At 39.0% G+C, this 1,043,736-nt stretch overlaps 1 protein-coding gene and 1 long non-coding RNA gene across 8 annotated transcripts; one reads left to right on the plus strand and one right to left on the minus strand.

Annotated features, from left to right (window-relative positions):
- The first annotated feature begins 423,516 nt into the window (after positions 1–423,516).
- ARHGAP24 (Rho GTPase activating protein 24) lies at positions 423,517–969,482 on the plus strand. 6 transcript variants are annotated; one of them, XM_070372641.1, is made up of 10 exons: positions 423,517–423,915; positions 511,342–511,541; positions 667,892–667,979; positions 896,374–896,496; positions 918,340–918,547; positions 951,809–951,941; positions 952,992–953,065; positions 955,572–955,693; positions 961,044–962,121; positions 967,705–969,481. In XM_070372641.1, exons 2-10 carry the CDS (start codon positions 511,362–511,364, stop codon positions 967,946–967,948), a joined length of 2,250 nt encoding a protein of 749 aa, XP_070228742.1. In that variant the 5' UTR covers positions 423,517–423,915; positions 511,342–511,361; the 3' UTR covers positions 967,949–969,481. The 6 variants fall into 6 exon arrangements, with proteins under 6 accessions (XP_070228742.1, XP_005902888.2, XP_070228743.1 ...); XM_005902826.2 differs by lacking the exons at positions 423,517–423,915; positions 511,342–511,541; positions 667,892–667,979 and adding an exon at positions 742,738–742,994 and having other exon boundaries at positions 967,705–969,479; XM_070372642.1 differs by lacking the exons at positions 423,517–423,915; positions 511,342–511,541; positions 667,892–667,979 and adding an exon at positions 742,738–742,965 and having other exon boundaries at positions 967,705–969,479.
- A 15,635-nt stretch (positions 969,483–985,117) lies between these two features.
- LOC102283893 (uncharacterized) lies at positions 985,118–1,006,419 on the minus strand. Of its 2 annotated transcripts, none has more exons than XR_314987.2 (3): positions 1,006,320–1,006,419; positions 1,004,359–1,004,436; positions 985,118–989,949 (listed from the first exon to the last, which is right to left on the minus strand). It is a non-coding gene; the product is annotated as an uncharacterized lncRNA (long non-coding RNA). The 2 variants fall into 2 exon arrangements; XR_011464543.1 differs by having other exon boundaries at positions 985,118–989,954.
- Between the last annotated feature and the right edge of the window lie 37,317 nt (positions 1,006,420–1,043,736).

A 1,043,736-nucleotide genomic window follows, 5' to 3' on the forward strand; every position in this document is an offset into this window, starting at 1 on the left:
TACTGCTTTCATCCACACACACTCAGAGATCAGTAAGTATTCCTTGGATTAGTGTGCTGCTTTTCCTGTGGGCTTCCTGGTTTTGAAGGTTGTTCTTTTCTTTGTGTTTGGACATCTATTGTCATAAAAGTGACTCTGAGGGTTGCTAATTCTACTCTAGCCCTCTGTGGTACTTGTTGCCAGGTTTATAAACTGCCACTGTTTTTGGGTGGTCAGGGGGTCATTTGCTGCTCTTGGGGTGGGAGAACTCTATAATGAAACAAATCTCCATGAAGAATATCACTTCTTGTAACATATATATTATTCATGCTGTTACTGTTGAAATTATTAGAGCAAGGATCTTAGCTAGACCAAAAAAAAGAAAAAAACAAACACTGAAGTATAGGAAATAAATTGCCTTTTGATTTCAGTAGAGAAAAGCTTTTTTTATCTTGTTATTTTGTCATTGCTTTGTAGTTTTTGAAAATGTGTGTAATTTCCATGAAAATGCATATTTCCCTAAGGCATGCACAGATAAATGAGTAACAAGAGGACATTGATACCTACTTCTTTCTTTCAAAAGAAGTTTACTTGGTATGCTTTGTCAAAACTTTGTAAAAGATATACATTGATGTTTGGAATTTTTAAGACATCTACTTTTAAAACTATAAAAATCAGTTTCATGGATTAGAGTTTTTGTTTTTCTGAGACTATTCAAGTGTATTTCCATGGTAACAAGATAGAAAATATTGAATAGGTTAGTTAAATCTGATTATTCTGACTATTAAAAGGAAATAACTACTTAGTATTTTGGGGCATTGTTGTTTTTAGTATCTCTTTTCCCCTTATAAATATGCACACCTCATTAACTTGGATGGTATGAATTAGCAATTTGTCATTGTTTAGGCTGGGTAAAATTTTCCTAGCCAGGTCTTAAATCAATGATAAAGTAGGTGGAGAAAACAATATTATAGAAAGAATATTTCAATGAATAATAAGAATACACTATTTTAAACTATTCACTCATTCTCTGGGGCTTCCCAGGTGGCTCAGTGGTAAAGAATCCACCTGCCAGTGCAGAAGACTCAGGAGATATGGGTTTGATTGCTGGGTTGGGAAGATTCCCTGGAGGAGGAAATGGTAACCAACTCCTGTATTCTTGCCTGGAAAGTCCCATGGACAGTGGAGCCTAGCGGGCTACAGTCCATGGGGTTGCAAGGAGTCAGACACGGCAGAGCAGCTGAGCATGCATGCACACACACTTATTCTCTACCCAGAAATAATTCTGAAGCATATTTGCATTCAGTCAACACGGTGGTTATTAACTTTCTATTTTATCTACTAATAGTGACTATTCATTCTGCAAATATGATTGAAAATCTGTCTTGTCTCAGGGACTGTGCTGAGCACTAGTGATATAAAGATGAATCAGAGAGATTTCTACCTTCAGAGAGCTCAAAGCCTAGTGACATGATAGATAGGAAGTAAATAAATCACACTAAGATTTGTAGTTAGTGTGTAGTTAATGTTCTTGTATCAGTTCAGTCAGTTCAGTTCAGTCTCTTGGTCATGTCCGACTCTTTGCGACCCCATGAATTGCAGCACGCCAGGCCTCCCTGTCCATCACCAACTCCTGGAGGTCACTCAAACTCATGTCCATCGAGTCGGTGATGCCATCCAGCCATCTCATCCTCTGTTGTCCCCTTCTCCTCCTGCCCCCAATCCTTCCCAGCATCAGAGTCTTTTCCAATGAGTCAACTCTTTGGGTATACATATGAACAAATTGTGTAGGTCACTGTTTACAGGAGTCAAAAAGGCTTAAGGATTTACTTAGCAGGTGACATTTAAGTTGAATTTTGAGGGAAGGAGTAAGAGGTTTTGGGATAATGAAGAAAGAAATAGTACCCTGAGCAGAAGGATAAATGCGGTCAGGATCCTAGAGTTGTGCGATGCCCTCTGTATGTGTATGGACCTGGAGTGTCTGAATGGCCTTAAAGGTCTGGTGTATTGACCTGTGTGTCCTTGTGGAAAGCTAACCTAGACAGTGTGGAGGTGTGCCAGGAGTGTTAGTGATGGTGGAGCGGCTAGGGACAAGGTGGGAAACCTAGCTTGGAACCCTTGACCTCTGCCCTCAGAGGCACCTTGGGGGTTAGGCTGAGAAGCAGCAGGCCAGTGGATAAAGTACTTCATCATTTATGAAGCTTTCTGAGCTAGTTTTTACAAAATGGTGTCATAATACTTGCCTCTTAGGACTAATGGGAAAATAAATTTAGGAAAAACACGAAAAGTACCTAAAACTCTCCTTGGTTCATAGTTAATCTGGATACTTTCCTTTTCCTATTAAAATGCTATTTATAGGTAACTTCTGGTTATAGTTATAGGTAACTATTTTTGTTAAGTGAATAAACCCTCTAACTAAATCTTTCTGTTTCTTTGTCTACTTTATAAAGATGTGACTTGGATTAGCTGTAAATTGTAATAAACTTCCAAATTTCTTTAATTACAGAAACATGGGTTTGGAATCTGGAAATTAGAGGATTTAGATCTTTAGGCTGGATTACATCTAACATTCTGATGATGTTTGAACTTAAACTCAAGCAAAGTTTTTGCAAAATTTATTGCTTTTGGCTTTTTTGTCAAGAAGTAGAAATAATATATTTCTGAGCTAGTTCCTATGGAAAGCCTTTAGGAATCTCCTATCAGATCAGATCAGTTGCTTAGTCGTGTCCGACTCTTTGCGACCCCATGAATCCCAGCATGCCAGGCCTTCCTGTCCATTGCCAACTCCCGGAGTTCACTCAGACTCATGTCCATCGAGTCAGTGATGCCATCCAGCCATCTCATCCTCTGTTGTCCCCTTCTCCTCTTGCCCCCAATCCCTCCCAGCATCAGAGTCTTTTCCAATGAGTCAACTCTTCGCATGAGGTGGCCAAAGTACTGGAGTTTCAGCTTTAGCATCATTCCTTCCAAAGAAATCCCAGGGCTGATCTCCTTCAGAATGGACTGGTTGAATCTCCTTGCAGTCCAAGGGACTCTCAAGAGTCTTCTCCAGTACCAAAGTTCAAAATCATCAATTCTTCGGAGGTCAGCCTTCTTCACAGGAATCTCCTATAGGAGACATTTAATAATGTATGCAAAACTGATTTGAAACGATCCATACAAAGTAATAACAATACCTCACGAAATCTTTAATTATGTAAATAAATGTGGGTTGCTGCTGCTGCTGCTGCTAAGTCACTTAAGTCGTGTCTGACTCTGTGCGACCCCATAGACAGCAGCCCATCAGGCTCTGCCGTCCCTGGGATTCTCCAGGCAAGAACACTGGAGTGGGTTGCCATTTCCTTCTCCATTGCGTGAAAGTGAAAAGTGAAAGTGAAGTCGCTCAGTCTCGTCCAACTCGTAGCAACCCCATGGACTGCAATCTACCAGGCTCCTCCATCCATGGGATTTTTTAGGCAAGAGTACTGGAGTGGCTTGCCATTGCCTTCTCCAAATGTGGGTTAAGTTACTTTAATTCTTAATAACACATTTCAATAATCTCTTGGGGTAGAAATTTCTGCATGAAAATACAAGTGTATAAAATAAACAAATGGGACCTAATTAAAATTAAAAGCTTCTGCACAACAAAGGAAACTATAAGCAACTAAAAGCTTCTGCTTAAAGGAAACTATAAGCAAGGTGAAAAGACAGCCTTCAGAATGGGAGAAAATAATAGCAAATGAAGCAACAGACAAACAACTAATCTCAAAAATACACAAGCAACTCCTACAGCTCAGTTTCTGAAAAATAAACAACCCAATCAAAAAATGGGCCAAAGAACTAAATAGACATTTCTCCAAAGACATACAGATGGCTAACAAACACATGAAAAGATGCTCAACATCACTCATTATCAGAGAAATGCAAATCAAAACCACTATGAGGTACCATTTCACACCAGTCAGAATGGCTGTGATCCAAAAGTCTACAAGCAATAAATGCTGGAGAGGGTGTGGAGAAAAGGGAACCCTCTTACATGGTTGGTGGGAATGCAAACTAGTACAGCTACTATGGAGAACAGTGTGGAGATTCCTCAAAAAACTGGAAATAGAACTGCCTTATGACCCAGCAATCCCACTGCTGGGCATACACACTGAGGAAACCAGAAGGGAAAGAGACACGTGTACCCCAATGTTCATCGCAGCACTGTTTATAATAGCCAGGACATGGAAGCAACCTAGATGTCCATCAGCAGATGAATGGATAAGAAAGCAGTGGTACATATACACAGTGGAGTATTACTCAGCCATTAAAAAGAATACATTTGAATCAGTTCTAATGAGGTGGATGAAACTGGAGCCTATTATACAGAGTGAAGTAAGCCAGAAAGAAAAACACCAATACAGTATACTAACGCATACATATGGAATTTAGAAAGATGGTAACGATAACCCTGTATGCGAGACAGCAAAAGAGACACAGATGTGTAGAACAGTCTTTTGGACTCTGTGGGAGAGGGAGGGGGCGGGATGATTTGGGAGAATGGCATTGAAACATTTATAATATCATATAAGAAACAAATCGCCAGTCCAGGTTCAATGCATGATACAGGATGCTTGGGGCTGGTGCACTGGGATGACCCAGAGGGATGGTACAGGGAGGGAGGAGGGAGGAGGGTTCAGGATGGGGAACACATGTATACCCGTGGTGAATTCATGTTGATGTATGGCAAAACCAAGACAATATTGTAAAGTAATTGACCTCCAATTAAAATAAATTTATATCAAAATTTTTTTGATATACTAAAAAAAAAGAAAATTAAAAAAAAAAGTTTTGAAAATTCCCTAGAAGATGATACTTAGTTCCAAAACTAGTTTGGCGATTATTCTTTTTCATTTAGTATGGTTATGCTAGGTGATAGAACTGGAACAGTGCTTTTGATATTTATTTTATCAAATCCCAGGGCGCTTAGTACATTGGCCAAGATTTATTGGTCAGTTCTACAGTCCAACAGCTAGTTTCAAAATAGTCCTACGTTTCTAGAGAATTCTGTTAATTGTTTATCATCATTACATAAGGATTAATTTCTGATGAATTTCATAATAATGAGGGTTGGTATAGTCCACAGTTACTGAGATGGAACTTTGCCTGATGTTACACATTTACATGTGTCTTTATCAATTCCTCTATCTGACTTTATTTTCTGAGTAGCTGATGTTTTCTTTCTGGTTGTGCTTTTAGCGTTCTTTTTAAAAATATTTATTTATTTGGCTGCATCAGGTCTTAGTTGCCGCATGCAGGATCTTCGCTGTGTCATGGCGGACCTCTCATTGCGGCACAAGGAGCTCTGTAGTTGTGACAGGTGGGCTCCGTAGCCCTGCAGTGTGTGGGGTATTAGTTCCCAGACCAGGGATCGAACCCGTGTCTCCTGCACTGGATGGCAGATTCTTAACCTCTGGACCACCAAGGAGGTTAGTGTTCTTGATAGCTGCCATACGTATGTCTGTTAGCTTCATGAAATTGCTTATGTTGCTGTAAAGTTGGCAATAACCAGTGCCCACTCCAGTGTTCTTGCCTGGAGAATCCCAGGGACGGGGGAGCCTGGTGGGCTGCAGTCTATGGGGTCGCACAGAGTCGGACACGACTGAAGCGACTTAGCAGCAGCAGCAGCGCTTTTTAGAATGTAAACTACTTATGTCCAGTGATCAGTTTACAGAGGCAGTATTTACTCAGGTTTATACTTGAGAGTCTTCTGAATGGCTCATATGGACAACCCTTTTTTTTTTTACTTCCTGTGAGACATGCAGAGTATTTTAGTTGTGATGTTTAGATGTTGCAGAGGAAATGTTGCCATTATTACATGGCCAGGGTACCTTTTAGAATTTGCTTGAAACTTTTATAATGTGGTAAAATAGTATCATGGTTTATGCATTGCTTTAGTTTTATTGCCTTAACTGAGAGGTTCTGATATTATCTCCACAGGAAAGCAAAATATTTTTCAACAAAATGATAGTAATATTAGTAACATTAGTATCAACAGTCATCGTTGTTTTTGCAAAAGGAGTTTAGTGGCCATCCCTAGCCATCTAATTTAGCATATTTTGTTGTAATGTAAAAGAGAAACTCTGAGGAAAAATCTCAGTAATTTATATGCAATATATTTGTTTTACTATTAATCTCTGAGATCTCTTGTAATTTGACCTCTCCAGTAGCTATAAAATGTAAGAATAAAATAAGATCATCATAATAATGTTTACTTAAGGCAGCACGTAGTTTTAGAGTCAATTTTAATGAAAACATTATAATAATAAAACAGGAAAAAACTCCTTGCTATGCTGATGACTTCAAATGGTAATTACAAATAATTATGAATTATTGTTAAATACTGGTTAAATCTAGTACTTAGCTTAAATTTTTTCACTTTATGTTTCTTAATGAAAACAGCCATCACTAAAAGATTCTATTCTGTCTTCATATGATGGTAATAGAATTTCCCATAAGGAAAATAAAAAATTTCTAAAAGGAAATTCATAGCTAAAATATACATTCAGTAACACTGAGTACTTATTTTCCTGGCCCTTGACAAATAATGAGTGAATGAATACTAATTGAGTGTCTTCTCTGGGCCCAACCCTGTTCTAGGCGTGGAGGGTGTAAGCCAAGTGAAGCTGCTGCTTTTATAGCTTATATTCTATAGCTGGATGGTCTACTGTCCAACACTTGCCAAGACTCCAGTTGATGGAAGGATTGTTTACCCTGATGATCAGCTGTTTTCCTAAGGGGAAACTCTGAGCAATGGCTGATTTCAGATTGCGGCATTTTTAATGTGTGCAAGTTGCATGCGGAATTAGATTGTAATCCTGTGGTCATGCTGGAGAGGCTTCATGGGTCCCTATGGAATGAGAGCTGCTCATCAGAGCTCTAGAGATCTCCATCAGTGGTTCTTAAACTTTAACATATATATGAAACAACTTCGGAACTCGTCACATTCAGACCCCACTTGGAGAAATTCAGTTTCTTTAGATTTCAAGTGGTACTTAGGAATCTGCATTTTTTTTACTCCTTTAAAATTTTATTTATTTATTTTTTGCTTGTGCTGGGTCTTTGCTGTCCACAGGCTTTCTCTAGTTGTGGTGAGCAGGGGCTACTTTTTGTAGCCTTTGTGATGCACAGGCTTCTCATTGTGGTGGCTTCTCTTGTTGCAGGACACAGGTTCTAGGGCACATGGACTCTGTAGCCGTGGCTCTGGGACTCTAGAGCACAAGCTCAATAGTTGTAGTGCAGAGACTTAGTTGCTCCGAGGTACGTGGTTAATCTTCCTGGACCAGGGACTGAACCCATGTCCCTGCATGGGCAGGTGGATTTTTACCCACTGTGCCACCAGGGAAGTCCAGGAATCTGTATTTTAAACAAGCAGCAGGTGACATGACTGCAATCAGATTTTGATAAACGCTTCTATTTAGATTTTATATACATGGACTTTAATACTATTATAAAATTAATCTAATTTTACTCATTACTACTACATTACTAACATCCTCTTTCTGGAGGAGGGCATGGCAACCCACTCCAGTATTCTTGCCTGGAGAATCCCATGGACAGAGGATCCTGGTGGGCTACCATCCAGTGTCGGACACGACTGAAGTGACTTAGCACGTATGCACTAACATTACAAACTCACAGACAACTTTAGCTGTACTTTGGTGTAGATATGACTCATGGGAGAAATTAATTTTAGCATGAGATGTGGGAAGTGTTTGTTTTCCCTGGAGAATTAGAGTATTCTATCATAGAGGATAATGTAAAATGTGTCACTGACCATGCTTCCCTTTCCATTTTGGCTTCAGTTAGCTTTGTATCAAATGATAACTGAAAAATAGTCATAAATTTGATCACGACAGGTATTCTAATTTCTCCACATCGACCTCCCTTCATGCTACTGAAGTCTCTAATTGCCTCTTCCAACTTATACTTCTTTGTTCTGATGATAAATGTTTATTCATATTTAGCAATTACATTCTTATAAGCAACCCCAAATACTCTGTGAGAAATGGGATATATTATATGCAGAATACGTTATAATTCATACTTTTATTAATACAGACAAGTATTTCTTCCAATTTAGTTTAATTTAGGTATCACTATGCTGAAGAGAAAAGCTTGTTTCTTCATTTTGCAGTAATCATGTTTCTGAATTTATATCGTTTTAGGAAACACTGAGAATGTGGATAATAAATATTAGCATTTGTAATAACCATCATGCCTCGGGATACTTCATTAGGTAAATGTGGTATGACACAGGCAGTGTACTGAAGTGAAGAGTCCGGGACTAAGAATCAGGAGTGTGGGATTTAATCCTAGTTCTATTTATTTTAACGACGTGAAAGTTGCATTTGGAGTTAGATCACAACCATGTGGTCATGCTGCTTATATAGTCATATAATCACTTTATAACTCTGGAAAAATTGAAACTTCTTTGAACCTCTGTTTTTGTCTCCATGAAATCACATGGCTTTGAGTTAAATAATTTCTGGGATCTTTTACGGCTTATTTGCAGATTATCATAATTTCCTTAAGACTTATATGATATAAATTCCCTTTAAGTATGGATTTAAAAACAAATAAATGCATATATGTAAATGGGATTTTTTTTTAAGTTGGAAAATTCATCCTCAATAATTGATCTTGACATTAGGAAATGGGCAAGACTCAATTTTGTGTAAGTTGCTTCTTTTACATGAGACTGAAGGTACAGATTATGTGTTGGTAATACCTCTTCTTCCTTTCTAGTTCATAGTAGCTACACAAAGGAGGATATGAGTACCTGTGCTATCAAGAAAATTAAATTATATTCAGTTCAGTTCAGGTCAGTCACTCAGTCATGTCCGACTTTGCGACCCCATGAATTGCAGCACGCCAGGCCTCCCTGTCCATCACCAACTCCCGGACTTCACTCAGACTCATGTCCATCGAGTCAGTGATGCCATCTAGCCATCTCATCCTCTCTCATCCCCTTCTCCTCCTGCCCCCAATCCCTCCCAGCATCAGAGTCTTTTCCAATGAGTCAACTCTTCGCATGAGGTGGCCAAAGTACTGGAGTTTCAGCTTTAGCATCATTCCTTCCAAAGAAATCCCAGGGCTGATCTTCTTCAGAATGGACTGGTTGGATCTCCTTGCAGTCCAAGGGACTCTCAAGAGTCTTCTCCAATACCACAGTTCAAAAGCATCAATTCTTCGGCGCTCAGCCTTCTTCACAGTCCAACTCTCACATCCATACATGACCACAGGAAAAACCATAGCCTTGACTAGACGGACCTTTGTTGGCAAAGTAATGTCTTTGCTTTTGAATATGCTGTCTAGGTTGGTCATAACTTTCCTTATTCAGACAGATGTTAGGTTTTCGTCTCCTTGTCTCAGTACTTTTCTGCCCACTCCTCTTATACCTTGTCTGCCTTTCACACATCTAATCGTCCTTACTTAATTCTTCAGGCCAGAACTGAGGTGGAGACGACAAACTACCAACATGGTGATTTTTTAATGATAACTTCTGTGAAACTAAAATCAGACTGGAGAATGTTTCTTTTTCTCATAATTGCTCACTTGAAAGATTAGACTTATGAAAACACACTTTTTGGATGACTAGAAAACACACTCCCATTGTGCAGGGTTATAGCTTTGATGAGAACCTCAAAGTATTGTGAAGTTCAAGGCCTCTTGATAGCATTTGCTGAATATACGGTGCAACCTTGTTGCCTAGAGAAGGAGAGAAAAAAAAAAAAAAGACATTTTCAGCACTTACAATGGCTGGAGCATCTTTTTGTTTCTTCTATGGTAAGGCTGCAGCAAGTCGAAGCTCATAGAATATGTCCAGAAACAGCCCAGTTTTTATACATGTGGTTAGCAAAATTATCTCTCATCAAGAATACACAAACTGGAACGGGCTCTAATTAGTATTTTTTTTTTATTGCATTGGGATAACAGGAATTATCATCAACAAGAAGGGTCATCAGATATTTTACTGACATGTGCGTGTCCTTTGTCAAGCTTATAGTTCTTAAGAAATATTTGTCTTAAATAATGTAGGCCCAGGGAACCACTTTGGAGAAATACATATTATTGTGGCTGAAATTTATGGCCTTTTTTTTTTCATTTGGACATTTCATAAAAGATTCATCAGTGATTAGAGAACAGACTTTTCCTTAAGAACTGTCAGGAGTTGGCTTTTAGTGGACTAACTGGGGCAACCACAGCTTTTATTAAAAAATTATTTTGAGCCTATGCATCCCCTATTGCCTATAAAATATTTGTAACACATGGTTTCTGCCATTAGGGAGCGGGGAAGACAAGGTGTCAGTTCATAAAAGTGTGACTAAGTTGTTAAAAAGAAAACTACAAAGGATATCTTCAACAAAGTGTAGGAAGTGCTAAAGGAATGATTCAGACAGTAAATCCTGAATGTACAAGATGGCCAAGTTACTGTGGATGAGAGAAATCAGGGAGGCATTATTGAGGAAGAACTTCAGCTGGTAGTGATTTTATGGCCATTGAGGAAGGGGTGTGGCATTTCATGCAAGCAGATAGTTTGTGCAATATTAAAGTGAGGGCAGAGTGGACATCTAGGGAGTAGATCAGACTCACTTATGGAATAGGGTTTGGTTATGGTAGATGGTTTCTGGGAGACAACATTGGAAAGGTAGGTTGAAGTCAGAATGATTTCACGTTTAAAAGCTGGCTCAGCTGTTGGAGTTCTGTAATATAGGTGATGCAGAATAACCAACCAGTCTTTTAGGAAAACCTAATTGTAGGATGCAAGAAGACTAAAGCAGTGGTTTTCAAAGTACGGTCCAAAGACCCTGGACATGTCCCAGATTTTTTTTTCAGTGAACTGTGAAGTCAAATCTTTGCTCATGATAATACTAAGCTATGGTTTACCTCTTTCACTGTGTTGACACTTGTGTTTATAATACAAAGTAGGAATGGGTAAGACCACGGTGGGTAGCATCTTTGCATGAATCATGGTGGTGACACCAGATGCTAATAGTTATTAGATTCTTAGTCACCACGCATGTGCAGTGTCAGTTTTGCTTATGAATGTCCCTGATGAAACTGTAAAAACGATTAATTTTATTAAGTCTCACTCGAGTATGTATCTTTTTAGTGTTCTTTGTGACAAAATGGAAAGTTTGCATTAAGCATTCTTCTGCATACTGAAACACCATGGTTTCCTTAAGGAAATGCACTTGTTTTGAAGTAAGCTGGCTTAGCCACTTTTAAAAAAGTGAAACATCATTTTCATTTGAGATAAAGGCAAACTATGGTCATTCAGAGGAGGTATTGGGTAGATACGTTCTCAGAAACAAAATGGATGGATAGGTTAGTTAGTTTGACCAGGAGAATCATTTCATGATGTATACATATACCAAAACAGCATGTTATACACCACATTTGTTTGTCAATACCTTAATAAAGCTGGAAAAATAAAATTAAAATTGGTTAATCAAACAGACAATCAAGCAAACAGACAAGCAAACTGAGTCTGTCATCTAAAGGAAGACTACTGACAGTATTTGTTGCCAATTACAAAGTTTGAGCTTTCAGATGAAAATTAGAATTTGGAAGACTTTGATCTGCCACATTGAGGTTGACAGCTTCCCGATACTTAGACACATTTCTGTTGAGATCAATGTGGATATTAACTAATGTGATTTATATTGTGTAGGATGAAATTTTTCAATATTTGGAAGCTCTGTGTAACTCATGAAGTGATACTTTTCAAGTGGGCCAGTGCATGACGTTACAAAATAAGGCATGGGTTAAAAAAAATCCATTTAAAATTTAAGACAAATCAAATTTGGTGTATTCAAGTTCAAAAAACTTGATTAATATGATTTCAGATTCCACATTGCAACTAACCTTTAAGAAATTATCACTTTTTGAGTTTTGCTGATAGTACTCAGGTAGTATCCACAATTGCCTCCACCTTTTTTTCAACTGCTTATTCGTGTGATGATGGATTATCTTTATATATTCAACCACAAGCACATATTGCAATAGACTGAATGCAGAAGCAGATGGGACAGTACAGCTCTCTTTTACTGGTCATTCTCTATAGAGATTGGCTTCCCCAATGGCTCAGCAGACAAAGAATCTGCTTGCAACACAAGAGATACAGGAGACGTGGGTTCAATCCCTGGGTCAGGAAGATCCCCTGGAGGAGGAAATGGCAACCTACTTCAGTATTCTTGCCTGGGAAATCCCATGGACAGAGGAGCCTGGTGGGCTATAGTCCATGGTGTTGCAAAGAGTCAGACATGACTGAGAGACTAAGCTTGCACACACAGAGAGATTGGCAAAATTGTAAAACAGTAGCACTTACGTTAATACATTTTTTGTAAATAACCTCCCATCCCCTGAATTTTCCCATCTCCATTCTACTCTGTTAATCTTTGGTATGTCATAGGAAAATTTTAGAGCAGCCAATAGTGATATAGAAATAGATGAAAGTCAACGGATATCACCTTTATAAAATATGTTTGGAAAATATAATTATTTTCATAGCAGTATAATCTGTGCTTACATATAGTAGATCTATGATTTTTAAATTAAAATTTATTTTAATATAAAAATGTTGTAAAATTCTCTGCTCAAATTTCCAATATAATAAATACCAATAACTGTCACCTAAATAATAGAACCTACCCCAAAGTGTTATTGTAAGAGGTAAATGAGTTAATACATGTAAAACCTTAAGAAAATGATGGTGCATATTAATAAATATTTTAAAATTAATAAATACTTTAAAGTTAATAAAACATTAATAAATGTTTTAATAATTTAAAAATAATGTTTTAATATTTATATTTTATTTATATAATTTTATATTATTTTTATATAATAATAATTTAAAAATAATATTTTTAAATTAATAAAATATTAATAAATGTTTTAAATTATTATTATGTCTGTTTTTTACTACTTGATGAGCTCCTTAAGAAGTGGGTGATTTGCAAGGAAACTCTAAGGGATTCATGTCTTTCACTGCTCATGTGTCTGCCCACATAAACAAGGTAGTGAAGCAGTTGCTTCTGTTTTTCTTTTGTCTTATAAATCTTATGTGAATATCTCTCCCTGGTAGATTATAACCCGGAGCCATGTCGTCAAGGGATTCTTGGAAATACCATTCCTTGGACTTCAACCCCTCTTGTGTAGGAGTGGGAAATGGTGTTGGGTTGCTAACAGATGTTATGAACCACAAGGGTTAAAAAAATTAAACACAATTAAAAATCATAATTTTGGATTTCTTAAAGTCTTAACTATGCAAATAGACATTGTAAAACTCCAAAAGGGGATTAGCTTATGCTTTCCAAACATATTTGACACAGAGCTCTTTTCTCCAGATTACTTATTTCCCATGGAGCACCGGGGCTGGGAAGAGTCTATTGTTTTCTCTGAACATTCTGGGCTCAATAAAGCATTATGACACATATTGACATTGATAAACTAGTCCCTGAGAGTGAGATGTCATAGGATCAGTGCTTTAATTCTTGTGATGCTGTCAGTTTCCTAGGAACGTAGGACATTTCAACACTCAGAACCATTGGGAAACTGCCAGTTTGTAAATACCTCCCATTCCCTTCAACCTATCCTGTTCGCCTTGGTATTCTATGGGCAAATGTTAGAACAGTCAATAATAATATAGAAATAAATGAGAGTCAACTGATACAAATTTCACAGAATATGTTCTTATGATGGTGATGTTATGTTGGTGTTCAGTCATTCAGTTGTGTCCTACTCTTTGCGACCCCATGGACTACAGCATGCCAGGCTTTTCTGTCCTTTACCATCTCCTGGAGCTTGCACAAACTCATGTCTATTGAATCAGTGATGCCATCCAACTGTATTGTCCTCTGTTGTCCCCTTTCCCTCCTTCTCTTGATCTTTCCCAGCATCGGGGTCTTTTCTAATGAATCAGCTCTTCGCATCAGGTGGCTAAAGTAGTGGAGCTTCAGTTTCAGCATCAGTCCTTTCAATGAATATTCAGGAATGATTTTCTTGAGGATTGACTGATTTGATTTCCTTGCTGTCCAAGGGACACTTAAGAGTCTTGTTTAGCACTGCAGTTTGAAAGCATAGAATTCTTTGGTGCTCAGCTTTCTTTATAGTCCAACTCTCACATCCATACATGACTATTGAAAAAACCATAAGACCTTTGTTGGCAAAGTAATGTCTCTGTTCTTAATATGCTGTCTAGGTTTGTCATAGCTTTTCTTCCAAGGAGCAAGTGTATGTGATGCCATACTGTAGTTGAATTTTGAATTAGTTATCAGTATCTTCTTCAGTCTTCATTTCTTAATTGATCCAGTGAATATGTAAATGTTTGTATGTTTGTGTGTCTGTGTGTAGATAGAGTCCAGGTAAGGTTCTGGACAAGGAAATATCACTTTGGACCACTCCAAATAAACTGTACTGATGATGCTGTCAGTCCAGTAGGGCTGGAAGGCAGGGCTTGAGCCTAAGAGGATTATTCTTAAACCTTGGTTCCTCCTACCTGCTTGTAGTAAAACATGAGAAGAGAGAGATTAATTGAAGAAAGATGCGCTAGCAAAAAGGGAGCACAATTTAAAGATCTGAAAAATTCTCAGCCTGTCTGTATTTCAGAAAATGTGAAAGTATCTTCTAAAGAACACCAAGATATATGAAAAGATAATCAGCCTCACTGCTGCTGCTGCTAAGTCGCTTCAGTGGTGTCTGACTCTTCACGACCCCATGGACTGTAGCCTACCAGGCTCCTCCGTCCATGGGATTTGCCAGGCAAGAGTACTGGAGTAGGGTGCCATTTCCGTCTCCAAGCACATTCACACTACTGTGCAAAATATCCATCTAGCTTTTTCATCATGCAAAACTGAAACTCTATACCTATTAAATTCTAATTTTCCCTCCCCTACTCCAGCCCTTGAAAACCACCCATTTTCTCTTTCTATGATTTTGACTACTTTAGATACTCCGTACCAGTGCAGTCATACATCATTTGTCCTTTTGTGACTGTCTTATTAGTGTCATGTACTCAGGAGTTATCCACATTGTAACAAGTGACAGGATTTCTTTCTCTCTGAAGGCTGCATAATATTCCATTACATGTGTACACCACGTTTTCTTTATACATGCAGCTGTCAAAGGTCTTTTGGGTTGCTTCCCCCTTTTGGCTATTGTGAATAATGCTGTATGTAAAGGAGATAATGTGTTTACTCCATGAGATGATTTTAGAAGAATATGCTGGTACTAAAGTCAGTGGATTATTTTAAGTTTTCATGTCAGTGATAATGATGTATAATAGCTGCCTGTCAATACTATGATGATTAAATAGTTGGAGCAGTAAAAGAGGACTTTTAAAACAAATGTAGAGAAGAAATTGAAAAGACTGTATTTAATGACATAATTGACATAAATCAATTGTACGTCAGTTCTTACCATATAATTCATCTGAACTTTTATAACTGTTGTCACAGAGAAGCTCCCAATGGTTTTCTGTCAGTGATATTATTACTATAATGCATAAAGTCAACTGCTAGTTTTCTTTGGAAACATTAATTGGAAATGAAAGACTCAGAGTTATTTGCATTCTTTTTGCTCTCTCACTCTCATCTTTGTTTAGTTCTTTGTTACTCTAAAGTACATTTTTCTTATAGGGCTCCATTTGAGAGGATGGAATACTCCAGATCCAGTCCTTATATCTCTTCTTCATCTACATTTTCTCATCCAGTTCCATGGTTTTGAATACCGTCTATATGATAATAGCTCGTGTAGCCTATTCCTGCCTCTCCCTTGAACTGATAACCATATATTAAATTTCTGTCTCAATTTCTATAGCAATCTCTTAACTGGTGTCCTTGTTCCACACTGCAGCCAGTTCAATCCTTTTTAGATTTTTTAAAAATATTTATTTATTTGGCTATGCCAGGTCTTAGTTGCAGCATGTGGGATCTAGTTCCCTGACCAGGGATCAAACCCGGACCCCTTGCTTTGGGAGCATGGAGTCTTAGCCACTGGACCATCAGGGAAGTTCCCTAAGTTTTTAAAAAATAGACTTCATTTCTTAAAGAAATTAGAGGATCATAGCAAAATTGAGTAGAAGGTACAGAGATTCTCCGTATATCCTCTGCCTCTACATATGCATGGCAGCTCAATTCTTTTTACTCATGAGCCATACTATGTTATATTCCTGTTTGGGGTGTTCCATATCATATATAGATTAAAAACCACACTTCTCTCCTATGATGTTCCTCATGACCTGAATCCTGGCTTCCTTTTCATTTCCTTTTATTATTCCTTACTCTCAAACTGCTCCAGTCACATGACTTTCTAGCTATTTCTCAAATCCACTAAGACCATCCCTATTTCTGGACTCTTGTATTTGTTGTTTGTTTTATGGAAACTGCTCATTTGCTATATCTTTACGTGGCCCCCTACCTCACTGGTTCAGGTATCAGCTCATTTGTCATTCCTTGGGGCTCTTCTCTAAAAGAGCAACCCCTGTCCCTTTCTATCCTCCTCCCCAGTTTTAATGTGCATCATAGATTCTCAGCTCTCTTATCAGCTGACATCATACAGGGCTTCCCTGGTGGCTCAAATGGTAAAGAACTTGCCTGTAATTCAGGAGACCAGGGTTCAATCCTTGGTTCGGGAAGACATTGTGTTACTTTGTGTTTATCTGTCTCCCCCAGTGGAATGCAAGTTACATGAGAGCAGGGACATTTCTAGTTTGTTTTCAATGAAGCCTCAGTTGCCTGAAATAGTGCCTAACACATAGTAGGCTCTTTATATCAACTGGTTAAATGAATGAATATAAAGACATTTTGGGCTATTGTTTGAAAGTTGACTAGTTCCATGTTTTTTGTGCTCAACTGTTCTTTCTTCTACTCTCCCTTTTTATTCTTATAGCAAGTAGTTAGACTTTGCACCAATCAGTTTTGGGTCATTAGCATATTTCTTTGGAATTTAGTAAGATGCAATTGTAATATTCTTATAGTTGTCTCTAATGACTCATTATTTCATTCCCTCTTTCATTACCCATGGTCAGGCTTCAAACCTTTATATTTGTGGATTCCTTAACATATCCAGCACACTTCTTAGTGAAATGCTTTCTCATGTATCCACTGAGAATATAGGTGCTCTTAGATATGAATTCCCTCACATTCTGTTTTTTTTTTTTTTAATTTCAAATTGTATTTAATTCTTATTTAAACTTTCTTCTTTTTCCTTTTAGTCAGAGAAAGAGGACTTCAACCCTTTTTCCAAGTTTAAGGTTTCTTTTTAAAAACGTACTTAAATTTATTTAGTTATTTATTTGGCTGTCCCAGGAGGATCTTTGATGTTCATTGTGGCAGGCAGGACCTTTAGTTGCAGCATGCGAACTCTTGGTTGGAGCATGTGGGATCTAGTTCCCTGACCAGGGACCAAGCCTGAGCCCCCCGCACTGGGAGTGGGGAGTCTTAACTACTGGCTCACCAGGGAAATCCCAATTTTAAGCTTACTTAGTCCTTCTTTTAGCTCTCTTTCCTACTATCTCATTTTCACAGCTCTCTCCATTGAGCTCAGATACGTTTACCAACCTTCCTTGTACCAACTCATCTGCTGTCTTTTAAGCCACCGCTATAGCCCACCTTCCTCATACCCATTACTGCTCAATCTTTTGAAGAAATCAATATTTCTACTTCTACACTTATTCATTTCATATTTCTACACCTTCATTTCCATTTATTCTTTGTACTGTTTTTCAAATTGCCATGCCGTGTCGTGTTACTGCTGTACAGTGAAGTGATTCAATTATACAATTTTCTACATTCTCTTTCATATTCTTTTCCATTATGGTTTCTCATAGGATACTGAATACAGTTCCCTGTTCTGTGCAGAAGAACCTTGTTGTTTATCCGTTCTATTTATAATAGTTTGCGTCTGCTAGTCCCAAACTCCCAATCCAACTCTCTTCTACCCCTTCCCACTTAGCAAGGACCAGTGTATTCTCTATGTCCCTGATTTTATTCCTGTTTTCATAGGTAGGTTTATTTGTGTCATATTTTAGATTCCACATATAAGTGATAACATATGGTATTTGTCTTTCTCTTTCTGACTTCCTTCACTTAGTATGATAATTATGCTGCTTTATAATATCCACAGGCTTCCCTAAAGAAACCACCTGCCAATGCAGGAGACATAAGAGATGCAGCTTTGATTTCTGGGTTAGGAAGATCCCCTGGAAGAGGGCATGGCAACCCACTCCAGTATTCTTGTTTGGAAAATACCATGGACAGAGGATACTGGCAGACTACAGTCCATGGAGTCACAAAGAGTTGCACACGACTGAAGCGACTTAGTACAGCACGTAATATCCACAACTTTTATCCCCAAATCACCTATTATCTTCTAATTTATCAAATCCAATCATTTCTTCTTCATCTTCATGCCAGATGACCGTTCTTTGACATTGGACTTTTTGGATCCATTGTATATCTCACAATCCCATCTCATTTTTATAACCTTTTTTAGCTTCATTGTTTCTTTTCAGACATATTTGGCTATCATATATAATTACTTCATTGGTTCCTGTCTTTCATATGTGAAAAAAATGGGTGCTACCTGAGGTTCTGCACTCAGTTATTAGTGATAAAAACACAACTCAGACCAGCCTAAGCAATAACAGATTATGTAGAGATGGGCCTTTTCATGGACTCTAAAATCATCAATAGGGTCTGCTCTGTTGCTCCATCCTGTGGACTCCATGTGAAGTTGACCACTGACAGCTCTGCTGCTAAGTCATGTCAGTCGTGTCTGACTTTGTGAGACACCATAGACGGCAGCCCACCAGGCTCCCCCATCCCTGGGATTCTCCAGGCAAGAACACTGGAGTGGGTTGCCATTTCCTTCTCCAATGCATGAAAGTGAAAAGGGAAAGTGAAGTCGCTCAGTCGCTTTGGACTCTTAGTGACCCCATGGACTGCAGCCTTCCAGGCTCCTCTGTCCATGGGATTCTCCAGGCAAGAGTGCTGGAGTGGGTTGCCATTGCCTTCTCCAACTGACAGCTCTAGGCTTACATTATTCTCATAACTAGCAATTCTGGTGAAAAGACAATATCTCTTTTCTGATAATTTTATAAGTTAGATATGACACTTACTGGGCCTAGCTTGGGTTCTGGAATCCTCCCTGAGTTAATCACCTTAGTCAGGGAGGTGGAGAAAGGACTGGAATTAACAGGCCTAGGTCACAAATTACCATAATTGGGATTTTGGGCATATTTTTTCTTTGAAGCATGTAGCCTGAAAATGGGAGCGAGACAGACTCCCAAAGAAATACTGAACAGCTTCTCTTCCTATATTTTACATTTTATCCCTGTGCACTGTTACCACATCTGTTAGCATCTTTATGTTGATACCTTGCAAATATTGTAATTCAAGTGAGCTTTTCCTGTAAAGCCATTGGAAAATTAAATGGAGCTAGAGTTACTGGTCTACATGGTCCTTACGAGGAAAGCTCAAGGCGCAGTGTCCACGGTGAATGCCACATTCATGCCTGGTTTGTAAAATATTTCTGGATTCCCTGGTGGCTCAGATGGTAAAGAATCTGCCTGCCATGCAGAAAACCTGGGTTCAATCCCTGAAGAAGGACATGGCAACCCTCACAGTATTCTTGAAAATCCCATGGACAGAGGAGCTTGGTGAGTTACAGTCAATGGGGTTCCAAAGAGTTGAACATGACTGAACAACTAACACTTTTCGTTTTCTACCCAAACCTGTCAAATGAATGAAACAACTGAGTAGGTACGTATTACTCAAATCCAGGTATACTTGGAGAACTTCCTGTATCATCAAGAAGCCCATCTAAGGCAGGTATGAACTAAGGTCTGACCCTGAAGCTGAGGAAAGATTGGGAGGAACTAGATGGGGCTTCAGGGCCCTTTCCAAGCAGTTTGGTTTTCAGTTTAGATCTGAGCGCTACGGAGACTAGCAAAGTACGTAGATTTACTGGGGAGAGCATAGGATGGTGGCAAGGAGGAGTCCAATATGGAAGGGACAGTACAGGTGGGGATGGAAACTGGATAAGCAGTGACTTGGAGTCTGCACCCAGGGCTTATTTTTGCATAACAAGTACAAGGTGTGGTTAAAAGTAAAACTTTGCCATAAACCCAAAATATTGTGAATGCTCAAAGGCAGGCTTTTGTGTACCTCTGTTCCTACCAGTTGCATTTGTATTTTCCTCTTTTTAAGTATTGAATTACAAGTAAAACAACTAGGTTGAATCGACTAATTCTGTCTTCCCAACTGTACAGGTATCTTCCCGATTATACAAGTCTATAATCCTAGGAGTATTCAAGAATATAATGTATAAGTAAAAGCAGAGAATTTGTCTATTTTTCCCTCCATTAATTCATTAACCTAGAATAAATGGCATCGTGCACAAAATTAATATGTGTTGAATTTGAAAGAATGCTGTACATGGAAAAAGTAAAATGTGGGCTATTTCTTTTACTCTCTCAGAATTAAAGAATATTAAAAACATTTTTTTTTAATCTGACATGAAAGGGGGATGCTAAGAATTTGACTTGAAACTTGGAGAGTTTATCACTGTTATAAGAAAATTGTAATATAAACAGGTAAATTCCCGATGTTAATTTTCGAACAGGTTTGCCTTCAAATTACTTCAATAGTTCTTGGACTTACCTTAGAGAAGAAAGGATAGATTCATGTTTTTATTTTAATATTTGGTTTCAGTTAGCTTTAATTCTAAAAATATCAAGCCTTCATCTGGTACCATTCTGTGGAAGACTTTTACCAGATGATGGCATGAGGTGAGAGGTTCTCTTAAAATCATTTAAGTAGGAAACCAAAAATTTCAAGTTGTCTTTTTCAGAGTTGGAATCATTATTCTTGCTGTTGTCAAGTTGTAAGACCAAATTATATCACTAGGTGGCATAAGTTGCAAGTTGAAAGGCCATAGTGTTACCAGATATGAACAGTAATAGCTGATATATTTACTTGCCCTCTAGTTCATTTTTGTATGTCGGTATACTCCCTGGGTCAGGAAGATCCCCTGAAGGAAGTCATGGCAACCCATTCCAATATTCTTGCCTGGAGAATCCCATGGACAGAGGAGTCTAGCATGCTGTAATCCACATGGTGACAGAGAGTTGAACATGACTGAAGCGACTTAGCACACACATATTTTAATCTTGGAAACTCTCACCAGGGAGAATATGAATTTTGTTTGGATGTTTACTTAAATACATATAATAAAATAAAAAACAGGCAGCAAGCTCTTAGTTTAAAAACAATTAAAGAAAAAGAGAGCTATAGTTTTTATTAATTGAAGCCATTCACTTTTGAGTTAAAAAAATGAGGGGGCATCACAGGATAAGTAAAGTCATCCTCAGGCAAAACTGCAGAGTGGCGGATTAATCCCTCTCTCTGTATCCTGTAGGCACCAAAATAGATAGCTCTCTATTTTCCCCACTTGCTCTTGGAAAGTCCCTTCTCCCAGCTGCTGCTCTTCCTGCTGTCCCCAGCTGCTCTGTGGTCACCACTGTGGACACTGAGCAAACTCATTTGACTTCTACGTTCGTCAGAACATGCCTATTCTGTGTTTCATCCTCCTGCAGTCAGAGCTTTGTGTTCTTTCCTTGTACTGGCTAATTCAGAACAAGCCCGTGCCCATGTATGGATGGGGATCAGGATTTAATGGGAGCACTCGCTCAGCTTTGGTTCATTCTCCTCTCTTAGATAAAGTGTGTTTTCGTAGAGGTTCGAATGGTCAAGATTAGAACAAGAAACAGAAGGCCTACTCAGTGGGGGTAAGTGAAGAGAATATCAGTCAGTGGGAGGAACCCACCCTGGGACGATTGACAGTGACGTCACCATCACTATTCCCTTTACACGGAGTAGGGCCTCCCACAGGGAGCTTCAGACTTAAATAAAAGAAGGCAGTTACTATAAACTCGAGGCTCCAAGCTGCTGCTGCTGCTGTGTATCGGGGGATGACCAGGATTAAATATTCTGGTTTTTCTTTCCTTTCTTATTCTGGCTTCCTGATGTTGCTTCTCACTGGGGAGCCTGTGAATGCAGTACATAGAGATCAATGTCCCAGGCTGCAGAAGGGGGCAGAGGAATTGGAACATGAATGTGGAGTGGCAAATGAAAGCATCCAGCACAGGGAACTTCTGAAATCAGTATTTCTTTTTCTAGGTAGAGCCTGCAAGTTGGGAATTTCAACTAACCAGCTTGTTGGCAAATGGGATCTTAATGTATTACTCAAGTTCCAGTAATATACTATTATATATATATTTTTTGGTCTTGAACCGTACTTGATGGATATCACATAGCTAGTATCTATTTATTCATGATTGTCTTTGTACATCAACAAATAAGTAGGTAATTTATCAGGATATTTTATTCCCAAAGGAGATCTCTTTGGAAGTGTTCTCCTCCACCATCATTAGTGGTTCTTAGTATATCAAAGAACATAATGCCATATACTCCTATCTTCTAAATAGTCTTGAGAATGCAAATATAAGCACAAAGCATGTGTTTCATACCACAAAGATTTTACAATTCCAGTTTTTATATAATATACCCAAAACCTTTTATTTTTTTATAAATATATTTATTTATTGGCTGTGTTGGATTTTCGGTGTGGTGCATGGGCTCCAGAGCACAAGGGTTCAGTAGTTATGGCACGTGGGCTTAGTTGCCCTGCAGCACGTGGGATCTTAAATCGCTGAAAGTGAAAGTGTTAGTCGCTCAGCCGTGACCGACTCTTTGTGACCCCATAGACCGTAACCCACCAGGCTCCTCTGTCCATGGGATTCTCCAGGCAAGAGTACTGGAGTGGGTTGCCATTTCCTTCTCCAGTGATAAAGTACAAAGTGAGTGAAGTGAAGTCACTCAGTCGTGTCTGACTCTTTGTGACCCTAGGGACTGCAGCCCACCAGGCTCCCCTGTCCATGGAATTCTCCAGGCAAGAATACTGGAGTGGGTTTCCATTTCCTTCTCCAGGGGATCTTCCCAACCCAGGGATTAAACCTGGGTTTCCTGCATTGCAGGCAAATTCTTTACCTTCTGAGCTACCACCTGAGTCCCCTGCATTGGAAGACAGATTCTTAAACACTGGACCACCAGGGAATTCCCCCAAGACTTTTTCTAAAGTAAGAAAACTTCAGGCCTGAACACATTATATCTATATCTATATCTATATCTATATCTATGTGCCTGTGTGTATTAGTTGCTCAGTCATGTCCAACTCTTTGTGACTCCTTGGACTGTAACTCACCAGGCTCTTCTGTCCATGGGATTCTCCAGGCAACAGGACTGGAGTGGGTAGCCATGCCCTCCTCCAGGGGATCTTCCTGACCCAGGGATCAAAGCTAGGTTTCTTGTATTGCAGGCAGAGTGTTTGCCTTCTGAGCCATGAGGGAAGCCCCTGTGTGTGTGTGTGTGTGTGTGTATGTATAAGTATGCTCATGCTCAGTCAATTTATTCATGTCTGACTCTCTGCGACCCCATGGACCATGGCCCACCAGGCTCCTCTGTCCATGGGATTCTCCAGGCAAGAGTACTGGAGTGGGTTGCCATTTCCTTCTCCAGTGATAAAGTACAAAGTGAGTGAAGTGAAGTCACTCAGTCGTGTCTGACTCTTTGTGACCCTAGGGACTGCAGCCCACCAGGCTCCCCTGTCCATGAGATTTTCCAGGCAAGAGTATTGGAGTGGGTTGCCATTGCCTTCTCCCATGTATATGTGTGTGTGGTGTGTGTGTATATATATATATATATATATATATATATATATATGCTCAGTTGCTCAATCATGTCCGACTCTTTGTGACTCCATGGACTATACCTCACCAGGATCTTCTGTCCATGGAAATTTCCAGGCAAGAATGCTGGACCAGGTTGCCATTTCCTACTCCAGAGAATCTTCCTGACCCAAGTCTCCTGCAGTGACCAGAGGATTCTTCACTGCTGAGCCACTTGGGAAGCCCTGTGTATGTGTGTATATATATATATATATGCTGCTGCTAAGTCGCTTCAGTCGTGTCCGACTCTGTGCGACCCCATAGACGGCAGCCCACCAGGCTCCCCTGTCCCTGGGATTCTCCAGGCAAGAACACTGGAGTGGGTTGCCATTTCCTTCTCCAATGCATGAAAGTGAAAAGTGAAAGTGAAGTCGCTCAGTCGTGTCTGACCCTCAGTGACCCCATGGACTGCAGCCTTCCAGGCTCCTCCATCCATGGTATTTTCCAGGCAAGAGTACTGGAGTGGGGTGCCATTGCCTTCTCTGATATATATATATATATATATATATAGAGAGAGAGAGAGAGAGAGAGAGAGAGAGAGTTTCTACTGTGCTAACTCAAGCTTACTCAGGTGACTGAGTTGTGGTTTGAGTCCCTTGATGAACTGATTGTTTTTTCTCTCCATGCAAAATAGTCCTGGCACTTTTACAGTGAGGAAGTAACACAGGCCATGACAGAGATTGAAACAGGGAGGAATTTGCCTTGGACATCACTCAAGATTGATTTGGGAGATTCTGCAAAGAATTGAGCCCCAGCACAGTTCGATATTCTGCATATAATATATAGTTCCACTCCGCTGGGTTTTAAAAAAAATAATTAAAATACAAAATGGATTTTCTTGTTCTTTTTTTCCCTGGCCCAGATTGTTTCTCTATGAGAAAAGATTAGCATGCCCCCAGAGAATCTGGTAGCAAAGATTTAGAAATGCTTCACCACCCTAGACTGCTTACTAGTTTACTGAGAGGAAACTTCACAAATAATTAGGATTTTGGTCACCCTCTGATTTGGACCCTTAGATTCTCCTGGTATTAATACTTACTACCAGGTTGCCAAGCATCTGAGGTAAAACTAGGCCTTCCTTGGCACTCTTATTTTTTACTCTAAACATTCTCCAGGCAAATTTACGTACGTCTATTGCCCCAGCTGCCAAATATACACAAATAATCCTCAGTTAAAACGTTCTCCTGAAATTCAAACACAACTGCTTCATAACCTACTTTTCTAATCTCCTTTTCAGATAATGCCACTACAATCTACCTGTGAATAATTCTGCATGCCACCTCCTTCCTTCCTTCTCAGTAAGTCACTAATTTCTGTTGGAAATATGGTCTTCTCTCAACTCTTTACTGCTTCCCATAGATCAGATCATCATTTTCCCACATGGATCCTGTGCTCAGGTCACTCTGAATTATTCTGTCCTCCAAACTAGCCATAGACCCTCATGCTTTTGTGCTGGCCTCCCAATCTCTTCATTTTATCTGCTCTCACTTAGTGAAGTGAGAAAGTGAAGTGAAGTTCAGAAAGTGAAGAAAGTTCACTTTCTCTGTGATAAGTGTTAGTTCCTCAGTGATATGAAGCTATGACTAAAATAACTTCTTTCTCTTGGTTCTTGAGATACTTTTTGTATACAATATCCAGTATGTTACAGCAGTTACTGTTGCACTATACTTGTTAATTTCTATGTATGTCTTCTCAAAATCCTGACCTCTTTGAGAGTTAACACTTGGTCTTAATATCTAAGTATCTCTAATAATCATAATCAGCACTGAATAAATGTGAATTACTAAATAAATGATTTTATGTGGCATAAGAGCATCCTCTTGTCATGTAAATGAAAGACTGTATTCTGTTGGTGAGGTCAGCTGGCCTCACTTAACATAGAGGAGACTGGAAAATATAGTCCAACTATTGTCCAACATTTGGTGAATAACTGGCTTGTCTGCCATAGGAACTGTGTTATTGGGAAGATATATATTTGGAAATATTAGATGCTCCTTTAAAATAAAAGAAACATCATTATGTAGTGAATCCTGATTATTATTATTATTTTTTGCCTTAATGTTTGTCTTTGTCTGATACTAATGTAGCCTTACTAGACTTCCTTTGAGTGATTTTTATCTGGAGCATGTTCTTTATTGTTAAAAAGCTGTATCTTTGTATTGATCATATTTGTGTGTCTTATAAACAGCAACTAACGGAACACTTTTTATATCTAACATGACAATCTTTGTTGGCAAACTTAAATATTTAAATTTGAATTTCATACCTAATGTAATTTATGACATGTGTGCTAATTTGCTCCATTGTGTCGACTCTTTGAGACGCTATGGGCTGTAGCCTGCCAGGCTGCTCTGTCCATGGGATTCTCCAGGCAAGAATACTGGAGTGGGTTGTCCTCCAGGGTTTCTTCCTGACCCAGGGATTGAATCCGTGTCTCTTAGCTCTTCATTGACAGGCAGGTTCTTTACCAGTAGCAATACCTGGGAAGTCCAATTTATGACTTATTTGGGTTTAATTCCTCCATGTTAGTTTATTGTCTTTATTTGTCCTTTTATATGATTCTTTTGTCTTTTGCTACCTTCTTTTGAATAAATAAAGATTAAAAAAATCCATTTCCTTTCAATCAAAGTATGTGCATCATTACTTCCCTCAGTTCAGTTCAGTTCAGTTCAGTTGCTCAGTCGTGTCCGACTCTTTGTGACCCCATGAATCACAGCACACCAGGCCTCCGTGTCCATCACCAACTCCCGGAGATCACCCAAACTTACATCCATCGAGTCAGTGATGCCATCCAGCCATCTCATCCTCTGTTGTCCCCTTATCCTCCTGCCCCCAATCCCTCCCAGCATCAGAGTCTTTTCCAATGAGTCAACTCTTTGCATGAGGTGGCCAAAGTACTGGAGTTTCAGCTTTAGCATCAGTCCTTCCCAAGAACACCCAGGACTGATCTCCTTTAAAATGGACTGGCTGGATCTCCTTGCAGTCCAAGGGACTCTCAAGAGTCTTTTCCAACACCACAGTTCAAAAGCATCAATTCTTTGGTGCTCAGCTTTCTTCACAGTCCAACTCTCATATCCATACATGACCACAGGAAAAACCATAGCCTTTTCTAGATGGACCTTTGTTGGCAAAATAATGTCTCTGCTTTTGAATATGCTATCTAGGTTGGTCATAACTTCCCTTCCAAGGAGTAAGCGTCTTTTAATTTCATGGCTGCAGTAATGAAATTTTTGGAGCCCCCAAAAATAAAGTCTGACACTATTTCCCCATCTATTTCCAATGAAGTGATGGGACCGGATGCCATGATCTTCGTTTTCTGAATGTTGAGCTTTAAGCCAACTTTTTCACTCTCCTCTTTCACTTTCATCAAGAGGCTTTTGAGTTCCTCTTCACTTTCTGCCATAAGGGTGGTTTCATCTGATATCTGAGGTTATTGATATTTTTCCGGGCAATCTTGATTCCAGCTTGTGCTTCTTCCAGCCCAGTGTTTCTCATGATGTACTCTGCATATAAGTTAAATAAGCACGGTGACAGTATACAGCCTTGAAGTACTCCTTTTCCTATTTGGAACCAATCTGTTGTTCCATGTCCAGTTCTAACTGTTGCTTCCTGACCTGCATACAGATTTCTCAAGAGGCAGGTCAGGTGGTCTGGTATTCCCATCTCTTAGAATTTTCCACAGTTTCTTGTGATCCACACAGTCAAAGGCTTTGGCATAGTCAATAAAGCAGAAATAGATGTTTTTCTGGAACTCTCTTGCTTTTTCGATGATCCAGCAGATGTTGGCAATTTGATCTCTGGTTCTGCTTTTTCTAAATCCAGCTTGAACATCTGGAAGTTCACAGTTCACATATTGCTGAAGCCTGGCTTGGAGAATTTTGAGCATTACTTTACTAGCGTGTGAGATGAGTGCAATTGTGCAGTAGTTTGAGCATTCTTTGGCATTGCCCTTCTTTGGGATTGGAATGAAAACTGACCTTTTCCAGTCCTGTGGCCACTGATGAGTTTTCCAAATTTGCTGGTGTATTGAGTGCAGCACTTTCACAGCATCATCTTTCAGGATTTGAAATGGCTCCACTGGAATTCCATCACCTCCACTAGCTTTGTTCATAGTGAAGTTTTCTAAGGCCCACTTGACTTCACATTCCAGGATGTCTGGCTCTAGGTCAATGATCACACCATCATGATTATCTTGGTCATGAAGATCTTTTTTGTACGGTTCTTCTGTGTATTCTTGCCACCTCTTCTTAATATCTTCTGCTTCTGTTAGGTCCATACCATTTCTGTCCTTTATTGAGCCCATCTTTGCATGAAATGTCCCCTTGGTATCTCTGATTTTCTTGAAGAGATCTGTAGTCTTTCCCATTCTGTTGTTTTCCTCTATTTCTTTGCATTGATCGCTGAGGAAGGCTTTCTTATCTCTTCTTGCTATTCTTTGAAACTCTGCATTCAGATGCTTATATCTTTCCATTTCTCCTTTGCTTTTCGCTTCTCTTCTTTTCACAGCTATTTGTAAGTCCTCCCCAGACAGCTTTTTTTGCATTTCTTTTCCATGGGGATGGTCTTGATCCCTGTCTCCCGTACAATGTTACGAACCTCAGTCCATAGTTCATCAGGCACACTATCTATCAGATCTAGTCCCTTAAATCTATTTCTCACTTCCACTGTGTAATCATAAGGGATTTGATTTAGGTCATACCTGAATGGTCTAGTGGTTTTCCCAATTTAAGTCTGAATTTGGCAATAAGGAACTCATGATCTGAGCCACAGTCAGCTCCTGGTCTTGTTTTTGCTGACTGTATAGAGCTTCTCCATCTTTGGCTGCAAAGAATATAATCAGTCTGATTTTGGTGTTGGCCATACTTCCCTAACTGATGCTAAACCGTTTTTCAAAATGACTTTACCAATTATGTTCTCACCAGCAGTACATGAGAATTTTCTCATGTACAGTACACTCTCACCAGCACTTGGTATTGTTTAGCTTCTATTATTTTTGGTCATTTGAGAGGTATGCAATGGTATTTCAAGGTGTCTTAATTTGCATTTATCTGATTGCTAGTGAGGCTGATTCAGAGAAGGCAATGGCAGCCCACTCCAGTACTCTTGCCTGGAAAATTCCATGGATGGAGGAGCCTGGTAGGCTGCAATCCATGGGGTCACGAAGAGTTGGACATGACTGGGCGACTTAGGAGCAGCAGCAGTGAGGCTGATTATCTTTTCATATATTTAGCGGCCGTTAAGATGCTTTTTTTTTTTTTTCTTCTAAAGACAAAGTGCTTTTGTCTTTTGCCCATTTTTTTCTGTTGGGTAGTTTGCTTCTTTCACATAGATTAGTAGCAGTTCTTATGTCTTCTTTATACCAGTCCTTTGGGGCTTCCCTGGTGGCTCAGACAGTAAAGTACCTGCCTGCAGTGCAGGAGACCTGGGTTCTATCGCTGGATTGGGAAGATCCCCTGGAGAAGGGAATGGCACCCCACTCCTGTTTTCTTGCCTGGAAAATTCCATGCACAGAGGAGCTTGGTGGGATACAGTCTATGGGTCACAAAAAGTTGGACGCAACTGAGTGACTAACACTTTTGTTAATTATGCATGTCACAATTGTCTTTTTCCACTTTTTTGCTCATTTCCTTCTCTTTCTATGGTGTCTTTTAATGAGTTTTTAGTTATAATGCTGTTAAACATATCATCCTTTTTCTTACAGTTAGTATTTTTTGTATCTTAAGATGTCTTTCCCTTCCCTGAAATCTGGAGGATATTTTCCTATATTATCTTCTGAAAGCTTTATAGTTTGTTTTTCTCAAAGATCCTAACTTATTTTGAAGTGACCTTGGTCTGTGGCAGGAGGCAGAGCTTTTTAAAATAAAGAACCCAGTTGCCTTAGACCATTTATTTATAATAACACCTTTGTCATAAAAAGGAAACACTCATTTCCTTCAATTTGTAATAACCTCTGCCCCAATTTGTAATAATGCCTCTGTCATTTGTATTTTTGTGTGCTAATTTCTGGACACTCTTTTCTTTATTTCTTTATTATTATTATTTTTTTTTTACTTTACAATATTGTATTGGTTCTGCCACACATCAACATGAATTCGCCACAGACGTACGCGTGTTCCCCATCCTGAACCCCCCTCCCACCTTCTACTCCATTGATAATCTATCTGTCCCTACAGCATTAACAGTCGTATTTATCTAGCTGTATAATAAAAGTTGCTTTCTTGTGGCAAATTTATTTCAAAATCCATCCAATGTAGCTTAACACATAAGGCTCTAAGTTCCAGGGGTCAGCATGTATCCTCAGGGCAGAAGTCATTTGGGTACCAATTTATCACACTGTATTTCTGTTTACTTTTTAGATTCTTAGCTATGTATTAAAAGAATCAGTAGTGCAAGTTATATCATATTGGTGCTTTGTCTGGAAAGACTTCCCAGGGTGTCTTCTCCAGGTTGCCAGAGGCCAAAACCTCTCATTTGGCAAGGAGAAACAATCTTCTTTAATGAGCATTTCCAAATTTTAAGAGGAGAAATTGCTGTAAAATTTTTGTGTGAGTATAAACAGGGAGAGGAGGATGGAGAAGTTTAATTTTATGACTTATCCCCATTGTCATTCAGTCAATTATTCTCAGGTCTTAATAGTCTCTGTGAATTAAAATATTACATTTAGAATGAGATATTTTCATAAAGATACTTAGTAGTCTTAGTAGTTTACCAAGACTTTTTTTCTATAACAAATACTGAGTAAATTCTTCTTGGCTGACAGTAGTATTTCAGAAAACAACTTAAAAAACATTTATGTAATCTTTACCATGTACCAAACACTATTCTAAATGGCTTATGAATATTAGCTCACTTGATAACTCATACAAGTTGGTAGAGTACATAGTGTTACACCAAATGGATGTACTAAGATATGAAGTAATTAACTGGCTTGCCTAATTCCAACAGCTCATAAATGGTGGAGCAGGAATTTGAATCTAGACAGCCTGGCTCCAGAGCTAGCACTTTGACCCACAATACTATGCATAACTCATCTCATGTTCCTATGGAGTTTGTTGCCTCTCACAGGTGAAAGCGAAAAGCGAAAGTGAAGTTGCTCAGTCACGTCCGACTCTCTGCAACCCCATGGACTCTAGCCTACTATGCCCCTCCGTTCACAAATGATAGAAGTCTTAATGATAAAAAGATGATAGTAAACTCTGAAGACAGAATAAAAAATCAGTATCAGTTGTATGGCAAGGATTTTGCTACATGCTGAGGTTAAAAATATGAATAAGATATGCCCAGCCTCTTTCAATTCTTACTTCTAGACTCTAGCAGAAATTTCTCCAGAATGGCAGAAATGAGTTCCAGTGAATAGAGATTCAACTCTGTAGGAACTTTCTTAGATAAGTATAGTTGGGGGTGGGATGTGTAAGAGATAAAAGGTAAATGATATAAAAGAGAGAAATAAAAAGAAGCAAGCAGGAAGATGGATTGTTATGATCACTGAAAGACTTGTTCCTGTTTTACCTGTACTAGTGGCTTATTTCTATGTCTCTGGGATAGCCCCCAAGGATTTTTTTTACCTCTTTTTTGAACATTGTAGATAAGATATGTATATGATAGGTAACTTTGAGCATGTTGGTTTCCTTCCTCTTTAGCAAGGAAGGAAAAAGAAAGATGAGAAATCTCAGAATTCACTAATTGTCATTTTTTCCTGGAATATGAAACAGGGAAAGCAAAATTGTAAAATGTTATAAGGTAGTAAGGCAAAAGATTATCTGCAGTGTGAATGTGGCTGCTAAAACTTCTCAGTGCAGTTGAGTAATCAATGTGTAGGTAACTTTGAACAATTAGTGCTTGGGGGCTTTTCACTACCTAATTCTCAGAACTGTCAAAATAAAAGTGATACCAAAATGAAGTAAATTGAAGTATCAAAACCTAAAGTTGATAACGAAGTACAGCTTCTCTGAGTTTTTAAGTTATTATTTAGTTGTGAATTTTGTATTTTTGTACTGTTTTGTGAACAGTTTCATGTCATGTAAATACTTTCAGAAAGATCTATATAATTTGCTCATTATATAGAATTGGCTCTACAGGTCCATAATTGGTAATATGGTATTATGGTTAATAATTGGTTTCTTGGGTTCCTCTTCTAATGGGGGGATAGCTCTATGCTATTTTTTCTGCCCTTTCCTTTCTCCTGGCTCCCTTTCCCTCTGTGACAAATATCACATAGAAACCATTTAGGAGGTATTCTTGTGAGATAAAAACATTCATGCAAGTTGATTTAATTAGAACATAATTGCATTATTCATTTTCATACTAAAGAAAATGTGTTTATCACTGCATTTGTTATATGTCATATTAGAAACCGTGTAGAAAACTAGTAGAAAAATGAAGAAAAGAATTAAACCAAAGCTTTCAAAGGAATGTATATGAAAATAGTAATTCTTAAAGGGGATATTAGTAACAACATTTATAGAGATGAACCAAAAACAGATCAGTAGCATCATTTTTTTTTTGACCAGTAATAGCATCTTAGTGATCAGGACAGTGGATGGAACTCGGGTGCTGCTGCTGCTGCTAAGTCGCTTCAGTCGTGTCCGACTCTGTGTAATCCCATGGACGGCAGCCCACCAGGCTCCCCTGTCCCTGGGATTCTCCAGGCAAGAACACTGGAGTGGGTTGCCATTTCCTTCTCCAATGCATGAAAGTGAAAAGTGAAAGTGAAGTCCCTCAGTCGTGTCTGACTCTTAGTGACCCCATGGATTGCAGCCTACCAGGCTCCTCCGTCCATGGGATTTTCCTGGCAAGAGTACTGGAGTGGGTTGCCATTGCCTTCTTCGGGAACTCGGGTATGCATCATTATAAAAGCCCTTCAAAGGGCCAGGAACCTATCCCACTTGGAGCTTCGTGCATGATTCTAACCTTATATGACAGGTATGGTAATGAAGCATCAACAAAGACAAACCCAATGATAAAAGATCTTTAGATCAGAGCTCCTTGTGGAATCTAAAAAAATGAGGTCAGTGCTCATTCTTGAGAAGCAAATGAAAGGTGAACATGACTAATGCAGATAAAGTTTTGAGCATAAAAAGAGTATATAAAAGGAAACTCTTCAAGGATATAATAGTTCAAAAGCAGGAGGGCATGAAATAGAACAAAGAAGGGACTGATGTTTAAAGAATGTTGTTAAGAGAGTGCAGTTCAGGTATGGAAATTATGGCCAAAGGGCTATGGAATTTTCCATTTAGGGAGAAGAAATTTATTAGATAATTAGGTAAAATCGTGGAACTAATTAGAGGGTGTTACAAGTATTACCCAGATGGTCTTTCGTGAAGAATTTTTATTTTATGTCTTGGAGCTTATCTTATAGTTTGCTCAGAGGTAAAAGATCACATCCATGGGGCAATTGATAGTATGTTACATGCTACATTTAATTAGTTGCAGACAATCAGTTATTGTATATATGAAATTATATTTTGAAGTTTTTATTTACAAGCACATTTATATTCTAGTGTTAAAGAAAACATGCCAGTGGTGAAAGCTGTATTTTACTAATGGTATAATGAATAGGAAGACATACACAGAGGCTACTCAGACAGATCTGGGAGGAGACCAAGGTCAGTTTATTCCATTTCAGTAGTACTGCATCGCAGATGGCTCAGTGGGAAAGAATCTGCCTGCCAATGCAGGAGCCGCAGGAGGCGTGAGTTCGATCCTTGAGTTGGAAAGATCCCCTGCAGGAGGAAATGGCAACCCACTTCAGTATTCTTGCCAGGAAAATCCCTTGCTACAGTTCATAGGGTCACAAAGAGTTGGACACGACTGAGCACGCACACATGTACCTGAAACTTGTGTTTCCCTGAGTTAATCCAGCTTTAGGGTACAAACCTACTTATGTTCATTACAGTAAAATATGCTTTCTTTTGACATTTTGCTATTTACTTTTTCATTATTTCCATTTTGTCTACACATTTTTGGGCATCAGCAGAGAATGTCTCCTGTGATCTCACTTATTTCTTTTTATCAGTAAGTGGTGCTGCTTATATAAAGGTATTTTGCTAGCTGCTTCTGGTGTCCATGGCCTCATTCTCAGCACTGTCACTGGGCACCACCACCAGGTCCCGCTGCTGTCGTGGTGGGAGGGTGTCTCTCTTCCATGTTGGGTTTGTTTAGTCATGTAGATATCAGACTAGTGCTCAGAGGTTTTGGTGAAGATCATGCATGAACGTAAACATAACTGGGACTGAGTCAGTGGGTCAGGGCAGATGGCTTATAGTATACACTTTGCTTTCTCTGTCTGTGACTAAGGTTTTCTTATTGGACCAAGTTCTTCATGTTCTTTGAATATGTTCTTTCCCAAGAGGCTTGCTTCTCAGTCCTGAATGTAAGTGGGTTTCTATATATCCCTCCTTCACCCATTTCCCCAACTGTCAGAATGTTTAGTCATGCCTGAAGCCTAAAAATGAACCAGTCAGGTAAGAGCTGGGTGATGGGATTGAATGAAGAATCTTAAAAACAACAACAACACACACACGCGTGCACACACACACAAAACAATAAAGAGTAGAAGAGATGAGAAGTAGAGGAGAAGCAGGAAAGGACAAAAAAGAAAAAAAATAAGAAAGTGAAGATTAAAAGCAAATAATAAACCAGTTTCGTACTCGATTTTCCTTGCCTGTTCTGCACTTGGTCTTTCATTTATACTCTGACTCTAATGTTTCTTAGTTTAATATGCAGCATTTTTCTTCTGTTGGTATTATCAACATCTGTTGTTTATTAACAGATAGAGTCAGATCCCAACAAAATCTTCACATTTTACACTTTTAGATAGTATATGCAATTTCATGGTTCAAACAAAATTCAGTTTTCAGCAGTGGCTACCTTACAATCTAGCTTGATTCTCTTTTTATTTCTGAGAGAATGCCAGAAGTACACTTCTTTGGTTACTGAAGAGAAAGAAATTCTCTTCACAGCTCTTTCCAATTTTCATTACCCCCTGCTTTCTGCAATAATATTTTGGTTGGTGGCTGGCTGCGTCTTTTTCATTTTGGTGTAAAATCATTTTTCCTTGGAAGTAAGTTGCCATTTCAACCCAGTTGAGCACGTGTTTCAGTGACATCAATAGAGCTGTGAGCCACCAATCACTGGCAGGGCATGACGTGTGAACTTGGATTCTTTTAATTTCTGGAGGTAGGGCTGCACAACTTCACAGGCAAGGTAATGCAAGCCTCAGACTGAGACATAGGCAATTTCTGATGCCAGTATATCTTTCTGTTCTCAAAGAATAGGAGCAGGTGACATTGATTGGCTGATGACCTTAGCTGCAGAGTCAACACTGACAGCAAACAGAAAAATTAGGAAGGCAATATTTAGTATCTATGGCATTAGTAAAACTTACTGAAGAATTTGGGCTTCTCTGGTGGTTCTAACCGTAAAGAATCTGCCTGCAATGCAAAGACCTGTGTTCAGTCCCTGGGTTGGGAAGATCCTCTGGAGAAGGGAATAGCTACCTACTCCAATATTTTTGGTTCAGTTTTAAATTGAGATAATTATAATTCACATATAGTTATAGTAAATAATACAGAGTGATCTCTTGCACACTTTGTCTAGTTTCCCCGGTGGTAACACCTATAGTGTAATAGCAACCAAGGCATTGACATGGATACAAGTTGACAATCTTAGACTTCCCATGTTATACTCAGACACAGACATGCACTTGTATTGAATGAATGTGTGTGTATTAAATTCTATACAGTTTTATCACCTTGTAGGTCCATGTATCCACCACCACAGTCAAGGTACTGAACAGTTCCAACGCCAGATAGATCCCTTGTGTTGTCCTTTTAAAACACATCCACCTCCCTCCTGCCCCCACAGCCTTCTTGGTTGTTGTTGTTTAGTTACTAAGTTGTGTCAGACTCTTGTGACTCCATAGATTATAGTCCACCAGATTCCTCTGTCCATGGGATTTCCCAGGCAATACTGAAATGGGTGGCCATTTCCTACTCTAAGTGGGGGTCTTCCTGACCAAGTAAACAAACCCATATCTCCTTCATTGCAGGTGGATTCTTTACCTCTAAACCACTGGGAAAGCCCATAGCCTTCTTAAACAACCACTAATATGTTCCTTATCTCTACATTTTGCTATTTATATAATGTTTTATCAATATGCCAGCAAATCTGGAAAACTCAGCAAAGGCCACAGGACTGGAAAAGATCAGTTTTCATTACAATCCCAAAGAAAGGCAATGCCAAAGAATGCTCAAAGTACCGCACAATTGCACTCATCTCACACGCTAGTAAAGTAAGGCTCAAAATTCTCCAAGCCAGGCTTCAGCAGTATGTGAACCATGAACTTCCTGATGTTCAAGCTGGTTTTAGAAAAGGCAGAGGAACCAGAGATTAAATTGCCAACATCCGCTGGATCATGGAAAAAGCAAGAAAGTTCCAGAAAAACATCTATTTCTGCTTTATTGACTATGCCAAAGCCTTTGACTGTGTGGATCACAATAAACTGTGGAAAACTCTGAAAGAGATGGGAATCCCAGACCACCTGACCGGCCTTTTGAGAAATTTGTATGCAAGTCAGGAAGCAACAGTTAGAACTGGACATGGAACAACAGACTGGTTCCAAATAGGAAAAGGAATACGTCAAGGCTGTATATTGTCACTCTGCTTATTTAACTTATATGCAGAGTACATCATGAGAAACGCTGGACTGGAAGCAACACAAGCTGGAATCAAGATTGCCGGGAGAAATATCAATAACCTCAGATATGCAGATGACACCACCCTTATGGCAGAAAGTGAAGAGGAACTCAAAAGCCTCTTGATGACAGTGAAAGAGGAGAGTGAAAAAGTTGGCTTAAAGCTCAACATTCAGAAAACGAAGATCATGGCATCCAGTCCCATCACTTCATGGGAAATAGATGGGGAAACAGTGGAAACAGTGTCAGACTTTATTTTTTTGGGCTCCAAAATCACTGCAGATGGTGACTGCAGCCATGAAATGAAAAGACGCTTACTCCTTGGAAGGAAAGTTATGACCAACCTAGATAGCATATGGAAAAGCAGAGACATTACTTTGCCAACAAAGGTCCGTCTAGTCAAGGCTATGGTTTTTCCTGTGCTCATGTATGGATGTGAGAGTTGGACTGTGAAGAAGGCTGAGCGCCGAAGAATTGATGCTTTTGAACTGTGGTGTTGGAGAAGACTCTTGAGAGTCCCTTGGACTGCAAGGAGATCCAACCAGTCCATTCTGAAGGAGATCAGCCCTGGGATTTCTTTGGAAGGAATGATGCTAAAGCTGAAACTCCAGTACTTTGGCCACCTCATGCGAAGAGTTGACTCATTGGAAAAGACTCTGATGCTGGGAGGGATTGGGGGCAGGAGGATAAGGGGACGACAGAGGATGAGATGGCTGGATGGTATCACTGACTCGATGGACATGAGTCTGAGTGAACTCCAGGAGTTGGTGATGGACAGGGAGGCCTGGCGTGCTGTGATTCACGGGGTCACAAAGAGTCGGACACGACTGAGCGACTGAACTGAACTGAACTGATACAAATGGAATCATAAACTAGGTAGCTTTTTAAAAAATAAACTTTTCTAGTTTTAAAAATTTTTATCATAGTTGCTTTACTCTGTTGTTAGTTTCTGCTGTACAGCAAAGTGAATCAGCTTATGTATACATATTAATGTTTCCTTTTTAATGGGTGGAAGACCTAAGGACACATTTCTCCAAATAAGACATACAGAAGACCAAGAAGCATATGAAAAGTGCTCAACATCACTAATTATTAGAGAAATCAGATCAAAAAACTATAGTGAGGTAGCACCTGACACTGGTCAGAATGGCTATCATCAAAAAATCTGCAAATAATAAATGCTGGAGAGAATGTGGAGAAAAGGGAAATCTTTTACGCTGCTGGTGGGGATGTAAACTGATACAGCCATTATGGAGAACAGTATAGACTTTATTTTTTTATAACAGTTTGAGGTTCACAGCAAAATGGAGTAGAAAATACAGAAAGTTTCCATATACCCCCTGCCCCAATATATGCGTAGCCTCCCCCATCACCAGTGTCTCCCACCAAAGTGGCACATATCAATACATTACAATCGATGAACTTATGCTGACACATTATCAGCCAAAGTCTGTAGTTTATAAGTCCATAATTTTTATATTTGACATAGCATTCACTTCTGGTAGTATGGATTCTATGAATTTGGAAAAATGTATAATGACATATGTCTACTATTAGAGTATCACACAAAATAGTTTCACTGTCCTAGAAATCCTCTGTGTTCTGGCTCTTCATCCCTTCCTTTTCCCCAGTTCCTGAAACCATGGATCTTTTAGTGTTGCCACAGCTGTGGCTTTTCCAGTATATTGTATAGTTGGGATCATACATATCACAGTTGGATTTAGCACTTGGATTTTTTCACACTCTGTAATTCTCTGGAGATGCATCCAGGCTGTTTCACGCAGGCACAGTTTCTTTTTTAAAAAGTTGCTGGCAATATCCCACAATTTATTTAACCATTCATTTGCTGAAAGGCATCTGAGCTGATGTCATTTCTGGCTGTTATCAATAAAGCTGCTTCATGTTTTTATGTACAGGTTTTTATGTGACTGTAGATGTTCCTTTCTCTGGGATAAAGGCCAAGGAGTACAATTGTTGGATTGTATGGTATGTGAGTGCTTAGTTTTTTAAACATTAAACCTTTTATTTTGTATTGGAGTATGACTGATTAACAACGTTCTGATAGTTTCAGGTGAACAGCAAAGGGGTTCAGTCATACATATACATGTACCATTCTCCCCTAAGCTTCCCAGGTGGCTCAGTGGGTAAAGAATCCACCTGCAATATTGGAGACGCAGTAGATGCAGCTTTGATCTCTGGGTCGGGAAGATCCCCTGGAGGAGGAAACGGCAGTCCACTCCAGTATTCTTGCCTGGAAAATTCCAAGGACAGAGGAGCCTGGCAGTCCATAGGATCGCCAAGAGTCAGATACAACTCAAGTGACTGAGTTTGCATGCATGCTCACATTCTCTCCTAAACTCCTCTCCCATTCAGGCTGCCACATAACACTGAGCAGAATTCCCTGTGCGACACAGTAGGTCCTCTTTGGTTACCTATTTTAAACAAAGCAGAATGTACGTGTTCATCCCAAACTCCCTAACTAGTTTTATAAGAAGCTGCCAAATTGTTATCCAGGATGACTGAATGATTGTAATCCCACAAACTATGAATGAATGATCCAGCTTCTAGCCTTTGGTGTCACTTTTTAAAATTTTAGCCATTGTGATAGATGTGCAGTGAAATTACCTGGTAGTTTATTTTTTTCCATATTTTTTTCTTTTTAAAATTGAAATATATTTGATTTACAATGTTGTGTTAGTTTCAGGTATACAGCAAAATGATGGCAAAAAGAGTCTGAAAAAGAATCTGAAGAAGAGTATGTATATATATTCTTTAGCCATTATAGGCCATTGGTTAACACAAGGTATTGAATAGAGTTCCCTGTGTCATATAGTAGGTCCTTGTTGTGTATCTATTTTATATATATTTTGTATATAGTAGTATGTATCTGTTAATCCAAAATTCCTAATTTAGTTTTAATTTGTATTTCTCTAATGGATGATGATAGTGAAAAAATTTGCCTATTTGCCATTTATTTAGTCTCTTCTCATGGGCTTTCATGGAGAAGGCAATGGCACCCCACTCCAGTACTCTTGCTTGGAAAATCCCATGGATGGAGGAGCCTGGTAGGCTGAAGTCCATGAGGTCGCTAAGAGTCGGACACGACTGAGCGACTTCACTTTCACTTTTCACTTTCATGCTTTGGAGAAGGAAATGGCAACCCACTCCAGTATTCTTGCCTGGAGAATCCCAGGGACCGGGGAGCCTGGTGGGCTGCCGTCTATGGGGTCGCACAGAGTCGGACACGGCTGAAGCAACTTAGCAGCAGCAGCTTTCATACGGCAAAATTTTAAACTTTGATGAGGTCCAGTTTATCAGTTTTTCTAAGGGCTTGTGCTTTTGGCACTGATTCTAAGAACTCCAACTACCTCTAGATTCCAAATAATTTATGTGTATTTTTTTCCTAAAAGCTTAACAGCTTCAGGTGTTATATTTAAATCTGTAATCTACTCTGAGTTAATTTTTGTATACTATTATTTACTTTGAATTAATTTTTGTATAAGTTTAAATGTTTAAACAAAGGTTTATTTTTCGTTGCCAAGGGATGTCAAATTGTTGCACGGTCATCTGTTACAAAGGCTATCCACTGAGTTGCTTTTGTAACTTTGTCAAAAATCAGTTAAGCGTATTTATGTGGGCCCATTTTTGGGTCCTCTATTTTGTTTTATTTGTCTATGTGTTTATTACTGAAAAAGTCTCTTTTCGTGATCTAATTTGATGAGTGAGTGTGCTTTAAATGAATTCACAATGACTTATTTTTAAGATCAATAGTTTATGGTCAAAAATTTTTTTCATGTTTTTAAAAATTAAACTGGTAAATCCAAAAAGCTGAGAAAATGAAAATAACTAAATTTATTAGTTCAGTTCAGTTCAGTCGCTCAGTTGTGTCCGACTCTTTGTGACCCCATGAATCACAGCACGCCAGGCCTCCCTGTCCATCATCAACTCCCTGAGTTCACTCAAACTCACGTCCTTCGAGTCGGTGATGCCATCCAGCCATCTTATCCTCTGTCGTCCCCTTCTCCTCCTGCCCCCAACCCCTCCCAGCATCAGAGTCTTTTCCAGTGAGTCAACTCTTCGCATGAGGTGGCCAAAGTACTGGAGTTTCAGCTTTAGCATCATTCCTTCCAAAGAACACCCAGGACTGATCAAACCCAGGTCTCCTGCATTGCAGGCAGATTCTTTACCATCTGAGCCACCAGGGAAACCCTGGTTCTGAAAGTTGGTATTAATTAAAGACCCACCAGAACCATAATGAAAATGGCTCAGGATTGCTTTCACTTTGATCACCCAGCAGACAACTACGTAAATTAGGTCCATCAGAAAAGTACATAAATGAATGTATACAGTTACCTGATGCCTCCCTCGTCCTGAAGGATCTGCCACCTAGCCCCTGTGATCAACACTGCCCATGGGGAAATTGAAAACCACCAGTTCAGAGGAGATGCGAAGCCTCAGACTGTTCTCTGCCTTTCAAACCCTTAGTCTGAAGGTGTGGACACAATAACATCAGTGGTCCACTTACTTCGAGTAAAGACATTCTTGCCTGTGCCTCAGTCATATATTTTTGTATTTTATTTTTTGTTGTGTTTTGGGCCTCTAGCAGACCTGGACCTGACCTGCCACCTAAGACTTCTAAGGGTTAAAGAATAATATTTAATATAAAATCTATTTTACAGTCACATTTTTAAAAACAATTGAGTTCATTTGGTTGTAGCTTTCCTCCTTTATTTACCGATGAGGGGACGAGGACCCACTCACTTTTGAACTTGTCTGGAGTTCTTGTCAGGTAAAAAAGGAAAGTTGAAAACCCTGTGTTATGGGTTGAGAGGGAGAAGAAGACAGAGCAAGGGGTACAAGAATGTCTTGCTTCTTCTTTCCCAGGGTGTCCACGGGGAAACTCTCAAGTCCCTTCTCACGTTCTGCTTGGTACCAAACTACCATGGCACTGTTACAGTAGATTAGACTTAGGCCTGAGGATGGAAGGTACTCAGTGTAGTTCTAAGAGAGCAGCCTGACATTATCAGGCTTCCTATGGAGGCTTAGAAGAGCCCCATTGTTGAGGCCAAGAGGATGCAGTGTGGGGCCTAGAGATGCTAGGAATGCTTTAGAAAAACAGTGGTATTTTATCAGATATCAGTGCAGTAGACCTAGGATATCAGGTGAAATAAAGGACATTTTTTAAGGAGGTGAGGAAGATTTGAAAAGCAGAAACAAGAGTATATCATATATCCTTTATCCTGGTGCCTCAATAATAAGAAAAATCCCCAAGATTTAGATCAAGCAGAAAAGGGAGGACCTGCACAAGTGGTCCTTGAGAACACACCCCGGAAGACTAATCGGAAAGAGCCTGTATTATTCTTAAAGACTGAGAAGACGTCAATGGTCAAATGAAGGTTTTTGTTTTGTTTTGCTACTGTATCGGAGAAGGCAATGGCACCCCACTCCAGTACTTTTGCCTAGAAAATCCCATGGATGGAGGAGCCTGGTAGGCTGCAGTCCATGGGGTCGCTAAGAGTCAGACACGACTGAGCGACTTCACTTTCACTTTCCACTTTCACGCATTGGAGAAGGAAATGGCAACCCACTCCAGTGTTCTTACTGGAGAATTCCAGGGACGGGGGAGCCTGGTGGGCTGCCGTCTATGGGGTCACACAGAGTCGGACACGACTGACGTGACTTAGCAGCAGCAGCAGCAGCTACTGTATAGGAAGGAGGATTGAAAAAGAATAAAGTTAGTTATAAAATAAATTTACATTAATTTCTTTTTGCACAGTTGAGTGGGAGGTTGCATATTTTGACCTTTATCACCCAAGGTTAGTCCTGTAATTTGTGTTTTTAAATCCACTTTATCTGCTCCGGGACTGTGTGCTTTACTCTCTGTCTTGTCTCTCTTCTCTCTGTACTTCTTAGTTATCTCAAGATTAGTCATCATTGACTTCATACTTGTTAAACCTAATATTCTTTCTATAGTCCTTTTATATATGATTTATGTGTTGGTCCCAGGACTAACTGTCCCCAGATTCCTTCTCATTCATATCTTGATCTGTGTTGTAAGCTGGGTCTGAACCTTCTCTGTGGTCTGTGTTTCCTGGTCTCCCATATGACTTACATATGACTGGGCTGAGACCAAGGGAGGCAAGGGCTGAAGACTATATGGGAACTTTTCTGCTAATTCCAATATATGAATCATCCCTGGGTCTGATTGTGTTTTTTATTCCTTGGCTTTCCTACACATTTTATTGTTTTTTCCAAAGGTCTATACATTGGATGTTTGCATTATGTTACAATGAACTTTCCACTGTCGTCCTTAGCACCAACCTAAAACATGTTTCTTAATGATTGCATAGCACTTCACTTATAGAGAACAGACTTTAAATGTTGATTGAGTAAGACATGGAAGCAAACTAAACATCTATCAACAGATAAATGGATAAAGAAGATGTGGGCTATGTACACTATAGAATATTACTCAGCCATAAGAAAGAATCTGCCTGCAATGTGGGAGGCCTGGGTTCGATCCCAGGGTTGGAAAGATGCCCAGGAGGGGACAATGGCTACCCACTCTAGTATCCTTGCCTGGAGAATTCCATGGACAGAGGAGCCTGGCAGGCTACAGTGCATGCAGACTTGACTGAGCAACTATTACTATCGCTATAAAGAAGAATGAAAAATGCCATTTGTAGCAACCTAGATGGGCCATATCTCTAGACGGGCCTAGAGATAATCATAGTAAGTGAAAGGTCAGAAAGAGAAAGACAGACATCATGTGATATCACTTATATGTAAGATATGTACACAAATGAACCTATTTGTGAAACAGGAACAAATTCATAGATATAGAAAACACACTTACAGTTACTGAAGGGGAAAGAAGGTGGGGGAGGGATAAATTGAGAGTTTGGAATTAGCAGATACAAACTATATATAAAATAAACAACAAGCTTGTACTGTATAACACAGGGAACTATATTTAACATCCTGTAATAAACTATAATGGAAAAGATTATGTGTATATATATGTATAACTGAATCACTTTGCTGTACAGCAGGAACTAACACATTATAAATCAACTGTACTTCTATAAAAAATGTTGATTGGCTAAATGAATAGATAGAAATATGGGATGAGGTAATAAGAGACGCTGTCTTCTGAAGGAATGATTAAAATCAGCTTTTTGCCAAGATTCTGACACCCTGCTGAGAGTCACTCTCTGTGTTACTTATGGAAGAGTGTTATATACCCAGGTGTATTCATGTAGAAAAAAGGTGAGAAGCATTGCGCTATGAAAAAGAGAGCTTCCTGTACAGATCTGATTCTTGATTCATTGGAAAGAGTAACAGGACTAGACTGAAAAGTAAACTCATCCCTAAATAGTACAATTGTGGAGATAGTTTCTCAAAATTTTCCTTCTGAGTATCCATCAGGGCAGAGGAGTGTAAACATACGCATCTGGACCTGAACTGGACGTAACAGTGATATGGTTCAGGAAGCTAATCTACCTACACCGAGAGTTTACTTTTAGAATGAATTTAAAAGCAGATACTCTGCTTGTGTGCTTGTTTTACCAGGAAGGTCTTTTGCTCTGAATCATGTTGACATTCTCAAAGCATGGCCTGAGTTTTACTCTGGCCTTTGTCTATCCATAGCTGCACTGTTCCCCAGCAGCTGCTCTACCTTCTTCCTGGTTCTTCCTTGAAAAGGACAAGACTAGCGTATAGACGGACAATTTGCTGGCAGCAGATCTCCCTCTAAGAGAACATTTTGACAGAGAAAGACAGCTTAAGGCCATCAGTTAAGTTCAGTTCAGTCTCTCAGTCATGTCCAACTCTTTGCGACCCCTTGGACTGCAGCACGCCAGGCCTCCCTGTCCGTCACCAACTCCCACAGTTTACTCAAACTCATGTCCATTGAGTCAGTGATGCCATCCAACTACTTCATCCTCTGTCATCCCCTTCTTCTCCTGCCTTCAATCTTTCCCAGCATTAGGGTCTTTTCAAATGAGTCAATTCTTTGCATCAGGTGGCCAAAGTACTGGAGTTTCAGCTTCATCATCAGACTTTCCAATGAATAGTCAGGATTGATTTCCTTTAGTTTTGACTGGTTTGATCTCCTTGCAGTCCAACGGACTCTCAAGAGTCTTCTCCAACACTACAGTTCAAAAGCATCAATTCTTTGGCGCTCAGCTTTCTTTATGGTCCAACTCTCACATCCATACATGACAACAGGAAATATCATAACTTTGACTAGACAGACCTTTATTGGCAAAGTAATGTCTCTGCTTTTTAACATGCTGTCTAGGTTGGTCATAACTCTTTTTCCAAGGATCAAGCGTCTTTTAATTTCATGGCTGCAGTCACCATCTGCAATGATTTTGGAACCCAAGAAAATAAAGTCTCTAACTGTTTCCATTGTTTTTCCATCTTTTAGGATTTGAAATAGCTCAGCTGGAATTCCATCACCTCCACTAGCTTTGGTTGTAGTAATGCTTCCTAAGGCCCACGTGACTTTGTACTCCAGAATGTCTGTCTCTAAGTGAGTGATCACACAATCATGGTTCCCTGGGTCATTAAGATCTCTTTTGTATATTTCTTATGTGTATTCTTGCCATCTCTTCTTAATATCATCTGGTTCTGTTAGGTCCATACCATTTCTGTCCTTTATTGTCCCCACCTTTGCATGAAATGTTCCCTTGGTAACTGATTTTCTTGAGGAGCTCTCTAGTCTTTCCCATTCTGTTGTTTTCCTCTATTTCTTTGCCCTGATCATGGAGGAAGGCTTTCTTATCTCTCCTTGCTATTCTTTGGAACTCTGAATTCAGCTGGGTATATATTTCCTTTTCTCCTTTGTATTTAGCTTCTCTTCTTTTCTCAGCCATTTGTAAGGCCTCCTCAGACAACCATTTTGCCTTTTTTGCATTCCTTTTTCTTGGGGATGGTCTTGATCACTGTCTCCTGTACAAAGTCACAAACCTCTTCCCATAGTTCTTCAAGCACTTTATCAGATCTAATCCCTTGAATCTATTTGTCATTTCTATTGTATTATCGTAAGGGATTTGATTTAGGTCATACTTGAATGGTCTAATGGTTTTCCCTACTTTCTTCAGTTTAAGTCTGAATTTTGCAATGAGTTCATGATCTGAGCCACAGTCAGTTCCTGGTCTTGTTTTTGCTGACTGTGTAGAGCTTCTCCATTTTAGGCTGCAAAGAATATAATCAATCTGATTTTGGTATTGACCATCTGGTGATGTCCATGTGTGGAGTCATCTCTTGTGTTGTTGAGACCATCAGGTGCTTGTAATTAGGGGCAGGAGAGAAGAGTTTGTATGGGGATGGGGGAGGTCATTCTAAGATTAGCATGGATTCTTGTGGATTTTTTTCTTAGTCTCATCCCGATGTCTTATAATTTGGGATGATACTGCTTTTGATTAATATGAGTCAGGCTTCTATCACGGCTCAGTGGTAAAGAATCCACCTGCAGTGCAGGAGCCATAGGAGACATGGGTTTGATCTCTGGGTTGAGAAGATCCCCCAGAGGAGGAAATGACAAGCTACTCCAGTATACTTGCCTAGAGAATCCCATGGACAGACAGACAGACTGACCCTACAGTCCATAGTGTCACAAAGAGTCGGACCCAACTGAAGTGACTTAGCAGCAGCAGCAGCAGCAGTATGTCACAGCTTTTCCCTTCAACATTGTGAATGTCTCCGTTATCCTGTTATGATACTGCCAGAAAGAGAAAACAGGATCTAGCTAGGTAACCTGTGTGTCCCGCCCTCAAATAGCAACTGGAAATCCAATTGCAGCCTCACCATCTGCTGTGATGCTGTTACAGTGGTCCCAGAGGACAACAAAATGTCACGTATATGTTCCTTTTATTAAGGCTGATATTACTTGCTGTGCACATCAACTTTGCTCTTACCAGCTATGTACAATCTCATTTAGGAGAGAAGTGCTGAGATGGGGGAAATAGAAGCATGGAATACACTGTAAATCTGATATGCAAATTTTATCACAGTTGCATTATATGCTAAAGTTCATTTTGAGGCACTCTGGGATGTGATTAATTTTAAGGGCAATACAGGATGTTGTCTACTGAATTTAGAGGCCCTGTGGGATAAATGAACTTGCCTGTTTTCTTATTACCAAGGGAATTTTTAATGTAAAATGGAAGCATAACAGTTAGAGTAGAACATTATAGTGTCTTATTTTTACAGGGGCATAAACTACACTTAGAGATGAGCTTATAGGATTAACGGGCCTCCTGCAGCATAGGTCAAGCTAATAAAATAAAAAGATATTAAGTTTTGTCTATTTGTACTTTTCAGTGCATTACAAGAGTGCCTTGTACATTTTGGATACAAGATTCTCTTCTTTATTTCATTCTTTCTGTATATCTATCTTTTCAAACTCTTCTAGATTTCCCCAGCCATAACTTACTATTTCCTTATCAAAATTTATACTCCGTAATCTGCAACAATTATTTGGCAATTTGTCTTATGTTATTTTAAAATCGGTATTTAGATTATGTATTATTGCATAGCTTGGAGAAGGCAATGGCACCCCACTCCAGTACTCTTGCCTGGAAAATCCCATGGATGGAGGAGCCTGGATGGCTGCAGTCCATGGAGTCGCTGAGGGTCGGACATGACTAAGCGACTTCACTTTCACTTTTCACTTTCATGCATTGGAGAAGGAAATGGCAACCCACTCCAGTGTTCTTGCCTGGAGAATCCCAGGGATGGGGAAGCCTGGTGGGCTGCCGTCTATGGGGTCGCACAGAGTCGGACACGACTGAAGTGACTTAGCAATAGCAATAGCAATTATTGCACAGCTAGTATCTTTTCTTACTAACTGGATTATAAGCTTTCAGAGAGCAGGGACTATGGTTTCCTTTTGTATTATCCAAGGCTTCCCTGGTGGCTCAGACTGTAAAGAATCTGCCCCCTAGGCAGGAGACCCAGGTTCAATCCCTGGGTTGGGAAGATCCCCTGGAGAAGCAAATGGCTACTTATTCCAGTATTGTTGCCTGGAGAATTCCATGGATGGAGGATCCTGGAGGGTTAAGTCCACGGGGCTGCAGAGTTTGACATGACTGAAAGACTAATTAATACTTTCACACTTTCACTAATGTTGTGCTCAATAAATATTTGATTGAGTTTCAATTTTAGACATACCTCACTTTATTGCACTTTTACTTTCTTGCACTTCACAGATAGTGCATTTGTCCAAATTGAAGGTTTGTGCCAGCCTTGCATTGAGCAAGTCTATCAGTGCCATTTTCCCAATAGCATTTATTCACTTCACATCTCTGTGTCACATTTTGGTAACTCTTGCAATATTTCAAACCCTCCACCAGCAGAGATTATGGCTTGGTGAAGGCTCAGGTAATGATTAATATTTCTTAGCAATAAGCTATTTTAGAATTACTTTTTTTTAGAGATGATGCTATTGCACATTTAATAATGTACTTTTATATGCACTCAAAAACCAAGGAATTCATGTGACTCATTTTATTGCAATATTTGCTTTATTGTGATAATCTGGAGCTGAACCCTTAATAGTGAAGAGGCATGTATGTGGCACATTTTTAAAAACCAGTTCAACAAAATGGAGTTTCAAAATATAAAATTACTCAGGAGCCAGGGGTATGTCATCAGATTATTTTCCTGTTCACGGATAACTACCCATGCCAATTCATTTCTTGAATATTGCTAAGAATTTAGCTTTTAAGTGCTTTTGTGTACGGTGGCAGAGAGCATGGGTAAATTTGTTTTTTAGTTCATGAAATTATTTTATATTTACCCTGGACTCACAGGAAGACATATTTCCCAGTATCCCCTTGAACCTAAGCACTGTGTCATTGAGCTCTTCTAATGGAAAGTGAAAGTGAAAGTGCAGTTGCTCAGTCATGTCCAACTCTTTGCGACCCCATGGACTGTAGCCTACCAGGCTTCTCTGTCCATGGGATTTTCCAGGCAAGAGTACTGGAGTGGGTTGCCATTTCCTTCTCCAGGGGATCTTCCCAACCCAGGGATTGAACCTGGGTCTCCCACATTGCAGGCAGACGCTTTACCCTCTGAGCCACCAGGGAAATGATGTACCACTTCCAGGCCTGGAGGAAGATGATTCCCTGTGCAGTCTTCTCTGACTTCCTCCCCTAACTAGAGAGTGGGAAAGGGAGGCTTTTGATATGGTGGAACACACAATAGCCATATCCTGAGTCCTGAGCTGACTGCTTAAAGAAGCAGCCCAAGAGATCTTATGGCCAGGAATGTCAGCTCTGGATTTTGTAAGAGTGAGAACATTGTATTATTGTATAAAGCTGATGAGACATTGGGGTTGTCTGTCACAAGTTAATGTTGGATAATACATGTAGAAAAATCAGTGATAGGCATTGAAAGGTTAAGAGCTAGAACTAAAGGAAAGCAAATGAAAGGAGAGAGGAAGGGAGATTGGAACCAAATAAAGTGGTCTTCAGTTGGGCTCCATGGGAGGGATGATCAGAAATAAAACGTTACTGGAGGTGTTAATGGCAGTGGGGATTTTAAGACTGAAGGTGCCAAGTATTTTTTAAAATAATGTTTTGGAATGTTAATTGGAGGATAATTGCTTTACAATATTGTGTTGATTTCTGCCATGTGTCAACATGAATCAGCCATAGGTATCTATCTACCTCCTCCCTCTTTAACCTCCCTCCCAGCCCACTCCTACCACACCCCTTTAGATTGTCACAGGGCTCCAAGTTGAGCCCCATGCATCATATAGCGAATTCTACTGGCTATCTGTTTTACATATGGTAATATATATGTTTCAGGGCTACTTTCTCAGTTTGTCCTCCTCTCCTTCCCCAGCTGTGTCCACAAGTCTTTTCTCTATGTCGGTGTTTCTATTGCTGCTCTGCAAATAGGTTCATCAGTATCATTTTTCTAGATTCCATAGATATGCATTAATATATGATATTTGTTTTTATCTTCCTGACTTACTTCACATTGTATATAGGCTCTAGGTTCATCCACCTCTCTGTAACTGACTCAAATTTATTCCTTTTAATGGGAAGTGCCAAATATTTCATTAAACTTTTTATTTTATAATGTAATACTTGATCCATATAAAAGAATATATGTTGCTTTTTAGTCACTAAGCTGAATCCGACTCTTTTGCAACCCTGTGGACCGTAGCCCACCAGGTTCTTCTGTCCATGGGATTTCCCAGGCAAGAATACTGTAGTGGGTTGCCATTTCTCTCTTCAGGGGATATTCCTGACCCAGGGTTTGAATTCAAGAGTCTACTGAATTGGCAGGTGGATTCTTTACCTCTGAGCCACCAGGCAAGCCCAAAAGAACATATAGTTTAATTTTTGAAGTGTAATAATAAAATGAGCCCTGTGGACCTATCATTCAGTCTAAGAATCAAAACAATATCACTGTTGAAGCTGCATCTGTATGGGTCACATGAAGAAAAAAAACGAGTCTCAGGAGATTGTATACTAGATAATAACATTTTTTTTTATAAAGTTCAAAAAATTGTAGCAAAATAATCAGATATTTAGGGATACATACATGTCTAGCTTTTCAGTTGGCATGCTATGGTATTTTGCCCTAAATCTTCAGCGAAACCTTTTTTGAATTTTGTTGGTACATTGGAGGATAAGTTGTGAAATTCAACAAGGGAAGAGCAATACATAAACACTGGACTGTGGCCTTACTTCTCAAAGTGTGTTCTGTGGACCTGCAGCTTTGGCATAACTTTGGATCTTGTAAGAAATGGAGAATCTCAGCACCAAGGAGGATACTGAATCAGAATCTGCATTTTAACCAGCTCCTAGGTGATTAATGTACACATAGTCATATATCGAGAACTCATATTTGAGAAGCTCTGGACTCCAACATACTTTCCAGAATCATTTTTTCTCTTCTCCTGAACTGGCTCCATATATGCTCCATAGATGGCACTCATCAGATAATTCCATATGGGGACAAAACAACAGGGTAGGAGGAACTCTTGTCTATGGAGCACCTACCTAGAAATACAAATAAATGTACAGTTAGCCTTCCTTTCTTGGGGCTTCCCTGGTAGCTCAGAATCTCCCTGCCAATGGAGGAGCCACAGGAGACATGGGTTCTATCCGTGGGTGGGGAAGATCCCCTGCAGGAGGGCATGGCAACCCACTCCAGTATTCTTGCCTGGAGAATCCCATGGACAGAAGAGCCTGGCCGGCTATAGTCCACGGGTTTGCAAAGAGGTGGACACGAAGGAAGCAACTTAGCATGCAGGCATCCTTCCTTTCTCATCCCCCACTTGCTGATTCTCTGTTATAATCAGGTTTATGGTAGCAGGAGTTACCAAGTGAAATAAGCACCTAACTCACTGTAATTGCCGTTTAGCCACATGTCAATGGCATGCCTACTTCCAGGGAAATAGCAATTAGAGTGCCTGTTATTGGTTATACTCCAGCTGAATAAAATCATGTGTCGGACCTTGGGTTGGGGTGAAAGAGGGGTTGGGATGAAGCACTAGTGTGGTCGCTTCTCAAGGAGCACCTCTGTCTATTTGAGATGCTGTGTGTATTTCTCACACTAATGAATGGCCTTCCTGGCTGCTAATGCATGCCAGAAAGCATGAATTTGATCCAATTTTTACCATGTGCCAGTGGATCCTGTTGGGAAAAGGGCTAAAAAATGAGATAAGACCTTTCTTTAACTAGATTTTAAAAAAGGACAGTCTCTTTAGTTCTGTAAAATGAGTTGACACGTGGTATTAGATTCACGGCTCTTATCTGTCATGGGCTTTTTTGGGAAGAATGATGAATGCTAAACTTTATTAGAAATATAACTCTATCTTAATATCACCAATGTGTTGGTAGATCAGAAGGAATGTAATTGTTTTATCAGAATGACTTTGGTTTGTGAAAGTATAATTAATGGAAGGGATAGCTTATGCTATCAAAATTTCCCATTTATGTTTTAAAAATCTAACAATGAAATATAGCAAAAATAAATCATACTTCAGAAGGTAAAAGAGATTGAAGAATAAATGAGGCAGTTTCTCATTAAGCATGATAGATAGCATATATACATTCACTACCATCTGCACTGAAAACTTTGTAGAGATCAAAAAAAAGTCGTAAGTCACAAGGACAAAAGGACTAGGAGAAAGGAGAAGTAAAACACATTAATAGTTTGGAAGGGGAAAGCAGATTGTTCTGGTTATCTATAGCTGAACAACTAACTATTTTAAAAGTTAATGGATTAAAACAACTACCTTACACTTCACAATTTTTAACTGGAATATAATTGCTTTACAATGTTGTGTTAGTTTCTGCTGTACAACCAAGTGAATCAGCTACATGTATACATATATCCCCTCTCTCTTGGGTCTCCCTCCCACCCCACATTCCACCCCCAGTTTTTTTACAGTTAAAAATTTGGGCAGAGCTCAATTGAGTGAATCTTCCATTTTGTATAGCATGACTGTGGGGTACTTATCTGGCAGGGAGGCTAATCTGGCAGAGGACAGAGGATGAGGTGGTTGGATGGCACCAACACAATGGACATGAATGTGAGCAAACTCCAGGAGATAGTGAAGGACAGGGAAGCCTGGGGTGCTGCAGTCCCAGGGGTCTCAAAGATTTGGACACGACTTAGCAAATGAACAACAGGACCAATCTGGACCATCCAAAATAATTTACTCTTGCACCTTAGCAGAGGCAGCTGGGATTTTGGGCTCAGCTGGACCTCTTTCCCTTACTTGCATGTTACCTCTCCTGCAGATGGTTGACTTGTTTACCTGGCATCTCAGGACACCTACAATGAGTTTCCAAGAGAGAGGACATGGAGGTGTCACTCTGTTAAGGCCTGTAGCTGACAACTGGCATATTATCTATTTCTGCCATATTTTTTTCTCTTTTAAAATATTAATTTATTTTAATTGGAGGATAATTACTTTACAATATTGTGATTTTTTTTCTTCCCATGCATCAACATGACTCAGCCACAGGTATACATGTGTCCCCCCATGATGAACCCCCTTCCCACCTGCCTCCCCACCCTATCCCTCTGGGTTGTCCCAGAGCACTGCACTTCTGCCATATTTTGTTAGTCCAAGTAGTAGCCTCAGTATAACAGTGAGGCAAAAATTTATGACCTTTGTTAATCTATTACCTAGATATATGAATAATAACAAACTTAGAAGATAGGAATTTGAAACCCAAGCTAGCAGTGAAGAAAACACAGAGGTTAACTGAGCCTGCCACAGAACTCTAGAAAGGCTTAGGAATTTCAACTACTTCTGAAAAGAGGGAGAGGGTACAAGTAGGGCTGAAAATAGAAGGATTGGTTAAAAGTCCATACAAAAAGAGACCTCCTGGTCTCCTCCCACAGGTTACTGAGCCCTTCCCCATGCTGATAGAAGACTAGAAGTTTAATTTCTGGAGACGTTGAGCCAAACAGACTCCGGACGTGGACACAACTCAAAGCAGGGCAAGCGTTCAGAGAAATACACCAAACTAAAACCTAAATGTTGTGCCATGACCTTCCCTTCCTCTCATTACCTAAATCAGCACTGATAATACTGCCAGACTCTTAGTTGAACTGGAAATTCTTCTACTAAAATGTACCAGTGCAAGAGAAAATGGCTGCCGACAGATGTTGATGGTTGCAGGCCGGGTGAGATGGCAACGTGAGATCCACCACTGATGCAGTCAACAGGCCCCGTCTAAGTCAAGAGTGTCTACTCAGCTTTCAGTGTCTCACTCTTAAAGTGAGATGAGCAGGCAATCAAAGACTGAGAAACATTCGAGGCAGCTTCTTAAAATGTAAAGGCCAAACCAAAGAAGTAGAAATAGTGTAAATAAAAAATGTAAAGATGACAAATAAGAAAGCTGTAGCTAATATCCCTAAATAGATGGGAAAATATATTCCATACATGAAACAAACAACAACAAAAAAATTGAGTAGACAAACTAGAATTCTTAGAAATAAAACCTATGAAACTTAAAAATTCAATAGAATGCTAGAAAAGTATATTTTATTTTAAAATTTTAGAACCTTTATCTTTTTTAAATTGGAGTATAATTGCTTTACAATGTTGTGTTAGTTTCCACTGCACAAAAAAGTGAATCAGCTATATGTACACACATATCCCTTCCCTTTTGAGCTGCCCTCCCATTCCCTACCTCTATAGGTCATCACGGGGAATGAAGCTGGATCATTTGTAGTCATATGGATGAACCTAGAATCTGTCATACAGAGTGAAGTAAGTCAGAAAGAGAAAAACAGGCATTGTATATTAACACATATATATAGAATCTAGAAAATTGGTACTGATGAATCTATTTTCAGATCAGGAATATAGATGCAGACATAAAGAATGGATTTGTGGACATGGGGTGGGGAGAAGGAGAGGGTGGGATGAACTGAGAGAGTTGCCTGGACACACAGGGACTACCTTGTGGAAAATAGATAGCTGGAAGGAAGGTATATTTGAGGACATTTTTTGAGTAAAACAAAAAGGTGGGAAATAGTTGAGAGAGTATAAGAAAATTAAAAAGTAAGCTCAAGAGGTCCTATGTCCAGATAATAGGATAAACAGGGAGAACAGAGAAGACAGAGGAGAATAAACAATTGGGGAGATACAAAAAAATATATCTGAAGGATATAAATTACCAGTTTGTTTAGGGACCATGGGGAGACCACAGAACAAAGGGTGAGGCAAGGATCCCCACTATGGTACATCAACATGAAATTTCAGAAAACTGAGACCAAAGAGAGACTCCTAAAATTTTCCATGGAAAAAAATGTTGTTCAGTCACAAAGTCAAGCCCGACTCTTTGTGACCCCATGGACTGCAGCACACTGGGTTTCCCTGTCCCTCACTATCTCCTGGAGTTTGCTTAAACTCATGTCCACTGAGTCGGTGATGCCATCCAACCATCTCATCCTCTGTCATCCCCTTCTTCTGCCCTCAATCTTTCCCAGCATCATGGTCTTTTCCAATGAGTAGGCTCTTCACATCAGGTGGCCAAAGCATTGGAGCTTCTGCTTCAACATCAGTCCTTCCACTGAATATTCAGACTTGATTTCCTTTAGGATTGACTGCTTTGATCTCCTTGCTGTCCAAGGCACTCTCAAGAATCTTCTCCAGCAGCACAACTCAAAAGCATCAATTCATTGGCACTCAGCCTTCTTGATGGTCCAACTATCACATCACATGACTACTGGAGAAACCATAGCTTTGACTAGATGGACCTTTGTTGGCAAAGTGATGTCTCTGCTTTAGAATATGTTGTCTTAAGTTTGCCATAGCTTTTCTTCCAAGGAGCAAGTGGCTTTTAATTTTGTGGCCACAGTCACCATGTGCAGGGATTTTGGAACCCAAGAAAATAAAGTCTGTCACTGTTCCCACTTTTTGTCCATCTATTTGCCATGAAGTGATGGAACTGGATGTCATGATCTTAGTTTTTTGAACACTGAGTTTTAAGCCAGCTTTTTCACTCTCTTCAAGAGGCTCTTTAATTCTTCTTTGCTTTCTCCCATTAGTGTGGTATCATCTGCATATCTGATACTGTTGCTATTTCTTCCAGCAATCATGATTCCAGCTTGTGATTCCTCTGACCTTGCATTTCATATGATGTACTCTGCATATAAGTTAAGCAAGGTAACAATATACAGCTTTGATGTACTCCTTTCCCAATTTTGAACCAGTCCATTGTTCCATGTCCAGTTCAAACTACTGCTTCTTGACTTGCAATGGGAAAAAAAATGGCTAGGATTCAAAATTGCACATATCATCTCATGAACAACACTGGATGCTAGAAAATAATGGAGTGACATATCAAAAATTCTGATTGAAATGATTTCCAGCCTGTAATTCTGTGCTTAGCTAGGGTATCAATCAAAAGGGCAGAAAAAAGGCATAATACTTTTAGTTGGTTGAAATGTGATTGAATGTATTCAGAATCTCCAAAAGTTGAGAGTGGTCATTTCTCTTTATACATTTGTTTTCAATTAGACTTTACAATTCCCAAGGCATAGGATTTTAATTTTTAAGTTGCCCTACATAGCATCTGCATAAGGTAGGCATTTATGAATAGTGTTTATGGATACATGGACTCTGCCCTACTTTAAATCATAATCATTTGAAGTGCTGAATGCTGAATAAATAGCATTGCTTTGAAATGCATAAAAGTAACTTATTTTCTTAGTTGTCGTTTCCTATTATCATATCTAGAATTTATTCTCAGATTTTTTAATAACATGTCTCTAGGAAAAATAAGATCTTTTGTCTTTTTATTCTCACTTTGTCCAATTGTTTTAAGGATTTTGTTATTTGAATGTTGTTGAGGAGGATTAGAATGTGAGGCTCACATTTGTTATAACAAAATAATTTCATTTATGATGATCTTGACCTGATAACATTGAGTATCAATAAATTAAAGACAATATATGAATTTTCCCCACTGTAATTACTACTCAGACCAGTAAAATCTGGTGCTTAATTACTCTTAGCATTACTGTTGGTATACATTGGCATCTATGCCAATAGGAATATATATAACTAATAACAATAGGAGCTGGTAATGAATAAAGGAATAAACTGATTCATTTGTACAGTGGAGAAAGATGGCTCTTGTTCCTGGGAAATGGCTCAAAAAGAACTTAGGGATCTGTAGGAGGGTCTGGAAAGCAGAAAAGACATTTGCTAGGATTGTCCATCATAGCAGAGATCAAGAGGGACAGGAAAGGAAAAGTAGACTTGGATCAGATGTAGAAATATTTTGGTTTTTGAGAGACTGCAGACTTCAGAATGGTAGGAAGAAAAAACTGACCTCAGGTGTCTGAGCAAAATCAAAGAAAATAGGAAACCACTCACTAACCAATGCTTACCCATCTGTTTTTATTCTGCATATAGGTAACTGTGCATGCTTTCTTCTTTTTGTCGTAAAGTTATCTATTTTTTCTTATGTGCTTTTAATAAGCCTGATTTATGAATGTGAGATATTTGCTCCCCATTGTGATAATTACAGGGTATGTGGCACAAGAATTTTATAGCACTACCAAGAGTCCAAAAGAGAGCCTCTGTGACCTCACACATGCTAATTAACACACAGCCATATGATGGAGGGGTTTTATTACTTACACTCCCAAGGCAGTCCCAAAGCTGATTGTTACCTCTGTGCATTCACCCCTGAGCTGATCTTTGGCGCCTGCTGTGGTGTGTTGGGACCTGTCCAAGTACGAAGACTGGAGCATGAGGGACCATGAAGAATGAATGCCTTTGTGGTAGAGATGCCAATCATCCTTTCCCTCTACCCACCCTTTCCTTAGGGAATCTGCCTTCCTCTAATCCTGGAAGGGGGCAGCCTTATGTACTGTAATATGACTTCATCCTCCGTGCTGTGGGTGACTGCAACATTGATGGATCCCCTGACCCAGGCTAAGCCTGGAATTTGGAGTTGGGATGCAGAGCTTGATTCAAATAAACAGTGGTAGGCATCGGACCCAGGAGATCATGTAAGCTTGAGACTCATGGCCTTGCTGGCCACATGCAGTCATGGAGAGGGAGGGAGCAGAGGAAAGAAGGAGAGGCTGAGCTAATGCTATCTGACTGCTGCCTCATGGCATATGTGATAGTCACTGGCTTTCAAGTCCAATTCTTACTGTTAGGTAGTTAGAATTGGAAAAAGGAGTCCAGAATGACAGTGGCTAAAAGACAAGGAAGGGAAAAGCCTGCAAAAATAGAACAAAGGAAGGTCCGAGGACTGGGGTGAGAACCTCAGGTAAAGCAAACAGCACTCCTGGCTAGCCCAATTTACTAGGGCAGGCCCAGGGTGAGGAGGAAAAAAAAAATATATATATATATATAAAGAGGAGCCAAAATTGGGCCTGGGGCCTCTCTTCTTTTTGGGGTCTTTTGGGTCGGCCTGCCCTCACACCTCGAGGATGTATTCTCCTTTGCTTTCTAAATAAAACTGAGCTGTAACACGGAGCTGTAACACTGGTTCACCTAAGGGCTGTAACTCTGGTCTGTCTGTCTCTTCAAATTTTTGTTGTGATGAGAGAACCGAGGAAATTACAAACTCCCCGACATTATTCATAGGAATCCTGACTGACTTAGATCCTTTGAGGATGTCATCTTAAACTCTCTACTCTCCATAGGTTGAGTGGGATCTGCCGTTTTAACAGTCAATTCACATTCACTGTTCCATTCAATTTTTCTATACCAGCAACAAGGCTGACTCACCTGATGACTAGTTAAGCTAAAATATTGGTGTGGCCAAAAAGTTTATTTGAGTTCCAAGCTCTTATGGAAAAACTTGAATAACATTTTGAATAGCCCAATATATTTGGAGAATTCACAGTTGATTGAAATCACAGTTTCATGATTACTTGGATTTTATCTGTCTCCTTTAGAAGATTGTGAACTTCCTGAATTTTTAAAGAAGGAATCTACCCTGATTTGTTTCATATAATAGCGGGACAATTACTTTTTGAAATTGGGTATTGCCTGAGCTGTAGTAAACTCAGCTTATGAGAAACATGCTTGACAATGCTCTAAGAGAACAAGATTCCTAGAACTAACTTTTAACATGTCTTCAAGAAGTTCCTTTTACAGTTTATTTATAGGAAAATCTAGGTGTGTGTGTGTGTGTTACAACGTAAGCATCCTTGGCCCAAACTATTGACTGTATTAAGGATATCAGGTCCTTTGTGACTTAGAGAAGAATTAGTTTTAGGGTAATCAAACTGCCTCTCAGCAACAGGGGAGAGGAGGTGAGCCTGGCAGTGTGTGGGTTGAAGCCTTTGGTCATTATGATTCCCAAATATCCATTCTAATTCCAAATGGTGTGTAGGGCAGATGGTGGGCTTTTCCAGCTTAAGTACATCTGGATGAGCATGTATAACCTTAAATATAATTGTTTGGCAGTTGTTGACTAAAATCATTTAGAAAATAAACTGTCTTTAGAGCTAGTTTTCACATTTCCAAAGCTTTAAAAAATTGCCTAGACAGTAACACAAGTGTAATATCATTTAATTAGGCTGTCTGTTTGACTTTCCCAAGAGAGTTTTTTTCTGGCTTTTCCTGTAACATGTTATGACATTACCATAATGGAACTTTATTATTTATTTTCCACATGCATTGCTCTGATAATTGGAAAAAGTCAGAAAATTCAGCTATTGAAAATGAGTGACCTTTACATTTAGAAAACTAATTCATTTGACATAAATATAGAAGTTTTCATCATGTCACTTTAAGCACATAGAATTAATGGTTAATTTTTTATAAAAGGAAATTGTTTACTTAAAATATGCATGCCGTATTTTCTTTCCATCACGCATTCTATTTTTTTGCCGCCTCCTACCCAAAGTTAATACATTTTTGATACTTATTTTTGTATTTGAGATTTTAAATATCCTAGATATAAGCAATATAAATAATCAATGTTCAGGAAATTAGCAACAAATGGGTCATAATGGGTACATGATTAATTCACCTACCAGCTCAAGTTCCTCCCAGATTTACTATTCAAGAACAGACTAGGGCTTTAGGAGGTCTCATTCTCTTCTTTTTTTCCTTTAAATTGCAAATTACATTAATTTGTGCATTTAGAAAGCACTAGTGTCCTAGACTGAGCGACTTCACTTTCACTTTTCACTTTCATGCACTGGAGAAGGACATGGCAACCCACTCCAGTGTTCTTGCCTGGAGAATCCCAGGGACAGGGGAGCCTGGTGGGCTGCCATCTATGGGGTTGCACAGAGTCGGTCACGACTGAAGCGACTTAGCTGCAGCAGCAGCAGTGTCCTAGAACTCATTCCTTAGTATTTCCTTACTTCTGTTTCAGCCCCTAGGTTATTGCCTTGTTTGGTTTTCAGTTTTTGGTCCTTCAGTTTTGCCTAGTTCTTGGCCCTTTTGAAGAAGGAAAGACAGCATTTATCTGTAAAAGGACAGCCGGACTTGAAGACATTAGTACGATCTCTCCAGCTGTGAGCGGGAACCACTGCATGCTCCCAGAAACCAACGTCTAAGTGTCAGGACCAGTTTCAACAAGCCTTACATCCTTGCTTACCTTAGAGTTTTACCATTAAACCACAAGAACTCCCCAATTACCCATCATTTCAAAACGATTCTCTTCTTCTTCTTCAGGACACACCCTGGTCTGATGGCGTCTCCTGCCTCTCCCAGTCCATCCAAACCCTCCCCCTCTTCTCTCAGGAGCCCAGGGTCTATTATCTGGAAACTGCTCAACATCCTCCAGCCCTAGTCTCATTGTCCCCATCACATTCTTGTTCCAATGACACCAGCTTGCACTAATATTACTTTGTCTGCATCACTCCACAGGCAATTGTGTTTTCTCTTATTCAGTGTGAACTTTAGGGCCTGGAGGTGAGTAGGCAACCGCTTTTTTTTTCTTCACTGCCTACAAACCTTCCTTTCTCTCTCATTTCTTTTTTAGCTCCTGACTTCAGTGTACCATGACTCTCCTTCTAGCTTTTCCTCTCACTCTTGGATGAACATAAGCACGTTCACTCCTTTCTGTCCTCCATTTCTCTTACTGCTGTGTTCAGTTGATTTTGACTTTCTTAGTTCAAAGATCTCTCCTTCCTCTCCACCTTCCTGACCCACATATATATACAGTTATATCCTCCCTGGGTACCACTACTGACTGCACTTCCACCAGCATCCCATCCCCTCTGACTTTTCTTCCCAGCCTCCCAACTCCCCACTCCTGTACCACCACTTTGGTAATCCAAACTCTTAAAGACTTATTCACTGACCCTCCGTGTTTTTGTTATTTATAACCCTTTAATCTCCTCCCTCTCCCTTTAACCCAACTTAAATTCCATATTTTGATACCATAACCATTCCCTTGCTAACATCTTAAATTCTTTTGACTTTCCTACCCCTGGCATTGTATGCACCCGACCAAACTTTAGCCCTCCTTAAGCCCAGTTATTTGTGTATCCTGGCTCTATAAACCAGAGCAGCTGAACAGTGTTGGATAACATCACACTACAATGCTCGTCAGCCTAGCTGCAGAGTTATGACCTCAGGTTTCAAAAGCACTGAATACTGCAGAAAATCCCATTTTCCTTTTCTGGTAAATTCCCCTTTATCCTCTTTAGATGACTATCTGATACCTTCTCTTCTCCTTGCCAACCTCGACATACTACTTATCCTTTCTTACTCTCAACTGATGACAAGGCCTTATCTTTCCTAGAGAAAATAAATGCAATCAACAAGAATTACCTAATTTTTCTACTACTTGCCTGTCTTTATAGACACATACACCACCTTCCTCCTCTGTTGCTCTTGACTTGTATTTTTGATCAGTTTCCTTTCTCAAATTGTTCTTAGGTTTGTCACTGCCATTTCTTTAGCACTCTCTAATGTTAGAGTATTGTTACAGTGCCCCAGAGGTTTTCAGCTTTCTTACCTTCTCTGGCTACATGTTCTTAGGAGAGTCTGTTCAGTCTCATGGCTTTAAATAATATCTAAGTGCTCCCAAATTTTCAGCTCCACCCTGAACTCTGCCCTAAAAATCAAGAAAAGTACATCTGTTTATCTGATGCTTACTCAACATTTTTACTTGGGTATCTTTTAGGCTTCTTTAACCTAACCCAGGTGGCTCAGTTGTTAAGAATCTGCCTGCTAGTCCAGGAGCCACAGGAGACACTGATTTGATCCCTGGGTTGGGAAGATCCCCTGGAAAAGGAACTGGCAACCCACTTCAGTATTCTTGCCAGGATAATCCTATGGACAGAAGGAGCCTGGTGTGCTACAGTCCATGGGGATGCAAAAAGTCAGACGCGACTGAAAGACTGAGCATGCATGAACCTAACATGACCAAGACAGAATTGTTAATTTTCTTGGGAAAAAAACAAGCAAACAAAAAAAACCTATCTTCTCTAAATCATTACACAGGTTAGTAAATGGTACCATCATCCACCTAGTGATCTTTCAGGCCCAAACCATGGAATTTATTTTAAAATCTTCTCTTCCCCTCTCTGCCCACATTGAATCCATCTGCAAGTCCGGTTGCCCATGTTTCCGAGTTATATCCTGAATCTGACCACATCTCATCATTTTAAGTGTTACAAATATACATCAGATTGTCACTATGCACACTTAAAAGGTCCCAAAGTATTGTAATTAATTTTCTATGGTTACCATTTGCTTCCCCACATTAGAATGTAAACTGTTCAAGGGCAGGGGCTTCATCTTACCCTCTGTTGAGTCCCTAGGACCAGTACCTGGCGCACAGTAGGCCGTCAATAGATATTTTCTTCTGATTAATATCACAGCCTATGAAATTTTTCAGAGTCATTATTAAACTACATGTGATTTATTAAAAATGTGTATTCTGAAAATCCTACAGGTCAAATTGTCAAGTTGCTGCTTCCAATTTTAAAAAGCTAATCAATCATTTTGGTTCTTAGCTCTCAGCTAGAAACTATTCATATGGCACGACTATAAGGAGTTCATTTATAGGTTGAAGGATGTATGCGTGTTCACATTTAGATTTTGCCTGCTTGGTCTCCAAAGTGGTTGTACCAATTTACACTTGTGCTTGAATCACATAGGATGACATGAGTGCATACCCTAGGTTCTTACACTTGTGCATGAGGAAGCATTTACAAGAATGTTCATTGCAACATTGTTTATAATAACAAAAAATGGGAGACAGTCCAAATGTCTGTCAACAGAATAGTGGGTAAATAAATTGTCATATGTTTATATATTGACAAAGAAAGTCAGTATTATAAAAATAAAAAATATATACATTTGTGTGTATATTAAATATACATACACACAAATATGTAAATATCTCTGTGCACATACAAGCTTCTGTTTTACATCAACAGGGTCATATTATAGGCGCAGTTCTTTTCCTTTCTTACTTTTCATTTGCCTTTCTCTTTTCTACTTGTTCTGTACCCTCTACCACATAGTTTTCTGAATCCTAGAATAATAATCTGCTGTGTTGTCTTCAGCATGCTATTATCATTATTAAAACATATGTTGCATATGTGTTATACTTATTCAAAAATATAATTACAGGGGAACACTTTATTATGGATTGTTTTACAAAATGGCATCACATTATGCTTAATCAAGTGCATTTTACTATATAAAAAATACTTTTAGTAATTTGTCTCAAATCCTTCCTCTACAAATTGTACAGGAATTCTTGCCTATTCTTGCCACAAAATATTTAAGAACCCATTAAAATACTCCTGTGACAACTGTGCCACAAACATGAGAAGAGAGGACTGAAGAATTATATCGCACTTCTGAATAGCCTTTGATCAGTAGTTCAGCAAAGAACCCAAAGTTTAATAATGCGATTAGTATTGAATTTCAGACCAATTTCAGGGACAGAAAACCTTAAGATATTTGTGTTTATAAGTCTTAGGGCCTCTGCAGTATTGTCAGAGTGGTAAGAGCTCTGGTTTGGGAGCAAAACACATTTCACTTATATTCTACAGTTGACATGCTGGCTGCTGCTGCTAAGTCGCTTCAGTTATGTCCGACTCTGTGTGACCCCATAGATGACGGCCCATCAGGCTCCGCCATCCCTGGGATTCTCCAGGCAAGAACACTGGAGTAGGCTGCCATTTCCTTCTCCAGTGCATGAAAGTGAAAAGTGAAAGTGAAGTTACTCAGTCGTGTCCGACTCTTAGCGACCCTGGCTAGCCTTTGGCAATTCATTTAATCTCTCAGGGAAACCTATTTTCTGGATAAAAAACAATTGGGGTTCAAGTTAGTTATCAGGATGATGCTCCTAACTTAGAAAAAATTTAAGATATTATGTTCTGTGACCTGCCAACTAGAAGTAATATTTGTCATACCAACACCATAAATTATTGTTTAGGGCCCTAGGAGTTTACAGTTCTTAGATTTATAATGTGATTTACAAAAGTTAGTTGTCATTGTTTTTCTCATATATCAATTGAAGGATAAATTAGGCATATTTGAGTGATGGTTCACCTCTGCACTGTCCAGTATGGTAGCTCCTAACCACATGGGGCTATACAGTACTTGAAATGTGACTAGTCCAAACTGATAGGGGCTGTCGGTATAAATACACACAGCATTTCATCATGGGATTAAAACAGATAAAATGTAATTAATTTTTAATATTGATTACAAGTCTAAATGATACTTCTTGGGTATATAAAGTTAAATAAACTATTAAAGTTAATATCACCTTTTAAAACTAAAAATTTTATATGTATCAAGAGCCACTCAGCTGAAGGTATGACCTTAGTGGTATTTTTGTACCAGCAAAGCATGGTGCTGACCTTCAGCTGACACAGGCTGGGATTTGAGAGCACACAGTATTCCCCATCCACCAAGGGCTCCTGTAAGGTCATATTCAGCAAAAGGTCAAGTCTTTCCATGTCAAGTGAATTATTGAACACGTGTGGTACTAAAGGGCTAGCGGGCTGAAAATACTCTGCTGTTTTTCTTAATTAGTTGTGGTGGTTTAGGTTTCTTAAAGCAGGTCGTTTATATCATGGAAATTCAGGATGGCTCACACACTCTGTCTTGTTGTTTCTTTGATCATCCTGGCCAGTCGTCAGCTGTAATTCCTGTCTGATTTCATGTTCCTACTTTCATGTCTTTAGCTAAGGCTTTCTTGTAATGACTCTCTTAAATCCTGCACTAGCTGTGCCTCCCCAAGCCCACCTCTTCACTGAATGTGCCATGTCCCGTCCCTGCTGGCTGGTCTGGTTTTAACTCTTAAGTTGAATCCAAATGTTAATAGCCTTTATTACCACAGAAACTGGGCTCTAATAAGTATCTTGTCTTTTATTTATTAATTTTTACTTACCCAGTATTAGACTTTACAGTTACTATACCAAAAAGGTATGACATTTTTATGTTTGGTATAGTTTCTATACCAAAAGGATATGACACTAAAAGATGAACTCCCCAGGTCAGTAGATGCCCAATATGCTACTGGAAAAGAGTAGAGAAATAACTCCAGAAAGAACGAAGAGACAGAGTGAAAGCAAAAACAGCGCCCAGTGGTGGATGTGACTGGTGATGGAAGTAAAGTCCGATGCTGTAAAGAGCAATATTGCATAGGAACCTGGAATGTTAGGTCCACGAAACAAGGTAAATTGGAAGTGGTCAAACAGGAGATTGCAAGAGTGAACATCGGCATTTTAGGAATCAGTGAATTAAAATGGGATGGAATGGGCGAATATAATTCAGATGACCCTCATATCTACTACTGTGGGCAAGAATCCCATAGAAGAAATGGAGTAGCCTTCATAGTCAACAAAAGAATTGAAAATGCAGTACTTGGGTGCAATCTCAAAAATGACAGAATGATCTCTGCTCATTTCCAAGGCAAAGCATTCAATATCAGAGTAATCCAAGTCTATGCCTCAACCACTAATGCCAAAGAAGCTGAAGTGGAATGGGTCTATGAAGACCTATTAGACCTTCTAGCACTAACGCAGAAAAAAAGATGTCCTTTTCATCATAGGGGACTGGAATGCAAAGGTAGGAAGTCAAGAGATACTAGGCAAGCTTGCCCTTGGAGTATAAATGAAGCAGGGCAAAGGCTAACAGAATTTTGCCAAAAGAACGCACTGGTCACAGCAAACACCCCCTTCCAACAACACAAGAGATGACTCTACAAATGGAAATCACCAGATGGTCAATATAATAAGCAGATTGATTATTATCTTTGCAGCCAAAGGTGGAGAAGCTCTATACAGTCAGCAAAAACAGGATGGGGAGCTGACTGTGGCTCAGATCACGAACTACTTATTGCCAAATTCAGACTTAAATTGAAGAAAGTAGGGACAACCACTAAACCATTCAGGTATGACCTAAATCAAATCCCCTCTGAATATACAGTGGAACTGACAAATAGATTCAAGGGATTAGATCTGATAGACAGAGGGCCTGAAGAACTATGGACAGAGATTCGTGACATTGTACAGGAGACAGTGATCAAAACCATCCCCAGGAAAAAGAAATGCAAAAATGCAAAATGGTTGTCTGAGGAGGCCTTACAAATAGCTGGGAGAAGAAGAGAAGTGAAAGGCAAAGGAGAAAAGGAAAGATATATCCCTCTGAATGCAGAGTTCCAAAGAATAGCAAGGAGAGATAAGAAAGCCTTCCTCAGTAATCAGTGCAAAGAAATACAGGAGAACAATAGAATGGAAAGACCAGAGATCTCTTCAAGAATATTAGAGATACCAAGGGAACATTTCATGCAAAGATGGGCACAATATAAGACAGAAATAGTATGGACCTAACAGAAGCAGAAGATATTAAGAAGAGGTGGCAAGAATACACAGAAAAATTACCCAAAAAAGATCCTTGTGACCCAGATAACCATGATGGTGTGATTGCTCACCGAGAGGCAGATATCCTGGAATGTGAAGTCAAGTGGGCCTTAGAAAGCATCATTACAAAAAAAGCTAGTGGAGGTGGTGGAATCCCAGTTGAGCTATTTCAGATCCTGAAAGATGATGCTGTGAAATTGCTGCATTCAATATGCCAGCAAATTTGGAAAACTCAGCAGTGGCCACAGGATTGAAACAGGTCAATTTTCATTCCAATCCCAAAGAAAGGCAATGCCAAAGAATGTTCAAACTACTGCACAATTGCATTCATCTCCCACTGTAGCAAAGTAATGCTAAAAATCCTCCAAGCCAAGCTTTAACGGTTCGTGAACCACGAACTCCCAGATGTTCAAGCTGGATTTAGAAAAGGCAGAGGAACCAGAGATCAAATTGCCAACATCCGTTGGATCATACAAAAAGCAAGAACGTTCTAGAAAAACATCTACTTCTGCTTTTTTGACTATGCTGAAGCCTTTGTGTGCATCACAACTGTGCAAAATTCTTCAAAAGATGGGAATATGAGACCACCTTACATGCCTCCTGAGAAATCTGTATGCAGGTCAAGAAGCAACAGTGAGAATGGGACATGGAACAATGGACTGGTTCCAAACTGGGAAAGGATTATATCAAGGCCTGCTTATTTAACTTGTATGCAGAGTATATTGTGCAAAATGCGAGACAGGATAAAGCACAAGTGGGAATCAAGATTGCTGGGAGAAATATCAATAACCTCAGATATGCAGGTAACACCACCCTTGTTGCAGAAAATGAAGAATTAAAGAGCCTCTTGATGAAAGTGAAAGAGGAGAGCGACAGAGTTGGCTTAAAACTCAACAATCAAAAAATGAAGATCATGGCATCTGGTCTTATCATTTCATGGCAAGTAGATGGGGAAACAATGGAAACAGTGAGAAACTTTTTTTGTGCATGTGCTCCAAAATCACTGCAGACAGTTACTGCAGCCATGAAATTAAAAGATGCTTGCTGCTTGGAAGGAAAGCTATGACCAACCTACACAGTGTATTAAAAAACAGAGGTCTGTCTAGTCAAAGCTATGGTTTTAAGAGTAATGTATGGATGTGAGAGTTGGACTCTTTTTTAAAAAATTTATTTATTTATTTATATATTTTTACTTTACAATATTGTATTGGTTTTGCCATACATCAACATGCATCCGTCATGGGTGTACAGGTGTTCCCCATCCTGAACCCCCTCCCACATCCCTCCCTGTACCATCCCTCTGGGTCATCCCAGTGCACCAGCCCCAAGCATCCTGTATCATGCATTGAACCTGGACTGGCGATTTGTTTCTTATATGATATTATAAATGTTTCAATGCCATTCTCCCAAATCATCCCGCCCCCTCCCTCTCCCACAGAGTCCAAAAGACTGTTCTACACATCTGTGTCTCTTTTGCTGTCTCGCATACAGGGTTATCGTTACCATCTTTCTAAATTCCATATGTATGCGTTAGTATACTGTATTGGTGTTTTTCTTTCTGGCTTACTTCACTCTGTATAATAGGCTCCAGTTTCATCCACCTCATTAGAACTGATTCAAATGTATTCTTTTTAATGGCTGAGTAATACTCCACTGTGTATATGTACCACTGCTTTCTTATCCATTCATCTGCTGATGGACATCTAGGTTGCTTCCATGTCCTGGCTATTATAAACAGTGCTGCTATGAACATTGAGGTACACGTGTCTCTTTCAATTCTGGTTTCCTCAGTGTGTATGCCCAGCAGTGGGAATGCTGGGTCATATGGCAGTTCTATTTCCAGTTTTTTAAGGAATCTCCACACTGTTCTCCATAGTGGCTGTACTAGTTTGCATTCCCACCAACCGTGTAAGAGGGTTCCCTTTTCTCCACACCCTCTCCAGCATTTACTGCTTCTAGACTTTTGGATCGCAGCCATTCTGACTGGCATGAAATGGTACCTCATTGTGGTTTTGATTTGCATTTCTCTGATAATGAGTGATGTTGAGCATCTTTTCATGTGTTTGTTAGCCATCTGTATGTCTTCTTTGGAGAAATGTGTGTTTAGTTCTTTGGCCCATTTTTTGATTGGGTCATTTATTTTTCTGGAATTGAGCTGCAGGAGTTGCTTGTGTATTTTTGAGATTAGTTGTTTGTCAGTTGCTTCATTTGCTATTATTTTCTCCCATTCTGAAGGCTATCTTTTCACCTTGCTTATAGTTTCCTTTGTTGTGCAGAAGCTTTTAAGTTTAATTAGGTCCCATTTGTTTATTTTTGCTTTTATTTCCAATATTCTGGGAGGTGGGTCATAGAGGATCCTGCTGTGATGTATGTCGGAGAGTGTTTTGCCTATGTTCTCCTCTAAGATTTTTATAGTTTCTGGTCTTATGTTTAGATCTTTAATCCATTTTGAGTTTATTTTTGTGTATAATGTTAGAAAGTGCTCTAGTTTCATTCTTCTACAAGTGGTTGACCAGTTTTGCTAGCACCACTTGTTAAAGAGATTGTCTTTTCTCCACTGTATATTCTTGCCTCCTTTGTCAAAGATAAGGTGTCCATAGGTGCGTGGATTTATCTCTGGGCTTTCTATTTTGTTCCATTGATCTATATTTCTGTCTTTGTGCCAGTACCATACTGTCTTGATGACTGTGGCTTTTTAGTAGAGCCTGAAGTCAGGCAGAGTTGGACTCTTTTAAAGGAAGCTAGAGTGCTGAAGAATTGATGCTTTTCAACTGTGGTTTTGGAAAAGACTCTTGAGAGTCCCTTGGACTGCAAGGAGATCAAACCAGTCCATCCTAAAAGAAATCAGCCCTGAATATTCATTGGAAGAACTGATGCTAAAGCTGAAACTCCAGTACTTTGGCCACCTGATGCAAAGGACTGACTCATTGGAAAAGACCCTGATGCTGGGAAAGATTGAAGGTACGAGGAGAAGGGGACGACAGAGGATGAAATGGTTGGATGGCATCACCAACTCGATGGACATGAGTTTAAGCAAGCTCTGGGAGTTGGTGATGGACAGGGAAGCCTGGTGTGCTGCAGTCCATGGAATTTCAAAGAGGTGGACATGACTGAGCCACTGAACTGAACTGAATTGTTCTTACTTTTGGAGCGACTTTAATAAATGTTCTGCTTATCATCAGAATGCGACTCTTAGAGTTGCTGTTTTAATTCCCTTCTTAATGAGAAATTGGAGAAGGGCATGGCAACCCACTCCAGTATTCTTGCCTGGAGAATCCCATGGTCAGAGGAGCCTGGCAGCCTATAGTCCATGTGGTTGCAAAGCGCCGGACACAACTGAGCGACTAACACACATACTAATGAGGCTGTAGGTTTTTGTTTTTGGAAACATTCACAAAGGTCTTAGGATGGTGACTGTCATGCTACCATTGAGTATAGTATAGTAAAAGTGAATACAAATTTCCTATGACAACCAAGGCACAATTTACATTTCAGAGCCCTTTTATGAGTTCCATAAAATTACAAAGGCTGCAGCATATTTCCTCCAATGCTACATTGAAATTCTGTGAAGGAATTTCTCAAGGCCTGCAGTTTGAAGCAATTTGAAGAGCTTTTTCTTAAATTCTTTACATATTTTTATAAGACTAGAGAGAATACTAATTTCACCACATGTGACACACTGAACAATCCTGAGAACTGTAGAATTTCTCATGTATAACCTTGATGATACTTGGCACCCAAGGTTTCCAGTTATTACAACTCTTAGACCAATGCTCTGTAAATATATGTGTAATATGGAATCTTCTCTATCTGTATTTGTATATTTTTCTTTCAAGTTTCATGTTTTTTTTTTTTTTTAGTTTGTGATGCTTTTTTTTCCCCCAGGCTGACCCTCATTTTGCATCATTTGGTCCAGCCAGAGTCTGCACTCATACATTGATTGTAGTAATTGCTTCTTTAGCTCTTTCATCTTCTGAAATAGTTAAATATGCTCATCATTCTTATTTGTCAACTTTATTTACTTGCCTGTGTTGGGTCTTGGTTGTAGCCTGCGGGATCTTCCTTGCGTGATGCTGGATCTTCGTAATGGTGCACAGTGTCTCTAGTTGTGGCTTGCTGGCCCCAGAACTGGCGGGTTTCAGTAGTTGCAGCACTCACGTTTTTAGTTCCTCCATAGCATGTGGGATCTTCGTTCCCTGACCAGGGATCGAACCCACGTCCCCTGCATCGCAAGGCAGAATATTAACCAGTGGGTCACCAAGGAAGTCCCTATGCTCATCACTTTTGCTGCAGTGACTAGTACTCTTAGACCTAACTAATTCTAGGCATGCTTATTCCTTGATAATATGAAATCTCAAGGAAAAGTACCCTCCTGAAGCTTGAAGTGTCCTTATTGATATCATCAGATTGGGGATTAAAGACAAAGATGCCACTCATCAATGTTATTGTCTGACTTTTACAGTCTAGTTGACATGAGAAGATTTCTCCTGTCTGGGATTTCAGTTCAGTTCTTCACCTTGACCTCTGGCAAAAACTTTAGAGGAGGTGAGAGTGAGTTAGCAACTATATTTTTAGTTATTATCCAAGAGTTAATATCTGTGCCACCTGGCCCATGTAAAAAAGAATGCATTTCCCCCAATTTTGCTCCAAGTACCAGTAAGATCAGTGCATTTTAATGCATATATGCTACTCATTGACTCATGGATCACTCATATGTCAGAAATAAGCTGATGTTTTTCAGGGGTGGTACCATAGAGTACAGAAGGTCCAGCCATTCAAATCAATCTTTGTTGGTATGGTTTTTAACAATTACCTTGTACTTCAGTTTTTTCATGTTTAAGATGAGAAAATGTTTTCCTCCTAAGTTTGTTGTGCTGAGTGGGATGCTAAATGTAAAGTTCCTAGTGTAGTATTTGGGACAGATAAGTTTCTTACTAAGTTGTATTACTATTGGCTTGATGTTGTGGTCTGTTATAATTATCATACATCATTATCACCTCCATCATCACTCTTGCCTGGGAAAGCACTGTCCATCTTTTCCATTCTTCCCCAAGGGAAAACCTACCACAATAGCAAAACCCCAAGTAGTTTATAATGGATCTGCAAAATGCTTTAGGCTCAGCTGTGTGACCATCCTGTAACATGGACTGAGACGGTTAGTAGAAGTTGATGTCTTCACTAGAATTGTCTCTCAAATTATTTATCCTAAGAACTTTCCCATCTAGAAGCTAGTGGAAGGTATTCGTTACACATACCCACCTTTTCTTGGTCTGTAATTTAAAGTTGAACTCATGCCCCCGAGAAGGTCTCCTGCTAGAGACAATGTTTAGAAACTGTCCTGAATAACTGGCTCCAATCCTGGAGACAAAAAACAAAAACAACTTTATAGTTCAGAAAAGATGGTCTAAACCATGCATCTATCTGTATGTCCTAATGATAAGCTGATAGTCTGTTGGGTGGTCATGAAAACATTTGAGGAGATTTATTATTATTAAGTTAACTATGTTCTCTTTGAATATTGAAATTTTTCCAAACTATTCGACACTAGAAGATTAGATTGGGGTGATGGGTATTTTGGAGAAAGAGGTGATGTACTCCTTTCATCACATCACATTCAGGGGTACCTACTATCAACATAACTTATTACTGTTGATGGGGACCTTGATTGCATGCCTAAGGTAGGATACGTTAGGTTTATCCCCTGTGAATTGCTCTTTCCTCATCTCCCCCTTCCATGTGGTACTCTTCAAAGAACGTTACCATGTGCAGCCCACACTTAAGAGGTGGAAAGTTAGGCCCTACTGCCTCTAGGGCAGAGTATCAATATACATTATTTGGAATTTTTCTGCATGAGAGGTTTATTTAATTTCCCACATTAATTTATTTATTCAGTTGTTTATTCATACTGGTATTGGTGTGTATTATAGTGATTTTTTACATTATTGGGAAGTAGAAGACCCAGAATAAAGCAGGAAAGAAGAAATTAAGAAATACCTTGTCTTGCTGCAAGTTTATTCTCATTCTAAATACTCATGAGCAGAAGTTCGAACTATTTTCCTTTACTAGTCAGGGTGATGTGTACAGGTGATTTCCACAATTTTACAAAAATTAAAATATATGTAAAGAGTTAGGATTTGTGTTGTAAAATAAAATATGTTTGCATCTGAGAACTCATCTCCTTAGACATTCACTGTCATAAAATATTGTGAGCAAAAGACACCAGAATGTAGAAAAATATAGTTTGTATCAGAATCTTAACAAAGACATTAAGAAGTTTGTTCATCACTAGGTACAGTAGATAATTCAAAGCAAGGGAAATTTGCTTAATTCTCATGAAACAAAAATCTAGTAATTGCTTCATAATTTTTCTTTATAGCTCAATCTCTTCTTAGGGGGGGACTTATAGTTCTGATTGTGTATTTTCTATCTCAAATAGGGGACTTATGCTTCTAATGCCATGATGATGACTAAAAATGATTGTATCTGTTTCCAAACCTGTTTTTACTGGTTAAACTTATGTTTTTAAATTCCATGCTTTAATTAAGTATTATAAAAATCTGGTAGGGTGTGCGTGTTCCATTGTGTCTGACTCTTCCCAACCCTGGGACTGTAGCCCTCCAGGCTCCTCTGTCCATGGAATTTCCCAGGCAAGAACACTGGAGTGGATTGCCATTTCCTTCTCCAGGAGTCTTCCCGATCCAGGGAACGAATCCGCATCTCTTGCTTCTTCTGCATTGGCAGATGGATTCTTTACCACTGTACCACCAGAGAAGTTTCATAAAAATCTACCTGAGTGTATTAAAACAGTACTGGTTCCCAGGAAAACTGAACTTAATATTGTGGAAAGACTTGCTAAATGCAGTTTGCTGAATTGGGTAAAAGATTGAACTGGGTAAAAAACTGAGAGGAAAACTGTAAAATGAATTTATAATTCATGAATTGCAAAAAATTATGCACTCAGATTACTTAAAAAGTACTTAACTTTCTACTCTGTTTAAAAAAACCTCAAACTGAAGATCATAGATGTCATATTATATATAAGGTGACTACACATCTTGTCTTGCCTGAAACTGCTTGCTTAATGATTGGTGATCCAGTATCCTATTTAGTTTAGCATTTTTACTGAAACTAAGTACTAACATTAATATTTGCATCTAAGCCTGGGGCGGGTTAGACCTCTATTTTGTGTTGGAAGCTTCTGCCATGGCCTTTTTACTGATGTGTGAGATGCATATGCAGTAAACAGAAATGACTTGTTGGACAAGTTTTATTTTATATAAATATTGACTGAAGAAAGACACCCTGAAAGAAGGTAAAAAAAGCAATACTCTGAAAATACTGTGTTGAAACATTTACAGATTTCTAAGTGAAAAATGATTGTCTGTAGGGAGTAACAATATTTTTTAATTTAAAAAACATTGTGCCTACACAGAAAAGTTCATTGAATGTATCAATATTTTAAAGTTTATTGACTATAAAATGCAATTTTGAAGATGATTGTAAGCAATTTTGTAAGATAAAAAACAAAATAAAACAAAGAAACCAGTAAAAGCATATTAGAAAAATTACATTAGTTAGAAAAATACCAGTGACCAATATTAAACAGATATGGCTAAGAAACTGCTTGAAGCATGTGGATGCAAACCAAGACCATTTAGTTGTTCTGTTTATTGTTTTAAAATATTAGACAATTAAATTGAAGGTTTTTAAACATTTGTTTTAATATTTGTACACACATTACTTTTTAGCAAGAAAAAAATTTTAAAAAGCTACTCTTTAAAGTCTGTCAATATGTAAATATTTCAAAAAATCATGCAACTTTAATTACTTTAGTGACCTCTTTCACTTTCAAAAGTCCTAGTCTGAATGATAAATGACATGGTCACCCACGATATCGATGTGAACTCCAGTAAGTGATTCTGTAACCAAAAAAGCCCTTTGGTCCTCATTTTGCAGATTGTAGAAAAATTGTGAAATTCTATTTCTAAACAAATACATGTTTACATATATATTTATGACATATTAAATTAAACATATATTTGTGATTAATGGACTCAGTTGGAATCTGTGTCAGTATGGAGAACAAAACCAGTTAGAAACTGGGTAGAAATTAATCTCTATATAAAAAGTGGTATATAGTAAGGTTAGGATTTGATTTAAAAATCTGTGCTGTTATTCACAAATCTGCATGTATAGCAGTTATAATGCATTCTTCTGTAGTAACTGTATGGCATGTTATCAGACATGCAAAATGAGTCTTCTATGGGGACATACACAATTCTGTTTGAACCTCTTTTATTTTAAAAATAGCCTCAATTCTCTTGGATAAGTTAGATACATGGTCTACTTCTATAGTCAAAGAAGACTCTTGAGAGTCCCTTTGACTGTAACGAGATCCAACCAGTCCATCCTAAAGGAAATCAGTCCTGAAAATTCACTGGAAGGACTGATGATGAAGCTGAAACTCCAATGCTTTGGCCACCTGATGCAAAGAACTGACTCATTTGAAAAAACCTTGATGCTGAGAAAGGTTGAAGGTGGGAGGAAAAGGAGATGACAGAGGATGAGATGGTTGGATGGCATCACCAACTCAATGAACATGAGTTTGAGTAAACTCCGGGAGTTGGTGATGGACAGGGAGGCCTGGAGTGCTGTGGTTCACGGGGTCGCAAAGAGTCAGACACGACTGAGCTACTGAACTGAACTGAACTAAACTTTTAAAGTGTTAATTTGAATAAGTTTTATCAAATAACCTAATTATGAAAAGTAGTCCATGAATTATAGTGGAATTGTTGTTGTTCAGTCACTAAGTCATGGTCAACTCTTTGAGACTCCGTGGATTGTAGCATGCCAGACTCCTCTGTCCTCCACAATCTCCCGGAGTTTATGCAGATTTATGCCCATTGAGTTGGTGATGCTATCTAACCATCTCATCCTCTGCTGCCCCCTTCTCCTTTTGCCTTCACTCTATCCCAGCATCAGGGTCTTTTCCTGTGAGACTGGCTCTTCACAACAGCTTTGGCTTCATCTCTTCATTCTTTCTGGAGTTATTTCTCCACCGATCTCCAGTAGCATATTGGGCACCTACTGACCTGGGGAGTTCCTCTTTCAGTGTCTTATCTTTTTGTCTTTTCTTACTCTTTATGTGGTTCTCAAGGCAAGAATACTGAAGTGGTTTTCCATTCCCTTCTCCAGTGGACCACGTTTTGTTAGAACTCTCCACCATGACCCATCCATCTTGGGTGGCCCTACACAGCATGGCTCATAATTTCATTGAGTTAGACAAGGCTGTGGCCCATATGATCAATTTGGTTAGTTTTCTATGATTGTGGTTTTCATTCTCTCTGCCTTCTGATGGATAAGGATAAGAGGCTTATGGAAGCTTTCTGATGGGAGAGATTGACAGAGGCTGACTGAGGGGAAAACTGGTTCTTGTTCTGATGGGCAGGGCCACACTCAGTAAATCTTTAATCCAATTTTCTGTTGATGGATGGAGCTGTGTTCCCTTCCTGTTGTTTGACCTGAGGCCAAACTATGGTGGAGGTAATGAAGATAATGGCGACCTCCTTCCAAGGTCCCATGCACGCACTGCTGCACTCAGTGCCTCCAACCCTGCAGCAGGCCACTGCTGACCCATGCCTCTGCTGCAGACTCCTGGACACTCATGGACAAGTCTGGGTCAGTCTCTTATGGATCACCACTCCTTTCTCCTGGGTCCTGGTGTGCACAAGGTTTTGTTTGTGCCCTCCAAGAGTCTGTTTCCCCAGGTCTGTGTAAGTTGTGGTGGCTCTATGGTGGGGATCATGGCGACCTCCTTCAAGAGGGCTTATGTCATACCCAGGTTTGCTGCACCCAGAGCCCCTGCCCCTGCAGAAGGCCACTGCTGACCCGTACCTCTGCAGGAGACACTCAAACACAGTTCTGGCTCAGTCTCTGTGGGGGTCTCTGGGTCCCGGTATGCACAAGGTTTGTTTGAGCCCTCCGAACATCTCTGGTGGGTGTGGGGTTTGATTCTAAACATGATTTTGCCCCTCCTACCATCTTGATGGGGTTTCTCTTTTGCCCTTGGATGTGGTGTATCTTTTTTTGGTAGGATCCAACATTCTCCTGTCAACGGTTGTTCAGCAGTGAGCTGTAATTTTGGAGTTCTAGCAGGAGAAGATGAGCACATGTCCTTCTATTCCACCATCTTAAAACTTGAACAACACTCAGTTGTGGATGTGACTGGTAATGGAAGTAAAGTCCGATGCTGTAAAGAGCAATATTGCATAGGAACCTGGAATGTTAGGTCCACGAATCAAGGTAAATTGGAAGTGGTCAAACAGGAGATGGCAAGAGTGTATATCGACATTTTATGAATCAGTGAACTAAAATAGACTGGAATGAGTGAATTTAATTCAGACGACCATTGTATCTACTACTGTGGGCAAGAATCCCATAGAAGAAATGGAGTACCCTCAGAGTCAACAAGAGAGTTTAAAATGCAGTATTTGGATGCAGGCTCAAAAATGACAGAATGATCTCTGTTCATTTCCAAGGCAAAGCATTCAATATCACAGTAATCCAAGTCTATGATCCAACCAGTAATACTGAAGAAGCTGAAGTTGAATGAGCCTATGAGGACTTACAAGACCTTCTAGAACTAACACCCTCCCCCCACAAAATGTCCTTTTCTTTATAGGAGAATGGAATGCAAAAGTAGGAAGTCAAGAGATCGTGGAGTAACAGGCAAATTTAGTATTGGAATACAAAATGAAGCAGGGCAAAAGCTAACAGAGTATTGCCAAGAAAACACACTGGTCATAGCAAACACCCTCTTCCAACAACAAAAGAGAAGACTCTACACATGGACGTCACCAGATGGTCAATACTGAAATTAGATTGATTATATTCTTTGCAGCCAAAGTTGGAGAAGCACTATACAGTCAGCAAAAACAAAACTGGGAGCTGACTGTGGCTCAGATCATGAACTCTTTATTGCCAAATTCAGACTTAAATGGAAGAAAGTAGGGAAAACCTCCAGACTATTCAAGCATGACATAAATCACATCCCTTATGATTATATGGTCAAAGTGACAGATTCAGGGGATTAGATTTGATGGACAGAGTGCCTGAAGAACTATGGACAGAGGTTTGGGACATTGTACAGAAGGCAGTTATCAAGATCATCCCCAAGAAAAAGAAATGCAAAAAGGCTAAATGGTTATCTGAGGAGGCCTTAAAAATAGCTGGGAAAAGAAGAGAAGCAAAAGGCAAAGGAGAAAAGGAACGATATACCCATTTGAATGCAGAGTTCAAAAAATAGCAAGGAGAGATAAGAAAGCCTTCCTTAGTGATCAGTGAAAAGAAAGAGAGGAAAACAATAGAATGGGAAAGACTAAAGATCTCTTCAAGAAAATTAGAGATACCAAAGGAACATTTCATACAAAGATGGGCACAACAAAGAACAGAAATATAGAAATAGAAGATATTAAGAAAAGGTGGTAAGAATACACAGAAGAACTATACAAAAAAGATCTTCATGACCCAGATAACCACAATGGTACGATCACTCACCAAGAGCCAGTCATCCTGGAATGAGAAATCAAGTGGGCCTTAGGAAACATAACTATGAACAAAATTAGTGGAGGTGATGGAACTTCAGTTGAGCTATTTCAAATCTTAAAAGATGATGCTGTGGAAGTGCTGCACTCAATATGCCAGCAAATTTAGAAAACTCAACAGTGGCCACAGGACTGGCAAAAGTCAGTTTTCACTCTAATCTCTAAGAAAGGCAATGCCAAAGAATGTTCAAACTACTGCACAATTGTATTCATTTCACATGCTAGTAAAGTAATCCTCAAAATTCTCCAAGCCAGGCTTCAACAATATGTGAACCATGAACTTCCAGGTGTTCAAGCTGGGTTTAGAAAAGGCAGAGGAACCAGAGATCAAATTGCCAACATCTGTTGGATCATCAAAAAAGCAAGAGAGTTCCAGAAAAGACACCTAGTTCTGCTTTATTGACTATGCCAAAGCCTTTGACTATGTGGATCACAGCAAACTGTGGAAAATTCTGAAAGAGATGGGAATACCAGACCACCTGACCTGCCTCTTGAGAAATCTGTATGCAGGTCAAGAAGCAATAGTTAGAACTGGACATGGAACAACAGACTGGTTCCAAATCGGGAAAGGAGTATGTCAAGGCTGTATATTGTCACCATGCTTATTTAATTTATATGCAGAGTACATCATGAGAAATGCCAGTCTGGATGAAGCACAAGCTGGAATCAAGATTGCCGGGAGAAATATCAATAACCTCAGATATGCAGATGACACCACTCATGTCTGAAAGCGAAGAAGAACTAAAGAACCTCTTGATGAAAGTGAAAGAGGAGAGTGAAAAAGTTGGCTTAAAGATCAACATTCAGAAAACTAAGATCATGGCATCTGGTCCAGTCACTTCATGGCAAATAGATGGGGAAACAATGGAAACAGTGTGAGACTTAACTGTTTTTTGGGGGGCTCCAAAATCACTGCAGATGCTGACTACAGCCATGAAATTAAAAGACGGTCCTTGGAAGGAAAGCTATGATCAACCTAGACAGCATATTAAAAAACAGAGAGATTACTTTGCCAGCAAATTCTGCCTAGTCAAAGTTATGGTTTTTCCAGTAGTCATGTATGGATGTGAGAGTTGGACTATAAGGAAAGCTGAGCACTGAAGAATTGATGCTTTTTAACTGTGGTGTTTGGAGAAGACTCTTGAGAGTCCCTTGGACAGCAAGGAGATCCAACCAGTCTATCCGAAAGGAAATCATTCCTGAATATTCATTGGGCGGACTGATGCTGAAGCTGAAGCTCCAATACTTTGGCCACCTGATGTGAAGAACTGACTAACTAGAAAAGACCCTGATGCTGGGAAAGATTGAAGGTGGGAAGAGAAGGGACTGACAGAGGATGAGGGGATTTGATGGCATCCCTGACTCAATGGACATGAGTTTGAGTAAGCTCCCGGAGTTGGTGATGAACAGGGAAGCCTGGTGTGCTGCAGTCCATGGGGTCGCAAAGAGTCTGACATGACTGAGCAAGTGAACTAACTTCACATCAGGCGGCCAGAATATTAGAGCTTCAGTTCCAGTGTCAGTCCTTCAGTGACTATTCAGAGTCGATTTCCTTTAGGATTGACTGATTTGATCTCTTTGCTGTCCAGGGGACTCTCAAGACCTTTTTTCAGCATCACAGTTCAATATGACTATTGAAAAAATCCTATTTTTGACGATACGGACTTTGTCAACAAGGTGGTGTCTCTGCTTTTTAATACGCTTGTCATAGCTTTTCTTCCAAGGAGCAAGTGTCTTTCAATTTCATGGCTGCAGTCACTATCTGCAGTGTTTTTGGAACCCAGGGAAATAAAATCTGTCACTGCTTCCGCTTTCCCCCTTTTATTTGCCATAAAATTATGAGACCAGTTGCCATGGTCTTAATTATTTGAATGTTGAGATTTAAGCCAGCTTTTTCACTCTCTTCTTTCACTCTCATGAAGAGGCTCTTTATTTCCTCTTCACTTTCTGCCATTAGAGTGTTATCATCTGAATATCTGAGTTGTTGATTGAGTTGTATGATTCCTGTCTTTAAGTATATTAGATTACAATAAGCTTAATGATAATTATCATCATTTAGGTCTATGGCATAATTTTATAAGTAGAAAACATTTCAAGAAGCACCTAGGTCTATAGGCCCATATTCCCCTGGGGAGCTAAACATCAATTACATAAAAATTTTAAAAATTCCAATAGTGTTATATCCTTTTTTACATTTAAAATAAAATTCCATGAGTCTGTTCTCTTATGTCTATGTCTCCATAGCTGCCCTACAAATAGGTTCATCAGTACTGTCCTTCTAGATTTCATATATATGCGTTTAGTATACAACACAGAGAACAGACTTATGGGCATGGGGATGGGGGGAGGAACGAGAGGGTGGAACGAATGGAGAGAGTAACATGGAATCATATTGTTATTGTTGTTCAGTCACCCAGTTGTTTCCGACTCTTCACAACCTCATGGAGTGCAGCATCCCAGGCCTCCTTGTCCCTCACCATCTCCTGGAGTTTGCCCAAGTTCATGTTCATCGCATCGGTGATACCATCCAGCCATCTCATCCTCTGATGCCCTCTTCTCCTTCTACCCTCAGTCTTTCCCAGCATCAGGGTCTTTTCTAGTGAGTCGTGTGTTTGCATCAGGTGACAAAATACTGGGGCTTCAGCTTCAGCTTAGTCCTTCCAGTGAGTATACAGGGTTGATTTCCTTTAAGACTGACTGATTTGATCTCCTTGCAATCCAAGAGATACCACTGTAATGGAAACATATACACTACCATATATAAGATAGATAGCCAATGGGGATTTGCTGTATGGCTCAGGAACGTCAAACTGGGGCTCTATAAGAATCTCGAGGGGTTGGATGGGATAGGAGATGAAAGGGAGATTTAAGAGGGATTTAAGACTTATGCATACCCATGGCTGATTCATGTTGATGTATGGCAGCAACCAACATAATGTTGTGAAGCAATTATCCTGCAATTAAAAATAAATAAATTAAAAAATCCCAGTCCAAGTTTATTTAGTAAAGGTGCTATCCTAATTGGCAGTCTGTCTGGAAGAAAACAAAAATCTCTCCACAATATGTATTAAAGCAAATTCCAGGTGGAACAAAATTAAATTGAAGAAAATAGGAAACATGGCAGAAATAAGAGAGAAAACTTAAGAGCATAAAGAGAAAGGCAAATGTAATTCATCATATAAAAATAAATATAACTTAATATAACAAAGGACACAAAATGATAGTGTGAAAAGAGCAGTAATGGAAATCACAGATCAAGGGTTATATCCATAATATAAAAAGATTCCTATAAATTGTTACATATGCAAATGCTCTTCTGCACTATACAACTAACATGTGCAGGTTTCTGGAAAGTTTTCAAGTCTGTGTTTAATTAGCTCAGTTTGTGGAGGAGGTGTCTATCTCTCATAAAGAGCAGGTTAGCTTCCTGTCTAGGCAAAATGCCAGGCAGGCTGGTACATTTTTTACAACATAATGAACAACTTACCTCCATTTTCTCTGATACCTAAAGCATGTATTTTTGAACCTTAGCCAAAATTACAGTCTAGATACCACACAAATGCAGTTAGAGAAAACATTTTATGCTGACTAGAAAGCTGCTTTGAATAAAGTTCTTTTAAGACGTCCGATGTTTGAGAAAGAGCTCATTCCATTCTCTGGTGGAATTGCCAGGGAATAGCATTCCTAGGCTATAGTATCTCATCCTCATATTCTTTTATGTCTTTCTCTGTCTTTATTGAGTGGGTTATAATTGAAACCTGCATGTGAGCATCATTTCTGTGCCATTTATAAAGCTGTAATTGATTAAATGACACATTTGTACAATGTCAGCCAGACTCTCTATTATAGAAAGGAAATGAATTAATTCCTATTCCTGTTTATTTCCAGAAATAAGGTTGTTTTTGCTGGTGAATTTATTTTTCTTTAAAAAAATTATTCTCACCAGGAAACTTTTTTTTTATCAAACACAGTGCCCCAATCTGGAAATCAATTTCTTTCAGAAATCCTGTAACAGCTAATCCCATTTATCTTTTTACATGGTCCATCTTTGGGCTTTGAATTTTTTTAAACTTGAACTCTCAAGTTTTACAGTGTTTTTAATTTATAAAGTCATGCAAGTTATTTTGGGAGCAGAAAGCACACATCCCTCATCTTCTTTGCCACAAAACTGATGCTCAGAAATGATACTTGGCAGGTCTATCGTGCTGTTAATTTAAAGTGAACCAGGACCAGAGACTTGTCCTTTGACTATGAGTATAGAACTCAGCCCAGGTTGCTTTATAACTTTCTGGCCAAGCTTTCATGAGCTATTATTCTTCCAGAATCAGGCCAATTGGAGACTAAGGTTTGACAGCAAATCTCAATTTCTAAGTGGGTCTTAAAAGGCATTTTTAATTTTAAAAAGGCAGTTTCTAATGTGTTTTGATGTCTTTTTAAAGGTATATAATAAGGGCAAATAGAAGTACATTTAGATGTCTTTTTTTTAATATGGCAAAACATTTAGATTTCTAATTGTATTTTTATGATTATGTAATATATGCTTATAAATTATAATATATAGAATGTCACATAACATTTCTCTTAAAGTAACTCTAGAATCCTATTTTGCAAAGTGTTTCTAAAAAACAGAAACACTACTTGATATATAACCAGTGAAATATGTTTTAGGTTTTTCCTCTGTAACCTCTTCAACTTCAACTTCATCTCCATTTGATTCTCAGACTAAGAGTTCTTTTTTTAAAAATATAAATTTATTTATTTATTTTAATATAAATTTATTTATTTTAATTGGAGATTAATTACGTGGCAGATGTTCTCCAGATTTTCAGTGTTCTCTATTGAAAACAACCAGTTTTCCATGATTTCCTTTTTAATGGTACTGTGTATCATATTGATATAACCACTGATATCTGGGTTACTAGTCTCCCAAAGGCTGTTTGCAGCTGTAGATAGCATTAGGCTGTAGACAGCCTTCAAATATTTGCCAAGTCGAAAAAGTATTTCCGTCTGAGGATTGCACCAAAGGAAGCTCTGCTTATCCATAGCTGCCAAACTGGCTGACCACTTCTCTCCAATACTTCCTACTGCAGCTGAAGCATGTGAACAGGTGCACTATCGCCTTTCCCTAAAGAGAAAAAAAAAAAAAAAGACTTTTCAACTAACATACATCACCAGTTACGCTAAAATAAACATTCTGGAAAAAACAAAGGCCAGCTTATTGAGGTATGTCTTTTTCTTTGTCTTCATCCCTTTGAAACTACTGGAAACTGTGCGGAAGAACTGAATGAGAGCCCTAGTGAAACACTGCCAAGTTCGTAGTGATTCATCATAACCCCCACCGACAACTGTTTCTAGAGCTTCCCGCAAGCCTGAATGGCACCGGCTGGTTGCTATGGATACAGTGTTTTAGTTTCATACCGTGGTTCAGAGTTACGGGTGACAGCAGGTCACAGGTTGTGGCAGGAATAGTGGCTACCTTTGCCCTGCCAACCTCAGCTCAAGTGGCAGGTTTTCAGCTGTGAGATGCATAAGAAAAGTGACATAGAGTCTTGCCTTTTTATTAGCTTTTTTTTTTGTTCCAAGAGGTAGAAGGTGTCTGTGCTTCTGCTCAATATTTCAAAAAGTCATTTAGGTGAGAGGGTGTGTAGTTAATAGATCTGAGAAAAAAATGTGAAAGTCACTCAGTTGTGTCCAACTCTTTGTGACCCCATGGACTGTAGAGTTCATGGAATTCTCCAGGCCAGAACACTGGAGTGGGTAGCCTTTCTCTTCTCCAGGGATCTTCCAAATGTAGAAATTGAACCCAGGTCTCCTGCATTGCAGGAAGATTCTTTACCAGCTGAGCCACAAGGGAAGACCCCCAAAAAGAGAAAAAAAGGTGACCACCAAAAATCATTAGGGATAAAGATTGTCGGCAAGATTATAGAAATAGGCAAGTAGTGGGAAGAAGAAAAAAATGTAAGCGATCCTGACTCTAGGTTGAATTTTTTTAAATTAATTTTTTTGGAGTATAGTTGCTTTACAGTGTTGTGGTAGTTTCTGCTGTACAGCAAAGTGATGAGTCATCAGATCAGATCAGATCAGCCGCTCAGTCGTGTCCGACTCTTTGCGACCCCATGAATCGCAGCACGCCAGGCCTCCCTGTCCCTCACCAACTCCCAGAGCTCACTCAGACTCATGTCCATCGAGTCAGCGATGCCATCCAGCCATCTCATCCTCTGTCGTCCCCTTCTCCTCCTGCCCCTAATCCCTCCCAGCATCAGAGTCTTTTCCAATGAGTCAATTCTTTGCATCAGGTGGCCAAAGTACTGGAGTTTCAGCTTTAGCATCATTCCCTCCAAAGAAATCCCAGGGCTGATCTCCTTCAGAATGGACTGGTTGGATCTCCTTGCAGTCCAAGGGACTCTCAAGAGTCTTCTCCAACACCACACTTCAAAAGCATCAATTCTTCAGTGCTCAGCCTTCTTCACCGTCCAACTCTCACATCCATACATGACCACAGGAAAAAACATAGCCTTGACTAGATGGACCTTTGTTGGCAAAGTAATGTCTCTGCTTTTGAATATGCTATCTAGGTTGATCATAACTTTCCTTCCAAGGAGTAAGCGTCTTTTAATTTCATGGCTGCAGTCACCATCTGTAGTGATTTTGGAGCCTAGAAAAATAAAGTCTGACACTGTTTCCACCGTTTCCCCATCTATTTCCCATGAAATGATGGGACCGGATGCCATGATCTTTGTTTTCTGAATGTTGAGCTTTAAGCCAACTTTTTCACTCTCCACTTTCACTTTCACCAAGAGGCTTTTGAGTTCCTCTTCACTTTCTGCCATAAGGGTGGTGTCATCTGCATATCTGAGGTTATTGATATTTCTCCCGGCAATCTTGATTCCAGCTTGTGCTTCTTCCAGTCCAGGGTTTCTCATGATGATGAGTCATACATATGCATATATCCCCTCCCTTTAGGACTTCCTTCCCATTCAGGTCACCATAGCACATTAACTAGAGTTCCCTGTGCTACACAGTTATGTTCTCGTTAGTTATCTATTTTATACTCAGTATCAGTAGTGTATGGGGCTTCTCTGGTGGCTCAGTGGTAAAGAATCTGCCTGCCAGTGTAGGAGACACAGCAGATGTGGGTTCAATCTGTGGGACGGGAATATCCCCTGAAGAAGGAAATGGCAACCCACTCCAGTAGTCTTGCATGGGAAATCCCATGGACACAGGAGCCTGGTAGACTACAGTCCATGGGGTCACAAAAGACTTAGTGACCAGACAATAACAACAGTCAATAGCGTATATGTGTCAATCCCAATCGCCCCATTCATTCCACCCCACCTTCCCCCCTTGGTATCTATACATGTGTTCTCTGTGTCTGTGTCTCTATTTCTGCTTTGCAAGTAGGATCACTTATACCTTTTTCTAGACTCACATATGTGCATTAATATACAGTATTTATTTTTTTCTTTCTGGCTTACTTTGCTCTGTACCACATTCATCCATCCACGTCTCTACAAATGACCTGGTTTTGTTTAATGGCTGAATAAATTCCATTCCATATATGTGGGAAGCCTGTACCACAAATTTATCCATTCCTCTGTTGCTAGACATTTGTATTGCTCACATGTCCGAGCTATTGTAAGTAGTGGGCAGGTTGACTTGAAGGGTCTCAGAGGTGAACAGTGTTTAGGCAGTTAGGTAGGTTTAGGCCCTGATCATCCAAATGTGACAATGTGGCCCTAGGCACAGATTCCTCCACACAGATATTCCAAACATTCTTGCCAAAGGGAGACCAGTATGATAGCTAAGAGGTAGTGGTATATGTAAGATGGAGATCAAAGTGAGACTTAACGAATGAAAAGGAAGAAGGTTTTCATGAGGACCAGAATTAGCCAATGTATCTGAGATAAGAGGAACTTTAACAGTGGTATAAAATCATTACTCCAGGAAGAAATCTGTTGTGCTCTTCCAGTCATGTTGTGCACGAGCTTGAGTCTGGATTTCTAGGGATGGGGACATAGCTGGTTATTGCAGTGCCGCACCTCACTCTTCACAATGCCTTGAAAATTGATTTTATGTTAATGAAATACCAAGTTCTCTATAAACTTTATTAGGTAGTCTCTTTTTACCATTCACTGTGGAAAATTTAAAATAAAAACAGAAGAGAGAATAGTACAAAGAACCATCAACCACCTTCAACAATTATCAGCATATGGCCAATTTTATTTCAACTGTAATCTTTATATTCTCTGACCTGCCCCCTCCCCATGGAGTATGTTGAAGTAAACCTCAGCGTAATAGCCTATTATTTTATCTGCTAAAATTCGGTGTGTATTGTAAAAAATAAGAACCACTCATAACGCCACATCCCTCAAAATTAACATCCGTTTCCTAATATCACTAAATATCCATTCAGTATCCAAATTTATCTGATTATCTTATACATTTCTGTTTATAGTTGGTTATTATTTGAATCAGGTCCTATACAAAGTCCACATTGAGAGCACATATAAAACATATAAAGAACACATTAAGACTCTTTAATAACAGTTCTTCCAACCTGTTTACTTTTTTCCCCTTGCCATTTACTGGTTGACGAAAACAGGTCACATGTGTTTAGAATTTCCTACATCCTGGTTTTAGCTGACAGCATCCCAGTATGTTACTTATCATGTACTTCTCACCCTTGGCTTTTCTGTGAATGAGTGGGTCTAGAAGCTTGATGAGATTCACACTTGTTTCTGTAGCAAGAACATTTCATTACTGGTACTGTGTATTTCTTATTGAACCACAGCAGAAAATTCATAATGCCTGGTTCTTTCTTGTTGTGATAAGATTGATCGCTGGTTTCAGATGACCTCTGATCTACCATTTTAAATTCCCAATAATCTTTCATCTAATTGTTTCAGTAGCCATTGATGGTTGTTGCATAGATCCATTGTTTTATTAGGCTTGCAAAAGGGTTATACTCTCATCCTATCATCCCATCTGTATTTATATTACCTAGAATTTATCCACAACAACATTCTAAAATATAGAAAACCATTTGTATGGGTAAGGCAGCTATTTGACTTTTTATCTTCTTTCTGTTTTCATTTATTTGTTGGTTTAGTCACTCAGCTGTGTCCAAAGACTGAATCCAAGTCTTTGTGATTCCATGGCCTATAGTCCACCAGGCTCCTCTGTCCATGGGATTTCTCAGGCAAGAATACTGGAGTGGGTGGCCAGTTCATTTAATTTATCTTGTTATAATTTTGAGTAAATTATTAAGCCCTCATCCTAATATATCATAAGATATACACACAAATCAGAGAAGTGACATAATACAATGGGAAAACAAGGGGTCTGGACACATGAGGACCAAGGACGCTCATCTTGCCATCTTATGGTGTACTGTGGTTGGTTTGTATGTGTGACATTTCTGATACATTCAGTTCCTCTCTAGGCTAAAGAAACGTCTTTAATTATGAAGTTCACGTTTCTACAGAGAAATTTAGCTCTTTTATTCCCATCATTTCTGGCATTATCAGGACCTCTGTCTGCTGCTTTTATTGATACATGCATTCTTAGTTCTGATAAATATATTTGTAATTCCTCTTGCTGCTCATTCTATTGCCTGTCGCCTTCCATTGTTTATTACAGAAAAATACACTGAACATCTGGCTCCATTTTATAGAAATACATTTCCTTTTTTGTGTCCTTTATCTCACCCTTCAACTCATTCAATCTAGTGATACCTCCTTTCACTGAATGATCAAGTACTTATATCTGAAAGAATACTTTATGTATTTACCTACTCTTTTTTTCATTTTGATTCTGCTCTTGCTAGTTAGGAGAATGGGAAGCTTATCCCTCCAGATTGTTTCCTCTCTAGTAAAATTGAGATCAATAAACTCATCTCTAGTGGTGTTCTGAAGATGAACAAAGATAATTTATGAGAAATCATCAACCAGAGGAACATTTTTATTGACACATTCTGATGTGATCTGATGAGTACTTAGCTCTTTTTACAGTAACCACTGTGCTAAGTTCTAAGAATATGCCAACTAAATTAGATATGGGCTTTGGTCTCACAGAAATCCAGTCTAATGGTGAATACCAACAGTCAAAATATAATTGCATTTATTTCATAGATTTTCTGCAAAGGATTGTTGAATTTGACTATTTTGTCTATCTATTGGGCTTCCCTCGTAGCTTAGTTGGTAAAAAATCTGCCTGCAACCCAGGAGACCTGGGTTTGATTTCTGGGTTGGGAAGATTCCCTGCAGAAGGAAATGACAGCCCACTCCAGTATTCTTGCCTGGAAATTCTAATTGGTGATTTATTTTTTTTATGTCTTCTCATTTATTAGAAGTTGATGTTTAGTTCTGTTTCACTACTTTTTCATTTTGCAGGTGTTATCTTGGTTTTCTTTACTGGGTTCCAAAAGTTAATATAATACAGAGTCTTCTGTAGAACTTCCTAAGTATTAAATATATAAGTATTATGTAGGGAAGCAGGGAATTTCCATTGCATTCATCCAATATTCAGTGAGACTAAAATAGGCAAAATGATTTCAGAGAAGATACAAATGCTCAACCAATTTGTTTTTATAAGGCCACAGAAGTGAGTTAATCAGAATTAGGCAATGCCTCTTCTGTGTTTGGCTGGCCATTATTGCCTGAAAATTGAATCAAATATTTGAGATGAAAGATTTGGATTAACATGTCTGATTTAATATACTGGTAAGACATTAATAACTTGAGATAGACTGACCATACTTTTAAAAAACAGAGAATAGATTGAGCATATTTAAAAAAATAATTTCCTTAAAAATATAGGTAGGACTATGAGATAAGGAAATGAATAGAGAATGTACTTGTAAGAACTGAACCATGACTTCCTGTTTGTGTCTTTATAAGCAGAGTTGTGCAGTACTTTTCTCACTATGCCCACCCTTACCCCTATTTCCATTTAAAAATGTTTATTAATTGACAGATGTCTTAGACTTGCTTGTTTTGTGCACTCAGTCACATAGTCTTCTTGTTAACATGAGTTATTCTATAATCTATAGTTTAAAATGTCTAAATGTGTGTGTGCAATTGAATATTACTCAGCCATTAAAGTGAATGCATTTGAATCAGTTCTAATGAGGTGGATGAAACTGGAGCCTATTATCCAGAGTGAAGTAAGTCAGAAAGAAAAGAACGAATATAGTATACTAACGCATATATATGGAATTTAGAATGATGGTAACAATGACCCTATATGTGAGACAGCAAAAGAGACACAGATGTATAGAACAGTCTTTTGGACTCTGTGGGAGAAGGCAAGGATAGGATGATTTGAAAGAATAGCATTGAAACACGTATATTATCATATGTGAAACAGATCGCCAGTTCAGGTTCGACGCATGAGACAGGGTGCTCAGGGCCGGTGCACTGTGATGACCCTGAGGGATGGGATGGGGAGGGAGAGGAGAGGGAGGTTCAAGATGGGGAACACATGTGCACCCATGGCTGATTCATGTCAATGTATGGCAAAACCACTACAATATTGTAAAGTAATTAGCCTCCAATTAAAATAAATAAATTAATTAAAAAAATACATGTGTATGTGTATATATGTGCATGTGTGTTTAAGACATTCATTGAGATGATTCAGAAATCTAATTGCTGTTCTTGTGAGCTAGTTGGATTCAAGTCATAATGGCACCCAACTCCAGTACTCTTGCCTGGAAAATCCCATGGATGGAGGAGCCTGGTAGGCTGCAGTCTATGGGGTCGCTAAGAGTCGGACGAGACTGAGCGACTTCACTTTCACTTTTCACTTTCACGCATTGGAGAAGGAAATGGCAACCCACTCCAGTGTTCTTGCCTGGAGAATCCCAGGGACCGGGGAGCTTGGTGGGCTGTCGTCTATGGGGTCGCACAGAGTCGGACATGACTGAAGCGACTTAGCAGCAGCAGCAGCAGCAGCAGCAGCATATCTTTTCCTTGCTGCTGCTGCTGCTAAGTCGCTTCAGTCGTGTCCAACTCCTAGTGACCCCATGGACTGCAGCCTACCAGGCTCCTCCATCCATGGGATTTTCCAGGCAAGAGTACTGGAGTGGGTTGCCATTGCCTTCTCCATCTTTTCCTTGAATTCTTAGCTTTATTACATTTTTTGGTGGTGATCAAGGAGAGTACATAATCTCAATTGATATTTTGCTTCTTTTACTCTTCTTTCATGATTTGGCAACAATCCCTGGTAGCTCAGTCTGTAAAGAATCCTCCTGCAATGCAGGAGACCCTGGTTTAATTCCTGGGTCTGAAAGTTCAGCTGGAGAAGGGATAGGCTACCCACTTCAATATTCTTGGGTTTCCCTGGTTGGTCAGCTGGTAAAGAATCTGCCTGCAATGCAGGAGACCTGGGTTTGATCCCTGGGTTAGGAAGACCCCTGGAGAAGGGAAAGGCCACCCACTCCAGTGTTCTGGCCTGGAGAATTCCATGGACTGTGTAGTCCATGGGGTCGCAAAGAGTCAGACATGACTGAGTGACTTTCACTTTTTCACTTTATTTCCTTTTAACTTTATCATAACTTTGTCATGATATTCTCTTAATATTTAGCTTCCAAGAATGAGATGGTCAAATATGTTATTTTTCTCAATTATTTTTTCGCTTTCTGTTTGAGGCCTATTCTTCTTGACCCCACTGATATCAGATTTGGTCAGTTGACTTGCTGAGCCAACGGAATGCAAGTGGAGGTAACACTTAAGAGCCATCACGTAGCTCTCCATTATAGGCTTACCTCGGTTTATTGCGCCTCACTTTATTGTGCTTCTTATAAATTTAAGAGTGTGGCAACCCTGTGTTGAACAAAGATTTCAGCACCATTTTCCCAACAGCATTTGCTCATTTTGTATCTATGTTCAGTTCAGTTCAGTTCAGTCGCTCAGTCATGTCCAACTCTTTGCGACCCCATGAATCGCAGCATGCCAGGCCTCCCTGTCCATCACCAACTCCTGGAGTTCACTCAGACTCACGTCCATCGAGTCAGTGATGCCATCCAGCCATCTCATCCTCTGTCGTCCCCTTCTCCGCCTGCCCCCAATCCCTCCCAGCATCAGAGTCCTTTCCAATGAGTCAACTCTTCGCATTGAGGTGGCCAAAGTATTGGAGTTTCAGCTTCAGCATCATTCCTTCCAAAGAAATCCCAGGGCTGATCTCCTTCAGAATGGACTGGTTGGATCTCCTTGCAGTCCAAGGGACTCTCAAGAGTCTTCTCCAACACCACACTTCAAAAGCATCAATTCTTCAGTGCTCAGCCTTCTTCACAGTCCAACTCTCACATCCGTACATGACCACAGGAAAAACCATAGCCTTGACTAGACGGACCTTTGTTGGCAAAGCAATGTCTCTGCTTTTGAATATGCTGTCTAGGTTGATCATAACTTTCCTTCCAAAGAGTAAGCATCTTTTAATTTCATGGCTGCATTTTGGTAATTCTCAAAATATTTCCAACTTTTTCATTGTCATTACATTTCTTTTGGTGATCTGTGATCAGTGATCTTTGATGTTACTGTTATCACTCACTAAGTCTCAGGTGATGGTTAGCATTTTTTAGTAATAAAGCATTTTTATTTTATTTATTTGTTTTTAGTAATAAAGCATTTTAAAATTAAGGTATGTACATTGGGTTTTAGACACAATGCTATTTCACACTTGATAGGCTATGTGATAGCATAAACATAACTTTTATATACACTAAGAAACCAAAAAATTTGTCTGACTCGCTTTATTGCAATATTTGCTTGATCATGGTAATCTGGAACTGAATCCACAATGTCCCCAAGGCCTTTCTATATTCTTTTTCTTCTGCTATGACATCAAAATAAGGGTTGCTCCCTCAGCCTGGGTCCCAGGATGAGGAAGGCATTCATCAGGAACCCAGGCAGACACAGACATAAATGATGTTATTATTACAAAAAGCTCAGATTTTCAGCATCATTTGTTACTGCAGTACCTAACTAAACTAGTCATTACAAAGGAACTTAATAGATACATGTTATTTAGAAGGAGGGGATAAACTGTTAGTGCAACATTGAGGACAAATATATGTTTCAGAATTTGAGTTATGGGTTTGACTCAGGTTTGAATTAATTAGGTGTGAATACTTGGCTTAGCTATTAAACTATTCAAACTTCAGGTTTTTCCATCTGTAAGATGGGATTAACTCACATAAACTTACAGCTTTGCTGTGAAGATGAAATAACTGCATTAAGGCAATGCTTGCTGCTGTACTAATAATCAAATGCAAAACTGCATAATGACTCAGAGTGTAGAGAAGTTTGTTTCTAACTCACTTAAACTGCAAAACGCACGATCCTGATTGTCAGATATATTTTCTCCAAGTAATGCTTCAGGGACGTTTGTTCCATTTTGTGGCTCGGCTCTCTGCAATACATGGTTTCTAAGGTTGCCTGGGAACTGTCTCCATTCCCATCATCCAGAAAGGGCAAAGGACCATGGATGATCTCAAGAGGGAGGTTTTCATGGGCCAGGTGTGGAGGTGTTACACATTGTTTCTGCTCATTTTCCAGTTGTTAAAACCCAGTTGCATGGTTGAACCCAAGTACAATATAGGCTGGGAATGTATTCTTAAAAAGAATAAATAGGTTTGATGAACTGGTAGCAGTCTCTGCCACAGTGATCTATGAGAAGGGAAAGGCTTCCTACAAGGGACTTGCCTGGTGGTCCATTGGTTAAGACTCCACCTGCCAATGCAGGGAACACCGGTTCAATCCCTGGTCCAGGAAGATTCCACATGTCCTGGGGCAACTAAGCCTGTGTGCCATAACTACTAAGTCTTCATGCTCTAGAGCCCATGTTCTGCCACAAGAGAAGCCACTGCAATGAGAAGGCCACGTGCCACAGCTACAGTAGCCCCCACTCACAGCAACTAGAGAAAGCCTGCATGTGACAAGGAAGATTCAGTGCAGCCAGACAGCAAAACAAAACAGACTACCTATGAGATTCTAGGAGATGCTTAATAAACATTCTTTACAGTTTGCTTTCTCTAGGTTTCTTCAAGTCTTATGTAAATATCAAGAATGTTTTATCTACTAGGGATCAAATGCATGGCTTTAAAATAGAACATATAAGTCCTGCAGCCATGAAAAAATGATTAGTTCAGGAGTCTTTCTTGCCTGATAATTCTTGGTATTCATAGAGCAACTCGCTTAGTGAAAACATCTTGGTTCATTACCTCTCAGAACTAGAGGGAAAACTAGAGGCATTCAATAAGTGTTGGATGCCTAATTGAACAGATATACCTCTTTTGATTTAATAAACTATCAGGACTGAACAAGTGTTGTACCCTGTTGTAAAGCATATGGTAAAATGTGAGAACTAAACTGATTCTCTAGAGATTTGCCATGCAAGAACTGCTACTTGATTTTTATTTACTGTAGAAAATGGCTGTATTTCTAACATAAAATTAACAGACTTTACACAAATTTTCAGTTTTTTATTATGTTGTTGAATAATTTCTTTGGGTTTTACTCTTTCATGATTCCAGATACATGTGAAAGCTACTGGTAATTTCTGCTTGTCAAAATCAGGTTTGTAAGAATCTTTGCAAACACATATAGATGGGTTTGAACTTTGGTTTTTCTTTACGTTTTCTTAGGTACTTGACTTTGGGCAACTTACATTACATATGTGGGCCTCAATATTTTTGTCCATCACACAGGATGAGGATAAACCTAGGTTATGTATTTATTTATTTATTTATTAATTTATTTTTTTGTCTGTCAAAATAAGCATTTTAATCAACAAGAACTCATAAATACATCTAATGCAACTTTCTAAGATACACTTGCTACAATTTTATATCCCTCTGAAAATGGCAAAAATTAATGAAAGATATAGCCTATTGGTAGCATATTAAAAGAAAACATATAAACATAAAATTATGCTTAGATATCAATGTTTCAGGGGTTTATCTTCCTTTGAAATAATTTAGATATCCAGTAATGATCCATTAATTAGCTCTATTTAATTATTCTAAGGTTTTAAATTCCCTAGAGTTCTTTTTTAAATTGAGATTATGTATTTATAGTGAATTTTAAATGAGATAATACATGCAAAACAATGTATTTTTTGCATTATTTACTGTATTCCAGAATGCATTTTCCAGTATAGTAAAGTGCATTTTTATTAATATTAACAGCAATGATAATATTAGTAATATCAAATTATAATAAAGTATTACCAGGGAAAGGTATATTTTTCTCAGAGGTGCACTATATCTATGAAATAGGAATGATGTTTAAACATATTTTCCTTTAAAAGCCACGTTCCTAGGGAAAACATGGAATGAGTTTCACATATGCATCCTATAAGGCTCTGAGCAAGCTTTTGTTCTCACCTGTTTTGACATTGCATAATTGGATAGTAAACAATTATGTCACATGTTTGGCCTGTACTTAATAATTTTGAAAAGCCACTAGAGGGTGCTACTTTGTTAGGAAAATAAAAGCACCTCCCAACAGTAGCATTCAGTCGGCAGCGGCGACGTCTGATGTTAGGGGCCAGAACTGAGCTCTCTGCTGTGAGTATCCGGATAGAATTTATTCATTTATTGTTTATGTCGGAAGTAAATGGCAATAGAGTAGGCAAGCCACAAAAGTTGATGCAAATAAAATCCTAGTCTTTTCTTTCAGTAAAGATTTATACCAATTCTGTTCTGCAAAAGCTGTATTTCTTACCAAACAAAATTCTGAGGCTATATGAGTTTCTTATGAGAGATAAGCTGGCTTTACTATGTGAGCTGTGTTTTGACAAGATATCTGTTGCTCTAAGTTTGGCATAATGATTTTCTTCCATTTTTGGTAGTTTTTAGTATAAGGATGGGTGAAAATGAAGAGCCTGTATTATTTTTGCCCTCTGAAAAATCACATTTCAGTGATCCAAAGATCACAGATGTGTTCAAGTGGGTGAGCTGCAGATAAACTAAGTATGTGACCTTCATTTTCATTTCTCTGGGTTTAAAGTGAATGTTGTGCTGGTGAGAGGTTGTGTGAAATGTCAGCCTCAATTATGAATAACAATCTTTAGTCTATAGTTCATATTCAGTGGCAAGATCATCTTTGTGAAGCCAATTATCTAAGGATAAAACACAGTCAGCCTGGGTTTAGTCAAAAGATTTCTGCAGATTAACTCTTGTCTTTTCAGTCAACCATGAAGTAACGACAGAGATGGAGGAAGATTGTCAGTAGTTGGACAAGAGGAAGAAATGAACGGGGAAATCTAAAAGAATTAAAATTCTCCAATAGAAGTGAACTATGCAAAAACTGGGTGTTCTTAGGGTGTACATTTTTGATCCCTGATAGAGGAGTCAGTTTCTTGAGGATTGTTTTTTCCCACTCCATATAACTTCTGAAGTACTAGTAGGGGGGAAAGTTTTGGATTTGACTTATGTTAGTAAAAGGAACAGCTAAGAAGTTTCAGACTAAACTATCTGGAAGGGTCTAGCTCCTCAAGTCTTCTGAGCTCTTCAGAGCCAAAGTAACTCATTACAAGTCTGTTTTGGACTTAATTACACAGAATATAGTCAGTTACTGGCTCATGGTATGTGTGTGTGTCTTTGTGTGTGTGTGTGTGTTCTCCATACAGTCACATACACTTGATCACAACTTTTAAGAGGTCATGTCAGTCAAGAGCTTAGTGTTACCCTACCCTAATTTTTAATGTTAATCCAGCTTCTTTAGCTTGTTTATCTTTTGGAATAGCTTTAGTGAGTTAGGTAGTTATTCGTGGTGGGATTGAGGATGAATCAGAGGCTTGGATTACTATTCACTGTTGAGATATTTTGAATTCCATCTTCCAATCTTTTGCAGAGAATTTGAGACTGGCAACATTTGGGTAGCACTAGAATATGAAAAAAAAATTTTAACCATTTTTTCATGAATGTAGATCATGTTTATCTTTTTTTGTAAATTCATTTGAGAAAAGCAAAGAAATGAATGGGATTATCTCATTGTCCATGTTAGGGAAGTAAGGAAACTCTAATTCACCCTTCTCTGGTCAGAGAGGGCTGAGTTTTTACTGAGAAAAATACCTCTAACTTACCATCTGTGTAAAAGCATGGATTACAGAAAATAATCTTGTATTAGAAGGAAGATGAGGGTTTTAAGCTCTCTGCTTCTGATGTGCCATTCTTAGTTGTGGCAAATGGATTTACCTTAAACCATGAACATCACTAAGCTTTAGTTTATTTTTTTAATGAAAAAAATTTTTTATAAGAAGTAATTCAAGAGAATTGCTGGGAGTGACATATAAAAAAGTACCCTCAAGACCTTAAAGGCCAAATAGAAGTGTTGTCATGGTCTGTGACAATATGGTCAAATTGAGCCTTACTAGGTGAATTGAACACTACTAAGAAAATACTTTAGTATTTCTTAGGGAAGCCTGGTGTGCTGCAGTCTGTGGGGTTGCAAAGAGTTGGACACGACTGAGCAACTGAACTGAAGAAAATACCCTGTTTGTTTTTCCATTCTTTGATTTTCTGTAGCATTCCAACTTCTCATTCTATACATTTCTGTCTTGCAAATAACCATATTGAATGTTTCAGCCTGACAGCAGATGCTAAAGGTGTGATGACGAGGGAAGTAAAAGAAGGTAGTTTATCTTCTTGTGTAATACACAGTGTGCCTGCCAATAGCTGTGCTTTTGCTCTTGATTTCATCATAAATTTTCTATGACCTTATTCTTGCTTTAAGGCATATTACACTCTTGCCCTCTTAAGCTTAGATACTCAAATAATCCCAAGAAATTCCCTTTACTGACTTAAAACCTAAATGGACATGAAATTTAAAATATTGTACTTGGAATTTTGCTAAATTTTCTCATTTGGAAACTAGAGGGGACAAGTTTTCTCAGTAGCTTTATTTGGTATAGCTTCATGGTTCTCAAACCCTAAATCAAAGCTTTTCTGTATTGCCTCACTGGACTGAATTTTGTGTGTGAGTCCTCTTCTCTCACTTTGTATGTCCTTAAACCTTGTTTAAAAAGTAAGTTAGTCTTCATTTCACTGCTTGGGTTAATAACACACACATACCTATATGTATGGGGTAAGACAGATAGAGATCAAACAAATCAAAATATTACCTTTGTCCTTTATGATTGATAAAACTAATATTAGAGACTGTGACTTGGGGAAGTGATGATAATCTTAATACCAAACTCCAAGCTCAGCCAGAGCAGGCAGTTGGGAAGATCCTGGGTGGAAGTTGGCCCTTGTTCCACTGAAAGACAGGTGGAGTGTGTATACCATCTCAGATTAACTGGCTCCCTCCAGGATGTAGGCAATAGGGACCGAACTGCATCTACCTAATTCCTTTCTCAAACTCATCGGTCAGCTCACTGACTTTCTGGGAGGAGAAACTTTGGAAATGCCTCGTTACAGAAACCCAAGGGGAGGAAAGAATGTCCCAAGACCACTACCACTCAAAATATTCTCCAGGGGGTTGTGTGTGTGTGTTTTTTTTTTTTTTTTTAATTTCATGGAGCTTAACCATTAAGGCTATGAAAAGTAAGATGGCTGCTGTTGTCTTAGTTGAGAAACTCTGTAGTCGATCAAGATGTCCTGCCCCTACTGCCATGAGGCTGTTGTCCTACCACCACTGACCTCTGACTTGTTGAGGACCTGCTTGGGAAGCCAGTGAGAGAGAGAGACCCTATTCCCTCAGAAGTGTCCAAAAGGACAGTCTGTGCTGCAGCTGAAAACTCTCTTCTTTTTATTCCCAACTCAAACTACTATCTAGCTACATTGTCCAAGTTTTTTAGAAGTTTTGTAATAATATCAAATGACCGAATGGAGCTATTCCAATAATAACACACCAAAAAACTAGAGGTCCTAAATATAAATCTCTGCCCACTACTAAATTCCTCAACAAAAATTAAAGTACAAATGTAAACTCCCTTGCATTTTACTGGTCAAATGAATTAGAGCTCAGAATCAAATTATGTGGCCTTTGTGATTTTAGAGAATTAGTGAAAAAAATTGTGCTTACCAATTTCTCATTCTGTCTAGCCTCAACAGAGATGTCTTACTGGCTGCAGAGGGTAAATTTCCTTCAACAGCTGCAGCCTGATTTGTTTCTCATGGAATGGGTTAACTCCTTTACAACTTCGGAAATAACATTAATTTATTGCAAAGTTTTTGATGTACCTAATTTTTTTAGAAAAGGGGGTCACAAGATTATTAAAGCACTGGCCCCATTCTCACCAAATTTAGGGAAAAAAAAGAACAATACTTAGCTCCTACAATAGTTTTTCCAGAGAAAATTGTGTTTCCCAAACTCAATTTTTAGTGATAGTAAAGATTCTAGAAGAGATTCATTGAGTTCTGAGAATAGCATGCACAGTCTTGATTTCGGTCTGACTAGGATGCCAGATTTTCAGAATCGATGATTTGGAAACTTGAATTCAACTGGGAGAAATCACCTATAAATATATTACCAGGTCTTGAGGAAAAACGCATTTATGAACACCATCTCTTTTCCAAGAAAGGGATGCTTGAGATGTGCTGAGCCAAGTTTAGGACTTTGCTGGGGTCTTTCCATTATTATTTGGCATACTCTTGAGCCTTTTTTTGTGTGTGGGGGGTGCATTCTGATGGTGATTTAGTGTGGATTCTGTTTACTAATAAGTCCACCACTCTCTCTTTTTTCATGGTGGTTGATTCTACTGCTCTGGCTATGAAATTGCTAGAAATGAAATGAAATCTCCTAGAGAAAACTTCTCCTCTTTATCCTTCCTCCAGCTAGAGAAACATGTTCAGCAGATTCCTAAACTCACACTATCATTGATATTTTTTTAAAGCTTGTAGCCTTAAAAGGTTTCAGTGAGAAAAGGTATCTCCCTATGTTCTTCAAGAAAATGCTACTTGATGCAAAAATTTTCAACTAGGACCTCACCTATGTGCGATCCAAAAGTGCTCACAGAATTTAGGTATGTGATTAAAGACAATGCCTATATAAAGAGTTGTTGTAGTCGTTAAGTTGTGTTTGACTGTTTTGTGACCTCGTGGACTGTAGCCCTCCAGGCTCCTCTGCCTATGGGATTGCCCAGGCAAGAATACTGGAATGGGTTGCCATTTCCTTCTCCAGGGGATCTTCCCGACCCAGGGATCGAGCCTGCGTCTCCTGCATTGGCAGGCAGATTCTTGAGCATGGAGCCACTGGTGTTCCACTGACATGGTTGAGAAACATAGTAACATAAACAAAAATAGTTTCACCTGCTGTCCACAACGATAGATACTTCAAAGTCATGCTACAGCAGTCCGCTTCTGAAGGTCTCTGTGGCCCACATGGCATGATTTAAGGTGTGGAAAGCCCTGCTTGTGTAAAAACAGCCTCTCACTCTATGAAACACAGTCACACATCTGTGGACAAGCCATGGTAAGCTGCAGTCCTCCACCAAATGTAGAACATAGTGACCTATTCCTTTAAGATACAAGTCCTAAAGCTGCCACCAAGGCTGCACTGATTATAAGCACACCACACAACTGTGATGTTGGCGACTCTGGCGGGGACTCTTCTTTGCTGAGACTGACATCCTGACCACTTGGGGTACTCAGGGGCCAGCTTGCCTGCCAATGGACCAGACCCAGAAGCCGCAACTGGGGACCCTTTTGTCCCTGGTCTCCTCCTGATGTGGACACCTGGCCGGAGTGCCCCGACCGGTAAGGAAGAAGAGACTTTATTGACCTCTCTCCCCTTCCCTCTCTCTTTTCTCTCCTTAACCCTTCCTATCCTTCCCCGTTTTTCTAGTCCCCCGGTCCTGGATGCAGGAATCTGGTCGAAGGGCCCTCAGCCTGAGCTGAGGATTGGAGACTGATCACCTCCTCTTGGCAGAGAACTCGAATTCTGGTTCTGATCTGGTCTGATTTGTGGTAGGGCCGAGTTCCAGTCCTCCTTTCTCTGGAGGCCCAGGGAAAAGTCCCATAATGCCTGGGTATCTGTAGGTGGCAGGAGACCTCTGTAAGGCTACCCCTTTGGCACCCCCTCTCTCGCCTCCTCCTGCTGCTTCTTTCAACCTGGCTTCCTCTCCTCCCTTGAAATCTTTGATGTTAGTACTTGGATCTGAAGTTCTGTGTCTCTATAGGAGGTTTTCTGAGAGACTGTATTCTGGTATTTAAGGGCTTCCCTGGTGGTGCAGAGGTTAAAGTGTCTGCCTGCAATGTGGGAGACCTGGGTTCTATCCCTGGGTCAGGAAGATCCCCTGGAGAAGGAAATGGCAACCCACTCCAGTATTCTTGCCTGGAGAATCCCAAGGACGGAGGAGCTTGGTGGGCTACAGTCCATGGGTCGAAAAGAGTCGGACACGACTGAGCGATTTCACTTTCACACAACTCTGAAAGTCAGTTGCCTGGTGCAATATAAAGCCCCCAGAAACCACCAGGAGTCAATCACAGACAGAGCCTGACTTCACCCAGTGCCTCATGATTCAGTATTGTTTTCGCTTGCCAGATTATACTACATGTCTGTTTCTCAGTATTCCTGGCTCAAGGCACCGTATCCTAACACTCCCTTGATGCGAACTCCCAGATCTTGGGTAAAGGCAGAATCTACTGTGTAAAACATGGGACTTGGAATAACAGAACCGAATGCCTACACTCTATAGTTAGCTGCATCATAGGGGAGGGAGAGGCCGAAGGAGCTGGGCTAGTCATGTCCAGTTCTTCTCTGAAATTCACCAGTCGGGTAACTCACCCCATCTTGTGCACAAAAAGCTGGTGGTATTTAGGACATTTAGGATGTTTCTCCTCATGGAAAACAGAACTTGATTGGATCTTCCCCCTATAGCCTCCTTTGATAGCTTGTTCTACCCTCCAGAATGCAAAACCGAAACCAACCAATCAAACACAAAAGACTTATGTGTTCTAAGTAATTGAGGAGCTCAACAGTTGAGTGACTCAACTGATGCACGATCAATTTCAATTCTGCTGCAGGTTTCCCCAGGTGCTTTACATATGTTAGCTGTAACTGATCTCTTCAAACACTTGATGTAACATATTTCTGGAAATGCTTGGTGAAATCTTGTTTTCCATAAGTAGGTTGGAAAGATTTCAAATAACACAGATGAGAAAGAAAAATGGAATGAATAGGAAAAGGATTCAAAGTGTGCAGTTGATACAGGGAGAGGTAATTACATTAAATTAAATGAAGTAATAGTTTTGTGAAAGGACTTGGCAAACCTGTAATACCATATGAAGGCAAAATTTTAGCTTTTACATTCCTTGCAAATGGATTGCAATTTGAAGTCCACAGTTCCTATGGTAAGAGTTTTGGGAGGAACTCTAAAATCGAGTTTTGAACTTTATCTTAAAGAAATGCCTTGAAATGATCTCTGTTGCCTTGGAGTCTATGTTCACGGTCACCCACTTAATGAATGGCCAAATGGAACCAAAAGACCATATGGTTCTCTTAATGACTGGTGCAAGGGCTGGTGTTTGCCTAGATTGGTGTGAAATGCATGGGTGCCAGGGCATGAGATGCTGACAGAGATAAAAACTTGGCCATAAAAAATATTAGTAATGTCAACTCTAAATATGAAGGAAAAAAAAGAAAAATAAATATGAAGGAAAAGAGATATGTATATTTTAGAATCTAGCAGATTAATTCCCTCTTTGCTTTCTTATTTTTATAAGGTCAGGAAATGATTTGATCAGTAATGGCTTCTTTAAAAAATAGCAAACCAATATTAGAAAGACCCCAATCTATGTTCTACTTTCCTTTAAGTTTAGTGTATATAAATATTTTATCCAGGGGACTAATTAACAACTTGTTATTTTGCATTTTACTTAAATGATTAGTTCAAAGATGTGTTGTGTCTTAATGAAATACCTCCTTTCAATGAAAAAAAAAATCCTTATGGATCTTACAACAGACGGTAAGTTCTGCTATAATCCGGGTTTTGAAAACGTGAAATTGCTCCGACACAGTTGATGTTTTAGGAAACTTTGAGCACAACACAGATTTTGTCTGTGCTTTGAACAGTTTAGTTTGTTAAAAAAAAAAAAAATACAGGTGGATGTAATGAACTGCAGTCAGCTGAATCCAGTTGCATAGGAATTCACACAACACACATGCTCGCATCTCAAGTTCTACCAGGTATGTATTAGAAGCCACACTCACTCACATCTGATGTTAGAACTTTCAGATCCATTTCAGGTAACCCTCCTTCCATCATTTTACAATGACTCACAGGTGCAACCCTTATGTAATCTTCATGTCTTTTTCAAGGTAAAGTGCCATGTTTGTTGTAGTATTTATGCATTTTGAAACTATTTCATGTGTATAAAATTGTGCTACCATTTTTATTAGGTTTCAGTCTGTAAAAAAAATTTGTCACTGATGTGGTTTCTGAGAGTTGCATTCCAGGACTCATTTTCTCACAAGCCCTCTGGCTTTTATTGTGTGCTTTTGCAAAGCAAGGTAATTTTATGGACTGCATATGTCATGTTCCAGCAGAACTGACTGGATTTTAAATACAGTTTTTCACTTTTATTTATATTTTGGAGAAACAAGTAATACTGTCTCTATTTCTCTTCTTCCATTCCCCCTAACTTTGTTGATAGTATTGTTGGTTTATTGCAAGATTCCTTCATGGTATCTGTTGGCTAGCTTCTGGGGGGAGCAAATTTGTGTTCATTTGGACTGTGAACAATTTTGTGAAGAGATATACCTTTGAAACCAGGCAGAAACTTGTAGGAATCTGACTTTAGGCTCAGAGATATTGACAACATACATTCTTGTATTTTATTATGCTCTGATTTTGAGATAAACTTTGGCAGTCAACAAGTTCCATATTTAATAAATATGTATAAAAATATGCATAAGGAAAAACTTTTGGAGGGTTTTATTTTTATTTTGTGCATCTGTCTCAGGCTACATGAATACTATCACATAAATAGTATATGCATCTACTCTACTCTGATATTTATTGTATTTGTATTGAGAAACCCCTTTTTCTCTTCTTTTTCAAACACTGAAGTATAATTGATAAGTAAAATTGTAAGATATATTAATAAAGCATCAGTTCAGTTCAGTCGCTCAGTTGTGTCCAACTCTTTGCGACCCCTGATGCAGCACACCAGGCCTCCCTGTCCATCACCAACTCCTGGAGTTTTTCAAACTCATATCCAATGAGTCAGTGATGCCATCCAACCATCTCATCCTCTGTTGTCCCCTTCTCCTCCTGTCCTCAATCTTTCCCAGCATCAGGGTCTTTTCAAATGAGTCAACTCTTCACATCAGGTGGCCAAAGTATTGGAGTTTCAGCCTCAACATCAGTCCTTCCAATGAATATTCAGGACTGATTTCCTTTGGGATGGACTGGTTGGATCTCCTTGCAGTCCAAGGGACTCTCAAGAGTCTTCTCCAACACCACAGTTCAAAAGCATCAATTCTTTGGCGCTCAGCTTTCTCTAGAGTCCAACTCTCACATCCATACATGACTACTGGAAAAACCATAGCCTTGACTAGACAGACCTTTGTTGACAAAGTAATCTCTCTGCTTTTTAACGTGCTGTCTAGGTTGGTCATAACTTTCCTTCCAAGGAGCAAGCGTCTTTTAATTTCATGGCTGCAGTCACCATGTGCAGTGATATTGGAGCCCTCTCCCCCCCAAATAAAGTCAGCCACTGTTTCCACTGTTTTCCCATCTATTTGCCACGAAGTGATGGGACTAGATGCCATGCTCTTAGTTTTCTGAATGTTTTAAGCCAACTTTTTCACTCTCCTCTTTCACTCTCCCAAAAGGCTTTTTAGTTCTTCTTCACTTTCTACCATAAGGGTGTGTCATCTGCATATCTGAGGTTATTGATATTTCTCCGGGCAATCTTGATTCCAGCTTGTGCTTCTTCTAGTCCAGCGTTTCATCATGATGTACTCTGCATATAAGTTAAATAAGCAGGGTGACAATATACAGTGTTGACATACTCCTTTTTCTGTTTGGAACCAGTCTGTTGTTCCATGTCCAGTTCTAACTGTTACTTTTTGACCTGCATACAGATTTCTCAAGAGGCAGGTCAGGTGGTCTGGTATTCCAATCTCTTTCAGAATTTTCCACAGTTTATTGTGATCCACACAGTCAAAGGCTTTGGTATAGTCAATAAAGCAGAAATAGATATTTTTTCTGAAACTCTCTTGCTTTTTCGATGATCCAGCGGATGTTGGCAATTTGATCTGTTTCCTCTGCCTTTTCTAAAGCCAGTTTGAACATCTAGAAGTTCATGGTTCACGTTTTGTAAAGCCTGGTTTGGAGAATTTTGAGTATTACTTTACTAGCATGTGAGATGAGTGCAATTATGCAGTAGTTTGAGCATTCTTTGGCATTACCTTTCTTGGGATTGAATGAAAACTGACCTTTTTTCAGTCATACCTGAATGGTTCAGTGGTTTTCCCTACTTTCTTCAATTTAAGTCTGAATTTGCAATAAGGAGTTCATGGTCTCAGGAACAGTCAGCTCCTGGTCTTGTTTTTTTGCTGACTGTATAGAGCTTTCCATCTTTGGCTGCAAAAGAATATAATCAATCTGATTTTGTGTTGACCATCTGGTGATGTCCATGTGTAGAGTCTTCTTGTGTTGTTGGAAGAGGTGACACATGCATACGTTATTCCTCTCCCATGTAGTTAATTAACACATCTATCACATCACATATTTTATTTTTTTTTTAAGAAACTCCTTTGCTTTTCTATATTCCCTCTCCGATTCATCATGTCCTATACCCCACGCACAGTCATAGTGCATAAAACATAAGTTATAGACCAAAAGTTCAATGATGTGAAGGAAGTGTGTGTGGCCATAAAAGCTGAAAAGAAATATTAATATTTATTTACTTTCTTCTGTGTTCCAGGAAGTTGGCTACCTTGTTCACTGATAATATATCTCATTCATTGACACTGATGTTTTCTTCTCTACTGTCTGTCTTTAGCACTCAATCTGGTTTGAAGCATTTCGATCTAATGCAGTAGTTGAGGGGTTGGAGTTGCAGAGTCTTGAAAGCCAAGTAGCCTGGTTGTCTCTAGATTCTTAAAATAAAGGATAAAAGTGGAACATTAAAACGTATATCTATCTATCTATCTATATATATACACATACACACACACACACATATATATATCATTCAATCTTAGCAGAATCCCTTATAGTTTTCACTCTCCATTTTAGCAGATGAAGAAGCTAAAGCTCATGGAAGGTTATTAGCTGTCCTAGTATCATGTGGTGTCAGAGTCATAAGTCCATTTCTGTCCTCTGATAAGTGAACACAAAGATGAAATTCGATTTGTAAGAGATTTATTGAGGGAAATGCCTGTGGAAGACAGGGAGTAGGAGAGTCTTCAGACAACGATACAGGTCTGACCCCCAGGAAAGGAGAGGAAGGAAGCAAAAGTCACAGACTGAATGGAAGTCTCAGCCAGGCCAGTGCCTCAGGGAATCCCTGGACAAAAGATGCCCATTAGAGGAGTCCTGCACTGGGGAGATGGAGAAGGCGATGGCACCCCACTCCAGGACTCTTGCCTGGAAAATCCCACGGACGGAGGAGCCTGGAAGGCTCCAGTCCATGGGGTCACTAAGAGTCGGGCACGACTGAGCGACTTCACTTTCACTTTTCACTTTCATGCATTGGAGAAGGAAATGGCAACCCACTCCGGTATTCTTGCCTGGAGAATCCCAGGGACAGAGGAGCCTGGTGGGCTGTCGTCTATGGGGTCGCACAGAGTTGGACACGACTGAAACGACTTAGCAGCAGCAGCACTGGAGAGAAACGGCCAGGTTCTAGTTCCCCTGCCACTCAGTCTTGGGTTGGGAGCAGCCCAGGGGAAGCATGGACTCTCTGAGCCCCGAATTGGACCCAAAGGTGTAGACATCAGGGGGCTGCCAGTCAACTGTGATCCCACAAGCAGATTCTACTAAAAGGAGATTTGAGCAATACACCTCTATGGACACCCAGGTCATAACTCAAGCTGAGATCTGCCTGAGTACTAAGTTCTTCCCTACAAGGATAATACATGGCTCAGGGGCAGGGGTCATTTCCCACCAATGCAAATGACATCCTCTAACTTTTATAAGATGGTAATGATGATTTCTTAAAGAAAATAGATCAAAATATTATTTTATTTGTGAAACTTATTTGTGAAAAGAAGGGAAGTGAAAATCAAAGAAGAAAAGGAAAGATACACCTATTTGATTGCAGATTTCCAAAGAATAGTGAGGAGAGATAAGAAAGCCTTCCTCAGCAATCAATGCAAAGAAATAGAGGAAAATAATAGAATGGGAAAGACTAGAGATCTCTTCAAGAAAATTAGAGATACCAAGGGAACATTTCATGCAAAGATGGGCTCGATAAAGGACAGGGACCTAACGGAAGCAGAAGATGTTAAAAAGAGGTGACAAGAATACACAGAGTTCAGTTCAGTTGTTCAGTCGTGTCCGACTCTTTGTGACCCCATGAATCTCAGCACGCCAGGACTCCCTGTCCATCACCAACTCCTGGAGTTCACTCAGACTCACGTCCATCAAGTCAGTGATGCCATCCAGCCATCTCATCCTCTGTCATCCCCTTCTGCTCCTGCCCCCAATCTTTTCCAGCATCAGAGTCTTTTCCAATGAGTCAACTGTTTGCATGAGGCGGCCAAAGTACTGGAGTTTCAGCTATAGCATCATTCCTTTCAAAGAAATCCCAGGGCTGATCTCCTTCAGAATGGACTGGTTGGATCTCCTTGCAGTCCAAGGGACTCTCAAGAGTCTTCTCCAATACCATAGTTCAAAAGCATCAATTCTCTGGTGTTCAGCTTTCTTCACAGTCCAACTCTCACATCCATACATGACTACTGGAAAAACCATAGCCTTGACTAGACAGACCTTTGTTGGCAATGTAATGTCTCTGCTTTTCAATATGTAATCTAGGTTGGTCATAACTTTTCTTCCAAGGAGTAAGCATCTTTTAATTTCATGGCTGCAGTCACCATCTGCAGTGATTTTGGAGCCAAAAAAAAATAAAGTCTGACACTGTTTCCACTGTTTCCCCATCTATTTCCCACAAAATGATGGGACCAGATGCCATAATCTTCGTTTTCTGAATGTTGACCTTTAAGCCAACTTTTTCACTCTCCTCTTTCACTTTCATCAAGAGGCTTTTTAGTTCTTCTTTCCTTTCTGCCATAAGGGTGGTGTCATCTGCATATCTGAGGTTATTGATATTTCTCCTGTCAATCTTGATTCCAGCTTGTGCTTCTTCCAGCCCAGCGTTTCTCATGATGTACTCTGCATATAAGTTAAATAAGCAGGGTGACAATATACAGCCTTGACCTACTCCTTTTCCTATTTGGAACTAGTCTGTTGTTCCATGTCCAGTTCTAACTGTTGTTTCCTGACCTGCATATAGGTTTCTCAAGAGGCAGGTCTTTCAGAGTTTTCCACAGTTTATTGTGATCCACACAGTCAAAGGCTTTGGCATAGTCAATAAAGCAGAAATAGATGTTTTTCTGGAACTCTCTTGCTTTTTCCATGATCCAGTGGATGTTGGCAATTTGATCTCTGGTTCCTCTGCCTTTTCTAAAGCCAGTTTGAACATCTGGAAGTTCAAGGTTCACATATTGCTGAAGCCTGGCTTGGAGAATTTTGAGCATTACTTTACTAGTGTATGAGATGAGTGCAATTGTTCAGTAGTTTGAGCATTCATTGGCATTGGCTTTCTTTGGGATTGGAATGAAAACTGACCTTTTCCAGTCCTGTGGCCACTGCTGAGTTTTCCAAATTTGCTGGCATATTGAGTTCAGCACTTTCACAGCGTCATCTTTCAGGATTTGAAATAGCTCCACTGGAATTCCATCACCTCCACTAGTTTTGTTCATAGTGATGCTTTCTAAGGCCCACTTGACTTCACATTCCAGGATGTCTGGCTCTAGGTGAATGATCACACCATCGTGATTTTCTTGGTCGTGAAGATCTTTTTTGTACAGTTCTTCTGTGTATTCTTGCTACCTCTTCTTAATATCTTCTGCTTCTATTAGGTACATACTATTTCTGTCCTTTATAGAGCCGATCTTTGTGTGAAATGTTCCCTTGGTATCTCTGATTTTCTTGAAGAGATTTCTAGTCTTTCCCATTCTATTGTTTTCCTCTATTTTTTTGCATTGATCGCTGAGAAAGGCTTTCTTATCTCTCCTTGCTATTCTTTGGAACTCTGCATTCAGATGTTTATAGCTTTCTTTTTCTCCTCTGCTTTTCACTTCTCTTCTTTTCACAGCTATTTGTAAGGCCTCCTCAGACAGCCATTTTGCTTTTTTGCATTTCTTTTCCATGGGGATGGTCTTGATCCCTGTATCCTGTACAATGTCATGAACCTCCATCCATAGTTCATCAGGCACTCTATCTATCAGATCTAGTCCCTTAAATCTATTTCTCAATTCCACTGTATAATCATAAGGGATTTGATTTAGGTCATACCTCAATGGTCTAGTGGTTTTCCCTACTTTCTTCAGTTTAAGTCTGAATTTGGCAATAAGGAGTTCATGGTCTGAGCCACAGTCAGCTCCTGGTCTTGTTTTTGCTGACTGTATAGAGCTTCTCCATCTTTGGCTGCAAAGAATATAATGAATCTGATTTTGGTGTTGACCATCTGGTGATGTCCATGTGTAAAGTCTTCTCTTTTGTTGTTGGAAGAGGGTGTTTGCTATGACCAGTGCATTTTCTTGGCAAAACTCTATTAGTCTTTGCCCTGCTTCATTCCGTATTCCAAGGCTAAATTTGCCTGTTACTCCAGGTGTTTCTTGACTTCCTACTTTTGCATTCCAGTCCCCTATAATGAAAAGGACATCCTTTGGGGGTGTTAGTTCTAAAAGATCTCGTAGATCTTCATAGAACCATTCAAATTCAGCTTCTTCAGCATTACTGTTTGGGGCATAGACTTGGATTACTGTGATATTGAACGGTTTGCTTTGGAAACGAACAGAGATCATTCTGTCGTTTTTGAGACTGCATCCAAGTAGTGCTTTTCGGATTCTTTTGTTGACCATGATGGCTACTCCATTTCTTGAAGAACTATACAAAAAATATCTTCATGACCCAGATAATCATGATGATGTGATCACTCACCTAGAGCCAGACATCTTGGAATGTGAAGTCAAGTGTGCCTTAGGAGGCATCACTACGAACAAAGCTAGTGGGGATGATGGAATTCCAGTTGAGTTATTTCAAATCCTGAAAGATGATGCTGTGAAAGTGCTGGGCTCAATATGCCAGCAAATCTGGAAAACTCAGCAGTGGCCACAGGACTGGAAATGGTCAGTTTTCATTCCAATCCCAAAGAAAGGCAATGCCAAAGAATGCTCAAACTACTGCACAATTGCACTCATCTCATACACTAGTAAAGTAATGCTCAAAATTCTCCAAGCCAGGCTTCAGCAATAAGTGAACTGTGAACTTCCAGATGTTCAAGCTGGTTTTAGGAAAGGCAGAGGCACCAGAGATCAAATTGCCAACCTCTGCTGGATCATGGAAAAAGCAAGAGAGTTCCAGAGAAACAACAATTTCTGCTTTATTGACTATGCCAAAGCCTTTGACTGTGTGGATCACAATAAACTGTGGAAAATTCTGAAAGAGATGGGAATACCAGACCACCTGACCTGCCTCTTGAGAAACGTGTATGCAGGTCAGGAAGCAACAGTTAGAACTGAACATGGAACAACAGACTGGTTCCAAATAGGAAAAGGAGTACATCAAGGCTGTATATTGTCACCCTGCTTATTTAACTTCTATGCAGAGTACATCATGAGAAATGCTGGGCTGGAGGAAGCAGAAGCTGGAATCAAGTTTGCTGGGAATAATGTCAATAACCTCAGATATGCAGATGACACCACCCTTATGGCAGAAAGTGAAGAGGAACTAAAAACCCTCTTGATGAAAGTGAAAGAGGAGAGTGAAAAAGTTGGCTTAAAGCTCAACATTCAGAAAATGAAGATTATGGCATCTGGTCCAATCATTTCATGGGAAATAGATGGGAAACAGTGGCTGACTTTATTTTTCTGGGCTCCAAAATCATTGGAGATGGTGATTGCAGCCATGAAATTAAAAGACGTTTACTCCTTGGACAGAAAGTTATGACCAACCTAGACAGCATGTTAAAAAGCAGAGAGATTACTTTGCCAACAAAGATCTGTCTAGTCAAGGCTATGGTTTTTCCAGTAGTCACGTATGGATGTGAGAGTTGGACTCTAAAGAAAGCTGAGCACCAAAGAATTGATGCTTTTGAACTGTGGTGTTGAGGCGACTCAAAGAGTCCCTTGGACTGCAAGGAGATCCAACCAGTCCATCCTAAAGGAGATCAGTCCTGGGTGTTCATTGGAAGGACTGATGCTGAAGCTGAAACTCCAATACTTTGGCCACCTGATGTGAAGATCTGACTCATTGGAAAAGATCCTGATGCTGGGAAAGATTGAGGGCAGGAGGAGAAGGGGATGACAGGATGAGATGTTTGGATGGCATCACCAATCAATGGACATGAGTTTGGTTAGGCTCTGGGAATTGGTGATGAACAGGGAGGCCTGGCATGCTGCTGTTCATGGGGTCCAAAGAGCTGGACATGACTGAGCAACTGAATTGAATTGAATGATGATTTCTTAAAGAAAATAGATCAAAATATAATTTTAAATTAATTCAAATTGAATTGAGGAAAAAGCAAAATGCACTCTGATTCTACTGTTTTTGATTGACTTTACCTTTAAATAAAATGTTATTAAAATAAAAAATAATGCCCTCACTCACCTCCAAATAATATAACCTAAGTAAATTTGTGGGTTGATGTGCAGACACAGCTTCAGTATATGTTTCTAAGTCTCCTAGCTTTCAACAGCTTGCTTCATCCAAGACCCTCCTAAAACTTTGCAGCTGCCACTGAATAGCCAAGAACAGAGAAGCAATTTTCTAGAGCAAAATTTCTAATGTTGGCAGCATATTAGAATCAGCGTGAAGGGATAGTTAACACTTCCTATGGCAGTTCTCTACCTCCAGCCAATTAAATCAGAATCTCTCAGGGTGGAGTCTAGCCATCAATGTTTATCAAAGGTTTGCAGATGATTTCAATGTGTATTCAGGGTTGAGAGTTACCGTTGTAAAGGATATTTGCCTGAACTAAAAGAAAAGATATATCTTTGAACATTCTTCTAAATACGCAATCTCTCTTCCATTTCCACTCGTATCCACCTCAGGGAGTTACCCAATTAGTTCAAGAATGTCCCTCAGTTCAGTTCAGTTCAGTTCAGTTCAGTCATGCAGTCGTGTCCGACTCTTTGCGACCCCATGAATTGCAGCACTCCAGGCCTCCCTGTCCATCACCAACTCCTGGAGTTCACTCAGACTCACGTCCATCGAGTCAGTGATGCCATCCAGCCATCTCATCCTCTGTCGTCCCCTTCTCCTCCTGCCCCCAATCCCTCCCAGCATCAGAGTCTTTTTCCAATGAGTCAACTCTTCGCATGAGATGGCCAAAGTACTGAAGTTTCAGCTTTAGCATCATTCCTTCCAAAGAAATCCCAGGGCTGATCTCCTTTAGAATGGACTGGTTGGATGTCCTTGCAGTCCAAGGGACTCTCAAGAGTCTTCTCCAACACCACAGTTCAAAAGCATCAATTCTCTGGCGCTCAGCTTTCTTCACAGTCCAACTCTCGCATCCATACATGACCACAGGAAAAACCATAGCCTTGACTAGACAGACCTTTGTTGGCAAAGTAATGTCTCTGCTTTTGAATATGCTATCTAGGTTGGTCATAACCTTCCTTCCAAGGAGTAAGCGTCTTTTAATTTCATGGCTGCAGTCACCATCTGTAGTGATTTTGGAGCCCAGAAAAATAAAGTCTGACACTGTTTCCACTGTTTCCCCATCTATTTCCCATGAAGTGATGGGACCAGAATCCATGATCTGGTCCCAAGAATGTCCCTATAGGCCACTAAGCTTAAATTTTTTTTTTTGGTTTCTATGACAGTAATCCTATACAAAATTTTCCTATCAATGCAAATATAAATGCAATTTAACTTGCATTCACATTTCTGTTTTCACTGTACTTTAACTTGAGCACATCTGTATATTTTTATACAAAGTCATGATACAAATCATAGTAAGAAGGAATCCTGGTTTCCTGGCTATAGTCAGCAGTGTGGCTTTCAGAAGTGCCCAGAATTCTAACAAATGCTGGAAGTAGTGGTAAAGAGGAGACTTTCTGTCTTTACATGGCAAAGCGTATTGCCACATTTTCTCAAAATTTGAAAGAAAAATAGGAAGAGAGTTAAGAGTATGCACTGAAGTGAATGGAGAGTTCAGATTAGGTGTGTTTTATTTATAATATTGTTTTTCTCTTAAATGAATATCAGTGAAAGCAATATATCCATTGTAAAACTCTGGCAAAAGATGCTGTACACAGATGAAAATAATACATTTAATATTAATATTAGTTATTTGTTCAGAAATCCAAGTTGGTCAATATATTTGCCTCCGGTGAGCTCTACGTGTTAGATTAGGATGAATTGATCAAGGTGCAGTGTTGGTACCTAACCTCCATTGTGGTATTGATTTTTCTCTATTATCAAGAAAAAACAAAAGCCCCACCAGTATATCTACCCATCTGAAGATCGAGAGTGGAGATGGAGTGCTGGAAGCTACCAGAAACAGGCAATAAGGGGATGTATTGTCTGTAGAAAAAGTTAAAAACAATAATAAAACTAACTAAAATTTAATTTTTAAAATATCACCATGCATTGGCAATTCTAAAATGATGTCAGTGATGAAAATGCTGCTGCAGCTGCTAAGTCACTTAAATACTCCTCCCTAAAAAAATACATTTTCTTGGTCTAAGTTCTAAATTATGACTCATTACTTTTTAAAAACTTACTTTAACATGAATGTTGTATTCTGCCTCTTCATTGTATTCTCCATGGAATATTCCCATTTATATAATTGACCTCTGACATGTGAGGTCAGTTACGTACCATGTTTCTAGGGCTTGTTTGTAAAGGTTTGGTTTCCCTCTAGCTTGCTTAGGGCAGAACTTGTCTCTAACCTCTGTCACAATGTATAGTCCTGTTAACCTTAAACAATAGGTTAAAAATAAAAACAGTGGCACAGAAAGTGTAAAGATTAGTTACATCAATTCTGTCTTTCTTTGTGATAATTGGAGCTTTCATTTGTGTTTACACGGTGAAATAATGCAGACTGAGGTAATTTTTTGGTAAATGCAAATTTTAGTTCTTACATGAAATATTTTACTGAATTAAAGTAATGTCTTTAAAATTGGAATTTACTCTTCTTTTTATATTTTAATTGCTTTAAAACTAAAGGACTACCAGGGAATAAAACATCATGTCAGGATGATTTAGTAGGTTTAGACATCTTGGTATTATTAAACTTCACTTTAAAAACTGGTGTGATTACATATAGACAAAATTTAATAAAAGGAAAAATTCACTGTCTTCCTATCTTTTCTGGCTATTACTCATTCTATGTCATGATTATTATTGAAAATAATTCTGTTGTATAGAGTAGGATAGTAATGAGAAATGCTGTGCTCTCAGGGCCAAATAAGCCATGGATGACACTGCTCAACTGCTTTTACAAAGAGCTTAAAGTCACCTAACAGAACTTGTATTTTTTCGTTCATTGTATCAGTTTTCCCCTTTTCTCCATTCCTACCTCCTCCTTTGCCTACTCCTAACGTCTAATCTCCTAGGGCAGAAAATGTCTCCTAGAAAAGTAGAAGGAAGTCATTAATTAAAGTTACAGTTCTGATTTTCCTGTGTTGTCAAAGAGGCTTAAGCTAATCCTGTCACAGACCTGGTCAAAGATTAGCTGAGAAAGCCTGAAGAAATCAGTGAGATTGATTTGTCCAACCCTAAGGGAAGTGTGACGAGTATTCTATTGAGAAAGGTAATCTAATTTGGGCCATCCAAAGGAAACTGGTCAGATTAAATGGTCACTATACAGTCGAGTTCCGTTCAGCAGAAATGTTCACACAATTAACTGTTGTTTAATGGGTATGCAAAGCTGACAACTTCTCTTTGAGGTGTATTTGGAGGGTGAAAGGAAAAAATGGCTCTCATAGCTCTAAATAGATTTAGGCTATAAAAGTTTGGAATTTGAAGAAGTGTGAGATTGGAAGAATCATTGCCCCTGTATTCCTGCTTCCGAACAGAATGACATCAAAGTACTCATGGAAAAATAAAGGCAGTGTCTGTCAATGAGAAAATTTGGAGCTGGTGTTCATCTCTACACTAAATAACTGCATGAACATGTTGAATTACATACATCTAGGTGAAAATGGAGAGACTGAGTAATAGGGTCTGTTTAAGCCACCCTTTCGGATTAGCTTTAACGGTGTCTTTAAGATTGATTAGAGCTACTGCTGCTAAGTCACTTCAGTTGTGTCCGACTCTGTGTGACCCTATAGATGGCAGCCCACCAGGCTCCCCTGTCCCTGGGATTCTCCAGGCAAGAACACTGGAGTGGGTTGCCATTTCCTTCTCCAGTGCATGGAAGTGAAAAGTGAAAGTGAAGTCGCTCAGCCGTGTCTGACTCTTCATGACCCTATGGACTGCAGCCTACCAGGCTCCTCTGTCCATGGGATTTTCCAGGCAAGAGAAATGTGCTAAAAATAAGTATCCTGTTTTCTTTGGTGTTTGTCAATAAGAAATAATTCTCGAAATCATATTGAACTTTTACAAAAATAAACTAGAGGAAAGTATCTTCAACTAAAACATATGACTTGAGGACTCAAATACCTATGACACATTCCTGTATCATTATTATGATTAGTATCATTTTGATGACCATCAGATAAGATCAGATCAGATCAGTCGCTCAGTCGTGTCCGACTCTTTGCGACCCCATGAATCGCAGCACGCTTGGCCTCCCTGTCCTTCACCAACTCCCGGAGTTCACTGAGACTCACGTCCATCGAGTCAGTGATGCCATCCAGCCATCTCATCCTCTGTCGTCCCCTTCTCCTCTTGCCCCCAATCCCTCCTAGCATCAGAGTCTTTTCCAATGAGTCAACTCTTCGCATGAGGTGGCCAAAGTACTGGAGTTTCAGCTTTAGCACATCATTCCTTCCAAAGAAATCCCAGGGCTGATCTCCTTCAGAATGGACTGGTTGGATGTCCTTGCAGTCCAAGGGACTCTCAAGAGTCTTCTCCAACACCACAGTTCAAAAGCATCAATTGATGACCATAGATGTTTTAATTTCTTGAATTTTATTTATTTAGCTATTCTTGAAACATATTAAAAGTTAAGAGAGTAGTATAGCAAATACCCAGGTACTTAATACTCAATTTTACACAAGTGTAATATTTTGCCATTTTCCTCTCAGAACTCTTTGGAAGAAATAAAAATGATGGTTACAGATGCGTCTCTGTTCACTTCTTCCTGATATACTTTCCTCTCCTTCTTTCCCTAGGAGTAAACACTAGCCTGGATTTTGTGATTATCAGTGTCATATGTGATGGAGGTCACTGTCTGCTTCCAAATCAAAGCCCAGTAGAAAGTGGCTTTAGCTCTGCTCACTGCTTTGCATCTCAAATCCATAGAAATTACATCAGACACCTGTTAGGCATTTCAGACAATTCAGACCCTCTCGTCCTATCTTTTCTCTGGCAGCTTTGGTGACTCATTTTAGCCACACACACTGCTGCACTGAACAATTATCTTTGGAGAAGACAAAAATCTTCACATGTGTACAAGTAAATAGCACTTGCTGTGTACACTCTTACCTCCTACCCCCTGCTCCTCATTGATAACAGGCAGGTGATGCTGTGGTCCAAGCATGTCCCACCCAGAAGTGTGTGTGAGTGTGAGAGGGGTGGATGGGAAAGAGTTAAACACTTATGTAGTTAAGCCTTGACCAATGGGAGATGGTAGCCTGCAAATAAATTCTTCCTTTCTTTCATGGATTGGGAAATTGTTTATATAGCCTCTCAGAAGACAGTTTTATGAGATGGTCTATCAGTCATGCTTAATACCTTGAACTGGTTTTTTCTTTTTCCATGACTCATTCATCTTTCCCTTAATTTTTGCTCCAAAGGTCTGTACTATCTAATAAAGTAGTTAGCCTTTTCCCAAGGCTATGCATTCTTGGGAGACCAGGGCCAAACAGAGATGCTTATCTTATTCCAGTTCTGTCTCTTCGGCTTTATCTGTCTATATTTTATCCACCATTGCTATGTGTTTGGAGCAGAGGTAGTATATCTTACTGTTGAATCTTGACTAGAAGTCACTAATTCTCTTTGCAGTTTTTCTTTTTTAATCAAACTATTACAATATTGTATTAGCTTGAGATATATAACATAGGGATTAAATATTTTTTAGATATTATAAAATGATCATGACTATAATTCTAGTTACCATCTGTTATCCTCCAAAGTTATTAAAAGATTATTGACTATATTCCCTATACTGTACATTATATCCCTGTGACTTTATTTTATCACTGGAAGATTATATTCCCTGATCCCTCATACTTATTTCATGCATACCCCTACTCTCTGGCAGTCTCCAGTTTGTTCACTATATCTATGATTCTGTTTCTGCCTTTTTAAAAAAAATAATTTTATTTATTTTATTTTTTATTTATTTATGGCCGTGTTAGGTCTTTGTCACTTTGCATGGATGATCTCTAATTGTGGTGAGCGGGGGCTATTCTCCGTTGCAGTGCTTGGGCTTCTCATTGAGGTGGCTTCTCTTGCTGTGGAGCACAGGCTCAGTAGCTGTGGTGCACGAGGAATCTTCCTGGACCGAGGGTCGAACTCGTGTCCGCTGCATTGGCAGGTGGATTCTTATCCACTGTGCCACCAGGGAAGTCCTTGTTTCTGTGTTGTTTTTTTTTTTTAATGTTTGATCATTTGTTTTCTTCTATTACATTCCACATATAAGTGAAATCATAGAGTATTTATCTTTCTCTAAATTACTCACTTATCATAATACCTTCTAACTCCATCCATGTTGTTGCAAATGGCACGATTTTCTTCCTTTTTATGGTTGAGCAATGTATCACTGTGTATATATGCCACATCTTCTTTATCTACTCATCTATCATTGAACGCTTAGAATGCTTCTGTACCTTGACTGTTGTAAATAATGCTGTGGTGAACATAGGGGTGCATGTATCTTTTTGAGTTAGTTTCCCAGGAGTAGAATTTCAGGATCATAGAGTAAGTTCTACTTTTAAGTTTTTGAGGAACCTCCATGCTGTTTTCCATAGTGGCTGTGCCAATTCACTTTCCCACCAACAGTGTATGAGGGTTTGGTTTTATCTATATCCCGATCAACACTTGTTTCTTTTTTGTTGTTGTTAACAGTTATTCTGACAGGCGTGGGGTCATACCTCATTCTGGTTTTGATTTGCATTTCCCTGATGATTGTGACCATCTTTTTGTGTGTCCTTTGGCCATCTGTATTTTCTTTGTAAAAATACCTATTGAGTTTCTCTATAATTTTTTAATTGTTTGTTTTTTTAATGGTGAGTTGTATAAGTTCTTTGTATGTTTCGGATAGTAACTCCTTGTCAGATACGTCATTTGTAAATATCTTCTTTCATTCAGTAGGTGGCCTTTTTATTTTGTTCATCATTTCCTTAACTGGAGAAAAACTTTTTAGTGTGATGTAGTCCCATTTGTTCATTTTTGTTTTTGTTGCTCTTTCCTGAGGAGATAGATTAAAACAAAAACAAAAACAAAAACAAAACCTTGTTAGACCGATGTCAAAGAGTATACTACAAAAAAAAAAAAAAAGACTGTACTGCCTATATTTTTTCTAGGAGTTTTATAGTTTCAGAGCTCATATTTGTCATTAATCTATTTTGAGTTCATTTTTGTATATTATGTGAGAAATAGGCCTGCTGCTAAGTCGCTTCAGTCGTGTCCGACTCTGTGCGACCCCATAGATGGCAGCCCACCAGGCTCCTCCGTCCCTGGGATTCTCCAGGCAAGAACATTGGAATGGGTTGCTATTTCCTTCTCTAATGCAGGAAAGTGAAAAGTGAAAGTGAAGTCGCTCAGTAAGTGTCTGACTCTTAGCGACCCCACAGACTGCAGCCTACCAGGCTCCTCCATCCATGGGATTTTCCAGGCAAGAGTACTGGAGTGGGTTGCTATTGCCTTCTCCAGAGAAATAGGCCAGTCTGACTCTTTTTCACGCAGCTGTCCTGTTTTTCCAACATCATTGACTAAAGAGGCTGTCTCTTCCCCATTCTTGCTTCGTTTGTCATAGACTAACTGATTATATATGTGAGTTTTTCTTCTGGGTTCCCTATTCTATTCCATAGATATATGTGTTTTTGTGCCAGCACCATGCTCTTTAGATTACTATCACTTCATAGTATAGTTGGAAATCAAGTAACATAATACTACCAGCTTTGTTCTTCTTTCTCAAGTTTGCTTTGACTGTTAGGGCTTTTTTGTGTTTCCATACACATTTTAGGATTTGTTCTAGTTCTATGTAGAATGTCGTGGGTATTTTGATAGAGATTGCATTGACTCTGAAGATCGTCTTGTGTAGTTTGGTCATTTAAACAGTATTAAATCTTCTAATCCATGAATATGGAATATCATTCCACTTATTTATGCTTTCTTCCATTTTTATTTATTTAAAATTGTGGCACAGTTGATTTACGGTGTTGTGCCAGTTTCTGCTGTCTGTGTTGTCTTCGATTGCTTTCCTCAATGTCTTACAGTTTTCTGAGTACAGGTCTTTTACCTCCATGGTTAGGTTTATCCCTAGATATTTTTATTATTTTTGATATAATTATAAATTGAATTGTTTTCTTAATTTCTCTCCCTGCTGTTTCATTGTTAGTGTACAGAAATGTAACAGAGCACTAACAATGAACTAACAGGAAGAGAAATTAAGAAAATAATTCAATTTACAATTACATCAAAAAGAAAATCTGTATATTAACTTTGTATTCTGAAGCTACTAATTTCACTTATTCTAACAGCTTTTGGTGGCATCTGTAAGGTTTTCTATATATAATACCATGTCATCTGCAAACAATGACAGTTTTATTTTTTCCTTTCCAATTTCAATACCTTGTCTTTCTCTTTACAGTTTGATTACTGTGATTAGGACTTCCAACACTATGTTGAATAAAAGTGGCAAGAGTGAGTATCCTTGTCTTGTTCCTGATCTTAGAAGAAAAGTTTCTAGCTTTTCACAGTTGAGAATAATGTTGGCTGTAGGTTTGTCATATATGGCCTTTATTATGTTGAAGTATGTTCTCTCTACACTCACTTGGTTCAATTTGTTGTCATTGTTGTTATCATAAATGGATGTTGAATTTTGTTAAATGCTTTTTCTACATCTGTTGAAACAATCATGTGATTTTTATTATTCAATTTATTAATGTAGGGAATTCCCTGGTGTTCCAGTGGTTGGGGACTTGGTGCTTTCACTGCTGGGGCTCTGGGTTCAGTTTCTGGTTGGGAAACTAAGATTCCACAAGCCATGTGACATGGTCAAAAATAATTTATTAATGTGCTGTTTTACAATGATTGGTTTGTGGTTAGGACTGATTGTGGGTGTTGAACTATTCATGCATCCCTGGAATAAATCCCATGGTGTATAATATTTTTAATGTATTATTGAATTTGGCTTGCTAATATGTTAAGGATTTTTTCATTTTTGTTCATCAGTGATACTGGCCTGTAATATTCTTTTTTTGTGGTGTCTTTGTCAGGTTTTGGTATCAGAGTGATGATGGCCTTGTAGAATGAGTTTGGGAGTGTTCCTCCTGTAATTTTTTGAGAGTTCAAGAAGGATAGTTGTTAACTCTTCTCTAAATGATTAGTAGAATTCACCTGTGAAGTCATCTGGTCCTGGATTTTTGTTTGTTGGAAGATTTTTAATCACAATTTTAATTTTATTACTTGTGATTGGTCTGTTCATATTTTCTATTTCTTCCTGGTTCAGCTTTGGAAGCTTGTATCTTTCTAAGAATTTGTCCATTTCTTCTAGGTTATCCATTTTGTTGGCATATAGTTGTTTGTAGCAGTCTCTTATAATGCTTTGTATTTCTGCAGTGTCAATGATAACTTCTCCTTTTTCATTTCTAAATTTGTTGATGAGTCCTCTCCCTTGCCCCGTATTTCCCTAGGAGCTGCTTCAAGATCAGTAAGTGGGTCTGACCCAGGCTCCTTTCAGACTACTGCCTCTCTGCTGGGTCCTGGAGCATGTGAGATCTAGAATGTGTCCTTTAAGAGTGAAATCTCTGTTTCCCACAGTCCTTGTGTTCTCCAGTATAGCCCTGGTGGACTTCAACGCCAGATTATTCTGAGGGCTCATCTTCTCAGGACAGGACCCCGAGGCTACCCTTCTTTGTGGTTCAGCTTTTGAATCTTTAATTGTGGAAAATATTTTCTGTTGGTCTTTACACATTCTCGTCAATAGATGCTCTGTAAATGGGTGTAATTTTTGATGGAGGAGATGAACTTGGGTCTTCTTACTCCATTATCTTTGCCACACTTCCCTTTGCAGTTTCTCTTGCTGAAAGACATCAGCATTGCTTTTATATTCACCAAGAAATCTTTAGCATTAGTTATTCATACATTTCCTGCTACATATAAAGCAATATCCCTGGGATGGGAAGATCCCTGGGAGAAGGGCATGGCAACCCACTCCAGTATTCTTGCCTGGAAAATCCCATGAACAGAGGAGCTTGGTAGACTACAGTCCATGGGATCGCAGGGAGTTGGACACGCCTGAGCAACTAATATTTTCACTTTCACTTCTCTCTAAAATGTTATTCCCAAAGGTCCCAGATCTTGCTCAGCATTTCCTGGTAAAATAGGTAAAAAATAGTACAAAATATAGGTACAAAATGCTTTGTACATATTTGAACCATCATAGATACTTCACGTTGAATTTTTATTTATTTATTTTTTATTTTTAAAATTTATTTATTTTAATTGGAGGCTAATTACTTTATGATATTGTATTGGTTTTGCCATACATCAACATGAATCCGCCATGGGTGCACACGTGTTCCCCATCCTGAACCCCCCTCCCACCTCCATCCCGTACCATCCCTCTGGGTCATCCCAGTGCACCAGCCCCAAGCTTCCTGTATCATGTATCGAACCTGGACTGGCGATTCGTTTCTTATATGATATTATACATGTTTCAGTGTCATTCTCCTCAATCATCCCACCCTCTCCCTCTCCCTTTCAACCAAGACTATGAACTTGAGGGCAGGAATTATAGCTCCTTCATCTGAGTGAAGAGCCCAGTGGTTGGCCGAGTTGATTTTCAATTAGTGGTAGTGAAATGGACCTACTTTTTGGAATGTGCATAAATAAACAGGCATAAACATTTTAGGTACATAATTGCATTTCTCTTGGTTTCTTACCTAAACATAGAGAACTATCAGTAATTTGTTTGCTGTTCACTGTTGTGATGGCATGGGTGATTCTTGCTACTATGTGCAACTAGTTGAGCAAATGTACTCACTGATGTGATAGTTTACCTGGTAAAGGGAATATTCTGCAAGTAGCATACTCCAGGTAAGTCAGGGTGTAGCTAGCTCATAATGAAGATTCTATAATATCATGAGACAAGTGTCTCATTAGCAATAAAATCTGTTAATGTCACTGTTACTAATGAATAATTAAACAGCATCCTTCATTAGAATAGAAAGAGCAAGAGTGGTATAATCAACATTGTGGATGGAGTGTTAGTGAATGTTTGGATGTTGAGGGTGAAACAAAGCTATATTTGAAAAGGATTCCAAAGTTTAGAATTTCAGTAGTATGTTAGAATGGCTATGTCATTTTATCAGTCAGAAAAGTAGGAAGAAAGAAAAATGTTTAAGAAAAGTAGATGAACTTGGGTTTTAGTAGATTTTAATATTAAGGAATATTAAATACTAAGTCTAATATTTATTGTTGAGCTTCCCTGGTGGCTCAGTGGTAAAGAATCTGCCTGCCGATACAGGACACATGAGTTTGATCCCTGGGTCGGGAAGATCCCCTAGAGAAGGAAATGCCCACTCACTTCTGTATTCTTGCCTGGGAAATCCGATGGAAAGATGAGCCTGGTGGGTTACAGACCTTGTGGTTGCAAAAGAGTTGGACATGACTTAGAAACTAAACCACAACAATAATATATATTAGACTTTATCAAGAAATGTCCATTATTTCAAGAGTTAATATAGTCTGTTTGTATCAATTGCCTTTTATTATCACACATTGTTGTAAACTCTGAGCACAAAAATGATATTGTCTATCAGGCACCCCCTTAAAGAACTCTTTGTCAACAGATTTTCAAGTGACTCAAATGCAGGTGGAATAACAATTCTGCCAGGTGAAATAATATGAATTTAAAATTCACATTATGAATTGGAAATGATGGTACAAAATTAAAGAGATGAAATTTAATGAAAATAATTTTGTGTGGAAAAAAAAATCTTGGTGTGTGTTCAGATCAGATCAGATCAGTCGCTCAGTCATGTCCGACTCTTTGTGACCCCATGAATCGCAGCACGCCAGGCCCCCCGTCCATCATCAACTCCCAGAGTTCACTGAGACTCACGTCCAACGACTCAGTGATGCCATCCAGCCATCTCATCCTTTGTCATCCCTTTCTCCTCTTGCCCGCAATCCCTCCCAGCATCAAAGTCTTTTCTAATGAGTCAACTCTTCGCATGATGTGGCCAAAGTACTGGAGTTTCAGCTTTAGCATCATTTCTTCCAAAGAAATCCCAGGGCTGATCTCCTTCAGAATGGACTGGTTGGATCTCCTTGCAGTCCAAGGGACTAGTATGAAATGGCTATGTTCCAAAATTCAATATATTCTTAAGGTATATCAATACAAATGTACAATAAAATGAGGGATATAGTATATGCTTGTAAAATGAAAGGTTCATAAATGAAAATCAATTGTAAACTTTTCAGATCACATTCAGGGTATTGTGTTCAATTCCAGGTGCTACATTTTAAGGACTAGTCAACCAGATGAGCTTCATTCTGTCATGTGAAAAAGCATTAAAGGACCTAATCAGAATTAGGAGAAAAATGGCTTTGCAGTGTTTGGTCTGTCTGCTGAATGTCAATGTAAAAACTGAGGCTATTTAGGTAGCAGTACTAGGGAGGAAGATTTGATGCATTATAAAATGTAATGGTCTAATACCTGGAGTTATCTAGAATGGATGACAGCTGTTCACACCATAGCTGGATGAAGGAGAAATAGTAGAAGCCACTTTTGTTAACAGGCAATAGACTTTCATTATTTTTGCATGAGGTTTATAGCTGTCATTAGCAGCCTAGCAGCCAATTGTCTATTCTAAATATAAAGAGAAAGAAAGAAAAAAAGGGTTCAATATTAAAAAAAATTTTTTTTATTGAAGTGTAATTCATTTACAATGTTCTGTTAGTTTCAGGTATGCAGCAAAGTGAATCTATTATGCATATACATATATACACTTTTTTTATTTTCCCATATAGGCCATTATAAAGTATTGAGCAGAGTTCCCTGTGCTATACAGTAAGTGCTTATTAGTTATCTATCCTATATATAGTATGGTCAACAAAAGAGCCCAAAATGCAGTACTTAGATGCAATCTCAAAAACGACAGAATGATCTCTGTTCATTTCCAAGCCAAATCATTCAGTATCACAGTAATCCAGGTCTATGCCCCAACCAGTAATGCTGAAGAAGCTGAAGTTGAACGGTTCTATGAAGACCTCAAAGATGTTTTAGAACTAACACCCAAAAAAGATGTCCTTTTCATTATAGGGGACTGGAATGCAAAAGTAGGAAGTCAAGAAACACCTGGAGTAACAGGCAAATTTGGCCTTGGAATAGGGAATGAAGCAGGAAAAGACTAATAGAGTTTTGCCAAGAAAATGCACTGGTCATAACAAACACCCTCTTCCAACAACACAAGAGAAGACTCTACACATGGACATCACCAGATGGTAAACACCGAAATCAGATTGATTATATTCTTTGCAGCCGAAGATGGAGAAGCTCTATACAGTCAGCAAAAACAAGACCAGGAGCTGACTGTGGCTCAGATCATGAACTCCTTATTGCCAAATTCAGACTGAAATTGAAGAAAGTGGGGAAAACCTCTAGACCATTTAGGTATGACCTAAATCAAATCCCTTATGATTATACAGTGGAAGTGAGAAATAGATTTAAGGGCCTAGATCTGATAGATAGAGTGCCTGATGAACTATGGAATGAAGCTCGTGACATTGTACAGGAGACAGGAATCAAGACCATTCCCGTAGAAAAGAAATGCAAAAAAGCAAAATGGCTGTCTGGGGAGGCCTTACAAATAGCTGTGAAAAGAAGAGAAGCGAAAAGCAAAGGAGAAAAGGAAAGATATAAACATCTGAATGCAGAGTTCCAAAGAATAGCAAGAAGAGATAAGAAAGCCTTCTTCAGCCATCAATGCAAAGAAATAGAGGAAAACAACAGAATGGGAAAGACTAGAGATCTCTTCAAGAAAATCAGAGATACCAAAGGAACATTTCATGCAAAGATGGGCTCGATAAAGGACAGAAATGGTATGGATCTAACAGAAGCAGAAGAAATTAAGAAGAGATGGCAAGAATACACAGAAGAACTGTACAAAAAAGATCTTCATGACCCAGATAATCACGATGGTGTGATCACTCACCTAGAGCCAGACATCCTGGAATGTGAAGTCAAGTGGGCCTTAGAAAGCATCACTACGAACAAAGCTAGTGGAGGTGATGGAATTCCAGTTGAGCTCTTTCAAATCCTGAAAGATGATGCTGTGAAAGTGCTGCACTCAATATGCCAGCAAATTTGGAAAACTCAGCAGTGGCCACAGGACTGGAAAAGGTCAGTTTTCATTCCAATCCCAAAGAAAGGCAATGCCAAAGAATGCTCAAACTACCGCACAATTGCACTCATCTCACACACTACTAAAGTAATGCTCAAAATTCTCCAAGCCAGGCTTCAGCAATATGTGAACTGTGAACTTTCTGATTTTCAAGCTGGTTTTAGAGAAGGCAGAGGAACCAGAGATCAAATTGCCAACATCCACTGGATCATGGAAAAAGCAAGAGAGTTCCAGAAAAACATCTATTTCTGCTCTGTTGACTATGCTAAAGCCTTTGACTGTGTGGATCACAATAAACTGTGGAAAATTCTGAAAGAGATGGGAATACCAGACTACCTGACCTACCTCTTGAGAAATTTGTATGCAGGTCAGGAAGCAACAGTTAGAACTGGACATGGAACATCAGGCTGGTTCCAAATAGGAAAAGGAGTACGTCAAGGCTGTGTATTGTCACCCTGTTTGTTTAACTTACATGCAGAGTACATCATGAGAAATGCTGGGCTGGAAGAAACACAAGCTGGAATCAAGATTGCCGGGAGAAATATCAATAACCTCAGATATGCAGATGACACCACCCTTATGGCAGAAAGTGAAGAGGAACTCAAAAGCCTCTTGATGAAAGTGAAAGTGGAGAGTGAAAAAGTTGGCTTAAAGCTCAACATTCAGAAAACGAAAATCATGGCATCCGTTCCCATCACTTCATGCAAATAGATGGGGAAACAGTGGAAACAGTGTCAGACTTTATTTTTCTGAGCTCCAAAATCACTATAGATGGTGACTGCCGCCATGAAATTAAAAGACGCTTGCTCCTTGGAAGGAAAGTTATGACCAACCTAGATAGCATATTCAAAAGCAGAGACATTACTTTGCCAACAAAGGTTCATCTAGTCAAGGCTATGGTTTTTCCTGTGGTCATGTATGGATGTGAGAGTTGGGCTGTGAAGAAGGCTGAGCACAGAATTGATGCTTTTGAACTGTAGTGTTGGAAAAGACTCTTGAGAGTCCCTTGGACTGCAAAGAGATCCAACCAGTGTATTCTGAAGGAGATCAGCCCTGGGATTTCTTTGGAAGGAATGATTCTAAAGCTGAAATTTCAGTACTTTGGCCACTTCATGCAAAGAGTTGACTCATTGGAAAAGACTTTGATGCTGGGAGGGATTGGGGGCAAGAGGAGAAGGGGACGACTGAGGATGAGATGACTGGATGGCATCACTGACTCGATTGATGTGAGTCTGAGTGAACTCCGGGAGTTGGTGATGGACAGGGAGGCCTGGTGTGCTGCGATTCATGGGGTCGCAAAGATTCGGACACGACGGAGTGACTGATCTGATATACAGTATTGTATATATGTCAATCCCAATTTTCCAGTTTATCCCTCCTCCAATTTCTATTGTTGTTCAGCTACTAAGGCATGTCCAACTCTTTGCTACTCCATGAACTGCAGCATGCCAGGCTTCCTTATCCTTCACTATCTCTTGGAGTTTGCACAAACTCATGTCCCTTGAGTTGGTGATGCCAGTCAACCATCTAATCCTCGGTCACCCCCTTCTCCTCTTGTCCTCAGTCTTTCCCAGCATCAAGGTCTCTTCACATCAGGTGGCCACAGTATTGGAGCTTCAGCTTCAGCATCGGTCCTTCCAATGAATATTCGGGGTTGATTTCCTTTAGGATTGACTGGTTTGATTTCCTCCTCTTTAACCCTGCATAACTATAAGTTTATTTTCTACATCTGTAACTCTGTTTCTGTTTTGTAGATAAGTTCATTTGTACCCCTTTTCTTTAGATTCCGCATGTAAGCAATATCATATGATTTTTGTCTTTCTGTCTGACTTGCTTCATGAGGTCCATCCATATTGCTGCAAATGGCATTATTTTGTTCTTTTTATGGCTGAGTAATATTCCATTGTATATATGTACTACATCTTCTTTATGCATTCCTCTGTTGATGGTTCCATGTTAAGTTAGTTAGTTCCATGTTCTATGGAAGATAGAATATAAAAATGATGTAATCTGAATGACAGAAAGGAAATAGACTAGACAGACCAAGCAAACAACCAATAAGCTAACCATAGGTATCTGTTTGGCTACAATAAATGTTTGACTATAACAAAACTTAAAACATTTATATCCTTAGTATCCCCAAAGGAAAGTAGAAAGAGGGTGGAGTTGAAAGAATACTCAAAGAAATAATAGCTAAAACTTTCCAAATTTGGCAAGAGACACAAACCTATGGACTCCAAAAGCAGAGTGAATCTTCAAAAGGATAAAAAAATTGAAGACCCATTATAAACTTCTGAAAGTCAAGGCAATGAGAAATCTTCCAAGTATCTAAAGCTATCTATCTATATAGGAAAAAAAGCAAGTAAACAAAAATGATACTACATTTTTCATCACAAACCATGGAGGCCAAGTGAGCAAGGCATGCTATTTTTCAGGCTGTGAAAAAAAAAAAGAAAAAGAAAAAAGAAATTTCAACCCAGAATTTTACACCCAGCAAAAAAAATCCCCCTGAATGAAGAGGGAATCAATATATTTTCAAATGATGGGAAAGAGAATTTGTCACCTACAGACTTACCTTAATAGAATGGTTAAGGAAGTTCTCTAAAGAGAAAAGGAACAATAAAAGAAGGAGATATGGAAGATTATAAAGGAATAAAAAACATGATAAGTGAGAATATTGCTAAGTAAAATAGCCTTTCCTTCTCCTTTTGGGTTTGCTAGATTTTATGATTGATGCAAAAACTATAATATATCTGATGTTTTAAATGTATATAGAGGAAATATTTAAAATAATATAAAAATGGAAAAGAAAGGAATGTAAAGGTAGAAAAGGTCTCTGTACTTGAAATGATAAAATGACACCACCAATAGACTGTGAAAAGTTGTGCATAATAACATAATATCTAGAGCAACCAGTACCAAAGCTATATTAAAAGATACATTAAAATCACGGTGAATAAATCAGAATAGAATTCTAAAAAAAAGTTGAAATAGTGTTTCTGTTCAACAGAAATCTATGAAAAAAACATGAAAAATATGAAGAACAGTCAACAAAAAAATAAAATGTAGAGCTAATCCCTAAGATATCATTAATTATATTAAATGTTAAGAGGCTAAATGCTCTTTTTTCAGTAGTCATTTATGGATGTAAATGTTGGACTATAAAGAAGACTGAGCATTGAATAATTGATGCTTTTAAATTGTGGTGCTGGAGAAGACTCTTGAGAGTCCCTTGGTTGCAAGGAGAACAAACCAGTTAATCCTGAAAAAAATCAACCCTGAATATTCATTGGAAGGATTGATGCTGAAGCTCCAATACTTTAGTCATGTTATGCAAAAAGTCAACACATTGGAAAAGCCCCTGATGCTAGGAAAGAGTGAAGGCAAAAGGAGAAGGGAGCAGCAGAGGATGAGATGGTTAGATAACATCATCAACTCAGTGGACATGAATTAGCACAAATTCCAGGAGATGGTAAAAGACAGGGGAGCCTGGCATGCTGCAGTCCATGGGGTTGCAAAGAGTTGGAGAAGGCTTACCTACTGTATCACAATAATAGCATGCTATCATGCCAATGTATGGCAAAAACCATTATAATATTGTAAAGTAATTAGCCTCCAATTAAAATAAATTAATTAAAAAAAAGACAGAGGTTGGTAGAATGGGTTAAAAAATGGCAAAACTATATGCTGTCAATAAGGAACTCAATCCACATGTGTGGTATGAAAGTGAAGGTGTTAGTCACTCAGTTGTGTTTGACTCCTTGTGACTCTAAGAACTGGGGCCCGCCAGGCTCCTCTGTCCTTGGAATTCTCCAGGCAAGAGTACTGGAGTGGGTAGCCATTCCCTTCCCCAGGGGATCTCCCATATAATACAGGAAGGTTGAAAGTAAGGGGCTGGGAGATTCTTCTAGTGAACCAGTGGTAAAGAATCTACTTGCCAACGCAGGAGGCACAGGTTCGATCCGTGATCTAGGAAGATCCCACATGCCTCGGAGCAACAAAGCCTGTGGGCCACAACTATAGAGCCTGTGCTCTAGAGCTGGAGAGCCATAAGTACGGAGCCCACATGCTGCAACTTCTGAAGCCCGAGCACACAGAGCCCATGCTCTCCAACCAGAGAAGCCATCACAAGGAGAAGTCTATGCTCTGCAACTAGAGAGTAGCTCCCGCTCGCCACAACCACATAAAGCCCACACAGCAACAAAGACCCAGCACAGCCAAAAATAAATAAATACAATTATTTTTTTTAAAAAGGATGCAAAAAGATACATGGAAACATCAAAGTAAAGTAGGAGTGAGTGTTTTAATATAAGCCAAAATAGACTTGAGAGAAGGCAGATTATTAGAGACAGAGGGTCTATCCATGAAAAGACCCAACAATGTGAACTGTGCATGTACCAAACAGTAGAGCTGCATATTAGATGGAGAAAAAGCTGATAGAACTGAAAGGAGAAATAGATAACCTCGCTATTATAGCATGACTCAGTTGGTAAAGAATCTGCCTGCAGTGCAACAGATCTCCTGCAGTGCAGGAGACCTGGGTTCTATCCCTGGGTTGGAAAGATCCCCTGGAGAAGGAAATGGCAACCCACTCTAGTAGTCTTGCCTGGAGAATCCCATGGACAGAGGAGCCTGGAAGGCTACAGTCCATAGGGTTGTAAGAGTCAAACATGACTTAGCAACTAAACCACCACCAACACTATTGTAGCTGGTGATTTCAAGACACCTCTTTTAATAATTGATAGATAAGACAGAAAGTCAGCAAAGGTATAGAAGAGCTCAGTAACACCATCACCTAACATTTATGGGATCTAACTAACATTTATAGAATATTTCATTCAACAACAGCAGAATACACATTTTCTTCAATTGCTTATGGAATATAAAATAGACCATATCTTAGGCCATAAAATAAAGTTCAGTGAATTTAAAACACCTGAAATCATGCAGAATTTGCTTTCTAACTACAATGAAGCCAAACTAGAAATCAGTAACAGAAAGATAAGAGGAAAATCTCCAAACACTTGGAAACTAAATAATATACTTCTCAATAATGCATAGGTCACAGAAGAAGTCTCAAGGGAGATTCTTTATCAAAAATTGTGGGGCACAAAAGTTGTGCTTTAGCTAAAGTAGTGCTAACAAGAGAAATTTATAGTAGCAAATGCATATGTTCAGTTCAGTTCAGTCACTCAGTCATGTCTGACTCTGTGACCCCATGGACTGCATCACACCAGGCTTCCCTGTCCATCATCAACTCCCAGAACTTGCTCAAACTCATGTCCATTGAGTTGGTGATGCCATCCAACCATCTCATCCTATGTTGTCCCCTTCTCCTCCTGCCTTCAATCTTTCCCAGCATCAGGGTCTTTTCCAGTGAGTCAGTTCTTCGCATCAAGTGGCCAAGGTATAGGAGTTTCAGCTTCAGCATCAGTCCTTCCAATGAACACCCAGGACTGATCTCCTTTAGGATGGACTGGTTGGATCTCCTTGCAGTCCAAGGGACTCTCAAGAGTCTTCTCCAGCACCACAGTTCAAAAGCATCAATTCTTCGGCACTCAGATTTCTTTATGATCCAACTCTTACATCCATGCATGACTATTGGAAAAACCATAGCTTTGACTAGATGAACCTTTGTTGGCAAAGTAATGTCTCTGCTTTTTAATATGCTGTCTAGGTTGGTCATAGCTTTTCTTCCAAGGAGCAAGCAACTTTTAATTTCATGGCTGCAGTCACCATGCATAGGTTAGACAAAGCAAAAATTCTTAAATTGATAATTTAAGATGTTTTCTCAAGAACCTAGAAAAAAGCACAAAATAAACCAAAAACAAGCAGAAAAAAGGAGCAGAAATCATTGAAGGAACAGAAATTTTTCAGTTATAGACACCTAAATGCAGTAGTAACATGCAGTATTATTAAAATGGCAGTGTGTTCTCCGTGGAATTTCTTTTGTATCTTTGTCAGAAATCAACTGGGTATATTTATGTGTGTCTATTTTTAGATCTCTGTTCTTTGACTCTTAGTCCTCTACTGGTTGTTTGTTAATACTCATTACCCTGGAATTAAATTAACCTCTTGTAGATACTAATGGTTATAAGATAAATAGAAAAGACTGTAAAGGAAAATATATACCTTTGGAAAAAATAGGTGATTCATTTTCTAGATACTGTTTTCTGTCCCCCTTCTATGTCTTATGTAGGATGCCTGTAGATAGAGGACACCTTTTTCTCCTTGTTTAATACAGAATGGTAATTCTATAATAAGCTTTGAAGGTTGGTCATATGGCTGTTAGACATCAAACAGCTGATCACTCTTTCTAGAGAGGACTCTGATGGGTGAGAATAGTTAATCCCCATGACCCATAAATCAAGTGATCTCTAGAGAGAGGAAGAAGCACTTCAGATATTTCACCCTCCATCTGAAGCCAGGAGGCCTGAAGTTTCCCCAGCACACTCAACTCTCATCATTTTTTTGTGGGATCACCATCTGAACTGTGCTCAGTGAATGTACAAGAATAGAATTCTATGTATGAAAGCATTCTGAAGCCCTTCCTTCAATTCAGGTCTTCTTCATTTATCTATTTTTTTAAATTGTTTTATTTATTTATTTGTTTTTGACTGTGCTGGGTCTTCCTTGCTGTGTGGGCTTTTCTGTAGTTGCAGAGAGCAGGTGCTGCTCTCTAGTTGCAGTGTACAGCTTCTCATTGTAGTGGGTTCTCCTGTTACAACTTGCAGGGCCCTAGAGCACAGGCTCAATAGTTTTGGTGCATGGGCTTGGGTCCTTCATGGCATATGGAATATTCCCAGATCAGCGATCAAACCCATGCATTGGCAGGCAAATTCTTTACTGCTGAGCTACCAGAGAAGCCCAGATCTTCTTCATCTATTTCCCAAAGAATGATTCTTTTCTCTTCCAGGGACTTCAAAAGGTCAATATTTTTTGAAACCAAATTTTTTTGAAAAAATTATTTTCTAATATATATTTTTTAACAGTGTAAGCCTATTGCCATTTTGTAAACAGGCAAGATGGAAAACATGTTTGGACTGGATTGATAGATGACATAAAAGTTTCCTATGATTCATTTATCTTTGGTATCTACCAATTAAATTACCTTTCAACCAAGGAATTTCACTGCTTTCCTTTTAATGTTTGCTAGTGCCTTATAGATCATGGTTGTTAGTGATGCCTTTGCTGTTTTCCCTTGGGGCAAATGCCTATACAAGAAACAGGAGTCATGTGGATTTTCTCTCTCTTATTCTTTCTAGACAGACCGACAGACAGATAGAGGACACTGTCATTTGTTCCTAGGTTCCTTTTACTCGTCTTCCTGACAAGGGGATAAATATGGCAGTTATTGTGTTTAAAGAGAAACAAATCTAATCATATAATCTGTTTTATGTTCTTTAATAAAAAGGAATTCATTTGGGATAAAGACAAAGTCTTAAAAAGTAGCAGAACATCCCCTTTGTAGTTTATCATTAATTCATCCTCTTAATCTTTCTTTGTAAGCTTTGAAGGCTTTACTTCTTAGTCTTATCCATCTCTGATAAGACTTGGTTAAGTCTTACCCAAGACTGGGATTACTTGTTTCAACTATTGCAGTTAGAAAAGACCACACAAATAGCCACAGCTTCTGAGTGCTGACAGACTAGTGAAGAAATCAAATGGTATTGATTTTATGTCCCCAGGGTACATAATCACAGACAGTTTTTCTTATTTTAAATTACTTGGCCAGTGTTGTAAATATAAACTATTGGCTAAAAGAGTCCAGTTGAAAGTGTGCATATAACTGTACACAAATTTGCAACCACTGTCAGAAAAAGAACTGAAAATGCATATGTAATAGTTATATGGGAATGTAGTGTTGCTTCTCATAAAACACATAATTATCTTCTATGTTCCCAAAATCAATGCTTAGCTTTATTTCCCCCAAAGTCGCATTGTAGGGAGAGATACGTGTCTTTGGATAGTGTGTATTTATTCTACTAAATTAACAATAGTATAAGGTCATTTTTAATAACACAAGTGGAAAAACGGAATACTTAAAGATGAAGTTAATATTACTCAATCATAAGAAAGAATGAAATAATGCATTTGCAGCCGGATGGATGGATCTAGAGATCACTACACCAAGTGAAGTTAGAGAAAGACAAATATCATATGATATTACTTATATCTAGAAGTGAAATCTACAAAATGACACAAGTGAACTTATTTACAAAATAGAAACAGACTCACAGACATAGAAAACCAACTTATGGTTACCAATGGGGAAGTGAGGAAGGGATAAATTGGGAATACGGGATTTACAGATGCACACTACCATATATAAAATAGATGAACAACAAGGATTTACTGTATTCAGTGTCTTGTAATATACAATAATGGAAAAGAATAAAAGGAATATAGATATATCAATATATATGAATAATGGAATCACTTCACTGTATGCTTGATACTAATACAACATTGTAAATTGACTATACTTCAATTTAAAAAAAGATGAAGTTAATTTGGTTTTAAATTTGTTATATTGACATGGCCATTTTTCTGCTCAGGTTTTGGAGTTGACTGAAGGGTGCTTGAGTTTTTAAAAATGCAATATGAGTGAATCAACATAATGATTAATTTTGTACTTTACATATAAAGCCTTTAATTGAAACGCACGTACATTTTTATTGCTTGCTTACCTTGAGTTAAAAACAGTGCTTACTGGTGGTGGAAAGGGGGAGTTGTGTGTTAGAGCTGTCCTCCCTTGAGAACTATGTGTGGGAGAGCAGAAACTGTTGTTTTTAAAGCTTTCTTCTTGGTTCTGTCTTAATGTGTTATCTCTTGGTCACATGGACGTTAGGTTTCCTGGTGTGCCCAAGCTCTGGGTGGTTTCAGTTCTTGCACCCACACTCTCATCATCAAAAGCTACCTGTCCCATGCCCTGTTTTAACTGATTGCTTTCCTCAGTATCCAAAGTAGTGGCTAATGACAGTGATCAAAGTGGGTGTGTACACAAGCATTCCTATGCTTCCTTTGTATTTTATATATTTTACAAGTCACCCCAGGAGTAATGGCAACATAGGAATTTCAGGCTTTGTGGAAGATACGCAGGTTGGTGATTCCGTGTGGCTTTCTTGACATCATGCTCTGTGAATAGCTGCCTACATTTTCATAGGGTTCAATCTATACCTTATAGAAGAACATGTTATGTTATATTAGGTTTTTACTGCAACAATTAAGCTCATAATTCTGAAATTAAAAAATAATGAAAAGTGTTAAATTGATGATATTTTCACTTAATTCTTTTTTTAGTTCTAATGTAAGTGTGGTAAATATATTACAAGTAGAAATGCATGTAAGATAGATTATACTTTACAATTAGACCCTCAGTTTTGTGGAATATTCATTAGTACACTGAAAATTTTTAAATAATTGAAATCATTTAAATATTTGGAATAGGTCAGTTAATATTTATACATGTTTTCAAACATTCATTTATTTATAAATTATGGAACATTCCTTGAATTCCTATTGTGTTGCAAATTCGGAGTTAGTCTAGGGAACATGGACATTTTCATGAAGAGAAAAAAACAGATCATTTGGGCTTGATGAGTGATAACTAAACATTATAAAATCTTATGTAACTTACTTGTTATTTAAGTGAAAAAGTGGGAAAAAACAGGCACCCACACACAAACAACAAAAACAAAAGAAGCATCAGCAAAAATTTAATTCAGAGCATATAGTCATCAGCTTTCCAAACTCCAAATCCCAAGCCAGTCCTCTTTCAGATAACCCACCTCTGCCGCATCGCTTTCTCATTTACAAGGTCACCGTATATACCTTTTTGAACAAGGATTTCTCAGTGTGTTTAACCTATTTCTCACCAACTCTGCAAGGCTGATGTTGAATTTGCATTTAGCCACACTCTGGAAAGCAATTTTTTTTTTTTTTGGTCTCAAGACAATGGTTTCATTTTAGTAGTGAAACAGAATGAAGAACCTCTTAATTACAGTGAGATGATCATGCATGCTCAGTCGTTAAAGTCATGTTCATCTCTTTTGTGACCCCATGGTCTGTAGCCCACCAGTCTCCTCTGTCCATGGCATTTCCTAGGCAAGAATACTTAAGTGGGTTGCCATTTCCTACTCCAACAATGATGTGATAACCCTGTTTTAGTTTTAATTATTTCCTCTTTTGAAGTAGATTTCATAATTTTAATATGCAGCATTGTGAAGGATTTCAACTTACGGGGTGCCTGCAACTGCAGCATATACATTTCCTACTTTCCATACAGTGTTGTATAAAACATAAATCTCCAAGGAATGCCAGGCTTTAGATGAGCCAAATTTGTTTTCTTCTCTAATTAAAAATCAAAGTCCATGAAAATACAGATATCCAGACAAATATGTTATCTAATTTAGAATAAAATTAGGCTAAGAAATAGAAAAATATTGCTGAGTCCACAAAATTTTCACCACCTTCCAGCATTTACTAACAATATATTTTAAAAATGTGTTTTCCTTGTGGTATTAATGCTGATCGTTTACTTATAGTCAGTTTTGAACTTTCATAGATACGAACAGAGCTATGTTCCAGGGCAAAAGGTTTTAGTTCTGCTCACCATCAACCCATAGTATTAATAGTGGTCTATAGTCATTTTTGAAGTAAAGCATTCGTCACTCAGTCGTGTCCACCTCTTTGTGACCTCATGTTCTATGTGTTGCTGGTTACTGTAAGGCTTTAGTCATAAATTGGTGTCCCTTGGACAGCAGATAATTTTATTTTGACAACCCAGTGCTTTCATTTTTTATTTTTTGTTCGGTTTGTATGGGCTTCCCTGGTGGCTCAGATGGTAATGCTTTTAGGTGAACAAGCACTTTTCAATTTTGCTGTAAACCCCAGAAAACCCTTTTGTATGTAGCCTATTCATTTTAAGTGCCTATACTTAGCTGGCATTTAATGGCATTTAAGTTTGTCATATTGGCTGTGTATGTGCTCTCAAGAAGAGAGATGAGGGGTAAAAATTGAAAGTGGCAAAAATAAAAGGTAAATGTTGCATGTAAATATAGCATATAGGATGAATTATTTCACAGCAGAAATAGTTAGGACAAGAAGTGTTCATCTATTTTTGAGAAAAGTGCTGAGTGGGCCTGTGCAATTGATAATAGGAATACTGATGGACAAAACTGAAAATCTTTGAGAAGCTAAAGGATCAAAGTTGAATGTTTACTAGCTTAATGTACATTCAGAAGATGTCTAGGAGTTTGCTGGAAGAACTAAAGTTCAAGCATGGTGAAAGTGAGGTTGATGAGATTATTGCTGCAAGCTATGGCTGGTTCCAGAGGTTCCAGTCCTATTTGAATCTGCACAACATCAAAGTGAAGAGAGAGGCTGCAACTGCTGATAATGTGGTTTTTTTAGAAGAAGGAGAATCCTTCATCCAATGAAGATGAAATTGTTCTATTTTTGGGAAAAGATGCCGATAGACTATATATAGTGAGGTGGCTAGTAGTATGCAGGATTTTAAAACTGAAGGACCAATGCAAACTGCAGTTAGGAGAATGCATCCTGGCATTACAAACTTAAGCCTCCTTTTCTTCAAGCAACTTTTCCGATTAAGAATATTTCATAGTTCACAGTCTTATCTGGTGGCTCAGTTGGTAAATAACCCACCTGCAATGCAGGAGACATGGGTTCAATCCCTGGGTTGGGAAGATCCCCTGGAGAAGGAAATGGGTATTTCCTTCTCTAGGAGTTCTTGAGAAGGGGGAAAAAAAAAAAAAAAAAACCCACTCCAGTATTCTTGCCAGGAGAGTTTCCTGGACAGAGAAGCCTGGTGGGCTACAGTTCATGGGATCGCAGTCAGACAGGACTGAGGGACTGACACTTTTACTTTCATAGTTCACAGAGTTCAAGTGCAGAGGGATGGAGGGATAGAAGATTTGTTAGCTTTGACTATATGGACCTCTGTTGGCAAAGTAATGTCTCTGCTTTTTAATATGCTGTCTGTATTTATCATTGGTATAGTTTGAGTGTCATTGCATATGAAAGCCAAAATGAACATCTATGACTTACATCTTAAGAATGATTCAGTTGTGTTTTTGGTATAGGTTAAAATTTATTTTTTACTTTTAAAATTGTGATTCAATATAAATAACATGAAGTTTATCATTTTAACCATGTCTAAGTGTACAATTCTATAGCATTAAGTACTGATACTTAATGCCATGAAGTAGCTGTGAAGAGCTACCCCACATCCAAGGTAAGAGAAACCCAAGTAAGACGGTAGGTGTTGCAAGAGGGCATCAGAGGGCAGACATGTTGAAACCATACTCACAGATTTCTAGTCAATCTAATCACACTAGGACCACAGCCTTGTCTAAATCAATGAAACTAAGCCATGCCCTGTGGGGCCACCCAAGACAGGCGGGTCATGGTGGAGAGGCTGACAGAATGTGGTCCACTGGAGAAGGGAATGGCAAACGACTTCAGTATTCTTGCCTTGAGAACGCCATGAACAGATTGAACAGGCAAAATGATAGGATACTGAAAGAGCAACTCCCCAGGTCAGTAGCCCAATATGCTACTGGAGATCAGTGGAGAAATAACTCCAGAAAGAATGAAGGGATGGAGCCAAAGCAAAAACAATACCCAGCTGTGGATGTGACTGGTGATAGAAGCAGGGTCCGATGCTGTAAAGAGCAATATTGCATAGGAAGCTGGAATGTCAGGTCCATGAATCAAGGCAAATTGGAAGTGGTCAAACAGGAGATGGCAAGAGTGAATGTCGACATTCTAGGAATCAGTGAACTAAAATGGACTGGAATGGGTGAATTTCACTCAGATGACCATTATATCTATTACTGTGGGCAGGAATCCCTTAGAAGAAATGGAGTAGCCATCATGATCAGCAAAAGAGTCTGAAATGCAGTACTTGGAGGCAATCTCAAAAACGACAGAATGATCTCTGTTCATTTCCAAGCCAAACCATTCAATATCACAGTAATCCAAGTCTATGCCCCAACCAGTAACACTGAAGAAGCTGAAGTTGAACGGTTCTATGAAGACCTACAAGACCTTTTAGAACTAACACCCCCAAAGGATGTCCTTTTCATTATAGGGGACTGGAATGCAAAAGTAGGAAGTCAAGAAACACCTGGAGTAACAGGCAAATTTGGCCTTGGAATACGGAATGAAGCAGGGCAAAGACTAATAGAGTTTTGCCAAGAAAATGCACTGGTCATAGCAAACACCCTCTTCCAACAACAGAAAAGAAGACTACACATGGACATCACCAGATGGTCAACACTGAAATCAGATTGATTATATTCTTTGCAGTCAAAGATGGAGAAGCTCTATACAGTCAGCAAAAACAAGACCAGGAGCTGACTGTGGCTCAGACCATGAACTCCTTATTGCCAAATTCAGACTGAAATTGAAGAAAGTGGGGAAAACCACTAGACCATTTAGGTATGACCTAAATCAAATCCCTTATGATTATACAGTGGAATTGAGAAATAGATTTAAGGGCCTAGATCTGATAGATAGAGTGCCTGATGAACTATGGAATGAGGTTCGTGACCTTGTACAGGAGACAGGGATCAGGACCATCTCCATGGAAAATAAATGCAAAAAAGCAAAATGGCTGTTTGGGGAGGCCTTACAAATAGCTGTGAAAAGAAGAGAAGCGAAAAGCAAAGGAGAAAAGGAAAGATATAAATATCTGAATGCAGAGTTCCAAAGAATAGCAAGAAGAGATAAGAAAGCCTTTCTCAGCGATCAATGCAAAGAAATAGAGGAAAAAAACAGAATGGGAAAGACTAGAGATCTCTTCAAGAAAATTAGAGATACCAAGGGAACATTTCACGCAAAGATGGACTCAATAAAGGACAGAAATGGTATGGACCTAACAGAAGCAGAAGATATTAAGAAGAGGTGGCAAGAATACACAGAAGAACTGTACAAAAAAGATCTTCACAACCTAGATAATCACGACGGTGTGATCACTCACCTGGAGCCAGACATCCTGGAATGTGAAGTCAAGTGGGCCTTAGAAAGCATCACTATGAACAAAGCTAGTGGAGGTGATGGAATTCCAGTTGAACTCTTTCAAATCCTGAAAGATGATGCTGTGAAAGTGCTGCACTCAATATGCCAGCAAATTTGGAAAACTCAGCAGTGGCCACAGGACTGGAAAAGGTCAGTTTTCATTCCAATCCCAAAGAAAGGCAATGCCAAAGAATGCTCAAACAACCACACAATTGCACTCATCTCACGTGCTAGTAAAGTAATGCTCAAAATTCTCCAAGCCAGGCTTCAGCAATACGTGAACCATGAACTTCCTGATGTTCAAGCTGGTTTTAGAAAAGGCAGAGGAACCAGAGATCAAATTGCCGACATCCACTGGATCATGGAAAAAGCAAGAGAGTTCCAGAAAAACATCTATTTCTGCTTTATTGACTATGCCAAAGCCTTTGACTGTGTGGATCACAATAAACTGTGGAAAATTCTGAAAGAGATGGGAATCCCAGACCACCTGACCTGCTTCTTGAGAAACCTGTATGCAGGTCAGGAAGCAACAGTTAGAACTGGACATGGAACAACAGACTGGTTCCAAATAGGAAAAGGAGTACATCAAGGCTGTATATTGTCACTCTGCTTATTTAACTTCTATGCAGTGTACATCATGAGAAACGCTGGGCTGGAAGAAGCACAAGCTGGAATCAAGATTGCTGGGAGAAATATCAATAACCTCAGATATGCAGATGACACCACCCTTATGGCAGAAAGTGAAGAGGAACTCAAAAGCCTCTTGATGAAAGTGAAAGTGGAGAGTGAAAAAGTTGGCTTAAAGCTCAACATTCAGAAAACTAAGATCATGGCATCTGGTCCCATCACTTCATGGGAAATAGATGGGGAAACAGTGGAAACAGTGTCAGACTTTAGTTTTTTGGGCTCCAAAATCACTGCAAATAGTGACTGCAGCCATGAAATTAAAAGACGCTTACTCCTTGGAAGAAAAGTTATGACCAACCTAGATAGCATATTCAAAACCAGAGACATTACTTTGCCAACAAAGGTCCGTCTAGTCAAGCTATGGTTTTTCCAGTGGTCATGTATGGATGTGAGAGTTGGACTGTGAAGAAGGCTGAGTGCTGAAGAATTGATGCTTTTGAACTGTGGTGTTGGAGAAGATTCTTGAGAGTCCCTTGGACTGCAAGGAGATCCAACCAGTCCATTCTGAAGGAGATCAGCCCTGGGATTTCTTTGGAAGGACTGATGCTAAAGCTGAAACTCCAGTACTTTGGCCACCTCATGGGAAGAGTTGACTCATTGGAAAAGACTCTGATGCTGGGAGGGATTGGGGGCAGGAGGAGAAGGGGATGAGAGAGGATGAGATGGCTGGATGGCATCACTGACTCGATGGACGTGAGTCTGAGTGAACTCCGGGAGTTGGTGATGGACAGGGAGGCCTGGCATGCTGCAATTCATGGGATCGCAGAGAGTCGGACACGACTGAGTGACTGAACTGAACTGAACTGAACTGAAGTACTGATACATTCACATAGTTATGCAACATTTGCCACCATCCATTTCCAGACTTTTACATCTCTCCCAAATGAAACTCAGTTATATGCTAATTCCCTATTCTTGCCTCGCCTCAGTCCCTGGCAACCACTATGTTACTTTCTGTCTTTATGAATTTGTCTATTCTTGGTACCTTATAACTGGAATCACATAATATTTGTTCTTTTATGACTGGCTTATTTAATTTAGCATAATGGAGTCAAGGGTCATCTATATTATAGCATGTGTCAGAATTTTCTTCCTTTTTAAACGTGATTAATATTCAGTTGTGTGTGTATATATATATCACACTTTGTTTATTAATCTTTCTGTGAACACTAGCATTGCTTCCATATTTTGGCTATTGTGAATAATTCTGCTGTGAACATAGGTGCACAAATATCTATTTCAGTCTTTCCTTTCAATTCTTTTGGTATAGACCAGGAAGTGAATTCCTAAATCATATGATAATTCTATTTTCAATTTTTTTTGGAATAACCATATCACTTCCCATAATGGCTGTACCACTTTATATTCCTATTATAAATGCAAGTTTCCAATTTCTGCACATCCTTGCCAACCACTGCTTCTTATTCTTTCTTTCTTTTTTGAAAATTGTTATCCAAATTGGTATGATACCTTCAGTTCAGTTCAGTTCAGTCTCTCAGTCGTGTCCAACTCTTTGGGATCCCATGAATTGCAGCGCGCCAGGCCTCCCTGTCCATCACCAGCTCCCGGAGTTCACTCAGACTCATGTTCATCGAGTCAGTGATGCCATCCAGCCATCTCATCCTCTGTCGTCCCCTTCTCCTCCTGCCCCCAATCCCTCCCAGCATTAGAGTCTTTACCAATGAGTCAACTCTTCGCATGAGGTGGCCAAAGTATTGGAGTTCAACTTTAGTATCATTCCTTCCAAAGAAATCCCAGGGCTGATCTCCTTCAGAATGGACTGGTTGGATCTCCTTGCAGTCCAAGGGACTCTCAAGAGTCTTCTCCAACACTACAGTTCAAAAGCATCAATTCTTCTGTGCTTAGCCTTCTTCATAGTCCAACTCTCACATCCATACATGACCACTGGAAAAACCATAGCTTGACTAGATGGACCTTTGTTGGCAAAGTAATGTCTCTACTTTTGAATATGCTATCTAGGTTGGTCATAACTTTTCTTCCAAGGAGTAAGCGTCTTTTAATTTCATGGCTGCAGTCACTATTTGCAGTGATTTTGGAGCCCTCCCAAAATAAAGTCTGACACTGTTTCCACTGCTTCCCCATCTATTTCCCATGAAGTGATGGGACCAGATGCCATGATCTTAGTTTTCTGAATGTTGAGCTTTAAGCCAACTTTTTCATTCTCCACTTTCACTTTCATCAAGAGGCTTTTGAGTTCCTCTTCACTTTCTGCCATAAGGGTGGTGTCATCTGCATATCTGAGGTTATTGATATTTCTCCTGGCAATCTTGATTCCAGCTTGTGCTTCTTCCAGTCCAGTGTTTCTCATGAAGTACTCTGCATAGAAGTTAAATAAGCAGGGTGACAATATACAGCCTTGATGTACTCCTTTTCCTATTTGCAACCAGTCTGTTGTTCCATGTCCAGTTCTAACTGTTGCTTCCTGACCTGCATACAGGTTTCTCAAGAGGCAGGTCAGGTGGTCTGATCTTCCCATGGTATCTTATTTTCATTTTAATTTGCCTTTCCCTACTAATTAGTGATGTTAAGCTAATTTTTATTTTTTCATGTATTTATTGTCCATTTGCATATCTTCCTTGGAAAAACATTTAGGTCCTTTACCTATTTTTGACTTTTCTGTCTTTTATTGTTGAATTTTAGAAAATATTTGTACATTCTGGATACTAATCCCTTATCAGATAACTGATTTTCAGTTGTTTTCTCCAATTCTGTGGGCTGCCAGTTCATTCTGTAGATAATGCCTTTTGGTGTAATAAAGTTTATAATTTTGATTTAGTCAATTTGTCAATTTTTTGTTTTGTTGCTTATGCCTTTGGTGTCATCTCTAAGAAAGTAGTATTATATCTAATGCTATGAAGATTTCTGCCTTGATTTAAAGTTTTATCATTTTATTTATTACTTTTAGATCCTTGATTCATTCTGGGTTAATGTTTGTATAGGGTGTAATGTCAGCATTCAACTTCACTTCTTTTATCTTTGCGTGTGGATATCTACTTTTTCCAACATTATCTACAGAATGATTTTCATTTTTAATGTAAAATTCTGATTTTTATCATGCTTTTTGGTCTACAATTAATCTTTGCTTATGTTCATCACTTTTATTTATTAGTTTAAAGTGAAAAGAGCTTGGCACATTTACTGCTGGAATGTCTGGATAAATGCACACACAGATACACACAGACACATGCACATCAATAAATTATAAACTACATGAGCTGTGTTTGCATGAGACCCCACTAGGCTGCTTGGGAAAATTATAGCAAAATATATAGGCACCACTGAATTTTAGAGAAAGAGTTTTACAACATTTTGAAGAAAATTAAAGATGAGTTTTTGCCATATGGTTTAATTTCTACTGTATATTTTTGTGATTATCAGTGAAAATGATTACTTAATGACAACATACTTCAGATTTTTAAGAACAATGGTGGTGGAACATGTAATAGCGTAAATCTAACCACTGCCAACTCTGATGCACACATTTTATGATTAATATATAATTTATTTGAAGTAAATTCATGACAATCATACCCTTGATAGTTTTTCTTGAATAATTTAACATATGCATGCATGCATGCTAAGTCGCTTCAGTCATGTCCGACTCTGTCTGACCCTATGGACTATAGCCCGCCAGTCTCCTCTGTCCATGGGATTCTCCAGGCAAGAATACTGGAGTGGGTTGCCATGCCCTTCTCCAGGGGATCTTCCCAACCCAGGGATAGAACCTGTGTCTCTTATTGTCTCCTGCACTGGCAGGTGGGTTTTTTAATACTAGTGCCAATACTCTTGATTAAAATTTTTATTTTTAAAATACATTCATAATTAGTTATGAATAAATATTTTGATAGATTAAATATTCTGTAAATACAAATGTAAATGTCTAGTAAGAAACTTCAGGTGAAATCTAATCAGATTTACTACTGTTGTTTTGATTTCCTGTGGAAAGTGAAATTTCTAGATGATCATTCATTAAATTTTTTTATTTGTGAGAATTTTTATCATTAAGTACAACTCAACATTCAGACAACTAAGATCATGGCATCTGGTCCCATCACTTCATGGGAAATAGATGGGGAAACAGTGGAAACAGTGGCTGACTTTATTTTTCTGGGCTCCAAAATCACTGCAGATGGTGATTGCAGCCATGAAATTAAAAGACACTTACTCCTTAGAAGGAAAGTTATGACCAACCTAGACAGCATATTGAAAAACAGAGACGTTACTTTGCCAACAAAGGTCCGTCTAGTCAAGGCTCTGGTTTTTCCTGTGGTCATGTATGGATGTGAGAGTTGGACTATAAAGAAAGCTGAGTGCTGAGGAATTGATGCTTTTGAACTGTGAGGTTGGAGAAGACTCTTGAGTGTCCCTTGGACTGCAAGGAGATCCAACCAGTCCATTCTAAAGGAGATCAGTCCTGGGTGTTCATTGGAAGGACTGATGTTGAAGCTGAAACTCCAATACTTTGGCCACCTGATGCGAAGAGCTGAGTCATTTCAAAAGACCCTGATGCTGGGAAAGATTGAGGGCAGGAAGAGAAGGGGACAACACAGGATGAGATGGTTGGATGGCATCACCAACTCAATGGACATGGGTTTGAGTGGACTCTGGGAGTTGGTGATGGACAGGGAGGCCTGGCATGCTGTGGTTCATGGGGTCGCAAAGAGTCGGACACAACTGAGTGACTGAACTGAACTGATACTTAAAACATTTAAATAATCTAGTAGAAAAATACCAGAATCATATAATAGGAGATTTCCTCTTTTGACTTTACAGAATTATAAGTAATTTATTTCTCTTTCAAGAGAGATAGACTATGAATTTTGAATGTGAATGGCTGAAAAAGGTTATAAATGAAGAAAGTGATACTTATTAACCTCTATTTGGAGTCAAATTTTAGCAAAAATAGAACAAGTCTATACAATTTCACAGGCTGGGTTTCAGATTTTGTATCATATCCTTCCCATTTATGTGACATATAAAATGAGTTGTGAATAGTAAAATATTAGGAAGAGTATCAGTCAATCAAGAGAATTAAGCCATTCAAATATAATATTTACCTTGAATTAAACCATTCAAATATAATATTTAACATTTGTATTGGAAAGTCAAACCAAATTATGAGTTCAGGAAAATAAGTGAATGAAAATATTTTGAAGACTTTTCACTGGTATCTGCCTAGAGCCAGTAGATTCCCTTTATTTTCAGATAATTACTGTGATACTTCATTTAAATATTAAATTGTTGACTGTTTCTAGAAGAATGAAATATTCAGTTGCTTTTAATAGGAATAGCACTTCGTATTTGCCAAGTTTCAGACACATTTCTTTATTATTTCTCAATACATTAAACATATCTACTTAATGTATGGTTATTTTGGTTGTTCCTACAAAGGCTTGTTGGATTATAACAGTTTATAATAAAAATTTTAAGCTCATAAATAAATGCAAAAATGAAACTCCTCAGTTATTCGCTGGACTTCCCTGATGGTTCAGCAGGTAAAGAATCCACCTGCAGGCCAGGAGACACAGGGGAAATGGGTTTGATCACTGGGTTGGGAAGATCCTCCGGAGGAGGAAAGGGCAAACCACTCCTGTATTCTTGCCTGAAAAATCCCATGGACAGAGGAGCCTGATGGGCTACAGTCCAAAGAGTTACAAAAAGAGTCAGACATGACTGAGTGACTAAGCACAGCACACCACAGCACAGACTATGTCTAGCACAAGCAATTAATTTGTTAAGCATCTATATGCCAGACACTCTAAGTCTTTGGTATATAATGGTGAGAAACTTGGAACTTGAGAGATGAAGACAAGAAAGCAGGCATTAAAATATAAATAAATATAAAATCACATCCATGCCAATATGTGTATTGGATGACAAAGAAAAAATTTTTGCTGTAAGAAATTTATGTCAGAGTTTGTAAGGAAAATTTATAGGATTACATGTCTGTCTTTGATTAAATGAATACTGCTCAATAGCTATATTAGGCTACTTGTAAAGTGATCAGAGCAAGGACATTTATTTTATAATGTGGTAGAAGGTTTTTGTATTTTTTTAGGATACTGGTTTTACTTAGTTTATTTAATAGTTTTCCTTTTGTGCCTTTCATGAATATAAAGAAAATTAAAATGGAGTGTTTAAAACTTCATATACTTTCTAGTAATTACATAGCCAATCTAGGTTCACAATTTAAAGGAAGAAAAGAACAGAAGAGTAAGTCAAGGATCAGTTTATTTTGTTTTCTGTAAAATAGGTTAAGTTTATTATAGGTTAACTCCAAGATTCCATGTACACAGGTAAGCTGGATAACCTAACACCAAAAACAAGCATATAACAAAAAATTTTATAATCCTAGAAAATAATTACTTGAAATAGAAGAAATTTTAATTTTTAAAATTTGGAGCAATGAAATAATAAACCAGTGATTTAGGATTTTAGGATCTCATAAGTGAGGTGAGATAGAAATCTGAATTATAAATTTAAAGATTATCAAATTGATTAAGAGGTTATGAAATTTCTAGTTGTGCTATAGAAAAACAGTGTGATCTTGCTTTCTCTCGGTTGAGTCATTTATAAAATAAAAATCATACCTGCTATGGCTGCTAAGAAATGAAAATAAGTAGTCCAGTCAATTCTTGATCTAAGTAAAGTGAAAAGTGAAGGTGTTAGTCATTCAGTTGTGTCTGACTCTTTGAGATCCATAGAGTGTAGCCCACCAGTCTTCTTGGTTCTCCAGGCCAGAGTACTGGAGTGGGTTGCCATTCCCTTTTCCAGGGGATCTTCCACATCCAGGGATTGAATCTTCATGTCTCATGCGCCTGCATTGGCAGGCAGATTCTTTACCATTAGCACCACCTAGAAAGCCCTCATTTTCACTTAATCTATACTTAGTATCTTCTGACTATTTTTCCATTTGCTATTGATTATATTAAAGTGAAAGTGAAATGAAAGTGTTAGTCGCTCAGTCATGTCAGACTCTTTGAGACCCTATGGACTGTAGCCCACTAGGCTCCTCTGTCCAAGAAATTCTCCAGGCAAGAATACTGGAGTGAGTATCCATTCCCTTCTCCAGGAGATCATCCTGACCCAGGGATCAAACCTGGTTTCCTGAACAGAAGGCAAATTTTTTACTGTCTGAGCCACCAGGTATTAAGATGGTCATTAATAAAGAGAAATAATACCTAAAATATTTTTTCTCATTTTATCTTTATCTGTTTTTGTGTAGGTTATCAAAAAGCATAAAATTTGAGGCTGTTGGCTGAATCAGCAGGTTAGGGCTGTTACTTGGGGCTGTACAATGGTTGATGTCAGAGGGAACTAGCCCAGGTTAGTTGCAGAACCCAGGTTAGATGTTACCTCCATCTTCTACAGATGAAATCTTCTTCCTGACTTACTGGTTTGGAAATTTATACATTCAGCTTATTGTATTTCTGTGATTATTATTACTTTATAACATTTACATGAAACAAATGAAAACTGTGTCAAGAGCTCTATCCTCTTCCAAGCAATATAAAGAAATTGCTTTTTAAGTCTAAACTTCCATCTTTCAACTTCAGCTCTATTGCTGTTGTGAATTTTAGTTCCATCTTGTTCTCTGACCTCCTATCAGATCAGATCAGATCAGTCACTCAGTCGTGTCTGACTCTTTGTGACCCCATGAATTGCAGCACACCAGGCCTTCCTGTCCATCACCAACTCCTGGAGTTCACTGAGACTCACGTCCATCGAGTCGGTGATGCCATCCAGCCATCTCATCCTCTGTCTTCCCTTTCTCCTCTTGCCCCCAATCAATCAGTGATAATTATTATTATTTTAATAACTGGTATTTACTTAAGTTTGCAATTAAGTTTGCAATTTAAGAAATTACATCAGATTAAGCAATTTCTTTGTTTATTTAGTTTTGATTCTTGCATCTGAAATTTTCCTTCTTGGTTCAGTATATATTGTGAGTGAGTGAAGTCGCTCAGTCGTGTCTGACTCTTTGCGACTCCATGGACTGTAGCCTATTGGGCTCCTCTGTCCATGGGATTTTCCAGGCAAAAACAGTGAAGTGGGTTGCCATTTCCTTCTCCAGGAGATCTTTCCGATCCAGGGATTGAACCTGGGTCTCCTGCATTGTAGGCAGACACTGTACTGTCTGAACCACTGGGGAAGTTCCAGTATATATTAATCCTATTTAAAAATTCAATTCTACTGTCCTTTCATGTTTTATTTTATATAGAAGCATCCCTATCTAATTTTATATCTGTAATTATTTACTGTCTTTATGCTCTCTGTCTCCACAAGTGTAGAGCCTGTATTGTAGACTAAGCATACATGGTGTGTGTGTGCTTAGTTATGTCCGACTCTTTTGCAACCCCATGGATTGTACCCTGCCAGGCTCCTCGGTCTGTGGGATTTTCCAAGCAAGAATAATGGAGTGGGTTGCCATTTCTTCCTCCAGGGGATCTTCCTGACCCAGGGATCAAACCTGCATCTCTTTCACCTCTTATATTGATAGGTGGATTCTTTAACATGAGAACTGTATGTTTTTATACTCTGATGATTGAAGAAATTTCATGCAAATTAACTTCCGGCTTCATACATTTCAAACTTTGATTTATTCCATAACACATGTTCACATCATTGGGTCACCTCTGGCCCTCCACCTTTGTGTCATGATGCTAGGTGAGTTGGCACAGTGAATGATGGGGGAAGCCTGGAAGCCATCCCTGCACTGGGTAGCTGGCAATCACTCATACACAGATCAAAATGCCTTTGACCATTCCTGTGCCTCACAGTATCAGGGGAAATTAGACTGGAAAGAGACAGTGGCCTTAACTAATTGTTAAGGCCTTTTTCTTTTTCTTAACTAATTGTTAATGTCTTTTTCTCTTGAAAATTTTACAAAACATAGAAGAAAGATATGTGCAAGTCCTTGAAACTTAGCTTCATTCTGTTCAAGATAAGCATGCTACTGAAAGCAAAGCTGCCTGAATTGAAGTGGAGGCATGAGTGGGATTGGGGGCTGGAGCCAGACCCAGTGCAATCCACTAACTCTACCTTTCCCATTGCTACATAGACCCTAGGAGCCCTCAAAGGCATTTTGACCACATTTAAAAAACTGCCTGTACCATCTTACTTTCCAATGTCCATTCCTTGAATATATGGCTTAAGAACCAGACTTGCAGTAAGAAAGATGAATTTTTCAAACACAGGCACAAAGCACAGTTCCTTTCAGCAGAAAAGTTCTTGTTGTTAAGACTGGTCCTGTCATTTACTATCAAAAGGATAATTCAAATCTCTACTCCTGATCTCGTAGAAAATAGTCAGACTTTCAAGATTGTATCAAAACAAAGCAGCAAAGACCTTCTTTTGAAAAGGAAATGATGAATCGGAGCAGAGTGCTGCTGTGAAGGCAGCGAGGGGTGGTGCAATCAGGCTGTGATTATAGGTGTATTACCTCTGTCAGCCAAGCCATCAAACCAGCAGTAGTGATTAGGTTGCACAATATAAATTCCTACCCATATGAGTACAATTTGGTAAGTAGTACATGAAAGTTTCCAGCCGTAACCAAGTCATATTATTCAAGAAGAGATGATTTCAAGACTCTTCATGCATGCTATAGGCCCCTTAACATGGAAAATGTTTTCAGATTCAGTGATATTTGGCTTCCTGCTGAGCCCTCTCAGGCACACAGACAAAGATTTCAGAATGCAGCTATCATCCAAGAATGAAGATTCTTTTATAACCAAACTGTGGCAGGTGGTATGCAGTTTAATCCTTGAAAAGATAATCCCTACCTTTTTTTTAGAATAAAATGGAAACTTTAATATTTGTGAAGGTTGATAGAGATAATGACAGAATAAAGCGCAAATATACAGTTAATTTATAGAGTGCCGAGTAGTGAACTTTATTTCTGGTGCCAGGATGCAGGAGTCCAATGAAGTATCTTCCAGGAACTTGAAGATGTAGATTGTCTTCTGAGAGTTAGACTAATCAATCCAAATGCCAGAGATGTGATTATCTGTAAGAACAAATATGTGGTCAAATTTGTGGCAAGTATGTGTTTTAGTTGGCCAACAAATAAAATACCAACAAAAGTGAACTGGACAGAGTCATTTATGGGAGAAAGTAGGGGAATGAGATTGCAGCTGGGGAGAAGAAACCTCATCTATGATTTCACGCTCAGTTTGGAGAACATGTGACAGTGTTAGGCTTTGGAGACCCTAAGGTAGGACAGTCAGAAGAGCCCATCTAAGCACTATTCAGTGGTGAGAATGGCGTGACCAAGTAGATATGTGTCTCTCAAGATAAACTCTAAGAGAGCAGGAACTCTGCACTAACATACTGAATGAAGTTGTGAAGAAATAATGGTGGCAAGTCTGCCCTTTCATTGAGTGCTATATCTTATCAACTTGTTCTGATTGTTCTGAATCTATGCAAATTTATGGTAATTTGCATTCTTCTGTAGCCTGTGGCCAAATTGTCATTCTAGTCTCTGAGAGCTTAGTTAATGTGGTCTGCCCCTGAGAACCTTTGTTACTCTCATTTGCATTCACAAATTCAGTGATCTGGCCCACATAGTTTGTGCCAGCAATGAACTTATGATGGATAAACAACCACTTTGGGAGTCTTTTTGAGGGGTTGCTGGTCTTTCTAGTTGTCGGTCCATTTCACTGATACATTCTGAAAATGTACAATACTTTCTATTAACATTAGCTTTTTGAAGACCTCTGTGATTTTTGAAGAAGTTTTATGATTTCAAGAAGTATTTTCATTTTGTGTTCATCAGACATAAAGCATTTCCTGTTGTTTAGTTGCTAAATCATGCCTGACTCTTCGTGACTCCAGGAGACTGTAGCCCGCAGGCTCCTCTGTCCAGGAGATTTTCCACATAAGACTACTGGAGTTGCCATTTCCTTCTCCAGGGAATCTTACCAACCTAGGGATTGAATCCATGGCTCCTGCCACGTCTTCTGCACTGCAGGCAGATTCTTTACCACTGAGCCACCTGGGAAGCCCAACCATTTCCTAAGTAGAATCAATTATACTATTGCAGCAGAACTATGCCAAAGTGGTTTGAAGCTAGTTTCTACAACAGAAATAAGCTTAAGGATTAAAAAAGTTGTAGATCCTATTTGTTATTCCTCTGTTTATTAAAAAAGCAATGTTTCCTCATTATTTTATGTTAAGAATGTGATACAAGTATCAACAAGCCAGAAAAAAATAAATGGATTAGCAAGATGTCCATGCCTGGAAAGTATCACTGTTAGAAGGAAACTCTGGCTTCTGATCATGATTGCATCATCAAAGTATAAAGATTTTATTTATTTATTATTTTGGCTGTGCTGGGTCCTTGTTGCGCCATGTGGGCTTTCTCTAGTTGTGGAGATTGGGCTTCTCGTGTGGTGGAGCAAGGACTTCAGAGTGCAAGGGCTCAGGAGTTGCAGCCTGTGGGCTTAGTTTTGTAATGAGAGAATATGCAAGGTAACACATTATCTTGGTGAACATCAGAGGTTATTATTGTGTCATTGCTGAAGTGTAAAAACATTGTTAAGATTGCTGTCATGATTTTACTTTTTTGTACAGCAAATGAAATAAATAATGGCTGCTGCTGCTGCTAAGTCACTGCAGCCATGTCTGACTCTGTGCGACCCCATAGACGGCAGCCCACCAGGCTCCCCCGTCCCTGGGAATCCCCAGGCAAGAACACTGGAGTGGGGTGCCATTGCCTTCTCCAAAATAATGGCTGAGATGCTTAATTGCCTCATAGGAATTCAGTATTGAGTATTATTTTCACTAGATTGTGAAGGCCGCTTTTCTAGTTTACTCTTCAGTTCATGTTCAGTTACAGAGATTCTCATGCTGTAGTTTTTAATGTAGTTACAAATTAACTTGAGTTTTGACCATGTTTGAATCCATTCAAATAATTCAGAACAAAGATACTGCTTAGCAGTTTGGACTGGAAAAAGTAAATATAGTTCAACTCTGGGATACATGAAGAATCTCCAAAAAAAAAAAAAAATTATAGGCATTTAATAAATGTTTTTCATTTTGGAGTTTAGCATGACTCACTTACTTCCAAGTAGGAAGAATAAATGTACTAAATTTTTAAAGTTAGATGGAACAACAGACTGGTTCCAAACAGGAAAAGGGGTACGTCAAGGCTGTATATTGTCACCCTGCTTATTTAACTTCTATGCAGAGTACATCATGAGAAACACTGGGCTGGAAGATGCACAAGCTGGAATCAAGATTGCTAGGAGAAATATCAATAACTCAGATATGCAGATGACACCACCCTTATGACAGAAAGTGAAGAGGAACTAAAAAGCCTCTTGATGAAAATGAAAGAGGAGAGTGAAAAAGTTGGTTTAAAGCTCAATGTTCAGAAAACTAAGATCATGGCATCTGGTCCCATTACTTCATGGGAAATAGATGGGGAAACAGTGGAAACTGTGTCAGAGTTTATTTTTTTGGGCTCCCAAATCACTGCAGATGGTGATTGCAGCCATGAAATTAAAAGACGCTTGCTCCTTGGAAGGAAAGTTATGACCAACCTAGATAGCATATTGAAAAGCAGAGACATTACTTTGCCAACAAAGGTCCATCTAGTCAAGGCTATGGTTTTTCCTGTGGTCATGTATGGATGTGAGAGTTGGACTGTGAAGAAAGCTGAGCACCGAAGAACTGATGCTTTTGAACTGTGGTGTTGGAGAAGACTCTTGAGAGTCCCTTGGACTGCAAAGAGATCCAACCAGTCCATTGTAAAGGAGATCAGTACTGGGTGTTCATTGGAAGGACTGATGCTGAAGCTGAAACTCCAATACTTTGGCCACCTCATGCGAAGAGTTGACTCACTGGAAAAGACTCTGACGCTGGGAGGGATTCGGGGCAGGAGGAGAAGGGGACGACAGAGGATGAGATGGCTGGATGGCATCACCAGCTCGATGAAAATGAGTTTGGATGAACTCCGGGAGATGGTGATGTACAGGGAGGCCTGGCGTGCTGCAGTTCATGGGATCTCAAAGAGTCAGATACAACTGAGTGATTGAACTAAACTGAACTAATCAGTTAACATTTTTAGTTTTAAAAAGAAAATGTGAGTTTACTTTCATTGAAATGCACATTGTAAGTTCTATGAATTTGATAAATGTGCACTCCACTGTAGTCATACTTTTATCAAGAAAGTGAAACTGAAAGTCACTCAGGTGTGTCTGACTCTTTGTGACCCCATGGGAATAGTCCATGGAATTCTCCAGGCCAGAATACTGGACTGGGTAGCCTTTCCCTTCTTCAGGGGATCTTCCCAACCTAGGGATCAAACCCAGGTCTCCCACACTGCAGGCAGATTCTTTACCAGCTGAGCCACCAGGGAAGCCTAAGAATGTTGGAGTGGTTAGCCTATCCCTTCTCCAACGGATCTTCCTGACCCAAGCATCGAACCGGGGTTTCCTACCTTGCAAGCAGATTCTTTACTAACTGAGCTATGAGGGAAGCCCTTCTGTGAAGCACGCAGAACTTTCATACATTGCCTGTGGGCATATAAATATAAAATGGACAATAACATAGAGTGGGAATATATTTAACTTTACTAGAAATTGCTAAAGAGTTTTCCCAGATTATTGTCCACTTTATACTTATATGTCCACAGGCAATGTATGAAAGTTCTGGGTGCTTCATATCCAGGCAACTTTTGTCACTGTCAGTCTGTAATTTTTCCCCCCATTCTAGTGAGTGTGTGGAGATGTCTTATGGTGCTTCTAATTTTCATTTCCCTATAATTAACACTGCTGCATATGCTCATATGTCTATTGTCAATTCATATAACTTCTTTTTAAATTTTTCATTTAATTAAAAAATTTTTTTGGAATATAATTGCTTTATAATTGTGTTAGTGTCTGCTGTACAATGAAATGAATCAGCTATATGTGTACATATATCTCCTACCCCTTGAGCCTCTCTCTCACCCTCCACAACACACCCCTCTAGGTCATCGCACAGCCCTGAGCTGAGCTCCCTGTGCTATACAGCAGCTTCCCACTAGCTCATGGTAGTCTTTGTATGTAAAGGCTAGTCTCTCAGTTCATTCCATCACCCTCTTCCCCTCCCCCCATGTCTACTGTCTGTTCTCTATGTCTGCATCTCTAATCCTGCCCTGCAAATAGATTAATCTGTACCATTTTTCTAGATTCCACATATGTGTTAATGTATGTATTTGTTTTTATCTTTCTGACTTGCTTCATTCTATATGACACTCTCTAGGTCCAGCCATGTCTCTGCAAATGGCACAATTTAGTTCCTTTTTGTGACTGAGTAATATTCCAGAGTGTGTGTGTGTATGTGTGTGTATGTGCCACATTTCCTTTATTCCTTCATTGATGTACATTTAAGTTTCTTCCATGTCCTGGATATTGTAAGTGGTACTGCAGTGAGCATTGGGATACATATATCTTTTGGAATTATAGTTTTCTCTAGGTATTTGTCCAGGAGTGGGATTGCTGGGTCATATGGTAACTCTGTTTTAAGGAACCTCCATATTCTTCTCCAAAGAGGCTGGATCAGTTTACATTCCCACCATCAGTGTAAGAGAGTTCCCTTTTCTCCACACCTCTCCAGCGTTTATTATTTGTAGATTTTTTGCTGATGCTCATTCTGATCAGTGTGAGGTAATAGTTTCCTGTAGTTTTGACTTGCATTTCTCTAATAAGTAGTGGTGGTGAGCATTTTTTCATGTGTCTCTTGGCCATCTGTACATCTTCTTTAGAGAAATGTCTATTTAGGTCTTCTGCCCATTTTTGGATAGAGTTTTTTTTTTTTTTTTTTAATATTAAGCTGCGTGCGCTGTTTTGGAGATAACATGCGTGTTATATTTTGGAGATTAATTCCTTGTGATTATTCTCCCACTATGAGGGTTGTCTTCTCAAATTATTTATGGTTTCCTTTGCTGTACAAAAGGTTTGAAGTTTAATTAGGTCTCATTTGCTTATTTTTGTTTTTATTTTCATGACTTTAGGAGGTGGGTCAAAAAAGATCTTGCTGCAATTTATGTCAAAAAGCGTTTTGCCTATGTTTTCCTCTAAGAGTTTTGTAGTCTCTAGCCTTACATTTTGGAGAAGGAAATGGCAACCCACTCCAGTGTTCTTGCCTGGAGAATCCCATGGACGGAGAAACCTGGTAGGCTACAGTCCATGGGGTCGCACAGAGTTGGACACTACTGAAGCGACTTGGCAGCAGCAGCAGCAGCCTTACATTTATATCTGTAATACATTTTGAGTTTACACACACAGTCTTTCTTTCATGAGAATTTCCCCTTTAGCATTTAGTTATTCCATGTGTTTTAGTGTCTATTCCCAAGTTCTAGCTGATGTAATTTCTCCTATGGTACGTATCTCGACAGATGATTCCTCCAAAATGTTATGAGTACTATACACCAATCATTAATTCTCGGGCAAGATTCCATCTCCTAAACAGAGTTATCACTTATGGTCTTGCCAGTTTTGCTTCTTTTTTCTTATTTTGTCCATCTGGCAGCATACTCCCAAGCTTTTATAATTCATGAATCACTGAAAATATTCACACCCATTTGTCTATGAATCACTAGGAATCTTTGCCAGATTTCTCAACATTTAAAGGATATTTTCTTATTTTATGCTCTCTTGTTTTAACAGGGACAGTTGGCACAGATGCTTCTTTATACTGTAATTTCAAAAATGGATGCCAGGTTGAAAATGGTTTCCATGTTTAAATCATTTACACATGTAGCCTCTTGTTCTAAAAACTCACAAATTAAGACCTCTTTGGGGGCTGCTTTAAACAAGTATGGATGTCAAATTTGAACAAAGTGAAATTCTCTAGGTGAGACTTTAGACTGAATGAAAAATTATTCCAGTTCTGTAGTAAGATTGGAAACATTCATTCTCTTTGATAAATTATAATTTCCAAGGATTTCTCCCTTGTTTCAAGTAATGATAAAAGCATAGACTCTGTTACTCACTAGCTATGTGATTTCAACAAGATATTAGTAGCTTTATGCATGTTTCCTCATTTATAAATATTTGTGTCTATTAGATAATCTCTTCACCAGTTTAAGGAAGTCTTCACATGGGATTTGTTTCTTGGAAAATGTTTTTGTTGATTAGAAGTAGTATAGAAATATTTGCATAAAAGATGAATATATGGAAGGAAGAATTTAATATATAATTTTTTAGACATGGGTATACCCAGCCATAATCATCTCACCTTGTTTTTTTTGTGGGGAGGTGAACAAATCATTATTATCTTAAGTATAAGAAGATAGTGTATAACTTAACAGAGAATAATACCATATTACTATAAAATGCTAAAAATGAGTGAATAATTCATGTATGGGCAAATACAAAAATTGCAGTTTGATTAAAAAACAGATAAAATATTCAGTTTCCTTCGTGATCAAAAAAATACCAAGTATAGTTTTAGAAAATGGACATTCTTTTTTAAAAATTTAATTGAAGAAAGAATAGCTCAAAACTTGTGATTTATTTCAGTAGTTCTGATATAAGAAAATGGACATTGTTATACATGGGTACAACTGTAATTTTATTATTTCTAGAAGTGAATTTGACATCATGTCTCAAAGCCTTAATATATTTCTAATGCACTGGTGAACCCACAGTTTCTTTCTAGAAATTTATTCTATATAACCAGAAAAACCCCTACACATATGTATAATTCATGCACTTACTAATTGAATTTGTCATTAACAGAGGGAAATCAAAATAATATAAATTCCCATCAATATATTTCTTCTGTCACAAACAAAACTTCCTTCCTTGGTTTTTCCATTTTAGTCAGGTAAATTACTCAGATAAAAAAAGAACTATTCTTGTTTCTTCTTCTTCTTCTCTCACTTTCCATATGGGGTCAGTCTCAAGTCCACTTCTTGATACCCCATAAAATAGCAAAGGGACATAATTTATAAGCTCATTTAAAATAATATATGACTTTACATTAACAGAATCAGAAGAATAAAAAGGAGTATATACAACTGTACATGTACATTGTCTCAGAGGGAAGAGATACAGACCAGAGAGGCTGGATATAATTTCTTTTTAGATGCTTGACTGGTGTAAATATTTCTCTTTTCAGGGCTTCACTCTTTTTAAATACTAAGTTTGGATTTTGGGTGATAGCCTTATTCCTTGAGAGTAGCTTAGGAGAGACTTTTTTATAAGGCACTAAAACAAGGAAGATGAAGTTCTTTCTAATATACTTATTTACTGTCTGAAATAGAATAAGTGAAAGTGAAAAGTGAAAGTCCCTCAGTCATGTATGACTCTTTGTGACCCCCATTGACTATATAGTCCATGGAATTCTCCAGGCCAGAATGCTGGATTCGGTAGCCTTTCCCTTCTCCAGAAGATCTTCCCAATCCAGAGATCGAACGCAGGTCTCCTGCATTGCAGGCAGATTCTTTACCAGCTAATCACCTCTCAAAAACAACTTTGTTGTTTTTTAATTATCCTTGGATTTGAATACATTTTGACCTAAATCAAATCCCTTATGATTATACAGTGGAAATGAGAAATAGATTTAATGGACCAGATCTGATAGGGTGCCTGATGAACTATGGACGGAGCTACAGGAGACAGGGATCAAGACCATCCCCAAGAAAAACAAATGCAAAAAAGCAAAATGGCTGTCTGAGGAGGCCTTACAAATAGCTGTGAAAAGAAGGGAAGCAAAAAAGCAAAGGAAAAAAGGAAAGATATATCCATTTGAATGCAGAGTTCCAAAGAATAGCAAGGAGAGATAGTGAGCAAGGAAAGCTAGTGGAGGTGATGGAATTCCAGTTGAACTCTTTCAAATCCTAAAAGATGACGCTGTGAAAGTGCTGTACTCAATATGCCAGCAAATCTGGAAAACTCAGCAGTGGCCACAGGACTGGAAAAGGTCAGTTTTCATTCCAATCCCAAAGAAAGACAATGCCAAAGAATGCTCAAACTACCACACAATTGCAATCATCTCACACGCTTGTAAAGTAATGCTCAAAATTCTCCAAGCCAGGCTTCAGCAATACATGAACCATGAACTTCCAGATGTTCAAGTTGGTTTTAGAAAAGGCAGAGGAACAAAAGATCAAATTGCCAACATCTGTCGGATCATCGAGAAAGCAAGAGAGTTCCAGAAAAACATCTATTTCTGCTTTATTGACTATGCCAAAGCCTTTGACTGTGTGGATCACAATAAACTGTGGAAAATTCTGAAAGAGATGGGAATCCCAGACCACCTGACCTGCTTCTTGAGAAAGCTGTATGCAGGTCAGGAAGCAACAGTTAGAACTGGACATGGAACAACAGACTGGTTCCAAATAGGAAAAGGAGTACATCAAGGCTGTATATTGTCACCCTGCTTATTTAACTTCTATGCAGTGTACATCATGAGAAACGCTGGGCTGGAAGAAGCACAAGCTGGAATCAAGAATGCTGGGAGAAATATCAATAACCTCAGATATGCAGATAACACCACCCTTATGGCAGAAAGTGAAGAAGAACTAAAGAGCCTCTTGATGAAAGTGAAAGAGGTGAGTGAGAAAGTTGGCTTAAAGCTCAGCATTCAGAACACTAAGGTCATGGCACCTGGTCCCATCACTTCATGGCAAATAGAGGGGGAAACAGTGGCTGACTTTATTTTCTTGGGCTCCAAAATGACTGCAGAAGGTGATTGTAGCCATGAAATTAAAAGATGCTTACTCCTTGGAAGGGAAGTTATGACCAACCTAGATAGCATATTACTTTGTCAACAAAGTAATGTCTAGTCAAGGCTATTGACTTTGTCTAGTCAAGGCTATCAGAGAAGGCGATGTCACCCCACTCCAGTACTCTTGCCTGGATAATCCCATGGACGGAGGAGCCTGGTAGGCTTCAGTCCATGGGGTTGCAAAGGGTTGGACACTACTGAGCGACTTCACTTTCACTTTCCACTTCCATGCACTGGAGAAGGAAATGGCAACCCACTCCAGTGTTCTTGCCTGGAGAATCCCAGGGACAGGGGAGCCTGGTGGGCTCCCATCTATGGGGTCATACAGAGTCGGACACAACTGAAGCGACTTAGCAGCAGCAGCAGCTCAAGGCTATTGTTTTTCAGTAGTCATGTATGGATGTGAGAGTTGGACTATAAAGAAATCTGAGTGCCGAAGAAATGATGCTCTTGAACTGTGGTGTTGGAGAAGACTCTTGAGAGTCCCTAAGACTGCAAGGAGATCCAACCAGTCCATCCTAAAGGAGACCAGTTCTGGGTGTTCATTGGAAGGACTGATGTTGAAGCTGAAAGTCCAATCCATTGGCCACCTGATGGGAAGACCTGAGTCATTTGAAAAGACCCTGATGCTGGGAAAGATAGAGGGCAGGAGGAGAAGGGGATGACAGAGGATGGATGGTTGGGTGGCATAACTGACTCAATGGATGTGAGTTTGAGTAGACTTCGGGAGTTGGTGATGGATAGGGAGGCCTAGTCCATGGGGTTGCAAAGAGTCAGATATGACTGAGGGACTGAATTTAACTGATCTATCATATAAAACCTGTTCTTTAGCAGCAACTGTCTTTAATAGCAATTGGAAGACATGTGACTTTTTACTTTCTACTGATAAATACTGTATTGATAAAAGCTCATTCTAGATGTTTGGGGATTTTTTTAAACAAAATTTTTAATTCTTGTGAAATGTCACATACTAGCAGCAATTATCTACATTTTTAAAATTGGAAAGATGTTGTCCAAGGTGGATAAGTGAGTGCCCTGGCTAAATTTACTTAGCAAGAATATCAACATAAGAAAAATGAAAGCAGATATACTGAGTATTTTTCAGTAATAAACAGATGTTACTTGTCCAACTGATTTTCCTCTAACTTTATATTTTAATTCAGCTTACATAAAAAGGAGGCTGCAAGCAAAACACTGTGCTGTCTAAATGTAGTTGTCATTGTGGCCTAACAAGTTTGAGGAGCTCCGTTAGTAGGAATGCCCTGCAGGGAACTTTAGGTAAAAACCAATAAAAACTTGGATTGTCAACAAACGCTTAATTCTAGCTGAGTCTGGTAGCCAATTTAGAAATTGATTATCTCAAGCAATTAGATTCACATATCTGAACTCTGCTTCTTTCTTTTTATTTTTTAAAATGTATTTTATTTTTTTCTTTCTTTTTAGATACATGTAATAGACCTTCCATTGTCTTTCTCATTATTCCATTTCCATGGGATAATCTGGGTTCCCACTGAAAGTGTGGTTTGGCCATGTGAAAAAGCATTCCTTATAAGGTGCAGGATATAGCCAAAAGGAGTCCTTTGAATTTTTATTGTTAGTTAAATTCATGAAAACTTCTCAAGGAAAAGGGGATAAAATATTTCTGCTCATGGTCAGTATCATATTCTGATTCTTATATTGTTTGCTTTTTTTTTAAGTTAATGCTTTATATGTTAATGTGCTTTATATAGAAGTCAAAAAGAATCGGATTGAATTTGGAGAAGTAACATTGCTTTATTTGTACCATTCTCTGGTAAAAGCATTCCAGAAATTATTATAGGCCATAATTTCAGATGTACACATGATTTTTAAAAACTGCTTTCCCATAAAAGTTTTATTTGATTTATAATGTGATTCTACCCAGATTCAATCAGAGGTTTTTTTCCCCTGGTCTTCAGCATTCAGATTTCTCACCACACTAGTGGCAGATAGTAACATTTCTTCCATAGAGTTCTTGAATGGACTAAATTAAATGGATGTGAGAGTTGGACTGTGAAGAAAGCTGAGCACCAAAGAATTGATGCTTTTGAACTGTGGTGTTGGAGAAGACTCTTGAGAGTCCCTTGGACTGCAAGGAGATCCAACCAGTCCATTCTGAAGGAGATCAGCCCTGGGATTTCTTTGGAAGGAATGATGCTAAAGCTGAAACTCCAGTACTTTGGCCACCTCATGCGAAGAGTTGACTCATTGGAAAAGACTCTGATGCTGGGAGGGGTTGGGAGCAGGAGGAGAAGGGGACGACAGAAGATGAGGTGTCTGGATGGCATCGCTGACTTGATGGACGTGAGTCTGGGTGATCTCCGGGAGTTGGTGATGGACAGGGAGGCCTGGCGTGCTGCGATTCATGGGGTTGCAAAGAGTCGGACACGACTGAGCGACTGATCTAGTCTGATGTTAATCATCTGGAACAGAATACATGCTCAGTACTTTAAAGAAGAGAGAGAGAGGCCCATTTATTACCATGCCTTTCCCCCGACATTGAACCAATTCTCTTTATCACAAAGTATCTTTTGTACCACAAATAGACACTGAATTAAACTCTCAAAGCAATCTTCATTAAGTAATGCTGTCAAAGACTTCTAAATAATCCAAATAAACTACAGATTATTTTCTTTTCAACATGCTTATTTATTCACTTGTTTGCTTATTTCTTCTCCCTCCCTTCCTTACTTCCTTCTCTCTTTCCTACCAAGAATAATGGCTGATTAGTTGGGCATGAGTATTCTCTAAAACCTTGTAGCCTTCCCTAGTTAGTAGGTCACTGTTGCTTAAATGTACACTTATGTCTTCTCTGTAGTAGACTTCATCAACTTTCCATGTAGGAAATAGAGGCTTGTTTTGTTTTAAGGGGAGGGTAAGGCAAAATGTACCGAATCTACTGTATTATATATTGATTTCATAACCGAGAGGAGAGAGAAGTTAGGTTCTTTATTGCTTTCCCTTAGAGTTTTGTGTGTTCTGAGTATGTCTGCTCTGAAAAGCCTGCTCTGAGCTAATTTCCACTAGTTTGCTAAATAGCAAGCACAGTCTCCCAATTTGTGTTGCAGCAGTTCATGTGAGTCTCTGGTTTCTGTGACAGCTCATTTTGTTCCCATACCTTTAATATTCTCATCTGTCCTCTCGGCTGTTGACCTGTCTCCTGATTTTAGAGGTCCCGGACAAATCTCTGTTCCTTCCAAGGACTTTTCTACTTTTCAGTAGGCTTGGCAGTCTACCTTTTCTCTCAACTTCTATGGCACTGGGGACTGTGTCATTTCTTTGTTGTATGGCATTTACTACCTCACATTGCTAATGTTCTTCTCATAGTTTGAATGTATCATGTTTCACACCACATCTGTTCCTCTGCCAGGATTTCTATCATGGTGAGTGATAGAACTCTACCCAAACAGGTGTTCAAGCACAAACCGGCCATCATCTGTGACTCTCCCATCTCTCCCCTGAACAGTAAATATGAAGTCCTGTGCCATCTCAATATCTCTGTCCCCTGTCACTTCTTGACAGCTTTCCCTAGCTCAAGGTCTGATCACCTCTTTCCTAGATTACTGCTGCAACTTTCCATAACTGGTCAAACTCCAGTACCATTCACACTGAATCCATTCTCCCTCATGCAGCCAGATGATATTCGCTAAATGCAAGTAGGACCTTTTTACTTTCCTGCTAAAAACTTTTCAGGTGTTCTGAAATATTTTAAAAATAATGTCCAAATTTCCTAGCATAGCATATGAAACATTTTATTAGGTTGGTGCAAAAGTTGTTGAGGTTTTGCATTGTTGAAATTTGTGGTTTGATAATGGAATACATTCTTAAATGTTTCTATGTTGTACATCATTTTAATGTATATGTTTCTCGTATGTTTTCTCACTTTGTTTATTTTGCTAATGACTTATTACTTGCTGTTTGTATGAGTACTAAGTTGCTTCAGTTGTGTTTGCCTCTTTGTGACCCTATGGGCTTCAGCCTCCTAGGCTCTTCTGTCCATGGGCTTCTCCAGGCAAGAATACTGGAGTGGGTTGCCATGCCCTCCTCCAAGGGATCTTCCCCACCCAGGGATTGAACCCATGTCTGTTATATCTCTTGCATTGATTGGCATGTGGGTTATTAGTGCCACCTGGGAAGCCTTTACTTGCTGTTCATTTTATATTTATTTTAAACTAGGAAAATGATTTTAGATAAAAAGCAAATTTGAGCAATTTTCTTATTTACATTCAAAATGGGTCGTAAAACAATGGAGGGAGATAACTTGCAACATCAACAACGAGTTTGGCCCAGGAACTGCTAATGAATGTACAGTACAGTGGTGGCTCAAGAAGTTTTGCAAAGGAGATGAGAACCTTGAAGATGAGGAGCACAGTGGCCAGCCATCAGAAGGTGACAGCAATCCATTGAGTGGATCATTGAATCTGATTCTATTACAACTACATGCAAAATTGCCAAAGAACTCAGCGTCGACCATTCTATGTTTATTCAGCATTTGAAGCAAATTGGAATCATGGAAAAGCTCAATTAGTGGGTGCCTCCTGAGCTGACCAAAAATTTTAAAAAAATGTCATTTAAAAATGTGGTCTTCTCTTTACACAGCAAAAAGCAAATCATTTCTTGATTGGATTGTGATATGTGATGAACAGTGGATTTGTTTGTTTGTTCGTGATGAAAAGAGTATAACCAGCTCAGTGGTTATACTGAGAAGAAGCTCCAAAACACTTCCAAAAGCCAAACTCGCACCATAAAAAAAAAGGTCATGATTACTGTTTGGTAGTCTGCTGCCTGTCCAATCCACTCCAGCTTTTTGAATCCTGGTGAAAGCATTACATCTAGAAGTATGCTCAGCAAACTGATGAGATATGCTGAAAACTGCAAGGCTTGCCCCAGCAATGGTCAACAGAAAGGGCCCAATTCTCCTCCATGACGATGCCCAACCATGTTAGGCAACCAATGCTTCAAAAGGTGAATGAATTAGGCTACAAAGTTTTGCCTCATCTGCTATATTCACCTGACCTTTCTCCAGTGACTACCATTTCTTAACCATTTTGACAACTTTTTGCAGCGAAAATGCTTCCACTACCTGCAGGAGGCAGAAAATGATTTTCAAGAGTTCGGTGAATCCCGAATCATGTATTTTTATGCTACAGGAATAAACTTATTTCTCAAAATATGTTGATTGTAATTGTTCCTATTTTGATTAATAAAGATGTGGTTAAGCCTAGTTATGATTTAAAATGAGTAGTTCAAGAACCACTCATGGTTCAAACCCGCAATTATGTTTGCATCGACCTAATATGATCTAACCCCTATGTAGATATCCAGCTTTGAATCTGGAGCTCTTTCCACTGTCCACACAAAGCTCCTCGCATATGAGGTGAACACAGATAATGCCTATATTGATGAATGTAGAATGAGACTTTTCCTTTTGTCTTTGGATTTCTGCCAAAGCCTCAAAGTGAAGGGCAGTAGGCAATTCATATGTACAACTTCTAAAGAGAGCTGCTAAATATTTCTGTAGAACTTCCTAAATCATAATAATCATTTTCCATTACCCACATTCAACCTGTACAAAAGAAAATTGGAAATTCAATAGACAATTTGTTGGAAAGTAGGAGAATTACTAGTGGTAGATGGCATCATGGAAATCAGATTGCATCTTTCCCCCAAAACACATGGGGTGTCATTGGAAATACCATTTACAGGGACTGAAGTTGTGCGAACGAGAGGAGCTCATCTCTCTCAGTGGATGTTTACTGTATTGTGTGTTGTTTGCTTGGGCTCTGGTAGGTATTGGAGCAGAGAGTTGAGAGATCATAACACATCTAGGAATAAGTCTGTCAGTATCCATGTTGCATAAGGAAGGTCTGCTTTTCTTGCAATGAGGACCAGACACTTGATAGTATTAGACAGACAGAGTGCCAGTTCCTATAAATACTGGAGAGCTTTTCTACCTCTCTCTCTCTGATCTCTGCATACAGCACCACCAAGGGGGTGGGTGGTGGTGGTGGTGTAGTCACTAAGTTGTGTTCGACTCTTGTGACCCCATGATCTGTAGCCCGGCAGGTTCCTTTGTCCATGGAATTTTCCAGGCAAGAATACTGGAGTGGGTTGCCATTTACATCTTCAGGGGATCTTCTGACCCAGGGATCGAACTTGGGTCTTCTGCATTGCAGGTAGTTTCCTGCATTTCAGGCAGATTCTTTACCGATTGAGCCAAACTTTATGAAGATGACAAGATTTGTTGAGAATGACTGAACCAGTGTTCTTAAATTCTTAGCTGTATACATTTATGTTATGTATAAATTATGATGCTACTGAATTCTACACTAGGTATTTCTCACTGACAATATATATCCAAGTTAAGATCTTTTTTTCTGATCTGTGCTCTTCTTTTCCTCAAATATTTCCAATGGTGTTCACTTCTGGCATTATTGTCATACAGGTTCTGTGCTGGGATTGTTATGATACAGTTCAGAATTAGGTGTAGCTCAATAGTGCATGCGTGTGAACTAAGTTGCTTCTTCACATCCAATCCTTTGTGACACTATGAACCATAGCCCACCAGGCTCCTAGGCCCACAGGATTCTTCAGGCATGAATCCTGGAGTGGGTCGCCATGTGCTCCTCCAGGGGATCTTCCGGACCCAGGGATTGAACTCACATCTCTTAGGTCTCCTACATTGGCCGCCAGGTTCTTTACTACTAGTGCCACCTGGGAAGCCCACAGCTCAATAGTATAGAACACCTGAAATAACAGTTACTTAAATGACATAGTTGTTCATATTTTAACATCAAATGAATCCAGAGGTATATAGCATAGAGTGGAATTGGTGTTCCCATAGTCTCTAGGGACTCAGGCTTTTTTTCCCCGCCCCCCTTCAGTTTCTGCTTCTCTGTGTGTCTAGCATGTGCTTCCAACTTCAAGGTCAACTCATAGTCTTAAGAAGGTTTTTGATGCACTAGTCATGGTGTCCAGTGGAAAGAAGAATATAGGAAAAAAGGGATAATGGCAGGAAATTTCCTTTCAGAGGAGGCAACTACCTTTACTTGCCTTTCCAGGAGTCCCACTCAACATTTCCATTTACATCTAGTCACAAGACAACTTTGCTCTAACACAGGCAAGGAAATGCTGTCTTTTAGCTAAAACCGGGGCTCTGTTCTTTACAAAGTGGAACTTGGTGGCAACTGGAGAATGCAGTCTCTGCCATGGCCAGGTTCTTGTATCAGGTTTACTGCTTACTTCTTTGTCCCTTATTTTACTCCGTGTCCCCTCCAATATAAAATCTTTACTGATCGATTTTCACAAAATGCCACATTTCTCTCCAATCTGCATGGAAAGGTCTTGGCTGACTGCTTTGTTTGTTCGCAGGGGAGTAGTTTTGTTTGGCCGGCCTGGCCCTGCTGCTCTCTTGCTGTCAGTACTCTGTCCTGCATCTGTGTTCTCGGAGCCAGCTGTTCTTCTTGCAGAGCAAAGACAAATAGCAGGACTTTATTTTGCTCCCTTTCCATTCCAATCATCTCTTTCTCATCAGAATCTAAGCTGAAAATCGCACCTTGGCTTTGCAGTATTTTAACACTTACTGTGGCCAAAGGGAGCTTCCTGGTAACTCAGAAGGTAAAGAATCTGCCCATAATGCTGGAGACTTAGGTTTGATCCCTGGGTCAGAAATATCCCCTGGAGAAAGGAATGGATACCTACTCTAGCATTCTAGCCTGGAAAATCCCATGGACAGAGGAGCCTGGTGGGCTACAGTCCACAGGGTCACAAAGAGTCAGATATAACTGAGCAACTAACGCTTTTACGTGGCCAAAGGATGAGTGGGTAGAGAGTCTTGCTGTGACCTGAAATGGCAGCAAACTGTTGCTCAGTGGTGTCAGGTACCCTTCCTGCTGCTGCTGCTGCTAAGTCGCTTCAGTTGTGTCCAACTCTGTGCGACCCCATAGACAGCAGCCCACCAGGGTCCTCTGTCCCTGGGATTCTCCAGGCAAGAATACTGGAGTGGGTTGCCGTTTCCTTCTCCAGTGCATGAAAATGAAAAGTGAAAGTGAAGTCGCTCAGTCATGTCCGACTCTTAGCGACCCCATGGACTGCAGCCCACCAGGCTCCTCCATCCATGGGATTTTCCAGGTAAGAGTACTGGAGTGGGGTGCCATTGACTTCTCCGGGTACCCTTCCTAGCTGCTTCCAATTCCTAGGTAGGCACTAGAGGTGTCAGAAGGGGACCAGCAGGGAAGGGGTGGAGTGGCCCACCTTGTAGTGGAGAAAGAAGCCTGGCTTAAACTGTCACAGGCATCTTTCATGAGTGTTTTCCTTGAGTGGAGAGTGGTTTGCAAAGTCTAAGAATCTTGCCAGGTGTGACACATGCATTGTATTCTTTCTTTCAACAATTCATTCACCAGGTCTGTATGGAAGAATAAGGTTTCCAAGTACTGTTTTAGGCACTGGAAAGATAAGTGAGGCAGGTATGGATGAGGGCTGAAGGAGCTTACAGTCTAATGGGGGAGACAGACTTGTGAGTAAGCTGCAGGCATATGTTGAAGATACTGAAGTTTGGTTCCAGACCTCTTCAGTGAACAGCAAGGAGATCAAACCAGTTAATCCTAAAGGAAATCAACCGTGAATATTCACTGGAAGGACTGATGCTGAAGCTGAAACTCCAATACTTTGGCCACCTGATGCAAAGAGCCGACTCACTGGGAAAGACCCTGATGCTGGGAAGATTAAGGGAAGAAGGAGAAGCGGGTGACAGAGGATGAGATAGTTGGATGGTATCACTGTCTCAATGGACATGAGTTTGAACAAACTCTGGGAGACAGTGGAGGACAGGGGAACCTGGCGTGCTGTAGCCCATGAGGTCACAAAGAGTTGGATATGACTTAGTGACTGAGCAACAACTGCAGTAAGGTGAGCCACACAAAGATTTCAGTTTCCCAGTGCCTATAAAAGTTATGTTCACACTATATTGTAGTCTATCAAATGTGAAATAGTAGTATGTCTAAAAAGCAATGGACATACCTTAATTTAAAAAACACTTTATTACTAAAACATGCTAGCCATCATCTGAGCCTTCAACAAATCATAATCCTTTGCTGATGAAAGTTCTTACCTCAGTGTTTACGCTGCTACCTGATCACGGTAGTGGTTGCTGGTGTGTAACCTACATGTGTGTGTACTCAGTCACTCAGTCTGATTCTCTGATAACCCATGGACTGTAGCCCACCAGGCTCCTCTGTCCACAGGATTTCCCAGGCAAAGGAGTAGTTTGCCATTTCCTCCTTCAGGAGATCTTCCCGACCCAGTGATCAAACCCTTATCTCTTGCATCTCCTGCATTGGCAGGCAGATTCTTTACCACTGAGCCACATGGGAAGCTCACAGGTTGGGATGGCTGTGGAAATTTCTTAAAATAAGACAGCAGTAAAATCAGCTGCATTGATCAACTCTTCTTTCATAACTGATTTCTCTGTAGCAAACGGTGCTGTTTGATAGCAATTTACCCACAGTAGATCTTCTTTTAGAACTGGAGTCTATCCTCTCAAACCCCAGCACTGCTTAACCAACTAAGTTTATGTAATAGTTTAATTCCGTTGTTGTAATTTTGACAATGTTCACAGCATCTTCACCAGAAGTAGATTTCATCTCAAGAAACCACTTTCTTTGCTCATCCGTAAGAGGGAACTTCTCATCCATGAGTCTTATAATGATATTGCAGCAATTCAGTCCCATCTTCAGGCTCCACTTCTAATTCTAGTTCTCTTGCTATTTCTACCACATCTTCATTTACCTCCTTCACTGAAGTCTTGAATGCCTCAAAGTCACCCATGAGGGTTGGAATCAGCCTTTTCCATACTCCTGTTAATCTTGTATTTTGACCTCTCCCTATGAATTATGAATGTTCTTATTGGCCCTAGAATGGTGGATCTTTTCCAAAAGGTTTTTAGTTTACTTTGCCCAGAACCATCAGAGGAATGCCTATTTATGGCAGCTATAACCTAATGAAATGTGTTTCTCAGATTATAAAACTTGAAAGTGGAAATTATTCCTTGATTCATGGGGTAAAAATGGATGTTGTTAGGAGACATGAAAACATTAATCTCATGTACATCTCTATTGGAGCTCTTGATTGACCAGGTGCATTGTCCAGAAGCAGTAGTATTTTAAAAAGAATCTTGTTTTCTGAATGGTAGGTCTCAACAATGGGTTTAAAATATTTAGTAAACCATGTTGTAAACAAATTCTCTGCCATCCGGCTTTGTTGTTGCATTTATAAAGCACAGGTAGATTCAGCATAATTCTTAAGGGCCATAGGATTTTCAGAATTGTAAATGGGCTTTGGCGTCAACTGAAAATCACCGGTTACTTTAGGCCCTACCAAGAGAGTCAGCCTGTCCTTTGAAACTTGAAGCCAGGCATTGGCTTCTCTTCTATCACTATGAAACTCTTAAATGACATCTTTCTCCAATAGGAAGCTGTTATGTATGCATTGAAAGTCTGTTATTTAGTGTAACCAAACAACATGATCTTAGCTGTATCTTCTGGATAATTTGCTGCAGCTTCTACATCTGCACTTGCTGCCTCATCTTGCACTTTTATGTTATGGAGGTTCTTTTCTTAAACCTCATAAACCAATCTCAGCTACCTTCAAACTTTTCTTCTGCAGCTTCGCTCTCAGCCTTCCTAGAATTGGTGAGAGTTAGGGCTTTGTTCTGGAGTAGGCTTTGACTTAACAGGCATTTTGAGGTTGGTTTGATCTTCTGTCTAACCAGTAAAACTTTCTTCCTATCAGCAATAAGACAGTTTAACTTTCCTTTTTTTTTTTTTTTTTGATATAATGTAGTTTTATTATAATTCAGTTCAAAATATTGTTAGTGTGTTTACCAGAGTAGCATTTTTAATTTCTTTCAAGATCACATCCTTTGAAGTCACAGTTTGGCCAACTGTTTGGTGCAAGAGATCTAGCTTGTTGTTGAACTTGGCTTTGGACATGTATTTCTCACTAAGGTTAATAATTTTTAGCTTTTGATTTAAAGTGAGACACATGACTCTTCCTTCTAATTGAATACTTAGAATCCATTATAGGGCTATTATTTGGTCTGATTTCAGTATTGTTGAAATAGAAAGGCTTGAGGAGAGGAAGAGAAATAAGGGAATAGCCAATCAGTTGAGCAGTCAGGACACATACAGTATTTATTGATTAAGCTATCCATCTTATATGGGCAGGATTCATGGTTCCCAAAACAACTATAATAGTCACATGAAAGATCACTGATCACAGATCATCATAATGAACATGATAATAATGAAAAAGCTTGAAATATTGGGAGAATTACCAAAATGTGACACAGAGACAGGAAGTGAACACATGCTCTTGGAAAAATGATGCTGATAGACTTGGTTGATGCAGGGTTGACAGAAACATTCAATTTGTGGGAAAAAATGTAATAGCTGCAAATCTCAATAAAGTGGTGAGCATTAAACAAGGTGTGCTTGTTTAAGTAATATTCCTACGGGATAAAGACTGTATGAGAGGTATGCTCAATGAGAACACAAATCATATGGGAGCAAGAAGAATTCTGAAGGGTTTCAGAAGTATGCTGCCTTTGAGTTGAGTTCTGAAAGGGGAAGTAGGAATTAGCTTGAAAACAGGAATAAAAAAGGCATCTGAATGGGGGAAAGTCTGAACAGTATATACATTTAAAGCATTTTACATCTATAGATGTGGACTAAGGGGAAGAAGTATATGAAGGAGTGTTAGTAGGTAGGTGGGACTTACCTGGTAGCTCAGATGGTAAAGCTTCTGCCTACAATGCGGGAGACCCAGGTTCGATTCCTGGGTCAGGAAGATCCCCTGGAGAAGGAAATGGCAACCCACTCCAGTACTCTTGCCTGGAAAATCCCATGGACTGAGGAACTTGGTAGGCTACAGTCCATGGGGTCGCAAAGAGTTGGACATGACTGAGCGACTTCACTTCACTTAGTAGGTAGGTGCCTGGTCATGAAGAGCTTTGTGTGTTAACGAAGACATTTTGACTCTAAGGTGAAAATTATGGGCACATACAAAAGGTATTTTAAGCAGAGGAGAAAAATGATATTTATATATTAGCAACATCATTCTGGCAGCAGTCAGGAGGAGCAGAGGAAGCAGGCCAGACTGATGGAAGCCCATGTAACTGTGACTCTACTGCAATATCCAGGGGAAAAGACATGAGGACTTTAAGGAGTAGAAAGGAAAGGACAGATTAAAGAGCCATTAAATTGATATCTCTAGTGTATCTTATATACCCCTGGATGAATGCGTGAGTTGGTGATGCTAGTCCACAAGAAAGGAAATGCAGGAAAAAGAACAAGTGTTTGGGGAGAGATGGTGTTGTATATTAAAACAAATTAAATACATGTCTCTGAAGCCAGTAGAGGGTTCTGAGCTAAAGATATAGATTTTGGAGTCATTAGTGTATATGTGGATATTGAAGCTTTGGTGTCAGTGAGGAAACAAGACTTCTGGGAAATCTTGATGTTTATGAGGCTTGTGGGAGATGATTTCATGTAAAATATTGAAAACAAATAACAGCGTGGTATTTTGTGCATTCACATTATCTTTGTGCTTTTATTTCATAAATGGTAAGTTTGCAGTAGAGTTTTGAGGGAAGGAGTTGGGGGAAGAGGAGGCAGGGTGGAAGGAAGAAAGGTTGGGTGTAGACTGGAATCTTTAGGATAGAACAGTTTGTGAAGCTACAGCACCAAAGAGAGGACAAGGTATCACACTCAGTTCTTTTCCTGTAAGCCTTGGGATCCAATCTAATTTACTTTAGGGACATTCAACAGTATTTCACGTTATCTCTATTGTATGGTTGACGATGGATATGGTGTGCATGCTCAGTCATGTCCAATTCTGCAACCCCATGGACTGTAGCCTGCCAGGCTCCTCTGTCTATGGGATTCTCCAGGCAGGAATACTGGAGTCGGTTGCCATGCCCTCCTCCAGGGGATCTACCTGACCGGGATTCAACCTGCATCTCAGATGGGGAAACAATGGAAACTGTGACAGACTTTATTTTCTTGGGCTCCAAAATCACTGCAGATGGTGACTGCAGTCATGAAATTAAAAGACACTTGCTCCCTGGAAGAAAAGTTATGACAAACTTAGACAGCATATTTAAAAGCACAGACATTACTTTGCCAACAAAGGTCTGTCTAGTCAAAATTATGGTTTTTCCAATAGTCATGAATGGATGTGAGAGTTGGACCATAAAGAAAGCTGAGCACCTAAGAACTGATGCTTTTGAACTGTGGTGTTGGAGAAGACTCTTGAGAGTCCCTTGAACAGCAAGATCAAACCAGTCAATCGTAAAGGAAATCAGTCAGTCAGTAAGTTCAGTTGCTCAGTTGTGTCCTACTCTTTGCGACCCCATGAACTGCAGCAGGCCAGGCTTCCTTGTCCATCACCAACTCCTAGAGCTTGCTCAAACTCATGTCCATGGAGTCAGTGATGCCATCCAACCATCTCATCCTCTGTCATCCCCTTCTCCTACCACCTTCAATCTTTCCCAGCATCAGGGTCTTTTCCAATGAGTCAGCTCTTCATATCAGGTGGCCAAAGTATTGTAGTTTCAGCTTCAGCATCAGGCCTTCCAATGAATAATCAGGACTGATTCCAATCCCAAAGAAAGGCAATGCCTTTCTTACAGAGAGTTGGTAATGGGCAGGGAAGCCTGGGGTGCTACAGTCCATGGGGTCATGTAGAGTTGGACATGACTGAGTGACTGAACTGAACTGAGATGGATTCTTTACCACTGAGCCACCAGGGAAGCCTGGGTATAATTGAGAACCCTTAGAAATACTGTGTAGATGTAGCTATTGCCTTTATTTGGCAGGGTTTATTTTTGGTTGTTAACATTTATAAATAAACTTGTAAAACCTTCCAGCTCTTCCTCTTAACAAACTTGTGAGAAGGAAGGATGAGCCATGCTCTGCTAAGATGGGTAGTTTTAATAAGAAGAAATAGCAAAACTTTAAAAAAAGGAGCTAATTAAAGTAACAGTCATGTCTTTGGACAAGACAATTGAGAGAAGACATGCAGAAGGTGGAAATGGTTCAGTGAAAACGAAGGCTTGAGGCTAGTAATTGGAAAGTGGCATTTACTCTCACTTCTGAATTTAATCCCATCAGACAGTCTCCTGGGCAAAACTGTCCAGTCAGCTGTCAGCAGCCAACTTCACACATTCTCTTTCACTGGCTTAGGCTTGCTTTCTTGTTTATGAGCAGCAGATGGAATGCTCAATTAACGGTAAAGCTATTAATACAATCATGGCGAGGGGGTGGGGGGGAAGCAGTCCAAAGACTAAAGAAGTCTCTTGAGCTCTAATAAGGAAGCAATGATGGATGTCCAGGCATCACACACATCTCACAATTTTTTGGAATAGGGTTTATTGATTAAAATTCATGGAGATACGAATATTAGCAGGAGTGGGTACCCCAGCTCCACTTGCACTTTGGGGAAACCAATGGATCTGGCACATCAGACATCAGACTCCAGGACAGGGAGCCTGGTTGTGAGTTTATAAACTGTCTGCTTGGGGAAAACTAGCCCTGCCCTGGCATAATTAGAGGCACAGAAAGGACTACCTAGTATATATTTGGTGTCTGGCCCTGTTTTTTTTAATATTGACTCCAAACTGGGAGAGCATCCACCTAATCCTAGACTTCATCAAGCATTGAGGCTCCAACTTGGTGGTGGCAGCTCTATGCTTTGGTGGCCCCAGGGCCCAATTCACTCGCTCAGTATACAGTGGTGATTGCCTTTAACACCTGTCTCGGATGCTTTTTGGTGCTCTGAAACTTCCTCTCTGAATGGCCAGCTTGTGCCAGTGAGTCTTGAACAAATTAGCCCTTCCATCTTATGTATCCTTCTGTAATCTCTGTAAGTATTCAAACACAACTGTACAGGAGGGGTCAAGAGGAAAGAAATTTGGAGCGTCACCATCCCGTCTATGTGGTACTGAGAGTCACAGTGGGACTGCCTTACAACACAAGAGAGACTTGATTTTCAAAGAAATTTCGTGCTGGTTTAAAAAATGCTTCTTTAATGAAGTGTTTGTATTTTTCACTTTGTAGCACTCAAGAGCCCTAGTTCTTGGCAATCCATTTGCTAAACAATTTAGAGTGTATATAACTAACATTTAATGGATGCTTCTTACCTGCGAGGCATATAATGGGGGCATTGTCATTATGTTTATGTCAGAGATAAGAAAATGGAGCTAGAAATTAACTAATTAACCCAAGGTAACAGCCAATAAATGGTCAAGTTGGGATTCAAGACCAAGTAGCTGTATCTGGATTCAAAGCTTGCTAAAATCATGGCTTGTGAAATTACAAAACCCCATGCTTCAACTTATGCAGATTTTCAGGGGTCTAATATTACAGTGGCTTTTTACTTCCACATTCCTAGAATGTGTTATCTCAAATTGACCCACACATGAAATTGGCATCTCTTTGACTTTTACCCACAACCACTCACAGAAAACTGATTAGTAAATTGAATTTATGAGGGATTTCATGGAGGAGTCAGAAAAGGATTTATATTGCTGTGACACAGATGGCTTTAATTTTCAGCATAGGTGTTGCCATTGCAAAACATTCACTCTTGACCTTGCCACCGTGAAGAAGCTCTGCTGTTCCCAGCCTCTCTTGTGTTATTACTCTCTTCTTTCATCTCTTAGCTTCTCTCCTTTCTGCAACTCCCTTTCAAGAGTAAGCAAGCAAGCAAAACAATTAACCAGAGAGAAAGCAAATTTCTCTTTCTTTTTCTAAATTTTAAATGAAGCAACTCTCCTTTTCCTCTGATACTTTGGTGTCAGCCGAATAATTGATGCTTTTGAACTGTGGTGTTGGAGAAGACTCTTGAGAGTCAAAGAGATCCAACCAGTCCATCCTAGAGGAAATCAGTTCTGAATATTCATTGGAAGGACTGAAGCTGAATCTGAAACTCCAATACTTTGGACACCTGATGCAAAGAGCTGATTATTTGAAAAGACCCCAATGCTGGGAAAGACCGAAGGTGGGAGGAGAAGGGGAAGACAGAGGATGAGATGGTTGGATGGCATCACTGACTCAGTGGACATGAATTTGAGTAGACTCCGGGAGTTGGTGATGGCCAGGGAGGCCTGATGTGCTGTGGTCCATGGGGTATCAAAGTCGGACACGACTGAGCGACTGGACTGAACTGAAATAAAAGCCCTCAATGTCTTACCTTTTAACTTCATTCCTCCCCCTAAAAGCATTCACACTGTAAGATGACTACAATCTTTCTTTTTTTCAAAAAGTAATTAGTTTTTTGAAAAAAGTAAGCGGGGGGCTACTCTTTGTTGTGATGCATGGGCTTTTATTGTGGTGGCTTCTCTTGTTGCAGACCCCAGATTCTAGATGCACTGGCTTCTGTAGTTACGGCCCATGGACCATGTGAGATCTTCTGGGCCAGGGGTCAAACCTGTGTCCCCTGCATTGGAGGGTTGATTCCTATATTCTGTGCCACCAGGGAAGTCCCAAACTTTTTAATGAATTCACTGTAGAGTTTGAGCTCTGGCAGCCTACATCAAGCTTTTCCTTAGCGTGGCTGCCTACATTGCTCTGCCCCATCTCACATGTTTTCAGACTGAAAAGTTCAGGAAGGGAAGAGAAAGAAGGAGGGAACCGGAGGGAAGCAGATGAGAGGGAAGGAGATTTCATATTTTGGGGGACTTACTTTTCCTATAGACTTCTGAAATAAAAGCTATTAATACAATTTCTTCTTAAAGATGTTTGTCCCCATTCACCACCTTTAAACTCCCTATCTCTTCAAATTTTTCTTTAACTCAAATAATGGCCTCAAAAGATCAAAGAGCAAAGATAAGTGGCAAGGGAGGAGACACTGGGGTAGAGGAGCAGTGTTAAATGCTCTCCTTGCTTCCTTGGTGGCTCAGTGGTAAAGAATCTGCTTGCCAGTGCAGGAGATGCAAGAGATGAGGGTTTGATCTCTGGTCTGTTGTTCCATGTCCAGTTCTACTGTTGCTTTTTGACCTGCATACAGATTTCTCAAGAGGCAGATCAGGTGGTTGGTATTCCCATCTCCTGAAGACTTTTCCAGTTTGTTGTGATCCACACAGTCAAAGGCTTTGGTGTAGTCGATGAAGCAGAAGTAGATGTTTTCCTGCAACACTCTTGCTTTTTCTATGATCCAACAGATGTTGGCAATTTGATCTCTGGTTTTCTACTTTTTCTAAATCCAGCTTGAATATCTGGAAGTTCATGGTTCATGTACTGTTGAAGCCTGGCTTGGAAGATTTTGAGCATTACTTTGCTAGAGTGTGAGATAAATGCAATTGTGTGGTTTTGAACATTCTTTGGCATTGCCTTTCTTTGGGATTAGAGTGAAAACTGACCTTTTCCAGTCCTGTGGCCACTGTTGAGTTTTCCAAATTTGCTGGTGTATTGAGTGCAGCACTTTCACAGCGTCATCTTTTAGGATTTGAAATAGCTCAACTGGCTATTTCATTACCTCCACTAGCTTTGTTTGTAGTGATGCTTCCTAAGGCCCACTTGACTTTACATTCCAGGATATCTGGCTCTAGGTGAGTGATCACAGCATCGTGGTTATCTGGGTCATGAGGATCTTTTTTGTATAGTTCTGTGTATTCTTGCCATTTTTTCTTAATATCTTCTCTTTCAGTTAGGTCCATACCATTTCTGTCCTTTATTGTGCCCATCTTTGCAAGAAATGTTCCCTTAGTATGTCTAATTTTCTTGAAGTAATCTTTCCCATTCTATTGTTTTCCTCTGTTTCTTTGCATTGATCACTGAGGAAGGCTTTCTTATCTCCATATTATTCTTTGGAACTCTGCATTCAAATGTGTGCATATTTCTTTTTCTCCTTGCTTTTCACTTCTCTTCTTTTCTCAGCTATTTGTAAGGCCTCTTCAGACAACCATTTTGCCTTTTTGCACTTCTTTTTCTTGGGGATGGTCTTGATCACTGCCTCCTGTACAATGTCACGAACCTCCGTCCATAGTTTAATATTTTCTATAGGGTTAGGAAATAGTTTTCTGAAATCTTATGTGAGAGTAGAGGAGAAAGAATAACCAAATAATCTGGCAGTCATAGATTACTAGTTTTTTTCTGTTTTTTTTTTTTAATGTGATATTTTTAAGTCCTAGAAAAGAATAGCTCAGATTATTATTTTATAAAGAGGGCATTCATTTGTAGGCTTGTAGGATTCCTTTCTTATTTATTAATGATAGGATGATGATCCAAGGCTTTTACTGTCTATAGATAAATTGCGCAGTAATCGTAAAATTAACCATGTTCATCTTTTAGGTTCAATTTGCTTGTCAGTTTATAAATGGATTATATTTGGTTTGATTGGGTCTGGTATTGTTTTTCTTTTAGAGTTAATTTTTTTTTTAATTTTATTTTTTAACTTTACAATATTGTATTGGTTTTGCCATATATCAACATGAATCTACCACAAGTATACACGTGTTCCCCATCCTGAACCCTCCTCCCTCCTCCCTCCCCATACCATCCCTCTGGGTCATCCCAGTGCACCAGCACCAAGCATCCAGTATCGTGCATTGAACCTGGACTGGCGACTCGTTTCATATATGATATTATACATGTTTCAATGCCATTCTCCCAAATCATGGCCCCCTCTCCCTCTCCCACAGAGCCCAAAGGACTGTTCTATATATCAGTGTCTCTTTTGCTGTCTCATATACAGGGTTATTGTTACCATCTTTCTAAATTCCATATATATGCATTAGTATACTGTATTTGTGTTTTTCTTTCTGGCTTACTTCACTCTGTATAATAGGCTCCAGTTTCCTCCACCTCATTAGAACTGATTCAAATGTATTCTTTTTAATGGCTGAGTAATACTCCATTGTGTATATGTACCACAGCTTTCTTATCCATTCATCTGCTGATGGACATCTAGGTTGCTTCCATGTCCTGGCTATTATAAACAGTGCTGCGATGAACATTGGGGTACACGTGTCTCTTTCAATTCTGGTTTCCTCAATGTGTATGCCCAGAAGTGGGTTAATTTTAAGTGAATATTCTAAATATCTTTCTGAATGCCCTATACTAGACTCTGTTATTCATCATAATTGTGTAATAGGGAATTTGTAGTTCATCAAATGTTTTAAGTAATTGTTGCCATATATAAAACATAGACTACTAATTTTCCAAGAGATATAGTAAATTCTTTTAAACCTACATTATACTTAAATATAAAAGTTAAGTATAACATCTGTGAAGACAAACTTGGTGCTTACTATGTTGTATTTTAGATCCTTAAATGAATGTACAGTGTAATAGATGTGACTCTTGCCTGCACGCCACTCGTAACCTGAGGGAAACATAAAGTTCATCTCATTTACATGTACACTGGTGCATGAAGATGCTCTGAGAGCACTGAGGACTAAGGGATTCATTTGGCTTGAATAGTTTTGAGGTTTGATGACCATAACTTGCAATGTGAGTACTGTGTCTTTGGCAGAGAGAAAAAACAGGCATGGTGCATAGAATGGTTCAGTATACTGGTGAGAAATGCTAAGGGGAATATGTATAGGAAATAGCAAGTAGTCTAATGTAGCTGGTGTGTAGTTGTGTTGGTGTTGGTGGTGGGAAGTGAGGCCAGGAAGGCAGACCAATGCCCAGTGGCAAGGTAAGGAGACTTTAAAGACAATGCTAAGCCACTGGCACTTTATTGAGAAAGCCAGTGCTTCACCTATATAGGTGTATATAGGTGTTTGGTAGAGTTTAAAAATTTTCCCCAAAAGACTATAAACAAACAAGTTTTGAAAATTCTGCATGTATCCTTCTCTCAGGCATTCATAGTACATAATGACACATTAAAGACTCAGGAAAATCCTGCAGTAAAGACTTATTTTACCTTGTTTAATATAGTGTTTCCCAAACTTACTTAACCATGAAAAATTTGCTTCTGAAATTTGTATTAGTATGTTAAAGGATACCTATGCTTCATGGAACACACTTTAGCCTTTGTTGATAGCAATGCATTAGAATAAAAAGTGTTTAAGCAGGACAGTGGCATGATCAAGTCTATATTTTAGGAAGGAATAAAATATAACCTTCCTTTGATTCAGATTATCCTTATATTTCAAGATATTATAGCTATTGTTATCTATAATATCAACGTTTCAGATATGTTCAGAAGTATGGCTTAATAAATCTTACCAGTTAATAGTATGAAGGGCAATAGAATCCAATAACTCAATACATAGGGCTTCTCTGGAGGAATTCATCCTATTCATGACAAAATTAAATGCCTGGATATCACTCCAAACTGGTATATAAAAGTGGCTAGCAATCAGATTCTCTGACACATTCATTGACTATAGACAAGGGAATAACAGAATTTGCTTGAAGAAATGCAAATAGATCCCATTGTCCTTAAGAGAGAGGCAACACAGAATAAGGAGGATGTTTTGGTACTTTTTAAACAAAAGTTCCTTTTCTGTGCAGAAAAATGTCTTTTTCCACTGAATGATATTGAGGTGGCTATTTTGCTTAAATCTTACTTTAGTAGTATATGTGGTTTAATTCCTATCAAAAAGGACAGTTTTTAAAGTTTCATCTGAGACATATAAATCTGTTTTTAAAATGACCTTTTACAAAAAGGCAGATTAGGATATCATGATGTCCTGCATTCTAACAATGATTGTTTTTAAACATGAAATTAGGGCAGTGCTACTGAGTAGTCCTCTATTATAGTAAGTCTTATTAGGATGAATTGTATGTAACATTAGTGAAACACTATTACCAAAAACATAAAAACTACATATAAAAAAATCGTGAAATAAAATGTTTATGAGGTAATCATGTCTTTAATCCTTATTTCCAGCACTAACATTTTGAACAATCCAGTGTGTCTTTGTACCTGTTCTACTGGGAAGCCTCTTTTCCCTACTGTCTTCATCCTGGCTCATTTCTCTTCTTTAGATATTCAAGAGGAGATTATCAACTTCGCTTAGGTAAGGATATTCATGAGCTGAGGCATCAAGGATAAGTAGGAATGTAACAGGGGTATAAAATGGGAAGGTACGAAACATCCTGCGGTTGGAGTGTAATGTGTATGTATGTTAGTGCAGGTAACTGACTTAAAGATTGAACCATAAAGGTATACAGGCATTAGGGAGGACTTTGTGGACAATTCTGCTGTGTATGTCATGGGCAAATAGTCTGGGGAAAATGATTTGAATTTTAGAAAATGTGGAAGGCAATGACAGGGGAGAGTGGGGCAAAAAGTGGTAATTGTTAGTATGCTATAGGAATGTTATGAAGAAGAAATTATAGGGAACTATGTGATGACAATAAAAGTGGAGTGTGGTGACAGATGAAATAGATACAGTTGACCCTTGAGCAACATGGGTTTGAACTATATGAATCCACTTATACATTTTTTCCCCAATAATAAATACTAGAATACTAGAGGATCTATGGTTGAATTAGTGGATGTGGAACGGCAGATATGAAGGAACTGAGAATAGGGAGGCCTATTATTACTTACAGTGATAAGTTGTACTCAGATTTCTCAGCTGCATGGAGAATCAGTTCCCCCTTTACTCATGGTGTTTAAGGGTCAACTGTAAAAGTAATTTCACTGAGATAAGTTAATAGGATGAATATGATGTGAGTGGGAGAAAATGGAGGACAAAAGAGATTATTACCTAGTGCTATTTCTATTTCTGGTCATTTCTATATTTTGATGAGTAACTGGACTGTAGTGTAATCATTCAAAGTAAGAAATGCACATGGTTCATTGAATTTTAGGGGAAGGGTTTTCAATCAGGATATGTTCAATATAAGTTTAAGGTGCTGTGAAGAGTTGAGATAGGTTCAGTTTAGTTCAGTTCAGTCGCTCAGTCATGTCCGACTCTTTGTGACCCCATCAGTCACAGCACGCCAGGCCTCCCTGTCCATCACTGACTCCAGGAGTTCACTCAAACTCACGTCCATCGAGTCGGTGATGCCATCCAGCCATCTCATCCTCTGTTGTCCCCTTCTTCTTCTGCCCCCAATCCCTCCCAGCATCAGGCTCTTTTCAAATTAGTCAACACTTCACATGAAGTGGCCAAAGTATTAGAGTTTCAGCTTCAGTATCAGTCCCTCCAATGAACACCCAGGACTGATCTCCTTTAGAATGGACTGGTTGGATCTCCTTGCAGTCCAAGGGACTCTCAAGAGTCTTCTCCAACACCACAGTTCAAAAGCATCAATTCTTTGGCACTCAGCTTTCTTCACAGTCCAACTCTCACATCCATACATGACCACTGGAAAAACCATATCCTTGACTAGATGGACCTTTGTTGGCAAAGTAATGTCTCTGCTTTTGAATATGCTATCTAGGTTGGTTATAACTTTCCAGGGTTCAGCCCCGGCTGATCCAGGGTATTCGAAGGGGAGACGGCTTTGGCGAGGATCAGGATACAATAGCTTCAGTTAGATATTAATTAGAGATGTAAAGAGTAATAGAATGAGGATAGCTCAGCAGGAAAATTCAGTTGAGAAAAGAGGCTGAGTAGCTTGGTTTATGCGGGAAACCAATAAAACTTCAAGACAAGAAGCTTGCACCACTTACGTAGGCTGCAGGCATCCTTCTGTTCTCCCGAAGGAAAGGAGACACTGAGGCCTCCCCGGTCGGATCTTAGAAGCCCAGGCATAATTAGTAAGCATGGTGGGTTCCGCGCTCCAGATGGAGACTCAGCCAGAGTTTGAGAGAGAGAGAGACATGGGGAGACCAGTCTTTCGAGGAACTGATCCCAATTCTTTATTTTCCAGAGTCTGTTTTTATACACTGAGATGTTATACAAAAGTCACATGGGGACAGAAGTCCTGACTTTTATTAAAGTCAGGTGCTTCATACAAATGTACACAGAGGTCTTAGGGGTATTACATATCTTCTGGCCAGGGGGGCCTGCTGACAATTTATGACCCTCTCCTTGTGACAGCGGTCAGTCAACCAGAACACTTGTTTCTCCAGGGGTGATTATTTTTGAAACAGACGCCACCTTCCGAAGGTACCAGATAAAGTTACATTCCTATAGGGTGAGGGTGTAGTGGGTTTTAATTAAGGAAAGAATTTACTTAGCCTAAGGTCCAATGTGATTAATATCAAAGGTTAATACTTATTTCTTCTATATATTCATTAACGTGTATAAGGGCAGGGGATGTGGAGACTTAGCAGTAAACATTGGCTCAACAAATGAAAAACTCTTCACCAATACAATTTCTAATCAGCCCACTATACTTATACTAATAGTTTTCTAACTTCTCTAAACAATCTGTTTTTAGAAGGTTTAAAGCATCTCGTGCCTCTCACAGTTGGGAGGCTGTGAGCAATCACATGTGGCCGGACAAGCCTGTCAGGCAGGCTAGAGAACCTTCAGAGGAGTTTGTAGGTTGAAACACTCCTATCACGCCCAGGAATTATTATTAACTGGAGCTCTAAGATAACTTCTTCTCCAAAAGAGGTGGTGAGGGAAAGCCCCCGGTAAAGTCAGAGGTGTAGGTGAGAGCACAAAGTAGTAAAGTAGGCAGGCTCTGGTTATGGGGGTAGATGCTCGAGGATTTCCAGGGGGACTCCTGAGGCTCGATCCCGCCTTTGCGTATGTCGAGGCTCCTTCCTCATGACCTTTGCCACAGGTGGAGTGCCTCATGCTGGCCCCCAACAATAACTTTCCTTCCAAGGAGTAAGCGTCTTTTAATTTCATGGCTGCAATCACCATCTCCAGTGATTTTGGAGCCCCCATAACTAAAGTCTGACACTGTTTCCACTGTTTCCCCATCTATTTCTCATGAAGTGATGGGACCAGATGCCATGATCTTAGTTTTCTGAATGTTGAGCTTTAAGCCAACTTTTTCACTCTCCTCTTTCACTTTCATCAAGAGGCTTTTTAGTTCCTCTTCACTTTCTGCCATAAGGGTGGTGTCAGCTGCATATCTGAGGTTATTGATATTTCTCCTGGCAATCTTGATTTCAGCTTAAACTTCATCCAGCTCAACATTTCACATGTTGTACTCTGCATATAAGTTAAATAAGCAGGGTGATTTTCCTATTTGGAACCAGTCTGTTGTTCCATGTCCCATCTAACTGTTGCTTCCTGACCTGAATATAGGTTTCTCAAGAGGCAGGTCAGGTGGTCTGGTATTCCCATCTCTTTCAGAATTTTCCACAGTTTATTGTGATCCACACAGTCAAAGGCTTTGGCATAGTCAATAAAGCAGAAATAGATGTTTTTCTGGAACTCTCTTGCTTTTTCCATGATCCAGCAGATGTTGGCAATTTGATCTCTGGTTCCTCTGCCTTTTCTAAAACCAGCTTGAATGTCAGGAAGTTCACGGTTCACATATTACTGAAGTCTGGCTTGGAGAATTTTGAGCGTTACTTTACTGGAGTGTGAGATGAGTGCAATTGTGCTGTAGTTTGAGCATTCTTTGGCATTGCCTTTCTTTGGGATTGGAATGAAAACTGACCTTTTCCAGTCCTGTGGCCACTGCTGAGTCTTCCAAATTTGCTGGGATATTGAGTGCAGCACTTTCACAGCATCACCTTTAAGGATTTGAAATAGCTCAGTTGGAATTCCATCACCTCCACTAGCTTCATTCGTAGTGATACTTTCTTTTATTATTATTATTCTTTTAAATATAAATTTATTAATTTTAATTGGAGGTTAATTACCTTACAATATTGTATTGGTTTTGCCATACATCAACATGAATCCACCACAGGTAAGGCCCACTTGACTTCACATTCCAGGATGTCTGGCTCTAGGTGAGTGATCACACCATCGTGATTATCTGGGTCATGAAGATCTTTTTTGTACAGTTCTTCTGTGTATCTTGCCACCTCTTCTTAATATCTTCTGCTTCTGTTAGGTCCATACCATTTCTGTCCTTTATCGAGCCCATTTTTGCATGAAATGTTCCCTTGGTATCTCTAATTTTCTTGAAGTGATCTCTAGTCTTTCCCATCCTATTGTTTTCCTCTATTTCTTTGCACTGATTGCTGAGGAAGGCTTTCTCATCTCTCCTTGCTATTCTTTGGAACTCTGCATTCAGATGCTTATATCTTTCCTTTTCTTTTTTGCTTTACTAAAAATACCTAGTATTTTATAATAAATACTAAGAGATTATTGCTTTTTAAAAGTATGTCAACATTTACACTGATAATGAAAAGCAGTTTGGGTTAAATTGCTGATGATACAGCATTAATTACTAAGTGCTTACTAAGGCAAGTTATAGTCCTGTTGTCATCATAGTCTTTACTGACAAGCAGTTGCAGCTTAAAGCGTCCAGTTTCATTTAAGAATGTCCTTGATGAAACCCTAAAAATTATTAATTTTATTTAATTTTTACCCTTTGGTGCGTATCTTTTTATATTCCGTTTAGCAAAATGAGAAAATAACACACATTGACTTACAAAGCTTGTCTATGGGTGAATCACTTGTGTTTGAGTTGTGAGATGAACTAGCCACTTTTTTCAAAAGAAATATCAATTTTACTTAAAAATAAACCGACAGAAAACTATAATTATTCAGAGTAGACTCTTTGGAGTCTTGAAAATGAATGAAATGAGATATCACTTCAAGAAAAATATCTGGTGGTATTTGTTGCTAATGATAAAACCTGAGCTTTCAAGCGAAAATGAGAATTTTGGAACACTGGTATTTATTACTGTGACTTGATGGCTTCCAAATACTTAAAGATTTTTCCATTGAAATTGGTAGTAACATTAAACACATGTTTCAAAAAATACTGTGTGATAAAACATGCCAGCATTTGGAAGGTCTGTATAATTAAGTGAGCCAATATTTTAAAATGACCGATTTCCCAATTCTACAAAAAATTTTTAAGAACTATCAATACATTTTCAGTTACAGTGATTATTTTATTAGCTCTGTCAAGTCTACTGATGAGCCTTTCAGTGGAATTATTTATTTCTGATATTGTGTTTTTTAATATAATAAATTCAAATGTTTCTATTTGGTTCTTTCATATAGTTTTCATTTCTTTTCTAAAGTTCATATATTCATGCATGCTGTTACCTTTTCGCTATATGTTTCAATATATTTACCACAGTTATTTTAAAATTTGATAGTCCCACTATCTGGCTTATCAGATTCTGGTTCTGTTAATTGTTTTAATTGTTGAAAGTGGGTGATTTTTCTTTTATCTTTTGAAAATGATTATTTTTCCTTTTTGTGTGTCTTGTGATTTTTTTGTGTTAAATGTTGGGTATTATGTATAGAACAGTAGAGACCGAGGTAAACAGTACTTTTTGCCAGAGTATAAATAAGCATGCCATCTCTTCCCCCAGGACCCTGGGGACTTGACTCAGATCCGTAAGGAGCCGATCTGGACTTGGTGTTTGCCACTGCTGCTGGCTTCAGTGCACCGTGGTCATGAGCCTTCCCTGGTGTTGGACTGCTTTTGCCTTTGGCTGAGTGTGGGGTCTGGGTTGCCAGCAGATTTTTCTGTGTCTGTGCTCTATCTTCAGCTTGCAGGTGCTTCTGCACCTCTGCACTGCAGAAGGGATCTCTCCACGCCCTTGCTGGTTGTGCAGTGTTTGGCTTGTAGTAGTGGTGATGAGGTCCTCTGTTGTTTTAGTCCAGCCTCAATCTTAGGAAGAGATTGCATACCTGGATCTCAGAGATGGGGCATTCTTATCATTCCTGCCTCTCCTCCATGAAGCAGCTAAATTCAGTCTTGTATCCATGACTTGTCTTGTGTAGGAGTTTCTCTCCTAACTCCAGCAATAGCAGACCTCTGCTTGTCGGGTATAAACATGTATAAATTTAATGGCATCCATATATATGGGTCTGGAACCACGAGAGAGATATGAGACAGAGACCTTTTTTGGGAATCAATAGTGCATGGTTTGTAGAGGACACTGTGAGTATGGACAATATACAGAGAGAGGGTATAGAGTGAGAAAAAATGAGAACCAGGAATAAAACCTGGGGAACATCAGTATTATGACTCAGGGGAGGAAGAGGAGTAAGTGTGGAATACTGTGAAGGAAATCTCAGAAGAATATTGTGTCATAGTGGTCGAGAGAGTAGAGTCTGAGAAGAGAAGGATGGGTTACCTGGGTCAATCAAAACCTTAGTGAAAGAAATGTCCCTTAGATCCTCACTATGATATATTTAGAGGGTGGTGAGGTCATAGGTAATAAATTGCCTCCAAGATCCCCTAAGCTGTTGGATTTCTGCCTCTATACTATACAAAGAAGTTTTAGCATCTTAATTTCATTTAAGTAGGCTGTTGAGTCTATATTCCAGTAAACTAAGTGAACTGGTAGAAACACTTCTAGCTACTCAAGCTAAAACACTGACTCCAGCATTATTTATTTAGGGTGCTTTTATCAATATATTTGTTTCCCTGAAATGCTGACATGTTTCAGCACTTGATTCCAAGCAAAGAGACTTAATATGTGCAGTGACTTTTGCTACTGCATGCCATGACCTGTCATTGCTCCATTTTTTACTGATGATGAGGTTATTATTACTTCCTTTATATCTAATCAGCCTAGACATTTGATTCCAATTCCTATTTTTTTGAAGTTCTGTTTCCTGGTATCAAATGTAAAGCCACTATCTATGGCCCAGATGTGAAGGGTTTTGGGATAAAGAACCTGAGGATCCTAATACTATTGTAAAAGCCACAGAGTAAGGTCAGGGAAGCTGCCATTGACCATCTTAACACAAAGCACAGATAGAATACATCTCAAGGGTTTACCTGGGGACCTGCATGTGAGTGACTGCATCTGGCTGAACCTGCTTTTGCAGAATAATGGCCTCTTCTTCCTCCAGATTTCAGTGAATGACAAGGTCTAACTAAGAAGCAGAAGGAAAAGGATTTTGGAAAGCTTATCCCTCTTCAGTCAAAGAAAATTTTAAAAGAAGGAGATGGTGATACTGAGTTGACTATAATTCAGCACTGACATGAAATGTTGGATCATATTGTGAAGTCTAGTAAGATTCAGAGGCTGAGAAGGTGCTCTGGAGTCAACAGTATGGGTCTGAAACCAAGCCAAAAGACTTGGAAAATGATATGGCCTAAAGACATGGGCGTGTGTTGAAGTTCAAGCCAGCCAAAAGGCAAAATGAGTCATTATTAGCCATGCAGGACTCCCATAGTAAATATTCCAGAGCTATTGTTCCATTCTTGGCTAGATGACCTACTCTAAACACTCTGTTCAAGGCCTTCTTTTGTTCTTTCAAATGTTAAGCCTGATGTTTCTTTTGCCTAGAATGCTTCACCCTCATTCTATCCTATGACAGTTGCCGTTTTTCTTTTTAGATCTTGAATCAGAAGCTTTTCTTTCAGAGAGACAGTCTCATGTTATTATAACTAAAGTGTTTCTGTACCCTATCTCAGATTATTTCCTTCAGGACTTCTAGCACAATAGCAATAACAATCACTTTATTTATTAGTAAATTGTTACTTTAAATGAGTTTGTCATTAAATCTGATACAAATTAGCAAAACAGCCTTCAGGGAGAAATTTATCAGTGGTTAGCAGTTCAATGGGCTTCCCAGGTGGTGCTAGTGATAAAGAATCCATCTACTGTTGCAGGAGATGTAAGAGAAATGGGTCTGATCCCTGGGTCAGGAAGATGCCCTGGGGAAGGAAATGGCAACCTACTCCCAGTATTTTTGCCTGGACATTTCCATGGACAGAGGAGCCTGAGGGCCATGGTCCACGGTGCACGATACAACAGGTTAGTAGGGGAACTGTTTGAATCACTTGACTTTCAAGGCTCCAGAAAATCATAACATTTGGTAGCAGCTACTCTGGTTAGCATATTCAAAAGCAGAGACATTACTTTGCCAACAAAGGTCCGTCTAGTCAAGGCTATGGTTTTTCCTGTGGTCATGTATGGATGTGAGAGTTGGACTGTGAAGAAGGCTGAGCACCGAAGAATTGATGCTTTTGAACTGTGGTGTTGGAGAAGACTCTTGAGAGTCCCTTGGACTGCAAGGAGATCCAACCAGTCCATTCTGAAGGAGATCAGTCCTGGGATTTCTTTGGAAGGAATGATGCTAAAGCTGAAACTCCAGTACTTTGGCCACCTCATGTGAAGAGTTGACTCATTGGAAAAGACCCTGATGCTGGGAGGGATTGGGGGCAGGAGGAGAAGGGGACGACAGAGGATGAGATGGCTGGATGGCATCACTGATTCGATGGACGTGAGTCTGAGTGAACTCCAGGAGTTGTTGATGGACAGGGAGGCCTGGCATGCTGTGATTCATGGGGTTGCAGAGAGTCGGACGCGACTGAGTGACTGAACTGAACTGAACTCTGGTTATAAATCACAGATAGCCATATGGATTAACATTATCTTCCCTTCATCCATATGTATGTATTTTTAGTGTGTTCTTAGTTTGAAATTTCAGATAACTGCCATAAAGCCTGGTACATTTGGATATGTCAATGACCATGTGGTCAAAGTTCTTAAGCTGTTAATTTGTTCATTAGTTCATCTCACAAATATGTTACGTGTATCAAAGTGGCTCCCAAGCCACTTTGGAATTGAATTTACATGGTAAATATATAGTGGTTGCCATCCTCCTTTGATGCCCCTTCGCACGAGGCTACATTGACTAAGATCATAGTTATGGGCTTCCCTGGTGGCTCAGACTGTAAAGAATCTGCCTGCAATGCAGGAGACCCAGGTTCTATCCCTGGGTCAAGAAGATCCCTTGGAGAAGGGAATGGCTACCCACTCCATTATTCTTGCCTGGGAAATCCCATGGACAGAGGAGCCTGGTGGGCTAACATGGGGTTGCAAAGAGTCAGACACAGCTGAGAGATTAACGTGATATAATAGTTCATTTTATTTACTTTCCATTTTATGGATGCAAGCACAAATAAAACCACAGAGGGAAACTGTTAACCTGTAGATTTATTTAAAGAACAATTCCTTATTTGTCAGTATATATTATACTGCCTAGGTTGTTTGGGAATTCGGTTTATAATCTTAGTGATGGGGATAGAACTTCCATATATATTACAGAGTAAGACTTTCAGTATGTGTGTTTATTTCCAGAGACAATGCATGGTAGAACTGAATCCATGGGGTAAAAATTCTCCTTCTGTAAAGACTAAGTTCCACTTTTCCTTGTTAATTGGCACTCTATGTTTGTTTGCATAAGCATGTGTTGTGTGTATGTCTAAACACACAGTACAGTATTATTTGATAATGCTGGTCTTGTGTAGCTATTCTTTTTCTTTTATTTTCCTGTGCTTTCATTCTTAATTCCTTTAATAATTCACCAAGCCCTATCCTTTCTCCCTCTGCCAAATCTCCCAGACAAATCTTTCATATTTGTATCTCTGCAATATCAATTCAAGCTTGATGATCTCGTTCCTGGATGGTTGTGACAAATTTCAGACTCTTCCTTGATTTGTTTCTTTCTTTGATTTTTGTTTCTGAGCTCTGGCCTTACTAGGTGCATAACCAGGGGGAAGTTACCAAATCTCTCTGAAATTCAGTTTGTGCTTTTGGAAATCAGCTCATATAAACTCCCAAATATAATCATATAAACTCCCAAATATAATCTCTGCAGAAGCCAATCAGACTCCTCATTTTCCCCTAAATATCCCCTGTGTTCACTTGCTGCCATTTTTCTCCCTGTCTGTGGAAATCTAGCTCAGGGTTTGAAGCCAAGCTCATGTGTCCCATGAGCCCCCAGCCTTCACTGATCCTAACAGTTGGCAGTAATTCCTCCTTTCCCTGTATTCTCACAGCTTTATCTTTTCCTCAATCTTTCCCCATCCTTGGAGAAAGAAATGGCAAACCACTCTAGTACTCTTGCCTGGAAAATTCCACAGATGGATAAGCCTGGTAGGCCACAGTCCATGGGATCGCAAAGAGTCGGACACGACTGAACAACTTCACTGGTTCCCCATCCTAGTTATTCTGGATGTCCCCTTGGTTGTCTGCAGTCATCTTTCTCTTCTTCCAACAAATTAGTGGGTAACAGAGGAATACTTTTAGAGTCAGCATCCTGAAGTTGAAATTAAAAACAGACCACCCTTTGCTGATGGGTGGAGGGCCACACACTTCCAAGATGTAATTCTGTGAAGACTGCCTATAGCACCCTGTATAGCACTTACCATGTTGTTTAGAGCTTTCCTGGTCTACATCGAATTTTATCTTTTGCTCCCTTGGTGCCCTGTCAACTATTCTTTCAGCAGCTCCTTAGATTCTTCTCTGGTCTCACCTTAAATGAGGCTGTCTTTCCCCCTGGGAATAGAATGGGAATAGAAAGGTCTATTCCCATTCAGATCAAACTACTGGGTTCTGACTGCAGCCATTAAATTAAAAGATGCTTACTCCTTGGAAGGAAAGTTATGACCAACCTAGATAGCATATTAAAAAGTAGAGAACACATGTACACCCATGGCAGATTCATGTTGATGTATGGCAAAACCAATACAATATTGTAAAGTTATTAGCCTCTAATTAAAATAAATAAATTTAAATTAAAAAAAAAAAGCAGAGATATTACTTTGCCAACAAAGGTCCATCTAGTCAAGGCTATGGTTTTTCCAGTGGTCATGTATGGATGTGAGAGTTGGACTGTGAAGAAAGCTGAGTGCCGAAGAATTGATGCTTTTGAACTGTGGTGTTGGAGAAGACTCTTGAGAGTCCCTTGGACTGCAAGGAGATCCAACCAGTCCATCCTAAAGGAGATCAGTCCTGGGTGTTCATTGGAAGGACTGATGCTGAAACTCCAATACTTTGGCCACATTGTGCAAAGAGTTGATTCATTGTAAAAGAGCCTGATGCTGGGAGGGATTGGGGGCAGGAGGAGAAGGGGACGACAGAGGATGAGATGGCTGGATGGCATCACTGATTCGATGGACGTGAGTCTGAGTGAACTCCGGGAGTTGGTGATGGATAGGGAGGCCTGGCATGCTGCATTTCATGGGGTCACAAAAAGTCAGACACGACTGAGCGACTGAACTGAACTGGGTCAGTAGTTAGTAATAGCAAGTGCTTTCTATTATGGCACTTCTACTTGACTTCATCAGTTAGAATTTCTATCTAAGGGAGTAATACACATAACCCCTGGCATTTAGTTGAATCTTTACTACTGTTAGTTGTTTTTTCTTGCCCTTGGGCTACCTAATTATGTCCCAGAGGTTTACCTTTCCTCTCCTTCAATTAATTACTCTTAGATAGAACTAGACTTTCCCTTTCTGCAAGCTCCATCTATTCTTTAATCCCATTATTCTCATTCAAGTAGGAATTCTATGTTAAAGGTTTGAGAATAAGCAATCTTTATATATCTAAGTTTTCATGTACCTGATATTTATCATAATCAGTCCTTATTTATGGGGAATAACAGGGACTTTTTTGGCCTTTCCTGGTGGCTCAGATGGTAAAGAATCTGCTTGTCATGCAGGAGACCCAGGTTTGAGCTCTGTGTTGGGAAGATCCCTGGAAAGGAATGCAACCCACTCGAGTATTCTTGCTTGGAGAATTTCATGGACAGAGGAGCTTGCTGGTCTATAGTCCATGGAGTCACAAAGAGTTGGACTTGACTGAGCAACTAACACTAATGAATTTTTTTATAACATTATAAAACTTATTATATTATAAACTCTTTGAATATAGGGACAATATATTAAATACCTTTATATTTCCAAAGTATCCTCCTTAGTGCTTTTCAAATAGTAGGTGTTGAATAAATGTCTAATGACTGAAGAGAAATAATTATGATTATGACTTCATGGCAAATAGAAAAGGTGGGAGCAGTGACAGATTTCCTCTTCTTGGGCTCTAAAATCACTGCAGAAGGTGACTGCAGCCATGAAATTAGAAGATGATTGCTTCTTGGCAGGAAAGCTATGATAAACCTAGATGGTGTGTTAAAAAGCAAAGACATCACTTGGCTGACAAATGTCCTATAGTTAAGTCTATGGTCTTACCAGTAGTCATGTTACAGATGTGAGAGCTGGACCATGAAGAAAAGTGCTGAAGAACTGTTGCTTTCAAGCTGTGGTGCTGGAACAGACTCTTGAGAGTCCCTTGGACAGCAAAGAGATCAAACCAGTCAATCCTAAAGGAAATAAACCTTGAATACTCATTGGAAGGACTGATGCTGAAGCTGAAGCTTCAATACTTTGGCCACAGTTTGTGAAGAACTGACTCATTGGAAAAGGTCCTGATGCTGGGAAAGATTGAAGACAGGAGGAGACGAGGGCAACCGAGGATGAGATGCTTGGATGGCATCACCAATTCAATGGACATGAACTTGGGCAAACTCTGGGAGATGGTGAGGGATAGAGAAACCTGGTATGCTGCAGTCCATGGTATTTTGAAGAGTCAGACATGACTTACTGACCGAACAACAATTTTGCATAAGTTGGAATTGTTTTATTTGTTACTCTTTTTTTTTTCATTTACTTTTTTTTACAGTTAGTAAATATTTGGTTTTGACCTAGAGGCTTTCAATATAAATACACAGACTTTGAAGGCTGAGAGAAATGGCTCATTTTTCAAGCACCAGATAGGAAAAATCCATACTTGGGATATAATTTTCTTTCTACTTCTTATATGCTAACACTAATGCAGATTGTGTCCCAGCTGTGCTGAAAAGCAGATTGAGGGTTATAATACAGTGATGTTAGGGAAATATCAGGTAACTTCCAAAGTCATCTTCAAAGGAATCCCTGGGCAGGTCCATGCACATTGCAGATAATGCTTGTCCTTGCTGCTCCTGCAGTCACACTATAACTGCTCCTTTTAGTAATACTGAGTAGCTCTCTAAAGAGATGGACAGTGTTAATTTGTCAGGCTTCATAATAAAAATGCTTGAAACTCATGTCGATTTTAGCCAGCTTTGTAGCTCAGTGGTGATATCTACAGTAACAGGTAAATTAAGTGGAATGGAGAGAAGATTATAGCCAAGAAGTGATCATAACACTAATGAAAACTAATAAAGGGACTAAACAACTTACTGTGTTCTTATTAGCAGGAAGCCTTTTTTGACATTGTTCTAGGTATAATACAAAATAATGGATTAGACTGTATAATTTTTTCATAATTTGGTTTTCTTTTTTTTTCTCAATCCCCTTTATGTCCTCTGTGTGTGTGTGTGCGTGCATGCACATATACACATGTATATTTATTGCTTACCTTGCTAGGGGTTTTTGAGGATTTAAGGCTTGGGATTCTTTTGAATAGTTGCATAGTATACAAGTTAGAGATTGTGTTCTTGGCAGGTATAAATTAGTGGTAGATGAGATTACAGGATTCCATTATCGACTGATAAAGCCCTTTTTGTTCTTGATTGTGCAGACACCAGTTAGGCTCTGTGGGCTTTGTGTGTATGTTCAAGGAAGGGGAAACCTTTAAAAAAAAGACTTATTTGGAATCATAAATACTCTAAATGAAAGGGGACTCATAGATGCCAAATATATATGCTTTAGTTTAGTATGGTATGTAGTAGAGAGAAGCAAAGTTTACCCCCAAAAAAGACTGTTTTCAAAAGAGATACAGTTATCTGTCTTGGTAGAGACAGAGTTTCAAGTGTTGAAGTTGCTGTCATCAGAGTAAAATCTCTACATTCACATTTTTGGTGAGCCCTCTTCAATATGTCTGCTCCTATGTTGTAGACCGTGGAGTGAGTTCTCCAGTTGATAGCTCAAAAATTAGAAGATATAGTCAACTTTCTATTGATGGAAGAAGTATATTTGGAAAAATAAATTTGTCCAAAGTAGAAGGAAACTATGGTCTCTACCTACATTAAACCAATGTAGTCTTTCATTTTGAAATTTGAATGAATACTCAAAGTTTTATTAAATATTTAATAAATGCAAACAACAAAAAAAGGGACTGGCCAAGGTGAAAAACCATAAAATTAAAGCCGAAAGAAACAGAGATAATGTAAGGAGCTGAAAACCAACTACCCAACCAACTGAATGCTTCATGAATTTTAATTTATATCCTTAGAGAAATCTTTGAAGACAGTACACCCATAAAGCAAAACTAGCTTTTATGGAAAATGATCATTAGAGACTAGCAGATGTTCTTGTAAATTAAAAATATGATTAACAAAATAAAATCAATAGAATATCTTAAAAATGAAATGAGTAAAATATTTCAGAAAGTAAAAACAGAAAACTAGATAGCAGATTAAAGGGATAAGAAATATTACTCTAAAAACTCTAATATGAATCTAAAAAAAGACTAATAAAAAGAGGAAACATGAGAACATATCTTGGATCTGAAGAAAGACACGTGTCTTCAGTTTGAAAGTGTCTACTGAAGTCAATCAGATTAAATATATTTTAAGAAACAGAGGCATATTTCTGTGAAACTTCTCAACAACAAGGATAAGTAAAAATTCCTTATTACTTGCAGAAAATTAAAAAAATGTGTGCAAAGTAATAATCAGATTCTTTCTCTTTAAGTCACTTAACAGATTTTCTCTTTAACAGCTACTGTACTAAGAGTTTTGTTGAAATGTGATTTTGCACATAGAATTCCATTCTACAGTCTGCAGGGATTCAGATACTCTTACTACCACTAAAGTTTTCTCAGGGGTGGTAAAGGAGGAACTACTTGAGTGTTTTTCCAGGAGCAGGAAATTAAAAAAAAAAAAAAAACAGGAAAAAGGAAGAGTATGTGCCAGGGAACAAAAGAACTACTCAAGAGAGTAATAAAAAGAAATCCCAGGATAACAGAGGTACAGCAGCTATAGAAAGCAGTCAGTCTAAATTAGAAGAAGAGGTCAGAAGGCTCTTTTAAGACTATCTTTTAGAAGAACAGGATACAATTTGTTCCATGGATAATATGATTAAAAACTGAAAGTTCTTAATAATATTGCAAAAGAGAGGAAGAGCAATTTGAAATTAAAACAAAGGAAATAAACATACAAGAAATCATAGCCCAAATGTGATACAAATGAGAATTGTGAGTGATTTTGAGTACTTGAAGGAGTAAAAACAAAGAGAATTCATTTGATCTTGATGTGTGTAAAATTCTAATAACAGCTCGGGTTTAGAGCATTTTCCTTTTCTGTGGGTCTATTCAATTAATGGGGCTTCCAATTAATTAGTATTAGAATTAATAGTAGTTGCATAATTACATAGTAAATAGTGTTTCTTAGGTTCTAAAGTTACAATAAAGCACTGAATTTTAATTATTCTTATAGAATGGGATGTATAAAGGTTATAAGCCTTGACAATATGCATGTGATGGTAAAGCTTACAGATGTTAGAAGACGAAGAGAGAGAATTAGTGAAACAGTGCTTAAAAATGTTAAGAAATAGTACCTAAGGTTAAAGATCAAGAAAAAACTTTAAGTTTATAACTTTATAGGGCTAATCAGAGGAAAAACTAAAAATGAAACCAATACACCTAGATCATGAGGAATATGGGGAAGATGAGGGAAAAGAAGACTGATACATGGGAACTAGTTCTTCAGTATAGTTCAGTTGCTCAGTTATGTCCGACTCTGCAACCGCATGGACTGCAGCACGCCAGGCCTCCCTGTCCATCACCAACTCCTGGAGTTCACTCAAACTCATGTCCATTGAGTCAGTGATACCATCCAGCCATCTCATCCTCTGTCGTCCCCTTCTCCTCCTGCCTTCAATCTTTCCTAGCATCAGGGTCTTTTCAAATGAGTCAGTTCTTCGCATCAGGTGGCCAAAGTATTGGAGTTTCAGCTTCAACATCAGTCCTTCCAATGAATATTCAGGACTGATTTCCTTTAGAGTAGACTGGATCTCCTTGTAGTCCAAGGGACTCTCAAGAGTCTTCTCCAACACTACAGTTCAAAAGTATTAATTCTTTGGCACTCAGCTTTCTTTATAGTCCAACTCTCACATCCATACATGACTACTGGAAAAACAATAGCCTTGAGTAGATGGAATTTTTTTGGCAAAGTAAAACGTCTCTGCTTTTTAATATGCTGTCTAGGTTGGTCATAACTTTTCTTCCAAGGAGTAAACATCTTTTGATTTCATGGCTGCAGTCACCATCTGCAGTGATTTTGGACCCCCCAAAGTAAAATCTTCCACTGTTTCCCCATCTATTTGCCAAGAACTGATGGGACCAAATGCCATGATCTTAGCTTTCTGAATGTTGAGCTTTAAGCCAACTTTTTCACTCTCCTCTTTCATCAAGAGGCTCTTTAGTTCTTCTTTGCTTTCTGCCATAAGGGTGGTGTCATCTGCATATCTGAGGTTATTGATATTTCTCCCAGCAATCTTGATTCCAGGTTGTGCTTCCTCCAGCCCAGCGTTTCGCATGATGTACTCTGCATAGAAGTTAAATAAGCAGGGTGACAATGTATAGCCTTGACGTACTCCTTTCCTGATTTGGAACCAGCCCATTGTTCCATGTCCAGTTCTAACTGTTGCTTCCTGATCTGCAAACAGGTTTCTCAAGAGGCAGGTCAGGTGGTCTGGTATTCCCATCTCTTGAAGAATTTTCCACACAGTCAAAGGCTTTGGCATAGTCAATAAAGCAGAAATAGATGTTTTTCTGGAACTCTCTTGCTTTTTCTATGATCCAATGGATGTTGGCAATTTGATCTGGTTCCTCTGCCTTTTCTAAAGCCAGCTTGAACATCTGGAAGTTCACGGTTCATGTATTGCTGAAGCCTGGCATGGAGGATTTTTAGCATTACTTTGCTACTGTGTGAGATGAATGCAATTGTGAAGTAGTTTGAACATTCTTTGGCAATGCCTTTCTTTGGGATTGGAATGAAAACTGACCTTTTCCTGTCCTGTGGCCACTGCTGAGTTTTCCAAATTTTCTGGTATTTTGAGTGCAGCACTTTCACAGCATCTTTTAGGATTTGAAATAGCTCAATTGGAATTCCATCACCTCCACTAGCTTTGTTCATAATGGTGCTTTCTAAGGCCCACTTGACTTCACATTCCAAGATGTCTGGCTCTAAGTCAGTGATCTCACCATCGTGATTATCCGGGTCATGAAGATCTTTTTGTGCAGTTCTTCTGTGTATTCTCGCCACCTCTTCTTTATATCTTCTGCTTCTGTTAGGTCCATACCATTTCTGTCCTTTATTGAGCCCATCTTTGCATGAAATATTCCCTTGGTAGCTCTAATTTTCTTGAGGAGATCTCTAGTCTTTGCCATTCTATTGTTTTCCTCTTTTTCTTTGCACTGATCACTGAGGAAGGCTTTCTTATCTCTCCTTGCTATTCTTTGGAACTCTGCATTCAAATGGGTGTATCTTTCCTTTTCTCTTTTGCTTTTTGCTTCTCTTCTTTTCACAGGTATGTGTAAAGCCTCCCCAGACAGCCATTTTGCTTTTTTTTTTTTTTTGCATTTCTTTTTCTTGGGGATGGTCTTGATCCCTGTCTCCTGTACAATGTCACAAACCTCCATCCATAGTTCATCAGTCAGTCTGTCGATCAGATCCAACTCCTTGAATCTATTTCTCACTTCCACTGTATAGTTGAAAGGGATTTGATTTAGGTCATACCTCAATGGTCTAGTGGTTTTCCCTACCTTCTAGAGGCAATTGGTATCACAGCTAAACTGTAGAGAAAGTACATTGATAGACCTGATATTAATAATTCCAGTGTGATGTTTAATTTTATGTGTCAACTTGACTACCCATGGAATGCTCAGATATTTGGCCAAACATTCTAGGTGTTTCTGTGAGATTTCTAGGTGTTTAGGGATGATATTGTCAAAGTAAAGAGATTGCCCTCTCTAGTGTGGGTGGGCCTCATCCTATCAGTTGAAAGCCTGAATAGAACAAAATCTCTGATCCTTCTCTGTATAAAAGAAAATTCCTTCTGCTTGAAATAAGACTTTGGCTTTTTTTCCTTCTTTTTCTTCTTCTTTTTTTTGCCTTTGCACTCAGACTGAGACATCAGCTGATCCTGGGTCTTGTGGCTGCCAGCCTTTAGACTGAAAACAAACTATCACTCATTGACTCATCCTGCAGATCTGGGGGCTTCTCAGTATCCATAAGTACGTGAGCTAATTCCTTATCATAAAGCTCTATCTATTTCTCTATCCATCAAGTCTATTGGTCATGTTAGTCTTTGGAACCAATCAATACAACAAGAAATAGAGGTATTTGCATATCTTTTATGCAATACTAAGGTATACTTAGGGAGTACCACCAGAAGATCTACAACCCAGAATGAGGACTTCTATAGGATAGGACTTGAAGAAAGGGGTTTAAATGTGGAGACTAGATTTGTATGCCATTATAATTGTACTTTCTCTTGTGAATGCATTGCTTTATAAAAATAGAGAAAATATATTTTGAATTTTATTCCTGAAATTTTTAAAATATTGTTTTCAACATTTTAATGAAAATATCACATAGACAGTCAGTCACAAGATGTCAAAGAGTATACTGCCTGTATTATCTTCTAGGAGTTTGTGGTTTCATGTATTACATGTAAGTCTTTAATCAGTTTTGTGTTTTTGTAAAGGTATAAAAAGTAGTATATTTTCATCTTTTTTGTGTAAGTTGTCCAGGTTTCCCAACACCATTTGTTGAAGAAGTGTATATTCTTTCCTCTTTTCTTATAGGTTAGTTGACCATATAAATATGAGTTTATTTCCAGGCTCTCTATTCTGTTGTATTGACCTATGTGTCTTTTATTGTGTTGGTACCATACTCTTTGGGTTACTATAGCTTTGTAGCATAGTTTAATATGATGTCTATCTCCAGCTTTTTTCTTCTTTCTTAAGATTGCTTTGCTATCCATGGCCTTTTGTGGTTCCATACAAATTTTAAGAGTATTTGTTCTAGTTCTGTGAAAAATGCCATGGGTATTTTGATATGGATGCCATTGAATCTTGGGGATGGTTTGATGATTGCTTTGGATGGTATAGGCATTTTAACCCTTGTGCACTGTTGGTGGGAATGTAAATGGTGCAGTCACAATGGAAAACAGTGTGAAGGTTTCTTAAAAAATTAAAAATTGAAGTACTGTACAACCCAGCCATTCCACTTCCAGGCATTTACCCAAAGGAATAGAAAACACTAATTAGAAAAGATATTCACCCTGCTGTTTATTGTAGCATTATTTACAATAGCCAAGATAAGGAGCATTATTTACAATAGCCAAGATAAGGAAGAAATCTGTGTCCATTGCTGCGTAAATGGATAAAGAAAATGTGGTCTACAGGTCAGTATGTATATTGAATATATATACTTCGAGAGAGTTGAACCTGAAGAAATACAAACTTCAGGGTGTTTTTGCTATATCACTAGTGCTATACATCACATCTAGCATAGTAGTATGGTTCATGTATGCCCAGAGTCTTCAGTTGTGTCCAACTCTTTGCAACCCCATGAACTGTAGCCTGCCAGGCTCCTCTGTCCATGGGATTCTCCAGGCAAGAATACTGGAGTGGATTGCCATGCTCTCCTCCGAGAGATTGTTCCAACCCAGGGATCCAGCCCGTGACTCCTGCTTCTCCTTCATTGCAGGTAGATTCTTTATTCACTGAGCCACCTGGGAAGCCCCCAGTAATATGGCAGATTTGAATAAAAAAGTCAATATGAAACTGTTAGAAAAATATGGGTTAGCAATATACCAGTAAGCATTAGAATAGGATGCAAGAGTGGAAACTGAAATGCTATAAAAACGTGCAGTGAGCTGTTGATATGTTTATTTCTGATGTGGTACTTCTGTATTCAAGTCCAGAATAATTGTTGTCCTAGAGGTCATGGAAAAACTAGGAAAACTAGCTCTCCTGTGAATCTGGAAATCCTTAAATAATGGATTCCTAGTACTACCTGAGCAAGCCATAATATCTACTGGAGACATGAGTCTGCAGGTAATCTGGGGAGTTCTTAGCCATTTTAGGTACCCAGGAAGCACATAAATGATTTCCATAAGAAGAAACATCCTCAGGAAAATCCCAGTGTCATGCACACCTTAGGAACTTGAATTTATAAGGAATATATGTGATCAGATCCTCTAATGAGCCTGATCAAGAAACCTACTCTGAAAGAGTTAATTGTTCAAAGTTACCTATTTCTTCTTAAGTGAGTTTTTATAACTTGTGTCTTTCAAGAGATTTAGTCCTGTATCTATTACAGAAGTTGGATTATGTCTTTAAATCTTCCAAAAAAGAAGATTGGCTTTGGATTCAAACAGATGTATTTTTAAATCATGGTTCCCTCACTTATTCATTATGTAATCTTGGAATAGTTAGTTTACCTTTCTGTGCTTCACTTTCCTCCTGTCTAATAAGAGATAATAACACTGACCTTAAAAAATTGTTTTGAGGGGATTTTCCTGGTGGTCCAGTGGATAAGACTCAGAGCTCCCAATGCAGGGGGCCTGGGTTCAATCCCTGGTCAGGGAACAAGATCCCACATGCTGCAACGAAGACTGAGCATGCTACAACTAAGACCCAACACAGCCAAATAAATAAAGATTTTTTTTAAATGTTTTGAGAATTGAGTTAATGCATGTAAAAACTCTTAGCATAGCGCCTGGGGCACAGTAAGTGCTCAAAAATAATTAACTGTTGTCAACTGCTTATATTCATCTCAATACTGTAGATTGAAAATGTTTTGATCTGAGACACCAAGATTTAAATTTTCTTGAACATATGCCATTTATGTATGTATGTTTACAAATAATGTGTATATATATAATAAATTTACACTATGTATATTATAAACATAGACAAAATATGTCAAAAGAATGATAAAAATAAATAGAAACTTCCCAATATTTTCTTCCTGCACTCTAATGTATTATCTGTATGCTCTCTAGAGTTGTGCACCTCACTTTGAAGACCGCTGGAGCCAATCTTATGTCTCAGTTCAAGTCAATTAAATTGAACAAGTATTGTAAAAAAAAAAAAGAGTTAATTGTTCATTCTTCCTAATTAAATGGGCAGTTCTGTAATTAGGTGTTTTTTTTTTTTTTTAACACATTGCTTCTCCTATTAAGCCACATTATATCCAAGGGCTATAAAGCAATGACTCTGTGGGGCTGGGGAAGTTTTGACAGTTGCTGTCACTGTGAAGAGATATCTGTTAGGAACATTTCACCTCAGATCCCAAGATTTAGGGTCGAAAGCTTGCCAAGCTTCATGTGAATGGGATTTATTATGATCTTGTCTTGTACCCTTGATTCTGCCTGTCCTGTGCTAGCATTGCTTCATCTTATAGCTCTTACATAGATGTCTAGTTTTCTTGCATCCAACCACCATTCTATTAGCCGTGATCTCAGGGAGTCAGGTATTAGAAGTTGTGTTTAAATCATTTTTGAGGATGTTACTGAATTCCCTGTAGCAAAAAGCCATGAGATTTGGGGTGAAAAGATCATTATAAATATAAATAGTAATATCTGACTTTTACTATAAAAGTGTAGCATTGAGTAGCCTTCCTGAACACGGTCAACAATTATGTATGCCGTATGTTACTGTTCATGGTATTAATTCCTCACATCAATCACTTTACTCCCAGATTTCTCCTTACAATGTTTTCCACTCCTGTAGTTAAATTTGTGTGCCTTTTCTTATTTTATGGGACAAGGTGAAATTGAATATGGAAAAGAAGGCTGTTTGCGTAGGCAAGCATGGTAACATTGATTTTCCTTCATGGTGATATATCTGTTAGTGGTTACATGATCTAATCAAAATTCAAACTGAATGCAAGATCTTTTGAGAATTCAAGAACTATTGTAAAGAAAAATACTGCTTGGAAAATATCACTATTTCAGTTCCCTATTGTGTTCATAAGTTGGAAATATATTTAATAAATAGAGTAAATAAGTGTGAAAAATTGCCAGGTGAATCCTATTTGAACAGCCATGATGTTTTTCTTTGTACTAGAATGGTTCTCTAGCATCTCACATGCTAGTAAAGTAATGCTCAAAATTCTCCAAGCCAGGCTTCAGCAATACGTGAACCGTGAACTTACAGATGTTCAAGCTGGTTTTAGAAAAGTCAGAGGAACCAGAAATCAAATTGCCAACATCCGCTGGATCATGGAAAAAGCAAGAGAGCTCCAGAAAAGCATCTGTGTCTGCTTTATTGACTATGCCAAAGCCTTTGACTGTGTGGATCACAATAAACTGTGGAAAATTCTGAAAGAAATGGGAATACCACCACCTGACCTGCCTCTTGAGAAATTTGTATGCAGGTCAGGAAGCAACAGTTAGAACTTGACATAGAACAACAGACTGGTTCCAAATAGGACAAGAAGTACGTCAAGGCTGTGTATTGTCACCCTGTTTATTTAACTTCTATGCAGAGTACATCGTGAGAAACGCTGGACTGGAAGAAACACAAGCTCAAATCAAGATTGCCGGGAGAAATATCAATAACCTCAAATATGCAGATGACACCACCCTTATGGCAGAAAGTGAAGAGGAACTAAAAAGCCTCTTGATGAAAGTGAAAGAGGAGAATGAAAAAGTTGGCTTAAAGCTCAACATTCAGAAAACGAAGATCATGGCATCCGGTCCCATCACTTCATGGGAAATAGATGGGGAAACAGTGGAAACAGTGCCAGACTTTATTTTGGGGGGCTCCAAAATCACTGCAGATGGTGACTGCAGCCATGAAATTAAAAGACACTTACTCCTTGGAAGGAAAGTTATGACCAACCTAGATAGCATATTGAAAAGCAGAGACATTACTTTGCCAACAAAGGTTCGTCTAGTCAAGCCTCTGGTTTTTCCAGTGGTCATGTATGGATGTGAGAGTTGGACTGTGAAGAAGGCTGAGCACCGAAGAATTGATGCTTTTGAACTGTGGTGTTGGAGAAGATTCTTGAGAGTCCCTTGGACTGCAAGGAGATCCAACCAGTCCATTCTGAAGGAGATCAGCCCTGGGATTGCTTTGGAAGGAATGATGCTAAAGCTGAAACTCCAGTACTTTGGCCACCTCATGTGAAGAGTTGACTCATTGGAAAAGACCCTGATGCTGGGAGGGATTGGGGGCAGGAGGAGAAGGGGACGACAGAGGATGAGATGGCTGGATGGCATCACTGACTCGATGGACGTGAGTCTGGGTGAACTCCAGGAGTTGGTGATGGACAGGGAGGCCTGGCATGCTGTGATTCATGGGGTTGCAAAGAGTTGGACACGACTGAGCGACTGAACTGAACTGAACTGAGAATGGTTCTCTAGCACTCCCTTTCCAGCCCCTCTCATTTCCAAATTAACCATGGCATCTCATCTAGAGATATGACACCTTTGACTCTTGTCCCCAATGTAGGAGCCCAACTTCTTTGATACACTTGGCATTTTTCTCATCAATCTTTCTCTTCCTCCATCTCTTAACCCTTTTTTATTTTTTATCCACCCATCATGTGCTCAGTCATTTCCAACTCTTTCTGACCTCATGGACAGTAACTCGTCAGTTTCCTCTGTCCATGGGATTTCCCAGACAAGAATACTGGAGTGGGTTGCCATACTCTCCTTCAGGGGATCTTCCTGACACAGAGATTGAACCCATGGCTCCTACATTGCAGGTGGATTCTTTACTGCCTGAATCATCAGGGAAGCCCCAATCTTGTTTCTTTAATGGTGCAAATATCCAGGGGGTATAGCTCAGGGATAGAGAATTTGACTGCATAATGCAGGTGTCCAGGCATGAGACCAGAAATATCTAAATGACATAATCAACCAACTCCTATTAATCAAGCAACTACTAGACATCTATTAGTGTCTATCCCTAAAGCACTGATTCCCATGCTTGAGTCTTGGGTCTATGTGTGCATGATAAGTCACCTAAGTTGTTTCCTACTCTTTGTGACCCTATGAACTGTAGCCCTCCAGGCTCTTCTCCAAGGGATTTTCCAGGGGAGAATACTGGAGTGGGTTGCCATTTCCTCCTTTAGGGGATCCTCTGGACCCAGAGATCAATCCCATGTCTCTTTACATCTCCTGCATTGGCAGGCAGGTTCTTTACTACTTGCCACCTTGGAAGATGGGCCAAGGGTCAAGGAAGCCCCTTGGGTATATCAGTTCAGTTCAGTTGCTCAGTCGTGTCCAACTCTTTGCGACCCCATGAATCACAGCACGCCAGGCCTCCCTGTCCATCACCAACTCCCAGAGTTTACCCAAACTCATGTCCATAGAGTTGGTGATGCCATCCAGCCATCTCATCCTATCGTCCCCTTCTCCTCCTGCCCCCAATCCCTCCCAGCATCAGGTCTTTTCCAATGAGTCAACTCTTCGCATGAGGTGGCCAAAATATTGGAGTTTCAGCTTCAGCATCAGTCCTTCCAATGAACACCCAGGACTGATCTCCTTTAGGATGGACTGGTTGTATCTCCTTGCAGTCCAAGGGACTGTCAAGAGTCTTCTCCAACACCACAGTTCAAAAGCATCAATTCTTCGGTGCTCAGCTTTCTTCACAGTCCAACTCTCACATCCATACATGACCACTGGAAAAACCATAGCCTTGACTAGACGGACCTTTGTTGGCAAAGTAATGTCTCTGCTTTTCAATATGCTATCTAGGTTGGTCATAACTTTCCTTCCAAGGAGTAAGTGTCTTTTAATTTCATGGTTGCAATCACCATCTGCCGTGATTTTGGAGCCCCCCAAAATAAAGTCTGACACTGTTTCCACTGTTTCCCCATCTATTTCCCATGAAGTGATGGGACCAGATGCCATGATCTTCGTTTTCTGAATGTTGAGCTTTAAGCCAACTTTTTCACTCTCCACTTTCACTTTCATCAAGAGGCTTTTTAGTTCCTCTTCACTTTCTGCCATAAGGGTGGTGTCATCTGCATATCTGAGGTTATTGATATTTCTCCCGGCAATCTTGATTCCAGCTTGTGCTTCTAAGTAAGCCTAAAAATCACATTGTGCACAGAATAGCTATTTATATCTCAAAATGTTTATTTGAAGCAGCACAGTTTCCTATAATAAGATTTTATGGATAACCAAAGCATAATTTATTTTTGGCTGGAGATAAATATATTAATTCCAGTGGCAACCCAAATGATCTCATAGGAATCACAAGTCCCAATTGTATGAATTTGGGGCATATCTTACTGTGTATTTCGTTGATTAGGCTGTGTATAATACAATAAAAATGGGAAAATGCATAAATCCTTACTTATTATAAATTTGCTTAAATGTTATGGAGACTATTCCAAGGCCATTGAAGACTGTAAAGCAGTGTTCTAGAGAGCTTTTATTTGTCTTTGCTTCCCAGATGCAAGGATAGTGCCTTTGAACATGGGCTATTCTGTGGGCACTGGCTTCCTCCCTGATTCTGTCCTCAAATGCTCATGGGCAGATGGTTTTCCAAACAGTATTTCTCAGAAAATCACAATTTCATATTAAAAATGTAGATGGATCTAAGAAAATGGCATAATGATGATGTGATTTATTATTTTGAAGAAAATTCATGCTTTCATAGAAGCCTAATTCAGATGAAGCATAATTGTGGTTCATTAGACACCAAGGAAGCTATTGCCACAGAGTAACGGATGGGCTACTCTGCTCCCATGTTATTTTTAGAACATGAACAGAGATAGAAAAATACAGAAGAATAACTCTGTTCAGGGAACTTTTGCACTTTTGTATAGTTTACACTTTTACTAAGACATTTCTGCTATGCTTCCTTTTCATTAATAAAGAGGGATGGCAAATGAATATAAAAGAAACATTTTGGAAAACTGAATTTCTTGTACAATGTAAAATACTGTGATAAGAATGCCAAAGCTGAAGCTTCTTATGTGCCTGTTTCTTTTCATTAGTGTTCTTTGAAGCCGTGGCCATCTTTCTAAATTTTAGTCTAAGCTTAAAATGAGGAAATATTGCTTAAAAAGAAAGTAATAATGGAAACAAAAGGCCTGCCTCAATATATAACAACTATAACTCCTAAGCACATGATCCCCATCTATACATCAGCTAACTTGAAATTTCAAAGTGTCCTCTGTCTTCTGTGTGAAAATAAAATTATTGGTTGTCTTATGTTCTTGTTTATAAGCTTTTTATTTTGGGATAGTTCTATATTTACAGAGAATTACAAAAGTAGAACAGAGAGTTCCAATATACCCTTCACCTAGCTTCCTCTAATGTCAATATTTTGCATAACTATGGTACATTTGTCAAAACTAAGAGAGTAACATTGTTATATTACTATAACTAAACTCCAGAGTTTATTTGGCTGTCCCAGCTTTTCCACTAATGACCTTTTTCTTTCCCAGGATCCATTCAAGGATACCACATTGTTCTTACTCATTATGTTTCCTCAGCCTTCTTTAGTCTGAAACAGTTTGTTTTTCATAATCTTGGACCTCTAATGGAATTTATTATGTGCTATATTTAGTTGGCTTATGAGCTTTTTATTTACCAAATATTCAAAACAGACTTTTTTCTTTGTTTTTGATTTTCAAACCTTTCTTTCTCTCTATAGATCCAAATTCCTTTGTATTTATTTAGATCAATATAGTTTATTTGTTTTATTGTATTTTTTGGTTATGTTCATTATTTCATTCTCAGCCATGTTTGTCCTCCCCCCACCCCCATAATGTTTAATAATTTGCACCCTATAAAATAGTCAGAGGCTGTCTTCTGTTTATAGTTGCGGACCAAAATAATTTCTCTTCAGAGAGAAAAGCAGCTGTATCCTGAAAAAAAAAAAGGGACAATTAGTAAAGTCTACCCCAGAAAATAGTGAACAATAGTGAATATTGTAAAGAGCTGTCAAAAAGAATTTGAGTGTGGCGATAAATTTCAATTCCAATGAAAAGTTGATGTAAATCAGTTTGAAATTGTCCAGAGATCTGTTCAGATATTGCCTGACTCCACTTCATATAGCATAAAGGGCACATGTGGTGATATTTATACACAGAGTGATGGTATTTTCATAAATGCTCTCAGTAGGCTCCTCTGTATTTTGTCTTGTATTTGGCATATTGTAAGCCAGTTATTTCAGACCACATGTGACATGCAAGATGGGGAAACAGCCTGTGGTTCTCTTTCTTTCATAAAGTTGGCTTTATTGAACCTTTTAAGATATCTAAGGTTTTAAGACCATAGTCATTACTATTTCTCAAACTACAGTTTTTTTGTTTTTTTTAAAGAAACTACACCAAAAAAACTATGTGAATTTTTTCATGAAGTTTAACAGCAAGGAATTAGTTTCTTTATGCCACCCCACCCTATTGCAGATGGGCAATGTTATTATTAGCATTAAACCAGTCATTGATTTGGAAACACTACATTGATAATAATATGACATTTTTCCCAGACAAAGGCACCATTGATTTCCTTAATGAGACCAAGAACATATACAGTCCTGGGTCAGAACCAATCAATAGGACATGTTTTGTTCATATGTGGTCCAAAGCAAGAGTCAGTTGAACTTGGCAATACTTTAGCAATAATTGAGTAATAAGAGTGTAATGCCAGCCAGTATTTTATAAGATGTAAAATATTTTATCTTAATAATTGTTCTGTGATGAGTAAATCTAAACTTTTTACAAAAACAAAAACCAAGGAAATCATGTCTTCAAATACATTGTATTTCAGGACCCCTTTGTTTTCAATTCAATGAACACACATGTCCAACAACTTTGATTTCCTCCTTGAAGCAATTTCCTTTTAGGAGGTATATTCCCTCTCCCTTGTGCCATTCAGTTCAGTTCAGTTCAGTCTGTCAATCGTATCTGACTTTTTGTGACCAAATGGACTACAGCAAGCCAGTCTTCCCTGTCCATCACCAACTCCTGGAGTTTGCTCAAACTCATGTCCATTGAGTCAGTGATGCCATCCAACCATCTCATCCTCTGTCATCCCCTTCTCCTCCTGCCTTCAATCTTTCCCAGCATTAGGATCTTTTCCAATGTCAGTTATTTGCATGAAGTGGCCAAAGTATTGGAGTTTCAGGTTCAGCATCAGTCCTTCCAATGAATATTCAGGACTGATTTCCTTTAGTATTGACTGGTTGGATCTCCTTGCAGTCCAAGGGACTCTCAAGAGTCTTCTCCAACACCACAGTTCAGAAGCATCAATTCTTCACCATTCAGCTTTCTTTATAGTCCAACTCTCATATCCACACATGACTACTAGAAAAACTGTAGCCTTGGCTACATGGACCTTTTTTGGCACTGTAACATCTCTGCCTTTTAATATGCTGTCTAGATTGGTCATAACTTTCCTGGCAAGGAGTAAGCGTCTTTTAATTTCATGGCTGCAGTCACCATCAGTAGTGATTTTGGAGCCCCCCAAAATAAAGTCTGCCACTGTTTCCACTCTTTCCCCATATATTGCCATGAAGTGATGAGACCAGATGCCATGATCTTAGCTTTATGAATGTTGAACTTTAAGCCAACTTTTTCACTCTCCTCTTTCACTTTCATCAAGAGGCTCTTTAGTTCTTTACTTTCTTCCATAAGGGTGGTGTCATCTGCATGTCTGAGGTTATTGATATTTCTCCCTGCAATCTTGATTCCAGATTGTGCTTCATTCAGCCCAGTGTTTCTCATGATATACTCTGCATATAAGTTAAATAAGCAGGGTGACAATATATAGGCTTGATGTACTCCTTTTCCTATTTGGAACCAGTTTGTTGTTCCATGTCCAGCTCTAACTGTTGCTTCCTGACCTGCATACAGATTTCTCAAGAGGCAGGTCAGGTGGTCTGATATTCCCATCTCTTGAAGAATTTTCCACTATTTATTATGATCCACACATTCAAAGGCTTTGGCATAGTCAATAAAGCAGAAAAAGATATTTTTCTGGAACTCTCTTGCTTTTTTGATGATCCAGCGGGTGTTGGAGATTTGATCTCTGGTTCCTCTGTATTTTCTAAAGCCAGCTTGAACATTTGGAAATTAACGGTTCACATATTGTTGAAGCCTAACTTGGAGAATTTTGAGCATTGCTTTATTAGCATGTGAGATGAGTGCAATTATGCAGTAGTTTGAACACTCTTTGGCATTGCCTTTCTTAAGGATTGGAATGAAAGCTGACCTTTTCCAGTCCTGTGGCCAGTGCTGAGTTTTCCAGATTTGCTGGCATATTGAGTACAGCACTTTCACAGCATCATCTTTTAGGATTTGAAATAGCTCAACTGGAATTCCATCACCTCCTCTAGCTTTGTTCGTAGTGATGCTTCCTAAGGCCCACTTGACTTCACATTCCAGGATGTCTGGCTCTAGGTAAGTAATCACACCATCATGATTATCTGGGTCATAAAGATCTTTTTTTGTACAGTTCTTCTGTGTATTCTGGGCTTCCCTGGTGGCTCAGAGGTTAAAGCATCTGCCTGCAATCCAGGAGACCTGGGTTCGATCCCTGGGTCGGGAAGATCCCCTGGAGAAGGAAATGGCAACCCACTCCAGTATTCTCGCCTGGAGAATCCCATGGAGGGAGGAGCCTGGTGGGCTCCACAGGGTCGCAAAGAGTCGAACACGACTTCACTTTCACTTTCTTTTCTGTGTATTCTTGCCATCTCTTCTTAATATCTTCTGCTTCTGTTACATTCATACCATTTCTGTCCTTTATTGAGCCATCTTTGCACAAAATGTTCCCTTGGTATCTCTAATTTTCTTGAAGAGATCTCTAGTCTTTCCCATTCTGTTGTTTTTCTCTATTTCTTTGCACTGATCACTGAGGAAGCCTTTCTTATCTCCTTGCTATTCTTTGGAACTCTGCATTCAAATGGGTCTATCTTTCCTTTTCTCCTTTGCTTTTCACTTCTTTTCTTTTCACAGCTGTTTGTAAGGCCTCCTCAGATGACCATTTTGCCTTTGCATTTTTTTTTCTTGGTGATGGTCTCGATCCATGTCTCCTGTACAATGTCACGAATCTCCATCCATAGTTCATCAGGTGCTCTATCAGATCTAATCCCTTAATCCATTTCTCACTTCAACTGTATAATCATAAGGGATTTGATTTAGGTCATAACTGAATGGTCTGGTGGTTTTCCCTACTTTCTTCAATTTAAGTCTCTATTTGGTAATAAGGAATTCATGATCTGAGCCACAGTCAGCTCCCGGTCTTGTTTTTGCTGACTGTATAGAGCTTCTCCATCTTTGGCTGCAAAGAATATAATCAGTCTGATTTCAGTGTTGACCATCTGGCAATGTCCATGTGTAGAGTCTTCTCTTATGTTGTTGAAAGAAGGTGTTTGCTATGATGAGTGCATTCTCTTGGCAGAACTCTACTAGTCTTTGCCTGGTTCATTCTGTACTCCAAGGCCAGATTTGACTGTTACTCCAGGTGTTTACTGACTTCCTACTTTTGCATTCCAGTCCCCTATAATGAAAAGGACAATTTTTTTGGATGTTAGTTCTATAAGGTCTTGTAGGTCTTCATAGAACCTTTCAACTTCAACTTCTTCAGCATTACTGGTCAGGGCATAGACTTGGATTACTATGATATTGAATGGTTTACCTTGGAAATGAAGAGATCATTCTGTCGTTTTTGAGACTGCATCTAAGTACTGCATTTCAGACTCTTTTGTTGACTATGATGGCTACTCCGTTTTTTCTAAGGGATTCTTGCCCAAAGTAGTAGATATAATGTTCATCTGAGTTAAATTCACTCATTCCAGTCATTTTAGTAGCTGATTCCTAAAATGTCAACGTTCATGCTTGCCATCTCCTTTTTGACCACTTCCAGCTTGCCTTCATTCATGGACCTAATATTCCAGGTTCCTAAGCAGTATTGCTCTTTACAGCATCAGATCTTGCTTCCATCACCAGTCACATCCACAACTGGGTGTTGTTTTTGCTTTGGCTCTCTCTCTTCATTCTTTCTGGAGTTATTTCTCCACTGATCTTCAGTAGCATATTGGGTACCTACTGACCTGGGGAGTTCATCTTTCAGTGTCCTATCTTTTTGCCTTTTCATACTGTTCATGGGTTTCTCAAGGCAAGAATACTGAAGTAGTTTGCCATTCCCTTCTCCAGTGGACCACATTCTGTCAGAACTCTCCACCATGACCCATCTTCTTGGGTGGCCAGTGGACCACATTCTGTCAGAACTCTCCACCATGACCCATCTTCTTGGGTGGCCCTACACAGCATGGCTCATAGTTTTATTGAGTTAGACAAGGCTGTGGTCCATGTGATTAGATTGGTTAGTTTTCTGTGATTGTGGTTTTCACCCTCTGTACTCTCTGATGGAGAAGGAGAAGAGACTTATGGAAGCTTCCTGATGGGAGAGACTGACTGAGGGGCAAACTGAAAGTCTGTACTTGAACATAAAAGCCCTATTATTGTCATATTTTTGGTTATCATCTAGGAGCTCACAAGGAAAGACTAAGATAGAAGTCATGTATGAGAATTGAGTCTTTGGGGGATATAGATGAGAGGAAATTAGGAATTGAGAAAAGGTAGGAACTGATTTTTCACATTTGCAGACTGTGTGCTAGTTTAGGACCTGTACCTGTATCTGTACACATCAAGATAAAACTAAAAGTTCAAGAATTTTATCAGAAATGACTGTGTGAGAGAAAGTAGAACAGGGAGCTTCAAAAGCCTGATGTAGCCATTAGATTAGATGCAATGCTGATCCTGGAGACAAAAGGAGAAAAGGTTGGGAAGAAGTGCCTTAAATTGCCATCCATCCTAATAAAGGTTTTACAAGGCTGTTTGAGAATCACCGTCAGTGTCAATAATATGAAACTTCATATTTCTCATAAGTGGAAGTCTGCCTCACTATACTATGCCTACCATGCTCAGTAAGAGCCTGTGGGAGAGCATGGCCTTGTGCCAGTGTGGCAGTGGGTTTTAGAGCACAGCAACTAAGATTCTTAGTTAATTACTGTCTCTGTAGTTGGAGGACTAAGAAGTAGATCCTAGTGACCACCTCAGTGTGTTTCATCAAAGTGACCTGATGCTCACTCTCAAACCAGAAAACTGACTCTGACTTAAATTAGTTTTAGGCTCTGGGAATGGAATTGATTCTCTAAGGAGGAGTGAAATAATCTACCATGGGAAGGGGAGAATGAACGTGGAGGTTAGGAACAAGTTTGAGTTTGGCAGCTACTATGAACAAAGCTAGTGGAGGTGATAGAATTCCAGTTAAGCTATTCCAAATCCTGAAAGATGATGCTGTGAAAGTGCTGCACTCAATATCCCAGCAAATTTGGAAAACTCGGCAGTGGCCACAGGACTGGAAAAGGACAGTTTTCATTCCAATCCCAAAGAAAGGCAATGCTAAAGAGTGCTCAAACTACCACACAATTGCAGTCATCTCACACACTAGTAAAGTAATGCTCAAAATTCTCCAAGCCAGGCTTCAGCAATATGTGAACCGTGAACTTCCTGATGTTCAAGCTGGTTTTAGAAAAGGCAGAAGAACCAGAGATCAAATTGCCAACATCTGCTGGATCATGGAAAAAGCAAGAGAGTTCCAGAAAAACATCTATTTCTGCTTTATTGACTATGCCAAAGCCTTTGACTGTGTGGATCACAATAAACTGTGGAAAATTCTTCAAGAGATGGGACTACCAGACCACCTGACCTGCCTCTTGAGAAATTTGTATGCAGGTCAGGAAGCAACAGTTAGAATTGGACATAGAACAACAGACTGGTTCCAAATAGGAAAAGGAGTACGTCAAGGCTGTATATTGTCACCCTGCTTATTTAACTTCTATGCAGAGTACATCATGAGAAACGCTGGACTAGAAGAAGCACAAGCTGGAATCAAGATTGCTGGGAGAAATATCAATAACCTCAGATATGCAGATGACACCACCCTTATGGCAGAAAGTGAAGAGGAACTCAAAAGCCTCTTGATGAAAGTGAAAGAGGAGAGATAAAAAGTTGGCTGAAAGCTCAACATTCAGAAAACGAAGATCATGGCATCTGGTCCCACCACTTCATGGGAAATAGATGGGGAAACAGTGGAAACAGTGTCAGACTTTATTTTTCGGGGCTCCAAAATCACTACAGATGGTGACTGCAGCCATGAAATTAAAAGACGCTTACTCCTTGGAAGAAAAGTTATGACCAACCTAGATAGCATATTCAAAAGCAGAGACATTACTTTGCCAACAAAGGTTCGTCTAGTCAAGGCTATGGTTTTTCCTGTGGCCATGTATGGATGTGAGAGTTGGACTGTGAAGAAGGCTGAGCACCGAAGAATTGATGCTTTTGAACTGTGGTGTTGGAGAAGACTCTTGAGAGTCCCTTGGACTGCAAGGAGATCCAACCAGTCCATTCTGAAGGAGATCAGCCCTGGGATTGCTTTGGAAGGAATGATGCTAAAGCTGAAACTCCAGTACTTTGGCCATCTCATGCAAAGAGTTGACTCATTGGAAAAGACCCTGATGCTGGGAGGGATTGGGGGCAGGAGGAGAAGGGGATGACAGAGGATGAGATGGCTGGATGGCATCACTGACTCGATGGACGTGAGTCTGGGTGAACTCTGGGTGTTGGTGATGGACAGGGAGGCCTGGCGTGCTACAGTTCATGGGGTCACAAAGAGTCAGACACGACTGAGCGACTGATCTGATCTAGGATTGTCAAGAGTTTCTTAGTTTTAGTTTTTCTGTGTATACAGGCAGTTCCTATGTTAAGTGATTTTGCAGCTCATTGCCCAGTGTTATTTAAGAAAACTAAAAGACCCAGAGGGATGGTATGGGGAGGGAGGAGGAGGGGGGTTCAGGATGGGGAACACGTGTACACCCGTGGCAGATGCATGTTGATGTATGGCAAAACCAATACAATTTTGTAAAGTGAAAAAAAAAAAGTTCCCTTCCTGTTCCTGTTTCTTTTTAAAAAATGTTCACTTCAATTACCAAGGTGTTCTGTAAAATATTTTGTATGCGTACACTTTTTTTATGTACCCCCATAAAATGTACATTTCAAGCTTACATTTTCCTATAAAAGCAGACTCAGACTTTCACAATATACAGTGAGGGGAGAACACTATTCTTTATAGTGGACTCATCACAAAGGTTTCATGATCAATGTATGACTTAGTTGTATCAGTCAATTCTCACAAATCATTTAGATGGCTATTATAACAAAATATTTATGCAAGTTACTTAAATATTAATAAATCCACAATATCATAAGAGAAGGTTCTAATAAATTGTACTTTAAAGGTTATCACCTTTTCTTGCTCCATCTCCTTTTATCATCTTAGGGGAAGAATAACAGGAAAAAGCAGTTTCTTAAACACAAGGAATAGCCAAACTAGCACAGTAATACCTGAAATTGCCTTGAGTAATACCGAAAGCAAATGAACTTCTACTGATTTTTATTTATTGACTCCAATACTGTAATGTGAAAATCCTTAAACTGTATATGGACTGAAGCCTTGTAAGAACTTGAGGTTAGGAAAATATGTCATTCTCGTGTTAATGTTCCCACTGACACTCATATTGCTCAATTAATTTTTTTACCTAATGAATTTTCCTATTTAAAACTTTCTGGTCCTTTTCAATTGGTGTAGCTTATTCTCTCTCTCTCTCTCTCTCTCTCTCTCTCTCTCTGTGTGTGTGTTTAAGCTAAAATAAGTCAGATTCAATTAGCCAGTAATGAAGTTTTAAAAGTTACCAGCCTAGTTTTCAAAATGCTTAGGATCAGGTTTTATTGATGATGTAGCTGTTGCTGAGGGAGCAAGAAAGAAGAGTTGCTGGCAAAAGTTGTGAAAACCAGGGTCGGTAAGTGTTAGTTGACTCCTTACTGAAGGTTATTCCCTGAGCTGCCATCTAAGGTATAGGCCACCTGTTTATGCTCTTCTCTTTTCCCAAGTCAGAGTTATAAGGAATAAGAATGATAAGAGATAGCACCAGAGCAGAAAATAATAAATGATTATTAGTGAGTAAAGATCTAGCCTGCCACCCTCACCTACTTTTATCCTCCCATCGAGGTGTACCAGAGATAGTATTCTGTTTCTTTGTTTTTGTTTCCAGTATATTTGGAGGATGAAGGATAAAAAAAAATAGCATATTGATGATTTACATGTTTCATGGTCGTTGAGAGTTCTATCAATCACAAAGTTGGTGCTTTCTGACTTAGAATTCATTAGATGTAGAGCTTTCAGCTTCTACTTATCTTCAGAGAGCTTAGCAACCACCCACATTCTTTCTAACTTTGCCTTTATTAAAGACAACATCTGTGGTAGCACAAACCTTTCCTGTGTTGGCCTTCCTTCCCAAACTGAAAATAAAATAAAGTTTTAGGGTCTATTCCATGCCAAATAATTAGTGTTCCTTTCACTTAAGTGAAGGATGTCCATTCCTAAGGCCTTGTAAAACGAACAACACTCAGTTCACTAGAGTATGCTCAATTCACTGAAATTCCCCAGAGGGTATTGCAGTTATAAATACAGTGAGTCACAGCTGTCAGCATACATATACCTTATGAACTGGTTGCTCTTCTCAGTAAGGAGTAGAATCTATTTCTATACACTTAAGTTCAGGCTGGCTTTGTAACTTGCTGTGATTAATTAACTTGCTTTGAGTGTGGCGCAAGTGACTGTGCAAGTTCTTGAGCTTCTTGTAGCTTGTATTCTTTCTTGTTAGAATCATCCTTTAAAGAAATGAGACCAGCCTCTCGAGAATGAGAAGTCAAATGAAGGAGAATTAAAGCTTCCCACGAGATAGACAGCACTATCTGCCTCACATGAATGAGGCTGCCTTGGGCTCTGCAGCCCCAGTTGAGCCATCAGATGACTGCAGCTATATGAGAGATCCAAATGAGACTACAAGAATGGCTCACTTTGACAACCTACATAATTGTGAGAAGTACATAATAAAGCATTGTTATTTTAAACTGCCAAGCTTTAGGGTGGTTTTGATAACTGAAATGATCCAGGATAGAGAACAATCAAGGAGTATGGCTCTCACTGCCATAGTCTAAGACTGAGATAAAACCAGACTGCTGCTCCGTAGTTATACGATTTCTTTGTTTTATGTTTCCTCAAAAATGTATGTAATTTTGAATTCTGTTCAATGATATGTTTATTTTGACCCAGAAATAAAATAAATGGATGTTCAAGAAAGATATGTTTTATTTACCCTGTGGCAACATAACCTCAGGCATACCTTTTTATCTCAGTTTGAATAATACAGTATTTCTAACATATATCTATTGTAATGCAAAACATTGGAAAAGAAGGTATCCATCCCTTGTAGTTTAGCCTAAGTGTTGTTTCTCTCATCATTTATGTGTAAAGCTCTCCCTCAGTTTCTTCTTTGTATCCTAATTATTATCTAGTTATTGTCAGTGTTCATAAGAGACCTCAATGACAGCCTTCAGACCTATTTTGGTCAGTTCTCTACAAACCTAAGGCTTTTTTTTCTGGCTGAAAAAAAGGTGACCTGTTCATTTTTGTTGTTGCTACAAGAAATTAGTTGTTGCCTGGCAACCAGTTAGCTTGTAAGCTTCCTAAAGCAGGAGGGGTTGCTAGGTATTAAAGATTGCTTTACAGTTTTTTTTTTTTTCCTCAGGAAAGGTTAGACTTATCCAAACATATTCTAGGTTTGGAAGTTACCCTGGAAGCATCAGAGAAACAAAGAGAAAGCCAGGGGATGATCTGATCTGACAATAAGCAGGTTGCCCCAGTTCTGCTATCACATTATTAAAATGCACCCACACTGGTCGGTAAATAGCCACTGCTCTGATTCAGATGGGTGTTCCCATCCCCAGTCTACTCACTCCTTCTTCTGAAGTGAACTCTACCCTCTGCTTCCAAAGATTTAGGATCTGGAACCATAAGAGTCTCCTTCAGAACTCTTGCTTCAGCCATTCTTATTAAACATTTTTAATATCACCCTGGAAATGACCATATTATATAGTTCAGTATGGTTTTTATTTGAGTAATTGGGAAACAGATAAAGGAAAGTATGAAATAATAAAAAGAGCATGAGACTATCAGTAAAGGGTCTGGTTATATCGTGACTTTAGAACTAACCAACCAAAGGACTGCAATCTGCTCTATCATGTTCACTGTCATGCTCTGTCTGGATCATGAAGGAATTGATCTATATGATCCCTAAAACCATGATCAGTACAAATATTTTTATGAGTCTTGGTAACAATCACTATATTTCAAGCTGAATTACATCCTAATTTAGAAAGCATGTAGTATTTAATGAAAATAAAGCTCAAATTGCAATGCCAGTGTGTGGCATAAAAGGCAAGAAAATAACCAGAAGGATTCTGCTAGTAGAGATTATTTATAACCCTTTGAGAGAAAATCAGAAAGCTTTCATAGGCAGTAGAATAAAGAGAAAGAAATGAGTGTTTGTTATTGTATATTGGTTCTATTTTTAGGCATATGGCTCTGAAGTGATTTTATAATTGAATTTATTACAAAACTAATTGTAAAATGATAGGCTTTATTATAAGAGTTTAATCTAGTAATAGTAAATAACTTTTCCAGAAGAGTGAGATGATGCATTTAATAGCTACTGCATCCTGACAAAATATTTGGAAATAGTGTGTCTTGCTTATTATGAATATTTCATTTAGAGAATATCTTTTGATTCATCTACATAAAATAATAGTGATAACTAAATGGAGTTTTATTTAAAAATGTTTGAGGCTGGATGTCAGCAAAATGGCAGGCTAGGAAACTCCAAGTCCTTGTTCCTCCTTGGAAACATCAGTAAACAACTAGAAATTGGAGAACTAACTTTATAGGAGTGCAAAAAACAAATGTCTACAGAAGCCAATGAATGACCCATTAAGAAAACCACTCAATGAAATGGTAGGAAATTTCATGGCATTTTTACTCAAACCTATCTCACCACATCCCATGGTATGGTTTTGTTGGTTTTGTTCTTGAGGAGGTGACAGCCAAGTTCCCAGTTCTCTGCTTTATTGATTCAGCCATGACAAAATATCATAGACTGTGTGGCTTAAATAACAGAAGTGTATTTTCTCACAAGTTTATTTGAGGTTAGGAGTGTGAGATCAGAGTGCCAGCATGGTCAGGTTCTGGTCAGGACTCCTTTCTTGGTTTGCAGACAGCTGCCTTCTCTCTGTGTCCTCAGATGGAAGACAGAGAGGGAGCAAGTTCTCTGGTGTCTCTTCTTAGAAGGGCATTAACCCTATTATGAGGGCCCCATCTCTAATTACCTCCCAAAGTTCCACATTCAAATGCTATCACTTTAGTGGTTCTGTTTTTGTCAACTAAATTTGGGAAGAATGCCAACATTCAGTCTATAACACTACCTTGAACTGGAGGGAGTAAAGCATAACTTATTTGCAGCATTCTAACTTGTCTGGGAACTGACTGAAGGATTGGTCTCTGTCTCTCCTAATTTGGAAAATAGCAGTGAGTACCGCTAGTGAAAAGACTCTGATTGGGATTGGGGGCAGGAGGAGAAGGGGACGACAGAGGATGAGATGGCTGGATGGTATCACTGACTCGATGGACGTGAGTCTGAGTGAACTCCGGGAATTGGTGATGGACAGGGAGGCCTGGCGTGCTGCGATTCATGGGGTCGCAAAGAGTTGGACCCAACTGAGCGACTGAACTGAACTGAACTGAATTGAATCACTAGTGAAAGATGCAAAGAGACTATAGATCTTCAGTCTCCAAGGACTAGGGATTACAGGTAGGGACATAAATAGACTGGCCCTGAAGAGAAGCTGGAATGAGACCCTCTTGGAAATTAGGACATTCAAAAGCATCTGGGAGCACAGGGGACTTGAGATACCACATATAGGCTTAGGTAAGATGCAAACTTGGGAAAGCCCTGAGCTAATTCCAAGGTTTAGAGCAAGTCCTACCTGAAGGGGTACCCTGAAACAGAGCCAATTTGCAAAGGCTGAAAATGGTGCATGTTTTTTTTTTCAAATACCCACTTTTCAACAACAGAATCACATGGCATAGAAAGGAACAGTAAAATCTGATCCATTAAAACAAAACAAAAGCAATTGACAGAAACCATCCCTGAGAAAGATGTATTAATATTTACTAGAACAAATAGCTAAAGTAAAATATGAATAAAGAAGTAAACAAAATCAGGAAAATGATATATGCACAAAATAGGAAAATCAACAGAGATAGAAGTTATCAAAAGGAACCAAACAGACATTGTGGAATGAAAAATAGTATAATTGAATTTAATTATTCATTACAGAGGTACAAAACCAAATTTGAGTAGGCAGAAGAAATAATTAGCCAACTTGAAAACAGAACAATTGAAATTATTGAGTCTGAAGAACAGAAAGAAAAGGGATCAAAGAAAAGTAAACAGAGTCTAAGGGATTTCTGAGAGAAATCCCTCAGAATCAAGGAAAAGAGACAAAAGGATGGAGAAGCTATTTGAAAAGCAGTGGCTGAAAATTTCCCAAATTTGTGGAAACACACGAATCTACAAATCCAAAAATTTCAATGAACACAAAGTAGGACAACTTAAAGGGACCCACGCTGAGACACGTTATAATAAAATTGTCAAAGCCAAGGACAAAGAGAGTGTTGTAAACAGAAAAAATCAACTTATCACTTATAAAAAATTCTCAAAACTGTCAACAATTCTTGGCAAAAGTTTTGAAGGACAGAAAAGAGTGGGATATACTAACAGTGCTGAAAGAAAATAATTTCAACCGAGAATTCTGTGTCTGGCAAAAGTATCCTTCAAAAAATGAGGGGAAAATTAAGATAGTCCCAGGTAAACAAAAGCTGAGGGTAGTTTATTACCACTGCTGCTGCTGCTGCTGCTACTGCTAGGTCCACGTTATCAAAAGTGCTGAAGATACCATTCAGTATCTCAAAGTCATGTAAAATATAAAGATTTCCAATAAGAGTTAACTGTACGCAAAAACAAACAAAAAAAACCAATGTTATAATTTTGGCTTATAACTTCACTTTTTATTTTCTACAGAATTTAAAATACAAATGCATTAAAGAAATTATTAATCTTGGTTAATGAGTACACAATGTATGAGAATGTAATTCCTGCATCAATAATCTAAAGTTGAGGTGGAGATATGTTATGAACAGAGCAGACCTGGAATCCATTCAGGTTAGATTGCTATAACTTTAAGATTTTGTTGGGAAAAAAAAAGATTTTGTTGATATATGTAATCCTCAATGGAACAACTAAGAAAATATCTAAGGGATACATATGAAAGGAACTGAGAATCAGATTTTCACCTATGTGAAATACCTAAAATAGTCAAATCCATAGAGACAGACATAGAATAGTGGTTACCAGCATTGGAAAAGGGGTTTATATTATTATTTATTAAGTATGGGATTTCAGTTTGAGATTATGAAAGTCCTGGAGATAGATAGTGGTGATGGTTGTATACCAAACTGAATGTACTTAATACCACTGAATTTCACAATTAAATATGGCTAAAATGCTAAATTTTGTTATATGTGTTTCACCAAAATTAAAAAACTAGACAAAAGTCATAAAATGAGTGATCTACAAATGAGAGCCATTATTTTGGGAACATTTATTATGAATGACAGTGGCTTCATACTTTTCATAATACATTTCCATGCATACCACTCTATAAATTTAATAATCTCATCTGGTAAATGTTTTATCATGAGGAAAAAGATCAGTAAATCAAGCCTCAAAAACTTAGCAACTTTCACTTTCAAGGGAACATTTCATGCAAAGATGGGCACAATTAAGGACAGAAATGGTATGGACATAACAAAAGCACAAGATATTAAGAAGAGGTGGCAAAAATACACAGAAGAACTATATGAAAGAGAACCTACTGACCCAGATAACCATGATGGTGTGATCACTCACCTAGAGCCAGACATCCTGGAGTGCTGTGAAGTAAGGTGGGCCTTAGGAAGCATCACTACGAACAAAGCTAGAGGAGGTGATGGAATTTCATTTGAGCTATCAAATCCTGAAAGATGATGCTGTGAAAGTGCTGCACTCAACATGGCAGCAAATTTTGAAAACTCAGCAGTGATCACAGAACTGGAAAAGGTCAGTTTTCATTCCAATACCAAAGAAGGGCAATGCCAAAGAATGTTCAGACTTCCACACAATTGCACTCATCTCACACGCTAGCAAAATAATGCTCAAAATTCTGCAAGCTAGGCTTCAACAGTAAATGAACTGAGAACTTCAAGATATTAAAATTGGATTTAGAAAAGGCAGAGGAACCAAAGATCAGATTGCCAATATCCATTGGATCATAGAAAAAGCAAGAGAATTCCAGAAAAACATCTGCTTCTGCTTCATTGACTATGCTAAAGCTTTTGACTGTTTGGATTACAACAAACTGGGAAATTCTTCAAGAGATGGGAATACCAGACCACCTCATCTGCCTCCTGAGGAATCTGTATGCAGGTCAAGAAGCAACAGTTATAACAAGATACGAACAATGGACTGATTCCAAATTAGGAAAGGAGTATGTCTGTCAAGGCTGTATATTGTCACCCTGCTTATTTAACTTATATGCAGATTACATCATGTGAAATACTTGGCTGGAAGAAGCACAAGCTGGAATCAAGATTGCTGGGAGAAATATCAATAACCTCAGATATGCGTATGATACCACCCTAATGGCAGAAAGCAAAGAGGAACTAAGGAGCCTCTTGATGAAATTGAAAGTGGAGAGTGAAAAAGTTGGCTTAACATTCAGCATTCAGAAAACAAAGATCATGGCATCTGGTCCCATAACTTCTTTACAAATAGATGGGGAAACAATGGAAACAGTGAGAGATTTTATTTTACTTGGCTCCAAAATCACTGCAGATGGTGACTGCAGCCATGAAATTAAAAGACGCTTGCTCCTTGGAAGAAAGCTATGACAAACCTAGACAGCATATTAAAAAGCAGAGACATTACTTTGCCAACCAATGTCCATCTAGTCAAAGCTATGGTGTTTCCGGTAGTCATGTATGGATGTGAGAGTTGGACCATAAAGAAAGCTGAGTGCCAAAGAATTGATGCTTTTGAACTGAAGTATTGGGACTCTTGAGAATTCCTTGGACAGCAAGGAGATTCAGCCAGTCAATCCTAAAGGAAATCAACCCTGAATATTTATTGGAAGGACTGATGCTGAAGCTGAAGCTCTGATACTTTGCCCACCTGATTTAGAGAACTGACTCATGGAAAAGACCATGATGCTGGAAAAATTGAAAGGAGGAGGAGAAGGGGACGACAGAGGATGAGATGGTTGGATTGTATCACGACTCGATGGACATGAGTTTGAGCATGCTTCAGGAGTTGGTGATGGACAGGGAAGCCTGGAATGCTACAGTCCATGGGTTCACTGTGAGGTGGACATGACTGAGTGACTGAACTGAACTGAGCCAAAGTGAACTTTTCATTGGTCTGATTAAAAACCCACTCCTCCTCTAACTTCACTGAATAAAGAAAGAAATTAAAGGGGAGTGTGTTTAGGAAATTCATGATAAACTATGAATTTAATATGTGGTTGGAATATATTTAGAAACAAATCACAGCATGTGACTAATAATTCTAAATATTTGCATATGAAATAATTACTATTGTGAAATATTCTATTTATTTCCAGAAATAAAAAGAATTTAATATAATTGGCTTTACTCAAGACCACTCTAATCCATAACCTAATTTTTGCTTAAATGGGAATTAGCCTCTTGACTGATGTGGTGGGGCTCCTTACCCAAGTAAGTGCTCTTTTTCCTGTGTGCACTAGACTGTACTTCCTAGCTTCTTTTGTGATTGGAAGTAATCATATGAAGAGTTATAGGCAATAGATTGTAAGAAGTAATAAATATTATGGTCTGGCCTCTAAAATCCTCCTATCGGTATATTCCATCTATTGTTTTCTTGTAGCTGTCAAAATAGAGATGATGTCCAAAGTGACCTTGGAAACCACCAAGGTGGCAGAACCTCTGTTACCATGCATCTGTGAATGACGGTAGAATAGCATTTTCCTACCCACTCACTCACCCATCCAGTACTGTCTCTGGATCATGAAATACACTTCCATTGTGCTTGAACATTGTAAATTTGTGGTCTTATTTGCATAGAACTTAGTCTATTCCAACTAACAAAGTTAAAATAATAATACTGATAAGAATTACTAGTATTCTACACATTATTGTTAATACCCATTATTGTTAATTATTGTTACCAATAATTATTAATTAATAACAAATGTTTCATCCTATGTTATTAAAGCAAAATAATGAATATTGATAGAGAAAATAAGGTTGTAGGCTCTTTTGAAGGATATATCAGTTAGAATGAAAATGATAAAAGACTAAAGTATAAAATCCATGAGGTTTAATTTTTATTTATAACTAATTTAACCACTGGGATGTTGTTTTAGTCAGTTTGGTGGAATTATTCTAGACTGGGTGGCTTAAACATCAAACATATTTCTCACAGATCTGGAGACTGAGAAATCAAAGATCAAGTCACCAGCAGATCTGGTGAGGACACTTTTCCGGTTTTAGATGGCCTTCTCACTGAATCCTCACGTGGAGAGCAGAAAGAGGAAGCAAGCTCTCCTGAGTTTATTCTTTAAAAAGGCACTAATCCCATCATAAGGGCTCTGCCCTCATGACCTAATTACCCCCTATAGGCCTCATCTTCAAATACCATCACATTGAGGATTAAAGTTTCAACATATAAATTTTGGGAAGATGTAAACATTCAATCCATAGCAGATGTCAATTCACAGATGGGAAGCTCTTTTTATTTAGTTATGTTGCTTTAGTTCTTAGCAGAATGCCTTGTATGTGGTAGGCTTTAATAAATATTTGAATGAATAAATGAACAAACAAATGAACTCTTCATAGGACAGAATTCTTAGCCTTTTGATACCTTAGGTCCTCTTATATAAAAAGTTTCTAATCACTTCAAACTATGGTGATTACAGTGAGACTATTATTTAAGCATGTTCTACAAAACATTTTGTTTAGACCTGAAAACCTTCTAAAGAAACCAATTTTAAAATAGTCTAGAACTTGTATGTAATTGTGTTCATACTTCTAAATTATCAGTTCAGTTCAGTCGCTCAGTCGTGTCCGACTCTTTTTGACCCCATGAATTGCAGCACGCCAGGCTTCCCTGTCCATAACCAACTCCTGGAGTTCACTCAAACTCATGTCCATCGAGTCGGTGATGCCATCCAGCCATCTCATCCTCTGTCATCCCCTTCTCCTCCTGCCCCCAATCCCTCCCAGTATCAGGGTCTTTTCCAATGAGTCAACTCTTCGCATGAGGTGGCCAAAGTACTGGAGTCTCAGCTTTAGCATCATTCCTTCCAAAGAAATCCCAGGGCTGATCTCCTTCAGAATGGACTGGTTGGATCTCCTTGCAGTCCAAGGGACTCTCAAGAGTCGTCTCCAACACCAAAATTCAAAAGCATCAATTCTTTGGCGCTCAGCTTTCTTCACAGTCCAACTCTCACATTCATGCACGACCACTGGAAAAACCATAGCCTTGACTAGACGGACCTTTGTTGGCAAAGTAATGTCTCTGCTTTTGAATATGCTATCTAGATTGGTCATAACTTTCCTTCCAAGGAGTAAGCGTCTTTTAATTTCATGGCTGCAGTCACCATCTCCAGTGATTTTGGAGCCCCCCAAAATAAAGTCTGGCACTGTTTCCACTGTTTCCCCATCTATTTCCCATGAAGTGATGGGACCAGATTCCATGATCTTCGTTTTCTGAAAGTTGAGCTTTAAGCCAACTTTTTCACTCTCCTCTTTCACTTTCATCAAGAGGCTTTTGAGTTCCTCTTCACTTTCTGCCATAAGGGTGGTGTCATCTGCATATCTGAGGTTACTGATATTTCTCCCAGCAATCTTGATTTGAGCTTGTGTTTCTTCCAGTCCAGCGTTTCTCATGATGTACTCTGCATAGAAGTTAAATAAGCAGGGTGACAATATACAGCCATGATGTACTCCTTTTCCTATTTGGAACTAGTCTGTTGTTCCATGTCCAATTCTAACTGTTGCTTCCTGACCTGAATATAGGTTTCTCAAGAGGCAGGTCAGGTGGTCTGATATTCCCATCTCTTTCAGAATTTTCCACAGTTTATTGTGATCCACACAGTCAAAGGCTTTGGCATAGTCAATAAAGCAAAAATAGATGTTTTTCTGGAACTCTCTTGCTTTTTCCATGATCCAGCGGATATTGGCAATTTGATCTCTGGTTCCTCTGCCTTTTCTAAAACCAGCTTGAACATCTGGAAGTTCACAGTTCACGTATTGCTGAAGCCTGGCTTGGAGAATTTTGAGCATTACTTTAGTAGCGTGTGAGATGACTGCAATTGTGCGGTAGTTTGAGCATTCTTTGGCATTGCCTTTCTTTGGGATTGGAATGAAAACTGTCCTTTTCCAGTCCTGTGGCCACTGCTGTGTTTTCCAGATTCACTGGCATATTGAGTGCAGCACTTTCACAACATCATATTTCAGGATTTGAAAGAGCTCAACTGGAATTCTATCACCACCACTAGCTTTGTTCGTAGTGATGCTTTCTAAGGCCCACTTAACTTCGCATTCCAGAATGTTTGGCTCTAGGTGAGTGATCACACCATCTTGATTATCTTGGTCGTGAAGATCTTTTTTGTACAGTTCTTCTGTGTATTCTCGCCATCTCTTCTTAATATCTTCTGCGTCTGTTAGGTCCATACCATTTCTGTCCTTTATTGAGCCCATCTTTGCATGAAATGTTCCCTTGGTATCTCTAATTTTCTTGAAGAGATCTCTAGTCTTTCCCATTCTGTTGTTTTCCTCTATTTCTTTGCATTATAACTTCTAAATTATAGTGCTGTCTATTTGTCATTGTAGATCTTTGTAAATCATTATTTGATCAAATAGAATACTCTTTCCTTACAACATCTTTGTTATAAGCTAGAATACTTCTTCTGGAGAGGTTACTGTTAATTATATTTTCCTTACAATGACATTTGATATATTTGCCTCCTTAATATTTTATAATTAGGTAGTTTAAAGCTATGTAAATCCATATACTTTGCATAAAAATTATAAATCAAGATTGGTGAACCATGAAATGTCTAGTTTTGCACAATGTTTATGAATAATAAAGGGAAACTGACTCACTTGTGTAGATTCAGCTTGCAAAACATCTGCCAAAATGTCACACAAGGTGTACTTCTGAATAGATATTAGGTTTCCTAGTTCCACTGAATTCTCTTATTGAAAGCTTTCATAGGATGTGAACAGATGCCTAATTTGCTAGTCTATTACAAAAAAAAAAAAAACTAGGATTATGAGGTGTTGAGTTTGCCTCTATTATATTGTTTTTGAAAAGATAAATGAGAAATAGTAGAAGCAAAAACTTACTATTTTGTGAAATTTTGAAGAGTTACATACTTATTCTTTTAAATTAAGCAATGCCAATTGATGTATTTTTGGAATCTTTTTGGAGAATATTCTGGTGCTTCCTACCGTTTGTCCAGTTCTCTTGTGGTTTATATTTCAATAGGCTCTTCATTTCTGAGTAGTACTCTGGCAGCTGCTTGGATCTTGTTAATGAATTCATTTGGATGCATATTCTTTCTTTAGTTAACACACTCAGAGCTTTCTCTTTGTGAAGTAAATCTTCTAATTTTGTTTGCCTATCTTGGTTGTTAGTTGTTGCTGATACAGCTTCCTGAAATATGCCGCCTGACAATTTTGGATTAATAAAGATTGAATTGCATGTGGTGACATTTTCAGTCATCTTACAAGCAGCTCATATTTAACAGTTTTAAGCTGGTAAGGGAATAGTCTGTCAGAGTCCAAAGAAATTGTGCTTCATTTTAAGGTTTTCTTACTAATATCAACAAGAAAGATTTTCAAATAGTTCTTTGGTCTATCATCCTGAAGCCAGCACTTTGTTTTTGTAGAGTCTTAGAGGTGTCTGCATAGATGGCTTTTTCTTTGTGTCTGGACTTAGCTAACTTCTACTCATCCTTTAAGAATCTGTTTGCAAGGGAGGAGACCTGGGTTCAAGCCCTGGGTTGGGAAGATACTCTGGAGAAGGAAATGTCAACCCACTCCAGTATACTTACCTGGAGAATTTCATGGACAGAGGAACCTGGCAGGTACAGTCTATGGGGTTGCAAAGAGTTGGACACGACTGAGTAACTAGCTCTCACATACTCACCCTTTAGGATGCAATTCAGGTACTATCCTGTCCGTAAAGACTTCTCCAAGCCTATGCTGAGGGCCAGAAGCCCCTCTACACCACTCTCTAGTGTTTGTCTAATCACAGCATGTTACCCACTACCACAATTACCTGTTTATATGTCTAATAGCTCTGGTCACGGAGAAGGCAATGGCACCCCACTCCAGTACTGTTGCCTGGAAAATCCCATGGATGGAGGAGCCTGGTAGGCTGCAGTCCATGGGGTCGCTAAGAGTCAGACACGACTGAGCGACTTCACTTTCATTTTCTACTTTCATGCATTGGAGAAGAAAATGGCAACCCACTCCAGTGTTCTTGCCTGGAGAATCCCATTGGCGGAGAAGCCTGGTAGGCTGCAGTCCATGGGGTCGCACAGAGTCGGACACGACTGAAGTGACTTAGCAGCAGCAGCAGCAGCAGCAGCTCTGGTCACTAGAAACTAGATTCTTGAGTGACAGTGATATGTCTTTCTAACCTAGGGATTCCAGAGCTTGATACCTGAGAAGCATTTAATAAAAGCTTACTGAATAAAGAACAGTGTGATTACAATTGTTTAGAGCTCTTTAGTATCTATGCCTCTTTTGTGCATAATATTTATAAATTATGTTTCTGATTATTGAGTGTTTTAGTAGAGTTGATTGTAAAAACTTTTTGAAAGAGTTTTTCAGGTTGCTGGTTAATTAATCACTTTGGGCCTTTTTTCACCAACATACTAAAATCTTTGGGTGAGAAGGTTCCGCTTCTCAGGCTAACTCTGTAAAATTATTCCTGTTGTGTCTCAGTTTACTCAAATGACTGAATGGTCTTCGGAGTTTTAGAAGTTTTATAGTATGGAAGTGATAACTTATAACCTGAAAGGTGTTTTAAACATACAAAATCACATTGTGTAGCTTTTATGGAACTAGTATTCCTCAGGAAATGGTATATATGTTATAAGGTTGATGTCCTGAAATTGTTTCCAATAATACAATGTATAAGACTCGAGTTACTGAATGAAAGCATTATTTTAATATATGTTTGTGATAGTAATGACCCATTAAACTTTACTCATTTGATAAAATTAAACCATTAGCTGAAAGGGAAGTTTTAATTCTTTCATTTAAAAAAATACTGGCTGAGCTGGTCTGCTTATAATACTGAACAATGAGATAAGAACATTAGTTGAATATTTATCATACCAAGCATCTTGGTACATACCGAGGTGGTGTGCAGTAGTAAAGAATCCACCTGCCAATACAAGAGATGAAAGAGTGAGACACAACTGAGCAGAGACACACACACACACACACACACACCAATCATCTTACATGTTCTGCTAAGTCGCTTCAGTCGTGTCCGACTCTGAGCGACCCCATGGACTGCAGCCTACCAGGTTCCTCCGTCCATGGGATTTTCCAGGCAAGAGTACTGGAGTGGGGTGCCATTGCCTTCTCCTGTACATGTTCTTGTTGTTGTTTAATTGCTAAGTCGTGTCTGTCTCTTTTGCAACTCAATGGACTAGCCCACGAGGGTCCTATGTCCATGGGATTTTCCAGGCGAAAATACTGGAATGGGTTGTCATTTTCCTTCTCCAGGGGATCTTCCTGACCCAAGAATAGAACCCGAGTCACGTATGTCTCCTGCATTGGCAGGTGGATTCTTTACCACTGGGCCACCTGGGAAGTGTGCACCTATGCATATCATCTAATTTAAACCTTATGATAGAACTATGCTGCATGAATTATTGCCTCCATTTTATAGTTGAGAAAACTGAGCATGAAAGAGATAAATTTCATGTTGAGATTTGCAGAGTTAGTCAGTAATAAAGTATGATTTTGAAACCAGATATGCTTGAGAATAATTGGCAATAGATTTGGTACAGTAGTTGCTCTTGGAACTTTAGACACTGACCAATTTAATTTGTGTACTAAAATTCCTTTTGATAGTCTTATAAAGCAAAATAATATATCATTGTTAAAAGAGTTCACAGGTGCCATAAGGGAGATTATAATCTTATTATGTATAACAAGAGTTTGTGCAGGTTTGTAAAGAATAATTTAACATATTTCTTTTGTGTTTTTAAAGTTTCTTTTTTCTCTCTTTTTTTAAGAAAATGACTCACTTAAGCACAGATACTGCTTCTCTTTTGGTGCTTGCACATGGATAACTGACATCTCTATGTTTTCTTGAATATAAGCAGGTTTTTTTTTTTTTTTTTGCCAGAAGAGTTTATCATGAGATAAAATACAAAGAACATTTATACCATTCTTCACTGGATACATGTGAAAAATTGAAAGTAAGAAGTATCTGATCTGATAATGAGTGACTGCTAACATTTTGGAAGCTTTCTAATAGGATAAAAAGTTACTAAATGATAGGGAAAGATATCTTTTAATGAAACACCTGCAGTATGGATAACAGTGCACATTTTGTTTCTTTATGGAAAGCAGTTAACAGTAATGCTGTATATAATGAATATTTCCAAAGATGCTAAGTGAATGTAAATTAGCTACAACTACATAAATGGGTAAAGATAGCCCTCAAGTTATAGATGAAAAACAATCTGCTGGATTAACCCATGTTTCCACAGCTATTAAAGCCAGGAGGAGGGAGTCACTGCAAGCATTAACAATTTATATCTCATCCCCGTTTGCAAATCACAAGGTTACCAGTCACCATCCCCCAATTATCTCTACAAGCAGTGCACCAATTTAATATGTCAAATAGGATTTATAGAGCAGTAGTAAATAAAAAAACAAAAATAAAAATCTAAATAAGGACTCTTTTCATCGGAAGAGGGGAGCCCTCGTACTAAACCCTTTCTTCAGGCCTGATCCAGCAACAGTAATCCCAGAGGCAGAGTTGTACTTCACTTAACATTTTTAATTATTTGTTTTCCTTTTGAAAATGTAGATTGTTCACGTGACAATTTCCAAGCATATAAAAAGCCATGCCAAAAAGTAAACCTTTCTTCCATTCTCTTGTTTCTATTACCCAGAGGCAACACCATTACAGATTTGAGTCACTTCTCAGATTATACATTAATTTTAAATAAGGGAATGTTTCTGAGTGCTCTGTAATGTATATTTCCCCATGGAGCATATTAAAGCATGCACTATCTTGCACCTTTAGAGTATACGTGGAATAAAAAATTAAATTTGCCCAGCTCTTCTGTCATCATATGCTTAATATGATATGTAAATTGCTGGCATCTCTGCCCTTTGTGGCCTCAGCTGCCTGAGAACTCCCGGACCAGCAGTGGAATGAATGACAGGTCAGATGCAGCAGTGTGTGTTTAATTAACTTTCAGTGAGCTAGCATGAGAAAAAGAAGAAATCTTTGTTCTTAATAAAGTCTCAGTTTGCTTATCCCGGCATTATAGTACCTTTCTGGCAGCTAGGTGATTTAGAAAGAAAATTCTGTCATGTATGTGGAAAGATTGAAGGCTCTATCTCATGAACTGATTACAGAATTTTCATAAGACTGGGGAAACAGACTCTTCAAGGGCACAAAATTACCTTGTGTGTACCAGGATCCAGGGGAAAGGAGTAGTGACCCCACAAGAGACTGAGCCAGACTTTCTTGTGTGTGCTTGGGAGTCTCTGGTGGAGGTGTGAGTTGAGAGTGGCCTGCTGCAGGGTTGGGGCACTGCTGACAGCAGTCCGGGGAGGAGCAGCATGCTGGCATACGTACTTTTGGGGGAGGTCACCATTATGCCATTACTCCTACCATAGTTTGGCCTGAGGCCAAACTAGAGGGAGGGAGCACAGCTCCACCCATCAGCAGAAAATTGGATGAAAGATTTACTGAATATGGCCCTGCCCACCAGAGCAAGACCCAGTTTTCCCCCCAGCCAGTCCCTCCCATCAGGAAGCTTCCACAAGCCTCTTATCCTCATCCATCAGAAGGCAGACAGAACGAAAGCCAAAATCACAGAAAAATAACTAAAATGATCACATGGATCCCAACTTTGTGTAACTCAGTGAGATTATGAGCCATGCCATGTAGGGCCATCCAAGATGGACAGGTCGTGGTGGAGAGTTCTGACAAAACGTGCTCCACTGGAGAAGATAATGGCAAACCACTTCAGCATTCTTACCTTGAGAACCCCACAAACAAGGCAAAAAGATATGACACTAAAAGATGAACTCCCAGGTTGGTATGATCCATTATGCTACTGGAGAAGAGCATAGAAATAGCTCCAGAAGGAATTAAGAGGCTGAGCCAAATCAGAAACAGTGCCCAGTTGTGGATGTGTCTGGTGGTAAAAGTGAAATCTGATGCTGTAAAGAACAATATTGCATAGGAACCTGGAATGTTAGGTCCACGAATCAAGGTAAATTGGAAATGGTCAACAGGAGATGGCAAGAGTGAACATCCACATTTTAGGAATCAGTGAACTGAAATGGACCTGAATGGGTGTATTTAATTCAGATGACCATTATATCTACTACTGTGGGCAAGAATCCCTCAAAAATGGAGTAGTCCTCATAGTCAACAAATGAGTCCAAAATGCAGTATTCAGGACAAGCTCAAAAATGACAGAATGATCTCTGTTCATTTCCCAGGTAAACCATTCACTATCACAGTAATCGTAATCTATGTCCCAACCACTGATGTTGAAGAAGGTGAAGTTGAACGGTTCTATGAAGACCTACAAGACATTCTAGACATAAACCAAAAAAGATGTCTTTTTCATTACAGGGGACTGGAATGCAAAAGTAGAAATTCAGGAGACACCTGGAGTAATAGGCAAGTTTTGCCTTAGTGTACAAAATGAAGTAGGGCGAAGGCTAACAAGAATTTTGCCATGACAGTGCACTGGTCATAACAAACGTCTTGTTCCGACAACACAAGAGATGACTCTACACATGGACATTACCAGATGGTCAATACCTAAATCAAATTGATTATATTCTTTGCAGCCAAAGATGGAGAAGCTCTATACAGTCAGCAAAAACAAGACTGGGAGCTGACTGTGGCTCAGATCATGAACGCCTTATTGCCAAATTCAGACTTAAATTGAAGAAAGTAGGGAAAACCGTTCAGGTATGACCTAAATCAAATCCCTTACGATTATACAGTGGAAATGACAAATAGATTCAAGGGATTAGATCTGCTAGAGAGTGCCTGAAGAACTATGGATAAGAGGTTCGTGACATTGTACAGGAGGCAGTGATCAAGACCACCCACAAAAAGAAGAAATGCAGAAAGGCAAAATGGTTGTCTGAGGAGATCGTACAAATAGTTGAGAAAGGAAAAGAAGTGAAAGGCAAAGGAGAAAAGGAAAGGCAAAGGGGAAAAGGAACTTTGCACCCATTTGAGTGCAGAGTTCCAAATAATAGCAAGGAGAGATAAGAAAGCCTTTCTCAGTGATCAGTGCAAGGAAATAGAGGAAAACAATAGAATGGGAAAGAATAGAGATCTCTTCAAGAAAATTAGGGATACCAAGGGAACATTACTTGCAAAGATGGGCACAGTAAAGGACAGAAACAGTATGAACCTAATAGAAACAGAAGATATTAATAAGAGGTGGCAAGAATATTCAGAAGAGATATACAAACAGATCTTAATGACTTGGATAACCACAGTGGTGTTATCACTCACCTAGAGCCAAACATCCTGGAGTGTGAAGTCAGGTGGATCTTAGGAAGCATCACTACAAATAAAGCTAGTGGAGGTGATGGAATTCCAAACCACCTATTTTAAATCTTAAGGTGATGCTGTTAAAGTGCTGCACTCAATATGCCAGCACATTTGGAAAACTCAGCATGGCTACAGGACAAGAAAAAGTCAGTTTTCATTCCAGTCCCAAAGAAGGGCAATGCCAAAGAATGTTCAAACTACTGCACGGTTATATTCATTTCACATGCTAGCAAGGTCATGCTCAAAATACTATTGAAGCTAGGCTTCAATAGTACATGAACCAAAAATTTCCAGATGTACAAGCTGGATTTAGAAAAGGCAGAGGTACCAGAGATCAAATTACCAACATCTGTTGGATCACAGAAAAAGCAAAGGGAATTTCACAAAAACATCTACTTCTGCTTCATTTACTATGCTAAAGCATTTGACTGTGTGGATTACAACAAACTGTTGAAAATTCTCAGAGAGATGGGAATACCAGACCACCTTACCTGCTTCCTGAGAAATCCGTATGCTGGTCAAGAAGCAACAGTTAGAATGGGACATGAAACAACAAACTGGTTCCAAATTGGAAAGGAGTCTGTCAAGGCTGTATATTGTCACCCTGCTTATTTAACTTATATGCAGAGTACATCATGTGAAATGCTGGGCTGGATGAAGTTTAAGCTGAAATCAAGATTGCCAGGAGAAATATCAATAACCTCAGATATGCAGATGGCACCATCCTAATGGCAAAAAAGAGAAGAGAAAGTAAAGAGCCTCTTGATGAAGATGAAGGAGGAGAGTGAAAAAGCTGTCTTAAACCTCAACATTCAAAATACTAAGATCATGGCATCCATAACGAAGATTATGGCATCCGGTCCCATTTCTTCATTGCAAATGCAGAGAAAATGAAAACAGTGACAAGCTTTATTTCTGGGCTCCAAAATCACTGCGGGCAGTGACTAGCCATGAAAGACGCTTGCTTCTTGGAAGAAAACCTATGGCAAACCTCAGTTCAGTTCAGTTCTTTTCAGTTGCTCAGTCGTGTCTGATTCTTTGTGACCCCATGAACTGCAGCACACCAGGCTTCCCTGTCCATCACCAACTCCCGGAGCTTGCTCAAACTCATGTCCATTGAGTCGGTGATGCCAACAAGCCATCTCATCCTCTGTCGTCCCCTTCTCCTCCAATCCCTCCCAGCATCAGGGTCTTTTCAAATGAATCAACTCTTCGCATGAGGTGGCCAAAGTATTGGAGTTTCAGCTTCAGCGTCAGTCCTTCCAATTAACACCCAGGACTTACCTCCTTTAGAATGGACTGGTTGGATCTCCTTGCAGTCCAAGGGACTCTCAAGAGTCTTCTCCAACACCACAGTTCAAAAGCATCAATTCTCCGCCATTCAGCTTTCTTTATAGTCCAACTCTCACATCCATACATGACTACTGGAAAAACCATAGCTTTGACTAGACGGACCTTGGTTGGCAAAGTAACGTCTCTGCTTTTTAATATTCTGTCTAGGTTGGTCATAGCTTTTCTTCCAAGGAACAAGTGTCTTTTAATTTCAAGGCTGCTACTCACCATCTGCAGTGATTTTGGAGCCCCCCCCCCCCAATAGTAATATCTCATTTTTTTTTAAAAGTTGTATTTTTCTAATGAGAGTTGATGTTGAACATCCTTTTATGTACTTGTTTACCATTTGTAATTCTTCCTTTGATGAAGTGTCTGTTCAATCAATCATTTTAATTAATTAATTAATTCAGTTTTTTTATTGCTACGTTTTGAGAGGTCTTTAGATATTCCAGAGACAAATCTTTAATGAGATCTATGATTAGAAAATATTTTCTCTGGGAAAATATTGTCTCATTCTGTAATTTTGTTTCCATTTTGTTTATAATGTGTACTGCAGAGCAAACATTCTTTTTTGATGAAGTGCAATTTATCAATTTAAAGAAGTGTTATGGATTGTGCCAGTCATGCCATATCTTAGAACTCTGTCTAGTTCAAGGTCACAAATATTATCTCTAGAAATTTTATGATTTTAGGATTTAAATTTTGTTCTATAATGTCTTTCTAACTAATTTTTATACATGGATTGAAGTATTGAGCAAAGTTTACTACTTTGCCCCCAGTACTGCCCAGTCTTGGTTACTGTGGCTCTATAACAATTATTGAAACCCCAAATTTAAGCCAAGTTTGTTTTACTTTTTCAAAATTGTTTTAGCTGCCTTAGATCTCATTTGCATGAGAACATTAGAATCAATTTCTGAATCTCTATAAAGGTATGCTATAATTTTATTGGAATTACATTGAAACTATAAATCAATCTGGAGGAACTGACATATTTCATTCCACGCACATAGTAAATTCCCCCATTTGCTTATGTCTCAGTCTTTTCTCATTGTCACTGCATAGGTCTTTTATATCATTTGACAGATTTATCCCTAAGGAGTCTTTATTTTTAGTGTTATTGTAAATGGCATTAAAAGTTTAATATAGATTATCCTTTGCTAGTATATAGAAATATAATTTGTATTTGTATATTTCTTGTATCCTTCAGCCTTACTAGTAGCTTTCTTTTACATTCCATAGCATTTTCTATGCAGTCATTATATAGTCTGCAAATATAGTTTACTTCTTCCATTTATAAACTGTATACCAATTATTTATTTTTATTGTTTCCTAAACAAGCTTAGAACCTCTAATGTGAATTTCATTTGAAATGCTGAGAATAGTGATGCTTGCCTGTTCCTGGTCTGAGGGAAAATGTATTCATTTTATCTAACTTTTTTCTGCTGTAATGATATTTTCATTTTATTTATTTTTAAAAAATTTTATTTTATTTAACTGTACAATATTGTATTGGTTTTGCCATTTATCAACATGAATCCACCACAGGTGTACATGTGTTCCCCATCCTGAACCCTCCTCCCTCCCCATACCATCCCTCTGGGTCGTCCCAGTGCACCAGCCCCAAGCATCCACTATTGTGCATCGAACCTGGACTGGCTACTCATTTCATATATGATATTATACATATTTCAATGCAATTCTCCCAAATCATCCCACCCTCTCCCTCTCCCACAGAGTCCAAAAGACTGTTCTATACATCAGTGTCTCTTTTGCTGTCTCGTATATAGGGTTATTGTTACCATCTTTCTAAATTCCATATATATGCGTTAGTATACTGTATTGGTGTTTTTCTTTCTGGCTTACTTCACTCTGTATAATAGGCTCCAGTTTCATCCACCTCATTAGAACTGATTCAAATGTATTCTTTTTAATGTCTGAGTAATACTCCATTGTGTATATGCACCACAGCTTTCTTATCCATTCATCTGCTGATGGACATCTAGGTTGCTTCCATGTCCTGGCTATTGTAAACAGTGCTGCGATGAACATTGGGGTACACGTGTCTCTTTCCCTTCTGGTTTCCTCAGTGTGTATGCCCAGCAGTGGGATTGCCAGATCATAAGGCAGTTCTATTTCCAGTTTTTTAAGGAATCTCCACACTGTTCTCCATAGTGGCTGTACTAGTTTGCATTCCCACCAACAGTGTAAGAGAGTTCCCTTTTCTCCACACCCTCTCCAGCATTTATTGCTTGTAGACTTTTGGATCGCAGCCATTCTGACTGGTGTGAAATGGTACCTCATAGTGGTTTTGATTTGCATTTCTCTGATAATGAGTGATGTTGAGCATCTTTTCATGTGTTTGTTAGCCATCTGTATGTCTTCTTTGGAGAAATGTCTATTTAGTTCTTTGGCCCATTTTTTGATTGGGTCATTTATTTTTCTGGAATTGAGCTGTAGGAGTTGCTTGTATATTTTTGAGATTAGTTGTTTGTCTGTTGCTTCATTTGCTATTATTTTCTCCCATTCTGAATTCTGTCTTTTCATTTTGCTTATAGTTTCCTTTGTTGTGCAGAAGCTTTTAAGTTTAATTAGGTCCCATTTGTTTATTTTTGCTTTTATTTCCAATATTCTGGGAGGTGGGTCATAGAGTATCCTGCTGTGATGTATGTCAGAGAGTGTTTTGCCTATGTTCTCCTCTAGGAGTTTTATAGTTTCTGGTCTTACGTTTAGATCTTTAATCCATTTTGAGTTTATTTTTGTGTATGGTGTTAGAAAGTGGTCTAGTTTCATTCTTTTACAAGTGGTTGACCAGTTTTCCCAGCACCACTTGTTAAAGAGATTGTCTTTAATCCATTGTATATTCTTGCCTCCTTTGTCAAAAATAAGATGTCCATATGTGCGTGGATTTATCTCTGAGCTTTCCATTTTGTTCCATTGATCTATATTTCTGTCTTTGTGCCAGTACCATACTGTCTTGATGACTGTGGCTTTGTAGTAGAGCCTGAAGTCAGGCAGGTTGATTCCTCCAGTTCCATTCTTCTTTCTCAAGATAGATTTGGCTATTCGAGGTTTTTTGTTTTTCCATACAAATTGTGAAATTATTTGTTCTAGCTCTGTGAAGAATACTGTTGGTAGCTTGATAGGGATTGCATTGAATCTATAAATTGCTTTGGGTAGTATATTCATTTTCACTATATTGATTCTTCCAATCCATGAACATGGTATATTTCTCCATCTATTAGTGTCCTCTTTGATTTCTTTCACCAGTGTTTTATAGTTTTCTATATATAGGTCTTTAGTTTCTTTAGGTAGATATATTCCTAAGTATTTTATTCTTTTCATTGCAATGGTGAATGGAATTGTTTCCTTAATTTCTCTTTCTATTTTCTCATTATTACTGTATAGGAATGCAAGGGATTTCTGTGTGTTGATTTTATATCCTGAAACTTTACTATATTCATTGATTAGTTCTAGTAATTTTCTGGTGGAGTCTTTAGGGTTTTCTATGTAGAGGATCATGTCATCTGCAAACAGTGAGAGTTTTACTTCTTCTTTTCCAATTTGGATTCCTTTTATTTCTTTTTCTGCTCTGATTGCTGTGGCCAAAACTTCCAAAACTATGTTGAATAGTAATGGTGAAAGTGGACACCCTTGTCTTGTTCCTGACTTTAGAGGAAATGTTTTCAATTTTTCACCATGAGGATAATGTTTGCTGTGGGTTTGTCATATATAGCTTTTATTATGTTGAGGTATGTTCCTTCTATTCCTGCTTTCTGGAGAGTTTTTATCATAAATGGATGTTGAATTTTGTCAAAGGCTTTCTCTGCATCTATTGAGATAATCATATGGTTTTTATTTTTCAATTTGTTAATGTGGTGTATTACATTGATTGATTTGCAGATATTGAAGAATCCTTGCATCCCTGGGATAAAGCCCACTTGGTCATGGTGTATGATCTTTTTAATGTGTTGTTGGATTCTGATTGCTAGAATTTTGTTAAGGATTTTTGCATCTATGTTCATCAGTGATATTAGCCTGTAGTTTTCTTTTTTTGTGGGATCTTTGTCAGGTTTTGGTATTAGGGTGATAGTGGCCTCATAGAATGAGTTTGGAAGTTTACCTTCCTCTGCAATTTTCTGGAAGAGTTTGAGCAGGATAGGTGTTAGCTCTTCTCTAAATTTTTGGTAGAATTCAGCTGTGAAGCCGTCTGGACCGGGGCTTTTGTTTGCTGGAAGATTTTTGATTACAGTTTCAATTTCCGTGCTTGTGATGGGTCTGTTAAGATTTTCTATTTCTTCCTGGTCCAGTTTTGGAAAGTTGTACTTTTCTAAGAATTTGTCCATTTCTTCCATGTTGTCCATTTTATTGGCATATAATTGTTGATAGTAGTCTCTTATGATCCTTTGTATTTCTGTGTTGTCTGTTGTGATCTCTCCATTTTCGTTTCTAATTTTGTTGATTTGATTTTTCTCCCTTTGTTTCTTGATGAGTCTGGCTAATGGTTTGTCAATTTTATTTATCCTTTCAAAGAACCAGCTTTTGGTTTTGTTGATTTTTGCTATGTCTCTTTTGTTTCTTTTGCATTTATTTCTGCCCTAATTTTTAAGATTTCTTTCCTTCTACTAACCCTGGGGTTCTTCATTTCTTCCTTTTCTAGTTGCTTTAGGTGTAGAGTTAGATTATTTATTTGACTTTTTTCTTGTTTCTTGAGGTATGCCTGTATTGCTATGAACTTTCCCCTTAGGACTGCTTTTACAGTGTCTCACAGGTTTTGGGTTGTTATGTTTTCATTTTCATTCATTTCTATGCAAATTCTGATTTCTTTTTTGATTTCTTCTGTGATTTGTTGGTTATTCAGCAGCGTGTTGTTCAGCCTCCATATGTTGGAATTTTTAATAATTTTTCTCCTGTAATTGAGATCTATTCTTACTGCACTGTGGTCAGAAAAGATGCTTGGAATGATTTCAGTTTTTCTGAATTTACCAAGGCTAGATTTATGGCCCAGGATGTGATCTGTCCTGGAGAAGGTTCCGTGTGCGCTTGAGAAAAAGGTGAAATTCATTGTTTGGGGATGAAATGTCCTATAGATATCAATTAGGTCTAACTGGTCTATTGTATCATTTAAAGTTTGTGTTTCCTTGTTAATTTTCTGTTTAGTTGATCTATCCATAGGTTTGAGGGGGGGGTATTAAAGTCTCCCACTATTATTGTGTTATTGTTAATTTCTCCTTTCATACTTGTTAGCATTTGTCTTACATATTGCGGTGCTCCTATGTTGGGTGCATATATATTTATAATTGTTATATCTTCTTCTTGGATTGATCCTTTGATCATTATGTAGTGACCTTCTTTGTCTCTTTTCACAGCCTTTGTTTTAAAGTCTATTTTATCTGAGTATTGCTACTCCTGCTTTCTTTTGGTCCCTATTTGCATGGAAAATCTTTTTCCAGCCCTTCACTTTCAGTCTGTATGTGTCCCCTGTTTTGAGGTGGGTCTCTTATAGACAACATATGTAGGGGTCTTGTTTTTGTATCCATTCAGCCAGTCTTTGTCTTTCGGTTGGGGCATTCAACCCATTTACGTTTAAGGTAATTATTGATAAGTATGATCCCGTTGCCATTTACTTTATTGTTTTGGGTTCAAATTTATACACACTTTTGTGTTTCCTGTCTAGAGAATATCCTTTAGTATTTGTTGGAGAGCTGGTTTGGTGGTGCTGAATTTTCTCAGCTTTTGCTTGTCTGTAAAGCTTTTGATTTCTCCTTCATATTTGAATGAGATCCTTGCTGGGTACAATAATCTGGGCTGTAGGTTATTTTCTTTCATCACTTTAAATATGTCTTGCCAGTCCCTCCTGGCTTGGAGAGTTTCTATTGAAAGATCAGCTATTATCCTTATGGGAATTCCCTTGTGTGTTATTTGTTGGTTTTCCCTTGCTGCTTTTAATATTTGTTCTTTGTGTTTGATCTCTGAAGTGCAATGAATTCTCCAGTAATGAGTTATGAGATGTCTATGGTTTTGGGGTGACTTTGGGCAGCCTGTATATTGGAGCTTAGGGCTGTGTTCCTGTATTGCTGGAGAATTTGCTTGGTATGTCTTGGCCTGGAACTTGTTGGCCCTTGTGTGGTGCCTGGTTTCAGTGTAGGTATGGAGGCATTTGATGAGCTCCTGTCAATTAATGTTCCCTGGAGTCAGGGTTTGGACTTAAGCCTCCTGCTTCCAGTTTTCAGTCTTATTTTACAGCAGTCTCAAAACTTCTCCTTCTATACAGCACCACTGATACAACATCTAGGTTAAAGATGAAAAGTTTCTCCACCGTGATGGTCACCCGGAGAGGTTCACAGCATTACATGGAGAAGAGGAAGGAGGGAGTTAGAGGTGACCTGAATGAGATGAGGTGGAATCAGTAGAGGAGAGAGCACGCTAACCAGTAATCACTTCCTTATGTACACTCCACAACTGGACCGCTCAGAGATGTTCACGGAGTTATACAGAGAAGAGAAGAGGGAGGAAGGAGACAGAGGTGGCCAGGAGGATAAAAGGAGGGAATGAAAAGGAGAGAGACAGATCCAGCCAGTAATCAGTTCCCTAAGTGTTCTCCACCATCTGAAACACATAGAAATTCACAGAGTTGGGTAGAGTAGAGAAGGGTTAGGGAGGAGACACAGGCGACCTGGTGGAAAAAAAGGAGAGTCTGAAGGGGGAGAGAGCAGTCAAGCCAGTAATCTCACTCCCTAGTAAAAAATAGGTACTGAAGATTGGGTTCTTAAAGGTACAAAATTGGTAACAAATACCTAAAAGCAAAAATTAAAAACCTAGAGTTTGGAATTTCAAAAATACAATGTTAAAGAAAAGAAGAAGGAAAAGAAAGACAGAAAAAGGAAAAAAAAATCAAAGTCACAAAAATTATAAAGAAAATATAGGTACAAAATTGATAACAAATACCAAAAAGCAAAAGTTAAAAAATCTAGAGTAGAGTTTGGAATTTCAAAAATACAATGTTAAAGAAAAGAAGAAGAAAAAGAAAGAGAAAAAAACAAAAACAAAGTCACAAAAATTATAAAGAAGATATAGTTACAAAATTGATAACAAATACCAAAAAGCATAAATTAAAAATCTAGAGTAGAGTTTGGAATTTCAGGAATACAATGTTAAAGAAAAGATGAAGAGAAAGAAAGAGAGAAAAAAAAAGTCACAAAAGTTATAAAAAAAATAGGTACAAAATTGATAACAAATACCATAAAGCTAAAATTAAAAATCTAGAGCAGAGTTTGGAATTTCAAAAATACAATGTTAAAGAAAAAAGAAAAAAAAAAAAAACCAAGAAAAAAAAAAAAAACATAAAAATTTATATATGAAGTTTGCTTTTTTTTTTTTAAAAAAAGGGTCTTTTTTTTTTTGCAAAGTAATAGTAGGTTATAAAAGTGAAAATTAAAGGAGTAATAGAGGACTTAAAATTTTTAAAAAAATTAAAAAAAAGAAAGAATGAATGATAGTAAAAATATATATAGGACTTTCTCTGATATTGTTGTGGCTATTGTGGGTTCAGTTCATTTTCGGCTAGTTCCTTGGTCTGGCTTATATTTCTCAAGATCTATAGGCCCCTTCCTATGTAGTTGGTACTAACCATGGGGTTTTAGTCTATTGCCTGTCGCTTCCAAAGCGGTTCCCTCTGTTATAGCTTCTTCTGTTCGCTGGTCTCTTCAGTGTCTGATTTCCGCCCTGATACAAAGGGGGCGGTGGTGGACACCTTTTTTTTTTTTTTTTAAGGCTCACTTGTTCAGTCGTGCTGTGGGGAGGGAGGGACGCTGCAAATAAATAAGACTGGCGTGTGCTCGCAGTGCCTCAGTCACACTGGGCCTGTCCCCGCTCATGGCGCGTGTAGCCTCCCTGCCCACACTGCTCAGGCTCTAGATTGCTCTGCCGGGAACCATCCGTGGCCGGCCCTGGGCTGCCTGCACCTCCCAGGTCTAAGCCGCTCAGGTTCAGGCACTCGGGTAGTCCTCAGAGGCACAGCCTCGGTTGGGCCTGCGTTTTGTGCCCTTCCCAGGTCCGAGCAGCTCAGACAAGAAAGACAAGACATATACTTGTGTTTCAATAATGAGGTGTTTGGCAAGCATGGTTGCTGGGACTTATCGCCCCCTCACCTCCCCACTGCTTGGTTATCTGGGTGTACAACCGGCGCACCTTCTCAGGTGGATGTTGACTGTCCAGGACCCCAAGAAGTTTTAGTTAGCAAAGAAGCCTGCTTACAGTTTTGTAGATAATGTCTCTCTGGGGCTGCGATTGCCCCCTTCCAGCTCTGGCTGCCTGTCACCGGAGGGGGATGGTCTGCAGCTGGCTATCTCTGTACAGTCCTTTGTTCCATGCGCGGGCCTGGCGGTGTCTTAGGTTAGGGCTGGCTTTTCGCGTGGTAGATATCCCACAGTCTGGTTTGCTAGCCCAAAGTATTTCGCTCAGGTAGGGCTTGGGGTATTCAGGCCAGATCCTTACTCTAAGCGATGCAGCCCACGCCGCGCCTCCCTGCCCAGCCCCTGCTTGCTAATGGCGGATGCAGGCATCTGCGCTGCTTCTCCGCTGGGGGAGTTATCGTAGGGCTCGTAATCTGTGGGTTTTAATTGTGTATTTATTTTTCCTCCCTGTCATGTTTCCCTCTGTGCTTCCAAGGCTCTGCACAGACTTGGCAGTGAGAATGTTTCCTGGTGTTTGGAAACGTCTCTCTTTTTAAGACTCCCTTTCCGGGACGGAACTCCGTCCCTCCCTCTTTTGTCTCTTTTTTTGTCCTTTATATTTTTTCCTACCTCCTTTCAAAGACAATGGGTTGCTTTTCTGGGTGCCTGATGTCCTCTGCTGGCATTCAGAAGTTGTTTTGTGGAATTTACTGGGCGTTTAAATGTTCTTTTGATGAATTTGTGGGGGAGAAAGTGTTCTCCCCGTCCTATTCCTCTGCCATCTTCAATATTTTCATTTTAGTTTGCCAGTATTTTAAACAAGTCATTCCACCATCTTCTGACTTGCTATGGATCTAACCTACAGTCATTTCTATCTTTGTTTTTCTGTACCTGCTGCTGCTGCTGCTAAGTCGCTTCAGTCATATCCGACTCTGTGCAACCCCATAGATGGCAGCCCACCAGGCTCCCTCGTCCCTGGGATTCTCCAGGCAAGAACACTGGAGTGGGTTGCCATTTCCTTCGCCAATGCATGAAAGTGAAAAGTGAAAGTGAAGTCGCTCAGTCGTGTCCGACTCCTAGCGACCCCATGGAGCCCTACCAGGCTCCTCCGTCCATGGGAGAGTTTCCAGGCAAGAATACTGTACCTATTTCATCTTTTTTCTCTGGCTGCTTTTAAGATTTTTCTTTCTCACTGTTTTAAGCAATTTGATTTTGATGTGCTTCACTAGTAGTTTTCTTTATTTTGTGTTTTTGGGATATTTGGCAAAACTAATACAATTATATAAAGTTTAAAAATAAAATAAAGTTAAGAAAAAAAAAAAGAGCTCCTTGGATTTATAGGCTTTTCATTTTCATTAAACTTGGATATATTTGAGTCATTCGTTCATTGAATATTTTTCTTACCCCATCCTTCTTCTTCAAAGACTCTCGTTACAATTGCATGTATACGCTTCATCAGTTGTCTTACAGCTCACTGACTTTCTTCCTTCTACCCTGGGGAACTTTTATTCTACTTTGATGGTAGGAAATTTAGTTTTAACTCATTGATTTTTTTTCTTTGCTCTAATTCCCCTTAGAAGGGGGAATTTGAAACTTTTGAAACTTAAAAAAAACATATTTTTTATGGTAATCAATAGTTCTTAAAGTTTGTATGCTACATCAGATTATTATAAATAGAGTCAGAATTGTTTCTGTGAATTTGTTTTCAGTCTCTTTTTCTCTCTGATTCTCTTTTTGATAGTTTTCTATCACTATGTCTTCAAGTTCACTAACCTTTTATTCTGTAATGTCACATTCATTGTCTCATACTAGTGTTTTTTTTTTTTTTTTTACCCTACACATTGTGTTTTCATTACCCTACATAATCAAACTAGAAGCTTGATTCGTATATTTTTAATATCTCCCATGCCACTGCATTTTACAGAGGAGGAAATGGAGACACAGAGTAGACAATAAATTTACCCAAGATTTGAACAATTAAGAAGTGGAATCCAGGATACAAAACAAGGATACAAATTGGCTTTTAATCAATACTGGTATCCTTATTTAAATGGCAAATCACTAACCCATACTAATCTTTTCTAAAGCATTTAGACAAATGCTTGGTGGATAAAAGGATATTTAAAACTGCTCATGGTTGTTATCAGTGTGGTAAACTATTGACAAGCCACAACACTTCTTCATGATAGAAAACTCACATTATGATTCTTCTTAAAAACTGTTCCAATCCTTCATCATCAACACAGCCTTTTCCATCCCCTTTGTTCTTCCTTCTATAATAGAATTTTATAACTGTATGTGTCCTTGAATAATGAGTGGAAGGTAGGTTGGATGGTGGGCCAAGTAAAGTTTTAGGGTACAGACACCCTGCTTGATGGGCAGTGGGTGAAATGCTGCTGACAACCATCAAAGAAGAAGTTTACCAGATACCGTGGATAAGGACTGGGCAGTTTTCAAGGGCTTCTTTGGCTCCATGAGGCTTCTAGAGTTGTTGCACATAGGGGCACAACCCCAGATAGTGCCATTCTCATCAGTATCTACGTGAGTAGTAGAGCAGTGGAGTTCAAAGCTGCCCTTTGGGGTTACCATGTAGGTTACAGAATGATGGTTTAAATTGGAACTCAGCGGAGGGCAGGGTGGCCTCTGCCTACTAATTTTTCTCACTGCAGCAGGACCTCTTAAGGTCTGGCTACACTATCTTAAACTCTACCAAAATATCACCTCTTATAACCCCTTCCTCCCTTCCTATTTGCTTAATTTCTCCTCTTTCTACACTGGGGAACTTTTATTCTATCTTGAGGGCAGGAAGTTTAGTTCTAACTCATCAGTTTTTTCTTTTCCATAAGTCTCCTTAGAGAGTAGACTTTTGAAACTTAAAAAAATACTTATATTTCCTATGATGAACAGTCTTTTTTGAGGGTGTATGCTACAACATCATATTATTATACAAATAAAGAGAATCAGACATAGTGAAAAAGGGGGAAAAGTATCAGTTCTTATTTCAAATATATCTGTCTCCTCAGGTAGACCGTGAATGCCTCAAGGATAAGGAGCGTGTTTTTAAAAACAAAGGGAATAAGATTTGAGTGCATATAGGTTTACTCAAGATAAATTGTCGGTTCTCTCCATTTCTCATTACTTGTTACTACACTAGAGGAAACTCTATTCATGCATCCTGCACAATTTTATCCCTGAAAATTGTGTACTATACTAATATAATAATTCACTTCTCTGCTACAGAGGTAATTTATTTTTTAAGGCTAATATTTGTTTCCCTAATTTTAGGAAATGGTATATTAATTTTTCCGCTTTACCCCTGATTATAACGTATAACTATTTATGTTGAGTCTCATTGTGCAAGCCTCTTAGAATCATATCTCTGAATTCTGTTAAGTTGGCAACCTATCTCATTTTGTTGTTGTTCAGTCACTCAGTCATGTCCGACTCTTTGCCACCCCTTGGACTGCAGCATGCCAGGCTTCCCTGTCCTTCACCATCCTCAGGAGCTTGCTCAAACTTATCTCCATTGAGTCAGTGATGACGTCCAACCATCCCATCCTCTGTCATCCCCTTCTCCTGCCTTCAATCTTTCCCAGCATCAGCATCAGTAAACCTATCTCACTGTTTACTGTTAAATACCAGGATCATCACACTTTTTCTTGTGTTTAAAATATATAATCCATATTTTCAGATGTGTCTAGGCAATTATATTTAAAACACTATTGGAGATTTAATGAATTGGTAGACATTTTGTCTTATATATTTGGACTTACAGTTCATAGCTAAAATGTAGTTTAAAGTAAATAATGTACAAATTAGAATATGTAAAAATTATAATTAGTAGCCATCATCTGCTATGTATAGACACAAAGCAACATTCAAAAAAATCTCATTTGAGCCTTAATTTCAGTAGTAAGAACTGTGGATTCACATTCTGAAGACTCACTTAGTAATGTCAATTGAATACATTCACTTTGTGGTTTTGAGAAAATGTTTAACTTCTGTTCAGTTCAGTTCAGTTCAGTCACTCAGTCGTGTCTGACTCTTTGCGATGTCATGAATTGCAGCACGCCAGGCCTCCCTGTCCATCACCAACTCCTGGAGTTCACTCAAACTCACGTCCATCAAGTCGGTGATGCCATCCAGCCATCTCATACTCCGTCGTCCCCTTCTCTTCCGGCCCCCAATCCCTCCCAGCATCAGAGTCTTTTCCAATGAGTCAACTCTTCGCATTAGGTGGCCAAAGTACGGGAGTTTCAGCTTTAGCATCATTCCTTCCAAAGTACATTCAGGACTGATCTCCTTTAGAATGGACTGGTTGGATCTCCTTGCAGTCCAAGGGACTCTCAAGAGTCTTCTCCAACACCACAGTTCAAAATCATTAATTCTTCGGCGCTCAGCCTTCTTCACAGTCCAACTCTCACATCCATACATGACTACTGGAAAAACCATAGCCTTGACTCAACGGACCTTTGTTGGCAAAGTAGTATCTCTGCTTTTAAATATGCTATCTAGGTTGGTCATAACTTTCCTTCCAAGGAGTAAGCATCTTTTAATTTCATAGCTGCAATCACCATCTGAAGTGATTATAGAGCCCCAAAAATAAAGTCTGACACTGTTTCCACTGTTTCCCCATCTATTTGCCATGAAGTGATGGGACCAGATTCTATGATCTTCGTTTTCTGAATGTTGAGCTTTAAGCCAACTTTTTCACTATCCTCTTTCACTTTCATCAAGAGGCTTTTTAGTTCCTCTTCATTTTCTGCCATAAGGGTGATGTAGTCTGCATATCTGAGGTTATTGATATTTCTCCCAGCAATCTTGATTCCAGCTTGTGCTTCTTCCAGCCCAGCATTTCTCATGATGTACTCTGTGTATAAGTTAAATAAGCAGGGTGACAATATACAGCCTTGATGAGCTACTTTTCCTATTTGGAACCAGTCTGTTGTTCCATATCCAGTTCTAACTGTTGCTTTCTGACCTGCATATAGGTTTCTCAAGAGGCATGTCAGGTGGTCTGGTATCCCCATCCCTTTCAGAATTTTCCACAGTTTATTGTGATCCACACAGTCAAAGGCTTTGGCATAGTCAATAAAGCAGAAATAGATGTTTTTCTGGAACTCTCTTGCTTCTTCCATGATCCAGCGGATGTTGGCAATTTGATCTCTGGTTCCTCTGCCTTTTCTAAAACCAGCTTGAACATCTGGAAGTTCATGGTTCATGTATTGCTGAAGCCTGGCTTGGAGAATTTTGAGCATTACTTTACTAGCGTGTGAGATGAGTGCAATTGTGCAGTAGTTTGAGCATTCTTTGGCATTGCTTTTCTTTGGAATTGGAATGAAAACTGTCCTTTTCTAGTCCTGTGGCCACTGCTGATTTTTCCATATTTGCTGGCATATTGAGTGTAGCACTTTCACAGCATCCTCTTTCAGGATTTGAAATAGCTCAACTGGAATTCCATCACCTCCACTAGCTTTGTTCATATTGATGCTTCCTAAGGCCCACTTGACTTCACATTCCAGGATGTCTGGCTCTAGGTGATTGATCACACCATCGTGATTATCTTGGTCTGTTACTGAACCAAAAATAAATAGGGTGATAATGTACACCTTGAATTACTCCTTTCCAAACTGAGTGCCAGAATAATTAATGCCTTTAAGTTGTGGTGGCAGAGAAAACTCTTGAGAGTCTCTTGGACAGCAGGGAGAAAAAAATCAGTCAATCCTAAAGGAAATCAATCCTGAATATTCATTGGGAGCACTGATTCTGAAGCGCCAATACTTTGGAAGTGATGTGAGAATTGATGTGAAGAAATGATTCATTGGAAACCTTATGTGAAGAACTGATTCATTGGAAAAGACCCCTATGCTGAGAAAGATTGGGGGCAAGAGGAGAAGGGAGCGACAGAGGATGAGATGGTTAGATGACATCACTGACTCCATGGACATGAGTTTCAGCAGACTCCTGGAAATGGTGAAAGACAAGGAAGCCTGGTGTACTATAATTCATGGGGTCTCAAAGAGTCAGACATAACTTAATGACTGAACAACAACAACTAATGAATCAAACTTGGGTCCACTTGCACGAAGTAAAACCAATCTATTGACACTGGGTTGTGGTGAAGGAAAGTGTAGTGTTTTGCACAGGGCCAAACAAGGAGTCCGGGACCGCTAGTGGTCAAAAAGACCAAAGTTCCCAGTGAGTTTCAGCAAAGCATTTTTAAAGGCGAGGTGAGGTAGGACATCCCAGGGTATGTGATCAGCTTGTGTACAGTTCTCTGATTGGTTGACTGTGAGATAGCAGGGTGGTGTCACAGGGATTAACATTATCAATCCTTAACCAGTAGGTCTTAGGGCTAAGCATTCATGGTCATCAAGTAGTTAATTTCTTCCATTTACTGGGGATTCTGGCATCCATAGCTCAGATGGTAAAAGCATCTGTCTAAAATGCAGGAGACCTGGGTTTGATCCCTGGGTCAGGAAGATCCTTTGGAGAAGGAAATGGCAACCCACTCCAGTACTCTTTCCTGGAAAATCTCATGTATGGAGGAGTGTGGTAGGCTACAGTCCATGGGGTCGCAAAGACTCGGATACGACTGCGCGACTTCACTTCACTTCTTAACTGGCATCCGTAAAGTAACTCAGGAAATGTGCATCAAATACTATTATCAAGTTGTTCAGAGAAGAGCCACTGCAGAGGAAATGGGGGAGGGATCTGGGCCAGGAAGACCCCATAGGATCCTGCTGCTTTAACTCCCAAGATACCTGTTTTCTTGCCTTTATGGTCGGGGCATTGGATTGGATCAATTGTGGGCTCACTATTTTGCATGAATATTAATACAGGAAAGTTATCCTTTGAAACAAAATAGAAATTTTATTAGTTATGTTTATTTTTTTTATCAGAAAATACAATAGTTGTCCCTCAGTCATGTCTAACTTTTTGCAACCCTATGGACTGTAGCCCACCAGGCTTCTCTGTCCATGGAATTCTCCAGTCAAGAATAATTGTGTGGGTAGCCATTTCCCTTCTTCAGAGGATCTTCCTGACTCAGGGACTGAACCCAGGTCTCCTGCATGGCAGGCAGATTCTTTACGGTCTTAGCCACCAGGGAAGCCAGCTGTCACTATATGTAAGATTTATTCTTTCTACGTGAATAAAGAGTTTCCTTTTTGAATTAAATTTTAGAAAATGCAATAAAGCATGATCATGATGGAATGTTAAGACTAAATTAGAATTTTTTTTTTGAAATTGGTATGTTTTGCCTCCTTTCTAGTCTTCTAAACAACTTAACTGAAATCACATAGCCGCTCTCAATACTGTATTCTTCAAAACAAGATTTTCCCAGTGCAAATGGGAAAAATCAGTGATGTTTTTAATCTTAAAAACATTATTCCCCAGGCCTTTTATGTTGGAACAGATGATTTTCATCAGCCACTTTTCTCCTCTTGGCAGTGGCCATAGATGTATCTTGTGTTTTATTTAGAAAACAGCCTGTCACACACACATTGCCACCTGCTGTTTCTTTCCTCCTATATACCACACCGAGCAGATCATTTCTTACATTGCTTGCCCAGCAATTTCAATCAACTTGTTTTTCCCTAAGAGTCAGACCTAAGGAGTAGAGCTGCAGAACATTGACCAACAAAGATTTCTAAGGGTTGGAAAACGGTAAGTAGAATTTGGTGCTGTCAGGCCTCCTTCCTGAACCACACCAAAGAGTGAGAAGGGACAAATGCAGTTTGTAGATCCCAGAAGCGCATTAATGCACTTTATCATCTCTAGGATTCCTTCCAGCTTGAAATATCTTATTTTATTATGGAATACTGGTGGCAGGGTTTTTACTGTTGTTGTCTTTTTTTATATGCAGGCCCTTTATTTTCACCAAAATCCTGTGAAATAAATGTCTATGGGAATCATTTTGCCATTAAATTCACTCTCATTGGTTACCATCTTAATGGTTCTCTATGTTTTTTGAGAAGGTTGGAAAATATTATTTCAGTGCTTCCAAGAAGTCTATTACTGGTTGACAAGACTAACTGGTCCCAGAAATAGAATGTCAAACCAGACTTCCAGCCCTAATTGAATTTAGAGACCTAAGTTGACCTAAAAAGGATGCAACTTCCTTAGAACTTAGACCTACACTTATACATTTTTTCCATATAGAAAAATTTTAAAAAGACAGGTACACAAATTTCATAACTATAATGTAACTACAAACAAAACTTCTCTGGTAGTCACTATTGGTTCAAACAATAATAGTATTTTCATGACAATGGACTGTCTTACACAGATGTAGCAGTATTTGGAGGTACAGGTCACTAACACCTAATTCAAAGTATTATTAAATATCTGAGTTCTATAAGCTGAGAATTATTTATTGGTAGTAAATTAAGTTCACATTTTCAGTATGCATCACCATCTCACCCTGTGTGAGCCTGATGCAGTATAGAAATGTTGTACACAAGTATACCTCATTTTATTGCACTTTGCTTACCACAAGTCACAAATATTGCATTTTTTATATATTAATCATTTGTGGCAACCCTGCATTGAGCAAGTCGATAGGTGTCATTCTTCCAATAGCATTTGCTCACTTCATGTCTGAGTCACATATTTTGGTAATGCATGCAATATTTCAATAATTATTATATTTGTTATGATTTCTGGTCACCATGATGATCTTTGATGTTACTACTACAATTTGCTGAAGACTCAGATGGTGGTTAGCATTTTTAACCAATAAAGTATTTTTAAATTAAGGTTTTTACTTTTTTTTTTTAGACACAACTCTCAGTTCAATTCAGTCACTCAGTTGTGTCTGACTCTTTACAACCCCACGGACTATAGCATGCCAGGCTTCCCTGTCCATCACCAACTCCCAAAGCTTGCTCAAACTCATGGCCTTCAAGTCAGTGATGCCATCCAACCATCTCATCCTCTATTGTCCCCTTTTCCTCCTGCCTTAGATCTTTCCCAGCATCAGGGTCTTTTCCAACGAGTCATTTCTTCACATCAGGTGGCCAAAGTATTGCCATTTAACAGACTATATAATGTGGGCTTCCCAGGTAGCTCAGCTGGTAAAGAATTGCCTACAATTCAGGAGAGCTGGTTTGATTCCTGAGTTGGGCAATTCCCCTTGGAGAAGGGATAGGCTACCCATTCCACTATTCTTGGGCTTCCCCAATGGCTCAGATGGTAAAAAAAAAATCCACCTGCAATGCAGGAGACCTGGTTTCAATCCCTAGATTGGGAATATCCCCTGGAGGAGGGCATAGCAACCCACTCCAGTATTCTTACCTGGAGTATCCCCATGGACAGAGGAGCCTGGTGGGCCCATACTCCCCACATCTCATTTCACTTCTCTCTTAGGCACATAGGTAGCCTATTCTTGCTACTCTCTCTTGCAGCTGGGAAGCATGGTCACATGATTGAGTTCTGACCAATGGAATGTGGACAAAAAATACAATATGGCACAAACAGGCTGTACACATAAAATTCTTTCTTCACATCCTTTCTTTCCCCATTAAAATGGCCCTTGAAGGAGGATTCAGTAGATGATTTCAAGGCTACAGGAAATGATTGAGAGACTAGATTGAAAAAAACCAGCTGATTCCCTGAATGAGAATAGGAGGGTGAAGCCCTAGAGCCTCTTGGCCATTTTTCTTAGGACTATGAAGTGAATAAAAATTAATTTTTATAATATTGAGTCAAAAAGATTTTGAAACTTTTTTTATATAATAATTAGCTTACCTTGAATAGTGAAGCTTATTAGTAGATTTACCATTCTTCCTAAATATTATACCTACCATTTAGAAATCAACTGTGAGTTTTGAAGTCCATGGTCAGGCAAAAGTGGCAAATGTTTTCACCTCATTAGACAATTATGGGTTTGACTGTGGAAAGTTTGAAGGGTAAACCATAGCAGAATGTTGAGGTTATGTATAAGTTCAGTGGAAAACAGAGCCCAGATTCACTAGTGATTTTTGTCTCAGTCAAAAGAGAGAATAGTAGTATGGGTGCCATATATTTGAAATCACTGGGTGGGACAATGAAGCCTTTTGAAGGCACAGATAATAGGGAATAAGCTCAGGTGCAATCTAAGTTACTTTTCTTATAATAATGACATAATTTAAAACTACAACTGTATAGTTATAGATTCAACTCTAAATCCTAGCATGAAAGTAAAAGTCGCTCAGTAGTGTCCAACTCTTTGTGACCTCCATGAACTATACAGTCTATGTAATTCTCCAGACCAGGATACCGAAGTGGGTAGCTGTTCCTTTCTCCAGGGGATGTTCCCAACCCAGGGATCAAACCCAAGTCTCATGCACTGCAGGCAGATTCTTTACCAGTGGGACCACCAAGGAAACCCAAGAATACTGGGGTGGATAGCCTATCCTTTCTCCAGCAGATCTTCCTGACCCAGGTAATCGAATTGGAGTCTCCTGCATTGCAGGTGAGTTCTTTATCAGCTGAGCTACCAGGGAAGCCTGGAAATCCTAGCATAGTACCTAGATCTTAAAGGCTATTTGGTAAGCTTTTGTTGAATGAATAAGCAAAAAAACAAATACAAATTAAAGGTACTTGCCTATCAAGAGAAAGTTCTTTTGATATAAGTTGCAAAGAAAGATACACATGTTCACATGTGTGTGTCAGCTTTCTCATGCGCCATCTTGTTCGACTGTGAGCTGCATGAGGATGGAAGCCTTTGTCTGTTCTGGTCACAGCTGTACGTCCGACCCTGGAAGAGTACCCAGTGTATTGTGGGCGCATGCTCAGTCACTCAGTTGTGTCCCACTCTTTGCAACCCCATGGACTGAGGCCTGCCAGGCTTTTCTGTCCGTGGGATTTCCCAGGAAAGAATGCTGGAGTGGGTTGCCATTTCCTTTTCCAGGGGATCTTCCCAATCCAGGGATCAAACCCATGTCTCCTGAGTTTCCTGCATTGGCAGGTGGATTCTTTACCACGGAGCCACCTGGGAAGCACCTGATACATTGGAGGTGTTCAATATTTGTTGACCTGATCGAAGATAGTTTATTTTAATCTTATTCTGCCTCTGTTTTGTTTTCTAGCAGCAAAAGCCTTCCCCTTCTGTGCTGATAGCTGACCGCACTTCTGTATTTGACACTTCAGCTCTTGGACACAGTCTCAGTTTTATTAGCTATTTACCCATTTCAGAGTAAGGTGTTATTATTAACATGGAATGGGCTCTACAATCATAGTACAGAGGCTGCCGCTCACACTTCTTAATCTCTGAAGTATTTGGGTAATAACATTATCAAAATACATCACTAACTCTTCCTAGAAACTCATGCGTATGAATTCAATAAAGATATGTGCAAAAGATGCAAACACACAAGCTGCCAGTGAAGGGCTTGGCTGCCTTTTCCTATTATTTCATAGTTCCTTAAGCATTCTAAATGCACATTAATCATTTTTTTTTCCACCCTGAGAAGAGTAATGAAGTTTCAGTGCTAATGTCCCATGTGGGGCTGGTTTCATGAGCATGCAGTGTGTCTTACTCCTGGTTAGTGCTTCTAAAATTCTTAACAAATTTTGTACAAAGGACTTTACATTCTTCAATTTTCACTACACCCACAAATTATGTACTGGACCTGATTGTGTGGCAACTTCTAAAACACAGTTTATAGGTATCAGGACATTCCTGGCACAGACCAGGTGCCCGATAAAAAACTGCTTTTTGTGTGAATATATTAGCAAATTACGGAGAAGGCAGTGGCAACCCACTCCGGTACTCTTGCCTGGCAAATCACATGGACGGAGGAGCCTGGTAGGCTGCAGTCCATGAGACTGCAAAGAGTCAGACACGATTGAGCGACTTCACTTTCACTTTTCGCTTTCATGCATTGGAGAAGGAAATGGCAACCCACTCCAGTGTTCTTGCCTGGAGAATCCCAGGGATGGGGAAGCCTGGTGGGCTGCCGTCTATGGGGTTGCACAGAGTTGGACACGACTGAAGCAACTTAGCTGCAGCAATATTAGCGAATTAAAAATTTAGATAGCGTATCATAAAAATACAAATATTTGTATTTAATGCTTAAGCAGAAGAGGTTCTTTTTGAAAAAAATAATTTTATTTATTCATTTTTGGCTGTACTGGGCCTTCCTACTACATAGGCCTTTTCTAGTTGTGGCGAGTAGGGCCTGCTCTCTAGCTGCGGTGCACTGGTTTCTCATCATGCTGACTTCTCTACTTGCAAATTATGAGCTCTAGAGTACAGGCTCAGTAGCTGTGGCTCACAGGCTTAGTTGCTCCAAGTCATGTGGGATCTTTTGGATCAAGGATTGAACCTGCGTTCCCTGTATCTCCTGCATTGGCAGGCAGATTCTTTACCACTGAGCCACCAGAGAAGCCTCGCAGAAGACATTCTTATTCAAACTAGAAAATGGAGTCAGAAAGAGAAAAAAAAATGGGCAATTAGTTTCTTTTTCCTTCAAATCCTTGAGAATTGAAAGCTGAACATAAATTCCCAGCCTATGAAGCCAAGTAAAATAAAATAAATCATTACTTGGAAGAGTAACTTACTATCTTTTAATTTTTGGTATTGTTTATGGAGCATTTGCTGCCATATATTCAGAAAGATTCAAGGGTTTATTGGCTAATCCATGGAAAACCATTTTCTGCTATCAAATTTAGACTTCAGTGTGTATTATTTCTCTTCTGTTATGATATTATGAATAGTAACACTTTATTGGTATTTTTATAGACCCATTTTCTCCATGAAGCTCAATGTTTGAAAAATTTCATCTTCTAACCTGCCCAGTATTTGGTGACATATTGGCAGAAAATAAACCTGAAACTCGGGAGGTTGACAGATCAATAATGAGAATGAAAAGAAACCTCAAGTTTTTCAGTCTAACTCCAGAAATTTAGATTCATCATGAAGATGTGCTGTTTTTAACACAACCTCATACATTATTTTATGCAAATTATAGTTCATACCAAATAGGTGAAGCCTTGGCAGAGTCCTCATCAAGGGCTTCACACAGTCACTGAGTAGAGCACTGACCTAAATGTCATGGATTTGCTTAGCTTGGGTTGTGGTCTATTTGACACTTACTCAGCCACATGGAGACTGATAGCTCTGCAATTTTGAATTTGCTGCTACTTCTATTGAGGTGACTTAGGTAATGGATTTGGTCACATTTCAAACCTATTATTTCTGTCTGGTATAGAAGCACATTTCTGCAGAAGCACACTTGTGTACATGTGTGCTTAGGTGCTCAGTCATGTCCAATTCTTTGCAACCCTATCAACTGTAGCCTGCCAGGCTCCTTTCTCCATGGGATTCTCTGGGCAAAAATACTGGTGTGGGGTGCCCTAAATTTAGGTTTTATGTATTTAATTTCTCAGAAATTTGATTAAGGCTGAGAAAGATGCATATGGTTACTTTTGTTAGATGCTTATTGATAAATTGTATTCTCACTAGAGAAATATAATTTCTTCTGGAAGAATAAAAGATCTCTTCAAACTCTGACTTCACTAACCTACCAAAAATTTCTCAGTCCATTCTACTGGCAGACATTATGCTTTCAGAAAGTAGCACTTTCAGATTAAGTTGAAATATTGGTATGCTGGCTGACACTCACTACTAATTTCACTATTAATGGGAAAATTTAACTAAAATGGGATATTGATTTGATTTTGAACTGTATTTTCTTGGAAGAGGTTTGTTTCATTTATTACAAATTAGAAGCTATTTGTCTGGCTTCTCCACCTATAAATTTCCTCTCCAATGTTTTAGAAGAATTAATCAAATAAGAATGCTAAATTTCAAGTTTGTGATATACTTTAATAGATCACCCACATGGAAAAGAAATGCAAAAAAGCAAAATGGCTGTCTGAGGAGGCCTTATAAATAGCTGTGAAAAGAAGAGAAGTGAAAGCAAAGGAGAAAAGGAAAGATATACCCATTTGAATGCAGAGTTCCAAAGAATAACAAGGAGAGATACGAAAGACTTCCTCAGTGATCAATGCAAAGAAATAGAGGAAAACAACAGAATGGGAAAGACTAGAGATCTCTTCAAGAAAATTCGAGACACCAAGGGAGCATTTCATGCAAAGATGGGCTCGATAAAGGACACAAATGGTATGGACCTAACAGAAGCAGAAGATATTAAGAAGAGGTGGCAAGAATACACAGAAGAACTGTACAAAAAAGATCTTCACAACCCAGATAATCATGATGGTGTGATCACTCACTGAGAGCCAGACATCCTGGAATGTGAAGTCAAGTGGGCCTTAGAAAGTATCACTATGAACAAAGCTAGTGGAGGTGATGGAATTCCAGTTGAACTCTTTCAAATCCTGAAAGATGATGCTGTGAAAGTGCTGCACTCAATATGCCAGCAAATTTGGAAAACTCGGCAGTGGCCACAGGACTGGAAAAGGACAGTTTTCATTCCAATCCCAAAGAAAGGCAATGCCAAAGAATGCTCAAACTACTGCACAATTGCACTCATCTCACATGCTAGTAAAGTAATGCTCAAAAGTCTCCAAGCCAGGCTTCAGCAATACATGAACTGTGAACTTCTAGATGTTCAAGCTGGATTTAGAAAAGTCAGAGGAACCAGAGATCAAATTGCCAACATCTGCTGGATCATCGAAAGAGCAAGAGAGTTCCAGAAAAACATCTATTTCTGCTTTATTGACTATGCCAAAGCCTTTGACTGTGTGGATCACAATAAACTGTGGAAAATTCTGAAAGAGATGGGAATACCAGGCCACCAGACCTGCCTCTTGAGAAACCTATATGCAGGTCAGGAAGCAACAGTTAGAACTGGACATGGAACAACAGACTGGTTCCAAATAGGAAAAGGAATACATCAAGGCTGTATATTGCCACCCTCCTTATTTAACTTCTATGTAGAGTACATCATGAGAAACGCTGGACTGGAAGAAGCACAAGCTGGAATCAATATTGCCGGGAGAAATATCAATAACCTCGGATATGCAGATGACACCATCCTTATGGCAGAAAGTGAAGAGGAACTAAAAAGCCTCTTGATGAAAGTGAAAGTGGAGAGTGAAAAAGTTGGCTTAAAGCTCAACATTCAGAAAATGAAGATCATGGCATCCGGTCCCATCACTTCATGGGACATAGATGGGGAAACAGTGGAAACAGTGTCAGACTTTATTTTTTTGGGCTCCAAAATCACGGCAGATGGTGACTGCAGCCATGAAATTAAAAGACGCTTACTTCTTGGAAGGAAAGTTATGACCAACCTAGATAGCATATTGAAAAGCAGAGACATTACTTTGCCGACAAAGGTCTGTCTAGTCAAGGCTATGGTTTTTCCAGTGGTCATGTATGGACTGTGAAGAAAGCTGAGAGCTGAAGAATTGTTGCTTTTGAACTATGGTGTTGGAGAAGACTCTTGAGAGTCCCTTGGACTGCAAGGAGATCCAACCGGTCCATCCTAGAGGGTATCAGTCCTGGATGTTCATTGGAAGGACTAATGCTGAAGCCGAAACTCCAGTACTTTGGCCACCTCATTCAAAGAGTTGACTCATTGGAAAAGACCCTGATGCTGGGAGGGATTGGGGGCAAGAGGAGAAGGGGACGACAGGGGATGAGATGGCTGGATGGCATCACTGACTCGATGAACATGAGTTTGAGTAAACTCCGGGAGTTGGTGATGGACAGGGAGTCCTGGCATGCTGTGATTCATGGGGTCACAGAGAGTCAGACACGACTGAGTGATTGAACTGAACTGAACTTAATAGAACCATTAAACATGTCTTTTCTTGAGATTTTTACTACTATAAAAATTTTAAAAACTGACATGTATATAAATTTTAGTATTAATGCAGTTAAATTTTTAATATTTTGAAAATATATGTATGTAGTTTCCTCTTATTCTTCCCTTATTTATTATATTATCATTTATCTTAATACTCAATATTATTTCAAAATGTGAAAAATGCAAAAAATGAACTATTCTTACTTGGATCTATGTTTATTGCTTTGTAAATATATTATTAATGACATTATTCATTTCTAGGAACTAATAAGAGTCAATTTTTGTCACTAATCCTGTATTGAAAATAAAACCTAAAAAACTGTGGGACTAAGAATCAGAAAAGAGAGCAGTATGGTATTAGATTTTTGGAGAATGCTCGCCATGGACTGAACCTTCAGGCACTGATTATATCGTGATTCAGTGGCATCCCTTTTTATAGAAACAAAGGATAATAATATGTGACAATTATTATTAAGCAAGGCAGGCCAACATGAAGCTTACCAGATGGCATTAATTTTAAAGAATCTGCCTGTCAGTGCAGGAGATGTGGGAGATGAGGGTCAGAATCCCTGGGTTGAGAAGATCCAACCCACTCCCATATTCTTGCCTGGAGAATCCCGTGGACAGAGGAGCCTGACTGGCTTCAGTTTGTAGAGTTGCAAAGAGTCAGACACAACTGAGGAACTAAGCATGCACAAGACCAACATAACTCTCACCTTTCCTATGATACGTCTCCAAATATATATTAAGGGATAAGAAATAACCAGTAAATCCTTTTATGAGAGTCCTTTTTTGGGAAACTCCTCTTTTAATAATCCCACTGGCTTACCCTTTTGATAAGTATGTTTTTCTAATTTTTTTAGGGAGAGAGTAGGTTCTTTGCAAAACAATTCAAAACAAGAATGTACTGTTATTCTTCTATGGATCAAATTCTAGCGGGATTTTATCATGGTGAAGTAAATGTAAATCATTTTTAACAAGGCCCCTGAATCATATGCCAGGGAAAATAAAAAGATTCAACACATTTTTTGCTCCCAAGCAGGAACTATTGGTTAAGAATTGTCCAGAATAGCTCAGCTATAGTCAGGAAACCCCCTTTCTGTCATCTATCCTTAATTACCAAGCTAGAAACTTCAGTTTCAGGTCCCAGAACCATTTGCATCACTGATGTTTCTCATGTTTGGATGGAAAGTTCAAATGAGTGTGTAAATGTGATAACTCAAAATTGTTTGAATGCTACATTCCATAGGAAAGTCAGCATATGCAAAACACTTTACCAGTTCTGTCTCTTGATTATCCTGAAATTTTCCATTTTGTTATTATTTTACAAATTGGAGTAGGGACTCTTCCCTTCCCTACAAAGCTCAGTGGATACACATGAATGTTGAGGATCCAAGGTGTTGAAGGGGTTTGTAGAGCCAAAGGCTGAGTGACTGAGGCTATGGAGAGGTAAATGGTTGTAAGACCAAAGGATGTAATCCATATCACAGCACTCATCAATGATACTTGGTAAAGTGTAATGCCTCAATGACCTTATATTCAGTGCCTAAATGAGCTTTATTGAGGTCACTGGGGAAACATTGAGTAGACAGTACCCTTCTCGGTGGCTCGGCAGTAAAGAATCTGCCTACCAGTGCCTGCCAATGCAGGAGACTGGGGTTCGATCCCTGGGCCGGGAAGATTCCCCGGAGAAAGAAATGGCAATCCGCTGCAGTATTCTTGCCCAGGAAATCCCATGTGAACAGTCAGTTCATTGGAAAAGACCCTGATGGTGGGAAAATTGAAAGCAGAAGGAGAAGAGGGCGACAGAGGGTGAGATGTTTGGGTGACATCACCAATTGAATGGACGTGAACTTGGGCAAACTCCAGAAGATAGTGAGAGACAGGGAGGCCTAGTGTGTTGCAGTCCGTGGGGTTACAAAGGGTCATATATGACTCAGTGACTGAACACCACCACCAGGTGGCTCAGTGGTAAAGAATCCACCTGCCAATGCAGGAGATGTGACTTCGATCCCTGGGTTGGAAAGATGCCCTGCAGAAGGAAATGGCAATCCCCTTTAGTACTCTTGCCTGGGAAATCCCATGGACAGCAGAGCCTGGTGGGCTACAGTCCATGGTGTCCCAAAAGAGTTGGATATGACTTAGTGACTAAAAACAACAACAAGAACCCTTCTTCCCATCAGGATTCTGAAAAGGTTGAGGAGGGAAAAGGTGCAAAGGGGCATAATTTCTCTCTCTCCTTTTTTTTTTTTCTTGATAGTGGCTAACTTGAGCATGTGACTTTAGTTTTGGTAGCCAAATTAAGTTCATTAATTCTGAAGTTTTGCTGGATTAGATTTCTTTGTCCAATCAAAGGACCAGTACAAAGACACAGAGACTCAGAAGAGGAGCAGATCATGTTTCCCACGAGCAGCTTACTGCCTAGAGCCTGGGGGAAGAGAGATGATGCTCACCGTTGCACACTCTAGTTTGTTTCCCTGAATTTATCAAACAGATCCATCTCCATCTCCTCAGGAGTGGATTTAATCAAAGGTGGAGAGAGGCCACGCTTATTCCTTGTGCAAAGGAACAATCTGTCCTCAATGAAAACTCACACTACAGAAGTTAGATCGTGTAATGACTAAAAGTACAAAAAATTCAACAAGCAGCTCTTACCATCCTGAATATGTCAAGTAGAGGCATCGTTTGTGACAGACGTGTCACAAAGTAAAGTGCGTCTCAATTTCTGCAGCAGGAGGGAAAGATTGGGGATTTTGGATTAGCCGATGCAAACTATTACATATAGAATAAATAAATGACCAAGTCCTACTGTATAACACAGGGAACTCTTTCAATATCCTGTGATAAACCATGATGGAAAAGAATAAAGATCCTATGGGGGAGGCATTCTTCTCTTCTAAAATTCATTTATAAAAGAAGGATAAAACAAACCTTTTATGACATGACAGGGTTTGATGTTACAGGACAGGCATTGGGTCTTTATTAAAGAATTTTACGAATAGAGTTAGAAAAACTGATCTGACTTTTAGAAAGATCATTCTGAATGGCATACACCATAGATCGTGAATAGGAATGGGGTTTGAAGAAAAGAGTAGAGGTGAAGAACAGGAAGGTCATTGTGAAGGGTCACCCCAATCTTAGAATTCTGAGGGTCTCAAGCAAGAAAATTGCTTAAAGATTAAGAAAAGTATGCCTATTTGGGCATCTACAATGTAACTAAAAGATAATAGCACTCATCAAAAAACTCATTGTGAGTTTTTAACCTCTGTGCTGAATCTTTTTTTGTAAATGTGGATTAATGTCAAAGTGTGACTATTTCTATGGAAGCTTCAGTTCCCTGAATAAAAAAGTAGCTAAAGAAAAAAAAATGATCCAGTGTACGTCAGAGTACTGTGTAAGTGACTGACTAAGAAGGATTGATGTGGCAAATGTTTGTAATCCTCACTTTTGATAGGTATAGAGAGTGGACCCATGAATTTCCCGTGATGCCTTTCATGTGATGTGGTTCTTAGAGTGATGTTCTCTGTATAGGGCCCTCGGTTTAGCTATTGCCTGCAGTCATGACACCTGTCAGCAGACACTGATGGACGCATTAAATATATACAAATTGTTTATTTTTCCTCAAGAAAGCATTTCAAGTTAACTGTACTTGTTAACACACAACTGCTGTTTTCATATTTTGATGCAGATTCAAGCAGTATAGAAAAGTACAGGGTAGAAAGTAAAGTTAAAAAGAACATTTTCAAATTTAACAACCCAGAAATAACCAAATACGATAGCATCATTTCAAACATCTTTCAACCCATATGTGGAAAGACAGGTTTTTTAAAGGTAATTTTAGGAAGATAATGGAGAGTAGTTGACTGTGCACACCAGGTTGCTTCGGTCATGGCTGACTCTTTGGACCCTACGGGCCATAGCCTGTCAGGTTCCTCTGTCGATGGAATTCTCCAGGCAAAAATTCTGGAGTGGGTTGCCGTGCCTTCCTCCAGGGGATTGTCCCAATCCAGGGATTGAACCTGCATTTCTTACATCTCTCTTCTGCATTGGCAGGTGAGTTCTTTACCACTAGCACCAACTGGCAAGTCCAACAGTAGACTACCTTCAATTTTTAAGCTTTAATTTTAATTTCATTTAACAAAAGTGCAATCCTCTGAAAAAAAAGGCTTTGCAAAATCATCTGAAGGAAAGACTTCAGGTAAATGTTTCTCTACCACAAGTAAGATTGATTGGGTCTTTAAAAATCTCCCTAAAACTAAAGAAATCAAAACTAAAGAAATCAAAGTTAGAGCATTCGTTTCTGTCTTTGTTTATTTATGTTTAACTACGTTTCCATTTTAGACAGCACCGTAAAAAGTGGAGAAATTAATTGTCAAGTTCGTGCTTTCTCCTACTTCCTTGCTTGGTTTACATGCACCTTGCCTTCCCCCCCCCCAAGTCCCTTATGATTCGTTTTTTAATCTTTGTAATCGTGTGCCTTTCTCTAAATATATCTTGATGTTGCTCATTTTGCATAAAATATTTTTGTCGGATTTCCCAAGGACTCATCCTAATTTTGATAACTATCTGCTTTTTTCCCCTGGTACTTGAAGAGCCATTTCAATCTTCAGTTTTAATTTTTACCTCAATAACGTTTTCCTCTATGATATATTTGAATATTTCCCCCGTTCCACTTGTTCTGTTTTCTGCATTATGAACACTAGGTATGTATCAGAGAACTTTATTTCTTTTCCTATCTATCATATTCTTGATCATTTCTATTCTGTGATTTTTTTATGCTTAGTTCTTTGTCCCTAGTTTTCTTCCTCTATTTTTTGAGCACCGTCAGCTCAATTTTTCATCTTAAAATCTTATGCTTTATTTTAAAATTACTTTTAAGTTACTTTAAAATTATTTTTTAAATAATTGACGAATTATTGACTAAAGTCTTCATCTCTGTATGGATTTTTCATCTCTCTCTCTTCTCAATCATTTTTGTAGCTTTTGTATATAGCTCCTAGAATAATTCATTTCTGTTTATTATGTATTTTTGATGAGACCAATTATTTTTTTGAAAAAATAATGAAGAAAGATAAGGAGGAAAAGTATGCTGAAGAGACACACGCATTTAGAAGTGACATTTTTGTTGTACTGTTCTTTGACCAAAAGGGGAATTTGGTGGTTTCCCTGACTGCGTGTGAACCATGGTTCGTTGGTCTATTTCCTATTTCCTTGGTTTCACCTAAAATCCAGTGTTGTCCACGTAATAGATCCTCAAATAGTTTATGAAATAAACACTTTTTGAAACTGATAAACCCAAAAATTAGACTTCACATACATTGCGCTGAACCATTAATTTCAGACAGACACACACAATCACACAACAGTTGTGTCATGGCTCACGGAAGGCGGGAAGAAACAGTGGCAGTTGGGGGAGACATCAACGTATTTTCTAATTGTTGTACTATTTTTAGATACATGTTTGTCCAATTTGTTGCATAGAAGCTTCTTTTCCTCCATTCAGTTTAGGAAAAATCCTTGCACACTGGCTGAAAAGAGACTGTAACTTGGACGCCTATTCCCGCTTTCCAGGGCTCTATTTCTAAGTCTTGTGTAACGTGGAGTTAATGAAGTCGTACATCTGAGACCAGCAGTGCCTAGCAACCACATTGCTCTTCAATTCCCAGAGAGCCTACCGTTCTCAGGGCTGGCAAGACAAACTAATAATGGTCTGCTTTACAGTCAGTGTTACCAAGACTATCAGGAGCTTGATTGACATCTTGAAGGAGGTGAGAGGAAGCCAAAGATCCCAAGAGGTAAAGCCTGGGATTGTCTTTCACTGCTCCGGGAGGAAAATTTCTTCTCCTGAATGGTCAAGTTACCCCAGAGGTGTCATGACAATCAAAACTCGTTTTAAATAAAAGATGTTTGAGGAGATCATATTCTTCAGTTTAACTGTTTTTTCTCTCATTTCCATAATCACTAATTAAATTTGGGGGAAATGTCATTAGAGAAGCAGCATTGCTTCAAGATAAAAAGCCCAGAGAGAGACTTCTCCAGGAAATAGTTACTGACAACTTTATAAGGAAGTAAAGTTTGTTTTTGTTTCCTGCCAATAAAAACAAGATTTGCCAACTGTGGAATTTTTTTTTTTTTTTTTTACCAATACCAGAATGTATAAAGAAGAAAAGAGCACTTATGCATTATCTCACTCTTTAGAAATACTTTATCATGTTGATATGTTTCTGCTCAGCCCTTTTATGTGTGCCTACGCCTTTGTACTGAAGAAGGCAGTGGCACCCTACTCCAGTACTCTTGCCTGGAAAGTCCCACGGACCGAGGATCCTGGCAGGCTGCAGTCCATGGGGTCGCTGGGAGTCGGACACGACTGAACGACTTCACTTTCATGCATTGGAGAAGGAAATGGCAACCCACTGCAGTGTTTTTGCCTGGAGAATCCCAGGGACGGGGGAGCCTGGTGGGCTGCCGTCTATGGGGTCGCACAGAGTCTGACACGACTGAAGCGACTTAGCAGCAGCAGTAGCATGCCTTTGTACATTGAGATTATACCCTCTGTACCATGCTGAATCCTGCTGATTTTCCCCCAAACATTATATCAGAAACTTCTTTCCACATTATAGGAAAGGAAAGATAATTGTTAATCACTGAGTCTGAGTAAATGGAGTTATCATAAATGTATTTGATTCCCCTATTGTTGGATATTTATGTTACTCCTAGTTTTGTTTTTTTTTTAATTACTATAAATAACATTGCAAGTAAAAAATTGGAGGACATAAACATTTGCCTGCATTTTCTAGTTTTTCCTTGAGTCAGATTTCAGACTAATTTGTTCAAGGAGTATAAATATTTTAGGCCTTTAGGGCAAATATTTATTATTCAGGCTTGACACACATTTTTTCATCTTTCTAACTTGCCCTTGTGATTTAGCATTTGTTATCAGAAAGATTTGTGTATCCATAAAATGTCATTAGACTCCCATACATTAGGGTACTATTGGTACTATTTAGAAATATGAGTGTGCATGTGCCTAAGTGTGTATGCATGAAACTGTTTTCCATGAAGTATTTCATGAAGCATATTCTGTGAGATGTTAGAGCAGGTGCCAAGGGGCAAAATTGGTTTATGCTCAAATCATGTATGAGCACTGTTCTCAATGCCGTTTACATTTTCTCCACCAAACTATGCACCCAGGTCTAACACCAGCCCTAATGAACATCAGTGGATTACGTGAAATGGAATCAGTCAGATTCTCTGGTTTAGTATCAGCAGACCCCTGTGCCATGGGGTTGGCAATTCCTTGTTTCCTATATGGAATCTTTTTCAGGGTCTATAGAAATTCAGATGGCAAACAATAGTTTTGATACTCTCTGCCTCATCTCAGATAGAGATATGAGATGGAGAGAAGTGGGTGTAAAGGCTACTGTAACCGTTTCACATCACAAGGGAATGTGGGCTCACTGAGATGAACTGGATCCAGTCTCAAGGGCCTGGGGCTTCTTGATGAGATACAGAGACTCTCTGTGTGTTTTCTTCATATTCTTTTTCACATGTTAACTGGGAAAGAACCATAGCTCTACCTAAGGTAAAATAGATGTTAATCAGTGGTTTTACAACCATGTTTTCCCACATAGTAGTAGGGATTTTCATCCTATGCAGTTAGAAGAGAGGATCAAGGGTGCTGTCTGTTAACAAGAGAATTTGTTGTCATGTAGTAATAGTTTTACCTCTTTTTGGTTCTCTGGAATGGTGCAGTTGTACATATTTTGATGTGAGCATCTATAGGTCTCTATTACTGTTGCTGTTCAGTTGCTAAGTCATGGCTGACTCTTTGCAACTCCGTGGACTACAGCATGTCAGGCCTCCCTGTCTCTCACTATCTCCTGAAGTTTGTCCAAGTTCATGTCTGTTGAGTCAGTGATGTATCCTCTAATATAGATCAGTGGTTAGAAAGGGTGGCTGTTGGCAGCTATGATATTTATTTTCTCAAGGGACTAGTTGGAGGCATTGTTCTTGATTATTTACAAAAATTTTACATTCATGGTGGACTGCCAAGAAATCAAGGGCACAATTACTTACTGAGAACACCTGTTGAATACTTGTGACACATATTGTTTTATACTTCCTCAGAGGAAAAGATGACTATTCACTGAATAATGTAAAATTATACCCATTATAAAAAACATCATAAAATTAATCAGATCTTTGTTTTAACCAGCTATCCATCTTACTGATTTAATATATACTTGCATTGCTATAGAACCTGAAGAAAATTTTTTGCATTGCCAAATTAATTTCTAAGAAGTTCAAGCATCAGGAAATAACAAGGAGGTTAATAGAAGTGTCATAAACAGGGAAACTAAACTGCAGTAGTGATGATGGAAAGTTCTCAGAGAAAAATATAGGAAAGGAAATTTACTTAATATGTTAGAAGGTTATTCTTTTCACAGGATTGAGATTAATTTCCCTTTAATTTTCACTCTTGATCCTATCTCTACTCTTCAGCTCTACATTTTTGTCATTGTTTAGTCACTAAGTTGTGTCTGACTCTTTTGCAATCCCATTGCCTATAGTATGCCAGGCTCCCCTGTTCATGGGATTTCTCAAGCAAGAATAATGGAGTGAGTTGCCATTTCCTTCTCCAGGGGATATTCCTGACCCAGGGATCAAACCCACATCTCTGGCATTGCAGGAGGATTCTTTACCACTGAGCCACCTGAGAGGCCTTCAGAACTGCATAGAACTGGTTTAATTCATTTCCCAGTAATAGCCCTTCATCAATTAGAACAGCCATCATTATTTCCAAGAAGGTCTAGTCTTGTCCATGCACATTTGAATTCACATATTTCCTCCAATATTTATACATACATATAAAATTTGTCTTGAGTGTTTGTATTTATGTGCACTTTCAGCACTGTGTGCTATTTGCCAAATGATATGATTTTTAGGTAATTATTCTTCTCTTTTCTCTTTTGACCCTTCTCAGTAATTAGGAGGACATAGATGTATACTCATTCTCACCCACTGCTGAGAGCGAAGGTATAGGAGGCTGGAATAGAAATTCTCCTAAAGGCCCTTCTTCTCTGATGGCTCCTAGAAATCAAACTGTTCACCTCCTCCTCAATCCTCAGAGGCATCTTGACTCTTGAGATTCTCTTTTGAAATGTGAAGACTGGTAGGACCCAACACCATTATCTGCTCTGTTGGCAGATCCTTCTACTCATGTGGGCAATTCAGTTCCTGGAGGCTCAGGCAATAATTATTGATTGTTTCAAGAAAGCCCAGCCCTGTCAAATACAGGTCAGATCTCCTCTTCTCTACACACTGCTTGAATTTTGTTGTACTAAAGCCCTTTACAATTTTCAGACATCTCTGGATTTCATAAGACTGCAGCTGGTGCTCATCTTTAAAACAGGTGGTTTTTGAAGGAAATTTTAGCTCCTAACAACTTTTTGAAGTTAAATAATACATGTAAGGCATGGGGATTTGTTGAATAATTTATATAGTAATATTCAAAAGGAGGAGCTCATTTGCATCAGAAGTAGAGGTCAGCAATAAGCTCAAACACCTATGAATTGAAATGGAACTTAGAGAATCAGATGAGATCTGGCACGTTCAGGGTGGTATGGCTGTAGACCATACTGGACTTCCCTTGTGGCTCAGCTGGTAAAGAATCCACCTGCAATGTGGGAGACCTGGGTTCAGTCTCTGGGTTGGCAAGACACCTTGGAGAAGGGAAGGGCTACCCACTCCAGTATTCTGACCTGGAGAATTCTGTGAACTGGATAGTCCATGGGGTCGCAAAGAGTCAGATGTGACTGCTGCTGCTGCTGCTAAGTCTCTTCAGTCATGTCCGACTCTGTGCGACCCCATAGACAGAAGCCCACCAGGCTCCGCTGTCCCTGGGATTCTCCAGGCAAGAACACTGGAGTGGGTTGCCATTTCCTTCTCCAATGCATGAAAGTGAAAAGTGAAAGGGAAGTTGCTCAGTCGTGTTCGACTCTTAGCGACCCCATGAACTACAGCCTACCAGGCTCCTCCATCCATGGGATTTTCCAGGCAAGAGTACTGGAGTGGGGTGCCATTGCCTGAGCGACTTTCAATTTCACTTTAGAGAATCAAGCTGTTTGGGAAAATTTTATGTGATTGCAATTATCAGTGTAATCTTATGTTACTCTATGTACAAAATATTGAGAAGGCTGAATGTGTAAAAAAAGACACTTATGTAAGGATGTAGAAACCTTGTAAAATCAGTGGAAACTTCTTAAATCTGGGGGGAAACATGTGCTGTAAGTCTGAGGCATGAGGGAAAACTATTGGAGATTTTGCATACTTAGCATTTTATACATAGAACATTGCCTTTTAATTATGTTGACCCTTTCTCCAAGGTACATGCCCTTTGAGGAATTTCCCATAGTAGTAATTATCTAAGCCTCTTTATCACTACTTTGCAAGTAAGGACTTTTTTTTTTTTCTTTCTCAGAAGGTCTTAAAACCCTTACTTTTAAAATTAAGCATATTTTATCAGCCTTGAAAAAACACAAGGAGAGGGGGTAGAGGAAGAAATGACTGGGAATTTGGCGTTAGCAGATGTAAACTATTATATGTAGGATGGATAAACAACAAGCACAGGGAACTACATTCAGTCTCCTATGATAAACCATAATAGAAAAGAATATAAAAAATGAAACATGTATGTGTATAACTGAATTATTTTTCTGTACAGGACAGATTGGCACAACATTATATCAACTATACTTCAATAAAAAAAATTTTTTTAATTAAAGAAAGTAAAACAAAACAAGCAAAAAACATCCCATAACACTAAAGAGGAATGAGTGAGGTGAGAGAGGAAAAACAAAGGAAAAAGAAGCACAACAAAATAACTTCACTTATAGCAAAAACAAAAACAAAAAAACATAAAAGACCAGTAAAGTTATATTCTTTAGACTTTATTGTGTTTCCACTCTTCACAGTGACCATACAAGGAATAGGGTATGTAATAATTAAGAAACAAAGTAATGAGAATTAATAGACTATAGTTCCAGCTCTGAAAATTTTTTTCTAATACAATCAAGGAGGCAAGCACACAAAATTAAGAGTGTCTTCTGACACCTTCTGTAATAAAGTTACTTACCAGAGACCTGGAGAACCACAGAGAACCAAGTTAGGCTTTCCAGGAGGCAGTATGTGAGCTTAGCCTTGCAGAATGACACATACCAAGAACAGATACAAAAAGGGAATAATATGTACAAAGGATAGAGATGCAGAGCACACTGGATTTTTGTGAATGAGGGTTGGTTTAGTTTTTAGGGAAAGCAGAGACTGGTTGGGTGATGAAATATGTGGATGGTAAAGTAGGATGAGTTTCCCTGGTGGCTTGGTGATAAAGAACCCGCCTGCCAAAGCAGGAGATGCTGGTTTAATGCCTGGTTTCGGAAGATGCCCTGGAGAAGGTAATGGCAACCCACTCCAGTATTCCTGCCTGGGAAATACCAAGGACAGAGGACCCTGGCAGGCTACAGTCCATGGGGTCACAAAGAGGTGGACACAACTTGATGATTAACAACAATGACAAAAAATTAGGATGGAGTTAGAGTATAAATGGTCATGTATGCCATAGCAAAAATTTCAAACTTATCCTAGAGGCAGTGGGAAGGCCATAGAAGTATCTTATCACATAAAAATTTATGTGGTAGAAAGAAAATTCAGCTGTAGAGAATTAACTGAAACTTTTCCTGTAATACCTCTCAGACGTTGAAAGTAGCCATGCTTGTTCCAGAAAAATATTTTTCATATTTAAACTGTCAAAGAGGATGATAGGGTGCTTTTTGCAGGTTGCATTTGAAAAGATCATTTAAGATCATTTTACTCATGTCTTCCACTGTGTGGATCACAATAAACTGTGGAAAATTCTGAAAGAGATGGGAATACCAGACCACCTGACCTGCCTCTTGAGAAATCTGTATGCAGGTCAGGAAGCAACAGTTAGAACTGGACATGGAACAACAGACTGGTTCCAAATAGGAAAAGGAGTACGTCAAGGCTGTATATTGTCACCCTGCTTATTTAACTTCTATGCAGAGTACATCATGAGAAACGCTGGACTGGAAGAAGCACAAGCTGGAATCAAGATTGCTGGGAGAAATATCAATAACCTCAGATATGCAGATGACACCACCCTTATGGCAGAAAGGAAAGAAAAACTAAAAAGCCTCTTGACGAAAGTGAAAGAGGAGAGTGAAAAAGTTGGCTTAAAGCTCAACATTCAGAAAAAGAAGATTATGGCATCTGGTCCCATCATTTTGTGGGAAATAGATGGGGAAACAGTGGAAACAGTGTCAGACTTTATTTTTGTGTTTGTTTGTTGTTTTTTTAATATAAATTTATTTATTTTAATTGGAGGCTAATTAATTTACAATATTGTATTGGTTTTGCCATACATCAACATGAATCTTTATTTTTCTGGGCTCCAAAATCACTGTAGATGGTGATTGCAGCTATGAAATTAAAAGACGCTTACTCCTTGGAAGAAAAGTTATGACCAACCTAGATAGCATATTCAAAAGCAGAGACATTACTTTGCCAACAAAGGTCTGGCTAGTCAAGACTATGGTTTTTCCAGTAGTCATGTATGGATGTGAGAGTTGGACTGTGAAAAAAGCTGAGTGCCGAAGAATTGATGCTTTTGAACTGTGGTGTTGGAGAAGACTCTTGAGAGTCCCTTGGACTGCAAGGAGATCCAACCAGTCTGTGCTAAAGGAGATCAGTCCTGGGTGATCTTTGGAAGGAATGATGCTAAAGCTGAAACTCCAATACTTTCACCACCTCATGAGAAGAGTTGACTCATTGGAAAAGACCCTGATGCTGGGAGGGATTGGGGGCAGGAGGAGAAGGGGACGACAGAGGATGAGATGGCTGGATGGCATCACTGACTCGATGGACGTGAGTCTGAGTGAACTGCGGGAGTTGGTGATGGACAGGGAGGCCTGGCCTGCTGCAATTCATGGGATCGCAAAGAGTCGGACATGACTAAGTGACTGAACTGAACTGAGCACGTATAAATATAGTTTTTTTTTAATCTCAGTACTAAGAAAATGATGTTGATAGCTTCTAATTAAGTATGTTAATTTAATAAGTTCAAATATATTCAAGGGAATTTAAAAAATTTTTAACTTTAAAACATTTGCTTTTTTTTTTTTCCTGGAAGAAGTTTGTTTGCCAAATCTCTTAGAACTCTAATACAAGAAAGATGATAATTCATCTCCTTCCTACTGACTGTTTTACTAACACCCTGACACTGCCACTTGTATTACTTGGTTTTAGTAATGCACAGTCAATAAGAATCCTACAAACTTCTTTGCCAAGATGAAATTATAAATTTTTATTCATTTCGGGAGTAAGTAGTTAGGGAGTTACATTTATGTTTTTATCCTGTCTCCATTTTCCTGAGTTTTACTTACAGCAAACAATAAGTAAAAAGTGGCACATCCATTATTGCATCATTTATTGTATCCTAAGTATTTCTCCATAGCTATGCAATAGAGCTCATAGCTAATTTCAGGTCTTTTACTGATCTGCCTATGGCTCTCATTTGACTGTGCTAATGTCATCATTTTAAGGCAGTTTCAAAACTATCTAGAAGCTGGTGATGCTATTAGAAGGTACCACCTGAATATCTAGAGTTCACAGGGCAATGATTTAAAGGAATAGTAGTGTTATGTGTAGATTTCTATTAATTATAGACTATCAGGGTATCATATTCAAGGTTGAGCAAATATCTAATGATTTGAATGTACAATATGACTCAGAAAAAGCACAAAAAAGGTAGTGAATTACTTTTTCCCTTTGATTTTTTTTAAATCAACTTTTTAAAGATATGATTTATATACACAATAAAATCCACTAATTTTAAGTTCATGATTAGATGAGTGAAAAATGCATACACTGGTGCGACCACCACCAAAATCAGCCTTGAGAACATTTACATCACCTCATTCTTTCATGAACATTTTCAGTTGTATTTCTGCTTTAAGCTCTAGTCAACCACTATAACTAATCACTATAGATTAAATTTACCTTTTGTAGAACTCTCTTTAAATGGGACCATAGAATGCATACTCTTTTGTGTCCAGCTTCTTTTTCTTGGCCTATTTTTGAGAATCATCCATGTGTGAATCAATAGCTTCTTCCTGTTTATTGTTGGGTGGTATTCAATTTTATGGCTATACTGAAATTTGTTCACCTATTCACTAATTAATATTGATGAATATTTGAGTTACTTCAAGTTTACCACTGCAAATAAACCTTCTATATAATATGCCTATATAATTCTTTGTGTGGACACCAGGTTTTATTTGTCTTGAGTAAATACCTGGTGTTTAATCTTATGAAAAAAACTGTTTATTACTTTCTAAAGTAATTGTATAACTGTACCATTTTATGCTTCCAGAAATGTGTGAAATTTCCAGTTGCTTCACCTCCTTCACAATATTTAAAATTACCAATATTTTAATTTTTAGTAATTCTAATATGTAATGATATATTATTGTGTTTTTAAATCAGCATTTCTCTGAAGGCAAATAATTTTGAACATATATTCAAATGTTTACTGGTAATTTATATTTGCCTGCTTTTGAGTTAGGTAGTTTGTCTTTCAGTTCAGTTCAGTTCAGTCACTCAGTCATGTCTGACTCTTTGTAACCCCATGAAATGCAGCACGCCAGGCCTCCCTGTCCATCACCAACTCCCGGAGTTCACTCAGACTCATGTCCATCGAGTCGGTGATGCCATTCAGCCATCTCATACTCTGTCGTCCCCTTCTCCTCCTGCCCCCAATCCCTCCCAGCATCAGAGTCTTTTCCAATGAGTCAACTCTTCGCATGAGGTGACCAAAGTACTGGAGTTTCAGCTTTAGCATCATTCCTGCCAAAGAACACCCAGGACTGATCTTTAGAATGGACTGGTTGGATCTCCTTGCAGTCCAAGGGACTCTCAAGAGTCTTCTCCAACACCACAGTTCAAAAGCATCAATTCTTTGGCACTCAGCTTTCTTCACAGTCCAACTCTCACATCCATCCAACTCTCACATCCATACATGACCACTGGAAAAACCATAGCCTTGACTAGACGAACCTTTGTTGGCAAAGTAATGTCTCTGCTTTTCAATATGCTATCTAGGTTGGTCATAACTTTCCTTCCAAGAAGTAAGCGTCTTTTAATTTCATGGCTGCAGTCACCATCTGCAGTGATTTTGGAGCCCAAAAAGATAAAGTCTGACACTGTTTCTGCTGTTTCCCCATCTATTTCCCATGAAGTGATGGGACCAGATTCCATGATCTTCATTTTCTGAATGTTGAGCTTTCAGCCAACTTTTTCACTCTCCACTTTCACCTTCATCAAGAGGCTTTTTAGTTCCTCTTCACTTTCTGCCATAAGGGTGGTGTCATCTGCATATCTGAGGTTATTGATATTTCTCCCAGCAATATTGATTCCAGCTTGTGCTTCTTCCAGCCCAGCGTTTCTCATGATGTACTCTGCATAGAAGTTAAATAAGCAGGGTGACAATATACAGCCTTGACGTACTCCTTTTCCTATTTGGAACCAGTCTGTTGTTCCATGTCCAGTTCTAACTGTTGCTTCCTGACCTGCATACAGATTTCTCAAGAGGCAGGTCAGGTGGTCTGGTATTCCCATCTCTTTCAGAATTTTCCACAGTTTATTGTGATCCACACAGTCAAAGGCTTTGGCATAGTCAATAAAGCAGAAACAGATGTTTTTCTGGAACTCTCTTGCTTTTTCCATGATCCAGCAGATGTTGGTAATTTGATTTCTGGTTCCTCTGCCTTTTCTAAAACCAGCTTGAACATCTGGAATTTCATGGTTCACATATTGCTGAAGCCTGGCTTGGAGAATTTTGAGCATTACTTTACTAGTGTGTGAGATGAGTGCAATTGTGCAGTAGTTTGAGCATTCTTTGGCATTGCCTTCCTTTGGGATTGGAATGAAAACTGACCTTTTTCAGTCCTGTGGCCACTGCTGAGTTTTCCAAATTCTTATATATATATAAATATTTATATATATATTCCTGCTTATATACTGAAATACATCTGTTGATTTTCAAATATTAACCCATGCTTACACTCCTGGGATTAAATCCATTTAGTTATGATTTTATCCTTTTTAATTATTTTTAGTTTTATTCAAATATACTTTTAAAAATTAATTTTTATTTATTGAAGCATAATTGCTTTACAAAATTTTGCTGTTTTCTGTCAAACCTCAACATTAATTAGCCATAGGTATACATATACTTTTAAAAGATATTTTCATCTGTGTTAATGAGAACTAATGATCTGAAGTTTTCTTATAATCTTCAGTTTTGTTATTGTAGTAATACTGGCCCTTGCATTTCGAACAGCTTTTCATCAATGCCTAGTTTAGACATACTACTAAGGCATTTTCCTTCTAGGGTTTCTCTTGAATGCCTAGGTGTTCAAGAAGGACTCTACTCTCCAGCTAGTATGAACTCAAATATCTCCCAGGCTCATATAAGCTCTTATTCATAGCTCAGCCCCACACTTTGCTTTTTATCCTGACTTGTGGGTTTCTAAACTATGCATCATGACTTTATATTCAGCAAGAGTGGAAGGGACTGCTGTGTATATTTCTGGAGCTCTGAGTCTCTCAAACTTTCCTCTCTAAAACTCTACCCTTCAAATTCCAAGCACCCAGCTCACTGACTCACATGTCTATCTTATCAACTCAGTGACGTGTTTTTGTTTTGATCCAGATCCTTCTCCGTGCACCATGGCCTGAATAGCGTCTCCAGGTAGAAAGCTGAGAAAGTTGTGGGGACCACCTCATTTGTTTCCTTTTCTTGAAGGATTCAGGATCCCCTGTTGCCTGCTGTCTAATGTCTCAACATACTTTTTTTAACTTTTTTTGTCCAGTTTTCTAGTTATTCACTTGTGAGGGCCTATGTCCATTTCCCTTTGCTCTGTCATGATGAGAGGCAGAAATCCAGTGCCTTACTTTTGTTGTTGTTTAAAACCAACTGAGTGAAGCACAATGTCTGATCCAGCCCTCTTTGGATGAAGTAAGTGAAACACAGCATGAATGAATAAAGCACTGGGTAGTTTTTCTAGCTGAGGAGCAATATGTGCTTTCTTATTTGAAAGAGGCCATCAATAGGCATCAACTCATCAATTGGACAGTCACTGAATCCAAAACCAGTTTGGTCAAATGACAAGGCTTAGAAACATGACTGAGATCCTTTAAGAACTGGCTATATATTTTACTTAAAGATCTAGGCATTAAAAAAAATGATAAAAGAGTTTTGACTCATATATATATTTAAAATCTAGTTAGATTTATTTAGGACTTCCTTGCTGGCTCAGAGGTAAAGAATCTGCCCACAATGTGGGAGACCTGAGTTTGATCTCTGGGTCAGGAAGATCCCCTGGAGAAGGAAACAGCAACCCACTCCAGTACTCTTGCCTGGGAAACCCCATAGACAGAGGAGCCTGGTGGGCAGTTCATGGAGTTGCAAAGAGTCAGACATGACTGAGCGCCAAACACTTTAGATTTATTTGAACATCATTTGTTTCCATCTTCATAAATTGCTGTTGTTCAGTTGCTAAGTCATGTCTGACTCTTTGCAATCCCATGGACTTCAGCATCCCAGGCTTCCCTGTCCTTTATCATCTTCTGGAGTTTGTTCAAACTCAATTCCATTGAGTTGCTGATGCTATCCAACCATCTCATCCTCTGTTGCCCTCTTCTCCTGCCCTCAGTCTTTCCCAGCATTAGGGTCTTTTCCAATGAATTGGCTCTTTGTGTCAGGTGGCCAAAGTATTGGAACTTCAGCTTCAGCATCAGTATCAGTCCTTCCAATGAGTACTCAGGGTTGATTTCCTTTAGGATTGACTAGTATGATCTCCTTGCTGTCCAAGAGACTTTCAGGAGTCTCCTACAGCACCACAGTTTGAGAACATAAAATCTTCAGTGTTCAGCCTTCTTTATGATCCAAATTTCACATCCTCATGACTACTGGAAAAACCATAGCTTTGACTATAGGGACCTCTGTAGGCAAAATGATGTCTCTGCTTTTTAATATGCTTTCTAGATTTGTCATAGCTTTCCTTCCAAGGAGGAAGTGTCTTTTAATTTTGTGGCTGCAGTCACCATCCCCAGTGATTTTGGAGCCCAAGAAAAGAAATCTGCCACTGTTTCCACTTTTTCCCCATCTATTTGCCATGAACTGATGGCACAATCACATGCCACGATCTTAGTTTTTTGAATGCTGGTTTTAAGTCAACTTTTTCACTCTCCTCTTTCATCCTCATCAAGAGACTCTTGACTTTCTGCCTCTTCATCTTCATAAATAGTACATGAATAAAGACCCAGGAAAATTCCTAATCTGGTTGGATTTATGCAATACAGTTTTATATAATTTTAGCAGTAGGCCTCAGTTAGGAGTGGGGAGAGGAACTAAGATCAGTATGCTCTGAAAGTGGAACACTGCCATATTATTTTGTGGGCTGAGAATATTAACATCTCAATTGATTCAATGAAATATTATAAAAATGAAACTAATGATTAACATCATGAGGGCATATATATTTTTCTATCATGATTTTGAATTATGGTGAAATTTATACTACTTATTCATACCAGATTGTCTATTCTCTTCTATGACTAGTAATAGGCAGTTATAGAATGATAGCCTGAAGTTAGAGTTTACTTAGCCATAAACTACTGAAATGAACTGGACTTTCAGGAAGTCAGACAGTTGACTTCAGCCTCTGATAACAGAGTGTACCAACCACTAGTTATTTTATGTATTACTGACATTGAGGTAAAATGAGAATGTAGTTTGAAAATGACTATTGTGCTTTTTTCTTTTACCTTTTTGCATATAAGACTTTTGCCCTACTTCCCCAGGGGTAGACATTGCCCGGGACTATTTTAGGAACTGATGGTGTAGAATACAAGGAGAAAGATTTAGTTGATATTCATCTTTTGATATGCAAAATAAAAATCACACCACATGTTAGCCTTTCAGATCTTGCCGTAGCCTTGAAAATGAGTTTTCATAATTCCTTTATTCCCTGCTTTAGCAAATTAAGTTTCAAGGACTCTCTTCACAGTTTTCTCTAACAGTGTAAAGAATACACTCTATCCTTCTATGACAGGTCTTCCTGATAGAAGGAAGATACGATATGAGGGAAACAGGAGAAATCTCTTTCCCATTAAGATTGGCCCAGGTATTTGGATAATGAAGGTTGGAAAGAAAAGAAGATGCTAAAGCATTTAGCTGTGTATGTCTCAGTTTCTCTTTGGGGCTTTGGTTGTAGTTAACTTGGGGGATTGCTAAGATTAGGGAGCTCAAGAAAATTAGGGCTCTTGAACTAATACTTATCTGGGTCTCCAGAATGAGGCTACACACATTAAAGTGGGGGAACACTATTGATCAGATGGATACTTTAAAGTTTAAAAATTCTGGGCTAAAAATCAGGACCATTTCAGGAGGCAAGGTGATTGCAACAGCACCGGATAGAATGAAGCACTCTGCCTGGGGCCAGGTGAAGGAGGAGCTTTAGACTCAGGAGGGCAGCCATCAAGGACTCAGACTCAATAACAAATGACTGATGCTGTGTATGAGAGCTTCTAGAGCCAAAACACTGAATCATGAATTACTAACTCTAAACCGCAGCAAAAGAGGCAGGTAGTACTCTTGCCTGGAGAATCCCTTGGACAGAGGAGCCTGTCTATGGGATCACAGAGTCGGATACGACCGAGTGACTCACACACACACACACACACACACACACACACACGGCTCATAATGTTAAGGTGAATGAAGGCCATCATAGCCCTTTAGGACAGTGCACAGCAGGGAGCACACATCTGAGAATTAGCGTGTCATTATTTCTATCTATGCGTTGGAGGCAGGGGGCCCCATAATGCCCTCAAGGACATCTGTGCTCTACATTCCACCCTTCTTTCTCTACTTACCAAGATTGCTTAGGAAGTTTGAAGGAAGAGGAGAATATTTAGAGGCACTGAGAAATTTTATCCAGAGAAAATGAACCAAATACAATTTAATCTCTAATCTATTCCTTTAACCAGAATTGGAGAGTTAATCAATTTTTGCCCTCACTAGAGGATCAACCCAGGGTCAACTAAAGGGGCTTCCCAGGTGGCTCAGTGGTAAAAGAATCCACCTGCCAATGCAGGAGACTCAAGAGATGCAGGTTTGATCCCTGGGTCAGGAAGATCCCCTGGGGTAGGAAATGGCAACCCCCTCCAGTATTCTTGCCTGGAAAATCCCATATATAGATGAGACTGGTGGGCTACAATCCATGGGATCACAAAGAGTTGGATTTGACTGAGTATACACGTGTATGCAGAGGGTCAACCACAGGGATTCTTTGTGGATAGGAATTTGTTGGAACAAGATTAAAAGTCTTCATTTCCTCTGCATGTTTAACCTGAATTAAAATAATCACTTTAATTAGTGGTTTGTAATTTTGATGTAAATTTTAGACAAATTATTTTCATTTATATGAGTTATTTTCATTGAACATGGAACTCTAAAATGTACAAAGTTCTATTGAAGTACTCTGGCAGGTTCAGCACACATACACATAAGTACTCTCATTTTCTGCCCCTCCTCTAACTTCTGTTTTCATCATTCCACAATCATACCTACCACACCATCACCAATTAATCAAAAAACTGATTTTTTTGCTGAGACAGGAAGCAGGTTGTACAATGTGCAAGCAAGTTGTTCAACGTGACACTCTAGGCAGCAATACTAATTGCTCAAAGTTGGTAGGAGAGAAGAAATGTATTTTGCAGCTCTGTACAATGGGAACCCAAAGATCTTTGAAATATGATCTCCACCTTCAGGTGAATAATCAAGAACATAAATCATGTGTAGAAGTTGATTAGTAAACCAGGTAGCATGTGATGTAGGATGTATGAGTGTGGAATAAATGAATGATCTGGAATTTCACACAAGGAAGAGAAAACTGGAGTCTGGGAACATCAAAGCAAAGTTCATCAGAAATGTGGTTCATCAGGTATACCATAAAAGCAATTAGGGGAAGACACAGGAGGGAATTCACTGATATTGTGAGTGGCCCTCACATTCCTAAGTAAACTGGAATAAGCCAAATATGCATTTTATAAAGCATGTATGAGTTTGGGTTTAAAACCTCACTCTACCACTTACCAACTGTGTGAACTTGGACGAGTGACCTCGACTCTTTGAATCCATTTCCTCATCTATAAGGTGGACAATAATGACCAAATACTAGCATTTTTTTTCTTGAAATCCTTTGTTGTTTATTGCTTATTTATGTCATCAAGCTTTTTAAAAATTTTTATTTACTTATTTTAATTGGAGGACAGTCACTGCACAACACTGTGGAGGCCCCTGCCACACACCAATACCAATCAGCCACAGGTACACATTCATCCCCAATCCTGAACCCCCCTCCCAACTCCCTTCCCACACAACTCCCTCCCCCACCATCCCATTGGGTTGTCCCAGAGCACCAGCTTTGGGTGTTCTGCTTCATGTATCAAACGTGGACTGCTGCTGCTGCTAAGTCGCTTCAGTCATGTCCAACTCTGTGCGGCCCCATAGATGGCAGCCTACCAGGCTCCCCCATCCCTGGGATTCTCCAGGCACTGGTCATCTATTTTACAAATGGTAATATACATGTTTCAGTGCTATTCTCTCATTATCTCACCCTCGCCTTCTTCCACACAGTCCAAAAGTTTGTTCTTTACATCTGTGTCTCTTTTGCTGCCTTGCATATAGGATTGTTGTTACAGTCTTCCTAAATTCCATCTATATGCATTAATATACTGTATTGGTATTTCTCTTTCTGACTTACTTCACTCTGTATAATAGGTTCCAGTTTCATCTACCTCTCTAGAAGTGACTCAAATGTGTTCTTTTTTATATCTGAGTAATACTCCATTGTGTACATGTACCACAGCTTCCTTATCCATTCATCTGCTGATGGACATCTAGGTTGCTTCCTTGTCCCAGCTATTGTAAACAGTGCTGCAATGAACACTGGGGTACATGTGTCTTTTTCGATTCTGGTTTCCTGGGTGTGTATGCCCAGCAGTGGGACTGTTGGGTCATATGGCAGTTGTATTTCCATTTTTTTTAAGGAATCTCCTCACTCTTCTCCATAGTGGCTGTACCAGTTTGCATCCCCACTAACAGTGTAAGAGAGTTCCTTTTTCTCCACACCCTCTCCAGCATTTGTTTGTAGACTTTTTGATGGCAGCCATTTTGACTGCTGTGAGACGATACCTCACTGCGGTTTTGATTTGCATTTCTCTGATAATGAATGATGTTGAGCATCTTTTCATGTGTTTAGTAGGCATCTATATGTCTTCTTTGGAGAATTGCCTGTTTAGTTCTTTGGCCCACTTTTTGATTGGGTTTTTCATTTTTCTGGTATTGAGCTGCATGAGCTGCTTGTATATTTTGAAGATTAATTCTTTGTCAGCTGCTTCATTTGCTATTATTTTTCTCCCATTCTGAAGGCTGCCTTTTCATCTTGTTTAGCATTTTTAAATGTGTTTTTTATTGTGATAAAAGTCATGTAATATGAAATATGTATTTTAACCACATTTAACTCTACAGCTCAGTGGTACTAAGTACATTCACATTGTTGTACAACTCTCACCATCACCCATCTCCCAAAATTTTCACCTTCCTAAACTGAAACTCTGTCCCCATTAAACATGAACTCCCCATTCCCTCTCCCCTCCCCAAACCCCATCCCCTGACATCTACCAATGTACTTTCTGACTCTATGAATTTGACTAATCTAGGTACCTTGTATAAGTGGAATCAAACAGTATTTTTCTGCACCTAATATACATTGGATTGCATTTTTAGGGTTAATTGAATACATCAAACAGATTGCACCTTCTTCCCCACCCCCCCCCCCCATGCTATACAGTAGCATAGTAAGTTCTCATTAGTTATCTATTTTTATGCATAACAGTGTATATATGTAATCCGAATCTCCCAACTCATCCCACCCCACTTTCCCCACTTGGTGTCCATATGTTTGTGTCTATATCTGCATCTGTCAAATACTAGTATTGAGGATTAAATGAAGTAACTTAGAAGGGATTGAATTCAGTATCTGGTACATAGCTCAGCAATGTAATTTAACTCTATTTCCTTCCCGTTCATCGTTGCCTTTCGTCTCCTTTGACTCAAAAAGTTTTTCTTATGGATGATTTTGTTCCACATAGAGTCTTCCTATTTCATTTTTTCTTCATATGAAGGGAAGTGAAGTGAAAGCTGCTCAGTTGTGTCTGACTCTTTGTCATCCCATGGACTATACAGTCCATAGAATTCTCCAGGTCCAAATACTGGAGTGGGTAGCCTTTCCCTTCTCCAGGAGATCTCCCCAACCCAGGGCTCGAACCCAGGTCTCCCACATTGTAGGCAGATTCTTTACCAGCTGAGCCACAAGGGAAGCCCTTCTTTGTATGACACCCTTCCAATTCCTATTATGGTAAAAAATCAGAAAGGGCCATTAAAATAAATGTTCCCTAAAGGAACTGCAAAACCGAAGTCATAAACTGCTGCAGATTTTAAAAACTTCACATTTCACAAGCTCTACCTTAAACCCCAAATACAGTTTGCCTTCTCTTGAGAAGAATAGTTAAAATGGTTGCATGAGACTTTGTGTTAAGAACATTACATTTGCTCATCATATTTGAATATGGTTATTATATTTTGTCTACTATTTTCAGTTCAAAATGGACCATGTAGCACATATGGGGTCTAGATATATGGTCATTTAGCCACACAGCTCTTATTTCACTGTCAAGGCAGAGAAAACAGAGCACAGCTGTTCCAGTGTTTGCTTCATGTCTTTCTAGACCTCAGGCTAAAGTAGAAGAGTTATGCACCTGTGGCATTAATAAATGTTCAGAGATATGATTATTATTAATTAGATGATGTAATTCTACATTATCAAATTTTCTGCTGGAAATAAGGGTCCACCTGTATTCTGAATGCCTGTATCCTTAAATGGTAAAATATGATTCCTATGTGTTTTGAAGAATGGTCACAGAATTCAGTAACTTGCCAAGAAATGTAACTCTCATTTTATAGCTAAGGTGTTATGTACAGATTGGGCTGGAGATTGACAGGCACAGAACTTCTTGCTCAATATCTATCTATCTCCCTATCTCTTTCTGTGTCTCTAATTCCTACCCAGGATATGGAACCTAAATGAAATGAGATAGCTACACAGAGCAAAAATGAGGGCAATATTTTTAGTAAGATTTTTCTCTTGACTCTAGATTCTTTATGCTTCTGACATTCTTGGACTTTGGGGATCCTGCTAGGTTGGGAAAGAGGCTGAATTCTTGCTAACTCCCTGCTTTTTTCTACTTAAGTTTACATCTCATTATTGACAGAAGTAATCTACATGCTTCTGTATAAAGGATTGTTGTTGTCCAGTCACTAAGTTGTGTCTGACTCTTTGAGACCCCATGGACTGCAGCACACCAGGTTTCCCTGTCCTTCACCACCTCCCAGAGTATGCTCAAACTCCTGTCCATTGAGTTGGTGATGCTATCCAGCCATCTTATCCTTTGTTTCCTCCTTTTCCTCTTGCTCCCAATGTTTTCCAGCATCAGAGTCTTCTCCAATAAACTGGCTCTTCACATTAGGTGTCCAAAGTATTGGAGCTTCAGCTTCACCATCAGTCTTCCCAACGAATATTCAGGACTGATTTCCTTTAGGATTGACTGGTTCAATATCCTTGCTGTCCAAAGGACTCTCAAGAGTCTTCTCCAGCACCACAATTCAAAAGCATCAATTCTTTGGTGCTCAGTCATCTTTATGGTCCAACTCTCACATCCATATATGACTACTGAAAAAAATGTAGCTTTGACTATATGGACCTTAGTCAGCAAAGTGATGTCTCTACTTTTTAATAACTGCCTAGGTTTTTCATAGCTTTTGTAAAGATTGTTTATTTTTTATTAAAAAATTTTCTGTGGTGACCACACTTTATTTATTACTTTCTATTGGAGCATAGTTGCTTTACAATGTTGTTTCTTCTGTACAGCAAAGGGAATCAGCAAAGCAAATCATCTATCCCCTCTTTTTAAGGTTTCTTTCCCATTTAGATCACCACAGAGCACTGAGTAGAGTTCCCTGAGCTATAGAGTAGGTCTTTTATTACTTACCTATTTTATTTTATTAGTTATATCTATTATATATACACACACATATATATGTATGTATGTATGTATATATATATAGGCTTCCCTGGTGGATCAGTTGGTCAAGAATCTACCTGCAATGCAGGAGACTGGGGTTTGATCATTGGGTTGGGAAGATCCTCTTGGAGAAGGAAATGACACCCACTCAAGTATTCTTGCCTGAAAATTCCAAAGGCACCAGAGCCTAGCTGGCAGGCTACAGTCCATAGGGTTGTAAAGAGTCAGACATGACTGAGAGACTAAACCATATACATGTCTATCCAAATCTCCCAATTCATCCTACCCCTCCTTTCTCCCCTTGGTGTCCATATGTTTGTTCTCTACATCTGTGTCTAAGGGATTGTTTAAATACATAAGGTTCTTCTGGTTCATGAAATAGCTTCAGAACTAGTAACTAGAGATGGAAAATAGAGTCGGTGCCTGAATGTTTCTTAAAAATATCTCTGAGGTGGCTTCCACATGGCCCAGAATATCTGCCTTCCAAACCATGTGAGACACTTTGCCTTGTTTCTCAATGGCTGGGGCTTCCTAGGAATGATAGGATGAGGGCCACCTACTGAGAGAATGGTACAAGTTATGAACACCACTAAGAATTTACACAGTTTGTCAACTGGTTAATGTTAGCCATCTTTTGAGAACAAAGGCTCAGAAACATAGACCTTTTGGTCTCTGGGCTCATGTGCAGTTGTTGAAATTTTTCCTCTTGGTATCAGTAAGACAAAGGCCTTATTTCTGGAGTAACATCACAGGCTCAGGATGGTTACTTGTTCAGTCATTCAGTCATGTCCAACTCTTTGTGACCCTCATGGACTGCAGCATAACAGGCTTCCCTGTCCTTCACCATCTCCTGGAGTTTGCTCAAACTCATGTCCATCAAGTCAGTGATGCCATTCAACCATCTCATCCTCTGTCATCCCCTTCTTCTCCTGCTCTCAATCTTTCCCAGAATCAGGATCTTTTCCAATGAGTTGGCTCTTTGCATCGGGTGGCCAAAGTATTAGGGTTTCAGCTTCAGCATCAGTCCTTCCAATGAATATTGAGGGTTGATTTCCTTGAGGATTGACTGGTTTGATCTCCTTGCAGTCCAAAGGACTCTCAAGAGTCTTCTCCAGCACCACAGTTCAAAAGCATCAATTCTTTGACCCTCATCCTTTATGATCCAACTGTCACATCCATACATGACTACTGGAAATAGTTTTAGTATTATTCCATGAACCATTGTCTCCCAAGTGCTGGTCCAAAGACAATGCCGGTCAGTAACAAGGGTTCCACTGTTCCAAAGTGAAGTGGAAAAAATGTTGGTTTATGGGGGAAAACTTTAGGAGTCTATGAAATCTGAAGGTCAGGAAATTATTGTCCTATTTTACACTAGGACAAATGAATAAAAAGATTAAAAAGAATCCAACAGCATTTTGACTCACCTACTACAGTAGCTGAAGAAAGCAAGTAAGGCAAATTCTAAAAGCAGCAGCTACTCAGTTCTTTTCTTAGCACAGAGTAAGTAAGTAAAATATTCTATTAAGTATTGGAATGTCAAATATTGACCAGTCACATTGGTCACTGTCTGGTAGAAGAAAAGATGGAAGGTAAGTTAGATCATATTTTATATTTGGTTATGTAAAAATAAAGATAAGTGACCATGTGCTCATGCTCAATTCCTTCAGTCGTTTCCGACTCTTTGCGACCCTATGGACTGTAGCCCGCCAGGCTCCTCTGTCCATGGGATTCTCCTGGCAAGAATACTGGAGTGGATTGCCATGACCTTCCACAGGGGATCTTCACCACACAGGAACTGAACCCGGGTCTCCTGACTCTTCTGCATCTCAGGCAGATTCTTTACTGCTGAGCCACCGGGAAAGTCCTAAGAGACTATGGCTAACTCTATTTAGAGAAACTGAGAAACTTACCTAGAGGAGGTGAACTCTGGGGAGAGATTTACAATGGTAGTTTGTTTTTTTTTTTACTTTGATACTTTTATATATTGTAATATAATTCCCAATGTAGCAATATTTTATCACATTATATAATGATAGTACAATATGACTTCCTATATTCATTGTACTGTACATTAGATCTCTATGGCTTGTTTACTACTTGCTACAAGTATGTACCCTTAACACCGTCAGTCTTACCCCCACTACCCATCTGTGGAAACCACCACTTTGGTTTTTACACATGTAACTTTTTTAGGTTCCACATGTAAGTGCCATTATCCAGTACTTGTCTTTCTCTTCTGACTCATCTCACTTAGCGTAATGTGCTCAAGGTCCATCCACAGTGTCACAAATGGGAAGACATATCCCCTTCTCCTGACTGAATATATTCCACAGAGCATATGTATCACATCTTTTTTGTCCATTCACCTGTTGATGTGCATTTCGTTTGTTTTCATTTCTTGGTTATTGTGAATAAAGCTACCGTCAACATGGAAGTGTATATATCTCGTTGAATCCACTTTTCATTTACTTTGAGTATATACCCAGAACTGGAATTGCTGGATTATATGATAGATCTATGTTTAACTTTTTGAGGAAACTATATTTTTTTCCATAGTGCTTGGACCAATTTACATTCCCATCAGCAATATATAAAAGTTCCTTATTTACCACATCTTCATCGGCACCTGCTGTCTCTTGTCTTGAGGATAGTCATTCTAACAGGTGTGAGGTGATTTCTTATTGTGGTTTTAATTTGAATTTCACTAATAGTTAAAATTGAGTATCTTTCCATGTATCTGTTGGCCACTTTGATGTCTTTTTTGGAGAAGTGTCTATTTAATTTTTATGCCCATTTAAAAAGTTGAGTTGCTTGTTTTTTGTTGTGGATTTGACTGAATTCTTTATATTTTGGATATCAATCACTTGCCAGTATTTGGTGTGCAAAATCTTACCATTATGATCATTTTGCTAGTTGTTTCTTTTGCTTTTTAAGTTTTTGTGTTTGGTATAATCTCATTTGCTGATTTGTTTTCTTTCATTGTTTCTGTTTTTGGTGTCGTGCACCCAAAATTATTGCCGCGATGGATACGAATGAACTTATTCTTCTTAATTTTTTTCTAGGCATTAAATAGTTTCAGGTTTTATGTTTAAATCTTTGATCCATTTTAAGTTAATTTTTGTGAGTGGTATGAAATCAGAATCCAATTTAATTGTTCTGCCTGTGTTTCTCCAGTTTTCCCAGCATCATGTGCTGAGACTGTCTTTTCCCAGTGAAATGTTCTTGGCTCCCTTGTTGAAGATTAGTTGACTATATATGGAAGAGTTTAATTCTGTGCTCTTTCTTGGAGGTCAGTTTTTATCTTTCAATATTTTGAATATGTCATTTTATTCTCTCCTGGCCTGTAGAATTTTTGCTGAGAAATCTCTGATAACCTAATGGGGTTATCTTTGAAGGTTACTGTTTTTTTTTCCTGACTGCTTTTAAAATTCTTTATTACTTACTTTTGACAGTTTTAATATAATATATCTTGGGGAAGGTCTTTTTGCATTAATAGGGTGTTCTAGTATCTTCACGGACTTGTATATCCAGTTGCCTCCACAGGTTTCAAAATTCTCAGTTATTACTTCTTTTTTAAAATTATTTTTTATTTTTAAATGGAGGATAATTACTGTACCATGTTGTACTGGTATCCACTGTACAACAATATAAATCAACCATGTGACCAGCTTTATTTCTAATGCATTCTTCATCTCATCCTGTGAGTTCTTCAGCAGCAGAATTTCTATTTGGTTCTTTTTTTGGACTTCAAATTCTATAGTAAAGTACTCTTTCTGTTCATTAATTTCATCCCTGAGAGTATTGCATTGCCTTCCCAAGTTTTCTCACAGCTCTTTTAATTTCTTCATAATAGTCATTGCTAGAAAATCGTCATTTTTCTTTTTGTGATAGCTTATTATTGTCATTTTTCATGGTGTTTAATGAAAAGTGCCTCTACCATCACATTTGAAATAGTGAATACTTATTTAGACAAGGTTTTATTCACTACAATTTTAGTAGTTCAATAGGTTGGTAGTTAGGAACCTTTTGTTTTCCAGAAGGTGGCGCTATACCACACATTTTTGGTTTCTCTCGTAGGTGCTAAGGTTGGGAAACTGAACATTGAAAAACAAAATTAGGGATGGCAGCAGAGTCGGGGGAGGGGGTGTGGGGAGGTGTGTACTTAGCACTTAGGGCTTTGGATGTACCCATGGCCTGATGGGGGATCATCAAGCGAGGGAGTCCCAGAGGAGTGTGGGCAGTCCTGTTGCCTCCAGGGGACAGAAAGCAGGAGACACTATCAGCCCTCTGTGTCTGCCTACTTACTTCCCTTTCCCTTCCTCCAGTCACTCCAGTTCTCCTTTTGAGAGAATAACTGGTCTCTCCAGCTACTGCATTTGTGGCCAGACCTTCCTCCCTCACCGCCTTCACCTTTGGGTTCCTCTGCCAGAAAAGTTATGCTGGCTAGCAGTCTACCTCCTTCTCTGCTGTGGCAGCCTCTCTTGCTGCAGGCTTCATTTGCTGTGTGGTCCAATCTACCTACTTTCGGACAGAGAGTGAATATCTTGGGCACCCTGGTATACTGTGCTGTTTTTTTCCCCTTTACCCTCGACTCCCCTAGTTGTGGATGTCGGATTAGTTGTAAATCAGAGGAGAGACAAAAAGAACGACTCAAACCGCCATGATGCTGACGTCACGCTCCTCACAGTAATTGATTGGTTGATTCAGGTATTGTCTCTGTCATCATTGGCTCATCAGTCACCATGTATTGAGGGTATAACTTTTACTGAGAATTCTGTCATCTATATATTGCTTTTGATTCACTTACTCCGTTACACATTAACCTGTGTAACTGACCTGAATATGCCCATTAGACATAACTAAGAGTTAAAGAATCTATGGTTTTTATTTGGTATGGGCCTGTGATTCTGAACTTCAAAGTCCCAAGTAAAAGCTCTTGTTTTTTGTTTTGTTTTGTTTATTTGTTTTTGTGCTTGTTATAGGCTATCCTACATATCCAGACAACAATCACTTAGTTCCAAGACCTTCCTAGGTAAAGCAACTCATTACCAATAAATCACTCACCAATATATTGTTCAGTTACTGCTCCTTAGTTGAGTGAGTTTAATAATGGTATCATCTTAGATCAAGCCACATCTCAGGCAGGAAATATCCCTCAAGGCTAAGTAAGTCATTATTTGGCTTTATATTTTTTTGTTCTTATAATGACTAGTATCAGGTGATTCTTTTAGGTAACTTGAGATTTATGAAGCACAGTGCCCAAGTCTCAATGAATGTAGCAGTAAGGGCAAATAATACTCTGTTTATTCTGTACTGCTGTATTTGCAAGATACTAATTGCATAATATATTTTATTTTATGTAAATATTTTATAAACTGTGAGATGACTACTACTGTTATAATTATCCCTATTTTACCTATGTGTAAACTGAGGCATAGAAGAGGTTAAATAATTGTCAAGAATGTCAGTGAGAGGTGGAGCCAAGTTCTTTGCTGATTGAAAATACTGAACTTGTTGAGTTGGTTGTTGATGACAGTCATGCAACCATCATATCGGTTCAGTTGCTCAGTCATGTCTGACTCTTTGCACCCCCACAGACTGCAGCAATCCAGACTTCCTTGTCCAACCCTCATATAGAAGGGCAGATTTGTGGTTGTTATTACCTTTCTAAGACACAATAAAAAAAAAAAAGAATAGAATTTTATTTATTATTAATTTACTTGCTGTTTCTATTGGTTTTTGTCTTTACTAATCCCTGTGTGATCTATTGGAGGACATTACATTAAATGTAGACTTTCTTTAGAAGTGTTTGAAAGGACCTAATTTTTCTAAAAATAATTTATTGGAGGATAGTTGATTTAAAACATTGTGTTAGTTTCAGGTATACAGTAAATCAGTTACACATATTACATATATATATATATCTCCACTCTTTTTTAGATTCCTTTCCCATATAGGTCATTACAGAGTACTGAGTAGAGCCTCCTGTGCTATACAGTAGGTTCTTATTAGTTGTCTATTTTATTTATCAGTTCAGTTCAGTTCAGTTGCTCAGTCATGTCCAACTCTTTGCGACCCCATGAATTGCAGCATGCCAGGCCTCCCTGTCCATCACTAACTCCCAGAGTTCACTCAAACATCCATCGAGTAGGTGATGCCATCCAGCCATCTCATCCTGTGTCGTCCCCTTCTCCTCTTGCCCCCAATACCTCCCAGCATCAGAGTCTTTTCCAATGAGTCAACTCTTCGCATGAGGTGGCCAAAGTACTGGAGTTTCAGCTTTAGCATCATTCCTTCCAAAGAAATCCCAGGGCTGATCTCCTTTAGAATGGACTGGTTGGATCTCCTTGCAGTCCAAGGGACTCTCAAGAGTCTTCTCCAACACCATAGTTTAAAAGTATCCATTCTTCGGGCGCTCAGCTTTCTTCACAGTCCAACTCTCACATCCATACATGACCACTGGAAAAACTATAGCCTTGACTAGACGAACCTTTGTTGGCAAAGTAATGTCTCTGCTTTTGAATATGCTATCTAGGTTGGTCATAACTTTCCTTCCAAGAAGTAAGCGTCTTTTAATTTCATGGCTGCGATTGCCATCTGCAGTGATTTTGGAGCTCCCCAAAATAAAGTCTGACACTGTTTCCACTGTTTCCCCATCTATTTGCTATGAAGTGATGGGACCAGATGCCATGATCTTAGTTTTCTGAATGTTGAGCTTTAAGCCAACTTTTTCACTCTCCTCTTTCACTTTCATCAAGAGGCTTTTTATATATAGTAATGTGTATATGTCAAACCCAGTCTCTTAATTTATCCCTCCCTGCCCTTTCCCCAGCAACCATAAATTTGTTTTCTACACCTGTGACTCTATTTGTTTTGTAAATAAGTTCATTTGCAACCTTTGTTTTAGATTCCTCATATAAGTAATATCATATGATAATTGTCTGTATCTGACTTCACTTAGCATGATAATGTCTAGGGAAGGACCTAATTTGAAAAGAGGAAAATAGCAGACTGAAAGATACAGAACTTCTGGACTGCATAAATGAGTTTGGCATATGTGTTCCTCCACTAGTATTTCATCATCGCTGCCACCACCATTATCATCGTCCCCACCACATCCTTTCCATAACCAAGTGGAAAATGTTCTCCCGGAGTAAACACTGCATTATTGACTGGAGACTACTTTCATCTTCTTATGTATACTGTTCCACCAAATTTTCTTTTAAATAGAAATTTGTTACTTGGCATTGGATGACAAGGAACATTCAACTCTGTATTTTATTTAATTTTTCTAAATTTAATTTCTGAATGTATCAAATTTCTAAATTTTATTTTCAAATTTTCAATAAATTTCAATAAAACCAAAACACCTGCTATTAAAGTACCCTGCTTCTCATTTATTCAAAAAAATCTCTAATTGAAGAGTTGTCTTTTTGTTGTTGTTGTTAGTTTATAGTATTGGCCCCCAGAACAAAGTACCTTATGTTCCAAAAGTTTTTTCCCCCTTGATTTTGGGATAGACACCTTATTAATATGTAATTATTCATTTTTTTTTTGGATTGATCAGTAATCTTTGATAGATGTTATAGCAAAATTTGGGCTTTCCAGGTGGCTCAGTGGTAAAGACTCCACCTGCCAGTGCAGGAGATACAGAAGACCTGGGTTCAATTCCTGGATCTGGAAGTGCCCTGGAGAAGGAAATGGCAACCCATTCCATTATTCTTGCCTGGAAAATCCCATGGACAAAGGAACCTGGTAGACTGTGATCCATAGAGTCACATAGAGTCAGACACAACTGAACATACACACACAGCTGAATTTAATCCAAACAGAGGGGAAAAAAACCAAGTTTTATTTGTTCATGTTATACAAGGTTTATTTTATTATTAGAAAGAAAGTAATTCAGTGCTGTCTCCATCACAGTGCTTCTGTTGGTCCCAGCCTATTGACAGCAGGGCTTTCACCTAGAAATGCTTAAGGCACTGCCTGGGCTGCACTGTTCCCACCAAGCTCCATGGATATTATCATACTGGGGCCAGTGTTGTGGCTGAGTCAGGGCTGTGTTTCTAATAATTATGACCTCAGGGCACACTTCAGCAAAAAGCCATCAGGGAACTTGGAAGAACAACATTAAATATTCATATCCTGGAGGGTATGGGGCATACTGGAAGGCCATGCAATATGGTCACAGGTATATAAGAGAAAGGACTTCATGCTCTGCTCTTATCAGGGTCTGAGTTAGGTGTCTAGGGTTTTGCAGGGTCATTCCTTATTGGCTTTTGAACTGTGGTGTTGGAAAAGACTCTTGAGAGTCCCTGGGACTGCAAGGAGATCCAACCAGTCCATCCTAAAGGAAATCAGTCCTGAATATTCATTGGAAGGACTGATGCTGAAGCTGAAACTCCAATACTTTGGCCACCTGATGTGAAGAACTGACTCATTGGAAAAGACTCTGATGCGGGGAAAGACTGAAGGTGGAAGGAGAAGGAGATGACAGAGGATGAGATGGTTGGATGGCATCACTGATTCCATGGAATTGAGTAAGCTCCGGGAGTTGGTGATGGACAGGGAGGCCTGGTGTGCTGCAGCCCATGGGGTTGCAAAGAGCTGGACACGACTGAGTGAACTGAACTGAACTTCTTATTGGCTATTTGGTGCAGGAGAGTGAAGGCAGGGTCACTCAAACAGTCAATTATCTAGGTTGCCCAGGGTTTTCTGAAAGGGAAACTTGGTGGGTGTGGGTAGCCTAGTTCTTTACCCACTTAGTCTGCTAGTAGCTGTGTCTTATAACTGGCAATGTGTTTATTCGTATGAGAGTCTTTTGAATTGAATGCCTTGGCAATCAACAGTTTAATGTCAGGCATTTACACTGTAGTACTCCATTTATCACTCACAACTTTCTGCCTGAATAACAAAGCATTTTAATTGTAGGTCTGTAACTACCTCTTCCTCATCCTACCCTCCTCCACTCAGGGCAAACCTCTCCACCCAACTGGAAGAGAAAAACAACTTTTAGCAGCTTTATAGCTACAATGAACTGAAATTGCTAACTATACTTCAAAAGATGAACATTTATTTCACTTTTATTAGTAGTATCAGGGTCAAGAGACAGAAGTTTTAACTCCACTCAAGATGAGACTAAAAATTTGTTTGATTTTATGCCATTTAATTGGTATGGCTTGTCCCAGAATGTAGTTATCCTTTAAGTCTTCATTTGAATCTATGGTATCTCGCCTTTCGTCTCCTCTGATGACACTTTAAATCAAGTTAATTCTTCTAAACTTAATGATTGTACAAACAAAGCAAAATGAATCTCCTGATTGATTTCAGAGGTGATTAATCATCCTGCGAAAAAGTTGTACTTTCTCTTATGCTGTAGTTGTCTGAGAGAAGTGCCCAGTCAAGGGTATATTTCTCAGTCCTTTTATGTCTAAGCGGTTCCATAACATTGGTTCTTGCCAATGGAATGTGAGGGAGAATGAAATCTGCCAAATTCTTCTTTAGGCAGTTTTCTATAGATGAGCATGGTCAGACGTTCCCCATATTGGAAGCCAGGTTATGAAAATGGCAGAGCCACGAGACACAGTGAGTCTGAATTCTTATGTCAGCACTTGAAAGAAAAAAACTGACCAGGAATACACAATTGGCATTTTAAATGAAAGAGAAGTCAACTTCTATTGTATTTGAACATTATAACTTTTTTTAACCTTTTTATTTTATATTGGAATACTGATTTCCTGGAGGAGGGGTTGGCAACCTACTCCAGTATTCTTGCCTGGAGAATTCCATGAACAGAGGAGCCTGGTGGGCTGCAGTCCAAAGGGTTGCAGAGTTGGACACGACCGAAGTGACTGAACATGCACACCTTGCTGGTTAACAATGTTGTGACAGTTTCAGGCGGACAGCAAAGGAACTCAGCTGTATGTATATATGTATCCATTCTCCCCCAAACTCCCCTCCCATCCAGGCTGCTGCATAACACTGAGCAGAGTTCCTTGTGCTACACAGTAGGTCCTTGTCAGTTATCCGTTTTATATATAGCAGTATGTACATGTCCATCCCAAATAGGTGTCTATTGTGAAAAGATATGCCACAATGAGTTTGGTTTGCATCAGTCACCACTGATCCCTAGTTCTTCATGCCAAAATGACCAAATTATTCTTTCACAAAATTTTCATGTGTATACAATTTTCATCTTAAAATCCTTTTAAGATTGAACATTTTAACTTTTAATTTTATCTGTAGTTTATCTACAGTTAGCACCTAAATGTCGAAGAAGGCAATAGCACCCCACTCTAGTACTCTTGCCTGGAAACTCCCATGGATGGAGGATCCTGGTAGGCTGCAGTCCATGGGGTTGCTAAGAGTCAGGCACGACTGAGCGACTTCACTTTCACTTTTCATTTTCTTGCATTGGAAGAGGAAATGGCAACCCACTCCAGGATTCTTGCCTGGAGAATCCCAGGGACAGAGGAGCCTAGTGGGCTGCCGTCTATGGGATCGCACAGAGTCAGACACGACTAAAGTGACTTAGCAGCAGCAGCAGCACTTAAGTGTAGAATATACTTCAGCTTTAGTATATGATTTAACACCCTGTTACTTATTTAGTCACCAAGTATTTACAGAGATGTTACTACACACATACGTACATATACACACATATAATATTTACGGAGAACTCAGTGTCAGGCACTCCGGGTACTTGAAAAAGAAGACAGATACTTTTTGACCTTAACTACAGTGAGGCCAAAAATCTTCCTCATGGTAGATTTGTCTTTTCATGGCTTTTCATTCTTTTGATTTGTTTATGAATAGCATCTTTTTCAATGCTCTGTTCTCTTATTCTCTATAATCAATGCATACACGCATGCTAAGTTGCTTCAGTCATGTCTGACTCTTTCCAACCCTATGGAATGAAGCCTGCCAGGCTACTCTGTCCATGAGAGTCTCAAGGCAAGAATACTAGAGTAGGTTTCCATGCCCTCCTGCAGTGGATCTTCCTGACCCAAGAATCACACCCTTATATCTTACATCTCCTGCATTGGCAGGTGGGTTCTTTATCACTAATGCCACCGGGGAAGCCCCTATAATCAATACTTTTACTCAGTTATCACCTCTATGAATAACTTCTTAATCCATTTCTCTGACCATGGCCTCCTAACTATATTCTAGTTTTTCTTTTCAATTATTTATACGACATTTTCACTTGTCCACCATAATTTTAAACTCAGCTAAGAGGCAATATAAAATTATGGTTAAACAGCATAACAAAATGGAGCTTAAATTATGATTAAAGTCAAATTTTCTATAATAAGATGACTATTAATTGAACAACTACCAAACTAATTCTAATCGTTAGCTTACATTGTTTCTATCAGTAATATTTTTTTCCTAAAAGGAAATGCAAAGTGCATGCCAACTAGTCAAACTCAGTTTGTTTCTGTGTCTCTTTCAAATAAATAACAATGAACCTGAGAAGAGTTGTAGCAATAACAATTTGAAGGTTTTAGCCTTCACCTTTTTATTCCAACATAAAAAATATTCAAGCACCTCTTCATGAGGGAAAACTTCATAGAAGTGTTTGCCTACTTCAGCCTCTTCCAAGTTCTTGATCGAATGAGGGCAACAAGGCAAGGGTCTAAACTTGAAAACACTTGTGTCATAGCTTATTGGAGGAGCTGGTGACCTAGTTATCAAAATTTCTTTTTGATTGTGTGAAAAGAGAAGACTGGACATATTGGAGCCCAACGGTTGCTGCCTCTGTGACCCTACACTGAAACCCCTAAGTGATCAGATCACAAGAGCTGCCCTTAATCTCTCTAACAGTGTGACGAGCATATCGACAGAAAAGAGTCAAATCACTCAAGCATTGGGGGCTATTCTAGCTGGGGATCAATGAGGAGAGAGAATTTTAGACATAGCAATGAAGCATCACTGAAATTAACCTCTGGCTCTGTCCCAGGGAATCGGTGACAGATTCCTAGAGGCACATTCCTAGTGGAATGGTGAGGCTCATTAAAGAGTAAGATGATAGGTGTGTTAGAAAGGGAACACAAGGCTTCTAGGCTTAAGGTTTTATATATTTCACTCACATTCACATCCTTCCACAATTGTTCTTTAGAGAATAGCAAAGGAGAAACTCAACAATATGACAGGAATGTACTACAGCAATGTGACAGGCAGAGCTTGTGTGGATACAAAGGTCAGTAGCAAATTGAGAAGTAGGGGTTGTGTTTGGGAAGGCTTAAAAAAATGGATGCCTGAATTTGTCTTCTGAGAAAATTCCCAATGCTTCATAATGTCTTTCACCCTCCCTCCCTCTTCCCCTCCTCCCTTTCTTCCTTCTTTCTTTCCTCCTTTCTCCCTGCCTTCCTCCCTTCTTCCCTTCTTCGTTCCTTTCCTCTCTTCATCTCTTTTTAAAATGCCATTTATTGAATATATGTGTGCTAGATGTAATGCTAGGTATTAGAAATACAAAATCATTTCCTTTAAGGGTTTCACTTTCTCCTGTGGAAGTCAGCAGTGCAAATCATCAATTATAGAACAGTAGGGAAATGTTGTGATAACTGTATTAAAAGTCTGCATGCAAACTTAGAGGCAAATAACTGATCATGGCTGAAGAAGTCAAGCAAAATTTCTCAAGGGTGAGGGGACTACACTGACTCCTAAGGCTGGGAAGACTAGATGGAGATTAAATGTGCAAAGGGAATCCTGGTAGAGACATCAGATGAGCTTAATAATGTCTAGACTTGGACAACAAAAACAATAGAGTTGGAATGTGTGAGTAAACAAAATGTGCTTAGGCATCCAGGTAGCAACAACTGCTTCAAAGGTTGATTCATCATAGAATTACGGCCTCACTAGTGCTTAATGACATGCACATGGAATAGAGAAGCTGAATATTTAGATTTGTCTAGAGCTGAGCTTTTGCAACGGAAACAGCACTGGAAGGAGGATGGGTTATAGAGAAACTCCAATGTGGGAGCCCTGGATGAGGAGGGAGAAATTCGCAGGCTGTGTTTCTGGCGCCACTGCAGAGACCACTGTTTTATTTATATTTGCAGAGCCTTTGACTGGGACTTCCCAGTGTCACAGTGCTAAAAGAATCTGCCTGCTAATACAGGAGATACAAGAGACATGGATTCGATTCCTGGATCCAGAAGATCCCCTGGAGAAGGAAATGGCAGCCCCCTCCAATATTTTTGCCTGGGAAATCCCATGAACATTGGAGCCTGGTGGGCTACAGTCCATGGGTTCGCAAAGAGCTGGACATGACTGAGCACACAATCTTTGAGTCTTTGATAAGACCCCTAAGCTCCTCCTGTCTGTTTTCTTCCATTCAGTTTAGTAAATACCTTTGTCTCTGGATACATAAGTAAATCCATTCAGTTTAGTAAATACCTTTGTCTCTGGATACATAAGTAAATAAGCTAAGAGGTAGAAGAATATACAAATTCTTAATTTATATATTTCTTAAAATTTTTGGAAATGTGTCAAGATTTTTTTGAAATTAGATATTAGAAATTATATCTGTATGGAAAATACTGGCCTGGGTGGGGACAGCAGGGAGAGGCAGGGAGAGTAAAATCCTGAGAATTGCAAAGCTGGTTGGCTGTCCAGTTCAGTTCAGTCGCTCAGTCATGTCCCACTCTTTGTGACCCCATGGACTGCAGCACACCAGGCTTCCCTGTCCAATTCCTGGAGCTTACTCAAACTCATGTCGAGTGAGTTGGTGATGCCATCCAACCATCTCATCCTCTGTCATCGCCTTCTCCCACCTTCAGTCTTTCCCAGCATCAGGGTCTTTTCCAATGAGTCAGTTCTTCACATCAGGTGGCCATAGTATTGGAGTTTCAGCTTCAGCATCAGTCCTTCCAATGAATATTCAGGACTGATTCCCTTTAGGATTGACTGGTTGGATCTCCTTGCCATCCAAGGCACTCTCAAGAGTCTTCTCCAACATCACAGTTCAAAAGCACCAATTCTTCGGTGCTCAGCTTTCTTTATAGTCCCACTCTCACATCCATACAAGGAATTGAACCAGGGTCTTCTGCACTGCAGGCAGATTCTTTACCAACTGAGTTGTGGGTTACCCTTAACTATTACACCAGTCTTATGATTGTTTTGAAATGTAGTCCTGCTTATTTCCAAATTCCTATCTTATATTTAATTCACAGTGCTTATTGGTCCATGTACAGGCAGACTTCTAGTTCTAGCACGTTGGAATAGTGAGACCTTTTCACACCCTCTTATTCTGTGTGTGATCCTTAGTTTAGGGGCACATAGGAGATAGAAGAGAATATTTCCCAGAAGATGGTCTGGTGAATTGGCTGTCAGTGATGGTAAGGTTCTCTCTCATGTCTCTTTTAGACGTTGCATCTCTGTCTAATATATGTTAGTTCTTCAAGTAGCTCAAGGTGGGTAGTTCCCTCCTCATAATTCTCTTCAATGAATAATAGCCCACTTTCATTTATGTGCCTTGACCCAATCAGTTCATTACATAGTCTCTTACTGCAGGAGTCCCAGTGCCTAGCTTGTGACGCATATAAGGGTTATATCCGAACTTGACTTCTCCAGGAGACCATTGAATCCATGGCATGATTCATGGCCAACTGGAGGTAGTGTTGACATCTCCCTGGATTCCTCATTTCTCTCTCTCTTTCCTCATCCTTTGACCATGTCCCAGTAGAACCACTAACACAAATGGTGCCTTTAAATGATTTGAAAAAAAAAAAAAAAAAAATTGAATTAGGAAAAAAAATCCAACTGAATTGGAAAAAAAAAATTTTTCCAACTAAATTGGAAAAAATAAAACTATGTTTCTCTGTCTTTGAGAGATGTATCTCTGTGCCAGACCAAATCTCACAGCTTGACTTTGGACTGTAGCTTGTGTTTCAGTTCTTTTTTGCTACTTCAACTAGCTGTTCTTGTGCAGGGTACAGCCTTGATGCTCACACATGGCAGTCCTGAGATTTGCTGTTCATCTCCCAAGCCCTATGGCTCAGCACTCTCAAGATACAAGCTGATTTCTCTCACCAGCAAGGTCACTATAGGTGAAGGCTGTTAGTGAACTTCCCCGGTGGTGCAGTGATAAAGAACCCACCTGCCAATGCAGGAGACACAGGTTCAATCCTGGGTTGGGAAGATACCCTAGAGGAGGAAATGGCAACTGGCTACAGTATTCTTGCCTGGAAAATTCCATAGACAGAGGAGACTTGGTGGACTACAGTCCATGGGGTTGCAAAGAGTTGGACACATGAACACATTAGTGTACCAACCACCTTATAGTAAGTGACGTTGAATTCCTTGCTTCTGACATGAGAGAAAAAGGGTGGAGGAAAGATGGCTGCTCCCAAAACCCTATGTTATGCTGAAAGCAATCTCTTGCAGACCCTCTCTTATAGCTCTGAATGGTAAAACTCTCCAAATCAGTTATTTCCCTTGGCTACTGAGAGCAGGGGAGTCACATGACTTCTTTGAAGTCATCTTTAGGCCAGTGGTTCTCAAGTTGGGAAATTTTGCCCCTCAGGGAACATTTGGTCATGTCTAGAAACATTTTTGGAGTCACAACTGGAAAGGAGGTGTTACTCCTATCTGGTGGGTAGAGGGCATGTGTGCGCTTAGTCGCTCAGTCGTGTCTGACTCTTTGCAACCTCATGGATTGGGGTCTGCCAGGCTCCTCTGTCCATGGGGAGTCTCTAGGCAAGAATACTGGAGTGGGTCACCATGCCCTCCTCCAGGGAATCTTTCCAACCCAGGGATTGGATTGAGCCCAGGCCTCCCACATTGCAAGCAGAGTCTTTACAATCTGAGCCACCAGGGAAGCCCAGGTAGAGGACATGGATGTTTCTAAACATCCTCCAATGTATAGAACAGTCCCTCTTCTGCCCCACAAGAAAGAATGTGCATGTTCAACACTTTTGCAACCCCTGGACTATAGCCCCCCAGGCCCCTCTATCCATGGAGTTCTCCAGGCAAGAATAATAGAGTGGGTTGCCATTTCCTTCTCCAGGGGATCTTCCCAGCCCAGGAATTAAACCGGCATCTCCTACAGTGGCAGGCAGATTCTTTACCACTGAACAACCTGGGAAGCCTAAGACAAAGAATAATCCTGTCCAAAATAGGATTAGTGCTGAGGTTGACAGATCCTGTCCTGGAACACTCCTGAGCGTCTTGTCCACTCACAAAGCCAAAGGTAGAGAAATGACTGTACCCCAACTTCTCACATCCAGGGACCAGGAGAACTAAGTTCTTATGTTTGATTTTTTACTTAACTTCAACTCAGGACAAATCTTTGCTTCAGTGTCTTCTGTCAAATGTGATGAAAGTATCCGTTGTACTGTCTTTGTAAGGTGGTGATAAGAATGAAATAATAGAAATGAATGTTCTTTGAAAAAAATTACAAAAAGCCACAAAACTCATTATTTCTGCTATGTTGAGAGAGTTCTAGACACAAAAGTATCCTGGCTGACTATGGAGTGGAATTACTCCCTGCTTTATCCCTTTGCTTAATTGTAACATCAAGCACCTCAGTTTAGAAATATGTCACTTGTTTAAATATAGGATAGGTTATCTAGATGAGAGAATTTGCTTGACGTTATTGTCTTTGGTGTTAATCTTTTCTTATGCTCGATTAGTTCCCTTGTCATCACTTTTTTTTTTATGGCCCAGGTTGCATAGAATATTATCTACATCTGTGAAGATATTAAAGTTGGACTGGTTTGTAATTAGTAGTATCACCAAAACACCTAAATTAGTGGCATCACCTAAAATTTATGATCAGAGTCTGAACTAAATCTATATCATTTTGAACATGACATAAATGAAATAAACACAGTGACCTTGGGCATGCACAATCATTAACAGATACAAATGCATTAAATGGGATGAAATGTTACAGAAAACCTGTGTACCTGTGAAAATGCTTCCATAGTTAGATCCTTACCAAAGCAATGCTAAAGGTAACATGAAAGGGACCTAATGTAATCTTATTATCAATAGTTGACCATTTATCAAAACAGTTGGTACCTTCTTAGAGTGAATCTCTTGTCAGCAATCCAGTTGCAAAGCTTCATTTTAAGAGTTAAGAGGGATAAACTGGAAAATGCTGTTAGGATTCTGCATTAAAATATAAAATATTACAGGCTGAGAAGAGCAGAATGGATAAAAGCCTTTTAGTTTGCTCCCTTTGAAGCACTGTTTAAAAGGGGCATGCCTGTTTAGATCGAGTCAGAGTGATATAAGGTATGTTGTAGAAGGAACATGTTAGTCCTGAGGAAAGAGGCAGCACAAGCGAAAGAATACATCCCAAATCCTTTTTGATGATTCCATGATCACACAGAAGTGACACAGCTGGCTTCTCTGTGTTTATCTGGAATTCTGGAAAGGAATCTCAAGTATGTATCATAACTCTATTCCTTCTTCAAGATTGTGATACTAGCTACCGTTATGCTTAAATCCATGATTTCCTGTAAGGTCTTAGTACTCTATCATTTGATCATTTTTGTACTAAGTTCTCTAAATCATGTGTTGCTACTCTCAGGAGGTGCTTGTGGTAAAGAACCCGCCTGCCAATGCAGGTTAGATGTTGGGCGTGCCAGTTTGATCTGTGGGTCTGGAAGATCCCCAGAGAAGGGAATGGCAGTCCACTCCAGTATTCTTGCCTGGGGAATCCCATGGACAGAGGAGCCTGGTGGGCTACACAGTTCATAGGTTTGCACCAAGTCTAACATGACTGAAGCGACTTTGCATTAGCACTCTCACATTTGCTGAGTTCTGAGGTGGCCCTCGTGGTAAAGAATCCAGGAGACTCAAGTTCGATCCCTGGGTTGGGAAGATCCCCTAGAGAAGAGAATGGCAACCCACTCCAGTATTCTTGCCTGGAGAATCCCATGGACAGAGGAGCCTGGCAGGCTACAGTCTATAGGGTTTCAAAGAGTCAGACATGACTGAAGTGATTTAGCTAGCACACACTCATGTTGCATGGAGAAACAAAGAGCATGTGATGCCTTAAATGCTCTTCTTGATTTTGCAGGGAAGAAGACTCAACATTGCAGGGCATCTGGGGTACAGATGAGTACGTAAGGAATGGGTATTGGATAGAGGTGAATGTCTTTTCATAGAAAATAAACATGGTTACCAAATGGGAAAAGGTGGAAGTGGGATAATTTAGGAGTTGGGGTTAACAGGTACATACTCCTATGTATAAAACAGATAAACAACAAAGCCCTATTATATAGCACAGGGAACTATATTCAGTATCTTACAATAGCCTATATTGGAAATGAATCTGAAGAAAATATATATCTGAATCATTTTGCTGCCGTATACCTGAAACTCACACTGCATTGTAAATCAGGAATGTGCGTGCTTAGTTGCTCAGTCATGTCCAACTCTTTGCAACCCAGTAGCCTGGGGCCTGCCAGGCTCCTCTGTCCATGCGGATTCTCTAGGCAAGAATCCTGGGATGGGTTGCCATGCCCTCCTTCAGGGGATCTTCCTAACCTAGGGATTGGATCGAACCCAGGTCTCCCACATTGCAGGCAGAGTCTTTACCATCTGAGCCACCAGGGGAGCCCAAGAATACTGGAGTGGGTAGCCTATCCCTTCTCCAGGGGAACTTCCTGACCCAGGAATTGAATTGGGGTCTCCTGCATTGCAGGCAGATTCTTTACCAGCTGAGCGAAGCCCCAAATCAATGATTCCTCAATAAAAAATTAAATAATAAAGAGAGTATCATTTGAGGTATATGTACAGAAAAGGTAAATGTCTTTTGAGTTCTTCCCCCACAAACATTTAAGAATCTGCTTTTCTTTTTGCCATTTCTTTTTAGTAAACACATTTTACACTCCTTCAGAGTACCATAGGTTGGGCAGATGAGAAGTGGTATACTGCTTGTAAATTTGTAAATTGTGACTTCAGCTCATCTCCTTCTGGGTACATAGAATGCAGATATCATGAATCAAAGTGAAGATATCCTAAATAGGAACATAATCAATCAAGCAGTTGCTGAGTTGGCTTTATGAGAGTGGTGTAGTTCTAAAAAAAGGTATACCAAAGCATTTGCAAACAATGGCCAGGATTTAAATTGCTACTGAATCCAGATTGACAGATAGTAGTACTGATGAAACATAAGGGCTTTGGCTTATCACAGCCATTCTCAGGACTTTATGGCATGTTAATGCATTGTTCAGGACCATGCCAGGCCGGCCCCTTTCTGGTGCTCAGTGAGCGTTAAATAATACCAATACTGTCAAGTACTTCTTATTTTTCACCCGGGAACATTTATAATTCTCTGCTTCATGTACTTTCTAATTCTTCATGCTCAATGATGGGAATGAAAATTAATTATGCTGGGAATGTGAATGTCGCCTTGACGAATCATTCCTATTCTGTTAAATAATGTTTTCATTGGTGAGCCTAGGAGGTCCCTGGACTCTGTTTTCTTGTCCGAGTCCTCTGTTCATTCCTCCTTCCTCTGCCCTAAGATCTTTTTGGAAATGCCAAAACTCAACAAGAGTAATAGCCTTTTAATTGGGGTCTGGGATTTAGATGTGATTTATTTTAAAACCTTCCTAAATGTGGCATTTAAGTCTACTTGAAATCCCCAATTCTCTTCTCCTGTAGCTCAGCCAAAGATGTCGTTTTGATTTCTGGGCTGCACATTCCTGGGGGTATGGGTCTCATTTATCTGAAAAAGAGAGATGTAAGCTTATTTGAAGTTTCAGTTGACTTATTGTTCTGTTTTGACCTTTGCTACTAATGGCTGGCAGAGAATAAAACCAGACATGTCAATCATTGCCTAGATTTTATAAACTATTGACTGTTTCTTGAAGGATTGTGATGCTTATTTTATTGGCCTGTTGTATCATAGGAGGAGATTTATAGAGTGCCAAAACACAACAACTGTGGCTGGCTAGCATCATTCAGACCTGCTGGTAATAAAGTCATTGCAATTAATAACTACCAACTAAATATAAATGACCAGAAATCACACCAGGGAAAGGAACAAAAGCATTTTAATCCCTACGTCTCTTATGGCCTCATCATACTTAACGCTCTGTGAAGAGCTAAAATAACTAATTTGCCTGATTTTTATTAAACTGAACACTTCCTCTTAACAACTTTGTTCAAAGTTTGTAACTTCTAAAGGAAGACTCTACAAGTCACTACTCATGTCTTCTGTCATCCAGGAAACTTATCCCTTCTCTGTTTCACTCGCTCCGGCCTTATATATTTCAAGCTCTTCTACACACAACCGTTCTCTTTAACACAATTCCTACCATAATTATCAGTGATTTCCAATACTCTTGCCTCTCAGTTTTTTCAGCTTCTTTACTCCAACCATTTTGTCTTACATCCTGCCTCAGACATCCCATTGTCTACAGTCTAAACCAGCAGTTCTCAAAGTGTGGTCCAATGTACCTTGAGGTGCCCAAGACACTTTCTGGGGGCCCAAGGGTTAAGAACTATTTTCATAATATTGCTAAGATGTTACTCTCTCTCATTCTCTCATGAATATAGTATATTTTCCAGAGGCTACATGACCTATAATGTAAAAATAGGTTAAATGTAGAAGCAGATTCAAGAATCCAGCTGTCTGCTATTTGGGACAATAGTAGAAAGATTTGTATAAATGCAAAACAATGCCACTCTTTGCATATTTTGTTTTGGAAAACAGTTATTTTTTTATAAAAAATAGACATGTTAACACTGAATGGGTTTATTACATTTTAATGGAATTAAATATTTTAATAATTCCTATTTATATTTTTAATACAATGAATATTAACTGATATAAACTATATAAAATGCTTTTGCCATCAATAATCTTTAAGAGTGTAAAAGGGTCCAGAAATCAGAAAGTTGAGAAGTACTGTGTGAAACTGTCTAGGAAGTTGAAACCTTCATTCTATATTGTTGGTTTTTGTTGTTTTGTAATGTCTAACTTATCGTGAACTAATGCTTTCAGAAAATTTTAAAACTGTTAAAAAGTATGTAGATGCAAAGGATGCAAACCCACAATTAAATGTCATGCAAAGGTGTCACGACACTGTCAAGTTGTCAAATTTTCTACTTTTTATTCCCAGTTCTGCAGTTATCTTATTGTGGACCCATATGAGGCTCACAGGTTGACTTTGATATTGTTTTGAGGGGCTCTGCTCTAGATCTTGTCACCAGAAACAGCCATTCTCGCATAGAGGGAGGATCCATGCTCTGGCCACAGCCTCTTATTTTTTCATTTTACTCTCTCCAGTAACTCAACTCCAAAAATCCTTTGACTCCCAATCAAGACTTTCAATCTGTTTCCTTAATACATTTTCACTCTTCCTTCAGTTCAGTTCAGTTCAGTCACTCAGTCGTGTCCCACTATTTGCGACCCCATGAATCGCAGCATGCCAGGCCTTCCTGTCCATCACCAACTCCCTGAGTTCACTCAGACTCACATCCATCGAGTCAGTGATACCATCCAGCCATCTCATCCTCTGTCGTCCCCTTCTCCTCCTGCCCCCGAACCCTCCCGGCATCAGAGTCTTTTCCAATGAGTCAACTCTTCACATGAGGTGGCCAAAGTACTGGAGTTTCAGCTGTAGCATCATTCCTTCCAAAGAAATCCCAGGGCTGATCTCCTTCAGAATGGACTGGTTGGATCTCCTTGCAGCCCAAGGGATTCTCAAGAGTCTTCTCCAACACCACAGTTCAAAAGCATCAATTATTTGGCGCTCAGTCTTCTTCATAGTCCAACTCTCACATCCATACATGACCACAGGAAAAACCATAACCTGGACTAGAGGGACCTTTGTTGGCAAAGTAATGTCTCTGCTTTTGAATATGCTATGTAGGTTGGTCATAACTTTCCTTCCAAGGAGTAAGCGTCTTAATTTCATGGCTGCAGTCACCATCTGCAGTGATTTTGGAGCCCCAAAAAATAAAGTCTGACACTGTTTCCACTGTTTCCCCATCTATTTCCCATGAAGTGATGGGACTGGATGCCATGATCTTCGTTTTCTGAATGTTGAGCTTTCAGCCAACTTTTTCACTCCCCTCTTTCACTTTCATTAAGAGGCTTTTTAGTTCCTCACTTTCTGCCATAAGGGGGGTGTCCTCTTCATGTTTGAGGTTATTGATATTTCTCCCAGCAATATTGATTCCAGCTTGTGTTTCTTCCAGTCCAGCATTTCTCATGATGTACTCTGCGTAGGAGTTAAATAAGCAGGGTGACAATATACAGCCTTGATGTACTCCTTTTCCTATTTGGAACCAGTCTGCTGTTCCATGTCCAGTTCTAACTGTTGCTTCCTGACCTGCATATAGATTTCTCAAGAGGCAGGTCAGGTGGTCTGGTATTCCCATCTCTTTCAGAATTTTCCACAGTTTATTGTGATCCACACAGTCGAAGGCTTTGGCATAGTCAATAAAGCAGAAATAGATGTTTTTCTGGAACTCTCTTGCTTTTTCCATGATCCAGTGGATGTTGGCAATTTGATCTCTGGTTCCTCTGCCTTTTCTAAAACCAGCTTGAACAGCTGGAAGTTCAAGGTTCACATATTGCTGAAGCCTGGCTTGGAGAATTTCGAGAATTACTTTACTAGCACGTGAGATGAGTGCAATTGTGCGGTAGTTTGAGCATTCTTTGGCATTGCCTTTCTTTGGGATTGGAATGAAAACTGACCTTTTCCAGTCCTGTGGCCACTGCTGCATCTTCCAAATTTGCTGGCATATTGAGTGCAGCACTTTCACAGCATCATCTTTCAGGATTTGAAATAGCTCAACTGGAATTCTATCACCACCACTAGCTTTGTTCATAGTGATGCTTTCTAAGGCCCACTTGACTTTACATTCCAGGATGTCTGGCTCCAGGTTAGTGATCACACCATCGTGATTATCTGGGTCGTGAAGATCTTTTTTGTATAGTTCTTCTTTGTATTCTTGCCACCTCTTCTTGATATCTTCTGCTTCTGTTAGGTCCATACCATTTCTGTCCTTTATCGAGCCCATCTTTGCATGAAATGCTCCCTTGGTATCTCTAATTTTATTGAAGAGATCTCTAGTCTTTCCCATTCTGTTGTTTTCCTCTATTTCTTTGCATTGATCGCTGAGAAAGGCTTTCTTATCTCTCCTTGCTATTCTTTGGAACTCTGCATTCAGATATTTTTTATCTCTCCTTTTCTCCTTTGCTTTTTGCTTCTCTTCTTTTCACAGCTATTTGTAAGGCCTCCCTAGACAGCCATTTTGCTTTTTTGCACTTCTTTTCCATGGGGGTGGTCTTGATCCCTGTCTCCTGTACAATGTCAAGAACCTCAGTCCATAGTTCATCAGGCACTCTGTCTATCAGATCTGGTCCCTTAAATCTATTTCTCACTCCTACTGTATAATCATAAGGGATTTGATTTAGGTGCCCTCAATTCCTTATGTCTTACTTCAATGTCATGGTTAATTATGATAAATACTTCTTTGTAACATTCAAAATCTCTTGCTAATTTCTTCTTTATACACTTTAATGATTCACAATCCTGTTTAAATCTAGCTCTACACACAAGCCATGCCTGCCTCCATGCAGATGAATGTGGTTGGGAATAAACCCATGGCCATGCCGAGAAGTCTTACCATTCATGATGATACCTTTAAGTGGGCCCTTAATTTTGCTCATGGCAGCCAGTTTTGCCTAGTTGTGCTATAATACCAAACAATTTCAAAGTCTCAGCATGGAATGCAATGAAAGTTTGTTTCTGACTTAAATGTATGCTGTGGGTCACCTTTGACTCCTTACTCAGGGAACTGGGCTAATTTGGAACTGCTTCTTCCTGGGGGTGGGGGGATTGCTGCACTCATGACAGAAGAAGAGATTCTAGAAGCATATGGTTTTCTTAAAGCTTCTCTTCTAAAGTGGTACATTCCACTTCTACTTCCATTTCATTGGTCAAAGGAAGTCATCCAGCTAAGCTTAATAGCAATGGGGTGAGAATTATCATCATCCTGCAGGCCCTCTGTAGCTTCCCTGGTGGCTCAGATGGTAAAGAATCTGCCTGCAATGTGGGAGTCCTGGGTTCAATCCCTGTGTGGGGAAGATCCCCTGGAGAAGGAAATGTCCACCCACTCCAGTATTCTTGCATGGAGAAGTCCATGGACAGAGGAGCCTGATGGGCTATACAGTCCATAGGATCATAATGAGTCGGACACGACTGAGTGACTAACAATGTGATTGAATATTGCATTATTTGAAAACTTTTGGCTTACAGTTTTTCATACAGAGGTTTGAAGATCTGGTTCCTTTTATTTGAATATTTGTTTTTCACTTCTTTCACAGGTTAGAGATACCTCACCAAGATAACCAGATGCAAATGGAGGGAATACGGTGTTAGCTATACTTACTAAACCATGACTTTCATTTTCATCCCAGATGCTAATCATGCAAATGTTTTTATTAAAGTCTCTGGCTAGTAAATTCCCTGATATTCATTATTAAGTTTTCTTTCGAGTTACTTGGAGGATGATGCAGTTTGTATATTTAGTATATGAGTCCACTGTCATATTTCATTTGAAAGATTTATAAGTGGGTTAAAAATTCTGATTACATGTTTTTTAAAAATTAACTTTAGAATATTTTGAGTTACAGAAATAATGCAGAGTACATTGAGTTCTCATGGAGCATAGCCCTGGTTTCCTAACTGTTATCATCTTACACTAGAAGGTACATTAGTCACAACTAATGAACCAATATTAATATATTACTATTAACTATAGTCCAAACTTTTCCTGATTTCCCTTGTCTTTACCTAATGTCCTTTTTCTATTTCAGAATAGGATGTGACTCCTCAGGCTCTCCAGACTGTGACAGTTAACTTTCCTTGTTTTCTCAGACCTTCCTCTTTTTTTGATGACTTTGGCAGATTTGAGGAATACTGGTCAGTTATTTGACAGAATGTTCCCAATTTTAAAAGTGTGAAGATATAAGTTTTTCTAGATGGTACAAATCAGATTTTTTGTAGCAAATGCACATAAGTGTAGAAATATTTAAGAACAGTCATTTTAACAATTCCCTTTTCACCACTCTTACAAAACACCTTTTTATTTTTCATTATTGAAGCTTCATCTTTAAGTGAAATGGACAGGTTATATACAGTTATCACTATTTTTTGAAATTTTCTGCTAGAGGTTATACTACCAAGGGATTCATGTTCCATGGACCAGGTCGGCACATTTAAACACTTGTTTTTTTTTTTTTTTTAATTGATTTTTATTGGAGTTATGGTTGCTTTACAATGTTGTGTTTCTATGTTCAGCAAAGTGAAACAGCCATCCATATATATGTATCCTCTCCCATCTGGATTTCCTTTCCGTTCACGTCATTAAGTAGAGTTCCCTGTGGTATACAGTATGTTCTTATTAGTTATCTGTTTTATGCATAGTACCAATAGTGTATGGGCTTCCCTGGTGGCTCAGTGTTGAAGAATCTGCCTGCCAAGCAGGAGATGCAAGTTTGATCCCTGGGCTGGGAACATCCCCTGAAGGAAGAAATGGTAACCCACTCCTGTATTCTTGTCTGGGAAATCCCATGGACAGAGGAACCTGGCAGGCTGCAGTCCATGGGGTCACAAAAGAGTTGGACATGACTTAGCGACTAAACAACAATCAATAGTGTATATTTGTAAATCACAAATTCCCAGTTCCTCCCACCCCTTCCTTCCCACCTTGGTACCCATCCTTTTGTTCTCTACATCGGCCTCTGTTTCTGCTTTGCAGAAATGCACATCAAAATTACAATGAGGTATCATCTCACATTGGTCAAATGGCCATCATCCAAAAATCTACAAACAGTAGATGCTGGAGAGAGTATGAAGAAAAGGCAAGCTTCACGCACTGTTGATGGGAGTGTAAATTGATACAGCCACTGTGGAGAACAGTATGGACGTTCCTTGGTGGTGGTGGTGGTTTAGTCACTAAATCGTGTCTGACTCTTGTGACCCTATGGACTGTAGCCCACCCGGCTCCTCTGTCCATGGGATTTCCCAGGCAAGAATACTGGAGGGGGTTGCTATTTCCTTCTCCAATGGCAGTTCCTTAATAAACTAAAAATAGAACATGTGTCTTCTTTTAACAGAAAAATGTACTGCTCATCTTCTGTTCAACAACTTTTTAAAGGTTTGATGCAAGATAGCAAGCACAGTGCATGAGTTGCACTCGACTTAGTGACTAAACCACCACCACAACAAACACACATCTGGGCTGTGCAGCAGCTTCTCTTGCGTCTTCCCCACCTCATTACACTCACTGGGGTTTTGTAAGAATTCTACTGTGTTTTCAAGGTCTTTTAGAAAAGGAATTGTATCCATGACTTCCTGAAATACTCCGTGTACGTCTATCATTTATTTTGCTGCTGTAGTTTGCTTGTGAAGGATGAAGTGAATGGATTCAAAATGTGGCCCCATTCCAGTGATTTCTCCTTAAATCTTTAGTCTTTAGCCAAAATAATTGCTCTGTTAATGTTTTAATGTAAATATTGTCAGGAAAAAACACTATTTTTTAAAAATTAAAGAGCTCACTGCCAACAGTATGTCTTTTATGATACATCTTCAATTTCATCATGTGCAAAAAGTTTTCTTTTTAATTTATTTATTTTAATTAGAGGCTAATTACTTTACAATATTATATTGGTTTTGCCATACATCAGCATGAATCCGCCACAGGTGTACACGTGTTCCCAATCCTGAACCCCTCTCCCACCTCAAAGATGGTAACGATAACCCTATATGCAAGACAGCAAAAAAGTTAGTTTTGATATATCTTATTTTTGAAACAGAATCTAGTAAGCAGAATGAATTATATTGGAAATATTGATATTTCTAATTGATAAATATCAATATTTTCCTCCAGCTTTAGGGAAAACATATCGTCATGTGCAGATTGTCATTCCACTTGTTTCTTCCAGTCTTCATTTGCATGTTCTATGAAAAGTGAAAGTATTAGACACTCTGTTGTGTATGACTTTTTGCCACCCCATGGACTATAGCCCACCAGGCTCCTCTGTCCATGGAATTCTCCAGTCAAGAATACTGGAGTGGGTAGCCATTCCCTCTCCAGGGAATATTCCTGGTCCTGGTATCAAACACAGGTCTCCTGAATTGCAGGCAGAGTCTTTACTATCTGAGTCACCAACATGTTCTATACATCTTCCAAAATGATTTACTCATAAAAAGGCTTATTATTTTGTTTTCATTTTGTGTGGTGTGTGTGTGTATGTTCTGCTAATTTTTCCCAGAAAAAGAACAAAGATTTCTTAGATAATATGTGGCTTTAAAATTTTTTTCTCATAGTGAGAAACTTCCAAAGGTGGTTTTATGTCTATTGTGTGACTGAGTAATGTTGTAAAATGAAGATGACTTTTAAGCATGACTGAAAAAATTATGGAGTTGTGTCTCTATGTTGAGTGTTTAATTTTAAGATGAATTACTAATTGTGATGACATCATACCAAAATTAAAGAAAGTCTCAAAGATTTATTGTTGATGGTAGCAGATGTCTTGGTGATTTTAAAAATTTTGGTCTATTTTTGTTGTATTAGGTATGATTATGTTATTATAGTTTTCTGTGGCTGATAAAGAACCCATACAAAGGATGGAAGAAGTATCTTTCTATATTCCTGATTTTTTCAATGGGGTTGCATAATTTTTATGCTCAATCTGTTGTTTTTTTAAAAACTGCAGAAGTTTGATCCACTTGTCACTTTGTGAAGATTAACTTGTTTAAAGCTAGATAATGTGATATATACATTCACCTAGCCATGGAAATGAATACTGAAAGGTGCTTTTTTGCTTTGAAAGCCAGGTAACACTTTGGGGTCATAGAGTGGTTTCAGTGGTGGCCCTCCAAAATGTATGTCCATCCAGAACTTCAGAATAGGGTATTTGTAGATGTTACTGAAATAAGGATCTAGAGATGAGATCATTTTGGGTTAGTGTTAGTTGCTAGTCTGACTCTTTGCGACCCCGTGAACTGTGACCTGCCAGCCTCCTCTGTCCAAGGGATTCTCCAGGCAAGAATACTGGAGTGGGTAGCCATTTTCTTCTCCGAGGGAATCTTCCCAACCCAGGGATTGAAACTGGGTCTCCTGCATTACAGGCAGATTTTTTTACCATCTGAGCCACCACTCTTCAAAACATTAGTAACTGGATATTATAGTCTATGTCTGTAGCTTAACTTGTCTAAAAATTTTCTATTCTTTAGACCCTCTAGAGTGCAGTTCTTGGGTTGGAGAACGTCAGTATTCTTGTCTCTGGATGCATTATGTTTAAAAATTCCTACTTTGAGCAGCTATTTTTTTTTCATTTTCTTAATTAAATTTTTAATTTTGTTTTGGAGCATAGCTGATTAACAATGTTGTAATAGTTTCAGGTGGACAGCACAGGGACTCAGCCACACACACATATATATATCCATTCTCCCTCAAGCTCCCTTCCCATCCAGGCTGCCAAATAACTTTGAGCAGATTTCTCTGTGCTATACAGTAGGTCCTTGTTAGTTATCTGTTTTAAATATAGCAGTGTATACCTGTCCATCCAAAACTCCCTGACTATCCCTTCTCCCCATCCTTCCCTCCAGCAACCCATAAGTTTATTCTCAATCTGTGAGTTTATTTTTGTTTTGTCAGTAAGTTCATGTATATCATGTCTTTTTAGATTTCACATATAAGGGATGACATTCAAAATATATACTTCTCTGTCTGACTTGCTCAGTATGACAATCTCTAGGTCCATCCAGGTTGTTGCAAACATCCTTATTTTCTTCTTTTGATGGCTGAATAATATTCCATCATGTATGTGTACCACATCTTCTTTATCCATTCCTAAAGTGGACATTTAGGTTGCTTCCATTCTCGGCTATTGTAAATAGTGCTGAGCAGCTATGTTTTAAAGGAATCCTCTCATTGTACGTTGACGATTAGGCTTTACAGTTAACTGATAATGTAGCTCATTTCATAAAATCATTGTATTTGCTTTCTGTTATTCATTATGGTAGTAAGATTGTGTGAAATTTATTAATTTTTGAATGCTGCCAGTTAGGTTGATGAGTATTTGGTTGATGAACAGAGAAATATGGTTCCTATGGGAAATACACCAGACCCTCTATCTTTCAAGAGATCATCATTCCTATCTGCCCTTTATCCCTATGCGATGTTGGACTTTATCAACTCTTTGCTAATAGAATTTGCTTTACTTTTCAATTTTAACACTGATAGCCTGCAGAGTTTCTTTTGATTCTGAATAAACTACTAAGACAATTTACTAATATTTTGTAGTGATATGTCGTCCTTTCACTGAATAAAAAGACCTGTGCTCAGTACAATCTTACAGAGACTGAAAGAACCCTTCATTAGGTCTTTATAATATATTATGTGCCAAGGACTCAGTGGGGAGAAATGAATGGGCTGGTGCTTTGATGCTGTCAGGAGGAAAAGCATATTAATCAATGCCTCCATGAATAACAACTTGCTAATATCATAGTATCATGGCTTAAAATAAACCATCCCACAGGCAGTATGTCTCAAAACAAGCCTCTGTCCTTAACACGATCTTGCTGGGTAAAATTTGTCTTCAAAGGCACTGACAATTCAGTGCCAAAGGGAGTCTTATTATTTTTTTCATTCAGGAGTTTAAAAAAATAACTAAAAGACCAAAGGAAAAACTCCCTTGTGAGGTTAGTTACTTATATGTAACATGGCTAGATTTAAAAGTTCAGGAACAGGTTTATTGGATCTTCTAGATCATATGAAAAAATTCTTTGGTATATTTCAGGTATCAAATTCTGTCAGCCCAGACTCAGAGCAATCATCATACATGTATTGAGTTCCACAAAAATTAATACTTTATTCAGTTTCTTGAAAAATGATAAGATGAACAAAAAACAAACAGACATGTCCCAAATCCATACTGCTTATCTTTGTGGTAGAAGCTGAACAATTTTATAGAAGCTGTAATATAGGAGAAATTATTATAGTTCATATTTTGTCCCTTAATAGGTAACTTTCATTCAGTTAATAGTTATCTATTAAGGTCCTACTAGAGTTGGATTCTGTATGTGACACTCAGGACATGACAATTAACAAGAATAAATCCTGCTGCCAGGAATTCACAAGGTAGATAAATGAAGTCATAATTATGTGACAACTGCTATTGACGTAGAAAACAAATCTGTCAATATTAAGGAGCAAAGAGGAGGAATTGGAAGATTGGGACTGGTGAGAACTGATGGGAACATACTGCACTGTGGTGACCTAAATGGGAAGGAAATCCAAAAGGCAGGGGATATATGTATATGTATAGCTGATTCACTTTGCTATGTAGTGGGAGCTAACACAACATTGTAAAGCAAGTATACTCCAGTAAAATTAATTTTAAAATGACAGCTGCTATTAAAGAAGGGGGCTTCCCTTGTAGCTCAGTTGGCAAAGAATCCACCTACAATGCAGGAGACCTGGGTTCAGTTCCTGGGTTGGCAAGATCCCCTGGAGAAGGAAATGGCAGCCCACTCCAGTATTCCTTCCTGGAAAATCCCATGGACTGTAGCCTGCCAGGCTCCTCTGTCTATGGGGTCACAAGAGTTGGACATGACTTAGTGACTAAACCACCATTAAAGAAGGATGCATGGAGAAACACTTTGGAATGGAAGCAAATCCCACTTTGTTGAAGAGAGGTAGGCAGGCAAAGGTCAAGCAATGAGGCTAGAGCAAGCAGTATCTGGTCTAAGTTTTAAATAGAGAAAGTGGAATGACATGAGCAGAGATGTGGAAGGGTGTCTTTCGTCATGTGCAGGGAACTGCATGCATTGGGTAAACCGCAAGTGTAAGTGGGTAAGGTAGGGGAGGTGAGAAAAAGCTTGCAGAGTTGCATGCACCTCTCATCAAGTTCAATTTTAACCACAGGCAATTTGTATACATCCAGGGTTTTAAGCTGGGTGGTATCTTGATCAGTGCAGCCTAGAAAATCAACCACATAGTGGGACAGTAGTGTCTGATGTAGAGAACCTAAAGCCTTTGTTTTGGCTTGCTGTGTCATTTTAAAACAATAGTACTGTGAGATTGCGCTCAGCTTACATTGGAAAGAAACTACTGTTTCTCTAACTATTATGGATTGAATCATGCTCCTCTCAAAATTTATATGTTGAAGCCCTAACCCAGATACCTCAGAATGTGATTATATACATCTTTAAAGAGACAAGTTAAAATGAGAGCCATTATGGTGGGTCCTAATCCAATCTGAATGGTGTCCCAAGAAGATGAGGAGATTAGAACACATGAGAGATGCCAGGGATGCAGAGAAAATCCCATGTGAGCACACAGAGAGAAGGCAGCCATCTGCAAACCAAGGAGAGGGGTCTCAGGGGAAGCTAGCTTTGCTGACACCTTGATTTTGGACCTTCGGTTTCTGAAACTGTGAGAATAAATTTCTGTTGTTTAATCCACCCTGTTTGTGGTATATTGTCAGGGAAGCCTTATCAGCCTAAAACAGATGTCCAATATGGGAGAGTGGAGAAGGGCCTATGACCTTGATTCACCAAGATAAGAATTATGTGGGGGGGTCCCTTGTGCCAGTCGTGGGAGGAGAACTCCTGCCTTTTCCCTTCTGTCCTCACTTTTCTTGTATATCATTCACGTACCAATCAGGAATTCAACCAGACTAATATTCTGTTCTGTGTTGAGGGGAGGTAAGAGTGAACACTGTGGTTCAAAGCAAGGGTTTTTGAATGAGGAGGACTTGTGTGCAAATCTCAACTATACCATTTTGAGCAAGTTATGTAATCAGTCTTGTGAACTGATTTAAACCAATTTGATTACTTGCAATTCTTTGGCAAATGTTAATATCCTCCATATTGCCAATTAACAAAAGCTCTGTTAAGTTTTTTTCAAAGATAGATGAAAAAATTAGAGTGTCAGTCTGTAGATTATGGCTTTCAATTAGTCTTGCTATGTGCTAAATAACCTTGTAATATTTGCCCAATTAGGGCAAACATTCAGATGTTTACTAATCACTGTAGGGAATAAGACAAAACTATATATCAAAGCTATATATATATATATATATATATATATATATATGTATATATCACATTGTCCAATCTAAAGAATTTTAAGATGAATGAGAAATAATATAAAACTCCCTAAGCTGACTTACCCTACTGTAAAATGGATTAATTTCACCAACACCACATGCATAATTCAGAGATTAAAGTAAATCATGTCTGTAAAGCATTGAGCTCAATTTCTGGCATATAGTCGGAACTTAAAAGTAGTTGGTTATTTTTTCTGCAAGATAACATAAATTAAGTGGTTTTATGAAGAAAATAGCCTCCATTTTGTTGCTAAAGCAATAACTAGGAAATCTGACCTAAGAATTTACTGATTGGTAGCAAGTACTATTTTACCTTAAAGATCATATTAGTCAAGGGATTGCTCTGGTCTTGAATAAATTTTTAAATCAAGTGTTTGTTAAGCTTCTGTTCTTTTTAAATCCAGGGAAACAATTTTTCTTTTAACCTTTACTCATTGCTGCTGCTGCTGCTGCTACTGCTAAGTCACTTCAGTCGTGTCCGACTCTGTGCAACCCCATAGACAGCAGCCCACCAGGCTCCCCCATTCCTGGGATTCTCCAGGCAAGAACACTGGAGTGGGTTGCCATTTCCTTCTCCAATGCATGAAAGTGAAAAGTGAAAGTCGTGTCCGACTCTTAGCAGCCCCATGGACTGCAGCCTACTAGGCTCCTCCATCCATGGGATTTTCTAGGCAAGAGTACTGGAGTGGGGTGCCATTGCCTTCTCCATCATTTCTGCTAAGAAGTATAAATTTCTATCCAAATAATGATGAGTGAATGTTTCTATAGATTCAGCTTTGAATTGTGAACAGTTTACACAGTAAGTTTGCCACCTTCATGTAAGAAAGGTGAGAGTTATCGAAAGAACATTTGAGGTTTGATATAGTCTTGTGTCCACTGAACCAGGAGAGCACGGAGCAGCCTATTAAAGTCTATTTTGTTACTGAGGGCATATATAACTTAGGATATTATTTAAACTTCTGAAGATACTTTTTTGATTTGTTCAATTGCCTCTTTTCCCTTCAAATAATTTCTGGATGTCTTGCATGTACAACTGTAAATATTGGGAGAAAAAAATTCAGTGTCATAACTTTCAGAAAAGCTGTATCTACTGTAAAATATCAACTGTTCAATGTAAACTGAGAAAGTCAGTCAAAAATGTGACCATTTGGGCTGTGTGATAATCTGCCCCATATTTGGAAACATTCTAAATGGGATAAGTTGAAAGAAGGGAACTGATATTATTACAACTCAATTTATAAACAATGACTGATCTTTCTCATTTCCAAAACTGTAATTTAAGCAGGAAAACATGTTGCCTTAGCCATTGCAATATCCTTCAGAAATAAGAACAGCTGTTTTGCCAGCAGTGTGGATTCCTTTTTCTATAATGTAAGTAGCATTAGAAAGAAAAGTTTTTTTTTCTGATTTCAAAAGGACCAGCTGTTCTGATGTTTTGGGAATATTCCCATATGTTCTGAACAGGAAAAATTAAGTGAAGCCAAGCCAAAGACTTTTGACTTCGTAGAAGAGACAAAGCTTTTCAAGACTTTCTCAACCAGAAAGTTTATAATTAGAGTATTAATTTCCTGGAGGGAATTTTGCTTCTTTGTATAACTTAAAGGACAATATTTTTTAAAAATCCCATCTCTCATAAGATTTTGTTTGGTGCCTAGAATTAATAGTCCAGTGAGCCCAAAACAGATCCTAATGCTTGGGTGAAAAGTTAACTCAAGAGCAACTAGCAATGTATTAAATCATGAATTAGTACAAAAAATTAGAGTCTTGCAACCCATTAGAGAAATATGTGTATCTGCTTTACAAATGACTAATATCATATTTGTGTTTAAGCTGACTGACACTGCTTTGAAGACATCTGTTTTGTGAATACTAACATTTAGACTCCATAAAAAAGAACAAACAGATACTCCTCTCCCAAGAAGCCCCTTGCTGAGACACTTAATGGGCTACAACTTGTGAATCAGCTAGAAGAGCCTGGCTTAAAAACCAACCACCATTCCTCACATCTATAGCATTGGTCTTTCATTAACCGGTAGAGTCTCTGAAGCTTATTTGTGGCAAGAGAGAAATTGCAATCCTTTGGTCCAGATAATTTCCATGAAGTAGGCTAGAAAGTGGATCCATGTGGGTAGATGTGAGCCAGAATTTTCTGATTGGGTTGGGCCTGGAGGTGACCTCTCCACCTGGAAATTTTACACTATCTTGGAACTAATAAATGTGTATGCTCCTTTAAGTTTGATAAGTGGATAACCTGAACTAGTTGTTTGTGTTAAACAAGGAAATTTGGCACAGAAAAAAAAAATAAAGAAATTGCATTTCTTTATCAAGTTTGTGGGAATGAGGGGCTTCTGGTTTCCAGTTCCAAGGCTCATATTTGTTCTCTAAGCCACCATTTTTAACCCATGCTATTGTATTTCTGTAGTCCCTTTATCTTCTTCAGACTGTTGACCTAAAGGACAATTTGTCATACATTAATTTCTATCATTTATGTTGTAAAAACAGTAGGTATATTAATCATACTTTTTGTAAAAATATATACATTCTTCTTCTCTCAGGAACTTCCTTCACTATTACTTGACTCTGATTATTTGAGAATCAAGATCCAAGTGTAAGGAATTTGTCTGTTTTTTGCAGTCAAGCACGTCATTTAAATCTGATTTAACTTGGGTAAACTGACATCTATTAATTATGTTCTGGACAATATAGTGTAGTGATTAATGATGCTAATTAAAAAATAACATCCACTGACATTTAGAGAATGCTAACAAGTTCCACTTGCTGATCTGTTCTATAATTACATGTTTTCAATAATCTTTTATAGCAAGTATTTTTAAAAGATGGTTTTTTTGTGTGTGGATCAAGAAACTTAAGCTCAGATACATTAAGTATCTTTCTTAAGGTCACATAGCTAAGAAGAAGGAGACTAGTATTGAAATCCTATGTTGCTAACTCTAGATCCAAAACCTTTGCTATTTTCATTACATCATGCTGCTTTCTTAACTGGACTCTCCTGAGGCACCATGAGGAGGCATGAGCCATTTTTAAAAAATTTAATTGGAGTATAGTTGCTTTACAATGTTGTTTTAGTTTTACTAACTTAATGGACATGAGTTTGAGCAGATTTCGGGAGACAGTGAAGGACAAGGAAGCCTGGTGTGCTGCAGTTCATGGAGTTGCAAAGAACTGGACACGACTTAGAGACTGAATAAGAACATAGTTGCTATGTTGTGTTGGTTTCTACTGTATAGCAAAGTGAAGCAGTTATATGTATACCTGCAGCCTCTTTTTAAAAGATTTCCTTCTCATTTAGGTTGCCACAGAGGCCTGAGTCGAGTTCCCTGAGCTATATATATATATGTATATACATATACATACACATATATAGTAGGTTCTTATCAGCTATGTATTTTATACATAGTAGTGTATGTATGTATGGGAGAAGGCAATGGCACCCCACTCCTGTACTCTTGCCTGGAAAATCCCACGGACGGAGGAGCCTGGTAGGCTGCAGTCCATGGGGTTGCTAAGAGTCGGACACGACTTTCACTTTTCACTTTCATGCATTGGAGAAGGAAATGGCAACCCGCTCCAGTGTTCTTGCCTGGAGAATCCCAGGGACGGGGGAGCCTGGTGGGCTGCCGTCTCTGGGGTCGCACAGAGTCGGACACGACGGAAGCGACTCAGCTGCAGTAGCAGCAGCAGTGTATGTATATCAATACCAATCTCCCAAATGACCCCATCCCCTCTTTCATACCCTGATATCCGTAAGTTTGTTCTTAACATTTGTGTCTCTATTTCTGCTTTACAAAAAGTTCATCTGTACCATTTTTCTAGATTCCACACGTAAGTGATATTATACCATATTTGTTTTTCTGACTTACTTCTCTCTGTGTGACATTCTCTAGGTCTATCCACATCTTTGCAAATGTCACCAAAGGAAACCATAAACCAAATGAAAAGGCAAGGCGTGAGCCATTTTGATTTCATAGATAGCTAATGTCTCCAGTACACTGGGCTTACTTTTCTTCATTTTACATTCGTGCGTTTTTAATCCTCCTCCCTTCTACCACAGGTATCCAGTTCTCTCATGCTGCTCTAGACCTCCCAAGTGTAAAGTTATTAGACTATTTTTCTTGGAGATGGAAACATTTATGGCAATTTTATAAAAACATAGGCAGCAGGAGATACTTACTACAAATGGATGAGTCACAAATTATAGCATTTCCACTTTTGGTTCAGGTTTTAGGAGAACTGGGGACTTGCCTGAAACACTCTGTTGTCTTTTGGTTAATTTCCCACATACAGGTTTGACTGTGGGGGGATGTGTTTATCTGGAAAGTTAAAGCTGGGCAGGTCCCCTTCCTTGCCGCACCCACACAACCCACTACCCCCAAGTCAGGATGCTCAGTTCCACTGTGGTTCAAGATCCACTAAGCCCTGTGCTTGTGAATGCTTCCTTCATAGTTCAGAACATTGGTTTTTGTTGCTAGTGCTTCTAAAATGGTGATGTGAGTTAGAAAAGCAAGAGTGGGAGCAGATAAAGAATTAAGTCTTCTGGATCCAATGAGATCATTCTTTGCATGAGTATGACTTGTGGCTTGTGTTTCCTGTTATGATTTTTCATAGTAAGGGAATTTTGCTGAGATATGCCACATCTAAGTAAGGAATTTACTTAAGGAATTTAGCATCAGTTGTGGATGTGACAGGTGATGGAAGTAATGTCTGATGCTGTAAAGAGCAATCCTGCATAGGAACCTGGAATGTTACGTCCACAAATCAAGGCAAATTGGAAGGGGTCAAACAGGAGATGGCAAGAATAAACATAGACATTTTAGGAATCAGTGAACTAAAATGGACTGGCATGGGCAAATTTAACTCAAATGACCATTATATCTACTACTGTGGGCAAGAATCCCATAGAAGAAATGGAGTAGCCCTCATAGTCAACAAGAGAGTCTGAAATGCAGTACTCGCATGCAATCTCAAAAATGACAGACTGATCTCTGTTTGTTTCTAAGGCAAACCATTCAATAGCACAGTAATCCAAGTCTATGCCCCAACCAGTAATGCTGAAGAAGCTGAAGTTGAACAGTTCTATGAAGACCTACAAGACTTTCTAGAACTAACACCCAAAAAAGATGTCCTTTTCATTATAGGGGACTGGAATGTAAAAGTAGGAAGTCAAGAGATACCTGGAATAACAGGAAAATTTGGCCTTGGAGTACAGAATGAAGCAGGGCAAAGTATAATAGAGTTTTGCCAGGAGAACACACTGGTCATAGCAAACACCCTCTTCCAACAACACAAGAGAAGACCCTACACATGGATATCATCAGTTGGTCACTACTGAAATCAGATTGATTATATTCTTTGAAGCCAAAGATGGAGAAGCTCTATACAGACCAGGAGCTGACTGTGACTCAGTTCATGAACTCCTTATTGCCAAATTCAGACTTAAATTGAAGAAAGTAGGGAAAACCACTAGACCATTTAGGTATGACCTGAGTCAAATCCCTTATAATTATACAGTGGAAATGAGAAATAGATCCAAGGGATTAGATCTGATAGAGTGCATGATGAACTATGGACTATGAAATATGGAGGTCTGTGACATTGTACAGGAGGCAGTGATCAAGACCATCACCAAGAAAAAGAAATGCAAAATGGCAAAATGGTTGCCTGAGGAGGCCTTACAAATAGCTGAGAAAAGAAAAGAAGCTAAAGGTAAAGGAGAAAATGAAAGATATACCCATTTGAATGCAGAGTTCCAAAGAATAGCAAGGAGAGATAAGCCTTCCTCAGTGATCAATGCAAAGAAATAGAGGAAAACAATACAATGGGAAAGACTAGAGATCTCTTCAAGAAAATTAGAGATACCAAGGGAGCATTTCATGTAAAGATGGGCACAATAAAGGACAGAAATGGTATGGACCTAACAGAAGCAGAAGATATTAAGAGGTGGCAAGAATACACAGAAGAATTATACAGAAAAGATCTTCATGACCCAGATAACCGCGATGGTATGATCTCTCACCTAGAGCTACACACCTTGGAATTCAAAGTCAAGTGGGCCTTAGGAAGCATCACTAAGAACAAAGTTAGTGGAGGTGAAGAAATTCCAGTTGAGCTAGTTCAAATCCTAAAAGATGATGCTGCAAAAGTGCTGCATTCAATATGCAAGCAAATTTGGAAAACTCAGCAGAGGCCACAGGACTGGAAAAGATCAGTTTTCATTCCAATCCCAAAGAATGGCAATGCCAAAAAATGTTCAAACTACCACACAATTGCGCTCATCTCACATGCTAGCAAAGTAATGCTCAAAGTTCTCCAAGCCAGGCTTCAACAGTACATGAACCATGAACTTCCAGATGTTCAAGCTGGATTCAGAAAAGGCAGAGGAACCAGAGATCAAATTGCCTACATCTGCTGGATCATGGAAAAAGCAAGAGAGCTCCAGAAAAACATCTATTTCTGCTTCATTGACTATGCCAAAGCCTTTGACTGTGTGGATCACAACAAACTGTAAAATTCTTAAAGAGATGGGAATACCAGACCACCTGACCTGCCTCATGAAAAATCTGTATTCAGGTCAATAAGCAACAGTTAGAACCAGACATGGAACCACAGACGGGTTCCAATTTGGCAAAGGAGTACATCAAGGCCGTATATTGTTACCCTGCTTATTTAACTTATATGCAGAGTTTATCATATGGATGAAGCACAAGATGGAATCAAGATTGCCAGGAGAAATATCAATAACCTCAGATATGCAGATGACACCACCCTTATATGTGAAGAACTTAAGAGCCTCTTGATGAAAGTGAAAAAGGAGAGTGAAAAAGTTGGCTTAAAACTCAACATTCAGAAAACTAAGATCATGGCATCTGGTGCCATCACTTCATGGCAAATAGATGGGGAAACAATGGAAACAGTGAGAGACTTTATTTTTTTGGCTCCCAAATCACTGCAGATGGCGACTTATAGCCATGAAATTAAAAGACTCTTGCTCCTTGGAAGAAAAGCTATGACCAACCTAGACAGCATATTGAAAAGCAGAGACATTACTTTACCAACAAAGGTCTGTCTAGTCAAGGCTGTGGTTTTTCCAGTAGTCATGTATGGATGTGAGAGGTGGACTATAAAGAAAGCTAAACACCGAAGAATTGATGCTTTTGAACTGTGGTGTTGGAGAAAACTCTTGAGAGTCCCTGGGACTGCAAGGAGCTTCAACCATTCACTCTTAAAGGAAATCAGTTCTGAATATTCATTGGGAGCACTGATGCTGAAACTGAAGCTCCAGTAGCTTGGCCACCTGATGCAAAGAACTGACTCATTCAAAAGACCCTGATGCTGGGAAAGATTGAAGTCAGGAGGAACAGGGGACGACAGAGGATGAGATGGCTGGATGGCATCACTGACAGGACGGACATGAGTTTGAGTAGGCTCCGGGAGTTGGTGATGGACAGGGAGGCCTGGCGTCCTGCAGTCCATGGGGTCACAAATAATTGGACACGACTGAGCAGCTGAATTGAACTGAACTGTATGGGAAGATGCACCCTCTGGGCTCATTGATTCACTCCTTTCATATGCATCTCACGTGTCTGGGGCCAATCCTGTTTTCTTATTCACCTTGCTTCTTGCATTCCGCCAGCTCCTCAGCAGTCAACGTGGGGCAGTGGCAGCATCTGCTGCATCTGTTTTGTGAGCTCTCATTCACATTTGGAGGCCAGAAATTGCTGATGGCTGTGACATTTCTTGTTTATTGATATGGCAGGAGGTATTTCATTTCACAGATTGAGCCCAGCTCTCCTGCATTGTAGGCAGATTCCTCACCATCTGAGCCACCAGGGAAGCCCAGTTTTCTTCTACACTTTGTTTTTATTGGTATTTTTTTTCCTTCCCGATACTCATGCTATACTATTACCCTGCATTTATGACCAAAACCAACACAGAGGAAAATGTCCAATCTGTTAGTTCAGTAGTCAGTTTGGATCCATTTTATGGACATTGATCAAAAGCAAGTTCCAAAAATCCCTACTAGAAAATTCTTTCCCTCAGAACCAAGGCTTGAGGGAGAAGAGTAAAACTGACTACCTGACTAGGGGGAAAGCCAAAGTAGGACAGTCAGGATCTGAGACCTCAGGGCCCCATTGTAGTCCTAGAACAAACACTGAGTCAAAAGAGTTAGCTGAGCATTGCAAGTGTGGCAGCTATAACTAATCAGGGGAACTGGATTCGAAGAAAAACATCTTAAGGACTGGCTTCCTAGTTCTCTCTGTTGGCCTTGACCCCAGGCCCGCTTCCCATCCTTTATGGCTGTTCTGTCAGTTGTAAATGTATTGGCATTTACATTGCCAATGTATTGCATTACCCAGAATCCCTTGCTAACTGGCTCTCACTGGGAGGCACCAGTAGTGACTGAAGGTTGGAGGGGAGGGAAAGTAGGGGATTTCTTTTCCATGCCCTTCTTGGGCCATGTAGCTGGCAGTGACTCAGACCTTCCATAAGTGCAGCTCCAGGACCTTTTAAGAACCCTTCCTCCACAGCTCCAGTTTTCATTGAATTCCAGGGTTTCAGAACTAGGTGGTAATGGCTTCCCACTGTTGTTAGTCTTCAGGTGCCTCAAAACCTCATAGTGATTATCTTAACCTGTGCCCACTGCTTTGTAAGTTGAACTTCATTCATTTTGCTTATGGATTCTCCAGTGGCTCAGCAGTAAAGACTCCACCTGCAATGCAGGAGATGCGGGTTCAATCCCTGGGTCGGGAAGATCTCCTGGAGAAAGAAATGGCAAACCACAGCATTTTTGCCTGGGAAATCCCATGGACAGAGGAGACTGTTTGGCTACAGTCTAAGGGATCCCCAAAGAGTGTGACAGGACTTAGTGACTAAATAAGTCTCTTAACTATTTTGAGTCCGTTTCTATTTCCTACTGATGCTGATATAACTAGAAAAGAAAGATGGGACCCTAGTTTCAAAGGACCCAAGATAATAGCCAACGTTCATTAAGCCACTGAGCTTCCCAGGTGTCTTGTCCTGTAAGGCAGGAGACACAGAAGACACAGGTTTGATTCCTCGGTTGGTAAGAACCCCTGGAGGAGGGCATGGCAATCCACTCCAGTATTCTTACCTGGAGAATCCCTTGGAAAGAGGATCCTGGTCGGCTACAGTCACAGTCAGACACAACTGAAGTGACTGAGCATGCTTACCCATATTAAGCCATGAGTGTGTGTTTGTTTAAACCCCACAGCAAAACTAGGAGGTGGAAACTATTACTAGCTTCATCAGGCAAAGAAACTGGAGCACAGAAATCTAGCAATCGCAGGGAGCAGAGACTTAAACCCAAGCAACTGGACTCTAAGGCCCTCACCAGTCACACCACTGGTCAAGGTCAGACAGTGCCATGCTCCACTGTGGGGCAGAGGCTTAGTCAGAATAATCAGAGGAAGAGACATGGGACCGCTTAGGAGGAATAAGGCAATAGTGAAATGATAACAACTGGTATTCAGGATTAGAGTGGGATCAAGAGCAAGCTGTTTTGCTGCTGAATTACTGGTGGTTTAATCTAGGACTAACATCTAGGACTGGTCCTACATCGGAGGCCTGGATTGAATCCAGTTTTTGAGATTAAGACTCTCTAGCTGTGGGAAGGTGGAGAAGGCAATGGCACCCCACGCCAGTACTCTTGCCTGGAAAATCCCATGGACGGAGGAGCCTGGTAGGCTGCAGTCCATGGGGTCACTAAGAGTCGGATACGACTGAGCGACTTCACTTTCACTTTTCACTTTCAAGCACTGGAGAAGGAAATGGCAACCCACTCCAGTGTTCTTGCCTGGAGAATCCCAGGGATGAGGGAGGCTGATGGGCTGCCATCTATGGGGTCGCACAGAGTCAGACACGACTGAAGCAACTTAGCAGCAGCAGCAGCAGCTGTGGGAAGGATGAAGGACCACATGGCCAAGAAGTCAAGAGGAGGGCTATTGCCATATCTAAGTTTAAAGCTGTAAATTTACTTGTCCTTTGTAAATAGACACATCCACGTAAGAATGGTAAAATACACTACTGAATGAAGATAGCAACTAGTGCCATTCAAAACCAACTACAGTGTCAAAATATTTCAAAAAACTGTTATCTGTTAGTAAAATGAACTGAACTGCGTCAAACAGAAGGAGCAAAATAAAACTAGCATTTTTCAGTTGAGCAGTCATCTGACTTTCAGTTTTCTGGCACTATTAAGTTTCCAAAACAACAAGGAACATGAAAATAAGCAAAAAGGCTAATAATCCAAAACGATAAAAATAGCTCATAACACATTTCAGAACATTTAATGGCAAAAAGGAAAAGCATTATATCTGCAGTGAATAATTACACTAAAACTCAGTTCCCATTGACACCAAAGCCCAGAAGACCTGGAGAAGTAACATAGTAAACAGTGAAGGGATTGATGAAAGCGTATTTGGAAATATCCGTACACTAGTTTGTCTCAGAAAGTCAACTGGCTAGTCTTGTTGCAAACGCAATATGGCCAGAAGAGAGAAGGAAAAAATGAGTAGTCATGAGGAACTGTGATGAGAAGTGACAGGCAGCATCAGAAATCGTCATGAGGGAAGAGGCAGAGGAAATATCAGTTAGCTGAATCCAGCAGCCAGAGATTACTTACTGTGTTGGCGAGCATTGCTCAGCCTCTCGTGACGCCATCACCCAATTTTCCATTCCAGGTGGTCCACCCAGCACACAGCAGCAGCCTGTGGTCACTGGACAGCTTCAATTCCCAGCAAAGCCTCAGCGTCGCCACCTCCTTTATTACTCTCCAACAGTCCTGTCTGGATTCTATGCTTGTAGTTTGAGCCACTCCTCCGGGGGGCGGGCGAAACAAAATGTGTGGAATACTGCCTATACATTTTCCCCTCTTAGTGATTCTGAGTGAACATTTGTTTACACACCAAGGATGTGTGAGGTTCTAAAATAAGAATGCGGCTTAATTTTGCTAAATCCAGCCTGTCAAACTCATTGAACATAAAAACCTTTTAATTTCTGTTTCAAAAAACAACCTTTGGGAAACGCCGGTCTAGTCACTCCAAGCCAGACACAGGTGTATTCTGGAGTCACCTGTACCAATCAGAATTAGTAATCTAAGGGGAGTTTATGGAGAAGGCAATGGCATCCCACTCCAGTACTCTTGCCTGGAAACTCCCATGGACAGAGGAGCCTGGTAGGCTGCAGTCCATGGGGTCGCTAAGAGTCGGGCACGACTGAGCGACTTCACTTTCACTTTTCACTTTCATGCATTGGAGAAGAAAATGGCAACCCACTCCAGTGTTCTTGCCTGGAGAATCCCAGGGACAGAGGAGCCTAGTCAGCTGCTGTCTATGGGGTCGCACAGAGTTGGACACGACTGAAGCGACTTAGCAGCAGCAGCAGCAGCAGCAAGGGGAGTTTAAGAAAGGGCCTATTTGCAAAGGTGTGGGCTCAACTTAGGTAAAGGAACAAGGGAGACTGAGGAACCTGGGTAGTGACATTTGAGAGCCAGTGGGGTTCCCCAGGTGCTGAAATTGCAGAGACAGACAGAGCAAAGGCGAGAGGTGGCCTCTGGGAGAGAGATGCAGCCAACCTGAGGCACAAATCCCTGACCTTCCTCTCTTCCCTTCCTTTGCATCTGCTGTTGCCTGCTCTGTATGCCAGGGGCTGCCTCACTGTACCCTGGAGGGCAAGATAATTCCCTGGACAATCTGTGCAGGCCAGTGGCCCAGGATGGGGAAGGGGAGCGGGGATGGCTGTGAGGAGGAAAGAGAAGACACTCGACATCACCTCCTCCACCTTCAAGTCAAAACTTCCTAAGTTACAGGCAAATAGCCTGTGAAGTCTGTGTAATAAAGAGACTCTCAAAGAGATCCCTCCAGAATTTAAAGAACAGAAATATTTGCATGGATCAATGCAGTGTTGCTCTTCCCTGCCATGTAACACAGCTCTGTATTACCATATAATACAGTAAGGATGGCTCCTGGTAGATTTTTTTTTAAAAATTTAATTGGAGGATAATTGCTTTACAATGTATTGGTTTCTGCTGTATGACAACATGAATTAGCTATAAGTATACATATAACCACTCCTTCTAAAACCTTCCTCCCACTCTCCCATCTCACCCCACTAGGTCATCACAGAGCCTTTTGAATGAAATTAAGCTGTTGACTACTGTGGTTCATGCATGCAGCAGAATTAGTCTCAATTCTGTTTCATGCAAGTATAGTTGGGTTTTTTTTTTTTTTTTGGATATACTCCCCTTCGGTTTTCAAAGCCAAGTGTTTTGAATACTTGTCTCTCCCTTGTAGAATTTAAAGGTTGAGGTGCCTGGCCTGGAGTTCGAATCTCTTGCTTCTTAGAGAAAACATCAACTCTGCAACTTTGTGACCCCTTCCAATTGTGGATTGCTGCCACTGAAAGTGTTAGTGGCTCAGTCGTGTCCAACTCTTTGCCACCCCAAGGACTGTAGCCCGACAGGCTTCTCTGTCCATGGGATTCTCCAGGCAAGAATACTGGAGTGGGCAGCCATTCCTTTCCCCAGGGTATCTTCCAGGGAGTGCTTTTTAATTTTTTTGAAGAGACTGTGTCTCTGCCTCTCTACCCATCCTGATGCTTCCTTTGTAAACTTTGCTGTGGAGGTTTTGTTCATCCAGTTTTCAGATCCCTTTCCAAGGGAGTTATTTCATAAGTGTTCGTAGATTTATTGTGTCCACAGGAGGAGGTAAGATCAGGATCTTCCTATGACACTGTCTTGAACCCTCCCCCAATAGTTCTTCGTTTAAATTAAACACAATAGTGAATTGAGGGCGATGAGTTGTCTACAAGTGGTATTTTTATTGATAGTGTTTATACTGGATACTGACAGTAATAAAGAAGAGGGGAGAGAAGTGTCAGTTTGCATCTGAGTTCTTAGAGCCAGTGAATTCTCCATAGAGCAATCCAACCAGTGGCTGAAGAGACGAACACTTGCTAAAACAGTAAATTGTTAGAATTGCATCTAATAAATTGTTTATTTGAATTGATGCTTTTGGACTGTGGTGTTAGAGAAGACTCTTGAGGGCCCCTTGGACTGCAAAGAGATCCAGCCAGTCAATCCTTAAGGAAATCAGTCCTGAAATTCATTGGAAGGACTGATACTGAGCTAAGGCTCCAATACTTTGGCCACCTGATGTGAAGAACTGACTCATTAGAAAAGACTCTGATGCTGGGAAAGATTGAAGGGAGGTGGAGAAGGGGACAACAGAGGATGAGATGGTTGGATGGCACCACCAGGGATCTCTGGAATGGTGCAGTCCATGGGGTCTCAAAGAAGTGGACACGACTGACCAACTGAACTGAACTGAAAACAGTAAATAGAGCTGACTCACTGGAAAAGACCCTGATGATGGGAAATACTGAAGGCAAAAGGAGAAGAGGGTGACAGAGGATGGGTGGTTAGATAGCATTAATGACTCAATGGACATGAATTTGACGGAGCCTGGGCTCCGTGGGCTGCCGTCTGTGGGGTTGCACAGAGTCGGACACGACTAAAGTGACTTGGCAGCAGCAGCAGCAGCAGGAGATAGTGAATGACAGGGAACCGTGGCCTGCTGCAGTTCTTAGGGTTGCAAAGAGTCAGACGCAATTTAGCGACTGAATGACAACAATAAACATAGAGGTTTTAATTTTGTGATGGATATTCAAAGAAGAGAACTTATTATTTTTTCTAATCCAGAGACTTTATTAGTTTATGATTTCTTGAGGAACACATTAGTTATTTGGAGAAGTGATTTTTATTTTTTAAATATAACAACTGAGTGTGTTTTATAATATCTTGCCTATAACTCTATCTATAAAGTGGATGTTATCCACGAGTTCTTTGTTACCCAAAAACTTGCTGCCTTATTTGGGCCTATTTTAATAAATATTGCCCAATTTCCCACTTTCTTTTTCTGACTCTTTTCTATAAATAAATTCTACTATCTTTACTTTTTTTTTTTATAATCACATGTGGTCTTCAACAAACTCATAGGCACATTATTGAATCTGAACTACAAAATCAACAAATGCTGAAGCTATTTGTCCAAAATGGATTCTCCCCCATTGCATACACTGTTTATATCAATCATCTATTGTTTTTTCTATGTTCCTGGGTATATCAAATCAGAGAAGGCAATGGCAACCCACTCCAGTACTCTTACCTGGAAAATCCCACGGATGGAGGAGCCTGGTAGGCTGTAGTCCATGGGGTCACTAAGATCGGACACGACTGAGTGACTTCACTTTCACTTTTCACTTTCATGCATTGGAGAAGGAAATGGCAACCCATTCCAGTGTTCTTGCCTGGAGAATCCCAGGGACGGGGAAACCTGGTGGGCTGCCATCTATGGGGTCACAGAGTCGGATACGACTGAAGCGACTTAGCAGCAGCAGCAGCAGGGTATATCAAATAATTCTTTCAAGAACACTCACTCACATGATATTGTGTGAGAATGAAGCATTTATGAGATTTCATAGAGCTTCCACAGGAAGAGCAAAGTAATATTCTGGAAATTGTCATTTTGATTTGTTTAATTTTGTATAATTTGCCTTCTTAGCCAGATTTTAGATACTCAAAGAACTAAATGATGCCTTTTCAGCCCTGTTTTTAATCCAATGCAGTGTTTAATGCTATGCCCAAGTGCCTGAGGCAGTACCAGATCCAATCTATTCTCATTGAATGAAGGACTAAGTCTGGAGTTGATATTTAACAAAAACTGAGAAATTTATCTTGCAGTTCACAAAGTAAATGTGTTTCAAGATTAATCAATGCCATTTTGCTAATTTTTAAAAAGTGCCTAGAAAAGCTTATCGAGATCATTATTTTCACTTCTGTTAAGTTTGGAGAAAATTCTGATTCTCATTGAATTCGCTATAAACAACTATGCTTTTTACACTTAGAGGAATTTAAGTCAGATAGACCAGGAGATGCTAATGAGCACATAAAACCTAATGGGTGAATTTCTGCTCCCTTCCCATACTTTGGACTTCCCTGGTGGCTCAGATGGTAAAGCATCTGCCTACAATGCCGGGAGACCCGGGTTCAATCCCTGGGTCGGGAAGGTCTCCTGGAGAAGGAAATGGCAACCCACTCCAGTATTCTTGCCTGGAAAATCCCATGGACGGAGGAGCCTGGTGGGCTACAGTCCATGGGGTCGCAAAGAGTTGGATACGACTGAGCGACTTCACTTTCACTTTCATTTCCCCATACTTTGCATGGTATAGCATACCTTGTAAGTGATGGATAAATATCTAGCTGGTAGGACACCCCATTGTTATCATTCTTGATTATCGGTCCTATAACTAAGTGTAATGTTTCTTTGTAATTATTCTGCCTACAAAGATGACCATAAATGTTCAATGCTCTTGTCTTAGAAATGGCTTTAGTGATTTCTGTTTAGGATTGTTTAAAATGAAGTTATTCCCTTTTGTATCCAGTGCAAACACTTACGCTATGCTATGCTAAGTCACTTCAGTCGTGTCTGACTCTGTGCGACCCCATAGACGGCAGCCTACCAGGCTCCCCTGTCCCTGGGATTCTCCAGGCAAGAACACTGGATTGGGTTACCATTTCCTTCTCCAATGCATGAAAGTGAAAAGTGAAAGTGAAGTTGCTCAGTTGTGTCCGACTCTTAGCGACCCCATGGACTGCAGCCTACCAGGCTCCTCTGTCCATGGGATTTTCCAGGCAAGAGTATTGGAGTGGGGTGCCATTGCCTTCTCCAGCAAACACTTATACCCATCACCTATTCATGATAATGTCCTGAAGAAGTGAAGTGAAGTTGTTCAGTCGTGTTCAACTCTTTGCGACCCCATGGACTGTAGCCTACCAGTCTCCTCAGTCCATGGAATTTTTCAGGCAAGAGTATTGGAGTGGGTTGCCATTTCCTTCTCCAGGGGATCTTTCCAACCCAGGGATTGAACCCGGGTCTCCAGCATTGCAGGCAGATGCTTCACCATCTGAGCCACCACAGAAGCCCAGTGTCCCGAGAGCAATATAATTCAAATTTTACTAGAAGTTTACCCTGTGTACCAGACTTTTCCAAGCTTGCCAAGTTCTTCCCAAATGTACCCAAGACTCTTCATAGGAATTTTTTGTTTCCATTAAAATTAACACTGCTTGTTGATGGTGCTGCTGCTGGTGGCTTTCTATGTCTTGTCTGTAGACACAGATACATACCATCCATGCCATTGGTTTGTTGTTGCTGTTGTTCAGTCAGCAACAAAGATTTGTGTCCAACTCTTTGTGGACTGCAGCATGCCAATCTTCCCTGTTCTTATATTTCCAGGAGTTTGCTCAAACTTATGCCCATTGAGTCAGTGATGCCATCCAATCATCTCATTCTCTGTTACCCTCCTTTTCCTCCTGCCCTCGATCTTTCCCAGCTTCAGGGTCTTTTCCAATGAGTTGGCTCTTCCCATCAAGTGTCCAAATATTGGAGCTTCAGCTTCAGCATCAGCCATTCCAATGAACATTCAGGGTTGATTTCCTTTAGGATTAACTGGTTTGATCTCCTGCAGTCCAAGGGACTCTTGAGTCTTTCCTAGCATCACAATTTGAAAGCATCAATTCTTCTATGCTCAGCCTTCTTGATCTAGGATTTTATAAACAAAATCCTTGCTTCTGTTGTCAAGGCCAGGAATCTGTTATCACTGGTGTTCTCTGAACTGGAGGTATACATCCACTACTTTGTTTTCTGGGCAGTGTGGTAACGCTGCCATGCACTGAGCAGCACCCATTGCCAGTGTGGGCAGCCAGGCTGATGACTTGGGTCACCAGTGCTCTCATCCATCCCAGTGTCAGTTCTTCTACTTAGAGTGGACATGGAAATGGTATCCTTCCTCCAAAATGTAATTGATTACAGGGATTCCTTAGCAAGGACCTCAAGACGTTAAGAGTTCAGTGAAATTCTTCCTTTAGTTAGCAAAATTAGCCCCTTTCTCTTTAGGGTGTATACAAACCAACCCAGAATCTAGGTGGGAAGAGGTTCTAGTATTAGTTGTGTAGAAGGATCTATGCTTTTCAGGTGGCTCAGTGGTAAAGAATCCTCCTGCCAATGCAGAAGATGCCAGAGATGTGCGTTCAGTCCCTGGGTTGGGAAGATACCCTGGAGGAGGAAATGGCAACACACTGCAGTAGTCTTGAAGGGAAAATCCTATGGACATAGGAACCTGGTGCACCACAAAGTGTCAGACAGGACTGAGCAATTGAGCTCACACACACACACACACACACACACACACACACACGGGGCCACACCTCTCCTCTGACCCTCAAACTCTGCAAATTCTCCTCAGCCTTTTCGTATCTTTTCTTTGAGATTAGTTCTCTCTCAGAGCTTCCCTGATAGCTCAGTTGGTAAAGAATCTGCCTCCAATGCGGGAGACCCTGGTTCAATTCCTGGATTGGGAAGGTCCGCTGGAGAAGGGATAGGCTACCCACTCCAGTATTCTTGGGCTTCCCTAGTGGCTCAGCTGTTAAAGAATCTGCCTGCAATGCAGGAGACCTGGGTTCGATCCCTGGGTTGGAAAGATCCCCTGGAGAAGGGAAAGGCTACCCACTCCAGTATTCTGGCCTGGAGAATTCCATTGACTTTCGAGTCCATGGGGTCACAAAGAGTCGGACATGACTGAGCGACTTTCACTTTCAATTCTCTCTCAAACTCCTACACACCCCACTTGAAATTTGACTTCTGTTTGCCTAGTCCTCAGTTTTCTAGACACATTTGTCTACAATGTCAGGAGTTCCTCAGCATTTGTGTAAATCAACTGATGCAACTAGGTGTGGGTTTGAGGAGAAATGTGATGCAAAGGGGTTACATAAGTCAAAAATTCCAGCTCCGCTGGAATGGCCTTTATATGTGAAATAGTGAGCATTTGTTGACTTTGATTCTTTAAATCTTTGTGTGGACAGATGTAATTGAAAAGATTCCTCATGTGATCCTGATACAACTTTATGTGAAGACAGAGAGGGTAGAAATGAAGAGGTGTGAGTATTGAGGCCCTCCTTCCAGTTCCCCCCAAATCACTGTCATGGAAAGGGTGGATTATAAATCTCAAGTTATAAAGTAATGTGCCTAACTTAATTACTCTTGGGCACGGATTAAAATCAGCACAACAGAATTCTTAGAATGGGTGTGAGAGATTTGAGGAATAAGAGCCTGGGAAACCTTTGCTTATAGTTTCTCCAGGGTTTTAGCTTATCCTAGTTTTATTATGTTCTCTCATCTGGCTCCTCCAAACATCGTGATTTAATTACATACCCGTCCGCTTTCTGAGATCATGTCTCAGGTGGGCTTTTATATTTTTCTCATTCTGTAAGAGTCATTAGTGTGATGATTTTTTAACCTCTTAAATTGTTTTTTTTTTTCCTGATGTTTTAGAGAATATGTCTGTAGCTATATGTGTAGTCCAGTGTTATCTTAGCTATGTGGTCAGTAGAAAATGCCAAAATCAGCTCACAAGAGAAGAGGCCACGGGAGATGGGGCAGTGACCTTCTGGAAGAGTACATATTCTTCAGAATATGCTGATAAGCTTGAAGCTGTGGTAAAGCAGGAACAAATCTGGATTAGTTAGCATCATGTGGTGATTTTCAAGGTCAGTAGCAAGTCAGGTGAAATTACAGAATTAGAGCACTTTGGAACTAGAAGAGGTTTTAAATCAGTAGGTCTCTGGCTATGTTAACAAAAACCTGCAATAAAGAATTCATTTTACATCATGATTCAGTATCTATATATGCATGTCTGAAACAAGTTTCACGCACATACACATACAAAAAAATAATAATAGTTGATTTTATCGCAGGGCAGCACTTATTCTCTATTATATTCTTGAAAAAAGCGAAAGTCACTCAGTCTTATCTGGCTCTCTGTGACCCCATGGTCTATACAGTCCATGGAATTATCCAGTCCAGAATTTTAGTCTTGACTCACTGAATTAATTTTATATTCCATATGATATCGTAAAATATTGTTGTAGATCATCTTGAATAGCCTTTCATCTTATAGAAGAATTAGATAGTCCTAGAAATTAAGTGAATTTTTCATAGTCTATGGATAGGGGTCCCTGGTAGTCAGTGGTAATCTGCCTGCCACTGTAGAAGATATAGATTCAAACAGGGTTGGGAAAAATTCCCTGGAGAAGGAAATAGTAACTCCATTCCAGTATTCTTGTCTGGGAAATCTCATGGACAGAGGAGTGTGGTTGGCTAAAGTCCATGGGTTGCAGAAGAATCAGACAGACTTAGTGACTGTGCTGTGCTAAGTCGCCTAAGTCATGTCCAACTCTTTGTGACGCTATGGACTGTAGCCCACCAGGCTCCTCTGTCCATGGATTCTTCTGGCAAGAATACTGGACTGGGTTGCCGTGCCCTCTTCCAGGGGATCTTCCCGACCCAGGGATCGAACCTGTGTCTCTAAGGTCTCCCGCATTGGCAAGCAGGCTCATTACCATTAGTGCCACCTGGGAAGCCCAGACTTAGTGATTAAACAACAACAAATGGACAGGTCAGCCCAGAACCCAGATCTTTTTCTGGATGTGATCTGTTCTCAATACTGGTATATAATTATTAATGTAGGGCATTAATTTTCAATGTTTCTGTTAGATGATTACATGTTGGACTGCTTAAGGATTATAATTGTAATTACATAACATTTTTTAATATTGTTGTTATTGTTGTTCAGTCACCCAGTCATGTCGAACTCTTTGCAACCCCATGGACTGTGGCAGGCCAAGCCTCCCTGTTCCTCACTATCGCTTGAAGTTTGCCCAAGTTCATGTCCACTGCCTCAGTGATGCCACCCAGACATCTCATGCTCTGATTCCCTCTTCTCCTTCTGCCCTCAATCTTTCCTGGCATCAGGAACCAGATGAAAGCAGTCAATCTTAAGGGAAATCAACCCTGAATACTTGTTGGAAGGACTGATGCTGAAGTTCCAATATTTTGGTCATCTGATACGAATAGCTGACTCATAGGAAAAGTCCATAATGCTGGGAATAATATTTTTTAATATAAATATATATTAAAATTGTATTGGTTAGATAATTATATATGCAAAATCACTCACTCTTAGTATGCCTATAAAGAAGGAACAGGCAGAGGCTCCTTAAGAGGAATGAACTTGGGAGCTACTCTTGAGAGCTAGAATTTTGACTTTTTTGTTCATCACTGTAGTTGGACTTTCTTGATTCTACAATGAGTAGAATCGCTGCCCTGTATGGCCTTAAGAAGAATTAGCTAGAGGATATCTTTCATGTGAGTAGCAAAAGGCCTTCCCTTTGGAAAGAGGCTTTGAACATTCTTGACTCCTACCTGGTCTCTTGTTAGGAGTTCAGTTCAGTTCAGTTCAGTTCAGTCACTCAGTCATGTCTGACTCTTTGTGACCCGATGGACTGCAGCACACCAGGCTTCCCTGTCCATCACCAGCTCCCAGAACTTGCTCAAGCTCATGTCCATCGAGTTGGTGATGCCATCCAGCCATCTCATCCTCTGTTGGCCCCTTCTCCTCAGTCTTACTCAGCATCAGGGTCTTTTCCAATGAGTCATTTCTTTGCCTCAGGTGGCCAAAGTATTGGAGTTTCAGCTTCAGCATCAGTCCTTGCAATGAATATTTAGGACTGATTTCCTTTAGGATAGACTGGTTTGATTTCCTGCAGTCCAAGGGACTCTCAAGAGTCCTCTCCAACACCACAGTTCAAATTCTTTGGTGTTAAGCTTTCTTTATAGTCCAACTCTCACATCCATACATGACTACTGGAAAAATCATAGCTTTGACTAGACAGACCTTTGTTGCAAAGTAAAGTCTATGCTGTCTAGGTTGGTCATAGCTTTTCTTCCAAGGAGCAAACATCTTTTAATTTCTTGGCTGCAGTCACTATCTGCTGTGATTTTGGAGCCCAAGAAAATAAAGCCTCTCACTGTTTCCATTGTTTCTCCATCTATTTGCCATGCAGTTATAGGACCAGATGCCATGATCTTAGTTATTTGAATGTTGAGTTTTAAGCCAGCTTTTTCACTTTCCTCTTTCACTTTCATCAAGAGACTCTTTAGTTACTTCGCTTTCTGCCATAAGGGTGGTGTCATCTGCATATCTGAGGTTATTGATATTTCTCCCGGCAATCTTGATTCCAGCTTGTGCTTCATCCAGCCCAGCATTTCGCATGATATATTCTACATATAAGTTAAATAAGCAGAATGACAATGTACAGCCTTGATGTACTCCTTTCTCAACTTGGAATTAGTCTGTTGTTCCATGTCCGGTTCTAACTGTTGTTGTTAGGAGTTAGTGCCCATCAGGCAACCTCACCTCTTTAAGTGCTGCCCTGACACTCTCTCTGTCCTCATTGGCTTGACTTTGTGACTAGCATGTGGTTTATATTTTGAATTGCTTTCCCATTAGGTGGTATTGAGTTGTAATGGACTTACGTGTTCCCATTTCAACCCAGTGATACGCAGTACAAAACCTGTGACTGACCAAGTATTCTGCAAAGGGCTGTCATCATACCATTAGTATCAGGTGCTTGGTGTGTTTGTTGGAAACGCAGAATTCTGAACACCACCTCGGATCAACCAACCTGGACTCTCAGAGATGGGCCTGAGAGTCCATATCCTTGACAAGCTTTTCTTTTGTGCACACTGGCTGATATTGTGAGACCTGTGTGGGCAGGTGTAATTTCTGTTTTGCACACCATTCCATCTTTAGGAAGTGGCACTATAGACACTTAAAAATTATTCGTTAACTGAATAGCCTACCTCAGACTTCATTATCTCCAGTATCTGAGGTATATGACTCATCAACACTTCAGAAAAGCGTACTGAGCTAGCACTTAGGTTCTAGAGCCTGAAACAACCATTTACCAGTTGTTCAACCTTGAACAAGTTGCTTAACTTAGCTTAAAAGTCCTTATCTGATGAAACAGATGACAACACTAAACTACCTGGAATTTGCCATGAGGATTAACTCAGTTAATACATTAAAAGTGCTTAGAACACCCAGGCAGATAATAAGAGGCCCTGAAATATAAGCCATGTAATTGTTAGAATGTGTTATTTATTTTGTTGGGCATTATCTGTTCTAGTCCTTTAACCACCCTGTCAGATTGTTTTCACAGATGAGGAAACTAAGCGACATTTTAGTGACTTGGCCAAGTTACAGAGTTGTGTAAATGTGAACCTAGATTCAAACCCAGGTGTCCTGTGAAGCAGCTCAGGACTGTCTTCTCAACAGTGAGGCTCTTTGCTCCCCTTCCCACTAGTTCTTATGACACCTCCTTTGTATGGGACAATTGCACTGTTTCCTGCATGTTAACAAAATGTTTTCAAGACTTGTCTTACACAGTCAAGTTGGCCAGCTCCGGTTATTTACAAGTTACTTTCTGGTCATCACTGCTGTGGCATGCAAGGAAAAATGGAAACAATTCATACTATTCATCTAATCCTGATTTTCTCAATTTAGGCAGTATTGACGTGTGGAGCTATATGGTTCTTCTTTATGGGGACCATCCAGCCCATTGAAGAAGCATCCTTGCCCTCTACCTACTAGATGCCACTCTGTTTGACAACCAAAAATGTCTCCAGATATTGCCAAATGCCTTCTGAGAATCAAAATCTTACCTCATTGAAATCCTGCTTCAATATGCTATACCTCTTTCTGTCTCCCTCTTTTCAATCACCTCCATCTAATTTCCTCCTATTGGTTAGCCTCTCAGCTAGCTTTCCACTTAACCCTAACACAGACAGAAGCAGGGATCCCTTTCAAAACATGTTCTTTCCTGGTACCTGAAATTCCATCATTAGAAGTTAAAGGATAGCTTTGAACAAGCTTAAAGCATGAAAATCTCTGGAAAAAAAGTCGTGCCATTGATTATTGAAAATTTTAATGATCTGGTTTTAATAAATATTTTTTTGTGGCAAATAAGTGATGGCATAAACACAGAACATGATTATTTAAGTATTTTTCTCAACAGCACTTAATACATGCGTTATATATAGTTGCTGCTGCTGCAAAGTCGCTTCAGTTGTGTCGGACTCTGTGTGACCCCAGAGATGGCAGCCCACCAGGCTCCCCCGTCCCTGGGATGCTCCAGGAAAGAACACTGGAGTGGGTTGCCATTTCCTTCTCCAGTGCGTACAAGTGAAGAGTGAAAGTGAAGTCACTCAGTCATGTCCGACTCCTAGCGACCCCATGGACTGAAGCCCACCAGGCTCCTCTGTCCATGGGATTTTCCAGGCAAGAGTGCTGGAGTGGGGTGCCATTGCCTTCTCCGAAATATTTACTGAATTAATGAATGGATAGATGAATGCATAAATAGACTAATGAATGAATAGGGGAAGTGGAAACTCTAAGAATAGACTGTTTTTCTAATAAATATGAGAGAAAATACTGTTAAAAGTGGTTTCACTTTTTTTACACAAAAGAGGAGAAATCTGGATATGTTCAAATAAGTTGAAAAAAAAATGGGTGCTGCCAGAGAGAGAGAGATATTATAGAAGATAATGAACTACTTATTTGAAGGAATCAGGTCTCAGAGGACTGTGATTAAATTCCCAGTTGCAAGAGTCATCTTTGCAAAGGAATTTTTGAGGTGACCTTTTCCTTTTCTGAATAAAAATTATCCATAGGAGAAAGCAAAATCTTTTGAAAGTAAATGAAAATTATAGCAGAAGTGTAGTGCATAAATTTCTTCATTTTATTTATGTGCTTTAATCTTGTGATGTCTTGAGTTAAATTGATTCATTTTCTTGCGTGTGCCACCTGAAATTAAGGATTATTCAGCGTCAGCCATCAGCACCTGCTATTTGTCTTGGGTTTTTACCCGACACTGTTTTCACAGGTTCTATTTCTAAATTACAGCTTTCCTTTTAGAAACACACAGCCCTGCAGAAGGGGATGCTGTGCTGTGTAAAAAACAAAAGCTGCTTGAGAATTGATATTTCAGTTTTCAGTTCTGTGCATGACAATAAAACCTCCATGGAAAGGCTCCCAGTTTTTGTGTTAGATGAGGACATGTTTCTTTGCCAAAACATTAGCTCTTTGTTGGTTGCTGAAATTGGGAAAATTTTGAAAGCAATTTATGCATTTGTGTGAGACCGGCTACATTTAATCTGTTTGACAAGGATACACTACAAATGACTTGTTTAATAGATCCACTATGTGAGATGAAATGCAAATGAGGGCATGATGATTGCAGGGGTAAGTCCTCTGTTCTTTGCCAGCAGAAGAAATAGGGGCTAAGCAGAGTTTGAGTATACTGGCTGGGCCAATTCAGGATCAGATTAATGATACTAATGACGGAAAGGGTAATACTCTGTTATCATAGATTATAATTTATAAGGCCCTGCTAGCGTTCAAGTGTAGCTTGATAGTGAGTGCTGAATGTCAGAGAAGAGTTCCACTGCTTTCTTGTAGCTGAAGGGCTCAGACTCCAAGTGCTTCAGCAGATGAGCTCCCTGTGGCAGAGGGTGAACTGAATTGGAAATGGCTGCAGTGGCTGTGCCCACATCCTTATGGGGACACCTCCAGAGTGCCAGCTCCCAAGTCTACTGCCTGGATTCCAATCTGGGCTACCTCTAATTGCTAACTGATCTGCATTGCATGACTAATTGCTTGCGTGCATGCTCAGTCGTGTCTGACTCTTTGTGACCCCATGGACTGTAGCCTGCCAGCCTTCTTTGTCCCTGGGATTTTCCAGGCAAGAATACTGGAGAAGGTTTGCCATCATGGTACCTAATTAATGGAACTTCTGTGAGAATGGAATGAGGAAGTCCATGTAAAGAAGAAGCATAGTGCCTCAGAATAGACCCTCCGTGAATGTAAGCCATCATTGTTCTTGCTTTTAATCATCAGAATTAGAAAACATGAAAGTGCAGCCCACGTAATGGAAGGAAACTCAGGAAATATTTTTAGTTATAATTTTAGAATATCTGCCCTCATCAATCTCTGAGATTAAAGAAATGACCAAGTAAGCAAGTTGGCAAGCAAGCAAACAAAGGCAGCAGCAGAAACAACAGTTATTTTAAGAGCTTAAAGGCTAGACAGACCACAGTCCATCCAGCTGGGAGCCTGGGGCTCTAATAGTGGAGGGCTCTATGCACTGTAGGATACCCGTGGCTCGAGGTTTATCAGGATGTTTGCTTTACCATTTTCACACCACGATTTTATTCCCTGTAGTCAGAGCACCGTGGAAGGGGGCAGTCGTGGCACCTAGGAAAGAGCCTGGACAATGTCTTTGAGTGTCTCTCTTCTTGCCCTGTCCATTATTGATTTGTTGTTAAGTCGCTAAGTTGTGTCTGATTCTTAGTGACCCAATGGACTGCAGCATGCCAGGCTTCCCTGTCCTTCATTGTCTCCCGGAGTTTGTTCAAATTCATGTCATTTGAGTCAGTGACACTATCAAACCAGCTCATCCTCTGCTGCCCCCTTCTCCTTTTGCCCTCAGTCTTTCCCAGCATCAGGGTCTTTTCCAGTGAGTCAGCTTTTTGCATCAGATGATCAAAGTATTGGAGCTTCAGCTTCAGCATCAGTCCTTACAATGAATATCCAGTATTGATTTCCTTTAGGATTGATTGGTTTAATCTTCTTGCTGTTCACAGGACTCTCAAGAGTCTTCTTCAACACCACAATTCAAAAGCATCAGTTTTTTGATGCTCAGCCTTCTTTATGGTTCAACTCTCACATCCATACATGACTTACTGGAAAAATCATAGCTTTGATTATACAGACCTTTGTCAGCAAAGTGTTGTCTCTGCTTTTTAATACTCTTTAGGTTTGTCAGAGCGTTTCTTTCAAGGAACAAGCATCTTCATGATTCAAGTGTACAAACTGCAAGCTCCTTAATTTCTAGACTCAAATAGCTTCTGGTATTTTTTACTTTGTATTTTTTATTTTTTTCTAATATATTCTGATAATACATCAATTTTTGTTAATCTCTTGATTAAAAGATCTCCTTTCAAATAATATGGTTTTAGAATTGGTCAAGGTGAGAAGGCTACAGTGAAAATGACTCCGTCTAGAAATGGGCCAAGGTTGCTTTCACATTAGTAAACCACTAACCTAGGCAACTAGTTAAGCAAAGAATATCTACCAGAGACAATCACAAGTGAATGGACAGTGTCCTGATGTCTTCTACTTCTTCACAAAGGACTATGCAAATTTTTGTGATCCCTTCTGCTTAAGCTAATGGGAGATGATCATTTTGAAGGAGCTCAGAGTGTAGTTCAAAATCTAGGCAGAGTACAGCACTGTAACAGTACTGGAAGGCTTGATCTTTCTGTCTAAGCCTTAGATTCCTTGCCGTGCCATTAATTCTATATCTGAGACCTGTTTCTTACTGGTCACTGGTCAAAGCAAATTTAATTGTGACCTCACATACTGTGCTAATGTGCTCAGTTGATCAGTTGTGTCTGACTATTTGCAGCCCCATGGACTATAGGCTGTGTCCCCTGCATTAACAGGCAGATTCTTTACCACTAGCACCACCTGGGAATCTGCCTGCCAATGCAGGAGACACAAGAGACACACACAGGTTCAATCCCTGGATCAGGAAGATCCCTTGGAGGAGGAAATGACAACTTCTCCAGTATTCTTGCCTGGAAAATTCCATGGGCAGAGTAGCCTGGTGGGCTACAGTCCACAGGACTGCAAAGAGTTGTACATAACTGAGCTCACACACATCATCTAAGAACTAAAACAACATATGGTAATGGCCCTCAGAGATAGTTTTGTGAATTTCTGTTATGTTACACTGGCCAGTTGGTGATATTTTAACTGCCCTGCTGACACAGATGCTTACTTTATTAACTTAAGAAAAACTCTTAACAAAAGCCAAAGGAATCATTTTATATTATCGTTCAATCAACTAAAAGAAAAGAATGCAGACATTTTGCCTTTGATGACTCACATACCTTGCTACAAAGACAGAATTGACCAGGAGGTACAAATCCATGTTTATAGAAGTCACATATTGCTACATGCCCCTAGAAACTGGAGCAACAAGAAATTCACCATTGATCTTCAGGACTCTTGAAGATTCTGTAGCTACAACCACTGACAAACTGTTCTGGTGGTTTGAATTATTCACAGCCCTTGAAGTACCTCCCCATAGAGTGGGAGGGGTGTACACCCTCACCCCACTGACTTTAGGTTTGGTGACATGACGTTTTGGCTGGCGAAATGTTAGCAGATGTTACATAAACTGAAGTTCCAGCTGCGTTTGCCTGGTTAGGTGTGGTTTCTTGTCTTTCTGCCATCTAGATGGCCTGGGAAACCACTGGTCCCAGTAGGAGAGGCATGTGGAGCAGACCTGAAACTGAACTTGACCAGCAGCTTGAAGCAGACTCATCCTGGCCCATCTGATGACCAACAAGAGAGAAATAAATGTCTGCTGTTGTTAGCCATTGAGATTTTTTGGAGACTTATGATTTAGAAAGCATTTTCGTAGCGGGCTAATATATCTAGATCATCATTTTCCATTTTGAACTTATTTTTCTATGAGGTTGATAAATAGCAATGGACATATCTAAATATATGTGGTGAGGTTACCTCTACAAGATTTCAATAAATGTTTTTTTGGGGGGTAGGGTTTGCGTGTCATTTGGAAGTATCCCTGTATTGAGATGAGTTTCAGAGAAAAAAGCAAGAAAGCTTATTTGAATGATTATTTGTTCTCACTCTCACAACAATTTTTAAATGGTATTTTCAGTCTCAAGGCAGTGCCTGACATATTGATTTGGAAATACAGACTAAGATCTGTTACTTTAGATACTTGAGCACTAAGAATGCAGAACCTCTGCCAATACAGGAGACAAAAGAGACTCAGGTTTGATCTCTGGGTCAGGAATATCCCCTAGAGCAGGGCATGGCAACCCGTTCCAGTATTATTGCCTGGGAAATCCCATGGACAGAGAAGCCTGGCAGGCTATGGTCCATGGGGTTGCACAGAGTCGGACATGGCTGAGTGACTTAGCATGCACGAGAATGCAGAAATGTGCAGTAACATTTTAAATTCTTTTTCAGGACGTAAAAAAGGACAGTTTGAACTATATAATGCGATTTGTCATTTTAGAATAGCTTGCTGCTTCTATTCTATGTCTTTATCTCTCCAGTAGACATTGCTAGTCTTTTAATTAAAAGACACTGTCTTCCTGCCTCTGACCGGCTTGGCTCAAGGCAGTTCCTGAGACAGCTCTGGCAATATAGGGCCTATGGTTACAACCTCCCACTTCTACCAGCAGGTGGGGCTATAGAGTTAGTCATGTCCCAGCAAGGTCAATCAGCCTTCATTTGCTATGAAATGACTGCTTTCCCACAACCTCCATTCAGCTGAATCAATTCAGTCGTCCAATGACAGAGCTGTGACTGAGTCTTCTGGTTTCCATGTGGGGTTTGACTATCTACGGTGACACTGGTGAGCTTGGTTGGAACTCTTATCCTTGCTGGCTTTTCAAATCCTCTTCTGCCCCGGGAACTGGACACTTCTCCATACCTACAGATAGACATAGTCTACTTTGTATATCTAGCATCATGAATAGGATCCCACCCACCTGTGACTCTGCTAATGCTGAGGTTCTCTACATTTTAGACTGGGCCTCTTCTTTCTTGAAGATGGGTCTCTTGGTCACACTTTAGATGTCCTCTGCTGGATTACTGATTGATGCAGTTGGATGTTAGTCCTTCACCAGCCTTGGTTATCACTAGTATTTACCCCTCGTCTGTCTCCTCTAGGTTGTGGCTTCATTCTCTCATTCACCAATCTATATTGCTGATGTTTCTGTTGATGCGTGTTTATAAAATATTGACTTTTGTTTCCTTATTCTACTGTTGCTGCTGCTGCTAAGTCGCTTCAGTCATGTCCGACTCTGTGTGACCCCAGAGACGGCAGCCCACCTTTAATTAAAAAACAAAATCCCCTATGTACAACTTTGGTGTGGCTACCATAACAAAATAACACAAGTGGAGGGACTTGAACGGAAGAGTCTTGTTTTCTCACAGTGCTGGAGGCTAGAAGTTTGAGACCATGTGACGACATGGTTGATTTCTTCTGAGGCCTCTCTTCTTGGTTTGCAGATCTCCACCTTCTTGCTGCGTCCTCACACCTTTGTCCCTCTGTTTGTGTTGTCTGTGTCCTCGTTTCCCATCCTTATAAGTTCACTCATAGTCATAGTAGAGTAGGGCCTACTCTATTGACTCCTTTTTAAACTTGATTGCCTCTTCAAAGGTACTATACCCAAACAGTCATATTCTGAGGTATAGGGCGTAAGGCTTCAACGTAGGGACTGTGAGACGATGCAATTCAGCTCACACACCTCATGTCCCAAATAAAAATAATGTTTGTTTTTTGGTATTTGATTAAATCAGATTTATTTTGAAGTATTTTGTTTCAGGGCTTCCCAAGTAGTGACATGGTAAAGAACCTCCCTGACAATGCGGGATACACAGAGATGCAGGTTTGATCCTTGGGTCGGGAAGATCCCCTGGAGGTGGAAATGGCAACTGACTCTAGTATTCTTGCCTGGAAAATTCCATGAACAGAGGAGCTTGGAGGATTACAGTCCATGGCATCACAAAGAGTCAGACACAACCGAGTGTACATAGCACACATTTTGTTTCAACTTCAAACCATGGTCCTGTGGCAGGTAGTTATTTTCAAAATTAATTTTTATTGGAATATAGTTGCTTTACTAGGTTGTGTTAGTTTCTACTGTACAGCAAAATAAATCAGTTACACATATACATATATCCCGTCTTTTTTGGATTTTCTTCTCATTTAAGCACCACATAGCCATGAGCAGAGTTCCTTGAACGAAACAGCAGGTTCTCATTAGTTATCTATTTTATACATAGCAGTGTACATGGTCGCAAAGAGTCAGACACAATTGAGCAACTAATGGTTTCACTTTTGGTGTGTATATATCAATCCCAATTTCCAAATTCATCACCCTCTTCCCCACTTGGTGTCCATATCTTTGTTCTCTACATCGGTAGTTTTATTTTTAATTCTTCAAGATACTGACAAGAAGATATTAATCATTTGAATTTCCAATGATGAATGTAGTCTCCTGTTCACTTATTTTGAAGAATTTCCAGAATTGTTATAACTGGATTATCATTGCATAGCAAAGTTACTGAGGAAGCAGTTATTTAAATTATGTGTGATATTTATTATTAGGTAATTCAGAAATGGATGGAGAGGGAAGAATGTGGTGATAAAAGAGGTGTGACTGGGCATAGAGTCTCTTAGCCACAGGATTACTTAAGAGGGAATCAATGAAAGCTTTGCCACTGTCTTCAAGTCCCTGACTCATCTCTGCATTGTGAATCTGAGTCTCCAGGCTGTGAATTCTTCCTCTTAATCTCTTGTCTCCTCACCTATAAACTCATTCCATCTACATCTATTCCTCCACACTGATTGGAATTCCACTCTTTCACACCCCGTTGTATGCTATGTTATGTTATCTCTTTTCCGAATTCTCAGACTCTTCCTTCCAGAGCAGCTTCTCATTTATTCGTTTTACATGACATAGGTTTGCTTCCATATCAATTTTGCTGCACAAAAGTCCACCCCAAATGCAATAACTTAGCACCATTTATTCAGCACGTGAGCCTGTAGGTGGGTTTGACTGAGCAATTCTCTGGTCTCAGATGGCCTCCCTGCCCAGTGATGGGCTCCAGACATGACATTCTCATCCCTTTGCTTCAGCTCATTATCGTCTGGTGTCTAGGCTCCACCCTTCCCCAATTCCATAGAAGCTGATCCTACTAAGAACAAAACGACCAACTTAATTAGTAAAGCCAAGGGAGGGTTTTAGGTCTAGTCCTACTTGACTGTCCTTCAGCCGTGGTACTAATGATGGCCACTATATTTGCGAAATAACTTTTCCTCTGTTGGCTTCCGAGAGTTCTTAATTTCTTCAGTTTTAATTGTTTTAGTGTCCTCTCAGTATTCTACTTTTCTCAGTCCTTAAACACTAGTTCTTCCCAGGGCTTCACACTTCGAACTTGTCTCACTCTAGCTTCAGTACTTTGGCCGCCTGATTAGAAGAGCTGACTCACTGGAAAAGACCCTGATGCTAGGAAAAGACTGAAGGCAAAAGGAGAAGGGGTGGCAGATGATGAGATGGTTAGATAGCATCATTGACTCAATGGACATGAATCTGAGCAAACTCTGGAAGATAGTGAATGGCAGGGAAGCCTGACTGCTTCAGTCCTTGGGGTTGCAGAGAGTCAGACATGACTTAGTGCTGGACAACAACACTCTTTAAACAGTTGTGTTCACTCCCATGGCGTGAGTCACCAGCCTTATGTCTGAAGCAGACTGAGTGATAGTAGAAGTCTTAGATCCATTATGAGAACTGGTCAAAAAAATATGCCTTACCTAAGACAGTTTACAGATCCATAATTTAAGGGGGAGGCAAGGCAGATAAGCTTAAGGGGTCACCGGTGAAAGAGGAAGACCAAAACAAGGTCTTGAACATGTGAAAATAGGCTCTGAGATCAGAGAGGTAGGGATAACTATGGAGCAAGGAAACAGACAAGCGGAGAAGTGGGGTGGGCAGAGGCTGTAGAATGGGTGAGAATGACAAGGACAGACATTATTCCATGTGGCTTGTATGGAAAAAGTGTTCTATATTGCACGGAGGATCAGTTTTATTTAAAAAGCCAGAGATGTAGTGATTCAAAATATATTTACTAAGCATTTACTATATTACAGGCTACATTCTAGGCACTTGGGATTTTTCATCAATAAAGGAAGAAGAAAGAATGTGTTATAAAGTTTACATTTGGGATGGGTAGTGGGAACAGACCATAAACGATTAACATCGTAAAAAAATGGAAATACCTTAAAAAGTGATACTTAACTATGGAAAAAAATAGTATGAAAAAATAGCAAATGGAATCAAGAGTGTAGGAGGATGTTGACGTTTAAAGGGTGATTGAAATTGGCTTATTAGGGAGAAAACATTTTAACAAAGAACCAGGTGAGCCTCATGGAGAGCCATGTGGATATCTTGCAGGGGTGTACTCCAGACAGAACGAAGAGTCAGTCCAGATGTCTTAGGGCTAAGGTTTTCAGTGGTTGGAACATAAAACTGAAAGAGTCCAGAGTACCCACAAGTATCACAGAAATCATCTGAAGTGCCCATATATCCCCAAAAAGGCAAGGTAAGCTGGCCATGGGCTGGTGGTCCAGGAGAGAGCAGGACGTTGAAAATAAGAGACTGCAGAGGCACATGCCTACCAATTAGAGGTCCTTCTGATGCTATGGTGCAGATTCAGAGGGGACAGAGTCTTACAGCCATGGCTGGAGGTGAGGATAACTCAGCCTCATTGTAGTCCAATGAAGGCAAAGGTCAGCATCCAGTTTTGTTCCGAGGATGACATGTAAGCCTTTTGATAATTTAAATGATCTTAAGAAACAAGGGAATAAAAGGGGAACTCTGAATTCAGTGAGTATTTGCCCCCAGGAGACTAAATTCTAAATTAAAAGAAAATGGAGTTCTCTCAAATTGGGAACATTATGTTTGTTTGTTTGCTTTCTTTATTTTTAAACAAAACTGTAACTTGAAAGCCAATTTAAATTGAGTTATGTGCTTAGACATATGAGAAATATTATACTTGCTATGCGAATGGTTTATAGATGCAGAAGAAAGAAACCAAGAGTTAATTAAAAATGCTATTTCAATATTTGATCATTGAAGGTTACACCCCAGCTTGTTGACAGTATATTTGTCTTTACATCTGCTATTTATGAAATATTTATTGTGTTCCTCCCACATATAATTACTCTGCCTCAAATTACAAGCAAATTATGAAGCTTTGTAAGACACTAATCCTGTTCTAAAGTGACTGACAATGTATAATAAAAAATATAAACATAAAATTTTTGTTATTGGAAATGTATTGTGGTACTTGAAAATTTGCTTCCAGAGGGGCAGAGATAGATTAGAAGGTGAAAATTGTTTTTTTTGAGCAATTTACAGAAAAATTGAGTGAAAGTAGAGTTCCCATAAATCTGTTCACCTAACTCTCAATTTCCGCCATTATTAATATCTTACATTAGCTCTGTGTATTTGTTACAATTGATGAGCCAACGTTGTTATATGATAATGAACTATAGTCTCTTAAGGTTCACATTATATTTTCCACATTCTATGGGTTCTGACATATGTATAATGTCAAGTACCCACCATTATACTATCATAGAGCAGTTTCCTTGATCTAAAGGTCTTCTGTGCTCTGATTACTCATTCCTCCTTCCCCCTTGCCCTGGCAAACACTCATCTTTCTACTGTCTCCACGGTTTTGCCTTTTCTACAATGTCATATACTTGGAATCATATAATTTGTAGCCTCTTCAAATTGGCTCTTTTCTCTCAATAATATACATATGAAGTTCCTCCAAGTCTTTCTGTGGTTTGATAGTTCATTTATTTTTATTGCTGAAAAATATTCTACTGTATGGATGTACCACAGTTCGTTTATCCATTCTCCTATTGAAGGACATCTTCATTGCTTTCACAATTATTTTTTTTAATTTAGTCTTTCTTCTCTTTTAAGATTGAACCTTCATATTTTTAACTTAAATTTGATCCTTCTGTGTTTTAAAAGGAAAAACATTAATATAATGTTGTGTTAGAACTTATTTGGGGGGAGGAGAGGGAGGCTTAAGAGGAAGATGATATATATATATATGGCAGATAACTGATTTGCCATATTGTATGGCAGAAACCAACACAGCATTGTAAAACAATTATCCTCCAATTAAAAAAAAAAAGAACCTGTTTAATTATAAGTGACAGAAACCAAAATTGAGTCAATTTAAGCAAATAGTTTAATCTACTGTAAGGGTGCAGTGAAAATACATGGAGCCCAAAGACAGGAAGAAGAATGAAACTTGGGAACAAGTGAAACTTGTCTGAGGACATCTCATTTTGATTGTGAAAGCAGATTTTATATATGTGTGTGTGTGTGTGTGTGTATCAATCTATACAAACACACTCCTCGCCATATAACAAAGTCTTTCCAGATATGTTTTTAACAATGTATAGCTCTAGCCAGTGGGAAGAAACTAGTCTGATTTTCACTTTTGATATCAGACTTAGATTTCTATGAAGACCCACATTGGTCCTACTCTGGTGCCCTCTTCTAGACTTATCAATCATGCCTTTGAAGCAGGATCAAGAGAAGACCACTGTTTTGGCAAAGACCATGTAGAAGGATTAATTGAAGTGGGACTGATGGTATATAGTACATGATCAGAAGAAAACAGTGCATCTCAAACTATAAAGTTAAAAGCAGAATCCATGTTTTAAAAACAACTGTACTTAAACTATAGAAAATATCTTTGAATATAGAAGAAATACACAAAGATAAAAATAGCAAAACATATTAGTGGTTATGTTTTATTTTTACTCTTTTAGATTTTACAAAATTATTTTGCTGTTTTCATCATGAAGAGATATATTAAAATTAAATCCACATCTAGGTATTAAAATAGTATTTATCACAGAAAATAACTTTACTCACTGTGTTTTTGAGATCATTAATTCAGAGTACCTCTTGGTTGTTTCTTTAGCTTGTTCCTGGGAACAGAAGAATAAGAAAGCCTTGAATATTCTTGAATATTGAATATATTACTCCCTTCATTGTAAATAAATACCCACCTTGGTTTTCTGGCACTTAGTTTATGAACTTGTGTCATTTTGGAGTAACTGAAACACATGAAGTTAACTTATAGTGCATCTTAAATTATTAGTAGCATTCACCAGCTGATTAACTTAGCCAGAAGTATCAATGACAGGAAATATGCTGTGGCTTTGTGTTTCAATATTGAAGGGTAGAAACCTTAGACAGGCTGAAATGGTGTAACAGCAGTCATTCCTTGTCTATTTCCCATTATCCATCTATTCATCCAATCGGTGTTACAGTGTTTACTATGAATTGTCTGTGAGTCTTTTACTAGTTTGAACTCCTTAAGGACTGACCCCTGTTTTCCGTTGAATGCCTTTGGGTCCTCAGTATATGAGGCTACACTTACATTAGAATAAGGTCACAGTAAGCATGTGTTGATTTAAACTGAATCGGATTGCCTGGTGCTGGCAAATTAGAGCAATTAAAAGGTCCCTGTGCTTATGAACCTCTGCCCAGTGGGGTAGTAATTATCGATGGAAAGTAAACAACACATGAAGGAAATGCGCTTCCTTTAATTGAGTACTGTTATTTGCTAAGTACTTTTCATATACAGCATCTGTAGACCTGACAACAACTCTGTGTGTGTGTGTGTGTGTGTGTGTGTTGGCGGGATCAGGAGAGGGTACTATATGGTGAAATTAAGACAGAGTTTGTTAAATGTCTTGTCCAGTGATACCTGCTAATAACTGTCATAACAGATTCAAAGCCACACTTTGTGTTTCAATTCATTACTGGCTCACATGCTGAGCGTGGTTAGCCTGTTTATATTTCATTTTGAAACAGCTCCTTTTCCTTTGTATACAATCAGAAAAAATAATGCTATTGATTTTCAATAATGTGCTTGATTTGTTTTTCCAGTGGGATTATGGGACTCATTAAAATGTTCATGCTGTCTCATTTGTGACCAACAGCAGACATTTCAGTTTAAGGACCAGCAAGCAGTTCCTTAATTAGCAACCTCTTCCTCTGTAGGGGTGGGGCCAGTGACCTTGGCATCAGTAATGCCAGGCTTTAGTCAACTGAGTTCTCATACACTATAAACTCATGATTTCCCACAGCGTCTCTTTGATTTGTGTAGCCATCAGCATCCAGATTCTAGTATTCCTTCCTACTAATAATCTGACTCTCAAAACTCATATACCAAAAATCACAGTTTTAATATTCTTAAATATTATGCTTAATATTTTTTTCCCTTTTTTTTTTTGATATGGGAAGGGAGGAGGGAGGAGGGTTCAGGATGGGGAACACGTGTATACCTGTGGCAGATTTATGTTGATATATGCTTAATATTTTTGCTCAATATTTTTACACATATGTTACTTTCAAAGCATATCTAGTTAGCAAAGCAATAACATGTTTAGGAATGTATCTTGCAGTTGAGAAGGACTTCCTTACAGAAGAAGAGCCTTGGATCAATTCATTCTTACAGGCAGCAAGAACCTGAGGCATCCATGCCTAGACTACACAGGATCTTTATCAGTCTTCTCTGTCAAAATACTCTTTACCACTCAGAGATGTGAGCACTAACAGGACCTGCTTACAGAGTAATCATCCCCTTTGTTCCCTGCAATCACCACTATTCACTGCTAGACTATTTAGCAATGGCAGATTTTTCTTAATAGAGAAACATGAAGATACATTTGTCCCCAAACTATTGCTCAAAGAAAAACAAGAACTCCAATGAGGTGGTATGAGGAAAGAGAAAAATAGGTGTTCTTAGGGTTCAGCATCTTGGGAAAATAAACATCTTTAGACATCAAACGGTATCTCTTAAGCAGCATGGACAGAAAGCACTACTACTTTTGCTAAATGAAAGCCCTGCTTCTTGAATTCAGTATATAATTCACGATCTTATGACATTAAGAATAATCTTTATTCTTAGTAAATGAAGTTTTCTCTGCTTCTTAATATTTTTATTTATTTATCTCTTTCTGGCTGTGCTGGGTCTTTGTTGCTGCACAGGCTTTCTCTAGTTGCAGTGAGTGGGAGCTACTCTTTAGTTGTGGTGCTCACACTTGTCATCACAGTGGCTTCTCTTGCTGGGGAGAGCAGGCTCAGCAGGTACGGTGCACTGGCTTAGTTGCCCCGTGGTATGTGGAATCTTATCAGACCAGGAATAGAACTTGTGTCCCCTCTATTCGCAGGGAAATTCTTAACCACTGGACCACCAGGGAAGTCCCTGCATCTTAATTTTCATTTGCTTCTGCTAAGGATTTTGAAGTGTATCCTTAAACCTAACAGAGACTTTGCAATCCTAATGTAATCATCAGATTGTAAAAATTCAAGTGCTAGGGTGAGTTGAAAAAAATTCACACTTGAGGTTTTTATTATTAGTATGCCTGTGTTAATGTTTGAATATTTAATATTTTAAATATTTTATTTAAAAGTTTAAATATTTTCTAAGAGAGAACAGAAAAACTAATCATGAAGGTTTTTTGAACCCAAATGAATGGAGAAATTAAAGGAATAGTATTCTAAAAATAGGAATGAACTGAGGAAGTTTCATAAAAGGAAACAATAGTCCACTAAATACTCAGTTTCCTTTACAGCCATGTTTATATTATGCCTGTCTTTAAAATGAAAACTGAATATGTGAAAGGTTAGGAAAGGCTAAAAATATATATGCCATATGTGCAAGCAACTGATTTTCATTTTAAGGAAATCATTCTTGAATATATCCTCATATGACTTGCATTTATAGGAAGGAATTCATTTTTGATCATTTTGGGGGATTTTTAAACATTGCAATCTTTGTCTCATCTCTTTCTTTTGCTACTGTCTCCTCTGTGCCTTTGATCATGGCCCTCTACCTCGATCTTCCATCATGACTGTCCTTCAGCCCCCATTTCTACCTAAGGGTCCCTGGCACTAGAGTTGAGATAGTCTACTAGCCAGATAGAAACTTTTCTTAGGATAATCCTTAGACAGCAGGATGTTGCCACCTGAAGATGGCGAGATATTAACTGCTCAGTAAATACTCGATTAGGGCTTCCCTTGTAACTCAGTAAGTAAAGAATCTGCCTGCAATGCAGAAGACCCGGGTTCAATCCCTAGGTTGGGAAGATCCCCCTGGAGAAGGAAATGGCAACCTACTCCAGCATTCCTGCCTGGAGAATACCATGGACAGCAGAGCCTGGTGGGCTATAGTCCATGGGATTGCAAAGAGTTGGCTACGACTGAGCGACTAAACTACCACAAATACTCAACTAAAATTACTGTTCCCTTACATAAATATGGAGAGGCACTCCATGCACTTGCTACCTCCCTGTCTCCCAAATAAAAGCCAAACACCACTGGGCATGAGTCCATTTCCTTTTTTGGATAATGCTGCTAATTGTAATAAGTCAGTATTTTGCTGTTCATCCTCTGGATGCAGAGAAACCAAAATATTGTTTGTATGAAGCCTAGATTTATAAACATTTGTAATCTTGGTACTGACTCAAGTTCTTGGTCATCTCCAACCAATAGAAATTCATCTGGAGCCAGATAAGAAATTCAGGCAAAGTTTTATTAGGCCCACTGCTACAGCATGGGGAGGGTAAACAAATAAGTTTCCTTTGCTCATCTCCCCAAGGGGAGGTGAACTTGTTCCTTATATGGGGTAAAGGCAGGGTTGTGTCCAGGCATCTGGCCGGAGCAGGGGCTTAGGTGGTTTGCCTACTCCTTTGATGGTATTGAGTGCCAGGGTCATGCACAGTACTCTGCTTTTGCTCTTGAATCTTCAGAAGTGGCAGTTAGGGTTTTTTTCTTTTTGTATCTTTTATCCACAGTTTGCCCCAACTGTGCATGCACACAGTTATTTTTAGTCTCTTATTTGTTGCTGTTTAGCCACTAATTTGTGTCCAACTCTTTGTGACCCCGTGGACTGCAGCTTGCCAGGCTCCTCTCTCCTTCACCATCTCCCAGAGTTTGCTCAAACTCTTGCCCATTGAGTGTGATGCAATCAAACCATCTCATCCTCTACCACCTCTTGCTCTCAATCTTTCCCAGAATCAGATTCTTTTTCAATGAGTCACCTCTTTGCATCAGGTGACTAAAATATTGGAGATTCAGCATCAGTCCTTTTAATAAATATTCAGAACTGATTTCCTTTAGGATTGGCTGGCTTGATCTCCTTGCAGTCCAAAAGACTCTCAAGAGTCTTCTCCACCACCATAATTTGAAAACATCAATTCTTTGGCACTTAGCCTTATTTAAGACCCAGCTCTCACATCCATACACGAGTACTGGAAACACCATAACTTTGGCTATATGGGCCTTTTTTTTCAAAGTGATGTCTCTGCTTTTTAATATGCTATTTAGGTTTGTCATAGCTTTCCTTCTAAGGAGCAAGCATTTTTAAATTTTAAGGCTGCAGTCACAATCTGTAGTGATTTTGGAGCCTGAGAAAAAAGATCTGTCACTGCTTCCACTTTTCCCCCTTCTATTTGCAATGAAGTGGTGGGACTCTTATAGTTTCTTTGTATTTTGTTGCTTGAAGAGACATTTGCTGAGGTATAAGCACTATAGCAAAGGATCCCAGGTCCCAGGTTCCAGTCTGTCTCAATCTGAAGTACAAATTGTTTCATTATTCATTCCTTAATTCAACAATCAGACATTGGGATGCTTCCAGGCACAACAAGTGCTTGGATCTTAAAGAAAATTAAGGAATAAGACATGTTTTTTTTTTCCCCATCTTGGAGCCATTAGTCTAGGTAAATAGCAGACTTGATCAAGAAAAGAAACAGTATTATCACCAACCATTTGGCATTAAGCAAACCAAATCACTTATAAGCTTTGGACTGAATGTGTATGTGTGTGATCAGTCACTCAGTCATGTCTGACTCTCTGCAACCCCATGGACTGTAGCCCACCAGGGTCCTCTGTCCATGAGATTCTCCATGGAAGAATACTGGAGTGGGTTGCCATTTCCTGTTTCAATGTGTGCATCTCCTCTTAATTAGTATTTTGAAACCTAAATCCCCCATGTGATGGTATTTGGACGTGGCAATTTGGGAGCATCAAATTGAGTTAGGAGGGTGATGCCCTCATGAATGACATTAGCGCCCTTATTAGAAGAGACAGGGCAGAGATGATTTCTCTCTTTCGCTACCATATGAAGATACAATGAGAAAATGACCATCTGCAAACCGCAGAGTGCTCTCACCAGATACTGGATCTACTAGTGTCTTGGTCTTGGACTCTCTTACCTCTAGAACTGTGAGAAATACATTTCTTTTATTTAAATCATTCAGTCTATGGTATACTTGATATAGCAACACCAACTGTATAAAATTTCCTTACTGCTAGAATTCCTTTGAATCCTACTTCCTTTACATGTAGCACATCCATGGGTCTTTGAGTAATGATGCACAGCAGCAAAAGGAACCCAAGAAAATAAACAATGGGAAGAGGAGTTTCTGGGAAATATGCATTATCAGAAGATTTTTAAATTACCTGGTCATTGATTAATTAAATACTTATTGAACACATTATGTGTCAGACCCTATTGGATTTGTGTAGTGATCAACTAGATAGAGATGGTCTCTATCAGGGGACAGTCAAGTAAAAAAACCCCCAAAAACCAAAACAGTATGTAAAATACTACATTAAAAAAAAAAAAAAAACTTAGGTTATCTCAAGATAATTTCAGTGTTAGAGCTACTGAGCCTAGAGGTGTTATAGTAGCTAAGATTCATACACAGAACATCACAAAGAATGACTTAGAAAACATACTAAATAAAATACAATTATCCTGTATTTCATTTACAGGAGATGTGTGCTGACTGAAACAGTGAACTATGCTTCTCATTCTAGCTGTACACCAGCATCACCCATGAAACTTTAAAGCAAGGCAGATGTCTGGCAGTTCTAAGTAGGGTAAGGCCTGAGCAATACTAATTTTTGAAAGCTCTGCAGGTCATTATGACCAGAGCATTCTGCAAGTGAGAACACCTGAGAACATGATCAGCAAGTACTGGATGAATAAATGGATGAAAAGGCTCCTTGGGAGTATAAATTCTTCATGTGCATGGACTATGTCTTGTTTTTGTATGCTGGCCCCCAAAATTTATTGTAATGAATGAATAAATGGATGAATGAATTATGAAAAAAGACCAAATTGTGATTTTAAAAAAATGGGACTTACATATTAGATTGTAAAACAAAATGAAGGAAGGGATTTCCATCTGTTTGTTCACTGGGTGTTTCTGCAGGAGCAGCAAAAGAATCTGACACCCAGAGTCTGCAACAATAAAATTAGTTGACTAAATGCAGCAAATAATAGGAGGGGATTGGATTAGTGGTGTGATCCGAGAAGAAGCGTGTATCAGTATCTTACTGCTGCTGTAACAAACTACCACAAACCTAATGGCTTGATTTAAACTGTACAAACGTATTATGTGACACCTTGATTGTTCTGAAATACGAAAATAGGTTCTCAGCTAAAATCAAAGTGTCAGGAGGCTACAACTCTTCTGGAGACCTCAGAGGAGAATCTCTTTCCTTGTCCTTTTCTAGCTTGCAGGCAACTCCATTCCTGGCTCACAACTTTTTTCTACCATCTTCAAAGATGCTGAGTCCTTGTCATATTGCCATCTCTAGGATTCTCTCTGCCATAGTCCTAGCTTCCTTTTCCACTTTTGCAGACTCTTGTGATTACAGTGGAAACATCAAGATAATCCAGGATAATATTCTTATTTTAAGCCAGGTGATTAACAACCTTAATCTATCTTCAGCCATAATTCTCTTTTGCCATGTAACCTGTTTACTGGTTTCAGGGGTTAGGCTGTAGACACCTTTGAAGCACCATTATTCTGTCTATCACAGTTTTCTCTGAGTACTGGTGCTGTGGGAGATTTGAAAGAAGTCAGGCATGTAACATATATGTGTGTATGTTTGTGTGCATGTAAGCTGCTAGGGCAAAATGGTTGTCTGAGGAGGCCTTACAAATAGCTGAGAAAAGAAGAGAGGCTAAAAGTAAAGGAGAAAAGGAAAGATATACCCATCTGAATGCAGAGTTCCAAAGAATAGCAAGGACAGATAAAAAAAACCTTCCTCAGTGATCAGTGCAAAGAAATAGAGGAAAACAATACAATGGGTAAGACTAGAGACCTCTTCAAGAAAATTAAAGATGACAAAGGAACATTTCGTGTAAAGATGGGCACAATAAAGGACAGAAATGTTATGGAACTAACAGAAGCAGAAGATATTAAGAAGTGGCAAGAATACACAGAAGAACTATACAAAAAAGATCTTCTTGACCCAGATAACCATGATGGTGTGATCACACACCTAGAGCCAGATATCCTGGAATGTGAAGTCAAGTGGTCCTTAGGAAGCATCACTATTAATAAAGCTAGTGGGGTGATGGAATCTTGGTTGAGCTAATTCAAATCCTAAAATATAATGTTACTAATGTGCTGCATTAAATGCGCCAGCAAATTTGAAAAACTCAGCAGTGGCCATAGGACTGGAAAAGGTCAGTTTTCATTCCAATGTCAAAGAAAGGCAATGCTAAAGAACGCTCCAACTACTGCACAGTTGCACTCATCTCACACGCTAGCAAAGTAATGCTCTAAATTCTCCAAGCCAGGCTTCAACAGTACATGAACTGTGAACTTACAGATATTCAAGCTGGATTTAGAAAAGGCAGAGGAACCAGAGATATAATTGCCAACATCCTTTGGATCATTGAAAAAACAAGCGAGCTCCAGAAAAACATCTGCTTTATTGACTACTCCAAAGTCTTTGACTGTGTGGATCACAACAAACTGTAGAAAATTCTTAAAGAGATGGGGATACCAGACCATCTGACCTGCCTCCTGAGAAATCTGTATGCAGGTCAAGAAGCAACAGTTAGAACCAGACATGGAACAATGGAAAGGTTCCAAATTGGCAAAGGAGTACGTCAAGGCTGTATATTGTCATCCTGCTTATTTAACTTTTATGCAGAGTATATCATGTGAAATGCTGGGCTGGATGAAGCACAAGCCAGAATCAAGATGCTGGGAGAAATATCAATGAGCTCAGATGCGTAGATGATACCACCCTTATGACAGAAAGCAAAGAAGAACTAGAGAGCCTCTTGATGAAAGTGAAGGAGGAGCGTGAAAAATTTGGCTTCAAACTCAACATTCAGAAAGCTAAGACCTTGGCCTCTGGTCCCATCACTTCATGGCAAATAGATGGGGAAACGAGAGACTTTATTTTCTTGGGCTCCAAAATCACTGCAGATGGTCACTGCAGCCATGAAATTAAAAGACACTTGCTCCTTGGAAGGAAAGTTATGACCAACCTAGACAGCATATTAAAAAGCAGAGACATTGCTTTGCTGACAAAGGTCCACCTAGTCAAAGCCGTGGTGTTTCCAATAGTCATGTATGGCTGTGAGTGTTGGGCCATAATGAAAGCTGAGCACCAAAGAATTGATGTTTTTGGACTGTGGTGTGGAGAAAACTCTTGAGAGTCCCTTGGACTGCAAAGAGATCCAACCAATCAATCCTAAAGGAAATTGGTTCTGAATATTCATTGGAAGGACTGATAATGAAGGTGAAACTCCAATACTTTGGCCACCTAATGCAAAGAATTGACTCATTTGAAAAGACCCTGATGCTGGGAAAGATTGAAGGCAGGAAGAGAAGAGGGCAGCAGAAGATGAGATGGTTGGATGGCATCTCTGACTTGAGGGATATGAGTTTGAGTAAGCTCCGTGTGTTGGTGATGAACAGGGGAACCTGGTGTGCTGCAGTCCATGGCTTCGCAAAGAGTTGGACAAGACTGAGTGACTGAGCTGAACCAACTGAACTGAAGCTGCTAGGGAGGAAGTGGTTGGAGAGACTGGAGGCAGTGGTTGGAGAGAAAAGAGAGAGACTTTTCATATAGTCTGTGATAAAGAGTTTAAAATGTATTCTAGGTACACTTTAAAAGCTGGCTTCCCAAGTGGCACAGTGGTGAAGAATCCACTTGTCAATTCAGGAGATTCAATAGATGCAGGTTGGATCCCTGCTTCAGGAAGATTCCCTGGAGTAGGAAACGGCTACCTACTCCAGTATTCTTGCTTGGAGAATTCCATGGAAAGAGGGGCCTGGCGGGCTACAGTCCATTGGGATCACAGAGTCAGACATGACTGAACACACAGGTACACTTAAAAGCTATTGGTTTTAAGCAAAAAAAAAAAAAAAAGGTCTTATTTATATTTTAAGTGGGTCATTTCTAGGAGGAGGAGAAAAGGGAAGGCTACATCAATAAAAAAGTGTGTATATATTTAACTTTAGGATCCCTTGGTGGCTCAGACAGTAAAGAGTCTGCCTGCAGTGTGGGAGACCTGGGTTCAATCCCTATATTGGGAAGATCCCCTGGAGAAGAAAATGGCAACCCACTCCAGTATTCTTGCCTGGAGAATCCCATGGAAGGAGGAGCCTAGGAGGCTACAGTCCATGGGGTCGCAGAGTTGGAAACAACTGAGCAAATTCACTTTCTTTTTCAGGAACCAAGAAGTGTGATGGCTGGATTTAGGAGGCAGGACAGCTGGGCTGTCCTGGGGGGCTGAGGTCATGGACCTGGGGGCTGAGGAATCTGCTTGGGGTGGTCTGGGGCTCATCACCCCTGGTTAGTTGCAGTCTCAGTTAAGATAGAAGGCTCTGAGGGAGATGGGCAGTGGGGGGTACTGAAGGGGCCTGAGCAGGGGGAAGTTGTTTACTCTGTGAACACATCCTTCACAGGTGAGCCTTTTCTAGTTTTTTAGATAAGACAAGGGTGTCTTGATAGCAAGATTTGGCTCTATGTGTGATTATGGCTTTTAAATTCCAAAGAGTATAAATGATGAATCAGGTCACACAAGTGGAAAAGATTCCAAGATCTGAGAAGCTGATAAACTTGTGGCCATGTAATGGTAGCCAAATGTGGGGGTGCATAATTTTTGGAGTCTCTTCCTCAAAAGTTTTATGGACTGGGAGAGTTTAGATAAGAAAATGGGCCTAGAAAATTCTATTTTAAGGACTTTTTTTTTTTTTAGTAACACTTGAAGGAAGAAGCACATTTTGTTATACTTTGTTAATATCCACAGAAAACCCTGGCCCCATGAGAAATGTATGGAGAAAAAGGTTTGTTTCCTTATGCTAGGGAGCAATCTCGGAGGGCTAGAGGAAATAATGTGGTGTGTTCTGATGCCCAGTGCAGCCCAGGCCCATGGGGATGTTCATCCAATGCTGGAGCTCTGGATGACATCTGTGTTTGTTTTATAACTTCTCATCATCATCATCCTCCTCATCCTGTATGATTTATTACAGCGCCTGCTGGTAAAGCAGTTTATCAGTGAAGCAGTACATATGGTGCTCTGTACTGTGTTGTGATATTCAGGGATTACTGTGGAGACTGAAGTAAACTGATGCTGCCAGTACCTTCTGCTATAAAGATATCCGAACCTGCTCACCGTGCCAAGTGTGGCCTAGAACAGGGGACTTGGCAGACTCCCAGCCATAAGCAGATGTTCATTTGGATGGTAATTAAAATTTATAAACCACCTATCTTTTTTTTTGGTTACACACCTTGATAAGTTATATCTTTATCTTCCAAGTTATTAAATAACTTAATAACTGATTAAAATTTATTAAACTGATTAAAACTTATTTTAAAAGAATTTAATAACTGATCAAAACTTATTTTAAAAGAATTTATTGTTTTAGAGTGAATTAAGTCATAAAGAAAAACAAATGTCATATACTAATGCATATATATGGGATCTAGAAAAATGGTACAGATGAACCTATGTGCAGGGCAGGAATAGAGACATAGAGAACAGACAGGTGGGCACAGTGAGGGAAAGGAAGGGTGGGACAAAATGGGAGATTAAGATTGAGATACACACACACACATATATGTGCTGTGCTGTGCTTAGTCACTCATTGCTCAGTCATGTGTCCAACTCTGTGAACCCATGGACTGTAGCCCGCCAGGCTCCTCTGTCCATGGGGATTCTCCAGGCAAGAATACTGGAGTGGGTTGCCATGCCCTCCTCCAGGGGATCTTTCCTACTCAGGGATTGAACCCAGGTCTCCCACATTGCAGATGGATTCTCTACCATCTGAGCCACCAGGAAAGCCCAAAAATACTGGATCGAGTAGCCTATCCCTTCTCCAGGGGATCTTCCTGACCCGGGAATCGAACTGGGGTTTCCTGCCTTGCAGGCAGATTCTTTACCAGCTGAGCTATCAGGGAAGCCCGTATATACACTACCATGTGTAAAATAGATAGCAAGTGAAGCTGCTGTATAGCACAGGAAACTCAGGACAGTGCTCTGTGATGGCCCAGAGGGGTGGGGGGAGGTCCAAGAGGGAGGGGATATGTGTATGCAGATAGTTGATTCACTGCGCTGTACAGCAGAAACTAACACAACATTGTGAAGCAATTATATTCTATTCTTTTTTAAAGAAAAAAAGTTTCCTGTTTTAAAAGGAACGTATTGTTTTGTATGTGCTAAAAAAGTGAGCCAAGTATAAGGAAATCTTCTATTGCGAGATATTTAGCATGAGATTACCAAAAGTGAACAAGACTCCACAGCTGAGCATTTCAGATATTTGGTGTTGAGAAGGTCAAATTATATGCCAGCTCAGGAACCTGTAGCTCTACCCACTCTCATAGGTCTGGGTCTTCAAGTCACTGGGAGGACTCTGCTATCTGTGACAGCGGAATTACAGGGTCCGTTTTCCTGATGTCTTCCCAGCTGCTGTCCATTCATTCAGTGTTCTTGGAGGAAGCCCAACGGTGCATAGAGAAATATCAAGACTGTCAGGAGAGAGAGAGAAAACCACTGGCAACAGCAGGCATACAGCAGAGTGAGTAGAATTGCTCTGGGAGTAACGGCAGAGCATTTCTGTAGCACAGTTGGGATCTGCAGATGGTGGGGAGAGAACCTTGGAACCACTGGAGTCTCTTTGCACCGCCTCATCCCTGGGAAATGTGAGCAGGCAAGCAGAGATGGAAGGTCTTTGGCTCAGCTTGCAAGGGTCTGGGATTGGTAACAAATGAGCATGTATTTTCCTTTCTACTCTCCTTGATCCATGTTCCTTTCTTTCAATATTTTCCTGCAATGCTTATTTTTAAAATAAAGAGGAAGTGACCATCTCCATAGTGCTTGCAGGCAAAGATGGAAAGAAGTTGCTCACTGTGGATGAAAATAATGAACTTCTTTGGGATTTTCATACAGTGAAGGAAATAGAGAAATAAGGCTGGTGGTGACTGCCAGAGAGAAAATCCTGCTTAGAGAGGTCTATGGGGCAGTAAAGACCTAAAAATGATCATTTTAGTTATTGGGCCAACTGTGAATTTTAGCTCAAGTAATAACCTGAGAATTCTCTCTACCCAATCTAGCTCCAAGGCATCCTATAGAATTCTTTCATTTATTAAATCGACAAAGATTTGAGTCTCAGGCTCTGGGTTTTAGTGTTGTGTGTAAAATGAACAAAAGATATGGGAGCCCCAGTGCTCAGAGTCAGCACTTCTTAACCCAGCCTCAAGAAACAGCTTCGCTCAGAGTGGTTTTCTAGGCAGAAGAGTTTCATCGTGTCAAATTTGGAACTATATGGATTTTACTGACCAAGTAAGGAATCATCCATTGAATCAAAATTATTGTTAGTGTCAGGAGTATCCTTCATCCAAAGCCATCTCCCGAAAGATGTTAAATGAGCATCTATAATTACAGAGTGAACTTCACAAGCTTGTATACCATGACACAAAATGTGCATAAGAGTACTGTGTATATATTGTTGTATTTTCATTTCAAAGAGTTGTTTTTATTTTAAATTTATGGTTGAAAACATTTTAAGAATATACTTTTTTTTCCATAAAGAGAAATCTCTTAGTATTTTATTGATTATTAAAAAATAATAATTGCTTTAAAACATGTAAGAATGCATTAAAGAATCAAAAAATGATTAATGAGAATATCAGCAAGGTGATAAAAATATTTATGTTACCTAAAATTCTATTTGTATGATGAGTATACAAGTTTTATGTATATTCATTCATTCAATAACTCTGGGCGTTGACTATACTAGGTAGTGGGAGTCACAGAAAGATATGATCCTTGCCCTCATAAAGCTTACATGCTAGTTGGAGTCAGATCCAACTACGAGGAAACAATTGTAATGTAATATGATGTATGTCATGATAGAGGTTTTATGACCTTCAAATAAAGGGTTTATATTTTGGCTGAAAAAGTAAAGGAAGGCTTCACAGAACATTTTAGGGACTAGGGAAGGATAGATATTTGCTTGCTGAATAATTAGGGGATGAACCATTGAGGCAGAAGTCACAGATTTTAGGAGTATGACATGTGGGGAAATCAACAATGGTATATAAATAAAGAGCAGAGTCCTCTTAGGTAGAGTGGTGGCTGATGAGTCTGGTTAGAGAGGTTGGAGCTGAGATTACAGAACTTTATGTAATAGACTACTGCTGCTGCTAAGTCACTTCAGTCGTGTCCGACTCTGTGCAACCCCATAGATGGCAGCCCACCAGGCTCCCCTATCCCTGGGATTCTCCAGGCAAGAACACTGGAGTGGGTTGCCATTTCCTTCTCCAATGCATGACAGTGAAAAGTGAAAGTGAAGTCGCTCAGTCGTATCCAACTTCTAGAGACCCCATGGACTGCAGCCTACCAGGCTCCTCCGTCCATGGGATTTTCCAGGCAAGATACTGGAGTGGGGTGCCATTGCCTTCTCCAATATAATATACTAGTTTTTATTTAATCCTGAAGAAAGAAGTTAAACAGAATAACAAAGTCTAATTTTCAAATAAAAATATGATCTTGTTGGCAGAGAGAAGGAACAGGGCAGGTCTGGGAAGTGTGAATTAGTCTTCTATTGCTGCCATAAGAGTTTACTACAAAGTTTGTGGTTTAAAATGACACAAATATATTGCTTACAGTTCCGAAGGTCAGAAGCCCTAAAATTAAAATGCTGGCAGGACCACTTGCCCTCTGTAGGCTTCATGGGCGAATTGGCTCCTCTGTCTTTATCAGCTTCTAGAGGCTGCCTGCATTGACTTGCCTGCATTCCTTGACTCATGGCCGTTTCCTGCATCTTTGTTCAAAGCCAGCAGTGTAGCATCTTTGTAGTATCTTCAAACCTCAATCTCTTTTTCTTTCTTTCACACACACACACACACACACACACACACACACTTCCCTCTTTAAAGGACTCTTGTGAGCACATTGAATCCACTTGGATACTCCAGGATAATCTTCCCATTTCAATATTCTTCACTTAATTATACCTCCAAAGTCCATTTTGCCATGAAAGGTAACACATGCATAGTTTCCTGAGATTTAGGCATGGAAATCTTTTTTTTTTAATTATTTATTATTTTATTGAAGGGTGATTGCTTTACAGAATTTTGTTGTTTTCTGTCAAACCTCAACATGAATCAGCCATAGGTACATATATCCCCTCCCTTTTGAACCTCCCTCCCATCTCCCTCCCGACCCTTCTAGGCTGTTACAGAGCCCCTGTCTGAGTTTCCTGAGCCATACAACAAATTCCTGTTGGCTGTCTATTTTAGATATGGTAATATAAGTTTCCATGTTACTCTTTCCATGCATCTCACCCTCTCCTCCCCTCTCCCCATGTCCATAAGTCTATTCTTTTTAAAAATATATATATTTATTTTAATTGGAGGCTAATTACTTTACAATATTGTATTGGTTTTGCCATACATCAACATGAATCCACCACAGGTGTACATGTGTTCCCCATCCTGAACCCCCCTCCCACCTCCCTCCCCGTACCATCCCTCTGGGTCATCCCAGTGCACCAGCCCCAAGCATCCTATATCCTGCATTGAACCTGGACTGGTGATTCATTTCTTACATGATATTATACATGTTTCAATGCCATTTTCCCCAATCATCCCACCCTCTCCCTCTCCCACAGAGTCCAAAAGACTGTTCTATACATCTGTGTCTCTTTTGCTGTCTTGCATACAGGGTTATCGTTACCATCTTTCTAAATTCCATATATATGCGTTAGTATACTGTATTGGTGTTTTTCTTTCTGATTTACTTCACTCTGTATAATAGGCTTCAGTTTCATCCACCTCATTAGAACTGATTCAAATGTATTCTTTTTAATGGCTGAGTAATACTCCATTGTGTATATGTACCACTGCTTTCTTATCCATTCATCTGCTGATGTACATCTAGGTTGCTTCCATGTCCTGGCTATTATAAACAGTGCTGCGATGAACATTGGGGTACACATGTCTCTTTCAATTCTGGTTTCCTCTGTGTGTATGCCCAGCAGTGGGATTGCTGGATCATAAGGCAGTTCTATTTCCAGGTTTTTAAGGAATCTCCACACTGTTCTCCATAGTGGCTGTACTAGTTTGCATTCCTACCAACAGTTTAAGAGGATTCCCTTTTCTCCACACCCTCTCCAGCATTTATTGCTTGTAGACTTTTAGATCACAGCCATTCTGACTGGCGTGAAATGATACCTCATAGTGGTTTTGATTTGCATTTCTCTGATAATGAGTGATGTTGAGCATCTTTTCATGTGTTTGTTAGCTATCTGTATGTATTCTTTGGAGAAATGTCTATTTAGTTCTTAGGCCCATTTTTTGACTGGGTCGTTTATTTTTCTGGAATTGAGCTGTAGGAGTTGCTTGTATATTTTTGAGATTAGTTTTTGTCAGTTGCTTCATTAGCTATTATTTTCTCCCATTATGAAGGCTGTCTTTTCACCTTGCTTATAGTTTCCTTTGTTGTGCAGAAGCTTTTAGGTGGGGCTTCCTGGTAGCTCAGACGGTAAAGCGTCTGCCTACAATTCAGGAGACCTGGGTTCGACCCCTGGGTCAGGAATTTTAATTAGGTCCCATTAGTTTATTTTTGCTTTTATTTCCAATATTCTGGGAGATGGGTCATAGAAGATCCTGCTATGATTTATGTCAGAGAGTGTTTTGCCTATGTTCTCCTCTAGGAGTTTTATATTTTCTGGTCTTACATTTAGATTTTTAATCCATTTGAGTTTATTTTTGTGTATGGTGTTAGAAAGTGTTCTAGTTTCTTTATGTCTGTTTTTCCATTCACTTCAATTCAGTTCAGTAGCTCAGTTGTGTCTGACTCTTTGTGACTCCATGAACTGCAGCATGCCAGGCCACCCTGTCCATCACCAACTCCTGGAGTCCACCCAAACCCATGTCCATTGAGTTGGTGATGCCATCCAACCATCTTATCCTCTGTCATCCTCTTCTCCTCCTGCCCTTAATCTTACCCAGAATAGGGTCTTTTCAAATGAGTCAGCTCTTCACATCAGGTGGCCAAAGTATTGGAGTTTCAGCTTCAACATCAGTACCTCCAATGAACTACCAGGACTGATCTCCTTTAGGATAGATGGTAGGATCTCCTTGCAGTCCAAGGGACTCTCAAGAGTCTTCTCCAACACCACAGTTCAAAAGCATTAATTCTTCGGCACTCAGCTTTCTTTGTAGTCCAACTCTCACATCCATACGTGACCACTGGAAAAACAGTAGGTTTGATTAGACAGACCTTTGTTGAAAAAGTAATGTCTCTGCTTTTTAATATGCTGTCTATGTTGGTCATAACTTTCCTTCCAAGGAGTAAGCGTCTTTTAATTTCATGGCTGCAGTCACCATCTGCAGTGATTTTGGAGCCCAGAAAAATAAAGTCAGCCACTGTTTCCCCATCTATTTCCCATGAAGTGATGGGACCAGATGCCATGATCTTCGTTTTCTGAATGTTGAGCTTTCAGCCAATCTTTTCACTCTCCTCTTTCACTTTCAAGAGGCTCCTTAGTTCTTCTTCGCTTTCTGCCATAAGAGTGGTGTCATCTGTATATCTGAGGTTATTGATATTTCTCCTGGCAATCTTGATTCCAGCTTGTGCTTCTTCCAGTCCAGCGTTTCTCATGATGTACTCTGCATATAAGTTAAATAAGCAGGGGAACAATATACAGCCTTGACGAACTCCTTTTCCTATTTGGAACCAGTCTGTTGTTCCATGTCCAGTTCTAACTGTTGCTTCCTGACCTGCATATAGATTTCTCAAGAGGTAGGTCAGGTGGTCTGGTATTCCCATCTCTTTCAGAATTTCCCACAGTTTATTGTGATCCACACAGTCAAAGGCTTTGGCATAGTCAATAAAGCAGAAATAGATGTTTTTCTGGAACTCTCTTGCTTTTGTGATGATCCAGCAGATGTTGGCAATTTGATCTCTGGTTCCCCTGCCTTTTCTAAAACCAGCTTGAACAGCTGGAAGTTCACGGTTCACATATTGCTGAAGCCTGGCCTGGAGAATTTCGAGAATTACTTTACTAGCATGTGAGATGAGTGCAATTGTGCGGTAGTTTGAGCACTCTTTAGCATTGCCTTTCTTTGGGATTGGAATGAAAAATGACCTTTTCCAGTCCTGTGGCCACTGCTGCATCTTCCAGATTTGCTGGGATATTGAGTGCAGTACTTTCACAGCATCATCTTTCAGGATTTGAAATAGCTCAACTGGAATTCTGTCACCTCCACTAGCTTTGTTCATAGTGATGCTTTCTAAGGCCCACTTGACTTTACATTCCAGGATGTCTGGCTCTAGGTCAGTGATCACACCATCGTGATTATCTGGGTCGTGAAGATCTTTTTTGTACAGTTCTTCTGTGTATTCTTGCCATCTCTTCTTAATATCTTCTGCTTCTGTTAGGTCCATTCCATTTCTGTCCTTTATCGAGCCCATCTTTGCATGAAATGTTCCCTTGGTATCTCTAATTTTCCCAAGAGATCTCTAGTCTTTCCCATTCTGTTGTTTTCCTCTATTTCTTTGCATTGATCGCTGAGGAAGGCTTTCTCATCTCTCCTTGCTATTCTTTGGGACTCTGCATTCAGATGTTTATAGATTTCCTTTTGTCCTTTGCTTTTTGCTTCTCTTCTTTTCACAGCTATTTGTAAGGCCTCCCCAGACAGCCATTTTGCTTTTTTGCATTTCTTTTCCATGGGGGTGGTCTTGATCCCTGTCTCCTCTACAATGTCATGAACCTCAGTCCATAGTTTATCAGGCACTCTGTCTATCAGATCTAGTCCCTTAAATCTATTTCTCACTTCCATTGTATAGTCATCAGGGATTTGATTTAGGTCATACCTGAATGGTCTAGTGGTTTTCTCCACTTTCTTCAATTTCAGTCTGAATTTGGCAATAAGGAGTTCATGATCTTAGCCACAGTCAGCTCCCAGTCTTGTTTTTGCTGACCATATAGAGCTTCTCCATCTTTGGCTGCAAAAAATATAACCAGTCTGATTTCGATGTCGACCATCTGGTGATGCCCATGTGTAGAGTCTTCTCTTGTGTTGTTGGAAGAGGGTGTTTGCTATGACCAGTGGGTTCTCTTGGCAGAACTCTATTAGCCTTTGCCCTGCTTCATTCTGTACTCCAAGGCCAAATTTGCCTGTTACCCCAGGTGTTTCTTGACTTCCTACTTTTGCATTCCAGTCCCTATAATTAAAGGACATCTTTTTTGGGTGTCAGTTCTAGAAGGTCTTGTAAGTCTTCATACAACTGTTCAACTTCAGCTTCTTCAGTGTTACTGGTTGGGGCATAGACTTGGATTACTCTGATATTGAATGGTTTTCCTTGGAAATGAACAGAAATCATTCTGTCGTTTTTGAGACTGCATCCAAGTGCTCCATTTCAGACTCTTTTGTTGACCATGATGGCTACTCCATTTCTTCTAAGGGATTCCTGCCCACAGTAGTAGATATAATGGTCATCTGAGTTAAATTCACCCATTCCAGTCCATCTTAGTTTGCTGATTCCTAGAATGTTGATGTTCACTCTTGTCGTCCCCTGTTTGACCACTTCCAATTTGCCTTGAGTTTTCCCATTGCTGCCCAGTAAATAAGTTCTTCAGTACCATTCTTCTAGATTCCATATATATGTGTTAGAATACAATATTTATCTTTCTCTTTCTGACTCACTTCACTCTGTATAATAGGTTCATCCACCTCAGCAGAACTGACTCAAATGAGTTCCTTTTTATGGCTTAGTAATATTCCATTGTGCTTATATACTACAACTTCTTTATTCATTCATCTGTCAATGGACATCTAGGTTGCTTCCATGTTCTAGTTATAGTAAATAGTGCTGAGTAAACAGTGGAATACATGTGTCTTTTTCAACTCTTGTTTCCTCAGGGTAAATGCCTAGGAGTGGGATTGCTGGGTCACAGGGTCGTTTTATTCCTTGTTTTTTAAGGAATCTCCATACCGTCTTTCATAGTGGCTGTATCATTTTACATTCCCACCAACAGTGCAAGAGTGTTCCTTTCTCTCCTCACCCTCTCCAGCATTTATTGTTTGTAAACTTTTTGATGATGGCTATTTTGACCAGTGTGATGTGATAGCTCATTGTAGTTTTGATTTGCATTTCTCTAGTAACGAGCAGAGAAGGCAATGGCAACCCACTCCAGTAGTCTTGCCTGGAAACTCGAATGGACAGAGGAGCCTGGTAGGCTGCAGTCCATGGGGTCGCTAAGAGTCAGACATGACCGAGCGACTTCACGTTCACATTTCACTTTCCTGCATTGGAGAAGGAAATGGCAACCCACCCCAGTGTTCTTGCCTGGTGGGCTGCCGTCTATGGGGTCGCACAGAGTTGGACACGACTGAAGAGACTTAGTAGTAGTAGTAGTAGTAGTAGTAATAATGAGCGATGTTGAGTATCTTTTCATGTGTTTGTTAGGCATCTGTATGTCTTCTTTGGAGAAATGTATGTTTAGGTCTTTTCCCCACTTTTTGATAGGGCTGTTTGTTTTCCTTGCATTGAGTTGTATAACTGTTTGTATATTTTGGAAACTAATCCTTTGTCAGTTATTTCATTTGCTATTATTTTCTCCCATTCTGACAGCTGTTTTTTCACCTTGCTTATAGTTTCCTTTGCTGCAAAAGCTTTTAAGTTTAATCGTGTCCCACTTGTTTGCTGCTGCTGCTGCTAAGTCACTTCAGTCATGTCCAACTCTGTGTGATCCCATAGACGGCAGACCACCAGGCTCCCCCGTCCCTGGGATCCTCCAGGCAAGAACACTGGAGTGGGTTGCCATTTCCTCCTCCAATGCATGAAAGTGAAAAGTGAAAGTGAAGTTGCTCATTTGTGTCGGACTTAGCAACCCCATGGACTGCAGCCTACCAGGCTCCTCCATCCATGGGGTTTTCCAGGCAAGAGTACTGGAGTGGGGTGCCATTGCCTTCTCTGCCCACTTGTTTACTTTTGTTTTTATTTCCATTACTCTAGGAGGTGGGGCATAGAGGATCTTGCTTTGATTTATGTCATTGAGTGTTCTATGTTTTCCTCTAAGAGTTTTATAGTTTCTGATCTTACATTTAGGTCTTTAACCCATTTTGAGTTTATCTTTGTGTATGGTATTAGGAAGGGTTCTACTTTCATTCTTATATGTAGCTGTCCAGTTTTCCCAGGACTATTTATTGAAGAGTCTGTCTTTGCTCCATTGTATATTCTTGCCTCCTTTGTCAAAAATAAAGTAACCATAGGTGCGTGGGTTTATTCCTGGGCTTTCTATCTTGTTACATTGGTTTGTATTTCTGTTTTTGTGCCAGTACCAGACTGTCTTGATGACTGTAGCTTTGTCATATAATCTGAAGTCAGGAAGGTTGGTTCCTCCAGGTCCATTCTTCTTTTGCAAGACTGATTTGGCTATTCAAGTCATGGATATCTTTAAGGGGACTTATTGTCTACCACAGAGTGGGAGGAGAAGTAAAGACACATGTTAACAAAAGTGCCTGTGGCAGCTTACTTATCAGCTCCAGAATGAAGACAGTTTAAGTGTCCTGCCAGGCTTCTCTGTCCATGGGATTCTCCAGGCAAGGATACTGGAGTGGGTTGCCATTTCCTCCTCCAGGGGATTTTCCTAACCCAGGGATTGAACCTACATCTCTTATGTCTCCTGCATTGTCAGGCAGGTTCTTAACCACTAGCACCACCTGGAAAGTCCGAGTGTCCATCACTAGGAGGTTGGATAAAGAATCTATGGTGTGTTCATAATAGAACACAGTCTACCAATTCTGCTGCGCTAAATCACTTCAGTCGTGTCCGACTCTGTGCGACCCCTTAGACGGCAGCCCACCAGGCTCCCCTGTCCCTGGGATTCTCCAGGCAAGAACACTGGAGTGGGTTGCCATTTCCTTCTCCAATGCAGGAAAGTGAAAAGTGAAAGTGAAGTCACTCAGTCGTGTCTGACTCTAGCGACCCCATGGAATGCAGCCTACCAGGCTCCCCTGTCCATGGGATTCTCCAGGCAAGAGTACTGGAGTGGGGTGCCATTGCCTTCTCTGAGTCTACCAATAGAAAGGAATAAATTTATAATATTAGTAGAGCATGAATGAACTTCAAAACATTCTGTTAAATGAAGGAAATTAGACAGAAAGAAATAAGAGTATATGACTTAATTTGTTTGGAGTTAATCTATGGTGAGGAAAATGAGAACAGTAGCTGCCTCAAGAATGAGGCCAAGGATGAGATTATCTGGAAATGGCTATGAGAAAACTACAAGAGTTGATGGGACTGTCCTGTATCTTGACTGGGTGGAGATTACTCAGTTTGCTTATTAATAGACTAAAACTCACCAAACTGTACACATAGAACCTAGATATCATAGTATTTATGAATTATGCATTAACTAAGATTTAAATATATTAAAAATATAGTAGTAGCAGTGGGACTAAAAATCCAAAAGACCAAGAGCTATTTTGAAACTAAAATTGACAATAATTTGTAAGCCACTGAATGTCAATGGAAGAAGAAAGAGAAAATGACAAGTAGATATGAAAATAAATTTCCAAATAGTGTTAAGAAACCAAATAAACCAGGATGGTTGTTAGAGGCAGATTTTAGTTTTGTCAAGGCTGTAAAAATAAGACACAAATGTTTGTTCTCTACATCTGCATCTCTGTTCTTACCCTGGAATTAGGTTCAGCTCTACCATTTTTCTAGATTCCACATGTGTGAGTTAATATATATTGGTTTTTCTCTTTCTGACTGACTTCACTCTATATGACAGGCTCTTGGTCCATCCGTATCTTGATGAATTGAGAGGGTAGCATTGACATATATATGCTGCTGCTGCTGCTAAGTCGCTTCAGTTGTGTCCGACTCTGTGCGACCCCATAGACGGCAGCCCACTAGGCTTCTCTGTCCCTGGGATTCTCCAGGCAAGAACACTGAGTGGGTTGCCATTTCCTTCTCCAATGCAGGAAAGTGAAAAGTGAAAGTAAAGTCACCCAGTCGTGCCTGACTCTTAGCTACCCCATGGACTGCAGCCTACCAGGCTCCTCCGTCCATGGGATTTTCCAGGCAAGAGTACTGGAGTGGGGTGCCGTTGCCTTCTCTGGATATATATATATATATATATATATATAACCATGGGTAAATACCACAGGGAGCTCAGCTGGGTGCTCTGTGATGACCTGGAGGAGTGGAATGGGGTGTGGAGGGGGAGGAAGGTCCAAGAGGGAGGGGATATATGTATGCATGTGGCTGATTGACTGGTGTACAGCAGAAACTAACACAGCACTGTAAAGCAATTATATTCTAGTAAAAAAATAAGACAAAGCTTTGATTGATTTATAAATTAGTAAAAATGAAAAAAGCATTTAAGATTTATTTCTTATTCTTCTCTCTGCATTTTAATTCAATGGACTAAATATTAGTTATTAACCTCAGATGGGAATAGTGATTGAGTTGGATCGCTGGTGTGAACAAGAGGACTGATGGGATTCAAGCTTATTTGCTAAATGGAAAAAATATATATAATTAACACCAACTCTGCTGTATTCCTGGACCAGTTTGTGAGGCAAATAAATTCAGCAATTAGTGTTGTTCACTCCGAATTGAACAGAAGATATTTCTTAACGTTTCAAAGCTTTTGCCTGCTGTGAACATTAGCATGGTCATCAATACACTCAAACTGATTTAAAGAATAGTTAAATTTAGTTAAGCTGCAAACTGCTTTTAAAAGCTGTTATACTCAGTACCACCATTTTGAAAATAAAGGGGTTGCTATAGAGAATCTGAATAATTATTTTTGGAGTTTATTTAATACGAACAGACAGGATCTGAATCACTGCTGTGATAATTCCACTGGTTATATAGCTCCAGGGTTTTTCCCTGTGCTCGCTCCTCTCCTCTTCTCTCCCCCAATTCCTTCCTTCCCCTTTCTCTTTTCTAGGCCCCTTTTCTCTCTTACTGACTTTATAGATAATATCCAATTCTACATACTATCTATATGCTGATAACTCTCAAATTTGTACATATTTGTACATACATTTGTCCACCCCCCTTAACCAAATTCCAGATTTATATCTCATATTATCCAGTGCTAAGTAGCTTCAGTTGTGTCTGACTCTTTGTGACCTATGGACTGTATAGCCCGCCAGGCTTCTCTGCTTATGGCATTCTCTAGGCAAGAATACTGGAGTGAGTTGCCATGCCCTTCTCCAGGGGATCTTCCCAATCCAGGGATTGAACTGACATCTCTTATGTCTCTTGCATTGGCAGGCGGGTTCTTTACTACTAGAGCCACCTGGGAAGCCCCATATTATCCCAGGCTGCAGCAATTCAGAGATTTGCAGCCTCAGAGAAACTCTGACTGCATCTGTTGTCTATGGAGTTCATGTTAGTCTATAGATTTCAGTCTGGAAATGGTTTGAACCTCTGATTATATACAATATGATCCTATTTATCTCTACCTTTTCAAACCTTTCCAAGATTTTCCTTGGGAAGCTACAGTAAAATGTTAAAAAAAAAAAAAAAAAAGATTGTACTTCTCTCCTGACCAATTCTTCTTGGAGACCCTGATTTCTTAGCTGCCTGTATTTAATCATCAGTATAACTACTAGCTCTTTATTTGTGACCTTGGTAGTTTACTGTTTTAATTAATGAAGTTTTATGTGTATCTGTGCCCTGAGGCAACTTAAAGCAAAGGGCATAGTTTCTGAGCCTTTGCAAATAAATTCATAAACACAAAAGCCATTTTCAGCCAGGCTAATAAAAACACACGGACTTTAATTAACTCTGATCCATAGTTCAGGCTGAACACTCTCATCATATCGACTTTGTGGAGTCTCTGGTGAAACATTTTAAACTAAGAGCCAAGCAAAGTTTTACACACTTTTGTTGGAAGTTGATGTTTCGTTCAGGTTTATAAGAAAGCTGAGAAGAGAAAATGGATTTAAATGGAAGGAGTGAAAGTCACGCCTTGTCCATCTGGAAAGTTCTTTTGGCGCTTCTACAAAGAACCATGATTCGTGCTTTCACAAAACCACTCATGAAAGAAAGAGTCATAGCTTCTACAAATTTCCCGTTATAAACTCGAGAAACAGCCCATTTTTGGTGTCAGCTTGAGAGCAAATGGTTTTGAGAAATCAAAAAGGAAAATTCCTTATGCCATTAATTTGAACTTTCACTGAAGAATCTGGCTGGAATGGATGAAACGTGAGAGGTTCTTTTTTCTTCCCATTTTACTAAAACCTAAATAAAATGACAGGTTTCAGGAAGACAGCTAAGTTGCCTGGAGATTAAAATTTAGTGTCTCAAATATAATGTCACATGACCTAGAGGCATTATTAAATCCTGAGGATAAATCAAAGACCAAGAAGGTAAAAGCTGCCACTCAAGAATAAACTCTTCTTTGAACTTGCAGAGAATTTCTCCTGTTGGTCATCTGTCATTTACTTGGTGTGGTACTTGAGCACACTTCTTCATTTCTCTCAAGTTTCTCGCTTGTGAAATAAATAATAGCACCTTTCTTATGGGGTTGTTGGGAAGATTAAATGAGATAAAATCTGTAAAATACTTGGAAACAAGTCTGACATATGGTGTCAGATAAATGTTAATTAGCTTTAGCCACATTATAACTTCACCTTTGTGCCTTCAGAACTTAAGATTCCTTTAAAAATGTTTATTACTTGAAGATATCAGCTTAGATTTTAATGTCGTTATTCTATCAGTCAGGATTTTTGTGTTAGCAAATGATAGAAGACCCAATTCAAACTCTCTAAAACACAAAAGTGAAAGTGAAGTCGCTCAGTCCTGTCCGACTCTTTGTGACCCCATGGACTGTAGCCTATCAGGTTCCTCTGTCCATGGGATTTTCCAGGCAAGAGTGGTGGAGTGGATTGCCATTTCCTTCTCCAGGGGATCTTCCCGACCCAGGAATCGAACCCAGGTCTCCCGCATTGCAGGCAGACGCTTTACCATCTGAGCTACCAGGGAAAAGGAAGTGTATTAGCTGATAGCTGAAAAATCCAGGGATAACCTTGGTCCTGGCTTGATCCTGTAGTTCTGAAGATGTAGTAAGAATGGAGTTTTTCTTGGAAGTTTCTATTGTGCTGTGTAGGCTTTCTTCTCAGCTCCCTGGGGGTTCAAGGCCCTTATTTCTTGTCTCAAAGTTAGTGGCAAAACAGTAGATGCACAGTCAGTGTTGCTGCCCTAACCTTTTTCTTTTTCACTCTGTAAACCCTCTCTCTTCTCCTTGAGTATAAATCCTCTTAATGGCATTTCTCTCAGCCCCTTCTACTCTAGAGATCACTTTAGATTCTCTCTCTTTTTATTTTTTTCTTTTTGGCTTCCAGCCTGCCTTTCTTTCTAAGAAGACTGCTAGGCTCTTCATGGCTTCATCAGCTCTTGCAACCCAGCTTAAGGGTCCTGCCCCCAACAGCTGGCCCTCAGTCCCTTCTTTTCAGGAATGTAATGTATATGTCAACAGGTTTAAGACAGTAACCATCTAATCCTTGTAAGTTCCAATTTTCATCTGTTAAAGTATGTTAAGTACTTAAAGCCAACATGTTCTTTAAATTTATACTACAAATTCTTATTTCCAAAAAAATGTTCTCCATGGGAAGTTTGAAAAACAAAGCAAAAAGAAAGATAAATCAGAGAGCACAAAGACAAAAATGCCCACAGTCCTACTGTACTGGAAAAGGGAAGGGCTACCATTCCAGTATTCTTGCCTGGAGAATTCCATGGATAGAGGAGCCTGGCCAGCTACAGTCCATGGGATTGCAGAGAGCTGGGCATGAGTGAACGACTAACATAGTCCTCCTTCCTAGAGAACTACTGTTGCCTTCTTGATTAGTTTGCTTCTTTTCTCCTTCTTTCCTGCCGAACCTCCCTCCTTCCTTTCTTCTTCCCTTATATTCTCTGTCTTGCTATTTGTGCTTGTATACGTATCTAAACGATACTACAAAGTTCTCCTTCTACACTCTGGCTATTTGCTTTCAGTCTTCTCTTCTGGATCATCCAGAATGTCTTTCTGACTCTAGATATTAATGTTCTCATAAATCAGTCATCAGACATCTTCATCTATAGTCACTTCCAAAGTAATTTCATCTAGTCCCATGGCTTTAAATCCCACCTATATGGTGATGACTTTAGCTTAATTCACCTTGAATTTCAGTCACATATATTCAAGTACTACTTGGCATTTCTGATTAGATGTCAAGAAGGCATGCCAAAAAGGAGCTGATTATTGTTATGTCCTAATTTGCTCTAATAGCTTAGTTGGTAAAGAATCTACCTGCAATGCAGGAGACCCCAGTTTGATTCCTGGGTAGGGAAGATCCGCTAGAGAAGAGATAGGCTATCCACTCCAGTATTCTTGGGCTTCCCTGGTGGTTCAGCTGGTAAAGAATCTGCCTGCAATGTGGGAGACCTGGGTTTGACCCCTGGGTTGGGCAGATGCCCTGGAGAAGGAAAAGGCTACCCACACCAGTATTCTGGCCTAGAGAATTCCATGAACTGTATAGTCCATGGGGTCACAAAGAGTTGGACATGACAGAGTAACTCACTTTCCACTTTGCTCTAATTGTCTCTTTTCCATCACAGCAAATGGCAGCTCTATCCTTCAGTTACTCAGGTCCAATAAATAATTAAATAAACTTCTTTGGTGTCATCCTCTCTGCTATTTCTTTTGTACTATGCAGCTAAACCATCAGCAAGTTTTGTTTTCTCTGTCTTCAAAAGGCTTCCAGAAGTCTAACTCCTTTTCACTGCTGACTGCTACTGCCCTAATCACAGATTTGTTGCTGTTGTTGTGTTTAGTCACTAAGTCATAGATTGTTGCTTGTGTAATTATCACAGGCTCTCTGCTTATACACTTGTCCTTCTATGGTGGTCTGAGTGATTCTTGTAAAATGTTATCGATCCTTTTAACAGTCACAACTCTCCTTGAAACTCCTCAGAACTTCCCACTTAAACAGAATAAAACCCCCAGTTTTTATTATCACCTCCAAACCCCTGCTCCAATAAAACCTGCATCCCCAACCCAAACCTCTCTGGTCTCATCTGCTATTTTCTATTTCCTTTAATCTATTCTAGCAAGAAACTCTATTGATTTCAGTGGTCTCCGAGACAGCAGCTAAATTTTGCCCTTGGACACCCTCCCGAGAGTACATCACAGGCCATTTCCTATTCCCATGTTTTTATTGTTGTTCAGTCGGTAAGTCGTTTCCAACTCCCATGGTCTACATGCAGCATGCCAGCCTCCTCTGTCCTCCACTGTCTCCCAGAGTTTGCTCAGATTCATATCCATTGAGTTGGTGATGCTATCTAACCACCTCAACCTCTACCACCCTCTTCTCCTTTTGCCTTCAGTCTTTCCCAGCATCAGGGTCCTTTCTAATGAGTCAGCTCTTCACATCAGGTGGCCAAAATATTGGAGCTTCAGCCTCGGCATCAGTCTTTCCAATGAATATTCAGGATTGATTTCCTTTAGCATTGGCTGGTTTGACTTCCTTGCAGTCCGAGAGATTCTCAAGAGTCTTCTCCAGCTCCACAATTTGTAAGCATCAGTTCTTTGGTGCTTTCAAAGAATTTCAAAGAACTCAGCTTTCTTTATGGCCCAACTCTCACATCTGTACATGGCTACTGGAAAAACCATAGCTTTGACTATATGGACCTTTGTTGGCAAAGTGGTGTCTCTGCTTTTTAATATGCTATCTAGATTTGTCATAGCTTTCCTTCCAAGCAGCTAGCATCTTTTAATTTCATGGTTGCAGTCACCACCTGCAGTGATTTTGGAGCCCATTCCAATAAGTTGTGCTCAACCCCACAGATGCCCAGGCTCTGCCTCCTGGTGCCAATTTCCTGAAGATTTCTGTCTTCCCTCTTATCTTTCTTACTTTTGTTGGGTTGTATTACCTTCCTTTCCAAAGAAAAATTATTCTTTGGTCCCATTTGGTTATTTTTTTTACCCCAGAGTAATTTCTGCCTACTTGGTCCTTTAATATCTCTCCCTTCACACCATTTAGAAAACACACTATTATTGTACTTTCAGGCAGTCTGTTTGTAAAAATAGTTATTATACAATTATAGTCATAAAAAAGCAAAATAGTGTTTCTATTACTCTGATCCCCCCGTTCTGAAGAAACTCTACATTCTCTGGAATTCCTTCCAGATTGGCCTAAAAATTTTTTTTAGGATGGTCAGAGTTGGGAGTCTAGAATCAATGCCTTTCCTTTTCCTCTTCTCTGACACATTATGATAATGCCCACTTACTGCTAGCGCCCAAAAGTGGCAGGTATAACACTGATGCTAACTGAAAGCATTATTGTTCTTCTGGAGCTGCCAATACCCAAAGCCAAGGAAGCCAACATTTCTACCCCAGTTCCCTGATGTTTAATATCAAGGGCACTGGAGGTGTTGCCACTACAGCCAAAATTCTCACTATTCACTGTTGCTGCTACAACTTTCAATGTCCTGGTGGCTTTATGGATTCTACTTCATTTAACTACTCTTGCTTTGTTTTTGCAATTCAATCCTATTAATCCCTAGTGTTAAATGACCATTTCTGTGATAGACACCATGCACACGTTCACACATGCATAATGCATGCATTCATTTATTCCAACAGGGGCCTACCAGGCACCAAACACTACATAAGCCCTGGGAACACATCAGTGAGCAAAGCAGATGAAGTCCTTGCCCTCATGGAACTTACCTTCTAGTAGCTGAGGTAGACAACAATGCAAACAAGTTACTGTTAATGCTTGGTGTAATTTCAGGTGATCATGCTGTGAAACAAAGGTGGGAGACAAGTACACTGGAATCCTAAAACAACTATTTTCAGCCTTTTGTTGATTCTCAAACCAATATATACATCAAAATCTATGTGTGCATGCTAAGTCACTGCATGTCCAACTCTTCGCAGCCCCATGGTTGCGTGGACTGTAGCCCGCCGGGCTCCTCTGTCCATGGGAGTCTCCAGGCAAGAATTGAGTGGGCTGCCATGCCCTTCTCCAGGGGATATTCTGGACTCAGGGACTGAACCTGCATCTTTTATGTCTCCCACATTGGCTGGTTCTTTATCACTAGCTCCACCTGGGAAGCTCATCAAACTCTATAGGATCAATTAAGGAAGCTTCTTATGCAGTTGCAATCAGTGAAGGCATTAGACCCTGACAAGATAGTCTCGTAGAAACCAAAAAGCTTAAAATTTGCCTCAGACCAACATTTGAGAAGTCATGGGAAACATGCAATCGTATTTTCTAAGATAGTCTTTAGTGAATCCAAGTGACAGAAGGACCAAAAATGTGTTCGAGTACAGGTGAAGTTGTTTAAGTCTTCCCACTGTCTTTTATATAAAAGTGAAAGTGACTTTGGCTGAAACAACTTGGACAGAGCTCGAAGCACAGTTGTTTATCTGGATTTAGGAGCTCAGCTGTGAGGGCTTTTAAAGGCCTTGGGTTATGAGAGGGAACGTGGCAGTGACTAAGCTCGGCAGCCTGGTATGGAGAGAAAGGGCACTTTTGTCTTCACTGGGGAGCCAAGTCCAGCCTGGAAGGCGAGCTCAGTACACTCTGCAGGATCCTACATTAGTCTCTTTCGTCTCCTATGGCTGAGATTTAGGCATGCTGTCCAGCTGAGACCTAATGGGATGGACATAAGACCTGAGGCAAATCCGTCAATAACCAAACAACTGATTCTGAGGTGATTTCTACCATCACATCTTCGGCAGAACAGAAGGTGAAGTCAGAAAAACTTTCAGTTGAGGTTTTCTGTTCTTTGTATTTTATACTCTCTATGTTTATGCACTATTAATATGAAATTATTCTGCAGTGGATCAGTCAGAGGGATCTACTTGTGTAACAATTAATATTTACATTCTAAAACTGTAAGAATTCATAGACTCAGCATTGTCAGGCCAGACCCACTCATTGTAACAAATGGGAGATTCCATTCTCAATGGTCATAATTTGGCAACAGCAAAAAAAAAAACAAAAACAAAAAACAGTTTGATCTTAACTTTTTGCATATAGAAAAGGGAGTTAAATGTATACAGTCTTGAAAATAGTTACGTCAGATTTTTTGACATCTTAAGAATTTAAAGCTAAGCCCCAATACTTTGTCATCTGATGAGAAGAGCCAGTTCATTGGAAAAGACCCTGATTCTGGGAAAGACTGAAGGCAGGAGGAGAAGGCAGTGGCAGACAATGAGGTAGTTGGATGGTATCACTGACTCAATGGACATGAGTTCGAGTAAACTCTGGGAGATAGTGAAGGACAGGGAAGCCTGGCATGCTGCAGTCCATGGGGTCACAAAGAGTCGGACATGACTTAGCAACTGAGGAACAAAAACAAAAAGGAGAATTTTACAAATTAATCGATTGGACTCTTCCATGAAAGAATTTTTAAGATAATATAGTGATATTAATTCTCTACCAGAAAGGAATAGTTTAAAAAGGGTACTAGAAGCCACTAAAGTTTTTTTTTTTTTCTTTAACAAGTAAGATCATGTTAGCTCATAGGCAGGATTGTGTGGTGGTTACTGGCATAGACTGGTGCTGGATTTCATGGTCTGAAACCTCACTCATTTCTTACCAACCACGGGACCAGGGATAAACTTCTTAATCTCTGTGTGCTTCATTTTTCCAAATGCAAAACAGAGATAATAAGTACGTACCTAATAATGTTCTTATACATTAAGAGAATTATTAGACAAAATGTACCTAGGAAATTGTTAAATAAATAATGCTACTGTGATTATTAATCATTACATTAGCTTTATTACTCATATCGTATGACATAAAAGTGACTCTTCTCCTGAAACCGTAAGACTCAATAACATAAAGAAAATAAACTTAGAGACAAACAGAAGGAGGTCTTGTATATAAAGAACACTAACGAGGGGACTTCCCTGGTGGTCCTGTGGTTAAGACTTTGATTTACAGTGCACGGGATGTGGGTTTGATCCCTGGTCAGGGACCTAAGATCCCACGTGCCTCCTGGCCAAAAATCCAAAAAACAAACAGAAGCAATATTGTAACACATTCAACAAAGACTTTGAAAATAGTCTACATTAAAAAAAAGGTGGGGGGCACTAATGAATAAGAAGGATGTGGAGGGATAATTCCCTAAATCTCTTGCTTTATTAAATATAAGGCTTTATCTTAAAGGGGTCAAAAGATCAATTCAGTGAGAAAATGATGTTATAGGACTCCTTGGGAAAGACTTAAGTTGTCCCCAGTTTTCTCTTTGAGATACGAGTTAATGAGAGTTCTTTTTTGTGCCCACTAAATTAAGTTTGTGAAAAAATGCTTCTTGTATTGGCATCAAATGGCTTCTTACAGTACTCTTAAATCTTTTTAACTGAGCAGAATCCTAAGGTCTGTTAGTTAATATTACTTTGAAGAGATCCATTTTCTATTCCATGTTTCTGGTTCTAAATGTGGCTTATATAGTCTGTCTAAAGACACACCTAATTCAGATTCAGAGAGAAATCGCTAAAAATTATAGAGTGAGCAGCTACTGACATTGAGTTCCTTGCATGCACTTTACAGAAACGTATTTAATCCCTACAGCGGCACTTTGAGATACCTACTGTTATCCTTGGAATATTGGGAAACTAAGTAGCTTGCCCAACCTCACCAAAATAGAAGATAATGTCTGTTATCTTGAGCGAATGGGCTTGTTATTGTAAATATAGTGCAACTTCAAGGACAGTTATTCAAAGAGCATAGATTTCTTGATTCAAAAACTTTCATTACTTAGTAACTGTGTTTATTTGGCAAGCCATTTAACATTTTTGATCTTTGCTTTCTACTGTATTAAATGAGGCAAAGACCAGCTGCCTACTTCAAAGAATTGTTATGAGGATTAAGTGAGATGATCAGTAGAAAACGCTTCAGAATCAGACAGCTCTGGTTTCAAATCCCTGCTTTAACACTTAGGAACTTGGCCAAGTTATCTCAACTCTTTTTGTCTAAGTGTTCTGATCAGCAAAACTGGGTGAATTGTGCCTGCGTTTTAAGGAACAGTTTCTGAGGTATAATAATGTACGTAATGAACCTAACCCAAACAGTAGAACTTCAGAGATGGTTGTGGTTAATATATATTTTGTAACTTAAAACATTTTATACATGTAATTCTAGGGGATTCAATGTATTTACAACTCTGTACTTATTGAAAATGTAAATTTGAAAATGTGGGACATATTTGAACACATGTCAAAAATAAGAAATTGAAATTCTCCCTATATTTTGTGCATAAAAAAACTAGAAGAATTTTTTAAAGAGTCTAAACACTAAAATATATAATTTGCATACAAGACCCACTTTACTTAAGTCTTGCAAATGGAAAGGTTGTGTGACCTATTGCCAGGATGAGTTACCGTATTTGATAAAGTCTAGTTTATAATTGAAAATAGAAAAAGTAAACAGAAATGCAAATCAGGCTGGAGTTAGATTTGTGACAATGTTGAAAACTGGCCTTCCCTGGTGGCTCAGATGGTATAGAATCTGTCTCAATGCAGACAGAGCTGGGGTCTATCCCTGGGTTGGGAAGATCCCCTGGAGAAGGAAATGGCAACCCTCTCTAGTACTCTTGCCTGGAGAATCCCATGGACAGAGGAGCCTGAGGGGCCACAGTCCATGGGGTCGCAGAGCTAGACATGACTGAGCAACTGACACACTCACTTCCACTTTCACTTTTTTCTTTCATAAATTAATTCTCTCCATTTTCCTTATCAACAAGAGCTTTTCCTGGGTACACAGCTGCCCACCTAGAGCTGCTGTCTCCCCCTCCTTGCATTAATAGCTTGGCACATGACGATGTTCCTACCAGTGGCACACCAGCGGAAGTGTGTGCCACTTTCAGTCTTGTCCTTAAAGCACTGCGCTTGCACTTCTGACTCCCTCCCCCTTCCCTCTGCGGCTGATGACCACCGAACCGTATTTGCAAGCTTCATTTTAAGATAGCAAGGTCACTTCCTCATTCTGGAAAGCATTCCGGAACGGAGCTGCCCTATGTTCCTGGACTGTTTCATGGAAGGGACTTAATGTCTCTCTTATTTACGCCATGAAACTGGGGTCTGTAGCTTCAACTTTGCCATAACTAGTACACAATTAAAGTCAGAAGATTGGTGACCAGGCTTTCTCTTGTTCTTGGTCTTTCTCTGAGAGGCATGACTCCTATCTAAGTGAAATTTACCAAGTAGATCAATTATTATTTTTTTATTGGAGTATAGTTATTCTACAATGCTGTGTTACTATCTGCCATATAGCAAGGTGAATCAACCATGCATTATATATATATATATCTCCCCTTTTCCTTGGATTTCCTTCCTGTGTAGGTCACCACAAGAGCATTGGATAGGGTTCCTTATGCTGTATAGTAGGTTCTTAGTAGTTACCTATTTTGTACATGGTATCAATAGTGTTTATATATTAGTCTCAATCTCCCAATTCATCTCACCACCCCATTTCTGTTTGGTATCCACACATTTGTTCTCTACATCTGTTTCTCTATCAAAGCATAAGCAATTACACTGGAAAAAAAACATTAATATTACATTTAGCAAAGGTGAAATAAAGATTTTTATTGAATTATTTGACAGCCTACATTTTCTTCCTCAAAACATAAAGATCCAAAATGTGCCATCAACAATAAGCTGTAGTTCCAAAGCACATAACTGTTCCATTATTGAAAATGTTATCTTTATCTTATCTCAGTTAGTCCAAGGTGGATTTTAATAGCATTATTCTGGTAATTTCAGCCTTGTATCAGCTGGGAAGAACTTACAGTCAGTGATTAATATGCAAGTAATTTGAGAAGTTGCTTCCTTAAATGTTTTACAGCCTTGGACCTCCTCTTTCTTTCTTTCTTAAAATGTTTATTTGGCTGCACTGGGTCTTAATTGCAGCACTGGCATTTTCAGTCTTCTTGTGGCATGTGGGATCTTTACTTGCAACCTGTGGATCTAGTTCCCTGACCAGAGATCCAACCAGGGCCCCCTGCATTGGGAACACGGAGTCATAGCCCCTGGACCACCAGGGAAGTCCTGAAGCTTTTCTTTCTATAAAAGATTATGGCGATTTCTGCTCCCAGCAGAAAAAGAGTATTTGCTCAGTAAATGTTTTGAGAAAGAGTTCTTGAATAAATGATGCAGAAATGTTATCAATGCAATGGATGATTGTTAAATATTCAGTGAGTATCAGTGAGAAGAGAAAATTCCTAATTTCTATGCTAAAAAATAAAGAGATACTTTCTCTTTTGCCACTGTCTCCCAAAATGATTTTAGACACCTGCTTTACAGTTTGCAACATTAGTTAAAAGTAACTTCTGGGGAAGGTATATAATGAAAAATATAGTACATAGTCAATTAATATAAAGTAATGATCACAAATAATGATTTAAATAATGGGGGCTGAAATCAGTTGTGTCTGTTTTTCTAGCGGTGATAGAAGGCACTAAAGCAGAGATATCTATATCCATAAGAGAAAGGGAATATGCTTTGCATACAGGATCATCTATATTATGTATAAAATAGGTAACTAATGAGAACATGCTGTATAGCACAGAGAATAGTACTTAAGGCACTGTGGTGACTTGAATGGGAAAAAAATCCAAAAGAGGGGTTATTTATGAACCTGTATGGCTGATTCATTTTTCTGTACAGTAGAAACTAGCACAACATTGTAAAGCAACCATACTCCAATGAGAAAGGAAATATGAAATATCAAGTCCTTACATGTAATTTTTAAAAATTAAAGAGTCCATCTTCCTCTTCGTCACAGAGGTAGCACCTTTGAAGTAAACAAACCTCTAACTTGATCAATTTTTCAGAATGCAAATCACATTATGACCCAACCCAGCCTCAGACGGTCAGCCGAATCCTAAGCTCCGTGGCCTCATCTCAGGGTATATGCTCAGAATTTGCAGATCTTCCTTCTGGAGGCTGGGAGCAGGGAATATCTGAGCCTACCAGAAGGCTGCCTTCCATCTTTGTAGCTCCAGCAGTTCAAATTAAGAGTTCAAAGCATCATACATCAAAGCAAAGACTCCTAGAATGCAGTGGTTTTCAGGGCAAAATGAACACCATGGTTATATTTTTAGGGTGATTTTTCATCCCAACTCTCAAGCTTGATTTGGAAAGTTTTTCAGTGTAATTGGTTTCCTTTACAATCCTGAGGAATCTCAGGAGTCCACAGGCTTTATCAGACTGCCACAGCACAAAATGTTTAAGAAACCCTGATCTAGAGTGTTGGGACTGGTAGGTTTTGGCTGGGGCTCAACGCTCCATTCAACCAGGCTTGAGACAAGAGCTGAATTCTACATCGAGCAGGGAACCAGCCCTGTAAGAGTCAAGTAGGACCTTGGACTTCAGTATTTTCTCAGGTCCTCAGGTCCTTAATTTAACATGCTTTCAATCCCCGTCTCCCTGACAACACGCACATTCACTGTAGAACACTCAACTCCACAAGAAGCTTTAAAAAAACCTTGTTGTACTTGCTGAATTTCTTACCATTTCTCACCATTATAAGTGGTTGATATAATGTCCTAAAAACTAAGTTTTAGATAAATACAGATTCAACACTATTTTATAGGGAAAATGGTCAAATGTCTAACTGATGGGTCTACCAGTGAGATAGCTGTGTGTCAGTTTTAGACTTTCTTCTCTATTGTCCTGTTGTCTTCTGAGAAATTAATGCTGTCTTCATGAATTGTGTTGATAGGGGCACATTTTAGACAAAAGAAACTCAACTACTGTGTTTTACAAGCACTTGGGGAACATTAAAACTTTGTTTACGCTTTGTGGAACAGTTTCTGTCATTTATAAATCCATTGATGTTTGAAAATTTTAATTTATACATATTTAAATGGTTTATGCATCTAAAATTTGTTTATGAAAATCCATTCAAAGTCAAGGCTGTTTATATATTTTTTCATATCCTTTGCCTTCCAATAGGATGCAGTCTTACTTCACATTCTTTCAGTTTAGTTCAGTTCAGTCACTCAGTCGTGTCCGACTCTTTGCAACCCCATGGACTATAGCATGCCAGGCTTCCCTGTCCATCACCAACTCCTGGAGCTTACTCAAACTCATGTCCATCGAGGCAGTGATGCCATCAAACCATCTCATCCTCTATCATCCCCTTCTCCTCCCGTGTTCAATCATTCCCAACATCAGGGTTTTTTCAAATGAGTGAGTTCTTCATATCAGGTGGCCAAAGTATTGGAGTTTCAGCTTCAGCAACAGTCCTTCCAATGAATATTCAGGACTGATTTCCTTTAGGATGGAACTGGTAGGACCTCCTTGCTGTCCAAGGGACTCTCAAGAGTCTTCTCCAACACCACAGTTCAAAAGCATCAGTTCTTCAGTGCTCAGCTTTCTTTATAGTCCAACTCTCACATCCATACATGACTATTGGAAAAACCAAAGCTTTGACTAGGCAGAGCTTTATTGGCAAAGTAATGTCTCTGCTTTTTAATATGCTGTCTAGGTTGGTCATAACTCTTCTCCCAGGGAACAAGCGTCTTTTAATTTCATGGCTGCAGTCACCATCTGTAGTGATTTTGAAGCCGGAAAAAATAGTCTGTCACTGTTTCCACTGGTTCCCCATCTATTTGACATGAAGTGATGGCGCCAGATGTCATGATCTTAGTTTTCTGAATGTTGAGCTTTAAGCCAACTTTTTCACTCTCCTCTTTCACATTCATCAAGAGGCTCATTAGTTCTTCGCTTTCTACCAGAAGTGTGATGTCATCTGCATATCTGAGGTTATTGATATTTCTCCTGGCAATCTTGATTCCAGCTTGTGCTTCATCCAGCCCAGCATTTCTCATGATGTACTCTGCATATAAGTTAAATAAGCAGGGTGACAATGTACAGCCCTGACGTACTCCTTTCCCAATTTGGAACCAGTCTGTTGTTCCATGTTCAGTTCTAACTGTTGCTTCTTGACCTGCATACATCACATTCTTTAATTTCAGTTAAAATTCAGAATTTCCAGTGAAGTGGAATCACTAGAAGGAAGTCCTATGGGGCTGAGGAAACCCAGGTTCAAATAGGGCTTCCCTGATAGCTCAGTTGGTAAAAAATCCACCTACAATGCAGGAGACCATAGGTCCATTCCTGGGTTGGGAAGACCCCCTGGAGAAGGGAAAGGCTACCCACTCCAGTATTCTGGCCTGGAGATAGGACTCTAGAACTCACCAGCTGTGTGCTTGAGAGATTTGGCCACAGTACTTAATTTGATGTTTCTCAATCTGACGACAAGTTAGAAACACTCAGAAGCTTTAAGATATGATTACCCAGGTCCCCATAAAATATTGTTATCCCAGATTTGAGTTTAAATAGTTTTGCATGGATTCTAGACCTCCATATTCTTATCTTTTAAAAATTATATATCTATAGTTTATTTATAATATTGTGTTAGTTTCAGGTGTATACCTTCAGACTATTTTTCTTTATAGGTACAATATACTGAATATAGTTCCATGTGCTATATAGGAAACCCTTGCTGTCCATCTACTCTATATATAGTGCTGTGTATCTGTTAATCCATCACTTTTAATCTGTCCCTCTCTCTCTCCTTCCCCATTTGGGAACCATAAGTTTGTTTTCCATGTCTGTGAGTCTATTTCTGTTTTATAAATAAATTTATTTGAATTTTTTTTTTTTAGATTTCACATATAAGTGATATCATATAATATTTATCTTTATCTGCCTGATTTCACTTGTATAATACTTTCTAGGTCCACCCACACGGCTGAAAATGACATTTCATTCTTTTTTAGGGCTGAGTAATATCCCCTTATATACATATATAATGGAATCTTCTTTATTCATTCATCTGCTGATGGCCATTTAGAATGCTTCTGTGTCTTGTAGGCCTCCACATTTTTTGAAAGCTCCCTTTGTTGATTTTAGTGAGCTGTCAGAGTGGATAGATTATTTGGGTTTCAGTACCTCCATATGATTGAAAAGAAAAGTACTAAACTTCTTTATATCCTGGGATTATTGTGAAAATCAATAGAAATAATGTATTTTATCATTTAAAACATAAAACACTATAAAATTAATGATGATTAGGCACCATGACAGAAGATTTCTGTATCCCTTGATCAGTATTGCCTGTGTTTCAGGGTCAGTGTATAAAGCGAGAAAAGCCACTTCAAAATATCTAAAGAGCAAAGGTTTCTTGTTATCATTATTACTGTTTTGTTCCTTCACTTACCTGTAAATTCATGGCTTATTCATGATTTCTCATAGAACAAATGGTGAAACTAAGTTTATAATGTTGCTTGACTGAGCATTCAACATAATAAATATTATTTTTATTATTTTTGGAACATTTAAATATCAGAAATGATTTTAATGTCATTATGGGGTTGACATTTTGCTCACCATGTAAACATTTTCATAATGAATGACTTGGATTTCTTAAGAAAGTTGATAATCTTGCTCGACTCATGCATTCTTGTCTTTTTTTGTTTTTTGCTGATATTAGAGCAGGAAGAATATGCCCTATAGGTTACTGGCTACATAGGATCATTTGAGGAGCTGCCTTGGGTCAGGTTCCCTGAAGCAGAGCCTGTGTTAGGGTTTTGGAAATGCATAATTCTGTGAGGGAGTCCTCCCAGGAGAAAGGGAGTGCAGGAAGTCAGCTTGGACAAAAGAGGCTAAGCAAGGATGTGTTCTCAGGAGAACTCTAGCTTCAGTCTGCTACATGGGGAGCTTGGGAACACCCATAGCACCGCAGAGAGCATCCATAGGCCCACCTGGAGAAGGGGGACAACCTTGTCAGCCCAGTGATATTCAGATTTTTCTGTATTTTGGTTGTGCCGGGTATTTGTTGCTCTGCATAGGGTTTCTCTAGTTGTGGCAAGCAGGGGCTAGTTGCAGTGGCTTCTCTTGTTGCAGGGCGCGGGCTCTAGGGCACGAGGGCTTCAGTAGTTGTGGCACACAGGCTCAGGAGTTGCAGCTTGTGGGTTCTAGAACACAGGCAGATGGTCAGATTTTGAGTGAAGACAATCCTCTGGAGAACAGAGGCAGCTGTGCACAATTGCAGTCAGACTCACTACAGCTGGATTGGCTGATAAATGAGACCTGGAAAGAATACCCACAGCATTCTGTTCCCTGATCCAAATATTATCCACCTGTCTGCCATTTCATGTTAAGAGTTTCATTACCTTGGGTATTTAAGAGTCTTTGGTAAGATGAAAATATCCATTGTATTGGTCATTGATACCTTAGCTGTCAAGGGCAAAGAGACAGTTATTTATTGAGTAACTACCAGATGATGATCAATGTCAACATCATTCACAAATATTTTCTTACATAATTCAAGGGATACTTTAGTGGGAAATATGTAATGGTCTGAGATCAAAATATACCTAAGAAAGTTATTTGAGGAAGAGGAGTAATTTCAAGGGAGATAAGACTAAACTCTTTGAGGACATGTGCCAAATGTTAATATCTTTGTGTATTTCCAGTGCAACATAAAAGCTATTCAGACAATCTATACTAAATGCATCAATAGACAAATAGCACTAGGGTTGCAGGATTTTGTCTGCTCACAATTTTTCTCAGAGTTAGAGGAAAAAAGGAACCCAAAAAGAGAGGGATTCGATTTAGACTTAAAACACAGAAACCTATATTAGAAATGGCACTGGAACTGCAAAGAGACAGAATTTATCTTCCATGATTTTTTCTTTAAATGGAAAGTCTACTGCTATTCTGAGATATTTATCCTGATTGATGGCTGATTTAATGCAATACCCTACAAGTTACCAATGGTGTCGATATTCTGTAGATTCTTCTTCTGTAAACCATGGTTAGAGCTTTGCTGACTTGATAATCACAGTGGAAAACATTTGTTCATTTCCTTACAATCTTCCAGGCAGAGTGCCCATCAGATTTTCATCAGCTTTGCAAACACATTCTTCTGGCATGGAACATGATTTCATTAAATTGTGCTGGAACTTTCTTCCGGGGTTACACAGAACAAACTGCAGGTGTGAGATTTTTTTTTTCCCACTTCCCTACACTGCACTGTCATCTTTATAAACTCCAGTCTGCTGTCTAATCAAAGGAAGCTTCAGAAAATCCACTTTTTCCTGTCATCAACAAGTCCCTTTACCAATAAAGATGGCTAATTTGTACCTAAGGAGTATTGGTTTTTGATCATTTTTTATCCTCAAACCTCAGTACCAGAAAGATCACAAATCTGCAAAAATAAACAGCCATGCATTCACTTCCTCATTTCTTGCAGCTGTCTAAAAGCCATGATCTTCTCCTGTGGGTGTACTCAACCATTTGAAGTTTACAGTATTTTCCATTCAAACAGTAATACATAAACAAGTATTTTATTTTTAAAATATTTTTAAATGACAAATGCTTCAGCCTTTGTTAAATGCCAATTATAAGGAGAATCATATTTTATCTCTGAAACTGTCAAAGGTTAAAATTGTTGATATTAACTGGTATTTTGGAAAATTCAGGTAAAAAAGCTTTGAGTTTTTTTTTTTTTGTCATTATTGAAATCATCATGATCTCTTGAAGGTTCATTTTTTCACTTATTCAATTATTTTTATTAGATAACTTCATTTAAAATAAAATGTAAACGAGAACACTTATGAAGAACAAGGTCTCTGACTTCAGGAGACTTAGCAATTAACAATCTAAGATAAACAAAAACTTCTAATACAAGGCAGACATTGGCAAGTGTTCATGTATCATTGAATTTAATTGCATAGTTATTCTATCTACAGGCAAATTTATGGTTGAGATGCCATCAGAAACCTGGGTACAGCATAAGCTAGTGTTTTATAAAAAATAGTAAAATGGTAACCAGTTAAAGGTATTTTGAGTTCAGAAATACAGATATCAACAGGCTGACCTTCATCTAGGAAAAAAGTACTAGGTAGGCTAAAATACGTGTTCAGGTTTTTCTGTTAGAGGCTATGAAACACTTGAAAGAACTTTTGGTCCAATGTAATACAATGGTAAGACATGGGTTCTTTGGCATTCCTCTTTTATGGGTAATGGATTTGACCAATCTGTCTATAGCCTCTCCATAGTCACTGTAGTTAGTGCTCACCTGAAGGAGCCAGAACTGCTTGGAGAGCCCAGGTCAGAGAACAGATAAAGCTATTTGGTATTAAACACAAGGTTTAACTCAGTATGGGCTTCCCTGATGGCTCAACACACCTGCCAATGCAGGAGATGCAGGTTTGATCCCTGAGTCGGGAAGATCCCCTGGAGGAGGAAATGGCAATCCACTCTAGTATTCTTGCCTGGGAAATTCCATGGACGGAGGAGCCCGTTGGGCTACAGTCCATGGGGGTCACAAAGAGTTGGACACATCCTGGTGACTAAAGAACAACAACTGCCTCAGTCTAGTACTCTCACCTCCTAGTTCTCTATCTCTTCACTTCTCTGACCCATGGGAGTGATGGATTTTACATGCCAATGAATTTGACTTATAAGCAGAATACATCATGAGAAATGCTGGGCTGGAGGAAGCACAAGCTGGAATGAAGATTGCCAGGAGAAATATCAATAACCTCAGATATGCAGATGACACCACCCTTATGGCAGAAAGTGAAGAACTAAAGAGCCTCTTGAAGAAAGTGAAAGAAGAGAGTGAAAAAGTTGGCTGAAAGCTTAACATTCAGAAAACTAAGATGATGGCATCCAGTCCCACCACTTCATGTCAAATAGATGGGGAAACAGTGGCTAACTTTATTTTTCTGGGCTCCCAAATTACTGCATATGGTGATTGCAGCCATGAAATTAAAAGACGCTTACTCTTTGGAAGAAAAGTTATGACCAACCTAGACAGCATATTGAAAAGCAGAGACATTACTTTGCCAACAAAGGTCTGTCTGGTCAAGGCTATGGTTTTTCCAGTGGTCATGTATGGATGTGAGAGTTAGACTGTAAAGAAAGCTGAGCGCCGAAGAATTGATGCTCTTGAACTGTGGTGTTGGAGAAGACTCTTGAGAGTCCCTTGGACTGCAAGAAGATCCATCCTGTCCATTCTAAAGGAGATCAGTCCTGGGTGTTCATTGGAAGGACTAACGTTGAAGCTGGAATCCCAGTACTTTGGCCACCTGATGTGAAGAGCTGACTCGTTTGAAAAGACCCTGATGCTGGGAAAGATTGAAGGCAGGAGGAGAAGGGGATGACAGAGAATAAGATGGTTGGATGGCATCACCAACTCAATGGACATGGGTTTGGGTGGACTCTGGGATTTGGTGATGGACAGGGAGGCCTGGCGTGCTGCAGTTCATGGGGTCGCAAAGAGTTGGACATGACTGAGTGGCTGAACTGAACTGAACTGAATATCCCAAAGATGGAATATCCAGGTGAAAAATGTCTGGACAGAGCAGCTATAACTCCAGGGCACAGTTTAACTCCCTCTCTTCTCATGAAAGAAGCATAACCCAATGGAATAGAAGAATACTGGCAGTCACAACGGGATGGATACACCTGAGTCCACTGTATCACTTACTACTCGTGATTCTTTTGAAAATGTTGCACTTTTACTATCACTTTTTACTATCACATACATGGCAATATATCACTACACTATAGATGTTTAAGCCACTCACTCAACAGGCCACTCACAAAAGCAGACCACAGTTTCCTGCTGATTGCTCCACACACAGCCATGAGGGGAAGCTTGTTAGCAGCAGGAGCAGAACTAGGGAGAGGCTAGAAAACCTGGTTCCACTTGTAAACCTGGCAGTGTCTTTCCAAGTTAGGGCTGGATTGCTGTTGTTCAGTCCCTAAGTCATGACCGACTCTTTGTGACCCCATGAACTGCAGCATGTCAGGCTCCCCTGTCTTTCACTCTCACCCAGCTACTACTACTACTACTAAGTCACTTCAGTCATGTCTGACTCTGTGCGACCCCAGAGACAGCAGCCCACCAGGTTCCTCCGTCCTTGAGATTCTCCAGGCAAGAATACTGGAGTGGGTTGCCATTTCCTTCTCCAGTGCATGAAAGTGAAAAGTGAAAGTGAAGTTGCTCAGTCATGTCTGACTCTTTGTGACCCCATGGACTGCAGCCCACCAGGCTCCTCCATCCATGGGGTTTTCCAGGCAAGAGTACTGGAGTGGGGTGCCATTGCCTTCTCCTATTCTCGCCCAGAGTTTGGTCAAATTCATATCCATTGAGTTGGTGATGCCATCTAACTATTTCATCCTCTGCTGTCCCCTTCTCCTCCTTCCTTCAACCTTTCCCAGCATCAGGGTCTTTTCCAATGAGTTGACTCTTTGCATCAGGTGGCCAGAGTATTGGAGCTTCTGCTTCAGTATCAGTGCTTCCAATGAATATTCAGGGTTTATTTCCTTTAGGATTGACTGGTTTGGTTTCCTTGGATTAGATAATTTCTAAAGTCTCCAAACAGAAACTTCAAATCTCAGAGGTAATTAGTCCATGCTGCTGCTGATGCTGCTGCTAAGTCACTTCAGTCATGTCCAACTCTGTGTGACCCCATAGACGGCAGCCCACCAGGCTTCCCCGTCCCTGGGATTCTCCAGGCAAGAACACTGGAGTGGGTTGCCATTTCCTTCTCCAATGCATGAAAGTGAAAAGTGAAAGCAAAGTCGCTCAGTCGTGTCCGACTCCTAGCGACCCCACGGACTGCAGCCTACCAGGCTCCTCTGTCCATGGGATTTTCCAGGCAAGAGTACTGGAGTGGGGTGCCATTGCCTTCTCCGAATTAGTCCATGGAGATCAGTTAATGATACTCCTGTAGACGTGGAAAGGTAAGGTCAGTGGGAATGCACACAGTGTTAGTGATAAGGATATCAGACACTCGGCCAGGGATTATTTCTATTCTTTTCAATAACTGAGAACAGTAAGTAATAATCTCCTTTTATAGGTGAGAAAACAGATTTCAAATGGTTAAATGACTTAAGTATTACATCAAGTTATCCACAAACCCTTCTGTGAACCCTTCTGTTGAAAATAGGTATTTTCAAGTATATTACGGGTTTGGGAAAACCCAGAACTAAAGTACACACTCCTCCTCTTTTTGGCTTTTAAAACTCTATAAGCACCCTAAATGTCCAACAACAGGATCCTGTAAGTACATTACAGTATACTGCTGCTAAGTCGCTTCAGTCGTGTCTAACTCTGTGCGACCCCATAGACGGCAGCCCACCAAGCTCCCCCGTCCCTGAGATTCTCCAGGCAACAACACTGGAGTGGGTTGCCATTTCCTACTCCAATGTATGAAAGTGAAAAGTCAAAGTGAAGTCGCTCAGTCGTGTCTGACTCCTAGCGACCACATGGACTGCAGCCCACCAGGCTCCTCCGTCCGTGGGATTTTCCAGGCAAGAGTACTGGAGTGGGGTGCCATTGCCTTCTCCACATTACAGTATAGCTATCTAATTTAATACCAGGAAGTGTTGGGAAGTAGATTTTGGGTTAGTTCCATTTTTTTTTCTTTTTCCCTACAAGAGTTTCTAAATTTTCTACAATGAATAACCATGACCTTAGTGCTTAACCATGTTGAGCCTCAGGTTGTTAATCTGCAAAATGGGAATAATTATGGTACTTGTTTCATAGGGCTTGTTGTGAAGGTCATATGACAAAATCTTGTAAAATGCTCAACCTAATGCTTGGCCCATTGTATGCACTAAATAAATGTCAGTCACTGAGTATAAAAGAAAACTTTGTTTTAAGGTGAGTTCTCTTCTGTTAAATCGGTATCTAATATATAATTTACTTTAAAAGTCAATTAAGCTAAAGCTAACTTTTAAATTCTTGGTGAGATCACCGTCATCCTGGAATATAATTGTAGTCGCTGGGAGGTAGAACCCAACCAAAGCTGGACTATCGCCTATTTTTATTGAGGCCAAATCTTCAGGTAGTAATGTACTTGATGCTATATAATTAAAACATAAAAGTTACTGAAAGCCAAGTGCAGCAGAAGCTCCAGCTGGAGACTAAACTGTGTTGTTTACCCCAGGATTTAGTTTATGTCTCAGCATGTTCAAGAGCCTAGTAAAGGCTATTCTCGTGTATCTATTTGCCTGAGGAACTGAGGATTCTTGGGGAAAAAAACCTAGGGGAACAAAGTGCAGACACAGTCTGAATAAAAAACAATGGGCAGGTTTACAGGAGAAAGTTGATCTTGAGGTGTGTTTATTACACTTTGGGACAAGTAAGTGGAATGTCCAGAAGGAATGGTCAGAGCTAGCTTTAGAGGAGGACAGGGAGTCATCTATGGAAATTTAACAAGGATCTAAGGAAACTTCCTGCAGTGAGACTGTTCATGGATCAATGAATATACAGGCCTGTTGGTTAGATCTATTTTAGATGAGAAAATCTGCTTTCTTGTTAGGTAAATTCCCAAACCAGCTAATATGGCCTCTGTGGTCAAGGCGATATTATTAGAATCCCAGAGAATGCTAAATCAGCAACTCCTTTCCCTCACTAATCTACCTTAAAAAAAAAAGTGCTGCACAAAACCCTCTGCTCGTGTATTCATTTTTCTGTGTCTTTTCAGGGTGAGCCCTGACAGATAGTTGAATGACTGCCCTTTGGTCTGTGGCTGCAGAGAAATGAGCAAAGGACCTGGGAGTTCTGAAACACGAATCAGATGACATTCTTATAACTTAATGATCTTGAGTTCTCTGACATTCTTTTATATGTCAACAGTATCATATTAAAGTTTTATCATGCCTGAAATGCTTATTCCTTTAAGGAAAATTGCTCCAGGTTGCAATTTTTCTCCTTCTCAAATCTATGGCTATTTCTCTAGATGGCTGTTTTTATGTCATCATCCATCGTGATAAAAACTGGCCTAACCTGGAGCTTGACTGTTTACTCTCAGATTAGTGTTTCTGGTGGTGACACACCCTTTCCATTGGGTAAAATTCTCAGATGCAGTGGACTAGGGGCTGTGACCGTCAGCATTTAGTAAAGAGACATGACATGTAACAACCACAGAGCTACGTCAGTCAATCATGAGGGTTTTCCCGGTCTCAGCAGGAACAGACTGTGGCCATCACAGGGGCATGTATCTTGGTTTTATAGAGAATCACATAGCTCCAGCTGTGCGATCTTGTGATGCTCAGAAGAGAGACCCCAGTCTTCTCCTACACATTCCTGGAAGCATCTAATACCTTGTACAGCTGTACTCTGTCTCATTTCTATTCCTAAAGAGAGGAGATGGGCTAATAGCTGTATAGACAGAAAATTGTTTTCAGAAGGAGTTGAGAACAGAGCTGTAAAACCATAATATCTTCCAGACCAACTTTTTGTCATTCAGGCAACCATAACAGGCAATCAGTGTTACATTCAGACAGAGGGCTTTTCTCCCCTTTTCCAATTCCCCTTTGGAGCCTGACTTCTTTTTAATAATATCTCTTTATACTTGCCTTCTCAAGCAAAAGCCCCAACTTAGTATTTTTTAAAATTGTCTTGACTCAAATTTTCCTATTGACTTTTTTTCCTTACTTTTTTTGATGTTTTTAGAGTCTCAGTTCACCTTTTGTTTTCAAGTCACCTCCATCTTCAGATTCACCTATCCAAAATATCTTTGTTAATACTTGATACCTACATCTATTCCTCAGTGGTACATTGGGTTTCCAGGTCCCTCTAATGGTGGAACTTTCCTTCTACTTCCTTGCCACCCTCACCATTTGCATCTATTTTAAAATTCCTTGGCTTTGTTTCAGTTTTCCTTGTCAAGTAAAGTTCCTTTAACTATGCAAGTTCCAACTCTTTGCTGATTTTTTGTAGAAGATATGCACTTGCCACTCAGATCCAACCTGCGTCATTCATGTTTGTAATGGTATTCTTAATTCACTGAACCAGTCTCAGTTTTTTCATCTTGATTTTACTTTCTCTGCTGGCATTTTTCTTGGACAGTTTTTTCCTCATTGTTTGAAAGTTTTAAGCCCTAGGCTTCTAGATAGGGGCAAACTCTCATTCTCAAGAAGAATCTTTTCTAGTATTTTGGGGTCATGGTAACATGCAAGGGTGGTTAGCTCTGTGACAGAACTTTGTTTCTGCTGAGAACTACATAACTGCCCACATCAACTGTTTTTATCAGATAAGTACAGCCAGTCCTTCTCCCTTCCCCCGAGAAAAAAGAACCAGCTGGACCCCAAGGAATAACTTACCACTCTAATTAAGCCAAACAGTCCTCAGATACTCGTCTTCATCTTTTTCCTTCTTTAAATGGCTTTTGTTTTCTACTAGCTAAACTTGCAGTGTTTTTTTTCAGGCTTACATAAAAGCTGTCTTTTTCTTTTCCTCTTCGTTGATACGCTTACATTTGTCTTGTGAACTGTTTTTAGGATGTTTACATATATTCTGTGGCAGATAAAGAGCTATTTGACCCGAGACTTCCGCTGAAACAATTACGCAGGATTCTTCCAATAGTGCGTTAGTGTTAGACCAGGGCTCACATGGGTTTTTCTTACAGACTGTGTCTGAGATGTTCTACTCAAAATTTGCAGTGCATTAAGAAGTAACACTGCAAGGAGATCCAACCAGTCCATCCTAAAGGAAATCAGTCCTGAATATACATTGGAAGGACTGATACTGAAGCTAAAACTCCAATTCTTTGGCCACCTGACGCAAAGAACTGATTTGTTTGAAAAGACCCTGATGCTGGGAAAGATTGAAGGTGGGAGGTAAAGGGGAAGACAGAGGATGAGATGGTTGGATGACATCGCCGACTCAATGGACATGAGTTTGAGTACACTCTGGGAATTGGCAATGGAGCGGGAGGCCTGGTGTGCTGCAGTCCGTGGGGTCGCAAAGAGTCGGACACGACTGAGCAACTGAACTGAACTGACTGAAGAAGTAAGACACTATTGATACTATGTACAAAATAACATAATGAGATAACTAGATAGATAACTAGTGAGAACCTACTGTAAAGCACAGGAAACTCTACTTAAAGTACTCTGGTGACCTGAACGGGAAGGAAATCCAAAAAGGAGGGGAAATACGTACATGTATGGATGACTCATTTTGCTGTACAGTAAAGCTAGCACAACTTTGTGAAACAGCTATTTGTTGTTGCTGTTCATTCGTTAAGTCGTGCCTGACTCTTCTCTACCCCGTGGACTATAGCACGCCAGGCTTCCCTGTCCTCCACTATCTCCTGGAGTTTCCTCAGATTCATGTCCATTGAGTTGGTGATACTATCTAACCATCTTATCCTCTGCCACCCTCTTCTCCTGCCCTCAATATTTCCTAGCATCCGGGTCTTTTCCAATGAGTCAGCTCTTCACATCAGGTGGCCAAACTACTGGAGCTTTAGCAACAGTCTTTCCAATGAATATTCAGAGTTGATTTCCTTTGATTGATTGATTTGATCTCCTTGCAGTCCAAGGGACTCTCCAGAGTCTTTTCCAGCACCGCAGTTCGAAAGCATGAATTCTTTGGTGCTCAGCCTTCTTTACGGTCCAACTTTCACATCTGTACATGACTACTGGAAAAATCATAACTTTGACAAGCAACCAGACTGCAATAAAAATTAGTTTTTAAAAAGAACTAATTTTATAAAGAAATTGCTTATCAGAAATAAAATCATGCCACTGAAAAGTTTTAGAACTAAAAGGAAGCTGAGTATTCTATCTCAGTAATTTTAGGATGAAGAAATCAAGGTGGAGAGAGGATGCCTGTTCAGACTCACAAATAGCAAGCAGGGCATAGCAGAGCATACAATGCCCCATGAGATTTAGTGACATTCATTCAGCATCCAGATTCTTAACATCAGATCATGCTCCAAACACTTGGGTCTTATCTCTCTCCTATCCCTTGTCTATTTTATCCACTATGAGAAAAGTTTTCTGACTTCTTAGAGGAGATTTCTGGATTTTTAAAATGTGTATGTTTGTAACATCACAAACACAAATTATAATCTGGTGCAGTGATGTTGTTTATTAATTGTATATGTTTTAATTGTTTAGTTACAGCAACAAAATAGAGTCCAGAGCTATTGCTTCTTTTTTTTGTCTTCCTCAAATACCTTTTCTCAAACTTTCCTGAATCCATTTATTCCTCCTTCTTTCTGCTTTGGTTGCACCTTCTAGCCTGTCTCTTCCTTCCTTCCTTCCTTCCTTTTTTCTTTCGTTCCTTTCTTTCTTTCTTTCCACTTTTCTTTCTCTCTTTATTCCTTTCAGTGTGTTGGCAAGTGGGATCTGCACTGTGGCTCACAGACTCTCTAACTGTGGTTCACTGACTCGGTAGTTGCAGTTTCCAGGCTTAGTTATTCTTAGCATGTGGGATCTTAGATCCCAGACCAAGGGTCAAACCCACGTGCTCTGCATTGAAAGGTGGATTCTTAACCACGGAACCACCAGGGAAGTCCCCGAGCCTGCTACTTCTAACCTCCTATGTGTCAAGAAATAGTCAGGTCAGCACTGCATGTTACATAATATTTGCCAAGCCTCTTGATGAGTGATCAGGGACATAATACAGTCTTTCACACTGGAGTAACCCCTTTTCTGTTTGTTTTTGAAATCTGGGTGATGGATCTTGTGGTCTCCAAGGAAGTGGAGAAGAAGGCATTTCTCTCACGCAGACCTCCTGAGACAGCATGAGTGCTTACCTGTAGCCTTTGGTTGCAGAGTGCCTCCTATCATGCATTTTGAACAACCCCCCCAAATGCTAGTGTTCTGATTTATAGGCTGAGAGAAAACTAAAATTCCACTCTTTCAAACAGAATTTGATTTTTAATTCTGGGTAGCTTTTTATGTTCTTTGATTTTCTGATGCCAATAAACTGCTCCATTTTGAAGGGAGTGAGCAGGGTACACTGGTTTGAGAGCCATAGTGTAAGGTGTGTTCAGCAGCTGGTGCCCTTGATCTAAGAGACGAGAGAAGCACTTTTCAGGAATTCTGGTTTCCCAGGCTCTCCCTTTGCTGAGCAGGTAAATGAAAATATTGGAGAATGGCTGACAGAACAGGAACGCCACTGGGCAGATCTTTCTTTGTGAGTATGAAGCACTTTTCTTTCTAAATGTCAGAGTTCTCCAAACAGAGCAAATGCTTTCAATGATCTTTCTCACATACTGACTTCTCACTATATACAGCGTTGGCCAAAAAGTTCGTTTGGGTCCAAAACATCTTACAAAAAAACCCAAACCAATTTTTTGGCCAACCCAATACATACACACATTTCCAGACTGGGATCCTAAAGTGCGGTCAAAAGGAGGAAAGTGTGAACTGCAGTGAATCCAGGTGTGACTGATGACTAGTACCAGAAATTCCAAAAGTTCAAAATAGCAACTGTGCAGTCTCACTATCTGTTCTTATTAACAGGAGTGAGTGGGAATAAACGGCAGTAATCCTAAGTCAGTTTCAGAGTCAGAACCATCCTGGCTCTGAATTCTAACCATCACAGAGAACTGATTCTAGGAAACAGCTTTATTCCCTCTGATTTCTGTATATCAGTGTGTTCAAATATTCCACTCCTCTGTTTACCCTGATACTGAAACAATAATTTCAAACTAGGCTTTTTAATTGTTTTGATATTAGCTTTTCTAAAAGAGAATAATTTTTTAAAAGTATTCTTTCTTCCTTATAGAGAAATTCTTATGTTGTTAACTGACACTGAATTTTTTTGAAGTTTAGGCTTACCTAAAATTGCTCTTTTGATTAATTTCATGTGGTTATTTTTATCCATTTAGTCTTTAATGTATTAGATCTTGTATATATGCTACAGATTATTTTAAGATATGTTATAAACCGTGTGATCTTTTATCATCCTACTCTGTGTATTATGTTTTATAGTCTCATAGATTTTATTTTCGAATGAGTGTGACCTTATCTAGGTTTTTTCTGCAGCTTTTTTTCTCTTATTCGTTTACATTCCTTGTTCAGAGTAATACAAAGAGGATAAGAGAAAGAGAGAGAAGAGAGAGCAACAGTAAAGTGTGCTTCTTGAAATAAAGGAAAGATATTTGAACAGAAAGTGACATGGAAAAGGAAGAAGTAGACAAAGTGAAAGTAAATGACTATGATTTGAACTGTAATATGGTATATATTGTTCATAATAATAAACATTGTAATTAAAAATTTTAAAGTCTTTAAAGACATACCATGCATTTCAAATAATGATCTCTTAAGGCACTCAGGCTATTTGAATCCCTAGTCAGAGAATAAACTAATAACAGAATTTCTTTTAGGATATCATTTGGGGAAGAAAGGACCTAAGACTTTCAAGAGATTGGGATTCTATGTTTCTGACAAGGAATCCAAAAGACTTGTGTGCTCTGCACACTTGTCCCCCAGGCTGGGCTCACTGACAGTAACATTGTCCCTAGAAGTAAGAACTGGGGCACTACGGGAAGAAACACAAGGGAGCAGGGTCAGGAGGCAAATGAGAGTTTTTCTATCACTAGCTAGAAAAGTTCTTAGGGAACTGTCCAAATCAAGCCTGGGGCTTGTTATTATTGTTCTGTCGCTAAGTTGTGTCCGACTCTTTGCGACCCTACAGACTGCAGCACACCAGGCTCCCCTGTCCTTCATTATCTCGGAGTTTGCTCAGATTCACGTCCATTGAGTCAGTGATGCTATTAAAATCTATACATCTCACTCTCTGACATCCCCTTCTCCTCCCACCTTCAATCTTCCCCAGCATCAGGGTCTTTTCAAATGAGTCAGTTCTTCACATCAGGTGGCCAAAGTATTGGAGTTTCAGCTTCAGTATCAGTCCTTCCAACGAATATTCAGGGTTCATTTTCTTTAACATTGACTGGTTTGATCTCGTTGCAGAGATCAAGCTAACCTGGGCTGATCTCGGGGGAACTGTGACCACTTTGCATGAGTGCTCAGTCGTGTCTGACTCTACGACGCCATGGACTGTAGCCTGCCGGTCTCCTCTGTCCTTGGGATTTTCCAGGCAAGAATACTGGAGTGGGTTACCATTTCCTCATCCGGGAGATCTTCCTGACCTGGGCATGGAACCCACGTCTCCTGTATCTGCTGCACTGCAGGTGGATTCTTTACTGCTGAGCCACCAGGGAACCCCATCTTTAGAAAATAGGAAAATGTCTAGATTGTTTCAAAGTATATTAGTCCTCAACAACTTTGTATTCATAGTTAAGATCTCGCAAAAAGAATGACTTCCTTTAGCTGCATTGGTGTTGTTTACTCCCTGTTTGCTTTTCATTTTTCTGCTTAGAGCTCTGATTTTGCCAAATTCCCAGCAGCCTGACACGCTCCAGTGTGATCTCATGTCGGCCCTGGTACTCCTGTGTGGTTCTGGGCTGTTGGTGCACCCTCCTCTGGCTTGCCCTCCATCTGACTTCTTGCTCCAGCACTCCTGAACTTGGAAGCTGTGCTATTCACATGGCCTCCCTTCCTAAGAGAAATGGAACCATATTAATTCCCTGGAAAAAAATAGGTAATCAGCTCTGATCCTCCCTTCCTGATTTCTTCCCTCCTAAGGATCACCAGCTAAACTCATTGATTTACCTGCATTTCTGTGCTGCTATTTTTTTTTGTCATATTATCCACTATAGCATGCATTTATCTTTTAAAATGATTATTTTTAATTGAAGAATAATTGCTTTACAATGTTGTGTTAATTTCTGCTGTACAACAATGTGAATTAGCTATGTGTATACAGGTATCCTCTCCCTCTTGAACCTCCGTCCCCACCACTATAGGTCATCACAGAGCACTGAGCTGAGCTCCCTGTATATACAGCAGCTTCTCACTAGCTGTCTATGTTACATACAGTACTCTCCCAATTCATCCCACCCTCCCCTTCCCCTCTCATCCACAAGCCTGTCCTCTGTGGCTGTGTCTCTATTCCTGCAACCCAGATGTCCATCGACAGATAAATGGATAAAGAAGATGTGGTGCATATACATAAGGCAGTATTACTCAGCCATGAAAAAGAATGAAACTGGCTCTTTGTCATGATGTGGATGAACCTAGAGTCTGTCATACAGAGTGAAGTAAATCAGAAGGAGAAAAAGAAATATCATATATTAACACATATATACAGAATCTAGAAAAATGATACTGATGAACTTATTTGCATGCATTAACTTTTAAGGGCCCATATATTTCATGGAAGGTTGAAAGAATATATATATACCCCTCTCTACCACTCTCAGGCATTAATACACTCAGGCATGACATCAATCACCCATGACTTTACATTAGAGAGCCAACTGTGTACTCATAATTGTGTGTACTCAAAATTCTGTGCACTCAAAATTGTGTGCACTCATAATTGTGTGTAGTCATAATTTTGATAGGCAGGTAGAGGCCTCAGAACAAATGTGTCAATGCCATTGTCTTTAAGGAGCTATTTTAGTCTTGTTGAGACAAAACTTAAGTTTGTGTGAATGGACTGGCCCTTTTGTCCAAAATACACATTCCTCCACTCCAGCACAGGGGTAGAGAAAAGCTCTCAGCACAAGAAGCTCTGAGAGAGGGAACTAAATTCAATCAGACCCTGACACTTTCTCAGTTGGCGTTGTTGTCTTCTTGTATGGCCACTTCTGCCACTTTATTCTGTGGCACGCCCCCACTTTCTCCAGGCCAGTCATACAACAAAAATCCCTTCTCACGTTCACTTCATTTAGCACAATAGGGAATATGTAGGCTTTCCCTCTCAAAATGTATTATTAAATAGAAGTTAAATGAAATATTAGTAAACTACAACAAATCCTGGAGAAGACCCTGATGCTGGGAAAGATAGAAGGCAGGAGGAGAAGGGGATGACAGAGAATGAGATGGTTGGATGGCATCACCAATTTGAAGGATGTGAGTTTGAGCAAGTTCTAGACATTGGTGATGGACAGGGAAGCCTGGTGTGCTGCAGTCCATGGGGTCACTAAGAGTCAGACATGACTGAGCAACTGAACTGAACAACAAATCCTACTATCTTGTTGGGTGGTTTGTCTGCAATGATGCTGTCTGTGATAGGAGGAGAAGGCAGAGAGTTGCAGAGTAAGTGCAAGACAAGGGTCTTGTTAGTCATGAATAACACATTATTGTTCAAAGCTAGATCTTCCCTTTGCTCTTTTGGCTCCAACAGGAAAGTAAAGTTTTCCAATTCTAAGGATGCTATCAAAAGGGGACAAAAATATATCTGAGCTAACCTTCCATATCTTAGAGCTGCGTTGACCACAGACCCTTCTTTAGGCTGAAACATGTGTGAAGCCCCCCATACTAGTTTGTTTCCCTCTCACCTACTCCCTGCCTTTTGGCCATGTGATCATTGGAGATGATCTTGTTTTCTGGTACTGGGAACCTAGCAATGTGAACAACATTCTCCTTTGAAGAACAGACACTGACAGATAAAATCAAGCCTTTGCTTATTTTAAGCCTCTCCAGCATGTCCCATACACAATGGGAACTCACTTCAAATTTCTCCTTAGAACCTCTTGCCTACTGCACAACTGATTTATAGGTGTGCTGAGTCGCTACAGTCATGTCTAACTCTTTGCCACCCTGTGGACTGTAGCCTGCCAGGCTCCTCTGTCCATGGGGCTGTTCAGACAAGACTACTGGAATGGGTAGGGGATCTTACCCAGGGGACCTTCCCAACCCAAGGATCGAATCCGTGTCTCTTATGTCTCCTACATTGGCAAGTGGGTTCTTTACCACTGCTGCCACTGGGATGTCTGATTTACAGGCAGTAGTGAGTATTAAATAATACTTTCTCTCTTCCTGGGTTAGGTTTCTAGTCCTGTCTCTCCAAATAAATTTAAAAAAAAAAAAAGGTTTGCAGATGGGTCTAGGATTAACCACAAACTATGCAATATGCAGTGTTAACATATATTTATTGAACCTTTCATATGCAGGTGATGATGTTGGAATATTGTGACAGGTAGTCTAGCCTTCACTGACAATGTTTTATTGACTATTTCAAGCTCAGTAAGTACTAAATGATTTCCCTTATATTCTGCATGACTGTTATCTCCATTCTATACTCTCAAGGACCCCATCTCCAGTGACTATTTTCAGGCTTACATGGAGAATTTCAGGGTGAAGGGGAGAGGGCCAACCGTCTCTTTCTCAAAGCATTTTCTCCACGTCAAGGGCTAGGCATCTATTCTGCCTGCTAGTTTCTGCCTCCTGCAATGCCACATGAACTCTTTTTCCTGGCTCTTTGACTTCATGCATTTAACTGCTCAGTCCACTCATAAGGATCTCCTGAGTGCTTATTGTTTGTATGGACTTTGAACTTCTTACATCCTCTGCTCTTGGATGTTTGCTTACTTGAATTTGGACTCACCTGCTGCCTACTTTTTTGTTCACAGGTCACAGGGAGGCTGCTTCCTGGTTGCAAAGCCCTAATCCTTGATCTGCTGCCACTCATAAATATAGAGAGCAAGTTTGCTTTTCAGGCAATTAAATGTCAGAATTGTCTACCTGTGATGACTGTATCCTCTTTAAGAGGATCGTTGTAAAATCGGTCTTTCCTTGTGGGTATGGCTGCCTTGCTGCGGTTTTCTCTATGGCATTTCATCATGTGAATTTCAGTCTTTCGTGTATCTGTTTCATAATCTTGAAGAGTGCTGGATTTGGGTATGAGAAGACGTTACCATCTAAGATCTCACTACCCTTTTTTTCTTAAGGTTTTCACATAATGAGCTTTATTTTTTTACAACTTTTAATTTTATATTGGAGTATAGCCAATTAACATTGTTGTGATAATTTCAGGTGGACAGTAAAGGGACTCAGCTCATATATATATATATATATATATATATATATATATATATATGTATATGTATACGTATCCATTTTCCCCTAAACGTTCTCCCATCTAGCTTCCACATAACACTGAGCAAAATTCCCTGTGCTGTAAGAATTCACTACTGATTTCGTCATTGTTGGTAACAAGAAATAGGATTTAAGGGGTGTCATTTAAAACTGGAAACAAAGAATAGTATGACTGATGTGCATGAAATCCAAGCCCCAATTTTGTGATATTAACAGCTGTTTCTAAATCAAGTTTGGAGAAGCTGGAATAAAACAAGAACTAAAAGAAAGAATGCTAGTGATTAGATAGGTTTAGTTTCTCAACCCAGAACGTTTTGCTTATTCCCTAAGTAACTTAAGACATGTCACTTACATCTCTCAATTTCATACCTTTGGTTAAACAATCAAGTGAGGCAATATACACAAAAGGTCTACCAGGATTGTTAGACTGAAATGTTTCCTTCGTAATAATAAATTTTAGTAACCCACATCCTCTCTCCATTCTTTACAGGGCTGCTGCTCTGTAAACAAATTTGACCATGTTGATTTCTTGCTTATACCCTTCAGTATCCTAGAACGAAGTAAAAACTCTTAGAATGAAAATAAAACTTAGCATAATCACACTATCTGACTTTACCCGTGAAGGTAGCTAAACATAATGTTGCGTGAGTTTGGGGGGGTGCTCCCTCTTACCACTCCTCTTCAATTTTCCAGGACACTTTTACCTTTTAGTGTGGCCCCTGTTGCCTATTGGCAAGTTTAGGGTTGAAAGGAGGTTGCCTATCTGGAAAGTAATATAAGACCACACAGGAACTAAGCAAACTCTTATACAGATGGTCAATTTTTCTGTTGGAAGGATAGGGGCTGATGGGCTATCTAAGGGAGAGATTAGCACAGCTTCTCTGCATGCACGGTATCCTTTGTTTACCGGGGTGGACACTGGACCCTCTATGGCTCACTTCCCATACAACTCCTGGATGGAAGCAGTGGGCGTGATCACTTAGGTGCATGCTCGGAGGTCTCAGAGCATGTCTTTGCCCAAGTCTGTGTGTTGCTCTACGTCTCATTCCTTTGTCTCTCACCCTCTTAACACATCTCCTTCATCCGCTCTATTTCTCCACATCGAGAACTTCTTTCTAGACTAGAGTGAAGGATGAAAGTTGCACAGTCATGTCTGACTCTTTGCAACTCCATGGACTATACATTCCCTGGAACACTCTAGGCCAGAGCACTGGAGTGGGCAGCCTTTCCCTTCTCCAGGGGATCTTCCCAACCCAGGGATCAAACCCAGGTCTCCTGCACTGTAGGCGAATTTTTTACAAGCTGAGCCACCAGGGAAGAAGCTGTCTCTAAATCACAAGGTATTCTCACCAAGTCTATTGCCTATTCATAAAACTCCGGGAGTTGGCAATGGACAGGGAGGCCTGGTGTGCTGCGATCCATGGGGTCGCAGAGAGTCAGTCGGACACAACTGAGCGAGTGAACTGAACTGAACTGAACCAGTCCTATGCCAGTTGAAGCCTATGGCCTGGCCTAAGCCATAGGCTTTTTTTTTTTTTTAAGAGTATAATTGCTTTACAATGTTGTATTAGTTTCGGCTATACAGCAAAGTGGTAATTCACCTATGTATAGGTAATTCACCTATACATATTTCCCTTCTTCCTTAGATTTCCTTCCTGTTTAACATATACCTATATATCTTTATCTATCTATATCTATCTATCTATATATATATATTTTTTTTTTTTGGTTGCTGCTGTTTTTCATCATTTTCCCTGTGCTGCCCTTTGCCTAAAACAAGTGAACTGATAGATTGAAGGCACAGGGGAAAAGAGAATCCTAGAAATAAAAATGCATTGATTACTATTTCAAAGGTAGTATCTCATCATATAAATACAATTCCATCTAACAGAAATGCTCTAAGACCTATCCACCATGTGAAAAATAGTTATGTGAAAAATAGTTATATTAAAAGGTACCATAAGTTCAATCAAAGTTGTTAGGGATATATTACCTGCTGCCGTAAGAGGGCTCCAGGTTAGCTTGCTTCCAGTCCTCCTAGTCCTCTGACTACTAAGTATTTGAGCTGAGGGCTCTTCCAGCTGTGAGCTGGCCAGAGGAGGAGCAACCCAGAGCCGAGTCAACGTCACTCAGGATCCTGCTGTATTTCGGGCTTGCTTCCTACCTTGTTTTCCTGCTCTCTGTTGATCTTTGCTTTTTCTTTGTAACTACAAATAGCCTTTCCTTTCAGCAAGGATTTCTCTTCTTCCCTGGGGACTGGGACACAGCAAAGTCTCTGCAACTTCTATCTTTATCCTCTGTCTCTGAAGTTAGCAGATAAGCTTGTGTTTTTGCTTTCTAGCAAAAATGGAAAACTGGCCAGGAAAAATCACCTTTTCAGGTCTAGTTCTGGTCCTCCCACTCTCACTCTCAGGGAAGAACCTGTGTTCTTCTTCTACATCAGTCAGACCCACCTCTGAAGTTAGACTACTGGGTTGGGATTGTGGCCACAGCCATTGCTCACACTAGGTTTTAGGTACATAACAGGCTGAATTAAAACTCATCTTCATTTAAGAGTGAAGACAGAATCAGTTTTTAATAAAGAAAGGCATCCTAGACATTCCATCTCAGAAGTCAGAGTGGGCATTCTATTGTGAAAGTGGGAAGTCTCTGAGAGAGGCTCAAGAAGAAGAGGATTCAGAACTGCCATCTTGTTTCCCCTTTGTCTTCAGCAATCCTTTGCCTGGCTCTATAAACCTGCTCTAGGTTATTCTGGTAGTGTATAAAACTCTACTCAATACTCTGTAATGACCTACATGCGAAAAGAATGTAAGAAAGAGTGGGTAAATGTGTATGTATAACTGATTCATTTTGCTGTATAGCAGAAACTAGAACAACATTGTAAATCAACTGCATAGCAATCAATAATTTTAAAAAACAGAGATAAGTGATAGAGAAAAGATTTTAAAAAAAGTAAAGTAAGGAATTCCAAGGATAGGATGGCAAATTCAATTAGCAATTTGGCTAGACAGCTAATTGGAAAGCTGGATAACATCATGTTTTTTTTTTTTTTTTTTTTCCAAACTAGATATGTGTTACTTGACTCAACTTGTCAGCTTTCCAGAGAACATCTTCCTGACTTTTGTATCTGAAATCTTCGTCTTTCCCAGTGTTTACCACAAACGTTCATATTGAGTGGAGTGGCCATCTTGATTCTGTAATGTCACATCTGTGGGAGTCATGAAGGTCAAGGTATCAGAGAGCACTGGGGATGAGTGCTCATTCATGAGTGTTTGCTCTGGGTAAAGATGGCAGAGACTTGATGGAAGATGACCAAGTCTGACTCATAGGAATACTAAAACGTCTTATTTGTTAACTATGTCAGCCACTGTGCTTTTTGGTTCACATGAAATAGTTTATTTTATATCCATGTTTTATGTTCTGTGAAGTACCATCATGATGCTAATGACTCCCAGCTGAAGAACACACACCTATGGGATGAATGGGCAGAGGGACAGGAGCTGATATTTCATCTGTAAATCTCTGATGAGAAGAATGCCATTTAATAGGGACCAAACAAGACTGTATCTGTTACTAGAGCATTACATATATGTTTGTGTGTGTGTGTGTGTGTATTTTATATGTATGTATGTGTGTGTGTGTGTGTGTATGGTGGCAGGAGGTCATATATAGTGGTTATATATAGTGGCAGGAGGTCAGCCAGCAAGTGAGGAAAAGACTTTTGAAGAAACTGATGCCAAAATTAACAAAAAATAAGGATCTTTGGGGAAAATCCATGGTTCTTATAGAATAAGTGGGTTGGCTTCCTGTTAGGAGTTTCTAGGAAGTCACTTAACTTAATGGATGGCATTTTTGCAGTATCTTATTCCAGCCTCTTGGCTCCACGCTTTACAATTTCATTGAGTAAAGCATCTGGGAAGATTTGTATAGTTTTCCCAATCTCATCAGTTCAGTTCAGTCGCTCAGTCGTGTCTGACTCTTGGCAACCCCATAGACTGCACTATGCCAGGCTTCCCTGTCCATCACCAACTCCTGGAGCTTACTCAAACTCAGGTCCATTGAGTCAGTGATACCACCCAACAATCTCATCCTCTGTCATCCCCTCCTTCTGCCTTCAATCTTTCCTAGCATCAGGGTCTTTTCAAATGAGTCAGTTCTTTGGATCAGGTGGCCAAGTATTGGAGTTTCTGTTTCAGCATCAGTCCTTCCAATGAATATTCAGGACTGATGTCCTTTAGGATTGACTGGTTTGATCTCTTTGCAGTCCAAGGACCTCTCAAGAGTTCTCCAACACCACAGTTCAAAAGCATCAATTCTTTGGCACTCAGCTTTCTTTATAGTCCACCTCCCACATCCATACACGACTCCTGGAAAAACCATAGCTTTGACTACATGGACCTTTTTTGGCAAAGTAATGTGTCTGCTTTTAAGTATGCTGTCTAGGTTGGTCATAACTTTCCTTCCAAGGAACAAGTGTCTTTTAATTTCATGGCTGCAATCACCATCTGCAGTGATTTTGGAGCCCCCAAAAATAGTCTGTCACTGTTTCCACTGTTTCCCCATCTATTTCCCATGAAGTGATGGGACCACATACCATGATCTTCATTTTCTGAATGTTGAGTTTTAAGCCAACTTTTTCACTCTCCTCTTTCACTTTCATCAAGAGGCTCTTTAGTTCTTCTTCACTTTCTGCCATAAGGGTGGTGTCACCTGCATATCTGAGGTTACTGATATTTCTCTCCGCAATCTTGATTCCAGCTTGTGCTTCTTCCAGCCCAGTATTTCTAATGATGTACTCTATATATAAGTTAAACAAGAAGGGTGAAAATCTCATAGAATCGTATTATTAACAGTAATCTAGGTGAAGCTCTAATACTTTGGCCACCTAATATGAAGAGCCTACTCATTGGAAAAGACCCGCCTGATGCTGAGAAATATTGATGGCAAAAGGAGAAGGGGGTGGCAGAGGATGAGATGGTTAGATAGCATGACTAACTCAATGGTCATGAATTTGAGCAAACTCCAGGATACAGTAAAGGATAAGGGAGCCAGGAGTGCTGCAGTCCATGGGACAGTCCATGGACATGACCTAATGACTGAACACACACACACAGGTCGCATTGTATATTGAACTATCAGACTTGAGCACTTTCATTTTTAAACAATGAGAAATACCTCCATTATCTCCAAAATACCTCAAAAGCATGACAGGTCCATGGTATATTTTAAAATGTTTGAAGTTTTGTACTTACACGACACGAATATCAATATATGCACTGTTCATGTCAGAGTCCTTGTATCCTGCAATATAAAGCTAGTGGAGGCCAGGCAGGAGAGCAGTTGAAATCTTCTTGGAAGATAAATATATTGAAGGTTGCTAATGAAAGACTAATTGATGAGAACAGGAAGCAGTCAATTTTAATAATGTAATTTGTTCAGTATCACTACAGCAATTTAAAACAGAAAGAAAGAAAAGGGTTTAAATCTCTAAATTCTGTGCTGAAAGATCCAAGGTTAAGATGAGATTGCAGCATAGCTTGTTTGTTAGCATAGTTAAAAATAATGATCAAGTTAATTAAAACTGAATTATAGTGGAACCATCTCAATAGACTCATGACAGCCATTTTAATGAGTTCCATTAAAGGTAGCAATAATAATTAAGTTATTTTGAAACCAGCTCAATAATTTTCATAAGAAATCTATTATGCACATTTCTTTCATGTCCCTGTTGGTATAACTGTAGTAGCAGGAAATTTAGACTGTGGACTCTAAATATGCTCTGCAATGAATTGTGTTATGAATTAATGCTGTGCATGCTATTTGAGAAGAGTAGTTACCATCTGTGTGTGTTATCTCTCTTTGCACAATTCTCCCAAAGAACAATGGTGACACTAAAAAAGAGGGAACATTCTAAGGTGAGATCCCCAGTCTTTTTCCAACAACTGAGGACTCCATAAACATGAAAATATTTAAAAGTCTCCTTGCATATAAGTGGTTGTATTTTTAGAATCCTATTGATTAATAAAAGGCATCATGACACCAAGTTTTATGATTTCAGCAGCAATTTGCATTTTGTTAGTCACAACTTCTATGTAAGTAGAGGAAGTATTAGTGAGATTTTGTTTGAGCCTATGATATTTTAGTTCTCAGACAAAGCTGCTGTATTTTTGTCCTTTCCTTTCTTTCTCTCCCCCAGGATAAGGCCATTGGTATTGGAAATCTGGAGTGAAATGAGATAGGCTCCCATGTTTCTGCAATTTCTTGGGATGTCAATCTGAACAGGAGGTTAGGAAAAAGGAGAGTGGGTTACTATGTAGATATCAACACATCTGTCATCTGCCTTCTCTTTCTATAAGAATGTTTTGCCTTTAACTTATCACAAAGTTCTTTTTTTGTATTTCTATTTTGAAGAAAATATAAACTAAATGAAGAATGAAGCTGGATACTTACTCTTCATCCCTAATCTTTGAATATTGAGACTTCATGTCATGAATACTTAAAAGGCTATTTATACAGGTAAATAAATCTCAACTTTATTGTGTTTAAGAATTACCAATGATATTAGTAAACATCACTCAGTGTAGGTAATTTATAATCTTATTTCAGGCTTTTAAGTAAATACTTCACTTTTTAAATTAAAGCTTCATGACTACTCAAAACCCACACAGATTACTGATAAATATCTGTAGATTGACTTATTAAAGTTCATTAGTTGTTTTATTATATTTATTAGTATTTATTTATTACAATTATTATTATTGATCACATAAATTTGTCATGCTGTCCTAGGTTATTACAAAACTGTGTGTTCTTGGACTATTAGCTTACATTTGAGCATAGTGGCTTCTCCCCGGAAATGGCTATTTTCAAGGGGTATTCCTGCAGCTATTAAATAAAAATGCAATCATAAGGTCATTAATCTTATCTCAATAAAGTGCAAATGCAAAATTTTTATTATTAATATGTCTATCTACATTTATTATACAAAATTATATAGTATTTCAGAAACAGAAATAGTAATTACAAAGTCAACATGGATAGAGTGCATTCAGTTCAGTTCAGATCAGTCATTCAGTCATGTCCAACTATTTGCAACTCAATGGTCTGCAGCTTGCCAGGCTTCCCTGTTCATCACCAACTCCCAGAGCTTGCTCAAACTCATGTCCATCTAGGTGATGCCATCCAACCATCTCATCCTCTGTCCTCCCCTTCTCGTCCTGCCTTCAATCTTTCCCAACATCAGGGTCTTTTCCAATGAGTCAGTTCTTTGCATCACGTGGCCAAAGTGTTGGAGTTTCAGCTTCAACATCATTCTTTCCAGTGAATATTCAGGACTGATTTCCTTTAGGATGGACTGGTTGGATCTCCTTGCAGTCCAAGGGACTCTCAAGAGTCTTCTCCAACACCATAGTTCAAAAGCATCACTTCTTCAGTGCTCAGTTTTCTTTATAGTCCAACTCTCACATCCATACATGACTACTGGAAACACTATGGCTTTGACTAGACAGACCTTTGTTGGCAAAGTAATGTCTCTGCTTTTGAATATGCTGTCTAGGTTGGTCATAGCTTTTCTTCCAAGGAGTAAGTGTCTTTTAATTTCATGGCTGCAGTCACCATCTGCAGTGATTTTGGAGCCCAAGAAAATAGACTCTCTCTGTTTCCATTATTTCTCCATCTATTTGCCATGAAGTGATGGGACTGGAAGCCATGATCTTAGTTTTCTGAATGTTGAGTTTTAAGCCAACTTTTTCAATCTCTTCTTTCACTTTCATCAAGAGGCTCTTTAGTTAGTTTTTCTTCGCTTTCTGCCACAAGGGTAGTGTCATCTGCACATCTGAGGTTATTGATATTTCTCCCAGGAATCTTGACAAGAAACATAGGCATAGACATCAGAAGGCAGCAGAAAGAGTCCCCTATGTGCATAAGAGTACTGAATTTTTGGCCTACTGGACTTTATGTTTAGAAATGATTTTCTTTGCAAAATAAATTCTGAATATGACAACCTATTAAAAGGAGCTATGTGCAGAAAAGCCTACATTTAGACAAATATTTTAGTTCTAAAGTTAACTTTTTCATTAATAAAATGAAAGATCAACATTGCTATAATCTTCCTTTCATTGAAATAACATAAATCCTTAGTCTCAAAAATTTTAAATTAATATAATCTTTGTGTGAAAAATATATGATTATTTTAGATAACCATTTGATTCTATTCTTAAAACCCAATGAAGCACATCATGAGAAATTAGTAAGTCATTTTACACACGGCATGTAGCTTAAACTTAAATGTTTGCTTTATAATATTAATTTTATAACAGGCCTAATAATGATCCTCTAAAAGAAAAGCAGACACAGGAGAAAAAAGGCAACTTTTGAATTGCTTTTAACCTACAGATTACACTTATCTAAATTTTGTCAAGTTTGGGTTAAGTAAGTATGGGAAATTTCAAGCCAAATATAGTGTGTGTGTGTGTGTGTGTGTGTGTGTGTGTGTGTGTGTGTGTGTGCTTAGTCATGTCAGACCTTTACAACCCCAAGGACTGTAGCCCATCAGGTTCCTCTGTCCATGGGATTTCCCAGGCAAGAATACTGGAGGGGATTGCCAGAATTTGATAAGCTATTGAAGCTAATGGTTAAGATAAAAGGAATTTGTTGTTACTTTGTGCTTTCCTCATGGAATGTTCAATTCAGAAACTATTTTAATGTTTGTAAACTGATTTTCAAGCATTTGATATTATCACTAAATTTCTGTTATTTGTTCATAAATAGTGAGTGCTTTTTCCATTAGTGTCTATTCACGCACAGTGTAATGCATGTTAAGAAAAACCCACCTGGTAAGTACCTGAACAGTTTTCACATTCAATACATTCATAGTCTTCTGGTCTATATAGCAATGCATTGAGAATTTAGAGAACAAATGAGAAAAAATATAAATTACATCAAGACGTCTTTATATACAAGTTAAAGTGAAGGCTAGCGTTTGTCTAAAATAATGGTGTAACATTATCATATGAAAGAATAAGCCTTTTGTTTGCCTCTGAAGATGATGCCAGCAACTTTCTGAGGCTTGATCTGAGCCAAGAATAAATGTATTGTAGCATCATTTCTGTCTGAACTTCAAGGAAAAGGAAACATTTACTCTAAACTTTTAGGTTCACTCCTTCTCAGTGATTGTACATGAACTTCATGAAGGCACAGACAAGGCCTGAATTGACTTTGCATTCTGCCCAGGTCTCACATTTGGGAAGAGTTTGGCAATGGCAACCCACTCCAGTATTCTTGCCTGGAGAATCCCGTGGACGGAGGATCCTAGTAGGCTGCAGTCCATGGGGTCACGAAGAGTCGGACACGACTGAGTGACTTCACTTCACTCAATGCTTTCAAATAGATGGGGAAACGATGGAAACAGTGAGAAACTTCATTTTTGGGGCTCCAAAATCATTTCACATGGTAACTGCAGCCCTGAAATTAAAAGACGCTTGCTCCTTGGAAGAAAAGCTATGACCAACCTAGAGAGCATATTAAAAGCAGACACATTACTTTGTGACAAAAGTCTGTCTAGTCAAAGCTATGGTTTTTCCAGTAGTCAAGTATGGATATGAGAGTTGGTCCATAAAGAAAGCTGAACGCTGAAGAATTGCTGCTTTTGAACTGTGGTGTTGGAGAAAACTCTTGAGAGTCCCTTAGATTGCAAGATTAAACCAGTCAATCATAAAGGAAATCAGTCCTGAATATTCATTGGAAGGACTGATGCTGAAGTTGAAACTCCAAAACTTTGGCCACCTGATGTGAAGAACTGACTCATTGGAAAAGACTCTGATGCTGGGAAAGATCGAGGCAGGAGGAGAAAGGGACGACAGAGGATGAGATGGTTGGATGGCATCACCAACTCAATGGACATGAGTTTGAGCAAGCTCTGGGAGTTGGTGATGGACAGGGAGGCCTGGCATGCTGCAGTCCATGGGGTTGCAAAGAGTTGGACGTGACTAAGAAACCAAACTGTTAATGCTTTCAACCATATAAAGAAAGCACCCATGTACATAGCAACTGTTAATATCTACATTTTTAAATTTGTCATTCTCCCAATATTATTTTTCTTCATAAAATTCCCAATATTGGGCTTAACTACACTGAATTTCTAATTCCTTGTGTTAGAACTTGAGTATCCACAACATGTAAAGGGACTTAGGCAGGAACATGGGTAAAACTTTACATTGATAGTGAATGTTGACACGAGTGAAGTCTAAGCTCTAGACTTCGGCTCTGAGTCTCTACCCAGCAGGATCAGTGGATTCTGCCATGGCCCTGGGCCTCCCACCTACACCTCACAGGGCCTGGAGGTCCTCTCTCTGGGAGTCATTGACACTCCTCTGCTGTAGGCGTCAGTTCTGCTGTCCACGCTCTTTCCTGGTGGCTGAATCTGCTGCACTGTTGGGCCTCGAAGGCACAGCTGGGTCTGATCTTGTAGCTGCTGCTGCTCTTTTCACAGATGCAGAGCACCTTCTCCAACCCAGATAGGAGAGGATTTCTCTAAGTGAATCTTAAAATTATTTTATTGGGCTCCCCAAAGGGTGGTCTCATTTTCTGACTTTTGTTTAATTTTTTTTTGAAAACCTCTTTCTTGAAGAACTTGGAATCCCTTTCCCCAAGTTCAAGAGAATGGCTCACCTGATGTCCCATCTATAAGCATCTTTCTTCCTTGAAAATGCACTGGTCTTGGGCTGAAGTCTTGGTGCTTCCGTTTCCATCTCATTGGACATTTTCCCAACAAGAGCCATATAGAAGCCTCTTTCACTGGTCTGTCAATTCTTGAGGAAAACATACCAGACAGAGTGTCTTCCGTTGAAGTCATCTAGGACAGACAGACTGCTTGGCATTGAGAAACTTCACCACGCAATCTCCTCAGCCTCAACCCTTACTGTTACAGTTCATTCCTTACTCCCAGCCCAACCTCTCCACTTTTGCAAAGCAAGCCTGCAAAAAGCTTGCTTGCTAGCATTTCTAAACTTTGAAAGAAATTGAGAAATTTGAGAGAAGAAAAGGAGAGGATAATAATTTTTCAGTCCTATCTGGTTTTGTTGTTTGTTTTTTTTGTGTATGTGTTTGGTTTTTTGTTTTGTTTTGTCTGCTTAATAGCCCACATCTTGAACTGCCCTTTGGTCACTATTATGGAATATTACTTTGAAAATCTTTCAAAAATTGCATTATTTTTGTTGATTTCCCAAGGAAGTTTATGTTTGGTAATTTTTCAAATATTGAAGAACTAGTTATCTCCATCTCTGTTCTTTATGTAATCGACATCTATCTTTTCTATGTCTTAAGCAGACTTCTAATTTCAATTTTTTCTCAGTTTTACTTCAACATCTTAAAACCAATAATCATTTCTTAGGAAGTAATTTTCAAGTTTGTGAATTATCTAAATTGCCTGCTGTTCTTCCTGATATTTCTGCCTGTTTTGTGGCCAATTCGATGTTCATTAACACCTCCAGCAAATGGTGAGCCAAGAGAGAGAGAGGGAGAATAGTTAATTTTGTCATTTTTTGGAAACATGAATAAAAGGTTTGGTAGGAAAGGACACTAAAATTAATACCTAAAATAGGACTTAAAACTGATCTGCAGGAGAATGATAGTTTTCCCTTCTCATAGAAGAATGTAATGATACAATTATTGTCAAGCACTTGACCAGTATAAATGATATGTGAAAGGGGAATTGTACTGTCTTTTGTATAGGGAGATGCTGCTGCTGACACCTGAATGAAAAGAATCCACAATTTGTACTCAAATGGCTTGAATTCAGGTCTTATCTCCACCCTTCATTAGCTTATATGATCCTGAACAAGGTGTATCCAGTGCTTCTCTCTGATCTTTCTTGTGTAAAGAGTAAGCAATAAGAGATTTTTCATAGGGCTGCTGCAATGAAAAGACATCATATATAGGAAGACACTTTAAAAACTCTAAGGGATACTCCTATAACTTTACAATTATAATCATTATTAATATCGTCATCCTTAGTAATGTGTTTGAATGAATTATTTTGATTCATTGACACTTTCTTATTTAGTTTTCAAGCAGGATGGTTTAAAAAATTGATGATTATGTCTCCACTCTGTAATGAGAAAACATTTTATTTTATTAAACCTCACTGGTTTTAAGTTACTTAATGTCGACCTCCAAGTCTCTAGTTAACAGCCCAAACCAGAGAAATAATATTTACTCAAGAATGGGATCAATTGTGCCTAATATCCAAAGCCATTAGCAGTCTTAACAGCTCAACTTTGAATCTAGACTGTATATTTCCTATCATTGGGACAAGAATCCATAATGAGGTAAAGGTTTTTCTTTTTTTTTCTTTAATTTAAAATTATCTGAAACTAGATAAAGCAGGCAATTCTAAGGATGGAAAAATGGAAAAGTAGGCAAAAAGTACATCCGTTATTGAAAGAGCTTGGAATATGATGGAAATAGGGTGAAATGAGAGTATTCTGGACAAATGATAAGGCTTAGAATATATGACACTGGAATTAAACACATGTAAAGAACCTACTTATCACTTACTTTCTATCTGCTTAAAAATGGAAACCACTTATAAGTCACACATAATTTAGGTAGCCTACAAGTAAATAATTCTTAGGAGCAGATGGTTTTATTTCAATGGCAGTGTTTAATTTTTGAAAGAACACAAACTTAAGATTCCAACATGAGAGAAGATTCCAGCATGAGAATGAGCTTGAAATTTACAAAAAGGTATGTATCTTGAATCTAAGCCCATCTTGGTATTACTCAGATGGAATTAGATTTTGAAATATTTTATGTTTATGTTAGTTTTTAATATTAAGAGCTGAGTCTGCGAGCGGAAAGTCTCACGTCTGGGGGAACGTTTCACTGTGGGTGTGCACGTGCGTGTGAATGTACATGGTGGGTGTGTCGGGGGGTGCACACGTGCATACTTGTATTCAGGAAGAGAAAGAAGAGCTGGGATGTGAAGGACAGGAACATAAAGACTATCTTAGAGAAATTTTGAGTCAACAAGGTCAAGGAAATCCTAGTAAGGGAGAGATTTAGAAATGGCCACTGAAAGAATGTGAAAGCATAAAGCAGGGAATTTTTCTGGGAGCTCACTGGAGGGAGTCTGCATATCTTGGAGGGGAGAGTTTTGTTCTTTAACAGAGTCCAGTAAATTCCACAGTCTGGCTCTAAAAAGAATAAAAGAAAACCATTTTAATTGGAAACTGAGGTTTCCATTTGCAGCCCATGCAAAGACAGTCTTGCTTTGGTTGATAATGTGAACCAAACCATTATTTAACACACACACACACACACACACACACACATGCATGCACACAGAGGTGAATAAACATTTAGATATACTCAAAATGTTAGTAATACTTTTTCTCTGTATGGTGAGATCATGGCAATTTTTGGTTTCTTCTTTTATGCTTCTTTGCAGCTCCCCAGTTTCCTGAGTTGAACATATATTAATTTTGTAATTAGACAAAAAAAGAACACTATTTTAAAAGTGAATGTAATCATGGATTATTTTTGTGTGTGTGTACCATCTAATTTGAAGACCTAGGGGTTTCCTAGTGACTCAGATGGTAAAGTATCTGTCTGCAATGCAGGAGACCTGGGTTTGTTCCTTGGGTCGGGAAGATTCCCTGGAGAAGGGAATGGCTACCCACTCCAGTATTCTTGCCTGAAGAATGCCATGGACAGAGAAGCCTGGCAGGGTACAGTTCATGGGGTTGCAAAGAGTCAGATATGACTCAGTGACTAACACATAGGGGACAATGGAGTATGATACTGGCTGCAACCAAAAATAAATCCATTAGATAAAAGTTTATAGTAATGGTTGATACTCTAGTCCATTCAGGATCTACATGGGTGTATTGCATGCTTGTGGCTTCACTTTGAAGGCCCTTGACTGAGAGCAGACCTGTGATGAAATTATAGGGGCAGGAAGGACTCCACCACAGGTACCTGTCTCTGTTTTATACTTTCTCTCCTTCCTCACGGGGATTTGGTTGGATTTTTTTGGCCCTAACATTTTAATAGTAGTAGTGCTACCCCTTTTCCTAGATCATGTGATCCAAAGTATTGGGATGAGGGTGGGCACAAAACTCCCTTAATCTTTCTCTACTTTATTTAGCTAAGACAACCCCTTCTCCTCCTGCCATCTTACTTTTCTCTCATTTGTGGGTTAATTGGGACTAGAAAACATCTCCCATGCAGATTCTAGCAACTTTAAAGGAGAAATAAAATTGCAAACAGGAGACTTGAAAAGTTCTAACCAGGGAAGGATGACAATGTGATAGACACAGACTCAAAAAAAAAAAAACTGGATTTCACACTCCTCCCCAACCCCTCACCAAAAAAGAAACTTCCCCTAGGAAATAAAAAGAAAACCTGAACACTGAAGGTTTGAAACAGACTTGAGCTACAGCACAGCCTTCAATCTTAATTCTGCAATCATATCTTGGCATATTCCAGTACCCACACAAATTCTGCATTGTTGGTGACAACCCGAAGGAAATGTTAGGATTTTGGCAATTCTTGACTATTCAGTTTTGTTACTGTGTTTTTTGCCCTCTTAGGAATTTATGTTTTCCCCAAAGAAAACATAATTAAAGAGTCCCAGTATCTGATATTAATGGACAGTGGGTAACATGACAATACATTACTCTATGCTAAGATCGTCAAAGAATCTGGCAAGGAATCTTGTGGAAAACCTTACAATTTTTAAATTAGTCAAGCGCATTAAAACACATTTTAATCTACACTTGTTTTATAGTGCTATTGGATCCACATACTTCAAATATTAAAGTGATTGTACAAATTCTTGCTAAGGTTTCTCTAATTAAATTCTAACCTAAGTGACAAGACAGAAACAGTGTCTAGGGGGCTTTGTTCATGGATATTTTTCTGTCCTTGAGTCTGGCAATACTGATGTCCAAACAACTTGATCAAGTATAATAAGGCCATTATCTGCTTTCTCTCCTCTTCCTTCCTCTCCTCCTCCACACACTTCTCCTCTGTCTCCTTCTATTTCTTTTCTAGATTCCTGAACTCCCTCTGGTCTTAAAAGTAGCACACATCCCCCTTGTAAATCTCCTTGTAAAGCTTCTCAAACTTTGCATACCTTTTATACTCCTTCTGAGGATATGACTTAGAATCCTGGAAACTTAGCTTTTACCCTTGAAGCACTTGTGGGGTTTGTAGAGTTGGTCTGAAAAAGAAATGCCTTTAACTCTGAATTGAGTTGACTGGCAAAGTCCAGCTCTAAGTGATACCCCGCGCAAGTTCTCACCAAAGACCTTGGGAACTGAATGACAGACACCACACCCCCTAGAGTGTGTATCTATCACATTGGCATCCTCCCCTGGGTAGAACCTTTCAAGTCTCCTCTTTTCAAATTTATTTCTCCTTTGAAGTTGCTAAAATCTGCATGAGAGATGTCTTCTAGTCCCAATTAATCCACAAATGAGGGAAAAGTAAGATGGCAGGAGGGGAAGGGGGTAACCGAGGATGAGATGGTTGGATGGCATTACCGACTCAGTGGACATGAGTCTGAGCAAACTCCAGGAGATGGTGAAGGACAGGGAAGCCTGGCATGCTGCAGTCCATAGGGTCAAAAAGAATCGGAAGTGACTGAGCAACTGAACAATAGCGACATACTTGAGTCCTGTGGACAATCAAGCATTTTCTAGTTCAGTTTATATGATTGGTAACAAAGATCTTTGCTAGATCCCTAAGGAGCTTCTAGAAAACAAATACAGTGGCACTTTTCTTTCTGCAGAGAAGTGAGAGGGGAAGACAGGGTTAGATATACTTTCCCTGCTGCTTAATCCTCAGTGACACTCTTCCCATTTTTCAGTTGTACTGTCTAGCTTAAGATAATCACATACATCATACACATCAATGAAATGATTTCAGGTGGAAGGGGGAACACCAGACCACCTGACCTGCCTCCTGAGAAATCTGTATGCAGGTCAAGAAGCAACAGTTAGAACTGGACATGGAACAACGGTCTGGTTCCAACTGCGAAAGGAGTACGTGAAGGCTGTATATAGTTATGCTGATTATTTAACTTATATGCAGAGTATATCATGCAAAATGCCAGATAGGATGAAGTACAAGCTGGAATCAAGATTGCCGGGAGAAATATCAATAACCTCAGATATGCAGATGATTACACCCTTATTACAGAAAGCAAAGAGGAACTAAAGAACCTTTTGATGAAAGTGAAAGAGGAGAGTGAAAACGCTTGCTTAAAACTCCACATTCAAAAAACTTAAGATCATGGCATCCGGTCCCATCACTTTATGGCAAATAGATGGAGAAACAATGGAAACAGAGAGACTTTCTTTTCTTGGGCTGCAAAATCACTGTAGATGGTGACTGCAGCCATGAAATTAAAAGACACTTGCTCCTTGGAAAAAAAGCTATGACCAACCTAGACAGCATATTAAAAAGCAGAGACATTATTTTGCCAACAAAAGTCCATCTAGTCAAAGCTATGGTTTTTCTGGTAGTCATGTATGGATGTGAGAGTTGGACCATAAAGAAAGCTGAGCACTGAAGAATTGATGCTTTTGAACTGTGGTGTTGGAGAAGACTCTTGAGAGTCCCTTGGACTGCAAGGAGATCCAACCAGTCCATCCTAAAGGAGATCAATCCTGGGTGTTCATTGGAAGGATTGATGTTGAAGCTGAAACTCCAATTCTTTGGCCACCTGATGCAAAGAACTGACTCTTTAGAAAAGACCCTGATGCTGGGAAAGATTGAAAGCAGAAGGGGACAATGGAGAATGAGATGGTTGGATGGCATCACTGACTCAATAGACATGGGACTTGGTGATGGACAGGAAAGCCTGGTGTATTGCAGTTCACGGGTTTGCAAAGTGTCGGACATGACTGAGTGATTGAACTGAACTGAACTGGAAGGGATGGAGACAGAGGTCAGAAGATGTGAAAGCAAAGATCTTAGATGTGAGGGTGTGTCACAGAGGCATGTCTTAACCTTTTGGATTAGGGACTACCCAGTAATCATGTTGGGAGAAGGCAATGGCACCCCACTCCAGTACTCTTGCCTGGAAAATCCCATGGATGGAGGAGTCTAGTAGGCTGAAGTCCATGGGGTCGCTGAGGGCCGGATATAACTGAGCGTCTTCACTTTCACTTTTCACTTGCATGCATTGGAGAAGGAAATGGCAACCCACTCCAGTGTTCTTGCCTGGAAAATTCAAGGGATGGGGGAGCCTGGTGGGCTGCCGTCCGTGGGGTCACACAGATTCGGACACAACTGAAGTGACTTAGCAGCAGCAGCAACAGTAATCATGTTGAGTTCAATTTTGTATTGTCTTGATTCTAAGTTGCTTGTTGTAGTAGTTGTAATATCCTGAATTAAGTTACCAACATGATAGCTTCCTTGTCTTTTCTAAATGTCAGAATCTTGAATCATTGACACATCTTCCTGAGGCTCTTGGGACCCTCAAGTGTGTGCAGATTTCATTTTGGTTAATTTCATTATTTTCCAGCTTTCATCTAAAACTGCCATTGGCATTAACTGCCAGGCTTCAGGTAGAATATGTAAAGCCATGCGAAGGTCATTTATTCCTACCAATTAGAAAATAAGTTACACTGCTTCTGGTTAGGAATTCAACACACATTTTAAAAAAGAAATACCCAAAGAATTTTTTCCCTGCAGAGCTTAATTAGATGGTTGAGAATTCTTCCACCAGAAAATCAATTTTCTAGTGGGACATCAAGCCAGGATGAGACAGATCACCAGAAAGAAAGACTACAAGAAACCAGAAAAAGAAAGGTAAAAGAAAAAAAAAAAAGAAAGAAAGAAACACATGTGTCCACACAGACTTTTATTTTTGGTGTTTCTAAATTTAAATGTGTGCTCTTCCATATCACTGGAGACCCATAGTGATGGTTTTTAAATACTTTAAAGCAGAGATATTTATACGTATATATATTTTTTAATAGTTGAGTTGGCATTCCAGGTAATCAGTGCCATAATATCTAGATCTGAAATTGTGGGAGGAGAGGGGACTGCATCAGCAAAATGTTTACTACCCCATCCTCTTTCTTTTATACTGTATAATTTTGAGAGCTCTTAAACCATGATAAGGAAGTAATTATGCTTTGAATTTCTCTAAAGATCTAACTAGAGAGTATTCATTTAAACAAACATTTCTAGGAATACGGGTTTAATGACCCAGGTAATTCTGATTGGAGAAATACGATTTTATACAGAGAGCTGACAGAAGCAAGTAAAACCTTGTGGGGTTTGGCCGAAGACATGCTGAGCTTCTAGGAGGCAAAGGGATATGTATTCGGCATCCCTTCTCCGCACCTACAGCCCCAGATTCACACCAACGTGTGTCTGTGATATGAATGAAATAAACGGGTCAAGCCAGCCTCGGGGGTACCGAGGCAGGGCTCTGTCTGGCCGTCGAGGGTCCGGGGACCCCCCAGTGTCACCCAGGCTCTAAGATAACCCAGTAGGGAGGCGCTGGGCGAGGACCGGGCTCCTCCTGCCTCCCCCGTCGTGCGGCTCGAATCTTCTGAAGCTGCCAGTTGCCAAATGAAATCTGAAACCCCGGGCTGCGTCTGAGGGTTGGCCCCGCTCAGTTGTTCCAGCCTCTTGTACTGTATATTTACACATTCACACACAATCACTCTTTCTAACTTCTGGGACTCTTCTGTGCGCAACTGCTAGGATCTCTCAAGTGCATGTGGCAACTCAGCCCAGCTCCGGCTGGAAACCGGCGGCGGGGCTTCGGAGGGTCTCGAAGGCCGGGGGAGCTGTCAAGACTGCGGCGGGGACCGGAGCGGATCGACGCGCGGGCGGCTGGGGGGAACCACCCCCAACTTTCCACCCCAGCCGCAGCTCCTTCTGCCGCCGCGCATTTCCTCCGAAACCGCGGCTGCGGAGCTACCCAGTGCATGGGGCGCAATACTTCCCCTTGTTGTGGGAAGTAAGGGACTGCCCTCCCCGCTTAATTTTTTTTCCTGCTCGTCCTGGGGGTCTTTTTCTTCGGAGCAGTCGCCGTCCCCCTTCTGTCGTGCGCTCCGAGCAGGGTAGGTGACCTGGTTTGGGGCGTGGGGGGGAGTGATGTGCTCTGAGGTGACCTCGGGGGGGCTGGGACCTGGCCTCGCCTGCGCCCGGGGGGCTGCGGGCACAGCTGCGGGCGACCCGCGTGGGGGCTGCAGGGGGCGAGGAGGGACCGCAGGAATCCCGTGCTGGTGCAGTCTGTGTGTGTGTGTGAGCGTGTGTGTGTGTGTGTGTGTGCGCGCGCGCGTACGCGTGCATGTAGATGATGGGGAACAATGCTCCTTTATTATTATTTTTAAAAGGAAGAAAACAGAGCAAGCTGATAATACGCGTTTCTAGGCTTAAAAATAGAAGGAAGGAATAAAGACTCCGCAGTTTACTTCCCTCACTATCCGCCCCCTTCTCCGCTGCTCGTTTCCGTTAGTGTCTTATATCACGAGAGTTTTCTAGATAACAGCCATTCAGAGATATGTTTTAATAGTAGATACTGTAATTGTAAACAAAGCCTTTGGGAATCTTTGGTGAGTTTTCAGTCACCCAAAAGAATTTGTTTAGATTTTTTAAAAGGAAACTTTTCGAGGAAGTATCCGACCTCTTTTGAGTATAGAGATATGTAATATGTTATCATTAAAAAAAGACTACTTCAGACTGCGTTTCTTGTACAAGTCCTCAAATAGAAGGGTAGATAATATTACTCTGGATTCCTTAGAGGTGTTAGGTTTTCAATACCAGCTAGTAATAGGAACCCAGACTGCCTTGTACTCTATGCATATATTAATTCATTTAAAATATCATTTCCAATATATTTCTGTTTCCATCGTAGCTTACTCTTTTTTGGTAAACCTAGCAGGACATTATTATCTCATCTCTTTCTAAAATGAGGAAGTAAATAAACCACGCGTATTTGAAATATAAAAGTTGCAACGTGTCTGCTTATCCATAAGTAAAACAGTATGTGTTGCTGTGTCTATTAAGTTGAGCAAATTAATTGAAACTCAGGGATATTTACAGTAGAGTTAAGAGCTTTACTCAATTACTGAGAAGAAGATGGACAGACAGATTAAATACAAACAATCTGTCTCCTGCTTCTAATTAGACCTCAAAACCAACCATTAAGGGCAAGAATGGGTGTTGGTATTAGGCTGGGCATCATAAAATATAAAAAACACACAGTTAATATATTAGAAAAAGACAGAAAACAAATATAAAGCTCACATTAGACTTATTAAGACCTCACTCTCCCTTTTAAATTTCTTAATACTTCCTCTTCTCAGGGGATATTTCAACCTCTAAGAAAGCCCAATAATACAATTCCCCTTTTTGTCTTCCCTGGGTGCCTGACCTTCAGGTAGCAAGTGGAGAAATCTGTTCTCTTTAGAGCCATTACTGAGTTGTCAGAGAATTCCCCTTAGACATCTTGGAGGACGGAGATATTGACAAAACCTTAAGATAAATAAAATCCTCTTACCCTTCAGAGAGGGTGTCTTCTTGGTGGAAGACCTTTAAGTGAGAGTAAGGGGAAAACTGTGAACTTGTTCAGATCTGGACTTTACTTTGAGGTTTGTGTAAGGAATACACAGCTAGAGTGATAAAAAGAAGGAGACTCTGTGGTCCTTTCTACGTGGGAAAGCCTGCTGAAACTCAGTCTTGTCCTTGGCTTTCAACTGTGTTATTTGGTTTTATTTCAATTGTGTTATTTGGTTTTATTACTTAATCACAGGGGCTTGAGTTTGAGAGGAGGATGGTTTCTCAGTTATGTTCTTGTGGGCTGTATATATAGTGAATTTGAACCATTTTGAAAATACAGATTTGATAATAAGTGGGGGTGAGAACTGTGTTCGCAAGAAAAAACGAAGTCAGCGCAGAACAAATACCGATGCACCTAATCAGACAAAAGTGTAAACTTCAGTGTAAAAGTGGAAAGTGTTCTGGTCTGTAATTCCCAGTGAAATCCTTTCAGGTTTTGCTCGGGAGAGCAGTGGTCAAAACTCAGAGAGTTCTCATTGTCAAGGTCTTATTGATTATGTGATCTTGGATTCTCGAGGGTGAAGGGAGAGGGTTAGGAAAGTGGAGGCGGGGTGGGGCAGGAAGGGCTAGGAATGTGCCGCAGGTGGTAATGAGTAGCTCGAGTCTGTTTATTTTGGTGTCTTGGTCAAAGCCTAGTTTGCTGTTTACCAACAGTGCCCTGAATAGTTTGGCTGTGACCTACTGGCCCACTGAAGTGTGTTTTCTTTCTGGTTCTATTAGTGTCCTGATTGGTTTCTCAGGGCTGAAAGTACATAGTACTGATGATGCAAAGTCCTGGCGATAACATCTGGTTCTTGTTCTTCATGTTTGCAGAACATGTTTGCTGAAGGACCCTCTTTGTTACCTGTGGTTGTTCTCCTGTGGTTTCTTTTATGGCCAATGTTGAAGGGTTCTTTTCCCATGAGTTGAGCTTATGCAATGCTGTTTCCTTCTTTCTGCCATGTTTCAATTTTTTGGTAAAGCTGAATGCCTTGGAAAAATAAAATGGGAGAGGTAGATGGAGGCCCAGCTTGGAGCCCGGTAAAGAGAGCATGTATGCAAGCAAAGTCACTTCAGTCATGGCAGACTCTTTGCGACCCCATGGACCGTAGCCCACCAGGCTCCTCTGTCCGTGGGATTCTCCAGACAAGAATATTGGAGTAGGCTGCTGTGCCTTTCTCCAGGGCATCTTCTGGATCCAGGTATCGAACCCTAGTGTCTACATCTCCTGCATTGGCAGGAGGGTTCTTTACCACTACTGCCACCTGGAAAACCCCTCAGTAGGGAGGGACAGCCACCCAGTTGGTCACACATGAGTGTGGAGAAGCTTAATAATAACAAGAACCTGAGGTAGCCATTCTATCCTGATCACCTTTTTCTGAGGAAAAAGGCAGAAGAGATTTAAAATAAAAAAGATGCCTGTTTACACTTAAATTTGTGATTAAATGATTAATATTTCTCCCAGATGGAAAAAGGTATTTAAAATTAAAGTCATAAATAGGCCACTTAGCCATGAAGTTAATGTTCTTCATGGGAAGAGTTGAACTTTCATATTGAGTCTGCAATGGTAACCCATCTGTCTTTGCTATATAAACTCAAATTTTACTAGATTATGATGGTTTCAGCACTAAATAAAAGCCCATTTGGAAGTGGAGGGATTATTGTGATGAAGTCAAAGAATGTTCAATTTTCAGAGGATACTGTGCACATGTGTGCTTTTAAGCAGTATCTCCATTCTACTGTGGCATTGCCACAATTAATCTTTGTAAAGTGCAGATCTAACTGTGTAAGTCCCGTGTTCTAAAACCTTTGATAGACCCCAGAGACCTATAACAGCAGCTCTAAATGCCTTAGTTCAGGGACTAAAAGCTCTTCAAAGCCCTTCATTTTTAGCTGTGTCTTCCTACACCAGGGACCCTCACTCTTTACACTTCTAATTTCTTACTTCTGGATTTCATTCTCCTGAAATGTCTTCTGGCTGGAAAGCCTCTGTTGATTATCAGTGGTCCACTTCAAGTGGATCTTCCTTTGAAAGACTTGCCCAATTCCGTGCAGGAAGAATTAATCATGTCTTCTCATCTACTTCCGTGATGTCTTAAACATACCGTGAATGATTATTTTAATAATTTTTATGTACCCTCCCCCAGCCAGCTACAGTGAGTTCCTTAATGGGCGTATTGGTGGTGGTGGGAATACCTGTTTCTAGCTCCTAGAACAAAGTATGAAGTGTAGTAGACATCTATTAATGTTTCCTTAGTAAATGAACAAGCAAAGTCATGAATGAAGAAAGTGGTGGTGGACTCCAATTTATGCAGGTAGTTATTTCCCCAAAGTCCATTTGAAAAAATGTCTGTTTGGACTCAGAGTTCATTTTCTACAGGTAATGATGCGACCAAATATAGTTCACTTTCCAGACTGGCCCACACAAGCCTATTTTATTTCTGTAATAGATGAAATATTGTGCTTTTACTATTCTAAAGTAAAAGCAAAACAAAACAAAATCTAGAGTGGAACCAATTTTTTTTTTCCTCTTTGAAATTACAAAATAGTCTTGAGTTTGAAGAGAGTAGAAACCGTTAGAATAAATAAACATCTCCCACAATTATTTTTTATATTATACTGTAAAATCTCTAATCTGCTGTATCCCAGTGGGAGGTCCTGGATTTAGCTGTGAGGACTAATAATGGAGTTGAATTGGAGATCCTGTTGCCTGTGGACTGGGTAATAATCTTAATTAATAAAACAAAATAGAAGTACTAATTTGGGCTATTTAATAATTATCTTGAATGCTAGTGCTTGAGGGAATCAAATTTAATTAAAGTAGAATGTGAAGGTGGATGGAGAGGAGGAAATTCGGAAAGGCACCTTCCTTCCTTTTGCTGACTTTTAAAATTATATTGGTTTTATTTCCATCTCCTTTGATCATTTATGCTCAAAGTTCCTTCCTGAAAAAAATTAGACTACAATTATTTATGCTGCCTAACATGTAGGAGGTGGGGGGTGGTATATGTGCTTTGAGCCAAAATACAAATGGGTTTATTTTATTTTCAGAACTGTGATAATTTTGTCATTTGTATACTTGCCGTGTAACACGTGGATAATTTTTCAATAAAGAATGCATAATACTTGTGTTTCAGGCACTATCCAGGGACCATATATAGCTCATGTTGCTCTTTATATAGTATCTCTGAGGAGACTGGACAAGCAACCACTGATATTTAAAAGTAATAGTCTACTCAGCTTTCTAAATCTTCCATGCTCTCTATTTTTATCAAATTGAAAATTTACCCTTCCTAATCATGTTACAACTCCTTTTTATTACGTTGTCTTCATTCACTATGCTTTAATATAATACTTTTTACTTTTTGCAGGGAGTCAGTTGAAAAGAGATGGGCTCCATGGAAAACATCTTGGTGTTTTTTGTTATGTATTTCAATATTCCTTATGTAAAGATCTCTACAAATCCATCTTTGCTTTTACTGCTTTAGAAAATGTGTTTCTTCTGATTAGCTAGCATTGTTTCTTTTCTTAGAAGAACAGAAGCTAAAAATCACCATGTTTATCATTTTAGTTTGTCATCCAAGAACTCAATATTAAATTTGATGCACAGTTATACCTTAGTTGAGGTTTTCTAATGTGGTTTGCACACTGGCACCCCATTCCAGTACTCTTGCCTGGAAAATCCCATAGACGGAGGAGTCTAGTAGGCTGCAGTCCATGGGGTCGCTAAGAGTCGTGTCACTTTCCCTTATCCCTTTCATGCATTGGAGAAGGAAATGGCAACCCACTCCAGTGTTCTTGCCTGGAGAATCCCAGGGACAGGGAAGCCTGGTGAGCTGCCGTCTGTGGGGTCGCACAGAGCCAGACACGACTGAAGCGACTTAGCAGCAGCAGCAGCAGCAGCAGCAGCCTACTTTAATGATCTTAAAATACCCATAACTTTTAACAGTTAAAAGTTAGCTTAAATGCATTATGGAAATAGGCCAAATTACCTCCATTTTAAACTTTTTTTAGTATGTTGTTGTTTAGTTGGCTAAGTTGTGTCTGACTCTTTTGAGACCCCATAGACTGTAGCCCCTCAGGCCCCTCTGTCCATGGGATTTTCCAGGCAAGAATACTGGAGTAGGTTGCTATTTCCTTCTCCAGGGGATCTTCCCAACCCAGGGATGATGCATCTCCTGTGTCCCCTGCATTGGCAGATGAATTCTTGACCACTGTGCAACCTGGGAAGCATCACTTTTTTTTAGACATGTAGTTAAATATGTATAAAATTTTATTTTGTAGCTTCAGTTTAGTGTTTCAGAGCCAATAATTTTTCCAGATTATTTTTTGTGGTTTCTTGAATCATTCTAAGTACTGTTTTTATACTCCCTGAGAGATAAAATGGCCTTGCCCGAAATACTATATTTCTTGAAAACCTTAGAAAGAAAATCATATCTGAATAATTCTGAAAGCAAATCCTTCAGAGCAAACATGTGAGTTCTTTTCAATATGTATATTGTAGTTGTATGGAAGAGTGCCCTCAGGAGTATCTCAGAAGCATATTTCTTTTTCTTACAAGTAAGATCTATCAATAGATTGAAGTAAAAATCATAATTAAGATCTGTAATTAGGGCTGTATTCTGCCCATCAAATTGAGTTTTCCGTTAAAGAAAGTAATTTTTCAAATTTCCCACGGAGGAGAAATAACTCTCATTTTGTCTTGAGTTTTTCTGCCTCTTTAAGTCACACAGACTTGTAATAATAATCACGCTAACTAATCAAGTACCTGCTAAGTACCAAGCACTCCATGGGAGTTTTATTTATTTTTTAAATGTACTACTTATAATTCTAGAAATAGTTAGAAATAATTAGTAATTCTAGAAGTAAACTATGTTATATCTAATTCAGATATGTTATTCCCACCCTGTGAGTGTGTTTAGGTTCAAAGAGGTAAAACTTACTCAAGCTATTATTGTTAGTAAGGGGTAATTACTTGAGAATTGGTTGAGAAAACCAGATCTATCTGAATCCAAATACCCTGTCATTTTTCTAATATGTCACCTTCTCTCAGTGCTTTTCCCTTTATTAATTTTAGAATGATAATCTGTGTTTCAATGTGCTTGACGTATAGTACAGACTCTGGTCCCAACATGGTCTCAAAGAACTGGCCTTGACGTTCTCCTGCAGATCTTTAAGATGACAGTGTTATGCTGATGAGTTGGGACTCATGGGATGGATTGCCACTATCAAGGTTTGCTCATAGTAAGTGGCTTGACCAGATTTATCTTCTGGTGAGAGGTGAACAGCAAAGATATGGTCCATGTAACTCCAATGATTTATTTGTTGTTCAGTCACTCAGTCGTGTCCAACTCTTTGTGACCCCATGGACGGCAGCACACCAGACTTCCCTGTCCTTCACCACCTCCCGGAGCTTTCTTCAAACTCATGTCCATTGAGACAGTGATGCCATCTAACCATCTCATCCTCTATTGTCCCCCTTCTCCTCCTGCCTTCAATCTTTCCCAGCATCAGGGTCTTTTCCAATGAGTCAGCTCTTCACATCAGGTGGCCAAAGTATTGGAGTTTCAGCTTCAGCATCAGTTCTTCCAATGAATATTCAGGACTGATTTCCTTTAGGATGGAGTGATTTGATCTCCTTGCAGTCCAAGGCACTCTCAAGAGTTTTGTCCAACACCACAGTTCAGAAGCATCAATTCTTTGGCACTCAGCCTTCTTTATGGTCCAACTCTCACATCCATGCATGACTACTGGAAAAACCATGTAGGATAAAACCAATGATTTATCCTTATTGCTTAATTCCCAGACTTTTGCCCCTAGGGCAAGTGATTTATATGTGAAATAATCCCAGGAAACTCAGGTAAGGGGAGGTCTTCTTTTTTTTTCAGGTGAAGCTTCTCATATATCAGTACTTTTAATACTAGGTTCATCAAATTATATTAAAAAGGTGATTTTAAAGGTGCAGGCCTTCTATAATATTTTCATGAACAGTGTACTCTATTATAGTAAACCAAGCTTATATCCACCGTTAAGTGTATTCCTGGAATACTGTGAGAAACAGACGGAGGTAGTGGAGAGAGAAGAGGTAGGTGGTCCTAGGGCTGAGGACTAGAGACTCAACTTGAAAAAGCTGAAATAATGTATATTTTCAGGAACCTCCATATTGTTCTCCACAGTGGCTTTACCAATTTACATTCCCACCAACAGTGTACTAGGGTTCCCTTTTGTCCACATACTCGCCAACATTTATTATTATTATTTTTTTGATGACAATCATTTTGACCAATGTGGGGAAATGTCTTATTATGGTTTTGATGTGTTTTTCCCTGATGATTAGTTATGTTGAGTGAACACTTTTTCATGTGCTTGTTAACCATCTGAATGTTTTCTTTGGAGAAATGTTTCTCCGGGCCTTCTGTCCATTCTAAAATCATTTTTTATGTGGAGTTGTATGAGCTCTTCAGGCTTCCCAGGTGGTGCTGTGGTAAAGAACCTGCCTGCAGTGCAGGAGATGCAAGAGACATGGGTTCGATCCCTAAGTCAGGAAGATCCCCTGCAGAAGGAAAAGGCAATCCACTCCAGTATTCTTGCCTGGAAAATCCCATGGACAGAGGAGCCTGTGTGTAGCAGTCCATGGGCTCATAAAGAGTCGGTCAGGACTGAGCACCAGCATAAGATACAGGGTGATTTCTTTATATACCTGGGTACACACCTGGAGTAAGCAAAAACATGAATACGAAAAGATAGATGCACCCCAACGTTCATAGCAGCATTATTTACGATAGTCAAGGTGTGGAAGGAGCCTGTGTTGCATTCTCAGTCGCTCAGTCGTCTTTGACTCTTTGTGGCCCCATGGAATTTTCCAGGCAAGAATAACAGAGTGGGGTGCCATTTTCTACTCCAGGGAATCTTCCAAACCCAGGGAATGAACCTGTATCTCTTTTTGTCTCCTGCATTGGCAGGTGGATTCTTTACCACTAGCATGACCCGGGAAGCTTATGGAAGGAACCTAGGTATCCATCAACAGATGAATGGATAAAGAGATGGGGCATTTATACACAATGGAATATTATACAGCCATTAGTAAAGAATGAATTTTTTGTCATTTACAACATGGATATACCTGGAGGGTATTATGCTTATTGAAGTAAGACAAATACCATATGTTTTCAGTTATATATGGAATCTAAACAAGTAAAACAAATGAAGAAATATAACAAAACAGAAACAGATTCACAGATAGAGAACAAGCTAGTGGTTACCACTGGGGGAGTGGGAGTGAGGCCAGATAGAGGAAGAGGATTAAGAGGTACAACCTACTAGGTATAAAATAAATAAGATACAATGATATAATGTACAGCATGCTGAATATAGCCAATATTTTATAATATCTTTAAATGGAGTATAATCTATAAAAGTAGAATCCACTATGGTATAAAACTGAAACTTTCTATCATAAATAGACTATATTTTGATGAAAACCAAGAAAAGAAAAAGCTGAAATACAGAAGGAAGGGATTCTTTCTTTGGGTGTAGCAACTGAGAAGGGGAGAAAGGTTGAGTTCTTGGTGACAGTATTCAGTGGACACACTGAAATGAAATGGGCTGCAGGGAAAGTAATTTCAAAGCTAGTCTTTCTCAAGATAAGAGCGTTTATCCCAGAAACTGTTGGAGTGCATGTCACTCCTGTTTTTGATGATATAGAGAAAAAAGTTCTCCAAATTCCTTGTGTCATTTTTGATTGTTCTATTGTTCAAGGAATATCTAGTTTTAAAATTTCTTTTATGAAGAAACTTCTAGGAGGAAAAGATGACCTAGGGGAGTCAGAGGAGCTTGATGTTATCTTGTTGCACCTAATTGCGTCAAAGCAGGATTTAACCACAGGAGTACGGCCTTTAGAATTCCTTTTTGGTTTTTGTATCCCATTGTGGTTTATTACAGGGTTTCCCAGGTGGCACCAGTGTTTAAGAACCCACTTGCCAATGCAGGAGACATAAGAGACCTAGGCTTGATCCCTGGGTTAGGAAATCATGTGGAGGAGGGCATGGCAACCCACTCCAGTTTTCTTGCCTCGAGAATCCCTTGGACAGAGGAGCCTGGTGGGCTATAGTCCATAGGGTTGCAAAGATTCGGACACGGCTGAAGTGACTTAGCAGGCACACATGCATGCACGTGGTTTATTACTGTGAAATGGTTAAATGCAATGCATGCAATGTTATACAAAGGCAATTATGGATATACAGAAGGACTAGCCCTCTCACGTTCGTGATTTACTGATCAGAGATTTCATATTTTGGTAACAACTTATGCTTTCATCGTGCAGTAACTTTTATGTGTTTGTAGGGTTAGGTTTGAGTTGACAGGTTCTGTGGGGGAGCCTTGGACATGGATGCCTAGAAACAGGTGGGGGTTGTGAGGGATTATCTGGGGAAGGAGCTCTGAGGACTCCCTCTCAACAGAGGGAGCTGCTGGAGGAGGATGGATGGGAGAAGGGGAGAAGCAAGTTCACAGGATGATATGTGTCAGAAATCAAAGAATTAGGAGAAAAGGCAAATCCAGAGACAGTGTTGGAAACTAGAATTCAAGGGCAGGGAGGCAGCATATGATGTGACAAACAAGAATGAGTCTCTGTTTTTAATAATAGATAGCAATTACTAAAGCCTTACTATGTCCTAGTTATGCCAAGCTCTTCCATGGGTTATCACCTTTAATCTTCAAGCTCCCACACGAATAGAAGCTATTATTGTCTTTTATAGGTGGGAAAACTGGAACTTGGAACTTCTTTGGTGGTCCTGTGGTTAAGACTTCGCAGAGGTTATGGGTTTGATCCCCGGTCAGGGAGATCCAATATGTCTCATGGTCAAAAAATCAAAACAGAAAACAGTATTGTAAAAAATTCAACAGAGGCTTTAAAAATGGTCCTCATCAAAACAAAACAAAACAAAAAAATCAAATATAAAAAAACAAACAAACAAACAGAAACTTGTAAAGTCTTTGTAACTTACCAAAGTCTCACAGGCACTAAATGGTAGATGTGGGATTCAAAACTAAAGGATCTTACTGTGAGATATTATACCATACTTTATCTCTATGCTCTGGAATTACACAAAGCCCTATAACCTTGGGCAAGTTGTGTTAACCTCCTTGAACCACAGATTCCCTCTCTGTGAAATGAGCATTTAATAATATCTACTCCATAGTGTTGTTATAGGCTTTTAATGTATGAAGTGAGCATGAGCATTGCCTGTAAGATACTAGAAGGGTTTCTAGCATCTGGTAAATGTCAATACATGTCAACAGTTATTGTAATATTATTAAATTTCATGATGAACATGGGATTCTAGAGCAGTATTTTTCAAAATATAGATCTTGATGCATCAGCGGTCATAGAATCAAATCAGTGGTTCATGACCACTTTTCAATGAAAGGGGATAGAACAGGATGGAATGGAATGGAAAAGTCAGGGTTCATTATATATAGTAAAAGTAAGAATTCACATGTTTTAATTTTCAGTTTTTTAAATGTGGATTAAGTATCTGACACCCTAGGTAAAAATGAAAAATGTACTTATTATTATTGATAACTGTCAAGATAAAGTATTTTAAAAATCCTTTAAAGTAGCAGTTCAGAATGTGGTCTCAAGACCAAAAGCATCAGTTTCACCTGGGATCTTGTTAGAAATGCAATTACTGAGACCTACCTGAACCCAGCCATAGGAGTTTTAACAAGAACCTCAGATGATTAAAGACTATTACCTATTCAAAAGTGGTGCTGGGAAATCATGATTAAAAATAGGTAAGGATATATCTAAATTACTTAAGAGCAGTTAGAAGAACATATTATTTTATATTGACTAAAGCTGTTAATTCTCTATAAAATGCTTTCCTGTGTCTTGTGACTAGTTTTGTGTAGTCTTTTCTCCTATTTTTTTCTATGCTGTCCTCTCACAGTTCAGGTGGCTGAGTCCCACAGAAGTCAATTCTTTTGTATATAGAAGGACATTGAGTAGTTAGATCTGTACTTTCTTCTAGAACTACAAGATAAAGGCTTAATATTCTTTGGGAGTAGCCCAGAGCCCTGAATATCTAAGTTGTATTCAATTTGAAACATTTTAATGATAATAGTCCAGATGCCCGAACAGCTGTGAAACTGGGAATTGAATTAAGAACTCATAAAAAAACTGCATTCAGTATTTTACTGAGATATTTATTTTGAAAAGTACATGCAGACAAGAGATTGGCAATCTAGTTAATGCAGTACTAATACTGATGATAAACAACAATGACAAAAAATCTATTTTGGTAAAAATGGAAGTCATATAAATTTTTATAAAGAGATGTTTTTCCTAATAATGAAAACAATGAATGTGCTTAAGATATTTATTGACTGTATGTCGTTACTTTAAAGAGAGAGCAGGTAATGTTGAATTGACTAGTTTTTATTCATTTTTTTGTGTTTACTGTTGTATTTGATTTTCGGTTGGAAGGTCAAAGTGAAAGTGTTAGTTGGTCAGTTGTGCCTGACTCTTTGTGACCCCAAGAACTGTAACCTACCAGGCTCATCTGTCCATGGAATTTCTTAGGCAAGAATACTAGAGTGGGTACCCATTCCCTTCTCTGGGGATCTTTCTGGCCCAGAGATTGAACCCCAGTCTTCTGTACTGGCAGGTGGATTCTTTACAGCCTGAGCCACCAGGGAAGCCCTTCAATTGGAGGGTGTATTTACTTTAAGACGTGGAAGAATTATGTTTGAAAATACAGCATTCAGATTCACTAGAAAAAGTTTGAGGATTTTCTTTTCCATGTCTTTAAAAGAGCATTTCCTTGGATTTTTTTTTAAACTACTTTTTAATAAACATATATTAACTTTTCTATTTTTATTTTATCTTACATTGTTATTGGAGAATATAACAATATTGTGTTATATTCTACTGTACAGAAAAGTGAATCAGCTACATGTATACATAGATCCCCCCTTCCTTGGATTTCTTTCCCATTTAGGTCCCCACAGAGCACTGAGTGGAGTTCCCTGTGCTGCACAGTAGGTTCTTATTAGTTATCTATTTCATACATGTACAATAGTGTATTTGTGTTAATCCCAGTCTCCCAGTTCGCCCACCTCTTCCATCCTTGGTGTTCATGCTTTTGTTTTTAGTAGTGTATGAAAATATTTGTAGGACAGAATTGTCAGAAAGAATCAGTTTTAGGGGTAAGAATGTCTACCTCTGGCTCATTGCAGGTAAGAGTGTATATTGAAACCATACATATGGCTGATTCACGTTGATGTGTGGCAGAAAACATCCTCCAATTAAAAATAAAATAAAAACAATGGCTTGAGACATGTTTCAAAAGATCCTTCTTTGCTTTGTAATCTATGATTGGGGAAGATTGAATGGGAAGGGGCTAGAATGAGGTGGCTCTGGTCCTACTTCTGGTATTAATTAGCATCTGTGAATTCAGGCAAATCGTTTCCTTTTTCTGGACTTTAGTCTCCTTATCTAAAATAAAGGTGTTAGAGTAAATGCTTTCTAAGATTGTTCCAGCTTTGAAAAAGCCTCTGTGGCTAAATGGTAGTGTGCTTCTTTGAAACAATTTTGATAAGAGTGTAGCTATGGGTGCCATTTCCAGGGCTCTGAAAATTGGATGTTGCCTTTATGGAGGAGTGAGGATCTGGAAGTCTCTAGATTACATGATAAAGTTTAGCCTGACCTTTCCTTGTGCCAGTGGGCTAGTTTTTACCATGGGTGGCACTACTCACTAGGAGGCTCTTGAGAATGTATGAGAGTATGTTTGGTTATAGCAATGACTGGGTGAAGCTACTGGCAGTTGTTGCCCAGGGGTCAAGAATGCCATATGTCTTACAGTGTGACAGTCCCTCACTGCAAAGAATTTTCTTTCCTGAAATGCTGAAAACATCCATTGCAAAACCCCAGCAAATAAAGTGAAAAGATTGAGCTGTAACTCCATATTTTATAAAGTCACCTGGGAAATTGTAATGAAGTGGTTGTATACTTTCTGCTATAACACAAATGCAAACCCTGGCTATTGTTAGATGACAACTGGTGTTTATGATGCATGGGGGAGAACAGCCTTCAGTTCTCTGCTCTATAGATTGACAGTGCAATAGGAAAAGCAGCAACATCTCAGCTCTGTTAGTACAGGGGGCAAATATAACTTGAAGACATACTAGGAATAGTTTCTTTGAGTGTGAAGTTACTAGTTTCCAAATCACTTGCAGAAGTTTCCATTCAATGCATCTGGACATTCCTTGGGTTCAAATAGTACCAGGATGAAGGAGCAATATGTTATGCCAGGATCAATATGTAGATTTGATTCTCTGTGATAAGAAATGCTACTTGCTTAACAGTTCTGCACATGGTGGTGAATGACATGAACTCTTCCTGTTCCTCCTGTGGCCTCCTCTGCCCTTGTGTTGGCCTCGTAGATTCTGGGTCAGGTTAAGGATAGAGCCTGCTCGGCAAAGTGACTCCCCCAGGGCCGCCTCAAGGACTCTGGTAACATTTTCAAATTTGACATGAACTTTGCTTTGGAATCATTTAAGTCACAGGATCATTTTCTTTTTTTTGTTGTTTTGTTTTTCTCTCTTCCATCTTCCTTTTTGTGTTTGTGGACTCCTTGCTTTGTTAATGTGTGGCTCAGTGGTAAAGAATCCACCTGTCAATGCAGGAGATTCAGGAAATGCAGGTTCGATCTCTGGGTCCGTTAGGTCCCCTGGAAGAGGAAATGGCATTGCACTCCAGTATTCTTGCCTGGAAAATTCCATAGACAGAGGAGCCTGGTGGGCTACAGTCACTGGGGTCATAAAGAGTCAGACACATCTGAGCCCACACACAGGTACGGATAAAATTGTTGCCTAGTGAATAAAAGTCAACAATATTTTCCAGGAGTGACAAGGAACCCCTGCTTCTGCTTTATTTGGTGAATTTGGGCCTTAATAACTCAGCAGGAGAAGAGGCAAACAGAGGTGAAACCGAAATATGTAACTTTTTTTCCCTGTAAATTTGGTAAAATTTTAGATTTCAGGAGAGGGTTGAAACTACAGAATTTAAAATATGTATATATATATATATATATATTTTGGGGAGTCTTTCATGTTAATTATCTATGCTGGGTCTCTTCAGTTAATAAATTATAAATTACATGCTACATTCTCCTTAGAATGATTTCATTGTACATCAGAATAAAAGCATATTTAGAAAAATAGCTATAACCACCTTATCTCAGTCTTTTAACATGGAAAATGAGTTCAAAGTGATCTAGGTCAGCTGTCCCCAACGTTTTTGGCACCAGGGACCGATTTCATGGAAGACAGTTTTTCCATGGGCCGGAGGTTGGGGGAGTGGTTTCGGGATGATTCAAACACATTACATTTGTTGTGTGCACTCTTTCATTTTAATTTTTTATTTTTTTTAATTATGAAAGTATGAAAACACATTTACAGGACACTTGGAAAGTACAGAACAAGTTTACATATAGTTCCACTATTTTTTAAAAAATAGACAAATTAAGACTTTTAGTTGGAGTTTCAATAGCAAACTCTCAAAAGTTAATAGAATGGGTGTGCAGAGAAGTAGAAGGATGTAGCAGACCTGAAAAGCATGATGAACCAAATCAACATAATTAAGATTTATACAATTTTCACACAACAGTCGGTTACAAATTCTATTCAAGTTCCCGTAGACTGTAAACCAGGTGACTCTGGAATGTAATGCTGCTGCTGATCTGACAGGAGGTACTGGTCTGCAGCCCAGAGGTTGGGGACCCCTGATTTTGGCGTTTTGTCCCAGAATACTGAGTCAGGAAGAGGCAGACCAGGCTCTTGATTTTTAGTGATTTATGTTTCTACCCTACTACCCCATTTCTCAGAGGCTCTTCTCACCTCTGAGTTCCTGGAGATAATCAAACCCACATGCTAGCCTGTGGCATCACTGCATATAATGAATTATCTCCTTTGCTCTTCAACTACAAGGGTCCTTGTTAAGTACCATTTGGCAAAACTGTCACTCATGATTTTGTGTTCTATCGATTAGATAAGGACTTGTGAAAGTTGCTCAGTCGTATTTGACTCTGCAACCCCATGGACTACACAGTTCATAGGGTTGGGTAGCCTTTCCTTTCTCCAGTGTACCTTCCCAATCCAGGGATCTAACCCAGGTCTCTCACATTACAGGCAGATTCTTTACCAGCTCTGCCATGAGGGAAGCCCAAGATGAGGACTCATGACTGAGAAAGGAGCAAGTGAATCTGTAATGTTTTAAAAAGCATTTTTACTGAGCCCAGAGTAACCCTAAAGGCAGCTGAAAAATATAGCATATTAAAATCAAGGTGTGATACTTTCTGTTTTGGGTTACATGTTTAACCTAATTCCTTGTAATAATATTTAAATCTAACTGTTAGTTGCTCAGTTGTGTCTGACTCTGTGACCCCATGGACTGTAGCCCCTCAGGCTCCTCTGTCCATGGAATTCTCCAGGCAAGAATACTGAAGTGGGTTGTCATTCCCTTCTTCAGGGAATCTTCCTGACCTAGGGATCAAACCCAAGTCTCCCACATTGCAGGCAGATTCTTTACCATCTGAGCCACCAGGGAAGCCCAATAATTAGATTTTGAATCCATTCATATGAATGTCCTCAATACACTGTAGATTTTCATTCAATTTGGTCTTCAAACCACAATATAATTGTACAATGGTTCTCTTATGTTTTCCATATTCTTGAAAAGGAAGCATATAAATAAGCCTGATGGTATATCAACAGCTAAGAGATTTCATGCAGAAAACAAAAACAAAAATTAAAAAGAAGAAAACAGCAGGTGTTCTTTAAACACTGCCTCGACCAGTCAATAATCACTGAAGAAGAGTGCAGGAATGGAAAAGGGAGAAAAAGAGGCTTTAGCTCGTAGTAACCGCTGTGTACCACTGAGAGTCAGGGAGAGTTTTCTTCTGTGCAGTGCTTTTATTACCTCTCTGTTTGCAGTCCCGTCCACTACTGTTTAATTTGTGGAGCATTCCAGGGAGTAGCCTTAGCTTCCCTGAAATGAGCCTGGGACTGGGCTTGAAGTCTTTGTGGGAGTCCTGTCTGAGACACGGGCGGGCCAATAGTGCAAGTTGGGTGAGGGGCACACGGCTGAGCTGGTTGAGCCGGACTCCTCGTCGGGGAGCAAGGTGAGACCTTTGTGCTACTGAGCTGTGGGACGCAGAGCCTGCAGCTCTGGGCACCTTTTCAGGCAGCTTTGAAAAGTGTGGGATGCTATCTCAGAAAACCAGGGTTATTTCTGTATCACAAAAGAGACAATACTGAATGCTTAGACTTCCTTCAGATGTTTGCAAGCAGCTCAATGGTGTCACATTGGGACTCTGCTTCTAATAATACTTTCAAGCAAGAATAGGATCCTAGTGGCTTATGAAGGTTAGTCCTTATTTGTTTAGCAAATCACACTGTGACCAAATGTCTGATGATAATAATAGTGGGCTGATGTTATTGCTGTTGTCTGTTTGTTTGATGTAAAAAAGATATTCTTAATGTCTTAGAAAGAGCCACTAAGACAATAAAATTATATTGAACTGCTTTATAGAAATGCCAAGCAACTTGTGTATGATATCATTTATAAGCTGTATTATTAATGTGATAAGGCTAAAATAATTCAGGGAGAGTAATTGATGTGTAAAGGTCATATTAGCATGAGCCTGGAGAAAGTGGGGATGGAGGGGAGTTGTAAAGAGGGGAAGAAAGAGAGAGAGAGGTAGGTAAGGGAGGAGAGAATTGGTAAATATACGTGTGATGTTAAGTGAAAAGTGCTGGACTTGCTGGTGATCTCTAGGAGCGTAGGATGCGTTGAGTTACAGCTAGTGTTGCTGTTTTGTCAATACTGTCAGGAAACAGATCCTGGGACTGCTTAAAAGAGATTTGAAATGGATTCCTAATACCATGGGGAGTCATAAATTGTAGCAAGTAACTAGGGCTGTATTTACAGACTTGGGGGCAGACAGCAAAGCCCTCTGGTTAACTTATTTCCAGAGGACCAGGGTTAAATTTCTATCTCAAATCTGAGCTTTGATTTGAAACAAAGGTATTAACTGCTTTTTTCTTGAGTTGGTGGTTCCTCTACCTTGCAATTTCCTGTTATTCCATTGTGAAGTTTCCAGAGAATTCTCTCTAGAATAAGTTCACACAGGAACCAGTCTACCTGCCTGCTTTCTGAGACACTGAATTTGGCGCTGTAATCGATTTTAGTCAGAGAGAGGGAAGCACCTTTAATTTTTGACTGCTCAGAATTGTAGCTAACAATTTAGCCATAGAATGTCTGTTTGGCAGCTCAACTCCTGTTAGACAAATGCATTTACCTCTGGAGTTTTACGAGGGTAATGCTTTTCTTGGGGTAACAAGTCGCCACTAACTATTTGATATTTTGTTTGAATTTTTTTTTAAACAGGCATGATACCATAAAACCTTCATTATTGTAAAACTGAGTAATGAATTTTTCCCCATAGAGACTATCTCATATAATTTTGAGTCTCAGATTTTTTAATCTTTGTATTTTTTTATACAACACAAGCGTGTCTATCTGCAGACTCCAGTATATTTTTTTTATTAATAAGTTTGTTTAGTGTAATGCATTTCTGATATTCAAGCATGACTGACTTTTTTTCACCTGGTAATAATAATAGAATATAAATGAGTGGTACTTAAAGAGTTAGCATAAAACTTGGCATTCTGGGTTGATCAATTATCCTATTATTCTCTTTATTGTCTTCAAAGTTATGACTAAATCAGGCATGATATTAAATGTCTTGCAACTTATCACACAAAATAATGCTTTCTTAAGCTAGTTTTAAATTGATGACTTTTTTCATTATTGATGATTGTTTTTGGATAGTAATTGTTTATTTTTAAGTTCATTATAGCTAGTATGGTACATTTCTTCCATTTCAAGTGATCCCTTAAGAAAGCAATGGTTTTGTTCCCTTTCATTTCTCCTGCTAATTTTTATGTTTGACTTGAAATATCAGACTCAGAAATTATAACTACAAAAGTGGGTAATGGAAATTTTTTCTTCTGCTGCTAATTACCTCTTACTGTTCTGTGACTTTTTCACTGATCTGTGTTAAGTCAGATGGGCTCCATTTTCAGCTCAAGTGTTACCTAGAAATCACCAGACCTCCTGGGGGTCTGTTCACACCCACATGACTGTGAAAACCAGACTGAAGAGAACACTGATGCTGGGCAAAGGTCCAGAGAAGGGTTCAGAGTGGATTACGTACTTACTGGGGTCTTGGAGCCACTGTTTTCATCTAGACTTTTGCCATGAATCTACCCCTGCTTCTTGATTCAAGGAGGGCACTGGCTAGAGTACACTGTTGACCAGCACACCCCAGATTTTGTTCGGTGATAACTGCTTCACTGACTTTGGGTGTCTGTAATGCCACTTCAGAAGAATTAACCTTGAGTTCCCTTAGACTTGGGCTTCCGTTGTGGCTCAGCTGGTAAAGAATCTGTCTGCAATGCAGGAGACTTGGGTTTGATCCCTGGGTTGGGAAGATCCTCTGGAGAAGGGAAAGGCTACCCACTCCAGTATCCTGGTCTGGAGAATTCCATGGACTGTATAGTCCATCACAAAGAGTCAGACACGACTGAGCAACTTTCACTTCACTTCCTTTAACTTTCAGTTCTCTTAGCAGCAGTTTCTGCTGCTTCATGTTCTGAATTCCGACGAATTTGAAACTGTACTGAGCAGGTGACAGCTGTGAGTCAACCACTACATCAACACTCTGGTCACTTCCATTCCAATTCAGAGTGACAGACTCCTCTTTGAAGTTCAAGGTTTGGTTTCTATCCTTTCTCTAACCACTTTTTTCTTTCTTTACTCTTTCTTTCACTTCGATTCCCTTAATTTTGTTTCTCTGCTTTATCTCTTTATTATCCTAGAACTTTGTCATATCAGTATCCTATTTTCTTCCCATATTGCCTCTCATTGCTATTGTCCATGGTGTTTATCTGGCCTCCTTTCTTCTTCAGTTACACATTTTCAGGATACACTGCATCCATCATTATTTCTGTCCCCTTTGAATGAATCCACACTCTAGGTTTTCCACTTTGTCCCAAATTGCTTGATCACAGTATCATATGCCTACTGTTGCCAGCTCCTTCCTTCTATTCCCACCCCCAGAAAGCTTTCATGGAAGTGTAAAACCAGGTAAGCAGCTGATGTAGCAAATATTACATTGGTTCTTGGTTCAAAATATTCTGGATTTGAGAGTCAGTTCTGATATTCATTCAGTTCAGTTCAGTTCAGTCATTCAGTCCTGTCCAAGTCTTTGAGACCCCATAGACTGCAGCACTCAAGGCCTCTCAGTCCACCACCAACTCCCACAGTCAAACTCATGTCCATCGAGTCGGTGATGCCATCAAACCATCTCATCCTCTGTTGTCCCCTTCTCCTCCTGCCTTGAATCTTTCCCAGCTCAAGGTCTTTTCCAATGAGTCAGTTCTTCGCATCAGGTGGCCAAACTATTGAAGTTTCAGCTTCAGCATCAGTCCTTCCAATGGATATTCAGGACTGATTTCCTTTAGGATGAACTGGTTGGATCTCCTTGAAGTCCAAGGGACTCTCAAGAGTTGGACTGTGAAGAAGGCTGAGCACTGAACAGTTGATGCTTTTGAACTGTGGTGTTGGAGAAGACTCTTGAGAGTCCCTTGGACTGCAAGGAGATCCAACCAGTCCATTCTGAAGGAAATCAGCCCTGGGATTTCTTTGGAAGGAATGATGCTAAAGCTGAAACTCCAGTACTTTGGCCACCTCATGCGAAGAGTTGACTCATTGGAAAAGACTCTGATGCTGGGAGGGATTGGGGCAGGAGGAGAAGGGGACGACAGAGGATGAGATGGCTGGATGGCATCACCGACTCGATGGACATGAGTTTGAGTGAACTCCGGGAGTTTGTGATGGACAGGGAGGCCTGGCATGCTCCAATTCATGGGATTGCAAAGAGTCGGACACCACTGAGTGACTGAACTGAACTGAACTGAGCCCAAACCAAATAACTTAGATACAGAAAATGTTTATTGTTATTAATCATGAATTAACATATATGAGGGCAAGTTGATTTCTTTTAGGATGCCTGTCTTTAATAATGTGTCAGAATTTAGTGCTCTATAACATAATAGATGTTGCAAGCATTTCTGATACCTAGATAGAGGTATGATAGTGAGCCAGTGCCTGAGTTTCTTTTCTTAGCTGTGATTTATGAATGTCCAGATTATGCCTCTTGGATAGAGAAGGAAATTTTCAATCTTTCAGTGCTATTCTTTATTGTGTGTATATTTGCATCTCATTTTGATTATATAGCTTCCAAACTCTCGAGAATGAATGAAGTAGTTAGGCTACTGTTATTCCTGGTGTGAGATTTCCATCTTTATCTTAAACAGCACAGTGAATTCTTTCTTTTAGAGACTGCATTTCCCATCATTAGCAGTTACAAAATTCTGTTTTCTTTCATACAAATGCCAACCTTTTTGTAAATGCTTGGCTTATGAAGGGTATGTGTTTAGAGTTTCGGAGAACCATGAAAAGGAAGATACCATTGGTGTTTATTTACTGAGGTTTAATAAGAGTGTCTTTGGCCAACTAATGCGAAAAACTGACTTATTTGAAAAGACCCTGATGCTGGGAAAGATTGAAGGCGGGAGGGGAAGGGGATGACAGAGGATGAGATGGTTGGATGGCATCACCAACTCGATGGACATGAGTTTGAGTAAACTCTGGGAGTTGGTGATAGACAGGGAAGCCTGGCATGCTGCAGTCCATGGAGTCATAAAGAGTTGGACACGACTGAGTAACTGAACTGAACTGAATAAGAGAGTCATTGATATGCTATTGTCACACTTTGCAGAGATCTAGGAAATCTTTCGGTTGCGTGTGCCTTTCTGGTTTAGCAGTTATAAAACAGTAATAGCTTGAGAGTATCACCATGTGGCTGGGCCAACAGCAGCACAAACAGGCTCATTACAGTCACTGTTGATTTAAGTCAGGGAATCCTTGGTATGGTGGGAATGTTTATTTGTTTACTTTTCATAGCCTAAAGAACTCCTTCTTTGAAGAAGTCTATTTGTCCTCTGAGTTTTGAGAAGATTGTGATCTTTTGCATGATTTATTGATCATCTTTTGACCACAAATATACGTCATGTCATTTTGAACAGGTTTGAATCACAAGGATAAAGTTCAACAGCCTATTCATAAAAATGGACATGTAGCAGTGTGAAGACAAACACACATGAGCTCCAGGGTATATTCAGTGGTAATGTTCAAAAAACACAGCCTTTTGTTAAATTTTTAACATTTAACAGGTGTTCCATGGTTCATAATTGGTGCCACATTTTCATGAGAGTTTTGCAGATTTCTCCAGGTGGCGCAGTGGTAAAGACGCCACCTGACAATGCAGGAGACTTAAGAGTTGGCCAGTTCCATCTCTGGGTCAGAAAGAGCCCCTAGAGGAGGAAATGGCAACCCACTGCAGTATTCTTGCCTGGAAAATTCCATGGACAGTGAGCCTGGGGCTTCAACAGGGTTGCAAAGAGTCAGATACAACTGAGCGCACACGCACACACACGCACAAACACACTCACACACATACACACACACACATACAGCTGTAAACATTAGTGTCCCTATTTTGCTTAGAAGTTGAAAACTTTGGGAAAATTGCTGTTTCCCAAATGTTTTTGGTGAAAGCCTATCCTTCCTGAGAAAAAGCCTACTAAAGAGAATATTGAAGGATGAGTATGAATTTTATGAGTTGACAAAGCAGGGAGGAGTATTCTGAAGTTTACAGGTGTACAAGGAAGAAAAGAAGTCATTTTAGGCAGAGAGAAACCCAAGTACAAAGAAACAATATTGTGGTCAGACTACTAGGCGGTGTTTGGTAAATGTCCAGGAGTTTAGGATGAATTTGGAAACTGCTGATAAAGAGGGAAAAATGGAGTCAAGAATTATGAAAGGGTTACAGTGACTAGACTTTGTGACTAATTAACGGAAGGAGGTTAGTAAGAAAGGGGTTGGAAATACCCAAACCAACTGAGCGTAAGTCACAGATATTAGTGACTGTCTCACTTTGGCCCATTCATTTCTGAATAGCTCAATTAAGGCATAAAATCATGTGCTTTTTAAAGTCTTTGTGAAATCTGAAAATATGTTTCCATGTCTCAACTCTTTGAATCATATGTGCAACCTTGGAAAAATAACTTCTACTTGTTTGAGATTCTGGAAAATAATACTTCTCAGAGATTTTATAGAGACTAATTGGAGGAGAGAAGTCACTTAGTAATGACCACAAATACAAAATGTATTGTTATCCTTTGCTCATTGCTAGTAATTGCTAACATTAAAAATGTATGTTTGCAAAATCAGTTTGGCTGCTGCTGCTGCTGCTAAGTCACTTTAGTCGTGTCCGATTCCTGTGTGACCCCATAGCCAGCAGCCCACCAGGCTCCGCCGTCCTGGGATTCTTGTCTACCCTAAATTAAAAAACATAACACCGCGTCCTTAATTTTTCCCTTGCACTGTTGTAGCAGTCTCCAGACAACACCACAGTTTTGCCATGGACTTGGGTTTCCCCAGCATTTGGTTCCCTTTATCTTTTTATTTTCTAATCTAAATGAACCAAGAGGCAGTTATGCTTCTTTTTCTCTTAAGTTGATTAATGAAAAGTGTGCGGTCCTTTCATCCAAATAAAATAAATGCACAAGCCATGAGGCAGGCTGATAGTTTATTTTCTTTGCTTTGGTGACAGGAGCAAGAAGATTTTGGTGAGGAAATAAAATCCTTGTTGTAAAGAATCAGTGTTAATGTGTCAAAGGTGACTAACATCTTGAATCTCATCCAAACACCTACTCCAGGGGAACTAAGGATGCAGGATAATAAAGGGCATCCTTGATACCTGGTTTGGCTCTCAGTACCAAAATTTTGATGTGACTTGTACCCTAGTGAGCCTGGGCAGGCCTTGCTCAAGTTCTGTAGAATCAGCCTTGCTTCTTAACCCAATACTAGATAGAAAGCACCTCAAAGGACTTGTGTTACTATTTTTCCTATGATTCGTTTACTGGGTTATTGTAAAAATTTTCTGTTTTACTAATGAGAAAAGGAAATGAGCCCTAGGACAGAATGATTCTGTGGCTCATTCTGTGGGCAATTCAGTTCAGTCACTCAGTCATGTCCAACTCTTTGCAACCCCATGGACTGCAGCACATCAGGCTTCCCTGTCCATCACCAACTCCTGGAGCTTACTCAAACTCATGCCCATTGAATTGGTGATGCCATCCAACCATTTCATCCTCTGTCATCACCTTCCCTCCCACCTTCAATCTTCCCCAGCATCAGGGTTTTTTCAAATGAGTCAGGGCAGAGTCAGGGCGGAGCCTCTTGTTAAACCCCCCATGCCCAAAGTGGGGAAATCCACAGGCCTGATACGCTATCATGAGTACAAGAAAGCAAAGAGAGCAAAAAGTGTATTTCTCCTCTAAAACCTAGAGAAGAATTAGAATCTTTGGGAAAAGGCTCTGAAATCTACATTCCAACAAATCCCTTAAGTGAGTTTTCTGTGCACCGAAGTTGAAGTATATTTACTAAAATGTCCATCCCCTACTCTGGCCCTTCTGTGAAAAACAAAAATGCAGCCATGTGTAACTAATAAGCACTTATTCACATTTCTAAGAACATGAAAGCTATCTCTGAGAGAGCAAATAACAAATCACTAAGAACTCATTCTTTTCAAATATTGCATTACATTTTCTTTTATTTGCTTCAGGCAACTTAGAATTTCACTAGATTAACTAGTGCCATTCAGGAGATCAGAGAAGAAACCTTGCTGTTAAGTGCCTCACACTTATTCCACAGCTTATTTTTATTCATAACCAGCCTATTATCATTTGTTCAACTCTTCTTAGTTCAGTGTTATTATTTCCTTATTAGATCTTGCTCAGAATGACTTCTATCTTAGTTCTGTTGCTTTAGAGTTAGAATACATACCAACACTGATATTTGAAAGAATATATCAACATATATTTTGGTAAGTAAAGCATCATTAAGATCTCACCTTCTAAATTGACCAGATTTAAGAAAATGTAAAGATAGGTTGGAGATGTAAGTTAAGTTTGGTGTATCTATTAGACTTTTAAGCCTATAGTTTTATAATCTAGCTTATATTTGAATTTAAAATTAATAAAATGCTCTGTTTTAGAATCATTCAGAAGATAGCAGATACTCTCATTGACGTGTACTCACACAACTTTAAGTGGCAGGGAAGTATCTGGAAGACTAGAAAACCTTTACCACTCCTTCACTTCCTCTTTTCTTCTTGCCTATCATGATGACTCAAGTCTACATATTTGAATCCATGAAAAATTAAGGAGAATTCTCAAGGGGTCCATCTAAAATGAAAGTTGCTCAGTCACATCCAATTCTTTGTGACCCCATGGACTATCCATCCAATCCATGGAATTCTCCAGGCCTGGATACTGGCGTGGGTAGCTGTTTCCTTCTCCAGGAGATCTTCCCAACCCAGGGATCAAACCCAGGTCTCCCGCATTGCCAGGGCATTCCTTACTAGCTGAGCCACAAGGGAAGCCCAAGAATACAGGAGTGGGTGTCCTATCCCTTCTCCAGCGGATCTTCCCGACCCAGGAATCAAACTGGGGTCTCCTGCATTGCAGGCTGATTCTTTTCCAGTCCTACTTAGTTCCCACCCAGGATCGACCCTTTCTTTCATTATATTAGCTCCTATGATTATCTCAAACTATTATATCTTAAAGGAGGATCTCATTCAATAACAAAGAACAAACTGAAATAAGACAAAGAAACATGGCTTAAATATTATTGCTGAAAAAGAAATATGGATAGAAATAGATCTATCTGTGCTATTCAATATGGTAGCTACAGCTCTTGAACGTATATAATGAGTCTAGTATGACTGAGGAACTGAGCTTTTAACTTGTATCTAATTTTATTTAATTTTTATTAACATGTTTAAATTAAAAAAGCTTAAATATTTTTGAATCATTGGAAAAAAATAAGTGTTTTGGGGAATAACTTGGGAGTTCTGGGAGTCTGTTTTTTAAATTGTGAGTTTTATAAAATTGTAGTTTTATAAAACCAAATACCAATAATGCATTTCAGATAACAATTTAGCCTCCAACTTGAGATTGCTATAAGTATAAAATACACAGTGGATTTCTAAGACTTAGTAAAAAGAATATAAAATATATTTTAAAAAATATTGTTTGTGTGTTGAAATGATACATTTTTGGATATATTGGGTTAAAATACATTATTAGAATTAATTTTACCTGTTCCCCTTTACTTTTTTAATGTAGATAGTAGAAAATTTTATATGTGGCTTCCATTATATTTCTGTGAGACCAACCTGATGCAGATATTTATGACAATCCCCATAGTCCATAGTATTGGGTACTGAGAACTCCAGTGTTCCATGGCATTTATATTAAGCCCATACTGTAACAGGGACTAAATCTATATTATTGGGTTATGACAATAAATACTTTTATGACTTTAGGAAGTAATCTGACCACTTTGTGACTCAGAAAACAGATTTGTTGACCAAATGGAGTTGCTGCTAAGCTGCTAAGTCACTTCAGTCGTGTCCAACTCTGTGCGACCCCCATAGACGGCAGCCCACCAGGCTCCCCCATCCCTGGGATTCTCCAGGCAAGAACACTGGAGTGGGTTGCCATTTCCTTCTCCAATGCATGAAAGTGAAAAAATAAAGTGAAGTTGCTCAGTCGTGTCCGACTCCTAGCGACCCCATGCACTGCAGCCCACCAGGCCCCTCCATCAGTGGGATTTTCCAGGCAAGAGTACTGGAGTGGGGTGCCATTGCCTTCTCCGAAATGGAGTTAATGCCAAGCTAATATTAATATATAGGAATCAAGTCATTAAAACAACTAGAAATATTTAGAGTGAGGCCTGAATAAATGCTTACCAAAATTTTTTCTTATTCCAGATTTCCTTGCCACAACTTTCAAAGAGATTTATCTTAGTCAAAATTAGCTAAGCAAAATATATTATTCCAAATATATTACATATTGCATAAATCAAACAATAAATATTTATGAATCATCATATCAGATTTACAATGCTCCTGGTCTCAGAGTAAAATACAAAAGCCCAAAAGACTTTGTCTTCACCTGTGGGGATCTTAGAAACCTGAGAAGCTAAGAAGCATATTTTTAAAATTTGGTAATATTAAAAATCATATATCATTGTTCAGTCTCTTAGTCATGTCTGACTCTTTACTACCCCATGGACTGCAGCATGCCAGGCCTCCCTGTCCATCACCAACTCCTGGAGTTTACTCAAATTCATATCCATTCAGTGGTGATGTCATCCAACCATCTCATCCTCTGTCGTCCCCTTCTTCTCCTGCCATCAATCTTTTGTAGCATCATGGTCTTTTCTAATGAGTTGGCACTTCGCATCAAGTGGCCAAAGTATTGGAGTTTCATCTTCAGCATCAATCCTTCCAATGAATACTCAGGGTTGATTTCCTTTAGGATTGACTGGTTGGATCTCCTTGCTGTCCAAGGGACTCTCAAGAGTCTTCTCCACATTTTGAAAGCATCAACCTATATAATAAAGGACTAAATTTGGTAGATTCTAATTGTTTGGGAATGTGGGGGAAAACCAAACAAATGTGAACCAAGGTTGTGTAATGCTGTATAGTGAAGGTGAGATTTGAGCTTGGGTGGTCAGATTTGCATGGTCTGGGGGGTAGAGCTCCTGAAGATCTGAATGTTCACATAGTGGGCTTACTTTAGGGTCACTAGCGGCTCACCAGATGGCACCAGGGGTAAGAATCCACATGCCAGTCAGGAGACACAAGAGACACAGGTTCCACCCCTGGATTGAGAAGATGCCCTGGAGCATGAAATAGCAACCCACTCCCATATTCCTGCCTGGAATCTTTGAGAACAGAGGAGCCTGCCCATGGCTCACAAAGAATCAGACATGACAGAGCACACACCAGAAACACCTGGAGTAACAGGCAAATTTGGCCTTGGAGTGCAGAATGAAGAGGGCAAAGGGTAACAGAGTTTTGCCAAGAGAATGCACTGGTCATAGCAAACACCCTCTTCCAACAACACAAGAGAAGACTCTACACATGAACATCACCAGGTGGTCAATACCGATATCAGATTGATTATATGCTTTGCAGCCAAAATGGAGAAGCTCTATACAGTCAACAAAAACAAGATTGGGAGCAGACTGTGGCTCAGATCATGAACTCTTTATTGCCAAATTCAGACTTAAATTGAAGAAAGTAGGGAAGATCACTAGACAATTCAAGTCTCTTATTATTATTCAGTGGAAGTGAAAAATAGATTCAAGGGATTAAATCTGATAGACAGAATGCCTGAAGAACTATGGACAGAGGTTCATGACATTATACAGGAGATAGGGATCAAGACCATCCCCAAGAAAAAGAAATGCAAATAGGCAAAATGGTTGTCTGAGGAGGCTTTACAAATAGCTGAGAAAAGAAGAGAAGCTAAAGGTAAAGGAGAAAAGGAAAAATACACCCATCTGAATGCAGAGTTCCAAAGAATAGCAAGGAGAGATAAGAAAACCTTCCTCAGTGATCAGTGCAAAGAAATAGAGGAAAACAATAGAATGGGAAAGACTAGAGATCTCTTCAAGAAAATTAGATACCAAGGGAACATTTCATGCAAAGATGGGCACAATAAAGGACAGAAATGATATGAACCTAACAGAAGCAGAAGATATTGAGAATACACAGAAGAACTATCCCAAAAAATCTTCACAACCCAGATAATCATGATGGTGTGATCACTCACCTAGAGCCAGACATCCTGGAATATGAAGTCAATCACTACGAACAAAGCTGGGGGAGGTGATGGGATTCCAGTTGAGCTATTTCAAATCTTAAAAGATGATGCTGTGAAAGTGCTGCACTCAATATGCCAGCAAATTTGGAAAACTCAGCAGTGGCCACAGGACTGGAAAAGGTTGGTTTTCATTCCATCCCAAAGAAAGTCATTGCTAAACAATGTTAAAACTACTGCACAATTGCAGTCATCTCTCATGCCAGCAAAGTAATACTCAAAATTCTCCAAGCCAGGCTTCAACAGTACGTGAACCGTGAACTTCCAGATGTTCAAGTTGGATTTAGAAAAGCCAGAGGAACCAGAGATCAAATTGCCAACATCCGTTGGATCATTGAAAAAGCAAGAGAGTTCCGGAGAAACATCTACTCCTACTTGACTATGCCAAAGCCTTTGACTGTGTGGATCACAACAAACTGTGGAAAATTCTGAAAGAGATGGGAATACCAGACCACTTGACCTGCCTCCTGAGAAATCTGTATGCAGGTCAAGATGCAACAGTTAGGACTGGACATGGAAAAATAGACTGGTTCCAAATCGGGTAAGGAGTATGTCAAGTCTGTATATTGTCACTCTGCTTATTTAACTTATATGCAGAGTACATCATGAGAAACGCTGGACTGGAAGAAACATAAGCTGGAATCAAGATTGCTGGGAGAAATATCAATAACCTCAGATATGCAGATGACACCACATTTATGGCAGAAAGTGAAGAAGAACTAAAGAGCCTCTTGATGAAAGTGAAAGAGGAGAGTTAAAAAGTTGCCTTAAAGCTCAACAGTCAGAAAACTAATATCATGGCATCTGGTCCCATCACTTCATGGCAAATAGATGGGGAAAGAGTAGAAATAGTGACAGACTTTCTTTTCTTTGGCTCCAAGATCACTGCAGATGGTGACTGCAGCCATGAAATTAAAAGACGCTTGCTCCTTAGAAGAAAAGTTATGACCAACCTAGACAGCATATTAAAAAGCAAATACGTTACTTTGCCAACAAAGGTCTGTCTAGTCAAAGCTATGGTTTTTCCAGTGGTCATGTATGGATATGAGAGTTGGACTCTAAAGAAAGCTGACCGCCGAAGAATTGATGCTTTTGAACTGTGGTGTTGGAGAAGATTCTTGAGAGTCCCTTGGACTGCAAGGAGATCCAACCAATCCATCCTATATTTTAAAGTAATTAACCTCCAATTAAAATAAATAAATTTATATTAAAAAAGAGAAAACTCAAAAAAAAAGAAATCAGCCCCGAATATCCATTGGAAAGACTGATGTTGGAGCTGAAACTCCAGTACTTTGGCCACCTGATGAGAAGAGCTGATTCATTTCAAAAGACTCTGTTGCCTGGAAAGATTGAAGGCAGGAGGAGAAGGGGGGAGGAGAAGGGGACGACAGAGGATGAGATGGTTGGATGGCATCACTGACTCAAAGGGCATGAGAGTGAGTAAACTGCAGGAGTTGGTGATGGACAGGGAAGCCTGGCATGCTGCAGTCCATGGGATCGCAAAGAGACATGACTGAGCAACTGAACTGAACTGATCTGAGCACGCACATGCATGCACACTTTGGGTCACTGATCAGTTTTCTGTAGCTGTTACTTGCCTCTTTACTCACTAAGATGTGAACTCCTTGAGGACAGAGATTCTATTTATCTCCCCTTTCCCAACCTAAAGACTTTGGTGCACATAGCTGGTGTTCAGTTATATTTATGACTGATACATCAACATTTGAATGAATAGATGAGAGCATTCTCCTCAGAAGAAAGAAAATAAGCAAAGAAATAGTGATGGGTATGAAGATTATGAGATTTGGGTAGCAACACACTTTTGTGGTTCCATTTTCTGATCTAAAGGTATAAAAATGGTTCCTGTTTCCCAGGGTTGTTAGAAGTGTTCACATAGTAAGTGAATGGACTTGATAAACCATGATGAATTATAAAAATCCAAGATTTGATGTTATTCAGCTTTAGAGAGTTTCCTTTTTAAAATTTTTAAGTGGAGGATAATTGCTTTACAATATTGAGTTGGTTTCTGCCATACAGTAATGCAAATTAGGCATATATATATATATATATATACACACACACACATATACATACACTCCATGGGGTTGCAAAGAGTCGGACATGACTGAGTGACTAAGCATACATACAGATATCCCTCCCTCTTGAGCTTCCCTACCACCCCTCCCCCATCCCATCCCGCTTGGTCTTTGAGCCAGGTTCTTATTCATCTTTGAACTTATTGCATAGAATTAATAAATGAGTCAAAGAATGAATGGCAGGTCCCCACCCTTGCCGCTGTTTGTATATCTATTTTCCATCTACCTGAAATTTCAGATAACCACTCTAATTAGAAGAATCTTTAAATTCTGATTAAACTTTGAGAAGAAGCTTGAAGTTCTTACTGATGAAGAAAACTGATGTGTGCAAATCCATGAACCTTTTAATATTTTCACATCTCTTCTGTCTTTTTAGCATTATTAATTTTTTTGTTATTGTTAAGTAGCTGGCATTGATGAAGATTTTTGAGGTTTTCGGATATATGCCCTGAGGATTGAGTTTTTCACTGTAGGGAAAGCATATCTCAGTAAAATATGCTTTCACATGGCTCATACAGGTTCTCTAATGTAAAGCATTTGGGGAAAACAACAAACAAAAATATTTTCTGGAATCCTGAATCAAATATACCCAAATAAAATAATTTGGAAGTGACAAGGATAAGGTCATTATTAAGGAAATGGTGCATTAAAAATGCTAACTTTAAAAATAGGCAGTGGCATCCTCAGAGAAATATATGTAGAACTCAGGGGTTCATTTCTAAGGTTACAGGGCTGATCTTCCATTCATAAATGATGGCTTTCAGGGAGTGTTTCTCTGGGATGTACACTTTCAATATCTTATAATTTTGTCAATTTTACCTCAGTGAAGCTGGGGGAAAAAAAGAGTGTTTCTCTCACTGATTTCTAAGTATCTGACCTAAGGCTAAATTACTTAGAAAAATTTTGTCACTGCCAGCCACAAGAGAAATGCGATATAGATCCTAAAGATAAAACTCCAGCACTCTGTCTCCAAGCTCTGATAATGTGTCCAGGTTAATATTCTTTCCTTCCATTCCCACTGCTGTGACTCTTCCCTAGGCCCTCACCATTTGATACCTGGGTTATTGCTATTGTTTTGCAACAGTTTAGCCTATTTATCTTTGGCCTTTGCTACAATTAAATCCATCTTTGCTGCGGTGCCAGTTCAGGCTTCATGTCTCTCTTCTGTCCACGAATCCCCATTGGTCTCCTCTTGATGGGACTTTCCAGTTCGAATTGACCCAGGCAACCTTATTTCTCTGTCCTTCCCCATAGGCTGTTCTTTCTTTGATCCTCTTGCATTCCACTGCTCCTTTCCCTGCCTGGAGTTCCCTTCTTCCTTCTTGTCTGACTCTTGTCAGGACTGGCTTCTGTCTTTTCCTTCTGTGAAAGCTTCCTCCAGTCTGTTCCAGCACTGAATGATCACTCCATTGTCTTCAGTTTTAGAGAACTCTGGCTACAATTGATTTTCTTCATTTGTAAAATTTGATGCTGAAACTAAAGCTTCAATACTTTGGCCACCTGATGCACAGAGCTGACTCACTGGAAAAGACCCTGATGCTGGGAAAGATTGAACGCAGGAGGAGAAGGGGACGACAGAGGTTGAGATGGTTGGATGGCATCACCAACTCAATGGACGTGGGTTTGAGCAAACTCTGAGAGATGGTGAAGGAAAGGGAAGCCTGGCTTGCTGGTGTCCATGGGGTTGCAAAGAGTTGGACATGACTGAGTGACTGAACAGCAACAAATAAAATTTGACTTTCTAGTATTATCTTTCACGTATATGTCCTCACTGGAAAAATCTTAATTGCATTTTAAAAAACTGCAAGAAAAGGGATGTCTAGATTATAAAAAATCACACACACATTTAAAAACATGCAGTGTGTTACAGAGGATGACAAAATTATCAATTATTAAATAGAGAAATATGTTTTAGCACAGAAAGTTGAAGCGGTACCTGCAGAACACTTTTGCTTTGAGGAACCCTTTCTTTATCCCTGTATTTTGAAAGATTCATCTCCTCTAACCTGGTAGCATGTTTATTCTTAAAGCATAATAAAAACCTGGTTTGGAACCTGCAGCTATAATTCTGATGACCTCCTTTTTCTTGATATTTTTCCCGGTCTGATTATATTAAAAGGTGAATTTTTTTTGTTTATTTTTTTTACTTTGAACTCTGAGGATTTTCATGAAATTTTAAATGATATAGATAGTAAATATATTAATTATTATGTATCTTTATAAATTAAATATAACCCATTAAAATGCTGCTTTTGTATTATGAGCTGCTATAATTGTACCTTTGACTGGCACAGGTTTTTTTGGTAAAGCCCCCTCCCTAATAAATACATTCTAAGAGCACAAAGACAGAATGGTGACAAGCTGTGGCTCCATATTTATGGCCCTTAATCTTGACTATCCAGAAATATTTTTCAAAGATCAAACCACAACACACTGGCTCTGGGCACTAGAAAACTTGGGCTTTGATGGTGATCAAATATTGCATATGACACGGCGGCTCTTAAAAGGGCCTCTTCAAAATAAAGTGATAGGAATGTACACTGCTCTTTTGTTTCAGAGAAAATACCTTGCCAAGATATTAAAAAAATGACACTTTACAAGAATATTTTCCTCCTTTGGGTTTCTGACTGGATACTTATCATTATGAGAAAGTGCCATGGAATGTGTGTATTTCTTTCAGTTTCAGCTGGCTCTAGGACCCTGAAGACAGTATCTTCCTTGAGTATCAGTGGACAAAGAGGAGAGTTCAAAGCTTCAGGAGTATCCAGTTCATTTTCCTTCCTCCAGTCTCCTTCTGCACCTCCCCTTCTCTTTCTCCCAGGCTCCTTTCTAGGTTCCTACATCATGCCTCCTTTCCTATCTTCAGGCTCATTTTCCTTTCTCTGCCTAGCTATGATGTCCATTTCATTCTCAATCACATTCATGACACTGTATATTCACTATATCTTTCCTCTCTCTCCTTTGAGTCTCTATTCTCTCTGCCATTTCTTTTTCTTTTGCAAGGAAAATCCGTATCTTTTCTCCAGAAAAGTACTGGCTGTGTAGAATCCATGTATTGAATAAACTTGTCCTGTTTGCCTGTCTGTTTTTTTTCTAGATGAGTTCTTAGAGTGTGGTAATTCAAATAAAAGCCTAATATCCCCCCACAAAAGACAAAGAATCCTTTTTGAAGATGAGAATTGCTTCAGGATAGATATTGGTCATTCCAGTAACTGAAAAGAGTAGAGTGAAGCTATTTTATAAAATATTTGAAAATAACTTACTAAAAGCTATGTTTACCAAAGCTGATGGAGAGAATAGGGGTTCTGATGAAAAGAAAGACCTGTCTATGTAGATTTTAATGTAGCTATAATTTAATAAAATTGAAAATTTTTATCTATTTTACATGTAATTCAATGTTTTTTTTTTATCATCCTGCAAAGACTTCAAGCTGATGTGATAATGAAACTTGGCACTCTGAAGGCTTTAGAGTTACAACTACAAACTCAAAATATACTATATATAACAATAGATATCAAAATTAGTTTTTTAAAAAAATATTGGAATAGAGTTGATTTACAATGTTGCATTCATTTTAGGTGTACAGAAAAGTCCATCAGTTTTACATGTACATATGTCTGTTTTTTCATATTCTTTTCCCATATAGGTTACTACATAATACTGAGTAGAGTTCCCTGAGCTATACAGTAGGTTCTTATTAGTTATCCATTTTGTGTGTAGTATAGTAATGTGTATATGTTAATCCCAATCTCTGAATGTATCACTTCCCCCTGTATTTCCCCTTTGGTAACCATGAGTTTGATTTCATAAAGAAGTTGTGTTTCCTATATACAATGGAATATTGCTCAACCATAAAAGAAAGGAATAAGATAATGCCATGTGCAGCAACATGGATTCACCTGGAGGTTATCATAGGGCTTCCCCAATGGCTCAGCGAGTGAAGAATCTGCCTTCAGTGCAGGAGAAAACAGAAGACTCGGGCTTGAACCCTGCGTTGGGAAGATCTCCTTGAGAAGGAAATGGCAACCCACTCCAGTATTCTTACCTGGAAAATCCCATGGACAGTAGAGCATGGTGGGCTATAGTCCAGTGGGTCACAGAGTCAGACACGACTGAGCGACTAAGCACAAAAGAGGTTATCATACTAAGTAAGTCAGAGAAAGACAAATATCACATAATATCACTTATATGTGGAATCTAATAAAATGATACCTATAAACTTATTTACAAAACAGAAGCAGATTCACAGATCATATTAGGTGTTTAAGTCTGTTGTAACAAAGTGCCATAGACTGGGTAGTTTAAAACAACAGAAATTTATTCTCTCATAATTCTGGAAGCTAGGAGTCTGGAATGAAGGTGTTAGCATGGCCATGCCCTCTCTGAAATCTGTAGCAGAATCCTCCTTTGCCACATCCCAGCTACTGATGGCTTCCCTGCAGTATTGGTGTTCCTTGGGTTGTAGCTGCATCACTATAATCTCTTCCTTTATTGACACGTGTTCTCTCTGTGTCTCCGTATAGTCATAGCCATCTTATAAAGACACCATCATGTTGGATTGAGGACCACAATACTGCAGTATGACTTCATCATAACTCATTATAGCAGCAGCAGCCATATTTCCAAGTAAAGTCATGTTCTGAGGTAGTGGGGATTAGGACTTCGATGTGGTTTTTTGAGCGGGGAGCACAATTTAATCTATATCAGGAGGTCTGGGTTCTCTTCTCATTATTCCATCAATTAATCGTGTGAACTTTGGCAAATTACCTAGCTTCACTGAGCCTCAACTGTAACATGTAGGTGATTACATGTTGTTCCTACCTCATAGTGCTGTATTGTATGAATTAAATGAGATAATGCTAAGCAAAATGTCTGGCACATGGTATGTTTAAGGAAATATTAGCTATACTTGTGGTTATTATTTAGCTTGTTATGTTTATTGCTGTTGTGAGAGACATCCTAACTTAGTACCTGATCCGTTTGCTTACTGAGTGTTAAATTTGTTACTTAGGGTCAGTATAATTAAATTGCAGTCACTCAGGGTCATTATAATTAGTGTACTGTTGATGATGAAAATGCTTTAAAAATAGTCATCTATGGAGTGGTTGAGGTTTCTATATTTTACTAAAGGTTTGCCAAGTGGAGCTAAGGAGTTAATTTACGATACCTTTTGGGATTGTTTAGAAATTTAGGGGATCCCTAGATAACCTAGCACTGTGGGTCATAACTGATGAAAGGAATTGAATTTTAAGAGCCTGAGTCAGATTTCTCTGTAACTTGTTGCAAAACAGTTTTTGTTTTTAAGATGAAGCTTATTTGATTTACATGCAACAAATACAAAACTAAGAATACTGGCTATTGTATGATAAAAATGAACCACTCTTGGATAAAGAATAAAGAGAGACTGAAAGAGGTTGAATTCCTCCTCATGGTCCAAAAGACTTTCAAATAAATCAGAGGCTAACTAAAATTAGTACTGCATCAACTGTTCATACTCCAGAAGACAGTGTCCCTAGAAAGGTTTTGAGCGTGCTCTCCAAGATAGGTGCGTGAGCTATCTTGGTGAATGCTTGGCCATGGGTTGTGTTTCCTGCCTCTTTATTTTGAATTTCTCTCTGCTCTGTGGATCTTGGGCACTTCTTCTGTGTCTCTCCTGCTGTATACACAAAGAAGGATAATAGCTACTGGACCTTCCCTTGTTCACCAGAACATCTCATTCAAGAGGTGATTTGCCATCTTGGGAAATCACCATCTACAGGGAATTTGCTGTCTAACTCCAAATGAGGACTAGGAAAGAGGTTTATTTTGAACTGTCACTTAGAAGTTGCCACCAAACCTCCAGTGGACTACTTGAATAAAAGGGAAACAGGAATTCTTGAGCAAAATCAGCCCCTGGAAGAAATGTGAATCTCTTTCCTCTTTCCTCCATGTTTGACCACATTGTGATTCCTACTTTAGTGTTCATTTTGGCTTCTGGGACTACCAATATACCCTTTCCTGTCTGCTAACCATAATTTTTATCCCACTTACAAAAACAGTAAGTTTTAGAAGTCATGGCACACCACATTTAAGAAGAAACATTTACTTTTGTTCAATTTTCAATTCTCCTGTCCAGTCACCTAAAAACTCCATGGTTGGAATTACTTTTTCTTTCTCTTTTTAACAATAACTTGATTGTTCATGTGTGTCTGATCTCTTAGTCATGAGTCTTTGTCTATTACAGATAGAAAACCAGTGTGAAATAGTTTTAATGTGAAGAGGAATTTATTCCTCATATAAGCAACTGTAGGGAGGGTTAGTATGTAGCTCACTTTAGGGCTAACCTAAGCTAAGGGTTGACAAGTGTCAGGATTCTCTCCATTTCCCTTCTTTCTCTGTGTGGTGATGGCTTCTCTCACTGAGGCTATGTTCTCCTCCAGTGAGGGAACCTTCTGCAGGAAGACCTTGTTCAAATCACTACAGCCTGATAATAAAAAAAGAAACACATTCTCTTCTCCTAGTATAATATTGATCAGTCTCCTCAGTAGGCTCTGGTTAACTCAGCTCAATAGAATCTATGTACATTTTAGTCAGTGGAGTGGGACTCATAGTCAGCGATACTAGGGGTAATTTCTCAAAGGAATAGCTGATATTTGACTCCTAGAATATGTAATAAATGTCCATTGTATCTGATACTATGAAATGTTTTCTTATCTACTGCTTGATTTTATTTCCCCATGATTTTTTCCTATTGTGATAGATTTTTTTTCTCCACTCTTCAGATTGCCTGATTCTGGTTTGTCTGTAATTTTGGTGTTTCTCTTAGAGGTTTGATCTAAGTTGCAGTTACAGTGTCTTTACTTGCTCTACCTGGAGAACTGTCATGACAGGCTCCTAAAGTGTGTATGTTGACTTCATCTCAATGTTTTCTCATATAAAAGATCTGCATTCCTCTTCTCTGTCTCTGGAAATTAGCTTCTCATCAGTCTTATTGAAAGTCTTTGTGAAATGGTTTATTTTAATGTCATTCCCGCAGACTTTATTCTATAATAATTCAAATTCTTCCCTGTCAACATAATTCTGTACACATGGTGTATGCTTCTTGCTTTTTTGTGTATTTGTTCTTTGATGTATTGATCACCTTTTACACATTCAGCAACTAACCATATCTCCAACACTTCCACAATAGGTCATTCATTTATTTCTTAGTAAGCTTAAGAATGAGATGATCATTGGGGTACACGTGTCTCTTTCAATTCTGGTTTCCTTGGTGTTGCGAGACAGCAAAAGAGACACAAATGTATAGAACAGTCTTTTGGACTCTGTGGGAGAGGGCGAGGGTGGGATGATTGGGGAGAATGGCATTGAAACATGTATAATATCATATAAGAAACGAATCGCCAGTCCAGGTTCGATGCAGGATACAGGATGCTTGGGGCTGGTGCACTGGGATGACCCAGAGGGATGGTATAGGGATGGAGGTTCAGGATGGGGAACACGTGTACACCCATGGCAGATGCATGTTGATGTATGGCAAAACCAATACAATATTGTAAAGTAATTAGCCTCCAATTAAAATAAATAAATTTAAATTTAAAAAAAAGAAAATAAATAAGTAAAAAGTTTGAGTTTTGGAGAGAAAGAAAAATGGATTGCCTTTTGTAGCAACATACTAAGTATCATCTACAATTTTATCTTTGCTTTATGCAAGTAACTCAGTTATTACATAAATAGATTTATATTGTCTAAAATTCTTATGTCAGTAACACTTTATGAATATGAATGTGCAAAATAAATTCTGGAGTTAGATGGTTCACAAAGGTACTATTATAGTATTCTTTTCATATTCATAGAGGCTAATTTATACAGGGTGACTTTAATAGACTGTTCTGCAGATATATCTACTCAAATCACTAAACTCTCTTATTTTTTCTACATTATGTCACATCATCTATCTGTGCTAGGAGGAGCATCCTCATTCAGGTACTTTGACTTTTTACTTCTCTTTCAAATGCCTTCTCATATCCTTTTCCACAGGAGGATTTAACCATGGCATAAAGCCACTTGCAGGCTACGGCAGGAGAAATTGCCATCCAGAGATAGGAAAATGAGAAAAAAGGAGACAGCCCAAATCAATCACATTGGGAATGAAGATGAATTAAAGTTACAAATACAAAAGAGACTTTAAAGTTCATAGAAGAGTTGCATGACCATACTGTAGCAATCAGTTTAGCATTTTAGATAATATGGGTAATTTTCTAGCAAAACATAGGTTATTAACCTAGCCTGGAAAAAATTAAAATTATGATTAATCAGTAACCATGAAGGAAATTTAATAAATAGTAAAATGTATTGTCTCCCCCATCTCCAAATGATGCCAAGCCCTGGTGTTTATAGGCATATTTTTTTTTTAAAAATGTAAAAGCGGAAAATCCCTATTTCAGGCAAACAAGATCAGAGACTCAAAATAAGATATTTAACCAAACAAGTTTATGCAGCTAGTGTGACTTTGATGATTCGTGTTGTTGTGTGGTGGAAACAATGAGCACAAGTTATTTCATAATTTTAGAGGCTTATTTTTAGGGTAAAATTTAAGAAGTATTAATAGTATTGCTTGGTCAAAGGGTGAATGCAGTGTAGTTTTTAAAAGATGTTGCCATATTCCTATCCATACAGTTCTACAATGTTGCACTCCTACATCAATACCTAACAATGTCTGTTTCTGCTTGGCTTTGCCAATGGAGTATGCTGTCTGTCAAACATTAGCATTTTTGTCTATCCGATATGCATAATTATAATTTGAATTTCTCTTATTTGGGAAATTCCATCTTTCCTTGTTTTTGTAAGCCAGGAAATTTATATATTATTATTTGGATAAACTTTGTATTTTTGTATTTTTTTCTACTGGGATTTTGTTTTTTTCATTCCTTAATTTCCAAGAGCTTTCATGGATTTAGTCTTTGTGATACACATTGTAAATATTTTCTCTGTCATTAGTCTTTTGACTTTGCTTTTTTAAAAAATCATGCAGAATATATATGGAATTTAGAAAGATGGTAACAATAACCCTGTGTACGAGACAGCAAAAGAGACACTGATGTATAGATCAGTCTTATGGACTCTGTGGGAGAGGGAGAGGGTGGGGAGATTTGGGAGAGTGGCATTGAAACATCTATAGTATCATGTATGAAACAAGTCGCCAGTCCAGGTTTGATGCACGATACTGGATGCTTGGGGCTAGTGCACTGGGACGACCCAGAGGGAGAGTATGGGGAGGGAGAAGGGAGGAGGGTTCAGGATGGGGAACACAGGTATACCTGTGGCGGATTCATTTTGATATTTGGCAAAACTAATACAATATTGTAAAGTTTAAAAATAAAATTAAAAAAATAAATTTTAATTAAAAAAATAAAATAAATAAAAATCATGCAGAGGATTTATTCCCTTAATTTTATATTATTTACTTTGTCAAACTTTGATTTGATCTGGACTTTAAGTAATACCTAAACTTTCTCTATACCTATGTCTTCTTCTAGTACTTGTATGGTTTTGATTTTTTTGTTGTTCTTTTTTTATAGTTTTGTTTTATTTTGACATTTATATATCTATTGCTCTTGGAGATTACCTTGGTATATGGTGTGAGGTAAAGTCTACTTTTATGTTTTGTTTTTTTTTTTGATAGTTATCCAGTTTCCCAAACCCCAGTATTTTAAAAAATCCATTCTTTTCTCCAGTAATTTGAGATGACACTTTTATAATGTAACACATTTCCGTGGTATTTGGGTCTGTTTCTGAATTTTCTGTTCTGCTCCGTTAGTCTTGTGTCTATGCATGAGCCAGTATCTCACTCTTTTAAACCTAGAAGCAGTATATTTCAGCCTGTATTTTTAGCAGGTTTAGGTCATTCACCACCACCTAACTATATTTGACTTAATAAAACAGATTTCCTTCTCCTATTCCTTATTTTTGGACAACTAGGATTTTTCCTTCGGTTTTAACAGCAAATGTATCATTATCATGTTATCTTTGCCTGTGTTGTTGTTCAGTCTCTCAGTCATTTCCAACTCTTTGACCCCATGGACTGCAGCATTCCAGGCTTCTCTGTCCATCACCACCTCCCAGAGCTTGCTCAAACTCACATCCATTGAGTTAGTGATGCCCTCCAACCATCTCATCCTCTTTCATCCTGTCCTCCTGCCCTCAACCCTTCCCGGCATCAAGGTCTTTTCCAATGAGTAGCCTCTTGCCTATACAGCTTTTTCATGTTATACAGTTGTGGCCATTATAGTCTTCCTTGTGCAGATGGCAAAATTGCTTTATAAAAATAGAATAACCGTTAGTTGTCACAATATTTAGAATTTTAAAACTTAAAGTCATTACTTTATAGATAAAAGGCTAATTTGCATTTCTTAGATTGTTAAAATCCTAAAGAAAATCAGTCCTGAATATTCATTGAAAGGACTGATGCTGAAGCTGAAATTCCAATACTTCGGCCACCTGATGGGAAGAACTGACTCCTTGGAAAAGACCCTGATGCTGGGAAACACTGAAGGCAGGAGGAGGAGGGGACGACAGAGGATAAGATGGTTGGATGGCATCACTGACTCGATGAACGTGAGTTTGAGCAAGCTCCAGGAGCTGGTGATGGATAGGGAAGCCTGGCGTGCTGCGGTCCCCAGGGTCACAGTGAGTCGGACATGACTGAGCGGCTGAACTGAACTAAACTGAGATTGTTAAAAAGGTTAAACATTCTCCTATATGTTCATTCACTAGTTATCATTTCTCTTTTGTGACTTACTTTCCATCTTGGTTTTATTTCAGTGTTCTCTTATTGATTTATATGAATTTGCATGTAAAGGTATTACTCTTCATCAATCATACTGCAATGCTCGTCCAGTTTATTAAATTTTTAGTGTTATTTGTGCTTTATCAGGCTGATAATGTAAACTTTAGGTTGAAAAACTGTGTATTATTATTTGCTTTGTATTACTTCATTGTTGTTGTTTACTCACTCAGTCGTGTCCAACTCTTTGTAACCCCATGGACTGTGATTCACCAGGCTCCTATGTCCATGGGATTTCCAGGCAAGCACACTGGAGTGGGTTGCCATTTCCTTCTCCATTATTATTTAATTAGTCATTTCTAAAATTATTTCTCACTCATAGGGCTGATATGCCTTTATAATTGTAAATGAATACATTAAATTTATCCAAAATAAAGGAATAGTCTTAACTTCCTCAGTGACATTCTTCCCTGTTTTGAAGCAGTAAATTAGAAGGCAGAAGGAATATTAAAGGTGGGAATTTTGACAGCTTTAAAAAGTGACATTTGATGAAAGGACAAAAGGCTTTCTAAAAATATTACACAGAAATCCTCAACATAATAACAGTCTAAGTCCATTGAAGGTAGTACAAAGAGACCTTAAAGTGCCCTTAACTGATGTTCATAAAAGTGATATACAGTTATGAAAATGTCAAATGATTTACAGAATATCATGGAGAAAAAGCAAAGAAATAAATATTTTTAGAAATATTTCTGATTCAAATAATTTTTTGAAAAGGTCTTTAGGCATGAAATTCATAGCCAACCAGGAAAATTGGCTATGAAGAATGACTTGTTCCCAGGGGTACCAATTATATGACATTTTATAAAAATTTGTCACCTGAGTTATATGGCTTCCTAGATTCTACACATATGGAAAATAATGATCTTGGTTTATTCCTCAGTCCCCTTTAATGCCACGTGTTAATAGGCACTGAATGCCAGCTGAGTGCCATTTTCCTATATACTTATTTTTAAACCCACCCTCGCTTTCCCAGGGAGGAAATGAAGGCTTGGAGAGGTTATGCTCCTTTCCAAGGTTGATTTTGAACCCAGTATTGTCTGGTTCTCCCCACACGGCTAATTACTTTCTCATGATGTCACGTGTGACATGCCTAGATTTGATTCACTGTTTCCCAAGTAAATCAGAAAATTATTTTAATTATCAATTATTAATAATTAAAAGTTGGAAGTGAGGGGCACGTGATTTACAACTTTGTTGGAGAAACAGAACATACATATGACAGAAGACCTTAGGAAAATTTTAAAGTCCATTTTAGTTGCCTTTCTCAGAGCAACTGAGTCAGCCTGGAAGCCTTTTCAAGGCTGCAATTAGATTATTCTAGGCTCTGATTGTTCTTGTCTTTGAAGGAATAGCACTCTCATAAGCTGACTCTAGGATCAAGGCACTTTATAGTCATGTGTTAGATAGTCTTTCATCCTTCCTTCTCCTGAATTCTTTATTGGGACTGGCAGTCTCTTAGTCTTGTTTATTATAAGAGAGAAATGAAGAAATGAAAGAATGCTTTTTGTCCATCTTCAAAGCCCTCCCTGTCTGTGGTTTGCTGTCAAATGCTCTCCTACATCATTTTCTACATTCCATCTTGCAAAAATGTTTTTGTGGAGGTGATTTTTTTTAAGTCACTTTTACACTTTTCATATCCATTAACTGTTGTCTTCTTTAGAAACATGCTTACCTAGTAAGATGAAGCCATTAGCACACTCCTCCTTTATACTCAATGAATTATTTCTTCAAAAAATCTTTGGCCTTCTTTCTCACCACTGAACCAGCCAAACCAGACAAATAGTATGTAAAAAAGGGGTTTAATACCTACATTGAATGTAGGAAAACAGATAAGATTTATGCAGTTTTGTGATACAAAGGGTGAAAAGATTGTCAAGGACTTTTCAAATGATCCATAAATCTGAGTACCCAGGTGAAGGAGGAGAGATGGGGATAAATCAGTAGAGACATTGATGAATTCCTTAGATTACAATACCATTTTCTCAGGGAACACAGAAAATGTCAAAACTGAGCTACCTTATCTGTCTCTTTTGATTTCCTTTAATATAGGAGATCCTTAACAAAGAGGATGAGCATAAAGAATGTTCCTCTGAAAATGCCAGTTCTGTCACAAGCCTGCAATAATGCTTAATGTAGTACCCAAACCACAGTGGATTCTCAATCACTGATAACTATTTGTGAATATAGGCAAACATATTCCACATCCCATCTTCTAATTTACACTAAAATACCTCTTGACTTTTCTCTTATATACAAGGTATTGAACTAAGAATCTGCCTGCAATGCAGGAGACCCAGGTTTGACTCCTGGATCAGAAAGATCCCCTGGAGAAGGGAATGGATAACCACTCCAGTATTCTTGCCTGGAAAATTCCATGGACAGAGAAGCCTGGCAAGCTACAGTCCATGGGGTGGCAAAGAATTGGACATGACTGAGTGACCAACACTTTCACTTTCAGGTCACTTTGTCTTATAAACATTTATTAGAGTATAGTTGATTTACAATGTTGTATTAATTTCTGCTGTAAAGCAAAGTGAATCAGTTATATGTATACATATGTCCATTCTTTTTTAGTTTCTTTTCCCATATAGGACATTATGGATTATTGAGTAGAGTTCCCTGTACTATCCAGTAGGTCCTTACTAGTTATCTATTTTACATATAGTAGTTTATATGTGTTAATCCTAACCTCCCAATTTATCCCTCCCCTCTTCCAAGTCACCTTTATCCATGCAGTGCTCAGTTTTAACAGTGTTGATTCAGGGGGTAATCAGTTGAACATGTAAAATGCTTGGTGCAGGAAATCTTGAGGATGCAGGCATGGTTATCATTGATTGGACTTGAATGGGCAAATTTTGGCAAAAAGGAATATTAGACAAGATTAATGATTTGACCAATGACATTGGTAAGAAGGTATGGCATACTTAGAAAATACTTGGGTAGATAACAGTTACTCAAGTAGATAGTATGTTGGAGGAGTGGGAAAAGATTATAATACCCTAAGGTAAATATTGTTTCATATTTTCTTTAAACTTCTCAGAAGATTCTACAAGGGTTAGTGTTAGTCACTCAGTCCTGTCCAACTCTTTGAGACCCTATGGACCATAGCCTGCTAGGCTCCTCTGTCCAAGGGATTCTCCAGGCAAGAATACTGGAGTAGGTAGCCATTCCCTTCTCCAGGAGATTTCCACAAGCCAGGGGTTGAACCCAGGTCTCCTATACTGCGGGCAGAGTCTTTACTGTCTGAGCTATCAGACTCTATAAAACAAACATCCGACATTTCGATGATTTAGAGAATGAGGGTTAATAATTTCATAGCGTTAGCCTTTTACTGACATCCTGAATCTTTTTTCTTTTTTTGTTTGTGTTTTGGTTCAAGTAATAAACTCAGCTAATAAAACTCCAAAACATCACATACTTAGATTGCTGTAAATTGTTTTATTTCACAACATACTCTCTATAATATTGTATAAAAGTGTTGGTGTCACGTTAGTAGTGGTAGAAGTAGTTTTAGCAGCAGCAGAACTGAAGTCCATGGTGATGGTCGATACAGGCGACGTGTTGTTATTACTAGTTACACTACTCTCTGTTTCTCCCTTCACACCTTCCTCACCATTTATTCACATTCTCATTTACTCAAGTACCTTTCTAAGTATTTTATGAGGATTATTTGTAAACAGCACAAAAACTTAACTGAGTAGATGGTCCTATCCCAACTTTGTAGGTGTAGAGACTCCTGCTCAAAGAGTTTAGGTAGTACACCCAAGGTCTTACAACCAGGATTTGAACTCAGATCCCTGGCTCCAAAACTCCTGCATGTTGTAGTATACTGTGCTGTCCTGGGATCCTGTTTTAGTATTCCATAGGATACAGAGTAAGGGAATTGTACAGTCACATCATTTTCTTTTTCCTTTGGGGTCAGCCTAAGAGATATGTGGAACTAGAGTCTCTTACCCTGTCTTGACTTGCCTTTTCTCCTGCTTATTCAAATAATTGGCCGCTTTTATATCCTTGTCTCATGTGTGTATGTAAATAGACTGCTGGTCACATGACTACATGCCAGATGGACTGGTCATTTGGCCCTTTGGCGGCTGACACACATCCAGGTGGCTCTGCCAGTCTTTGACGTGGTGGAATGGTATCCAGTGTATTCGGATAATGTTAGCTATTCAGTACTGAGAACAAAGGCCCATGCATAGATGGAGACCATGTTCTTTTCTCAGACAGTAAGGAAAGCCTCTACTATTTAAGGATGCTTATTATAAATCGAACATTTTCCCATGTGTCATCTAATTTCACCGTTAACTCTAAGATGAAAATAATGTATTAAGTCACATTTTCTTTTCAGGAGAGCTAGAATAAAGTACTGTGTGTGACTCCTAGATACCCCATTTAAAAAAAATAACTAACAATTATAGCTTGTGAATATATATGCCCCAGAGCACCTCCTCATTGCCGTCTGTTGCTATGGTCTCAAAGAACTCAAACCAATTTTAGACGTGACTTAATTAAAGTCTGATTAGAGTAGTCGTGCTTCTTAAACAAATATAAATGTTTGTTATTTGTGCTAGCGACAGCTTCATTAACATGAATGAGATGTTTCCTCATGATACTAAACTTTATTTATTCTTTTTTTAGTCTTAATTCATAAAGCAGTTATAGCCAAGACTACTAGTTGAGTCACTTCAGAGATCCATGCTTTGCCCTGATTATGTAGCTGCTTGGGTTCTCAATAAATACTCTTTGTGGGATGTACTGAGTTTATGTATGTTTCTCTCCTTGTGATGCAATATAGTAACGCACCAAAGATTGGGAATAAAGCATGATATCTCAAAATACTCTTAATTCATAAAGCAGTTATAGCCAAGACTACTAGTTGAGTCACTTCAGAGATCCATGCTTTATGTAGCTGCTTGGGTTCTCAATAAATACTCTTTGTGGGATTTACTGAGTTTATGTATGTTTCTCTCCTTGTGATGCAATATAGTAACACACTGAAGATTGGGAATAAAGCATGATATCTCAAAATACTCATTAACTTGACCACTATCACAGTACTATTCATACTTAGAATTTCTGTGTAGACTGTGGATGCTCTTGGCATGAGTTATCTTTGATGTAGTGACATTTTCAAACCAAGCCAAAACTGAATTGTTATTTCCTATCTAGTCTAAAAGATTGTCTCTATCTTTTAGAATTCCAAAATTACTTTATAAAGACAAGATACAAAACAACTCAGAAAACACTTTTCCTCTTACCTTAAGGGTAAATGGTGGGAAAATGTCATAATTATGAAAATTTTGCACTTAGTCAGCCAAAGGTAATTGTGTAATTTGGAACAATCTGAAGGCATAAAGTTGAAAATGTTATTTTAGGGTTTTTTTTTAAGCATATTTAAAGGAGCGTGTTAAATTTCTAAGTGGAATTATCACTCAGAATATGTAAATATAGCTAGCGACTGTGTCACTTAGCTTATAAATGAATAAATGCCTTATAGATGAGTTGATAGGAAGAAAGGTAATTTTCCTCCTCTGTGGAAGAAAGTTTCTTGTTTAAAAAAAAATGAGATGAAGTATTTAAAGAATTTGATTCTTCTGACTTTCCTACTTCAGAATTATAATTTTATAGGAAATAAGAATACTAATTAATGCATGTTGTGGACCCTAAAACCTATTCGTGACATGACTATACTGTGATGGGATTAATTATTATATAGATTGGTCTTTTGCATATAGAAGTGGGGATGAACAACCCAATTCTTGGTTTATATTTAAATATCTAGCTAGTGTTTTGGAGATTGGATAATCACAGGCTCATTTAAAGATACAATACTCTCTATATGTAGTACAGGTTGGCAAAATATGGTTTGTCTTTTACAGAATTACCTGGAGAATTTTGATGCAGAATCCTGACACTTCCCTCCCTCCCTCATTTAGGGTTAGAATCTTTGGTTAAAAACTACATTTTTACCACTTTCTTGGGTGATCTTAAGCATTTGATATTTAATATCCATATGTTGGGCATAACTGTTCTTTGATATGTAAGATATTCTGTGAGATATAACAATTTAATGGTTAAGATTTTAACACACTGTATAATATTGTAACCATTTAATGAATAAGAGTGTAATTTAGTTAGTTTCTATTGCAGATCTGTAGAGTTAATCATAGCAGTATCTTTATCACATATTGAACATATGAAGGAAAAATGATGTTCCATGGCCATTCAGGATCTGCAACTCTCACAACAGCCTGGCATGGTGGTTGATATTATTCCCACTTTACAGGTAAGAGACAGGTGAGAGAGCTTAAGGATAAGGCCTTACTTTTAGTAAGGGATGGCACTGGGAATTCAACCCAAGTGTGGCTTAGCCCAAAGACTATACTGGAATCACCGTGGCAGGTTCCTCGTTAATGAATTTGTAGCAACGCACAGGGGTACCACAAGTTCACATGGCACCTTCATATGAAGCAGAAAAGATCTCTTCATCCTTTGGAAGGAAGGATGCAGCTGCTACGGTACCCAAGCTTAACCTGAGGTAGATTGCCCCTCTCCCCTCTCTCTACCAGACACCCGTGTGCAATGAGCTGCTTTTAGTGAGATAGTTCTGAGACTCTGTATTTTAGGCTTAACATATTATAAACACACAAAGACATGTTAGCAGACTAAAATCTTAGAAATGTGACAGGGGTGAAGAGAAGGGAAAGCAAGGAGATGGCTTATTGATTGTCCAACTCAGTCAATTTATTTTGATTGCCTCTGGGATTCCTATGAAATGCTGTGTCTTTACATTCCTGTGTTGTGATGGAGGCCATCTATATGAGATCTGAACCTTTTAGCTCCAGCCTAATATAGTTTGATTTGGTTTCATTTACATCTATACTGTATCCACTATTTTATTAATATCACAATTACTGTATTTTTGATACCAAGCTGTAGTAGTGTTTGTAAAATATTCAAGATCTAATTGGACTTTTTCCTATAGTTGTATTTTTGTTAGTAGTTTTACATGCCCATGTATTATTAGCATTAAAAAATACAGCTAAAGCTTTGGGCTCATGTTACACATTTATGTCCTTTTCACACTTTTAGCTTACCTTTTAGATCTTACTCTATTTGATTCAAGCTTTATTCTTTGCACTAAGACACATCTCAGAAAAATCAGGAAATGTTTTAACTTTTCCATTAAAAAAATCAGTTTCCACAATTCCGATAAATTTTCTAAAAAAAAAAAAAAAAAAAACAGCCAGCATGAAAAGCCATTAATTTTTTAGATAAAAACCATGGCTAAGTCTTCAGAGCATACTGTAGTTTTTGAGCCAAGGATTATCTATAAATGTGTGCTAAGTCGCTTCAGTTGTGTCTGACTCTCTGCGACCCTCCGGACTGTAGCCCACCAGGCTCCTCTGTCCATGGGATTCTCCAGGCAAGAATACTAGAGTGTGTTGCCATGCCCTCCTCGTTCTATAAATAAGACATAGTGATTATTAAGCTCCTACTGTGTCATGTCCTGTCCTAGGTTCTTTGCATGATTTTGGCTCATTAAATTTAATCACTGAAGTCAGTCTTTTAGAGATTGCTTTCCAGGGGAATAGGTGATACACTGTTGCTGCTTCAGGGCAGACTTGTAACGTTCTTGGTAAGAAGCACCCCAGTAGATATTTTACTATTAGTGCAATGGCCTCATCTACACAAGGATCCACAACCTGGGATTCCTAGAGGGTTGTGGTGGATATTCTCTGGGTTCCTGTTTTTTTTTTTAGAGAGATATCATTTTATTTTACTCTTCCTTTATGGTAGAAAAACAGAATCAGGTCTTTTTCAGGAATGTTTATACCCCTCCAGGAGTGCCTTTTCTCTAAGTTACAGGCTTATGGTAAAGAATCCACCTGCCAATGCAGGAGATACAAAAGACATGGGTTCAATCCCTGGGTGGGGAAGATCCCCTGGAGAAGAAAATGACAACCTACTCCAGTATTCTTGCTGGAAAATTCCATGGACAGAGGAAACTGGTGGGCTACATTCCATGGGGCCGCAGAGACTCGGACATGACTGAGCACACACACAATGCACAATAGGCTTTTAAACACTTGGTTCTGTTTCCTTCCTTTGAAACAGAGATTATGGACCTAATGAATTCAGAGTTTGTTGTGATGAATTTGTATTGATGAACACTAACTTGAACTGAACAGAGAATGAACTATGTTTTAAAGGGTTTTTTTTCACACCTCAACATAGCTTTCTTGAAACCAGATTATGGGAGGGGAAGCCTTGATGATTTTAAGTGTTAGATACCAATGATATGGGGCTTCTCAGGCGGAACTAGTGGTAAAGAACCCACCTGCCAAGGCAGAAGACACCAGAGACAAGGATTTGATCCCTGGGTCAGGAATATCCTCTGGAAGAGGGCATGGCAACCCACTCCAGTTTTCTTACATGGAGAATCCCATGGACAGAGGAGCCTGGAGGGCTACAGTCCACAGGAATCACAAGGAGTCCGACACGACTTAAGCAACTTAGCACTCAGCATACACCAATGTTACTGGCACTACTTTGAAGCTGCTACTGAAAACCAGAAGTTCTACCTGTTGAAGAGAGAGGAGCAAGTCATAGGATCATTTTTTCCTGATTGTAACTGTTTAACAAACTCACTTTTATCTGTTCTCTTTCTTAGCATTCTATTGGCGATTGCTTTAGATAGCTACTGAAATTTTGAGTGCAAATGCCACTTTAATCACTCTTGTTAAGTAACTGTCAGTAATACATTTATGAGTCCCTTATTTAGAACATATACATTAGGAAATGTATCCTCCCATAGTCTTTAAAGATAAATAGCTCTCAGCTGATTTATTTAGACATACACTTATGGAACAATTCTATTATGTTGTGCTGATGTTTAACTTTTAGGATTATTACACATCTTTTGTACATTTATTTTGTAACTTATTTCCGAGGAGTTCAGGCAGTGATTTTATCCTTCAGTCTTATTTAAAATTCACTCACTGCTTCTTCTGTTGTGGGTCAGCACATTTTCTTCTCTCAGGAGATGCGGGACAGATCGATGGAGTGTGTATAGCCCTCAGAGTGCTAGAGAAAGGTGTGATAGACATGGTAAGTTACATGATGGCCCAGAAAGCTGAAGTGGGAAGAGTTTCAGGGGACATTTCTGTCTTTTCTGAGGCTGTCACTTATTAATAATTCATTATAATTTAGAATTCGAAGTAATTTTGCATTTCTTACATTCAGTCTAGCTCCAGCGTGTTTTCACTACCTCCTCCTAGGCTTCACTTGTGATTTCTATTCAATTAGCAGACCCATTTGGGACAATCATTATGTGTCCAATGTTGCACTAGGGCATGGAGTATTATGATAAGCAGGGCATATTTCCTATTTGGGAAGGTGAGAGCTACATATTACTAGTAAAAAAAAAAAGGCAAAATTAAAAGTTTTTTTTTTTTATAGCAAAACTATTTATTAAATTAATTTTTATGGAGTGTAGTTTCTTTGCAATGTTGTGTGTGTTCCTGCTGTAGAGCAAAGTAAATCAGCTATTCATATACATAGATCCCCTCTTTTTTGGATTCCTTTCCCATTTAGGTCACACAGAGCGCTGAGTAGGGTTCCCTGTGCTGCACAGTAGATTCTCCTTAGTTATCTGCTTTATACATAGTAGTGTATCTATGTGGAGTAGGAAACGGCAGCCCAGTCCAGTATTCTTGCCTGGAGAATCCCATGGACAGAGGAGGCTGGCGGGCTACAGTCCATGGGGTCCCAAGGAGTCGGACACAGCAGAGCAACTGAGCAGCAGCAGTGCGTATATGTCAATCCCCATCTCCCAATCCTTTCCAGCCTCCCTTCCTGCTTGGTGTCCCTAATTTGTCCTGTGTGTCTGTGTCTCTATTTCAGTTTTGCAAATAAGATCATTTAAACCATTTTTCTAGATTCCATATATATGCATCGATGTACAATGTTTGCTTTTTCTCTTTCCAACTTACTTCCCTCTGTATTGTGGACTACAGGTCCTTCCATGTCTCTGAAATTAAAAGTGTTGAGCCATGGTGTTTCCATAAAAATGTTCCAGAAGTTTAGATATGGCAAGGCCATTTCTAGCTTGAAGAAGCCCCTCTTCTTCTGAATATTTCCCATTGCCAAACTCATCCATGCAGGGATCCTTATTTTGCATGTGGGAAATTTTACCTGAGTGTGTTGAACTGTTCCACTCATCTCTTCTTTCATAATTTAGTTTTCTTCTTGTTCAAGGCAGAGGAGCTTAATGCTTTTTAGATACCCTCATTCTTATGCTGCTTCCCAAGCATGACTCTGAAAGCAAAAATACTCTCTCGAAAACCTGTTAAATACTTTTTTTTCTTCTTTTCAATGACTCCTGAAATTTTACCTTGTGTGCCAAATCTTTTGATTTGATCAGAACAGTGGATATGGATTTTTTTCTGCTGTTCCACATTGGTAACAAACACCCAGTTTATTTCTCATTTCCTGAGACATATTCAATATATTTGTTTAGTACCTTTTGTGTGGCAGAAACGTAAATGTATCTGGAATGAATTTCTCAAACAGATAAAGGGCACAGGTGTATGAACAATACCACACAGTGTGACACAGTTAATGTTACGATGGCAGTGTCTGTGTGAGATGTATTATGAACACAAAGAACAGAAGACCTAGCTCTGGAAGAACCGAAGAATAGGACTCCCCAGAGAGAAAAGAGATAGAAAGTCACTAAAAGAAGGAACCAGTCCGTACAAAGGCACAGAAGTGTGAAAAGGGGTGTAAATTGGGTCAGATTGTGGCATACCCTGTGTTCCATATCATGACAGCTGGGTTTAAATAAGATGTTACATGTAAAGTGATTAAATGCAGGACTTCATACACAGAAGGCAAGAAAAAAATATTAGCTGTCTGTGCTAAAAATACTTTCTTATTTATAACCATAATAATCCAGTAAGAAATCAGGTGTCCCTGGAGACTTTTAAGCAGCAAAATTAGTAAGTATGCTATAGAAAAATGATTTAGAATAGGGATTGGAAGGAGAAAGATTTAGGGGTAGAAGATCAGTTGACAATTGTAACAATAATGTAGGTAAAGTGTAACTAGGTACTAATGACATGGGTTTGGGACTTAACCTCTCTGTATCCGTTTCCTCATCTGTAAATATCAGGATTATAATAACATCTAATTCATAGGATTTTCATGAGGATTAAATGAATTAACATTTTCCAAGCTCTTGTAAGAGTGCCTTGTTAGTGCTATGTGTTTGTTAAACAAAATTCAAACAGATGAATATTGCTTGTATGTCTTTTGCATATTCATGAGTCCTAGATTGTTGTCATTAGAGATGAATTGTGTCTACGTCTGTGTCATTTGCTCTGCACAGACAGTAATGAAGAGCTGTTCTTTTCAGTTGATTTCAGCTATCATAATATTCAATTGATACTTGTATTTAATACCATTAAAGGTAAAGACAAGTCTTGGTCTTCTGAGTCAAATACATAATAACACCTTGGCTACTCTTCAGGTGGTTATTGTCAATGACAGCAAATCCCTTTGTACATATAATAGTCATTGTAGTATATCTGGGGCACACATCTTTTAAAGGTTATGTGCACATAACTATAAAAGGATTTTGTTGTTGTCATTAAGTATCCTATTGGAACTCAAATTTATTTCCAAGGAAAGACCATGAACTACAGTGTTCTAGATGGACCAGTCATAAATCAAATCATAGATTTTGGCAAGTACATTGTGATGCGTAATTTTATGGCATGTAACTCCTATGTTTGATTAAATAGAACACCTGCTTATAATTGAATTTTATTTATCATCAATTCTTACTGAATTTTGGACTATGAAAAGACATGCTTGACTTGGTCTAGTCTTCTGATTTTAAGTGTAAGATTATTGCTGCTTGAGAACAAAATATTAGTAGAGTCTGTCAGAGGACTTATTCAAGTTCAGTTGCTCTGAAACCTTTTGGATCACACATTTTTTGGCTTTTCATCACCATTTAAATATTTTATATCAAGGTTTCTCATGGCTTCCCAGATGGAGCTAGTGGTAAAGAACCACCTGCTAATGCAGGAGACTCAAGAGATGTGGTGGGTTTGATCCATGAGTCGGGAAGATCCCCTGGAGTAGGAAATGGCATCCCCTGGAGTAGGAAATGGCACTCTCTCCAGTATGCTTGTCTGGAGAATTTTATGGAGAGATGAGCCTGATGGGCTACAGTCCATGGGGTCACAAAGAGTCGGACACAACTGAGCACACATACATATCAAGGTTTCTCAACCTCAGAATTACTGACATTCTTGGTCAGATAATTTTTTGTTGTGGGAGTTCTCCTGTATGTTGTAAAATGTATACCAGCATCCTGACCTTTACCCCTCTAGATCCAGGGGAACCACTTTCCTCCCATTTTAACAAGCAAGCATACCTCCCAATGTTGCAGTGTCTTCAGAGGTGTTGAGGTAGGGATCAACTGAGAATAACTGTTCTAAAGGATGATTTTCATTGTTCTTGTTTAGTCACTAAGTCATGTCTGACTTTTTGCAACCCCATGGACTGCAGTACACCAGGCTTCCCTGTCCTTTCCTGTCTCCCGGAGTTTACTCAAATTCATGTTCATTGAGTCATTCATGCTATCTAACCATCTCATCCTCTGCAACCCCCTTTTCCTTTTGCCTTCAGTCTTCCTGAGAATCAGGGTCTTTTCCAGTGAGTCAGCTCTTCTCATCAGGTGGCCCAAGTATTGGAGCTTCAGCTCCTGTGTCAGTCCTTCCAGTGAATATTCAGGGTTGATTTCCTTTAGGATTGACTAGTTTGATTTCTTTACAGTTCAGGAGACTCTTGAGAGTCTTCTGCAGCACCACAACCTGAAAGCCTCAACTCTGTGGTGCTCAGCTTCTTTATGGTCCAACTCTCCCATCCATACATGATTACTGGAAAAACCATAGCTTTAACAGAGTGGACCTTTGTGGGTGAAGTGAATGCCTTTGCTTTTTGAATGATGATAACAAACACTAAAAGGATGCAGTTTTCCTGAACCACATATCTGGAATATCAAGTTGCTCAGGGTTCATCTGAGCAATTTCAGTTTTTTTTAATAACCTTCTTCAATGTAGCAAATTTATCTCTGGGGTTTTCCCAAATACGTTACCAGTATTTTATTCCAAATTATTTTACTAGATTACTGTTTTAGGTATCCTGCTTAGGAAGTTTATGCCAGGCAAAACCTGATATGCCACCTGGTTGACTATAAAGCTAATTTCTTAATTTCTGTATTTGGCCATATGAATGTTGTGCTATTAAAAAAACTCTTTGCAACTTTTTTTTGCTTCTTTTGAGAACTGGTTAATTTAAATCTATTCATATTAAGTGAACAATGCCAAGAACTAAAGTTCGACTAAGTTTTTTGAATGTTTGAATGTGCAAAATGAAAAAATGGGCCTCATTCTCATGTAAATCTATTGTGAAAGAATTACTATTCAATTCCCGTACAAAAGGGATCTGCTTCTTAATTTAAAAAAAAAAAAAACAAAAAACAAAAAACAAGTAAAGGCTATGTACTCCTCCAGGCCTACTTAACAGGTGAATATTTCTGAGTTACTTTTCATTATAATCAAAAGAGCAGGGATCTAGTGGGTAGAAAAATAGGGAAAGATGATTAAATATGAAATCAGTGAAGTTCTAACAAATGTATACTTCATTTTTCCAAATGCATGAGAGTCATGATAAGCTGTTTGTTCATCTTCACAGTGTATGTTTTATCATGAGAACTTCTCTTATGTAAGTATTTTCTCTGAATTGTTTCACTGTGATACTTAACTTTCATAAAAATATTTTCTTTACTAGTCCTTGTTACTTTGCAAATCCAAGAACACAATGCATCATGTCTCCATATTGTACATTTTAATTGTCCTCATTTTTCTGGACAAGGGTGCTTGGAATGCATTTCTAGATTGTGATTTTCCAATAAGAGCTCAAATAACACTTTATTGAGAAATATAACACTGGCATATTTAATACTGGCTTTATTAATTGTTCCGTATGTAGTATTTCACCTCTCCAAATAGATTGTAAACTCTTTATAATTAGAAATTACCTCTGACGTTTTTTAACATTCTCTAGTATAAGAATTTGGAGAAGGAAATGGCAACCCACTCCAGTGTTCTTGCCTGGAGAATCCCAGGGACGGGGGAGCCTGGTGGGCCGCTGTCTATGGGGTCACACAGAGTCGGACACGACTGAAGCGACTTAGCAGCAGCAGCAGCAGCAGTATAAGAATAGAGGCAGAATTCACTCAGCTAATGTGGATTCTCTTCCTGAATGATGCTATTTTGTGTATATATTAATAGTTATTCAAGAATCCCTATGAAACTGGTACTAAAGATTGAGACAGAGAGTTGGCACTTAGTAACAACCCACTCCAGTACTCTTGCCTGGAAAATCCCATGGATGGAGGAGCCTGGTAGGCTGCAGTCCATGGGGTTGCTAAGAGTCGTGTCACTTTTCCTTCTCCCTTTCATGCGTTGGAGAAGGAAATGGCAACCCACTCCAGTGTTCTTGCCTGGAGAATCCCAAGGATGGTGGAGCCTGGTGGGCTGCCGTCCATAGGATCACACAGAGTCGGACACGACTGAAGCGACGAAGCAGCAGCAGCAGGTTTTGTTCAAAGAACTAATTAATGAGTAAATGAATATTGGGCCTTGGGTTTTTTATTTGCATAAGTACAAGGGTTATTTTCCATAATCAAGATGATATGGGGTTTTAAGAGTAGCTTTTATACAGTTTGGTTTTAAGAACAGCATTCATGCAGTGTGGTAGAAAATTCTATAATTTTCTAGCAACACAAATTACAAAGACCAGCTGATTCACTTCCCTTTCTGGATAAAATTCTGTCTTTCTTAGGGTATATATGTTAACCATTAATCTATAGGACCTTGTGTACCAACTCTTTAACTAAGGCCCACGAGTTCAGCAGCTGGCCTGATCTAGAGGTTAAAAAATACAGGACCAAGAGAAGATAAAAATGAAGATTTCAATGAAAGAAATGCACACCAAATTCTGGGAGATGACATTATTGTTGGCAAAATACATTGATGGCATTTTTTTAAGTTTATATTGGAATATAGTTGATTAACAAGGTTGTGAATAGTTCCAGGTAATTGATTTTGTTCACTGCTCTGTCTGCAATCCTTAGAACACTGTCTGGAGCATAGGAAACCATCAGTAAGTACTTGTTTAGTGAATGAGTATGTTAGTGGTACCAAAGAACATGCATTATCCAAGCATAGGACTTTGACTAACATGGATGAATGTGTTGGATGGATGAGGAATGTATTACTACATACTTCAAAAATGACTTTTCAGGTCTATCTAATTTGCAGCTTCTCTAAACCACTTTGATTTTAGGCTGATCACTGTAAGAAAAGAGAAGCATCTCAATACATAGTATTTTATTACTGACCTTGCAACTTCTGTTTTATCAAATCCTTCATATAGGTATTTCAACTCTCTTTTCTTTAAATATAAGATAATCATTATGCTGAGTATATTTGCTTTTTCATTAAATATTCATATTTGTGGTTTGTTTTTATTCTCACAGCAATCCTATAAAATGAGCTTTTATTTCCTCCACTTAAAAGTGAAGCTTGTAAAACTGATTTGTACATACTACCTTCGTCCTTAAGCTTATTTCAAAAAATCTGTCTACTTTCTGTATCATGGTGATCAGGAACCAGTTCCTTTGGCTTTCCTTGTTGTTGTTCAGTGGCTCAGTCATGTCCGACTCTTTGCAACCCCATGGACTGCAGCATGCCAGGCTTCCCTGTCCTTCACTGTCTCCCGGAGTTTGCTCAGTCATGTCTATTGAGCCAGTGATACTATCTAACCATCTCCTCCTCTGTTGCCCTCCTTCTCCTTTTGCCTTCAATCTTTCCCAGTATCAGGATCTTTTCCAGTAAATCTGCTTTTTGCATTAGGTGGCCAAAGTATTGGAGCTTCAGTTTCAGCATCAGTCCTTCCAATGAATATTCAGGATTGATTTCCTTTAGGACTGGTTGGTTTGACCTCCTTGCAGCCCAAGGGACTCTCAAGAGTCTTCTCCGGCACCACCATCTATTAAATGTAGAGTGCTGAGTCTTTCAGGGCTCTTTGGGATCCCAAAGAGATATTGCAAAGCACAAATGTTTATCAAGTTACAGTAGCAACCTAGCCACATAAAGTGATAATGGAGATGATGGATGTCATGGTTTTCATGAATCAATATTAAGGTCATAATGTGAAATGAATTGGGATTTAAAAGTTTAAGGGTACAGTAAGCCCCTTACCAATGAAAGAGGTCTGTTCTGAAAGTGTGTTCATAAGTTCAATTTGTTTGTTAAGTCCAACAAAGTTAGCCTAGGTATCCAACTAACACAGTTGGCTGTATGGTACTGTCCTGTAATAGGTTAATAATAATTTTCACACAAATAATATATAAAAAACAAGCACAAAGAATAGAGAACATTTTAATCTTACAGTTTAGTATCTTGGAAAGTACAGTAGCACAGTACAACAGCTGGCATACAGGGGCTGGCAGCGAGTGTGCAGACCGGGAAAGTTACTGACTGGAGGAGGGAGAGGAGATGGAAGGTGATAGAATTGAAGGACTGGCAGCAATAGAGATGGAAGGCAAGCTGCAATTTCCTCACGCTTGATCTTGATGGTACAGGTTCTGGTTCCTTGCCAGATTCAGTTCTATCTACCCTCTGGAAGAAACGGTGCAGTGATGTCTGGGTCGTAGCTCATCTTTCTCTTCATAGATTTCATGGTAGCATCGGGTAGCATTCTGGGAACAGCTGCTGCAACCTTCGTGTATTGTTCACCATTCAGGTCCCATGCCTCAAAAACTAACAATGCCTCCTCAGATAAAGAAAATCCCCTTGCCCTTTCCTGCATTATGAATCTCTTTGGTCTTCGGTTACTTTTCTTCCTCTTGTCTCTCTTTGTCCTTTCTCTGGGCCTCCTGTTCCATCTGGTCTTCATCAGTAAGCTCTCTGTGTTACACAGCACAGGTTGTACTGTACACAAATGCACAACCACTTGTAGATGATACACGTGTGTCATAATGTACATCAGACATGTGAACTAACATACATGATCAAATATGTGAATCCACATTTGCCTCTTTCAAAGTTCTCAACTTTAAGTCATATGTAGGGAACTTACTGTATGTAGTAGGACATTTCATTGGCTTTCATTTTGTCTTTTTGTGAGTGATCGTGTTTCACTTAGGGTCCTCATGGGAAAATAAAGTTCACCCTAGATGGATGAAATGAAGAGATTTTAAGGAATTAATTTGTTAGTCATGTCCAACTCTTTGTGACTCCATTGACTATAGTCCCAGGCTCCTCTGTCCATGGAATTCTCCAGGTGAGAATACTAGAGTGGATATACATTCCCTTCTCCAGGGGATCTTCCCAATCCAGGGATTTAACCTGGGTCTTTTGCATTGCAGGCAGATTCTTTACTGTCTTTACTTCTTTACTTCCCATGAGGGAAGCCCAAATTCCTTATCAGGACAGAGAAAAACTGAACAATCCTCCAGGAATGAGGGCTGTAGATGACAAATGGAAATACTGTGGATTGAGGATTGGATAAATAAGTTTTGAAACATTATCTCTATCTATAATCATGACTGTCTATGTAATTTTCTTTTAATGGAGAGTGCATGGTTCAGTTGGAGAATATATTTGGGATTATAAAAACATCCTTTATCTACAATTTGACCCTGCAGAATTTGGTCTCTCTATGAAAGACTGAAAATATTTAATACCAAATGTTGTACTGTCCTTGAAAAGAGAAACTACAAATACTGTGAACATTTGAATATCAGTGAGCATCTGACAATGGTTATTCCTATTACCATATTATTTTCTATGAATGCTCTGCTATTTCCTGGTCTTGCTGTATGAAAACAAAACAAAACTGTGCTATGACCACTGTAATCCTGTCACTGCTAGGAAGCCTCAATAAATCCTTAGTGTATAATGTTATTTTTATATTTTTCACTGTCAGTGATGGAAAACTTCTGAGTTCCTGAGTCCGTTCTAGTCACCGATCAGTGGCAGCCCTCAATAGACAAAAGCCAGTTCTGTCAACAAAAGCCTTGACTTAGGAGAGGAAACCTCTCTGCTATGAGCGTAGGGTGACACCGGAAACAAAGTCACCTTCAACGTCATGGTTTTGTATTTCGCTTTCAATGTACAAGAGGTTATAAAAGTCTAAAAAATGTAACCATCTGAGATAAAATATATAGCAGGAGTGTTTAGTGGAGAGTTAGAAATAGTAGCTGCTAGACATGTTTGAGTGCGCTTATAGTATTAGTTCTCAAATGAGATGTTTCCTATTGATCAAAAAACTTCCATATTAACTCTTTTCTTGAGGGAGGGAAGTTAATTAGTTTCCATATTAACCCTGTTCTTTTGTTGTGACTGTTTTAGCTGTTAGTTTTGTCCTAGTTTTCAAGCTAGGTAAGTATACTTTATTGAAATACAGTCAGTATTTCTCCTACATCTTCCTTTTAATTATTTTTATTTTTGATCTTAAATTTACATTGTTCTGGCAGTAAAGTTGCATTGTATTGTCTATTTATGGGATATGCATTTAGCAATTAAAGTCTGAATGAAAATATTCTCTAAAATGAACTCTCTCCTGTTCTACACCTTTGAGAATGTGGTTTTCAGTGCCTAATTAGCTTTATAGGTAAAAGTGTTCTGCATGATTTACAGCATAGAAAAAGGGGTATCCTATCTCACTGGTAGGGGTAGAATGTACCTTTGGATCTAGGGAGCTATTTATAGAATCTGAAATTTACCTTTCAACCTGTCTCAGTTTTCAAATGCCAAACATAAAGATGCACTCATTAGCAGATTTTTGCTTTTGTGGATATGGTTATTATGTGATTATAAATATTGCAACTATAAAATCAGTGCACACTCAAATACAATGAAACCCTATGAAATGTGCTAGAACACATTATAGTGAGTGAAAGTCACTCAGTCGTGTTCGACTCTTTACAACCCCATGGGCTATACAGTCCGTGGAATTCTCCAGGCCAGAATACTGGAGTGGGTAGCCTTTCCCTTCTCCAGAGAACACACTATGATAATCACTAATGTAAAACTCTGAGAAAGATTTTAACTAAAGAACTAGCTTATGTTAAGTTATTCTCTTCCGAAGACACAGAGGACTCACAGGAACATTATAACCTTAGCTGAGATACTTTTACCTATACATTACTCAGCTTGGCTCAGGGTGCACATGAGAGCTCAGTGATTAGAGAATGAGAAATCTGCAAGTCCTGGAGATGGGAATAAGTGAGTGGAATGAGCTGGGGCAAACAGAACTAGGGTGGGGATGTCTGTGAAGCACTAACACTAGAATGAAGCTTACCACTGGTGTGTGTCTGTATATAGTAGGTGGCCCAGTGGTAAAGAATCTGCCTGCCAGTACAGAAGATGCAGGAGACGCAGTTTCAACCCCTGGGTTGGGAAGATCCCCTGCAGTGGAAAATGGCAACCCACTCCAGTATTCTTGCCTGGGAAATCCCATGGACAGAGGAGCCTGGCAGACTACAGTCCAAGGGGTCGCAAAGAGTTGGACACTAGTGAGAGACTAAATACACAGCACATGTCTTATATATTATATATAAAAATTATACATAGAAATGAAAAGCATTACCAGTACAGAAAGGTAAATTTGTGGCAACTTGAAAAAGGCACAAGGGAAAGGGTGACAAGTAAGGGTTATTGATTGCCGTCTCTTCATTTGGCTCTGGATACAGCCAGTTTGGGGACTTCCTGGTGGCTCAGATGGTAAAAAATCTGCCTGCAATGTGGGAGACTGGGGTTCGATCCCTGGGTCAGGAAGATCCCCTGAGGAAGGGCATGGCGACCCACTCCAATATTCTTGCCTGGAGAATCCCATGGACAGAGGAGCCTGGCGGGCTACAGTTGATAGGGTCGCAGGGAGATGGACATGACTGAAGCGATTTAGCATGCACGTACAGCCAGTTTTATGCAAATCACACAATAATCAGCAAGTTTGGTGTTTGTAAACAACTCCCTTGAGTTAAAAATAATTAATACCATTCCCTAAGTTATTCATAGTTGGTTATTGTCAGTAACTGCCTGAAGTTTGCAGAGCTAGGGAGTAGCTGGGCTGCGGTTTTCATCTAAATCTCTCTTTGGACCACTAAGGTCTACTATCTTGCCACATCCTCTAACAAAAGGATGTAGTTGAGACAGCAAAAGCAGCCAGTGTGGTGACAGATTTGCCTGGTTACAGGTAGAGTATGTTGGTCTGTTTACTTGCAGAGAAGGTAGTTGGAGAAGATTAAAGTGGATGGAAACGTATGAGGGTTAGAAGAAGGATGGTGAAATTAGTGACTTCTGAAAACCCTGGATCAGTTGAATGAAATGGAGAGCATAATAGCTAATTCCCATATTATGCTGATGCTTAGTTATGCATAAAGTTATTTGTATAATACAAAGCCTCCACTTGCCAATCAGATGTATGTGACATCAAAATATAATTGTAAAATGCCTCAAATTTAGCTGATAGTTTTTTCATTGATGTTAGAGGCACAAAGCTGTATTATGTGTGTAGCTTCATTTGTCCTACTTTTTAATAGGTGGTAAATAAATTGCACCTTTCTGTTAAAGGGGAAGAAGTTAAAAGTAAAAGACTGAAAGAAAAATGGCCATTATATCCAGAATTAGTCCTCATTATTGTAAAACAAACACAAAAAATCCTACTTATGTATGAAGAACATGCATCCAGGTCGATAAATTTAACCCTACGAATTGAAATGAGGGAGTCGGCTATATGGTAAATACTTGACAATATAGAAATTGTCGATTATCATGTTGTTCGTAGCACAAAAATTGAATGCAAGTTAGAAAGGGCTCAGGAAATTTGAGGCAGAAATGAGTCTGCAGATTACCTTATCCAGAGTTCTAGTGATGATGAAAACAAAGGAGCCCATAAAAACTCAGAAGGGATGTGATTTGTAATGGAGAATAATGAGTTCCTTAGAAGGATGTTGTCAGGTCTGAATCACATAGCATTTCCTTATGCCCATTAAATTCTTCACAAACTCTCTTATCCCCACCCCACCCCGCAAAAGACTAAGAGTTTACACAAAATTTCTATGATACAGTTTGATGTATGTATGTATGTCTATGAACATGTTTCTTAGTCCCTCATGCAGTTTGAAAAGCTGCCATCCCTAAATTGTGGCATTATACTCTATTTTCCTCACTGTTGATTTTCTTGGAAAAGTACACTTGTTAGCTCATATTCAGTGCCTCCATTTTTCCCATTTCTGCTTTAATTCCATCTCTATCACTCTGAAACTCTTTCTGCTTAAACCCTGTAGTCACCTCCGATCTAAACTTGATGCTGCGTCTTCAGTTTCCCATCTACTGAGCCTTGATGCTTCTCTCTCGGTACATCACTCATTCTTAGAGTTTTTTTTTTTTTTTTTTTCTCTCTCTTCCACTTCCTTCACCCTGTCCCAAGCACTGATGGTTCAGACAGTTCCTTAGCCATCTCTTCCATACATTCTCTGTTGCTCACCTGTGAAGTGTTGAAAACACAAAGGACTCTATTTTCAGTCTTCCTAGTTGGTGATCGCTTGTGTCTCTTGATGTTAATTGTGACAGGAAGTACCCTGACTTAGATTACATCTCTAGTGTTCAGCTTTCACCTGTGTTTCATTCATTCAACAAATTCGAGAGTATTTATTGACTGTCTCATGTGCTAGGCACAGTATCCATTGAAGTGATGTAATTATGACCCTGCTGCTGCTGACCTGGTATTCTCAGAGAACATAGGGTCTACTCAGATGAATAAATATTAATGAGGAAAGCTCACAAATAAATATAGAATTATATTTGTGGCAACTGCCACAGAAGAGAGGCATATGGTCTTATAAACACTTAAAACTCTCTACATGGATGAAGACTCCAGGATCACTGCATCACCTATACATTATTTTATTTCTGGGTGACCTGTGCCTTATGCAGGGGTGTTGTTTCCATGTCCTTGTGACTGAGGTGCCCAGAGTATTACCTCTAGATGGGTGAGATTTCAATGTTTTCATCCTTAACATAAGATCCCTATAATATATCCCTAGTGTAGGGCATGAAGATACATCATATAATATGCTACATTATATCTTTGTTTAGCATTCTTAACATAAGAATCAGACCATGCACACATATCAAATATAGATAGAAATATATTACTGGACCTTTTTTCTTTAGATATAAGCACATATCACTGATATAATTACTAATTACTCCAGGAGCCTCCTCATTGGAAAAGATCCTGATGCTGCAAAAGATTGAGGGCAGTAGGAGAAGGGGATGACAGAGGATGAGATGGTTGGATGGCGTCACTGACCCAGTGGGCATGAGTTCGAGCAAACTCCGGGAGATAGTGATGGACAGGGAAGCCTGGCATGCTGCAGTTCATGGGGTCACAAAGAGTTAAACATGACTGAGTGACTGAACAATAACATATCATTGAAGATACACTGTACTGTGATTAAAATGCACTCATATCTTGAACGGTCCCTTATATTTTGTTTTCAACTCTGTTCCAAATACTCATTGTTCAAAGTATCTATCTAATCATAATAGATTGCTAATTTGGTGCTTTAACTAGTTAACAGAAGGTATGGGGCCTTTGGATCACAAAGGAGATTTAATGTTCAGATGCCAAAAGTTTTAGGTATTTTGCCAAATAAATAAGTGGTCAATCTATGACAAGCAATATTTCTTTATAATAAAAGACTTTGGGTACATCTTGTGAACTTATATTAACTACAGATTTTGAGGAAAGATGAGGAAGAATGATGAAGAATTCCTTTTTCATAAAGCTGTCAATGTTAAATTACCATTAATGTATTAACTTGGCTGATGTGATTTGAAAAATAGTGCCTTTTTGTAACAAAAATATATACTTTAAAAATACATGAATATTTATGTTTTCAGTAAAAAAACACGTGTATATATATATATATCTTATGAACATTTTAGGTTGAAGTAATTTTATACAATGGCTTATCAAAAATCAATATTCAAAGCCACAAGAATTTACTGCATTCCTACTATAAAAAGTATTGGAGGTCATGACTGCAAGCACATTTTTGGGGAAAGAGCCTTAATTTCTTTCCCAGTTTATTCAAAGAAAAATTAATCCAGAGAAGGAAAATTATCCTTACTACCTTAGATACTCTGTATAACTACTGTTCTTTTTTTTTCAATACTCTATCATTTGCATTTCAATCAATAGACTAGCACCTATTGAGTACCCACTTCATGTTCAATTCTGGGCTATGCATGAGGAAATTATAAAATACAACCCTTGACTTTGAGAAGTTTTCCCCATCTGGTTGGTGCGATAAAGATCAAGCCTAAGACACAATTAAAGGAAAACATACCAACTATTGATACAAGGTCCCACTCTTATGCCCAGCTATGCATACTTTAATATTCTTTCTTTTTCTCTTTTGACTGTTGGCTCTAGGCCAGGGCAGAAGGTGTCTATTTTGAGCAATGAAAACAGAACTTTAGTGTGAAAGAATGTGAGTAGAAAACAATTCAACTGTAAAAACCCATATAGAGCCAAGAGATTCCCATAGGGAAAAAAGAATATTCTTCCTGCTAAATTTTGAAAGTATTCTCTAGGGTAAGCTGAGTCTTGATATTTAGAAAAAGTTTTGCTTTATTTAAGCTTTAAAACTCTTCTCTTGCCTATGTTTACCTGTAGGCATCTACAATTGTGGAAAACTTTCTTCAGGATTGTGACTAACTCTTAGCATCACCTAGTAGGCTTAACTATAGTATTTAATCAGAAAACATGATAAAACATAAGAGTAAGACTTTTTTTTTAACTTGCAGTTTAATATATACTAAAGGTAACAAACCATTTTATAACTTTACTTAGGTGTACTGTCTTAACGTTTTCAAAGGATACTTTAATGTGAGTTAAGGGCATTATTTAATGCAAATTAGTATATTCTTTGAAAAAATAGTCATCATCTATAAAATATAAAATTACACTACAGTATATATTTTAAAAAAGTTTTGAAAATTCTCTTGTATATGGAAAACTGAAGCTGTAACTTTTTTTTTTTTTTTTTTAGGTTTTGGTAGCCCAAATTACCACTTAATAGATAACAGATATTTTATTTCAATGTAATTGGTTAAATGAAAGGAAAATCATAAACAGTTGTTGTGACTTTCAGATTTCAAATATCTTTCTGTCTTCGTTCTGAAGATTGATTTGAAAAGTATTGTGTTTTTAAAGGAGTTAGTCAACTGGGTCTATGATATGGAAATCACCTAATTATGATTAGCAAAAATTTTCTTAACTGAAATTGTCACATTATTAAAACCAACCTAAAAAAATAAAATAAAACCAACCTGCATCAACATGTTAGTATTTAAAAATTTTATTTTTAAAAATGCAAATTTGATTTGATTTGATGAGCATAAAAATGTTCATTGATATTCACATGTATTAGTATTTATAAATAGACACAATCAAATAGTTTCTAAAAATTTAATATGATGAAATTTCAAATAAACGTAGGACAAGGTAGTATACACCAAGGCCCATTTTAAGCATTATTGCTAATTAAAAAAATAATTTAGTGCAACCAGCCTTTATGAGAACTTACTAAGAATATTCAGTTGGCTAATTTCATCTCAGTAATCATGTTGTTATTGTTGTTATTTAGTTGCTAAGTCATGTCTGACTCTTTAGCAACCCCATGGACACCAGTCTCCTCTGTCCATGGGATTTCCCAGGCAAGAATAGTGGAGTGGTTTGCCATTTCCTTCTTCAGGGGATTTTCTTGACCTAGCGATTGAACTGGCTTCTCCTGCATTGATAGGCGGATTCTTTACCGCTGAGCCAACTGGGAAGCCCCTTCTTCCTAAAAAAGAGTAAAATGTGTTATTGTGTCGTGCAACAGAGATAATGTGTCTCCCTGTGGCAAAATCAGGTGGCTTAACTGTCCTCTAAAATAGAAGCAGGCTCCTAAATCCCCCAGGTTCATCTCCTGTAATACAACCCACTGTTTGGGCAGATGTTGTACTCTAGGTATTCCTATCGCTGTGAGTAGCAGAGTCCTTCATCTGTGACCCGAGAGTCTGTGTCTTCTGCCAACCTGCCTGAAACTTGTAAGCTGACACATTGAGTAACATCTCAGATCCTTCACAGTTCTCGACACTAGGATTTATTCTTTTGTGTCTGGTTTCTTTGTTGTTGTTCACTAAGTTGTGTCTAACGTTTTGTGACCCTATGGACTGCAGAACCCCAGGCTTCCCTGTCCTTCACTATCTACCAGAGCTTGCTCAAACTCAGGTCAATTGAGTCATTGATGCCATCCAGCCATCTCATTCTCTATTGTCCCCTTCTCCATCTGCCCTCAATCTTTCCCAGCATCAGGGTCTTTTCTGATGAGTCAGCTTTTTGCATCAGGTGGCCAAAGTATTGGCACTTCAGCTTCAACATGAGTCCTCCCAATGAATATACAGGGTTGATGTCCTTTAGGACTGACTGGTTTAATCTCCTTGGTGTCCATGGGACTCTTAAACAGTCTTCTCCAGCATCACAGTTCAAAAGCATCAATTCTTTGGTGGGGCTTCCTGTGTAGCTAAAATGGTGAAGAATCTGCCTGCAATGCAGGAGACCTGGGTTCTATCCCTGGCTTGGGAAGATCCCCCGGAGAAGGGCATAGCAACCCACTCCAGTATTTTTGCTCGGAGAATTCCATGGAGAGAGGAGCCTGGCAGGCTACAGTCCATGGAGTTGCAAAGAGTCAGACACAACTGAGAGACTTTCACTTTCAGCCTTCTGTATGGTCCAGCTCTCACATCCATACACAAGTACTGGAAAAAACATAGCTTTGAGAATACAGACCTTTGTCGGCAAAGTAATGTCTCTGCTTTTTAATACTCTGTCTAAGTTTGTCATAGCTTTTCTCTCAAGGACCAAGTGTCTTTTAATTTTGTGGCTGCAGTCACCTGCAGTGATTTTGGAGCCCAAGAAATTAAAATCTTCCACTGTCTCTTTAGCTTAATGTTTTTTAGAATTACCCATGTTGTTTTACAAGTTAATAATTAGTATTTTTCATTGTTGAGTTGTACTAATTGCATGATTATATCAAATTTGCTTATCTGTTCATTTGTTGATGTACATTTGGATTGGTAGTCTAGAAAGTCAAAGTCCACACCTTTTCTAAACAGTCATTATATGTAATCCAATAGAGATATTTATAAAATGCTGTTATAATACAGAAAAAGCAGTAATTAATTATGCAAAAGAAAATCTTACATGTGGGTTGACACTTGAGCTGGACCTTGAAGTATGAGTCTCTAATCTTGAGAGTGTAGAAACCTGAGAATTTTCTCTTTTATTTCAAAAAGTTGTATGCTTCATTTGAAAGTGAGGGAAGTGACTCTGTTGTTTCTAAGTGTTGTCCAGACTTTACTTAACTCTTCCTTCAGGTCATCAGCCTGAGCAGTCACTCCTGGCCCTACAAAGTTTTGAGGGGTTATTGGAGTGCTATCCACTCTGCCATATTAATCAATGATAATTTAACATGGGTTATTTATGTTTTCCCAATGTTATGTGAAGAAAAAGTAAGAGTATCTTTAGGACATGTTCCTATTTTTATTGATTTACAACCTACAATCCCAATAAGTGTACTTGTTTGACAACTGGAACTTCAAAGCAAGTTTTCCTGAATCTCTAGTCTTTCATACAAGCAGAAAGCTGACCTGCATTCTCTACAACGTAGAACCCTACCAAGCAGCTGCTACCCAGCCCATGTTCCAGCCTCTAGCCTCTCAGTACTCTTGCCAGACAAGTCCTGATTCAGAGGACTGTTGATGACAGTATTTGTAGTTCTATATATTCCGACTGACCATAATTCTTAGGTCTTTGCCTTGATTCTTTGATTAAAATGATTTCCCTTAGAAACACATGTTTGGAGCTCAATGTACGTCTTATATGAAGGAGCCCTTTGAAAAAAATCCTTGGTATAATTTCACAATGAAAGAGATAAGAGTAGCATATGTGAAATAATTAGTAACTGTTTCACTGACAATGAGTGCATTTATTAATTAGTAATCAAGAAGTATATAGACAGTGGTTGAAGGTGAAAATCTGGAACCGAACTGCCTGGTTTGAATTGTTGCTCTACTATACTAGCTTTGTGACCTTGCATGAGTTCCTTGATTGTGTTATATTTTCTGTAATATGAAGATAATAACAGTGGTATCTATTTTGCAAAGTTATTGTGAGAATTACATAAACCAACAAGTGTGATGTGCTTATGATATCACCTGGTGCATAGTAAGAATTGTGTGTTTGCTGTTGTGTTGATGAAGAAGAAAGATTATTTTAGTTGTAGTAAGTTCCAAGAAGGAGGAGGTAAGAATAAACGCTGTGTGTTTGTGTTAAGCTGAGTCACAGATTTGGATAACTGTTTCATAGGGCGCTTATTGAGGGGCAATGAACAATAAATTGGAAAGGTAAGATGGGTTAGATTATGATACTTTGAAAATGAGGTTAAATTTAAACATAACGTGCTATACAGTTGGAAGCAATTGAAGGTTCTGGGCTATATAAAATACATGTTTAAGAATGACCAGTCTGACAGTAGCACTGAGAGAAAGTCCTTAGAAGCATCAAACTAGACTAGAATGAAGTCATACGGATGTGAGGCAAAGGGGTGGTAGTGAGGTAGAACTAAGCTAGTTGGAATAAAGAGAATGAGGAGGCTAGGAAAAAAGGATCTTCTAGTTGTAAGACAAAAAGAATACTATTGTTAACTATTAGTTTAGCTGGGCAAGGGCTTCCCAGGTGGCGCTAGTGATAAAGAACCCACCTGCCAATGCGGGAGACATGAGACTTGGGTTGGATCCCTGGGGTGGGAAGATCCCCTGGAGGAAGACACGGCAACCCACTCCAGTATTCTTGCCTGGAGAATCCCATGGATAGAGCTGCCTGGCAGGCTACAGTCCATGTGGTCACAAAGAGTTGGATACAACTGAGTGACTAACCTTTTCACTTTTCACTTCTTTAGCTGGGCAGGAGAAAATAATACTGAATCTGGATTATTTAGTGATCTATTAATGATAAAACTGACCTTTATACTATTACAAGATTCTGAATGGCTTCTGAATCTCAAAGCAAGACTGAATTGTGTTTATTATAGTTTTGATGATAAGTATTAATATGATTATTTTTCTAATTAATTGGAAATTGACCATCTGTCCTTGTTATAAAAGATATCACTAGACTTCATATTTAATTAACCCAAGTGTTACATTTCATAACCCTGTTGGAAGGCAGAATTTTTCTGCAGCCATTAAAGCATGTTTCATTTTTCTTCTTACTCTGATTGTAATTAAAGTTGTGCTAATACTTGAATTTTTATAAGTGACTCTTCATGTAATATCTCCTTTTTATGTTTAAATTCTGAAATCCTAAAGTAGCTCAATGAAAAGTCAATACTGTTAGACTATTTCCTCAATAGTCTGTTAATTTTATCTTATACATTTTTAAGACAGTGTTAAACTATGATGGGACTTCCCTGACTCAGACAGTAAAGAATCTGCCTGCAATGCAGCAAACATGGGTTTGATCCCTGGGTCAGAAGGATCCCCTGGAGAAGGGAATGGCAACCCACTCCAGTATTCTTGCCTGGAGAATTCATGGACAGAGGAGCTGGCAGGCCACAGTCCATGGTGTTGTGAAGAGTTGGACAAGACTAAACGAGTAACACACACACACAAACTATGATGTAATAAATATTTAAGTGCTCGCTCTTTGTTCTGTTATGCCGTATATTAGTTGTCCCTTCAGTTTTGAGGAAAGCTAGTAAGTATACGCTGTGGTCTGTTTAAGGTGATGGTGTTAGTAGGAAGCACTGTAGTTTGTTTGGAAAAAAAGGAAAAGAGAACATTCTTAGGATCCAGAGTAAAATAATATCTGCTCAGATGCTTGTTGAGCTTCCCTGGTGGCTCAGTTGGTAAAGAATCTAGACCCAGCGTTTGACCCCTGGGTCAGAAAGATTCCCTGGAGAAGGGGATGGCTACCCACTCCAGTATTCTTGCCTGGAGAAGTCCATGGACAGAGGAGTCTGGTGGGCTATAGTCCATGGGTCACAAAAAGTTGGACACGGCTGAATGACTTTCATTTTCTCTCTCAGATTTGCTAGGTTTATGGCTGAAGCAAGTCACCTTAGCCGTTTAGACCCTATATATTGTATGAACATCAGCTCTATATTTTAATGATTTTGTCAGGGATTATATGGAATTATATGGACTATAAAGAATCTATGGAAAGGACTTCTCTGGTGGTCCAGTGGTTAAGACTTTACCTTCCAATGCAGAGAGTGCAGGTTCAATTCCTGGCCAGGGAACTAAGACCCCAAATGCCACAGAGCCAAAAGGCCAAAACATAAAGCAGAAGCACTACTGTAAAGAATTCAATAAAGACTTTAAAATGGTCCATATTAAAAACATAAGAAGAGTGTGAATTTCGGATTATGTGGAATTTATGAGAAGCCTTATATATAAATATTAGTAATTATTAGTATTTTTGGTAAGGTAATGTGTCAGACATGTTAAATCATTATGGGTTCCAGTTCTTACTGCTGTCACTCTGGCTTTTCTCTCTCTCAGTTCATTCCATTGCCATTTCAATGTACCCGTGCTTGAGTTATTCAGCTTTGCATTTTCCCCTACCCTACATCTCATGAAAGGTGAATTTGGGATTTGCATGAATAATTTTCCAGCATCTAGGGGGGCCTTACTGAGCTAAGCAGGTGACTACAGATATTGGCACCTGGAGTGAGGCAGCAGATGTTACTCAAGCTGTAATAAAATTCTCAGGACTTAACTTTGTACTTTTCCAACTGAAATGACACAGCGCTCCATAGTTTCTTTTTTTATAAAGCAAAACGTAACTTGTCCTTTTCACTGCTGATTTTCTCATGAAGGACCAAGCACACAGGCCTCATTTTTGTTCCCCTGGGTTAAGAGTGTGCTGAGCAAGGTGGGGCATCTTTATTTCCGGCCCTCTGCAAAGAACAGACAACCTGTAACTTCTCAGGTTTTCAGTTGACTGCCTTCAATCTGCTAAAGCGGAAAGAGCAACAAATCAATGTGGCAAGATGTTCACATGGAAGTGTCTGCCAATTATTAGAATTTTAACTCAAAATGAAATATCTGTGCATAAATATCAAGGTAAAAATATTTTACTGATAAATCTGAAAAATAAGTCTTCATCTATATAGACATTTATGTATATAATTAAAGAACATAATTTGTGTATATATATTATACATACACATATGTGTATTTATTCTTATGACAAAGTTTTATGACAGATCAATTTTTCTCATGGAATTTTTAAAATACGTGTACTATTCTAAGCTAGAGTTTATTTTTATATAATATGTAAAATTTGTAAAATTTATTTTTATGTAATATTTCAGCCCATATAGAATTGTGATTAAAACATAATCTATAGCCACTCTGCCTAGGTTTGATTGCATGGCTGTTTTCAAAGAGCTACTCATTAGCAGTAGAATTGTAGGTACTTTTTAGTACTTTAGGTTCCCTATCCGTAAAGTAGAAATAATAATCATACTTCATAGAACTGTTGTGGGGATTAAATAAGTGTATACATACATATACATATACATGTACATATATATCATATATAGTGTCAGCATATAGTAAATGCTGTATACTGTTGGGGCTTCCCTGGTGGCTCAGCTGGTAAAGAATCCACCTGCAATGAGGGAGACCTGGGGTCAATCCCTGGCTTGGTAAGACCCCCTGAAGAAGGGAAAGGCTACCTACTCCAGTATTCTGGCCTGGAGAATTCCACAGACTGTACAGTCCATGGGGTTGCAAAGAGTCAGACACAACTGAGTGACTTTCACTTTCGCTCCATATATTGTTTAATAAACAAGTAAAATTGTATTTCTATAAAAAGCAGAGAAAATGTCACATATAGTTCAGTGGTAGTTGTTTTTATAGTCTTCTAAATTAAAGTATGCCATTTTCAAAAAATCAAATGATACAATGATAAAATGTATAGCAATTCAATATAGAGGGCCAGGAATAGAACAAGAGTTCTACTCTATTTACTGTCTTTTTTCATTTAGAAGTCTTAGCGGTAAATGAACTAGAACAGTTTTCCTACGAATCCTTTTACCTTTAGAAGTATAATGCTGTCAAAAGACCATTTCTAAGACTCACAACATTGTATTAATAGAATTAGCAGAACTCTTAGATACTGAATAGTTCATTCAATGTCTTTATTTGAGGGCTTAGAGGACTGAGGCTGAGAAAATCAAATGCTTTTCTCAAGGTCATGTAGCTATGTAATTTCAAAGACATGTTTACTAAGTTCTAGTGTGGTGCCTTTTCAACTACAGCAGCGTATGTGAAATTTACTCATGGTGATCCAGTGAAGAACGAAATCTGCACCTCTTTTGAGTCAGCACTCAATAAGGCATATGGGTTGTATAACTTTTTGTTTTGATATGCTTTCACATTTACAAAAAAGTTATAAGCATAGTACTAGGAATTCCTAACAGCCTTAACCCCAAGTCACCAATTGTTTACATTCTGTTTCATGTATCATTCTGTCTTTCTCTCTCTGTGTGTGTATACATACACATATATACGTGTGTGTTTATGATTATTTCTGAATTGTTTGAAAATAATTTGAAGACATCTTATACCTTTTAAAATAATTGATTTGTATTTCCTAAAAACAAGTCACATAACTGCATTAATAACATAATTATCAATGATCAAAATGAGAACATTTAAATTTGATAAAATAATATCTAATCCACAGTTTATATTTAATTTTTTATCAATTTTCCTATAATGTGCTCTCTCTCTGTATTTTGTTTTGACTCAGAATTCAAGCTAGGCTCAAGCACTGTGTTGAATTATCATGTCTAATTAGAACAGCATAGATTGTGCATAAACTTCAAGTGTACAGTTCATGAGTTTAGACAGATGTCTACACCCATGTAATGCATATCCCATAAAGATATGTCATTTCTATCACCTGAGAAAGTCCCTGTGCCCCTTCCCAACCCCTCCAGAGTAGTCATTTTTCTGATTTCTGATTATCACCATAGACCAGCTTGGCCTATTCTAGAACTTTATATAAATGGAATCATGAAGTGTATATTCCTGTATCTGGTTTCATTTACTCATTATAATAACTATGAAATTCATCTATGTTGTTATGTATATGTGTAGTTTTTTCTCGTTATTGCTAATGGCATTTCACTGTATGATTTGTTTATCTACTCACTTGTTGATGAGCATCAGGTTATTTCTAATTGAGGCTAACATAAATAAAACAGTTATAAGCATTTTTGTACAAATATTTTTGTGAGCATATGGATTTCAGTTCTCTTGGTTAAGCATTAGTGATCAGAATTGGTAAATTGTAGGTAAAAGTATGTTTAAATTTATAAGAAATTGCCAAACTTTCTATCAAAGTGGTTGTTTTATTTATGCTCTTACCAGCAATGTCTGAAAATTCTGGTTTTTCAGAGATATGGCTCCATATCCTAACCAACATTTGGTGTCATCAGCTGTCTTCAAGTGTAGCCATTCAAATGTTTATGTAATGATATTTCATTGTGATTTTAGTACACATTTCTTTGATAACTGACGGTGATGGGACTTTTCTGTGAGACTATTGGAGATTTGTATAACTTCTTTTGTAAAGGGTTTATTTAATTTATTTTCATTTTCTAATTTTTTTGGTCTGTTTGTTAGTGAGTTGTAGAAACCCTTATATATTATGGATGTATGTCTTTCTGCAGGTATATTTTTGTAAACATTTTCAAACAATATCTGGCTTGTCTATTCTTTTTATAAATGATGTCTTTTGATGAGCAGAAGTTTTTACTTTTAGTAATTTCTAAATTATACATTTTTATGGTTGTTATTTTTATATGCTTTCTAAAAAAATTAAATCCCAGGTTGTGAATTTATTATCCTGTGTTTTCTTCTAGAAGTGTTAGCTTTTAAATTTAGGCCTAATATTCATTTTGAATTAAGTTTTGTGTATAATACGGGGCAGGGAAAGCTCTTTGTTGTAAGTCTAGATTTATTATCTAGATAATAATTATTTTAAAGAAAGGTTTCCCATATGTATTGTCATTAAATGTTTTTCGGATATTAGGAAAAACTTTTTGGGGTGCTGTGCTGTGCTTAGTTGGGCTTCCCTGGTGGCTCACTTGGTAAAGAATGTTTTTTGGGTATTAAGAAAAACTTTTTGGGGTAGAAGTGATTAAAACCAACTCAAGCTAGAGTTCAGTTCAGTTCAGCCACTCAGTCGTTTCTAACTCTTTGCAACCCCGTGGACTTCAGCACTCCAGGCTTCCCTGTCCATCAAGCTAGAGTAGGTAAATGGGAATTTATCTGCTCACTTTGCTGGGAAGACTAAGACATATCTCATAGGATTAAAGGAAGATACACAAGGGCCAAGACTTCAGGAGCTGGATTAGGATGGGTATTCCAGGGCTCTCTCCAGGCTTTTCTCACATCTGCTTATCTCTGCATCGTTTCATTGTGAAGACCACTGTCTTCTAAGGCCAGGGGAGATAAATGATTTCAGCCTCATTCATCCCAGATGCTCATGCTTTCAGTGTCACTAAAGTAGTCCTAAAGAAGAACTTGACTTGGCAATGCTTTAGTCACACGCCCCCTTTCTGGGGTGGTCACTGTTGCTAGGGAGCTCAGGACCTAGGCATAGTCAAGTCTAGGCCACCTTGTGGCCGTGGGATGATGCTGCCATCTGAGACTACATGGAATGAGGGACAGAGGGCTCCGCAAGGACAGGCTTCTGGACGTTCCAAATATCATATGACCCACCAAGACTCCTACTTTAAAAAATGGCTTTTTGTAATGTTTACAATGAAAATTAAGTTAAAAAATGGCTTTTTATATATGATATTCATTTATCTTTAATGAAACCCAAATATATTCAGGTGCAGTAAAGCTAGATTTCTATTCTGCTCATCTAAGACTGAAGTGTGAATTAATTAGATACTTAGAAGAACTCAAATGTGTTCAAATTATATGAGACTAATGGTACCTCATGGAAGAGTAAAGTTTAATACATCAAGGTCCCTCATGATGTGAATGATGCTGAATGAAGTGGAAGAGCAGTCAGATATTTTCATTTTGACATCTCCCCAATTTCCTCAAATTAAAATGAAAAAGTTGGATTGTTAATACCTCAATAAAATAAACCACTGGGAGAGAAACTGTGGTTCAGTGATTAGGGCAAGATTTATACACTTAAGAGTGTCCAGTATTTTTCCAGAACTTTAAAGCTCTAGGTTGATGTTCAATCCACAGGATTACTTGACCAAAAAAAAAAAGAAGAAGAAGAAATGGTTCTTACTGAAAATCATTAAGCACCTCAAGGCTTGCATTTGAAGGAAAAACCTTGAGAGTTCATTGTAGACAATGACTATCTCAGCCAAAGTTGCCTACTTGTATAATATTTTCTTTGAAGTGTGATTAAATTAAAAGCTGCCCCTCCCCCATAGAGAGCCTTGATATGATAATGCAATCAACAGCATATCTGATTTTCCTGGGTTGGCTTCATTAAAGAAGTCTGACATCAAAAGTATTTTTTAGACAGGCTTTTGTCTAAAAATGTGGCCATCAGGAGATAGAGATGGAGGAACTCTTTAAGTGATGGGCCCAGAGGTTACTTCCCTATTGTGAGAGGAAGACCCAGCTGGGGCGTTCTCCCCACCTTAGCCTGTCTTACTCAGCATCCCATTTGCTTCAGCTTTGCTCTCTTCACTCTGCCCACTGTGCATGAAAGCTCACCTCTATTGCTGCCATCGTTCCCCTATACTCTAGATTTATAATCCCATTACTTTTTAGATTTAGAGGGAAAGCTTCTTTGTTCCCTGAGACAGTTTTTCAAAATAAAGTTTTACTAATGAAAACTGAACTAGGAATAAGGGAGGGGAAGGGCACACAAAATCCTAAACATTGAGATGTTTATAAAATTTGCTTTCTGATCCTTTATTTAAGAGTCTTGTCAAAGATGGAGTTAGTTAATATAAAACAAAGGACATTCAACTTGTGTTTTCTGTTCTTGGCTTAGATCTGTTTGCTTTGTTTTTGTGGCCATATGATGCAATACTACTTGCCGTATTAGAACTCTCATCTCAGAGCGCTCTAAGTTTTTTCCATTAAAAGAAGTTGACTTCCTTGCTTGTTTCCACAGCATGTTTACTAAAATTGGAACGCTACATGGCCCCTGCAAATTTGTGAGGTGTTTAGTATTTTTATGTAATGTATAGCATGATGATGAGAGCTGATAATACTGTATTACATATTTGAAAGTATCCAGGAGAGTGGATATTAATAGTTCTTATCACAAGAAAAATAAATTTGTAACTATATATTGAGGTTGATGTTAACTTGATTTCTTACAGTGATCATTTTGCAATCTTTACAAATATTGATTTTGTACACCAGAGACTAATATGTTATATCAATTAGACCTCAATTAAAAAAGAAAAAGTAAGTTGATTTTCTTATCTTTTCTCATTTCAAATGGCATTCTCTCTTGGGGAACACCTGAGTTTCTATTTTCTGTTGGAGGGATATTATCAGTTCTTGGTTTATTTATAGAATCAAAGTAACAAAGAGTCTCTCTCTCCTTTTTGTATGTGATTGATTGATTGTGACTGTCTAGAGTGCTGAATTGAGAAGGCATCTGGAAGTGCATCTAGGTTCCTCAGGAAAAGAACTGTGATTAATTAATAATGTCTTTCATGAGCTTAAGAGTAGCAATATAGTTGCCATGTATCTGCCTTTTCTCTTGGTTCTATCAACGGTAAAGCATTTGTTTTAACTTGATTTTTGTTTCTATTCACCCTTGGGAATTCCAGTGGGTCTCAATTTTTTTTTTTTTCTTCTAATTCCTTGGAGACTGATGTGTCAGTAGGAACACATCTAAATATATATTAGAATATTTTTCTCCCAGTTGAATGAAAACCTCCTTAAGTGGAAGCAGATTCTCTCTACAAAGAATGTCATTAAACATACAACAAACACAAAGTAAATATTTAAACTTTTTTTCAAGTGAATATGGAAACATTGAAGCTTAAAATATAAACTATAGATTGACATTCTGATCCACACCAACAGGTACATAATTTTTGTCTGTTCTCTGTTGTTTTGGACAATTTAATTTCAAATGAATCAAGGAGCAGGATATTTAGTGTTTCTTCAGGAAAATAACTGCACATTTACAAAGTTATTACTGCTAAATTTTCCCCAGGTGTGCTCTTCTGGTGACTATTTTAAACTTTGTATTCATGACTGTTATACATTATTCAATTCTCCTGCTTTCTTCACACTTAGACTCTTCAGTTTTAAAAGAAATATTTCTTTACTTAACTTGAGAAATACTTATGGGTAACATCCAGTGAGAAAAAAATGGGAGTTCCCTTTGCTCAACAATTTCTGAAGTTTGGTTTAGCTTTAAGCCACTAAAAACTTAGGTGAAGGAATTTGGACTGAAGCCCTTTCATTGGTATGGAAGTGGAAGTGTTAGTCGCTCAGTTGTGTCCAACTCTTTGTGACCCCATGAACTATAGCTCTCCAGGCTCCTCTGTCAATGGGATTCTCCAAGCGAGAATACTGGAGCGGGTTGCTGTTCCTTTCTCCAGGGTATCTTCTAACCCAGGGATTGAACCCAGGTCTCCCACATTGTAGGCAGATCCTTTACTGTCTGAGCCATCAGGGAAGCCCCTTCATTGACATATATAATAATATCAAGTAGTTTAGGATTTTTGCACTGCACTCTGGGGAACCTTGAGGGCTCTGAGGTCCATTCAGTTAGGCCCCAAAGACTGACTGATGGATTTGTTTACTTCTTTATTTCTTCATTCACCTACATTTATTCAACAAACCTTTGAGTATTTAGCATATTCTAATTATTTAGTATTTAGAAGAGTGTGTGGGGGGGGTTTCAGGGAGCCCATATCTTCCATGAGTTATGCTGTAGGAGACTGAACAGTAATAAGCATATGGCCGCATGTGGTAAAGGCTCAGTCCAGAGTGACATGGAAGCTCGTGGAAGGAAAAATCAGACTGGGGACAGCAGTAGCTCTAGGGGAGCCTTTCTAGAGGAGCTGAGGGATGGAGAGAAGTTAAGTGAAAACAACCATGTAGGAAACCCAAGGTCCTTTCAAGAGATTTTTAGAGAAAATTCAATTACTTCCTGAAAAACAGATTTGGCTTCCTGGAATTAATCTTGAATCTAAAACAATCTCCATTAGATCCACTGTACCATGGGACTTACAGTGCTGATTGCCTTGTAGGTATCACAGTTCGATTTAGTTTTCTGATGGAGTGGTAGAGGGTGAGGGACAGAAAGTGAACTGTTTTTCATTCATTAGTTTTCTTTAGTTAGCAGTTACTTAGACTACTAAGATTTAATTCTTTAAATTGTCTTTTGCACATTCTTTGTAAATGTAATGATCTCAGCTCATTTCCAAGGCAAACCATCCAACATCACAGTAATCCAAGTCTATGCCCCAACCGTTAATACTGAAGAAACTGCAGTTGAACGGTTCTATGAAGACCCACTAGACCTTCTAGAACTAAGCACCAAAAAAAAAAAAGACGTCCTTTTCATCATAGAGGGTTAGAATACAAAAGTAATGTACATTTACATTGTAAATGGCATGTGTAGATGTGTGTATTCACATGTAGGTATGCACATGTATATACATGTGTATGCACATGTGTGTGAGCACATGCATATATGTGTGTATGTGAGTATATACACATCATATGTTTATTCTGTGTGTTTTTGGGTGTGAACCATTACCTGTAGAAAGGTTATATGCTAGCATTTAGACATGTTGTTGTTTAATCCCTAAGTCATGTCCAACTCTTTGCGATCACATGGACTGAGCCTGCCAGGCTTCCTCTGCCCATGGACTTTTCCAGGCAAGAATACTGGTTTGCATCACCATTTCCAGGGGATCTTCCCAACCTAGGGATCGAACCCATATCTCCTGCATTGGCAGGGGTGTTCTTTACTACTGAATCACCAGGGAAGCCCAGCATTTAGGCATACAGCTCAATAAAATGTACTAACGCTGGAGAAGGCAATGGCAACCCACTCCAGTACTCTTGGCTGGAGAATCCCATGGACGGAGGAGCCTGGTGGGCTGCAGCCCATGGGGTCGCTAAGGGTCGGACACGACTGAGCGACTTCACTTTCACTTTTCACTTTCATGCATTGGAGAAGGAAATGGCAACCCACTCCAGTGTTCTTGCCTGGAGAATCCCAGGGACGGAGGAGCCTGGTGGGCTGCCATCTCTGGGGTCGCACAAAGTCGGACACGACTGAAGCGACTTAGCAGCAGTAGCAGCAGCAATGCTCGACAAACCAGCATGTTAGCAACAGCTACATTTTTTTTGTAAATAAACCAATACAATATTGTAAAGTAATTAGCCTACAATTAAAATAAATAAATTTATATTAAAAAAAGAGAAAGGTTAGAACTCAGATGTATATTGGTCCTCTGTAGTTATACTTCATGTAGAGTGTAATCACATTCATTTTACAAAGGTGTTAGGTTCCAGTATCAACACAAATGGTGACAATTGGATGTGAACAAAACGACTCTCAAAAGTTACACACATCACTCACATATTGCAGTACTTTACCAACTCTGGCAGTTTTATATCTGTTTTTTTTTTCTCATAGCAACAGAACAGATCCCTATTTTTTTGAACAACAGCGGGGAGTTTGTGTTGAGCGGCCATGTGGTGTTAAATTGTATGTACGCAGAGGCTCTGGGATCACGCGTGCACTGTGACACACTCTCCCCACCAGAGCTCAGGCAGCTGACACTTGCTGTGAAAATGCACCTCCCGTCTGTCCCACATGTGTGGGAGCACATGTTCTCTCTTCTCCTCTAGCTTCCTTCTCTTCTGCTATTCTCTTGTGTTTCCTGAACTAGTCTTGTAGGTAAATTCAAACACATTGCAACTCTATGTCATATGGCATTTTATTTATAAACATCTTTGTTTATGTGTGTGTTTATATATATATATATTCTTTATTGAAACAAAGTTACAAATATAAATACCTATGTGTGTGGCTATTGGCATCTAGAAAATTCTGTTAAGAGCATGAAATTCATCTCTGATTGCTTCATATAATATTTTCATGTGTTCCTAGCCCATCTGATTGCAAAAAGAACCATACGAGTAGATACACAAACCAGTTTCCACTGCTGGAAAATAATTTAAAGCTGTGATCCCATCAAATGAGGGGGTCTTTTTAAGCCCCAGCATGGTACAGTAGCTATCATTCAGGTTGTAAAGATACAAGTTAACTTAATTCTGTTTTTGTTTTAGTTTAGGGTAACCATTTATTTATATTATTGTTATGTTGCTTTGCTAAACACTGAGGTCATTGGTCCTACTGGAAATCTCATGAACTACCCAGCTGCCATAGCCTGACCACAAGAAAAATACTTTCCCAGTGCAGATGCAGTTAAACATTCTCTCAGAATCCGAGTGAGTGAACCATACGTTCCTTCATGCAAAACCAGAATTGATTACATGTATTTCCTGCCAAGGAAAAGGAAGTTTTGAATTTCTTCAGTAAGGGCAATTTCAGGTTCACTTCAGTTTGATGACTTTGACATTGTGTTTAGTACAATTTTCATGCTAATGGAAGTCTCCTGTGTCCAAAGGAAAAAAAAAATCAAGTTCTTAAAGTAGACCATATTCTTTAAGGCATTAAATGCAAATTTACAACTTTCTGAAATACTCTTTGTAGGAATTCTATTGTGATTGTTACATGGCTTCACTCCTTGATTGGACAGTTGTTTACTGAACAGCAAGTAAGCACTGGATATATTGCAGTAAGAAGAAGGACGTCCTTGAGTTGGTGAAGTTTATGGGATCCTGAAGGGGTGATCAGCAGTAAACAGCTGAGGAAACAGCAGTTTAGAGAAGTGTCAGGAAGACAGAAGACAGAGTTCAGGGATAGACAATAACAGAGGGCAAGTGTTAGTCTTCCAGTTGCGTCCAACTCTGTGCAACCCCGTGGACTGTATCCCACCAGGCTCCTCTGTCCATGAGATTTTCCAGGCAAGAATACCGGAGTGGGGAGCCGTTCCCTTTTCCAGGGGCTCTTCCCGACCCAGGGATCAGATCCAGGTCTCCCGCATTGCAGGCAAATTCCTTACTGTCTGAGCCACCTGAGAAGCAGAGAATAACAAGAAGGAAGCTGATTCGCTAGGTGATTAGTAATGACAGCTGGAGGAGGCAGGTTTCAGGCTGAGACTTAAAGGATGAGAAGAGATGGACCATGTAAAGTTAGGAGAATGAGGCAGAGCAGCCCAGGTGGAGATCAGCAATCATCAAAACTCAAGGCATGAAAGGAGCTTCTGTGTTGCCAGAACTGAAAGTAAGCTGGTGTTACTATACTGTTCAGAGCTTTAAAGTGTGTATGTTATGGGGGGAAGTGTGAAGGAGGTAGAATGAGATTAGATTATATCGGTAAACACGTGCCAGATGATTCAGAGCCTTCTATACCATGTTTCACAGAAGGCAATGGCACCCCACTCCAGTACTCTTGCCTGGAAAATCCCATGGGCGGAGGAGCCTGGTGGGCTGCAGTCCATGGAGTCACGAAGAGTCAGATACGACTGAATGACTTCCCTTTCACTTTTCACTTTCATGCATTGGAGAAGGAAATGGCAACCCACTCCAGTGTTCTTGCCTGGAGAATCCCAGGGACGGGGGAGCCTGGTGGGCTGCCATCTATGGGGTTGCACAGAGTCGGACATGACTGAAGTGACTTAGCAGCAGCAGCAGCAGCAGCGGGATACCATGTTTATGCCTCCAGATTTTAAAATAAGTACAGTAGGAACCAATCAAAATTTTCCATGTGGAGAATCATTGTCTGATTTAATTTTTCAGAGCTCACTTTGGCTACTTTGTGGAGAAGGAAATGTGTGAGCATGTGCCTATGTGTTCATGTTTGTGGTTAAAAATGGAAGCAATGAGACTAGATGCTGGGCTATTAGAATCATCCAATCAAAGACAGTGGTGACTTGGGTCATAGAGTGGAGATGGAGATGGAATCAACTAGATAGATTTGAAATATCTTTTGGACATATAACTTTCTGAATTTACAGATACATTTGATGTTCAGGGTGAAGAGGAATCAGGAATCTAAAATGATCACCTTTTTTTCCTCTAACTGGGCATAACATGGTATCCTTTACTAAGATCAGGTTTTGGGCAAGATCAGGTTTCAGAAGGAGATCATGTTCACTCTTAGATATCTAGCACCAAGCCTATTGCAAAATTTATTAATTCATCAAACATTGATTGAGCTTCACCATATGTCAGATGTTATACTAAATATTGAGGATATCTGGTGTCCTTATGCTTATGGAATTACAGAGATGGTAGATTTCAGCGTGCAAGAAGGGACCATAGCTGGAAATCATCCAGTCCAACATCCTTATTTTAAAGATGAAGGGTAGAATTTGAAGCTTTTGATTTTTGCAGAAATATCAAGACTCCTCTATAAAAATTATGGTTATCTTAGTAAAACTTAACTTCAATCAAAATAACTGTGGTATTATTTTCCCTTAGGGATATGATACAATCTGTTTTCATTTCTGTTTTAATGATTGTTACAATTAGTACCATTGAAATACTTTCTGATGCAATCTGATGTCATGAAAATTTGGGCACTGTAGCCAGGGGTTCAGTGAGAGATGCTATCATTGGTTTGAATAGGCTTATAAACAGCATATGCAAGAAGAATAATAAACCACATTCAAATGTGCACACGTTTTTTAGTAAGGATTAATAGGAGACAAATGTGGAATTGGGCACTTCTATTTTTTATATTATTGATGGTAGGTTGCTAATTATCTTGAAGCATTTCAGAGGAGATTTTTCAAATTAAACAGAAAACATTAACATGAAAGGAAAGAAATAAAGGGCTGGAAAGAAAAAAACTTGTTGTGCAATGAATTCTAGATTTTTATGTGTGCATGTGGGGGTGTGTGTTGAAATGTTTGTTTTAAGGACTTATTCAATTTGTAAGTTAAGATATTTGGTTAAAGAATTAATAGGTGATGATGAAATAGCAAGCTGTGTAGATGTGAACTGTTTAAATGCCAGGAAATGAAAAAAGATTATTTAGGGTGGTCTAAATACGCATCGTCATTGTTCAGTCACTAAGTCGTGTTCGACTCTTTGTGACGCTGTGGACTGTAGCACATTGGGTTTTCCCTGCCTTTCACTATCTCCTGAAGTTGGCTCAGATTCATGTGCATTGAGTCAGTGATGCTATCTAATCATCTCATCCTCTGCCACCCTCTTCTCTTTTTGCCTTCAGTCTTTTCCAGCATCAGAGTCTTTTCCAGTGAGTCAGCTCTTCGCATCAGGTGGCTTAAGTATTGGAGCTTCAGCATCAGTCCTTCCAATGAATACTCAGGGTTGATTTCATTTAGGATTGATTGGCTTGATCTCCTTGTAGTCCAAGGAACTCTCAAGAGTCTTCTTCAGCACCACAATTTGAAAACACCCATTCTTAGGCACTCAGCCTTCTTTATGATTCAACTCTCACATTCATACGTGACTACTGAAAAAACCAGAGCTTTGACTATACAAACCTTTGTTGGCAAAGTAATATCTCTGCTTTTTAACATGCTGTATATGTCTGTCGTAGCTTTCCTTCCAAGGAGCTTACTTATTATCTATATTAAGTTACAGCATTCATTATTCATTTAGAGTGAGGTTTACTTGGCTCTTTACACTAGGTCAAATACTATGAAAGAAAGGGATGAAGGATCCTGCCCTAAGGGCAGAACAAACTGGAAGCATCAGGCATGATCCAGGCTGCTCACACAACATGCACACACACGATGGGAGACTGTTTCTTTCAGGGAGTGGTGATTGCCAAGGGAAAGCCCTATGGACCAAAGGAAGTTTCAAGATGTTTGTAGAGATGAGAGCTTGTTCATCCGGAAGGTGTTTCAGGATAAGAAAGGGAAAAGTGGGTACTAAATGAAACAGATGGTAGTCAAATGACCTACATGAGGCTTAAAAGTAGTTTGAGGAGATGAAGATAGAAAGCAAGGCTGGAACTAGATTGGGATACATATAGAAGAGGCAGAACTCCTCAGAGGATGGTTGAAATGATCAAAATAAGTATATAGAACCAGAGCTCTTCTTCATCCCCTGTAACTGGAATGGCAGGACTGAATTCAAAGATATAATTATATATTAATATATATATATTATGTATATGATTAATAGTTGTAATTATAATTAATAAACATTAGTATGATGTTATGTATTACACATATTTTATATATTTAATAATATAATAATATAAATATATATATATGCAGTCTAGAAAAATGGTACTGATGAACCTATTTGCAGGGCAAAAATAGAGATGCAGGTGGAGAAATTGAACATGTGGATACAGGGAGCGGGGAAGGGGAGGGTGGGCCAAATTGGGAGAATAGCATTGATATACATACACTGCTGCTGCTGCTGCTAAGTCACTTCAGTCGTGTCCGACTCTGTGCGACCCCATAGACGGCAGCCCACCAGGCTTCCCCGTCTCCTGGGATTCTCCAGGCAAGAACACTGGAGTGGGTTGCCATTTCCTTCTCCAATGCATGAAAGTGAAAAGTGAAAGTGAAATCGCTCAGTCATGTCCGACTCTAGCGACCCCATGGACTGCAGCCTACCAGGCTCCTCCATCCATGGGATTTTCCAGGCAAGAGTACTGGAGTGGGGTGCCATTGCCTTCTCCGAAACATACACTACTATGTGTAAAACAGATAGCTACTGGGAAGCTGCTGTAAAGCACAGGAAGCTTTGCTCTGTGATGACTTAGAGGGGTTGGATGAAGGTGGGGGGTGAGAGAGAGGCTCAAGAGGGAGGGGATATATGCATGTCGTGTGTTAGTTATTCAGTTGTGTCTGACTCTTTGTGACCCCATGGACTGTAGTCTGCACCAGGCTCCTCTGTCCATGGGATTCTCCAGGCAAGAATCCTGAAGTGGGTTGGCATTCCCTTCTCCCGGGGATCTTCCCGACCCAGGGATTGAATCCAGGTCTCCTGCATTGCAGGTGGATTCTTTACTATCTGAGCCCCCCAGGGAAGCATAACACAAAGCTGATTCATGTTGTTGTACAGAAAAAACTAACACAACATTGCAAACCAATTGTACTCCAATTAAAAATAAATAAATAAAGTGGGAAGAAAAAAGAAAGAAACCAGGATAGGGCAGGTGTTGAGGCCTGACCACTATGGGGCAGGGAAGACAGAATGCACAAGGGGTGAGTAGCAGCCGGTACCCCAGGGGCAGGTGCTGCTGCATGAGTACATGCAAGGAGACTTGGTCAGTGACTAGGCCCTTCGCATCAGCAGCTTCAGGTCCTCTGACCTCATATCTTGCAGCCAGCATGAGCAGCGTATACCTCCAGGTCACCACAGAGATGCTGGAAATATTTGTGCGGTCATCACAGAGATGCTGGAAATATTTGTGTGGGCACTTCCCCACCATCTCCATAGCCTTCTCCTCCATGGGCATCTTAGCATAGAAGCTAAAGCGTTTCTCATAGTGCTTCAGTTATAGAGGTCTGATGATGGAAGGGTTGATCCTTGTACCTTCAAGGAAGAAATGTAGATAGTCGAGGGCTGACAATGGAAACTTCATGGAGTATACAACTAGACTTGTGTATATACAAATTAATTGAAAAAATTCGTGGTGAAATAAAGACTAGATAGAAAGCAACTTGTTTTCTGGAATTAAGCTGAAAAAATAGAAGCTTTGGCATGAATATGCCAGCACAGAATTATTCTATGTTTTATTAATTAATCTGTACCCTCATATCCTCAAGAAAGACACAAGGGTCAGAGTGCAGTTTTTACGTCATGAAAAATGCTTAGGAATAAAGATTAGCAAAAGCCTGCAGGAAGCCTTTGGGACAGGAAAATGTCTTTTGTTCTGAATTACTTTTCCCTGGCTCTTCCAGAAAACTAGCTTCTTACTGTGGCAGCTTAGCATCTCACCTGTAGATTAATATTGGCTCTAAGATAGACTCATATGCTTGATATGTACCGTGTGTGTGGCCTTGTGTTCCTTCCTGCATAACCCGAAATTTTCTTCATCATGCAGTTGACTGGAACATACCACTCACTCCAGAAGTCTGAAGGAGACTCACTGGCCAAGCCGGGCTATTTTTCATTTGTTTGCAATTTTTTCCTCAACTTTTTTCAGCTGCACTAATTCTTGACCAGCCAAAGAAACTCTCAAGGGGATACTCGGAGAGAGGGAGGCAGAGACAGCTTGAGAAATTCTCACATATGTAAAACAAATGCCTTCCATTGAGGTTTTTAAAACAGTCCCTCTAAACTTTAACATGTGTGAGACTAAGTTTGCTCAAATAATCACAGGCTTGCACTAGCAGGCTCCAATCAGTGCACACCAGACACAGAGGCCCATTATCACGAGAGTCCTGGGTTTGTTTTTTTTTTAGGTGGTTTTTAGTTTGTCTTCAAATATTGCCTCTTGTGACCATGGTGTAGTGGTGAGCATAGCTGCCTCCTCCAACTTCTTAACACATTACATCTAGAACTTTCCTATTCTTTACTTCTACTTTGGAAAAAAGAGATATTATCACATAGTTGACTAGCTCATTTAGGGAAGACACGAGGAACTCTGTCCAAGTTTCCTCCAGGAATATTGTTGTCACATTTGTGGTTTGCTTCTAGAAATTTGGAATGTGAGTTGATGTACCTTTTTCACTGTTCCTCCAGCGTTTTTTTTTTTTTTTAAAGGGACAGGTAATTTAAGAGGGGGTTGGCTATATCAGAGTACTTTATTTTTGTTGTTTTTTGTTTGCTACATAGGAAAGTCCATCAGCTTGATAATGGAGGAGAACAATGACTCCATGGAGAACTCCCCGCAAGGCCCAGGGAGGAACAATGCTGTGAAGTGTGGGTGGCTGAGGAAGCAAGGAGGCTTTGTCAAGACTTGGCATACCCGTTGGTTTGTGCTCAAGGGTGATCAGCTCTATTACTTCAAAGATGAAGATGAAACCAAGCCCTTGGTAAGTAGGAAAAAATAAAAAGCACTGTAGTGCTTAGTAGCCTAAGAAGTGGTGGGGTTTGCTAGAAACTTGGAGACTGACGTCAACTCAATCTCCCTGGTCTCCTTCAGTTCACTGGCATCTTTCACACTTTTACTCATTGTTTACTTTGGTTCAGGAGGATAAACTTGCTAATTGAGGCCAAGAGACAAATTTATACTTGTTGAATATTAATTTTGACTTTTACTAAGCTGGACCAAAATATCTGAGTTCCAGAGATCTCATAAATAAATTAATAAGAATATCTTGGAGAAGTACTCAAAAAAATAAAAATATTTCATATTGGTATCATGACAGTTATAGGGCGTTTCCATACTTGTTACTGATTTCATCATAGCAAACCAGTAGGGGACATGGGGGTTATCGTATGAAAATATTAATGGACCTCTGTTAGAAGATATATATATATATTGTAGCCAAAGCATCTTTCCTTTTCTCAGAAGCAAGTTGAAAGATTTGAAGGAAAACTGTAAGTGGAACTTTAATTTATGAGACACTGTCAATAACTGTTCTCTGGGGGCTTCTCTATGCTTTAACTCATATAAAATATGGATGTAGTGCTAAACCCAGACAGTGTTGATACATCCAACCAGCATACACAATATAATCCCCCGGGGATAGTTTCTGTGTTTCTTTGTGGTTTCTTAATGGTCTTTTAGTTGCTTGTTTACTTCTCATTTCCTCAGCCACAGATCTCTGGGTTACAATTAGGAAAAATTCTCCATCCTTCCCTGTAGCTACAACAAGCTTTCTTAGCTGTGATCATTGCTTATCAATTGATGAAAGAAGATGGGAATGGAGGCATTCCCTCTGTGTTTTTCCTCCATCTACATCTGTAAAATACATAACTAAGAGAAAAAATGTTTTAGAGTAGTTTACATAAACATCCCTAACGGTATGTTCTTGGGGCTATTTTCCTTGTATTAAAATTTGAGAACTTAATTAGGAAGTTGGATCAAGGCTCTGCTTTAGTATTTTAAATTCCTCAGACATAATTTAACAAACTTCTCATTAGTCTAACTGAATTATTAATACATAAAAGTAGCAATGAAATTACATTCTCCACTCATTTTTTGAAATTTCTATTTTTTAGCATACCTTTACCAAGGCCAAGCATTTGACTAAGAATTGGTATATATATGTTATGAAATGCTTAAAATAATCCTTCGAGGTAGGATTAGCCTCATGTATGAAGAAATCAATGCTTAGGTATAAAGCATATTACCCAGAGTTAGATTGTGGTGCCATGTTTGCCTCTAGTTAAGTCCAAGTTCATATGCTTTCATTCAAAGATCTCATAAATAAGTTAATAAGATTATCCCGTATTTATGTCATGACAGCTATAAGGCATTTCCATAAGGACAGGGAAGTCTGGCATGCTGCAGTCCATGCGGTCACAAAGAGTTGGACATGATTGAGCAACTGAGCAACAGCAATGACATTCATTTCATTATAGCAAAACAGTGGGGAATGTGGGAGTTATTATTACAAATGAAGAAACTGTGGCTGAGATAAGCACCATCATATAGAGATCAGACGCAAAGGAGTCTTGTTTGTTATCTTATACTCTAGAGTTCTTTTCTCATTGTACCTTGTTTTATACTATGTAATACAGTAAGGTATTATCTTGAACATAAAATTATTTTTACCAAACTCAGGTTAATGTGAAAAAAAGTAGAACATGGGGCATTCATTATGGAAACTTTGATATGGAGGACCATGTTGAATACAGAAGGAGATGGATGAGTAACATTCAATATTTTATTCGATGGACTTTTGTTCTGGCATACTTTGGATGGGCTGGGTTGTTAACCAGAATGAGTACAAATTAAATCATTAATTAGGTCTCATCTAGAATCTAAACAAAGGATTAGGGGAGCAAACGGAGGTTTTAGGACCTGAGTGACTGGAGAACTGAAGCAGACTAAACAATCATTCTGACTCTTTGATGAGTTCAACGTACCTTCTAGTAATGAAGATTGGCTACAATAGATCAAGATTGAGCTTAATGTTTCTAAAATTTGAGAACCTGCAGATGTCAGAGAATATGTATATGAACCCCTTAAACTGTTCAAAGAGGATATTATCAAATTGCCTTGGTTATTGTCCTCTGTGGGGTTTCTCAGAAGATCGACAGAATCACAGTATTCTGTGCAATATAGTTATTTTGATAAAAAGTTGGAAATTTAAATAAGAAATGCAAAAACTTCTGATCAATTCAAATGAAATTTGAATTGAAGTGAAAATTAATTTAATTCATAGTATTTCTAAGATAAGCAGTATTTTGCTATTAGTATGTTACTAGTATTTGTAGACATAATATGTGAAACTAACAAAATAGAGTTATATTGATAAGAAAATGCTAATTCTTATACAAACGAAACATAGATTACCATTATTTCTCCACAAAAAAGTTTTCATATTTTTTCTTCCTAATTATTATTTGTTAAAGATTTGCTGTTAACAAAGTAAGATAATTTGGGGTGAATAACTTTGAATTATTATTCATTTTTGGACAATCTTTCATGTATGCACCAGGAATTTTGACATTGTACCTTTAAATTTTAATATTTTGCACAAATGTTTAGACATGTACACACAGAATCAGATGAAAACAGCAGTGTCTATGTCAGAGGACAGTTTGTAATTTGAAAGGACTGTGTATTTGTCCATGAATGGATTCATTCCTTACTTTAAAGTGAATTTTTAAAATGAGAAATAGATGCCTGCCTGACACATTGTAAGTGCAAGGCACATTTTCGGATGAGTTGGTGAGTCAATAAATGATATCTATAGCCAAGCAGGGTTGGGCCAGGACCAGGTGCTGTAACATGGACTATTCTCAGCTTCATATATCAAAATCATAACCTCTTTTTCAAACAGTGTGGTTTAAATCACATTAAAAAAATGCTGTAGTGACGTATCATAGAATAACTCTAAACAATTCAATAAGTAGCAATTGAAAGCCTTGGGAAAATATTAAAACAGGGAAAAAATGTTATAAAACTCCTCACTTCATAGATAAAGGATGCATGTGTGTTTGTGTGTATGTGTGTATGTGTGTGTGTGTGTGTGAGAGAGAGTGTATGTACCAGCCAAGAGATATTGTTGGTGAGTAGCAAATAACAAACTGAAAATCAAATTTCCTTGCTCCTGATCCAATGTTCCTTCAACTTAGCCTTTTGCCTGCTCACAAATCCTCAGCTTTCTTTAGATTTGTTTTCAGTCAGAAGGACTATTTTCAATATGGGCACCTTCAAGCCTAAGAATGCCCTTGGCCTTCGTATTTTTTTGCTGAGGGCTATTTCAATAATACTGGAGGAAACATCACTAATGAAATGAAAAAATTTACTCTTCTGAGCATTCCTAACCAGCTGAAAATTTTCAATAAACTTAATCTGAATTGGTTTTCCTCTTTCTTAATAGTATTTCTAAAATGAAAGTATTAAAATCCTTGAAGTATGTGTCCCTCCTATCCTAGAAAAAGCCTATCAATTTATTTTAGTGAAACTTTCTCTGAGTTTCTCAACTCAATAAAGAGTCAAGCTCCATCATTATCCTTGTTATTAAAACTACACATCTGTTGGGGAAACATGTAAATAGAATTATAATTGTGACAGACTAACATGTAAGCGTGAAGTACTCAGAAAGCACAGATATAATTAGTGCCAGGGAGGGAGTGATGACTGGCTAGAGGAGTCGAGGAGGCTGTGCAAAGCAGGAAGTGACCCTTACCTAGGATGTTGAAGATTGGTGGGAATTTTCCAGGTGCCTGAACTGGAAAGAGGAATTCAGAGCAGAAGAAAGACTTGGAGTTATAGAATAGGTATCTAATTCTTACGGAAATTCATTTTCTGAGTTCTAGAGGCTGGAAGTCCAAGATCGAGATGCTTCCAGTGCTGGTTTCTGGTGAAGCCTGTCTTCTTGGCTTGTAGAAAACTACTTTCTCTCTGTCTTCACATGGCCTTTGCTTTGTGCACTGGAGAGTGAGAAAGCTCAGGTGTCCTCTTCCAAGGACACGAGTCCTCTCAGATTAGCCCCATCATTATGGCATCATTTACCTTGATTAACTCCTTGTGAAAGTGACCATACAGATGGAAGGAAAACTTAATTGAGAAAAGTATATTCATTAACATAGGTTTTCAACATATTCGGTGTTATGGATTGAATTGTCCCCCTCCATAATTCACATTAAAGTCCTAGCCACATGGAGGATTAGGACTTTAATGGGAATGGTGGCAGGTGCAGGGGCGGGCACAATTCAATCCATAACACCTAATACGTTGAGAACCTATGTTAATGAATATACTTTTCTCAATTAAGTTTTCCTTCCATCTGTACAATTTTCATGTCTACTAGAACCTAGTATATCTGATTTAGTACCTTATAGACTTAATTACTTAAACTTAACATTGATGTACTGTGTTCTTATTCAGGTTGCACCTTGCTTCCTAAATATTCCACAATCTGGGCAAGTCTGGGAACTTAGAAAGTCTCTAAACTGACCCTTGTATTTTCTTCTTGAGCAAAAGGCAAAAGCCCCTCTAGGTTCTCCTTTCTCTGGTGACAATATCTTTTTGTAAATGAGACTTTCCAGCCTGTAGCCAGAATTCCCCTGGGGTTCTACCTCAAAGTGTAAGTGTTTTATATTTAAAATACATCAAGCTAAAATATTTAGTATTCTATAGTTTTAAAAATGAAATTTTAGTTCATCTTAGCCCAAACTCACTCCAGAAACTCCACTGTTTGCAATTATCATGGAAACAGATTTTATTTAGAACAGATTTAAAAAATAAAGTTGATTTTGTTGTTTCTGAAAAAACCAACAGAATAGTGATGTATGTAGCCGATGTTTGAATATACACCAATGTATCCATAATTTCTGTTACTCATAGGCCACTGCTGTAAGCATTTTATAATTCTGTATTTTTTAAAATACTTGTTTAATACTTTTTCTATTTTTAATCTTTAAAATAAAGTCCTGTTTATACATAGAAAAAAGTTTAAAATTATACTGTACATAAGAATTTATTTAAAAAGAAATCTTTCATCTACCTTATGTACCCCTAGGAGTTCTGGATAGCTATGAAAAACGTTTTAAAATATATTTTAAACTAAGCTTGTGACAATATCTGTATGGCTATTTTTCATTAATAATCATGAAAAATGACTGTGGCCTTATAGATATTATAACAGAGGGGATGAAGCTGATACATAGATAAAAAGTGATTATTATAGTTATCTTAAAAACAAAGCAGTTATATAGATTTTGTTAAATGAATCTAGTGATAAATTCCTAGTGCTTTTGGGGAACAATTTGCTTTACTTCTATCCTGAAGTATATCATTACTTAAATAACTGCCGAGTCTCATGTTTGGCCATACTATTGAATATCTCTGATATACCTTGGGTACTAGAACTTGACACACCCTGGAAAGCATTGATTTTGAGAAGCCAACCTGGGACTCCTGATAAAACGACTGAAATCCAAACAGGCACTAACCCAATTAATCTAGCCTAGGCTTCCTACAGCAGATATTGATCCAGTTGTGTGGGAAGGTTTTTTTCTGGACCTGATGAAGATGACACTGTATTAGATCACAATGGATTTTCTTACCTTAAAGAACAAAGTGATTTTAAGTGAATTATAACCTGAATCCTGACTTCTAAATGTGCAAGAATTGATTACTGATTTAAGAGTAAACTCTAATTTTATATATCTAATGAAACGTGAGTTAATGAAATCTAGAAATCTCTAAGGTAATTGGTGTTCTCTGTTAAAGTATATGACCCAGAAGCAGCCAAAGTGCTGATTATGTGTGTAAAATAATGCTGGAAACACACATAACTGACTTTCTGTATGTGTGTGTGTGTGTGTGTGTTAGTCACTCAGTCATGTCTGACTCTTTGCGACCCCATGGACTGTAGCCCACCAGGCTCCTCTGTCCATGGAATTGTCCAGGCAAGATCTTCCTGACCCAGGGATTGAACCCACATCTCTTATGTCTCCTACATTGGCAGGCGAGTTTTTTACCACCTGAGCTACCAGGGAAGCCCAACTGACTTTCAGTGTAGCATCTAAGTCTCTTGGCATCTTAAAAGACACATAATAAGGATTTGTGTGTCATCATAAATTTTTAGGAACTCTTACCTCTTTCCTAGAAATCATATTAAAGTAGTGTTATTAATAGTGAATGTTTTATTCTGCTATTGGTTGAATAATTTTTTATTGCTTATAGAAGTCATCTAGGCATGGCATTTTATATCAGTGTGGTTAAAAAAATAGGCTTTTGAGTCACTTAATTTGGGTTGAATCTTGATTCGTCTACCAAATAACTATGATATATTAGACTGAATAAGCTGGTTTTAAACTTCAATCCACTAATCTGTACAATGGGAAAAGATTAGTACCTACCTATAACATTGTTAAGAGGTTTATGTGAGATAATTTATGTAAAGAATTTTAGAAAGCAGTAGCATATAGTAAATATAAAATAAATGTTAGCTATTTTTATAACATTAATTTGACAAAAAAGAATTTATTTCTTGAGATGGTCATACTCATCATTCTTTCACTTGGTTTTTTTCAACATATATTTATAGATTTCTAATGTTCCTGCAGTTATTATGCTAGACTTTAGAAACAAAAGATGATATAACTGTTACTATAAAAAGATAGACCTCCCCAAACAAATGAACAAGGATTTAAAATGAAGTTTCTTTCTTTCTCAGGTGAAAGTCCAAAGTGATTCTCAGTAAGTGAGGAGGTCTGCTTCAAATAACTGTTTAGAAACTTAAGCTTCTGGTGATTTTGCAATTTTAACTTTTGGCTTTGAAACTTATCATAGGATCATTTCCTTTCCAGTAATCTAGAAAGAATATAAAATAGACTACTGCATAGAAGGCTTAGATAGACCATTCGGTGTGCAGGTGCCTCTTATCACTTCTATTCATATTCCAGTAGTTGGGACTGAGTCACATGATCATGCCTAACTGCACAGGAGGCTGGGCATGTACCCGCTTTATCCTGGATCAGAGGAGAACATGGGTATGGAAAAAGAGCTAGCTGACACTGCCACAGATGATCAATTAATACTAAAAAATATCCATAAAGATGGTATTCAGTTCCAGTGGCTGTTATAGTCAATTGCAGTTACTGTACAATGTAATGAGTATTTAAATAAAGAAAGTATAGAGAATACTTAGGAAGCAACAGAAAGGGGGCATCTATAACCACTTCAAGGTTCAGGGAGAGTTTTTCTAAAGAAGATATATTTAACCTCAGAAGTGAAGGAGAACATAACATTATTATAAGCGATTTGGTTGATATATGTGGCAGAATTAAAGGTGTAGGTCATGGCCCTTTGGTAGATCGTTGACGATTTGATAACCATAATAATGGTTAAGTATTTCAGCACCTTAGAAAGGAGACAAGCAGGGATAAGAGATGAATTTGGAGATATAAACACAGACAAGTCTGTTACAAGTCCAGTAAGCAGTGCTAGAGATTGTTTATTTTATTCTGAGACCTTACATTTCCCCTTGATTTTATGTGCATATTTTTATTGGTTTATTGGATTTAGAGCCAAACAGTGAAAATAGGGCTTATTCTATGTGCATCTCACTGTTAAGGAATCAAAATTTTCACCTCTCCAAAAAGGCCTCCTGCAATAGTTTTGAAATTCTGTCTGTTTGTATTGTTTATTATTTTGTGTAGTGCAATAATTTGCAGAAAAATTATTGAAAAGCAACTATGCCACAAACACTTGGCCTTCTGTAATCCATTATTCAGAGAAGGCGATGGCACCCCACTCCAGCACTCTTGCCTGGAAAATCCCATGGATGGAGGAGCCTGGTAGGCTGCAGTCCATGGCATCATGAAGAGTCGGACATGACTGAGCGACTTCACTTTCACTTTTCACTTTTGTGCATTGGAGAAGGAAATGGCAACCCACTCCAGTGTTCTTGCCTGGAGAATCCCAGGGACGGGGGAGCCTGGTGGGCTGCCGTCTATGGAGTTCACACAGAGTCAGACATGACTGAAGCGACTTAGAAGCAGCAGCAGCAGCATCCGTTATTCAAGTCACTTTTGACTATAAGAGGAAGAGCAGAGAAAATCTGTTGCTGCTGGAAAGGATACTTGGGGTGAAAGAGCAGCAAAGAATGTCTTGGATGAAGGGAAACTGATGGATGGTCATGGTGGGCAGAGGGATAATTGTGAGAGAAAATTTCATCCTCATACTGTCCTCTAGAATTGACTTTGTCCAGTGTAGGCATTTCTCTGGAAAGTGGTTGAGCCCAGTTGTTTTGTATAAAGTTTCTTGGGTCAGACTGCCTGTGTTCAGCCTTGATTATATCACTAGCGATGGGCTTGTGGTAAGTTGCTTACTGTTTACTTGGATAAGTTGCTGCTGCTGCTGCTAAGTCGCTTCAGTCGTGTCCGACTCTGTGCGACCCCATAGACGGTAGCCCACCAGGCTCCCCCGTCCCTGGGATTCTCCAGGCAAGAACACTGGAGTGGGTTGCCATTTCCTTCTCCGATGCATGAAAGTGAAAAGTGAAAGTGAAGTCGCTCAGTTGTGTCCAACTCTAGAGACCCCACGGACTGCAGCCTACCAGGCTCCTCCATCCATGGGATTTTCCAGGCAAAAGTACTGGAGTGGGGTGCCATTGCCTTCTCCGTTGGATAAGTTTCACATCTGTAAACTATGAGTAATAATAATACCTGTCTCATAAGTAGTTGTTAGCATACATGAAATGATGTTTCTAGAATACTTATACAGTACCTGGCCACATATTAATCTCTCAGTCTGTGTGTGTGTGTAATCAATCGCTCAGTCGTGTCCAACTCTGTGACCCCATGGACTGTAGCCCACCAAACTCCTCTGTCCATGGAATTTTCTAGGCAAGAATGCTGGAGCGGGTTGCCATTTCCTTCTCCAGAGGATCCTCCTGACCCAGGATCAGACCCATGTCTCCTATGTTTCCTGCATTGGCAGATGGATTCTTACCACTGTGCTACCAACTGCTGTTGTTCCTGCCACCACTGGCACAGTCAGCATTATCATCGCCGTCATTTTCATCGTCTTTTACCATCAGAATACTCTGACGCAGCAGTTTAGAAATCAATATCTGTAATAAGCACCTTATTTATTGTATAACAAAATGGAAATGGTAGATGATCAGCCCTTGTAAGTAATGCTAACATAGGAGCAGAAAATAACTTGTTTTCCCTTGTGATCTATGCTGCCAATACACTGAATTTAAACGGATTCTCAAAAAAAAAAAAAAGCTAATGCTAAATTCTGTAGTATGTCTTTTCTCTTTGTTTAAATTACTTTTGGGACCCCTTCAGAGCTTACCAAATGATTTTGATGACAGCTGAGGAGGCTTTAAGGATTCTCTTTGCAAAACTGGACCAACCCAGAGGGAGGCAGCCCTAACTTTCTCGTCTCACTCACAGCACTTATTCCGGAATAACAATTTGGAGAGAGAACTACTGGAGTTGAATCCCTTGAGTTCTGCTTCTAACATGTACTTACTGACTGCAGGCTTTTGTGTTTGTGATGGAATTCAATAAGTAGAACCATCAGCATAAACTTAGGGTTATTTCCATAACCCCAACTAGTGGAGAAAAGAATTTAGGGAAAAAATGAATGGTTGGAAATGTAATTTGAATGTTTATATTTTTAGTGTTGAGAGTAATGTATTTTAAAGGGTTACTTTTTCTCCCCCCGGTATATAAAGTATTCCATAGCTATTTTCTATTTATTTTCTTTTAGATTTCTATTGCGCACTCAATCTTTCTGTCCCTTCTTCTTTAGATTTATTCTGCATAAATTCAGATGGTCTCTATTTTCCAATGTTATTTCCATATGTTTATTTATTCAGTGACTATCAATTATGATTTATGAAATATTTTGTATCAATTTTTGTGTAAAAAGGAAGAAATCCTGGTTGCTTGAATTATTATTCTTGCCTTCTGAATTTTGGTTTCCTTTAGCATAATATTCTCGAGGTTAATCCATGTTGTATCTGTATTAGCACTTCATTTACTTATATGGCCTAATAATAGTCCATTGTAATGATATACCACATTTTATATATATATATATATATATATCCATTCTTCAGTTGACAAACATTTGGATTGTTTCCCACTCTGGGCATTTATGAATAACACTGCTGTGAGCATGTATAAGGTTTTGTGTAGCCATACATTTTCATTTCTCTTGCTTATATACATAATAGTGGGTTTGATGGGATATATAGTAACTCTGTGTTTAACCTTTTGAGGAAATACTATCATTTTTTAATTATTAAATTCCAACCTAATTTAAAACTCAGGCCTCATGCTTGATTTAAATCTCATTTATATCCCTCTAAGAATCAGCCTGCCAATGTAGGAGAGGTGGGTTTGATCCCTGGGTTAGGAAGATCCCCTGGAGAAAGAAATGGCAACCCACTCCAGGATTCTTGCCTAGGAAATCCCATGGACAGAGGAGCCCATGAGGTCACAAAAGAGTCAGACATCACTTAGGAACTACACAGTAACAACAACATGCCCTACCCCAATGCTTGCCAGCCTGGATGGCTTACCTCATATAGACAGGAAGCACAGGTACACTTTCTCTCCCCTCTCTCCAGCACTGGAGGTATGTGTGTGTGTCTACACATGTGTGAGGACCATGAATTGGGTACCTTTTTCTTCTCTTTGACATTTCTGGACTGGCAGGGAGGAAGAATAAAAAAGGACAAATGCATCTCTTCCTAAGAGCCTATGGCTGTAAGGAGACTACAGGTCCATCTTGGTTATTCTTGTTTCTCTGGCTAACTTGTGGCTGTTTATGACCATCTCGACTACCAAGGATGTTGTACCTAGGGCTGCATCTTGTTCTCTTTTTTTCACCCTTTAGCTCTCACAGGCAGTACACCCACAGCTTCTTGCTCCTAAGAGCTCATTCCCAGGCTACCCACATTCCCTGCTTAAACTTGAGCTTCTGAAATCCAGGTATGATCATCATGACCAATAAGTTCAGGGTTTTCTATAAGATGTTATGGAAAAACACAAACCACCTTTTGGCCCACCAATATATTTTAACTGTGCTAAATTATTTCTTTCAAACTCTTTGTTCCTGTTTGTGTCATAGTCATAGAAGAGCTTGATGGAATCAATTAAATGCATCAGCAAGACCCTCAGCACATCTTTGTGAACCTGTTCAGTTCAGTCACTCAGTCATGTCTGACTCTTTGCAACCCCAAGGACTGCAGCACTCCAGGCCTCCCTGTCCATCACCAACTCCTGGAGCTTGCTCAAATTTATGTCCGTTGAGTCAGTGATGCTATCCAACCATCTCATCCTCTGTCGTCCCCTTCTCCTTCCGCCTTCAATCTTTTCCAGCATCAGTTCAGTTCAGTTCAGTCACTCAGTCGTGTCCAACTCTGCAATCCCATGAATTGCAGCACACCAGGCCTCCCTGTCCATCACCAACTCCCAGAGTTCACTCAGACTCACGTCCATCGAGTCAGTGATGCCATCCAGCCATCTCATCCTCTGTCGTCCCCTTCTCCTCCTGCCCCCAATCCCTCCCAGCATCAGAGTCTTTTCCAATGAGTCAACTCTTCGCATGAGGTGGTCAAAGTACTGGAGTTTCAGCTTTAGCATCATTCCTTCCAAAGAAATCCCAGGGCTGATTTCCTTCAGAATGGACTGGTTGGATCTCCTTGCAGTCCAAGGGACTCTCAAGAGTCTTCTCCAACACCACAGTTCAAAAGCATCAACTGTTCAGTGCTCAGCCTTCTTCACAGTCCAACTCTCACATCCATACATGACCACAGGAAAAACCATAGCCTTGACTAGACGGACCTTTGTTGGCAAAGTAATGTCTCTGCTTTTGAATATGCTGTCTAGGTTGGTCATAACTTTCCTTCCAAGGAGTAAGCATCTTTTAATTTCATGGCTGCAGTCACCATCTGCAGTGATTTTGGAGCCCCCAAAAATAAAGTCTGACACTGTTTCCACTGTTTCCCCATCTATTTCCCATGAAGTGATGGGACCGGATGCCATGATCTTAGTTTTCTGAATGTTGAGCTTTCAGCTAACTTTTTCACTCTCTTCTTTCACTTTCATCAAGAGGCTTTTTAGTTCCTCTTCACTTTCTGCCATAAGGGTGGTGTCATCTGCATATCTGAGGTTATTGATATTTCTCCCAGCAATCTTGATTCCAGCTTGTGTTTCTTCCAGTCCAGCGTTTCTCATGATGTACTCTGCATATAAGTTAAATAAGCAGGGTGACAATATACAACCTTGACGTACTCCTTTTCCTATTTGGAACCAGTCTGTTGTTCCATGTCCAGTTCTAACTGTTGCTTCCTGACCTGCATACAGATTTCTCAAGAGGCAGGTCAGGTGGTCTGGTATTTCCATATCTTTCAGAATTTTTCACAGTTTATTGTGATCCACACAGTCAAAGGCTTTGGCATAGTCAATAAAGCAGAAATTGATGTTTTTCTGGAACTCTCTTGCTTTTTTTCCATGATCCAGTGGATGTTGGCAATTTGATCTCTGGTTCCTCTGCCTTTTCTAAAACCAGCTTGAACATCAGGAAGTTCACGGTTCATGTATTGCTGAAGCCTGGCTTGGAGAATTTTGAGCATTATTTTACTAGCATGTGAGATGAGTGTAATTGTGCAGTAGTTTGAGCATTCTTTGGCATTGCCTTTCTTTGGGATTGGAATGAAAACTGACCTTTTCCAGTCCTGTGGCCACTGCTGAGTTTTCCAAATTTGCTGGCATATTGAGTGCAGCACTTTCACAGCATCATCTTTCAGGATTTGAAATAGCTCAACTGGAATTCCATCACCTCCACTAGCTTTGTTCGTAGTGATGCTTTCTAAGGCCCACTTGACTTCACATTCCAGGATGTCTGGCTCTAGGTGAGTGATCACACCATCGTGATTATCTGGGTTGTGAAGATCTTTTTTGTATAGTTCTGTGTATTCTTGTCACCTCTTCTTAATATCTTTGCTTCTGTTAGGTCCATACCATTTCTGTCCTTTATCGAGCCCATCTTTGCATGAAATGTTCCCTTGGTATCTCTAATTTTCTTGAAGCGATCTCTAGTCTTTCCCATTCTGTTGTTTTCCTCTATTTCTTTGCATTGATCGCTGAAGAAGGCTTTCTTATCTCTTCTTGCTATTCTTTGGAACTCTGCATTCAGATGCTTATATCTTTACTTTTCTTCTTTCCAGCATCAGGGTCTTTTCAAATGAGTCAGTTCTTCTCATCAGGTGGCCAAATTGTTGGAATTTGAGCTTCAGCATCAGTCCTTCCAATGAACCTGTATTCCTACTTAAATTTATTTTTTAAGTATGGGGTCACACATGCCTAAATAATGTTTCATCCCTCATTGAAATTAAAAAAAAAAGATAGTTCAGATAAGTAGATGCACATCTTCTATTTGGCCTACCTTGTGATCAGTTTTGAGAAATTGTCAAGTGGATGACTAGAATAAAAAACTGAATCTGTAGATGTGAGCTCACTGACCTAGATATGGGTTGAGTATGCAATACTCCTGACCTTACTTGCCATGGACACTGATTATTTGAATAAGACAACATAAATTGCCAATATCCACTGGATCATCAAAAAAGCAAGGGAATTCCAGAAAACATCTATTTCTGCTTTATTGACTATACCAAAGCCTTTGACTGTGTGCATAACAACAAACTGTGGAAAATTCTGAAGGAGATGGGACTACCAGACCACCTGACCTGCCTCTTGAGAAACCTGTATGCAGGTCAGGAAGCAACAGTTAGAACTGGACATGGAACAACAGACTGGTTCCAGATAGGAAAAGGAGTATGTCAAGGCTGTATATTGTCACCCTGCTTATTTAACTTATATGTGAGTACACCATGAGAAATGCTGGACTGGAAGAAACACAAGCTGGAATCAAGATTGCTGGGAGAAATATCCATAACCTCACATATGCAGATGACACACACTTATGGCAGAAAGTGAAGAAGAACTAAAGAGCCTCTTGATGAAAGTGAAAGAGGAGAGTGAAAAGGTTGACTTAAAGCTCAACATTCAAAAATCTAAGATCATGGCATCCGGTCCCATCACGTCATGGCAAATAGATGGGGAAACAGTGGAAACAGTGGCTGACTTTATTTTCTGGGGCTCCAAGATCACTGCAGTTGGTGATTGCAGCCGTGCCATTAAAAGATGCTTAGTCCTTGGAAGGAAAGTTATAACCAATATAGACAGCATATTAAAAAGCAGAGAGATTACTTTGCTGACAAAGGCCCATCTAGTCAAGGCTATGGTTTTTCCTGTGGTCATGTATGGATGTGAAAGTTGGACTATAAAGAAAGCTGAGTGTAGAAGAATTGATGCTTTTGAACTGTGGTGTTGGAGAAGACTCTTGTGAGTCCCTTGGACCTCAAGGAGATCCAACCAGTCCATTCTAAAGGAGATCAGTCCTGGGTGTTCATTGAAAGGACTGATGTTGAAGCTGAAACTCCAATACTTGGGCCACCTGATGTGAAGAACTGACTCATTTGAAAAGACCCTAATGCTGGCAAAGATTGAAGGCAAGAGGAGAAGGGGACGACAGAGGATAAGATGGTTGGATGGCATCACCGACTCAATGGACATGGGTTTGAGTGGACTCCGGGTGTTGGTGATGGACAGGGAGGCCTGGCATACTGCGGTTCATGGAGTTGCAAAGAGTTGGACACGACAGAGCGACTGAACTGAACTGAACATAACCCTAACTTGACTGTGTTATTTAGCATTCAGAAGCTTCTCCAGGAAGGCCAGAAACATAAGCTGTAAGACTCTAATACATTTTCAGACAGTTTTGCAGTGCCAAAATTCCTGTTTCTATTTTTGAACTGTTTTTCCTAGTTTTAATTTTTTTAGTGACTAGACTTAAGACTTACATTTTCGCCTAGATTTTAATGATAAAGTTGACATCCTGTAAATTTCTGTGTTTTACAAAGCACATAGTGCTTGCTGCGGGAGCCAAAGGTTCCTCCTGTGTTATGGACTTAATCCTCTATTAATGGACCATATCATCCTGACATAGTTTTCTCAGGACTTCCTCTGTTAAATGAGGAGATGGAGCTGATGGCTTCAGAGCTGCTCTTTGATTCCAAATTTCTAGAAGTTTTCTTAGCCCCACAAATGCAGCTGCTTTCTAGAAATTATACTTTCATAATTCTTCCACTGAACTAATCCTTTTATTTTTTCCCCAAATCTTTACATTTGCCTACTAAATATTCATGGAATATCCACAGATATTTTGGAATTGGGGCACTTTAACTTTTACCATACTGGGGGAAAATGAGCAGTCCATTTTCCAATCAGGCAAAGATTTCATGAATGTTCCAAGTGTTCTTAGTTTGCATCTTGAATACTTAAACAAAAATCTTCACTGAAGGCAGTTTTAGTCATTATCACAGGTATAACATAATTCCACATCTAAAATGCTCACTGTTTTCAAAATTTCCTCTTTTAGATATCATCATTTCATATGCAATTGTGATAAAAATACAATGTTTATTTAAAACATTTTTCTCTTTTTAACTCTTTTTTTTTCTGTTTGCAATTTCTTTTTTTTTAATGTATTTGGATTTTTTTATTTTTATTTTTTTATTTTATTTTTAAACTTTACATAATTGTATTAGTTTTGCCAAATATCAAAATGAATCCGCCACAGGTATACATGTGTTCCCCATCTTGAACCCTCCTTCCTCCTCCCTCCCCATACCATCCCTCTGGGTCGTCCCAGTGCACTAGCCCCAAGCATCCAGTATCATGCATCGAACCTGGACTGGCAACTCGTTTCTTACATGATATTTTACATGTTTCAATGTCATTCTCCCAAATGATTGCGATCCCATAGACGGCAGCCCACCAGGCTCCCCCGTCCCTGGGATTCTCCAGGCAAGAACACTGGAGTGGGTTGCCATTTCCTTTTCCAATGCACAAAAGTGAAAAGTGAAAGTGAAGTCACTTAGTTGTGTCTGACTCTTAGTGATCCCATGGACTGCAGCCCACCAGGCTCCTCCGTCCATAGCATTTTCCAGGCAAGAGTACTGGAGTGGGGTGCTGTTGCCTTCTCCAAAAAATGATTGAGGATGCTTTAAAGATATAAACAAGTATTTTGCTCCCTCTGAAGCCTTTTCTTTCCAAAATTATGAAATACGAAACTCATGAAATAGAAAACTTGGCTGGGTTTTCAAACATGCATAAATCATTCATCAGATTGTTGTTTACTGTTTGAGATTCTATCAATGAATTCCTTTTTCAAAGCAGAGACTGTGACATTCTTTGTGTCCTTGTCCAAAACACTTACAGAGGGGAGGTCAATTAAATATCAGGTATTCATTTATAAATCTTGTAACACATCATAATATTACTGGGTAAGGAAACTCAAATACATATCTGTCAAAATACATAATATGAACTGAAAGTTGCAACATATTGTAATTAAGACATTATGAATCACATAATTTGATTTGATCATAGAAATAATTATTGGCAGAAGCAATATTTGTTGCCTTTCCAGGTTTACACATCTCTGATCAGTTATTTTAATAGAAATTACATTTTTATTTCTGACTTGTTCTCCCCTCTTAGGATTGGGAAATAGGAATATGCTATCTCAACTAGTTCAGTAATAAAGAATCTGCCTGCCAATGCAGGAGACGTGGTGGGTTCCATCCTTGGTTCAGGATGGAAATGACAACCTACTTCAGTATTCTTGCCTGGAGAATCCCACGGATAGAAGAGCCTGATGGGTTCAATACAGGAAACCACAAAGAGTAAGATACGACTGAGCACAATGCTATCCTTGAGGGCTTGTATTTGGTAGCATTCCATATAATTGATACTTTTCTAACTTTTGTTTTGATGTCTCTCTGAAAATCTCAGATTTTCTTTTATGAATTATGTTAGTGATTTTACTAAATGCTCAGGAACTAATATAGTAATTAGCTTTTTTATTTTAAAGTGGAACAAAGTCAAGCCCCAATTCCTCAATTTCAAATATCTTATTAACGAGGCATTTATGCCAGTCCAGGTTCAATGCACGATACTGGATGCTTGGGGCTAGTGCACTGGGACGACCCAGAGGGATGGTATGGGGAGGGAGGAGGGAGGAGGGTTCAGGATGGGGAGCACATGTATACCTGTGATGGATTCATTTTGATATTTGGCAAAACTAATATAATTATGTAAAGTTTAAAAAAATAAATAAAACTCAAAAAAAATAATTTCAGGTAATAAAAATTGAAGATATTTTTAACATAATCTGACTTTACTGTAGCTTTCCAGGGAAATGAAAGGAGGCAATTTTTTTTTTTTTTTTTGGTGAATGGTTATGTGCTGTGTCCTTTGTTCATTATCCTATTTATATTATTATCTCATTAATTCTGATAGTACTATTATACTCTATGCAGTTTTTTCTGTGTAAGACTGAGCTTCATAAGGGTTAAAATAATCTATGTTCCAAAGATAACAAGTGGCAGAACTGGGCAGAACAATGAAATAAATAATAAAAGGAGGTCAGAAAGGAAAAAAAAATGTTCTTAGGAGGTGAGCGGGATCTAAACTAGAGTTGAGATGTTTTTGAGTAGGTTTATTTATCAAATAAGGGAGGAAAAAAAAAAAGAAGAAATGGATAAATAGGAATGTAGCTTGCATGGAATCCTATAACCCATCATTTTAAATAATGGCAATTTATAGGCATCCTTGAGTTCTAGGAATTAGGTTAATAACTTAATTTCTGCTGAGAGGTCCTAGGATAGGAGATGTTAGCTTCTGTAGATGATACGTGGCAGCTTGGGACATGTCCTCAGAGTGTGCAGCCAAGATGGGATAAAAACCCTGCTAAATCCCACCTGCCCCATCCAGGACTCAGTTTTTACAGTCATTCATGAAAGGAACCTCTGTTAGCTGTGTAGGCATTTCCAGGTGGTCCCTCCTTCTAGTTATTTCATATTATCCTGCTCAGATCCATTAGCACCACCTGACATAAACCTGAGTTTTATTTCTGGCTGTCTTTACAAACTCATACAATGAAGAGAATTCACGGACAACAAACAGATGTGATGTATTCTGTTTCTGACGCAAGACAAAAGTGATACCAAGCAGTGGCTGATGACTGTTTTACTATCTGTAAAATGGAAATGGCTAATCAGGAAATGTACCAGGGACTGTCTTCTTAGGCATGTGACAGGGAACTGGGGAGAACATGTACTAGCCTGTCAAAACCATTGCCCACTGAGGGCATTTTCACTGGTCATCGTGTTAGTGGTGGTTCCCACTAATGGGTTAAAAAAGAATAATCTGGAGCATTTGCAGACATTAATCCTCATCTTCCTTCCACTCCCTATCCCCCCTTCCCAACCATGAGAATCCCTGAAATCAAACACTGAAAAAACAGAATGGAGAACGAGAAAACAGCAAGACAGAGATGCAGAGACAAAAAAAAGAAACTCAGAGAAATTCAGGGTGTCATAAACTGTTTCTCCAATGAGGAATGAGGATCAAGTCTTTCATATATTGGGCCAAGAACAAACTAGATGCAAAGGATAAAGAGATAATTGGCTCTTTTTCCTTCTAGATATTCCCCACACTAGAGCATTTAGTACTTAATTCATGTCACCAGTGATAATTAATTTAAAAAAAAAATCATCTAGTAGATCACATTAATGTTGATAATTTATAATGACAATTGGTTTATAATAAGGGAGACAACCTTGGAACACATAATAGTAACATAGTAAAGAGCCATGAAGAGAATGAATTGATACATAGACAGATAATAATGATGCTGCAATGTGTTGGGAGGACTCTGAGGAGCTCTGGTTCTTTATGTCTCAGAGTGTGCAGAGAGGAGCATATCCTAGGAGTCATTAACTTACTGAACTCATTGGACAAGATGTGGGTCTCACACTATCATTGTTTTATTGTTTGGTGGCATGTCTCAGGCTTCTGTTGCATGGTTTTGTTGCTTGGCTTTGTGGTTAAGCAAACCTGCTTTCTTGAGTGATCCTTAACTTACAGTGGTCTCCCGTACTTTTTTTTCTTTATAATGACTACAATCTCTTGAGGGATTAACTATTTAACCACCTACTTCATCTCTTTACTCTGTCCCTATCAGTATCATAAACTTGAATTCAACACGAATGTCTAACTCTTCAAAGTATATGGTTATAAAAAATCATTCTGGAAAAGTATACATTTTTCAAGTGATGACACTCTTACCTGAGATTGTTTTAAATTCATAATGGGGATTAAATCTCTGTGGTTTTTTTTTTTTGTCTAAGTTTGCAAAAACATTAGCCCTATATTTTATTGTCCATGCAAGTTTCTAACTAATGCTTGAGAGGGAGTTATAAAGGCAGTGATTGCCGAAGTCTTTGTATTTTGAATACTTAGTCTTTCTTTCTGACCCAGAAAGTTTCTTTTTATAGTGATCTGATTTAAAATGGAAAAACATGAGAAGTTGTCTCTTCTCTAAAGGCCATCAGGTGATATTCTTAGAGGTAAATCACCTGCAAAATAAAGCTTGCAGGTGAAGACAACTTTGTAAACGAAATTGCACTGGGCATATGATGGATAGAGGTTCTGTAAACTCCACCACCTCCTTTTAGCTTCTGTGGGCATTTGCGTGGGGGTGAATTACATTTGATAACAAATGGGATTGGGGTCTAGCAAGGATCAGAGGACCTGAATTTAATCTTAACTCTGCTTACTAAAAACCTAAACAATTAATCTGGAGAGTCATTTGCTCATCTTAAAAGGAAACAAAACAAAAAACAGAAGGTTGCACTAGAAGATTTCTAATATATTTTTAGCTTGAAATTTTAATAACTGTTGAAATGCATCTTTTATTAATGTTCCAAAATTCTTTTACCCAATACAAAGAAAAAAAAGCCAGATGACAGAACATTATAGCACTAGTAAACTTGACTAGGAAAAATACATTTTTATTTTTTATGTTTAATATTGGAGCAAGCTCTTTTCATCATATAATTATGATAATAACCAGTTTGGAGGCATGTCTGAAAACTTACCAGATAATGAATCTGGTTCTTATTAACAACTTCTACACCTCAGGCTAATCCATTAGCAACAGATGTATACACTTTTCATTTTCTTTGGTTCTCAGTATCAAGGTGTTCTCATTTCTGATCCTCTTTTGAGCCTTATAATTCCTCTTTGAATGTAGCTAGAGCCATATCTTTGCGTTGAGTTGGTTAGAGTGGAGATCTGCTGTGCTTCAGAGAAGTCAGCTTGACAGATCTTCTTTATTAAATAAATCACAAAGAAACTTTATCTTTTACAACAAAAGTAAAGGATATTGTGTGAATTTTGAGAGAAATTTTACATTTTGTGGTTTTGGTGCCTTTTTTAGTTTGAGATATCTTACCATCAAAATACTTTTATAGAAATACATAGTACATACTAATCCTGTATGCTACCAAATGCTTTTAAAGTAGATTCAAGAGTTTAAAATAGAATGTAGATTTTAATTTTTCAGATGTTTTCCTTTTAATTATAAGTCTAGAAGTTAATTTGAATATTTTTCAAAGCCATTTTGTAAATTTCCATAGCATGCCATATTTGTGTACCAGTTACTATATTTTTTGCATGTTCAGTTTGATTATCTCCTTTTCAAGAAGGAAGAAGTCCCTCTGAAAGCAATGCTTAATACGTGAGTGCTAGAGAATGAATTGTTAGCCCAGAGATGCTAATATTTAGAGCATGACTAATGTAGATGAGATTTTAATTCATTTGGAGTGGGAAAGCTTCCTTCTTTCCTCCCTTTCTTTCTTGTTCCTTTCTTCTTTCACTCGCTTCCTCCTTGTCGTCTGTCTTTAATTAAAATAAACCCTCATTGAGTACCTGCCATCTGACATATTTGCCCTCCCAAATAATATATATTATAGTAGATCAAGTTTTACTCCCTACAACCTTTATCAAAATTATCAGTGCACATAAAAGTAGACCTAAGGGTATATGTAAAATTTAACATTAACACTCTCACTTTTTTCAGTACATTTGCCACAGTTCTTAAAATATGTGTAGGAAAAAGTTAAAGAGTAGTGAAATATAAATAAGAATCCTTGGTCTTAGTTTTCACATGTGTAAAATGAAAGGGTTAACTAAAGTAGGTTTACTGTCCTTCCCTTGTAGCACCGCTAACCTGTAGTATTTGCAGTTGTAACTGATTTGATAGCACTTTTGGGGGCCTGGCAATCACGCCTCTACCAATGATCACCTGCTTTCCATTTTATCAAAAACTCGCACGTTTCCATGACATTCAGTCTGGTATTAGGGAGTGAGTCTGGAAAACCAGTATGGCAAGTGTAGTATCAGAGGGCTCAACTTGAGTGTTGCTATGCTCCTGTGTCAATAAGCTAGGAGGTGTGTCACAAGTCATTAATTAAACTATTAAAGCTTGAGAAAATTTCACTTTTTCAAATATTTCAGTGCATTCAACATAGTCTCTGTACTACTGGCATTCTGACACTCTTCATGAAAAGAGAAAAGGATGGAATTGCAGATAAGGCCCTGAGAATTGACCTGAGTATAACTTTGTCAAAGGATTGGTGTGAGCACTAAATGGTAGTTGTGAGCTGCTACCTATAAGGTACTTAGCACGGTATATGGCATGTAGGAAATACTTAGTATATGTTAGTTAATAGTATTTCTAGACCACGAACAACCAACATCCACAAAGACAACAAGCATACATTATTATTAGCTTTACTACCAATTACTTACGTTATAGCAGAAGCAAAAATAAGTTTGAAAACCTCTGGCCTAACCTACAGTCTAATGTACAATGATCTTAGGCTTGGTTTGTCAGAAGTGGGTCCTCTTCTTTTCTATCTTAAAGGCAGACTTGTCCACTCCATCCCAGCACTCCTTTCTCACTAGGCTGGCAAATGCATTGAAATCTTTCTTAATATAGCATTCCAGGCAGCCACAAAAAGTCATTCAGGGTTTTCAGGAGAGATGAAATCTACCTACCAGCCTTGCTTTAGATTGAATAGCTATTGAATTGGCCCTCTAATCCATATGTAAAGAAAGGAATCTTATTTTCTGTCTCAGGGTACTTACTAAAATAACTTCCATCTCTTCTGAATACAAGCATTAGAATGTCAAGAACTCATTATAACTCATCATCATCATCAATACTCACGGTCAGTCTTGTCCAGCTCTTTGGACAAGAGCTACTGTTATGGACTGTAGCCTGCCACACTTCTCTGTCCATGGAATTTTCCAGGCAAGAATACTGGAGTGAGTTGCCACTTCCTCCTCCAGGGGGAATCTTCCTGACCCAGGGATTGAACCCACATCTCCTGTGTCTCCTGCATTGAAAGCAGATTCTTTATTACTTGGGCCGTTGGGGAAGCCAGTAGTGGCTTATTCTCTTTAAAACATATGTCAAGCAAGTATTTCGTAACCCCACAAAAGTCACCTATCATTTTCCAATCCATTCACCAATGTCAGTACATCAACAAAACAAAATGAAAACATTACTTAAAATTTACTTAACTGTATACAGGTACAAAAAAGAGACTAAATGGAACACAAAATCCATTCTTTGATTCATTCATATGAAAGGTAATCATATAGTCAATGTGGAAACGTGAGTTTAGGGACTTCCCCGATGGTCCAGTGGTTAAGACTTCACCTTGTAATGCAGGGGGTACAGGTTTGATCCCTGGTTGGGGAGCTAAGATCCCACATATCTCACAGCCAAAAAAAAAAAAAAAAGCCAAAGCAGAGGTAGTAAAAAATTCAATAAAGACTTTAAAAATGGTCCACATCAAATAAAAATCTTTAAAAGAAGAAAAAAGAAGAGACTCAGCTGACAAACACTGCAATCCTATATACTTTCCTTTTTTTTAAAAAACAACCTCTTTATGATTTTGCTCTCTTCCATTGACCCTAATCTGCCTAATATGTCCATGCTCACTACAACCAACTCCACCTCCTTTTTCACTCAGACCTGGACACTATTTGTCCAAGGGACATTAATGAACCTGAAAGAAAGGGGGCATTGCAGAACCTGAAAACTTTCCCCTACTCCAATAAATGGTACAAACTGAACTATTAAGCCAAACACAACAAGGGAATAACCCCTTTCTCAGGTTGATGGAGCACATCAGGAAATGGGAAGCTCCTTTCCTTTCAGACATCCAACATATGAAGATTTCACTAGAAATAAGTCTCTCTCTGGCAAGCATAGACACATTGTCTATTTTGCCTAGTTCATTTTGTACCTAGAAAGTGATAGCATAAAGCACCTAACAGTAAACAAATTAGATGGTATTTATAGTTACCTAGTAGGTGTAGGCAAAGTCTCAAAGTTCCTTTTGAAGAACTAAACCATACTTAGGTTGAGATTCATGGTTTAATTTTCTCACTGAATTTCAGTGTTTAGCATTTGCTCATAAATGCAAATAACCCTGCTGAATTAGAAAATTGGTACCTTCTTTTCCTGTGTGGTTTATGTAAAAAGACTTTGGGGAACATAATGAAAAGCTGCTGCTAAATAAATGGTTAGGTAGAGAAATACAAATAAGGGCTATGAAAGAAGTGTAAAACAAAAGGGGAAAATGAAAACAAGCCTCACAAAATGGTTTCAGAGATTGAAATAATTGAAAAAGAAACATTAGAAAGACAAATGTAGCTAGTGAATTATATGACTTTTATACAGTGTATTCATTTCCCAAAAGGGCCAATAATGTTAAGTGTAGGCATCACACTGTGTTTGGTCATACTAGAATAATTAATACGATGTTAAGGTTGACTTTAGTAATGTATGCATGCATGCTCAGTTGCTTCAGTCGTGCCCAACTCATTGTGACCTATGGACTGTAGCCCGCCAGGCTCCTCTGTCCCTGGGATTCTCCAGGCAAGAATACTGGGGAGGTATTCTCTGTACTACTGGCATTCTGACACTGATTTTTAACTAAAAAGACAGTGCCATCAGTTTCCTGATGGAAGTAGTTATATATAGGCTAGGCACTGGCATTCAGAAAGGAGTTGGAGACTGGGACACAGTTTCTTAATGGTAAATCAGAGCAAGGCATCTTTCTTCTATTTGTCAGATCATCATTACTAAGTCAGGCTTCCCAGGTGGCTCAGTGGTAAAGAACCCACCTGCCGATGCAGGAGACATAGGTTTGATCCCTGGGTCAGGAAGCTCCCCTGGCGGAGGGCATGACAACTGTCTTTTTAGTTAAAAATCAATATTATTTTGGAGGATTCTGGGAAGATAGTGGAATAGGACGCATCAGAAATTTGTCTCCCCACCTAGATTGTGCTGGCAGAATCTGTCTGATGTAACTGTTTTGAAACTCTGAAGCTTGTAATTCCAGGGGAAGGCATGGCCAGTATAAATGATCATGAATATAATTTTGATCAGTTTTAGCTCCTAGCAGAGTAGCAGCTACCCATCACCCACCTACAGCCACATGGCAGGAAGTTGTGCATATGTTGCAGAAGCAACTTGTATAGAATTTATGGAAGCCAGGATGGGCAAAAAAAGGACCCTGTTCTCCAAATCTGGGGCATCTGTTCTCTGATCACTGATTGCTTCTTCTGATCACAGAAGTTCAAAGAAGCAGGCATCCATTGTTGTTTCATCTCCCACCATTGCTGCAAATCTCTCAGCCGAAGTGACTTCCAGGGTATTTAAAGGGCCTGTATCCTTTTGTTCCCACCCCTTCCCCCTTACTTTCTCTTTTTCCTTTTTGGAAGCCAGACATTAAAAGCTAGAATATTGAAAAGCAACTGCATTTAGGAAGAAAATTAGAAAGTGATGACACATGCCAAGGGAACATCACAAGCTCCGAAAAGATATGAGAAGACCTTCAGTTTACAACTCAGGGTGATTCTTGGCACAGAAACAGCCTGCAACAATAAAACAAACAGACAATAAACAAAAACAGCAAGTCCTGGGGAAAGAGGAGGATTTGATTCCCAGAGTTACTACATGATCAGATTCAAATGTCCAGTTTGCAACAACAACAACAACAAAAACAAAAATCCACAAGACATTTAAATAAACAGGAAAGTATGGACCATTTAAAGGAAAAAATAAATCAAGAGAATCTATCACTGAAAAAGAACAAATGACAGATCTACTAGAAAAAAATCAAACTGTCTTAAAGATGTGCAAAGAACTAGGGGAAGATGTGGAGAAAGTAAAGAAAATGATATAGGAACAAAATGGAAATATCAATAAAGAGAGAGTTCAATTCAGTCACTCAGTCATGTCCGATGCTTTGTGACCCCATGGATGAGCACGCCAGGCTTCCCTGTCCTTCACTGTCTTCCAGAGCTTGCTCAAACTCATGTCCATTGAGTTGGTGATGCCATCCAACCATCTCATCCTCTGTTATCCCCTTCTCCTCCTCCCTTCAATCTTTCCCAGCATCAGGGTCTTTTCCAATGAGTCAGTTCTTCGCATCAGGTGACCAAAGTATTGGAGTTTCACCTTCAGTATCAGTCCTTCCAATGAATATTCAGGACTGATTTCCTTTAGGGTGGACTGGTTGGATCTCCTTGCAGTCCAAGGGAATCTCAAGAGTTTTCTCCAACACCACAGTTCAAAAGCATCAATTCTTCAGTGTTCAGCTTTCTTTATGCCCAAATCTCACATCCATACATGACTACTGGAAAAACCATAGCTTTAACTAGATGGACCTTAGTCAGCAAAGTAATGTCTCTGCTTTTTAATATGCTGTCTAGGTTGGTCATAACTTTTCTTCCAAGGATCAAGCATTTTTTAATTTCATAGCTGCAGTCACCATCTGCAACGATTATGGAGTCCCCCCCTCCAAAAAAGTCTGTTACTGTTTCCGTTGTTTCCCCATCTATTTGCCATGAAGTGATGGGACCAGATGCCATGATCTTAGTTTTCTGAATGTTGAGCTTTAAGCCATCTTTTTCCCTCTCCCCTTTCATGTTCATCAAGAGACTCTAGTTCTTCTTCACTTTCTGCCATAAGGGTGGTGTCATCTGCATATCTGACATTACTGATATTTCTCCTGGCAATTTTGATTCCAGCTTGTGCTTCATCCAGCCTGCCATTTCGCATGATGTACTCTGCATACATAAGTTAAATCAGGAGGATGACATGATACAGTCTTGACATATTCCTTTCCCGATTTGGAACCAGTCTGTTGTTCCATGTCTAGTTCTAGTTGTTGCTTCTTGACCTACATACAGATTTCTCACGAGGCAGGTCAGGTGATCTGGTATTCCCATCTCTTTCAGAATTTTCCAGTTTGTTGTGATCCACACAGTCAAAGGCTTTGGCATAGTTAATAAAGCAGAAGTAGATGTTTTTCTGGAACTCTCTTTTTGATGATCCAACAGATGTTGGCAGTTTGATCTCTGGTTCTTCTGCCTTTTCTAAATCCAATTTTAACATCTGGAATTTCATGGTTCATGTACTGTTGAAGCCTCGCTTGGAGAATTTTAAGCATTACTTTGCTAGCGTGTGATAGAAAACCTGCAAAGAAGCCAACAAGAAGTTTTTGAACTAAAATAATAAAATGAATAAAAAATTCAGAGTCATTCAAAGGCAGATTTGAGCAGACAGAAGAAATAATCAGTGAGCTTAAATATAAGAATGGAAATTACTGAGCCTGAAGAACAAAGGAAAATCATTACAAAAATGTGAACAAAGCTTAAGGGATCTGTGCCGTATCAAATGGACCAATATAAGCATTGGGGGAATCCTGGAAGGAGAGGAGAGAAAGAGACAGAGAGAATATTTGAAGAAATAATGGCTGAAACCTTACCAACTTTCATGAAAGATGTGAATGTAAACACCAAAGAAACTCAATAATGAAGTAAGACAAACCCAAAGAGAACCATGCCAAGACACATTATAATCAAACTATCAAAAGTCAAAGATAAAAAGAATTTTGAAAACAGCAAGACTTAAGTAACTTGTCCCACACAAGAGATTCACAATAAGGTTTTCAACAGATTTCTTATCAGAAACAGTAGAGGCCAGAGGCATTGGGCCAAAATATTCAGTGCTAAAAGAAAAAAAAAAAACCTTTTCAGGAATTTTGTATCCAACAAAACTAGCCTTCAGAACACGGGAAGGAAGTAAGGTGTTCCCTGAAAGAAGAAAGCTGAGGGAGTTTGTTATCACTAGATCTGCCCTTCAAGAAATGGTCAAGGGAATCCTGCAAGATGCAGTTGTAGGGCAAGAGGCAGCCACTTGAAGTTGCCTAAGGATATAAAGATCTCAATAAAGGAGAAGGGTGCACACTGATATACATCTCATCACATCCTTTATCTTGACATTTTTCTTTTGCTAATTACAAAATGACTGCTTCCTGATGCTCTTATTCTTCAAGTAATTGTTAGTATCAATGTATGTTGTATTCTCCTCTTTAATTTGTATCTGATTTCCTCTTTTCATCAGGTACCACATATTATTTCATAACAGTTCAATGAAAAAAATCAAACAATAAAGAAAGATACCCAGAAATATTTCATTAACAGAACATTTCAGATTTAAATTCAGTGCTCAAAGTATCTTAATTTTCTGTTAATAGTACTGGATGATGACCTAACTCAGTTAGTTGGATTCCATTATTGGATGTTTATCAATTGTTTAAAAATGAATTATAAAATATATGTTTTTTTTTTTTTAAAGGAGGATGATTAATGCACTGGAAATGACTCACTGGTTTGAAATCACTGGTAGTTCAATGAAGGCATTGCTGAAATGTTTAACAAAATGACCAAATTTAATATATTTTATCACATTAAGTTTCTATAAATATGTATGCATACATAATTTTACTTAATTAATATAGTTGGAATCTTCTTCATTCTGCCATTGCCAGACATCTGTCTTCACCTAGCAACCCTCTCTATGTTCATTCTCCAACCCTCAGGAGTCTGTTGTTGACTTTTTCAGTGCAACATTTTTTTTTTTGACATTTTTCTGTCCCTCTTTTCTTTTTCATTTTCTCCCCAAATAAAAATGTCCCATGTTAACAACCTAGTACTTTTCCCTCTGTATTTTTCATATGCATATAATTATAGGAAATATACCTACACATGAATATTCATACTCACCAATACTTGCAAAATAGGAGGGTATGCTCTTTTAAAAGCATTATATCATACATGCCAACTTTTATCCATCCTGCTTTTCTCACTCAGCAATACCTAGGATGATAGTTTCTCCAAAGGAACTAGTATACTTTATTTTTGGTTTCTTATTTACCACTATAATAATAAACACCCACATATGCAAAAAATATCATTTTGCACATTAAAACTTACTTTTTTCTACCTAACCAGAATCACAATTGGTGGTTAAAATCTTTTGGTGTAGACAGAATGGGATATGACAAGCAGAAACTAAATAATTCCTGGGACTGTGCTTTCACTTTATATGAAGAAAACTGTGATGCATGTTTTTGAGTCCAGTTTTATCCTAAGGATTCTACTCATTATGTGCCTGCAGTCTTTTGTGCTTTGGTGTATGGAGCCAAAATTGTGCCAGCATTGAAAGTCAAATATTAAGTAGAGAGTGGGCAGCCAGAATGATCAAGAGTCAAGGTCCTGAGACTTATAATAAAGTTGTAATAACAACTTTGGAGTGAGCGTTTTCCAGTTTTTCTTTATTTTCCATAGAAAATATTACTTTCCTAGTGATGTTCAGATAAAAGTTGGATGAGTTAAGAGAAGAGAAGGGAGATGGAACCTTTTCAGCGACTCAAGGAATTCTCTTCTGGTTTAACTGGACATGCTTGTGGTTAAGAGGAGGACAGTTAAAATCCTGCATTACTTTCTTCCTGTAATCTTACTTGTCTCTCAGTTTTAAGACCAGCTTTTCTAAAATAAAAAAGGTCACATTCAAGGGGATGAAATTGGGAATATTCTACTGAAATACAAATGGAATAGAATTTATACATAAAACAGTTCAACATAATATCCATCATTTGCCTAGGTGTTCACAGTTCAGTTCAGTTCAGTTCAGTTGCTCAGTTGTGTCTGAGTCTTTTTGACCCCATGGACTGCAGCACACCAGGCTTTCCTGTCCATCACCAACTCTCAGAACTTACTTAAACTCATGTCTGTCAAGTCAGTGAAGTCATCCAACCATCTCATCCTCTGTCTTCCCCTTCTCCTCCTGCCTTCAATCTTTCCCAGCATCAGGGTCTTTTCAAATGAGTTGTTTTTTTGCATCGGGTGGCCAAAGTATTGGAGTTTCAGCTTCAGCATCAGTCCTTCCAATGAATATTCAGGGCTGATTTCCTTTAGGATTGACTCGTTGGATCTCCTTGCAGTACACAGGAGTCTCAAGAGTCTTCTCCAACACCACAGTTCACAAGCATCAATTCTTCAGTGTTCAGCTTTCTTTATGGTCCATCTCTCACATCCATACATGACTACTGGAAAAACCATAACTTTGACTAGATGGACCTTTGTTGGCAAATTAATGTCTCTACTTTTTAATATGCTGTCTAGGTAGGTCATAACTTTTCTTCCAAGGAGCAAGAGTCTCTTAATTTCATGGCTGCAGTCATCATCTGCATTGATTTTGGAGCCCAAGAAATAAAGTCTCTCATTGTTTCCACTGTTTCCCCATCTATTTGCCAGGAAGTGATGGGACTGGATGCCATGATCTTTGTTTGTTGAAGGTTGAATTTTAAGCCATCTTTTTCACTGTCCCCTTTCACTTTCATCAAGAGGCTCTTTAGTTCTTCTTCGCTTTCTGCCATAAGGGTGGTGTCATCTGCATATCTGAGGTTATTGACATTTCTCCTGGCAATCTTGATTCCATCTGGTGCTTTATCCAGACTGAAATTTCACATGATGTACAAGATGAATAAGCAGGGTGACAATTTACAGCCTTGACGTACTCCTTTCGCAATTTGGAACCATACTCTTGTCATATCTGGTTCTAGCTGTTGCTTCTTGACCTACATACAGATTTATCAGGTGTTCTAAGAAACAAAAAAGATAAAAGTTGTATGGCTTTAATGGCTAGAATTTCTTTTACTATAATGAGGAGCAAGGAGTCCAACTTCAAGTTTACTATTAGTGTTTTTCAGTAGCATTCAAAATATCCATTGCTTATCTCCTCTCTAACTAGAGATAACATAATATTTTTAAGTCCAAGTATCATTTGAAATAAAATAAAATTTTAAAAATATATAAAGTGATCATTTGTCAAAGAAAAGATGTTCACGTTAAAGGAACAATGACTAGCAGATTTATACAAAGCACTCAGTCTGTCATTGAAAAATAGCTTTTTTTTTTAAAGCAAGGTTTTCACATTCATTGTAACCATTAATACTTAAATATACATCTTATGTAGATGCTACTTTCATGAATGGGGCTTCCTAAGTGGTTCAGTGCTAAAGAATCCACCCAACAGTGCAGGAGACACAGGAGATGTGGGTTTGATCCCTGGGTCAGGAAGATCCCCTGGAGAAGAGAATGGCAAGCCACTCCAGTATTCTTGCCTGGAGAATGCCATGGACAGAGAAGCCTGGTGGGCTTCAGTCCATGTGGTCACAAGAGTTGGAGATGACTGAGTGACTGAGCATGCACTTTCATGAATAAATTACGTTTGAAATAATGTTTAGAAGATATTTTTCACCTGATCTTAATGTGGAAGGCATTATTGGTATAAACTGGTAACTTAAAAAATATAGAATTTTTTCCTTTTCTTCATTTAAAGGGAAGTGGACAAATTATTTTTTCAATTAAATACTCAACAACTTTCATTGTGCCTAAAACCTCACAACTCAATACTTACATTTTTGATATGTGAGTTCCTTGCTTTAAATATAGTTATTAATTAGGCTGTGTACTTGGTGAGGAAAGTTACAAAGTCTTATTTATGTGTTCCCATTGCCTAGCACATAGTTCAGTCAGTTCAGTTCAGTCCCTCAGTCGTGTCTGACTCTGTGACCCCATGGACTGCAGCACACCAAGCTTCCCTGTCCATCACCAGCTCAGGGAACTTGCTCAAACTCATGTCCATTGAGTCGGTGATGCCATCCAACCATCTCATCCTCTATCGTCTTCTTCTCCTCCTGCCTTCAATCTTTCCCAGCATTAGGGTCTTTTCCAATGAGTCAGGTCTTTGCATCAGGTGGCTTCAGCTTTTGAACTGTGGTGTTGAAGACTCTTGAGAGTTGCCAGTCAATCCTAAAGGAAATCAGTCCTGAATATTCATTGGAAGGACTGATGCTGATGCTGAAGCTGAAGCACATAGTTAGCACTTAAATAATGTAGTTGAGAGTAATATGAGATAAATAAAGGAGAAAATACTTCAGAAAACCAAGTTTCTGGAGAAAATCAAGTCCTTATTGGAGGAGAGAAAAGTGGTTCCTCGCAGGGTGGGTAGGAATTGTTTAAAGGGGTAAGGAGTAGAAAAACATATGACCTGTTCCCCAACTTTATGTATGCATTGGTTCTTTACCTCTAGTCATATGACTCCCACAAAGATCTTGCAAGTATGTATAAAATCTCTTTTCACGTTGATGTGTGGCAGAACCAATACAATATTGTAAAGTAATTAGCCTCCAATTAAAATAAATAAATTTAAATTAAAAAAAAGAAAAACTTGCAAAAATGTAAACTTTACACTTCTTTTGGCCTGTGCCTGCGTCTTTCTCAGTGTAGGCACTGATATGTGGGAGGGCCTTAAATAGGTGTTTGCTTAATGAGATATTATATATATATATACACACACACGGAAGTGGACTTTTTATTAAAATTGTAATTATAAATACCTTGATAATTTCCATCTGGAAAGACTGCCTTCTTAACAGAGTAATAAATAGAGAGTCTTAATAAATAAAACTTGACTTTCAGAATATTCTCAATTGTTGTTCAGTGGCTGAGTCATGCCCAACTCTTTGCAACCCCGTGGACTGCAGCATCATTACTCTGTCCTTCACTATCTCCTGGAGTTTGCTGAAATTCATGTCCACTGAGTCAGTGATGCTATCTATCAGTTGAACCTATAGTAAATTGGTTATAACATGAAATTAAGCAAACAAATTTCCCCATTAAAATATCGGTGACTATATCTGAAGACGTGTGAATGCATAATTATGATGGATGACAGCATGTGACAACTGAGATGGCACGTGGGAGATTCTCGCGTGCACCTTTCATCCTTCACTTTAACTTGGAGGATGGCTTCAAGCTTATCCTGAGGGATAGATATGTTAAAGTTTAATATGTCACAAGAATCCTTGTTCTTTATGCAGCACATTATAAAGCAAAAAAGTAGAAACTCTATGACTTCTCAAAAGATCAATTTGATATCAATTCATCTTGTTAGTTTTGAAATTTATTTATTTTCTTTTTTAAATGAGGTAAAAATGTAGCTGTGTTCTGTCTGATTAATAACTGAATACAAAATCCAGAGCTACTGAGAGTCTGAATTCACTGGGCACTAACATGGAGCTATTCTCACATTCTACAGCTATATCCAATTCTAACTATTCATATTTAGGCATATCACAGTTATGGTAGCTGATTGTCATTCTTCCTAAAAGCCACCCTTCAGTTCATTTATAAGGAAACTGAGGCTGAGAAGGGTAAATGTCCTCAACAGAGGCTTGTGTTATCTGGACATACCTAGAGCTCCAGATTCTCCTGTCCTCTCTCACTTCGTGACTCTGCCTCAGTTACAGTGCCTTCTTTTCTGTGTCTATAACACACCCAGCTCTTTTCTACCCCAGGGCTTAGCACCTGCCATTCCCTTCCACCGCTGTAGACATCTCCAGAGAGGAAATCTGCTACACTATCTCCCAATTCTCTATTTCAGCACACTGGTATCTATTTTCTATATGCAACACATCATGATTTATAACTATATATTCTTTTTTGTGACATATTTATTGTTTGTATTCCCAAATAAAGCATTAGTTCCATAAAGCTGAAACCATGCCACCTTATCCTCAATTTTAGTCCCAGCATGTAACAGATTGTTGAGTATAAAGTAAGTGTTAAATATATATTAACTGAATGAACAAATAAACAATGTCAAATTAATTCATTTTGTTTAAAAAGGGTATTATCTTTGCAGACTACAATTTATACAACATCTGTAATTACTACAAGTATGGTGCTGATTTAAGGTCATAGTATAACATGCAAACTATAAATAGTAGAGTCATTTCCACTTGAATTTTACATGTAGGACTCATAGTAGGTATAATAAAAAACTAAAATTTAATGCATCCAATTGAATAGTAATTCACATGTATCTCTTGCTGCTACTGCTGCTAAGTCACTTCAGTCGTGTCTGACTCTGTGCGACCCCATAGATGGCAGCCCACCAGGCTCCCCCATCCCTGGGATTCTCCAGACAAGAACACTGGAGTGGGTTGCCATTTCCTCCTCCAATGCATGAAAGTGAAAAGTGAAAGTGAAGTCGCTCAGTTGTGTACGACTCCTAGCAACCCCATGGACTGCAGCCTACCGGGCTCCTCCATCCATGGGATTTTCCAGGCAAGAGTACTGGAGTGAGGCATGTATCTCTTAGGGGAAAGTATTTTCAGAAGAGCAAGAAAGAAACTAAGAAAACAGAACTTTCTGTACTTCAAGTGAGGAGAGAGGAAATGGGGCTTTCATGTATCAGAGAAAAAGATCTAGAAGGCACAGCACATTCGGATGTGTGTTTTGTCAGGTAGCACTAGTGGTAAAGAACCGGCCTGCCAATGCAGAAGACATAAGAGAGTTGGGTTCAATCCCCAGATTGGGAAGATGCCCCGGAGCATGGCAACCCACTCCACTATTATTACCTGGAGAACCCTATGAACAAAGGAACCTGGCGGGCTACAGTCCATGGGGTTGTAGAGTCAGACCTGACTGAGCATCCGAGCATATTATTAAACTTCTCTTACAGTGGCTTAGAGAGATTACATATCTTCCTTTGGAAGGCTGAAACTCCAAAGCAAATTTTAGATCAGATATGGTAAAGTATTTTCATAGTTCAGGAACTTCTGGGCTGAGCTATTCAGTTGAAGAATTTGCGCTGCTTCTCCTTCCTGATGTGGTTTCCATCAGTATGCTTTTCATGCAACGTGCATGCAATATTGGAGAAGGAAATGGCAACCCATTCTGGTATTCTTGCCTGGAGAATCCCAGGGACAGAGGAGTCTGGTGGGCTGCCATCTATAGGGTAGCATGCATGCATTGGACAAGAAAATGGAAACCCACTCCAGTATTCTTGCCTGGATCCCAGGGACAGAGGACTCTGATGGGCTACTGTCTCTGGGGTCGCACAGAGTCGGACATGACTGAAGCGACTTAGTAGCAGCAGCAGCAGCATATAATATTCTATAATTATTCAACTCTGTTAACAGCTCCCACATAAACTTTTTTTTAAAAAAATTCCTGGGGCAATATATTAAAATTCATGCGTGCCTTGAAAAGCCTTTTTAGCTTTTCATTCTGGTCATCTCTTACTAAAGAATGTAAGAAATAAATGCTCAAATAAGACTTTTTTCCTAAGTGATGGATAAAATTTGAATATGCTCTTAGGGTGGTTTTTACAGCACAAACGATTATATTCATTTTTGTCCAAACACTTCAGTAATGTTTTGACATGTTATTATTTTATTCATTTTTTAAGAATGTTATGAATTTTTAACACTATATGAGCCCCCTTTGTTCCTTTCCTTTGTACCATTCACCATAGTCTTTATTTTTCAATTTATTTTTTTGTAGTCTATTTCTCAACTAAAATGTCACTGCTGTAGAAGTGAAATTGTATTCTGTTCTATTTAAAGCTGTATCCTTCGGGATTCATGTACAATAGTTCTTGGCATACAACAGGTGCTCAATAAATATTTGTTAGGTAAATGAATGGCTGAATGAACACTCAGAAATAAACTGTATTATTTCTATTGTATCAAAACCCATTTGAGAGATAACTTTTTGTCCAGTGTTACATGTATTGATAGCAACCACTTTATTTGAATCTTTCCTTTAACTCACTTTAAAATAGGGTTTTTCAACATCAACTCTATTGACATTAGAGGCCAACCAGTTCCTTGTGTGTATGTCTTGTGAATTACAGCATCGCTAGCCTCTGCCCACTAGATGCCAATAGCACGCCCTCCCCAAGCTGTAACAACTCAGAATGCCTGCAGACATTGCCAGATGTCCCCAGTTGAGAACCAATAAAAAGTTCTTTGTACAGTATACAAATACCAGTGGTGGAACTGCTTAGGTTCTGAAGTATTGAATGCCGAATTTTGGTATTTCTATGTGGAATGTTTTATTTTGAAATTTTATAGAATACTTTATGAAGAAAGTAAACAGAAATGGATATAATCTTCTCCTTTGGTCAGTGTAGAAAAACTACTTCAAGGAGTCACAGATTCTTTAAAACTGTTAATTCATAGAGATCAACAAACACACAGTTCTTGAGAGTTCTTTTTATATTTTGGAAAACCAACCATTATCAGCTGTGCCGTTCATAAATGTTTTCTCCCAGTCTATAGCTTGTCCTCTTGTTTTCTTGACATTCTTTCAGGGAGCAGAAGTTTTAAATTTTAATGAAGTCCAACTTATCAATCATTTATTTTCTTTTATGGATCATGTTTTGGTGGTGTTTCTATTTAAAAATGTATCATACCCAAAGCCATCTAGGTTTTCTCCAATGATCTTTTGTTTTGTAGTTTTTTGTTTTAATTATAAGTCTATTATCCATTTGGAATGAATTTTTGTGAAGGATATTAAGGTCTGTTCTAGATTCTCTCTCTCTCTCTCTTTTTCATATTGGTGTCTGGTTATTCCAAAACCATTTGTTGAAGAGACTCTCTTTTGTCAAAGATCAGTTGAGTATATTTCTGATATGTGGGTCTACTTCTGGGCTCTGTGCTCCACTCCACTGAACTCTTTGTCTGTTCTTTTGTCAGCCTCACACTGTCTCGATTCCTGTTGCTTTTTCCTAAGTCTTAAAGTTGGGTGGTGCCAGTTCTTGACTTTGTTCTTTTGTTTCAATAATGTATTGGCTATTCTGGTTCTTTTGCCTCTCACATGAACTTTAGAATCCATTCGTAGATACTTGAAAAATAACTTGCTGGGATTCTGAATGGGATAGTATTGAATGTATAAACCCAGTTGGGAAGCAGGGCTTTATTGAGTATGGCAAGACAGCCAGACTTTTTCTGTGTGATAGAGCATTTAGTGAGATGTCTACATTACTATCCCCAGAATTGTGTCTGTTTTTTAATTTATCAAACCTAAGCTATGGTATAGATAAAACTCTGCATTGAACATTGAAAAGGAAGCAGTATTGAAAAAAATATCATATCTCACATAATTTGCAAGGTAAAATGTAATATTTAAAGCAAATGACCACATAGTTTATAATGAGGCTCTGCTTTTTTGAAGAAACACAAAATGTTTGAGGGAAGATTTGGGTGTCAGTAGAAACTTCTTGAGAGCCACAAAGTTATTTTTAATCATCTTCCATGAAATGTTTTATTTTATACAAACAATTTGCTAATGTGATAAGGCAAGAAAGCATAATCCTATTTTAGAAGGAAGCAGTGGCTATGTCAGAGGTACTCAAAGAATCCATTTTATCACAAAAATTTAGTGATATTACTACCTTTCTCCCTTCTTGTCACTATGCCATCTTTTAAACTTGTATTTCACATGTTGGGGGCTTCCTTGGTGGTGCACTGGTAAAGAATCTGCCTGCCAATGCTGGAGACACAAGAGACGCAGGTTCAATCCCTGGGTCTGGAAGATCTCCTGAGGTAGAATATGGGAATCCACTCCAGTACTCTTGCCTGGAGAATCCCCTGGACAGAGGAGCCTGGCAGGGTGCTGTCCATGGAGTTGCAAAGCGATGGAAGCAGCTGAGCATGTGCACACACACATTTCACGTATTATATACATGAATATTAAACATAATTTACTAATAGGATTCCAAACTAAGAGATTATTAATGAAAGCAAATAAAGCAATGGTGCACAAACAAGTCCAAAATTATGTAATAGGCTGTCTTATAATAAATTCTTACTGGAGGTTTTAATTCAACTGATTTGGAGAATCAAAAAGTGGCCTCTCCTTTCCTGCAATAGCAAGTTCTGAATGTTTTCCTCTGGGTTTTCCATTCTGAATTCCTCAGTCCTTGGTAAAAGGGACTTTCATCTCACGTCCAAAATGATTACATTTCAGAGCAAAATCTCGCAGTGTATATTTTGTGATGACCCCAAGAAAATTATCTTTGATTAATCATCACTGCCTCCCTGCATCAGCTTCCCTGTTTTAAGGTCTCCTGTGTTAGGGATTATTTTATATTTCAAGTTCATAAAAACCTACTTTCAGTGACATTTATGAGCAAAGATGCTGCTTTCTTCAATGCACCAGCCCATTTATCTTGTTACACCTCATGGCACTGTGAGGAATAAACTGCTTAATCATTGTAGGCAAACTAATGTTTTTTACTTTCAGAAGAAACTAAAGTTAAAATTTTACTTAATTAACATGGCTCTTTGTTCTCTATTAATTTTGGGGTATAATAAAATGCACATTAAGTTGTCTTCAGTACGGTTATTCATTTGAATATTTAAGACCACGACGAGGTGGCCACCACTTTGGAAATGCATCTGTGCCAGGACAATTCTTCCTTTGGGCTCTTGTCTGCTGCTGACAATTGCAGCTCACGTGCTTCTCATTTATCATCCTTGGCACCTTCCACCATCCAATAACTTATTAACTTTGGCCTTATAATAATATTTTAAGGGACTTCCTTGGTGGTCCAGTGGTTAAGACTTTGCCTTCCAAAGCAGGTTTGGGTCGGGGGCGGTGGTGATGTGGGTTTGATCCCTGGTTGGGGAGTTAAGATCTCACATGCCTCATGGCCAAATGACTGAAACATAAAACAGAAGCAATTTTGTAACAAATTTAATAAAATTTTTTAAAATAGTTCACATCAACATTTTTAGTTAAAAATAATATTTTAGTTATAAAAATGTTCCTTATGTGTTTCAAAGGACCCTTATAAAGATAATTTGAATACTGAATATCTTTATTTTCAATACATAGATACTAGGGATTTTTCTGAATAAGAACAAAGAAATCAGTTAAAGCCTTTAAGATCATCAGAATATCATTAGTTTCCTCACTTCTCAGCTGATGGTCAAATTAAAATCAAAATAGTCACAGTATGAGTTACATATATTAGAAAACTTGGTATAAGAGAGAAGAAGACATATTCACTCATTCATTCTTTCATTTCATGTTTAAATTTTGATTTCCTCATGTATTTCTGGCACTGTGCTGGTTGTTGGTGAGACATTTATGGGACAACACTAATGACTCATTAATGCACCTGTACAAATTAGGTAGTTAGCTTACCGATGGATGATGGACTAGACACTCTGAATCAATTAAGCATCCATATAAGTTCTACTTTCAAAGTCAGAGCTTTCATTTGGACAACAACATCTCTCATTATTACTCAAGTTGCTGCCTGGCAATACTCTGACCAAAAAGGAGCCTCATTAGCCCCTCTCAGTATTTTTAGAATTGTTTAAAAGGTGGTACACATCTTTGCAAATCCTTGTAAGACAACTCAGTAAATATCATGTCTGCAGTCAGAATGCAGCCTGCAGAACAAGCTGTCGCCTTAGACTGTTGCCCAGATGATGTCAAAACTGGACTGGAACTTGAGACTTCCTGTTTTCCAGTAACAGGCTTAGATGACTCATTAGGCTTGAATAAAGATGCTTTGAACTGTGGTGACTACAGAGATGTTCTTCTCTGCATGTTGAAATGAGAAGCACTTCCTTGGCTGGTTGCTTATCTTGCCTGCTGTAAAAATCCCCAGCTGTCCAATGATGGGAAAAAAACTAAGCCTATATATTTTGAAAAGAAAAAAAAAAAGATATGTGAGACAAATCGAAAGAATTACCCATGGTTTATAAATATATGTCTCATTATTCAATAGGCTTGAAGTAATATGATTGGAATTAACCTTTATAACCAAAAATAAGGGACTTGAGAAAAATTTTATTCATACATTGGAGCACTAAGCAGCCATTAAGATATTTTTATAGATGAATAACTAATAAAAAGGAGAAAGTGTTCATATTTTTAGTTAAAAATATATGTTTCATCCTACTTTTAAAATTTTAAATTATTTTTAGATATACTACTATGGTCATTCATAATATACACCAAGAACCAAAGCTGAAAGTGCATGAAAGTGTTAAGTTTTACATGTGAGAGAATGTGGGTGATTTTTCTTTTACTCTGTTTTATGTCTAGATTTGCATATTTTCTGTAATGAATATATACTATTTTTGTCATAAAATAAAATTATAGAAAATGAGCAATCTAATTTGTCTATGAAAATTTTAATCATAAGATGTTTACAAAACTTTAGGGAAATATATTGCTAAGAGAGTTTAATCTAATATAGCCTACCCAGATGGAAGGTCCACAACACTCTTCAAAACATAAAATGTCTATAGTTTGAGGAAACTATACATGAGAAATCAAGATTTAAATGGGAAATGAAAAAATGAATGCATGTTCTAGACTGAGCAATTCCACAAAAAGGGATATATTCTAAAAAATAATCATAAAATTTTACAAATATTCATTTATATGATATTTTCATGGTCTTTGTTTATAATAGTAAGTGATTAGGATCAAATATGGGAATGGTTAAACAAATTCTATTGCATCCATAGAAAAAGTCATTTAAACTCATGTTTTAAGAATAGCCAATGAAATGGGAAATGCTTATGATTCATATTTAAATTTTTAAAAAGCAGGTAGAGAAATAGTATGTACATTAGAATCTCAGCTATTTACAATACACAGTATGCATACATGCATATGGTAGATATGAAAAGATATACAGAGGCATATTATAATGATTTTTATGAACAGTAAAAGTACAGGTTTATGTTTTCTTCCATGTGTTGTTCTGTGCATTTCTACATTTCTACAAAGAGCATGCATTAAGTTCAACACCAAAAAGATACATTTCACCCTGAAGATATTAGTGGGGAGAATAGGCTTGAGGGTGTGTGGAGTAACCAATGAGGACTGCAATGGATTCCTTGAAGAATTATAGTTTATGTTTATTAACCGACCTGCTTTGCTTATTCTCCTTGAAATCTCAGGAACTGTCTACTTCTCCCTTTCTCCCAGTAGAGTTCTTTCAAAGACTTTCAAGAATGTGGAAAATCATACCATTTATGTGGTGAAGTGAAAAGTGAAAGTGTTAGTCGCTCAGTTGTGTCTGACTCTTTGCAACCCCATGAACTGTAGCCTCCCAGGCTCCTGTGTCCATGAGATTCTCCAGGTAAGAATACTGGAGTGGGTTGCCATTTCCTTCTCCAGGGGATTTTCCCAACCCAAGGATCAAACCCAGGTCACCTGCATTGCAGGCATGTTCTTTACCGCCTGAGCCACCAGGGAAGCCCATTTATGTGGTGGGTAGTATATTAAGTTTTTTTCAGATTCAGATACAACAAAATTTATTGAGTACCTACTATGTATGCCAGACACCTTGGGAAATTACTTTTTCAGATATCAGGCCTCAAAGGGACTTTTAAGATTTTTACAGAAAGCACAATAGATATAGATTTGCAAGGTTGAAGGTTTAACTCTAGAGGTTACCACCAATTAGCTGTATAAATTGAGCAAGTTGAGACCTTATGCTCATTTGTTTATTCATTATTTACTCATTCAACAGATACTGACTACATCTGACCAGCACTTTTCCAAGTTACAGGGTAGACAAGTGAACAAGACAAAGTTTTTCATTCTACTAGATTGAAACTGACAATATATAAATACATAATATTCCAGACAGAGTTAAACGTATTGGTGAAAACTCGAATTAGCAAGGGGGGAGGAAAAGCTGGAGGGTAAGGTGGGAAATGATTGTTGTTTTATAAGGAATCACCCAAGAAAGACAGATAAGGCATTATTTGAAAATATCTTGAAGAATATGAGAGATACTAATAACAAATGCTTTACTTCCTTCAGTGGGCTGTTAGACCTATGCAAGCAGGCTTTGCAATGTAGAAGGATATCTTCAATATCATGCGGCTAGAGTTCTGTGAAGTCCTTTTGTAAGAGGGGGTGTGAGTTCACGTCCATCTACTTCGGAGCTGGATAGACCTTATAAATAAATGGAATGAGAAAAACAGAATCTCTCTCAGGGCTAGAATTGTCAGACGATTTCCATTCTGCTTCAGCAGAACTAACGAAATATAGATTACAGCATTCCCTATTAAGAGCTTTGCACTCTGCATTAAATCCATTTAAATTCATTTTATTTTAACCACAAAGATTCTTCAAAAGTTAAAATTGGCAAAAAAAAAAAAAAAAAAAAGCACCACACAATCTAAGTTCACTGGTATCAATCAAGTCATTCAGTATCACTAAGAAATTCACAGCTCAGTTGTCTCTTTACCCCTTCCCTAATATCTTTGATAATTTCAATCCATTTTAATCTCTCCTAGACTTTTCTCTGTGGATGTGTCTATTTCAACACGTAACATAGGCACTCTGGGATGAATTTTAAATCATAAGGAAGGAAAAGGAAAGTGTCTTTGATTGGCCACACGGTAACTCTGATACTTCCTCATTCAGTCCAGGTGTTGGAGCTGAGGCCACTCTGTGCCAGGTTTCTCAGGGCTGAGTCCCTGGGTTTCCTGCTTTTCCTCAGGTGTTGATGGGGCTCACGTGAGATGGAATACGTGCTTACAGGGGGCCTCGTGCTGGCTGCAGACCAGCTTAAAGCTCTGGGGGCTGCTGGTGATGCAGGTGGGTCTCTGTGACCGTCTGTGGGTCTGCAGTTACGCAAAGGAAGCTGTAAAATGTGTCAGTGGGAAACTAAGAATAAAATGAAAATTTTCAAACTCTACTTACAGATGCCTTCTTTACAGGATCCCTTTTTGTCTTTAACCGATTCTATTGCAGGAAGTGTCTTGTTCTATTATATGCTTAAAAAAGTGTGAATTGAACTTAAGAAAGAATGAAAAAAGGAAGGGAGAGACAAAACAGAGGAGGAAGGAAAGGAGACTGTTGAAATATGTAACACTTTAAGACATAAGGCATATTAATTCTCCAGCGGATATTCCCGACCCAGGAATAAACTGGGGTCTTCTGCATTGAAGGTGGATTCTTTACCAATTGAGCTATCAGGGAAGCCCTAACACACTTAAGACATATTAATATAAAAAATTTTAAAGGATGTTGATTACTTAATGATTCCCTGTTTTTGTCAGTAGAGGCCGCAAGAAATGAGTGCTATAGTTAGGACAAATAGTCATGTATAAAATGCTGACCACTCCTTTCTTTATGCCCTGCACTAATGTCATATATAATCTAGTCTCTAGGAGACCTTTTGTGTTCATAATTTACATATAAACATGTATGCAATGGTATTCATCTCTGTAAGCCATATGGTCAATGTAGCATCTGGTTGACAGTACTGAATAAATATTCTTTCCCATGAGTTTGTTAATATAATCAAATCTGAGGATTTTCTTTGGAGAGGCAGCACAGTTCTGAGATGAATTCTAGAGTCAGACTGCTTAGTTTGAACCAGGCTCTTCTACTTACTATCTATAGGACCTTTGTTACTTGAACTTTCTGTCACTCAGATTTTCCATCTGTAAACTGAGAATAATAATATTGCCTCTGGAAAAGCTTATGATCATGATAAAATAAATTGTGTGTATAAAATGCTTACAAAAGTGCTAAAGTAATAGTAAGTGCTAGAATAATCAGTTCAGTTCAGTTGCTCAGTCGTGTCTGACTTTGTGACCCCATGGACTGCAGCATGCCAGACTTCCCTGTCCATCACCAACTCCTGGAGCTTGCTCAAACTCATGTCCATCAAGTTGGTGATGCCATCCAATAGTCTCATTCTCTGACATCCCCTTCTCCTCCTGCCTTCAATCTTTCCCAGCATCACGGTCTTTTTCAATGAGTCAGTTCTTTGCATCAGGTAGCCAAAGTATTAGAGTTTCAGCTTCAGCATCAGTCCTTCCAATGAATATTCAGGACTGATTTCATTTAGGGTGGACTGGCTTGATCTCCTTGCACTCCAAGGGACTCTCAACTGTCTTCTCCAACACCACAGTTCAAAAGCATCAGTTCTTTGGTGTTCAGCTTTGTTTATAGTCCAACTCTCACATCCATACATGACCACTGGAAAAATCATAGGTTTGACTAGATGGACCTTTGTTGGCTAGAATAATGCTTGCTATTATTTAATTAGGAATTAAATCCATACTCTGAAATGAAACTCTATACAATCATCTATTTTGTTAAGTGAGTGGGTGGAGGTCCTTAGTCGTGTCCCACTCTCTGCAACCCCATGGACTATAGGCCGCCAGGCTCCTCTGTCCGTGGAATTCTCCAGGCAGGAATACTGGAGTGAGTTGACATTTCCTACTCCATTTGCTAAGTGTAAGCTGAATAATATTAATATTATATACTGGGTGCTTCTATCAACTGAATTTTCTTGTCATTGAGAAATTGATGAACATCATTAGCCAGGAGACATTATTTCCATTCTCATCTAGGACATTTTATGGTGTCCTAGTCCAGCAGTCCAGCTGATCCCATTCTATGTGCCCCACACTCTTCTGAGATACAAGTGCTAACTTTGTTGCAAGACTAACTTTTTGTCCCTGCTTCTGCGAATGCTCCAGGTTCACTGTCAGTCCAGTATTTACCCATTTCTAAGGCAAGTTTATTTTCCTTTAACATGTTCTGCAAACTGCTTGCCCTTACATTTTTAAACTAATCTGGGAACGCTTTCACTTATTTTCTCTCACGGGTGTTTCTTTTACCATGCCTTCTCTGTTGCTTTTATTACAACAGTGAAGAGGGCAACCCAATGCATTCCCTTTTTTAGGGGTGGGGGAATTTTGGTTGGATTGTGGATTGTAAAAGAGATTCTTTATACTTAGCATTATGGCAGTTTTAAATGTCATCAAACTGCACTGTATCTGCAGGAACTTATGTTTATCCACTTGGCAATGGATAGTTTTAGACTACCTGGTGATTGGGGCATAAGGCAATTTAATGATGATTGTTTATCCAAGTGAGCACCCTGGGAGTGTGGATCAAATCTGAATCAATTCTTCACCCCCCAGGTCTAGTAGAGGGTTTGCACTGGTAAATTGAATTGAAGGAGTGACATAGAATGCTATGCTCTCAGACATGTTTTCCTTAGAGACTCATGGGTTATGGAACCAAACTGATTCATTTTAATGGATTTGGCTCAGTATCATCAACAGAAATCGATCAGATGCAAAGGCTCTGATACAGGTGAAGGTGCAATGGAGTGTATCAGAAATAAGTCTGTCAAATTGGTTTCCGGTCCCTGAGGGTCTATGTCACGGAAGACGGCCCCTGACATGCCCGTTTCTTATGTTCAGTGATTATGGCTATCGTGGTGAAGAGTGTTGCCAGTTTCAAAGGTCTTGTGTGTTAGAAGCTCCCAAGGTTTCATTCACATTTATTAAGAATCTTCTACTGTCTCTTTCACTGTTTCTCTATGACTCCTTAAAGTCACATCTCAAATATGGTGGCTCTTATTATTTTCTCTTAGAAAGTTAGACTGCGTAATGGGTGAAAGCATGAACTGTGACATAAATTAGACCTGGAATTGTCTACGCTCTTGGGGTGGTGTTCTATGGGTATGAAAGAAATGGAGAAAGACTGCCTTTTGACATCAGCATATTCATCTAAAAACTGTGGTCAGAGTAGAACAGAGGATGCTCATTATTAAAGAAAACTGGAAATAGAAAAGAAGTGAATCCATGTAAACAGAGCACCTATTTGCATCATAAGCAATAAAGTTTTACTAGGATTTGTCTTGAAAATACAGTCATGCAAATAATTGTATTTCATCTAATATAAACAAGTTATAATTGCCAGTATGTGCTATGGTTATGGGGTAAACTTGGAAGAATGTTTGCATGAGGACTAATCTTACAGGTTATAAGTGAAAATTTTGTATTATCAAAGCCTTTGCTGTTCGGTATGACCTCATAAATGTAGGGACCTGGACAATAAATTTTCAGATAAAAAAGACTCGCCTAATGTTATTATGTGAGTAAACTAATAGGCGAGAAACACATTTGTCACTCTGTTAGAGAAGTGAAAATCTGTGTGTAATAATAAACAAGCATCTCCATTGGATACCAAGACAATTATCCACCTAAGGAAAAAGATGGCTTTCAAGTGTCTGTGGTTTTAGGGCTTTACAAATTGTGTTTAGCTCTTCCTGTTTGAAAAACTGTTGTTTCCGGAAACATTTGGATTCATTCATTAGAACTGCAAGAATCAGTAACTCGTTACCTGAGCTGGTCATTGGTGGTTCCACTTTCTCTTCCTCTTTCCATGACCTGATCCCATCCTTTCACAACGTTCTTCACTAACAAAAGCAGTGTAGGCACATGGGTCTCTCTCAGATGGTGCAGAGTACAGTTGGAAATTATGATTATTCTCTGAGTTGATTACAGAAGTTTGATGAAAATCTGTACTACCCACTTGAAACTTGATGGGGTATGCAGGGAAAATGTGAGCATAGCAACTGGCTTGTTTTCAAACTCTCACCTGACTTTATGCGGTAGGCATACCATTTCTTTCTTCATCCAGGTATTTAATTATAATCCCTTAACTTGACCTGTACTTTTCTCCAGGTTAGTAACAGTGGGTTTCTCCATAGTTAGTACCAGTGGGTTTGTTGTAATTGAGTCCATGCACTGGCAAGGAACCCTTAAAAAATAACTGATGCAAATAATTAAGGTTTCATTTCTTCTTTGGTGGCTAGCCAGGCATGTACATGTATAAATTGGGTTCTTTCTCATTAAATTCATATATATGCACACACATGCATGATGCAAGAGGTGATATGCCAATTTCTAGACCTTCTTCTCAGGTGTGAAGATTGTATTTTAAGACTAAAATGATCCAAGTAGCAAAATGTGTGCTTTAGTATTTAGATATCATCTTATTATTTTCTTTTTTTTTTTCATATTATTATTTTCATCTCTGAAGAACTGGCCTGAAGCTGTATACTCAAAGGAGTAATTTCTATTTCTTTCCATTTAGTATTACTTTTAGCTTTAATTAAAAAAAGGAAACTGATTTAAGAGTTAATTGTGTATGCACCACATACACTTAACAGAATTAACCTTTTGCCATAGTTTTTCAGGTAATATTTTTGTAAAGAAACAAAGTATTGTAAACTTAAGGAAAGCCCTATCTTTCCCCCTCACCTTTATATTAGACTTAACTACTCCTGAAGTTGGTATGTTTAGTGTTCATGCATGCTTTTGCACATTTTTATATACATGGATATTTATAAACAATATACGCTCAGCAAATGTTTTAAAAGTTTAATAAATCTCATAATAATCTTTAACTCCTTTTTGTAGTTTGCTTTTATCACTCAGCATTATATTTGAAAAATTTATCCATATCAATATTTAGTATCTAGTTCATTAATTTGAACTGCTCTATAATATTTCACTGCATGAAACCAGTCCTGTTATAAAAGATCTTAAATTTATTGAATGCCTCCAGGTGTCAGGCACTGTGATATACACACACACACACATATATACATATATATTAAGGTTTAATCTGGGGGCAAAAATCATAAGGTTAATATACATATATATGCTGTATGATTTTTACCCCCAGATTAAACTGTAATTTGATGACATTTTACTAACTGATAAAGTTAGAAATGAGAAACTTTCATTTTTCTGCCCAGCAAAACCTAGAATTTTTGAACTCACTATACATCCTCTCATCTCTGTTTGCAAACCAGTCAGCTATTCGCTGAACTTATTTCTTGTAGCACCTTGGCAGATACACCTACTAGAAGCCTGCTCATGCTTCTAATATCCCAGTTGAAAACCTGCTTTCCTAAGTTCACAAGTTTGTTAGGTATTTTTTTCCATCTCCAAGGTAACACAGGCAACAGTTGTACGAAGTATTTTGGTACACTACATGAATGATTCCCTGTTTCTCTGGCCTCCTCTAATAGTTTATTGTCGTTCCCCACTTGGTCTGAAAGTCAATGCTATGCATATTGGATTTTGGCACAGCAGTACCTTAATTCTAGGTATCAATTTCCTTATCATTTATCTTTTGCCATAATAATGCCTAAAAAACCTTTCAATACTCAGCGTCATAAAAAACCATCAATTTTTTTGGTTTCACATTAGATTTTCACAGCTGTAGACAAGTTGATCTAGGCTGAGCTTGGCTGAGTTGAATTATAAGCTGCAGATTGAATCCAGATCTGTTCCACATGGCTTTTCTCTTCCTTGGCCCATGGACTACTTGTAGCTTGACTTTTTCTTGGTAATCACAGAGGCTCAAGAGGTAAAACTCAGTAATACAAGCATACCTCAAGCCTCCGTTTGCATCATGTCCACTAACATCCTATTGGTTAAAGTCTAAGGTCAACAGGGCAGGGAAGAGTACTGAGAGTCTCATGGCAAAGAATGTGCAGAGAGAAGAGAAAAAAGAAAAATAATGCAATTTTTAATGTAAAAATTAGACACACACAGCTATAGAATCAGTTTAACTTCACCCCTTTTTAGTAAGAATCAGAGGAGATAAGCATCATTATACATTTGGGGCAAAAAGAAAATCAAGATAGAAAAGACAAACAGATCAAGTTTGCAGTTAGAATAAGAAGTGTGGATTTTCATTTTCTTATGTTTTTAAGCATGTCACTCTTTTTCAGTGGAAAAATATGTACTCAGATTATATTGATGAAACTTAGGTGAAGCAGTAGATAAAGAATTCTGTCCTATCTGTTCACAAAAAAGTCTTTAGGTAGGAAACAGAAAAAATCTTCAGCCCCTAAATGTCTTCTGTGATAGGAAAGGCAATTATTAGTGCTCTGTTGTAAACAGGAAAGCACAAGGCATGCTTATGGAAATGAAGCATCGAGTATTTACAGACAGCTAATCGGGAGAAATGTCAATAACCTCAGATACACAGATGACACCACACTTACGGCAGAAAGTGAAGAACTAAAGAGCTTCTTGATGAAAGTGAAAGAGGAGAGTGAAAAAGCTGGCTTAAAACTCAACAATATGGAAATTGCATATCTATATAGGAAAGTTGATGCATTCACAGGATATTATGATTCCATATATGTTGTTTAGATGTTAGAAATAGCTATTTTAGAGTTTAAAAGTTTATTTCACTAGATGAATTCTCAGAAAATATATTCCCTATTGTAGTAATATAAATTTAATTTCTCCATTCTTTTACTTTTCCTCCATAAATCTCTTCTGTTATCCTCTTTGTTAACTTTAACAAATTGTGTGCCTGAAATTTAGACTCTATAAACTTATTTTGATAAAGTGAAAAAAAAAAAAACTCAACATTCAGAAAACTAAGATAATGGCATCTGGTCCCATCACTTCATGGCAAATAGATGGGGAAACAATGGAAACAGTGAGAGACTTCATTTTGGGGGGCTCCAAAATCACTGCATATGGTGACTGCAGCCATGAAATTAAAAGAAGCTTGCTCCTTGGAAGAAAAGCTATGACCAACCTAGACAGCATATTAAAAAGCAGACATTACTTTACCAACAAAGCTCTGTCTAGTCAAAGCTATGGTTTTTCCAGTAGGTGTGTATGAATGTGAGAGTTGGACTCTATAGAAAGATGACTGCCAAATAATTGATGCTTTTTAACTGTGGTGTTGGAAAAGACTCTTGAGAGTCCCTTGGACCACCTGGAGATCCAACCAGTCCATCCTAAAGGAAATCAGTCCTGAATATTTATTGGAAGGACTAATGCTGAAGCTGAAACCCCAGTACTTTGGCACCTGATGCAAAGAACTAACTCATTGGAAAATACCCTGATGCTGGGAAAGATTGAAGGCGGGAGGAGAAGGGGAAGACAAAGGATGAGATGGTTGGATGGCATCACCAACACAATGGACATGAGTTTGAATAGGCTGCGGGAGTTGGTGATGAACAGGGAAACCTGGCATGCTGCAATCCATTGGGTCGCAAAGAATCAGACACAACTGAGTGACTGAATTGAACTGAATCAGTGGGATCTGATTGGATTACCTAAGTACAGTTGACCTTTGAACGAGGCAGGGGTTAGCACTGCCAAGCCCCAGCCCCCCAAATTCGAAAACTTGCATATAATTTACAATAAGTCCTCCATGTCTGTGGTTCTGTAACCACAGATTCAATCAACCACAGATCGTGCAATAATATGTTGTTTACCATTTGAAAAAATCTCTAAGTGGACCCAAGCAATTCAAAGATGTTGTTCAGAAGTCAACTGTATACCAAGAGGTCAACTGCACTTATTCTGGTGAAGGGGGTATATCAGAATACCTGCAGATCTTTAAGGTTGATTTCTTTTTGTTGTTATTGTTGTTACTATTAAACTTTTATTTTTAAAAACTAATTTTTACTGGAGTATAGTTGTTTTACAAAACATTGTGTTAGTTTCTGCTGCACAGCAAAGTGAATTAGTTACATGTAATGATTTTGTATGCTGAAGAGCTGACGGTATGAATCCTATGTAAACTAGTAGACTATCGAATAGATACCTGTATACTTTCCTTTCCCTTGAAAAAAAATGAAATTCAAACTTAGCTGAGTTTGTTATTACCTGACATGTGAAGCAGCTGAGTATACTTTATTCAGTCAAATATATCTTGTACTGATTGTACTGATTAAATTGATGTCCCTATTTGTGAAAATTCAGCGGTGCTAGTGGTAAAGAACCTGCCTGCCAATGCAAGAGACCTAAGAGATGCAGGTTCCATCCTGGTCGGGACAATCCCCCGGAGGAGGGCGTGGAAACCCACTCCAGTGTTCTTGCCTGGGAAATCTATGGACACAGGAGCCTGGAGGGCTACAGTCCATAGGGTAGCAAACAGTTGGACACACCCAAAGCAAGTTAGCACAGCACAGCACACCATTAGACTTAAAATGGATGCATTTTCCTGCATGCAAACTTGATCTCAATGATGATGAAAATGAAGAGTGTATTGTTTAGGTGCACATAAAAAAAAGAACACAGTCTTATGGACTTAGAAAGCAAACTTATGGTTAACAAAGGGGAAGTGGGGAGGTATAAATTAGGAGTTTGTTATTGACATATATATACTACCATATGTAAAAATAATCAACAAGGACCTGCTCTGTAGCACAGGGAACTCTACTCAGTACTCTATAATAACCTATATGGGGAAAGAATCTAAAAAAGATATATATATATATATATATATATGTGCATGTTTATCTAAAGCACTTTGCTGTACACCTGAAACTAACACAGTGCTGTTAATCAATTATAATATAAAAACATGTTATGTCAAAAAAAGAACATTATGCTAAGTGAGAGAAGCTAGTTACAAAAAACATATATTGTATATTCCATTTACATGGAATACTCAGAACAGTCAAATCTATAAAGACTCAGTTTCTTTTGTGGATGATTTTGAGAATAACACTGTAATATGATAGAAAACATCCTTAGGATAAGTGACAAGTTAGTTTTCACAGGCCTTTATCTTTGATACTTCTAGGTGTAGGCATGTGACATCAAGTCAAATTACAATCCAAGAAAAACAATGCTGTGATGGGGAAGGAGGACCATCTATTAATAAGTGTCTATGTGACTCTTTGGGATTCCCAGGTGGCTCAGTGGTAAAGAATCCATAATGTTCTCCCACTTTCAGAAGACCCACCTAGGCAACAACTGGGCATTAGACTGGGCTTGACTACTGTGGGAATGGAGTTTGAAGTAGGGAGTTTCTCTGAGGCATGGTGAAAATGTTCTGAAGTTATACAGATAGCTGCATGACCGAATACTAAAAAACACTAAATAGTACACCTTAGATGAATTATATCTCATTAAAGATGTTGAAACTTTTAAAAAAGAGGACAAATAGCCTTATATAAGAAGATGGGGACTCACTGTTGGTCTAGTGGTTGAGAAATGCTATCCAATGCAGGAACATGGGTTCCATCCCTGGTCGGGGGGTTAAGATCCCACATGCCATGGAGCAATCAAGCCTGTGCACTGCATTGGAGAGCCGGTGTGCAACAATTAAGACCAAACACAGCCAACAAAAAACAAAAAGCAGGCAAACGACCATTGACAAGCTACTATAGAGGACTTTCCAGGATAAGTAGTGCTCCAAAGTCCAAACATCTTTATCATGTTCCCTAAACCTTGACTCGATGTTGACCAGAATTATGCTGATCTACCCTAGGAGGTTGCTTTGTACTGCTTCCAGCAGAGTTCTCATTTTCTTAGCATGATCCATTCTGGGCCAGCCAGGAGCCAGAGCACAGGTGGACTGATCCTGAGCCTAGGCACCAACCATAGAGCAAATTATACATATTGGAACCATTGCTCTCTACTATATAATGTCCAAGGGTGAAGTTTCCATGACTTTTAAGTACATAAATGTCACCGTAACTCCTTTTCATAACATCATATATTAGGAGATTAATCCTGTATAACCTTATCATTATTAAAATTTTCTCATAGATCCTGTAATTAAACTAAACCATCAAGGAGTCAGATGCCTATGTGCATGCTCAGTCACTCAGTCGTGTCTGCCTCTTCTGCAACCACATGGACTGTAGCCCATCAGGCCCCTCTGTCCATGGGATTTCCCAGGCAAGAATACTGGAGTGGGTTGCCATTTCCTTCTCCAGGGGATACTCCCAGCCCAGAGAACAACTGTCAGTTTTCGAGAACATTGATCCCTCAGTTCAGGCTGCTTACACAGGATTTAGGGCATGCAATTGCAATTTATATACTAATGTCCTTCCACACTTCATTTTGTTTTCCTTCCCTCATTTTCCTTCCACCTCAGTTTTATTGCTTTATTTTACTTGTATTTATTTTACTTTGTGCTAGATTTTTATCATAAAACATGTCTCAGTTTAAACCCTTCTTAAAACAAAGATAAAAATTAATTTTATGACTGGTGACTGGAAAAAATAATAGTCACTGAGAGATTAATTTGCTTGATCTTCAGTACTTTAATATGCAGCTCACCTGAGCAGGAGTAAATAAAGCTTACCAGGGTACTGTTTTACAAGGGTTGCTGCAAGTGTTGTCTGCATGGCCGGGGTGCCAGATTCTTTTCTCCAGTTGTCAGATAACTTCAGACATGAATCATGCTCACATCCATCTTTAAAATTGCTAGATGTTATTTTTAATAACAAAAAAAGTTAATCAAGAATAAGCCCATGGTGTAGGATTAATTATATTAATTATGTGGTGAGAATTTTAAGCAAATATAAACTTGTAGAGAGCAGACCAGTGACTGCACAGCTTCTGTATTAATTGCTCATTAGTAATTAACGTGGGGATCCCTCTTACAAGGAACTAGTGAAACACTTAGTTGAAAGGACCTACTTTTTTAGTTAAATAGAGTTTTAACTCATGTGACCATGATAAAAAAGCTGTGGTCATTCAGAGTCTTGCATGCATTATTTCTCTAGGAAAAAAAAATTTTTAGAGTGCCTATCCCAAAACAGTGTCTTCAGCTGGTTATGGACAAAATTTTCTGTATTTGTGTTTCTCTGATGCTGGAAGGATGTGTATTTGAATTATGTGCCTTAAAGCTGATCTGACTCAAGGAGAACTCGGAGTTTTAATAACCACAAACTGCTACCTTTAAAGGAAGAGGAACTTTTATGCCTTTTCTGCATCATTGAGTTCTTCATCTCATTTTCCAGCCTGAAAACCAAAGGCGCAAAACTGTATTAATCCAGCAGCTGAGGGGCATATTTAAAATAAAATATTTGAAGCTGTCTTAGTAACAGCCATCCTGAAATTTCCAAGTAGTTCATACTGTGATTAGAATAGCTGACAGGCAGTTATGGAAATCCTAGTCTATATGAATTTGTGAATTCTAGCTTTATTGAGATTTCTTGTTTTTATAATGTCTGACCTTTGAAAAATCATTTATTTTAACAGTTCATGATGATTTCTTATTATGATTCTTATTTATAATATTTTAGATATTTCTAATGTTTGAGGGCTCTAATCATCCATTCCAGTTCTCTTGTTGGTCATGACTTTGTGTAAATTATACAGTCTATAAAAATAGATGTTATAGAAGGTATCAGATTACTTTTTTATATTTTTGTTTTTTATGCCCAGTTTTACAAATGCTTTATTTTTTGCTTATTTGTTCTTTTACTCCCTTTTACAAATAGTCTTTTTCTCTAAACTCCAGATTATGAGATGCAAATATTTGCATGTATACCTGATGCAAAGAGTTGACTCATTGGAAAAGACTCTGATGCTGGGAGGGATTGGGGGCAGGAGGAAAAGGGGACGACAGAGGATGAGATGGCTGGATGGCATCACCAACTTGATGGACATGAGTTTGAGTGAACTCCAGGAGTTGGTGATGGACAGGGAGGCCTGGTGTGCTGCAGTTCATGGGGTTGCAAAGAGTCGGACATGACTGCACGACTGAACTGAACTGAACATAGCAATGAGTGGTAGGAAAGCATAACAATTTTTCATGCATCTAATATCTGTTAAATATACCATGTTTTATTTATTTTTATATATATATATATAAATTGTATAACTATATGTTAAATATATCTAAATGTTGAATGTATCCATATATCCACAATAGGGATCTTTACTGTATTTGTGCAGTCATGTCCAACTCCTTGCAACTTCATAGAATGTAGCCCTCCTGGCTCCTCTGTCCTTGGGATTTCCCAGGCAAGAATACTGGAGTCAGTTGCCATTTCCTCTCCAGGGGATCTGTTCCACCCAGGGATCAAACCCGCATCTCCTTTTTCTCCTGCATTGGCAGGCAGAGTCTTCACCATTGAGTAGATATTTGCAAATGGTCACTTATGGGAATTTCACCAACTTGCATCACTGCTAGCAAGGTATTACAGTATTTTTTTTTATTCATACCCTCTCTAACATTATGTGTTGTCAAACTTTTTATTTTTGGAAATCTGATTGCTGAAAAAAATTTAAGATATTTCTTTACATTTGACAGTGCTTATACTAATCACTAAAAACACATACACGGCTGTATATCAGTTCAGTTCAGTCACTCAGTTGTGTCCGACTCTTTGCGACCCCATGAATCGTAGCACGCCAGGCCTTCCTGTCCATCACTAACTCCAGGAGTTCACTCAGACTCACGTCCATCGAGTCAGTGATGCCATCCAGCCATCTCATCCTCTGTCGTCCCCTTCTCCTCCTGCCCCCAATCCCTCCCAGCATCAGGGTCTTTTCCAATGAGTCAACTCTTCCCATGAGGTTGCCAAAGTACTGGAGTTTCAGCTTCAGCATCATTCCTTCCAAAGAAATGGCTGATCTCTTTCAGAATGGATTGGTTGTATCTCCTTGCAGTCCAAGGGACTCTCAGGAGTCTTCTCCAACACCACAGTTCAAAAGCATGTACTCATCATATCTGCTCATAATTTCACCTTCCCAATATAACCAGCCCTAGCCAGCTTCTGAAGTAAGTACTAAATCTCAAAGCCTTAAACAAATAAAGCTTTATTTTTGGATATAGTTGGATACAGTATAATGGGATGGGGTGGCTCTAACCAAGGAATAACATAGATATATAAGTTTCTTCTGTCTTCTATTACCCTGAGTCAGGAAGATCCTCTGGAGGAGGAAATGGCAACCCACTCCTGTATTCTTGCCTGGAGAATCCCATAGACAGAGGAGCCTGGTGGGCTACAGTCCATGCGGTCGCAAAGAGTTGGACACAACTGAGCAACTAACACTTTCAAACTAAAAAAAAAAAGTAGACATGGTGATCATATAGCTGGTTTCTAGTATGTTTCTGCTTGACAACCTTTAGACGAACAATTTATTTATTTTGTATGACTGTATTGACTATCATCACTAAAAGGTGTGAAACAATAGTGGTGATACTGAAGATCCTCTACTTGTCCCTGAAATTAATGACCTGCTAGAATTTGTCATTAATATTGAGGGTTAGTTTTAGGACTAAGAATGATATATTTTATCATGTTCAGGAAGAATGTATATTCTTTGTATTTTTACTATTCCACAACATATATATAATCCTATTATTTATGAAAGGGTCTATTTTGGTAAGGTCTGAGCTAAGATGGGCTTCCCTGGTGGCTCCATGGTAAAGAACCCACTTGCCAAGGCAGGAAATGTGGGTTCGATCCCTGGGTCCGGAAGATCTCTTGGGGATGGAAATGGCAACCCACTCCAGTATTCTTGTCTGGAAAATCCCGTGAACAGAAAAGCCTGGTGGGCTACTGTCCATGAGGTCACAAATGAGTTAGACATGACTTAGTAACTTAACAAAAACAACGAGCTAAAAATAGTTTATATATATATAAAGCTCCCAGAGCTTTCTCAAACTCAAGTCCATTGAGTAGGGGATACCATCCAACCATTCTCATCCTCTGTCGTCCCCTTCTCCCCCTGCCTTTAATCTTTCCCAGCATCAGGGTCTTTTCCAATGAGTCAGTTCTCCATATCAGGTGGCCAAAGTACTGGAGGTTCAGCTTCAGCATCAGTCCTTCCAATGAACAGTCAGGACTGATTTCCTTTATGATTGACTGGTTCAATCTCCTTGCAGTCCAAGGGACTCTCAAGAGTGCTCCCACAGTTCAAAGCGTTAATTCCTCGGCGCTCAGCTTTCTTTATAACTTTACATAAGTATTAAAGGGTTGTACAAATAAACACTGAATGTGCAACAGTGATTGTGTATGATCCACAAAGACTAAAAGTGTATGCTCTCTGACTCTTTAGAGAAAAAACCTATTGACTCTTGGCTCTATAACAATGCTACTCAAAGCAGAGTCTACAAACCAGCATAAGTAGCAATACCTGGAACTTCAATACTATTAACATTTCTGGACAGTTTTACAACACTGACCTATGCATCCCTACTGGTACTAAAAAACAGGAAAAAGGATATTTAGCAGCATCTCTACCTACCATATGCCATTAGTACCCACTCATACAATCACTGCAATAAAAAAAATGTCTCCAAACTTGTAAATTGAGTGGTTGAAATTTCCTACATTTTCTGATATTTGATAAATTATATTATCTAGAATATCAAACACTACATCTATGTTTTAAAATGTATTTTCAAAAAGTTTGAGCTACATAATTTCTTTGAACCTGTTTTTTAAACTTTATTTAGCTAATGGTTTATTATTTTATTACTATTTCTAATGATTTATAATATTTTTATATTTTTCTTATTTTAATTCCTCAATTGGCCTTCCCTAATCTTTTGTTTTACTCTTTTTCAAAGTTCTTTATGTGTTAACTTTTTATTTCATTTTGCTAGATTAATATGAATGTTTAAAGTTGAAATAGTCTTCTAGGCTCCATTTAGTTCTCTTCCTTAAGCTTTACCAAATAGTTATTTTAGTCTATTATTTTTATCCATATGTTAAAATTTTAGCTTTGATTTCATTGTTGACTCATGTTTTTGAAGACAAAGTTAGTTTAATTTTTAAAAATTGTAAATTTCTTAGCTATTTTTTCTTATTCTTGTTAATTCCTAATTTTATTAAGTGATTGTCAGAAGATATTTATGCTTATTCTCCTCTTTTGGAATATATTGAAATTTTCATTCAAGTGGTTTAGTTTTCAAGCTTAGTTTTTTCTAGTTCATCTCTCACATTCAACAGATAATCAGGTTTCACTGCATTTTTCCAATTTGTTATTTTCTTTTATAAAAATAGTTGCATTTAATCCATTTACAATATATTGTTATGATTAATATGATAATTATCTCATGTTCTTTTACAATACAGTATGCTTTTACTTTGTATAATATGTTTATTTTTTTCAGTATTTGGTTTTGGGGACTTCTGTTTCCTTTGATTTGCATGTGTTTCTTCTGATAATATGGAAAAAATCACTTTTACATAAGGAGATATGTCTAAACTTAGCCAATTTATATAAAATTCTTAATTCTCTATATTTTACACAAATATCTGATTACTCCCTAGGAAGAACAATGATTATATTGGCATATTTCTGCCATTGGCTTTTTTCCTTCACACCCAGTTTGACAATGTTGTATGTCTTCATGCATACCTATATGCTGTTAAGTAAGCTGAAACTTCTCCAAGTTACCAGTTTTAAATAATAGTTTTTCAGCTAGGTATAAGAGAAAAAGCAACTTGACAGTACATTATAAAATTTCCAATCTTTCTCTTTCTTTTCCTGCCCATTTTATTAGATTATCACACCATCAGGATGTATAACATATATAGAAGTTCTATAACCCTGCTCCCCATATGTTTTAGTTAAATAGATTCAATGTTCCCATCATCTCGTTTTGCTATAGTTTTTCCCATTCTTTTATTTTTGGCAAAAACTATTTATTACACAAGTCACTTCTTCAAGATGAGCTCATAGCAATATGAGCTTGGTTTTGCTTGTTGAAAAATATGAGTGGATAATGATTAGATCAAATTTTATGTCTTTGAGGACTTTGTCACCTTCTTATTTTTTACTTTTTTTTAAAAGTTGAATATTGTGGTGGAGAAAACTGAGATCAGACCAAATTTTTACTGCTTAAAAGTGATTTAATCATGCCTGGCCACCCAAATAATTTTTTCATTGGCTAACAAATACAATAATGTAACTGGGATGCATCTCATTGTGAAATGGTCCTACTATGGGGTATATCTTCTGTATCCTTAGATCTGATTATTCCTTAGTTTGGAAAATGTCCTTGTAATTTATACTTTAATATTTTACATGTTCCTTTGTCTGATTTCCATATCATTTTATTAAACTCATTTAACTCTTTAAAAATTTTTTTCTTTCATGTTTTCTGGTGTACCTGTGTCTTATAATTTAGTCTGCTCTAATATTGTCTTATCTTTTCTTTATTTCTCTGATATTTGTATTTTTCCCCACTACTTTCCTGAACTTTATCAGCCTTTATCAGATTCATCTGTGTTTTTTTTTTTTTTTTCTCACTATATGTTCTCTGGTCTCTCATACAGTCATGTGTGCATATAAATATTTGGCTTATATTCCTATTTAAAACAATTAGGAAACACATATATTGGGAGACAATTAGCAGTTTCTGCCACAAGTAAAGGTTGACCTTCCATAGAGAATTTTTTCTTGTTCTAAGCCATGTGTCACATACCTGGGGAGGAGGAAACATGTATTGCCTGAAGAACTACCATTCTTTTATGCGTAAAAGAAGAGATCTGTTTGAGTCAGGACATATTTTCTTGCATTCTCCTCATGTAAGTCCTCAGAACTCCATCTCACTAGATTTTACATAACAAAACCTAAGGTAGGCTATACACATTGTGAAAGAAAATAGAAAATGAAACATTTTTGTGTTTCATTTCATTTCATGTCTCGCTGTGTTTTATGCCTTTTATATCACATGTATACAGTGATAATTTAAAATTCCGCTTTCTGTTAATAGGTAGGTAGTTCAGCTGCCAAATCTGCTTTAATTAATAGCAAATTCATGTCTAATAGCAATGTCTGATGAAATGCTTGCCTCTCCAAGCTCCATTTAGCTTTGCAATTGCAATTACCCTGGGCTGTATGTTTCTTCATGGCATGAGGGTGTCATTTGCAGGTTTCTAAATGTTTTAGAGTATGAGGAGTTAAAATTAGGTTTTGTTTTCCCTGGCGAGATAACAGATGCTCTACGACACTAATTACCCTGAGAACAGTATCATTTACTTAGAATATATTAGGCTCATTAAAAAATTTTCCTTTTGGATTTGTTCCAATGGATAGCATTTTTTTTCCTTTTATATGTATGTTTGGCCCAAAGGAAAAATAATAATGAGCAAATGGTTGTCTAACACCTACTGTTTTCAGCTCCTAGTGAAACCTGCCTATTAAAATGCTTGGTATATGTCTCCATACAGTGTTTCCACATTGCCCATGTGGAAACCTTGGCACCTCTCTTACGAACAGTTCATCTGAATGGCTGGCTGTGTTTTCCTTTGCTTTTCTCACTGTCTGGCATTTATTTGGCTGCCTAAGTATCTTTTCCTCGTGATGTGTATTTTTTTGGTTATCTGTCAATCTTATTATAAATTACACACATAGGGAAGGCATATGTTTTTTTTATGATAGCTTACCCTTCATTGGATTATATAAGAATGCTTAGAAAGTTACCCACTATAAATGATTTTGACAAATGAGCATGTAGTCTAGTCTTTCCTTGTGCTCAGTTGCTCAGTCGTGTCTGACTCTTTACGACTCCATGGACCCTAGCCTACCAGGCTCCTCTGTTCCTAGAATTTTCCAGGCAAGAATACTGGAGTGGGTAGAAGTATTTACTCAGTATCTTCTGTGAGTATAGAACTATGTTACCATGGTTTAAACTAGGCAATTTCTTATACCTTTATGCATCTGCAAAGGCCTAAGAATTTCATGTAAATTGCTCTTTATTTTGCCTTATGTAAAATAGCACAGTTTCTTGCCAAGAAGTTCTTCTAGCAGAGTGATATTTACAACCATTGTCTATCTTACCTGTTTACCTTATGCATCAAGATTTAGGAAACTAGAAAGTGATTTTAGATTAAGACTTTAGTTTTTATTCCCTTTTAACGAACAGTTGTAAATCAATAATTCCTAAGATACACTTTTAGAATAGGTATGATTGTTGTGTACTTCCTAAAATATTTTGGGAGCCTGTTTCTTTCTCTCCGAAGCTAAGCTCTGCGTTTTAGATTGGCTTGGTAAGCAGATGCTTCTGGTTCTGCTGCTGGCAATCAACATGATTTTCTTTTCCCCAGTAAATGTTGCTTTGGTATTTGTCATAGGTTAGGTCCTTAATTGTTTTTCCAGCTACATTCTGCAGGAACACTCCTTCCTCTGAAGATAATGATTACTGTTTTTATTTAAATAACTTGACATGACACTTGAATGTAATTGCATGCTAAGTTGCTTCAGTCGTGTCCGACTCTGTGTGACCCAATGGACAGCAGCCCACTAGTCTCCTCTGTCCACGGGATTCTCCAGGCAAGAATACTGGAGTGGGTTGCCATTTCCTTTTTATGCATCTGGTATTTTTCATGTTGTAATTATCCACCGTATTTAACTAAGGGAATGAAAAAAATTTTTCACAAATTGTTTGGCCATCTTTTAATCAGTGAGTTAATATTATATACTGATGTATTTAATAAGCAATGAAAAAATTAAAAGATAACTTGTCTCAGTATGAGCAGTTTTGTTTCAAGAATTTATGAGTTCAGTATTCTAAATATTCTCAAGAGTTAGTCCAAAAAATTTGTTCTGCCTCTGATTATCACTAATACTCGATTTCTCTATTTTTAATTTCCAGCTGGAGGCAAATTGAGATCATGATGATGGTCAAATATAGGACTTATCTGGTTAAGTTTTTTCTTACTGTTCAGGGACTTAAGCATCTTTAAATGCATCTCAAGACTAGTGTCTATTATCAGATGATGTCTACTATGTGCTCACTGAGTTATTCCCTTTGACTTCCAAATCAGTCATTGGTTTCTTCCCCTCACATTTATCATTGCTTCATCTTCTACATCTAATTTTTACAGACGTCAACAGAAGGCCCTGCTGTTCATACTTGCTTAAGCATCAGTACCACTGTCAATGTTCAGTGGTGGCAGACTTGACCTGTGTCCCTAGGATTCTCCCATCCTCAATGAAACTACCAATGCCAATACCTGCAAGTTTTTGTTTTTTTTTTCTCTTGACTATCTTTGTCCCATATCTCAGGTTTGAGTGCACTGGGCCAAAATACCTTTTCAGTGACAGATCCTTCAGATTCTCATAATTATTACAACTCTATGGCTCTTGTCTATTTTCCTCTCTCTTCTCCTATGATTCAAATAAAAATAATCTACTCCTTATTCGTCCTTCAGATCCACTGGCAAAGAAAGTTAAGCGAGTCAAGGTTTCAGTCTAAAGATCTTTCACGTAAACTTCCTGGTCACTCAATTCAGTTCAGTTCAGTTGCTCAATCATGTCTGACTTTTTGTGACCCCATGGACTGCATGCAACACACCAGGCTTCCCTGTCCATCACCAACTCTCAGAGCTTGCTCAAACTCATGTCCATAGAGTTGGTGATGCCATCTAACCATCTCATTTTCTGATGTCCCCTTCTCCTCCCGCCTTCAATCTTTCCCAGCAACAAGGTGTTTTCAAATGAGTCAGTTCTTCGCATCAGGTGGCCAAAGTATTGAAGCTTCAGCTTCAGCATCAGTCCTTCCAATGAATATAAGGATTGTTTTCCTTTAGGATGGGTTGGTTTAATCTCATTGCAGTCCATGGGACTCTCAAGATCTTCTCCAACACCACAGGTCAAAAGCATCAATTCTTTGGCATTCAGCTTTCTTTATGGTCCAACTCTCACATCTGTCATGACTACTGGAAAAACCATAGCTTTGACTAGACAGACTTTTGTCAGCAAAGTAATGTTTCTGCTTTTTAATGTGCTGTCTAGATTGGCTATAGCTTTTCTTCCAAGAAGCAAACATCTTTTAATTTCAAGTCACCACCTGCAGTGCTTTTTGGAGCCCAAGAAAATAAAGTCTGTCACCGTTTCCATTGTTTTCCATCTATTTGCCATGAAATAATGGGACTGGATGCCATGATCTTCATTTTTTTGAATGCTGAGTTTTAAGTCAGATTTTCACTCTCCTCTCTCACTTTCATCAAGAGGCTTTTAAATTTCTCTTCACTTTCTGCCATAAGGGTGGTGTCATCTGCATATCTGAGGATTTCTCCTGGCAATCTTGATTCCAGCTTGTGCTTCATCCAGCCTGGCATTTCTCATGATGTACTCTGCATATAAGTTAAATAAGCAGGGTGACAATATACAGCCTTGACATACTCCTTTCCCAGTTTGAAACCAGTCTGTTGTTCCATGTCCAGTTCTAACTGTTGCTTCTTGACCTGCATACAGATTTATCAGGAGGCAGGTCAGGTGGTCTGGTATTCCCATCTCTTTCAGAATTTTCCACAGTTTGTTGTGATCCACACAATCAAAGGCGTTGGCATTGTCGATAAAGCAGAAATAGATGCTTTTCTGGAACTCTCTTGCTTTTTTGATGATCCAGCAATTTGATCTCTGGTTCCTCTGACTTTTCTAAATCCAGCTTGAACATCTGGAAGTTCTCGGTTCACATATTGTTGAAATCTAGGTTGGAGAATTTTGAGCATTACTTTGCTAGCATATGAGATGAGTGCAATTGTGTGGTAGTTTGAACATTCTTTGGCATTGCCTTTCTTTGAGATTGGAATGAAAACTGACCTTTTCCAGTCTGTGGCCACTGCTGAGTTTTCCAAATTTGCTGGCATGTTGAGTACAGTACTTTCACAGCATCATCTTTTAGGATTTGAAATAGCTGAAATTCCATCACCTCCACTAACTTTGTTTATAGTGATGCATCCCAAAGCCCACTTGACATCACACTCCAGGATGTCTGGCTCTAGGTGAGTGATCACACCATCATGGTTATCTGGGTCATCTTTTTTGTATAGTTCTTCTGAACATCTTTTTTGTACAGTTCTTCTGTTTACTCTTGCCACCTCTTCTTAATATCTTCTGCTTCCGTTAGGTCCATAACATTTCTATCCTTTATTGTGCCCATCTTTACATGAAATGTAAAATTCATTTACATTCTCTACACCACCAAAATTTGGCAACAAGTAAGTGACAGGATCAGGAAAAGTGGACACTTTAGGTTAATTAAGATACCAATAGGCATTCATTTAGCTTCACTGTTTTTTTTTTTTTTTTTTTAAACATGCCTTTACCTTCTTGGTATTCGTCAGTAATAGAGTCCAACATCTATTGTCAATAGCCACACGTGGTAACCACTAAACACATGTGGCTGTCAAACACATGGCTGCTCAGTCTTGTCCAACTCTTTGCAGCCCCACAGACTGTAGCCCGCCAGGCTCCTCTGTCCATGGAATTTTCCAGGCAAAAATACTGGAGTGAGTTGCCACTTCCTCCTGCAGGGGATCTGCCTGACCCAGGGATGAATCTGCGTCTCCTATGTCTCCTGCATTGGCAGGTGGGTTCTTTACCACTAGCGCCACTTGAGCCCAGCGTGACTAATCTGAATTGATATGTACTCTAAGTGTCTTCCCTGGTGGCTCAGACGGTAGAGCATCTGTCTGTTTACAATGCGGGAGAACTGGGTTCGATCCCTGGGTCGGGAAGATCCTCTAGAGAAGGAAATGGCAATCCTAGAGAAGGAAATGGCAATCCACTAATACCTAGAGAAGGAAATGGCAATCCACTCCAATACTATTGCCTGGAAAATCCCATGGACAGAGGAGCCTGGTAGGCTACAGTCCATGGGGTCGCAAAGAGTCAGACACGACTGAGCAACTTCACTAAGTATAAAAGACACTAGATTTCAAAATTCTTGTATTGAAAGAAAAAAGAATGTAAAATATCTCATTAATATTTTCAATATATAATCATATTGAAATGAGAATGTTGGGGACGTATTAAATTAAATGTATAATTAACATTAATTTCAGCTGTTTCTTTTTACTTTAACTGATGTAGTTGCTAGATGATATTAATATTTGGTTCATGTATGTCTATTACACAGCATTGGTCTATATCAAAGAGATAGTTGAGGCTGTTCTTTAAAATAGGAGCAGGTATTAATACAGAAGACTGTTGCCAAGAACTAGGACTGTGGTGTGCATTACTATGAGACTGTATCCAAAATCTACACTCCCTCTGCCACAGCTCCTGAGCAGAAGCTTCTTCTATACCACACACCACCCCAGTCACAGGATACTCTTTTTCCTTAGTAACCAGTACCATGGAGGCCAGGAATGTGGCATAGCTTTGTAATAACCTGTCTTATCTTCTCCTTCTCACCAATCGGCACGATCCTGCATGTTCAAAACTCTAGCTTAGCCCTGATTTAAGAAGAACTATAGCAATGATTTAGTGAGAGAAATAATTTTTTACTAGTTTTCTGGTATTTTATTTTAGAACCAAATACCACATTTAATGATATTTAGTAGGCTTCCACATGTAATAAGATACACCTTCTGCTGAGTAAGATTCTGCTTGACTTAGTGGTTTTAATTCAGCTGTTCCAACGAATTTAGAGAAGAGCCTGGTGCAATTTAATATTCTTCTCTCTTAACACCTTTTGGCAACACTTGAAAAACTGAAAAGATGCATTCATCAGCTGGCATGTGACTTCTTCAGACCCTCTAATAGTTATGGAAAGAGAAATTCCATAGTGATACCAACTTATTTTCAACCTGAACAAGTCAGTCCATGACTCTCAACTTAACAATACAAAATGTGGTTTTCCTTTTTCTTCTCCTCTACTATTAACATAGATTTTAATTTTCTGTGTGTGTGTGCACACACGTGTGCTCACATGAGCCTGTATATGTACACTCCCACAATGTGTGGGACACCTTGTCAAACTGGATCAGTGATAAGAAGAAATCTCCTGAAGCTTTTTTTTAAAATTTAAATTACAGTTTGCATTTAATTACTAGAGTATGGGCTTCCCTGGTGGCTCAGCGGTGAAGAATCTGCCTGCAATGAAGGGACCACAGGAGATGCCGGTTTGATTCCTGGGTAGAGAAGATCCCCTGGAGGAAGGCATGGCAACCCACTCCAGTATTCTTGCCTGGAGAATCCCATGGACAAGAGGAGCCTGGTGGGCTATAGTGCACAGGGTTGCAAAGAGTCAGACGTGACTGAAGCGACTTAGCACATAGCATTGGCATAAATATAGTCAAGATTTGATTATCTAATACAGACAGAGAGCTATAGAGTTGTATAGACCAATTGAGGGATTATTAAAATATAATATAATGTTATTTATATTGATTGAATTATGGAAGCACTGTTTACGTCTATAGTTGGATGTGGAGTCGGTCAAGATTGTAGCACGCAAGCATATAGACATCACTGCAAACTCAGAAGAAATTTCATAACTTCTTAGTTTACCTTTCATGCTCTTGGAGAATCTTCCTATCCTTTGCAGATGGAGTGTAAAGGATGAGCCATTTTAACTTTATATTCTGTATTAGTTTTCTGGGGATGCTATAACAAAATACCACAGATTATGCAGCTTAAACTATAGAAATTAATTTTCTTACTGTTCTGAAGGCTAGAAGTATGAGATCAAAGTGCTAGCAGGGTTATTTCCTTCTGAAGCATGTTGGGGGGAATCTATTTCATGCCTCTCTCTGGCTTATTGATGACCATCTTTTCTCTCTTTTCACATGCTCTTCCCTCTGTATGTGTCTGTATCCAAAAGTCCTCTTCCTATAAGGACGCCAGTCGTACTGGGTTAGTACGACCTTGTTTTAATGCAACACTCCTTTTGAAGATCCTATCTTCAAATGCAGTGAAATTCTGAGGTATCAAGTTTTAGGACTACAACATGAATTTTTTTCTGTAGGGTGGCGACACAATTCGACTCCTCCTCCTTCTTCTTTTAAGAGAGAAGTGTCATTGCCATCAAACAAAGTGACAGTGCAGCCAGTCTTTCAGAGTAATAGTGCTTATGTGCACACTGACACACTTCTCCAGAGTCCATCTGAAATCTCCCTATTTTTGTGATTGATCACCCAGTCCTCAAAGAGTACTTCTTCCTCTGAACAGCTTCAGAAATTTTGGTCTTAACCAGACTTTTGTTTGTCCAGCTATATAGTTAAGTTACAGTAAAGATAAAATTTTGTCTTATATATAAATTTTTTTCATTCCTTGAACAGGAAAAAGTACTTGAACACTTGATATTGATCAGAAACTATCAAGCCTAAAGTCTATCAAGATAAAAAACTATGACCTCTTCCTCCATAAGCCCCCAAATTGATAAGGAGAAATGAAAAAGAAATTAATAATGAGAATAGAATAAAATATTTAATACTAGAATCCAGCTCCTTTTTTCCTACTTCTACCTATTGCCATTCTACTAATGGTCAAAGTGACCTGTACTTCAGTGATACCAAGTCCAGGGGTCAGTTTTTATTCCTTCTCTTACTAGAGCTTTGAACAGAATTTGACACAATTGATTAATTTTCTTCACTTGATATTCAGGTCACACAGCCTCTTTGTTTCTCACTGTTTACTTTTTTTTTTTATCACTTTTTACATCTCTACTACTATCACCATGGTCTGAGCCACTGTTATTTCATAGCTAATTTTCTCCCAGATCCTTTGGCTTGTCTTCCTGTTTCTATTTTTGTCTCACTGCAGTTCATTTTCAATGTAACTGCCAGAGTGATTCTTCTTAGGTGTCACTCCTTTGCTCAGAACCCAGCATTATTCCCCACGGTACTTAGAACAAAGGCCAGGGCACATGTAATGGTCTTCAAGACCCTTCACCATCTGGTGTCTTGGTGTCTCTCTGACTGAATCTTCCACTTCTGTCTTCATTGACCACTCCCCTTAATTTTGGATCAAAACCCCAGTGATGGTCTCATTTGTGGCCTTTGCAAGATCTCTTCCCTTGTCTTCAAATGCCTTTCTTCCAAACAGTTCCATGGTTAACTCTTCATTAAGTCTTTATTCAAATGACACTTTCTCTAGGAGGTTTATCTGGATCACACTAATTAAAATTGCAAACTACCTTCCCTTCTACACTTCAAATAAGACCAAACCTGCCTCTTTGTTATTGTTATTGTTCAGTCACTAAGTTATGTCTGACTCTTTGCGACTCCATGGACTGCAGCATGCCAGGCTTCCCTGTCCCTCACCATCTCCCAGAGTTTGCCCAAGTTCATGTCCATTGAGTCAATGATGACATCCAACCATCTCATCCTCTGTCAACCCCTCAGTCTTTCCCAGCATCAGGGTGTTTTCCAATATGTCAGCCATTCGCGTCAGGTAGCCAAAGTATTGGAGCTTCAGTTCCAGCTTCAGTCTTTCCAATGAATATTCAGGGTTGATTTCCTTTAGGATTGACTGGTTTGATCTCCTTGCAGTCCAAGGGACTCTGAAGAGTCTTCTGTTTTTCTTCTGCTTCTACTCTTTCTTTTATTTATTTATTTATTATTGTTGTCCATAGTCTTTATTAATGTCTAATATACTATAAAATGTATGTTCATTATGCTTACTCTTTATTGTCTTTTTTTCTGCACAGGAGTATGAGTTTATGAGAGCAGAAATCTTTCTTTTATTCTCTGGAAGAGTGTCTAGAGATAGTAGGCTCTTGCTAAATATTTGTTGATGGAATGGACAAATGAATAAAGTAATGAATGTGAACTGGCATTATCATTTGTAGTACATGCATGCTAAGTCAATTCAGTCATGTCCAACTCTGTGCGACCCTATGGACTGCAGTCTGCCAAGGTTCCTCTGTCCATGGGATTCTCTAGGCATGAATGCTGGAGTGGGTTGTCATACCCTCCTCCAGGGAATCTCCCCAGTGCAAGAATCAGACCTGTGTCTCTTGCATCTCCTGCACTGGCAGGTGGATTCTTTACCACTGTGCCACCTGGGAAGCCCAGATTGGAGGTTAGTCTAAGTAAAAGATGAAAGCTATTCACTTCACTTTTGGTACAGTTCATAGGAGAAAGTTGTCTATCTGCAAAGTATTTACAATCATATACAGCATGGTTTAGAACAAGGGCTCTGCAGCCACAACAGCTCAGTGTCTTACCAAGTTGTGTTAAGAGCAATGACTTAAACTGTGCTATCTGAGTTTCTTCATATATAAAATAGTAAAACTCAGAGTACTTAGGAATACAAACAAGCTATTGTGAATATTAAATGAGTAAATAGCTTAGAATAGGACTTGGCATATAGGAATTGCTTGATAATCATCAGATGTTAGTATAATTATTACTATGGGAAGGTAGCTTTATTTAATTGAGAGATATCATCTTTGGTTAAGAGATCTAAGTTTGACTTCATCAGTAACCATTTGCATAAGACAGGCAAGTCATTTAATGACTCCGTCTGTATTTGAAAACAAAAAATAGTACCAGATTGCATCTAAGACCTATTCTAGTTCTAACAGCCTGTAATTCTCTGATGATAATGGCATAGTTCCTTAGAGCCATTTATCAAATGAGTAACTTATTTCTGTAGGAAATTTATTCTCTAGATAAATTAGAGATGACTCAACCATTAGAATTTATTATCTTAATTTTTGTTTGCTATTAAAATAACTTTTGGCCTTACAAAGGCACCACGAGGCTTCAAAAATACTAATTAATGAAGATGACACATGCATGTGGCATTTCACAGATAAATAATATAAGCTTCTGAATGATGTAGATAAGCACCTACTCTTGCTCTTTTGTAGTTAACTTTTCTTTGAGGGAATATTGCAGGCCTGTGTGTAGCATTCATTGTACTGTATATGACAATTATATATGGATTTTGCAAGATGTGGCAAAATCTCGTTAAATTGTCAGAGTTTCATCTGATAAACAGGAACTCATGAGCCACCAAACTAGATGATGGCAAGAGGAATAAGAAATTCATTTCCTACAGTTTTTGTAAAGATCAGGTCTTAAAATAATGGTCCCAAAAATGATCTGTTACTTTATTTTTTTTTATATTTTCTTTTTTAACTTTACAATATTGTATTGGTTTTTCCATATATCAACATGTATCCGATCTGTTACTTTAAAAAAATTACCAGTAGAAGTAAAAGTAACCTAGATAATAAAATTATATTTAAGCAGTTTTCTCTTGGATAAATTCTAGTTATGGTCCATGGACTTCTGCTTATTTTTATACTGTAGAGTTTGTTTTCCTTGTAGCTCAAGATTAAAATTCCAGGTAGTTTAATAATAAAGAGTAAGTCTATCATTGAAAACAAATGCCTTCATCAAAATTTCCATATAACAAAATTATTTTCATGCTCAAAATTATTTTCATGGTCATTGGCATGTTTAATTTAGACATTATTTCATAAGATAAACTTGCAGAATGAACAGGACAGAGTTGTGGTGGCTTTAGTAATAGAATTTGGTCCTTGAACACTTTCTTTAGGTTCTGTTTTGTTAAAAGTCTTGATTGCATGCAATATTAATATCATTGCTCTGTAGTTAAGAATGAAAGAGTCTGTATGATAATCAAGAGAAACACTGAAGTGCAGATTTGGTTATAAAGGAACTATATATACATAGAAGTATATGATTATAAGCATTTCCTTAATAAATACTGGAAAATGCTTCCTGAGTATGAAAGTAGTCTTTGTATAAAGTAGACTGACTCGGAAAAAGCAAGTGTCTTTGCTATTGGCACTGGTAAATGGACATCGAAACTGTATGCTTTCTTGTGGTAAATGTCCTGGCTTAGTAAATTTCATTTTAACTCTGAAGAAAAGCACATACTGAGGAAAACGTGTTGACTCTCATGTTTTATTTAAATATTTAAATGAGTAAATATTTCTCAAAGAAGCTTTTTTTATAGTAGAATTTTGAAGCCCACAAAAAGAAACTGACAATCTCACTAAGAGCATTTTGAAGAATCTCTATGAGACAGATTTTAAATGGCTTTGAAATGATCAGCCTGGTTCTATGAAGATTTCAGAATATATCATTAAGCTGTATTACTGAGGAATGTGTTAATGTTTGGTTGTCCATATATTAAACCATAGATGTGAGTTGTATCTCACTGAGCACATATTTTCAAAGGTTTCATTTAATTGTAACACTCATTAAGATGTGGAAAAAAGATAAGTCACAGGTTTGTACCTTTTGTTCAGTTTTCCCCTCTTTTTATAAAGTTTATTTATTTTTAATTGAGGGATACTTGCTTTAAAATGTTGTGTTAATTTATGCCATACATCTTTTGACTATATGAATTTGGAATAAGTCTGTTATTGGAATAAGTCCATTATTTCTTATACTATTTCAAGTTAAAGCTGTATTTCTTTTTATTTCAAAATTCATTTTTCAAAGATGCATCATTTTAGAATTAAATAGTTATAAACTCATAGACCTTCAGTGTATAAACTATGTGCAGATGTCACTATCTGACTAGTTTATAATTTCATTTTTGTTAATTTCATTTTATGTGTCTTCTATGTATGCTTGTTAGTTGCTGCAAAAATATATGGTGAACAAGTAGAGAGTGATCTGGTCATATTGCTATGCATTTTAGAGTCTAGTTGGGGAAATGAGGTTGTTTGCTATTGGATTTCAATTCAAGCAACTTCATTCAGATCTATGTAGCGTGCAAAGATGAAAAAAAATTGAACTTGGGACTTATCTGGTTGTCCAGTGGTTCACACTCCCTGCTTTCCATGTGGGAGTGTGGGTTTGATCCCTGCTTAGGCAACTAAGATCCCATATGCTGTGTGGCATGGCCAAAAAAATAAAAATAAATAAGAATAAGAGTAATAAAATAATGTTTAAAAATACAATAGCTTATAAAACAAAGCAAAACAAACAAAAAGCATTGAACCTGCCATATAAAAATTCTTAGCTCAGTAGAAGAGACAGACGTACATTAAAATCTCATTAAGTTAAGCAATTAGGTTGAAAGTATAAGGGTTAGAGAAATGAATTCTAACTGAAACTGAGGAATTGGGAAGAAATTACATGATACAGGATTAGAGCTAGATGTCTGCATTTGAAAGACATTTCTCTAATAAGTGAAGTAGGGTCAAGGTGGGAGGAGATAGGCAATCTGGTTAGGTCCACGGTCCCCAGGTTGGGTGAACAGTGCAAGAAACAACTGTGAAATCGGATTTAATACTATAATTTACATTTTATGAAATATATTGTGCATAATTTCTACTGAGTTACTGAGACACTCATGAAACACAGTACAACCAAATCACAGCAAAACAGCAAATCGGGCACTGACTTTGGCACTTAATACTCACATTAGGCTGTAGTGACCCACCTCCATATTCACCATGTGTGTGGCTCAGTCGTGTTTGACTCTTTGAAATCCTATGGACTGTAGCCCGCCAGGCTCCTCTGTCCATGGAATTTCCAAGCAAGAATACTGGAGTGAGTTGCCATTTCCTCCTCCAGGGGATCTTCCCAACCCAGGGATCTAACCCACATCTCTTGCATCTCCTGCATTGGCAGGTGGATTCTTTACCACTAGAGCCACCTGGGAAGCCCAGCTCACACGTAGTAATTGTACAAGTGGAGGGGTCAAACAGCTTGGGGTTGAGGTCCAATCCTAGTTAACCTGTCACAAGAGAGTGACTTTGAACAGGTTATTTAAACACTTGTCATTTCATTCTTTCCACATGTAAAATTAATGGGAAAGAATGTTCACCTCAAAGAATAAATCCAGCATTGGTTGTAAAGATGTGTTTTAATTATAATGACTTAATAAAAGTTGATAATAAAGATGTTGCCTTTATTGGCAGTGGTTGGTACAATGATGAGACACTAAATACTCAGATGTCAGTAATCTTTGCTCAAATGTCATCTCAGTCAACTGGATTGGACCAAACTTTTAGAAATTGTAGTCCTCTTCCCGCAACTAAACCCCATTCATTTCTGCTTTATTTTTGTGCATAGAACTTATCACCATCTGTTATGCCATACATTTTACTTATTTATTTAATATGTTTTCCAGAACTAGAATGTAAGCTGTATGAGTGGGGGATGTAATTCTACTCTGTTCACTGCTGTATCACTAATGCGTAGAAGAGTGACCGTCATTGATTGAATACTTTTTTTGATAGAATGAATGCCCAAATGCCGCTAGGGAGGTCAGCTAATGTAGTCAGCTATGTATGCTTCACACTGACTTGTTAATACCTATCCGAGGCAATATGTAAGCATTTACAGATTTTCTTCAGAAACCTATTTATCCTGAATATTCGTTGGAAGGTCTGATGCTGAAGCTGAAACTCTAATACTTTGGCCACCTGATGTGAAGAACTAACTCTTTGAAAAAGACCCTGATGCTGGGAAAGATTGAAGGCAGGAGGAGAAGGAGATAACAGAGGATGAGATGGATGAATGGTATCACCAACTCGATGGACATGAGTTTGAGCAAGCTCCAGGAGTTGGTGATGGACAGGGAAGCCTGGCGTGCTGCAGTCCATGGGGTCACAGAGTCGGACATGACTGAGTGACTGAACTGAACTGAACTGATTCTAAACAAAGTCCTGCTCCCATGCCATGTAAATTAAGGATAGGTAACGTTTTGTCAGTTGTGTCTCACAGAGGTCCCCGAAAAGCCTTGAACAAGGTACCTTTCTCTCTGACACTCTGACATTTTATTGTAATAGTGCATGCTATTCTCAGATATTCAGTTATAGTTTAAATTTAGTTTCATAAATTTTGTACTGACCTTTAGGTACATGGTCGCATTATTTGCTTAAAACTAACTTAGGAACAAATGAAAAGATTCACACAGGTAAAATAAATTGTGCTGTGTGTTCTTTGAGAGTGCAAATGATAAGAATATCTAAATATGTGTTTTACTCTGGGGTTTTGCAAATAGCACATTAGATTCACAACCAATGGCAGAATGGACAACTTTAAATCAATCAAGGCCAAAAATGTAACATTGCCATTTACTACCATAAATCCTAGAACCAAGTATGTTGTGGAAGTGAAAACTGTTGTTGTATCCTCTAAAATTTTAATAGGAATGATATAGCTTGTGATTTATGAACTAGAAAAGTAATTATGTCTCAGCTTGTGAAATTCATGCTGGTTTGATATATTTTAACTATTTTAAAAATTAGTTTTATTTCTGGAAATTGTAGTCACTCTTGCCTCCTAGAACTTAATTATTGTGTCCATGGGGAAGCTTTCCAGTATCTGCAACTCGATTTCCTTCTATAAAGCCTGTTTTGTTTTTTTTTTTAAACAGTACACCCAATTGCAATGTTCTAAAATAGAGCATATTAAAATTTTGTGTTTTTAAAAAATTGCCAATAGAAATTATTCTTCCTACAAAGAATTCACAGCTATGTCACACACGTGCATTCAGAACTCTGTATTATGAAAAATATTATATCTATTTTCTGTTTCTGAAATTAAGGTGCTAAAAATGGCTACAAATGAACTAGAGAATTGGCAAATATCGTGGAAGGAACTTTTGGTGTGGTGGGCTTCAATTCCACGGTATTAACTAAACATCTAAGCCATGACAAGAGCTCTGCATTTTATGAGACCAATCCAATTCCTTAGTCATGGAATGGCTTCAGTTTAGTAGACAGTTTCCTTAATCTTGGCTGACCTTTAGCATATTAACCAGGTCTTGTGTTTTAAAATTCACTATCATATTTAGTAGCCATAATAATCCTTTGGGTAAATATGTTAGAGCTAAGGAAATAGTTGCAGAGGTGTTCAATTTTTAGATGAAATTCTCACAGCTATTAATCACACAACCTGAATTCAAACCTAGGCATTCTGATTCTAAGTCTAGGGCTTATTGTACTAAACACATGTCCCTTCTTTAATGATGTGGTATTCTTTAATATAATGTAAAGTATTCTTTTGTTATTGGTATCCAGATTGCTTTAATACATGGTTAAGAAATCAATGACTCTCATGATGGTCTGTCATAAACATTCCTGATCCTCAGAACTTGAGACTTAGTCTCAAATTTTGATATATTCTAACTGTGAAACAAGACTAGTCCAATAAAACCAGGACAACTTTTCTGATCGTCTATTCATCTTTCCTCCTCTGTCATTCATTGGATAAGAAATAAAGTACATGTGGACTGTACTTTCAGCATCATGTAATATCTTGCATATATTCAGTAGCTTCAGCAAAGAAAATGCTTTCTTTGATATTCTTTACCCTTTTATAGTGCCTTAAATGTCAGGCATTGTTTTCCTCTTTTTATATGTGAGTAAATTGAGCTCAAAGATATCAAAGCAGACACTGAAAGTCATGTGACTAGCAATGGAAGAAAAAAGGACAAAAACACCCAGACTTTCTGGCTCCAAATCATATAGTCTTTCCAGTACATTACCTCCCATGTTTCTTACTTACACAATCAGAGACATTATACTCAGCAATACAGTATAAATCAAAGAAGTGTATGGTCTTTCCATAATGCTATGCGGCAGTGGTTTGAGGTAAAATAATCCACATTTTTCTTTGAAAGTTTGTACCATGAGAGAAATTGTTATCCATGAAGCAAAAGAGGGTGGATTTTAGAAATGAACCATTTAGCAGAACAGTGAAAGTGAAGTCGCTCAGTCGTGTCGGACTCTTAGCGGCCCCATGGACTACAGCCCACCAGGCCCTCCATCCATGGGATTTTCCAGGCAAGAATACTGGAGTGGGTGCCATTGCCTTCTCCGTTAACAGCGGCAAGGCATATTATATTTACTTGGAGCTGGTATACTTGATGACAGCCTTAGTGCCCTCGGACACGGCGTGCTTGGCCAGCTCCCCAGGTAGCAGCAAGCGCACAGCGGTCTGGATCTCCCTGGATGTGATAGTCGAACGCTTGTTGTAATGCGCCAAGGCGCGATGCCTCACCAGCGATGCGCTCGAAAATGTTGTTGAGGAAGGAGTTCATGATTCCCTCGGCCTTGGACGAGATGCCGGTGTCCGGATGGACTTGCTTCAGCACCTTGTACAGGTACATAGAGTAGCTCTCCTTGCGGCTGCTCTTGCGCTTCTTGCCGTCCTTCTTCTGGGCCTTGGTCATAGCTTTTTTAGAGCCCTTTTTATGGGCAAGAGCAGACTTAGCCGATTTAGGCATGTCTATAATAACAACACCCAACAACACAGAAAGGTCTTGAAATCAACACAATTTAGTGGTTATTTAGTGTCCCCCAAAGAAGCTAGGGTACACTTGGGCCATGCCTTCGAAAAATCAGTTCAAAATTTTTCATGCAAAATCATCTAAAGACAAGAGAATTACCTCAAAGAAATGATCAATTATTTCATTCTGCTGTTCTTTCAATATTGAGTGTGTATTTAGCATATTACTAGCAGCAGATTCCTTGAGTGTGAGACACACCTTTATCACTAGCTGACTAAAAACTTCGTCAACAATCTTTGAACTTCCAGCTTTCTCATCTGTGCCATGTGGATAGTAAGAGTGCCCATCTTACTAGGCTGTGTGCCCAATCTTCACATCAGTCAATGGATTAATATGCATCAATTACTTAGAGCATTTGCCTGGCTCCAGTAGTAAACCTTATATAAACACTGTTGTTGTTTGGATTCGTAGCTGTGTCTGACTCTTTGCAACCTCATGAACTGTGGCCTGCTGGGCTTCTCTGTCCATGGGATTTCCCAGGCAAGAGTACTAGAGTGGGTTGCCATTTTCTTCTCCAGGGATCTTCCCGACCCAGGGATTGAACCTGTGTCTCCTGCGTTAGCAGACATTCTTTACCGCTGATCTACCAGAGAAGCCCATGTAAGCACTGGCTTTGATATGTTATTGTAACAGAATAATTCATTATTGTTAACACTATCTACAATGAATTATGGAAACTTAACAATGAAAAAAGTATACATTATAGTAAGGTGAAGGAAGTCCATCCTGTGTCAGAGAAGACTGCATGAAAGAGGTAGGGTTCCAATTGAGAAGATAAATATCTTAAAGGGTTGATCCTTAAGGAGACCTTTTCTTCTAGTAATACATATCCCAGGTCAAGATCCTTAGTCAACTGGAAATTGAGCATTAACTATTAGCCATGAAGTTAAGAATTCCCTGAGAGAATCTAAATAAAAATTCTGAATTTTCCAGATAACATTTTTTTTTGCACTGACTTTAGGTAAGGTGATCATTAATCACTTGAAGTTTAAGCAGAGGTTACTCTTGTAGGAACATCTATTGATGTGTGCAGAGAATTTTCTAGGTGGAGGAAATAGCACATGCAACGATATTGAGGTTAGAAAAAAATCAGTGAGCTTGGAGCTTAGTGAGCAAGAGGGAAAATGACAGAAGAGGGAGCTGGAGGGATAGACAGACCTGGGAACACATAGGTTCTTGGATGTTTCTGGAAAAAAAAAAATTGAGCTTTTTCTAAAAGTAGTGGAAAATATATTAAGAGGTTTTAAGTATAAGAATAGGCTGCTGTTGAGTAGAGAAGACTTGGGGGACGGGGAAAGCTTAGGGTATAGGTACACTATAAGAGTTTTTTCCCCTTCAGTAACCATACTCTCCTTTGAACTGCTATTTGACCATGAGGAGTGACGATTATAAAACCTTGCTGATCCTGTTTGAACTTTATCCTGGGAGAATAGCCACTGAAACTATATGTTGTTGTTCCTTTTCAGTTGCTTAGTCAGGTCCAACTCTTTGCAACCCATGGACTGCAGCATGCCAGGCTTCCCTGTCCTTCACTATCTCCGAGTTTGCTCAAACTCATGTCCTTTGAGTCGGTGATGCCATCCAACCACCTCATCCTCTGTCATCCCCTTTTCCTCTTGCCCTCAACCTTTCCCAGCATCAGCATCTTTTCCAATAAGTTGGCCGTTCGCATCATGTGGCCAGAGTATTGAAGCTTCAGCTTCAGCATCAGGCCTTCCAATGAATATTCAGGATTGATTTCCTTTAGGATTGACTGATTTGATCTCTTGCTGTCCAGGGGACTCTAAAAAGTCTTCTCCAGTACCACAGTTCAAAAACATCAACTCTTCGGCGGTCAGCCTTCTTTATGGTGTAACTCTCATATCCATATGTGATGACTGGATAGGCATTTTCAAAATGGACACTGGATCACAAAGCAAGCAAGCCTTTTTTAGAGCTGTATGAGAATCTTGCACTGGGTTTTGCTTTCTCTCAGTGACAGATCAAGCTGATGCCCTTAACAGAAGGGGTTAGAGCAATAGAAAGGGGTAGAAGCAGATGGGTATTCCCCTCCCTGTCATGAACCCAGAGAGAAAAATGAATGAGGAAACCCTCTTTTATCCACAGATTTATAGCCAACATACAAGCTAAATTATATTCTAAGACAGTACAAATGCAAATACTGTTCCATTGTGTCAATCCCATGCAGCATGCCTACAGAGAAAGAATAGTAATTCTGTACTCTCAGGCAGGACATGTGGCAGTGCACTATTCCGAATGCTTTATAGGGACTTCCTTGGTGGTTCAGTGGTTTAAGACTCTGTGCTTCCACTCCTGGGGATGTGGGTTCAATCCCTGGTTGGGGAACTAAAATCCCAGTAGTCACACAGTGTGGCCAAAAAAGAAATTTTTTAATGTTTTATAATTCTAATTTTTGTTTCTGGTGCAGACATATTATGAAAGGAACTGCTTTTAAAACTTATTAATGCCTTTGAGGAAAAAAAATAGTTTACTTTGTTCAGAACTTGTAATTTTGAGCCATTCATCATCCTCTGAGCAAGGGCTGGTCAGGAGATCCTCACTGGTGTTGGTCACAGTGTGAGGGTTTTTCCTTGGAGGACCTGAACCTCCTCCTCTGAGTTTTTCAGAATCACCCCAGGAGAAGACCAGTAGGAGACATTCATCAGTCCAGGGGTGAAAACATGGATGGATTTGTGAAGGTTTAGCAGCAGAAATGACAGGGCTTGTTGGTGGTTTGAATTGGACATGAGATGTATGGGCCACAGAGGACTCAGGAAAACTGAATTGATGCTTTTGAACTGTGGTGCTGGAGAAGACTCTTGAGAGTCCCTTGGACTGCAAGGAGATCCAACCAGTCAATCCTAAAGGAACTCAGTCCTGAATATTCACTGGAAGGACTGATGCTGAAGCTGAAGCTCCAATCTTGACCACCTGATGTTAAGAACTGACTCATTGGAAAATACCCTGATGCTGGGAAAGATTGAAGGCAGGAGGAGAAGGGGACGACAGAGGATGAGATGGTTGGATGGCATCACCGACTCAATGGACATGAGTTTGAGTAAACTGCAGGAGCTGATGATGGACAGACAGGGGGGCCTGGCATGCTTTAGCCCATCGGGTCGCAGAGTCAGACACAACGAGCAACTGAACTGAACTGAACAGATTTAATAACTGTAAACATAGTAGACATGTAGTTGAATTTTTTCTGTTTTCACTTAAGAATAGCTCATAAGTATTCTTATATTATTATGCATCTTTATATAATTTAATAATTTTGATGACTGCCTGCATATATATTTCCTCAAGGTCAGCTTTTTTATTATATTAACCATCTTCCATTATTATTATTTCATTAAGATTAATGAAAAATATCATTGACTAAACTACATCTTATTTTTAAAAGGATGTTTTTGATCTTTCAGAATTAAACATAATTATTAACAAGTGGACCTAAAGATATGAAAATTGTTCAGAAAACTCTGATAGTTAATTTAATGTCTTCCTCAGAAAATTCATTTCTTGGTACAGTTTATAGTCTGAGAATTTTAAAATGCTGGCGAAACTGCTCCATCATTTTGCTTGCTCACTTCAATAGGTATTTTTCAGTGTTAGAGCAAAACATGGCTCTATGCTTCATGATATATTACTATGAAAAATTAATGATTCGTGTTCATATTAGAGATTCAGAGTTGTTCTACATTTATTTCTTATTTCATATTGAGATAAGAAGTCATTCTGTGATTTCAGCTTGATTAATCAAAAGTGATAAAGAGAATACTCTATATAAGGAAATAGAGTTACTAATTAGTAATACCTGTCCTATTTTATTGTCCCACAATAATCCTTTACTGATTCACTCTATGATATAGGATATAATTCAGAACATAAAATTCTATGTATTGAAGAAATCCTTGAGAAGTTGATCCATATTACAAGTTAGGTTGTCAAGGACCTTATTGTTAGCATTCCCATTAATACTAGCATGTATGTTTCTTGTGCCTAGAATTCTTATCAAGACAGTTTTTTAAAAGCATAGCCAAAGTTCTCATTAGTGTTTAATGATGGTGAAAATGAAGAAGGAAAATTTTCAAGCTTTGTAGTAAGAACTTCCTGAATCATTCTAGCACCAATTCTTGTAGATATGAGGCATAATTTACCTTTCCTTCAATCAGTAATGTATCACAAATAAAAGAGAAGATATACTGCTGTTGGAAGGATATAAAAACTATAGATTTTAGGAAAGTCAGTGGAGGTGGTGTGTTCGGTGCCCTTCCATTACATATGCAATTGTTGTGCAGTTAATCTGTCTTGATTGGTTGGTAGAGTAACTTTGAAAGAACTCATGTATTTATATGATGATTGTAATCAATGATTTTCTTTATTTTTTGAGTTGGACATAGGTTTGTTTTCCTTGTTACTTTTTTGTGTATTGGTTTTCCTTGAATTTTAATTTTGCCTCAAGACGTTAAGAGCTCTTGAGATGTATTATAAACTTATGATGGTTTTAAATGCTTTTTTCCCCCCCTAAAATGATATTCAAAATGATGAACCTGTGACTTAAAGGCAAGACTAAGTTATGTCCGAAAGTCAAGGGAGAGGCTGGTAAAATTTCCAACTCTAAAGTAATAATATGCAATGAAACATTACTGTGTTTAAATATGTGACCTTTGATTACATAGAACCAGATTAAACAGGAACACATTACTGTTGTAGACAGAAAAGTCATTTTATTCTGCGTATGAATAATTACAGAGTCACTGGAGGATTTTCTATACTAATTATATAGTTTGGCGAAGGGGTCTTGAGAAATCTGTGTAATATGTGGTAGAACAACTTGGAAAATCTAAACAAGATGAAATTCACTTATGTAGATGTAGGTACTTTAGATTTGTGCTTTCCAGTACAGTAACCATCGGCCACATGTGTTTATTTAAACATAAGTTGATTTAAAATAAGAACTCAGTTCTCCAGTTGTACTATCTACATTTCGAATGCTCAATAGTCATGTCTGCCTGCTGCTGCTGCTGTCGCTTCAGTCGTGTCCGACTCTGTGCGACCCCATAGACAGCAATCCACCAGGCTCCCCTGTCCCTGGGATTCTCCAGGCAAGAACACTGGAGTGGGTTGCCATTTCCTTCTCCAATGCATGAAAGGAAAAGTGCCTAGCAACTACCATATTGGACAACACGGATTATAGAATATTTTCATCATGGCGGAACATTCTGTTAGACATTGCTGCTCTAGGTGTAACTAATACATGTTCCCTCATTTTTATTTTATTATTAATAAAGATTATAATGAGAAGTGGGCTTCCTAAGTGGCCCAGTGGTAAAGCATCTGCCTGCCAGTGCAGGAAATGCAAGAGTTTCAGGTTTGATCCCTGAGACAGGAAGATCCCTTGGAGTAGGAAATAGAAACTCCGTCCAGTGTTTTTGCCTGGAAAATCTCATGGACGGAGGAGTCTCACGGGGTATAGTTCATGGGGTCACAAGGAGTCAGACTTGACTGAGCAACTGAGTGCGTAATTAGAAATAGAAGTAACATTTTGGTACCAGAGTATATATCAGAAAATGTTCATTTTAATATATATATGTTTGATGATTAAAACAATCTTACAATATCAGTCTTATTATTCTATACACGAGGAGACTATCACAATGATAGTTAGTGGCTGATAGAGATAGGACTCAAATCCAGGCCTCTCATGCTGTATTGTCTGACTTTTGTGACCCAATGGACAGCCAGGCTCATTTGTTCATGGGATTTCCCAGGCAAGAATACTAGAGTGGATTGCTGTTTCCTTCTCCAGGGGATCCTCCTGACCCAGGGATCAAACCCATGTCTCCTGCATTGTAAAAGGATTCTTTACCACTGAGCCACCAGGGAAGGCCCTCATTTTTTATGCCATGATCTTTATATGCATATACTTTTAGTGTAAATGAATTCATGAATAAAAATAAATTCATTCATCTGCATTTTGCAAATGGAAAATCTGAGGCTCTTTATGTAGCTTATATAAATCTATATTCTACAGAACAAGAGCAGGATTGGGATGAACTTGGTCATAGATTCAAATCTAGCTATTGACACTTTATTTATTTTATTTTATTTTTTAACTTTACAATATTGTATTGGTTTTGCCATATATCAAAATGAATCCGCCACAGGTATACATGTGCTCCCCATCCTGAACCCTCCTCCCTCCTCCCTCCCCATACCATCCCTCTGGGTCGTCCCAGTGCACCAGCCCCAAGTATCCAGTATAGTGCATCGAACCTGGACTGGCGACTCGTTTCATATATGATATTATACATGTTTCAATGCCATTCTCCCAAATCATCCCACCCTCTCCCTCTCCCACAGAGTCCAAAAGACTGTTCTATACATCAGTGTCTCTTTTTCTGTCTCGTATACAGGGTTATTGTTACCATAGCTATTGACACTTTAAAAAATATATTTATATTTGTCAGATTCATGACAATTGTCATGAATTGACAGTGTCATGACATGTCATGCATTACAATGCTTTATAAATTGTCAGTCATGACAGTTGATATTACATAAACACATGCATGTATACATGTGTACTTTGTATGTTAGCTTAGAATTAGTAACTGAAGACCAGAAGACATAGTTTTGAATATAAGAAAAATTTTCATATATTATAATTCATACAGAGTTGGTAATAAATCGAATATATAGGAAATTACCTGTTCATTTATAAGATGCTCTGTTTTAATTTTCTTTCTCTCATTTACTTGCACAAAGGATTTATTGCTCAATTAAAAATGGTTATTTTTAAAACATTTCTTGTATTTTAGATACGTTTCATTAATAGAATATAACTTTTTTGGTGAATGTTTTTAGGGCTAAATGGAGATGTGAATGTTCTTTGCTAGAACACAGTATTCTGTCTAGGTTTACTTGTGGTTCGATTGTGAGAACTATCTATGTTCAAAGGTGGTAGGGTGAAAATAGCCTCACAATTAGGTAACTGTTTTCCATGAATACTCCTGTGGACTTTTTACCAGGTTTATTATACAGTTGTATTATTTCAGTACTGTTATTGAGTAATGTCCTTTAGAGACATGCTTCTGCAAAATAACTTTCATATCAAGTGAGCTGAATAGAAAATTTTAATTCATATTCATTTTAATAATTTATTCAGTCTAATAACTGCCAGAGGAAATTTTTATGCATAACTCTTGATCATAGACATTGAAGCTTTAAAATGAAGTTTCATTAGACTGTGCCTTGAAAGAATAAGTGTACTGTACACTTGAAGAAAGTATTCAAAATTTTTATCAGAATAAAATAAAACAATTCCACTCAGTAGCTGATGAGAAGTCTCCTTTTATTGGGTTGTTTACCAATAGAATAAATATGCTGTTTTCTTGACTGCCAGATAAATTCAAATTGCACGTTGCAGTTTTAGAATTTGCCTACAGCTATTGCATCTTGCATGGACACTTATAATCCTATATTCTCGGGTCAAAGTATGCTTGTGAATTATTTACTATTAGTAAGAAAAAGTGGTAATCATAAACATAAGACCACTTAATATTCTTATTCTTCAGAGGCAATTCTGAAATATGTTTCAAAGCACTATCTAAGATGAGAATGAGAAATAATCTGTGCAACCATTGAATTTAAAATGATAGTTAAAAATTTAATGACACTATAAGAACAAGGATTTCTACTTAGCCTAAAATGTTTAAGCATAAAAATACTGCACCATGTATAACAGCAGAAAGTTGTACAGTATTTTAGAAAAAAAGAGTTTATCTCATATGAATGATTTACTAATCTTAATTTTAAGTAATCAGCTTTTTAAAAATGCAGGCATCAGAATCATGGCCTGTGGCCATATTTAACCACAGCTGTCATGTGAGTTTCACAGAAGTGACCTATCTAATAGTCCTGCTGCTGCTGCTGCTGCTGCTAAGTCGTTTCAGTCATGTCCGACTCTGTGCGATCCCATAGACGGCAGCCCACCAGGCTCCCCTGTCCCTGGGAGTCTCCAGGCAAGAACACTGGAGTGGGTTGCCATTTCCTTCTCCAATGAATGAAAGTGAAAAGTGAAAGTGAAGTCGCTCAGTCGTATCCGACTCTTCACGAGCCCATGGACTGCAGCCCACCAGGCTCCTCCATCCAGAGGACTTTCCAGGCAAGAGTACTGGAGTGGGGTGCCATTGCCTTCTCCTATCTAATAGTCCTAGTATTGGCTAAATCTTGTCCTTTCATAGTTCATTTAGACTTATTCTTGACAGGAGTATAGGTTGATGAAAAAGCTTACAACAATATATGTTCAGTTCAGTTCAGTTCAGTCCCTCAGTCATGTCTGACTCTTTGCGACCCCATGGACTGCAGCACGCCAGGCCAACCTGTCCATCATCAACACCCGGAGTTTACCAAAACTCAAGTCCATTGAGTCAGTGATGCCATCCAACCATCTCATCGTCTGTCATCCCCTTCTCCTCCTGCCTTTAATCTTTCCCAACATCGGGGTCTTTTCAAATGAGTCAGTTCTTCACAACAGGTGGCCAAAGTATTAGAGTTTCAGCTTCAACATCAGTACTTCCAATGAACACCCAGGGCTGATCTCCTTAAGGATGGATTGGTTGGATCTCCTTGCAGTCCAAGGGACTCTCAAGAGTCTTCTCCAACACCACAGTTCAAAAGCATCAATTCTTCAGTGCTCAACTTTCTTTATAGTCCACCTCTCACATCCATGCATGACTACTGGAAAAACCATAGCTTTGACTAGATGGACTTTTGTTGGCAAAGTAATGTCTCTGCTTTTGAATATGCTATCTAGGTCATATTTTTCTTCCTAGGAGTAAGCATCTTTTAATTTCATGGCTGCAGTCACCATCTGCATTGATTTTGGAGCCCCCCGAAATAAAGGCTGTCAAATCTATTTGCCAAGAAGTTATGGGACCAGATGCCATGATCTTAGTTTTCTGAATGTTGAGCTTTAAGCCAACCTTTTCACTCTCCTCTTTGCCTTTCATCAAGAAGTGTCTTTAGTTCTTCTTCACTTTCTGCCATAAGGGTGGTATCATTTGCATAACTGAGGTTATTGATATTTCTCCCGGAAATCTTGATTCCAGCTTGTGCTTCTTCCAGCCCAGCATTTCTCACGATGTACTCTGCATATAAGTTAAATTAGCATGGTGACAATATACAGCCTTGACATACTCCTTTTCCTATTTGGAACCAGTCTGTTGTTCCATGTCCAGTTCTAACTGTTGCTTCCTGATGTGCATACATATTTCTCAAGAGGCAGGTCAGGTGGTCTGGTATTCCCATCTCTTTCAGAATTGTCCACAGTTTATTGTGATCCACACAGTCAAAGGCTTTGACATAGTCAATAAAGCAGAAATAGATGTTTTTCTGGAACTCTCTTGCTTTTTTCATGATCCAGCGGATGTTGGCAATTTGATCTCTGGTTCTTCTGCCTTTTCTAAAACCAGCTTGAACATCTGGAAGTTCACAGTTCACGTATTATTGAAGCCTGGCTTGGAGAATTTTGAGCATTACTTTACTAGCGTGTGAGATGAGTGCAATTGTGTGGTAATTTGAGCATTCTTTGGCATTGCCTTTCTCTGGGATTGGAATGAAATCTGACCTTTTCCAGTCCTGTGGCCACTGCTGAGTTTTCCAAATTTGCTGGCATTTTGAGTGCAGCACTTTCACAGCATCATCTTTCAGGATTTGAAATAGCTCAACTGGAATTCCATCACCTCCACTAGCTTTGTTCATAGTGATGCTTCCTAAGGCCCACTTGACTTCACATTCCAGGATGTCTGGCTCTAAGTGAGTGATCACACCATCGTGATTATCTGGGTCGTGAAGCTCTTTTTTGTACAGTTTTTGTGTGTATTCTTGCCACCTCTTCTTAATATTTTCTGCTTCTGTTAGGTCCATATCATTTCTGTCCTTTTTTAAGCCCATCTTTGCATGAAATATTCCCTTGGTATCTCTAATTTTCTTAGAATAGTGCAAAATAAGGTCAAAATAAGGATATAAGTAATACAGATCTCACATTTTAATGATATTTTGAATCACTTTTCTATTGAATAAAACAAGAAAAGAATTTTTGTCTTGTTTTTATTTTATCCTCATTTTTTTTGATGTAAGTATTGCTGGATTTTGTTTCCTCCTTAACCTTTTGATTTTTGGAGGGTTGGGGAGGACATGGCTAAATTTCTCCATCTTTCCAAGCCTCAACTTATGTAAGCTGTATAATTGGAAAAATAATTTCTTGGAACCTACTCATGATTGTGTTTTAATGAAGTGCTGTCAGGCACACTAAAACCTTTGGAGAAAAGGTAATGCATTCTGAATGGCCTACTTTTGTTCTTCCTTTAGAGTTCCGTAAAGTCTAAGAAGGAATTCTGCAAGGAAAGGAGGAAATACCTTCTTCTCTTTTAACCCTTCCTTCTCAGAACTTGTGTACTGAAATTAGCAATGAATCTTTAATATCTAGCCAGTGATGAAAGTTTCCATTGGTATCTAAAAAATCTGGGGCACTTCATTGGTGATCCAGTGGTTAGGACCTCACCTTCCAATGCAGGGGACAGGGGTTCGATCCCTGGTTGAGGAACTAAGACCCCACATGCCATGCAGCCAAAAGTTAAAATAAAAAAATAAATAAAATTGAGTCTTAAAAAATAAACTGAAATAATGAAATCTGGGAGGTAAAGCAGTCAAAACAGGAATCTTTCGAACACTTCATGCTTGCCTGCTCTCCCACAGGGATGGGGTATTAGAGAAATTAATGACTTTATGCTCTAGGCACTTTCACAAGGAAAAAATATTCTCATTTTGTTGGCAAAGTACAAATACTTCAGGGGTAGCTAATGACTACAAAATGCAAGTTTTACCAGTGTCACAGCTCTAATTATTCTTCACTTACAATCACATTCTCACTAACCAATTTGTCAAGAATTTCTTTTTGCCCCTGACAATAGAAGGAACATTGTTTTTTTCCTTTACACTGCTCTTGTATAAATGTCTATAAAGTATACTTTAAATAATTTAAAAAAATCAAGCTCCCGATATTGGAACTCTTGGATCTACTATCCCCTTTTTATCAGTAAGCAAAGCAAGATTATTAAATGTGAAGGAATGTGTAATTGATCATTCTGTGAAATTCATTATCTGAGACTCTGAGACAAAGTTCAGTACTCATTGGTTTTCTTGCCATGAAAACCAATGAAAAGAACTACTATTGTCAACCTGTTGTTTGTTGGACCAAATAGAAATATTTTGATAAATATTATTTGAATCCCAAGTTATTGTCATAAAATGGTGCTTTATACAGAATTAAGCATACAGTAAGCACTCAAAAAATACTTCTTTGAGGTACCATTTCACACCAGTCAGAATGGCTGCGATCCAAAAGTCTACAAATAATAAATGCTGGAGAGGGTGTGGAGAAAAGGGAACCCTTTTACACTGTTGGTGGGAATGCAAACTAGTACAGCCACTATGGAGAACAGTGTGGAGATTCCTTAAAAACTGGAAATAGAACTGCCTTATGATCCAGCAACCCCACTGCTGGGCATACACACTGAGGAAACCAGAAGGGAAAGAGACACGTGTACCCCAATGTTCATCGCAGCACTGTTTATAATAGCCAAGACATGGAAGCAACCTAGATGTCCATCAGCAGATGAATGGATAAGAAAGCTGTGGTACATATACACAATGGAGTATTACTCAGCCATTAAAAAGAATACATTTGGATCAGTTCTAATGAGGTGGATGAAACTGGAGCCTATTATACAGAGTGAAGTAAGCCAGAAGGAAAAACATAAATACAGTATACTAACGCATATATATGGAATTTAGAAAGATGGTAACAATAACCCGTGTACGAGACAGCAAAAGAGACACTGATGTATAGAACAGTCTTATGGACTCTGTGGGAGAGGGAGAGGGTGGGAAGATTTGGGAGAATGGCAATGAAACATGTAAAATATCATGTAGGAAACGAGTTGCCAGTCCAGGTTCGATGCATGATGCTGGATGCTTGGGGCTGGTGCACTGGGACGGCCCAGAGGGATGGTATGGGGAGGGAGGAGGGAGGAGGGTTCGGGATGGGGAACACATGTATACCTGTGTATGGATTCATTTTGATATTTGGCAAAAACTAATACAATTATGTAAAGTTTAAAAATAAAATAAAATTAGAGAAAAAAATACTTCTTTGCATTGGTTTTCTGAATTTTAAAGTATTCCACTACATGAGACTAAATCTGATTCTGAATTTGGTTCAGCATCATAACATTTACATTCATTTTCCCAGGACCATCTTCATAGCAATGTTGGCATGTTCTCACACAGATTAGTCGCAAATGTGGGCCATGGGAATCTTTGAAGCCATTTGTTTCCTCTGTGGTTGGCCAAGTCTTAGAGCTCCTTTTAACTGGCCCTGTGAGTATGATGTTGGCAAAGACACATGGCAAAGGCAGGCTAACCCAGCCAGGGAGGTAAGCAGAGAAATCCAAGCCCTTCAGCCTCTCATATGTGATACTCACAAAAGAAAAGTAATCAAAAGTAAATACAGGCCCTCATAAGCAAACCACCTGAAAAATTAAACTGTTCCCAAGTGTTTTCAACATTCAAGCAATTGAGGATATTTTCTGAGTGGTTATTTTGATTTATAAAAAGAATTAACAGAGAATGGTCCCAAGGTAGACAGTAGCATTGCTATGAGCTGAGGTCATCCAGACAAAGCAGGGGAAAAGACTTCCTAGTTGAAAAGGGACTTGAGTTTTTTTTTTTTTCTTTCTTTTTATTGAAGTATAGTCAGTTTACAATGTTGTATTGGTTTCAAGTGTATAGGAAAATTATTCAGTTATACATATGTATATATATATGTGTGTGTGTATATTCTTTTTCAGATTCTTTTGCATTATAGGCTATTACAAGATATTGAGCAAATTTTCTTTAATTGTAAGATGAATTGTTTGGCAAAATCAAACTTTATACTTTTATGCATAGTTGAGATTTAAAAATTGATATAGGTTGAATGAAGCACTGAAGAAATTTGTGGCTCTAGGTTGTGTTAAAAAATATTATGATTCAGTTTTGACTACATGAGTTTTGTAAAGATTTGTTTGGTTTTAACTAACAAGCATGCTGCTGCTAAGTCGCTTCAGTCTTGTCCGACTCTGTGCGACTCCATAGACGGCAGCCCATCAGGCTCCACCGTCCCTGGGATTCTCCAGGCAAGAATACTGGAGTGGGTTGCCATTTCCTTCTCCAATGCATGAAAGTGAAAAGTCAAAGTGAAGTCGCTTAGTTGTTCCCAACTCTTAGCAACCCCATGGACTGGAACCTACCAGGCTCCTCCATCCATGGGATTTTCCAGGCAAGAGTACTGGAGTGGGATGCCATTGCCTTCTCCATAACTAACAAGCATAAGAAAATCTAAAAATATTTCCTTGAAGTTCTATAAGCATCAAGGGCAAAAATTTGTATCACCTTGCTCTTCAAATTCAAGGGCACTATAAGAAAAGTTGTTCTGAGACTTCAGAACAGTTTCAAAAATTTGAAAGTATCACAAATAAAATATTTATGTTTTCATTCTCTAAACTGAATAACCAAATCTAAATAAACGGTTTTGAAAATCCTAAAAAGTCCCTTTGAGAGTATCCAGTAGTAATCCTTCAGAGACCATTCATTCCATTCATTTTGATTCAGAGCCTCTTAATAATGTGCCAGGAACTATTTTTGGCCCTGAAGATAAATTAGTAAAATAAAAAAAATTTTTTTTAAGTAGAAAATGCTATCATCATAGAACATACAACCTAGTGAGAAGAACCAGATAATGACCAAAATTAGTAAATGTATGATACAGTAAGCTACTTTGGAGAAAGTACTTTGGTAAGTACCTTGGAGAAAAATAACAAGGAAAGGGACAGAGATTTGGGGTAGAGAGAAGTGCCCTTTCAAATCTAGTTGTCAGGGATGGGTTCACTGAGGGGGGAGGGTGACATTTAAGCAAAGACTTGGAATAAGCCTGCCAGGCAGAAGAATCAGCGGGTACCTGAAGCAGCATCCTGCCTGAAACGTACTAGAAAGAGCAAGGAGGCCAGTGTGACTGGAGTAGATTGAGATAACATCAGAAAAGCCATTTTAAGAACTTTGGCTTTACTCTTTGTAAGAGGGAAAATTATTGGAAGATTTCGTGTAGAGAAGTTTATAATAGTTTAGTAGTATCTCCCTGACTGGTGTGTTGGGAAGAAAAATGGCCAAGGGTGGAAGCAAAGAGACAGGTTAGGAGGCCCTTGGAGTCATCTAGGATTTGGATGATGACAGCTAGGATCAAGGCATAAGCAGTGGAGGTGTGAGGAGTCCTTGTATTTTCAGTATGTCTTGAAGCAGAGCCAATAGGATTTGCTAGGAGATTTATATGGGGTGTGAGAGACATCCAAGTCAATCATGACACTCAGGCAGTGGTTTTCAGCTGGGGACAGAGAACACTGGACAGTGTCTGGTCATATATTGGGTATCCTACCTGGGGAAGATGCTATGTGTCAAGCAGACAGAGGCCAGAGATACTACTAAACATCCTATGATGCACAGAACAGGTCTCTCTGAAGGACAACGTTCCAGCCTCAAGTGTCAATGATGTTGAGATTGAGAAATGAAACTTTGGACTGAAATTTTTGGCCAGAACAACTGAATGGATGGAGTTGCCAGTAATAGAACGAGGAGGCTGCTAATGGAGTGGTTTGGGGAAGTGAAACCAGGAATTCTGCCTCTTAGATTTTCAAAAGGCTGATTTCAAAAATTACAATGTCATAAAATAAAAATGAAGAAGTTTATCTGATTTAAAAATTTTTTTAAGTTAAATTCCTATAGAATAGCGGTAGTGTCTCAAACTATGCCTGTGTTTGAGACAAGGTGGGACATAGGTTCGAGTATTTCAGATGTATAGATTGGCCATGTTAATTGTCTCCCTGCGAATTCTATTATATTACTTGAAATGATATGTCAGATATAATATATTACATATTAGACATGTTAGAGAATTCTGTCTCATTTTGATAAACATTTTTATAGCTAAAGTACAGCAAGGTTATTAATATGTTTCCTAATACGTTATATGTTATAGTTCTTTTATCCCCTTACTCATTCTGATTTTTATGAAAAGGAAATCTTCATGATAAAAGGACTTTATAAAAAGAGAGATTATATTAGGGATCTTTCCTATTTACATTTTTCCCTTGTTTTGGATCCCTAGTACCACTCAGTTCTCTAAGCACCATGTCTGATAGCTTAGAAGATATTCTTTTGAGGCCATCCTGAAAAATAATTGGTTTCTTTTCACTTGTTAGTTCTTCAAAATAGCTTCCTTTTTCCTTAAAGTTCAGAATGCTTGGCAGCTACACAAGCAGCTACGAGGGCAGCCTGACTTGTTGCTAGGGGAAATTAGCCTTATTACTTCTCAGTCAACCTTGGTGGGTTGTGTGGAAAAAATGAAATCTGCTTAGCCTAAGATTTTAAAGGCTTTTAACTTTGTAGTAGAGTACCTAAAATTTAATTTTATAATTAACTTAGTTGTAACTCCCCCTGTCATTCTCTCCTTATGTGCATTATTTTCTCTAGAGAAAGAAGCCAATCAGTAAATACCTTAGACCTACCCACCAGCCACAAAGCAGGGAAAATGTAGATGCTAGTGATTGAATTAACTCTCACACTTTAGTGTTGCTCAATATTTCTCATTTTTTTGTTTCTAAAATGTCAACTTTTCTTTTCAAATAATGTGTTAAAGTAGCTTTAAAATGCATCTTCCATGTAAATATAACAGAACAGCCAGATCATTCATTCACAACTACTGGTTTTATAACTCAGATGTCCAGGATGGCAAGGAATGAAATGGTGAGAAACACAGCAAGGGGAGGGGACTTGGCTGAATTAATTTAAAAGAGAATCTGTACCTGGGGATTCTTTAGAAAGCTATTGTTAGGCAAAGTTTTCTCTGTTATTTTTAGAGTTTCAATTTCTAGTCCATTTGGTATTTTGAGAGTTTCAATTCATCTTACACCACCTTTATTAAGACTTCAGAAATATAAAATCAATACCCTGATGCATGTGGCTTCCATTTTCTTACTAACATACTTAAATCCAGACATTTGATCAGGAATATTACAAGGATGACGGATACATGTTACAAACCTAGAAAAGTCATTAGGAACACTGCATGGATTTTGCTGTAAATACGTTTTGTAGCAAAATTGATGTGTAGGGGCATCTTCCTGAAATTAAATGTAATGAATAGGTAATGTCAGAAGTATAAAATACAGATTGTGACTGGTTCATAATCAGCAAGGAAGAAAAGTAGTACAGCTACCTATAATTGAGTAATTGGGGAGTGAATCTTTCTAAAGTACCAGGGAAGGAGCAGGGCAACTCCATTTCCAAACTCTTCTGGTTTAACTTTTTCTCTGGTGGTCAAAAGTAAATAACCTACAGGCTTGATCGATTACAGCTTGCTAATCAGATCATCACAAGGTCTTTCTTTACTTTGTCTAATCTTGTAAGCTTTCAGAAACTACAAGTTACACAAAAAGCTCAATTTAATTTATCAAATATGTAGGTTCTGTTTAACGTTGTCATTCATTTTATGCTCTTCTCCTAAGACCCATAAATTATATTCCTGAATTCTATACCAGTAAGTTAATATTTGTGTTTTTCTGTGTCCTAAAGAATCAAATGTTACCACGAAAGATGAATAGAAATTGACCAGAAAGGCAGAAGAGAATTTCTTAAATCTCTTATTGGTTTGTTGTCTGATTCTCTTGGGGTTTACAGTTGTTTAGCTGCTGTTTCCCCCCCCCCGCCCCACCCCCCGTCTATTTCTAGAAACAAAGAATAGGAAAACACTTAAATTGAAGTTAAAGAGTTTGGTAGCATCTAGAAGCATTTGTAGGAAGCATTTGTATTAAATAAACAAATACAAAGACTTCCTTAAGTGGTTGAGTGAAATATTCTAAAGATCTTTTAAATGTAAAAATTGTAGGCATCTTAAGGCTTATTTAGATGCTAGTTGGCACAATATCTTGAGTTTCCTTCTTTATAGTACTCTTGATTTTTTGTTGTTTTTTTAGTTTCTAAATCATGTCCGACTCTTTTGTGACCCCATGGGCCGTAGCCTCCAGACTCCTCTGTCCATGTGATTTCCCAGGCAAGAATACTGGAGTGGGTTGCCATTCCCTTCTTCAGGGGATCTTCCCAACCCAGGAATTGAACCCACATCTCCTGCATTGACAGGCAGATTCTTTACCGCTGAGCCATCAGGGAAGCCCCAGTACTCTTGATGGACTGATAATAAAGATAAATAACAGGATTCAGAGTGTAATGAGTGTCTTACTAAAGTGCTTGGCCCATCTTCTCCTCGGTGATTTGCTTGGCTTACTCTAATCCTTTGTTCATAGACTTTCACCAGACTTGTAGTTTGTTATTTCTCTGTCATCAAGTCAAAGACCATTACAACAAAACAGAAATAGTGTTAAGTTGTATTCCATTTATTCATCTATGCTACAGCTGGTGACTGAGAACTTACTATGTGCAGGCAGGGAGCAAGCTACAGGGGCCTCTAGGAAAATAAGAGAAGCTCTGATGGAGAAAATGGTGGAGCTGATGGAGAAAATGAAAGAGCAGGAAAGTTGATAGACAATTATAGTGCACTTATAAAATGCTAACTAAATACAGACAAGTACAGGTTAGAATAGTAGCACATAGAAGGGACTAAAGGCATTTTCCTAGAAGAAATAACCGCTAATCTGAGATCAAAAGATGAGTGAGAGTTAACTAGAATGAGAAAAGAAGAGATTGTCCTTGCAAAGAGCATGGGATTTTGCATATCGTGTTTTGTCTGCGTTTCAGAGATGAGAGCCTCAAGAAATAACACTTATGGATATAGGGAAAACAGGGCTTCCCAGATGGTGCTAGTGGTAAAGAACCCACCTGCCAATGCAGGAGACAATAATAGATGTGGGTTTGATCCCTGGATTGGGAAGATCCCCTGGAGTAAGAAATGGCAACCCACTTTAGTATTCTTGCCTGGAGAATCCCATGGATGGAGGAGCCTGGTGGCCTACAGTCCATGGGGCCACAAAGATTTGGACATGACTGAGTGCACACGCATGCATAGGGAAAACAGTCCTTCATGATGGGCCTTGGGATCCAATCCACAGTAAAGAACTGGAAGTTAACCCAGAGAACAATGTAGGGTTTTAAGCTTGTAAACTAAAGTGTTGGATATTCACTACATGCCTCTGGTTTTGGAGAGGAGAAGGGAGAAGGGAAGACCAAAGTTAAGACCATCAGTTAGGAGTCTGTGAAAAAACCAAGGAGAGAGATGTCATGGTCTGAGCCAAGGTGCACTCTTAGATGGGATGCATCTAGATTTTACATTGTGTTAGAATTTCTAGCATTGCCATTTGTATCATGCCTTTCCTGTGGTTCTCTTAACAGCCATTTCATCAACAAGGGACAGGATTTGCTCTGGAAAGCTTGGTGGTTGCAGCTTCTAACTCAATGACCATGTTCCCAGTTCACTGTTAAGTGCACAAAGTTGAAGAATGTTGAGCCTTCAAAATCTGCCTGTTATACTGACACCCAGGGAGAAGTGCCTCAAAATTCAACTTTCACTTCCAAAGCAAATTGCCTAGAGAAACAGCATGTTGTTATTTAATTGAGGAAGTCTGACCCTAATCTGAAGTTTCACCTAATTCAGATGTCAAGGCCATACTGTCAACATATTGTGGCAACACATATAATGAAAAATTCATAATGTATTATTTGGAAAATAGGGTATGATAGCAGGTAAAGAGGCCCATCTTAATCTCTCCAGGACAGTCACACTTTACATTTTGCTAGACTTCATATGAGAAGGGGAAGTTAGAAAAAGAAGTGAGAGATAATGTTTGATAGCCGGAAGTGCCATTCAAAATAACTACCAATAAAAAATGTATAGTATATATATGCGTGTTTCTATATATACACATACACTTGGGCTTCCCAGGTGGCTCAGTGGGTAAAGAATCCACCTGCAATTTAGGAGATGCAGGAGATGCGGGTCTGATCCCTGGGTTGGGAAGTTCCCCTGGAGAAGGGCATGGCAGCCCACTCTAATATTCTTGCCTGGAGAATCCCATGGACAGAGGAGCCTGGCAGGCTACAGTCCATAGGGTCTCAAAGAGTCATACATGACTAAAACAACATAATTAAAGCATGCAAATACATATGTACTACATATAATGTGTTTAATTTGCATATTTTAATATGCACATGTGTTTAGTTGACATAACTTGTTAGAATTGCAACTTGCCCATGGTGTGTGGAATTATGAAATCTTAACAAGTGCTATTTAGCCAATTCAAATAAAACTACTCCAAAATCACTGACACTACAACATATATATATTTGACACTGAATATATATATATTTGTTTGAAAATACAGGGTCAATTCAGTCTACCTTTTAATATGTGGTTCAGCTGGTAAAGAATCTGCCTGCAATGAGGGAGACCTGGGTTCAATCCCTGGGTTGGGAAGATTTCCTGGAGAAAGGAAAGGCTACCCACTCCAGTATTCTGGCCTAGAGAATTCCATGGACCATATAGTTCATGGGGTCGTAAAGAGTCAGACACGACTGAGTAACTTTCACTTCACTTCTTAGATACAGATATATATATATATATATATATATATATATATATACACATACATACACGATATAGATATGTAGATATATAGATATGTATTAGATATAGTTATCTATAATATATATAGATATATATTAAAAGGTAAACTGCATTGACCCTGTACTTTCAAACATGCAGAACATAGGTTTCTATGGGATATATCAGACATTTCAGTCTAATCATACATATTTTAGTGGACTGAACTTTCCACAGAAGATAGTGGTAGAAAAATCTTTTAATGCATCTACTCCTGCACACAAAATTGTAACAAAAAGCACAATCAAATATGTAGATCTTTTCAGTAATTCAGGAAAAACAAACCCAGGATGTTGGCAAGCTAAGTTCTTCACTTGTATAGGAAAGTATGTCGACACTCTATAGTGGGGCTGAAGAACAGATCCCCAGAGCACTGACTCTTGGAAGGGAGCCAGGAAAAGTAGAAGGAGGAAAGAAGGAATGTGAAGCTGTGAAAAGTAATTTTTGTCTGAGTTGGGATGAGATGACTGCAAACCTGATTCTATCCCAAGAATAATTTCTCTTACTTGAATATTACATAACCCAACTACTTTTTTTTAATCCAATAAGCTGTTAAGCTTGTTTGGGTGAATAAAGAAGCTGAACATAGACCACGGTACCCAGGTGTTCCAGCAGAGGAAGAGAGAAGATTGGAAGCTGGGGGACATTCTCTGAGGTTGCCTACTTAGTGTCCTCCCAACCTTTACAGGAAGGTAGGGTGATTCTATATGACATTTACGTGACATAAATTGTTAGAATTGCAACTTGCCTGTGGTGTTTGGAATTGTGAAACCTTAATAAGTGCTGTGTTAGCCAACTCAAATAAAACCACTCCCAAATCACCAGTACTGCAAACAGATGAGAAAGTGCCAGGGAATATTAAATTAATACCTTCGCAGTCTCCTATATAATTTACATCCTGAACCCAGTCAACTAAACAGATGAGAACTTGAATTCACTTCCTCATCCTCCTCTCTTCCACCCCATATCTCCTTTCTTGGAGAAGGCTGTCACCAAGGCATAAAGAAGAGAGCAAATGCCATTTTAGGTCATCAATTCCTACTGATCTGATTCCCATCATTTCTTTCCGATGCACTTGCCTTGCTGCCTGCCACATTCTAACACAGCATTCTTGCCTGAAAGTTTGCATTCCCTCTCAAACCATTCCTTGCCTGGTATGTCTTTTTATCACTTGCAAAATTTCCACCACATTCCCCACAGAGAGACTTACCAACACTCAAACAGAATGGCTTTCCCATATCTACAGTCCTTTTCAGTTCAGTTCAGTTCAGTTTAGTTGCTCAGTCATGTCCAACTCTTCTCGACCCCATGAATCGCAGCACGCCAGGCCTCCCTGTCCATCACCAACTCCCAGAGTTCACTCAGACTTACATCCATCGAGTCAGTGATGCCATCCAGCCATCTCATCCTCTTTCGTCCCCTTCTCCTCTTGCCCCCAATCCCTCCCAGCATCAGAGTCTTTTCCAATGGGTCAACTCTTCGCATGAGGTGGCCAAAGTACTGGAGTTTCAGCTTTAGCATCATTCTTTCCAAAGAAATCCCAGGGCTGATCTCCTTCAGAATGGACTGGTTGGATCTCCTTGCAGTCAAGGGACTCTCAAGTCTTCTCCAACACCACAGTTCAAAAGCATCAATTCTTCGGTGCTCAGCCTTCTTCACAGTCCAACTCTCACATCCATACATGACCACTGGAAAAACCATAGCCTTGACTAGACAGACCTTTGTTGGCAAAGTCATGTCTCTGCTTTTCAGTATGCTATCTAGGTTGGTCATAACCTTTCGTCCAAGAAGTAAGCATCTTCCGTCTAGTCAAGGCTATGGTTTTTCCTGTGGTCATGTATGGGTGTGAGAGTTGGACTGTGAAGTAGGCTGAGCACCAAAGAATTGATGCTTTTAAACTGTGGTGCTGGAGAAGACTCTTGAGAGTCCCTTGGACTGCAAGGAGATCCAACCAGTCCATTCTAAAGGGGATCAGCCCTGGGATTTCTTTGGAGGGAATGATGCTGAAGCTGAAACTCCAGTACTTTGGCTACCTCATGCGAAGAGTTGACTCATTGGAAAAGACTCTGGTGCTGGGAGGGATTAGGGGCAGGAGGAGAAGGAGACAGAGGACGAGATGGCCGGATGGCATCACTGACTCAATGGACATGAGTCTGAGTGAACTCCGGGAGTTGGTGATGGACAGGGAGGCTTGGCGTGCTGCGATTCTTGGGGTCGCGAAGAGTCGGACACGACTGAGCAACTGAACTGAACTGAAAACCTAGAGCAGGGACATGCAGCACGATTTGTGAATGGTTAAGAAAATGTACATGCAAGGCTTCACTCAAGACCTATAAAAATGGAATCTCTTGAGTCAGAGCATGTGTTTGGAATAGAATCTCTAGGATATACCCAGTTAAGAACAACTGTCCTGCAAAATACAATCTAAAGTTCTTTGCATGGCATACAGAACCCTTCATTATCCGTCCCTGACTCAGACATTCTCAGATGTCACTTAATCTTTTTGCTTCATCAATACTGATCTCCCTTTAGTTTGGGGAATATACTTTTTCTTTTGTACCTCAGTGCCTTTGCACTGACATTCCCTCTGATTAGACCTCCCTTTCCTTGAATTGTCCTATCTGTCTAGCTGTGTCTTCTCTAAACCTTTCTGTCCTTCCCAGCAAGAATTAAATGTTCAGTTTTCTTTATATTCCCTCTGTGTTTTGTTCATGCATGCTGAGTAGCTTCAGTCATTTCTAACTGTTTGCGACCCTATGGACTAAAGCCTGCCAGCCTTCTCTGTGCATGAGATTCTCTAGGCAAGAATACTGGAATGGGTTGCCATTCCTTCCTCTAGGGGATCTTCTTGACCCAGGGATTGAACCCACCTCTCATATGTCACCTTCATTGGCAGGTGGGTTCTTTACCACTAATACCAGCTGGGAAGCCCGTTTTGTCCACAGGGCCACTATAAAACTTATTATATTTGCTTTCATCTTTCCTTCCAAGAAATTTAAAAAAATTTGCATTTCCAGACTTTATTTTTCTGGGCTCCAAAATCACTGCAGATGGTGACTGCAGCCATGAAATTAAAAGACGCTTACTCCTTGGAAGGAAAGTTATGACCAACCTAGACAGCATATTCAAAAGCAGAGACATTACTTTGCCAACAAAGGTTCGTCTAGTCAAGGCTATGGTTTTTCCTGTGGTCATGTATGGATGTGAGAGTTGGACTGTGAAGAAGGCTGAGCACCGAAGAATTGATGCTTTTGAACTGTGGTGTTGGAGAAGACTCTTGAGAGTCCCTTGGACTGCAAGGAGATCCAACCAGTCCATTCTGAAGGAGATCAGCCCTGGGATTTCTTTGGAAGGAATGATGCTAAAGCTGAAACTCCTGTACTTTGGCCACCTCATGCAAAGAGTTGACCCATTGGAAAAGACTCTGATGCTGGGAGGGATTGGGGGCAAGAGGAGAAGGGGACGACAGAGGATGAGATGGCTGGATGGCATCACTGACTCGATGGACATGAGTCTGAGTGAACTCTGGGAGTTGGTGATGGACAGGGAGGCTTGGCATGCTGCGATTCATGGGGTCGCAAAGAGTCGGACACGACTGAGCGACTGATCTGATCTGATCTGATTCCAAATACTTGGCTTCAAGTGGGCAGTGAAATAAGTATTTGTCAAATGAAAATGTGAATAATCTAATAAATATAAGAATGAATAGAAATGACCCCACAAAGCTTGTTCATGAGGAAGCTGGGACCTATATATTGGATTGACCAAAAATTACATTTGAGTTTTTCTGTAACATCATGTGGGAAAACCTGAAATGAGCATTTTGACCAACCCGATATAAACAGAAGTTGTGCTCCAGCCTTTCATGTTGGATCTGTGAGTACAGGCATCTATTTCTGTTAAGAAGACATTTCTTTTTCTTCTGGAAACCACAGTGGAAACTCCACACGTTTATGTGTTTGAAAACCGATGTGCTTAGTCGCTCAGTTGTGTCCAACTCTTTGCAACCCCACAGACTATAGTCCGCCAGGCTCCTCTGTTCATGGAATTCTCCAGGCAAGAATGCTGGAGTGGGTTGCCATGCCCTTCTCCAGGGGATCTTCCCTACCCAGGGATTGAACCTGGGTCTCCCACATTGCAGGCAGATTCTTTACCATCTGAGCCACCAGGGCAGCTATTTGAAAGCAGAGCTCTCTGTAAAAGTTTTCTTATTCTGACTTCTGAGGTTGGAAATTATCACTGATGACTAGGGTTGCCTGTAAAAATGAATACCTGCTGAAGCCTCTACTGAATGGCAGAATATATTGCAAGTATCACTGAGCAAATGCAGGGAAATCTCTAAGCTTTTTCTTAGAGAATCCTCAAAAGACCCGAGGTCTGTGGTCAGTGCTTTTCCCCCATTTATGGAGCAGCGTTACCAACTTTTAACTTACTCCTTCCTTTTGGGACCCACGCTTTTTAGTGAAACTTTAAAAAATGAATGATGAATGGGTGAAAAGATGAATGGGTTTAATATGAACACAGCACAGTTTCCATTCCTAATGAGGAAGCAAACTCAGGAAAGCAGGCTCAGAAAGCCCTCTGTCGCCATTCTGATGTGTTTTATGTGTATAAATGAATCATAAACCATGCAGATTGAATTTCTCTTAAAATTACTTAGCCTTGTGCATAAAGACAAAAGCACTGGGAAAGAATCTGAGTGGAGTAGGAATGAAGTAGGGAGAGAAGAAGTCTAGTTAAGACATGTGGTGGCAAGATGAGAGTTGTCACTTTCTGGCTACAAACCTCCCTTGCTTGTACATTTCCTTTCATCCTTTTAGTCCAGCCTCCCTTTAAAAGTGGAAGTGTAGGTGGTGCAGTGGTAAAGAATCCACCTGCCAATGTAGGAGACTAGGGTTTGATCTCTGGGTTGGGAAGATCCCCATGGAGAAGGAAATGCCACCCCACTCAACTATTCTTGCTTGGGAAATCCCATGGACAGGAGCCTGGTGGGTTACAGTCCCTGGGGTCCAAAGAGTCAGACACGACTGAGCTTGAACACAGGGGAATGGTTGCCCTTTAGAAGCGCATGAATGGTTTCTCAACTCTCTGGGACCTTATAACTTTGTTCCAGTCATGACACAGGATAGACGGAGAAGGCAATGTGGAGGCTCAAAGTGGGAGAGACTGTACTTGAGTATCTTCTCCCGACCTACCCCACCCAGCCCACTCTCAGTTGGAGTTGCAGAGACTGGTCTTGGCAGTGAGTTAGGTTGACTTTTGTTCATCATCAGCTTTATTATTGCTCTGTATCAGCAGCAGAGCTGGCTACCGAGTCAGCTCTGAGTTTTGGTGCCAAGAAAAAAGAGAGGCAGGCTTCTGGTTCCAGCTGGGCTCCAGTAGTGAGGAAGAAGCTGGCTGTGTGGATCTCTCCATGGCAAGGAAACCTTTGCTGCTGAGTCTCAATCAGGATGGGGATTCAGGAAAAACTTTACTTAAAGACATTTGAAAAGTGGAAATGTAAAATACTAAATTCTAGTATTCAGAGGTCAGCTGTCTCTCTTTGTATAACTATCTCCCCTACTGAATACTTATTTTCTTCATGTCTGATAATTTGATGTTCTGTAGCCATAATGGTATAATAGCATGCTATCTTGAATAATACATTGAATCTATGTCATCCTTTCTCTAAGAGCACTGGAGTTTTGTTTTGTTTTGGTAGGCATTAATTTCTATACTCAGAGGAGTGTGAGTTTCACCTTTGCTAAGCTTTCCGGTGGCTATGGCATGTTTTTGATAGAAGAAGCTTGTAGAAGAGATTTTCCCTCAATAAGACAAAGATGAGCTTTGACAGGAAATATGCTCAGTCTGTAGCAATTGTGTTGACCTCTGCCCTTTTTGCTTAAGTTCTCCCTCCCCTTCAGTTCAGTTCAGTTCAACCATTCAGTCATGTCTGACTCTTTGCAACCCCATGGACTGCAGCACGCCAGGCTTCCCTGTCCATCCCCAACTCCCAGAGCTTGCTCAAACTCATGTCCACTGAGTCGGTGATGCCATCCAACCATCTCATCCTCTGCCATCCCCTTCTCCTCCTGCTTTCAACCTTTCCCAGCATCAGGGACTCAGTGTCCTAGATTTGAAGATCCCATGCTGTACACCTGCATTTGTACTGTCCTTATTTGGGACAGATCCTCATCCCACTTTATAATGATACAAAAAGTCCTTAAGGCATTCCCACTCACCTATATGCAGGCTCCTTTTAAAGGATAGACATAATTGATTGTGTAATTCTTAAAACTTGGTACTGTTTCATATTCTTTTCACAGCTGAATTTTTTTAGGAATATGTATGTATTTTTATATCATTATATATATATGTATGTACATATATAGATATATTTGGAAAAAAATTAACATTTGAAAAGTATTCAAGGCAAAGATCAACAGACAAATACATCAAAGAATTAGAATGGCAACTCGTAAAAGAAAACCTTAATAACAATGAAATATGAAAAGGTGATCCATCTCATTATAAAGGCTCAGAAGCAGGCAAATGAAAATATGGTACTTCATACACATGAGATTGATAAAATTAAGACAGACTCTATCAAATGAGGGTGTGGGAATAAGATAACTCTCCTGTATTATTCCTGAAATATAAATTGACAAAACTGTGAAATGTACCATACTACATAGCAGTTCTACCACCAGCCTTATTCTAAAGAGCTCTTGGACATGTGCTCATGGAGAGAAATACTTGAGTATTGATTCAGTTCTGTTTGTAATTAGGAATACTCAGAAACACTTAAATCCATTAATAAGACTAAGGATAAATAAATTGAGGGATATTAAATCAGTGCACTGTACTGGAGTTAAAATGAATGAGTTTTAAATAAGTGCCAAAGTGCTGTCATTTATATAAAATAAAAAACAGTTGATACTGTTGTGTATCATTTATGAATGTGCAAGTATATGGTACAAACTCATATATGAGAGTAATGATATAAATTATGAAAACTGTTATCTCTAATGGGGGAGGTGAAGAACTTACTTAAAAAGTATTCCCTAGGTGGCCTTAGTTATATCACAGCTGAATTTTAATTAGTTCTTATGACTTTATTTCAATTACTTCATGGCATGGCAAATGAAACTTCTCAGGGTTTCTGTCTCTGGACTTTCCTTCATGGCTTCTCTTCTAAGAAACCAATTTTTAGAATGTGAGTGAAAGAGAAAGAAAAGTAGGAAGACTCCAGTTTAGAACAGGGAGAGCTGATAGAGTTGTTAGAGGATGTTTTAGTACAACCTTTCACTTTACAAGCAGGATCATCTCAGCACTGCCTTCTGTTACTCTAAAGCTGATGGCCAACCTTGGTCTCATGCACTTAGTCACCTAAAGTCAGAGACTTTTCCCTTGTAACTTCAGAAGCCATATTTTTAGAACCCTCAACTCTGGTTCCCTAATCTGGCCATGCTCTTTTTAAAAAAATATATGTGAATTTATTATTTAAAGAAAAAAAGACTTATCAAGGCTGACAAAGTCCCATTTTGTTGCCTAGCTTATATTCCATGAAAATAATAATATCACAAGAAATCTGCATTGATTGAAAATCAGAAAAAATTAGTTGATGTTCATACACAGACTCTCATAATGTCTTCTTACCCCAGCTTGGCCTCCAAGCTTACTGGACAAGTTAGTGGTATCTGAACTAACAGCCTACAAATTGAGACAGTGGTTTTCAGTGTTTGGCATTCATCAGCTGGAATGCAGATTCAGTTGGTCTGGGGTGCCCATAATTTGCATTTCTAAGACTATTCCCAGATGCTGTTATTGCTGCAAGACCAGTGACCATGCTCTAAGAACCGCTGCTCTAGGGGAAGTAGCAGGGTTTATTTCTGTTATCACTAGACTAATTAAAAGGGATTAAGCAGGCAAATTCAACTAGTCTTGCTGAATCACCCATCTCAATATTAAATTAAAATTATTTATCATCTACTGTCAAAGGTATACGCATCTTTTCAAGACTGTTATATCAATTGTGCTGTTTTATCACTTATCCCAAAATAATTTTAAAAAATCTCTTTAATATATGGTTATAATAATAATACTTTATCTTTCTTTTTTTGAATACTATATCTTTCTTTATAGTTTCCTAAATGAGTGCATATATGCCTCATCTAAGTCAACCTTCCTTTAAAAGTTTCCAGAGCAATGCTGTTTTGCACATTCTATAGATTAGAAAGCTGAGCCTAGTCTGAGAATATTATGTGACTTGAAATCACAAAGCTAGTAAGTGCAGAGACAGCAAGGATTAGAACTTAGTATTTCTGAGAGTAATCTTACATTCTTCTGACAGCCTAATAGTGAAATCCTATGAGCTAATGGCACCCTTCATTGCCATAAAAGACATGTCAGCCTGCATAATATTGCCTATGCAGGATATATGCAGACTAACCCTGTACACCTTGAACTAATTGTTCACATTTTAGGACTTTTGAATTGATCTGAAGGATCTGCCTTGAGGTAGGCTTTTTCTTAGTGTTTGAGAGTTCCTAATAGATGATGGGGATGAAAATATAAACCAAAAATGGCCACAAGGAAATATACATCTAGCCAATTAGAGTTGTACAGACCTATTCACAGGTGCTAAGAGAGAAGCTGCAACAATGTGAAATCAGAGAGTTAAGGCTGAAAAATCTTCATAGAGGTTATTCTTGAGAAGTGTTTTGAAAAGAAGATACATGATGTGGTTTGCAATAGAGAGGAGAGCACTTCTAGTGAGAAAAAAAAATAAGTAAAGACTGGTAAGCCTTCTTGGCAGGAGTGAAGATGGAAAGATACAATTGTGTGTTAGAAGCCAGTTGAAAAACTAAGATGCATGTGTCCCTGAGATGCTCAGCTAAAACAGCAGAGAATATATCCAGGGTTTCCCAACAAGAACCTGCTGTTTAGCTCAGGGAATTCTACTCAATGTTATGTGGCAGCCTGGATGGAAGGGGAGTATTGGGGAGAATGGATACATGTATATGTATGGCTGAGTTCCTTTGCTTTCCACCTGAAACTGTCACAGTACTGTTAATTGGCTGTACTCCAATACGGAGCTTCCCCAGTGGCTTAGCAGTAAAGATTCTGCCTGCAAAGCAGGAGATGCAGGAAATGCGGGTTCAACCTCTGGGTCAGGAAAATCCCCTGGAGGAGAGCATGGCAACCCACTCCAGTATTCTTGCCAGGAGAATCCTACAGACAGAAGAGCCTGGTAGGCTGCAGTCCATGGAGTCACAAAGAGTTGGACACAACTGAAGCAACTGAGCACACACAGAATCCAATACAAAATAAAAAGCTAAAAAAAAAAATCAGAGTTTCCCTAATGGAAGAAGAAATGGAAGCTGTATTGTCCCCCTTATTAGTCCTCTCTGAAGGAGATTGGGCATGTATCCTGCAACTGTGAGAAGTGAGATTGGGCATGTATCCTGCAGTTGTGAGAAGTGACATTGGTACATCAAGATGACAAGAAATTAGCTGGCAGCATGTTGCATTCGTCAATCTGTGTGAAATTTCAGACATTGCATGGTCAAAAGGATCTGGAAAGTTCTGTGAGAGTGGATTGAGGGGATTCATTTCTGGATATCCTAGCAGAAAATTTCCTGTAGGGTTTAAAGCTGATGAAACCAACCTTCTGCAAGTGGCAGATGCCACTAGTAGAAACTATCAGCTCCTGGAAAAGTGATCACAGTGAGTCTAGGGGGTTATTGCAGTTGTTTAAGGAGTCATTGCTCTGCTCACAAGGGTCCGTCTAGTCAAATCTATGGTTTTTCCAGTAGTCATGTATGGATGTGAGACCTGGACCATAAAGAAGGTTAAGCACCAAAGAATTGATACTTTTGAACTGTGGTGCTGGAGAAGACTCTTGGGAGTTCCTTGGATTGCAAGGAGATCAAACCAGACAATCCTAAAGGAAATCAAGCCTGAGCATTCATTGGAAGGACTGATGCTGAAGCTGAAGCTCCAGTATTTTGGCTACCTGATGCAAAGAGCCGACTCATTGGAAAAGAACATGATGCTGGGGAAGGTTGAAGGCAGGAGGAGAAGGGGGATGCAGAGGATGAGATGGTTAGATGGCAACACTGACTCAATGGACATGCATATGAACAAACTCCAGGAGAAAGTGAAGGACAGGGAAGCCTGTCATGCTATAGTCCATGTGGTTGCAAAGAGTCGGACACTACTTAGTGACTGAACAACAACATTAAGGACTCAACAGTGACTCTGAAGTGTGTACTTTGCTTTGCTTGACATTATGCTGAGCTTCAGCAGGCTTATGGAACAACTCATTTGATGAAAAGAGCTGCCTCCATGTTTGGACTTGCCCCTAATATTTACATGTTCCTTTCTACTTACAGTCATTACACAGGATCCTTAGAGCCAATGTTCTTCACATGGAATTATGTTTGCTTTGAAATGCATATCAGATGCCCACTCTGAACCTTGGCATATGGGGTGATACCTGCAGATAGTTCCCATTTTGTGGCCTGTCTCCTGCTGTTAGGTAAAAACTGTCTGGAAGGTTGCAAAACTAAAATGGAAAAGTAATGAAAAGAGTTTCCTAAGTTACAAATAATTGATGATGATTGTAAAATCGATGGTAAGTTTTCATTGCATAATTTGATTGATATGGCAGTTATCACAGCAGCCTTGAACAGAATGCTCTTGTGAACGTGATCATTTATCTCATGGAGTCTGTTTTTGCATAAATATTTGAAAATGAAAGGCATAATAAATCTGTCCAGAGCATGCACACAGTGGGCTGCCAAGCCTGCCACCTGTTTAAGGTTTTAATGAGCCATTCTGCATTCAACCAAAAGCCACAGCAAATTAGCTCTGACATTTTTCTCTGCTGCTGCCTTTCATATTCCAGGCACTCTGAGAGATCATCTTGCAAGATTCTGTAAATGGACATCACTGAGTTTTTTCATTAGAATTCAGCAATGAGTGTTAAGCCAGCTCCCCCAGATTCATGTTTACATCTGCACATCAATCGGGACTTGGTGTTGGGGGGCTAGGGGCAGAGTTAAAGAGTGATGGGTGAGTGGTCAGAATTGCAGGGAAATGGAAAAAGAGCACTGGACAACGAGCCAAGAAACCTTAGTGTTTGGTTTTCCTGCTGTTACCTGGTGGCCTTTTGGCTCCTCTGGATCCACCGTTGGAAAGGACAGTGTGTCATAGATGTGGAGTGGAGGAGAGTGAGGGGCAGTATTATGGGAATGAACAGTGAATTCTGGAAGGAGCCAAGTTCCCCTCGTTCACCTGTGAAAGTCTTACCAAAGCAAACAGAGCAGTATTATCTCATTCCCTAAATGTGCATGCGTGCATGCATGTGTGCTAAATTGCTTCAGTCACATCCGACTTTTTGTGGCCCTATGGACTGTAGCCTGCCAGGCTCCTCTGTCCATGGAGGTCTCTAGGCAGGAATCCTGAAGCAGGTTGCAAGCCTTTCTCCAGGGGATCTTCCCCATCCAGGGATTGGACCCTCATCTGCGTTGCAGGCAGATAGACTCTTTACCGCTGAGCCACCGGGGAAGCCCTCCCTAAATGTTCTGCTCTTTAATTCAGTCAGATGAAGTAGTTGTTTTGAAGTATAATAGCCTGTTAAGGAAAGGATTCCTGTATTTCCTATCCCTGGGTCCTTAAATAACACAGGTACCAGCACCCCAAAAAAGGGCAGAGCTGGAAAGAAGCAAACAGAGCTTCTGCCTCCTAGAGACTCAAAAGAAAGGAGGCTCAGCCACACAGGGAGAAGGGACCCTTCCTGGGGCAGAGCAGAGCATTCATGCTGCAGGGAAATGGTGATTTTGTGCAGGCGTTTTACACTATGCAGTGTGCTCCTGAGCAGCTTGGATAACCTCTGAATTCTGAGCTTTGATTAAATAAAGGGCATTAGCAAAAGAAACACGTGTGGGTCATTGCTTTTCCTTCTTCTCCAGTCTTTTCTCTTTATCCTCATCACAACATCTTAATGAGCTTTTAATCCTCCATTTTTATGTTAGCATGTTTATACACAGAGATCTAGCTTGTACTCCTGACCTTGGCAGGCAGTCCGTGTTTTATATGCACCTTTGGGAGGCGGAGGGGATTCAGGTTTGCCACTCAACCTAGTTAGGCGCACAGCTCATACCTCCCTGCTGTCCCTCAGGGTGACAGCCAGGGAACAATGGGCTTAATTAGCCAATTTCACATTCAGAATATATTTTTTATCTAGCCTTTTGACCTGGCAAGTCATTAAGGATGCATCTAGTCCTGCTGCTGTTCTTGATGGTGAAGTGAGTTTTTAACCATGAACTGTTGTGTGTCCTCTGATAACATTTCAAGGGTAAAATCCCTTTGATCTTCTCATTGCTTTTAATAATAATCCCTCAAAAGGAATATAGCCCAGGTTTGCTAGTCAACAAGTGATGCCATGGGTACACATAGTCTGTTTAAGTCAGGGAGACACGTTTCATCAACTGTCAGGAAAACAAACTTGAACCAACTATGTGTTGGTATTATGCATTATTTTTCAATTTTGTAGGCTATTTTTTGCTAAATTATTTTGAAGGGGTTATTTTCATGTGAAAATTAGTATCAGAGTTCAGCATAATCAGCAGGAGATCTGGGTCCAGTGCCCAAGTTTGTTTTTATTTATAATGCTTTCAGAAAGAATTTAGAAGAGGCATTTAATAACAGGCACAAACAAAACATTAAAACAAGAGCCAAATAATAAAGGTAGTTGGAAGAGTACAGTTAATACCAGAAAGCTTAGTCTTATTTAGACTACGATTTTAGATACTCAGAGTTGCAAAGGACTGTGACATTGGATAGTATCAATCTCTCAGACTACAAACCCAGCGTTAAATAAAATGTAACTACAGTTGATATGTGGGTATGTATGTGCATGCTCTGTTGTGTCTGACTCTTTGTGACCCCATGGACTGTAGCCCACCAGGCTCCTCTATCCATGGGATTTTCTAGGCAAGACTCCTGGACTGGGTTGCCATTTCCTTCTCTAGGGGATCTTCCCAACCCAGAGATTGAACCTGCATCTCTCCTGTCTCCTGCATTGGCAGGCAGATTCTTTACTACTTGCGCCACCTGGGAAACCATATACTTCATGCTAGTCTGAATTTTCAATTTTTATTCTGAATTATAGTCAAAGCATGATTCACACAATTCTTGTAAATTCAGATTTACAGTCAGTTGAAACAGGATTTCATTTCTCCTTGTGTCCAGAAAAAGCACTATGTTCTAGAAAGCATTGGATTGGTTAAGAAGTCCAGTCAGGTTTTCTGTAACATCTAACGAAAAATCCAGACAAACTTTTTGGCCAACCCAATACCTGTCACCAGAGCACCTAAAGAGGTGTTAGCATCCACTGCAATGGAAATCGTTCCTTCAGAGAAGTCACCTCTACATATTTGTATCTGGACATGAGTTTGAGCAAACTCCAGGAGATAGTGAAGGACAGGGAAACCTGGCGTGCTGCAGTCTATAGCGACAGAGTTGGACACAACCTAGCAACTGAACAACAATAATACTTGTATCTGCTGTGATAATGTCCTGTGTCTTCCCGGTCTCTGATCCTCAGTTCATACATTTTCTTTCTTCCTTACCCACATATTGGACCCTCTTCATTCTCAGCTAACTCCAGTGCCTTCCTTGAAGATTCAGGAAGATTAAACTCTTCCTCCTTGCTCCCTGAATCCACACTCTGCAGACACTGCCCCATGAAATGGGATGGGGTGAAAAACATTTCCAGTCAAATTGACCTTGAGGTCAGCTCAAGGATGTCAGGACACAGCATCCTTTCTATGAGAGTCTGATTGGTATCTCTCTCTCTTGTTTCTCCTTCAGTTTTTTCTCCCATTACAGGTCCAAGTTCGTATTCTTTTTAACCTAGTGGAAATAAGGAGTAGATACAAGGAAATATATTGGTTCTGCCTAATTGAAACTTTCTGTCATGTTCTTGACCTGAAGCTTTGAAACTTTGCTACTCATTTGAAGTTCTGTCTCTCTGACTCTACTCCCCTCCAAGGAGATGAAAGAGTCCTTCTGTTGGCCCAAATGAGGGAGCTCAGGAAAAGTCATCAAGGCACAGTGATCATCCAGGCACAGTGAGCTCCAGTACTATGAATCTGGTTGACATGAGCATCACCAGATTGCTGTCCGGCCTCTGTGTAAGCAGTCTCATTGATGAGAAACCACTGACAACCCATAGTTTCCCTTTCTGTCTTTGAACAACCCTCATTAATGTTTAAAATTTTTCTTTTTTTCATTACTGAAATATATTTCCCTGTGGATGTTCTTTTTTTTCCCTCCATGCCTATCCATGGCTCAGCATCTAATTAGCTGAAACGCAGTTTAGAAAGGTTTTTAAAAAGCCCTACCTACTACCCAATGCATAATTAACATTTCATCAAATACCATAGTACCGAAGTAAATACAGATTTGGAATTTTATTACTAAATTGAAACCAATTAATACTGAGAGCTAAAAATGTACCACGGTAGCTTCATGTGTCTTCTCTCATTCAACTTTTGATGATCCTACCCTGAGATCTGGGGATAAGGGCTATGGCTTCTTCATCCCAACAATAGCATCGTACTCCAGCATCGTGCTTGTGCAGTACTTGAAATTTGGGAGATAAGTGTTGTTTTGACATATTTCAGAGTAAGTTGAGATTCAGAGGGGTTAAGTAATCAACCTAGAGTCATGCAGTGAAGTGGCAGAGGTGAAATAAAATTGAAGTATCCTGAAGCCCTATGCATGGATAACTGTCTGCTCCTCATTGTTTGGATAGATATAACACTGTATATATCATGAGTTAGGAAGTATAACTTTACTTTGAGTTTTACACGCTCCCCAAAGCTTAAAAGTCCCCTCTAATGAGCCTGAAAAAAATCTCAGTGATGAGCCTTTCTGTTTATATTTCTCTAAGACTTTCCTAAAGATAAAGGGAAAAATACTGTAGAGAGGAATCTTAGAGCTTGTCTTGTTGCAAGGTTGATCCTGACATCCAGGAGTGTGTCTTGCATGAATACACCAGAGCTTTTATTTAAGAATTACCATAGAATTTTCTGTCAACTCATTTTAAGACTTGAAACTAATATGGTGTCCTAATTCTTCCCACATCTTGTTTTCTGAGAATCTTTCTTTCTTTTTTTTAGACAATGAGATTTAATAAGAATATGTGTATTGTGCTCTAAGAAGTCAGTTACCCCAGCTGACTCCAGCCTGAACAACTTGACAATCCTATGACTCAAGTCTAATTTGAGGTTCCCAATGAACAGAGATTTCTGGTTTTGTTTCAGATGCCAGTAATTTTTTTCCATGTTCCTTCCTTCAAGAAGCACCACAAACCTAACCACATAATGAAACAGCATTTGATACAATTAAACATGATGTAAGCTCAAGAAAGCTCTTGCTAACTCACATGACATTCAGCTGTCCACTTCCTCCCAGGACTTTTTCCAATTTGGAACATTGGAGCCAGACATGGCTGGTCAGTGAGAGATAACAGCTTCATTGAGTTCTCTGAATAAATCTGGAAATCACAGGCTCACCCCAGAGAGTGCCCACTTTTCCTGGGAAGGAGGCCAAAGAAGTATATGTATGAAACTTAAATGTAGTAATTCAGAAAAATCGGTGTTTTGAGATCCCATATGCAACGTAACAACAGGTAACAGCTTTTCATGATCGTCATGGAGGAAATGGAACTGGCCAAGTTGGGGAGAAGTTATAGATCAACCTTGTTAATATGTGTTTATTAGTCATGCCTTCATTTCCTTATTGATGGTATTTTCAATAACAAAAAGCTTTCTTGTAGAAGAGAAAGATAAATGAAATATTGAAGCTTAAGATTTATTGAGCACTTACTATGTGTTGGCTGTCGTTCAAAAGAATTTATATGGAGTATATATTTCAATTCTTAAAATACCTGTAGAATGTACACTGTGATTCTCCTTTTATAGATGAAAACTAGCCCACTCCAGTACTCTTGCCTGGAAAATCCCATGGATGGCGGAGCCTGGTAGGCTGCAGTCCATGGGGTCGCTAAGAGTCAGACACGACTGAGCGACATCCCTTTCACTTTTCACTTTCATGCATTGGAGAAGGAAATGGCAACCCACTCCAGTGTTCTTGCCTGGAGAATCCCAGGGACGGGGGAGCCTGGTGGGCTGCCGTCTACGGGGTCGCACAGAATCAGACACAACTGAAGCGACTTAGCAGCAGCAGCAGCAGGGCAAAGTTTAGAGGCTTAGGGTGAGAAACTACCATGGAGCCTAATTCACATCAGTCTGTCTGACTCAAATTTGGGCTCTTAACCACAGTGTTTCACTGTGCCCTGAAAGAGGATCTGTTTCAGGAAGCATCACCACGCTGAGTAAGGCAGTGTCCTCTAAGTACCCATAGCAGTGGTCCACCGTCACAACATTAAGATGTAAAAATGTACAGAAATGTAACAGCCACAGATAGACAAATATCCCTGATTACTTACCTTGTGTGACTTTACAGTTAATTCAACAGAGTGCTGTAATTTGAAAACATATGCTCATTTATCATATGACCAGAAAGCCCTAGTATCTTGCTTGTTTGGGAAGAACAGTGGTTTGCATTGCCTCAGACGTAACACATTATTTCAAAGCAAAGGCAATAAGGCCTCATCTTGTGAACCCTACAGAATAAGATGAGGGAAATTGCAGGCAGCCGTTTTGACTTTTCGCCTCTAGTGGACTTCCCACATGGCCACCATGTAAACCAAATTGCATTGTTTTGGGAACCAGCAAGTAGACAGATGCTAGGGGTACTATCGGAGAAGGCAATGGCACCCCACTCCAGTGCTCTTGTCTGGAAAATCCCATGGACAGAGGAGCCTGGTAGGCTACAGTCCATGGGGTCGCTAAGAGTCAGACACGACTGAGCAACTTCACTTTCACTTTTCACTTTCATGCATTGGAGAAGGAAATGGCAACCCACTCCAGTGTTCTTGTCTGGAGAATCCCAGGGACGGGGGAGCCTGGTGGGCTGCCATCTATGGGGTCGCACAGAGTCGGACACGACTGAAGTGACTTAGCGTAGCGTAGCGTGGGGTACTATGGAAATGCACAATCATCAGTTTAGCCTCCAGGAACAGAACTCAAGAAGTTACTTTCAAGGACTGCAGAAGCTCAGGGCTCAGGTTGAGTACTTGAGAGAAAAATATTCCTTCCAGTTTATCTGGTTCTTTCAACCTTGCTTGCATAGCACATTTACCTCCTCTTGGGTCTTCCCCGGTGGCTCAGTGGTAACGAATCCACCTGCAGCGCAGGAGATGGAGGTTCAATACCTGGATCAGGACAATCCCTAGAGGAGGGCAGGGCAACCCACTCCAGTGTTCTTGCCTGGAGAATTCCACAGACAGAGTAGGCTGGAGGGCTACAGTTCATAGGGTCGCATACAGTTGGACATGACTGAAGTGATTGAGCACACACATATGCAATAATAGACCTTCAGAAGCAGGCACTATGAAAACTACATTGATTACCTTAACAGTATTGGACTTGGGCGAAGGGGACAAAATAGAGAGAAGCTTTTCCTTCAAGAACTACTGCTTCAAGAAGTAGCATTGCTTGTGTTTCTGATCAACGTAGCCAATGGAGATCTCATGCTTACCTAATAGTTAAACACTCTAAAGATATGTAATATATATTAATTTTGCTCATGAATGTCCCATTGCCAGAAAGATCTCTCTCCCTTCTCTGCCTGCTGTGTTCCAAGAAATGAGGGAAATTATAGGCCCCTCTACCTATGCTGGCCCATAGGTTTGGGTTCAGAACTTGGATGAACCAAACCCTCCACCCTTCACTTTCCCTGACTTCATTACCAATTCTCACCTCCCTCAATTTTACGTCTGTTTGTGTGTGAACAAACTGAGAGACTGAGGCAGAGATTGGGATAAACAGGAAACAATGACTCTTGATTTAAAAAAAAAAAATGGCAGTTCTGATGACTCGAGATATGCAAAGGAGAATGGCAGGGGTTGGAGCTGTCCATTAGAAACTTCCCATCTGTCAGTACATGCTTGCATAAACTCTCCCACACAATGTAATGAGTTGTGAAATTCTATCCTTGTCTGTGATGATTAAAAAAAAAAAAGAAAAAACTGCTTTTAAAAACCTCATTTTATAGACAGGTCTATGCAAAGACCTGAGCCATAATCTTCTAATTGTTGGACTGATGATTTAACTTTTAACTCATCTACTCATCCAAAGAATATTTGAGCTAATTATTAGAGCCATTTTTTAAATTAAAACATGACCTCTGTGATAATAGGTGCCTTGGATTATTATAAAGTATTTTGAAGTTGTCACACTTTGTAATATTTGAACATATTACCTTTTTCTTTTTTAAAATTAATTATTTTTAATTGGAGGATAATTACTTTACAATATGGTGATGGTTTTTGCCATACATCAACATGAATTAGCCACGGGTGCACCTGTGTCCCCCCATCCTCAACACCCCTGCCTTCCCTCACCACCCCATCCTTCTGGGTTGTCCCAGAGAACTGGCTTTGAGTGTCCTGCTTCATGCATCGAACTTGCACTGGTCATCTGTTTTACATATGGTAATATACATGTTTCAATGCTATTCTCTCAAATCATCCCACCCTCACCTTCTCCCACAGAGTCCAAAAGCCTGTTCTTTATATCTGTGTCTCTTTTGCTGCCTTGCATATAGGATCATCATTACCATCTTTCTAAATTCCATATATGTGCATTAATATACTGTATTGGTGTTTCTCTTTCTGACTTACTTCAGTTTGTGTAATAGGCTCCAGTTTCATCCACCTCATTAGAACTGACTCAAATGTGTTCCTTTTTATAGCTCAGTAATATTCCATTGTATATATGTACCACAACTTCCTTATCCATTTGGCTGCCGATGGACATCTAGGTTGCTTCCGTGTCCTAGCTATTGTAAACAGTGTCTCTTTCAATTCTGGTTTCCTCCATGTGTATGCCCAGCAGCGGGATTGCTGGGTCATATGGCAGTTTTTTTCCAGTTTTTTAAGTTTTTTTTTTTTTCCAGTTTTATCTCCACACTGTTCTCCATAGTGGCTGTACCAGGTTGGATTCCCACCGACAGTGTAAGAGGGTTCCCTTCCCTCCACAACCTCTCCAGCATTTATTGTTTGTAGACTTTTTGATGGTAGCCATTCTGACCAGCATGAGATGATACCTCACTGAGGTTTTGATTTGCATTTCTCCAACCAGTCCCTTCTGAAGGAGATCAGCCCTGTGTGTTCTTTGGAGGGAATGATGCTAAAGCTGAAGCTCCAGTACTTTGGACACCTCATGTGAAAAGTTGACTCATTGGAAAAGACTCTGATGCTGGGAGGGATTGGGGGCAGGAGGAGAAGGGGACGACAGAGGATGAGATGGCTGGATGGCATCACCGACTTGATGGACATGAGTTTGAGTGAACTCCGGGAGTTAGTGATGGACAGGGAGGCCTGGCGTGCTGCGATTCATGGGGTCGCAAAGAGTCGGACACGACTGAGCGACTGAACTGAACTGAATAATGATTGATGTTAATCATCTTTTCATGTGTTTATTAGCCATATGTATGCCTTCTTTGGAGAAATGTCTGTTTAGTTCTTTGACCCACTTTTTGACTGGGTTGTTCATTTTTCTGGTATTGAGCTGCATGAGCTGCTTGTATATTTTGGAGATTAATTCTTTGTCAGTTGTTTAATTTGCTACTATTTTCTCCCATTCTAAAGGTTGCCTTTTTGCCTTGATTATAGTTTCCTTCATTGTGCAAAACCTTTTAAGTTTAATAAGGTCCCATTTGTTTATTTTTGTTTTTATTTCCCTTTCTCTGGGAGGTGGGTCATAGAGGATCTTGCTGTGATTTATGTCAGAGAGTGTTCTGCCTATGTTTTCCTCTAAGAGTTTTACAGTTTCTGGTGTTATATTTAGATCTTTAATCCATTTTGAGATTTGTGTGTGTTTATGGTGTTAGAAAGTGTTCTAGTTTTGAACATGGAAAATATATGCCTTTTAGAATGGCTTTTTATTGTGATAAAAATGCATAAGATGAGATCTACTCTCAACAAATTTTGAAGTGTACAGTACAGGATTATTAACTCTATGCACAGTGTTATGCAGCACAAAGTTATCTCTAGAACTTTCTCATCTGGTATAACTAAAACACTACACCTGGTGAATAGCAGCTCCCCAGTCCCCGCTGTTCCTGCCCATGGAAACCACCACTTTACTTTCTGCTTCTAAGACTTTGACTACTTTCGTTGCTGCTGTTTAGTTGCTAAGTCATGGTCAATTTGACCCCGAGAACTTCAGCCTTCCAGGCTTCTTCTTTCATGGGCTTTCCCAGGCAAGAATACTTGAGTGGGTTTCTATTTCCTTCTCCAGGGGCTCTTCCTGACCCAGGGATCAAATCCATGTTTCCTGCATTTACAGTTTTTTTTTTTTTTTAACCACTGAGCCACCTGGGAAGCCCTTAATTACTTTAGATACCTCATGTAAGTGGAATCATGCAGTATTTGTCTTTCTGTGATTGACTTATGTCACTTAGCATAATGTCGTCTAGGTTCATGCATGTTGAAGCATATATCAAAATTTCCAAAGCTGGACAATAGTCCATTGTACATATCTATCACATTTTCTTCGCCCATTTAGCCATTGATGGACACTTAGGTTATTTCCACCTCTTAGCTATTTTAAATAATGAGTACAAGCATCTCTTTGAGATATTGCTTTCAGTTGTTTTGGGTAAATACACAGAATTGAACTCATTGGACCATACAGTGTTTTTAATTTTTGAGAAATCTTTGAACTCTTTTCCACAGTGACTATACCATTTTCCATTTTACCAACAGTGCAACTGCACAAGGATTCCAAGTTTTCCACTTCTTCAATGCTTGTTTTCGTTTTTTTTTTTTTAATAAGGGTTATTCTAACAACTGTAAGGTGATAGCTCATGTGGTTCTGATTGGCATTTCCCTGATGATTAGTGATAAAACATTATGTTTTAATTTTTTAAATTATAATTACATCCAGAGAACAAATCCCATATCTATATATTTCTATTCTCCAAAGTCATTCATTCTTTGACATAAGAAATGCTCTGTGTGCTCCTAGAAATGGCCTTCTAGACTTCTTCCTGTGCTGCAGAAGGTTGACGATAATAGGTCTCATTTTATTTTGTGCTGTAGCGCATCCTTGACCATCCAAGCTGCTGTGCTGTGCTGTGCTGTGCCTAGTCACTCAGTCATGTCTGCCCCTTTGCAACCCCATGGACTCTAGCCTGCCAGGTTTCTGTCCATGGGGAATTCTCCAGGCAAGAATACTGAAGTGGGTTGCCATGCCCTCCTCCAGGGGATCTTCCCAGCCTGGGATTGAACTCTGGTCTTCCGCACTGCAGGCAGATTCTCTACCGTCTGAACTACCAGGGGAGCCCCCAAGCTGCTATAATTTCTTCTAAAATGTTGCAGCCCTTCAGTGTGAGTACGGGCTGAGTCGCTTCAGTGGTTTTCAACTCTTTGTGACCCATTGGACTGCATGGGCCTTCAGTGTATCATGTTATAATACATTTAATTAAACAAAAGCTACACTACATTTTTTTTTTTCTGAACTAGGCCTTTCTCTATCTTGGATGTAGAGTCAAAGTGCTGGTGAATAATGCCCTAAGCTTCTTAGAAGACTTTTTGTTTAGTTAGTGGTCTACAAGGTAAACCCTTATGATTTTTAGAGGCTCTTTTAAGTACAAATAAAAAGGGTCTGAGTGTCATTTCCCTGAGATTTTCAGAGGCTCTACTGCGCACCCTTAGAAGCGATCTGAGGTCTCAGCAAGGGGTCTTACAGCCATACTTTTGAAATGATTACCACTTGACTGGTGGTGTTCTGGATTTGCTGTTTGCTCTTATGCTGTGCTCTTAGGTTGCCTAGAGAAACTGGGCATTATAAAAACAGTTTGATGAGTAAGTTTTGTCTTCTTTATATATTTTCTCTAAAGGCCTTTTTATAGTACTTTTTTTTTTTAGTTTGTCATTTTCTAGTTATACATTGTCCTATGTAGATAAAAGAAAATAGTTGTCACTTTCAACATTCTGCCTGAATATCTTAGTGAAATTGACCAGTTCATTAGGTATATATATTTTTATACCTTATCAATGGTACAGTGTTGCCTAACACTGTGCCACTGCATACCTAGGGTTATCTTTTCTCCAGCTTCTAATTGCCTCACTGTCTTTCCTGCCCCCAACCCCTAACAGAAGTCTCTCTGAAGACTTCTGGCTTCAGCCAAAGGCCGTACTACATGTTGTAGGTTTTTGTTAACAATAGCCACTGAATTCTCCATACCATGTTATGCTTCTATCATGTATCACTGCCAACTATCCCAAAATTCAGAGGCTTAGGATAATAATCATTTTACTATATCTTACGGTTTCCTGGATTGGAAATTTGGGCAGTTTGACTGAACAATTCTTTTGCCCTGGTTGACAGCAGCCAAAGGCACTCGCGGTATTCATTAGTGGATGGGCTGCTCTAAAGGGTTCGAGACAGATTCACGTACATGTCTGGCACGAGGTTCAGACAGCTGGGCTCAATCACAGCTGCTGATTGACACATCTATGTGTGGGCTCTCTAGCAGAGGTATCTCTAGATACCTGGTAGGTTTTTGTAGAGAATAAGGACTCCCAATGTATGTCCCAGTAGGGAGTATTCTCACAAATTCAAAGCAGTCGTAGAGTCCACCTATATTTAAGGGAAAGTCCAAACATTTCATCTCTTGATGGGAAGAGTGCCGTAAAAGTTGAACCCATATTTACCATGCCAAATGATAATATAAGAAATAATAATGAGTCAGCAGGAATAAAAGAAATGGAGCAAATATTTGCCAGAGAAAAGGGCACTATTAATTTATAATCTAAAAATGTATTAAATCCAGGGCATGAGGTTAATATGCTCCATTATCAAACATCTTTAAGGTAACAAATATATATAAGCTTAGGAACTTTACTTATATTTTTCCAGAGTGAGTCATGACAAAGAAGTGTTCACCAAGAAAACTGAGCCACTGGTGATGGCTTGTATTGATGAGACTTTAAATGAAAGCTTCCAAGTTAACTTTTAGGGAGGTATGTAGTATTGGAAAGGTTACTCAGAATATCTTGCAACACTACTGACAGGCTAGAGAGCTGTGTGTGTGTGTGTGCGTGTGTGTGTGAGTGTGTGTGTGTGTGAGCTGCCCTCATGCTTCTCTTTGTGAAGAATCCTCTTCAGACATTAAATGCATCCTTAAGCCTGATTGCTTATTGAAAAAGAGTGCCTACCTTTGAAATCCAAATGTACTTGCAAAATTTGAACACACTTCTATTGTCTCGTATCTTAAATTATAAGGTTACACCCAGTTGGAAGAGCAAGAAGCACTTTGAAAGAAGAGGATAAATTTTTAACAAAGTTATTGTATCAGTCAATTAGTCTTCTCTGCTTCAGACATTTGGCCACCAAACATGAGCATTACAAATATTTTCAGAAGATATTTTACTAGAAAGTAGGTGGAAGAACCCTCACCACTAACTTTTTGGATCCTTACCAAGTGTTCTTCTGTGTCAATGTAGAGATGGGACGAGAGGAAATGATCATACATTTATCAACTTCTAGAATGATTTTCCAAATTCTAACTATATAGATTATAGATGGATATATAGATAGGTTGATAATTTTAAGTAAGATTTCTGTTTAGGGAGAAATCAATAGGAAGAAGTTTTGAAAATTTGCAGAGGAGTTACTTAGTTTGCAAAATAGATGGGTGCCCTACTTGGTTTATTTGTTTCTTTATACATAGCTTTTGTTTTTCTTTAAGTTCTGGGAAACTATGGGATTGCTGACACAGTAGAGAATCTTTGGCTGTTAATACAAGAGGGACGTAGAGATCTACTTAGAGATCCCTAGTCTTCCCTTGAAAGAACAGGGGACCTGGAGTCAGGGGTATCAGGAGCACAAGTCAGAATCCAGTGATTATGCCGAATGTAAGTTCCAGTGAAATAGGAGCTCTATCCATCTTTTTCACCAATGGTGTGCCTGGTGGCTGGAGCAATACAACTGCTTTTTGAATGAAAGTTTTCCTTTTCTGACTGAAGATTATAGCACTACTCATGAATTAAAAGATGCTTGCTCTTTGGAAGAAAAGCTATGACAGACATAGCGTATTGAAAAGCAGAGATATCACTTTGCTGACAAAGGTCCGTTATAGTCAATGCTATGGATTTCCTAGTAGTCCTGTATGAATGTGAGAATTGGACCATAAAGAAGACTGAGTGCCAAAGAATTGATGCTTTCAAACTGTGGAGCTGGAGAAGACTCTTGACAGTCCCCCGGACTTCCAGGAGATCAAATTGGTCAATACTGAAGGAAATCAACCCTGAATATTTATTGGAAGGACTGACGCTGAAGCTGAAGCTCCAATACTTTGTCCACCTGATGTGAAGAGCCAGCTCATTGGAAAAGACCCTGATGCTGGGAAAGAAGGCAAAAGGAGAAGGCAGTGGCAGAGAATAAGATGGTTAGATAGCATCACTGACTCAATGGACATGAGTTTGAGCAAACTCAAGGAGATAGTGAAGGACAGGGAAGCCTGAAGTGCTATTGTCCGTGGGATCACAAAGAGTCAGACACTACTTAGCAACTGAACAACAACTTAATAACTATGCATTTTTTTTTCAGTTTACTTTAGCTTTTAGCCTCAGTTCAGTTCAGTGCAGTTCAGTCACTCAGTCATGTCCAACTCTTTGCGACCCCACGGACTGCAGCACACCAAACCGCCCTGTCCATCATCAACAACTGGAGTTTACTCAAACTCATGTCCATTGAGTTGGTGATGCCATCCAGCCATTTCATCCTCTGTTGTCCCCTTCTCCTCCTGCCTTCAATCTTTTCCAGCATCAGGGTCTTGTCCAATGGGTCAGTTCTTTGTATCAGGTGGCCGAAGTATTGGAGTTTCAGCATCAGTCCTTCCAATGAATATTCAGGACTGATTTCCTTTAGGATGGACTGGTTGGGTCTCCTTGCAGTCCAAGAGACTCTCAAGAGTCTTCTTTAACACCACAGTTCAAAAGCATCAATTCATCGGCACAGTGATCAGCTTTCTTTATAGTCCAACTCTCACATCTATACATGACTACTGGAAAAACCATAGCCTTGACAAGACGGACCTTTGTTGGCAAAGTAATGTCTGTGCTTTTTAATATGCTCTAGGTTGGTCATAGCTTTTATTTCAGGAGGAAGCATCTTTTAATTTCATGGCTGAAGTCACCATCTGCAGTGATTTTGGAGCCCCAAAAATAAAGTCTGTCACTGTTTCCACTGGTTCCCCATCTATTTCCCATGAAGTGATGGGACCAGATGCCATGATCTTAGTTTTCTGATGTTGAGTTTTAAGACAACTTTTTCGCTTACCTCTTTCACTTTCATCAAGAGGCTCTTTAGTTCTTCTTAGCTTTCTGCCATAAGGGTGGTGTCATCTGCATATCTGAGGTTATTGATATTTCTCCCGGCAATCTTGATTTCAGCTTGTGCTTCCTCCAGCCCAGCGTTTCTCATGATGTACTCTGCATATAAGTTAAATAAGCAGGGGGACAATATACAGCCTTGACGTACTCCTTTTCCTATTTGGAACCAGTCTGTTGTTCCATGTCCAGTTCTAACTGTTGCTTCCTGACCTGCATACAGGTTTCTCAAGAGGCAGGTCAGATGGTTGGCCTACAAAGAAAGAATATATTAGACCACTGTATGTAAATATTAGAGAATTTTCTTTCCTAATTATATAGATGCATCTTCATCTCAATGTAGTTATTCAGTTATGAGTCTTGTCATAAATAAATCTCCTCAAGGAATGAAATAGCCCCATACATCATGCACTGAGTTTTCAGGTTTTATATAAGTTATTAAGGGTAAGTAACTAAATACAAGGTCATGTTTAGTTGAGTTAGGAAAACAACAATTGATGTGAAGATGAAATGATACCCTTAGGACCCCAAGATCTATTTTAAGCATTTTTATTTGGGGTTTTAGAGGGATCCAAACCCCAAGATGTCATCTCCACTGTAAACCTGTAATATATGTATTTTTTCACTTATTTTGTACTTCCCACAAGGAAAAGTAAAGTAAAACACTATTTTGATTCCATATGTATCCATCTCTCCAAAAATAAATGAAATTATGCTGATACAGGACTATGCTATTTCTCTGTCCGCCTCAAAAGACCTTGGCTCATATTCTCCTAGGCCATGGGGGACAACACAGTGAAGACAGGGTTTTCATTCACCTGGATGTTTGTCCATAACGTGGGCATGGGGTTAGCTACTTCTGCTTCATTTATCCATTTGAAAGAGCTTAAAAATAAAACTGAAACATACCTTCTTAGTGTAATCAGAATGATCAATCATCCCATAGATGAAAAAGAAGGGAATTCTTGTCTGAAGTGCCTCTTTTTAAACTGGCAACCTTCTATTTTGAACTAAAGCCCCATTGCTATAGCAAGTGTGATTGTTAATGAAGGATTTGTGGTCTCTTTGATTATCACTGACTCTGAAATATTGACATTAATATGTTAAAATTCTGAAGCTGAGTAAATCACACCTAGGTCATTTGATGGTCTATAACAGCAGGAAGTCAAATAAATTAGAGATGACTGTTTTCAAATGAACTGATATTATTAACTGTTAATATTCATTAGAGTAAATCCAGTTAATTTCTTCTTAGTCAGTTTTATTTGAAAGAGACCAAATTAATTGATAAAATGTATTCCACAGTGTTTGCTTGTCCCTACCTCCTGTCTCCGACACGTTACTCAAAAGCATATACAGTTCCATGGAGGAAATATACTGATAGAGTATAACTTGAATTTATCTTCCTGAAGAAAGTATGTTGACACAGTTACACATAGTTTAAGTCAGCCAGAGGCATGGGCAGTTTCCTTTTCATTTCTATTTAGTCATGTACAGATAAAAGATGATGATGATGATGATGTAGCATTTTTAGAGAAAGACTAACATTGCCAAAGCTTAGGATGATTTTAATTTTACTGATCATATGAATTAAGTTGAGAGTGATGGGTCTCATTTGGGACCCAATAGTTTTTTTGTTTTTTTTTTTTTTTTAATTGAACCTGAGTGCTATTGATTAACAGTAGGGTTTGGTTTTGTTTTGTTTTGTTTCTGTTCCATCATCAGTTTTTACTAGGGTCTAGTCGCTAAGAGTCAGACAGGACTGAGCGGCTTCACTTTCTCTTTTCACTTTCATGCATGGAGAAGGAAATGGCAACCCACTCCAGTGTTCTTGCCTGGAGAATCCCAGGGACGGGGTATCCTGGTGGGCTGCCGTCTCTAGGGTTGCACAGAGTCGGACATGACTGAAGTGACTTAGCAGCAGCAGCAGAATTCAGATTGATAACTTAGCAAGGAAATAATAGGAAGAAAAACATTTACACCATATTTTTACCAATTAAATTAGAAAAAGGCAGGTATATATTCAAGAAATACCAACCCTGTCTAGAACCCAATAAGGCTGAATGATTTATCTGAATCATTTCAGATTCATGGTTTGTTTCCTTCGCTTTGCTAATCTTTCTGACTTCACTTTTAATGCCTGTAGTGGTTTTAAGTTAGGTATCCTTTTATATGTTTTAAAGCCTGCATTAAATGGCAGCTTAGTTTGTTGAAAAGGATTCACTGACATCACATGTGCAAGCACTTTATTTCTGAACCAAATTCTTTCAACTGAACTCAGAACTGGATTGTGCTCATTGTAAATAAACGTGCCCAGCCGGTCATCCTCACGGTTAAGGCAGGAGAGGGGCTGCTCTGTCAGCTAGGCAGAAGAAGGAGCTGCCTGACTCCGTTGTTGACTTATATAAAAGGACACCATGCAGAAATGATGAGTCCAGCAGAGCACTTATCAAGTTGCTGAGGACCTCCTCCTCCTGCCAGTGGAAAAAGAAGCAGTGAGAGGATTGGGTAATGACAGAAGAAGTTTTCCTAGTTGGATGTATTTGGGGTGCAGTTCAGATGTAGGCTAGGATAATAATATCAATGGATATTGGTTGTGCTACAGTTGGAAGCCTAAGAAATATTCCCTTTGAGCCACAGAAGATCACTGGAAGATAAATCAAGGTCAGCTAGTGAGGAAAGGATCTTATAGTTTTATGTTGTTTTCCAACTTGATTAATCAATCACCATGCATTTGTCATGCTAACAAACTTTTATTGATTATTATACACAGTGAACTACTTTGTCCTTAGCATTGGGATATGCTCCAAAGAAGTTTTAAACAATAATGTCCTCTGCTTCTATACTCAAGGAGCTTAAATATCTAGTTGTGTAGGGACTTCCCTGGTGGTCCAGTGGTTAAGACTTTGCCTTCCAATGCAAAGGATGAAGATTCTATCCCTGGTCTGGGAACTAAGATCCCACATAACTCAGGGACAAAAAAAAAAAAAAAAACCATAAAAGAGAAGCAATATTGTAACAAGTTCAGTAAATAATTTAAAATGGTCAACATAAAAAGCAATCTAGTTGAGTGCAATTAAAAAAAAAAAAAGACAGGCATAAAACCAGTAAACATTACTTGGACAGCATAATACACTGCTATGACAATAAGCTCAATTGTGCAACAGGTTCCTCTGTCTATGGGATTCTCCAGGTAACAATACTGGAGTGTGTTGCCATTTCCTACTACAGGAAATCTCCCTGACCCAGGGATTGAACCTGTGTCTCCTGCAGTGGCAGGCAGATTCTTTACCACCGACCCACCTGGGAAACTCATTGTATAATAGACAGCAGATAAGATAATATAAATATGTTCCTATGTTCTAAAAGAGAGACTAACAAATTAGGTAAAATGGGAGTCAGTGGGGCTTAGTATCTGAGGAAAGGAATGATGAAGAAGATTGAGTTTGAGCTTTAAGATGGGCCAAATGTTGAAAACTGAAAATGAGAGGAAGCGCATCCCAGGTTGAGTGAAGAGCATGAGTAAAGCACAGAAGGTGAAAATACTCAGGGGTGGCGGGGGGTGGAGAAGGTGGAGGCAAGCTGAAAAAGGACGGGTGCCCTGACCAGAGGTGATAGTAGATGCTGCAGAGAAATTACAATCAAAATCGACAGAGCCCTGAGCACTTCCCTGGCAGCCCCGTAGTTAAGAATTTCTTTTCCACTGCAGGAGGTGTGGGTTCAATCCCTGGTCAGGGAGCTGAGATTCCATGTGCCTCATGGTCAAAAAGAGAAAAGAAAAGAAATACAGAAATAATGTTATAACAGATCAAAAAAGACTTTAAAAAATGGTCCTTAAAAAAAAAAAAAAACCTTAAAAAAACGTTGGAAGAGCCCAAGTTGAAAAGCTACAAAACTTGATAGAAATGTTGAGTCCTTAAAAAAAATTTTTTTTTAGTTTTTATTTAATTTCTTACAATCTCATTTCTGTTTAATGTTTTGGTTTTTTTGTTCATGAGGCATGTGGAATCTTAGCTCCCCAACCAGCGATCGAACCTAGACCCCCTGTATTGAAAGGCTAAATTTTAACCACCTGAACTCCAGGGAAGTCCCTATTTTATTTTTAATGTTTACATATTAATGTAACATATAATGTTTACATATGTTAACATATAATATTTACATATGTTAACATATGATGTTTACATGTGTAAACATTTAATATTTACATATAGTGTAATGTCACATTATAGTGTTACTTGGGGCTTCCCAGTAGGCTCAGCTGGTAAAGAACCCACCTACCAATGCAGGAGACACAAGAGCTGAGGGTTCAATCCCTGGGTTGGGATGATTCCCTGGAGAAGGGCGTGGCAACCCACTCCAGTATTCTTGTCTGGAGAATTCCAAGGACAGAGGAGCCTAGTGGTTGGTCTATAGTCCATGTGGTTGCAAAGAGAAGGATACAATTGAAGTGACTTAGCACATGTATAATAGTGTCATTTATAAAGCATGATTAAACAAGTGGTACATTTGATGGGAGTGTGAGTGTGGAACAGAAAAGTGGGAGGGGCAGCCAGCCAGCAGTATCTGTATAACCAAGCTCTCACTAAAATTTCCTAATGGTTCTGCCCACTGTGACAGTTTTAAATAAAATTCAGTGAGTTCAGGTGTAGAGATGTTTCAAAACCTTTGTCAGTCTGAAACTAGGACTCTTAACAGGAAATGTTTGTGTTTAATCATTTGATGAACTGATGGATGCCTAGAGGGTTAATAAGGTTTCTGTGACCGTATCTGCCTGGTTGGAGGGGTGGCTGGCAGACTGTGTAGGAAGCTATTATAGGGGCATAGCTGTAGAAAATGAAAAAGTAAGCAGATTCCAGAAATTTTTCTGAGAGAGAATTAGCAAGATTTCGTGGGATTAATTGAATGTTAAATGTCTCAACACGTGTGAGGTGCTATAAACTGTATTGGAACATGACACTTCTCTATGTAATAGTATCCTTCATGGTGTCATCAGTTCAAAGTTTCCACCTTTAACACCATGGAGTTGTCTTAGTCTGCTGGGGCTGCCATCAGACCAGTTAACAAAAGCCATCAACTGGGTGACTTAGACAACAGACATTTCTTCTCTCACAGCTCTGGAGGCTGGAAGTCTGAGATCAGGGTGCCTCCACTAATTCTATCAGACCAGGGCCCCATCCTCATGACTTAATTATCCCTCAAAGGTGGTGGTGGTGGGTTGTCTGACTCTTGGCAACTGTAGTACAGGGTTTCCCAGGTGGTGCTAGTGGTAAAGACCCACCTGCCAATGCAGGAGATGAAAGAGATGCTTGTTCAATCCTCAGTTCAGGAAGATCCCCTGGAGATCCAGTATTCTTGCCTGGAGAATCCCATGGACAGAGGAACCTTATGGGCCACAGTGCATAGGGTCGCAAAGAATCGGGCAAACTGGAGCAACTTAGCATGCACGCATGGAGCGTAGCACAACAGGCTCCTCTGTCCTCCACTGTCTCCTGGAGTTTGCTCAAATTCATGTCTATTGAGTCAGCAGTGCTATCTAACCGTCTCATCCTCTGCCACCTCCTTCTCCTTTTGCCTTTAATCTTTCCCAGCATCAAGGTCTTTTCCAGTGACTTGGCTCTTTGCATCAGGTGCCAAAGTACTGGAACTTCAGCATTCAGTATCAGTCCTTCCAGTGAATATTCAGGATTGATTTCCTTTAGGATTGACTGGTTTGATCTCCTTTGTCTAATAACCACTAGCTACTTTTTTGTCATATTTGTTGCATCTTTTAAAAAAAAATTGTACTTTCTGCATGACTGCATCCTACTGTAAAATAAATAACATCAATAAATCAAGAATTTAAAACAACTGTCATAAAAGGAAATGTCTGTCCTTGTAGTTCGTATCTTATCTGGTCAGATTTGGGTTGATTGCAATTTTCTCTTTTTAAAATTGAGAATTTCTTGGGTGGTCCTGACAGATGTTCAGGAAACTTGTAAACCCTCGTATTAGCACAAACTATAGTGTTAGTGACATCAAGATCCATATAAAGTCATGTACTCACAGATGCATACTATATGTATGTGTATACTATAACGAGGGCTCCAGCTGACTGGAAACATGTGGCGAGTGGATTTAATAAAATTCTTTTTTGAAAGTTGATCATTCAAACCATCTGTACTGTGGTAACATCACACTTCCTTCATGTCTCGTCTGAGAGAACAAAATAACCAGAGGTTTGGACCTAGTTCCTCAGTCAAAAGAAGGCCATTCAAAAATCCATCAGTCCCATGGTGCATATTTCTCCTCTGAAAGGTTATTTCATCTGTACTAAACTCCAGTTGGCCTGTGAATGTACGTCTCTTTCTCTTTTTTTCCCCCCTCTCTCTCTGGCTAGAATATATATGTGTATAAAATGTACATACCCATGTGTAATAAAGCTTCCCTCTTTAGGACTTTTATACATGAGGATAAAGATAAGATGAACCTTGAAGAGGAAGTTAAAAAGGGAAGTATACTTTTATATTTTGGTGAAAAGACAGAATGAAATAGAGAAGTGAAACAAGTTTTTAACATGGACTTCCCTTTTTATGGCTAAGAGAAACAAATGTACATTATATTTGCACAAATGCAGTTTTCATAAAATTAGAATAGTGCATATATTAAAATGATTATTACAGGTTGCTTTCTAGCACCATATTAAATAGATGTCAACCTTATTAATAATTTATTAATATCTGTTTTAATGATATATATTTCTTCAATTATTTTAACTGAAATACTTCAATATTTATATTTTAGTGTTTTATAGATTTCAAATTATTATAGGAAAAGATACATTTTAAGACACAATAAAAAATAATTAGTCCTTTTTAATTTTGTAATATTTTTCTTTTTTAAATTTTATTTTATTTTTTAACTTTACAATATTGTATTGATTTTTCCATATGTTGAAATGAATCCGCCACAGGTATACATGTGTTCCCCATCCTGAACCCTCCTCCCTCCTCCCTCCCCATACCATCCCTCTGGGTCGTCCCAGTGCACCAGCCCCAAGCATCCAGTATCGTGCATCGAACCTGGACTGGCGACTCATTTCATGTATGATATTATACATATTTCAACGCCATTCTCCCAAATCATCCCACCCTCTCCCTCTCCCACAGAGTCCAAAAGACTGTTCTATACATCAGTGTCTCTTTTGCTGTCTCGTATACAGGGTTATTGTTACCATCTTTCTAAATTCCATATATATGCGTTAGTATACTGAATTGGTGTTTTTCTTTCTGGCTTACTTCACTCTGTATAATAGGCTCCAGTTTCATCCGTAATAGCCAGGGCACGGAAGCAACCTAGATGTCCATCAGCAGATGAATGGATAAGAAAGGTGTAATATTTTTCTTACCCAAATTGTCAATGAGTTATTCAGTGTAATACTAAAAGCAAAAAGACAAATGTGTACTGTTTATTTTTTTGCCTCAGAGGGCTTGTGAGTTTTGATGTACTCTAATTGAGATTGTTTTCAGAGTCCATAACCAGGTTGTAGTGATAAATTTCACGTTTAATTCACAGCATTACTTGTATACAGTTTTGAACACTTAAACTTGACTTTCATTATTGTGAAAATGTAGATGATGCTTACTTTGATGTGACTTTGGTCTGTGTATTTGTGTATTGAAGTTCAAGTACCTTCAGTCCCCCACCCACCCAGCTTTATTAACAGCCTATGAATAAGTCACATATTAACTTCATATAGGTGACCCTTGAAGGCTACAGTCTGGGTCTGAAAAGTGTTAAGATGTACTCAGTGTGATGATGAAGAAGACCTTTGCTCTGCGTAAGACCAGTTTGGTTGTGAGTGGAGAGAAATGTGGGTCAGAAACTGCCAGTAAGAGAATCACAGGGACCCATGTGAAAGGAAAGATCACATGTGGGGGAAAAAAGAGAAGTCTTCACATTGACAGGATGAGGGGGAAAAAATGAATAAAACAAATAAAGATCCCACCAAGATAATGACTGAGGCAATCAGGTCATTGTTGACAAAAATGTAGGAAATTTAATCTTTTGTTTATGTTAAAAACAGATCCTCTCATGGCTTATTCTATTTGACTAATTCAAATGAAAAGTTGCCTGGTCACCAAGAGCCTTTGCTATATAGGGAATTCATTCACATGCTTACTTATTTATTCATTTACTCATTCTACAAATATTTTTGAGTACTTACCAAAGACACTATGATTTCTCTGCATGGAGTGTGATATTGTGGAAAGGCTTGCAAAAAATGCATCATGCTGTTAACTCCTGTCTTTGAGCATGTTACTAACATGAGGATAAAGAGTAGAAGAGGAATTGGGTGTTCTTGCTAGGAGAACTTCACAGGATTATTGCATGGGGCATGGGATCGATCAGTCTCCCTGGAGTAGTGTGTGGAGAGGATCCCACAGGATGAGAAATTCAGGGTCAGTGGGGTGAGATTGTAGGTGGTCCTGAACACCAGGATAAAAATTGTCAAAAAATGCACTAAGTGAGAGTTTTGAGTTAAGTTTTATTTGGGGAAAAAATGAGGACTATAGCCTGGGAGACAACACCTCAGATAACTCATGAGAAACTGCTGCAAAAAGGTAGTGGGGGAGAAAGTGAGTGTATATGTGATTTTGGTGAAGGGGGAGTACATGCAATCAAGCACATGTTTCTCACAGATTTGTGCTAGTCATGAGGAGTAGTCTTCACCATGTAGGATTTTCAGTTCAGTTCAGTCACTCTCGTGTCCAACTCTTTACAGCCCCATGGACTGCAGCATGCCAGGCTTCCTGTCCATCACCAAATCCTGGAGCCTGCACAAACTCATATGAATCGAGTTGGTGATGCCATCCAACCATTTCATCCTCTGTCGTCCCCTTCTCCTCCTGCCCTCAATCTTTCCCAGCATCAGGGTCTTTTCCAGTGAGTCAACTCTTCACATCAGGTGGCCAAAGTACTGGAGCTTCAGCTTCAGCTTCAGTCCTTCCAATGAATATTCAGGACTGATTTTCTTTAGGATTGACTGGCTTGATCTCCTTGCAGGCCAAGGGACTCTCAAGAGTCTTCTCCAACACCACAGTTCAAAAGCATCAATTTTTCGGTGCTCAGCTTTTTTTATGGTCCAGCTCTCACATTCATACATGACTACTGGAAAAACCATAGCTTTGACTAGAGGGACTTTTGTCGGTAAAGTAATGTCTCTTCTTTTTAGTATGCTGTCTAGGTTGGTCATAACTTTTCTTCCAAGGAGGAAGCTTTTAATTTCATGGCTACAGTCATCATCTGCAGTGATTTTTGGAGCCCAAGAAAAGAAAGTCTTCACTGTTTCCATTGTTTGCCTATCTACTTGCCATGAAGTGATGGGACTGGATTCTTTGATCTTCATTTATTGAATGTTGAGTTTTAAGCCAGCTTTTTCACTCTCTTCTTTTACCTTCATCAAGAGACTCTTTAGTTCCTCTTGGCTTTCCGCCATAAGGATGGTGTTATCTGCATATGTGAGGTTATTGATATTTCTCCCTGCAGTCTTGATTCCTGCTTGTGCTTCGTCCAGTCCAGCATTTTGCATGATGTACTCTGCATACAAGTTAAATAAGCAGGGTGATAATATACAGTGTTGATGTACTCCTTTCCCAATTTAGAACCGGTCTATTGTTCCATGTTTGGTTCTATCTGTTGCTTCTTGACTTGCATACAGATTTCTCAGGAGGCAGGTAAGGTGGTCTGGTATTCCCATGTCTTGGAGAATTTTCCAAAGTTTGTTGTAATCCACACAGTCAAAGGCTTCAATGTAGTCAGTGAAGCAGAGTACATGTTCTTCTGGAATTCTCTTGCTTTGTCTGTGATTAATGCTTTTCTAGATATGAGCGGAGATATGAATTGGACTCATAAAATTGGCTCCTGACAATATCCAACTATCTGAAGACTGGTTCTGCCAGTTTCTTTCAGAGCACAGAGTAGCTAATTTCTGCTCTCTACCCTGTACTCCTTTCAGTGGGGTGTGGAAAATCATCAGCTGCAACAGCACATGATTTAGTCCTTGTAGAGGGAGATGGCAAGTGTCAATTTGTAGTTGACAGGATAAAGTACTGTTTTTGGTTGACTGGCTGGCAGCACTGTGAATCCCTTCAGCTCCCTAGAGTATCAGTGACACTGATTTGTTATGTCACAACACAAAAATTCTCTCATGCCCCTTCACAGTTTTTCCCTCCCTTACCCTCAGCCCCTGGTAACAAATGATATTTTTTTCTGTTCCTATAGTTTTATCTATTCTAAATATAAATGCAATCTATGGCATATAGCCATATAGGATCAATGGCTATATGCCTTGTTTCATTATTAAATATAATGCACTGGGAATTCAACCATGCTGTTCTGTGTTTTCAGTAGCTCCTTCCTTTTTATAGCTGAGTAGTATTCAACTTTTGGCTTCCCCATTGGTACTAGTGGGTAAGAACTCACTGACACATGCAGGTGACATTAGAGATGTGGCTTTGACCCCTGGGTCAGGATGATCCCCTGGAGAATGGCATGAAAACCCACTCCAGTATTCTTGCCTGGAGAATCCCATAGAGAGAGGAGCCTGGTAGTATATGGTCCATAGAGTCGTAGAATTGGACACCACCAAAGCAACTGAGCATGCACACAATTGCAGCTAACAATTTTTGAGCAGTTTCTTGTTGCTTTATTGAATCCTCCCAATCAATCTTGAGATGATAGTATGACTACTATATCCTCAACTATAGTGAGTCAGGGACCACCTGTATACCACTCATGCATGCTTAGCTGCTCAGTCATGTCTGACTCTTTGCAATCACATGAACTCTTGCCTTCCAGTCTCCTCTGTCCATGGGATTTCCCAGGCAAAAATGCTGGAGTGGGTTGCCATTCCCTTTTCCAGGGGATCTTCCCAACCCAGGGATTAAACCACGTCTCCTGCATTGCAGGCAGGTTTTTTACAGTCTGAGCCACCAGGGAAGTCCATTCCAGTATTCTTGCCTGGAGAATCCCATGGACGGAGGAGCCTGGTGGGCTACAGTCCCTGGGGTCCCAGAGTCAGACATGACTGAGTGACTAACACTTTCAGTTATATATATGTATACATGCACACACACACACACATTTAGGATAAATCATTACTCTAATGCATGTAAAATTAGTAGTTGTGTGTATAAAGAAGTTCACATGAAAAGTAACCATATACTTTCTGGAAGCAACAATAATGTCATCAGAACACCTGAAGTATTAGCAAAATTTTAAACACTTTTGAATGAATTGCATTGTCTAGGTATAGAAGGTTATTGGTTTATAGTCCCGTGCTTTTAAAAATGAGCATTTTTTTGTCTACATACCATGTGAAGGCATTGTGGTAGGCTGCTAACAGTTCTGTAAGTCAACTGCTGGTTTTATAGATAGAAAAGAGGTACAGATAGAGTCAGGAACTTGCCCTAGATCTTTCTAACAAGGCACAGAGCTTACATGTAGGCAAAAACAGTCTGACTCCAGAAAGTATGCTCTTAGCTGCTAGTCAGTGGCTTTTCATTTGGAGCACTGGGTTCGGGGCACCATGCCCCAACAGTTAATGACAAACAAGCTGGAATACAAAGCAGTTTGCGTGGATGATGAGATGCTTTGACATTAATTTTTCTGAATGAATGAACAAAATATAAGACTTAGTGTGGACATAAGTCATTAAAGACATCAAGGATCAAAGAACATTATCAATCAAATATTTGGCAGTGGCAGAGATTCTCGAATGTCAGGTTGTAGTTGGCTATGAAGCAAATCTTGAGAAGGACTACAGGCTACCATTATGAAAAGAACTTCCTCAAGGGATAATAAGTGCCTTCTCATTGGAGTGTTCACGGAAAATGGATGAAGACAGAAGCAAGGTATTTTTTAGGAGAATGAACTGAATAACTTTCCAACTCTACATATATGATATGTAGATAAAATAACTTTCCAACTCTACATATATGATATGTAGATAAAAATTTAGTTTATAGGGCAGATCACCTCTCAGATTCCCATTAGAAAAATTATTTGCCTGATAGATTCTAAATCTGTCAAATTCTACATGTGTTGAATCACTAGGTATATTTTAAAGACAATTTAACAAAATGTATTTTCTTGACTATTAAATAGAAATATTTGAATATACTGTGAAATTTACTAGTGAACAATAAACGCTAATGTAAAATTTCACCTTGCTTACTAAAATTCACCTGTTATAGTGAAGAACTCTAGTATAGAGTCTACTTTTAATTCAGTATTTTTCTGTAATTAACAATCATTAATTTTTTAAAGTTGAGATATTAGGAATATCTTTTTTTGTTTATTTTTTAAAAATTCAAATTTCTTGCTTAATACCATTGTTATAATGGCACCCCACTCCAGTACTCTTGCCTGGAGAGTCCCATGCACGGAGGAGCCTGGTGGGCTGCAGTCCATGGGGTCGCTAAGAGTCGGACACGGCTGAGCGACTTCACTTTCTCTTTTCACTTTCATGCATTGGAGAAGGAAATGGCAACCCACTCCAGTGTTCTTGCCTGGAGAATCCCAGGGATGGGGGAGCCTAGTGGGCTGCCGTCTCTGGGGTCGCACAGAGTCGGACACGACTGAAGTGACTTAGCATAGCATAACATATACATACATACAAGGAAATATTTTTACCAGAATGTATGGTTAATGAAAATGCAGAAATACAAATGATTTGGGGGGACTTTTTTTAAAATTTTTTTTAATTTTATTTTTTAACTTTACAATATTGGGGACTTTTTAAATTTTCCTTACAAGAGGCATTTGGAATCCTCTGTATGCTTCCTGAATTAGTATTTTATTTTTACTATCTAGGAGGTAACTGTAATCTCTTTAACTTTTATTTTCACTCTCTCTAGAAAAATATTTCCAATGAAGTTCTTAATACATCAGTGGTTATAATAATCATAAAATATAGCTAGATTTAAATTCAAATTTTAGACCTTCAGAAAGTACTGGATATATATGTAGGTAATCACAAACAGTGATCCCCTACAGATTTTTATTTTGTATTAAAAATAGAAATAGTTGAAAAATAGTTTCTGCCCTTTGAACATATGTAAAGGACACAAGCTGTATTTACTTTAAAAAAAAAAAAAGAAAGAAAGAAAATCTAAAGATCCTTAGTAAAGTTGGACTGTTTTTTGCCTTATCCAGAAACTAGGTCAGCAGTACCTGTGGTACAAGAATGAAAATTGATTAACTCAACCTGGAATGAAAAGGAGACCAGCATGACTGTTGCACCCTGAGTTCTGCCTATCTGATTTAGTCTAAATTAATTAATTTTATAATTATTTTTAGGGAAAAAAAAGGATATAGTCTTTTTTTTTTCCTAATCCCCACCTGGTTGTTGTTAATAGTTGGCATAATGGTCCAAGTGAGCTGAGAAAGTATTGTTTAGGACTGAGACTAATTCTAGGTCAGAGGCTTGCTGGTTTTCATTTCCTAATTTGCCAAATTAAAACTCCTGGGAAAAGGAACCTGAAAACTCACAGATGTATCAAGCAGTATCTTTCTCAGGCCTCATTTATTCTTCAATATATGTTATTTTGAGTAACATTATCTGTGTATATGTGTGAGCACTTTCCAATATGTGTTTTTTCTATTACACTATACATGTAAATAATAATAGAAAACATTTATTGAGCTAAAACTCTCTTCTGTACCCAATGAATCACCCAATTAGACTTAGATGAAAAGCCATCTTAATAATGGCTTCTATTTATTGATGACTAACCATATATCAGGTACTATGCTAAACTCTTCATATGCATAATTTTATTTAAACCTATAAACAAACCTCTATAGAAAGCTCCTTTTTAGATCCATTTTCCTAGTAAGGAATCAAATACAAATATTTATAATAATTTTCTCTAGCTATATCTCTTTCTGGAAGTTAAGGCTTGTATAACCAACTTCTTACTTCTCATTTTCCTGTATGTATAATGTGCATTTCAAACTGAATACCGCCTAAGCTGAACTCTTGATTTCTCCCCAAATCCTGTTTCTCCCCTCTGCTATCTTCTTCATGTGAAACCATCCAGTGCTTCAATGGTTGTTTCTTCTCTTCCCTTAAGCCCCACACCCAACACATTACCAACTGCTGTTTACCTCTAAGACATAATCTAAATACCATCAGTTTTCTTCTTCTTAATGGGTACTGGTCTTCACTATCTTGATAGTCTGGGTGTCTGCTTCATTCTTATCCCTCTGTGATCCTTTTTCTAGCCAATAGCCAGTGTATTCTTTTGAAAATACAAATCAGATGTTGTTGTTTAGTTGCTAAGTCATGATTCGTTTGCAACCCCATGGACTGTAACCCATCAGGCTCCTCTGTCCATGGGATTTCCCAAGCAAGAATACAGGAGAGTGGGTTGCCATTTCATTCTCCAGTGGAAGCTTCCTGACCCAGGGATTGAACCTGCAACTTCTCCATTGGCAGGCAGATTCTTTACCACTGAGCCATGAGGGAAACCCTAAAGCAGATGATCAGTTCAGTTCAGTTCAGTCACTCAGTCATATCTGACTCTTTGTGACCCCATGGACTATAGCACACCAGGCTTCCCTGTCCATCACCAACTCCCAGAGCTTGCTCAAATTCATGTCCATTGAGTCAGTGATGCCATCCAACCATCTCATCCTCTGTTACCTGCTTCTCTTCCTGTCTTCCATCTTTCCCAGCATCCAGGTCTTTTCCAGTGAGTCATTTCTTCCCATCAGGTGGCCAAAGTATCGGAGTTTCAGCTTGAGCATCAGTCCTTCCAATGAATATTCAGGACTGATTTCCTTTAAGATGGACTGGTTGGATCTCCTTGTAGGCCAAGGGACTCTCAAGAGTCTTCTCCAACACCACAGTTAAAAAGGCATCAATTCTTCAGTGCTCAGCTTTCTTTATAGTCCAACTCTTACATTCATAAACGACTACTGGAAAAACCTTAGCTTTGACTAGACAGAACTTTGTTGGGAAAGTAATGTCTCTGCTTTTTAATATGCTGTCTAGGTTGGTCATAGCTTTTCTTTCAAGGAGCAAGTGTCTTTTAATTTCATGGCTTCAGTCACCATCTGCAGTGATTTTGGATACTACGTTCAAAATCCTTCAGTGGCATCTCACTGCACTCACAATAAAAATCCAAACACTCAACCTTAGCTTATAAAGTAGAACCTGATCACCCCTGCCTTCCTTTCAGACATTCCTGTTCTCTCCTTCATCTTCACTTGGATGGCCATTTCTTAGGATTCAGATCTCAGCTACAATGTCATCTTGTCAGAAAAATCTTTCTCTGAACAATCTTTCCAAAGTAGCCACACACAGCCACACACTTTCACATAGAACATCCTTTTTTAATTAACTGCACAGTACTTTACATCATCCATAATTCCCTTGTGATTCAAAATTATTTATGTATAGGTGAATTTACACCTTTCCTCCTTCATTAAAATGTAAGCTTCTTGAGAACAGGGACTTCATCTACTCCGTCAGTCATTCTGTCTCTCAGTTGTGTCTGACTCTTTGTGACCCCATGGCCTGCAGCATGCCAGGCTTCCCTGTGCATCACCATCTCCTGGAGCCATACCTACTCCATATGTTGCTATATTTTTGGCATGCAGAGCCTCCTCTGATGAAAGGAATGCAATAACAATTCATGCTGTGTTACGAGAGTATCATTATCTTGATATCTGGCCATTCTACCTGTGTTTTGTTACAGTGCTTTCTTTGTGTAGGAAAATAGATGCCTCTTAAAACACTTATCAAGAAAACAACTTCAACAGTTTCTCCTTAATGTGTTTTAGAAGTGAAAAGACTGTTATATTAATTTTAGCTGTTGCAAATTAAACTAGATTTTAATTGGATGACTACTTTGTCTCTAGTCAATGTGACAGAGGTATAGTGAAATGAATACTTAGAATTGAAGCACATTGCCTCTTAATTATAGAAGCCAAGTCAGTATTTTTAAGATAGAGAAACAAATCAATGCCATTTGAGTAGCATGGGGCAGGAGCCAGGAACAAACAAACAGTGTAATATTGTGTGAGAACAACTATTAAATCAATGGAACTTCTGAGATAAAAAATATTAGACTATTGAGTCCAAAACTTTAGTCACAGACATTTTCCCCTGAGATTATTTTACTAAACGAGAAGAGTAGTTGTTTGCCAAGGAAGGACAGAATTAAATAAAAATAAAATAAAAAAATATTCACATGCATCATCAAAGAAACTTGGATATGAAAAATTTTTTTAGAAAATTACACCTAGCCTCATACTTCCTGAAGTTTCTAAATTCCAAGTTGTCCTAGCTCATCTAGAATGACACATATAGAAGCCATCAACTTTATCTTTAACACTGAGTGAATTAACTCAAACATAAAAATTTTTATATCCAAAAAAATGTAGTATTCTTGCAATGTAGAAAATTCTGGAAAAAACACATAAGGAATATTTAAAATTTTAGTCATAGAAGGTGTTAGTATTTTTGTGCAACTTTTTTCTCTGCATGTTATTTTCATTATAAATTTAATTTCTGAGTAGATTAAAAACATTCAAGTAATTTCACAATCAAAACTGTATTAAATGTTTACATTGAAAAGTCTTACACCCTGTTTATTCTTATTTTCCCCTCCATAAACACACTCTTGCTGTAAATAAAAATGTATGTATTTTTTATTTGGGGGCTGCTCCGTGTGCCATATGGGATCTTATTTCCCTGACCAGGAATCAAACCTGTGCCCCCTGCATTGGAAGCATAGAGTCTTAACCACTGGACCTCCAAGGAAGTCCCTAGATAACTACTTTTTGTAACTGAAATATAGCTTATTTACAATATTATATTAGTTTCAAGTGTACGGCATGGCAATTCACTATTTTTATGGATTGCACTCCATTTTTCTGCACAGTAGTGTGTCCCTCTCGGTCCCCTGTCCCGAGCCTGCCCTCTCCTCTGCCTCTCTCCACTGGTGGCCACTAGTTTGTTTCCTGTATCTGAGAGTCTGTTTCTGTGCTGTTGTTTTCTTCTTACATTTTCTGGATTCCACCTGTAAGTGATAACATACAGTATTTGTCTTTTTCTGGCTCTTTTATTTCACTAAATATAATATTCTCCAGGTCCATGCATATTGTTGCAAATGGCAAAATTTTATTCTTTTCTATGGCTGAGTAGTTCTCCATTGTGTGTGTGTGTGTGTGTGTGTGTATACCCATGATTTTTTATGTGAATAAGGGCAAATACAAATCTATATTCTTGTCATTGTTTCTTCCTCATTTAAAATATTTATTACATTTTTAAATGCTGTATTCAAAAGATACAGTTACTCAGAATTATCAAGTTTGAATAAGTTCTTACAAAATATCCCTACTGTAATTTGTGGTATTGTGTCATGCTCTATAGTGATTTTTTAAAAAACTAATAAACAACTTATTATGGCACATCGGCAGGATTTCTGTTTAGAGAATACTGGAGTGTGTTGCTATGCCCTCCTCCAGGGGATTTTCCCAATCCAGGGATCAAACACAGGTCTCCCGCATTGCAGGCAGATTCTTTACTATCTGAGCCACCAGGAAGCCCAATACACCACCATTACATTCTGTTAATAAATCATTAGATGTGACTGAATTGTTTTGCAGGAATTAAAAAATCTCGAATTTCTAAATCTGAATAAAACATTTTAAAATAAATGAATGCTTATTTCTAAATCAAGTTACGCTTTATCTTGATAATATAGCCCATAGAGAACTACTAATATATGTATTCTCGTATGTTTTCTTTAATAGATAAGGCTTATTTTATTTTATGGCCACATAATATTCCATTACACAGATATTTCATTGTTTATTTAGCCAATTTTTCATTGATGGACACTTGATTTGTTTCTAATCCTGTTATTACACAGAATGCTGTTTTGAAAGCAGAGGACTATGCACATAAGCCATTTCTTGTGCGTGTGGGTGTGATAAATAGTACCAACATGCCCTTTTTATAAATGTTACCATTTTGCCACCAGTGGATGAGAGTAATGTTTTTCTTGGCAACAGAATATGTTGTTAAGCTTCTTTAATTTTGCAAAAGCATATTACCTTTACAGAAGTAAATATCACACTATACTTGCAAGTTCAGGACCGTATTTTAAGGATTACATAGAACATGGTTAATTGTAGGTCAAAGAAGTAGAGGCATGCCAAGAAAAAATAGGTGTACAGTAAGCCAAAGGTGATTTATTTTTTTGCTAAAGTTCAGAATGTCATAAGCAGCTGTGTGCTTAAATCCTGCATTGACTTTTTCCTGCTGATGACTTTTTTCCTCTCAGTTAAAATTTTCAGTTTTGAGATTCAAATATATGGAAAGTTATTATGTGTGCATGTGTTCTCAGTCATGTCTGACCCTTTGTGACCACAGGGACTGTAGCCTGCCAGGCTCCTCTGTCCATGGAATTATCTAAACAAGAATACTGGAGTGGGTTGCCATTTCCTACTCCAGGGGATCTTCCTGACCCAGGGATTGAACCACATCTCTTAAGCCTCCTGTATAATCAGGCAATTCTTTACCACTAGTGACTTCACTTTCACTTTTCCCTTTCATGCATTGGAGAAGGAAATGGCAACCCACTCCAGTGTTCTTGCCTGGAGAATCCCAGGGACGGGGGAGCCTGGTGGGCTGCCGTCTATGGGGTCGCACAGAGTCGGACACGACTGAAGCGACTTAGCAGCAGCAGCACCACCTGGTAAGCCCAGAAAGTTATCATACCAACTCTAAAATAATTTCACTCTGTTATCAAAAAATTAGCAAGAACACTTTTTCCATATCCCTTAATACAGCACTTATTTTGGTATTATGGATTTAGCTATTATATACTTTCTTCCAAGGTTAAACCTAGGTCTTTTCTACTTTATTTTTAAACATACAAAGAGTTGATTAGTTAAAGGGTTAAATAGAAGGTTTAATTAACAACTTTCTGATCCATTGATAATGGCTTATTGGACCCCTCTCTTTAGGGTTCCAGATTTTCCCATAATAAGCATTATATAGCTATGTCTGTTTTGCTCTTTATATTTCTCTTTCACAGTGAAACACAAACTTCAAAATCAGTTCTTTCCTTTTTATTCTCCTGCTATAGGCTTTACGTCAAACCCCTGGCATTTACCACCCCTTGAGCAACTTACATTTCTTTTCTAATTGAAAAATAATAAAGGTTTTATTATTAACAAATTAACAAAGATCAAACACAAAGAACAAATATTAAAAGCAGCAAGGGAAAAACAACAAATAACACACAAGGGAATTCCCATAAGGATAACAGCTGATCTTTCAATAGAAACTCTTCAAGCCAGGAGGGAATGGCAAGACATACTTAAAATGATGAAAGAAAATAACCTACAGCCCAGATTATTGTACCCAGCAAGGATCTCATTCAAGTATGAAGGAGAAATTAAAAGCTTTTCAGACAAGCAAAAGCTGAGAGAATTCTGCACCACCAAACCAGCTCTCCAACAAATACTAAAGGATATTCTCTAGACAGGAAACACAAAAATGGTGTATAAACTCGAACCCAAAACAATGAAGTAAATGGCAACGGGATTATACTTATTAGTAATTACCTTAAACGTAAATGGGTTGAATGCCCCAACCAAAAGACAAAGACTGGCTGAATGGATACAAAAACAAGACCCCTACATATGTTGTCTACAAGAGACCCACCTCAAAACGGGGGACACATACAGACTGAAAGTGAAGGGCTGGAAAAAGATTTTCCATGCAAATTGGGACCAAAAGAAAGCAGGAGTCACAATACTCGTATCAGATAAATTAGACTTTAAAACAAAGGCTGTGAAAAGAGACAAAGAAGGTCACTACATAATGATCAAAGGATCAATTCAAGAAGAAGATATAACAATTATAAATATATATCCATCCAACATGGGAGCACCGCAGTATGTAAGACAAATCCTAACAAGTATGAAAGGAGAAATTAACAATAACACAATAATAGTGGGAGACTTTAATACCCCACTCACACTTATGGATAGATCAACTAAACAGAAAATTAACAAGGAAAAAAAAAAAACATGTAAAATAGCGTATACTGTTGGACATGAAATAAAAGGTCAAAGTCCCAGTAACTAACTGAGAAGGGTTAGCAGCTGAACCCGGTCATTTCCAAATAAGTCTTAATCTTGCCACAGATATTCTGCCCTGGGATCCCAAGAATGTGAAGCCACACCGGTGTCATCAGTTCCTCCTACTGAGAGTTGAGGGTTGGATGAGGAAGGATTTTCTTTAGCCACCACCTATGAGTGCCTTGCACACTGTGAATTCTCCCCCTAAATCAGAGCTTATTAAAAGTTAGGCACCACTTACCAGCACTTGAGAATTTGCAGAGGACTCCTTTCAAAATGTCAGATGTTTATAAGCTCCACCCCACTGGGCTTCCCAGGTGGCGCTAGTGGTAAAGAACCCGCCGCCAATGCAGCAGACCTAAGAGATGGAGTTTCAATCCCTGGGTCAGGAAGATCCCCAGGGGGAGGGCATGGCAACCCACTCCAGTATTTTTGCGTAGAGAATCCCGTGGATGGAGGAGCCTGGTGGCCTACAGTCCCTAGGGTCGCAAAGAATCAGACAGGACTGAAGCAACTTAGCACATTCACAGGGGTCCTCAGAAAGTTTGTTTCAATTTCTTTATCCATATTCGTTTCCTTTGACTGACATAACAAATCACCACAAGCTTAGTGGCTTAAAGCAACAGAGGTTTATTCTCCCACAGTTTTGGAGTCCAGAAGTCGAAACTCAAGATGTTGGCAAGACCAAACTCCCTTCAGAGACTCTAGGACTAAATTCCTCCAGCTTATGATGCTGGTGGTGGTGGTTTAGTTGCTAAATTGTGTCTGACTCTGCCAGCCCATGGACTATAGCCCACCACACTCTTCTGTCCATGGAATTTTCCAGGCAAGAATACTGGAGTGGGTTGTCATTTCCTTCTCCGGGGTATCTTCCCGACCCAGGGATCAAACCCAGTCTTCTGCACTGCAGGCAGGCTCCTGCACTGCAGGTAGATTCTTTGCCACTGAGCCGCCATGGAAGCATTTCTTGGTTCCAATCTTTGTCTCCCTTTTCTCATCATCTTCTCCTATGTGGGTGCACTGAATCTCTCTCTGTCGGTTCTTATAAAAACACTTCTGATTGAATTTAAGGTCCACACATGTAATTCAGGACAACTCTGTCTCTTAAGATCTTTAACTTAATCATATCTACAAAGATCTTTTTCCTAGCAGGATAATATTCCCAGGTGCCAGGAATTAGGACCTGATATCTTTGGATGGCCAATATTCAGGGTATTGGACTGTATTTTGATTTGTAAAAAGAACTACTTCCATAGTCCTTATTTCAAGGCAGAAGCCTAACTTTGAGACTCCAAAATGCTCCTATTCAACCTTACCTTGTAGTCTCACTTTTTTTGCTTTAAAATATGTATTTGTATATTTTTTCTTAGTACACAGTAATATGTGCTCATCATTTTAATTTTTTTAAAAACATAAGAATAACTTAGTAAAATAAAAATTATCTATGACCTGCCTATCTGAAGATAGCTCATATTAACATTCCATTTTTATAAGCATTTTGGCATATATACAAAGTAAATATGTGTTTGATGAATAAACAAGTAAGTGAATGGCCTTGTAAATCATACTACAGCTTTCTATCATAGAAATAAAACTGGTTAAGGAAGTGGAGTTTGGGTTTATAGAAGGTCAAACTGCATCTCTGCACTTCACCAGCTGCTCACCTCAGCTTATTTATGCTTTGGCCTTCCTTCTATGAAATGGACCACAGTAACTGTACCTCCACATACAGTGTTTTATAAGATTAAAATGTGCAGCTGTGTATACAGTAAATCTCAGTGGATGGTTAGCTGTAAAGATACAAGATGGAAAAAGAAGATTCACTCTGAAGGGAAGAATTTGGAGTAGAAACTTTGAGGGGATAGATTTTGTGTCAACAGTTGGATTTTTTTCTTCCAATTGCAGTCTTTCTAGGGGCTTCCCAGGTGGCGCATTGGTAAAAAAAAATCCACCTGCTAAGGTAGAGACACAGAGACTGGTTTGATCCCCTAAAGTAGGAAATGGCAACCCACTCCAGTATTCTTGCCTGGAAAATTCCATAGACAGAGGAACTTGATGGGCTACAGTTCATAGGGCTGCAAAGAGTCAGACATGACTGAGCACATCACAGCAGCACAATCTTTTGAAAATGGCATGGGGCACCTTAAGAAATGTTGTTAGATGTTGTGGGAAAATTTTAGATGCCTGTGATTATCACAAAGGGATTCATCTATTAGATAAGTATGAGAAAAATGACTACGAATTTTGAGAGTGTAATTGTAGAATCTTAGGTTTAAAATAATGACATCTTCCTTTTCCCACATTTCCAATCTGTTTTCCTCTCTGTAGCCAAGGAATTTCTTCGATTTCCAATGAATTAAAAACATGTAGACAGATGCATGCATGCTCAGTCGCTTCAGTCATGTCCCATCTTTCCAACTCTATGGACTGTAGCCCACAGGTCTCCTCTGTCCATGGGATTTTTCAGGCAAGAATATTGGAGTGGGTTACCATGCCCTCCTCCAGGGGATTTTCCCAACCCAGGGATAGAACCCGAGTCTCTTGCATCTCCTGCATTGAAGGCAGATTCTTTACCGCTGAGCCACCAGGGAAGCCCATGTGGAGAGATATGAGTGACCTAAATGGAGCCTGAATGATAATGGTGGTGTTTCCAGGGAGAATATTCATTTAGAAGGACGCAATCAGGGAAGAAATTCATGAACTCCCTCTGTTATGTCCAGAGGAGGACTTCACACGGGGCAGGGATCCTTGTGTCTCAAAAAAAAAAAAAAAATTAAAAGCTTTTATTTAAAAACTACATATATCTGTTTATTTATTTCCTTTCCCTGGGTCTTAGTTGGGGCATTCAGACAACAATCATTATGACAACAATAATAGCAGCTAATGTTTATAGAGTTTATTGTATGTCATACTCTAACGCCTTCAAATGTGCACACACACACACACACACACATATGTGCATCTATATTTAACTATGTCTTAGTTGTGGCACTTGGTATCTTTAGTTGTGGCATTTGGGATCTAATTTCCTGACCAGAGGTTGAACCCAGGCCCCCTGTATTGGGGGCGCAGAGTTTTAACCATTGGACCACTTGAGAAATCCTTAAAAACGTTTAAATAAAAATACAGGGAGGGAGGTGGGAGGGGGGTTCAGGATGGGGAACACGTGTACACCCGTGGTGGATTCATGTTGATGTATGGCAAAACCAATACAATATTATAAAGTAATTAGCCTCCAATTAAAATAAATAAATTTAAATTAAAAAAAATAAATCACGTCAAAACACTGCACAGTTTTTTTCTATCACAATTAATGCTCTTCATAGCCTTCTAGGATTTGAACATCTGTAATAAAGTTTTGCAAACGTTGTGCTAAAATTAAAGTGGACCCAGAATGACAGTGCTTCTCAAGTGCTAAATCTGCAGTTTAGAATATAAAGCATCAGGGTGAGAATTCTGTACAGAGAATTTCTTTCCATGAATCCATAATCATAAAATGGCCTCATGCTATCATGTTTATCATGGTTAATTTAAGTAATGGTTTGGAAACATTACATGTCTTACTTGCTTTGATGAGTTTTGTTAGCTAAGAAAAAATAGTACATTCTACAGAGTGTATAGCTTTTTTAATATTATGCTATTTTTTCTTTTTTTTTTAAATCTGGAAAAATATTTTTTAAATATAAATTTATTTAATTTTAATTGGAGGCTAATTACTTTACAATACTGTTTTGGTTTTGCCATATATTGACATGAATCCGCCATGGGTGTACATGTGTTTCCCATCCTGAACCCCCCTTCCACCTCCCTCCCCATCTCATCCCTCTGGGTCATCCCAGTGCACCAGCCCCGAGCACCCTGTATCATGCATCGAACCTGGAGAATGGCATTGAAACATGTATATTTTTTCTAATAGATAATTCATAGCAATGCTTGAGTCAGTGTTCCCCAAACAGTTTGCACATTGGAATTACTTTGGTAGATCCTAAATTTGAACCAACTGGAAAATTTCTCCATCTCTTATCTCCCTGACGGCACCCTAGAAAGCAGTGTAACTAATTTCAGAGGTGAAGGAGAAACTTGATAATTATTGATAAAAAATCTTCAAACTGCTTTAAGTAAAAGTGATTGTTAGAGCTAAGAACATAAATTGTGTTAATAATTAATGCAAATAAGTATTTGGAATCTACTCTGCCAGCCTCTTCCCTTGGTGCCTCCTGAGCTTTATTTGCCTCATGTATAAAATGGGAGACACTTATGACCGAGTCACTAGGCAAATTAATGATATAAGTAGCATACACATTTGCTGAGCAAAGTAATAAATGGTCAAGAAACATTAGCAATCATCATTATCAACATCTTTTCTGCTGTGCTGTTTGTTCTGTCATTGCTAATTAGAGGTTTGTTGGTTTTAGTCTAGTCTTACAGACAAGATAGTAAAAAACTAACTTCAAATTTTCTAATTAGTTCACCTCCCTGTTCATGATACTAGTAGATGCATTTTGAACCATTATTAGAATCATCTCACTATTGGAGGATTAGCAAAATATGGGCCCAAAATAACTTTGAGGCTTCTGGGATATAAGAAAGACTTTTAAAAAAATATTAAAAGCAGCTAAAAATACTGTGTACCAGGCATTTTTCTACAAACCACACATATGTTAGTTCACAGTTATGAAGAAGGTTCTATTTTTATCCCATTTTAAGGATGAAGAACATGAGGAATAGAGAGGATAAGTGTCCTGCCTGAAGTCACTTGGCTGATGTGTGGGTATCTGAACCAAGGCAGCTTGACTCCAGAAAAGATTTACTTAACCACTGACTTCATTGCCATTGGTAGATTGGGATATGGTTGGAGCACTTGTGGATACAATTTATGTCTTTTATAAGCATACAGTATGGGAAGCCTGGTGTGCTGCAGTCCATGGGGTTGCAAAGAGTCAGACACAACTGAGCTGAACTGAGTATCCTATTTCCTTTTCGTGACAGGGGCTTGTCTGTAATTGTTTTTCTGGTTTTTTTTTTTTTTTTTTCTGTCTTCCCTGAGTGATTCTCAGATCTAGGAGTATAAAGACATTATTAGCACATTCTAGCATTACATTTCTCTGTGCTTAAGACAGGGCCTAGCACATGCTATGTGTTATTTAATAACTGTTGAATGAATTAATGAAGTTACTTGCTACAAAGAAGCAAATTATACCCATCTACTCTACTCAAACCTTCTCTATTATACTCTAATAAAAATTGTTGAGTAATATTTATTTCACCTTGATATCATTTTCTTTTTTTTACTTTTTTACTTGGAGGATAATTGCTTTACAATGTTGTGATGGTCTCTGCCATACATCAATTCAAATCAGTCAGACTCATATATATATATCTCCTCCTTCTGGAGCCTCCCTCCCTTGATATCATTTTCAAACCTCTGTCTGGTCATATTAAAAATTCATATGTATTGTCAAGCTGAGACTTCACCTTGTTTCTTGTGATGCTCATGATCATTGTTCATACTGGGAAAAAAAAAGAATTTGCTATAGTACTTATGAAACTAACAAAGATACAGCACATGCATATATTTTTCCAGTCCAAATCCCAGAGAATAAGAAATACCATGTTTATTTTCAACAGCATCTAGCCTTACCTCCAGTATCTTGCGGTTTGGGCTCAGTGATCTGATATTTCGAGAAGGAAATGGCAACCCACTCCAGTATTCTTGCCTGGAAAAATTACATGGACAGAGGAGCCTGGTGGGCTATAGTCCATGGGGTTGCAAAGATCAGAGTGAGCACTTGTCAGCGAATCTGATATTAACTAGAGATGAGCTGCTTTTCTAATAGCAATTTTAGCTGAAAGCAAAATACTAGTGTGGTTCTGAATTATGTTTCTTTTGCCAACTCTTAGCTGTCAAATATATATATAAAAAAATAACATATTATCCCATTTTGAAAAGTTAAAGATTCCTTATAAAAGGGATAGTCCCTAGAGGGGAGAAAACTAAGTATAATTCCATTCTGAATATGCTGATTATTGCCATATGTGGTGAACTCCTGTCAAAAAGATTATATTCCCTTTTTTGTTCTCGAGCCTCTTCTCTCTGATCATCCAAAATTTGCAATGAAGCATATTGAACACCATGGTTTAGGTTAATATACTCTTTCTTAAAAAAAATTCCAGAAAATTTGTACCCTGGTTATTTTCTCAAGATCCCCAGCAAGAAGTTGATAGCTCTGCTTCAAAAGGTGTAATTGAAGGGTGTGTGATAAAGAAATCATTTACAAAGTTTTGGAAAGGCTAGAGGAAACCAACCGATAGTGAAAAAGCCCTGGAGCTAAAAACAGGGAGGAACCCATTACCTCTCTAGTCTTCCCTGGTTAGCTCAGTAGGTAAAGAATCCACCTGCAATGCAGGAGACCCAGGTTCAATCCCTGGGTTGGGAAGATCCCCTGGAGAAGGAAATGTCAACCCACTCCAGTATTCTTGGCTGGGAAATCCCATGGACAGAGGAACCAGGTGGGCTACAGCCCATGGGGTCCCAAGAGTTGGACACGACTTAGTGACTAAACCACCATCTGTCTACTGGAAAAGCCAGAGAACCTGCAGGTTTAGAACTTGTGGACTAAAGTAATCAGTACAACAGGCATCAAACGCTACCTAACATGGAGTGAAATAGATCAGTGGTTATCTTGATTTGACTCTGGTGGCCTTCTGACCACCTGCTATGGCCTCTCAAACCCAGTCTGAAGTCAGACATCAAGAGAGCCTGGTTTATGCAATTTATAGAGGTTAGTCTCCTGGGATACAGAACAGACTGATGGATAGAGCTGGAGGGCAAATAGAGAATACCCAACATAGCTTCTAAAAGAAAATGAAAGAATATCACATAATTTGGGCTCAAGAGCATGGGCTTCATGGAGCTTGACTCTTTCTAACTGCTCATTTCTAACAAGAGGTAACACCTTTCTTTCAAATATACAGAAGAGAAAAGCTGAAGTCAGCTTTGACTCTTCCTTCTTCATCCCGAGTTAAAATTATAACCAGTTTCTTTCATATTTCTTCAAAATAGATCTCCAATAATTCATCTCTAATGCAAATTTCTACTGCTAACACATTTATGGCTTGACTTTGCCATTTTATGTCAAATTAATTGCTTTATGGTACCCCACTCCAGTACTCTTGCCTGGAAAATCCCATGGATGGAGGAGCCTGGTAGGCTGCAGTCCATGGGGTCGCTAAGAGTTGGATACGACTGAGCGACTTCACTTTCACTTTTCACTTTCGTGCATTGGAGAAGGAAATGGCAACCCATTCCAGTGTTCTTGCCTGGAGAATCCCAGGGATGGGGGAGCCTGGTGGGCTGCCGTCTTTGGGGTCGCACAGAGGCGGACACGACTGAAGTGACTTAGCAGCAGCAGCAGCAACAAACTAAGAGGCTGGTATTTTTAAATCTCCTATGCTTTGCTCAAGAACCTTCTCAGCTGTCATGAACATAAACTGCAACATCTTCTGCTAAGGCTTATATTTCCTACAGCATGTCCTTGATGTCATGAACAATCCTTCAGTCAGTCAGTTCAGTCGCTCAGTCATGTCCTGCTCTTTGCAACCCCATGAACTGCAACACACCAGACCTCCCTTAAATGTTGGCTTAAACTCAGTGTTCAAAACACAAAGATCATAGCATCCGGTCCCATCACTTCATGGCAAATAGATGGGGAAAAAAATGAAAACAGGAAGAGATTTTCTTTTATTGGGCTCCAAATCACTGCAGATGGTAACTGCAGCCATGAAATTAAAAGATGCTTGCTCCTTGGAAGAAAAGCTATGACCAACCTCAGTTCAGTTCAGTCGCTCAGTCGGGCCCAATTCTTTGTGACCCCATGAACTGGGGAGGCACGCCAGGCCTCCCTGTCCATCACCAACTCCTGGAGTCCACCCAAACCCATGTCCATTGAGTCAGTGATGCCATCCAACTATCTCATCCTCTCTCGTCCCCTTCTCCTCCTGCCCTCAATCTTTCCCAGCATCAGGGTCTTTACAAATAAGTCAGCTGTTTGCATCAGGTGGCCAAAGTATTGGAGTTTGACCTTCAACATCAGTCCTTCCAATGAACACCCACGACTGATCTCCTTTAGGATGGACTGGTTGGATCTCCTTGCAGTCCAAGGGACTCTCAAGGGTCTTCTCCAACACCACAGTTCAAAAGCATCAATTCTTCAGCACCCAGATTTCTTTTAGTCCAACTCTCACATCCACACATGACCACTGGAAAAACCATAGCCTTGATCAATCTAGATAGCATATTAAAAAACAGAGACATTACTTTGCCAACAAAGTCCATCTAATGTCAAATCTGTGGTTTTTCCAGTAATCATGTATGGATGTGTGAGTTGGACTATAAAGAAAGCTGAAGACCAAAGAATTGATCCTTTTGAACTGTGGTGTTGGAGAAGACTCTTGAGAATCCTTTGGACTGCAAGGAAATCCAACCAGTGAATCCTAAAGGAAATCAGAAATCCTAAAGGAAATTGGAAGGACTGATGCTGAAGCTGAAACTCCAATACTTTGGCACCTGATGCAAAGAACTGACTCATTGAAGAAGACTTTGATGCCAGGAAAGATTGAAGGCAGAAGGAGAAGGGGACGACAGAGGTTGAGATGGTTGGATGGCATCACTGACTCAATGAGTTTGAGCAAGCTCAGGGAGTTGGTGATGAACAAGGAAGCCTGGTGTGCTGCAGTCCATGGGGTTGCTAAGAGTTGGACACGACTGAGAGACTGAACTAAACTGAACTGAACTGATCCCTTGCTCATTAAATCTTAAAGCCTTAACTTCTTAAAAAAAAAATCTTTCCTATTATCTTTCCTAACTAATCGGATTGCTCTTATGGAACTCTCTTCTTAAACTTTTATTATGTTTCTTTTTGTTTTTCAACATACTTTTGTACTTACTAGTTCTGCAGTTATATACTATGTTAATCTTCTATTGAAAGTAGAGTTTATTTCTTTTACATATCTGACATCACCTGAGATAGTTCTAGAAATAGTGTCTGACATCTGGTTTATCTCAATACATTGTGTTTCAATAATATGTGCTCTGCTGCTCTGTGGTTAGTGGCTCAGTCATGTCTGACTCTTTGTGATACTATGGTCTATAGCCTGCCAGGCTCCTCTGTCCATGAGATTCTCCAGGCAAGAATACTGAAGTGGGTAGCCATGCCCTCCTCCAGGGGATCCTCCCAACCCAGGGATCGAATCCAGGTCTCCCACATTGCAGGCAGGTTCTTTACCATCTGAGCCACCAGGGAAGCCCTTAATTATATGAAGAAGTGAAGTGAAGTGAAGTCGCTCAGTCATGTCCGACTCTTTGCAACCCCACGGACTGTAGCCTACCAGGCTCCTCTGTCCATGGGATTTTCCAGGCAATAGTACTGGAGTGGATTGCCATTTCCTTCTCCAGCAGATCTTCCCAACCCAGTGATCAAACCCAGGTCTCCTGCATTGGAGACAGACGCTTTATCATCTGAGCCACCAGGGAAGTATTAATTATATGAGGTGCTTGAATTATATATACTTATTAGCTGTTTATTTGGTTAGCAAGTTTAGAGCAACCCTGGAAGAATTAACCAATCCCACATGAACAGTGCATATGTTTGAGTACTATTAATAATTCCTCTATTTGTCCTAAAGAACAAAGTCAGAGATTTAGCTTCATGGATGTTCATGAAAAGGTTATATATAGTAACACAAAAAATTACACTTATAAGAATAGAGGATGTGAAAGGATGTATATTTGAGTAAGTACTATACTGTGCTAGTTTTTAAAAATGATGTAGATTGTTAAATTAGCATAATAACAACATATGACCTAAATTTTGAAGCACATGATAAGTATTTTGACTGTTTTTAAAAAAATACTGTGTATTTAATACACACATATATATTTATATAAATATAAATATGGAGAGATGTGTGTTGTTTTAATATTGGTTGTTTATGGTGATGGATAAATTACAGATTTTTTTGTTTGGTTATGTGCATTTTCTAACAATATATACTTTACAAAATATTTAGAAGATACCTATCATAGCTAATACCTTTCCCTTAGTTATAGATTTTAACTGCTTGGTTTCTATACAAGGTGATCAAATTAGGCATTTTAATTAAAGCATTTTATTTTACTTATTGAATGACTTAACGAAGTAACTGCAGTAAATGTTTGTCTATTACAATATACCCTGTCCTAAATATTGCCTACTGGTAAATAAACTATTATTTTTACATCACAATTTGTTTGGAAAACTGTCAAAATATAAAACCTGTGTAATATCAAATTTGAACATGAAAATGAAAATTTCAGCCAGAAGTAGTTATTTCTCATCTACGAAAGAGACAACAAAGGATAGCATTACTCTCTCTTTTAACTACCAAGCGAGGTGGATTGGGATTTCATGGAGGGGGATAATTTATGCAGAAAAGTGGCTTGAATTTAACTTATAGGGCACACATACAGTTTAAGATTCTGTATAGAACCTGTAGACATAGAATTAAATGAGTCATATATACATGCATACAAATGTATATGCAATCAGAAATGAATGCTCTGTCTATGTTGAAAGTTAGGTAGTATATTCTAAAGTTGGGCTAAATCACACATTTAATTATTTCACAAAATCATTTCAGTAAGTAAAATCCACTAGTAATCAAAACAACTGATTTTAATACTCTGTATAAACCTCTCTATAATGACCTTAATTACCATGAATATTTCAAAGTCTTAAGTTGTTAAAAAATATTAGAAAGTAAAACGGAATCCATAGGCAAAGGAACATTGGATGTGATGAGAACTAAGACATTTTACTTCCTGGAGGAGGAAAACAAAGGCACTGCGTCCAATACCTCACTTTGTAAAGTACAGACAGGGAGGGACCCTTCTAACCTCTAATTCCCTGGGTTTTAGTTAGACAGTGCTGTCCATTATCACTCTAAGCCCAGATGGAGGGACCAATAAGATGACTATAATTTTCTGTGCTAAACAAGGTAGAATGAAAGTTGTGTAAAGTATTTGAACTAAATATTGCTTCAAGCTGGGAAAATGGACAATATAATACGGTGCACAGAGTATAGGCTTTTGAATCCCATTGTGCTTTATTTTGAATACTGGTTTTATTGCACTAACAGTACTCATTGACTCAACCATACACCCTTTTTTAAAGCGTTAACCTTTTGCCATGCAAAGTGCTAGGCTTTGCCGGTAGCTTAAGGTACAAAACATACATTGTTGTGACTTCCCTGGCGGTCCAGTGGTTAAAACTCCACAATGCCAGTGTAGGGAATATGGGTTTGATCCCTGGTTGGGGAGCCAAGATCCCACATACCTTGAGGATAAAAATAAATATAAGATAAAAATAAGTCAATAAATAAAAAATTTAAAAAGCACATTACATTTGCTCTTTTATAGTTTAATGATGAAGATAGACATTAATCAAATAATTTTACAAATAACAATTACATACAGTGGTAAATTAGTCTAAGGAACATTCAGGAAGTTATGCAAGTATGTTTTATATGTAGTCAGTCCAGAAGATGGGTATAAAACAACAAAGAGAGAAAGAAGTCCTAAGGTAAGTGAGAACATGGTGCCATTTAGAGAAGGGCAGTTGGCTGGATTATAGAAAGTACTGAAAGTGTAAGTGTGGGAAAATTAGTTTGGAGGGGTAGGTGGAGCCAGGCCATCCAGAGCTTTGTTGTTGTTTTCGTTCAGCCACTAAGTCCTGTCCAGCTCTTTGTGACCTCAGGGACTATAGCACCGCAGGCTCCTCTGTCCTCCACTCTCTCCCGCACATGCTCAGATTCATGTCCATTGGGTCAGTGATGCTATCCAACCATCTCATCCCCTGCTGCCTCCTTCTCCTTTTGTCTTCAATATTTCTAGCATCAGGGGCTTTTCCAATCCATGTCTCTTGTGTCTTCTGTATTGACTGGCAGATTCTTTACCACTGTACCAGCTGGGAAGCCCACCCAGAGCTTTAAGACAAAGGAAAGCCTTTGGACATTTTTTTTAAATTTTATTTTATTTTTAAACTTTACATAATTGTATTAGTTTTGCCAAATATCAAAATGAATCCATCACAGGTATACATGTGCTCCCCATCCTGAGCCCTCCTCCCTCCTCCCTCCCCATACCATCCCTCTGGGTCGTCCCAGTGCACCAGCCCCAAGCATCCAGTATCGTGCATCGAACCTGGACTGGCATCTCATTTCATACATGATATTTTACATGTTTCGATGCCATTCTCCCAAATCTTCCCACCCTCTCCCTCTCCCACAGAGTCCATAAGACTGTTCCATACATCAGTGTCTCTTTTGCTGCCTCGTACACAGGGTTATTGTTACCATCTTTCTAAATTCCATATATACGCGTTAGTATACTGTATTGGTGTTTTTCCTTCTGGCTTACTTCACTCTGTATAATAGTCTCCAATTTCATCATTCATCATTAAAATGAATTCTTTTTAATGGCTGAGTAATACTCCATTGTGTATATGTACCATAGCTTTCTTATCCATTCATCTGTTGTTGGACATCTAGGTTGCTTCCATGTCCTGGCTATTATAAACAGTGCTGTGATGAACATTGGGGTACGCATGTCTCTTTCCTTTCTGGTTTCCTCAGTGTATATGCCCAGCAGTGGGATTACTGGGTCATAAGGCAGTTCTATTTCCAGTTTTTTAAGGAATCTCCACACTGTTCTCCATAGTGGCTGTACTAGTTTACATTCCCACCAACAGTGTAAGAGGGTTCCCTTTTCTCCACATCCTCTCCAACATTTATTATTTGTAGACTTTTGGATCGCAGCCATTCTGGCTGGTGTGAAATGGTACCTCATAGTGGTCTTGATTTGCATTTCTCTGATGATGAGTGATGTTGAGCATCTTTTCATGTGTTTGTTAGCCATCTGTATGTCTTCTTTGGAGAAATAAGCAAGAAAATTGCAAGATCAAATTTATGTTTCTACATTTGAATTAGTTCTAATGAGATGGATGAAACTGGAACCTATTATACAGAGTGAAGTAAGCCAGAAAGAAAAACACCAATACAGTATACTAATGCATATATATGGAATTTAGAAAGATGGTAACAATAACCCTGTGTACGAGACAGCAAAAGAGACACTTATGTATAGATCAGTCTTATGGACTCTGTGGGAGAGGGAGAGGGTGGGAAGATTTGGGAGAATGGCATTGAAACATGTATAATATCATGTATGAAACGAGTCACCAGTCCAGGTGCAATGCACGATACTGGATGCTTGGGGCTGGTGCACTGGGACGACCCAGAGGGATGGTATGGGGAGGGAGGAGGGAAGAGGGTTCAGGATGGGGAACACAGGTATACCTGTGGTGGATTCATTTCGATATTTGGCAAAACTAATACAATATTGTAAAGTTTAAAAATAAAATAAAATTTAAAAAAAAAAACAGAAAACTGTTAAAGATCACTCTGACCATGTTAAGGAAAAAAAAGTAATTAAAAGATGTTTGAGTAATGTGAGAAATTCAGTGAGGGGGTATTTGACACATTCCAGATAAGAGATATAGTCTCTTGGACTAGGGCGTGGTGGAAGTGAAAATGAAAGTGAAGTTGCTCAGTCCTCTCAACTCTTTGCCACCCCATGGACTGCAGCCTACCAGGCTTCTCCGTCCATGGGATTTTCCAGGCAAGAATACTGGAGTGGGTTGCCATTTCCTTCTTCAGGGGATCTTCCCAACCCAGGAATTGAACCCAGGTCTCCTGCATTGCAGACAGACACTTTACTGTCTGAGCCACCAGGGAGTAGTAGAGATACCATAGAGATAATGACTCCTCTGTTTCTGGCTTTTGCAACTGATTGGAAGGTGGTGCTAAGTTGTTGTTCAGTCACTAAGTCATGTCCTATTCTTTGCAACCCCTGGGCTGCAGCATGTCAGTTTCCACTGTCCTTCACTATCTCCTAGAGTTTGCTCAAAGACATGTCCATTGAGTTCATGATGCCATTCAACTGTGTCATCCTCTGCTGCCCCTTTCTGCTTTTGCCTTCAGTCTTTCCAACTCCTTCCAATTAATATTCAGGGTTGATTTCCTTTAGGATTGACTGGTTTAATCTCCTTGAAGTCCAAGGAATTCTCAAGATTCTTCTCCAGCACCACAGTTCAAAAGCATCAATTCTTCAGTGCTCAGCCTTCTTTACGGTCCAGCTCTCACATCCGTACATGACTACAGGAAAAACCATAGCTTTGTCTATACAGACCTTTTAGGGAATATATAAATAGGACCTAAATTAACTGCATTTGAATTTTGCTAAGTTTAGTTGGAGATGCATTTTAAATATCCAAATGGAAATGTCAAATAAGCTCTTGGATACAAAAGTCTAGAGGTCAGATAGTCCTTGATAGAAATATTAATTTGATATTCTTTGGATTCTAGTTGGTTATTCAAGTCATAGGCACGGATAAGATAGCTTAGAGAAAGAGTGTATAAAGTCAGAGGAGAAGGAAGCATTGGATAAATCTCTGGAAAACTCTAACATTTAAAGGCCAGTTATTACCAGCAAAAGAGACTCAGTCAACAGAAAAATAAAAGGAAAACCTGGAGAAACTAAGACAGCAAGGAAAGAAAGACATCAAGAAAGAGTTAATAGTTAAAAGTTAATAGTGCTAAATGCTCCTGAGGAGTCAAGTTCATGGAGGATTGAAAATTTACCAAGCTGCAGTGGATCCATATGAATAAATGGATTCAGTGTAGAGAATTCATTGCTAGGCAAGGGAAAAAAAGTGAAATGAGAACTGGAGGGGAAGGTGGAGTCAAAGAAGTAATTTTTAAAATATGTCTCAGTACTGACAGAAATGATCCACTATAGAAAACAAAATTAAAAAAAAAAAAAAGAAAGAAAACAAAATTTAACAGAAAAGAGAGAAGATAACGAAGAGAAGGCTATGGGAGCATTAGCTGTATTATTGAATGCCTCTGCCTTGGTTTCTGCAGCTATAAAATGGGGATATATAATACCTACCTTGTAAGATTTTTCTAACAAATAATATTATGCTGGTTGAATGCTCAGTAAAAGGTTTTGGCACACAGAATACATTAAATAAATTGATGCTTAAAAGAGCACCACAGCTCTCTTATCCATTCATCTGCTGATGGACATCTAGGTTGCTTCCATGTCCTAGCTATTGTAAACAGTGCTGCAATGAACATTGGGGTACACGTGTCTCTTTCAATTCTGGTTTCCTCAGTGTGTATGCCCAGCAGTGGGATTGCTGGGTCATATGGCAGTTCTATTTCCAGTTTTTTAAGGAGTCTCCACTGTAGTACATACACACAGTGGAATATTACTTAGCCATTAAAAAGAATGCATTTGAATCAGTCCTACTGAGGTGGATGAAACTGGAGTCTATTATATAGAGTGAAGTAAGTCAGAAAGAAAAACACCACTACAGTATAAAAACACATATATATGGAATTTAGAAAGATGGTAACAATGACAATATATGCGAGATAGCAAAAGATATACAGATGTAAAGAACAGACTTTTGGAGTCTGTGGGAGGTGAGGGTGGGATCATTTGAGAGAATAGCATTGAAACATATGTATTATCATATGTGAAGTAGATTGCCAGTCCAGGTTCGATGCATGAGACAGGGCACTCAGGGCTGATGCATTGAAATGACCCTGAAGGATGAGGGGGGAAGTGGGAGGGAGTTAAGGATGGGGAACACATGTACATCCATGGCTGATTCATGTGAATGTATCACTACAATATTGTAAAGTAATTAATCTCCTATTAAAATAAATTTACAAAAAAAAAAAAGTACTCAGCACCTCTCACAGTGTTTTATATCTATGAGGTGCTCAACAAATATTTGTTAAATGTTGAATGTATATGATGCTGTTATATGATTTTTGATTAGCTGGGAATATAAATGAGTCAGAGGCATATCACTAAATACTGGGTTACAGACACACCTTAGATGTTCACTGTTGATGATGACATTTGCCATCTGATGATGTTGATATTTAGGGCATTTGTGTTCACAGGGTACAATTTTCTTGCCTGGAAATAAAGTGCTTGAACATCCCTGCAATGAAGAGAGCCCAGGGAAGTTTCTTTTTGAAGTAGTTCCAGGTAAGGTATTTTTCTGCTTTGATTCAAGAATTGCTGTTCCATGTTGGTAAAGACAGGTCAGACAGCCTTTATTCTTCTCAAGTCATGGCTATGAACATTCATTTGAAGAGGCAAGTGTCAAATTTGGTTGGTATTCACACAGAGACTAATGATTCCAGGTTTGTACACTGGTACAAATGAACACACCTACGCACATGCATTTACCCACATGACTACTGGATTTCCATTTGTCCATGAGACTGCAGAGCGGACCAGAAGGCATGATACGGCCTTCCTATGGGGACTACTGGGGCAAAGCTGACTCTGCAGTTCTCTTACTGTATAGGATTTGACCAGGTGCTCCAGGTAGAATGCCTTGCCCAGCTGATTCACCGTCAGGTTCCCTCGCAAAATTTCATCTTTAAGGAGCCTTGGCTATAAAATCACAACAGAACAAAAGCCGTCCTTCAGTGACTGACAAAGGATCGGTCACACCAGGTTTGCTCACAACCAACTACTTCCACATGTTTGGCTTAGAGCATTTGAGGACATCTCTGCCAAGTGATCAGATCCTGGAGTTCCATGTCTTCAGTCTTCAACATCTGTTCACTTTTTTATTTTTTTTCTTTTAGTCATTTTCATCCACCCCTCTCAGAATACCTCATCTGCACTTAAGTCTTTGAGTCACCCAGCAACACTTTCTTCAAGGTCATGATCTACTTCCTTGGTCAGTTCCTTAGCCCTTCTTTAACTCTTGCTATAAGAAAAAGGGAGTTAGGAATGTGGTTTTTATATCTTTGGTTCTGACTGACCCAGTTGATGCAATATTAACATGGATTTCATCACAGCTTAGGGTGAGTGTGAATTTATTTGTGTGACTAATATATAATGCATATCAATAATGCTGGTGCAGAGGCAGTCAGTAAAACATTTTCCCCAGATTTGTAAATGCTGGGAATCTAAAATGCAAAAGCATATTTTCCTCCCTCAGTGAAAACAGCTGTAGCTCTGAGTTCATCTGGCTCACAGTGGAATCCATGACTAAATGTTAATTAATGCAGCTCAAGTGCAGAAAGGTTAGTCAGATGCATTGTGTTATTTGTTTCCCCTCAGGGAAAACATATTGTAAGAAACCTGAATCTTGTTTGCTCTATTAAAATCTTGTTATACTTACTTCTTAGTGGAATACCCTATATGGAACCAAATTCCAGATGTTGCAAAGTCTTTGAAGTATCAGTAGAGGAAATTTCACTATTTATTCTCAAACATTAGGCCTGTTAGCGTTGAAATGAGCATGGTATTAAACTGGCAGCTTTGATTCTTCATCTCCGATAATACTAAAGGTCTACTTTCTCATGCAGTCTCCCATTTGTGTAGAGATTGCACTTTTTGGTGAAGATGTTCTCACATACACTGTTCTAGAAAGAGCTGTGTCTTCAAACCCAGAAAGTCACAAAACCTCCTTTCCAAGGTTGCAATTCTAGGGTATGTGTTTCATACACAACACATAAGACAGAATGGCTTCTAATGAGCAAAGCTTAAGGAGTTTAAGACTGTGTGGTGTGGAATCTGAAAGCTGTCATTTCAAAAAAGTAATTTTTTCAGGGAAGTTCAGGGTGGCTGCAGTAGTTATGGAAATAAACATACTATGCCCATAGCTCATTTGAAAAGATGCTTCCTGAATAATTAATGCAATATGTAGTAGCTTCTAAATTAGGTTTAATAATTCTGAATCATCTTTGGCAGTAACAAGAGACTTGTGCCAAATGCTTCTTTAAAGAAAGAGCTGAAAAACACTATGGCTGCATTGGGAATCCAGAGTTTGTGCCATTAGTCGTGGTCATAAGAACTCTTGGGTATGTCCCTACATTAGGATGGAATTCCCAGGCAAATGCCTCCGTACATGTATTGGAATGGAAGGATCAGTATCACATGATTTTAACCAGTTTTTGCAAAAATCAAGATTGCTTAAAGATAGCAGGGCATTTGGTTTATCTTTGTAAGTTAGAATAACAAGATACTATTTTCTAATTATTCCAACTGTGTGACAGTTTGATGTGGGGAATCTGGAAAGCTGCAAGAGTGTTTTCATTTGTCAGAAAATGCAGGAGACGGGAAGGAGTGGAGAAATGTGATCCATGTCTTATATAGAATCTTCTGCAGGACTGCCTGTCTGCAGATCCTCATAACACATACTTATTCTACACTGGCTTTCTCTGTGGAATTCTCTCGATCACCACTTCTGAAAATTCATTCTGCAAATGATACTTACATATCCAGCACAATTCTGTCTTTATGGACAAATATCTTAAGCCCAACTACCCAAGTTACAGTCAATGAATAGGATTAAATGCTTTAATCATACCTGTTTGTAATGATTTTCAGTAAAAATGGCAAATACCTCCAGAAGGCTCTGCCAAATATTCTAGCACTATATACATACACACACATTTGTGTATGAATGTGTGTGTAAAATTGTGTGTACACACACACACATATATATACACATATATATCTATACATATAAAATAAAACATGCATATTTATATTATTTATATACCATCAGCACCTATAAAGTTATACCTTTATAATTTATCAATATATATTATGTAGGTCAGAGTTTTGTTTCATTTCATTTTTGTTTTTGCATTAGTCTGAAGTGTCCTGTGGAATTAAATAATAATCATGTGTAACTCTGAGAGAAAAAAAAGATTTTTCAACAGAATTAAGAGGTTCAGGTCTTTGTATAGTATTTAATTACATTTGTTTTGTATTGCATTTCTATGCAGATTTTAGACTTTTATAAAAAGTGTATGTGAAAAAAGAAACTCATAATTTAGGGTTAATTTCTTATAGACTACTATCCCATGAAATGAATTGTCTCTCTGAATTATGTCGTGATTTATAGCATTGTGCTCCAATTGTTTCCTATTTATCTGCTTGCTACTCAAAAAGGAGACGTTAGCCAAATTGGCAAATTTGAAGACTTTGCTGTCAGACATGCCAAATTGTAGGCTGGAGTGAACTTTCATAGCCAAGTGCTAAGCTTTGGGGAAATGTGGTTGAGAAAGGAATGCTGGCAGACCTTCGTGTATAGAACTTGAAGAAAGAAAACGCAGTTGGTTTCGTTGCTTCTCCAAATATGTTCTGTGCGTGTTTCCCTTGTGATGTTAAAACAAAATAAACAGAGTAATTGATGGAATGATGATGTCTTTGCTTAGAACAATATTCTGCCAGAGGGAGAAAAAGGAGTAGTAATTCAGAGACAGGTAAAAAGAGACGAGAAAGTAGGTACTTTATCTAGTTAAAGAACCACAGCTTTCTTCTCATTACCGGATCCCTAACACCTGGAAGTGTAACGCAAGGTGCTGAGTTCTTACTGAAGTGTATATATTTACCAGGTTTATGGAGGAAACGAAGCGTATGTATTTACCAGATTTATGGAGGAAACTCAAGCATATGAAATGGGTTTATTGTTGGCAGTAACTACTTGCCTTGGCTGTGTTGAAGGCTCACTTCCTGCTGTGTGGGATCGTTGCACCTCCTGGTGCAGCAAAGACCTCTTTGTGGCTCTAGGGCCTGAAGTGGAGGGAAGCTCCTCAGATCCTGTTTCTTACTCCTCTGCCTTCCTCTCTGGCAATGATACCAAGAGAAAGATGGAAGACGATAGAGATCTTCCTCCAGAGAAGCTACCCCTGTGGTATAACCTCTTAACACTGACTGGCTATTACTTGCCTGCTAAGTTGCTTCAGTCATTTCTGACTCTGCAACCCTATGGGCTGTAGCCCACCAGGCTCCTCTGTCCATGAGATTCTCCAGGTAAGAATACTGGAGTGGGTTGCCATTTCCTTCTCCTGGGGATCTTCCTGACTCAGCGATGGAAACTGCTTCCCTTAGGTCTCCTGCATTGGCAGGCAGGTTCTGTACCACTAGCGTCACCTAGGAAACCCTAACGGCTATTGCATCCCACTTCAAATGCTGCCTCTCTCGTCTGATGCATGTGTAGATTATATAATCTCCCTAGAATTAGAAAGGCACGTCGTGTGGTAGGAGCCTCCGCCTTGAGCATGGTCCTGGTGGCATAGCAACAAAATGGCTTAAAGGCCAGCTGCTTTCGTTGAGCTTATTTGGTGACCCAGAAACTCACGTATCCTGATCTGCCAAGAAAGGGTAATGAAAACTGCTTCCCTCAGTACTTCCATCTCGCCCCATTCCCCATGAAGCATGAGTGTCATACCCAGCAGTTCAGTGGTTTCATGCCTCATGAGAGTCTTCAACTTGGAGAAGAGCTGGGTGGCAGATCTAGCTTCAAAACTGATGACCTACTCGCTTGTGCTTCCCTGACTTGTTCTGATGGTTGAGAGAAATTCTTTCCCTTCTCCTCAAAAAAACCGTGTTTGGCTTGAAAACTGTTATATCCAAGTGGCACTTCCTCTTTTCTAGTCTTTCTCCGGTAACACAGGGGCAGGGAGATAGCATTTGGGTTCCTTCTCTGAAATGCATTTTCTCCTACAGGGAAGCCTTACAGGTAAGTGGCCAGGCATAACTTCCACTGATTTTTGTTTTAAGGTTTTAGCACTTTTGTCTTCAGATTTAGATCTTAGCAATTTCAGGATAATGGAACGATAACTTTTTGTCTACCTATAATCTTACATTGAATTCCAAATACACATGGATGAAGAGTTATGTTGGGATGTTTACTGGGGGTTCTCTCTGGAGATACTCCATCTCCCAGGATGTGAGGAAGGCAGGATCCGGCAGAAGAAGAAGCTGGCCTGCTGCGCCACAGCACCTGAGGTCTCAGCGGATGCTGTGGGGAACTCTGAAGCTTGGACACTTCTTAGAGTCCCTCTAACCTTAACCTGAGTTTCCAAGCCTTTGTTTCCTGGCGTCAGCTAATTAAGTCATTCACTGCAGGGAGATGAGACAAATAAACCCAGGTGAAGCAGTTCTGCATTACAATAGAGAAATTTTCCATGAGAGTCTCTGAGAGCCACAGCAGCCAATATAACAACCTCTAGAATCTAGACAAAGCATCACAGTATCCATTAGAGTATCTATAGCTTTACTTGTATCCAGCTTTCTGTATCCCAGACATGTTACAGGCTTTTTTATTTTGGTTTGTTTTGTCCTTTTTTTATTGCACACTTTTTAAATGTATCAATTAACCTTCACTACATTATTGTTTAATCCTCAACTCTATTATTATATCCACTTCCAGATCAAGAAACTGAGGAACAGAGAAGTAGTTTGATCAAGGTCAAATAACCAACAGTAGCTAGTAAATGCATGTGTGTGTGTGTGTGTATATATATATATATATATAAATAAAATGTATTACTGATTTTATATATATATTCTGGCTTAACATATGAGATAGAGTATTAGAGACTGGGGCCTAGTTTTTGAAATAATGAACTTGTGAACTCTTTTTATTAGTAGTCAGGGAAGTGGATAGACTTGTATCTCTTAGCTTAAGGATGAGAATTTGGGCACTTGAAGTAAGAATAGGTTTTTTCATTTACAGCAACTATTTTTATGTATAAGCCTATCAGAAAAGTGTTTCTGTTGTCGTTGTTCAGTCGCTAAGTCATATCCAACTCTTTGCGACCCTATGAACTGCAGCACACCAGGCTTCCCTGTCCTTCACTATCTCCATGAGTTTGCTCAAACTTAAATCCATTGAGTCAGTGATGCCATCCAACCATCTCATCCTCTGTCACCCCCTTTTCCTCTTGCCCTGTGTTTCCCAGCATCAGGGTCTTTTCCAACGAGTTGACTCTTCGCATCAGGTAGCCAAAGTTTCGGAGCTTCAGCTTCAGCATCAAACTTTCCAGTGAATATTCAGGGTTGATGTCCTTTAGGATTGACTGGCTTGATCTTCTTGCTGTCCAAGTGACTCTCAAGAGCCTTCTCCAGCACCACAGTTCGAAAGCATCCATTCTTCGGTGCTCAGCCTTCTTTATGATCCAGCTCTCATAGCCATACATGATACTGGAAAGACCATAGCTTTACCTATACGGACCTTTGTTGGCAAAGTGATGTCTCTGCTTTTTAATACACTGTCTAGGTTGGTCATAGCTTTTCTTCCAAGGAGCATCTTGGGTAAAGATGTTGACTTAAAGTTAGAAGGCCACAATTCTACTCTCATGAAAAAGAGGGAAGAAAAGCACACTTGTCTGCAGTGCTCTTTCATGTATATAAATAACTGTATCAAAGGAAAACTCTGAACCTGTAATTTTTTCCTTCAGAAAATTGTTACACACTGGAGTTCAATACTGTTCGTGACAGAACTCACACTGCTGAAATTGTTCTGACTTCTTCACTAGACCCCTCCACACCCTGGCCAAGTTATCATTCACTGTCTAGGCACTGATAAGCAGACCTAATGCTGTTCCTTTATTGGGAATTAGTCCAGTGACCTGCACAGTGCTGTCCAAGCAGAGACTCATTGCAAGTTTTAAGGGCAATTACCAATATTGCAGATTTCCAAAGCCCAGTCTCAGCCCAGTGCTCCAAATCAATAATGACCAAAACTTGGAGGTTTTCCTCTTTCGTCCTTCCCACAGAAAGAGAAAAGAAGAGGTGAACACAGGAGAAAGTGGGGTGAAAGATGAGAGGCAGCTATGGGAACAAAGAAAAAAAGAGAAAATTTGAAGGGTAATTTGAAGTGATTTTTGTCTGCCTGGAAATGAAATTAATCCTTCAACAAAGGAGAAGGGGTCATTTAATCTCACCTTTAGCCAGGAATATACTAATTACTAAATATCCTTAGATAATTACATACTACTTATGTAAATTTTAAGGAAAAATATTTCCATTTTAACTCTTTTCCAGAAGGATTTTCAAGGGCTAACTGAAAAGTTAGAAAACATGGATGCCTAGAGAGTCCAATAAATGAATTATGGATCTTCTTGCTTAAAAAAAAAAAAGTGTTTACCTACCACAATTGCAAACACTTTAGGGGGCTTCAGAGAGTCCCTGAAACCCAATGTGGATTCCAGCTTTAGAGCTGTACCTTAAATATAGGGACCTGAGATGTTATTGGTCTTTATCTCTGTCTCTATATTTAGGTATTTGTCTCTATGTTCTATACATCATCTATTTCATCTAAACACGTATTGCATAAACATGACAATTTTTTTCCTATTATTTGTAACTATGTAGGGTACAAATGTGGGGTAGTATCAGTGTTTCACTTTTACCACCCTGATTCACTTGTGAGTTTTTCCCGCCCTGGTTCTATGATTGTATAGCTCTACAGACCTATTTTATATATTTACCAAAAAAAAGAAACTTTCTAGATAGAACATTTCATGGCTCTGGAGGCTATAAAATTTTTAATTTACCAAAATGTGAGCTATTTAGGCGGTCAGTGCAGCTGTGCTGTATAGCTGTGCTGTGGCCATCTGAGAAATAGATAATTCTGAGAGATATCCATGGGTGTCTCTGAGAAAGAAAAAAGTGTAGCCGGTTTTTTGAGTTTTTGAGATAATTATATGACATCAGTGAGGAAAGTTTTTCATCCATGTCTGTTTTGCAACTCCTGCTAGGGTGATCAAATAATGCTATTGGATAAATTAATTTGCCATCATTCTAAATGTAAACCAGTATTTGGCATCTACTTTATATGAAAATGTGGAAATATTTTAATAGTATTTTAGTATAGAAATTGGTTATTTTCTTGATTACTGGTTAAATATGCTGCTAAGGCATTTAATTTACAACACTCCCTTTATTTTATCCCTTTTGTGTGAGTACTGTAAGTTGAAATCCATGTAATTAAATTTGTCACCCAAAGGCAAATATGACAATCTCTTTTTTTGTCTGCCTAAGTCTGTAGGCAGCCCTGAAGCTTGTATTTTTTTTCCCTTTGCTTGGTTAATGTGTGCAAATCATTTTAAGAATGTGAGTAGGAACTGTTTATGGTATGAAAACATATTTCTATATACACAAGTAGTTCTGAACATGACTTAAATAAATGCATTGAAAATCAGCATGCTTTAACTACTGTCTATTCTTCTATTAAAAAAAATGTATTTGAGATGTTTGCTTCAAAATTCCCTTCCTACTTAGAATGCTTTAAAATATACATTTAAAAGAGGCCATTAAAATAACACAAGGGGCATTTTTTTTTTTCTCTAATTTTATTTTATTTTTAAACTTTACATAATTGTATTAGTTTTGCCAAATATCAAAATGAATCCGCCACAGGTATACATGTGTTCCCCATCCCGAACCCTCCTCCCTCCTCCCTCCCCATACCATCCCTCTGGGCCGTTCCAGTGCACCAGCCCCAAGCATCCAGCATCATGCATCGAACCTGGACTGGCAACTCGTTTCCTACATGATATTTTACATGTTTCATTGCCATTCTCCCAAATCTTCCCACCCTCTCCCTCTCCCACAGAGTCCATAAGACTGTTCTATACATCAGTGTCTCTTTTGCTGTCTCGTACACCGGGTTATTGTTACCATCTTTCTAAATTCCATATATATGCGTTAGTATACTGTATTTATGTTTTTCCTTCTGGCTTACTTCACTCTGTATAATAGGCTCCAGTTTCATCCACCTCATTAGAACTGATTCAAATGTATTCTTTTTAATGGCTGAGTAATACTCCATTGTGTATATGTACCACAGCTTTCTTATCCATTCATCTGCTGATGGACATCTAGGTTGCTTCCATGTCTTGGCTATTATAAACAGTGCTGCGATGAACATTGGGGTACACGTGTCTCTTTCCCTTCTGGTTTCCTCAGTGTGTATGCCCAGCAGTGGGGTTGCTGGATCATAAGGCAGTTCTATTTCCAGTTTTTTAAGGAATCTCCACACTGTTCTCCATAGTGGCTGCACTAGTCTGCATTCCCACCAACAGTGTAAAAGGGTTCCCTTTTCTCCACACCCTCTCCAGCATTTATTATTTGTAGACTTTTGGATCGCAGCCATTCTGACTGGTGTGAAATGGTACCTCATAGTGGTTTTGATTTGCATTTCTCTGATAATGAGTGATGTTGAGCATCTTTTCATGTGTTTGTTAGCCATCTGTACAAGGGGCATTTTTAAATGTTTGTAATTTCTTGAGATTCCAGCTACTCCCCTGTCAACCAAAAGACATTTGGAGCACTTTATAAACCGATCTTAAGATCCACTTATGAGAAGTGTCCATATGAGGAGGATGTCTGACAGTGTTTGTAGACGTGTTGACCTACTCACATTTAATTCCTTCATTCATTTTATATCCTACTTCAAGGGTCAGAAAACATTTTCCAGAAAGAACAAGAAAGCAAGTATTTTAGGCTTTGCTGGCCATAAAGTCTCTGTTATAACCATTCAACTCTGCCATTGTAGCATAAACAAATGATATATGGCTGTGTTCCAACAAAACTTGATTGGGCTTCCCTGGTGGTCCAGTGGTTAAGAATTTGCCTTGCAAAGCAAAGGACACCTGTTCATACCAAAATTTGGATTTTATATAATTTTCAAATATCAAGAAGTGTTATCTTCTTTGGATTTTTGTTCTCTAATCAGTTAAAAATGTAGACAGTAAGCCAGATTTGGCCCATGGGCCATAACTAGCCAACTCTTGTACTAGATTAAAAACAGCAAACCTATGAAAAGGAGCAGGAAGATACTATTATAAATCACTAATCCCCACTGGTGCCACCAGAGCCAAAATTAGAACTCTGAGACAGCCTGTCTCCCCAGGCCATGGCATTAGCCACTGCTTCAACATCATGATTCGGGAGCTTTTGCCAATATTTTTATTTAGAAGCTCCGTCTTGGAATAATGTCTTTTTTTCTCCCCCCACCAATCATGATGAATCTAAAATGTTTTAGTGACCAAACTGAAATTCTCACTTTAAATTCTGTCTTAAGTCCTTCAGAACTCTACGATCTGACCAGAGCTGAAATCTGTGATGTGCTTTTGAAGCAATGAATACCATTAATAGGAGATTGGGTGGATGTGCCTAACATGAAAAACATTCCCCATACTTTGTTCAGCCCACACACATTCAGGGTGATATTCACTAGTATTCTGAGATGGAAGCATCCCTTGAAAGATGAAATAAACTTGATGTTTCTCCTAAACCCTTCTCTTCACAATGTACATTAGCATCTTAAAGCTCTAAGTGTGTGTGCTGTGCTTAGTCGCTCAGTTGTGTCCAACTCTTTGCAACCCATGGCCTATAGCCCACCAGGCTCCTTTGTTCTTGGGGATTCTCTAGGCAAGAATACTGGAGTGGGTAGCCTATCCCTTCTCCAGAGGGTCTTCCCAGCCCAGGAATTGAACCAATGTTTCCTGCATTGCACACAGATTCTTTACCAACTGAGTTATCAGGGAAGCCCTTGTCAATCCTAGAAGAAATCAATCCTAAATATTTATTAGAATGACTAATGCTGAAACAAGCTCCAGTACTTTGGTCACCTGATGCGAAGAGCCAACTCATTGTCAAGGACCCTGATGCTGGGAAAGATTGAAGGCAGGAGGACAGCAGAGGATGAGATAGTTGGATGGCATCATTGACTCAACAGACATGGGTTTGAACAAGCTCCAGGGGATGGTGAAGGACAGGGAAGCCTGGCATACTGCAGTCCATAGGGCTGCAAAGGCTTTGGTCATATTTTAGGGCTCTGAACAAGGGTCTCCTAATCTTGATGAGCCTCTCTGGTTTGTTTAATCTTGCCTTAGGTGGTTTCTTGGCTGTTCCTCCCTTGATTAGCTAGGGCTTCTTTGTTTTAATTTGCCCTTTGGAATTCAAGGAAGGTTGTGGAGGCTAGAACCTTGCCTATAAGAAATGAAGGACAAAAAAGACCTCTGTGCCTGGAAGCCCCACAGGGCCCTGTTGGTTTTCACCCCACCTGTCATTTATGAGCATATCTCTACTACTATCCCACCAGTTTCCCTTTAACATCAGTGTGAGAAACACTCCCATAATTTTTAGAGCTTATGTTTACTGAATTATGAATCAGTCCCTGTACTCATGTATGTCAGGTTTTAAATACAACAGTTCATTTAATATAAATACAATTGTGATAGAGGTCATCCCCTCACTGCTCAACAGTGGTACAAATGCACATTCCTAATAAATGCTACAACTGGGCTTCATACTCATCTGAGCCCACAAAACCACCACATGCTGCAGCTTTCTTATACTAATGAGAATATGAATAGATTTATTTTACAGCTTCCCAGGTGGCTCAGTGGTAAAGAACCTGTCTGCCAATGCAGGAGCTACAAAGATACACGGATTTGATCCCTGGGTCAGGAAAATCCCCTGGAGAAGGAAATGGCAACCCCTTCCACTCTTCTTGCCTGGGAAATCCCAAGGACAGAGGAGCCTGGCAGGCTGCAGTCCTTGGGGGTCACAAAAAGTTGGACACGACCGAGCACCTGAGCACACACACACTAGCTCCCACAGAGCCAGGTGTCCAAGAGTTAGGAAAAAAAAAGACGACGAATGAAGAAATGCGGTTAGGGATTTCAGAGTTAGTGTACTCTGCATTTCCTTCTCCTCTCCATGTGGCTCATGTTTCTTGTGTTATCTGTAGTCTCTTCCTTCTCCATCAGATGTGATACTTTAAAAAAAATAACTATTTTTAATTTTTTAAGTGGAGTATAATTGCTTTACAGTGTTGCTTTAGTTTCTGCCTTATAACAAAGTGAATCAGCTGTATATATACATATATCCCCTCCCTCTTGGACTTCCCCAGCCCCATCCCACTGCTCTAGGCCACCACAGAGCACCGAGCTGAGCTCCCTGTATTACGCTCCAGCTCCCCACTGGCTATCTATTTTACACATGGTGGTGTATATATGTCAACGCTACTTTCCCAATTTTCCCCACCCTCCCCTTCTCCTCCATATGTCCAGTCTCTATGTCTGAGTTTCTATTTCAGCCCTGAAACATAGGTTTCTGTACCATTTTTCTAGATTTTATATATATGCGTTAAAAAAACAATATTTGTTTTCTTCTTTATGATTTACTTCACTTGTAGTATACGCTCAATGCATGTTCACTGAATTATTAAATAGACTAGACCTCAGTTTTATCATTCAGAGAATGATTTCATTGGATTTCATTGGATTAGCTAAAATGAAAACAGCCTTGCAGCTCTGAGGTATTTAATTTCATCATCGTTCTTTGTCTCTATGCCTTAGGAAACTGGAGACTGAAGAAGTTCATTAACTCCACCTTTAAAAGCAGTCTGCATTGCCTCTCCCTTCAGTCCGTCATAACTACTCAACACCAATCTTGTCATTTAGTACTTCCACGATAGAAGCTGTTGATGAACAAGTTATCTGTTGGGATGAATGTGATCCCTTCCTCCTCGTTGTTCTCTGTGACCTGTTATGTCCTTGAAGGCTGTTTGTGTTCACCTGTCTTTTTTTATCCAATAATCATAAAGGCCTTTGCAACCCAATCAAGCTCAGAAAACAGACAGTACAGAGCTAAAAGAACATCAGTGGCTGTTACGAGGAAAAGAGGATTTCTCCTCTTTTTCTGTGGCAGGGCTTCCTTGAGCTGTGTCCTAGAGAACGAGTGTGTCTGAATAAGGCAGTGGTCAGTGAGAACAACTGTAGGTTAGAAGTGATATGGGACTGAGAAAGAAATGTCTCACAGAAAATGCAGCATATCAGGAGGACGAGTGTGCTGCAGAGCAGCTGCTGATAATTAGGGTGGGAAATAGCTGGCAGCAAGGATGGAACCAGCATGACTTCACGTCCTGCGCCAACTCTCATGGAACCACGGTAGCCATTTTCATTTTTCTTCTTTTTCTCATTCTGATTTTCAGTATAAAACTGAGCTGAACTGGTCTTGAATGTTTCCAAAAGTGAAACCTCAAGGACCATCTGCATCCTGAGGCCCGGGTGGCATCCTGACTTTAAAAAGATTGTTATCTTTGTCTATTGACTTGTGGGTTCCTTGGCCCTGTCTGTTTTTCAAATGCCTCCTTTCTTGAGAATTGTCCGTCTTCACAGCCCATGACCTGAGACCTAGAAAGGCCCAGATGGAAGTCTGGAGAGATCCTGATGCAGCAGAAACGTGTGGTCCTACCTGCCAAAATCCCTCCACCCTAAATAAGAAAACTAGTAACTTGAAGTAGCCACCTAGGAGTTATAAAACCCCTATTTATTCCAGGTGATTTGCTAAATAGTTTGGTAACTACAAAGCTCTTTGCTTTAGATATTTGAGAGTCGAAAAAACCTAGGACCTAGGAGAAGAGATGCATAGGGGAGAAGACGAGGTGAGCAAAGAAAGCTGTGAAGGCCTCCCTGGAGGCCAGGGTAGGAAGAGAAGGTATCGGACCTCCCTGTCAGACAGGCGTGCATGCATGCTTGTGCCTGCTAAGTCGCTTAGTCGCGTATGACTCTTTGCGACCCCATGGACTGTAGCCCACCAGGCTCCTCTGTCCATGGGATTCTCCAGGCAAGGATACTTGAGTGGGCTGCCATATCCTCCACCAGGGGATCTTCCTGACCCAGGGATCAAACCTGTATCTCCCGTGTCTCCTGCATTGCAGGCAGATTCTTTACCACTGAGCATGGGAAGCCCAGCAGTGGTTTTAAACTACATGTTTGTGTATCTGTGACAAGAAATACGGAGGAGTAGAAAGAGTGCTTATTATTCTATTATTCTGCTTAGGGCTGCCATTACAAAGGACCACAGACTGGGAGGCTTAAACAGCAGAGATTTATTTTCTCACAGTCTGGAGGCTAAAAGTCCAAGATCAAGGTGTCGTAAGATTGATTTCTTCTGAGAGCTCTCTGTTTGCCTTGTAGATGGCTGCCTTTTCCCTGTCTTCACACACTTCCCTCCGTGTATGTCTGTGTCCTAATTTTTCTTTCTGTAAGGACACCAGTAATGTTGGGTTGGGATTCCCTGGTGGCTCAGATGGTAAGGAATCTCCTGCAATTCAGGAGACCTGGGTTCCATCCCTGGGTTTGGAAGATCCCCTGGAGTACATCGAAGTCCACTCCAGTACTATTCCTTGGAGAATTCAATGGACAGAGGAGCCTCGTGAGCTATATAGCCCATGAGGTCGCAAAGAGTCTAACAGGACTAAGCAACTAGGCACAGCACAACACTGGCTTAGAGCCTACCCTAATGATCTAATTTTAACTTAAAAACCTCTTTAAAACCCTCTTTCCAAATAGGGTCAGATTCTGAGGTGCTAGAGGTTAGATCTCCAACATCTGTATTTTGGAAGAGCACAATTCACATCATGACAAAGTAAAAAAGGTGAGATATTACTGTTCTTCCAGAGGCCTCTCTTTTTATGGGGCAAACTCTTTCTCACATTTACTACTTGCTATTTGAGCCATATTCTTCAAGGAAATAAGCGTAAATTCAAACCTTGCTATTTGTACACCAAGCCACAATTCAGAATTCCACTCATCTCTTTCATAAAGGTTGGAAAACCTGAGTGATTTACCAGCCAAAGTATGAACAAAACTACATGTGAAATAGAAATGGAGGCTGCCCAGAGAAAGCCCTGACATTTTATATCTAGCTAGTCTTTCCTGCAAATCGTCCTTGGATTTAAACGTCTTAATTTTGTTCCATGGTTTGTTTTTGTTGTTGTCCTTTGCTCTTATCACTTTGCCTAAAGGAAATCGACCAGGCATGGAGCCTTGTGTCATTGTTAGTAGTCAGTGTCTTTGGGCTTTTTTTTTAAAGTCCGGGCTCAATTTTATTTAGGAGCAAACTCCTTTCCAAAAGTGGTACACGAATGCATTAAGTACTCCTGTGATGTGTCTAGTCAGGGGAGAAACCAAAGAAACCGTTGATAGATCTCATCTGGTTGTGCAAGCCTTCCACAGTGAATTACTAACTTGTCACTCAGGGTGTAGAGGAGCAAAGAGTATCAAGGCAGGCAATTAAGGCTTCTGGAAAATGATTAGTGCAGGGGCATGCCACGAGGTAGGGTTCACTTCTCCAGCACCAATCACGTTGTCTTTCTCATGACTCACTGTTTCTGATGTGTCACTGGCTTACAGGAATCATAGGGGAGATAATGATGGATCTGTGCTTCAGGGCTCTTTGGCTCTAATGCAGGGGCTCTGATTTGTCATAATGGGTTCTTTGATTGAATGACAACTCATTCCCATATGGCTATAACTGGTGCAAATCAAATCTCATTTGAAGAGATGATTTATTTTATTTTATTTTTCTTTAGCCTCTCCCTCCCACAGAGAACCTTATTGCCAACTTAATTTTATGGAAATTACCTCAATTTCCTGATACCAAATATACAAAACTGCTTACATCTGCCATTTGATCTTCTTCCCCTCTGTTACAACAGAGCACTGGTCTCTTTTCCTCCCTAAATCCAATCTAGCATCTGTCATTGAATTCCACCCACTCCCACCTTTTCAGGAGCCTCTCTTAATCTCCTGATTGTACTGTTTGCATCTTGTTATGTAACTTTGTCTTCTAAATTGAGATTGTCCCATGGCTCACAGGGGTAGCCTGGGAACTGGCATTTTTATTTAAAAAAGCAAATTAATCTTATGCATACTAAAGCTTTAAACATATGAGCATACAATCATGTTATTAGTCCTCTGATTAAACAAAAAAACCTCTTGGCCACACTCCTCCCACTACATCATATATTTTGTTTCTTTTTCAATAAAACTGCTCTATATTCTTTACTACACTCTCTCCAGTTCCTGTCTTTGGCCCAATCCATTTGTCCCCCAACCCACTTCACTTGACTTTTTCTTATTATTGTCATTAACAGGGCTCTAATTTTCTTAAAAGCAACAATTATGAGTTTCAGGTCTCATAATAATAATTGCTGATAAGACCACTTGACATAATCAATCACCACTTCTTTCTTGACACACATTCTTCACTTGGCTTCAGGGACACACTTTCCTGGTTTTCTTCCTACTTCACTGCCCTTGTCTTCTCAGTCACCACTGCCTGTTCCTCCTTGTCTGCTTAACCTTTTCATGGAAGAGGGACCTTGGGTTCTGTGTCTGTTCATCTATGTCTCACAGATCTCTAATTTTCTCCTAGCTCACTCAGAGGAGAGCTAGGAGACTCCACTCTTCCTGTCATTCTGTTTTATCCCATACAGTGTAGCCAGAGTGATATTTTTAAATAAAGTTTATTCTTTAGAGAAGTTTTAGATTTATTAAAAACAAAAATTGTGCAGAAAGTACAGAGCTCTCTTATACAGAGTGATGATTTTGATATTCAAATCCAATCAACTCATCTCTTATTTAATAACCATATCACAGCCCATCAGTTCAATTCAGTTCAGTCATTCAGTCATGTCCGACTCTTTGCGACCCCCTGGACTACAGCACTCCAGACCTCCCTGTCCATCACCAACTCCTGGAGTTTACTCAAACTCATGTCCATTGAGTCAGTGATGCCATCCAACCATCTCATCCTCTGCCGTCCCCTTCCTCTCCTGCCTTCAATCTTTCCCAGCATCAGGGTCTTTACAAATAAGTCAGCTGTTTGCATCAGGTGGCCAAAGTATTGGAGTTTCACCTTCAACATCAGTCCTTCCAATGAACACCCAGGACTCATCTCCTTTAGGATGGACTGGTTGGATCTCCTTGCAGTCCAAGGGACTCTCAAGAGTCTTCTCCAATGCCACAGTTCAAAAGCATTAATTAGGCCCCCACATAGACTATCCAGTGTGTTTTGGCTCTTTCTTGCTCTCTGGACTCTAACCACATTGGTCTTCTTTCACTTTCTCAAATGTGTCATGCTTCACTCTAGCCACAGAGCCTTTCTATATGCTGTTCTATTTTTTAAAAATTAGCCTTCCCATCATTCCAAGATTCCTGAGATAACTCCTACTCATTTCTCAGATAGTGCCTAATTAGTTAGCTTCTCCAGCTGTCCCTGAGCTTGATTCTCCATCCCTGAGCTTGATTCTCCATCCCAGTCTTTCTTAATCCATGATTGAAGACCCATGACCCATTTTTCTTATATAAATAATGTGAGTTATGTATTAACTTACAAAAAATGTCAGTTTCATGAGAGCTGTATCTTTGGGTTTTTTGCTCATTAAAATGTAAGTTTCCTCACAAAAATGTAAATTGCATGAAACTGGATCTCTGTATTTTGGCTCATTATCTTATCTCTAGCACATAGAAAACTACCCAACATGTTGTGGCCATTCAATAAATATTTGTGGAAGAAAAGAAGGGAAAGAGGGAGAGAGGAACTCGGAAGGAAGGGTGAAAAAGAAGGGGGAAGGGAGATATAGGAAGTCGGTATAATCTAGAAATGGGTAGGTTCTGGGGTTGATAATCAAGAGCCTTGAGTATAACACTAATTCTGTTACTCAGTTCTCACTCAAGGTTTGGTTAGTTCAACAAACATTAGTAAGAGTCAACTATGAGCCAGATATTATGTAGCAAGTTCTTATTCTCAAGCAGTCATGGTTTGTCATCCCAGAGAACATCCCTTAGAGATGGAGTTCCACTGAACCCTCTGTAAAACACTGCTTAAACCCATTTGTGAAGCAATCCAGAATTTACGGAACTAATAGGTGGGTGAAATGAGACTTCTGCTATATCTCTTAGACAAGTCCTCTAATTGCTGGGCATCCATTTCCTCATCAGTGAAATAGACATTGCACCATGGAATTACCAGATGAGAGTGTGTATGTCAGTATAGACACTGCACCGTGGAATTACCATATGAGAGTGTGGATGTCAGTATAGACACTGCACCATGGAATTACCAGATAGAGTGTGTATGTCAGTATAGACACTGCACCATGGAATTACCAGATGAGAGTGTGGATGTCAGTATAGACACTACACTGTGGAATTACCAGATGAGAGTGTGTATGTCAGTATAGACACTGCACCATGGAATTACCAGATGAGAGTGTGTATGTCAGTATAGACACTGCACCATGGAATTACCAGATGAGAGTGTGTATGTCAGTGTCTGCAAATTGTTGTCGCCCAGTGAGCATCATTTCATCCCATTAGTCTTCCCATCATATGCATGTCTGACTTGTCCTCAGCCCTCTTCTCTTTAGGGGCACCTCCTTATTTCTAATGTGTTGTAATCCAGGGATAAGTCTTAATAACACCATCCTCTATCAATTTCTCCTCTAGTTGATATGATGTGTAAAGCTCAAATTGTGCAAAAGAAGTCAGTGAAAAAAGAATGGGATGATCTGTGTGCCTGTGTAAACAGTGGGTTTCTTTTATGCAGTTGTGTTCCATTCCCTCTCAAAATGCTGAAAATCTAGACCTGTCATAAATGACTCCTATCTTGGTCAATATGACCTAACAACCAAACGTTAAACCCACCCATTCTGTTCCCACTTTGCTGTTAATCCGTGGACCCCAGTGGATTTAACCACTGCTTCTTTTGAGATGAATGTCTCCTTCACTTCCTGGGAGATAGCAGTTCCTATTCATTAGTTTTCTGGAACACAAAGCCTCAAGGGCATAAATGATACTACTGATGGTACTCCTAGTGATGGGACTGACCGTGCATGGGAAGTGCATTATATTATATGCTCAGCTTATTGGTAACTGACTGAATTATGCAGAAAGACCAGGCATCATGACTTAGTATATTAATAGTGACCAAAAACACAATCTGATTCAAAGTGCAGTATTACCGTCTCCTCGCTCTTCAAACTAGTTAGAGATCTCATTTTTAAATATTTAAATTTGAAGCTTTTACATGCTCTCACTTTCACAGCATTTGCAAATTCATATTCACCTTTAGGTTGTCTATTTAAACATATGAAAGAACATATCATCTTGACAACTACCACCAATGTAAAATAAATTATACTGAAAGGGTCAGAGCAAAGAGTCCACGGTAAAAGGAAAGATAGCGCTCACGTAGCAGCAGCTTGGCTTGCTTTCATAAGACTCTGAGCCCTGTGTGAGTAAACCAGCACATTGGGCTCAAGTTCCGGAAAATACCATCTTTGAAGCAATTAACGATCAGCAAATCTTGAATCTTTAGGATTTCTTGGGCAAATTAATATCAAAGATTACTTCTAAATGAGACCTGCTGCTGCTGCTGGTAAGTCACTTCAGTCGTGTCCGACTTTGTGCGACCCCATAGACGGCAGCCCACCAGGCTCCCCCGTCCCTGGGATTCTCCAGGCAAGAACACTGGAGTGGGTTGCCATTTCCTTCTCCAGTGCATGAAAGTGAAAAGTGAAAGTGAAGTCGCTCAGTCGTGTCCGACTCTTTGTGACCCCATGGACTGCAGCCCACCAGGCTCCTCCATCCATGGGATTTTCCAGGCAAGAGTACTGGAGTGGGATGCCATCATCACCTTCTCCGAAATGAGACCTAAGATTCACCTAATAATGTTAGATCTTATCTTTTATTTCAGTTCAGTCACTCAGTCGTATCCGACTCTTTGCGACCCCATGAACCGCAGCACACCAGGCCTCCCTGTCCATCACCAACTCCTGGAGTTTACTCAAACTCATGTCTATTGAGTCGATGATGCCATCTAACCATCTCATCATCCTCTGTCATCCCCTTCTCCTCCTGCCTTCAATCTTTCCCAATATCAGGGTCTTTTCCAGTGAGTCAGGTGGCCAAAATATTGGAGTTTCAGCTTCAACATCAGTCCTTCCAATGAACACTCAGGACTGATTTCCTTTAGGATGGACTGGTTGGATCTCCTTGCAGTCCAAGGGACTCTCAAGAGTCTTCTCCAACACCACTGCAATAAAATAAAATAAAATAAAATGGGGGAATATAGTTTTCTTTTAGAATCTCAAGATTTAAAATAAATGTCTTCTTACAATATGCATCATAGATGTTACTTTTGAAAGAATTGTTTGAACTAAAAATGTGTTCCAAATTAGAGTTAAGACTTGTCCATTAAAAAAAAAATAACAATAAAGAAGTAGTTTCTTGGCATTTCTCAATACTGGTCACATACATGAGATAGAAACTATCTCACATAACAGAAATGGTAAAGATCAACCTCTTCAGTGAGGGACAAGTAACTGTTTACTTAGATGTGGTTAGAACAGCAACAGGAAGACTAGCATGTTATTCCCATTTTTGAGAAATCTGGAATCTGGATCAGATAAGATCCCTTACTTTTTAGGGCTTTACAAGTTTGTTCACTCATGTCAACTCCAGACAGTTGAAGGGATAGGTGAGTGTGGCTTTTTTTATATATTCCCAAGATTATAGATTTAAATGCATTAAAAGATTATATTCACTAGTTTTTGTGTGATTTTCTATTATGTTTTCCATCCTTCTATTCCGAACATGAATTGTCTTTAAAAGAAATTAGTTTGAGTCTGAAATTAAGACAAAAACAATATTGTAAAGAATATTTTAAGGAAAATGAAATTCAATGAGTCCTTTTCTCTTATTTTATAGAAGCTGTAAGGAACCTCTAAGATTGTTGTGTTCATTTCATGGTGAGGATTATGGCTTTCTGAGAGGTTATTGTGAACAACCTTGTATAAATGCCCATATTCCCAGTTAAGTGGTCTTTCTGCTCTTCCATATCTGTTGATTGTATTGGTATTAAAGTTCCTTGATTTCTTAAGTTTAAGTAGCAAGACTGCTTCTAGTCTGCTTGATTCTAGTAGCACAGAGATGACAATTTAGTAATCATCATAATAGCTACTGTTTGATGTACTTTAAGTGCTAAGTGTAGTATTAAGTTCTCTTTATACATAATTTTATTTAATTTTTGCCATCATTAGGAGTTAAATATTGTTTTCTCATGTGGTAATGTTAGATTCAGAAGGTTTCCAAGATCACAGAAGTAAATTTGTGGTACAGAGTTCAGATCCAAGTTGATTTACCTGGGATGAGAAATAGAAAATGATCAGAGAAATTAAAATTTTGTCCTCTAGTAAAAATACTGAGTTTTCTCATTAGATCTCTAGAACACAGTGTCTGTAGTTAACTCCCAATATATCTTTTGATGAAAATTTCTGTTATTTCCATACATCATGTGATTAGGAAGCTGCTTCCATATTTGACAGCAATTCCTACCCCCTCCCCACCCCCTACCCCGGCTAAATTACCATTCAATGTCTGGGTTAGGTTTTAAAGGGATGCTTCCTCTAAACAGCAAGATTTGAGTTTGTTTTGAACCCTGGGTCAGGAAGATCCCTTGGAGAAGGAAATGGCGACCCACTCCAGTATTCTTGACTGGAAAATCCCATGGACAGAGCAACCTGTTGGGCTACAGTCCATGGAGTTGCAAAAAGTCGGACAGGACTTAGTGACTAAGCCACCAGCCATTGCTCTCAACTGTTATACATCTTCTGTAAAGGGTGGGGGGCCTCAGTCCTGCATGCTTGTTGAGGGACAGACACTGAAGTAACTACATCTATGCCCCAAGGCAGATGGAGAATTCGGAAGCCTTCCGCCCCCTATCCTGCTGTATATACATTTGTGGACAGAGTGTTGCCCAGTGTCAAAATGAAGGCAGAATATGGAGTGATAGGAAAACTTTTTGGCCTTCTCAATAGTTTGTTAAGGGTGTATGCATAAGTGTATTAAAAATAAGATGGCAAATAATTTCATGGAAAACTAATTTAAGAAATGGACTAAAAGTCATGAAAATGCCATATGGAAGGAGAGAAGATTTATCCAACAGTTTATCCAACAGTGTGACATGATGTTGAACCATCTTGTTATGCCAACTGTTTATCATCTGAAAAATTTCAGTGCGATGGCCAATGTTTCTTGAATATTTACCTTCAATTCAGTCACTCGGTCATGCCCGACTCTTTGTAACCCCATGAACTGCAACACGCCAGGCTTCCCTGTCCATCACCAATTCCCAGAGCTTGCTCAAACTCATGTCCAATGAGTTGGTGATGCCATCCAACCATCTCATCCTTTGTCATCCCCTTCTCCTTCTGCCTTCAGTCTTTCCCAGCATCAGGATCTTTCCCAAGGAGCCAGTTCTTCACATCAGGTGGCCAAAGTATTAAAATTTCAGTTTCAGCATCAGTCCTTCCAATGAATATTCAGGACTGATTTCCTTTAGGATTGACTGGTTTGATCTCCTTGCAGTCCAAGTAAGCAAATCAATGTAAATTGACAAAATTTGATGGCTTGTTTAAAGGCAGTATATTATTTGATAACTTTTGTATGGAAAGTGAAGTGAATGTTAGTCACTCAATCGTGTCTGACTCTTTGCGACCACATGGACTGTAGCCTGCCCAGCTCCTCTGTCTATGGGAATTTTCCAGGCAAGAATACTGGAGTGGGTTACCATTCCTTTCTCCAGGGGATCTTCCCGACCCAGGAAGTCAACATGGGTCTCCTGCAATGCAGGTGGATTCTTTACCTTCTGAGCCATCAGGGCAAACATGTTAATTAACTTGTAGTTTTGTAACTATTAGGACTTCCCTGGTGGCTCAGATGGTAAAGCGTCTACCTATGATGTGGGAGACCCGGGTTCAATCCCTGGGTCGGGAAGATCTCCTGGAGAAAGAAATGGCAACCCACTCCAGTATTCTTGTGTGGAAAACCCCATGGACGGAGGAGCCTGGTGGGCTACAGTCCATGGGGTTGCAAAGAGTCGGCCATGACTGACTTCACTTCACTTCACTTTTGTAACTATTCTATCAGAAAGATTGATCTTAACAATTTGATTCAGATAGAATTCCTATACCAAAAAATTCACCCCTTTAAAGTACACAATTGAATATTTTTCATTATATTCACGGAGAGGTTCAGTCATCACCATAATCAAATTTAGAACATGTTCATTACCTCAAGAAAGAAACCTCATACTAATTACCTCATTTCTACTTCACCCAAGCTTCAGACATCAGGCAACCATCAATCTACTTTCTAGCCATCTAGATTTGCCTGTTCTGGACATTTCATACGAATGGGGCTATACAATATGTGATCTTCATAACTTATTTCTTTCACTTAGCACATGTTCAAGGTTCATCCATGTTGTAACTTGAAATCCTTTTCACTGATTAATAATATTTCATTATATTGACATACCACACTTTTATTTATTATTTAATCTGTTGATGAATATTTTGCTTTTCTTCCACATTTTGGCTATTTTGAATATTCATGTGCAAGTCTTTGTGTGGACATATATTTTCAATTCTTTGGGGTATATACCTAGGAGTGGAATTGCTAAGTCACATTGTAACCCCATGTTTAACATTTTGAGGGATTGCCAAACTGTTTCCCAAAGTGATGGCATTGTTTTTACATTCCTATCAGTTTGGATCCTATCAAAGATGACTTTGCCTAAATCAAGGTCATGAAGTTTTATTCTTCAAGATTCTATTACAGTTTACTCTTACATTTAAGTCTATGATTCATTTTGATTTCATTTTTTGTGTATGGTGTAAGGAAAACGTCCAGCTTTTTTTTTTTTTTTGCACATGAATATCTCGTTTTTCTAACACCATGTGTTGAAAGGGGCATTTTCCCTGTAGGATTGTCTTGGCACTATTTTTGATTCATTAAGTTATGAGATTTTCTCCCTCTGGTTGATTCAGCTGCAGATAGCACGAGACCAGGCATGTTTTTTAAAGAGTCTCATTCTTTAATTTTCAATCATTCTCTTGTCTGCTGCCTGCCATCTACTTTAGCCCCAGGGAAGATGCTCAAGCTCTTACATGGGATCACCATAGATTGCCTTGTGATGTTATTAAAACCTTGAAAATAAAAGGAGCATTTAGAGACTATGCCTCATCTGGCTTGCTCTGTTGACTGCTTCTCTTCATGAGACCACCAGCCCTTTTCTATCTTCAGGCTAGAGGAACTGCCTGGGCTCCCCACGTGGCTCCCCTCTCACAGGCCTCCTTCCCTCCTGCCATCCCACAGCCCTTGGTCTGGATAATTGAAATCTGCCTGGACTTCTCCTCTGGTGTCCATCCCCAGGTTGCCAATATGCATTTCATTGAATGAAAAACTCCGGACTTTCAGATCACTCAGGACATGATCCTTAAATCTTGTCTTCCTCATCCTTGACGTCCCAACCATCAGAGGTGCTGACTATACTTCTAACATTTATCTCCACTTTGTCCTCTTTCCTTCATCACCTCTTTCTCATTCCTGTCTAGGCCATATCATCTCTCTCCTAGACTTCCAAACTCTATTTTCCTCCCAGATTCCAGAAGGATCATTTTAACATAAGTTAAACCAAGTCCCTTGGCTGTGTGAAGGCTTCAACAGCTTCCCATGGCACTTAGCATATCATCCAGACTCCTGCTCATGGCCCTGCAGGATCAGCCCCCACCTCTTGCTCACCATGCTCCAGACATACCAGCTTGCCTTAGAGTTCATGAGAAATCCCAGGCTTTTCAAATATAAACTCTTTAGGCATGTTGGGTTTCCCTGGCAGCTCAGCTGATAAAGAATCCACCTGCAATGCAAAAGACCCCAGTTCAATTCCTGGGTTGGGAAGATCCCCTGGAGAAGGGATAGGCTACCCACTCCAGTGTTCCTGGGCTTCCCTGGTGGCTCAGCTGGTAAAGAATCCACCTGCAATGTGGGAGACCTGGATTCAATCCCTGGGTTGGGAAGATCCCCTGGAGAAAGGAACTGCTACTCACTCCAGTATTCTGGTCTGGAGAATTCCATGGACTGTATGGTCCATGGGGTTGCAAAGAGTAGGACACAACTGAGCGATTTTCACTTCGCTTTACTTTATGCATGTTGAACTCCCTCCTTGTAATGCTCTTGCCCCAGGTTTCTGTTTGCCTTGTTTGTTTTTGGGTATTTCTCATCATTCAAGTCTCAATTTAAATGTCTTCTCAGAGGAGATTCTTAGTGAAGGAATCCACCAACCTAATATTCTTTTTTTATACTGAAGTATAGTTGATGTACAATATTATCTGTTACAGGTTATAATATAGTGAGTCATAAGATGGTACTCCATTTATAGTTATTAGAAAATCTACCTCCAACCTAATATTCTTTTTTTATATTGAAGTATAGTTGATGTACAATATTATCTGTTACAGGTTATAATATAGTGAGTCATAAGATGATTTAATTTATCTTTAATTTACTCCATTTATAGTTATTAGAAAATATCAACTATATTCCCCAGGCTGTATTAGATACAGTGCATCCTTGTAGGCTATTTTATACCTAATAGTTTCTACTTCTTAATTCATTACCCTTATCCTGCCCCTCCTCCCTCTCTCTGTTGTAACCACCAGTTTGTTCTCTGTATCTGTGAGTCTGCTTCTTTTTTGTTATATTCTCTAGTTTGTTCTATTTTTTAGATTCTACATATAAGTGACATTGGGGCTTCCAAGATGGCACTCATGGTAAAGACCCTGCCTGCCAATATAGGAGACACACAGGAGACTCAGGTTCCATCCTTGGGTCTGGAAGATCCCCTAGAGTAGAGCATGGCAACCCACTCCAGTATGCTTGCCTGGAGAATCTTATGAATGGAGGAGCCTGGCAGACTACAGTCCATAAGGTCACAAAGAGTCAAACACAACTGAAATGACTTTAGCACACACACATAAGTGACATCATACAGTATTTGTCTTTCTGTGTCTGACTTATTTCACTTAGCGTAATGACCTCAAAGTCCATCCATGTCGCTGTGAATGGTAAAATTTTGGGTTTTTTGCCATACATAAAAAAAAGTTTGGCTGAGTAGTATTCCACTGTGTGTGTGTGTGTGTGTGTATGTGTGTGTATGCATTTACCATATCTTTTTTATCCATTCATCTGTTGGTGGACACTTAGCTTGCTTCTGTACCTTGATACTTGTAAATAATGCTGCTATGAATAGTGGGGTGCATGTATGTTTTCAAATTCATGTTTTTGTTTTTGTTTTTATTAGGCTCTAGGGGATGGGATGGGGAATACCTCTGTAAGTTATGCCCCACTAGGAAGATGTCCATTCTAACTTTCCTGGGATAGCTTTTGGAGCTTTTTCTTTTTCTTGGAGCCGCTGCTCTTGCTGACAGCAGCCTCTTCAGGTCCACTGCTGAGTGGCTCCTCCTTGGAAGATAATTTCCGCTTTTTCTTGGGGACCCTCTTGTTTTCTGACTCATCAGGGTCAAGAACTGGTTCCTCTTTGGGAAAGATTTTTTCCTCTTGGGAAGACTCCCAGTGCCAGCTGTCTCTTCATGATCACTACTAACCAGCTCTTCCTTGAAAAAATATTTCTTTTTCTTGGGTTTGGAAAAAGAGACAGATGAGTCTTCCAGTCCATTCTCCCGAAGAGCCTCCTAGGGCTTTTGCTTTTTCTTCTTTTTGGGTGTTTCACTTGTCTCCTCACACTCCTCCGGGGCACGACTATTTTCTGAGGAAGCCAGGGCAACTGCAGCCAGCCTTTTCTTTTCCTTCTTCAAGCATTTCTTCTCCTGTTTCTCGAGCATCTTAGTAATCTTGGCAGCTGCTTCCTCTGCCTGAACCATTGCCTCCTTCATGACATCCAGATTCTTTCGGGAAATCTCTCCAGTCTTATAGAAGGACAGCCGCTCCTCAACTTGTTCTCGAAGCTTCTCCCCAAGGACACTGGTGGGCACCTCTCGTGAGGCAATACTGCATTTGTTTGCCAGGTATTGGGAGATGTGACCTTTGTTCTTGGCAGCTGCTTGGCCAATGAAGGTAGAGTGGAAAATGAGTCTGAATTTTGGGGTGTTACTGCTTGTCTTCTAGGCTCTGGAAACTTGGTCCCTTCGCTGGGCCCAGGGAATATATACCTAGGAGTGGAATTACTAGGTCATGTGGTGATTCTATTTTTAGAACCACCATGCTGTTTTCCACAGTGGCTACACCATTTCCACCCCCACCAACAGTAGGAGGGCTCCTTTTCTCCACACCCTCGTCAACATTTGTTGCTTGTGTTCTTTTTGATGATAGCTGTTCTGACAGGTGTGAGATGATATCTAATTGTGGTTCTGATTTGCATTTCCCCAGGGATTAGAGATTTGAACATCTTTTCATGTGCCTGTTATTCTTCTGCATTTCCTCTTTGGAAAAATGTCTATTCAGTTCTTCTGCCCATTTTTAAATTGAGTTGTATGGTTTGTTTTGGTTCGATGTTGAGTTGTATGAGCTATTTATACATTTTGATGCTAACCCCTTATCGGTTGTATCATTTGCAAATATTTTCTCCCATAATAGTATTCTTTACTAGTCATCTTATTCATATCTGTCACAAGGCTTTACATTCTGAATTTAATGACTTATTTAATTTTTAATGTTTTATTCATCATTGTATTCTGTGTGCTCAGGTCATATTTGGCAGACTTAAACAATCAATCAAATACAAGGACACACTCTCATTATTCTCTTTCTTCCCTCTTCTTGCTCCTGGTTCCTTCATATCCAGTGAGTGAAAGGAGATGTCATTCTTTGCATATTTTAGGCGATGGCTTAGCTTATCGCCAGCCAAGCACCCACCTCACCCACCATGTCCTCTGTTCAGGGATATTTTCAAATTTAATGCCACTTGTAGCTGCTCCTCACTAACCCCACACTCTCCTAAAACATAGATCCCGGGGGCACAAAAGAACAAGAGTAACACACTAACTTCTATGAGCATTTATTCCATTCGTTACATTTGAATTCCTTTTTAACTTAACCATACTGTAAAGTAGCTGCTATTTTTACTATCATTTTACAAAGAAGAGGAAGCTCAAGGTGAAGTCATTTGTCCAAGGTCTGCAGGTAAAATGGCAGAGCCAGGGTCCCTTTCATGTAACCATTTTGTGCTTCTTTCAGAAACAGCTGAGGAGACTAAATGCTAACAGGTTTTTCTCCCCCTTCGGCATCAGACAGGTGGATATGTATGTCCCTCTAGGCAAGAGAGAAAAGACACACTAGAAATAACCCTGGATCAAGAGGGATGATGGTTCCTGAATGGCCTTTGTTATCAGGGAGAAAAATGGAGACTTCTTGGAAATGTCAATGGTGATATCTTATTAAATGACTCAGAAGTACAGGAAAAGACTTTTTTAAGACAGAAAGGGGTTTTGTTTTCATTGTCAGAAATATCTCTGAATGCAATAGTCTGAGAATGGTGTCATTAAATGTGTGAAGCTTCTTGCTGTCTGTTACATATTTATTGTTTCAGATTCAGTTTCATTCAGTTGAACATGCGCATGGTTTGGAGATACAGGGAAGCCCCATACCTGGTGAATGGTTGCAAGGACTGTGGCCAGGTTCTGCCTCCCCTTACCTGGGTGTGGGCTGTTTTCCTCCCTTGGAATTGGAAGAAGGGCGGTGATAATGAAACTGACTGAAAATTGAGAGGGAAACTAGATTTGTTAGTGACATTTTGGTGCGTGGTTTTATGAACTCTCAGCTCTGTTCCATGAATGTAGGAGAGGCAAGAAGTGTCCCCGGGAGGTAACTTCTTTTGCAGACCTTGGTGCTTTGCCTTCATGTTTTATGTGGCAGCAGACACCACTCCACCAGCTAAAACGATTTGCCCTTTAAAAACTCTTGTTTCCACTGAGAGGATTATGGAAAACAGGACAGTGTTTTCAAAGTCCATGTTCTGTTTGCCAAAGTGGGGGAGGGAATGGAAAAGTTGGGTGGAGTGAACAGGCCAATTGCCATGTGACTCTTAGACGGGGAAGACGCCATCTGCCACCAGTTGGCAGGATTTGGTCACCAGGGCACAGAGTGGGCAATTGTCCTCGGCTTTGGAGGCAGAAGCTGGCAGCTGACCCAACAGTCTGCTTTCTCCTAGAGAGATAGACAGTCATTGACCTGAGATAGTGATGGTGTCTCTCTCATATCCTGCAACATAGAAACGGAGAAAATGAGGGAAGGCACAAGACAGTGAGGGAGGAAAGTGGAAAAGAAGAATACTGATTAACTCTGCACATCTATTCAGCTGAGATCGAGACTGATTTTGCTCACTGAATGGAATAGGAAACCTGCATTTCTGAATCAGTAAATAACAGAATTACCAAAGTGCTAAAAGAATAGGAGGAAAGATTAGCTTCCCCAGTGGCTCAGTAGTAAAGAATCCACCTGCCGATACAGAAGACTGAGGTTTAATCCCTGGGTCAGAAAGATCCCCTGAATGAGGAAATGGCAACCCACTCCAGTATTCTTATCTGGGAAATCTCAAGGACAGAGGAATCTGATGTGCTACAGTCCATGGGGTCGCAAAGAGTTGGATATGACTTAGCAACTAAACAAAAACGAGGAGAAAAGATGAGAATGATAAATGTGTGTGTAGACATGCAGATATCTATGTGTAGCTATAGATAGATATAGATATAAATGCAAGTTGAAATAATTCATTGATTCCTACTGTATACCAGGCAAAGAAGTATGATGTAAATTTCACAATGATTGAGTCTAGTTTATAGATGTCAAAACTGAGGTTTATGACAAATTTTCGTCTTTGGTTTGTATAACTCCAAAGCATGTGGTGCATCTGATGTTTGTATATTCTTCATTATTAATGTTTCAAGTTTCGTTTTTTATTTTTAAAAATCACTAGCTAGCTTATACTTCTCTTAGGGGGCCAAAACGTTGCCCTAACTTTGTTATATCCCAATGCCATCTTGCACATAGTTAATAAGCAATGAATAATCATTTTATGACCTTTAGCATACTGTTTAAACTTGTTAGAACATAGATATTTTATGGTAAAGTGTGTCTGAAATTTCACATGGAGTCCCTAATTTTGTTAAAATGTTGTAAACCTCATAGCTTACATGAGACCCAGGTACTGAAGTCTTAGATAATCACAGCATATGTGAAATTTCCATGCATTATCAGGACCCTTAGAACACAGTTAAAGCAAGAGAATCTGGATCTCTGAGCAGTCATGAATGATTTTGAAATCCAGATTCTCCAGGAAGAAATTGAAGATAAAGGAAGACCATGTTGTTAGATTACAGTATATGGTTACTTGTCTGGAAAAGAGAGGGGAAAAAAATCAGAACTTATATGGAAGCTAGAATACATCACTGTCATTATGATATTTAGGAGACTATAAGATATCTGTGACCTTGGAGGAGAAATAGGGAAAAAGACTAAGGGAAGTCAGTCAAGTGTTTGAAAGAGTGAAAGAAACCAAAGGCACAGAGAATAGAAGCGTTGGTGCTTCCCTGGAGGGACAGATCCCAGTCTTTCTTCCTGTTTCCTTTGAGACCTCCCCCACCCCCAGGCCAGCTGAGACTCACTACAAGTTAGCATGAGAAAGCAGTGATTGTAATTCTGCCTCTTACTTTCCCACTCAAGGAAGCACCCCAAAACTTAAGTGAAAGTAACGTTAAATAACTTTAATCATAAATAAGCAAATCAGTAGATTTGCCAATGTCACTATTTTAGTCATTAGCTACTCCTAAATTGCAAAACGTAGCTCATAACACAGCAGCATGCACTGAAGCTGAAAACTATTTGAGTATTTAACTTCTCGGGACTTTCCAAATCTCAAATCCTATGATTTACTGATGGTTTTACGAAGAGCTACTGAATTGTTGTTCAGTCGGTGATTTTCATTTTCAGGATTTTCTTTTTTAAGCATTTCTTTTAAGGAATCCATCTATTTGTGAATAAATCTTTTTTTCCAGTGGTTCTGCTGTGTTTGTTTTGATTACCGTACATGCATTCAATGTTTTCCAAATATTCATAGGAGAAAAAATGGAAGCCATTTTCCATTTGAAAAATGCTTTTCATTGTGTAAGACCCCAGGGCCCTTCACTGGTAACACAACAATTCAAACATGTTTGGCATTAAGCTTACACCCTGGAGAGGCAGGCGACCTGGCTTCTGTTCCCTGGAATGATTATTTACTTGATTTCAAACCCCATGGCCCCTGAATCTATGAATTTTTAGAATTCTGTTTTAAATCTCAGTTGCATCCTTACGCTGTATGTGTGAGAAAAATATGAGGCCTGAGTCACTGAAATTTCCTACTTGGGCATGCAAATGAGTCCTCTGAGTAAGAATTTAATGAGAATAGACCTTTGGCATCTTGGTTATTAAAGGCTACTCCACATGTTTAAGAAGAGAAAGATAGGGTGAGAGGGAGAGAGAGTACTTGGGACTGAGATTGACCAAGGTTTCTAGTAAACCCCACCCTCCCCTCCACACACGTGGTTAGAGACACAGCAGGCAGTTGCTTGTAGCACTGACATTTCTGGGGCTTCCCAGGTGGCACTAGTGGTAAAGAACGTGCCTGCCAATGCAGGAGACGCTAGAGATGCGGGTTCAATCACTGGGTCAGGAAGATCCCCTGGAGGAGGAATGGCAACCCACTCCAATTCTCACCTGGAAAAATTCTATGAACAGAGGAACCTGGCAGGCTGCAGTCCATGGGGTCACCAAGAGTCAGACGTGACTGAGCACGCAGGTGGTTATGACATTCCTGACTGACAGAACTCCAGAGCAACTCATAACGCGAGGGGCTGCTTGTGTTGAATCATCTTTCGTATTAGTTCAGGGATCTTTTCCAGTATGTTGTGCTGCTTTAATTTGAATGGTTCTTGAGTGATTTAAAAATATATCTGTCCCCATAAATATCCTTCATGAAGCCCATATTTCAGAGAATTCTTAATAGATACTGCAGTCATTAGAGGGAATTAGCCAGGAGGTACAGAGGCTCGTATACAAGGCTCCATCCACAGCCAGACAAGTCGAAATATGCCCTCCATTTTCAGAAACCTCCTGGATCTTAATCTGGTCTCAATACTCTCCATTATTCATTCTAAACAATGTTTAAATATGGATGTGAGGTTAAAGCGAGGTGCTTTTATCTTCAAAGAGGTCGTCGTTGTCAGATATGGGTGAATTGGTGCCAGGAAAAGGTGAAAAGAGGAAAATCTTATAAATTCAACAAGTATCTATCATGTATCTACTCGCACACTACACAGTATGAAAGACATAAAAAAATGGATCAAATAGTTGATAACGTAAACTCAAGACATATTTAATCTAATTGACTGAGTGCATGGTGTGCTAAGTCACTTCAGTTGTATCTGACTCTTGGTGACCCTATGGACCACAGCTTGCCAGTCTTCTCTGTCCATGAGATTCTCCAGGCAAGAATATTGGAGTGGGTTGCCATTTCCTCCTCCAGGGGATCTTCCCAACCTGGGGATCGAACCCTTGTCTCTTATGTCTCCGGTATTGGCTGGCAGATTCTTTACCATCACCTGGGAAGCCAGAGTACCAAAAAAGAAACAAATTATGTATTACATGTAAGAAAGTTCTCTGTGCAGAACAAAGTACTGGAGGAGTTCACTGAAGGGAGAATCCCCATCAGTTGGAGTAGATGGGAGGCTAGAATTTGTATGTTTTCAAATTCAACATGTTTTTCCAGCTCCTCTTCCAGTAAACCTCTCAATAACCAGTCCCAGAACCACTAAACCACTAAGTCATGAAAGATACATTTTTTTCTTATGATATTTCTTATATTTGTTATTTTTTCCTCAATATAATTTCAAGTTTTTAAGCATTTATTTCATACCCTGACCTTTAAAATAAAGTGTGAATTACTTGGGGCAGGGGCTGTATTTTTCTTCTCTGTGTATCCCTTAGCAACATGCCTGGATAGGAGAGGCACTCCGCTTGCTTGCATGGCTGGCCCTTATTTATGTGTGACCAAACCGTGGCTTCCCAGATGGCACTAGTGGTAAAGAACCCGCCTGCCAGTGCAGGAGACACGAGACACGGGTTCCACCCCTGGATCAGAAAGATCCCCTGGAGTGGGAAATGGCAACCTGCTCCAGTAGTCTTGCCTGAAAAATCCCATGGACAGAGGAGCCCAGCACGCTACAGTCCATGGGGTCGAAAAGAGTCAGACATGACTGAGGGTGTGCACACACACACACACACACACACACACACACACACCATGGCTTGGATCCCATTGCCAGTCAGTACCAATATATATTGAGAATAGCTGTTTCTTTCTGTCATGTAAAATCATTGTAAAATCATTGTGAACAGCATTAGAAAAAACGTTTTTTCGCCTCACTTTTAAGTAAATGTCTGAGCAAAGCTTTCTTTAAACGTGAGCTCTTCCATTTTTTGCTTTTATGTCAGTTTGGATTTTGGTTGCGTCTTTTAAATATAACTATTAAAATACTTCCAAAGTATAAAAGGTCTAGTACGACTTAAAAAAAATCTCGTTTGAGAGGTAACCTTGGAGGATGTGATTTGATCTCCTCCTGTGCAATAAGAAGCACCAAGCATGAAACAAACAAAAAGAGAAAACCAACCGCAATATGACATTAAAACAGCCAAAAAATGATCATCTCTGTTTTATAGTTAGAACCCAAAACGAAATAATTTTTAATGTTTTAAAAACATAATCATTAGGACAGAACAGTCAATAAAAATTGTGTCGTAAATAAATTGAGAGGATTTTGGTGTGGCTACAGGGTAGACTTCTAATGTTTTAAAAGTTTGTGAGTGATTTTCAAATAAAAGTAAAAAGCTATGTATTGTTAAAAAAAAAAAAAAAAAAGCTGATTAGACTCTTAACCTAGCACACTTGTTTTTGTTGGTGCCTGGGTTGTTTGGCTCGGTAGTAATAGTTTCTTAATCATTATCTGCAAAATACACAGCAATACTGCCCTCTGCAGTTCCTCTGTAAGACTTGTCTTCAAGGGTGTACATGGCTAGAATGAACCTTGAGCCTAACTTACATGGATGACTTCATGTGTGTTTAGCTCTGATGTCAGTCTTAACAGTAAGCAACCTGGGCCATCCCCCTACCTCTGTGCATGATGAACACGTACAGAAGTCAAATCCTCTAAGACAGCTGCATGATCTGTGTTTTTTATTAAAATATACACTATCCACAGTTCTTAAAATATTTTCACTGTGTGATAATACACATCCTCTTTTCTCACACACATGACATATCATACCAGAATTAAGAAAGTAGTCTGATATACCAGAAAGACAGTGAGCTATATAAAACCAGGAACAGTGTTTAAGAATAAAAATAATGATGCTGCCTTATAGTCACATTTTTTGTAGCAGAGGAAAGTTAGTAGATTAAACTCAGTTGTCTTCAGTAATTAAAAATAAAAAGTAGAAAGAATATATAATTCAAACTAGCTTGTGACAAAAATTTTGGTGTTTAAATGAGATGTGGATATATTTTTAATTATAGATGCAAATGAGAGACTATAAGAAACTAATAGTTCAATGATGTAATTTATAAAAGCTTTGCAAAAAGGCATGAAAATAAAAATGTCTGAAGGAAGAAATATGTTTTATTCCACAAATAATAATGTGGAAAGGTGGTATTTCCTGGTGCATAATTGGAAAATCAGAATGAGTTCAAATCTCAGTGTTCTTGCTGCTAAGTCACTTCAGTCGTGTCCGACTCTGTGCAACCCTATAGACGGCAGCCCACCAGGCTCCCCTGGGATTCTCCACGCAAGAACACTGGAGTGGGTTGCCATTTCCTTCTCCAATGCATGGAAGTGAAAAGTGAAAGTGAAGTCACTCAGTTGTGTCCAATTCTTCACGACCCCGTGGACTGCAGCCTACCAGGCTCCTCCATCCATGGGATTTTCCACGCAAGAGTACTGGAGTGGGGTGCCATCGCCTTCTCCGGGACAATGAGATCAGAGATTCCTAAACTTTAGTTTAGCAGCTGTGGTTCTAGAACCAGGACAGAGGGTTCCAGCAGGAAGGTAAGGGATTCAGAAGACTGAGAGCGTCAGGATGATCTTGTCACCTTGTCCCAGCAGATCCACTTAATCCTTAAATGGCTCTTGCTCTCCCTCTATCGAGAGCACAGGGAATTAACTTGGCTCCTTCCTGAAGTCGAAAGTTAGTTGCTCACCCCTGTCCCACTCAGTGATCCCTCGTACTGTAGCCCGCCAGGCTCCTCTGTTCATGAACTTCTTCAGGCAAGAATACTGAATGGGTTGCCACGCCCTTCTCCAGGCGATCTTCCCAACCAAGGGATCGAGCCCAGGTCTCCCATATTGCAGGCAGATTCTTTACCATCTGAGCCACCAGGGAAGACTCTTTCCTATGTCCTCCCTGTTTCTTCCACTCAGAGATTTCTCCCTTCCCCATTCTACTGCAGGGAGGAAATTCCAGAGAGCTCTCCTCCCTTCTACACAGTTCTTGTTGTGGTTTTCAAAATATGTTTTCTTTGCCTTTTTATAATCATTCTTAAAGCATTATATGAACTTATGTTTTCATGAATTAAACATTTCAAATCATCAATCTCCCTGACTATATTTGTATACATGAATGTGTGTGCAAATAATAGATGTATGTGTTTATTTGTAAATAAGATAATTTAGCCATTCACTTGTGAATTTATTGGAAATAGTATTCATTCTTGTTCTGTATATTTTTTAAACTTAGAATTTATTTTAGATGCCTTTTTCTATCATCACACTTAGATATACTTTGCTCTTTCTAATAGCTGCATAGTATTGCATTGTAGAGATGCAAAATAAATAAAATTTTTATCCAGATTTTAATAGATATTTAGGCTGCTACAGTATTTAGTACTGAAAACAAAACTGTAACCTCATAAATATATTTTGGCATTTTTTTAATTGAAGTATAGTTGACTTATAATATTGTGTTAGTTTCTGGTATACAGCAAAACCATTCAGTTATATATATATATATATATATATATATATATATATATATTCCATTATAGGTCAGTAAAAGCTATTGAATAGAGTTCCCTGTGTTATACAACAGGACTGTGTTGTTTATTTTTCATATAGTGGTTTGTATTAATCTCTGCTGATACCAAATTTCTAATTTATCTCTCCCACACTCCCATCTTCCTCTTTGGTAACCATAAATTTGTTCTCTGTGCCTGTGAGTCTGTTTCTGCTTTGTCATTAAGTTCATTCGTATCATACTGTAGATTCCGTATCTAAGTGGTATCATGACGTTTGTATTTCTCTGACTTTACTTAACATGATAACCTCCAGGTCCATCCATGCTGCTACAAATGGCATTATTTCATTCTTTTCTATGACTGAGTAATATTCAGTTGTATATTCGTACCACATCTTCTTTATCCATGGACACTTAACACTTTTTTATGAATGGACATTAGGGTTTTTGTTTCTAGATTTTGGCTATTGTGAATAGTGCCACTGTGAACATTGGAGTTCATGTATCTTTTCGAATTAGAGTTTTCATCTTTTCCAGATGTATGCCCAAGAGTGAGATTGCTGGATCATATGGCAACTCTCTTTGGGCTCCCCCGATAGCTCAGCGGGTAAAGAATGCACCTGCAAAGCAAGAGACCCCAGTTCGATTCCTGGGTCAGGAAGATCCCCTGGAGAAGGGAACAGCTGCCCACTCCAGTATTCGTGGGCTTCCCTGGTAGCTCAGCTGGTAAAGAATCCACCTGCAATGCTGGAGATCCCGGTTCAATCCCTGGGCTGCAAAGATCCCCTGGAGAAAGGAATGGCTACCCACTGCAGTATTCTGGTCTGGAGAATTCCATGGACTCTATAGTCCATGGGGTTGCAAGAGTCCAACACAACTGAGCGACTTTCACTTTCATGCAATTCTCTTTTTTCATGAAATTCTCAAGTTTTCAAAGGAATTTCCTTACTGCATAGTGGCTTCATCAATTTTCATTTCCACCTAAAGTGTAGGAAGGGTCCTTTTTTCCCTCACCCTCTCCAGCATTTATTATTTGTAGACTTTTTGATGATGGCCATCCTGACTGGTGTGAAGTAATACCTCACTGTACTTTTGATTTGCATTTCTCTGAGGATTAGCAATGTTGAGCATCTTTTCATGTATGTCTTGGCAAATATTATATGATATCACTTATATGTGAAATCTAAAGTGTAATGCAAGTGAACTTACTTACAAAGCAGAAACAAACTCACAGGCATAAAAAAACAAACTTATGGTTACCAAACGAGAAAGGGAGTGTAGGAGGTATAAATTAGGAGTATGGAATTAACAGATTCAAACTACCATACATAATATAGAAAAGCAGCAAGGATTTACTGTACAGCACAGGAAATATATTCAATATCTTATAATAATCTATAAAAAAAAAATAATCTGAAAAATATTTATATATATATATATACACACACACACATATACCTGAATCACTGCTGTACCCTGAAACTAACACCATATTGCAAATCAACTGTACTTCAATACACACACACACACACACACACACACACACACATATATCTTGGCATACTAGCTGTCTCAAATGCTGTGTGTGTATTAAATTTATATATTAGGTTAACCAAATAAATTCTGGAGTCTGTAAGTAAAAAATGGTCAAATATTGGCAATTTTATCTGGATTGACCTAATGGTAAAATTCCTCTCAAGGCTTTTGGCCCAACTTTGTTTATTTTTAATTTCCAGCAGCTGTCAAAACAGAGAGGAATTGTCTTGGATGCTATGCTCCGTTAGATCAAGTGAGAAACCTATATGGATTGTTATCATTACAAAATCATAGTTTCCTGTTAACTAGACCCGCATTTCCATTCAGGAATGTTCCCAGGTGACTGCCTTCCTGTTCCCTCTAGTGCCAGAGACAGAGTCATTTACTGTAGGAATTAGGTAGCTGTATAGAGAATTAGGTAGCTGAAAAGAGAAAATATGGACCAGGATGGCTCTAGAATGAAATTTGGTGAATTGTTAACCTTTCTAGCTTGATTCCAGTAACACATACACATATACATGCCTTAAAAATGAATGGCATAATTCTTACTGCAAGCACTGCTCAACACAATATTTGACTCTAAATTCTTAAGCAAGGATTTATTTATTCATAAACCACATCTTTCTTCCTCCTTTCCTTCCCCCATCTCTCCTTCCCTTTCTCTCTCTTTCACTTCAAATCTCCAGACTACAAAGCGATGTAGAAGAGAGCGCCTCTCCGGACCACCGAGTGCAGTTACTGAGGAGCTTGGTGGATAAACACAGCTTTCCCAGCATTGCTTTCCACCCCTTGCAAAATCCTCCATGCCCACCAGGAAGCATCACTGCCCCGTTTCACAGGCTTCTCTCAGTGTAAATCACTGCAGAGCCACCCTCAACTTCAACTCTAGGAAGCACAGATTTCTGCCTCAGAGTCATTGGCGTCTGCTGAACTGCTTTTGTGTTTATTCTCTTCGTTAACTCAGGAAACCCAGATACAGCTCCAGACTCTGGCTGGGCTCTCATTCAGAGCTGGTCACTTGGCATCAAATATCAGGGCCTGTCTCTCCGTTACAGACGAGCAAAGAGAGACCCTGTGCTTACAGTTTGGTGTTGTGGAGGGACTTGCATGGGAGTTGGAAAGGGAAAGCCTGAGTTTCAAATCTGACACTGGCACTCAGTATCTTCATGCTGTGAGTAAACTGCTCTATGTTTCTGAGCATCAGTTTTCTGTAAAATGGGTAAATGGATTAAAAACTCTCATTAAAATAGCTGGGTTGTGTTTCATATGTATTACTTGAAAAAATATATGCAAAGTCCCTGACACCTTCCTAGTATGGCACAAAGAAGCCTTAATGTTTAAATATTCAATAAATGTTCACCCTGATTTATGATTCTCTATACTGACCTGTGACTAGAGATACTACCTGTAATCACTGCCAGAATTTCAGCACCGTAGAGGTTCTGTCTTGCCAGGAATAAAGCAATGTACATTTTGGGAGCATTGATTAAAATAGTCTTTTCATAAATAGGACTAAACTTTCTTTTTAGTTGGCCGGTTGATGTTTAATTTGGGAAAAGTTTTCAATGGGTGTAAGAGGATGAGCAGATAAGGTATCTTCTGACACCTCCTTGTCACTGGTGTAGAAGAAGAGAAAGAATGTGCCTTTTTGAAATGATGGCTAAACTGATCACAAAGCCCCTTACAGAATGAAGACCACAGATCTGAGTTACATGGAAATGTTCCAGTGGTGAGATAATGTTCTGATAATTGCAAGGTTACTTTTTTATCTTCTGTTTTTCTTATTCTGTCTTCTTGGCATAGTGGACTTGGCATCATTGGAAAATCACCATTTTCCATAGGGCTTAACCCTGCAAAGGGCAAGAGCCTCCAGTATGTATGTGGAGTTCTCGGATAATATAGTCATTTTGTGGGACCTTTATTTCAAAGTCTCATGAGCACATGCAGCAGTAGCTAATAAACCTTTCCCTTGATGCCAGAGTATCACTCCAGCCTTTGAATCTGCACATGTTTCGGAATAGTGTTTACAGCCACATTTCAATAGAGCAATTTGTGGACCCCCACATGAGCCTTCGTGCACTAGCTGATGGCTTCCTCAAAAACTTGTCTGTTAAATTGGTTTTGAAAAGAGGAATATTTCCTTCATCCTCTGACTTATTTTCAGATCAGCAGTTATTTTTCTGAACAAGCAATAGATTTCCTGGGAATATGCTTATTTATCGTTACCTTCCTTACTAAGTGTTAACTTTCACTTTAACTTTCAGATTATAACTTCCATTGGCAGTAAACAGCAGATTTTTCTCATGTATTATCCTTATTAGAGTAACTTCAGTGATATTTAGGTTCTCATCTTATTCCCTGGAAAAGATCAGATTGGAATTGTCCTCCAAGGAGATATATGGTAGGCAACACAACTTTAAAGTTACCACTTAAAAGTTTGTGAATTTATGAAGAATTTAATACTGCATAGTTAGGTAGGGGCTTCCCAGGTGGCACTAAATAAGAGACTCAGGTTCGAATAGAGTAGGCATTGAACTTTAAGTTCTTGTGAGCAAGTAATGTGTAGGCTTGCCTCCTGAAAATTTATAAAAATAAGGATGAGCAATTGGTAAGAGACTTTAATGTTTGCCAAGTAATGAAATCAATCAGAATGTAGGTGAAAGGGCACTAAACTTAGAAGTGTATTTAGTCCTGATTGAGACATTTGTGAATCATGCAACACTGAACAACCCACTTACATTTTTGGTTCCTCTGTTCACAAGTCTGTAAAGCTGGGGTGAATATTGCTATCTACCTCATATGGTTGTTACAAGAATCAGACTAGAAGATGTTTGTGAAGGAGATTTGTGGCTATACGGTGCTCTTCAGATGTCTGTCTTTGGTTTGGATTGCCTCTAGTTTAAGTTCTGTAAGCTTTTTGTGAACAAAGATTGTATCTTGGGGTCATGAGCTCTACATTGAATCCTGAACAAATGAATGAAGGGAGGTGATTCTCCCATTGCGATTTTCCATGAGGTTGTTTATTTTGCATTTTTTCCAGAATGATAAAATATAACTTTTTTTTTTTTTTTGCTTATCATCTCGACCTACTTATGGGGACAATTGTCCCTTCATGTGAATTAACTTGCTTAGGGCTAAGAGCCTTTAAACTCAGAGGGTGGAAGTTTCTTAAGGAGAAGTCCAACTTCATGGTGTTATATTTCTGTGTGTATCTGGTGTCAGAGATCAGAATGCAGATATGTCAAAGCTTGTATGGTACTGAGTGTTACAACACATGAAGTAATAATAATACCAACACATTGGTTTCATAACCCTGAATTCTTCACTGATTGAATAGTATGTTTTCTTCTTTAACTATATTGGAAAGTAAACATATTCTTTCATGTATCAGCACTGCTTCAGCTACTGACCTGTGGGGAAAAACATTGCCCTGGGAAGCTTCCATTATTTTCTATCAATTATGACTGGTTACATCGAGTTGAGTATTGTTCACAGCCCCTTCTAGCAAAAGATAAAATGCAAAGACATCGATTATGCTGGAGATTGCAACAGCCAACAGACTATACAATATATCCATACCCATCAAAATGATTTTTAATGATTAATAAATGTACTTATTAAACTACAGGTCTGTACACCTACAAAATGATTGCAAGGACTTAAGCTATTCTAGGCTTCCTAAGTGGCTCAGTGGTAAAGAATTTGCCTGCCAATGCAGGAGATACAGGAGACATGACTTCAATCCCTGGGTTGAGAATATCTCCAGGAGGAGGAATGGCAACCACTCCAATGTTCTTGACTGAAAAATCCCATGGACAGAGGGGCCTGGCGGGATACTCAAAGTTGGACATGACTGAGCACACAAGCGTGTATTTAAGTTATTCTATACATTTAATAAAAATAGACATTTTTAGGGAATGAACATTATGACCCATACCTAACTCACATTCTAAAACTTAGAACCTTCACATTTTATATCTGATTTCAAAGGTTGAAACTCCAACCTCAAGACTTTTTCCATTATAATATAATTTTATGGTATTGTTAATGAATATTCCCTTATTTTTATTGGGAAAGAACTTACTGAGCCTAGTTCCTCATTTCCAAAAATGAAAAGAATCAGAGGGAAGTGTCTTGAACAAATATTTTGAGGTACCGAATAGGCTCTCGTCTTACTATCTTTTCTTTTTTCAATGACTGGAAACTTTTCAATGACTTACAATAGCTTGGCGTAGAGGAAGTCTTCATACTGTTAGAGAGAAAAAGTCTCATAAATCACACAAGACGGTGCCAGCCCCTTTGCCAGCTGTCGTTCACTTGGGGCTTGCTACGTGTATGCTTAGTCGCTCAGTCGTGTCCATCTCTTTGCGACCCCATGCACCGTAGCCTGCCAGGCTCTTCTGTCTGTGGACATTCTCCAGGCCACAGTACTGGAGTGGGTCGCCATTCTCTCCTCCAGGAGATCTTCCCAACCCAGAGACTGAACCCAGGTCCCCTGCATTGCAAGCTGATTCTTTACCATCTGAGCCACCAGGACAGGGGCTTGCTAGAGAAGGTGTTTTCTTTTCCGCAGTTGGCTGTATTTTATTGACCTCCAGGATTCAAAACCTGTTTACCAAATTATACTACCAAAGGCAGTATAATTCCTAAGCCCCCTGATGACTGTGGGGTTTGAATTAGGACTAGAATATGAGGAATCCCCCAGTGGCAGCACTGGCTCTAATTCTATTGCAATGATGCAGGAATAAATTCATTTCAGGGTATTACTGGGCCCCTGAGTAATCTTAACTATGTTCCAAAGTTATTTTTGTGTGCTTTCTTGTTTGTCTTCTGACCAGAGCAGCACAGTTGTCTGAAGGTTCCTGGCATCAACCTCTTCTCTGAGATCAGATGGCCTTTGTGAGCCTGGAATGAATCAGTTATAGCGATTTTGGGTCAGACTACCTCCCTCTTTCTCCCAGGTCTACTACTTTCTTCCTGATTGGAACCCAAGGGGACTATACCAGACACTCACTAGAGGGCAGCAGGGAGTCAGTGGAACCAGTTGTTAGGAATTTGCTAGAGTGCATCATGTGCTTTGAAAAAAAAAAAAAAGTCTAATAGTTTTTAAGTTTATTTACTGCTGTGCTGTGCTTAGTCATTCAGTTGTGTCTGACTCTGCAACCCCAGGGACTGCAGCCCGCCAGGCTCCTCTGTCCATGGGGATTCTCCAGGCAACTTTACTGGAGTGGGTTGCCATGCCCTCCAAGGGATCTTCCCAACCCAGCAATAGAGCCCAGGTCTCCTGCCCTGCAGGCGGATTCTTTACCATCTGAGCCATCAGGGAAGCTACTTTCATTATAAAAGGCAATGGCACCAATAATTTATTCATGTGAGTGTGTTTGTTTCACAAAAACTTGAATAAAAGACAAAGATAACCTTGCTTTTTTTTTTTTTTTTAATTACAGTTGATTTACAATGTTGTGTTAATTTCTGCTGTACAGCAAAGTGATTCAGTTTCATTATGATTTATTGAAGGATCTTGAATATAGTTCTCTGGGCTATACAGTGGGACCTTGTTTATCCATTTCATATGTAACTGTTTACATCTGCGAACTCCAGCCTTGTACTCACTCCACCCCTCCCCTTTGCCTCTCCTTGGCAACCACAAGTCTTTTCTCTAGGTCCTGAGCCTGTTTCTGTTTTGTTGATAGGTTGATTTGTGTCCTATTTAGATTCCACATATAAGTGATATCATGTGGTACTTATCTTGTGGCTTCCTTCACTTAGTATGATAATCTCTAGTTGTATTCACGTTGCTGCAGATGGCATTATTTCCTTCTTCTTATGGCTGAGTAGTATTCCACTGGATGTACGTGACACGTCTTCTTTATCTGTTTACCTGTTGATGGACGTTTAGGGTGTTTCCATGTCTCGGCTATTGTGAATAGTGCTGTTATGAACACAGGGGTGCATGTATCTTTTTCAATTAGAGTTTTGTCTGGATACATGCCCAGGAGTGGAATTGCTTTATTCTATGGTAGCTCTATTTTTAGTTTTCTGAGGAACCTCCATAGTGGCTGTACCAGCTTGCATTCTAACCAACAATGTAGGAAGGTTTGCTTTTCTCCACATCCTCTCCAGAACTTGTAATTTGTAGAGATTTTAATGATGGCTGTTCTGACTGGTGTGAGATGTACCTCATTGTAATTTTGATTAGCATTTCCTCAGTAATTAGAGATGTTGAGCATCTTATCATGTGCTTATTGGCCTTGTGTATCTCTCCTTTAGAGACATGTCTATTTAGGTCTTCTGCTCATTTCTTTGATTGGATTGTCTGCTTTTCTGTTGTTGAGTTGTATGAACTGTTTGTGTAGCTTGGAAATTAAGACCTTGTTGGTCGTATCATTTGCAAATGTTTTCTTCCATTCTGTAGGTTGTTTTTTTCATTTAGTTTATGGTTTCCTTTGCTAGGCAAAAGCTTATAATCTTAATTAGGTTCCATTTGGTTCTTTTTGCTTTTGTTTCTATTGTAAGCCAGCTATTTTAATGCAATAAATCTGTCAGTTCCAAGGCATTCATCAGCTACACTTAACTTGAGACAGTTGTATACCTGTGGGGGTATGGATCCCCAAAGGACTGTTCTCTGTGTCCATGCTTAGAGTCAAGCCACACTTTGAGTAGAGAGTGAAGGAGAAGGCCTAGAGTCCAGGAGTGAGAAGTGATGGACAACGAATGGACCTCTCCAAAGAAGTGGGGCAAAGGGGATAAGGGATGGCAGGGGAAGGGATATTCCTCTCCATTCAGTAATGAGCCAAGGGTCCTGGCTTCATCTAGGTGATATGTTTGCAAGAAGGACTGCCACTCACACTGTTTTCCAATGCAGCATCCTAAGGGAATTTGAGAAAGGCGTGTGAGCATCTCATTTTGCAGTTTTATGCTGTGAGAGAGGATCCCAGTTTCTCAGTGCACGTGGCACATTACTGGGAGGGAAGTGAGCAGGTTGACAGTGAAATGACTTTATGAAACGCCTCGAGGGGGAACAACTCACTTTGTGGTTGGTGGCAAGGATGAGGGGAAACAAAAGAGAAGAAGCATTTGAGCCATTGTGCACCACGCAGTAAGCACGAAACACAGGAACCCCTGTCTCTGGATGGAAACATATAATGCGGTCAAGGAATGTGATGCGTGAGTCACCCCAGGACCCTTCTAAGCAAAAGAGAGGATTAAGGTACAGGAAGTTCTATAATTTCACTAGTGAGACTTGAGCATAAAAATTATTTTCATTACCCTTTCATTATTATTATTAATTAATTAATTTCTGGCATGAACTATACAAATAAGTTCTCAATTTATAGAAATAATTGCATTTTCACCCCCAAATTTAACTCTCAGATGTTCACTTAGCATAAATATTGGTTGGCCAAGAAATTCGTTTGGGTTTTTCTATAATATCTTACTGAAAACTAGAACGAACTTTTTGGCTAACTTAATATAACCTACTAGTGTAAAATTTTGCTTATAATTTGAATATCACTGGGAAAATATAAATCCCAATCTCTATTTTTCTCTATGTGTCAACTGGGGACTCTCTGCATTAGAATTGATTCTGATATACTAATAATTTTAAGAAGGATAATTTAATAAGAACTATAGGAGAAAGATATAACCAAATGTCAAGGGAACATAAAAAGCAGAGAAATTACTTTTGGTGCCAGAAGACTCAGGGAAGATTTAATGGGGAACTGGCATTTGAACACAGTCTCAAAACATAAGTACGATTCTTTACAGGGAAAGTAGTGGGAATAAACTTCTAGCAAAAAGGAACAGAATAATTAATCAATACCTGCTTGGCTAATGAAGTGAAAAGAAAGAAAGTGTTAGTCATTCAGTCAAGTCCAACTCCTTGCAACCCCATGGACTGTAGCCCACCAGGCTCCTCTGTCCATGGAATATTCCAAGCAAGAATACTAGAGTGGGTTGCCATTCCCTTCTCCAGGGAATCTTCCAAATCCAGGGATCAAACCCAGGTCTCCTGCATGGCAGGCAGATTCTTTACCATTTGAGTCACCAGGGAAGTCCTGGCTGGTTGAAGAGAGACTGATGATTGAAATGTTGGCACAGAGGTTGAACTCAGCTCATAAAAGGCTTTCCACAGAGTACTAAGAAGTTTGAAATGTGTTCTGTGGTCACTTCAGCAGGTGTCTGCACAGAGCTACATAATCAGAATGGCACTCGAGGACAGCTTCTCTTTCTGTAGGCCTGGGGCAAGAACTGAAAGCAAAGACATGTTAGGAAGTAGAAGAAAGTGTCCGGGTTTGAAGACATGAGTCTGTGAAGTAGGGCTAGAGCAGTGGGAATGGAAGGAAGGAAGGAACAGAACAGATCTTAAGGAGGGGAAAGGTTGGCTGTTTAACTTTTATTTTTTTTAATGTGCTCCGTCAGTTCTTGGAATGAGGACGGGGCTTTTTAAATTGTATTTATTTTTTATTTTATTTTTGGTTGTGCTGGGCCTTTATTGCTGTGCATGGGCTTTCTCTAGTTGCAGCGTGGGGACTAGTCTCCACTTGTGGTGCATGGGCTTCTCACTGCGGTGGCTTCTCTTATGCGGAGCACTGGGCTCTAGGCATGTGGGCTTCAGTAATTGCAGCATTCTGGCTCAGTAGTCGTGGCACACAGGCTTAGTCGTTCCATAGCATGTGAAATCTTTCCAGTCCAGGGATTGAAGCTGTCTCCTGCATTGCCAGGTGATTTCTTATCCACTGGACCACCAAGGAAGTCCAAGGAAGGGGCTTTGTCTTCAAAAATTTTGTATGTTGTAATCGTGCATCAGTTAGGGTGTGGCCAAAGACTATCCACCTCTATTTTTGAGATTCAGCAGTTGAAGCAAAGAGGTAAAGACAAGAGGAAAATGTGTGTTGATACCTGAGCATTCCAAACTGTTGCAGTAGATAGGGCTTCATTTAGCCAAATGAAGATAAACTTTTCTTTCTTATTCTTTCTGGTTCAGGTTTACTGAATTACATCCTACCATGTTTAATGCTATTTACTTGTTTGAGTAAATGTTGGCAAGATTATTTCAATAAGGGGACATCTGATTTTTAACCCCAAATGATGATAAACAACATTTAAACTTTGGGATAACTGAAGTCAAGACAAATATATGTGGTTCAGAATTGGATTATTTTAATATTTATAATACTACTAGAATAGTATTCAGCAGTTATAATGAGCTCATTAACTTGAAATTTGCTCTTATAGTAATACTTCATATTTAATCAGTGCTTCAATCCTATGAAATGTCATTCCTTTGTATTGTGATGGAGTCTTACAGGCAAATCTAGGAAACTTAAAATTTCCTACTTGAACTTTCTTTAACTGTAGCTTAGAGTTTCCCATATGGCAATAGAAATGACATTTTCTTTCTGCTATTTGAATAATCTGCTTCCAAACAGGAAAAACAGGGAGTAGGACCAAAAATGCCCATGACACTTACCTTTGGAGCAAGAATTGAAGCCAATTCAATCATCGCCATATGATTTTGTTTGGACTATAATTGCTAGTATAATGAGATGCAGGAAGAAGAGAAGGCCCTGGAGCCAAGAAGGACAGAACTTGGAAGAGTTCAAGGCCTGTCACATTAGTGATTCTTACAAATTGTACTCAGAAGAGATCTAACTTGCCCCAAGTAGTTCACAAATTGAGCAGTCCAGCTGTATCTTATGTTCTTATATCTTATTTTCTGCTTTCCATTTTTGACAGATGTGAATTTGTTGTGTTCCAATTGCTCTCTAAAATACATTTCTTAGCTCCCTGCCTCCACCTATTTTCAGCTATGGATCAGTATTGCTAACAGCTTATCAATAATTTAAGGCAAAAATTTGGAAAACAACAGTAATGGGATCTCTGTAGGCATTACAGTGTCAACAGGAAAAATGAAGACATGTTAATGAGGAAAACATTAGTCAGATTATTTTAGGAGGGTAACAGTCACACGCTTTCCTGGTGGTGCTGAAACTGCACCACCATCTGCCTCCGCAGTGCTTTGGATCACAACAGCACAGAGATTGCTGGAGTTCTTTGTAATTTGATTCTCTCTTGTTATTCTGTGCTTTATCAAAGTTAAAGAAATGAATGTGCATGCATGGCTTAGTCCCTCAGTCATGTTCTATTCTTTGTGATGCTATGGACTGTGGCCCACCAGGCTCCTCTGTCCATGGAATTCTCCAGGTAAGAATACTGGAGTGGGTTGCCACATCCTTCTCCAGGAGACCTTCCTGACCCAGGGATCAAATCCCTGTCTCCTGAGTCTTCTGCTTTGACAGGTAGATTCTTTACCACTGAGCCAACTGCTGTACCCAAACCTTATCAGTGCAGCCAGGATAGTTCTAGAGATTTTTTTCTCCAAGCCTGAGGATGATTTCTCTTTAGTCTCAGCATCTGTTGGTACCTCTGAGTAGCTGACAAGGTTCTCACCACAACTCCCCAGCGATCACGTGTATCCCACCCTAAAAGAGCCACACTGGGAACACATGGGTCTTTATTGGTCTTTTATTTATATGAGTGAATTTTCATGTTATTTCCTCTAAGCCAGAAGTTGTGATCCAAAGAAGGTGAATGGTAGAACTGAGAGAAAGAGTTAAAGGGAGACCAGTGGAAATTATATTTGGAAGCCTGAGTAGACTGAAAGAAGATTTTTAATGTCTTTTTTTATTGTGATAAAAGTCACATAATATAAAACATGCTAATTTAACCATATTTAACTATCCAGTTCAGTGGCACTAAGTCCATTCACATTAATGTGGAACCCTCACCATCATCCATCTTCCAAATTTTTCACCTTCCTAAATTGAAACCCTGTCCTCATTAAACACTACCTCCCCATCCCCCCTCCTCACCCCCACCCCCCAGTCCTTGGCATCTACCAATGTAGAAAGAGGATATTTTGAAAGGAAGAGAAAATAAAGTCTTGATGCATGGGTCCAGTGAAGAATGAATATGGTATGAGAAACAGCTGGAGTTTCAGATGAAGCAAAAATATGCCTACAATACATTCTCTCCGTGGGATGGAATGATGTTGAAAGTTTCCGAAGCAAACACGCCAGGGAGCAGGCGGCAGAGATGATATCTTTCTACTTTAGCATAACTGAGGACTTAACCTTATGGATGTTGACTCTTCCTTTCTCAGGGACAGCATAACTCTCAGTGAACCAACAAATGGATTGAAGGTGTTTGGGGAGATTAAAGACCGAGTCCATAGTAACGGCTGTATTATGATCAACAGGGCTGTTTTGTTTCTTCCCCAAAGTTCCTGTTTATGTCTCGCAGCCTTTATATTGTCTTTCTGAGAACAGAGCCAGTTGGCCGGGGGCCACAGTAAAATTTTCGTTGCTGGTAAGTATAAATACATCCCATCAGTGGGTGCATCTTTCAGCATTCTGCTTAAACTCAGCTTTCCATTTCAAATGTCATATGGTTTTGGGTGAATTAGGGAAAAAATGAACTGCTCAAAAGAGTGTCCAAACACTATGCTATGTTATAGAACAATTATCAGTATCATGAAGAAATTTGATTGTTTTTATGTAAAAACTATATGGACATGCAATTGGGCTCCTCTCGTGGCTCAGTGGTAAAGAATCTGCCTGCCAGTTCAGGAGCTGTAGGAGGGTTTGATCCCTGAGTCATGAAGATCCTCTGGAGAAGGAAATGGTAACCCACTCTAGTGTTCTTGCCTGGGAAATCCCACAGGCAGGAGTCTGGCAGGCTGTACTCCAAGGGGCCACAAAAGAGTCAGGCACAATTAGGGGCTAAACATCAACAACAGCATAGCATGAGATTACACTGAAGCCTAATATTTGATTCTGAGCATTTGTCTCCTATCCAGAAAATCATAGGGTGCATTTTCCAAGAGAATGAAAAGGGAAGAAGGTTGTTAGAAGATGGATCCAAAAAGAAAGACAAATATCATATATTAACACATTTATTTGGAATCTAGAAAAGTGGTACTGATGGATTTATTTGCAGGGCAGGTACAGAGATGCAGACATAGAGAACAGACTTGCGGACACAGGTGGGGAAGGAGATGGTGGGGTGAGTTGAGAAAGTAGTGTTGACATATATACACTAGCATGTATAAAATAGCCGGGGGAAGTTGCTGAATAGCACAGGGAGCTCAGCTCAGTGCTGTGTGTGACGGGTGGGATGGAGGTGGGCAGGAGCGAGGCTCAAGAGGGAGAGGATATATGTACATGTATAACTGACTGATGGTGTGGCACAGCAGAAAGTAACATGACATTGTATAGCAATTTTCCTCCAGTTAAAAAAATGAAAATAATAATAATATTCAAATAATATTAATAAACATTCAAGAATAATAATAGACATTCAAAAAACTAAGATCATGGCAATCGGTCCCATCACTTCATGGCAAATAGATGGGGAAACAATGGAACCAGTGAAAGACTTTATTTGGGGGGGGGGGCTCTAAAATCACTGCATATGGTGACAGCAGCCATGAAATTTAAAAAAAATCCTCCTTGGAAGAAAAGCTATGACCAACCTAGACAACATATTAAAAAGCAGAAACATTATTTTGCCAACAAAGGTCTGTCTAGTCAAAGCTATGGTTTTTAGAGTAGTCATGTATGGATGTGAGTTGGACTATAAAGAAAGCTGAGCACCAAAGAATTGATGCTTTTGAACTGTGGTGTTGGGGAAGACTCTTGAGAGTCCCTTGGACTGCAAGGATATGAAACCAGTGAATCCTAAAGGAAATCAGTCCTGAATATTCATTGGAAGGACTGATATTGAGCTGAAACTCCATTACTTTGTCCACCTGATGTTAAGAACTGACTCATTTGAAAAGACCCTGATGCTGGGAAAGACTGAAGGTAGGAGGAGAAGGGGACAAAAGAGGATGAGATGGTTGGATGGCATCACCAACTCGAAGGTCATGAGTTTGAGCAAGCTCCAGGAGTTGGTGATAGACACACAGGGAAGCCTGGTGTGCTGCAGCCCATCGGGTCGCAAAGAATCGGATAAGACTGAGTGGCTGAACTGAACTGAACAATAATAAAACAAGATGGATCCAAGAGAGAAAACATGATAACCTACTGCCAGCCTTCCACTTTTCTAACCTTCTCTGTACCAAATCTAATTAACATAAATGAACAGTAGTATAATTCATAAAACTATGGTTTCTTTAAAGATGGCAATGCTAATTACTTTGCATATTTTATCTGAATCATTCCTTTAGACAATTTCAGGAGGTAGATTATTATCTCCCTTTTACAAATTATGAAAGTGAAGGACCCAAAAGTATGAAAAACCAATGCCCAAGGTCATGTGGCCCATGAGGGAATGAGCTAGGATTGGTCCAGGCCTGTCTAACCCATGCTTTAGCATTTAGAATCTGCTGCCTTTCCTTATAGCCACAAGCTCCTCATTAATTTTCTGTTACACTTATGTGAAGAATTCTAGTCTGCCTAAAACAAAACATTTACTCTGTATCATTGGTTTAATTAGCAGAACTGTGAAGAATCGATGAGTTCAGAAATGCTTTCTTTTAAAGAAAGGAAAACCAAATGGCATGTTATAAAACTTGGAGTTTCTGAGTGCATGTTTAAAATTTCATGACATAATAGCTTAAGTCTTCTTTCAAATGACTGATTTTCTTATTAATATCTAAAATAAAATAGTTTTAAGTATAAATGTGGCATCTTGCAAACATTGTATCTGTGTCTTGAGTATATATCCACCGACACATTCTGGTATTTTATAATTGCAGGAACTTAGTGCTTCAAGTGGAATGATTTGGTAGTTATTTTGTTCTGAAAAAGCAGGCAGTATACAGCACTCAGTCGTGATAAATCACTGACATGCGGCTATGGTCACCAGACCATTATTTTCTATATTAAGAAAAACACTGAGTGCAGCAAACCAGAATTATAGCCCGTGTCATTTTATTGCGAGAACTATTAACTAAGGTGCCTAGGGCACTTGCATAAGCAGCTGTTCCTTGTATTTTCCAGGTGATAAAACCTGTTAGTTTGGCAATTTACAGAAAATCTATTAGATCCATCTCAGTGCCACTGGAATAACTGATGCCCCTTGGGTAGGGTATACCTACCAACAACAAAAGGTAGAGAGGGCAGGAACCAATAAAGAGGCCTGGGTCAGTATTTAACCACGAGCTAGCTGGGGAGAAAGGGTAGGAACCCAGAGGCTTCAGTGTCACGGAGGGAGGAGTCTAGGATTACTTAGTCATTTATTCTTGGTTCTGTTCATTGATTTCTTATTTCAAAGGGAGAGCATGTCTTAAAGAGTTCTCTTTTACCCTCCTGAATTATTACAGTCTCCAAACTATCAGAAGTCTATTACATACTTAATAAAGTACCCTCTAAGCTATATGCAGGTCAGGAAGCAACAGTTAGAACTGGACATGGAACAACAGAATGGTTCCAAATAGGAAAAGGAGTATGTCAAGGCTGTATATTGTCACCCTGCTTATTTAACTTATATGCAGAGTACATCATGAGAAACTCTGGGCTGGAAGAAGCACAAGCTGGAATCAAGATTGCCGGAAGAAATATCAATAACCTCAGACATTCAGATGACACCACCCTTATGGCAGAAAGTGAAGAGGAACTAAAAAGCCTCTTGATTAAAGTGAAAGAGGAGAGTGAAAAAGTTGGCCTAAAGCTCAACATTCAGAAAACTAAGATCATGGCATCTGGTCCCATCACTTCTTGGGAAATAGATGGGGAAACAATGTCAGACTTTGTTTTTTGGGCTCCAAAATCACTGCAGATGGTGAAATTAAAAGACGTTTACTCCTTGGAAGGAAAGTTATGACCAACCTAGATAGCATATTAAAAAGCAGAGATATTACTTTGCCAACAAAGGTCCGTCTAGTCAAGGCTATGGTTTTTCCAGTCTTCATATATGGATGTGAGAGTTGGACTGTGAAGAGGGCTGAGTGCTGCAGAATTGATGCTTTTTAACTGTGGTGCTGGAGAAGACTCTTGCAAGTCCCTTGGACTGCAAGGAGATCCAACAAATCCATCCTAAGGGAGATCAGTCCTGGGTGTTCATTGAAGGACTGATGCTGAAGCTGAAGCTCCAATACTTTGGCCACCTCATGCGAAGAGTTGACTCATTGGAAAAGACCCTGATGCTGGGAGGGATTAGGGGCAGGAGGAGAAGGGGACAACAGAGGATGAGATGGCTGGATAGCATCACCGACTCGATGGACATGAGTTTTTTTTAATATAAATTTATTTATTTTAATTGGAAGTTAATTACTTTACAATATTGTATTGGTTTTGCCATACATCAACATGAATCCTCCACGGGTATACATGTGTTCCCCATCCTGAACCCCCCTCCCACCTCCCTCCCCATACCATCCCTCTGGGTCATCCCAGTGCACCAGCCCCAAGCATCCAGTATCATGCATCGAACCTGGACTGGCGATTCGTTTCACATATGATATTATACATGTTTCAATGCCATTCTCCCAAATCATCCCACCCTCTTCCTTTCCCACAGAGTCCAAAAGACTATTCTATACATCTATGTCTCTTTTGCTGTCTCGCATACAGGGTTACCATTACCATCTTTCTAAATTCCATGAGTTTGAGTGAACTCCGGGAGTTGGTGATGGACAGGAAGGCCTGGCGTGCTGCAATTCATGGGGTCACAGAGAGTTGGACACGACTGAGCGACTGAAGTGAACTGAACTGAAGCTATCATAAGCATGCTTTCTTACCAGATTGAGAAAGCACTTTCTACATAAAAGGCCTTTATGCAAAATGCAAAAGCAAATAAACAGGATTTATATGTACATTAATATTGCATGGTTAACACTGCATGTGAACACCAGAATTCAGCATTTTATATTTTCCATATTAGAATATATATCACACTTCATTTTTTTAAAAAAATGTTCATTTTCTGTCTCTCCTTATAAATGTTATGATCTGCGTGGAAATAGATCAACAGATTTTGTACATGTCATGCTGAATGGTGTGCACTTTACAACACTGACAGTTTCCTGAAAAGTTTATTGACAGCTTTTTTATTTTTTTTCATGCCTAAAACTCTAAGCAAATTTTCTTTTCTCCAGCTTTCCTTTAATTTGTACTTCCTCTCACTTTATTTTAGAGCCTTATTATAGAGAGATATGCTGAACAAATCCACTTTTCTATTTACTATGAAGTGAGAACCTTACAAGACAACATTGTATGATTGTCCTCCCCTGCAATAATCAATACATTAAAAAGGAGGAGATTCCATGCAAGGAAACTTAAACAATCAATGAAATGCATTCCCAAGCAACAATCATGTGAGGGAGGCACTGCAATTTGATTAGTGACCTTTTCATTCCATGTAGAGATAACCTTTATTGATATCATTAATGAGATGAAACCCTGCTTTGATGCTGCGCTTTTAAGCACAGAGCTTGGTATTGATTGAGAAGCAAGATCTGAGATTTTGTTAGTGTCGAGCTGTTTACAGAGACAAGAGGTACATTCCTCTCCCCCCTTTTCTCCAATCTCTGAAGTAATTTTTTTTTTTTTTTTTTTTTTTTTTACCAGCAGCTAACAAAGAGGAGAAACCAAGGACATTTTCTTATGTCTGGTCTTTTGCTATCTACACAGAAAGCTACTTAAGTCAAAGAGCAGTGTCTGGCTGTTCAGAAGGATAGAGGCATTAGTGTGATATAAGTGCAACCCTCTTCTGTTATTTTATTTTTAAAGATATCTCATGATATTTCTCCTCGTTAAAACTTTTCTTTCTTTTTCCTTAGGCTAAGACCCTTTATTTTTATTTTGCATTGGAGTGGAATTGCTTTACAATGTTGTTAGTTTCTGCGGTACAGCTAAATGAATCAGCTATGTGTATGCCTATACAGCCTTCCTATTGAAGCTCCCTCCCACACCAACTCCCACATCACCCCTCTTGTTGTTGTTCAGTCGCTCAGTCATGTCTGACTCTTTCTCCTTGCAACCCCATGGACTGCAGCATGCCAGGCTTTCCTGTCCATCACCAACTCCCGGAGCCTACTCAAACTCATGCCCATTGAGTCGGTAATGCCATCCAACCATCTCATCCTCTGTTGTCCCCTTCTCCTCCTGCCTTCACTCTTTCCCAGCATCAGGCAAAGCATCTCATCCTTCTAAGTCACCACAGAACACTGAGCTGAGCTCCTGTGCTCTACAGCAGCTTCCCATTTTTCAATTCAGAAAGCCTACAATACTCTTACACGTGTTTACATTTAAACAAACCAGGTACACTTAATTGTTGTCCTGTAAAAGGCATTATCGTGGGGGAGGATCTGGAGATTTTTGTCTTTTGGCACAAATGCCTGACTATCTTTGAAAGGTTTCATCTGCATCTGCTTCCATATCATAAAATAGAATATTTGTTTGACCATTTAATGAATGACTGATCAGGAATCAAGCATTAAGTTTTAATTCCTGAGCTAATGTTTAAATTAAAGTCCACTCTTAATTTGAATGCCCGATACATTCTAGACGAGAAGTTTAGTAAAAACTTGCCATGGCTTAAAATGTGCTTTTAACCTTAATTTGGTGATACTGGTGTCAGAATAATTCTGTTTATGGTGTATGAGTTTGACTGTGTAGTGAGTACAATATTAGAACATGCTTGTGAGTGGAATTATGAAGTTTGATTGATTTGTTGACTAACTTCAGAGCACCTAAGTGCAATGTATGGATTCAGGATGGATAATTAATATTTAGCAAGTAAATGCTAGGAAAAAAATGAATCGAGAGTTTTTTTTTAAGGTATGGATGTACAAAGATTTTTGAGGAAGGAATAGAAAAATTCTTAAGGCTAAGAATATTTTCATATTCTCTTAGGTCTCCAAACACAATCGTAGTTTAAATAAAGAGCTGTGGGCATCTGCTGTTTTTTTTTTTTTTTAATTATTATTAGCAAGCTTCTTATATATTAAGACAATGCAATTAAGTTTAAAAATTACTATGTAGTTTCAGAGGGACAAAACTTAGCAAAATAACTATGAAAGATCATGGAAATAGGCAGTAAGAAGAGATTTGAAAATTGAATTCTAGGTGTCAAGAGAGAAACCAGTTTTTCAAATGGAAAGTACAGTTTTTAAAAAGTCAGTGGCCACTGTCATTAAAAACGTGAAATCTCATGTACAGCATAGTCCTTTAGTGATGAAATGTTGAGAACAGAGCAGAGATAGTTTTACACTCAAGAGCACAGGGTTGTTTTTAGTCTTGGGGCGACTTTTATTTCTGTCAGTATCAGCTTGGTTTTTTCCCACCCTTAATGACTTACAGATTACAGTTTGTGCAAACATTAAACACGTTGATTTGCTGTACTTTACTGTTGAGTCAGATGTCTTGTTCTTTGCAATCTATTTTCAGCCTAAAATAATATCAACAATGGAAATGCAGAATCAAAATACTTAAAGCCCTGAAGGGAGAATCCATCTAAATAATGTCCCCATTTCTTAATTCTGAATATTGTGATTCATCCATCTTTTATATATAAAAGAAGGAAGTGGAGAATGAGCTAGGAGCTGGGAATTGGAAAAGTCAATAGAGATAAAGAAAGACAAGAAAGGAGTGAATAATAAAATTATTATAAGAAGGTTTTGGGATTGATTGCACTTGTTCAAATGTCTGGGAGCTTCCCAGGTAGCACTAGTGATAAAGAACCTGCCTGCCAATGCAGGAGGCATAAGAGATTTAGATTCAATTCCTGGGTCAGGATGATCCCCTGGAGGAGGGCCTGGCAACCCACTGCAGTATTCTTGCCTGGAGAATCCCCCTGGACAGAGGAGCCTGGCGGGCTACAGTCCACAGAGTCGCAAAGAGCTGGACACCACTGAAGTGACTTAGCATGCATGTAAGTGTCAGGAGTGCAGTTTAACACAAAGAACCCCTTGCTCCTTGGCCCCTGCAGAATCTCTTGGTCATTTAAACAGAATCGTACCTTTTAAATCAGTAGTGTGCAGATCCTTGCCCCTTAAAGTATAACCCTCTGACCAGCAGCATCATCTGGGATGTGTAAGAAAATCAGATTCTCAGGTTTCCACCCTCTCCCTAGGGCCAGAATCAGAATCTGTATTTTCAGGCGGATCTGCAGGTGATCATATGTTGCTAAGATTGAGAAGAACAGCCATGCCTGGCCCAGCATCTACTGGCAGAGTGTGCACTTGTCCCTTTGTAACCAGAGACCACAAACAGAGAAACACAGCGTGTGAAAAACAGAAGAAAAATCTCCCAGGATGAAAGCATAAATCAGAGGAAACATAAAATTCTCCACTTATGCCAAGTGCTTCCCGCTAGGCTAAGAGTTCCTGCGTCCCTAAGGTCACTCATTAGCTCTAACTTGAAAAAAACAAACCACGTGGGATTCACTTGCCTTTTATGGCTTCTCAACATCAAACGAAAACTTTCTCATAAATTTCACATTTAATAAATAATCTCAAATAGTGTGTTTATCCTTGTCAGCTCAAGTCTTCAGGTAATAATATTTTAATGTTTTGGTTTTCACTAAATTTTTTTCTCTAGGTTGCACCACTTTCAACTGTCTATTTCCATGTAGATGTGTGCATGCATGCTAAGTCGCTTCAGTCATGTCCAACTCTGAGCGACCCTGTGGTTGCCATGGGTAGCCCACCAGGCTCCTCTGCCCATGGGATTCTCCAGGCAAGAATATTGGAGTGGGTTGCCATGCCCTCCCCCAGGGGATCTTCCCAACCCAGGGATTGAACCCATGTCTATTGTGTCTCCTGCATTGGCAGGCAGTTCTTTATTACTAGAGCCACCTGGGAAGCCCCTTCCATGTAGATAGGTGCTTTATTTTCTTTCAAATTTTCATATGTGTGTTGGTAATGTATGTGTTATGTGACCAGGATACATAAACACACACGATACATAAGCACATTCATATGAATGCTTCATCCTCTTCATTACATGATGTAAGACTATACAATTTCTGTCATTCCTATGGAGGAGAAAAGTGAAAGTGAAAGCCGCTAAGTCGTGTCCGACTCTTTGTGACCCCACGGACTCTACAGTCCATGAAATTCTCCAGGTCAGGATACTGAAGTGGGTAGCCTTTCCCTTCTCCAGGGGATCTTCCCAACTCAGGGATCGAACCCAGGTCTCCCAAATTGCAGGAGGATTCTTTACCAGCTGAGCCACAAGGGAAACCCAAGAATACTGGAGTGGGTAACCTATCCCTTCTCCAGCAGATCTTCCCGACCCAGGAATCAAACTGGGGTCTCCTGCATTGCAGGTGGATTCTTTACAAACTGAGCTATCAGGGAAGCCCATGGAAGAGGAAGAAGGGTTATCTGTATAGGCTGAAAGCCCTGGAGACTTAGAGCATCTCAGCAACAACAAAACCAACTGGAGTACCTGAGAGGGAGGAAGAAAAGGGGCATCTGCTCTTCAGCCAGTCAACTGCAAGGCGGGGCAAGTTATTAAAGAAGAAAGAAAACATTTTCAAATTTTAGTATTATGCTTTAGCCATGGCAGTTATAACATTTCTAGCTGTTGTTAACAAATGTCAAATATGACTGGAGAGAGAAAGAGAGGCTCTTCCCAAACTATGATATGTAGGAATTAAATTTCTGTTATCCTTGTTTTTGTTGGGCAAATGATTCTCTGATGTGTGAACCGGAGAATACAGTACGTGTTTGTATATATAAGGCTGCAGTGCTTACATTATCAGCTTTTGTTTATAACTAGGCCCTTGGAAGTACTGTTGAGGAAAGGAATTGGTCTAAATTTGAAAATCTTAAGACATTTCTGGGGGCACAATCAAAGAAACATACTGACTCCTAAAGAAATGTCCAGACATCTTTGCTTTGAAGGAAAGATAAACAGTGTTCTTACAAGGTGGGAAAAGTGTCAAAGAGATTCATGCTCACAGGCTCAGAGAAAAGAGATTGTTTAGATGTGCAGGCCTTGTTAACCATGAGCAAAGTGAAATGAGTTGGCATGACAACCTGCAAACATGCTCTAGCAAAATAGTAACAGTAAAAAAGTAAATAATTAAAAACAAAGGAAGGAAGATGAAAACAAATGAAACTAGCCTGTCAAATATAGATTGAAAAAATTACCTAAGATAAGATAAAAATGAGATAGAAATCTGAAGTCCTCCATGAGTACCCAATGTTATGCATTATGAAAGAAAATACATTATCTAAAGAAAAACCATGAATTCCATAGATGTGAACTCAATGATAAAACAACAGAAAAAAAATGCTCAGAGTTGAGGAGGCAAACTGAGAACTTTAACAAGACTCATAAATCTAACAGATAAATTGGAATCAAGAAAGACAGAACTACAGATGAGATCACTGGCATGAAGAAAATGCTTGAAATAATTGTGACAAAAGCAGAGGGAAGATACAGAATTTAGAATAATTAGCAAAAAGATGATAGAAGAAGGAAAAATAGGTATCTCTGAAGGGTGAAAACCAATGAATGGAAAGGAAAAATATTTTAAAACATATTGAAAGAAGAAAAGAATAAGAGTATCTTGGTCTGCAGATTGAATGGGTCCATCAAACTGACGTAAAACAGGATATCCAAACATAACCTGTTATCTAGCATTAAGGGAAAAAGAAGAATTCTACTGTCATCCCGATGATAAAATAAAATCAAGTTGCATAGAAAGGGAAAAATAAACAATACAGACTTACCTCTGACATCTTCATAGAGATTGTGAGTGCCAGGAGATACTGGAGGATAATAAGTGATACCAATGAAAATATATCCACCAAGCTGCTGTAGGAGTATATTCTCTATGATATAATACCTATCTGCCTTCCTGGAAAAAAAATTACTCAAGTGTGGATTTTGTGAAACCAAAATCAAAAACTCAAGAATGGGAATGTATGATAAAATTCTCACAGTGACACTGAATTAATTTAACTCTAGGACTAGGGCTTCCCAAGTGGCTCAGTGGTAGAGAATCTGCTGCTAAGCAGGAGACATGTGTTTGATCTCTGGGTCGGGAAGACCCCCTGGAGAAGAAAATGGCAACCCACTCCAGTATTCTTGCCTGGCAAAACCCATGGACAGAGGAGCCTGGCGGGGTTCAGTCCATGGGGTTGCAAAGATTTGGACATGACTGAGCAACTGAACACACACACACACGCACACACACTTATTTATAGAACAGAAGATATAGCATCATTTTACTATTTTTGAGATATTTATATGTACTTAAAAATGTAGGAAAAGATGGGAAAGGCAATGGAAGTATAAGTAATAATTGCCCATAATATTAAACCTGCGAGTCCAATTATGTTGTGAGGAATTGAAATATATGATTAAATAAATAAAATATATACTCTGTGTGTGTGCGTATGTACTATATCTTTAATTTTTTTCCCCTAGCTATGTCTGGCAAGACGGTAGAAGCAATGGTATGAGTGTTTGGCATGTTTTTTTTTTTTTCAAGAGTTTTTCTTGATGTGGACCATTTTTAAAATCTCTATTGAACTTTTACAATTTTGTTTCTGTTTTACATTTTGGTTTGTTTGGCCACAAGCCATGTGGGATCTTAGTTCCCTGGCCAGGAATTGAACTTGCACTCCCTGCATTGGAAGGTGAAGTCTTAACCATTGGTCCACTGGGGAAGTCCCACGGCATATGGTTTCTAAATGCTGTTTTCCATTAAGACGAATCAAGGAGAGAAGACTCATTTGAGTCTGGGACAGGGAACATATAGCTAAGCCTGAAACATTTTGTCCCAGAAATAAGAACGTGCTCAAAGAATGATAGTGACATAAAAAAGGACAGAGGATCTGGGCTGAAAGGGCTCCTACTGGCCACATTTGAAATAATTTCAATATTAAAATATATAATAATTGAATAAAATAAAAATCCATGAGTTTATTTTAATATAAATAAGTAAATACATACATACATAGATGGGATGGGAAAGCTCTCTTTTACAATAAAATGACAGCTAATATAGAAATAATCAGTGGGTGCTAAAAACTGCTGTGTAAGAGTATGGTAAGAAAATGGATCAAATTTCATCAATTTCAGAACAACCTGATGTCATGTGATTCTTTTTTTTTTTTTGGAGTATAGTTGTTTTTTTATTTTTTTGGAGTATAGTTGTTTTACAATGTTTTCATTTCTCCTGTACAGCAAAGTGAATCGGCTGTACATATGCATGTATCTCCTCTGTTTTGAATTTTCTTCCCATTATGTGCCTCTTGCTATGACGTGTTGAAAACATCACTTCCCTGACATTTCTGCTAAGAATGTATAACCTGAATCTAATACTAAGGAAATGTGAGGCAAATCCAAGCTGGGAGACAGTCTATAAAATAATTTGCTGTACCCTTAAAAATTTTAAGATGTATAAAGACAAAGATTATGTTCCAAATTAAAGGAATCTATAGAAAAAGAACACTGAATGCAATGGGTGACTATGGACTGGATCCTGAAATAGAGAAATAGTAGCTCTAAAGGACATTAGTGGGACAATTTAAAAATGTGAATGTGAACTGTGGATTAGATAATAATATTGTTCGATGTTAAATTTCATAATTTTTAAAACTGTGGGGAAGTGATATAAGAAAATATCCTTGCTCTTAGGAAGTTCACACTGTGCACTGCTAAAGGGCACATTGTCTCCAACTCACTCTCAGTGAGTCAGAGAAAAAGTCATATGCCTATACAGAGATTGGTAGATGGAAATCGATAAACTGGGGTTGAGGGTATATAGGTTTTGTTTGCAGTATTCTTACAGTCTTTCTGTGAGTTTGAAATTGTGCTGAAATAAAAAGTGTTGTTGTTCAGTCGTGTCCAACTCTTTGTGACCTCATGGACTGCAGCATGCCAGGCTTCCCTGTCCCTCGCCATCTGCTGGAGTTTGCCCAAATTCATGTCCGTTGAATTGGTAATGCCATCCAACCACCTCATCCTCTGTCATTCTCTTCTCCTTACAAACACCTAATAATGACTCATATGTCTATTATGGCCCTTCCACCTTTGCACAGCTATTTATGTACTATATCTCTCTGAGTAGAAACAGGAATCTTCAAAGTTTTTCACCGATTGGTGAATTCCAATACATATATGTCTCATTCATATATTTATAAACTACACACATGCCACACACCCAATACTTCTAACACTTCATTGAAATACCACAGGTCTCTGTCCTTGTTCAGCTTTGCTAGTTACACTCACTCTTTCTGATCATCTCATCTACCCATGTCTTTAAATGTTGTCTGCTTGTCAATAACAAATGGAGTTTAAAGAATAAAAACACTCTAGCATTTCACCAACAAAGTCCAATGACATCTCTGTCTTTGACTGAAATATATATTCTTTCATAAGAAAGTATTACTAACATAGATGATGATAGATTCATTGAATAATATCAGGAAAGAAATCAAAGTTGAAGTTTATTGAAAAACCAAAAGACTTGATAATTTCCAGGATAAAGATATAAAGAATCTACTAAAATTAGAAAGAAAAATAAAATTATTTTCTCAGTAAGCAAAAACTGCCAGTAATTATCTTACCAGTTCAATAACTGCTGGCTAAACTGGCCTGTGGGACTACTTTTTCACCGTAGAACTATGGGGAATACTCATTGACATTTGTAATCTCAAATAAGGATGCGGGGATTAATAGATTCAACAATGTGTTGATTAAAATGAAGGAAATTTCAGGGGACAATTTTTTATGAAGATGGATCTATTCAAGTATGGTTTTTTATTGCTTAGTGGTCATATAGTGATGAAAAATACAGTATTCATATTTGAAACAGACAAATCCTCACACAAAAACAGTGCTTGAGAAGTATTCAAATAAGGAATTCTTGAACATTTGATAAAACAGAGGAATGGGTAGTAGGGAAGTCAATTTACATGAGATTGTTTAATGGCGGCTTCTTCCACATTGATGAGGTTAGGATCCTTGGTACGATTCATTCAAATCGGTAAACGTTGGTTAGGTACTCATTTTGTTAAGCTTCTTGACTGCCAGTAAAATATCATTGCATTTATTTTTTGTAGCCACCTGAGAAGTTGTGTAAGTCCAAGTTATTAAGAATGGAGGAGAGAAATTTATGATGATTAAAGAAGACATATGTGTAATTATGTTGGCTTGCTTGTCTCTAAAGGTAAACATTTTAATAATTTCAAAAATTGAGGCAAATAAGGAAAGTGTTTACCTTTTGAAAACCAGATTTGTAGATATACATATGTATGTATGTGTGCAGATGTAGATAGTTGCATGGACGAATGGATAGACCATCTGGGTGGATGTACTACAACTGTTGATCCTTAATAATAGAATTTGTGAGGGTTAAGATGGTAGAAACATTAAATTTTACATTATATTCATCTTCATTATTTTTTGTCCAGTTCGGTCACTTAGTCATGTCCGACTCTTTGGGACCCAATGGACTGCAGCCTTCCAGGCTTTCCTGTCCATCACCAACTCCCATAGCTTATTCAAACTCATGTCCATCTAGTTGGTGATGCCATCCAACCATCTCATCCTCTGTCATCCCCTTCTCCTCCTGGCTTCAATCTTTCCCAGCATCAGGGTCCTTACCAATGAGTCAGTTCTTCTCATCAGGTGGACACAGTGTTGGAGATTCAGCTTCAGCATCAGTCCTTCCAATGAATATTCAGGACTGATTTCCTTTAGGATTCACTGGTTTGATCTCCTTGCAGTCCAAGGGACCCTCAAGAGTCTTCTCCAATACCACAGTTCAAAAGCATCAATTCTTTGATGCTCAGCTTTCCTTATAGCCCAACTCTCACATCCATACATGACTAATGAAAAAATCATAGCTTTGACTATACAGACCTTTGTTGGCAAAGTAATGTCTCTGCTTTTTAATATGCTGTCTAGGTTTGTCATGGTTTTTCTTCCAAGGAGCAAGTGTCTTTTCATTTCCTGGCTGTAGTCACCATCTGGAGTGATTTTGGAGCCCCCCAAAACTGTAGTGATTTTGGAGCCCCCCCAAAATTAAAGTCTCTCACTGTTTCCATGTTTTTCCCCATCTATTTGCCATGAAGGGATGGGACTGGATGCCATGATCTTTGTTTCCTGAATGTTGAGTTTTAAGCAGCTTTTTGACTCTCCTCTTTCACTTTCATCAAGAGGCTCTTTAGTTCCTCTTCACATTCTCCCATAAGGATGGTGTCATCTGCATATGGTAAGCTTATTGATATTTCTCCTGGCAATCTTGATTCCAGCTTGTACTTCATCCAGCCTGGAATTTTGCATGATGTACTCTGAGTATAAGTTAAATAAGTAGGGTGACAGTATACAGGCTTTGCATATTCTTTTCCCAATTTAGAACCAGTCCATTGTTCCATGCCTTGTTCTAACTGTTGCTTCTTGGCCTGCATACAGATTTCTCAGGAGGCAGGTAAGGTGGTCTGGTATTCCCATCTGTTGAAGAATTTTCCACAGTTTGTTGTGATCCACACAGTCAAAGGCTTTAGCATAGTCACTGAAGCAGAAGTACATATTTATCTGGAATTTTCTTGCTTTTTCAATGATCCAGTGGATGTTGGCAATTTGATCTCTGGTTCCTCTGTCTTTTCTAAATACAGCTTGAACATCTGGAAGTTCTGAATTCACGTACTGTTGAAGCCTCACTTGGAGAATTTTGAGCATTAGTTTGCTAGCGTGTGATTGAGTGCACTTGTGCAGTAGTTTGAACATTCTTTGGCATTCCCTTCCTTTGGGATTGGAATGAAAACTGACCTTTTCCAGTCCTGTGGCCACTGCTGAGTTTTCCAAATTTGCTGGCGTATTGAGTGCAGCACTTTAACTGCATCATCTTTTAGATCTGAAATAGCTCAACTGGAATTCTATCACCTCCTCTAGCTTTGTTCGTAGTGATGCTTCCTAAGCCACATTTGACTTGGCACTCCAGGATGTCTGGCTCTCGGTGAGTGATCACACCATTGTGGTTATCTGGGTCATTAAGATCTTTTTTGTATAGTTCTTCTGTGTATTCTTGCCACCTCTTCTTAATATCTTCTGCTTCTGTTAGGTCCGTACTGTTTCTTTCCTTTACTGAGCCCGTCTTTGCATGAAATATTCCCTCAGTATCTCTAATTTTATTGAAGAGATCTCTAGTCTTTCCCATTCAATTGTTTTCCTCTATTTCTTTGCATTGATCATTAATAATCATTGATATATAAGGAAATATGTTATTTATGCATTGGAAAGGAATCAAAATAATATGGGGAAAAAGTCTGACTTCCTTGTATTTGTTGGCCTTGAATCTTGAGGTCCAATGTCAAAGAATTGATGGGCACTTTGTTTTTATAATTTTCTGAACCATGCTCATGTATCTAGGAACTTGTCAAGGACTACAGCGCAGGGAGGAGCCTTCTCTATTTATTTCCAACACTCTGTCTTGTAAATGTGGATTCATTCTTTCCTTGTTAAAAGTGACAGTGTCAGGAAGCAACTCTACACTTCTGAGAAAAATCTGTTTTTCTGTATAAATTCAGTGGTTTGGGGAACCCAAAGAAGCTTAATATTTAAAAAATATTAAGCACTAGGTGTTTCAACATTTTGTATCTGATGACTTTTCCCATAAGAAAATCCTAATAGTCCTCCTATTATGCCCTAAAAAATAAAATGTTTTCCCACTGTCTATGTTTTTATTCTGGAAAATCTTAAAAAAAATCATAATTGTGGTTACCAGTGCAGTTGTTTCTTCAATAACTGGCTGTTTTAGTATTTTTATGATGCAACAGATCTTTAGTCCTCATAGATGAATAAACCTTAAACAAATATAAAACATATGGGAGATAATTATCTCAGAGGATAGTCCAACTTCACATCTGAAATAACCCCTGATGTACTCAAACTAAATCCTCTCATTTTTTAAATAGGAGAAAACTAAGCCCCAGTGAAGTCAATTGTTTTGTCCAAGTTGGAAGCCTAATTAATTGTGGCTGATATCGCCTGTCTGTACCTGAGAATGTTTGCTTCCTGTGCTATGCTCATCCTTCCTTTTGTCCAGCTTAGTAAGGAACTTTGCCATATAAGAAAGGATATTTTCATCTAAGAAAAAAAATGGATTTTTTTCATCTAAGGAAAAAAAATGGATTGAGATTCTACTCAATTTGGTGTTATTAATATTGATTCTGTTATGGTTAATGCATTGAAAAATAAGGCCTGTGCTTATTTTGAAATAATCAAAATAGCTCAGGGCACCCATCGAGACTAATATCTTTATATTTTATAGCAAAAATGTGTATGTGAATACATTACTTTTTATGGGATACCAGATACTGGTCTCTCAGATGGTTAAGAATCCACCTGCAATGCAGGAGACCTGGGTTTGATCCCTGGGTTGGGAAGAGCCCCTGGAGAAGGGAAGGCTGCCTACAACAGTATTCTTGCCTAGAGAATTCCATGGACAGAGGAGCCTGGTGGGTTATAATCCATGGGGTTTCAAAGTTGTACACAACTGAGTGACTAACACTACTATTACTAAACACTATATACTTGCTGTCTGTTACTGTCTTAAAATGAAGTGTAATTTTTATTGTTCGACATCATTTTTTAATAAAATAAACTATGGAACTAAAAGGATTATTACGTCCCAAATGGTTCAGTTGATCTGACCCTTGTATATGTATTTGAATACCTTGTCCAAGTTGTATAAAAATTTTTTGTCAATCTTGACTCACTTTAAGAGCCAGTTACTTTAAAACCAATGACCTCATTTTTTATAATATCATCATCTGAAAGACAGGTTTAATGCAAACCTCTAGGTAGGATGGTGTATATCCAGTTTGTCTATAAGAGCCCTAGTTTTTATCTGCTATCCCACTGTAATTAATCAGTGCCTCTTTTTAATCTAAAAGAGTCAGTTTTGGATAGTGAACTATATGGTTATCCTACCTGTAGTAGCTGCAAAATATGCTAGAGAAGGAATTCCCTCCTCCAACTTTAAGGCAAATCTCAGCATTTTTTTTCCTGTTTGAGCTGTCTGCCCCTTTCTGTTTTCAGTGTCTCAAGAGTTTTGCCTCTTCCCTTCCTAGACTCATTGAAGCTGATTTGTCTTTCAAACTGCATTGTACTCAAAACTCAGTATTTGACTTGATTGAACTAGGATATCTGCCAAGTCGACTTTCATTTTGGTTTCAAATGGCTATCCTTCTATAGAGTGTGAATAAATCTTTCAGGCTTAAAATGATTAGATTATTAAGAGGAATTTGATGAAGGTTCTGTGCTTTTGCAGGGAGCAAAACATACAGTTTCATAGACACAATGCAAATATAATTCTTTGTGTGTTGTATGCCGTGTTTATTCACTCACTAACTTCCTGAAGCTCTTTGAGCTGTAGCCCCCTAGGCTCTGCTGTCCATGGGATTTTTCAGGCAAGAATACTGGAATGGGTTGCCATTTCATTCTCTAGGGGATATTCCTGAACCAGGGGTTGAACCCATGTCTCCTGTATTGCAGGCGGGTTCTTTACCCTATTGAGCTATTGGGGAAGCCCATTGTTTGTGTTGAATTTCAAATCTGAACATGCTTATAACTAAAAAATCTAAACAGTCTGCCTAAGTAAGGAATCTTCTAAGATCCTGCCAAAGTATATTCCAGTCTCTTCAATCCTAGTCACCAAAGTTTAAAAAGGTGTCCAAAATCTATGATCTCCTAAAAGGGACGGACAATTCAGTGTAAAAAATATGATATTGTAGCCATGGGAACATGAGTTCAAATTCTATCACTCTTCTAAGTTTGGTGCCTCGGCTTACTAATCAGCAAATGGATAGAATTTATAAAAAATGTTTTTTGTATAATAAGGATTTACATTTTCATGCACATCTAACACTGTATACATTTTTCTGTAATGATTTTATGGACATTTTGGGAGTAAGTTTGTCTATCCTATATCTTCCTACCTATGGAACAATTTCAATATCTTTTGAGATCATCTCTGTCTTTCCGTCCCTCCAGACCATCACAATGTCTTACAATGGTATAGTAGTGTCCTCTTAAGTCGTCCTTTAGGTCACTTGTTCCTAAATTCTTTTTCTACTTAGCAGTCTAAAACCAAAATAGCCAATGTTTAAAATCCTTTAGTAGCTACCCACAACCTTCAGGATAAAGCCTAGGTTCCTGACTCTGGCTTTTGTCTGTATTTCTTTCTGCATATTTTACCCATTACGGTATGTTATTCATTCTACCTTCCAGCTCTGTAGAACTACTTGAAGTGGCCCAACTCTATCCTTATCTCCTGCCTGAAATGTTAGTCTTTTTCCTTTCCTGATGCACTCAAAGTATTTCTTGGTTGCCCCTCCTCAAGGAAACCTTTGGTCGTGTCCCTTCTTATAGTGCCACGTGTGTTCATGCTCAGTCGCTCAGTCATGTGCAACTCTTTGAGACTCCATGGACTGTAGCCCACCAGATTCCTCTCCCTATGGGATTTTCCAGGCACAAATACTGGAGTGGGTTTCCATTTCCTTCTCCAGGGGATCTTCCTAACTCAGGGGTCAAACCAGCATCTCCTGTATTGGCAGATGGATTATTTTTTAACTACCGAGCCATCAGGGAAGCCCTCCATTGTGTTCTCTTATAATTCAGTGTTAATTTCCCAATAGTCAGTAGACTTCTTTCACCTCCAAGATTCCCTATGTTGGATTTTGTATTTTTCTTTATACTCAAACATTGCACACTATATGAACTTAATAAATACAGGCTTCAATAAACTGAAGAAAATAAAGAAGTAAAGAAAGGAAGAGAGACCTTATTTCCCTAGGGAATTCTGTATTCTGGATACAGAAATATTATCATACCATGATATAACAAGGGATTATTATAGAGACCTCATCAGTTCAGTTCAGTTCAGTTACTCAGTCGTGTCCAACTTTGTGACCCCACGGACTGCAGCATGCCAGGCTTCCCTGTCCATCATCAACTCCCGGAGCTTGCTCAAACTCATATCCAATGAGTCGGTGATGCCATCCAACCATCTCATCCTCTGTCATCCCCTTCTCCTCCCTCCTTCAATCTTTCACAGCATCAGGGTCTTTTCCAATGAGTCAGTTCTTCACATCAGGTGGACCAAGTATTGGAGCTTCAACTTTAGCATCAGTCCTTCCAATGAATATTCAGGACTGATTTCCTTTAGGATGGACTAGTTGCATCTCCTTGCAGTCCAAGGGACTCTTAAGAGTCTTCTTTAACACCGCAGTTCAAAAGTATCAATTCTTTGACACTCAGCTTTCTTTATGGTCCAACTCTCACATTCATACATGACTACAGGAAAAACCATAGCTTTGACTAGAAGGGCCTTTGTCAGAAAAGAACTGTCTCTGCTTTTTAATATGCTGTCTAGGTTTGTCATGGCTTTTCTTCCAAGGAGCAAGTGTCTTTTCATTTCATGACTGGAATCACCATTTGCAGTGATTTTGGAGCCCAAGAAAATAAAGTCTGTCACTGTTTGCATTGTTTCCCCATCTATTTGCCATGAAGTGATTGGACCAGATGTCAAGATCTTTGTTTTCTGAATTTTGAAAGCCAGCTTTTTCACTCTCCTCTTTCACTTTCATCAAGAGGCTCTTTAGTTCTTCTTCACTTTCTGCTGTAAGGGTGGTGTCTGCATATCTGAGGTTATTGATGTTTCTCCTGGCAATCTTGATTCCAGCTTGTGCTTCATCCCGTCCAGCATTTCGCATAATGTACTCTCCAGGTAAGTTAAATAAGCAGGGTGACAATATACAGCCTTGAGGTACTCCTTTCCCAATTTGGAACCAGTCCATTGTTCCATGTCTGGTTCTAACTGTTGCTTCTTGACCTGCATACAGATTTCTCAGGAGGCAGGTAAGATGGTCTGGTATTCCCATCTGTTGAAGAATTTTCTACAGTTTGTTGTGATCCATACAGTCAAAGGCTTTGGCATTGTCAATAAAGCAGAAGTACATTTTTTTTGGGAACACTCTTGCTTTTTCTATGATCCAACTGATGTTGGCCATTTGATCTCTGGTTCCTCTGCCTTTTCTAAATCCAGCTTGAACATCTGGAAGTTCTTGGTTCTAATACTGTTGAAGCCTGGCTTGGAGGATTTTGAGCACTACTTTGCTAGCATGTGAGATGAGTGCAATTTCGCGGTAGTTTGAACATTCTTTGGCATTCCCTTTCTTTGGGATCGGAATGAAAATTGACCTTTTCCAGTCCTGTGGCCACTGCTGAGTTTTCCAAATTTGCTGACGTATTGAGTGCAGCACTTTCACAGCATCATCTTTTAGGATTTGAAACAGTTCAGCTGGAATTCCATCACCTCCACTAGCTTTGTTCGTAGTGATGTTTCCTAAGGCCAACTTGACTTCAGACTCCAGGATGAGAGACCTCATGACTTAGCATAAAACCTTGTCGAAAGAAAGCAATAAAAAATATTTGTAGCTTTGATTTATTGACTAAATAAGTGACACCTATGTATTTAGATTAATATTTAATCTTAGTCCATAAGAAAATGGCATTTTTTTCCAACAGTTATTTATATGATGCTATTTTCCATTTAGTGGCAACAGTGTTCTGGCAAGAGATTTTCTCTACATCATTGTGTCCTAGGGGACAACTGCTGTGTGTGTGCTTGGGAAAAATCATTTTCTTCCTAACAAGGAATCCCCCTGTGTTTGCCCACCATCACATTAGCATGTTTCTTTTTTAAAGAAATTTTTTTATGTGGACCATTTTCTAAAATTTGTTATTGAATCTGTTACAATATTACTTCTTATTTATTTATTTAACTTTTTTTTATTTTATTTTATTTTTTTTTTGAGCAGAGCCATGAGGCATGTGGGATCTAGGTCCCCAGTCAGGAATTGAACCCACACCCCTTACATTGGAAGGCAAAGTCTTAACCACTGGCCCATCAGGGAAGTTTCCCTTTCAGTACCTTTCTGATGTGACTGGACCCAGCATGTGTTGAGCCAGTCTCATCGTCCCACAGTGCATCTGAGCCCCAGGACCCAGAGGCTGACTCACTAGAACAGGTAATTAGGAAGCAGTAGGAGAGGAGATGGAGGCAATCCAATTCACAGCTCACTGGAGAGCTCTGAATCAGTGTGGAGGAGGACTGAGATGGTGGATAAGATTATCTGTGAGCTCAGCTCTCTAAAATTACTTAGTCTTCCCCCTTTTCATTTAGAAAACATGTGTTTTGAATGCAAAGATTTAGCTTCTTCTCCTGAAGAGTTGGCGGCTGAGATCAGTTTCTTGAAACCACCTGGAAAGGATAGAATTTGTTGTCGGATATCTGCTGTTTAAATAAAGGCAGTTACTGTAGAGTTTAGGAAACAAAGGAAATATCCGGAAGCTCTCAGGACCTTCTAGCAAATATAATCCCATACCTAGTCTGGTGCATGTATCCATAAAGGATATTCTGGCAAGTCAGAGGTATACTCTGGCCTTTGTGTTAGGAAAATTTAAGGGCTTAGAGTCCCCTTGTGTAGGTACAGTTACATACCTAGAGCCCAATAGGGGCTCTTTATTTCTGAGATGCCTAGCTGCTGAGCCATGAAGAGATTTTCAGGGTTCCATCAGTTGTAAAGGTGGGTTGTCTTTGCCCTCATGCTTGTGGACTTAGGTTAGATGCTTGTTGAATGAAGAGTAGTAACCCAGGCAGGACTATAAATAATTCATTCAAGAAATGTTGATCAAAGACTTATTTTATAGTCGACACTGTTCTGAACACTGGGAATGATGAGGTTTAAAAGAGCCAAAATCTTATTGTTCTGATCTTATTTGTAACTTCTGATACATTTCTGATAATATTTTATAATTAAGTTTATAAAACTTATTCTATTTGTTTTAAATCAGACAATAATTGCTTCACAAAATATTTTTTGTTTCTGCCAGACAGCAACTCAGATCAATCATAGCTATATACATGTATATATATACACATAACTATATATGTGTATATATATTGCCTCCCTCTTGAACCTTCTTCCCACCCATCTAGGTCATACAGAGCACCAGGCTGTGCTCCCTGCATTATATAGCAGGTTATTCTAGAAGAGATACAGTGAACATATTTAAACTAATTGAATGAATGAATAACTAAAAAAGAACCAAAGATAATTTTGGATAGTGATAAGTGCTGTGAAGAAAAACCAAAGTAGAGAAACAAGGTAGAGAGAATGTGTGTATGTGGTCGGGAGGATGGTTAACCAGAGTGGTCAGGATATTCTTTTTCTGGAGAGGAAGCATTTAAAATGAGCTCTGAATGCTGAGAAGAGAATAGTTCTGTGAAGATATGAGGAAGGCATTTTCTAGACAAACGGAACAGCATTTAGAAAAGTGGGAAAGATAAATGGAGGCAAAATGATGGAGAGCCTAGGAGGCTGTGGCTAGGCATTTGGATTTATACCGAGGGCCATGGGAAATCATTGTAGGGACGAAGCAGAGAATGAAGGGGAATTTTTGGACAGTGTGAACCAGGGAATAATGGGAAACCCTTGTAGGAATGAAACGAGGAATAATGGCTAATGACTGAAGAGTGAACCAGAGGATAATGCGAAACTGCAGGGAATGAAGGAGAGAGATGGTGGGAACCCGTTGGATGATATAAAGCAGGAGATGATGGAAACCAACAGAGGAGATGAAGAGGGGAATGGTGACTCTGGCTGCTGTGAGGAGACTGGACTGTGAACAGAGAAGGCAACATAGCAAGCAGGAGCTTGAACTAGTTTAAGAGGGTTGATGCTTGAGATTTTTATGTGCGTCAGTCTCCTGGGACAGTTAAAAATGTCCACCTATGAAAACTCTTCCCAAACACAAAATAATCTAACAGCTGTTCACGTGATCACTTCCCTTCCCTGCTATCACAAAACTGCTCTCTGGGATTCTTTAGTACAAACCTTCTTCTAATGTTACTGTAAACCTGAAAATTGAGAGGAGGATACCGAGAGTTTGAGAATTCCGATGGCCTTGCCTGTGTTAATACAGTCTGCCCTGGAGTTCACCTCTGCTCTAAGTGCTACTCCCATCAGTGGAATTCAACTCCATAGATTCCATCTTCATAACACAGTAATTCTTCCCCCCTAAACTTACCTAAGGGCTCTGAAATTCAGAGCATGCCCAGAGTTGGGCAACCTGGAATATGTCCAAGGGACCTAAATATAAAGAGAGAGGATTTTTTAAAATGATTGTATACCACTGTGTTATTTTAGATAGTGCTAAATTTCACATATTGACAGCAATTGCTTCCCTCTCAATGGGGACAAAGGAACAGGGTTATGAATTACAAAGTAAGTTTGAGGGCCAATTTCCTGTTGCTTGCACTGGTCACCAAAATTGCTGGTTCTTTCTTTGCTTACCCTATTTTGAGAGACTTTGGTTCCTGAAATCAGTACCTATAATCTATTGTCTGTGACTCAACCCACTTCTGTTCTAAACAACCTGCGGGTACGTGACTTCTCTCTACACCTTTTTTTCCCCTGAGTCTACTCAACAGCCCTGAATCACCCTGACGTCAGTCATTCCATCTGAATCTCTGTGCCTCCTCACAGCCTACTTCTCCTTTAAGGTTTTACTCACACTTCCTTCCTGCCCCTTCTAACATCCCAAAGGCCAAATGTTCAAATAAAGAGTAAAAGCTTAAGAAGTAAAGGAAAAATATGGAAAAATTTTAGTAAACCCAAGGAATACACATCTGTGTGTCAAACTCTTGTCATATTTGACATATTAGTGTTAGGTATAAATGTAGATTAGATGTTAATGTCTGTGGGGTTTTCATTTTCTTAGAGCTCAATCAAGCAAGATTAATTAAGAACAAAAGGAAAATAGGATCTACCATTGTGTCAAGAAGCACAGAGTATGTTTTACAAGATTTCTCTCTCAACATTTACGTATTCTGAATATCAACTGTGTATTTGTCAGGGTTGGAAGATTTATATGGTATATGTTAATTACTCAACACTTTGGAAAATGTTTTTAAAAATCTAATCCAATTTTCATTTTAAAAAGTATACTTTTGCAATTATTTGTTCACAATTACATTGCTTTCTGCCAAAGACCAGGACAAGCATAGATAAATGGAATCTTAAAAGTAGACAAGCAATATCAAAACCAAACAGTGAATTTCTGAGATAAGGAATGAGTAAAAGTTTGAAAATGGTCTTTAATGGTCTGAGAATTTAGTTAATTGTGTCTTTGAGTCATAGCATGTAAAGTTGATTTGACATTAATATTTTAAGGAGTCATATCAAATAGAAAGATCAGTAGTGACCAGAGCAATTTTAGCCTGGGCCACTTCATATTTTGGCTTATCTGACCCTAGGATGGATGTTTTTGCGAGTGAATGACTCAATGGGTAGAATGTAAGTAAATGTTGGGCACATGGTTGATGCATGGGAATGAAGAAAAACATAAGTTATAGAAAATTGGCCTTACTTCCCATCTAAACCCTTTGATTTTATTTGAAAATTATGCACTTCTCTGAAAAAGCTATTGCTTGTCAGTTATTATATTCCACAAGGGATGGATGAGGTAGCTTTATAAATATTCAATTAATATTTGTTTAATAAGTGAATGAATTATTTCAAAAGAAAACTTTAAAAAAATTATAATAAAGAAATCATCCCTTCAGTTCAAGAAAAATAATTTCTCATATATAGGTAGGAAAAGTGATGTGACAGATACCAAATAAAAATTATTGTGATGTTTATCTTATATTTAACAAAGTATATTAAAAAGTCATAGTCAAGAATAGCTGACTTCCCTGGTGGTCCAGTGGTTAAGAATTAATCTTCCAATGTAGAGTATGTTGGTTTGATCCCTGTTGGGGGAGGTAAGATCCCGCATGCCTCATGGCCAAAAACATAAAAGAAGAGGCAGTATTGTAACAAATTCAATAAAGACTTTAAAAATGGTCCCCATCAAAAAAATCTTTTAAAAAAGTGATCAAAAAATAAACTTGTATATATGGTGAAATTTTTTTTTAGACAATTTAGAAGCAGAGATTTTTGGTAATAATAATGTGTTTCTGATTCAAGAGCCAAGTAACTACTTACTCTAACAACTGTCACAGCTCCATCCTTTTCAGGAGTCCTCTGTAAGGATTAAAGGATATTCATAGCCCCTGAAAAATGGCAACTCCTGAGACATAAAAAATATTCTGGAAAATCAGCAGAGGAAAATATTATTTCCTAAATATAGAAGAAATTAGACATTAGAGAGAGAGATGTTCAATATTAAGGACTGTGAAGTGGAGGGAAATGCTTTTTTCTGAGAACAGGTGGTTCTGACATTGTATTACTTCTTGCTGCCAGCTCGTGTGGGTATTCTACAAGGATGCAGAGGAAAAAGGTAAACCATTTCCCCTCGGGTACAATAGTGTAATAGAAAAAGCCTTGAACTGGGAGTTGTGAAATCCAATAGCTATTCTTAGCTGACACATATGAGCTTTGTGAGTGACTTTGCACAAAGCGTATTTTCTCTAGGCATCACTTACATTATTTATAAAGTGAAGGCATTGGGCTAAATTATATTTAAGATCCTGATGTGCTTTCTCTGGTTCTCATTTTTAAACCCCCCCCCCCCACTTTTTTTTTTTTTTTTTGGTCTATTTCTAAATGCTCAAATACTACATTATTTAAGGTATATTTCCTGGCAGTGTTTTGTTTTTTTTTTTTCCCTTCCCTCTCTGTCTCTTCAATATATGGGATAGGAGGATACTGAGTAAGTCTGAGGGGAAGGAGGAAGAAGATTTGCTACAGGAAGGATTTCTATTCCCCTCTACAAGAAAACTTAATACAGCTACCACCGCTTTGAAAGGAATGGTTTATGTCCCAACAGCACTTTCCAGACAAGCTCTGTACTTTTTTGCCAACAGAATTAACTTTAAACTGAAGTCAGTAGACAGTTAAACAAGAGTCGACACTGGAAACAGCTGTGAGTAGACCAGACCAGTTACTTATAAGGTACTGTTTTTTAACTCATAGAAATCTCCTTCAAGGTTCATTTCTTTCAGGCACAAGTATTCTGTGGTCATCTGACCTTTTTCTCCCACTTTGCCTCTATTCTGAGAGAAAACACACTCTTAGAATATCTTAGCTCTTGAGTGTTTCAGTATTGTTTTGGAGCTGTTGTTGGTTGAAGCTGCTAAGATCTTGTTTTGCTTTTAGGAAACTAAGAATTGTTGTTATTTTATATTGAATCTTAGTTTAGTTTTGTCCTTTGTTGACTCTTGTCATGGGTGGCTTTTATGTTTTATTGATCAGGTTGAATAAAGCAGGATATGCTTTAGTATTACAGAATGTACAGAATGCTCTTGACTTGGGGAAGAGGGGCCGAGGTTGGTTAATCCATTGTCAGCTTGAAGTGCAGAACCTATAGAGTCAATCAGATAAGGGAACCAGCACAGGGCAAGCCCAGGCCCTTAAGCTGTCTGGATCAAGTCCCCCTGACCTCATCACAGCTTGGTGTATCTGACCTGGAAAACATGAGTTTTTAAACTGGAGTTTTATCTTTAGGTTGTTTCTATACTTGTTCATTTTAACCCTTCCTTCCCTTTACCCCCATTTAGTTTTACAAATTCTGGTAAACTTTCTTTTTTTTTAAAATTTTTGGATGAAGTTTATCTTATTAAGTTCATCCACCTTAAAGGGACAGCATTTCTAAGAGTGATATCTGCTATAAGAGTTCAAATCACTGAGCTCTAAAGGGGTTTTCAGAGCAGAAGAGGAGTAGCCCACCTGGCAGTGGAGTGGACAGATAAGACCCCATTTACCACTGTCATCTGAGATGTCCGTCTTGCCCCAGAGGCCTGGTTAGCTAATACTATATATAGTATTCGCTGCTGGTCAGTAAACAAGTAACAGAGAACTAAGGAGTTTTCTATCTATGGACTTTCCAGAAAAGGAAGCTTAGAAGTTTACTACTGAAAACTCCTAAAGTTTAGAGAGAATTTAGCCATTTTTTGGAGAGTTATCTTTCTGAAATCTATAATAATATGTATGTGCTCAGTTGTATCCAACTCTTTGCAGCCCCATGGACTGTAGCCTGCCAGGCTCCTCTGTTCATGGGATTTCCCAGGCAAGAATACTGGATTAGGTTGCCATTTCCTCCTCCAAGGGATCTTCCCAACTCAGGGGTAGAACCCAAGTCTCCTGCATTGGCTAGCGCATTCTTTACCACTGAGCCACCTGGGAAGCCTTAGATATTTTACTGTCTCTCTGGAGAGGACTAAATTCAAAGTTTTGTGAGTTTCTCAGTATTGTCGTCATGAATACACATCATAGATTTATTCTATAACATAATAATACTTGCAGGGCCTGTTCTGTGGTGTGTAAGGCCATCCTTTTTACGTCATAAGGTCACATAATTACTGTGCTTTAAAAAATTGTATTATTTTTATGGGACTTTTTTTTCTTGTGTTCATCATTCATTTGGAACTGTGATCTCTTTACCTGCTGGTGTGGACAATTTGTATTCCTCTATTAACTCTCTTCAGCTTCAACCATCTCTTTGTAATGATCATTTCATTCGTGCTGTGCACAAGAAAACCAGAAAACAAGTTTATTAAAAAAAACATGGAAGGAATGAGAGGCTATAACTTTATCCGAAGACCCAAGAGAACCTTGTATGAGGAAAGTGCAGAGCCAAAGTGCACAGACATGGTGACATCTATTTTAGGTGCTTAGGAGGCTTTTGGTTTGTGTCCAAACTCTTAGTTGTGTTCTGTAGTAGAAGTTGCCATGGAAGTGGCTCTGGGATAACTACCTCATTCCTACATCAGATACAGAAAGTGCTGTTTGTTTTCCTTTTTACACAATTACCGGAGGTATGTGTCAAGGAATCAGTGACTAACCAATTTCAAGGGGGCTATAATATTAATTAGTATTAATCAAATACTGGGCTTCCCAGGTGGCACAGGGGTCAAGAATCTGCCTGCCATGCAGGAGATAAGGAGACGAGAGTTTGATCCCTGGATTGGGAAGATCCCCTGGAGAAGGAAATGGAAACCCACTCCAACATTCTAACCTGGAGAATTCCATGGACAGAGGGGCCTGGCAGGTTACAGTCCATCCATAGGGTCACAGTAAGTTGGACACAACTGAGCATGCGTGAGTGGACAAGTACTAAGTACATTATTTTAGCCTCATTCACACATATGCTGTTCACATGCATGTGTGTCTGAGAAATAGCATAATACTGCTTGGTAGAAAAGAGAGAAAAGGAAAAATGATCATTGTCATCTAATCTCTGCTGTTCTTCTGTGTGCTGATGAAACTTCAGGGAAAAAAAGAGGAAAGTAAGGCTAACTGTCTCCATTATATCTTGGTTTTTAAAAACTGCATCTTTCTCTTATTTACAGATTTTTCTAAGCTGAAAATGCCATAAAACATTGAATTTAGTAGCTGAATATATGTTTTCTTATCTTCCCACATTTTTTTATGTAGTGCATTTCAGAGCAAAATGGATCACTGGTTTCTCAATGATCTTGATCATTAATTCTGTTTGACACAAGAAAGAAATTAAAACTGGGTATGTTAGACAATACGTGAAGCTATAGATTGAGTCCAGAGTAGTTCTACATTCCAGCTTTACTAAGAATCCACTGCTAATTCCTTGATCATAGAGCTTTATAAAGAATTACGCTGTGAGGTCTTTTGTATTGAAGGCCCTTTTCAAACTGAAACTATTTTAAAAAAAAAACAAAAAAAAACAGGTTTCACCTAGTCGCTGTGGAAGTTGGTCCTAGGTGTAAAAGCATTTTGTGATATATATGACAAACTCTTTCTGTTTGAAACAATGAACTAGGGACTATCTTTTGTTTGCAACAGCGAATTTAGGGTCTGCGTAAATGTAGAAACATTATCTAAAAAGTAGAAATTTTGCTTATTTTTGCCCCCTACTTTTGGTTAAATGGCATGTGTTATTTTCAAATGGAAAGAATACTATGTTAATTCAGTAAAAGTTTTCTCTACTTGACTGTTTCAGGTTAATTAAAATTTAATTTTCACATTCATACCTAATTAGAAAATTTGACGCATGATATATATTATCACTGAAAACTCAGTGTCATTAGGAATGCACACTTGGGAAGGTTTCTATTTAGAAAATGACTCTTAAAATTAGTAAAGAAGGAAAATTTGAAATAAATTAACATGTGACAGTGTTCACTGATAATACCTTATGTGTCTGCATGCATACCCAGTTGTATCCGACTCTTTGCAACATTCTAGACTGTAGCCCACCAGGATCCTCTGTCCATGGGATTCTCCAGGCAGCAATAATGGAGTGGGTTGCCATTTCCTGCTCTGACCCAGGAATCGAACCTGCATCTCCTGAGTCTCCTGCACTGGCAGGCACATTCCTTACCACTGTACCACTGGGAAGCCCGCAGGGCCTTATAAGGATACTTTTTTTTCACACAACCTTGTGAGAATTCTCCAGAAGTAGTCAAAGCTAGCCCCTCTTAAACTAGAATTCAGTGAGCAAGATGTATGCTTTCCAAGGGGCTGTCAAGCTTAATGCTGTAGGATGTGAACTAGAGAGAGAAGCTACTGATATTTCTTCAATTGGTGAACAGAGAGATAATTGATTTGTTCTGATAAAAATCTGCATTTAGCTTATTTTCAATTGCAGCCTCTCAGGAAAGAAAAGATGCTCAAACAGCAGAACTATATCCTTATATACTGGCCTTTTTTGATGAACTAAATCAATACTTCTGGACAACTAAAGAGGTGATGTGGTTAAAGACCGAGATTCTTTTGGTATGTTTTAGTGCAATAAGTGGCTTCCCGGGTGGCTCAGCATGTAAAGAACCTGCCTGCAATGCAGGAGACACCGTTGACGTGGGTTCAGTCCCTGGATTGGGAAGATCCTCTGGAGAAGGAAATGGCAATCCACTCCAGTATTCTTGCCTGGGAAATCTCATGGATAGAGGAGCCTGGCAGGCCACATTCCATGGGGTCAAAACGAGTCAGACACCACTGAGCAGCAGCAGATCTAAGTGTCTGTTAAGTGAATATAACTTAAAAGATTGTTAACAAATACATGATCCAAAAACCATATATATTTTACTTCATATTTTATTACCAAAGTGTTTGCTATTTAGTTCACTGCTGGGGCATGCTAAAACATGAAAATTTCATTATATAATGCCATTTAACAAATTATGAAATTGCTGTTAGCAACGAGTAATTTGGAACTGTAAATTGCTATGAAGAAACAGCATCGGGTGCCTATTGTCAATAATAATTTAAAAAGTAGAGTTGGAGGACATAGAGGTATCAGCCATTTTCCAATACCCCTTTTTGGTTTGTTGATTTCGCTGAAAGCATTGTGGAATTGATAATGCATTTGCTATAAGAAGATGCTGCTAGCATTTGCTGTATTAATAGTTGGGGGTGGAAACAGAAGAATAAATAAAAATGGCTGAGTCTAAGACAATTTTACAAGCCAAATATTATTTTGGTAAGCTTTAAACAAAGATTAGATAAGTTACAAAGATCTAGGTAAAATGCTGACATCTTTCCAAATTAACAGGGCTTCCCTGGTGGCTCAGACGGTAAAGCGTCTGTCTGCAATGCAGGAGACCCGGGTTAGATCCCTGGGTTGGGAAGATCCCCTGGAGAAGGAAATGGCAGCCCACTCCAGTATTCTTGCTTGGAAAATCCCATGTATGGTGGAGCCTGGTAGGCTACTGTCCATGGGGTCACAAAGAGTCAGACACGACTGAGTGACTTCACTTCACTTCCAAATTAACAAGAAAATAATAATAATTCTGGGCAGTTTTCATTTGTCTGTATCTTCTATCTCCAACCGACTTGCTTTTGAATATGTTTAATATCAAGCATATCTTCTGTAGTCCTTCTCCAGAGCACAGGGCTAGTCCATCAGGAAAGTTAGCACCCAGAGGTCCTCCTCCGCACTTGAAAACATTTTAAGTAGAGTTGAGTACAATGGAAAAGAAAGTGACCTTCCTGTAAAACATTAAATGTAAAATACCTTTCCTAACTCACAAAGGAGTTAACTATTACGAGGATTATAAAGAGAATGATAATATAAAAGGAAAATAAATTGTCACGAATTTCACTCTCCAGTAGAGTAATTCCTATTGTTAGATTTCCTTCTGTATCTGTGTTCATAATATGGCACCAATATTTCGTTTCACCTTATTTTTACAAAATCAGCTTCACACTGCAAATTTGGACTCCACCTTTTTCATGTAAAATTTTATTGGCAACTTTTTCTATATCTTCAGAACACCTTGGAAAACAAATAATTGACAAGGGTATAATCCTCTGTTCTATGACTATCCCATACATAATAAAACACACCCCTCCCACACTGTTGGGGACCTGCATTGTTTCAGTGTGTTGTGTGATAAATAAAATAAGAACAAGCATTGATTTACATATGTCTTTTCTGCTCATTTGGTTCTTTTAGAGCTGCGATGACTTAGCAATGAGCAAGTCTAAATCCTTCGTTTTACAGAGTAGGGGAACTACGTCCGGAAATATTACTCATTTAGCATCCAGGCTTCCGGCTTTCAGTCTTATTTCTATCTTCATCCAGAAGAAGTAATGACTGGATGATAAAATTATTCAGGGGCAAGAGGTGAAAGCATAATTTCCTCCTGTTGAGTAAGAGGTCAACCATGTACCCTGTTCTCTGAAAATCCTCAGGGAACGGAAGCGTTCTCATACTAAAGAAGGAGCTCAAAATTCCATGCCAGAAGTCTTTATTACACAAGGGGTGGTAAACATATAACAGCTATGGGAACATTTTTAAATAGCTGTCGTTTCATTAATGAGTATTTGCTGAAGCATTTCCTGGGCCACTGCTGTTTATGGAACTTTTAAACAAAATATTTATGAAGATGAAACCAGGCTTTGCTTCATAAATTATGTCCTTTTACCTGTTCCTGCGCTTTTCCTCAGGGCACAACCAATGTTCAGGCCTCTGTTACACTGAGCAAACACACACTCAGCTTTCTCAACCAAGTTTTCTCTTTTTGGTGCCAAGAAAAATTTGTATTTTCTGTCTTTGCTTCCTCGCCTCCCTCTGACTCTGTCAGTTCAGTTCAGTCGCTCAGTTGTGTCCGACTCTTTGCGACCCCATGAACCGCACCACACCAGGCCTCCCTGTCCATCACTGACTCCCGAAGTTCACCCAAACCCATGTCCATTTCGTTGGTGATGCCATCCAACCATCTCATCCTCTGTCTTCCACTTCTCCTCCTGCCCTCAATCTTTCCCAGCGTCAGGGTCTTTTCAAATGAGTCAGCTCTGCGCATCAGGTGGCCAAAGTATTGGAGTTTCTGAGTCTATAACTCTTTGCAATTGGACATTTATTTCTATCAAATACTGAAAATCTCTCAGAGGTTGCTAATGATGGCTGACATGATGGTTACATCCAACAGCTTCTTATCTTCGTGCCCACCTCCCCCTTGCTACCGTTTATACTGTTTACCTTTGTGCTCTCTTCTTGAAATACTTCTGTCCTGGGGTATTAGGGATCTGATACTGGCCTGCACTTCCATCCCTTTTTTCTTCACTCTCTTCAGAGGTCTCCTGTCTTCTTGCCGCTTCCTGGTTCTGTGTTTGTTTTATTGTTTGATTTTCCCCTATTATACTTTCTTCCTCAGAGGACTGCATCCAGTCTCACGGCTTCAACTTAAAGCCCAATCTAGAGGTCAGGTCAGCAAGATCTCTCCCAACTCATCCTTTGTACAAGTTGTTTTAAACGCCCCCTTCCTCTGGATTCACAATGCTTTGTCTTAGCAGGGAACTGGGCTGTATTTTAGTCCCAAATTGACTATACGTAGTATCGAAAAAGGTATTTTTATGTCGGAAAGGTATATTTCGTATGTAGACTCAGTCATTTTTAATGAGTGGGGGACCAAGCTGGGAATTCCTACTTCTGTTTCTTTCCCGTACTAGATTCTGAGGTTTACTATGGTAACCCGCTACCCCCATTCCTGTGCCAGTACCTGTCTGTTATTCCCTTTTACTTTGAGCTATCTAGGATGAGGGTTGGTAAACTACAGTCCATAGGCCAAATCTGGCCCTCTGCCTGTTTTCATAAATTTTCTTGGAACACAGCCACGCCATTTCACCTATATATTATTTCTTAAGTAGTTGCCCTGCTGGTCAGAGCCCCCTATACAATACCTGTTTCAGGTATTCTAGTGTTTCGAACTCAATGTCTTTCCTTCACTCAAATGAGTCCTTCATCTTTATCTTCTTCCTCACTTCCTATACAGCCAGGTGATGGTGATTACAGGATTCAAAAATACGTATTCTCAGCATTTTCTTCTCATTGTTCTCATGGGCACCATCTTCCTCAGAATTTAATTTCTTCAGTCCTTTACCATTCTAATCCACACCATTGGCAGTTTAAAGGACATATCTATGTATAGTCTTCCCCCCAACTAATTTTTCAGTGAGTTCTTAGTAGAAGATTAAGAGCAAAGGCTATGGAGTTGACTTTCAGGAGTTGAGGCCCCAACTCTGGTACACTTTGCATGTACTATCCTATGCAAGCCACTTACTATTTGTAAGCTTTCATTTTCTCACATAAAAAAAGAGTTCCAATCATGAATAACATGTATGTGTTCTAGCTAGTGCTCTATACACTTCCCATGCATTCCTTCCTTCATTTCCTATGCAAAAGAGCACATTTTATTAGATTTATATTGAACATTCTTAAAAGGTGAAATCCAATTAATCTTAAAGAGACTGGCTTATTTATTCTTCTTGAGTTCCTTTGGCTTAATGAAAAAACCTACACTAAAGTTGGTAAAGAAAGACCCTGATGCCAAGAAAGATTGAGGCCAAGAGGAGAAGGGGACACAGAGGATGAGAGGGTCTAATGGCTCACCAGTTCGATGGGCATGCGTTTAAGCAGACTCCGGGAGGTAGTGAAGGACAGGGAGGCCTAGGCCACGGTGCAGCAGAGAGTCAGACGCAACCGAGTGACTGAGCAACAACCCAACACTGAAGGCAAACCCAAATAACACCAGTGCTGCTGCTGCTAAGTCGCTTCAGTCGTGTCCGACTCTGTGCGACCCCACAGATGGCAGCCCACCAGGCTCCCCCGTCCCTGGGATTCTCCAGGCAAGAACAGTGGAGTGGGTTGCCATTTCCTTCTCCAATGCATGAAAGTGAAAAGAGAAAGTGAAGTCGCTCAGTCGTGTCCGACTCTTTGTGATCCCATAAACTGCAGCCTCCCAGGCTCCTCCATCCATGGGATTTTCCAGGCAAGAGTACTGGAGTGGGGTGCCATTGCCTTCTCTGATAACACCAATGACCTTAGTCTAATTGCCAGTGGTGATGAGTGTGTCATTTTGTTTTGAGACAAAGGCATTCTGGCCTCACTTTTTTCTTTTAAGAAAGGAGAAGAAAAGTTAAACAATTATTTTTCCCTTTTTGATAACCATAAACTACATGGTGCAAATAAATACTTTTATATTGCTAGGTGGTTTTCTTTATTCTCTACAACTCAACCTTATAGTCACAAAGTAAACAAGTGGAATAACCAGAAGTCTACCCAGGATTTTTGATAATAAATTTCCTGCCTCATTTGCATCAGTTCAGTTCAGTTCAGTCACTCAGTCTGACTCTTTGCAATCCCATGGACTACAGCACAGGCCTCTCTGTCCATCACCAACTCCAAGAGCCTACTCAAACCCATGTCCATCACATCAGTGATGCCATCCAACCATCGCATCCTTTTTCAGTCTCCTCTTTCACTTTAATCTAGAGGCTCTTTAGTTCTTCTTCGCTTTCTTCCATGAGGGTGGTGTCATCTGCGTATCTGAGGTTATTGTTATTTCTCCTGGCAATCTTGATTTCAGCTTGTGCTTCATCCAGCCTGGCATTTCTCATGATGTACTCTGCATAAAAGTTAAATATGCAGGGTGACAATATACAGCCTTGATGTACTCCTTGCCTGATTTGGAACCAGTCTGTTGTTCCATGTCCGGTTCTAACTGTTGCTTCTTGTCCTGCATACAGATTTCTCAGGAGACAGGTCAGGTGGTCTGGTATTCCCATCTCTTTCAGAATTTTCCACAGTTTGTTGTGATCCACACAGTCAAAGGCTTTGGTGTAGTCAATAAAGCAAAAGTAGATGTTTTTCTGGAGCTCTCTTGCTTTTTTGATGATCCAGCGGATATTGGCAATTTTATCTCTGGTTCCTTTGCCTTTTCTAAATCCAGCTTACTGCTTATCTTTTTTTGAATTTAAGAATCCATGCAGAGACATAGTCAAATTTAAGCAGAAATACTCCACAGTAACGATTAAGGGTTTTCAGGTGTCTTTGAGGAATATTATTTCACTATATTTTTAACCTAGAGCAATGGATTAATGTGGTTTTTCCAAATTGATACATGCCTGTCTCTTTGGGTAGACACACTGACCATTTGCCCTTGTGCCAAATATGAGTTTTTTTTAAAAGCTATGCTAGTGTCTCCTTTAGGGCTTTCCCCTAGAGACCATGAAATTATTCCTGTCAGAGGACTTAGGCTCTTTCTTAACATCAAAGGGTTCTGTGGTTTATTTCATTTCCTTAATCAGCTCATTAATTACTTCTAAATGGAAATTGCACAAATCATACAATAAGGAAGTTGGATGGGATCTTAAAGATCTTGTCATTGAGCCTGCACACATTTCAAATGACCAAAACAGTTCAAAGTAGGCTAAGTGACTTTTCCATGATCATAAAGCAAGTCCACAACACGTTTCTTCTGGAAGAACATCTACCTTGCGTTTATACTGGCAACTTCTTGGAATATTGATTGAAATGAACAGTCTCAAACTCACAAAGAATAAGCCTGACTCTTCTCTCCCCTTTTCTCTCTTTCTGAGTCAGCAGGAATTGTTAGCATCCAGTATGTATATTGGGGCTTCCCTGGTGGCTCAGAGGTTAAAGCATCTGCCTGGAATGCGGGAGACCTGGGTTTGATCCCTGGGTTGGGAAGATCCCCTGGAGAAGGAAATGGCACCCCACTCCAGTACTCTTGCCTGGAGAATCCCATGGAGGGAGGAGCCTGGTAGGCTACAGTCCATGGGGTCGCAAAGAGTCAGACACGACTGAGCGACTTCACTTACTTAGTATGTATATTAAGATCCATCTCTTTTTCATTCCTGGGAGCTGCTTTTGGGTAAAGAAAGCCTTCCATATGCTTGATATTCAACTTCTTCAACTTCTGAAATGAGAATGAGTGATATATGTATAGCAAATAAAATAATGAAATTTTTGTGAGTTATCTGCAAAGTGCGACTCCCAGTGCTCCACAGTCCTCTCTGAAGTCAGGCTCTATGCCAGAGATAAACTCGTACAGTTCAGAACATATGAACTTTATGTTATACAGTTTTGAAATATGACAAACCAGGGGGTAGAATGGATTGGGAGATTTGGGTTGACATATATACGCTGTTGATGCGATGTGTAAAAAAGATAACTAATGAGAAACTTCTGTATATAGCACAGGGAACTCCACTCAGTGTTCTATGGTGACCTAAAAGGGAAGAAAATCCAAAAAGTGGGGGTATGTGTATACATTTGACTGATTCACTTTGCTGTACAGAAGAAACTGACACGACATTGTAAAACAACTATACTCCAATAATTTTTTTTAAAGTAATACTGGAGCAAAAAAAATTATGAAAAACCAATCTCTTATGAACACACACAGAGATTGGGGGAAAAGACTCGAGATGATGGACTTGATAAGAATGATTGTTTCCCTCCCTCCCCTCAGGTTTGTCTCCATCTCTGCCGCTTTCTCATATATGCACCTGGCATTAGCATCTCTGCAGTCTCCCCTCTGCATTATATTCTACACAAGGTGGGGTCTTTCAGCCTAGAAAGACAGTTGGTCAGTCCTGTCTTTCCAGAAATCAGTACTTCCCTCTTCTGAGATTTTCTCCCTTGCCCCATCCCTGCACTTCAACTCCACAGCCCTCTTCATTGGCTTCCATTGCTTTGCATTTTAACTTCTTATTTGCTAGCTTACTTTCCTAGCTCCACTGCACTGTAAGCTCCTGGATGCTTTTGTCTTATAGATTGTCTGGCCAGTGTGCAGCACATTGCCTGACGCACAGATGCCAGATTTAGGGGCTTGGTATTGCTCTAGTCTTCTAGTTACCAAGGAACATAAATCCTGTGTAAGGTTTTCCCATACAATGGTATGGAAAGGCTGGGCCAGCCTGTCCCTCTAGACATCTGGTCAGTCCATTGGAAAATAAAAAGACACAGGCAAAAGACCATGAGCTTGCTTCTTTTTCCCTCTGGATATATTATTCCAGGTTTTTCCTCTAAATATATTTTATTCCACATTTACTCAGATTTTATGATAAAGTTGATGACCATTTTTGCCACTCAGGTTAGGGTCAAGGATAGTTTCATTAAACTTTTACAATTTTAGCTTCTTCGCCTTTTGTCAGAATTTCAGCAATCCCTATATATGATGGAAGCTTAGACTCAATGTTAACGTTCAAGAAATATTTTTAGATATTCATTCATGGTCTGTTCTCTTGTACTTGCTCAAAACTCCTTTGTTTTATGACAAATATTGCCTCAGGAAAGGCCTAATTTGGAAAGAAGTGTTTTAGATATTTTTGTTTGTGACAGCTTTTGAGTTTCAAAAGGTAACTTCTTAAATCCTCAGGTTCAAAATAATGACAAAAACAAAATAAAGCAGACCTTTTATCCCATCCTCAAGAGCAGATGATGATTCTCATGGTAGTGGGACCAAAGGAAAAAATTAAAGGAAAGCAGAGGGGCCTCAGATGCTTGAAGATGTGGGCTCACCCACGTTGGGGCTCCATGCTCTGGCATCCTCTCTCTCACTCCCTGAACCAGGTACCCTGGAGACAGACCTGAAAACCTGGATCATATTGGGGAAATGTAAGACAGGGCTTCCAGGTTGCACTAGTGATAAAGAATGTACCTTCCAATGCAGGAGACATAAGAGACACCTGTTCAATCCCTGGTTTGGGGAGATCCCCTGGAGAAGGAAATGGCAACCTACTCCAGTATTCTTGCCTGAGAAATCGCACTGACAGAAGGAGCCTGGCAGGCTATAGTCCATGGGGTCGCAAAAGAGTTAGACTAAACAGGAGCAGTGGAATCTTACTGACTTAGTGGGATCTTAGTGACTAAACAGGAGCAGTGGAATCTATAAATTGCTTCCTATATGAAGTGCATGGAAGTATAAAACTGGAACCAGTTTTAGTGCTGTTCTGCCTGATGCCAGGTCATTAGACACGAGTATTTAGGCAGACATGTCCAAAACATTCTCCCAGCTGATCCTTATGCTGTAAATGCAGCCAAGAGAGGAAGAGAAGGAGCAGAGTGATGTCAGGAGTCGGGACAAAGAGGACTTAGTCCCAGGGCACGTGGACTGACCTCCAGCAACAGACAAGAAAGGAGGAAATCAGCATCTCAGAGAAGCCTATGTGGACAGTGCATGGTGACCATGGACCACATCCCCACTCTCCCTCGTCCCAGACATGGAACCCTAAATGTCCATAACGTCATATGGCTTCTAGGAAAGGGGGGGATCCTGGATTAACCACTTGACAGTAACAAAGAATAAAGAAGTTTTATGTTGTGCATTGGATTTTATAGAACTCCCATTCCTCCCTTCTACAGAAATCATTTTTTAAACCAATTGCTCTTTCTCGTCTACGTTACTATAAAAAATACTAGTGTGGAAATAATGTTTGTTTTCATTTTAAAAGTCTAAACTGTACTTGTTTTTCTTTGAAGTGGGAGGGAGATCAAGGTTGGAAAGACAAAGTATAGGATGTGACGTTTGTAGGTCTTGAGCTCCGCGTAGAGGTGAGAGGATTAGGGAATGAAAAGAAAAACCTTATAGGAGAATCTCTACATGAGACAGCTTCATAGAGCCTCATATTTTAGTTTCCATCTCATTCAAATTCTGATCTCTAAGGACCGGAAACATCTGTTATCTTTCTGTTCCTTATTGATGTTCTCTTAAGGGACACAGAGCAAATGCTGAAATTTTAGTAAAGTGCTCAGGATTGTTGCCTGTCAAAAAGTACCTTATAAACTGAGTTCATACTGGTAATGAGTGATCCTTACCCAAGTTCTTAAAACACAGCTAAGCTACAAAAAAAAAAAAAAATCTGCTCCAAATCTGTAAGCTCCATAGAGAAAGGAAAAAAAAAGCCACTGACTGGCTTTCTGAGTAGTTTATAGTTTACTCAAAGAGTAAAGGCTGAATCTGTACTTGCCAAGGAGTTCCTTGTAAAGATCCTGAGGAGTTCTTTTCTCCTTTTAATTGGAGGATAATTGCTTTACAATGTTGTGTTGGTTTCTCCCATACAGCAACATGAATCAGCTGTAAGTATACATATACACCCTCTCTCTTGAGCCTCCCTGAGGAGTTCATGATGCAACTTACTGATGGGAGAATTTTCTAACTCATATCTGTTTAGGTCTTCACGGGTCTTCTGGGACGTCTATGGGACTCCTTGGCCAAAACTCGATAACTGCCTATGTATGGCCCAGTTTCTTACTATTCATTGTGCAGATGGAAGAGAGTGGCGTGCAGAAGTAGACTTGTGTGCATGGGTGGGGCAAGAGATTAACCCTCCATACACAGGCAAATGCAGGCTTTGAACAAAAATCTTTTCTGAAAGGCCAGACACTGCATCCTCCAGGTTAAGCAACATTGAGGTATAATCTGGAGAAGCAGTCAGCATCAGGGCTACCAGAATATGGCAAATGAGGTCTGGTCAGTCAAAGAGAATACGATGGCAGGCAGTCAAAGAAGAGGGATGCCAAACAGGTCAAGCAGCCTTGTTTTTTCAGGGAAATTGGTCTGCAGATTGACTGGAGTTCATGAAGAGGACTCTTCTTAAGAGTAAAATGTAAAGTAAGATGCAGGCTCCTTAAGCACCTGGGGACTAGACATTAGATAGGAACTGAGACACCAAAAAAAAAAAAGCAAGAACTCAGGTTACAATAGGAGATCTCAAATCTTTGGGGCAGGGCTAGCAGTGAGTCACACGGTAGTAGAGAGAAGCATATGACCAGTGTTAGTGATCAGAGAAAACCAGATATTCTGTAGGGCTTTGTCTATTCTAGGGCTCCCCTGGTGGCTCAGTGGTAAAGAATCTGCCTGCCAATGCAAGAGATGCAAGTTCAACCCCTGGTTCAGGAAGATCCCCTGGAGAAGGAAACAGCAACCCCCTCCAGTATCCTTATCTGGGAAATCCAGTCCATGGGGTCACAAAGAGGCAGACAGGACTTAGCGACTCAACAACAACAACAACAATGCCTATTCTGGGCTTCTGATGTTTGTGATTGACTACCAGAAAGTTGTAGGGGATGGGGAAGTTAGTGCAGCTATTTCAATCCATTCCCTATAGAGGCTGTTCCTGGAGATTATGATGGCCCACCTTCCTTAGGTACAATGTCAAGGATTCTTCTAAATCCCCGTGGGAAGTCCTATTAAAGTGACATCAGCCTGACACTTTCTCTTCCAAGATTACTACATCTTGCTTTAAGATCTAAATAAGGATGTTTTCTTGTCTGAGTTCCTGGCCTGTCCTCCAATGCCCTGATGTTAATACTCCTTTCTCTTGTTTTCTCTCAGGAACTCTTGGAGTATAATATTTCCTTTAGCAGGTGTAAAAATCACCTGAAGAACCTAAAAAGCAGACTTCTGAGCCTTTGTCCAGAGTGTCTGATTCAGTTAGTCTAGCTCAAGGCCCTGAAACAGGTATTTTAACAAAAAGTCCAGGTGATAATGATGCAAGTGGTCCATGGGTCATACTTGAAAAGCACTGCTTTAAGTCATCTAAATACCTTAGGGATTTTGGCAATTTATTGGCTCTATTACAGCTCTCAGACTATCTCTTGCTCCCCATGTAGCAGCACAAACCATTCCTTATCACGCCATATGTCTTGGTTTTGGATTAAGAAAATGGTCCCCATAACATTATCCAGGGCCAAAACATTGAGAGTTTTAGGATACAATTCAAAATTCAAGATAGATTGTGTTTTGACTGTCTTTAATTTTGTTGTTATCTACAATTGAAGGGGCAATTAATTTTTATTGAAATGTAGATCTATTCTGGGATAGGAAGATGGTTTCAATTTATACCTGAAATATGAGATAGTATCTCTTTGCTCTCCTCTCTTTCTAGTTTATTAGAGAACCATTCCTTAACTCAAAGCATAAAGACAGATGGAGACTCTTGGTATAAATTAAAAAGGAGTATTTGGGATATTTTCAGTGTCTCTTTCAGAATTGGAAGCTGGGCAGCAAGCACTCATCACATATGGAAAGATTTACATTGCCTGAGTGGGCTCAAGTTTGATGTAGCATAAATGGTATTTTCAAGAGTTCCAGTTCCCCAGATTTTCCATGGCTACAGTATATGCTCTTCTCTCTGCTGAGAAATATGCTAGTCTAGGGAGTAATGAATAAGCATTCTTCCAGGCACTGTACTCATAGCCTTCTGTTTTGGGCCAAGTTTAGTGTGACTGTTTCACATATGATTTTGTTCTTCGTGAGTTGGATTGGAAAAAATGAAAAGTTGGTCTAAAAATAAATATATCAGGCATTTAACCACTAATCAGTAAACATTTGTTATAACTAGGGTCTGTAAGATCTATATAGCAGGCGCATGCCACGTATTGCCAGTCCAGGCTGGTCAAAACTCTCTTCTGTATTTACCTTTTCTAACCCAACAAAGAAGTTAGGAATCACAGAAAAGAAGGAACTCCATGAAATAGTGTACACAGCAAGTTGTCCCAAAATTTTAAAAAGTAGATAGAACTGGAAATAAATGTCCTCATTTGGGGACGTGTGCAGTCCTACATTTTTTTTTTATAGTAATCTTACCAGTTTCTCAGTGCTCTACATTCTGCTGCTGCTGGGAACTTCCCTCTTGGACCAGTGGTTAAGACTTCGCCTTCCAATGCAAGGAGTGCAGGGTTCGATCCCTAATCGGGGATTTAAAATCCCACATGCCTCAAGGCCAAAACACCAAAATATGAAACAGAAGCAATACTGTAACAAATTCAATGAAGTCTTTAAAAATGGTCCACATTTTTAAAAAAAAGCTTTAAAAAATAAATAAATTCTGCTTCTGTAGCATGTTCAGGTAGACTTTGAATACATATTTGAGGGTAAAGATAGATACTAATACTATAAAATATTGCCATCTTCCAAAAAATGGTTAGGATTTGAGAGATGACCTCAGAAAAGAAATTACATGTATGAAAATAGAGAGTCACAAATTGTGTTCACCAAATGTTTTCAGCTCTCTGCTCTTGGGTCACATAAAAGAATTATATTTCCCATTTCTGAAGGGAGCCATCGGCCGTGTAACTTTCCTTAGCCAATGAAAGATGGACAGAAGTGATGCGTCTTACTTCTGGGTGGAAGTTTTAGCTGCCAGTATCCAGAATGCTGTGTGCTCTTCCTGCTGCTCTAGGAGCATAGGGGTGCTTATCAGGGTCTTTGAATGAGTATGATGAGCTGCAGCTCCTGCTGACCCACAATGGACAATAGTATAAATCAGACATAATTTTTCCTATAGAACTGGTTGTTAGTGCAGCATCATTCAGCCTATCCTGACTGCTGCTTGTGCTGCTAAGTCACTTCAGTCGTGTCTGACTCTGTGCGACTCCATAGACAGCAGCCCACCAGGCTTCCCCGTCCCTGGGATTCTCCAGGCAAGAACACTGGAGTGGGTTGCCATTTCCTTATCCAATGCATGAAAGTGAAAAGTGAAAGTGAAGTCGCTCAGTCGTATCCGACTCTTAGCGACCCCATGGATTGCACCTACCAGGCTCCTCCATCCATGGGATTTTCCAGGCAAGAGTACTGGAGTGGGGTGCCATTGCCTTCTCCAAGCCTATCCTGACTAGTAAAGCTATAAACATGGAGACAAAGACAACAACAACAAAAAATGCTGCAAATATTTTGATAGAAAATGAGGGTTTCACAAGTAAAGATGTAAAGATAGAGGTTGTCAATAATGTACAGGTGTACAGGTGCATTTATATCCCTTAAAGGAGTATAATGGAAAGAAAGAAGCGTGCTTATTTAATTTTGGAGTCAGAGCTGAATTTCAAAGAACTAAAAATAATATTTAAAATGTGTGTTCATTTATATATACATTAATGAGAAGTAATGTACAATAAAACTCTCAACAGTGATAACATTTGAAAATTAAAAACAAGTGAATGTGATAGAGATACTACTCTTTGTTCAACAATTTAAATTTTTCTTTGAGCTTGAAACAAATTTATATTTAAAATACAAATATGGAAAAATTTGCTGTCATTCCCCATTAAAAATCTAAAGTTTTAGCAATTTTTAAAACTGTATTTTAGATAAAACGTGGTGATCAGCATTAAGAGAATTAAGAATATGTTGGTGCTGAAAAAGAACCCCAAATCAAGGAATTGGAAGGAAATGGAGTATTATATTTTACCTATATAAAAGCCAAAGTGCACATGGTCTACTCAATAGCATAGACTGCTTTGAAGAAACTTGCCCATTAACTGTAAATGTAATTTTTAATTCCAGTAAACTTTAAGTATGTTAGAGTATGTTCTACTTGTTGACTCATTGCATTATCTCTCAAAAATTCTCCAATTTTTTGCAGTTGTCCCCAAAGTTAATCTGAACACTCACAATTTTTTTTTTTTTACCCTGAAACTAGTCCATTCCGTCATTTTTTTTTTTTTTTAAATCTTTTTAAAATCCCCTCTTCCTGCTTCGGACTTCCCTGGTAGTTCAATCAGAAAGAATCCACATGCAATGTGGGAGACCTGGGTTTGATCCCTGGGTTGGGAGGATCCCCTGGAGAAGGAAATGGCAACCTATATCAGTATTCTTGCCTGGAAAATGGGCTACTGTCTGTGGGGGTCACAATCAGCTTGACATGACTGAGCAACTCAGCACACACAGCACAATGTGACAATTTATGGATAATGTTCCAAAATGCTAATCGCTCAAAAAACATTGCCAGTATGTCTTTCTTCCCAACATATCCCTGTTTGACTTTATTTTCTTAGGAAATATCTGATCTCAAAGAGTTTCTATGTTTCCTCTTTCAGAAGTGCAGAATCATCAAGTTGATTTATGACAGTACAGTTTGAAGCTCTGTCAGACCTCATTGTCATGCACCATTGAAGTACATGAACAAATTGCCCCCATCAACTAATATTTGGATTTAACTCACTGTCATTGTTTAATTAGGCTCAAAACTGTCAGTGTAGGCAGAGAACTCACTGTTTTTCTGTACTTAGGAAATTCTAGTTGAAATGGAAGAATATTTTTCCTGGCCCCATAAATTAGAGACAGTAAGATAAATAGAGAGTTGACAGATATAAAAGAAGCAAAGTTAGCTCCCAGTTACATAACACTAATAAATTTTTAAAGAATGAGATTTTGTCCTAGCTGGAGGTCATTAAGTGTTGCAGCATACAACTTCACTACCCTCTACGTCTCTGAACATTATGTAGTACAGAATATGAGAGCTGTAACTTTGTCTAGATAATAAGTTTGATGTACTTTGTTGAGTATGAAACATCTCTAAAATGTATACTTCAAGAAACTGCCAGCAGTTCTCATTTATAATAAATTGTAAAGTTTAAGTTTAAATAAATCTTAAGTTCTCATTTACAATAAATTTCTGTGGTGAAGAGTCCTTAAGGAAACCGAGTTAAGCAAGTTGTATGTCTCCTTAAGTGGGTCACGACTTAGAGATATCTGCTTTGATTTGGGGACATGGTTTTTTAAAATACAGGAACTGGGTGGATACATAGCTTGCAAACGATAGCCCAGATAAATGAAGATGAGGTGAGTAGAAATTTTAAGCCTATTTCCCACAGAAAAATCCAAAGATAGGCTAGTCCTTCCTCTTTTAGTTCTGTTTATGGTACCTGGTAAACTCTTTTCCATCACATTCTGTTTTTAAACAAGTCTTCAAAGCTTTAAAATTATGACCCTCAGTTTGTATATACTCTTTTTTTTATCTTAGATAAAATATGTGATGGGAATGAGATTAGGCTATTTCCTATCCCGATAAAGTAGAATGCTCTTGTGGTATTCTTTGAAAAGAAGAGATTAATAGTCCCTAAGAAAATCCTCTTCATTATTAATCCATTGTCCACAGCACAGTGGGTGTTGCCCAACACACACACACAGAAGCAGTACCTTTTTTTTTTTTTTGCAAACTTATGACTCATTGTCAGCATGTATCCTACAAGAAAAAGAAAGCAAAGTGATGGGGGTATAAATAAGATTTTTGAAGGAAATTTATTGAGGTTTCACCTGAGCAGAAAATGTTTTGGTTTTTTTAGCATTATGAGGTAATGATTAGGAAGAGTTAGTGTATAACTCTCGCCACTTTCTTTAGGAAACTATATTCCTTATGTTGAGGGGGAAAGGCATGCTTAATAGTTTAATGAGACAATCTAAATGAATATCATAGAGAGGGGATAAAGTCATATATTCTTGAATTTTGAGGAAAAATACACTTTTACCTTAATGGGATGTCAATTTTCTATGACCATTTCTATTGCTTTTAGGTCGTTTGAGTCTACTGAAGTGTGAGACTTTCATAATGCAGTTTACATCTGTCAAGAGGGTATCTGAATTCCATTGACATAATGAAGTGGTGGAATGAAAAAGAGATACCATATGCCACTGAAGATTATTCTGCAGACATTTTCAGTAGCCTTTTTGTAACATTAGTTATGAAGTCAGTGGGATAATTAATAAAATACAAGCGGAGAAAAAATAATACCTAAATATAACCATAGTATATGATGCTTTTAAAATATGCTATCTTCAAAGTATTATTGCAGATTCTTTTACTTAAACATTATCTTAAGCATCTCAGGAAATTTCAGTTATGTGATCTTTCAAATGAGTAATATTGAGCCTGTAACCATGTTCATCCCTCTGTTTCATTTCACCAGTGGCTTCATCTGATATGTTCTGCAACTGATAAAATCTACCCTCATGCACCTACTGGGTTTTTCTCCTCAAAGGACAACCTGAGAGGTATTAGGAATGAAAGGGAGAAACATTACTTAATTAGCTCAAGGGCATTTTCATGAGTAGTTGTCATCCAGAGTCAGGGAAGCTCTATCAAGTATAGAGAAAAATGTCACCCTTCACTATCATATTTCCTTCATTCCACATTACACTTTTTCACATTTTAATATTTTAAAATTGGCATTTGTCTGAGAATTGACACATACTTTGATATAGAAATTCACACCAAGTTCACACAAAGGAGTCAACCTTACCCAGATGTTTGAAAATATATGTATATGGTAATAACCTCATGACTTGTTCTTCCTCATTCTCTGTCTTGGCTCTATTTTCTATTCTCTTCCTCTTTCTCCCACTGAAAGGCAGTATGGTTTATTAGAGAGACCTTGGGCTGTGGATTCCAACAAATTAGGGTTTGAACTAGAGTCTGCTAGAGTGGACTATTTTGGCTTTCAGTTTTGTTTTGTTTTTTTCCTCCACAGGAGAATAATGATGCCATTTTCACAAGACTATTGTGAAGTCTAATGAAACAGCTCATGTAAAGTTTGTAGTAAAAAAAATGTATGTGTAGTAAATAATAATTGGGTCCCTCTTCCAGTGTTTGGGGTGCCCACCAGGCTCCAATTCTGCTGGAACTCCTTATTTTATTTTCCCATCTTCCCTCATATAACCTTAATTTTGTTACTGTTAGAGTATGTGGGCTTCAAAGGAAAAACAGACAATACACTATCAGAAACAAAAAGATTATTCTTCTATGTGTAGTGCTATGAGACCAAGTTAATATATTCTCAACTCAATGAAAAAGAAAACTACTTTGAATTCATTTGTTTCTAAGTAATAAAAGCCAAGTTTTAGTATCCAAAACTTCACTTTAAATATCAATTTAGCCTTTTCTTGAAAACATCAAAAAGAATTTGTAAGCTAGGAATGCATGACTTCTTTCTAAATATCAATACATTTCAAACATATTAATGTTGGAACTCAATCAAGTCACTTCTTAAAAATAGCACACTAGTCAAGAAAACATGAAATCTCTGTAATATTTCAACCCCTGCTGCTGCTGCTGCTAAGTCGCTTCACTCGTGTCCAACCCTGTGCGACCCTATAGACGGCAGCCCACCAGTCTCCCTCGTCCCTGGGATTCTCCAGGCAAGAACACTGGAGTGGGTTGCCATTTCCTTCTCCAATGCAGGAAAGTGAAAAGTGAAAGTGAAGTCGCTCAGTCACGTCCGACTCTGTGCGACCCCATGGACTGCAGCCCACCAGGCTCCTCTGTCCATGGGATTTCCCAGGCAAGAGTACTGGAGTGGAGTGAAAAGCAGAGACATTACTTTGCCAACAAATGTCCCTCTAGTCAAGGCTACGGTTTTCCAGTGGTCATGTATGGATGTGAGAGTTGGACTGTGAATAAAGCTGAGCGACGAAGAATTGATGCTTTTAAACTGTGGTGTTGGAGAAGACTCCTGAGAGTCCCTTGGACTGCAAGGAGATCCAACCAGACCATTGTGAAGGAGATCAGCCCTGGGTGTTCTTTGGAGGGAATGATGCTAGAGCTGAAACTCCAGTACTTTGACCACCTCATGCGAAGAGTTGACTCATTGGAAAAGACTCTGATGCTGGGAGGGATTGGGGGCAGGAGGAGAAGGGGACGACAGAGGATGAGATGGCTGTATGGCATCACTGACTCGATGGACGTGAGTTTGAGTGAACTCCGGGAGTTGGTGACGGACAGGGAGGCCTGGCGTGCTGCGATTCATGGGGTTGCAAAGAGTCGGACACGACTGAGTGACTGAACTGAGCTGAACTGAACCCTAAACTTTAGTGACAAGACCTCTAATCCAAATAATTTAGAATCTCTTGGACCTTTATACAGCTTTGAAAGAGATGACAGGCTGAGAAAGGGTAGTCAAGTGTCATTAATTCTTGGTCATATAAAGGTCTTTATCTCTTTTAAAGCAATCAAAGGAACACAGTTTGGGCTGAGACCCTTAAAATCTGGCCATTCCTCCTACCCACATATTATTGACAGTAGACACTGGAGGCTTGTTAACCAAAGTTTGACATTCTACTCGTTTGTGTTTTAGGCAATTTTTCTTTAAGTTTTGAAATATTTATTGATCTGACTCTAGTGGCAGATCCTATCTAGAATATTGCTGTTTGTTGTATCTTAGTTCATTGGAAATTTGTAGATAGGCAACAATCATTAAATATTCTTATCCAAATCATTGCAGCATTTCCTACTTTTTGGCAGTCAGAATCTGAAACAGGCTATTTATTTGTGTGCTATTTTCTTACTCAGAAAGTATCTTTTAGGAACCATGCAGGTTTTGTTATTTTAGCATTTACTGTAATTTGACTACACAATTTATATCTATTCCAAAAAAGAAGAGATGTTTTCAATGAATGAGGCATGGTGGAAAAAACTTGTCAAGAATCAACTTCTGTATACACATAAAATAATTTAAAAGCACAAAACTAAAAGTAAAAATAATTTATAATACTTCTTCACTTAAGGCCACTCAGCTTACTGTATCTATTTCATTCAGTTTTCATTCAGATGAACACTTGTTCATCTTGGATAGTCGTTGGATGTGCGTAAGTGCATTAACTACTTAATGCTTACTTAGTTACATTAATTCACCACCAGAGAGTGTTTAGTGTCAATTCCTTGAGAAATGGTTTCCCTTCTGCATGCAACGAGGCATATAACATAAATCTGGTCCCTTATACTAATGTCCAGAACCAAAGATGTGAAGTTTACTCATAAGTTTAAAAAAAAAAAATTTAAAGCATATTCCAAAGTATCACTATAATACCATTCCTGTGTAGATCAGAAGTTTTCTAGAATTGGAATCTGTGTTAATTAAGTCTGACTATTCTAGTCTGCTTTTTACAAATATGTGTATGGAACTTTCTAAGACAATTTTGTCTGTAGTATTCTTTTTATTAATTTCATGGACCTTATTTGTATTAGAACTTTCCAGTTTCAGTTGTAACTATAGCCAACATCCACAAAAAATGGAATTTATGAGATCACAAAATTGAGAAATCCAAGGGTAGCTCAGCCTTCAGGCATGGTATGTCAATTTGAATCCAATCAGGAAAGAGAAACCACATAGTAATTTGAACAGGGGAAGTTTAGTATAAAGAATTATTAACTGTAATAGAGTATTAGTGTATAAGTAATTGACTAGTACATTGAAGAGGGCATGGCAACTCACTCCAGTATTCTTGCCTGGAGAACCCCCATGGACAGAGGAGCCTGGCGGGTTACAGTCCATACGGTTCCAAAGAGTTGGACATGACTGAAGTGACTTAGCACGCACACACATAAGAAGTAGAAGAATGTCTAGAGAAGTTGCTCAGACGTGTCCGACGGTAGCCTACCAGGCTCCTCCATCCATGGAATTTTCCAGGCAAGAGTACTGGAGTGGGTTGCCATTTCCTTCTCCAGGAAGATCTTCCCTACCCAGGGATCAAACCCAGGTCTCCCACATTGCAGGCAGACACTTTACCATCCGAGCCACCAGGGAAGCCTTCTTTTCTATAGTTTTTTTTTTTTTTTTTTTCCTATTCTATCATATGTCGGCAACCTCTTTACATCTAGAAGAATGGCTAGTAAGAAGTAAAAGAATTCCAAAGAATATACATATTTCAGATATAAAGAGCAGCTATGAGTCCTAGAGGTGTGATTGATTGCCCAATGAAATTCCCACCCCTCCCACCCTGCTGAAATCCAGAAACCTTTGGACAGGGTATGGCCTTAGCTCACTAAATGGCCAAGTATCACTGTGGTACAGCACTGGCAGAACTTTCTCAAAATTTTTCCTTTGGAACATGGCTGAAATGTGCTGTCCAGGGTGTCAGAAAACTCACAGAGAGTTGTCTCACTGGAGATGCTTGTTACCAAAGGGCCTGAGGAGGTATGGGGGAAACTGCTGGCCACTGACTATTAGGGCCGGGATGCACTGTAGATGCTTGATGCAAAAGAAGCTGCCAGAGCTGCAGTTGCTGGGCACCAAGAAAGCCTCTATACACTGGAAGGGCTGGAAGCTGGAGAACCTGTAGAGCCAACAGACAGGAACCAGGAAGCAACACCTACTTTCTTCTGCAATGTCTCTCATATGCCCTCTACTGGCCAAGTTTTAACACGGTGCCAACTGGCAAAGGAAATATTTTTAGATCGAACCTAACCACCTTCACAGGGCTTCCCAGGAGACACAAGGGGTAAAGAATCTACCTGACAATTCAGGAGCCGCAGGAGATGCGAGTTTGATCCCTGGGGTCGGGAAGGGTCCAGGTTTGATCCCTGAGTTGAGAAGATCCCCTGGAGGAAATGACAACCCACTCCAGTATCCTTTCCTGGGCTCTCACAAAGATGGACTGAGCACACATGCGTGTACCATTTTCACAGAGCAGGGAAAAAGGATGGATTCAGAGTAAATGTAGTGAGATCGCAAGTGAAATCTCAAATGATGTCAGCATCTCAAAAATGTTGCTTATTTTCTGATTCTCTATATTTCTTTCCTTTGGGTGGCTTCTTCCTAGGCTGACTGCATCCATATTGTGGCAGGATGAATTCAAGAACTTAGCAGCCAAAGAGCTTTTCCGCTCGGCAGTTGTAATGAAAATCCTGTTATGGAGTACTGGCGTACTGTTAATTCAGATTTGTCTGACTTTAGCCATCTTCAAATCGGTGTGTCTGGTATGTGTGTGTGTGTGTGTGTGTGTGTGTATGCATGTGCACATGCATGTGTTCCCTCGTCTGGCGTTATGTTTTCCTTTTCCTTTTTTTGATCGTGTAGACTCCTCATTTCAGTGTGTGAACTGTCTCTAGGTACAGAGCGCAGGCGCTAGAGTGAGAAGACTCAGTAGTTGTGACCCATGGTCTTAGCTGCCCCAAGGCATGCGGAATCTTAGTTCCCCAACCAGGAATCAAACCCATGTCCCCTGCATTGAAAAGTGTATTTTTAACCACTGGACCACCAGGGAAGTCCCATGGCATTATGTTTCTGCTTCCCTTACCCTTACCCTCACTGGATTGACATCACCAGACTACGAGGAGGTTGCACTGGATGGGCCAAAACACTTCTGGATGAATAGGAGCACGGGCTAAGGAGGGAAACGTCAGAATTTCGTGCATGCCTTAAAGACGTTCCTTATGCCCCTTTGAGCTTATTCACTGTCTTACATCAGTTTTTACAAGATTTTAGATCTTGAATACAATTTAGACCATCTAGCTTAATCAAATCCATTGAGTTTATACTCAAAGGAAAAACTACAAAGGAAAAATGCTAGTGTCTGAATTAAGTTTTGAACTCGGGATTTTTGTTAAAACAGAATGAAAAAATGTATAAAATATAACTTTTTTTCAAAGATGAGAGGATGGATATACTTATCAAAACATTTTTCTCCACAATAGCAGCGTATATGCACCATCTAATATAATTCAGTAAAAAGGGAAACAGACTATTAATATAAACAAAAATGTGGGTGGATTTTAAAGGCACTGTGCTGGGAAAAAAAAAAAAAACATCTCAAAAGACTGTCTACAGTGTGATTCAATTTTCTAAATCATTCTTGAAATGTATGACAAAATTATACTGATGGAGAACTAAGCTGCGATTGCAGGAGTTGAAATTTGGGAGGTTGTGACTTTAAGTGTACCATGAGAGTTTCTTTGGGGTGATGGGAGAGCTCTGCATCCTGATTACCATGATAGTTCTACAAATCAATACATGTGATGCATTTCATAGAACTAACTATACTATGGGCTTCCTTGGTGGCTCAATGGTAAAGAAGCCACTTTGCCAACGCAGGAGATGCAGGAGATTTGAGTTCGATCCTGGGGTCAGGAAGATCCCCTGGAGAAGGAAATGGCAGCTTACTCCAGTATTCTTGCCTGGAGAATCCTATGGACAGAGGAGTCTGGTGGGCTACAGTCCATGAGGTCACAAAGAGTTGGACATGACTGAGCGACTAAAGGACAACAAACTATACTATAACCCCCAACCCCCATTGACTGTATGTACAAACTAGCAAAGCACCAATAAGATCTGGTTTTTTATTAATGGTATTGTACAAATGTTACTTTTCTGGTTTTGATCACCATTCTATGATTTTCAAATATGTTTATCTTTAGAGGAATCTGGGTAGAGGGTACATAGGAAATCTGTGTGATTTTTTTTTTTTTTGGCAACTTTATATACAAGAGTAAAATTATTTAAAATTATGATTAAAAGTAATATTGGTAGTAAAGTGAGGCTGGATTTCTGATAATGAACCAGGGAATCAAAAAATCAGTTCCCTTTCAATTTTTGATTTCTTCATGGTAAGCAAAATTAAGTATTAACATTAATATACATTAAGTATATATATCCTGTCGGGATATATGTAAGAAATAAAAAGAAAATAGGTACTCATGCTATTTATTCCCAAAATCAGATATTTTAATAATATCAGGAAAAAGCAAAAAAAAAAACAATATCAAAACATATAAATGAGGAAAAAGAAAAGTTAGAATGAGCACTAAGGTACCAGATCAGGTCTGTGCTAGTGACTGATGGCTGAGTTCCTCCCAGCTCTTGGCTCTTGTAGCGGCGTTGATTTGCTCAGGAAGAGCCTAGCAGCAGATGGATCCCAGGCTGAAGTAGGCTCCAAATGTTAAAATAACAACATCCCAAACCACCGTAGTACAAAGGTAGGAATCAGAAGAAGGAGAAGGAAAAGAGGAGGAGAAAGAGGAAGAGGAGAAAAAAAAAAAATATATATATATATAAATGCTCAAGCATAAGCTGTTCTTGCTTTTAGAATTAGCTATTAGAATATAAATTTATTTTATGAAGCGATATCAAAAGGCTAGAACTTATTGACGCAGAGCAACTGAACCAGGCTATATGGAAAAAATGCTTATAATCTTATAGTCTTCTTATTTTCCTTCAATGTTAGAAATCAGGAAGAATTTTAAAGTTTGCCTTATATTATGCAAGAAAGCTATAGCACAGGTAGATTATAACCTAGATATTCACAAGGGGAATATATCCAGTTGACTTAATATTTCCAGTTGAAATTTTTCAGTAAGAGAAAAAGGGAGTTTACATTAAGAAATTATTTAAACGCAGTATCTTTTTTCCTTTGTTAAATTTATAAATGACTCATAATTTCTGAAGGACATACAGCTTTAAGATGAATACAGCAAAGAACAGATGGTGTATGGATGGTTATGTCTCAGTCATTCATGGTCAGTCATTTTCAACTATGTACAGTTTTATAGGTTTCCACGTTTTTCTTTATTTTTTGTTCTTCAAGGATAGCAATTTTAAAATGCATACAAGTAACAATTAATTGGGCAGTAAATTTCTAAACTTGTATTTTACTGTCTCCTCAATGGCATCCCACTGCAGTACTCTTGCCTGGAAAATCCATGGATGGAGGAGCCTGGTGGGCTGCAGTCCATGGGGTCACTGGGAGTCAGACATGACTGAAGCGACTTAGCAGCAGCAGCAGCAGCATATATTCCTATTATAATGACTTCCTGATTAATGAGAGTCTGTGTCCAGGAAATAGTTTTATTTTGGTCATTTATATTTTGAGTTTGGTCTAATTTTACTTTAAGTAAAAAGCCTGGGAAAAGTTACCGAGTCTAGCTTTAATTAACCAAGCATTATACCAAATTTTCTATGTAGTTAATTTTAAAATTTGACTTCTCTCTCTCGTGAAAGATGAGTTTTTATGCTATAGGAATTTTGTTTCCAGGTAAAAATTGAAATATATTCACAGTTTCTTCCTTCATATGAAGCATATGAAATGATGGTGTCTCGTGATATATTCTAAATAAAATAGGAGTAACCAGAGTATCTTTGGGACTGTTACATTTCTCTATACTGTATAAATCCTTTGAATATTGTTTTAAGTGTTACCTGTGGAATAAACCTTGTGCTTGCATAGGCAGAAACTAGAAATGAGCCAGCTATCTCAAGGAGGCATTCCTTACCATAGCAATACATTAGTCGGATTCTGTGAGCTCATTATTAGTGTATTCATGTATCATAGATTATTGACATTATCCAAGCTCAAGATAATGATAGAGAAGACCAGAACCCCAGCCCCGATTTTGCTTGAGCTGGATCCCTCTCATCAGTAAAATCATCGTCTATGCTCCATGCAGTTAAGATATATAAGATATCTAGATGACAATGAAAGGCGACTAGGTGAGCCTGGAATCTGAAGCATGGACATTCTATGTAACAAGTCTAATAATCAGACTGAGCCATTCACAATAGGGATAAACTTGGTGGTACATTGAAATAACTGAAATCCATTAACTAGGACCCTTTTGTAGACAATGTTTGGATGAGAACTGATAGTATTGGCTTCGTGTCTTCCAAGGATTTCCACCAGTAGCTAGCTATACATACCTAAACAAATAACTTAACTTCTTAGGACCTCCTAATACTTTTTATTAAAGGTTGTTGTAAAGACCAGTTAAGATAGCATTTATATGTATTGAATGTTGTTGTTTAGTTGGTAATTCATGCCCAACTCTTTTGTGATCCCATGGACTGCAGCCAGCCAGGCTTCTCTGTCCATGGGATTTCCCAGGCAAGGATACTAGAGTGGATTACCATCTCCTTCTCCAGGAGATCTTCCTGACCCAGGGATTGAACCTGAGTCTCCTGCATTGGTAGGTGGATTCTTTACTACTGAACCACCAGGGAAGCCTATGTTTTGAAAGAGGAGAGTGAAAAAATTGGCTTAAAGCTCAACATTCAGAAAACTAAGATCATGGCATCTGATGCCATCACTTCATGGGAAATAGATGGGGAAACAGTGGAAACAGTGTCAGACTTTATTTTTTTGGGCTCCAAAATCACTACAGATGGTGACTGCAGCCATGTAATTAAAAGACGCTTACTCCTTGTAAGGAAAGTTATGACCAACCTAGATAGCATATTCAAAAGCAGAGACATTACTTTGCCAAAAAGGTCCATCTAGTCAAGGCTATGGTTTTTCCTGTGGTCATGTATGGATATGAGAGTTGGACTGTGAAGAAAGCTGAGCACCGAAGAATTGATGCTTTTGAACTGTGGTGTTGGAGAAGCCTCTTGAGAGTCCCTTGGACTGCAAGGAGAGCCAACCAGTCCATTCTGAAGGAGATCAGTCCTGGGTGTTCATTGGAAGTACTGATGCTGAAGCTGAAACTCCAATACTTTGGCCACCTCATGCAAAGAGTTGACTCATTGGAAAAGACTCTGATGCTGGGAGGGATTGGGGGCAGGAGGAGAAGGGGACGACAAAGGATGAGATGGCTGGATAGCATCACCGACTTGATGGATGTAAGTTTGAATGAACTCCGAGAGTTAGTGATGGACAGGGAGGCCTGGCGTGCTTCGATTCATGGGGTCACAAAGAGTCGGACACGACTGAGCGACTGAACTGAACTGAACTGAAAGGTTTTCAAATAAAATAATTTCCTCTTAGTCCACTGCCTATATGTTTTAAAGCTAGAAAGAGTTTTGAGCTAGGATTGGCTTTTCATGTGCTCAACTCCAAGCAACAGAAAACTTAAAAGAGTTCAACTTAAGACTTGAATGTGGAAATGTCCAGAGAAATAGTCAAACATTATGATTATTGACTTATCAATGGTAAATAAAGAATAATAATACTTAATTTTAAATAGAAAAAAATCAAGACAATTAGATTTAAAGTAGCTAATGTTCAGTTTGAAAAATATTTTTTATGGAAAGTCAAGATAGTTTTAATAGGCAACACATTGAAATGAAAAGAGCAGGGATCTGAATTGGATTAACTTGCTTTGGAATTCCCAGATCTTTAGCAAAGTTCGTGGAAGTTATTTTAGCACTTATTCATTTCTGTTTCTGCATTTGCAGAACAATAATTAGGAAAAATACTAGGTTAAGATAAAAACAAGTTATATGTGAAGATGAATGAATTGTCTGATGCACAGTGGGAACGTGTCGTGTTTAGCCCTGTACTTTGTAAACTTCAGAATACTAAGATGAAACGTCTAGGTCTGGCTCTGTGCTTGAGTGAAGCTTCTATGGGAGTCCATGGTTACCAGTGGTCACCTTCTCCACTGGCTGAGCTTCCCATGAGCAGAGTTTTCTAAATACTAGAAAATGCTAGAACTATGGGCAAGTGTGCTTAATGACTAATAACATTTTCCTAACTAAAATAGAGCTTATCTGTTGTCTACGACAGATGGATGATGGATCCCTTTCAAGGTCTCCTCCCCATTGTTGGGGTGAAGGGGAGGAAAGGTGGGAAATCTTCACTAGATCAGAGAACTAGGCTAATACTTTCACACCTGCACGTTGGAACAATTTGTGTATCTTTTGTTATGATGCTCATTTTGCCTTTTTCCCTTTACATTTTTAATCTTTGTGTTCGCATATATTTCCTTTTGTTTCATGGACTTGAAGTTTAATTTGTCCCCAAAAGTTTTTAGAAGTTAAGAGATTTTTATGTTTCTAAAATGTACAGCCACAATATCCCTCTGCCATTTCCCAGGCTGGTTATTTGAAAGGCAGTTCTCACCTCTTTTCTGGGAGTTTCTCCGTGCCCTCTACTGTGGGGCCATGTAAAGTGACTTTGAAAACAGTGTGCCATGACTCTTTGCATAATTTTATTGAAGAGGCTTCTACTACTTTCACACATTTTTATTTATTATAAATGTAAATGCTCTATTCCCAATCACAGGAAGAAATATCTTACAGAAAACCCAAACAAACTTTTTGGCCAACCCAATATTTTTATAAATAAGTAAATTATTTAAATAGGATATTATGGAATGGGACTATATGTACTGTTAGAGTTAAGAAATTTTTTTAAAGTTTTGTGAAGTTTATTATGATGTGCTATATAATTTAAAAAAAAAAAAAAGCTTGATATGGAAGCCACTCGAGTCCTGGTTTTTGTTCAGCCCCAATAACTTTGACAAATGATTCCATGTTTCTTCAAGGCAGCTCTTTCTCATCTTTACAATAGGTCTTATATAACATTTTTCCTGTATACCCATCAATAATTTTACTAACTATATACTGAAATATATCATATGCAAAATTTAGATATAAAATTCTATATAAAGCAAAAATTTAATGAATCACAAAAAAACACATTATATTTTAACATAAAGGAGATAACTTGTTTTTTTCTTTAAAAGAACTAGGTAATACTACCAAACAGTATATAAGTGATTTTGGTTTATTTAAAACACACACACTTACACACACATGCCTGTGCACTTGGATTAGGCAGCTCAGAAATGCAAATCAAATTACTAGGCCAGATAAAGATTTTTTCATCATTATATATTACATCATAAGTGATACATTTCTGAGAGACCAGAATTAATTAATTTTTAAAAAGATGTGGCATCTGTACAGGGCTTTATATATTTTAACTGTTTTATTTTATCTTATTGTAATGACTCTGTGTTTTCTAACCCTTTCTTGTGTTTTCCTATTGGAAGCATTCACTATATTCAGTGCTCTGAAAATTGCCAAAGGACAAACAATATTCCAAACTCCCCTTCTGCAATTTTGAGTTCAAAGATCCACAGAGCTTTAGAGGAGAGACAAGTTACCTGCCGTAGCTTTGGTTGATTTTTGTGTTAATCACTGGCTTCTCCTTATTCCCTTTTCCTTTAATCTCTGGTTATAATAGGGTGCCATTATAGTTGCAGACATAGGCTGACAAAACAGGAACAAAGATATGAGATAAAAGTTTATTTGAGCTGCAAGTTTATAGCAAGTGTGCATGCAAGTTGATTAGGGAGACTGCAGTGAAACTTGTAGGCAGAGTCTCATAAAAATATATCATCTTGATACTTCTGCATTTGAAACTGTCTGCCGAAATGCCTTCGTTACTGATCATTCCTTGCAAAGTGAATGACTTTGACCAAGGATCTGGCTGTTATTTCCCTTTCCACCATTACCCCTTCCCCTTGCTCCGTTTTCAAAGGTGAAAGTCTGGGTGTGGGTGAAATGGAATGGTCCTTCAGAGCAGTCAGGATGATTATCCAGCCACTTTGACAAATTTGCCGACATCTGTTTCAGAGTCATTTTTGCTGCACAAATCTGCCATTAACAAACAGTAAGGACTTTAATTAACTGAGCATACCAAGAAGTGAAGCTCTGATAAAACGGCACCATCTGGAAGACAGAGATGTGAAATTCTCTCCTCTGCTGTGTTGATTAGGGATTATATTAAAATTTGTCTTGCTCACAGATGATTCCCCTGCTGTGTAGGGTTAATAGCGAAGGCTTTATGATTTGAGATACTTTGCTCAGGTGTGCCACTGCATTAAAATGTAAATTTCCTGAGTTTGAGATTTTTCCTTTGGCCTTTTGTTAATGCCCCATTAGTGCTCATTAACTTTGCATGCTCCACGTAGAGTCGCGCTGATCAGCTTTGAGCTTCAAGAAGAGGTCAGCCACAACCGAGCAGTGGCAAACCCTTGACAGCTGTCCTCAACAAACCTATCTGGAAATTTAGTCAGGATAATCTCCCTAGAAAAATTCACTTGTGCAGATAATCACAGACTCTTGGATCCAATTTCAGGCAAGGCATCATAGACTCTTTGAAGTCCATGTGTACTTGCCCAGTCACTTCAGTCATGTCTGACTCTTTGTGACCCTATGAACCATAGCCCACCAGGCTCCTCTGTCCATGGGACTCTCCAGGCAAGAATACTGGAGTGGGTTGCCATGCCCTCCTCCAGGGGATCTTCTTGACCCAGGAATTGAACCCCTGTCTCCTGAGGCTCCTGCATCACAGGCAGATTCTTTACTCACTGAGCCACCTGGGAAATTCATGCTAAATCCACAAATCCCAGATTAAAGATGTGTTCATCAGACACACTGTTACCCTCTTTTGTACATGTAACATTTCCTCTGTTTCATACCAGCAGCCTACCCCCATTCAACTGCTTTATTTGACTAGATTTTTAAGAACCTGTTTGACTTGGTTCTTCAGCTTCCCTGGTGGCTCAGTTGGTAAAGAACCTGCCTGCAATGCAGGAGACCCGGGTTTGATCCCTGGGTTGGGAAGACCCCGTGGAAAAGGGAATGGCAACCCATTCCAGTATTCTTGCCTGGAAAATTCCATGGGCAGATGAATCTGGCGGGCTACAATTCATGGGATTTCAAAGAGTCAGACATGACTGAGTGATTTAACACACTAACACTTTAACACTTAGCAAACAGGAACTCTGGATTTAGAAACTAAACTTGTTCCAATATGATTCAGTTTAATGGCTCCCAATTAAGTAAGTTTCCCTACAGACTGGAAAGTGTGATAGATTAAACCAGTTGCACTTTATCAGTCTTGGTTACCTCGGATCTAAGGTGAGGAGTCCAGGAGAAGCCTGAAGTAGATTCAGGGATAAGTTGCATCTAGGGGACTCTGTCACATACTTCTTAGCAAGGAAGCAATGCTTTCTGCCAATAAAGCTAAAGTTCATTGCAGCTTACAGTGTGTGGCAGGGTCATTATTGAAAACATTTTGCATTTGGCAGTAGTGTTAGAAAACCATGAAATGCATGGTCTAAAATTATGCATTCTATTTCTCATTTCATTCGAGAGAAGGCTTTAGGAAACAATCCTAACATGCCTGAGACAGATGACATTATCTATTGTGTAACAGTTGTTCCCTATGGATGTAACTTGTGTTTTTTTCTGGGGGATGGATTAGGAATTCAAGAGAAGGTTGCTACATAACCCCTTGCTATCTCTTAAGACAGGCGCAAAAATGGGAATTAAGAAATAAAGATTTTTCACCAGTTCTCTCTTTAAATGATAATTATGTTCATAAATTTACTTTGATAATCTCTAGTTGAGTCTTTATTAGTGGCTCAGGTGGTAAAGAATCTGCCTGCAATGCAGGAGATCCAGGGTCAATCCCTGGGTTGGGAAGACCCCCTCAAGAAGAAGATGGCAACTTACTCCAGTATTCTTGCCTGGAGAATTCTGTGCACAGAGGAGCCTGGCTGTCTATAGTTCATGGAGTCGCAAAGAGTTGGACACAACTGAGTGACTAACACACACACACACACACACAATCTCCAGTTCTAATTTTCCATTTGTAAAATGGGGATACAATGAAACTCAAGAATTAGATAATTAAGAGAAAGCTCATGACAGTCTCAAAATAGGTAGGTTTTGCTACATATAGCTTTTTGCCAATTCTAATTATCTTTGGGTCAATCTGAATAAAGCATTTTTCAGGTGGCAGAGAAAAACATTTGTGATACGCTGTTTAACTTGACAGAAGGTCTGTATTAGCCTGTTCTAGAGAAGGCAATGGCACCCACTCCAGTACTCTTTCCTGGAAAATCCCATGGATGAAGGAGCCTGGTAGGCTGCAGTCCATGGGGTAGCTAGAGTTGGACACGACTGAGCGACTTCCCTTTCACTTTTCACTTTCATGTATTGGAGAAGGAAATGGCAACCCACTCCAGTGTTCTTGCCTGGAGAATCCCAGGGATGGGGAAGCCTGGTGGGCTGCGGTCTATGGGGTCGCACAGAGTTGGACACGACTGAAGCGACTTAGCAGCAGCAGCAGAACAGCTATATTTACCCTTTTATCCAAATCAGAGAGGCCTGGTGTCAGAAAGATATTTCCAAGTAATAATCAGTATCTTCAAGCCAGAACGCCTTTTGTATTTTGTAAGATTGTACAAATATTTGTCACAGTATAATTTTTACTCGACAACTGACTCAGTGCCTAACAGTTCATTGTTTCTCTCACCATCTTAAACTAAACTCTGCAATTTAAGTCACCAGTATAGTTAAGAAATATAAATTCAGCCTTAGCCATTATTTTTCCTCTTCTTCTCATCTTTCCCACCTCCAAACAGGGGCTGTGTTAAAATTTCAGAGAAAGGATTTTCAGGTCTTTAACCTACACAAGGCTGAAATGATCAATGCCCAAGCCACACAATGCCCTGATGATGGATGATTCTGTTGCTTCTGTGCCAAGGTCACTGATGGCTTTGTCCAACCTTGGAGCCAGAGCTTTGCTAAGTCACCATTCTCCTCTGGTCCTGTTATCTCCATGGGGTATTTCAAACCCCACTATTCCAATGGCTTTTTCTTACTCTGAGGTCAGCATATGGGTCCCTATCCCTCTAATCTAAGTTGCTTCAGTTGTGTCTGACTCTTTGCATCCCTTTGGACTGTAGCCCACCAGACTCCTCTGTCCATGAGATTCTCCAGGCAAGAATACTGGAGTGGGTTGCCATTTCCTTCTCCAGGGGATCTCCCTAGCTCAGGGACTAAACCCGTGCCTCTTACATCTCCTTCTTTGGCCGGGGGTTTCTTTACCACTAGCACCACCTGGGGAGACCCTAAGTCCTTCTCTTAATCTCTGTCTCCACATCACCCCTTCCTTCCCTCCAAACCCCATCCCAGCACCCCTAGACAATTTTCAATTTTCCCCTCTGTGGACATGTATAAACGCAATGCTGATCTGTCCTTCTTGGGAGCAGAAGGACTTTTTCCTAACTAATGCATATTTTTTATTTAGTTGTTGATAGTTTTATATAGTTGTTTATTTCTTCTTATAATGAAAGACTGGACATGCCAGCATTTTTGTATTTTTCCTCCAATCCCCAAACTATGCTGTTTATTTCAACGTGGTCTTTTTGTAATCGTATGTATTTGTTTACTTTTGGCGCCACTGGGTCTTCCTTGCTGCACTGGCTTTTCCCTAGTTGCGGTGAGTGGGGGCTACTCTAGTTGCCCTGCACAGGCTTCTCATTGTGGTGCCTTCTCTTGCTGTGAAGCACAGGCCGGAAGGCACGTGGGCTTGAGTAGTTGTGGTGTGTGGACTCTAGAGCACGGGCTCAAAAGTTGTGGTGCACTGGCTTAGTTGCTCCGCAGTGTGTGGGATCGTCCCAGACCAGGGATTGAACTCATGTCTCCTCCATTGACAGGTAGATTCTTTACCACTGAACCACCAGAGAAGCCCCTCAATATGATCTTTTCGGTAAAATTGTGTAGCAGGCATCAATATAAGGCAGAATTCCCACTGTTCAGTCCTAGGGGTGACTGGGCATTTTCACACCCTGCCATTCCAAGACTGTATCCAGGCAGGTGATGAGATTCACCTCTGAGCGGTAGTGCTCTTCTCTAGGTCAGCTTCTGTTCAGCTGTTTAAATCCCTCTTCCCCATAAACCTTTACTGGTTTAATGTGAACCCGTCAGTTACACTTTATTGTCTCTGATGCTACTTCAGTTGCCTCAGATGAAAGTATTTTAAGTTTTTTTTTCAGGTAAAAAAGAAGTATGTTGTTAGTAGCCAGCTTTCCTTAGCCTTCCCCAGAGAGGGGTGGTCTGAAACTAGATGTCCAGACATTCGAAGGTATTAACTCCACTCCATCTTCCCGCTGCCTCTGTTCATATTTTATTTTCTGAAAATTATCAGAGAGAAGGAAGCTCAAGAGAAATCCTCTAGAGAATGTGAACTTTTAAGTCTAGAATGAAAGAAAGTTGGCCCTCATACAGCAGCTCTTCTTCAGTCTTGTTTGAGATTTTTGAATGACACTTTCCATCCCTGTTCCGTCATTCACATGTCCATATGGTAGTAATCATCTGTGTTAATTATGAGAGAAAAAGATCCAAAAGGAAAAGCAGTTGAGTAAAGCAAAAAAAAAAAAAAAAATGTTTTGTATGATGAGGGAAGATAGGTGATTTGGAAGATTAATCCTGGAAGTCATAGAGGAGATCATTGCAGAATCATTTGTTCAACTCCTCCCACCTACAGCAAAGGTGAGTATCTTTCATAAGCCTTGGATAGAAAGTCATTACTGATACCTTGTTGAAGTTTTGGGATATACCAGCCCCAGGGTTAACTGGTTTAGGACAGAAGGGCATTCCATTAATATCTTTACAAGCAAGATAGAAAATAGTTTCTTCAGTCATCACTGTAAACATTTCTTGACTTATATTTAGCCACAATTGACAACATCATTAATAATTTGGTATATCTCAATTAGGTATTGAAAGAAGTTTAAATGAATAACAACAAGCCAGTCCACATAACCAAACCATCACATACTAAAGGATAAATATTGTACAGTCAACAAAACTGATCATTCAAAAGCATTTTATAGGCAACATATTCCAAAATGAGAAGAAACAGCTAAAAGGAGCATTTTATATCTGTTTAATGAACCACTTAAAGATTTATCATTTTTTTATAAGAGGAATATATTAACAGTTGAGATTTTTTGTTTACTAAAGGATAGATAATAGAAAAAAGTTATGGAAAATGTATTCTTAATTCAAAGATAATGAACAAAAGGCTATATTTTAAAAGAATATTAATGCCCAAAAGACAATTATGAAAGAGATAATTACATAAAATATCATTCTGCAGTGTATGTACAGCAAATAAAAGTACAGAGTGAGGTAACTTTTTAAATATTTTTTCATCTCTGTAACCTATCCCCTTACATCATGTTCAGAGAAAACAAGAGCCAAGGAATTTTGTTTGCTTGCTCAGATAATAGCTGAAATTGGAGAGACGTAATTTGACATGATAGAGCCTACACGGGAGACACTTACTCAGTGCATGTCATGGAAGCATCATAGCAGAATGGAAGGAAGTAGCCTTGGGGACAGGCGGTCATGGGGTCAAGTCTTGGCTTTACCCCTTATTTTCTGCTTGTTTTTATTGTTATTCAGTCTCTAAGTTATGTCCCACTCTTTCCAACCCCATGGACTGCAGCATGCTAGGATTCCTTGTCCTTCACCATCCCCTGAGTTTGCTCGGATTCATGTCCATTGAGTTGATGATACTATCTAACCATCTCATCCTCTACCACCCTCTTCTCTTTTTGCCTTCAGTCTTTCCCAGCCTCAGAGTCTTTTCCAGTGAGTCAGTTCTTCATATCAGGTGGTGAAAGTATTAGAGCTTCAGCTTTAGCATCAGTCCTTCCATTGAATATTCAGGTTGATTTCCTTTAGGATTGACTGGTTTCATCTCCTTGCACTCCAAGAGACTCTCAAGAGGCTTCTCCAGTTCAAGTTTTGGCTTTATACCTTACTTTCTGCTTATAATAATAATAAAAAAAGTTTTAACCTCAAAAAAAGTACTTCCATTTTAATAGAGTTGATAGTAAATATATAAAATTAAGAGAAGAAATAATCATATATGGCTAGTTATATAGAGATTCATATCGAAGTATTAATGACAAAGCCAGTAAATGAGTTATTCATGTGATTCATCAAATAAGTATCCCAGATAAGAAACAGAGTTACTTTATTCCATTCAAGGGTTAGTCACTTCCAAAACCTTCCCTTGATGGCTCAGTAATAAAGAATCTGTCTGCAGTGCAGGAGCTGAAGGAGACTCAGTTTCCATCCCTGGGTCAGGAAGATCCCCTGGAAAAAGAAATGGCAACCCACTCTATTATTCTTGCCTGGAGAATTTCATGGACAGAAGAACCCATGGGCTGAAGTCCATGGGGTCAAAAAGAGTCAGACACAACTGAGGTGATTTAACACATGAATATATAGTTCCATATATTCAATGGAACTGAATATACTTATACATGTAAATGTTTATTTAACATTCTTTGGCACTCCCCTCCCCTGTTTTCAGGCATAGGATCTACTTCAGGACTTTCAGTAAATAGTTCTAACATTCTTTGTTGTGTAAATCTTCTGGCCCACAAAATAGTCTGATGAGGCAAGCTTAGATGATAAATGAAGATTTTAGTGAAATGGCATGGATGGGGTTTTCCAGACCTGAGGACTGATAAGAAGTAGAACGGGATCAGCAAAATGAGGTGAGGCGAGACAGATGGTAAGGAAGTGATGTGCCCAGCTATGGGATTTCTTTCCGTAGTCAACCTCCAGCATTGAAATATCAACTGGAGTCCCCCAAAGTTATATTTGAAAATAGTGTGGTCTTCAGAGTCAAATCCGGATTCATCATCTGCTACGTGTGTGTGTAATCTGGGGCAAGCAAGCTATTTGCATTTTTGAGACTCAATTTCCTCATCTGAAACATGAGGATTATATCATAAAATGATCATCTACCTTTCAGGGCTGTTGGGAGAATAATAAAAATGTACATAAGGTCCTTGAAAAATAATCAACACTCCATAAATAGCAGACATTATGACTGAACTTATTTTAAAATGTCAGCGTTGCCTTTTATATAACTAAATTACCAATTTTGTTAGATAATATCTCCTTCGTCTTTATTTTTCAGCACAAAATAGCTTTTTGACTTTGAGCAATGCCCTTAACCTTTGTATGATTCGGTTTCTTCACACGTGAAATAACAGGGGTAATATCTTGAGGAATGCTCAAGTCCTCCAAGGTCATGGTGCTAATAGCCTGCTATCCATTTTCTTCTTGATCGTAATTAAAGCAAGGGGCATATGCATCAATATGCTGCAACATGCATAATCCAGCACAGCACTGGCATCAGCAGCATGGACTGTAGGGTAACATGACCTGCGTTACTTCTCATGGTTCCCCTGCTTAATGTAGCTGAATGTTCTGGGCAGGTCAGGCAGCTGTTTTATGCCTCATTTTTTTTCCCCATTTTATAGATTTTCTTTGCACAACTTAATTTGCTAATGATATAGAGAAAATCATTTGTCCTCAAATCTCTATTACCTCACCTATCCTACTGGTGCTCTGCTTTCCAAATGTAATAAATAGTTTAATGAAAGTATTACATTGTTTTACCACAAGCTGGCTAAACACCAGCACTTCATTCTCTCACCCCAGTCAGACAAAAATGTTCTAGAATGTCATTTCTCTTTTAGTTATAGAGCTATGTAACAAATAATTCACTAGTAATTTGAGAAACTGTCATACAGAAATGTGTGTTATAATAATTATTAACACAGAGGAGAAAGTATGAAGGTAATGTATTTATTAATCAATACCTTCTCAGTATTTACTTGGTGGGTTTTCCTATTCATGAGTGAATTTTCATGATATATAATATCAGTGTAAACATTTCCATATTCATAAAAAGTTTGGAACCTTTCTGATATTAAGGGTCTGTTACAATGAGCAAGAAAAAAATATTGTTCAAGCCATACTTTAAAATTAAGAGTAAGGAGGAATTTGGTGCTCCACGTGGTGAAAGAATCTGCTTACAGGAGACTCAGGCTCGATCCCTGGGTTGGGAAGAACCCTTGGGGAAGAGAATGGCAACCCACTCCAGTGTCCTTGCCTAGAGAATTCCTTGGACAGAGAAGCCTGGCAGGCTACAGTCCATGGGACTGCAAAGAGTCAGATACTGCTGAGCAACTAACACTTTCACTTTACAAATTTGAACTACAGGGCCACTGGCATTTTCTCTAATTATGAGATCCTTTGATATGTATGTATTTCTTGGAAAGTGATTGGTAATTAAAAATGGTAGCACTTGAAATGATGTCTAGAGTTATAACTAGTGTGGATCAAAAAGGCTTTGTATTAAGATACGAAATTGCAAATGCTATAAAATATTTTTAATAAAAAATTTTAAACTATGTAAATTTGAAAGCTTCCCTTTCCTTTAGCATATGTTACAGCATTATTCCTCATCCTAGAGGAGAGTTTACCCAGATGTGGGATCTGGCTGCTGGTTTATATGGTTGATGCATATACTTGTTGTTCAGTCACTAAGTCATCTCCAGCTCTTTATGACCCCATGAACTGCAGCACGCCAGGCTCCTCTGTCTTCTATTATCTCCCAGATATTGCTCAAACTCATGTCCATTGAATCAGTGATGCTATCTAACTATCTCATCCTCTGTTGGTCCCTTCTCTTTTTGCATTCAATCTTTCCCAGCACCAGTGTTGTGTCCAATGAGTTGGGCTTGTGTGAAGAACTGATTCATTGGAAAAGACCCTGATGCTGGAAAGATTGCTGGCAGGAGGAGAAGGGGAAACAAAGGATGAGATGGTTGGATGGCATCACTGACTCAATGGACATGAGTTTGAGCAAAATCCGATAATTGGTGATAGACAGGGAAACCTGGCGTGCTGCAGTCCATGGGGTCCCAAAGAGTCAAACATGACTAAGTGATTGAACTGAACTGGGCTCTTCACATCAGGCGGCCAAAGTACTGGAGCTTCAACTTCAGCATCAGTTCTTCCAGTGAATATTCAGGGTTGATTTCCTTTAGGACTCACTTCATCTCCTTTCAGTCCAAGAGACTCTCAAGAGTCTTCTCCAACACCACAGTTCAAAAGCATCAATTCTTTAGCACTCAGCTTTCTTTATGGTCCAACTTTCACATCCATACATGACTACTGAAAATAGCTTTGACTATAAGGAACTTTGTCAGCAAAGTGATGTCTCTGCTTTTTAATATGCTGTCTAGGTTTGTTATAGCTTTCTTTCCAAGAAGCAAGAGTCTTTTAATTTCATGGCTGCAGTCACCATCTCACTGATTTTGGAGGCCAAGAAAATAAAATCTGTCATTATTTCCACTTTTCCCCTTCTATTTGCCATGAAGGAATAGGAGCAGATGCCATGGTCTTAGTTTTTTGAATGCTGAGTTTTAGGCCAGTTTTTTCACCCTCCTCTTTCACCCTCATCAAGAGGCTGTTTAGTTCCTCTTCAATTTCTGCCACTAGAATAGTATCATCTGTATGTCTGAGGTTGTTACATTTCCCCAGTAATCTTGACTCCAACTTGTGATTCATCCAGTCCAACATTTCACATGAGGTATTGTGCATAGAAGTTAAATAAACGTGTGACAATATGTAGCCTTGATGTACTCCTTTTCCAGTTAGGAACCAGTCAGTTGTTCCATGTCTGATTCTAACTGATACTTCTTAACCTGCATACAGGTTTCTTAGGAGGCAGGTAAGGTGGTCTGGTCTTCTATCTCTTTAAGAAATTTCCACAGTTTGTTGTGATCCACAGAGTCAAAAGCTTTAGGGTCGTCAGTGAAGCAAAAGTAGATTGTTTTCTGGAGTTCCTTTGCTTTCTCTATGATCCAATGAATGTTGGCAATTTGATTTCTGGTTACTCTACCTTTTCTAAACACAGTTTGTACATCTAGAATTTCTCCATTCACATACTGTTAAAACACAACTTGAAGGATTTTGTGCATTACCTTGTTCAGTTCAGTCCCTCAGTTGTGTCTGACCCTTTGCGACCCCATGAACTGCAGCACGCCAGGCCTCCCTGTCCATCACCAACTCTCGGAGTTTACCCAAACTCATGTCCATTGGGTTGGCAATGCCATCCAACCATCTCATCCTCTATCGTCCCCTTCTCCTCCCGCCTTCAGTCTTTCCCAGCATCAGGGTCTTTTCAAATGAGTCAGTTCTTTGTATGAGGTGGCGAAAGTATTGGAGTTTCAGCTTCAGCATCAGTCCTTCCAATGAATATTCAGGACTGATCTCCTTTAGGATGGACTGGTTGGATCCTGCAGTCCAAGTGACTCTCAAGAACAGTTCAAAAGTACCAATTCGTCAGTGCTCAGCTTTCATTATAGTCCAACTCTCACATCCATACATGACCACTGGTAAAACCATAGCCTTGACTAGATGGACCTTAGTCAGCAAAGTAATGTCTCTGCTTTTTAATATGCTGTCTAGGTTTGTCATAACTTTTCTTCCAAGGAGTAAGTGTCTTTTAATTTTATGGCTGCAGTCACCATCTGCCGAGATTTTGGAGCCCCCAGAAATAAAGTCTGTCACTGTTTCCACTGTTTCCCCAGCTATTTGCCATGAAGTGATGGGACCAGATGCCATGATCTTAGTATTCTGAATATTGAGCTTTAAGCCAGCTTTTTCACTCTCCTCTTTCACTTTCATCAAGAGGCTCTTTAGTTCTTCTTCACTTTCTGCCATAAGGGTGGTATGAGGTTATTGATATCTGAGGTTATTGATATCTGAGGTTATTGATATTTCTCCTGGCAATCTTGATTCCAGCTTTTGCTTCATCCAGCCCAACGTTTCTCATGATGTACTCTGCATATAAGTTAAATAATCAGGGTGACAATATAGAGCCTTGACGTACTCCTTTCCTGATTTGGAACCAGTCTTTTGTTCCATGTCAAGTTCTAACTGTTGCTTCCTGACCTGCATACAGATTTCTCAAGAGGCAGGTAAAGTGGTCTGGTATTCCCATCTTTTGAAGAATTTTCCATAGTTTGTTGTGATCCACACAGTCAAAGGCTTTGGCATAGCAATAAAGCAGAAATAGATATTTTTCTGGAGCTCTCTTGCTTTTTTGATAATCCAACGGATCTTGGCAATTTGATCTCTGGTTCCTCTGCCTTTTCTAAAACCAGCTTGAACATCTGGAAGTTCACGGGTCAGGTACTGCTGAAACATGGCTTGGAGAATTTTGAGCATTACTTTACTAATGTGTGAGATGAGTGCAATTGTGCGGTAGTTTGAGCATTCTTTGGCCTTGCCTTTCTTTGGGACTGGAATGAAAACTGACCTTTTCCAGTCCTGTGGCCATTGCTGAGTTTTCCAAATTTGCTGGCATATTGAGTGCAGCACTTTCACAGCATCATCTTTTAGCATTTGCAATAGCTCAATTGGAATTTCATCACTTCCACTAAATTCCTCTGTAGTGATGCTTCCTAAGGCCCATTTGACTTCGCATTTCAGGCTGTCTGGCTCTAGGTGAGTGATCATACCATTGTGATTATCTGGATGGTGAAGATCTTTTTTGTGTAGTTCTTCTGTGCATTATCGCCACCTCTTCTTAATGTCTTCTGCTTCTGTTAGATCCAGACCATTTCTGTCCTTTACAGAGCCCATCTGTGCATGAAATATTTATTCCCTTGGTGTCTCTAATTTTCTTGAAGAGATTGCTAGTCTTTCCCATTCTATTGTTTTCCTCTATTTATTTGCACTGATCACTAATGTCTGGTTCTAGGTGAATGACCACATCATCATGATTATCTGTGCCATGAAGACCTTTTTTGTTTAGTTCTTCTGTGTATTCTTGCTACCTCTTCTTCTTAATATCTTCTGCTTCTATTAGGTCCTTACTGCTTCTGTCCTTTATTGTGCTCTTCATTACACAAAATATTCTCTTGATATCTCCATGGAGATGCAGGAGACACACATTTGATCTCTGGGTTGGCAAGATCCTCTGGAGGAAGAAATGGCAGCCCACTTCAGTATTCTTACCTGGAAAATCTCATGGGCAGAGGATCATGTCGAGCCACAGTCCAGGGGATCGCAGTGAGTAAGGTACGACTGAGCAAACATACATGCTCTTTTGCAATAAGAAGCTTATGATCTTAGCCACAGTCATCTCCAGGTCTTGTTTTTACTGACCATACACAGTCACATCTTTGACTGCAAAGACATAGTCAATCTGATTTCCCTATTGACCATCTGGTGATGTCCATGCTTGAAGCATAGAGAGTCCTAGTCAGAAACCTGAAATCCCAGTCCACACTGGCTTGACAGGCAAGGATGTTACCCTATTACTGACCATCTCCACTCCTTATATTCATGCTACTTAATCTACAGAACAAAATTTCTAGGATGCCTTTAGCCTAAAATTTATTTTTTCTTATTACACTACTTAAATATTTATCATTTTATCCCATTGATAATTATAGTAAAAGTAGAAAATTTTAATGATGAAGATTTAGCCAGAATTAAGAGCAAGTATTTACTGATTAAAGAGAAAATCTTCACATCTTTTATTATAACATGAATAAGTTCAAAATCTTTAGGAGGAGCTAGAGAAAAATCAATACATGCATTAATGCAAAATTGATTTTAGCATTTTTTTCAAATATTTTCATATCACTTCTGTGATATTTTCATATCACTTTCTGTCTAGAGAAATAAAAGCTGGTGACATAGTTAGTATTTTCTTTTATAATAATTGTATTTTTAATAATAAGGATCAGAGCTCCAAGTGAGAATTTCTCACCTTTTCAAAAATGATTTTCATATTTCTTCATAACATGATTATTGGATAGTAATAGCTATATAAAGTAAACCTGGCTGTTCTATCAGATGTCAGTTCAGGGCAGTTTTAAGTTTGAAAGCAGTATCTTAAACTTAAGATTATTTTCTATGGCATCTATTAAGTTCCAAAAAACTAATTCACACTTTCTTCAGAATCTAGATAAAACTAACAGAAAATTTGGAACTTGAAACTGATTTTTCCTCCAGCCAAAAATATCTTCATTTACCTTAAGAAAACTATCCCCAGCCCTAACAACAAAACCCATGATCTTTAAGATGTCAGAGAGTCTCACATGGAGACGTGTAACTCCCATTCCCTTCGCCTGACTTCCTGTAGCGTTTTTTCCCTTCAGGAGATTTGTTTTTATGAGCTATTTGCAGTCATCCCGTGATGACTTCATAGAGACTTTTGCTTTCATAATTTATCAGCACAGCCAGTCCAATTACAGCCAATAAAACACCTGATACAAGGCTGGATTCTCACAAGGATCCCAGAGAAAATAAAGGAAAATAACAAGCAATTATTTCCCTGGTGGCTCAGACAATAAAGAATCCTGCTGCAATGCGGGAGACCTGGGTTTGATTCCTGGGTTGGGAAGATCCCTGGAGGAGGGCATGGCAACCCACTTCAGTATTCTTGTCAGGAGAATCCCCACGGACAGAGGAGCCTGGCGTGCTACAGTCCATCAGGTCACAGAGAGTCGAACACAACTGAGAACTAAGCACACACACACATGGTTTTGTGCCATGAATCGCCTGTTCTCCAGGGAGACTGGCTTCAGTTCCAGCATGGACCCTTTTCTGTCTCAAAGTAGGAGGCTCTATCTTACGAACTGTCAGTCAACTGACTTGCTAGGCATTTTCCGTGTTCCTGTCAACTTAGACCTAGTCAGAATGCCAGAAAAATCTGATTCTTCTACTCTTTGAGAGCCTTCTTCTTGCTTTATTTTCTTTTTAGTACAACTACCTCATATCAGGATGAGTTAATACCCATGGTCGGTCTTCACTGCAAAGTCTATGACATAATAGTAATCACTTCGGTATACCTTGGAATTCCCTGGTGGCTCAGATGGTAAAGAATCTGCCTGCAATGCAGGAGACCTGGGTTCGATCCCTGGGTCAGGGAGATCCTCTGGAGAAGGAAATGGATACACACTCCACTAATCTTTCCTGGAGAATTCCATGGACAGAGGAGCCTTGCAGGGTTGCAAAGAGTCAGACATGACTGAGCAACTGACACCTTCACTTTGGTAGACCTCAATGAGCCCAACATTCACATAGGAGGAGAGGACAGGAGCAACAGGGAATGAGTCTGTTTAGATTTCTCCGTAAACAGCCTCTTTTTGACCATCTGGGGCAGTGGATCTGTAACAATAGGGAAAAAAGACCTAACTACTTGAGTAAAAATCATGAAACAAAACTTCGTAGTAAAGTAGGGATAACAACCAAATGAAGAATCCCATGCTGTTTCGTATGCCAGAGTCAAATGCTCAGTATTTATGGGACTTTGAGCAAGAGACTTTTTATTTGAAGGTGTCAGTGTCCTCGGTTGTAAAATTCCTACAGTCTTTTTCATATCTATGATTCATGGTCAATTCCTTAAAGTGAAAGTTACCTAAATAGTAAAGCAGATTTTACTTGATAGGTGTCCATTATATCCTTAAGAGAGTAGAAGTCATCATAGAATGCAGATGTGAAAATTTATTGAATCATTTATTTGATAAATAATAAGTAATAATTTCTTACTTAAAGTTAATTTATTACTTAAGTTAAAATTAATAATAATTTTATAATTTGCACATAATTCATTTTATTGGAATTAAGAGTTTCACATGTTATCATGTGATTAAAGCCAAGTATAAATAGTACAGTGAAAATAATCCTTTTAATGTAGAGACTTTTCTGAGAGATTTAATACAAAATCATGGCCCTGTACCCCAGATTCTGGTTCTAGGTTGAGATCTGTCCCAGTTGGCTAGTTTGTTTAAATTCTTAGCATGATTTGTGTCTGATATTCCCATTATCTTGGCTATTAAAATCCAAGTGCCTATATCCCTCCTTGATTTAGACCTAAGAAAATGTAGAATTATTGACCACTTGTTGGGTGATATCGATATTATGACAGAGTGGTATTGATTTCCTAAGCTACATTTTCCTTATCTGTAAAATGGAAATGATTATATGCATTAAGTCTTTACCCTCTAATTAATTTCTTTTTTCTCAGAAACATGAAGAAGGCAAAGCACAAACTTCTGGTGTCTTGTGGGCTCTTTTCCTTTTCGTGTTCATTTTAGCCCAATTTCATGCTTGTGCTTACTTGCTCAGTCAGTGTCTGACTCTTCGCAACCACCAGGCTCCTCGTCCATGGGAGTTTTTTCCAGGCAAGAATACTGGAGTGGGTTGCCATATCCTTCTCTAGGAGTTAGCCTAATTGGGTTGCTATGTAAATCAGAAAAAGAGACATTCAATGCCACCACAGAGGTGATTGGTTTTATCATCAAAAGAGCCTCAATTAGATGTCCGCAGATCCCTTTTTCTTTCTAATATTATGACCTTAGCATTGACAACTTTGTGAGAAAGTGAAAACTAGTTTCAGGTAATTTATAACTTTTCATTAGAGAGAAATAGGTCTCCTGTTTTAGGTTTCTTCCCTATGCTGAGTCCTCTTCCTCCTCTGTGAAATCTTTCTTTGGGTTGTTTTCTTCTCTCCAGCTGGTTAACATTTATTGATCCCCTGTTGAGGGAGAGGTGTTTATTACCTCCACTATTGCCTGTGCCTACTTGTTTATCCTCGTCTTCCCCTCCTTTTCAAAGTGTCACAATAGCCTCGTCACAACAGATTGTTTGTTGCTATAAAGATTCCTTTTTCGTTGTTTTAATGGGAGATGTCATGGGACATGTGAAGGGTAGTAGTTATCAGAAGAAATATTTTGACAACCGCCATTTAGCCAGTTTGAAAAGCTTCATGGAAATGCTTACGACTTGAGTTTGTCCGCATCACTCGTTTATCTTTTGCTTTATGAATGACTGTTGGTGTGAACGGAAAGGTTGGTAATAGACCTTTATATTGTGTCATTATTTATAGTTGCCTAGCAGTCAAAGCCATGGAGCTCATTTTAAAATCAACAAAAATCCCACACCGAATTCATAAAAAAGCACAGATTAACATCTGATAGGAACTCCTTAGATTCTCAGTTTACATGGCATCTCAGCATCCGTTGTCTTACTGGAGTGTCATCAGACAGGTAAGGAAATTGAGGGAAAGTCATGTGCCCAGGTTTTCAGTCAACAAGTAGCAGACTTCCCCTGCCTCCCATTCCTGTTCTCTTTCTACCAGACAAGGACACCTCTCCATTTGCTGCTAATTCTTGGTGGTGCTAAGATTCTTCTTATTTCTCTAGTTTCCCTTGTCAAAAAGTGCAATGGTGGAGACAAGAAAAGTGAATAAGAAGTCAGTGCAAAATTATACCAGTGTTAATCCTTCTATTTTATATACTTCTAATGTGTTTTATTGTAGGCTAAAAGGATGAAACTCCTGCCTCATATTTAAGTATAATTCCTTAAAAATGCTCTATTGATATAGTTGGATAAGTTCAATTTAGTAAAGCAAATTTATGTATGACTAACAAATTTGTTTTCACTGTTATAATGTACTCTATTGTTTCTAGATAAAATAATATGGAAATTATGTGAACATATTGAATGAGTATCAAGATACAGTTTTAAAGCAACTATTAAAATGTAAAATGTGAGTAAATTTAAATATGCCTCTTACTGTGAATAAGTGATTGATGAATTGCAACATGGAAACAATGGCTGTTCTCCTCCGTCATTAATTTTAATGATACTTTTCATATTGCAAGATGTGCTTTGAGACCTTCAAAGGATCCACACATGGAATTTATCAAATAAAAATTGCAGTGGTTTCTTTGGGTGACATAGATGTATGGTAACCAGAATGTATAAGAAGTCACTTAGAACTTATCCTCATGTATAAATGAAAGAGGGGATCAGCACCAGCTGGTATCTAATGTTTTATTGGGATAATGTCTGTCCTTGCTCTATAGATAAAAATAAGCCTGGTTACAAAATTTGTACAAACAACCTGAACCATCAGAACACAAACAAATGATATATGGATTAAAGTATCCAAAATAATTTGTAACAATACTTATAAACGTGCTCATTCACTCACATTCTGTCCCCAAAAGAGGTACTTTAAAATTCATATATGCTAATTTTTTTCCATCAGAATAAAGCTCCCAATTAGATTAGCCTTTTTAACATAGCGATCCTTTTTCCTAGAAATTCATTCTAAGGCTTTGAAAAAAGAAATCTACAGAAAAACAAAAATATCCCTAGTAGTGGGTAGTACAATTTACTAAAAAGAAAACCCTGAAAGCTAAGTTTATGCCTCCAAATAGAGTAACATACAAATAACCTGTGTTATACCATGCAAAAGAACATTATTCAGACGTTGAAAACAGCAAATGAAATAATAATTTTATTTATATATTTTACAGTTTGAAAGTGTTTTGCTGTTTTTTGCAGTATCTCATTTGATGATTCCTGATAAAAGGAAAATGCTTATAAAATATTCAAAGTGAAATAGTATTTAAAAATGTATAAATGAACTATGACAATAACCACATAAAATGCTACATATGGATAAAGGTTGGAGTGTGTGTATGCATTATGTAGATAGATAGTAGATAGATACACACGTACAGTATATCATTGAGGGAGCTATATATATATATAAAATTTTCTTTAATATTAAGATATTTAAACAAAAACTCATTCTAAATTTTAAACAGAAGATGAAATGTGATTATTCCTCTTGAATAGATTAAACTAAAAAATATTGTCTTTTTTCATGATAAAATGGAATTGAATAGAATCCATAAAACGTCTTTTACTATAATTTCTATATGAATGAATAAATCATGTTTCTCAAATTTTTAGCCAACCAAGATGAATTCATTCCATAAATATATAATTTAGTGTATTCAAACTTTATTTAGCTTCCAAAAATAACCCTGGAGTTCTAATAGTATCCCAACTAAAGAGTAGGAATAATGCAAACACACACGTTTGTTTAGTCACAGTCCAAACAAAGATATAAATAAGTAGAAGAATTTACTGTTTTTCTTAAAGTCCATTGGAGATTGTTGTTTTGAGAATATCACACCTTTATATTTTTGATCCTCTAGCTCAGTATTATCTGAAAAGCATACTGTTCTCTCAGTTTTATTTGTGTTGGCTTTTTGTTTAAAGAGCAAAACCCATCCCCTTCCTGCTTATCTAATGAACCTGTTTCTCCTTATAAGCATGTTAGAAAATTTTTATTCAATTTAAAAAGGAAAACATATGTCTATGACTTAACTATTGAAAATGTAAATGCTCAATATGCATGAATTCGGTCTTTCTATTTCTCCAGTTCCTCAAATATTATTTAAGCAGACAAACACACAAATAAAACAGTAGTACGTGAATGAATTTTAACCTGAGTCCAGATACTCCTGACTGGCCTCTAGACCTTTATGCTCAACACAGCTGGTAACAAGAAACACTTAAATTGAGGACCTGAGTCTGCTATTTAATTAACAGGCTGGTGTTTGTTTATTTTCTTGTAACTCCTGTGTTCTCTACCAGCTGGTTCCTAGTTAGGTCAGAAGATATATAGAACACAAACAAAAGTGCAAGTAAGGCCCAAGTGACTTCAGCGATGCAGTCTCTCCCTTAGGCACCCTGCTTGCTGCTGCTGACAAGTGCTCAGTCGTGTCCGACTCTTTGCAACTCCATGGACTGTGGTCCACCAGGCTCCTCTGTCCATGGAATTTTTTCCAGGCAAGAAAACTGGAGTGAGTTGAGGCACCCTGGTTACCCCCAAATAAATTTATATTGACTTTACAGAACAGAGCTCTATAAAATATGCACTAAAGCAAGCTCTTTTTTAGAAGACAATAGATTTTCTTGATTGTATATACTGTTAGTTCATCATTCCCCTTTTAGGAATAAGTAGGGGTTCTCTACTTATTCCTAAGACATCAAACAAAGGTCTCTATAGTCAAAGCTATGATTTTTCCAACGGTCATGTATGGGTGTGAGAGTTAGACCATAAAGAATGCTGAGTGCTGAAGGATGCTTTTGAACTGTGGTATTGAAAGACTCTTGAGGGTCCCTTGGACTACAGGGAGATCACACCAGTCAATCCTAAAGGAAATCAATCCTGAATATTCTCATTGGAAGGACTGATGCTGAAGCTGAAACTCCACTAATTTGTGAAGAACTGACTCATTGGAAAAGCCCCTGATGCTAGGGAAGACTGAAGTTGGGAGGAGAAGGGGACAGAGGGTAAGATGGTTGGATGGCATCACTGACTCAATGGACATGAGTTTGAGCAAGCTTTGGGAGATGGTGAAGGACAGGGAAGCCTGGAATTCTGCAGTCCATGGGGTTACAAAGAGTCGGACATGACTGAGCAACTGAACAACCAAGGGGTTCCCTGGTGGTTCAGATGGTAAAGAATCCGCCTGCATTGCAGGAGACCTGGGTTCGATCCTTGGTTGGGAAGATCCCCTGGAGGGCATGGCAACCCACTCCAGTATTCTTTCCTGGAGAAACCCCATGGACAGAGGAGACTGGCAGGTACAATCCATGGGGTTGCAAAGAGTCGGACATGACTCAGTGACTAAGCACAGCACAGTGATTCCAAAACTCTGATCACAGACACACTTAATACAGTTGGTAAGAGAAATGATAATAACAGATATAAAGACTGAATGTTTCCACTTGCAGAGATTATAAACATGGGTGAGTTAGTTCGAAATTTTTTTTCAAAAATGATTCCAAAATATTATGATCTAGAGTTATTGGGGTTTTTTTTCTTCTTTTTTCCATCTTCCTATCTTTTCTTTCTTTTTACTACATGGTAGTAACAATTGTTGCAGAATATTTAGAAAATAGAAAAAAGATCAAAAATAAAATTGTTGCTATTGTCTCACTGCTGTTAATGTTGCTGTTTAGTGGATAGGTCATGTCCAACTCTTTGCGACTCCATGGACTCCTCTGTCCATGGGATTCTCTAGGCAAGAATACTGGAGTTAGTTGCCATTTCCTTATCCAAGGGATCTTCCTGACCCAGGGATCGAACTCAAGTCTCCTGAATTGGCAGATGGATTCTTTACCACTGAGCCACCTTGGAAGCCCCTCCATGTATAGAGGAACCTGATGAGCTAGAGTCCATGGGTCCCAAAGAGTTGGACATGACTGAGTGACTAACATTTTCACTTTCAAGGGACATTGACACTGATGTTTTGAAGGTTTTACCCTCAAGGACCTACTTTGTAGAAAACAGAAGTACCCAGGTCCCAGAGGGTCCCAGGCTTCCAAAAGGAGCCCTTACTGAAGGATGTTGGTGGAACAGCATCTGAGGCTATAGTCACCTAGCCCAGGTTGCCAGGTGACTGAAAGCTTTCCCTCAGACCACCTGACTATAATGGCCTGTCACACTGTACGTGGGTGATAATTATATTGCAAGACTATCTTTTTATGAAAATTTCAAAAATGTCCAATGCTCCTGATTGTACATTTTAAAACAACTTAAATACCCAGAAATTCCTTTCCCTGGGTTCACAAAATGATAATCTTCAGAATTTTTCTCTCCTAATTTATACTCCTAAGTATTTTTTTCTAAAACCACTTGAACATATTTAGGAAAACTTTCAGTAAAATCAGGACAGTGATTATTTACAGCATAGAATAGAGAGATATGAACAGAAACATATTTTAGGCTTCAGGGGAAAAATGTCTTCAAAACAAAATAAAATTATGTTTCAAGTAAAAAATTTTTACTGTTCAGGAAGTGTTCAGTTTCATGATTTTGACTGTATATACATTAGGAGACCCGATATATGTATCTTTAAGCATCCACATAAAATGACAATCTAAAAGCTTACACATTTCAGATTACTTTACATTTTTCCCTAAATGACCTTCAGTGTTTTAACAATATTTGCTCTCCATCGCTAATAATAGTTATTATCATGTGGTGTTGTTTCTAAGGCCCAAGAAAAGGAATTAAATTGAAGGGGAGGGCAGGGGAAAATGTGCTAGAAAAACCATTTTTCTCATTAGATTACAAACTAGAAACAACCAAATTGTACTCATACAGGAACCCAGTTCGACCCTAAATGGAAAGATTCTAAGGATTGCAGGCCAGACCTCCTTTAATATCTGTGTGAAGTTAAATACTGCCAGTAGGACACTTCAGGAAGGTATCATCATTGGGAAAGGAAGCAAGAACCAAGCAGAAAACCAAACCATCTTATTTGCTCTTTTACCCATTGCAAATACTGGCCCATGCTTCCAGATGCTTTCTTTATACACTTAAACTTTAATACAAGTTTCTTTTCATCTGTTGTTGTTGTTATTCAGTTGCTCAGTCATGTTCGACTCTTTTGACCCCATGGACTGCAGCATTCCAGTCTTCCCTGTCCTTCACTATCTCCGGGAGTTTGTTCAGACTCATGGTTATTGAGTCAGTGATGCCATCCAAACATCTCATCCTGTTTTATCCTCTTCTCCTCCTGCCTTCAATCTTTCCCAGCAGCAGAGTCTTTTCCAATGAGTTGGCTCTTTGCCTCAGGTGGCCAAAGTATTGAAGCTTCAGCATCAGCATCAGTCCTTCCAAAGAATGTTCAAGGTTGATTTCCTTTAGGACTCACTAGTTTGATCTTTCAGACCAAGGGACTCTCAAGAGTCTTCCCCAGCACCACATTTCGAAAGCATCAGTTCTTTGGAGCTCAGCCTGTTTTATGGTATTACATGATTTGAAATCAGGATCTTGAAATGAAGTTTCCGAGACAAAGAAAGAGAGGATGCAATGTGCTCTTCTGTATTTTCTTCTGTGAAATTACACTCAGGAAAACACTAGCTGAAGTGTTTGAAAAACCAAGTGCTTTAATGGGACAGTATAACAATTGGTAGAAAATGCCAGAAATGATGTTTCCTTTTTCATTATTTTTGATTTGAGAGATAGTTGAAAACTTAGCCAGTAGATTTTTCTTTTGTTAAAATATCACTGCAGTAGTTTCTAAATTTAAAACAAATAATAATTCTGACATGGCTGTGTTTTTAGCCTTTCTTCAGAAATAAAACGAATTTGGGAATAAGAGAAAGCAGCTGTTTCACGTTGCTGCATGGTGGTTTTGTTGGTCAAGAATCTGCCTGCAGGGCAGGAGACCTGGGTTCAGTCCCTGGGGCAGGAAACTACCCTGGAGAAGAAAATGGCAACTCACTCCAGGATTCTTGCCAGGGAAATCCTATGGACAAAGAAGCCTGGCAGGCTACAGTCCATGGGTCGCAAGAATCAGACATGACTTTAGCAACTAAACCACCACCTCCATATAAGTCATCATAGACTTCTCTATGGAGTAATGTTTTTTACTTGCTCTTTAGTTAAATATGGTGCCATAGAACAAGAGGGTTGTAGTAAGTGTCACAATGTGTATTCTGAGCAAAAATAGCAATGGAATGAATGCCAAATAGCTGAAGGCCTTTTACCTTGTTTTATGTGGGCTGATTGGCTATTCAGGATGATGTTAGTGCTTTTGTTTTTTTTATTCAGAATTTAACCTGAAAAAATATTAAAGTCCCTGTTTTTATTATTTTTCTCTGCTATTTATTTTGACTTATCACTAGTTTAATCAGTGGCCAGTTATATTTATCTCTTTAAAGAAAATATCTGCAACACACTGATTCTAGCTCCAAGATTTTGAAATTTAGTTTTCTTTTTAAGGCTAGATTTGGCAAGGATGAAGAGGCTGGTTTTATGAAGTGATGTTGGATGGTGCAGTTTGCACATAAGAGTATTGAAAGCAGAGGCAAAGTATCATCAGCCAGTGGCATTCTCAGAGAAGACTGTAAAAATATGGGAAAGGCAGATTGAAGGCAGGAACAGTTACCCTATCTGAAGGATTTGGTGTGAATTGCCCTGCTGGCTTGCAGATATAATTTCAAGGTTTCTCTTTCAGCTGGCAGTGCCACTTAAAATGAGGAGAGCAGAAATACATACCATGCAGGGCTGCATTTCAGGCTCTGCTTCTAGCATTCCAATAAATCTAGTAGAAAGAACCTGGTGTTTTATTAACATCCTCAGACTCAGGGAACTGAAAATTGTGACTCTTATACAGTACTCCAAACTGTAGTTGAAAAAAATGCCTTGTCTGCTACATTTAAGGGTAAGAGATTGCCTTGTTCCCTTGTGGGCATTTCTAAGGATCTTGTAATTTAAGCAAATTAAAATAAAACAATACTTGTGAAAAACGGAGTGGTAGTCTACAATATAGAAACACCTCTAAACTCACATCTTCAGAATATTCTGTATGGCATATGGATGTGTGCTCAGTTGCTCAGTCATGTCTGACTCTGCAACCCCATAGACTGTAGCCTGCCAGGCTCCTCTGTCCATGGAATCCTCCAGGTAAGAATACTGGAATGGGTTGCCATTTCCTTCTCCAGAGGATCTTCCCAACCCAGGGATCAAACCCATACCTGCATTGGCAGGCAGATTCTTTACCACTGCAACTGGGAACTCTACTTTATGCACTGTGGTGACCTAAACGGGAAGGAAGTCCAGATGGGAGAGGATGTGTGTGTATGTATGGCTGATTCATTTTGCTGTACAGTAGAAACTAATACAACATCGTAAAGCTACTGTACACCAATAAAAATTAATTTAAAATAAATACATATTCTGTTCCTTTCTGTAAAAAATAAATAGACATTCATCTTCAGCTTGAAGACAGGCCAGATCCATTAAAAAAAAAAAAAGAATTATAGGCACATATTAACAAAAACTATCATTTTTTGTCTGTATCCTACATCAACTTCCTTTAAAAAAAAAAACAAAAACAAAACTTTTTCTAAACATTTCTGTGCTCTTTATAAAAGCTAACTTGCCTGGCAGATATTCTCAAGGTTTTGTGATAATTGCATTCTTGTCTTCTCTACTCTGTATTTATAAAGCACATTTTATTTCTGTTCTTCTTTTGAGAAAGTTATAAATCAACAGATTTCCTCCAAGTTCAAGGCCAGGCAGACCATGATTGTAGTTCAAGCCCTGCCACTCACCAGTAACAGTGTGCAGGCAAATTATTCTCATTGATAAAATGGGATAGAATGGCATCATCCACTCAATGGACTTGAGTTTAAGCAAACTCTGGGAGATAGTGAAGGACAGGGAAGCCTGGCGTGCTGCAGTCCATGGGGTCACAAAGAGTCGGACACAACTGATCGACTGAACAACAGCTTTACAGTGGGAATCACACCAATTACCTCATAGCATCTACAAGGATTAACTGAGATAACATTCGTGAAGCCCCCAGCCCTGTGTGTCTCAGGAGACAGATGTTCATAGGTTAACTCCTTTCCTGTTTCCCATTAGTCTCCTTCCTTTACCCTCCCTCAACCTAATTTCCAAATAGTGCATACATAATTGTAGGAACATCAGCATGAATGGCCTGATGCATTTGTTACTGAATTAACTCAGCAGTGAACTTGGCATTCTCTCCCCAAACTTTCCCCTTCATTAATCCTCCTGGGCAACATCCTTAAACACAGTCTTACTCCTAGACACCAGAAACCGCGAAACCAGTCATGCACGAGAGCGTTTTCTACCAGGCTTTCAGCTGGTCTCATTTGTCCTCAAAGACCAGACAGATCTTATGTTGTTCACAGTGGGCTGACTCTGGCCATGTGGTCACTGCCGTCAAGATCTGCCACCAGGAGGACAGCAGTTCAATAAAATCTTGAACTCTATTTATAGCCTACTTGAAACAAACACTCTCCCATGAAGCCTGAGGAGTCCTCCTTGAGTACACAGAAAGTAATTCACTAGTCCCAGTACCAAACTAGGGCAACAGAAGGGTGGAACATGCAGTAAGTACATTTTTTTCTAGCCCTCTACAGTTTATAAAGCGTTTGCTCCTACGTGCTGTCTCATTTCATCCTCATATTGACCCAGCAGGGAGCCAAAGCAGACGTTGGCAGTAAATTCCCATTTTATAGATTATAAACCCAATGTTTAGTAGGTTAGATGAGTTGCTCATGTTACATGGTTGGAGAAGGAGGGGAGAGGAAAGTGGTTAAAGAGTAAGAATGATTTTCTGTTAATGCAATCAATCTAATCTTCAGTGAATAATGGTTTACCTGTAAGAATAAAAAAGAAAACAAAGAGAAATAATGTTTTATAACGTTTTGGCAAGCTTAAAAACTGTTTCTTCTCCACTTCAGATAGGAAAACCAAAATAAGATAAATAGAAGCCTGCTGTTTAGGGCAGGGAGCTCAGCTCAGTCGGTGTTCTATGATGATCTAGATGGGTGGGATGGGGTGGAATGCGAGGGGGGCCACAAATGAGGAGATAGATAGATATATATATATACACACACACACACACATATACCTGCTTCATTTGAGTATACAACACTATAAGGCAACTGTACCCCAATTAAAAAAAAAAAAACCTAGACAGACTTTACAGGGAAACGTTTATAAACATGTTTGTATCTGCCTAGAACATCTACATGCAGAATGATTATATTTTAGGCCAGAAACGCCTTTCTGAAATCTCTCCAAATTAAAATGTGCATCAGTCAAGACTAATCTTGAAAAAGATGGCAAGAATTTTTATGAGAAGTTTTAGTTGATTTTGCCAGTCATCTCTGAAATATATATCTTTACTGTCTTTTTAATATGGGGGATTTACATAATTCAAATATGGGTCCCCAGAGCAAGACTTCATTAATGTGAATTAGTTTATGGAGCAGAAATGATTTTATTCTGAAAAGAATTATTTTATTTTGATTTTGGCAAGTACTTTAATTTTCTAAGATCTTTCTTTAAGCTGTGTTACCGCAAAGAGTCGGACATGACTTAGTGACTGAGCAGCAACCACATTAAAAGGGCATACAAAAAACTTTTTGGCTTGAAAAGGACGTCTGATCTATTAGAATAGCTACACTGAAGTCCGTGTATGTGTATGTGTGCATGTGTATGTATATGTGTGTGTGTGTGTGTGACACACACACAGAGATAAAGAGAGGGAAGGGGGGAGAGAGAGAGAGAGAGAGAGATTACTCAAGAGTGCCTCTGGCTTAGCAGATTGGCACTGAGCCATTTGGGGCTTCTCAGATTTACTGCTTCTCTGACTATTGTTGCAGCTCTGATTTATGGAGTTCAAAATCTCTTGAAAAGCAAGGTGTCTTAAGTTTACAGTATTTCCCTGATGGTCCCTCCCTTTCCCCTGTTCATTCCTTTTGCCCCCCGTTCACCTTGCAATGACCTTGCATGACTCAGCATTTTTACCTGAGCTCAGTAGCCGGGGAACCTGCTAGTGCTGGGGCAAGGGCAGCGGTTGGTTTCCATTCCTGCGTGATGGAGTCATGGGAGAAACTGTCGGGAACCAACAGTAGGACCGGAGCGGCAGCAGGGCTGAACTGTGTTTAAGCGGCTCAGGACAGAGCAGCTGGCTCCCTCTCCCAGCCTGCAAGCGCAGCCTGCATTTGTCACTGACCACTGAAGTGTGTGTTTGTGCAAGGTGAGAGCTGGGTGCTTTCTCATTACTTTGGAGACAACTTGCCAGGTATTGCTGTTGATTGTGTTTGCTCATTTGGGGAGGTTTCTGTCGCTGCAAATTCAGGACCTAGACTGTGTCTGGTTTGATTTATTGTTTTCTATCGTGATCCATTCAGTGCTGCACGGTGTCCAAATTATGGCAACAGATTGGACGAACTGCTGTTCTTACCCTGCGATGTGAACAGTTTGGTGCCTTTTGCTTGGATTCTTTCATTGATCGCTGCTGCCAAATGATAGAGCTGTTCATAGACGGGATTCCAGCACTGATTTGAAAGCGTGTGAAAACTGCTTCCGATAGAAATCTGGATTGCTGTTTTTTGGAGTAATTGCTGGGGTGTATTCTTTGCTCATATTTTAGTAGGTGAAACTTTGGAGAGAGCAGAGTGCCTTAGGGTCTGATCTGGTGATAAAAGTAACATGGGAGTTTTCTGCGTTTTCGCTTGTGGAAATGAAAACTTATGCTTGGCCAATGGTGTGTGTGTGGTGGGGGGAGGGTATAATTTTTAAAAAAAGAAACAGACTCAAAAGAAAAACATTTTGCTTAGCTATATTTTGATGTATTTATTAATTTAATCAGCTCCTAAAGCTTTTGTTATCAGCATATTTTAAATTTTGGAACTTTGCATTTTGTGTGCGCAAGGACAATACAGCTGCAGTGTGTGATTGTGAAGGCATGTGGGGACATGGAGTATGTGCTTACTAGGAATAAAACAGGAATCCAGAATGTACCCTTGGCTAAGCTGATGGCCTTAAGGCTGCACCCGTTTTGTGTGTTAGCTACTTAACGGACTTATGCAAAATGTAAAGGAGATACAGTGTATTATTATATCTAAATAAATATATAGGAGATTTGTATTAATAAAACACGTGCTCTAAAAAAGAAAGCTCTTGGGAATTGGGTAGTGAAAATAGGATGAGCAAAAGTTTGAAAAGCTATCAAATTTTACAGGGAGAGGAAAACAGTATGTTAAAATGAGAAAGTTCACTGGGATATGAAAAGTACTTCAACTGCTCAAATTTATAAGTCTAATGAAAAAACAATAGCATATTTAAGGAAATTCAGAGTGTGCAGAAATGAAGCCCAGAGCAAAATTTCTTAATAAGACATGGTTTCAACCTACCTGTGGAATATACTTAATCAAGTTGAGTTCTGTTGCCTAGATTGATAAAATTAGAATTTGTTTAAAAATATAGATTTAAAAATTTTATTTAAAATTTATTTTCATTTAGGTAGATTTGGAAAGCTAATAAAGTAACATAAGATGTATTAAAATGCAGTAAACATTGAAATTGTTCAAAACACTTAACAAATAAAATACAATATGAAAATTTTTTTGTCCTGCTTTTGAATTATGTCCGTTTAGAAAGACACTGATCTTCTAAACTAGAATGTCAGCTGTCGGTACATACACTTGAACTGCTGAGCCCCGTGGATCCACTCTTCATAGTTTCTTGCTTTTAGGCTTAGTTACAACACTGTGGAATGGTGAGCAGAAAACACTTGAATCTAACATTGTCGTGCTTTCTATGAGTTTAGGACAGAAATATTTTCATATGATAGATATGAAACCTGAGGTGTACAAAGAATTCATGATTAGTTGGCCTTTCCATATTAGAATCTGTACTATTAATACCTTGACTTTTCAGCTGCCTCCATCTCAAATTTGACTGCTTCTTTAAAAGGGTGTAACATAACATTATCACCAGGACTGAAAAGAGGTAGTGGAGGACCTCTTATCATTGTTTTATAAACATGAGAGTATCCATGTCTCTATGATGGTGGTGGTTGTGGTTTTGTTGCTAAGTGCTGTCTGACTCATGCGACCCCATAGACTGTAGCCTGCTAGGCTCCTCTGTCCGTGGGATTTCGAGGCAACTGGAGTGGGTTGCCATTTCCTTTTTCAGGGGATCTTCCCAATACAGGGATTGAACCTGTGTCTCCTATGTATCCTGCATTGGAGGCAGATTCTTTACTGTTGAGCCACCAGAGAAGTCCTGTCTCTATGATGAGTGCAGTCTGATATGTTTGAATGTGTGTGTCCATCTGTACCCATGGTCACTTTCCACCTCAGAAAACTTGTCATCTCTTTGATGAACCACAATCAGTGTAAGCAGCCAAGAAATGCCTTAAATAGTGTCCACATTTATTCTTTAGATAACTAGCTTACCATAGCATACAAAGAGGTTTAAAAAGATTTAGAGATTATAGGTACTGACCTCAAAGCACATGCTAGTCTGTGCAGACACATTTATGTCTATGCAATTAAGTACTCCTAGTTAAAGGGAAAGATTAGGCTTTATTTATGTATTTGATGATTATCTCTATTTTTTTTTCTTTTAAAGCTTAATTTTCTTAACACATTGTATTCTTTCTTCTTCTCTTCTTTTAGCTTTATACCTGATTCTAGACTTTAAACTTGGTATATCCTTAATTTGCTGCTGCTAAGTCGATTCAGTCGTGTCCAACTCTGTGTGACCCCATAGACGGCGGCCCACCAGGCTCCCCTGTCCCTGGGATTCTCTGGGCAAGAACACTGGAGTGGGTTGCCATTTCCTTCTCCAATGCATAAAAATGAAAAGTGAAAGTGAAGTCGCTCAGTCGTGTCCGACTCTTCGAGACCCCATAGACTGCAGCCTACCAGGCTCCTCTGTCTATGGGATTTTCTAGGCAAGAGTACTGGAGTAGGGTGCCATCGAATTTACTGAACCTTCTTTCTTTTGATCTACACTCAATCTCTTCTTCTTGGGTAAGAAAGCAATTGATGATTTACCTCCTGGAGGAAGATCCACCTCCCTGAGACCAAGAGACAAATGTTCCCTCTCTGAGCAGGAAATGAGATGATCAGTGGGAAACGATGGATTGAGAAATGGCTCCTAGGCAGGCAATGGCCATGCCTCTCTCACTTAGTGTTTCTGCTATTCATGCTCTTAGCCATCTAGTCTGCTACTGGGCTTTGAAACATTTATCAAGAAATGTTTGCACATAGCAACATAGTTACCCTGTCATGATGACTCTTGGTAAATTGAGATTAAATATGATTTGTAGTGTATGGGATTGGTTTAAAGTAGTATTGGTTGTCTTTTTTACCTTAAAGTGAAGTCGCTCAGTAGTGTCCAAACCTTTGTGACCACATGGACTGTAGCCTACCAGGCTCCTCTATCCATGGGATTTTCCAGGCAAGAGTACTGGGGTGGGTTGCCTTTGCCTTCTCCAGGGGATCTCCCTGACCCAGGAATCGAACCCAGGTCTCCCGCATTGCAGGCAGACACTTTACCATCTGAGCCACCAGCTTAGCATTAAGGTAATTAAGTTCTATTTTGCCTATTAATTCCTCATGAAGTACTGTACATTCAGGTGAAGCCATGAGCATTCACACAACTTTTAATTATTATTTCAAGATTCCCTAGAGTAGGCCCAGATTGTTTCTGGACAAGAAACATGGAAGGCAGGGTGTATGATCTGTTTTTCTGGTAGATGTCCCCCTGAGGCTATAGAGTGCACAGATCATCTCTGGACTGCTTAGTGGACCCCTGGGCTGCAAGAACCTGGCAGCTGCTGGAGGAGCAGGTGGCTACAGGCAGTTCTCCACTGGAGGCTGTGATGAAAAACATTTCTACAAGTCTTCTCAAGAGGTCTGCCTCATCTGTCTTAAATCCAGTGTGTCTTCTAAGTAAACAGGATGGGCAGAGTCTGGTTGCTAGCAGGTGGGCCCAGATTGTGACAGACCTCCACACAAAATGCATCACCATATTTTTTACACATTTTTACAACCAGTATAAGTCCTGTTTTTACAACCCTTAAATTATTTCTACTAGCGCATGCTTAAGTTGCTTTAGTCATGTCTGACTCTTTGCGGCCCCATGGACTGTAGCCCACCAGGCTCCTCTGTCCATGGGATTCTCCAGGGAAGAATACTGGAGTGGGTTGCCATGCCTTCCTTCAGGGGACCTTCCCAACTCAGGGATCGAACCCAAGTCTCTGACGTCTCCTGCATTGGCAGAGGGTGGGGTTCTTTACCACTAGGGCCAACTGGGAAGCCCCATTGGGCAGGCTTCAAACCTGATCCCAATGTTTAACCAGTCCCTTCCAATAGCTACCCTCTACCACACAAAACAAATAATTTTTAAGAAATACTAACAGCCAATTAAGCTCTTTACATTTTAATAGCCAAACAATTTTCATCCATATATAATTTGAATAATCACTTCAAGAGAATAAAATTACAATTTCCAGATATCTTTAAAGGCCAAGAAACCATCACCAAAAAATTATTGCAGCGTTTCCTGTTACAAACATTTTGGATCATAAGGGAATGTTCAAGAATTTTATTCCAACTCTCCAAAGTCAAAACAAAGTGACTCCTAGCTGTTCTTTTGTGATGGAGTATTTTCAAGATCAGCCTGCTTAGAAATATATTTTATGATAAAGTATAAAACACACTAGAGCCTGTCCCTTCTCTCACTCCTGTTCTCCTGTAGTGTGGGATTTGCATATTGAATAACTCTTATCAGAACACATCAATGTGTTAAGAGGAATTATTTTGTAGCCATAAGAAAGTATCTCCTTTCCTTTATAAGTTAATATAAGAACTCAACTTTAAAATGTAAGCTTTGGAGACTTCCCTGAGAGCCCAGTGGTTAAGATTCTGTTTCCAATGTATGGGGCAAGTTTTCAATCCCTGGTTGGGAAACTAAGATCCCACATGCCATGTGGCATGGTCAAAAATTTAAAAACAAAACTAAGTAAAAATTTTAAAAATTAAATAATTAAAATGTTGGGTTTATTATTATTTAGATATAGAGTGAGAACAACAGATCAGGAGATGATTGCTATTGCAAAGACAGTGAGCTACTCAGTTTCAGAAGGCTGGACACAGCGTGTCTTGAAGGGCCACACAGGGAAGCCCCAGGGTTGGTCAGAAGGCAGAGAGAGAGAAAGAAGAAAGCATGGCCAAGAGCCTTTATTGTGCTTTCCTTGGGGAAGAACACATACTTTGGCCACCTGATGCGAAGACCTGACTCATTTGAAAAGACCCTGATGCTGGGAAAGATTGAGGGCAGGAGGAGAAGGGGACGACAGAGGATGAGATGGTTGGATGGCATCACTGACTCAATGGACATGAGTTTAGGTAAACTCCGGGAGCTGGTGATGGACAGGGAGGCCTGGCATGCTGCAGTTCATGGGGTCACAAAGAGTTGGACATGATTGAGTGACTGAACTGAACTGGGGAAGAACAAAGTAGGGTAAGCAGGCTTAGGCTTGGATCGTTGGAATAATTTCAGCAGTCTCTGGGGCATAGAGAGTCTCTAGTTGTCTACGTACCTGGTCCTGAGATGCCTAGGGCAAATGGATATTAGCCCAGAGTATGAGTGCCTTGTGCGAGTCAGATAAAGGACCTGATTGGGGTCAGGGCTCAGAACTGATTTATTTGCATTAAAGGCATGCTCTGGGTTAGTCTTCCCTATCTTTAGGAATTGGCTTGCCCTAGAAAGGGCAGCTTGTTTATGGTCAACAAAGCCCAGATGCCAAGCATTTGAAATACAGGAAATTTAGGTCCCCACAGAGCACTGAATAGGGGCCCTGTGCTATACAGCAGGTTCTCATTAGTTATCTATTTTATGCATAGTAGAGTGTATGTATCAGTCCCAATCTCCGTTTCATTCCATCTCCCATTTCCCCACTTGGTGTTCATACATTTGTGCTCTGTGTCTGTGTCTCTATTTCTACTCTGCAAATAGATTCATCTGTACCATTTTGCTAGATTCCAGATAGGATATCCAGAAAAGAGGGTATACATGTATACATACAGCTGATTCACTTTGCTGTACAACAGAAACTAGCACAACATTGTAAAGCAACTATACTCCAGTAAAAAAAAAATTTTTTAAGAAATACAGAAAATGAAAAGGCATTGCTAATACACACTAATATACCCAAACAGAAATATATTGATTACTTAGTATCATTTTGCCAAATTTGGTATTCACCTGGTTGGTCCCCTATGGACAATAATCTCTTGACATGAAATGTACCTCTTCATCAATTCCACGACCTCTGCCAGTAAACTCCAGAAAGGTTTTGGTTCAGTTGGTTTTGTTTTTTAAATTCAATACTTTAAAACAACAAAAAGGTCGAAAATAGCTAAATCCTCTTTATTGAAACACTAGGCACATTTTACTTGTCCTGCACAGCTGTATATTATTCGAGTTAGAGTCTAACAATAAATGCTTCCACATTAGAGTTGTGTTAAAATCCTTAAATAGGCTGTAATTATTAAAGAAAGTTTAACTTTATGTACTCACCATTCACCTTTGGTTGGAACCAACTCCTGGCACACACAAGTTAATAAATAATTGCTCAATGGATAAATAAATGATTCAGTCACCTGGGCTCATTGGCAGAATTTTCTTCAGATTCCCTAAGAGCCTTTTGCATTGTTTCCAATATGATTTTCATAATAAGGAAATTAAGGAAAGAAGAGCAAATTATGTTGATTATTCTGCTCAAACAAAAGCTGAGTCTCTTGTCACTTAAAAATATCCACGACGAGCCGCTAGTATAAACAATCATAAGATGTGGTAAGGGACATATATAAATTGAGTAACAATTCTGTTTCAGCTGAACTGGCATAACTGTCATTCATAATGCCCTATTCCTTGAGCCAGCAGTAATGCACAGAGGGATCAAGAACATTTAGCAGATGAATAGGATAGCTAATTTATCAAATTAGGATAGACCAACATGTGCTAAAAATAACCTGTAATCAAGGAAGACGACGCCTTAGAAGTGTGGCATTTTCCCTCGTAATATTTCTGTTTCGTCGTTTTTAGACATAAAGGAAAGGAGAAAGCATGCATACGGCGTTTCAGTGGAAAGAGAATTTTCTCCCTCTCCCTATTTAGTTTCTCATTCCGGTTACTGGAATTTCCCACGGGAATTTATTGTGTAATAAATATGGAACTTCGAAACGGTGGGGGAAGAATGACTGAGTTAACAACAGGTATTGGTACTACTGGCTTTCCAGGTGGCGCAGTGGTAAAGAACCCACCTGCCAAATGCAGGAGATGCAAGAAACCTGGGTTCGATCCCTGGGTTGGGAAGATCCCCTGCAGTAGGAAATGGCAATCCACTCCAGGACTCTTGCCTGGGAAATCTCACAGACAGAGGAGCTTTGCAAGCTACAATCCAGGGGGTCACAAAGAGCAACTGAGCACAATTGGGTACAACAAGATAGCCATCTGAGGGGGGAAAAGGGCTTATCTTTTACCCCAAAATAAATTTTAGAGGAGTCGAAGATTTAGACGTAAAATATGAAACTACATGCACACTAGAAGAAGGCGTTGGTGTACTGATTTGCACAGAGAAGATGCTACAGTGACCGAATCATTAAGCAGCCATGAACAGGAGTAGAAGTGACAGCCTGCTGCTCTAGAGGCGCCTGGGCTTGGTGGTAATTGCGACGGTTATAGCAGAAGGGAGGTGTTCTAAGTGTTCATTCTCCACACACCTTCCCCATCATTCTCTGTGTCTTTCAGACACCAAAGATCCTGAGATGAAGGGAAGCAAAGAAAGGGATACGTGTAAATCACCAATTTCTTGTTTTCATTCCAAAGCAGATGCTCTGTGTTTTATCCTGGGACCAGACCAGTATCAGGAAAAAATTACAGACTGATTTCTTGCTCTGAACTCTCCTGATTCCCAAATCTGACACGTGACTGAGGCCTCAAAGTGGCTTCACTGACTCTGGTATCGGGAGGTTTCTCATCTGTGATTTCCATGGAGTGACAAGAGAACGAAATATTGTCAGCTGTGCCCGGGCCCTTCTGAGCTGTTGTCAGACTAGATTGAACCAACTCGAAAAGCTCTCAAGGGGAGTGTGCTTGGTAAGAGCAGAAGAGCTTCAGTTGGAAAGCTTTTCCTTTAGGGTCTGTGGCTTCTTTCTTCTTTGTCACTTCCTTTTCCTCTAGTTCCTCTCTCGATCCTGAATTCCTCCCCTCCTCTGACCTCCCATAACGCCGCACACCATCCTCTGACCTGGATGAAAGAAACACTTATGTCATTCACGCTAGGTTTCTCAGACTGGCAGCCTGTTCGGAGCAGTGTGCAGTGTTCCTAGCAACAGATTAAGGCACATTCAGAGCACTTCAAAAGCCTGCAGACATTGAAAAATCACAGAGGACTACCTAGTTATATTTGGAACTTCTGCTCTGTGGGTTTTGTATTAGCTAAGAAACCCAGGGAAGTTTTTAAACTTTTTTTTTGATTTATTTTTAATAGAAACTTGGAAGGTATAACCGCTTTTCTAAAACAGTCGTGATGAATTTAGCCAAGGCGCTGAGAATGAAGGTCAACTGCATCTATGCTGAGATTTAAAAGTAGGGCATGTAAAGTTCACTAGCAGTCACAAGAAGGTGATTTTAATTATTAGGAATATTTTATATTCATTAAGAACACAGGCATTAGGGGCTGTTAGACCTGTTTTTAAATCCATGAACAAGTTGTTTTACTGTGGGAAAGTTGTTTAACCTTTTAAGCTTCAGTTTGTAACATCTCTGACGTTAGCATACATTACAAATTTTAATGTTAAAATGATAAAATATGTATGTAGACTTGTTTTTTGGTGGGAAAAATCATTAAAAAGCTAATCAATATAGATGTGAAAGGAGATATTTTAGCAAATATAATTGCCACAGTTTTGTGGAGGAGTGAGTTTTTTTTCAGATCAGGCAAAAGCTCAAAGTTGGGAAAAGTTATCAGAGGGAATAAGGAAAATAAATAATGAGAAATAAAATATGGTAAATCTGACTATATCAGAAGGAAGATCTGATTATCATTATATATAACCTTCTTCCATAAGTCTTAACACCATGTCTTAGAGCAAGTGCTTATTTGTGTTTGAAGAAGGAAGTAAAAAAGGAAGAAATGAGACCATAACCATAATAGTGGAGAGAGCTGGATGATTGCAAAAACAATGCTTAAAAACATCTTCAAGATATCCTGTCTGAAATATAGTGTTAGATTTGTCTATAATGCTAAAACAACAGTAGCAATCCAGAATAGCTATGTTAGTTACACAGTATGTTCTTTATTACAGCCCATAAAGGGCTGAGAAGGGGCTGAGAAACCAGCATTCTCTAAACATGCAAAGCAATGGCACACCTGTTAAATCAGAGACAAGGAAACCTGTGAAGTCAGCATGGTTTCGGGTAGAAGTCAAGAGGTGAGCCCAGAGCCCAAACTGGAAAGACCATTCATCTTAAAGACACGTCCAGATGGGCGGAGGGCCTCAACATAGAGAAGCTGTAGGTGTCTGGCGAGGGGCAAAGATTTATTATCTCTTGCTTTGCTTTATTTAGTTTCCCCAGGCCTTGCCCATTAAATGCCAATAACTCCCTCCATTTCTTGTGAAAACTCAAACACTCCTACACTTTTCCATGCACCCCTTCAAGGAGTGGTACCACCCCCTAGTTGGGAACCACAGAGAGCTTAAAAAATGAGATGAACTATATTCAGAAATGGCTAAGTACCAAAATCAAGAACTCCCCACCCTTGACTTTCACAGACCTTGGAAGTTTGTGTTTTACTCTTTTAAAATGAATGCAAAGATTTTGAGTAATTTGTCACTTTGCTGAGGAATGTATTTGAATCATGTTTGGAGTGAGACTGATTTGCCCAGACCCATCATCTAGCTACTGAGTAAGATCAGTTTACCCCATTCTTTCCTACACTTTTCACATAAAAATCTATGTGGATTGTTCTTTCCACTTGTATTCACTGCAAACTTAGTAACTTTCATAGTGTGATTTAAAAACAAAAATAGAACAGCCTCGTTTCATTGCAGAAAAGTGGCATCAAAAAGAAAAGCACTTTGTACAGTATGAAGCACAATGTGAAGAGGTGGAAACAAGTGGGAATTCATAGACAAGGGCAATTTTGAATAAATGATGGAGTTCAAATTTGGCAGTACTGATGATCTACGTAAAAAGGAGTCCACCAGATGTGCTAAATAGCAGCAGCAGCAACAACGACAAAAAAAATGATGTGTAAAACCATTTCAGTGCCTTTATAATTTATTTTAGGTCTATGCATATAGGATTATTAAAGGACCACTCCAAGTCTCATTTTCTGAAGGAAATTCTTCTCTATAGAAGCATTTGAGAGTTTAGAGATTCACAAAAGTCCGGGACTATGTCCTTTGAGTGTTAGGCGGTGTTAGTGGTAAAGATGGAGAAGGCGATGGCACCCCACTCCAGGACTCTTGCCTGGAAAATCCCATGGACGGAGGAGCCTGGTAGGCTGCAGTCCCTGGGGTCGCTAAGAGTCGGACACAACTGAGCAACTTCACTTTCACTTTTCACTTTCTTGCATTGGAGAAGGAAATGGCAACCCACTCCAGTATTCTTGCCTGGAGAATCCCAGAGACGGGGGAGCCTGGTGGGCTGCCATCTATAGGGTCGCACAGAGTGGGACACGACTGAAGTGACTTAGCAGCAGCAGTGGTAAAGAACCCGCTTGCCATGCAGGAGACAAAAGAGATGCGGGTTTGATCCCTCAGTTGGGAAGATCCCCTGGAGAAGTGCATGGCAATCCACTCTAGTTTTTTTGCCTGGAGAATCACATGGAAGCCTGGGAAGCCTGGCAGGTCACAGTCCATGGGGTCTCAGAGTCGGAGATGACTGTAGTAATTTAGCACGCACACACACACAAGGGGAACTAACCCAGACGGTAGATTTAACCTGTTCCATGATTAACATTTGCAACAACTCTAGGGCCAATCCAAGCTTTTGTCTTAGGCAGACCTGAGAAACATGACCTACCCTTCTGTGTTACCTTATCTGTGTGTGGAATGTCGCCCTCACATTCTTGACATTGTACTAAGTTTAGTGGTGTGCTGAAATGGTTCATACAGGTCAGAGAGGAGAAAGGTGTCAGGGAAAAGCTGTTAATACGAATCTGTACTACTTTCCTACGGCTGCCATAACAAGATTCCACAAACTGGGTGGCTTATACAACAGAAATGTACTGTCTCACACTTCAGGAGGCCGGAAGTCTAAAATCAAGGTGCTGGCAGGTCGATGCTCTTTCTGAAGGCTACTGGGAATGGATCTGTTCCAGGCCTCTCTCCTTAGCTTGTAGATAGCCATCTTATCCTTCTGTCTTTACATCATCTTCCTCCTGTGAGTCTCTGTCTCTGGGTCCAAAGTTCCCCTCTTTATAAGGACACCAGTCATATTAGATGAGGGCCTACTCTACTGACTTATTTATCTTTGTAGAGACCCTTTCTATTTCCAAATAAGTTTACACTGTGAGATACCAGGGGTTAGAGCTTCATCATATCTTTTTTGGGGGGGTAGACACAATTCAACTCATAACGTTGGCTCTAGTGAGGTGATAAGGGCCTTCCCCGCTGGTTCAGTGGCTGAAACTCTGTGCTCCCAAAGAAGGGGCCCCGGGTTCGATCCCTGTTCAGGGAACTAAACCCACATGCTGCAACTGAGTTCACATGCCATGACTCAAAGGTTCCACGTGCCACAACTCAGACCTGGTGCAGCCAAATAAATAAATAAAAAGTTAAAAAAGAAAGCCAGGGAGAATTCAGAGAATAGGACCGGCTGTTTTATTATGTCAGTGCTGTCCAAAGTGTGGTCAATGGATCGGCAGCATCAGTATCACCTCAGAGCTGGTTAGGAATACAGAACCTTCAGCCTCATCTAAGGGTCCACTGAATCAAACTCTGCATCTTTACCTAAAACCTCATGTTTTATTTATACAATAAAGTTTGAGAGGAGCTATTCTAGCTCATAGAATAGAAGCACAACCTGCAATGCCAAGAAGGAGAAGAAAAAAGAATAATGTTTATATGCAGAAGCCCCATTAATATGTGTAGTCAGCAAGTATAGGCCATTATTGCAGCACAGCTATGGCAATTAATTTTAAAGGGAATGTTGATCTCTGGGGATATCTTTAGGAGTTAAACTTCAATTATCATTAATTTACTTCATTGTAGCTTATCCCTTAGGAGAAAACTCAGAAGATCACTATATACAGAGAGTGCTCATATGTTTTCTCCTACATGTCCTTTGCTTGTATATGTTGCTTTTTTTCTGCCAACCTGGTCTATAGTTTAAGTTGACTCAGCTAGCTGAGTCATACAACTTAATGCTAAAATAAGGTTCATTGAGGGGGAAAAAAAAAAAAAAAGCTGCTAGTATTGGGGAAAAGGTATTTGGATCTGTGATCTTTCAGGCACATTTCCTTTCATCCATAAACCAAAAAAATGCTTTCTGTACCTCACCTCTCCATCACTCTTTCCACACCCCCTCCGTTTACCTACCATCTCTGTGCACCTGTTGCCTTCATCATTCACCCGAGGATGCACCTTGGATGTGTCTGCTCTTCCTCTCCTTGCACCTGCCTCTGGCTGAACTGAGTTCCTTATTTTTATTTTTTTGCTGATATTCTGGTCTAAACACAGTTCTCATGAAAAAACATAGGTCAGTTGCCACAACCTGAGTATTGTCGATGGCATTCTCCTGAACAACTAATTGCCTTACATGACAGCTAATAAGTGCTCGTGCATGCTCAATAGTGTCCAATTCTTTGTGATTCCATGGCCTGTAGCCTGCCAGACTCTTCTGTCGATGCAATTCTCCAGGCAAGAACACTGGAGTGGGTTGTCATTTCCTACTCCAGGGGAATCATCCCGACCCAGGGATCTAATCTGTGTCTCCATCTCCTGTATCTCCTGCATTGACAGGTGGATTCTTTACCGCTTTGCCACCTGGGAAGCAATACATGTTTGACGTATACTTAATTCTAGAGGGAAGGGGAAACACACAAGGGCAATGAAATATTAGCTACACCCACAGCTTTGGGAAATTGTAATGAAACAGAATGAACACAACAGAAATAATCACACAAATTATCTTTAAACATGAAAAACAGCAATTTGTAATTTGGTATTACAGCAATTTGGTATTACTTAACATAATTCTTGCTTCCAACTACCTTTCTCAGAGAGGAAAGTGTCCATATTGATTAAAATTTGAATATCAGAGGATAGATATTTTTTACCTTTTATCAATATTTTCTCAAATTTGAATCCCTGGTAACAGTTCACACAGAATTTCTTTATCACTACAGATAAAGCACTAAATATACATATCTCTGACTGTAATTCTAACACTTTTTGAGAATAAAATAATTTTGAGAATAAAATAATTCCAATCTGTTGACCAAAGCAGATGCAAAATAAATACTAATTTAACTGAAATTAACTTAGAAGGTATAAAGTACCTTTCTTAAGAAACCTGTATCTGGCTGGGTGGGAAAGAATAAGAAAAAGCAAAAATGAAAAACATATGACAGAATAAATAGAAGTAAACTTTGATTAAAAAAATTACTTAGTCCCAAAAAAAAAAAAAATTGCTTAGGAAAGCTAATGTTTTCAAAAGTACTCAAGGGACATGGGGAATCATTTTAAATTGAATCTAGAATGACAGTTCAATAGAATATTTTCGTTCAATAGGGCCTATTTCTGTATGATCAGTACAGTATGCATTTTTTTCTGGAAATTCTTTTTTTTTAATTATTATTTTATTTTATTTTTAACTTTACAATATTGTATTGGTTTAGTGACTCATGACAAAAAACACTCTCATGAAACTGTGACCACAGATGTATAAGTAGGTGATCAACTCATTTGAATGTCTACATATTTTCACCTTTTTTAGCAGATAATCTGTGATCAAAGACCAAATAAAAGAGGAAACTTCTACCACAATTGATTTTTCAAGTAACTGAACAAAGAGAGACGAAGTACACGGTAGTCTCTTTGTTTTGTTGTTGTTTAGTCACTAAGCCATGTCCAACCTTTTGCAACCCCCTAGCCTGCCAGGCTCCTCTGTCTGTGGGATTTTTCCAGGCAAGAATACTATAGTAGGTTGCCATTTCCTAGTCGAGGGGATCTTCCCAACCTGGGGATCGAACCCATGTCTCCTACATTGGCGTGAAGATTCTTTACCCTCTGAGTCACCAGGGAAGCCCATGCTGTAGTCCCCTGCAGCTTGTAAATCCTTACTCTCGAAATGGGTTAGGTTGAGGCTCTATTAATACAGTTTCTGGGAGAGAGGGAGGATCCTTTGCTGTTTTCTTGTTTTTTAAAAAAATAGTGTGAAAGGATTCACTGAACATCAAATAGGATGGAGCCACATAACATGGCACAGTTCTTTGTTTGCTTTGGCCACACTGATAGTTTCCCTCAGTTTCTTGTTATATTTTATCTTCTTATTGGGAAGGCTTTCAGATGATATTGTCAGACTAGAAATCTTACATTCATTTATTCTAATTCAAGTTTATATTTCAGGGCTAGTGATTGAAAATTGTGTAAATTCTGTGAAGAGGAACTTTCTTTTCAACTTCTAAAATGCTTTTCAGATGTGAAAGGGGGTAGGGATCTTGTGTATCTCTTCTTTTTCCTAGTGAATTCAGTCATTCTAACATATATCTTTTTATTTCATGTGCTTCCTATTCTTGAGGGAAAATGCATAATGAAGCTTTCCATTGTAATTAATTTCAGGCCAGGTTTAAGGCAACTGAGATTTAGTTAATATGAATGAGAGACAATTTTAAATATTCAAAAGGTATAATTTTAAGCTCTGTTAAAACACACACACATGGTTTTCAACATTGGTATAAATCTGGTTAAAATATGTAGTTTTCAAAATGTGTGCTTGCTTGCTTTTCAGTACAAATTTTGATGTGTTCAAATTATGTTGTTTACTTAAAATAGGAAATATGGGCAGATTTTTAAACTCCAAAATCAACTACTGATAACTCCTATTTTAAACAAATGTAGTACATTACAGTTTCCTATTTCTACCAGATGGGTAAAAGTAGAAGATGTTGTTATAAAAGTAAAATCCTTTCATATAATTTCATATTTTTTTTTCAGGACAAGTGTTCAAAGAGGAAGTAGTGATGGAAGAATTCTCTTTGTAGATTATTTGAACACCAATAATTTGGGGCTTGTGTGTCATTGAGATGATATAAATACTTACACTAGATTTTTATTTACCCAAATACAGCCCTATGAAGTGGTCACAGGGTCATTTCCATCTCACAGCAAAGGAGGAAACAACCGAGTGTTAAAGGGATGGAATTACTTCCCAACTATCAAATAGCCGCGTCGGGTCCAAACTCAATTAGCCTCGAGTCAAAAGAGGCCAGGAGCCCTTAAGTTGTTGCTTAATCAACCCTCCTCAATTCAACTTTATAGGCTGCCAAGGAGCACCCTGCTGGTGCCCAGGACTGTTTAACACTGCTGAATGAAATGTGCTCTCGGAATGTGCCTATGTGCAGGTGTGCTAGGGTGAGGTCAGAGGAAGAAATTCTTACCCCCATTTATCCAGACAGTGGTGGCTTTATGCACATTGCCATACAATATAAAATCTGCTTTATGTATATTGGACTTTTGTGTCCAGTTTCATTTGAAGAAATAATTCTAATAAAAACAAAAATTGAGACTTCCCTGGTGGTACAGAAATAGGACTCTGTGCTTGCACTGGAGCGGGCACAAGTTTGATCCCTAGTCAGGGAATTAAGATCCACAAACTAGGCATCAGGGCCCAAAAAACCCAAAAGAACAACAAACAAAGGGAAACAAAAGAACAAACAAAACTATTCCTATAGTAAGATAGATAAAATTGATGATGATAACAGTAATAAAATATAATACATGTATGGGACTTATGTTGGAGAAGGCAATGGCACCCCACTCCAGTACTCTTGCCTGGAAAACCCCATGGATGGAGGAGCATGGCAAGCTTCAGTCCATGGGATCACTAAGAATTGGGCACAACTGAGCGACTTCACTTTCACTTTTCACTCTCATGCATTGGAGAAGGAAATGGCGACCCACTCCAGTGTTCTTCCCTGGAGAATCCCAGGGATGGAGGAGCCTGGTGGGCTGCCGTCTGTGGGGTCGCACAGAGTCAGACACGGCTGAAGCAACTTAGCAGTAGCAGCATAGGACTTATGTAAATCAGAAACTATTCCCAGTAATTCTTATTGTTACGCAATAAACTCTATTATTCTCATTTCATAGGTAAGGAAATTGAAGAGGTTAAATAACAACATAGTCCGGGAGTTGGTGATGGACAGGGAGGCCTGGCGTGTTGCGATTCATGGGGTCGCAAACAGCCAGACACGACAGGGCGACTTATCTGATCTGATCTGGCTAGTTAAGAGTGCATTTGAGGTCAGAACCCAGCCAGCGTGGTTCACAAATCTGGGCTCTTAAACACTATGTTATGCAGCCTCTGGGTTGTAAATGATAATAATAACATTAAAATATTAACAAAATTGTAAATAATATAGTTCTCATTGTGTACCAGGCGCTAGTCTAAGCACTTACACACAAGCCAGCTTATGTTACCCTTTCCCCATGGGTAACAGAGACCCAAAAGAGGAGGAATGTGCCTCTGAAACTACTGAATATTTTTGTTGTTGCTGTTCAGTCACTCAGTCGTGTCCGACTCTTTGAGACCCCATGGACTGGACCATACCAGGCTTCCCTATCCTTCTCTATCTCCCAGAGGTTGCTCAAACTCATGTCCATTGAGTCAGTGATACCATCCAACCATCTCATCCTCTGTTGACCACTTCTAAACTATGTTGCCTGTTAAACATGCACTCTACTTGAGTGGTATAAAAGGAGATGCAAGGACTTCTGTGGTGGTCCAGTGGCTGAGACTCCATGCTCCCAATGTAGGAAGTCTGGGTTCAAACCCTGATCAGGGAACTAGATTGTACATACTGCAACTAAAATTCACATGCCACAAGTTAAAAAAAATCCCACATGCCACAATAAAGATCAAAAATCCTGCATGCTACAACTAAGACCTGGCACAGCCAAATAAATATTAAAAAAAAAAAAAGAGGAGATGCATATATATCGCTCAAGAGGAAATTCCAGAGTTTTTCTTTTTAAATAAATGCATAATTGTCATCACTCTGGTATTTGGTGATATGTTCTATACCCTGACCTCTGTGCAATGGAAAGCAGATGGGAGTTTAAAGCCTGTGTTCACTCCATGGGAGCATCAAGCTCTCTCATTTTCATTTCCATGAATTTAGAGCATAGACTCTGTGATCAGGATGTATCAATTCAAATCCCAACTCTGTCCCTTTTACCCAGGTGATGCTGGGCAAGTTATTGAACCTGTGTTTCCCAGTACCTGCATCCACAGATTGGAAGGCTTAACAGGAGATACATTACAGGGCTGGGATGGGGACAAAACAGTATTAAACATTTTTGTTGGTGTTATTACAAGACAATAAACGAGGTCCTCCAGGTCTGTGAAATGTACAAAACATAATGAAATGGCCACTTTACCTCAATTGGGTCCCATAAAATGAGGAACAATAAAGAAAAACAAGTCAATTATTCCATGGTCATGAACTCAAACCATGAGGAGAACTGGCAATGCACGTTATAGACACATCAGCTGTGGCAAAAATAAGTCAACATTGTTTGTAAAGGCCTGTGATGTCTGGGTTACCAGCTGTCTGGAAAAAGGAGAACACAGCTTCCTTTTTTGTTTAATGTGGCCTGCCAGCCAGCTGGCATTAGGGGAAGAGGAGGGAGCTCATGTTGTTTGAGCGACTCTCTGTGCCAAGTATATTGTGTAACTTGTCTCGTTTGGTTCTCCCAGCTCATTGCTAGGGTGGTATCAATACCCCTGATGTACACATGGAAGATAGACGTAGGGAGGTCAAATAAGCCAGCCAAAAACCCACCAGGAGCAAATGGTATTCTGACTTCAAAGTCAGTCAGGCCATGCCATTGACTGCTTTTTTTTTTTTTTTTTTAGTTGAAGCATAGTCAACTTACAGTGTTGGGTTAGTTTCTGGTATATAGCAAAGTGCATACATATATATTATTTTTCATGTTCTTTTCCATTATGGTTTTCACAGTTGTTGAATATAGTTCCCAACAGTAAGCTAAATAGTAGGACCTTGTTGCTTATCTAGTTTAGAAGTAACAGTTTGTATCTGCTAATCCTAATTGCCTAATTTATCACTCCTTTCTCTTTCTCCTTTGGTAATTATGTTTGTTTTCTATGACCATTGACTACTCTTAATAATGCCAAGTAGATTCATCGTTGACCAGTTGGAGTTAGCAGTAAAAATAAAAAACTTCACATGAGGAAACACCCTATTCACATTAAGATATTTGAAAAGTGTATAATCAACAAATATTTATTTATAAATGGCCTCCAGTTTTTTTCCCATCCAAAATTTACTCAAAAGCTTCTTGCATATTTCAGTTCAATTTTTTCTTTCTCTTTGTAATTTTTCATATTTCTTCCTTATTACTAAGGTAAAAATGGAAAAATGTGGAAGGGATGAAAATTATGTATCAAATTAAGAAGTTTTAAATGTATGAAAAAAACTAAAATGCATAGGGTATGAAGTATACTATACTTTTTTCTTGTAATTATCCATAAGAAATGAGCTCATGAGCAGAGCAATAAATTTGTCATTATTATTGAGTCAAATATACAAGTTACCATTAGAATTTTTATGATTGCCTTTAAGTTTTTAAAATATTAGATTGATGGTACAGTAAGATTTTCTATTAGGTTAATACTGCCATTAAAATGCTAGATTAGCTAGATAGCTCTTTTATTTTCTCTGTCTCATAACATGAAATAGATTAACAGAATCAAAACTGCACCATCTGTCAGGAAACCTGCATTCTATTTCTATGTTGTATTATTTTCTGAGATTTACAGGTAGGGAAAAGTTAAACAGCTAGTAAGTGGCAAAGCTAATATCCATATTCAAGACGCAAGTAACAAAAGGTCCAAAGGAGACTTGTGATAAGAAGCATTTGATAGTAGATTCATAAATTTAGACTTGAAGTCTTTTAACTCATCCCTTGTAGATTAGAAGGCAGATGGTGGTTTCTATGAATAATGTACAGTTTCTTAGCTAAGCTAATAAGATAATCATATTTAAACCAAAATATACCAATATTGGAGAAGGCAATGGCACCCCACTCCAGTACTCTTGCCTGGAAAATCCCATGGATGGAGGAGCCTGGTAGGCTGCAGTCCATGGGGTCGCTAAGAGTCGGATACGACTGCGCGACTTCACTTTCACTTTTCACTTTCACGCATTAGAGAAGGAAATGGCAACCCACCCCAGTATTCTTGCCTGGAGAATCCCCGGGATGGGGGAGCCTGTTGGCTGCCGTCTATGGGGTCGCACAGAGTCGGACACGACTGAAGTGACTTAGCAGCAGCATACCAATATTGCTTAAACATTCATTCCAACTGATAGGATAAATCTGAATTTAGAGATTGGTGCATAATAAAAAAAATAAGAAATAATGATTCTCTATATCCAATATTATAATTTAACATAATTTCTGACAAATATAAATTTTTATATATTCATGGAGAGACAGTTTATGGAAAGTTTGTTCATTCAAAGCTAAACCTTTCTCATGAGTCATTTTTCATGTGATTTTTGTTAGTACTCAGGAAAAATTTTTAACATGCTTTGTTCTGTAGAATTAATAGTACAATACTGAACATGACATGGAAGATATTACAGTGTTATTAGATTGAAAAAATATGCAACTGTAATTAGAGTAAACTTCAGTTGTTTGCAGGATAATTATTGTTCCACATTGTTTTGCATTCCTACAATGGACATAGATGTGTGAGTGTACACACGTGCACGAGTGTACAAATGTGTGTATACAAGTGTCGTGCAAGTTGTGTCTGAGCAGGGTGGAACAAGGGATGTGTAGACAGATAATGAATTTTAAAGATAGGATGAAACATTCTATTTTATTAGATTACATGTATATTGAATTTAGCATGTTAAGATTTAAAAAAACTATGACAAATAGAGATTAGACAGCTTGCTAAAGTCACATGGGTAGTAAGTGGAAAAATCCCATTCTTACTTGTGTGTCTCCCTCTCAAACTACAGAAACATTAATGTATGCGGTCATGTAATGCATTACTGTATATCTGTGTACATATTTTGGAATTTAATAGAGTTTTTGCATTTGCTTCCTTAGGATTTTTTCCCATTTCTATTTGTTCCCTCTCCTTTCAATATGTTTTACTTAAAGCATACAAGACATTGCCGTATTTCTCATCAGCAATAATAAATGCTGAATTATGAATTGGGAGCTTCCAGTTAATAGGATTAAGGAAAATCAAGTTAAAAATACAGTTTCCATTAGTGGGTATTGAGAAGTTTAGACTAGGACTCACTTTTTCTTAATACCAAAGATTTCAAAGTCGTTAGAAAAGTTTATTTAGCTACTAAGAAGATTTATTGGTGATTATTCTTTTTAAAGTAAAAAGAAGATCTTTTTTTAATATTTCTGATTATTACTGCTTTTCTATGGAATGTTATGCATTGGTAGAAGGCAAAACAAAGCTGTCCTCTTGTAGCAGCTTGTCTTCCCTCTCTGCTCTGCTCCCAGCAACATAAGAGATTGAAGAATTCAGCATTTCACAATCAAGTCAGGATTTTTGATCAACGATGCTTTTTATTGAGATACTACTTTAATATCTTAATTTTGCTTCTTCAGTAGAATGAGTATGTAGACATAAATCATATATCATCTACTATCCATCATTAGGATTAGGCAAGTGCTTTTTTGAAGTCAACACTTTTACATTTCCTATTGGAATAGCTATAAAACAATCAATTAATTCTCACTTAATAGTAATGGGGTAATTCTCACACCTCACAATATGGTTATTAACCAACTTTCACTCTGCCCTGTTACCTTGATAAAAAATAATTTGTCTGGATTCCAAGACTGTTTTCATCACCATGCCAAGGGTCTCAGAAAAATTGATTTCTGGCCTTTTAATTAAGAAAAGCAATAAGGAAACAAGTTCACAAAGTTTGATATCTAAAATATAGTTATGTAGAAAGTTACCCTTCAGTCAGAGGACCACCTTTAGAACTATTCAATTATGCATATTTCAGGGTAAGATGTCATAGTGAGATGTACAATAGTTTTGCCACCATTTCATAGCTCAGTTCTTGCAAAGGCTAGAATATAATTTAGCCAAAATGAATCCAAATTCATACATTCTTTCAAAAGATCTTAGATGCCAGCTGGGTCTAGAAATAAAAGGGGGAATTTTGAGGGCACATCCATTTATGAACTCTGTTGGGAATTTCTGAACATCATATTTCTGCTAAAACTTTCTGAAGTACATACGAAAAATCATTCCAGTACATTTTTATAACATTATAATACTTCAATATCTATCAATTCTTGATTTTGTCTGCAATAAACTTATAATAAGAAAAATTAAAATATCACCTGATCATTTTGAACCCCCAGAAAATTTGCCTGATTTATTTTTTCATTCATTCAACAAATACTTGTTAATGTTAATTATGTGATAAGTACTATTCTGAATACTGAGAATATAGCAGTGAGTCAAACTGACAGTCTCTTTGTCCTTGATAATCTTACATTTTAGATACCAGAAGATATATAATAATATTGCATTATGTATGGACAATGCTTAGTAAAATAAATGTAAAGCTTTCCAGGCAGTAAAGGCTATGAGAAAGATAGAGCAGAGTAATAAAAGAAAAGAGACCAAAGAGTGAGTGGAGCAGGGCACTATCTTATGTAGGATTTTCAAGACATACCTCTAAGTAGTGAATTGTGAGCCAACGCCTAAGGGAGGTTGCTGTGTATCAAGCTGTCCAAACAAAGGAAACCACAGATGGATAGGTTCAGATGTGGGATTGTACCTGGCTTGTTGGAGGAACTGCAAGGAGACCTGCTTAGGGAGCAGATGAGATCAGATTCAGACACACATAAAGTCCTCATTGGCTAAGTGATGATCTGTTTCTTCACAACATTAGGGTTCAGAATGTGGTGATATCTGGTGGGTCAGCACTGTCAAGGACCCAATCATCAGTCACTCAGGTTGCAGGTTTAGTGGTTTAAAGTATCTCAATGCTGCAGAAGACTTAGACTTGTTTTTCAAATGAAGACATCTCACAATAAGTGAATCTAGGTATGTTATACCCGATTTGTTGTTGTTTAGTTGCTAAGTCATGCCCAACTCTTAGACTGTAGTTTGCCAGTCTCCTCTGTCCATGGGATTTCCCAGGCAAGAATACTGGAGTGAGTTGCTATTTCCTTCTCGAGGGGATCTTCCTGACTCAGGGATCAAACCCACAGCTCCTGCATTGGCAGGTAGACTCTTTACCACTCAGTCACCTGGAAAGCTCATGTTATACCTGATTACATGGTAAATGGCAGAGCTGGTAGCCTCTGTGTTCTATATTTTTTCTCCCAGTTCACCGCACTGTCTCTGCATGGGATAAATCTGCTATGTCCATTTCTGTACCTCAAATCAGAAACAAGTGAGCTGACCAATGAAATGTCTCCCATTTTTCAATTTGTTAATATGAGATATAACATATCCAAACGGTGTATTTACATATGGAAAGATAGTCCATGAAATGATGACTGCCACAGAAATCTTGTCCACATGAACTGAAATCACAGAGGCAAGGACCATTACAGATCCTCATTTTCAACACACTTGACAAATGGCACTTTGAATTTACAGAATTGAAAAACTAGAAAATTGATTTCACTATTTAGACTCGACGCCTTTTTAGATAATGGTGCTGGTGTGTTGTTAGCTGGTGAAAATTCAACATCAACAATGACGAGGAGGAAAGTACCAAGACTAACATGTTGGTCAGCTTTGTCTTGGGGAAGTTGTTTCTTCCCTTTTCCCAACTTTCCCACTTTACTTATAAATTGAAGGTGTTCTAAAACATTATCTCTTAATCTTTAAGGTGTCTTGTGAAAAGTTCCAAATTTCCATCAATCCATCTCTTTATTGCTCTTTTTACTTCTCTCTTTTCCTTTAGCCTAGAAAGCCCCAAAGCCTCACAGTTCAGTGACCATGTTTCTCCCCCTAGGTCTAAAGTGAAACCAGGGGTTATGCTGAGCTAGTGAGTGAGCTCAGAAATCTCATATGCCCTTGGTCCCTGGAGTTCCGCCACTTGAAATGGTATTTTCAGGGATGACTTCACAATATAGGAAATAGATCCTTAGCCATGCGTGTCATTAGTTCCAACACCTAACGGGCAGCATTTCCAAAAGAAAAACAACAACACTTGGGACCTTTAAAGTCCTGGGGTTGCCTTAAGAACAAGGGGCTATTTACTAGACCTTATACTTTTCAAAGTCCTGCTGCTGCTGCTGCTAAGTCACTTCAGTCGTGTCCGACGCTGTGTGACCCCATAGACGGCAGCCCACCAGGCTCCCCTGTCCCTGGGATTCTCCAGGCAAGAACACTGGAGTGGGTTGCCATTTCCTTCTCCAATGCAGGAAAGTGAAAAGTAAAAGTGAAGTCTCTCAGTAGTGTCCGACTCTTAGCGACCCCATGGACTACAGCCTACCAAGCTCCTCCGTCCATGAGATTTTCCAGGCAAGAGTACTGGAGTGAGGTGCCATTGCCTTCTCCGTTTCAAAGTCCTAGCTTCGTGTTAACTTTGTTTTGTTCTTATAGCAGTAATGTCAGGTAGCCGGGTGCAATCTACTTTGTATGAAGCCTACCACCATCACTCCTGACGATTGCAGCTAAGATCGGATACTGGTGGGGCTCTTTCCATTTTGAAAAACAATTTTCTGTGGTTTATCTCATGTATTCACACTAGCCCTGTGAGTTTGTTTGTATTAGATTACTAGTCTGATATAGCCAAACATTATTTGCGTGTATGTCTTTGTGTAAGAACATGAGAGACACTAAGCCAAAGAGAAACTAAGTTTTTCAGACTCTAAATCTACTCTTTTTTCTGTACACCACAGAAATCTACATCTGAAATGGAACAAAACACGACTGGGTTACACAGAGAAAAGGCTCTGTGAAATTAAGCCTAGACATTCTAATCCTACATTTGAGTGAGAGTGCTCAAACAGGATCACCAAGTCTAGGATTAATTAGACAGAGTCTGATAGCCTACATGAAGACTGAGACTCCTATGATGTTTCCATTCTATGTAGAAAAGCAGGATACTGAGCAGTTCCTCATTCCCTCAGACTGGCTTTGGAGTTGTCCTCTATAAGTGATATGCTATTTTCCATATAAAATTAATTTTTAATACCATTGGTCAAGTTTGGGGCTCTTATAAATAAAGCCTCTATGAACATCATGTACAATTCTTTTTTGGACATGAGTTTAGATTTCTCTTGAGGGAAACCTGGGAGAAGAATGGCTGAGTAATTTGCAAAGTGCATTTTTAACTGTATAAGAAATTGACCAACTCTTTTCCAAATGATTTGTACCATTTTATATTCTCATTAGTATATATGAGAGTTTCAGTTGCTTCACAGTTTGGCTACTGTTTGGTAATGTCAGTCATTTTTTCTTTTTTAAATTTTGGTTATTCTAGTAGGTAGAACTTAGTGGAATTTCACTGTGGTTTTAATTTTATTTTCTCATGACTAATGACATTAGTATCTCTTTATATACTTTTTGGCCTTTTATATATTTTCTTTGGTTTACTGTTCACATATTTTGCTAGTTTATTTTAAGGGGCTTTATATCTTCTTATTAACGTGTAGTGAGAATTCCTTATATATTATGGATAGAAGTCTTTTGTCAGATAAATGTAGGTATCGTGAATATTTTCTCTCAGTACAGAGCTTGCCTTTTTGTTTTACTTAGCTATGTCTTTCTAAGAACAAAAGTTTAATTTTGATGAAGACAATTAAAAATATTTCTTCTGTATTAGATGAAAATTTACTGAAATGAAAATATAGGTGTTATTTACTAGAAAAGCCTTATATGCAGAATGATTTCATTTTGGTTAAAAAATATCTTTATGTAGATAGATGCCCAGTAATTCTGTGTTTTAATTTTTAAAAGTTAAAGATGTTTTAATTTTTTTAGTCCTCCTTATCAGCACTTACTTTTTACAAACCTTGTGTCATTCTGTTGTAATAACTAAAGTATTTTTTAAAGAAATTATGTAAAATAAGAAGTGAAAGTAGCTTTCTTATTCTTCCCTTCCAAATCTACTCTTAATACTAAGCTGTCTTAACATTTTAGTACATTTTTCTATAACTACTTTTATGTATATTCTTAATATTTAAAAACTATGATATATTGTTCTTCATTTGGTAACCATTTTTGTAAGAAAATTTGACATATCATGCACATCTCATAGATATTTATCCATCAAACAATATTTATTATTCCCCTTTTGTTGGATACATAGACTGTTCCCATTTTTGTTGTGTTGTTATAAGCAGTGGCTCAATTAGCATTCTGGAGTGAACACGTTTAAGAAATCAACATTCAGCAAGTATTTATTGAGCATTTCTGCCAGGCTTTGTTCTAGACATTGAGTATACAGTAGTGAGCAAAGCAAATTTTTTGCTGTTCAGGAATTTACTACTACAGGGTAATGATCAAAACTATTAGCAGGAACAAACTTCCTTGCTCTTTCAAAGACTGTGGGGAAAGCAGAACAAAGGTGATTTCATAAATATTTATTTTCACAAACAGCAATGAAAAAGAAGCTTGTCATGAATATAAATTAAATGCATAATGTAGCAATAAGATTACTAGAATAAGAGTATCAGAATAGAATATTCTCTGGAAATATTGGGTGTATTGCATATACTCCATTTCCCACTGTTTGTTTATTTAGGAATAAGAAAAGCGTGGGTTACAAATTCAAGCTAAGCATCGTGATCAGTTGTTATATATATATGTTATTTTATATATATACATATATTTTATATATCCTGCGTGTGTGTTCAGTCACTCAGTCATGTCTGGCTCTTTGCGACCCCATGGACTGTAGCCCACCAGTCTCCTCTGTGCGTGGCATTTTCCAGGCAAGAATACTGGAAATGGGTTGCCATCTCCTACTCCTGGAATCCATTTACTCTCCCTCATAATGCTTCATTTCCTATTCAGAAGTTATCTCTGTGAAGTTTCAATGGTAGGAAAAAATCTAGGCTTACACCTTATCTTAAAGAAGCAGAAGACATTGGATCCTTCATGCCTCAGTCCAATAGAGGCAGAGAATAGCACATGGATTTATTTTGACCAATTTGGTGCTTTCTCTCAGTTGTAAGATACACAGGATAGACAGAAATGGTTGGAAGGTCACATCTGAACAGTAATTGCAAAAGACACCATACCTGGTAAGTTACTGTGGTAGGCTGAGTATTGTGCCTCTGGACCTTACTTTTTATTTTATTTAATTACTTTTCTAGCCCTCTCACACTCTGGAGCCTGACCCTTAGCCTCTCATTGATTCTGAGCTCATAACTTTAATAATTATGCTTTTGATTAAATTAGTCATTTAAAAAATCTCTTTTGCTTTCAATTTAGAGCTTTAAGTGAAACAGATGTTGCTTTTAACTTTTTCTTCAGTACCTACCACAAAATAGGCACTTCCCTGGTGGCTCAGTGGGTAAAGCGTCTGCCTGCCATGTTGGAGACCCGGGTTCAATCCCTGGGTCGAGAAGTTCCTCTGGAGAAGGAAATGGCAACCCACTCCAGTACTCTTGCCTGGAAAATTCCATGGACAGAAGAGCCTGGTAAGCTACATTCCATGGGATTCCAAAGAGTCACACATGACTGAGCAACTTCACTTCTCACCACAGAATAAGTTCTTCCATACCACAAGAGGGGTGAGAAATATAGAATAATTAGAACAGGCATGTAGATGCATGCTCCTCTTGGATAAGACACTCATTCATGCAGTTTCAAGAAACAATACAGTGTACAAAGCACTGGACTAAGCTTTGGGGAGCTAAGGAGACAACTCTAATGTTTATGAAACAAGAGCAAGGCAACAGGGGTACGTTAGTCCGTCTGCAGATTCCTGAACTCACATTAGATGAATAGTATCTCCTTCTTTCACACATTACTGCAGGTCTCTGTGGTCATTAAAACTTAGACCTCTTACACTGGAAAAAAGTGAGGGGTGGAGATCTGATATCTACCTCATGGCACATGTGCGCGTGTGTGCACACACACACACACGCACACACAATGCCCTTGTCTTTATGCCTTAATTGAGAACAGCTTGGGTTTTGTGCACTAATACAATCAGTTTCTCCACCATGAGCTATGAAGGACTGGACACTCCTTCAGACATCCCTTAAGAATTATTTCATGAATGTTTGACATCAGAACCTTAAAGAGATTTACTTAAAGAATGTTCACTTATGAAGCAAAGACAGAAAATGGTGATAGAATGATAAATCATCTTGGCAGATAAAAATGAAAGTACTCAGTAAGCGCAGGCATGTTTTAGTAATTACAAATCAATTGTTTAAATTCATGATAAACTTTGCACCCTAACTGCTGAAATATTCTCTCTCTTTATAACTAGGAATTATAGTTCCATGTGGGTTTTTTTTTCCTTTTCAGATGTTTTAGGAAAGATTTAGGTCTTAGTATCTCCACAGACCCATGCTAATAGGTAGGATTATGTTGACAAGTGACGTTTCCAGGCCAGGGGTAAGATGTCTGGACTTTCCAGTAAGTGGGTTCATATATATCTGTGTGTGGACTATTTTTACTGACAGATTCTCCCAGCATGCTCTACCCTGGAGTTCTAGCTTTCAATTTCATTTAAGGGCCCACGCCTACTAATAAGGCCATTTTTGTAGCAGGCGGGAAGAGGGGGCAACAGACAATGACCGTCCTTTTGAACTTTCCTGGTTATCTTTTAATCTCTTTACCACCATATCAAAGTGGCAGACCTGTTTTAGAGCTTGCAGTTTTAAAAAAGCGAAGCATTCTCCCTAGTGGGAGAGTATCCTTTTCCCCAATATTGTAATAACAGGGCAGAGCTTTCTGATAAACATAGTGCCCTTAAGCATCCTTTAATATTTAATGATGGTATCGGAGAGATATTGACCTGAGTGAACAATAAGTTATAAAAACACCCAGAAGCTCATGTCAGATAAATCAGAACAATTGATTTTCCTTTTAAACATGAGCTTGCTATGGGAAGTATTTTAATAGGGAAGAAACAGGGCCAAGAAGCTGAGATTTAGAATGAATGAGGCATGGAAGATGAATTATAGGACTAAGTGCTATTTATGGAGAATATAAAAAGCAAGTGTGTAGAGAGGTGGGAGCAAGCAGGATGACTTGTTGAAATATGGTGCCCTGTGAGAGCACGTTGACATACAATCCAAAGAAAACATGGACAATGCCATGAAAGAATCGCGATTTATAGAGATGGTCTCTCCAAAGACCAGATATTAGGTACACACGATATTTTTGTGACATCTCTTCATTATGGTTTAATATTCAACTTGTCAGCCCCCCTTAGGCAGGGACAACTCTTCAGCCATTTATTGCAGGACCCATTATGATAGAATCACCAGCGTAGTAGTCTGAACAGACTGGAAGGCTTTTATTCCATGCGTCTCTGCAAAACCCAAGACTGGCTTAGAATAGATGACTTCACTTGGAATGAAGCGCCAATTACAGCAGGAAAGTAGGCATTAAACATAACTGGAGTTCCTGAGGACAGGACAACCATAAAATGATGAATGATTAGGAGTAAATTTAATATTGTACTCTAGGTACAATACAAAATAATTTGTCAATCACCAGTGGAATGAAGGTGGGCATTACGGAAGGCAATTGCTGGCATCCATTTTATCTTTTCATTTGTTATTAAAATGAATCATGAGAGTCACTCTCCCTACTCATCATGTTTTGTGAGCAGGTTGCGTATTAATATTATTAAATCTTTCCTTGCTGGTTTGAATAAAATGCTTTGGAAGGAATGCATTATGTTTAATATTGTTTTGCTCAGACCCATTTGTCAGTATTTAATATCTATTTTATGCCTCTATATTTTCTAGGTGCCTTTTAAGAATATGTATTATTCTGCATGCACACACATGGTCTCAAATACAACTCTCTCCCACTTCACTAGATTAAGTGATTTCCTTTTGTAGATGGTAAAACCAGGACACAAAAAGGGAAAGAATTGCCCAAGGCCAGATACTGTTTTAACAACATAACAAAAATAAGAATGTCAAAATTAAACATAAAGCAGACTGTTAATCTGTCTTGGCATTCAGCTAGCTCTTGCTGGTGACAGTATTTTCCGCCTTGTTTATTTGGTGTACTTTTGCAAAATTTACATTGCGGTGATCCCCCGTTCCCATAAAATAAAAAGCCTTATATGAAGTAGGATAAGAAAAGATTAAATGCTGTGAGGGCTGCATAACATGTGCTGTTGCGCATGTTTCTTTGCTGAAAGTGTAGATTTTGCAGATATTCATCAAACCCCTCAGCATTCCTTACTTCTGTGCTGGAAATTGTCTGGCCCAGCGATCACCAGTTTTGTCCTGATGTCTCCCACTATGGCTTTGTAGATCAGAGTCAGCCATTCCAGCATGAAGCAAGGCATACGTAATACACACTGCTTAGGCATGTGGCCAAAGTATAGTGGTTAGTTAAGGAAGGAAAAAAGGCTGAATGGTATTTACCAAATTATTTCCTCTATTTCCCCTCCCCTCTTGATGTCTGAGGCACCAAATATTTTTTAATGTTAGTTTATCCTTCTCTTCCTTTCTGTTTCTGGGCCCATGATCTTAGCACAAACATCCATTCATACCACAATTATTAAAATGGTGTCCTGAGAGACCATCACATCAGCCTAATACTTTCCATACCTCCCCAAATCTTACACAAATAGTCACTGTTTTAATGATACCTTTCACTCACCCTCTTGGCTCAGATGGTAAAGAATCTGCTTGCAATGCAGGAGACCCAGGTTTGATCCCTGGTCTGGGTCGGGAAGATACCCTGGAGAAAGGAATGACAACCCACTCCAGTATTCTTACCTGGAGAATTCTATGGACAGAGGAGCCTGGTGGGCTGTAGTCCACGGGGTCACAAAAGAGTCAGACATGACTGAGCAACCAACACTTTCACTTTCACTGACACAACACCTCCCACTCTGCATCTCTACTCAGTTACCCTGGATGTCTGCAGTTGTGTCTGTCTCTTTGCAACCCTATGGACTGTAGCCTGCCAGGCTCCTCTGTCTATGGGATCCCCCAAGCAAGAATACTGGAGTGGGTTGCTATGCCCTCCTCCAGTGGGTCTTCCCAACTCAGGGATCAAACCCACATCTCTTAGTCTCCTGCATTGGCAGGGAGATTCTTTACCACGAGAGCCACCTGGGAAGCTCAGATGGCTCCTTAAAATTAGGCCAAAAAAAAAAAAAATCATAAACTTGGAGTTTAAAAGCTCTCTTAATGACACCTACTTATTTCTCCAACATTTTTTCTTTTAGTGCATTCCTACAAGAAATCTCTACTGCAGCTAAACTTTTTATTGTTCCACAATTAGATCAACCCATGCTTCTAAGTACCTTGAATGGGATCTTCTTTTTCTAATTCTCCAAGGCTGACTGTTCCTTCAGTTCCCAACTAGAGTCTCAGCTCTTCCACCAGGGCTAGCCTCTTCTTCTGAATTCCTGCCCTGGCCCTCTCGCTTGATGCAAGGACTCACATAACTGACTCATGGTTATTATGATCTAAAAGTTAAGCTGTCCAAAATGCCACTGTATATACACTCCCCCACCACCACCAGTCCCTTTTCCATCCTTTTCTAGCTCATTAAGTGGCAACATAATTCATCTACTATTGGGTAGGGTCCCATTTTTCCTCGTGTCTCACATTCAGTTCATTTGCAGTCTTATCAGTCCTGCTCCCAAGATATGTTTCACATCTTTGGACTTTTCTTCATGTTTCTTGCTATCACTCTAGCACAAGCCACCATCACTTGAACTGCTGCAAGGGTCTCCTAAAATGTCTCTTTTCCACTCAAATACATTCTCCACAAAATAGCCATTAAAACAAACAAATAGTTTGGTCCCTGCTTAGAACAAGCATCCCAGGGTCCAACAGAGATCCCTGCTGAGAACAGATCCTGTCGCTTCCCTGCTTGGAATGGTCCACATGCTTCACCATGACCAGTAGACTTAGCATGACGAGGTACATCACTAATCTTCTTTTGGGTCACTCTCTCCAGACGTATGTTCTAGCCATCTTGGCTTCCCAGTGACTCCTACATACACCACCAGGATTTTTTTTTCTTTTTTAATTTAAGCTTCTACACTTAAATCCATCTCTCCGCTCCAGCAGCCTATTTCTCTTGACTGATGGGCTGCTTATTCAAGTCTCAGCTTAAACTTGAGAGGCCTTTATTAACCACTCCTAAATAGTGTAGGCTACCACCCCATTATTTTCTATCACCAAACTCTATTTGTTTCTTTCACAGCATTTACTGCAATCTCTATTATTTAGACATTTATATATTTACTTTATATTATCAGTTCAGTTCAGTCATTCGGTCATATCTGACTCTTTGCGACTCCGTGGACTGCAGCACACCAGACCTCCCTGTCCATCACCAACTCCCAGAGCTTGCTCAAACTCATGTCCATCGAGTCAGTGATGCCATCCAACCATCTTATCCTCTGTCATCCCCTTCTCCTCCCACCTTCAATCTTTCCCAACATCAGGGTCTTTTCACATGAGTCAGCTCTTCACATCAGGTGGCCAAGTATTGGAGTTTCAGCTTCAGCATGAGTCCTTTCAATGAATATCTGATTTCCTTTAGGACTGACTAGTTTGATCTCCTTGCAGTCCAAGGGACTCTCAAGAGTCTTCTCTAACACCATAGTTCAAAAGCATCAATTCTTTGGCGCTCAGCTTTCCTCACAGTCCAACTTTATAGACCTTTTTTAAAAAAATCATCTCTCACTAACACTATAATGTAAGGTCAGTGAAGTCAAGGATTAGATCTACTTGTTTATCTTTGTGTTTCTAGCCCCACTGTGTTAGGTGATAACAGATGCTGCAAACATATTAGTTAAATGAACGAATGCTACTTTGGGGGCACAGGTATTTTCCACTCCTTAATACTATTACTTATCACTGTTGCAGAGTTTTTCTTATAACATTTGCTTCCCTAATGTCTAGAAAAGTATCCTACATATACTTGGACTTCAGTAGAATTTTTATTGTTAATGTTTTTGAAATAGGATCTTTGAAATGTCAAATTAAGTGTACGGGGTGTGGTGGGGGAGTACATTTGCTAGGTAACAGCTCATTGCCCCTTGAATACAAATCTGAATGGTTTTAGGGAACTTTTAGTATGACTTTTAGTAGAGCCCTGCCAAGTAAAATAATATAGTCATATAAGAGGCTTGAATAGCCATGTAAAATTTGGCACAGATTTATCTTAAATTCAGTATATCCTAAGAAAAACAAAGTTATTCTCCTCTGGCATGTCAAAGACATCTGTATGAAAACTTTGAGTCCAAACTTAAGATGGACAGGACAGGTAATTTTCTGAAAAGGAAGAAAATTAGCTTTTTTGTTTTGTTTTTTTGGACTAACAGACCCCAAATATAAGCTTGGGTAGGAAGCAGAGAATGTAAACGATAGCATGAGAAAGAAAGAAGAATCCTTCAGAGGTGAGTTCATGAGCCAGGCCCACTGGCAATGAATGAGAGCGGTAAGAAGTGCACAGAAATGCACAGCATTTAGGCAGGGTAAACTTTTTTGATTTTTCTTTTCATGTGTTTTAGAGAAATAGAAGAGCTCTGAAGCTTTTTACTAAAATGTCTTTGAAGTAAATCATTTATAATAGCATCTTGAGAATGTACATACATTTGAAATGACTAACTCTGTCACCCTGAAAAAATAAATTTCATATGCTACACTCATCTCCCTCTTTCATGTGGTATCATAGCCCTGATTTCCCATCTAACACTCGTTAGGAGGCAAGTCAGATTTCTTGAGATATATAGATGGAGAAATGACTTGATAAAATTTGCTAAATCCTCTTAAAGAACAATTTTCCTTCTAAGCTTTCCTGTTAGGATGAGTTTCAGAATTCTTATTTATTTCTTCACAGTGCTATTCAACTTCATTTTATAAGCAAAAAGCTTTTTAAGCTAATTCTTGATTTTCTAGGTCAATAATTATTGTGACCAAATTAAATCCTAAGATTATTGAGGTTAAATCACTTATTCACTTTAAATAAATTACCAATGCTGATCAGGGAGTGTATTATATTTTATTTATGTTTTCCAGAACTGATTATGTAATTTACTGTAGAAATAAGTCTGGAATATTGAAATCAAAATAAACAAAGAAAAGGAATTATTCATTTCAATTAGCATAACATATTCAAAAAGACTTCCAATTGGATTCTTCTGTCAAAGGCATCTATAGTACATTCAAAAGATTATTGGTTTATTGAATTTTAAAAGTTAGCTTAAATATTTATTACTTGTATTTATTGAGAAACTATTCCTTGTACATTTATATATGTTTTGGATAATTCACACTGAAAAACAAAACAATGAAAAGAAAATCAACAAAAATCAGTTAAAATGAGCAGAGAAATGGTTATTGGAAACATCTTTGACAATGTGATTCACTCTATGCTGATCTTATGGGATATTAATTTGATGCCTGATTGAATATATATTAGGTATTGAAATAGAGGTAGAGAAAGTAACTGAGGCAAAGCAGTGTTATTAAGTCCCTTGTCTAAGAATATTCAACCACTCAGTAATGGAACTAGAGCCTCGGTTCTTCTGGAATAACTTCTCATGATTTAGAATCTCTTCATTGAGCAATAAGTGTTGCCTGGAGAGTCGTGTGTGTGTGTGTGTGTGTGTGTGTGTGTGTGTGTGTGCATGGGCGCACGCACAGGAGACGCAAGAAATATGGGTTTGATCCCTGAGTTGGGAAGATCCCCTGGAGTAGGAAATGACAACCGACTCCAGTACTCTTGCCTGGAAAATCCCATGGGCAGAGTCCTGGCTTATAAGACATTGCTTTGGTTCACCTTGTCAACCAGCAAAGGCTCTACTTGAGCCTTGGCCATGGTTTCTATGGTTTTTCTATGGATTTGTTTTTTCCACTTGAACAAACTCACCTTTGATCCGTCCACATTTAGAAAGATTTGGTGCAAAGGTTTTTTCCTGCTGTTTTTCAAGTTTATTTTCAAGAGAATAAATACGTAGCATATTTAAATGAATGTGAATCCTATGTTGTTTCTATGCTTAAACCAATGGTAGAGAAATGTCAGCATTCGCTGAACTCTTGTGATTACCTCTCCCGCCACTGTTCACCACCCCCTTCCTGCTCTCCACTCCAGTAGGCAGAACTGGGAGGACCGCTTCCTCTCTCTCTTGTCCTATGCCTTTTGGTTGGAGTTGGCTCACAGAGGACCTAATCAGGGCATCAGGTGATGGGGGGAGAATAAGGATGGTGTCTGTTGGCCTGACTCCTTCACTATGGGTGGCGGGCTGGGTGGGTCGTGTCTGGCTGGCTGTACCCTGGGGGAGGGTACGACTCTACTGTGCCCAGTCTGGAGAAGTGCCTTGTGGTTTCCCTATCACCTGCCTATGTCTTTAGCAGTGGCCTTTTCGTTAACTCCTCCACCAACTATCCTAATCTGCATGGGCTGTTTCCTGCTCGTATCCTGACAGACATAGGTGTAAGTGGTTCTTAGACTCTTTGTGAATCTCAGTCAGAAAAAATGTCATATCTTTAAATCTGGACTCTACTGCATGCTTCATGGATGTTTGGACAAATCACTTAACCTTTAGTTTTTGAATGAATAAAGAAGACTAAAGCAAAGGACTACATGAAATAATTTATGTTTACATAAAGCACCTGGCCAGTACCAGTCATTTTCATTTTTTTTAAATGTAATGCTGACTGAAGAGCTCTATTTTCTTCTAAAATGTCATGGTTATTTATACTCTATACTCCATCTTTAACACATCTAAGTATAATTTGGGCCTCATTGTCATGGATTCTACTGAATTTACAACTGATGTCAGACTTAAAAGAACATCAGACCTATGTTCATTAGCCAAATAGCTAATGTAGAAAATATTTGGCTTTCCAGCAGTCCAGAGATTGGAGGATGCTGACAGAACTGTAGTTGATGAGGGAATAAGCAGTAATAAACATATGATTTCCTTCTTTTTATTTTTTTGCTGAGGCATCCTCTTTTCCTCAAAATAGCACAGATCATTTAGCTTGCCCAATAAATTACTGTGGTTTTTTTTTATGAGAAAAATATGGAAACATAGTAGTGCCTGGAAGTTACAGCTCCCCCTTTTTTTAGAATCCTATTTTTATATTCAATTCTCAATCCTAGTGCTATTATTATCAGGCAATAGTGATCTAGGTGATCTAAACTTTCTATATTTAAATTCTTAAGAGTTTATATGTGGATAGTGGATATTATGATATATGACAACCAAGATAACCTTGTCCAGAGGTCATTGTGAACCAAAAGTGTACACTCACTGAGCACAAGCATAGAAATGGTGATTAGAATTCAGATGGTAGGATGAAGTTTTCTTTCTGTTGTGATTTTGTTTTAATCTTGCTCACCATATAATTGGAAATCTTGAACTGCAGGGCATTCACACTTCCTCCATTGACGATGGTGAAAAAAGAATATAGTGGCCACTTAGGAATATTGTGAAAAGAGGATGGGAGAAGAAAAGGGAGTAAGTTATAGGGAAAGGGTATGATCTGAAAAAGCAGTCACTTTTAAATTAGAGAAAATCAGTGAAACACTACAGAATATTTTTTAAATATCAGTCATACACCAAGCACCCAGATCTTGGTTTCTAATACTATTATCCAACAAAGAATCATGTCTCCTCCTGGAAAAAAATGTCTGATTCTAAGTCTGGGGCAGGAAATATACAAGATGAACCTGCAGCATTCTGTAGGGCCAGAGCTAAAGACGTATTATTTAAAAACAAAAACATAGTTATGGGGATATGTCAAAGGAACAAAATAACCACCTGAAAGAGCTCCCAATAGATAAAACTGGAAAAAAAAATGTAAAAAAAAAAAAATAAAGAAGTATTGGATTGTAACCCAAAGTACAAAATAAGTGAGTTATTACAAAGTACAACATTGCTACATATTACAGATACATGACTGAATTCCAGTCTGTACAGAAACTCAAGTGAGGATTAGGGGTGGCTGTTGGAACACCCAGTTGTCCATGGCTGTAGTTCCAAGAAGATCCTGCTTCTCTTCCATTTCTATCATTCCTTACAGGGAACTCTGGTATTTCACTACATTAGCTCTAATTTCTAGTCATTTTTATGAGATGATGCTTTAAGCTGCATTTGCCTGGTGTCTTCTATTATCATCTAACTCTAAGATACTACAGTCCTGTTCTGGGGAAGGAAAAAAAAAAAAAGCAAAACTGAGAAACTTTCAGCTCACCAATTTGACATCTGATTGGAGAACAGTTCTCCAATCAGATGTCAGATAAAATAAAGGAGCATATTTTATTACACCAACTTGTGGAAAAGGAAAAGCTTTTCTTTCCCCATACATTTCCATAATCAATTTGTTTTTCTTTTGTAGATTAAGAGAAGCCTCTTGGTAAAGGAGTGGATTATACTGAATTTTGGGGAACTGTTTTCTGAAACTGAAGTTGAGGCATATATCAGAGAAATAGGAGAATTTTTATTAGGGATTAAGGGAGAATATTTGAAATTAGAATTATTCAGAAGACAGAAGTCAGCTCATTATACATATGACATAAAAGTGAAAAGCTTGGGCTAGGCATCCACACTGCCTGGGTTTGAACCCCTCTCTGCCAGTACTGTGGCTTCGTGCCTTTGCATAGTATCTCAGTACTTTTGCACCTTAATTTCATCATATAAAAAGGGGGAATGATAATAGTAGTAGCTAGCTGAGATGCTGTGTGGATTAATGAACTAATGCATGTGGAACCCTTAAAACAGTGCCTAACACTTAATACATGTTAGCTGTTATTATGATCATTATTATAGTGTCACAGTTACAGGAGAGCAATATAAGAGGCTTCATAATTTATGTTATCATATACTATGCATAACTTATCTTTTTTCTCTTTCCCCAGCCTTAAGCATTGCCAATCATGTCTAGAAATACAAGTCTACATCCTACCTGTATTGTTAAGACTTTCAGACGTATATGTCTATATTTTCTTTCAAAGATGGAATTTAAGCCATAAAGTCATTCATTAGGTATGCCTATAAAGCAAATTGACTTCAGTTGTTAGTTTTGCTTTTCAGGAAGAAATATAAATCCAGTGTACTCTGCTGAGCTTTCCTCACTCATCAGTGGAGACTCTCATTTGTCTGTCTGTGTATGGTAGCTTGATTGCCCCAACACTTATGGGTTAACTTCTTCAGAAGTAAAGTCCACTAATTATCAGAGACGTTCTCTTTCCACAAACTCACATATTTATGGGTGATTTGAACATAGGGTTCTTGGAGACTATGGTGTTTTGTACATTGGGACAGATGTCTCTAAGGGTTTTACTTTGTGCTCTGGGCACACTTAAAGTCCACTCCCATTGTATAATAACATTTAATTATCTAGCAAAGGTTTTGAGGCCCTTTCCTTTGATAGTAAATATTTACAAAGGAAACTTTTTCTCATACATATCACAGAGATTAAAGAATAAAACCTGCTTTGTTTTAAAGATGGCATGTACTCTATTTTATTGTTTACTGTTTCACAAATCTACTTCGTTTCTTTGCACTGAGTAGTACCTACTAAATGGTACCATTGTATTTCTACTTGCTTACCGTGGTAATGTTGAAACAAGGGGAGGAATTATTAAGTAGACAGACTAGACTTTTATTCTTATGTATTCTCTTTTTTAAATAAATACCACTTAAATAATTCCTAGTTGGAAGAAAGCTGTTGACTTTCTTGTCTATTCCAAAGAAAGTATATAAAGTGTATGGATGTGTATAAAGTATATAAAGAAAGTATATAAATGTCTCCATGAATATTTCAGATTACTCTATAAAGTAATGTTTGAGGGATCTAAAACTTAGACCATGTGGGAGTTGTATTTAAGAGAAAGAGTACAAAATTATGAATAAGAAATCAACTGTGATCTCAGAATGAAAAAGAATTCACAACAAATTCCAAATTTATGACAGCAGCCCAGTACCCACAAGAATCACAAATCCAGAAAAATAACAGGATTGTTACTTACAGAATGCCTAAAACGCCTTCTGCCCTACCTTAATTGACAGAGTACTCTCTGATTACCTTTTGACAACTATGTTGTAATATCACTTTCTACAGAAAGAGTGAAAAGATAATTCAGCCTTTCCTTGAACCACATGCATATATTCCACTAAAGTGAAAAAACACGAAAGTTGCTCAGTTGTGTCTGACTCAAGAACACTGGAGTGATTAGCTATTCCCTTCTCCAGGGGATCTTCCCAACCCAGGAATCAAACCCCGGTCTCCTGCATTGCAGGAAGATTCTTTACCAGCTGAGCCACCAGGGAACCTGAGCTAGATGTATCCTCAGTACGTCTTCTTATCTGGATACCAAAAATGCTGGTGCCCATTCCGGTGTTAACAGACCCAAGGGAGGTACGATGGTTGGAAACAGGGGGTTTACTAGACTGTGGCTGCTGCTGCTGCTAAGTCACTTCAATCGTGTCCGACTCTGTGTGACCCCATAGACGGCAGCCCACCAGGCTCCCTTGTCCCTGGGATTCTCCAGGCAAAAAACACTGGAGTGGGTTGCCATTTCCTTCTCCAATGCATGAAAGTGAAAAGTGAAAGTGAAGTCGCTCAGTCGTGTCCGACTCTTAGCGACCCCATGGACTGCAGCCTACCAGGCTCCTCTGTCTATGGGGTTTTCCAGGCAAGAGTACCGGAGTGGGGTGCCATTGCCTTCTCCAAGACTGTGGCTAACGCATCTTAATTTTGAGAATTTTACAAAAGCACATGACCATGTGAGCAGCTTGACATAACCCTTGCAGGACCTTGGATGAGGGCTGTGCAGTTGAGGAGCCTTGAAGCTTAAGCTTCATTTGTTCCAAAATTAATTCTCCTCTGCTTGAGGGACAAAGTAGTAAGAGCAAACTGACCCTCCTTTCACCATCAAAGAGCGGCATTGTATTATCCATGTGTTTTATTCTCCTGAAGACTCTTAATTATTGGATGACATTATTATGCTAAGATGCGGGTAAAAAAGAAATTGTTTTCATCAAAAAATAATGATTACAGCCATGAGCTTTAAAAGTTTATTTGCTCTTTAAACTAGATATTTAACCAAAGTCTAGTGTGCATCACATATTAAGTCTAAATTGCCAGTGTACTTATAGGAAGAACTGCAAAAATATACATGAATTATTTATTCACATACTTCAAACAGGCTAAACGAATGTTTGTTTTTGTCTAATAGGTTGTGTTTTGATTATAGGCTGGCAACCTTGAACTTATGAAATTTTTTATCTTTCACAAGAACATTTGAATTTCCTGTCTTATATTTCACATTAAAAGACAGAACCAACATCACTCTAAGTCTTAAGCCATATCTTATACAAACAAAAACAAATCCATTGGAATTGAACTATAAAGAAAAGGTAAGTTTTAATGGCCAATTATTCTTCCCTGATTGGGAAGTCATAGTTCATTCTGCATTTTACAGAACTCTGAAGCTGGTATCCATGTTACTTATGCCTAAAAAGATTTATGATGGTAACTTCAATCTGGTGGCTCAGACCGTAAAGAATCCGCTAGCAATGCAGGAGACCTGGGTTCGATACCTGGGTCGGAAAGATCCCCTGGAGAAGGGAATGGCTACCCACTCCAATATTCTTGCCCAGGGAATCCCATGGACAGAAGAACCTGCCATGCTACAGTTCATGGGGTCGCAAAGAGTCAGACACAACTGAGCCACTAAGCAAGCAATCAACAGGCCCTACCCCTTACTGGCAACATAAGGAAGATGATAGTATAACACCCAGGTCAGATCCTATTGCAGATTCTGATCCAGCAATTTACTAGCTATGTCTGTTTTGGGGGAACAAATTAACTTCTGATCTTCAGCTTCTGCTCTGTAAATGGGAATAAGTGGGCTGTAAGAGTCGGACACGACTGAGCGACTGAACTGAAGAACAACTTAGAGTAATAAGTACTTGACTCTCCTTCTAACACATAGGTGACTTTGATAAATATTAATTCTCTTATCCATTTTCTTGCATTTCACCCTATTTCCTTTCCAAGTGAAGCCACATCTTTTTTCATAAATCACTGTATTCACTTAGCAAATGCTTGTAATCATACCAAAGGAAAGTGAAAGTGTTAATTGCGCAGTTGTATCCCACTCTTTGTGACCCCCATGGACTGGAGCCTGCCAGGCTCTTCTGTCCATGGAATTCTCCAGGTGAGAATACTGGAGGAGGTAACGATTTCCTTCTCCAGGGGATCTTCCCAACCCAGGTGGAACCTGGACTAAACCCGGGTCTCCTGCATCGCAGGTGGATTGTTGACTTTCTGAGCCACCAGAGAAGCCCTGCATACCAAGGCGTTTGCCAAATGCAGAGGGTTTTTAAAGCTGAGTAAGACATGGTTCCCTGTCCCAGGAGTGGGGACAGCAAAAACCAACTGGAATGTAATGTGATAAACATTGCCACAGGGCGTTCAGAATGTTCAGAATGAGAGATCCCTTTCTTGTCTGCTGCATGACCGAGTTCTGTCTTGCTTTTATTTCCAAGCATTCATTTCATGCGACATCATTTCATGCATTTCTATTTCAGTATATCCATCCCTCTTGGGTTTCTGTTACCTGACCCATTCGTTGAGAGTTCCTCACTTTCATTCTCCACACTGAAGCTGATGTCTACTTTTATTCACTTTTTTCCATGGAGGGTAATAAAAAAATTGGAGTAGTACTCACAAAACATTTTCACCTGTGCTCCCTCAATTAAAAAAAATAGAATAAATAGACTATGCATTCCAATGTAAATAAGGTATTTATTTGCTTATATGTTATACATTTTTATTAATGTATTTTTAAAACATGCAGAAAAAAATTTAAGATTGGATGAATAAATTAGGCATTCTCCTATTAAGCTCCCTGAGTTCATAAAAATTCCATCTTGCAAAATTACTTAATAAAAATAGTAAGGCTTGAGTTTTCCCATAGAATTAAGAAGAGATCATTTGAAACCTAGAGCAATTTGAAAATAGAGCACAAACGAAAGTGGAAAATGTCTGCATATAAACATTAGCACTGTTAAAGTTTCCATAGAAACTGGCCCAAACCTCACTGTCAGACAGTCAAGCCTTTGAATCTTGGACTTGACGTCTTCCTTTGAGGTGTAGGTATGGAAGTAAATTTGCTTTCAGTTCAGTTCAGTTCAGTCGCTCAGTCGTGTCTGACTCTTTGCGACCCCATGAATCACAGCACGCCAGGCCTCCATGTCCATCACCAACTCCCAGAGTTCACTCAAACTCACGTCCATCAAGTTGGTAATGCCATCCAGCCATCTCATCCTCTGTCCTCCTGCCCCCAATCCCTCCCAGCATCAGAGTCTTTTCCAGTGAGTCAACTCTTCACATGAGGTGGCCAAAGTGCTGGAGTTTCAGCTTTAGCATCATTCCTTCCAAAGAAATCCCAGGGTTGATCTCCTTCAGAATGGACTGGTTGGATCTCCTTGCAGTCCAAGGGACTCTCAAGAGTCTTCTCCAACACCACAGTTCAAAAGCATCAATTCTTCAGCGCTCAGCTTTCTTCACAGTCCAACTCTCATATCCATACATGACTACTGGAAAAACCATAGCCTTGACTAGATGGGCCTTTGTTGGCAAAGTAATGTCTCTGCTTTTGAATATGCTATCTAGGTTGGTCATGGCTTTCCTTCCAAGGAGTAAGCGTCTTTTAATTTCATGGCTGCAATCACCATCTGCAGTGATTTTGAAGCCCCAAAAAATAAAGTCTAACACTGTTTCCACTGTTTCCCCATCTATTTCCCATGAAGTGATGGGACCAGAAGCCATGATCTTAGTTTTCTGAATGTTGAGCCTTAAACCAACTTTTTCTCTCCTTTCACTTTCATCAAGAGGCTTTTAAGTTCCTCTTCACTTTCTGCCATAAGGATGGTGTCATCTGCATATCTGAGGTTATTGATATTTCTCCCAGCAATCTTGATTCCAGCTTGTGCTTCTTCCAGTCTAGCGTTTCTCATGATGTACTCTGCATAGAAGTTAAACAAGCAGGGTGACAATAAACAGCCTTGACGTACTCCTTTTCCTATTTGGAACCAGTCTGTTGTTCCATGTCCAGTTCTAACTGTTGCTTCCTGACCTGCATATAGGCTTCTCAAGAAGCCAGTCAGGTGGTCTGGTATTCCCATCTCTTTCAGTTTTCCACAGATTATTGTGATCCACGCAGTCAAAGGCTTTGGCATAGTCAATAAAGCAGAAATAGATCTTTTTCTGAAACTTGCTTTAATAGACACCATTTTCATCAAATTGAAAAATCTCATCCCAAGTGTGCTCTTTCTAATTAATCCACCATTTAAGTGAAAGTATGTGTCTTACACAGTTTATACAATTACACTATTAGAAAGATGAGAAGTTCTTAAAATTCCTTAATGAGTCACTATTGGAAGAAGGCCCCTCTGTATATCTTCAGCTCCATTATTAAGGTTTTCAAATATCGCTAAGGCTTTCTCTTTGATTATGATAAAGATTGCACCTGATTTCTTCAAAACATTAACATTCTAATAAAAAGTCATGTATGAACCTAAACTACTATTATATCCTACTGGTATTATTCCTCTATGTACAATCGCACATGACGGAATTCAGGTCAAAGAAACATAGAGTAGAAGAGATCATGTTTTAAAAATAATAACTTCATTTATGACTAATGCAAAAATATCTTAATTTAAATGAAACATACCTTTAATATATGGCCCCTCTCATAATCTTTATAGAAGTGATTATTTTGCTGACTATTATGACTGAAATAAATTGTCCCACAAGGGCAGAATATACATTCCAGGCAATCAACATACACCCAAGGCAAAGTCTGTCAACCAAAATAGCAGATATACTTATGTTTCAAATAATCTTATGTTTTCACCACTTTTGGACTGCTTTTCCTCACACCCAGTTAGATTGTTTCATCTTGTGATTTACCTGATGGAACTGACTTGTGCTTGAATTACCAGCATTGTTTTTAATTCTTGGTTTCTTGGAAGGAATATTTGTATGCTGTCTGTTCATTTCATTAGGACTAGTTTCTTAAAATGGAGGCTCTGATCCATTACTTCCCTGAACCACATGCCTGTAAAGTACAATATATTTAGTATCCTCAAAGCTCAAATACAATTGTGAGATCTCTGTTTTCACTTCCTTGTGAAACCCCTCCTCTTCCCCCAAGAATCTTCATCTTCAGTAAGCAAAACTGATTGTCTGACCTCTGCACTCTGTGAAAGTCTCAGGTTCAATCGCATGTTAAACACTTCTAACATTGGATCTCTTTCTTTTATTCTATGAAAATAATATCAAATCAAGTTGTAATATTTCCTTACAGCACCCAGTGGATTATCGTACTCAACCCCTCTGACCATCAGCTCTAAATGTGATAGAATTGAATATAACCTCACTGGTACTTGACCATCCTGTAAAGACTCCCAATTAGTGCCCTTGTTTTACAATTGCATGACAACTTTGTGTTATAAAGCTTCTTTTGGCACTACCTAAGAATATTTGTGTGCTTTTTTGGTTAAAAATATTATACACAGTATGAATTAAAGACTGTTCTGTGCTACGCTCAGTTGCTTCAGTTGAGTCCGACACTTTGAAACCCTATGAACTGTAGCCCTCCAGGTTCCTCTGTCCATGGGATTATCCAGGAAAGAATACTGGTTTGGGTTGCCATGCCCTCCTCCAGGGGATCTTCCCAATCCAGGGATCAAACCCACATCTCCTGTATTGCAGGTAGAGTCTTTACCCACTAAGCCACCTGGGAAGCCCCGTGAATTAAAGACTAATAAGGCAGATTTGGGGCTTCTCAGGTGGAACTAGTGGTAAAGAACCCACCTGCCAATGCAGAAGACCCAAGCGATGCAGGTCAGTCCTGAGTTGGAAAGATCCCCTAGAGGACGGCATGACAACCCACTCCAGAATTCCTTCCTGGCAGAGCAAGCAGGTCCCATGGACAGAGGAGCCTGGTGGGCTACAGTCCGTAAGGTCGCAAAAAGTTTGACATGACAAGTGACTTAGCACAGCACAGCACAAGGCAGATTTAGGAGAAGGAAATGGCAACCCACTCAAGTATTCTTGGCTAGAAAATTCCATGGACAGAGAAGCATGGCGGGCTACAGTCCCTGGGGTTGCAAAAGAGTCAGATACAACAACTAAACAATGGCAGATTTTATTCCAGGGGACCGTTTCAGTAGATATGGGGATCACTTCACTGGGGTTTTGCAGTGGAGGAGAGAAATTGGACTTAGCTCCGAATATAACAAAGAATATATATAAAGTCCACTTGGGACTTTATAGCCAAGGAAGAAGGTGAGGGGTCAGTGAATAGAAAGTTACTAAGAGGAAACATCAGGGGTAAGGGGAAATTCTGGCTAAACCATCCTAACAGGACTCTTGCTAAAGGAAGGCCAGGGTGATCAGACATCATGTGGGGTTACTAGGGCATGAGGAATCCCATCAGATACCAAGGTTGGGAATTCTAGCTAAACCGACTAAGCAAGATTCTTGCTAAAATTGGATAATGCAAAGACAAACAGAAATTCAAGAGTCAGGATATAGTTGAAAAGAGAGTTCAGAGGAGCCTGAATAAGTTTGATCAAAAAGAGATTCTTGGATAGTTTGCAGTCAGTCTAATTCTACCATTTTTAATCAGACTTTTCCTTTTATCTATTAAAAAGATAACAGACTAAGGCTGACGTGAGTTTGAAATTGATGTGCTTTCTTAACTATGACATTATTATTAAATTCCGTTTACATGTAAATCTTCAGTTATAAATATCATTTCTGTATTCCAGCTCTATCTTTCTATATTTATCTATCATCTCTCTTTTTGTTTTCTTGAGACTGTTAGAAAATATGGTAGCTAATTTAAAATGTTTTAGTTATTTGCAGTCTGTTAGATTTCTGTTTTTCATCAGCTAGATTTCTGTTGTTGTTTTGTAAGTTTCATTCCTATTGTATATTTATTATTTAATTCAGGGTTGTATAGAAAAAGCAAAACTGAGTAATGAATGTAGATTTCTGTTTTGAAATAAAAGTATAAGAACATAAGGGCACATTTCATCCTATATAAAATATAAGGAGATTAAGCAGGGGCAAACTATTCAGAATGTTTTTATGTTTGATAAAGACTTAATTAGGTGTTTCATAAATTGTTTAAGAAAACGTATTAAATGTGCCCAAACAATACAGAGTTTAATGCATTTATGTTTACTAGTGAAAGAAAAATTTTGTTCATGATTTTGAGAATAAAATAATATATAGAAAATACAGTTACAGGAATTGATAGTTAATTAAATATTAAATTAATGCACACCTCAGAGTTTTATAGTCTTTATTTGATGTTAAAATGGTTAGGAAGTAAGCCTATTTTGTAGCTAATAAAAATGGAATTCATAAAAGATAAAATATCTTTGTAATATCTAGCTAAATTGTCCTGTTACCTATCAAGTCCATTATTTTCATTAATTGCAAGTACTCAAAAAAGCTTATTTTATCCCTTTAATTTTCACACATATATAGACAGATATGTGTATATGTGTGTTTTGGATGCTGTAAATTCTTTTAAAAGACCAACTTGCATCTTTTTTAGTAGAAAGTGAATACAGTGTGCAATGAGATAATTCCTTGATAAAGATTTCAGGAAGACTGTGTGTTCAGGTATTTTAAAAAGGTAGGAGCAACCATAGTATAGCCCACATTTATGTATACTATATAAGAGATAGTTAATTTTCTAAAGTTACAATTAATATTAATTGCTAATGGTTCCATCATCTTTTAAGACTGAGGAGAAAAATTCTACATTAAGACACCTATTAATAAACAACAATAATTAGTGTTCATTAATAGTTGAAAATTAAGCCAGACCCAGGTGATATTTCCGGTCAATTTTGAAGCAGCATTTAATTATATATACATTTTTTAGATCCTATGTTTGTGTCTTTTATCTCTTATCTTAGAATAAAATATGAAAATCTTGTCATTTTTGATCTTATGTAATCCATTTGTTTCATTATAAAAGAGCATAGTATTTGTTATCACAGAGAATCTTACCATCTTGAAGCTCCTCCAGTTATATCCCTTAAGAGATTAATAAAAAAGCAATTTTAAGTTTTCCCCCCTTATCTCTGATATAACATTTCTCTTACATTATGTCCATTTTCTCTACAACATTGAATTTTTCTCTTTGGCCAAGCTTTATAAGATATCACCTTTTATGAAAGCATTGAAGAAACTGTGAAAGCGTGGTATGAAAAATTGACATGGCACTCAGTCTCCAGTAAGCAATTCAGCCAAGCACAATACCAAATGTTCTGGTGCTTGTTGAAATGCTACATTTCAACTGAATGTAGACGCTGAATAAAGACACTGGAATTTTTATCTCTAAAATATTAAGAAATAGAAGACTTGTGAATCATAGTAACTATGTTTAGTAATGAGGATACTATTTTATTTGACTTTTTTCATTTTATTTTATTTGACTTTTTATTTGACTTTTATTTGCCTTTTTTTTTTTTACTATTTTATTTGACTTTTTTGCATAAAACATTATGATCTTGTTCTATGAATTTTCTCTAAGACAACATAATCAGTAAAATTGTGTTCCATGCACATATCAATTGTATTAGGTTAATTCTGAAAATTACTCTTTGGGAATTTTTTTTTTTTTTGCATTACAGTGAGATACTATTTATTTCTGTCCAACCCATTGCCTATCTTTATGTGTCTTGGAGATTTTTCTATGACCATCATTTAGCTATTATATATTTCTATAAATGCAACAACTGATAGTGATCAAGAAAAATGTAAATTTACAGATCAGTTAAGGGAAATTACCATTTGGTTCCAGTAGCACTAATAAAATATAAATAGTTCAAAAATCATTTTGGTTTGCTTTTATCCTCTTAAAGATGTTACTGTCATTCCTTAGATTAAATTATGTTTTCCATCTCATGAAACTATGAGCTGTTGAAAATGAATGTGTTTTTATAATATGAATACTAATTACTATTATAATAATTGAAAATAGCATAAAATAGTATTTGTGCTAAGAATAGTAACAAAAATAGCAAAGAAAATAATAAAATTAAATGATTTGGGGAGGCAACATTTGTATGTTTTATTTATTTTGTAATGTTAACCTTGCCATGCTTTTTGTTCATTAAAATAAACAGTGGAGAATGAGCAGCTTGTGCAGGGTTTTTTACATGGTTTATGTTAATCTCTGGGGTAAGTTTTCTTTCATCTCCTTAAGTCTAGGTTAGACCACAGTGAGTCTGTTGAATTGTCTATTGGTCAGAATTGTCTATTTTGATCAAACCATGTAAATCCGTGATGCTTGTACCTTCAACCCGATGAGCGTATATTGAACTACCTGGTGAAACAAGCTGGCAGTTCTCAGTGTCCTGAACACCCTGAGCGTCTCTGTAGCTCTGGATTCCATTTCTCTACTAGAAGTTCCACTGTCAGGATTGTGATCACTGTATAACACAGTATGTGATAGGCTGGTATAAACCTTCATTTCTCCTTTCACTGTATGTACCAATTTCTGGTAGTTTCTTTTTTGTCTGAAAAATTGAAAAAAGTGTTAGTTGCTCAGTCATTCCGACTCTCTGTGACCCCATGGACTGTGTAGCCTGCCAGGCTCCCCTGTCTATGGAATTCTCTAGGCAAGAATACTGGAGTGGGGTTTCCTGGGGAACCTGGGTCTCCTGCATTGCATGAATCCTTTTATCCATCTAAATATATATATATAATATATATATATATATATATATATATATATATACACACACATATATATATATATATATATATATATATATTTTTTAAGGCTTTATTTTTTGGAGTAGTTTTAGATTTACAAAAAAACGAAGATAAAGGTAGAGAGTTCCATTTGCCCTTCCCTCTGCACACGTGCCTAACCTACCTCATTACCAACATTGCTCACCAAAACAGTACATTTTTACCGAGCAGGGACCTATGTTGACAAGATAGTTTCTTGGTAATTGTCTGTGACCATGAGCAATACATTCTGCTAAGTTAAAATCTCTCCTATTTAACTGATTTTCTGAGGAGTTTGATTCTGTGAAAATCAGACCTGGCTGGTGGCAAAATAGCACACAACACTCAAACGTGGTGGTCTTTTACAACAGTGACCACCTGTCTCCAAACACACATTAATGTCCGAAGTGGGGGAATAAATTCTGCTGAATATAATCAGCATCATAAATACTTTGATGACTTTTCAGTCAGAGAAAACGTAAAAGATTGTAGACTTGGATGAGCACACAAGGCTACATGTTTTAAGGCCTGTAGTAAATTGTTGCAAAATTTAGTGCTCACTCTTTTCCCCTTAAACATAATTCAGAATAGTTTATTTTGGCAATTTTAGGTCAGCTTTTAGGCTCAAATCAAAAGAATTATGCACTTATTATTATGTAAAAACTTTCTCCTTCAAAATATATCTTCTGAGTAGTATATAAGTGGTGATCAAGGGTTAGCGTAGTCACTCAGTAATGCCCTACTCTTTGCAACCCCATGGACTGCAGCCCACCAGGCTCCTCAGTCCATGGGATTCTCCAGGCAAGAATATTGGAGTGGATTGCCAATTCCTTCTCCAGGGGATCTTCCTGACCTAGGGATCAAACCTGGGTCTCCTGCACTGCAGACAGATTCTTTACCAAATGAGCTATGAGGGAAGCCCCAGTGATCTAAATGATAAGTAAATGATATTTTACTTTGCTGATTTTCTAAAGATATATAAAACTTGATGAAATCTTCAAATAATGATTCCTAGTGCACAGTTTCTAATGAGGTCTAAATTCTCTTGGAAGTTTCCCTTGGATCTTGAAGTCACCATTGGATACTGTGAATAAAGAAAAAATATGAGTTTGAATTAGGCATCCCAAGTGGCTCAGTGGTAATGGAGGAGGAAATGGCAAACTACTCCAGTATTCTCGCCTGGGAAATCCCATGGATTTCTTGCCTGGGAAATCCCAAGGAAAGCCTTGCAGGATACAGTCCATGGGGTTGCAAAGAGTAGGACATGAGACAACAAGTGCTTAATCAGTGGTCTTTTTCTCCCATTTTTTATCCATGATGCTATGTTCATCTTCAGACCCTCCTAATAATTAAAGTGACAGCATTAGAAGTTAGGCTATCCACGATCTCTGTTACTAACTATTTGCACAGCATTGGCCAGTTCATTAAGCCCTTCTGTTCTCTAGTTTCTGATCTATAAAGTGAAAAATATGAACACAATAATCTTTGTGGTTCTTCTGAATTCTATTTTTTAATTGCATATGTTGAAATATTTGAGTGCAGTGAACAAAGATGGGAATGATAGAAAATTTAAATAAGATTCATTTTTTTTTTTTATTTAAGCTTATGAATTTTTTTCCCTAATAAAATGTGCAGGTACTTCCCTGGCAGTTCAGTGGTTAAGACTTCCTCTTCCAACGCAACGAGTAAGATTCAATCCCTGGTCAGAGAGCCAGGATCCCACATGCCTCGGGGCCAAAAAACCAAAACTTAAAACAGAAGCGATATTGTAACAAATTCAATAAAGACTTTAAATGTGGTCTACGTTAAAAAAAATCTTTTGAAAAATAAAATAAATAAAATGTGCAAAGCAGTTTGAACAAGTGCCAGGTACTTTGTGAAATATAACAGCAAAAGATAAGTAAGACACTGTTCTTATCTACATGAGGGCTCCAGTGTAATGCCTGACAGTTTCTAAGAGACAAAAACACATTGGGTGAGTGAGAACAGATCTGGGACCCAACATAATTCTTACAGTTGGAGCCACACGAGGCAGGTCCAACTGACTGCCAGCTTAGTGAGTCAATCACGAAGTACTGTGCATGGCCAAGGGATCCAGGAAGCATTCTGCAAAGATTTTCCGAGGATGGAGGAGGTTTCTAATAGATGATGATTAGAATGTAGAAACAGAGAATGTGAAGGGACGATGCAGGTGTCAAATGGCAGGCCAGAATCAGCATATGATTGTCCAAACCCCAGTCATTGGAACGAGGTCCTGGGGTATAACTAGAGTCTCCAATGAGAGTCAAACAGGAACCCAAGCAGGATTTGCCCAGAGCAGACTGAAGACCAGAGTCGTGGGCAAGACACAACTCAGCACTCCACAGCACAGGATGCCCTGCACTGCAGCTGCCAACTGGGAGATGGAGTAGGACCTTGCTGGACTGACCCAGATTGGTGAGGAAAGACATTGAGAATATTTAAATACTTCCTTTCCTGGTCTGAATGGTCTGTGTCAAGCTAATCAGCAGGAACAGATCTAGGAAACAAACAGATACAAAGGTAGAGCAGTGAGGAAGACTTGTCCCCCTTTCTAAGCTTATCATTAAGAAGGAGGGCTCAGAGAAGAGCCCTCTGCATACAAAGAGCTTTTGTCTGCATACAAAGAAGAATTTGGCAAAGATTCTTGGAAATTTGCAAGAGAAACTTCAATATGGCTGAAAGGTTTATAAGCAAGGTTTGAAGAGATGAGAATTTTGATAGGTTTGTGTGGTTTTTCACCTAAGTTGACTATCGAAATCACCTGAATTGGCTTGTAAAATATGGCATGGTTCCTCTCCTTTCTCGGTGATTCTAATATGCAACTGAGGTTGAAGAAACACTCTTGGGAGACTGTTCCAACCAGAGGGAGTGCCATTAGCAAAGACCCAAAGGAAAGAACAGAGTTTATTTGGGGGCCAGAGTCTTCCAGCCTTGCTAGTGCAGGTGCTGGGAGAACTTGCTGGCGTGTTACATTGAGGGAGAGGAGAATAATACATCATTACACAAACAAAGAGACATGACATGACAAAACCTTGAATAATTAGCTAAACTAGGAGAAATGAAGGAATCAAGATAGTACAAGTTCTGGGAGCCAAGTCTGATGAGAGTTTCTGGAGCAATATGGCTGCATAGTGAAAACCCAAACAGATAGAAGTCAGGAAAATATAAGAAATTGAGAAGGCATTCAATCTGTTTTTCCTGCATTTTGGTCTCATATGATTATTTGTTGTTGTTTCAGTCGCTAAGCCGTGTCCAGCTCTTTTGCGACCCTGTGGACTGTAGCCTGCCAGGCTCTTCTGTCCATGGAGTTTTCCAGGCAAAGATCCTGGAGTGGTTTGCCATTTTCTTCTCCAGGGAATCTTCTTGGCCCAGAGATCAAACCTGTATCTCCTGCTTGGCAGGTGGACTGTTTACCACTGAGCCACCGTGATTACGAAGTACAGTAAAACTATTTGTTCTAGTTTTATTGCATGTTGAGCTATAGTTTTTCATGTACATTTAGTGAAAAACACCCTATGTCTCAAATTCTTTATTTACAAAATAGAGATTTAAAAAACAAAACTTGTTCACTTAAAACTCCTGAGGTTGTTTTGAGGACAAGTGTGCAAAAACTTTATTTACAACATCTGTTCTAAAAAAAAAAAAAAGAAAAGCGAGAAGTGGTTAAATCTTGGGCAAAAATCTGTAGGTTAAGTTGTAATCAATAATACATGACTTAGTATTCATTTTATTAACACTCTCAACTTACCTAATCATTACTTAAGGAATTGGCAGTTCCAATTTATTTTCTATACCCTATTTTTCAAAGACATTTTGCTCAAGCTTTCTCAGGCAAATCCCTTTAAGTACTATCTGATCTTAGAAGATTTCGATTCATTCAAATAAGAAGATGCTGAAAAGTTAATGAGGGGAAAACTTTGTGTCTGTTTTGACTTTAAAGATGGGGGGTGGGGGGTGGCGGTGGGGGACAGTAAGCCACTTCAAAGCCTGTCTTTTAATCTTCTCATTGTTGAGCTCTTTTTTGTGAGGGGACAAGGGGATGTGATTTTTATCCCTGTAATCAGTTTCTGTCAAGACAAGCTTTCTAAACATTTGTTAAGGGGGAGTTACGGAACTATTATGTGTGGTCACTGGTCTCTCACCCTTAGCTGATAAAAGGAGGGATGAGTGTCAAGTCAGCAAACCTCTAGTCTGGGTTAGTTTTCTTCTGGAGGGTCTAGAAATGAACCCGCTATCCACAAACACACGTCTAGTGAAGGAAGATTGAATTTGAAACTGTCAAGTTACGGCATGTTTGACTTCGTTCTAGAAAATATGGAAGGTAAAAATCATTGATTTTTTTTTTCCTTTTCAGAAATATTTAGAAATGTTGAGGATGGAGGTAGGGGTTTGAGGGCAGAGAGACATTATTGTGTCAACTAAAATAGTTGTTTTAAAGATTTATTATTTCAGTTTATTTTCTGCTGCCTTCATAAGTAAATGGTATGTATAAATATAATCTCTAACATTTGCTACTTTGTATGTGTGAATATGGTGAAAATGGGTTCGGAAATTTTTAAATTGTATAGGTTCTTTATGTCTGTCAAGAAATTCAAATAGACTTCAAGAATGGCCTGAAGTCACCAGATAGAAGCAAACAGGGGAAAAAGTGAGACTTGAGAATATATTTCTTATTTAAGGTAAATAGCCTTTTTTTTTTTTTTGTATTTATTCACTATTAGCCAATGAATTTTAAGAAGACATTTTAGGATTTAGTGTCTTTGCAGTACATATTAGATTCATTGTGATTCCTTTTGCAGAGTTTACTGTTTGTGTATGTGGCTTCAATTATAGTGTTTTAAATGCAATATAACTCCCCTAGGCTTTTAGTTTTGTAATCTACGTGGATAGCCTAATTTAGGTTTATATTTCCTCTGGAAACTTAGTGTCTATGTGTAGATTTTTAAGTGTATGTTTTTATTTATACTCCTTTTTAATTATGCTCTTCAAGTAAAGACCATTTTTACAAATGCTGAATTCATAGTACATTTTCTTTATAAATCTGTAAGTAACTATTAAGTCCAGTTTGAGGGTGGTATTAACTTTCTCAGAGAATGTAACAATGCATTTTTAGAATTTTCAAGGACATTTTGGAAGGTTATTCAGTGTCTCTGAAATATAGTCATTTCGAATATATCAAAAGCACTGTTTGATCATGCACTGTATGGTTTAAATTGTAAAATAAAAGGCAATGCAATAAATGTTTAATACCTATTAATTTCTTTTTGAGCTGTCTCTAATAAACTGAGAAGACAGTAGTTCTTCTTAGGTTTTCCATATGCTTCCAAACATTTGATAATCTCTCATTCGTGAAACCATATGGAAAACTAAAACAGCAGGTTGTTATGGTTAGTACAGGGGTCATTTCTCTTAGCATCTGGGCTCCTTAATTGTCTAAAGCTAGAGTTAGAGAGGGTAAATTATGTTGGTTGATATTTCATCTATTGTCTTTTATGCCTCAGAGAGCAAAATCCTGGATAATTAATGTACTGCCTAGAATGAGAAGCCCTCACTTAGAGAATTTTAAAATGGAATCTAATAATCAATTTCATTATTGGACTTGTTCAAAAGTTAAAGATAAATATTAATCAAAATCACACTATCACTATTCTAGTGCTGTAGAGAATTTTGAATCTTCTTATGCTTATTTCAAAATACTTTCAGGGGTTATATTCAGGTTTATCTTTAATTTAGCAGTAGCTGGACTCAGAATTAATTCATTGTTTAAGGGCTGAAAATACACTTTAGCAAACCATGTTTTTAGCAAAACTTTAAAGATTGTCAATGACCATTATCTGAAAACATGATTTACTTACTATAATATGCTAAACTTCACAGAACAATCATAAAACATATTTGCTTTTTTATGATTGTAAAACATATTTACTGAGTGAAATAGGAATTATAACTTGGATTGCTTAAAAAGTTTCCTATACAACAGTGAGGCAGCCCATGGATAGAGTAGACGTTCCATTTTTAGTTTTCATCCTGACTCTAGATTAACATTCCCATGAGGTGTAAAGGTGAACATTTTACAAATGGTCCTGCAAGTATTAAACTTTATCACCATAGACCAAGATTGTGTGTCTCTCCTAAAATCACTGCTGAAATAGTCTTGATTTTAGCCTACTCAAACTAATTGAGAGGGAAGACGTGATAAACAGTTGATGTTTATTTTCTGAATGGCACTTTAAAATTGATACATATTCCTAGAGCTTTGAAAGTATTAATTGAATATCTTCTTTGTTTCCAAATAGACTAACACATTCTAAGTTGAAATCACTCATAAAGCAGCCAAAATGTTGACACTACACTGCAGGCATTTTTCCTTAAAAAAATACAAAGTAGTTTAAATTAACCCCATACATTCAGATGTGAAAGCAATAGTTGATACATGTTTTGATATAAGATAATGTTAAATAAGGGTGACTCGTGATGGACTATATATCTGTTTTATGCTTAGAGTTTATTACTGGTCATCACAGAGACCATAAAGTTTTATATATATAAGCTGCTGACCTTTCCTTGCCAACTAGAGACTATCCTGGATTATATATGAATCATAGTTTTCCTTGCAACACAAGATACATATTGATATTAACAAGCCTGAATGGTGCTTTATGATAAATATTGTCTTTTTTTCTATGGTCAGTTTTTTTTTCTGGGACCCAGAGGAAGTACCACGCCTCTCATCTTTCATCATGTAAACCTACTTTCCACCTCTCTTTCTGTTCTCTATCTTCTTTCTCCTTATCTTTCACCTTCCCTTCCCCTCTTCATATAGGCACAAGATAGTCTATATTTTATCTCATACATTTTTTGAAAAACTATGCATCTCATTCTTTATTTAAAAATTGGCATATAATGTGTTTTTAAAAATCACTACCCCTGAATACAATTAAACAAATTTCGTGCATTTGTGATCTTTTGCTTCTAAGGCCCTTGTTTGAAATTTTTGGCATGTTTCAGTGATCTGGATTTAAAAAAATTCTATTTTTACTGTTTACTAGTGATGTTTATAGCTTAAGATATATTTTATATTACATTAATTGTTCTGAGCAGTGATTTTTACAGCAGTCAAAAACTTTATTAAGTCTGTCTTTTAAATTTTATTAGGTAATTATTTCAAGTGGATGTATATCCTACCCAATTCATCCAGAAAATATCAGAGATATAATTAAACAAAAAGTAAATTCTATTTGGGCATAGAGTTGTACTGTAACAGGAGCTTTGTTTCCCATTCCTGCTGAGAAAGTGTTTACATTAGTAGTCACCTGCAAGGTGGTAAGAGAGGCAGAATTCTCATATTTATTCAATGTGTCAGCTCTTTGTGCTAACTGCAGGTAAACTGCAAATTTATGTCTTCCTACTTAGCAAAATTGTAATTAACATTAGCATTTCTCGATAAAATAAATACTTAGGGAGAAATCTCAAAGGAGTCACTGTTTCCTTTTTAGTATAAAAGCTCATGAAATTAGAATGAAAATAAAACACCTTTTATTCTGTTGTTTGCTAGGCTTAGTCACACAGTCTAATAATGCGTTGGCCGAAAATTTCATTCAGGTTTTTCATAACAGCTGATGAAAAGCCTGAAGGAACTTTTTGGCCAACCCAATAGTATGCACAGTGGTTCCGTAGTGGATATGCCAGAGAACTTTGAGAGCCACACGTCTTCCTTCAGTGATTGTTTAGCTGCTTGTGTACTGGTGTTTACAGAGCAAAATGGATGGAAAGTCAAGAGAAAACACTCAGTATCTGGTTAAGGTAATGCACATTCAATCTCCCAAAGTTTACACAGCAATTGAGATGGCCTCTTCTATAAATAATGCCATGCTTCCTGGTATTTCTATCATTTACAGCTTATAGTAGCAAGAGCAGCCCCAGCTCAATATTTCTTAATCCTCCCAATGCCTTATGCATGTATAAATCATCTGCGCCCTGGCAGAATCTTGTCTTGACCCTCCAAGACTTTTATTGCCATTTCATTCATTTTTTATTGCCTCTTCTTTCTTCTTCTTTTTTTTTTTATTTCCTAAATCCACGAGCTGAAAAGGGGGTTATAGTTTTCATTTTCTTGTGAATGATGTATATATAGTTTCTTCCCCAGCATGCTGTCAGGGTTGCAGGAAAGAAAAGCTTCTCTGTTATGAAGAGCCAACTGAAGCAAATGAATCATTAGAATGATGAAAGGTCTGCTGGGGACAATCAGTGTCTTTACTCTTAGCTGTCAGCTAACAATGACACCTAATCCTTAGCATTTACTGAGTGTAAAATAAAGGTCCTTAACCATTTTATCACCCATACTTTTAACCTGAAAATTTCCCTTCCCCCAACTTTCTTTTTCTTTTTTTTTTTTTTAGCTTTTTAATCTTTGGCTTTTTTTTTTTTAATTAGATGAAACTAGCATTTAAGATTAGTTGGAACCAAATTCACTTTCCCCTACTCTGTCATATGTTGTATTCTTGTTTGTTTGTTTTTTTAATTATTTGGAAATCTATAAAACTTGGAAATACAATAAATTACCAATTTTCTTATTTTTGTCTTTTTCTTTTTTTTAATTAGTGGGAAATTGCTGTACAGTGTTGCACTGTTTTCTGCCATACAACAATGCGAATCAGACATAATTTTATATATATATATATCTATCTTCCTTATTGAGCCTTCCTCGTCTTTCCTCATCCCATTCCTCTAGGGTATCACAAAACATGCCCTGACTTTCTGTTCACTCTTCTCTTTCTTTCCCTCTTCCCTTTTTTTTCCTGTTTTGTTTCTGTTTTTGGTCCTTGAACACATCCTTACCGTGTTCTTATCATGGTAGAAATTTTGCTTTGATAGGGACTCAAGATTCAGAGATGACTACATCATTTTTGCAATGAAAGAACTTACAGCCTAGAGGGGGACATACAGGTGCAAGCAATGAATTATAATATTCTGTGAATATGGTCAGTGATAGAAGCATGAACAAACATAGACATGAAAGAAGCGTCAGTGAAACCTGGCTAGGACGGCAAGGGTAACTTCACTGAAAGTGACATTTTCTAGCTAGGGTCTTAAAGCTTTAATAGAATTTTGCAAATAAATGAGTCAGGAGGAAACACATTAATAAAAACATATTCAGGTAAGAGCAGCTGGAATTTAAAAAAGAAAACAGGGTGAAAAGAGTGAGGTTCTGATTGAAACGAGGACTAGAAATATTTCTGAAGTCAGATTGGATTTTTTTTCTTTAATTTTTATTGGAGTATAGTTGTTTTACAATGTTGTCTTAGTTCCTATGGCACAGCAAAGTGAATCAGTTATTCGTATACCTATATCCCCTCTTTTTTCCATTTCCTTCCCATTTAGGGACCCCAGAGCATTGAGTCGAGTTTCCTAAAGTCAGATTGTTAAGAGCTTTGTGTACCTCTAAAACTGGAGACCTTATTCTATAATGATGGATTATAAATCTGAAGAATCATCAAATGAAATCTATCACAGTAGCACACAAAATCCATTAGGACAGGAACTTTACAGAGCTGGGAGGCATCAGTAAGTACACCGTTAGCAACTGTCTATCCTGAAGATTGCAGAGGGTCAATATGACAGTGGAATTGCTAATGGAAGATACAGAGATGGGACGTGGTGAGGAGACAATGTAGTGATCTAGGTGAGAGATGATGACAACCTGAGCTAGGGAAACAGGTGTTGCTTTGATGAGAAATGTGAACTGGAGAGGTGAAATGACTTTGGACATAATATTGACAGGGCTCAGGGCTTCCCTGGTGGCTCAGTGATAAAGAATCGACCTGCCAGTGCAGGAGATGCAGGTTCCATCCCTGGATTGGGAAGATCCCCTGGAGAAGGAAATGACCACCCACTCCAGTATTCTTGCCTGGGAAATCCCATGGACAGAGGAGCCTGGCAGGCTACAGTCCATGGGGTCACAAAGAGTTGGACATAGCAACTGACCAACAACAATATTGACAGGCTCAGTGACTGATAAAGTCTGGAACATCAGTAGGGGGATTGAAGCATTCTGCAATAGGACTAAAGTAACTTCCAAATAAGATAAGAAAAGCAAGAGAAAATGCAGATTTGGGGGTGAAATGGATGACTCTTATTTGATGGTGGTTTAGTCGCTAAATTGTGTCAAACTCTTGCAATGCCATGGACTATAGCCCACCAGGCTTCTCTGTCCATGGGATTTTCCAGGCAAGAAGACTGGAGTGGTTTGCCATTTCCTTCTACAGATTCTTATTTGGGGATACTTTATGTTTGCATTCAGTAGAGTACATTTCTCATCTACATAAGAGATGGAGAAGTATAATTAGGAACCATCACCCCAGTGTTAATAACCAAGCTGGCAGAAGCAAATGAGATTCCTCAGGAAAAGCCTCACACCAGAAGGTCACTATTTATAGGGAAGATAAAGACAGGAGAGGAGGAGGAGACACAACCAAAAAAGAAAGAAGTTCCAGGAAAAGTATAGATTGTCTACTCTCTGCTCTCCTCCTCCTCTATGAACAACATTCTTCTCTTGGTTTTTGAAGATACAACAGGCTCGTCTGTTACTGAAAGTGGGGGTCTTCCTGCTTAGCTCTCTGAAGCCAATAAAGAGGCAAGGTTGCTGGAAAGTTTATTTCCATGGCCAGCAACCCTGGGGAGGTAGGGAGAGTGGACTCCTGACCAAAAGTTAACACCCCCAACACACACACACTGACAGTCAGTGGGCATGAGCTTTTATAGATGGAAGGAGGGGGGTTACGTGTAGAAACAGCACAGTCAGCTCTGACAGTCATGCAGTGAAATTGGTCACGTGGTGGTCCGACCAGCATCATCTTGATTGTTTTAAGTACAGTTGATCTTCAGTTCCAGGGTCAGTTTGTTCCCATTTCTCTGAGATCAGCTCTCATAATTGTGGCAGCTTATGTTATGACTCAGAGAAGGCAATGGCACCCCACTCCAGTACTCTTGCCTGGAAAATCCCATGGACAGAGGAGCCTGGTAGGCTGCAGTCCATGGGTTCGCTAAGAGTCGGACACGACTGAGCGACTTCACTTTCACTTTCCACTTTCATGCATTGAGAAGGAAATGGCAACCCACTCCAGTGTTCTTGCCTGGAGAATCCCAGGGACGGGGGAGCCTGGTGGGCTGCCGTCTATGGGGTCACACAGAGTCGGACTCGACTGAAGCGACTTAGCAGCAGCAGCAGCATGTTATGACTAGTCTGATCATGGTGTAGTTAACTTCTTCCACCTGGTGGGGGTTTTGGTATCTATAAAACAGCTAAAGGGAAATGCGGCAGGATACTATCTATAGCTCTTGGAGAGGAACTGAAGGTCCTCGACTAGGCTTAATGACTAAACTATTATTGTTCAGTCTTGTTGGACTGTTTTTCTTTGTTTCTGCATTTTCTCACTTCTCGGATTAAACTTATTTCTTGGCTAAAGTTTTTCCACAGACAAAAGGCAGACTGAGGAGATGGAGGGCAAACACCCCAGGTCCTGCTGTGTTTCACATCCACAGCATTCAGCATGAAACATGACTGAGGGTGGAAATTTTGCTCATCTTCTTTGTCAACTCTAGGCCAAGTTGAATCACTTAGGAATTTAATGACAGTAGGTGACCAAACCCCACATGATTCTTGAAAATATTTAACAGGCAGGAGACAAAACAGAGAATTGGTAAAGGGATGAAAATGAAGGACATAATTTACTTATTTATTGTTGCCAACTTCTGTGGCTTGCCATGGAGAAGTTTACACTAGTGAGTTTAGAACCAGAACTGTCGAAGCCTGTGGAAATTTTTCTGAACTATGACCAGTTTCTCATGTTAAAGGCAGTCATCCCTAAGATCCCCTGGGCTCCAAGCAACAAAACACTCATGAAGAATCACATATAAGTAACCGTGGAATCCATCCCATGCTCTCTGAACATCTGGGTTTTCCATTTTGTGTATTTGTTTTCCTGAGAAAACTTTGCAGGGGAGATTTTTTCTTTTTTGGTTTTTATTTTTTGCAACTATTGATGTGGTATGTTCTGCATCAATGTTTTATGACATAATTCATATTTCTAAATCCTAATTCCTTAAAATGTATCCAGTCTGACTTCTGTCTATGCAATCTTTGAAGTCAGCATTGATTCTAAACACAAATGGTGCTCTGTATGAATGAAGAGTATTATATGGAAATTTTGCTTGACAGACTTATGGGAGGTAAATGATCAACAAAATAACTTTCAAAAGCTGAGTGCTAGATCGTTCTTATCTTATTTCTTTGTATTTTGATGTTTCTAGCCTGCCTGCCTGATAACATGGAAATTTAATACTGGTTCCCACAACCTGTCTGAAAGATTTATAGGCCATTTCTCTCTTCCAATGGTTGTATATAGATCTCACAGTCTATAGTGATCGATTACCTTAATTCCATAGTAGACTATACTTCAATGTAACATTAATGGCTTCTATGACTAAATTCATAAGAATAATTACCTTATTGAAACAAAAATGCAGGAACAAAAGAGCTCCCACTCCTAAGGAAGCATGTGCCTCTTGATATCAGGTGTAGCTAAATAAATAAAATATTTGATATGATATTTAAACCAAATTTATCTGTATTAATGAAGTGGTAGAAATATAACAAGAATATTTTCTGTAATTTATTTTGTTAACATTGGGCTTCCCAGGTGGCTCAGGGGAGCCACCTGCCAAGCAGGAGATGTAGGTTTGATCCCTGGGTTGGGAAGAGTCCCCTGGAGAAGGAAATGGCAACCCACTCCAGTATTCTTGCTGGGAAATCCCATGGACAGAGAAGCCTGGCAGGCTACTGTCCAAGGGGTCACAAAGAGTTGGACACAGCTGAGTGACTAAGCACAAGCACCTTCTGCAACCTCATGCCGGGAATTCTCGCCTCCTGAAGTTTCCCCAATAATGTTGTTATAGAATTTCTGTGTAGAAGTGGCTCATATCTAGAATGTGTTTAGAAGTGGGTACCAGATTCCTCTTCTTAAAGTTTTACTCCCAGAGCAAGCAGTGTATTTCTTTGCTTGTTTGAGGGCCATAGAGATAAGGTTCCTTTATCCCAATACCTTTTGCCCCTCCACTTTCTCCGTCTTCTCCTGATGCTCAGAGGCCCTGACGGTGTTGCATGTTTGTTCTCTCAACCATCCTTTCAGATCCCAGTGTTGCAGTTGTCGCTGTCTGCTTCTGCTCTGGGGATCTCTTTTGAATGCCACGTAATTGCAATGTTCTTTCTCATTTCTCTATTGAAATACAGAATTGTCTGCAATGCTGCTCAAGACATAATATCCTTTGCAGAACCTATCACGCCCCAATGTTAGACAGAAGACTTTCTTCCCCATGAGCTCAGGATGCACTTCTTTGAACTCTCAAAACCTTTCATGCAGTTCGGTTTTAACATCTCTTGTAGACTTTATTCAAACCCTCTGCCTTAGATGTCCCATATGAACCAAACTGAGGAAGATATGATTAAAAGGAAATGGGTGCTGTATCACCTGATCCTTTCTCCTCTTTAGCAGTTACCTACTCCCGTGGGACACATGGATGTCTCAATCTTTTTTCCCCACAGATTGAGTTCTTTCTTGGAAGGATGCAGAGTCACATGCCAAATCAATCCTTGTTCCACCATACTCTCAGTTCGAATGCTAGTGTGAACACAGATCAATTTTCAGGCAGAAGCACCACCCACTTCAAGTCAGTATTCATTCAAAAGACATGTGTGAGGGAAACCACTCTAAATACTGCATGTAATCAGATTTTTTTTTCTTATTTAGTTGTGTGTTATATGCTTTATTTAAGGAATACATACACCAGCTTTTCTTCACTAACATTGATCATAGTGGTAAATGTGACCCCAAGATATTATTAGGTTCAGTTATCTGTTTAAACTCTAGTGTTAAGGAATGATGGATTATTGTTCTTATTCCTAATATTAAAAAAAGAAGTAACAACAAACACGGTAATTTAGGTCAAGAACCCACTTGCCAGTGCAGGAGACATAAGAGACTTGGGTTCAATCCCTGGAACAGGAAGCTCCCCTGGAGGAGGGCATGGCAACCCACTCCAGTATTCTTGCCTGGAGAATTCCATGAACAGAGGAGCCTGGCAGGCTACAGTCCAGGGATCACAAAGAGTCAGACACGACTGCAGTGACTTAGCACGCACACAGATATCTAAAGATACGGAGAGAAAAATTTCATAGGGACTCAAAAGGGTGATTAACCAATGTCAAATGACAAAGGTACAGCAATTTAGTAATGAGTCTGATATTCTTTATTCAAGGGGAATCAACGCATGGATTGGGAGAGCACAGTGCCTCACAGTGGTGGAACAGTATTCCTGAGGGTCATGGCAGGAGCCTGTTTTAGGAGCTGGAGAAGCTGTCATGCTGGAGCAGGGCATGATTAGCTAGGAGGTCAAGGCTTTCCTTATAAGGGCTGGCAGGTACCGTTTTCTAGAGTAAGCTGATTTGGAGGGTTGTGATTGGTGTTAGATTTCTATGACAGTGAGGCATTTCCGTAAGCGCGTGCTGAGTTCATTTTGATTTGTGACCTGGCCAGGCCGCTGGAAGCCCTGCATTTTGGGTTCCGGATACACAAATTAATGTTATCACCAGTATTAACATGAAACCAACAGCTTCCCACTTTTCTCTCCCTATAACTCTCTTCTTATTGCTTTTCTTATTCCTTTACTTTCCTCTCCATCCATTCTTATATTTGTTCTTTCTCATTTATCTTCTTCATTCTTTATGATACTTTCTCATCATCTATTCTTCTTCCTATGGTTTTCCAGTTTTCTTCTTTTCTTTTTTCAACTTGAAGATTGGTTAAATTGACAGGCAGAGCAAGACAAGTGAGGAAGGAAAAGAAATGCTCAGCAGTGGGGGAAGATAACATTGTGTATGTGTGTGTGTGTGTGTGTGTGTGTGCACGCACGACACGTGTATCCACTCTGAGTTGACTCAGGGGTTCAGATGGACCAGGCATAAGAAATGTTTCCTATATAGCAATTTACTGCTCATTTTTTTTGGTTAGATGTTTTGCTTGTCCTTTAGGGGAACTTTTTCATGGGAGGGATTGGGGTTTGGTTTGGTTTGTTTGTTTTGGTTTTAGGAAAGATCTCTAAAGGAAATTGAGCCTCAAAATATTAATCTGTTACTATCTTTCTTGAAATGCCTTTTTTAAAACTATTGTTGTTCTTCTTCTTCTGAGGTCAATTATTATACTCTTGTTTGAGGAACTGTCAATAGAAAAATGTCATCTCCATCTTACACAGGAAGAAAATGGGTCCAAGGAGTTTCAGCAACTTGCCAAGTGGCACATGACGACATGAATGCTGGGTTCAGAACTCTCGATAAAACTTCAACATGATTTGCTTGAGTTACCAATAGTATTTTATTCCAAGGCACTTTGCACAGAGCACTACCAGCTTCGTGCCTAAACGTGGGTGCATATACCCTCTTAGGTACGCATCTACACCCACATGGTCACACCCTGTTCATTGATTATAGAACAAGATGACTGCCTCAGGCTGGAGTTGATGAGATGTCCTTTCTGAGTAGTTTAGTCTAGGATACATGTAAGATTAAAAAGTGCATTTACAAAGAAAATTATCAGGACGTGAACGTGAATAAAGACTGATGCATTTTCAAAAACATCAAACCAGGATAGTTGATCAACTGGCAGAATTAGGATCTCAATGGTTCACCACTTTTCTTAAGAAAATACAAACAGCTAGCAAGATGTAAGAGAGTTAATCAAATCAGTCTTACAGGGATTTAATATGTGTCTAAGATTTTTAGTGGCTTAAAGAAAAACTGATGGATCCTGTATTAAAAAATATAATCAGATAACTTTTCTGGAAATTCTTAAAGCAGCAGCTTGTTAGTAAAATCTCTAAAGTTAAAACTACTCTTTTCTCTGTTTTGGGGAAATCTCTGTTTTGTGAAGAAAAAAAAATCTTTAGAGGGATAAGAATTTCTCTACTACATAGATTGCTTGAAATTTATTTATAGAATGTAAATAAGAAAAGAACAAAACTACATTGGTAACTAAAATAGCATTGTACCTCCTTTGCTTTGGGGACAAGGTCAGTTAATCAGTAAATGGATTGGCTGTGTTACAGGCACTGTTCAGGAGGACCTTTAGTTCCTATCTTCACTTCATCTGCACACTTTCAGAGGTCACTGTTTCTTTACTTTTTGTATGACGACTTCCATTATGCAGAGGTAGAATCAACAAGGAAAAGGAAGACGGAGAAATTATTCTTTAAAGGTGAAAAGGTAGTAAGATAGTACCCAGTGATAAAGACATAAGGCTGAGATTATGTGGCAAACATAATTTAAGTTCTGGAAACAAAATATACTTTGAGATATCACCTGGTCAGCTTCCAGGCAAAATTAAATTTAAACCAAACAGTAAATTAAGTCTAATTTCAATACTCTTCAAAATTCCAAAACACCTTTGAACTTCAGATCGCCATCTGTAATATATAAAACTATTTAAAATAGTCCATATCCATTAAGATAATATTTTTAAAATGTGACAAGCCTCACATGATAAAGGTATTCACAGAATAATGAAGATTATAAAATTATCAATGGAGCGATGTCTACTAAGTTCTGCAACATTAAAATGGCTAACATGGTAAAGAAACCAGAAGAACAAAAAGAATGTGTGCTTTAAAGTTTTTATGCTTCCAGCCTGTGGTGCAAAGCAAAATTGGAGCAAACACAGAAATTATTGAACAAAGAACATAGTCTAGCTTTTTCTTACAGCTGTTTGACAATGTCCACCTGCTAATCTATATATTTACAGGTTCTTAATATCAAATGGGGCTTCCCTGGTGGGAAAGAATCAGACAGTAAAGAATCTGCCTGCAATACAGGAGACCCGATTTGATCCCTGGGTCAGGAAGATACCCGGAGGAGGAAATGGCAACCCACTCCAGTATTCTTGCCTGGAGAATTCCATGGACAGAGGAGCCTGGTGGGCTACAGTCCATGGGGTCGCACAGAGTTGGACACGACTGAGTGACTAGCACACACAATATCAAATGCATCCTTCCTTTCTATCAGCATATTTTCTTCTCTTAACTATTCAGGATGGATTGGCTGATCATTTTGACTGAGTCTGAGAAGGAACAGAGTATGCAGCAAGTGCAATTAATATTCATTTATATGTAAAACTAAGTAATACAAGGAATTTAAAGTTGTCTTATCCTGAAGATCATTTTTAATACCAAAACTTTCCTCATACAGAAGAAAGAGTGTTCCTGGCACCACAGGGTCACGAGATTCTCCTGGGGTCCCAGAAATGCTGAGCCCAGGCTTCCAGACTTGATGCCTTTCCATTGAACAAAATCAGTCTTCCAAATTCCACTCATACTTGAACTCTACACTGCTGATTTTCTCTTGCAATAGCGGAAAAGGACAGCTTCCTTTAGAAAGAGCGGATATCTGTAAGATAAATTTGTAGAGTATCATGGCCATACAGTTGAAATTCTCTTCACCACTATGTTTGGACTAGAAGATGTCCAGTTAATTAATCCACTGAAAATGTTGGCTAAAGTAGGGAACTGTGAAACAGGACATATACAATGTAGAAATTTTGTATTAATTTAAAACATTTAAGTGTATATGCAGTTGCCAATTTTGACGTGAGACTGGGCTCTTTGAGTAGGAACGTAATGATTGGTTTTCTTCTTGTCTTTTTATCACTTGCAAAATTTAGCACTTGCAATTTTCATATTCAGTTTCTTTACAAAGTAATATAAGCTCAGAATCTTCCTAGATTTCTATGATTTGTTTTTAAAGTCAGGTCAATATATTGAGGTGTGATTTTTTTTAAAACCAATTATTACTTTGGTCTTGCTCACATCTAACTTAATAATGACTTTATGTCAGTCTTATACAGCAAATCCTTAAACTCATTTTCATAGGAACACCTCTCTTTGTTTTTGCCTCCATGTTTGATCACTTCATATTACATACACTACACGGTAATATTTATGAAACTGAGTACATCAGACCTTTTTTCTGTAGGTATTGGAGTGAAGTAAATGTTTTTAGATCAAGTAAATTTATAAAATTCTATAGCAAGTTATGCACATTTCCTGACCAAATAACTTTTTCATGGCATTTGCAACAAGTCTGACTTACATACATGCATTTGGCAAGAAACACAATTTACCCAGCTGATGGAAGCAGAATTAGATCTGCAAAGAGTTGGACATGACTGAGCAGCTAACACACACGCACACAAGAAGGAAGCCAGCCACAAAACTTATTCGAGTCCTATGAGGAAGAATGAATCTGTTTTATAGGAGGAAATGGAGAACATTGGTTACCCATGACACCAAGGGAAGCTAGTGAAGAAACTCTCTTATTTATTACGTCAAGCTTGTGAAAATTCTGTGTCCTATTTAGGTATATATAAAGTTGTCCTCATCCATAAGCTCCAGAATAAATACTCTAAAGTCACTCTCTTCTGTATGGCGTACAACTGTCCTCAAGGTTCTATCTGTCTATTTCTATCTCTATTTTTATGTCTCTTTTCTTTCTCTTTTATTCTTTTTCTAACCACTTTTGACAAAAAATTTTTTCACCTATAAATACATTTTTAATTTTCAAGGTTACGCCTTCAGAGCTTAGAAATGTTGTTTATCCTCTGGGGAGTACTCAAAGTAAAGGTGTTGCTAATCTAGAGAAAATAGAGTCAATTTTGCTCCCAAGAGGAAGAAGAGTATTCTTACATCATTCTAAACTTCCTACAACAGCATGTTTTGTTGATACAAAATCATGATAACTTAAACAGTCATCTCCTATCAAATTATCTAGGGACAGTTTTGGTGGTGTTATTCAAGCAAGTGTATGCTATGGTCTGACTGTTAGGTAAGACTATTTTGTGCCAGCAGAGCATAGTGAACATCCATGCTTTCCCAGTAACAAATGACTCTTGGATGTCAAAAGAGTACTCAATGTTTCTGAACTTCAGTTATCTCATCTGCATAATAGACATTATAAAACCTCTATTGCAGGATTATTGGGAGAATTAAATACAGTAAAATGTGTAAAAATGCCAAACACAGTGCTTGGCAGGCATATAGTTGGTATACAATAAATATTACTCTTCCCTTTTGATTACACTCACCATGTGACCTCTCAGTGCCAACAGTGACCTTCATTCTTAAAGGCAAAGTTAACCTTTTACTATTTATACATATCTTAACATGTTATGGGCTTGCCTGGTGGCTCAGCTGGTAAAGAATACGCCTCCAATGCAAGAGACCCTGGTTCAATCCCTGAGTTGGGAAGATCCCCTGAAGAAGGGAACGACTACACACTCCAGTATTCTGGCCTGGAGAATTCCATGGACTGTATAGTCCATGGTGTCACAAAGAATCAGACACGACCGAGAGACTTTCACTTTCATGGCAACTTTAACATATGAAGTGCAGTCACCTTGTTTTTTTCTTGGTTAAGGAAATCTTTCCAAGACCGATTACTTAACTTCTTCTAGGGCAGTCATATTTTCTCCTTTGTTTTGGGTTCTAGAAATATGTCAGAAAAAATAAGAAAAATAAATGATTACCAACCTGAGTTGCACATCATCAAAGGCAATTATTTATGTTATGGAGATCTCTCTTCAATTTAACTTCATTCCTTCATATTGAAAGAGGAGAAATAGAAAGTTGTAATGGTTTGTTGCTTGTCAGGATCCATTATGGGAAATCATAGGGCAAAAAATAACTGAAAAGAACCTCGAAACTATAAGAAATCTTTCTTACATTTCAATTACCTATCACATAGTAGACTAGATGGAGCAGACTTGGTAGACCCTCTGATGGATGAACAGATTTTTACCTGCTGTTTTAGAATCCTAAGCAGAAGACATTATATTATAGGATCGATAATGTTTGTTAGCTGATAGTTTACCTCCTTGAAAAGCACGTTTTATTTACTCAGCAAGTAACTTGAAAACTTTCATGGGAAAGTAATTAAGCCAAATAATACGGTAGTTGCATTAGCAACTTTATTGTACTCCTGCTCCTTCAAGAATCTCAGTTAGCAGCCAAGAAGTTATTTGTTTGCCAAACAAAAAGTAAATATTTATTGTAGACTTACTGACCATAAGAGATGGTTCATTCTGTTGGCAATCTCTCTGTGCATGTCTGTGTAGTCGTTTCAGTCGTGTCTGACTCTTTGCAACCCCATGGACTGTAGCCCACCAGGCTCTTCTGTCCATGAGATTCTCCAGGCAACAATACTCTCTGTTTACCAAACTATATATGGCATTTGAGTTATATTGACCACATCATACTCTTCAGGGTATATTTAATGTGTAACACTTCCATTGTGGTAGAGACTCTTGAAGATTTTAAAGTCTCTATTAACTCAGGCAGCACACAGAGTTAACAACTGAAGCCTACTGGTCCATCTAATTTAGAGATTATGATATTTTCTTTCCCAGGAAGTTTGGTTTCCAAATGATCACATTGAGGGGATCTAGTGTCTTTATACTTGTACATTCCAATGTAGGTTGATATAACATCACAGTTCTCTGTCTCAAATAACCTTTCAGCTTTTAACTGGCCACTCGTTTTTAAGGTTGGCTGAGAGCAGAAAATAAAACTTCCATGGTCTGGTAATCATAGGTTGCCCTTATTTGTAACATGTTCCCCTTGGCTTGAGTCACAGATCTGCTTTAAAAAGCAGATCAATCCTGTCTGGAACAAAATATCAATCAGATGTGACCAGAGTTTTGAAATTTGATGAAAACGTAAAACTTTCTTGTTGAAACCCGCGCTTTGGTGAAAGGTTTAATTGTTCTGTCCCACATCTCAGTTTGTTTGTTTGTTTGTTTGTTTTTTGTCTCTAGTAAACAGGGTATTTTCATGTATGATTTAAAAATAATCAACTGAGGATGTAACTGAGAGTGTATTGAAAAATATTTCTCCTTCCAATTTATTGAAAATATCAAAAACACTATGTTTAACTTTTTCTTAAATGAGAAACTTTGTATACTTCTATATTGCATGTAAGAGAGGGGAGCAAGGTCAAAGAATTTTTCTAATTAACTGAACATTTTGATCTTTGGTCAAAAGCATCTAAAATCTAAAATTCTTCTGATATATGCTGGACCTATGGCAATGCTAAAAGCACTGATATATATACTACATTTGATTTTACTGCAGCTAGGCTATTGCAAGTTAAAAATGAGCTTTTAGTTTTGGTTCTTATTAAAAATCTTATAGTTTGTTCACCTCAGGATTCTTGTGCTGGATAGCCATAATATTTTGGTGTTGTCCTTCCAGAATATAGTTCAATAAGTATAAAAATTTTACTAAGTTAACTCTATCGAGAGACATATTTGAAAACTTCCACTATTTGTAATGTGAAGTACAACCTCGGGACCTAAAACTGCTTACAGTTTGAAGTATTCCTGAAAAACTAAAACCAAACCAAACAAAAGCAAACCAACAAAAACACAGGGTGTTTAAAACATCAAAATTACTCTAGGAGCTTTTTTAAAAACACAAATTTGTGGTCACATCCTCAAATATCAAGATGTGAGGTATCATCTGCATATCATCCTTTCTTGGCATTTTTGTAAAACATTTTTAAATACTGAGGTTCTGGGAAATCCTGCAGAAATTAACTCTATTTACCTTAGTGTAACCTGTAGTTACTCAGATGGACTTGATCCTGGATAACTTTTTTTTGTGTGTCAATGGTGCTTTATATTTTATTTTTTTATTAAGGCATAGTTGATTTCCAATGTTGTGTAAGTTTCAGGTGTATAGCACAGTGATTCAGCTATAAATCAATATATATATATATCTCTACATATTTTTTCAGGTCCTTTTCCCTTATCAGTTATTACAAAATATTGAGTATAAAACTAGACTGTGAAATCTATTTTCTCCAGAATGTCCTTTGAGAAATTCTGCTGAATAAAATTGGACAAGATCCAAATTGTTGTTTACATCAGTACTGCTTTCTAATGCAATATGGTTATAACATATTTGAGAATGTGCCACATTCAAAGCTATTGAAAACATTTTACCTCCATTTAGACCTATGAATGGAATATTTCTATTGCCTAAATGGTGTCTAAAAATTAAATCCTGAAGAGTCACGTTACTTTTGTGTGAAATGGAGTATTTCCTGCCATGTCAATAAACGATGATGTCACAGCCCTCAGGGATCCCGGCCCTCCAAATATGAATTTCTGAGCCCAGGAAGAATAGTACCTGCTATGTGGCAGCTATTGAGCTGCCACAGTGAGCTGCTGCCACTCCCTACGGTGAGGGAGGAACTAAGGATGTGAAAAATCAAATCTCAGGGTGCTGGCCCCCATATAGCTGAGATGCATATGAAAGGAATGATTTCAGTGATTTCTGGTTGAACATCAGACTGTTGCATCTTGCATACATAGAAAAGCACTAAATTTCTTAATTTGAGATATCTGGTTTCCTTAATTAACAATAACCTTTTTTAAATCAATTAATTTTAATCAGAGGATAACTGCTTTACAATATTGTGGTGGTTTTTGCCATACCGCGACATGAATTGACCATGGGTGCACCTGTGTCCCCCCATCCTGAACCCACGCACCCACTTCCCTCCCCACCCCATCCCTCTGGCTTGTCCCAGAGCACCAGCTTACATCATAATGTTTTGATGTTCAGACCACCTACCCCTTGTTGCAAACTTCAGTATAAGCTTACCCCTCCCCACTGCCTCCTCAAAACGGTTCTCTCCAGGTTATTTGAGATGGTGTCTCCCAGGCTTGAAGTTCTAAAAATTCCCACCAAATAAAGCATAGCTCAACTTTTAGGTTGTGACCCTTTTTTTAAGTCAACATTTGTATGATTTATTTTCTGACTGCATGAAATAATCAGGAAGAAAGCAAATAAATAAGTACGTATGAGTGTTTTGTTTCAGTGGCTTGAGTGCCCGGTCCCTGAATGGAATAATGGTTCTGTGGAGCTAAATGACTAAGCGTGCTCTTGTCACTGCATTATTAGATATCTGCTGAATTGAAGTTTAGAAACAAACACACTTTGTTGGTGAGTGCTCCTTTTCGTATCACAAGGCTTTACAAATAGACTGGTAAAAAAGCAAATTACAAATGCTTATTTATTGCCTTTAGTGGGATGATTTGAGTGAATAGCATTGAAACATATACATTGCCATATGTAAAACAGATGACCAGATGAGAGTTTGATGCATGAATCAGGGCACCCAAAGCCAGTGCTCTTGGACAACAGAGAGGGATAGGGTGGGGTGGAGAGAGGGTTCAGGATGGGAGACACATGTATACTTATGGCCAATTCACGTTGATGAATGACAAAACTCATCACAATATTGTAAAGTAATTATCTTCTAATTAAAATAAATAATTTTAAAAATTATTGCCTTAATTGGAGGATCAAATCTAAAATTATGTTCAGAGGTTGGGGACAGAGAATTTGTCAAAATTAGTTACCTGAGTTTTTTAATTTATTGTAATATGTTCAGAAGAAGTTTGAATTGCATTTGTATTTTTCTTCCACTAGGGAAAGATATGAGAGACATTTTGGGTTTGGAGGTAGACATACAGTCACAATTCTAAGAAAGGAAGCATTTCCATAACATTGGACAATGTTATCAAAAAAGAAGAGGAAGGAATCATTAGTTTTACCTCTGGAAAAAGGGAGAAAAAAGGGTGATTTGTTTATCAGTGTCTTTTCACTTCACATGGGCCAGTCACTAAGCTAGACACACTAAGTACATTATATCACTGAAGTAGAAGAAATTTTCTTTAAATCTTATATTTACAGACAACATCATCTGTTGCTTAGAGTTTCTTTAAAAAAAAATTGTGATAATGGTGTGTGCGTGTGATAATGGACTTAGGTATTATATCTGTATCCACACTGTTTACTTCCTTTCCCTATTATTCCTTTATCTGCCCTGCCCCATTTTGTTCCAGTTCTTTCTTCCACTGTATTAAACAACTCTGTGCTTTTTACACAGTAAATCTGATGTAAAATATTAAGAAAGTAAATGAAGAGCCCTGCCTCCATGTGTTCTGTGTGAAGAGATGCTTCCCTTTGCCATGGGTTTGCACTGAGCATCAGTCCTCCTTGGATCATAAGCTCTTCATTGTACCTTATCCTAAATACATATAAGGAATCTTCTGCTTAAAATTATAATGCTAGCAGGATTGTCAGAAAGCAATTTTCCCCTTACATTTAGTGAAGCAAAAATAAAACTTCGTATGCCTGATTTCAAGTTTGTAGATGCCCTAAAATTGTGTCCATGGGTTATTTTACACATTTAATTCACCTTGGTTGGTTTCATGATGCTGTCACCTGGGTGCCAATTAGTACACTGGACATCTGCCAAAAAGGAGCTGAAATAAGGCCATCGGCTCATTTCATCTTGGCACCAAGGTTACTGCTAAGCTGTATTTAACCAGGTGCTAGAGGCCAAAGACATTGTTTAGTCCAGGAACTGTATTTAATGCAGGAGTTTACAATAAAGAAAGACTATGCAGGAATTGTCTTGCTTTTTCAGTCTTCTTACAAAAGAAAGATAGTGAAAACCTATCACAAACATTTAAGAATTATGGTAATTGCTTCCAGCATACAAGGTGCATATTATAGATTTTTCCAGCATACTAAAGCTTATCATTTACATAAGTGTTAGTCACTTAGCCATGTCTGACTCTTTGCAACCCCATGAATGGTAGTCCACCAGGCTCTTCTGTCCATGGAATTCTCCAGACAAGAATACTGGAGTGGATGGCCATTCCTTTCTTCAGGGGATCTTCCTGACCCAGGAACTGAACCTCCGTCTCCTGTGTCTCCTGCGTTGCAGACAGGTTCTTTACCATCTGAGCCAATTGGGAAGCTCATCATTTTTATAACGAAGTTGATTATATCTCTCTCTGATATTTCTCAGAGTCAAATAAAGGGTTTATCATCTGGAAGGCAGGGAGTATGCTCACTTGGCAGAAATGGGAGTTTAGAAATAAGGTAATAGTTGGGATTGATAACATTCAAACTAATTGGGCTAGGATCAATAATACCGATTGGAACCTAAGGCAAAAGCAAAAATCAGTAATAGTGATGGTGTCTTTATTTTTATATTTCATTCATCATGGGCTTTTTAAATATTAATTTGTTTCTGTTAAATGTTTTATGTTGATTACTATGTACTTTGATGCTCCTTAAATTTTGTACCATTTTAATTTTTGTTCTACAAACTAACATAAGCAGAAAACTGAAAAAATTTATGGAAAATTGTAGGAAAAAAATCACCATACTGACCCCATATTTCATATAACTAAACAATAGATCTCAAAGTTTCATCACTGCTAGCATTTGGAATTTTTAGTGCATAATATTGGACAGTAAAGTTCTCAGCATCTTTGGAAGATGATGATAATAGACTGATTCACTGCCAAAATTTTATGAGGGGCAAGATAAAAGAGATGTGGCTGAGCTACCTGAAATTTATGTTTTTTATATTTAAACAGGAATCTTAGTCAAGGAAGAGTCTCTCACCCACCAGTTTGTGCTATTCTTTATAAATCAGAAAGATATTTTTATTATTTCTATTTTGACTAAAGGAGAAGGTTAAAGTCCTGGCAGGAAGGTACATATGGGTGAAAAAGGAGACTGAATATGCAAGGAACTGACTGATTATTAAATCTTCTGATTACTAAATCTAAATCAAATTGTAGATGCAAAATGAAAATTAAATATGATTTGCATGACATTTTGCTTGCTCAGACATCTTTCAGTGGAATAATGATTCAGTCTTGACCGAACTCTGAACCTCTTGAATTGGATTTTCATTTTACCACCTTTCTTCTTTGCAGTTGTTAATATATTCCTAGTGTTAATACGTTCTCAGGTACTAAGAAAAAAGAATAGCCCCGCTGTGGCCAAGTTAGCATTTGGAATTCCCATGTCAACTCAAACATAGATAGCCAAACAAATCTGTTTATTTTATTTAAAATTCTGCGTATATTTAAATGTTCAATATATTTTGCTCACCTGAATCCCTTTATGAAACCTAAGTAGATCTGTCCAGATGAATTAAGTGAAAAGAAGTATTATCTTCATAGTTATCAAAGATCTTGCACTTCTATACTCTTTTTGAAATTGATTCCCTGGATGATTTTAATATTACATATTTTCTCTTCATTATAAGCCTATGTGCAAATGAATCCCAGTCTGATACAAGGTTACCAGCAAAAGTGTCTTTGTGTGAGCAAGCGTATATGTGAGTGTATGTATGCACTTGTATATGTGTAATCATTGTATTTGCCCACAATGCCCCTGCTTTTATTGGGAACAGCAAGTGGAGATTCATATACTCTTTAATTTCTCCTACTCAAAGGCATACTACTTGCGAACAATTATGACAATCATCTTTGTGTCAATGGCTCTTGACTGATTTGGTGCTTGCCATATCATGTCCTGTTGCTGATGATGAACTTATCCAAAAAGGGATGCTTATCTGCTTCTCGTCTATCTGAGGAATCTTCTAATCATGGAGCAATTATTTGCAAACAGTGAGCCTGGAAAAAGATGGCAGTATTGGTTTTGGCCAGTAGGCAGCCATGGCAGGAGACAGATTGGAGGTGAGATAGAAGTGTGAGATCAGAGTATTTATTTCCCTGACTCCTTAGCTCTGGGGTTGCACTGAGTTAGCTCTGTATTTTGGCCTAATCCAATGGGAAAACTATAAGGATGGGAACCTGATTCTATTATCCATGCAAGTTAGTCTCTCTGGGCAGGAGTCTGGATGGAAAAGTGCAGAGCGTATCTGAAGGAACTCATGGACAATATCTGGCACATCATCTCTTAATGGAGCCTACCCTGATACTTGAAATTTTTACCACTAAGAGTAATGTTTTCTTTAAAAATTAATAGTAAACAGATTTTTAATTCAGTTAAGTCAAATGCTTGTGTGATGCCATTCAACTTTAATAACAAAATGTTACGTGTACTATGCCGGAAAAGAAAGAAAGTGAAGTCACTCAGTCATGTCCAACTCTTTCCGACCCCATGGACCGTAGCCTACTAGGTCCTCCATCCATGGGATTTTCCAGGCAAGAATACTGGAGTGGGTTGCCATTTCCTTCTCCAGTAGATACATTCAAAGTGCTGGGAAGTCAGGGAGGGAGGAATCAACTTTATTTGGAAAAGCAGCGGGGTTTCTCCTTTGGATAAGATCTTTCATTGTTCTAATGAAGAAAAAAGGAAGGAGATACTATACAGAGAGGACAAGGTGATTCCTGAAAGAGCATAGCATGATTCTGAAGAAATCAAGAATAATAGGAAAAGAAAATTGGCCTTTGGGGTTAAACTGAAAGCAGTTCAAACCCCAGCTCTATTAGCAGTTGGTAAATGAATAAAACCTCTCTGATGCTCAGTTTTTATCATCTGCAAAAGAGACATAGTAATTCTTACCTCACAGGTTACTTTTATTGGTTAAATGAGACACTGTATGAAAAGTACCAATAGTTATATTTAATTGTTAGGAGTACTCCCTTTAGACACAGACTATTATGTCCAAATTCTTATTCTAGACTACAAAATAATAACCTGTTATTAGGCTGAGAAACTATAGATAAAAAGGCAAACAAACCAATAAGCAACAAGAATTTACCATATAGTACAGGGAACTATTTTCGGTATCTTGTAATAATCTGTAATGGAAAAGAATGTGAAGCTGTACATTTGAAAATAATCACAATATTGTACTTTGACTAGTTAAAAAAATTTAAAAGGGCAAACAAACAAATCATCAACAAAATAACTTTCTAACTTGGATTCACATGGTAACTTCTGTCTTGGGTGGTGGATCACTTACAATAGTCGGTAAGTTATTGCACCATTTCTCATGTATGGTTGTTCTCTGCTGGCCTCTATTGATAGTGTGGGTACTGAATAATTTCCCCATTTTTGCTCATTTCCTCCTTTTCAATACGTTGTAAACCGTAAAGCAGTGTTCATGGTGGGTTCCAGCATACTCTAGGTCAAGCTTGTACGCATACTGTGCGTGCATGAATGTGTGCTAGGTTGCTTCTGTTGTGTCCAAGTCTTTGTGACCCTGTGGACTGTAGCCTGCCAGGCTGCGTTGTCCATGGGGTTTTTCAGGCAAGAAAACTGGACTGTGTCACCATGCCCTCCTCCAGGGGATCTGCCCGACCCAGGGATTGGACCCATGTCTCATAAATCTCCTGCATTGGCAGACGGGTTCTTTACCACTAGCACCGCCTGGGAGGCCCCATATTGAAGAGTAATAAATGATAATGTTCAGTGAATGGAGTCATGCAAGTCTCTAATCTTCTATTACGTTATTCAAGAAAGATCTTTCAACAACTCTCATAGCTAGCTCTCGCTTACTTTCTTCACATCTTCTGAAAAGGGTCAGATTTTTCCATTATCTAGAATATTGAATTTGCTAACTTTGAGGTGTTTATGAACTCTACTGAAGAGAAACTCAGTGACCTTGATTTAGTCTTGGTTTCAACTATGAAACTTTCTTCTTCAGTAAATAACTGGCTTTATATCCCTTTTCTTTCTCTGTCTTGATGTATATGTATAAAGAGATGTGTATCTATCCATGAATTTTATTCTCTTGCCCTGACACCCCACCTACCACACAAAAGATCAGGATATATACCATGTATCTATTACCTCTTTGGTGACTTTTGTACATTATATTTGAAAAAAATATTATTTTCTCCCTTTTCTTTTTTTGGAACCTTGCCTCTAGTTTAACAATATACCCATCGATCTGCCAATCTGTATTCAGAGTTTAGTCAGATTTAGGTTGGTAATTATATATGAATTAGACTACATGCCCCCAAACAGCAACTGGTATACTGACTTCAAATGCTACTGCAGACACCCGAGGGTATTCATTAAACGTTAATTAATAATGGTATGCTGAGTTGAATTGACTTGTGGATTCTGGCTGACTGCTCTTTAATTTAAAATTATGAGATGCATAGCATCAATCTATCAGCAGGCAGGATCAATTTTAATTTATTGCACGTTTCTAGAAAATTGTAGAGCTTTAAGAATTCAAAGAAGTGGATATTGTATTAGATATGAAACATAATATATAACAAAAAATGAATGCAATGTGAAAGATCTGAGAGTTTTTTCTAGGGGCTTTTCCTTGCCTTTGTTCCTCTTTAAATTCTCATTTGGACTCAGTTATCCAAAATTCATGCAAAAGTGAGGTGGCATTTTTTTTTTTTTACTTTTTAACATATTTGTAGATTAGTGAATAATTATGAGAACTTGGAACATTCTGTTGTTGTCCTAAGTGAACATTTTACTTCTCTTTGCTAAGGATAGTCACTGTTTTTTAAGGTTTTGGAAGTAGTTGCAGATTATTTTGAGAAGTAGGAAGGAATTCTTGAAATATTCTAAGTTTTTTTGGCTTTATGATGGTTCTCTCAAGATGGTTCTCATTTGTTATAAGTGGTATATGACTCCATATTTATGTTGCAGCCTGCAAATGGTTACAGGAGCTGTAATTTTAAGGGAGACTTTCAGATTTTCATTCATTTGCTAACTTAATGATATCAAAAACTATAAAATTGACTTTTTAAGAAGCCCAAGAAAACCTTTCTATAATAATTCTGATATAATTAGCCAGATTCAATCTAATTTGGAGTAAACAGAAAGTTTACTATTTTAGTAAGATAGATTTGATGTGTTTCTGAGCTTTAAAATTAGTGTCCACTCAAACTTTAAAAAAAAAAATCATTTAAGAGGGGTGCTGGGCTTCCCTGGTGGCTCAGAGAGTAAAGAAACCACCTTCAGTGCAGGACCCAGGTTCAATCCCTGGGTCGGGAAGATACCCTGAAGAAGGGAATGGAGACTCACTACAGTATTCTTGCCTGGAGAGTTCCAGGGACAGAAGAGCCTGGCAGGCTAAAGTTGATGAAGTCACAAAGAGGCACACAAGACTGAGCAACTAACACTTTTACTTTTCCTTAGGCAAACATTCCTCAATACTGTGGTGGTATACATTAGTTTCTTGGAGAAGGCAATGGCAACCCACTCCAGTACTCTTGCCTGGAAAATCCCATGGATGGAGGAGCCTGGTAGGCTGCAGTCCATGGGGTCGTGAAGAGTCAAACACGACTGAGCGACTTCACTTTCACTTTTCACTTTCATGCATTGGAGAAGGAAATGGCAACCCACTCCAGTATCCTTGCCTGGAGAATACCAGGGATGACGGAGCCTGGTGGGCTGCCGTTTATGGGGTCGCACAGAGTCGGACATGACTGAAGCAACTTAGCAGCAGCAGCATACTTCAGTTTCTAAGTCATGTCCAACTCTTGCTACCCCATGGTCTGTAGCCCACCAGGCTTCTCTGTCCATGGGATTCTCCAGGCAAGAATACTGGAGTGGGTTGCCATTTCCTTCTCCAGGGGATCTTTCCAACCCAGGGATCAAACCTGGGTCTCCTGCATTGCAGGCAGATTCTTTATCATGTGAGCTACAAGGCAAGAATAATTGTATTTAAATTAGTATTCCATTAATTAAAGATGTAGAACCCTAGAGTTTTCTGAGCCTTCAATTGTAGTTCCAGTTTTTCCTATTTTACATATAAATCTAGTAAATTATGTTATGATTAAAAATAACTTTTATATGTTTTTGCTTAAAGCTCAATAAACATGAATTTGACAGATTAGATTTCTGCGGCCCTTCACGGGGTCGCAAGGAGTCGGACACGACTGAGCAACTGAACTGAACTGAACTGAAATAAACATTGTCAAAGAGTCAGGACATGACTGAGAGACTGAACAATAACAAAAGATACTACTTGAAATCCCTGTATCATTTTAAATTGTACAATATATTTAATTCTCATTAGTAATTAATACTTCTGTCACCTCCCAAGGCAGTCATAGAGATCTACCAAAATCTTTCCAAGTAGATAATGAATACTTGCCAACCTATTATATTTAAGCATTTAGATTCCATAAATATTTTTCTTTCAAAAATTCTGAAGTTAGTTAAACTCCGCCAGTACATATCTGCTGCTGCTGCTGCTAAGTTGCTTCAGTCATGTCCGAGTCTGTGCGACCCCAGAGACGGCAGCCCACCAGGCTCCCCGGTCCCTGGGATTCTCCAGGCAAAAACACTGGAGTGGGTTGCCATTTCCTTCTCCAGTGCATGAAAGTGAAAAGTGAAAGTGAAGTTGCTCAGTCGTGTCTGACTCTTAGCAACCCCATGGACTGCAGCCTACCAGGCTCCTCCGCCCATGGGATTTTCCAGGCAAGAGTACTGGAGTGGGGTGCCATTGCCTTCTGCTTGGCTTTAAATCATCTCTTCACCAACTGATTTACTTTGCAGTGATCCTACACCTTCCTTTAATAATAAAATTTCCTACCTGACTGTAATGCTCATTATATTTGATTATATTGAAAACTGATGCACTGACCTATCATAGGGCTTCTCTGATAGCTTAGTTGGTAAAGAATCTGCCTGCAATGCAGGAGACCCTGGTTCAATTCTTGGGTTGGGAAGATCCACTGGAGAAGGGATAGGCTACCCTCTCCAGTATTCTTGGGCTTCCCTTGTGGCTCAGCTGGTAAAGAATCCACCTGCAATGCGGGAGACCTGGGTTTGATCCCTGGGTTGGGGAGATCCCCTGGAGAAGGGAAAGGCTACCCACTCCAGTATTTTGGCCTGGAGAATTCCATGACAGTCCATGGGGTCACAAAGAGTCAGACATGACTGAGCAACTTTCACTTTCAACCTATCATAAGTAGTGAAAATTTTTAATTCCAGAGAATTTGAAAGGAAATTCAACTTTTTGAAATGTGTAAGACTGAATTACTATGAAGTCTTGCCTACAAGGAGTTAAATTTTAAAGAATAGATCAAATGATCTATAATCAACCTGAATGCAGTTATGAGTATATTCATATGTGTTTATTTTGAAAGAAATCATCCTAAAATGTGTTCATGTCACCAATATGAAAACTAAAAATGAAATTCTGTGTTGCAAAGACCTTCTGATAGTGTTAACCATTCTAAATTTGGATTAAGAAGCAGATATGGAAGAGTATGCTTTCTAGAAACTCCTATGTCTGTAGTCAGTTTGGGAGCAATATGTATCCTTCTGTCCCTACTCCTTCTGTAGGATCATGGAATTACTTTAATTAGAATGGGACAATTAGATGACACCCCTAACCCCAGACACTGTGTAAACATACAGAGTCTTTTCATCATTCATTGTGGAAACTGCTTAAACTTGAGGAAATTATAGAATTAATGTGTAATATATTTATGGCTCAGTGGTAAAGAATCTGCCTGCAGTGCAGGAGATGTGGGTTCAGTTCCTGGGTCAGGAAGATCCCCTGGAGAAGGAAATGTCAACCCACTCCAGGATTCTTGCCTGGAGAATCCCATGGATAGAGAAGCCTGGTGGGCTACAGTCCATGGAGACTCCTTGCAGGCAAGACTTCATAGTAATTCAGTCTTACACATTTCAAAAAGTTGAATTTCCTTTCAAATTCTCTGGAATTAAAAATTTTCACTGCTTATGAGTTGAACATGACTGAGCGACTAAGCAACAACAAAAATATTTATATCAAGTGAGTTAGGAAATTATTCCCAGGTATTCTTGCCAGTGGAAGTGATAATAGTTTTAGAATACAAATGATCTTGTCTGTTTAGGCTTTTGACACATTATACAAATGTGTGCATTTGAAGTAGTGTCTTTACCTGAAAGCCTAAGTTCAAATTCCAGATTCTTAAGACAAATTTTTTATCTTACCCTCCCAAACATATATACATGGAAACTCATGAAAACAGAAAATTCATAAACTGTGGGAAATAAAGCACAGTGTGCAGTTGAGCTCTTCTGATCACAAAGTTAATTTTAGCTGCTCAAGAGAACAACATTGAAACCTAAATCAAAGAGTTAGTCTTAATTTTACACTATCACAATGATTACTAGTTGTCATTTGTTGAGTGAAATAATTTAATTTTGAGTTATGCATCATAGCATTTTAACATATCAATTCTTTTGTTTATATAAAAACACATTTTATGTAATTGCTGCTATGTAAAGCTGGGCAATTAGCATCTGTGGCAATTAAAACTAATAGAGTATAAAGAATATTATCCCAATTAAGTTGCCAGAAATTTCCTATTGAGCAAATATGCTGAAAATTGTGTTCAAATAAAAATAGTAAAATTTAACTTTAAAAAATGACTTTTCCGCATAACGTCCTTATGCTGCTCTCAGGCAGAGATGTGAGAAAAACAGCTACTCTGTCTCTTCTTTTTCTTTCAGGGGTTCTCTCCTAGATGTTTTATATATTTTGAAATTAATACACTTTGAGGGAAAATTCATTATATCAATTTTCAAACCTTATTAAAGATTCATAAAGAGTGAGAAATTTTTAATTTCATTTATTGGAGTGTAGTTGCTTTACAATGTTGTGTTAGTTTGCAGTGTACAATGAAGTGAATCAGATATTTGTGTACATATATCCCTTCCCTCTTGGACACCTTCCCACCTTCCCCCACCCCCATCCCCGTTCCACCCGTCTAGGTCAGCGCAGAGCAGCGCTGAGCTCCCTGTGCTGTAAGCAGTCTCCCATTAGTTAGGTGTTTCACACATGGCAGTGCATATATGTCAGTCCCAATCTCCCAACTCACCCCACTCCTCCTCCCACCTCCGTGTCTATACCTCTGTTCTCTACATCTGCATCTCTCTTCCTGCCCTGCAATTAGGTTTATCTGTACCATTTTTCTAGATTCCACGTATGTGCGTTAATATATCATTTATTTTTCTCTTTCTGACTTATTTCACTCTATACAGCCACTATGGAGAAGAGTATGGAAATTCCTTAGGAAACTAAAAAACAGAACTATCATATGACCCAGCAGTCCCACTACTGGGCATGCACTCTGAGAAAACCATAACTCAAAAGGACGCATGCACCCCAGTGTTCGCTGCAGCACTGTTTACAATAGCCAGGACATGAAAGCAACCTAAATGTCCATGAACAGATGAGTGGATAAAGACAGTGTGGTACATAATACCCGACACAATGTTATCAGCCACTAAAAGGAATGAAACTGGGATTTGTAGAGATGTGGATGGACCTAGAGTTTGTCATAGAGATGATGAGAAATTTTGAACACAGCTTTAAAGAAATATAGATGAGTCTTTAAACCTCTTCTCTGTTACATCATCAATTTTCCCTCTCCAGTGAATAATTCCAGTAAGAATATAATATTCTGAAATATTTCTCCTTTTAAATCCCTTTACAACGCCCCTTCTCATCCATCACCACCCCTATTTCTCTGTCCCTCTATACATTAAAATGCCTAGGAGACTTGTTTATATTGGCCATTTCTGTTTTCTGTTTCCCATAGTGTTAGTTCCTCGGTCATGTCCGAATCTTTGCGACTCTAATGGACTGTAGCCCACCAGGCTCCTTTGTCCATGGAATTCTCCAGGCAAGAATACTGGAGTTTATTGCCATTTCCTTCTCCAGAAGATCTTCCTGACTCAAGGGTCAAACCCATGTCTCTTGTGTCTCCTGCACTGGCAGGCAGATTCTTCACCACTGTACCACCTGGACTTTCTTTTCCAAATTCTTTTCCCATTTAGGTTATTTCAGAATACTGAGCAGAGTTCCCTGTGCTGCCATACAGTAGGTCCTTGTTGGTTACCTCATTTTTATTTATTTATATATGGACATACCACTGGATTATGGGATCTTATTTCCCTTATCAAAGACTCAACCCAGCTTCCTGGAAATGAAAGCCCGGAGTCCTGACCACTGGACAACCAGAGAATTCTCTGGTTATCTATTTTAAATATAGCAGTTTGTACATGTCAATTTCTTCCATGATCTGACGAACACATTCCAATGATGATTTTATTTGTGTTGGCCCAGTCAGTCTTTCAAGGTCACCGATAAGCTCCATGCTGTCTAATCTGTGACCCCTGCTTCCCCTAATTTAGTGGTCTGTACTTAACTCTTCATCTTCTTGAATGCCCTCGACAACATCTGACTCACCTGATCACTTTCTTTACTCAACCTCTCTTGTTTCTCTTCCCATCATCTCAATCTGATTCCTTTTCTTAATCTCTAAAAGTTGGAGCTCACTTGAACTTTTTTGCTCTAGTCTAGCTACAGTATTCCCTGGGAACCTCATCCAGGTCTATGTCTTTTTATATTATCACATTGATGACTTCCAAATCTGTATCTTCAGTCCAGATCTTTCCCTCTGTTTTGTTCCCTGCTATATCCTCAGAAGAGTGACACGGTACAGTTGCTCGATCAACATTAATTGAATAAATGAATGAATGTTCTGTTTTATTTCTCAGGGTAGTTGTAGAAACCAAGTAAAATCAGGAGATAAAGGTAATTTACCTTGAAATTGTCATAATACTATTCATCCTGCATTTTTGCACTATTCAAAAATGATAAAAGCAGTAGGATATGAGAGGACTTGGTGGGGGGGTGGTGCTTACCCATGGCTCAGCAGTAAAGAATCTGCCTGCAATGCAGGAGATGCAGAGATGTGAGTTGGATCCCTGGGTCAGGAAGATCCCCTGGAGGAGGAAATGGTCACCCACTCCAGTATTCTTGCCTGGAGAATCCCATGGACAGAGGAGCCTGGTGGGCAACAGTCCATGGGGTCACAAAAGAGTCAGACACAACTGAGCGACTAAACAACAGTATGAGAGGATTTTTATAATTTTTTCAAGTTTCTAATCTAGATTTTCAAAAATGGTATGTCTCCCCAAATTCAATGTTGTTTCATTCTTCAGACTCTGAGAAGCAAGAAAAGAGGAAAATGAATCTGTATTCAAGTGCAAAAATAAATGCTCTAATGTTTACTCTGATAAAAGCATAGAATCTTTAATGCATGAGGCCCACAAATTTGATAGACTCTAATTCCAACTTGAAAGACAGGTCCTTGCAAAACTAGTTGCAGAGTGTTAATCATTTACAATGCAAATAAGCAATTAGATAAGTTATATGATTCATAGCTTTAAAGCTTAACACTTTCTGGCTTAATGGCTGTCAATGAAAGAATGAGACATGGATGCAAGCTAATACAATGAATGCAGTTGAAACGCATCAATTCTAAAATTGTAAGTTCTGCCTGTTATAACAAATCTCTTGTTGTTCAGTCACTAAGTCATGTCTGGCTCTTTGCAATCCCATGGAGTGCAGCACTCCGGGCTCCCCTGTCCTCCACTATCACCCGGAGTTGGCTCAAACTCATGTCCATTGAGTTGGTGATGCTGTCTAACCTTCTCATCCTCTGCTGCCTCCTTCTCCTTTTGCCCTCCATCTTTCCTAGCATCAGGGTCTTTTCCAATGAGTCGGCTTTTTGCATCAGGTGGCCAAAGTGTTGGATTTTCAGCTTCAGTATCAGTCTTTCTGATGACTATTCATGGTTGATTTCTTTAAACTTTATGGTGCATCAAAATCTTCTGGCAAGCACCTTAAAACACAGGTTACTGGGTCCCACCACCACTGTTTCTCATTCAGTTGGGTTTGGGACCAAGTATTTGCATGTCTAACAAGTTCTCAGTTGTTTCCTATTATTCTCTTGGACAGATACGAGTTTCATTACACTTTGAGAAATGCTGCAATAAAAAGTTTATTGTTATGTTCATATGGAATATAAAATTCAATATAACTCCAAAACATTTCTCCAAAATTTCCCAATATTCCCCATATTAAAGTCATCAATTATACTGTTAAGGGACCTCCCTACTGAAGAACACTTTTCATTTTAGATTCATTCAAGGCGAAACCTCTCTGCCTTGCTTTTTAAACGGTGAATGGCATTTCATTTGCTACAACTGGTAGATTATTGCATCAGGACTTGCTTTCATTTGTAACTTCCATCTGTATCACCACTGTCAGAGTAACTCTGATCCGAATATACATGTCATTTATTCTCGTTGTGTTGCATGCCTTCTATGTCAATCAGATAAGATTTTAATTCATTGATCTCCCAAAGTAAGCCAAGCTAAATTAAAAGGCAAATGTCTACATATTTTGGTTCTTCTAAAGAAATGTTCTACTTTAAATTCTCAGTTTTCATCAGCATAATTTAATTAGATACTGTGAAGAAAGTGACTAGATCCTGAATCTTTGACAGAAGTGAGTCAAAACGTATTGTTGGATTTAAATTCGGCTTCTATTGACTGCTCAGTGCAATCTGGAAAACAGCTACCCAAAATGTAAAAAATTGTATCACTTTTTATAGTTAATATCCTCAGCACAAATAGTAGGTTTTTTAAAGAATGAGTCCAAGAAATGTAGAAAATTAGAGGAAATATGAACTGTGTCTATTTAAGGTTTTTAAATTTTAATTAATCATTTGAAAAAAATGTATCACAATTGTACTTTTAAAACATGACCAATATGAAAATTAACATTTCCTTAAAAGATAAATCAATGGTTACTTTCCTATAAAAGGACTTTCCTTAAGTATAGTTGGAATATATATATATATATATAAATATAAATATATTTTTTTTCAAAAGTAAGCTTTGTTGTTCAGTCCCTCAGTCATGCCTGACTCTTTCCAACCCCATGGACTGCAGCATGCCAGGCTTCTCTGTCCTTCACCATCTCCCGGAGTCTGCACAAACTCATGTCCACTGAGTTGGTGATGCCATCCAGCCATCTCATCCTCTGCTGTCCCCTTCTTCTCCTGCCTTCAGTCTTTCCCTCTTCAGGGTCTTTTCCAATGAGTCAGTTTTCGCATCAGGTGGCCAATGTATTGGAGCTTCAGCTTCAGCATCAGTCCTTCCAGTGAATATTCAGGGTTGATTTCCTTTAGGATGGACTGATTTGATCTCTTTGCTGTCCAAGGGACTCTCAAGAGTCTTCTCCAACACCACAGTACTAAGGCATCAATTCTTCGGTGCTCAGCCTTTTTTATTGTCCAGCTCTCACATCCGTACATGACTACTGGAAAAACCATAGCTTTGACATAGCTTTAGTCAGAATATATGTATACTTTTCAAAAGTAAGCTACTTTCCTGCATTTTAAAGATTCAAATTATAAATATTTAATTAATTATCAAAAAACTTTATGTTTGAATTTTACATGGCAGTGGGGCTTCCCAGCTAGTGCAGTTGGTAAAGAATCTGCCGGCCAGTGCAAGAGACACAGGAGATGCAGGTTCAAATCCTGGATCATGGAAGATCCCCTGGAGAAGGAAATGGCAACCACTCCAGTATTCTTGCTGGGAAGTCCCATGGATAGAGGAGTCTAGCAGGCTACAGTCCATAGGGTCACAAAGAATCAAACATGACTAAGCAGGCATGCAATGATACATGGCAGTTACAACAGCAGGGTATTCTATGTCCCAAGCACTATACAACATATTTTGTGGTATTACTTATCCGATTAATTCACAATAATGCTAAGAAGCAGGTACTCATCACCCTCAGTTAAAGCTGAGGGATCTCATAGCTAGTCAGTGAGTAATTTGAACTTGAATCTGGCTTCTCTGTCTTAACTCTTAACCACTTTTCAGTACTTCTTCATAAGCACATATCTGTCCTTGCAATTTGATCCAGGCATCACTTTTGCTCTGATAGTCACATATTTGGACATTTCTTAGAGTGAAGCCTGTAGAAAGATCATCAGAAATCATTTGTACGGTATAGAATTTTTAGGTCAATGCTTTCTGTATCTGTAGCCGGATAATGATGGTGTGATCATTCACCTAGAGCCAAACATCCTGGAGTGTGAAGTCAAGTAGGCCTTAGGAAACATTACTACAAACAAAGCTAGCAGGTGATGGAATTCCAGGCTAGTTATTTAAAATCCTAAAAGACGATGCTGTTAAAGTGTTGTATTCAATATGTCAGCAAATTTGGAAAACCCAGCAGTGGCCATAGTACTGGAAAAGGTCAGTTTTCATTCCAATCCCAAAGAAGGGCAATGTCACAGAATTTCAGACTACTGGACAATTGCACTCATTTTACATGCAAGTAAGGTTACGCTCAAAATCTTTCAAACTTGGCTTCAACAGTACTTGAACCAAGAACTCCCAGATGTACCCTTTGGATTTGTGAAAGGCAGAGGAATTAGAAATCAAACTGCAACATCCGTTGGATCATAGAGAAAGCAAGGGAATTTCAGGAAAATAGCTATTTCTGCTTCATTGACTATGCTAAAGCCTTTAACTATGTATCCACACAACAAAATGTGGAAAATTCTTAAAGAAATGGGAATAGCAGACCAACTTACCTGCCTCCTGAGAAACCTGCATGCAGGTCAAGAAGCAATAGCTAGAACCAGACATGGAACAACAAACTGGTTCCAAATTGGGAAAGGAGTACATCAAGGCTGTATATTGTCACCCTGCTTATTTAACTTATATGCAGAGTACATCATGCAAAATGCCAGGCTGGATGAATCACAAACTGGAATCAAGATTGCAGGGAGAGATATCGATAACCTCAGATATATAGATGATACCACCCTAATGACAGAAAGCAAAAAGGAACTAAAGAGCCTCTTGATGAAGGTGAAAGAGGAGAGTGAAACAGCTGAGTTAAAACTCAACATTTAAAAAGAAAACAAAACTAGGACCATGGCATCTGGTCCCATCACCTCACAGCAAACGAAAGGGGGAAAAGTGGCAGCGATGACAAATTTTATTTTCTTGGGCTCCAAAGTCACTGCAGATGGTGACTGCAGCCATGAAATTAAAGACGCTTGCTCCTTGGAAGGAAAACTATGACAAACCTAGACAGCATATTAAAAGCAGAGGCATCACCTTACTGACAAAGGTCCATCTAGTCAAAGCTATGTTTTTTCCAGTAGTCATGGATGGCTGTGAGAGTTGGACCATAAAGAAGGCTGAGTGCTGAAGAATTGATACTTTAGAAATATGCTGAAGAGAGACACTTGAGAGTCCCTTGCACAGCAAGGAGATCAAACCAGTCAATCCTAAGGAAAATCAACCCTGAATATTCACTGGAAGGACTGATGCTGAAGCTGAATCTCCAATACTTTGGCCACCTGATGCAAAGAGCCAACTCACTGGGAAAGACCTTAAAGCTGGGAAAAATTGAAGGCAAAAAGGAAAAGGGTATGACAGAGGATGAGATGGTTAGATATCACAGACTCAATGAACATGAATTTGAGCAAATTCCAGGAGATAGTGAAGGACAGGGCGGCTTGGTGTGCTGCAGTCTGTAGGGCTGCAAAAAGTCGGACATGACTTTGTGACTGAACAACAGCAACTAGCCAAGTATAGACAGACTCTCAAAATAAATCATTTATAAGTATTATTAGAAAATTTTAGAAATGTACCATAAATAATAAGTACCAATCATAGTTGGTTAATAAATGTGCGTTTACAGCTGTTTTCAGCTTACACATAATGTAGCTATATATGATAGGATGATTCCTTCTTCCAAAGAGAATATGATCTAGTAAGGAGTATAAGAAGTATGTAAAACAGTATTATAAAGTAGTCATGAAATTAAAATGTCACATTAATTATATTGTAATGTAAGACATTTAGTAATGTGTTTGCCGTGTCCTGACAGCAGACTACAGAGTGATGGTACAGCCTTCGGCCTTTAATTAATTCTCATTTTCTTGTTTAAGAGTATTAAAATTTTTAAAATCTCATTAAAGATTAATGCAAAGTTTCTGTTGACAAAATGCATTGAAATTTTGCCACTCTGATATTTTTGAAATTAACCTTGGAGGAAAAAATACTTGTAAAAATTATGATTAGTAAAGCATACCAAAACTCTTAATTTTCAGAGAACAATGTCTCTATAGTACACATGAAAAAATGAAAAGGATATTGAATGTGAGGTCAATTTGTTTTCTGGCCTTATTTTGTAAATTACATGCTATTTTATTATTTTTTTGTTGTTGTTTATTGAGATGACTATATCCATAGAAACCTACAATTTGTTGCTTGTAGTTCACAGGACACTGGTTGTTTTCCAAATGTCATTCTCCATAAAAGGGAAGAAATGTTTTTCTATTTCAGTAACTTTCCACTGATGTGCTTCATAATTTGCTTTTTATCTTGCAATTTATCATTAAAGTTCTACTACTGAAGACTCAGACTAAGTGTTGAAGAAAATAATGCTTAAAAAATTAAGACCTTGGAGTCATATGTGTAGAAATTAATAACCCTGCTTGAAACACTTAAATATTTTCTGTAAGCTCTAATTAAATTGGTAGTAACTAGGTCTCAGTCTGAACTGATCTGTAATTGGGAATGAGGAAACATTTTGCCCTTGAAATTATTAACAGTATCAGAGGTGTTCACTGAAATGTCCTCAGGTCTGTACCATAAACTCTGCCTGGAAACTGAACCCAAATGTTTCCCATGAGCAAGTTGTTTTAAAGTTTAAACACAAACAAGTAGTTCACTGTGTATCTTTAAAAGTTTGTTTACTTGAGCTGATACACATATAATATTTCACTTCTGATCATTTTGCTTTTAAGTTCATAATTTTAACAATTTACAGTTAATTCTCCAAGGGATAATAACCTACTTTGGTGACTGCTTTTGGAAATTTCCACACAATAAATTCAGCGAAATATTTCTTTAAATATTGTCTTTAAGAAAGGTAGCAGCCTATTTTACTGAGAAAGTCCTAGTTACATGATACAGCCTGTACTTTGAGCAATGCTGGTCTGCTGTCCCAAATCCTCTCTTGGGAATGTACTCAAGGATGTATTTTGGGAAAGAGGAAAGAGGTTACAGGTAAATAACCTACTGAGAATTCTGAAAGTTCAAAATTGAACCATTTTAAGCAGCACTGAATGAAGTTAGTCATAATTACCTTCCAGCTCACCTGGGATTTTTGCTGATTAATGCTTTCATGAGCATACAATTCTTATCATTTCTTCTTTGCAATAATTTCTTTCTGATGATAAAATAATACGTAGCTGAACATCTGGAAAATACAGAAAAGCACCAAAAGAGAGCAAAAATTTTCCAATCCTAGCATTCACAGATAATCATCATTAAAATTATCGTGTGTTTCAATCTAGTATCTTATTTATCTGGCTTTCTATCTATTGAAAATAGAGATATCATATGTGTATCTATATAATTTGTACATTCTCTTGTGTATTAAAGGTTCATATTAATAAATATTCTTCAAAATCTTAATTTTAGTGATTTCATCATAAGGAATATTATCCATATTCCCATCAACAGTGAGCATATATATCTCAGTATACCATTCCCAATATTTCTCTTAAATATTTAAAATCTTTGCAGAGGTTTTCATCAAAAGTATTATCTTTTAAATTATTATTTTGTCATATAAGAGGGTTGAAGTTTCCATGTAGTAAATATTTGTATTTATTTATTGAATAACTGTACATCTACTTTGGCCTTCCCCCATGGCTCAGGGTTAAGTAAAGAATCCACCTGTAATACAAGAGACATAGGAGATGTGGGTTCTATCTCTGGGTAGTAAAGATCCATTGGAGAAGGAATTGGCAGCCCACTCCAGTATTCTTGCCTGGAAAAAATCCCAGAGGAGTCTGATGTGCTATAGTCCATGGGGTCACAAAGAGTTGGACACGACTAAGCGACTCACACACACACACACACACACACACACATACACTTGAATTTTACATTAAGCTTTTTCTTAATCTACTTTTTAATTTTTGCAAAAGTTAATCATGCCAATTATTTTATTTTGGGGAAGGAAAAACTTCATATTAAATGCAAATATACAGAAGATCCCAATGAAATGTATGCATACTTTCAATTACATATAAACAAGTAAAATTGAATTATGTGACCTACTTGGTTAATTTAAAATCAAATGCTTGAAGTGTTAACACTAGCACCAAAGCATTGCTACCAATCCAAGTTAATATCTAAAAGGTAGTTTTAAAAAATAAAAATAGCACTGTATAGATATTCATGTTCAAGCAGAGTTTACAAATGGAAAATATATACTGGTTATATTATAATATATATCCATATATACACATATACATGGATTGAAGATGACTATAATACTATCTGGAGAAGGCAATGGCACCCCACTCCAGTACTCTTGCCCGGAAAATCCCATGGACAGAGGAGCCTGGTAGGCTACTATTACTCTGGTGATAGTTACTTAAGGATACAGTTTAAAATTTTACCTTTTGAAAGAATTTTAGGTTAAATAGTTAAATGGAACATTAAGAGTGAAACTTGATCCAAATCCTTGAAAGTCAACATTGAGCTTATTCATTTATCAAATCATACATTTAATAAATTGTCTTTGAGTCCCTGCAATTGCAAGGCACCATACCAGAACTGTGTACTCTCAGAATACCGTACTCTCAGAACTGAAGGATCATGAATTAGGAACAGATGGCTTCTCCAGTTAGAAATTACATACCTTTAGTGCAGAGAATTTAGTTCATATCTATATAAATGTCTCCAATTGTTTTAATCACATTCTTAGCAATGAGTCTTTTATTTCCACTGAGACCCATAGAGAAAAGTCTTTCTAAATCTTCTTCCCCTTCTTCTGCTAATTCAACTGAAGAATCGAGATCTATATCCATGGGTGAAATTCACAGGTGGGATTTTATATTTGTGATTGACAGTCAAAATGAGATTCAGGGTCAGACACACAACATCGTTGGCAGAGATAGAGAATCAAATGAAAAGTCAGGGGATAATGGCCTGTAGTGCTTATCATTCTCTTTTTTTCCCCCTGTTTTCAGGCAGAAACACTCCAGTGGCTGTCGCTCACTTTCATTATTAGGCCTGTCTCTGCCAGGGTTGGGCGTGACACAGCAGGATATTGCTGTCTGAATTGCTAAGCATCCTCCAGGCAAAGACAATAATTAAAATATTTTGATTTCAAAATGGTAATGTTTTTTATGAGTGGATCAGATACAGAATAAAGTTTTAGTACTATGCCATGCCAAATGAAGCATCTTTTTCTTTTGTCATTTAGTTCTTTCTGCTACGTCACACAGTCATGCATATGCATATTAATGTGTGGTAGATTTTCCTACAGGGAAGATCCCCTAGAGAAGGGCTTGACAACCAACTCCAGTATTCTTGCTTGGAGAAGCTCATGGACAGAGGAGCCTGGCGGGCTACAGTCCATGGGGTCACAGAGAGTCAGGCACGACTGAAGTGACTTAGCAAATTTTCCTACATGTACAGTATACAATTTTAATGTGCAGTGTTATGTATCAAAGAAAGACGGCCTTCTAAAAAAAAAAAAAAAAAAAGCCTCCTCCTGTGTATGTGTATTACTGACTAATTGTTCCTAAGCCCTTAGTAGCATACTCGACGTGTATATCTCTGAGGTCAGATTAGATGTACTATGTCCTTTTTGCATTTGTAGATACAGGAGGCAGTTAAATTAGAATGAATGAATATTTTCAGAATTTCTCTTTCAGCCTAACAGTACTAGTATTTTAACTTCGTTTCATTGGATTTTCACAAAAAATTTATTAGAGACTATTATTTCTAAAGCATGACTAAAAATACTGAGTTTCCAGAAGTTATGTGATTTCCCAGAAGATACACTGCTAATAGAAAATATAACTGCGGTTTCAGCAGGGTTTTCTCTGATATTCTGAACCTATACTATTTCAGATACAAGTATGAGGATTGACCTAGGATAGACCTAGAAGTGTAAGAGGGTCATTGTTTCCCTAATAGTGAGCTGTTCTCTTCAAAGTGAAAAGGCTCCTCTTGTTTATTCAAGAGATTTATAAACTTTAGGAAATTGATTGGATGTTGTCCCTCACCCTCCCCACCCCCTAATTCAATTGTATTGAAATGTAAAACACCAATGCTGGCATTTCTACTGATTGGCTTAAAGTTATTTCATTTCTCTAACCTCTCACCTGTTCTGTTAACTTGCATCATGCTAGAAACGTCATATTTCCAACCTAGGACATTTGTATAAAATTCAGAGAACACAAACTCAAATTCTAGAGTTTTTGGAGCTTTGCAAATGAGGCTGGATGTGCAAGAATAAGGAGTGGTGGGACTTGTAAATTGGAGCCTCAAGCTTCTCATAAAGGAGCTGTTTTTGAGCTCCTTCAATTGCAACGTGTGATAGCCAGCTCTCAGAACTAAAGGGCTGTGAATTAAAACAGTTGGTATCTGCTCTGATCACTTACAAACAAATGACAACAATGTCTCAAACAAATAAAACACTGGGTATGAATGCATCCAAACCAAGGCTACACCTTTCCAGCACTTCATGAAAATTAAATTGTGCATAGATAGTTTGACCACCTTAGAAATCAAATAATACTGACATATTATCAGAATTCAGAATTAAGTATTTAGTGATCCAATTTCTTAATTATTCCTTCTGTGAACAATGCTAGTCATGAGTAAAGAGAGTGAAGCAGTTCAGTCTCAGATACTTGTTTTCAGAAATACTCCTTTAAGCATAAAAATGTTTCAGAGACCACTAGCATTTCAAGATTGATTTCAGAGATTATACAGGTTTCAAAGTGTATGTGTTGTCTTTCCGGGAGGGGGAGGAGGAAATAAGAGAAACCAACAAGCAGTTATGTATGGATGTGAGAATTGGACCATAAAGAAGGCTGAGAGCCAAAGAATTGATGCTTTTGAACTGTGGTTTGGAGAAGACTCTTGAGGGTCCCTTGGACAGCAAGGAGATCAAACCAGTCAATCCTAAAGGAAAGCAACCCTGAATAGTCATTGGAAGGACTGATGCTGAAGCTAAAGCTTTTCTTTGGCCACATGATGCAAAGAGCCAAGTCACTGAAAAACCCTAATGCTGGGAAAGATTGAAGGCAGAAAGAGAAGGGGGCGAAGAGGATGAGATGGTTGAAGGGCATCACCAACTCAGTGGACATGAGTTTGAGCAAACTCCGGGAGATATTGAAGGACAGGAAAGCCTGACATGCTGCAGTTCATGGGATTGCAAAGAGTCAGATACAACTTAGCACCTGAACAAAAACAAGCAAGGAGTTAACTGCTGAGGTTTCCTAAAGCTCACTCTTAGGTGGGAGGGCCATTTGGGATGTTGATTTGGCCGTTGTGACTGGCCAGGCTTCTGTCGTCTTTTGTCTGTTCCCCTGAAAGTGTGATCAAGGAGAAGAGGCTCCCCTTTCCAGCACAGTAAAATAGAGGCGAAACCTCTGGGTCAGATTTTCACATGTGGCTCTTTCCCTCTCCTGGACTCTTGTTCTCAACCATGATGTCCTGGTGGCCTCCCTGTGTATGCCGAGCAAAGGCAGACCATTCAGTTCTTGCTTGGAATGAAAGCTCAGGCTCTGTGGACCACTTCTCCATCTTTCATTTTGCTATTGCTATTTTTCCTTATTCAGCAGTGCAGTGTGAATAGACTGGATTATGAGTTAATGCAGGCCTATGGGCTGTTGCTAGGACAAAAAGCTAGGCTTTGTTTGGGGAATGACATTTGTTTGCTGGCTTTCTCTTGGAAACATAAGAGCCTTTCCCTTTTAAGCAGATTCTTTTTTTTCCCCCATGCTGAAACCATGGTAAATATTTTCAATTCATTGGGTAGAACCTAGTGCTAGCTGCATTAGGTACAGTTTATGTTTCAGGGATTCATCGGAGGCAGCTGATGAGGAAACTTGGCTGAGCACACACTCATGTGTAACTGCTCCTGTCTTTTTACAGGAGGCGATCGAGATCGAATGACAGCCAATCATGAGAGCTATCTCCTTATGGCGAGCACCCAGAATGATATGGAAGACTGGGTCAAGTCCATCCGCCGAGTCATCTGGGGACCGTTTGGAGGAGGTGAGCAGATTTTAAAATCATGGAAAAACAGGAAGGTTGGCCAAACCTGTTCATCCTTTCCCCAAGCCAGTGTCACTATCAACTCCTATTTTCACATGAATGAATGTTAAAGTAAGTAGTAGACTACTGATTTATTTTTAGACACATATCTAAGTAACTTCTAGATGCTGCCTGTGTGCTGAGTAGCTTCAATGGTGTCCGACTCTTTTGCAACCCCATGGACTGTAGTCCACCAGGTTCCTCTGTCCATGGGATATTCCGGGCAAGAATATTGGAGTGGGGGTGCCATTTCCTACTCCAGGGGATCATCCCAACCCAGGGATCGAACCCATGTCTCATGTCTTCTGCATTGGCAGGCAGGTTCTCTACCACCAGCACCACCTGGGAATTTGGATCAAATATCATTAGTAACCAAATTTCTTTCATGAATACTTTGAATTATAAAAAGATATAATATTTTTCTTTTATTTTAGATTGTTCCTTTTTATATTGTACTAACAATATATATGACCCTGATACCATAAATGTGGATTAGTTAATTGCATGTAGATACAGGACAAAAAAACATTTTGACTGTTAGTTTTGGATGAGATTTCAGTTCCCAGATGCACGGTGGTATCAAACAGAAGTAGCAAAGCATTAAATGAGAATCTGCTAATTAACAGAGTTAAAAAAAAATCTTTGAAATCAGGAAAGCATTTCTGGGTTGGATAATGTGTTTTTTTTTTTAAATATTATTTATACAGTGTAAAGAATACATATTTGAAGAATAAGGTTTATGGTGCTATGAACAGAGCTAAAAGAGGGAAGGAAAGATAAAAGATGTCATATTTTCTGTCAAGTATTATAAAATAAAATGATATAAACAGAAAAACATATTTCAAGAGAAAATTCAGTAAATGGAACCAAATAAATAAGGACCCCAAAATATTCATCTATAACTAACATGTATTTCTAAGACGGTAAAACCTAATTATTTTATGTTGATGTAGTTAAAATAGATGGCATAAATCAAATGCATATTTAATAAAGCAACTGCAACTTTTGTATTTATTTTATATTCTCTTTTGTGTATTGTCAGCACCCTGAATTCAGACGTGAAATGTTTTTCCCTTAACATATCAGATGCTTCTTAATGACTGACCTCATTATATTTTAAAATAACTTCAAAAATTTAGTTTAAAAAGTTGAAAAGTTAGGTTAAAGTAAAAATAGTGAACTTGCATGGAAGATGTGTTGATATTTTATAAAAGCGGTGGTACATGTCTGAAAATTGTTGGTCATTTAGCAACAATGATGTGGGAAAAGGAGAGGTTGACCTTTCATCCCAGTTTGCCTGGTAACAGTGTGGTTTACAACTGTTGTCCTAGGCTAATTATTGACAGTGCTACCTCTCGCTCTCATGGTGTCCTAGTTTGGATGGCAATTTGTATGGTCACCCTATTCATATACTAAAATGGCTAATAAGTGACTTCAAAATGTTGAAGAGGCTGGTGGGCTAAGACTCCATCCCGGTGCCTTAGCAGAGGGGTCTTCATGATTATTCATGAGAGATACATGTGCTGTTACCTTCAGGGTCAAGGATTTATGGGGAATACTAATGATATGTATTTTCAAAGTTTGTGTTGTTTCTAAAGACCGTCTTCTCCCTTCCATTATCAGATTTTGGGGGCTCCTGAGTTCAGGAGGATTCTTAATATCTGTAGAAAATGGTACTTTTGTTGGGGGATTATTTCCATCAAGTGTGTTACTTTCTCCCTTTCCTCCTCTCCCATCTGTCCTTTTCTTAAGGAAAACGAATGAGATCCAGTTTACTTCACCAGATCAGTGGCCACAACAAGTCCTGTCAGCACAGGGGTATCACAAATGATCTTGGTTCTTAAGTATTAATCTTCAAATTTATGAACCTGGAACTCTAGTAGTTGATTGGTTTACATTCTTTATCCTATGGGATATGCTTCAAAAATTTTGCAAATGCTTGATTCAAATTTACTTTTAAAGAGATCTATTTTAACATAGAGCACTTAGAATAGAAACAATAGTCTGAAGAATAAATCTTCTCTTGCCCTCTTTGTTTAATTGAAGAGTGTTAAGAGATTGCACACCAAGCTCTTACTCATTCAGTTTGCAAGAAATCTTTTGTGACTCATCTTAAAGTCAGAATTTTCTAAAGTTATTACAGAATGCAGAACCAAACTGATGCTGATCCCGATAGAAGGTTGCAAATGTCACCAAAAATCTTGTTTCAAGTGTTTGTATTAATATGGCTCCTCTATACTTACTGATTGATTTTTAAAGAAATATTATAAATTTGGGCAATAAACAATAAATTTATGTGACTGAGAATTCCTTTATCCTAGGAGTTCTATTTAGTACTTCCTTGAAAATAAGTTGAGTTTTTCACTGATTAAGAATATTTTAAAATCACTCCATTAGTTCAACCTCACATTTTGTAGATTAGGTCATTAAGACCCAGTGAGAAAGAATGACTTTCAGGTGTCATATCATGAGTAATATAAGTAGGAAGAAACCTTGTGTCTTCTGACTAGTGAGCTTCCTGCTTTATTACACAATAGTGTGACCTGTTACTTTCACTGTGGGACCGTGTGCTAAGTCTCTGCAATCATGTCTGACTCTCTGTGACCCTATGGACTGTAGCCCACCAGGTTCCGCTGTCCATGGAACTCTCTAGGCAAGAATACCAGAGTGGATTGCCATGCCCTCCCCCAGGGGATCTTCCCAACCCAGGAATCAAACTAGCGTCTCTTATGTCTCCTGCATTGGCAAGCACGTTCTTTGCCACCAGCACCCCCTGGGAAGCCCACAATTACACGTCCCTGTTTTATTGATAGTATATTATTCAGTACATAAAAAACAAAGAGTGTTTAAAAGTGTGATAAGTAGAATAAGTATAGTTGAGTCCTTCAAAAAAATCTGAATTAATGCCATCAAGTAAGTGAAAAGACAACCCATAGAATGGGAGGAAGTATTTCCAGATCATAAATCTGATTTTGCACTTGTATCCAGAATATATATATAACTCTTACAGCTCAAAACTAAAGACAAATCAAAATTTTGACTCAATTAGAATTAATTTAAAAATGGGCAAAGACTCTGAATAAACATTTCTGCAAAGAAAACATACAAATATCCAAATAAGCACATGAAAAGATGCACAGCATTATTAGTCATCAAGGAAATAAAAATCAAAAGCACAATGAGATATTGTTTCATACACGGTAGGACTGCTGGAATCAGTAAGTTCAATAATAACAAGTATTGGTGAGGATGCGGAGAAATAGAAACCTCCCTATATTCCTGTTGGGAATGTAAAATGTAGCTGTTTTGGAAAACTTGGGCAGTTCCTCAATGATTAAACATAGAGTTACCATATGGCCCAACATTTGTAATCTTAGGTATATACCCAAAAGAAATGAAAATGTATGTCCACACGGAAAATTGTACATCAATATTGGTGTACTCAGTCATTCATTTGCATCCGATTCTTTGTGACCCCATGGACCATAGCCCACTAGGCTTCTCTGTCCATGGGATTTTCTAGGCAAGAATACTAGAGTGGGTTGCCATTTCCTACTCCAGGAGATCTTCCTGACCCAGGGATCAAACCTAAATCTCCTGTGTCTCATGCATTGGCAGGCAGATTTTTTACCATTGTGCCACCTGGGAAGCTTGTACATCAATATTTATAGCAGCATTATTCCTAAATGCCAAGTGGAAATGCACTAATGGATAAACAGAAAGTGGTATGTTCAAACAATGGATTAGTCAACCATAGAAAGAATGAGGTATTGATACCTGCTACAGTGCAATTGAACTTGAAAACATACTAGGAGGAAGAAGCCAGTCAGAAGGAGCTGTATGTGTATGTGCGTGCATGCTCAGTTGCTTTAGTCATGTCCAACTCTTTGCAACACTATGGACCACAGCCCAGCAGGCTTCTTTGTCCGTGAAATTTTCCAGGCAAGAATACTAGTGTGGGTTGCCATGCCTTTCTCCAGGAGATCTTCTCAACCTAGGGATCAAACCTGCATCTCTTGTGTCTCCTGCATTACAGGCCAAATCTTTACTGCTGAACTATAGTCCTATTTATATGAAAGTACAGGACAGAGAAATCTATAGAGACAGAAAGTAGATTACTGACTGCTTAGGGCTGGGATGGGGGAACTGCAATTATAGACAATGAAATGTCTTCTTTGCAATATATTGAAGATGCATCCAAAGGTACTACATAGACTATGATAAATCAGGGTGGAAAGTCACCTTCCAAAAGTCTTTATGGATGCCATTTAACCAATGACAGCAACAATCTTTGAGCAGTGGGAAGGAGATTGGAAGCCAACAGGTATTTATTTGGGATTAATGATCTTGGATTCTATGATGAAGATAGGAAAGGGAAATGTATTCTCCAATGAAAAGCAATTATGACAATTCAGTGTCTATAACTGCAGTTTGACAGCCTTTGTTTTTAAACAGTTACAGTTTTTCATGAGGCCCTGGAGCTTATCTTGTTCGGGTTGTTTATCCATGTAAAATATTTCTTACTTATGGTTTTTATATTGGACTTTTAATTAAAATATAGGCAACACCTGAGGAAGTTGCCTTGCTTTTCAATATTTAGAAATTAAAAACTAAATGAAAATCATAAAATATAGACTTTGGTGTTTCTTCCTATGAAATACAACAAACTTATGATGAATACTGAGATGAAGGAAAGGAACCAGTGGAAATGCAAAAAGGAGACATCCTCTCTTAACAACCAAACCTGATAACCTAGTTCAATATTGAATCTAGATACCTCCGGTTTCTGTTACCTGATTAACTTCTCCCGATAAACAGTTGCTTCCCTATTCATAATGCTCACTGAGAAGTACATGGTATCTGCTTAAAAGTCAAATCCAAAAGTTGCGATGTCAAAACATGAATTTAACTTTGGAAAACTTTAGGGTTTTGTTTTTGTCATGTTGGTTTGTTTTTGTCTTTTTTTCTCTGGGTTCCTTTTTCACTGTTTTTGAGGCAGTGTATATGGAGGTACCCAGCCTGGGATCTGGGGAGAGTGAGAATTCCATTAGTTGTTCATTAGACCTGAATGCAGAGCCTAATTTTAGCTACTAACTAAAAAGGGTTCTTCCTGTATATTTCTGTCTCCTTACGAAAAGCCTTGAGTCAGAGATGTATCAAGGCAGTAAAAATACTGAATGTAATCCTCATGATGAATAACTAGTGGGCAAGCAGGGGTTAATTAAGTAGCTCTGTGGTCCTGCCTCTGACACAGACCACTGTGTCATTTCCCATAAGTGGTGTTACTCCCACCTCTAGTTTCCATACTTGTGAAATAACACTGGAGAAAAATGTTTCAACTAAGATTCAGTCCAACTCCAAAGTCCTGTGATTACATGCATTCCCTCCATACCAAGGCTCAGAGGAAAGATGTTTTCAGTCACCAAGGTGCCTCCCTCCAGCACTGCCACTGTCTTGGTGGACAGAGTTATGTATGTCACAGTTCCTTATTTTCCTAGCATCCTGCTGTGATGGGGAAAACAAAAACAATGTTTGAACCATGGGACAGAAATTATAACGATTTCCAACAGAAGTTCTCCTATCTGGGCATGCTCATCAGAGTAATGGTGATGAAGTTTCTCAAGGGAGGACCTTTGTGTAGTATTCCTCACAGCTGTTTTAACACTCCTGCTGAAAGGCTCAGAAGGTACCCAGAGGCCTGAGGGGTCAGTTGGGGTTAAAGCACTCGCATTCCCAATCTGCTCATGGAACAGCCAGGTGGATGAATGATTAACCTAGCCAGTCAATTGTTCAGTGACTAGGACCAAGGAGGTTGGTAGACGTCGGGGCTGGGGTTAAGTGGGTGCATGCAAGAGCTGGGGAAATATAAAAACAGGATCAATTTTCAAACCACAGCCAGAGAAATAAATATTTAAATGTATAAACACACATAAGAACCCGTTTTAGTTATAAATAAATATATATATATGTAAAGGAGTTAACTTGTTTTGTGGTTATACTTGCAGATTCCTTGTTGCTATGTCTTGAATATTTTTCTGTTTCACACACACGTGTATATAAACACACATATTTTTTGCTTTTTTTAAAGATTTTTTTTTAATATGGACCATTTTTAAAGTCTTCACTGGCTTTGTTACCATATCGCTTCTGTTATTTATGTTCTCTGTTTTTTTGGCCACAAGGCATGTGGGATCCTAGTTCGCTGCCCAGGGATGGGACCCAAACCCCCTGGGTTGAAAGGTGAGTCTCAACCACTGTGCCTCCAGGGAAGTCCCTACACCCATAGGTTTTAATGATATGCACATTGATATCGGCACTCACAAATAGATTCAGTGGCAAAGTACCTGGAAAAAAAAAATCTTGTGTAGGAATGGAATAAATGCAGAAAGGAAAGGTCAAAAAGTTGACCCCTCGTGGGGATGGTTTGGGGCTGAGGCAGCCAGCTGTGAAGGTATGTAGAGGAATAGACCGGCCAGGGGAGGCAGCGGCAAAGTCAGAGGAAGAAACCAGGGGTTCACACGGCCGCGTGGCATTTCCCTCCTCCCCCTCGCACTGTTGTGACTGCACCTGCTGCATGTGACCACGGGCACTGACGGCAGCCGCAGCCACGGCGCGGAAAGAGCGGCTGCAGCCCTGCCAGCTCCCGCCCAGCTCTCACTGAGAAAAGGGGACCAGGAGCGGGACAAGGGGGAGGAAAAGCTCCCTGAGCAGCTGCCTCCAACAGGGATCCTCCGAGGAGCCTTCCTGGAACGGGGCACTGGGACTGTTCTGACGTGGCGGTTCCCTGGAGAGCCCCGGGAGTTTAAAGACAGAAGGGAGAAGCCCGCCGAGAGCATCAAAGGCTGAGGGGTACTGTAAAAGGACCAAGGGAGTTTTTTGAAAAGAATCTCTCATGCATCGAAATGCCTTCTGGAGAAGGTGCCATTATCAGCCTCCCCTTTTGCTCAGATGAAAGGAGCCGGCAAGGACGGTCCTGAAGTATATCCCTCAGGGGCCTTGTGGTCATTGTTCCTCTTGCCCCCGGCTCATGGCTATTTGCTGACCTTTCCAGAGGAACCTCAGTACCCCCCCAGTTCCAGCTGAGAAGCCAGTTCTCAATTAAAAAATAAAAAAATTTAACAATCCTGCTGTCTGAATGGGAGGTGCAGCTTGCTTGCTGTGGTTCTTTTTGCTGTGGCATTTTGGAATGTCTGCAGAAACTTTAAAAAGAAACAGCCTCCAGAACTCTCGGGATTAGGCAAGAGAAAAGGAAATTATTATTTTGGGGGGCCAAAAAAGAAGTAAATAAGAGGGGGTAACTTGTCCCCCATCCAGGACCTGGCTGATCAAAATCTTCAAGTTCTAGGAAACCGCGCTTCAAACCTAACAAGCATGAGGCAGAGTGGCTGTGGAGTCCTGAGATCGTCCAGAGGCAGGTTTTAAAGGAAGCCTGAACCGGGTTCAGAACTCTGGCCTGTATGATGCCTGAAGACCGAAATACTGGGGAGCGCCCCTCAGGTGCCTTGGCGTCTACTACTTTCATTCCTAAAACTACATACCGAAGAATCAAACGGTGTTTTAGTTTTCGGAAAGGTAGGTAGATAATATGTTCATGTCCTTAAAAAAAATGTACAGATATTTTCTGATGCTTAAAAGTCAGTTTATGCTCAGACAAAATGCGAATTTGGAAACCAAGAGTTTAAAACTGCACTAGAGTGGTTTATAGGTGGTTTTGCTTGTCTGCACGTACTTCTGGAGGCGCCTATTGATCTGTTTGTTACTGTCTGTGAATGGGCCGGGTGGGCGGGGCTTAAAGAACGGTGGTCCTATGGGATCACCTTGACAGCCGGAGAACAAGCAAGCTGGCCCCACCATGCTGAGGGGAGGGCCCAAGGCTGCCTTGGGCTGTTCCCAGACCCACATCCAGCAGCCCTGGTGTTCCCCCTTGAGATGAGTCCCTGTCAAGTCTCTGTCCTGTGCTCCCATCAGATCACTTTGATTCTGTCTGCCTGCCCTTGCCTCACCTTCCCTAATGAGAAAATTTTAGTAATCACTTTATCTGTAGTGACTCTTTTTCAGGAGGCTTTCAATCATATTGATTAACACTGATTAGAAATAGGGGTCACCTTGACTTTCCAAATTATCAGAAGGTGGCATTGGGAGAGGGCAAAGATATGAACGATCAGGAACAAGGAGTGGGAAAATTAGAGTTTATGATCAGTAAAAGAAACTGTTTCAGAAATGACTTGTGTGGGGGAGTTAAAGGGTACAAAATATATATAAAGAATATTTCTAGAAAATGTTTATTTATCAAAATATTTTAAAATGTCCTTTGACTTAAAAATGGGAGTAATTAAATCAAATTATTTAACTTGGAACTAGGTTATTATAATTTTAAAGTTGTGTATGCTAAGTTAATAATCAGGAGCCGATTTGAGTAACATCTAATATGGTTCCTTCTCCCCTTTTTGCTTTGATTTGCCCATTGATTAACATTCTCTATCTAGTAATTAAAAAAAATAGAAGAAAAAAGCCATATTTAAAGCAGGATATAGTGGGAACTTTAAAAAACTAAACCTCGTTCCTTCTGAATCTTTTCCTTTGAGCAGTTAATATCTGGTTGTAATCATTATCATATTATAAGCAAGGAATTGAGTGTTAATTTATATTGCTCTCTCATCCACAAAGACAATTAAATGAGAGATGCATCTCATATTTTACAGATCTCTAGAGATCTTGTGGTTACTGTAAGATTGCATCATTGATAGAGGAATTGACAATGAAACTGAAAAAAGCTAGGAATTCATTGCTTCAAGGACATCCCCTCTTCTGCTCCCTCCACCCATCAGCAACTAAATTGGGTTTATCCAAACAAGGAGAGAAGGTCTAATTTCCAGGTTATCACTGCTCATTTGTAACACGGAATGTTCTGGGGAACAGTTACTTTATCTTTGAAACACAAAGTGGGTTTTTTATGTTTTGCACTTTCTGTCTTGTCGTGAGCTATAGCACTTCTCCAAGAATCCTGGCTAGCCCTGCTATTCATTATGCCCCCTTCCCTCTCTCCTGAAATATCAGCAAAGGAAGGCAATGCTGAAAAAAAAAAACAAAAAAACAACATGGGCAGGCTGGCAAAGGGCAGCCACAGAGTGGGAATAGCGTCCATTTATCATCTCCCGTGGGCTATTTTTAAATGATTGTCCTTGCCTCTGCAAAGTCTTGGTAATCTGAGGAATGTTGAGCATTTGAGTCAAGGATTAACAGATTTTTAATTGACAAAGCTGCATTCTGGTCACTGTCAGAGGAGACTTACCGGAAGCGTTCAGCTGTTTTCTAAGTTCCTTCTCCCCTTCTGCTGAGCCCTGCATACCAGCCTCTCCCAGGTCACTGCTCAGCCAGCTAGGCAGTGAGGCTTTGGAGGAAACAGTGCCAGGCTGTGGCTGTGAGACTGTGTCTGTGCGGCACTAGCCAGTCCCTTCAGCAGCAGCGTCCAGCGGAGAGTTAGATCTTTATTCAAGGTCCTGCACTGAAAAGAATGAACTTTTCTTTCAATCCCAGGTTCCCAAGCCATGCTACCTTAAGAAAAGAGTGTCACTTTGTTCTTTGTGTCATCCCCTGGGTGCTCTGGGAGTTCTAGAAGTGGATGGGGGTTTCGGAGTTCCTCTCTCAAGCCTCTTAGAAAGTATCCCCTGAAATCCTTTCAGGAATCATGGGAAGGCATCCAGAAGTGAAAAATGGTGACATGTCTGCTTTTCCTGATCCATATTTAAAACATATTCTCTCTGTTGTCCTGGCTAGGCTGACAGAATGGATAGGCTTTCAGAATGCAGAGGGGAGTTGGACTGAAGTTTCCAGAGGTCTGTGTGGATTGCAGCTTCTATACTGAGCCAGTGGAGCTCACTGCTCAGCCATCCTTTCTCTTTCAGACCTCTTCTGTCCTTTACTGTTCTTTCCATCTCTGCTTCTTTCTTTAGGTACTAATAGGGGTCTCCCCTGGAGAAGGCAATGGCAAACCACTCCAGTGTTCTTGCCTGGAGAATCCCAGGGACAGGAGAGCCTGGTGGGCTGCTTTCTATGGGGTCGCTAAGAGTCGGACACGACTGAAGTGACTTAGCAGCAGCAGCAGCTGCTTTTCTGGAGAAGGCAATGGCACCCCACTCCAGTACTCTTGTCTGGAAAATCCCATGGACAGAGGAGCCTGGTGGGCTGCAGTCCATGGGGTCGCTAAGAGTCGGACACGACTGAGTGACTTCACTTTCACTTTTCATTTTCACGCATTGGAGAAGGAAATGGCAACCCACTCCAGTACTCTTGCCTGGAGAATCCCAGAGACGGAGGAGTCTGTTGGGCTGCCGTCTATGGGGTTGCACAGAGTCAGACAGGACTGGAGCGACTTAGCAGTAGCAGAAGCAGGGGTCTCCCCAGGTGGTACAGTGGTAAAGAATCTGTCTGCCAATGCAGAAGACATGGGTTCCATTCCTGGGTCAGGAAGATCCCCTGCAGGAGGATATGGCAACCCACTCCGGTATTTTTGCCTGGAAAATCCTCATGGACAGAGGAGCCTGATGGGAAACAATCCATAGAGTCACATAGAGTTGGACATAACTGAAGCGACTGAGCACACGTGCATGCACACACACACACATACACAAGGGTCTCAGAACATGCTTTCCCAGTGGTTTTAAAAATCGAGGGAATGTGAACCATCTATCAGGCAGGAAGCTGGGGAGAGTGGTGCTTTGTTGGATTTATGTTCTGCTGAGATAAAGGTTAGAATGTATTTTTTACTATTTTAAACTTTATTTTTTTTACCTCCATAAGACTAATATTGAATATACACAGCATAACTCATCTTTTGATTACTTGGGGGTGCATAACATTTTGGATCCTGATGTCAGTGAAATTTCTAGTCAGAAAGGGCTGGCTGGTTTATGATTGTTGTGATCACAGGACATACCAAAGTACAATTTTATGCCCTAACTTTATCTTGTCTTTTTCTCGAGTTGCTCTCTTCTTGGAGATACGTCATCATTAATTCCCCAGTTGTTCCCCCCACACATACCATAGCCATTTAGTTATTGTTGTTTAGTAACTAAATCATGTCCAGTTCTTTGCAACCCCATGGACTGTAGCCCACCAGGCTTCTCTGTCAATGAAATTTCCCAAGGGAGAATACTGGAGTGGGTTGCCATTTCCATCTCCAATAACCATTTGTGGTCATGCCATATTGCTTCTGTGGGCTTCCCAGGTAGCACTAGTGGTAAAGAATCCATCTGCCAGTGTAGGAGACAAAAGAGATCCCTGGATTGGGAAGATCTCCTGGAGAAGGAAATGGTAACCCACTCCAGTATTCTTACCTGGAAAATTCCATGGACAGAGGCACCTGGAGGGCTGCAGTTTGTGGGGTCACGAAGAGTTGGACACAACTTAGCAACTTAAGAGCAACATATTGCTTTTTCCTTCCTTATATACTTTCAGCTTCATTTCTGTTTCCATCGCCTTAGTTGTTTGTGCCTTTATCGTTTCAAGCACACAACTGACTTTTTAAAAATTTATTCATTTTTCATTGCAGGATAACTGCTTTAAAATGTTGTATTGGTTTTAGTCTTGTCCTCTGATTCATCAACATGAATCAGCCATATACATTTCTATATATCCCCTCCTCTTGAACCTCCCTCCAACCTCCCACCCCATCCCACCCTGCTAGGATGTCGCAGAGCACCAGACTGAGCTCCCTGGGTCAGGTAGCCAATTCCCACTGGCTGTCTGTTTTACATACCGTGGTGTATGTTTCAATGCTTCTCTCTCGGTTCATTTCACACTCTCTGTATCCCGTTGTGTCCATAAGTCTGTTCTCTATGTCTGCATCTCTACTGCTGCCTTACAAATATGTTCATCAATACCATTTTTCTAGATTCCATATATATGCATTAATATATGATGTTTTTCTCTTTTCAACTTACTTCACTAGTATAACAGACTCTAATAGAACTGACTCTGATTCTTCCTTTTATGGCTGAATAATATGTCATTGTATTAATATATGTGCACCACATCTTCTTTATCCCCTTTTATCTATTAATGGTCATCTAGGTTGCTTCCATGTATTGGCTCTTGTAAATTGTTGTTGTGGTTCAGTTGCTAAGTTGTGTCTGACTCTTTGCGGCCCCATGGACTGCAGCATGCCAGGCTTCCCTGTCCTTCACCATCTCCCAGAGTTTGCTCAAATTCATGTCCCTTGTGTTAGTGATGCTATCCAACCATCTCATCCTCTGATGTCCCCTTCTCCTCTTGCCCTCAATTTTTCCCAGCATCAGGGCCTTTTCCAGTGAGCTGGCTCTTCACATCAGGTGGCCAAAGTGTTGGAACTTCAACTTCAGCACCAGTCCTTCCAATGAATATTCAGTATTATTTCCTTTAGGATTGACTGGTTTGGTCTTGCAGTCCAAGGAGCTCTCAAGCATCTTCTCCAGCACCACAGTTTGAAAGTATCAGTTCTTCAGTTCTCAGTCTTCTTTATGGCCCAACTCTCACATCCATACCATACCTGACTGACTACTGGAAATATCATAGCTTTGACTATATGGACCTTTGTTAGCAAAGTGATGTCTCTGCTTTTTAATATGCTGTCTAGGTTTGTCTTAGCCTTTCTTCCAAGGAACAAACATCTTAGAAGCACAAAACTGATTTTAACCTTAAAAGTGGCTCTTCAAGACAGCATCCATCCTCACCTCTTTTTACCCTCAATATTGTTCACATGTTTCATACAGTTAATTTGCTAAGGGTCATCCAACTGATATTCATGAAACAGTACTGTTAAGCAGTGTTCCACAGCTCAGAAATGTTTTATGAGTTCCTGTTGCTCCCAGGAGGATGTCCTGACTATTTCATGTCATTATCAAGGCCTTCTAAGCAACTACAACTGTTCCCACGTCCCCAGACTGGCCCCACTTTCCTCCCTGAACCTATCTCCTACACCACTGCTTTGCTTCTGTCCGTTGTCCCTCCTCTGCAGTCTGTCCACACTTTCTTCAAGTCATTGTTGGCTCTCACTTCTTCATCAGGCTGTCTCTGTTCACCTCTTGTATTCTTTACTCTGTAGTCCTTGTATTTACTGTTTTAAATTTATTTATTTTTGACCGCACTGAATCTTCATTGCTGCGTGGCTTTTTCTCCAGTTGTAGGGAGTGGAGGCTGCTCTAAGTGGTGCGTGGACTTCTCACTGTGGTGGCTTCTCTTGTTTCGGAGCACAGGCTGTAGGGCTCAGGCTTCAGTAGTTGTGGCATGTGGGCTTAGTAGTAGCAGCTTCTGGGCTCTAGAGCACAGGCTCAATAGATGTGGCACACGGGCTTCGTTGCTCAGTAGCATATGGAATCTTCCCGGACCAGGGATCCGACTCATATCTCCACCAGGGAAGCCCTCCCTTATATGTCTTGCATGCTGCCATCAGGCCACTTTATCTTCATATCTATCTTCAAGTGCTCTTAAACACATTTTTGATAAGATATATATATGTGTGTATGTATACATATATATATGTGTGTATACATATATATATGTGCATGTGTGTGTTGACATATATATTATATGTGTATTTGTTTATTTCTTCTGAAAGATATAAACAGCAATAGGTCTTTTCAATCCACGATTTAAGATTTATTGCAAACTGGTGATGTACAGTGTTATAACCTACTAGTTCATAGGCAATAACAGAATAGAATATCTTTATAGTAACAATGAATACAACCAATAATTTTTTAAGTTAGTTGTATATTTTGGATATTATAATCACATTTATGGAAGTTAATTTGTCCAACAGAATGCTGCTATTTAAATCCATATAATTTTAAATGGTGCTGTGAGTATTAATAGCTCATCAGTTCACACATCACAGTTTTACAGAGTCACCTACCAAGTGATTCTGGGGGTGAGAAAGCAGACAAAACAGGTTGCCTGGAATCTGTGAGCTCACACCCTCCTTGAGGATAAGGAAGCATAAATAAAAGTAATTGTTTAATATATAAAAAGCACTACAACAAATTATGTATGAATTCTGAGCAGCTTATGAGTAAGAAGATGCACTTTGGGTTCATCTGGAAAGGCAGTGATTCATATGAACGTGAAATCAGATTTGATCTTTGGAAGTTATGGAAAGACATTTTCTACTACATAATCCTAAGAGAGTGGTCAGTGTTCCTGTGAAAAAACTGTATGTCTGAATTGAATTAATATAATCCAGTAGAAAAGAAAGACTTTTAGAATCATATACACTCGTGTTCCTATCCCAGATCTACTGCTTTCTGTATGTATGACTTTAGGTAACCTTGCATCTCTGAGGCTGTTTATAGAAGGGAGATGCCCTTGTAGAATGTCTGTGAGTGTCAAATAAGAAAATGTGTGTAAATTCTGTGGCTTGGTACCTGGATGTAAATGATGAGTTTAATTACTCTGCTAATTATTCTGCCGGTCTAAGACCAATGCTACCAGGTCACTATTTGCACATTATTACACTTTCTTAATGATTTCAAGACTTTATTTTTCTCCCTTGTTCCCCATTCTGACAAGGAGAGTCAAGCTTTTACCAAATTCTTTGGTTGTTATATAGATTCTGAGCTTCTTGAATTCAAAGGTTTCTATTCATGTGAGGTTTGTTGGCTACTTAGAAACTGCTGGTGAGAGACCAAAGTAAGCCTTGGCTGACTTTGCTTCTTAGTTCTGTACTATGTCTTTTATTTTGATTTGTCCATTTACCATGGGCATATGTTCATTTTTAATTGAAAATTATTACAATCCTGGTCACACCAAGACTTACTCTGCTAGCAGGGTTGCAGTAAATAGAAATATAAGTAAAAGCAAATTCTCTATATGACTTGGCAGTAATCTATGGAATGGGAGGGTCAAGGAACTCTGAAAAATAGTTGATGGTAGAAAATTTATGTAATGACCAAGAAATTGGCTAACTTGTACCTTTTTCATCAACAAAGACTTTTTTGTTTTCAAGTTTTTGTAGAAATCAGTACCACAACCTGTGAAGTCTTGATAAGTTTCATTTTACCTTGGAGTTATTCATTTATTTCCTTTAATTGAGGGGGTTAAGTATTTTGTTTTAATGCCTATATTAATTCCACAGATGTTTATGGAACACTCAATCCTTACCCACTTTGGTATTGAGTTCCAGAGAATAAGCCAGTGTGCCTAAGTCCATTCAAGCTGCTATAACAAAATGCCACATCCTGGGTGACTTCTAAACAATAGAAATTTATTTCTCATGGTTCTGAAGGTTCAAAGACTGAGATAAAGCCAGCATGACTGGGTTCCAATGAGCTCCCTCTTCTGGTTTGAGACTGTCCACTTGTTACATTCTCAAGGAGTAGAAAGAAAAAGAGCGAGCTCTCTGGGGTCCTTTTTATAAAGGTATTTGGGTTGGCCAAGAAGTTCATTCAAGTCTTTCATAACATCTTATGGCACAACTCAAACTAACTTTTTGGCCAGCCCAATGCTGATCCCACTCATGAGAACTTTGCACTCATGACCTAGGGTGAAAGGTGAAAGGGTTAGTCACTCAGTCATGTCTGACTCTTTGTGACCCCATGGACTGTAGCTCACTAGGCTCCTCTGTCCATGGTATTCTCCAGGCAAGAATACTGGAGTGGGTTGTCATTCCTTTCTCCAGGGGATCTTCCTGATCCAGGGATCAAACCTGGGTCTCCTGCATTGCAGGCAGATTCTTTACCATCTGAGCCACCAAGGGGAAGGGATACTCATGATCTAATCACCTCTCAAAAGCCCTGCCTCCGAAAGTCATTCCCATAGGAATTAGATTTTCAACATAGAAATTTGGGAGGGACACTAACATTCATACCAGGACACATGATAGAACGAAGTATGAGCCTTGGAGTCCTTCACATCTGTCACAAATCCCAGTTCAGTCCTTGTGCCTGAAGAACCTTAAGAAATTTACTCAAACTTCCCTTCAGTTTATAAAATAAACAGTAGTATAAACTGTTATCCAGCATCATTTTTAATAATTATAAATGTAGACTATTGTCATCTTATAATAATTGTGAAAGTATAATCTTTTTTTATTTTTTAAACAATCCTTTTTTGACTGGTGGCGAACTAGTCCAGTGTGGATAAGGATCTAAATAAATAATTAGAAAATGATATGTTAATAAATCAAAGAAGAAACATAACAAGTTTGTGACTGGGATGGGTATGAGGTAATGTTTATAAGGACTTAACACAGGAGATTCGGAGAAGGCAATGGCACCCCACTCCAGTACTCTTGCCTGGAAAATCCCATAGATGGTGGAGCCTAGTAGGCTGCAGTCCATGGGGTCGCTAAGAGTCGAACACGACTGAGCAACTTCCCTTTCACTTTTCATTTTCAGGCATTGGAGAAGGAAATGGCAACCCACTCCAGTGTTCTTGGCTGGAAAATCCCAGGGATGGGGGAGCCTGGTGGGCTTCCATCTATGGGGTTGCACAGAGTCGGACATGACTGAAGCGACTTAGAAACAGCAGCAGCAGCAACACAGGAGATTATATGAGTTGAATTTTTCAGGATAAGTTTTCCTAGGCTGACTCTTGACAATATGACTTATGTTCTACCAGGACACCCAAAGATATAATAAGTCATAACACACATAGGAAACAACAAATAGTTCAATATAGTTACCGAGTAGGTTGTTTTTAAGGGAGCAGCAGTAATGAGGGTGAATATGGCCCAGAACCCAGTATGGAAAGGGCGCTACCTAAACGCCTGTTGATTGAATTGTCAATGAAGCGGCAGAGACTGGATTACAGAGACTATGTTTCCTGAAAAGGCTTCCAGGTGGTTCAATGGTAAAGAATCCACCTGCGAATGCAGGAGATGCAGGTTCCATCCCTGGGTCAGGAAGATCCCCTGGAAGATGAAATGGCAACCTGCTCCAGTATTCTTGCCTGAAAAATGCCATTAACAGAGGATCCTGTTGAGCCACAGCCCATGGGTTTGCAAAGAGTCAGACATGACTGAGCACACACACATTTCATGAAAAGGAGCTTGGTTAGCCAGTGGGTACCATTGGAAGAAATGAAACAAAAAAAGTGACGTGATCTGATTTAAATATTATGACTATCACTATGGCAACACTTGCCTGACTTGGGAACTTGGCTCTATAAAAGTCAGTTAAGAAGTATTGAGGATCTAATGGCAATGAGTTTGGAAGGGACCGGTGTGGTCATTAAATGAGGGTTGTGAAGGAAGGTGCAATCTAGGTCCATTCTCAGATGGCCCTTCAAATGTTTGGGGGGATCACTGGTTCTCAGAACCAAAATCAGGATTATAGGAAGTGTGACAGGTTTTGAAGAAAAATAATTCAGAAAGTTTAAAAAAATTTGAGTTTGACAATGTTTTGAGATACCCATGTTGAGGGGTCTAATAGGCACTTGGAAATCCAGTGCAAGAGGGGCCCAGATTGACATACAAATCTGGGAGTAATTGTTACACCATGAGACTGAGTATAATCCAACAAAGAAATTGTGTAAAGTGAGGTGAAAACTAAGCTGTGGACAGAATCCAGAGGACCAGCAAACTTATAAGAAGGGTGTAGTAGATTGTATAGTCAAGAAGGAGACTAGAAAGAATGTTCTGGAAGGCAAGAATTATATAAGATGTGAGAAGTATCAGTAAGAAGAGTGAGATTGATGGTTTATAAAGGGAGTGAACCATAAAGTACTGCAAAAAATGAATCTGTCAATGATTTGGCAACTAGGTAGTTATTGGTAATTATTCTGAAAGCTCTTTTAGTGAAATGGTGGTGTCAGAGGCCATATTGTAACAGATCAGCAAGAAGATGGGAAGTGATTAAATGGAGCCAGTGTTATACCTAGTTTGGAATCAAGGAACAAACTGAATAATTACAAAGCATAAAGAGTCCAAAGATGTTTGGCTTTGTATTTTATTTATTTATTTATGCGATGAGTAGAATTTGAATATACTTTTCTGATCACACTCAGTGATCCCACAGGCTGCCTCTAGCTGTGGAGTATATAATTTACATGTAAAGAAAGAACCTCACAAATCCTGAAGCTATTTAGATTTTCTATATATATTTTTTTCCTCTCTGTGTCTCCCTCCAGCTGAAACAGCCACCCAAAGATATAATAAAATCACCTGTGTAATTTACTTTCTCAGTCCAGTGGAAAGTCACGTCCTGAATGACGCTGTATGACACCATCAGTGTATTTCCAGGGGGAAATATGCATAACAAACTGTTGTCACCCAGAAATTCCAAGGATGCTTTTGTTAGGGAAAGTGAAACGTCTCTGAGAATTTAGCTGGGCATAGCTGGAACTGCTTGCAAGACTCACACCACAGGGAATATTCTTGTTAATAATCTACTAATCGGTGCATCCTCTTCTTCATGCTGCTAGCTGGGGATAGCTCACGACCTTTGTGCTTTTTTGTTGTTGTTAATTTTAAAACTTGAAGTTTAAATGTTGAAGTTCTAGCTAAAGCAGCTTCTTTTATTGGAGTATAATTGCTTTACAATGCTGTGTTAGTTTCTGCTGTACAATGAAGTGAATCAGCCATATGTATACATGTATCCCCTCTCCCTTGAGCTTCCTTCCCACCCCACCCCCAGTCTCACCTCTCTTAGAGTACAGAGCTGAGCTCCCTTTGCTATACAGCAGATTCCCACTACCTATCTATTTTAGACATGGTCGTGTATATATGTCAGTCCCAATCTGTCAGTTCATTGCTCCTTCCCTTTCCCCCTCTACCTGTGCCCTTAGCTCCATTCTCTATTTCTGCAACTCCCGTTTTCCCCTGTGCTTCCTTGGTGGTTCAGAGGGTAAAGAATCCACCTGCAACGAGGGAGACTTGAGTTCTATCCCTGGGTTGGGAAGATCCCCTGGAGAAGGGCATGGCAACCTACTCCAGTATTCTGGCCTGGAGAATCTCCATGGACAAATGGCCTGGCAGGCTACAGTCCATGGCTTGCAAAGAGTCATACATGAGTGAGTGACTAAGCACACAATTTCTCCCTGGCTTCTACACCAAAACCAAAAACTTCTTATACAGAAGTTGTTTCACCGTCTACCTTTGTAAGTCAGAGACCTTTGGAACGTTCTATTTCCAATGCTACAGACTGGGGGGTATACAACTAATCATTACCTAATGCTTTGCAAGACTGGATAAACAGCAGAAAATTACTGTCTTCCCCACAGGAATTCTAAGCATGTGTACATATTGTCTACATTCTAAAACTCTCTTACATATTCTGTTGCTAAATAGGTATGCTGCTACTGCTGCTAAGTCGCATCAGTTGTGTCCGACTCTGTGCGACCCCATAGATGGCAGCCCACTAGGCTCCTCTGTCCCTGGGATTCTCCAGGCAAGAATACTGGAGTGGGTTGCCATTTCCTTCTCCAGTGCATGAAAGTGAAAAGTGAAAATGAAGTCACTCAGTCGTGCCCGACTCTTAGTGACCCCATGGTCTGGAGCCTACCAGGCGCCTCCGTCCATGGGATTTTCCAGACAAGAGTACTGAAGTGGGTTGCCATTGCCTTCTCCAGAAAAGCAGCTGCTGCTGCTGCTAAGTCACTTCAGTTGTGTCCGACTCTGTGCGACCCCATAGATGGCAGCCCACTAGGCTCCTCTGTCCCTGGGATTCTCCAGGCAAGAACACTGGAGTGGGTTGCCATTTCCTTCTCCAATGCATGAAAGTGAAAAGTGAAAGTGAAGTTGCTCAGTCGTGTCCAAGTCTTCGTGACCCCATGGACTGCAGCCTACCAGGCTCCTTCATCCATGGGATTTTCCAGGAAAGAGTACTGGAGTGGGTGCCATTGCCTTCTCCAGCTGTGTAACTAACCTTATGTATTTAATCTCTCTCAGTTTCCTCAGGTATAATATAGCTACCATGTATATTTATTATGGAAATAAGAGAATACATGTCAACAACTTTGTGCATGTTAGGTACTTAATGCATGAACGAATGTTGGGGGCTCTTGGCTTTTAGTTTGTTGCTATACTTAAGAAAATTCTTATCATACAGGCAAGCCTATGTGTAATGGGGAAAAAAAGAAAACCAGAATACCCATCTAAAGCAAAACTTACTGTATCCTTTATCACCTCCCTGAGTTTTGGGGGCATAAAGGACCCTGATCAGAAAAGCATGCTTGCCTGTTTTTCATTACTGTGTAAAACTAAATCTTGGCAGTTTGGTTCTAATTTGTAGCACACATTGAGGTTGAACTGGCACATCTTTAATAGATTTTTCTGCTGGATTTAGGGAGATACCTTATGTATTAATAATGTGTCAGTCCAAAAGAAAAAGAAGTGAAAAATCAGATAGATAGGATTTATTCCCTAATGTTGACATTATTTTTTTATTTAATTTATAAGTGCCTCTGAAAGGCTATCTCCTTAATTTTGGCAGGATAGAATCCAAACATTCCAAGCAAGAAAGCACAAAAGAGCTCCATAGAGAAAGAGTCAGTGTTCTTCATTCATAATCAATTTTAAGCTTTGTTATTAAAATAACTAAAAGAGTTTCAAATCATTATCACCACTTCATAAAATATCAGACACTGCCTCAAGTAACAGAAAATCCAGAGGTCAGTGATTCCAGTTTTAACATACCATTATCGAGAAACTGCTTGTTGTAAAGTCTACAAACTCAGCTAATTTCCAATTGTTTTATATGCACTTAAATATTAACATCAAATCATTCAACCCTTTTTCCTAAAAGGAATATGTTAGTGCTAGACTTGATACCAGGTGGAGAATAGTTTCATTTGTTGTGTTTTTCTTTCTGCCTAGGCTAGGAATATTCTCTTTGGTAGCAAGTGTTTATTGCATGGAATGTGATGGTTTTACTTTACTGAATCCGTACATAAATTTTTTTACCGATAGAGAAGTAAAGCATATGTTCTTATTGTTAAATCCTGAATTTAATGGTTTTGAAATAATTCCCCAAACATTCCAGAGTCTTACATAGTTTCAACATGCACCACTAATTTTTCTTCCCCTTTTATGAAACTCGTTAGGCCATTAAAACCTTTCAGTAATATTCATCCCATCTGGGAACATTGGAATCATATTTGCTTTGGCTTCTTTTCTTCCTCTGTTCTCATTGGTTGGTTATTTTTCCAAGTTCTAAGTCATATTAGTACATTTTAGAGGCATTGTTTCTTAATCAGTGGGGTACCAAGGATTAAGAGTGGGGATATTCAGCCCCAAATGCATGCACAAAGAAATGCATCATTTGTAAGTATTTAAAAATCATGAATAAAACTGGCCAAAATGGTTTTGATTTTTATCACCCCCATGTGCTGTTAATTCTAGACAATATGTAATCAGATACTCATTCTTGTTAGGAAAAACCACCATGACCCTGTCTCCTCACTTTTGGAACATAGAGCTTCATAATTCAATTTTTTTCTTTCCAGTAAATTAATAGTTTAAGATTTTTAAAGAGCAGACACTGTCTGAAATATTTTATATGGGTGAAAATTCTGTGTCTCTTTTCATGGTTTATCACGTTGATTATAATCATGGCATCATCACTTGATTAAAAACAAAAGGTGCCATTTTATTTAAAAAAGAAAAAGAAAACAAAAGTGAAGGGAGGAGAATTCTCTTGTGGTCCAGCAGTTAGAACAAAGGAGTAGCAGGAGTTGTTGTTCAGTCACTAAGTCGTGTCCACATCTTTGCCACCCTATAGACTGCAGGGAGCCAGGTCTCCCTGTCCTTCACTATCTCCCAGAGGTTGCTTAAACTTACGCAGTAGGAACAGATGAATCTCTCAAATTCATTGTGACCCTTTATTTCTCCAGGCATTTTCGGACAGAAACTGGAAGATACTGTTCGCTATGAGAAGAGATATGGGAACCGCCTGGCTCCAATGTTGGTGGAGCAGTGCGTGGACTTCATCCGACAAAGGGGGCTGAAGGAAGAGGGTCTCTTCCGACTGCCAGGCCAGGCTAACCTGGTCAAGGAACTGCAGGATGCTTTTGACTGTGGAGAGAAGCCGTCATTTGACAGGTAGATTTCAAGATTTTACTAATCATCCTTCACTGAGACTCTAACTAAACTAAAAGGTTGCTGTGAGCTGAAATGGCGTAACTTGAATTGATACTGTCACAGTTTAGAAGATGAATTATATGGCCTCGCAAAGATGGATTGTGTTTATTAAGTTACAGAATCAAAAATGTGGTATTAGGTGTCTTTCTCTGCTATGCTTTTCCCCCTTTAATACATTATTATTTATTCTTTTCCTTCGGTCTCGAATCAAAGATTAAACTTTCGCATTGGAAAAGTGAATTTTTGAAATAGCAGCCTTCTCTTGTTTGATGTTTCTTTGAATTCTTTCAGATGAAGAATATTTAAAGTGTTGATCAACAGCTTGGGATATTAACAATGTAATTACAAGCATTGTGTCTTAAATATATAGCCACACCCTAATCTAGAATAGATTTGCAAGGAAGCAAGGAAAAGTATATAGCTTGGTGCAATTTAGAAAACAAAGTCACAGCGAAGAATGCATAAAGCACCCGTAACTCCACTAATGAGTTAAACACTGAAAATATTTTGTTAATTACTTCTTCATTTTTTTTAATTCAACAGAAACAAGTTTTTTTTTTCATATCAATAGTTGAAAAATGCCTTTATGCCAACATATTCTAATTTAACATCTGATCATTGGCAAACTCTATAAGCATAATTTTTAATAATCATTTCACTCTGTAGCTATGTCACATATAACTACTTCAGTAATGTTGAACATTTATATTGTGACTTTTCTCACTATTAGAGGTAATCATGTAGTGTACTTTCTCTCTGAAAGTATAGAATTATCACATGGATAGACACAGGTCTATAGAACAAATAGACAAGAAGACTCTTGAATACTTGATACAAGGTAAGGGAAGCATCATTGAGAGTATGGGTTTGTGCTAATAATAATAATTTAAAAATCATGTTAACTCATTTGAGATCCTTTTACTGGTCACATTAACAAAATCCTGAACAATAATACTACTCAGTGCTGGCAAGGTGTGTTGAGGTAGGCACCCTCATGATTAGAGATCATTGTAATCTTTCTAAAGAAATTTGGTAATATATTTCAAGACCCCTTAAGGAAAGCCCAATCCTAGAAAAAAACCAAATTTGTGAAAAAATTGAAGTGCAGAGTTGTTTCTTATAATTTCTATAATACCGAAGAATGAACACAATCTATTATCTCTAGCTGTAGTGTGATTACTATAATAAAATGTTGCTTAGTTATTAAAATGTTCAGAAAATGCTAATTATATAATGATAAATGGAAAAATAAGACAGGTAAATTAATTTTACAAAATGTATCACAGTTTATAAAGATTCATAAATCCTCCCTGATAGAAAATTAAACGTAAAGGTAAGGAAATGAATTCAAAACTAAGGTCAGAGAATACATTTCAAAAATGCAGATATACTTTTGGTGGGGGAGCCTCATGTCTTAGTCTATACTTTGGAAAAAAAATTCAGTGGTTCCATAGTTCAGGCCTGTTTAGAATATATAAACAATGGTTTATCTAGGAGAAATGTAAAGTTTTGTGCTAAAATTAGAAAAAAGTTTGTCAATGGGATTCTTTTAATAAAATATCACATAATGGGAAAACAGTATTCTGTACAACGAACTTCATGTGACATTGATAAATTTCAATGACCTTTTTCTTTGTATTTATGTAATGGTCTCAGTACACGCAGATGACCTTAATAGTAAAGTTTATTTATTAAAAATTCTCCTGACATAAGCATTTGAAGTTTGTTTCTGATTACAGATCTTTGCTAAATGTGAGAATAAGGGTCTATTTTATGTCTTAGGGTACTTGTAAGAAGAGATGTGTCCTGTAAGCATCTATTTCCTGATAACTATGGGCTAACAATAAACTTTATATAAAATATGATCCCAATTGCAAAAAATGCACTTTTTCCGTAAAATGCATCAATGCATTGAGACCAAAGAAAATATAAGAAAAGATAAACATTAATTTTGTGTAATGAAGAGGAACGTACTCCCTTTTATACTATAAATTCAGTAAACCTTAACTTTTATAATCAGAAATTTAATCCAAAAGGTCTTCAGTTAATTTCATGCGCCACAAAAATGTCTTTATCTTTTAATTTCTGAAGTGTATCTACAGAAAGTGCCTGTTCCCTAGAAAATTTGTAGAAGAGACTTATAGAGTGTATTTCAGCATAAGGCACGATATGATGATGTTAGTAGCCTGCTTTGAGAAAAAGGAGTGTCATTCATTTGCTCAGTCAGATTTCTACCCTGGTATATGAACTGACCCCCAAATTTTGTGGCATCAGCAAGAACAACCAATCACTTGTTCATAAATCAGCAATTTAGGCAGGACTTGATGAGGATGTGCTCATTTCTCCAACATGTTGATTAATATAGATCAGTTAAGTCTGAAGGATCTAAGGCATCACTCACATGTCTGGAGCATTATCTGAGATGACTAAGCTAGCTGGGCTTCCAAGGTGGCGCCAGTGGTTAAGAACCCTCCTGCCAACACAGCAGACGTTAGAGACACAGGTTCGGTCCCTGGGTAGGGAAGATCCCCTGGAGGAGGTCATGGCAACCCACTCCAATATTCTTGCCCAGAGAATCCTATGGACAGAGGAGCTGGGTGGGCTACAGTCCATGGGGTCTCAAAGAGTCAGAAATGACTGAAACAACTTAGCGTACACAGAAGATTGCTGGAGGCTGCAATCTCTCTCTCTTTGAAGTCTCACATCCAGTAGAGCATCTCTTCATGCAACTTTTATCTCTATCAGATTTATCAGACTCAGTGACATGGCTCAGGCTTCTAAAAGAGCCAATATGGAAGCTTGTAAGCACCGCATTGGTCTAAGCAAGTCACGAAAGAGGGGCAGCCTAGATTTCAGGGAAAGGAAATAAACTCCAGAGCTTAATGGATAGAAGTGGCATACATGTACAGGAAAAGAAGAATTTGTGGGATGTTATTTTAGAAGAAAATCACTATAGCTTTAAAATCTAGAAATAGGAGCAAGTTCCCCAACTTTGTTCTTTACAAGAGTGTTTTGTATATTCTACAACATTTGCGTATCTCTAAAAAATTTAGTGTAAGTTTGTCAGTTTTTACCAAAAAAATGCCTATATGATTTTGATAGATATTTCATTGACTCTAGAAATGAATTAGGAGAAAAGTGACAGTGTAGAAATATGAAATCTTCTAATCCTTGAACAAAGCCCATTTCAATGTGTCATTCAGTTCAGTTCAGTTGCTCAGTCGTGTCCGACTCTTTGCTACCCCAAGAATTGCAGCACGCCAGGCCTCCCTGTCCATCACCAACTCCCGGAGTTCACCCAGACTCATGTCCATTGAGTCGGTGATGCCATCCAGCCATCTCATCCTCTGTCGTCCCTTTCTCCTCCTGCCCCCAATCCCTCCCAGCATCAGAGTCTTTTCCAATGAGTCAACTCCTCGCATGAGGTGGCCAATGTACTGGAGTTTCAGCTTTAGCATCATTCCTTCCAAAGAACTCCCAGGGCTGATCTCCTTCAGAATGGACTGGTTGGATCTCCTTGCAGTCCAAGGGACTCTCAAGAGTCTTCTTCAATACCACAGTTCAAAAGCATCAATTCTTTGGCGCTCAGCTTTCTTCACAGTCCAACTCTCACATCCATACATGACCACTGGAAAAACCATAGCCTTGACTAGACAGACCTTTGTTGACAAAGTAATATCTCTGCTTTTCAATATGCTATCTAGGTTGGTCATGGCTTTCCTGCCAAGGAATAAGCGTCTTTTAATTTCATGGCTGCAGTCACCATCTGCAGTGATTTTGGAGCACAAAAAAATAAAGTCTGACACTGTTTCCCCATCTATTTGCCATGAAGTGATGGGACCAGATGCCATGATCTTCGTTTTCTGAATGTTGAACTTTAAGCCAACTTTTTCACTCTCCTCTTTCACTTTCATCAAGAGGCTTTTTAGTTCCTCTTCACTTTCTGCCATAAGGATGATGTCATCTGCATTACTGAGGTTATTGATATTTCTCCTGGCAGTCTCGATTCCAGCTTGTGCTTCTTCCAGCCCAGCATTTCTCATGATGTACTCTGCATAGAAGTTAAATGAGCAGGGTGACAATATACAGCCTTGACCCACTCCTTTTCCTATTTGGAACCAGTCTGTTGTTAGGACTTTTCATATTTCAGCAGTATTTTGTAATTTTCACTGTAAGATCTTGCTCTGTTTTGTTACATTCATCCTTAATGCTCCAATAAATACCATTGTTTTTATGTTTAATTTTCTAATTTCTCCTGCTAGATTATATAAATATGAGATTTATAGAGAGATTTTTTTTCCTACAAACTTGACAAATTTATTTATAAATGCTAGAGGATTTTTTTTTTTAGATCTTTTAGGATTTTCTCTATACATGACCTTATTGACTGTAGATAATGAGAATTTTATTTATTCTTTTTTGATATGCTTTGTATTCCTTTTTCTTGTCTCTTTGTCCTTGCTAAGAACTATTCTATAAGAGTGGTGAGTGGACATATGTTTCTTATATGTAGAGGGAAGTTTTTAGTTTTTTGCTATTATTCATGATGGTAGCTATAAGTTCTGTGTAGTTGCTCTTTATCATGTTTGAAAATGCTCTTTTATTTCTGGTTTGCTAACAGTTTTAATAATGACTGACAACTGAATTTTATCAAGTCCACTTTTCCCATATTTACTGTAGAAATTATATGATTCTTCTGTTTAATTATGTTAATGAGGTGGATTTCAAATTTTAAGCCATCTTTGCACTCCTAGAATAAACCACATTTGGTTGTGATGTATTACTCTTAAACAACTTGCTGAGGATTTCTGAACCCATCTGTTTTGTGGTTGCTGACTCAGCAGTTTATTTTCTTGTAATGCATTTGACTACTTCTGTTATCAAAGAAATTCTGGTCTCAAAAGTAGCTGGAAAGTATTCCTTCAACCTCTATTTTCAGAAAAAAGTATATGTAGGTTGTATTATTTCCTCCATGTACCTTGGGTAAAATTTACCAATGACGTCCTTGGAGATGAGGTGAAAGAGATTGATCCTGAACAATGCAGTATGTTATAATAAGAAATGTCATTTTTATTCTAAGTGAAATGGAAATCCATTGAAAGACACTTAAACAAATGGAAAATTTTTATTTACATGTTAAAAAGAAACAAAATCAGTCTGTGATAGAAAACTAATATTTTCTACTAATCTACCCACAGAGCACTTCTGACACCAAATATGTAGGTTTTCCACAACAAGAAAATTCTCCAGTTCTTGATGGACACCCACTGACTGTTCTATGAGTTAATCAGTTCTGACAATAACTACTCAGAGTTAGTTCAGACCCCACATGTTAAGGGCTCACTTCCACAAGACTGCCTCACCACCCCCCACCCACCTCAGGCACCAATCAGGAGTCCCATCAGGTTATCACCTGTACTTCTGACCAACCAGCCATAAATCTGAGAGTTCAGTCATTTGCTAGAAGAGCTCACAGAATTCAGGAAAACAGTCCATTTACTAGGTTACTGGTTTGTGATAAAAGGATACAATTCAGGAACACAGATGAAAGAGAGGTGTAGGGCAGGGATGGCGGAGGGGCTCGGACGTCACACCCTCCCCACTTAGACCACCTTCCTTGCACTTACCTGGACGTGTTCACTAACCTACAAGTTTTCTGAACCCCTTCAGTGAGGAAATTTTTATGAAGACTTCATTACATAGGGATTTCCTAGGTGGCAGAGTGGTGAAAAATCCACCTACCAATGCAAGAAACTCAAGAGACATAGGTTGAATCCCTGGGTTGGGAAGATCCACTGGAGAAGGAAATGGCAACCCGCTCCAGTACTCTTGCCATAGGCATGATTGATTAATCTTTGGGGCTAGGGTTCCAACCTTCTATTCTGATTGGTTTCTCTGGCAACCACCCTTCACCCACTCCACCCTTCATCCTCCTTAAGGACTTTCTCAAGGATGCCTTAAGTAAATTCAGGGACAACTGAAAGAACTTGTAGGAATAATGAAGAATTTTTCCTTTCTCTTTCCTCATTCCAGAACTATTTTAGGAACTGGGGATAAAAAGAAAATAACAAAAGATGCTTCTATATTCTTATAATTTAGGAAATTACAAGGGTTTTAGGTGCTCTGACCAGGAGCTAGGGATGAAAATCAAAAGAGATCATGTTATCACACTCTAGCAATCTGAATATGCTTGTTTTGATAAGTAAATTGTTTAGCTTGAGTCCCTTAGTCATAGGGAGGCAGATATGAAAATTGCTGCTGATTAAAAAAAAAAGAATTCCCACATCCATGGACCACAAAATAAAAAGAGTAACATGTTTGTAACAAGTGTAATTGTAAACTACATTCTTTGGGAATAAATAATCCATAATTTTCCAAGGAGAGTGAATTACTTTTGGAAATGTGTTCAAGTACAGTTTTCAGCCCATCAGATTTTTTAGTGAACTGGCTGAGTTTAAAATTTCATGTGATCAAGTCCTAGTTCAGGTTTCAGTTTGGGGGGATGTGAAGGCAAACTGCCGGGGAACATTTACTAGTTCAAGTTCTTCTCACCAGTGTTCATCATCAAAGTGATCTGAAAAAGAATATGTTTAAAAATATAGATTGTGCACAATGTTTTGACTAGATATTAGTATATAAAGCAAAGCACAGAAAATTTTCTTTGTGAAATGTTAAAGAATAAGAATGAATAAATGGTATCCCCCGTTTATTCTAACAAAGCTTATATCTCACTAAAGAGTCAACCGGATTTAGCTTTCATCTTTATCTTTGTTAAAATCTGGAAAGAAAATCCCACAGGAATTCTGCAAAGACCATCTCTAATTTTAATATTAAGGCCTAATAGTAAGTACTATAGCTCTAATATTAAGCTCTTTGAGTTTTAAAGTAAGCTTTTTAAATAACATTTTATACTTATAAAAGTATAGTGCTATTAAAATTTAATATAAACATTATTAAAATCACATTTTAAATTATAACATTTTGTATACAATATAGAAGCATATAAGAAAGAAAGATGAATATTTTAAAACAAAACAACCCAGAGAGGTCTTGTTATATATATGTATATATAATATATATATATATATAAGTTGATATGTACAGAATAAAAATAAAGATATATCTAAATGCAGATTTTTATATATACACACACACACACAAATACTGGAATCACACAGTTTTTGAATTTTGCCTTTTCATGTTAACACTGTATCATAAACAACTTTCCATGTATTAAGTAATTTTCATAACCATGATTTCAGGGATAATATAATAATTCATAGCCCATGAGGTCACAAAGAGTCGGACACGACTGAGCGACCGAGCTGAACTGGTAGTAATTCATCATACCGTCGTAGGGGCTTGTCTCATTCTCCTCTGTTGTTTTCAGTGTTTTGCATATATCAGTCATGTACTGCTGAGCATCTAGTTCATAAATCAGCCTGTGCTTTTGAAGCTGTGGATCCATTTGGAAGTTAATATTTCATATTTGAATGAAAGGAAATATCTTGTGTTACAAGAGAAAAAAAAGATGGTTTGGGAAGGAGAAATTTAGAACATAGACTGCTTGAATTTAGAAATTGCAAGTACATGTGCCAGCTTTTATGAGACCAGGCACCTTCTGCTCTTCTTTAACAGTATCAAATGCTATTTTCCCAGTTCTGAGGTCCAGGTTTGAGACCTTTATGTATGAATGACTTGTTCCTACAGTTAGATGAGGTATTTCCACAGACTCCTAGACCAAAGGGAATTCTGTGAGAAAGGACACTTTCACTGACCTGAAAGAATTTGTATTTAATCAGTTTATGTCAACTGTAAAAAACAACAGATGTTGGAGTTCCTAACCATTCTTTTCTTATTATTTCTGTTTCAAAGTGAAACAAATCAAAATATAACATTTTATGTTAAACTTCCCCACATTGAAGGGACAAAAATGAAATGCAGAATGTGTGAAACCAGATTAGGAGCCAAGTGTTATTTTGTTTCCAAAGCTCTCCAGATGGTATCAGCTGTTAAAGAAGATGCAGTTTGGAAGAGCTGGGAAGGTAGCCTCAAAAATGGCCATGGGGGTGTCACATTGTAGCATTAATTGCTCAGCAACAAAATAACTACACACTTACAACACCACCTTCAAGAGCTAAGACAGAAGGCTGGAGAAGCCTGCAATTTTACACACTCTGTCCAAGAATCCCACAAGACAGCTGCTGTCCGAGGTACCCCAACTGCCCTCCGGCTTACACTGAGCTCATTCTGCCTTCATCCCTCCTCCTCTTCTCCTGTTTTGTTTATTTTTCATTTGTGTTGGTGACTGATTCAGGATCACTAAAAAAACTTCAAGTCTACAGATGTAAATGAAAATAAATAAATAAAAACCCTAACTTTAGGAAAAGCCAGACACATTTTCATTTTACCCTCTGGGTAGCCATATTTTGAGCCTTACCAACCTGAGTTATAAAAAGTGACCTTGAAAAGGACACACTACAGATTCTCAAACATTATTTTGGAAAAGAATGACCCAGAGAGAGATCTCAAGGTCCAGATGCCCAGACCCCAATGGCTCTCATTCTGATTTAAAAGGATTGAGGATACCTAGGAATCTGCATTTCGGGCAAATCCCCAGATAATCCTCATATGCATTCTTATACACATGGTGTTCTAACCACAGCTTGAGACATGGTAGACAGACAATGGGCTGCAGAAGTGTGGGTTGGAGGAAAATTGCTTCTTTATAGTGACATGCCTCCGTTTTCTAATATATGAAATGGAGACAAAAATTAACATCAAGGCAATACTTGGAGAAGCATATTAGTTCTGACTCAGCTCAACAGGTCTTACTTACACTGTTCTGAAAAATATATTACTTTCTGGGGAATACATTTTATGTGTAAAATTAAAAATTTCCTATCGGCTAAAATGGGTCTGAAATTTTAGAACAGCCTAAAAAGTACATCCCTATACCTTTGCTTTGATGTCAAGAAAACTCTTGAGAGTCCCTTGAACAGCAAGGAGATCAAACCAGTCAATCCTAAAAGAAATCAACCCTGAATATTCATTGAAAGGACTAATGCTGAAGCTGAAGCTCCAATACTTTGGCCACGTGATGGGAAGAGACAACTCATTGGCAAAGACTTTGATCCTGGGAAAGATTTTTGAGGGCAGGAGGAGAAGGGGATGACAGAGGATGAGATGGTTGGATGGCATCACCAACTCGATGGACATGAGTTTGAGCAAACTCCAGGAGATAGTGAAAGACAGGGAAGCCTGGTGTGCTGCAGTCCATGATGTCACAAAGAGTAAGATGTAATTTAGCTACTGAACAACAATATTTTGATCCATGTTAAAACTCAAACACTGTGGAGTTGGATAACATACTACAGACATAGAGCATTTGTATCATAGTATAAATTAAAGATCTTGCCGAGCCTGATTGTGGAAAGTGAAGAAAGAAAATAGTAGCTTGAGGGCATAAGAACAGGTAGAGTTGGAAAAGCAAAGTACAGACTCAGAGGAGTTCACCTAAGGCAAGCCCTGAACTTACAGATGGCAAATTAGCTACTTATTTTCAGCAACTGAAAAGATTTTCCCAAGTCCAGAAAGAAGTCAGCCCTCCAAAGTTCTGGGCATCTATTTAGCTATGGTAGCTCCTAACATTTCTATATTTTGATGCAGTTCTTATATATTATGGTGGCTTGACAAGACTGATAACCATTGTTTTACAGTACTTTTCAAATGTCTGTCGAATGACATAGGACTATCCTGACTTTGACCATATGCTTATAACACCTGTGTTTGATTTTCTGATATTTTTCCTTAAATTTTTTTCACTGTTTTTATTTTTGATCAATTTCATTGTAAAAGGAACTTGATATTTTTCCCCCTAAAAAGCAGCATCACTTGCTATAAATACAAGGTTAATATAGCACAAGTGCAATGGCCACGAAGCATCTTATTAAATGCTATCTGAATATAGCTGCTTTGGGAAAACTCTGACCCTTGGAACCTCTGTTTATTTCATGAAAGTGAAGATTGGCAGGTGCCAGAAGCACTTGAGAACTTCTCTCATCCCCAACTGGTACTTCCACTTGATATAATAGTCAGGAATAGCAAATCAAAAATGGACTTGTGTTGCTACTGTGTTATTTGTTATCACTTCATGTCCTGCCCATGTGGCACTTGATTTGGAAGTGCCTCTTGATGAGGGTGAAAACAGATAATGAAAAAGCTGGCTTTAAACCCAACATTCCAAAAACTATGACCATGGCATCTGGTCCCTTCATTTCATGGCAAATAGATGGGGGGAAAGTGGAAACAGTGACAAATTTTATTTTCTTGGGCTCCAAAATTGTTATGGATAAGGACTGCAGCCGTGAAATTAAAAGATGCTTGCTTCTTGGAAGAAAAGACAAACCTAGACAGAATATTAAAAAGCAAAGACATCACATTGCCAACAAAGGTCTATATAGTCAAAGCTATGATTTTTCCCATTGTCACATACGGATGTGAGAATTGGACCATGACAAAGGCCGAGTACCAAAGAATCAATGCTTTTGAATTGTGATGCTAGAGAAGACTCTTGAGAGTCCGTTGGATTGCCAGGAGATCAAACCAGTCCATCCTAAAGGAATTCAACCCTGAATATTTATTGGAAGGACTGATGCTGAAGCTGAAGCTCCAGTACTTTGGCCATCTGATGTGAAAAGCCAGTGCATTTGGAAAAAACCCTGATGCTGAGAAAGACTGAAGGTAGGAGGAGAAGGGGGTGACAGAGGATGAGATGGTTGGATGGCATCACGGATTTAATGGACAGGAGTTTGCGCGAACTCTAGGAGATAGAGAAGAACAGGGAAGCCTGGTGTGTTTCAGTCCACGGGGTTGCAAAGAGTCTGACATGACTTAGTGACTGGACAACAACCACACTTTGGGAAATACAGTCCACTCTTCGCCAGTACTGACAGCCCTACTTCCTTGAATGTTTGGCTTCATATCTAATGTGAACCATGGGTATAACTTGCAAGAGTCTCATGAAACCCTCTTGTAAACATACCAAGGTCTGAAAAATTAATGAGCTTCAGGGAAAATGTTTCATATGTGGAAAATACTTGCTCAAATGAATACTTACTAAATACTTTATGTAAGACAGATTGCTAGCTGGAAATCTGTCGTGTTCCATTATGCTTACTCTCTTGGTAATGTATTTTAAAAGTACATCTGAAGCGGGGGACCTGAATTTCTCTTTCCTTTCATTTTAATTTTGAATAAATTTAAGCTCACTTCCACTAACCTGATTGAGTGATGAAAAAAAAATAGCCGATTAACCAAGAACTTTCCAAGTATTTGGCATATCTGTCAGTTGGCATCTGTGTACTTATTTGTAAGAAACAGTGGAGGAATAAGAGTTCAGACTTTGATGAGAAGCAGGCACCATTTACTTCATATGTTAACAATCTGAGACTAGTTACTTCTCCAAATTCCTAGTGTCCTTGTATGTAAAATGGAAATAATCCCAAACAACCCCCTCAATTGGATTCGTGCACTTAAAAATAAAAGAGAGTGGAACAAAACCACCAGGAATAAATGGTACAATGTGAAGAAGGCATTTAGCATATTTATTATCATTTAAGTATCATGACATTGATGATGATGGTTTTAACATTCTGGGCTTCCCAGGTGGCGCTGCTGCTGCTAAGTCGCTTCAGTCGTGTCCGACTCTGTGCGACCCCATAGTCGGCAGCCCGCTAGGCTGCCCCGTCCCTGGGATTCTCCAGGCAAGAACACTGGTGGTAAAGAACCCTCCTGCCAATGCAGGAGACATAAGAGACACAGGTTTGATATTTGGGTCAAGAAGATCCCCTGGAGGAGGGCATGGCGATCCACTCCAGTATGCTTGCTTGCAGAATTCCATAGACAGAGGAGCCTAGCGGGCTGTGGTCCATGGGGTCGCAAAGAGTTGGACACAACTGAAGTGACCTAGCATGCATAGCATGCACGCGTGACAAGGAAAAGTAATATGCCTGAACACATAAATACAGAAATTGTGCTTAACTATGAACTCTTCAGTGTTTTTAATACAGAATATCTTCTTTTAAGTTTTGAAATCTCCATAGCGATTCCTACTGAAACAGATAAGTATAAGGTCTTATATTCTGAAAATATGTTTTTGTGTGTCTTGTAAGTCAGATTGCAAATATTCTTGCAGGAGTTTGGTGAAAGTACATCCCTTAAAGGTATATATTTTGTGAAATAAATGTATTGAGTTACATTTTACATATCATGCAATTTGCCCATTTCAAGGCAGTGAGTGATTTTTAACAGATTTCCCACGTTATGCAGCTGTTACCATGTATCAGTTTTAGAACATTCTCTTCACTCAAATAGCATTTCTTGTACCCTTATTGTTATTCCTAGCTGCCCTTCCTCCCCAGCAGTCACTAATGTACTTTCTGTCTCTATAGATTTTCCCTTTTTTGGACATTTTGTATAAATAGAATTATTCAATATATGGTCTCTTGCATCCAGCTTTTTTCACTTAAACATAATGCTTTTGAACTTCATCCATATTTCAGCAAATATCAGCAGTTTATTGCTTTGCATTCATGAATAGAACTTCAGTTTGTGGAAATAGTACAGCTTGTTTATTCGTTTATCAGTTGGTAGATATTTCAGTTGCTTCTGCTTTTTGGCTGTTAGAAGTAATATTGTGAATATGCATTTTGCGTGGACATGTTTGCATTTCTCTTTGGTGCACACCTACAAGTGAAATTGCTAGGCTTTATCTGTGTTGAACATTTGGGTAATTGCCAAACTGTTTTCCAAAATGGCTTCGACATTTTATATTTCCACTAGCAATGTATGAGTGTTTCATTTTTTTATCCTAGCCATTCTAGTGAATGTGGAATGGTATCTAATTGCTGTTGTAGTTTGCATTTCCTTGATGACACTGATTCTGTGTATCATTTTATATGTGTATGAGCCATTCTTTAAATACATCTTATAAGGCATACAGTTTTTTATTTTTCTGATTATCTTGATAATTTATTATAAGGAAATGGTTGAAAAATTGCTAAAGAAACAAGATTGTATTCTGGGAATTAAGGTAAACATCTGTGAACTATAGAAAGCCTACATATACATAGTCATGATGATCTCACTGTTGATATTCACTTAAAAATCTATATTTGTAAAGCAAAACTCTGCATGTGTAACTAAAACATGAGCTCAAAGAAAGTAGAGAATTTTAAGACTCTTGATCATCTTTTTTCCCCTAACATCTACAACAGTGTCTGACACAATGTAGACATTCAATAAATCTTTGTCCTTCACTATCTCCTGGAGTTTGTTGAAACTCTTGTCCATTGAGTTGATGATGCCATCCAAATATTTCATCCTCTGTCACCCTCTTCTCCTGCCCTAGCCTAGGTACCCAACTAACACAAATACTATATACACTGTAATAAGTTTATAATACTTTTAACACAAATAATACTTTAAAAAACACACACAAAAAAGAAAACATTTTTAATCTTACAGTACAGTACCTTGATGAGTTCAGTAGTACAGTGTAACAGCTGGCCTACAGGGACTGGTGTTGAGCGAACAGGCAAAAAGAGTTACTGACTCGGGGAGGGAGAAAGGGGTGGGAGATGGTAGAGCTGAAGGATGGGCAGCAATACGAAATGGAGGGCAAGCTGTGATTTCTCTCATGCCTGGCATTGGGCTTCCCAGGTGGCTCAGTGGTAAAGAATCTGCCTGCCAATGCAAGAGATGTGTGTTTGATCCCTGGGTTGGGAAGATCCCTGGAGGAGGAAATGGCAACCCTCTCCAATATTTTTGCCTGGAGAATGCTTGGACAGCAGACCCTGGCAGGTTACAGTCCATGAGGTCACAAAGAGTTGAACACAACTTATCAGGCACACACTGACATGGATGGAATACGTGTTTGCATCTTTGAAAGTTCACAACTCAAAGAGCTGTAATATAGGGGATTTATTGTATATGTGGTAGTAAAGTATCCTTTCCAACAAAGAGCTGAACAACATTTTAGTGTGAGATCCACAATAAGTATATAATTGGATTCTTTTAAAACTTTCTTTTTTCCCTCAATATATATGTGTGTGATCAGACACTCAGTCATATCTGACTCTTTGCAACCCCATGGACTGTGATGTTGGCTTCTGCTGTCCATGGAATTTTCCAGGCAAAAGTGCTGGTGTGGGTTGCCATTTCCTCCTCCAAGGGATCTTCCTGATCCAGGGATTGAACCCATGTCTCCTGCATCTCCTGCATTGGCAGGTAAATTCTTTACCACTGAGCCACCTGGGAAGCCCCAACTGGGATGGTATCATTTAGCTCACATTTGGAGAATGCTTTTGTGTTGTAATAAAAGACCACTGAAGTGTCCAAAGGAGGGACAAGTTTTGAGTGGCTTTGAACACTTTTGGTGTTGATTTTGTAGATTCACATGGATATACCAGAAAATCCATTTAAGTTCCTTTTAAGACTATGAATTATAGATTCAGCAATGTAAAACTAAACCTTTATTCATCTCCTTTATAATGCACAAAGATTTTTTTCCCCTACATTATTGACTTTATTAGAAGAAAATAAGAATTCTGGAAAAGAATGTTTGCCTCCTTTATTGTTTATCCTAGAGTCAGATCATCAAAATCTTCCAAAATTTTGGTTTCCCTGGTGGTTCGGGGGTTAACTAACATTCTGGGCCTCCAGTGCACGTGCTGCGTCCCTGGTTGGAAAACTGAGATCCCACAGGCCTTGCCACTCAGCCCCCCTCCTCCAAAAATTCCCAAAATTATGATGGTTACAAAAATACATGAGCAACATGCAAAAGAGTCAGTGTTGAAGACACATTAATAAGAAAAAAAAAGTTATATTAAGGAAACTTTGGTTGCTATTTAGTTTTCAATAACTAGAAAAATTATGTGTGATACTTAGTTCTGGTTTTTTTATTTAAAAATGAAAATATTGAATTATGTACATGAATTTTAAATGCTGTTGGGGGAATTTTAAAAGATATTTTTAGCATATGCCCATCAGCATCAGAACATCAATAATCCTTCTCTGGAACATTCTTGGTTGCATAATCTGAAATCTCTCAGAAAAAAAAAAAAAAGATTATTTGTTGAATGTATTATGATGATGACATTTCCTTTGTTTCTCCTGAAATTCCATCTGTGGAGTTTAGTAAAGGGAAAAATATGTAGGCAGACAACATAAAATTGTAAAGTAACTAAATACAGCTGTAACTTCTCTATCTTAGCTAAGGCAAGTTCATTAACTGTTTGCCAGGATTTTGAAGACCACATGAAACTGAAATTACAGCTCATAATGCTTCAAGTACTGAGTACAGTTGAAGCCAGCCAGAGCTATGTGACAGTCTCAGGTACATACAGGTACTAATGTCAAGATATGGACGCTGGTAGCGTTGTATAAACCCTCTATGAAAGAATACTTCATGTCTGTACATGGGAGTCAAATGTTAGGAAAGATGGCATACCCCATTTTAAACAAGAAATGTGAGATCATCATTCATATCTCACTGCTGCTAAGTCACTTCAGTCGTGTCCGACTCTGTGCGACTCCATAGACGGCAGCCCACCAGGTTTCCCGTCCCTGGGATTCTCCAGGCAAGAACACTGGAGTGGGTTGCCATTTCCTTCTCCAATGTATGAAAGTGAAAAGTGAAAGTGAAGTCGCTGGGTTGTGACTCGTAGCGACCCCATGGACTGCAGCATACCAGGCTCCTCCATCCATGGGATTTTCTAGGCAAGAGTATTGGAGTGGCTTGCCATTGCCTTCTCCATCACATCTCACTAGATAATTACATAATCATAGTATACTTTAGTTCAGTTCACTTCAATCACTCAGTCAGTCATGTCCGACTCTTTGTCACCCTATGGACTGCAGCACGCCAGGCCTCCCTGTCCATCACCAACTCCCAGAATTTACTCAAACTCATGTCCATTGAGTCAGTGATGTTGTCCAACCATCTCATCCTCTGTCATCCCATTCTCCTCGCGCCTTCAATCTTTCTGAGCATCACGGTCTTTTCAAATGAGTCAACTCGTCACATCAGGTGGCCAAAGTATTGGAGTTGCAGCTTCAACATCAGTCCTTCCAATGAACACCCAGGACTGATCTCTTTTAGGATGGACTGGTTGGATCTCCTTGCAGTTCAAGGGACTCTCAAGAGTCTTCTCCAACACAACAGTTCAAAAGCATCAATTCTTCGGCACTCAGCTTTCTTTATAGTCCGACTCTCACAGTCATACATGACCACTGGAAAAACTATAGCCTTAAGTAGACAATCTTTGTTGGCAAAGTAATGTCTCTGCTTTTTAATATGCTGTCTAGGTTGGTCTTAACTTTCCTTCCAAGGAGTAAGCATCTTTTAATTTCATGGCTGCAGTCACCATCTGAAGTGATTGTGGAGCCCCAAAAAATAAAGTCTGACAATGTTACCACTGTTTATCCATCTATTTGCCATGAAGTGATGGGACCAGATGCCATGATCTTAGTTTTCTGAATATTGAACTTTAAGCCAACTTTTCTCTCTCCTCTTTCAGTTTCATCAAGAGGCTCTTTAGTTCTTCTTCACTTTCTGCCATAAGGTTGGTGTCATCTGCATATCTGAGGTTATTGATATTTCTCCCAGCAATCTTGGTTCCAGCTTGTGCTTCTTCCAGTCCAGCGTTTCTCATGATGTACTCTGCATATAAGTTAAATAAACAAGGTGACAATATACAGCCTTGATGTACTCCTTTTCCTATTTGGAACCAGTCTGTTGTTCCATGTCCAGTTCTAACTGTTGCTTCCTGACCTGTATACAGATTTCTCAAGAGGAAGGTCAGGTGATCAGGTATTCCCATCTCTCTCAGAATTTTCCACAGTTTATTGGGATCCACACAGTCAAAGACTTTGGTATAGTCAATAAAGCAGAAATTGATGTTTTTCTGGAACTCTCTTGCTTTTTCTATGATCCAGCAAATGTTGGCAATTTGATCTCTGGTTCATCTGCCTTTCCTAAAACCAGTTTGAACATCTGGAAGTTCACAGTTTATGTATTGCTGAAGCCTGGCTTGGAAAGTTTTAAGCATTACTTTACTAGTGTGTGAGATGAGTGCAGTTGTGCAGTAGTTTGAGCGTTCTTTGCCTTTGTCAAGCATTGGAATGAAAACTGATCTTTTCCAGTCCTGTGGCCACTTCTCTGAGTTTTCCAGATTTGCTGGCATATTGAGTGCAGCACTTTCACAGCATCATCTTTTAGGATTTGAAATAGCTCAACTGGAATTCCATCACCTGCACTAGCTTTGTTCATAGTGATGCTTCCTAAGGCCCACTTGACTTCACATTCCAGGATGTCTGGCTCTAGGTGATTCGGCCGTTAAGATCTCTTTTGTACAGTTCTACTGTGTATTCTTCCCACCTCTTCTTAATATCTTCTGCTTCTGTTAGGTCCTTACCATTTCTGTCCTTTATTGGGCCCATTTTTGCATGAAATGTTCCCTTGGTATCTCTAATTTTCTTGAAGAGATCTCTAGTCTTTCCCATTCTATTGTTTTCCTCTATTCTTTGCACTGATCACTGAGGAAGGCTTTCTTTTTTATTATTTTATTTTATTTTATTTTAAAACTTTACAATATTGTATTGGTTTTGCCAAATATCGAAATGAATCTGCCACAGGTATACATGTGTTCCCCATCCTGAACCCTCCTCCCTCCTCCCTCCCCGTACCATCCCTCTGGGTCATCCCAGTGCACCAGCCCCAAGCATCCAGTATCATGCATCGAACCTGGACCTGCGACTCGTTTCATACATGATAGTATACACGTTTCAATGCCATTCTCCCAAATCTCCCCACCCTCTCCCTCTCCCACAGAGTCCATAAGACTGTTCCATACATCAGTGTCTCTTTTGCTGTCTCGTATACAGGGTTATTGTTACCATCTTTCTAAATTCCATATATATGTGTTAGTATACTGTATTGGTGTTTTTCTTTCTGGCTTACTTCACTCTGTATAATAGGCTCCAGTTTCATCCACCTCATTAGAACTGATTCAAATGTATTCTTTTTAATGGCTGAGTAATACTCCATTGTGTATATGTACCACTGCTTTCTTATCCATTCATCTGCTGATGGACATCTAGGTTGCTTCCATGTTCTGGCTATTATAAACAGTGCTGCGATGAACATTGGGGTACACATGTCTCTTTCCCTTCTGGTTTCCTCAGTGTGTATGCCCAGCAGTGGGATTGCTGGATCATAAGGCAGTTGTATTTCCAGTTTTTTAAGGAATCTCCACACTGTTCTCCATAGTGGCTGTACTAGTTTGCATTCCCACCAACAGTGTAAGAGGGTTCCCTTTTCTTACATCTCCTTGCTATTCTTTGGAACTCTGCATTCAAATGGGTATATCTTTCCTTTTCTCCCCTGCTTTTCATTTCTTTTCACAGCTATTTGTAAGGCCTCCTCAGTCAGCTATTTTGCTTTTTTGCATTTCTTTTTCTTGGGGATAGTCTTGCTTAGCAAATATATGTTATTCCTTCCAGTTTTTTTTTTTTTTTCCTGAGCCATTCCTGAGGGATATGTGAAGTGAACAAGAAGTATCTTAGTCCACTTCTTTCAAGCTGTAGTCACATAATCCAATGAATAATAAGTGCAGTTTGTTAAGTATAATTTTAAAATATCTGTCGATGAGTTTTCTTGTGTCACTTACTATGAGTGCTTTCTTTATATCCACCTGAAAATAGGTCATCTGAATTGACAATAATTTTCCAATTTTTTAAATCATTCGTGCATTTCCTGGCATATATTTCACACTTCATGAATTTAGGAAATCATATTTCACAGAACAGCCAGAGAAAGTATTAACGTGTGGATATTACTCCATTGTGACTCCCACCTAAATTAGAAATGCCTATGTTTATTAAAAATCGTAGCAAACTAACTACTTCTTCCATTGGCAACAATAGATGCTTTGTGCAATGTCAAAGGCTAGAGCTTTCTCCTGAGACAATTCTGAATAAATATAATAAAGTTCTGGCACTGAGAGAAAACAAAATCCAACACGCATAGTCAATCAGGGAGAGTCTTGATTCATTTTCGTCATACCATAAAACCAATTGGATATTTCGTCAAAAACTCTATGAATAACACCTTAGACTAACACAATGTTACATGTCAAGTATATCTCCATAAAAATAAACTAAACAAATATGTTTTCAGTTACAAAATTAATCAACATGGATATTAAAATGAATGAATATGGCCCTGGTGACGTGGGATTCAAGGTTCAATGTTATATCCAAATTTAACTTAGAAGTAACATTCCAACACAAATGGTGCACCCTTGTACTATAAATAATGTTGTGTGTGTGTGTGCTCAGTCGTGCCTAACTCCTTGCAACTCAGAGTTAAGTATAACAAATAATTTTTCTAGTTATTGAAAACTAACCACCAAAGTTTCCTTACTATAACTTTGTTTTCTTATTAATGTCTTCAACACCGACTGGTTTTACATGTTGCTTATTTGCATATGTAGTACCTTAATGTGTATGTAGTATGTATATATATGTATATATAGTACGTAAATACACATGCAGAATCTCTGTGGTTTGCAAACAGACTATCTCTAATCATATCATTGGTGACCTTCAAATAATTCTTTAGGTTAATACTTATTCTAAGGAATTGTATACATTATAAATATGAATAGAGTCTTAGTTTAATAAAATCTTTGTGACTCTTTGACCTCAGATTTATTTTCTATGGGAAAAATGTATGGGAAAATTTTTTTCATAGCATATGACAAGAGTTTGTATGGTATTAATGTCATTTATGGGGCTTCCCAGGTGGCGCAGTGGTAAAGAATCCACCTGCCAGTGCATGAGATGCAACAGACGTGGGTTTGATCCCTGGTTCAGGAAGATCCTCTGGAGAAGGAAATGGCAACCCCCTCCAGTATTCTTGCCTGGAAAATTCCATGGACAGAGGAGTCTGGTGACCTACAGTCCATGGGATCACAAAGAGTTGGACATGATTGAGCACGAGCGCATGCACACACGCGTGCACACACACACACACACACACACACAAAATGTCATTTATAGTAAAAGGATGCACCATGAGTGTTTGAATGTTACTTCCAAGTTAACTTTGGACATAACATTGGACCTTGGATCCCAAGTCATAAGAGCCATATTAACTCATTTTACTATATATGTTAATTAATTTTGTAACTGAAAACACCTTTTTAAATTTATTTTTATTGAGATGTAATTGACATAAAACATGTTGTAAGTTTAAGGCATGCAGTGTTTGTTAAATATAACATAGATGTGTGTGTGTGTGCGTGCCCGTGCGCACGCTAAGTCGCTTCAATCGTGTCCAATTCTTTGCAACCCCATAGACTGTAGCCCGCCAGGTCCCTCTGTCCATGGGATTCTTCAGGCAAGAATACTGGAGTGGGTTGCCGTGTCCTCCTCCAGGGGATCTTCCTGATTAGGGGACTGAAACCCTGACTCATGGGTCTCCGGTATTGGCAGGGGGGTCCTTTACCACTAGCGCCACCTGGGGAGCCCATAACATATATATCACAGCATGATTGCTGTTGTGGTGTTCACTAGCACCTCACCAGGTCAATTCAGTTCAGTCGCTCAGTCCAGCCCGACTCTGCGACCCCACGAACTGCAGCACGTCAGGCCTCCCTGTCCATCACCAACTCCTGGAGTTTACCCAGACTCATGTCCATTAAGTCGGTGATGACATCCAACCATCTCATCCTCTGTCATTCCCTTCTCCTCCTGCCCTCAATCTTTTCCAGCATCAGGGTCTTTTCCAATGAGTCAATTCTTTGCATCAGGTGGCCAAAGTATTGGAGTTTCAGCTTCAACATCAGTCCTTCTAATGAACACCCAGGACTAATCTCCTTTAGGATGGACTGGTTGGATCTCCTTGCAGTCCAAGGGACTCTTGAGTCTTCTCTAACACCACAGTTTAAAAGCATCAATTCTTTGGCACTCAGCTCACTTCATAGACCAACTCTCACATCCATGCATGACCACTGGAAAAACCATAGCCTTGACTAGACGGACCTTTGTTGGCAAAGTAATGTCTCTGCTTTTGAATATGCTGTCTAGGTTGGTCATAGCTTTCCCTCCAAGGAGTAAGCACCTTTTAATTTCATGGCTGCAATCACCATCTGCAGTGATTGTGGAGCCCAAAAAAATAAAGTCTGCCACTGCTTCCACTGTTTCTCCATCTATTTGCCATGAACTGATGGGACCAGATACCATGATCTTAGTTTTCTGAATATTAGGCTTTAAACCAACTTTTTCTGTCTCCTCTTTCACTTTCATGAAGAGGCACTTTAGTTCTTTGCTTTCTGCTGTAAGGGTGGTGTCATCTGCATATCTGAGGTTATTGATATTTCTCCCAGCAATCTTGATTCCAGCTTGTGCTTCCTCCAGCCCAGTGTTTCTCATGATGTACTCTACATATAAGTTAAATAAGCAGGGTGACAATATACAGCCTTGATGTACTCCTTGTCCTATTTGGAACCAATGTGTTGTTCTATGTCCAGTTCTAACTGTTGCTTCCTCACCTGCATACAGATTTCTCAAGAGGCAGTTCAGGTGATCTGGCATTCCCATCTCTTTCAGAATTTTCTACAGTTTATTGTGATCCACACAGTCAGAGGCTTTGGCATAGTCAATAAAGCAGAAATTGATGTTTTTCTGAAACTCTCTTGCTTTTTCAGTGATCCAGCGAATGTTGGCAATTTGATCTCTGGTTCCTCTGCCTTTTCTAAAACCAGCTTGAACATCTGGAAGTTCATGGTTCACGCATTGCCGAAACCTGGCTTGGAGAATTTTGAGCATTACTTTACTAGCGTGTGAGATGAGTGCAATTGTGCGGTAGTTTGAGCATTCTTTGGCATTACCTTTCTTTGGGATTGGAATGAAAACTGACCTTTTCTAGTCCTGTGGCCACTGCTGAGTTTTCCAAATTTGCTGATCTACCAGGTCACATGATTATAATTTTTTTTTAGTGAGAACAATTAAGGTGTAGTCTCTTGGCAAACTTGGCATTAATAATACAATATTGTTGACTGAATTCACTATGCTGTGTGTTAGATGTCCAGAACTTCTCTACTATTAGCAATTTAAGGTTTATTTAGGTTTTTTGTTTTTATTATTGTTGGAATTGAAAGCCTATTTATGAATATGGTAGCCTTTTTAAAATAGAGTTATACTGTTGTAATATTGCTGTGGGGAAATGTCTCTGAATATTCTACACAAAGCCTTTTGAATGTCTAATTTGCATTAGCCTTTCCACTCCAGTGAAATGACCTTGGTGCTATAATGGAAAACGTTGGATTTTTTTAGTCTAAATTTTTAACTTACTTAGAGAAATAAGAGTGTGGCTATTTATAAAGTGAAGCAATGTTCTCAAACACTAATGCAAACTGACTAAATGATGCCACCTCTAATGACTTGCCTATAAAATATGTATGTATGTTTCTCTGTGATATGTATTTATCTTATATTCTTAAACATCCTTCCTTTGTATTCAAATGTAGTATTCAAAAGCTATGCATGAGTGCATTCTAAGTCACTTCAGTCCTGTCCAAACCTTTGTGACCCTATGGACCTTCCAGGCTCCTCTGTCCATGCGATTCTCCAGGCAAGAATACTGAAGTGGGTTGCCGTTTCCTCCTCAAGGGGATCTTCCTGACCCAGGGATCGAACCTGTATCTCTTATGTCTTCTGCATTGGCAGGCAGGTTCCTTACCACTAGCACCACCTGGGAAGGCCTCAAAAGCTATATGACAAGGCATTTTACTTGTCACTTATTATGTATTTGGCAAAATGATTATTACCTATATATGTGTGTTTGGGGTCTAGGGTGGGAAGACAGGCTTATAGCAAAAAAGACCAGTGCTGTTATATTAATGGAAGTGAGTGATATGATCTTGAACTTGAGTAGTGTCAATAAAGAGGGAATGGATTCATAAGGTACGACATCAGAATATATAGGATCCAGTTATTAGCATTTTTCAAACTTTCCAGATGGTTCCAAACTGCAGCTCAGTCTGAGAATCACTAGTCAGTCACTCTTAGATATAGAGTCTCAGGAAAAGCAAAATTTAGGTTGACTTCCAGGTTTCTTGCTTGTTTGTATGCATGATGATGCCATTCATCATTGAGAAAATGGTAAAGAAAGAATTTTATTGCAAGATTTTTGCTGTTATCCAGCTTTGTTTATACAGAGTTCAGAGACGGTATGGGATGTCTAAGAATTCAGTGGAAAAGTCTGGTATGGAGATGTATACTCATAATCATTGTGGAGAAGTGATGATTGGCCTGGATTTAGCCAGGGTGTGTACATAGAAAATAACACTTAGAGGCCAGCAGAGGGAAAAAGGCTTGGGGGTTGATTAGTAAGCAATGATGGCCAGAGAAGGAGAAGGCGAGTGAGGTGGCAAAAAATGAATGAAATTAGAGACTTACCCATGGGAAATATTGCCAGAAATAGCAATCAAGGAATATCCATGAATTTTTTTCTCATGTAGAGATATAGCTATTTTCATTTGAGTGGTCTATTATGTGGAATCATCAAGCTCAGATTTCTCAAAGGAATATCTTCCTACACCTACACTCAGAGTATTGCACATGTGTGTGCATACATGTGTATGGTATGTTGGGTTGTATATCATGCTATCAAATATTCTTGTTATCTGATTTGTTGTTGTTTAGTTGCAGTCATGTCTGACTCTTACTGACCGCATGGACTGCAGCACACCAGGCTCCCCTGTCCTTCACCATCTCCCAGAGCCTGCTCAAACTCATGTCCATTGAGTGATGCTATCCAACTATCTCGTCCATTGTAGTCCCTTTCTCCTCCTGCCTTCAATCTTTCCCAGCATCTGGGTCTTTTCTAATGAGTCAGCCCTTTGCATCAGGTGGCCAAAGTATTGGGGCTTCAGCTTCAGCATTAGTCCTTCTAATGAATATTCGGATTAATTTCCAGACTAGCTAACATTTTAAGGGAGGAGTCTATACACACATAAGTAATCACATATGTGTAAGTAATTTAGAAGTAGGAAAAAAATGTCAACATGACAGTTTGGTTTGAGCATGAACAACATCTCCCATCACCATCCCTCCTACCTTTGTCATCAGGAACACTGGGGAGATGAGTATGTAATTAGTCAGCTCTAATGGATGGTAGAGTAGCCAGATTTTAACATATGACATTACACATTAGAATTGCCTCCTTATTTGGAAGTTTTCCACCTCAAGTACATATTCTTTATTAAGAATCAACCTTGAGAATAGAGGAGCTCTTTAAAAAATTTCAATGCCCAAGCTTCACTTAGTCTAATTTAATCAGAATATATAAAAACCAATCATCAGTGTTTTTAAAAAGCTTTCCGGGGACTCCAGTGAACAACCAAGGCTGAGAATCATTTTCTTCTGTGTCACATTGGTTAATCTGGCAACATTTCCATAAACCCACATTATCTAAAAGCATGTTTCTGTCTTTCTGATAACATTTTATTACCTAGGACTCTGTCAATACCTTCATGGTTTTATAAGTAAGCTCCCCAGATGCAGATTTGGGAGTTACATTACAGCTTCCCAAGTGGCTCAGTGATAAAGGATCCACCTGCCAATACAGGAGATGCTAGAGATACAGGTTCAACCCCTGGGGTGGAAGATCCCCTGGAGGAGGAAATGGCAACCCACTTCAGTGTTCTTGCCTGGGAAATCCCATGGACAGAGAAGTCTGTCGGCTATGGTCCACGGGGTCTCAAAGAGTCGGACACAGCTGAGACACTGAGCAGGCTCGCATGCACGCAGGCTGCCTTAATAGAACACCACACACGGGGTGGTTTAAGCAACAAACATTTATTTTCTCACAGTTCTGGAGGCTGACAGTCGAAGACCAGGATACCAGCATGAGTGGGCTCTGGTGAAGACTCTCTTTTTGGCTTTTAGATGGCCACATTCTCACCCTGTACTCACCTGGCCTTTCCTCTTGCATGTGCACAAGAGCAAGTGGAGTTGGAAGCAAGCTTACCTGTGTCTTTTATTATAAAGACCCTAATCCCATCAAACCAGAGTCCCACCCTCATGACCTCATCTAACCCTAATTACCTCCCAAAGGTCCCATCTCGAAACGTCATCACATCGGAGGTTGAGATTTCAACATATGAATTTGGGGGAAACGTGTTCAGTCCATACAAGGGTCGTCATGCAGTTCTCTGCCATCGTCACTTTTAAGCCTGGAGGCTTCTTGGAGACAAGCACTAATTCAGTGTGGTCCAGACGGATAAAACTGTCCTTTGGTGTTGTATGTAATTCAGCAGTGACTCTTACATAACTACAGTGAGGCGAGACAGTTTAACCAGATTCAGATTTCACTGCCAAAAAGCGTACTGGTATCTGGTTATGACAGATACATTTAAAAAAAAGAAAAGCTAGAACAGAACCAGACTTTTCTTGTAAATGTTTAGTTTGGAACTGCCTGCTGCCTTTGGACTCACTTTTCCATGTCTTGGTGAATTTGGCGCACAGAACAGCGTGTAGTTTTAGACAGTTTGTTGGCAGGCTTCATCTTGGTAATGCTCCTGAATGTTTCAGTCTCATATACGTTCTCCCTGTGACTTGATGGGCATTACATTATTTTTTCTTAATTCCAAGCAGATCTTAGGTCATCTCACTATATGTGTTGCAAAGAACTTTGCAATAAGTGTAATAAATTTCCTGTGTGGGTACACTGGAAATTCATTTTAGTCACTTAAATTATGATGTGTTCTGTATCCACAGTGAAAAATTCCCACTTCTAATTTTGAGGCTTAAAAGTTTTAAGGTTTTGATCTGTGTGGTATTATACTTGTAATCACTGTGGCATTCTCCTTATCTGTGTGCATGAGTCTGTTTATTAGGGAAGGTGGAAGTGGGGTTAGAGGATGAGCAAGAGGGATTGTTGTCAGATTCCTTTATCCCAGATTAGTCAGAGGCCTATATTGTACATAGATTATAAATAAACAAGCAAATTCTGGGAAGTATAAAAAGCTTCTTACAACCACACACCTGGCAGGGACTTTCCACCTGGAATACACAGAAAAAGTTTAAGTCAAACAAATGAAGCATGGTATGGAAACATGTTGATGGTGATGAAAGTGAAAAGTGAAATTCGCTCAGTCGTGTCCGATTCTTTGCGACCCCGTGGATTATACAGTCCATGGAATTCTCCAGGCTAGAATACTGGAGTGGGTGGCCTTTCCCTTCTCCAGGGGATCTTCCTAAAGCAGAGACTGAATCCAGGTCTCCCTCATTGCGGGCAGATTCTTTACCAGCTGAGCCAGAAGGGAAGCCCAAGAATAATAGAGTGGGTAGCCTATCCCTTCTCCAGCAGATCTTCCTAACCCAGGAATCGAACCAGGATCTCCTGCATTGCAGGTGGATTCTTTACCAACTGAGCTATCAGGGAAGTTGATGGTGATGGGTTAGCAATATAAGCCCAAGGGGGACAAAAAAGATCTATGTTGTTCATGTCTGTTATACGTAGGATGGGGTGAAAGGCAGTAGACACTGTAGGTGTTCAAGAACTATTTGGTGAGTGAATGATAGAGCAATCTCAAAATGACCAAAGCAAGGATGTAAAATTGGGTCCTTTATAGAAAGTCACATGGAAATCAGGCTCGATTTTAAAAAACACCACAGAATCCAGAATTAAAGTCCAAGTCCAATCTAAGGTGAAACAAATTCCATCTGTTGAGCAATTAAGGGACATATGCTACAGAGCATCTTCTGGCCTGATAGCTCTTTCACTCGGGATCCCTGGGCCTGCCATGGTCTTTTTGCTTTCACTGGATATGACGTGCGCAATTTTTAACTTAATTTCTGAAAACAGATTTTACCACCAGGTGAGTGAAAAAGACCTGAGGTGTGGGTAATGAATTTACATTAGCACATAGTTTTGAATTTCTCCCGAGTGTGTGATTTTTAAACCACCCAAACCCCCACCTTGGGACTGCCTTAGTGGTCCAGTAAAAAAATGAACCTGCCAATGTGGAAGACGTGGGTTCGATCCCTGGTGGGAGAAGATCCCACATGCCGCAGGGTAACTAAGCCCATGTGCCACGGTTACTGAAGCCCAAACTCCAAAGCCCGAACTCGAAAGCAACAAGAGAAGTCTCCGCAGTGAGAAGCCTGAGCGCTGCAACTGGAGAGTAGCCCCTGCTCGCCACAACTAGAGAAAGCTCGTGTGCAGCAGCGAGACCCAGGGCAGCCAAAAATAAATAAATAAAATATTTTTCAAAAGAGCTTCTTTAAAAAAAACCAAAAACCCTCATATCTCAGTGATTAGCCCCAATTTGCTTTCTGTGCAGTTTCCTGTTTGTTTACCCAAGTGGAGTTTAAAAGGACCCACTCACTGGGCTACTCTGAGGACCTGAGACAGGGACAGATGTGTATAAGTGTGTGCTGCTGCTATTGTTACTATTATTATTACTACTACTATTATTAACCAGTTTAGGGATTTTAACTCCCTATTGTATATCGACTCTTGTTCTAATACAGTCAATTCACTTTGTTGTAAGACATGATATATTTCTCTGAGGCAAAGAGTGTATCACATGAGATACTTTGAGCAATTAACGCATACCATGGATATGTACTTAATTGACTGTACATATTAAAGCAAATATTAATTAGGCAAAATAGGGGGTTTTCAGTAAGAGTTACAAGGCTGAAGAGTTAGATGCAGGAGGTAGCTACTTGTAGAATGGATATACAAAGAGATTTTTCAGAGAAACATCAGATTTCCCCTTGCAGTGAGTATCCTACTGGCAGTTAAGGAGGATGGACTGGGATCCTCTTGAGGTGAACTGGAACTGACAAACATGTTCCAGTCTTCCTGAAACAATTGTTTTCTTCCATTCACTGGGAAAGTGAAAGTCACTCAGTCGTGTTCAACTCTTGGTGACCCCAAGGACTATACAGTCCATGGAATTGTCCAGGCCAGAATACTGGAGTGGGTAGCCTTTCCCTTCTCCAGGGGATCATCCCAACCCAGGGATCGAACCCAGGTCTCCTGCATTGCAGGCAGATTCCTTACCAGCTGAGCCACAAGGGAAGTTCAGTGGGAAAAGAACAAAGCTAAAAATGAGAGCACAATGCAAAGGGAGAAGTCTCTATTTCTACAAAATAACCTAAATTTAGCAAAGCATCTCAAAAAGTCATAAATTTTTAAGTTGTTGCCTTTAAGCAAAAAAAAAAATGTAATAGCCTTTACTAACTGAAATAAAAAATAACATATTTGTCATTTTTTTCTTACCATTTTTATATAACTAGCAGAGTATAGGTATATACTTATAATGCTGGAAACTAATTAACGTATCACTTTAGGGAAGGAATAAAATAGTTATCCCGGTTCACATCTCTTATCTTGATTCATAGCTCAGATATTTCTATTCCTGGAGCATTACTGCAGCTTTGGTGCTAAGAAAATTGCTGGTGGGTGAAGAATGATTCTGCGCTCTTTCATCCTTCACAGTTTTCACACCATTGCCATTAGTCTGACTTTGCTTTCGCGCCACCTACTGTTCAAAGGTCCTCACTGCTACAGCTCAACTTTATCGTGGAAACACAGATTTCTTCAAAATGTATTTCTTGTTTATCATTATTGTCTCATGTATTTATTGCATTTAATTCACATTTTTATATATTCTATTTATATGAGCCTATAAATTATACTTGATATACTCCACATATTGAAATTACGCACATGGACTCAGTGGCTCTGGTGTGTGCACCTCTTTCTGACCTCATAGACTGTACCCACCAGGCTCCTCTGTTCATGGAATTACCCAGGCAAGTATGTTGGAGTGGATTGCCATTTGCTTCTCTAGGGGATATTCTGTACACAGGGATCAAATCCAAGTCTCTTATGTCTCCCTCACTGGCAGATGGATTCTTTACCATTGAGCTACCTGGGAAGCCCCATTGAACTTATACTCATTTTATATTATTTTGGTATTCTTTGCTGTGCTTTTTCTCTAATGCTACTAGAAGGAGCATTAACTTTGAAGGCAACACAACCCAACAACCCAGTCACGGATTGGATTGGATTAGAGTGGACTAGATATGAATAGAATCATAAAATGGAAATCCTTAATTGCAATAATAGATGTCACTGCATATCCTGCCCCAGGTTGTGGTTCTGTTAATGCTCGTGACTTAGCTTTCAAGTGTCTGGTGCTTTACTGCATATCTAGAGGCTGGAAGAAACACAAGCTGGAATCAAGATTGCCGGGAGAAATATCAATAACCTCAGATATGAAGATGACACCACCCTTATGGCAGAAAGTGAAGAGGAACTAAAAAGCCTCTTGATGAAAGTGAAAGTGGAGAGTGAAAAAGTTGGCTTAAAGCTCAACATTCAGAAAATGAAGATCATGGCATCTGGTCCCATCACTTCATGGGAAATAGATGGGGAAACAGTGGAAACAGTGTCAGACTTTATTTTTTTGGGCTCCAAAATCACTACAGATGGTGACTGCAGCCATGAAATTAAAAGACACTTACTCCTTGGAAGAAAAGTTATGATCAACCTAGATAGCATATTGAAAAGCAGAGACATTACTTTGCCAACCAAGGTCCATCTAGTCAAGGCTATGGTTTTTCCAGTGGTCATGTATGGATGTGAGAGTTGGACTGTGAAGAAAGCTGAGCGCCGAAGAATTGATGCTTTTGAACTGTGGTGTTTGAGAAGACTCTTGAGAGTCCCTTGGACTGCAAGGAGATCCAACTGGTCCATTCTAAAGGAGATCAGCCCTGGGATTTCTTTGGAAGGAATGATGTGCTAAAGCTGAAACTCCAGTACTTTGGCCACCTCATGCGAAGAGTTGACTCATTGGAAAAGACTCTGATGCTGAGAGGGATTGGGGGCAGGAGGAGAAGGGGACGACAGAGGATGAGATGGCTGGATGGCATCACCGACTCGATGGACGTGAGTCTGAGTGAACTCTGGGAGTTGGTGATGAACAGGGAGGCCTGGCATGCTGCGATTCATAGGGTCGCAGAGAGTCGGACATGACTGAGTGACTGAACTGAACTGAGAGAAACACAGAGGGGCTTTGGACTGCATGAAATAGAGTAATTTACCAGAAAAGAAAAAAAAAAAAAACACTAGTGTCTTTTATTTTGCTTTACCATTAAGACTATTTTATGTATATCTTTTCAAAAAATATTTTGGAAAGTATTTTTAGGAATAAGTGAACTTGAACACAGTTTTCAAGATGTCCCAGAAACATGATTTTTATTTTCTTTACTAGCCTTTAAGATGGTTTCTACATTGTCTATTAGAAACTTAATAGAAAAAAAAATCATTTCTGTAATTATGAAAAGAATAAAATTGGTTAAAGACATGTCCTATGAGAACACCCCCATCATTTTAGCATCTGTAAAATGGTTGACAGTATATCCTACTTGCCCCAACTGGCTCTGATGTTAAAATGGAAAACCTCAGCCCTTGCCCTGTCTAATTCTGAGGTAGGTGAAGTCCCATGATCTTTGAATATGCTCCCTTCTGCTCGGACTTCATCCTCTGACCTCTGTTCTCCCTTAGCTTATTGTCAGTTTCCCACTTTGGGCTCTGTTTACCTGCCTTGCTTTAATCAGAATGGCTTCTTTTATTCTTCATTCTCAGTTCATTCTTACACTCTCTCACATCTTAGCCTCAACATCACTTCCTCAGAGAAGCCCTTCAATTCCTGAATTAGTCTTTTTTTGCTATTAGATGGCACCCAATACTTTTCCTTATTATCATTCACACACTTTGCAGTTAGATACTTGTGTTATTGACTTTATTTTTCTGGGCTCCAAAATCACTGCAGATGGTGATTGCAGCCATGAAATTAAGATGCTTACTCCTTGGAAGGAAAGTTATGACCAACCTAGACAGCATATTAAAAAGCAGAGACATCACTTTGTCAACAAAGGTCTGTCTAGTTGAGGCTGTGGTTTTTCCAGTGGTCATGTATAGATGTGAGAGTTGGACTATAAAGAGAGCTGAGTGCCAAAGAATTGATGCTTTTGAACTGTGGTGTTAGAGAAGACTCAAGAGTCCCTTGGACTGCAAGGAGATCCAACCAGTCCATCCTAAAGGAAATCAGTCCCGGGTGTTCAGTGGAAGGACTGATGTTGAAGCTGGAACTCCAATACTTTGGCCACCTGATGCGAAGAGCTGACTCATTTGAAAAGACCCTGATGTTGGGAAAGATTGAGGGCAGGAGGAGAAGGGAATGACAGAGGATGAGATGGTTGGATGGCATCACAGACTCAATGGACATGGGTTTGGGTAAACTCCGGGAGTTGGTGATGGACAGGGAGGCCTGGTGTGTTGCGGTTCATGGGGTCGCAAAGAGTCGGACACGACTAAGCGACTGAACTGACTGACTGACTTGTGTTATTAGGGCTTTCCAGGTGGCACTAGCAGGAAAGAACCCACCTGCCCATGCAGGAGACATAAGAGACATGGGTTTGATCCCTGGGTAGGGAAGATCCCCTGGAGGAGGGCATGGCAACCCACTCTAGTATTCTTGCCTGGAGAATCCCATGGACAGAGGAGCCTGGCGGGCTACGATCCTTTGGGTTGTGAAGAGTCGGACACAACTTAAGGGACTTAGCGTGCATGCACCTGTGTTACCTACTTTCTGTCTCCTGCTCCCACCAGATTATAAATTATGAGCAGGCTAGAATATTCCTTCGGGTCCTAGCCATTGTGTTTTCTGTAATTTCCATTACAGAATAGATGCGGGGGAAATAGTTGAGGAAATCAAGCTGAGAGTCCAAAATTGAGAACTGAGATGCCCATTGTTTCAGTCCGTGTAGAACTGTGACGTCAACTCTGCTTCTATGTCACCCTTGGGGCAAGAGAATAGTCACGGAGGCAGGAAGTCCCAGTGCCTGGATCCCAGCTTCTGAAGGAAGACCTTTCAGCGACTCATCACTTCCCGAAGCAGAGTCACGGAGTGCAGTGTTTGTTCCCACAGCTTACAGAATCCCTGATCTTGCTCGCCACCGCTCTTCCCACTTCCTGGGAATCAATTGACCTTTCCCCCTCCCCCTGACCACCACCTCTCCTTCCCATGCTCCTTTTCCCCACCAGCCCCCAAGAAGCAAAGCAAAAGGAAACCAAAAAATCCCCAAAACAAACAACTGCCTCTTCCTATCTCTACTCTCAGCCATCTTCATGGATTAACAGGGATACAGAGAAAAAAATATAAATTAATATTTCAGGAGATTATCCTGTTACTCTGGTATTCAGCAGAAAATAAAAATAAATTTTGCACATTACACAGAGGACACGTTGAATTTTCAGTGCTTATTTTTGTAGCACCTCCCTTTGCTTTCTAAAAGACTCTAAGGATTCACAGCTATCTTAGATTATTAGACAAGCAATCATGCTGAGAACAACCATCTTTAAAATGAACTTTTTTAAAAAGCTAGAACATGCCATACTAAACTTCATGTGTCTATAACCAATCACCAGTGTCTTCTAGAGAATAAGAAATGAATTTAGGATCCAGAGATAATTAATTTTATATTAATTAATATACACATAGGGCTTTCCCAGTGGCTCAGTGGTAAAGAATCTGCCTGAAATACAGGAGGTGTGGAGACAGAGCTTTGATCTCTGGGTCAGGAAGATCCCCTGGAGTAGGAAATGGCAACCCATGCCAGTATTCTTTCCTGGAAAATTCCATGGACAGAGGAATCTGGTGGGACAGGGATCGCAAAGTGTTGGAGATAACTGATCACACACATATGTAGACTGGGCATTTGGGGTATGCTGCATTATGTTTTATTTAAAATCTGGTACATATATTCTCATTGTTTTATGAAAGTAACATTCTTGCTTAACATCAGATACACACAAAATATGAGTGTTTACACTTTTGAATATTTTCAAACCACACTGAGGATTCCAAGTCCCTCTAGGTCCTTCTCTTCCCCACCTGTAGTAGCATCTAATAGGCATTACCTAAGTATGTGCCTCTTGAAAGCTGGATTGACTAATTTAATTGCCAACAGAATACAGAAGTCTGACTCTTAGATGTATATTTGATGAAAAATTAATCAAATAGTATAAACTTCACTCCATAAAAAATCTCCATACTTCTATCCCCACAGCAACACGGATGTGCACACAGTGGCATCACTTCTTAAACTGTATCTCCGAGAACTCCCAGAACCGGTTATTCCTTATGCCAAGTATGAAGACTTCTTGTCCTGTGCCAAACTGCTCAGCAAAGAAGAGGAAGCTGTAAGTCAATGCAACTATTTCTTAAAATGCTATTATTTGGGGGGTTTGTCAGTGTTCCTTGTCTTTAACCTGTAAATTTTCCTTTGCCCTGTTTTTGGATTGTTTTCCACTATGCTAAGTATTGACATTACACACAGTTAGATTGTTATACATGTTAGATTTTTACACAGTTAGATTTTTACATTTGGGCTTCCCTAGTGGCTCAGCTGGTAAAGAATCTGCCTGCAATGTGGGAGACCTTGGTTCGATCTCTGGGTTTGGAAGATACCCTGCAGAAGGCAAAGGCTACCCACTCCAGTATTCTGGCCTGGACAATTCCATGGACTGTATAGTCCATAGGGTCGCAAAGAGTTGGACGCAACTGAGTAACCTTCCCTTTCACTAACACAGGTCCCATTTATAATCCTCTCTCTCATCAAGAAGGAAAGTAGAGCTGAAGAAATGAAATCAGCACTCCTTGCCACACTGCCCTCTAAATGCTAAAAATTGGAAGGACTCTCACTATACTAAGGCTACTAAGTTTAAGTTTTGTGGTTTGCTAAGTGAAGTCGTTCAGTCGTGTCCGACTCTGTGACCCCGTGGACTGTAGCCTACCAGGCTCCTCCCTCCATGGGATTCTCCAGGCAAGAGTACTGGAGTGGGTTGCCATTTCCTTGTCCAGGGGATCTTCCCAAGCCAGGGATCAAACCCAGGTCTCCCACATTCCAGGCAGACTCTTTAACCTCTGAGCCACCAGGGAAGCCCCAAATAACCTAACTGTAAATAAGGCTATTTTTCCTTTTCAGTCAGTTGTGAACAAATGTTAAAAATGGTAAATCTGTTTCTCCACAAATAGTACTCACAGAGATATTTGAGATGCTTTCACATCTTTTGAAAATATTTCTGAAATGCTCTCTGTGATAGTGGCAAGTTTTTAAGACAGGATCCATCACTGGTAATAGGTGAAACTAACAAGAACAAAACAAAACAAAAAGCTGCATGCCCCTTTCCCATGTGCTTCCATTCCAAGGTCAACACTTAGATAACATGCATTCTCTTCTTTATACTCAGGGTGTTAAAGAATTGGCGAAGCAAGTGAAGAGTTTGCCGGTGGTCAATTACAACCTTCTCAAGTATATTTGCAGGTAAGAATTATCCTAAAGACAAAATGGAATTTTAAAAGACTGTATTTACACTGACAATAGTCCATTTTGACAATGAATAAAAATCAGTTGGGTTTCCCTGGTGGCTCACTGGTAAAGAATCTGCCTGCCAATGCAGGAGATGCAGGAGACACAGGTTTGATCCCTGGGTTAGGAAGATTCCCCTGGAGGAGGAAATGGCCACCCACTTCAGTATTCTTTGCTGGATAAGCCCATGAACAGAGGAGCTTGACAGGCTGCAGTTCATGGGGTCACAAAGAGTTGGACATGACTTAGTGACTAAAATAACAAAACAACAAAATCACTTAACCGCTCTGAGCTCCAGTGTTGGCCTCTGTAAAATTAAGACGTTTGACAAGGTGATCTCAAAAGTTTCTCTGAGCACTAAAATTGCTTGATTTTGTAATCTGTTGTTTCTGAAGTCTCTTTGACCTCTACATATTGAAGATATGTGGCTTTGAACTTCCATCAAAGTTGTACCATGTACCATTGTTTAACAGAATGAGCCTGTATCTTGGCATGAGAATCATTTATCTAGGAGTCCAGATTCTACCACTGACTTCTTACATGATTTTATGCAATTTTCTTCTCCTCTTTGAGACTAAGAGTCCTAATAGATAAAAGGGTAGTGAAAACATACATTTCACATGATTGTTTTAAAAATTAAAGTATATTACACTATTGATACTATGTATAAATAAGTAATGAGAACCTACTCTGTAACACAGGGAACTCTACTCAATCCTCTGTGGTGACCTAAATGGGCAGGAAATCCAAAACAGAGGGGATATATATGTATATGTATAGCTGATTCACTTTGCTATACAGCAGAAACTATTACAACATTGTAGAGCAACTATACTCCAATACATTTTAAAAATTTTATATGCATATATATTTATACATATGATGAATGTTAATATATTATTCGTTCCCATTTTTCTCAGGGCTCACTGAAGAAAACATTGTAACTCAGTTTTGCCAGAACACTAATTGTGCCTCAAAATACTCTCTGTCAATGACCATGTTTAAGGCCAGGGATGGCATGTCCCGTGTCTGTGCTGCTACTTAAGAAATCAAGTATATATGATTGAAACACATTGAATTTATTTTTTAAAATGTTATTGGAGTATAGTGGAAATACATTAAGCATATTAAATTTAAATAAAGAGATGAATGATTAATAAAGGCTTCCCAGGTGGCACAATGGTATAAGATCTGCCAGACAACAGGAAGAGCAAGATCAGGAAGATCCCCTGGAGAAGGCGATGGCACCCCACTCCAGGATTCTTGCCTAGAAAATTCCATGGACAGAGAAACCTGACAGGCTACAGTCCATGGGGTCGCAAAGAGTTGGACACGACTGAGTGAGCACACCACACTACTAATTTCATCTATTTCAAATAATAAGTGGTAGTTTGACTTTTTGCCCTTCGATTTTGCTGTAATTTAGGATGTATAAGAGTAGTGAACATGTGGAAATAGGCACCTTTTTAGAAACTCATGAGATAGTCATCAACAGCCCAGACTCTAGGGTAAGAGCACCTGGGTTCAGGTCTCAGTCCTGCCGCTTATTAACTCTGTGTCCTTGGAGAAGTTTCTTAACCTCTCTGGTGCCTCATGTGTCTTATCTGTAAAGTGGAGATAATAATAGTATTTAGCTCACTCAGAGATGCTATGAGAATTTAATAAGCTAGCACAATGACTGGCACAGAATGAAATATATTATTTTAAATAACACACAAAGTAAGTTTTCTAAAAATATTTTTCTTGCTTCTTCTTTGTCTCATTAGTACAATTAATAAGCCATGAATTAATAGAAGCTCTTGTAGTACTGAAGAGGGGATGGGAAATGAACAAAAGCTGAAAGATTAAAGAAACAATCTCTGCTACTAAAATCATTCCAGGAAAGGACTGTTTCATGGCTCTTATTCTTTAGCACCTAACAAGTTAAAACAATTTGTGTTTGCAGTTTCTCATATCAATAGAACCGAGGTTTTAATTTAAACCATGTTTAATGTCACTTTTTTAATAGACTATAAATTTGAGGCTCACAAATTGACCCACAAGGGGGATTGATTCCTCTTCTCAGAAATAAGAGATTGTACCAGACAAGCTTATTTCTATAGTTCTCCAATTAAATATGTATATAAATTGGATATTTACTTAGAGATAAGAAAGAAATTCATATTCTTGAATCTCAAGTCCACAATAGCATTATTCAAACACACTCGTTCCTGTGACTGACAGGGGAAACCAAGCCAGGCCAGAGCAGATATTTTATATGATCCCTTATGATTCTGATACTTAAAAATTTGCAATATATATTCTTCACATTTGGCAGAGAGATGTTTGAATTTCTAAATGACTGTGTGTCCATGATCATCTTTGAACAGACTCCAGTTCATAAATTTCCCAATAACCCATTTTTTTTTCCACTGACAAATTTGATCCCATTGTGTTTTGTTCATACTCTTTTACTCAACAGGTTCTTGGATGAAGTGCAGTCCTATTCAGGAATTAACAAAATGAGTGTGCAGAACTTGGCCACTGTCTTTGGCCCTAATATCCTGCGTCCCAAAGTGGAAGATCCCTTGACCATTATGGAGGGTAAGTGAATTACTATCATATATCGTCATCAGAAGAACAGTCAGTTGTCTCTTGATTGTCCTGAACCTATTCTCCTGTGAGGAAACAAAAGAAGTAAGTGAACCCATGGTAATTTCATTTACGGACTCAAGTTCTTCAAATGTAAAACCTTCTTTTGAGAGCCAGGCATTTTTTGAGGAGTTTACTAAACATAAGTTACTAAGCATTTCCTCCATATTTTCATGAGAATTAACAGAACTTGCATAAATCATCTGTAAAATATCACACAAGAACTGGAAAAGTCTACTTCACTTTCTGAGTTGGATGCAATTTTCTGAAACCTCAAATAGTTATGCTTCTAAGTTAATATATTTTTATTAGTTCTCGTTTTTTGGACTGACTTCAAGAGGCAGAAAACATGGGCCTCTAAGACAATGCTGCTTATTTACTTTGGGTTGAAACATGAAGAATTTCTTGTTTTCTATACTACAAGATACCTCAATTTATTTATCACAATGAGAGGTTACTTCTATTTATTTTCAGCAGGTCTCCTTGCTAGAGTACCATTCTTTCTTGTGGGCATTAGTAGCAGCACTGATGTGCAGGTCTTGGCGAGCTTTGAGAGTAAGATTAGAGGATGGGAAACTCAAGTAAGCAGCATTAAAGAGCAAACTAGACACAGATATTATTCCGAGATCTGGAGAGGATATCCATTAAGTCTTTACCTAAGAATTGATTTATGCTTGCAGGAGGGGACTCTGTGCTACTTTATGGGGAAGAGTACCAGAAATCAGTTGTCTGAGGTTTTCCTGGGCCTCACACCAAGCTTGAAATAAGTGTATTTCCCACAACCAGAGTAGAAAATCCTGACATCGAGGCATTGCATAGAGTCCTCAGGAGGGTCTTACCTTGGTGATCATGTTAAAAGTTATGGACCAAGCTCTACAAAGCTTTTAAAAGAAATCCTAATGATTCAATAGAGGATTGAGGAAGAAAAGAAGGAGGAATAATTGGAGCACAAAGGATTTTCAGGGCCATGAAACTATTCCATGTGATACTGTAATAGTGGATATATGACACTGTGCGTGTGTCAAAACCCAGATCACACAGAGAGTGATTTTAATATAAACTATGCATACATGCACGCTAAGTTGCTGCAGTTGTGTCTGACTCTTTGCAACCCTATAGACTGCAGCCTGCCAGGCTCCTCTGTCCATGGGATTCTCCAGGCAAGAATACTGGAGTGGGTTGCCTTGCCCTCCTCCAGGGGATCTTCCTGACCCAGGGATCGAACCTGCATCTTGTACAGCTCCTGTATTGTAGGCAGATTCTTTACTGCTGTGCCACCAGGGAAGCCCAATATAAACTATAGACCTTAGTTAATAATCATAATATATCAATATTGGTTCATCAATGGAAACTAAAACTGGGCTTCCCTCAGATGGCAAAGGATCTGCCTGCAATGCAAGAGACCTGGGTTCAATCCCTGGGTCAGGAAGATCCCCTGGAGAAAGGAATGGCTACCCACTCCAGTATTTTCGCCTGGAGAATTCCATGGTGGGCTACAGTCCATGGAGTCACAAAGAGTCAGACATGACTGAGCGACTAAGGCACACTCAGCAATAAAAAGGATGAGCTACTGATGCATGAATAATAATATGGGAAAATGACAAGAGCCTTATGCTAAGTGATAAAAGACCTGACTCTATAATTGTGTTTATATGAAATTCTAGAAAAGAAGAAAAGTATAGTGACAGAAAGGAGATCAGTGGTTGCCATGGGTAGGGAATTGGCTACAAAAGGACACAAGGAAATTATCTATAAAATGGTTAGATAGTGTTTCCAGGACTGTCGTTTGTCAAAATTTATCATATACCTCACAGATATCTTGTACATGTACTGAAGGATACGTGTGCAAAGCAATTCATTGCAAAAAATACAAATTGAAACTACATTTTATAGAATGCTCTGCGTGTGTGTGTGTGTGTGTGTGTGTGTATTTGTTTAGTCATTCAGTCGTGTCCAACTCTTTGTGACTGCATGGACTGTAGACGGCCAGGCTTCTCTGTCCATAGGATTCTCCAGGCAAGAATGCTGGAGTGGGTTGCCATGCCCTTCTCCAAGGGATATTCCCAATCCAGAGATCAGACCCAGGTCTCCCGCATATATATTAAAGTACCTAGGTACCTTCGAAGGAAAACTGAATTCTTATCCAGTTCTTATGAAGACTCAAGTGCTCGTAGTATGGTATTAAATTCAACCTGTATAAAATTATATGAGCCTGGGGGAATTGTTGAAACAGGTAGTCCAGTGGGACTCCCAAATCTGCATGGATTCTTCAGATTGGCCTGGTGATCACAACCGCTCTGGAGTCATATAATTTTATACATCACCTCTCCGAACCTCAATTTTCTCATTTGAAAAACATTAAGTCTTATCTCAGAGCCTTGAATGCATGCTAAATCACTTCAGTCATGTCTGACTCTTTGCAAGCCTATAGACTGTAGCCTGCCAGGCTCCTCTGTCCATGGGATTCTCCAGGCAGGAATACTGGAGTGGGTTGCCATGCCTTCCTCCAGGGGATCTTCCTGACCCAGGGATCAAACCCATGTCTCTTATGTCTCCTGCAGAGGGAACAGGTTCTTTACCGCTAGTGCTACTTGGAAGCCTTCTCAAAGCCTTATGAGAATATTAATTTAGAAGATGTTTAAGTGAAACATTTCCACCTAATACAGTTTCTCAAACTCTAACACACACAGGAACCACCTAGGGATATTGTTGACATGCAACTTATGATTCAGGAGGTCTGTGTGCAACCCACTAGGCAATACCAAGGCTACTATTCTGTTATCACTGTTGTCTTATCATCTGGGGGCTGGTTGCTGCTGCTGCTGCTGCTGCTAAGTTGCTTCAGTCATGTCCGACTCTGTGCGACCCCATAGATGGCAGCCCACCAGGCTCTGCCGTCCCTGGGATTCTCCAGGCAAGAACACTGGAGTGGGATGCCATTTCCTTCTCCAATGCATGAAAGTGGAAAGTGAAAGGGAAGTCCTTTAGTCGTGTCCGACTCTTTGCGACCCCATGGACTGCAGCCCACCAGGTTCCTCGGTCCATGGGATTTTCCAGGCAAGAGTACTGGAGTGGGGTGCCATTGCCTTCTCCAGGGGGCTGGTTAGAAACATAAAATCTCATGCCCTACTCAACATCTACATTTTAACAGAATCTCCAGATAATTTGTATGAACACTTATGTTTGAGCAACACTGGCCAGCATCAGACCTGACACATTGCTGATTCCTGATCTAAATATGTTACAAGTTTTGAATCATGACAGAAGTGTGCAGGATATAGATGGATATAACACATTTCTTCCTATTCAGAATTTGAGTTAGGCCAGTAAGTCTCCCATTCTTTACCAAGGGGCCCTGTGTGCTTGTTGGGCCAGACTTTTGACACTCAGCCAGGCAGTTTACAACTTTGCTTTAGCGTTCTCGTCCTGCCTGTGCAGAGCTCCAACATCAGCTGGAGACGAGACCTTGGGGACTTTCAGTTCTTTCCCGAGTGTGCACACAGCCCTAGGTGTACACAGAACCCTATGCATACATGTACATAATCTTCTAAATCGTCAAGTATATAGCAGAGATTTCAACACCTCCTATGGAAATCTCTTCAGATTTTCCTTCTAAGCTTTTTGTTTAGCCTGTTGTTTTGTCTTCAACAGTTATCCACTTGCTTCAGGCAAACATGCTTTTTTTTTTTTCCTCTGTTATTCTATTTTATACCTTTTTTGAGTACATATAGTATGATTTTTATTTATTTTTTACTTTATTTATTATTTATTTTTATTTTTAATATAAACTTATTTATTTTAATTGGAGGTTAATTACTTTACAATATTGTATTGGTTTTGCCATACATCAATATGAATCTGCCACAGGTATATACGTGTTCCCCATCCTGAACCCCCCTCCCTCCTCCCTCCCCGTACCATCCCTCTGGGTCATCCCAGTGCACCAGCCCCAAGCATCCTGTATCATGCATCAAACCTGGACTGGCAATTCATTTCATATATGATATTATACATGTTTCAATGCCATTCTCCCAAATCATCCCACCCTCTCCCTGTCCCACAGAGTCCAAACATGCTTTTAAATGAAAAAGCCCGTAATTGTTTTTGACAAATGCCCCTGAGAAATGTTGCTAATTCTAGTCAACTCCTTAGTCAGATAAAATGAAGACAAGCCTCTTGAATGGGGTCTTCCAGGGAACCACCAAACAAGTCAAATTACAATTCTTTGGGAAGGGGGCTTTGAAGGAGTTCCAAACCAGCTTTTTCCATTCCAGTCGCTGCCTCACTTCTGGTTCCCGATAAGATTGAGGGTTGTTGGTTTTCAAGGCTACTGCAGAAAGGAGGATGGGAACAGGGTGAGTTAAAACACTACAGAGCTTGCTGTTCTTCACCAAGAGTCAACAATTTTTTAAAAAATTAACACTCTCCAGATTACAGCAAGCCTTTCATTAATTTCCAAATTTCTGAATATATTGACTGGGAACATTTTTGTCAGTCACTTTTATGGAAGAGAGCATTCTCGTACATCTTTATTACACCATTTTGGCTAATGTCACTTAAAATGCCCTAAAACTTTTTAATGTTGAGCAAGAGTTGTATGGAACTTTATTGACTTGCTATATTATGAAGACAGACCACATATCCACTAGAGATTGTCGAAGGTTCCACTTTAAGGTGCCATTAAAATGTCTTGATATTTTGAGGCAGTTAGATGAGAGATCACAGTGACTTCTTCTAAGAAAGATTTTTCATAATTAAATGTCAAACTTACAAGAAGTGGTGTGTGCCAATTAGAAGCCTGTTCTTTGGAACTAGTTAATTCTGGTTTTAAGCTCTTCTTTTTCTCCTTCATAGCTTGGGACATTGGTCGAGTTACTTAACCTTTATTAGATAGTGATAATAACAGTATCTATTCATAAATTAAAAAAAATCCAACTAAACTAACAAAAGTAAAGTGCTTAGTACAGTTCACATTAAATGTTCAAGAAGTTTTTAGCTGCGATTGCTATTGTCTCCCTAACCTGGAGAAGAAAATGGCAACCCACTCCAGTATTGTTGCCTGGAAAATCCATGGACAGAGGAGACTGGTGGACTACATTCCATGGGGTCACAAAGAGTTGGACACTACTCAGTGACCAAACAACAACAATTGCTATTGTGATCATTAAAAACATAGTTTGGCACTGCTAATAATAATGCTGAATGTGCACCTAAATATGGCTCTTTAAAAGTCACTTTCAAAATAGGAGATAAATCAAAACTGTTTTTTGCTCATACTCCTTTGCTTTCTTTGCAATTCCAGGCACTGTGGTGGTTCAACAGCTGATGTCAGTGATGATTGGCAAACATGATCGCCTCTTCCCCAAAGATGCAGAGCTGCAAAGCAAGCCCCAGGATGGCGTGAGCAACAACAACAATGACCTTCAGAAGAAAGCCCTCATGGGGCAGCTACAGAACAAGGAGAACAATAATACCAAGGACAGTCCCGTAAGGCGGTGCTCTTGGGACAAGCCTGAGTCTCCCCAAAGAAGCAGCATGGATAATGGATCCCCCACAGCTCTGCCAGGCAGCAAAACCAACAGCCCCAGGAACAGCATCCACAAGCTGGATGTCTCTAGAAGCCCCCCTCTCATGGTCAAAAAGAATCCCGCCTTCAACAAGGGCAGTGGGATTGTCACCAATGGGTCCTTCAGCAGCAGTAACGCTGAAGCACTCGAGAAAGCCCAGACCACTCCCAATGGGAGCTTACAGGCCAGAAGGACCTCTTCCCTGAAGGGGTCTGGTACCAAAATGGGCACCCACAGCATGCAGAACGGAACCGTGCGCATGGGCATCTTGAACTCTGATACCCTGGGGAACCCCGGGAATGGCCGCAGCATGAGCTGGCTGCCCAATGGCTACGTGACCCTGAGGGATAATAAGCAGAAAGAGCAAGCAGGAGAGTCGGGCCAGCACAACAGGCTCTCCACCTACGATAACGTCCACCAGCAGTTCTCGGCGATGAGCCTCGACGACAAGCAGAGCGTCGACAGCGCCACCTGGTCCACTTCCTCCTGTGAGATCTCCCTGCCCGAGAACTCCACCTCCTGCCGCTCCTCCACCACCACCTGCCCAGAGCAAGACTTTTACGGTGGGAACTTTGAGGACCCCGTTTTGGATGGACCCCCGCAGGACGACCTCTCCCACCCCGCGGACTATGAAAACAAAAGCGACCGGAGGAGTGTGGGCGGCCGCAGTAGTCGGGCCACCAGCAGCAGCGACAACAGTGAGACCTTCGTTAGCAACAATACCAGCAACCACAGCGCCCTGCACAGCTTAGTGTCCAGCCTGAAACAGGAAATGACCAAACAGAAGATAGAGTATGAGTCCAGGATAAAGAGGTGAGGAAAACCTGGAGCCCCTAGTGGCCAGAGAGGGTGCGACAGCCTCCTGTGAGGCTCGCCCGCTAACTCCAGTCAGAGACCCGGGTTCAGGTCCTACGTTCGCCATTTGTAAGCTGTGGGACTCAGGGAAAGTTCACTTCATCTCTGTGAGTCTCAGCTTGCCAATGTGAAAATTTTTAAACTCTAGTAGTAATCTACCTCAAGGTGAAAATTGCTCAGATGTGTCCAACTCTTCTTTCATGGGGATTCTCCAGGCAAGAATACTGGAGTGAGTTTCTATTTCCTTCTTCAGGGGATCTTCCCAACCCAGGGATCCAACCCGGGTCTCCTGCGTTGCAGGCAGATTCTTTACCAACCTCAAAATCATGTTAAGAAATCATTACACATTGTCCCCAGGACAGAGCAGATGCTCAGTAATTCTACCTCTTGTTATTAGTAAAAGCATGGATTTAGGTTCAAAAGCTGGGGAGAGGAGTGGGAAGGGATGTCTGGAGAACAAGGAGTTCATTATCACAGGAAGAGGATGAAATGAGAGTAAATAGAAGTTGGAAAATAAACAGATCTTTGTTGTTCATTATGTCCATGGTTGAATGCTTGGGGTTAATGCTTGTCTGCTGTCGCCCAGGCTCAGACCAGGCCACAAGGATTCAGCAGTGAGTAAAGAAGACAAAAATTCAGCCCTTGAGGAACAGGCTTGCAGTCCCCTGGAAGAGATAGATAAATAAGTAAACTGATCCTATGCTAAGTAGAAGACTGAAGCAGGGAAGAGGGGTGAGAAGTGTTGCTGAGGGTAATTCTAAGTGTAGGGCCCTGTAGGGGGCAATGATGCAGATACCCAGCAGAAGTGGAAATGCCCTGAGGTGGGATGGACAAGGAGCTCAGAGAGGTACCATAGAACCTTCAAGATCATCTTAATCTTTGGCTTTTACTCTGAGATTGGAATCCAGGCAAGTTTGTGAGAAAAGTGATAGCATGAAGTATAGTCATATAGACAGGAAACTTGTAGCACAAACGGGGAGCAAAAAATATGATTTATAAGGAAACCATTGTGCTGAAACCTAAGTGATACCAGTTGACATCTTCTCATAAAATATCCAAGAGAGGAGTTGGCTTAGCAACTTCAAGGAGTTAACCTGGGAAAGATAAAGGATATTGGCTGAGCATATTGCCTTGACAATGCCCCTGACTATCAGATGCTCCAAGGTCTTGAGAGGCAGCAATACAGAAAATGGAGCCGCTGCCCCACAAGTACAGCCTTGTGCTGGAAACCTGAATATCACCACACTCCACAATTTCACCAGGGTTACAGGAATTACAAAACTGATTGTTTTTCTGTTCACCTTTCAGTGTAGTATAGGGGAAGGACCCTGCACTCTTAAGAGCAGGTCTGAGGCTCAGTTCAGCCTGAAGTAGCCCCTCTAGGGGCCTCAGCCCCAGGCCCAGGCTGTGCCTTGGTAGACCCCTTCGTGTTCTAAGATCCTCATGGTACGTGAACGTCTTTGTCCTGTTCAACTGCTTCCATGGCCCTAAACCACACATGGTTGTTTTCTTTATATATAAAGTTGACCTTCATGTATTTTAATGTTTCCCATCCATTTATCAATTATCAAGCCAAAAGATACATATTTTTAAGAGCTATGGAAAAGTAAATAAAAATACCTACATGTTAGATTGAAAAATTACTTTATTGGAAACAGAAGCTTGGTTTGAATTTTTCTAAATAATGCCAAGTGACAGGAGACTTAAATAAGAAGAAAAAAGAGCATTATCATCTTATAAGGCTGCTCTTCTTTCTGAATGTAGTTTATGGAACCAATGGCTACCAAATCTCTGAATTGCTGCCAATGCATGATGGTAAATTAGCACTTAGCAGTGGAAAGCAAGAGATGACACTTGAAACTTGAATTAAGATAGAGCATATATTATTCTGAACAGTTGCAAATGTACACATTCATTTCTGAGAACATTGGTGTTACATTTATGTTCTGAGTCTGTGGTGCATTTCAGAGACTTTGATAAGAGGACGTTTCAACAGAATGTCATCTCATTGGCCTCTTTCATTGGCATTTTTACCCACTTGACAAGCAAAGGAAGAGGTCCATGATAAAACGGGGTAGAGGATCTGCCATATGACCAAGCCAAGCAGTATAAGAAGTGATTGTTCTAATTACTGGTCATTACTGTTTAAAATTATATATTTCTCTCTCAATTCCTTTTTAACTCTACAAGTATTGAGGCTAGATAGATGATAGATATGTGTGTACATATATACATACATCCCTAGATAGGTAGATAGATCATGGAGAAATAAATAGATATTACTTTATTTATGTATCATTGATATATATGATTTTTAGTTTTTAAACATGTGAGTTTAATGCTCTTCTCTCCCTCAAATTAGTTTCTACCTTTATTATACTGTGGTCAGATCAATTCATTTATAGATATCAGTCATTTGGTCTGGTAAGAAGTATTGTCTTATTATTGGTTTGAGATTATATATATGACCAATAGATCAAATCTGTTAATCAAGCTGTTCAAATATTTTTCATTTCTCCTAAATTTTATTTGCTAGATCTATAATTTCTAACAAAGCTTTCTTAAAATTTCCTAATTTTTGTGGATTTATCTATTTATATTTATAATTTTGTTATATTTTATATTGAGTAACTTGGGGCTATACAACTAGATGAATGCAAGTCCAGAATTGTTTATATCCCCCTAATGAATTGATCCTTTTATCATAAAATAATAGTAATAGTGCTTTTTGCCCCCAAATATTTTTCTGATGTTAATATTCCTATATAATTTCTATTTTCATTAATAACTCCTTGCTATATATTTTCCATTGTTTCAAGTTTTGTGTATAATTATTTGAAGACATATTTTTTCAGTCCTGGAGTACAAAAGAGTACATCTCCTCTTTTGTTTATTTCATCTCCCCCATTTTCTGAATTTTCTCTCTATATCCCTTACTAAAGTATGTTGGACCTTCTTAGTCCAATCTCCCTCTCCATCTTTGTTAATTTCACCTTCTTATATTAAATTTTCATCTTTTTTCATTCCATGAGGCATTTGGATAGTTTTTCTCAAAGCTGTTTTCTCATTTATTTATTTCCTCTTCTGATTCAATTCTGTCACTTCACTCAACCCATGAGTAGAGTTTTCGTAGTCTCTTTGCCATTAAAGACTATTGATGTTCCAAGCTCTCAGTTGAGTCACTTTCAGCCTTCTGTCTCTCTTATACTGGATATCTCCTCTTCCCTGTGTGAAAAGTGAAAACCTAGTCGCAGCTTCTAGGGCTTCTATCTGAGACAAATACTCCTCGTATGTTTTCACTTGCAGTTCTAAACTTGTTTCTTCCTTGGTTCTGATACCTGAAGATGCTCTTTTATTTTTTTAACTTTGTATTTTAAAAATATTTTTCTAACATATTTTTCCAACATTAGTCTGTGCTTGCAATGGGAGGGGTTTCTTCTATTTTCAACTCAGCCATTAGATTCCAGGAAGTTTCATACAGGTGCCTGATATGTACAAATGCATTAGTATATTTTTAAAGGATAGTCTTCCTTGATATTAAAGGTTGAGTTTCTTCCAACTTTTTTATTTCTAAAACAAATAGCTTTACAAAGCAAAGAGAATATATTGGGAAATAGTTCTGGGTGAGAACCAGCACATTACCAGGTTTTTAATGTAAAACACATGATCATGTGATCAAAATGGCCTTCCAAACTAATTAAAGAATGTGATTTTTTTTTTTAATCTTAGTTGCTTACAAAGAGAGAGCAGATTCATCTTTAAGTGTTCTTATGATTATCTGGATGAAATAACATATGGGACTCATTATTTCAGAGCAGAAAAATAATTGAGATTTTAATTTGAAAATTATTAGAATAATCAGATTTTTGAGTGCTAAGTGTGCATTAGCCTCTCACATTTCAGTAGCATGGCAAATTCAAGCATACCCTTGCAACTTCCATGCATAACAGGAGAAATTAAGATGCCAGCTATTACCAAGACACATCATCTAATAAAGAAGTGCTTAATGTTCCTCCTTGAACAACAGCAATAATAAGTTGTGTTTTGGAACTTAGTGATTATGGAGAAAACTCTATTTTTTAGGAAATTATCTAAAATTATATAGCCATCTAAAAAAATACAGCTATCAATCTATAAAATACAGCAAGTCCCCTACATGCTGCTGCTGCTGCTGCATAGTCACTTCAGTCGTGTCCAATTCTTGTGCAACCCTATGGACTGTAGCCCACCAGGCTCCTCTGTCCATGGAATTCTCCAGGCAAGAATACTGGAGTGGGTTACAATGTTCTCCTCCAGGGGATCTTCCCAATCCGGGCATTGAACCTATGTCTCCAGCATTGCAGGCATATTCTTTATCTCTGAGTCACCAGGGAAGCCCAAGTCCCCTACAAGGAACCTTCCAGTTGTAAACTTTCAAAGAAACAGATGTGCATCCCATTAATGTCAGGTGTGAGTAAAACTGCAGCTTGCCCTCTGTCTCCTATTGCTGGTGATCCTTCAGCTCTACCATCTTCTACCTCCTCTCCCTCCTTCAGTCAATAATTCTTCTTGCCTGTTTACTTGATACCAGACCCTGTATGCCAGCTGTTGTACTGTATTATTGTACTTTTCAAGGTACTATACTGTAAGATTAAAAATGTTTTCTTTTTTGTATTTTTAATGTCTTATTTCTATGAAAAGTATGATAAACCGATTATAGTACAGTGCTATATAGCCAATTGTGTTAGTTGGATACTTCAGCTAACTTCGTTTCTTGGACTTACAAGCAAATTGGATTTACAAATGTGCTCTTGGAACAGAACTCATTTGTATGTAGGGAATTTACTGTATAGTGATCTTAAGATACGTTAACTTGGAAGACAGAATCGCAGCTAGCAGGCTACTTAAGTGGACTCTGTTGTCACAAAATGTCAGGTGAATTACTTATTCAACACATGTAAGCTCTACTTGTGAATGTAAGGCGGCTACTTTTAGAACCACTTTTGTAAGAGGGGTGCTGTATAGTCCCTTCTAAGTCCATTCTTAACAGTGGACTTACTCTCTCTAGCAATGACATTTTCACTGCCACTCTTTTTCCTTTGGTAGAAAGCAAATTTGACGGCCCTCTTTTCTTTACAACTTTATCAGACTTTCCCCTTTCTTTCAGTGAAGACAAATTTACATTTAATGACTCAGGAAGCTTTATAGTTTGGGCTCCCTCCTGCTTCTGCCAAATTCTGTGCTGCATGATGACCCTGGTCTCTGGCTTCTTTGTGCTGAAATTCACTCATTCACTATCAAATGACAATGAAGTGCTTCCAAGAGAGGTCTTGGGGTCTTGCAGAAATGATAGTGAATCATGTTATGAAATAGTAAAAAAAGAAAAGAAAATATATGTATGTATGTATTAATCAGTGGACCTTGATTCACTGATTTGAAAGGGCTCATTCCAGTTTCCAAAGCATTGCAGAGACAGAGTTTAGGAAATATTTTTTGTAATCTTTTTTACATTTCAAAAAACAAAATTACTTTATCTCTTATTCCTTCTCCCACCCTGTGCAGCTTAGAACAGCGAAACTTGACTTTGGAAACAGAAATGATGAGCCTCCACGATGAACTGGATCAAGAAAGGAAAAAGTTCACGATGATAGAAATCAAAATGCGAAATGCCGAACGGGCAAAAGAAGATGCAGAGAAAAGAAATGACATGCTTCAGAAAGAGATGGAGCAGTTCTTTTCCACGTTTGGGGAGCTGACAGTGGAACCCAGGAGAACGGAGAGAGGAAACACGATATGGATCCAGTGAGGGGCGCTCTCTCCTGCTGTCTCGAGCGGCCCTGGGAAGGACGCTGGGGATTCTGGTGGGAAGATTATATGGGACCAGGTGGCTGGTCACCTGGCTGTACAGAGTTCTAGCTGGGGAAGGCATATCATTTATAGACATTACCCGCCCATATCTTCAATGTGTACCAAAGTTGTATCATGTCCTATAATGCTACTGTTAAGTGTTACAACTGGATATGTGTATATAGAGTAGTTTTTAAAAAGTAAACTAAAAACAAGAAGCATATCTCAAGAATTATTTTATTGGCAGTCTTGTATTTAAAATGTTAAATCAGTATGTCATTGCAACTTAGCTTGCTTTCAAGCTTCACCCCTTGCACTTAACATAAGCTATTTTTGGCATTGTGTTATCATCAGCTTATTTTATAGATCAATATTTTTATTTCCCCTTTTGCTGAGGAAACGGAGATAAGCAGATATATAAATATATGAAAATATATATGAGATGAGTTATTAAAATCAAAAGAATACTTTGTGGCTGTGCTGTTTGTGCTGATAGACCTTGCCGTGACCAAAAAGAGAAATGTAAATAATTTTATAAAATATGATGGAATCCCCAGGAAACTTTGAATCACTCTATGAATTCTGCCCTTGACACTGTTCAGTTTTCTTGATGAGATGGTTTGACACAGGAAATTTTAGATTAAGTAAAAAGGTCTCCTTCTCAAGTCCCCTGCTCTGTCTTGCCCATGCCATAGATGCATGTCTCCTATGCAGGATGCACTTTAGAGGGGGAAAAAATCATTAAAAAAAAAAAAAAAAGAGCATTTAAGTAGTCATGCCTTGAATTGCTCTTTCTGCTGGATGGTTATGAGAGAAAATTCTTCCTGCCATTGGGATGTTGAGAAACAGTGTTTGCTAATTATGGTGTCCATGTTGAGCACCTGTCCCCTTACCAACCTCCCCCTGCCCTGAACTGCCCTCCGGAAATGCAAACAGTGAAACAGTATTACCGTATCTCTCTCAGTGAAACTGTTGGAGTACGTGCCTTATATTCTTCTTTTGCTCAGGCTGACTGTTCTGTTGCCATCTAGGATCCTTTCCGAATGAGAGCTGGCAAAGGTAGTTTGAAGCCAGAGGGAGGTGATGGAGGGAACAGGGACCAGGAGAAGGATGAGACAGTTTGGAAGAAACTATCTGGCTTCTAATTTGTTTTTTTACAATATTGTCCTTCCCTATTAAAACATATTTATTCACAATAATTTTAAAATGTGAATCTTTAAAAGTCCGATGGTGATCAATTTGTGAGCATCACTAATGATAACTTTCCAGACTCTCTGGGACTCTCTGGAGCTGGAGATTGGAGAGAACAATTCTTCACAATTAAATAAGGCAATGATTTTGAGAAGCAAAGCAAATAAATCTTTCTCGGACTAGAACAGAAAGTCACAAAAGGCATAATTAGAAATAAATACTACTTGCGTTTATGGGATTTGCGTTGTTTGGAGGCTCTCTGCTTGTGTGTATTTATTTTCAAGGGGACAGTAACCTTTACAACCTCTGTTCTTGTCACTGTGCTGCCTTTGTTTATATTTTTAAACTGAGCAAGCTTATGTGGTCCTTTGGTATCAACCACTGTCTCTATAGCAATAGCTCTTTTATCTTTAGTTCCCTTTTCTCTCTCTCTTCAATTCTGTAGCAAGATACTCCTACCTGGATATCCTATAGAAAATTCAAGTGCAAAATGTGCAAAAATGATCTCTTATCTTTTCCCAAGTCCCTGCCTTAGTTAAAAACCACAGACTCATAGGAAGCTGTATGTAACAATAGTAAAAATCAAAGACTATGCAAACTGCTCATGTTCAAATTTTTTCCAATTGTCCAGCTGTTACTAAATCTTCTGTGAATCTCTTTTTTTCATCTGTAGAATAGTTGGGCATAATAAAAATACTGCTCTCATAGACCTATGTGGTTTCAGCAAGGTAGCTTATATCAGGTTGAGGACGGTACCTAGTATACAGGAAGGGCTCCATCAATGTTAACTGGAATTTATCTCTACTCTACCCTCTTCTTCATGTTAACATTCACTCATCAAGTACTGTCTAGTCCACCCATCCTCACCTTTTTCATCTGCTCGCTTTGATCAATTTCTCCCCATCTCTTGATGAAAGCATCTCACCCAGCCCCTTAAGTTTTGGTATTTCATTTGCAGACTGCTCTTTGTAAGTCATCCTTCTGACCACTGTAGCCTTTTTAATAACATTCAAATGCCCCTCACACAGTATATATGACTCTAACTTGCAGTTTCAGTCTCAGATCCTGCCACTTCCCCCATACCTGTAATGCTGTCTCATGCCTCTGGAACGTTCCACCTTCTTTTTCTTTAAGATTTTTTTTCTTTTTTGATATGGACCATTTTTAAAGTCTTTATTGAGTTTTTACAATATTGTTTCTGTTTTTGTTCTGTTTTTTGTGTCATAAGGCAGATGGGCTCTTAGATTCCTCACCAGGGATCAAACCTGCACCCCCTGCATTGAAAGGAAAACCTTAACACTGGACCACCTGCAAGTCCCTCCACCTTCTATCATTGTGTGCATCTTGACTGCCTTCCTTCTATCTGGCACACACCAACCATGTGTTTTTTGGTTTTTGTTTTTTGCCAAATCAAATATCAGTTCAGTTCAGTTCAGGCACTCAGTCGTGTGACCCCATGGACTACAGCATGCCAGGCCTCCCTGTCTATCAACTCCCAGAGTTTACTCAAACTCATGTCCATTGAGTAAGTGATGCCATCCAACCATCTTATCCTCTGTCGGCCCCTTCTCCTCCTGCCTTCAATTTTTCCCAGCATCAGGGTCTTTTCAAATGAGTGAGTTCTTCCCATCAGGTGGCCAAAGTATTCGAGTTTCAGCTTCAGCATCCATCCTTCTAATGAATATTCAGGACTGATTTCCCTTAGGATGGACTGGTTGCATCTCCTTGCAGTCCAAGGGGCTCTCAAGAGTCGTCTTCAACACCACAGTTCAAAATCATAAATTCTTTGGCGCTCAGCTCTCTTTATGGTCCAACTCACACATCCGTACATGACTACTGGAAAAACCATAGCCTTGACTAGATGAACCTTTGTTGGCAAAAGTATGTCTCTGCTTTTGAATATGCTATCTAGGTTGGTCATAACTTTTCTTCCAAGGAGTAAGAGTCTTTTAATTTCATGGCTGCAGTCACCATCTGCAGTGGTTTTGGAGCCCCCCAAAATAAAGTCAGCCACTGTTTCCACTGTTTCCCCATCTATTTCCCATGAAGTGATGGGACCAGATGCCATGATCTTAGTTTTCTGAATGTTGGGCTTTAAGCCAAATTTTTCACTCTCCTCTTTCACTTTCATCATGAGTCTTTTTAGTTCTTCTTCGCTTTCTGCATAAGGGTGGTGTCATCTGCATATCTGAGGTTATTGATATTTCTCCTGGCAATCTTGATTCCAGCTTGTGCTTCATCCAGCCCAGCATTTCTCATCAAATGTCAGCTCCCCTTTAAAGCTTCCTAAGATCTCAATGGAAGGTTAGTTGTGCTTTGTGCTCCCAATTTATATATATCCCTTTTACCCTTTTCCATGTCTGATTGTTTTCTTCACCAAGTTAAAAAGCAGTTTAGGAAGCAGCAAAGTGGAATGGTAATTGCAGGAAGCTGAGAACCATACAGAAGTAAGCATCTTAACAGTTAGAACCGGACATGGAAGTTGGACATGGAACCGGTTGGAAGTTGGGAAAGGAGTACGTCAAGGCTGTATTGTCACCCTGCTTATTTAACTTATATGCAGAGTACATGCAGGCTGGATGAAGCACAAGCTGAAATCCAGATTGCCAGAGAAATATCACTAACCTCAGATATGCAGATGACACCAACTTTATGGCAAAAAGCAAAGAGAAACAAAAGAGCCTCTTGATGAAAGTGAAAGAGGAGAATGAAAAAGCTGGCATAAAACTCAGCATTCAGAAAACTAAGATCATGGCATCTGATCCCATCACTTCATGGCAAATAGATGGGGAAACAATGGAGACAGTGGGCTGTTTTCTTGGGCTCCAAAATCACTGCAAATGGTGACTGAAGCCATGAAATTAAAACATGCTTGCTCCTTGGAAGAAAAGCTATGACCAACCTAGACAGCATGTTAAAAAGCAGAGATATTACTTTGTCCACAAAGGTCCATCTGGTCAAAGCTATGGTTTTTCCAGTAATTGTGTATAGATGTGAGAGTTGGACCATAAAGAGAGCTAAGCACCATAAAATTGATGCTTTTGAACTATGGTGTTCGAGCAGACTCTTGTGAGTCCCTTGGACTGGAAGGAGATTAAACCAGTCCATCCTAAAGGAAATCAGTCCTGAATATTCACTGAAGGGACTGATGCTGAAGCTGAAGCTCCAATACTTTGGCCACCTGATTCGAAGAACTGATCATTGGAAAAGATCCTGAAGCTGGGAAAGATTGAAGGTGGGAGGAGAAGGGGATGACAGAGGATGAGATGGTTGGATGGCGTCACTGACTCGATGGACATCAGTTTGAGCAAGCTCCGGGAGTTGGTGATAAACAAGGAAGCCTGGTGAGCTCCAGTCCATGGGGTCACAAAGAGGCAGACATGACTAAGCAACTGAACTGAACTGGACTGAATATGCCTCAGGCAAGGCACAAAAAAATGATAAGTCATTTAACCTTTGAGCCTTAGTTTTTTCATCTGTAAAGTGAAGATGATAACTAACTCTATTGATAAATGCAGTTTCTTAAGGCACCAGAAAGATATCTTATCGATTTTAGGTGCCTCCCCCTCCATCGTCACTGGCCTTCCCAGATGAAACAATGGTAAAGAATTTTGCCTGCCAATGCGGAAGATGCAAGAGATGCAGATTTGATCCCTGGGTTGGGATGATCCCTTAGAGTAGGAAATGGAAAACCACTCCGATATTCTGGCCTAGAAAATTTAATGTACAGAGGAGCCTGGTGGGCTACAGTCCATGGGGTCACAAAGAGTTAGACATGACTGAGCACACACATTCTTCACCATTGTTATGCCACAGAGTATCAGCATGGAGAGTTAGCAATAAATTTTGTCTTTGCTTTATGAGGGATACTGTTATTAATCTTAATTATAAATAGTGATGACAATCTTCAGTCAATGCATGCCATGAGCAACTTGTCCATCTGGGTTTTTATTGGTTTTTATATTAATTCAGCTGAAAGCCTAGAAAAATATCAATGGGAAATTGACATAAGAATAAATTGGAAATATACATGTAGTGTTGAGGGTTCATTTGCTGCATTCTGCATACATTTCTTTAAAACTCTTTAGACAACTGTGATGATTTTTACATTATGGGCTCAGGAAAAAAGACTTGCTTCCAAGTGAGTCTATAGTACTGGTTTGACTTATCAAACTATATGGCTATGTATCCTTTAATGAACACTTAAAACAGAAATGCCCATGCCATCAAGCTAACTAAAGTGCAGATTCTATATGTAAATTTATCATGAAGTGACTAAAAACTCCAAGTAGAATTTAAATAATGTCATTCCAATTTATTCACAATCTGAGGATTCCTTTTACAAAATTATATCAATGCTAGGTAAGAGAGTTTAAATCTCTTTTTAAAGATATAATTAATATGATATAATATTCTAAAATTAATTCATATAATTAATACTGCCATAATTTTAATGAAATAATTATCTCTCATTGGAAATGCAGGAGTGGATTAAAGACTGGGGTTGTTGTTTAGTTGTTAAGTCATGTCCAACTGTTTCCAACCCCATGAACTGTAGCCCGCCAGTCTCCTCTGTTCAAGGGATTCTCCAGGCAAGAATACTGGAATGGGTTGCCATTTCCTTTTCCAGGGCACCTTTTGGACTCAGGGATCAAACCCATGCCTCCTGCATTGGAGGTGGATTCTTTACTGCTGAGCCGCCAGGGAAGCCCCAAGAAGCTGACCACAAACCCCAGGGTTCCTTACACTGCAGATTTGTGCCTTCTTGGTGTAGCATCCTAGAAGAGAAAATTCATGAACTTTTGCATTAGGAGACCTGGATCATAATCCCAGCTCTGCAGCTTAGAAGTTATATAAGCTTAAAGTTACGTCAAGTTTGTAAGCCTGTTCATTTTTATGTAAAATTGGGATAATAATAGTGTCTTTTCCTTATTAGATTTTTTTGAGGCATGAATAAGTGATTAGCACTGTATTTGGCATATAGTAAGTGTTCAGAAAATGAAGATCATAGCATCTGGTCCCATCACTTCACGGGAAATAGATGGGGAAACAGTGGAAACAGTGTCAGCCCCCTTTATGTTTTGGGGCTCCAAAACCACTGTAGGTGGTGACTGCAGCCATGAAATTAAAAGACGCTTACTCCTTGGTAGAAAAATTATGACCAACCTAGATAGCATATTGAACAGCAGAGACATTACTTTGCCAACAAAGGTCCATCTAGTCAAGGCTATGGTTTTTCCAGTGGTCATGTATGGATGCAGTGGAGAGTTGGACTGTGAAGAAGGCTGAGCGCCGAAGAATTGATGCTTTTGAAGTGTGGTGTTGGAGGAGACTCTTGAGAGTCCCTTGGACTGCAAGGAGATCCAACCAGTCCATTCTGAAGGAGATCAGCCCTGGGATTTCTTTGGAAGGAATGATGCTAAAGCTGAAACTCCAGTACTTTGGCCACCTCATGTGAAGAGTTGACTCATTGGAAAAGACTCTGATGTTGGGAGGGATTGGGGGCAGGAGGAGAAGGGGACGACAGAGGATGAGATGGCTGGATGGCATCACCAACTCGATGGACATGAGTTTGAGTGAACTCGGGGAGATGGTGATGGACAGGGAGGCCTGGCGTGCTACAATTCATGGGGTCACAAAGAGTCAGACACGACTGAGCGACTGAACTGAACTGAACTGAACTGAAGTATTCTATAAATGGTAGCTGTTGGCTCCCAAATTACTCCTGTTAAAAGGATGCTTCTGGAGCTCATAGCTGGGTTCTGGCCTTGGGAAACGGACCAGCAATGAAGCACTAGCATGCACAGCAGCAGAGGCTGTAATTGTGACCCTGTCTCAAGGACTCTAATTTTACCTTTTCTCAGATGATCTGCCGAGACTGATGACAAGAGAGAGGCATGCTAAAAGCATCCTTTCTATTTGGAATTAATACAATTACATCCATAATCTGGGAATAAAATCTAAAGAACCACCTCTAACTGTCCATCAATTTTGTCTATGTGGACATAGAGGAAGACAATGGGCATTAAAGGTATTAGGTAAAATACGGTGAAAGTGCCTAAGGATATGGCCAGTGAACACGCCTACAGTCATATCAGCATCACCTTTAGTGAATATTCGTTGAAGGAGTCCACATTCTAGACTAGCAGGAGGCGAGGTGCCCTGGGATACCTTGTTGTTCTTCAGTTGCTAAGTCATGTCCGACTCTTTGTGACTCCATGGACTGCAGCATGCCAGGCCCCTCTGTCCTCCACTATCTCCAGAGTTTGCTTAGATTCACATGAATCTGAGCAAACCCCAGGAGATATTGAAGGACAGGAAAGCCTGGCGTGTTGCAGTTCACAGGGTCACAAAGAGTCAGACGCAACTTAGTGACTGAACAACAACATGTCCCTTGAGTCAGTGATGGCTATCTAACCATCTCATCTTCTGCCACCCCCTTCTCCTTTTACCTTCCATCTTTTCTAGCATCAGGGTCTTTTCCAATGAATCGGCTCTTTGCATCAGGTGGCCAAAGTATCAGAGCTTCAGCAACAGCCCTTCTAAATGACTATTCAGGGTTGATTTCCTTTAGGACTGATTAGTTTGATCTACTTGCAGTCCCAGGAACTCTTAAGAGTCTTTTCCAGCACCACAGTTCAAAAGCATCATTTCTTCGGTGCTCAACCTAGTTTATAATAATTTCCACATGAGATGTATGGCAGATGTTAAAAGACCACAGAGGTGAGGCTGGGCAAGGCACCACAGAGCCATCACTATGACATGAGCCCTAAAGGATGAGTTGGATGTAATCAGACAGGGAGGCAGTTTGGAGCCAAGACCTCCCTGGAGCACACGTGGAACAGCATGTACAAAGGTGCTTGTGCTACAGACTCCAGGGAGGGGGCCTTTTCAAATACACAAGATGCCCTATCCAGCCTGTGCCATCGAGGTGGCCTTCTACCTAACCACCTTCCTGCACCCTGTGAGACTTGAAAACACACGTAGGTCCCAGGCGGCTTCTACTCTTTTATTCAAAGGAAGCAGCCAGGGCATGAAGTGTTTTGCCTTGTTTGAATTCACAGACCACAGGGAAAGAGGGCTGGATCGGTGGCTCCTGTAGGTCTCTTTCATTATTCTCTTTATAGTCTTCTTAATGGGACCAGTGGGAAATGAGCCAAGTGTTAGAACTGCCCAGCTGAAGTGCCTCTTGTTGCCAAGTGACTTGGATAACGAACAGTTTCCCAGGCAGCCTGACTTTACTGAACCTACTCTAGAGCTTTGAGGGCAAAGTTTAGCCAATGATAAATGTGTTGTTTAACATCCCATTTGTGGCTCAGGTCCAGGGCCGAATGCCACTCTTTATTTATGGACTGTGTGTACCTGCTGTCATCATAGCCCCTCGAGGGTCAAGCCCAGGCGAGACCAGCCCACACAGGTAGGAGTCCTTTTGTTTTAACTCAGGGGGTCCCTTTCTTAAGTGGAGAGTACAGGTAACAGGATAACACTGAATTGTCTGAATGAGGAGTCAAGTTGGACTATTTGCTTGGAGCAAAGCTATCTCTTGGCTCTGAGGGGAGCCCTTTAAGAATTTGTGAAAACACTAAGTCCATCCTAGCCCTTTCCTCCAACACGCACGTTCCCTGCCTCCACAAGTCATTAGAATTGGCTAACGACTCTTAGCCAATTAGAACAGGCTCCCACACTTCGCCCTCTGTTGTTGTTGCCATTTAGTTGCCCAGTCGTGTCTGGCTCTTTTGTGACCCTATGGACTATAGCCTGCCAGGTTCCTCTGCCCATGGGATTTCCCAGGCAAGAATTCTTGGAGTGGCTTGCCATTTCCTTCTTCAGGGGATCTTCCTGACCCAGGGATCGACCCCTAACTCCTGCATTGGCAGGTGGATGCTGCTGGGCCACCTGGGAAGCCCTCACCCTCTGTTACTTTTCATCGAAGTAGCTAATGGTCCTTGTCACTTGTCTCCACCTGTGAGCTCATCCCCATCTTGCTCAGCACATTCCCACATTTGCTTCAAACTCTGATCCCTCTCCCATTATTCCCCAACCTTTCCATTACACCTTCTAGATCTGCCAGCATCCCCTCTCCATCTTTCCTGAAGCAGCTATGTCCTAAAGACATGGCTGTCCTGCAGCCCTCTCCAGGGTGGCCTATTTTTCCTTCCCACAGCACAATTCAACACAAATGATAATTCCCACAATTATCATTAGCCTGATGGAGAGGAAGGTCTCTCTTTGCTTTTTATTGCTACTTTCAGAGGGTTGATCCTCTCTCCTCCCTAAGAAGCTTCTTGGAAGTACATGTCACATGCAAGAGTATTTTTAGCATCTAATCAGCTGTTTGTCCTAACCTCTATTTCTCTGTCATATACCAATCTGGCCACACAGCTCCTTGACCTACTCGGTCCTGAAAAGTCTTGTTTTCCTTTGCCCAAACATCAGCCACCTGTGCCCAAGGTTGACCTCACACCATGACGTTACAAAAAATTGTTGCTGTTCTTGGGTCTCTAAGTCATGTCTGATACAGTGACCTCATGAACTGCAGCATGCCAGGCTTCCTTGTCCTTCACTATCTCCCAGAGTTTGATCAAATCAAGTCCACTTACTTGGTGATGTTATCTAACCATCTCATCCTCTGTCATCCCCTTCTCCTCCTGCCCTCAATCTTTCCCAGCATCAGGGTCTTTTCTAATGAGTCAGCTCTTGCATCAGATGGTCAAATTATTGGAGCTTCAGCTTCAGCATCAGTCCTTCCAGTGACTATTCAGAGCTGATTTTCTTTAGGATTGACTGCTTTGATCTCCTTGCAGTCCAAGGGACTCTCAAGCCTAGCATTTCATATGATGTACTCTGCATACAAATTAAACAAGTGAGGTGATAATAAACAGCCTAAAAATAACTGCACCATCACCAAAATGTCTATACCAAGCATCCACTCTCTGATTATCACTTCTTCTCTTTATAGATCACTCCTTTTTGCACCATCACTCCAACAATTCTTGAATGCTCCCAAAGTATCTCAGAGTCATGGGCTTGCCTAAATTTTCACAAATTATTATCCCCTCATGTCATCCCTCATGGCATCACTTCCCTCCTTGACCAACTTAGCTTCTGTGGCTCTCCATCATATTTATTCCTTGGAGTAGGAAATGGCAACCTATCCCAGTATTCCTGCCTGGGAAATTCCATGGGCCAAGGAACCTGGTGGGCTACAGCTCATGGGGTGCCAAAGAGTCAGACACAACTGAGCACGCGCTCACACACTCCACTCTCAAATCCCTTCATCTTCTCTTGCACCACTCCACTCATCTGGGAAGCAAAGAAAAGAACTCAACTTTGGCTAAATCCAATTTCTGATTCCTCCTAACCTTCATCTAAAAAACTAAAAGGCAGCCTTCAAATTGGGAGAAAATAATAGCAAATGAAGCAACGGACAAACAACTAATCTCAAAAATATACAAGCAACTCCTACAGCTCAACTCCAGAAAAATAAATGACCCAATCAAAAAATGGGCCAAAGAACTAAATAGACATTTCTCCAAAGAAGACATACAGATGGCTAACAAACACATGAAAAGATGCTCAACATCACTCATTATCAGAGAAATGCAAGTCAAAACCACTATGAGGTACCATTTCACGCCAGTCAGAATGGCTGCGATCCAAAAGTCTACAAGCAATAAATGCTGGAGAGGGTGTGGAGAAAAGGGAACTCTCTTACACTGTTGGTGGGAATGCAAACTAGTACAGCCACTATGGAGAACAGTGTGGAGATTCCTTAAAAAACTGGAAATAGAACTGCCTTATGATCCAGCAATCCCACTGCTGGGCATACACACTGAGGAAACCAGAAGGGAAAGAGACACATGTACCCCAATGTTCATCATGAGCACTGTTTATAATAGCCAGGACATGGAAGCAACCTAGATGCCCATCAGCAGATGAATGGATAAAGAAAGCTATGGTACATATACACAATGGAGTATTACTCAGCCATTAAAAAGAATACATTTGAATCAGTTCTAATGAGATGGATGAAACTGGAACCTATTATACAGAGTGAAGTAAGCCAGAAAGAAAAACACCAATACAGTATACTAACGCATATATATGGAATTTAGAAAGATGGTAACAATAACCCTGTGTACGAGACTTCGAAAGAGACACCGATGTATAGATCAGTCTTATGGACTCTGTGGGAGAGGGAGAGGGTGGGGAGATTTGGGAGAATAGCATTGAAACATGTATATTATCATGTATGAAACGAGTCGCCAGTCCAGGTTCGATACACGGTACTGGATGCTCGGGGCTGGTGCACTGGGATGACCCAGAGGGAGGGTAGGGGAGGGAGGAGGGAGGAGGGTTCAGGATGGGAAACACGGGTATACCTGTGGTGGATTCATTTCGATATTTGGCAAAACTAATACAATATTGTAAAGTTTAAAAATAAAATAAAATTTTAAAAAAAAGATAAAAACCTAAACGTGGCTGAAGAGCAGAGGATCACTGATTGACTTGTCTACCTTATATAAAAATGTCTCATTTCTCTCTCATTGTTGTCCAGTAACTTATCTTTGTAATTTTTAAGGTCTATTTCACACTTCATAAGCCCCATGAGCTCTTTCTATCCTCATATTCAGCTGATAATCTTACTTATATAACCTTACTTACTGATAGGCTCTTTTTACTGAGAAAAAAAAAAAAAATCCACAAAGCACATGAGATCTTAGCTCCCCAACCAGGGATCAAACCCACACCCCCTGCACTGGAAGGTGAGGCTTTTCCTCTGGACGACTAGGGAAGTCCCTGTTTTAACATTTCATCGTCATATCTACCAGACAACCTACATCTGCACTGTACACACCACCTTAGCTCTTTTTCCAAAAACCTGCCGCCTGCCCCACCCAGGCCAACGATTCCTCTTTGAGAGCACACCTCTCCTATTCCAGAATATTGCTCCTTCAAATAGATACTCTTTCTCTCTTGCATTAGATATTTCGCTCTTAGCTATTAAGCCCTCTCATACATACTTACACTTTGGTAACTTAAAAAAATCCTTTCATCTTATATATATATGTCTAATTTCAACATCACTCTTCTGCTTCACTTTTCAGGAAAAAAAACAAAAACAAAACTTGAATTTTCTGACCTCATTTCTAGCTTCTTGCTTCCCATGTTCTCTTGAACTCAGTGGAATCATGCTTTCTTGCTCAAAATTGCAGAGAAACTACCGTAGTCAAGGTGAGCCATGACCTTCATAAAATCAAGTCCAATCGCCAATCTTCCATCTCCATCCTCACTGCTCGGTGACATTGTCCATGGTGCCCACTCCCTCATTTTTGAAACACTTTGTTTGGCTTCCAGGATAGCACATGCTCCTAGTTTTCCCTCTGCTTTACTAGACATTCTTTAGAACACCCTCCTGTTCCTGACTTCTGTATGTTGGAACAAGAGGTACATTCATCTTCGGACTCTTCTTCTTTATCTACCCTCAGCCTCTTAAAAGCCTCTTATAATCTCCTTGTTTCAATCAACACTTATGAGTCTCAAATTTATGTTTCAGCTCAACTTCTTTCCTACCTCCAACCTCGTAGAAACTCCAGCTACTTCATATGAGTATCTAATGAACTGACATTTCCAACAAGAAATACGAATTTCTTCACAAATATGTTTCTAGCCCATCATTCTCAGTCAACCACACCATCATTTACCTTGCAGCTTATATTTCTTAAAAGTACAATCATTCCTTCATCTCTTTCTTCCATATCACATTTCAATCTATCAGCAGATCTCGTCAACTCTACCTTCACAACATATCCTTAATTGGACTCTGACTCCAACTCCTTCTCAGCACCAGCTCTTCTTAGCCCAAGTTCCATCTTGCCTTTCTGGACTCCTGATACACCTTACAATGGATTCTTTGTTTCCATTCTTGTCTTTTTTCTTAACCTCCTCTCTCTACTCAGCAGCAAGGGAGATACTTTTTAAAAATAAATATTATGGCATTTCCATGCTCAACTCTATCCATCATCTTCCCATGATAGAATCAAAGCCCAAGATCTTGCCATGCTCTGACTCTTTCTATCTCTTCAATTTCACTTATTATCACACTTCTCTTGTCCATTATGCTTTATTCACAAGAGGCAGTGTGTGCTTAGTTTTGTCTGACACTTTGAGATCCCCTAGACTGCAGCCCAGCAGGCTCCCCTGTCCATGGAATTTTCCTGGCAAGAATACTGGAGTGGGCTGCCATTTCCTCCTCCTAGGGATCTTCCCGATCCAGGGATCAAACCCACATCTCCCCAGTCTGTTGAATTGGCCAGGCAGATTCTTTACCACTGAGTCACTGGGGAAGCCCTTTATTCACAAGACTGTCATTCTTGTCAATATAAGAATTCTTATAAGAATATATAAACAAGCTCTTACTCCAAGGCCTCTGAACTTGCTTGTCCCTCAGATACTAATATAACTCATTCCCTCACTTTATTCAGGTCTCTGCTCAAATATCACCTCTTCTGAGAACCTTGCTCTGATCACCTCATCTAAATGATACCCCTTATCATGCCTTATCCTTTTAACTACTTTGTCTGTTTTCTTAGTGTTATCCAAGACCTTGGGCTTCCCTCATTGCTCAGTTGGTAAAGAATCTGCCTGCAATGCAGGAGACCCCGGTTCGATTCCTGGGTCAGGAAGATCCGCTGGAGAAGGGATAGGATACCCACTCCAGTATTCTCGGGCTTCCCCTGTGGCTCAACTGGTAAAGAATCCATCTGCAATGAGGGAGACCTGGGTTCAATCCTTGGGCTGGGAAGATCCCCTGGAGAAGGGAAAGGCTACCCACTCCAGTATTCTGGCCTGGAGAATTCCATGGACTATATAGTCTATGGGGTCGCAAAGAGTCGGACACAACTGAATGACTTTCACTTTCACTTTTTCAGTGTGCATAGAACAATCATGGGAGGACTGAAGTACTTAATATCTGTGGCATGGGTCAGTGAGTGAATGTTCAGAGTTCAATGTCAAGTTTCTGGTTCACATATTCAGTGATGTTCTGAGTTGGAGTTTCTAACAGAAAATAACAAATGAGTAAACTCTACCTTATTTTAGGGCTCCAACAACCCCCACAGACTGAACAAATTTCAAAGATTTGGCTTCCTATGAGAGCATCACTGCAGAGAGACTCCAGTATCTGCTGTGATGTTATTTACTCATTTGGATATTTTGAAATATGAGCCTCAAGCTCAGCATTCAGGCCCAATAGCTCTTGGAAGAAACATGTATCAAAATGAACTTTATATTATGTAGAAAAAAGCATCCATGCTATTTTTGTTGTTGTTGTTTTCTAGCCTCTGAACTTCTTATCTATTTTTCCCCCAGGATACAAATATCATAAGTCATTGGCAAGGTGTCAAAATGCCATCACATTTCTCCCTTTTTCTGGAGACTGAAATTTGTTTGTTGTTGTTGAGTTGCTAAGTGTGGTCCGACTTTTTGGCACCCCATGGACTCTGCCCAGGCTCCTCTGTCCATGGGATTTCCCAGGCAAGAATACTGGAGTGGGGTGACATTTCCTTCTCCAGGAGATCTTCCCAACCCAGGGATCCAACCCACATCTCCTGCATTGGCAGGCAGAATTCTTTACTGCTGAGTCACCAGGGAAGCCCTTCATTAATTGTACTTATGTACGATTAGACAAAATGATAACATCAAAAGGAGCAGATTCCGTGTTTCATTTGCTTTAAGAGAATAATAAAAATGGAATCATTCAAATCATGCCACTAATTTGAACACGTTATTATTTTAAAAGAAAGTAATAGATGAGTTAAAGATTTTTTGCTTTAACCACTTATTTTTAAACTGTTAGGCTTTATTTACTCTGAAGTTGTGAGGATAAGAACTATATTGTATTTATCTGCTACAAGGACACAGAGAGAGATGTTCAACAAATGGCCTTGGAGTGAATGAATGTGCCACTTAAGAACGTAACTCAGAATTTAAATTAGAAATTTAGAGCAATTTTCTGAGAGCTTGATTTGCACCAAATCCAAGTTTGCAAAATACTAACATTAAGAAATAAGCAATGGCTTTTTGAAAGTCTTCCTTTCATAAAAGAAGCACTTTAATATCAACAGTTTCCTTAGTCCATGTAAAATATTATTTGGTTTATAAAAATTGATTTTGTGTATAGTTGTTCATAAATAATCCTTTGACAAATGCAAATATAAATGTGTTTGTGAAAAGCAAATTGTGAGAGATACACTTTTATAGGAAGAGTGTGGAGAGGTTTTAAGATGAATAACATTTTATATCTGCTTTTGAGTTGCAGACAGTGTGGATCATTGGGTAAAAAGAAAGAAAAGAAGGACAGAACTGGAAGTTCAGTGTCACGGAAGTGAACCATGGAGTAAAATTTGAATGTTCTAAATTGCACTTCAGACTTCTTTTACATTGCGTTTTATACTATGATAAACAAGTCTTTAATATGTGACAAGAGAGGATAGGAAATTCCAAAGTGGTGCTTGATTCTTGTGTATGTACCATCATATCTCATGTGCTTAGGAACTGTACATGTCTACAGTTTGTTTCAGTAACAAAAGAGAAGACACTGATCTAAAAGGATGAACAGATCAAATTCAGTCTGGACCTGGGGAGATGACTTGCCATGTTCAGTGGTCCCTGATGTGAACTGACCTGAGACAAGAGCATTTTCAGTGTGTTTCACTACTTGCAAATGTCTTCCAGGCATGCCTTTCAAAATTCAGAGAGGAAAGACACGCAACAAGCAGCTTTCCGATAAATCCGTAAGGTCAAAAACCTCTAGCTTGAGTACAACCCAGTGCAACTGCTGAGCAAAAAGAATCCTCCTTCTAGGGTGGTTGTTGCACAAGCAAGAAAGGTAGTTTTCAAGATATCTTTAGTCTCACTGTAAATGTGCTCAAAATGACCCACATATTTGGTAACTTTTCATGGCACCTGGTGTGCACCAATAACTCCTTCTGATCCTTTCTCTCCATGAGCAGTCTTATGGCATGTGATTCCCCTTCTTAATATTGTATTTTCAGATACCTATACTTGGCCACTTTTAAACTTACTTTATTAACAGAGTAAAGATATGTGATTTAAAATAGAAGCTATGCCAGAGATAACAAATGGCTTTTGGTTTCTATTTTTCTCATATATAATAGGTTCGGTTCAGTTCAGTGGCTCAGTCGTGTCCGACTCTGTGACCCCATGAATCGCAGCACGCCAGGCCTCCCTGTCCGTCACCAACTCCTGGAGTTCACCCAAACTAAATTGTGTTAACTCAAAAGAATAGATATGTTTATCTTCCAGATTTTCTTTGTAATAGTTAGCTGGTTAAATAAAACATTGCATTTATAGAAATAGAAGGCCATTCCTCAATTTTTCAGATGTTTCCAGCTTAACATGGGTTTGGTGACCTTATCAAGACATAAAATCATAAATTCAAAGAGGAGTAAGGTTAACTACCATGTAGACACACACACACACACACACACACACACACAACAACTTTGACCTCTCTCGAGTAATGACTAAACTGATCAGGACTTCTGATAAATTAACCTGATATTTAACCCTGTTTTACTCACCTAATACCCTCAGAAAATTATTTTTTCCTTCTTCACCAATTTTACACCTTAAAGGAAACTTATATGAGTTGTAGATGTACAACCAACATCTCCAGACAGAAATGAAGGCTATTTTTAGGAGAAACTAATCTCAAATGAAAGTAGAGCTTTCTACATGGTCACATATGTATTACACACTCATTACCCAAAGTGAGAAAGTAGGTCACTCCTCATTTCTTATTTATTCCCTGGCACAATCAGACTGCACAATGAAATCATGTGATATGCTTCAGAGCTACTGTCAGGACATAAAACCCAAGACAATGAGCAGCAGGACAACAGTTAGCAACAGGCAAATTCCAACAGTCTGGGTTTGGATTTGGTTTTATGTTACTAGAAGCAGATTTGCTCTGTTTTTTAATAGTTCATAAGAAACAGAAATCACAATGTATCGACTTCATATCCACCTACAAAGAGTTCAAAAAAGCCAAAGTTCTCCCCCCATTCATCCTCTTGTTCCACCAATATCTTGAAAAAAAAAAAAAAAAAAAAAAAAAACCCAAAATGAAAAAGAGTGAGAAAGGACACAAATGATTTAAATAATTTCAATCCTTATTAAACATCACTGAAGTGCATTTGATCTATCAGGCTGACTTCCACTTCTCACCACTAAGACCTTGCAAAGAAACTGTATTGCGTAGTTTTGTTTCCAGGGTTGATCTAGAACTGTAAAGATGAGATGTGTATGAATGTGTGTATGTGTTTTAAGTCCATTTCATAAACACGGACACAGGACGATTCTCATCATTTGTAATAGTCTTTGGAGTCCAATCATGCAGAGTAACAGGCAGGTGTAAATTAGGTCTTGTTGCAAGATATACATGGCAAGGTGAACAGTTCAGTGCTAACTAGGGGTGGGAGATTTCTGTCCATTAGGATATACTGGCCATTGGTCCCACATAATCAAAAGTTAGATGTACAGGAGTTCATATACAAACAGAGATCTTCCATTTCAGCTTGCTGACCAAGGAAATGAGTCAAAGTGAGCCATTTCAGACAGCGAAAGAACTGTCCAAGTGCTAAAAGAGATAAAATCTTGTATTTTAATCACATGGAAAATAATTAGTGTAACTATGTACATTATAAGTTGATTGTTGTTCTTAGAGAAAGGAGTTTCCATTCTGGGTTCAAAAATCTCTGTGGACAATATGCATGTTGGGCATTGTGAGCAGGGTAGAGAGTGGAGATTTCTCTTCAGACCCAAAGTGGTTGGAATCAAAGATTTCTCAGGCTATTTAATCTCTTGCTCTGAGCTATACAAGATAAATTCTCTTCAGCTAACCTGGTTGATAGCATTCATCAGAGAGCATGATGCTTTTAAGATTTAGATTATCATATGTTGAGAATTACATAGAAATAGATTTGGAATAATTTAGATTTTGCAATGACTATTTAAAATTTTGAGGTCCATTTTGCTTATTCTGCCCCCCACCCTTCCCTGGCAAGTCATAAAAGGATTTATCTAATCTCACCTAGTCTACTTATTCTATTTGTCAAGGCCTTTTTCCTGATTTATCAGTCAGCTGCTATCAGTATCCTTAGGTAATATTTTTCTGATAATGATAACAGATTGAAAAAAAAAAAACAACTATACAGCTCCCTGGCCTTCAGTTAAATAGTTTACTCCAAGTGGAGGGAACAGACCAGGCCCTGGTCCATCTATGGGGTACATTCTCTCAAAGCTCAGTCATCAGATTCTTGAAGATGCAAGATTATTATCAGTTTTTATTCCACAAGAAGAAATTTGGTTCTCAGGCCGGTGTATCTCTTTTGGCCAACAGAATACATATAGAAATATCAAAGTGGGGGTGGTGGTTTTGCCAAGCTCTCTCAAAAATCTAGTTCCTCCTGCACATGGATATGTAGCTATCCCTCCTGTAAAATACTACAAAACATTTCTTGAAGGATCACTATGAAACTACTTGCCCTTTAAGGAAAGTCAGGCCAACTTCGCATTCCGAAAGGAACCCCAACCATAGGCAGGAACTTCACTTTTCCCAAGAGTGACCTGACACCCCCCTACCTGAAAAGCAGGAGAGACCTTTTGAAGGAATGGGTGACTGCACTGGAAATATTTGTTTTTTCGAGAAAAGAAGACTCAGTGCAGAACATAGTATATTCTGTGGATCTGGTAACAACATAATCACCTCCTGAAGGGACTGATAAAATGGACCCAAGGTTGTGAAGGGTGGGTGGACTTTTGCAATGATGGTTCTCTTTGTTGGCCTATTGCCTGTTGCTTTGATAATCTAGGAAAATTAATTGTAGAAGCTATCAAGAAGCTAACCCTTAGCTTGCTTTGTAATACATGATATCTCAATATAAAGGTTGTTTCATTTTCCCTTGACTGGAGGGAGTTCTGGCTGAAGGTAACCCGTTTCCAAGAGACAACAGGAGAGGCCAGACTAGTGGAGTTTAGAGAAGTAAGTAGCAAGTGGAAGTAGCAAGTAAGGGGAGGGACTTTGGGTAGTTCTTGTCTGGTTTCATCTGAATGGAAAAAAAAAATCACTTCCACATACATGAGACAGAGTCTAACTGTCAAGTGGTTTGAAGTTGCTGGCTGGCTGGAGATTTCCTTTTGTCTCCTGATGTTGTTTCGTGGCTGATGAAATTCTCCCTGGGATTCACTCTCTTTCAACAGCTTTGTGCTCTCTGCACTTAATCTCATGTGGTTAAAGAGCCAGGAGGGGAGAGGCCGCAGGTATAGCAAGAGAAGGGCACAGAGAAAGGAGATAAACAAAGAAAAAGGAAAGCAGAGAAGAGAAACTTTAAAGGGGGAGGGGGAGTGAGGGAGAGGGTTGAGAGAGTGTGACACAAAGAAAATTGAGAGAACTCATGTGAATGTGGAAGCATTTTTCCAATCAGATTGTCTGCAATATTAACCAAAAACAAGGGCAGCAAGATAGAGACATGGGCCACTTCTATTCCAGGGGGCAAGCTGCACAGTCTAATAATTTTTCTCTCCATTTTGAACAAATGACCTCTTATCATGAAATCTATGGTGCGAAGCAATCCCTGGTAAATGGCAGCATTGCTCCCATGGCGATGGTGGGAGTTGATTCTATTGCTTAGGAAGAGATACAGCTTCTCTATCATTGTGTTTAAGGCAGTTTTCACAGCACTGGCATTCTTGACTGCTCTGTTTTCCGAGGGATTCCATTTGCCTGTCATCTCACACTCAACCAACCATCCTGTGTGTTTCACTTCTTCTTCAGGTGAAATACCACCACATTGGTGAGCACCAAAATGGTCAGAGTGCAGAGTTGTGATGGATACTTCACTACAGTGAATAAGAGGAGAAGGGTCGACCTGGTCCTGTTATTGCTGAGAAGTTATCCTGGTATCGCCTTGTATGGAACCAGGATGTTTCACAGTGCCTCCTTCAAGTGCCTGGGAAAGCACTTTCATTTATTTTTGAGCTAAATTCAGGAGATTTTGCTAAACATTGACATCAATGCTTCATGGCTTTTAAGACACTCTATTGCTAAAGCTATTTAGGAGCAGTAACTTATGGGCAGAGTTATTGCTGTCATGTCAACTTGTGGTACAAAACTCAAATGATCAGCCCTTCTTGAATTGTTGAAATTTATGAAAAAATAAATAAATAAGAGACATTGGCCATGTTAAGGAGTCGGGGAAACCCCTGAGGAACGTCTGTGGATGTTTTCAAATGCTAACCTGAGGATTGCCCTGGGCTTTGGGTATTTTTTTAAGTAATTTTTTTTTTAATTCCAGAAGAGGGAAGTAATATTTCTTCTCAAAATAAAACCTTGACAAGGTATAAACATGGAAAATAGCACAGTCATGGAAAACACAACCCACAATCTAAAAATAGCCTAGGCAAACTCACTTTTTGTTAGGGATACCACGTAGAGGCAGCTCCAGTCTATTTCAGAGAAGGGTTCCCATCAGATATGGACACACTAACCCTGCCTCACTAGCTGCCAATCTCTTCTCAGTTGTGACACATAATTTGCAAACGATCAGTGAGGGTCTCCTTTCTAAAACAGGAATGCCGGTGTCTCCTAAATCTGGGTCATACCTCCTTTAGTTCTTCCTCCCACATGGCCACACTACCCTAGTCTCTCCTACCCACTCACTATCAGAGAAAAGACCCTCAGCTGTTATGCCTACCTTCCTTCTAAAGGTCAAACCATTCAGTACCTGGAAACTGTTACCCTCTCCCACCCCGCACTGTACATAAGCATCACATATGTTCTTTCTACAAATTGGTTTACAGGTGCCATTTAATCAGTTCAGATTTGGAAGCTACATCTTCAAGGGTCCAAGAGAACTCACTCCCTCCCCATATTCCGCCCTTTACACATTTTCTTATAAGACATACAGCTTAATCAATTAACAAACTAAATAGCTTATATACTGGCAATATATTACAGATGGGTTTATGTCAGAGTAATAGATCACATGAAATGGACCATGTGGTACCCCAGTGCGTGATGTCTTGGGAGAGCCCTGAGGACACTGACAGTAGCATCTCTAAGTACGTGGTGCTGTATGAATACAGACACATGCGGATCTGTATCTACATCCATCTGACTAGGCCAATAGGAGCAGGTAGATGCAAGATAGAGACACACACATGCTGGATGGGGCCACTGCACACCTTGTCATGCCATTTGAAAGGGCAGTTACAGGTCACTGGTTCTGCAGCCATTAAAATTACACTTTATGGAGAAGGCTTCTCTAATTGTGTTTGATTTGCTTTCTGTAGTAAAAGCATCATTGGAAGAATACCAAAGCAAGAGCAACTAGGAGTTAAATATACATTTGGCTTAGCTGCAATACAGAACTCTGGAGAAGAAGCAGGCTGAAAGATGTGTTTCAATTTTAGACTCGGATTCTCTCCCTTGCCACGTTCTTGTCGTTGCGTGTCTGCGTTTGCGTGTGTGCGTGCGTGTCTGCGTGTGTGTTCCATCACATCATCTCCTGAAGAACGCTGGGTTTCGCAGGCAGGCGGCTAGTCACCTGCAACAACCCAGGGGTCCTGCCGAGGCTTCCAGGCTGCTGTCAGTGTCAGATGCCAGGGTCTGGTCGGTGGACATGGAGGAGATGTCATTGACGGATGAGGAAGGAGGGAGGCTCTCACTGCTGTTCACGGCTGCACCTGTGCTAAGAAAATGAAGACCGACATGACTAAACCTGGAACTAGACTCAGCTGGATGTCACTCAGCGGACAAGTGCGTGCACAGACGACAAGGCAGTGCTCCCCAACCTTTTTGGCATGAGGGACCGGTTTCATGGAAGACAGTTCTTCCACAGAGCAATAAGGGGGGATGGTTTGGGGATGATTCACGTGCCTTAGCTTTACTGTGCATTTTATTTCTATTATTAGTACATCAGCTCCACCTCAGATCATCAAGCATTATTAGATCCTGAAGGCTGGGGACCCTAGATAGGGGATGTCTGCTCCATCATTCATTCGACAAGTCCTCATAGAACCACTAATACAGAGCACTACATTAGACTGTGAACATGAGGATAACAACACAGTGTCCCTGGTCACAAGTTATTCAAGGGTTAAAGCAGTCATTCAAAATTGGGAAAGGAGTACATCGAGGCTGTTTATTGTCACCCTGCTTATTTAACTTATAATATGCGGAGTACATGATGAGAAACGCTGGGCTGGATGAAGTACAAGCTGGAATCAGTGCTGCTCGGAGAAATATCAATAACCTCAGATATGCAGATGACACAACCCTTATGGCAGAAAGTGAAGAAAAACTGAAGAGCCCCCTGATGAAGGTCAAAGAGGAGAGTGAACAAGCTGGCTTAAAACTCAACATTCAGTGAAGATCATGGCATCTGGTCCCATCATTTCATGGCAAATAGATGGGGAAAGAATAGAAACAGTGACAGACTTTATTTTTTGGGTCCCAAAGTCACTGAAGATTGTGACTGCAGCATGAAAGTAAAAGACACTTGCCCCTTGGAAGAAAAACTATGGCCAACCTAGACAGCATATTAAAAAGGACAGACATTACTTTGTCCACAGAGGTCTGTCTAGTCAAAGCTATGGTTTTTCCAGTAGTCATGTATGGTGGTAAGAGGTGGACCATAAAGAAGGCTGAGCACCGAATAATTGATGCTTTTGAACTGTGGTGCTGGAGAAGACTCTTGAGAGTCCCTTGGACTGAAAGGAGATCAAACCAGTCAATCCTAAAGGAAATCAACCCTGAATATTCATTGGAAGGACTGATGCTGAAGCTGAAGCTCCGTTACTTTGCCACCTGATGGGAAGAACTGACTCATTGGAAAAGACCCTGATGCCGGGAAAGATTGAGGGCAGGAGGAGAAGGCGATGAGAGAGGATGAAATGGTTGGATGGCGTCACTGACATGGGCTCGAACAAACTCTGGGAGATTGTGAAGGACAGAGAAGCCTGGTGTGCTACAGTCCTTGGTGTTGCAAAGAGTGGGACATGACTAGTGACTAAATAACAATGCAGTAACTGTCAAATTCTGCTCTACCCTAGAAATCACCTGTAATGATTCTAAAAGAAAAAAAAAAAACCCTCCACTAAACACCCCATTCACCCTTCACACCTCCCATATTATAACGCATCTGGCCTTGGGTAGAATCAAGGCATTTGCATTTTTCAAAAGCTCCCTGGAGACTGATGTTAAAGGCTGAAGACCACTATTCTATGAAGAGGGCAAATAAGTGAACACCTTTAAAGTAATCACCTGAACCTGGATGGTTTCAATTCAGGAAGGTGTTTGTTTGTTTGTTTGTTTTCCTGCATAAGGCAGTAGGTGAGATTTTAGTTACTGACCAGGGATCAAACCCACACTCCAGGAACTGGAATCACAGAGTCTTAACCCGAGTCTTAACCACTGGACTGCCAGGGAAGTCCCTCAGGCAACTTTTAAAACAAACACATATAAGCCTCTTATCCCAGAAATATAGGCTGAGGTAATTCCCAGAGATCAGATTTACTTTGAGGCTACAGTTATAAGAAAGGAAGGTATATTAAGTAAATATTATTTTACCATCATTAATTTGACATCAAACTTAAAATCCATATAGGAAAATCCAGGTAGGACTGTGGATGAAAGTCACCATAGACCAAAAAAAGAACAGAAGTCAGAACCACAGTCAGCCTCTTGAGTGCATTTACTTTTCATCAGGCTTGCTTACCTGGGAATCTCCAAATAAGAACTACAAAAATTTTTTAATTGATCTGCTATGTAGGAATACAAAGGTTTTGAAACTCTGAGGAGAAACCTGCTTATGGTAATCACTCAATAAATACTTACTGAGCTACAGTAGTTTTAAGAACCACACAGAGGAGATTGTAAAACTGAATTAAACCAAAGCACCCTGGAAAGTCCAATCACTTTTTCTCTTTATAGAGCCTTTATATTCAAGCGATACAGGTGGTGAAATGCATGTTTTGTGAAATAGTTCACTATTAAAAATATATGAAGTATAAGCATCTAATAAAGTGAGAAATATTTGGTGAAAATCATATATCCCTGTGAATAAGTCACAGTAGTATTATCAAATACATCTAATAAGTTAGGGGGGAAAATCTAATGAAGTGGAGAACTTAATACAATCTCCTTGTTCCTGGAGTAGGTAGGTGATTAAAATGTGACAGTAACTGAAGAGGGTACACACACTTAAACTAAGACAAATTACATGGATCCTTTTAAAGCTGTTCTTTGTTGATTATAACCATATTTATGCAAATTATGATAAATGTAAAAAATATAGGAAAAAAAGACAGCAATATGCACTGATCCTCAAATTAATGATAAGAACTATTAAACTTTTGATATATTACTTTCTGGTCTTTTTGCTAGGAAGTCTCTCTAAGTATAATCATTTCATATATACCCTTTTGTATCCTGTATTTTCTTATCCAAAAAACCTATGCAATATTTCATGTTCTTTAAACTCTTAAAAATATCAGTACCCACTAATCTTAAATGTCTCTATATTTTTAAATCTGTCTTATTAACATCTTCATGTAAATACCTTTACTCTTATTATCATATAATATTATGATATATTAATGATATATATTAATGATATATATTAATATGATAAGTTATATCATATTAATATAATGTAAAGTTCGGCTCAGTTCAGCTCAGTCACTCAGTCAAGTCTTACTCTTTGCGAGCCATGGACTGCAGCATGCCAGGCCTCCCTGTCCATCACCAGCTCCCGGAGCTTGCTCAAACTCATGGCCATCGAGTCGGTGATGCCATCCAACCATCTCATCCTCGTCTTCCCCTTCTTTTTCTGCCTTTAGTTTTGCCCAGCATCAGGGCTTATCCAATGAATCAGTACTTCGCATCAGGTGGCAATACTTTGGCTACCTAACGTGTGCTTAGTTGCTCAGTAAGCATACAAGTAATGTAAAGTTATCTGGCTTCAATTCATTCCAGCTTTATTTGATTATATCCTTTACAGATATGGTGCAGAGCTACTTCATTTCCTCTTGTGACATATACTAGTAGATTTCAGAGGCCAGCAGACAACTCTTGATTAAACAGCCCAACTGCCCAGCTCTGTTTTTTTTCCCTTTGATTTTAGATTAAATTATACCAACATCCTCATATTCTTTCATCAGCTATGGTCTCTAATAATTGAGCATTACTGCGATGGGCTTCTCTGGAGAAGGCAATGGCACCCCACTCCAGTACTCTTGCCTGGAAAATCCCATGGACGGAGGAGCCTGGTAGGCTGCAGTCCATGGGGTCGCTAAGAGTCAGACACGACTGAGCAACTTCCCTTTCACTTTTCACTTTCACACATTGGAGAAGGAAATGGCAACCCACTCCAGTGTTCTTGCCTGGAGAATCCCAGGGACGGGGGAGCCTGGTGGGCTTCCACCTATGGGGTCACACAGAGTCAGACATGACTGAAGTGACTTAGTAGCAGCAGCAGCGATGGGCTTCTCAGAAACATCTTAAATTTTTCCACATTATTATTAAAGGGTAGAGATTAAAACTAGATGCAGGATTTTAATAAAGGCTTGATCAAATTATGGGCTGACAGAGTGAGATTACTGTCTATTCATCTCCTGAATGATATATTCTTATACTATGGATGGTTTTCAAATCACGGTACTAGAGTTTAGATTTAGTTTTAATTTGAAATATAAAATATTGCCCATATATCTTTTGTAACAGCTTCACTGAGACATATTTCACAAATCTAATTTGTATAATTCAATTGTTTTAGGTTATTCACATAGTCGTGCAATCATTACAACAATCAGTTTTGTAGAGTTTTCATCCCCACAAAAGGAAATCCTATAATCTGCTTCTTACCACCCAGCCCTAGGCCATGACTAACTTACTTTCTGTCTTTATAAAACTGTCTGTTCTGAACATATCAGATAAATGGAATCATACAATATGTGTCTTTTGTGACTAGTTTCTTTCACACAGCTTAATATTTTCAAAAGATTCATCTGTATCAATACTTCACTTCTTTTTATGACAACAGTATTCTACTGTATGAATATATCCCTTCTGTTTATCTATTTATCAGATAATATCACATGATATTTGTCTTTCTCTGACTTACTCCACTGAGTGTGATCATCTCCAGATCCATCCGTGTTGCTGCAAATGGCATGATTTCATTCTTTTTAATGGCTGAGTAACGTTCCATTGTACATGTGTACATAGGTCTTCACGCATCCATCTGTAGATGGGCCTTTATGTTGCTTCCTGTCTTGGCTATTTTAAACAGTGCTGCAGTGAACACTGGCGTGCATGTATCCTTTCAAACCATGTTTTTCTCTGGATATATGCCCAGGATTGGGACTGCTAGACCTTATGGTAGCTGTATTTTTAGTTTGTAAGGAGTCTCCATACTATTCTCCATAGTAGTTGTACCAATTTACATTCCCACGAACAGTGTAGGAGGGTTCCCTTTAACCCATAACCTCGCCAGCACTTACTGCTTGTAGGCTTTTTTATCATGGCCACTCTGACTGGTATGAGGTGATATCTCATTGTAGTTTTGATTTTCATTTCTCAGAATCTTTATCAACCGTATTTCTAGGGTTCCATAAATTGTTGTTGCTGACTCTGTATAGCACAAATGCATTAAAAAAGGTTCCTAACAGTGCCTCTATAAAATCCCCATTACATTCTCAGGTTGTATGTAAAGAGTTTCCCTATACAGTGCTGTGGGGGATGGGAATCTTGTGTACTGTCTAGCAGCACGCTGCGGTGGTTTTAGTGGCTTTGAGAGTCAGTTATTAGCATTTCTTTCCAATTTTGCCTTCATAGATGACATATCAGTAGCTTGAAATTGATCACAGAATATTTACACGATCAGTTCAGTTCAGTTCAGTTGCTCAGTCGTGTCCGATTCTTTGCGACCCCATGAATTGCAGCACGCCAGGCCTCCCTGTCCATAGAAATTAGTAATTGCTACAATCAGTCCATCTTTTTTAAAGAGATGATTGCATGCAGGCATGCTCATTTGCTCAGACATGTTCAACTCTTTGTGGCCCCATGGACTGTATGTAGCCAGCCAGACTCCTCTGTCTATGGAACTCTCCAGGCAAGAATACTGGAGTGGGCAGCCATTCCCTTCTCCAGGGGATCTCCCTGACTCAGGGATCAAACTCTATTATTATTAAAAATTAAACCCCACACTGTAATTAAAAAAAAAAAACTTCTGCTTCTGTATGATTTTTTCTATTGCACTATACTATATGCCTTCTCAACTGTAGCCATCTCTGGCTTTACTGAATGATCCTCTCAAGTCTGTTTTTTATGTAGACAATAAATAAATTTTTAAACCGTAAAAACAAACAAAATTAGAAGGTTCCAGACAAATATTTTGGCTTCAAGTTGTTAGTTTACTGCCAAACAGTTTGGGACAATATGTTAAAAGTAGAATTGAACTGAATTGAACTTATCATTGCCCAGGATATCCTAGCAATGTGATAAATACCCCTCTTCCTATATTGTTTTCAGAGAAACCAGTAAAATACATACTCTTTTTATAAAATTTTTTTGTTAGTAAAGCATTATAAATTTTTGTCAATAAATGTGTCATTTAAATTAACTGGAAATACTAATAAAGTTACAGATAAAAAATACTAGTTACTTTCAAAATTACCTGAAAAAAATTTAGGTTTTATGGAAAGACATAATAACCTCAGATATGCAGATGACACCACCCTTATGGCAGAAAGTGAAGAAGAACTAAAGAGACTCTTGATGAAAGTAAAAAGGAGAGTGAAACAGCTGGCTTAAAACTCAACATTCAAAAAATAAAGATAATGGCATCCGGCCCCATCACTTCATGGCAAATAGATGGGGAAAAAATAAAAACAATGACAGACTTTATTTTCTTGAGCTCCAAAATCACTGCAGATGGTGACTGCAGCCATGAAATTAAAAGACACTTGCTCCTTGGAAGAAAAGCTATGACCAACCTAGACAGCACATTAAAAAGCAGAGACATTACTTTACCAACAAAGGTCCATCTAGTCAAAGCTATGTTTTTTCCAGTAGTTATGTATGGATGTGAGAGTTGGACTATACAGAAAGCTGAGCACTGAAGAATTTATACTTTTAAATTGTGGTGTTGGAGAAGACTCTTGAGAGTCCCTTGGACTAAAAGGATATCAAACCAGTCAATCTTAAAGGAAATCAACCCTGAATATTCATTGGAAGGACTGATGCTGAAGCTGAAGCTCCAATACTTTGGACACCTGATGGGAAGAACTGACTCATTGGAAAAGACCCTGATTCTGGGCAAGATTGAAGGCAGAAGAAGGGGATGACAGAGGATGAGATGGCTGGATGGCATCACCGACTCAATGCATATGAGTCTGAGCAAGCTCCAGGAGTTGGTGATGGACAGGGAACCCTGGTATGCTGCAGTCCATGGAGTCCCAAAGGATCAGACATGACTGAGTGACTGAACCGAGCTGAACTTACAAAAATTTACCAGCTAAAAGTTGCATGTGTATCTGTGCGCGCACACTCAGTCACTCAGTTGTGTCTGACTCTGCAACTTCATGGACTGTAGCCCACCAGGTTCCTCTGTCCATGGGATTTTCCAGGCAAGAATACTGGAGTGGGTTGCCATTCCTTTCTCCAGGGAACCTTCCCAACCCAGGGATCACACCCGCATCTCCTGCATCTCCTGCACCAGTAGGCAGATTCCTCACCACTGAGCCACCTGAGAAGCCTAGAAGTTATCCAGCCAAAGGCATCCATAGTCTCAAAGGAAAATACTGTTCTGCTTTTCTAAATAAAATTATTTTCCTGACCCATCCACACATAAAAAGAGACACAAAGTATTATGAGAACCACTAGATTTGTTTTAGTCACTAAGATGTATTCCTTCTCTGTATTCATGGCTATCAGCTTCAGTTGGTTTAGGGGCTGATGTTTTTAAATAGAAAAAGTTATTGGGATAGATCTGTAAATAATTGGGAGGAACATACTCCCATAAGATGTAGAGGAGAAGGAGGGGCTATATATTAAAATCACTGGGAAAGCTTTATCTTCCATTTAGAGATTCTAAGAAATCTCTACCCATCTTGATGCTAAGCATCCCTAGCTCAGTGAGTCATTGTCACTTCTGGGAGGTTTACTTCTCAGGCAACAGGGTGGTGAACAGACTAAGAATCTTTGTATTAGATGACCTTCTAGTTTGTTCTTGCTCTAACATTCTATAGTAAATGCTTTTAGAAGAAAATTAATTTCTATTCATGGGCTGTTATTCCCTCAGCAGTCTTTACAAATCAATTCAGAAAGCAAGCACTCATGCTACTCTTGAAAATAAATCACTATGCAAGTGAAATCAGATAGTAGAAGGGAGTATAATTATTTATTTAGAAGTGTATCTGGGGTTTAGATTTATTTCTTATTGATACACAACAATTCCATCAGTAAATTTCAAGCTTCTGTATTATTCTGCAAATGCACATTTAACTTTCTATTTACATTTTAAAAGCATCACTAAAACATGAGTTTGGGTATTAGGACAATTTTGTCACTGAAAAACTGCATTAACTTATTCCCTTGCTGCTGGGTTTCTAGTGTTGCCATGACTGAATATTAAGGGAGTCTAAGTCGTAATATTATTTCATCTCAGCTATTTACAAAATAAAATGTGATATGCAACATTCCTGAGAAAAGGTGATTATAATGAGGAATGCAATAAGGCTGAATCTTCAAAAGTTTTCTAAGTAATCGCTTTCTCTTTCCAGCATAGTTTACTGCAAATGTGTGTGTGTGTGTTAATTGCTCAGTCGTGTCCAACACTTTGCAACCCCGTGAACTGTAGTCCATTAGTCCAGCTGAACTCCTCAGTCCATGGCTTTTCCAGGCAAGAATACCAGAGTGGCTGTATATATATATATACACACCATGTACACACACACACACACACACACACACACGCACACCACACGCGCGCGCGCACACACACACACGCACACACACGCACAGTGGTATGCCAATAAAAATTTAGCAAATGGCTCTTCAGAGGGGTTAAGAATGCCTTGATTTGTAGAGTCAGCCAATTTCTATGTCTTAAATCCTGCATGGTGGATTTCAAGCTACAATATGAGGTCAAAAAACTCAGTGTACACAAGTGGCTCGTTGCTCCAGTACATGGCTGTCTTATGTCTCCGCATAATGCACGGAAATATATCAAACACAGGGACTTCCCTGGTGGTCCAGTGGTTGAGGATCCACCTGCCGATGCAGGGACACAGGTTCAATCCCTGGTCCAGGAAGATTCCACATGCCTCAGAGCAACTAAGCCCATGTGCCACAACTACTGAGCCCTCATGCCACGGTTAGTGACGCCCATGCACCCTGGAATCCACACTGCACAACCAGAGAAGGCACCTCAGTGAGAGGCCCACACACCGCAGCTGGAGGGTAGTCCCCCACTCACTGCAGCTGGAGGGTAGTCCCCCGCTCACTGCAGCTGGAGGGTAGTCCCCCACTCACTGCAGCTGGAGGGTAGTCCCCCACCCACTGCAGCTGGAGAAGCCCATGGGCAGCAGTGAAGACCCGCTGGGCAAAAATAAATAATAGCTAGCTAAGTAAATAAAAGAATAAAAAATACCAAACAGAAATATGTCATATAATATGTATCACACATATGATTTCTCAAAATCAAGCCAGGAATCTTTTCCTTTAAAATCATGTAGTGAAAGATTGAATCCACAATCATTTTAACTATAAATTGCTTAAGCCAGGCCACTATAGTTTAGAGCAGGTGTAGAAGATAGATAATTTAGTATTGTTACAGGTAGTTGGAATGGGTAAAAGTATTTTGGCCTTCTCGTGTGCACAAAGAGCCTAAGGGGAATGTTTTATGATTAATTGCTAGCACACTAAACTAACTGCTAAGTCACTTCAGTCGTGTCCGACTCTCAGCGACCCCATGGACTGCAGCCTTCCAAGCTCCTCCGTCCATGGGGTTTTCCAGGCAAGAGTACTGGAGTGGGCTGCCATTGCCTTCTCCGACACTAAACTAAACGGGCATGCAAAAAATTTCAGGAATATATATGTCCCACAGTGAATAAATAAAAAAACCACCTGAAAGCATGGCAAAGCTTTGTCTGAAGCAGGAGTAAATGCCAGAAGCAACATTTGTGTACTTGATACTCGGTTCATTTACCTTCATGATGATTAACAAGTGAATAAGTATTAACTGGCATAAGAACATACTGAACTGCATACTGTCCCAAAACTATAATCCTGTCTTGAATTTTGTCTTTGGGAGAGCACCAAGAAACATGTTGAAGAAAGACCTGAGCACCAATTTCCAAATTAATAAATATTTAACAGGCTACTATTATGTGTAAGTTGCTCAGTCCTGTCTGACTCTTTGCAACTCCATGGACTGTAGTCCATGGAATTCTCTAGGCCAGAATACTGGAGTGGGTAGCCTTTCCCTTCTCCAGGGGTTCTTCCCAACCCAGAGATCGAACCCATGTCACCCGCATAGCAGGCAGATTCTTTACCACTGAACCACCAGGGAAGCCCTTCTCTGGTGGCTCAGAGGTTAAAGCGTCTGCCTATAATGTCGGAGACCTGGGTTCGATCTCTGGGTTGGGAAGATCCCCTGGAGAAGGAAATGGCAACCCACTCCAGTATTCTTGCCTGGAGAATCCCATGGACGAGGAGGCTGGCGGGCTACAGTCCACGGGGTCACAGAGTCAGACACGACTGAGCGACTTCACTCACTCATTATGTGTAAGGGATAATACTCTGGCACCGCAGGGCAAAGCTGAATATATACAATCTTTTTCTCAATGAATTTACAATTGATACAGGTAATAAGACAATGTGTAAAATACAAGTACTATTAGGACCCATAGGAAAGAAAGATCTTATTCTTTGGGAAGATATGAAAAGTCTTTTGGAACAGATACGAAAAATATTTGGGGACAAGGTGGTAATAAAAGAACACTTTTGAATGGGCAGAAAGGTGGGGAGCCAGTCAAGTAAGGCAGCAACAACACAGGACCCTAGAATGGGTATAGTATCAAAAGCGGGAAAATGTGGAGTGTATTTCAGAGGGCTGTCTGTGTCAGAGGTTACTAGGCTTAAATTATAAGTGATGCAAAGCTATTGGAGGCACTGATCAGTAAATGACTGCTCAACCTATAGTTTTGAAAGATCAACTTAGGTCAAGACTGAAGTATGGAAAATTATTTCAAGAAAATTTTAATCATAATGGTGTTAACATAAAGGTATGGTAGCAATTCGATGTAAGACATCTAGCAAGCAAAATGTTTAGGATGCAAAGAGTGACTGACAGTCATAATGTGGGTATGGAGTGAAAGGTCAGTTATGGGTTTCAGGCTGGGAGGCTGAGAAAAATAGAGTTGCCATTAATAGAAATGGGAAAGTTGAGACAAAATTTACGGCTGAGTGGGTGAATCTAAATGGAGAGGATGTGTTTGGTTTTAAACAAATGGAATCTGAATTGGCAGCATCTCACGCGTCCTGGCCCAGTATCCTAATTTCTTTATGACTAGGTTATACTCATCATTACATAATTTGGCAGAATGAATTTATTTCACAGTGAGTCCAGAAATAACAAACTACTCTGTAAACTAGGCTTCAGTTTTATTCACCTTAAATATATTTCTTACAAACTTAAAAATAATTACTTGGCCAAGACTCAGGTTCATCTATTCAGAGCACATAGAAATTATGTCAATAACCTTAGATATTGTTCAAGAAAATGATCCAACATTTGGGATTGGTGCCAAAAGAAAATGAGCATATAACCTTTTACTATCACACTTGAGCATTTTTTAATAGGCCCCCTCGTAAGGGTCATCTGACTGTTTTGTGGAACATAACTTTTTGACTTAATATTCTCAGTAGATTAGGATCCAGATGTTTTATAACATTGTAAACTTGTAGAAAACTGATAAAGTAAAACTCTTTTCTTTTTCTGCCTAGTAGAAAAGACAACCACAAAGATAGGTTTGGTTGCTGTGTAGGACATTTGTAGGTTTTTATTTAATTTGGTAATCTTATCTCAGTGTTATTTTTTCCATAGACTGCTGCTGCTGCTGCTGCTGCTAAGTTGCTTCAGTCATGTCCGACTCTGTGCAACCCCAGAGACGGCAGCCCACCAGGCTCCCCTGTCCCTGGGATTCTCCAAGCAAGAACACTGGAGTGGGTTGCCATTTCCTTCTCCAATGCATGAAAGTGAAAAGTGAAAGGGAAGTCCTTCAGTCGTGTCCGACTCTTAGCGACCCCATGGACTGCAGCCTTCCAGGCTCCTCCGTCCATGGGATTTTCCAGGCAAGAGTACTGGAGTGGGGTGCCATTGCCTTCTCCTTTCCATAGACTACCTAATCTTAATTTCTCATATCTTCACTGAACTTTGTCATCCTGTCATTTCCCTCATTAAGGAGCTAAAAGAAACTTTGCATGTACTCACTTTCTTTTGCAGTAAGAATGATGACTTTAATGATTAAAGAATTACACTTCAATTATATACAAACTTTGTTCCTTTACCAAACACTCCAGCCTTTCTTATGGCAGATCACTGATCGCATCCCTTTAATGATCCATTGATCTCACTTGTACCATCACTAATTCCTTTCTGCCTTCCCTGAGCTGTACAGTTTGCCTGAAAGGAATCATGGGAATAAGAAGATTTTTGTAGAAGTTTGTGAAAGTATTGAAAAGCAAATTGTGTATTTTTATGCCATCATAGATTAGCTGTTGTGAAGACCTGGTCGGGGTTGAGGGGAAAGTGGAGGAAACAAGCAGAAGATGGGGTATCCTGGAGTGGATAGCATAATTCTGAGCTCTTTGCAAAAAAGAAAGGAGATAATGAATGGATTTCCCTGGTGGTCCAGAGGTTAAGAATCTGGCTTGCAACGCAGTGGGTAAGGGTTTGATCCCTGGTTGGGGAACTAAGATCAAATATTGCTGCGGGACAATTAAACCCATGTGCCGCTGCTACTGAGCCCATGCAGCACAACTAGAGGGTTCTTCTGCAGCAACAAAAGATTCTACATGTTGCAATGAAGATCCTGCGTGCTGCAAATAAGACCTGATGCAGAAATAAACAATTTTTTAAAGAAAGAAGAATAGAAGAAACTGTGAAATTTGTCCTGTCCTGTCTTGAAATGGGGCTTCCCTGGTGGCTCAGTGGTAAAGAATCTGCCTGCAATTCAGGAGACCCAGGTTCGAGCCCTGGCTTGGGAAGATCCCCTGGAGAAGGAAATGCAACCCACTCCAATATTCTTGCCTGGAGAATTCCAGGGACAGAGAAGCCTATCGGGCTACAGTCCATGGGATTGCAAACAGTCAGACACGACTAAGCGACTAACACTTTCACTTTCACATCTTGAAATAGGGCTTCCTAGGTGGTGCTAGAGGTAAAGAAAGAATCTGAATCTGCTTGCAATGCAGGAGAAATGGGTTCAATCCCTGGGTCAGGAAGATCCCCTGGAGAGGATAATGGCAACTCACTCCAGTATTGCCTGGAGATTTCCATGGATAAAGAGGCCTGGTGGGCCACAGTCCATAGGATTGCAGGGTCAGACACAACTGAGCAACACTTTCACTTTCAACACTTCCTGAAATGCTAAGTCACCCTTCACTGGATTCTGGTATTTCAACTTCTTAATGATTATAGGAAAAAGTATTTTGACCATTATGATAATTCTTAAGTTAGGGAGTCTTTCTGCCTTAGCAGGTGGCATCTTGCTGTTGGATTCAGTCTCTGGGCTCTTTAATCAGCAGCAGATAGAACAGGCAGGTTAAGTAAGAAGCATCTTCTACAGACTTGTATCAGTATAGAGGCGGGGTTGAATAAATAGGGTGGGCAGACAAACAACTCCGATGATTCCTTTAACCTTCTTTGACAATAGGAAAGACTTGACATAGAATTGGACATTTCCCTAAGTCTAGAAGTGAGAAAAACATGTCATAACTAAACAGCATCAGTTTGGGTATCATAGTAGTTGTGGGTTGCAAACTTGTTAAAGAGTAATATCAGCAGGAGGAATTGACTCACTCATTCTGTTTCCTGAAATGATTTAAATTGCATGGGAAAAATTATATATCAAAAGTAGGACACCAAATCTACTTTCTCTAAGGTAATAATTTGCAGCCTACAGCTTTGTCAGCATGATCTGAGTGTTGTTTAAAGCTGATGATAAAGTTGTTACATTATTTAAAACTATTTTTATATTCTCTTTCTATTCAGAACATCGGTCCTAGGAAAAATATATTGGCATTAAAAAGTGTAAGTAAATTATCTCAAGTCATCCTAAAGCTCATTGGTGAGCTCAGGAAAATATGAGTATTATATATGTGCATGCTAAGTTGCTTCAGTTGTATACAGCTCTTTGTAACCCTATGGACTGTGGCCCACCAGACTCCTCTCTCAATGGGATTCTCCAGGCAAGAATAGGGAGTGGGTTGCCATGCCCTCCTCCAGGAGACCGTCCCGACCCAAGGATTGAACCCTTGTCTTTTATGTCTCCCGTGTTGGTAGGCAGGTTTTTTACCACTGGGAAGCCCATGTATATGTACTAATGTGTGCTATATTTTGTAGACTGCCAATGGAAAGATTTTTGTGCTGACTTTAATTGGACCCCGTTGTGGTTAAGGCTTCAACTACTGTCACATCAACCTTAGGAAGAGTAAACTTTAGAGTGAATGAAGGAAAAGGTTTTAGCTGGAGGGATTGATTCCTGAACTCCACACTGAGGTGGTGGTCAAGAGGGCATTATGGATCTGAATTTTGAAGAGGAGCACCCACCCTTTAATCAGATTATGCTAATATTTCTTCAAGATTCCTTGTTATTTTAAAGCTCTGAAAGAACTCATGCTAAATCATTATAGTCAGAATAAATGCCACAGTAACCATCAAAAGCAAGGAGACTGAAATCATTAGAGGGAAACAGGTAACACTGGTTCATATGCTTGATAAGCAGTATTATTGACTGCAATCTCTCCTTAAGGCCAAGAAAAATACGCAAGTACCGGTTTGTTGGTTATTCATTGAGAGTGAGTACCTGAAGGAGAAGGCTGTCCTTTCACAACGCCATTCTTCGTCTTTTCTTCCGAGTTCATTACTTCCTTATAGATAAGTTCTGTAACAAAGGTACCAGTGTTATGAAAATCAGTTTTCTCCTTAACCCAAAGAAAAAGTCATTCATAACAAACAATAACATTTTGATGGGACTGAGTCAATTACAAATCAAGTGGAATTTTTTACTCTTCTATTTTTACGTGCTCAGTCATGTCCAACTCCTTGAGACTCCGTGAACTGTAGCCTGCCAGGCTCCTCTGTCCATGGAATTTTCCAGGCAAGAGTACTCAAGCGGATTGCCATTTCCTCCTCTAAGGAATCTTTCCAACCCAGGAATTGAACCTGAATCCCCTGCATTGGCAGGTGGATTCTTGACCACTGAGCCACCTGGGAAGCCCTATTTTCTCGCAAAAGCACAGAGCTTGGCAAACATAGGTGCTCAACAGTGCATTTGACCAAATCAATGTATGTAGAATACACATTACTTCTTTTCTGAATTCTTTGGGGAATTTCTGATGCATTCTGACTTTATCTCTTACAGATTTTAATGCCTTAGTTTTGAACATCCATTTCTCTTTTATGTTCTTTCCCTAAGAGATGCACATATTCTTATGACTTGAAATTATTACTTTCTATCCATTTCCAACTCTTACTTCATCTTTTTTTCCAGACTCAAATTTTGGATTTGTAAAACTAAACTTGCCTAAAATCCAACATTAAAAAAAATTATTACCCTCATTTCCAAACTGGCATCCATTTCTGGCTTTTTCATTGCTAGAGATAAAAATGTGTATATATTCATTTCTTTTTACTTTATCCCTTTTAGCTAAAAATTACTCTGTGCAATTCATTCCTGCTTTGCAATGGCTTACAATTAACACAAGCACCATCCTTTATAGGTATTCCTCCAGTTTTCAGAATTGAGTCTATCCTCCTTGAGTGATATTTACACCCTATTACTTACCTAACAAGAACCTTTGAGTGCGCTCTGGTCCTTATTTAGATCAACTCTTTTTCTGTCTATCATTCTCATGATTTTTAAAATTTGATCTACTGTTTATATGAGCTTATTTTTCCATACTCTCCAATATGATCTCTCGAACAGTGGATTCTCCTTACTATCTTTATAGCACATTTTGATCATTCTTACCCTTTGGTTTTCTCTTATATTTTCATTCTAGTATTTTTCTCTATTTTTTATTTTCCCAACTTAGAATTACTAATTCTTTCAAGGTAGCTCAAACATTTCTTTCCTTCTGATGTACCCTTTCTCTTCCTCCTCATTTTGACCTAATCATTTGTTATAAACTGCATTTGGTTTTTTCATATTTATTCTACTCTGTGGTTATTTATATTAGTTTAGCAATTCTTCTCTGCTTTGTTTCATCCTGAGTATGATATTGACCATATAGTATGTGTTTGGAAAAGTTTTGTTAAAAAAAAAAAAAGGTAATTAATATATTCACTCACTGTTTTCTTACTTTAAATGAGAAATAAGCTGTTTGAATGCATACATTTTCATTTAAATTCTCAAGTCATATAAATTGAGTGAGTGAATTCACATATTCACTCTTTTATTTTATAATGCCTAGAACCATCTCAGGCATAACATTATCCATTTAATGTGATAATTTTATGTACAAACTTAGAATGTTTAATTCTGAAATTTTGAATTAAAGCTTGACTTTCACCATGACAAATATTTTGACAATCAGTACTATTTTTTAAAATATGTCAGTAATTAATTCCTTTCATTTTGGAGTAAATGTAATATTGCTATTAGTATGAAAAGACAGATGAAGTTTAGGAGTTTTGAAAATGGTCTAAGAGGCTAGCCCTTAGAAAACCATCTGTTACTAAAGCATTTTAAAAGGAAAATACTTAAAAATATTTTATGAGTTGAAAAAAAAAGAAAAAGTACACTTAATTAGGCAGTAGGATCACCTTTCCATTCTTCAATGGTGTGCTCTCTCTCATCCAGCTGTTTGTCATATATCTGAGGTGGGGGCTGCGGGGAAAAAAATGAACAGACAATAAGCTTTCTATAATAGCCTAAAAATAAACTCTTACAATGCAGGAGAATATCTTGCTATTCACTGATTTTAGGGGTGATCAGAATCTCATATAAATTGTGGAGTAATTATAGTGGTGAAGAAGTTTACATTGCCCCAACAAACATATGAAGGATTCATTTACATGCCAATATTTGCTGCTAACAAATAAGGCAGCTGAATACAAAACCCAAGAGCTCACTTTCCAAAATCTAATTCAGAACTCATGTGTTACCAATTAATGTTCAGTTTGGAAATGGCAACCTGCTCCAGTATCTTGCTAGGGTAATCCCTTTTACAGAGGAGCCTCATGGAATCGCAAAGAGTTGGAAACAATGGAGCAGGCATACATTCACTCTCTTTAGAATGCAAACAAGACACTTGATAACAAGGACCCAGAAGTTGCATTTTGTCCATTCACTAGCCCTCTAACAGAACCCTGCTAAAATTATCCCAGACTGATAAGATTCTGTTCCATTTTTAGAGCCTTGTGAAGAAGAGTCTTCAATGCCTCTCAACAGACCATAGTACTAGCCTCCAGCATAAAGGAATATTTAGACCTAATCAATGTTTATTCTTTTGAAGCATCAGAAGACATTTTTAGACATAGCTGGGTGCCCTATATTTAAATGTTTTAATATATTTCCTCCCCTCAGGCAGAAGCAACTGCCAGTTCTCTAGAGGGGTTCAAGGTTCACTCACCTTGGACCCCCCAGTGGCCTAACTTAACCCTCTCTAGGAAAAGGATATGATGGAACTTTTAGCCTAACATATGCCTTCCTCTTGCTCTGAGGAATTTGGATATGGAAAAGGAGAAATTTTCACAAATTGAGGTGCCTTTTAGGAAGGAGATCTCAGACAGATTCCTTAACCTGCTCCTCCCAAATCTTGGACCTAGAGAATTCTATCATAGTGACATGGTAGCTCCAATTCAGCTCAAGGAAGAGGGAAAGAAAAAAAAATATCTTAGAGAAAGAAAGAGGTGAGAGAGAAGGAGGTATATTGGCCAACAATGGCTTCAGTGAAAAAAAAAAAAAAGAGCTGCAAACGTCTGGTGCCATGAGACAGGGGCCCCAGAATTCACGCTGTCCAATGCTCCAAAAGCAGCAGTTTTTTATAAGAAACAGTTGCTCTCAATAAAGTGACTCAGGTCTATTAGGATGTGTGTGCACACTCAGTCGCTCAGTTGTATCTTTTTGGGACCCCATGGACTGTAGCCCACTAGGCACCTCTGTTCATGGAATTTTCCAGGTAAGAATAATGGAATGAGCTGCCCTTTCCTACTTGAGGGGATCTGCTCCACCCAGGGTTTGAATGCACGTCTCCTGCATCTCCTGCACTGGCAGGCAGATTCTTTACTGCTGAACCACCTGTGAAGCCTGTTCGTTTTGAGGACAGCCTTCCTCACAAGGGCTATCACAGGAAGACTTTGGACAAGATCTTCAGAGAAAGTTTCTGGCTTCTGTGGGAAGGTCTTTGACCTGTGGGCAGCACCGTAGTATCACATGGTTCTTCTTTACTGTGTGCAGAATCTCTGGCAGCCTGCATCATAACAGACAGGAACACTCCCCTTAGTCTCAGTATGCTGGGCCAGTGTCACATATCACAGAAGGAGCTGGATATAAAACTGAAAGACTGACCAGTTGTCATGGGCAGCTTAACACCATATGGAATTACTGAGAAACAACTACTGATGAGCTCAGACATTCCTTCAAAATCTACGACTGCTACTGGGACAGAGGTTTTAAACCAGCTACTGTGATTCCTTGGTGGTTCACACGGTAAAGAATCCTCCTGCAGCGCGAGAGACCTGGCTTCAATCCCTGGGTTGGGAAGATCCCCTGGAGGAGGGCATGGCAACCCACTCCAGTATTCTTGCCTGGAGAATCCTATGGACAGAGAAGCCTGGTGGGCTACAGGCCATGGGGTCGCAAAGAGTCGGACGTGACTGAGCGACTAAACACACATGCACCAGTTATAGAAATATGATGATTTAATGCGTGCATGAGCAAAGTAAGGTTATTTTTGATAAATTGTGAAAATGTCATCTAAGTAAGCTAACGCAAAGCCAAACTCTGGTTATGTAAAGACACTTTTCCCAAGCGGCAGGTTTTCTGCTTTGCCTCTTACTGAGCTTACATAAAGCCATGGTGAGGTCTTCTCTAAGTGAGCCCTGTCCAGGCCCCCCAGCAGGGAGGCACGCAAGCTCTCAGAGCCCCCCACTCCCCCTCTACCCGCACTCCCGAGCTCTGTGCACTGTTGGTGCCTCTTCTAACAATAGACTCAGCTCAGGACCCTTTGTGGCTGACATCTCCAAGCAGTGGATTTTTCAAGTTTCAAAACGGAACATGGCTCAAGAGTGTTATTTCCTGCCAAAGCTCATGAATGCCATATTCTCTTTGCAACTAAACTGTTTGAGAGAGGTTTTCCTTGGAGCTTCAGCAGATTGCTGTTGCTGATGTAGAAAGCACGAAGTATTACACTCTAACTGCAAACTATAAAGAAAGAAAGCAGAGTACTGAGTCCAAGATGTTACCTTTCAACAAATCAAAAGGACTGCTTTCAACACACCTGCATTAGCGCTATGGTTGAAAGAGCAACCTGTTTGTTTGTTTGTCTGTTTTAAAAGAGGGGATTCGATCACCTGCAATGGAAGGGTACTTCACATAAAGATGTTTCTACATCGCAATATAAAATAGTAATTGACCAATAATCCAAAACGAGTAATGTCATATTCCAACATACATATGCATGTGCTCAGACAGCTACCGTCAGCATGCAGTGGTCCAGACACCCCCTGCCTTTCCTGTTAAATGAGGCTAGGGGTCTACTGCTCTGTTGCTCCCTTTCCCCACCTTACTAAACAGGAAGGATTCTCTCTTCCCAGGTAACATTCTAAATAAGAAGGAAATGAGGAGTGAGTATCATGAGAAGTGCCCCAGAGAGTATTTTAAGAAAGTTTAGTAGATTTGAACAAATTGAGATGTGAGAAAATTAAGGATGAGAAGAAATTAAGAATAATCTATGGAGAGTTATTAGGGCTTATATCTTGCATGCTTCTGCATATTCTTCAAGAGACTGACGATTTCTTTCCTCTTGAAGATTTGAACTCTGTTTACCTGTTTTAAGTTCTTTTAGGAATTCATATAGATTGCACGTCATAAGTTAATATGGATTAGATGTGTTTTATATTAATTACACCATATATACAGGTACAAATGTTTTCAGTTAAATTAGATAAACACATGGCCAAATACAAGTAACTATGAGTTAGTAGATATTGGGATTGACTTATTCATTTATTAAATTCATTCATTCATTAAAGGTTTGGGGCACCCAGTATATGTATGCTAGGCTATATTAGAAATTGATATTTTGAAAGTGAATAATATGACTGCTTGACTTCAAGGAACTCAGAATTTAGCAGGGTAAGACTTATGCAAAACAGGTAATTAACATACAACATGAAAAATAAAAGAAATACATAGGTGGTATACGGGAGCAGAGTGAAGAAACACTAAGCAAAACCTTTTGATTCTTGGAGTAGATGATACTTGTACTAGTTCAGTGAGCAAAAAAATATCTTGGATATTGACAAGGTAAAGTGAGGAAAAGAAAAAGATGACTCTAGGCCACAGAATCTAGAAAACAGAATGATGATGGTGGTGAGGATGCTGCTGGTGATTGTGGCAGTGCTGGTGTGTTTGTGTTTCTCTGCTCAGGTGCACACACACAGCAAGAGAACCAGAAGCATCTGTGGTCATAAAATATAACTTATGTGGTCAGAAGGGACAAGAGGGCCATGCCTAGAGAAAGAGATGGGTCAGAGAAAGGCTGGATCAAGAACGGTTTCAGTTCAGTTCAGTTCAGCTGCTCAGTTGTGTCTGACTCTTTGCGACCCCATGAATTGCAGCACGCCAGGCCTCCCTGTCCATCACCAACTCCCAGAGTTCACCCAGACTCATGTCCATCGAGTCAGTGATGCCATCCAGCCATCTCATCCTCTGTCGTCCCCTTCTCCTCCTGCCCTCAATCCCTCCCCATCAGAGTCTTTTCCAATGAGTCAACTCCAGGGATCAGTGATGCCATCCAGCCATCTCATCCTCTGTCTCCCCTTCTCCTCCTGCCCTCAATCCCTCCCAGCATCAGAGTCTTTTGCATGAGGTGGCCAAAGTACTGGAGTTTCAGCTTTAGCATCATTCCTTCCAAAGAAATCCCAGGGCTGATCTCCTTCAGAATGGACTGGTTGGATCTCCTTGCAGTCCAAGGGACTCTCAAGAGTCTTCTCCAACACCACAGTTCAAAAGCATCAATTCTTCGGTGCTCAGCCTTCTTCACAGTCCAACTCTCACATCCATACATGACCACAGGAAAAACCATAGCCTTGACTAGATGGACCTTTGTTGGCAAAGTAATATCTCTGCTTTTGAATATGCTATCTAGGTTGGTCATAACTTTCCTTCCAAGGAGTAAGCGTCTTTTAATTTCATGGCTGCAGTCACCATCTGTAGTGATTTTGGAGCCCAAAAAAATAAAGTCTGACACTGTTTCCACTGTTTCCCCATCTATTTCCCATAAAGTGATGGAACTGGATGCCATGATCTTCATTTTCTGAATGTTGAGCTTTAAGCCAACTTTTTCACTCTCCACTTTCACTTTCATCAAGAGGCTTTTTAGTTCCTCTTCACTTTTTGCCATAAGGGTGGTGTCATCTGCATATCTAAGGTTATTATTTCTCCCAGCAATCTTGATTCCAGCTTGTGTTTCTTCCAGTCCAGTGTTTCTCATGATGTATTCTGCATATAAGTTAAATAAACAGGATGACAATATACAGCCTTGACGAACTCCTTTTCCTATTTGGAACCAGTCTGTTGTTCCATGTCCAGTTCTAACTGTTGCTTCCTGACCTGCATACAAATTTCTCAAGAGGCAGGTCAGGTGGTCTGGTATTCCCATCTCTTTCAGAATTTTCCACAGTTTATTGTGATCCACACAGTCAAAGGCTTTGGCATAGTCAATAAAGCAGAAATAGATGTTCCAGAAAAGGAACTCTCTTGCTTTTTCCATAATCCAGTGGATGTTGGCAATTTGATCTCTGGTTCCTCTGCCTTTTCTAAAACCAGCTTGAACATCAGGAAGTTCATGATTCACATATTGCTGAAGCCTGGCTTGGAGAATTTTGAGCATTACTTTACTAGCGTGTGAGATGAGTGCAATTGTGCAGTAGTTTGAGCATTCTTTGGCACTGCCTTTCTTTGGGATTGGAATGAAAACTGACCTTTTCCAGTCCTGTGGCCACTGCTGAGTTTTCCAAATTTGCTGGCATATTGAGTGCAGACTGAAATGAAGATGTTTTTCTAATGGGGGAGAACCCACTGAAGAATGAAAGATAATAGCATGGCCAAATCTATGGGCAGAGTCAAGAAAGACACAACTAGAATCACAGAGAAAAGTCAGGGAGCTGCTGCACCATCTAAAAAAAACACTAAAAGGTCTGGCTGGGGTGGAGACGGTAAAAATAGATAGAAACATGGATTCAAGAATCCTTAATTCTTGGGGTGGGATGGGAGGGAAATGGGAGGGAGGTTCAAAAGGGAGGAGATATATGTATACCTATGGCTGATTCATGTTGAGGTTTGACAGTAAACAACAAAATTCTGTAAATCAAATTAAAAAAGAATCCTTAATAAATATTAATAAACCAAATTGCTAGAATTTTGGTTTTGATGGAATGTGCGTGATGGGGAAGAATGACTCCCAGATTTCTAAGCACAGTAGCTAGACAATGGCAATATTTGTGGAGTCAACTGAAAATATAGAGAGTAAAAACATAGAAAATGAGATTGATAGAGAAATGAGCCTTAGTGTTATGTGGGCAGAGATGGTTATTTGATAATCAAACATATAATATTATGTTCATAGAAATGCCGTTGGCTAGAGAAGGCAATGGCACCCCACTCCAGTACTCTTGCCTGGAAAATCCCATGGGCGGAGGAGCCTGGTGGGCTGCAGTCCATGGGGTCACTAAGAGTTGGACACGACTGAGCAACTTTACTTTTACTTTTCACTTTCATGCACTGGAGAAGGAAATGGCAACCCACTCCAGTGTTCTTGCCTGGAGAATCCCAGGGACGGGGGAGCCTGGTGGGCTGCCGTCTATGGGGTCGCACAGAGTCGGACACAAATGAAGCTACTTAGCAGCAGGAACAGAGACATTTATTTGAGACTATCAGCAAGAGGAGTTTGCTGAAGTCAAAGCAGGGAGAAAAAGTAAAGGGCCAAAATGGACCCCTGTCGGACACCAAAATTTAAAGGTTGGCCAGAGGAAGATGAGTTAAAGAAGGAGAAGGTGGGGGGAACAAGAGGAGGGGAAAGGAACATTTACAGAAATACATGGAGAATGAGAGTATTGCTATAGATGTGCAGTGATCAGAGGGTTTAAAAAATAAAAAAGAAGTAATTGGAAGTTTCTTATAAATAAAATAAAGATTTTGGCTTTGAAAATACCAGAAAGGCATGATATAAAGTATGCCTCTGAAACCCATCAAGGTTTCCAAACTTCAAAATTGCCATCATGCCCATAAAGATCCAGATAGATTCTTGGTGGGGACATTAATACAAGCTAGCACCTAAAAGACAGGAACATTATAGAAGAAATATCCTCAGTGCTAACATGGATATGGTATATGAATAAAACAAAAAACTGCATAATAGATTGTGACATTGTGACACTAAAGAAAAATGTTACAATGCTCTTAGATCTGCTCCCCTAACTATCTTTGTATGTGCTAAGTTACTTCAATCATGTCCAACTTTTGCAAACCCATGAACTGTAGCCTGCCAGGCTCCTCTGTCCATGGGATTCTCCAGTCAAGAATAGTGAAATGGATTGCCATGCCCTTCTCCAGGGGATCTTCCAGACCCAGGGATCGAACCTGCATCTCTTATGTCTCCTACATTGGCAAGTGGGTTCTTTTCCAATGGTGCCACCTGGGAAGCAGGGCTTCATAAACGAAGATCACTCTTCTATATCTAATTCTATCTCTTCTATATCTAAATAAGGGAAGTAATATTTTTTTCTGAGAAGATACTGTACACTAGGCTTTTATATACAGTGTAATAATCCTCAAATCAGGAAACTGGGATTCAAAAATGTTTTAAAAAAATATCTTGAAGTTACAAAGTTAATTAATGATAGACTTTTGATTAAAAATTTAAGAATATGAAGAATGATTCAGAGCAAATAGTAATTGAGATGAATCTAAAATAAGGGATAATGAAACAATATCTAAACAATATTTAAATTAGGATCTTTGTAAAACAGGAAATAGAAACATAAGTATAGAGGGTTTTTGTATGAAGCATACAGAGGACTGTATTTCTCAGCTTGCCCAGCACAGTCACCGTGTGTGCTTGCTGTCCTCACAGTTACTAATAGCCCTCAGCTCCTTCACTCTCATAAGTGCTTGGAGGACAATTATGTGAGCAGCCTACTTGGCAATGCTGAAATATGCCTATTAGGGATGTCAGGGATACAACAATTGGAAGGGTGGAGAAAATAACTGCAACATTTTTCTACCACTGGAGTCTCAACACTTGCAGCTGTACCCTTTCCTGCTCAAGGACAACATGTCAGCATTTTCTTCCATTTTCTGCATTTTGGGGAATGTGAAACTCAGATATTAGTACTGCCAGACAGTACACGCTCCTGCTGCTGCTAAGTTGCCTCAGTCGTGTCCGACTCTGTGTGACCCCATAGACGGCAGCCCACCAGGCTCCCCCGTCCCTGGGATTCTCCAGGCAAGAACACTGGAGTGGGTTGCCATTTCCTTCTCCAATGCATGAAAGTGAAAAGTGAAAGTGAAGTCGCTCAGTCGTGTCTGGCTCAGCAACCCTATGGACTGCAGCCTACCGGGCTCCTCCGTCCATGGGACTTTCCAGGCAAGAGTGCTGGAGTGGGGTGCCATAAAAGAGTACATTTCTACATTAAGTTAAGTTGCTCAGTCGTGTCCGACTCTTTGTGACCCCGTGGACTGTAGCCCACCAGGCTCCTCTGTCCATTGGATTCTCCAGGCAAGAATACTGGAGTGGGTTGCCATTTCCTTCTCCAGAGGATCTTTCTGACCCAGGGATTGAACCCAGGTCTCCCGCATTAGAGGCAGATGCTTTAACCAAATTAAGGAATATGGATTTGGGGGGCAATCTCTTGAGTTCTTATGGCTGGGCATGATTTCTTGCTGAAGAGATCTTTTTAATTAGCATCTACTTAAATTCCTAGTTGATTATCCTAAGGTACAAGTTGTTCTCTCTTGCAACTTCATTTTTTTAATTGGAGTATAATTGCTTTATAATGTTGTCTTGGTTACTGCTATACAACAATGTGAATCAGCTATCAGTTCAGTCCAGTTCAGTCGCTCAGTCATGTCTGATTCCTTGCGACCCCATGGACTGCAGCACACCAGGCTTCCCTGTCCATCACCAACTCCCAGAGCTTGCTCAAACTCATGTCCATTGAGTAGGTGATGCCATTCCAACCATCTCATCCTGTGTCATCCCCTTCTCCTCCTGTCTTCCACCCTTCCCAGCATCAGGATCTTTCGCAATGAGTCAGTTCTTTGCATCCGGTGGCCAAAGTATTGGAGTTTCAGCTTCAGCATCAGTCCTTCCAATGAATATTCAGGACTGATTTCCTTTAGGATTGACTGGTTGGATCTCCTTGCAGTCCAAGGAATTCTCAAGAGTCTTCTCAACCCCACAGTTCAAAAGAATCAACAATAAGTATACATATATCCCCTCCCTCTTGAACCTCCCTGCCCACACCCCCATTCCCACTCATCCTCACAGAGCACCGGGCTGAGCTCCCTGTGCTGCACAGCAGCTTCCCACTAGCTACCTACTTTACACATGGCGGTGCATATATGTCAATCTCACTCTCCCAATTCCTCTCACACCTCCCTTCCCCTTCTGTGTCCACATGTCCATTTTCTACATCTGTGTCTCTATTCCTGGCATGCAAACAGATTCATCTGAACATCTATACCATCTTTCTAGAGTCTATATCCTGCTGCTGCTGTTTAGTGGCTAAATCACTAAATAGTAGTTTAGTGGCTACTCTTTGTAGCCCCATGAACTGTAGCCCACCAGGCTCCTCTGTCTTTGGGATTTCCCAGGCAAGAATACTGGAGTGGGTTGTCATTTCCTTCTCTAGGGGATCTTCATGATCCAGGGATTGAACCTACGTCTCCTGCATTGCAGGGGGATTCTTTACCACTGAGCTACCTGGGAAGCCCTCAGATCCCATATATATGTGCTAATACACAATATTTGTTTTCCTTTTTCTGACTTACTTCACTCTGGGTGACAGACTCAAGGTTTTATATCATATATGTAAGTAATAGTTCTTAACTGAGTAGGGCTTCCCTGATAGCTCAGTTGGTAAAGAATCCACCTGCAATGCAGGAGACCTGGGTTTGATTCCTGGGTTGGGAAGATCCCCTGGAGAAGGGAAAGGCTACCCACTTCAGTATTCTGGCCTACATAACTCTATCAACAGTCCATGGGGTCACAAAGAGTCAGACACGACTGAGCAACTAAACTGAACTGAACTGAAAATATATGAATTCTTCTTTCCTTAATCTTCAAGATAATCTTATTATCAACAGCATCATAGAAGGCTAGTGACGAAAGAGGGTTGAGAGATTATCTAGTGCCACCTTCATTTAATTTGCAAATGAGAATATGAAAACTTGGTGATCATAAGTGATTTGTCCATGGTCATAGAATACTGAATAGAATTAATTAGTGGCAGAATTACAAATAAAATGTATTATCTCTTATGAGAAAAAATGGAATGAAGAATTCTTCAGTTCAGTTCAGTTCAGTTCAGTTGCTCAGTCATGTCCGACTCTTTGCAACCCCATGAATCACAGCACACCAGGCTTCCCTGTCCATCACCAACTCCCAGAGTTCACTCAGACTCACATCCATCGAGTCAGTGATGCCATCCAGCCATCTCATCCTCTGTCGTCCCCTTCTCCTCTTGCCCCCAATCCCTCCCAGCATCAGAGTCTTTTCCAATGAGTCAACTCTTCACATGAGGTGGCCAAAGTACTGGAGTTTCAGCTTTAGCATCATTCCTTCCAAAGAAATCCCAGGGCTGATCTCCTTCAGAATGGACTGATTGGATCTCCTTGCAGTCCAAGGGACTCTCAAGAGTCTTCTCCAATACCACACTTCAAAAGCATCAATTCTTCGGTGCTCAGCCTTCTTCACAGTCCAACACTCACATCCATACATGACCACTGGAAAAACCATAGCCTTGACTAGATGGACCTTTGTTGGCAAAGGAATGTCTCTGCTTTTGAATATGCTATCTAGGTTGGTCATAACTTCTTAGAGTTGAATAAATGTTAAACAGAATAATTCAACAGTCACAAAAGATTTTCATTAATGACAAATTTAAGGATGCCACTCTGATTTCTGTTCCCATTTTCTGTCAGTCTATACATGCAACTGGATCTGGCAGCTATCACCTGAGTAGTCAATATATATTCCAAAAGGCTTTTTGTTACAATACCCTGGCCAACATCAGGGTCTCTCCACACATAAATCCAGATATGAAAGAGCTAAATTGCACTAAGTTGTTCTTTGTATTCATCTTTAAGCCCTGAACTAACATTTTTTCCATATCAGTCATGTTCTGACCATATGACAATCATGAAGATGCTGGTGTTTGCTTTCTGCTTACTTTATCCTAATTCAGCATACAGGATGGTTTTGTTTTACCTTTTTTCTCGGTGTGTATTTGCTCTCTTGTTTAAAATGCCAATGAAAGCCTTAAATAGCATTGTTTTTCTATGTGTGTATTCTCTATTAATTCAGCAGCTGGATCAAAGAAACTTATATTCTGTCCTAGTGAAATATGCTTTGTTTTTTCTTATTAACCTTTGCAGTCTGAGCACTACCAAAGCATGCATGATTTATGGTAAGGCTTCAACCAAGATAAGTGTATTTTAGTACAAAATGAAATCGGAAAACCTGTTAAAAGAAATGTGAAAACTTTGCTTTAAAATTTCCTTGACTCAACACATACAAAGGTAAGTTTTCCAAATGTGTTTAAAATTTTTGAGGAATATAACTTGTTAAAATTTTAGCCTCTTGACTGGAAATAAACATTTATATTGAATAATTTTTCAGTTCAGTTCAGTTCAGTCACTCAGTCATGTCCGAGTCTTTGCGACCCCATGAATCGCAGCACGCCAGGCCTCCCTGTCCATCACCAACTCCCAGAGTTCACTCAGACTCACATCCATCGAGTCGGTGATGCCATCTAGCCATCTCATCCTCTGTCGTGCCCTTCTCCTCTTGCCCCCAATCCCTCCCAGCATCAGAGTCTTTTCCAATGAGTCAACTCTTCACATGAGGTGGCCAAAGTACTGGAGTTTCAGCTTTAGCATCATTCCTTCCAAAGAAATCCCAGGGCTGATCTCCTTCAGAATGGACTGGTTGGACCTCCTTGCAGTCCAAGGGACTCTCAAGAGTCTTCTCCAACACCACAGTTCAAAAGCATCAATTCTTCGGCGCTCAGCCTTCTTCACAGACCAACTCTCACATCCATACATGACCACAGGAAAAATCATAGCCTTGACTAGACGAACTTTGTTGGCAAAGGAATGTCTCTGCTTTTGAATATGCTATCTAGGTTGGTCATAACTTTCCTTCCAAGGAGTAAGCGTCTTTTAATTTCATGGCTGCAGTCACCATCTGTAGTGATTTTGGAGCCCAAAAAAATAAAGTCTGACACTGTTTCCACTGTTTCCCCATCTATTTCCCATGAAGTGATGGGACTGGATGCCATGATCTTCGTTTTCTGAATGTTGAGCTTTAAGCCACTTTTTCACTCTCCTCTTTCACTTTCATCAAGAGGCTTTTTAGTTCCTCTTCACTTTCTGCCATAAGGGTGGTGTCATCTGTATATCTGAGGTTGTTGATATTTCTCCTGGCAATCTTGATTCCAGCTTGTGTTTCTTCCAGTCCAGCGTTTCTCATGATGTACTCTGCATAGAAGTTAAATAAGCGGGGTGACAATATACAGCCTTGACGTACTCCTTTTCCTATTTGGAATCAGTCTGTTGTTCCATGTCCAGTTCTAACTGTTGCTTCCTGACCTGCATACAAATTTCTCAAGAGGCAGATCAGGTGGTCTGGTATTTCCATCTCTTGAAGAATTTTCCACAGTTTATTGTGATCCACACAGTCAAAGGCTTTGGCATAGTCAATAAAGCAGAAATAGATGTTTTTCTGGAACTCTCTTGCTTTTTCCATGATCCAGCGGATGTTGGCAATTTGATCTCTGGTTCTTCTGCCTTTTCTATAACCAGCTTGGACATCAGGAAGTTCATGGTTCACGTATTGCTGAAGCCTGGCTTGGAGAATTTGAGCATTACTTTACTAGCATGGTTAGCCACTCCCTTCTCCAGGGGATCTTCCCAACCCAGGGATCCAACCCGGGTCTCCTGCGTTGCCGGCAGATTCTTTACCATCTGAGCCACCAGAAAGCCCAAGTAGACAAATGGCAGCTTGTAATACTTACCAGTTGATTTTTTTTTAATTGCTTAGACAAGTCTGAGGAAGTAAGTCTATATTCTTAAATAGAAATTAAACACTCTAATACTACAGATGAAGTAAATGCCCTTTAAAAGTCTGATGAGTTGAAAGTACTCTACAGTGAGGGAAAAAAGGTTAATAAAATCTGTCTCTGGAAACCAATCTGATTAATTCTTCTTTTTTAAGTCATCTGGCACTGGGTCCTCAAGGGGGAGCTGAGAAGGGGATTCATGCACAGATGATCATTTGAAGATGTGCTCTCAGGGGGCATCCTGTAAGGGACGGGAGGAGGATGACCAGGGAAGAATGAATGACACAACAGTTAGCAACCTTAACAAGAGCTGTGTTGGTGCAGAAGTCAGACTGATACGTGTGAAAGCGTTAAGTGTGAAGTAAGAAATGAAGACTTCTGAGGCTGAATAACACTGTTGTGAAGTATTTTGCAGGAGGTGGTGAAAAATTGAGAATCTTCTGACAATTTGGATTTGAAGAGGGAGATGTGTGTAGAGTGACTCCTAGGGATTTGGTTCAATCACCTGAGTGGAAAGTAATGCCGTGGATTGAAAGGTGCAAAGTTGGGAAGAAAGAGGAATCAGTTTGGGGTGACAGGGGCTATGCTCAGCTCAAAATTCAACATGTGAATTTTGTGTTGCCAGTCTAAATGCCAATCTAAATCTACTGCTAGATTTATAGATCTGGAGTTCAGGACAGCCATGTGTAACAATGCATATATTTGAAAGTCATTCGTAGTAATTAAAGTTCATGCGGTGGGCAAGGAAGCCAAAGATTCCCCTGGAGAAATGAAGTTAGGGCTATGGGAGAGGACTCCTGGGATCCCCAGTTCTAAGGGTTTAAAAGAAAACAACTTAGATAGCAGTGGTGACTAGAGAATAGGAAAGGTGTCATCACAGTGATCAGTGGGGAATGTATCAGGAAGGAGGGTGTTTATAGTCTAGTCAAATGTCAAAGATGCACAAGCTGCCAATTTTCTTTGGACTTGGCCCTTAGGAAGTCACTGGTAATCTTCAGTTCACTCGCTCAGTCCAACTCTTTGCGACCCCATGGCCTGCAGCACGCCAGGCCTCCCTGTCTATCACCAACACCCTGAGCTTGTTTAAACTCATGTCCATCGAGTTGGTGATGCCATCTAACCATCTCATCCATTGTAGTTCCCTTCTCCTCCCACCTTCAATCTTTCCCAGCATCAGGGTCTTTTCAAATGAGTCAGTTTTTTGCATCAGGTGGCCAACGTATTGGAGCTTCAGCTTCAGCATCAGTCCTTCCAATGAATATTCAGGACTTATTTCCTTTAGGATTGACTGGTTTGATCTCCTTGCTGTCCAAGGGACTCTCGAGAGTCTTCTCCAACAGCACAGTTCAAACGCATCAATTTCAAGGTTTGAGACGTGAACTAGAGTAATTGTGAACAAAGTCTAATTTTTTACAGAAACTTGACTATAAATTGGTGGAAGATACTTCCATTGCTAATGGTGTATTTTAAAAAATAATGACTGATTCTTTATTCTTTAAATGAAGGCAGATAAAGCATGTTTATTTGTTTTAGTATACCAGAAGTATACTAGTATTACCAGTATTACCAGAGGAAAGTGAAAGATGGGACACACTCCATGAAAGAAGAAATGCCCATGCAGAAAAAGACCATATGTGAGAAAGTACCATACCCTGAGCTTTTTTGGACTTTGTGTAACTGACTTTATCACAGCTTTCTCAGTGTCATCCTCCACATCATCTCCATCCTAGAACCATTCACACAGAGTTGATTTTCACATATTACCTCATTTAGTCCAATTAATAGTCCTCCTCTTCTAGGCATACAATTAAAGCACAAAGAGATTAAACAGTCTATCGGTAAGTAGCATAGGCAGCATTAAACCTAAACCTATCTGAATGTAAAATCTGTTTGTTTGTTTTTTTTGCATTTTCCACTCAACTATAGCTTATTATATGGAGCTTCCCTGGTGGCTCAGACGGTAAAGAACAGTTCATGCTGATTTAACCTGTTGAAATAAAGTTTTCTGTTTAAAAGTTTTCTTAACAAACCAAAGCAAGAGAGAATAACAGCGGGGAAATGTCAATGCTGTCTCTAGTTGGAGGAACCCTCAAAATGCTGTTAATTAGCATTACTGATACAAATTTCTAAGTCCCTGCAACAGAAAAGCCTGTGTGTGCACTGTATTGTCATACTGCCACCTCGTGGTTGCAAAAAGCAAAAGCAAACATTAACTAAAAGCCCGAGTTCACCATTTTTATCAGATTGCTCTCACCCAGGGGCTCTCAACTTTGGTTGCAGGTTGAAGTCAACTGGGAACTTTAAAAATGCTGATTCCTTAATCCCACCCCCAGAGATTTTCATATGATTGGCCTGGAGTGAGATCTCAGCACCAGGATATTTCAAAGCTCCCAGAGTAATTCTAACATGTAGTCAAGATTAGGACCTCTGTTCTAACTCCTTACACAATAGTCAAGGTTCAGTTCAATTCAGTTCAGTTCAGTCACTCAGTCGTGTCAGACTATTTGCGACCCCATGGACTGCAGCACGCCAGACCTCCCTGTCCATCACCAACTCCCAGAGTTCACCCAAACTCATGTGCATGGAGTTGGTGATGCCATCCAGCCATCTCATCCTCTGTTGTCCCCTTCTCCTCCTGTCCCCAATCCCTCCCAGCATCAGAGTCTTTTCCAATGAGTCAATTAAGTTTTGTTATTTGCCTAAGTGTGCCTCATTTGTATAGATGCAAGAGTCCCTTGGACTGCAAGGAGATCCAACCAGTTCATCCTAAAAGAAATCAGTTCTGAATATTCATTGGAAGGACTGATGTTGAAACTGAAACTCCAATACTTTAGCTACCTGATGCAAAGAACTGACTCATTTGAAAAGACCCTGATGCTGGGAAAGATTGAAGGCAGGAGAAGGGGACAAAAGAGAATGAGATTGTTAGATGGCATCATCAATACAATGGACATGAGTTTGAGTAAGCTCCAGGAGTTGGTGATGGACAGGGAAGCCTGGCATGCTGCAGTCCATGGGGTCGCAAGGATTTGGACATGACTGAGTGACTGAACTGAACTGATGTATTAAACAGGTAACTAATGAGAACCTACTGTACAGCACAGGGAACTCTACTCAATGCTCTGCGGTGACCTAAATGGGAAGGACATCCAAAAAAGAGGGAATATATGTATATGCATAAGTGATTCACATTGCTATACAGCAGAAACTAACATAACATAAAGCAACTATACTTCAATAAAATTGTTTTAAATAAAATTTAAAAATATTTTGCTCATGTCTATTCTCATGATGCTGCTGAAATTACTTTTCTAACCTGACACGAGTTGACTTACCCTGATGCTGGGAGGGATTTATCCTCCAACCTTCCATGGCATCCTTTTCTGGACGTGAGTCTGAGACTCACATTGTGATGGACACAAAGGGACTCTGTGGTTTCAGTTGGTCGCCAAGTGATCTATTCTGATTCTCAGGCTCTTAGTTCTGACCCCATGGACTGCAGATTTATCCTCAACCTTCCAGGCTTCCCTTTTCCTCACCATCTCACATTGTGACAATTTGCTTTGAGTTCATGTCCATTGAACTGGTGACCCCATGGACTGCAACCATCTCATCCTCTGTTCCTCACATCTCCTGAAATTTGTCTGAGTTCAAATCCAGATAATGCTATCCAACCATTCTCTGATAATGCTAGCTTTCTTTTTTTAAGAATAGTTGATTTACAATGTTATATTAGTTTCAGGTGTACAACATAGTTTTCATAGATTATACTCCATTTAAAGTTTTAGAAAATATTGGCTATATTCCCTGGTAGTGTATGATACATCCTTGTAGCTTATTTATTTCATACATAGCAGTTTTGAATGGCTTCCCTCCACCCTTAGGATAGAGCACACGCTCCCCATGTTTTTCTTCCTTGTGTGGTCCCTGTTTACCAGCCCAGTTGTTTCTCAATCTTCTCCACTGAGTCACCCCCAAAGATCTGCAGTTTTCCCAACCCTCTCTTGACTCTGAGTTTTTTGCCAACCCTTTCTTCTACCTTTCTTTCATTTGGATGACTCCTGCTTTATTTTTCATACATCTGTTTAGATATTAATCATCTAAATTTCACCTAAAATCATCCAAAGAGCCTTCCCTAATTTACATTACTGAGTTGAGTTTTTTCAATGTGCTTTGACAAACCTAGATGGAATATGCAAAAGTAGAGACATTCCTTTGCCAACAAAGGTCCGTCTAGTCAAGGCTATGGTTTTTCCAGTGGTCATGTATGGATGTGAGAGTTGGTCTGTGAAGAAAGCTGAGCGCCGAAGAATTGATGCTTTTGAACTGTGCTGTTGGAGAAGACTCTTGAGAGTCCCTTGGACTGCAAGGAGATCCAACCAGTCCAGTCTGAAGGAGATCAGCCCTGGGATTTCTTTGGAAGGAATGATGCTAAAGCTGAAACTCCAGTACTTTGGCCACCTCATGTGAAGAGTTGACTCATTGGAAAAGACCCTGATGCTGGGAGAGATTGAGGGCAGGAGGAGAAGGAGACAACAGAGGATGAGATGGCTGGATGGCATCACCGACTCGATGGACGTGAGTTTGAGTGAACTCCAGGAGTTGGTGATGGACAGGGAGGCCTGGCGTGCTGCAATTCATGGAGTCACAAAGAGTCAGACACGACTGAGCGACTGAACTGAACTGAACTGAAGCTTAAAATTTGTACTACTTGTCGCTTAGTGGTTTTACTTCTCACTAGATTGTGGGGACAAAGTCCGGAGGATGAAGATTGTATCTTCATTTACCAGAGCCAAACACTGTACTCAGCACATAACAGATACGACAAGGCTTCTTTGAGAAGACATTTGAGCAAAGAACTAAATTAAATAATGGAGGGAAGCCATGTGGATTTATGTTTTATGATGCAAAAAAAAAATCTGCTGTAAGTCTCTTCAGATTTCCCTGGAAGTAAAAGAAACAGACAAGGAATGATACTATTTCTTATAAATAAATACATGTAATGTGTGTAACTGGTAGTACACATCTGGACTACATTTAAGTGTCCCATCACATGCCCAGTGCTTATATTTCACCAAACCATCTAAGTCAGATTCTGTGCCAAATCCCCAAATTCAATCTACATCACATTCTCCACTGATGCTGCTGCTGCTGCTGCTAAGTCGCTTCAGTCGTGTCCGACTCTGTGCGACCCCATAGACAGCAGCCCACCAGGCTCCCCCATTCCTGGGATTTTCCAGGCAAGACTACTGGAGTGGGTTGCCATTGTCTTCTCCAACATCACTTCCCTTGTGGCTCAGATGGTAAAGCGTCTGTTTACAATGTGGGAGACCCAGGTTCGATCCCTGAGTTGGGAAGATCCCCTGAAGAAGGAAATGGCAACCCACTCCAGTACTATTGCCTGGAAAATCCCATGGATGGAGGAGCCTGGTAGGCTACAGTCCACAGGGTTGCAAAGAGTTGGACACAACTGAGTGACTTCACTTCTCCAACATTGTATTCTCCACTATCAGACAACAAAAAAATTCCACCATTTTCAGGAAATTTACAGTCATCATGAATCAGGTAACCATTTAGGGTTGGAGAGAAATGGAAGGATCTTGATTCTCCTTTTGCCTCCCAATTCAAATATTGTGCAATAAATTTGGTTAAGATACCTTTGAGAACAAGTTGTTTTATCTGAATCAGCTAAATAATTGGTAATCAATGCTCTCAAAGACTTTTGTGAATTACTAGTCACCTCTTTTATGTTACCTGTAACTGGCATTGAAACCAAATTGTCAAACCAACCTATCAACCACTCATTTTACCTTTGGTGGCAAAGTTGGCTTATGGCCATAAGTGGTCATAAGTACATGACAAAAACACCAGACAGAAACACTTAGTATTAAATCGAAAAGTGCTCACAGAGAACATTAGAGCTGTGGAGTTGGGGAGACAGATCTAAAAATGGGTCATTTTAGCATTGTACATGATATGATGATGGCATGTGGAAGGTTCTAAAGAAAAACAGTGTTAACTTAAAATTCTGAGAAGCAACAGCTTTTACTGCAAGGCTTACCACAGGCAAAAGGCCATATTAGCTTCCATCATACGTTATAGGACAAAATTAAGGAGATTGGAAAACATCCTGGGTGAAAAGTCGACACATCAAATATAAAGAGTCAGCCTCTTAAGGTCACGTGCCGTTTGCACCTCTGTTGGACAGTCACAAAGCAGAAGCAAAAGGAACAAGGGGATAAAGGCCCTTCAGCACTTCCCTATCAGTGACATGACTCAGTAGCAATTCATTCTAGAGACATTAACCAGAGAAAACCACACTCCTCTAGTTAGCATAAGTGAGTAGAGTAGCCCCAATAGAAATCCACAACGAATAAAGAAACAGAAACTCTACTAAGGAAAATGGATGTGCCTATTCTTTACTGCCATTAAAAGAATGTTATTGTATTTTAACATAAAAATTCATTTTTTTTCCTATTACAAAATAGTTTTATTAAAGTATACATTTTTTCAAACTACAAGTTTCTGCTTTTCTGTCTTTCCTAGTAATGACCTCTGTGAAAAATCTTGGTGGTGGTGGTTTAGTCGCTAAGTTGTGTCCGATTCTTGCGACTCCATGGACTGTGAACCTACCAGGCTCCTCTGTCCATGGGATTTTCCAGGCAAGAATACTAGAGTGGGTTGTCATTTTCTTCTCCAGGGGATCTTCCCGACCCAGGACTTGAGCCAGTGTCTCCTGCATGCAGGCAGATTCTTTACTGACTGAGCTACAAGGGGAGCCCAAGAACATGACATAAAGATTTGGGATTAGTGAAATTTTTCAATCATGTATAAAGAGTTCTGCTAATCTAGTGATTACTGTTTCTTCTACCTACCTTGGGTTTCCCTGGTGGCTCACTGGTACAGAATCTGCCTGCTGTGCAGGAGATGTACCTTTGATCCCTGGATACGGAAGATCCCCTGGAGAAGGAAATGGCAACCCACTCCAGTATTCTTGCCTGGAGAATTCCATGAAGAGAGGAGCTTGGCAGTCTACAGTCCATGGGATCACAAAGAGTCAGACATTTCTGAGCAACTAACACACACGCACACTACCTACCTAGATTCAATACACTTGGCACATTATATAAGTAAACGTTCATGTACCATTTTATAAACACAAGATGGTCATCAGGTAAAAAGTAGCAAATATTGTAACTTCATTTCTATTCTAAATGTCATCAGTACAAACATTATTAAAGAATTTCCTTTATGAAGAATATTAGATGTTTTTAAAGAAAATCATGACATAGTGCAACAACCACTGGTTTAGAACCAAGGTTTTTAGCTGTGGACTGTGTAAAAGTCATTTCTAAATTTTGTCAAATGGGAATAATGGTATTTAGAAATAGTGGTAGGGGTTCTTTTGCTGGAGTAACAGGAATATAGATGGGAAGATTAAATAAAGTAGTCAATATGAAGGTGATCAAAACATTTCCTTAATTAATTATTCTGAGAACTTGCAGTGTGCTAAGAACAAGTATTTACACCGATGATGTAACTGAATGAGACAAAACCTTTGTCCTCAAATTGTTCCTAGAGCAATCATTTCTAATGTATATATATACGGTGGAAACAGAATGCTGGGGTGGGTGGGTAGATGACTGGATAAGGAACAGAACCACCTAATGATGAAGGATTATTTCCTACTGATTTGCTCACAAGATCCTAGCATACCCCACACATCCCATCAAGAATTATTGTCTTGGGATTTCCCTGGTGGCCTAGTGGTTAGGATTCCAAGTTTCTCTGTGGTGACCTGGGTTCAATCCCTGGTCAGGGAACTGAGATCCTCCAAGTCTTAGAGCACAGACAAGAAAATGATAACAATTGCCTTAATGCATGTTGATGACTTGATGATTGCTTCTCAGGTACACTGTGGAAGATACAGGTTGAGAACACAAGTTTCCTCCTTACAAGCGCAATCAGAGAACTATGACCTAATGTAAGGCATAACTATTGTCCCTATTTTTCCTCTTAAAACATTTCATATATTTTATTTTTTAAAAAGTGCATGCCTTTTCATTCAGTAATGAGATATGAAAAAGAAAATAATTCTAATTGAGCTATTCATTAATAAGACACAAATAAACAGCATTTCATTTCCCTTATGTCATAAAGGTTAAGACCGTTAGGTTGAAACGATTTTGACTACACTCACAAACTAAATGTCCTGCTTTAGTAACATCATGTATTTTCAAATCTATTGAGCATTTTCACATATAATATCTTATCTATTGACATTGTTAGATAGGAAAATTCATAGATAAAGATCAGTTGTGACAATTATACCACCAAAAACATCCTGAATCTATCATTCTTTTTTCATCCCGACTGCCATTGAAGTTCATTTTATTATCATCTTTTATATCAACTACTTCACCAGCTTCCTAACTGCTCTTTCTGATAATGGTCACCATCTCATCAGTCAGAAAGAATGGTCAACCTCAACAGACATCTCTGATCAATATTCCTACAGGCATCCTTTCTGTTTTCAGTGTGGGTTCTCTCTGAAAATGACTTAATGGTGCTTCCTGACCTGATCCCTTCCTTGGTCACACTGAATTACCTGAGAAGAACTGCAAGAAAATGTTTTTTCTCTCTTGGTCTTTGAACAGGTTGAACCTTTGAATAGAAGATTCTGCACTTCAATCTCTGTTTCATTTGGCTAACACTTCCCCATCCTTTTTGATCCATTTAAGACTTTCTTTCCTTCTGAAAGTCTCACAAACTGGAGTCAAGATTGCCGTGAGAAATATCAACAATCTCAGATATGCAGATGATACAACTCTAACGGCAGAAAGTGAAGAGGAATTAAAGAGCCTCTTGATGAGGGTGAAAGAGGAGAGTGAAAAACCTGGCTTAAAACTCAACATTCAAAAAAGTAAGACCAAGGCATCCAGTCCCATCACTTCATAGCAAATAGAAGAGAAAAAAGTGGAAGCAGTGACAGATTTTATTTTGGGGGGCTCCAAAACCACTGCAGACAGTGAGTGCAGCCACGAAATTAAAACATGCTTGTTCCTTGGGAGGAAAACTATGAGAAACCTAGACAGTGTATTAAAAAATGGAGATATTACTTTACCAACAAAGGTGCATATAGTCAAAGCTGTGGCTTTCACAGTAGTCATGTACAGATATGTGAGTTGGACCATAAATAAGGCTGAGTGCCAAAGAATTGATGCTTTTGAATTGTGGTGCTGGAGAAGACTCTTGAGAGTCCCTTGGACTGCAAGATCAAACCAGTCAATCCTAAAGGAAATCAACACTGAATATTCATTGGAAGGACTGATGCTGAAGCTGAAGCCCCAATACTTTAGCTATCTGATGTCAAGAGCCAACTCCCTGGAAAAGACCCTGATGCTGGGAAAGATTGAAAGCAAAAGGAGAAGGGGGCAGCAGAGGATGAGATGGCTAAATAGCATCTAATGGACATGAATTTGAGCAAACTCCAAGAGAGAATGGAGGACAGAGGAGCCTGGTATGCTACAGTCCATGGGGTCCCAAAGAGTCAGACTTGACTTAGCAACTGAACAACAACAAATTCATTATTCTTTTGGCTTCTGTAGCGCTTTATCTTTCTTTTTAATATAATTTACCAGAGGTCAAAATTTCTCATTTATTTTGTCTATCAACACTACTATAAGAACTAAGTAATAAGAATTAAGTAATTTTATAATTATAATTAATGAACCCTCAATGACTATATGTGATTGAAACTCAATGAAAATTTAGGGAATTAAAGGTAACATAACCTTTAATTGTGGACTGTGAGCGGTTTCCATTGTGCTCTGCTATCCCCCAGATAACGACTTTGGTCTCCTCACTCTGTAACTCCTTGTTTTCTCCCATTGCCTAGAACCCCTTGGTTTAAGGAAGCTAGGTTATACGCCTCAATATTATAAATTAACTCATTGCAAATCTTTTTTTTCTTTTTCACTTATATTTTTGCTAAGCCTTCTATTTGTGGGGGGCTTCCCAGATAGCTCAGTTGGTAAAGAATCCACCTGCAATGCAGGAGACCCCAGTTCAATTCCCAGGTTGGGAAGATCTGCTGGAGAAAGGATAAGCTACCCACTTCAGTATTCTTGGGCTGCCCTTGTGGCTCACCTGGTAAAGAACCTGCCTGCAACGTGGGAGACCTGGGCTCGATCCCTGGGTTGGGAAGATCCCCTGGAGAAGCGAAAGATTCTAGTATTTTGGCCTGGAGAATTCCATGGACTATACAGTCCATGGGGTCACAAAGAGTCAGACATGACTGAGTGACTTTCACTTTCACTTTTCTATGTGTGGGGAATCTACTCAACACTTAAGAACTTCTCTGTGAGCGTATGTGTAAGAATTCTGGCCAGGGATAAACTTTTCTTTGAAATTATATAGGAGACCCAAGGCAATGGAGCAGGGAACACAAGCAAGCTTGCTTCAGAAAAAGAAGTGGTAACAGATTGCTGTAATATGATAACAGCATTCTGGTGCATATGTCATGAAAAGAAGTCACCAAAAATGGTTTATGCTAGACTTAGTCCATAGTAACAAACATCTTAAAATAAGAAATTTTCAGAAAAAGTGCCCAAAGCATAGCTATTTTATCTCTTGCTACTTTCAGAAGAACATGAGGAGTTCAGTTTTCAAAAAGTACATAAAGATGGAAATAATATCCTCCCTGGAGTTAGAAACTGTGGGGAATGTTTCTTGGTTATCAATTAAAAACGTCTGCATAAACAATACATTTCATTCTTTTACAACATGTTGTGGGTGAATAAATGACACTGTAAATCCCAAATTAAACCTGCAGCAAGTTACAGAAGTGATTTTTATCATTCTTAAGACTGTCTTGCCATTAGAAAGGGACATAATAATTTTATTATACTACATACTCTGTGAAAGACCATTAACTTTTAATAGACTTATAAAAAGGGAGTGTAACCTTTTCAATATTCTGTGTCATCCTTGGGTGAATCCATTCCACCCTCTCCTCATGCAAGATGGATGCCCCAGGGCCCAAGTAATGGTTCCACACTCGAGAAGAAAATGTTCAGATCCAGCCTTTTCCATGAATTTGAAGGTTAGCATGATTTAGCACTCAAGAGCACTTCCCGGCCACCCTTTTTCTGATTCTACAGCTCCTCAGATTTCCAGACTATAGACTTCTGGTCTTAGAAGAGTTCTGCTGACTTCATCTCTATAGCTTTCATCTGGGGCTAAAAAAATCAAACTAAATATCATTCAGATTTAATAGCTTTGTTCTCACAGGACCACACATTTGTTTTCAGCACCATTAAGGATTACAGTTTCCTAATATTTCCCTAGAACGTGAAATTTCTCAATTTATCTCCTAACCTTGATAGCATGTGGTGCTGTTTGGACTCTACGTCATGTCTGACTCTTGTGATCCCATGGACCGTAGCCTGACAGGCTCCTCTGTTCATAGGATTTTCCAGGCAAGAATACTGGAGTGGGTTGCTGTTTCCTTTTTATTCTCCAGGGGATCTTCCTGACCCAGGGATCGAACTTGCATCTCCTGCATTTCAGGAGATCTCCTGCACTGCAGGCATATTCTTTACCACTGAGTCACCAGGGAAGCCCATTACCTTGATAGCATAACCAAATTTAAGCATGAATTTTAAAACAAAATGACTGACTAACTTGACCCTATGGTCCCCCCTGCATACTGAAGAAATTAGGCCTTTTTATGTGTTTTAGCTGTTCATTTGTTTGTTTCTCTTTTATAAATAAAAAACATATCCACTTTCTTAGAAAATAGGCAAAATTCCAAAAATCTCTGGAGACAAACATGGTCGGAGAAAAATGGATACTGCAAAGGAAGGAAGTCTTTAATTAAGAGGAAAAAATGGAAGCAAAGTATGGAGAAAACTAAACGGCTCATTCTCAGGAGACCTGTTCTTCACTGCAGAACAACGCCATCATGAAGCTATACACCAACCTGCTAACTGAACCCCTGAAAGTTCCATAGCACAAGAAAAGAGCTGGCTACTTGGAAAGTAGACATTGGCTATTAATTCTACTTAGAAAAAAAAAATGTCATTTTTAACTTGCTTAAAAACACAGAAAACCTTTTCATATCTTCAATAAACTTAAAAAATCATAATAAAATTTGCAAGCATAGTGCTTATATTTACCTATCCTTTCTCCCAAGAACCCCCGCCTAAAAAAAGTAGAACGTTTGTAGATGAAGGATCTTTCCATACAAATAAAAATTACCTCAAGGGTAAAAATTACCTGAGATTTTTTTAAGAAGGCATTAACTCTTTTGGCTACAGCTATGACTGATAGCCAAATCTAATAGTCAATTACACATATTTTTATAGCTCCCTCATCTAAAACTTTCTGAATCAGACTAATGTTTTTTAAAAACATTGGAGACAAAAACTCTAAAATCTCATTAAACTCATGAGCTATATCCCTAGGAAGATGTACACACATAATTATAGGCATATAATTTCAGTATGTTTTGCCCCAGCCCTCTGAGGCTCATCCAAGGAACCTCTAGGGATAAATGAATGCCAGAATAAGACAGCTTAGGGCTAGATCATGAGCTCAGCAGAGTAGGAGAATGTTTCCCTCATTTGTGCCTCTTTAACTATGGAATGGTGCTTAACATAGCACATATGCACAAAGAATTTGTTACACTGAATTGTGCATGCTGGCATGTGTGTAGTAAGGGATTTTTTTTAAAGGAGGATATACTTTGTAAAAGTTCATCATACAAATAAACTTCCTTGAATCTGGTAGACTTGGGACAAAGAAAAAGTTTTTTCAAGTAGCAAACCAGAGCAGCTTTAGGAACTTGCACATGGCCACCCACCAAATGGGCTTCCCTGGTGGCTCAGTGGTGAAGAACTTGCCTGCCCATGCAGGAGATGTGGGTTTAATCCCTGGGTTGGGAAGATTCCCTGGAGAAGGAAATAGCAACCCACTCCAGTATTCTTGCCTGGGAAATCCCATGGACAGAGGAGCCTGGTAGGCTACAATCCTTGGGGTCACAAAAGAGTCAGACATGACTTAGCAACAAACAACCCACCAAATAAGCATTACTGCCAGAAATAGAACAGAAAGTGAAAGTGAAAATTGCTCAGTCGTGTCCGATTCTTTGGAGACCCCATAGGCTATACAGTCCATGGAATTCTCCAGGCCAGAATACTGGAGTGTGTAGCCTTTCCCTTATCCAGGGGATCTTCCCAACCCAGGGATTGAACCCAGGTCTCCTGCATTGCAGGTGGATTCTTTACCAGCTGAGCCACAAGGGAAGCCCAAGAATACTGGAGCGGGTAGCCTATCCCTTCTCCAGCAGATCTTCCTGATCCAGGAATCAAACTGGGGTCTCCTGAATTGCAGGCAGATTCTTTACCAACTGAGCTATCAGGGAAGCCCAAATAGAACATTGGTGACCTTTAAATTACATACATACTGATTTATATATGTAATTTAATTTATACATAATTCATATATATAATAATTCATATATGTTTTATATAATCATTAACATGTGTGCCTTGCAGAAAATGTCCCCACCTCTGCACAGCAGTAGCAGTTTCTTTATCAATAAAGGTTCTATATTGAAAGCATTCATAATGATATGAAGGTGGGCAGAAAAGCCTTACAGCTGCACTTGAACTTGTAAACACAGTAGTTTAGAGGATATTCTTTTAGGACAGACAAAAAACTGTGGAAAGGAAACAGTCTAGTTTGATTATTTCAGTAACACAGTGGGTAGTCAAACAAAGCCAGAATGCAAATTACCAAGTAAGTTAGGTTTCCTAAAGATGAGCGATTTTTATGACTTCTGCTTATCTCAAGGCAAAGCTGTCCAGCAGAGATTCTCTCTTCTGACTGGCCTTTCTTTTTTCCTCTTTAGTCTTCCTCTAACTATAAAATTTGGTAAGTTTTCATTGAAAGAAAACCTTACAAGTTCCAATATTAACTTCTTTGCTTATCTCTTACAGACAGCTCTGAAAGGGGAAAAAATTTATTGTTTTTATTCTCTCACAGCTTGTGAATTATACTAACTTGTGGCATCTTTGCCAACAAAGGTCCATCTAGCCAAGGCTATGGTTTTTCCAGTGGTCATATATGGATGTAAGAGTTGGACTGTGAAGAAAGCTGAGTGCCGAAGAATTGATGCTTTTGAACTGTGGTGTTGGAGAAGACTCTTGAGAGTCCCTTGGACTGCAAGGAGGTCCAACCAGTCCACCCTAAAGGAGATCAGTCCTGGGTGTTCATTGGAAGGACTGATGCTAAAGCTGAAACTCCAGTACTTTGGCCACCTCATGTGAAGAGTTGACTCATTGGAAAAGACTCTGATGCTGGCAGGGACTGGGGGCAGGAGGAGAAGGGGACGACAGAGGATTAGATGGCTGGATGGCATCACTGACTTGACGGACATGAGTTTGAGTGAACTCCGGGAGTTGGTGATGGACAGGGAGGCCTGACATGCGATTCATGGGGTTGCAAAGAGTCAGACACAACTGAGCGACTGAACCGAGCTGTGGCATCTGCCACAGTGAATAATCTTTCTTTCTAGGATGAAAATATTAAGAAAATAAAATAGGCTCTCATAAATGCCTACTCCTGTGAGTAAAGTTGGTGGATCTCACAATAACTAAAGTCATCTGGGAGAAAACAAACAAAAAGTTGTAGATTTGGGAGAAGCTGACAGGGATATTGTAACTCAGGCTTTCAGAGATCGCCACCTGTGATCTCTGGGAAGATAATTTCTGTTCCCTTCCCATGTTTTTAAAAGAATTCTCCTCCAGTGGTCTATTCAAGAGATTAAAAATATTCGCTGCCTAAAGGGTCCCACAGAGGAGCAGCAAAGGATGAGATGGTTGGATGGGATCACTCATTCAATGGACATGAGTTTGAGCAAACTCTGGGAGATAGTGCAGGACAGAGGAGCCTGGCATGCTGCAGTCTGTGGGGGTCACCAAAAGTCAGACATGACAGGCGCAGAACAACAATGAAAGGTAATGTATGAAAAGAAAAGCCTGATCCCAGACTCTACCAGTCAGCAAAACAGGTATCTCCTGAGAAAACACTCTCCAACCACTCCAGTTTTGACACCTGAGAACTATATACATTCAGTGAGCTCTGAATCTCCCAATGATTCGAAGTCAAGAAGGCTTTTCTTCTGTAGAACAATTTGCTAAAATTAGAGACGAATGAATTAGTGTTTGAGCGAAGTATATATTCTTCTTGTAAGTCATGTAGGGAGAGGGGCCTTTAAGAGCAGGTGGCTAAATCTATCTACAACAAACATTTTGACAAGCTCCCACCAGCATGGCATCAAAACAATCCCAATGTGATTCAAAAGATACCTTCACTTTAACAGCTGAGGCACTGGGCACATGAACTGTAAGTTTTATTTTTCTCCAGCAGGCAATTAGTAAACTGCTCACATTTTGCCGCTGAAAAGACTGCACCACCATGAACAGATGGAAATGCAGAATTCCACAAATGGCAGATATTAGGAACTAGAGACATTGATTTAACTTCCACCAAGCAAACAAGAATCCAAAAACACACGTCACTCTTCCTATAATTAAATACATCAGAGTACATCAGATTCATATCCATTGTAAGCTCATGTTTCTTCCTTCTTATTTCTAAATTTATATACATTCTCTGTATAACAGACCTACTCAGAGTTCAACTCCACAACAAAAGGGTCTTCTGTGACAGATAGATGGCACTAAACTATTTCTCAAATTAAGCTTGCCAGGGAGTTGCACTAGCTTTTTCCCAGCGTGATGCCTGCTGCAATAATAAGAAATCATAAGACTGAAAGAGGTAGTCCTTGTGTCAGGACAGATGGAGAGAACAGCTGAGAGAAGGATTCAGCCAATTTAATAACTCCCTGTGAGTAGAATAAATCATAGTGAAAGGAATTCAGAGGAACATTTAGTCTGGAAAAAAAAAAAGAATTTAAATGGTGGCAATTTTAGAATGGAATGAATAGAATAAAAATGTTTCACCTTACAATATCACACAGTAAAAACAAAAAACAGACAAAAGGTCACGAGTGACCTGAACCCAAATTATAGAGCAGACTAGTGACAAACGCTTGGGAAGCATTTAGACTGATTGTCACATTTAAAAGACATAATGCATGCTAACATACTAAGGGAATGAAATCCACGATGTGAGGTATTTGAGGAACCACTGTTAATTATTCTTTCCTCCCTCTGAAATGGCAGTTTACCCTACTTATGAACATAGTTAAGAGAACTTACCATTTTTGATATTCTTAAAATGCTAGAGACAATGTGAAAAATCTTTTTTTGAGAACAATTTCCTTTATACAACCTCCCAGAACTTTCATGGAAATATTCAATTTATATTCTTTATTACATATAGAAATATGTCTAGTTGCAAATATGAAAACAAAAAAGTCTTTATAAGTTTTCCAAATTTTAATCCAAGGGGAGATGACAATGTGATTGAAATTATCTAAAGAAAAGTAAAAGGATTTTTTTTTTCTTACCAAAAGTGAGTGTACCTAACATCAAGAAGCAAACTAGTAATAATATCACTAGTAAAATCCCAGGTCATAGTCCGAGACATAGTCTTTTTTGCTTTAAAGAAAAGCGTTGAAGGCTTTTTGTCCATTAAATGTTAAGAGACACTAGTTATCTTGTTACATTGGTGAAATAGAGTTTTTCTACCCCAATAAAAATTTCAGATTACACCAAAAAATTCTTAAATAGCATAAAGGTTGCAGGTTATGTTTACTTAAGGGCTTCCCAGGTGGTTCAGTGAGTAAAGAATCTGCCTGCAATTCAGGAGATGCAGGAGATGGGGGTTTGATCACTGGGTCAGGAAAATCCCCTGGAGGAGGGCATGGCAACTCACTCCAGTATTCTTGCCTGGACAATCCCATGGACAGAGCAGCCTGGTGCGCTACAGTCCATAGGATTTCAAAGAATCAAACACTACTGAAGCAATTGAACATGCACACATGTTTACTTATATATGTAAAAGTTCTTTCTTTGTATTAATAGTTGAGAGTTTCTATTAAATTTTATATCATAAACTTCATATTCAAACTGGCTTCTTTCTCAGGCACGCTAAAAACAAACAAACAAAACACCCATTAACCCTTTAAGCATGTGTCTATATTCCCCAGGCAAAATCAGGAAACAAAAAACAGTGGTTTCTGAATTTCAGATTGATTACTTATTCAGAAGCTGTCTTGAGGATATGGCCTAACCTTTTGATATTACTCACCAAAGAGAAATGTCAGTTACAAAGACTTTAATCTCCTTTCCCCTCAATAGGAGAGACACAGCCTATAGAGAGAGTTGTTTTCATTTATAACTCTTTTATATCATCTTTTCTAGATACTTCATGTTTAATGGTGTTAGACTCACTGAATTAGTACAGAGATTGTAAAATATTTGAAGCAAACACATACACCTCTTATTCAGTGGTTTATCACCAAAATGCAAACTGCTGAGGGACTCTGAACATGAGGGGCATCAAGTTCATATTCACAGTGGCTCATATTTTTCTCATTCCTAAATTTACATTCATTCTGAGTCTAGCAGAATGCATTTAATGCATTTATAAATGAAAATATTTATAAGCCTATTCTTTACCACATTGTTTTAGGAACTTCTTATGGACTCAAGAGAATTTTGTAGAAGATAGCTGGTTAAGCCATAGTTAGTGAAGATAAAGATAATATGAACAATAACTCATTCATGAAGTAAGTAATAGAAAAAGTTAATACATGATGTTTGTAATCAAATAATATTAGCTTTTACTATATATTCATGAGAAGTAGAAGTAGAAAAGGAGAATAATTTCCCACCATCACCCTCAATAACTTGAATTTTTTGGAAGGCCACAGATAGCCAATATATTTACAGATGACACATGAAGTCTTTACTTAGTATGCCAACTTGAGGATTCTTTGATTATTCAATAATAATCTATGTGTTACAATTACTAAAACATACATAGGACACTGATTTGTATTCAAAGTCAAATAGTTTTTTAAATATCATAGCTAGAGATAGACTATCATAATTTGTTAAACAGGTTTCAAAGTAATTGATGCACATCAGGTCAAGGATTAGAAGATGGTCATTGCTATCTAGTTATTCCTGATTAACATTGAGGGACAATTATTACAGATTCTTCTTATATTCAGAATCTTACATACTAAACAAGTTAAATAGTCAAGTAAGGTAGATAACCCACATTTGGAGTCATTTAGGTCCAGAGATGATAAGTTATAAAATTCCCAATCAATAAAAATCTTCATTAGCTATTAACTGAATAGTCAAGACATATTTAAGAGAAACAGAAGATCAGTAAAAGCAGGCACTGTTTTTGTTTTGTTTTGTTTCTAATTCACTGCTGAATCACCAGAAGCTAGGTCAGTGTGGGACACACAGTTTGGGTTTAATAAATATTTACAGAGTGAATAAATACTAAATTGTTAATAAATAATCAGAACAAATGTGAATAACTCTGTAGGAGCTGGATAAAGAAGACGGGCTAATAAGAGAAGAAAAGACAAAGAACAAAGAACCAACCAAGCAGTGAATGAGAAGAAAGAATGACAGAGTGGCCTTTTTTGGTGTGTTTTACCTGCTTGGCAACAAAAAAGTAGCATGAAAACAACCTAAAGGAAAACAGATGGCTGAGTCCCTCACGTCCCCATGCATGGGCTGTTCAGCGTTGGCTCCACAAGCTGCAGGCTCCTCCTCAGTCACACAACAAACAACTAAAAAGTGATACCAATGTACACAAGGGAGTACACATATTCCGTTGAAAACCCAATGAGAAATGCTCTCTTGCCAAGACACTCAGGTTGGCATAGTATTCATGATTTCCTGGTAAGAAGCCAGAGTCTTCTCCTCTGCAGATTAAGTGTGCCTAATCAAAGAAATGCAAAAAAGCATCTGAGGAGGCCTTACAAATAGCTGAGAAAAGAAAAGAAGTAGAAGGCAGAGGAGAAAAGGAAAAGGATACCCATCTGAATGCAAAGTTCCAGAGAATAGCAAGGAGAGATAAGAAAGCTTTCCTAAGTGATCAATGCAAAGAAATAGAGAAAAACAATAGAATGGGAAAGACCAAAGATCTCTTCAAGAAAATTAGAGATACCAAGGGAGTATTTCATGCAAAGATGGGCAAAATAAAGGACAGAAATGATACGGACCTAACAGAAGCAGAAGATATTAAGAGGTGGCAAGAATACATAGTAGAACTATACAAAAAAGATCTTAATGGCCCAGATAACCACAATGGTGGGATCACTCACCTAGAGCCAGATATCCTGGAGTGCGAAGTCAAGTGAACCTTAGATAGCATCATTATGAACAAAGCTGGTGGAGATGATGGAATTCCAGCTAAGCTATTTCACACTCTAAAAGATGATGTTGTTAAAGTGCTGCATTCAATATGCCAGCAAATCTGGAAAACTCAACATTGGCCACAAATCTGGAAAAAGTCAAGTTTTCACTCCAATCCTAAAGAAAGGCAATGTCAAAGAATGTTCAAACTACTGCATAACTGCAATCATTTCACATGGTAGCAAAGTAATGCTCAAAATCCTTCAAGCTGACCCCTAGTGAACTGAGAACTTCCAGATTTACAACCTAGATTTAGAAAAGGCAGAGGAACCAGAGATCAAACTGCCAACAAACATTGGATCATAGGAAAAGCAAGAGAGTTCCAGAAAAACATGTACTTCTGTTTCACTGACTATGCTAAAGCCTTTAACTGTATGGATCACAACAAACTGGAAAATTCTTTAAAAGATGGTAACACCAGACCCCCTTACCTGCCTCCTGCAAAACCTGTATGTGGGTCAAGAAGCAACAGTTAGAACCAGACATGGAACCATGGACTGGTTCCAAATAGGAAAAGGAGTTCGTCAAGGCTGTATATTGTCACCCTGCTTATTTAACTTATATGCAGAGTACATAATGTAAATGCCTGGCTGGATGAAGCACAAGCTGGAATCAAGATTGCCAGGAGAAATATCAATAACTTCAGATATGCAGATGATACCACCCTAATGGCAGAAAATGAAAAGGAACTGAAGAGCCTCTTGATGAAAGTGAAAGAGGAGAGTAAAAAAGCTGGCTTAAAACTCAACATTCAAAAAATGGGGGTGGGGGGAGCGGTCCTAAGATGGTGGAGGAATAGGATGGGGAGACCATTTTCTCCCCCAGAAATTCATCAAAAGAACATTTGAACTCTGAGAAAATTCCACAAAACAACTTCTGAATTCCAGCAGAGGACATCAGGCACCCAGAAAAGCAGCCCGTTGTCTTCAAAAGGAGGTAGGAAAAAATATAAAAGATAAAAAGACAAAAGAGGTAGGGACCGAGCTCCATCCTGTGAAGAGAATCTTTAAAAAGAGAGAAGTTTCCAAACACCAGGAAACACTCTCACTGCCGAGTCTGTGGTGAGCCTTGGAACAACAGAGGGCAACATAACTGGGAGGAAAAATAAATAAATAATTAAAACCCACAGATTACGTGCCCAACAGTAACTCCCCCAGCAGAGAAGCAGTGTAGATGCCTGCATTCGCCACTAGCAAACAGGGGCTGGGCAGGGAGGCGCGGGCTGCATTGCTTAGAGTAAGGACCTGGCCTGAATGCCCCGAGGGCAATCTGAGGGAAATAAGGTTGCTTGGGATAGCAAACCTGAATGCCCCGAGGGCAATCTGAGCGAAGTAAGCTTGCTTGGGATAGCAAACCACACTGTAGGATAACTACCACGCGAAAAGCCTTTTTCTTGGGATTCTGGACGGTCAGCATCCGCCTGAGAAGGTGCGCCATTTGTACACCCAAAAAACCGAGAGGCAGGGACAGGGGAGGCAATAAGTCGCAGCGACTGTGCTCACCAAACACCTGGTCACCTGAGCTTCTTGGATCCGGGAAGGGCACAAAACGCAGGCCCAACCGAGTCTGCGCCTCTGAGGACTATCCGAATACCTAAACCTGAGTAGCTTAGACCTGGGTGCATACAACCCAGGGCTGACCTCAGACAGTTCCTGGCAGAGCAACCTAGAGCCTAAGAAGTGCAGACAGGGAAAACACAAACACCATGAGCGCCGGCAAACCCAATGTGGCCGAGACACTGCGAGCACACGCCAGTGTTACTTGTTTGCAGCGTCCCTCCCTCCCCACAGCACAACTGAACAAGTGGAGCCTAGAAAAGTGTCCACCATCGCCCCCTTGTGCCAGGGTGGAAATTAGACACTGAAGAGACCAGCAAACAAAAGAAGCTAAAACAGAGGGACCCTCCTTGGAAGTGACAGGTACAATAGATTAAAACCCTGTAGATAGTACTGACTACATAGGAAGGGGCCTATATATCTTGAGAAATATAAGCAGGATCAAGGAGCTATCTGAAAATGAACTGACCCCACACTGCCCACAACAACACCAGAGAAAGTCCTAGATATATTTTTACTATTTTTACTATCATTCTTTAATTTTTTTTATTTTTAAGTCCTCTATTACTCCTTTAATTTTCATTTTTATAACCTACTATTACTTTTGCAAAAAAAAAAAAAAGAGAGATAGAGACCCTATTTTTTAAAACAAACTTCATATATATATATATATATATTATAATTTTTGTGAATTTTTTCCCTCTTTTTCTTTAATATTGTATTTTTGAAAATCCAACCTCTACTCTAGATTTTTAATCTTTGCTTTTTGGTATTTAGCATCAATTTTGTACCTTTAAGAACCCAATCTTCAGTACCCATTTTTACTTGGGAGCGAGATTACTAGCTTGACTGCTCTCTCCCCCTTTGGACTCTCCTTTTTCTCCACCAGGTTGCCTCTATCTCCTCCCTCCCCTTTCTCTTCTCTTCCCAACTCTGAATCTCTTTGTGTGTTCCAGATGGTGATAAACACTTAGGGAACTGATTACTGGCTGGATCTGTCTCTCTCCTTTTGATTCCCCCCTTTATCCTCCTGGCCACCTCTGTCTCCTTCCTCCCTCTTCTCTTCTCTGTATAACTCCATGAACATCTCTGAGCGGTCCAGATTGTGGAAGGCATATAAGGAAGTGATTACTGGCTAGCTTGCTCTCTCCTCTTTTGATTCCACTTCATGTCATCCTGGTCACCTCTATCTCCCTCCTCCCTCTTCTCTTTTCCAGGTAACTCTGTGAACCTCTCTGGGTGTCCCTCACTGTGGAGAAACTTTTCATCTTTAACCTAGACGTTTTATCATCAGTGCTGTATAGATGGAGAAGTCTTGAGGCTACTGTAAAAATAAGACTGAAAACCAGAAGGAGGAGGCTTAAGTCCAAATCCTGAGAACACCAAAGAACTCCTGACTCCAGGGAACATTAATATACAGGAGCTCATCAAACGCCTCAATTCAGTTCAGTTCAGTCGCTCAGTCCTGTCCGACTCTTTGCGACCCCATGAATCACAGCACACCAGGCCTCCCTGTCCATCACCAACTCCCAGAGTTCACCCAGACTCATGTCCATCGAGTCAGTGATGCCATCCAGCCATCTCATCCTCTGTCATTCCCTTCTCCTCCTGCCCCCAATCCCTCCCAGCATCAGAGTCTTTTCCAATGAGTCAACTCTTCACATGAGGTGGCCAAAGTATAGGAGTTTCAGCTTTAGCATCATTCCTTCCAAAGAAATCCCAGGGCTGATCTCCTTTAGAATGGACTGGTTGGATCTCCTCGCAGTCCAAGGGACTCTCAAGAGTCTTCTCCAACACCACAGTTCAAAAGCATCAATTCTTCAGTGCTCAGCCTTCTTCACAGTCCAACTCTCACATCCATACATGACCACAGGAAAAATCATAGCCTTGACTAGACAAAACTTTGTTGGCAAAGTAATGTCTCTGCTTTTGAATATGCCATCTAGGTTGGTCATAACTGTCCTTCAAAGGAGTAAGCGTCTCTTAATTTCATGGCTGCAGTCACCATCTGCAGTGATTTTGGAGCCCAAAAAAATAAAGTCTGACACTGTTTCCACTGTTTCCCCATCTATTTCCCATGAAGTGATGGGACTGGATGCCATGATCTTCGTTTTCTGAATGTTGAGCTTTAAGCCAACTTTTTCACTCTCCTCTTTCACTTTCATCAAAAGGCTTTTTAGTTCCTCTTCACTTTCTGCCATAAGGGTGGTGTCATCTGCATATCTGAGGTTATTGATATTTCTCCCGGCAATCTTGATTCCAGCTTGTGTTTCTTCCAGTCCAGCGTTTCTCATGATGTACTCTGCATAGAAGTTAAATAAGCGGGGTGATAATATACAGCCTTGACGTACTCCTTTTCCTATTTGGAACCATTCTGTTGTTCCATGTCCAGTTCTAACTGTTGCTTCCTGACCTGCATGCAGGTTTGTCAAGAGGCAGGTCAGGTGGTCTGGTATTCCCATCTCTTTCAGAATTTTCCACAGTTTATTGTGATCCACACAGTCAAAGGCTTTGGCATAGTCAATAAAGCAGAAATAGATGTTTTTCTGGAACTCTCTTGCTTTTTTCCATGATCCAGAGGATGTTGGCAATTTGATCTCTGGTTCCTCTGCCTTTTCTAAAACCAGCTTGAACATCAGGAAGTTCACAGTTCACATATTGCTGAAGCCTGGCTTGGAGAATTTTGAGCATCACTTTACTAGCATGTGAGATGAGTGCAATTGTGCGGTAGTTTGAGCATTCTTTGGCATTGCCTTTCTTTGGGATTGGAATGAAAACTGACCTTTTCCAGTCCTGTGGCCACTGCTGAGTTTTCCAAATTTGCTGGCATATTGAGTGCAGCACTTTCACAGCATCATCTTTCAGGATTTGAAATAGCTCAACTGGAATTCCATCACCTCCACTAGCTTTGGTCATAGTGATGCTTTCTAAGGCCCACTTGACTTCACATTCCAGGATGTCTGGCTCTAGATCAGTGGCGCCTCCATACCTACACTGAAACCAAGCACCACCCAAGAGCCAACAAGCTCCAGAGCAAGACATACCATGAAAATTCTCCAGCAACACAGGAACATAGCCCTGAGCTTCAATATACAGGCTGCCCAAAATCACTCCAAACCCACTGACATCTCATCACCCATTACTGACACTTCATTGCACTCCAGAAAGAAGTCCAGCCGCACCCACCAGAACACGAACACAAGTTCCCTAACCAGGAAACCTTGATAAGCCACCCCTACAACCCCACCCACAGCGAGGAAACTCCACAATAAAAAGAACTCCACAAACTGCTAGAGTACAGAAAGGCCACCCCAAACACAGCAATATAAACAAGATGAAGAGACAGAGGAATACCCAGCAGGTTAAGGAACAGGATAAATGCCCACCAAACCAAACAAAAGAGGAAGAGATAGGGAATCTACCTGATAAAGAATTCCGAATAATGATAGTGAAAATGATCCAAAATCTTGAAAACAAAATGGAAACACAGATAAATAGCCTGGAGACAAGGATTGAGAAGATACAAGAAAGGTTTAACAAGGACGGAGAAGGCAATGGCAACCCACTCCAGTACTCTTGCCTGGCAAATCCCATGGACAGAGGAGCCTGGTAGGCTGCAGTCCATGGGTTCGCTAGGAGTCAGACATGACTGAGCGACTTCACTTTCACTTTTCACTTTCATGCATTGGAGAAGAAAAT

Source organism: Bos mutus, chromosome 6 (genome assembly GCF_027580195.1).
Source record: "Bos mutus isolate GX-2022 chromosome 6, NWIPB_WYAK_1.1, whole genome shotgun sequence".
Taxonomy (NCBI): domain Eukaryota; kingdom Metazoa; phylum Chordata; class Mammalia; order Artiodactyla; family Bovidae; genus Bos; species Bos mutus.

Bases quoted from the DNA above. Each gene is read 5' to 3' on its own strand.
- ARHGAP24 (XM_070372641.1), top strand. From the start codon at position 511,362: ATGGAGGAGAACAATGACTCCATGGAGAACTCCCCGCAAGGCCCAGGG. The intron at 667,980-896,373 runs GTAAGGTATTTT...GTCTTTTTACAG, and splicing joins TCTTTTTGAAGTAGTTCCAG to GAGGCGATCGAGATCGAATG. The intron at 951,942-952,991 runs GTAAGTCAATGC...CTTTATACTCAG, and splicing joins TCAGCAAAGAAGAGGAAGCT to GGTGTTAAAGAATTGGCGAA.